This window comes from Pelodiscus sinensis, chromosome 2 (genome assembly GCF_052426305.1).
Source record: "Pelodiscus sinensis isolate ZL-2025 chromosome 2, ASM5242630v1, whole genome shotgun sequence".
Classification (NCBI taxonomy): Eukaryota; Metazoa; Chordata; order Testudines; family Trionychidae; genus Pelodiscus; species Pelodiscus sinensis.
In genome coordinates this window covers 179,606,198-180,738,180 of record NC_143053.1, presented here as the reverse complement: position 1 = coordinate 180,738,180, position 1,131,983 = coordinate 179,606,198, and the positions used below count along the sequence as shown (strand labels likewise).

Sequence of the window (1,131,983 nt, the reverse complement as noted above, 5' to 3'; positions counted from 1 at the left end):
AAAAATGTCCACCACTTTTTTCCGGCTTTTAGAAAAGCCGGAAAAGAGCGTCTACACTGGCCCCGATCCTCCGGAAAAAGCGCCGTTTTCCGGAGGCTCTTATTCCTACTTTGAAGTAGGAGCCCTGCATACTGGGAGCCAGCTTTTAAGGTAGCTCCCCATTAGGGTTGCCAAGGTCCAGTATTGAACCAGACAGTTTGGTATTTTCGCCTCCTGTCCCATAAAAAAAATCAAAAAATACCTGACACCTAAAATGTCCGGTACTTTCTGATTTTTTCCCAGCCAGGAGGCGAAAAATCTCGGGCTGTCCAGCTCAATAAGGAGGCAGCCTGGCAACCATAGTGCTTACCAGGGAGTTGTCTGGCCCAGTGCAGGGAGGCAAGATGGCGGGTGGCTGCTGGTAGCCTGTTAGGGCCAAAAAGCCTTACCACATGTTTCTTAAGAGGGCCATGCTGTTATTTTTATTTTTGCTTAACTGTCAAAGGGGGGTGGTACTTTTTCTGAAACCATCTGGCAACCCTATTCCCCATCATCATGTAGATGTCTACAAGATTAACTGATAAACCTGGCTATCGGTTAATCCTGTGGTCTACACGCATTTCATCTCCCCCCCCCCCACACACACACTCTTGCTGCCTCTATATCAGTGGCTCCTGCGGATCTGCCTTCTCCCACTTACTGCCTGCTATATAGGCAGCGGGGGTGGGTGGGGAACAGACAGGAGTTGGCTTAAAAGTCAGTTCCTCCCAGCACCAGCTCCTCTGTGCTGCCCCCCTCTATGAAACAGCTTCTGTCCATGGCAAGCTTGGGCCCACTGCAGATAGGTTGTTGTGCATTCTATAGAGCAGCCTTACCTAGGCCTACCGTGAACAGAGGCTGCTCCATGGCAGCAACTTCTGTCCACAAGGAGCTCAGCCCCCCCCCCCACCCCCCCCAACAGATTGTGTGACTAAGGTATCATCTCAAAGGCACTTCTCTCACTTAACGAGTAGACCACTACCAAATGTACTGTTGATTTTGGTCAATTTCATGGTCACAGGATTAAAAAAAAACCATAGGCATGGGTGGTCAGTAATTTAGGCAAGGGAAGGCAGAGCCTTCCCAAAATTGCTCACAAGACCAACTGCCTAAGGCTGGGGCTGCCAGCCTGGCTCTCCCCAGCCACCGGGGAGGCATCGGGCCACTGCTTGGTAGCCCGGCTTCCCCTTTCCACTGGGGAGGCATGGGGCTGCAACTCGGCAGCCCAGTTTCCCCCCGGCCGCCAAGGAAAGCTGGGCTGGGGCTGCAGTACGACAGTCACAGCTCTGCACATGGCCCAGAAACCTCGAGTGGAAGGGGACAGAGCTCGGGCTTGTCTTCCCCAGCTGGCCTTTCACCCAACGCCCATAACCATAGGTTTTGTTATTTCAACTATTTAAATCTGAAATTTCAATGTTGTAACTGTGGGGGTCCTGACCCAAAAAGGAATGGGTTTTTGCAAGAGGGTTTTTGTAGTACTGCTAGTACCCTTCTGTGGTGCTGGTACTGGCAGTGGTGCTCAGCAGCTGAAGAATGGTGACTGCTGGCCGGTCACCCAGCTCTGAAGGCCAAGCTGCATGTAGCAGCAGTGCAAATAAGGATGGTATTGCCACCCTTCTGCACTGGTGCTTGTAGAGCTAGATCCTCAGTCAGCAACTCTCTGGCCACCCCACTCTGAAGGAAACAACAGAGAAATAAGGATGGCATGGTATGGTATTACCACCCTTCTACACTTCTGCTGGTGGGGTGCTGCTTTCAAGCTGGGCATCAGGCCAGCAGTCACTGCAATCCATCCACCCAGTTCTGAAGGCAGCACAGAAATAAGGGGGGGATACTGCAACCCCCCTAAAATAAGCTTATGATCCCTGCAACTCCCTTTTGGGTCAGGACCCCCAATTTGAGAAACTTGGTTTCCCCCATGAAATCTGTATAATATAGGGTATAAAAACTCAAAAGATCAGATTTTACAAGGGGAGACTAGCTTTCACAGTTCATGATGAGTTTTTCATCAAAGCATAGGGCTGGAAGACACCTCAGGAGGTCATCGAGTCCAGCCCCAAATTCATGGCAGTGAATTTGGTAGGACCCTTTAATGAGTGTTTTAATATTTTGTTTTTTCCATATAATTCCATGTGTGGCCTTGTGCCTTATTTAATGCATGCCAATCAAATCCTGCTGTAAAGACAGAATTATTAATTGCCTCATGGGCTTTGGTATGATGCTTCGCACTGTATTGAGTGAATCAGGAATATGAATGAATTTATTTTCACAAAATCCATGTATGATTGAGATAGTATAAATATCACCATTTTACAGATGTGAAACTGAAGCTGAGAGAGATTAAAGTGAAAAGTATCTACTAATTTTGCTACTCAATTTAACATACCTAGGATTTGATTTTTTTTTTTTTTTGAGTACATGGTAATATATAGTTAGGGATGTAAGTGACTAGTTGACTATCTGAATAGCAAATGCTTATCAGATAGTCGAGTAGTGACTCAACTAGTCGCTTCCCCCTCCTTGCACCATCTTGGCGGGGGGTGCAGCAGGAAACAGCACAAGTGGGGACTGCTTCAGTCCCCGCTTATGCTAGTTCCCTCTATGGGCTCTTCTGCTTTTGAAATGTACAAGAGTCCTGTGGGGCTCTAGTACATTTCAAAAGCAGTCCCCACTCACCCTGTGCTCTCTGCGGCAGCCCAGAGGCATCAAGCCTGTCTCAGAGGCAGCAAGAGGGGGACAGGAGCCAGTGGAGAGCCATCTTAAAAGCCTGTTTCTCCCAGCACTGTCTCCGGGGTGCTGCCTGCCCCTCACCCCGCTGCCTCTATCAGAGGCAGCAGTGCGGGATAAAGAACACTGCTACGAAGCAGCCTCCGTCTGCAGGGGTCCTAGCGGGGAGCTGGGCCTCCCCACAGACAGGGGCTGTTGCTACCAAGCAACCCCTGTTCAGGGTGGCCAGGCCGGGCCATGGGTAGGGGTTGCTCAGCAGCCACCCCTGTCTGTTGCCAACCCTGTCTGCCATGAACAGGGGCTGGTGTCTGAGTAGTCTGTGTTTGCGGTGGACAGGGCTGGTCGCCGCAGACAGGCTGCTCTGGCACCAGCCCATGTCCGTGGCAGACAGGGCTGTCTTCTGTAAACAGGGGCTGTTAAACTCATTGCAAGCTGGGACCAAGCATTCCCATCTCGCACTGATCACTGTGCCTCTGCATTTTAAATGTAATAAAAGCCCAGCAGCTCTTACTGCATTTATAATGCAGAACCACAGTGCGGTTGGCTCTGGAGCCAGCATGAGCCAGGACTGCTCTGTCCCGGCTCAAGTGGGCTCCTGGAGCTACCCAGGTGCCAGACTGAGGGGGGAGGGGGGGTCACCACTAGGACCCAGAGTGTAGAAAATTGTGTCTGCTGCTGGTGCATGTGTATTTTCTCTGCAGAGGAGTAGAACAGGAAGAGGGCAGAATTGAAACCTTTCAAAGTTTTGGCCCAAGCAAGGCGGCATGGGGGTGTCATTTGAGCTCCCCACTTTGGGTGCCAAAATGTTGTGGGCCAGCCCTGGAGCTACCCTCACTGCAGCTCTGCAGAGCAGCGCTTATCGACTAATCATATAGTCAATACAAATTGTTTAGCCAGATAATAGCATTTTAACATCCTTATATATAGTATTTCATTTGTTCAAAGCATAGCTCTCATCTACTTCAGCTGCAGTTGTGCGAATAAGCGCCAACTCTTTGGGGTGGGAAGAGGCGGGACAGAGGTGGTGGAAGCTTGGGGAAAGGGATGGAGTAGGTTCAGGACCCGGGGGAAATCAGCATCTGTGTTTGAGTGTGTTCGGCACATTTGAAAATCAGACTCCAGTTGAGAATCTTGCATCTAGTACCCAGAAAATAAAAAACTCACAATTAGTGACTACCTGTAAAAAGTGTAAGTGACTTGACTAGCATCATGTCAGAACTGTCTGGCTCAGGCAAGAGTTTTCTTTAGTGCACAACACTAATTCACGCTCAGTAAGTCTGTCCTGCATATCGAATGAGGCCAGGATTCAGTGGGAAAACTGTATGTGATTAGAGCTGCATTGTAATGTATGTGCACAAGAGGTCTGACATTTCTGTCATTTTGGGGACTTGATTTTCTGACTGTAATGTTCTTTTAAGATAGACTTTTTGGCTACGTCTACACTGGCCCCTTTTCCGGAAGGGGCATGTAAATTTCAGCAGTCGTCGTAGGGAAATCCGCGGGGGATTTAAATATCCCCCGCGGCATTTAAATAAAAATGTCCGCCGCTTTTTTCCGGCTTTTAAAAAAGCCGGAAAAGAGCGTCTAGACTGGCCCCGATCCTCCGGAAAAAGTGCCCTTTTCCGGAGGCTCTTATTCTTACTTTGAAGACCTTACTTTGAAGTAAGAATAAGAGCCTCCGGAAAAGGGCACTTTTTCCGGAGGATCAGGGCCAATCTAGACGCTCTTTTCCGGCTTTTTTAAAAGCCGGAAAAAAGCGGCGGACATTTTTATTTAAATGCCGCGGGGGATATTTAAATCCCCCGCGGATTTCCCTACGACGACTCGTGAAATTTACATGCCCCTTCCGGAAAAGGGGCCAGTGTAGATGTAGCCAATATGTGTAATTTCTAAGATTTTAGTAAATCAAATAGAAATAAACATTCCACTGTGTAGCGTCACATTAACATCCTCCTGGTTCATCAGAAAAGTTGGAACCTTTATATCCACCGCAAAGATATCTGCCACTTGAACTAACAGCATAACTGATAGCAAATGATAGTTGGTCATCTTCAATATGAGCCAGCATTAAAAGGGGATGAAACACTTTGCTAGTAGGTTTTAAAATTTGCTGACAGTAGAGGAATACTGAGACATCATACTCTTGGCTTCTATTATAAGCTTTAATGGGGACAGATCCTTCTGCCTGTTCCCTTCAAACTTCATAGCTTTCCCACCCTCGGTTTCCATCCCTGTCTGAGTCCTGTCTCTTTCTTGCCTGTCTGTTCATTGGTGTCTTCTTGTTTACCCCGCCCTAGTTGTCAATCCCCTGATTTCTCATCTCAGTCCTAGTCTTTTTGATCAGTCAGGCAGAGTCTCTTTAGATTACCCACTGAAGTCTTTCTGTCTCCTCCCAGTCTTCCCATCTCCCCTCCCAAGGCTGTGGCGATTGTTGGCTGTGTCTACACTGCAGAGCTTTTCCGGGATAACAGAGGTATCCTGGAAAAGTTATGCTGTGTCCAAGGAACGTGTCTGCTTTTTTGGAATCATTTCCGAAAAAGTGGACACGTTCTTTTGCCATCCCTGTAATCCTCATTGTATGAGGAAGAAGGGATGTTCTGAAAGAGGAGATTTTTCTGAAATTTGGCTCTGTATATACGGGCCAAATTTCAGAAAAGCCTCTTCCGAAAAAAAATGGAAAAAAAAAAACACAAATTGCAGTTTGCTATTTGCCTATCTTTTTTTGACTTTTCTTAGCAGTCTAGACATAGCCCACGAGAGGGACACAAGGACCAATACATTGGCCACGTGACCACCCCTCAACATGATTCCTCCCCGCAACACCCATAGCTTGGGGGAGAGTCCACCCCTTCCCACCCAGGCTCTGCCCCCATTCGACTGCTTCTCCAAAGTCCTCCCCGCTCTCTGTCCTCTCCCTGCCTCTTGCAACCTCTTCTCTGTAACCGACCAACCTTTTCTCCCCTCCCCATACCATTCCCCCTGAGCAATCAGGCATACAGGACTAGTGGCATACTTGGCGCTGGCAGCAGGGGTCAGCCCCTGTCATGTTATTAGATTTAATAGGAAAATGCAGATTATTGTTGCACCCACTATTGTGTGTTTTCCCTAAATTCTGTGCAAAGTGGGCCAAGTGAGGTGTCTAATGAAAGAGTATGCACTGCTGGTTCTATGTATGCTACTCATATACCTGTATGGTTTTTATATGTAAAGTTATGAGTATGAGCTCTGTACTTTTATTTTAAATGTTTTTTGGCTGGGAGATAGCAATAGGTGTCGATTACCTACTGTGAGGGGCGATTATTCAGTGAATGACTATGCTCAATATGATGCTGAATGGACAATGGCTCTCAAGATTGTCAATAAACACCTGAGGAATGCATCTAGGAACCTGCAGACCAGCAGGCACACCATGGATACTTACCTAAAGAGACATGGACAGGTCACTTGATCATGTGATCTGCTCCAGTTTTGGAGGTACCATCTCTCAGGAGAACAATAGATTTCCTTCTGCATGGACTAGATTATAAAAGGATCCTGAGGGTTCCTCCATCTTTGTCTTCAGTCCTACTCTTGACTTCAGAAGCATCCTTGCTATGGACAGAGGGTCGGGATGGATTTGTTGACCCATCCTAACATAGGATGTACTCCAGAGACTTTTAAGCTAGCAGTTTGTTACATCTCTGCTAAGAGCATGCATCAAGAACTTGACAATTGATATATGTAATGTTTTCTTTAACATTCCTATCTCAACCTTTTCTTTCTTTTTATTAATAAACGTTTAGATTTCAGATTCTAGAGGACTGGCACAGCGTGGTCTTTGGGTATGATGTGAGGCAGTGGTCCCCAACCATTTGGAGCTGCCAGGTGCCAGGGGGTGGGTCAGTTTGCCTGCCGGGCGCCAGAGGGCAGGGCCACGCATACACCACATCCCTATGAGCCCCATGCCTGGGGCCAGCAACCCCATGCGCCGCGTGGCCACGGACGGGGCCGCCCATTCGCCGCAAGCCTGGAGCTGGCGCCCCCCCCCATAGTCACACGCCCAGAGCCGACAGCCCCCAGAGCTGCGTGCCCGGGGGCGGGGAGGCCAATTTGCCACGCGCCCAGAGCAGAACCCCCCATAGCCATGCGCCTGGGGGCGGGGTGGCCAATTTGCCACGTGCCTGGGGCTGGCGCTCCCCATGTGCCATGTGCCCGGGGTTGGTGCCGCATATGTGCAGCACGCCTGGGGCCAGCACTACGCATATGCCATGCGCCCGGAGCGGAGCCAGCTCCAAGCACTTGGCAGGCGCACACAAATGCCCCTGCGGGTGCCATGGCACCCACGGGCACCGTGTTGGGGACCACTGATCTGAGGTATATATTGACCTGAGACTATGGCTAGTCCTTAGGGGCTGGAAGAACCTGTTCAGAATTGGTGAGACTAGCTTTCATAACCTCTCACCTGTGTAAGCAGTAGTGCTGGTTGTGGCACAGGTAAAGCTGGAGTGTCTAAAGGGATTTGCTCATGAGGCTTCTTGCTGGCCAGATTGGCAGCTGGAGTGCTGTGTGTAACTCGTTTAGAGCCTTATAGAGAAGGACCCCAGTCTTGGGCTGTAAGTAGCCTTGGTTCTAAGCAATTTGCCCTGATTTGTTCCTCTCCGTGGTGCCACCAAGTATATTACAGCCCCCTCCTCTGCACTCACTCTGCTCCCCCCACTCCCAGCTACATCACTCCTCTTCCTGCAGGGGGCAGTTCCACCCATTCCCCCCAATCCTCCTCCCCAGAGCAAGGTGGCTGAGAGACAGAGGAAGAGAGTGGGCTGGGGTTGGGTCATTTTGCTTCCTCCCACCACTGGTGAGTATGGGGGCAGGCCAGATTCCTGTGCCTCACTAGCTCCCTGAGTCTCCAGAGTGTGGGGTTGGGGGCAGTTGTCCCTAGATGGGACGACTCTGCAGGCTGCTGACCCCTTGATCCTCTCTCCATGCATCACCCCCAGTCCTTCCCACACTCATATTCCCACATTCCCTCTCCCCTTCGTTCTAGTCCCACACTCACTCCAGGCTTCTTTTCCCACTCTACTGCTCTCCCCAGTCCAACTCTTGTTCCCTCTGCATTTCAATCAGGAAGTTTCCTCCTTCTTGTTAGTCTTTAAAGTGCTACATAGTCCTGTATTTTGTTTCCTCCTTCTGTTTGCTTGAATCTCAGCAGAGAATTCATTGTGAACACAGGAGAGACACGCTCCTGCTCTCAATTCCAGTGCCCAGTTCTGGGACTGGCCTGGTCTTCAGCAGCCCAGAGCTGCAATGGCAGGAAAGGTCTCGGTCAGTCCCTTAGCTGGAGCATGCAGAGCGCAGACAGATTTTAGCTGATAAACTCTAGCAAGTATCTATTAAGCACATCTGAATTGTGACTTTCCAAAGGCTTATAATTTGGCCACATTTGGGCGGATTTTTATGGGAACAGCAAAAAAGCACATCCCTGATAAAAATGTTACGTCCTTGTCCTAAAACATGAGAGCTGCTTAAATAACAAGAATTTTTTTAAGATGGGCAAAGCAACATAAATTTATTTAACCTTGTTCTCAAAAACAGTTTAGTTAATTTGGCTGAAATGTTCCAACAAAAACAGCCTGAAGTAGACATCTGGCATGTAAAATTCTGCCCCAAGCAGTTAAAAGTTTGACAAAGTTACAAACAAATGAAAACAAATAATGGAAAAGTGTCCAGCAGCCTTAATAATGAGCAGTGCTACCTCCCCAAACTATAAGGAATGAGTCAATGGAAATGATTATATTTCCATATACACACTGTCATGTTTTATACTAGAGCACTTTGGACACTCGCAAGCCACTTGGCCTAGTTTAAGTGTAAAAATGACTGTGCTGAGCATTTGCAATTCCCATTCAGTACTCATATATATGTGCAATGTGTACATATACACACTTATCTACAGTTTGTGAATATGTAAGATAGGTGCAGAATTCATCTTTCTATGCATAGTTGATGAAAAATGAGAGTGTAACATAGACAAAGTGATGTCCTATTTTATTGGACCAACTTCCCTTGGTAATAAACTTTTGGGCTTACATACATGTTGTTCTTTTTTGCTATTGTTTGTAAATAGCACAGAAAAGCCCCCAATCAGGTCTTGGAGCTACCTTGTGATCTGCATCGAAGATGCAATGCAGGCCCTGTCCCAAACCTTTTGCAGTTCAAACAAACAAAACCGAAGAAGGGGGGGGTGGGTTGTTGTAACATAAGAACCCAGATGTTGGGTGGGAAATGTCAGGTTTATCATGTCTTAGATTATTTTTCTGTATGCACACAGGGAGCATAAATGTAGTGTGCATACATATAGATGGGTGTGCGTCCTACATTAGTGAGAGCTGCACCAGGCCCCGTGCCCGCGTGTGTACGTACAGCAGGTTCTTAGCGGGGGTACACAAACGAAACAGCGCGAGGGCCAAAGCACTGCAGAGTATGTTTTGCCCAGCCTGTGTGGGAGGCCCCGGTCCCGAGGAGGAGATGACGCTGTGCCGAGGAAGTGCAGAGAGAGGGCGTGACGCTTCTCGGTGCTGCTCACTTCCTGGTCTCGCCCCCTCGCAGTAGGAAGAGGGGGCAGCGGCAGCAGCCGCACGGGGAGCCGCGGACGCCTGCTGGAGCAGCAGCCGCCGCAGCCCCGGGGCGTCGCGCGCTCGGCGTCTCTGGCTCGCGAGGCGAATGGAACGTTGTGTTGGGCGACGGAACGTTGACCCGGGTGGCTGCGCGGTTGTGAGCTCGCGCTCGCTGAGCGGGGGCGGGCTGGACCAGCAGCAGCAGCAGCAGCGGGGACCGGCGGTGGCGGCTCCTTATGCGGGTAGGTCGAGTCCCGCGGGAGCCGTGGCTCGAGGGGTTCTCGGTCGCGGGGGAAGGGGGACAGCGGGCGGACCTGCAGCAGCCGCACCTCCTCCGCAGGGAGCTAAGGGCGCAGAGAGGCGGGCGGGCGACAGGCGGGTCAGGAAGCTTGGGGGGGGGGGGGGGTGGCGGGGGGAAGCGGGGTTTGGCTCGGGCATGGGTGAATGAGCGCTGAGCTCCTGCAAGGTGAAGCCGGTGTCCCCGAGGCAGGTGTGGCTCCTGCCCTGCGATGCCTGGCGCGTGCCTGGGGAGATGTTGTGGATCCGTGGTCTCCAGCCAGTTCTGAAGCAGTAGCCACTCTAGTGCTGTAGCAAACTAGCCACTCTCAACCGGCCAAATAGCCGCTAGTGGCTAGCTGATTGGACACCATGGTTGTAGCTGGAAGGGGATAGGGCCTGAAGCAGTGAGTCAGTGCACAGGCTGGTGGGGAGAGAGAAATCAAACAAGGTCTCCCCCAAGTGCTCCATGCACATTGAGGGTCCCTTTCCACTTAGAACGATAGCCTTGGCTTATGTTCAGAGCATATAAAGAACTCCCATTGAGGGCCCAGAATCCATTTCTGCACTCCCAGGGATCCCCAAACAGCTACTGAAGCCCATGTGCATTTGGGGGAGTTGAGGTGTGTTCATACAGTGCAAGATCATGTCATTTACTAGTGCTGTTTCTGCCAAGGGAACATACATTATGCCAAGGGAACATACATTATAAGAATGTTTGGCAGTTGGCCTCTGCACCAGTCTGCACTGTTTAAAAGGTAAATCCCTGCAGCAGCCCTAGATGATGCTTTTCTTAAAACAGTTACAAGCCTATTTTTTTTTAAGTTGCTTTTACTTAGCATCATTTAGGCCTTCAACATCTGTTTGTGTTACTGAACTGCTACTGCTCAAAACACTATATGAACACATTCTAATGAGGTGCCATAAGATTTAAATTCTGCAGCTTCCGTAATTTGACAGCATCTCTGCAATGTAGAACTGAATTAAAATAAAGACGTTTGAATGCTGGCGGGATCTTTAAATGAGTATTTGAACAGTTAAATGTGCGCTCATCTGAAAAGTGCTTTGTATATCAGTTGATATTTAATTAGGGATTATAACAGCATATTATAACAGTTATGACCTTCAGTGTTATGCCAACCTGAAACTCTGAGGCAGTGGCTCTCAACATTTCCAAACTACTGTACCCCTTTCAGGAGTTTGATTTGTCTTGCATTCCTCAAATTTCATCTTATTACATGCTTACAAAATCAGATAAAAACATACAAGTTTTATGGTGCACTGTTACTGAAAAATTGCTTGATTTTTTTCCCATGTTTACAAAATAATTATATAAAACAAAACATTTGGAATACAAATTTTGTACTTACATTTTAGGACCACAGAGCAATATAAACAAGCCATTGTGTGCTATTTTAGTTTGTACTGCCTTCACTACTGCTTTTTATGTAGTGTGTTGTAAAACTAGGCAAATAGCTAAGTTTAGTTGATGTACCCCTTGGAAGACCTTTGGGTATCCCCAGGGTGGGTACGTGTCTTAGGGATGTAAAATCCTTTTTAATTGGTTAACTGGTTGATTAAAGAGAGGGGTGAGCTTTGGCCAGGCTGGAGCACCTCCCCACACACAGAAGGAAGGGATTTGTTCCAGCCCCTACCAGTTAACATTTCAATAAGAAAATAGGTTCTTGAAACAGTTTAAGTGAAAATTATGCTTTTCAGTGTTTAATGAAACTAACAAAAAGTCTTTTTTAAAGCAAGGTAATGTCTATCAGTGTTGAAACTTTTCTGTAAAAGTTAATCTACATTTTTGTTTCTGTCATGCCTTTAAAAGTACATTAAAGATCCAGTCCAACAATCCCTAATGCTGTTTGACTTTAGAATTTACTACCATGAATAGTCCTTATTTCAAAATAAGAAACATTGCATTTTTGACAAAATATTCATTTTATTTTTCCAAATAAATAGAAGCTTTTCAGCATATTAATTCTTACTAGAAATATCTTGCATTGTTTTCATAATATTGTATTTCAGTTCTTAGTTTTATTTAAATGTTGCAGTTATAGATAAATTACATGTACCTATTTAAAATCTTGCTCAATAAGATAACCCCCTCACAAAGACGTTTTCATGATAATATTTGTCTTATGAATCCAACTGTAGGAGAAGGCTTTAAGAAGGCAAATGCTTTTCACCATGCATAATATTGAATTAAATAAATAAAGAATTATTCTGCTTTCTTGGGTAAGAAGTTGTCCATTCTCCCCTTTCCTATGGGCGGTTCTCTTTACTCTGGTAAGTTTGAAATGAAATTGTGACTACTAATCTTAATTGGTTTTTGTAGGAAAGATGCAGGAATTTGTCTTGTGATAACACCCTTGTTCCCTTGGTGGCATTTTTAATTACTAGTTTTTCTTGTCATAGGGCTGGTCTATACTTAAAATATTGCATTGGCGCATCTTGTGTCTCTTAGCACTTAAGAGGCTCCTATTCCAATGGGAGAAAGCTCTCCTGTGAGTATTTTTAATCCATCTCCCCAAGAGACAATAGCTATATGTTGATGGGAGAGAATTCTCCTATTGATGTAGTGCTGTCTACACGGGAGATGAAGGTCATTATAACTATGTGCATATGGGTATGGATTTTTCACACCTGTAAGTTTCATATGACATGCAAAGTACTCCACTTAGGAAGAAACAATCAGTTTTACACATACAGAATGGGAAGTGACTGTCTAGGAAGGAGTACTGCGGAAAGGGATCTTCGGGCCATAATGGACTGCAAGCTAAATATGAGTCAACAGTGTGACACTGTTGCAAAAAAAAAGCAAACATGATTCTGGGATGCATTAACAGGAGTGTTGTGAACAAGACAGAGAAGCTATTCTGCTCTACTCTGTGCTGATTAGGCCTCAATTGGAGTATTGTGTTCACTTCTGGGCACCACATTTCAAGAAAGATGTGGAGAAATTGGAGAGGGTCAAGAGAAGAGCAACAAGAATGATTAAAGGTCTAGAGAACATGAGCTATGAGGGAAGACTGAAAGGTTAGTGCTTGTTTAGTTTAGAAAAGAGAAGACTGAGGGAGGACATGATAGCCATTTTCAGGTATCTAAAAGGGTGTCACAAGGAGGAGGGTGAAAAATTGTTCTCTTTGGCCTCTGATGACAGGACAAAAAGCAATGGGCTTAAACTGCAGCAAGGGAGGTTTAGGTTGGACATTAGGGAAAACTTCTTAACTGTCAGGGTGGTTAAACACTGGAATAAATTGCCTAGGGAGGTTGTGGAATCTCCATCTCTGGAGATATTTAAGAGTAGGTTAGATAGACATCTATCAGGCATGGTCTAGACTAGGGATCTAAAAGACTAGTCGACTATCCGATAAGCAAATACTTATCAGGTAGTCAGTGAACTAGTCAATTTACTCTCCCCGCCCCCTGCTGCCTCTATCTTGAAAGCAACAGTGCTGCACAGCTGAACCCAGGATCAGCTGTGCGGCACTGCACGCGTGGAGCCTGGGGTCAGCTGGGGACTCCCTAGCAATCCTGGGTTCTGCAGAAATGCCGCTCTGGAGCCCGGGAACAGCTGGCGAGTCCCCAGCTGACCCTGGCTCCATGTGGCATTTCAAAGCATCAGTGTAGCATGGAACCCTGGGGTCAGCCAGGAACTCGGAGTTCCCTGCTGACCCCGGGCTCCATGCTGCACTGCCACTTAGAAATGCACAAGAGCCCCCACTGGGGACTCTTGTGCATTTCAAAGCTGGCATCCGCATGCAGCCCGGAGTCAGCGGAACTTCCCGTTGGCCCCAGGGTGCACAGGGAGTTCCACATTTTTCCTTTGAAATGTAGAAGAGCTCCTTTGTTCATTTCAAAGGAGGAATGAGGATATGCTTATCGAATAGTTGAGTAGTCAATAGAAATTCCATCGACTACTTGACTAGTCAATTAACTGCTAGTTAACATCCTTAGTCTAGATGGTGCTTTGCCCTGTCGTGAGGACATGGGACTGGACTCGATGACCTCTTGAGGTCCCTTCCAATTCTAGTATTCTATGATTTGAGGTCTCTTCCAGTTCTATGATTCTATAGGTCAGTAGCGTAGAGCTGGCCTTAGTGTAATTAGAATATTATTACATCTCAGAATACTACTTTCCTGCCCTCAGTTGTGAAAGAAGTATCACATCTTGATTATTCTGTTGAAATGGGCACAATATGAAAATTTTGCTCTTCAAGGTGATCTGTTAAAGTAGTCCAGGTGTGACTAATGATAGCTCATGGATTCTCTTTGTTTTGTGCTCTAGATCAGACTAATCTCAAATTTAAAGATAATTTCAGAGAAGATGAGAAATTAAACTGTCTTGTAATTAGTTGAATGTATTCCAGGGTGCATGAGCTCAGGAAACAGAACATCATTTGCCCTCTCATTGATATTGCAGTGAAGTAAGTTTTATCAGCAACCCCTTATAAATCATCCAGCACATCAGTGTTTCTCAACCAGGTGTATGGGTAATCATGGGGGGGTATAAAGGTCTTCCAGGAAATACTGAACTCATTTGGATAGTGGCTTAGTTTTACAACATACTACATAAAAAGCACCCGCAAAGTCAGTACAGTCTGTAAGAAATTTTAGTCAACGACTTGATTATAAAGGTTGGACCTCCCTGGTCCTTTTCATCATTAGGAGAAAAGATAATTTATCGGATTCGAGGAGTCCTTCTGCCACCAACCCCCAAGCTCATCATCTGCTGCTAGCAGGCTGCCCGATCAGGCAATCCTGCCTCCCCCTCTCCTGCATAAGAACGGCCATACTGGGTCAGACGAAAGGTCCATCTAGCCCAGTATCCTGTCTGCTGACAGTGGCCAATACCAGATGCCCCAGGGGAGGGATCACAACAGGTAATCCTCCTGTGATCCCTCTCCTGTCACCCACCTCCAGAGAAACAGAGGCTAGAGACACCATTCCTACTCATTCTGGCTAATAGCCATTGATGGACCTAACCTCCATGAATCTATCTAGCTCTTTTTTGAACCTGTTAAAGTTCTAACCTTCACCACATTCTCTGGCAAGGAGTTCCATAGATTGACTGTGCACTGAGTGAAGAAAAACTTCCTTTAAATCTGCTGCCTATTGATTTCATTTGGTGACCCCTAGTTCTTTTATTGTGGGAACAAGTAAATAACTTTTCCTTACTCACTTTTTCCACACCAGTCATGATTTTATAGACCTCTATCATATCCCCCCTTAGTCTCCTCTTTTCTAAGCTGAAAAGTCCAAGTCTTTTTAATCTCTCTTCATATGGGACCCGTTCCAAACCCCTAATAATTTTTGTTGCCCTTTTCTGAACCTTTACCAATGCCAATATATCTTTTTTGAGATGAGACTACCACATCTGTACACAGTCTTCAAGATGTGGGTGTACCATGGTTTTATATAGATGCAATAAGATATTTTCTATCTTATTCTCTATTCCTTTTTTAATGACTCCTAACATGCTGTTTGCTTTTTTGACTGCCGCTGCACACTGAGTGGATGTTTTCAGAGAACTATCCACAATGACTCCAAGATCTCTCTTGAGTAATTGTAGCCAAATTAGTCCCCATCATAGTGTATGTATAGTGGGGATTATTTTTTCCAGTGTGCATTACTTTACATTTATCAACATTAAATTTGATTTGCCATTTTGTCACCCAACCTGGCGCAGCTACTGCTGACTCACGGGGCAGCACAGGCTCCAGCTCCTGCCACAGGGCTCCAGTCCTGCTCAGCCAGGAGTGGCTGCAGAGCTGGGGCTCCTATCCTGCACAGCCAGGAGCAGCTATGGGGCTGGAGCCCAGCAGTAGCTCCAGTCCCAGCCCCGCACAGCCAGGGGAAGCTGCAAGGCTCTGACCCTGAACTCCTGGGCTACGTCTACACTGGCCCCTTTTCCGGAAGGGGCATGTAAATTTCACTAGTCGTCGTAGGGAAATGCGCGGGGGATTTAAATATCCCCCGCGGCATTTAAATAAAAATGTCCGCCGCTTTTTTCCGGCTTTTAAAAAAGCCGGAAAAGAGCGTCTAGACTGGCCCCGATCCTCCGGAAAAAGTGCCCTTTTCCGGAGGCTCTTATTCTTACTTTTTTAAAAGCCGGAAAAAAGCGGCGGACATTTTTATTTAAATGCCGCGGGGGATATTTAAATCCCCCGCGCATTTCCCTACGACGACTAGTGAAATTTACATGCCCCTTCCGGAAAAGGGGCCAGTGTAGACGTAGCCCTGGGGGTTAATGTGGGGACTCTGGCTCTTGCTGCTATAGGGCTCTGGCCTCAGCCCTGCGCTTCCACGGGCTGCAAGAGGCTGCTGCAGGACCAGGACTGGAGCCCCATGCTGCTGCCAGCCAGGCTGCAACCCTGATACCCTGCTGGCTGGCCATCCTGCCCTTAGGCTTCTGGGCTTTCTGGTCCAGGAGCATCTGTAGTCCAGGATGTTGCCAGACTAGAGTGTGCTGGATTTTGGAGGTATAACCTGTACTGTTCTATCTACTACAGTAAACTTCCAATAATCCGGCACCTTTAGGACCCAGGGGGTGCCGAATTGTCAAATATGAGGGAGTACCGGAAGGGGGTCTATGAGGAGTTGGGGGGGGGGGGGGGTTGTCGGGGAACTGCGCAGCGTGGGAGAGGGAGAGGGCAGTGCTGCGGGACCAACCTGGCATCACCCCAGCTGCTCTGCCCCCGGCTTCCGCAAGTCAGCCGCTAGTCAGTTTCAGCAGCGGCTGACTTGGAGAAGCTGGGGGCAGAGCAGCTAAGGTGCTGCTGGGTTGGTCCCGTAGTGCCGCCCCTCATCTGAGCGACGCTGCGGGACCAACCTGGGAGCACTCCAGTTGCTCTTCCCCCGGCTTCCCCAAGTCCGCCACTGGTCAGTTTCAGCAGCAGCGGACTTAGGGAAGCTGGAGGCAGAGCAGCTCCAATTGTCCGGCTGGCCGGAGCACTTCCGGGTTCCAGTTGGTGCCGGACTATCACGAGTGCCGGACCACTGGATGCCGGACAATTGGAGTTTTACTGTATACACTGACGTATAAGTAGAAAATATTTATATTCCAATTGATTTATTTTATAATTGTGGATAAAAATAAATAAGAATAAGCAAATTTTCAGTAATAGTGTGCTTTGACGCTTTTGTGTGTTTGTCTAATTTTGTAAGCAAGTAGCTTTTAAGTGAGCTGCAATTTAGGCCTACACAAGAGAAAGATGCAAGAAAGGAGTACAGTGGCCTGGTAAAGTTGAGAATGCTCTTTTTAGGTAACCAGTCAGAATATTTGCTTTCTCAGCTTTTGGGATAGCTGAAGCCTCTATAAAATCTTCCAGATATTGCAGTGTTGAGGAGTAGACTAGAGACACAGGAATTGTGTAAATGCTTCATTCAGATGAATGGAGGAATGTTGAATGGGGGTACTGTGAGGCACTTGTCAGTATTTTCATTTGTGACTTGGAGGAGGAGTATATGTGGAGCATGGTAGTCTTACAGATAGTGCTGAGGGGAAGAGGTCTTCAGAAGTAAGACGCGTAGGCTGAAATCAGTACCGTGAAATTCTGTAAAAGTAAAATAAAGATGTGCCTGCAAAGAAAAGACAATCAAATGTGCAAATATAGAATGAAGAAATAATGGGAAGGTAGCAGTACAATGCCAGAGAGAAGAGGATCAAGTTGTTACAATGGGTGATAAATTGAGAGAGCTAGCAATATGAAGCTTTTGCAAAAAAACCCTGACTGTGATATTCATATTGCTAAGGTGAAATATAACATGCTAAGTAGCTTACTCTGGTGTACTCCATATAGGTTAAACCTCACTTGAAGTTCTGTGTTCATATTTGAGCACTACACTTTTCAGAGTAGGGATGTGAAAGGTTAACTGGGAAGCATCATCCTTAACAGGTGATGCTTATGAGTTCCAGTTGATCAATGAAGCTGGAGGACCTCCCTGCTCGCCTTGAGCAGGGGACTTCTTCAGCATGGCCAGAGCAGCCCCTGTCTGTGGCAGCCTGGGCACATCACAAGCAGAGGCTGCACTATCCCAGCTGCAGTGAGCATGCAAGGACCACTCCAGCCTAGCTGGGCTGTAGTGACCCTCCTACCTGCCCTTTCATTGATTAATCTGTTAAACATCACGTTTAGCCAGTTAACCAATTACATAGGAGTTTACATCCCTAGTTCAGAGGATAGCAACAAATATTAAGCTATACAGATATGTAAAGAAACATTAAACTGAGCACGGGGTCACTTATTCTTGCCAATTAGTCTCAGCAAACAGAACAAGAAATACAGTACCAGGCTTGAAATACAGTAAAGAAATTCTAGTTTAGAGATGCTTTTTAAATAAATTTGGGGATTAATCTGTAAAATTTACCTTACAACTTCAAAGATACTAGGTTTTTCTGTGGCTTTCTAATGGAAAGTAGATTCTCACAGTCCAACTTGATATACTCAAACATGCCCCGTTGCTAGGAAATAATTTTCATAACTGTTTCATTCTTTGAATAGAGATAATGAAATAGTGAGAGGGTATTCCTAAAAACTGTTTAGAGATTTTTTTTTTTAAATGTGCATGATGCATCTATTTTAGATACTTATGACTTCCATTGCTTTATTATGAGTGTCTTTAATATATTTGTCCTCACAAAATCCCTGTGAGGTAAATTTTATTCCCATTTTACAGATGTGGAATTGAGGTCTGAAAACAGTAAGTAACATTTCCAAGGTCACACAGAAAGTTTATGGCAGACTAGGGAACTGAGCCTTGGTTTTCCAAGTCCCTGGTTAGAACCCTAACCAATGTACAGTTTTCTCTCTAAGCCAGTCTTTAAACTTAGTGCCTTTTCTACCCTTAACAGATCTAATCTTAGACAGTATTTGAAATTTTAATTGTAGTTCCATCTTCTTATTTATGATCATCACTAAAAATTTACTACTGTAGTTCTCACTGTAACGTGAACCTTACAGCATTATATTTTCCAAAATGAAGATTGAAAACCCTATTGGTCACATGCAGGCTTTTTCATGATGATTGTACAAAGGTGGAGTGGAGGAATGTTGTTAATTACAATGGTCTGATGTCTGGAACTTGACATAAGTCCTGAGCCAGCAGCCAAACAGCAAAGCTGGTCTAAAAGACAAGTGTTGGACAGGAGAAATATCATCTTATAAAGCTTTATTGTTAGAAGCAGAAAGCATGATGTTCCTGTTCCCTGTTTTGGTCATCAACTCTTTTGTGTTTATATTTTCAAGTATTGTATCTCTGTGCATCAGCTACTCAGTTCTTGAGTAGCTGATGTGGACTTAGAAAGGTCTGAAGAAACAAGAGAATATCTGACTCTAGTTCTGGTGGCAGTTAAAATGTGTTGCATGTCGGGTTTTTTTAAATGTTATTGAATGTTCCAAAACAGCTGTAGATCTGTTCACATACCTAATCAAAAGCCCATCAAGCTTGTAATCTTTTTTTATGTCCAGCCTCCTGCTACCAGATGTGGTTCATCCTGACCCAATATATCCTTACATGAGACAGGTAGCCCAGGATTGACTTCACCTTTCTTTGTTAGATTCTTCCTGAACAAAGCAAGGTGGAGATGCCCTTCACAGATGAAGATTTGGTTAGTATTCTAAACAATGTCAAATACTATACATTGACTTTTTTTCTGTAAAATAACTTCTAGTAGAAGAAATAAATTGATTTTTCCATGAAATAGCTTCTAATGAACGATAAACTCATACAGAAATTATATAGATTTCAAACAAAAACTGTCACCATTTTCCCTGAGATATAGTGCACCACAAACAAATCTTTGTTATTAGTGACAGAAAATATTATATCCTTTATCTGATAAACCATGGGCTTCATTCTCCTTTTACTTACAATGATGTAACTCCATTGAGTGGAGGAGATACATCATTGTAAGTAAAAAGAAAATGAGGCCCATGGTTTGTTAAATATAGGGGAGATGTTTTCTGTCCTTGGTAACAAAAAGATTTGTATATGGCACGTTATTTCTCAGAGAAAATGGTAACAGTTTTTGTTATAAATTCATACAGAAATTATATAGATTTCACTTTCATTAGAAGCTGTTTCTTGAAACATCAATTTATTTCCTTTATTAGAAGCTATTTTACAGAAAAATTCAATGTATGCTATTTGGCATTGTTTAGAGCAGTAACCCCATCCTCATCTGTTAAGGGCATTTCCACCTTGCTTTGTTCAGGAAGAATCTAACAAAGAAAGGTAAAGTCAGCACTGTAAATGAAGGAAGAATCAGGCTCAGTGTGTCTCTAAACAACCATATCTCCTCATTGCCTGTTAGGTACTGTCAGAACTGAGGCTCCAGACCTGATTTTCAGCCTCACAGACGAACCAAGGTTGCCTTTGAAGCTGGCTGATTTCGACCTCCCCCTACTCCTCAGGGAAAAGTTCCCCTCCCTTTACATATTCATATCATTGCTCAACTGTTTTCTTCAGGAATATACAACTCTAGTTAAACCTCCACCCAAAACCAGACGCTTCAAATCAAAGAAATAAAATTGTAGCCTCTGATGTATTGGCCAAAAAGAGTTGGCTTTCATAAAGCTGTTAGCTATCACCCCATATAAATTGCAAAAGTAACCACATAAGCACAGTTTTTTGACCCATGGGTATGACCCAATTATGCTATATTGGCTCCACGAGCTGTAGCTGTAAGAAGAATTATGATGTGACTCAGGATAAAAATTATGGCAGTTTGCAGCACGGTTGTTTGAACTTTTATAGGTACCCTAAGCTAAATTAGTGTTCCTAAACATGGTATAGCATTGCTTTTCTGTCCACTAAATTGTTTTTATACTAGACTTTAAGAAAACCTCCAAAATGTTAACATGCCTCAGGTGCAGCTCCACTAGTGGTAGAAATGATGGAAATGTTAGTGTAATCCAAACAACTTTTCCAATTAGTCATCTGGTCTTTTGAAATATATCTATCTCCAGTCAATAGCATTGTTTCCATGTTGCTGGCACTAGCGAAGCACCTACGGGCTAGACCAAATGTGGCCAATTTGCTAAAAATTCTCAGTGTAAACCAGGACAATGAGTTCTCTTCTTGTTGATCAACTAGATCTCTTCAGTCTTAACAAAAGCAACAAGAAAACCATTGAAGTTTTCCATTTCTTTATAAGTATTCCTGGCAGAATTCATTCAGGCAATTTTGGCACGTGCATCTTAGATAAGGAGGAGGTTTGTGTTGCATAAAACTGGTGAAGCAAGTAAGGATGTGAACATGTAGTCAAGTACATGGTTAACTGAGGAGCCTGGGCTCATAGGTTAACTGTCTCAGTAACACACAGCCTGGAGAGGGCGGGGAAGGGGAGAGGAGAGGAGGTGGGAACCAGTGCGTGTGGAAAGGTAACTTTTAAAAGTGGGCTCCCCATGAGCACTGGCTCCTGCTTTCCCTTGTCCCTCATGTGTAAACATGTATCTGCTGAAAATTACAATGCATACACATTTACATAAATAAATGCAATTTGACATCCCTAGCAGTAAAAGCACCCTTTCACAATTACAAGTACAAATAAACCTTCTTAGCCATTTCTATCACAAAAGATACCTTTATTTGGAAAGATTAATTTGACTTTCACTGGTAAAATTACTGTAGCTCTCAGTTAAAATGGCAAATTCAGATTCCTAAATAGTAATTGTTTCCAGTAGATTTAAAAAGATATATTTTTGCTGAAGCAAAATGCAGGACAATGTAGCACTTTAAAGACTAACAAGATGGTTTATTAGATGATGAGCTTTCGTGGGCCAGACCCACTTCCTCAGATCAAATAGTGGAAGAAAATTGTCACAACCATATATACCAAAGGATACAATTAAAAAAAATGAACACATATGAAAAGGACAAATCATATTTCAGAACAGGAGAGGGATGCGGGGGGGGGGGGGGGGGGGAAGGGAGGAAGGGAAGTGTCTGTGAATTGATGATATTAGAGGTGGGGAGAGTGGGATGTTTGTGAGTTAATGGTATTATAGGTGATAATTGGGGAAGCTATCTTGGTAATGGGTAAGATAGTTCGAGTGTTTGTTCATTCCTTTTTGGAGGGTGTCGAATTTTAACATGAATGACAGTTCAGAGGATTCCCTTTCAAGTGCAGATGTAAAAGGTCTTTGTAGCAGAATGCAGGTGGTTAAGTCATTGAGAGAGTGTCCTTTCTGGTTAAAATGGCAAGAAACTGTTTTTTCTTTGTGATCTTGTCTGATATCTGTTTTGTGGGCATTAATCCTTTGGCGAAGTGTCTGAGATGTTTGTCCAATGTACATAGCAGACGGACTCTTTCGGCACATGATAGCATAGATTATATTTCTGGATGTGCAGGAATATGTGTTCTTGATCTTATAACTCGCTTGGTTAGGTCCAATAATGGTATCAGCAGAATGAATATGTGGACAAAGCTGGCAACGGGGTTTGTTGCAAGGGAAGGTACCAGGGTTGGTATTAGTGTGGTATGTCCTGTGGTGGTTGGTAAGAATCATCTTAAGGTTAGGTGGGTGTCTATAGGAGACTATGGGTCTGTCTCCCAGAACCCCTTTGAGTATGGTATCCTATTCCAGTATAGGCTGTAGTTTATTGATAATGTGTTGGACAGGTTTAAGTTGGGGGTTGTAGGTGATGACAAGTGGTGTTCTATTGTTGGTTTTCTTGGGTCTGTCTTGAAATAGATGGTATCTAGGTATTCGTCTGGCTCTTTCAATTTGCTTTTTTATTTCTCCAGGTGGGTTGTTGAGGTTTATAAATGCTTGGTAGAGATCCTTCTACACGAGAGATCCACTTCCTGGACACCACAGTACAAATCAACAATGGAAAATTAGACACCACTCTCTACAGAAAACCCACCGACTCATACAGTTACCTACATGCTTCCAGCTCCCATCCAGAACACACCCACGTGATCCATCGTCTATAGCCAAGCCCTTCGATACAACCGCATCTGCTCTAATCCCACTGACAGAGACCAGAAGCTTCAGGATCTCTACCAAGCATTTATAAACCTCAACTACCCACCTGGAGAAATAAAAAAGCAAATTGAAAGAGCCAGACGAATACCTAGAAACCATCTACTTCAAGACAGACCCAAGAAAACCAACCTCCTGTTCTGAAATGTGATTTGTCCTTTTCATATGTGTTCATTTTTTAAAATTGTATCCTTTGGTATATATGGTTGTGACTATTTTCTTCCATTTTTGATCTGAGGAAGTGGGTCTGGCCCACGAAAGCTCATCATCTAATAAACCATCTTGTTAGTCTTTAAAGTGCTACATTGTCCTGCATTTTGCTTCAGCTACCCCAGACTAACACGGCTACATTTCTATCATATTTTTGCTCTTTGTGTGAATTTTTGTTAAGACTGTAACTTATTTAAAGCCTGATGCTTTCTGTCTAAAACACCCTTCTTAGCTGCTAAAGATGTGATAATTCATTTAATACCTTTGGGTACTGAAAGTGTCACTTCATCACCATATCTGCTACTTCTTTAAATAGTGTCAGTTAAATTTTTATAGTGTCTATGAAACACACAACTAGTGTGTCTTAAATATTTTAATTAAAAAAACTGAAGTGAAAGGAAATGATACACTTATAACTGAGATCATGTTTATATTTTTAAATATTACATAGATGTGCAAATCTTTCAGGAAGTCAGAGTCTCTGTCTCTGTGAGATACTGTGGGTTATGTTACACAGGAGGGTAGAATAGGGGATCATAAATTCCAAGGCAAGATGAGAACAATATAATTCTCTGATTTCAGAAAACTTATAAGTGAGGAGTGGGCAAAAATTTTTGCCAGTAGACCACTCTATGAATTTTGGTAAGCAGTAAGGGACCGCACATTTCTTATTAACGAAATTACATCACTATCTATTGGAAAAAGATCTCACTATGTTCTTTACGCAACAAAATAATTCAATTTAAATAACAATTAACTGAATACACCATTATCCAAAGACTATCTTAGAAGGCAATGTATATTATAAACCATTTTGTAACATTTGTAATAACACTAATGGTAAACTCTTAGGGTGTGTCTAGACTACCTAGTTTTGTCGACAAAAGTGGACTTTTGTCGACAAAACAATACCAGCGTCTACACTGCCGCGGAGTTCTGTCGACATAACGTCGACAGAACTCCGCGGTTTTGTCGACGCTGGTATACCTCATTTTACGAGGCATAACACTTTCTGTCGACAGAACTCTGTCGACAGAAGGTGTTATTGCCTGTAACACTGCGTCCAGACTATGGAGTTCTGTCAACAAAGCGGCTTGCTTTGTCGACAGAACTCCATGTGTCTGGACGCAAATTGTCGATGGAAGTTTTGTCAACAGTATCTGTCGACAAAACTTCCGTCGACAAAACGCGGTAGTCTAGACGTACCCTTAGTTACATCAGTGGTGGGCAATAATCAACCCACAGACCGGACACAGTTAACCAGGGTTAGGTGCATGGACTGGGACTCCACCTCCTGCAGCTCCCGTTGGTTGAGAATGGTGATCCACAGCCAATGGGAGCCTCAAGTGGCCGTATCTGCGGAGATGCAGGTAAATAAAGCTCCGGCGGCTTGCCAGGGGCTAATCCTGGCAAGCTGCATCTAGCTTATTGCCCATCTGAGTTGCATTCAATTTATACTCATTATTAAAATTAAGTGTAAAAGAAATAATGCAACTTAGCGTGAAGAAGAAAGTCTATAATGGGCATTAATAAGGGGCATGAAGTAAGCCTTAGTAAGGTGTCATTTCTGATGTTGCAATGCAAAGTACTACTGCAAGATGGTCATACATGATTAAAGATCTGTTCTTTGATGTATTGAATTTTATCACAGAAAATGTCTGCTCGAAGATGTAAGTTGATCCAAACAGTACAAGCATCTTTTGGAAATGAGCCTTGATCTTTGGAAAGTTCTGTTAATTGAGAGATGCGTAAAACCGCAGATATGGCATGGATTTGAATTGCTCCATAAGTAAGGCATCACACTGCAAGTCAGTAAGCTCAATTTGGAGTCACTAGGGGTATGTCTACACTACAAAGTTAATTCGAACTAACAGATGTTAGTTTGAATTAACTTTGATAGGCGCTACACAGGCAAACCGCTAGTTCGAACTTAATTCGAACCAGGTAAACCTCATTCTACGAGGACTAACACCTAGTTCGAACTAAGTAGTTCGAATTAAGGGCTGTGTAGCCACTTAATTCGAACTAGTGGGAGGCTAGCCCTCCCCAGCTTTCCCTGGTGGCCAATCTGGGCATCACCAGGGAAACCCCTCTGCCCCCCTCCCGGCCCCGGAGCCCTTAAAGGGGCACGGTCTGGCTACGGTGCCCATGCCAGGTGCAAGCCTGCCAGCACCCAGCCAGCAGACCCTGCACCTGGCACGGCACGAACCAACCACCCGCTGCCACCCAGCCCTCCGCCTCTTCCTGGGGCCAGGCTGGCAGCTCCCGGGAGCCTGCCCAGGTCCGCAAGAGGCGGGCGCCCACCTGGCCTAGTGCGGAGATTGTGGACCTCATCCATGACCTCCGCAGTAGGCACAGGAAAGTGGCCGTCTAGGGCAGGATAGCTGCCAGCCTGGCCACCCAGGAGCAGGTTTGCATGAAAATCAGGGTGGTCCACTGAGACCCCCGACCCTGAGCCATGAGCTTAGAATGGCCGTACTGGGTCAGACCAAAGGTCCATCTAGTCCAGTAGCCTGTCTGCCGACAGCAGCCAACACTAGGGACCCTGGAGGGGATGGACCGAAAACAATGACCAAGCCATTTGTCTCGTGCCATCCATCTCCAGCCTTCCACAAACAGAGGCCAGGGACACCATTTCTACCCCCTGGCTAATACCACTCCATGGACCCAACCTCCATGAATTTATCTAACTTCTTTTTAAACTCTGTTCTAGTTCTAGCCTTCACAGCCTCCTGCAGCAAGGAGTTCCACAGGTTGACTATTTGCTTTGTGAAGAAGAACTGTCTGTTATTAGTTTGAAGCCTGCTACCCATTCATTTCATTTGGTGTCCTCTAGTCCTTCTATTATGGGAACTACTGAAGAACTTTTCTTTATGCACCCTCTCCACACCACTCATGCTTTTATAGACCTCTATCATATCCCCCCTCAGTCTCCTCTTTTCTAAGCTGAAAAGTCCCAGTCTCTTTAGCCTCTCTTCATATGGGACCTGTTCCAAACCCCTGATCATTTTAGTTGCCCTCCCCTCTCCCACCCTCTCTCTTCCCTTCTCCCACCTCCTTTTCCCAGTCTCCCCGAGTTTTGTTCAATAAAGAGAGTTTCTATTTTTGAACACACGGGTCCTTTATTTTTTACATCAGGAAGGGGGCTAGGGAGGGGTAAGTGGAAGGGGATGAGGGAGGAATGGGGTACGAGCCCCCGATGGGGAGGACTGGGGTGGCTCTGTGGGCTCCTCGGGGTGGAAGCTGTCCTGCAGCCCCCCGTTTGACCCCCCTCCCCGGATAACAGTCTGTGGCAAGTGCAGCCGGGCTGATGACCGAGTGCTGTGATGTGCCGAGTGTGAACATTCAGGGCATTCCAAGCCAGGACTGCTTTGCTGTCCCTCATCGAGTTAGACAAGTGAGCGGGGAACCCCTGAGAACTGTCTGTCCGGGGTGGGGGTCGGGTCCCTTTAAGCACAGCTTTCGGCTAGCCTGAGACAGCAGCTCCATGCTCTAAGTCTTAATCTGATGCCCTGCCGGCACTGCTTCTGGCCATCCTTAACCTCGGTTCAGGGTCCACTCAATGAGGACATGCTAGTTCGAATTAGCAAAATGCTAATTCGAACTAGTTTTTAGGTCTAGATGCACTAGTTCGAATTAGCTTAGTTCGAATTAACTAATTCGAATTAAGTTAGTTCGAATTAGTGCTGTAGTGTAGACATACCCTAGGAGTGTTGTGCACTTCATATGTGAAAGGGGAGGAGAGCAAAGCCATGGATTTTAGTGATAGAAAATGACATGAAGTGTCGAAAATTCAACATGCAAATCAAGCAGTCAATTTTGTGTATCTTTCCAGGTTCTTGTTAGATATTGCAATCTATTGCAAAGTGAGGAAGTATGGAAATTGCTTGTTCCCAGTCTAATGGGAGAAAAGGAGCAACTTTATCATGAAAGACTTGACATGGGAATACATGTAATGAGCAAAAAGCCCATTACCTTGCAGTTTTGAATTCAGTTAATTTATGTATTCCGTAATGTCACTGGGAAATGCAAAATCAGAGAACCAATTCACGTTGTTCACTTGAGGGAAATCCACATCTTTTCCTTTCATTTTGAAAAAACAATCAATCTTTGCTCTCTGATCCCACACTCTTTTTCAGAACTTTTCCCAAACTAAGCAGTCTAACACTTGTATGGTACTGAACATCTCTGTGCTCTGACTCTGATTCCTCCGTCAGAGAGACAAATTGCCTGTGATTTAATGCTCTTCCTCTAATAAAATTGGTCATTTTTGCAACTGTATCCATGACATTGCACTTTTCACCAGGAGGCCCTCTGCAAAAGGGTTCTGAAATTAAGCAGTGTAGAAAACTTTTCTGCTCTGGGTTTATTTCTATCGCTTGGCTTTGTTTTCTTTTCAGTGATCCAACATTTTTGCTTTTCAGGTTAAGGCTTCCATCAGTAGTTACACTCACCAGTTTCTTCCACTTCAGTCCCAATTTTGAGATGCTGCCATTTACTTTTTCCAATAGTTGTAATTTTCATTTATTGCATTGATGCCAGTTCTTCTGTGAGCCCAAATTTGTGGTAATGCCTTCAATGAAAAATCAACAACTGGGCTGTGTCTTTGACATCACAACTTTCACTGAGTGCCAGAGCAAAATATGAAAAATTATTGATCTTGTTTTTCAACGTTCTCTGAGATTTCTATGCATCTCACAACAGTTCGCCTTGACAATGAAACGTTTTCAAACTGCATTTTCTTTTCTGTGCACAATATTGCAGGAGAATCAACCAAACTTTCCTGGATAAATTCTCCCTCAGGCTGTGTCTAGATTACAGGGTTTTTTTTAAAAAAAGTGGCCTTTTTTTGAAAAAAGTTCCTCTGCGTCTAGACTGCTGCTGTGTTCTTTCGACAGTAAATCAAAAGAACGTGGCAGTTTTTTCGATCGCGGAAAACCTCATTTTACGAGGAATAATGCCTTTTTTCGAAACTGCTCTTTCAAAAAAAAAGCATTATTGAACGTGAACTGTGCTTTTTCGAAAGAGAGTATCCAGACTGCCAGCATGGTGCAGCACACCATGAACAGATGAAACCATGAACAGTGGAAACATAGGTGGCAAATTTGTTCAGTACAAGCTATATTTTGACACAAATGGCCCTCTTATGGTAATACAAAATCCCATGGCATTTTTATGTGTGGTTAAAGCTGTTAACGTTGGAACATGGTTAGATTTCAGTTTGAATAACAGTTCTATAGAGTAAATTCCTCTCTTGTTTTAGTTGGATATGATCCTCACTTTTTATTTTATTATTATTAGTTGAGTTTATTATGGTAGTGCCTAAAGACCAATGGGATTGAGCCCCATTGTGCTAGGTACTGTACCTCCCTGCCTTGAAGAGCTTACAATCTAAATACACATGATAGGCACCACATGAAGGAAATGGGCATCGACATGAAAACTGAGTGAACAATGTCATGGTAGCTAACATCTTTTTGGGCAATGTTTTACATTGTTGTGGTTGGTTTAGTTAGGAGAGGATAACACAAATGGAAAGGAAAAAGGGGAGAGGGGATAATATCAAAGTGCTGAGAGGAGTCAGAGGGGCTGATGGTGCAGAAACTATGTGAAGGACAGGGATAGAGAGGGCTGAGGCATAGGGTAGAGAAAGTCCAGTCAGAACTATACAAAGCTCTCTGAATGCCCAAACATTTGCTTCTGCTGGAATCTCTGGTTGCTTATTCCCCTGCAGGTTTTCCCTAAGGCCAGAAGTGGAGGGGAGGTACCCTTAGACTGAGGGATGATGGAATCTCAGTTGTGCATCTGAGGGTACGCCGGGGAGGAGTAGCCCTGTCTGGGCCCATTTTACTTCTTTCTCTCCCAGTGATGCAGTCCCTGGTTTGGCTGCTTCTGCAGTTGCTACTGCTGGCTCCCACCTAACTGCTGTGCTGCGTTTTAAATAGTTGTAGCTTTTCCCCCAGCAGTGCCTGCATTGCAGTGGTGGGTTAGGGGACTCCTATGTATAATTTCTAAGTCTTCTGACAAAGTTTAAAAAGCACTTGGTCTCCTTCTGGATAAGAAGTTCTCTATTAGATTATCTCTAAAACATGGTTTGTTTGTTTTTTCTTATTATTGACTTTCTTTTTGGTTTTCAGCTCCTTTTCTGCAGCCTGGAATCTCCTACATGCTTCTCCTACCGTTATGTACAAGAAGTTTTCTGAGTTTCGTTTGTAAAGCAGAAGACTCTCTTTGATTCTTTTCCACATGCAAGTATGGACATTGTAACCTATGATGATTACTCCAATACACCGCTTCAGAGATATTGAGAGGAAACCTGAATACCTCCAGCCAGACAAGTGTGTTCCACCTCCTAGCAATAGTTCCTTGGGAACAATGTGGTTTATTCGAGACGGCTGTGGTATCGCTTGTGCTGTTGTTACCTGGATGCTTGTCTTCTATGCAGACTTTGTAGTCCTTCTTGTTATGTTAGTTCCGTCAAGAGATTATATTTATAGTATGATCAATGGGATATTATTCAACATATTGGCTTTCTTGGCTTTGGCTTCACATTTTCGAGCTATGCTAACAGATCCAGTAAGTATATTTTCATTTTTTTTCTTTCCTGCTAGATGTAGGATAATTTGGGCCAGTGGTGAATAGCAGATTTAAATCATCTGTATATTTTGTGATCAGTAAGGTGGTTGTTGTGGTAAGCTAACTCATCATCCTATTAGATCAGGTTGACACACCAAATGTAAAGCCTGATCTGAAAAGCTCCCTTTAGTGTGAAAAGGAGTAGGAGTGAGAGAGAGAGAGAGAGATTCCTACCCTTTTTTGAAACAGTACTAGATCTCATATTTGTGGCTTGTCATGACCTGACAAGCTGGAAAGCTAGAAAAACTTGTTTCAATTGTCTGTCTCATCTAGTGTCACTGCAGCAGAATGGTGTTGAGAAAAATTACTTAAATTGACTCCTATAGTGGAAAAGTTATGATTCTTTTTTAACACTAATGATTTAGTTGAATTAGATTATACCTACTAGGTTGTTTTAGCATAAATCTCCCTAATAGTATTAGCTCATATTGCCATAGCTTAAAAAATGTACCAGAGTCCTTAAAATGTTAAGCCTTCCACTTAGGAGGTTAGATTTGAAACACAAGATGGGTAGTGCAGTATCTAGGGACTTTACCCTGATCAGAAATACAGTCTTACCCTTCTTTCTCCTTGCATCTCTGAACTGTCAGGAAGGTGATTTTTATCAGAGTGCTATCCCCACGTCTTTGATGGCTCGGTCTTCCATATCTGGCTAATTGATTAAATTTAAAATTCTTAGCCTATCTTCCATCAACTGAAAGAGTAAGTTGTCTCTTCCACCTTTAGAGTCTAGATGCTGCACTTCTTGGGTGAAACCCCTCACCATGAAAACTCTAATGCCTGTATTTATTACTTAGCTTCCATCTTATTTAGGAATAGCAGCAGCAGGGAACTGACCCAGTTTTGGGCAGTTTCACTTCTGCTTTCTGTGAAATTGACTCTTGTTCACTTCATAATGCCATTGCTTGATAAAACTGAGACATAATGGAGGCACTGAAACGTTCTATCATCAGATTCACGGATACAGCATTGCATCTGTTAACATATAGTTCATATTTTGAAGGATTTCTTTTTCATTGTTAATTGTTGGAATTACTGTAGTGACCCAAGGGACCAACAGATTTATGCTAGGCAATGTACAGACATAGGGTAGGAGAGTTCTTGCTACAGTTTCCAGTCTAAAAGTATGTATTTATTTACTTACTTATGGGGCCTTATGAGTTAATGGGTGTTGAGGTTTTTTGTGAATTCTTGGTTTGGGTTTTGTTAAGAGGGGATCAGCTAAACAGAAAGATAATAAAAGGAGGTGATGGGGACAGGATAAGCGCAGTGAGACAGAGGTGGGGAAACTGGTGCGGTGTTTACACAGCATAGAGCCAATCATTACAGGGAAGAGCATGTCCAGTGTCAAAAATGTAGTAGAAAGCATTGTTGCTATAAAAACTCTTCCATTAATTGTTACTTTCCTAATGCAAGGTTTGTTTTAATGTAAGTTCCTGTTTATATCTCTGTCTCCATCCCAGCAGTCATTCATATGGTATGTCTCAGGCTTTTTTAATTAACATTTTTGCAGTGGAATTGTTAATATTAAGAATGGAGATTTTTAATTTCTTGTCTTTTGAATGTTAAGACTCTTGCAGCAACATTAACTCAGCAATATTAAAGATGCATATTTAAGGGGAGACTTCAAAAATTGCACTAGTGAGTGCCAGAACATTAACTAATCTTATATTTTCCCCTTGGGACTTTTTTAAAGTGGTATTTGCATACTTAATATTTCTCTACAAGTTCTCATTTAAAAACCAAGAACAAACGGAAGGACGTTTATGAACACAAGCAAAATATGTTTGCCTGCAACATTTAATGTAGGCAAAAATTTTCAGTTGCATAACTTTTATGGGGACACATGCATTTGTCCAGTTTTCTGTGACACAAGGTCAGATGACTAGTCTGAGTAAACAGATAAGGATTACATCCTGCTTATTATTTATGTACTACAGTACAGCCTTACGATAATGTCCTTTCTGAATCTTTCTCCTGTTCAAATTGTGAAATTCTGTGGTTTGTTAGGGAACCTTGCATCTCTCTTCCTTTCCAAGAGCTTGAATTGGGTCTCTTGATGTTATTGATAAAAGCTGTGGTACAGAAATCTTTGTTTTTATTTCCAGGGTGCTGTGCCTAAAGGTAATGCCACAAAAGAGTTTATTGAGAGTTTACAGCTGAAGCCAGGACAGGTGGTTTATAAGTGTCCAAAATGCTGTAGCATCAAACCAGACAGAGCACATCACTGCAGGTACAGCCACTTACATGTTGTGATTTGATAATGTGACGCTGTGGTTCAGGATTAAAAGAAACCATGCATGTGGTGGACCAGTGTACTGTTGTAGCTGGGATTTCCAGGGGGATTAAAGTATTTAGGCTTCAATGGGAGCCAGGTGGATAATGTGAGTTGGGTATCTTTCTTAATTTTCCACTGAAAATCCCAATGCTCAAGGAAAACCATAAAATGTGGCACATCTCAGAATATTCAGAATTATTCCTTTTGACATTGAGGCTTCCTGATTGTGTGGCGCCTTGCTATTTGCCCTTCGTGTAAAGGAACTGTGTCTGTGTTTGTTTTGCCTGGGGTCAGCTCCTTGACCTACTGGCAATACGAGCACTCCCTTACTCTCTTTACAGGTTAGCAAAAAGGACACTGCAGCCCCATAGTCCTGCACAAATCCCCAGTAGTATCCAGCCCTTGCTTCATTGGACATTTGCAGAATTACCAGGCCTGCTGTTCCCAAAGGAACAGTGCACCATGGCTTACTAATTCACCTTGGAACACAACACTATTTAACTCCCAGCTAAGGTCAGCCTTGTAGGCAGGCCACCTGGGCGACTACCCAGGATGTCTTGATCAGGAGAGCACTGTGAGGCAGTGCAGAGGACCATGCTGCTATCTGGCAGGGGAGCACCACAAACTCGCAGGGGCGATGTGAGGGGTGCCCAGATTTCTCCCTGTTTCCTCCTAGCAGAGACACATGCTGCATGGGTGTGAGCAATGGATGGTGCACAGATATTGCACATCCTCTCTCTCTCAGATTTCCTCTGCACCGTCTGAGAGAGCTGTGAGGAGCAATGCCAGAGCTCTCTGCATCCAAGTCACTTGCCCACCTGGGCTCTGCTGTGAGGTGAGCATCAGGAGCTGCTGCTCTCCTTCCCTCTCCTTACACAGCCTAAGTAAGCTGAACACGCACACGGAGGGTAGGTCCATCAGTGGCTATTAGCCAAGATGGTTATGGATGTAACCTTGTGCTCTTGGGTGTCCTTAAAACTCTGGTGGCTAGAAGTTGGGACTAAAGATGGGATGGGTCACTTGATAAATTGTCCTATTGTGTTAATTTCTTCTGAAGCATCATGCGACAGTCACTGTCAAATGACAGGATACTGGGCTACATGGTCCATTGTTTGAATCAATATGACCATTCTTATGTGTTTTGAATTATAGAACATAATTGTAAGCATATATAGACAAGTCCTCACATGTTTTCTGTACATGTGTCAGTCAGCAATTATGATGACCAGTGTGACACAGGCTTTTGTTATGTTTATCAGAAACACGTGGAATTTTTTTAGGGAAAAAGGCAATATGTTGCATTTATTGAGAATATAAATTAAAAAAACATATGTTTACACATACATACACGTTGTTTTACTAATTAGCGATTTGGATCAACCTAGTGGCTTGTTAGGTTGCACATGAGAGGGTGCGGGTTCCAGGTTTTGTTAATTGTGATGTTGATGTTTTGAGGCTTGCAGGATGAACCTAGAGAACTGTTGTAAAGTTGCTTATGTCTATAGTTTTTATTTGAGTTATGGGTTTTGTTGAGTTGCAATTATATTTATATAAAGGTGTGGGTTCTTTTGGGGGGGACATTTATTTTTTGAGGGAGTTGTCCTATATGAGTTCTAGCTTACTTGTTTTTAAGGATTGGGGGCATTTGTTTTATTTTTAATGTGGTTAATTTATTATTAGAGTGTTTGTGACCTTTTTAGCATGTTCTAAGATTTTTAGGGGTTTTTTGGGCACATTTGACCTAGGGATGCAATAGTGTCATTGATTTAACCAATAAGGAAAAGCTTATAGGTTAATGCAATAGACTACATGCATTCTCTCCCCCACCCCTTTTCAGTACATTTTTTCACAGGCTGACCAGCATCCTGGCTCAGTCCCAGCTTGCACCAGGTCTGGCACCTACCCCTGCTGTGGCTTTCCATGTAAAGTGTACTAGGAGCCAGGTGGACAGGCAGTCTGGCTCAGCTCCGACTTGCGCTGGGTCTGTGAGCTCAGACACATACACCCTCTGGACAGGGGGCTGCTGCCTCTGTGGGGCAACAAGCAGCCAGTCTGCAAGGGGAGCTGATAGAGGCAGCAGCATGAAGTGGCAGGGTGCTCCTTAGGAATGGGGCCAGAGCACACTGGCTCACCCCTGGGGACTACAGAATAGTCGAGTAACCGATAAGAATTCATGAGGTTGATTGACTATTCAATTAACCGATATTTAACATCCCTACTAGAAAGGCTCTCCTCTTCCCTGGACCTCTGGCTATGGGCCCAAGGAAAACTATTTCTTACTCCTCAAACCTCTGCAGAGGGCAAGTGAGGTGAGCGGAACGAGATAGGGAGCAGGGCATGGGCCAGCAGCATTTCATCAATAAGCTCCCATGTGAGTGCTGGAGAGCACAAGGCGGGTAAGAGAAACCTCTTTCATTCCCTACACCCATTCGCACAGCCAGGGAGCACCCGGAGGCATAGCGAGGGAGCAAGTGGTCCTCTTCATTATCCCTTGGATCCATTTATGAGCTAGGGGCATACCACAGTAGGAATGGGTGCCCTTCCCCCAGGCTGCTCCACAAGATCTTGATGATTGAGAACATGACTAGCTGGGAAGTAGATATATGCCACCTAGTCTCTGCAGCACTCATGGGGTGACACTGGGCTGAGAGAAGAGGGAAGGCATCTCCCTCTGGAGGGATGACATGGAGCAGCCAGGGCAGGAGGGGGAGAGACAGTAGCCCACACAGGTGTCCTAAGGAATAGGGGTGGGTGGCAGCAAAGGCCTAGCTATGACATCTCCTGAAAGAACCCTAATGGGGGAAGGGGGGCGGGTGCAGATGAGAGGGACAGCTGGGACTGGAGTGACTTCTAGGTAAGGCAAGGAGTGTGAAGCAGGGAAGTCCCTTCACCCTCAGACTCTTCAAGGTGGCTAGATGGCAGAGACAGGGCCAAAAGGCTATTAGGGATCACTCTGCTTCCTTCCCAGGAGCAGCAACAGAGGAAGCAGTTAGTTGGGTACAGTTGCCTTACACAGGAAGGTGAACAGCAGGAACTCTCATGCACATGACAACCAACGCGTGCGTGCGTGTGTTCCTGCTGTGAGAGACACTCACACACAAAACAACAGGAATTTATTTCCTTTATTTTAAAGGACTCCAATGGGCCTGAGAACATTATACTCTTTAACACCTTCTTAAGCATACAGAGTGGGATATGCAAAGATTTTTCCCTCAAGAAGAGTTAGTTTTCATTTACTTACACTGCAGGCCATAGAGATCACATGTTAGATGCACAATGTCATTCATAACAAAAAAATAAATTTGAAGAGATGTCAGGCAGGATTTACAGTAGCATTAAGTGATCGATGCCATCATGTTGTTTCGTTTGCAATCCCAACAAGTTGCTGAGCCAGTCATTTATTTGCAAGAGCTCAGAAGACAAAAGAGGGTTGTTGATGAAGGTAGTTATAGTGCCCCCAAATCTAAAAAGACAAAAGAGCTCCACAAAGCAGTCTCACCATCACTCCCAGAGTGAAAGTAGCTGCAGTCCTTTCATGCAAGGCCTTTAGAAATACATTTGGGGGCAAGGGAATGAAGCTCAAATTAAGGATGTTAAACTGTGTTGTATCAGTCAATCAAGTAGTTTATGGAATTTTCATTGACTACTCGATTAGTCGATAAGCGGGGAAACTGCAGAGCCACAACAGGGCAAGCTCCCAGCCCCAGGAGCTAACCCCTCTGTGGCTCTGCCTTTTAAATAGAGTAAGAGCCACCCACCTCTTACTGCATTTAAAAGGCAGAGGTGTAGCGTGGGACCCAGACGGGACAGGACAGCTGACTCCCGGCTTGTACCCGATCCCCCGCTGCACCACTGCCTCTCCTGTCCTCCCTCAGAGATGGTACTAGAGAGAACTGACTTTTAAGCTGGCTCTCCCCAGCACCAGCTCCTGCTCCCCCACATGTTGCCTCTGATAGAGGCAGCAAGGGCAGGAGAGAGAAGCGACTAGTTGAGTAGTGACTCGACTACCCCATAAGCCTTGGGCTACAGAACAGGCTCTACTGCTGTGATGTTCTTGCATATGGGAAGAATGTGCATGTGAGCTACCCATAGAATAGTGCATGATGCAGGACATGAAACTAAGGTGCACATAAACTGAAGGAAGAACTATTTGTTTCTATCTTACTCACCACAGGTGGTGTTTGTCTTTATAAGGACAATTTTTAAGCATCTAATTTTATTTCTAAGTTAAGGTGCTCTTTTAAATACCCATGGTTTTTAAACCACAATGTATTTATACTTCTTTCTGCAATATAAAGCTGCTTGTGTTAGTGACAACTATTGAATCTTAGGGCCCAAACTGACCTGCGTAACATTGTCTGCTTGAGAGGGGGAAAAAACCTTAGGTCCCAATTTTGCAAAGCCTGATGGTCCTGTGCCTGCATACTTTGACATCTGAGATCAAGGTCTGAGTTGCTTATTTGCATTTTGGGAATTCTTCTTGCCTTTGGAAATTGCTTCATTCTGGGATCCGTAATAGTTCCCTATTTCAAAATAGGGATGTTAATATTTATTAGTATGTGCTCTCAGGAACAAGTTTGGGATGTTTTCTTTTGGTTGTCAGTGCATTCTTGTAATTAGTTTAAGTTTTTTTTTTTCTTTAATGTCAAAACAGTTTAACTTTTATAAGAAGAAAAATATAGTAAGTAGAGTCCCTGATTTCTCGATTTTTAAACTCTCCTAGGATTATTGTGAAACCACATATTCCTGGATTTCATATTTGGTTTTCATTCATTTTAGCATTAGGGGACTAGCTTTCTTCAGTGCTATATCATATGCTTGTTATGATGTTAGTCGGAAATTTAAAATGTGCAGTGAAGCAGCAGTGAATAGAAAGCTGAGAGACACTAGCGTTACAATGAATTAGTTATCTTTTGATTGTTTTACTGATAAGCACAGGATTCATTTCCAGGACTTTTATTTTTTAGAATTTGTAACTAGAATTTTTACGTGCACTTGAGTATTTATGCCCATTTTTGCTGAGTGCTTTTTTAAATTGTGGTGGTGATGATGTCACAGTGATGAGGTAAATTTAATTCTATGCATAAATGACCCCATTTCCTGGTATTTTTTGAAAATTATTTTGAATTTTTTAAAAATAAAGCGCCTCACTGAATAAATGTAATAAATAATCTGTTGCAAAATAATCTGTTACAAAGGTTATTCAGAGAAGTTGATCCGTTGTTGAATCCTGTGATTGTATTTTTTTTTTTATTCTGTTACACTGAAACTCTCACAGAGCCAGGAGGTCAAACCTAGAATCAATTTCATTTCATTTGCTTAAGTATAATGTTTAGTCTCTGTATATTAAAGGGACCAACAGTCATGTTATATTGTTGTGATTTAACATTTACTTTTTGTACGACTGCAATTTTGGATAATAGAAGGGTTAACAATTTTGAACAGAGGTAGCCAAATTAGCAAATGTATGTGCGTGTGTGTATATATATCCGAATATTCAGGTTCAAATTGTATTTTATGATTCTCTCCTTTATCCTTCCAGGTGCCCAATATTTTCTTTGTACTCTTGCTGTATTTTCCAAAAACCATACACTATCAAAATTGTTGTTCTTTATTTCAGTGTTTGCAAGAGATGTATTAGGAAAATGGATCATCACTGTCCATGGGTTAATAACTGTGTAGGAGAGAATAACCAGAAGTACTTCGTACTGTTTACAGTAAGTTGTTTATTAAGTAAATTTATCTGTCCAACCAGAGATAATGAAATTCCAAATACGACTTGTTAAACAGCTGTGAAGATAGTGTATGGGATTTTTTTTAGTAGAACAAAACTGGGAAATATATTACAAATTAGCAAAAGTAAATAATTAGCAAGCAAGTGTAATAAAAGAACAGGAATAAATAATCAAAAAAGATACTTTGCCACTTATTTTGTCAATTGTGTAATTTTAGTAGTTATGAATTATAACACAGCAGTAAATATATTTCACAAAATACTCCACAGTAATAGCAATGAAATCTCAATCAGCTCTTTGGGGCATGGGCTGTCGTCTTGTTCTATATTCATACAGCACCTTGTGCAGTGGACTTTAGGTCTGTGACTAGGTTCCTAGGAGCTACAGTAATACAAATAATAATAGTATTGTGCCTCACTATAGTACATGCTGTTACCTCTTCACAGCAAGGGTGAAAAGAAACCTTTGTTTTTTGACAAGGATTACAAGGGTTCTATTTGTAAGTAACCAATGTTAGCACTGAAATCAGGCTTCTGATTTTCTGACTGTCCTGTATTTAGAGCAAATATATGAAAGTGCAAACTTAAGTACAGTACCAGATTTTCCATGTAAACAGTGAAATCTGGGCTCCATTGAAGTCAATGACAAAACTCCTTGGATTTCACCCAAAAAAATCATGTAAAGAGAATATTAAGGCTGCACAATAGACTTTTAGCTTGTTCTATTTTTTCAGTAATCTTTTATGACAAATTTATATTATGGTATTAGGAAATAGATGCAAGTCTTCAGTCAGGCTTGAAATAAGAATTGAGAATAAGTGTATGAACATTTTAATTTGCTTTTGATTGCATGGTGTATTGTGATATTGCCGAAAGCAAAGCTACTTAACGTTCTCTTTGAGAAGGCATACCTAGTTTAGTTGGGAAAACTGGAAAATATTTACACCACGCACTTTTCTGCTGGACTAAACTCTCCTCCGTCTCATTAAGCCTTTACTAACTATTTTAAGAAGGAAGAAGGTGGAGATATAAGTGACTCTCTTATTTCAATATCCAGATTGGAATGCTATTCCTAACTGGTTTATCCCAAATGTGGATTTTAGTTTCAGCTAAATTTGAAATGCCTGTTTTTCAAAATGGACCATATTAAGCACGTAATCTGTTTTAGAGGAAAAGATTAAACCAGTTCTTCTATTAATCTTTTTTAAGGGCTTAGAGGGAGGAAGAATGATAACACATAAAGGCTGCGTCTAGATTGGCATGATTTTCCGGAAATGCTTTTAATGGAAAAGTTTTCCGTTAAAAGCATTTTCGGAACAGAGCATCTAGATTGGCACGGACACTTTTCCGCAAAAGCACTTTTTGTGGAAAAGTGTCCGTGCTAATCTGATGCACTTTTCCGCCAAAAAGCCCCGATCGCCATTTTCGCGATCGGGGCTTTTTTGCGGAAAACAAATCTGAGCTGTCTACACTGGCCCTTTTGCGCAGAAGCTTTGCGCAAAAGAGACTTTTGCCTGAATGGGAGCAGCATAGTATTTCTGCAAGAAGCACTGATTTCTTACAGTAGGAAGTCAGTTCTTTTGCAGAAATTCAAGCAGCCAGTGTAGACAGCTGGCAAGTTTTTCCAGAAAAGCGGCTGATTTTCTGGAAAAACTGGCCAGTCTAGACACAGCCAAAAAGTATTAAGAGAAAAATACTTTTCCATTGTCTTTCACTTGCACTTCATTTGGAAGATATTCTGTTCTCACATTTACTGATGTTTGTCTCATTTGGTGCCAGTACAGTGAAAACCTTCCTACATACATATTTGTGTATGTATAAGTGGTGGGAGTAGCAATGCCTATAGTTAACAATTTAACATTTTCCATATCAAGTGTGTGCCTCATGTTGATATGTATTTTTTAAATTTAAGTGAAAATGGGTCAGAATAAGATCGGGGAAAAATACATTTTTCCTATGGTAAAAAATAAAATTAAATCCAAGAAACACAACTTTACAACAGCTACATTGAAAAACTCTAATACACTTCCATGTTTTGGAAGAAGGACTCAAAATTTGAGAGTATTGTCTGGTTTCAAGGGTGTGTCTTTTGGCTCTCCCCCTGAAAATCCACCCAAATTTTGGCCAACTTATGTGCCCCTAAAAATCTCATTTTGCACATTATCAATAGTCTATTTTGTTCATTAGAGACTATACATAATATATGATAGGCAACATGGCTTTGGGGATAGGTAGCTGAACTGGAACTCAGGAAACCTGGATGCTGTTGTCCTGCTGGGTGACCTTGGGCAAATCACTTCATCTTTCTGCCTCAGTTTCTCGGTCTATGAAATATGAATAATGATATTGAACATTTTGGTAAGGGTTTACAATGAAAAATGCTATGTAAAGGTTGTAATTACAAAATTACTGTGGTTGTAATAAAAAAATTGTATCAATGCATATTCATAAGGTAGCCAAATTAAGGTTGGATTAGTTTTGACATTTCCTAATCTTTGAGTGTTGCAGCCTTAGCATTTTCAATGTAGTTTTCTTGGATGTGTGTATAAGCAGCTTTTTACAGTTATGCTTTAAAAATGCTTTAATTACATTGTGTTTCAGATGTATATAGCACTAATTTCCATGCATGCCCTAATCATGGTGGGATTTCATTTCCTGTATTGCTTTGAAGAAGACTGGACAAGTGAGTATTGAGAAAGGATTCCTTTCAAATACTAACTTACTCTGTAGAGAAATCATTGTGATATAGTATAGGGGAAAGACAGCTTTTTGACTGCTAGTTGCCAGAGAATGCTGTTAATGTCATTATCTAATTTTTATTTTTGTGAGCATTCCTGGAGTTTTAAAATTCCATCACTCCTGTTAGGAGTTTTCTGTCCTGAATGGTTAGTTCCTATTTAAAAACACACCATACATAACCTAGAGAACTGATAAAAAGAATGTTAAGATTCCATGTCTGTACATAGAAAAGGTTAATGTTTCCATGGATAATTCCTGTATGTTAAAGTGAGATCATAGAACTGAAAGGAACCTCAAGAGGTCAAGTCCAGTTCCCTGCACCCATTGCAGGACCAGATACCATCTAGACCAGTGTTTCTGAAAGTGTTCCACGGAAATACTTTCGGAAACACTTTGACGGACCACCCCGGATTGTTTATGTACCGGCACCGTGGCTCCCCTTGACTCTCATGTATTGCTTACAACACTCCTGTTAATACATCCCAGAATTATGTTAGCTTTTTTTACAACAGTGTCGCATTATGTTGACTCCTATTTAGCTCGTAGTCCACTATGACCCTTATATCTCTTTCTGCAGTACTCCTTTCTACATGGTCATTTCTCTTTTTGAGACACTTATCAGATGCCTTACTAAAGTCTAGATATACCTTATCTACTGATTCCTCTTTATCCACAAGGTTTGTTATCCTGTCAAAGAAAGCTATCAGGTTGGCTTGACACGATTTGTTCCTGATAAATCTATTCTGATTGTTACTTACCAACTTATTATATAAACATTTGCAAATGGATTCCTTAATTATTTTCTCCAATATTTTTCCTGGTACAGAAGTTAAGCTGACTGGTCTGTAATTCCCTGGGTTCTCTTTATAGATGGACACTGTATTTGCCCTTTTCCAGTCTCCTAGGCATAGCTCATCTTCTGCCTTTGACATTCTGAGTTTGCCCCTACATTGTTATGCTCTTCTTTTGTACTTTTCTGTAGGAATTTGTCCATGTTGCTACATTTTATAGGATTCCCTTTTGATTTCCAGGTCATTAAAATGTTCCTGATAGGCATCTTACTCTATTCTTCCTGTTTTTCCTTTCCATCTGGCTAGCTTGCAGTTGTACCTTTAATAATGTCTCCTTGAGAAACTGCCAGTTCTCCTAAACTTTTTTCCCACCACAGGACCTTACCTACAAACTACTTCTCTAAGTTTGTTAAAATGTGTTTATTTTTTAAGCCCATTCTCCTTATTTTGCTGCTTCCACTCCTTCCTTTCCCTGGAATCATAAAACCTATCATTTCTTCATCACTTTCACACAAATTGGCTTCCATCTTCAGATCTTTTATCAGTTCCTTCCTGTTAGACAGAATCAGTCTAAAAGGTTTGTTTTGTCCCACCCCCGAGTTACTTCCTCCACTTTCTGAAACAAAAAGTTGTTCCCAGTACACTCCAAGAACTTACAGCAAAACATAACATTTCCTATATTACTTTTCCAGCAGGTGTCTAGGTAGTTAAAATGACCCATAACTATAAAGTCTTGTGGTTCTGTTTGTTTGTTCAGGAAATGCCACATCACCCTCATCTTCCTGACTAAAAGTCTATAGTAGACCCTCTCTACTCTGACATCACTCCTACTTTTTTGCTCCTTTTACCTTTACCCAGAGACTTCCTACTTCTCACCTTCTGTGGACCTCAGAACAGGTGTATATCTTCTTGACATATAACACACCACCTCCTTCCTGATTCTCGTGCTGATTCTTCCTGAGCAAGCTATATTCTGGTATACCAGTATTCCAGTCATAAGACTTTCATAACTATCCTTTTAAACCGTGCTTAACCATGCAGGGACATTGCAGTATAGATAGACCTTCTGGGAAAAGGGCGGGTATGAGAACACCAAGAATATGCAACCCTTTTCTGTCTTCAAAAGGCATGAAAGGCACATGCTTTTGCTTTCTGTAATGTACACTTGGTGCTACAGAAGTAATCTTCTCTGGTGTCCACTGTCTCTCAACCATCAACTTGCGGTGCCCCTTCCTAATGGACTTCATCATAGAGAAAATAAGTAAAACCTCTACAGATCGGGTTTGCAAGCTCTAAGGTCCAGTTCAGAGCACTGGAGGGATGCTTATTTGGAAAAGAAAATTGCATGCCATGCATATCACAGTACAAGTTTCTTTCTTTAGTATTTTTAATTGGGGAAAAAAAAATTATGTCAGTAACCCTTCCTTTGGCATCACATACCCTTTTGGTAGGTCTCTGATAGTGGCAGTTATGTGAGTTTCTTATTTTGATAGAATTTTTTTTTTTGAACTCTTGAGAAATTCAGATAATCTGGTATGAGAAATTAGTGGCAGAATTTGCTGATACTAACAAGTATTTGTAGTTACATAATTTTACATGTGAACTTGTCTCTTATTTTTTGAGTATTCATTATTTTGTCATATGTTTTTACAGAATGCAGCTCCTTCTCTCCACCAACTACAGTGATCCTTCTTATCCTCTTGTGTTTTGAAGCTCTCTTGTTTCTCATCTTCACATCTGTAATGTTTGGGACCCAGGTGCACTCCATCTGCACTGATGAAACGGTGAGTGCTCCATGGTCTTGCAATTCCTTGCTCGCAGCTGTAAGATCTGTGAAATAACATGTGGTTCTGCTTCACTGCTCTAGTGTGTGTTGGGTCCTTTGAAGCTGCTATAAAACAAACTAAGCCCGCGCACAGTGGCAGAATTCACTCTAGATGGCTAGCAGAAGTAGTTGGGTAATGTGAGGATGTTGCAACTACAGCAGAAGTGAGTTGATATTTTTATCCTAATGAGGATATGTAACGGGATTACCCAGCAGAGAGTTTCACCCCAGTGGAATGAAGAATCTTGCACAACAGACCCCCTCTGGAGTTTGCTGCTAAGGAGTCATTAAAGATTCCAGTGTATAGTATCTAATGTTACTATTTACAGCTTCAAGGGCTGAAAAGCAAAGATGAGACCATTGAGGTGGAAAATAAACTTTTGTTTTGTACATTTCCAGTTTAAGTTTTCTATAATTTAGTTAATTGGCTGCTCACTGCAGCTGCATAGAAATTCAGCAGCCCTGATGTGCTCCACAGCCACAAAAGCTATCCATTAGGGATGTGAATGGTTAACTGGTGAGTATTACCCTTACCAGGTGATGCTTACCAGTTAACAGTTAACTGGCAGGGGCAGAAGCTGCCCCTACCGCCAACCCCTATTTAACTAATTTTACATCCCTATTATCCATAGTGCTAAAGCAACAATGTGGAGGTTATACAGAGACTTTGAGTCCCTTATTCAACATCATATCCTGCCTCCTCCTTCAAAGGTGAAATCCTGACTTGTCATAGTGACTTTTACTCTTGAGAATGGTATTGCCCTGAGAGTGACTGTTGAAGTCTCCCTTGTCATAGCTTAACATTAGTTCTCACTCTTCCCTGGCTAACCTAATTGGGTAGGTTGAGAGAAGTGACAGCTTTAAAGGGGCCACAGCTGAGTGTATGAGCGCAGGGGGTCCCAAACACTTTTCCCTGGAGGCCTACCTGGGCAACGGTGGTGGGTATTGCCGTTGGTGGGTAATGTGTGTCTGTCACAGAGAGGACTACCAGGATGGGGAGGGGTCCCTTGCTTTAGCAGGGACCAGAGTCAGTCAGCAGGTGAAGGGACCACAACCAGCCCCTGCTGACACCCTCTCCCGAGTGCCCTGCCAGTCACCCACCCAACACCCTGGTGTGCCTCACAGGCACCCCTTTGCCTGGAAATGAGGGAGTGACTTAATGTCAGGCTGAGCCCAGTCATTACCTGATGATCCTGATCACAGCATTGTCCAGGTGGGAATGGTGCAGCACTGTCAAGTCCCAGTCCTGAGGGGGAGGTGAAGGCTTGATTCTCTGGGGACGTGACAGTGACAGAACCATCCAGTCTCGTCCAGCTGCCCTCCTCTCAAAGCTAGTCCTTTCTCTTCACCCTCCACCTGTTGCCTGGTGGCTCTGCTTCACCCTCTGCCACCTGTCTGCAGTACTGGCTCCTCCGGCCTTGAGGAGAGACCATCACCGGTCACCACTTCACCAACATATACCGTTCGGGGAGCAATGTCCTCCTAAACTCTACCCATCGCATACAACCTGGGTCTGTCAATAGTCTGCAGCCCTCAGTTTGGAAATCTCTGTGATAGTGAGCAAGCCTGTGGAAAGTTTAAACAAAGCTAGAATCTGGCACCCCGGACCCTGGGAGAGCAGTCTGCTTCTCTTAGGTCTTTGTTCCCCAGCTAGCTTGTATTTGCACTTTCATCCCACTTACATTCAGGGCAACTTTGTCTCAGTGAAAGTTGCAGATATTTTCTGTTGAGTAGGATCCCAGGAGAGTATATTGCTGAACAACTAAGCTTAAAATGTAATATCAGCTTATAAATTAATGGAAGTGTGTGTGGAAGTCATTACTGAATTTTCAATAAATACCGGCCAAATTTTTCAGACTTCGGTGCCTAAGGATACATGTTTTCATACATGTTGGGTGTCTTTAGAAATAGTCACATGTTTATGTACATATGGCTATAGGCACCTGAATATATAGGTGCTGAGTTTTTAAAGGTCCAGGGGAGGGTATTTATTCTTTTAGAACTTCCTTCTGTGCCACCCATGTTACACATCCTTCTCATTTTGTTAGCATCAAGGCTGTGTCTAGCTGGCATGTGGATTATGATGTTGGGGAACATGTAGAAATTCTATTAAATGTGGCCTTTTTAACTTCTTTTGGCTTGCATCATTTGGGGAGGGGAGCTTGAGCTTTAAGAATTTCCCCTCTTCACCCCCACCTCTCGTGTACCCCACAATGGTAATTGTCCTCTGTTGGAAGAAGGCTAGATCCATTTTTTACTTGCCCCCTGTTATTTCTGGAGATGGCTTCACTAGTGAGCAGTGCAACATGCTTCAATCTTTAGAGCAAGTTCCCCACATGCCTGCTTGCATAGAACTTCCAGGAGTGGGAGTTCAAGACACACACTTGTTCTACAGTGTACTGAGCTGCAGTGCAGGGGATCCATGTGTATAGACAATAGGAAGATGACTGCCAAAAGGCTCTAAGTTAAAGACTGAAATGGTCTGCCAGTTACAGGTGACCAGAATGAAGGAATATCATTCTGTACTGAGAGCAAAACCAAACAATGCATTTGTAGCAGCTAGAGCTGTATGTTTTTAAGACCTAATTTATTTTACAATATTTGCAATCTATCAGGATTATTTAAATGATTACCTAAGGACCATTTCAGCTGATTGCTTGAAAGCCTGTTTTTGCTCTCCCTCTAATCTTTACTAAACCAATATCCATTTTTCTCTCCATTCAGTATACTTATTTCACTCTTTCTTCCTGCTATCTGCCCATGCATGTTTTGGCAGCAGTTTTAATGGCATGTCTGGAGGCACCAGGTATGTTCAGCCATGCTGAACAGAGGATGTTTCCTGAATTTGCATGATGAATCTGGGAGCATTATAGGGATTATCCTTGGGGTTTTTTTGTCTGCAAACTTATAATGGGTTTATATAAAACTTTCCCATATCTATCTTAGGCATATGAAAATGCTTTCAGCCAATAAAAGTACATGTTGTGTTTGTGTTAAAATTGGCACATGGGACTTATTGCAGGGTTTTTTAACGGTTAGAACATATTTTCAGTGTGATCAAAAATGGCAATTTTGTTTTCCAAGGAACATTTCCTATCTTTTATTTATTTTTTTTTAAAGGAAAGGCGCTATAGGTAAATTTGTATTTTCTTACTCCATCCATATGATATGGGGTAATTGTGAAATCCTTTTCCTGAAATCAGAACCACAGCAATTAAGTGCTTGACTGAAAGTGTGATATTTCTGTTTTCAGGGAATAGAACAATTGAAAAAGGAAGAGAGAAGATGGGCTAAAAAAACAAAATGGATGAACATGAAAGCAGTATTTGGCCATCCGTTCTCTATAGCATGGCTTAGCCCATTCGCTACTCCAGACCAAGGAAAGGCAGACCCATACCAGTATGTGGTCTGAAGAATTCTTGAACAGAATTTCCACTAAAATTGAACCACATTTCAGCACTACTGTTATAAAATTTTATATGAATGTTTAAAACAAAACAAACTCTTTTTATGTCTACTAAAGGCTGTCAATTGCAGAGGAAAAAAACCCTGTCTTCTGCAGTTTTAGATAATATTATGTCTCCAGTGGCTGAAAGCGTCGTCTTTTTTTAAAAAAACTTGTTAACTTTACTGGCCTTTGTTTCTATCTGCTTTCTGTATGGCATAACTAATGTGAAAGAGACCCTCTCTCTCTGTTATGCCTGTCTCTGCTGAGTGGATATCATGCTATCTCTAGACTGTGAGGATATCTGTGAATGACACGTAAGTGCCAACGGTGCCATCTTCCAACCTACACAGATCTCTTTGGACCTCCTGATGGTGTGAACATCTCTGGCTGGGCAGTGGGTTGCTTTCATAGAAGAGGACTTTAGCTGGGAAATAGATACTTTGCTTACTGATCATTGAAAGGTGGAGACGAGGGTGTGATGCTGTGAGAGCCAATTAATATTGTGACCACATGCAGTTAAAGTATTTAAAACAAATGTTGCCAACATGATCTTTTTTGTTTTCAGAGGCAAAATTGATTCCATCTTTCTGGCATTATTGTCTGCTCCCTCCCTTGTAAGCAGAAAATGTTGCCCCTCTAGAGAAAATGTTGCAGCTTTGGGTGAAAGACTTTCTTGATTAAATGCCTTACACTTAGAGGAAAAAGGAAAATTCATTAAAAAAAAACTCTTAGGATCATTTAATGTATGTTTGACTTTGATAAATAAGCTGTTGGAGCAATACCTTTTCAACAGTGTTAACATTTAGAACATGACAACTTGCCATGAAAGTTTAGCACTGATGGTTTGTGTGTAGGTCCTTCTGAGCAATTAATTTTCTGTTTTTAGGACTGCCCCTCTTTATAACTTTGTAAATTTTTTCTTATATTTGCGTATTTTCAATTGGAAAGTGTCAGTGTTAAGGAGTATGCATGCCTACTGTCATGATTGTGTGGATAGTAAACAATGAGCCGTAAATGGTTGATGGAGGGACAGAACATTCCATCAAAAGCACATGCAGATAGTACTAAATCCGTATGTGATTGAAATTAATGTTTTTGTATTTGGGCAGAAAATGTATTGTATTCTGAATCATTTTGAAAAGGGGCAGTTAGCATTGTGTTCCTAGGAGCCCTCAATCAATCCTAAACAAAGGAAAAATGAAATAAGCTGTATTCATGGATTCCCGAAGTAATCTTTTCATTTGTTGTTTAAATACTCAATCAAAGCCATGGGGGAGGGAAAGGGATTACAGGGAGGAAAAGGCTAATGGATCTGTCTCACTTTGAAAGTAATGTGAATGCTGCATCTTTTTCAATTCTGTCAATGCTTCCATATGGAAAACAAATGCAATAAAACTTTTCCAAAAACTGTTTCTTCTTTTTTCTTACTCTAAATGTTGCACAATTTGTAATGCCTTTCTAAATTTTTATTGCAGCCAACCTGAGAAAAGCATAAAGATTAAGTAACTTTGGTGCTTATATTTAAGTTTAAGAAATAGTTAATCAGTAATACACTGTTAGCTATTTAACCACTTTTAGGTGGTTAAATAGCTATCATTGACTGCATCCGTTGGGTAAACAGACCCTGTGTTTTTCTCCTCCTTGCTTAGGAATAAATGCAGACTAGAGTGTTCCTAGTATGTACAGTATCTCAATTTGTTGCTATAGGAATGCACACCATGGATTATATGACCTCATTGTATGGTTCAATAAGTGATGGTGGTAGAGAAGAAAGAAACCTTTAGCATGTACACAGTTCTTAAGGGACAATTTCAGGAGCAGAAAGACTTTTTTTGTTTTTCTTTGATTGATCTCTATTTGGAAAGCCTTTCTCAAATGCATGTTTGAAAATCCCAGAATATGTTTACTTCTTTAATTGATGGTACGATAGGTAGTTTAATTAGTGATTAATTAAATAGCAGGTTAAATAATTAATTAAATCAGGGAGTCTGCCTGAGGCCTCCTCCCTCCCCCCATGTCCACAGGCCAGATCTGGTGGCTCTGTGGGCCAAATCCAGCCCACACAGGGCATTTTGCCCAGGCCTGCCATAGGAGAGGCAGCTCAGCATTTGAATGTGTGTGAGGTAGACATACCAAGTTGTTTCAAGGTAAGCTGCTTTTTAAATTCCCAGAAGCAATACATTTTTATCTGCCTTTATTTTTTTAAATTCTCCTGCTTTCTCATGCATTCAAATAGTAAGCAGCACTTCTTGTGGTTTCATTTTAAACTAATTTTAAATGAGTCCTTGTGAACCAATGAATTTGAAATATTACTAACTAAGCTTTGTGTAAGGTGGATTTTTCCCCTTTGTTTTGTATTACCTATTTTCTTTCGAGAGTCTTTTTAAATGCATCTTAGGCACTTTTCCTTCTCAAACCATTCCCTCCCTAGTCCACCTCTTCAAACCTTACTGACAGCAGCATAGGTGACACCATATTAGACCAAAATACAATCCTCCCATGTCCTGTATACATATTAAATGGATGCTGGGCACTTCAGAACAGGAGGCAGCGCTACCCTTTTCCAGTCTGATTAACTGCACTCTAAGGCTACATCTCATTTTTTCAGGCAGAACGGCTCTTGTGCAAGAGGGGGTTTTTACTCAAAAAGGAACTGGGTAGCTGGCTCCTTTTTGCGCAAAAATGCATTTTGCTCTCGTGCAAAAATGGCCCCTGATTAATTATGCAAATGAAGTGTGGCGATATGCTAATCTGCACTTCATTTGCATAGACTTTGCACTAGAGGGATGCAATGTAGACGTAGAAACTCTGAAAAAGGAATTGATACTATGGTGAATCGTGTGTATAGGGGCTCTGCTGTTTGGGAATCAGTTGGAGTGTAGAAAAAAGGCTTTGTTTCCCATTTCTTCCCTTTCTGTTACACACATTTGCACTAGTTCAGGGGTGGAGAACCAAAGGCCCAGGAACTGAATGCGTCCTCTGGCTTTCCTGGATCCAGCCCCGAGGCTCACTGTTTCTACCTCAGCATTGGGGAGTCTGCAGAGGTGCTCCAGCCCTCCCTTCCCCTGCCGCCTCCCCAGTGCAAGGCTGGAGCACACAAAATCTACTAGCTTGGGCCCCCCGAGGCTCTAGCGTGCAAGAGGAATGTGGAGAGTGTCTTTCTGCTGAGGGTCATGCCAGTGAGGTATGTTGGTCCTGACTGATTTTTTCCGTGGGTCAGCAGCCCCTGACTCAAAAAAGGTTCCCCGCCCATGCACTAGTGCTTAGAAATAAACAACGAAAACAGCAGTGAGGCTAGCAGTGGTTTGGTTCTGTCTCTGCAGAGAGCTCCCAGGTTTGTTAGCAAACTTCAAAGAACCTAAACCTGCTTCTGTGCTTTAAGATTAAAAGTGCATCATGCTCACTACCCCAATAGTGCAACACGGGGGGGGGGGCGGGTTCTGAAACAGACTTGTTACTGGCATTGCATTTCAATGTCATTATTGTCTGTCTTCTGTCCTGCTTAATAGAAGTTGAGCACCACACTCACCAAGCAGCAATAATAGTAATGGAGCCTACATTTGCAATGGCTTCCTGTTAGAATGGATAATATGTTGTCGAAGTCGTACATTTCCTTGTCCTTCTGTAAGCCATTTAGGCTATGAGCATTCTCAAAAGTCTTTTTTGAAGTTCTAGCTTATGGACTTGTTTCCACGAATGGAAAACTGCTCTAAATGAACTCTGCAAAAGGTTTCAGTTGAATGCACAGAAATGCATCGTGCTCTTGCTCTCTTGCCTGCTTTTATACCAAATCACTTCTTTGGCACTACAACTGCTGTGGTAAGTTGAGGGTTGATAACACAAAATCAGCAGGCCTGAATAAAGGCCTGTAACACAAAAACAGTAACCTGAAATCTAGTGAGCAAGACTTTGGCTCAGTGAAATGGCAGGCAGGAAAGAGGCTTGACTCTTGGGAAACCCATATTGCATTATTTATCAGCCTGCTACTTGTAAAATGGTGGATACACTGATTATAAAGGCAATGCCTGAGATGAATTTTCAGCCAAATTCTCCTGAAAGAATCTCTGGATAATCAGAGAATCAGTAAAATTCGCTTATCACAATAATGAGAAGTATTCTTAGCCAGACTGTGTTTTTTTTTTATAACACCTTTTTAATTTCAGCAGAGTTCTGAGAAAATATCTTTAATTAAGACTCAGTATCTTCAATTAACAGTGGAGGAAGTTCTTACTCTAGATTTGTGTGTTACAGTAAGCATAGGCTGTCCATGTATGGACCAGAGCCCTGCTGTGCTAGGCACTAAACAAATAACAGAGCGGGGGGGGGGGGGCAAAGAACTCACAATTTAAGGCTATATCTAGACTAGAGCGCTCATAGCCGTACAACTGTACTGTGGCAGCTGTGTTGCTGTAAGGTCTCCTGTGTAGTTGTTCTATGCTGATGGAGGAGTGCTCAAAAAATTAAGACTCTTTTATTGCAATAATTGCATAGAAGTTGTTCCCTGAAGATGGTTTGTGTGCACACCAAACTTGGAAACGGAATCAATTGGTAAAAGTATAAAACAAAGCATTTTGCCCTGATGCAAATGGAGATTGAAACACAATCATTAGTATAGATGTCTGTGCATATGCATCCACCCTCCACTATAGTAATGAGTGCTGCAAAATAATAAACATCTCTCTTTCTTCTACAGGGTATCGAGCGCCTTAAGAATCAGACGCCTACTTGGGAAAAAGTCAGCAGGTGGGAAGGAATGAAACTGGCTTTTGGTGGAAATTTCTCCCTGAGCTGGTTCAATCCTTTTTCAGGCCTGACTTGCAAAAAGGCTCCACCATCTGGGGTGGCCGCAGTTGGTCCACCTGAAATAGTGTGTGAAGAGGCTCTTGAGCAGTTCTTGGAACAAGAGGCTGGTGTTGAAGTGTTAAATGAGTAAGCACAATGTTCTCCAAAATGTTGTCAAGCACCCAGGTTTTATGAGATGTTTGCACCCCAGATTTAGCTTTGAGGGACCATGGTGCAGAAAGCATCTGGACATTCTTGTCCAGAAGTCAAGTGGAGTGCTATAGAGGCAATGCAAATCCCTATTGAATGCCCAACCGACAATGTAACACACAACACTTTTTCCTGCCATTGGAAAGATTTTATTAAGCAAGAGAAACTGCTCAGCTTTGGAAAGTTCCTAAATGTTCAAGGAGTTACTCCTTTTTTGGCTCACCAGGTGCTGACAATGCATGAAGTTCCCAGTTCAGGTGTCAGCTGTCTCAAAGTGCAGAGCAGATGCAACAAATGGGCAAAGTCATCCTGGCGTAATGCCATATATCCCTGAGAGGTAGCTGTGTTAGGCTACGTCTAGACTGCAAGCCTCTTTCGAAAGAGGCTTTTTTGAAAAATACTTTCGAAAAAGCTTCTTTCGAAAAAAAGCATCTAGACTGCAATCTCTTCTTTGGAAAAAGTGAGCTGCTTTTTCTAAAGAGAGAAACCAGGCAGTCTGGATGCTCTCTTTTGAAAAAGCCCTGTTTGCATTCAAGAACGCCTTTTTTCGAAAGAGCACTTTCGAAAAAAGGCGTTCTTCCTCGTGAAATGAGTACCGCCGTCAAAAGAAAAGCCGCGTTCTTTCGATTTAATTTCGAAAGAACGCAGCTGTAGTCTAGACGCAGGTGAAGTTTTTTTGAAAAAAGGCTACTTTTTTTCGAAAAAACCCTGCAGTCTAGACACAGCCTTAGTGTGTAACTTTAAAAACAGGGAGTGGACTACTTGTTATTGATATCCCTGGAATCGCACTGGATAAATTTAGTCCAGTGTAACTCCAGCTACGCAGGGCTATCACTATCGATACGCAAAATATGCAGCTGCATGGGGCAACATTGCCCCAAATATTGTGATGCCCTAGGCAGCTGCATGCTGCGGATGTGGCACCAGCTCTGGAGGCCATCCCTAACTGGCCCCCATGGGTTGTGCCCAACTGCCATTCACCAGCTGTTTCGCTTCTGGTGGTACTGCCGCTTGTCTCCAGGTGACTGAACGGACAGCCCCTGCTCAGTCTCTGACACACAGCTTGTGCCATTCCCTGGCTGGCCCCACACCTCTCACCTTCTCCCCATCAGCCTCCTTGCCCTGCTCTTTGGGTCTGCCCCCCTATCCTGCGACACTGCAGCCTCTCTCCCCCCGCAGAGTGTCCGACCCCCTCACAGCAGTCGCCCTCCTGGGAGGAGGTGACGGGGGTGGTTGCAGGTGCTCAAGCTACATAGGGCACGCTGTAAACTTCAGTATCTTAAATATTCAGCTGTCAATTCTTGGTAGAAGTTGACTATTTCTGTAATACTTTAGGCAGTTATGCATTTGTAGTTAGTAAATGTTTACATGAGAAGACATGCCAGAAAGAAAAAGTTTTATTACCAGGAGTTGGAATGGTTGCACTTCTCATGAGTGGCAAAGTCATAAATGAGTTGTATGAGCCATCCTAAAAAGAGGCCAATAAAATCTTTGATATCAAACTACATTGCCCTACCCCAGGAGTGGGCAATAATTTTTGATGAAGGGGCCACTGCAAGATTTTGGTAAGTGCTCAAGGGCCACATTTTCTATGGAGGGGTTGCAGGATCTGAGACAGAAGTTAGGTGCAGAAGGGAGCTTGGATGAGGAACTGGGGTGCAGGAGAGGGTGTGGGGTCTGGGTGGGAGTTTGGGTAAAGGAAGGGGTTGTGGTGCAGGGTCCAGGAAGGGGTATGGGTGCAGGAGAGGATTCTGGCCTGAGGCAAAGGTGTAGGGGGAGGTGCACGGTGTGGGAGGGAGTTGGGGGTGAGGTGTCAGAGGCAGGCTCTGGCTAATCTAAGCAGCTCCCAACCAGTAGCATTCTCAAGCAAGCTTCCCTGCCTGGCAGCCACACCTGCCTGGCAATTCCGTGTGGCTCTGTGTGGTGGGGGAAGGCTTCATGCACTGCTCCCCGCCCCCAGCAAAATGTCATAGGAGCTTAGAAATTGTGCTGCATTGCCCTCCCTCCCCCCCCCCCCGACAGCAAAATCTCTCAGCTCCCATTGGTCAATTTCTGACCAATAGGAGCTGAGAGATTTTGCTGGCCGGGGGGAGGGGGGGGGGGCGCAGCGCGCAAAGCCTCCCACGATACAGAGAGCCACAAAGAGCAGTTAGCCACTTTGAGTGGCATTGCTCCATGCCATAGGAGTGGGTAGGCTGGATTAAAAGGCTTGGCAGGCTGTATCCAGCCCATGGGCTATATCTTGCCCACCACTGCCCTACACAGGTTGTGTACTGCAAATGAATAGGAATGAAGTTTATTTTACAAATATTTTAGACTTTAAAAAAAAATCTGTCATTTTTTCGTTGTAAAAACAGATACCTTAATTTCCATCAGTCTAATTCTATAGAACCTAGTGGAACTATATTTGGCCCCACCATTGGCCTGCCAGGTGATCTTGGGCAAGATGCGTCCCCTCTCAGTGCCTCAGTTTTTCTCCCTAAAACAGGGATAACGTCCTCTGTGACGTGCATAGAAATTGATGGATGAAAGATATTATTCTGTATTAGGTAGCTGATATCTTTTATTTATTAAAGCGGTACAGATGGAACCTGTGCCAAATAATCTGATTGAAAAATGTTGAGAATTTAGAATAAAACAACCTCACTAGCCTAAGTATGTAATGACTTGACACACAGGAGTCAAGTACTGGTAAGGGACTGTGGGCTTTATTTCTTTGTTGCTGTCATTTGCTGTGGGTGAGGGTCACAATAAATTAATCCCCTATTATCTAATGTGGGTTATCATGTACTGATTCTGGTAGCTGCTACAAGCAGAGTTTGTTGAAAAACAGGACTTTTTGAGCAAATAGTCTCAGAAAAATTGTCCCTCGCCCTTTGTTTTTAAATTGAGAAAATCTGAAACTTTTCTAGCTGCTCTAGTCAACAGGAATTAAGAATCTTGTTTGTTCCTAAATCTACAGCTTAGTTTAAAAGAAAACCGGCTCTTCTATACACTAAACTGCTGTTTTTGTCATCAGATATAAAGAGAATGACTCTTGTGTAAACTGCTCAGGATGCAGTTGCATCTGTTTCAAAGCAAGAGGGAAAATGGGGACATTTAAGACGCTATGTGGGGGAGTTAGTATGAGGGAAAGGGAACATTTAAGGAGGGAAAATAAGGCTGGGCCTTTTAATTCATGTATTCTAATTCTGTCTTGGTGTCTGGCCTTGGATAAGTCATTTAAGCCCTGTGTCTAGATGCAAAAAGGCAACAATGGATTTGAGGACTAATTAATGTTTGCAATGTAAGGCTATGTCTACACTACCAGGTTATTTCAAAATAAGTTATTTTGAAATAAGCTTATTCCTCTTCACAAGCAGGAGTTATTATTCTGAAATAAGTCCATTAATTTAAAATAACAGGCTTGGGAGTATGGATGCTCACCTTATTTAAAAATAAGAGAAGTTATTTCAAAATAACTCCACAGTGTAGATATGCACTTCATTATTCTGAAATGCTTATAGAAGGGCTGATGGTGGTATTCAAATAGGAAATACAGTCTGTTTTGCTTGGGGGAAAATAGGAACAACTGGCACATGCGTGTTACAAATTTTCTGAAATAAAATGATTGCAGGAACTGTAAGGGTACATCTACACTGCACCTATAGGTCGAAATAAGATATGCAATTGAGCTACACAAATTGTGTATCTTATTTCAATCTAATTTTGAAATAACTTATTTTGAAATAAATCGCTATTCCAAAACATCCCTTCACCCTCGTGGAACGTGGGTTACAGGGACGTCAGAACAGTGAGCCTGTTGTTTCGAAATCTATTTCAAAATAATGAGCTGGTTCATCAAAATAATGAGCTGGTTCGAATATCCTGAAATAGTGCCGCAGTCTAGACGTACCCTAAATGATTATTTGTCTAAATGCTTTTTTATAAACGTTCAACTGTTCTGATATTTGAAGTCTGAGTGGGCATTATAAAAATCAGGATTTTGCATGAGATTTCAGCTGCTATTTCTGACTGACCTGAAAATACCAGTGGAATATCCTGGTTATGCTGAAAGTAGCAAAACTCCTATTAACTTCAGTGGAGCTAAGACTTCACAGCACCCTAAACTTAAAATAAGATACATCATTTGCGCTATGCAAATTGCATATCTTATGTCAAATCTATTTAGAAATAGCTTATTTAGAAATTTGGCGCATCTACACAGCACCAAATTTTGAAAAAAACATGCTATTTTGAGACATCTCTGAACCCTCGTGAAATGAGGGTTACCGGATGCTAAAATAGTGTGCCCATTATTTTGAAAAATATTTCAAAATAATGGGCGGCTTCTCTAGACACGGGGTAGCTATTTTGGGATACATCCGGTATCTCAAAAGAGCCATGCAGTGTAGACATACCCCAAGTGAAGGAGCCTTATTTTTTATTGTGTTCTGATGCTGCTGCTTCCTAGACATGAACACAATCACTGCTGCTTTGGGAGGGTGACTGTATTAAGGGATATATTTTCCCCTTTTTTTTAATTGTTCCTGCTCAATATAACTACAAGACTCAAGTATCTTCACTTCCGTTTTCACCTGTCCTCATTATTTGTATGTGGTTGGATCTGCCTGTGGCCTAGCTGACATTCAAAAGCAAATCAAAGAGGAGCACAAAAAGCAAATAACCCAAATGGAAGGTGATGGAAATGTTTCTGTTGAACATTCTCCCGCTGAGATTCTGTTGAAGACAGATAGCTAGTAATAGAAACATCTTCACAGCATCTGTCTCCTACAAGGAATAAAAAAGTCTTGTTTTGCCTCAGCCTATACTTTCATCACTATCTGGCAATCTGAGCTCAATCTATTTTGTTTTTACCACATTGTTGAGATGCACTCAGTTGACCCAAAAAACCACAGGCTCTTTTCAGTGTAACCCCTTTCTTCCTTCCTTCCCCTTCCAATGTGCACTGCTATCCTTTGTCAAGTTGTATCTTAACTTCCTGTCTGATTTTTTCATACCCCGCTGAGCATCTTGACTGCTTTGAGGGTTGTCCCCTTATAATCAACCGATCTGCTTTCCTCAAGAAAGTACTATACCCAGTGGTAAAAATGTTCAGGATCTGTCTCTACAATTGTAAGATCATTGGAGTAGGGATGTTATACTTTTTCTGAAAAGTCCCCTATGGACTATAAATAGTGATTAGCTGAGGGTAATGATCTATTGCACCAGCAATGTGGTTTTAAATTAATGAGTTGTTTAGCTTTCTGGGTACATAACACAGTGAAAAACGTTAGCTCTTTCAGCACAAATGTTTAATATATTATGCATATAAGACAGCTGGGAAATGTATTCCTATATAATCTCTGTGGATCTTCTTAAGCAGCTGTTCTATGCAGTTAAGGAATTTAAAAATGTTCTGTTCTGCTATTTGTAACTCCCATATCGTGCCTTCAATAGATGTTATACTCATTAAAAAACTGATATTTCCATCCCACCTCATCTTTGTGTTTTCAAATATTCTCAGTCATTCTATCTAAGGCTTCCTAGGTAGCCTCCCTGTGTCTGGAGGAGGCATCTCCTGACCTAGGCAATAGTCGGGAATGCAGAAGCAGGAAGCGGTATTTCAACTAGAGCACTATAGTTCACAATATAGTTTGCAAAGTTTTTGTTTGTTTGTTTAGTTTTATTTTCAAAACTGACAGTATTTTCTGGGGAAAATGCTCCATGTCCTTCACTCATTTCTATACACAATTTGGATTCAGTGTATCATTCATTCAAAAGGGCTGCATCCACCTCTCTTTTAGACAAACAGAAATACCAGTCTTGCTCTGAGACTTCTAGGGATACAGGCATGTTCAGGAATTTAAATGTTACCACTTTTGGGGTACAATAACACGCATTAAGCCTTGTTGACGCATGTACATACATCATATGCAAAGAAATTAACAGAAGTATAGTCACCATTTCAACAAACTACTTTTAATTCACCTGGAATACAGGCTCCTGCTATGTCATGGTGGGAACATAGGCAAACCAAGTAGGCCTCCATGCATCCATAATCTCCTGTTATGTGGAGATATGTATGACCTCGCTGAGTTTGCACACTGCATGTTAGGAAAAAACATAGTAGAAGAAGAGGTTGGGGCAGAGAGCAACTTTCACCTGGCTTTGCCCAGGTGCAAAGCCAGGACTCCTCCCACTCCAGAGCTGCAGCACCTGCACCAGGGCCTGCTGGGGAAGGCAGAACTCCAGCCCTGGGTAGTTGGTGGGGAGTGCGCGCTCACTTTTCTCACCCCAGCCCCAAGGCAGGAAGAGGAGTTCTTCGAGTAATTGCTCATGTGCATGTGAATTAGGTGTGCACGCACCCATGCATGGCTTCCGGAGCCTTTTTCCCCAGCGGTATCTGTCGGGCCAGTAGGTAGCCCCCTAGAGTGGCGTCGACATAATGGTGCATAAGTACACCTGCCGGCCCTCCCCTCCCTCAATTCCTTCTTACCTCCCCTGAGGGTAGCCGGAGCGCTTATCTGTTTGTCCATAGGACCCAGTGTAGATACTTAGCATTGTTAATTGTTCCTTTATTGTGTAAATAGTTGTTAGTTAGCTGTTAGGTACTTCTTAGTTGTTAATCCTCTCCCCTCAGGGGGAGGGTGATGCCAGGACCACAGGGGTTTAAACCCTGTGAGTCCTGTTCAAAGTCCATGCCCTGTGAGGACCCCCATGATTCTTGTCTAAAGTGTCTGGGGGAGGGCCACCTCACTGACTCCTGCAAAATCTGTAAGAGTTTTAAGCCAAGGACTAAGAGGGAAAGAGATTCCCATTGAAACTCTTACTTACGGAGTCCGCTCTCCAAGCGGCACCGGAGGGAGCTGTGGCGATGCGGGGTGCACCGGCATCGATGCGCCGCTCGCACCTAGTTGATCTATGGCACCGAAGACGTCCTCGGCACCAATCGCAATCCCTGGTACCGAAGAAGAGAAAGCAGCCGCGGGGCAGATCTCTGGGGAAGCAAGGGCACTGGAGCTGTCACCGCGCCTGCACCCCATAAAACAACTCCCCTCCGGGACGAGACAACTCACCCAAGGCACGGAGGAAGCTTCTCACAAGGAAGGAGCCCAGGACTGGGCGCTCCCATACAAGTGGGAAGGCCATCCACGCCGGAAACCTTCGAGGCAGTTAGAGAGCTTGTAGAACTCACAGCCTTGCCCGGCCCATTTACGCAGGCCCAAGTAACAGCAGCATCAGGGGCCCTGGTGGCACCGGTAGCGGCCGCGACACCGGTGGCCTGGTCAGCACCGGGGGCACCATCAGCGTCAGGCATGTTGCCGGCACTGGGGGTTCAGTTGGTACAGGGTACAGAGATTAACTCGACCCCCTTCTTGACACCACAGGTCCTACCAACACCACAAGCCCCTCCGGCACCGTTGATGGCACTGGTAGCCCTGCGGACACAGGGATCCCTAGCAGCACAGGCTTGGATGGTGCAGGGAGCTGTTGGGACTGGTGCGGCTTTGATGGCATCACAACTTATGGGATTGCCTCAGCAAGCGCACCGGGGAAAGCCCAAATCCATGGAGCAGCACTGGCCTCGGCACACGACACCGTCATCCCCACCCTGGTCGTTGTCAGACTACTATTCAGAATCCAACGCTGAATCGGTCCGATCAGGTGCCTCCTCCCATAGATCGTCATGGTACCGCTACCGCTCCCAGCACCGGGAGTCAGGCCCAGCAGACATGGCTTCCCCAAGTGCAGCCACAGTGGCCTTTCTGGACCCCTTGGGCCTACCATCAGATGTAGGGTTCTGTACCACCCTTGCAAGGCTCAAGCATCCCACGGTCCAGGTGGACCCCATCGGCCGCTCCTATGCCAGGTGCTCCCGTATTGGAGCACTGGGGTAGCCCACAAAGACAACAGTTGCACCCAGAGGCCTCAATTTCCAGGACGAGCCGAGACCTCAACCAGGCACTCAACTGGTGGAGCTGATCACAGATCAGCCAGCCCTGAGAGAATCGTCATTCTCTTCCCCTGATGAGGCCTTAGCAGATCCTGCTCCTCTCATGCCATTGATGGATGCTAGTGCACATCAGGAGCTGCTCCGTCCTCTGGCAGCAAATTGGGAGTGCAGGCTGAGGCGGTGGTAGAGGACACTGACCCCATGATGGACATTCTTTCGGCAGACGCACCGGCAAAGCTGGCACTGCCTCTGAATAAAACAGTAGCTAAAATCACCATCAACTTATGGCAGACTCCAGCATCTATCCCACCAACCCAGAAAGGGATGGAGACACGCTATTTTGTTCCACAGTCCAGGCATGAGCACCTGTACTCGCACCCCACACCAAGCTCCCTGGTAGTGCAGGCGGCAGTCCAAAACGAGAGGCTGGGGCAACCGGGACCTACCCCCAGGAGCAGAGAGTCCAAACGGTTGGACCTAATGGTTAGAAAGGTGTATGGGACAAGAGGCCTGCAATTACGCATTGCTAACCAGCAAGCAATGCTAAGCAGGTATGTGTACAACACCTGGTCGGCAATGGACAAATTTAGGGATTGCTTGCCACAGGATGCTAGACAGGAGTTTGCTGCTCTGGTGGAAGAAGGTCAGACCATCTCCAGAACGGCACTGCAGGCTGCACTCAATACAGTAGATTCAGCAGCCTGTACAATGGCCACAGGATTGGTGATGCACAGGGGTGCCTGGCTGCAGGTCTCTGGTATACCACCAAAGGTACAGAGTACCATTCAGGACTTGCCCTTCAAAGGCAAGGATCTGTTCTCGCAACAGACAGATTAGAGGTTGCCTCGCCTGAAAGATTCAAGGGCCACTCTTAGATCCTTAGGGATACACACACCAGCCACACAAAAGAGGTCATTTAACACAAGATCTTTTGGGAGACCTCCTTACCAGCCCTTTAGACAGGATCAGGCGAGTCACAGACCACGTAACGTGGGAAACAATAACAAGGGTGCTGGAAATGGCAGAAATAAGAGACAAAGACCGTGCTCTGACACGGAAAAAAATGCAGGCCCACCCCCTCCACAACAGCCCAAGTCCTCGTTTTGAGGATGCGCACGAGGGCTTCGTACTAGTCCCAGAACTTGATCCCCCTTTTGGGGACAGGTTATCCCATTTTTACCCTGCATGGGTTACTTTGTCCCTTTCTGCTGTTTGCCTCCTTCCCACCCTCCTTCCCCATCCCTCTTCAGAGACCCCTCTCACAAGCTTCTTTTAATACAAGAGGTGTTTCATTTCTCAACAAAGGAGCAATAGAAGGGGTCCCACAAGAGTTCAGGGACAAAGGGTTCTACTCCCGTTACTTCCTTATCCCCAAGGTGAAGGGAGGCCTCAGACCTATTTTGGATTTGCAGGACCTCAACACCTTTATGAAAAAGATAAAAGTTCAAGATGGTCCCTTATTCCTTCCCCGGAACTGGGGGACTGGTATGCTGCCCTCGATTTAAAGGATGCCTATTTTCACGTTGTGATCAGGCCTGCCCACTGGAGATTCCTCAGGTTCACAAGCACTTTCAGTTTTCAGTCCTCCCTTTTGGGCTATCGACAGCACCCAGGGTATTCATCAAGTGCATGGCAGTGGTGGCCGCCTTCCTCAGGAGGCAAAGAATACAGGTTTTCCCTTATCTAGACAACTAGATCATCAGGGGCTGGTCAAAGGATCAGGTGAGGGAACATATAACCTTTATAAGAACATTATTCAGAGAACTAGGCCTTGTGATAAACGAGGAGAAATCCGTGTTGATTCCTGTTCAATCAATAGAATTTGTGGGTGCTGACAAACTCAGCTACAGGAAGGACCTCTCTACCCAAAGGCAGATTTATGGCCATGGGCAGCATTATAAACGGCCTCAACCTGTCTCCTATCATGACTGCAAGAAACTGCATGAGATTGTTGGGCCATATGGCAGCATGCACATACGTAGTTCACCACGCCAGGATGAGGCTCTGGCCACAGCAGGTTTGGTTAGACCAGTCTTTCAACCAAGCCCGAGGGCCCTGGGACTCCATCCTCACTGTCCCAAGGAATATTATCCAATCCCTGCATCGGTGGATGCAGGAGGATGTGGTGTGCGCGGGACCGAAGGGCCAATGACCGAAGGCCCTTGGTGACCGAAGAGCCGATGGTGAGACTGGTCGCCGATGCCTCGGATACAGGCTGGGGCGCGTACATGGCAGAACATCAAACTCAAGGTATGTGGTCCCCTCCGGAGCGCAAACTCCACATAAACGTCAGGGAGCTGAAGGCTGTCAGCCTAGCGTGCCAGGTGTTTGTGTCCCACCTGACCAACAAGACGGTCTTGGTGTTAACAGACAACACGGCGGCGATGTTTTGTATCAACAAACAGAGTGGGGCTCGTTCCTCTCCCCTCTGTTGAGAAGCCCTACTCCTCTGAGATTTTTGTATACTCCACAGCATTCACCTGAAAGCAGTTTACCTGCTGGGAACCAGGAACGTCCTAGTGGATACCCTCAGCTGCTCCTTTGTGACCCACGAGTGGTCCCTCAAAGGGGAAGTGTTAGGTCTGCCCCACCTCTGGAATATTATTTCTATTTGCCACTCACTTGAACAGGAAATGCCCACTTTACTATTCATTCCTGGGACAGGAGCCGGGATCCAGGGGGGATATCCTGGTAAATGATTGGCCCAGGGGACTCCTCTACGCGTTTCCCCCTTCACAAGGTACGCATCAGGGCGAGATGGCACAAAGCCTCAGTCATGCTGATAGCACCGGATTGGCCCAGGCAATTCTGGTTCCCCATTCTCCTGGACATGCTCCAGGACTGCCCCCTGACCCTGCCACTGAGCCCAGACGTGATTACCCAGGACTGGGGGGGAGGGCCCCCTTTGCCACCCAAACATCCAGTCCCTCCACCTGACCATGTGGTACATCCGTGGTTAACAGCGGCAGAGCACACATGCTCGGACGCAGTAAGGGCAGTCCTGCTAGGGAACAGGAAGCTGGCTACTAGAGCCGCCTACTCGGCTAAATGGAAACGTTTTCCTGAATGGTCCTGGGGAAAAGGGGTGGAGCCCCTTAGAGCTCCTATCCTGATGGTGCTTGACTATCTTTTGCAGTTGCATCAGGGCTTTCCACTTCCTCCCTGAGGGTTCACCTGGCGGCTATAACGGCCTTCCACCCTGGAGAGGGGGGAAGGTCGGTGTTGGCGAATCACATGGTTAAGAGGTTTCTTAAAGGAAAGGACAGGCTATTTCCACACATTCGAGTCCCAGTACCCCAATGGATCCTTAACCTGGTGCTTACTAGCTTCACGTCCCCGCCATCTGAACCATTAGGCACGTGCTCTCAGACATCTCTCTTTCAAAGTGGCTTTTATTGTGGCCATTCCATCAGCAAGAAGGGTTCCGGAACTCAGGGCTCTGAGGATAGACCCCTCATACATGATGTTCTCCACAGACAGGGTAAGGCTGCTCCCTCCCCCGGCCTTCCTCCCTAAGGGGGTGTCTACCTTATGTCGCAGGGTATCTACCTACCGGTATTCTTTCCAAAACCTCATGCATCCCCTAGAGAGCGGGCCCTGCACACACTAGATGCGAAGAGAGCGTTGGCCTTTTACGTTGATAGGACAAGGCCGTTTCGGAGGTCATCTCAACTCTTTGATTCTATAGCAGAGAAAATGAGAGGGCTACCTGTGTCAGCACAGAGATTATCTTCCTGGATTTCCTAGTGCATTAGGGAATTTTATGAGTTGGCAGGAAAGGAGCCGGCCTACATTCCACGAGAGCGCAGGCATCTTCGGCTGCACTCCTCACGCAGGTCCCTATAGTGAACATATGCAGAGCTGCCACGTGGTCATCAGTTCATATACTTGCAGCACACTATGCAGTCACTCAGCAGGCTGGAGGGGATGCGGCTCTGGGAGCTGCAGTATTGCACTCAATCTTATAATAGCAAGTGACAGTCTCCGACTCCACCTCCAGAGGCTTGGCTAGGGAGTCACCTAATTTGAATGCACATGAGCAATCACTCAAAGAAAAAATGGTTACTTACCTGTAACTGTTGTTCTTCGAGATGTGTTGCTCATGTCCATTCAACATCCTCCCCCGCACCTCTCCTTCGTCGGAGTATCCAGCAAGAAGGAACTGAGGGAGAGGAGGGCCAGCAGAAATACGAATGCACCATTATGTCGGCGCCACTCTAGGGGGCTACCTGCTGGCCTGATGGATACCGCTGTGGAAAGAAGGCTCTGGAAGCTGTGCACACGGTGCGCGCACACTTAATTTGAATGGACATGAGCAACACATCTCGAAGAACAACAGTTACAGGTAAGTAACCGTTTTTTCTGCATCCACTGCCGATTATATGGGGGGAGGGGCCTTGCCCCTGCTTGTCTCCTTTTGCACAGGCCCCAGTTTAGAACTGTTTATGAAAAAAATTAGGGCGTTTGCATGGACCTCTCTCTACCCATCTCCCCCCGGCTGGAGAAACTGGGACCTCTTGTTCCTTCCCTTCCCATCTCAGGGGAAGAGAAAACCTACCCTTTCTTCTTGCATCTCTGATTTTCCCCCCTCCCTCCTCCTCCGCCCACCTTCAGACAGGGACACAGGGAGGAGCAGCCCTGGGAAAGCTGTCTTCTATGCCACTGAGGGCAGTGTTCCATCCATATGCAGAATACATTTTGTTATGTGCACCAAGGCATGGGCAGGTGTGTACCACCCATAGAAACACATTCTGCTGGCTGTGGGTGCACTGCTAACCACCTCGACAGCACCCGAATCAGTCCTGGGTGGTTTCTCAAGTGCTCAGCTCAGAGGAAACACTATTGAGGCCCCGGGCCTGGATCCTCCCCATGCTGTGGCTGTTGTGTCCACTTGTCCCGTTTTACCAGTCGCCCCTACTAAAGTTGTCACCTTTTGCATTGGCTGTCAATCCAGTATCTTAATGACTTGCAGTCAATTACCCTTATGAAAAGCACAATTATCATCTTCTCTTCAGTACGGTCCATTCTAGGGATGTAAATGACTAGTGGACTAACCCATAAGCTCCACACAGTACTTGTAAACTGGTGCCCTTATGAGCTTATCGGTTAGTACTATTGACTACTGCAGTTCTGCAATATTAAGGGGCAGGGGAGCCAGTGAGCAAAGACACTGGTCTCTCATTAGTCAGCATAACCTCGACCCCGCCACTCCGCACTGTCAGGGACAGGGGAGCTGGGGCAGGAAGATGCTGGTCTGACTGATAAGAGACCAGAGACTGAGCCAGTGTTTTTCATGCTGGCTCCTGTCCCTTACAATGCAGCAGCAAGGGAGGCTATGCTAGGACCCCGCATGGGTCAGACTGAGCACTGTAACTACTTACCATTATTGAGTACAGTAATTCCTCATTTAACACTATAGATATGTTTCAGAAAATGATTGTGTTAAGTGAAAATGTGTTATGTGGGGTCAATTTTCCCATTGAAAATAATGGAAAAGGTGGGGGTTGCGTTTCAAGCGGTGGTGTCTGTTGGGACCAGGACATAAGGTTGGGGGAGAAAGGGGACTGGGTTTCGGCAGGGAGGAGAGGTATTTGGCTCTGGGGAAGGGAAGGGATGAGGAGGAGAGGGAAGGGGGATTGGGTTGGGAGTATGCCCCTGGGACGGGTCTGCTGGGACCTGCACAGCATCTGGGGAGGAGGAGTCGCTGGGGAATGACACAGCGAGTGGCAAACCCTCCCCCCTTTGCAGGGTGGTGGGGGAAGCCCCGTGCAGCTGCCTGCAACAGGCCAGCTGGGAAAATTGTGTTATTCTGGGGACAGTCACGTAATTCAAAAAATGTTCCCTAAAAAAAAATCGTGCTATGCTGAAAATGTGTTAAGCGGACACCTGTTAAATGAGGAATTACTGTAATCAAGTCAATAAAAAAAAAATCTGTCGGCTACCTGATTAGAAACATAACCAGATTTTAACAGCTCTAGCCCCTTCCCGTTCTGTGATTCTATGATCCGCCCCCTCGGGGATGCAAGGACACATGCATCTTTCAACAGAGTCCTACCCTACCTGACACAAACTGGTTGGCACTGCCAGTATCCCGATCAAAAGCAGGCGCAGGGCACCGCACCGGTACTGCCGGTGGCAAGCCCTGATGATGATTGACCAGGATGCTTATGAAGCTCTCATCAGTCTCGGCCGCAGGGGAGGCTCCTCCTCATGCAGAGACGGGCAGCGCTCCCTGGTGCCCCGAGCTCCCCCCCCCCCCCGCGGGAAGCTCGCAGCCTGGGCTCGCCGGTGCAGCGGCGGGCAGAGCCGTCACGTGAGCGGGGCTCGCCGGAGAGCCGGAAGCGCAGCCGGTCGGGCCGCCACGTGGCTCGGCTGCCGCTGGCCCTGCGCGCCGCGATGCTGGGGGGCTGGGGCGCCGCGCACTCGGCCGCGGCCGGCCTGCTGGGGGCGCTGGCCGCCTGCTCCGCGAAACTGGCTCTGGGCGCCGGTTACCTGCGGGAGGCGTGTGCCGCGGCGCTCGGCGGGGAGGAGGAGGCGGCCGCCGGCCCCTGTGTCTGGGTAAGAGCGGGGCCGGCTGCTCCCTGCGTGGCGGGGCCACTGAGCGCCGCTGCCTCCCCCGTCAGGTGCAGCGCGGGGAGGCGGGGAACCAGCCCCAGTGTGAGCTGGAAGAGCCGCGCTGGCCGTGCCCGAGCCCCCGCTCGGCCCCCCAGCTCCAGTGCGCTCCCGGCTGGCACACGCAGCTACGCCGCGGCCCTGCACAGCCAGCCCCGCAGGCACAGCCGCGCCCTTCCTGCTTCCTTGGGAGAGCTCCGGCCAAGTTCCGATCAGGCAGTGCCCTGCACCGACCACCGGCCTCGGGGTGTGAGCCCAAGAACCTGGCTCAAGCTCTTGGCTGGGCAGCCCTCCCTCTGGGAGTACTTGCACTCCGTAGGGTGGCACCAGCTTTCTCAACACCCGTTCCCTCCCTGGAGGGGTTTTCAGTTCTAAGGGCAGGCCGGGTGTTGGAGGGAGCTGTGAGCCATGCTCGGAGAGAGGAAGGAAGGATCTAGCGGGACCCTTCACGGTGCACCGTGGCCTGTATTGCTGCCCTAGCAGTTCTAGTCCTCCTGCCTTGTGAAAACGAAACTGGCCAGAATTTAAGTGTGAGGCTAGCTCTAGACTACTGGGGAAGGTCGAATTGAGATATGCAACTCCAGCTACCTGGTTACATAGCTGGATTACATGGGCAATTGGTGCAGCTAGGCTCCTAGCCCACCCCTCTGCTGAGGCCCCGGCCCCATGGGAAAAGGGGGGGCAGCCCACTGAGCACACATGCCCCCCCCCCCACCATGGGGAGAGGAAGAAAGGGGAGCTCAGGTGCCCCAGCCTCAGAGCACCAGGGAGGTGAGTGAGCTACTCTAGCTTCCCTGAAGCAGGGCACTGGGGGCAGCAACACTCCACCCCCCAGAACACCTACAGCAGGCATTTTGGGGGGGCAGAGTGTGGGTGGGACCATGCCTGGCAGTTTAGGAAGGCAAACCATGACAAATGTGCTGTTGCATTCCCCACCAAGCTGCATGCTGCAAGACCTGCTGTAAAGTCAAATCAGGGCCCTAATAAGAAAAGCTTTTAGAATTATGCCAGTCTGTGAATTTGCTAGGTGGGCCCATGTCTTTAAGTTTGACCACCTTGTAGCATGTGAATTCAGTTGCCACCTCAGGCTGGCAGTAAGAGTTTGTCTGTCCCAAGAACAAAGGCCGCCTTGTTGGGCTTCGCTATTTAAAACACCCCAGGGTGAGGCAAAGAGCAGTTAATCCCCATGGAGAAGGCAACACCTTCCAGGTGTGTTTGTTCAAAGGCTTATACACTGATATCTATAGAAGCTGTGAAAGCTTGGCCATTATTCTAGTGCATAGAAAAAAAACTTTTTTTTTTTCCTGGCTTTGTGCACTTATGGGGTGTTTGCAGAGCTTTTTTGCCACTTCAGTTTCCTCCCTCACTTCTCCTTATCTTTATCATAACATACAGCAGATTAGGGTATGAAAACACAGGTATATTAGTGGGGGAACTAGGAGGTTTGCAAATAGTAGAAGATTCTTAAACAAAACAAAACTGCAGCCTTTTTCCAACTTGAGGCCGTGCATACAGGCCTGTCCGCTCTGAACCCGTAGCAGGGTCAGACCCAGTGTTCAATTCCTAATTACACCCACACAGGATCATTTTGTCAAGAAACTTGCTAGTGTTGGAAGGAGCTTGAATTCAGCAATAGCCAGATTGCACTTGGATGTTTGCCTTGTGAGGCAGAGCTCTCTCTGCAGCAGGTCTACTCTGCATGAGTGTTTCCAGAAGAACGGCCATTTTTCTGGAAAAACTACACTTACGTTGACACTGATATTATTTTTTCGACAAAGTCAAAAGAATGGAGTTTTTCCAACAACGGTAAACCTCTTTCTACAAGGAAGAAGCCTTTTTCCAAAAAAACGTTTTTGGAAAAAGGTGTCTGTGGACACGGAAGAGAGTGTTTTTTTTGAAAGAAGAGGCCTCCAGGAAAAAACACAGGTGCCCTGGTGGCCACACCATCCACAGTAATCACAACTGAAATGCGAGATAGCATCCGCATTGATTGGAGACTATCTTTTGAAAATCAGATTGCTTTTTCGTTGCACTTTTGCTGTGTGGATGCTCTCTTTTGAAAAAAGTTTTTTTTGGAAGATCTCTTCTGGAAAAGCTTCTTCTGAAAGAAGCCTGCAGTCTAGACATAGCCTGGGTGTGCAGAACCATTTACAATAGACTCTAGTTCTCTCAAATGCCTCTCAGCAGACACATGATTTGCGAAAACTCTAACATCTCCCTGTAAACACTGTGTCAGAAGAACTAGCAGGCGAGTTGTAAGGAGCAGTAGTTCGATCCTGAATTGGTTTCTATCTGATTTTCATATTGGTTGTGTCTACACTGGCGCGATCTCGTGCAAAAGCGGCCGCTCTTGTGCAAAAACTTGGTGCCTGTCTACACTGGCCACGTGTTCTTGCGCAAGTAAACCGATGTTCTAATGTATAAAATCAGGGCTTCGTGTGCCAGAACTCTCCCGCTCAGGAATAAGCCCTCTTGCGCAAGAGCTCTTCCTGAAAAGGCCAGTGTAGACAGGCAACATGAATTTCTTACGCAAGAAAGCCCTATGGTTAAAATGGCCATCGGAGCTTTCTTGCGCAAGAGAGCGTCTTCACTGGCATGGATGATCTTGCGCGAAAGCACATCTCTTGCACAAAAGCACATGCCAGTGTAGATGCTCTCTTCTAGAAGAGTTTTTGCAGAAGAACTCTTTCGCACAAGAGTTTTTGTGTCAGAACGCGCCAGTGTAGATGTAGCCATTGTGTTTTGGACACACTGGATTAAAGTCAGCTTTGCCTTAAACAAGCACAACTCCTGGGTGTGATGCATTCTTTTATGCTGGGACTGAATTTGGCCCATCTTGTGTGGCAGGAAATAAGTGGTTTAGATGTATTGAAGTGTGAATTAGTGGGCTTTCTAGATTGCTTTGTTTTCCTTAGCAGCATAGGACCATTTGTGTATATTTTCCATGCAACTTCCAATTTGTAGTAGCTAGAACAATTTTTACAGTGGGGGTGCTGAGAGCTGTTGAACCAAATTGGAAAGCTGGTATATTATGGAGACCACTTTGTGCCTGAGGGTGTTGCAGTGCTCCCCTAGTTCCAGCAGCTATGATTTGTAGTCTGAGGCAGCCAGAGGGGCTGGGTTTTATTGCAGAACCTCTCAGAGTCATTCTCCACCTGTGATTGTTGCATCAACTTTCCAGTTGCTTCCTTCTACCTCGGTTGTCTTCTGCAATTTAGTGTGTGAGTTTAGTATATTCTTTGATGTATTTGATTCGCTTGAGACACGCAATTATGTGCATCTCCTTTCCCTTTTCTTTTTTAATTAAACAAAAGAGCAGGAAGTTGTTCTAGTGGCCATGAAAAGTCCTGATTGACAGCCACAAAAGTGGCAAGTCCCAGATAAGATAATGCATTTCAAATCATGTTCCAGCAAGGGTGTATCCCTTTCTTAGAGAATTTTCCTCGTTAAGCAGTTTCCAGTTCCCTCCACCCTACCCCAAGATCTAGAGTCTGTCTATGTGATAAAGAACATCTGGCACTTGGATGCAGTTGGAGAGTAGGAGATTTCACTCAGAAATCTAGACCAAAGAAATTGACCCTTTCTTAAGCCCCAAGTCTGCTCAGAAGCACAACATTTCCTACTGAAAAAACAATGAATAGTCTAGCAGCACATTAAAGACTAACAAAAAATGTAGATGGTATCCTGAGCTTTCATGGGCACAAGCCATCAAATGCTTTTGAAGCTAATAGGAGTGGAGGGTGCTCAGTATTTTCTTGGATTGGTAAATGTAGAAATACATGAGTTGAGATTTCACAAGATATGTTTGTAATTCAGGTCCAGGCCATTTCACACTTGGGGCATTTTTTATTTTGCACAAAGTGTTTGCAAAATAGTTGGGAGAGTCAACTGCCAGTGGGGAAAAAAAAATCTGAGTCCCCTCCCACCCTTTTCTTCAGTTACACATGGTGCTCCGAGCAGGATGTGTCAGTCTGGTGTTTGCATGCAATGCTGTCATGTGGACCTTCTTTGCAAAAGCCCTCCACTACTCTTCTTCCTCAGCGACCGCCACACTGACAACAACCGCCTCCAACTTCATCTCTTCGGTGAGTAGAACTGATGTCATGGGTTTGAAGCCCCCACCAGGGTTCGTGTAGCCCAGTACCTTGTTTAACTGTAGCCAGCACCAGACAGGGGTCCAAAGGAAATTATAGGGACTCTGCATTAGGAATATGAGGGATAGTCACATCAATGATCATTTAATCTGACCTCCTGCATGCACAGGCTGTAGCATTTTGCCTAGTTGAGGGAATTATTCTTCCCTATTACATAAGTGGATGCTATCTAGCTCAATGGCTTGTGGTCACTTTAGTGTTTAGCACAGGGGTAGGCAATAATTTTTGAAGTGGCCCCGGGCGGAGCCTAATCCAGAAGGGGCGAGGCCATAATGCTTCTGGGCTTCCCCACCCACAGACCATAATTGGGTCTGGGGTTGGGGGAACCCTTTTGCACCCCCCCTTCCCACTAGGCACCCATGTCCCTGGCAGAGCAGGAAGAGGCTTCACACACTCCCCAGGCCCTGTTTGGCCTGGGGGCGTGGGGAGCACACGAAGCTTCCTCATGCCCTACCCCCGCCCTGTGAGGAGCACACGGCACTTCAAAGTGCACGGGAGCTGTGCGAAGCTTCCCTCACTCTGCTCCCGCCCTGCACAAGCGTATGGCACTTGTGAGGAGCACATGGCACTTCCAGGGTGGAGGGGAGGAGGGAAGAAACTTTTTATGTTCCTCCTGTCCCCAGGCCAATCAGGGCGGGAGGAAACTTTGCATGCTCCCCACCCCCAGGTCCTAATTGGCCTGGGGGTGGGGGAGTGGCAAGGCCTCCATGGGCCCGGTCAACCTGCTTGGCGGGCCGGATCTGGCCTGTGGAGGCCCTTTTGCCCACCCCTGGTTTAGCATAACTTTCTGTTAGTCAGAAACAGACTGGCCTCATCAGTGTGCATGCCTGCAAATGAGGTGTGATGCAATGTCATGGTTTTGCTTTTACTGTGCATCACTCTTTAGCAAGCCCCAAGCCAAAATCATCACTGTATTATACTTGGCCCTGCTTACCTGTAACTCTTCAACTGGCACATTAATCTCCTTTTCCCTGCTTTATATAACTCTTGTCCAGTGTTTAGCACTGTAGGCTTAATTCAAAGGCCACTAAAGTCTTTCCATTGACTTTATTGAACTGCAGTTGAGACCCCTTGTTTCTGGAAAGATATTGTACATAGAAGGTATTCAGAAATTAGAGAGAAGATCAACAAAAAGATCAGGGTCTGCAGCATTGATTTGCAAGGGAGGTTTATAACCGTTCATTTGGCCAAGAGATATTTGAGTGCAGACTGGGAATAAAACAGTCTACTAACATTGTAGTGGCTTAAATACTAAGAGTGAAATTCTGGGTCCACTGAAATCAGTGGGAGTTTTACCAAGGGGAGAGAGAGGAATTTGGGGACTAAGTAAGAGTAATGGGATATAAATAAAGAAAGGGGATATTAAAACCAAATACGAAGACGACATTCCCATACTAATCTGTAGAATAGTGTTTCAGGGTAGTCCCATCACTTGGGACATTTAAGAGCAAGCTTGGAAGAAATTGATTTGTATTAGTAAATAATGGTAAACATCAATTTCGCTACACACGGACAAACCACTGAAGTATATTTCCACCTGTGATCATTTTAATATACAGCTACACAAAGTAAGAAGAAAGCTGCTTGAGAACATACTAGAGTTTGATGTAAGAATATTTATTTTGTATATTTTGACGTGATAATGACAGTTTATGGTTTAATGGTTATATAGCTTTAGCTGTCTGAATCTCAGCACCTACTGCCGTTAAATAATTGTCTGATACCCCATCATTTACCCTACATGTGAATATTTAAATTGATAAATATTGAAAAAAATGCTTAAAAGTCAGCATTGTTGTTATCTGTTATAATTATAAAACCTAAACCAATCAACATCTGCTAAGCCTCTTTTATGCAGGGCTGGACGAAGCCCCTGGGACCAGTCCTGCGTTGGCAGAAAAATTAAATATGTGATCTGTAGGTCTTTTCCAACTTCAACTCAAGCTATTCTCAGAGGCAGCAGATGTTCCTGTTGATGGTGGTTGCTGTAGCTGCTGTAGGCAGGCTTTCTAAGAATCGTGGGTCAGATTATCCAGTGGTGTAATTAGGCCGTTGTACACACCAGTGGAGGCTCTGCCCCAGGTTTGTACTGGAGAAGATTTCTTTGCAGCTCTGCCTTGTGACTGTATTTCTCTTTCTTTCCTTCAGGCGATCCTTGGCAAACTGCTCTTTGGAGAGAGTCGTGCACTCTTGTGGTGGGTAGGGATCAGCCTGGTGCTCTGTGGGCTTCTGCTGATGCACACCGCTTCGCCCGGGTCAGAACAGCAGCAGGCTGAGAAGAAGGACAAATAACCCGAACCCGCTGGGTTAGTTTCTATGCCACAGGCAGGAAACAATCTAGAGAGACAATCAGCCTTCAGGCCTTTCTCATGGAGGTGGGAAAGTATGATGCTCTTGCAGACTTGCTCCCTTGGATGACACTCCAAGTATGTTGCTGTCGTGCTTACAGGGAGATTGGTGCTTTGATTTTTCTTTTTCATGCTGTCCCCTAAAGTGACAGGGCTGACTTCCTGCTCATTACTATGGGCAGAACCAGGCTGGCCAATGGAGCTGGGTCTGAGTTTCTGGGTGTTAGACTCCTTGTTTCCCAGCCATGTGAACTGAGGCCCAATTGAGAGACATCTGCAAGCCCCTTTCACTCCATGGACCCGCAACCAGCAAAGTGATTACAGTGACACCAAACAGCTTCTTCCAAACAGTGTGTTATGTATTCATTCCCCCACAGAACAAAGGCTGCAAATGTGAAAGGGCCGTGTGCAGTTTTCCCTTCACCTAAAGCCCTAATTTTTCCTTGCCAGCTTTCATATGTCTCAGCCAGTGCTATTGTCCCTGTCTACATCTGGAGAAGCTGACTACCCCTGCTGCTATCGCTGTGTGTCTGTGCTCCTCTTGGCCATTGGTCAAGTCTCACTGAGACACCTCAGACAGCCTCTGGCCCTCATGCAACCAGCGTCCTCGTAGGCTCCTTTTGATCCTAGGCTTAGCCTTCAGAAAAGCAATCCATTCTAGCCTGGCTGGAATCTGGCAGGGGTTATTCCCCAATAAACAACACCTTCATTGCTTCTTCAGGACCCTCTTCTATGTTACTGTGTTGTCTTTCCTGCTGGGGTCCTCTAACCAATCCTTTTGCTCTAGCTCCATGGTAAGTGACCCTTCACAAACACGCACAGCTGTGCACCATATTTATAGAAAATAGTATGGCTATTTCCTGGTTGCATTGTCTATTTAGGACCTCAGAGACTCTGTCAACAGGGTTGGATTAATGTGAACCACAGCATTTGTACTGTACGACAAAGTGAAACAACACAGAAACTGTTTCGTTTCGGTATGCTGTGCGGCACTTAGCATGATGTTCTTGGTAAACCCTAAGTGCCACAGCGTTGGCAGGTGGATGTTCAGGAAGTCAGATGGGAACTCTTGTCTCTCCAAGCCAATGGTCTGATTCTTGGAGCAATTCCTGTTTTACATTTCAGCAAGATGACGGTATGGTACTATGTATGATAAAATCATTGGCACGAATTCTGCTTCAGTTTATTCCTACATAAGCTCTTTGACGTGAATAAGGTTGCAGGGATGTATTTGAAAGCAAGATTTGGCTAAGAGTCTGCAGAGATGGAAGAGACCCTCTCCAATGCGTCCGCATCCTTTCTATAGTGTGTGGGGGGGGGAGGGAGCCAGAACAGGACACAGTGTTCTAGATGTGGCCTCACCAGAGCCGAATAGAGGGGAATAATCACTTCTCTGGATCTGCTGGCAATTCTCCTCCTAATGCGCCCCAATATGCTATTAGCCTTCTTGGCTACAAGGGCACACTGATGACTCATATCCAGCTTCTCATCCGCTGTAATCCCCAGGTCCTTTTCTTCAGAACTGCTACTTAGCCATTTGGTCCCCAGCCTGTAACAATGCTTTGGATTCTTCCGTCCCAAGTACAGGACTCTGCACTTGTCCTTGTTGAACCTCATCAGATTTCTTTTGGCCCAATCCTCTAATCTGTCTGGACCCTATCCCTGCCCTCCAGCATATCTACCTCTCCCCCTAGCTTAGTGTCATCTGCGAACTTGCTGAGGGTGCAATCCATCACCTCATCCAGGTCCTTAATAAAGATGTTGAACAGAACCGATCCTTGGGGCACTCTGCTAGAAACCGACTGCCAATCTGACATTGAGCAGTTGATCACTACTCGTTGGGCCCAACAGTCTAGCCAGCTTTCTATCCATCTTACAGTCCATTTCTCCAATCCATATTCCCTTAACTTGCTGGCAAGAATATTGTGGGAGACCGTGTCAAAAGCTTTTCTAAAGTCAAGGTGTATCACATCCACTGACTTTCCCATATCCACAGAGATCGTTACCTCATCACAGAAGTGAATCACATTGGTCAGGCACAACTTGCCCTTCGTGAATCCATGTTGACTATTCCTGATCACTTTCCCCACATCCAAGTGCTTCAAAATGGATTCCTTGAGGATCCCTTCCATGATTTTTCCAGGGACTGAGGTAAGACTGACTGGTCTGTAGTTCCCTGGATCGTCGTCCTTCCCTTTTTTAAAGATGGTCACTACATTTGCCTTTTTCCAGTCATTCGGGATCTCTCCCGATCTCCATGAGTTTTCAAAGATAATGGCCAGCGGCTCCTCAATGACACTTGCCACCTCCCTCTGTACCCTCGGATACATTAAATCCAGACCTATGTTTGTCCCTGCTCTATCTCATAACAGGTCCTGATCTGAATCAGAGGTGTAGGGAGGGTGTTATGTACATGGGGGCAAAGGAAAATATTTGCGCCTGCCACATGGTAGGGCCTTGAACCTGGCGCATGGCTGAGCCCGACTCTGCTCCTTCCTTCGCCTGCCCCACTCCAACCCTTCTCCCAAGCCTCCTTCCTCAGATGACAATGGGAATAGGGAGAGGGGATAAGGTTGCCAGATAGTTTAACAAAAAATACTGAACGACCCCTCCCCCCCCAAAAAAAAGCTGGGAAAAAATCTGTTGAGGGGGGAAAAAAAAGGGGGAGACCAAAGTTGTTAAACAAAAGTTGCACCACTCTCTCCAGTTTGGGGCCACACTAACCCCAATGCACCCACCCCTCCCCCTGAGCCAGGCCCCATATCCCAATGCACTCACTGCTGCCTCAGAGCCAGGCCCCCCTAGAGTCCCCCGCATCTCAGTGCACTCACCCCTGCCTCAGAGCCACACCCCCTGAAGCGTCCCCTACCCTGGCTGGCTTGATTTAATTGGGATTGGTCCTGCCTTGGGCAAGGGACTGGACTTGATGGCCTTCTAAGGTCTCTTCCAGCTCTATGATGCTATACCCCAATGCACTCACCCCTGCCTCAGAGCCAGGCCCTCCTAAAGTCCCTCCATAACCAGTGCACTCACCACTTTCCCCCGCAGAGCCAGGCACTGGAGGAACGGGATGGCTGGGTAAGAAAATCTTACTTTTAAAATGGTTGCTCCTGCTGCCCGGCCCGGCTGCCTCGGCTCACAATGTGTGGAGGGAGGCATCACGTGGCCAGCTCCCGGTGTTCTCAGCTCCCACCCCAGCCCGGCATCCCCCCTAGCGTGATGCCTGGCAAGTGCCCTCTTCTGCCCCCCTTCACTATGACTCTGCTGTGCTCCTCACTCCCCATCCCTCACACCGCCAGACGTGGCAAGGGAAAATTGTCCCCGCCAGGCTTCCGTTCCAGAAAAACAGGAAATATTGGACATTTCAAATGTCCGGTATTTCCTGCTTTTTTTACCGGACGGAGCCCGCAAATACTGGACTGAATACCGGACACCTGGAAACCCTAAGAGTGGAGTGGGCTGAGGCTGGGTCGCTCCATTTCCCCCCACTGCTGGTGAGTGCAGAGGTGGGCCAGACTCCTGCTGCTGGTTCCAGGCCGCTTGCTAATCCCCCAGGCCAGCCTTGGCCCTGCACTTCTGTGTCCCCCTAAAGCACAGGGTCCAGAGCAGTTGCCCCAAACTGTCCTATGGACAGAATGGTTCTGATTACACCTGCCCTTTGGCAGAGTCTCTGAGCCAAAATTCTGCACTCGGTTATACCAGTGTCAATGTACGTAACTCCACAGCTCTCCATCGTTTGGATTCATGCCAGTATTGCTGAGATTAGACTTTGGTCTGATAAGTTTCTGAAAGTTACACTTACACCATTTTTCCCTTCTTACCGGTGTATAAAATAGGCCTGGTTTGTTGTTGTTGTTGTTGTTTTTAATGGGTTTTGAGGTGCGAGTAGTTTTTTCTGTTTTTCACACTGGAAATTTAGGTCTTGTGTAACTCTCTTGAGACTTTCTTGATAACTGCAGTGCTTGCAGGATTCTGACTCAGACCTAGGAAGTAGAAACCCAACTGGCTGAGAAGGGAAATGATTCTTGTTCATTTACACTGGCTAAAAGCTATACAATGGATTAGGTCAAGCCTGTTTAATTCAGACATGTAGGGAATGTGGGAACTGCCAGCTTGGATCAGACCAATGCTAGCTCCAAAGGGCACCAGCACTAGCTGTGTCAGAAGAAATTGCAAGATCTGAGCAGCAAGCAGATGTCAAGGATGAGAAAAGGCTGGTGGGGAAAGTTTTGGCTTTTCTGTATTCAGCGAAGGTTGAAAAAATCTGCCTCAGTAGGGTTGCCAGGTGGCTGGTATTGACCCAGATAGTCCAGTATTTTCGCCTACTGTCTGGTAAAAAAAAATTCAGAAAATACTGGAAACCTAAAATATCTGGTATTTTCTGATTTTTTTTTTTCCCGGCCAAGAGGCGAAAATACTGGACACGTGGCAACCCTATGACACACTTCACAACTGGGCCTAGCCCCCGCCCAGGCCCCCGACACTCCTGCCCCCGGACCCCCTGCTTACCTGGTTCCGCAGGGAAGCTGCGTACTGGCTTGAACAAAACTGCGTACCGTTTTTTTTGGGGGGGGGAGAGGTTTCGGTATTTTTGGTTAAACCATCTGGCAACCCTATGCCTCACCACATTTCTGAGCCATCCAAGACATTCTCCAGCAAGAGCCAAAAAGGCAAGATTTGGCATTACTCATGTTTCTAAGAAATCACAATTGTGGAAAAAGCTTGTTAAAGGCATAACAGGATTTGTTTTCCTTAATCTGCTATATATTTGAGAGAATTCATCTGTCTGAGTGAGCAAGCGAGTCTGTCTGTGAATCTGTGGGCACATCTATGCAGCAACATTATTTCAAAATAACTAGCTCAGAGAGGCATAAAGATCTTGCACAGAAAGGTTTTTTTTGCGCAAAACGGACATGGCCACACTGCTTCTTTTCTGCAAAAACCACTCAGAATAGATTATGCAAATGAAGCATGACAGAATGCTAATTAGCACTTAATTTGCATTACCTCTTTTGGCAAAAACTGGTAGTGTAGACACAGCCATTGTCTGTCTACACAGCAGGCAGTTATTTTGAAATAATGTCGAAATACTGTCAAGCTGGAGGACTTCTCACTCCGACTCCTGGAACCCCCATTGTACGAGGAGTAAGGGAAGTCGGAGGAAGAGGGCTCTATTTCGAAAGAAGTTCTGTGTAGACTCTCTCTATTTCAAAATGAGCTATTTCGAAATAAGCTGCGCAATTGACGTAGCTCAAGTTGTGTAGCTTATTTTGAGTTACACCCTGTTGTGTAGAAGCACTCTGTTTGTTCAAGAACTGCTAAACAGTAAGAGCAAGGAACACCAAATTTGGTATGCAGCTACCTCTTGTCATATCTTAACATAAGGTAAGGGATTGGTTGTGGGGGGAGAGGGGTAGACCCCAGCCTCCCACCATCCCCAGACATCCTTTAGGGAGTTTGGAGGACTGAAGCTCCCCCCACCCTGATTCATATGGAGACATTGCTGACTGTTCTCCTTCATCAGGGAGCAAGGGGAAAGTGCACAGTTTGCTCCATTCCTCAATCCCCTTCCGACTGAGCCTACTGGAACTGCAGCAGCTATGGACAAGTTTTTCTCACCTGACCCCCAAGCTGCTGTAGTGAGAGTGTTACACTGAGGTTTTCAGGGTTGGTAACCCCCAGTTTATTAGTGTCACCCCCCCCTTCATCAATAGAGCTCTACCTGTAACCCCCCTCCCTTAGGTCCGGGGCCCGTCCGTCCCGTCTGGACGGGTAGCCTTCAGCTCCCCCAAAGTCACCCGCTCTTGTCCAGCGAACGTTACCCTTTTGGGCCCCTCCGCCAATCAGAGTCCCTCTTGGTCCAACTGCATACCAGTGTTTCTTTTAGTTCTTCCACAGTTCAGAGTCCCCACTTGCCTTTGACTGTCGGCCTCAGGCCATCAATGGCGGAGTAGGGGGACCTGGGCCCTTCCTCTCCTCTGGGTCCCAGCCCAGGGCCCTAAGGCAGGGTCACAGCTGCTCCCCTGCCTGGTTGATGGGGAGGCCTCCTGAAGCATGCCAAGCCACGGTTCATATGCCACTTCCTACTTTGCGCCCCTGCCTCGGGGCTCCAGCAATTTGCCAGCGGGAACCAGTCTTACCATCTACCCCTCCATCACATGGCTTGGCCTGATATTGGTTCCAGAGTCACTCGCTCCTCTCCTCTCTGTCTGTTCACCTGGAGGGTCACCTTGTCCGGCAGCTCCTCTCCCTGGGCTCCCGTGTTGGCCTCTGCTACCTACGTGGTGTTCCTCGGGTCACGCTCACCCCCTGGATCTTGGCTCAGGCCCTCTGGTGCAGCACGAGCATCACACCAAGGCTCTTCTTCCCTTTCCCAGCATCTGGCGGGTTTTAAATCCCCTGGACAGCAGATACGCCGGGGTTGTGGCGTGACGTCACCAGCGAGCGCCGCGGCACAAGTTTCTAGCACCCACTCCAGGAGCTCTCCGCCCATGCCAGCCACCCTCAAACAGGCGCTGCATCACTTCTGCCCTCTGGGCGGCACTCCCCACAGCACCGGGACAAACCTGGCTGGAGTGCGGGGCGCGAGCGACCCGTCGTAGCGGGGCTCGAGTGCCCCATCACAGAGAGAGCTGGGGCAGTCCTTTCTCCCTGGGCAGTCTGCAGACTGAACCCTCATCCCCAGCCCCACCTCCTGAACAATGATTTAAATGAAGAAAAAACAAAAATTAATTAAGGGCCCCAGCAATGCCCGGGTAAATCATCTAAGCATCATATTGTGTGCAACCTTTAAAGCATTAAGCATTCTTAGACTGCTGTAAGCTGTTGCTTCTTATAAAGAAGTATTGTAGAAGAGGCAGAGGGTTAAAATTAGATATTTGTTTTTACAAAGCCTTAATGCAGGGGTGGGGAACCTCAGACCTGGGGGCTGGATGCAGCCCTCAGCTTGCCTGGATCTGGCCCCTGAGGCTTAGGGCTCCCCTTCCCCCCCAGCATTGGGGAACCCATGCTGGTACCTTAGCTCTCCTGCTGCTCTACCACGGGGCTGGAGCACAGTACATCTACTAGCCTGGGCCCCCCTAGGCTCTGGTGTGTGAGGGGAATGTGGAGAGTGTCTTTCTCCTTCTCAGTCAGGAACTACGTCAATGAGGGTTTGTTTGTTTGTTTTGCTTCTCATCCATATGCAGCCCCCGGACTCCTTTTTCTGTGGGTCAATGGCCCCGGACCCAAAAATGGTTCCTCACTCCTGCCATAATCCTCAGGTTTGCCGAGGCACCTGGCACCAGTGTTCCCTGTTAGCTGTGCACTTGTGAGATTCAAATGTCGCCCAACTAGTCAGAGCACGCACAGCTAGGCTTTGTGTTTCTATTGGTGGTGCACAGTCACACATGCTTCAGTGCACATATAATTATTCTGCACTGGGATGGAAAAAAAATCTGCACGTGGGTGGAAAAGAGGGAACATTGCTTGGCTCTGTGGAATTTACATGGCTGGCTGTCATCTCTGTCTCAGGAAATCTGTGCACCGACAGCTTGTTTATCGAATAAAAGACAGAAAGTTCAGTTTCTGACACATCCAGACAATGCTCTGGATAAGATCCTCAGGCAGTCATCCTGATTTACACCACTTGAGAATTTTAGCCTGATCTCCTTAACTCACAACTAGAACCCTGCAGAGAGAGGAGGAATTACTGTTCACATTACAGTTTACATTAAAATGATCCCTTTGTTTGTCAACTCATTGGCTGGGAGAATTGGAGATCAAAGAGTAGAAGTAAATGGATTAGTAACAAGATGAAAGGAGCTTTAATGTAACAGTTGTTCTTTAACATACGTATTAGTGACTAGGAAAGAGTCGCTTTTTACTCTTTTTCCCAGTCACTAATGCGGAACTGTTTAGGTTACTCAAGGCTAGAAGCAGGACCAAACAAAACTAGACAACTGGGCACTATGCTGAGAAATTACATTCCATGCAAATAAGGAGACACGGAAGAACCAATCAGTATTTCGTCATGGTGATGGGTTCTAAATTAAAGCTGACCACTCTAAAAAGAAGATTTGAGTTTTTATTTGTACAGATCCGAGTATAATGGGGTCCTGGTCCATGATTAGGGCTCTTAGGCATTATGAAAATACAAATAATAGATGATGATGATTGTGGGTAAGTCATCAACACATCTACATAACTTCAGAAGAAACAAACGAAGACTAGGGTTGCCCGATGGTGTAACCAAAAATGCCCCCCCCAAAAAACGGGGGGAAAATTTTGTTGAGGGGGGCGGAAAAGGGGGGGAGACTAAAGTTCTTGAGTTAAAAAAAAAAGACTTCGAGTTATTAAGCAAATAATAACAAAACAGCATTAAAACAGTATAGCCCATTTCAGAGTGCGTGCAGAGTCAGAACAGGGATAGGAATAGCGGAGTGGTTGAGCACTAAGACCCAGGGAAGGCATTGCTTCCCCTTGGTCTTTAGGCTTTTTGCCAGCAGCCATTTTGTTTTCTTGTTCAAGCTAGAATGCAGCTTCCCTGAGGAACCAGGTAAGCAAGGAATGCAAGGAACTGGGGGTGTCGGGAGCCCGGGTGAGGAGAGGTCAGGGGCTGAGCCCAGCTGCCAAGTGTGTCGTAGGGTTGCCAGGTGTCCGGTATTTTTGACTTCTGGCTGGGAAAAAAAACAGAAAATACCGGACATCTTAGGTGTCCAGTATTTTCTAATTTTTTTAACGGACAGGAGGCGAAAATACCGGACTGTCCGGGTGAATACCAGACACCTGGCAACTTTAACCAAGACCTGGTCTGCATTTACAAAGATGGGACTTTTTAAAATAATAGTTATACCAATAAATGCCCCGAGCCACATCTCCTGAGCACTCACCGTCCACACTCCTCCCCCTCCCTCCCTAAGCTTGAATGCTGCAAATCAGCTATTTGCCGTGCTCCAGAAACTCTGGGAAGTTAGGGGAGGAGTTGCTGAGTATGAGGGCCCAGCTTCTCCCTGTGAGTCCTCCTGCTCCGGAGCACCCATGGATGCTGGACCATGGATGCTGCTGGCCGAGGGAAGTCCAGTTTATAGAGGTTCAACCTGTAATAACAGGTCAGGCTTGACTCAGAAGCACTGAAAATATTGTATCATTTAGACCAGGCATCAGAAGTCTTCAGGAATCTGCTGAATTATGAGTTGGTATTGGTATTGATATTGCATTAGTGCACAGAGGCTCCCTCAGGGATCAGTCCTGTCCACATGCATCATAAAAGAGAGATGTCTTGGCCCCAAAGAGCTTATAATTTGAATATACAACAAGGTACGGAAAGTGGAAATGACAAAGAGGAGGAAGACAAGGTCAGCGTGAAACTATCATGACTGGTGGGGTAAGCAGCAGTCACATGGTGCCCACTGTCTAAACACTGTTCTCTTTTTCCATCTATCTATTTTAGAAATGTGAATCTATCTAGGGTTGCCAGGTGTCTGGTTTTGAACCAGACAGTCCAGTATTTGAGCTTTCTGTTCAGGAAACAAATTGAGAAAATATAAATGTCCGGTATTTTCTAAATAAGATGTAATGTAGATTGTGATGTAACGTCAAGTGTGTCTGGTATTTTTGTTGAAACCATCTGGCACCCCTAAATCTATCTGTGTCTGTCTGCCTGTGAGTATGTTTGTTCAAGAACTCCTCCTAAGCAGTAAGAGCTAAGACCATCAAATTTGGTGAGCTGTTTCCTCTTATAACTTAAAGCAAGGTCAGGGGTTGGATAATGGGATGTGCATGCAATGCAATTGTTTCATATCAAACTGAAAGGGAGGGGTGTGGAAGCAAGGACAGTTATACTCCCCTATGACCACAGGGAGGCTGCAATCACAGGAAGAAGAATTACCACAGGGTGGTAGCAAGCACCCCAGAAAAGAGCAGCGGGCAGCACCTGCTATCCTGGCCTGCCCCAGAAGCAGGTACTGGCTGTCATCTCTCCCCCCCCCCCGCCATTGTCTACAGACTGGCCCAGGGAGTCCTGGGCAGCCCCCTCCATTCCTGGTCCAGACCTGGAAGGAAGCTGGTGGCCAGGGTGTGAGGCCCCTGCCCATACTGGGTAGAAGCCAGCAGGTAGGGTGCATGGAGCCCCCTGCCCTGGACCACCCCTGGGGAGAAGCAGGTGGCCAGCCCTGAGCCCCCTCCTCTGAGCTCCCCCTGCTCCCAAACTCTTGCCGTATCTCTTGTATTCCCCACCCACTGCCCCAAACCCTCCACAACCCCCAGCCCTGACTCCTGACCCCCCTCCATCCCTAAGTCTCTGTCCTAACCTCTGCATCCCTGCAGAGTCCCAGCTCCCTGCCAGGTAAGTCTTCTAGTTATAAATCTTGCAAATCTGTGCCACACCTAGATTGCTTTCAAGTAAAAAAAAGAAACTTGCTGAATCTGCCTCTGTACTTTCCATGTTCTGGGATAGTACCCTGTTTTGTAGCTTCTGTGGCTAGTGGCTATATGTTCCTTGATCTAGGATCTAGGCAGGTTGAGTGAATTTTATTTTTTCTTTTTCACTACACTCCTTTGTCACAGAACTTGAGACCCTTGATCACTTTCTACTTGGAGTTCCTGGACCAGATTCTGATCTCAGATACACCAAGGGGACACTGGGTGGATTTTTTCCCTCATTTTCCACATGACTGAAATCGCAGTTTGCTGTACTGCCATTACGTGCAAAAACTAATGCCCTGAGACCCTGAGCCTGCAAAGATGTATGAAAGTGTGTGTGTTTTACATTAATGAATAGTCCAAATTCAATGGCACTATTCGCCTACATAAAATCACATGTGCAAGTGTTTTGCATCAGAGTCGAAGGGCACAAACATGCTATGTAACTTGATGCCATGCCATGGGACTGCCCCCTATTCAGAGTTGCCTGGGCATGCAGATCTGTGCAGAATCAGATCCTTATTTGTTTATAACTGTTAGTTTGAGTTTCACTGCAAGTTGGCAAGGATGCTGTTTTGCTTCAACTTCCCCCCATGTCTTCTTTTCCTGTATACATTTTGCTTAATCCAGCTACCAAAAAACCTTAGGAAACGGGACAGATGTTTATTTTTACTATAGAAAAAAAATGAATGGAGGCTTGAAAAAGGAAATCTACTTTTTAAAACACTAATTTGAAAATGCCTGTTTTCTCATACATGTGCACAAACCTCTAGTCATATGCCGAAGGTGGAGAGGTATTTGGTCAAGTATTTTCCTGGTTCTCCACTGCTATAGTTAATGCACATGAATGAACTATTTTATTCCAAATCAATATTTGGTCTACTTGATTTATTTAATCCTTATCAATGCTTTTTACAGTTGTAAAAACATTGTTTGCTTTGGGTTTTGTCTGTGTTTTGAAAGTAATTGTATGCTGCATATTCTGAGGAGTTTTATAAAATGCAGAAAGACATATATAAATATATCCACAGTGCAATGGTCACCAGCCAGTAGATCTTGGAGCCTCTGACAGGTGATCTTGACTGGTTTGGCCAAGATGCTACCAAGCACAGCACTTCAACTGCCCCTCCCCCCACTGCTGTACAGCTCCTGTCCTTTGCTTTGGAGCTGTCCTCTTCTCCCACCCTGTATTCTATCTCCACATAACGGGGGTGGGGGGCAAAACGGTTTGGGATGGAAGGAGTCTGCTGGCTGCTTTTGGGAGTGGTGCAGGGCCAGGACCAGGGCAGGGGTGAGCCTGCCTTAGCCCCTCTGCACCACCACACAGGAGCCACCTGTAGTAAACAGTGTCCAGTTGGAGGCTACATCCTAAATCCCTGTCCCAGTCATGTATCCCCTCCTGCACCCGAAGTCTCTGCCCTAGCCCGGAGCCTTCCTAGACCCAAACTCCCTTACAGAGCCTTACCCTGAACCTCCTCCTGCACCCCAACTCCTGCCCCAGGCTCAGCTCAGAGCCCTTCTGACACTCCCTTAGCCCTTAGCCCAAGACCAAAGTCTGCACGCCAACTCATTGCCCCTGCCTGATGAAAGGGAGGAAGGATGGGAGTGGGGCGGGTGGGTGGGGGAGGGAGGAAGGAAGAATGGAGCAAGCAGGGGCGGGGCTTTGGAGAAGAGGCATGAAGGAAGTGGGGCAAAGGTATTTGGGTTTGCAGTAGATCCTGGATTGCACTTAAATTCAGAAAGTGATCTCATCCTCTAAAAGGTTGGAGACCACTGCCATCGTGTAATAAATTGAAAATTGTAACATTTTATTTCAAAAAGCTTTATTCTGGTGTAGCAATAGTTGGGCCATAGTTAAGATTGAAGTTTGCTCATATAAGATAAAAAAAGATTTTGCTTGCCATATGCAAATCAGGATAGATTCTGATGGGTTTCTGTCACAGCCCATATTTAAAATCTGCAAGTCAGAGCATTTGCAAGGTAGTTTATATTCATCTGAGGTGTAATATTCATGAGAGCATTTAAGTTTCTTCTTTGCTATTTTATTATGAATTGTGTTATTACAGAAACAGATTCATACTTAAATGGAGAAGAAACAAACCAGAATTTCTAGATCCAGCTCGAATACTATGGCCCAGATCCTAAGGTGATTGTAAATTGGTGTAGCTCCAGCAATGGAGATGCATTGACTTACCACAGCTAAGGATCTGGACCTGCAACAGAATGTCAGTGTATGTGTCTCATTTTATTCCATGAGATACTATTTTAGGCTAGCATTTGATAATGAAAGTGTTTTAAAATAAAGGTGTATTTTACTATCCTATTAGTCCTATCTGTATTTTGCTCACTTTAGTACAACTGTACAAACCATTTGCAGCAAACTGTTGATATTCCAAAAATAGCATATTTACTGGGTACAAATTATCTGTAGATAGAATTTGATTTTTATACACTTGTTCTGTTACTCAGCCATGATTCAGCATACATCTAATTTTAAACATAGGGGTAGGCCCACTGAAGACTATTAGTGCTTAAAGTTAGGTATGGGCTTAAGCTTTTGTTGATTTAAGGTCTCAATGAATGGCTAAGCATATATATCACCCACTCTTTGGTAAATCACAACTTTTTTGCCTTAGTTTCTTTAAATTTGGAGCAAAGTTTGCTTCACAGGGGGTTATGAGGATTAGTTTACATTTTGAAAGTGTTTGAAACATAACAACTGGGTATAAATATAAAAGCTTAAATTCTCAGCAGGGACTGATGATTTTGGTCCGATTTTCAGAAAGCAGTGAATACCCTACTCAAAAAATCAGTCCCCTTGAAGGTGACTCCAATGAAGCACTTTGAAAATGAAGACACCCAAAACAGTCATTTGTGAAAAATGTAGGCCTAACTGTTTATGCAATGAAAGAAAAAAAAATCCTTTTGAGACAGAGACAGAGCCTTTTGTTGTTTTCAAATTATTCATAATACAATGCTAATGATTGTTTTTCTAGCATGTAGTTTTCTAACATGAAATGATTTTTTTGTAGGCCCGTACCCTGAGAGCTTTTCTTCTTATTGTAATCATATTTTACTACTCAGAGGCTAAAACGATGATGAGGTGTGAACTCCCAAATGAAGGAAGTAAGTGCTGCTAATATTGGTTTCTTTGATTTTGTTTTATTCCATCCTTGCATGCAGAAGATTAACATGAATTATAGCTCTGCCCAGGATACAATTTCAAGTTCTTGTGACTTGCTGTGCAGTGATTTAATAGATAGGTATTATAAAGGTCTCAAATACTTGCTCTGTACCATACAGTCAGTCTAATTTATCTAAAGTCAACAAAAGAGACCAGATCAGGTCACGTGCTCTAAATACTTCCAATTCCTCCATGGATAAGAAAGGTCTTAGTTGTTTGTGTATTGATGTGACAACGCCTTACTCGGTGAAAGCAAGAGAAAGGGAGAGGGTAGTTTACCACCTTCTTGTGAGACATAAGGGCATTGGCCACAAATAGGTAACAGCACTATTCTCAAATTTGAAAAACCTAGCACATCCTTGGAAGGAGACAATGTATGGATGACACTTGATAATGCCAGACCTGGGTTTGGGAATTATTTCCCCATAAATATTTCTGACCGAGCTTTAGCAATTTAAATTTACATTTGTATAGTGTCTGGACATCCCTTTTTGGGGGAAGGACCCTAAATCACTACTATATCTCCAGTGGCATTCTGTGGGGCTGCAAAGGATGCTGGAATCCTGACACAAGACCCATCAAAGCCAACAGGTTTTGTCCAATTAGAGATGTTAAATTGCGAATAATTGACTAATCAAATAGTCGATGCATTTTGCATCGACTGTTTGATTAGTCTATAGGGTGTCTCTGCCTTTCAAAGGTGAAAATGCTGCACGGAGCCCAGGATCAGCTGAGGACTCCGCCGCTGACCCTGGGCTCTATGCCGCGCTGCTGCTTTGAAACGCCATGGGGAGCCCAGCATCAGGCTCCATGCAGCGTTTCAAAGCAGCACCACACGGAGCCCGGGTCATTGTGGAGTCCCCAGCTGATCCTGGGCTCCATATGGCGCTGCCACTTTGAAATGCTGTGTGCAGCCTGGGGACACTCCCGCCTCTTCCTTCCGCCCCCTCCCCCCCGCTGCCTCTTTCTGTCAACTATCCGATAAGCATTTGCATATTGGATAGTCAACTAGTCCTTCACATCCCTACCTCTAACGTCCTCCTGTCCTAGTCTCTCTTTGCTGACCTTAGTCCTGGCCAAATTAGACAGGCTATTGACTTCCTTGGGCTTTGGATCAGGTCGTTTTTGCAGCTTGTGGGGTGATTTAATAGGTGTAACTGACAATTAAGAAATGCATCTGGAGATACTTTGAAAATTAGAGACTTTGGCAACTAATGGTTGACTTTCTACTTGCCAAAGGATATTTCTTACCTCAGGCACTTCACCCAGCAACTCTCCACAAGACTCTTTCAAGATGAGATACAACCTATATTAAGAAAAAGTAAGAAAGGGCACAGCATCCATAGACTTCAGTGGTGGCAGGATTTAACCCATGTTCTCTAACAGCACGTGAAGTGAAATCTTAGGGTATGTACGTTACACTGCAATTACATACCCATTAGCCAACTCAGGCACACAGGGTTCAGGCTACAAGGCTGCAAAATTGTTGTGTAGACATGTCGATTTAAAAGGGGGACTGAACTCTCAGGTCCTCCCCCTACACTCAGGTGCCAACTGAAACCCGAATGTTTACACTGCAGTTTTTAGCCCTGCACTCAAAGTCATGTGACCCTCAGGAAGCTGACCTGGGCCAGCCACGGTCATTCTGCAGGTCTTTTATTCCAGTGTAGATGAACCATTAGAGACTGAATATACTGCAAGTGTCCTACTCAGAACACAAGGAGCTTCGGGTTTACAGGCTGCTGAGCATGTAAGGGAGCATTAACCTGAGTCTCTGATTCCAGGAGTCTGAAGTCCAAACTGGTGGAGACTGATTTGGTCTGAAGTTTGGCTGAGCTGCTCAGTAGCATAGGAGGACTTCTGCCAGGTCAGTGCCACTCGTTTTAATGTTAATTAGCACAGTGGTTTTCAAACTACAAGTCACGACCCAGTAGTGGATTGTGGAGTGTCAGGCACTGGGTCTCGTTGCTGCAGAGTGATCAGGTGACCAGTGGGGGTGCAGAGGCAGCTCCCTGCCTGTCCTGGCACCACAGTGTGCACTGCAGAAGTGGCTGGCAACAGGTCCAGCTCTTAGTTGAGGTGGAGAGAGGATTGCACAGGGCTCTGCACACTGCCCCTGCCCTGAGCACTAGCTCTGCACTCCCATTGGCTGGGAACCTGCTGCTGGTTGCTTCTGGGGCACAGCATGGTCTGCAGTGCTAAGAGAGGCAGGAAGCTGCCTTAGCTCCCCCTCTGCACTGCTGACCTGGGGCCACTCAAAATAAGCCCCTTCTGCACCATGCCCAAAGCTGAGCCCCTCAGCCCCACCCTGGAGCCCACACTCTAGTCAAATTAAGTTGTTTCCCAGGCATCAACAATTTTCTTCAACTGGGTCATGAGAAAAGGAGCTTGACAACCACTTAGATTTGCTAGATAGTCAACTGATGGAGTGGTGTGTTTTCCCATTGTAATCAATTTGGTTGTGTTCGGGTCAGAAATCATGTTAATACTCAATGTAGGAACTGGAAAATATGAAATGTGAGCACCAATGTTTGCAATTATTGTGAGAATACAGACAAGAGACAGTGGTTAACCTGATTCAAAAGGAGACAGACACTGTCAGTTTAAAGAACCTTGGCTGGACAAGGGCTTCACTGCCAGAGCTCTGTGAGGTTAAGAGGGAGGGCAGGACTCTGAGTCAGCAGGCTGCATGCCCACCAGGGGTAAACTATAAGACTGGTTCAACCTGTTTCTCCCCACTTTTTCAATGTAGAGCTAAAGAAAGGCTCCATAAGGACTCTCTTTAGTATGTAAATATACTCCAGTGGATGCTGGAATTTCTTGTGGCTGGACTGTGCTTTGGGCCAAGAGCTGAAATCACGAGGCTAATGGGCAAAAGTCTCAGCCCAGAAATGGATGGTAGCAGATGAAGACTGACAGCCGGCAGGGCGGCAGCACGGAAATGCAATGGGTGGCCAGCAGCATGGTAGTGGCACAATAAGCAGCCAGCAGGGCGGTGGCAGAGAGGGGAGACAAGAGCGAGCAGTGAGCAAGTGGATGGTGAGTGACCAGCAAAATGAGTAAGATGCCTCTTTACCCGCCCCCCACTCAGGATGGCAGATGAACTCTGGGTCTGCCCTGACTAAGGGCAGCAACTATGAGTGGGGTGCAGAGAAGGGTTGGGTATGTGAAGGGGACGTTGACATTGGTGGACTTAAACACCTGAGAGTGAAAGGACATTGCCCAACCTACTGGAGTGGGACTTTTACTCATGGTTTTGGTTATGAGCTCTGTTTGTGGGGTTTCCCAAATTGAAGCATTGCCTCCCAGAGACACCCAGGGGTGTTGTGTGAATTTCCCAGGTTACTGGGTTGGGGCTCAAGCCAGTTCTGTGCTGGATGAATGGAGAGGAACCCTTAGTTATTGAACTTGTCCCTGGCTGCTATTGGCTCCACCTGGCAGAAGGATTACAAGTGTACGGCCAGGGATTATGGTGAAATTGCAAAATTAGGAGGCCTCTTTGGAGTATAGATACCAAATTGATCTTTTCAAGCCTTCCACAGTCTGTTGGTATCTAGGGTCCACAGGTAGGCTCAGAAAATAAATGCTTGTTTGAACAGCATATATAAAGCCTAATAGAAACATATCCAGGATGATATGAAAATACTTTCATTGGAAACAGTTTATTCTTACGGGGATAAAGCAGGCTATAACCGAGACACTGCAGCACCCAGTTTTGAGAAAGAGAATGAATTGGTAAAAGCACAGCCGCATGTCCTGTAGTTTTAGGATTCTGGACTGCTGCAATTCTATAGAAACCCAATGGTATAATTTTAGGTGCTCACATTATTATATTTATTGTTTTGTTTGTACTGTTTTTACATTCCATATATTTTATATGATTAGAACGTGACTATAAACTCAAGTGAAATCATAAGAATGGCCATACTGAGTCAGACCAAAGGTCCGTCTAGCCCAGTATCCTGTCTTCTGACAGTGGACAATGCCAGGTGCCCCAGAGGGCGTGAACAGAACAGAGAATCATCAAGTGATCCCTCTCTTGTCATCCATTTCCAGCTTCTGATAAACAGAGGTTAGGGATACCATTGCTACCCATCCCGGCTAATAGCCACCGATGGACCTAACCTCCATTAATGTATCTAACTCTTTTTTGAACCCTGTTAAAATCCTGGTCTTCACAACATCCTCTGGAAAGGAGTCGACCAGCTTATTTTCATTTTCGGGGCTGAGAGACATGCAGAACATCAGCCACGTTGAAACGTAAATTTGACTTTTAACATTTATTTCTACTTCAGCGATGGAAGGGGCCATCCATAACATAGATTGCACCTTAGAGAGTTTGGTTTCAAACCGTTCAGAACAATCTTTTTTGGTTAATCATTTTTGGCTTACTGCTTGAAGAATATCACCAAGCTTCCCCTTCAGGATTATTCCACAAGTGCATTGCAGTGTCGGACATGTCACAGTAGGGATACAAAATCCCAGTTAATCAGTTAACCAGATAAATGTTAAGTTTAACCAGTTAACTGATTAAAATGAGGGGCCACAGCCAGGAGCCACATCAGTTCAGCTGCTTCCAGCCCATGCAGGGCTGCTGGCTCCCAGCCTGTGCAAAGCTGAAAGTGACAGTCCCATGTATGGCTGCAGTTCCCAGCCCATGTGGCCTGGGAGCCAGCAGCTCCACTTGGGGAGCTAATGATGGGTGCAGGCGGGAGGGGAGGGACTGCTCCCCGGATGCTGGTTAACCATTACCTGGAAAACATCACCATGAGGGCAAGGGACTGGATGCAATGACCTCTTGAGGTTCCTTCCAGTTCTAGTGTTGTATGATCACCTGTTACCCGTTAGCATCCCTATGTCACACCTCTGTGTGTTTAACTTGTGGGGGCTGTGAGCATACAAGGATACACTTTCAAACACAGCTGCCATCTTAGATGCACTGGTAAGCAGGTAGTTGTCTGTACAAAGAGTGCACTAATGTCCCAATCCACAACTCAGTGCCTTTCCTGAGGAGCCATGCTGGTGGAGGATGCTAGAGCTAGTGCCACCACCACATCATTCCAACACAATTTCTTACACAGTCAGCTAGTGGGGAGTAAGAGAGAAGGATTTTCCATCCTTTCCCCCATTTTGCCTACTCAGAAGTCCTGCACACTCCTGTGCAGGGCATGGAGCTCACATACAGCAGTGCTGCATGGTGGGCACCCCATGCATGGTAGTCCATAGCCATGCTGATTCTCTCCCCCACCCCCTCAGGGTTCCCTGGCACAGATGAGGGTGCTGTATTTTCCTTCTACTCTTAAAGGTAAATGGCAAAACTCTCATTGACTTCCAGGGCAGCCAGATCTGTCCCCAGCTGCCCCGGTGCAAAATGCTGTTACTTGCAGGGTTAAAGATCTTTGCTTGCCCTTAAAAGCTGCTCTGGAAGTGTGTTACTGTTGGCATGGATCATTTACCCTGGAGTCACCCACATCACTCATTGTCTGTACCTGTGCTGCCCTTGTTGATGAAATAAGCCTGTGGAACTATTATTGTCACTGATTCCAGAGAAGTCACCTGTCAGACCTTTTGTGATTTATATGCTGTTGGAATTTAGGGTTTTTGTGTGTGCAGTGTAAGTTGTAGTCATTCTTTCACATCAACTCCCTCTTTCCAAACACCACCCCTTGGCACTGTACGTGCTGACACTTCAAAGCCAGTTACTAATAAAAAGGGACTGCTTCCTTCTACATGGTCAGAGGATAGTGGCAGAAGTGACGACAGGCTTTGCTGGTACTTCAGCACTCAATACCAGAAAGGATCATGAGTCAGACAGCTGGTGAGTTTTAAAACTTCATAAGCTTTGAGACCAGTGTATGCCCACGAGTGACTTTCTGGCAAGCTCTTGTACCAAGAACCAGATCTGAAACCCACTGATGAAAATACGGCACTTTCCATTGGCTTCCACTCCAAAATGTTATTTGTAACGTGTCTATTTATTGTGTTTGTTGTTGGTACACATGTTCATTACTGTAGGATGGGAGCATGATCTGAAGAAGTGCTGAGACGCATCTGAGCTTGCTCTATATAGATAAATACACTTCATTTCTTTTCCTGATTGAATAGAATGGGAGGTGTCAAGGAATCTTTGCCAGTCTTTCTGGTCTGTGGTTCAGGTTCAGAGCTTTTGGAGTTCCAGCCTTTTTTCTCTTCAGGTTTCTTCTCTTGACAGTCTTTCCATCATATCCCCTCAGTCTTCTGTGCTGTTCTTTCTGTACTCTTCCCCCCAGGCTTTCTTTGCTGGTCATTCTCCCATTCATATTATGTGTCCAGCACCCTCAAATGTGTGCTCTAATGCCTATCCCTGATAGTCCCATGTTCATCTTCCCCCTAATGTCTTCCTTCCTAATGTCTGTTTACTGCTTGCAGCCATCATCCTTCATGTTGTATTTTCTGCTACCCATATCTTCTTTTCTTCCATCCCTGGAGGACCCACTATTTCCAAAACATAGAGCAGGCAAACACCCACAGCGTGCACTTTCAGTTTGTTACTGAATTGCTGGTCCCATAGTACTCCTGCCAATTTTTTCACTGTTGCCCATGCTTAGTGGGTTCTCTTTGGTTCTCCAGATCTCCCTCGAATGGCCCTCGGTGTATTTCTGAAGTACAAACATTCTTTGTTCTGTTTCAGCTTCTCTCCTAAAGCGTCAACTAACAGATAGTGATAAAACATATTGCACACACCTGCATTTTTAACTCTCCCTTTTCTTGTTGATAAGTCCAGTGTGATGATAAATAGCTTATCACTGGCGCCAAACTGTCTACAGTACAGTGGCCCTTTGTGAAATGTGTTTCATGCAACTTGTTATATAGGAAGTTGCCTTCCAAAATATAGAGCCTGAGGTAAATCACCACCTAACGGAGTTCAAGTTGTGCTACAGATTTCTATGCTATGGACGGCTTTTGTGGGAAGTTCTTGGGGACACTTTCATCTCTGCTGCTTTGAGCATGGCTGCAAGAGCATATTTACACACAGGTCCCCCTCGTAGCTGTACATTTTTGCTGTTAAATTAGAGCAAATTTCTACAGTCCAAATTGTAATTTGTCACCAGGTCTAATTCTGAACTAACTCTGAACTAGGGATGTAAAGGGTTAACCTGTTAAGTGGTTACCTGGTTAGCTTCACCCTTACTGGCATCCTTACTGGGGTAAACAGTTAACTGGTGATCCAACTGGACTGGAGCAGCCTCCCACCAGACACTCTGGCCTGGCTGGGCCCACTTCATTTGCAGGTGAGTGGTGCTCCAGCCCGGCTGGACCCACTGCACTGTGCCATGGGTGGGGGGTTGCTTCAGCTTGACTGGGGGGGCCACCATGTAACATTTAACTGGTTAACTTTTTAAATGGGATTTTAGAGCCCTACTGTAAACTGTCCTCCCAAGGGTTTTAAAGGTTCAGTTCCACAACCCAGGAGCTGGACAGTCAGCTAACTGATTAACCAGTTAAGTCACAAGAATATAGATTTAAAGAAAAATGGGGCATTGATATGGTTGATTGCAAAATTCCCCTTGACTTCAGTGGGGTCAGGATTTCACACCTGAGACTGTCATGCTTATCACACTATCTTCAGTTATGCCTGACATAAGCAACCAAACTTTGCCCCGGTACTTATCAATGAATATTTACTGGAAGATTAGAGTGTAAATAAAAGTTAGAGACACTTATATAGAAAGTTACCCAACCTTCACCTTGGCTTGGCTTGTGCTGTCACACCTTTGCAATCAACAGCAAGAAAACAAATGATGTAACCAAGGTATGCCCCAAGGACATTCATTTTAAATGTGCCGGTGTTAGCTTTGTTCTACCCTTGCCAGCCCATGTTGTTGTTGTTTTTCCCCCCTCAGGCAGTACAGTGGATCTGATGTGATACCATAGCCCTGAGCCTCAGCTGCAGCTCAGGGACACTCTTGCTGGAGTACAAAGGTGCTCTTTTGCCACCCTTCCTTATTCCTGGGCACTAGACTGAATTAAGATTACACTGGCAGACAAAAGACCCAGAGAGCTATTGTTAGGAAAGCTGGAGCCAGCTGGGGCACAAGGATGGCTGCTCAAACTCCCAGCACTCACTGCAGAGATGGAGGCAGTGTAGGGGCCACTGTGGGGACAGTGGCTTTTAGGTTGCTTTGCTTTGGTTGTCACAAGCTGCCTAAGTAACTCTCATTTGGGAATCTATGCTCATGAGCACTTGGGGGCCCAGTGTTGTTCAGTACCAGGACAATAACCGTCATGAGGAGATTTTTAAAATGGGGCATTGTTATGGTTGATTGTTTCCCCCAAAATAAACAGGAAAGCTACTAGAGTGAAATCCTACCTCCACTGAAGTCAAAGCAAAATTTCTCCTCACTTCAGTGGGGTCAGGCTTTCACCCCTCAGGTTTAACCACCACCCTCAGACCAGTGTGACAATACATTTAGCTGACTGCCATTACATGGCCCTAACGCTCCCTTTGCTTCTTGGGTGGTCAGAGCATTCCCGGGTGAAATGTTTTTTAGTTGGTCATGAGCATGGCTTCCCAAATGAGATTTACCAACGATAATAGTTTATAAGGACCAGACCTTAAAATGCTAAATCTTAGCAGTCCAAATAAGTCTTCAAAGAGCCACTTGCTGTTGCTATTATTATATGATGAGCGCTGCACAAATGATGCTCTCTGTGCTGTACAAAATACAGATACAGAGCCAACCCTTGCTCTGAGGGAATATACTACCTAATAAAACCCAAGGAGGACAAATCCTCGAAGCTGAGTTGTGCTAGTTAAATGCCAGTACGGATTTTTAATGTTCTGAACAACCCTGGAATTGAGCATTTTCCTCATATATAAACTGACACGATGAGCGTATTCTCCACTGGCAATAAAACCATATTGATAGAACCTGGATGAGATCCCTTCCAAAGAGTTTTTGAAGTCTGTATTAAAGAGCTAATACTGAGGGGTTTATGCCTAAAATGTAGTCAGTGTTTTTTGTTTGTGTATTTCACTGTGGCACTTATTGGAGATTGACAGGAAGAACAAACTTCTGGAGGAGACTCACCACTTAGCTTGATGCTGATATTATTATTTTAACACAGATGCTGATGCTGATTCGTATTGCCATAGCACAGAGAGGGTGCTACTCAAAGAGCAGAGTCCCCTTGTACTAGACATGCCGTGAAAAGCTAATCTGCTCCCCCAGAGAGTTCATGGTCTCGGTTATGAGCTGGCTCAACAGGTGAATGAGATAATTTGATGTAGGGTGAGGGAGTGAACGAGGCATCAATGAAGCATTAGGAACACAGGAATTGTCATAATGCATAAGGCTCAAGATCTATCTAGTCCGTAGGATCTGAGAGTGGCCAATAGCAGATGGTGCAGAGGAAGATATAAGAACCCCACAGCAGACAGGTGTGGAGTAATCTGCTGCTCACACAGGTCTCACAAGGCTCTCTAAGGTTACGTCTACACAGCAGCGTTATATCAGAATAATAACAAAGTGCACGTCTACACAGCAAGCTGTTATTTTGAAATAATGTCGAGCTGTAGGACTTCGTGCTCCGGCTCCTATAACCCTCATTTCACTAGGAGTAAGGCAAGTCAAAGGAAGACTGTTCTTCCTTTGACTTTCTACTGTATAGACAGTGCCAAAAGCTGAATCAAGCTATTGTGACTTCAGCCGTGCAATTGACATAGCTGAAGTTAGGTATCTCAGTTCAACTTTTGCCCTGCAGTGTAGACATGCCCTAATAGCTAGAGGATGGCTAAATCCTGGAAGCATGAAGTTTAATATCCCTTCCAAAGACTATTGTTAGTATTCTGTTGGGCTGTGTCTACACTACAGATTTCTTGCGCAATAACGGCCATTCTTGTGCAAAAACGTACGGAGCGTCTACACTGCACGCGCGTTCTTGCGCAAGTAAATTTACAGTAAAGTCTCGGAACAGAGGGCTTCTTGCGCAAGAGTTATTCCTCTCCCCACGAGGAATATGCCCTTTTGCACAAGAGCTCTTGCACAAGACCTTTTGTGCAAGAACTCTTGCGCAAAACAGTCCTTGCGCAAGACAGTCCTTGCGCAAGAAGCCTGCAGTGTAGACGTAGCTGTGTTGTATAATAAGCCATAATTTCAGCTCAACACCTGCCTAGCTCATGTCAGCTGGTAGCATAGAAGACTAAACTCCAGAGCGGTGAAGGTGGGTTTCCAAACTACGGCAACATCCCCACAAGTGCGAAGGCTGTAATCCAAGCTTCTGTTCATTATGCAGGACACATTGTCTTGAGCTGACTGTGCTCACCCCCTGGAGAAGCAGGGCATGCCTGAGTAGCCCTGGCTAACGGTGGCAATCCCGTTGCTCTGCTCAGTTCTATCTTCAGTTGTCAGAAAAAATTCCAATGAGTCATTTACTGACTTGAGAAGGGGAGGGAGGGAAGCACATTTCACAAACCTAGGAACTGACTATTTTAGAGAGCAATGCAAATAAGCTACTCGGTTCTATGTAGTTTATCTCATATTCCTCACCTCTCTATCTGAGCACCTTAAACAACATAAATTATTAACACCTGTCACTTGTTTGTTTCATCATCCCTGCCCCAGGAGGAGAGGTGTGTGCCAGGGAGTGTTTTTCTGGGAATTTGTTTATTGATATCTATGTGCACACATGTTGCTCTTTGTGCATATTAAGAAATATTCAAAGAAATGTGTCTTGCACTTAGAGTGCAGGGTGATGACATTTGTGATGGTCCTTAGTCCCTAGAGAAGTTCATTCCACAGTCTTGGACCAGCCCTACAGAAACAACAGTTTGTCCCTCACAGACAAACTGGAGTCTCATTAGAGCGTTCCACTGTGCCAGAGGAGCAATAAGCACAAACACCACAATTGTTAGCTAAACTGAACACATCTGGCATCAGACAAGAAGAAGGAGTTACTCACCCTGTGCAGTAACGACGGTTCTTCGAGATCTGTGTCCCTGTAGGTGCTCCACTGTAGAGGCTATGTCTACACTCGCGTCTTCTTGTGCGAGTAATATGGAAATGAGGCTAAGCGTTGAATATCGCCGAGCCTCATTTGCATAACTAATGAGCCGCTATTTTGCGAAAGAGGTTCTTGCGTGAGATGAAGCTGTCTACACTGCCCCTTCTTGCGCAAGAAAAACCCTCTTGCGCAACGCCGTTCTTCTTCTCAAGTAATAGGTGTAGCGGCATTACGCAAGAGGGTTTTTCTTGCGCAAGGGGCAGTGTAGACAGCTCCATCTTGCGCAAGAACCTCTTTCGCAAAATAGCGGCTCATTAGTTATGCAAATGAGGCTCCGTGATAGTCAACGCTTAGCCTCATTTGCATATTACTCGTGCAAGAAGACACGAGTGTAGACATAGCCTAGGTGTTGGACTTGTCCCAGTGCCACGGACAAGCCCAACACCTACAGTGGAGCACCCACAGGGACACTACTCTAAGAAGAATCTAAAGCTATTATGTGTCCAACTACCCATTGCCACAAGGTGTAAACACTTACCCTCACAAATCCAGAAACAAAGAACTCTCCAAGCAGAACTGAAGTGGCAGCTCAAGCTTAATTCATGTGCTAGAGGCCTGCGTGAGGACTTTGGTTCTACTCCTGATGCTGCATGTTTGGCTGTTTCGATGCCAGTTATGTTAGCCAGGTGCAGTTCATTCCTGCGTGGCAGTCCCTTTGCGCTGGCTGCTCTGAGGAATGCCCCTGAGATAAGGGGAGGGGAGGCCCCCTGCCAATGAGGCATAGCATCAGCAGGGCTAGTTCCATGCCTCCTATCGTAGCAGGTTCCCCCTCAGGGCCCAGGGACTTGGGGCTTTCCTGAGGGAATGGAGACCTGGGTGGAGTGTTTCTGTGTTCTGGCAGTTCCCAGCTATATGACCTCTTAGGGCTTTTGGCAGCCTAGGCCCAAGCAGAGCAGCCCTACATTGACACCCATATTGGGTAAGACCAAAGAGGCATAAAGTCTCCTTCGTCTCCCCTTTTGGACCCTGGGCCTAGTGTTGGTTGGGTGCAGAGATTAACTGGACCCTTTGTGTCTATGGCAGCCTGAGGGTAAAGTGGTGAGGTGGGTTCCTGTGTGGCCTGGGGATGACAGGGTTGTGGGTTCAAGTCCTGTGTCCCCCAGGTTGGGTCTGGTCAGGACGGGATGGCCAAAAGCCAGGCCGTGGCATCCAAACTTCAGAAAAATGGAAGGAATTTTAAGCAATCTCATTTATTTGAATTTTGTCCATTTTGTTCAGTTTGGACACTGGCTGATCAGAGACTGTTCTGTTCCACTGTTATTTCTAGTCAGCGTCACCCTCTGGTTCGTCAACCCTTGAATGGTGTTACTGGACTATTTAACACACTGGCAGGGGAGAAGTCGGTGGTGGGGGGAATACTATTTGGGGTCCTAATGTGAGTCAGTGCTAAAACCCTTCCAAGGCTGTTTGTGCTAAATGGGCTTGGGAGCTGAGTCCCACTAAGAAAAGATGTCACGCTTCAGTTGTTTTTATTATTTAACACTGTAAATCATCAAAGCAAATGGAATCTCCCCCCCCTGAGTGTTTTAACCATTTCTTTTTCTCTCTCCCTTCCCCCCCCCCCCCCCCGGCTTACTGTCTCCAGCCAGCAGCCTGAAGACCCTTGGAGTTGATTTACTCCAAAAGCAAAATGCCCCCCTTCACCACACTGAGGAGTATTATGACAATGCCACGCTGATTGTGCGACGAGGGCAGGTGTTTCAGTTAAAGCTGACCTTCGACCGGGGGCTGAAAGACGATGACAAAGTGGTGTTGCAGCTCAGTATTGGTAAGGGCACAACTCTGCAGCTCTCAACAGTACACCTACCAATGCAGGAGTCCCCGTACTGAGGCCAGGCTGACTAGCCCAACCAAACGTGTGTGATATCCTGCCTCAACACTAGCCAATGCTGGATGCTATAAAGGATTGGATGTCCCATAATTCACCTGGCCAATTTTACAATACATCATAATGGTGGAGACTTACTTTCTTCCAGACCTGGGCTGGTAGCTAGATTATAGATCAAAGCACGAGGACACGAAATAGAACCTTGTAGTCTTGACTCCCAGACGCCTGCTCTAACCATTAGACCTTGTCACATCTTATCACATGCTGATTCACTCCTCCTCTGTATTTTTCATTGATCTATTTCCAGGTGAGAAACCAATGGAATCCAATGAGACCCTTGTGTTGATGAATCTGAGGGCTGGACGGGACTCCCGGTGCTGGTGTGCCAACATTTTGAACACCAATGGGAAGGAGGTAGATCCCTGGTACACATAATTCATTTGAGTGGCAAATGGAAGGACCACTTGGTGCTGCAATAGTAGAGTGGATGCTCTGGGCGTGCCCTGGCCTGAGGGCTCTGGGGAAGCAAGGACTACAGCAGCAGGGGGCAAGAGGCTGCCAGCAGGCTGGATTTGGCCCACGGCCCCCTTGCCGAAACCCTTAGGCAGAAAACAGCTCACTCTTTAAAAAGCCAGCTGCTCTCCATTCCAGACGGCTGGGGAGGGAGGAGGGAGATTCTTAAGCTGTTCTTGTCCCCTCCTCCCCCAGCAAAATCACTTAGCTCCCATTGGCCAGTCTCTTAGTTTCCAGCCAATAGGAGCTGAGAACTTTTGCTGGGAGCAGGGGCAGCGTAAGAAGCCTTCTCCCTTCATCCTCGGCTTCTTCCCCTCTCCCTCTCATGCCCAGAGTGGAGCTGCCTGTAGCTGACAGCCTGCCTTAAGTTTCTGCTGGTAAGCACGTCCCATCCAGAGCCTGCTTCTGGCACCCCAGCCCCTCCTTTCCCCAACTCTCTGCCCCCTCCTGCACCCATACTCCCTCCCATATCTGGCACCCCAATCTCCTGCCCCAGATCACAATCCCCTTCTATCCTAGGTCACATCCCAAAATCCTTCATCCCAGTCCCCTTCGCAACTGCCTCCTTCACCCAAACTCCTTCCCAGACCCCATTCTCCCTCCCACACTTCAGTCTCTTACCCCAAGCTCCCTTCTGCACCCAACTTCCATCCCAGACCCTGGAATTCCTCCATTAATATCTTGGAAGAGTGTGACCCTTGACCACTTTCCAACATCTTGGAGTAGCCCCCAGTCGAAAATGATCGCCCACCCCTGGACTACAGTGAGCCTTGGGGGGAGTGAGAAAGTGTCTGTGTCACTCCAGAGAGGCCCCCTCTGAGGCAGATGGATGCAAGAAGGGACAGTGTCAAGCCCATCCCTGTAATAGGGGAAGAAGAGTTAACTGGGACACAGGGGAGAGTATTCAGAGCTCTAAGATGGGCTTCTGCTGCCTGTGTCTAGCTCTATAGGAAAAACACCATCCTGTTTAATTCACCACTCCGTTTCTGATAGCTGCCTCATCCTCGTCCCTTCCATTTCTCCCTGCAGCATGCGCCCCAGGCTTGACTAGATTCACGGCTCTCTGTAAGATCGGAGAGTGTGACTTGTACCACACTCGTTCATATTGAAGAGGGGACAATGTGACGGATAACTGCCTGCCTTGTGCTTTGCTTAGTGCCTGGTAACTGTGACCAGTCCAGCAGATGCAGCTGTTGGAAAATACTTTCTGAGTGTGAAAACTGGGCCTCACGTTTATAACCCTGGAAACAAAGTGGTCTACGTATTGTTCAACCCGTGGTGTGAAGGTAATAGAAGTAACCTCGTGCCATGTGGCGCCAGTGACTGTAATAGGAGATGATGTGTGTGTTCCATATACTTTCCTTCTTTACTCTCAGTTTCTTGCTTCTCTCTTTAAAAAATCAGAGGCCTAATTCTGCAAGCCATGAAACATCAGCCAATAATATTTAACATTCCTGACTGTGGCCTGGCTGGGAATCCCTTACTCCCATTGATGCTCCATTATTCACACTAATGGTCCCATTTAAGCCAATGGCCCTGTTTCTCTGAGTAGCTGCATGTTGATAAAAATGGGTTCACAGTCCAGTTCATTGCAAACAAGTAGGTGTTAAAAATAAAACTGTTTTCTTGGTTATCTTTCCAGGGAAGGAAGAAAGTCCAGGATTTAAATCTGAAGTGCTGTTTAATCACTATTATGGAACCAATGCTATGGCTCCTAAGCTTTGCTAGCTTTCTGTTTCAAGAACAGAAAAGACTTGTTCAACCTTTGAAAAGTTTTCTGCTAAGTGTGTGGAGAATCAAGTAACACATTCTTGCATTTTCTTCAGCTGACACAGTTTTCATGTGTAATGATGCCGAAAGATCAGAATATGTTCTCAGTGACACGGGCTACATCTACGTTGGATCAGAGCAAAATATATTTGGAAGACCTTGGAATTTTGGACAGGTAAAACACTAATAATATGGGCATGATCTCTCTTTCACAACACAAGCAGGTGTATTCCAATTAATGGGATCCTGTTTTTAAGATTACCTCACGTAACTCAGAGGTAATGAGTAGTTTTATTAATTACAATGGAAATTATATGCTCAGGTTTAAACACACACACATTAGTACGTTCCTCCCTGAATCAGGGCCTGAGAATGGAATGTTATAAATTTATTATTAGATCACAAAGTCCAACATGAAGTCTGTGAGAGAGAAAGCCTTCTTGGTAGAGGGGAAGTGTCTGTGGAGCCAACTTCCAGGGGACATCAGACAAAATCCAGAGTCTGACCATTTTTAGGAAATGTCATGAATCCTTATTCTTTGAAAAAGCCTCCCCACTGTATATATGACACACTCTGCACTGACACCCCTTCTACTCAAAACCTCCTACCACACCACAGCCCCTAAGACACAGTTTTAAAAAGAAAATTAATGAAATCTAAAAAATAGAAAGCAAACCCCCTAATCCAAGAAGAGTATTTTAACCTGAAAAGGGAGACATACCAGAGACTCCATGAATTCCACTAGGGACTCTGCTATTGTTGTTGATTTAACATGGTAGGCATTCAGACATTGTCTTAATTGGAGATTACAAACAAACAAAATCAACTAACCAAGCAGCCCCTAAATGATAGACTTGATTTTAATAAGTAGTTGTTGCTAATGTGATAATGATATTCAGAGAGTGGTAAGAAATAAGAGACTGGATTCTCCATACTGTTACATCAGTGTAAGATGGGAGAACTGGGTTCAAATGGTCTAAAAACTTCATCATGTAATTTACACATACAGTGGTTGAGTAGTGACTGAAAGGGCATGAAGAGTGAACTACTCTGTAATTTAGGGCAAAGCAGTGGAGGAAATCTTGTGTATAGTGTAGATAAATAAAGAACTTTGGTCTCTAGTTCACTCAGGGTACGTCTACACTGCATCGCTATTTCAAAATTAGCTATTCCGGAATAGTTATTTTGAAATAGCTTATTTCGAAATAGCGCCTCTACACCGCAGGAAAGCCTCAAAATTAGTCGGAGGCAGGCTTCCCTAATGTAGATGTTCAATCTTGATTTAGAGCCCCAAAGGGGAGGAGTAACTTAGAATGGCCCAGGTAAGGGGCTATTTCAAAACAGCAGCAGTGGAGCGTCTACACATGCCTTATTTCAAAATAGCTATTTCGGAATAGGTGTTATTCCTCGTAGAATGAGGTTTACAGATTTCGGAACAAGCTGTCCGTTATGTCAAAATTATTTCAAAGTAACAGAATGGCTGTGTAGACACTTGCATTGTTATTTCGAAATAACACTACTTATCTCTATATAATGGTGCAGTGTAGACGCACCCCCAGTCTAGTATATTTTTTGATTCAATGTTCACACAAGCAATACATAAACAAAATACAGTAATAGGTATGTCTACACTGCAATAAAAGACTGGCGGGGTAGTGATGGATGGTTTGGGTCAGCTGACTCAGGCTTGAGGGGTTTGGTCTACAAAATTGCAGTGTAGATGTTATAGTTGACATTGGAGCCCAGGATCACAGCCCCCACAAAGGAGAGAGGTCTCAGAGAACTGAAGAAGAGCTCTGTGGATGCATGTCTCTCTCACCTACACACACTGGTCTAACAAAAGATACTACTTCCCCTACCTTATCTCTCTGCAATTAGGTTGCAATAAAGATCTATCCATTGTACCCTTTAGTCACATAAACTTTTGTTACTGATTTGAGTAGTTCCACTGCGACTATTAATGTAACTAAAGACTACACACGTGAATAAGGATTGCTGGATCAGGCCCTGTATATTAATGCATGGAATGTGAGGCTATGTCTACACTATGGGTTTTTTCCAGGATACCCCCAACTCCAGGGAATGTGTCTGCTCTTCCGCTTTTTTTTGTGTGGAAGAGCAGACACGTTCTTTCGGACGCCTTGTCTTCCTCCTTCCATGAGGAAGAAGGGCTCTTCCAAAAGAAGGTTTTTTTTCCAAAATTTGGCCCAGTGTAGATGGGCCAAATTTTGGAAAAGCCTCTTCTGAAAAAACTATTGGAAAAAGGTACGCAAATTGGGCTCCACAATTTGTGTACCTTTTTCTGATAAAGCCCTGTAGCTTAGACATAGACTGACCTATGTCTGCTCCCAAGATGAGGTCCTTCCATTTCTTTTGAGGCTTAAGGCACAGCTGTGTCAGTTATGGGACCCTGTTCTGTAAATAATGGGTGAACTTCAGTCTCCATGGGAGTCAATCCAATACCTTTCATAGAGGTAAATGCATAAATAAAGAAGATTTGGAGGTTGATCTCAGTCATATAGGTTAATTGCTGAGAGATAATAAACTTTTCAATGTCAGCATCAGGCAGTTTGCATTTGGAGCAGCAAGTAAATGGGCCTTTGTTTTTTTCTCTCCAAAACAGTTTGAGGAGGATGTCTTGGACTGCTGTATGTATCTCCTGGAGAAAAGTAAACTCAAGCAAAAAGTTAGAAAAGACCCTGTGATTGTGTCCAGAGCCATGTCTGCTTTAGTGAGTCTGCCTGAGAAGTGCCTTGTCATTGACTCATTTCTTTTTGTTTTACTGCTACAAATCAGTTTGTCTCACTCCCACTGTATGCCCATTACAAGCCTCATTTGAAATGGATTTTGCTTATAACTCACATGGCGCACAGGGGGAAAAGGCAGCTGCAGCACAGCATCTCCACGTTATCTAGCCCAGTAGTGGGCAACCTGCGGCCGGGAGGTCCCATGCAGCCCATTGGAGTTCTGTGTGCAGCACACAAGACCTTTGTTTACTATTACCCATGCACAGAGTTGCCAGATTGTGCTGGTTTCCATCCATGTTGTTTTTTTCGTACCAGTATTACAACAGAGACAGACACATGAAGCCAGGGCATGGAAAGCGAGGGGTGTGCTGATTGCACACAACACTGACGGTGAGAACCGTGGGCTCCCTCTGCATCCAATCAAAGTACTGGTGTGGTTCAGTCAGCACACCCCGCAAATGCTAGGTACGCAAGCGCAGTTAGCAAAACTACCCTGTCCCGGGAGACCATCTTAGGTATGACAGTCTTGCAGCCCACTGAGATGAAGGAAGGCCAGTCATATGACCCACTCACTAGCCAAGGTTGCCCACCATTGATCTAGCCAGTCCTTTCTGCTGTATGCTGCTATTCTGAAGTGGTACTCTCTGCAGCTGAAGAAGGGGGTGGGGCAAGAATCTGGAGAGCAGCTGTCATACCTGGAATGTTCCCCTTTCAGTGTAGTAGGGGTTATGACACAAAATGCAGGCTGAGTTATAGCTCTTCTGAGCAGCCACTTACACCTCCTCTCTGGAAATCTGAGCCTCACAAGAGGAAAATGGGCAGGTGGCTGAGGGAAACCAGCTAATGATAGCAAGACAACCTTGCTAACTGCCATAGCTGCAGAGGATGCCCTGAGGAAGTGCAGGCACAGACAGGATCTCCATCACAGCCTGAGTTCCACTGGGTCTCTTGCCTGACTTCTTCTCTATGTCTTAGGTTAATTCCAATGATGACGCAGGAGTCCTTTTTGGGAACTGGTCAGGATCCTATAGTGGTGGAACTTCCCCCCTGGCCTGGACAGGAAGTGCTCCAATTTTGCAGAAATACTACAAAACAAAAAGATCCATCTGTTTTGGTCAGTGCTGGGTTTTCTCTGGAGTTCTTACTACAGGTAAAACACGGTACAGTCCGTCTTTCCTGATACACTAAACACTGGGGAGATATTCCTCCACACAGCACAATTAGCAGTGGAGAACTTTCCAAAAAGCCTCTCAGTGATGTTTCGTTTGTCTGTATTTCAGTTATGCGCTGCCTGGGGATTCCAGCCAGAAGCGTGACTAACTTCGCCTCAGCTCACGATACTGAGGAAAACCTGAAAGTTGACATATACCTGAATGAAAAAGGCGAAAAACTGGATAAAATGACATCAGATTCTGTTTGGTAATTCTAAAGAATGCTAGATAATTCCTGCAAACCTCAATTTAAATTGTATTTCTAATCACCAGAAGGAGTGACCTTAAAATCTATGAGTCTATGAGTCTATGAGTTTCTTTAGAACATTATTTTAAATGTACAACTGAACAATAAGAGGAAGCTTGAATTTTTTTTAGGCATTTCCCTGTTTGTCTATTCATCTCAGATGCAAATCTATCTGGGTTCTAGCTGGGTTTAGGTTCTAGATGGAACCTTAGCAGCAGAGAGGAATTCCCAAGCAGTTCCATTCTAAGTTCTTGTTTTGACTTGTTCATGTCTTTCTGTCCTATCCGGCTAAAATTAGGCATGCTTGGTCTCTTACTGAAGGTGAATTTTCCTACAAACCATCTAGAAAAATGTTTCACCCATCTTTGTTGGTGAAAAAAATGCCCTTTATATATCTATCTATCTATATATATAGGTTCTAGGGCCCAGTGCTTAACATTTGTCATGGAAATAACTTTTAGGCCAGACAAGTATTTTGAAGTGACCTGATGAAACATGGGGTTGATTCTGCTGCATTATGAGCCTTTGAAAATCATCCTTTGCCTCGCCCGTGTGGAGTAAGGGCCTAATTCAATGCTCATTTAAATCACTGAAAGACTTTCATTGCCTACAATGGATATTGGATCAGGCCATACATTTTTCAAAATAACAAAAAGGGTATTTTTAACAGTAATCCCGTAATGGTCTGAGTAAAGGGGAGGGCTGTTGTGTGTGTGCATCAGAAGCCTAACTGATCTATACTGAAAGAGGCAGGTCGTGTTTAGGAGGCTGGCCTCATTCAGAGTCCAGTCCAAAGCCTCATGAAGTCAATAGCAAGGTTTTCACAATCTGACAGTTAGACAGATGGATGTAAGATTCCTGCAGTAGATTGCACTCTCTTCTCACAATGTAAAGCATGAAAAAATACAGATATTTCCCCCATTCTTTCATAAAGTATAGCTGCTGTAAAAATGAGTGAGTGTACAATACTGAGCCCACATTTTCCTTTGGGGGATCAATACAATCACTTGGTTCTTAGGGTCCAAGAGGCTGAATATGCTTGTTAAATGGCAGGGTGCAAACAGTTGTGCTGTTAACTTTGTAAGCTCCTTGCCTCTAGGAATTTTCACGTGTGGAATGATGTGTGGATGAAAAGGCCAGACTTGCCCCAGGGTTTTGATGGTTGGCAGGCAGTTGATGCCACCCCACAGGAGATAAGTCAAGGTAGGATTCAAAACTAAAGAGACTCTATTGTGATTTTGGGGGGGGGGGGGAGTGGAAGAGGATGTTTTAAAAAGGAGATTATGGCCTTTTCTCAGCAAAGCACTCAAACACCTGCTTGACTTTAAGCACTTGACTTAGTCCGATTTATGTCAAAGCCGAGGCTCAGAGCAATGAAATGAGTTGCCCAAGATCACACAGGGTAGAGTGAGAATAGATGTTAGATCGCCTGGTTCCCAGCCCCTATGAGAGTCCTTTGGCCTCACTGCTCATGTCATGGCTATAGATGAAACAGAATTTCTTGCAAGCAGAAAATCCAATCTTTGACAGCACTAAAAAGTGAAAATATTGTAAGGGGTTGGGAATAAGGAGATATGGGCTCTGTATTCATCTCTACCCTAATTTACAGGGTGACCATGGGCAAATCCTTTTCTCTTGCTGTGCCTCAGTTTCCTCATCCACAGATGGGAGATAAGCGTTACCTGCCTAAAAGTGATGTGATGCTAATCAATCCATGTTAGCAAAGTTTGAGGTCCTCAGATTACAAGCACTACAGAAAGGCAAAGCACTTTCAAAGTCTGTTGATGCACTTTTTTTCAGCCTGTACCTTTTTGGGTCAGTGTCCAACATCTAGTATATAGCGCTAGATCTTAGAGATAAAACAAGTTTCAAAGGGCTGGACTGTGCATTAGCCGCTGTTACTGATACTATTTAATGTGCTGTCCCTTGCCATGTGGAATTTGGGAACAGAGTAGTCAGCAATTGTACAAGTGCAGCAGGAGTTGAAGAACTGAAATAAAGAAGGTAATTACCATTACCAAGTGAAATATACTCAACTCCAGCACATGCAAATAGATACGAAGGGCCTGATCCTGCAGTACCACATGGTGCTGAGCACTGTCGTCACTGGGAGTTGAAGGTGCTCAGCACCTCGCAGGAAGTGCTCAGCTATGATATTCAGTTCGGGAAATCTTTTGCTGCTTTGTAAAACCTGCTTAGAAATTGCATGTCTGCAGCTGGTTACATAGGGGAGAATGGTAGGATTCTTAGCAGCATCAGCTGGGGACTGCAGCCAGGGCTACCAACAGCGGCCATACAAAATCAGAATGGAATTATTTATCAGATTTCTCTACTCCAGAGTAAGGTGGCTAAACAGAGACATCCTCTAACGAAGCCGGAGGGGGGCTGCAGCATGAGGGAGGGAGACAGGAAGTAATGAATTATAGGAAGGTCAAATTGGGACAAAGCCCATAATGAACTAAACTGAAATGGTTTGGGTCTTATGGGGAATTGCTCCCAATGTCTTTCAAAAACAAAGTTCCTTACAAAATCAACAATAATAAAACTCTCACAAGGTGCTTCTCATCAGTAGAGCTCAAGTGCTTTACAATGGCAGTCAGTATAATTATCCCTATTTTATAGAGAGGGAAACCGAGGCACTGTTTGCCCAAGGTCACCGGGCAGAGCTGGGAACAATTCAGGACTCTTGAGTGTCAGTCCAGTATTCTGTCCAGTAGCCCACAGTACAGGGGCCTCTTCTGCACCAAAATCCCTCCTCCACCCCCACTATGCACTGTGAGTGGGCCGACAGGGAGAGAAATCCCACTCCTTAAATTCTGAAACAGCTGGGGGGAAAGGAGACACTCCTTTGAGCATATGGCGGGGAAAGCTTGTGTGGTTAGGGCTTCATAGGCTTTGGGAGGGTATGCATCATCATGGGACAGTTTCAGTTACTAAGCGGTGGGCCACTACTGTGGGAAGTCAGGGCTATGATGTGTATGTGATGACTGAGGGAAATGAGAAAATGAAGCCTCACTTACTTGCTTTTCATATGTACAGTATTAACTTTCAACATGCTCTTTAGGCATTTTCCAGTGCGGCCCTTGTCCGCTAAAAGCCATCAAAAGTGGAGAAGTCTATTTGCTCTATGACTCCAAGTTTTTGTTTGCTGAAGTGAATGCCGACAGAGTTTTCTGGCTGGTGAAGAATCTGAATGGCAAACAGAAACTTGTCAAACTGCGCGAGGAGACCAAGGCCATTGGGAAGAGCCTCAGCACCAAAGCGGTTGGGAAGAACACGAGGGAAGACATTACGGAGCAGTACAAGTTCCCAGAAGGTGACCAATAATTAAAATCTTTCCAGCATCCTGTAGAAGATTAGACTGTTGGCAGTGTGATTTTTCTGCAGACACCAGAGTAGTCATGCTTTCTCAGTGTGGAAATCCGATTGGCTGCTTTAGTAATGCACATTTAAAGTGTACTGCTCAGCAAAATACATTCAGAAAAGGAATCAGGAAAATTGATGTATAAGTACCTTTGGGTCTGCTGTGACATCTGCTGGCTGATTTCTAGTCAGAAGTTGTAGTAAACATGCAAGTAAGAGAAATGGGCCCAACAGATTCAGCAATTGTACTTGATCCAAAATTGCTCCATTTCTTATTTTTTCTATCTACAAATTATATTATATTTCAGGAAGCAGCCTCTCTCCCATTTACCACATAACCACAAACTTGCTAGGTTAAGCAATGTGACTATTAAAACATCTCATTTGAGGATCAGCCAAGTTGGGAAATCAGAGAAACATTGCAGAAAGGCGTTTAAGTTAGATGCTGAATTTGATCCCTCTTCTCACCTGTCTTCTAACATAGGCTTTTTAGATGTTTACTTCTCATCTCTTGCAATCTTAGATGTTTGTGCTAGCTGATTTTTGTAAACAGAAGCCTGGAATATCTGAACTTTCTTCAAGCTCTATTCTGTATATACAAAACTCCATAGGACACTTTTAGTGTAGTTTTTGGCTACATGTAGCCTCATTTGCATAGCTCTGGCACAAGATCGCGCCAGTGTAGACATAGCCGTAGATTGATGTAGATTCAGAGTCATCCTCAAAATGTGTAAATGTGGTGGCCTAAGTTTTCAAAAAAGAGAAATTGTTTTTTAGGTGCCCAATCTGAGGCACTAAATTTCAGGAAGTACTGAGCCTTCTAAAGATCAGAGTCCTTTGAAGTGTCTCAGATTGGCAACCCACAAAATTACTCATCACTGCTGAAAATCTGGTCCAGTATGTCCACTTAAGCCACATCTAAACTACATCCTTTTTTGATAAAGGGATGTAAATTAGATGTATCGAAATTGTAAATGAAGCTGGGATTTGAATTTCTCATGCTTCATTTGCACAATGGCGGCTGTGGCTTTTTTTTCAAAAAGCCACTTTTCGAAAAAAATACAAAAAAACCCGCCACGGTCAAGATGGGGATCTTTCAACAGAAAGATCTTTCAAGATGGGGATCTTTCAACCCTCATATTTTGGGTTACAGGATCTTTTGAAACAGGGCATTTCTGTCAAAAGATCCCCATCTTGACCATGGTGTGTGTGGGTTTCCCCGCCCCCAGAAAAAAAGCCACAGCCCCCGTTGTGCAAATGAAGTGTGGGAAATTCAAATCCCAGCTTCATTTACAATTTTGATACATCTAATTTACATCCCTTTATCGAAAAAGGGATGTAGTTTAGATGTACCCTTACTGTTTAAATCCTATGGCAGAGTAAACTAGTCTACATCTCTCTCAATTTCCCAGTGCTGTGATCTCTCTATTTTAGCAGAAGGAAAACAGTGAAAAGATGGACCAGATTGAGGAAGCTATAATTCACATGATTTATTATGACTTTAGCTTTGCCTTTCTTTTTCCTGGAATACAGGCTCTCCAGAAGAACGGAAAGCTGTGGAAAAGGCTTGCTCCTACCTGAACTCTTCAAATTTATCAGTTTGTGAGAGCACACCTCCTCTACCACCCCTACAAGCTCAGCTCCAACTGGAGGTAGAGGGTGAAAAAGCTTTGTGGCTGGGTAATCCAATTAATCTGAACATCATTGTACGCAACAGTTCTGTTGGTGCATGGACAGTCAATCTCACTGCTTCTTGCCAACTGCAGACCTACACTGGGAAAGTAGAAGCCAATCTTGGATTCATCAAACAGACTGTCCAGACAGAAGGCAAACCTGGTGGGTCCATGAATCTTTCATGTCCTATGTATGTGCCTTTTCTTCTGATACCGCACTGTGTCTTCAAGAGAGCTAACGTAGAAGGACTGTGAATCAATACAGGTATAGGACTGGTGGTCTGAGGATGCTTATGGCATAATAAAGGAGGATTGGTGCAGGGGAGAGTCTGTATAATTATGCATATTTGTATGTAGAAGTGCCTAGGAGCTGCAGTCATGGATCGGGTGCTGTACAAAAACAGAACCAAAAAACCCCGTCCCAATGAGTTCAAAATCTGAAATATTTGCATTTCATTTGATGCCTCTTTGGTTGCCTGTGTGAATAAGTTTGCTGACTTCACTCTGATTCCCAATGGATGAGTGTCAACAGCACAAAACGCAACACACCAATTTTCAGATTTTGGCAGGTAAAGGGGGTTGGACTATTGGTGGTGTGAACATGAGAGGTAGTGAATTTAAACCCATTTGGGTTTGTTTCTAAATTTTTGATGGATTGATTCAGGGTTTCTGCAAATGTATGTGTTATTGGTTGTTAGAATATTTTACACAAACTAATTTCAGATAAGCTGCCACTGAACTGTTTGCTAAAGTAGTTTGCCCTTTGTTATTCATTGTATGTCACTGGGGGTCACATGAGACTGATTCTGATCTTTGACTAGACGACAAACTTTTTAAAACAGGTGAGAAGATGAATGGCTGAAGAATAATTATCAGCAAATGATGCACTTGCAGTAAGAATCTTCAGAGGGTTAGTTATCCTTGCTACAATACATTCAGTTCTGGGGATGGTTACCAGAACATACAGAACTGATGTGACAGGATACTAGCTGTACTACTAGATGGGGATGGAGGTCTGCTACATAAAACAGGGCTTGAAAGATAAGGACAGGAAACTTAAAGATTAGTTGGATGGAGGTATTGTGACTAAACAGAGTTCAGTCTCCTGCAAGGCATTTCTGGGGCCTTTCACAAGCACTAAGGAAGTTTTCCAGAAAATTAGAAATACAATGTAAAGTTAAGAAGAGAGACTTTACATACTCACCATAAATACCTTATGCTCTGTGCCTTTGGTGAACAAGTGGAAATATCCCAAATGTACCTATGCATTTCATATGCCTAAATGCACCTAAGCACTTTATATCCATCCTATCAAACTGCTCCCAAATCAAGGAAGTGCACTACAATTAGTAAGTGCCAAGTGCTGCTGCCAAGAAAGTTCATATGGGACAGAATGTTCCCTTTTCAATCAGATATTGCTCATTTGAACTTTTCTCCCTGAGAGTCTTCATGCCCCAAATTCTTACCCATACAGGCCATATCATTACTGTGCAGAGGCCTGGCAGTGACACCCTTTGGAATTCCATTCCTTAATCCTGACCATAGCTGTCTTAGAGCTTGTTTTTGCTATGTTGGGGATCAATGCACCGACCATTGATTTATCGCGTCTGCTTAGACACAATAAATCAAATCTCCAAGCACTTTCCCGTTGATGCCGGTGCTCCACCAGAATGAGAAGAGTAACTGGCGTTGATGGGAAAACAGCCCTCGCTGCCGTAGTAAGTACATCAGCTTCAGCTAACGTGGAGGTTAGTGTAGACATAATTGCAGCCACACCCTTTTCAGCAAGTTTCAGCCCACTGGCTCTGCAGATAATTCACCTTTTGCTCATATTGGAGACATGTTAAACCAGAAGCAAAACAGTCACCACTTATGGGTCCATAACTAAAACTATACAGCACATCAGATTAACAATTATGTACATCAGAAACACCAAACAATGAGTAGTCCTGTAAAACCTTAGTGACTAACAAATATATTGGATCATCAGCTAAGTTGGAGTGGAAATAACAGAATCCAAGGTGTGTGGGAGTGTATATATAACTGCAAAAGCAGTTACCTGATAATTGTAGGACCAGTGTTAATGAAGCTAATTAAGAGGGCAGGATGTGTCCCATTCATAGCTTTTGACGTGAAAATGTGAATATCAAAAGCAGGGGCAATTGGCTTTGTAGTGCATTAACCGGTTAATAGCTTTATTCAAGTACAGGTTAACAGTGCCAAATTTGTAAATGAATTCCAGTTCAGCAGTCTCTATCTCTCTGTAATTGAGTGGTAAAATTCCTTTGTAGAAAAATGGCTACTTTCAAATCCATGATTGAGTGTCCAGGCAGGTTAAAATGTTCCTCTTCAGCTTTGTGTGTGCTACCATTCCTGGTGTCCACACATTTCCATGAAGATCAGCTGACTTTCTGCTTCAGTCTCTGGTTGTTGTGCACTGAAAATGTTGTATTACTAACATCTTTTTATCTGTTTGTCCAGTTATCCAGCTCCCTCTGAATATAGCAGCTGACTCTTATGTAAAGACTACAACAGCTGTTGAGGATGAACTTCTCATAAAAGTCAATATTATTGCTGAGATTTTGGAAACTAGTGAAAAGCTCACTGATGTGATAACACTAATGTTCCAATATCCTCCTATCAAGGTGGAGGTAAGAAGTTAATGACCGATGAAGCCATGCAGAGATATCCCAGTGATGGGTGTTATAGAAATGCCGATAGCTAGACAGCTAAGTAGATAAGTGTGTTAGAATTGTGACTAGAAAGACAGATTGTCAGTGAGAACTCAACATCAGGATAGTTTCCAAAATAAGGGCAAAGAACCCTGTCTCCAGATACATTTAGGTGCCCCAAATTGCCCCAACTTAACACTGCAGCCAAGATTAAAAAAAGAAAAGAAACGTAGGGGGGGGGGGGGAGAAGATGAAATTAGAAATAATTCACATTCACAGAGGTATGTTTGATGTAGGGACAAGAAATACAAATGCTAATTACAGTCTGATACAATGTCAAGTCATAGAGCTGGGGAATAGTTATCCAAAATAGCTAACTGATGAAGGGTAACATGGTCCCAGAGCCCTAATATTTCATGTGAACTTCATAAAGGAAGGGACTTACCAGAATTTTTATGCTACTCAATTAACTCTTCATGGCAGGAAGCCCAAATCAGGATAGGCTGAATTTCAAGGCCCCAGAACTTAATTAGAAAGTAGTAATGAAAAAAAGAAAAAAAAACCCTGTTGGGATTATATAGGACCACATACATGAGATGGAAATTTGAAATGCAATGCAAACAAACAACGCCCCCTCCAGCACTTCGGTTCTTTAGTTCGTATAAAATATCAAATACAGGCTGAAATCACAGAGGCGTCACCTCAGATACTAGGGATGTGATAGGCTCACTTAGCACAAGACAGGTGAGACCATACCGAGAATACTATAATTATTTCTAGGTAGAGAAGAACCTGGGGTTCAAAATTTGGACCTGGGACTAAAGCCTAGACAAACAGTCCAGCCCCAGCCAGTTTAGACTCTGAGTTCTGATTTGGCCATTGTCAAGGCGGAGAGTAACCAGAAAATTAAAATCTAGCTTCAGGGTATGTCCACAGTTGAAATGCTACATTGGCTCAGCTGAACCACTTCACGACTTCTGTGTAGACTTAACTTAGTCACCTCCCCGAAAGGCAGCAGTCTCTTCCATTGGCCTAGCACTGTCTATACCAGGGGTTAACATACAATAGCAATGTCTCTTAGGTGTATGGATTTTTCACACCCCTGAGAGAGAGAGCTATACTCATTCCTAGTGTAGACCAGACCTACGATTCTGAAGTCTAGGGGTGTTCAAAGTGGGAGGTTTGGTTTGGGCCCATCTCTATCTCTGGGTTCTTGAGTCACAAAAAGATGCTAACAAAATTGAAGAGAATTCAGAGTCCAGATGAGTAGAAATAACTGGAGAGAATGACAATAGAAGACAAATTAAAAGAGCAGAATATTTAATTTGAGTAACAGGTAGGACGGTCATGAGAATCAGCTACCTGAGTTGGAGGAGACTGTGCAGCAATAACAAGGGGGCATGGAATGAAACTGAGCAAATGACATTTTGGGTTGAACATTAAAGACTATGTCCTGTCAATGAAATCTGTTAGATGGTAGACACCCAAGAAAAATGCTGGAAACTACATTGTTTGAGTCATTTCAAACTGAAACATACAAGACCCTGGAGAATATATGTGGGAAAACAACTTTGTCTTGGCAAAGAAATGGACCAGATAACTGAACATTTCTGGTCTTTGTTAACTCTCTGATCTCAGCTGTTTGTCTTTTTTGACTGATGTGATTTTCTCGTGGTCAGTTCTTTTAATGCAATCTGTCACAGACTTCTTCTAGTCTTCTTTTGTTAGTAAGAGGATGCACCAAATCGGTGCCTTTAACCCTTCTTTATTTTGCAGATGCCAGAAACTGCAAAAATTAATGAAGATTTTACATGCTCCTTTCTCTTTAAAAATACCTTGACTGTTCCCTTGGAAAAGTGCAAATTGTATGTAGAAGGACTGGGCATTTTTAAGATGGAAACAATTGATCAAGGGTGAGATTACACTTAACATAATAATGGTACTTTGCATTAGATTAAGGCATAGCTTCTGATGACTTTAGAAGTGGTACACTTTTAAAGCAGCATTTAGGAACATCCAATAATAAGCGCTATTGCTTTTATAAAGTCCATTGGCCACTGCCACATTAGGTGCCTAAACCCCTTTTTGGATCTAGTCCTGAACCACCAATTAGCTCATTGATTCATTCGCCAATAGATTTTTTGTTAGCTGGACTGAGGGGTTAGGCAGCAAGAAATATCAGCTCTATGCAAACTACTAAAGTTATTATTAAATTGCCAAAGAAACTGTTTGAAACCAGTGAATACATACAGCATTGTGTTTGTAACTCTTTTCTTTCCCCCTTTCTCTGTAGGGACATAATGCCTGGTAGGATCACTAAATCCCAAATAATATGTGCGCCAAATAAAACCGGAGAGAAAAAAATTGTAGCCAAACTGACCTCTAACCAAGTCAAGGCCATATCTGTGGAAAAGATGATTACCATTACCGCCTAGGAGAATTACTGAATATCATAACAGGGTGTCAGTCTTACTGGCTGTGTACTGGAGATGGATGTGACTGGCACTTCCTGCCTCCTTGATTAGTGGATTATAGGCTATCACAGAAGAGAGAATCAAACATTAAGATAAGGGAATTTACATGGTTTAAGGGCAGAGTGGCTTTGATTCTTCTTAATGGGGATTTAATAAATATTGTTAAACTCTACTCTCACATGTATTAATTTGTCAGCTTATGATGACTAAGGGCTTGTTTTGAGAAAGTGGAAATTGTTAGACGGAGGCTTGCACTGAAATTAGCTTTTCCTTTGTAACTACCAGAAGTTCTGTGTAATACCACCATTAGCATCTACACACAGTTTTGTCTTTTTAAACTCCTGCACTGGGCAAAGTAAGGGTTAGTCAATTACTGTCATGCCCATTTTGGTGTGCCATGTATGCCCCCAATGTATAGGCTAGATTGTGCTGGCTCATATGTTACCAGATTCGCAATATCATGCATTGCTGTGCTTGCTATATTGTACTCATTGTAGCATCATGCAAGGTTTCTCCTCACATACATGGCTTTGCCTAAAGAAACAACTTAAAACAGGATCCCAAACACAGGTCTTCTGAACAGGCCCTCTTGTTATGTTTAGTAAATTCTTTTTAATCTGCACTTTCTTCTTTCATGACAAAAACCTTGCTACCTTGGGGTGCTGTAACTGTAAATCTGTCCTATTCCTATATGTACCTAGAGTGCTGTAGCCAATGAGTGTTTATAAAAAGATTTGGTTCAAGCATTCTCCCCTGGTATGTGATTAGGCTCTGATTTAAGTTCCAAACTCAGAGTGAGGAAAATCCAGCAGTCTGCCTCTGCAATATTCCTTGCAGGGCTGGAACCTGACACCTGGATTAATTGCACATCTTGTAGAAGGATATGGATGATCATTGTCTATAAAAATGTTTCTGTAAGGGGCTGGTAGAAAAATACCAGTTATTCTTCATGAGGAATTTTTGGGAAAATAAATTTGTTAAAAAGGTCCCATGAACCCGGGGGGGGGGGGGGGGGGGGAATTAATAAAAAATGAAACACTTCCATATCTATTTTTTTCCATTAATAGAGTTGCAAGTGTTGTCAAACACGAATATTTTCAGGGTAAAAGCCACTTTTCATCAAGTACTTTGACAAAAAATTTCAACCAGTTCTGGGTATGTCTACACTACAGCGCTAATTCGAACTAATGCATCCAGACTAAAAAACTAGTTCGAATTAGCGTTTTGCTAATTCGAACTAGCTTGTCCACACAGAGTGGACCCTGAACCGGGGTTAAGGATGGTCGGAAGCAGTGCCGGCAGGGCATTAGATTAGGACTTAAGAGCGTGAAGCTGCTGTCTCAGGCTAGCCGAGGGCTGTGCTTAAAGGGACCCGACCCCCATCGCGGACACACAGTTCTCAGGGTTGCCCTACTTGAAAAGCAGTCCTGGCTTGGATTGCCCAGAGTACCCACACGGGGCACATCACAACACTCGGCCATCAGACCGGCTGCACTTGCCGCAGGCTGCCATCTGGGGAAAGGGGGCAATTGGGGGGCTGCAGGAGAGGTTCCACCCCCAGAAGCCCGCAGAGCCACCCCAGTCCTCCCCATCAGGAGCTCGTACTCCATTCCTCCCTCACCTCCTTCCACTTACCCCTCCTTAGCCCCCCTTCCTGATGTACAAAATAAAGGACAATTGTGTTCAAAAATAGAATCTCTCTTTATTGAACAAAACTGGAGGAGACTGGGAAAAGGAGGTGGGAGAGGGGAAGAGAGAGGCTGGGAGAGGGGAAGGCAACTACAATGATGAGGGGTTTGGAACAGGTCCCATATGAAGAGGGGCTAAAGAGACTGGGACTTTTCAGCTTAGAAAAGAGGAGATGGAGGCGGGGATAGGATAGAGGTTTATAAAAGCATGAGTGGGGTGGAGAGGGTGCATACAGAAAAGTTCTTCATTAGTTCCCATAACAGAAGGACTAGAGGACACCAAAGGAAATGAATGGGTAGCAGGCTTCAAACTAGTAAGAGAAAGTTGTTCTTCACAAAGCAGAGAGTCAACCTGTGGAACTCCTTGCTGCAGGAGGCTGTGAAGGCTAGAACAGAGTTTAAAGAGAAGTGAGATAAAGTGATGGAGGGTGGGTCCATGGAATGGTATTATCCAGGGGGTAGGAGTGGTGTCCCTGCCCAAAGTTTGTGGGAGGCTGGAGAGGGATGGCACGAGACAAATGGCTTGGTCACTGTCTTCGGTCCATCCCCTCCAGGGTCCCTAGGGTTGGCTGCTGTCGGCAGACAAGCTACTGGGCTAGATGGACCTTTGGTCTGACCCAGTACAGCCATTGTAAGCTCAGGGCCGGGGGTCTCAGTGGACCATGTTGATTTTCATGCACACCTGCTCCTGGGTGGCCAGGCTGGCAGCTCTCCTGCCCTAGCTGGCCACTTTCCTGTGCCTAGTGCGGAGGTCGGGGACGAAGTCTATGATGTCCGCACTAGACCAGGCGGGTGCCTGTCTCTTGCGGTCCCGGGCAAGCTCCTGGGAGCCGCCAGCCTGGCCCCGGGAAGAGGGGAAGGGCTGGGGGGCATCAGGTGGGTGGCTTGAGCCATGCCAGGTGCAGGGTCTGCTAGCTGGGTGCTGGCAGGCTTGCACCTGGCATGGGCACCGTAGCCAGCCCGTGCCCCTTTAAGGGGTCTGGGAGGGGGGCAATAGAGTTGCCCTGGTGTTGGCCAGAGTGGCCACCAGGGTAAGCTGGGGAGGGCTAGCCTCCCACTAGTTCAAATTAAGGGGCTACACACCCCTTAATTCAAACTAGTAAGTTCAAACTAGGCTTAGTCCTTGTACAATGAGGTTTACCTAGTTTGAACTAAGCGCTGCGCTAGTTCGAATTAAGTTCAAACTAGCGGAGCGCTAGTGTAGCGCCTATCAAAGTTAATTCGAACTAACGTCTGTTAGTTCAAATTAACTTTGTAGTGTAGACATACCCTCTGTTGCTATACTTGAAGGAAGATGCAGCTGCCATATTATAAAATACAGTTGTAAACTAGTTTAGTATTTAAAAAAATACCCAAAGCCCCACACTCTCTCCCCATTAAATCGAGTTTGTAAACAGGGCTTTAACATGCTTGGTGTTATGGCACAAGCTGGGTGAATCCTGAAACTCTCGTACAGCAGCCAATACCAGTTTGCAGTGCTGAGGTTTGTAGCCTACCTTTGAATGTACTTCCAAAAGAGTTTGCCATTGTGCTTCCATGATTTCCAGTAATCTGATAGAGTGACCAATATGTCAGAGGAAAATTCATCTGAGTTGTATGGTAGCTGAAAAGTAGGTTCTTTTGATCAAACACATGCTTAGAAAAGCTACTGAAAACAATGATGGCTCTGCCATATTCTGTATTGGTGTATACAGTAGAGGAAATGGTATAAACCCAGATTGAAGTATCCTTCTAGAACCCTATTCCATCCCTTCACTAGAACTCAGGTGAAAGGCCTTCCAGTATATTTGAAACATTCTGATAACCTGTGGGGTTCATTAATGTGACAATTTATACACTTTTGTGATTATGTAGGGTGGTTGCAGCTATCCCTCTGAGAGGGAGGCCATGACCCCTCGTTAGATCTCTGGACGGATGCAATTTGGGGATGTTATGCTTAAAAGAAGTACAGGGGATTTTTTTCAGGGGGATAAGGCAACACACTGCATTTAGTGATAAAGTAGCATAGGCATTTATACACACACACCCCTACCCAGCTGTGGAATAGTTACCAGTCCAACCTATTGACCAGATAGGTCAGATGCGAGGGAGGGAGCCAGGTTCTTGTCAGTCTGGACTGATGTTCCTCTTGGTCTTGGTCTTAGCAGGACAGAACCCAAAGAACCATACAAGACACCCTATCTTTTATAGGATTTTCCTTCCATACAAGTCTGCATTTTGCCTTGTCAGGCCTTAATCAGTCATTCAGCATCACAATCAATCTTCCTGACATGCTTATTGGGAAGTTGTTCTCACAGTTATCTGATATCAGTATGCTGACAATCCCTCCTGTGTGTTGTCTTTCCAGCAAAAGTTGATTGGCTCCCTATCAAGGGGTGCTTGCCATTAGCTTCATGATTCGTCAGTCTGCCCTGGTAGTCTGCATCTTCACTGTGCTTTCACTTAGTTTATTATTATTTGGTGCTTCTGAGTCTCCGGCTCCTCCTCTGACCATTTGAGCATGCATTGGCCTTCACACCTCTCTCCTAAAAACATTCTTATTCACACACAAAACACATTTACAGAATTGCAGCATGGAACAAAGAGGTACTTCTAGTCACTTTAACAAAGTTACAAAGTCTTTCAACATTAAACTTTCTATCTACTACAAGGCCTTATCTAACATCACCATGCATTACACTAGTCAATCCCTTCACTTTAACAGAAACAAAAAACAGGACTATGTAGCACTTTAAAGACTAACAAGATGGTTTATTAGGTGATGAGCTTTCTTGGGCCAGACCCACTTCCTCAGATCAAACCTGTTTTTTGTTTCAGCTAGACTAGACTAACACAGCTACATCTCTATTACTATTCACTTTAACATGCTAACATCAGACAGGGCTGGAGCTAAGTTAAGAAAGCTGCCTGGCCTGTCTGCGGCCTATCTCTTGTATTTAAGTTTAATTCAAACCTTTTGCTATAACATACATTTATTACAACTGACCTATTTACAAAATTCCAATTCCAGTGCTACAGGGGAATTAGCAACAGGGCCTCCAGCATTTGGCTGGAGTAGTCAGTCTCAGACCCTCAGGCAGTGCAGAGCACCAAACAGTCAGGAGGCGCTGGCGGAGCAGTGAATTCTATAAGCCCAAGCACTCAGGCAGTAAAGTCAGTCAGACCCCAAGACAGACCATGGCACTCAACACTTGGTGGCTCTGGCTCAGACAGCCTGACAACAAATACAGGCCTCTTGTCCCAGAGTGGAAAGCCTTCCCACCTGACTCCAGCAGGTCCCAGCCCAGGGTCCCCACAGTGAAGGAGTGGTCCACCCCTGGTCAGCAGGGAATCCGGCCACTACACATAGGCCAGCTGTCAGTCAACACCACAGCCAAACTATATTAATCTCCCTTTGGCTACTTCCTACACTCCCATTGAGCCAGGGGGAAAGGGGAGCCTGGGTCCCAGGTTGTGTGTCTCACCAGGGTAAAAAGCTAAAGGCAGCCCTGACAGCTCCTCAGCATCTCTGGCAACTGGCAGCCCCTCTAGGTCTTGGGCACTGTAGCAGTTGATGTTAGAATCAAGGTACAGCAGCAGTTTGGAGATGTCCTTTTCCTCCAGCAGGCCCCTTCTGAGCTGGAGGGCCTGACTTATCTCTCTGCTTCCGGTCCTGCCCTTCTGCTTTCAGCAAGGCAGTCTCATCATCTGTCCCCATGCCCCTCACAAAAGGTTATTTAAAGAAAGGCAGTAATTGCAGTGTCTGGTCTGGACACCTTGTGAGACACTGACCAGAAAGTTCCGTGGGCCCATTTTCTTATTTTCATCAAGTGATTCTAGCATTACTGGTTTTTAAGGCAACATGAATCAATTCTGTAAATCCTTTTGTGCTCTCAGTTGAAATATTTCTTCATGAAGACTTAATTTTCCTGCTTTGCCACTTGTGTGCTTTGACATTTTGTGAGTTTTAAGTAGGTAAACCCAGTCAGCTTTCATATAAAAGAATAGATGCAGAAAGGAACCACATAGCAAAATGCTTCCAGGGGGCTGTGAAATAACAACTGAAGACAGACTCCTCCGTGGTAGGCTATGAGAATAAACCCACTCCAAAATTATGCTTATGTCACTGTGACAGGGAAAGTGCATGACAAGCTAAATACCTTAAAGCCAATCATTTAGCTGCACAACCACCTAGTTGACTATATAAATAAACCCTCTTCAGAAAAATTGGTAGTGATGAGTAGAAGAAACAAGTATTTGCTATTGCCAGGACAGCGGCAGGAAGGGACTTTAGTGAATTTGGATCATAAAAATACCTTCAGTCACACTTTTTTGGCTATTTAGGAGGAAGAGAAATCCTGCTGAATCCACTATTTTGTGTAGATTCCAACTTCCTTCTAGGAATTCCATTATAATATAGGGTCAAAGTACTAGATCCACAGAGAGGAATTAGGTTCAACTTTATAGGCCCTAATATTAGGTGTCCTGCCAGCCCGTGGAATCCTCAATCCTGGTTTAGGCAGCCAGACTCCCTATTCAATGTAGGAGTCATTCACCTGGGAAGAAAGAGTTAATCACTTTGTGCAGTAACTGTGATTCTTTGAGATGTGTCCCCTTGGGTGCTCCACTCTGGGTGCTGGTGCATCCTGGAGCAGTAGAGGTAGCACTTCCTGTTGTTTTTCGTGGCAAAGAGGTCTATGTCTGGTTGGCCCCACTGATAGAATAGTGGAGCGAGAGCATGCCTGTATCTCCCATTCATGCTGATCGTGAAATGTGCAGCTTAGGGCATCTGCTGTGATGTTGAGTACGCCAGGAAGGTAAGAAGCTATTGGGGTGACCTAATATGCCAGGCACCAGTTCCATAATTTGATGGCTTCCGTGCAAAGGGATGGGGACTGTGCACCCCCCTGCCGGTTGATGTAGTACATGCAGGTGGTGGTGTCTGTCATGATGGTAATGGACTTGTGAGCTATGTATGGTTTGAAGTGTTAGCATGCATATCTGACTGCATGTAATTCGAAGAGGTTGAAATGAAAGGTTTGTTCCATGAAGGACCATTTGTCTTGGGCTGTGATGTTCCCTAAATGGGCTCCCCCACCCATAAGTGAGGCGTCTGTCATAATTGTGAGCGTAGGGGGAGGATGCTGGAATGGTACGCCATCTAGCATATTTTGCGGGTTTGTCCACCATTGTAGGGAATTGGGGATGCGTGGTGGAATAGACAGTATTTTGGAGAGTTAGTCCCTGGAAGGCTTGTAGTTTATGGCCAACCATAACTGCAGGTCCTTCATGTGAAGTCTGGCCAACTTGACGACATATGTCGTAGAGGCCATATGTCCAAGGATTTTGAGACATTTGCATACCATCATGGTGGGAGTTGACTGCGCACTCATGATAAGGTCGCAAATGGTGTTGAATCTGTGTTCAAGTAGAGTAGCTTTTGCTGCTACCGTGTCAATAAGGGCCCCTATAAACTCCAATTTTTTAGTTGAAAGTAGCGTAGATTTTGTGTGGTTTATATGAAAGCTCAGGTTGACCAGAAGGTGCATAGTGGTGACATTCATGGCTTTGGTTTCCTGAAGGGATGACTCTTATGAGGCAGTTGTCCAAATATGGGAATATCATGACCCCTTGACGCCGAAGTGAAGCCATTACGACTGCCAGCATTTTGGAAAACATTATGGGGGCTGCTGAGAGGCCTAAGGGGAGCACTCGGTACTGGTAATGTTGGGTGCCCACCATAAACCGTAAAAAAACGTCTGTGAGCAGGATGGACCGTAATATGGAAGTAGGCATTCTGGAGGTCGATAGCCAAAAGCCAGTCCCCTTGATCCAATGTGGGGATGATTGTTGCTAAGGTCAACATTCTGAAACAGTAGTAGGCAATGTACTTGTTGAGTCTCCTCAAATCCAATATGGGTCGCCATCCTCCACTTTTTTTCTGGGTTAGGAAGTAAGTTGAATAGAAGCCTCAACCTTGGAATTCTGGTGGCACTTGTTCTATGGCACCCAGTTGTAAAGGGGCGAAACCACTTGTTGGAGAAGGGTTTAGTGAGATGGGTCCCTGAAGAGGGACGGGGTGGGAGGGTGGGTAGGAGGCAAGGAAGTGAAAGCATAACTGTATTGGATCAGTTCCAGGACCCATTTGTCTGATGTGATTTGGGTCCATTGACAGAAAAAAGGCCGGAGAGGGTGGTTGAATTGAGAAAGACTGGGCACAAGTGGTAGTGGAGTAACTCTTGACATATTTTTCAAATCTGTTTGGTTGCAGGTGGGTGGGTTGCAGAGGAGTGTTGGTGTTGGGATCGGGGTCTGTGACGTTGGGGGTCTTTGCTTTTGACAGAAGTCATATCTGGTCTGTTGTCTGAAGGGCTCCCTGGGCCTCTGGTAAGTCGAATACCTAGTTCTTTTAAAGGAGTGTACATTCCCAGGGTCCTGAGGGTGGTACGGGAGCCCTTCATAGAATGTAACACTTCATCCATCTTGGCTGCAAAGAGGTTGGTTTTGTCGAAGGTTAAGTCTTCAATTTTGCTGCAAGTCTCGGGACTCCTGATGACTGAAGCCGTGAGATCCTTTGGAGTACAATTGCGGATGCTGTAATACGGGCTGCGGTGTCCACTACATCCATTGAGGACTGTAGGGCAGTATGGGAGATGGTGTGACTCTTCTGCATGATATTGAGTAAAGTTGCTCTCGTGTTCTGGAAGATGTTGAGCCAGATCTTGCAATTTAGAGTAGTTGTCATGGTCATAGTCTGCTAGCATTGCCGTATAATTAGCTGCTCTAAGGAGCAAGGTGGCAGAAGAATAGACCTTGCAGCTCAGGATGTTGACTTTTTTGAGGTCTCTGTCCTGTGGAGTGGTCCTGAGATTAGGCTGTCTACCCTTATGCTAAATGTAGTCCACGACCAAAGAGTTTGGAGGGGAATGGGTGAAAAGAAAGTCCATGTCTTTAGGGGTGATAAAATATTTGCGGTCAGGCCTTTTGTTTGTTGGAATAATGGACGCAGGAGTCTGCCAGATATTGTCAGCAGGGTCCATAATAGCCTTGTCCATTGAGAGTGCCATTCTGGAAGTAGTGGGAAGTTGCAGTGTGCATAAAAGTTGATATTGCTTCACTTGTACCTCTTGAAGGTCTCACTCCTGCACCACGGCTACTCGTTTGAAAAGGTCTTGGAATTTTCTTGCGTCGTCGCTGGATGGTGGAGCTTCGGTTATGACTGCCTCATCGGGAGATGATGAGGAATTGTGTAGGGGGGATCTCTTCTCCCCTTCTGAGAGAGAGTCCTGTATTTCGGAGTGAGCTGGAGAATTTGGTTCAGTCACCAAAGTAGCGATAGGAAGGGAGACAGGTGGTGGTCTAGAGGTGGTAGAAGGGGCACGATGGTGGATCTTCTTGGGACGTGGCTTCCATGGCTGCCACTAAGTGGTGTATGGTGGTGGTGGGTAGGCATACTGCTGAGTGTACCATGGTAGTGGAGGAGGAGGGTATGCATATTGTACTGATCCAGGTTGCCAAGAGGGAGGTCTGTGGGCTGGACTGGAGTGTTGGGAAGAAAACCTACTCCTTAATTCCGTGCCCAACTTGCTGGGAGACCGGGAAACATGGATGACCTGCGGGACCACACTGACTGTATGGAAAAGCCCAGTGTAATCAGTGCCGTTGGCGTGTGACTTCTTATTGTGGATCGGTAACGCTCTTGTCCTTCCATCGGTACCGAGCCGTGAGGCTTGGTTGGTGCCAGCAGCACCACCAGTACTGAGCGATCCGGGGGAGGCATGTCGGTGCAGGGGTTTTTTGGCACGGTGCTTCGGTGCCGAGTGGTCCTTATGTTGGTCCACCAGTGCGGCTGGTGTTGTAGGAGTATCCGGTGCCATAGTTGTGGGCAATGCTGAAGGTCTGTTTCAGCTCCAGGTGAGCTCTCTTGAGCAGTGCTGTGCCAGACCTATCCTCAGTGCTGACCCAGTCGGTGCCGAGGGTAGCTAACAGGCTGGGGAAAGGCCCAATTTCTATGCCATGAGGCCAGAGGGGGTAGAGGGATGATGAGCCTTATTCATACCCTTACTTTGGGAGGCCGATTTTGGAGCCGTGAAAGGGTCTTCTTGCAGTGGTCGAAGGGACTTCTCGTAGAGGAATGTCTTCAGTCTATTGTGCGATCACAGCACACTCTTGCCGTGAGTTTCAAGCAGTGGGGACACTTTATGCACTTTGAATGCCCGTCAGAAACGGGCATAGCATCACGGTACATCTCGCACCTCTTAAAGCCTAGAGAACCAGGAAGAGCGGCAAGCCGCAACGAAAACAAATTTTTTTTTTAAACCGTGACTGGGATGGAGAATGGGGTTGAAGAACTTGGATGATGAGGTAACTATAGGGATTAACTGGGTATTTATATAATTATTTTGACAGAAGTCGAAGAGAAAAGAGAGGATCTGTCTATTGCTGAGGATGGTAGAGAAGGAACTAAGGAGCTGTGCTCTGCGTGCACCTAACGGATTCCAACAGCACAAGGGAGTGCTGCAGGGCGTGCGCAGTGCAAACTGCTAGAACAGTTTCCAATCGCTAGTATGAGGATGTACCAGCACCCTGAGTGGAGCACCCACAGGGACCACTCGAAGGAGAATGGGATATTCAAAAGGTAGCACTGAGCAGGGAGCTGCCTCAACTAGCAAATGGGAATTGCCAAGGACATGGGATAGGACTGGCACTGCAAGGTATTTAGGGCCAGATTAAAAATACCTTATATAATGTAGGTGCCTAGTGGAATTCTCAAAGGGTCTAGAGTAGTGGTCCCCAAACTTTTTACCTCTCCCCCCCTTTACTGTCCATGCCCCCCTAGGAGCAGGGCCACGGCCAGGCCAGGACCAAGGGGCCAAGCTGGCAGCTGGGTCTGGCAGTAGAACTGTAGTTGAAGGCCACAGATGGATGAATTTCTGCCACCAGGCACAGAGATGAGAAGCAGAGCTGTGGCTGCAGCAGGGCTACAGTAGAGCTGGTAGCTATGCAGGGCTAGATGATTCTCCCTGCTTCTATGGGGGCTGGCCCCAGCCCCACCATGCTCCTCAAATGTCTTCTGCTTCTCCCCAAGAGGGAATGCACCCAAAAGTCTGGAGACCATAGATCAGGGTGAAATCAAGCTTAGGTTTCTTTGAAAATCCCACTAATATCTTTAAAAGTCTGGGCCTTAGGCATTTATTTCCACTAGAGAATCATAGCCATGAATCCTCTCCCAGAGTTACGTCCCCAAATCAAATCAGTCATTTCTCACAAAAATAAGCACATACAAACACATCATCACGCTAGCCACACTCACCTTATATAAATATTAATTGCATGAGAAAGCAAGAATACAATGGTCAGGGCACTGACCTGGCACATGGGATGGTAAGGTTCACATCCTTGCTCCAACTCAGGCAGAGGTAGAGAGAACTTGGGTTCCCACATTCTGGCAAAGTGTTCTAAGCATTGGGGTATAAAAATGTATTGTGTGAGGTCTGATCCAGTAGACATGCTCTATGGTTGGGCTGTGGCAGTGAGATAGAGGGGTCATGCCTAGTTTATGAAACCTGCTGGGGTTAGGAAAGGGACTGGGGCCTACAAACAACAGGCTCCCATTAAAAATTTAGTCACCATGGGGATTTCAATGGTGGAAAGTTAGGACCTTGGACACCTTCAGGATTGGATGTTTGAGGTTCTCTGCTTTATACTTATGCACCTAAATCCTTTTGTGGATCTATCCCTGCGTGTGCATGAGTTCAAGAGAGCATACTGTATAGGAAAAACAAAACAATTTATATACAAAAATCTTTATTTAAAAAGTTACACAATTCCAGAAGAACCCTTCTACTATATTATGGACACGTCATAGGAAAAAGGTGTACAGATTGTATTACCAGAGCTGCCATACTTGTTTGCTGTTCCCTAACAGTATTACAAATTCTGCAATTGCTCAGACAGGCTTATCAAGCAGGCCTGACCTATCTTTCTTGCTATGAAGTGGGCTGGAACATTATTGCAGAAAAGAAAGCCCTCATTTCCCACAAAGAACAAAAGGAGTAAGAGTTGGGGACATCTCTAACTTCATCTCTGGAAAGAATTTCTTGATTTAGTCTAAATGGGACAAGTGAACTACCTCAGTTTTTTGGAGGCCTAACATTAAAGATTGGATTGTTCTCTTGTCTGCTAGTCTCAAAAAAACGTTGAATAGAAACTAGTCTGGAGTATTGTTATTTCTCATTGAGAATATTAGTATGTGACTTTAAAATATTTAGTTTAAAACTAAACAGAAGAAAAATCAGCCTTTTAGCCTTACTACAGTAAAATCTCACAACTTCATATCCTATAATTCACACAAAAATGGTCTCTTCTCAGCAAATATGTAACAGTGAAGTGCTGTAGCAAGGAATTGCATTAAGACTTCACTGCTTAACATTACAATAATTTACTGACACTATCAAATAGTTAAAATTCAGCTAACACATTTGTCCAATTAATATCGTGATGCATTATCAATACATTGGCATGTTTTTTGGATTAGAATATTCCAGTCATTTGCATCACATTTTCAAGTCTTTAGGGCAATTAATGAGGCTCTACTGCATTCTTACAAGATGTTGCATACCGTTTAAAACTGTTGGCACAGGATGGAATTTGATCAATAATACAGTGCTTAAACAAGTTAACTATTGAGGTTAATCTCAATATGAATGGATTCTTTTTCAGAAGACCCGGTTTCAAACTTATTCAGTGAAAAAAAAAAGTTTGTTTTAAGAGCACTTGAGTTCCAGAAAGATTGGAGCAAGGGAAAGGAAGCAAATATGCCACAAGATTCCAAACATTTGTAGTACTATTTTCAAATCAGTTCATTATTAAATTGACATTCTTGCTTTATTAAAAAGCTTAATAAAAACATATTTTTGAGCAATAAACAAATCTGAATCAGTTCACAGCTTGACAAGCAAATTTTATCATTTCAGTATCAACATTTAGACACACAGAAAGAGGCAGAAGTTGTTTAGATATAAACTGAGTTTGTACTTTTCTGCAAATTGAGGTAACATGAAAATTCAAACAAAATGTGGACCTGAATTAAAGTACAAAAGGAAATAAGAAAGAGAATGTTCCAATGAAAACTAGTCACTTTTCTTACAGAAGCACAAAATTGCAAGGAAAGTCCTGCAGCATCTATAAAATATGAATAAAGCTGTAGAACAACTTCAGTAAGTGAGAAATCTGCTAGATGAGCTCAAGCAGACTGTTCCACTAAAAAGCACCAGCTGGCACATTACACAAACTGAAATAACTAATTATCCTTGAGTATTTGATGAAAGGCTGTAGATAACTGATGGATAAGCTTTACTTTTAGAATGTATTCTCTTTACTTTTTTAAAGTCTATCAACATTTTTACAATGATCAGTTTTGCAATTTTATTTGTTGTAGCTGATCAAGACTGATACGGTTCAGATTTTTTATTCTCTTTCAAATAAGCATTTTCAATGCGCAGTTTTTCCATTTCCTGTAAAGAGAAAGAGAGATAAATATGGTACTCAGAATTAGGAGAAAATCAGTATCAAGAGTTTATGCGTATTCTGATGTAAAAAGAAGTCACCTAAATGCGATTAACATTAATTTTTGCAAGCTATACTACTTGTTTAATGTCTTATAACTGAAGGAATAATTAAGAAAACTAAACAATTCTCACATTGTTGATTAAACTGATTAGCTATGAATCAAACATTGCAGCATGGAATTGCAGAATGCCAGGTGTACATAAATAGAGGGATGAGAATTCTAGTCTCTTGAACAACTGCAGCTTTATGTTCTACCTCAGGTCATTTATTTAATCTGTATTTTTATCTCTAGGACACATACCTCAGTAAGCTTGGCATAATCTTTCTTCAGTTTCACAAGATACTGAATCTTCTGGTTGAGGTTTTTGTGACCTACTAACATTCCATTCTCCATTGCAAGATTCTCTATTTGCTTCCTTAGCAAGTCCATCTCCTGTAATTAAATAAATGAAATACAACCGTATGTCTTTTTTTTGAAGTGTTCATATTTTAAGAAAGCTGTTTTTTTCATAACTCTGAAGGAAAGGTTAGTTGTTCTTTCAAAAGTTTACAACTGGATATGACTTAGTACAGCTTTGAAATTTTATTTTGAAGAAAAATGCTACTTTTTTTAGCAGTTTACATTTAACAAAGTAATGTATTTTATTTGCACCTGTCTGATAGTGTACTTTTGATTCCAAACAAGTTGTGCGGTTGACTGGAGAGTTTGTAACTGAGGTTCTACTATGTTTAAGGTCACAGCTATACTTGCAGGAAGGTCTATGATGTGGCGGTCCATCATCTAGCATTTGATTTAATGGGTCTAGTAAAGACCCGCTAAATCAAATGTTGAGGGTGTTGGTGCCAGTACTCCTCACTGTTGCAAGGAGTAAGGGAAGTTGACAGGAACATTTATCCCATCGACCCCCACTTTAGGAACAGTACTGAAGTTCGGCTTAAGGTACGTGAAACCCAGCTATGTTATTTATGTAGCTGTAATTGCGTGTCTTAAGATGACTCTCCCCCATAGCACAGACCTGGCTTAAGTCTGTTGGAGCACCTCTCATACTTATGGGTCCATCTACCAGCTGATACATGTTACTCACACTCACTGGCTACTCGACTAGATTTCTCAGTTGTCTGAGCCCCTTTTCAGACCACATCTTTGCACAGAGCTCCTCTTGGCATTACACTATGAAATATAGTTGAAATAAAAATAATGTATAAATAAAAAGCTACATTTTGGAAGGCAGTTCTTGATTCCTTGAGGGTTAATTCACAATATTGACTATTTATCATCGTATTGTCTCCCTGTGAATGAGGTTATAGTGGATACAATTAGTTAAGGAAAGTCACGCATTGTTTATAACCTTTTGAAGTTTGTCTCTCTCTTCATAGGTTTCTTCCAGTTTTGATCTCATATCTTCTTTTTCCTGGAATGCTTTTGACTCCAAAGCTCTTGTTCGTTCTATTTCCCTGGTCATTTCAAGACAGGCACTATCTGAACTCTTCAGGGCATTTTTGGTCTCTTCTAATCTGCAGATAGAATACATTTCAAGTTAATCACATTAAATCATTCACATCACTCCTCTAGAGCCTGTCACTTTTTTAAATGAAAAGGTCCTTTTGGTATGTGCTCCCTGGTATCTGCTAATAGATCTATGTACCAGCGTTAAATAGTAAGTGGACTATTTAACACTGGACCATCCAGAAGGGGAGCGGGGCTGGCTGGGGGAGGGGAAAGGGCAGAGGGACTAGCCCGGGGGGTGGGCACCCAGCGGGAAGCAGGGGAAATCAGGGAAAGCAGGGGAAATCGGGAGGAGGAGAACTGGCCGGGAGGAGCAGGGCTGGTTGGGAGGGAGCAGGGCTGGCCTGGGGGGAGGGGGGGAAATCGGCCAGAGGGGAGCGGGACTGACCCAGGCACATGCAGATCGCAGGGCACTGCCTGTCCTGCACGTGGTCCAGGTGAAGCACGATCAACTCCAGCTACGGCTCCACAACATGCATGAACAGCGCTCAGGAGCACAGACAGGGCTTCTCCTTCTCCCCAAGCCATCACTCCTATGTAAGACGCAACCACAAGCTCCCAAGCACCAATCACGCCACTCCTCCCAGCCACTCCCTCTGCCCCCGCCAGGCTTCTGTCGAACACCCAGCCAGAAAACCAGAAAATATCAGACATGGCACACGTCTGGTATTTTCTGAATTTTTTTACTGGACAGAGAGCCCCAAAACTGGACTGTCCAGTTGAATACTAGACACCTGGCAACCCTATTTGTCCGTTATTTTCTTCACTTAAAACAGGGGTAGGCAATAATTTTTGCCTGGGGGCAACTTCAAAAATTTTGGAAGTAGCCCCGGGCCACCCCGGAAGGGGCGGGGCCTAAACAGGGAGGGGTGGGGCTACTCCAACCATGATTGGTCTGTGGGTGGGGGAAACCGCTTTGTCCCCCCTTCCTGCTAGGCATCCATGCCCTGGAAGAGGCTTGGCATGCTCCCCCACTCCTACGCCAACCAGAGCCTGGGGGCAGTGGAGCACGGAAAGCCTCCTCCTGCCCTGTGAGGAGCACATGGGTGGGCTCATCGCAGGGCAAAGGAAGCTTCACCCAGCTCCCTCGCCCGTAAGGGCAGGGGAGCGCGTGAAGCTTCCTACGCTCTCCCCCCGCCCCGCGAGCAGTGCATGGCGCTTCGAAGCGTCACATGCTCCTGGGCAGGGTGGGAGGAGGCTTTGTGCATTCCTCTGCCCCCAGGCCAATTAAGCGCCATGTACTGCTTGCAGGGTGGGCCAGAGCAGAGAAAGCTTCGGGTGTTCCCCCGCGCCCAGGATCTCTCCCACCCCCAAGAACAAGCAGGGCCTCCGTGGGTCGGATCCACCCTCTTGATGGGCCAGATCCAGCCCGCACAGGCCCTTTTGCCCACCACTGATTTAAAAAAATAACAGGTGTGGGGGAAAGGCCTCATGCCTTCTTGGATCTTTATGATGCAATACAGACAATTAGGAGGAGCACTGCCAGCAGATCCAGAGAAGTGATTATTCCCCTTTATTCAGCTCTGGCGAGGCCACATCTAGAATATTGCGTCCAGTTCTGGGCCCCCCCACTATAGAAAGGATGTGGACGTATTGGAGGGGCCAGCAAAGGGCAACCAAAATGATTAGAGCGCATGACCTACGAGGAGAGACTGAGGGATTTGGGTTTGTTTAGTCTGCAGAAGAGTGAGGGGAGATTTGATAGCAGCCTTCAACTTCCTGAAGGGAGGTTCCAAAGAGGACGGAGAAAGGCTGTTCACAATAATGACGGATGGCAGAACAAGGATCAATGGTCTCAAGTTACAGTGGGGGAGGTCTAGGTTGGATATTAGGAAAAACTATTTCACTGGGAGGGTGGTGAAGCACTGGAATGGGTTACCTAGGGAGGTGGTGGAATCTTCATCCCTAGAGGTGTTTAAGTCTCGTCTTGACAAAGCCCTGGCTGGGTTGATTTAGTTGGGATTGGCCCTGCCTTGGGCAGGGGGCTGGACTTGATGACCTCCTGAGGTCTCTTCCAGCTCTATGATTCTAAAGTTTTGTTGGAAAAAGCTGATTCCTCCCTTGCTTTTTACATTAATAATTTGGGTATTTTCTATTCCAGAAAACTCTGACTAGAGCACAAACAAAATATGACACTACAATAAATAAGATGAAAAGCTGAGCATTAGAGAGGAGACAAGACTTTTGTCCGACTGGTTTAAAATACTTCAATTCAGCATTTTTGTTCAGTTAAGGTGCAAGTGCTCAAAATACACACCCCAAGACACCCTCTGACCCAAGAAATCCTCTAGCAAAGCCAGGATTTCCAGATTTGACATTCTCTGTAATGCCAAGGTTTAAAAAAATCAATTATCAACCTCAGACTTTTACATTGTTATATATAACAAAAATCCTCAAACAATTTTAATTTTTTTTTGCCAGTCACATTTAATTCTTTTAGCCCACTGACACTCTTCTTGAATGTAAAAAAGAAAAAGCTGATGATAGCAGGCTGTATGGGACTTTGCTGGAAAAGTGGTACAAATATTGACTTTAATATTTAAACTCTAAAAACAGCACCAAACTACTGTGGTGGTGAGCACATTAGAAAATAAAACCAAGTTAAATAGACAAATTAGAAGTTATTTAATGTTCAACAGCAAATACTGACAAAAATGTGGGGTGAAGCATGGTTTAAAATCAGCTTATTTTGTTTAGAATGTTGCTTCTCTCCCAGCCCCACCATTTCAATTGTGACAACAGAAAAGTCCAGTTTCAAATTCCTGAAATTGTAAATAAATGTTTTACGCCATTTGCAAGATTTTAGATGAACAGCAGGGATTCTACATCGTGTGTGTAGATAGAAGTCTGATGGTAATCAGAATGTTGATGTGAAATCTCATTTGCCATAGAGACTAGGAACAAATGCTATACACATTACTTGAAAGCTTAATTTTCCATCTTTCTAAAGATGTATTCATTTCTAGCACTTAAGATATGAACATTAAATTAAGCAATCCTGTTGGTACCTCACACCAGCAGTGCTACTTTGGCACCTTTCAAAACTCTTGAGAACTTTTCTGTTGTTGTTTGACATCTGCCCAGTTAAAGCAGATTTGAAGAATATTTAGACATACAGGCAGTCCCTGACTTACGCGGATCCGACTTATGTCGGATCCGCACTTACGAATGGGGCTCTCTCGCCCCGGAGCTCGCAGGCAGCGGGACCACCCAGAGCACAGCGGTCCCACCACCTCGACCTCCGGGGGAAGAAAAGCTGCTCCGGGTGCCCCATGTCTGCTGGGAACCATCTCCAGCAGACCAGGGACACCCGAAGCAAAGCTGGGGAGGCGGAGGGGTCCCCGCCTCTGAGGCTTTGCTCTGGCAAAGCCTCAGAGGCGCGGGACTCCGCTGCCGCTGCGGCTTTGCTCCCGGTGTCCCTGGTCTGCTGGAGACGGTCCCCAGCAGACCAGAGGCACCGCGAACAAAGCCGCAGCGGCAGCGGGGTCCCGCGCCTCCCCGGCTTTGCCACAGCAAAGCCTCAGAGGCACAGGACCCCTCCGTCTCCCCGGCTTTGCTCCCAGTGTCCCTGGTATGCTGGGGGGGGGGAGGGGGGGCGCGCAGCTAGTGCGCCCCCCCCTCCCCCCAGCAGACCAGGCTTTTGTTGTGGACCCGGGGTAGAGCAGCTGGGGTGCTGGCAGGTTGGTCCTGCAGGGACATACCTGGCAGCCCAGCTGTTCTGTCCCAGGCTCGAGATTCAGCCGCTGTTGCAACTGATCAGTGGCTGATTCCAGGAAGCTGGGGGCAGAGCAATTCTGCCTCCAGCTTCCTGTAGTCAGCCCCTTGTCAGTTTCAGCAGCAGCAGCTGAATCTGGAGCCAGTTCCGACTTACATACAAATTCAACTTAAGAACAAACCTATAGTCCCTATCTTGTACGTAACCCGGGGACTGCCTGTACTTGAAAACAAATTATTTGAAAAATAATGTTTTATTTGAGGGAACCACCTTGCAATGTTCATAGTCTAACTATTGCAGCCCTGTTATTGCATGAGTACTTGAAGTGACACAGATTATCTAATGATATCAGCACTATTTCAAGACCAATCTTTATCCATTCATTTAATGTCTTGACTACTGTCCACCCAACATGAAGCATATATACGAGTGAGTTTCCAGTAGCAGCCTGTGGCTTTCCCCATATAGCTATGGCACTCAACTAGTAAATTGTTTATTTCTATCATTCAAGTGATAGAAGGGCAAAAGTTAAGTACAACAATAAATTAATAGTGAGAAGTTTTAATTTTAGCATGAGTGTCCCAAATAAGTGATATATATTTTTAAAATGCTTAGGATACAAGTGGCAAACACCTTCTAAAATGTGCAGCTCCATTAAGATCAGTGGGGCTACTCATATGCATTTTATGCTTCTTCATACAACCAGCATTCTTTTCTGAATCAAATTGGCTTTGAGAAGGCCAGAAAAACAGAACAGAAAAATGACAACTCCGGTCATCTGAAGAAGTGGGCTGTGCCCACAAAAGCTCATGATACCTTCCACATGTTTTGTTAGTCTATAAAGTGCTACCAAACCATTTGTTGTTTTTTTTCTGTAACAGACTAACTCGGCTACCCCCTGAAGTTACCACAACAGTTGTTCTTTGAGATGTCAAGTCGGTGTGGATACCACTGTTGTTATGCAAGCGCTCATGGATGTGAGAACAGATTTTTTTGCATAGCTGTGTCCATTGGGTCTATGAGATAACATAAAGGCAAAGTGGCCTTAACCCTCCCTTGTTTCCTTCAGTTTGAAACCTGCAATAGCTGGACCTTGAAAGTGGGAATGGAGGGTGGGTTTTGGGATTCACACGGACTACAACATCCTGAAAAATCCATTACTATAGGGTAAGCAATTGTACTTACTCCTCTCCAAGTATATTTTAGTGTGGATCCCAGTGTAGGTGACTGGCAAGCGGTATCTCTTTCAGGATGTCGAGAATGAGGACTGCCAGCTGCATCAAGATTGGACTACATCTCTTTTCAACAAGACATTGGATTTAGTTGGGTCAATGTAATAACTGAAGGGCATGAGATATGTTAACAGTGTTCAGTTTTTTCTCCGTGAGTGTGGCTTAGGGAAGAATAGATATTGCTCGATTTATTTGAAAAAAAACTCAGATACCATACTGAGATTAACTTTCTAAGAGTTCTCCGAACTCCTTTGTCTTTGATGAATGAGGTTACAGAAGTTCAGCGATAAGCACCTGATGCTCATTCATTCTCCTAGCCACAGTGACGGTCATCAGAAACTATATTTTAATGGATAAATGGTGGGAAAGCTCATCAACTTTAGGAGGCTCAGAGGTTTCATGCTGGGCTGGCTGTTACTGATAAATGTGCCTAAGATCCTTCAGCAATTTCAATACCTTTGATAGGAAAAGATTGAGGGTGACTAAATCAGAAGCAGATACACTGATATTGCTAAAAGATGATCAAATTTAAAGGAGAGTCTGGAATATTTCCAATGCAGTAAATAATCCAGAATTGTATGTACCAAGGCCTGCTTTGACAGTAGGCCATGTTGGGGGTCACATCTAGAAAAACTCTTTACTTGAAGGAGCAAATCCTCCTCGTGGACTGTTTTAAGATAGAATTTCCTGAACATGTGAAGTCACTTCCCAACGTATTCAGCCAATCAGCTGTAGAGTCACCAGTTCTGGATGGAACATTTGTCCCTGGTTTAGTGATAAGAGTAGATGCTCTGGAAGCCTGATTGGAGGCCACACTGACAAACAAGAAGCTCATCTGCCTCCCTTTCTAAAGACCTATGAACATGAGTGTTGCTCAATCACCTTGGAGATTAGTGAGTCTGGAGAGACATACAGTAGCCTTTATTTGGGTGGAGAAGGAAGCTGGAGCATTTCTCAGGCCTGTCCTGCTAGGTTTCCTCATTGTCTCTCCGATTCTGGCAAGGGGGCTCTTGTTATAGTTATGCTGAAGGGGACCATTATCTTCTCCTGAAAATATGTGATGGGCCGCAACTGGTGAGAGAGAAGACTTCATTATGACTAGAAGGGCCACAGTGGTAGATTGTGCATGGCCTATCCTTTGCCAGTGTTAGAGGGGCCCACAGGACTGGGTGTACCTAGCATACACCTTACAGTGTTATAATCTCTCTGGTGGAGTCAGGAAACAAGAGGCCTAGGTGAGGGGGAACTCCTCCTCTTCTGGGAACAATAGCGACATCCAACACAGTTGCAATGAAGATGATGCTGGATGAAAGGTTAGAGCAGATCCCCAAAAGCAGACCTAGTCAGGAATAGATCATCAGCCAGTGCAAGATCAGTGCCTGAAAGGGGCTTGCACTTCCGTATGAGGCAGAAATCTCTCCACTTTCTTCCGCAAAGTCTGAGGCTCTCTTTATGAATGGCTTCAAGAGATGCAGGTTGAGCTTCACATTCCTGGATTTCGATGTGTGGGAAGAGATGCAACAGCAGATGGAACATTTTTTAGGGAGGGAAGCTTTCAGGCATCAAACCACTGCAAAGAGGTCCACCATATTAAATAGATGTGCAACTTTACCCTGATGCACAAGTAGAAATGGATGTGTGTGTGTGTGTGTGTTTTTCCTTTGTTTGTTGGAATCACCAACTAAAAGGAATTTTAAAAGATGAGTATCTTTTTACAGGTATGTTTGGAGCTTAGATACAGGCATCACTGGATTGGACACAGTTGGGATTTTGCCTTGCTGCCACAGGTGAGTAAAGAAATGGAAGGGTTGTTCATGTGACTGTTCTTTATGCCACTGCACGGTACATGAGGACACACAGGCTACGTGCATGGTGCCAACTGATATGCATATGCAAGGTATATGTGCATGATGTGCATACATGCCCTACAGCTGAATCCACGCTGACAGTACTCAAAGAACCTCATGCATATTATTTCAGAGCACTTTATCTACACAGTAGTTTTGTATCAAATGTAGAAACAGTCACTGCCACCTACTGATGAAAAATGCTAAGTATTTTAAAAGGTGAACAGGATTTATTCAGATCTTCAGTGTTGGAAAATGTCTTTTTTAGATATAAGTAAATTATTTGCAGTATTTAAAAGATTGTGTGATCCAGTTTTCAGAACGATAAAAATATTTAACTTACTCTGATCTTATTTTCAGTATTTCTTCCATCGCTTTATTCTGAAAAGGTTCAAAACAGCAAGTGTTACACCGGAAAAATTTAGATGCTATAATACCATTTATAAACAATTATTTAAAAGCAAGCTTCTTAGTCTTTTCTAACACTAAAATAATCCTTTAGTACTACCATGGCTAATGTAATCAACATTCACAGCTCACTTGTAAGAGATACAGGTGTCCTTGTTCTAAATTTTGCATTGATATGAAACAGAATAAAATATGACAAGCAACACTTACAAACAGCAAAACAACTGAACAACAAATAAAATAATACCTTTGTGAGCCTCTCTTCAGCAATTTCTCTTTCTCTCTCTCTCAGTTGCTCAATGTCAGAGTGCTTGTGACCACTGTAGAAGTCCAAGAAAGATGGATTCTCATTCTTATGTGCAAAGGGAACCATTTATAAAACACAAGAGCTGCACCAGAAAAACTAGTAACACGTGTATTGCTGCTTGCTCAGGATCTGATTATCATGTATCAAAATTATATAGCTCTGGAAGCAGTTTAAACTTCTATATACTTATGAGTTTTATTCGCAAACAACAAAAAACACCCTCCCCTGCCCCAAAACCAACCAAACCAAAAAATCTCTCCAAATGAGATTTTTTGCTAAGTGCAGAAAAATCACCATTTTAATTAAATAGTCTCATTTGATAGTTCAACGGAAACATCTAATACAGAGCATAATGATAAGCCTCATAGTTTCAAGTAAACATTTTAGCTGACACAATCTTGATGCTGTGTATAGATTGCGGAAAGCAACTCCCTCCTAAGAGAACTCAATGGTCTTGCTCAGTTAAGAGGAAATGATATTTATTCAGAAAGTTAGAGACTTGGAGTTTAAAGGCAACAACAAAAACACTCAAGAAAAGAAGCTACCAGAAAGCAAAAAATTTATTTCCCTTTTATGGATCATTTTAGTGCAGGCCTGGGCAAAATACAGCCCACCAAGGCACCAGATCCATTCCCCTGAGGCAGCTGGGAGCCTCAGGCAGGCGAGGGAGGGCAGAAGTTTTAGGAGCCGTCCCGCCCCCAGCACATTCCCATTGGCCAGTAACTGGCAGAAACTGGCCAATGAGAGCTGCTTGTTAGAATAACAGGCAGCTAAGAAGAATCAGGACACCTCTCTCTCCTTGGCTCAGTTATCATGAAGCACATGGCCAGGCAAGCAGGCTGGCCGAGAAACATTTTAAGCTCTGCAGGCAGACACGCTAGTTTGACAGCTGACAAAGTAAGTCTCTTGGCCACGGCCTGCTTCTGGCACCCTTGCTTCCCCTCCAACTCTCTGCCCCCCCAACATACCCAAACCCTCTGTCCCCCTCTTGCACTCATACTCCCTCCCAGATCTGGGCACCCCAATCTCCTGCCCCAGATCACAATCCCCTCTTCCTTAGGTCACATCCCAAACCCCTGCACTCCGGTCCCCTGCCCTAAATCACAACTGCCTGCTTCATCCCAACTCCCTCCCAGACTCCAGTCTCCGTCCTGCACTCCAGTCCCTTACTCCAAGCTCCCTCCTGCACCCAACTTCCATTCCAGACCCCGCATCTCCATTAATATCATGGAAGAGTGTGGCTTTCAACCACTTTCAAAAATCTTGGAGTGGCCCCCCATCAAAAATTTTTGCCCACCCCTGTTTTAGTGATTCTCTTTAGAAAAAATATTAACATTTTATTATCAAAATTATTAAAGCTAGGTGAGAAGACACACATATTAGGTATGTTAAAATGGGTTTAAGTAAATGTCTAACTGCAGAAAATTTCAGCGGTTACATGCAGTGGACAGGTGGCTACCTCTTGCCCCCCTGCTCTGCTGCCTCTGATACTGCCGGCTCCCCACACATACCGGGAGCCTGTGGCACGTAACCGATGAGCCCGGGCTCACTGATTAACCACGTACATGTTTATGCTTTCACATCCTAAATACATATACTATTGGCAGAGCTGGTAGCAATGCCTGTTATTCTGACTCCAGAAATTGGAAGATATATACAGGAAAAGAAAGGATTGTCTCAAGAGGAAGTCAAATACTGCCCTGGAAATCTGAATATCATCCCTACCACAGACTCCCTGGATGTTGCTAGTATTACTGACCTCTTATGAAAAGTTTCTCATTACATACTCCTTATTTACTGGATGTGTGATTTGATACCCTGGGATCTGATTTGCAGAAGTGCTGAATGCTCACAGCTGCAACTGAAGTCAATAAAAGCTTAGGTGTGACTGCATTAAGTACTACATGATGCTAAGTACTTTGAAGAAAAAAAAAAATCACATCCAAGTGTCTTATGCTGGATACCCAAAATCAGTTAGCATCTGACCTTTCTCTATCCCTATCTGTAAAATGGGGATAATTTCCTCTTGACACACACACAGGAATGTTGTGAAAATAAATGAATGTTTATGGAATAACCAGATTCAATAGTGATGAACACCCACAGAAAACTCACTCTGCAGATTCAGACAAAATTCATACTTTTTACAATTTAAAACGTAATGCACCAGTTTGAACCTTTTTTTTATCAGTCATCTTTCCATTTTGCATGAAGTATAGAAACAGTTATGTTTCTTACTCTCAGAGAGGTGTGGAATCCTGACTTCATTTAAGTCAATGGCAAGATCCCAATTCTAAGTTAAAGCTGAGCGTATAAATAGGAGTTATTAGTCTGTTTCTTTTATAACTTAGTTGCTGTATTGTAATAATTTGAAATTTCAAGGGTAATACAATTTACTGGCCATTAAAGCATTTTCATAAAAATAGATTTCATTGACTTATCTTAGTTTAAAGAGTTCTGAAACTGTATAGTTTAGTTTACATAATTAAGGGTTAGGACAGCTTTTTACCAGTTCTTCCGTTCTTTCTGATAGTCTTCAAGCTGGCTCTGTAGGTTCCTATTATTCTCTGTTAGCATCTGCATTTCCAGGCGCAGGTTTTCTAGTTCACATAACTGTCCCTAAATCAAGCAAGGAAAACATTATTTGGAGACTAAACCACAATTCTTGTTTTTGTTTCCAAGTGAACATTTCTAGATTATTCTTTATTTTGTGCTTTACTGGAAAGCGTTCAATGAAGACGTAAGAAATTATCTTCCAAGAGCCCGTCATAAGCAAAGTTTTGGGGAGGGGACAAGCATTGCCCCCTCTCTCCAAAAAGCAAGCCTCAGGCAAGCTTAGAATTCCCCCCCCCCCCCACACACACACTTTTCACACAGGTCCATTAGCCTGACTGGAGCTCCTCCCTCCCCAAATTTAGAAGCCAAACGTCTATACCAGGAAAACATGAACTTGCTTTGCAGAAAGCTACTATTGCTGGTATATCATCAACAGAGATTGCAACCAAGTGAAAAAAAGACAGCATTTTGTATCACTCTGCTTTTTTAGAATGCTACCTGTGGAGGAAAAAAGAACAGGCTTCCCGTATGGTAATGCAGAGAACCAAACATCAACCCACTAAGATTATATAAAGTATATAGACTAACTTTAGCTTTAAAAACTACCTTTTCTGTTTACTTCTCATTACCTTTAGTCTTAGGATTTCATCATTTTTCGATGTTCTTTCTTCATTTAATTCAGATACAAGATGCTCCAGAGTAATTGCAGAAGCTCTCCTGTCAGCTATTTCCTGCTCCTGAGTTTCCAGGAATTTTGCCAGGTTTACACCACGGTTAGGGGGAGTTTTTGGACTCTGACAAGTAAAAACAGTCATACCCATAGTTGGTGGGTGTTTTCTTTCTACTAGGGATGTAAAATCCCAGTTGTTTAACTGGTTAGACACTGTGTTTAACCAGTCAACCAATTAAGGGGGGGTGGGCTCCATCCCTGCTGGAGCAGCCCCCCTACCCACCATGGCCAGACTGGAGCAGCCTTCCTGCTGCAGGCAGGGGCTGCTCAAGCCTGCAGTGGGCCATGTGGGGCTGGAGCAGCTTCGTGCCCATGGTGGGTGGGAAGCTGCTCCAGCCCCCACCGGTTAACCTTTCACATACCTACTCTCTATTGTGTAAATATGCATTAAAAGGTTTTGCTTCTAGTGCTGTGTAACTAGGAGACAGGCATCAATAATGCTGTTTACTTTACAAAACAGAAGTAGGATTTTAGACTATACAACTCTTTTCAATCTATTGTTACTATTTCTTTACCTAGTTTGAAGGCATTTTTCCACGTACGCACACTGCTTTGTTTCTTCAGTGAAACAAGCTATAGTATATTATGAAAATGAAATATTATACCTGTGGCAGCATTATTGTAGCAGAGTCCACAAAACAATCTAATTGTTGCATTTTTAGTTCATAGTCATTCTTCCTCTTTTCCAGTTCTTCTGTTTTTTGGTCCAGCTATTATGAAGCCCAATCAATTAAAATTCAGTTGACACTTAATGTTCATAAAATGTTGAAAGAATTAAAGCAAGAACTAGTACTTTGTAAGTATGCAAGTTTGAGATAGATATATATATAGTGAGTATTAAGTATTTTAGACTTTACAATATGGTTTATCATATCAATAGTTCTTCACATTTACATGTGGTCTTGTTCCCTTATTAATCTCCATGCAAACACTAACCTCGCTCTACTTAGGGTGCATAGATGAACACAATGAAAATCCAAGTGTGGTATATATAGTCAAATGTGTCAGTGAAAGGCTGTGACAAGGGATGGCAGCGGGGAAACGCTCTGGTCTGCAACATCCATGGTCTGGCATGATTTTCATTAGCCAGATGTCCACTTTTCATGGGTGTGGCCAAGTTTCCCACGATCCCATAAGGCTGGGTTATATCCACCAGTCCTGGATCCCAGTGTTCTGTGCTGTTATTTAGCGCTAACTTACCCCTAATGTCTTCTAAGGGCCCAGCAAGCAGTGGAAGTGTTGGTAATACTGCTAGACAATATTGACCTCCCATGGTCTAGCACCTAGTAGGTCCCAAGAATGCCTGACTAGAGAGATTCAACCGTTACCTGTATTAGGGGAGTGTGCAGTATATGTACTCTACACCCTGCTGTAAGGAGCATGCAATGTAAATGTGCCCTAAATACAGATAGATATTTGTGCTCCAAAAGATATTAGGGTTATCTTTAAATCTAAATCACCCTTTTACTTAATATCTTGGAATAATGGTGCTATCCACAAATAAACTTCCACATATGAATAGGAGGAAAAAGAAAATCCCATTTTGTACTGCTCAGACCACAGGTTGCTTTGTCTTAATTTTTACTCATGTAAAAATTGCATGATGCAAGTCTCTCTCTCTCAAAACAAAACCAAGAACCCACACACACCACAAAACCAATAGCTGACTCTTTAGGCAGAACTGCCTACATTTTACCTGTTTCTTAAGTTCCTGGATTAAAGCTTCTTTTTTTACTAAGTCTTCTTGTGCACACTGAAGCAACACTGTCTGCTTATTAGAATCCTCTGTTAACTTGCTTAGCTGCTCAGTGGTATAATTCAGGTCTTCATACAGGAGTTCTATCTGTTTTATTTAAATGGACAAAGAAAAGTAGGAACAGTGAAATAGTAATAAAATACCTGCTTTGGAGGAGTAAAGTGGTGCATAATTCCAGTTCCCTCTGACTTGTTTAAATGAAGTCAGAACTGAAGTAAATATTAATCTCTAAACTAATTTTGGCTGTTCTTGATACACAGTATCTGAGCCCCAGAGCAAAATTCTGTAGCAGTTGCCAAAGGTAAATTAGGATATTTTAAAGTTCATTAAAACTTTATGAGTCTACTACAGGCCACCTAGCCAGGTGGAAGAGGTGGATGAGGCCTTTTTTAAACAATTAACAAAACTATCCAAAGCCCAAGATTTGGTGGTGATGGGGGACTTCAACTATCCAGACATATGTTGGGAAACTAACACAGCGAGGCACAGGCTATCCAATAAGTTTCTGGACTGCATTGGAGACAACTTTCTGTTTCAGAAGGTTGAAAAAGCTACCAGAGGAGAAGCTGTTCTGGATTTGGTTTTAACAAATAGGGAGGAACTAGTTGAGAACTTGAAAGTGGAAGACAGTATAGGGGACAGTGATCACGAAATAATAGAGTTCATGATCTTAAGGAAAGGTAGAAGGGAGACCAGCACAATTGAGGTAATGGATTTCAGGAAGGCAGATTTTGATAAGCTCACAGAACTTGTAGGTAAGGTCCTATGGGAAGCAAGACTGAAGGGAAAAACAACTGAGGAGAGTTGGAAGTATTTCAAAGGGACGTTGTTAAGGGCCCAAAAGCAAACAATTCCGCTGTGTAGGAAAGATAGAAAATATGGCAAAAGACCAGCTTGGCTTAACAAGGAGATCTTGCATGATCTCAAAATAAAAAAGGAGTCCTATAAAAAATGGAAACTAGGACAACTAACAAAGGATGAATATAAGCAAGCAACACGGGAATGCAGGGGCAAGATTAGAAAGGCAAAGGCACAAAATGAGATCAAACTAGCTACAGGCATAAAGGGAAACAAGAAGACCTTTTATAAATACATTAAAAGCAAGAGGAAGACCAAGGACAGGGTAGGCCCACTGCTTAGTGAGGAGGGAGAAGCAGTAACAGGAAACTTGGAAATGGCGGAGATGCTCAATGACTTCTTTGTTTCGGTCTTCACCGAGAAGTCTGGAAGAGTGCCTAACGTAGTGAATACAAGCAGAGAGAGGGTAAGTTTAGAAGATAGGATACACAAAGAACAAGTTAAAAATCACTTAGGAAAGTTAGATGTCAGCAAGTCACCAGGTCCTGATGAAATGCATCCCAGGATACTCAAGGAGCTGATAGAGGAAGTATCTGAGCCTTTAGCTATGATCTTTGAAAAATCATGGCAGACAGGGGAGATTCCAGAAGACTGGAAAAGGGCAAATATTGTACCCATCTATAAAAAGGGGAATAAGAACAACCCAGGAAACTACAGACCGGTCAGTTTAACGTCTGTCCCAGGGAAGATAATGGAGCAGGTAATTAAGGAAATCATATGCAAACACTTGGAAGGTAATAAAGTGATAGGGAATAGCCAGCATGGGTTTATGAAGAACAAGTCATGCCAAACTAATCTGATAGCTTTCTTTGATAAGATAACGAGCCTTGTGGATAAGGGAGAAGCGGTGGATGTCATATACCTAGACTTTAGTAAGGCATTTGATACGGTCTCGCATGATATTCTTATTGATAAACTAGGCAAATATAACTTAGATAGGGCCACGATAAGGTGGGTGCATAATTGGCTGGATAACCGTAGTCAGAGAGTTGTTGTTAACGGTTCTAAATCCTGCTGGAAAGGGATAGCAAGTGGAGTTCCTCAAGGGTCTGTTTTGGGACCCGTACTGTTCAATATCTTCATCAATGATGTAGATATTGGGATAGAGAGTACGCTTATTAAGTTTGCAGATGATACCAAACTGGGTGGGGTTGCGACTTCTTTGGAGGATAGGGACATAATTCAAAATGACCTTAGCAAGTTAGAGAAATGGTCAGAGGTAAACAGGATGAGGTTTAATAAACAGAAATGCAAAGTGCTCCACTTAGGAAGGAACAATCAGTTTCATACATACAAGATGGGAAGCGACTGTCTAGGAAGGAGCATGGCGGAAAGGGATCTAGGGGTCATAGTGGACCACAAGTTGAATATGAGTCAACAGTGTGATGCTGTTGCAAAAAAAGCAAATATGATTTTAGGTTGTATCAACAGGTGTGTTGTAAGCAAAACTCGTGAAGTCATTCTGCCGCTCTACTCTGCACTAGTTAAGCCTCAGCTGGAGTACTGTGTCCAGTTCTGGGCGCCACATTTCAAGAAAGATGTGGAGAAATTGGAAAGGGTACAGAGAAGAGCGACAAGAATGATTAAAGGTTTAGAGAACATGACCTATGAACCAGGCTTCATGAACTGGGCTTGTTTAGTTTGGAAAAAAGAAGATTAAGGGGGGACATGATAGCGGTTTTCAAATATCTAAAAGGGTGTCACAAGGAGGAAGGAGAAAATTTGTTCCTCTTGGTTACTGAGGACAGGACAAGGAGTAATGGGCTTAAAGTGCAGCAGGGGAGGTTTAGATTGGACATTAGGAAAAAATTCCTAACTGTCAGGGTGGTCAAATATTGGAATAAATTGCCAAGGGAGGTGGTGGAATCTCCCTCTCTGGAGATATTTAAGAACAAGTTAGATAGACATCTGTCAGGGATGGTGTAGACGGAGCGTGGTCCTGCCTTGAGGGCGGGGGGCTGGACTCGATGACCTCTCGAGGTCCCTTCCAGTCCTATTATTCTATGATTTTATGATTAAAATGTTAATGTTTTCCATTAGTAAGTGGGGCTTCAGAGGTTTGTCTTGCAGTTTTCTTAATTTGGCCATGACTCGTCTATGTGAGACTTACTACAGAAAAATTCTAGGTGGGTGGGCTGCCAGCCTAATGCACAGGAAAGTAGTATGGAATGAGCCCACCCCACATTTGTCCCGCGGACTGGGCATCCTCCCATTCTAGATATAGTGCCTTGGAGTGGTGCTGTAACCCAATGCTCAAATTTAGCCTGGTCACTCCTCTAATGATGCTTATGACCCCTGTGAAGGACATGATACTCCAAGAAGCAACTTGGCTCAGTCAATCTTGGATTTTGTAATTTCCATTCCTACTTATCTGATGAAGTGGGTTTTACCCAAGAAAGCTCATAATCCTATATACTCGTTAGTCTCTATGGGTATGTCTATACTACCCCCCTAGTTCGAACTAGGGGGGGTAATGTAGTCATACGGAGTTGCAAATGAAGCCCGGGATTTGAATTTCCCGGGCTTCATTTGCATAAAGCCGGCCGGCGCCATTTTTAAATGCCGGCTAGGTCGGACCCCATGCCGCACGGCTACATGCGGCACGGACTAGCTAGTTCGGATTAGGCTTCCTATCCGAACTAGCTGTACGCCTCGTGGAATTTAAAAATGGCGCCGGCCGGATTTATGCAAATGAAGGCCGGGAAATTCAAATCCCGGGCTTCATTTGCAACTCCGTATGACTACATTACCCTCCCAGTTAGAACTAGGGGGGTAGTGTAGACATACCCTAAGATACCACAGGACTACTCATTTTTAAAAACAACAAACTAACATGGATACCACGAGACATTTGGGTACACTAAAACAATCAAGTTTTCCAGTTGTAGTTTCATAACCCAAATATTGCATATTTTCAGAATTGTGAGTTCAGTGATTTTTCTTGTTGCCTTAAAACTGTATTATGTACTACTCTACAGATATCCGAATTGGATCCTGATACTGTACCTGGACTGACTACAGTTTAGTAAGCAATATTAGTTCTGGTTTTCACCTCACAAAGACATAGTGTGGAAGCAGGGAAAGGGGATAAGGGTATCTGTGTGCAGCCATCTTAGGTTTGTCAGTAGCAGTGCAAGAGTCAGGCTAAGTCTGTGGCCTGACAGTGAGAACTGTAAGAAGCCTGCCTTTGCCTCTCACTTCCATATGGAGATAAGGATGGAATGCTGACTCCAGTGAGAACCTTGAGATAAGGTAGCATCTGAGAGGAACTAAGAGATAATTGTTAGCCATTGTTGTATGTAATGGGAAAGTATATATACTGCTGCTTTTACTGTTTGTATTCAAAGATCTGCCTAAGGAAAGCCCCCCGTACGGTCACAGCTTCCCTTGCAATTGCTCGAAATAAAAACTGCCTTTAGCTTGTTGCTTATTAAATGCAGAGTGAGGACTTTGTTTTCTTCCACAATAGTAATATAGACACCAAATTCATTAAGGTCTGAAGTAGAGTCTGCAATCTTACTATGTTCCCTAGCATATTGGAGATTTATACACAGCGGAAGGGAGGTTTTTGAGAGGTGAATAGTCTGTTCTGGTAGATGCAAGAATGGTGCTAAGTTGCAGAACAGAGGCACTATGCAGTCTGAAATGGTTATTTTATGAAGACTTAGTCAAACCTGAGGACCTTCTCCTGTTAGCTATAGTACATTGTAGCAAGAGACTGCATAAAGAATATCAAAAACAAACAGTTGAAAGGAAAAAGATGCAGCCTTAATCAGACTATGCATCTAACATTTTACTCCAGCAGGTGGAGCTTTTGGTTAAAGTGATGGGTAAAGGAAAAACTCATCACAAGAGCCCTGGAAAAAAACCCAGCTTGGCTAAACGTAATATTATTTTACTATTCTGAGTCCAATATAATTTAAGGACCCAAAACTACTTCATCTAAACTCGGTTGAATGACTTTTATTAGCTCTAAGAAGAGGTGATTTAGGCCTTTGGTATAGTTTTTTTTAAAGTACCTTATTAAATATTTAAGAAAAATATTGAAACAGTTTAATGGCATTTGCCAGTTCCACTTAAACTCTTGTACCTCCTTTCCAGCCAATGATACTCTGTACTGAAGTGAGGTTAAATTCCATGTAAATACTTTAAGCAAAAAAAACAACAACAAAAAAACCCCACAAACACAACCCACTGGTCTCTAGCAGAAATAATCACAATATGGTACTGATGTTAGCACTCTTACATTAACTTTATCAGCTGTCTGCTTTCTCTCCACTGCTTCTCTCAGCTCCTCAATCTGCCTCTCCTGATCCTCTATGATTGCTTTATTTTCATCTTTTGCAGCCAGGGCAGAATTATACTTCCACTATGAAAACAGCAAAGTTTTAGAATTATGACAATGCTAAATTCTACAAACAAGGGTTTTGCATGAGAACCAAAGTTGAGATTATCAATTCAGTGTTGCATGACTATGTTAAGATCATATCTATTAGTGAGAGTCAAGATGCCTTGTTCCTTTCGTAGTTCTGTTATGTCCTGTAATACCCTGGGTCAGTTCTGCCTACATAGCAAAATTATTTCAGAATAACTATGCGAGTGTCTACACAGCAATTCCGTTATTTCAAAATAATTTAAAAAATAACAGACAGCTTATTCCGACTTCTGTAAACCATGATTCTACGAAGAATACCACCTATTCCAAAATAGCTATTTCGAAATAAGGCATGTGTAGATACTCCAATTCTGCATTTCGAAAGAGCACCTTGCCAGTGCCATTCTACGTTATTCCTCTCTTGGGACTCTAAATTGAGATAGCATGTCTCCATTAGGGAAGCCTGCCTCGGACTAATTATGAGGCTTCTCTGCAGTGTAGACATGATATTTTGAAATAAGCTATTTTTAATAACTATTCCGGAATAGTTTATTCTGAAATAACTGTGCAATGTAGATGCAGCCTTAAAGGCTCTACCTCTAGCACATGTAAAATAGATACGATGCTAACCTACTTCACAAGGGTGCTGAGAATATAAATATATTTGGAAAGTATTTTGAGATCTTCCATGAAAGTTGCAGTGATAGAGAGAACTATTTTTATAGGATATATACATGGCAATGAATGATCGCCCATCGCATCGGATACAATATGCACCCAGAAAAATTACAGTTCATATTCTATAGTCATATGTTCAATTCTGTGCTGGGTCTTTTTGGGTTCATAGTACATGCGAAATACTGCATGTGTTGCTATATCAATTTACAATAAGACAAATTATAAATACTGTAAGACCTGTGTTATAAAAAAAAGGCAAAAGACAAATCTCTCAGTTTCAGTGAAAATGCATAGTTTAGTAAGAGCAAGTATTTATGCACGCAAATGCTATTATAAGAATCTTATTGCATCATGTATGCTTGCAAGACTGGGACTTAGGAGTTCTCACAGAAGTACAGTTTCTATCCTACAAATCAATTCAGTGACTTCAGCTTCATTTACTGATCTTCCAAACCACCAATTTGTCAACAAAATTAAACAAATGTGTTAGCTGATTGAAGCTCACAGTCCCATACAGAGAAATTTCTGCCCATCTACCATGTGAAAAAAGTTCAGTTTCCGAGATTACCTAGAGCAGCAGTTCCCAATCTTTTCCAGATGTGGACCCATTTTGACAATTCAGGAAGACTTGGTCACCCAAGGCAATTCAAAAACGGGGGGGAGGAGGGAGGGCAGAGAGACCTAGGGAGACACTTGGTGACCCTTCTGAAATGTAATGGCGACCCATATTTGGGTCCCGACCCATAGGTTGGAAAACCCTGACTTAGACAAACTGCTTAGAAGAATGACAAGTTTTTTTCAAACTGACCTTATAGCAAATTACACTAAATTACATGATAAAATATCTAATTGGAAGTGTTCAGCCCTGGCATTTCATTCCATTTTTGTGACACCCAACATTGCTCCACATCTTTTCAAAAACAGAACATACATTTATGTCCTCCAGCTCTCTTGAGAGTCTTTCAATGGACTCTGTCTTGAGACTAATAGATGTCCGCAGTTCCTGGATCTGGTTCATCAAATCAGATACAACCTCCTGCAAAAGAAGAAAAATGCTGAACCCCAATTTCATTTGTCACTATTTCAATAATTTCTGCATAGCCCATATTTCACTTTGAACTAAGAAAATATTTTGAATGGTTTTTTAATTACTTTGATTAGAACATGCAGGGACAGTAGAGTTAAAAAGCACCTTTCTTTGCACTAAGATCTTATACAGAAAGTTGAATAGCTTATTTATTATTCCAAGATTAAAAGGAAGAAGACTATTTTGTAGTAAAACTGTTAGTCCCATCAGATCCTTTTCTGGTAGAAGGTTATGGATGTTGCTATAAGAAGCAAGCAAAAACTTAATAAAATGAGTTATCTTCAAGAAACCATTACTGGATTTTGGATTTAGATTGACAATTCCCTCCCACCACAGTTGAGTTTTAGTTTTGATATTAAAACAGAGCAGGTCAGGTACTGATTTATCATCAGTGACAATGAGTTCCCACATAATTTTTAAATTAATCTGATAAACAGTGATAAAAGTTAACCACTAAAGGAGCTTTCAGAAAGTGGCGCAGCTATCTTAAATGAAACGTGCATTAATTGTACTGACTACAGCGAGATTCTTACTATGTCATTCCTTTGGGGTCTATTAGTCAATTCCTCAGCAGATAAGCCTGATTGGAAGCTCCTATTAATCAATTGGTGATCTGTTCATGACCTTGAGTTAGCTGTGCTATCTGCTGGACAAAACAACTCTTTTGTCTTCCCTCTCCAGTTGTCCCCTTATATCTCCATCCTGTTTTCTCTGGCACTGTGCCACCCTTCTTTCCCCAGCTGTCTTGCAGATCCTGTGTCAGATGTAGTGAGAAACTTTTCCCATCTAGTATTGCAATTAGGAAGGGCTTGGCTTTCAGCTCTGCTGTAAGGAAGCTAATTTCTTACAGAACATGTGAACCAACAATAGAAGTAGATACCTTATCAGCAGAGTTAGTCCTCTCCAGAGAAGCAATAACCTCCTCAGCAGTAGCCAGATTCTGTTCTAATTTCTGTAATTTTGCTTCCTGGAAGAAATTTCAATTTTAGTTATGGAAAGAGCCCTTGTTCTATCTTGTGTACATTTAGTATAAACATACCACTAGGAATAACCCAAGAGACATAGATGTATTGCTTAATATGCTGGAGAGGCCAAAAGGTGGTTAAAAAGCTATTGTGATTATTAAGACTTGAAAACACTGAATTTGTTTTACTATTAATCTTCTAATACTTAGTTCATCAATAAAAAGTTCTATTGCCATTAATATACATGACATCCATTGAAATCCAATTTTCAATTGTCAAAATGTGTTTTTTACCTGCTGCTCACATCGTGCCATCATTTCAGAGGACTGTTTTTCCAGCTGTATATTTTCAAGTACTTTCAAAAGTTCCCTAGAATAGAAAGAATATGCTTCTTATAAAGAGACTTAATCAAAACCTAAGGAAAAAAAAGTGGTAGAAATGTAGCCGTGTTAGTCTGGTGCAGCTGAAACAAAAAACAGGACTGTGTAGCACTTTAAAGACTAACAAGATGGTTTAATAGGTGATGAGCTTTTGTGGGCCAGACCCACTTCCTCAGATCAAATAGTGGAAGAAAATTGTCACAATTTTCTTCCACTATTTGATCTGAGGAAGTGGGTCTGGCCCACAAAAGCTCATCACCTATTAAACCATCTTGTTAGTCTTTAAAGTGCTACACAGTCCTGATTTTTAAGAAAAAAAAGACAGCTTCAACAAGAAACAAACTACATAGTTTGGCCCTGGGTCCCATTTAGTTTTAAAGATTCCTTTCTCTACCTCTACTAGCTGATTAATGCTATTCAAAAAGCTAATGGGTCTGCTTGCAGCCATGCACTGCAGCTGGTGTTAGATCTTTCACTTACAAAAGTAGTAGTGCTTTCTTTAGTAGGGCAAAGACACTAATTAAAAATCCATCAAGTAATCATCTCTGTGCTCCCAAGGGATGAAAATCTCTAAGGCTTTTCTGCACAGATGTTTTCAGGTGAACTGAAAGTATTGGTAGCGCATTGATTTTTAATTATTTTCTCTTTTTAGAAAGAGTGCATCCATATTTACTGAACGAACATCTTAAGCATGTTTCACCTTATATCAGGCAATAAATAATGACAATTACAAAATTCATCATTCACAGGGATTTCAGAAGTTTAACAAACTCAACAGTCTTTGGGTCAAATTTATTCCTGGTAAGTTAACTCAGAGGTATTTTCCATAACAATGCATTTAAAAGGCTTGTTTCATTATTTTTGGAAAAATGTATGTCAATAGCAAGAGCTACAAAAAATGAAACTTAGCAATAGGACCATTGACTTCAACTGGAAATCAAAACCACAATAATACTACTCACTTGGAATTATTTTCTTTGTCTTCTTGTAATTGCAGTGTTAGTTTTTCATTACGTCCTTTTTCCATTTCCAAAAGTTCCAAGAGATTCTAAAACACAATATAATTTGTTATAACATTCTGTTTGAAGTATACCAATTAACATATTTTAAACTCTTCTGTTAAGAGGCTTTTGGATATTTGGTATCAACATGTAATAATATAATACAGGTTGAACCTCTGGACTGGCAACCTCAGTACCTGACCAATGCCAAACAAGAGAATTTGCCATACCATGACGACGACGACAATATTGTCTAGCAGCATTACTATCACTTCCACTGCTTATTGGGCTCTTAGAAGACATTTAGTGGTAAACTGGAGTTAAATAACAGCCCAGAACACTGAGCGCCAGGACTGGCGGCTATAAACAAACTTTATAGGACCACAGAAAACATGGCCACACTCGTGATAAGTGAACATCCAGCTAACTAAAATCATGCCATACCACATATGTTGCCAGACCAGAGAAGGCCAGACTAGAGAGGTTCAACCAGTCTTTCAAAAAAGTAATGTAAAACCAAAGGAAGATTAGAAAGGAGGAAGAAAAAAAAATAGAAATCTCAAAATGCTATATAAAGCATACATAAAACAAAAACAAAGGTCTTGAACCCGAATTCTAAAAGGTAAACTCTAGAGCATACTGACAACTCAACTGTTTTCTGATCTATAATTTAGGTGTTTTTTTTGCAGTTAAATAATATAGAATGTTAATTTTAAAAAGGAACATATATTTTCCAGTCTGTCAATTATTTCTTTAAATGCCAAAAGAGAAACCTTGAAATAAGTTTGTGGATCAGGCAGCCAGTATACAATGCAGAAAGGAGGCAAAAGCATTTGCCAAAGCCCTTGCACAAATTTGTTGATGTGCTCTGCAATCACTGAAGTTGGTGTCAAGTTTTCAAGGAAAGCAGCAACTAGATGCCAGGATAGAATTAATAAATCACTATGACAAGAGCATTACTGCCAGCGCATACAAGCATAAACTTTCAGTTATTTCAGAGATGCCACTTTTAGCCAGAATTGAAATCTGAACCCTCCAAGGTATACCTCCCAAAAGTCACCTTAAAAGTAATGCCTAATTTCTTTAGGAATTAGCCTCTCAATCAAACCCCATCAATAGATAATGATTTCTTTGGCAGACAAAAAACTTTAGCATAATGTGACTGGATTTTTTCCCTTAACCAGTGACTCCAAGAGTCAGCTGGAAAATTAAACAAACTTCTAGAAGTAACACCTTCCCAGACAGGACCACTATCAAGATAGTATTATGGCCTAACATTGGTGAAATCGTGTTAATAGATGTTACATAATTTGATTAAGTGAGCAGTGCGATTATACTGTGTAACAGCTTTGTATTTCTTACATGTAACTCAGTTTTCAGTGCTTCACTTTCTCGTTTGCTGTCTTCAAGCTGTTGCTTCAGCTGGTCAGTCTGAAACTTCATTACTTCATGTAAATTGTCATAGTCATCCTGCAGACTTGTTTTTCCCTCAAGAATCTTTTCATGTTCTAGCCTTCATAAAATTTTGTTTTGACATTATTAGAAAACAAGAATTTGTACTGGACAATAAATATCTTAATATTTTTAAAAAAGTTACAGATAATTCAGAGCGTGTTGTCTTGTTTTATAAAAATGGATGCCATGTCAAGACTTACAGGCTTTGGTTGTGTCATCACCCCCACCCCGACAATTCCCAAAATATGAAGTAATACCTTAAATGTTTTAAGGGGTATTGGTGGAGATGGTGGGAGAGAGGCTGTGCTGTTTTGGATATACAGCCACTGCTGCTTTCCTCTAAATTAAATAGCCAAGATTTACACCCTTAAAGATTATAAGTGATACTTTAGTCACCATCAGTCATCATTTGTCTGCTGATGGTAGTGATTAACATCAGGCTGGCCCTGTGTATCCACACATGTTTATTCAGTCACACTCTCTTACTCATGTATAATATGTCTCAAGAGATTTCTGCAAGTTGTATAGCTTATGTTTTCATTTCAACTGTTGTCTTAAGGAATACTAGGGGGTGGTGCTCCCCTACTCACTGTGCTCACCAACCCCTCTCTGGAGGTAGGTAGCCCCAACCCCCCTCCCCTCCCGGACCCCTGAGGCCAGACCAGCCCCGGCTCACCCCCCCCCCCCTCCAGCTGCTGGGGGGGTTTGGATTTTGCTAAGTCTGGCCCAGTGCTCTCCCTCCAGCTGCTGGGTGGCCGGAGGGGGGGAGGGGGGAAAAGGGCCTCTCCTAGTCTTGCAGGCCCAACACTCCCCCCCCTCCCCAGGAAGGGGGGGAGGGCGAAGCCTGGCCATGCCCAGCTCTCCCCCACAGCTGCTAGGGGGTTTGGGCTGAGCAGAGGCCATGTGGCTCCGAGACCCCTCCACTCACCCTCTCAAGGGGGAGGCTGCATGGCTCCTGGTCTGCCTGTCCCACCCGCCTAGCTTCAGGAAGGCCACACAGCTGCCACCCCTAGCACCAAGGCGGCCTGGAGGAGGTGGGGTGGCTGAAGGGGGAGAGGCTGCGGGACACAGAGTGTGTACACGTACACACACACACACACACACACACACGTACGTTACTTAATACTTTAAGTTAAAAGTAAAAAAATTAGAGGGGCTATGCACCTGTTGACAAAGGTTATGAAACAGAATGAATACAGAACCTGTAGATTTATTTTACTAAAGCGTCTCTAGTCAGTCTCTCAATATTTTAAATAAGGGAATCAGTGAAACCATGTAATCAGGCGTGGTTCTCTCCATTATGTTGCTTAAATGTCACACGCTGCATAAGATGTAATCCCAACAGGATGTAAAATGATAATGCAGTCAAGACTTACTGTCAGCTTGCTTAATGGAAAAGGTTTCCCATGCACTGAATTTGTGCTACTTTTGTGCAAATACGCCAGTTTAATATTGCTTAACGTGCTATTGAATGATAAATAAAATCTTACCAGTTTCCTGCTCCTAATAATCCTTAATGTCAATTATAGCCTGTAGCATATACTGATTTTCAGTCTTGAATTTGCAGCCTTTGAACAACTGTATATTAAATGTATGTTTTCATTCTAGGTATATGGATTTTTCAATGCATACAACAATGTGAAGCAGTGACATGGGCAGACTTGAGCGAGGCTTTTAATTTCAGCTTTAAAGAACTGAAAAAAACCCCATGCTTCTTCAGCAAATTGAGTCTACTTAAGGGAGATCAGAACACTTATTGGAAAAAAAAATCACATTTACAGTAGAACCTCAAAGATAATCTCCACAACCAGAGTTATGGACTGGTCAACAGGAACCATGTGAAACCAGAAGAAACCAGACAGCATAAGTGGCCAAACAAAAAAAAAATTAACTACTGTATTATATCAGTATTACATGTAGGCATATTTGGGCTGCCTGCCCCCAATCTCACTTCAGGCAGCCACTTGCATTAAGATGCTGGGCTGCCAAAGCCAAGGCAGCCAGAGCTAGCAGAGCAGAGGGATGCACTGTTTTTACCCCCCACCCCCACCCCAAGAAGGGGAAATGCTGTTCTCACCCCACCGGGAGAACAAGCTTGCAAAATCATGCCAGCTCTGAGTAGGGAGCTCAGCTGCTGCTGAAGCCTGAGCTTGTGTCAGTTACTGAATCTGAAGCCCAAATTGTACTTTGTTTGTAATTCTGAACGTTTCAGATTTACGCACAACCTCTGTTCCTGAGATGTCTAATTCAGAGATTCTACTACAATGAAAAATACGATGGGTACTAATGTTGAAGTTAAGGGGGCTTCACAGTAATCTTGTTTATTTCACCCCCCCCAAATCTAAATATATGGGAAAAAGTTGAGCCTGAGAAAATAGTGTGCCTACATACCAAACAATATGTTGGTTAACTTGAACTCTTCTTTAAAGGAATGATTATTGGAAGTGAAAGTTGCCACATATTAGCATACAATGAAGAATCTGGATACACTCCCATGTGGAAGACTTAGAAACTTCCACTAACAAGAAGCTGACCACATACCTAACATTATCCAGCTGAAGTTGTACATCCATATGTCTCATAGAGAGTTGGCTCATTTCCTTATCTTGTTTCTCTCTGAAGGTGTTATACTCTATTTTTACAGCAGACAACTCCTTGTCTGCAGATTGCAGGACAATGCGTAAATCATGGACTTCACTTTTTAATACTGTCAAAAATATGCAGAAATGAATAAAGTTTTGTTAATATATAAACCTGCTCACCTGCAGAAGCAGTATCAAGGATGTTATTAAACTCTGAAAATTAAATAAAACTTCACACAATTCTCAGTAAAATGGCCATTTTCTCAAAAATCCGCAGGGGAAAATAACTTGAGAAAAAAAAGAAGCAAAGAAAGGTAAATAGAGTACTGATTTGTAGAAAAAGTGTACTCAGAATCAAAAGAGGCTAAGGGAGGAAACATGTAAATGTAACTCAGAATTGTAAACTAAATGCATGTTAATTTTATTGGCAGCATAATCTTGAGGATAGATTTAGAATTTATTTTTAAGTGTTCTCACATTTTATTTATTTTAAAATGTCAGCTTAAGTTAGTTTACATGTTTACTACACTTGAGTCTTAAAAATATTCTGAACCAACCATGTTGAGAAGTTTGGTGTAGTATGGAATGAGAAAAGTACCACTGCCTTGTATAATAGCTATATCAGGAAAACGGAGTACAAACATGACTATATTTCTAGTTGTCTAACCAATATATAAGAACTGGAAATGACAAAAATACATAGATATGCTAGTCGATGCCCTCAGAATATAATGCAGGCATTTTAGCAGACCAACACCAGTAGTAGTTAAGACAAGAAGACTTTTTAAAAAAGTTAACATTATAAGACTGGAAAAAATAAGGAAGATAGGTTAAAAGCTGCTTCTGAATCTGGATTTGTGGCTTGGTAGAATGACTGTACTTTTTCCCTTTATTATTTTTACCTTCTAAACCATTTCATATTCACTTGAATGAATCATCTCCTTAAATGTCTATTATGGGAGATCCTGTGAAATCGAAGAGGTTGGAGATGATGATCTAGTGGCCTTTTCTGTCCTTAAACTCTAGACCAACTATGCAGGCTGATCAAGAATAGACAGGAAAAATTACTCAGGACAGAATTACATGTAACTAATGACCCAACCAAAACAGTTATTCAGCCATGTGTTGCAACAGCTTCCAAGCATGAAACCTCTTAAGAAATTCAAATAGCATTTCTGGGCTACATAGACTTACTATCGGTCTTGCTTTGAGTGTCTTGAAGTTGTACTTTGAGAAATTGTATCTGTCCAAGGAGTTCCTGCTTTTCTTTGTTCCAGTCACTTCTTTCTGAGGAGAAGAGCTTTAAAAGAGAAATAAAATATGAAAATGGAAGAGCAGTAGAGGGGTACTGTATATAAAACAGTTGAAATAATAGAAATATTCTGTGTTGTGTATTTTCTAATTCTGACTATATAAGATGCATTTCTCTGCTGGGAAAGTTATTTTGGATATTTATAATCAAACTAACCACTTTAATCCTGAACATTCAGATACGTTATGGTTGAGAATGGAGCTCAATAAATTGGGAGCTTGAAGTAACTGAGAAACAAATTAACCTAAAAAAGACCAATCAGTCTTGCTTTCAGTACCCTGCATGGGACAATTTAGAACTTATCTGCTCCTTGGCTGAAGTAGTGGAAGGATGAGGGAAGACTAATACTCCTGTCTGTCAATCTGATCTTCCCTTTGCCACACATCTTTACACCACAAAGAGAGCATATTATCTATTTTATGGCATTCCCCTAAAATCTATTCCTTAATTTTACTGTGAGACCACCATCTATAAAAACCTGCCTGTCAACAAAAGTGAATCATATCTTAGTGGGATAATTTTTCACACCTATATTGCATATTTTGTCTCAAATGAACTTTATAAAAATTCTTCCCACACCTTTAATGAGGTTAGGAAGCTACGGGTGCATCTACACTGCAGGGCTTAACTTGAAATAAGCTATGCAAATTGAGCCACGTCAATTGCGTAGCTTATTTTGAAATAATTTATTTTGAAATAGGAAGCGTCTACACAGCACTTCTTTCAAAATAGAGCACTCTTCCTCCGACTTCTCTTATTCCTTGTACAACGAGGGTTACAGGAGTCGGAGTAAGAAGTACTGCAGCTTGACAATATTTTGACACTATTTTTAAATAACTGCCTGTTGTGTAGATGCGGACTAAGTTATTTCGGAATAGCGCTAGTTATTTTGAAATAGTGTTGCAGTGTAGACATATCTTGAGCGAAGTCACTTCGAGTCACAGAGGGGGTGATCTGTGTGGTATGTGTTAAACCATGCAGTGTGCATATACTGCAGAAAATGTTCTACACAACTTTTAGTTTTCATTAGTTAGGCCACGTAGATGCACAAATAGAAAAATAAAGAAAGGGGACCTGTAAACTTTATATTTAGTAATGATACTTTTGTTCATTCACAACTAAAATTAGTGTATTTTTAGCATTGCAAAAGTTTAGGGGAAATATTTTGTGATAAATGATAATTTACTCACATCACGAAATTGGGCAAAAAGCACCAACAGTAGGCATCTTGCCATTTATACCTTTACTCTATGATCAAGCAACTTCAAATATTTCAAAATAAGTTTTATAGAGCACTGATATAGATGTTCTCTAACTGGTCTTTCTGCTCAGTTCTCGTATTACAATTTTAGTAGTTTTGCCTCTTAAAAATCCAATAAACACTTTAAAACTCACTAAAGGGGGCCAGAAAATAGTTAAGAAATGTGATTGGTAATTCACACCACCTGTATAATCTCACAAAAATCTGATTTATGCAGCTGCCTCACCTCCTGCACTTGTGCAGAATGATGCTCCAGTTTATCAATATGCTGCTGAAGTTTTATGTTATTACTTTCTTCCTCATCTAACTTGATCTGAAGAGTGTTCAGTTGTTCCTGTAACATGGCAGATATGCATAATTAAACAGCTTCTTTTCCAGTTGTTTTCATATGGCATATGATCAGTTCTTCTGTGCACAAATAAAAAACCTTGACCATTTTAAGTCTTTATCATTTGAAACAAGGATACAGATGAATACTGGCTTATCAGTACACAGGCATAATCCCTTACTTTCAGTGAATTCCCAGATCTCTGGGAGATCCCTGAAAGTCAAATATAAACATGGGAGCCAGTCTACAAACACACACATTCTCAACTTTTAGTATATGTGTATAACTGTGATGGATCAGCCCTATCCATTTAAACTGCTCTTCAAAATAGACAAAAATGAATTAGAGATTTCTGGGAAGTTCTGAGAGTTCTATGGAATGTTTAAAGAGTAGTCCAGGGAGGAGTTCTGTTGTTATAGATAAGTTTTCCTATTAATGAAAGTTAGAGTCACATTACCAAGATTAGTTCAAATTCTTTGTCGCACTCTATGGCAAAAGTGCCTCATTAGGAAATTTTAAAAAAGGATAAAAACTGAGGTTTCACACACAGCTTTTAGATGGGTTCTCAAAATACTTCAGTTTCTTCTAGCTTTGAACTAAGCCAGCGTTTTGAACGGTGGTGGCATCTCTGCCTGAATCTCCGCATGATTGAACGGTTTGGTTTGAGTAATTAGGTTTAAATGCCTGGGAGTGTGCCATTTCTGCTAACTCAAGTCTTGTCATAAATGCATAAAAGAAAGAAAAAAATGCAGAACAAGTATGAATTAAAATAACCAACTCTTAGTAGAATTTACACTAGAAATGCTAGAGGTGCTTAAGTATAGTATAACATGCTATTAGGCATCACAATTTGCTAAAATATGTATTAAGCATTTACTTTTGTTTCATAAGTGAATTGTTAAAATAAAACCAAAGTTATTTTCAATGAAAACAAATTACATAATAGTAATAGAGATGTAGCCATGTTAGTCTGGTCTTGCTGAAACAAAAAAGACAGGACTATGCAGCACTTTAAAGACTAACAAGATGGTTTATTAGATGATAAGCTTTCATGGGCCAGACCCACTTCCTCAGATCAAATTGTGGAAGAAAATCGGCATGACCATATATACCAAAGGGATACAATAAAAAAAAGTGAAAACATAAAATTGACAAATCAGACTTTAGAAGGAGGGGGAGGGAGAGTTAGTGTCTCTGAGATGATATTAGGGGTGATAATTGGGGAAGCTATCTTCGTAATGGGTAAGATAATTAGCATCTTTGTTAAGGCCCATTTAATGATCATCAAAACATGCTTTTGTAAAAACACAAACAAAAACAATTACATATTCACTTCTCCTCTTATCCTGGAGATTTACCTGCACCATTCTGAGCTCCTCAGCAATGGCCTCATAAGCTTGTTCATTCATCTCTGGAGGAACTGGCTCATTGAAAATATCATCCACCATCTCTCCTGGACTCTGAATGTTTATGGAATCACACACCAAAATTTCAGGGCTTATTCGTGGCACCAGACGAGACCTTAGTTGATAAGCCTTCGTTGGAGTAGTCATGTTCTGTTGCAGAAATTTTGAAGTATGCATTAATTTAAGTATAAAATAGTCACAAGTATAAAATAGTCACAGATCATAGTTAAGGCTAAGATTTTGACACGGGTATTTTTAATAAAAGTCAGGGACAGGTCACGGGTTTAAAAAAAAAAAAAAGAATCACAAAAGCCCTGTGACCTATCCCCGATTTTTATGAAAAATATCAATGACAAACTAAGCCATTGGGCGGCTATGGGGACTGGCTGGGAGCCACCAATGGGGCTTGGAGCTGCAGGGTCCTTCCACCTAAGGTGGGTCAGAGTTTGGAGGGGGAGTGCGGAGACAGCTGCTGCTTCAGGTGGCAGGGGTATCTTACAGATGCCAGTCTCTGCAGGCAGTGGCAGAACCCTGCAGCTCTAGTTGAGTATCAGAAAGTATTTCAGAATAAAAGGTTGAAATGAAGCTATCAGTTAATCACATAGTGAGCTTATATACTAAAAAAACTTCTTAAGCAAAGGATTTCACATTCTGATTTTTACTAAAGAAAGCTTTTGTTTCTTCCAACTCAGATGCAACTATATAGGGCTATATTTACAACTTCTCATTAATAGATTCACATACCATAATAGTTTCTCTGTGCATTTTATTCAGCTGAGAGACTTCAAGACGTTTGTGTGCTTTGGTTGCCTCCAAAATATTTTCAAGATGCTTGTTTGCTTTCTGAAGGGACTGAAGTTCTGATTCCATTTCAAGATGCTTTTTCCTGTTTAGATACAATTTTACCACAAAGGCCAGAAATTAGCATGTACTGACAGTAAATTGCTGAAAACAATTAGATATTTTGATGCTTGGATGAACGTATTTCAGTTTTGAGACTATGCTATTTATAGAATCAGTGGATCCTATTAAGAGTATTAAAAGCTGCTGTGATCACATAATTAATTATATGCACACAAACATAACCTTAAAATGGAAAAATCACTTCATTCTTCAGCAACACCTGAGTTTCAGAGTTTTGTTTTCTCTAAAGAGCAGATCACATCACCCATGCCAAAACTTTAAGCATTAATGTTATCTACAGTTGCATGTGAATCAGAAATTTGAATTGAAGCTTGACAAGATTAATATAAATCTCTAAACAGGCCTGCCAACAGGGACACTGCTATTGTGGCAGTAGCCACACTTTTCAAAATAGAGTACACTTCCTCTGAGTTCCCTTACTCCTCGTACAATGAGAGTTCCAGGAGTTGGAGTAAGAAGTCCTCCAGCTTGACAGTATTTCAACATTATTTCAAAATAACTGCCTGCTGTGTAGATGAGGGCTAAGTTATTTCCAAATAAGGTACTCTGTGGATGTACCTTCAGAATTGCTATGGGAGGTGCACTTGTTGCTTTCTGATTACTTTCAATTATAGCACCTAAGAACTGAAGAATCCATAATCATCGGTCACTTCTGAAAACCTTGGTCATAAAAACAAGTTACAGATACTGAAAAGAAAAATGAGTTGCACGGCAGAGAAATGTGTTAAGACAGTCACAGCAGCAGCATTTCTTTTTATTTAAATGAATGAGACTACAGTATAGAAATTGGGACAATCTTTTTCTGGGAGAGAGGAAAGGGGGCCAATTGAATTAAGTGTGTTACCCAGACAAATTATCAAAATTTCCTTTCTCCAAACTCAGTTAATTTTTTTGCATTGCAGAAAGTTAAAAATAATCTCCATGAAAAAAAAACAATGACAATGAACTCATCCCTCTTTTCAAGTGGACTTCTACAATACAAAACAGGATTTGGGGAAACTGCACATCATAAAGATCTTCTCTGCAGAGGATCCCTTTATCCCAATGTGAAGAACCATTGCAGGGTGTGTCTCCAACTATACAAGACTAACGTGATGTCTACAGACATGCTCAAGGGATTGTGATGATATGAAGGCAATTATATTTTCCTTTCCCCGCCTCACTCTGGCTCCCCCCAGAAGATAAAGTTTACTTGGGCAATATTCTAGGTTTAAGATTTGACCATAACAGGATACAAATACATGTGTATTCTAGCAAGATATATTTTGCAGAAGAATATTAGTTTAAAACATTGCTACATTGTTTCCTCTTACTTGGTTAGCTCTTTAAATTCTTCATATTCTTGTTTTGAACCTGCCAGTTCACTCTGAATATGCAGCAGGCGTGCTTTCAACCTTTCAAAAGACACCAATGAATTGTTTTCTGTTGATGCAGTAGTGGAATACAACTGATGACCTAACAATCAAACAGACACCCTTGAAAATCATCCTGAATAAATAAGAATCGTAAGCTCTATCAACAAAGCAAGAGCAAGTTATTTAACATTCCAGCAACTTAGACTAATTCAAATGTACACTAAAAATAGTCTACATGATCACTGAACACTTTGTAATTTTTATTATTTGTATTATTGTACAATCTAGTCATGAAGCTCAATTCTACTGTTAGATGCTGTGAAAGCAAAGAAGAAAAAGGCAGTTCATGGCCCAAAGAGATTGTAAAAATCTAAACAAACAAAAAATTGATACAGACTAATGGAATGAACAAGAAAACAGACAATATTAGTCAGTATAAAGACAATGATTACAGCATACCAATGGTTTAACATTTTCAATTTTTTGTACAAAGGATGAAGTAGAAAACAAATATATATTAGAGGTTGGCCCTTCCTTGTCTGGCACCCTCAAGACCTGCGCAGTTCTGAACAGGGGAGTTTGCCAAACCAGGGGATGTCAGGCCTGGGGCTTTCCCAGGACTCATCTCTTGCCTGCCAAGCTCTGCCAGCATGCTGCCCCTGGCAGTCCTGGCTCTGAGCCTCCAGCAGCTGGCCCTGCTCCAGCTTCAAGCCCACTGGCCAGGCTTTCTGCCCTCAGGATACTGGCTTTGCAAGATGCCAGACTGGCTCAGCTCTCAGCCCCTGGCAACGTCTGTGGCTGGTGGTCTCTGATCCAGAAACATCTGCAGCCCTACCAGACTATAGATGTTGCTGGATGAGAGTGTCACAGACCAAAAGAGGTTCAAACCCATACAAGCTACTAGGGCTGTAAAAATGCAATTAAAAATTGAATCATGTAAATGTTAAAAATCATAGAGGTTACAGGCTCTGCAGTATAAAACTTATTTAAGCTTCAGTAAAGCCTCCCCAGGAGTGGGGCTGGCAGGGGCTGCTGCTGGCCCTGGTCCCAGAGAGGAGGCTTTGCTGTGCGCTTTGCAGTGTAACCTACAACAGAGCGGAAGGGGGAGGAATGTGGCCAGGCATGCCATGGACAGGGGATGCTCCGATGGCCCCAAAGCAGTCCCCTGCCCAGACCCATAGGCTACGTCTACACTGGCCCCTTTTCCGGAAGGGGCATGTAAATTTCAGCAGTCGTCGTAGGGAAATCCGCGGGGGATTTAAATACCCCCCGCGGCATTTAAATAAAAATGTCCGCCGCTTTTTTCCGGCTTTTAAAAAAGCCGGAAAAGAGCGTCTAGACTGGCCCCGATCCTCCGGAAAAAGTGCCCTTTTCCGGAGGCTCTTATTCTTACTTTGAAGTAAGAATAAGAGCCTCCGGAAAAGGGCACTTTTTCCGGAGGATCGGGGCCAGTCTAGACGCTCTTTTCCGGCTTTTTTAAAAGCCGGAAAAAAGCGGCGGCCATTTTTATTTAAATGCCGCGGGGGATATTTAAATCCCCCGCGGATTTCCCTACGACGACTGCTGAAATTTACATGCCCCTTCCGGAAAAGGGGCCAGTGTAGACGTAGCCATAGTGGTTAACCAGAACTGGTAAGTCTTTTACATCCTTACAAACTACTATACAGTAACATAACATGCAATGAAAATGGGCACTTTCAAAGAATGTTTTAACACTACCATGTGGTAAAATAAAATGATGAAAAGTTAAAAATATAAGTTTTATGAAATTGTTTCACATTCTCAGCTTAAGTTTTTCATTTTAAAAATACTATACTGGGGGGCTGTGCCCGCTGCTTACTATGCTTGCCAACCCTCCTCCCACTGGCCGCTTTTGCAGCCAGAGAGCTATTAATCTTGCACTGAGCCCAGCTGCACTCATCACGGCCCCAAGTCACTCGCACCCTTCTTCACTCATGCCCACCACATTCCTGGACAGATCCTTCTATGTGAACACTCTAAGCCCATCCTGTCCTCTGGTGCCCTTCAATTGCTAACCAGCCCCTCACCGCACTCTTCCCACTTCTGCACTACCTGCCAATAAAATAGTTCATTCATGTGCAGAGTTCGGAGCCTCTCCTGGAAGCTAGCAGAGGACTACGGAGAAGTGACTAAGTGATGTTACATTTAGATTAATCAAATAGTCGATGGGATTTCCATTGACTCTTTGAATGGTCTATAAGGGCGTCTTGCCTTTGAACTATAGTAAAAGTCCTGCCAGGCTCTTGCTACAGTTCAAATGGGGAAGTCCTGCAGGAAGCATGGGGTTTCCTTTTGAAATATACAAGATCCCCCCTGGGATCTTGCACATTTTAAAAGGAAGCAGCAGGGAGCACAGGATGCCGCTGGCCCCACATTCTCTGCAGCACCTGAGCCTTTGAAATGTACAAGGTCCCCACACTGGGACTTTTGTACATTTCAAAAGCAGAAGCCCTGCAGGGACTACACTTTGTGGCACCTGAGCCTTTGAAAGGTACAAGAGCCCCGTTAGGGCTTTTGTACATTTTAAAAGCAGAATCACAGCAGAAATGACGCAAGTGAAGACTGCTTCAGTCCCCGCTCACACCGTTTCCATTGTATCTCTACCTTCCCTGCCCCCAGTGGAGACAGTGATTGGGGGGGAACTGGCTCTTAAGCGGCTCCCCCCAACCCTGGCTCCTGCTCCCGCCACCCCCTTGCTGAACAATTAATTGCATCACTAGTCAACTATCCAATGAGCTTCTGCCTATTGGATAGCTGACTAGTCTCTTACATCCCTAGAAGTGACTTGTCTGGAAAGGCTATGCTCTGAGGGCCTCACGTGTAAATGAAAACCAAATACCATCAGTAAAATGGGGCCCAACTCCCAAGGCATCCCCTTCATTCTGGGTGCTCCTAGGCACTCTGCTTGCTAGCAAGGAGCAGGGGATGGGTTATGTGCGAGTGGCCAGGTAGAGAGAATTCCCTGCTCTCTGCACTCGGTTACTGCCCATCTTTGAAGGACAGCAGCACTCTATGTGCCCTTCCAGCTGGCAAGCCAGCTTCTTCCATAGGACTAAGACATGCTCCGTGCGGAAAGGGTGCAAAGGAGAGACATGGAACCATGGAGGAGCTCCCAGCTTTCCGTGCCCACGTCCTACTGAGAACCAAATTTGGGTCACACAGGAAGAGAACCCAATGGGGTAATCTGGGCCACCCACAGCCCACCCCCCTTCTTCTATCACTAGCCCCACACCTCTGTCCTCCATTTCTACACTCCCATTCCCCTGCCTGCATTCCTACACCCACCATCCTTCCTAACGCCTCCCCACACTGCCCATATTCCCCTCCTTCCATCCCTACCTCCATCTCAATATATAACCATGCTTCCTAACCCCTCCCCCTTCCGGACTGCCTATCCCTACCACCATTTCCTTCCTCCATTCTTACACCCCTGTCGTTCCCTAGCCCCTCCCTTTGGCACCCCCACACTGCCCATCCCCCTGCCTCCATTCCTATATCACCCTCACCCCCACTATCTCCCTTACCGCACTACCCATCCCCCCACATACACCCTATCCCCCTTTCTTCTCTTCTTACACAAACCCTAGCTACTCCCACAAACGGGCAACATAACCAACAAAGAAACAGCTCCAGACCCATATGCAGGAATTTCAGGGGTTTACGCGCTCTTTTTGTAAATGTGGACTGCAATTTTTTTTAAATAAAGGAGATCAAAATAGTCATGAAATAGATGTGCATAAGAGAGGTTAATTTAAAAATATGAGTGGTGACATCAAAGAAAGTTAGTCTGAATTTGTAACTCAAGTAGATCCTGGCCTCTACATGTGAAGGTGAAACTGAGGAGGGATGTTCTGGGTGCTGTGACAACAGGATTTGGGCAGCTGCCTGGAGAGAAAGGGCAGCAAAGGTGGCATTGCTGCGGTGCTGGAAAGCAGAAAAGGGGGATGTCTGTGGGCAGAGGAAAAGGAAAGGAGGTAGAGAAGGAGGCTGGAGGGAGGGGTGCCTTTGGGATGCCAGGTTGAGAAGGGGAGGGATGGAGACTGGCTGAGCACTTGGGAGGATGGAAAGAGGGCCGAGGGGGCCACGCAGTGAAGGGGTCTATGGGTGCCACCATGCAGAGGCAGGCACCCCCTCGCTACTGCACCCCCACTTGGCCGTGATGGCAGTTGCTGTGAATACTGTTGTGCCTTCCCTCTGTGATACCACAGGAGTTGTTGCTAGGCTGGGGGTTCCACTCGGACGACTCAGTGCTGGGCTCAGGATGCAGCCAATTAGGGTACAGCAGAGAATGGGGTGGCAGGTGGCTGGGGATGTGGGGCGCAGAGCAACCCCATGGGTTGGGGGGGCTAAGAGCCCCCACACGGGAGGAGCACGGACTTGCTGCTCCCATCCCTATGCAGCAAGCAAAAGCTTAGCATGCCCCACAGGCAGCCGCCAGAAGAGGACATGGTGCAGTGGTTGCTTCCTCTGAGCAGGGGGCTGCCAGAGCCAGCCCAGCATGCAGCCAGCATCTCCCCCCTTGGCCACCATGCCCCACGCCACTTCCCCGGGGGTCTGCTCCCTCATGGCACCTTAAGGCCCTCTGGCTGCCAGAGAGGCCCTCAATGTCTCTAGGTCCAGCTGCCCCAAAGCCTCTATCTGGGGTCTCCCTGCAAGCAATGGCAGTGGTGCTGCCATAGCCCCATTACCTGCAGCAGGCTGATCTGGAGCGGCACTCAGGCCTTGGATGGAGTCACTCCCTGCCCTGGACACTGTTCAGGGACCAGCAAAGCTACTTGATAACCCAACCTGGGCAGACTCCCTCTCCCAAGGATCCTGCTCGCTCAGATCTGGCTACACAAAAGACTGCAGCTAGAGTTGAGTGGGCAGGACCCTTGGGAGGGGGAAGTCTGCCCAGGTCAGGCTACCACACAGCTTAGCTGATCCCTAAACAGAGTCCAGGGCAGGGAGTCTGTGTGAGGACAAAACCTGTGGATGTAGGGGGACATGATGACATCACTCTGTTATCCCACAGGAACAACATTTTTATATATAGAGAGAGGTGAATTTAATAAAGAAGAATGTTTAACTGTCAAATTCATGATTACCAGAAATACTGCCACCTACGATATTTTAAGTGCTAATGAAAATATGTAGGGTTTTTAAAAAATACACTATAAAATGAGCATTAGCTTATGAAAGGAATATTTCATTGTGCATTTTTACCTCCATGATTTTTCTCTGTGGCTGAAGCATCCAAGAAAGCTTTTTCTAGTTCTGCAATGGTGTGAGCATCAATTTCTTGAGCCCTTTTCACTGACTGTAAGGAACGAAGTCGTTTGTTCTCCTCTCTGAGGCTGTGATTTTCCATGGCATATTTAGCAATTCGTGGGTGTTGTTCCATCTATACACACGTGTGAGATGCGGATACATGAAGTGTTGCAAAAAAGCAAAGTAGATTACAAAAAAGGCCATTTCACAGAGGATTCTGTATACAGGGCCCCCAAGCTGGTCATTTTTCACAAGCATTAAATCACAAGGAAAAGAAAAGGAGGACTGTTCAGATTTCTTAAAGAGACGGCAACTGGTTTTATTATTTCACTGGAATTTATTCCCAAAACATATATACACGAATAAGTAATTATTAGGGCTGTCAATTGACGTGTGTTAACACCTGCGATTAACGCAGTCCAGGATTAACATGTTACATTTTTAATGCATTAATTGCAGGCTTTAATGCTGTGTTGCCCCTTTGAAGTGCCGCTGCAGCGCTTCAAAGAGGCAGCGCAATGCAGAGCCCAGGATCAGCTGAGGACTCCCCAGCTGACTCCGGGCTCCACTGCCCCTTTGAAACACGAAGAGGCGGCATTTCAAAGGAGCAGCCGTCTCACAGCTGAGCCGGGGATCAGCTGTACAGTGGCCACCCTTAGAAATGCCACCTCCGCATGTTTCCAACGGGTAGTGGAGCCTGGGGTCAGCTGGGGAGGGCCTAGCTGATCCCAGGTTTTGTGGAAATGCGGTGCAAAGCCCCAGCTGAGCCCGGGATCCAGGGCTGCCCCTTTTAAATGCACATGGAGGTGGCATTTTAAAGGGGCAGCAGCAGCACAGCATTTCCCCAGCTGCCCCTTTGAAATGCCAGAGGCAGTGTTTTAAAGGGGCAGCCATGGAGCCCGGGGTCACCTGGGAGTCCCCAGCTGATCCTGGGTTCCCCGTGGCAGCAGAACCCAAGGATGGCTGGGCACTCCAAGGCTGATCCTGGGCTCTGTGTTGCGCTGCCCCTTTGACATGCAACCACAATGGTTCAAAGGGGGCAGTGCTGCATGGAGACTGGGATCAGCTGGGGACTCTAGCTAATCCCAGGCTCCATGCAGCGCTGGCCCGTTGAAACGCCCATGGTGGCGTTTCAAAGGGGAGGCGCACGCGATTAATCACGATTAAATTTTTTAATCACTTGTCAGACCTTGTAATGATTAAGGGATTAATTATTCAATTTTTTTTAAACATTCTTGCTATTGCAGGAGGCAATTTTAATCCTGATCATTACATATGAGCTTCCTCCTCTAGAAACATTAGCATCACAATTTAGCTTGGAATATGTAAGCTTGCCTATAAAATTATTCAAATAGCCTATCTTTCTGTTCTATTTTTAAAACAAAGCTGAGCTTCCTAACTGCAGCGATAAGAGCTTTCATTAGCATGAGGAAGCCTAACAGTGATTTAAACCAAACAGCAGTAAGTATAGTCATTTCAGTTTAGAGAACTGGGTAGATTGTGCTCAGAAGTTTACCTTTTGAACTAAAAGCCAACAGCTATCAAGGTCAGATGTATTATCTTTAAATAATAAAGAAGTTTGTTCTGTGTGTGTTGTTCATTAACTTCATGAGATTGTTTAGATATGGACCAATGAGTAAAAATATGTACCTGTTCTCTCAGTGACCGCAATTCCTCCCTCAGTTCATTGATGAGCTCCTCCTGCTCTTTAGGCATTAAACTGCCACAAGCATCTTTGTGTAATCTCTCCAGACGAACTATATGGTCTTCACGGAATTTAACTATCATTTTATTGGACTGAATTAATTTCTCCTTTTTGCCACAAAGATCTTCTAGTTGAGCAACTTTTTCTAACAAAGTCTTAAAACAATAAATGCATTGATTTAGTAGTGGGAAAGGGGGGAAGTGACAGTGGCAATCTCCAAAGAAAAGACATTGAGATATATCTCACAGACAACTTATATGATACTATAAATAATGATCTACCATTGGAGATATTAAAGAGCAGGTTAAATAGACATCTATCAGGGATGATCTAGATGGTGCTTGGTCCTGCTGCGAGGACAGCGGACTGGATTTGATGGCCTCCCAAGGTCCCTTCCAGTTGTAGTATTCTATGATTCTATAACAATATTTTATGCACAAAATAAAAAAATATTTTATTACCCCATTTTTAAGTGAAACTGACCTTGGGTACGTCTACACTACAGCGCTAGTTCGAACTAACTTAGTTCGAATTAGTTAATTCGAACTAAGCTAATTTGAACTAGCAAGTCCACATTGAGTGGACTCTGAACAGGGCTTAAGGATGGCCGGAAGCAGTGCCGGCAGGGCATAAGAGGAGGACTTAGAGCATGGAGCTGCTGTCTCAGGCTAGCCGAGGGCTGCGCTTAAAGGGTCCCGACCCCCACCCCGGACACACAGTTCTAAGGGGTGCCCCGCTTGCAAAGAAGTTCTGGCTTGGAGTGCCCGGAGTACCCACACTGGGCACATCACACCACTCGGCCATCAGCCCGGCTGCACTTGCCGCAGGCTGCCAACTGGGGAGAGGGGGCAATTGGGGGGCTGCAGGAGAGCTTCCACCCCCAGAAGCCCGCAGAGCCAGCCCAGTCTCCCCATCGGGGGCTCGTACCCCATTCCTCCCTCACCTCCTTCCACTTACCCTTCCCTAGCCCCCCTTCTTATTGATGTACAAAATAAAGATAACGTTTCTTCCAACATTGACTCTGTCTTTATTGAACAAAACTGGGGGAGACTGGGAAAAGGAGGTGGGAGAGGGGAAGAGAAAGGCTGGGAGAGGGGAGGGCAACTAACATGATCAGGGGTTGGGAACAGGTCCCAGATGAAGAGAGGCTACAGAGACTGGGACTGTTCAGCTTAGAAAAGAGGAGATGGAGCGGGGACAGAATAGAGGTCTCTAAAAGCAGGGGTTGGGTGGAGAGGGTGCAGTCAGAAAAGTTCTTCCTGAGTTCCCATAAAGAAGGACTAGAGGACACCAAAGGAAAGGAATAGGTAGCAGGCTTCAAACTAGTAAGAGAAAGTTGTTCTTCTTCCCAAAGCAAATAGTTAACCTGTGGAACTCCTTGCTGCAGGAGGCTGTGAAGGCTACAACTAGAACAGAGCTTAAAGGGAAGTGAGATCAAGTCATGGAGGTTGGGTCCATGGAGTAGTCTTAGCCAGGGGGTAGGAGTGGTGTCCCTGCCCAAAGTTTGTGGAAGGCTGGAGAGGGATGGCACGAGACAAATGGCTTGGTCACTGTCTTCGGTCCATCCCCTCCAGGGTTCCTAGGGTTGGCCGCTGTCGGCAGACAGGCTACTGGGCTAGATGGACCTTTAGTCTGACCCAGGACGGCCATTGTAAGCTCAGGGCTCACGGTCGGGGGTCTCAGTGGACCCCCTTGATTTTCATGCACACCTGCTCCTGGGTGGCCAGGCTGGCAGCTCTCCTGCCCTAGACGGCCACTTTCCTGTGCCTAGTGCGGAGATCGTGGACGAGGTCCACGATGTCCGCACTAGCCCAGGCAGGTGCCTGCCTCTTGCGGTCCAGGGCAAGCTCCTGGGAGCCGCCAGCCTGGTCCCGGGAAGAGGGGGTGGGCTGGGGGACATCGGGTGGGTGGCTCTGTGCCGTGCCAGGTGCAGGGTCTGCTGGCTGGGTGCTGGCAGGCTTGCACCTGGCACGGGCACCGTAGCCAGCCCGTGCCCCTTTAAGGGGTCCGGGGCCGGGAAGGGGGCATAGAGTTTCCCTGGTGTTGGCCAGAGTGGCCACCAGGGAAACCTGGGGAGGGCTAGCCTCCCATTAGTTCGAATTAAGGGGCTACACACCCCTTAATTCCAACTAGCTAGTTCAAACTAGGCTTAATCTTCGTAAAATGAGGTTTACCTAGTTTGAACTAAGCGCTCCGCTAGTTCGATTCAAATTCGAACTAGCAGAGCACTAGTGTAGCGCCTATTAAAGTTAGTTCGAACTAACGTCCGTTAGTTCGAACTAACTTTGTAGTGCAGACATACCCCTTGTGATTAAATTTGGATGTTATCTTTAAAATTCACAATTCTATTAGTTTATAATATCTCCTTCCGATAACTACACTTTGCTGTCTTTACAAGCCAAACTTTTTCTTGAATAATGCAGGACAATCTCAAATATAGTGAGCTTCTACAGATTCACTCAACCTTGGCTTTAATAAAAAAAAAAATAAGCAGAACATGCTGCAAAGGTGGCAGTGAGTTCTTACCTTCTTTTCACTTTCAGATTTCTCCAAGAACAGCATTGCCTCAAGAAAGTAGTTCTTGTAATTTCTATTTTCCTCACCTTGTCCAAGAGCAGATTAATAAAAAGTTAAAAAACAATGCACCATATTAAGATGCAATAAATTTCCTTAATGTTTAACAGTGTTTATAATACTTTTTTCCCCGAATATTTTACTGAACACCACAGGTATGGACATATTTACATTATAATTATATACACCCTCTAATTATGCTATTAGAATCTGTCAAATTATGAGATATAAAACTTTACTCACACAACTTTATGTACAAAGTTCCACCAAATGAATAAAGGTGTTTTTAATTTAGTTTAAAAGTGTGTTCAGCTAAGGAAGTATGCAAAATGTTGAATTGACGTTTTTAGCTTATAATATCGAACTGGCATTAATATTACACGAGGTCCATAATAAAGTGGATTATTATAGATATTTATAGAATACCAATCAATATAATACCTAAAATGTAGAATAATCATCGCATTATGATTAGAGCTGAGTCAATAATTGATTTTTCAACTTGTGGGGCAAAATCAAATAATGTGAAAATAATCTGGTTTGACCAATTTTTAAAAACATTTTTCTTTCAAATAAAAAAGCTTCAAAGATTCCCCCCCCCCCAAAATCAGAGTGTTTCAAGTTGGTTCAAAATGAATTTTTCCCCAATTTTGATTAGTTTAAAGTTAAGGCAAAACATTTTGGTCAGTTTGAAATAAAATCTTTTAGTGTTTCTCATTTCATTTTGGCCATTTCATATATTTTCAGTTCATGTGTTTTTTAGTATATTGAACCAATTTTAAATCAAAATGCCATTTCAAACTGAAAACATTTCGAAATCAAAGCTAAAACAAACGATAAAAGAAGTTTTGCCTAACACATAGTACACAGTATGGAAAGAGCAAAATGAAAACAAACGATCATTAAATTAACACAGATTCCTGCAAAATTAAACACATTTGCTATTTACAATTGTGTAAAAAGTATGTTGTATCTAAAATTGTAATCCTTAAGGAATACAAACTGAGCAGTGCCATTTACTCAGAAAGTCAATAATACAACACTTTAAAAGCTCCTTTTTGCTCTAGAATACAGGAGCTTTCTGTTCTTTTGTTTCTCCTACCTGTTGTAATAGAAATATCCTGGGTAAACTGTCCTAAAGTAAGTTGAGCAATCTGCTCTTTCAATTTCTTCACTTCAGCTTGGAGTTGGTTCACATTCCCTTGGGTGTCTTCATTTATCACAGCCTTTTGTAGACATTTTAAAAGAAAATATTAAAAGCAATAAAAAAAACTTAAAGATCATATTTTTAATGTGAAGTAATCTATCCTCAAGGTAACAAGAATCAAACATAGGAAAGCAATAGATAACTGACTATACTGCTATCAATTTTAAAAGAGAATCTTTGGAAAGAGAATAAAGCTCATGAACACTTGAACATTTAGTCCATGGTTTAGTGAATTAAAATATAATCCTGAAAATTTTAGGCTAAACAAAGACTAACAGCATATAACAGACTACATATGTGCAAAATCAGAAGCCAGCCAATATACTTACAGCCTATTCAAGATGCAGAAAGAGCTAAAAAGTTACCTCGCATTTGAACAGGTGGAAGTATGTTTGGATAAAAACAATTATCTTGGTAAAACAAAGTATTACAAAGCTTTAAAACAATCAGAAAACATGTAAAGTTTTGTTTACATTTACTCATTTCAACTAATTGCTACAGACAAAGGAACAAATATCACATGAAAAACAAGGAGAGCAAGTGGTGCATTTCCATTACACACACACACGCCCCGGAGAGACTCAGCTGGCCAGGTTCAGAAGCTGGGATTGGCATCGGGGAGCACGGGCCCAGCAGGGTTCGTGTGGTGGGGAGCACAGCTTAGGCCAGAACTGACGGCAACTATTGCAGTGCCAGTGGCCAGAAGTGCAGTCTTGGCTGGGGCTGGCACTGTGTGGGGGAGGGTGCAGTCCCGGCTGAGGTTGGAGTCAGCAGGGCTGGCACCATGGGCATACAGCCCCAGGAGGGGCTGATGCAGTGGGAGATGCAGCACCAGCCAAGGCTGGCACCGTGATGGGCTAAAGGCAGTGGGGAAGGTGGCAGGGAGTGCAGCCCCAGCCAGGAGCAGAGTCTAGAGCCAGGTACGGAGCCATAACCTTCTCTGGTCCAGCAAAGTCCGAGGCCACATGTACACTCCCGGTTTTGCCAGCAGCGAATATGCAAATGAGGTGCAGATTAGCATACCACCATGCCTCATTTGCATAATGCATGCAAGCCATTTTTGCGCAAAGGGTTTTTGTGGGGAAAAAAAGTAGTGTGGACTTTTTTTTGGTGCAAAAATCCCGTTTTCCGCAAGATCCTTATGCCTCTCCCACAGAGGAGCACTGCTGACTGAATCCAAGCTGAAACACCCCTCCCTCCTTTTGCAGGGACACCAGTAGGGGCTGAACAGAATCCCCTGCACCTTCTTCCCCCACAGGAGCTGCCAACTGGGGTTGGACAGCATGGCCTCAGGTAATCTCTGTCACTGGAGCAGCACTGCCATTTCTGGTGAGCCACCTCCAGATCTCCTTGCCCTTGACCCTCCACATCGCCCCGACCCAAGCAATGCTAGCTAAATCTTCTAATAGAATATAAACTTGCAGAAAAAGTGAAAATTAAATTAAATTTTTCAAGAAAGTCAGTTTGTTATTATAAGCCCAAACAATCAAATTTGATTGTCATTTGAATTAACACAGTAAACAAAAATGTTTCATAAAAGTGAACTGGTTCACATATAATATAAATGACAATTAAAGTCATGATAGGAAAAATATTATTTTTTTACCTTGTTTTTAATTAACTTTGCTCGTTGAGCAAAATTAAGAGTAGACAGAGTTTCACCAAAACATCTAGATCCAGGATGAACATTTGCAATTATGCATGTTTTTGCATTACCTCCAAGAGAATCCTGTTTGAAAAATACGAAAATTGGCTTAAATTACAGGATTGTGATTCGAGCTAGAAGTTAATATTTCTTCCACAAGTTGTCTCGTATGCAATTTTAGACTAGAATAGATTTGCCTGAGAAATCTATTAATTTATGAAGCTTTATTTCAAAACTGATCCTTAAATGAATTTGCAGTTTACCTTTAATAGCCCTTCATACAATGAGAGATAAGAATTCTGAAATCCAATAGCGTGTAGAAATTGATTTTCCAGCAAAGTGAAAACAAGCAGCCCAGTTTTACAGAACTGAGCTCAGTTTCTCTCGTCTCTGTATAAATATATATATATATATATTTTTCCTTTTAAAACTATTAAATGAAAACTGAACATATGTTACCCGTAGCAGAAAAGTGAGTTTGGAGTCCCTGTAGCAAATGTGTCTTTGTTTTCCATTACCCACATCGACAAGTGCTGTGATCACTTGACCTAGGCAGCTTAATGACCGGTTTATGTTACCTGCCTCCTAAAACAAACAGTGAAAGTTAGAAGACAACTGTCCAAATTAGAACAAGGTGGTTTTTTTGTTTTGTTTTTTTTAAAAAAAAAATCTAACTGAGGAGAAAGAGAAAGTAGCCACAGATACATAGCACTAACCTTTAACCTGACTCCTTCAGTATGTGTATCTTTTTGTCTCTCAGAGCCTGCCAAATCCACCAAGTTCAACTGGGAGGATCGGATGTTAACAACCTCACTGTTCTTCTCCATTGATTCTACAGTGATAGTGAAGACTGCGTGCGATCTTGAGGATTCTCTATTCATTGAGGTAGATGCTACACGGCGATTTCTCCAGCCCATAGTTAACACCTTAGCAGCAGGAAGAGATATCAAATAGCACCATTCTAGCATATTTCAGAGTGATCCCAACAGTCCGATACAATGGATGAGACAGAACAAACATTTCATTATGAGACTCTTCAATAAACTATTACACCGCCGAATTTTTGTATCAGACTATCTTAATATAAACATTTAATAGTTAGAAATCCTAAAGAAAAAAAAATCACAATTACTCAAACATTAACTTTGTTTTAGAAATAATTGCATATTCACTTTCCTTTACTTTTGTCAACCCAACTTCATGTTTTATAATTTTAGTTTAAAAATTAGAACTGCTACATTTTGACTACCAACTCATTGATGTGTCTTCCCAAGTATCTCTTTGCTTTATAAGCATGCCCTTTTGCTTTCCAAAGTTCTATTTCCCTTTATGTATTTATACAAATATATTAACACAGTACAGGTTGGAACCTTCAGAACCTAACCCATACCAAATGAGGTAATTTGCTGGATCAGTGGAGGTCCCCTGTCACTGGCCTCCCAGGACACTACCCCTTCCCTCCAGCTCGCTATACTCCGGCCACTTGGCTGGCTTACTGGCCTCTGGGCTCCAGCCCTGCTGCTATAGGACTTGTGCTCTGGCCATCTGGCTGGGACTTGCCAGCTGTTGGTGGCCCCACTGGGGTTCCCCGGTCCCACTGCTCCCTGGCCTTGCTGGGGTTCCCCAGGGACAGAACTCACTGGTCCCAGTGATCGAGTTCTCCACCATTAGACCCCAGACTGGCTCGCACTCTGGTCCAGCAACATCCGTGGTCCAGGATGATCACAAATGTTGTTGGACCAGCGAGTCCCGGATTTAGGAAGTTCAACCTCTACAAGTACAAAGTTTTAAAACCGCAGTCAAGGCATGTGCTTCTCATCATTACAAGAGTAAGGCTTACTCAGCATCTGGATGTACAGTGAGGGAATCTGGAACAAAAATGTAGTAGGACAAAAGCACCTGCTACTATAACTCGGATCCACTGCAAACATCAGCAGAAAACGAACATTGGTGCATTTTATACTCTACAAGCCTTACAACTTTCCTAATCTCTAACATTCACAGAGGTCTGATATGGAACATGCTTTGGAGAAAAGTTAGAATCAACAAAATAGTTCTCTGTTTACAGATGTTCTATTTCTACAAAAAATGTTTCAAAAGATTTTATTTTGGGCACTTTAATTTGTTAGAGCTAATTGTGCAATGCTGCTGATTGATCCTTACATTGCTGTAACAGCATGAAACATACTACCTGATATGCTTCAGCAGCGGATGTTAACACCTGCTCCATTGCACCAACAACAAAGACGCCCTTCTTGATATGCTCCCTGAGAAAGAGTCCAGCTGAAGCAGAATCCAGCAAGTCGAATATCTGTTCATTGTAGATTTCAATAAACGAGCACTTACAGAGAAAACTCTTACCAGTACCAGCCTGTAAAACAAAGAAACTTCCACTAGAAGTATAACTTTTATGAGAGCTGGTCTCTAACAGAGTATGGCAGTGGTTTGTTTCATTTCCTTCAGAAAGGTATAAAGTTATTACTGACGTATATTATACCTTAACACCACTTATGATGCCCAAAAGACTTTACCTAGTAAGACAGCTACTTTCAATGTAGAAATTATAATTTTTCTATTGGCATTTGTATCTATCAACACATAAAGGATACCAAAGTAAATGTAAACTAGCAAAGTAGGTGCAAGACAGACTAACATAGGAAACTTGAGCACTAATCAAAATGTAATTTATTCAGATACTTCATAAGCAAGACATTCCCGTGATCTCAGTAATATAAGTTTTACCTTTTCTTTTTCACGTTCGATTAGAAAAAAGAGATATTCAAAGCTCCGAGGAATAACTCCTCTCAGGTTATGAGTGAAATTATCAGAGTCAGATGGCCCTAAAGAGATTTAATTAAAAACAACATTTAGCTAGTTTAATTAAGAACAGCAGCAATTAGTTGGCACTCATATATACCATTATACTAAACTGAAACTATTCCTATAGCCAGTCACTGACAGCAAAACAAAGAAGGAAGAAAGTATTTCTCAATTGATTTTACTTTGTCAACTTACATCTAAATTAAAATAGTGCCTGTGAATGGCTGAGAGATTTATAGCTCTGCATACTAAAGTCTATTTATTCACAGAATAGGTGCACATACAGATCAAGAAGCAGCAGTGCAAACTTCCTACCAATGTTCTCTGCTTTAACTGTGATCTGAAGGGACCACTTCAAGGAGTGAGTGTAATTCAATTGCCTTGTTCATCAAATTCTTAGCAAGTCACTGAGCTATGCACTGCTTTCAATTTGGTGTTTCTCCCTCTTCAAAAATAAAAAGGGAGAATGAATAACTTGTATTTAAAATGACCAGTGCTATGAAAAGCATAAGAATAAAGGCAAACTCCTTTTATATTCCAAATTGGGAAGGCAGCCTTTTGAAAAAGTGAAGTACCTAGTAGGGACATTAAAAGCGGTTAATCAGTGTTCCCTCTAAGATTTTTCATCCATGAGCAGAGTGAGTTTTGTCTTATTCGCCAAGTTCACATGTGCTTGTTCGGATGTGTGCCACTATGGTACGCACCAGTGGCGCTGCTCCCCAAGAGACTCTCCCAGGTTATGCCCGCCCCCTCACCTTCTGGGGAGATGACGACACCTGCCCCTCTCCCCCCTGTGTGCAGGGCAGGGACTGCCCTAGGCTGCTCTTCATGGGGCTGGCTGAGAGTCCCCACCTTGGGCAGAGGGAAGCTGCTGTCAGCACCCAGGGTTTGCAGGGACTGAGGTGGCGTGGGGTAGTGACATGTGGGGAGGGGGCAGCGGGCTCTGAGGGGGCAAAAGAGAGATGTAGGATGGGAAGAAGAGAGGTGCAGGGGGTCCCAAACCTAGGAGCTGCTGCACCACAGCTGGGCCCCCCCTCTGAGCAGCTGCCATGCAGCCAGCCCAAGGAGCAGTTGGGCAGCCACTTTGTGGCCCTGAACACAGCTCCAGCCCTGAGAAAGGGCTGGAGCTGGCCCTGGCCCTGGCCCCCCATCACACAGCCCCAGGTAGGCCCCTGACCAGCCCCGCCCCGCGCTGTTGGGAGTGGGCTCCGCCCCCCACCATGCTCAGTGCCCCTGGCTCAGAGCAGCTGCCTGCTTCATCACTCACCTTCCCGCAGCAAGGTGAGTGCTGCTGCAAGGCTCTGTAGAAGAAGTGGGCAGATGGAGAATTTTTTGTGCACGGCAGTATAGGCATGTACCTTAGCGGGAACTATAGTTACCATGTAACCATTAAAAAAACGTAGTGGTTACACACTGCAGGCTCTGAAGTATAAAGCTTATACTGCAGAGCCTAGAGCAGGGCTGGCAGCCATTGCACTGGGAGCTGGCTACAGAATTTAAGTATAAGCTTTATACTGCAGAGACTGCAGGGTGGGGCAGCATCTGGCTCCCTGGACTGGGGCAGGGAGCCAGCATGTAACTGTTACAATAACCAATAAGCTCTTGTTTATTGGTTAACTGTTTAAATGGTTACACCAGCAGTTCTCAAGCTATCTGGGCTCCAGAGCCCTTTACATGCGTAAAAATTTATGCGGCGCCCCAGCAGTCCACTGATTGTATGTGTTGTACCTATTGATGTTTCCAGTTTGTCAACCTCGCAGAGCCCCTGGGGCTCCACAGAGCACAGTTTGAGAAACACTGGTTACACTATTACATTGCTAGTGCCTACCAGAATATATTTCCAGAAATTGAGGAGCTGGGAACCAAAAAGAGGAAACTAAAAAGATGTGTTTAGAACTTTATAATACCACTTGACTACAAATATTTTCTCCTTAGAGGGCAAAACCTATCCCCATGCTTTAGCATTGCTGTGAGAAAGACCAAAATCTGCATTAATTGTATAATGTAATCCCAAAAGCAAAAAAGATTAAAAAATTACCTGCAGTTGACTGTAAAACTAGATCACATTTACAGAGTATATCATCTCTCAAAACTAGTATTCAGAAAAAGTCTGACAAATATAAACAAGTCTTTTATATACTTACCCATCATAGTAAAAGTTTTCCCTGAGCCAGTTTGGCCACTAAAGAAAAAAAACCAAAATAAGGAAAGTTTATTTTATCTGTGACATCCATAATTTCCTTGCACCTATCATTCTAACTGGCATTCTGACATGGATAAATCAGCTGAAGATGTAAAAGCACACTTTCAACTTGAAATCTACCGTTGTTGTAAGTAGTGCTGAAGCCCTGTTGTGTAAGCTTAAAGGCTTGTTTATGTCACCAATAGAAGTTGTCTCAGTAAAAGATATTATCTTGAGACCAACACAGCCACAACCACACTGTATATAGATAGGTAGCCTCAAATATGCTAAGTTTGTAATTAAGTACTCTTCAACAAGTAAACTGCAAAAAGTTTCACAATGTCACTCTTTGGAATGTTGTGTCAAGTGAAAAAGCAGCCTCTTTCTTTTTTTTAAATCAATAAACCTTTGAGCATGAAGTGATACCCCTTAAGTCACCTGGAACTCATGAATACAAGTAATTTTTTACAACTCTCATGTTTAATATGAAGTAAACATAAATGGCTTACTATGCAAAGATGGTTCCATTGTAACCATTCATACAAGATTCAACAATGTTTTTGGCTACACTTGAAAACACTGACTCCTGAGGAGAAAAAGGACAAGGAAGCTAGATTAAGATTTCATAAAAAGAAAAGCTGCAAGGTTTTCTTCCATGATATTTTCCACTTTGTAAGTAAATCTATTATAACGTTACATACACAACTGTGTGTGTGTGTATAATTATTTTTACACACACACACAAAAATAGAGGCATTGCCAGGCTAGATGCATCAAATGACCACTTGGCTTTTTTCACAACAAAACAAATGCACCCTTTACTAATTCTGACTGCAAAACAGTTAAGTTAGTGTTATTACGATCCTGAATCAATTGCTCTGTTATGGAATTGTATAAACTGCCTAACTACTATTACCACTATCTATTGCAGTGGTGGGCACCCTGTGAATCAGCTGTTCACCACTGTTCAAGCTCTGGGAGACAGAGAGAGGAGCAGGGACAAACACAAATCAGCAGATTCATGGTTCTCACAAAGTGCTAGGACAGTGGTCTCCAACCTTTTTACACCCAAGATCACTTTTTAAATCTCAGAACAGGCGAAGACCTACCGCCCCGCCCCTTCCTTGAAGCCCCGCCCTCTCTATTCTCCTCCTGTCCATTACTTGCTATCCCCAGTCCTTACTTACACATTCTGATAAAGTTTATTTTTAAATTATGCGATACATACAATTAAAATCAGGTGTTTTTTATTCATGCTATTTAAATCTAAAATGAAGCATTTATAATTATACATTTTGTGGGGACAGAGTTCTGCAGCTAAGGACAGGGGAGAGGGAACAGGGTGCTGGGAGGGCAGAGAACAGGGTTCTACAGCAGGGGACAGAGTGCCAGTGGGGACAGAGTTCGGGGAGTGGGGATGGGAATAGGGACAGAGTTCTGTAGCTGGGGACAGGAGAGTAGGGACAGAGTTCGGGGAGTGGGGACAGGAATGGGGACAGAGTTCTGTGGCTGGGGCCAGGGGAGTGGGGACTGCATTCTGTGGCTGGGGAGTGGGGTGCCAGTGGAGGCGGAGAGTCCCCTGCATCTCCTCCCAGGGAAACCAGCCCATGCCTGCCCCGGGGCCGACCCCACGCGGCGCAGGGAAGCCCCGCACACACGCCTGCCCCAGAGCCAACTACCCCCCCCCCCCGGCGCAAGGAAGCCCGTGCACACCTGCCCAGGGGGCCGACCTCCCCCCCGGTGCAGGGAAGCCCCGCGCGCGCTTGTCCCGGCGCCAACCCCTCCCCCCGCGCAGAGAAACCCTGCGCGCGCACCTGCCCTGGGGCCAACCGCCCCCCCCCCCCACGCAAGGAAGTCCCGCGTGCGACTGCCCAGGGGGCCGACCCCCCCACCCGCGCAGAGAAAACCTCATACGTGCGCGCCTGCCCCGGAACCAACCAGTGCAGGGAAGCCCCGCACCGGGGCCAAGCCCCTCCCCCCACGCCAGGAAACCCCCTGCGTGCCTCCCGCGGGGCTGACTCACTCTTCAAGGTAAATAGTGGGGCTTCTCGGGGGTGAGTGGGAAATGGGGGCAGGGCAGACAGGACGCTTCGCGAGCGACTTGTCGAGGCCTCGCAATCGACCAGTAGCTCGCGATCGACCTGTTGGTGACCACGGTGCTAGGAGGAGGCAGGGAGAGAAGAAAGTGAAGGGCTCTAGTGCCCCACCGCATAAGAGGCATGGGGGCAAGGGCCAGACACGGGATGCACGGCCCACTCACTAATCTTGGGTTGCCCATCGCTGACCTATTATGTGTTATTGTCTTAGGCCTTACAAAAGGTGGCCTTCAGCGATTGTTTATGCAGAATGTTTCTCTAGGAGATTCACATATTATAGGATCACAATGTCCCATCCATCATTAAGCACAACCTCATCAATGTAACTGTATAAATGCAAAGAGCAAGTCTTATGATAACTCTGAAGAGAGAAATTCTTAAAGCAGTGAGAAAAATTAGAAAATTAATTTGCCAAGATAGTGTAAACTCTGTATTAGCAGTCTTATTACTATAAAACTTAGGGAAATTGAAAAAGATATGGTTGCAATAAACTAGACAATTTTTTCATATTTTAGTGAGTTTATCAACTATTTGTAAAGCTATTACCTGGGTTGTGTCCATATTTGCAACATGATCAAAAGTGAAGATCTTGGGTTCAGGCTTTGAATGAAGACGCAGAGTGTTTGATGAAAGAACTGATAAGCACAAGCCTTGATCTCCATCAGCTAATGCAGCTCCCTCTGAAGGGGGGCGTACTCTCACATAGACCTTGATGGCATCACCTTCAGTACTAGTGAAGGAAAATTTTATATACGTAAGGTAGTCTGAAAATAGGTCAGTCAGTTATTTGAGAAAATACATGAAATTAGAGAAGACTGAGTGAGCAAACTCATGCAGAGGTTTACCCTGAAGTTGTACTAAATCTAGATAATCTTAGATTAGAAAGAGACCTATTGCAGGAGACATTATCTCATGCCTATTTAATGAAAGGTTTCCTGCACCTTCCTTTGATGCATTTGGCAGTGGCCACTGTAGGAAACAGGATACTTGGCTATATGGGTCATGAGTCTGATTCAGTCAGGCAATTTCTATGCTTCTAAACTGGTACGTCCTTCAGGGTACATAAGAAATGAGTCCAAATACAGTTTTGAATATGACCATTTCATAAATTAAAAAGGATCCCCTGAAAGCTTTTTTGTACTATAAAATAAAAATATATATTAGGGTGTTAGATTTCTGTTCTTGGGTCAGAAGAGATGACCGCCTCAAACTTGGAAATGAAATTGCTTCACTTCTGAATGCTTTTCTAGAAACTTATTATAAGCTAGCATTGCAGTGTTCGTACTGAACTTGCTTAAAAAAAATAAAATGTGGTTTAAGTAACTGAATTTAGAATTAGGAGGGATAATTTCAGTATCAAATGGTTGGATGAATGGAAACAAACATGTCATATACATGTTAGCCTTTCCTCACCCAGCCCTTTAATGTTAGTACATGAGAAATTAATACAAGAATTAACAAATAGTTTCTTACCTAGATGTATTTGACAGAGGCAGCGTAGCATCACGTGAATTTCCTGTTTTTTAAAAAAAGGAAAAACAAAAACTGTCAAGGAAAACAATTATGGCTATTTATAAAACAATTTATGGCTAAAAATGCCAGTGGTATCAAGGGTGTTAAAATTTGAAAGATAAAATAAGTGTTCAGATGACTTTGAGCACATGCAAAATAGAATTATGCAGAAGATATTAAGCTAACATTTTCCTCTGATGGATATTTGCTTTATTGTTTCTTGCACAGATAATGTAGGCCCTAATGCTGCGGTGCAAACACCTGTGTTTATCTTTATGAATGCAAATAAACCTATTGAGTTCAGAGGGATAGCTCAAATGCATAAAATTAAGCAGATGCATGCTTGCAGGACTGGACCATAGATTTTAGCTGGAATTACAAGATTTTAAATATGTGGAATTTTAAATCTCTCTTTATATATTAAAAAGCTTTTCCTGATGCATGACCAGGGCTCGACAAATTATGGAAAACCCTACTCGCCAGACAAAAAAGGGACTCGCCACCCTCCCCCCCAAAAAAAGTGATTTTTTTAATGGCATAAATTCCTAATAAGAATAAGAACAGTAATTACTAATACGTTCTTAATAAATATCACCTAAGTTATTAATAAATATCTTATAAACTTCTACCTTTTCCCCTCTGCTGCCATGTCTCCTTGCCTTGCTCCATCAGCTCCCCTGGTGCCTGCTGCCCCCCAAGCCCTCACCCTCTTCTGCTGTCCTGACTCCTGCCCTTCTCCCTACCCTCCCTCAGCCTTCCTGAGACCTGCCCCCCTCCGCCCACTCCGATCAAGTGAGCTACCCCTCCTCATCTCCTCTTCTAACACCTCCCTCTACACACCTGCCCTGCCTCTCTTCTCTGGTGCTGGTCCCTCCCCTGCAGGTGTCCGCCCTTCTGCTTTACCCCCAGAAGCTCCTGGCACCCGCACTCTCCTGGTTCCTCCCCCTTCCCTCACTACCCATGCCCCCTTTGCCCTTTTTCCCTGATACCCACCCCCTCAGCACCCTCTGCCCCCATTCTCATGCCCCTGTGCCCTCACACATGCCTTGCTCCATCTCCACCTTCCTCATGCCCACCCCTTCTTTCAAGCCTTCTCCCAGCACCTCCCCCTCCTCCCTCTAGCTCCCAGTGCCCTTACCCTCTCCTCTCCCAGCATCACCCTGTTCCCCCCTCCCACTGACACCTCCCCTCCTGCCCTTTTCTTCATTGTCTGCACTTGGCCCCCTGGGATTTGTCTCTCCTGCACCCTTGTCCCTTGGTGCCTTCCCCTTTCTTCTTCTTCTCCTGACCTCCTCCCCTTCCCTCCCCTCAGCACAAGCCCCTTCCTCATATTTTCCCCTCCTCTCCCGATAGCCCAGCCCTGCCACTTCCCCTCCCCCAGGGCCAAGCAAAACATCCCCCCCCTTTTTTGCTGTCTTTTACACGTTTGCATTTTGCAATGGGTTTTTTTTGTTTGTTTTCATTTTTGTCCCAGAATTTTAGCCTTATAAATAGCAAATAGCATTTTCATTCATTTTTTTCCATAAAGGCAAAGGCACTTTAAGTGAACTCCCCCTTTCAGTTGCTGCTGGGTCACAGCAGCCTTTTCCCCACCCTGTCCAGCCCCTCCCTATGGATAAGCACCCCTCACTCCCAACCCACAGGGGAAACAGGGTGCAGGGACAGCACAGAGCCAGAGGGGCGCAGGGAACAATTGGGGGGGGACAGGACAGGGGTGGCGGGGGGCACAGGAGGCACAGGGACGCAGGGATCGGGAGGAGCAGTGTGCGGGGGAGGCACTGGAATGGGACACGGGGAATGGGAGGGGCAGAGGGATCGGGGTCTAGGGGCAGTGCAGGGAACTGGCAGCAGAGCTGGGGGGGAGCAGGGATCGGGGGGAGCAGAGTGTGGGGTGCAAGGGTGGCATAGAGCCAGAGGGAGAGCAGGGGAACTGGGGTGCAGGGGCAGCGTGGTGAATGGATAGCGGGAGCCAGATGGGATGCGGGGTGGGTGCAACGAGCCAGGAGGTCGGCAGGGTGCGGTCTCTCGCCAGGAAGGGGCTGGGGCGTGGCAGGACTGGAGCCGGTGGGGCACGCCACAGCCAGGAGAACACAGCCAGAGCCGAGCTGGCACGGCCCTTTAAAATGGGCGGGGCCACGTCATGCCAGCGTCCTGGCATCTGCCTCCTCAAGCTGCAGCTGCACGCAGGCAGCCTGGCGCTGAGAAACGCCGCAGTTTCCCCTCCCCAGCAACGCTCTGCTCCTCCGCCGGCTGGCGGATTGGATGGAGCCGTGCCGCTTGTAGTGCAAGGTTCGGTCAGCCCGTTACAATGGCCCACCGGGCCAGTCCGCCCCTGCACTCGCCAGCTGGCAAAATCTACTCGCCGTGGGCGAGCGGGTGAGTGTATTTGTCGAGCCCTGTGCATGACAGAATGATGTCATCAGCATATTTCTGTGAAAGCGGCTAGAGAGAGGGGGATTGTTGAGTGTAGCAAGCAGCAGCGATAGCCCCCTAATATCTTTAAAGCACTATAAGACATTTTACTACATGCAACACTTAGCAATGTGAATTTTCAAGTACAGTGAACCCTCGTTTATCGCGGTAGATAGGTTCCAAACCCGACCGCGATAGCTGAAAATCCGCGAAGTAGGGACACCATATTTACGTATTTATTTAACATGTATATTCAGACTTTTAAAACCCTCCCTTTACGTAGTACTGTTAACAAACCACCCTTTAATGTACAGAACATACGTAATGAAAAAAGTCCGCGAAGTCGTGAATCCGCGATGGTCGAACCGCGAAGTAGCGAGGGCTCACTGTAATGTATTGAAAGCTAAACAGTTGAGATTTATTTTTACTTTAATCTTTAACAAAATACGTAAAACCAACGCTATAAAGTACCCAGTCCTCTCCAGTGTCAACTTTTGATATATTTCTTCAAAATTCCATTTACATGAAGATGTGTTGTTTCCAACAATAGGCAGCTATGGTGATTTAATTATTCAAGAGCAAGTCTAATCTATAATCATATATCTATTGCATAAAATGGCTAGTCAAACACCCTATAATAAATACCACTGCAGGATCCAAGCATGTTATTGACATCACGGTGCAGAGGGGCTAGTCTTCGAAAGAGCATGTTTGATACATTAAAATGCTTCTTCCACTATGAGAAAAATAGTCCCAAATGTGCCAATGCTACAGTATTTCAACTCTGATATGCTTAATTGAAGCAATCTGTAACAAGGTTATTAATTTATAAAGCAGCATTTGCTATTTTCAAACTAATATGCAACATTGCCAAAAAATTACACATTAAACAGCACAAGACAATTAACCAATTTTTTAAAAATTATTGAATGAATAGCATTTCATCACCTACAGACCTAGAGGAGGTACAAAGTCAGTAAGTAATCAATAGCTTAAATTATCTAACTGCTTGCATTTTCCATTTTAAAGGAATGTTAGTAACCTGAATTTCTTATCTGGAGGAAAAAGGGCATCTACAGGTTGAAGCTCTCTGGTCCAGCACTCTCTTGTCTGGCGACATCCATGGCACATAACATCCCCAAGAGCACCAGCTTCACGGAGCTGTTCCCCCCCCCCCACTGCATCTGTATCAAGCAGGATGAGGAGCAGCTTCTGTCTGCGGCCAGCCCAGGATTACCATAAACAGGGCCTGCTGCAGCCCAGCACTGCTGCATTTAATACAGAGGCAGCAGTGTGAAGTGGCAGGGGGCACAGGGCGCACTGCACTGGCTGCCAGATTCACCTGCCCCCAGGGATAATTAAATAATCATATAATTGATAAGATTTAGCACAGTTACATGATTATTAAATTAAATGAAACATCTAACATCCCTAGTCCACACTGAGGTTGAGCTGCACCTTTCCTGAGCCAGATAGTTGTCTAGGATGCATCATAACAAGCATGTTTAGACTTTTGTTCAGCACTAGCCAGAAGCTGGCATCCTGCTTTTTCTCTTCTGTACTCTAGCTGCATGAGCTCTGTGTAAGTGCTGCCAGGTCCCTCTCCGCCCACATCATTACCCCCTGGTCATCCCTTTCCCCGCTATTCGTGGAGCTACTTCCTCATCTTTACAGGACACTGTGTCTCACTCTTCCCCAGGCCGGGTGCGTTAGGTGCACCCCCGACAATCTTCCGCCCTAGGCCCTGTTATTTGTTTTCTTTCTGGCTGGGACATGCTGCCTTTCCGTCTTCTCCCATGACAACTTACTTTACTTAAGAGCCTTTGGTGAGGGGCCTTGTCAAAGACTTTTTGGAAATCTAAGCACACTATGTCCACTGGATCCCCCTCGTCCACGTTTGTTGACTCCCTCAAAGAGCGCTAGATCTGAAAAAGTGGGTTGTGCCCAGGAAAGCTCCCGCTACCCTCTGCACGTTTTGCTCCGCTCCCGCGCTACTCGGCAATGTGTCGTTTTTAAAGTGTTTTCTAGCAGATGAGTAAGGCAAGATTTCCTTTTACACAAACCACCTTCTTCCCCCCGAAGTCCGCCCAGGCAGCCCCCCAGAGCCGCAGCTGCCGTGGACACGGAAAAGACCCCCCCCCTCCCCCCCGCAGCCTGGCCCCGCGGCGCTGCGCACTCAGCCAGGCCGCTCGCCCCGCACCGACGTGGGAAACACCGCGGAGGGGGCACGGGAGGCAGGACACCCGGCCCCGGCGCTAGCTCCGGGCGCTCCTCTCCCTCCCCGCCCCGGGGGATAAAAGCCCGTCCCCGCCAGAGCAGCATCGCAAAGCGGAGCAAAGGCCGCGCGGGCAGCCCCTTGGGATCCTCTCACCTTTGGTGCCAGGAGCCATGGTGCGCGCGCTGCCGCCCCGCTTCTCTGCCCGGCGCGCGCCCCACCCCGCTCCCTTAGCACCGACACAAACCGCGGCTCAAAATGGCGGCCCGTTTGAATTTGGCGCTAAGTGTCGGGAGAGGGCGGGGCCGCCTCCCTCTATGAAGTCATCACCGGGGCGGCCATGAGCGTTGGACGTCCTGACGCGCCTGTCAAACAGCGCCCCCGTCATGTGACCAAGAAAGGGCTCGGGTCGGTTTCTCACTTCCGGCCTGGGCGGAAGTGCGTCGTTCGATCTCGCTGTTGCTGTTGCCGTTGCCTGCTTGTCTCTGTGCGCGGCGGTCGCCATCATGAGTAAAAAGACGCAGGTCTCGTACGTGCGGCCGGCCGAGCCCGCCTTCCTGAGCCGCCTCAAGAGGGAGGTCGGGTATCGGGAGGGGCCCACGGTGGAGACCAAGGTAATGACACGCCCCTGCCCCTCGGGAGCCCGGCCACAGCCCGCCACGCTGCCGAGACCCGGGGATGGGCTCCCTCAAGCAGGTGAGCATGGCCGCTTCCCCCGCCTGCTGCTCCCAGCCCTGACCTCCCTCCCCCGCCTGTGCGGGAGCCTCGCCCTCTTTTCGAACGTCAGTGTCCCGCGTGGACACAAACGGCCCCCACCCACTCCGGGCAGCGGCCCAGGGAGAAGAAGAGTCTCCCCGGCCCGATCTGTGTGCTGCTGTACAACGAGGGCCCGTGGCATTCCACCGAAGGGAGCTCCTCAGGCCTAACGGAAGCCCCGGGGAAGCACCTGAGGTCAAGGCTTATTTCAGAGCCAAGGACTGTTATCGGGGCTCCCGTCTTACATCAACAGCCTGCTGCACTGAGCAGCCGGCTTAAAAACAAGGGAAACTGGAAACCTTCAAGCCCTAAGATTGGGGTCGGCAACCTTTTCAAACCAAAGAGCCAAATTGCATCAAAATATGCAACTTAATATTATTGATAATTGACATGAATCATACAGACTGTATTTAATAGGACTTCTGCTACTGCATCTTTTTTGCACATTTCTTTGACGTTTACATCATAACTTGTCAAATCCAGCTTGTCAAATCATGCACATTCAGGCTGTGTTCTCATAGAATCATAGAGCTGGAAGAGACCTCAGAAGGTCACAAAGTCCAGCCCCCTGGTCTAGGCAGGATCAATCCCAACTAAATCAACCCAGCCAGGGCTTTGTCAAGCTGAGACTTAAACACCTCTAGGGATGGAGACTGCACTACTTTCCTAGGTAACCCATTCCAGTGCTTCACCACCCTCCTAGTGAAATAGTTTTTCCTAATATCCAACCTGGACCTCTCCCATCTCCAATGCGTCCACATCCTTTTTGTAGTGGGGGAGGGGGGGCAGAACTGGAGATGTGGCCTCACCAGAGCGGAATAAAGGGGAATAATGACATCTCTGGATCTGCTGACAATGCTCCTCTTAATGCAACCTAATATGCCATTAGCCTTCTTGGCTACAAGGGCACACTGTTGACTCATATCCAGCTTCTCATCCACTGTAACCCCCAGGTCCTTTTCTGCAGAGCTACTACTTAACTGGTTGGTCCCCAGCTTGTAACAATGCTTGGGATTCTTCCGTCCCAAGTGCAGGACTCTGCACTTGTCCTTGTTGAACCTCATTTGATTTCTTGTGGCCCAATCCTCTAATTTGTCTAAGTCACTCTGGACCCTATCTCTGCCCTCAAGCGTATCTACCTCGCCCCCTAGCTTAGTGTCATCTGCAAACTTGCTAAGGGTGCAATCCATCCCCACATCCAGGTCATTAATAAAGATATTGAACAAAACTGTTCCTAGAACCGAACCTTGGGGCACTCTGCTAGAAACCGACCGCCATTGTGACATCGAGCAATTGATCGCTACCTGCTGGGCCCAGCCTTCTAGCCATCTTTCTGTTCCTCTTACTGTCCATTTATCCAATCCACATTCCCTTAACTTGCTGGCAAGAATATTGTGGGAGACTGTATCAAAAGCCTTGCTAAAGTCAAGGTATATCACATCCACTGACTTTCCCACGTCCACAGAGCCAGTTACCTCATCATAGAAGCTAATCAGATTGGTCAGGCACGACTTTCCCTTTGTGAATCCATGGTGACTATTCCTAATCACTTTCATCTCTTCCTTAAGAATCCCGTTCATGATTTTTCCAGGAACTGAGGTAAGACTGACTGGCCTATAGTTCCCTGGAAACTAAGCATTGAGTACTTCAGCTTTCCCCACATCCTCTGTCACTAGGTTACCTCCTTCATCCAGTAGGGGCCGCACATCCTCTCTGATCACCTTCTTGTTAACATGCCTGTAGAAACCTTTCTTGCTATCCTTCACATCCTTAGCCAGTCGCAGTTCCATTTGCACTTTCGCCTTCCTTATAACCCCCGGCATTCTAGAGCTATACATTAAAACCCCTCCCGGGTCATTTGTCCAAGTTTCCACTTTTTGTAAGCTTTCTTTTTGTGCTTAAGTTCACCAAGGATTTCCTCTGTAAACCAATCCCGTCTCCTACCATGTTTGCCTCTCTTGCTACGCGTTGGGATGGTTTGTTTTTGTGCCTTCTGTAAGGCTTCTTTAAAATACTGCCAGCTGTCCTGGACTCCTTCCCCTTTCATGTTAGCATCCCAGGGGATTCTGCCCATCAGGTCTCTGAGGGAGTCAAAATCTGCTTTTTTGAAGTCTGAGGTGTGTATTTTACTACTCTCTTTTTTTCCTTTGGTCAGGATCCTGAAATCTACCATCTCATGAATACTGTTTCCCAGGTTGTCGCCCACCTCTACTTCCCCTATTAGTTCCTCCCTGTTTGTGAGCAGAAGGTCAAGCTTCGCACGGCCCCATGTCGGATCCTTCAGCACTTGTCAAGAAGTTCTTTCCAACATTCTCCAAAAACTTCCTGGATTGCCTGTGTACTGCCGTATTGGTTTCCCAACAGATGTCAGGGTGATTAAAGTCGCCCATGAGAACCAGGGCCTTTGATCTGGAAGCTTCTCTCAGTTGTCCGAAGAAAGCCTCATCTACCTCATCCGCCAGATTCGGTGGCCTGTAGCAGACACCAACCACAACATCACTGCTGTTGTTTGCTCTTTAAACTTAACCCATAGACTCTCAACAGGTTTTTCTCCCTCTTTATACTGGAGTTCAGAGCAATCATAGTGCTCTCTTACATATAGTGCAACTCCTCCTCCTTTTCTCCCCTGCCTGTTCTTCCTGAACAGTCTATACCCTTCCATGACAGCACTTCAGTCATGCGAGTCATCCCACCAAGTCTCTGTTATCCCAATTAAATCATATGTCCTGGACTGGGCCAGGGTCTTCAGTTCTTCCTGTTTGTTGCCCAGGCTTCTTGCATTAGTGTACAAACACCTCACGTAACCAGTTGATCGCCCTATCTTCTCCATTCGAATCAGGGGTCCTCCTTTCTTGCTCGTTCCTCTCTGCATTTCTTCCCAGTATCCCACTTTTCCACTCCCCTCAGGGTTTTGGTCACCGTCCCCCGACGAACCTAGTTTAAAGCCCTCCTCACTAGGTTTGCAAGCCTGCCTGCGAAGATGCGCCTTCTTCTCTTCGTTAGGTGGATTCCATCTCTTCCTAATAATCCTTGTGCCCAGAACAGAGTCCCATGGTCGAAGAAACCAAAGCCCTCTCTGTGACACCACCTGCGCAACCAAACATTTATGTCCTCAATTCGATGATCACTGCCCAGTCCTTTCCCTTCAACAGGGAGGATGGATGAGAACACCACTTGCGCGCCGAATTCTTGGGTCCTTCTTCCCAGCACTACATAATCCGCAGTAACCCGCTCAAGGTCATTCTTGGCCGTATCGTTAGTTCCCACGTGGAGAAGCAGGAAGGTGTAGCCATCCGAAGGTTTGATCAGTTTGGTAAGCCTCTCAGTCACATCCTGAATGCAAGCTCCTGGTAAGCAGCACGCCTCTCAAGATTCCAGGTCCGGATGGCAGATGGATGGCTCAGTCCCTGTTAGGAGGGAGTCCCCGACAACTACCACCCGTTGTTTTCTTTTGGGGGCGGTGGCCGTGGAACCCCCATCCCCTAGGACTACGCATTCCATGCCTTCCAGTAGATGGTGTTCCCTTCCGGTTTCTTCCTTGTGAGGTCCCTTCCAAAGCATTCAGTACTGCAGACCCTGTGGAGAGAGCCTGAAAGCAATTACTTACCTCTATAGCATTGGGGGATTCCCATGCTGGCCTTTTTCCCCTTCTACAAGTTACATGCTGCCAGTTCTCTTCCTGGTCCTATACTGTCCTCTCTGGCTCTTCCGCCTTCCGTGCTTGAAGGATTAAATGCTACCTACTATCAAGGAAGTCTTCATCCTTTCTGATAGAGCATAGGGTTGACACTTGGGCCTCCAGTCCTCTTCCAAAATGGCGACCAGCTTGCACTTATTGCAGATGAAATCTGTTCTTTCTTCCGGGAGGAAAACCAACATGGCACACTCCGTGCAGGTAACAACAGCAGACCTATCACCATCCATTGCTGCTGTCCTGGACAAGGGATTTAAAAAGAAAGGCAAGAGAACCTCGTGCCCTTCCCAACTCCCTCTCTAAACTCCCTGTTAGCACTCACCTGTTCGCAAGCTCCTTTTGTCAATCTTATGGTGGGGGCTGGGGATATGAAGGTGCAGGAGTTTGGATTGGGATGTATGAGGGTCTAAGGGCACGTTGGTTGGATGTATGATGGGCTCGGCACAGGTTTAGGGTGTGTGGGTGGTGGAGTGTTATGGCAGGGGACAGGATGTGTGGGTGCAGGAGTATGGGTAAGGAGCTCAGGCAGGAGGGTTCAGGGTGGGGGGTGCAGGAGTGTTATGATGTGACAGTCAGATGGGGGTTGAGCCCCAAATAGGGGCTTGTTGACCAGGCTTCATTTTTAAATAAAATATTATGTCCAACACAAAAGGTTTCAACATTGTTTTTATTTATGACAGGGATGGGGAACATTTTTTGGGTTAGGGGCCACTGTCCCACAGAAAAATCACTTGGGGACCACACAAGTGAAAAGCCAAAAAACAGCCCCTCAAGAAACATCCAACCCTCAGGAAAAAAAGCAGTCTCGAAGGGTTTTTTTGCACAAAAAAACTCCTTTTTTGAAATAACCCTATAAACCATTTTTTGAGGAATAAGGGTTCTTCCAAAAAATGGGGAGTTTTGCGTGAAAACCCCTGTCTGGGGGGTTTCCCCCAAAAAAAACCTCTTCCGAAAAAGGGATCGGAAGAAGATATGCAAATTTGTGCTAGATTTGCATATCTTCTTTCGGAAACTGGGGGTAGTTTAGATGTGTCCTCCATGGTGTTAGCTGCTGGATGCAGCACTAAATTAGTCATGGCTTTCCTCCTCCATCCAAGAGGCCATCCGGCTGCCACTTGGGTCCAACAGCCAGGTAGGATTTATGTGGCCTAAATTTCTCCTCCCATACGTTTCTCGGTAGAAATAAATACTTGTTATTTTAAAGTTAATAAATCTCTTTACAAATAGCTGGCTACAGTCAGTGCTGTATTAACCATTGTTCTGCCTCCTTTCAACTGCTGGCCCAAGAACAGCTGAGTAGAGGCAAGAAATGGGCTGGAGGTGGATGTAGTATCTGAACTTACTTTTAACTCCTTTTGTTTCAAGAAGACACTGTTAATTAATTTTGTTGTTTTTAAAAGCATATATATGATTAAAAGCACCCTTCCGTACTGCCATAAAGTTTATACCATAAATTCTCTATTGCTTAAATAAAAAAATGGGGGAGTCTCCTATGTTGCTATCCATTTCAAGGGGAAAAGAATCTAGCCCTTACTGTCTTGTCCAAAAATGATCCTGTTTTTTTCAAAGTAGTACTGTCATCTTTAAAGGTAAACAGTTAATTTAGGTTTTCACTTATATTTAAGAGCTTGATCAGACACTAGCTTGTAAATATCACACTGTGCGCTAGTCAGCAGAGTAAGTATTATTTATCAGTTGTTTTAATTAGAAATCTTAGTCATGTCTGGTTTTTAGGCAGTATACAAACAATAAAATTGCTATTTACAAAGTATCTCTTATATTTGACTCTACTCCAGCTTTGGGGGAAAAATTCAGAACAGTAATAAACAACACACATCATAATGTGATTGTCATTAACACCGGGATTCAAGGATAGTGTCAAGAACTACTTGCACTAATTTTTTGTTGTTGTTGCCTTTGATATATACAATTTCCTGTAACCTTAATAGGCTAACATATTGCAGATCAGAATTTGCCAGCAGAGGGGGCATGTTAACTAAAAAGAGCCGTTTCTGGAGTTTTGCTGTTGGTAATGGCTGACATTACTGATTTTTGGGGGATGGAGAAACTTTGATCAATATTGCTCACTGAAAATATTACTGTTTAGAAAATGGAGAGCATTGCTTTGGAGAGAGGGTAGCAATACTCTCCTTGGCTACGTCTACACTGGCCCCTTTTCCGGAAGGGGCATGTAAATTTCACCAGTCGTCGTAGGGAAATCCGCGGGGGATTTAAATATCCCCCGCGGCATTTAAATAAAAATGTCCGCCGCTTTTTTCCGGCTTTTAAAAAAGCCGGAAAAGAGCGTCTACGCTGGCCCCGATCCTCCGGAAAAAGTGCCCTTTTCCGGAGGGTCTTATTCCTACTTTGAAGTAGGAATAAGACCCTCCAGAAAAGGGCACTTTTTCCGGAGGATCGGGGCCAGCGTAGACGCTCTTTTCCGGCTTTTTTAAAAGCCGGAAAAAAGCGACGGACATTTTTATTTAAATGCCGCGGGGGATATTTAAATCCCCCGCGGATTTCCCTACGACGACTGGTGAAATTTACATGCCCCTTCCGGAAAAGGGGCCAGTGTAGACGAGCCCCATGTCTTTAGGACTTAAGAGGGCATTGCAAATAATGGAAAAGGGGAAAATGTTGCAGATTTTTTTTTTTAATTTGACCTTAACATAAATATTTCTGCGATGCGTTATGTGATTAAAGTGCAGCTGATGTTCTGAGCTTGATGTTATGCTGGTTAGTGTATCTGCTGTCCTCTTGGATGGTTTAGCTGTAACTTCACAGTATTTGGGAAGAGCTTATTGAGAGGGTTGATGCAGTGATCGCCAAGTCTCTCTCCTACCTGACCACAAGAATTGATTTCATATGATGATCAGAGTTGCTTTTATTTCTGACTCATCTAGAGAGAACAGCTCCCAGCTCCTGAGGAAGATGAGAGTGGCAGTGACAAAGATGATGAACAACCACAAGTAGTAGTACTGAAAAAAGGGGATCTGACTCCGGAAGAAGTGATGAAAATTAAGCAGGAGATCAAAAATGAGTCAAAATCAGGTAAGTACTAAGATACGGAGTGAATTTTAGAATAGCCCAAAACAGACAGTAAGCAAATAAAAACAGGCTTGAAGTAGGGATGTAATAGTATAGTCGATTAACTGATAAGCAAAAGCTTATACGTTAATGCTATAAACTACACACATTTCCCCCTGCCCTCAACCCTTGCCAGTAAATTTTTTTAGCAGGCTGGCTGGCAGCTCAGCTCAGTCCTGGCTCGTACTGGGTCCTAGACCTACCCCCGCTGCAGCTCTGCATTTAAAGTGTATTAGGAGCCAGGCGGGCAGGTAGCCGGCTCAGTTCTGGCTCGTGTTGGTTCTGGGAGCTCAGACCCCTCCTCCGCCAGACAGGGGCTGCCCAAGGACTATAGAATAGTCTACTAACTGATAAGAATTTGAGGTTAATCAACTATTCAGTTAACCGATATTTAACATCCCTAGCCTGAAGATGTAAGCTTGATTTTTTTTTTCTACAGTTTCCTGTTATCTTTGATTCACAATTCAAATTCCTCATCTAAATAATTTGTCCGTTAGTTCCCAGGCTAAACTCTGTATTTCACATAGCACTTGCCCATGACCTCCAGAGACCTGATTAGTTACATGATGCTGCCTCTGTGGTTTCCAGATGTAAAAAGGAAGTATAGGCAGTCCCCGGGTTACGTACAAGATAGGGACTGTAGGTTTGTTCTTAAGTTGAATCTGTATGTAAGTCGGAACTGGCGTCCAGATTCAGCCACTGCTGAAACTGACCGCCAGTTCTGACTTACATACAGAATCAACTTAAGAACCCCAGGCGTCCCCAAGTCAGCTGCTGCTGAAACTGATCAGCAGCTGATTCCAGGAAGCCCCGGGCAGAGCAACTCTGCCTGGGGCTTCCTGTAGTCAGCGCTGGTCAGTTTCAGCAGAAGCTGACTTGGGGACGCCTGGGGCAGAGCAGCTGGGGTGCTGCTGGGTTGCTCTAGTAGCGCCGCTCCTGGGTGCTACTGGACCAACCCAGCAGCACCCCATCTGCTCTGCCCCAGGCGTCCTGATTCAGCCGCTGCTGAAACTGACCAGCAGCGGCTGAATCAGGACCTGGGGCAGAGCAGCTGGGGTGCTGCCGGGTTGGTCCAGTAGTGCCCAGAGCGGGCGCTGCAGGACCAATCGGCAGCGCCCCAGCTGCTCTGCCCCAGAGTCCAAAACAAAAGCCTGGTCTGCTGGGGGGAGGGGAGCACACTAGCTGCGCCGCCCCCCCCCCTTCCCCCCCAGCAGACCAGGGACACGGGGAGCAGAGCCGCAGCGGGGTGCCGCGCCTCTGAGGCTTTGCTCTGGCAAAGCCTCAGAGGCGCGGGGAACCGCCGCTGCTGCCGCTTAAGTCTGGGTGCCTCAGAAGCACCCAGAGGCACTGCCGCTTCAGTCTGGGTGCCTCAAAGCCTCAGAAGCGCGGGAACCCGCCCGGTGCCCCTGGTCTGCTGGAGACGGTCTCCAGCAGACCAGGGGCACCGGAGCAGCTTACGAACGGGGCTTTCTCGCCCCGACCTCTGGGGCGAGAGAGCCCCGTTCGTAAGTGCGGATCCGACATAAGTCGGATCCGTGTAAGTCGGGGACTGCCTGTAAGCTAAAAATACCATAGTTTTGTGACAGTCATATTTAATTCTTTTTTTGGCTTAAAAGCTAGTTCCTCCAGCTCCGGGGCAGGGGCACAGCGGTAGCATTCCACCTTTGAAATATACAAGAGTCCCCACAGGGGCTCTCATACATTTCAAAGCGGAAGTGCTGTATGGAGCCCGGGGTCAGTAGGAGACTCCCGCTGCCCCCAGGCTTCATGCAGTGTTTCGATCTTTGTGTATCACAACACAAGGAGGCACTTCCATCTTTGAAATGTAGCAACTGCCAGGCTGGCTCTTGCTACATTTCAAAGCGGAAGCACCCTTATCTGCTAATCTAATAGTCTATGGAAATTCCATCAACTGTTTGATTAGTTCATTGATCCCTAATATTGGTAATAAATGCATAGTCACTGTCAAATATTTGAAATATCTGTTCAACAGACTTAAAATTGAAGGAAGATGTACCAAACAAGCAATTGAATAGATTGGAAGTAAATAAAACAAAAATTCTCCTTTAGTAAAATGCAAGATAGGCAAATTATTTATCAAGATAGAAAAGAGTCACTTTCCCCTCAAAGTGCAGGAAATAATTTTCTTCAGATTGCTTAAGATCATATATTCTATTTAGAACAAACAAAGAGGCAGATTTGAATTTAATAAGAAAATTGTATACAACTTTTTTTTGCATACAACTCAGAGGAGGAATGTAAAAAAATAATTTTACCCTAAATATAATCCTCCAAAGTCCAGACACATCTTAACTCATAGATATACTACAAGATGCTGCAAGTGATGAAATAAGTAAAAATGAAAGTAGGAAGTAAAGGAATCTAGTGACTCAATTGGAAGCAGAGTGGTTGAACATGAGAAATTATTCTGTAATGGCAACAAACATAAGTACAAGACACTGTGTTCTTGCTTAATGCTGCTTTTGATTCTTATCTGTAAAGATGACTAGAAAATTGTATATACCTTTTAAAGAAGCCATTCAGAAACGTAAAGAAAAAAATGACAAGGAGGAGATCTCTCTAATTTATTGAACTTTGTAAAAGTAAAATGAAATTAAGGAATGTAAAGGGTGCAGTTATCTTAGAAGGTTGATTGTATGGGTGTTCAGCATAATATTCAAACATAATCAACCCTGAAAACATTTCTAAAACATACTGCGGGCAGTCAAAAATTTCTTCACAATGATAAGTTGATGATGATGGAACTCTCAAAGGTTGTGGCTCTACTAGTTGAAACTAAAAGATAATATAAAAAGTACTTTGGTCACACACAGCATCCATTTACCCAACAAGGGACTATTTCAGGATTTATTCAGTTTACGAAAGGAGGTGGTTTTGGATACTTTGACAGGTTCAGATTATGATGATGCTGTCTGAGTAGAAACCTCTAACTACTACGAACTGAAACTGCATAAGGAAAAAAAATATTCATAGAAACTAGGAATATTTTTTTTTCTGATTGACGGTTGTGATTTCTCCTCTCACCCATCCAAATGCAAAAATTAAATATTGAGTCCAAAACAGTAAAACTGAAATGTGACCGCTGGAATAAAAATGTGAGCGGTTCTGCCTAGGGATGTCCACGACTAGTCGAGACACTACTCGACTACTCACAGTTAACTGATTATGTGGGATTTTATATCTTTAATCTGAAGCACTTCACTGTGTCTACTCCTGTTTTCTTGCCGAGATAATGTGCTTGACTGATAATGCAGTTACTATCAGTGGGTTCATCGCCTGCCTTTGTCTTGTTGTTTTGTGTTCGAGTGGGAGCAAACACCTTAAGTCTTTACTTCTGTGCTGGGAGATTTCTCCTGTGAAGGGTCACATGAGAGTGTTTCTACTGCTGTATAGATGGCTGTGGTATGATGGTACTGCAGCTCTGTTTGATCCTTTTTTATCTTTATCATGCTAACCTAATGCCCAGTTTCAAGGATTCAAATTTAGGTCTCTTGTTAGCCATTGTCAGGTGCAGCTGGCTAGCTCCAGACTTTGAGGTGTTTTGAATGTTGTTTGCATTTTTTGCCAGTTAGTTTCCATTTTTTAAAAAGGCAAAAAAGGATAATGAAAAGCGTGTTATAGGGAATTTCTTATGTCTAACATTTATTTTGAAGATGTCGACTTCTAAATTGGCGTAGACTGTTCTATTAACATGTATTGATATGAACACGCCAGCTGTATCGCCAGCTACGCGGTTCTGCACATGCGCAGGTTCTGTGCATGCACAGATGGCTCTGCGCCAGCTCTTCCAGGGTGTAATCTTCTCGCCACGGGCGAGTAGACTACACTATTTGTCGAGCCCTGGATATGAAGACTGAATGGGGATGGAGGAAGAAAATACCAGAAATAACCATCCATTTTACCATATCAGGATCAGAACAGAGGCAAGCAGATAGGTCCCAAATAACCTGTGCCCAACAACCAGATATGGATGGAGGCTGATTTACACAAGTGTATTATTGAAATTATTCAAAAGTCCTGAAAATATCCAAATTTAATGTTCTGCCTTCTCATTTAATATGGCCACAGTGATTCTTCATTCCAAAGGTCCCTACCATGGATATCAGATTGGGATGATATTCTGGGATTTTCTAAACTAATTTACATTCCTCCTTGTACAGCTTTGTTCACTAACTGTTTTGACATGACTGTACCTTTTATTTCAAGCTACAGTCCTCCCCGTGATATGCTTTTTTTGAAAGTGATGAACTATACCCTTAAATTAATCTGCTATTTTTTCCAGATTAATGTTGCAGCTTCGCTTAACCTCTTTCTGAGGCAGAGTAAAATTTAGTAATGCTCTTACATTGGGTTTTTGGAAATACAGTCACGGTGAACACTTTAGCTATGATTAACCTTTACATATAATCTTCCATACTGAAATCATTTTATCCATGGAGGACTTGCTAGAGGGTTTTTTTTTTTTAAAGTTGCTATTTATTTACCAATAATCCTTTTGCTTAAATTTTCTATCTTGAAGTGTTCTAAAAAACTACTGTAGAATCAAAGATGATAAACATGGTTTCAGGGAAAAAATAAAATTGCAGAAAATCAAAACTGGTAATTGGTACAAGATACTGTGTGTGTCTGCATTCATTATAATCTGTACAATTTTTTTCTGCTGCTTTTCTAGTACTTCTGGTCTCTAGGATATTCTGATATATGCAGCTGACTAAAACTTATAAGCAAGTGTTATTCATTTGAACTCTTTTAATATTATTCTAGGTTTGTTCAAAGTGCTTGGGGTTAAGGAGGAAAATTCTGCCTGATTTTTGCGGATGCCTCCCTACTTATCAGAAGGAGAGTTCAAGCTGCTGTTTAGCTGGTCTATAGCCTTAGTAAGTGACCTTGACTTTAGCCATTTCTAAAATCTTGTATTAGAAATTAATTTTGACTTTCAAAAATACATCAAAAGTTTTCAATAAATTTGTACTTCATTTAGATTGCCTCATTAAATTAATAAGGCTGATTATGTGAGGAACATCAGGCAAGGATGTAGGCAACTAGTTGACTACCTGATAAATGTATGCTTATGGGGTAATCAAGTAGTGACTCGATTTATTGCTTCTCGGACCCCTCACCCACGCTGCCTCCATTAGAGAGGCAGCAAGGGAGGGAAGCAGGAGCTGGTGCTAGGGGATCTGGCTTAAAAGTTGTGCCGGTCCCGACTGCTGCACCTCTTCCTTTGAAATGTGCATTTTAAAGGGAGAGGTGCAGCGGTCAGGACCTCACATGAGCAGGGACTGCTTTGGTCCTGCCTTGCACAGGTTCCCCACTGCACCTCTGCCTTTGAAATGTACAAGAGCCGCCTGTGGCTCTTGTACATTTCAAAGGCAGAGGTGCAGCGGGATAGTGAGCACCCCCCTTATCGACTAATTGAGTAGTTGATGGAAATTGATTAATTGAAATTTAACATCCCTAACATCAGATATCCTATCGTTTTAAAAAGAGGGGTTTGGTGTATTCCTGTAATAAATGGTTAGTGAGGCAGGTACGGAGAAGGAGGGGGGAAAAGCTGAAGCATAGCTCTGGACCAAGTGTAAGAGATCTGTGATGAGACTAAATTAATCAATTATAAAACATTTGTATCCAAACCCCTAGTGTCATGCAACCACTGAGAAATTAATCAGGCTGGTACACAACCTCTTTTGCCTTTTTTTATTAAAGGGACACTTACAGCTTGAAGTCCAGAAGTGTACTAGACAAAAATGCTGCTTTAAGTTGAAATTCTAACTCAGTTTTTGAATGCAGATTTTAGGGATGTAAAATCCCAATTCATCAGTTAACTGGTTAAACGTTAGGTTAACCCACTAAGTGGGATCCCAGGAAGCCCCTAGCCTGTAGAGCTCCCAGCCCCAGCCCTGTTCAGCACTGGTGCCAGGGCAGACTCCTGGCTCCCAGCCCTGTGCAGGGGCCTGGTGGGGCTGGAGCAGCTCTCCACTCTCAGCAGGCCACAGGCAGGTTACGCATTCATAATGCTAGTGGATTTGGGATAGTGGCAAAAGAAACTATGGCTAAGAGCATACACTACTTTAAGGAGAGCCTGTTAATATAGTTTAGTCCTTGTTTTCAGCACTAATGTCCTACAGTTTTTTGCACTCTGTTTGCTGATCTACTCGCTTTTCTGCGGTCTTCAAGTCTTAGTTCTCATGTTGGCTTTTTTCAGATTTTGGTTTAAGAATTTCCAACATTGAGGTTGATTCGTTAAGTTTTTCACTAACTCCTTCCAGGACTCCATTTCTGGAGGTCTTCAGCATAAATATAAAAAGCAGAAAGACTCAGTCCAGTGTAATCTGAGAGAGAGTTTATTACTCGCTGAAAAAAGGTACTCTTGGCAGCCATTAACATCTCAATGCTTTCCATAAACATTTGATATAGATTTGATTTAGGGTCTCCTTTTCTTGTTCTTGCTCTTTCTTACAGATTCCTTAGGTAAAACCATATTTGTTTCTCCAAGTTCACAGCAGATTTCATCCCACTGCCAGAGGGTCCCTTATCCTGCCTTCCTGATGGAAGCCAGCTACATCTCTAGGGCAACTGGTGTTTCTCACCTGATTTATTCTCTGTTTAATATTACTGACATATTTTAAGTGAGAATTTAGGGCTGCCTGAAGTTGATCTGTTTCCTTTTGCTGGAAGGAGTGTCCTTGAACATCTAATACAAACTTGGTAATATGTTTTCAAGCAGAAATCTAAAATCTATCCAGCTACTTCTGAATACTGAATACTCCATAAACAGTGTTCAGTCTTTGAAAGCCAATGCTAAGGAAATTACTGTTGTGCTGTACTTCCTGATCTTTTGCCCTTTCTCTAGCATGCTCTTCCTTATAAAGGCCTCAGGTTACAAAGACATCTCCCAGTTTTTCCATTTTGCTCACTGGGAAACAAGCTGAAGTGAATTGATTTGTCTCAGGTCACATACCAGGTTAGCAAAAAGAAGAGCTAGTAATAAAACTTGGAACTTCCAACTCCCCGTTCTTCTGTACTAGAATGTTTTCCTTTGCTATATTATTATAGACTTTTCCCCATTGGGAACTAGTCAGACTGAAACTGTCATATGTGGTTAATGCTTACTCCTTGAATGATGGTATTGAGAAGTCAGACGAGGTGGGTTAGGTCATATCTTTCATTGGACCAAATTCTGTTGGTGAGAGGCACAAACTTTCAAGTGAGATACTCTTCAGACATTTAAAAGAAATGTGAATGCGGCTGTCCCTCCACAGTCCTATCCTTATTATGTACATTTACTCCATTCCCTGATGTTCAGTTTGAGTTAGGCTATGTGCTAAAACTGATTTTGTCAACGTTTACACACAACACCCTGAAGAAAAACTAGCAAGGCTTTTTAGTCCCTGTCAAGGCTATTCCCCACTCTGGCACTTGGTCAGTACCTTTCCCCCTAAAGGCATGTGTTAATACTCCCCAAGGTCATGGATTCCTTGGCCATGGATTGGTATCGTAGCCACCACCCAAATGAAAAAACTCCTTTGAGAACCCAGGAAGGTGCACTTGAGAATTCCTTTTTGTAGGGTATGCTCAAGCTTTGTTAACCCTCACTCATCTTGAAAATTATAATTTCTCTTAGTAGTTTGGCTTTGCAATCTTAGGCAGGTGTACACAGAACTTCCTGCCTTGTTGGACACAGGAAACAGATCATAGTCTTAAAGGAGTAGTTTCTTTGTCTTGTTAATAAAAAACACACTTGTTGAACCATTACTTGATTGCTAGAGCATCTAAAAAATGATGCTCCCTGGAATTGCTTCCCTGGAATTCAGTTTGGAAAGTTACAGTATGAAGGGGAAGTTACATGTGCTCAGGATACAGAAGTCAACAAACCCAAAATTAAAAAAAAAAAAAATCTAATCGCATCTGACTATACTGCAGACACATCTGTTTTAAGATTTAGTCCTTCTCTAAGAATAGACACTCCATGCGTAGCTCCCTGACTTAATTCGTGTCCATCCAGCTCTGGTTATACAACAGCAGGAACAGGAAGGCCACTGATTTCAGTTCAAAAGCCAACACTCTGTTTCAGTTGGCTTTCCTGGCCTCCTGTCAACTCACTTCCTGCTTCCTTAACATTCCTGGGGACTCTCTAGGACCCCCTGTCTATGGTTTTAACCATTACAGGCAACACAATTAGGTTTGGTTCCAAGAGTTAACTACGGGGAGAGACTTTAGTTAACTGAATGGCTGGAATGTCCGGAAAAGGATACAGACCTCCTCATTCATCAGTCCCAGACTTGATTTGATTAAACTGTTTATATTGTGATGGACAAATTGTCTTATTAAAAAACAAAAGCTGTCATTCCACAGAAATGCCATAATCACTGTTTTTGTAGGTCTGAGCAAAGCAGATTTTGTGCTGCTCCTTTGGTTTTGCAGCTCCAGTTCACTAGTGAACCTTATTACTGCAGCATATATATTGATGCTGGTATGTATGGAGGTCTTGATCCTATACATTTTGTAATGGGATATAGTCACATGTATAAAGTTAGTCAGGTGTGTCTTTGCAGGATTGAGGCTATAGATATTTTTTGTCATATACAACAAATAGAATATCTTGTTAAACCAAAATAAACTGGTTTTATGTATAATTCAGAATAGGCCTGCTAATAAACATGTTTATATTACACAACTTATTTCATTCACGGTTCTGGAAGGTTTTACTTTAGACCTAATTTTTATTAATGAAAGCCACCATTTTACAGTGTAAAGTATTTTCCAAAACCAAAAAGCTGCTGAGTTGATTTATTTGGTACACAGTATTATGCCCGTACAGGTTGAACCTTTCTAATCCAGCATCCTCGGGATCTGACTGGTACTGAACCAGAGAATTTGCTGCACCATGGGTGGCCAATATTGTTTAGCAGCATTGCCATCACTTCCACTGCTTACTGGGCTCCTAGTCATTTGGGGTAAATTAGAGCTAAATAACAGCAGAGAACACTGAGAGCCAGGGCTTGTGGCTGTAAACAAAATTTATGGGACTGCAGGAAACTTGTTGTATTCATAACTGGACATCCAACTAAATAAAATCATGCTGAACCATGGATGTTGCCGGACCAGAGTGTACTGGACATGGGATGTTCAACCTGTGGTACCTGGTCCAGTAGTCCTTTAAAGGATATTTGTGCTTGGAGAAGATTTGTGAGGTAAAAGGTTTTTTGGGAGGTGGGATAGGTGATCTTTTCTCTATTCATAAATGACTAAAAATGCAGACTTGAGTTCATTTTGCTCTGTGGTTGCATATCTGAGTTTTGGACCCTAAAACTGTTGTTAAACAATGTAAGAGTTGTTACAATCTGAGCATGCACTTTAAACAGCAGCTTGGTTAATTTTAAATAAGATTTCACAGGACTTTCTATAACACTGAAAAGGTACAGTGCACAGAGTACAGTATTAAATATGGATCAATAAATCCATCTTCTCAAACACTATTATGTCATCAGGAAGCTTCTATTGCACCATTTGGTTTTAAAACAAATATTGTACTTAAAAATGTGCACATAGAATAGGGATGTAAAAGAGTAGTTGATTAATCGAGCTGACTAATCACATTTTCTCCACCCCCCCCCCTTTGCTGTGTCTATATTGGGGCAACAGTGGGGGAGAATAGGAGTTCCCCTTCCCCTACCTGCACTGCTGCCTCTATTAGCAGGGGAGGACAGGAGAGGCTGCTCTGGCACAATTCTCTTAACACAGTCTCTTTCATAAATGTCCTTTAGTTTATAAATTGTTCAATTGTAATCCAGTGCAGCATGACACTTTGGTTTTGATTCATAACAGTGGTTTTATGTTTATCAGAATAAGATGGTACATTCATGCAGCAGTTGTTCACCCTTACCTTAGTATTCCCAAAATATTTCTCTCATTTCAAATTCTTATAATCCTTCACACAGGTAGCTGAGCAGAATTCATTAACTTTTATGCATTTTTAGGATGCAGTTTGGTGACCATGTTGATACACAATATGTAGTTGCATAAAATAGGACCATAGAAAGTTGTTTGCAAAACCAACAAGTAATGCCAAGATTTTGGGGTTTTTTAATCTTAAAGTAGCAATTGGACACAGTTTCTGGAAGTATATGCACAACATCTACTCTTTACCATAAAAATATTTCACCATAGGTAGCCCTTCAGAGAGATTGGTGAGACATTGCAGAAGATGTGTTAATTTACCAAGGGTGAAATAAAGGCAGAGAAGTTAAAGGCACATAATCTGTATTTCTGTTTGGAGCTTACATATAGTTTGTAAGAGATTGTTTCTATCTCTGCAGCATGCTCCTTTTTAGAACTCTGGATGAAGACTACACAGTATCTACAGACACTAAAGAAATGAGTCAGACACTGGAAAATGGAATGCTATTTGTGGATTTTTTTTTTTTAAATTTCAGAAGTCTTTTCATGCTGGTTTTAGCTGAGGAAGGGTCAACTTCTGTATGTATGATTATATAAAATAAAATGTTGATGTTGGTGTCTTTGTTATAGATGAAGAACCAGAGCCTGCTGATGGAAAAATTGTGTTCAGGAAGCCAAGTAAGCGTTCATCAGAAGGGAAATTTTCAGGCCTGACTGCAAGTTCAAGTAAGAAGAAAAAGGAATCAAAGAAAATTAAGGAGGATTCAACATCCCCTCCGAATGCAGCTAAACAAATTAAAAATAGCAGTCTTCTCTCATTTGATGATGAAGAAAATGATGATTAGGAGTTGTGCATGTTTGTTTTTGCATAATTTCCATTACAAACATTAGAGCAAATATGAGGTGCCTCTTTTAAGTGGAGACTTAGGGCCTGATTCTCCTTTTACTCTGGTTAATCCACTGATGTCAGAGGAAGACAGTATAACTCTGGTGTGAGGTGAGAGTCAAGCCCTAATTTTTCAGTTCATATGGTTCTGCATGCACAGTATCTTTGGACTGTATTTTTAAAAGAGAACTTAAATGTGTGCGCAAAATAAAATCCATAAAATGGCTGTTTAAGATCCCAGATCATTAGCAAAATACTTGTGTAGATATAAAACTTATGAATATATTTGCAAGCAAAATTAATATTTCTCCCATTTTATTTACTCTTCTCCCCATTTACTTAGAGTTCATAAGTGTGTATTTTTTGTCCTGTTAAAATTGACTTAACTAATAATCAAAATAGTATATATACTTGTGGGCTAAAATCTTTAACTCTTACTCAGATATAACTTGTAAGTCTCCCCCCTCCCCCTACTTCCCCCCAAACATATGGGCTGAATTATTGGGTCTGTGTCTTGTAGTCCTTAGCTGTATGACTCAGCACCTAGTAAAGCCATGAGAATTTTGATTTCTGCCCTTAGTGGATGCAGATGAAGTCTGTAAGCACTCACTTCAGTGGAACTGCTCTGTGAGTAAAGGTTACAGGATTGGATCCTCAGTGATTGCATCAGCTCTTGCACAGCAAAGAAATCTCTGAACTGTGAATTTGGAGATTATGTAAGGAAAGCCATTTAGCCCATTATCATAGCACCTAAAATTGTATGCATAACTGGAGAGAAGTATATGTATTTGTAACTATGTTTCTGTGTATTTGTGGTTATTTGGGATCTCAGACACCTTACTGTAAAATTTCATTTCACTTGTAGCTATATAAAATTGTTTTAGATTGGAAACATTGTAAGCAGGAACTGTTGGGGAACACTGCAGGTTAATACAAGATACAAAATAAATCAGGAAGTTGGGTAGCTGTGACAGTATCAAATTTGTGAACTCTTCTACTGTCACATACAGCTGATGAAAGTGACCATTTAAATGGTTTACACAAAGATTCCAGATAACATTAAGAGCTGATGTGGTTTCCAACAACAACAAAAAAATCCTGTTGATGTAGTGTGTCCTTTGAAACCGTTTGGATGTACCGTAAAATCTCGAGTATAATGTGCACCTACGTATAGTGCGCACCCTGAGTTTATACTCTTAAAATCATGAAAAACCCAAACTCCTAGGTATAATGCGCACCCATTATACAGGAGAATGGGAGGGAAGGAACCGGAAGGAAACCTGCCCCCCATCCAGCTGCCCGTGCACCGAGCTCACGCCTGCGGGGGGGAGGAGGCCCTCCCCCCTCCCAGCTGCCAGTGCACCAAGCTTGGCGCCTGCCGGAGGAGCCTCCCCCATCTAGCTGCCCATGCACCGAGCTCACGCCTGCCGAGGGTGAGTTTAAAACTTTTTAAAAAAATGTCCTATAGATAATGCTCACCCTGTCTTTGATGCTAAAAAAAAGGGAAAAATGTGTGCATTATACTCAAGATTTTACGGTAATTGAAGGTAACCAGGAGCTGATAGTAGACTGCTGCAGAATTATAAGATAACAGGCCAGGGCCCCACTTCCTTGATTGTGACAGAACATGTGGAATGAATGGGAATGTAAAGCTTCATTAAGGAGCTGATCTAAAGTTGCTGTGTGAGACAGCTATTTTTAGTTCATCTTAGTTAATATTGGTATTGCAACATTAAATGTGTGAAAAAATTTATCTTCTGTGCATGTTTTATAAGTGGTCAAAATCTATTTCAGTAGGTTACACAAGATATCTAATCCATCTGACTTGAAGCCGTTAACCCACTAAATCAGTCAGCATGCCCATAATGAAATTTTATGTTGGCGTACAATACCTGCAATGATCCCACGGCTAATGGGGTCTCAAAACAATATTTTCTAACATATGTAATTGAAATGGGAATTTCATTAGTGCATTTATGGATTCGGTTTGAATTTTTCTAAGTTTATTTTCTGTAATAGAACATATATCAAAATAATAGCCGATAGTTGGTAACTTAAGGTGCTGCAACTGGTTAATTATGTGCACAAAACTCATTTGAGTCCAGTTTTTTTGGAAAATGTAATATGATCATGAGAAATTGACTAATCTACAGCATATTGCCCTGAACATTTCAACAAATATTTTCTTGGATTGAAATATACTCTAGCTCAGTGATGTTCAAACTGTCTATTCTGTTGTATCATTTTCTGGGGTCTGACTTGTCTTGTGTATTCCCAAGTTTCACCTCATTTAAAAACCAAATTAAAAAATATAAAAATCACAGTACAGTAGTACTGAAAAATTGTGTACTTTCCCATTTACCATATTATAAAATAAGGTAATTGGAATAAAAATATTGTATTTACACTTCAGTGCATAGAATAAAGTAGTACAAATATTTCATTATCTAAATTAAATTTTAGTTTGTGCTGAATTTCCTAGTGCATTTTATGTAGCCTTTTGTGTATAACCAGGAAGATATTTAAATGAGTTAGTGTATCTCTGGCAGATTTCTGTATACCTTTGGGTATATATATCCCTGGTTAAAAACCACTGCTGTAACTCACTGAAACTTGTTTGGAAGAATGAGTTAATCTCTGAGCACAGCCGTACATACATAAACTTTTCTGGGTCTATTTGTCAGCTTAAAAATACTTTATTTACATCTTTCTTATGCAGCCTGAAAGCTCTGGTTATCAAGTGATAATTGCTTGCCAAGGGATCAGAAGGAATTTGGATTTACTTAAAAATTAAAGGCTATGTCTAGACTGCAAGCCTCTTTCGAAAGAGGCTTTTTCGAAAGTATATTTCCAAAAACCCTCTTTCAAAAAAGAGCGTCTAGACTGCAAGCAGTACTTTCGAAAAAGCAAGCCGCTTTTTTGAAAGAAAGCAGCGAGTGAGTCTGGATGCTCTCTTTCGAAAAAGCCCTGTTGGCATTCAAGAACGCCTTTTTTCGAAAGAGCACTTTTGAAAAAAGGCGTTCTTCCTCGTGAAATGAGGTTTACCGCCGTCGAAAGAAAAGCCTCATTCTTTCGATTTAATTTCGAAAGAACGCGGCTGCAGTCTAGACGCAGGTGAAGTTTTTTCGAAAAAAGGCTACTTTTTTCGAAAAAAAACCCTGAGTCTGGACATAGCCAAAGAGTCCACAAACCTACAGCTGATTCTGCATGTTCAAAATAAGACTGATATGATGTTTGAGCACAGTGAATGAGTATACTTAAATAGAGCTGCTTATTTTGTAGTGGAAGAAATTGTATTTCACCTCCTAGGGCACCTACCAATAACTATATAACTAATTGGATATATTTAATTGGATACTGTGAATGATAAAAAAAAAGTTAGACATGGAAATTCACTACAGTTAATATAAAACAGTGGGAGAATTAATACACACCATCAATTCAACATGGCACTAGTATGGGGAGTGGGACTCAGTTCCTGGTTCTCTCTCTGGCCTGCTTGATGATTTTGTGCAAGTGTGTGATGAGGTCTACTTTCCACACCAGCCCTGAAAAAGATGAATTAGGCCAAGTGGGCCCAATCACCCAATTAAGCTGCAAAGGTGGGAGATTTAGGCTATGCAGTGATTGGCAATGAGGAAGTTTGCAGTCTCTGTCCCTTAGTTAAGGGAGAAGGAAGGAAAGATGGGAGCTCCTGAGAAAAGGAATAGGAATCCATGAAACATTTATGTAGTAGGACTAAGAGACAGGACTTACTAGGAAAAATGATGAAAAAGAAGCAGAGGGAGAAGTAGTCCAAAGAAGAGGCAAAAGGATTAGTGCAATCCCCAGTGCCAGGACAGGCAGGAAGCCTGTCTTAGCACCTTCGCTATGCCACTGACAGGGAGCTGCTAGAGTAAGCCTGTGCCCCAATCCCTTGCCCCATCCATGAGCCCCTCCAAACCCAGAGACGACGACTGCACTCCAAACCTATTCTCAGTCCCACTCCAGAGCCTGCAGCTTTATAGTCAGATATATTTGTTGGGTCACAGGCATCAACAATTTTCTTCAATTGGGTTGTGAGAAAAAGTGTGTGAAAACCACTGCACTATAAGGCCCTGGATTGGAACCCAGAGTTGAGGGTGGGTCTGAGTTCCCATACCCTCTACTGCAGTGTGGCATGGCTGGGGCAGTGAATGGGAAGATGGACAGGGCAGCAGACATAATGACTGCCTGCTGCTACTTGTGCTGAGAGACTGTATGACTGCCTTTGAAGGGGAAATCACAGTGTGACTTGGCGGGAAGCCACCAAGCCAATATACCAGTGGTGTGCAACCTTTTTCCTGGCATGACCCCCGGGAAAATGTTGGTTGAGCAAAAAAACACCCCAAAAATGTGGCCCTTTAAATGCCACTCTGCTCGCCTGCCGCTCCTCCCACCTTCACCAATGCACGCTGAGCCGGGGGAAAAAATGGCAGACAGCCTGGTGCTGTGACTCCCCCGGAAGACAGCCACGACCCCCTTGGGGGTCATGACCCACAGGTTGCACACTACTGCAATATACTGTGACTCCATGTCCCAGGGAAGGGCTAGGTTGGAAAAGAAGAAATGGGTGCTAAACTGGGCAGAGCTAATCACCTGAAAGGGGTGCTATCCAGTAGCCACCAGAGTGCACCATGACAGTGAGTCACTTCATCTTTCTCTTGGGGAATATAGTATCTCTCTCCTTTGTAGAGCGTATTGAGAACTATGGATGAAAAGTGCTATAGAGTAGCTAGGTTTTTATTTATTTGAGGTGTTAGACTCAAGACATGTTGCCTAATATGGACATTTCTTGTTCAGGTTTCACTTTTTGGTGTTGTTTAAATATAGGCTTCAGGAACTTTTCCTGCTTCAAGTAGGACAGTGAAACATAGGTCATTGGTCATGGCGCTATTTCTTGTATGTACTTAAGCAGTTAGTTGGAGTTGCCTAGATTTGAAAGGTAACTTGTATTCCAGTGTGTTTCTCTGTCAGGGTGCGGAACTGGTTCTGCTTTTCTTGAGCAATTCCTAGTAGTTGATTTCAAAGCAGCTCAGGTGCTAGCCTTGAAGAAAGCTGATTGCTCTGTCCCCAGAAGGAATAGCACCTTTGTCTAAAGACATAATAGAAGTAAAACTGAGAATCCTCAGTATGCTGACTGGTCAGCAAATACAAAGACACATGCCAAAGCAAAATAAGAAAATGGTAACTGTGAGGCCATTTCCCAAAAGAGTCAGCTCTTGATTGTATATTTAGGATGGTCTCAAGAAACTAATTTTATCCCCAAATACGACAAAATAAATCAGCAAGCACTTGTAAATGATTTTTACAGGACTAACCAGAAGTCAGAAGAACAAGAATCCTATTCCAATAGTATCTATGTCCTAAACTTAAGGAAATACTTTATGCTGCAAAGTGGTGGAGAGAGTGTGGTTTGAGGGTGCCAGGAGAACCAGGATCCCATATATAACGGTGCTTTAAATATTCTGTCTTAAAAAGTTTAAATAGTTTTGTTTTCACATACAATGCTTTAATACAGGGGTTGTTAGCCGTATTCTTTCTGGATATCCCCCACCACCCATGTTATAAAAGCTCTACAGCCCGCCTATGCCATGTTTTTCTGCTTATAAAGCCAGGGCTGGTGTTAGGAAGTAGCAAACAGTGCACTTGCCCAGGGCTCTGTGCCACAGGGCTCCTTGTGAAGCGCTGTTGCTCAGTCTTCGGTTTCAGCCCCAGATGGCCATGCTCGAGGCCCTGGGCTTCAGCCCTATGCAGTGGGGCTTTGGCTTTCTGGCCTGGGCCCCAGCAAATCTAGTGCCTGCTATGCTTATGTATAATCCTGTTAAGAAGATGCAGATTTATAATGAAGCAGGACTGTCATTGTTTCAGTTGATAGTGAATATGCAAAAGGGAAACAGTGATGCCTCACATTATTACAGGGGAATGATTTTGTTTTCAAGGACACCTGGTATGCTTGAAAGCGGTATGCAGTCTTAGCAGGAATTCTCCTATGAAGCCTGTTTAATAACCTGAATCTTGATCATGCTATCCTGTTCCTCTTTCACCGGCAAGAGCCACACATGCAATGGATCCTCTGGGCACTGATCACACAGAAAAGGTGGAATATCAGATGCCTCTGCAGCACTATGCCATTATCTCCAACCCTATATTGAGGTGATCTTCACTTTTAAGCAGAGATTCCCTATGCTGTAGATTTCCCCCCTTTAGGAGAGCTCCAGCTGCACTGAACAACAGGAGAACCCACTGGAACTAATATAGAGCAGGGTGGGCAATCATTTTTGCAGGAGGGCCCACTTCGCAAATTTTGATCCATGGTTGCAGGTCATCTCCACCCCCCACAACATCTCTGGCAGAGGCAGGAGACTTTGCACATGCCCCTACCCCAGGCCAATCAGGGTCTGAAGGTGGGGAAACACACTAAATCTCTTGCCCCTCACCCTGCCAGGGGCACACAGTGCCTAGTAGGAATTGCCAGCTGTCTTGAACAGCTGGTAGTTCCCTCTGGGTGCTGTGTGCCCCTGGCAGGTGGAGAGAGCCACCAGCTGCTTTGAACAGCAAGTGACTGTGCACTGCCCCACCCCCAGGTCCTACCTTGCCACTCCCCCATCCCCAGGTCAATCAAGACATAAGTCTGCCACATTAAAGATGTAGATGCTTTTCTCAGCATGGGTAACTTCTTGGTGAGGTCTGAGGTCTAAGAGTGTTTTGAAGGGAACAGAATTTTAACACCAGTCACTAGCTATGGCTCTATAATTTATGGTGTCCTGGTTCATCAAAAAGAGGAAGAGGATCATCTATGTCAGGGTGGGCGGTAATTTTTCCAGGCAGGTCACTTCATGAATTTTGGTTCGTGGTTGTGGGCTTGCTCTGTCCCCCCCTGCAAAGGGACGGGACCTCAGGCAGAAGGAAGACTTAGGTCTCAATAGGCCAGGGATGGGGGAATGGCAGGGTGGGCTGCAGGCCAAATCAAATAAATGGCTGGGTGGGCCACATCTGGCCCACGGACCATATTTTGCCCACCCCTGGTATAGAGGAACAGGACTTCTGCTGTTTCAGCCCCGGCAGGGGTCATGCAGAGCCCAGGTGGGGTGCAGTGTAGCAGGTGTGTTCCATGCACTGCCACTCTCTCTCCCCCTGCCTGCAATGAGCCTGACGTGGTGGGGAAGGTCAGTGTTTGTTCACTCCCCTGACCTCTGAGCAGGTAGCGGTTCTCTCTGCTGCGTGGAGGGAGCTGGGGCTCCCCTCCCCCCCTACTGGGGAAGTGGCATGACACTGTCCAGAGGCTGTCCCCTATGCAAGGGGGCATGAACTCAGGTAAACATTCCCCCTAATGTCCAGACCCCCACACTCCAATCCCCTTCATTCGCTTCCCTTCCCCCACCAAGATCCCACACTCCCAACTTGCTCCAACATCCTTCCTCCTGGCCAGACACCCTACCCCCAGCCTGCTTCTGCACCTTGCCTCCCCCCTGACCTCACAACCTCTCCCACTTTCTGCACCCCACTTACCTCCCACATCCTGCACCCTATCCCACACACTGCCAGCCCTGTGCCGCACACTGAACCCCTAATTTGTCCCTACTCCAGAGACTTAAGGGAGTCCATAAAAAGCACTAACTCCAGAACCCCCCAAAAAGTAAATCTGGCTTATGCAAAGCCCTGAAATTCAGTCCCACTGCCCTTCCTTACACCTCATAAGGCTAGACTGCCAGAGGAGTGAGGTGTCTCAGGTGGGGGCCACATCAGTGTGTGGGGGAGTTTGGGGAATTTTTTTGATTCTCACTTGTGTGGTCTTCAGCTGATTTTTCTGTGGGTTACTGGCCCCCCCCAACTCAAAAAAGCTCCCCACCCCTGCCATAAATAAACATTGAAAGCTTGTATGTTGGACATAAAACATTAAATGTATTTAAAAGTGAAGTTTGATAAACTGAGAATGTTAAAATGCTTAATCTGTTCAATAGTTTAAACCATTCTCCCTAGCTACAGCACTAGAAAAATGGTTCAGGCGTAATTATGTAATTAACCGTGAGTTTGTTAGCAATTGGTGGTCCATGGAAAGGTTTACATTAAATCAGGTGGTTCATGGGCCAAAAAGTTTGAGACCCGCTGAAATAGAGGCATCCCCAGCCTGTCCTGCTGAGTTAATGCAATGCAAGTTGGATTAATGCAATTGCAACATAGTTGCATGGGAGGCAGGGGAGGTTCTATGAGGCCCAAACCCATCCCTATTGGTAGAGGACAGTGGGGCAGAGTTCTTAGAGAGGTCCACACAACACCCTTTACTTCCGGTCATGTGTCCATCTTGACTATGGGAGTACTACTTCCAGGGGTTGGACTTCTTGTGGGAGGTGGGCATGGCTAATGGGGGAATCTGATCAGAGGTGTGGCTAATGTGTCCCTAGTTTTGGTTCAGAAAATATGGTCGCCATAGTTGTATACACAGAACAAAAAGATGATTCCGGTCTTAAAGGGCCATGATTTTCAGAAAAGTCCCAGCTCCTGCTATCTGTAACCCCCCCGCCCCCAAACAAAAAAACCCACTACTTTGGGTGAGTTTTCATTAGAGAAAGAGTATGTTCTTAGCTCAAGCTGGCTAACATGGAGGTAAAATCTTAATGAAGACAAGACAATTTGTCGTCTTCATGCAAGCTAACAGGTTGAGATAAAGGCTAATGGAGAAGCCTAGGATTTAACATGACCTGCTAAAAACTATAAACTGCCTCTTCTTCATTAAGATTTTACCAAGATGTTCATTAAGAGCAGGCCCTTTTTCTTCATGAGGACAAGGCCTTGTAAGCTGTAAAAAACAAAACAAAACAAAAAACCATCTAGTCATTTTAAAAAAAATCTTAGCCCAGGGATAGATATAACAATAAGTAATAGATCTGAAGATTTTTTTAAAAAATATGCCAAGGAAGAAGGATGTATGTGGGACAAGCTTTGGCCAGGAACAGTTATGAAACAGGTGTTAGCTACATGATGCAAGTGAAACAGGGATTTACAAAACTTTCTGTATTAATGTAGAATTAGGTCTTGAATAAACAGTTTGTTGTTATAAAAAAGCTTGAATATTTTGATTAAATGAAAATGAGGACATTTCATCATGTGTCCCAAAATAAGTTCTTGGGACAGCAGGACATTTTTTCCAAAACAGGGATAGTCCTGGTAAAGCTAGCAATCTTCAGACTAAATTGAAGGAGAAATAGGAGGGGATGAAACAGTTATTCTGGAAATGTGATTGGCACCCTTAAGATGGAATTGGAGCATGAGAATCTATATTGTTTATTCTAGCCAGTAAAACTGAAGCAAAAATATTGTTTAGTTGTCATTCTTTCCTCTGGCATGTCATCTATATTTAGAGAACAAATTAAACACCGTTCTAATCAGCTCCCCAGTTTTGTAATTCAGGGACTACAAACAATTTATAGAGTACTGAATAGAATTTAAATCAGTTTTGTGTTCGTGATAAATTATTGCAGACAGACTCAATTTGTATGGAAAACCAACAAACTTCAGGCTGTTATAGATTCTAGTGGACAACAATGAGATCAAATATTCAAGGCAGGCATTATCAAAGGCACCTATGGGAGTTAGATGCTCAACTCAGATGGAGCGTTGACAGAAGTTGGGCATCCTACTTCAGACTCCATGAAAATTCCAGCCTTAAGTGGGGTTTTTTTTCTGATGCCAAATGGTTTAAAAATCAGAAAAAAATGACAAATTAAGAGCAACTGGTGACTGCACCCTCTGCTCACAATGCTCACCTACTCCCCTCTCTGGCCACTTTTGCTTCACCGAGAGAGCCTGTTGATGCTGATGTGATGATGCCATTCTGTCACCTGGAAGGAAAATGTTATATAACTAGAGATACTTTAATTGGGTTTTGGTTAGCCTCTACTTTAAAAGATACTAACTTGTAAAGTGACACTTAGGCCCAGAGTATCTTGTCAGATTGGGTGGTTCCTATCAGATTTGCCTCTGCTGTTATGGCCCATTAGTGTGTGTCTTGATCTTTATATCTGTCTGAGGCTGTATTTGTGAGATTTATTCTGCTTCCAGAGCAAAGGATCACTCTTATAATACAATATAGTGATTGAGGCCTTTTAATTTTTAGTGAGGTCACTCACTTCAACATGGTACAGTTCCAAACTAAAAGTCAAATGATTAATATATTATTGTGTATTTTGGATATTAATACTGTATAGAGGTTAATTGATAGGTAGCAGGCGGTCAACGCAGGATCTAGGAAGCAGCTACATCCCACTTCACCCTGTTTTATGAAGTGGCCACCCCTCTGCAGAGCAGAGTGAATATCACCAATGGAGTGACAATATTTTGGAGCCTTTTCATTGTATCAAACCAAAGCCCAAAGACAGTTTATTAACATCTCTAAGCCACAAGCTAATTCAGTTTTTTTCATTGTTCAGGCATGTTTTCGCCAACCAAAATAAATTGTGTCAGATTGCTAACAGCTTGAACTTCATACACAACAACTTACTGGGAATAATTTTATTGAACACACCTACTCTGGCTAGACATTGGGCCAAATTCTCTGTAGCTGTGACTATGTTGGTCTCTGTGAAATTACACTAGCAGAGAAACTGGCCCCTGGTCATTCTAGGATACTGAGCGGACCTAACTAAAATACATTTCCCAAATTCTTCCTGCGCATAGGTAAAACCTGAACCCAAATCTTGGTTGTTCCCAATTCCTGATCAAGGTGACGTGGTTTTTAAAGATCTTACCATTAAATTTTAAAGGCAAAATAAGCTATAACAGTATCTGAAATCTGACTTGAATTGACATCCAAGAAATCCAAAGGCATAAGATTGGCACTCCATCCTTAAATAACCCAATGTTAACCCTAACATTCTATAGGAACTGCAGCATACATTATACAAATTGTAAAACAATCATTGTTCTCAGTGTATTTAAGGGCTCTATAATTAGGTCATGTGTGTCCAGATCCTGGTCTCAGATGCTACACTGGTGAAAATAAAGTACTGAAATTACTCCAGATTTACAGTAGGCCCTAACTGCCTGCTATGTAGACACGGACTAAGTTATTTTGAACTAGGGTCAAAATACTGTCAACCTGGAAGACTTACTCTAACTTCTATAACCCTTGGGCTACGTCTACACTGACATGAATTTCCGAAAATGCTTTTAACGGAAAAGTTTTCCATTAAAAGCATTTTCAGAAAAGCGTTTCTAGATTGGCAGGATGCTTTTCCGCAAAAGCACATTTTTGCAGAAAAGCGTCCGTGCCAATCTAGACGCGGCTTTCCGCAAAAAAGCCCCGATCGCCTTTTTCACGATCGGGGCTTTTTTGAGGAAAACAGTAGTATGCTATCTACACTGGCCCATTTGCGCAAAAGTCTTTCGGAAAAAGACTTTTGCCCGAACGGGAACAGCATAGTTTTTCCAGAAAAGCACAGATGATTTTACATGAGATCGTCAGTGCTTTTCCGGAAATTCAGGCGGCAAGTGTAGACAGTTGGCAAGTTTTTCCGCAAAAGCAGATGATTTTGCGGAAAAAGTTGCCAGTCTAGACACAGCCTTGTTGTACAGGGAATAAGGAAAGTCGGAGGAAGAGTGCTCTATTTCAATATAAGTGCTGTGTAGACACTTTCTATTTCAATTTCAAAATAAGCTGCACAAATTGAGCTAAGCCCCACAGTGTAGATGCACTCCGAATGTATTAACTGTCAATATCTTTGCTTTTCTCTCTTCAAGTCAGATGTAATAAGCATAATTTTCTGGCATTTATCAAATTCTAGTTGATAGTCTAATTTACTAAGCCATCATACTTTTGGCCACATGCTATGCTTCCACTCATTGCAGCCTTTTCCAGTTCAATTTATCATCAGTCCAGTGCTCTGTTTCATTACCCTGTTGTGTGAAATCACTAATATCACATTTTGCGTATTCAATACATTTCCCCCTGTTCCTTCATTTCTATTTCTCCTGCTGTTTCTGTTGCATGTACTTTTATTCCTGTTGGTAACTTTCTTTTTCGTCTCCTTTTTGCATCTCTTCAAGCTGTGCTTATGTTACAAACTGCAGTTCAGCAGTTTAGCGATTGGACTCTGTCCAAATGTTGCCAAATGCCAGATCTTTTAATATCAGGCAGAGCAGCTTGAATTCTCTTCATCATAGTGTAGTAAAAGACATGCTGGGGTGTTTTCAGTGCCAATGCAAATTGGGGGAAAAAAGATAAATAAAAAGGCAGCATGGGGGAAGGAAGCTAAGATACTTGTTTTGGAGCACTTGCCGCTTCCCCCTGATTTTAGGCTTGCTCAGCTCACATAAATCCATGGAGCTACACCATCTTACACAAGCTGAGTATCTAGCAACATGATTTTAGCCACTGGTGGGGCTTCTGTGTTCAGCCTGTTTATGCCGTAACAACCACAGTAATGCCAAACTATAGTGTTCAAAAACCATGATTCAGGCCTCTAAAAGTCAGGAAATCTTAAACTATGAAATTTATATAGTAATTCACTTTGGATTTTAATGTATTTAATTTTGAGATTTTAGGGTTCATGTTTAAGTTTTTGGTCCATAACCCACAGGACTAAAACCTTTTTTATTTTGTAATTACAGTTGTGGTTCCCACCTAGCCATATGGCTCCAGGAGCTGTAAGAAACACACTACATTACAAAAGTTGGCATTGTGTTTTGTTGTCCTGTCACCAAGTTGTCCTGTGAGGACTGGAAGGGAAGTCATTACTTTCTTACAGGTACCATAATGGTCAGCAGACCCTACTGCCATCCTTTCCCTTGTTTTTCCTTGGTTGCCCTTGACTCTTGCACACAGATTGGCCACACTCATTGATGTTCTTGGCTTTTGAACACAGAGGTGTAGCAATGGTGTTCTGCACCCAGGAGCAAAAGCAAAATCTGCTCCCCGCCGCTGCACCTAGTGCATGGCTGGGCCCAACCCTGGGAGGAGGGGGGGAGCTTGTACTGCATCTTCCCCCGCCCCCTCCAGTTTGGGGCCGAGCCACACATGCACTAACCCGCGGACACTAACCTGCTGGTAGAGATGGAGGAGGGTGGGGCTGGGGGCGGAGCAGGCAAGCCGAGGGACGACAGGGGGAGCAGATGGGGACTAAATTTGTGCCCTCCAAGCATGGCGCCTGGAGGCAACTGTCCCTGCCCCCTGCTACTCCCTGTTTGAACATGCCTGCCATAGAGAGACTCCCACTGACTTCAGCAGGTGTTAAAGGCTGCTAGTGTGTGGCCAAGAGCACAGCTTGCTAGGTCTGCTTCACTTGAGTCTTGCAGTAGGTGTAAGTGCTTTTGTAATAAAGTTTCCAGGAGATGAGTGGAGGAGAGTGGAGGACAAATGCAGAGCTGTCCAGATCATCACTACTTCCCCCTGAGATCACATCATCCTCTTTGCAGTGCATTCCTCATACTTAACAGTCTGTGCTTCAATGTACTCAGGGAATGAAATCCATCCCTGTGCAGTGAGCCTGCACAAAGCCCATACACCCGTTAAGTCCCAGCTAAGGCGCATATATAGGTCTTGTTCTGGTCTTCTGCACAGGGATGAATTTCATGCAGGGTGAGCATACGAGTACTTCCTTTTAAAATGCCTTGCATTACTTTCACTCTCTGGGGTGCATTGTGTTGCACATCAGGTGGGATTATTTGGCTACAAAGAGGATCTTAAATTCTTTGATCTTTTGTTACCACTGCCACCAGGAGGAAGGATGGTCTCATTTGGACCCTCTAGGTTCAATTCCTGGTTTGGTAGTAGACTCCCTCTGTGGTGTTGAGCAAGCCCCTTAATGTCTCCTTGTCCCATTTTTGCAGTTCATCTATGTGTTTGTATAGCACCTGTCCCAGAGAAGCCCTGATCTAGGTTAGTGCCTTGTCTTTGGGGATACAAACCATGCACTGATAAGCAAGGGGCTAGGCAGCTGCTCTGGGACCACCCTGCCTTACCTGCAGAGTGTGCATGACTTGGAGGAGGAGCACAAGAGAACAGCCCTGCTCATCAGGGCAGCAGTCAGACTGATGCATAAGGTCACGGAGGAGCATGTCCCTTCCCCTGCCCATGCTGTGGGTGAGTGGGGCAAGGGCCTGGCCAGCCGTTTGCAGGGATAGAGCCTCTGTGGGTCCGGGGGGGGGGGGCGGGGGAAGATAATATGTGAGAGGGGTCCAGCCTACCCCCACTCACCAGCAGCAGGGGTAAGTGGAGCAACGCAGCCTCAGCTCACTCTGCTCTCCCAGTACATTGCTCAGAAAGGGGGTGGGACCGCCTCAGCACTCACCGGTGGGAAGTAGAGCGACACCACTGGGGGAGCAGTCTGAGCTATGGCTGCATCGCTCTGCTTCTTTCAGTGCTCCCAGCGATTGCGGGGGACCGGACCCCTGCTGCCAGTGATAGCCCTAGGCCCGGTTAGCCCCCCGGGGGAAGGTTGGGGGGGGTGGAGGGAGGTTGGAGGAGAGGCAAGGGAGGGGGCGGGGCAGAGGGAGGTTGTCCTAGCTCTTCCCCAGGCTGTGGTGTGGGGGCGGTCATGGGCTGGTGGCCCCTTGTCTCACCCCCGGCCACCACCACTGGAGGTGAACTGATTTACAGCTTGAGCTCCTTTAAATCACCACCGGAGCGCCAGACAGCATGGGCAGGACAACGCTGAAGGGCCAGCTGGGGGACACTAGGCCATAGCCCTACCCCTTCAGGGGGCCCAGAGCCAGCCCCCCACAGCCTTTCCCCAGGACCCAACAATGCTGTCCATAGCCCTCCACTGCACCCTAGATCAGAGCCCAGGGAAAGGGTGGGCCTAGGTTCCCCCACCAACCTATAGGAAGGTTCTGACAACAGACACCAACCCTAGCGGGAAGGAGTCAAGAAGAGAGAAGGCTGTGTGGAGAGAAGGTCAAGACTGAAAGCTCAACCCAGGAGGTGAGGGAGCCCCTTGTCTAACGCAGAAGGCTACCCTGTTGCTTGGCTTTTTTATATATACTCTAAAATGGCAGACAATACATGTGACCTGGCCAGAGGGTTGAGTCACAGTGGTCAGACCACTATAGAAAGAAGAGAGCCTGTCATACCATGCCCAACCTTTGGAAGATACCTGCTGTGAGTGATTCCTTTAGAAGCCTCTGGGCTGGTCTTGCAATACAAATATAAGATTAATAACAGATTTTTTAAAGAACTTGTAATCATTTTAGTCATCGAGCAGCAATTACTGAAACAGTTGCGGTTATTGCTGAGAATTAAGTATATAAATGTTTTGGGACAATTGAATCCTATAAACATTTAATTCCTTTATCAATAATTCTAATAAGTAGGTTTCTGTGTACACTCACTGTCTGTCCTTCTTTCTCCTCCTCCCTATCATATTTATTTCTCTCCTGGACAGCTGTGAATTTATTGGTATACAAATTAATTTTGGTATTGATTGGAATGACTGCTCTGCAGAGGGAAATAGCATTGCTATTCATACCTTCCAAACTAATCAATATAACTATAGCAGAATAAATATTTTTTAACTGAGCAAGCATTCTGTCTAGTTTTATTTCATTTTTCCTAGCACACTTTGGGCCAGAGCCCAATTCCCAGCAGATATACATCTGTATAGCTCTATCACACCAACATACCCCAGATGATGATCTAACCCATCTTAGCTTGTTTGCTTATTAAAATGTAGCTATTAACTATCCCAAGTGTTGGGGGGGGGGGGGACAGGGCTGTCAAGTCCCTAGGGCTCTTGAAAGCACATCCCAATCCTATGCATTCAGTAATTCAGCTCCTGTCCTAAACACATGCCCTCTCAGTGGGGCAGTGCAGCCTGAGTAAGTAACAGCAGGTATAGGCCCCTCAGGTTGGGGATTGAGGAGGGAGAAGGAGGTCCCAGCCTAGGGCCCTGACAGCATTGGTGTGGTCCACCACTAACTTGGCAGGGAACCCTTCCACAACACACCAAGTTCCTCAGCATACAATCTCCCACCCTGGGCTACTTCCTTCCAGTCTCCACTGGACTCTTTCCAAGGTCCTTCTGCCAGGTCCTCAGCAGTATGGCTGCTGTCTCACCGCCTGGTCTCCACATCCAGTCCTACTGGCAGGGTCCCTCAAGGAGCTCTAGCCAGACCTCTTTCCTCCTCAGCAGCCAGCCAGCCCAGACTGAGCAGCTCTCCAGGCCTTTATACCTGGGCAGCAGGCTGAGCATGCCCAGCAGGGCTGTGGGGGTGGGGCTTTTTCAGCCAGGTGAGCCTGGTTAGGCATTGCTTCCCCAGAACAGGACTGGTACACCTCTTCACACCAAGATTAAAGGGTTTTGTTGCAAATCCACCTGTAACACTGTCCCACCCTCCCTCCACCTTATAAGAGAGGTAGTAGAAGCCCTGCGCCACCCCCATCCTAGCTAAATGGCTTTTTGAGAAGTCACCCACAGCAGCAGTGACAACACCACTGAGAAGAAATAAATCACTGTTTGGCGGTGGCTCACACACAATGGTTCTGCTCAGTATTTCCCACCACCAATCTGTGATAACACAGCAGTGGTATAAGTTAAATGTCAGGCACACACTGTTCAGATCATTCGTGGGACTGGATGTAAGCAGCAATGTGTGACTTGTACCAATATGGTACTGAACGCTTGCAAAATAAGTGTCACTAACGCAGTGGGGCCAACAACCACCACAGGCCAGCAGACAAGGTGTGGGTGGGCCTGGCTCTGTGCCCCCAGAAGGGGTGGAGCCTCAGCTGGAAGGGACAAGGCACTAGGCTCTTCCCACAGCCCTCTGAGCAATGCAAAATGGTGGAGTGCAAAACTCCGGGCCTCTGCCGCTGTTACTGCAGTAATAGTGCTGGCCAGGAGTGCCAGGCCGCTTTGAAATGCTGGGCCACCTTCAACACCTTCTCCGTCTTCATTCTCTCTCTTGTTCTAAGTGCCGCTACATGAGACAGTGAACCACACCCAGTAAGTGTGTGAGTTACAAGGGCACCTGTGTGTTTTAAGCAGCACTCTGCTGTGTCTTAGTAGCTCTAGAAGACATTATATGACTTGCTTTGTGACTATTAATGTATCAACTAAAGCACCAGATTGTAGCTGTGTCTTTACTCAAAATCAGTCACGTTTGCCCGAATAAAGAGAGAATTACATTTTAGCCCCAGTTTCTTTGCTACTGCTCCCTTAAAAAGAGAATAATTCCAAAAAGACATTATTTCTCATTAAAATAAATTCTGATTGTTTAAATGTGGCTCCAACTGTCCATGTCTCATCACCAAATACTTTGTTGTTTTCCCTTCACTCCCCACCTTGATTCTGAACGTGTCTTACTCAATATCATAAACCAATGAGCACTGTCAAAGAAGGAGCAAATAGATTTTGTTCATTCTTACTTCCTGACAATAACTTGAAATTGGTGAGTATGCCTCTCAACCAGTTAAGACCCAAATGTGGTATGCAATATGTACCAATGGCCCAAAATGAGGGATGAAAAATGACTGATACAGGACACTTAACAAGGCTGTGGGTTTCCAACCTTAATACAAACCACTCTTTCTGTACTGTAAGACCCTTAGGTCTTTATTTCCAGTGTCAATCATTTTCAACAATCCAAGGGAGGGGACACTATAAAGTGCACTGGGACAAAAGCAGAAGATGCTGCTTGAGATAAGGGGCATTCCGAAAGGTATCATTCAGAGACAAATGGACACCTCTTTACTGATAGCATTGTTAGCAGTCTTGCTTCCTCTCCTCCAGCAGTGAGGCTAAGAAACTGCAGGTGGCAGCAGTGCACCAACCAGGACAGAGCATTCCCGCATCCCAGCTTTTCCATTCTGTGGCAATACGCCACTGCAGAGCTCAAAAAGTTCTCCTCTGCAGCAGGAGAAATCTATCTAGGCTATATTTATTTTTAAATGGATTATATCTGGGTTTCCTTTATTAAAGCTTCTAATATCTGTCATTCAAAGAATATAATCAATCACTCTGGACTATCAGTGCTGCTGGTCTTGGCTTGTATTAAATTTTCCATTGTCTTCCCAGAGAAATACCTTTTTTCTTGCTTGCTTTCTTTTTCTGACCTTTTATCTCAGCAGGGGGTCTAACTAGAAAGACGGCTCTGGAAAGACTGTGTGTTTTTCATTAGGTTTTTCAGCTTACGTGTAGCATGGCACATTTCCTCCCACCCCCATATCTACAGTAACACCTGCTGCTTGGGTTTTGTTTAATTTGAGATGAACGAGAAACAAAGTACTGCAAGAACCAAGATAAACAAATGTCAGCTTTTGGGAGGGTTTTTTTATTAGCATTATTATTTTCTGTTCAGATTCAGCAAAATGGAATTCCTTGTAGCACCGAGGAGGCCTGCTGTGCACTCTTTTGCTATAAGATTGTTCTTAATCACTGACATATGTTATAGCAAGGGACATGCTAGCCAGGGGGTAATAGTACCTACTCCTCTGCTGTAATGAGCCACAGACAAATTTTACAGTAAACTCCAGTTGTGTTCAGTGTTATAGCAATGGATTAGTGAGGAACAGGGATGGTTGGCTACGTCTACACTGGCCCCAAATTCCGGAAAAGGGATGCAAAGCAGGTAAGTCAGCATAGGGAAATCCGCGGGGGATTTAAATATCCCCCGCGGATTTAAATAAACATGTCCGCCGCTTTGCATCCCTTTTCCGGAATTTGGGGCCAGTGTAGACTTAGCCTTAGTGTTTACCTGGTTACACAAGTAACTCAAAAGCCTGGGCTTGTTGGTTAATCTTAGTGGTTACACGTACCCTGTGCCTTGCTGCCTCTGTATCAGAGGCAGCAAGGGGGGAGGGGAAGGGGGAGCTGGTGCCGGTGGGGAGCCAGATTGCATGCTAGCTCCCAAGGAACCAACTGCCTCCCCCACCCCCTGCTGTCTCCCACCAATGCAGCAGCGTGGGGAGGGAGAAGCAGGCAGGAGCTGGTGCTCAGGGGGAGTCTACTTAAAAGCTGGTTCCCCATGAGCACTGGTTCTCACCTGCCCCTTGCATGTAAATGTGTAACCGCTAGAAAATTAAGTGGTTACACATTTACCAAAAAACCCATGTTTGTTAACATCCGTAGTGCGGAGTGGCTGATACAGGCTCATGCACAGCCCTCATCACTGAATAGTCATCAAGGGCAGTATTAGAGCAGCCTACTTCATTCTCACCCCAAGACAAACATCTGATGGTTTCTGAGTTAATTGAGGGATGGTGGTGGTGGTGGTGGTGGTGGGAGGTGGGCATAAGGATAAAAAAAGAAAAGCACAAACAGTGCTCAGCAAGGCAACCTTAAATTACTGTGAAGAGAATGAAGGCTCAGGTGATGGTCAGGACAAAAATGGGTTCCTTTATCAAACCCTGATAAAGGTTACCTCTTGGATCCTAGCCCTGGGCTGGACCACACCAACCCTTACACACATCGTGGAGCATTTACTCATGCTTAGAAATCCCTATTGACTTCACGGACACTATCTGCATAAGTGCTCACAACTGTAATTGCAGCCCTATGTGTTTGCTGCTGCCTAAAACGTCCCATCTCGAAAGTTTAAATCAGTCAAATTCCCTTTAATTGGACTGGTTATAGTGGAGGAATCTGACCTATCAGACATGATTATTTCAGACTTATGTAGCAGCACAGAGGTACATAGCACTTTATTAAGCAAAACAAACCAGAGTTAAATATTTAAACCAACAGATGAAAGGCTTGTTGTAATGTAAACGGGAAATATGACACACATCATAAAGAGCAGCGGAGTTCAAAAAACTTTATTGATATTTGTAAAATTATAGTTACATTTCTAGCCACTAAGGCTACGTCTACACTGCGCTGTTTTGCGCAAGAAATATGCAAATGAGGCAAAGCGTGGAATATCGCCGCACCTCGTTTCTATAATTAATGAATGGCTGCTTTTTGTGCAAGAGGCTTTTGAGCAAAAACCCCCTCTTGTGCAAGAGCCGTTCTTCCTGAAAAAAAGTGGAAGAACGGCTCTTGCGCAAGAGGGGGTTTTAGGTAGTTTGTAGTTTTCCAATGTTTATAGTTTCCATCTTTGTAGTTTTCCAATGTTATGCAGTTAAGCCGGGTTGCACTCAGGGTACGTCTACCGATGGTATCCCGGAAAAACTCTGCCATGTCCAAGGAACATGTTTACTCTTCCCCTATTTTTACAAAAGAGCAAAAACGCTCTTTCAGGGAGCCCTGTATATCTCGTTTTACAAGGGATAAGGGCTCTGCCGAAAGAGGAGGCTTTTCCACCATTGAAGACTTGGGTGTGACACACACACACACACACACACACACACACACACACACTGCCCTGACCATCGGCTGACACCCTGTCTAAACTGGGCCCAGTGACGTAAAAGCCTCTTCTGGAAAAGTGATCAGAGCGCAATTTGCGTAGCTTTTTACGAACCCACCCCCCATAGCCAGGGCTGGCCCAAGCCATTCGTGTGCCCCGGGCCCTGGGAGCACAGCGCCGCTCCTGGGAGTGCGGCCCCATGCGCGGCCCCACCCCCATGGCACTGGCGCATGCGCGGCCCCACCCCTGCCCAGTCTGGCAGCCCCACGCGGCGCCCCCTACAATGGGGCACCCCGGGCGCTAACCCAGGGTATGCCTACACTACAGCACTAATTCGAACTAACTTAATTCGAATTAGTTAATTCGAACTAAGCTAATTCGAATTAGTGCATCTAGACTTAAAAACTAGTTCGAATTAGTGTTTTGCTGATTCGAACTAGCATGTCCACACTGAGTGGACCCTGAACCGAGGTTAAGGCTGGCCGGAAGCAGTGCCGGCAGGGCATCAGGTTAGGACTTAGAGCATGGAGCTGCTGTCTCAGGCTAGCCGAGGGCTGTGCTTAAAGGGACCCGACCTCCACCCCGGACAGACAGTACTCAGGGGTTCCCCGCTTGCAAAGCAGTCCTGGCTTGGAGTGCCCTGAGTGCCCACACTCGGCACATCACAGCACTTGGCCATCAGCCCGGCTGCACTTGCCGCAGGCTGCCATCCGGAGGGGGGGTCAATTGAGGGGCTTCGGGAGAGCTTCCACCGCGAGGAGCCCGCAGAGCCAACCCAGTCCTCCCCATCGGGGGCTCGTACCCCATTCCTCCCTCACCTCCTTCCACTTACCCCTCCCTAGCCCCCCTTCCTGATGTCAAAAATAAAGGACACGTGTTCAAAAATAGAAACTCTCTTTATTTCACAAAACTAGGGGGGGAAATAAAACTGTGGGAAGACGGGGGAGAGGAGGTGGGAAAGGGCAGGAGGGAGTGTGGGAGAGGGGAGGGGGAAAACTGGGAGGAGGGAGCTGGAAGGGGGAGGGAAAGGAAAGGAGGGGGAGGTGGAACCCAGGGATTGAGGTGGGGGTCTTGCCGAGCCAACCGCCTCCCAGCACGGTGAGGGAGGGGGCCTCGGCATCCCCAGGGGGATGGGGTGGAGGGTGCAGAGGTTGAGGTGGGGCGTGTGGACATTGAGGAAGAGGGTGTGGGGGTTGAGGAGGAAGAGGTGGGAGGGGGGGCAGGAGTGGGAGGAGGGCCAGTAGTTGGGGGGCAGCAGGCGCAGGACCAGCACGGGGCACCATGCTCTGCAGCAGGGCCTGCAGGTTTGAGTTCAGCCCTCGGACCTCAGCCAGCTGCTCCTGGCGGAGCTGGAGGTCTGCCCACATCCAGGCCTCCACTGTGCGGTGCAGGGCTCGCAAGGACCCCAGGTGCTGGTCCCAGTACTCCTGCTCCATGGTGGTGTTCCAGAGCAGGCCGCAGGTGCGGGAGCATGTCCCGGGCGGTGTGGTGCGCCCTGCACGAGCAGCTGGTGCAGCTGTAGAGAAAGAAGAGAAGTGGTCAGTTCTCCCTGGGGATGCAGCGGATGATGCCCAGCCCCCTTCCCCCTCCCCCGCGATGTGAGGGCGACCATGCCCTGCATCGTCACAGCCGCTGTGCTTGTACAGAGGCCATGGTCAGGATGTCTGGCTCTCCCCGGGACTGGGAGCTGCCCCAAGACCGCACCCATGTCCCTGTGCTGTGTATAGTGTGGCCGGGGTGGCGGGGGGGAGGGAGATGTCCCCTGCCTCCGTGTAGAGGGGACATGTGAAGGGAAAGCATCCTGCTGGGTCCCGCCCCGGGGTCAGGAGCATGTCAGGTCTCTTCACACATGCATGTGCCTATTGGGCCATGGCCCCTGGGTGTCATGCAGCTGGAGCCACCTGCCCAAAGGTGGCATGGCACGTGCTCACACGTGCACAGGTGTCTGCGTGATCCGTGGAAGGCATGGCCCACGCACGCGGTCTCTGGTCTCCCTCGCGCCTCCCCCCCCCCGAACTACTTAATTCGAACTACTTACCCGGTACGGTCTCCCTGGACGACCCTGCCGACTGTGGTGCTGGAACTGCTTGCGGTGGCCCCTCCGGTGTGCCCAGGTCAGGGCCCTCCGGTCCCGGCTCGCTGTCCCCCAGGCTGGCACAGACCGCTCCACCTCCGAAGAGTCAGTCGAGGGCGGGGAAGTAGGGGCAGGTGGCAGCCCCTGCTGTGGCGCTGCCCCTGGTGGCCCTGGCGTATGCCTGCCGCAGCTGCTTTACTTTCAGGCGCACCTGCTCCTGGGTGCGCCTGTGTCCCTTTCGGGCCATGGCGGCTGCTATGCGCCTGTATACAGCCGCGTTCCTCCTCCTAGTGCGGAGATCATGGATGTTGGGGGCCTGCCCCCAAACCTCAATGAGGTCCATGACCTCTGCACTAGTCCAGGAGGGAGCGCGCTGTCTACAGGCCCTGGATGGCCCCTGGGTGCTGGGGGACTGGGCAGGGGGCGGCTCGCTGGCACTGGCTCCCTGGCTCATCCTGGGGCCACTGGTTCGGGGCACATACTGCTGGCAGGGCTGGCTGTGTCAAGTGCCGTCTGGCCACAGTCTACCCCTTTAAGGGCCCGGGGCTGGGGGAGAGGAGAGGAGTTTTCCTGGTTGTGCCCAGAGTGGCCACCAGGGGAACCTGGGAAGGGCTAGCCTCCCACTAGTTCGAATTAAGGGGCTACACAGCCCTTAATTCGAACTAGTTAATTCGAACTAGGCGTTAGTCCTCGTAGAATGAGGTTTACCTAGTTCGAATTAAGCACTCCGCTAGTTCGAATTAAGTTCGAATTAGTGGATCGCGTGTATAGCGACTATCAAAGTTAATTCGAACTAACGGCCATTAGTTCGAATTAACTTTGTAGTGTAGACATACCCCCGGTCAGCCCATAGCTTGGGCTGGCTCTGCCTATAATGTAGACCTAGCCTGAGTGTCTATGCAGATGCACGAAGGGAGGAAAGGATCCCCTCCCCACATCACATCAGAGCCAGACACAATTGCTGCCCATAGCCTATCAGGAGCACAATGGTGGCTCCTAAGGCTGGATTTTAAATAAAGAAAAACATTGTGAAAAATTGCAATTTCCCTGTCTCCCCCCCCCCCCTTTTTTTTAATTCTCAAAATGTGAAATGGAAAGAAAATGTTAAGATTTCCCAAATTAGTTCTATTGTTATTCGCAAATATGGGAAACAAAACAACAATGCTTTTTTTTTTTTTTGGTTAGACATTTAAATTGCAAAACATTTCAACAATTACTAAGGGTTCGAACCTCCCAAAAACACGGGAAGAAGGAGCAAAGATCATACACAGAGGGAAATTGATGCTGTACCCCTTCTAAGGTAACAGTGGCTGTATTTACCAGGGCCTGCAGGATGCATTGCAGCTACTTGAGGCCGGATGCCCCCTAGAGTTCCCACTGAAGCGTGTTTTGTGAAGGGTTATGCCTTCTTGCCATCAATGAGACCTAAATATACAAAGCATTGCCGAGATGTACACGCCATTGGCACCATCCCCCTACTTTTACCATTGAGTTAGAGGGAGCAGGACTTGGGGCTTATAATTGTTGCCATGCATGGACATCATCCTCTGCTGCGTGCATCAAATGCCTGGTGGCAAGGTGCAGTTGGTTTCTGTGAAGACTGGATTGATGTACTCCAATTCTAGCCCAAAACAGGACAAGAGGAGGGCAGAATGCCTTCACTTTTATTTCCTCCCTACTCACTCGATTGTGCTGCAGCAGTAATGCTACTTCCATGAATGACGGGGTTTGGGGTGCTTATTCAAAAAAAATATTATGGCATTTTTTTTAGTGCAAACAAGAGACAAACAAGTGGCATGACATGACTCTAGCCAACGGGATCAACAGAATTGCCAGCCCCTGGGGCAAAGTGGGGGGGGAGAGGTTGATTTCACACTCCTGGAAGGGGCGGGGCCTCGGGCAGAAGGGATAGGGCTGGGGGTAGCCAGCTGTCAGCGCTGCCTGGAGTGCACCATGCCACGCCCGCCCCAGTCCTCAGAGATTCCCAGAGTGCACCACCTGACACTCCAGCAGTGATTGAAATGGTCCAGGGCTCCAGCTGCCGCCACAGCTGCAGTAGCAGCAGCAGCGGCCAGGAACTCCAGGCCCTTTTGAATTGCTGGGCCCTGGGGCTGTTGACTTCTTTGCCCCCTCCTGTCGGAGGGCCTGACTGTAATAACGCTTTAAGGCTCCAATTCAATCAAGTATTGAAGAATGTGTTTAGGTACTTGCCTGAATTAGGGCCTAAGTCTACTATAGATCATAAAATGTCTTTCTATACAGGGTTTGTACTCAGAAACTTTCTTAGAATGGGGCTTATTAACCTAAATAAAACCAACAGACAGACATGTGTTGACACTTTGGTTCATCAAGCAACTACATAGGCCAAGATTTTTCAACCCAAAAGCTTAAAGTTAGGCATTTAAATTCGTAATTAGGCATCTAAACATCCATGTTTAGTTCCTAAATCTTGTTAGAGGGTAGCTTTTTAACACTATATGTCTTAGGGCAGAGTCCTGTGTTTGTAAATCAGTTAGTATAAGGGGCCTCAGGTCCTCTCAGTTTATAAATATTTAATGCTATTAACAAATAAATATGTAGCCTGATTTTCAGTAGTGCTGAACACCCTTAGCTCTTGTTGACTTCAGGGAGGCTATTTATTAGAGCTATGCATCACGCGAGTAGGAGTCTGATACTTTATTATGGGGTAGAAGTTCCCAAAATAAAGACAAAGTGGGGGAGGTAATATCTTTTATTGTACTAACCTCTGCTAGTGAGAGAGATGAGCTTTTGAGCTAACACAGGGCTCTTCCTCAGGTCTGGAAAAGGAACTCAGTGTCACAGCTAAAAACAATTTTTAGTGGTCAGTAAATTGAAACTTGAGTTTTCTTAAGTATCAGAGGGGTAGCCGTGTTAATCTGAATCTGGATAAACAACGAAAAGTCCTGTGGTACGTTATAGACTAATAGATTTATTGGAGCATAAGCTCCATGGGCAAAGACCCACTTTATCAAATGCATCTGACAAAGTGGGTCTTTGCCCACAAAAGCTTATGCTCCAATAAATCTGTTAGTCTATAAGATGCCACAGGACTCCTTGTCACTTTTGAGTTTTCTTGGTACTTAAAAAAAAAAGGGAGAGAGAGAGAAAGGATAAATTCAGTCACCTGGCAGCAGTCCCTCTCAGACAGTCATGTAAAAAATATTTATAGGATCAGGCCCACCATTAAAACATATGTTTAAATTTCAGGCATGAGCTTCTCCTACCACTTGCATAGGCTTCAGCATTGTATTGCTCAGTCATCACTTGATCCAAGTGTTCCTGTATAGAAAGTTATATTTTGCAAGAGCTAAGAAAAAAATAGCAGTAGGTCACATCTAAGCTTGTGTACAGTTATTGTTGTTTCTATGGCTGCCCCATTTGCCTAGGCACTCCCTGTTTACAAGCCATTTATTTATAAAGGCTTGAGAAACCTAATCCATGAAAGATACTATAAAAATGTAGAATTCGCATCTTGTTTGTTTTAATAGAACTCCATATTTTAGGAAGAATATACCAAAAGCTTTCGGGAAGGATGGCTAGGAGCCAGCATTTCCACAAAACCTCATCCATACCACTTGTCACAATCCAAGTATTCAACAAGGAATTTAAATCAACACCCTTCCCCACTCCATTCTCTTCCTTCCTAGTACAGGTAAGCCTCTGACTATAAATATTTCTATTGGGAAAATATACCCGTGGATTTATAACATCTAAATTGATAGTTTATATGTATTTAATGTAGGTGTCTGTTCAGTTGCTGATTCATGTGCACAAGTTCAATTAGCGTTAATGGGCGTTCTGCATGCTTGTCGACAGTAGAATAGACCCTGTAATAATGTAACATGGAATGTTATATAATTACTACTGTAATTCCATCATGCACACACATCACTTCTACTTTGCCTCACTAAACCCCTTCAACTGCAGCTGCTAACCATTGATTACACTGTATACTACAATGCAGAGGTGACCATAAGCAAAGCATAAACGTTTGTTCTTTGTCTGGGTGCTCATCTACTGAGGATATACAAGTAAATTAGAAACCAGCAGTCAGCAATTTGTAAAGCCAGAAATCTCTTATTTTAGGTGATGAGTCAGAGACAATCACAAAAACTAAACCTCAGCAGAACTGCGTATCATTGCTCCTTTAGCATTTTGTTAGTTTTATTAAAGTCTGATCAAGCAGATTACCAACCCCTTTTGCCTCCTGGTCAAAAGTGACCTGAACCTACATGAAGGGCACTTTTCAAACAAATACTAAAAATAGACCTTCAAAGGGGTAGCTGAGTTAGTCTGTACAGGATAAACTTAAAAAACAACGAATAGTCTGGTAGCACTTTAAAGACTAATAAAACATGTAGATGTCATCATGAGTTTTGTTAGTCTTTAAAGTGTTACCATACTACTAAAAATAGAGACATTAGGAAGATGTGTGTGCACGTGTGTGTATGTCATTGTGCTACACTCCTGTTAGATACAGAAAAAGTTATACCTTGTGCACAATTGTAAATTACTGTAATCTGCAGAAGCTCAGCAGGATGAATCCTTTCTAAATATACAAAAATATGGACTTGGTAAATGTTACCTCAGGATATGATGGAGATAACAAAATTTCTAGCCACCATGAATTACTGCCACTTGGAACAGCTAGTCCTGGAACCACAAGGGGAGACATAATTCTTGATTTAGTCTTAAGTAGAACACAGGTTCTGGTCCAAGAGCCACTCAGTAATAGTGACACAACAGTGACTATAATGTATTTAAATAGCCTTGGATGGGGGATAATATCAAAAACTCCTCCATGGTAACATTTAACTTTGAAAAGGCGAAATACATTAAAATGAAGATGCTTGTTGTTCCTCTCAAGATGTTAAAGTAGGCCAGGGGAGGGCAATAAAAAACGGCAGCCCGTGGGGCTATTTCTTGGTGGGCTTCTGCTGTGTTTACCCGCACCTCCACACGTATCGGAGGACTGCAGCTCTGGTTGGCCGCAGATCCCCATTCACAGACAATGTGAGTGATGGGAAGTATCGTGGACCAAGATGCTGCTTCCCGCTGCTTGCATTGGTCATAAACGGTGATTTGCAGACAACCAGAACTGTGATCCTCCGATACCTGCAGAGATGCAGATAAACATGGAGTAGGGGGCCCGCCAGGGACTAACCCTGCGGACCAGATCCAGCCCTCAGTCCGGAATTTGCCCACCCCGGATGTAGGCTAAAAAGGGAGTCAATTGACTGGATAGGCCACGGAGGGGGCGAAATCAAGAGGCTTAAGTGATCCCCTGACTGAACGAAGGAGATGAAGAGGAACAAGATGGATTTATAAAGGCAGGAAGCTGATAGCAGAGAAGAGGTTGCAGGGAAATACTCTGCAGTTTTTCCCTGGGAGAAGGGAGTTTGAGCTGGCAAACCCAGAGAGCAGTGGAGAGCTACAAACAAGAACAACGCGAAGTCCTGTGGCACCTTATAGACTAACAGATTTATTGGAGCATAAGCTTTCATGAGCAAAGATCCACTTTGTCAGATTCATTTGATGAATTGGATCGTTGCCCATGAAAGCTTATGCTCCAACAAATCTGGTAGTCAAGGTGCCACAGGACTTTGCGTTGTTTATCCAGATTCAGACTAAGCCGGCTACCCCTCTGATACAAAGTAAGAAACGCTCAGGGGAAAACCAGGACTGCATGGGGTAGTATAGATCTTTGGTACTGAAGAGAAGGCCCCTGCATTGGAACCCGGAGTACAGGGTGGGCCCAGCTTCCCCTACAAGACATCAGGGAAGTGGCACAGACTAGGCAGAGGAGAGTGGACTGCTTGGGACAGTTGCCCCAGAAGTCTTTGGTACCCTAGAAGAGGGAAATATGTAAATAACCTGCAGGGTGTGTCATGGGGTGGGTATGTCAAGCTTCCTCTGAGGCAGGGCGTTGAGCCTATCAAGTCCCGCAACACATGATTCACCCTGTGAATGCTACAATCCCTTGTACCCACAGGCCTCACACTGCCTCTTTCTCCCATACGAGAGGCCAGCCTCATGGCCCAAGTCCATGGCCACCCCATCAGCGGGGCAGTAGGGCCCAGTGGCCGAGTTAGTAACAATCCCCTATATGTGGGGCAATAGGGCCCAGCGGCCTGAGTCTATAAGCCCCTGACTCACAGGGCAATCAAAGTCAATAGTCCCAGCGGTAGCGTCCCCTTTGAGTATAAGGAAGGTGGGGGTAGGGAGACCTAGGCCCACCCTCTCCACCTAGTCCCAGCCCAGGGCCCAGTCAGTGATGGGTGCAGCCCACTATCAGCTCAGTGGGGAATCTGCCTGCAACACGCTGAGCTCCCGGGAGCTCCAGCTCTCCACCCTGGGCTGCTTCCTACCTGGTTCACAATTATCTGTGTCTTCCCCACCTGTGTCCTCTTGCCTGAGTGCTTCCCCAGCTGGTCACTGTTGGCTGGTCCTCCGCTGCAACATCTGGCTGCTGTGCCATCTCCTTCCAAGCTCTGGCAGTAGCTCCTGCCTCTACTGTGGGCAGCCCTCAATAAGCTGCACCATTGGCCTTTATACTTGTCCTCCAGTTGGAGCATGCCCAGCAGGGCTGTGGGGGTGGAGCTCTCTCAGACAGGAAAGCCTGGTTAACACTCGCCGGCCCAGTGCGGGGTTGGTACACCCTGTCACAAGGTGCCATTTCAGATTTTGGTGAGGGGGAGGGCTGACCTGTACATGCCATGATAGGGGTAGGGGGAGGGAGAAGAGTGATAGCATGGAAGACAGCTGTTTCAGTAGTGTTACTGAGCATGTTCGGTACAAGCCAAGCAGCAAATGGGGGAGGGAGGAACAGACCTCATCTGCCCTCCATCCCCCACCCCCACATCACCTCTTTCCAGGGGCTCCTAAGGCACTGGACAACTAGGTTTTTTGGGCGGATAACTTAGCAATTAGCTGACAGGAGCACTCTGTCTAATTCTACATAAAGTAAAGAAAATTAAATAGTAAACCCACTCAGCTCTAACACTAACATATTCTGACATCTTGTGGCAAGTCACTTACGGGACACTGGTTAGCCTTAAAAATTTAAAATATATTCTTACGTTGTTAATAAATCTGCAGACAGAGACTATCAGGATTCCTGGGCTCTATCTGAGCTATGGGAGAGAAGTGGGGTCTAGTGGGTTACAGCAGGGTGAGGGACAGATACATTTGGGCTCTATATACTAATATCAGAATGGCCCTACAGGGTCAGACCAATGGTCCTTCTAGCCCAGTATCCTGTCTCCCAACAGTGGCCCATGCTAGGTGCTTCAAAAGGCATGAATAGAAGAGTCAATCATCAAATGATCCATCCCCTGTTACCCATTCTGAGCTTCTAGAAAACAGGCTAGGGGCACCATGCTTGCCAATTCTGGCTAGTAGCCACTGATAGACTTATCCTCCTTCAGCGTATTTTGTTATTTTTGGAACTCTGTAATAGTTTGGGCCTTTCCAACATCTCCTGGCAGAGTTCCACAGGTTCACTGTGAAGAAATAATCTGTTTCGTTTGTTTTAAATCTGCTGCCTATAGATTTCATTGGGTGAGCTTCTTGTGTTATGTTAGTAAAGGAATAAATAACATTTTCTTATTCTACTTTTCCACACCTTTCATGATCATCTAGCCTTCTATCCTCCCAATCTCTAGTCATTTTTTCCAAGCTCAAAAGTCCCAGTTTTATTAATCTCTCCTCATATGAAAGCTGTTCCTTACCCCTAATCTATTGTCCTTTCTGTACCTTTTCCAAATCCAATATATCTTTCTTTAGGTGGGGGTGACCAGATCTGCATACATTATTCAAGGGGTGGGCATACCATGACTTTATATAGAGGCAATATGATATTTTCTGATTTATTATCTATTCCATTCCTAATGATTCCCAATATTCTGCTAGCTTTTTAGACTGCAACTGCACATTGAAGCAAATGTTTTCTATAAACTATCCACAGCGTTTCCAAGCTCTCTTTCTTGAGTGGTAACAGCTATTTTAGACCCCACCCTTTTTTAATGTATACTTGGGATTATATTTTTCCATGTGCATTACTTTGCATTTATCAACACTGAATTCCATCTGCTCTTACTCACACTATCCAAGAAATTAAGAAACCACCTGATAAGTATTTTATACAAGAAACAGAAAACCATCAAGAATGACATTTCTAACTTAGATCGTCTCATCTCAAAACAAACATCCACACCGACTGACACCTTGCAAGACTTTTGTTCCACCAGACAAGAAATCTACTATACACACTTCTATTCCCTACAACAAAGAAAAGACAATAAATTTTCTAACCTGCTCCATACCACTGGCTACAACAGCAACTGCCTCAACCCACCGAATAATATTGTTAACCTCTCCAGCTACAAACTCAATCCAGCAGAAGAGTCTGTCTTGTCCCGGGGTCTCTCTTTCTGCCCCACGTCCCCCACAAACTGGATACAATTTTGTGGTGACCTTGAGGCTTTTTTTCGCCGCCTCCGTCTCCGAGAATATTTCCAAACCACCACTGAACATCAATCTGATCTACCAGATCCCCCCTACCAACACCAAAGGAAAAATAATTCTATATGGACTCCCCCTGACGGTCGGAATTACAATCTGGATTTCTATATACACAGCTTCCGCAACAACGCACAGACTGACATTATTCACAAACGACAACAAGCGACACACAATCTTAGCCGCGCTGAACACCATGCCATCCAGAGTCTCAAAAACAACCTGGACATTGTAATCAAACCAGCTGACAAAGGGGGTGCTGTGGTCATTATGAATAAGGCCGACTATAACCAGGAGGCAACCAGACAACTCTCGAACACCACATTTTACAAACCTCTCCCCTCTGATCCCACCTTGGACTACCAAAAGAAACTACACTGTCTCCTTAAAAGCCTCCCCACAGCTACTCGGGAACAAATCCTCACAGAATCACCTTCTGACCCCCGACCAGGATTGTTCTATCTACTTCCCAAGATCCATAAACCTGGGCACCCCGGACGTCCCATCATCTCTGGTATTGGCACGCTCACTACTGGTCTATCCAGCTATGTAGACACTCTTCTCAAACCCTTCGTAACCAATACCCCCAGCTATCTCCGAGACACTACTGACTTCCTAAGGAAATTACAAAACATCGATAACCTCCCCAATAATACCATCCTTGCCACCATGGATGTAGAAGCTCTATATACCAACATCCCACATGAAGACGGATTACAAGCAATTAGAAACACTATCCCAGAGGACACTACTGCCAACCTGATAGCAGACCTATGTAACTTTGTTCTCACCCACAATTATTTCCGGTTTGAGAACAACTTATACCTCCAGATCAGCGGCACAGCCATGGGTACACGCATGGCCCCACAGTATGCTAACATCTTTATGGCTGACCTAGAACAACGTTTCCTCAACTCCCGTCCCCTTTCACCCCTCCTCTACCTACGGTACATCGATGACATCTTTATGATCTGGACACATGGCCAAGAAACACTGGAGATATTCCACAGAGATTTCAACAACCTACACCCCACCATCAACCTCAGCCTGGACCATTCTACACGAGAGATCCACTTCCTGGACACCACCGTACAAATCAACAATGGAAAATTAGACACCACTCTCTACAGAAAACCCACTGACTCATACAGTTACCTACATGCATCCAGCTCCCATCCAGAACACACCACACGATCCATCGTCTATAGCCAAGCCCTTCGATACAACCGCATCTGCTCTAACCCCACTGACAGAGACCAGAAGCTTCAGGATCTCTACCAAGCATTTATAAATCTCAACTACCCACCCAGAGAAACAAAAAAGCAAATTGAAAGAGCCAGACGAATACCTAGAAACCATCTACTTCAAGACAGACCCAAGAAAACCAACAATAGAACACCACTTGTCATCACCTACAACCCCCAACTTAAACCTGTCCAACACATTATCAAGAAACTACAGCCTATATTGGAACAGGATACCATACTCAAAGAGGCTCTGGGAGACAGACCCATAGTCTCCTATAGACAACCACCTAACCTCAAGATGATTCTTACCAACCACCACAGGACATACCACACTAATACCAACCCTGGTACCTTCCCTTGCAACAAACCCCGTTGCCAGCTTTGTCCACATATTCATTCTGCTGACACCATTATTGGACCTAACCAAGTGAGTTATAAGATCAAGAACACATATTCCTGCGCATCCAGAAATATAATCTACGCTATCATGTGCCGAAAGTGTCCGTCTGCTATGTACATTGGACAAACATCTCAGACACTTCGCCAAAGGATTAATGCCCACAAAACAGATATTAGACAAGATCACAAAGAGAAAACAGTTTCTTGCCACTTTAACCAGAAAGGACACTCTCTAAATGACTTAGCCACCTGCATTCTGCTACAAAGACCTTTTACATCTGCACTTGAAAGGGAATCCTCTGAACTGTCATTCATGTTAAAATTCGACACTTACCACCAGGGACTTAACAAGTCTTTGAACTTTCTCACCCATTATCAAGACAGTTTCCCCAATTATCACCTGTAATACCATTAACTCACAAACATCCCACTCTCCCTACCTTTAATATCAGCAATTCACAGACACTTACCTTCCTTCCTCCCCCTTCCCACCCCCCCGCATCCTCCTTCTGTTCTGCAATGTGATTTGTCCTTTTCATATTTGTTCATTTTTTTAAATTGTATCCTTTGGTATATATGGTTGTGACTACTTTCTTCCACTATTTGATCTGAGGAAGTGGGTCTGGCCCACGAAAGCTCATCATCTAATAAACCATCTTGTTAGTCTTTAAAGTGCTACATTGTCCTGCATTTTGCTTCAACTACCCCAGACTAACACGGCTACATTTCTATCATTATGTTGCCCAGTCACCCAGTTTTGTAAGATCCCTTTGTGACTCTTTGCAATTAGCTTTGGACTCAACTATTTTGAGTAAATTTGTATCATCTGCAGATTTTTCCCACTTACTGTTTTTCCCTTTTTCAAGAACATTTATAAGAAGCTTAACAGCAGGGGTCCAAATGCAGACCCTCGGAGCACACCACTATTTATTCCTATTCTCCCCCCCCCCCCTTTTAAGTGGAGTATCTGGCAATGTTTTCATAATCTAACAATCAATTACTTGAATGACAAGCCTTTTGTTATACAATCATAGAATCATAGAGCTGGAAGAGCCCTCGGGAGGTCATCAAGTCCAGCCCCCTGCCCAAGTAATTCAACCCAGCCAGGGCTTTGTCAAGCCGAGACGTAAAAACCTCTAAGGATGGAGATTCCACCGCCTCCGTAGGTAACCCATTCCAGTGCTTCACCACCCTCCTAGTGAAATAGTTTTTCCTAATATCCAACCAAAACCTCCCCCACTGTATCTTAATCATCCTGCCTCCCTTTTTTTAATAACAAACTCCCTGCCCTAAAGGCAAAGCTGGAAGCAACTCAAACTCCATTGAAGTTAAGAACTACCTCTGGAGATAGGGCATACACTTTAAGTATGAAATCCAGGGGTTCCCACTTTCAGGGGGGCTACTGACTGTTGTTTGATTTTGTTGCCTGGGAGGAAGTACAATAGAATTTATGTGGGTAAGGTTAGCCTATCTGATTAGAAGGTTCTAGGTTTCGTCCTCCTTCCCCAGGTCACAAAAGTTGAGAATTATGTTTGGAGGTGGATCTGGGGGCTCTGTCAGCCGACGCTCAGGGCAGTGAGTCCCTTATGACCGGCTGAAGTTCTTTTAAATTGTGCTTGGTTCTGTTACAGCAACTGAAGGAGTCAGGTTAAAGCTTAAACAGTTACTATTTATTGTTACAGGGTAAACTTAGTTGTTAAATGCTACTACTGTGTTACAGATAACACAGACACTACAAAGGACAGGACAGAAATTACACTAATAAGTCACTTACAGGTACCATGAAACCCTTTTGGTTCTCTGAGCTCTTATTAAATGCATGCAAAATAGACACATAGCAGGTACATATTCTCACCCCTGCGTTCCAGACTTGGTGTGGCCAGCGTCTTTCTCTCAATCCCTTGGGAAGAAGTAGGGCGAGGTTGGGCGTCCCACAGACCTCGGGAGACAATCAATACCTGCCAGCAGGTATAGATGATTGGAGCTCAAATGGGGTGGGCTGCTGAACCTCTTTTATATCCCTTGGGTCATGTAGGCTTCTTCCTGGGCTCAAGTGGCCAATTAGGAAAAATGGCTTTGAATGCCAAGTTTCCCACGAAGGGTGCAAAGCATAATTTACACCTGGGAAAATGCAGACAATGGGCACCTCTGGTATGTGATGGGCGAAGATTCCTCTCCTGGGACAGTGCAGGCGTGTCAATTACTGGTACTAGCCATCAGGGCGACGGGAGGCCCCGGGTCGTCAGCTAGCCCATTTACTGTCTGGTTTCTGTTTATGGTAGAGTCAGGGACAGGCAGCAAACCTGTGTTTCCAGGGCATCAAAGGCTGACTGCCTTTCTCTTGCTCTCTGGTGGGGGGGGGGGGGGAACAAGATGGGGTTTTGTGTCTGGCTACAGGCTCACAAAAGCAGCCACGCTCACAATGAGGATGGTAGCAAATTAAAACAATTTTTATTATGACAGGTATTAAAATGGCAAACAAAACAAAGCATCTAGCACTGGTGACACAGATTGATTCAATCGCCTCTGAGGGTAGCATTAACAAAAAGTTGGCAATATAATTGTACTTATCTAAGTACACAGATAGAGTTACCTAATATAGTATCATACTCACACACCCTTCTACCAGAAGACTGAGCATGAAATGACTAGCCTCCCTCCGCCTGTGGGACTTTGGTGCAAGGTGAAGTATGGAAGATTTGTAAGCAGAGCAGCTTAGAAGCAAAGTAAAATAGAATAAAGTAAAGTAAAGGCTTGAACATGAAAAGAGAAGATACTTAGTTAGGAAGAAGAGAGAGCTTGTACTTGAGCTCTGAGCTTCCTTATTCCCATAGCTTTTCTCAATCTTTTTGCATCATTACCACCCAGCCCCTAAAAATCATAAGCAGATTTCCGCACCCTGAGATTTTGTGGGTACACATACTTGACTGAGTGGTGATATTGGGACATCTTTGGATATGCACGAATAAGATTATCTGATGCCCCCTTGGACTCATTCCTGGACATGGAAAAAAGCAAGAACCTGCGATTAGGTGCAAGAAAGCCTGTTTCCTTACTCAAAAATGTCAGTTTCTGGGTCTTGCAGTTTTGGACCTATTTTAGGTCTCACGAGGCACTGAGTCACATACCATATCTGTGTACTGACCCAACTGAAGATTTTGCTACAAAATCTTTCACAATTTCTGAAGAGATATTAAGGATATTAAGTTTAATTATTAAATATATATCTATTAACCCTTACTTATCACATTATATTACTGCAAAAGCCAACTCATACAGGTAAGTCAAGTTCTGCAGGCCTTACATTACTGACATCACTAAAAATTTAGTAAATGGGATAGGATAGGAAAAGATATAGTTTGGCAAGCTACATGACCCCCCCTTAATCTCCCATATATGTCGTCCTGGCTGGGGGGGGGACAGTTAGGGAGAAGAAACACGCAGAGTTGGAGAGATTGTGAGTGGCCAATGGGCAATGTTCCCACTAAATTTTTTCCACCCATGTGCTGAATAAATTTTGTTAAGTGCACCAAGGCATGTGCAGATGTGTACCACTAATGTAAACATAAGCGGCCAGCTGTTGAAGGCTATGGGCACTCCGCTAATCAGCTGGGTGGCATCTGAATCTCTCCTGGGTGGCTGCCAAAGCGTTCAGCTAAGAGGGAATACTGCCTATGGATGGAGAGACTGCCAGAGGAGGGCATAGCACTTAGAGGCAGCTAACTCCCAGGATGGCCAGGAGGACCAGATGGTGTTCATTCAAGAGTTGCGGAGGAACTCAAATATGAAACTGGAGAGCTACTAACAGTGATAATACATCACAGTCACAAGTATCAGATGGCTTGAATGTAGCTAATGAACACCATTTTTTCTAAGGGTTCCCGGGGAAATTCTGATAATTACAGGCAAGTGAGCCTAATTTCAATGCTGGGCAAGTTGGTAGAAACTATAATGAAGAATGGAATGATCAGACACATAGATAAACACAATTATTCATGAATTGTCAAGATAGATTTTTGTAAAGGGAAAACTTACTTCAGCAATCTATTATAATTCTTTGATGGTGTCAATAAGCAGGTGGATAAGAATAATTCAACTAATATAGCGTACTTAATAAAAGCCAATATAGCATACTTATCTAATACAAAAGTTGTCAAAGAAACTAACAAGGGATAGGAGGGTTGGCCCTCCTATGGATCAGTAACTGGTTAAAAGATAAGAAACAAAATGGCAGGAATTAAATGGTCAGTTATCACAGTCCTCCAAGGATCTATACTGGGGGCTGTGCTGTTTAACATAGTCATTAATAATCTGGGAAAAGGAGTGAACAGTGAGGTGCCAACGTTTGTAGATGATTCCAAATAGTTAACCAAACCTGACCGTGAAGAGGGGAGGATCTCACAAAGTGGTGTGACTTGGCAAGAAAATGGCAGAAGAAATTCAACACTCATTCATGATAAATAATATCCACTAGAAAAAATAATCCCAATTGCACATATGGCTGTTAATGCACAGCAGTGGTCAAAAAGGCAGGTAATATATTAGGCCTATTAGAAAAGGGATAGAAAATCATGCCACTATAGAAATTTATGGTGTGACACACACCTTGAATACTATGCCAAGTTTTGGTTGCCTTATTTCAAAAAAGATATAGTTGAATAGAAAAGGTTCAGAGAAGGGCAACAAAGATGATCAGGAATGTGGAATGCCTTCTATATGAGGAGAGACTAATAATGTTCAGGACAGAAAAGAGACAACCAAGTCTCTAAAATCAGGAGTAATCTGGAAAATGTACATTCAGAAATGTTATTTACCCTTTCCCACACAACAAAAAGTAGGAATCACCCAATAAAATTAATTGGCATCACATTTAGTATAAACAAGAGGAAGTACTTTTTTTCACACAATGCACAATTAACCTGTGAAACTCATTGTCATGGGATGATGTGGAGGGCCAAAATTATAACTGACTAAAAAAACCTCCAAGAAGATGAATTCATGGAGGCTAGGTCCATCAATGACCCTTGGCCAAGATTGTCAGGGATGCAACCCCCTATTTGTGAGGCATCCTAAACCTCTGACTGCCAGAAGCTGGAAAGGGAAGAAGTAAGGGGTGGGGGAGGGGAAATCACCCCAACAGCTTTGTTCTATACGTTCCCCCTGAACCTCTGGCACTGACCACTGTTGGAGAGAGGATACTGGACAAGATGGAACAGTGGTCTCTGCCAGTACGGAAGTTCTTAGGTTCCTCTGCAAAGAACATCTGGTTCATGTTTAATATGGCTGTGATTGGTTTAGTCAGGAGCAAGCCCCCATTAGATTCAACTGATATAAATGGATCCCTTAGACCACCATGTTCCCATTTCAAATTCTTGATAATGTGTGGATACAAACTAATGTTCCATCTATGTGTACTAATCTCCTCTACTAGATGAAGTGCTAGATCTACTTAAGCATGTTTTGTCTATTGTCCTCTAGTGGTGGACAGAGAATAAGCCCAAATATTTTTAAAGAGAATTAACTACAGCATTAGCCTGCATTTTGCGGAAGAATATTGTGCCCCTGTTGATGAATGTGAAGTCCATGTGGCCACGGCAACTTGAAGACTACATTGTCGCAGACTCACAACACATTTTGTGAGTCTCTAGCTTTTAAGCAACATACAGCTGTGCCAACTAAACATCAGCTTTGCTCAAGAGCAGATCACCTTAATGCTGAATGATGACATAACGTCATGAGGCAAGGAATAAAAAAACATTATCTACAAAAACTTAAGAAAATATTGAAAAATAGCCAATTCCCCAAATCTGATGTTTTTATAGCTGTCAGAATTTTGTAGGGAATGTCTTCCAGGTTTGAAATATTGACCAAACACTTGACCAATAACAAAGTCCACAAATCTATTGCAAAAAAAAAATTGTAATAGTTCTGCTTGTGTGGGTCCCATACAAAAAAGTTTTGAAATGCTGAGCTCTCATTCTAGGCTGTATAGTAGCATCTATCTAAGCAACTATTACTAGAACTGTCCTAATGTGAACAAGGAAGTAAACAAACAGATTCATGTTAATTTCAAGCTCCATTAAAAACAACAACAAAAATCAATGTTTGCCAAATGGGAAAAAAAATCAATAGAGAGAGAAATTTTATTTTCAAGCTTTTAAATGAGATATTGAAAACAATAGCGAGTGTAAAAAAATAAAACTATTGGAGAGTTCTTGACAGTGTCCTTTTAAGCTGTACTGCAAATGGGAGCCGGAAAAGGATCAATGACGTTTTGGAGTCTGTAAGAGCAAGCATTAGTATCAATATTGCACTGTCTAGGCACATAAAGATGCACAGAAGTGAAGTGATTTGCCCAAGGTCACAGGCAGAGCCAGGACTGTACTCAGTCTCCTGACTTCAAGGAAAAATTGTTCTCCTTGGCTTCTGATGATAGGACAAGAAGCAATGAGCTTAAACTGTAGCAAGGGAAGTTTAGGTTGGACATTAGGAAAAACTTCCTAACTGTCAGGGTGATTAAACACTGGAATAAATTGCCTAGGGAGGTTGTGGAATCTCCATGTCTGGAGATATTTAAGAGTAGGTTAGATAGACACCTGTCAGGGATGGCCTAGACAGTGCTTGGTCCTGCCGTGAGGGCAGGGGACTGGTCTCTATGACCGCTCAAGGTCTCTTCCAGTTCTAATATTCCATGATTCTATGACTTCCAGTCCAGTACACTGGACCAGAAGCAGTGGATAAGACAAAGCTGATGGTTATAATTATTTGGTGAAATGCACTTTTCAAAGGGATCTTCTGGAGGTTGTGGAATCTCCATCGCTGGAGATATTTAAGAGCAGGTTAGATAAATATCTATCAGGGATGATTTAGATCCATGGTCACCAACCAGTAGATCGCGATCTTCTGGTAGATCTCAGGGGCTCTAAGAGTAGCTCTTGAGCCCTCTCTGAACTGCATGCCTGCGCAGTACATTTACATTAGATTTCCTCATTTGAGGAGCAGCTATTCACCGAGCAACAACACAGGTGAGTAGCTGCAAGGAATGGTGGGAGCTGGGAGGTCGGGAGGGCTGAAACACCCCAGCAAGCTGACTGTGGCTTTCAGCTGAAAGAGGCTGCCCCGCGCTCCAGCTGATCGGCGGCTTCTCCTCTGCGCCTGCCCACGTGGAGCTTGGTGCACCCTGGCTGAGCGCCATGGCCAGCTGGCCGGGCAGCCACTTCTCTTCCCTCCAGCCCTGCTGCCCTGCGCTCAGCCCAGGGAGGCTGCGTCTAACTCCAGCAAGCTTCCCAGGCTGAGCGCAGGATCACAGATGCCCATCTGATGGACTGTATACGACTAGCAATCTTAGACTACAACCCAGACTTCAAGACACTGGCAGATACTGTTCAGTCACAGGTGTCACACTGAGACTTTGTTATTGGAAGAAAAAATATATAATTATCAATACTTGATTTTAGATTTACAAAATAGCAGAGAACAAAATGTATAATTGTAAATGCTTCATTTGACATTTAAATAGCATGAATTAAAAACAGACCATTTATTTCATAACTATAAACATGTGATTTTAATATTATATATTGCACAATTTAAAAATAAACTGTTTAACAGTGTATAAGGGCTGAATATAGCAAGTGATGGACAGGATAATAGAGAGGGCGGGGCTTCAAGGAAGGGGAGGGGCTTCAAGGAAGGGGCGGGGTGGCAGATCTTCACCTGTTCTGAGACTTAAAAAGTGATCTTGGGTGTAAAAAGGTTGGAGACCACTGATTTAGATGGTGTTTAGTCCTGCTGTGAGGGCAGGGGACTGGACTTCACCTTTCGAGGTTCCTTCCAGTTCTAGTATTCTATGATGAATCGGACATCAAAGGAAAAAACAAGACCCCTCCTCTCCAAAAAAGCAAATACTGTACAGCACAGTACTGTGTTAAATATTAACTACCAATAAAAGTGTGGAAGAAAACAAGCCTTCACTCTGCGTTGTGTTTAAGCAACAAGTAGCCAGAGGCAGTTTATTCGAGCAATATTGCAAGAGAAGATATCCATAAGCGGATCTTCAAATACAAAACAATTAAAAGCCAATATATATACCTTTCTATTACATATAACATTAAACAATTACTTCCCTGCCCACTCAGTTCCCATCGGACACTGTCTTATCTCAAGGCTCTCACTGAGGTAAGCATTCCACTCTTATCAAAATATAGGAGAGACAGAGAGGCGAACACAGCGTCTCTTCTGGCTCTAGCGTTAGCAGGAGTCAGAGTGACCCAGACTCTTGCTCTGCTACTGACAGATTTGGAAATGGTCACCCAAATCCCCTTTTCCTTAGTCCTGCTTCCACAAAAGTAAAAACAGCGAGCAGTCCTGTGACACCTAGGAGATTGACAAATGTATTAGGTAATGAGTTTGTGGGTAAAAGTAGACGAAAACTCACGACCTAATAAATTTAGTCTTTAAGGTGCCACAGGCCTGTTTGTTGTTTTTACAGTTACAGACTAACACGGCTATCCCTCTGAGACTTTTTACTAAAAAAAGGACAATTAAAAAAAGAATTGACAAGATAAGGACATTATTTCTGTGCTTGTTTCATTTAAATGAAGATGGTTAAAAGCAGCATTTTTCTTCTTCACCATGAAGTTTCAAAGCTGCATTAAGTCAATGTTCAGTTATAAATTTTTGAAAAAACAACCATCATGTTTTGTTCAGCGTTATGAACCTTTCAGAGATATGAACAACCTCCATTCCTGAGGTGTTTATATCTCTGAGTTTCTGCTGTACATGAGTCCGTTACATCCCAGAAAGAAGTCTGGACTCCTTTCCTTTTAAGAGAGGCTGTGCAGAGGATTTATGGTATCTTAAAACAATGGCAGGAATATTTTCCCACATTATGATTTTGATTGGATGTTTTTGCTTTCAACCGTGTCTTCTTTAAATTGCCATTGTCAATAATTTTTGGAAAATGACAGCTGAGAGAAAGAGAATGAAAGAGAGAGACCCTCCTTTTAAACTCTGCCCCTCAACCAAGTGCAGTCCCAGTAGATAGATATGAGTGCCTGTTTAATACTTTAACTAAGTAGGCCAAAGCAGCAAGCACCCTATGTAAAGGGAAGAGACCTAGAGCTCCTGACAGAATTGTACAAGAACAAGGTAAGATCTATCCAAAGAACTATAGGCAGGTTATTCCATAATAGCTACAATTTTTTACATCTTCCTCAGGAGCAGTTGCTACTGGCCACTGACAGACAAGACCCTAGACTAGATATTGGTTTGACAATTCATGTGCTCTTAATTTGAAAAGAGAGAAGGTAGAAGGTGATGCTAATATACTCGGACCAGGGGGTACATGTGCTCTAAAATAGTAGGTGGCTTGCCTAAATAAAGGATTTGGTCCGTGTCCATGCCTGCACTGGTAGTGCCACACATTTCCTGGCCACCTGCAAAAAAAGACCCAAGAGGAGGAGAACAAGAAGATGAAAGGCAAAAGCTATGGACACAGGTGCTGAGATGGGTCCTAAACTGCCGAGTGTGAGGGCAACTCCACCAGGCCTTCACTAATCAGACCTATCTAGTAAAGAAACAGTGGGGAAAAAGGGAATAAAATAATTAGCTGTACAATGCAGACAAGCAAGGCAAAATCTCAACATGATAACAACTGATTGCAGCCCCTTTAAACACTGTAAACAATTCAGGCAAATGGAAGTAGAATGGAACAACCCTGCAAAGGAAGGACCGATGACATTTCACATATTTGGAAATATGCAGATTTGTTTTGCCAAGGCAGCAGTTGACTTCAGTCCAATCATGTAGGAGATGCTCTGTTAAAAGCAGCATGTGAAACTCTATGCACCCTGCCTCTCTCTCACCTCACTACAGCCATGTTATTTGGCCTGTATTCTAAATGGTGTTTACTTTAAACCTTCTTTGATTCAGTTGCTGCACCTTGGCATCTCACCAACTGGCAAATGTAAGTAGAGAAATGAAGGGAACATAGTTAAGTTGATATCTTAAATGCACACAAATCCCTCATGCTGCGGCAACAACAAAATGAATAACAAATATACTGCATGAAAATCCTCTTAAGTTCCTTTTTTCAATTCCAGCCCTATGTGCAACAGGAAACTGTCTTAAAAATAATCCCCCTAATATTCCAGAACTAACAGCGGTCCTCTGATGCTTCTCTCCATATCTCCAGACAATCACAGCTGCTGCTAGTAAATTCATGGCTGGGAGAGAAGGGGGAGGGAAAGCAGAGGAAAGGAAAAGACACGTAGGTGGTCTAGTCTATACCAGAGCCAAATATTTTCATTGGAGCATTTTTCCATTGAACAACTGGTAATTCTATATACAGTCATTAAAATTTTTTTTTCATATGGTTCTAACAGTATTTGCTGAGAGAGTAAGTCCTCTCAGTGCCGTGAGTTGTGCAACGTAGAAATATCTGATTAATTATAATGTTAATGTACATCGGGAAATGGATGTATTAATAATGAAATTGGTTTGTATTAATATGTGTTTGGTTTTGTTTTTTTCTTTTCTGGGTGTAGAGGAAGAGCTATTCCCAGCTGGCTGATACCGACTGGTAGACTTTGCTTTGGAAAGTAATCTAAGGAGCGTTCTGAATCTGGGTCTACCCTCACGACTTTTGCTGGTATAGCAATGTCAATTAGTGTGTGACTTGTTAGGGCTTGTCTCTACTATGCCAGGGATCAATGCTGCAGAAATCGATCCATTGGCTGTCAATTTATCACGTCTGCTTAGGTGTGATAAATTGATCCCAGAGCGCTTTTCTATCGATGCTGGTACTCTACAAGGATGAGAAGAGTAGCCAGCATTGGTGGAAGAGCAGCTCCTGCCAACCTTACTGCATGCAAGATGCCAGGGTAAGTATGTTGACTTCAGTTATGCAATTTGTGTAGCTGAAATGACATAGATTAGTTTGACAGCAGGGGTTAGCATAGACTGGGCCATAGTGACATTTCTACACTGGCACAAACTCTAATTACATCAGCATAACAATGTATCTGCTGATATCACTTATTTAGGCTTACCTCACCAGCCTAAAAGCTATACCAGCAAAACTTTTCTAATGTAAACTATGCCTTCACTATTCAGCTTGCTATCTTGTGGTTCTTGGTATATGCCATTCCCTCATGCTAGTTAATGGAAAATGCCTTCAGGTTTCTTAGTCAGGATTCCTCTACACAAGCCACACTTTGACAGTATGGTCATAGCAGTCCTAGTGTGGATACGGTAACACTGGCAAAACTGGGTTTTTACCAGTGCAGCTCACCCAAGTGCTCCCCTGAGTGAAACAGGTTATCCTGAAAAAAAATGCAGAAGAACGGCTCTTGCGCAAGAGGGGGGGCGGGTTGCGCAAAAAGGAGCCGTCTACACAGCTCCTTTTTACGCAAAAGCCTCTTGCGCAAAAATGGAGTCTCATTAATTATGCCGATGAGGCACGATGATATTCCACGCTTTGCCTCATTTGCATATTTCTTGTGCCAAATGGGTGCAGTATAGACATAACCCTAGTATAGTAGGTGCTTTCACTGGCATAACTGTGTCTGCTAGTGATCACTCCTCACCACACCCTGACCAACACAACTGTGACAGCACAAGTCAATAGGGCAGCCCTGGCCTCAGACACAGGACTGTTGTTACAGAAGGGTTTCTCTTCACAGTATGTCAGTCCTTAAAAAAATTCAAATATTTTTGGCCCAGCTTGAGAGACCTTCACTTAACTCACTGGCATTTGTTTGTTGTGGTGGAACATGATCCTTTTGAATGCTGCATCCAACCAGGGCCTCGCAGAATCCTATTCATTTTGGTGAAAGCTGAAAGGGGAAAATTGAACCTGGCCCTGGCTGCGCTGGCTCACCTGTCAGAAGGGTTACATGTGCAATGAGTATGGCCTACAGAAGCTGCAAGGTATGCAACCCCTTGAGTGTATTCACAGCTTATACAAAGTTTTTCTCCTGCAACACTGGCTCATCTAGCAGGTTTTTAGCAGGTTTCAGAAGTCATGACAAGAATGTTTGCTTCTTGGATTATCCATCTGTCATGCCATTTCCACAGGAGTCTCACAGTCTGGAAACAACTTTACAGCTTGCAACCCATCTTTCTTTTTCCCCTCTGTTCAAAACAGCTGGCAGTTCCCTCTGTGCGCCGCATGTCCTGGGGTGGGGTGGGGGAGGGGAGCCGGCTAGACACTTCACAAGCTCTCCCACCCCCAGGACCCGATTAGCTTGCGGACGGGAAAGCTCGTGCAAAGTGTCTTGGCCCCCCCCCCCCAGGGATGTGCAGCCCTGAGTAGCACATGAAGGGAACCCATGTGCCTGGGGCTGCTGCAGGAGGGAGCCTGCTTCAGGGACCCTATTGGACTGCTGGTTGGGAGCCACCTAAGGTAAGTGACTCCTGGCCAGAGCCTGCCTCTGGCACCTCAGTCCCTGCCTCTTACACCCCAGCCCCTCCCACTTCTTAACTCCCTGCCCCAGGTCATCACTCCCCTCTGCCCTAGGTCACCACCCAAATCCTCTGCACACCACCCCAGATAACAATTCCCTCCCAGGCCCTGCACCCCCTGCTATATCCCTCCCCCAGGTCAAAATTCACTCCTGCACTCCTACTCCCTCCCAGACCCAGCACCTTAATCCCCTGCCCAAGGTAACAACCTCCCACGTCACCTAAACTCCTTCTCAAACCCCACACCCTCTCCTGCACCCCAGTCCCCTATCCCAAGTTCCCTTCTCCACTCTACCTCCATCCCAAACCCCACATCCCCTTCACAGAGAAGTGCAGTCCTTGACCACTCTCCAAAATCTTGGAGTGACCCCTGATCAAAAATTATTGCCCACCCCTGCTCTAGGAGGAAATATAAAGGAATAGAGCATGCTTCTACCTGCCAGGAGCTAAGTTCTGCCTCTACAGTTTAGGGAGAGAAACACATGGGGCTTTTCCTCTTCTTGCTTACTTCAGTTTTACGTTCCTTTAATTCCATTGACCTCAGTGTGGTAACTCCTAATTCACCATCGTGTAAGTGAAATTAGAATTAGGCCCATTAGCTTCAATGGGGTTATTCTGGATTTACATAAACAGGTTAAAGATCAGGTCCACAACTCCAGCTATGTAAAATACATAGCTGGAGCCGGCTTACTTTAAGCAGAGCTTGGTGCTATCTTCGCAGCTGGAGGCCAATGGGAAGAAAAACTGCCATTAGCTTCCCTTACTCCTCGTGACTGTGAGGAAAACTGGCAGTGACCAGAGCCTCAGTGTTCAATTTAGTGGGTCTTAACTAGACCTGCTAAATCAAATGCCAGAAGCTTGATCTCTGGCCCGGCAAGTGAAGATGTGGCATCAGAGTTTGGTCTTTCACAATTATTTTTAAAGGCTGCTCTGGGCTCCATAAAGTGCTTCTGCCACATACCTCCTTCCCCATGACCTAGACCACTGCCATGTTAATTTTTTTTATTAGGGGCGAAGGAAAATAAACCCACCACCTCTGCTGCTTTGGAAAATGGAAGCAGCTCTCAAGTGAAGCTTTTAAAATTATTATTACTCAGTTATTAATTCATAGTTGAAAGTTGCATGGTCATCATGTCTGAGCCAACATTCAAAGCTTTGACTGCACCAATGTTCAGGGAAGGTTTTGGAGCTATTATTATACTGATTATTACATTTCATAGGTGTATTGGAAACACTTGGCTTGGTGCTATGCCTCAGTGCATGTCCAAAGTGTGTCATTAATCAGCTTGACTGCACAGTCTGTCCTATCCTATTGCTTAATTAACACTCTTTGGTAATTTACTCAATATTAATACCTATTTATATGGAGTTAAAGATTGCACTATTTGGGGATGAGTTATTCAACTGCATCACATGAAGTAAATCAGTAAAATATTACTGGAAATGGAAATGACTCCCTTGATCTTCAAGCCTTTCATAAAGTTACAAAGTAAGGACATTTGAGTGAGGCCCAGAAGCTAAGTCTCTGCTTCCAGCTGGGTGTGGTCGCAGGGATGCTAACTTAATCATCTTTCCTGTGTGCCTTGGTTGCCCTAACAAAGCTATGGCATGCTGGAAGGAGGGTCAGAAACTGAACTGCCTAGCCCTAATCAGTTGACCTGGGGTAGGTTTCTAATATCCCTGTCATACTACAGGTCTCAATGTCCATTAAACTAGAGAGACAAGGTGGGGGAGGTAACATTTTATTGGACCTACTCTTGCTGGTGAGAGATAAGATTTTGAGCCATCCAGAGCTCTTCCTCAGGTCTGAGAAACTTACTCAGAGTATCACAGTTGAAGACAAAATGGAACAGATAGTTGTTGAGCATAAGGGGCCTTTTCACCTGGAAGCTTAAAAGCTTCTGTCTCTCTCACCAACAGAAACTGGTCCAATAAAAGTTATTTCCTCACCTACCTTGTCCCTCTAATATCTTGCCAACATAGCTACAACTGCATTGCAGCTTCTGGCACAGGAGTGCTACGTATCTGAATACATGGAAATAGCTGGATAATTGAAGGTGCCAATAGATGGTGCTCAGTAATAGGGCTGGTCTTATGGGTAGGTGACATGGGTGACTACCCAGAGTGCAGGGTTGGCTCTAGGCACCAGGAAATCAGGCAGGTGCTTGGGGCGGCACTTTGCCAGGGGCGGCATTTCAGGTAAGCAGCTGGCGCCGCCCCCGGCAGCCCCTAGCCCCGCCCTGCCAAATTTAAAGGGCCGGGAAATGCTGTGGCTGCACAGCCAGCTGGCACCAATGTGCGCCCGGAGCCTGCTGGCCGCCCCTGTCTCCTCTCCTGCTCCTCCCTGGTGGTCGCTAAGCAGCCGGCGTCGCCCACAGCAATGCCCAGCCCCGCCCCACTGATTTTAAAGGCTGCGCAGCTAGGGTTACCAGGTAGACCCCCCCCAAAATACCGGACACACTTGATCGTGGGCAGTGGGGAATGGATGGGAGGGGGGCAGGGCTGGCTGGGAGGAAGGGGGGTGGGAGGTGGGGCCAGCGGGGGGACCATGGGCCTGGCCGGGAGGAGGGGGGTCCAGAAGAAGGGGGTGCAGCCACTGGCCGCAGCCGGAGTCTAACAGGCCACGCCCCCAGCAGGCACTCTCTCTAGTTGCTAGTAGAAGCTGGGTGGGGGCAGTGGCTGAGAACCACTCCCCCTGCCCGGCTTCTGCACGCAACCAGAGGCTCCCAGCTGGGAGGTGGGGCTGTGATTGGCGCTGGGAGCCTCTGGTTGTGTGCAGAAACCGGTCGGGTGTGTGTGGCTGGAAGTCCCAGCCACTGCCCCTGCCCTGCTCCACCCACCCCGGCTTTTGCACCTGACCACAGGGCTCCCAGTGCCAATTGCGGCCCGCCTCCCAGTTGCTCCCCCGCTCCCACCAGGCTTCCCTCCAATGCCCAGCCGGAAATTCACAAAACACTGGACATTGCACGTGATCAGTATTTTCTGAATTTTTCTACCGGAGGGCGCAAATACCGGACTGTCCAGTAGAAAACCAGACACCTGGCAAAAGCGCAGCCAGCACTGGCACCATGTGCGCTCGGCCTAGAGCCTGCTGGCCAGCCCTGTCTCCTGAGTCCTGCTCCTCCCCGGTGGCTGCTACCTTCTCCAAGAGCCTCTCCACTAGAAATGGAGGCTCTGCTCTGCCAGACCCGCAGCCTGAACCCAGCCATCAGCCACCCCTCTGCCTACATCATGTGGAAATGTAAACATGTAATAAGAAAAGCAAAAAAAGATTTTGAGGAACAGCTAGCCAAAAACTCAAAAAGAAATAACAAAATGTTTTTTAAGTACATTAGAAGCAGGAAGCCTGCTAAAAAGCCTGTGGGTCCCCTAGATGATCGAGCTATAAAAGGAGCAATCAAGGACGATAAAGCCATTGTGGAGAAACTAAATGATTTCTTTGCTTCAGTCTTCATGGCTGACGACGTTGGGGAGATTCCTGAATCTGCACCATCCTTTGTGGATGGAGCGAAGCAGACAGGGGACTGCAGACAGGGGAGTTGAAGAGGGAGAGCAAAGCGACCCCACCGCCGAAGAGGCTACCCAATTTAAATATCCCCCGCGGCATTTGCATGAACATGGCTGCCGCTTTTTTCCGGCTCGGGGTTTTGCCGGAGAAAAGCGCCAGTCTAGACAGGATCTTGCGGAAAATAAGTAGGAATAAGGGATCTTGAAAGTAGGAATAAGGGGTCTTCCGGAAAAGGGCTTATTTTCCGCAAGATCCCGTCTAGACTGGCGCTTTTCTCTGGCAAAACCCCAAGCCGGAAAAAAGCGGCAGCCATGTTCATGCAAATGCCGTGGGAGATATTTAAATCCCCCATGGAATTTGCAATTCCGAAGTGTCTCATTAGCATCCTTTTTACGGAAAAGGGTGCCAGTGTAGACAGAGCCATGGTGTATACCGAGCCACTTCCTACTACCATGAGACAAAGACCTAGGACAGTGACATATCTCATAAGCTATTGTGTGTGGCTTGTAAAGTAACTCCAAAGCTCAGGCTACTTGTAAAAAAACCCCCTAAGATCTTAGTTTTTTCCTGATTGGTTCAGAGTGCAAATAAATTAAAGATGCTCCCTCTGAGAAAGTGAGTCAAATGGGTAGTTTTGCTGGGGTCTGTAAGCACACAGGGTAGACTCAGCAGCCAGGGAACCAGAAGAAGTGTCATGTGACTGCTACAACCATCTGATTTCCACCAGTTAGGGTACATCTACACTGCACTGTTTTTCTGGAATAACGTCCGTTATTTCGGAAAAACAATACTAGCATCCACATTGCCATTCCGTTATTTTGACAGAAAGGAGAAATAACGGAATTGCTTTTTCCGATGGCGGTAAACCTCTTTCCATGAGGAATAAGTCCTTTTCCAAAAAAGCTTTTTCGGAAGAGGGTGTGCGTAGATGCTCCACTGCTGCTATGTCAAAATAGTTTCTCGCCAGGACCATTCTAAAGTTATTCCTTCCCAGTGCCTCCTGGGACTTTAAGTTGAGATAGCGCATCCACATAAGGGGAGCCTGCCTCAGACAAATTTTGAGGCTTCCCTGTAGTGTGGACGCTCTATTTTGAAATAAGCTTTTCTGGAAGATATCTTCTGGAAAAGCTTATTCCAAAATTAGCTTGCAGCGTAGATGTACCCTCAGAAACGCACCCATTGCCAGAAAATTTTCATAGATAGCCCAATAGTGCAAAAGCTTACGAATGCAACATCAACACCAATATCACTGCTATAAGAAGTATTTGTTTGAGAAAATATCACTAGAAAATTTAGTGTTTTTTAAATTTCACTCTAAGGGGCCCAAATCACAAAGTTTCAGTCTGGATCTAAACTTCCCCAAAGTTTGGGGGTGTTCAGATCAGGGGCTTTGGTCCAGGTTCATCTCTGATATTAACCAGTGGGAAAAGAGACCAGCAAGGAGCAGAAAGAAAAGAAGTGACAGTAAATCATCTAGACACGTTCTGTTTTATTATTAGCTGAGTTTGATATTTCTTTGCTGCCCTTTTCCTAACCCTTCTCTCCTCTACCTCCAGCCTTCATTTCACTGAGATTATTCTGTATGCTTGAACTGTTCCTCTACAAAAGCAAACTACAAAATCTGGAGACATTTGCCCCTGGAAAAGAAATATGCTTTAAGTAATATACAGGAGGAAGAAACCCAGGAGGTGCCGGGGCCAAAAGGTTGTCACAGGAACTTGCAACCAAATAGATCACCTTTAATACAGCTGAAAACTTTAGCTACCCTGCCAGGGCCAACCCTTCTCACCTCTTCAGTGATATTTGAACATTCTAGCAGCTTTGGCATTTCTTTGTTTAGTCACTTCTCTAGCTTCTTTTTTCCCCCACAAAAAATTGGCACACACCCAAAGGTGACACTGCCAATCCCATACTGATCCTTTCTTACATGATAGTTCTTAAAACATTTTACATGCTGTTGGAAGCACCTTTAATGAAACTTCACCTCCTCACACTTTTCAGTCCCCTTCCCCATGACCTCCATTGTTAAACATGCAGACTCATGAAGAAAAACACTAGTGTTGCTAGACACATTCACCTATGTGGTGTAAGCTATAGGAAATATATGTTTGTGGAGGTAAATATAATATACCTTGATACAGCAACATACATACAGGATCAGATTTTCAATATGACCTTTATTGACCCTCTATATCTGTAGGCATAAAATTGCCAGCACAGATAACTAGATGAAGTGTTGTGTCATTAAAACTGCATCTAGTTAGGTCACATAGGCCTGGTCTACACTGAAGGGGAAAGTCAACTTAAGATACGCAACTCCAGCTACGTTAATTATGTAGCTGTAGTTGAAATATCTTAAATTGTATTTTGTCACTATCCACACGGTGGGAAGTTGATGGGAGCACAGGCTCCCATCAACTTTCCTTATTCTTCAAGAGGAGCAGGACTATTGGTGCCGACAGACGCACCCTCTCCGTTGGAATTAGTGGGTTTTCACTAGATCCGCTAATTTGAACCCTGGAAGATTGACTGTGGCAGCGTAAATTTTCTCTATAGTATAGACAAGCCCTTAGGAACTCAAGTCATTTTTTGCAGTTGAGTTAGGGAGTTAGGCTTTTCTGTGAGGGAATGTCCTTGTGTGGACATTCTTCTGCCAGTGGTTTTTTTTTCAAATTTAATTTCAATCCCTTCTAAGTGACCTAAGCTAAACCAGAAAAAGGCCCTCTTCTACATAGTAAGAGTGTCTACATGGGTGGAGGGGATTGTGCCATTATAACTGTAAGTTTAAATTAACACGTTAGTTAATATCAGTACAGGCAGTCCCCGGGTTACGTACAAGATAGGGACTGTAGGTTTGTTCTTAAGTTGAATTTGTATGTAAGTTGGAACTGGTACATATTGTAGGGGAAACTCTAGCCAAACATTTCTCCAGAGCTCAGTTTTATTCTCCCACATCTCACTTCCCTCAGTCCTTTATTCTCAAGCTGAGGTGTCTGCTGAGAAAAGCCGCTCCGCGTCTCCCTGGTCTGCTGGAGGGGGGTGCTAGCTTCGCGTCTCCCTGGTCTGCTGGGGGGAAGCAGCTAGTGTGGGGTTGCCTCACCCCATTTGTAAGTAGGGATCTGATGTAAGTCGGATCCATGTAACCCGGGGACTGCCTGTATAACCTTCCAGTGTAGACAAGTCCATAGCCGACAGAGTGACCATAACTACAGGTGTACAAGGTTAAGGGTGCAAAATGACCACCACAGTTGTTTGCACTTGCAGTTGTTGCACAGTTGTTTGTCTGAATGATTGTATGATATGTGCACACACAGACACCATTTAGAGCACATATGTGCTGGCGATACCAATGTGTTAAATTACAGAAGTGGGGCTAATTGTATTTCTTGTATCATGATCTCACTCACCTGCCCCCAGTTCACTTTAGCCATTTTGGGTGGGATTTCTAATGGGAATTGCACATCTGGCTCTCTAAAGGGCTGTTTCTGCTATGGTTAAACACTCACAGCTGGCCCATGTCAGCTGACTTCAGCTTGCAGGGGCTCTAAAATTGCAGTATAGAGCTTCAGGCTCAGTCTGGAGCCAGGCTCTTGGATGCTCTCCCCTCATAAGATCCCAGAGCTTGAGCTAAGACCCCACAAGTACAGAGGGTCTCAAAGTCCCAATAGTTCTACTGCACTTTACAGCCCACAGCCTGAGCCAGATAACTGGGGGCAGCTGCAGGTGTTTCACTGCAGTGGGAACATACCCTTATGCAGCTTTGGAAACCTCCCTCCCCACCATCCCTGTAATTCTCTGAGCAATATTTTATACTGCAGCCATTTTAACTATCCCACAAAAATATTTTCCCTCACCTATAAATTCACTTCTTCCCCTTAAAAAGTAAGGCACTTGTCTGTTTTGTTGTATAAGCAATAACCAGTCCTCACCCAGTCATAGCCATAAGGTCAAATGTCTCATGAATGATAATTGAGGCTAGAAATGGAGGCTTTAATATCACCAGAAAGCTAGATAACACCCTTTGCCAATGGATACACAAACACATCACAGTCCTCAGGTGGCTTCCAGGCACCTCCTACTGCAACGGCTCTGTAAAGTCTTTCGGGCATTCTTCTACCTCCACTCCTCAGCCTAAAATAACAGATCCTACAACACAAATTGTTAAATAGCCTTTCTGCTGAGCAACAGAATGATGTCATCACGCTCTCGCGGTCTCTGGCCCAAGGCCATCGTGTGTGTGTGTGTGTGTGTGTGTGTGTGTGTGGGCAAGCATAGTGAGCAGCAGACGCAGGCCCCTAGTTTTCATTTACATTTAAAATGGTCCCTTATTTTCCAGTGTGAGAGGGCGTAATCTCCCTGCACTGAGCAGGAGGGGGTTAACTCAGCCCTGAGAGCAGAGGAAGCCACGCCCCCTGTACCTTACTGGGCATGCTCAGGCTAGAGTGCTATAAAAGGAGCTGGCAGTTAGGAGATAATATGCTGAGCTAGCTCCTTGCAAGACCCAGCAACTATCTAAAGGTTGGGATGCTACCACCCAGGCTGGAGACCTGACACCTCTAGAGACTATGCTGGATTTGGGAAATAAAGGGAAGTAGCCGGAGTGGGGTAGCAGAACAGAGACTCACCAGTGGACCGAGACCTGGGGAAGCAGGAAGCAACCGAGGAGCGGCAATGGCTATTGGGTGAGTGAACTGCTGTTGAGACATCAGTGTTTTGTGGTTAGGATCTCCCTGCTGCCTCCGTGGTGAGAGTAAGCCACTAACAGGGCCTTGGGCTGGGGTCCAGTGGAGTGGGAGGGCCTTGACCCCCTGTCTACTTCCCCACAAAGAGACTGTGACTATTGGATCATGTAATGACTATTGAACTACTAGCCAATTAGCAAGTTATAAGATGGGATTTTGAGGTCTCTTCTTCATGTCAGTCTTTTCTCCTAAGCCTCCAGTCTCTCGCTCCGTGTCTCTTTCTCTCTCTCCTCCTCTTCCTACTGCCTCCCCCTCTCTCTGTCAGCTCTCCTCTGCCTTCTGCCTATCTCTCTGTCTCTCTCTTTCTCTTCTCCCTCTTCTGCCTCTCACTCTCTCTCCGCTCTCTTCTGTCTCCGTCGGGGATGCATAGTCGTCCAGGCCCCGCCCCCTGGCCATGTATGTCACCTTCCCATCCCCCTTTGCCTCCCGCCTGTCCTGCTTTTTCAGGGGAGCAAGCAGAGCAAGTGGCCGTTTGGGCAGTGCAGAAGTCAGCCGAGCGCCATGGCAGGAGGCGAAGGGAAATGTGAAGGGGGGTGGGGCGGTGACATACATGGCCAGGCCCTGCTCCCTGGCTGTGTATGTCGCCGCTCCGCCCCCTTCCCCTCCCGCCATGGCGCTCAGCTGACTTCTGCGCCGGGCCGCCGTGGGGGAGCAAGCGGAGCAAGCAGCGCAAGCGGCCGTTCGGGCGCCGCGGTCCCCATGCAGCACAGAAGTGCTGCATGGGGACCGCGGCGCCTGAACAGCCGCTTGCGCTGCTTGCTCCCCCACGGTGGCCTGGTTGAGCGGCGCAGAAGTCAGCTGAGCACCAATGTGGGAGGCGAAGAACGTGACTCAGGCAACAATGCCACCCAGAGGGAACACCTAGCATTTCTGCGTTACAGACTCACAGACACTGGGCTACTATATGTATGATGCTGCCCTGCCAATAGAGGCGAGTTATAGACTGTGGCCATTGGGTCACACACTGACTACTGCACTATGCTGCCCTGTCTATAGGATCCCTACGAGGGGACTAGAAGGAAAGAGCAGACTTCGGGGGGTGGGAATAGAGGCACCGGCTGGGGAGGAAAAAAGGGGGGGGATAAGTGCAGTAGGGGTGAGGTGGACTACCCCGCTCCACCTGGGGACAATATCATCCCCATAGCCATCTGACATCCAGTTATATTCCAGCTGTGCCTAAAAACGAATTTAAAAAATAAATACTAATTTAAACTAGAATAAATATTAATACAGGGAGTCAGCCCAGTTGCAGTGAAATTGCCTGTATACAGCCATTTCAAAAGAAACTGTCAGTGATGGGAAGCTAACACATACGTTTCATTAGTTTGTCTACTGTTGCTTTATATTGGCGTCCTAACTGGTAGCCATCTTAGCAATGAAAAGAACCATAGTCTGCTCCCAAGCAGTGCTCATCACCCAACACCTGTGGGACTCCCAGTCATATCCTATATCTGGAGTGCCCAAGTTGTTAGTTGCAGTTGATTGCAAATGGTCGTCTGGTGGATCATGAAGCAGACTCGCAGCCTGTTTTTCTGGCTACCCAGGAGGTCTGGGGCAGAATCAGCCCCTGTTTGACTGGGTTGTGGCTGTGGCAGCCTGGCCTGAGTCACGGGTGGGGTTGGCGGATGCCCCACTCCTGCCATGGCGGCCCAGCCCTGCCCCTGGCCTTGCTCCTGGATGAGGGGAGGAAATCAGCCCCAGCCTTCCCCTGGCTGGCAGGAGCATGGGGGAGGGAGGCTGGGGCAACTTGGGGGACCATACAGGGGTGTATTTGCACCCTTTGCCTCCCCCTGCATCCAGGCCTGACAGGCTCTTTCTTTACTCACATTTCAAGCTACACACCTTGAACATTGTGCTGTCCTGTCACTATCCCAATAAGCATATTTTTCTCTTGGGGGGGGGGGGGAATGTAACCTTTCTAGTGAGTGCACTTAGTCTAGGTTCATTTGCCAATAGATGGAAGTTTCCTTCATGGGTATGTTAGTCAGAGAATTATTTTCCACTAACACACGTGTGACTCAAATACCCAAAGAACAGAAGAAAAAGATGTTTGCTGAAGATCTCAAAGTCACCCTCTCTGCAATTATAGGTTAAAGATCAACCAGCACATCGCTTAACCTTCCACGGTGTCTTCCAGCACCGACATTGGCGACTGGACTTGACATTCCTGATACATGAAAGGTGACAAGACAAATAGAAAATTAACCTTTTGTGCTTCCTTTATTCATCATATGGATGCCCAAATGGACCCAAGATCAATTCCTCCTTCCTCCCCCTTCACAGGTCTCCTTTCAAACATACTTATTTCAGTATTTCATGAAAAGATGTATCGAAGCGTGAATTTTCAGTGCTGTTTAGATTGCCGGAAACCTATGCTATGCTTTGGAAATAGCAAGGTAACTTGTGCATAATGAATGTTTTGAAATGTAGCTTTGCTTTCCTTGCTCCCTGGAGCCCGGAGAGGAGCTGTAATTCAGTGCTGCACGTGAGCACACACAGTTGATGCTGGGAAGAATGCCTTTTGGGTTAGGTCAGCATTCTTGGGTTATGCCATTAGCGTCTGCTATGGCATAAGTAGCCTGTCTGGATGAAATGCAAGTTTCAGATTCCACGGGACGTACTTGAGCTTGAGATAAAATGGCACAGTTGACGTTTCCTTTCAACACGAGCTGCAGTGCCGGATGACTAAAAGGCAGCCAGCAGGCCCCATGCAGCTCTCAAGCAATTCTGATGTAGTTCAACCCCGTACTCAGTCGAAACTTTCATGTGTAGCCCAGCAAGGCCAAAGTGGGGCAGCCAAATGTGCAACCACCTGGTTCCATTTGCTCCTGTCATCACTCTGAGTCAATGGAAAAAGAGACAGGAGATGAGTATGGGGAAAAGCAGAGCACATTTCCCTAGCAGTGGAGAGGAAAATGACACAAGCAGGCAAGCAAAGGGCCATTGGCTTGAGGCAGTGCAATGTGTCAGCGAGGAGCAGCAACAGCTCTGGGACAGCTGCAGCACAGGAACGCCATCTGACGCTGTGTAGCCTGCTTTTGTTTTCTTCTTGCTGACATCTAATGTCATTAAGGAGACTTATACAAATATCTAGGGGTGGGATTGGGATTTTACAGAAACAATGACATTAACCAAACTGCCATGGCTTTCAATAGGGATGTCAGTGTCTGGAGGGAGAGGGAGGCAGGACTCAGACTGAAAAAGTAACAGTTTCTGGAGCTTGCAAATGAGGTACGTTGACAGGGCATGCTTTACCGTGCTACTATCTGGCACCTGCCTGCATTTTGCTTACTAGCACCCTTGTTACTAGCACAGCTAAAAACCTGAAGGTAGGTGAAAGAGCCTGGTTCTAGGTTTCCCAGTAGACTCCAAGCAGGCTAGCTTTACCCAAGAGCCTCTGAGCAAACCTGAGCCATGTTCTGAGCAAGCCTAGGAAAAAGTTGCAAGAGAACGTGGTCTGAGTTTTGAGCAAAGTTAGCGTACATCTGCACTACAAACGGATGGGGCCAGTGGTTGCAGCATATGCAGATATCCCAAACTAGCTTAGATCTAGCTAGCTCATGGATGCCTAGCAGTGACGGCAGGGCAATATAACCAGTACAAGCATTTCTGGGATCAGAGGTGATGACTTGCAGGGCTAGCTCACACTGAAGCCTAGGCTGCCGTGGCTTCACTACTAATAGTACCTGAACTAGCTAGATTAAAGCTAACCAAGATATGTGTACATGTGCTGCTGTTGTTCCCTTTATTTGCAGTGCAGCTGTATTCTTAGACTAAACCCTAGTCTACACTACACCCGTCCTGTTGATCTAAAACGCAACTGCAGCTACATGAATAGCATAGCTGAAGTCAATGAACTTACTGTGGTGTCTTCCATGCTGTAAGATTGGCGGAGGCTACTCTCCCACAGACTCCGCCTATTTTCTACATCCTGGTGGAGTACTGGAGTCAACAGGAGAATGCTCGGAAGTTGATTTATCCTGTCTAAGCAGACATGATACATTCTCCATGTAGTGGAAGACAAGCACTGAGCTGCAAGTGGACCTGGTTTTTGTGGGCCAGTTTATGCCTTTGGAGGAAAACCATGTGGAACTTGGTGTTTTCACTAGATTCAATGTAAAACCTGGCAAAACTTAGCTATTCAACCATTTCATTGTGGCTTAGGGATTTTGTGTGCTGATGCATATGGAAATTGAGTTTTTACATGTGCAAATAGTCGATCAGATACATTACTGCCAGTTGTGTGGGTGCATACTTGTGTTAAGAGCACAGTCATGTTAGTTTGCATGTGTGCGCCTAACTCTGAAAAATCAAACCAGTAGATAAAACCAAGAAAATAAAGAGATGATATAGTTTCTGCTTAGACTGGCCTCGTAATCAGGTTGAGACAACTTGTGTTCAGTTCCTGAGCATGAGCCCCTGTTTCTAGAGCATTGCAGAGATTAGCCCCTGGGGGAAGGAAGCACCTCCGATTGCTCATGAGTGCCTTTGTGGCTCTTTGTTGTCCAGCCCTCCCTTGTCAGAAGGAAGGTTGCTTGCCATCAGATTGTGAGGCCTTTGAAAAGAGGGATCAAACCAAGACTCTTGTGGCTCCAAGATGGAGTCCTAGGGCACCTTCCCTCCCTAAGGGACTGAAAAAAGGAGCCACACTCTAATCACTAGCAATAAATATTAAGCTTTTAAAAATGACTATTTGACTTCAGCTTTTCCAGCTCCTTAAATCCCTATGGCTGTTCTCCCTTTTGGGCTGGTCTTACATGTTTAAACAAACTTTGACATTAAAATTCAGTTACTTAAAATGCCCGACTTCTAAAACTCAGCCTTACTGAAGGCAGAACACCATTACTTCTGCAGCCGCCAATGCTACCTGATCATTACCGCTGCAGATTGAAGCAAACAGGATGAAGAGAGGCAGGCTAGGAGAGAGGGAGACTCTTGGGGTGGGGAAAACTCTTAGAACTTCACAGAATAGTCAGCTAGTGTGACTGTTTTATTTGCTGTACGGCAGGGATGGGGAACCTTTTTTTGGCTGTTGACCCACTGAAAAATCATTCGGGAGCTGCATGCAAGTTCCCCACCCCTGCTGTATGGCTTAGTGATGTGCTTGGCAAGTTTATAATACAGACTTGACTCAAATACAGACAGATTTGACTCCCACAAAGGTCAGCTCAGCCTGTTTTTCTCTTGTCCAGATTTGATGGGGTATAAAAACCCACACTGTGACCAAATGGGTTAAAGAGCAGTTCTGGGCCCAGGTGGCACCACACCAGTGCATCTGCAGAATCTGCTATAGCTGGAGGAGCTCACATAAACAGACAACTGAGAAAAAGGAGGCAGGTAGGATAGGACAGAGGTTCTCAAACTGAGGGGTGAACCTCTGGGGGGCATGAGAAGAAATAGGATTAAAACTTAATGCATCCATTCAGAGCAGGGTGGTCTGAGTGGGGGCTGCTCACTAATAGAAAGTGCCACCATCTGTGACAGAACAGAAGTAAATGTAGCAATACTGTACCATACTCCTCTTACTTCTCTGCTATCACTGGCATTGGCTCTGCCTTCAGAGCTGGGCAGCAGGCCAGCAGCCACTGCTCTATTTGCCTTCAGAGCAGGGTAGCAGCTTCCACTCTCCTTTCTCCCTTTAGAGAGAGGGCGGGGGAAGTGTAAGCTACCACAGATGCAAAGAAGGGAGGTATGATTAAATGAATCTGAGACCCAATGGGACAGAGGAGAGTTCTGGAATAAGGGCCCATCTGGAGTCCTGATTACAGCAGAGAAATCTTCAAGTAGCAGCTACCCTGGTTCCTAGAGGAGGAATTGACTCAGGGGAGGAAGCTCTGAAGTATTCCTGCATGTTTTATATTCCTGCCTCTTGTAGGGGCTGAAGCCTAGTGAAGAGGGAGGGCCTTGGCTTCTCTAACAAGGCCCCCTGCCCCCCCATGAAGGATGCACAAATCCTTCCCCACTGAAGCTAAGGGAGATAGAGGCACTGTAAGCCCTGAGACGAGGGCACACTGCTCACAGGGGCCTGGACATGCTCTGCAGACTTTCCTTTGAGGGGTAATATTAGATTGCAAGGAGACAAGGTGTTAACAGTCAAAGGTGGCAAATTCAACTGGTGACCTGATCAGAGAGACAAGTTAACCTTCCAACAGGAGACTGCCACTATGCCAGAGCACTCACCAGTCAGGGATGTCAGAGACAGGAGAAATGTGACTCTTGTAACTAACTGCTAGGTGGCACTACCAGTAAGTTCTGCTTGTCACACCAGATAAATTGAAGTATGTGGATCTTCTGGATGAGAAGAACAAACAATCCCACTCCCCCCAAACTAAGCCCAAAACAGGCTTGTCTGTGTGGAAGGGCATTCAAGATCCCATACTCTTTGGAAGAGTAAACTTTTCATGGCTCAAATGCCTTCTTTTCCCTTTGTGTAGCTGAGGCTGCGTCTACACTGCAGGGCTGCATCTAGACTGGCAAGTTTAAAAAAACTTGCCAGCTGTCTACACTGGCTGCTTGAATTTCCGCAAGAACGCTGACAATCTCATGTAAGATTGTCAGTGTTCTTGCGGAAATGCTATGCTGCTCCCATTCGGGCAAAAGCCCTCTTGCGCAAATGCTTTAGCGCAAGAGAGCCAGTGTAGACAACGCGGTATTGTTTTGCTCAAAAAAGCCCCGATCGTGAAAATGGCGATCGGGGCTTTCTTGCACAAAACCGCATCTAGATTGGCATGGTCGCTTTTCTGCAAAAGTACTTTTTGCGGAATAGCATCCGTGCCAATCTAGATGCTCTTTTCCGCAAATGCTTTTAACGGAAAACCTTTTCCGTTAAAAGCATTGGCAGAAAATCATGCCAGTCTAGACGTAGCCCCGGGTGTTTTGCAGAAGAGGAAATGGAGTGCTCATTTGCATATCTTGCATGCTCTCATTTGCATATCTTCCGATTGCAGAAGAGGTTTTTGTGATAAAAAGCCCTGTGTAGATGGGGCCATTTGTCGGAAAAAACCATTTTGTGCAAGAGCCTGTAAACCTCATTTTTTGAGGAAAATGGCTCTTGCGCAATAGGGTTTTTTCTGACAAATGGTCCTGTCTACACAGGGCTTTTTATTGCCGAAACCTCTTCCGCAAAAAGGATTGGAAGATATGCAAATGAGCACTCCATTTGCATTTCCTCTTCTGCAAAACACCTGCTTGAGTGCGGAAAAACTTGCCAGCTGTCTACACTGGCTGCTTGAATTTCCGGAAAAGCACTATCTCATGTAAGATCATCAGTGCTTTTCCGGAAATACTATGCTGCTCCCGTTTGGGAAAGTCTTTTTCCGAAAGACTTTTGCACAAAAGGGCTAGTGTAAACAGCTCAGTAGTGTTTTCTGCAAAAAAGCCCCGATCGTGAAAATGGCGATTGGGGCTTTTTTTGCGGAAAACCGCGTCTAGATTGGCCACGGACGCTTTTCCGCAAAAAGTGCTTTTGCGGAAAAGCATCCTGCCAATCTAGACATGCTTTTCCAAAAATGCTTTTAACTGAACTTTTCTGTTAAAAGCATTTTCGGAAAATCATGCCAGTGTAGACATAGCCAAGTAGTATATCTACCAGCCAGATCTCTAGCTGGTACAAATCAGCATAGCCCTAGTGTCTTCTAAGGAGCTAGGTTGACCTACACTAGCTGAGGATCTGATGCATCATTTATAAAACCATTCAGGAAAAAGCTGGTATATGTATACAATGTTGTTCTTGCAGTTCTAATCTTATGATGACTAGTGTTACTCTGTTATGTTTCATCTGCCAGTGGGCTGTTCATGAGGAGCAGCTGATACTTTTGATAACATGGAATGATGTTAAATCTCTACAGTTTAGCCCAAAGTCAGTTTAATTTTTTTGGCTTGTAAGTGGAGGGAGCCTGCACACGGAGAGACAGTGATAGTGAACCCAGTGCTTGATGCATGCAACAGCAGAGGTAATACAGTTAAGTTACAAGCTAGCCACACTTAATGCTGCTGAACCTGTCATACCCTTTTCTACGCACAGCCAAAACTAACTGCATTTTTTTCCTAGGTTTATTTTTTTCTTTTGCTCATAGAGATTCTAAAATATGAAATTAAGATTTTTTTTTGCAAGTGAGACGACTGTATATTGAATTGCTTTGAATCCCACTGCATAATGGCTTTAGCCCAGACCCACTTCACATTACTATTCAACTAATCTCCCACATTACACCAGATGCTCCTTAGTTCAGAGTTCATTCATGCTTTTCAAACATGCCAGTTTAAGCTGCTTCCTAATAGCCTCAGCTTTTGGGGGGGCAATTATTGCAATTACCAGGTTTAACTAAATCTTGTTTGGATAATGTTTCATTTAATTTTTTCTTACCATTTTTTTTCCCTTTTATTTTGTTCGTTGGTGTGACGTGGAGAGAAATGCTTTGGGCTGTGCTATATTAGGCTGCTTATTCTCTCACATGCCTAAGCTCCTGTATTGTAAATCCTTCTGTAATAAGATATCGAGCTATCTTGCCAAAAAAAGAGACACAATCAGTAGCCGATATTCCTGGGTTTTTTTTGTAGGTGGGCAATTACAGGGCGGCAGGGAATGGGTGGGGGGAGGGGAAGAACTGTATTTCAGAAGTTACAAAATTAACATAGAGGCTGTTTTCTAGCACTGTGCCTAGAGCTGTGGCCCTGTGGTTCAGTATGGTTCCAGGCACCATCCCGGTCAGGCTGGAAAAACCATACTCTCAGGTCAATGTGTGGTGATGATCACTCCCAAGGCTGAGCACTGAGACCATGGTAATTGGCAGATCTCATCGACCTGGTGAAAGAGAATGCTCATCCAAAGCAATTACTGCCTGGAGGGAAAGGGAAAAACCTGGAGGCAGGGAATTAAGCGCTGATCAGCTGGCAGATGCTGCAGGATCAATGACCCTATCATGGCAGGGAAACCAACAGCCCTCGCCTTGCTATCAGCCCGTGTTGTTTTGGGTAAAGGCCAGCAAACCGAGCTGGAGGAAAGAAAAATGGAAAGGGGGAGGCACAGTGAGGCATTATGGCTGTCTTAGTTCATGTGACACCTATAACTGCACACAATGAAAGAACACTCCTGAGCAGAGAGCTGCCTATGGGCAGGATAATCACCAACTTATGTTTATATACCACCTGTCCATCCAGAAGGATCTCAAAGCACTGTACCAAACAATTTGTGCATAGTTAGAGCCCTCTGACATGCAGCCTCTTTGGGGCTGCAGCAGTTAGTGTGGCATCTATTTCACCATCTACACTGCAGCACCACAAAACCATCTGCGACACTTGGAAACACCAAGGAGGTGTCTGAGGGAGGCAAAATGTAATGATCTAAACTGGAATTAAACCAGAGCACCAACATATCTGAGGAGGCTTCATGGCTTGAATTGCATAGCTTCAACCTCCTGAAGAAGGTCTCAGCAACGTTCCACTGTCCTGTCCCCTCCCCAATCAGCCTTATTCCTTCAGTAACCTGCATTCAAATTCTTCTGGAGCAGCAACACCTTGGTGGGCATTATCATGGTTGATCTGCAGTTTGTACTTGTAGCAGCAGTAGGGTGGGGGACAGACAATGTTGGAGTCCTATATATATGAATGCGACCGCTCAGTGCTGGAGTAAGTAACTGGCTTGTTCCTCTTTGTTACCAAGACCAGGGCATTCATTTGAGGAGGTAGACAATGGATATTGCATTGCAAATGCACAAATAGATGAGTCTCCTAGGGGTGCCATGTGTCCGGTATTCACCCGGACAGTCTGGTATTTTTGGCTCCTGTCTGGTTTAAAAAAAAAATGCAGAGAATACTGGACACCTAAAATATCTGGTATTTTCTGAAATTTTCCCTGGCCAAGAAACGAAAATGCCGGGCATCTGGCAACCCTACAAACACTCAGGCTACGTCTACACTGGCATGATTTTCCGAAAATGCTTTTAATGGAAAACTTTTCCATTAAAAGCATTTTCGGAAAAGCACGTCTAGATTGGCAGGATGCTTTTCCACAAAAGCACTTTTTGCGGAAAAGCGTCCGGGGCCAATCTAGACGCAGTTTTCCACAAACAAGCCCCGATCACCATTTTCGCGTTCGGGGCTTTTTTGCGGAAAACAGTACTGTGCTGTGTACACTGGCCCTTTTGCGCAAAAGTCTTTTGGAAAAAGACTTTTGCCCTTTTGCCCGAACGGGAGCAGCATAGTATTTCCCGAAAAGCACTGACGATCTTACATGAGAGCTGCACTAACTCTTAAAGGGGACATGCTGTTATTTTTTTTTTTGGTCTCTCCCCCCCTTTTTTTCCTTCAACACAATTTTTTCCCATTTTTATTTTTGAGGGGGGGTGTTCGGTATTTTTGTTTCAACCATCTGGCAGCCCTACAAGTCAGTGAATTTACCACCTCTGTTTGCAGAGCTTTTATTTAGTAAGGGCCCAGTCCTGCATTCCTCCCATTGTCTTTGCTGAAAGGCTGTGCTACTTGCATCAGGCTTCAGGATCAAGCTATTAGCTGAGCAATTCCTGGGATACTCCTGAGCTCAGCAGCACTTTAGTATAGGATGAATTTTCAGTAGGATGTAGTCATTCTACAGCACATTTCCAAGTACTGTACTACTGCCCAGATCGTGTGATGTCCACTCTCCTCTTAAGAGGTACCTTAGTCCACAAATAGCCCTACTGACTTCAACAGGGACTGCTGGATTACTCCTCTTGGGTAAGGCTACTAGAATGTGCCCCAATTAAAAACTTAGGGGGAGGGGGAATTGAACAAGCTTTAGACCTTCTAGTTCCAGAAGTCACTGCATCAAGGAGAAAGTGCTCTTTGCATAGTAACTGAAAGCACAATTACACAGTGCTACTGTTTTAAATATCTGTAGGCTTTCTTTGAAAACCATATGCTGTTGGTGTCTGTCTCTGCAAACATCATGCTGCAATGTCAGCTCAGCAGCACCCTTCCCTATTAACAACTACCTGCAGCTGGACAAGAACTGCAAATTTGGATCCAGATTCATATTCAGATTTGGAAAAGCCTCAAAGTTCAGAAGGGTTTGAATGTGGGGTTTCAGTCTGGACAAGACAATAGAGAGACCTTGATCGTAAAAAGTTGGGGCCAGTTCCTGGCCCCAGGCTGGCTATATACCAGCTGAAGATCTGGTTTCAGGACCAGATTCTGAGCAATCTGCTGCACCTGCACTGTGCACATTATACCCGCATACGCAGAGGTTTCAGGGATGTTTGAATTAAAGGTTCTGGTGTGGCTCATCCAGCTTTGTTGCAAAACCTACAAGTTGAACCTCTCAGTCTAGACTGTCACTCTCTGGCTTGGCAACATCCAGGCTCCAGCATGATTTTAGTTAGCTGGATGTCCACTTATGGGTGTGGCCAAACTTTCCACGGTCCCATAAGTTTGTTTATAGCCACCAGTCCTGGCTCTGAGGACATTTAGGGGTAAATTAGAGCTAAATAACAGCATAGAACACTAACAGCCCAGTAAGCAGTGGAAGTGTTGTCAATATTGTCTAGCAGCATTACCTTCCTGTGGTCCACCAAATTCTCTGGCTAAGCACCAGTCAGGTCCCAAAGGTGCCAGACTAGAGAGATTCAATCTGTACATCGGAACAGAGGAGCTTTGATAGTATGCTGTAAATTCTGAAACCGCTCAGCTCTAATCACCATTGACAATACTTACATCAATGTCTTCTAGTGCCAATCCGCCATAAAGTCTGGGTCAGCATTTCCATTACAAACATATCTTTTACTGAGTGCTTAATTTGTGTCTGGGCTGAGCTCCAGCATGCCTGGGCTTGGCAGTTCATGGTCTCGGTACTTCTGGGTTCCTGGCCAGCTGCTGCTGCTCTCCAGCTACCCAGATTCAGAGACAGCACCATCAGCAGCGGTGTTGTAGCAGGAAGAGTCACAATACCATGCCACGGCATCCTTACTTCTGTGCTGCCTTCACAGCTCAGTGCCCAGCCCGCAGTCTCTGCTCTCTGGCCTCCCAGCCTGGTACCTCTTTCATTACAACTTAAGTACTGAACTTTCCCCTTCTCTCAACTCAACCATAAACATTCACTCAATGCTCAAGCTCAGTGCTCATACTCTCAAAGGGTTTAAATCTCGGCAATGCAAGGGGGAAATGTACAAAACCGAAGTTTTATCATGCTAGACTTTTTGTGCTTCTGTGTAACTACAGAATGGTTATTACTGTTCAGTTGCTGTACAAGCATTGTTTAAAAATGTTCATTAGCTTTCCATGTGACTGTTCATCTTGACAGCATTCTTACTGCATTTACTTTTTTGCTGTTCTGATCTTCAGGGAAAATTTCTGGGGAATGACTGTTCTTTTGCCTGCAATCAGGAATATGTGCACCCACAGACAGCATGTCTTCACTGTTTGCTCGATTTCATTCCTCATTATAGATATTTATATTGCAGCAGTGCCCAAAGATCTGCTAGCAGTGAACAGATACATGGAAAGACAAGGCCTTGCCCTGAAGAGCTAACAATATAAGAATGAATTATTCTCCTGCTTGGCTGATGGAAACTTTACAATCAGAGAACAAAAACAACTGATCTGAGCAAGCAATTACATACCATGACTGATGACCAATAAATAAGGGAAGAAACAGTTCGCAACCAATTCTGATCAGAGAACTAGTAAAGATCAAAACATGTCTTCTGTGATACACAAACAGACCTCCCCACCACCCCAAAAAACCCAGCCTTACCATTCAACATATAGGGTATGTCTAGGCTACAGGCTTTGTCGACAGAGGCTTTGTCGACAGATTTTGTTGACAGAAGCTTTGTCAACAATGAGTATCTAGACTACATCCAGTTCTGTCGACAAAGCAAGCCGCTTTGTCGACATGAGTGTAGATGCAATAATACCTTCTGTCGACAGAACTCTGTCGACAAAAGGCATTATTCCTCATAGAATGAGGTTTACTGCCGTCAACAAAACTGCCGAGTTCTGTCGACGTTATGTCGACAGAACTTGGCGGTAGTGTAGACACAGGTATAGTTTTGTTGACAAAAGTCCACTTTTGTTGACAAAACGCTGTAGTCTAGACATACCCATGATGTGTCCACTGCAATAAGAGAGGTGGAATATTGCAGCTTGTTCATGCCAAGGACTTTGGGGGTGGTAGGTCATGTGTTTGGAGAGCATTTAGCAGAAGGCTGGGAATGGGGTATAGAGACTTTCCCTTGTAGGTTTGGGTTGGAGTATGCCTCTGTCATTTGGCTGTAAGTTGGAGGACATTCAGGGATGGTTGTGAAATGTATTAATGTTCTCAGACCAGTTCTTAGTATGCAAGTGTCCAGCTCAGATAAGAGCCAAACATTCCAGTCAAAACTAGGCCTCTTTGTTGACAGGCTCTTTGCAGAGACAGGATTTGGTTGAGTTTGGAATATAGACAGTATCTTCTTACAGCTGCCTCCTTGCCCATCTCTCCGACACCTTACAAGTGGCCCTTCCAGAACAGGGGTGAATTACAGAGGTGGAGAAGACACTGTGTGCCGTATTATAATACAAGCTTCTCAGTCTTCGGCTGACAATGCCAAATCAGCAACTTTCATGAAGGATACATTCTTTTAATTCACCCTGAAGCAAACACGCACCTGCTCAAGTACACATCCCCAGCAGCAAACTCTTGATGACTAATATTTCTTTTAAATAAATCCTTTTAATACAACCTAAAGCTAAGCACCTGCTGTAGTACACATCCCCAGCAGCAACTTCTTAATGACTAATATTTCTTAAGGATTTCATTCATGCTTGGAAACAGTGGATGCAGACTGAAGCCATATTTTGCATGAATAGGACCAAGCATAACAGCACCTGCTGCTGCCTCTGCTGCTACTAAAGAGATAGTAACTAATCTCTTTAATGACTAGAGCAGAATTAAGGCTTTGATTTGTCCCACTGCATAAACACAAGTAATTCCCTTCTGCAGGCCAGGATGTAGGGATGCCCTGCCCTGCCTGGAACAAGGGCTGACTTATGTGGGTGGCCAGTCAAAACCCAAAGTGGAAGTGGAGTCATGGGGATGGAGGTGTGGGATCTCCCTGTGTGGAAGTCTGTCTGTGACCTGTATTGCCTTAATTGCTGGCAGTGATCAGTGCACAATAGGACAACAATGGGAGAACCACTTGCTCCCTTAAAGTTACTGTACCAAGAAATATTTCTGTTCTGTTCACTGTGCTATGCCAACAGTGAAGAATGGCATGATGGAGGCAATGACTAGTTTCTCTCAAGTCAAGTCTTATCCATATTGGAATGTGATTGCCTGGACACCTTGGGGAGCATATTGGTGTATGGCTGCATGGCATACAACAGGCATGCTATAGGGAAACCATACAGCGATCAGTACTTCTACTGCCGAGAAGGTCTATTAGCCAAGCTAATACATCGGCTGCTCCAGATTGGTAGTAGAAAGGAGGCCTGTGAATTTGGAATTAGAAATCTACCTCTTCTAGATTATGATGTTTTGTAATAGCATCAGGATCTTGCAAATACATTGCCAGGAACAATGTCTAGCAATGCTAAACTCGCCCAGCCTGCACTCAAAGAAGCCCTTGAATATCGTCAATCTTCATGTATTGAAGTTGAAGGTTCCCTTTGCCAGATTGTCCCAGCAGTGTTTCCTTGAACTCTTAGGGTATGTCTACACAGCAGCGTTATTTTGGAATAACCGACATTATTCTGAAATAACGTAGTTTGCGTCTACACAGCAAGCCTGTCATTTTGAAATAAATTCCAAATAATGGGCTTCTTACTCTGACTTCTGTAAACCTCATTGTATGAGGATTAAGGGAAGTCAGAGGAAGTGTGCTCTATTTCGAAATAAGTGCCCAAATTCAAAATAAGCTATTTTGGCTTAAGCTACAGTTCCGTAGCTTATTTCTAGGTTAGCCCTGCTGTGTAGACATACCCTTAGTCACCAGCATTAAAAAGAGGGTCCATCATGAGAAACCCTTCCATCCTTTCCATTCTTTGTGCTCTTCCCTCTCTGCCTCCCCACAAAGAGGTCTTAAGTATTCCTTGGCACCATAAAAAGAAAGATGTTGAAGGTTCTAGGATGGAAAGGGTTAAACTCAGGCGAACACTAGCTCCAACACAGTTAATCCATATAAAGCTCATGGATTTCTCTGCAGTGATCTTTGTGGTTGTCATTTGCATTTTTTTCCTTTTGTGAACTCTTTTCTTCTTCCCTTTTAGACTCATATGCATGCGGAAATTAGCATATTGTACCGAGAGCAGGAGATGTAAGAAGCCGACCCCCTGCTGTTCAGCGGATTGTGCAATCTGCAGGCGGCATCAATTTTTCAGCAGTCTTCTCATTACAGTCAGGGAACCGCACAGCTCCCGATTCCACGCAATCCCTTGTGGTCCTGCAGACAAGCATATGGGCTGTCAAATAGCTATACCAATACTTTCATAGCATTAATACCCTTGTTTATGCGCCCACCATAATTAAAATCCTGGTGTTAATACAGTCTAAGCTTTGCATTACTAATTATATGTGGTACAGTGGGATAATCGTGTCAGCTTGCTCCAACACTGAGGCGTGACAGCCATGTACTAACCTTACAAGAGGCCCTCTGTAAGGTTAGCCCTCTGGCCTATCCTGCCTTGCAAATGAGGAGAAGAAGGAGCAGTGGAGAAGCTAAGTGTAATAACTTAGAACTAATATTTTTTTTAAAAAAACAACTAAATATTACAGCACAATAAAGATGTCCTCCGGGTGTCAAATTCTGTGGTTGTCATAGTGATGTGTGCCTTATTAAGAGGGTGGTGTTCATTCCTGCAGCTAATCTTATAATGAGGATGGCTCATTAGGGGACTAAGGAGAGTCCCCTCCCTGCCCTCATGCCGCTTTTCCATTTCTTTTAATGGGGCTGAACTTTTGGTGTGATTCCTTCCCCCATCCCACACCAAATCAACTTTTAAAACTATATATGTAGCCAGGGGTGTACTGCCTGAGATAATGGCATTTCCTAGAATGGCCAGAAACAATCTGGGTATTTTCTGACTTTCCTCTTTTTGTACATGGCTGTGACTTCTCTCTAGTGCCACAGCTACTTTCACCTTCCTGGCTATCTGGTCCCTATACTCATTAAAATTGCAGTGTGTGTGTGGGGGGGGGGGGGAGAGTTAATGCGATCAGTTGCTTTGCCTTTATTTCTGCACCTGTTTCTGCTGCGTGACCATTTCCAGCAAATATCCTTGAAAGAGTCAATGGCAGTTTCTTGCATCAGGCACATGGCTTAATGAAACTTCCTTTTCTTATCATTAGCCACTTTGCATTTTTATATAACACTATTAACTAGCCTACTGATTCACTTTTAATTACAATCTGAGACTGGTGCACCCTTGTTATTCTTCCCCTCCTCCCCCATCAATCCAATTATAAGTGTCACACAAGGACTGGTGGCTCACTTTAAAGCTTCATGCCGGTTCCAATATTGGAGCGTCAGATTCTTCACCAGCTCAGTAAAATGACAGAATTACAGTTATATGGGTAAAGGTTTACAGGATCCACTGCTTATGGAACCCCCTCCACCTCCTCGATAGATTTCCTTGGGTCACTTTCCCTTAGCCTCTGCACCCTCTTTGCCCAGACTTCAGCTGCAGATCCATGGAGCCCATCTAGAGCTGCCATTAGCTTTCCAGGATTCTACCTTCAGCACCGTTCTGTCCAGGGTGCTTGCTGCCTTCAGCCTGTGCATAGCAGCCAGGCCACCTCCTTCCTCAAGCTCCAGGGGGCAACTAAATCTGCTCTGCTCTTCAGTTCTTCTTATATGAGCCACCCTGGCCCTGATTTGCTGTTCCTCAGAGCTCCTCTCTAATTGGCTGCCTTCAGCACAACCTCCCGAGGTCTCTTATCTCCTTTATGAGCCAGGGCAGGACAAATGATCCATCACACCCCAATCCAGGAAATCACTTAATTTCCAGGTTAAATCCTGCTGATCTTAATGCAATGTATGGGTGTTTTTTCTGAATGACCTTGAAGCCTGATCCAAAGTTTTTTGAAGTCAGTGGAATGACTACTTCGGTCTTCAGTGTGCTTTGGATCAACTCTAAAACTAAGCCCTTGAATGTTCCCAGTGTGGGTTTACAATGAGGTTGCTTTGCTGCTATGTTCCCCTGTGGCTTCTGGTCTGCAGCTGATGATGGTAATTTGCAGAGCACTGTCAGTAGCATTCCAGAATCCTGGCACTTTGCAAAGGATGTACCAGCATGCCAGGCAACCCAGGAGGTATGTTTTGACCCTCGCCAGCTGCAGTACACAATGCTCAAGGGGATTTCACTGGATCACATGTTCTTGTAAGAGAACACTTCTGCATTCAGACCTCTTTCTGACTTTCCAGTTTGTTAATCTGCACCCACGATAATTTGCCCATGGAAGAGGAAGCTGCTCCCCATTTCTCAGAGGAGAACTAAGGTTAGCTCTACACAGCACCATTAATTTGGAATAACTGATGTTATTCTGAAATAACAAAGAGTATGTCTACACTGCAAGCCATTATTTCAAAATAATGGCGAGCTGGAGGATTTCTTACTCTGACTCCTGTAACCCTCGTTTCACGGGGAGTACGGGAAATCAGAGGATGTGTTTTCTTCCTTTGACTTCCTGCTGTGTAGACAGTGCCAAAAGCCAATTTGAGCTATTTCGACTTAAGCTACATCAACTTGAGCTACGTCAATTGTGTAGCTTAATTTGACTTTTACCCTGCTGTATACCCTAATAGGAAACTGCTCCCTAAGAGGAGACTCTTGTTATTAAGACTTGATTAACTTGAAACAGGGGCCCTGAGGCCTGACTTTTTATTGTGTTATTCCAGTTTCAGACCATTGTAGCACCATGGAAATCACCTAAGGCTATGCTTAACTTGGTGCCTGTGCTTAAATTAAGTTTTGTTGGCTAAGGATGGGTTTTAGCACATGCTTAAAGTTAAGTTTGTACTTAAGTGCTTTGATAATCTGGGCCTTAGAGCTGAAAAAGAAGGGGGATGCTCAAACACAGGAGACCCCCATTCATAAACTAAAGGAGTAGAAATGTTCATGAAAATTCAGTGGTAAATTTAATCCCAGCTGTACTATGTACAGCTGAAGTGTGCAGCAGATGATTCAAAATTTTACTGATATAAAGCAAATGACAAGAATAATAGTTTCAGTTCTTGTGCACAACCCCTCCCCCCAAAAAATCCCCCAAAACACAAACAAAAAAACCCACCAAGCCATGCTCTATTTATATTTGAATCCCCCAAACATCTCTCCTAGAGTAACCTAGGGCAGAAATGGAATACAGAATCTTGTTCAATATCTATGTCAACTTTATTAAATTCTCCCTCCAAGGCTCTAGTGTAATAGAGCAAGCACTTAATGGCCTTCTGCACCAGCAGGTCTTCCCTTGTGGGGACTGAAATAGATTTTCTTCATTTTGACAGGCGAAGATCCTGACCATGGGACCTGACCTGTTGCCCAAGACGTTGAGCAGATACCAACAGCAGAAAGAATATGGGAGGCAACGGGGTCGTTTGCCGGTGAAAATGGCACTATGACCAGGAATATAGGTGTGCTGCAGCCTATAATGAATGAAGGTGAAGAGTTGTTCAGGTATTTTATGGGGACCAAAGGGCCAGATGTGGCTATAAAAGACAAATGTGGCTTCCAATTCATTAGCCAACTGAACTGTTTGTTTATTGCCCACAAAGATAAAATGTGTCCTTTTGTTTTAAACCTAACAGGGAGATGATTAGTGTCAAGGGAAATAAAGGGTAGATTCTCCATCCCTTGAAGACTTCAGACCAAGACCGGATGCCTGTCTGGAATATATATTTTAGTCAAACCCAAATCATTAGGCTCAGTACAGGGATAACTGAAATGTAATGTTGTGACGTGAGTCCAAGAGGAGGTCAGACCAGATGATCTAATGGTCCCTTCTGGTACCATATTATTGCATATAGCCAATGTACATGCAAGTAAAAATACCCCAAATGCCTTCAAATGAAATTCTATGGAAGAACACGGGTAATTTGGGAAAGAGGACTCACTATGGCCTGGTTCAACAAGGCATTTAGGCACATGAATACATGTGAGTGGTACCACTGAGGGTCATAACTTTGCTGGTTTGTGTCCCAGTTTAGCATCACAAAATGTTGATATTCTGTTTTGAGAAACAAACAAAAAATCATCTGTTTCCATGTGATTCTGAAACGGGAAAAATGAGGATTTGGGGCACTTTTAGGCTCTTCTAAGGAGTTGCAGAAGGGCCTGTACATTGAATGCTTTTTAATTTGCTGTGAACAATGGACGCTGCTAGAGAACTTTCCTTCACCCTCTCCTTGGTTCTTGTCACACAAACAGAAAGGAGGCCAGAAGTTCAGAGTGCAGACAATACAATGTTTATTAGGGTTAGTCTCCAGCAAAGATGTGTCTCATAGCTCTGACACAGCAGAGCCCTGTTTCCCAGTGTACTGTCCCCCCATCCCATGAGGAGGCATAATGATAACTGAACTACATGCCCTTAGTCCTGCTCCTTACAAATTATGGTCATGTTCCATTTTGGAGAGTTATAAGTCTGGGGTCTCCATGCCCTTTGCATGGGATACAAAAGGAGTGGGCAAAGAGAGAGGTTGTGCTATGATCAGAGGCTGGCATTCCTTTGGCCTTTTAGGCTGTCTCTACACCACAAGTTTTTGCGGCAGAGAGTATGCTAATAACAGACTCATTAGCATGAGTAGCGATGTCATTAGCATATTTTCTGCCAATGCTTTTTGCGCAAGGGGTTTTTGTGCAAAAAAAGCACGGTAGCTGCTTCCATTTTGCTCAAAAATCGCTTCTTTTTTACGCAAAAAACCCCTTTTGTGCAAGATCCTTGCCTTGCGCAAAAGGTTTTTTTTGCACAAAATAGAAGTGGCCACGGTGCTTCTTTTGCACAAAAACCTTTGCGCAAAAAATATTGGCAGAAAATATGCTAATGATGTCACGACTCATGCTAATGAGTCCGTCATTAGCATACTCTCTGCCACAAAAACTTGTAGTGTAGACAAAGCCTCATGAGTGTTTTATCTCCTCCCTAATCCCCCAAGTAGTTGCTTGGCCTTGCCTTGTTTAGGAGTTTGAATCAATCTTCAAGTCTGCCCCCATATATTACACTCCTACCATGCTCAGTAACACTTCACTGCTTTATCTGTTCCAATTATACTAACAAACCTATCTGGCTTAGGTAAAAGCAATAAGCACTGTGTCTGTCATTGTTTTTTATATAAATCCCTCTTACTATGGACAAACAGGCAAGCAAAACTTAGTACTAGTTCAGGTGAAAATACAGAGCTGGATCCTACACTGGCACTAGCATTCCTAATAAATGCCAAAATAGCAGCCGCGGAGAATAAAGCCTTGTGTTTATACAGCTAATACCTATTTGTAAGCACTGCAAGCTTCGCTTCACTGAGCTTTGATCTTATTCCTGAGGGACATACAAGATGTAAAAGGGAAGTGTAGTAGGGTCACCAGTGTAGCAGGTTAGGATTTACTGTCGTGTCTTGATAGGTCTCCTGCTCTGTCAATGAAGATAACCAGTTAACTGTGTGAGTGTGTGCTCAGTGATATGTGCTGTGTTGACTTGCACAATTAGTCAACACAGTAGACTCTGAGCCAGCCCCCCAAGACCACAAACCACATAAAGACTGAAGGGTCCCAGCCAGGTTTATTGTTAAGTGAAGTACAGTAATGTGCTTTCAACTTATGACCAGTACCAATTACTGTTCAATAACTGAGCCTATTACCAATATGGTTTTTGCACTCTCAGACCTGTTCATGCCAAGTTCTGTGAGCAGGGGCCTGCCTCTTGCTCACAGCTTAGCTTTGCTTTATATTAGCCACGTTTTGTCCATTGTTAGGTAGGCTTCAGGCCTCAAGCCAGGCCTGTGCTACATGGACTATTATTTCAGGTGGCCATCTTACGACAGGATGTTCTTACAAGCCCACATGGTACTTGGCTTCTCTGCTCAGATTTCCAGAAAAGGGTCCAGTAGCACCAATTGCGATGACACTTTGGTCCACACCTCAAGCGCGTTTTTGTGAAAAAAAAATACAATAAGTCGACAGGACAGAGGGCTTTTGCCGGTAGAGTTATTCCTCTCCCCATGATGAATAAGTCCTTTTTGCACGACAGCTCTTGTGCAAAAAGGCATGTGTGGATGCTCCGCAGGGGTTTCTTGCACAAAAAGAGCCTATCAGAAAAAGCACACATGCTGTGATGGTCATCCTGTTAATGGCAATCAGAGCTTTCTTGTGCAAGAGCGTCCATGCAGTGTACTTGGCAGAAGAAGTTTATGTGGAAGATCTCTTCCGCAAAAAGCTTCTTGTGCAAAAACCCTGCAGTGTAGACAAAGCCTTTGTCAGTAGCACCTGGACTGAGTCCACCAAAGTCTTTTATAGGGATTACCAAAGAGTCAACTGGAGGTAAGTATTTTTAGACATCACTAATCTGTGTGAGGCTTGAACTGATGACTTAGAGGGTAAAGACTCCATATATCATTGCTCCTATCAATTGAAAAGTAATATACAAATTATTCTTAGTTTGTTTCCTAAAAATGTCTATTCTAAAAATACTCAACTAAAAGGAGAAAATAAAAGTAAAGGGGTAAAATAAAAGGAAAGCAAACTGCTACATAAAATGTAGAAGAAAGTAATTTTGGGAACACAGCATTTTTTAACATTCTGTTCTATTTACTCTTGAGAAATCCATCATCTAAAACAATCACAAAACCGTTTAAACTGGGACCTAGTATTTTTAGAAACTGATTGCAAGTTCAGGCTCTGGTAACTGCAGAGAAGTACAGATCTGCTGTTTTTAATCATGATAAATAACTTTTCTTTTATCAGATCATCTCTTTTATTGGAAAGAGTTTCACTCTAGGTAGTAATGATCATTTGTGCACTTATCATCCCGTACTTTCCCCAATACAAGTAGTCAGCCATAGGATATAATTTAACAATTTATCAACCACAGGTTCATCTGGCCTTTTCCAGCCAAAAGGGCATTTTATATTATTTAAGAGACTTCACCATACATTGCTGTCAATTTCATATTTTACCAGCCCTGCTCATTAAAATGTGCAGTTCAACACTTCACTTTCTAACCTAGAGATATGCAAGCTGCATTGCACCAGTAGCCCCATGGAATTATCTATTGCTTGCTGCTGATTAAATAATTACCAAAAGGATTCAAACTATTAATACAGTATCAAAGGAAGCAATCATAATTAATTATCAGCTAAATATTTTAATGTGGGCAAGTAATGGTGAAAAGTGTGTTGCATCAGTCCCTTCTCCTATTTTCTTTAGATTAGAAGTTTTTTTGAGCAGTGAGGGGTATTTGTATAGCACCAAGCACAATGGAGCCCTGATACTGACTACTTTGGGCACTCTCTCATTTTAATAACAATAGTTTCATAGAACTTAAAGATGTAGGGTTGTCCTGCTGGGTCACAGGATTCATCTGTCTGCAAGTGCAAGAAGTAGTCCCCCAAAGAATAATATATGAGATGCAGCACTAGCTTGATACTAAACTCATGTATTCCTCTGTAAGATTTTTCTGGATGCATGTTGTTATATGATTAATGTTGTGTACATCTGAACTCCATTCAAGAGGAAATAGCCTTGACTAGTGTCCTAGTGAAAATTAGCATTAATATATGGTCTTTCTCTTGCCTCACAGGAAGCCCATACCACCTAAAATACTGATTGTAGCACAGAGAACCATCTACTTCTCCCAAAGAGAAACTTTCATTGACTTAAGTGGGAGCATTGGGTCAGAGTTAGAAGATACGTGTGGGAAATGAGTTTTCTTCCCTTACACTCTACACCAGTGTTTCTCAACCAGTTGTATGGGTACCCTTGGGGTACTTGAGGAAAAGTCTGGGGAGGTATATCAACACAACTGAAATTTGGAGAAAATGGAATTTTTGTTTTAAGTTTTATAGTGCTTTATTATTTTAATACTTTTTACACCCAAAAATTTCATCACCCTCCTGGCTACGATTAAGTTGTTTAAACAAATGTGTTGCAATAGTAGGGAAAAAAATTGTGTCTGAAAAATGTAGGTATTGGGGGTACTTATAATTTGTGGGTTTTTTTTTTTTTGAAAAAGGCGTACTTTATAAAAAAAAAAGGTGAGAGATACTGCTCTACATTACCTTTCCCCTGCAACATCTTCTTACCACTTTTCCTACTACATAGTAGCAGCTGATGTGGTTACATTCCATCTGCGGCCAGTAAGGTGAACAACCTTCTGAGGTGTAACACAGGGGTGGGGAACCATTTTTGGGTCGAGGGCCACTGGCACACAGAAAAATCAGTTGGGGGCCACATACAAGTGAGGGAACTCTCCCCCCCCCCAAAAAAACCCCTCACTGATGTGGCCTCCAACTGAGAAGGAAAAAGATACTCCCCACATTCTCCTCACACATACCAGAGCCAAGGGAGGCCCAGCCTAGTAGATTTTACATGCTCTAGCCCTGCGGTGGAGCAGCAGGAGGTGGTGTGGGGTGGGGGCTGGAGCACCAGCACTAGCTTCCCATGCTGTGGGGGGCCCTGGGCCTCAAGGGCTGAATCCAGTCAAGCCAGGGGCTGCATCCAGCACCCAGGCATGGGGTTCTCCACCCCTGCTGTAACAGAAGGACTGGGCTGCTACAGAGCATGAAACTATGATCCTTTCCCCACAAGGTTGAGACCATGTCTGATATTCCCAGACCCACTGGCCAAATATGATCTGGAACCCTAGTTTCCCAGCCAATCACAGGGCATCTCTTCCTCTTATTTTTTTTTACAGTTCTTTCAAAATGTTCCCCCAATGGACAACTGAAATAGGAATGAATGTAAGAGACACAGTCAAATCCTTTTAAAAAAAAGTTAAGGGGGTTTTTCTTTCTCGTACTCTTGTTTGCAGTACCCTCTCAGAAGCTTGCAAATTAAGTCTCTGGGGGTGATGTGCTTCTGGCAAGGATGTGCTGCTTCACTGCTTAGAATAACTGGCAAGCTGATGATGTGCACACAGCAGGTTTTTTTGTTTCAGAGAATTTCCCTTCTGGAAGCTAGTGTCAGGTTCCTCCCTTGTGTGTGCAGTAGTGAACCATTGGTGTTCTCTCACCCTGCTTTTTAGGAGCACAAATCCAATGTCTTTATTAAGTCTGTGAAAGAGCAGACTGGACACACGGCTCATTACAACAGTCTAATCCTCACTCCACTAGCCCTCCCTTATCCTACACCTGTGTTAAATGGTCAAATCAGGGCCGACTTATCCATTAGGTACAGTGCCTAGGGCCCACGATACTTTTAGGGGCCCACGAAAAGGTTTTAATTTCTTTTAAAATCGGAAGGAAAAACATGAACTTTTAGGGTGGAAGAAAATGTTTTAATTTTTTTCTCACATCAGGAAAAAAATGAAACTTTTAGGGCCCACGAAAATCTATTAAATTTTGCCTAAAACAGAAAAAAAAAGGTTAAAGTATTTAAAGTTATATCACAAATAATTTTTAATATTGATATTATTATGGTGGGAGGGGCCCACAAAGGCAAAAGTGCCTGGGGCCCATGCAAGTCATAATGCGGCCCTGGGTCAAATCATATTGAATGGTCTCTTGCAACATGTGTTAATTCCTTATCTCATCCACTTTGTGTTTAGCTGTGACATTGAGTCCCTTTCCCAGACCTAAAGAGCTCTGTGTAAGCTCAAAAGCTTCTCTCTCTCTCCAGAGCAGAAGTTGATCCAATAAAAGATGTTACCTCCCCAACTTTTTCTCTAATATTTGTGACCAATATGACAACAGCGGTACTGCAAATACCTATATTGACTGGACATGAGCAACACATCTCAATCCCAGTTCTGGAAACAGGAAATTGTTTTCTAATTTGTTGACAAACTATGAACATTTTTTTGGAACAGAACTAAAGATTTTCCTTTTTTGGATCAGCCAGCAAACTGAAAAACCAATAATTTGCCCAGCAATATTTCTCAGCTCTTTTGAAAATGACTGTTGGCTGTTCTGCAGCCCAATATAGGTAACTAGGGAGAATGGTGTGAATCCAAAAATAATCCTGGGGGAAGTTAGCTAGATATATCCTGTTCATTCTGGGGGGATTGGGTGAAACATAATAGCAGAAATAATGCATGTTGTATTCCAAGCATCCCCAGAAATTCATTCATTAATGAAGTCTGATAAAATTTCAGGACTCTGGGCATTAACATCATTTGTAAGCCATACATGTAGATCTACATAAAGTACATCACTGTGAGTACTGAACTCAAAGTCTGGGATATAAAATTCTAAGGCCTGGTCTACACTACAGTGGAAGGTCAAAGTAAGATATGCAACTACAGCTACGTTAATTACATAGCTGGAGTCGACGTATCTTAAAGCACATTTCTACACTGTCCACACAGCAGGTCTTCCCTTACTCCTCATGAGGAGCAGGACTACTGATGCTGATAGAGGCACTCTCTGAGTTTGATTTAGTGTGTCTTTACTAGGCCCGCTAAATTGAACCCAGAGGTGTAGCGAGGGGGGCAGTTGCCCCCAGGCACCATGCTAGGGGGCGCTGGACTGGGGTGGGTGGGAATGGACCTCACAGCCCCATGCATTTCTGGGAGCTGGTGGGCCATATTCCACCTGTGAATTCAAGCCTCCAAGGCAGGGCCAGGTGGTGGGAGCGGCCACTTCCAAGGTAGGGTTACCTGTCCTGTACCTCCTGTGTCTGGCTCTGCGGGAGAGGTGGGGCATTGGGTTAGAGCGGTGGGCTGGGATACCTGGCTCTGGGGGAGTGGTGGGTGCATTGGGATAAAGCAGGCGGGGGGGAGGGAGGTGCAGGGGGGGTCTAGGTCTGGGGGAGGGGTGGGTGCATTGGGGCTACTTATAATTTTTTTTTAAAGGCTACTTTACAAAAAAGGTTTGAGAAACACTGCTCTAAACCATTCCTTTTGGCCTCCCTGTTTCCTTTCTCCTTTGGTGAGTTGGGCAGGCATGAGTTTCGGTAAAAATATATCAGACATGTGCACACAGTGCCCACTCTACCTCAGCTGGTGCTAGATAATCAGAGCCTCAGTTCTAAAGGAGTTGGCATTACTGAAGTGATCGATTTCCCCCCCCGTCCCCCCATGTTTTGTTGCAGATTTTCCAAAGGAAATGCTGGTGTTTTCTATAGGTCACCCACATCTCCCAGTCATAGCAGAGACTTGGGATTAATGTGGCTTTCCCAACTAAAAGTCTTATACATGCTCGGATGTTGTGATTGTGTACACCTGGCGAGGCAGTCTGCCCAAAGCAAGGCTGGCCTTAAATCTTGATATCTATGGCTTCATTGAATGGCTTGTGTGAAATTTGGAAGAGCAGCTTAGAGAGACCTCTCTCCTTTATTTAAGGATAGAATCTCATGGCAGCCTGAAGGAAAAAGTCCTTGTGGCAGACAGAAAGCCACACTTGCAATGTAACCTCAGCCTTAGGCTACTTATTGCTTCAAGTGCCTTCAAGAAAGTGAAGGTGATTCTCGTATTGTGTGTTAGTTTTATTTAAAAGTTTTTCTGAGTGTTATTTTAACAGGTAAGTTAATCATAACAATGATGTAGTTTATCGCTGTGTGATAGTATGAAAAACAACTAGGTTAACTAGCTTCAGGGGGTAGTAGAGTTAGTTTGTACAAGGATAAACTTAAAAAACAACAAATGGTCTGGTAGCACTTCATAGACTAACAAAACACGTAGATGGTATCATGAGAAGTGGGCTGTGCCCATGACAGCTCATGATACCATCTACATGTTTTGTTAGTTTATAAAGTGCTACCAGACCATTTGTTATTTTTTAAGTTTATAGGTTAACTAGGTAAGTAAATAGGCAGTTAGGAAGCATTACAGATTGCTTAAAATAAATTTGATACACTCAAAATCTTTTTAAATGTAATTAATTAAAGCAACGAGTTACTCGTTTGCTATAACGGTGGTTTTAAATGCTTGATTGAAACAAAGTGATGAAATTCATATTTAGGTTGTATAACATTTATTTTTCTTGTGTTTTCTAAAACTTACATATTTTAAGCATTTGACATTTTTTATGTAAAAGACACGAACCGAATGAAAACAGGATATGAACAGATTAAAGAGAAAAAATTATGTAACAGAATGTAAACCACAAAAACTATAATTTATATTTGTCTGTAGTTAGTAAAATAAGTAATCCATTAAACGATAAATATCCTAAGAGGTGGATTATTTATAAGTCTTAGGCATGTCTGGAAGAAAGTTGAGTGGCACTCAGCACAGGAAAAGACTAGCAGAAGAAAAGGAAGAAGCCAGTAAATCCATTAAATTTTTGGAAGGTTTTTTGAAAAAGGCAAAATGCGATGAGGAGCAACTACAACATTCACCAGCAGATGTTACAGATGTTCACAAGGAACAACTGACCACTGAGAGTGATAATAGGAATGGTGAAAATCAAAACAATTCACAAAAAAGAGTGGAAAGTAATGACAAAGTTAAATTAGAAGAAATGGAATTGTCTGATGTTAAGAATAATGATATTGTTGCTCATAATATAATCCCCATTGTTCTTCAGTTCAATGATGTTGGATATTTGGACTTTGATAATACATCGCATCTCCCTATCATCTCACAAAACCTTCGGACAGAGATGGTTAGATGTGGGTCACAGACATTCCAAAATGAAAAAGGTCCATTTCCTAAAAAGGATGGTCGTTGGATGACACAATGTTGGTTCACACGTTGGCTTGCTAATGGAAAAGGAGATGAGGAGAATTGGAATTGGCTGCTTTATTCACCTGTAAATAAAGCAGCATATTGTTATAGTTGCCTGTTGTTCAGCTCTTCCAGTTCCAATTCCAGATCTTCATTCAAATTGGCAGCTGGGTTTAGCCATTAGAAGAAGATCGATAAAATAAAAACTCATGAAAACAGTCTTAGCCATCACCAATCATTCAGTACATGGAAGGACACAGAGCAAAGGTTGATAAGAGGGTGCATATTAGATGTAACACTTGAAGCGGAACTTCAGTCAACAATTTTACGATGGCAAGAAATCCTGAAGTGAGTACTCAGTTGCATCAAATATCTAGTCACCCAGAATTTGGCATTTCGTGGGCATTAGGAGAACCTTGAAGATGCATGGGATAAAAATGCGGGAAACTTTTTGAACCTGCTTAAATTGCTGGCACAGTATGACCCAATGCTAAACGCACATTTTGAGCATGCTCAAAAGAATCCTGGATCCGTGTCATATTTGTCCCCAGAGATTCAAAATGAATTCATTGGCATTTTAGCATCAACAGTTAGGAATCAGCTGCTCAGTGACATTAGAAGAAATAAATATTATGGCCTTTTGTTTGATTCCACCCCTGATTTAGGGCACAGGGAATAAATGTCACAGGTTGTGAGATATTGATATAAATTACAAGAGAAGGGAGGTTATTTTAAAAGAATCTTTTATACGTTTTATCCAAATTCACCAGAAACATGCAAGTACCATTGCAAAACATAATTTTGGAAAAATTAGAATCAGATGGCATCCCTCTGTAGTTCTGTAGGTCCCAGTGCTACGATAATGTGGCTGTTATGTATGGGCATATATTTGGTGTTCAGCAAAGGATTATTAAAAAGAATCACCAAGCATTAATTGTAAATTGCGATAACCATAGTTTAAATTTGTCAGGGGTGCATACTGTCAGTGAGGAACCAATCGTTATGACATTTTTAAGTATAATTGAGAGCGTGTACCTATTTTTTTTGCAAGATATACCCTTAGATGGGAAGAATTAAAAAAGAATGTTAAAATCACGCTTAAGCGTGAGTCTGAGACATGATGGAGTGGTAGAGCAGAAGCTCTAAAGGTGATTCATGATTGCATTAATGACATAGTAGATCTTCTTGAATGATTATCTGATGATCCAAATGCAACTCAAGAAACTAGAGTTGATGCATTTAATTTGTCACAGAACATTTTGACATTTAACTTCCTGATTCTTCTCCCCTTCTGGCATAATGTACTTACAAGAACTGATTGAGTACAAAAAAAGACTTCAAGATTCAAAAATGAATTTTCATGAAGCTTCTTTGGATCTTCAATCTCTTCAGGTGGAGTTTGCAACAACATGTGATGATTTGTGCCAGGAGTCAATTGAGGAAGCTAAGAACAGATGCGAGATGTGGGGGGGTGGAAATTGAAAGGAGGATCAGATGAAGGTGACAGATGCCAGGAGAACTAGCACAAGACTCTGGCCTCTCAACAGAGAAAGAAATTATACGAATCGTGACCAATTATTCTGTGCTTGACCAATTGCAGCAGGAAATATCTACTAGGTTCACCTGGCTTAAAGAATTGAACTACAAATTTGGATTCTTACTTAATGTTAAGGGACTACTGAAGGATGGGAGCTTGAACAGCCTCTGTCAACATTGTGTGGATCTAGGGACATTTTATGATTCAGATATTGAAGGGATAGACCTATATAATGAAATTAGCTACTGCAAAATGCTCCTTAAAACCCACCAGGAAGCTGCACCTAATACACCATTAGAGCTTCTGACATTCATTGTGACTTATAGTGAAGATGTGTTTCCCAATTTGTGGGTTGCTCTTCAAATACTTCTCACCATCACTGTATCTATTGCTAGCTGTAAACGCTCATTTAGAAAATTAAAGTTGATTCTGTTTTACCTTTGAGCATTGATGGGTCAGAATAGACTAAGCAATCTGGCCTTTCTAAGTGTGGAGCGAGAGAGACCCTTGAAAAAATAGATTTTGATTATATAATTAATCAGTTCGCTGTAGCTACGGCAAGAAAAATTAAACTAACTTAATCTTTACTGTGATCATATACAAGCACCTCCAAACTTTTTAATTTTCATGTCCTGTTGCTTCCGGTGTTGAATATGACTTTTCAGTCGAATGTTTCGTCTGGCTTACTCCAGACATCATCAGGGTAGTTCTACTATGATCTACTAACTGATCCCAGTATCTGTGGATATTAGTAGTGTTTGTTCTTTTTTTAATTACGTTCTTATTGTTTGCTGACTTAGAAATAAGAAACAGATACATAGTAACAAATGATGGGGGGGTGCAAATTTTGCCTTTGCCCCCGGGCGCATAACGCCCTTGCTATGCCTCTGATCAAACCCTGGAAGATTGACTGGGGCACTGTGCATCATCTGCATAGTGAAGACGTGGTCTAATAGTCTTGCAATGGAAGGTAAATGACAGCACCTTTGTATGAGCCACATTTGGTTCTTTAGTCAGTGCCCCAAACTGCTTTTTTCAAGCTACCTGGTTTTACACAATCCTTCCATGTCATAAGCTCTTAGCAATAAACCGTGACTGGAGACTGTTCACTTTCTTTCAGTCCACACATTATTTACTAAGATCACTTGTTACAGACGGAAGACTGTAATTCTCTAGCTCCCAGGTTAACTAAGCACAGCCTGTGATTATCACCACATAACTTAAAAGCTGGACTAAGAGTAATACCAACAGGTAGAACCAAACTTGGAACCTTTGGAACTTAGTGAATGAGGCCACGTCTACACTACAAGGTTTTTGCGCGAATGCCTGGCCCTCGGCTGCCATCCACACCGGGAGGAAGGCCTCCCCCTTCTGTTCCATAATGTTGTGGAGCATGCCACGCGCTGCCACAACTTCAGGAATGTTCTGCTCACCTATCTCGAGACGGGTGAGCAGACACAAAAGCGCGCCTTCAGCCGGCCAAAGGCGCACCCGACCTGTTTGCAGGCCCAGTTCAGGTGGTCATTGAAACTTGCCCAGCTGGGGTCCGTCCGTCCTGTGTAGGGCCGCATCAACCAGGGCATCAGGGGGTAGGCTGCAGCCCCCACAACACAGAGAGGCATGTGGACGTCCCTAACAATAAATTCCCGCTGGGGGAAGAAAGTGCTCACCTCCAACCTGCAAAACAAGCTGGAGTTTCTTAGGATGCGGGCGTCATGTGCCCTTCTGGACCACCCTACATAAATGTCTGTGAAGTGGCCATAGTGGTCCATGAGGGCCTGGAGCATGATGGAGAAGTACCCCTTCTGATTGATAAAATGGGCCACTCAATGTTCCAGGGCATGGATGGGGATGTGGGTCACATCCAGGGCTCCCCCGCAGTTGGGGAACCCCAGGGCAGCAAAGCCAGCCACTGTTGCATCCTCCTTTTGAAGGCGGATGACTCTCTGGAGCAGGATGTCATTGATGGCATGGACAACCTGCAGAAGGGCACACAGAAACACAGGGAACACACCGAATGAGGCAGGGTAAATGCATGATCCCTTGGACGGTGCCCGCCCCCCTCTGATGCCCTCTGTCTCCAAACACACCAGGGCCCCCTTGCCCCACAGACCGCCCCCCCCCATGCCAGTAGGCCTATGTGAGGGAGGGATGGCACAAACCGCTGGTTGTCAGGGCGTCCCCCACTCTTCCCACCCCGCAGCCTGGCAGGGAGTGCAGCACCCCCTCAGGACTTACCTGCATCACGATGGCATGGACGGTGGACCTGCCCACCCTGAACTGGTGTCCCACCAAGCAGCAGCTGTCCGGGGTGGCCAGCTTCCAGAGGGTGATGGCGACCCTCTTGTTGACAGGATGGTGGCCCGCAGTCAGGTAGTACGTCTCTGGAGCATAGGGGCAAGCCAGGCACACAGCTCCAGGAACATCTGCTTTCGCATCTTGAAGTTCCGGAGCCACTGCTGGTCGTCCCATTGCTCCAGGACCAGCCGATCCCACCAGTCAGTACTGGTGTCCAGTCTCCAATATTGCCTCTCCACGGTCAGGTGGGGATGCCCCAGGGACGCCACCGCATCCGTGGAGAGGGAGTCCAGCTTGAGCTCAGTCTCAAGCTCCTGCAGGAGTAGTGCAGCAGCATGGAGCAGCAGCTGCAGGCACTCCAAATTGGCCGTATGGGGCCAGAGCAGGCATAGGGCCACCCCTGGCTCCATGGCACAGCAGTGATGATGCCAAAGGCACAAAAGGCAGTAGGGAAGAAGCTGTAGCGTCCAAAGAGGCTGAGGGCAACTACAACTAGAACTGCTATGGCTGTCAGTCCCTGCAAGAGGTCCTAAAGCATGCAGAAGGAGAGAAACTGCTGTCCAGGGAGATCTCTTTAAGCACGCGTCTCAAAGGAACTCCAGCCCCTGTCCCTGGAAAGTCCTGGTGCCCTTTTGCCCTCTGTGAAGTAGTTCCGGGCTGAAGCTTTTGCGCATGAGCGTCCCGGCAGTGTGGACACGCTCTTGCGCAAAGCGCATGGCTCTTACGATGCGCTGTGACCAGTGTGGATGCTTTCTTGCGCAAGTACTTTGGCGCAATAACTCTTGTGCAAAACAGTCCTTGAGCAAGAAGTGTACAGTGTAGACAGTGTAACCAACAGGTTTTCCCTTATTTCCTTAAAAAGGGCTCTTGTGTGCCTGTTGAAGCCATTATCGCCAGTCACTACCCCCACAGTATCATTGTGAAACTAGTGAGGTATGCTTAGTCTTTTAAATATTTTTCTACATATGTTTTTTATTTCAGTCAAGTGGCCTGGCAAGAGAACAGATTGTCCCTGGACTGTTCACAGAATCCATAGTTCAGCTGCTGTCATTTGCTTGGCTCCCTCCTTCCTCCCACGAAATGATAACCTGTGGGCAAGAAGAACAAAGCGAGTTGGAAGGGCTGAGAGGGTGGAGGTTCTGAAATTGCCATAGGCTGTTGCCTTCACATCCAGAAGGTCTCTTCTCCCATCTCTCAAATTTATTGCGATCATTTGTTATTTTTTGGGACTACAGGCCAACAAAGAGCAAGCTAAGTGTATATGTATATATATATATATATATTTGCACAGAAGAACGAAAGTGGTTTCCAGCACAGGGCAGCAGTGATATCAGAGTATTATTACTGTATTTATATTTACTGTGTATTGGAGGTTAGGGGAGGGGAAAATCAATGCTGCAATCAGCAAGTCCAAAATGATCCATTTCTTCTAACTGCTAACATTTAAAAAGTATAAAGGAGTCAGAATAAATTCAAACTTGAAGGAGTTTGAGAAGATGAAAATAAAATGCTATCTCCGGGATGTGCACACCCATAAAAAAAGCCATAGCTATATGGTTCAGTGAACCTCTCTTCAGTTTATACAACCAATTTCTCAGGGTGAATACTCTGAGCAAGAGCCTGTACAAAGCCCAAGTGTCTCTGTAGTCCTTACCATTTGGCTTAAGTGAAACATCGGTGGTTCATAGGCCTTCTGTTGGCCCTCTGCATGGGTAAATAGGATTTTAAAAAAAATCCTTCCCTAATTTTAAACTAGGGATGTAATAGTGTTGTCAATTAACCAATAAGCAAAAGCTTAGAGGTTAATGCTATAGACTACATGGGCTCGTCTACATTGGCCCCTTTTTCGGAAGGGGCATGCTAATTTTTCAGATCATAATAGGGAAATCCGCGGGGGATTTAAATATCCCCCGCGGCATTTAAATAAAAATGTCTGCCGCTTTTTTCCGGCTTTTAGAAAAGCCGGAAAAGAGCGTCTACACTGGCCCCAATCCGGCCCGATCCTCCGGAAAAAAGCCCTTTTCCGGAGGATCTCTTATTCCTACTTCAAAGTACTTCAAAGTACTTTGTACTTCAAAGTAGGAATAAGAGATCCTCCGGAAAAGGGCTTTTTTTCCAGAGGATCGGGCCGGATCGGGGCCAGTGTAGACGCTCTTTTCCGGCTTTTCTAAAAGCCGGAAAAAAGCGGCGGACATTTTTATTTAAATGCCGCGGGGGATATTTAAATCCCCCGCGGATTTCCCTATTACGATCTGAAAAATTAGCATGCCCCTTCCGGAAAAGGGGCCAATGTAGATGTAGCCCATGTGTTCTCCTCTCTTTTCTCCCCCCCCCCAGTAAATTTTTTAGCCGGCTGGCCAGCTCAGTCTCGACTTGTGCCAGGTCCAGAACCTACCCCCACTGCAGCTCTGCCTTTAAAGTGTATTAGGAGGCAGGCGGGAAGGCATCCCAGGTCAGTTATGGCTCGCACCGGGATCTTGGAGCTCAGACCCTCCCCCCCCCCCCATATCAGAGGCGGCAGCAGCACTGGACCAGCTCCTGACTGGCACACCATGCTGCTGCCTCTGATACTGTAGAATAGTCAAGTAACCGATAAGAATACATGAGGTTAATCAACTATTCAATTAACCAATATTTAACATCTCTAATTTAAACAAGTGGGATTTCCTGTTGATTTAAATGACAGCCGGATAAGGCCTGAATATTATCAGTAAATTGATGCCTCACCAAATGTGCTATCCAGGGCTGCTAATGGGGGTGGGAGGGAAGGGCAGCTTCCCCAGGTCCTTTACATTGCTATCAGAGCTCCAGGTGGTGTGCGCTGGACAACGCTAAAGACCTCCCCCACCTTGCTCAGGGGGCCTGGCAAGTCCTGAATGTACATGGGTAATATGCACATTGCATTGTGCACTCTGTGACCCAAGAGTCCTTCTCTTTGCAAACTTTAAGCATGTGCATTGTGATAAGGTATTTAATAAGCTAACAGAACAGAAATCACAAAATATGGAAAATTAGGTTCTGGAGATGTTCCTGGATGAGGAAATTGATACAAATTAGTCACTAGAACTTTAGCTAGAGACTCCCAAATTGCCACTCAATAGAAACTTTGTAAATAAGCTTAGGGCCTAAAACTAAATGAGTGACATTGCCCTGGCTTCATAGATTCTAAGGTTAGAAGGGACAATTGTGATGATTTAGTCTGACCTCCAGTAGAACAGAGGCCATAACAATTGAACTAACTGCTGTTTGAACTAGAGCAAATCTTCTAGAAAAATATTCAATCTTCATTTAGAAATTGCAATGACAGAGAGACTACTACCACCCTTACTAAAATTATTCGAATGGTTAATTATTCTTGTGGTTAAGAATTTGTACCTTTTTCTAGTCTGCATATGTTTAGCTTCAACTTCCATCCTATGATGGGGTGACTACCCGACACGAGGCTTGAATAGAGAAAAAGGGCCAGTTAATCCTGTGACAGGGTGGACCTGGGGAAGTGGGATATAGAATGGATAGTGTAGCAGAAGGTTGTGTGGGATAGTTATCCAATGGGACTTTGGTACCCCAGAGGGGGAGGACAATAGTGACCTTGCCAGAGGACCAAGCCATGAAGAGGGAATACTCAGAGTCCAAAGGGAGAGGCAACGGGGCAGGTGACTGCAGGAAAGGGCATCAGATCCAGGGTGAGCTAATCCTCAGATGCAACACAAGGAAGTGCCTTAGCTGTCAGTAGCAGAACCTTGTGACACAGTCAATTAGCCTTTGTATATTAGGTACAATCCCTGCCATCAGTTTCTCTGTATAGGAACTTACAGACAGTAATCAAGCTATCCCTTTAGTCAAACTAAAGAGATGTAACTCCTTGAGTCTTTAAATGTAAGGCATATTTTCTAGTCCTCTAATAATTCTCATGGCTCTTCAATGAATCCTCTCCAATTTAGCATTATCTTTCTTTCTATCTATCTGTCTTTCTTTGAATTGTGAACATAAGAGCTAGACACAGTATTCCATTTGCAGTTGCACCAATGCCAAATGTAGAGGCAAAATAGGCCTTTTACTAATACTCGATATTCCTCTGTTCAAGCATCCAAAGATCACATTAGCTCTTTTGGACAGTGTCTCACTAGGAGCTCATGTTCAGCTAGTTCTCTATTATAGCCCATAAGTCCTTTTCAGAGTCACTGCTTCTCGTTCTGCAATTATGGCCTATGTTCTCTCTTCTGACATGTATGACTATATTTGGTCATACCAAAAACACTGCTTGAACCCAGATTACCTACCACATGATCCAAATTGCTCTGCATCACCAACCCATCTTCTTCATTATTAACCATTCTCCCCAATCTTTCTGTCACCTGCAAGTGTTTTCATACAGGTGTATAATTGCATGTGCTCCCTCTGAAAATGTAGCTCTTCAAACCTAATTTTAGCCTCTAGTGAGTGTTTATATTGAATGGGATTTGAAGATTGTCAGTGGTGTCTGTCTGTCGGCCAGCCTGCTATGAAACCACACAGACTACCATGATCCAATGAAGCTGCTGTGCTCTAGTTACAAGAAGGCCCCTCTTTTTCCCTCCACCTTTTGAAGTAAACTAAGACATTGTAATAGGGTGCACTCATCTCTCACGAACAAGGTTCCCTCTAAGCTGTGCGGCAACACAGCCCTGCAGCTGATTAATGAGCCCCACCGAGCTAGAGGCTCAGGGCTTCGCACATGAAGCTGCCTGGCTGGAGAAGGGGTACTTATCCCTCAGCTACAGCAGCAGCTCCCTTCTGAGGACAGAGCTGCTGGTAGGGAGGGAACATGTCCTAATGGAGTCCTGGCAACCAGCTCATGGCTCCTTCTCATTCTCCCCAGCTTCTGACATTACTGCCCTATTCAGGGTTCAGTAACTCTGTCAGCCAGCCACAGTTTTACCACTCTAGCAGGGAAATGAACTCGCTCTAGCCCTGCAGCTCTTTTCATACCAGACTGGTGGTCCCTGATTCACTGTGTTCCACACAGCCACTCTAGGCAGCTTGGAGGACATTCTCTACTGTCCTTTTTTGGAGAGAAGATTGGCAAGGCCACAAAACCTCCAGCAGGCAGCCTCAGAGGATCTGGTTTATCCCCTCACAGCCATCCATTGTCATTTTCAAATTTAAAGTAAATATAATTCATGAAGTCAGAAACAAACCTTCCCTTCCCAATCCCACTCATACTCTTCTTGGATAGCTTCAGTTTCCTTCCCAGCTCTATTCTGCTGAAATCTGGATGTTGAAGACTTATATAGCAGGAAATTCAGCACTCATTTCCTGAACATTTTAAGAACAGTGCCTTGAGGCCAGAGGAGGGGAGATTAATGTCCTCATCATTATCAGTTTTGTGCTTCACTGCAAACCTGTCCACTGCCATGGCTCCAGCAATCACTTGAGGCACAGCAAATATTTCCACATGTCATTTCTGAATAGGTTCACAGCAGATGGCAGCATCTCAAATCTTACTCTCCATCTCTCAACATTACCTGGGAGATTCCCTCGACCCCAAATGTCTGAAGCCTTGGGAAGCCGAGACCAGAGCACAGCGTCAAGTTACAGCAGAACACCAGTACGCTGCCTGAGCGAGGTAAGATCCAAAAGCTCATGTCACTGACATGACACGTGCCAGGGCTGGCAGGGGGCACAGAAAGAGCAGGCAGATGCTTGTAACACCAGCCAACAAGGGGCACTGGGAGTCCAGCCAAATAAATCAAAGGTTCGAGATTAATTGTTGTAAGAATGTCACCTTACCAGCTGAAGCAAAACAAAAACAAACAAACAAAAACCAACCCCCTCCCCACCAAACAAAAAAAAACCCCATAAAAAACAAAAGAATATGCCCAAGGTCAGGCAATTCTCCAGCACAGCCCTTTTTGAAGTCAAACTCTAGCAGTTCAGCAATCTGAAAATCTGAGCCTGTCCCAATAAGGTGTCAAAGCTCATTTTGGCAAGAAATCTCTTTCTTTGCTGCAAGATGGCAGCTACCCAGAGGCAATGGGAACCCATGAAGTAATCTACAGCAATGCAGACTGTTCATTTAAATAAATGCTGTTCCAGTACCATGTGCCTTCCACAAGTATAGACCTGGCATTTTAGTTGCATCTTAGCTTGTGTATTACACAGCACCTTAACATAATGTAAAGGGAAGCAGACTCCATTCCAGGATACACTTGAAAGCTCAGAGTAGCAGGAATATGAGAAGAATGGGATGTTGTGGTTGTGTATTTTTTCCAAAAGGAGCAAATGCTTTTGTTCTAATAATCCTGGAAGTGGCAGGCTATTAATAGAAGCAAGTACAGGCAGTCCCCGGGTTACGTACAAGATAGGGACTGTAGGTTTGTTCTTAAGTTGAATCTGTATGTACGTCGGAACTGGCTCCAGATTCAGCCGCTGCTGAAACTGACCGCCAGCTCTGAATTACATACAGATTCAACTTAAGAACCCCAAGCGTCCCCAAGTCAGCTGCTGCTGAAACTGATCAGCAGCTGATTCCAGGAAGCCCGGGGCAGAGCAGCTCTGCCTCGGGCTTCCTGTAGTCAGCGCTGGTCAGTTTCAGCAGCGGCTGACTTGGGGACGCCTAGGGCAGAGCAGCTGGGGTGCTGCTGGGTTGCTCCAGTAGCTCCGTTCTTCGGCGCTACTGGACCAACCCAGCAGCACCCCAGCTGCTCTGCCCCGGGCGTCCTGATTCAGCCGCTGCTGAAACTGACCAGCAGCGGCTGAATCAGGACGCCTGGGGCAGAGCAGCTGGGGTGCTGCCTGGTTGGTCCAGTAGTGCCCAGAGCGGCGCTGCGGAACCAACCGGCAGCGCCCCAGCTGCTCTGCCCCAGGGTCCACAACAAAAGCCTGGTCTGCTGGGGCGGGGGCACACTAGCTGCGCCCCCCCCCCAGCAGACCAGGGACACGGGGAGCAAAGCCGCAGCGGCAGCGGGGTGCCGCGCCTCTGAGGCTTTGCCAGAGCAAAGCCTCAGAAGCGCGGGACCCCGCCGTGGCTGTGGCTTTGCTCCCGGTGCCCCTGGTCTGCTGGGGACCATCTCCAGCAGACCAGGGGCACTGGGAGCAGCTTTTCTCGCCCCGGAGGTCGAGGTGGCGGGACCACTGCCTGCGAGCTCCGGGGCGAGAAAGCCCCGTTCGTAAGTGCGGATCCGATGTAAGTCGGATCCGTGTAAGTCGGGGACTGCCTGTAACTATAAAAGAGTGCAAATGGGAGGTGAGGCCATATTATATACATTTTTGTATGTTGAGGGACAAATATTTAGCCTGTTTTATACTAAGTCTCCCTTTTCTGAGTGTAGAAGTTTTGTTCTTATACCTGTTTGTGCTTGGAATTATTTGTAGCTGCAGTTAAGATCACTAAGGTATCTTGGGGATTTAATCGCAGGCACAAATAATTGAAGGTGCAAAATTCCATCTAGTGACTTGTTGCTAGTAATTTGTATCACTAGAAGAGAAGTCAGTGGTGAAAAATCTGTACACAGGACTCACAATCAATTTAACAAATATGTCCACAATACAACAACTATTTACCCTAAACGCACACTCACGTGCGCTTTCGCTCGCTTTCTGTCTAAATTCACTCCCTGTTGTTTTTGTTTTTTTTAAGGAAAAGGCAAATACATTTTAATCAGGCTTTTCCCACCTATGAATAATTGGGGGCCTACTGCTCCTCTCACATCAGTTTTACATTGTGGCATAATGGAGGTACACCTGAATTACACCAGTGTGAGGAGAAGACCAGGCTCTTGTTCTTCTTTGTTTTTATCAGTACAAGTGTTTTGTTGATGATATTTATGGCAACCGGCAAGCAATATAATCCCTAAGAAGCTAGTAATGTTGGTATAGATTCTCTTTGAACCAAGTTCCCTTTCTAATGCCAGAGTAGCATAGTGGGACGTTAGTTTGAATGAGAATAAGGACCTCTTGACAATTAAAACATGAAGACAGATTTTTTTTAAGCAGGCTCAGAAAATGAAGCCAATTTAACGGCTCTCCTTAAGGCTAAAAGGAAAGGTTCATGTGACTCTTTGGTGTTTCAATTAAAATGAGTTTTATTTCAAAATGTTTGTTCTTTTGTTGTACTCACATATTGCCAGCTGGGTTTCTTAAGAGTCTGAATAATACATATGCAGCGTCGTACAGTAATTGTTTCCTGTCCTCAAAAATTCACAGATTATTGTTTGTGCAGCTGACAGTGGCTTTAATACAGGGTTGGGCTATAGCTTCAAAAGGAGAGCAGGAGTGCTATACTTGGTATCAGTGTTCCAAAAGCCACACACAAATGAGCAATCTCCATGTATCCAAGCACAAATAAAGATGAATGTTGCCTCCGTGAGGGAGAAATGGTTTTGTCTCAGAAACCCGCCTTTCCTTTGGTCAGATTTAGTTATGCCAGGTCTGGGTCTGCAAATAATAGCAGGAAGAAAAAAACCCTCAAGCCCTTTGCATGAGCCTTGCAGGTTGTAGCCCTCCCTAGTTGTGGGTTGAATGGGTATGTATATACACGATGCTGCATCAGAAAAGGTCTACATCAGCAGAGGGCCTGAGGGGGAGCCAACATCTGAGCTAGTAAAGACTGAGGCATGTCAGAGAAGGTTAGGGAAGGGAAGCATCCTTCTTCACTAATTTAACATGCTCATGTAGGCATCATTGTATCACTAGGGCTACTTAAACCAACAGATGAAGTGAGTGTTGGCAGCTGGAGCTGGGAAGGGAAACAGTGATTTTAAAAGAGAAAATGGAAGAGGAGGAAGGATGAGGGAGGAAAAAACATAATGAAGAAGACTTGGGGTATGTCTACACTGCAGCACTATTTTGAAATAATTAGCGTTATTCTGAAATAAATTAGTCAGCATCTACACAGCAGGCAGTTATTTTGAAAGAATGTCAAAGTACTGTCAAGCTGGAGGACTTCTTACTCTGACTCCTGTAACCCACAGGCTGCGTCTAGATTGGCATGATTTTCCAGAAATGCTTTTAACGGAAAAGTTTTCCGTTAAAAGCATTTTCGGAACAGAGCGTCTAGATTGGCACGGACGTTTTTCCGCAAAAGCACTTTTTGCGGAAAAGCGTCCGTGCTAATCTAGACATGCTTTTCCGCAAAAAAGCCCCGATCGCCATTTTAACGATTGGGGCTTTTTTGCGGAAAACAAATCTGAGCTGTCTACACTGGCCCTTTTGTGCAAAAGCTTTGTGCAAAACGGACTTTTGCCTTTACGGGAGCAGAATAGTATTTCTGCAAGAAGCACTGATTTCTTACAATAGGAAGTCAGTGCTTTTGCGGAAATTCAAGCGGCCAGTGTAGACAGCTGGCAAGTTTTTCCGGAAAAATTGGCCAGTCTAGACACAGCCTCAGTGTATGAGGAGTAAGGGAAATCAGAGGAGGAGTGCTCTATTTCGAAACAAGGGCTGTGTATTCGCTCCCTATTTTGAAATGAGATACACAATTGATGTAGCTCAATTTGCATAGTTTATTTCGAGTTAAGCTGTGCAGTATAGAAGCACCAAGAGAAAAGGAGGCAGAAGACAGAAGAGAGGAGTAGAAAGGAGGACAGAATGGAGGGAATGTGAAAGATAAACCCTGTTTTACATCATACATACATGTAAATACACTTTTAGAATGAATTATCAGTACAGTATATGGATTCGTCTCAGATAGAATGAAGTCCACTTAAATTCTTCATCTAAGAGGAAGCCTATTGAATACCATCTTGCATATCTCCTAAAGCTACAGAAACTCATGTAAATTGTGCTAACATATTGCTAAAAAAACTTTTATAAGTGCCTACATCTGCCCTAATGTCAATAAACATGCGTGTCATATGCAACCTTTGGTCCCTTAAGTGAATCTCTTGTGGAGAAACAGATTTGCCAGTGCCTGTAGGCTATATTTTAAGGCTTTTCCAAGGCTGTTCACTTACAAGAGTTCCACTATGTGCAATAAGTACTTTGCTGTGACATGAACTTGGACACAACACATACATTCACTTAATACATTACTCCCAGGTCATCACTCTTTGTGTCCCACTTTTCCTGTATGGAAAACATTCATATTTGATTACCATTCACTTAAAAATAATACAGTCAGTCAGACAGGATTTCAGTATATCAGGGTGCAGGACAAAGATAGTGTTGTTTCATGTGGAGTGGTAGGTTCTGTGTATGTTGGGGAGGCTTAGGTTTTAATTGTTGTCTATGGGCCTGATTCTCCTCCCATTTACATTGGTAAGACTTAGGCTATAGCAGAGTTAGATTTGTGCTGGTGTAAATGAGAAGAGAATCAGACCCAGTTTGTTCTGAGGGAAGGTGAAACAAATAATGTGAGATTAAATTAGATCCTTCTTCCAAAAGTTGGTATTTTTGTCCCTGAAAATCATTCCCATTATGAGAGGGTCATACTATAAAGTCTTGGTGATACCAAAGTTAGGCATAAAGTTCTCAAACCCTAAAACATATTATGGCCAGATACCTGAATTAAACACTTAACAAGGGATTCCTTTGGGATAGAGAGAGAGAGTAAAGTTGGCATAGGCATTCCTATGTGCGGGAGGAATTTAGGCTATTACTTTTTGAGAACCCAGTTTGGAGGCTTGGCCAAATTCCATGGTTTACTCCTCCACACTTGCAAAAATGCCAAGGTTCTTTAATGATCCCTAGCAATCAGGATGTCTGTTTTACATCTAACCAAAACCACAGCATCTTCGAAGTGCCATGTCCACCTCACCACACTGGAATTGGTTTAATACTGACTTGGAAGGAAGAGTACCATTTACTGAACCATGAATGCTAATTCCTGCTACTTCTACTTGTCTCTTCAATGGGCCCAGTCCCAAACCCCAGATCTGAACACTTATAAAAGACAATATATTACTAGTGTAGAGTCAAAAGGCTCCAGCCAAGACTGTACAGTGTCTAGCACAACAGGGACCCAACCCCTTAGCAAGAGACAGTCCTAGAAAAAAGAGTGTACAGAGATAAGGCCGAGAGAGGAGTAGAAGGAAGTATTTATCTGCACAAAGGGATGAAGTGATTTGCCCCGTCTCACACAGGCAGCTTGTGGCAGAGATCTTCTGAATTTTACGAATGTGCTCAGCATTCATTCTTTATAAAGTACATTGTCTATGAAATTCATTTGGTGGTACTGGCTTGCACGTTTTTCAATGTGCCATTACATGGGCACACCGTTGTAAATCAGTATCGATGAGGCCCTTCGGCTTAAGTGTTGTTTCATGCCCATGGCTGGTATTTTATTTTCAGATTAATTAAATGTCATGTTTGCTTTACTCCTTTAAATGAGACTATGCACAATGTTTGTTTTTTCTGTTCCTTTCTCAGCGCTGCCTGTGCCTTTTTGCTCCTCTTCTCTGCATGCATGTAAAAGGTCAGAAAAACAAATCAATGCTGAAAAGGACCTCCTGCCCCTTTAAATCTAACATGTAGATGGGAGGAAAGGGAAATAATCAATACAATTAAAGGGAATTTAAAATTCACTGAAGAAGGCACGCGGCAGGCAGAGACATGGATCAAACAATTGCAGTTTCTGCACTATACTCATGGATCTACATTCTGTACAGCTTAGGCTCCTTTTCAAGAGCCAAGGATCAGGGCAGGCCTGCTGAAGGACAGGTGATAAAGGAAGCACTTTTGATGGGTTTGTCAGGATGTAATGAAGTAGTCCTGTGATAAGTCAGTAACAGCAGCCTATAAAGCCATACACCTCCTACCATAACAACATCAACTTCATTATCTTTGCAGTGAAGCTATTTATTAACTGGGAGTTGGACTACGATTTACCCACTCACTTGATGCACAGGTGTGTTTGTTTTCTAGATTTGCACCTGTGGTTTAGAAGTCTCTCTTGCCCAGAACGGCTCTTCTGACCCATCTAATCCCATCCTATCAGCAACAGGGGCAGTCACAGGCCAAGTTGCAGCACATGAGGTCAGTAATAAGACACTACCTTTCACAGAGACTGTGGAAATTGTACCCCTGCAAAGCCATTAGCAGAAGCCTTTTAACCAAACACTCACCCAAACACCAAAAATAAATTTGATAATTTAATCTTTTAATTATTTTAGCCCATGAGCATGTAACTCTCCTTGAGTTTACAAATGTTGTATTGGCTAATCTCATTGGTGCCAGAGCCTAAGCGTTGCCATATTTCCCATCCTCGGTTTCTTCTCTTCCTCCAAATTCCTCTACTCTTTATCCATCCTGATCCTCAACTATCTCGAGCTTGACATTGGTGTCAGCTTCCTTCTTTAACAAATTGCTCATTAACAACTCATCATGTACTATTGCAGCTCTCACTATATTTTTAGTGTCTGTCTGTTTGTCTGTGCATCTGTTTGTCCATTTGGTCAAGCACTCCTCCTAAACCATGAGAGCTAGGACTACCAAATTTGGTAGGCTGCTTCCTCGCATCCTAACTTAAACCAAGCTCAGGGATTGGTTGTGCCTGGAAAACGGGAAGTGCTGGGAATGAGACTATTTCCCATAACATGGACAGGGAGGGGCAGAGAGTGGTGTGATGCAAAAGGGAGGGGTTCAGAGAAGAGGAACGTGGTACTGAGAGTGGCTACTGAGGGCAGCTGCAGCATAAAGAGAGTGGCCAGCAGGGATGGGGCTCCACCATCTTGCCTGCCCCCAAACCCAGAGCCTGCCCTCCCCTCAGGAGAGCCTACAGGATGCGGGAAAGGACCCACTGGAGGAGGAGGCCCCTCTCCAGGCAGCCTGCAGGAGATTTAGGGGCCTCTGGAGGCCAAAGGCAACACCCCAGGTCTCACCCCCACTCCAGACAGAACTTCTGAAGGCGAGGGGTAACCCCCAAAGCCTCACCCACCTCCATCCCCCTCATGCTGCAGGGAGCCACTGGAGGGAGGCAGCTAGAGGTGGGGCATCCCCTGGAGCCTGTTCCCACCCCCATGACAGCCTGCAGGTTGCAAAGGGGCCATTAGATGGCCAGCCTGTAAAGCAACACCCCCACCAACAGGTTGTAGGAGAGGATGGCCACTGTCCCAAACAAGGCTCCACTTGGAGCATCTGTAGGCCAGGGTTGGGGGCAGCTGCAGGCCATGGACTGCTCTCTGCCCCCAACAGGCTGCAAGTTATGGGGGGGGGAGGATCTGGAAGCCGGGGCCAGCCGGCAGAGCCCCAACCCCCACCTGACAAGCACACAGACACGAATCCCACCCTGTGCAGGAGGAGATGCCCTCTGGGGACTGCAGTCCCGGCCCCTCGGAAGGAGCTGCTGTCTGGGGAGCACTGCCATGGCCCTCTCAGAGGAGCCGCCACCAGAGCAGAGCCACCTTCGCTGCCACAGATGGCCCTGGTAAGCCCCCCATCTCCTAGCCTCCTGTCCTGAGCCCCCTGCCCTGAGTCCTGCACTTCCTACCTCATTGACTTCTGCTCCCCCCCTCCTTCCCCCTGCCTTGAGCCCTCCCACCTCTCCCAACTCTCTGTTATAAGCCTCTCCTTATCCCCAAACCCTCACTCCAGCCGCCTTTTCCTTCATTTACAAAAAAAAATACAGTCATTGAAATAAAGCAGGTACGTTTTTCATTTATTTAAAAAAATTACTTCAGTTAAAGACCCGAGCTATAACAGGTACATCCGCTAGTTAACCTATATATTTAAGGCTATGTCTACACTGCATGCTTATTTTGAAATAACATATTGTGCGTCTACACAGCAAGCCTGGTATTTCAAAATAATTTCAAAATAACAGGCTTCTTACTCCAACTTCTGTAGCCTTCATTTTACGAAGAGTAAGGGAAGTCAAAGGAAGAGTGTTCATCCTTTGACTTGCTGTTGTGTAGACAGTACCTAATGCTGAATTAAAGTACTTCGACTTTTGCTATGTAATCAATGTAGCTGAAGTTGCGTATCTTAACTTGACTTTAGCCCGCAGTGTAGATGTGCCCTAAGAGACCTATCACCATGCTTTATAAGAGCTGCTTTATATCACCATGCTTTATTCAGAACTTGGTCCCTCTTTGGCATAAAGATTAGCAAATAGACGAATACATAAAAAAAATGAATCATCATTTTAAAACCCAGGAATTAAACAGTGGCCATCCAAACCATGCAGATAGCAAAAATCTCATTTTTATCTACACTGTACTACAGTTTCCAGCTCACAGCTAGCTGTCTGCTGAATTCTGGTCTTCTCTTTATATTCTGGGGATGCAACTACAAAGCACCCTAAACTCGAAATAAGATACGCAATTCATACTATGTAAGTTGCATGTTTTATTTTGATTGAATTTTGAAACAGCATATTTCAAAATTTGGTGTGTCTACACAATACCAAATTTTGAAATAACATGCTATTTCAAGACATCCCTTATCCCTCATGGAACGAGGGCTACATGGATGCCAAAATAGCACACCCGTTATTTCAAAAAATATTTCGAAATAACGGGTGGCTTGTTAAGATGCAGGATAGCTATTTTAGGATACTTTCGGTATCCTAAAATAGCCACGCAGCATAGACATACCCATAATGAATCAACACTAAAGATAAAAACCTCTCCTTAAAACCTATAAATACAGCCAGGTTATAGTTTGTGTGTGTGTGTGTGTGTGTGTGTGTGTGTGGCGGGGGGAGGGGGGGATGTTGTCATATTCCTTCACACAAGATTCAAGACATTAGTTCTTTTGAGCACCACCAAATAACCAGAAAAATGGATGAAGAAGGGGGCAAAATTAACAAATGTAATGCTTTTCCTTACCCAGGGTAGATTTATTATGCCTCTAACATTAGTTTGTTAAAATATTTTAGAAGCATAGAATCATAAGGCTGGAAGATATCACAGGAGGTCATCGAGTCCAGCCCCCTGCCCAAAGCAGGACCAACCCCAACTAAATCATCCCAACCAGGACTTGGTCAAGCCGGGGACTTAAAAACCTCTAGGGATGGAATGTCTACCACCTCCCTAGGTAAAGTAAACCTTTACCATAGGAGTAAAGTTGCTATGCATTCAAAGAGGCTTCTTTTGCAGCAGAGTCGGAGTTTTTAGGCTTCCCTCTGTTCTACTTTGCCAGAGCTGTGGGCTGGAGGTCTGCTCAGCTCTGTCACACCCAATGAGCTACATCCCTGATTTTAATTCCGACAGCAGATGTTGCGGTTGCTTCAGGTGTGATTGGACGGGGCTGGCTGAGCTCAAAATGATCCATTACCACACCGTTTTTCAGTAAAGGGTTTGTACACCCCATCACACCTCTCGATTACATGTGACCAGGTTCTCATTTACTCTAAGATCCCTTGACATTAGCTGTGTAAAAGAGAATCTGGCCTTCTCCGTTTAGTGTGATGGGCAAAATTCTGCTTTCGCTTATAGTGGTATCAATCTGGAATAACTTCAAAGGCTTCAATACAGCTGTTCCAGAATGACATCTGTGTAACCGAGCAGAACTTAACATTTTATATTTTTAAATTAATTTATTTCGTATGCTGCTTAACTGTGTCTTTCTTTGGCTTTCAAAATTTACACCTGATTTTCATGGTCGCTTAAAAACTCCTCTCAGGAAGATAACCGATAAATCGATAATTTGTATTATTAAGGGACTTCTCCTCATACTTATGTTCCCAATCAATACTCCACAGAAAATCACACCAGACAGTGCTTTGCTATCCTAATGTGATGGTCATACTGCAATAAATTGGCCTGGAGTACTTCTGAGATGTAGTTAGTTAACACACCTTGCAATGATGTTTCACACAAAACTCTTATCTGTCATTACAGATATTATAGTTATATTCTGCTTAGTACATAAAGGAATAAAAAGGAGCATACTGTCCAAATAGCCTGGAGCAATAGAAATGGTGTGCACAACATTTTAATAGGCTGGATGTAGTGAGATTGATTCACTACTGAAACACCAGATAATTAAAATGATGACATTACAGGCATTGCATCTAGAATAAATTCTCTCATATAGAGACAAGGCCACTATCTGCTAAGTTAGGTAACAACTCAGATGATCAGCTCACACATTAGCTGTGTATTCCTAACCTTCTGTTTTCAACAGAGGGGGCAATGTAACTATTTCTCTGGCCAGCCCTATACTAGACCTGGGAGCTAAGCTTAAGGTATGCAGCTCCAGCTATGTAGAATACGTAGATGGAGTCAGCTTATCTTAAGCCGATCTTGGTGCTGTCCCCACAGTGGGAGGCTGATGAGGGCAAATGCTTCCATCAGCGTCCCTTATTCCTTACAAAAGCAGGAGTACCAGCCACTGGCAGGGGCATCTTCTAAGTTCTAATTAGCAAGTCTTAATTAAACTTGTTAAATCGAACTCTGGAAGATCGATCACAGCAGTGTCAATCTTCTGCGGAGTGAAAACAAGGCCTGACTGTCCTACCACCAACTCATGCTCAACACAGTGAAAAATGATGTCCTCTTCTTTCATCTTGAGCCATCTTGACTTCAGTGTTATTGAAAATTTGGCTCTGCTCCACATCAGCCTGTTTCTACTCACCTCTTCTCCTCCTTCCCCTCATTTCTAATGTACAGGCTGTTACCCAATCCTCTTGATTTGTCCTTTACAGCATCTCTATACTCTATCCAGGCATCTTCACCCCCACCACAGATTCCTGGAAGAAATCTATCTAACTACTTACTTTGTGCAACTTCCTCACAAAGCTAGAATTACATCAAGATCAAGGTACAGGGAAAGGCTCTGTAAAAGTACACACAAAATTAGATGTGGGCTCAGTCCAGAGAATAGGATTTGGAGCTTTAGAACTTCAAAAAGTTTGGGGCTGCTTGGATTTAGTATTTAGGCATCAGTCCGTCCCAACATAAAATACATTATTTAAAAAATACCACAAAAGCGTGATGTCACTCTCTCTGGATTTTGGTTCAGCAAATTTCGGTATGTCTGCACCAGGTGAAATTGTCAGCTTTTATAATTCTAAAATCCAAACAGAAATGATTAAAAATTATTCCATCTTAATCTCCTTTAACTAATTATTTGTAATTCAAGAGATGAATTAATACAGTAGTTCTGCTTGCAGCTCCTCATTCTGTCCTGTCATGAATAATTAGGTAGAGCTTTACTCTGAAATCCTCCTAGGAAAGGTGGTAGTTTCTAAATGGCAATTTGTAGATGGGACAGTGAAAAAAATTAACAAATGATCCTGAGAAGGTTCTGGGGATCCAATCAGCCATGAGTGTGAATCTTGAGCAGCTTATTACTTGAAATCCCTGAGATGGAAAAGGACATTAGTAAAGGAGATTTTAAAATATGTTAAAAAGAACAGCAGGATAAATGACATTCTTCCACTAAGTATGTTAAAAATGCATTGGGCAATGGGGGGGTTGCAGGGTGGGAGGCAGAGAAGAACCATACATTCTCAGCTATTCTTAAGATCAGACTCCATTCTGACTCTTTCCATACATTAAAACATATTAACTACAGTCCCTTTACTTTTATAGGAGACAGTCGTCACTGAGCCTGGAGCACCTTTGGAGAAACATAGTGAGGGATCCGACCCTCTGTCTTTAAAATATTATTTGTTAGTAGCTCTCTGCACAATGCAGATTCTTAAGAATTCTGCACTAAGTAGAGTAGCAGGATTCTGATCTCAGTCAAACTGGTGCAAATCAACTGACTTTTATAGTTGCATTTCATTTACACCAGTGAATTAATCCCAGAGGCTATATCTACACTGCCATTTTTTTCCGGAAAAAGATACACAAATTGTGAACTGCAATTTGCATACCTTTTTCTGATTGTGTTTTTGGAAAAACCTCCTCTTTCGGAACATCCCTTATTCCTCATAAAATGAGGAATACAGGGATGCTGAAAGAACGCCCCCGCTTTTTCGGAAACTGTTCTGAAAAAGTGGGCACATTCCCTGAACATGGCAGAGTTTTTCCGGGACACCTCTGGTACCCCAGAAAAACTCTGTAGTCTAGACATAGCCAGAGTCTGGCCCCGAATCTTGCATAATAAAGTATTCTCCTAAACCCTACTTTTCACCCACCCAGAACTTGAATGTTGTGCATGTATGCCATATCCATAACTCCTCGCTGCTGTTTGGGGAAAAGAAGTTGAGAAGCTGGAGCATACCAGCAATGATTTTTCAGTACAAGCAGTGAGGGGTAAATTCTTAGCTCTTGCAAGTTGCAATGAAGTTGAATTTGGTCATGGAGCTTTGTGATTCTATTAAATGGTGGTGATTCTGGGAGAGGGAATGTTATGGAGAACAAAGATGGTCCCATCCTCATCCTAGTGTTGGTGTTGCTGAGACTGCACCTGCTGAGATTCAAAAGTTATAGCAAATCTAAAATATAATTTAAACAGACAAGATGTCCTGCTCTTATCTTGACTAGATAGATGAAAAACCATCAAAATGAACATTCTTCCAGGAATACTTCTTTTTGCACCATTAGCAATCCTGGGGAAATGGATATAATTATTTGATAAATACATTGCAAGAATCATATGGAATGGGAAGGAAACAGAGTAAAATCTAAATAGTTCCAGCTCTTGGATATGCTGAGGCTGGTTTTCCTGGAACTCTTGAGTCACAGCATTGCTGCTATCATGCAGTTTTCATCTTACTCACATGGTGCACAGGCCTCTTATCATACATATGTTATTTATGTCTTTGCATAAACACTCACATCATATGTCTCGTGCTACAGATACTAGTTCAACAGAACCAGCATCTGTCTCCATTAGAGTAAAACAATATTAACCTCACAAAAGACCTCATATAATCCTTATGAATCAATCAAAACAGGCTTCTTGTTGAGTTGCAACTCATTGTTTTGTTTGGCTTGTTGCGTTTTATATTGAACTGCCATTCCAATGTGGCTTACTGAAGTTGCTTGGAAACCATCTAGCATCAGCTTACTCATCCAGGACCGCCTCCCCATGTGCAAGCCGAGTGATAAGCCTAACTTTTTTTTGTTCAGTTTTTAAAGAAATGCAATTAAAATGAAACCAAACCAAACCAGTGTATGTGATGTCTGAGAGCTCAACTAAGGGGGAAATAACAAAGCCACTGATGCAGAAAAGTCTGGAATAGATATAGTGTGGGAGTGCGTTGAGGGAGAATAAAAAAGGTAGGCATGCTCAAGATAGGGACGGAATCAGAGAGGCAAATGGAAAGTTCTTTCTCTTGTGTCTTGGCACACATTTCCCCTCCAGATGAAAGAAAGAGCAAATTTTTACTGATGAATATGTGTTCAGTACTGACAGAATATTTGCAATAGCAGAAGACCCAGTGGGTAGATTCACTGCTACACATTAGTTGCTCTGTGCCTTTTTGGGTGACACAAAGCAGCCACAAAACCAATTTGTTTGGTGCCTTTCTGTCCCCACTTTCCCATTTGGAAATGATACTGGTCGTGCTCTCAGCACTATCACTTACCCCAAAACATTTCTCAGTTCCTGAGGCGATGGGGAGAGGCGCCATACCACCTGATTTCGGCAGTAACTGTGGCTGGCTGTTGTTCACCAAGGGAGCAAAGAAGGCAGCCAATCAGAGGGTTTTTTTCCTGGGAAGTCAAAAAATTATGTGAAGATTGGAACTTCTGGAACATTACAAGATGGACTTAAGCAGGGGCTAAAATCGCATTAGTCCAGATACATTTGCAGAAATTGGGAACACTGAAACACATACACACATCTACTGCTGGCCCACGGAAGCAAAGTAAAGCACATCATCTGTAAGCGTCTCCATGATTAAGGCCTTCAGTGGTGAGCTCTGTGAGGCAAGAACTGTGCCTTCTTTAATATGTGTACAGTGCTTAGTGTTGAAGTTCCCCCTTTTCCACTTGGTTCCCCAAGACTTTAGTTAATTCCTGTCTCATCACTTAGGGTTCACTATCTGTCATATATAGCAAAGCTACCTCAAATTGATCACACTCAAGAGCAGAGGGTGGATAGAGGGTGTACCACACATCCAAAGTTACCTAGCAAACCTTTATCTTCATATACATATTTCAGTGAATTTGCTATATATTTCATTACACATTTTTGGACTGGATTGATAACTTTGTAAGAACCAATCCCTCTCCAGCATGCTCTGTTTATGCACTGGCCACACTCAATCTAATCATTACCTCATTTTTACATTCCTGACTTATGCTTATTGTGCTTTTATTTGTAGTAAATGATTCCCTTGGGCTACGTCTAGACTGGCATGATTTTCCACAAATGCTTTTAACGGAAAAGTTTTTCCGTTAAAAGCATTTGTGGAAAAGAGCGTCTAGATTGGCATGGACACTTTTCTGCAAAAGCACTTTTTGCGGAAAAGCGTCCATGCCAATCTAGACGCGGTTTTGCGCAAGAAATCCCCGATCGCCATTTTCGCAATCGGGGCTTTTTTGCGCAAAACAAATCTGAGCTGTCTACACTGGCCCCTTTGTGCAAAAGCATTTGCGCAAAAGGACTTTTGCCCGAACGGGAGCAGCATAGTATTTCCGCAAGAAGCACTGATTTCTTACATGAGATTGTCAGTGTTCTTGTAGAAATTCAAGCGGCCAGTGTAGACAGCTGGCAAGTTTTTCCACAAAAGCAGCTGCTTTTGCGGAAAACTTGCCAGTCTAGACACAGCCTCGGTGTTCTCCCTCTTATCTTGGCTAGATCAGACATTCTGTCTCCTAGCTTACAGACCCATTTACTTAGCACAAATGTTCTGTTTTCAGCCTGCTAATCAATTTACCTTTCTACACCTATCTCCTATGAAATGAGACCTCCCTCATGTTTAATTACTCACATCAGGCCATGCCTATATTCCTACACTTAGTACATTGTAGGTGCTGCCGGAAAGAAATAAATGATGGCTGCTTAGTGACAGACCACTCTCTACCATGGCCTGAGAATGACATTAGTATAGGGCATTCACTATCCAGAGAGGAAGTGGTTGATTCATGCAGTGAGCTCCATTCTTCCATTTCCTTTTGCTGCTGCTACACGGAAACAGTGTTACTGCCTCAGAGGAGGTGCTATACATGAAAGCGATGGGCGGATGCATGATACAGAAGTATGTAAATAAAGATTTAACACACAAATAGGAAAGATGGTCCAGTACTGTGGGTTCTAACAAGGGGCTTAAGAGACTCAAGTCCCTCCTCTGCCCCAGACTCCTGGGGTGTAAAATGGGGATAATAGTGCTTCCTTCTTGCACATTAGTGATTGTGAAGTGCTGAAATGCTGTGGTAAATGGAGTCGCATAGGTAACTTAGAGAGGGATAGAACACAGAAGGGCAAACCCTTTTTAGCTAAAAAAATTTCTTCATGGAAAAGACAAAAAATATTAGAAGCCTTGGATTGTGGTTTTGCTTTGGACTGAAGTTGTACCAAAAGCTGAAGTTGTATGGTGAACATAGCTCATTCTAGATTAGGCAGGGGAGGGGTTAATTCCCAGCAAAGAAAGCGTCTTCCCTTTCTCCCTGGAACATGCTGTGCTTGCTAATTGAGAACAGAGTTTCCAGCTGGGCTCAAGAAAGGTCTGGGAGCAAACTGGTCTTGCCAGAAGGAAGCATTTTGTTTCTTTTCCTGTAGACCGTGGAGTTGAACTAATACCTGGAACTAGAACAGGATCCAGTGTGCTCCGTGAGAGGCAGGAACACTCAATTATCATACTCTCAGTTGAAGCTGCTGTTCTACTTTTGCTCTGTTTCCTTGCTCTCAGGTGCATCAATGTGGTACAGATAACAACTGGGAGTGAAGTTTGAGGCTGGCTGGAGTACATCTGCTTCATTGGGGTCACAAGGGCCAGGTGGTGTCTGTAGTAGAGAGAGACACATCTTTGCCTCAGCCGTGGACAGCCATGTAATCAACAGGTGAAGGAGGAGAACCTTTGGTTTGTGGTGTCTTTTGTTTGGACTCTGGGCAAGCCTCTTCCTTCTTTGAGCTGAGTTGCAAGGCTATGTTAAATTACCCCACAATCAGCTGAGCAGAGTGACTCGTGGGCCAGCAAATGAGAGAAACCAAGCCAGGGGCCTATGTAGGAGGTAAGATGTGGGCAGAACTGAAACTGGGGAGGATAGGAGGGGTGGGTGGAACTGTCTTGTTAAATACTGTGTGAACACCTAGTAAGAGAGAGGTTCCTATGCTAAACAGCATATAAGCAGAAAAGACAATGATTCCCTTTTGATGATCTGTGTGAAAATTAGCAGATAAAATTGCTACTTTTGACCATTATTTGTTCCTTGCTATTAAGGAACAAAGCAGCCCTGGGCCAAGCCCATACAGGCTTGATACAAAGCCAGTTGGCAACACCTGGGGTCTATTACGACTTCATATGACTCTGTTGTTCCTTGAGCCCTCTACTGTGCATAAGGGAGGGATTTGGCCAGTAACAACAGACCAGCCACATCTTTGCCCCCAAAACTTTCTCTGTACTGCTGTGGAAAGAGCTGTTGTTAACCTGGCTTCTCACAGTTGTCCTGTTGCCTTCCTTCCATGCAACAGTCTGCATTATTTATGCTATGTGCCATAAATAGAACTGGGCAAAAAAATTTGGCTAAAGAGTGTGTGTGTGTGTGTGTGTGTGTGTGTGTGTGTGTGTATATATATATATATATATATATATATATATACACACACACACACGTGTGTGTGTGTGTGATTGTGAAAGAAAGAATATATACACACACACACACACACGTGTGTGTGTGTGTGATTGTGAAAGAAAGATGCAGATAGGGTGACATCAAAATATTCTGAAGATTCTAATATTTTTTCCCAAATTGATTCAGGGAGGAAAACTACTAAAAGCCCCCAAAATTCTGAAAAAAAGGCAATGTCTTGTTTTGACATTTTCTAAACAAAATGCTTTGATTTTTGTTGGGGAAGGGGAGGCAGGCAGATGATTGAAACAGCTTTTTTCAAAATTCCCTTTAATTTTATTTTTTTAATAAAAAATGGTCAAATCCAAATTTTCATATCTCAGTGAAACTCTTCATTCATCCTGAAACAGATCTTTTTTCCTTTTTGATTCACCAACCTTTTAAATAATTTTTTGGTTTGATCCCAGAAGACTTTTTTCCCAATTTTTTTTTTTTTTTTGGAATTGCTAGGGAATCAAACAAAAAAATTGTTATTCTCACATGCTCTTTTACTAGGCCATAAGTGCTCTTTAGTGAAGTGCTTCACAGCCCATGGGCTATGCATTCTGTACATATTGTGCCTCACTAACTCTTCAATTCTCATATTAAATTACATCTCTTCTCTCTTGCATTTCTCTTTCTCTGTTACTGGCCTTCTATGAAGGAGTGCTTAAATGTATTTCCCATGCAGTGGTCTTTATATCAATGCTCCCTGGGATTTCCATTATATGTTGTCTGCTGTCATTTATTATTCAACTCGACAGGCCATGTCAAGAGGAGGTTTGCATGAAAGAATGTAAGCTCCCTCCCCCCAGGAAAAAAAAACAACCCTGTATTGTCTATTGGAAAAAAGTGGGCAGAAATGGAGAACTGAGGGTTGGGGTTTTTTACAATTTTGGAGTGTCTGTCTTGGACAGGTAAAGAAGAGCTCTCTTGTTGCGACTGAGCCTTGGAATCGGACTCAGGCAAGGTCAGGGTGGATGCCTGCAGCCCACCAAATACCACCAAAATAGAAGGAACTCCGCCCCCGCCCCCCCAAATAATCCTTTGGGGGTAATAATGAAAAGAATCTGAGCACTGTTCATGAAACTGTCCCAGGCAGTATAGGAAAGTTGCTTACAAAAAGCTTTAAATGGTGCTTCTCTGAGACAGAGGTAGGGAAGAAAGTGAGGAATCCTTTCTTCCCTTGGCATAAGGACTTTTGGCTTTTATAGGGAATAAACCTATTTTTAATTGTGTTAATTTCTAATGCCCTCTGTCTCCTCCCCCACAGGAAGGTGATAGATCCCCTTGGCTTGTGTACTATTCTCTTACTTTCATATTTTGGATAGGCCTTGTCCTTGCTCCAAACCAGGATTCTGATACAGCTACAGCAGAAATGGATTTACACATTACTCAAAGCTTGCTAAGGGCAGGACTGGGGAGCTGCGAGTCTTATGTAAATGTACTGAGTACATCTAAGTGTCAATTTAAAAAGCTTTGACAAACTTGAAGCACTGTGCATACAGGGAAAGTGTCAAAACAGCCAGTGTTTCAGACACAATGAACCTTTATCAGGATAATTCATTTGAGATTTTAAATGCTCGTTCAATACACCAGTATTGTCTGTAGCTATTTTTTGTTCATGGTTAGTGGCTGCCTTTGAATTTTCAGAGGATGTAGCAATTCCTATGCATAATGTACTAGGTTTATATGAGAGAACCTCTACTGGATGCAATATGTCACCGTCTGGGTGTGTTTAGATGATCTGTTCTTAACTACCACATTAGCTCTTCATGTAGCAGTCTGTGGGTCAAGAGTCAAAGACAAGCTCTTCTCCCAATACGATATGCTATGCAATTGGCTTATAGTCACTGCTGCACTGGGATCTGCATTGACAGCTTGCTAGTTGGTGGAATTAGTTTATGACCTGAGAAGTCTAATGTGACACGGAACCATGTGAGGTTATCCTGCTCTCCATGTGCAGTAGCACCAGAGTTCAAAGTCCCTGATGTAAAAGGCTGCTGGCAGGGCATTCTCTATTGAGTCTCCTCAACTCTTGTAATTGACCAACCAAGTGGGATGAGTGAGAGCCCAAGTCTGTTAACTCTCGGACTGCACCGCAAGGCACTTTTCTAGTTTCAATTGGGTTTTTTTAAGGGAGCGGGTTGAAATACAAGGTATGGTTTGTGTAGGGATGTTTCTGTTTTTATTGGGGGAGTGTTTGGAGTTGGAACTGGCAGATTACCTAGTATTTTTTAATCCTTGCTTGTTAAACTGCTTGTAAAAACACCTGAAGCTAATTGGAAAAGGTGAGAAGCTCTCTACTGTACAGTGGTTTGGGTAGAGCTATTTAGATGCTTTGAATAAAATAACTGAATGTTCTATCCTGTCCACTAGGCAGAGGTTAACGTACCATTAGCCCCGGATGTCATGTGATTAGTATGCAGCCTCAGATTAAGTGACTGGGGCCAAGAGCCTGGCACATGACTGTGCTCATTTGCCATGGATTCTAGTGATTATTGGTTTCCGTTGCACTGGGTAAGGTACCTGTCCCAGAGGCAACTCTGAGAAAACTGTTATCCTAAATTCTTGCTGCCTCTTCAAGTATTTAGGACTGCAATTGTAAATAACTCTTACCCAGGAATTGCAGAAGAGGGATTTTTTTTTAGCCCTCTTTTCCTTTGAGATCCCAGAAGGGGACTCCCATATTCTGGGCCTAAGTAAGTACTTGATGATACAGAGGATGCAAAAGAACCTCTTTAATTCTTCGATGCAGTTTGCCTGCTGGTTAATACTATGCAAATCTTAGCAATTGATCCTTAAGTGAGGCTATGGTATTGTAAATTGTATTCTAGTCATATAGTATGTCAAATTCCATTAAGTGTTGTGCTTGTAGTGTACTTGGTATGATGGCAGTTGTGTGGTAGTAATTTGTATACCAAAATGCAACCTCTGATTATGAATTATTTATTTAAAGACCTACTAGTCTCATCACACAAACTGTCAATTAGCAATGCTCTACTATATATTGCCACATCCATCCCTGCCATGCATCTTGGGCCAGGTCTGTACTAAAGGGGAAGGTCAAATCAAGAAACACAACTCCAGCTATGTTAATTACATAGCTGGAGTTGGAGTCGAAGTTCTTTGATTCGAGTTTCCCTGCTGTCTCCCAGCAGGAGGTGATGGGAGCAAATGCTCCCATCAGCTTCCCTTACTCCTTGCAGAAGCAGGAGTATTGGCCACTGATGGGGTGGTCTCCGCATTTGATTTAGCGAGACTTAACTAGACCTGCTAAATTAAACCCAGAAGACTGATTGTGGCAGCATCCATCTTCCGCTGAGTGAAGACATGGGCTAACAGTCTCTCCAGCAGGACTAATCAGAGCCTGTAACAACTTTAACAGCTTGTTCAGGACTGTCAGAGTAGCAAAGAGCAGTGAGACCACAATGCAAGTCTTCAAATTAAAAAGAAATAATTGACGAAATCCTGCTGTCCGTGGGAGTATAACTGCATTTGGTTGTGTGTTCACGTACCTAGCTTACAGATGATGGTGACCTGACTGAAAAATCAATTCTGCAAGACTCACTGTTTTGAATATAATAAACATTCAGAAACTCGCTTTACTAAAAATCTCACTAAATGAGCCCTCCCACTTCGCACTATTTTTTAGCTGCCCCTTCCCATTCCCAGTGGTGTTTGTCAAGGAAAGGCATGTTCTAGCTGCATGGACGACACAGTCTATCAATAAATCCCTAGTTGTTATTCCAGTGGTGAGAGTTGTCGTGGGGATGCTGGAGGAAGAATTATCCCTGACTCCAGTCTTGCCTGCTCTTTAGATGCATTCTCCCTATCTGGCATGTTGGGAGATAGGGGTATAGCTGGGCACATACACATCCTGGAAATTATAATAAATATGCCCATCTGACTTTCATCTTATAGACCCTAAGCCCTTTAGAGCAGCATAGCAGCTGCATCCTTGGAAACTGGACCAAAAGATAAGTGAGTTTTTACTTCTGCTATTTTGGGTCATTACCAGCCCCCTCATTACTGAAGCTAGCTTAGGCAGTAAGATAAAATTCAAGGCATCCAGGCCATATCAAATAGCCAGTCAGATTCTTTGCTGAGGTAGGTTGATGTAAAGCTTTTGAAATCAACAGAGCTGTGTCAGCTGAGAATCTGGCCTAACGCCACTGGGAGCAGAGAAGGAGACTGCACATGTACAATAGTGGCTGAGAGCGCCATGCTGAGTGATGTGTGCACTTAGACAAAATATATTCAAGACTCTCTCTGCAATCTCAGGGCTGCTTTTGTGGCCTATAATGAGATTTTACAATGAGCCTCATCTTTGATGGTATCGAATTAACATCATGACTTGTTCTACATTTTCTGTGTCCAGCAATACCTGTCCTGTCTCACAACCATCCACAGCAAAGAATGATTCCAGCTGTTATAAAGGTTTCAGGCAGATACAAATCAGAAATAATATCTCAAAAGAAGGAAAAAATTTGAGCCCAATTCTGTCCTCTGTTAACCACTTAAATTCCCCCCCAGACTTTAATACATATGAAGGAGCAAATTCTTTCTCCGTTTAGCAATTTGGTCTATATGTTCCTTTCCCTCTTACAGAGTTGTTTGCTTCTTTTCTGTTCTACATTGCTGTATGTATCTGGAATAGAATTAGACATAAAACATGTAAATTTTGCTGCTTTAAAGGCTTGATCCAAAATGTATTGAAGTCAAAGCCTGTTGATTTCAATGGGCTGTGAATTCAATTCTAACAAGACAGCATGATACAAAGTACCTTTTTCCCAGAATCCATCTGGCTGCCTCCCACCGTTCAGAACAGAGGCAGCTACATGGTGGTGGGAGCGCATATTGTGTGCCTTTCCCCTCTGTTCTACATCCCCTCCTGTACACCACAGCATCTATTGCTACAAGGGACTGGTAGCCCCTTGGCCAGTAGGAGCATAGACTCTCTCACCACCTCTGGGCTGCCATTGCTGTGCAGAGGGAATGGAGGGTTTCAAAGGAGGGTAGAGTACAGAGGAGGGCTTCAAGTCTGTGAGGTCTGTGACATCTGCCCTCATTATTCCTGTGTATACCAGCTTACAATGGAAGCTATGGCCATGACCTCAGTGGCTGGACCACTCATCTAGAGAAGACCACGTGATGAAGCAGCTCTAACAGGTTTGGCCGTTTGGGGACTCTGTGGCTCCCTTTCGGTGCAGGCATGAGTAAAAGTAGATCATGTGGCTCTTGAGTTGTCTGCCAGGCCCAAAGGTATAATTGGTCTGTGCTAACCTTTTCGCATCTGAATCTAAACTTTGTGAAAGCTTGCAATTTTAATCACAGCCAGGAACAAGGGGTTACTACTGCTCTTAGAAAGCATTGTTCTTCAGACAGCCACAATTCCCTCCTGTCTCCCCTTTGCTGTGCTTTAAGGGACATGGTGACATGGTACCAGCAGAAGCGATGATGCCCTCATCTGTGCACACACAGACACCATCTCATGTGCTGACTCCAGGACATAGAATGTGAGTGGAGTCTTGGCTTTCTCCCCTCAGGAGGCATGTAATCCAAGTCACAATCTCTCCCCAAGACTACAGTGCTTTGTATAGCTGTGTCCAGATACCCTTGCCACTCTATTTACAGTATCGCTAAACTCTCTTTAAAAAGTAAGCAGAAAACCGTAGACAGAGAACACAGGTGGCAACAGAGCCTAGTAAGAAATGGAATGAATGGGGCAATACTTTTGATTTGACACACGTTGTTTCAGTATCAGAGCAACATTGGGAAAAATATGGAAATAATAATATGAAGAACTTTTCATTCACTAACTGATGAGTGTAATGGTAGTCTTTTGACTTGGCCATATGCTGGGAAAACACTTGGTAGCAAAGACAAAGGTTCACGTTTTCAGCTACTGTAGCGATTTTGAAACGTCAATTCCAGTTTCATGATTTTAATATTGGTAGTAAAAGCCTAGATACCTACTAAGAGCCAAACTCTGCACTTGGTTACATGGCTATAATGCTCTGTAAAAGTGTCAAATTCTGCTCTCAAACTTGCTTACTCTCAGACATGCAATGTGCATCATCCTTTTTTTCACAAGATTAACATCTGTCCCATATGCAGAAACCTGTCAGCGCTTACTAGACCTATAACAATGAGCCACCATAGCATCTGCCATCAGATTCTGGTCCTAAATGTCAGGCTTATATATTGATAGTATGTTTATTTATCCCTAGGATCTATTTCTGTTCTAACAACTACTTTAGGCAAACAATTTCTATTGTGCAGTATTGCAAAGGTCAAGAGTTCTCATTTGAAAATGCCAAGGCTTTATTACATTATGCTTTTTCTCATTTTAAATATTTTCTTAAGTTTTTTTTAAAGGAGCTTGTAGAGCTTTGTGTGTGTGGGTATACACACATGGGCTCAGTTACTCTTTTCTGCAAGCCACGGGGAAGCAAATTACCATGCTGTCTCAGAAGCAGGCCAGGAATGAGATTGTGCTTCAGGCACAACCTCGCTCCTGGTTCTCTCTTGCTGCGGAGGAGGTGAGGAGAACAGTGCCCGAGCCCCATATTTCGTGCATGTCAATTGCCCTGGCAGGATGCCCAGCAAGCCAAGGCACAGCAGACACCCCATTACACCCCTCTACTGAAATCCTACATCACTTTTGTTGAAGGGTATGTTGCTTTCTTCTTACCCTGGGGTCTTAACGTGAACAGATAGCTTGCCTCAGTCAGGGACTATAAGGAGGAACACCATAGTCAGTGGGCCATGCAGAGACTGCCTACATTCTTAGAAGCCCAGCTCCAAAGTGATATTTAAGCTTTTAACTGTCATTGATTTCAATGGAAGTTAGGGATTTAAATACCTTCCTGGATCTAGGCCTGGATGCTTGTAGAGATGCAGGACTCTCTGCCCAAGTTGGGATTTCTCCTCTTCTGTTAGGGAACATATAGTACAGATTGAACCTCTCTCAACTGGGACTAACTGGTCTGGCAACATGACCACTGATATTGCTGGATCAGAGACCCGGTAGAGGGTCAGAGGCAGGAGCCCTGCGGGGAGCCAGGAATGCAACCCAACTGGCTGCAGGGAGGCCAGTGGCTGGGAGCAGTGCTGTGGGAGTCCGGCTGAGCCGGTGGCAGAGCAGCCAGAATGCCAGCAGGCTCCGGCAGGGCAGCTGTCTGCCATGACAGGTCTGGGAACCCCATAGGGCTGGCAGAGTCGGGAACCCGAGTGGCAGAGCAGTGGTCTGCTGCAGAGAGAGGGGGACCAGGAGTCCCAGTGACAGGACTGCAGGCTGGCAGGGCTTGGAGCACTGGTGGTGGAGCAGTGGTTTGCCGTGGTGAAGCTGGGAGCCCCAGCGGCGAAACCATGGGCTGCCCTGGTGGGGCAGTAGGAGTGGTTGCAGGTGGGGAACTGGCTGGGAAGCCAGACCAGACCAGGACCAGAGCTGGCAGGCGGGGTGGGGGGAGAAGGGGGGGGCAGAAATGACCTCCCCTAGTCTGGCAAAATCCCTCCTTCAGGACCGCTCAGGTCCCAAGGGTGCTGGACTAGGGAAGTCCAATCTGTACCACTGAAGAGAGAGGGCCCATGTTCCCTAGAGTTCTGTTACTGACAGCTCACCCATGGAACAGGGATATGGCGGAATAGGCTGGAAGCAACTCAGCAACTAGGGCAGAGTGGTGCACAAGGTTTAATAAAATTCCACTTGTTCAGCTTAACTTTGCTTGGTACTGATCGGTGTTGGCTGATGTTCCCTTGTTTTATGACTTGGCATTAGGATTGTCAATACATTACATAACACTTTTTGAGCAGACAAGGTGGATGAGGTAACATATTTTCTTGAACCAAACTCTGTTGGGGGGAGAGAAGCTTTTGAGCTCTCCAAGGCTCTTTTTACACGAATCCCCAGGCTTTAAGATGTTGAGAAAACAAAATTCAGAAGATGATATTCTTATATCTGCCCTCTACCATCTTCTTCCTACAGTCCATTTGTTATTGTCGTCTGCCTGTATGAACAGATTTCTTTACAAGTCAGTATTGAATATGCAAATTAAAGCTGGATGTTGCTACTTCTCACACTTATTTCAGCACATCTCTTTAAAAATTGATTTGGAAAGCCAAAGAGATATTACTGTAGTGAAAGTGGGGAAGTGTTTCATAGAGAACATGTTGGCAATGCTACTGGATCCCAAGGACATCTCGCTCCTTGCTGAGAGAGTGAAAAAGAGAAAGCGGACTCATAATCTATTTATCTACCTCTTACAATGATCATCACTCTTAATCCTGGTGATCCAGGTTTGCTTATCTGCTTAGCTATCTTCCTAAGAGACGCGTCCTGAATGTAGAAGAGGTGCATCTGGGCATGAAAATGTTCAGGGTAAGAAAATGTCGTCCTAACACCTCCCACCCCTATTACACAGTGTAGCTCACCGATAGCATATGAATAAATTGATTCCTTATCAGACTGTTCAGTCTAAAACTGAACATTTCTTTAACTTGCAATAAAGGCACTTGATTGTTGCCATTTGGATGACTCTTCTCCTCCCCTTTCAAATCTTCCCTCTGTGCCCAGTATCCTCTCCGTTCCAGCCCATGGGCTCCTTTACCTTCTACTGCTTGGACACAGATGCCCAGAAAGTCCAATCTTCCCTTCCTCAGCTACATCAGAACTTTCTTACTGACTGTGCTCTGAGTAGCTTTGGCCTTTCCAAAGGGAAAGATGGGAGAAGTAAGGAGGTTCCGCTGTCTGTTTTTACTTTTAAAAAGAATCTCTGGAATGTTACAATACCACTGTGACCTTTGTGTTAACTAATAGTAGTAAGGGAGAGAAGATGCAGTATATGTTAATGTCCTGTAACTGTACGCTTGCCAGTATAACTCAACAGTAATTATTCTAAATTGTAAAGCAGGGTTACTGCCCTTAAGCCTAGGAGAACCTGGCATTCTGTTCCCGGAACTCAATCTGCCACCATGTTGTTGTAGTAATAATAATAGCAAAATGGATGCGGTTAACATAAGAGTGCCCAGACAGGTTGAACCTCTCTACTCTGGAACTCTCTGATCCGGCATGATTTTAGTGAGCTAGATGTTCACTTATCATCGGTATGGCCAAGTTTCTTGCAGTCCCATAATGTTTGTTTGCAGCCACCAGTCCTGGCTCTTAGTGTTCTGGGCTGTTATTTAGCTCTAATTACCACTAAATGTCTTCTAAGAGCCCAGTAAGCAGTGGAAGTGTTGGTAATGGTAATGCTGCTAGACAATATTGACCTTCTGTGGTCTGGCAAATTCTGTGGTTCGGCTCTGGTCAGATCCTGAAGGTGCCAGACTAGAGAGGTTCAACTTGTACTGGTGAGACCGTGGCCCAGCACAGTATCTTGTGTTCTGATAGTGGCCAGTGCCACCAATACTTCAGAGAGAATGAACAAAGCAATTATTGAGTGAGTTCCTTGTCATCCAGTCCCAGCTCCTGTTAGAAGTTGTGTAAGAACACCCAGAGCATGTGGTTGCACCCCTGACCATCTTGATAGACCACTGATAGACCTGTCCTCCATGAATGTATCTAATTCTTTTTTGAACCCTGTTATGGTTTTGACCTTCACAATATCCCCTGGCAAGCAGTTCCACAGGTGGACTATGTATTGTGAGGAAAAAGTACTTTCTTATGTTTGTTTTAAACCTACTGCCTATTCATAAGCAATCAGTAGCCTTAAATATGTTTGACAAAACATTTGCACAAACAACCATGATTGGGTTTTTTTTAAATGTGAGCCATGAAGGTCAAAATCTCAAAAATGATTTGCTCCAAATAGTTCAACCAGTTCTCTACGTGGCTATATCTTATCATGCACTGATAGAAATGATTCAGTTTGGCAACAAATACAACTGTGCAGCTTATACTTTGTGGTTGTTGGCAGTTGGCAGTGTATTTGGTTACACGAAAATCGGGTGACTATAACAATCTGTTCTGTAGTTGCTAAAATAAACTTGCTTCATCTGTGGATTCACTGGCTGTGAACATTCAGGCAGTCAAGATTATTCACATTATGCTTAAAGAAGTAAATTTTAATCCTGCTCCGTAATTTGTTGTAGAAATGGCACATTTTATATGGGATGGAACAATATATAAATACAAGAGAGAAACACTATTTTACTTTGACAGAACTCTGGAGCAGAGGCTAATAAGCAAGCCGATCAGGGATGTGACTGCATCCTCCATAGTAAGATCATGCATGCACACAACTTTTCTAATGAATGGGTTCAGAGGGAATTAATAATAGGATTCATATCTAGACAGCAAATCTTACAGAAGCCTAATTTTTAAAAAAAAATGGTGCTGGCAGTGGCTAGTTGACCTGGAAGGGCGAGTCTTAAAATGGTCTGTCTAAAATTACAGAATCCCATTTTATCTGCTGCTTCTCCGTTGGCAATCTAAAGCTCCAGGGGGGTCTCTCAAACTTTCTCCTGTTTATAAGATTTATACTACTCCAAATAGGAAACAAATGCTACCATGTGATTTGTGTGACCAACCATAGCTTTGGGTATTGATAAATAGAATCCTAATAACAAAGGGGGAAAGGTTGGATAAAAATCTGTAATTTCAAATAAAATTTAGGAAATTGCCACTTGAGTATGAATAGTCCAGGAGCAGAACTAAAGGCAAACTTGTCCAGTAAAAAGTTCACAAATACCATGCCTCCTGGAGTTCGGCAGAATATAGGGGAAGCAATGGCTCCAGTATCTCCACCAGAAATTTTGCTCAGCCCAAGTTAAGGAATCAATGCATTCCATCAGAGATGTTTGCAAAGAATATTAGGTGTCTGCTGGTGATGTGATTAACCAGCAGACTACAGAGAATGATACGAGAAAGAAAGCTAAAGTGGTTTGGATATGTTGTGTGCATGTCAAAAAACTGTATTCCTAGGCAAGCCATTTACTGGAGAAGGACGACAGATGAAGTATTAAAAATCCACTGAGAGAGAGAATTCTGTCATGGAAACAGACTATCACAGACAGTGCCAGATTAAGACATGAAGTAACTAAACTACAGCTTAGGGACTTGCGTTATGAGGGACTTCTTAAAAGAAGAAAAAAATGGCTCCATTTCAGATTTTATCAAAAGCATTTGATAAATAAAGGGGTCATGGGGAAAAAGAAGATTCTCTCTAAATATAGGCATTTTTATACAAATATACACAATGACTACACAAATACCCTTGCCCTACTGTTACCCATCACTAATTGTTCATTATTGACAGGCAGGAGGTCAGGTCTGAAGGAAACCTCCCCTCCCCCCCAATAATTGCACTTGTAAAATTAGTATTTCTATTAATAAATGTGCTATCAATCTCCAGAGGCAGTGTTTTGTTGGCCAGCTGATGTTCCCTTGTTTTATGATTTGGTGTTAGGAGTGTCAATAAATTATATATGATGTGTTTATACACACATCTCACTGCCAATTAAAATAATGAAAAATGTGAGGTCAGAGATGGCAGTATTGTGATGCAATCCTACCAAGCTCATCCTTGTATGGGACTCATCCTAGAAGAGAAGGCATGTATAGCATCTCCTTTGCTGGTAATAGCCAGAAGGCCGCTATCTTTTGTTTATAGGCTAGCATGCTCAGGCATATAGTGCCGTCACTCTTGTTTTCCTTTGTTTTCTTAGGTGCTAATGTGTTCTTTCTTCTTTTGAACTGTACATAGGTACAATTGTGTATTTTAGCGTGCACATCGCTTTCTGCTTCATGCACTTTCCATGCTTTGCATAATTGAGTTTGCAAGTGATCGTCTCATGGACTTGAGTCAAGTGGATCTTGGGGAGCATAAATTTGTATTTACTTCCCTCTGTCAATGAACCATCACTCTTCTTTTGCCACACAATAAAAATACAATTCATTGTTTTGTAGCGATAATTAAATTGGAATAAACATTTTTGAATGTTTTATTTATAATTTGGATAAACCTCATATTTCTCTAAGCAAGTTAATCAGATTTTTTTCATTCCTTCATATGAAAAGAAGGATAATTTTCCTCCTTCATGATGATAAAAAAATTATATTTCCTCTCTTGTTTTCCTGTGAGAACACAGATGACAGCACTAACTTTCACAGAAGTATCCTGGTAAAATAACAGAGGTATTTGGCATATATATCTTAATACAATATTGTTGTTGTATAGATATATAAATCTCAATATTCATAATATAACAATTTTATTGGGTTTTAATCAATACTTTCTTCTACTAATTTTAGTACCAAGATTTGATAATTCAGCATAGTCATCTGTAAAAAAACAAATTAATTTATTAGAAAAAATACAACCTGCATACAATTTTCTTAGGGTTTGCTTATTACCTGCATGTCATTCATATCAATATAATTAATAGTTGATCTGTAAGCTTGTGGGTTATCTGCCTCCTATATCCTCTGTTGTCTTTTGTACTAGTGCCACCTCATATCCTCTAAGAGTCTCATTGCATATTCAGACAAGGAATATTGGAAGACAGGTGGTTTAGATTATTCTATTTTTATAACTTTGCCTATGTATATATGCAAATATAAAGCTTTTGTGCTTATATATTCAGTGTTCTTTTTGTGAAAACAATACATTCTATTTTTTTATGGTATGGGGCCTCTTATACTTGACATAGTTCAGGGCCTCAGAATGTCATAATCTAGGCCTGATAATGGAGCAAGAAACATGGCATTAAATGGATGGAGATGGAAAGACTGGGTTGCCTCATGTTGCAAGTCAAGGCATGAGAGTCTAGTAGTAGTGGTAGTCACATTAGTTCTATGGAGTACTTGTGCTGAATCTAGTATCTGTGTGAGGGAGCTGAAGTGGGTGGTATGCATAGGCTTCTTGTGTATGACTGACTCTCACTCTGTGTAACTGCCACGGGGTTGGGCACAATCTCTCTACAGCTACAGCTTCATGAAACCACACCAGACACGGCTTTGATTGAAATAAATTCCTTAGCACCTAAAATCATTGCTTGAACAGGTATATGACATCTAACATATACCATAGAAATGTCCATTGAAAGAGCATTAGTTAGGCTACAAAGTTGTGCATGCCACAGTTAGGAAGCACCCGCTTTACAGTTGCCCATGCAGTTTTGATTTTACCTTCTGTACATCCATCTTTGTGTACTGAGTGTGGCAGGGATCCTGTGTGTGGGGGGAGGGAAATATGTGAGCATGTAAGTAAACACCGTACCACAGTGAATATGCAGAATTAAGGTTTCAACATCAGTTGTCAATTTAGCACTTCCTCACTCTGATGTTGCCTTTGCTATCTTAATAGCCTTCTTTCAGTGGAGGGTTTAGTATATATCATCCACGAATCAGAAATGGACTCTGTGCTGAGTCTATGGGTGGTTGCGGAGAAACCTGAACAGGCTGGCCCCCCCCCTCCACACTTCCCAGGCTTACCCAGTGTGTCCATTCCTTCCACGAGTCCTGCACTTTTGATTGTATTTTCAGTTGTTTGCCCTGTTGCTAAAATATCCCTGAGGACTATGAGGGAGAGGGGAGGATGTTTACTTGTTTTTAACACTTTTTGTCAATACCTGAAAGGAATTTATTGGGATGTAGAAAAGGCATTTCTCTAGCCAAGGGGCTTTCCCTTCCTGAATTTCAAAGGCTCTCTGGAGGCAAAGACAGTGTTAGGGCATTTCCAAGTTGCAGGAAGCTTTTATTATGAAAAATTAGATAATCTAAATATAGGGATTGTTTTCAGCTCCTCCTATAATCATTGGCTGTCTCTTATGCTATGCACGTCTGCGTCATAACAACTTTATATTACATGAATCCTTCAATTTAAAGCTGTGTTTTCATGTGCTACAGGCAGAGACTTTTTGCCCCAACTGAATGGTGTTCTCCCCATGTTGATGGCTTATCAGATCCTGAAGTCATATTTGCCATTTACTATACCATAAAAATATCTACTTTGGAGGGTGCTTATTTGTGCAATGTACTTTCTGGTGCGATAAAGAGGCTCAGGGCATGGAATTATTCTTGAGACTCATAAAATTTACTTGGCACCACTGAGCATAAGGGTAGTCATGGAAACATGCTCCTGAAAGCTCTCTCAAGGCCCGATAAGAGCCTCAAGTGCTACTGTTAGTGTCCAGCAGGAAAAAGGTGAATGGAAAAGGTCAGTGCTGATGACAGTGTGTGAAATGCCTTGAGGTGATGGAAGGAGGCATAAAGCAGGTTGGTTGGCAGAGGGAGAAGTCGCTCTGCAGGAGTTAGGGAGACAAACAAGCCTGGCTACTTGAAAGGCAAGTGTACTTGAAACTGAGTCTCTGAACTTAAAATGGAAGGTGGCAAGTGAAGTTCATGAGGAGGACAATGCACTCAGCAGCAGCACGTGGCCACCCCAAAGTGCATTTGCACAGTAGCCAAAACCAGAATTTGGCTCCTTTCATTCTATCAGTTCCTACTTTCTTCTATCTATTGCCCCATGCTGCTCTTTCCTGGTCCTGGTCTGTGTCCCTTTCTCCTTGGCAGGCAGCCATTCAAAAAATTCTGGGAGATATCTTAGCCCGAAGATGTAAACTGCATGTGATTGTGCAGATACAGACTGCTGGTAAGCAGAAACTCCATACCTAGACAGCAAAAGGTCAGAAACATCGAATGAAAAGAGTGACCCAAAAATTGCCAAAATGCATCTCTGGCTACCTAGTCCAGTGTTGTCACATCTCTGACATCAGGTGCCTCAGAAAAAGGCACAAGAAATTGTGGCTAGATGTGAGCTAAGCTATATTCATGGGGAATTTCCTCCTAATAGTTAGAGATTAGCTTAAGCCTTGAAGCATTAGTTTTTGTGTCCTTCTGAAATCTCCTGTATTCACGAACATAACTCTGGCTATTCTTCTTATCTAGACAAATGTTATATCTGCTGACTCTTAGTAAGTTCTTGGCTTCAGTAACATCCTGTGGCAATGAGTTCCATAGCTGGTGCATAAAACATTCCTTTTATTGGTTTTGAATGTGCTGCATTTCAATTTCTTTCACTGTCTTCTAATTCTAATGAGATAAAGTGAATGAGGTAATATCTTTTATTGAACCAATTTCTGATCTTTCATTAGACCAACTCCCTAGTTCTAGTATGGGACAAGGAGAGAGAGAAATTCTTGATCTGTTTTACTGATGCTATTCATTATTTTGAATACTCTTATCTCTCTAAAAGACTAAGTAAACCACATTAATTTCAATCTCTCTCTCTCTATTTGCAAGAGCTTTTCTATGCCCTGACTTGTTCTGGTCACTTATATAAATGTAAAATATCCTTTTTAAGATAGGGCAGTTAGTACTGTGTACAATTTCCAAGATGTGCCTGCATGACTGACATTTTCCATCAGATTCCTTCTACATTTTAGCTCTTTTTTTGCTGCAGATGTTTCATTGAGTTGTCTATGGTGATATCCTGGTCTCTTTCCTGAGCTGACACACCTAACTGGGTTTTACACCGACTGTGGCTAATTCAAAAATTTCCCTTGAATATGTGTTACCTTGAATTTATCAACGATGAATTTAATCTGCTATTGTGTTGCCCAAGCTAGGTCCTTCTGATGAAGTTCCTCACGGTTCTCTCTGGATTTTCACACATATTGTATCACCTGCATAATTTGGCACCTCAGTTTCCTTCTCCAGATTAAGAAATATATTTAAAAATATTTAGATGGGTATTGTTGGGATTATTCTAATAAAATCTCTAAATGGTGCTTTTGTGTGCTACTGTGCTGAAACTATTCCCAGCCCCAACCTCGCTTTCCTCATGGAAAACTATTTTTATAGTTGGTCATATGGGATTTCTCCATCAATGATGATCTGTATTTTTAAATCCTTGGTATGATCCCATCACCGCTGGTCTTCCCCTCCATTTCTCAACAAACAGCTCCCACTTCATACCCTTTGTTTGGAAAATGACCACAACATTAATACTGGAGTAGGTGTTGGAGAAGTGTTTGTAGGCAGCTGGACTTGCTTTCTTCAAGCATGTACTGTTTGTGTGTGAACAGCAGCATTTCACACGGTACTAGTTTTGAAATCAAGGTGCTGATGGCAATGGGGAAGTTTGAGTGATGTGATGAGTTTGTGGCTCGTGAAACACCATGTATTGACACCAAACAGAATGCCAAATAACTTTAATTAGGCTTGATTTGCTATACTAAGCTCTCGGGGAGCTCCAGACACTGTCACTCAGGTTGATCGTTATTCACCACATGGCTTAAATCCACTTTATACACTAGCATCTGTTGATTTGAGCTTTTTTCTTTTTAAGATGAATTGCTAGCCTGTCTTTCTTCCCCTTGGCAGCATGTGTCAGGCATGCGGAATAATTCACCTGGCCCTCAGTGCAGACTAGACCAATACTTATAATCATGAGTCTGCCACTCCAGATTCTTTCCCTCTTATTATGTGCTACATCTACCACAGGGTGTAATACACTTAATGTTATTCAACTAATTGTGTAAGCATTCATTTTTCCTTATACATTTTCCCTCCTGTGGCAGGGTTCCAGAGCCTTGGCTTGAAGCCGGCAGAGAGAACAGGAACAACTGGAATTTTGTTCCCATAAGAACAATTCCTTTCAAGGAATTCTTTATCCAAGTTGACTGACTGGTGGGCACTGTGTTGTGTTTATGAAATGAAGACAACAACTGACATAGCCTTATTAAATGGAATGTAAGCATGCATGCTTGCACATTCAAAAACACACACTGCAGCTAATAATACATCCATTCAGTGATACTGCCTGTAATGAACAGACTAAACAACACTTCGTTTCCTCTTCTGATTATTCCAGAGGAAGGCCTCACTATGCCCTTTCCTAATGTCTGTTGAAGTGAAATTCCATGTTTTAAGTATTCTTATATTCTTTCTATAGTAATCTTTCAAGTATGACTTCCTGTATGCTTTTAGACTATGGGTTTTGTATGAGAACTGTATCTTTATTTTACACACACACACACACACACACACACACACACACACACACACACACACACACACACACACACACACACACACACACACGATGACTTTTATGCACCAGAATACAGTAATAAAGAGAAGAATCAAAATTGTATCCAAACCCTAACCAAGGCTAAAACAAGGCCCAATTCATTACTAGATTGCCATTTTAAATCCAGTTTAGGTGAGCTATTAACAAAGGTTGTCCTATGGCTTCTCAGTGGCTGAGGTAACAAGAGTTGATGCTCTTAAAACAAACCCAGCTGCAGCAATTGGGGAAAGGAATGTGTCCCATTCCTCCACACAGCATTGTATTATCCTAGTGATGTTACCCCTGTCCCAATACAGTCTCAGGGTTCATATAAAGAGTTGGGAGAGTCCAGGAGTAGGAATGTATGTGGTCTGAATCAGTGCCTGCACAGAGGTGGTATTGTTGTCTGTCATCACTAGGTAGTGCATTCTTTGCAGTATCTGAAGAGTGATTAAAAACTGAAAGAGTGCAGAGAAGACTAAACTTCTATCATTCCAGAGGTGAGCTGTTTAGGGCAGGGTTAAAGTAGAATAGCAAAGTGTGCAGAGAAGCTTTCACCATTGCGACTCTTTACGTAGTTCTGCATCAGATCTAAATAGAGGACTTTGCTTTCCAGTTTTGACGCCTGCTAAATCTTAGTGTACTTCACTAGCAGTGCACAGTCACATTATAAAATCAGTGTGCAAAGAGGGTGATGAGCTCTTTGAGATCATTATGCACAGGGCATGATGTAGCAGGAGGGTGATGCTTAGACCTTATCTAACAAAAGAGAAAAATTGAGGGCTTCTGTACACGAGGAAATTGACCAGAAAGAGTGATTGTGCAATAGCTCCCTGTATGGATACTCTTATTTCACAGTAGGAATGCTACACAGCAATGAAGGGCAACCTAGGCTAGTTCATGGGCCACATGAGTAGCCTTCCTTCATCTCAGTGCGCTTCAAGACTGTCATCACTAGAATGGTCTCCCAGGATAGGATAGTTTTGCTAACTGTGCTTGCACATCTAGCATTTGCAGGGTGTGCCACGTGAACTCTAGCAGCACTTCGACTGGAGGCAGAGGGAGCACACGCCTCTCACAATGCTGTGTGCCATCAGCATGTACCTCACTTCCCGTGCCCTTGCTTTAAGTGTGTGTCAGTGTTGTAATACCGGTAGGAAAAAAACTACTCAGTCGAATATCAGCGGAATCTGACTGGCCACCCTGTGCATGGGCTAAAACCTCTCGTGGACTACACATAGAACCCCAATTTGCTGCAAGTGGCCCTCGGGCCTCAATGCCACAGTGGTTCCAGAATAGGTATAGCAAGTTAAATTCACACCCCTCCTTATTCCAGAATAGCTTCCCTGAGTAGACAAGCCCTACTCAAGGACTAGCTCCCTGTTATACTAGTATGTTCCAGTGCTTGCTTATTTCCTCAGTATGTTCTCCTGAGGAGATTAACAAAGACCTAGGACCTGCCTCTTCACCTACCTATAAGCATACTGAGGATGGGGTCACTCAGTGTATGTCTGTGCACCCTTGGCTGGCCCATGCCTGCTGGCTTTGGGCTGGGCTGCGGGGCTGTTCTTTTTGTGTAGACTTCTGGGCTTGAGCTGGACCCCAAGCTTTGGGAACCTTCCACGTTGCAGGGTCCTATAACTTAGACTTCTGAGACCAGGGTGCAGTCCACACAGCAGTGAAACGGCCCTGTGGCCTGAGCCCTGCATGTCCAAGTCAACTGGCACAATCCAGTACGGGATGTCTAATTAGGAAGCCTAATCCGAACTAGCTAGTCCGTGCCACGTGTAGCCGCGCGGCACGGGGTCCGACCTAGCCGGCATTTAAAAATGGCGCTGGCCAGTTTTATGCAAATGAAGCCCGGGAAATTCAAATCCCGGGCTTCATTTGCAACTCTGTATGACTACATTACCCCCCCTAGTTCGAACTAGGGGGGTAGTGTAGACATACCCATAGGCTATGTCTACACTGGCACCTTTTTCCGGAAATGCTTAAAATGGAATACTATTCCATTTTCAGTTTTTCCGGAAAAGGAGCGTCTACATTGGCCCCGGAGTTATCGTCGTAACGAAGCGCTTTTCCAGAAAAGCGCGTCTAGATTTGCGGCGCGCTTTTCCAGAAAAGCAGAAGCCTGGAGCCATTTTGAAGAGGGCAAAGGCCACCAGATCTTTCCGGGGGCAGGGCCAGAGCGCCGTTCAGACACGTGGTTAAAGGGGTCTTGCCGGGCAGCCGTTGGTCTCCTGCTCCTGTGCCTTGGGGCCTCTGTCAGGGACTGACACCCTTCGTAGGGTCTGTGGTTGCCCTCTGACTTTTGGGGACACCACCCTTTGGCCCCCAACTGCTTTTGCCTGCGTTTTTTTTTTCTGCCCTGCTCTGTCTGCTATGGAGCCGTGGGTGCCCATGTGCCTGGTCGGGCCCCTGTTGGGGCAGCACAGGTGGCTGCGGCTCCTGCTGCAGGCCGGTGCCATGCTGTTCATGGACCAGGAGGCAGAGATCGCCTTGGACTCCCTCACTAGTGAGGCCCTGGCAACCGTGTGGCATCAGCACCCAACCGTAGACCGGCCCGTCTGGAGTCTGGAGAGCAGCACCGACTGGTGGGACCGTGTGGTCCTCGGACGATGGGACGACCACCAGTGGATCCGGAATTTCCGAATGAGAAAGCGGATCTTCCTGCAGCTGTGCACCTGGCTCACCCCCGCGCTGCAGAGAGCCACCACCCGGCTGCGGGCACCCATCCCCGTGAAGAAGAGGGTCGCCATCGCGCTCTGGAAGCTGGCCACACCAGACAGCTACCGCTCGGTGGCCCAGCAGTTTGGGGTGGGAAGATCAACCGTCGGAGTGATTGTCGTGGAGGTAAGTCCCAGGGGGAGTGAGATGGGGGGAGGGTGCTGCACTCCAGGCCCAGGGACAGCCAAGACTCCCGGCTGGGTCGCCCAGGTGTTTGGGCCGCCCCTCCCTTGCACAGGCCCGGTGGGGGGGGAGGGGCATGTGGCAAGGGGGGCCCTGGTGTGTGTGTGTGTGTGTGTGTGTGTGTGAGGACAGAGGGAATCAAGGGGGGGGGCCCAAGGAAGCACACACTCACCCCTGCCATATGTGATGTGTTCCCTTGTGTTTCTCTGCACCCTTCTGCAGGTCGTCCATGCCATAAACGACGTCCTGCTCCTGCGAATCATCCGCCTGCGCGATGTGGATGATACCATGGCTGGCTTCGCTGCCCTCGGGTTCCCCAACTACGGGGGAGCCCTGGACGCCACCCACATCCCCATCCGGACCCCGGAGCATCGAGCGGCCCATTTCATGAACCAAAAGGGGTACTGCTCCATCGTTCTGCAGGCCCTCGTGGACCACCGGGGCCGCTTCCTGGACATTTACGGGGACGGGTCCGGCCGGGCACACGACGCCCGCATCCTCTGGAACTCTGGACTGTATCGCAGGTTGGAGGCGGGCACCTACTTTCCATGGCAGGACTTGACTGTCGGGGATGTGCCTATGCCCATCTGTGTCGTCGGGGATGCGGCCTACCCCCTGATGCCCTGGCTAATGCGGCCCTACACGGGGCAGCCGGGCCAGAACCGGGCCCAGTTCAACGACTGCCTCAACCGGGCCCGAAACCCAGTGGAGCTGGCCTTTGGACGTTTAAAGGTCCGCTTCCGTTGCTTGCTCAGCCGTCTCGAGATGGGTGAGCAGAATGCAACGGAGATCCTGGCCGCGTGCTGCGTGCTCCACAACATTGTGGAGCGCAGTGGGGAGGCCTTCCTCCCTGCATGGATGGCAGCCGAGGCACAGACCTTGGAACAGCCCGACACAGCTGCCGTCCGCCAGGCGCGCCAGGATGCGGTGCGCATCAGAGAGGCCCTGGTGGACATGTTTGCCCAAGCCCCGTAGTAGGGTCGCCTGGGTCTCCCCAGACTACTCCCGCCCGTCCCCTACCCTTTCCCACCTCCTCCCCTTAACTCCCCCCCAATTGTAAAGCGTCGGGTCAAAGCATGTCGGCCGTCATCGAGTCTGTTCGTCGGGTGCGTCGGGCTTAGTTAGGGTTTTTCTTTTTAGCTTAGGCTAGGGTTTAGGCCACCATCGCCTGTCCCAAAGAACAGCCACGAGGATGCGGGGTTCGTGCGGAAGGCTGAAGTCAGCGTACCTGATTCCAGTCATCTTCCGTCGAGGGATCTCCTGGCTGTTCCTCTCCTGAGGCCCAGAAGGACCAAAGGATTGAGGTGGCCAGCAACACTACCCAATCGTCCTCCCTGCGCCTAGACTATGTTTAATTATCTGTAGTGTGCATCTTGTAACCATTCTTGCTAGTTTGTTATCTATGTAAATATAGTTTGTGGTTTACATGTTACTGAAAAGTGTCAGCATTTATTTCTGCACCACAAACCACTGACCACTTACGAAGGGCCCCCCCAGTGATAGAGTACAGATTTCGTTCTCCACAGTTTGCCACCATGTTAAATTTAAGTGGCTACTTGGCATCTCACATCATTTCGTACACTACCTAGAGTTACACAATACCCAACACAGCAAAATAGAGAACTGTTTATTTACAAGGGGGGGGAGACCTTCAACTGGGACAGGAAAGGGGGGGCAGTTACTGGGATGGGCGGTCCCTGAGAGCGCTCCTCCGGGGGCCAGCCTGCCCACGCTGGGCAGACCACGTCGGGGCAGGCTGCACGCGGAGGTGGCCAGGAGCAGGGGCAGGGGCAGGGGCTGGGATAGGAGGAGGGGCAGGAACAGGGGCAGGAGCTGGGATGGGAGGGGGCATGAGCTGTGCTACGGGAGGGATGGCGGGGGCCTGGGCTCCGCCCATGCCATAGTGAATCGCATGCACAATATGTGCCGTTAGCGTGTCCATTGTGGTGCGCATCCCTGGGCATTTGTCCAGGAAGGCAGCCCTGCCGTCCTGCCGCCACTGCAGGTCCCCCTGCACCCGCTCCGCGATGGAGGCCTGGATTGCCTCCACGGCATTGACATGCCGGCGAAGCAGCTGGTCCCTGTGCCGGAGCCTGTGCCTCTGGGGTTGGCCCGCTGGGGGTGCTGCTGCTGCCGCAGTGGAGGGTCTGGTGCTGGGTCCCGCTGCAGGGAAGAGAAGAAAGGATGGGTCAGTCAGGCAGGCCGTCCACTGTCCCCACACCGCATGCCCTCCACCCCTGAGCCCAGGTGACCCCACAGTTGTGTGGCTTGGGCCCACTCGGTTCCCCTCCTGCCCCCATGTTGTATGTTTGCAAGGAGGACCACCCCTGGAGTAGGGTCCCCCCTCCAGTACTATAAGCACCGGTCTGTATCCTGGCCCCGTGGAGGGCGGGAGGGTGCTTGTGCTGCGTTCACTTGTGGAACTCCCTGCCGGTGGAGACTGTGAAAAGCTTTGGGGTAATCACTGGTGTTAGACAGGGAGCGAGATGCATCCCCACGCAGTGCCTGGGAGCACATCTGGCAGAGGCTCTCAGATCCCCTCGCGTGGGATATCTCCTGGACGGAACCAGAAGAGTGACTGGGTGGAGGGATGTTCCATCCTTGCAGCAACACTCAGGGGCCCTTCCTCCTCCCACTATCCCTCCCGCAAGCCCGGTAGCCCAGGGACATGTGTGGCCACAGTGGGGACTTCCCTCGGGGAGGCAGCCAAGGCACCGGGAGCAGGCGAGGGTTAGGGTTAGGGTTAGGGTCCACAGTCACAGGACCGTGACGCTGTGGTGTACCCAATAGCAGCTGGCTGTGCCTCACACCAGGCATGGGACAGTGTGCCGTTCTCCGTGCTGCACCCTTGGCGGAGCTGCGGGCTCTGGGCTGAGTCCCTGGGGCCCTGGCCGGTTCCAGCCGGCATCCACCCTTCCCCCTGGTCCCGCCGAATGTGTGTGAGCAGCACGGTCCCAGGCGTGCCCTGCAGCTGCCTGCCGCGGCCACGTGCCACTCGGTCACCAGGCTGCACGTGGTTGCACGTGCTGCTTGCTGCCTCATGCTACACAGCGTGCAGCTCACGTGGCCTGAGTGACATGCTCTCCCCCTCCTCCCTCCGGACACGAGTCCCCCCCCGCCCTCCGCCCCCCACCTGTTGGGAGTGCAAACTGCACAAACACACCAGTGGGTTCCTCCCCGGCGTCGGCCTCGGAGGAGCTGCTGGAGGGGGCCTGCTGGCCGGTGGCAACGCTGGCCTCCTCACCGCCAGACGCGCTGGCGCTGTCTTCTCCCTCCCCTGGCTCGGTGGGACGGTTGATGGGGGGGCGCTGGCAGGTGTCCACAGGGACAGCTGAGGCTTCCGGGGCTGGCTGGCCCAGAAAAGCATGGAGCCGGTCGTAATAGGGGCAGGCATCGGGTCCTGCCCCCCTTCCGTCGGTGGCCCGCACATACCCCAGCTGCAGCTCTTTTATTTTGGACCGCACCTGCTCGCAGTTGCGGCCGGGGTGTCCCTGCTGCGCCAGGTTCTGCGCCAACTGCGTGTACAAGTCTGCATTGCGGCGGCGGGACTGCAGGTCATGGAGACCCTCCTCCTCCTGCCAGAGGTCCAGGAGGGTCTCCAGCTCCCTGGGGGTCCAGGATGGAGCCCGGCATTTCCGGCCCCTGGGGGCTTCCTCCCCTGCGGGTGCAGGTGGCTCACCACCCGGAGCTGCCATGCTGGGCTCAGAGGTGGCTCTTGGGCAGCACAGCGCCACGTGGCAGAGCTCAAGCTGCACGCTCTCCGGCAGGCTCCTGCCACAGGCGCCCAGCAGCCTCCGAGCTCTGTAGGAGCTCGGGTTACCAGGAAGTCCAGGCTCCTAAGCGGCGTCCAAAGCGCTTTTTTCTGTGTCTTCTGCTTTTCCGGAAAAGCTGTTTACACTGGCCCTTTTCTGGAAAAGCTTTTCCGGAATAAGGACTTATGCCCAAGCGGGAACAGCATAGGGTTTCCGGAATAGCAGCTGATTTTGTACAGTACAGCGTCATTGCTTTTCCGGAAATTCAAGGGGCCAGTGTAGACAGCTCGCAGCTTATTCCGGAAAAGCGGCTGATTTTCCGGAATAAGTGGCCCAGTGTAGACACAGCCATAGTGTGTAGGGTACAGAGTCTGGGTTCTGGGATGCAAGTTGGGCCTCTCAGAATGGAAACTTAGGATTTAACCATGTGTCATAGTTTTGGGAAACGGATATTATTGTGGTGTTTGTTAACTTAAATTGTAACTTGACTTTATTGTATGATTGCATTATCTTTTCTGTACTGTTCTGCATTTAGGAAGGAACAAGTAACTGGGAAACTGATCCAACTTGAGTTACCTTCACAACTCACTTTGATGATGGAGTTGCTCCCCAAAATGCTTGCTTATAACTGTGCACCTAAAAAGTCTTCTGTATTTACATAGTACTTGAAATAGGTAAATACACAGGCATAATTTTAGCCACAGATTGAAAACTATTCTTTACCAACCTTCAACCCTACCCTCCCTTTCCCCAAAAACTGTAGGGCAAAATTCTCCTTTCAGATACAAACAGCTCTCCGCTTGGCACAGCATGAATCTTAATTCTGATATTCTGCTCCAACTACAAGGGAAGAATTATGATTAGTGTCATTGGGAGCTGAATATCAAAATCAAGAGCCATCATGTTGGTCTGCAAGAAGAAATCTGCCTTAAAATCTCTGTTAACATAGAATCATAGAATCATAGGACTGGAAGGGACCTCGAGAGGTCATCGAGTCTAGCCCCCTGCCCTCAAGGCAGGACCAAGCTCTGTCTACACCATCCCTGACAGATGTCTATCTAACCTGTTCTTAAATATCTCCAGAGAGGGAGATTCCACCACCTCCCTTGGCAATTTATTCCAATATTTGACCACCCTGACAGTTAGGAATTTTTTCCTAATGTCCAATCTAAACCTCCCTTGCTGCACTTTAAGCCCATTACTCCTTGTCCTGTCCTCAGAAACCAAGAGGAACAAATTTTCTCCTTCCTCCTTGTGACACCCTTTTAGATATTTGAAAACCGCTATCATGTCCCCCCTTAATCTTCTTTTTTCCAAACTAAACAAGCACAGTTCATGAAGCCTGGCTTCATAGGTCATGTTCTCTAAACCTTTAATCATTCTTGTCGCTCTTCTCTGTACCCTTTCCAATTTCTCCACATCTTTCTTGAAATGTGGTGACCAGAACTGGACACAGTACTCCAGCTGAGGCCTAACTAGTGCAGAGTAGAGCAGTAGAATGACTTCACGAGTTTTGCTTACAACACACCTGTTGATACAACCTAGAATCATATTTGCTTTTTTTGCAGCAGCATCACACTGTTGACTCATATTCAACTTGTGGTCCACTATGACCCCTAGATCATGTATTTCTGGGAGTTGGTCTGGAGCAAATAAGAGTGCAAATATGATTTACATTCATTGCTTGGGTTGAGTTTTGAGGATAGAAATAGCCACGGCCTCCAGCAGGGAGTCAGTCTGAAACAAACCTCCCAGCCCTTATGACAGCCTTATGAGATGTTCTGCAGTGCAGCTTTGGGCACTTTCAAATAAGATCAGGCTTCAGGTTCCTTCAATGTCACCATTTCTTGTTCCATTAATGGTGACTCATTTCATGGAATCTATGGGTCTAATGTTATTCATGTACCAAACTATGGTGGGAGTTTATTTCTTCTGGCCTAATGGGGCCTCATGAAGTGATCTGACTTAACGCATAGTGAACAGTGGAATTCTAAAACCTGTTTGCAAAAATAAATAAGGTCACTTTCAGAGACCAAAGGGTGTACAATCAGGACCTCTGAAATCAGATGTCCTTCCTTGCACATCAGCTGGTTTGTTTGAGAACCATGAGTAAAACACACAACTAAGCACAAAGATGGACAGACTCCTCTTTAGCAGCATAGGGACTGTAATAGCGATGAATAACTGAGGCAGTTCATCAGGGTGAAGCTGAATATTCTAGAAGGGTTATGGCAACCAGACACATTTCCAGTGGAAAAAAGTTGAGGGGGAGGGGGAAAAGCCTTTTAATGTTAATCTACTGATTCAGCCCAAGTTTGGTATTTACAGTCTTATTCCATGACAGAATCCATTATTGCAGGCTTATTGATCAAAGTGCGTATTTCTTGAAAGCAAAGGAAAAAAGAAACTGATTATCTCCATTTCAGCACTTTATCTTCACAAAAGATAATGGGCTGAATTCATCCCTGGTGTGTCTCCTTTGACTTCAATGGGCTTATATCTGAAATGAGTTTCACCCAGTAGGTCCTGTCCATTTGCAGTATATCATATATAATGGTAAGTACACTAAATTAGGGCCATGAAAGTCCTTGCATCCAAATTAATCAAGTTAGTATTGCCTGGCTTTACTAGCTAACATTTTACTATTGGCTCAGTTCTAATACCAGGGAAGTCAAAACTTTTGTTGACTTCAGTGGGATTTTGGTTGGAACCCAATTCTACATTTGCTTTGTGGGGGGGGGGGGGGGGGGGGGGGAAGGGGGTTTGTTTTTTTGTTGTTTTTATTGGAAAGTCATTGATGGGTTGTGATGCATTTTCTCCTTTGTCAGTATTTCTCATCAAGATTCCAGTAGCGAGCAATCTGTTTGCTACATTACTCTCATTACCAATGAGAGGAAGAAATCCTTTAAATTGCTATCCAGATGCACAGTGACTTAATTTATAATACACCTACTGTGTTTATTTAAAAAAAAAGTTATCTATGTGGTAACTAGAGAGAGTTATATTCAGTTATTGATTAAGTACGCTGAGTTGGTTCAGAAGTAATTTTCAGGCACTATGGTTTCCTTCAATAATCATGTAATACACAGTGTAATGCTATATTACTGGCAGAACTATGTCAATTCTTCTCTAGCACAGATTAGTTAGGTAAAAAAATCACCCCAGAAAAGGTTCCCCTAGCAATGTAAACTTAGATGCTTTGCATGTTTATTCTTAAAATAGTGCTGTAAATATTAAATATACAGGGTGACCATATTTCCTTACACGGAATACAGGGCAATAGGTAAAATGACTTGTATTCATGAGAGTTCAACGCCAATCAATCTGGACTAAGCAGGACAAACTTTCAAATTAACATTAAGTTGACTGAGCCCCTGTTAGAAAGAAATCCTTCACCGCTGGAGTCTTTATTTATCTTTAAGGTTTCAGGGTTCACACAGGGAGGGTGACACACAAACACTTTCACACAGAGGGGGTGGCTAACTGACCCTCTCTCTCCTCCTTGTCCAGCAGTCTCCATTCTTCATGCCAGGGTTGGCCGTGGGACGGACCTGTCTCCTTTGGGACATGGTGCCATGTCTTCCTGAAGCAGCATGTAGGGTCAACAGCCCTCTCCCCTGCTGCTTCCATCCACAGAAGGAGAGGAAGGGATGACCTGGGACATGTCTTTGCAGAGTTCATCTTTTCCCCCCAGTTCCTCTCCCTTGGCTGGCAGCAGCTGGTACTTCTCTGCCCGCACAGCACTGAAGGGTAGCTGACACCCCTAGGCTGCTGCTGTCCACCGACATAATCCAGCCACTTCCTGGCCCCCAGCTATAGCACGGGCAGGAATAGGGTTGCCAAGTGTCCGGTATTGACCTAGACAGTCTGGTATTTTCACCTCCTGTCCGGTAAAAGAAATTCAGAAAATACCAGACACCTAAAATGTCTGGAATTTTCTGGGTTTTTTTCCCCTGCTAGGAGGTGAAAATACCAGACACCTGGCAACCCTACAACTCACTCAGGAACCGGCCCCAGCCCCTGGCTCCCCAGCTCCTCTCCCCCCCGCCCTCCGCCGGATCCCCTGCTTACCTGATTCCTCAGGGAAGCTACCTTCTGGTTCGACCAAGAAAACAAGATGGCTACTGGCAAAAAGCCTAAAGACCTGAGCAAGGGGACCCTGGGTCTTAGTGCTCCACCTCTCCTCGTCCTAACCCTGTTCTGACTCTGCACACACTTAAAAGGGCCATGCTGTTTTAATGCTGTTTTATTGTATTTATTTATTTTCTTAACTCTTGGGGTCCTTTTTTTTCCCCTCAACAACTTTGGTCTCCCCCCCCCTTTTTTTTCCCCCTCAACAGAATTTTTTCCCCGGTGTTTTTTTTTTGGGGGGGGGGGGGTGTTTGGTATTTTTGGTTAAACCATCTGGCAACCCTAGGCAGGAAGGAGTTAAGCCAGGGAACCTAAGTGCAGGGGCTTCAGGGAAGGGCCAGAGAGGTGGCTCAGCAGGGGAGAGTTCCTAGGTACAGAGCAGCACTGCCCCCTCTGTGGGAAGGACCTAGAGTGTTGGCGGGAAGGGGGAAATGGGTGCTAAGCTGCTGCCTGGAGGGCTGCTGTGCAGCCTTCAAGGTCAGGGCACAAACAGGCTGGAAATCACTTTTCCACTCCTAAGCTTAGTTGGCAGCAGAAAGGCTTCCCCATGCCAGTGCTGTGTGGGGCTTTGGTACATGCAGGACTCAGCACAGTGGGCCAAAGGACCTTGGGCTTTCCTGGGGCACCAGCCTAGTCAAAGGCAGTGGGGGGCAGAAGGAGCCTGTCTACCAAGCTGTGGGTGAGCTGAGTGCTTTGGCCAGGGGCTGGTTCAGCTCACAGTGCTGGGAGCGGGACGCACCCCAGTGGGGTCGGGGAGAATATGGAGGAGCAACGGAACTGGAGTGAAGAGGCACAGCAAGGAGAGGACAACAAGAGGGGGGGCACTTTAAGGGCCAGTGAGTGGGTAGCAGAGACAACCCATAACCAGCTGGCATCTGACTGTGCTCACTAGCCACTGCAGCAAGCAGCCAGTGCCTGCTAAAAATGTGAGTGGGTGGCAGGGCTCTGCTGGCTGAGAGCCAGCATGCAGCAATGGCTATGCTAATGGACCAGCCGGGGAGCAGCTGGCCCCGCATGTTGTAGCTTTGCCCTGCTACCCACTTTGCATATCTACACCCATCGTTGGCCCCTCCGCACCTCTCCACACACTGTTGGTGGCCAGGTTGCTGCCAAGCAGGGATCTGGCCAACAGCAGGATCCATCACTACTGATGGGAGGAAAAGACAAAATATAGGACAACTTGCCCATTTATAAGAAAACGTTGAGACACGTGCAGGAGGGTTTAAATACAGGACTGTTCCTATGGGCGGTGGGTGAAGCTGCTGCTTGGGGAGGCAAGCTCCCAGCCTTTGGCCCGGCCCATACTCCACTCCTGCTCTGCCCAGGTCCGGTCTCCCTCTTCTCTCTGTTCACCCATTCCAGCCAAATGCCTGGACCCAAATTTACCAAATGACATTTGGAAAAAAAACCCCACAACTTTTTCTTAAAATATTTTTCTAAAGAAAATGGAGCATGTTTTCCACTGCATTTTGGAGTGTGAAGACTGGACATGCAGAAGGTACCTAATTAAAAGCACTACATTTGGGAATAAAAAAGTCAGTCCATTTTTAATATATACTCTGACTTTTGATACAGATTTATTTACAAAAATGTGTAGTAAGAGCAAGTCAGTTGTCCTGATGAATACATTAAATATTGTGGAATACATGATGCAGCCCTTCTCTGATTTACATTTTCTTCATCGTTATTTCTAAGATGATTTGGTATTTTAAATATACTTTTAAACCTTCATAAAGCAATAATTCCAGACTACTACATATTTAAACTCACTGAAACAAAGGCATTATTTTAAAGTAATCAGTCACAGGAGTTTCGTGTGTTCATAACAAAGTTCATTGCTTTTAGAAAAAGGGAACACTAATTTTATTTTGAGTGACTTCCATAACAAAACATGTTCATGAAATTTCACTCTATGTTTATTAAAATATGTTTATTAAAAGTGTTGGGCATATCAAAGGATTTTCAATCTTAGTAAGATACTGATTTTGGTGGAGGAGTCTCTTAAAACTAATTCATTAAATAGTCAAAAGTAAAAGGGAAACTCATTTGTCCCGCTATCTAGAAGAAAAGGAATGTTGTCCCTTTAAGGCTCTCTTCAGTAGTTGATGGTATCATGAGCTTTTGTAGGCACCACCCACTTCTTGAGGAAGTGGGTGGTGCCCACGAAAGCTCATAGAATACTAGGAATGGAAGGGCCCTCAAGAGGTCATTGAGTCCAGTCCCCTGCCCTCATGGCAGGACCAAATACTATCTAGAAACCATCCCCGTTAGACATTTATCTAACCTACTCTAAAATATTTCCAGAGATGGAGATTTCACAACTTCCCTGGGCAATTTATTCCAGTGTTTAACTACCCTGACAGTTAGGAACTTTTTCCTAATGTCCAACCTAAACCTCCCTTGCTGCAGTTTAAGCCCATTGCTTCTTGCTCTATCCTCAGAGGCCAGGAAGAACAATTTTTCTCCCTCCTCCCTGTGACACCCTTTTAGATACCATGATACCATCTGCATATTTGTTAGTCTTTAAAGTGCTGCTAGACCAGTGGTCTCCAACCTTTTAAAGTATGAGATCTCTTTGAATTTAAGTACAATGCAGGATCTACCTCAAACCCAAATACCTTTGCCCCACCTCCTTTATGACCCTTCTCGCTCCATCCTTCCTCCCTCCCCATCCTTCCTCCCTTTCATCAGGAAGGGGCAGAGGGTTGGGGTGCAGGCTTTGGTCTTGGGCTAAGGGATTTGTAGTGTCAGAAGGGATCTGAGCTGAGCCTGGGGCAGGAGTTGAGGTTTCTAAGGGAGTTTGGTTTCTAAGGATTAAGGGTTTCTAAGGGAGTTTGGGTCTAGGGGTGCTTGGAGCTAGGGCAGGGGCTTGGAGGTAAGAGGGGGTACATGACTGGGACGAGGATTCAGAATGCAGGCTCCAGCTGGACACTGCTTACCACAGGTGGCTCCTGGGTGGTGGTGCAGGGGGGCTAAGGCAGGCTCACCCTGCCCTGGCCCTGTACCACTTTCAAAAGCAGCCAGCAAACTCCCTCCATGCCAAGCCCTGTTGTGCCCCCTCCCCGCCCCCCCAGATCCCATTCTGTGGAGATAGAATACAGGGTGGGAGAGGGGAACAGCTCCAAGGCAAAGAGCAGGAGTTGTGCAGCAGTGGGGAGAGGGGCAGCTGAAGCGCTGCACTTGGTAGCCTCTTGGCCAAACCAGTCAGGATCACCTGTCAGATGCTCCATGATCTACCAGTAGATCCCAATATACTGGTTGGTGACCACTGTGCTAGACTATTTGTTGTTTTTTAAGTTTTTCCTGTTAGAGTCACATGGCTACCCTTCTGAAGCTTTTCAACAGTGGGGTGAAAGGAGAGTAGGGATGGCTAGAAAGGACAGGAAGACTTTGAACGCCAGTTTTTGTACCACTAATTAAAATTAAAATATTTATTTTAGACAAGATTGGTCTTTTGAGGAATTTATTTAAAAAACTATGTCTGAAGATCCAAGCATTTAAGGCTAAAGCTGAATACTCAGATTGTGAATCTAAATATCTGTGTGTGGATTTTTTTACAGATGCGATTTTATAATCTTCAGCCGCAAACTAATAAAATATTTAAAGCAAATTTTAAACTAAGGTCTCTGTAGGCCTTGCACTACTGTTTTTGTCAGTAAATTCAGGGTTGGCACATGCCTGTTAAATGGCTTCATTACCGTTAATGGCTCTTTCACAGGTTCAATGTTCTGCTAATAGGTTGACAAGCTGGAAGGCTTTTCACTTTTAAGTTTACAGATCCATTTTCCAGGAAAAGTCACCAGTCTGCAAGCTGTAACAGGCTGCTGTGGGTTGTCAGAATAGGGATAGGAAGAGCGGAGAGGTTGAGCACAAAGATACAGGGGAAGCCTCATATACTCACAGCCCATGGTTGTCCCTTTAAAAGGTGATGTTTGGTCACCCTAAATATACATGGAATACATGGGCTGTTCAAAGTGGCTATCTTCCAGTTCCTGTAGCCTGATGTTTTTCACTTCTTCCACATTTTGCAATTGTAATCACAGACTCTTCCCCACTTCATGAATATAATCATTGGTCTCGAATTCCTCTTATGTATGCGCTTACTTGGATGAGAGACACTGAAAATGCCACATAGTTCCAGCGTTGGGGGGAGAGGTGTGTTGTTTTTATTTTGTTTTGTTTTGTGGGCACCAGACAAAAAATGACAGAAGAGCATAGGGAGAAAAAGTGTATTGGGGGGGAAGTTTACAGATATCTGTCTAGGAAGCATTTCTCCATTCCATGAAGCCTCTTTGTGCAACTCTGGGACAGAAATAGGTGGGAATACCCCTGTGTAATGAGGCACTAAACAAGACCTGAGCAGGAGGTAAGTGGTGCATATAAGCCTTGTATGGATCCTCTGCATGAGAGCGAACTTCATCACAGACCTATACTCTTCTATCAACACCCACCTAACCTCAGGAAGATTCTTACTAACAACCAAAGGGCATACTACATTAAAACTAACCCTGGAACTTTCCCTTGCAATAAACCCAGTTGGCAACTTTGTCCACATATTTACGCCGGAGCTAACCATGTCAGTTATACGATTTAGGGCTCATATTCCAGTATGTCCAGCAATGTGATATATGCCATCATGTGCCAGCAATGTCCCTCTGCGATGTATATTGAACAAACTGCTCAGACACTTCACCAAAGAATTAATGCCCACAAATCAGACATCTGACATCTCTACACAGAAAAACCTGTTAGTTAACATTTTAGTCTAACTGGCCATTCCCTTAAAGATCTGAAAACATGCATTTTTCTTCAAAGAGACTTTAACACCAGATTACAAAGGGAGACTTCAGAACTTGTATTTGTTTTATTTCAACAAGTTGTGAATGGGCCTTAATAAAGATGCTAATTACCTTACACATTACAAAGACAGCCTTCCCACCTTTCAATATTCGTAGTAACTCCAGATTAGCCACTTATTGACTTACCCAGTTGGCAACTGTTACCCAGTTGGAAGCTGTTTCCTCCTTCCTTGTCTCTTCCTTGCTCCTCGCCCCACCTTCTGATCTGGTAGCTGATTTGTTCCTTTATAATCTATTTTCTTTCTTCCTTGTATTCCTTTGTTATATGTGGTCATGCCAATTCACTTTCAGAATATGATCTGAAGAAATGGGTCTGCCCCACGAACGCTCATCACCTAATAAACTATCTTGTTAGTCTTTAAAGTTCTACATAATTATTTTTCCTTTTGTTTTACCAATATCAGACTAACACGGCTACCTCTCTCTTACAAATACCTACTGGGAGCCCATGTGGGCAAGATGGCTCACCAGACTATCTTGGTAAATGCTGATGAATATAGCTGTTGTTTACAAGTCAGGGACCTTCGAACCCATTTGCAAACAGAAAGGGGCTGAATTAACAATGACTATTTCACTGAATGGTTCAACCAGTCCTACTAGTAAAGGCAGACTTGGGAATAGCTGTACAGGTAGAAGAAACAAAGGGAACTGGGGGGCTCCTAAGGCCTCAGAGGGCACCCATCCCAGGCAGAAAGGAAATGGTGCAAATTCTATGAACATGGATACGCAAAATGTACCTGAGGATGCAGTAGCTCAAAGGCACAGCATTGCTATTTGAAGGTAAAATGGCCCTCCCTCAGTTGAAGACCCATCTGAAATGTGTCTCTTCCGTCACACCAAAGGAAGGCTTCAACAGCCAGAGCCCTGTGCTGTGTGGGGTAGGGGATGCAGACATAATGCTTCCAAATCTGCTCACCTGCAACTCATCTTATACTTCTGTGTAGGGTTGCAGGATACTTTCGGAAAAAATCCAGACCATGTCAGGGGAAAAAAATTGGTTGAGCAAAAAAGAAAGAAAAAAACAACAACGGGGGACTAAACTGGTCGAGCAAACAAAAGAAAAGGGGGTCCCTGCACCTTTAAATTCCCCCACCCCTACCCCCGCCAGACACAGCAGGGGGAAAATGTCCCCACCCCTTACATCCAAGAAAAACAAAATATTTTCAGGGTTTTTTTTTTTTTACTGAACAGAAGACACAATTACCGGACTGTCCGGGCGAAAACTGGACACCTGCCAACCCTACTTTTGTGGGAAGGTACAATTTACATTTCCCCTCCTATCCATTTCTAGAACAACTTTCCTTCCTGAGACCCAGATCTAGCACTAAGAATCACATTGGCACAACAGCACGGAGCCACACTGACACCCTGTTAGGCTTCCCCTAGGAGCAGCGATCCACTCACTCAGAATTGGCTGACATTTTTAATAGAATGCTTGCAGGGGTGGGGAGGCAGGACCACAGCCACATTTCCACTCCCTCTAGTATCCTCCAAATCCCAGCTTGAGATCATTTTGACAGGCAAACAGCTGATTGCACAGTTCAGGAAGGCTGCTAATAAATTGGAGATGGCTCACAGAAGAGCCACAAGAATGATGAAAGGATTAGAAAACATGCCTCATAGTGACAGATTTGAAGAGCACAATTTGTTTAGCTTAACAAAGAGAAGGTTTAAGGGGCAACTTGATCACAGTCTGTTAGTACCTACAACTATTATAATGGGCTTTTCAGTCTAAGGCTGTGTCCAGACTCAGGGTTTTTCGGGAAAAGTAGCCTTTTTCCGAAAAAACTTCACCTGCGTCTAGACTGCAGCCGCGTTCTTTCGAAATTAAATCGAAAGAACGCGGCTTTTCTTTCGACGGCGGTAAACCTCATTTCACGAGGAAGAACGCCTTCTTTCGAAAGTGCTTCTTTCGAAAGAAGGCGTTCTTGAATGTAAATAGGGCTTCTTCGAAAGAGAGCATCCAGACTCACTGGGTGCTTTCTTTCGAAAAAGCGGCTTGCTCTTTCGAAAGTTCCGCGTGCAGTCTAGACGCTCTCTTTCGAAAGAGGCTTTCGAAAGTATCTTTCGAAAGAGGCTTACAGTCTAGACATAGCCTAACAGAGGAAGGCTTAACATGATCCAATGTCTGGAAATTAAACTTACACAAATTCAGGCTGATAATAAGGTGTAAATTTTTAATGGTGCGTGTTATTAATCATTGGAACAATATACCAAGGCTTGTGGTGGATTCTTTTTTTTTTTTCTTGACAATTTTAAAAACAAAATTGGATGGTTTTTCTCTTAAATATCTGTGCTGGGAACTATTGAGGGAAAGGTCTGTGGCCTGAACTAGACATGAGGACAGACTAAATGATCACAAGGGTCCCTTCTCACCATGGAATATAGGATACTATATTAGGTTATTGGGGGAAGCAGTAAGTGAGGCTAGTGGCTGGGAAGAATGACTAATGCTGGTGGTGTATTCCTCAAAACAAGTATGATCAGGCGGGATAAGAGTTTGGCCAGGGGCTTCTATTCATCCTGCTGGCTGGCAGCTGGAGACCAGCAATCGAGAAAATAGGTGCTGCTGAGACAGAGCCTGGTCTCCCCAGCAGCAGTTGGATGAATTCTGTTGCCTCTGCATTGGGCTGGTGGGATACCCAATACTTCCAATCTTCCCTGCACTCTGAAGATATGTCTACACTAGCCCCCTAGTTCGAACTAGGGAGGTTACTGTAGGCATTCGAACTTGCAAATGAAGCCCAGGATTTAAATATCCCGGGCTTCATTTGCATGTTCCCGGGCGGGCGCCATTTTTAAATCCCCTTAGTTCGAACTGACTGCCCACGGCTACATACGGCAGTCAGAAGTTAATCCGAACTAAGTCCTTAGTTCGGATTAACTGTTACTCCTCCTGCAATGAGGTGTAACAGTTAATCTGAACTAAGGACTTAGTTTGGATTAACTTCTGACTGCCGTATGTAGCCGTGGGCAGTCAGTTCGAACTAAGGGGATTTAAAAATGGCGTCCGCCCGGGAACATGCAAATGAAGCCCGGGATATTTAAATCCTGGGCTTCATTTGCAAGTTCGAATGCCTACATTAGCCACCCTAGTTCGAACTAGGGGGCTAGTGTTGACATACCCTGAAATCCTCTGTAAGCCTCTTGACTATAAACCTGAATGGGCTGGAGTCTCTTTATAGCAGTGTAAAAGTGATGCTTGCCCACTGACTTCAGCAGAGCTTCTTTCAATTCTCTGCAGCATGAGGGGAGACAGCTCAGGTTCTATGGAGCATCTGGGCCAATTTTCTTTGGGTGTAACACCATTGAAATGAATAGAATGATATTTCTCTAAATGGGAGCCATTCACTGGGGGGCAGGCAGCATGGTTTTGCCCAAATATCTGTGCCTAAAACACATAGAACCATGGCCTGACTTTCAGAAGTGTTGGAGCCTACAAATCCCACTGACTTTAAAGGGGACTAGAAGCGCTCAGCTTGGAAAATTGGGCCTACAGTATACAAGAGAATGTCTGTCTCTGGAAATGAACTCTTGGGTATGTCTACACTACCAGGTTATTTTGAAATAAGTTATTTTGAAGAAATAACTCCGCAAATAACTATTTCAAAATAAGTTTGTTCCTCTTCACAAGCAGAAGTTGTTATTTCGAAATAAGAAGCCCATTATTTCAAAATAACAGGCTTGGTAGTATGGATGCTCGCCTTATTTCAAAATAACTCCCCAGTGTAGACGTGCCCTGAGGCTATGTCTACACAGCAGCATTATTTCAGAATAACTGACATTATTCCAAAATAACATAGTCCGCGTCTACACACAAGCAGTTATTTCGACATAATGTTGAAATATTGTTGAGTTGAAGGACTACTTACTCCAACTCCTATAACCCTCATTGTACAAGGAGTAAGGGAAGTCAGAGGAAAAGTGCTGTATTTTGAAATAAGTAGACATTCCTAAATTTGAAATAAGCTATTTCGACTCAAGCTACGCAAGTAGAGTAGCTCAAGTTGCGTAGCTTATTTGGAATTTAGCCCTCCTGTACAGATATTCCCCAACTTACAAACAAGTTATGTTCCAAACACTTGGTCGTAACTCGATCTGTTCGTAAGTCGGACTCCATTCATTTAAATTTGACTGCGCTGTTCGTAAGCATGGATCGCGCGTTCGTAACTTGGGGACCAGCTATAATGCACTTAATGGGAGGTTGGTCATAAGTATGAACTGTCGTAAGTCGATGTGTTCGTAACTTGGGGGCCACCTGTATAGACATACTCCTGGAGACTTCAGGAGCAAAGGGCAGTTGAGCTACTGAAAACTGTGGGGAAGTGGTTTGCTACATGGAAATACAACTGCACCTTGTACTGTCGACATAAACATTGCAAAGAAAAGAGAGGAAGGATTGCTGGTTTTTTTTAATTTCACATTTCTTTCTGCCCTTCCAGCAACCCTTCCTCTCTTTTCTTTGCAATGTTTATGTCGACAGTACAAGGCGCAGTTGTATTTCCATGTAGCAAACCACTTCCCCACAGTTTTCAGTAGCTGAACTGCCCTTTGCATAGCTTCAGCAGCTCTGAGGCCTCTCTTTGACAGAGAAGTGTTTGTCTCAGAAGCGTGTTAAACTTGGCAGGTACCTTATATCTAATTCCAATTTAAACTACCACCTTTCAAAAGGAACAAGTCTGGAATATATAGCAGCAGCTGGGAGAAAACCAGCTCACCCCACTATAAAACCCAACCCACTGTTACAATGGACTGTTATTCTTCTACCTCCAGAAATACCCACGTGGTGTCCATAACCTTATGGATATTGATTGGGCAGTAGACTGTTTTTAAAGCTTGAAAGGAGTGTTATACACTGCTTGATTGCAGTGGGTGTGAATCAGTTAATGTAGGCTAAGGCAGACATAAATATAACCCTTGGAGGAAAAAAACGAGCCCCTCTCAAACAACCATCAGTTGTACATGCGGATTTACATAAAGTCTGCTGTGCTCTTTCATGGCCTGATTGATTCCTGTGGGTTCATAACTTCCCATTAAGTTCAACAAAGTCAATATTGATGAGTACATTTCTTTGGTGTCTGCTGGTTCTCTCTCCTCCCTCCTTCCCCCCCCCCCCCCCCAATTTTCCCCTTTGGCAAAGCGAAAGCTGATCTCAGATGAAAAGAGGGTTAACAAAGGCTCTCTGTAGGCTGTAACTGGGTTTGTGCAGCTGGGGTGTTGGCAAGTCTCCTGTGGCTGGCTGGTGGAAAGAAGACGACATGGGACCCGGTCAAGATATTGAGAGGAAAAGAAACCTTTCTGTGCAGAGGTGATTCTGTGGTATGATCAGAGCTCTCTGTACAGCTGTCAAGTCAATAGTTTGTATGGTTCGTGAGAGAGAACGTGTGTCTGGAGTGTGTCTGAGTGTAGGCGGTAGCGGTAGTGTTCGGCAGCACACCGAACTGTGTGCTTGCTATGGAATGCATTTGTTTTGCTATCTGATTCCTCCATGTAATTAACGTTAGCATGAATAATACAGGGCTTCTGGTGCTGCTGCAGGAGGGAAGGTCACCCTGGAGCTGAATTGTTCAGAGGCATGTCTCATGGGCATGCCGGGTTCTTGAGGTCACTTTCAGCCTTCTGCTCACCCAGTGAATCAATAGGCTGCGTGGTGATTTCCTCAGTGGTATTGGCTGCTGTGTGCCTGATTTGCAGGAGACATTTCGAACCTGAACAGTCAGTGCTGGGGGGAGGGAAATGACTGACTTGAGATTGGGCAGATGCAATGAGTGAAGTGCTTGTATGAGTGCTGCTAAATCTTGGTTTTCCTGGTCCCCTATTAGAGAATCGTTGCTCTGTTCTGTCTCCTAGAAGACTCCTTTTCCAGACTGGTGCAGCAGTGTGCACCTTACTGAGGCATGCTGGGGAGAGTGATTGCTTGTTTAAAGGTGGGTTTCTCTGGTATTTTCAGCCAACTAACACTGGTTTCACCTTTCACCCTGAAGGCTCTCAAAGCACTTTATACAATATTTCCTAGTTATTCAAATCGGGCATGCTGGATCAGGGAGCTGTGCTTCTCAAATGTTGTGTGGGCCAGAGAAATGATTCCCACTTTGAGCTGAGATTCCTGCACTGGTTTTTTTTTTTTTTTTTTTTTTTGCTTTTGCTTCCTATTCTTGGGTCTAGACTAGAGGCAAGTCAAGAGACACAAGATTAACCAGACTTCCACAGTCCAAAGTCCTGTCTTTCACACCCACTGTTCTGAAGTCTAAGGATAAAATCCAAGATTATATACAGCAGAAAATTAATTTTAAAGGCTTGTTTGCCCAATAAACCTGTTTTAAAAGGAGAGCCGGGGAAAACTATCTGGCTTCCAAATAGTTAACTGAGTTGTACTGCTGCTATATCAATCTCTGACTCGGGCAGCCTTCCTCCCTGCTTCCTGCAGGCTGGACTGGGAGCAGCAAACAGGGAAAGCAAATGATTGTATGCTCTGTCGTGGCTGAAATAACACTGTACTTTGCTGGGTTGTCTGGTTTTGGTGGTTGTCTTGGGTGGCCCCTGCCTTCCCTTTGCTTCCCTAAAAAACAAATCTGCCACTAAAGGCAAAACTTCAGTGGGTCTCTCCCTTCTTCCCCCCTAGAACAGAGGTTCTCAATCAGGGACCATGATGACTTTTTGGATGGTTCCATGATTATTGTAGAAAGGGCGAGGGGGAAAGAGGAGAGTGCCAGGTCATAGCATCACTCAGTCAGGTTTGGTCTGGTCGCCTCTCTGTCATGAGGTGTGTGTGGGAGGGGACAGTCAGGCCAAACTGGAATCGCAGTGAGGGTCAGCAGAACGGCTTACTGAGCGAGTTGTATCTTGTTGAGACTCTTGCTGCTTTGACGTTGTTAAACCATGAGGCTCTCAACAAATTGTTCTTCCCATGTATAGGGCAGCTGGCTTTCTAAACGAGCCTGTAAGTCAAAACAAGACTTGAGCTTTCGGAGGAACAAAAGCTTGAGCTTTCAGAGTCCTGTCATGGGTGCCTGTGCCTCACATGGACTGTCACACATCTGGCTCAGCTGCAGTTCTGCCTGCTGCCACCAGAGGCTGAGGTGGACCCTCACTTCCACTAGCCAGACTGCTTGTCTGGCTTGCTCTCCCTGCTGGATCCTGGCAGGAGAAGAGCAACAGGCATCGGTCTGGTTGGGACGATGAAAGAGCTCCACGCTGCCGCTGCTTCCTCAGCCAGGTTTCAGACTCCCTAGTTACTAGTGAAACCCTAGCCAGACCTCTAGTTCCCCTGACTCATCTCTTTTGTCTGACTCCAGCCATCAGTACTCTGGCAGTCATACACTGACCCTCTAGACACCTGAGCACACTAGCTTGAGCACAGCCAGAGCTCTCCCAGCACTTTCACTCTACCTACCCAGCACCTTCAGACACTTACCTTCTGTCTACCCCAGCTGCCAGGTTTTGTTCCATTCCATGTCCTGTCCCCATGGGGGAAGAGCATATGACCATAGGCTGAAGTTTATGGTTATTTACAAATATGAGAAATTAGCAATGTCCCAGGACCCATGCAGAACTCAGTAGCTGTGTGTCACAGAATCAAATACAGAAGAATTAGTCATGGACAGCTTGTTCAGAATGGCACTGGGGATTACCCAAGATCATTAAGTCATCTCCAGAGTTGTCTACATAGGGAGGAGTCTCCCATCTACCATTATGGGATGTCTTTGGGAGGTTCATGGGATGTCTTTGGGAGGTTCATCGTTGTTGTGGTGAGGGAAGTTGAGTGAACGATTTCCTTTTTTCACACTCATCACAATTCTGGAAGTTTCCAGTTTCCTGCTCACCAACCACTGGTCTCTTTTTGAAATTCCTCCCTTAAATCCTTCATGATACCTTCCTATGTTGGTCTCCTTGTCATTCGGTTTCCTCACAGCAGCATGGTTTGTATTAGACTATAGGCTCTTTAGGCTAAGAGCTGCTTTATTTTGTGTGTATGGGGGAGGAGGTTTTTATGATGATATTTGATGGCTAGGTTGTGTCCTAAACAAAGTCAGGCATGGGAGGGGCGTGGAGGCCAGCACAGAAGGCATCATCTCTATTTGAGTTCTGGCTGACCAAGAGCATTGCTCCTGGGGGCTTCTAGGTGACACACCTGCTACACCAGGCTTGAAGAGAGCTCAGCATGGTACTCCTCTCCACCCAACCTGTGTCCCTCTCCAGCGCAGAGTAAGTACTGTTCTTGTCCAATCCTCAGCTGGTCTCTGGACAGAACAGAAAATATATTTTCTAAGCATATCCTAATAGCCCCCTTAGAGTTACCAGAGGGTGAGGAAGGACTTTTGCATCCTTTGCAGATCCTTTGACTGGACTGAGTGGTCCTACATGCTTAATAGTTTTTCCAGAAGTCTACCAGCCTTGTTAAAGGATTCTCATTTCTCCAATTTCCTCCTGAAAACTGTTCCAGTCCTGGCATTTCTACCCAAACTGCTGAGCTAAACAGAAAACAGTTGAGAGAAGGCAGGTTTTCTAACATTAGAGACATAATATTCCAGTTAGTACCCATGCTGTGGGCAGTGTTTTCTAAAACACTTGTCTCCAGGCAGTCTAGCCTCAAATTTAAGTTTTCCAGTTAAATAATAATAATAATAAAAGCTGAGTTTTGGCACTGGCAGACTGCCAAGATCTGAGTATGTTAAGCGACTGCAAGTTTTAGAGCAAGACAGAAACTGTAATGCAGCAATAAACAAAATGTTTCAACAAATGGCAGTGGTTTACGGACGTTTCAGATGGTGGTAATGTTCACTTTCACTTAAGTTTCCCTTCTATTCCTTTACTCCCCACTTTATGTTTAAATCTTGCCCACATTTTTCCCATTCTCCTCTTGCCTGTTTTCCACTCATGAGATGTATTTTCATCCCTGTTTTGAACCCAGTATTCCATCTCAGCTTCTACCATGTCCGTGCTCCTTCGTTTGTTGGTCTAAACACAAAAGTTGTATTGGTATAGTTACGTTAGTCAGGAATATAGAAAAACCACAACCAAGACTGTTATAGCTATGCTGATGGAAACTCCCAATGTAGCTGCAGCTATACTGACAGAAGAATGCTTCTGTCAACTATTGCTAACAACAGGAAAAACTCCTTTTACACGTAATGTAGTCATAGCCTTTGTTTGTCTAATGACAATGCCCCGTTTTCCTTTAAGACCTTGTTCTGCATGTGTCCACGCTTACGCTCACTGAGATAAGTCCTTCATAACAGCGATGCAATAACACCACCTCTCCAAGCACTGTTGAGCCATGATTGATGTACTGAGGTAAACTCAGTGCAAGTGTAGGTTCTGCATTCCCTATATCCCACAATGCCCAGCACTGATCACTCTAGTCGCAGTTGGGTACTCCACTGCCCAAGGGTCATGTAGACTGGAAACTACCCTGCTCCCTAAAGACTCACTAATTTCTGTTGTGCCTTTTTCCTGATAGTTCAGCCTGCAAAGTACCCCTGGCAGCACTCCATTACTATGTGCAAATGCCCTCAGACCACAATAGCCACATGTGCTTCGGCTCACAGTAGCCAGGAGATATTGACTCTTCTGGGCCTGTGGGGAGAAGAGACTAAGCAGGCACAGCTAAGGACCATCGATTAAAAATGTGGATGTTTGTGAACATACTGCATGCGGGATGCAGAAGAAGGGGTATGACAGGGACCAGCGACAACCCAGTGTGAAAGCAAAGACACTGTAGCTGGCATATCAGTAGGTTAGACAGCAGTGTTCCCTGTCAGCTGTGTGCTTGTGCAGCCACTTGAGAGACAGAAATGCCACCCAACTGATTAGCTAAGTGCCTAATTGTGTTTCTATTGGTGGTGCACATCCATACATGTCTTAGTGCACAAAACAATTTATTTCACACATGGATGGAAAAAAGATTAAAAGGAACATTGCTAGGGAGTCCAACAGTCAATCTAGTGCTGAGTCGCAGACCTGCCACTTCATATGTAATATTAGGCAAAGACTCCATTACAACCCTGCATCTCTACCCCTACTGGTCAACCCCAGGAGACATTAAGGGCACCCACAACTTCATATCCACTGACCTGTGAGAACCCTAGTAGCTCAATATGTAGTTAAAATGGACATGAATGTTCTGTCCACTTGTTAAGTTTTATTCTGTTAATTTATTAAGTTGTCAATGTATTTGCTTTTAAATTGCACAGATTCTTCTTGCTCTGGTTTTGTTACTCAATACAATTCTGTTCTTTGGCTAATAATGCATCTTTTTCAGTTCACAATGTATGCTGCAGCGTGTGTAATGATAGTGAAAACACTACTTGTGATTTTACACTGTAGCACAATTCATGGGATCAATATAATCACAAATGTACAGCAAGCTTTATGAAATTAATAGGTGCATTGACAGTGTTGTATTCATAAATGTACACCAAACACCACAATTCTTAACAGGTGCCAAAACTGCAGGGCCAAGTGGAGCACAGTAAATACCTAAGGGTATGTCTACACTACAAAGTTAGTTCGAACTAACGGACGTTAGTGCGAACTAACTTTCATAGGCGCTACACTAGCGCTCCGTTAGTTCGAATTTAAATCGAACTAACGGAGCGCTTAGTTCGAACTAGGTAAACCTCATTGCACGAGGATTAAGCCTAGTTCGAACTTACTAGTTCGAATTAAGGGGTGTGTAGTCCCTTAATTCGAACTAGTGGGAGGCTAGCCCTCCCCAGCTTTCCCTGGTGGCCACTCTGGCCAACACCAGGGAAACTCTACTGCCCCCCTCCCGGCCCCGGAGCCCTTAAAGGGGCACAGGCTGGCTACGGGGTTTGTGCCAGTTGCAAGGCTGCCAGCACCCGTGCCAGCACACCCAGCAGCTGACACCCCATGAGCCAGCCACCCGATGCCCCCCACCCCTCCCCCTCTTCCCGGGACCAGCCTGGCGGCTCCCAGGGCCCTGCCTGGGGCCACAAGAGGCAGGGGCCCGCGTGGTCTAGTGCGGAGATCGTGGACCTCATCCAGGTTTGGGGAGAAGCCTCCAATGTCCACGATCTCTGCACTAGCCACAGGAACGCGGCAGTGTACGGCCGCATGGCAGCCAGCCTGGCCGCCAGGGGCCACCAGCGCAGCCGGGAGCAGGTGCGCTGTAAAATTAAAGACTTGCGGCAGTCCTACTCCCGGGCCTGCCTGCCAGGGGCCGACCCGAAGGTGTGCCCCCACTTCCAGGCTTTGGACCGCATCCTGGGGGCTCATGCCGTCCCTGCTCCCTGGGAGGTGATAGACCCCAGGGCAGAGGGACCGCTCCCAGACACCGAGGAGGAGAAGGAGGAGGAGGAGGAGGAGGGCTCTGAGAGCCAGGAGCCTGCCGGCAGCCTGCCCAGGACCCAGGACCCCCGAGGCACCCCACAGAGCCGCTCGCCTGTGTCGTCCGAGGCCGGGGAGGCGTCCACATGTGAGTACCATCATGCTCCCCTTATGTGTACGGGGGGCTGGGGCGAGAGGGAGCCCAGGGACCGTGCGCCTGGGCCTTGCCCACCACGGAGCAGCAGCTGGGGATCCTGCAGGGGCCCTGGCCTTGCAGAGGGGGGCTGGGTTTCACACACCTGGGCCCCTGGGGTAATTGACCGCTGTTCTTGTTTCACCACAGCCGCAGCACCTGGGACTGCAGGGCGCACCACCCCGCCTGCAGCAGCCGCCCGCGCCCGGGCCAGCAGGAGAGCCAGGAACCAGGAGGAGTACCAGCGGCACCTCCGGTTCCTGGAGCACCAGCTCCGATCCAGGACCACTGGGTCCAGGAGGACCTGAGGCTGCACCAGAGGAGCTTGGAGGCACTGGAGGAGCAGGGCCGTGCCCTGCGAGGCCACCTCCAGAGCCTGCTCGACCGCTTCCCAATTCCTCCTGCTCCGGCTCCTGCTCCTGCTCCCCCTGCTCCTGCTCCTCCTGCTCCCCCTGCTCTTGCTCCTGCTCCTCCTGCTCCCCCTGCTCTTGCTCCTGCTTCCTCCACACCCCCTGTCCCTCCTGCCCCACCCTCCAGAACCATTCCCCACCGACGCCCCCGGACCCGCAGTGTTGCGAGATGGGAGAGGCAGCCGGACCCCCACCCCTGAGCTTTCCTTTCCCTTCCTCCCTTCCCTCCCCTTCCAGCTCCCTCATCCCAGGTTTCCCCCTCCCCTGTCCCACCCTCCTTCCTCCCTCCCCCCACCCCAGTTATGTTAAATAAAAAGACATTTTTGTTTGAAAAACAGGTGCCTTTATTTGACAGTAGGTAGGGAGGGGAAAGGAGAAGGGGGGTAGGGTGGAAGAAGGCCCTAGTGGGGCATGCAAGGGATGGGTCAGTCCTCCTCCTCCACCAGGAAGCTCTCCTGCAGGGCTTCCCGGATCCGGACGGCCCCCCGCTGGGCTTCCCGGACGGCGGCGGTGCGGGGCTGACCGTAGTGGCCAGCCATGCGGTCAGCCTCAGCCATCCAGGCTGGCAGGAAAGCCTCCCCCTTTCTCTCACATAAATTGTGGAGCACACAACATGCTGCCACCACGGGAGGGATGTTGTGCTCGGCCAGGTCCAGACGGGTGAGGAGGCATCGAAAGCGGGCTTTCAGTCACCCGAAGGCCCCCTCCACCACGATGCGGGCCCTGGTCAGCCTGACATTGAAGGCCTGGCGGGAGGGATTGAGGTGCCCCGTGTAGGGCTTCATCAGCCATGGCTGCAGTGGGTAGGCGGCATCCCCCACCAGGCACACGGGCATGTCCACGTCCCCGGCCCTGATGTGGCGGTCGGGGAAGAAGGTCCCGTCCTGCAGCCGCTGGCACACAGAGGAGTTGCGGTACACCCTGGCGTCATGTGCCGTGCCGGACCAGCCCACATTAATGTCCGTGAACTGTCCCCGGTGGTCACACACGGCCTGCAGGAGGATGGAGAAGTACCCCTTGCGGTTCACGTAATGGGACGCCTGTTGTTCCGGGGCATGGATGGGGATGTGCGTCCCGTCGATGGCCCCCCCGCAGTTGGGGAAGCTGAGGGCGCCGAATCCCCGGATGACGGCGTCCGGGTCGGCGAGGTGGACCACCCTGCAGAGCAGCACCTGGTTGATGGCATTGACCACCTGCGGAGAGACACAGCAAAGCGCCAATCAGTGGGGCGCCCGGGTGCCTGGGAGCATTCATGCCCTGGCAGTGCCCCGCGCCCCACTCCCCGAAGCAACCCCCCTGGCGGCGTGTAGTACAGCCGGGAGAGACCGACCCCTCCGGTGCGGGGCGCTTTCGCCTCCTCCCGCCCCCCCCTTTGTCCCTGGGGCGGCCCATCCCCTCCTTGCAGCCCCCCTCCCCCTCCGGCGCAGTGGCCGACGAGTGCCATACCTCCATGAGCACCACTCCGACGGTGGATCTCCCCACGCCGAACTGGTTCCCGATGGATCGGTAGCTGTCCGGCGTGGAGAGCTTCCAGAGGGCGATGGCCACCCGCTTCTGGAGGGGGATGGCGGACCTCATGCGAGTGTCCCTTCTGTGCAGAGCAGGGGCGAGCCACTTGCAGAGCTCCAGGAAGGTGTCCCTCCTCATCCTGAAGTTCTGGGTCCACTGTTGGTCTTCCCAGCGCTCCAGGATGATGCGGTCCCACCAGTCGCTGCTGGTGTCCAGACGCCAGATGCGGCGGGGCACGCCGGTGCCGGGGCGCTGCCGCGGCTCCTCCATGGCCGCCAGGGCGGCCAGGTGGAGAGGCAGGGGGCTGACGTGCACCAGGAGGTGCCAGGCAGCCTCGAGCCATTGCTGGCAGGCTTGCAGCAGCAAGTCCAGAAAGTGCACCAGAAGGTGCAGGGCGAGCTCTGGCTCCATGTTGCCACCTGCGGCGGCCCTGAAGGGAAGCACTGACACAGACGGGTACAGAGACCAACACTTTGCTGTCCCTCGGCGAGGTTGGCAAGCAAGCAGGAAAAGCTGAGAACTGGCACGAGCCTCAGATAGCCTCAGACAGCAGCCACACAACACAACTACTGACCTGATGCCCTGCTGGAACCGGTTTCAGCTGCCCTTAAATGCGCCCCTGCGTCCAATCAGTGTGGACGCGCTAGTTCGAATTAGCAAAACGCTAATTCGAACTAGTTTTTAGTTCTAGATGCGCTAGTTCGAATTAGCTTAGTTTGAATTAACTAATTCGAACTAAGTTAGTTCGAATTAGCGTTGTAGTGTAGACATACCCTAACTGTGGCTCACTACTTAAAGTGCTCTTCCAAAGTCTCATAACTCTGGGTTGAGGTCTTCCAACAGCCCTTGTGTCTGACTGTTCAAACTCAGCAAATAGCTGTTCCATTTCTGTGGCTGCTCCTTCTTTTCACTGATATTGTACAGGATACAACAAGCATATATATATCTTTCTGGGATTTGGGGTTTTTTCCACTGAGATCCAATCTTGCTAATACACAACACCAGCATCCCTTTAGTCTTCCAAAATCCACTGTCATACTGCACTGCTGAGCTGGTGGTGGACTCTTTCCTTGGTGCTATCAGGTGGGCTAGTGTACAGCTTCTGAAGCTGGGGAGTGAGAAATTGGGTTTCCCTGGCTCACCACTGATATTTCAGCATCATCATGGTAATCTGCCAGTAGGGCAGGAAATTCCCTGCTTGTAGCTTACTGAACAGTCCTATGATTTTAGAAAATAAGACTGATGCCCCTTCCCTGACTATGCAACACTGATGTTGCTGAAGCAGTCCCCGTAAGCCACCAATGCTTGCATAAAGATAGAAAAGTAGCCCTTTCTGTTGATGTGTTCAGTAGCAAGGCAAGTGGGGCCGAAACAGGGATGTGCATGCTGTGTATTGAGTTCTAGAACCTCCCTGCTGCAGATCCGGGCATTATGTCCTGCACATTTCCAAGAATCTTAGTCATGTGAAGCAGGTGAAAATTGGCCCTGTACACTTGCATGAGAATGGGTCCCACAGTGAATTTTCCAGCTCCAGAATGCTTTCTCAGTGACTGGTTGCAATTGGGCATTGCAAATTTTCACAGTGCGATCACCACACTTCTCCACTGTCAGTGCAGCTGTGTCCTTCTAGGGGCCCTACACTGGAAGGCTAGAGAAAGTTTGCCCCACAGATCCAGGAATGTGACTTTGTGCATCCAAAAGTTCTGCAGCCACTGCTCATCATCCCAGACCTGCAGTATGATCCCAGCAGCCAGTGCTTGTTTCTTGGGGACAAAATCACAATGCCACTATCTGCAGCTGCTCCAAGAATACTACCACCAACCTTGAGTTGGTGCTTGTTATGTCCCACCACCATCTGCCCTCCAGGAAATCATCCTGTTCCCTTCTGATTCTGTTCTTCATGCAGCTCTACAAATATAGTAGGGTTGTGAGTCCTAATCTTGCCACATTCATGACAATCATGCAGAGCTCCATGCTTCTGTCAGAGATGGTGGACAGTGAGGCAGACTGCATGAAGCTGTTGGATTTTTTAAAAAGGTGTGACAACTATGGGATGCAAATAAGACATTATGGTCTGGAAACAGTTGCATGTTGGGAAATTGACCCTTGCTCCTCAACTTCACAAAAGACAGTGCGCTATATGGTAAAAGGTTGCACACGGGTCTATGTACACATGGTGCAACGCACAGTGCATTGACATAAGCATTACTGACACACACAGTACAAGGGACAGACTAACTGCAGCAGATTAATGGGTATGTAACTTGTCAGTAAAAATACCTACTATAAATATGCCCTTAATTTCCAGGATGTGTCTGTGCCCCCTTTTTTTTTGGTCTCTGCCTTTCTTCCGGTGTCTGTTAGTTTTCCCTTTCTCTCCCCTCTCTGTTATATCATCACCCTATCCCAGCAAATCAAAAATGCCATGTTATGGTGCTGCTACTGCACTGAAAGGACGGTAAAGTTGAAGATTGTCTTTCCACAGCAATGTCACAACAGTGGTAACAATTGCTAAGTGCATCGTTCAGAGTTCAAGTCCTTCCATATCCAATGCTGTCATTGGATCTTGCTTGCCAGGGTGTGGTATCAAAAGGAAGCTTATTTAGCAGCAGAATGTGTACTGGGTACTGAGTCTATAGGAGTAAAGAGTCTCTTATTAAGTTCCCTTTTATTCTGGCAGTGGTGAGGTGATGCAGCAGACTGGAAGTTCTGTGGCGGGTTTTGTTTTAAATGTTTAGAATGGAAATTGCTTGACTCAAACAGGCACATGAATATTATAGTCGGTATGGCAGTCCCGCTCTTATTTTGACATTAATGTATTTTTATTTGCTGTGTTCTCCCTCCTCCTTTCAATTCTTTGATGCTACGGATTTTGTATCCGCAAAGGAAAGGAGTGGGGGAGCTTGTGGTTTTGGTAGCTGAGTAGAACAATTTGGGACTTTTCCTACTGCAGAACCAGTGGAGGCTGGTGGAGATTGCATAACTGGAAATTAGCTGGAGGTTTCTGCTAAAGTCATCAGCAGTGAAATCGTTAATAACATTGCTATTTAAATTATCATTTTTTTCAAGTTTCAGAAGTAACTCCATGGGCATTTAAAAATAATTCTCTTTATCTGCCTTCTGGGTTTTGTGCTCTGAGGGTTCAACTTTTCAAACTTTTCTCTGAAAGTGAGGGCTAGACTTTTAAAAAAAATAAAAGGTAAGATTTGCCCCTAGACGGATGAGTCTAATGAACTGGGGCTTTGTTTCAGGCTATTTGCATACTCAGGAAGACAGATCTGTACAAGTTTAACTTTAAATGAAAATAGTGTTTCCAAACTATGAAGCACAGTAATTTTTTTAAAGTCTCTATTTTGGAGTACAGTTACGCAGCAGAAGCTGGATTCCACAGCAAGTTCCTCCACAGCCACAGAATATGCAGGGCTCTGCCTATTATCAGTGAATCTTTCCGATCTATATTTCTGCTTCTGTATAGTTAATGTGCCCTATTGTGCTGCACTCTATGAAATCAGAGGCACCAGTGCAAATGACCAAGAAGCTGTGTGTATCCTGTTCTCTCACCCCAGCAGACAAAGGCTTTTTCCCGCTTGAAAAAAGATATATTAGTCTTAGCCATTATTACATAGCCAAGCTTATCAACACACTACTTGTTGAAAAAGGTTTTCTCCGAAATGTTTTAAAAAATGGAGAGATTGCACATCCACATAATAGATTTAAATATAACTCAGTGTTACATGATAGAATCTACTTAATTGGAGCACCCACATAGGCCTTTACAATTAAAGAGGAAGCCTTTACAAACAGAAGAGGGAAAGAGACTAAATATAAAATAAAATGCTGTACAGGCAGTCCCCGAGTTACGCGGATCCGACTTAATCCGCAGTTACGAATGGGGCCATTCCTCTCCCTGGTCTCCAGCAGACCAGGGAGAGGAAGCAAAGCGGCGGAACACGTGGGCAGCGGACAGGGCTGTCCGCTGCCCACGCGCTCCGAGGTTTGGCTCTGCTTTGCCCCCCCCCTCCGTCCCCCTGGTCTGCAGACCAGGGGGACAGGGGAGCAAAGCAGAGCAAAGCCACGGAGCCCGAGGGCAGCAGGACAGCCACGGCGCATCTGGGCTGTCCCGCTGCCCCCGTGCTCCATGGCTTTGCTCCGGACACCTGTGGTACAGCAGCTGGGGCGCTGCCAGTTGGTCCCGTAGCGCCGCTCTGGGCGCTACTGGACCAACCGGGCAGCACCCCAGCTGTTCTGCCCCAGGCGTCCTGATTCAGCCACTGCTGGTCAGATTCAGCAGCGGCTGAATCAGGACGCCTGGGGCAGAGCAGCTTGGGTGCTGCTGGGTTGGTCCAGTAGCGCCGAGGAGCGGCGGCGCTACTGGACCAACCCAGCAGCACCCCAGCTGCTCTGCCCCAGGTGTCCCCAAGTCAGCCGCTGCTGAAACTGACCAGTGGCTGACTACAGGAAGCCCCTGCCCCGGGCTTCCTGGAATCAGCCGCTGATCAGTTTCAGCAGCAGCTGACTTGGGGATGCCTGGGGTTCTTAAGTTGGATCTGTATGTAAGTCAGAACTGGCGTCCAGATTCAGCCACTGTTGAAACTGATCAGTTTCAGCAGCGGCTGAATCTGGATGCCAGTTCCGACTTACATACAGATTCAACTTAAGAACAAACCTACAGTCCCTATCTTGTACGTAACCCGGGGACTGCCTGTACTGTGTAAAAACATGGCACAAGACTACACAGTATATTAATTACATTTCATCTTTATGCTTTGCTCTTCTTTGACCTCAAACAAGTCATTTCACCTCTCCATACCTCTGTTTCCCCTCCTACTCTTTGTACAGTAGGGCCCTGGTTTTGATGGGCACCTCTAAGTGCTATTGTAATGCTCCTAAAGGTGCTACACATGTCACCCTCACCCCATGTGCACAATCATACCATGGACTGTGATCTCTGTTGCTATTGTTGCCATCTTAGGGGTTCAGTAGACTCAATGCCACAAGGAAGAATGTCTGGACCCACATAATTGTGGATCCATTGGCCCTGCCCCTTTTAAAACTCTGCATTCTAAAGCTAGGGAGTCCTATGGGGCTGACTATGTAAGGGGAGGTAGACTCCTATGCAAAGTCTCTAAATCCTGCCCCTCTTCTGCAGCAGAACTTCAGTGATGCCACCAAGTCTGACTCCTCCATGACCCACGAGACAAAGCAAGATTTGGCTCTTAATGTTCATTTGGAAACTTCCGTACTAAAAGCCCAGAGTTCAGGATTTCATATCTAGTTAAACAGCACTTCATCACTGTGCAATGGTTAAAATACACCCTTGCTACATGAAATGTGAATGCTATCACAGTGTAGACATCATCAGGCTAGAGAGAGAACATCCTGTAACCACTTGTTGCAATTGCTGATGAGAGTATTTAGCTTTATATATTATGCAGACGAGTCAATTTGTTGTAATTCTTTCACAACATCAAGCTTCAGGTCTGCACAATGGATATCTGGTTCTGCCCCCTGTGTTACAATTCTCCCTCTTCTCCTTCACCCATGTATTCTGGGGTGGATCTTCCAAAAGGGACAACTTTTTGGAATATAGAATTTCAGACAAGGCGATAGTAAAGTTGGGTAGAGTTTTCATTTAGGTCAAAGGCTTTATTTAAGTTCTCCGTGGCACCCATGAATGAGATGGAAAACCAAGGCCTTGAACTCTTTTAGGGTATGTCTACACTACCCTCCTAATTCGAACTAGGAGGGTAATGTAGGCATACCGCACTTGCAAATGAAGCCCAGGATTTGAATTTCCCGGGCTTCATTTGCATGAAGCCGGCCGGCGCCATTTTTAAATGCCGGCCGTTCGAACCCCGTGCCTCGTGGCTACACGCGGCACAGAGTAGCTAGTTCGGATTAGGCTTCCTAATCCGAACTAGCTGTACTCCTCATTCCACGAGGAGTACAGCTAGTTCGGATTAGGAAGCCTAATCCGAACTAGCTACTCCGTGCTGCGTGTAGCCGTGCGGCACAGGGTTCGAATTGCCGGCATTTAAAAATGGCGCCGGCTGGCTTCATGCAAATGAAGCCCAGGAAATTCAAATCCTGGGCTTCATTTGCAAGTGCGGTATGCTTACATTACCCTTCTAGTTCAAATTAGGAGGGTAGTGTAGACATACCCCCAGGCATTAAAGACCCAATATCAACTGGAATAAGGGAAGGGGTGTTACTCTTTGTATTCTGGAGAAATTCCAGTCATGCATTTACATTTACAATTGCTCTTTTTTATGGGGGTGGGGGGAAGGAAGGGAGGAGAAAGGAACAGAGTTACTGGGTATTTTTTGTTTTGTTGAGCAGCAGGGCTAGCTTGTTTCACTAACTGAGCAGTCAGACTGCCCGAGCCTTACGATGAGAATAAAGAGATGCAAGACATCTAGCCAAACTGATGTGGAATTGTGCACTCTGTTTGAAACCAATATGGCTGGGAAATTGCTCCCTTTTAAGTTGGACCTTGAATACATTTCAGTTTCATGGTGCTGTTACCATGGCTGTTACAATTCATCATCACGAAGTGGCAGTTTTCATTATCCGGGGTCTAGAAACTGGCCTGACTTCCTGCCTCCACCATCCCTATCTCTGTTTTAGATGCATGGTGTTTAAAGCCCCTCTGCCGTGCTGAGGTGTGCAGAGTAAGCCAATTAAACTGAAGGAAGATGCATTTAGTCTGTATCAAAACAGCTATATCACCTTCAACTGGAAGTAACATCCCTCCATTATCACACACACACACACAAAAGCATTCCTACTGCAACACCTGTCCCTGTTGCCCTAGCAACAGCTGCAGACATAATTACAAGCTGAATGAGTGAGAGATTCACAAGCCGTTGGAGTACTTTTCATAGACCTTGCGGATCTCATCAGACCAGTGTGCAGGACTGGGTATGATCAAAGGACAGTAGTGAGTCATCTGAAGCCCAGTGAATGATCATTAGTTGGAATGGGGGAGAGAGATAATCAGACCAGCTTGGCTGTTCTTGCTGCTGTTATGCTGGGAGGTCTAGTGGAGGGATATTGCCATTGAACGTTGTGCTTGTTTGGAGTGACTCATTGGGTATGCATCACAAAACTACTCATTTTCTTTGGGGTGGGGAGTCAAAAGCCAGGTGTGCTGTGTCCACACAACTATAAGCCACAGTGAGTCAGAATCACTCAGGTGAACATACCCTACAGTCTCAGTTTCACAAAGAGTGGGCCTGCAGCTGGACTGAGATCAGCACTGCTGCTGCCACTAATAATGCTACAGACCCCTTATTTGACCCACCTCAAAAACTGCCAGGGAAGTGGGTTCTGGCCCTGGGAGGGCAGCAGTTAAAGTCAGAAAAATAAAAACTTAACATGAGGGCTGTTCAAAATCTATGTTCTCCTCTGAATCTAGCAGCTGAATTAGGTTCATATCTTGTATATACTAGTGATGGCTGTGCCTTGCAAATGCTTCTTTGACTGACTCCAATCTTAGATGTACAAAACTCAATTGGAAATCTCAAGAGAACAGGTTTTCTTGTTCAGTTTCTGGCAATTTTACATCCAGATGGACCAGGAATTTGAAGCGTAGGTTCAGTCAAACATAAAAGGGACAAAATAGTTGCTATGGTTTTTTAAAAGTGTTTTTTAAGCAAGTTAATTTCAAATTATAGGAGATGTTTCAAGCTGGTTATTATTTTACCCAGCTTGAAACTCTGTGTTTTTTAACTCTGATTAAACAAATTCACATCAGATTTGCCCTTGAAAGCTTTGGGGTGAGAAATATTTGGTGGAGAAGCACTCAATTCAGTAAACGCATTGGTATTTTTAAAGTTAGAATTTGATTTCCATGCTCGGAGAATGTTCTTTTATTTTAACCCTGCATCGGAGAGTAATTACGGAGATAATGGGCCAGATTCTTCTGCTGAGTTCAGTGGGGTTGATGTCAGTGGGTTTGATCCATAACTTACACTCAATTATGGATCTGGCCTAGGAGTTGTAGATCTTGTGAAGGAGTGTCTGCTTATGTATTTTAAAGCAGTAGTATGACATCTTATTATATGAGCACATGCTGCACTTTTAATCTTCAAAGCAATGTAGTAAATTAAGGCCCAGATTGTCTCTTCTTTTGATTGATGAGAAAGGAGCAAGGAGCCCCCCCATAGCAGTGTACCTTACATTCAAAGGAATGCATTTACTGTTCCTTGTAGGATCCTAGGGCAGTGATGGGCAGCCTACGCTTAAGAGTGGGCTGTACAATGGCTTTTCTTCATCCCACTGGGTTGCAAGATTGCAAGATTGTCATAATCAAGGTGATCTCCTGGGATAGGGTAGTTTTGCAAACTGTGTTTGCATGCCTAGAATTTGCGGGGTGCGCTGAGTGAACTATACAGAACTTTGGTTCGATGCAGAGGTAGCATACAGCTCTCACAGTCAGTGTTGTATGCAATCAGCATGCATCTCACCTCACATGCCCTTGCTTTACGTGCATGTCATTTTAGCAATACCACTAGGGAAAAAAATGAAGTCAATGGAAATCCGCAGAATCTGGCAGCCCTGGGCATGAGAAAAGGGAAGCAAAATGTTTCAGGGGCCACACAGAGAACCCTGATGGCATGTGGCTTCTGGGCTGCAGGTTGCCCTCCAGAAGCTCAAACCACCTCAAAAGGGCAGAGCTAGAATCATAGCTCTGGTGCGCACGTGTGTGTGTGTGTATGTGTGTGTGTGTGTGTAACTCCCTTGAAGTCCAAGGGAGTTGTGGATACACAGCACCTATTGGTATCAAACCCTAAGTACAGTAGACTTCCGATAATGGTGCTGGATTATCACATATGCTGGACTATCAGGAGCTACTATGAGCTGGTTTTATATATATATATATATATATATATATATATATATATATTATATACTGTATATAAAGTGTTCTTAACCCTTTTTATTGTACATACTGTATACAGTATACTGTAATGTTTTAGTTTTTTTAAGCCTTTTTTACCCTTTTTGCTCAGTTCAGCTGCTGCCGCTGATACCTTGTGACTCATTTTTTGTCGAAGCTCACTCACTAGGCTCTTGCCATTTTGATGCCGGATTATCAGGAGTGCCAGACTATTGGATGCCGGCCTATTGGAGTTTTACTGTAACTGGCCTGAGGTGACAGCAAGCAGAACCAAAGTTAGAACAGGGGAGCTCTCAAGTTGCACCCTTGTTTTTTTCCAATCCAGAATATGTCAGAATATGGAAAATGCAATAGCTGAAGATAATGGGAAACACCAACTATAATCAGATCTATGAGCTAAAGTAAGCACAATGCCCATTAACAGCATCTTGCGAAATAGAACTAAGCTTTAAAGAGCAGTAAATATGACACATTCATTCCTCTCCTGCACATACAGACAGACAAAAGACAACTTAGTGCTGCAAACCCTCACTTTTAGTCTTTTATTTTGCTTGAATTAAATATGAAAAAAAGCCACAGATCTAGGAAAAGATCATGGTGTCCACCCATAAAATGTTATTCCAAAGACAGGTTTTATATATAATAGGCAGAGGCAGCGAGATCCTTCCCTACCCATCAGTCACATAAAACCTGTCCTGCATCCTTCCTGGCTTGGAGGTTGAAGAAAGGGACTGCATCTTAGAGCCAGGCTTATATCCACAGTGTTTCGGAGGGGAAAGAGGCGACCTGATTGCCGTCCGTTGAGCCTGATTGTATGTGGCACTTTATGATGGGAACAGATTGCCATTTGTCTCAAGGCCCTCATGATTTTAGTCAAATCCTATTTTTAAAGTAGGCTGTGACACCTGGTTCTAACTGAATTAACATACATGGGGAAATATAATCTTTTTGGCAGAAAGGAGATTCCCCAGCTTAGAAAAGTGGGCTGCACTCACAGCGCTTTAGTTAAAATTTACCAAATGCACATGCTGTGCCTGAAAAAGCAGGAAATAGCAGAATGTTCAGTGGGGCTGGGAGTAGAGTTGCTACTGTGTCATATCAGCCTTTTGTTGCTCTCATCTACTATTGGTTGAAAGTGTACACCCCTTCTGGGGAAGGGACAGTGTCTCATGCTGTGTGTAGTGCCTAGCACAATGGGGCCCTGGTTTTGGTTGCAGCGTCTAGGCATTTCTGCAATTTTTGAAGGGTTCATCTCCTGAATAGTCATGTCTTGTTTTCCTCATAAAGAATAAAATGTGTCCTTTCAGTCCACGGGACAGAGGGGCTTTTTTATGTGAAGTAAAACCACAAAGGAAGGACCAGCAAAAATGGTCTGATCTTCCTGTTGGTACAGACCAGGGTTTCTTAACCAGGAATGTGTGAGAGGGTTGTGCAGGGCTGGCTAGGCCTGGTTACCTGCTCTAGGCATTGCATAGGGTTTGCAGCACCAACAGCCCTTCCAGCTGACAACAGGGGAGAGACCAGCCCAAATTTGAATGTGTGTCTTTATGACATAAAAAACACCACTCACAAATTTGGGACCAGAACTCTAGCTGAGGTAAATAGAGCTACACCGACTTTCCCCAAATGAGTTTTGGCCCATCCTCTTCGTTTAAGCTAGCAGCAGGGAATCATGAGTATTGGATATTAATACTATAGGAGTGAAATGTTTTCCCCATTGAAGTAAAAAGGAGTTCTGCTAGTGACTTCCACGGGGATAGGATTTCACCTGATAGAACATATTCAAAAGGCAAAGATTATGACAAATACATGAAACATAAAACCTCTCCTGGCTTTAAGATTGTTGTTGGAATTATTATTATTATTAATTATAATTAATAACGGACTGACTGGAACTGGGGCTTTGTCATCAAGGGTGCCATTTTGGGAGAGTCAGGGGGCTACAGTCATATGTACAGGGATGCTGTTTGTTCTTCTTCCCCTCATGATCAGGGAACAAGGGGGAAATCACACAGTTTGTATCACTTACTCCTCTGCCCCTTCTCCTCCCCAACCGGAAGTGAGAGGAATGTATGCACGCTATGAACTTTCCCTTCACTCCCTGATCATGAGGGGAAGAGGAAGAAGAACAAACAGTGTCCTGGTACTCACGACTGTACCCTCCTGCTCTGATGAAATGGCGCTTTTGCTTGTTGTGATAGTTGCTGTAAGAGATTACTGCTGCCTCTTTAGATTGCATTCTCCTCAGTGACAAGGCAGCCAAACAGTTGGAGGGGAAAGAAGGGCACAGAGAGATGAGATGAGATGATTTGCCCATGATCACATAGTGGCTTAATGGTCAAATCTGGAATAGAACCCAATTCTACTGGGTCCCAATCCGGTGCCCTACTCATTGAACAGAATGTCTCTCTTGGCATGCCGGGAGTATGCAGAGAATCCACCATTACATGATTTCTCCCCTCTTCTCCTCTCTGTGCTTCCTTCCCTCCACAGACAAGAAATGTTCCCACTGTGGAATGCCTTCACCCTGACCTTTTCCATGACCTGGACTCCTCTAGTTCTCTTGGAGTTTCTCAGTGCTCAACATAGTTACTCATGGTGGGTGCTGTGGGGAAGGATTTGTCTCCATATTATGAATATAATGTAAAATGGAAGAAAATGTAAAAATGATTTCAGATAAATTTTAAAAATGAGGGCTTTTTTCACTTCTCTTTTTTTCTTTAAATGTACATTTCAAAATGTGTTTCTGTGATAAAATGACAGGTAATGCATTGCTCAGCTACAATTGGGATTCAAGTTCCCTGACTATTAGAGGTGCCTTTGGAAGAATTACACGGTAACAGATTTTCACGTAGTTACTTTTTCTTCTTTTAGTTCAATGTTTATTTATCAAATCAAGAGATAGATTTAGGTCAAATTCCTAGGTCAAATTCGCCCTTTTACTTGTGAACAACAGAAAATAAAATTTGGGATAAAGAAGAGGACAAAATTTGGATCTGAATCTTCTGACTTGAACCATCTCTAATTCAAATGGAAATAGAAATGGATAATCAATAAAAAATAATAAAACAGGGTAATTTAATACATAAAGATTCCCATTATACTTAGTTTATTTAATCCTAATTTAAATAATAAACGTATAAAGTTCTGATAACAGAAATAATATAATCTTTAAACCTTTTAGCTTATCTATAGAATATTATATAATTCTTTTGAAGCTTGAGACTTGTTTGTGGATTTCCAGTGTCTGAGCACAGATGTTTTAGCTACTACACAAAATCTCACCAGGCTCTCCCTACTGTATCAGAATTTTTGAGACACTCACTGAGATTTTGGTACATCCATTTTGAAGATTCAGGGGTCTCCTTCTTAAAACCACATTTACTTTCCTGGCAATCTCTTTCTAGAGCCTTTCAGTTTGGGGGATGATGGCATAAGTTTGCTGGAATTCCAGGAATAGAAAAGGATATGCCTAGTTCATCAAGTAACTTATCCCTGTATTTGCTTTTCTGTTCAGGTGTCTAGTATCTCTTCAGAATTGAGATGACCACAAAATAGTCTCTCCACATTTTATATCAGGAATTCCTTCTTCAATAGCAAACGTATCAATGTCTGATAACAGTTGGTGGTGGTGAAAACCGCTACTTTATATGAGGCAAACCTGTTATCAGCAATGGTATTAGATGCTGTCAGAAACAGGATATTAGGAAGATGGGCCCTGGGACTAGGTGTGTTTATGACATGTGTTGCAATTCCTGTGTTGCTAATTGTTACAGATGGGAACTGGCAGAAATTGCCGTAATGAAATATAGAATATAAAATGAAGTTGAATTGGTGCACAGTGCCCCACATGATAAATTAAAATTAGATATAAAACTGTCTTTGGTTTGACGCTCCTTGCCAGGCACTGACAATTTCCTTCTCTGTGGAAAGGCTAGAGCCCTTCAATGTTATGAGTATTATTACAGCCAGGCTATTCATGATGGATGTGTATGTGCAGTAAACTGTGTCATGTGTACAGTAGATGGCCCTAGAGTGACTATAGCACTAGAATTCAATAGAGAGCCTCTAATGTTTCATAAACAGTGAGAGCATAACTTGAGTGGTTTATAAGCGATCTCAAAGCCCCCTAACTGATTTTGGTCATGTATTCACTCCAGTGCAACATGTTCAGTAGCTATTTTTGCTCATTTGCAAAGTAACGCTCTCCCACCAGCATTTACTTTTTAACTTCCCCCTGGAATGTCATCCATCAGAGGGTAATATTGTCACTGCACATTATGACAGAATTCTGGGAAACAGCAGCTGACCACTGGCTCACCAATTAGATCATGCCTGAATAATCCTGAAGGACTAAGCACAACTTAAGTGAAAGATTGGGGTGGAAAACCCCGAAAGGAGAACTCTGAAAGGCTAATTAGTCCATTAATTCAGAAAGTAGAAAAGGCACAAGAAGGAAGTGTTTGGGAGCGAGGGTCTGGAAGTCAGAAGAGATCTCTCAGGTAAGGATGCCGTTTTGGCAGGGCAGGGGGCTACAGCATGTGTACTGGGACACTGTTTGCTCTTCTTCCCCTTTCCATCACTGTCAGGGAGCAAGGGGAATGTACACAGCTTGCATCGCTTACTCCTCTGCTTCTTCTCTTCCACCCCCAGACAGGAGTTAGAGAAGGTAAGCTGTATATTTCCCCCTCACTCCCTGATAGTGAGGGGAAGAGGTAAAAGAGCAAACAGCATCCCGGTACACACAGCTGCAGCCCTCCTCCCGCCCTCCTGAAATGGTGTCCGTGCCCCAGGTGGAAGATACTTTCTGGCTTCCCCCATCCTTGTATCAGCTAAGGAGAGCATGCTTGCAAATATAGAGCTGCAGAAATTTGTAAAGGTGGGGTTGGGGAAGCACTACAAAAAATTGTACAAGCTGTTTGAAAAGATGAAGTTTTCCAAGTAATTTATATCTTAAAGAGACAGGATGAAGATGCTGTCCTGTTGCACTCATATGAAACATGAGAAGGAGTAATAATATCACTAATTGTGTACTGTTTGTGCATCAAGAGCACTTATTTAACACGTTCCATGCAAAAATCTCAAAGCCTTGTGTGAATATGATGCAATTTATCCTCCACCTCCGAGGCAGGTAGTATTACTATTATGGACACCTAGTTCAATTTTACAAATTGTAACATAATTTTAGAAACATCAATGCATAACAACACCTGTTATGGGCCTCTCGCTACAATTATATTGCAGGCCTGGATTAATATAAGCAGTGAGGATCATGATTGCATGCTGGATGTGACAAGGCCATTTATGGATTTCAATCCTTTTTTTGACCCCAGTTCACACACATTTTTCCACCCTTCATGCCAGGACCACTAGAGGTGCCCAGGAATACAGTGTGGGTAAACAAAACAGTTCTTGTGGGAAATATAACAGTGCTGCTTTTAAATAGCCTTCCAATTAGGGAAAGGCCCTACCTATATTTACTCAAGAGACAACCAGCCATTAAGGTATATGTGGCACCAATTATAACAACAATAAGTACAGGTAATTATAACACCAGTTGAATGAATGAATGAATGAATGAATGAATGAATGAATATGCCGATATCTTGTTGGTATTTTTAGTAAATGTGGCATACTGTTTTGTCCCCTGAAAAAAGGTTCGGTGTACTTTTTAGAAGCATAACATACCTAATATAACTGAGAAACAGAGTGGTTGAGGCAAATCCTCCCAGCTGATTTCAGTGGGAGCAGAATTATTCTCAGTTACTTGCTTGTACACTGATATTTGTAAAAAAGATCACAGGTCCTTTGTGTCAGCCTGCTGCCTAAATTGGTAAATCTTCTTCCTCTCTGTTAGGTGAGATCTTACCTACACTACTATGTGGCTTTTGAGTGAAGGTTCGTGTGTGTATGTGAATGTCTATGAAGAAAATTATGCTTTTATTTTCTGGGACATTATAAATTGGTAATTTTGCAATATATTGAAACAGAATGAGAGAGAACTGCTATTTCTTCCTAAGTAATCGATACATTCATTTTTTAGCTACTGCTGTTTCAGACATTGACAGTCAAGCTGTTGTTTAGGTTTCCTGGGTAGATTTTATTTTTAGCTGAGAATGGCACTTTTCCCACTGGAAGCTCTCCCTGCCTTCCATCATGCAATAAAGGCTATTTGCTGGCATGGTGCTTTCCACCTTTACTGCCATTTTTCCTCAACTGACTTTTTAGCTTACAAAAATCTACTGTCTTATTAAATTATCACGTTGCCTGTGGTAGGAAAGAAAACGACCTGGTGTATCTTGCTTTGTAGTATCCTGGAATGCACCTCCTATTGTTGCACTAAGAGGTGCCCTATTGTGGTTCTGCGGTAGTGCACTGTGCACAGCTGCTAGCTGCTGTCAATCAGGGCTGGAGATCTGCGTGGGTACTCTAGATAGTTACTTCTCACATTTAGTGAACAAATCCTGGTTGGCATTTGAGCACTAAGAGAAGACCGAGTGGTTACCAGCACTGAGCACAACACGCACTTATTGCAGGCATTCAAAGATGCCTTTGAAATGGTTGCCGGAGACGTAGGTTTCTTCACATCCACAAAATAACTCGTATGTTTTACTGATCATCTCTCTAAGTTTTTGAGAATGGTGCTTCATCAGAGATAGATTTAGGGCAGGGCTACTCAACTTTGGAAGCTCTGGGGGCCACAATATCACTCATTGCACGTGCCAACAGCCATAACTTTAGTGTCGTTGCATGTACAGGCAAAAATAAATATGCAAATAGCTTCTTTCACATTGATGGGTATGAGTACAAAGATTAAGGCAGGACCACGCAACATGCAGGCCCCATTTAAGTCAGTTCTGCTGATATTAATAAAATGCAATATTTACCTGATTTCCACCCATATGACAGCACTTTTAATGACCAATCACGGTCCAGGAATTAACTACTAAAATGCATAGCAACAGAAGATCACTATATTGACTCGCCATTATGGAGCATGTTCCCAGTGGAGGCCATGTTCAAAGGATCTCACCCAAACTGCACAATGGGCCACAAAAAAACAAGCCGCGGGCTGCATGCGGCCCACAGGTCATGTGTTGAGTAGCCCTGATTTAGGGCATGTCTATGTTGCCCCACCTATGGAGGTGTGAATAGAGATGTGTACTAAAATGCTGCACAGCAACACCCCCATGTGGATGTTGCAGGTGCAAACGGAAAGGTCCCTACTTGGTGCTAATGTATGTCCTAAAGAATTAGGATCCTGTAAGTTGCTCCACTTGGGAAGGAACAATCAGTTTCACACATATAGAATGGGAAGTAACAGTCTGGGAAGGAGTACGGCAGAAAGGTATCTAGGGGTTATAGTGGACCACAAGTTAAATATGAGTCAGTAGTGTGATGGTGTTGCAAAGAAAGCAAACATGATTCTGGGATGTATTAACAGGGAAGGCTGAAGAAATTGGGTTTGTTTAGTTTAGAAAAGAGAAGATTGAAGGCGGACATGATAACAGTTTTCAGGTATCTAAAAGGGTGTCATAAGAAGGAGGGAGAAAACTTGTTCATCTTGGCCTCTGAGGATAGAACAAGAAGCAATGGGCTTAAACTGCAGCAAGGGAGGTTTAGGTTGGACATTAGGAAAAAGTTCCTAACTGTCAGGGTGGTCAAACACTGGAATAAATTGCCCAGGGAGGTTGTGGAATCCCCATCTCTGGAGATATTTAAGAGTAGGTTAGATAAATGTCTATCAGGGATGGTCTAGACAGTATTTGGTCCTGCCATGAGGGCAGGGGACTGGACTCGATGACCTCTCGAGGTCCCTTCCAGTCATAGTACTGTATGTAAGTTTGTACCTGTCCACACAGGGCAGCTGTAGAACAGTACTTGGTTGTGAACTGCTATTAGCAGCCCCATTAAATTGACCAGAGCAAGTGTGAAAAATCAGGACGGGGTGGGCAGAATTAGGCACCTATATAAGAAAAAGCTTTTAAAATTGGGACATCTGATCATCCTAACTCCCATAGTCTGAACCTCAGGGCAATGCAGTTATGCCCTTTGATGCATGCACCTGACTTTAGATCTGGCCCTGACAAAACAAAGGGTAAAATCCTGCTTCCATTGAAGTCAATGGCAAAACTCCTATTGATTACAATGGGGCCAACATCAGAACTCGGAAAATATCTGATTTTTTGATTCATTGGCAATTCCAAAAAAAAAAAAACCCCAATGAACCAACCCCCCAAAACCAAAACAAACAACCCCTAAAAACAATTTTGTGTGGATCCAACCAAAGCCAAATTTTCTTGGAGTTTTTGGCTAATCAAAAAAGTTGGAAAAATTTCACTTTGGGTCAAATGAAGCATTTTGTTTTGTTTCTGGGCATTTTTAAAAATAAAAGCAAAGGAATTGCAGGGCTGGAGAGTGGTGATAGGGATTCATTCCCCTTTATAACCTTTATCTCAATGGTGAGAGTACTCAGCTGGATGTAGAAGATCCACATTCAAATTCCTGCTCTGGAGTAATGGATTTCCAAAGAAATTTCACTCAACTCCAGCCAGGATTTCCCCTAGGACTCCAACTGATTAAGCCCATCGCACATAAATACTCTGTGGGAGTGGAAGAATAATGCCATCCTCAGGCACTGACTTCTGTGTTTCAGTATCTGATTTGGGACCACATCTTTGCTCCTGCATGGTTAGTGCTATGTTCTTTGCTGTTCCATGGCTGCAGAGGTTGCCACAGGCTTCACCTTTTGTCCTTGAACTGCAACTCAGAATATAAACTTTTATTTCAGAATAAATTTCCACCAGTACGATTATGAAAATAAAATGAAAAATATGAGCCAACTCTAAACCAATGCAGCAATGTCCAATTCTTCAGACAGCCTGAAGCATAGCTGTGAGAGATGGATGAACTGCCTTCATTGCTCTCTGTAGGTTTTCTCAGAAAGTTGAGGATGACAGTTGAAATGTCAATACTGGTAATTATTTAACTGGACAGCAAATATGGAGAACTGGGTTTTTAAAATGCTGTATAGTTGTGGCCAAGATAGGACTCATGTCCAGTGGTGCTCCTTAGTCCCATTACAGTGTGCACATACGAGGTAAGTTTGGAGAATATCCCTTCTTAAAGTTTGTTTGTTTAATTATAAAATAAACACTCATCAGCCTGACCTTCCTCCTGAGCTTGGCTATTCCTCCAAAGGACTCCTCTTCCATGCACCCTAGTTTCCTGTGCAGATCTCAACCCTTTTGTGTTCCTGAGCTGGAGCAAGGACACTACCTTATCTTGCTGCTAGGATGAGTCAGTAGAATGGCTCTGCATCTCCAAGTTGGGGATTTAGTATCTGACGTGGAGAGTGTCCAAAGCGTGGAGATTTGACTATTGTGCCGGTCTACTCAACTTTGGAAGCCCCGGGGACCACAATGATACTCACAGCACATGCTGAGGGCTGCAACTTAAGTGTGGTTGTATATACATGCAAATAGCTTCTTTTACTCTGATGGGCATGAATATGAAGATTAAGACAAGACTACACAACACACAGGCCCCATTTAAGTCAGATCTGCTGATATTAATAAAATGCAATATTTACCCAATTTCCACCCATATCACAGCACTTTAATGAGCAATGACAGTTCAGGAATTTAACTACTAAAATGCATAGCAACAGAAGACCATTATATTGACTCACTGTTGTGGAGCATGTTCCCAATGGAGGCCATGTTCAAAGAATCCCACCCGCGGGCCGTGTGTTGAGCCCTGCATAAACCCAAAGCGCACTGTGGGCTGCAAACAAATGGGCTACGGGTTGCATGCAGCCCTCGGGCCGCATGTTGAGTAGCCCTGCTCTAGTGTATATATACTACAAATGTTATTGATGGACATCAAAGCATTCAACCAGAGCATTAGATTCAGTGACTTCCCAATGTCAGTGAATTCCACGAGCCATGAAAAACTATTTTCTAGTTCACAGTGTACCTGCTATTCACTTCATGGCTCTACTAGTGCTATGTCTTGTGTCGCTTATACTCCCACAGTCCTTATTAACAACTTCTGAACCGTTTATGCGTGCTTGGTACTTTTGTTCAGACCCACGCTAATTAGCAGGCTCAGGGGCAGCACAGATATTCAGTCTGAGGCTGTTCGTGTACTGCTCAAGTGGGAAAAATATTCCTGCCATACATCATCCTCCCCAAAATGAAAAGATTAAATGATATTAATTAATTTAACTGCACAACCCATTAGAAGTAAATGCATTCTCTTAGAGCTCCTTGATTGAGAGTAAATGCCTCATTAATACTGGATATATCAACCTGGGAGCCTTAGCAAAGTCAGATAGACTAATGACTGGCATTTCAATGAGCCCAGCAGACCCACATAAGGATGCCTTCTCCAGTTCAGCAATATGGATTCAGATACAGATGTTTCTCTTAGAACAGCATCTGTAGAGGTTTTGAATGCCTGGGCCTCCGCTCTTCAGAAAGATGCTGGCAGAATTCCCCAGGTTGCTATCGTTGTTGGCCATGGAGAGCAACAACAATGGGGTTGAGCATGAACCAGGCCCCTGACCATCAGAGGCCACCCCCTGCATCAGAACATTCTAGTCTGTTTCCTTCTTTGCTGTGGTTGCTCCCGAAGGAGGCAGTACCTCTTCCTTCTCCAGCCTGCCTAGTTTCCAGCAATATCTTCTAGGTCCCCTATAATAATGTCCTGTGCCTACCCTTTCAGCCTTGGTACCAGTGATTCTACTTTTTTAAATCTTTGGCCTTGGATGCGGGAGCACATTTCTGTGGTGCTTTGGCAGTGCTTACACTGTAAAATGATGGATCGCTCCCCATTGAACAGTCTCAGTTGTCCTCATGTTCTAGCTCCCCTACTCTGTCCTGCTTATTGTTACTGCCCTAAGGCCAGCACTCCCATTACATCACCCTCCTTGCTTATTGGTGAGTTGTCTGTAAAGGAGTGATGTATATTAATCTTCTCAGACTGGCTTCTATGTTCTACTCTCACAGGTGTGTCTCCTGGTCCTTCTGGCCTCCAGGGAATGATTCATTCATAACTCATTTGGCCAAACCTCCTCCCCTGTTTGTAGAATCCAGATGTCAATAGAGGAGGAGAACACAAACATATTGCCATTGGACTAGTGGACATGTGAGCTGGCTACCATAGCCCCTCACCTCAAGTACCACCCTTGCCAAATCACACAGACTAGCTGGTGAATATTATCCAGATTCATCCCCATATTTCTCAGTCAGGACATCTGACCCTTCCTTAAAAGTGTGAGGATATATTTGGGGCAGATCTCCTCCTGGGGCCTAGCCAGGACCCAGTGTTACTACATACTCTGCAGCTTCTGTGACCAAGGCAACACAGAAGATGAGACCCCTCTTGGTGAATCCATGGAGGGAGAGGCTTATCTCAAATTCTGTATCATAAAATGTCATGGGGACATTTAGCTCTCTATCAGTAGTAGGTGGGATGGTCATGCAGATAGAACCAAGGGATATCTAGATCTGAATCAGACATAGCACTAATCTCTGCTTCTCTGGATGAAAAATGTACACAACTTGAAGTCCTCATTGGGAACATTACAAAGGATGGAAATGTAGGATGTGTCTACACTCGGTGCCTCCATTCTCAATCAGGAAGAAAAAGCGTGCTTAGTTCATGAGTATACCTCCAGGAAATCTGGCTGCAAGAGTTGCCAAATTGTCTCATAAATAATCACCCTGTCATGGAATTTAGAATCATAGAACTAGAAGGAACTTCAAGAGGCCATCAAGACCAGTCCTTGGCACTCATGGCAGACCAAGCATCATCTAGACCATCCCTGACAAGTGTTTGTCTAACCTGCTCTTAAAAATCTCCAATGATGGAGATCCTACAACCTTCCTAAGTAATTTATTCTATTGCTTAGTCACTCTGACAGGAAGGGGTTTCTTTTTTTTCCCTAATGTACAACCTATCCCTCCCTTGCTGCAGTGTAAGTCTATTGCTTCTTGTCCTATCATCAGAGGCCAAGGAGAATAATTTTTCTCCCTCCTCCTTGTAACAACCTTTTGGGTACTTAAAAACTATTATCATGTCCCTTCTCAGTCTTCTCTTTTTTCCAAACTAAACAAACCCAGTTCTTTCAGTCTTCCCTCATTGGTCATGTTTTCTAGACCTTTAATCATTTTTGTTGCTCCATTCTGGAGCTTCTCCAGTTTGTCCACATCTTTCCTGAAATGTGGGGCCCAGAAATGGACATAGAACTCCATTGAGGTTTGATCAGCACAAAGTAGAGCGGAAAATTACTTCTTGCGGCTTGCTTACAACACCCCTGTTACAGGAGCTATTTTTAGCTGTGAGCAGCAATGTCCACCAAAGGATTCTTGCAGGGGTATGTATGTACCATTCGTTGAGAAGGGTGGTGACCCCTATGAGCTTTAGAGGTGTCTATTTTTCTCCTTGGGGCAGGCTAAATATTGTGTAACTAACTCTCCGCCTTGGCATTTAGGAAGTCTTCCAGGAAACGAGAAGCCGCAGAATGGCTAAGCCAGCGGGTGTCCCCAGTGTGTGAAAGGTCTCAGAGGCGAGCATGCCTAGAGCAGGTAATGCTGTAAGGGAATGAGAGGACTTGGTTCTTGTTTGGCACTGTCTCACGGCACCTTCTGTGCTCATCACATATGTACTTGCTGGCCAGGCTGGATTAACCTATTGCTGGGCCTTGACAAATGTATACCTCCTGCGCCCCTATGCTAGCCTTTTAAATGGGATGCATTTCTATTGACTCTTCTGGCCAATACAGCTGCATTAGTGATCTATTAACTCAAGCACATCCAGTTTTCACCACACACACATTTTGATTAATTACTCTTTCCTATACGCAGGGCTTTTTTTGTGGCGGTATTGCCTGGTACGCAGTTCCAGCACCTCCAGACGCAGTACCAGCACCTCCAGTCAGATCTCAACAACTTTTCCCCTGGAGTACTGGCACTGTTTTTATTTTATTTTATTAACAAAAAAAAGCACTGCCTATATATGGGTCAATCAGTGACCAGGTCCTGCTGTATGGGCCCTGTTTTATTAACCTCTGCAGGGCTCCCTGCACCTCTCTTCCAGCCAGCTCCCTTCTGTGGCACTCACCACCGCTCCCTCCCCTTATTTGTAGCAGGTCTTCAGGCTGTGATTGAGAGAGTGTGAGGGCAAAACAGAGGTGACTGGGCCGCTGGTCTCAAGGGGGATCATTGGGCAGAAGCCCAGCAGTAAGGAGGGAGCAGTGCTGGAAGCCCTACTGCTCGCTCAGGTTTGGCTCCGCTCTTCTCCACGATGACCCAGATCACATCTGAGTAGCACTGCAGTCCTATGCACCAGTTCTCAGCGCCACTCACTCCCTCGTGACAGGGGATGCTGGGCTAAATTTGCGTGGCAGTATGATCTGGCACGTGGGATCACTGTGCCACACAGGTGGGGACCCCATATATTTGGGCCCTAGATATGTGCCTAGTCTGCCTGTGTTAATCTGCCCCTGCTTGACAGCCTGTGAAGTGAGCCTGTCCCCCATCTGACCTGTGTGTTAGTGAAGTCAGAGCAGGTCCTCTTGGGCTCATTGACCTGTTAAGCAGTGGTCTCCAACCTTTTTACACCCAAGATCACTTTTTAAGTCTCAGTACAGGTGAAGATCTACCGCCCCGCCCCTTTCTTGAAGCCCCGCCTCCTCATTGAAGCCCCGCCCTCTCTATTTCCCTGTCCATCACTTGCTATCCCCAGCCCTTATACACTCTGTGAAACAGTTTATTTTTAAATTATGCAATATATAAAATTAAAATCACATGTTTATAGTTATGAAATAAATGGTCTGTTTTTAATTCTTGCTATTTAAATGTCAAATGAAGCATTTACAATTATACATTTTGTTCTCTGCTATTTTGTAAATCTAAAATCAAGTATTGATAATTATATATTTTTTCTTCCAATAACAAAGTCTCAGTGTGACACCTGTGACTGAACAGTATCTGCCAGTGTCTTGAAGTCTGGGTTGTAGTCTGAGATTCTTAGTCGTATACAGTCCATCAGATGGGCATCTGTGATCCTGCGCTCAGCCTGGGAAGTTTGCTCCAGCACAGCTGGAGCTAGACACAGCCTCCCTGGGCTGAGCGCAGGACAGCCAGGTTGGAGGGAAGAGAAGTGGCTGCCCGGCCAGCTGGCCATGGCACTCAGCCAAGGTGCACCAAGCTCCACGTGGGCAGGCGCAGAGGAGAAGCTGCCAATCAGCTGGAGCGCGGGGCAGCCGCTTTCAGCTGAAAGCCACAGTCAGCTTGCTGGGGTGTTTCAGCCCTCCCGACCTCCCAGCTCCCACCATTCCTCACAGCTACTCACCTGTGTTGTTGCTCGATGAGTAGCTGCTCCTCAGATGAGGAAATCTAATGTAAATGTACTGCACAGGCACGCAGTTCAGAGAGGGCTCAAGAGCTACTCTTAGAGCCCCTGAGATCTACCGGTAGATCACGATCTACTGGTTGGTGACCACAGTGTTAAAGAGAGCCTCCTCGGTCTATGAGTTGTGCGAAGTTGCTGCTGCCATCACAGCCACCCCTTCTCCTTCACTCGCGTCAGAATATACTGTCCCTTGTCTCTCCCTGCTCTCCTGTTCTAACCCCAAAGCCTCACCAACTACCTCCTCTTTCTCTGTTTATCAGTCAGCGTGGGCTTGTCTTCATTAACGAGGTGCATCTATGCAGCAGCAGCAGCGATGTAGTGCATCTGGCGGAGACATGTATCAATGGGAGAGCATTCACCTATTGAAGTAATTACTCCACCTCAGTATGAGGCGGAAGTATCTGCTTCTGACATAGCCCGGTGTAGACAGTGCTTTAGGTTGATATAATTTACATTGCTCTGGGGGAGGGGAGGGGTTCACACCAAGCCCTGTGTGTATCTGTGTCTCTTAATCTTAGAGAGACAAGGTGGGGGAGGTAATATCTTTTCTCAAACCAACTTCTATGGTTGAGAGAAACACCCCATACTTTTCTGTGACTAAGAGCACATGTTCAGGAGAAGGGCAAAGAGGATAAGTGGCAGTGCAGTTAATTTAATATAAATTAGCCGTAGGATTCCCAAGCGTGCAGAGCACATAGCAACCAGTGACTATCTGGCACCTGTGTAGTTTAATCTGACTGGATTTCAAATTGACAGCATTCTGGGGAGTAGTTTCTGTAGCACCCAATTGGTAGGGCTTTTCCGCAGGCGGGCCGAGAATCCTCTCCCTCGTCTATGCAGATGATCAGTCTCACTTTCTCAGATGCATTCACGTTAATTCTTGGGCACATCTCCCTGAGCACTGTCAATACATTCCATACACTTCAGCTTTTATATAAAACTCTCACAATAATGCCTCTAATAAGGAATCATTATTCACTGCAAGTTGACTCTCCCTATATGAATATGTACAAGTAACATTTCTTCCTTGAATCTGATACCCCTAATATGGATAAATTACTACTGCACATAATGTAGAAGTCGTGTAACATATCCCCTTGTTCAACAAACAGTTGTTTTCTGCAATGTGTAGGTACTATGCTAATCAGAATTCCATTCTGAGAGATCTTATAGCTAGGCATTATTAATAGGTACTTAAAACGATCAGAAACATAGCTACTCATTCATCCCCAGACATTTCACAGTAGTGATGGAAAACAGTATAAAAAAGAATGCTTAGAAGACCAGAAGTCATGTGTAAGTTTCCATTCATGTATGAAACACAGCATGCTCTTTTATCCTGCAGAGAGGAAGATAGTTAGGAGTGATTTCTGAGTTTATTTTTTAAACTTCCGAGTTGGTGGTGGTGAATGAGAGCACAAGACTTTGGCCTGAGATCCATACAAATGTACTACACTTTATCACAGCCCCTTTTCTCTATGGAATAGGGTGCTGTTCATCAGCTCTACGTTCTATAGACTGTCAGAAAATTATATGACTGGATGTCCAACAACTAGAGCACAGTCTGACTTATCCTTAGTCTGACTGTGTAGTGGTCTTGATCTCTCTTGGCTGCCAGATTAATAAATGCTGCTTGCTATATATAAAATGCTAAGCCTGAGAAAGTAAAAGCATTATTTTAATGTATTACTGTATATAACCCATGTTTGTTTTTAATTCAACTACAGTATGACTGGGAAGATGGTTATATAAGTAGTGGTGCTTCAAATGTTCATAACAATAAATGAAAGCATGCCAAGAAATCCAGAAGGTTGTTTTGTGGGTTCATTTTGGATTACAGAAATAATTAGGGTATCGATTAATTAGGGTATTGATTAATTGCAACTAACTCACATGATTAACTAAAATATTAATTGCAATTAATTGTACTTTTAATCACACTATTAAGCAATAGAATACCAATTAAAATGTATTAAATGTTTTGGAGGTTTTCAAATATATTGATTTCAATTACAACACAGAATAAAAAAGTGTATAAAGTTCACTTTATATTATTCTTTTTTATTACAAATATTCTCACTGTAGAAATGACAAACAAAAGAAGTAGTATTTTTCAATCACCTCATACAAGCACTTCAGGGAAATTTCTTTATCATGAATGTGTTACTTATCAATATAGATTTTTTTTGTTACATAACTACACTCGAAAACAAAGCAATGTATAACTTTAGCACCTATAAGTCAACTCAGTTCTACTTCTTTTTCAGCCAATCACTAGGAGAAATAAGTTTGTTTATATTTATGGGAGAGAATGCTCCTCACTTCTCACTTTCAGGTGACATTGTAAATAAGAACAGTCATTTGCATGGTACATTTGTAGCTGGCATTGCAAGGTATGTATGTGTCAGATATGCTAAACATTCATATGCCTCTTCATGCTTTGGCCACCATTCCAGAGGACTTGCTTCCATGATGATGCTGCTCAAAAAATTAAAGTATTCATTTTTTAAGGATTGAACACTTTGGGGAAAAATTGTATGTTTCCTGCTGTTATACTCATATTTTGCCATATATTTTGTGTTAGAGCAGTTTCAGATGATGACCCAGTACATGTTAATTTTAAGAATGCTTTCAGTGCAGATTTGACAAAATACAAAGAAGGTGCCAGTGTGGTATTTCTAAAAATAGCGACAGCATGCTACCCATGGTTTAAGAATCTGAAGTGCCTTCAAAAATCTGAGGGAAATGAAGTGTAGAGCATACTTCCAGAAGTCCTAAAAGAACAACACTTTGATGCAGAAATTATAGAACGAGAATCACCAGAAAAGAAAAGTAACCTTTTAGTGGTGGCATCTGACTCAGATGATGAAAATGAATATGCATCTGTCCACACTGCTTTGGATTGTTATCTAGCAGAACCCGTCATCAGCATGGACGCATGTCCTCTGGAATGATGGTTGAAGCTTAAAGGGACATATGAATCTTTAGCACATCTGGCACGTAAATATCGTGCAATGCCAGCTATGACAGTGCAATATAAATGTCTGTTCTCACTTTCAGATGAGATTGTAAAAAAGAAGCAAGCAGCATTATTTCCTGCAAATGTAAACAAACTTGTTTGTCTGAATATTTGGCTGCACAAGAAGTAGGACTGAGCGGACTTTAGATCCTAGAAAGTTTACATTGTTTTGTTTTTGTACATAATTCTACATTTGTAAATTCAACTTCCATGATAAAGAGATTGCATCACAGCACTTTTAGTCACTTATAGTCTTTTGGTTTTTTTACAATGCAAGTATTTGTAACAAAAAAATAAAGTGTGAGCATTGTACATTTAGTATTCTGACTGGTAATTGAAATCAAAATTTTGAAAATGTAGAAAACATCCAAAATAGTTAAATAAATGATTTTTTATTATTGTTTAACAGCACAATTAATTTTTAAAATCACTTGGCAGTCCTAGAAATAATCTATAAAATTATTCATGGGCTTTTTTGTATTGGTCACCACTGTAGTATCTAATCCTTCCAAATATAAATGTTGTTTGCTCCAGAACAGCCCAGTGAGGTAAGAAGGTATTGTTATGCCCATTTTATAGATGACAACTGAGGACCAGAGAGACTAAGAGCCAGACTTCCAATGGTGTTTAGAGGTCAAAAGTTACAAATCAGCTTCTCATGAGATTTTTCAAAAGCATTTGATTCCAATTTCTTTCAGAGCAGTCAGCAGCAGAGGTGAGAATTTAACCCAACTCGGAGTTCCACCCCAGTGTCTTCACTACATGAAGATCTTTAGCCAGTGCCTCAGTCACAACCATTTAGAATGACTCTGCTCAGGAGTAACTTATTGTTTTGTCTAGGATCCAGGCCCTATTTGCAGCTGCTGTATAGGTTTGCTATGCAGCTTTGTCCTATCTGAAACCAAACTGAAATTCTGGCATGCAAAGGCACATAGATGGAAAGAAAAGCACATCTTTATCCAGATCCCTGGAAATGCAGCTGAATTTCACACATTTCTAAGTCGGGCAAGTACATGAGATACTGAGTGAAGAGCCATGCCTCTGACCGCACTGGGTAGTTCTGCATTTCACCCTTACTGCCCCTTTGCAACTGAGTTAATGTTACAAAATTGGGACCTACTGATAAACTTTGATTCAGAACTTCCAGTATCTGTAATACAAATGAAAAACCTCAGGTTAGGATGGGACAGATGGATTCCGGACTAAAATGAGAGATGGTTGAGAAGCCAGCTTGTCCTCTTCTGTTCAGAAAGTCCACAGACAGGATGAGGATGTTGTAGGTGTGACTCCAGGGCACACCTGGGGGAAGCTGAGCAACTGGCAAGTAAAGGGCAAGTGTCTTTAGTTAATCCCAAAGCATAAGGGAATGTTTACACCACAGATGCTACAGCATCACATCTGTAGCTATTCTGCTGTCACACCACACTGCAGAGGCTTATTACAATGATAGAAGTGATTTTTCTGTGAATATAGCTAATCCACTTCTTTGAGCAGCAGTATATATGTCAATGGAAGAATTTGTCTATTGATCTAGATGCATAAACACTGGAGGTAAAATTGGCTTAACTAGGGGACTTAGAAATATGAATTTTTGCTACTTCTGAACAACAGAGCTAAGTCAATCTAAATGTTAAGTGTAGACCGATACTGAGAGACAAATTAAACTACCTAAGCCCTCATCCAGAGTATGCTGATGTACTTGGACTTCAAAGAGCTTTGGATTGGGTCCCTAATGAATAGCCCAAGGAAATTTGGTTTTGGTTACTGCTTTTTTTTTTTTTTTCTTCTTGCTGGAAGGGCTGAAGACTTTCTGCTAATCTCTAGATCACAGTTTCCATGTCTGACACTGTGCGTGTGAACAGCAGTGAGTGACTTGTGTGAGGTTTATCAGTCCTCCTCACACTTACAAACTGCAGCCCCGCCAGCACTGCACAGACTGGAAAGCCCTAAAGCTCCCTTTCCGCCCCGCCCCCGGTGATTCAGATCAACAGGCAGCCCTGTTATTCCTGAGCTTGGTAACATTTCCTGCAGGCAGCTACTCTGGGAATATTAAGTCTGAATGTTTTTTAATTCAAAGGGCCAGGAGAGACGGAGAACAAGTGAATAAACCAAGAAACTCGACAACGCTAACATTTTGTAACACTTCTTTAAACTCAGGGGGAGCTTTTGATACCACATATGAACAAAGGCTTTTATCATGTCGGCTACTTCGATGTTAAGCTGAAAGTGTTTCCATTGTACTAGCATCCAGTTTCAGGAAAACTGGCTTATATTAGAGAGCTAGTTAAAAATATTTTTGAGGCTCATCATTTTTCGACATCTCCCATCCAACAGCACTGGCCTTCCTATGAAGTACTGTACACAGACACATCCATTGCAACTGCCACTTCTGATCTCAGCCTACCCTAACAGATACACCCAGAGCACTCGTGCTGATGCAAGACATATTAGTAGAGAGGCTGCAGTGACAGCTCGCAGTCACGGGGATGACTCATCTGCGGAAGGTGAGCTGGATTTGGGCCCCAGTGAGCAAGGTGTTTTCTTTCATTATGAAGTCCCAAGGAGTTGAGTTCTTATATAAAGTAACATGATTCAGCAGCAACAGTATAAAACACTACAGTTTACAGTCATGATGCTGCCGTGGTTTAAGCCATTGCAATTGACTGGCAGTCCAGTGCTTCCAGCCATTCAGTTTTCAGTGAAAATTCCTACCCCTACAATTTTGAACATGATTGCGTCATGCGCTGGATTGTGGTTGGTCTGCTCCAACAACAGTAGATGGGAGGGGAATTGGTTTATTTTTTCTCAAAAATTAACTAGTTTGCTCTTTTGGCTCACCTTCTATCCAAAGATCTCCAAGTACTTTACAAATTTGAGCCAGATAAGCCAGAGGTGACTAGTTCACGGTGTGGGACTTCTGCCAGAGACACCTGGTGCTTGCTGCAAGTGTGGGGAGTAATTTAAAGACTCCCACTCCCAACAGTCATGTCACTCAAGGAACAGCCCTTCTCTAGCTCCTCGCTAGCCAACTTCAGCAGTTGCTGTGCAGGAAGGGGGCCCTGCGACACCATGTGTCTGAGTGGGTCCAGCAAACCTTAGCAAATATCCTGACGCAGGGCATGTAACCCCATGTGCCCCCCGTGTGTCGTCTCTTGCTTTTGTCCAACAGGGAGGGCGTCTCCAAGCTTTGGTCCCACAGGACATGTCTGCTGGGGCTCAGGACTTCAGTAGGAGAAGGGCTGAAGCCCCAAGGCGAGACAGGCACATTCAACCCCAAAACTCTCCCCAGGGCTGTAGTCCCAAACCCTAGCAGGTACATCCTCGCTTTTGAACTTCTTAGGATTGTCATGTGGTGAAAGTTAGTTGTAAGTGTTAATTAATTTCCAAATTGTTTGAAGGCAACATCTTAAAATTAGAAGGTCTGGCTTCTCATTAGAATGATTCATTTATCTTAGGGTACGTCTACACTACAGCGCTAATTCGAACTAACTTAGTTCGAATTAGTTAATTCGAACTAAGCTAATTCGAACTAACGCGTCTAGAACTAAAAACTAGTTCGATTTAGCGTTTTGCTAATTCGAACTAGCATGTCCACATTAAGTGGACCCTGAACCGGGCTTAAGGATGGCCGGAAGCAGTGCCGGCAGGGCATCAGAGGAGGACTTAGAGCGTGGAGCTGCTGTCTCAGGCTAGCCCAGGGCTGTGCTTAAAGGGTCCCGACCCCCACCCCGGACAGACAGTTCTCAGGGGTGCCCTGCTTGCAAACCAGTCCTGGCTTGGAGTGCCCGGAGTGCCCACACTGAGCACATCACAGCACTCGGCCATCAGACCGGCTGCACTTGCCGCAGGCTGCCATCTGGGGAGAGGGGACAATTGGGGGACTGCAGGAGAGCTTCCACCCCCAGAAGCCCGCAGAGCCAGCCCAGTCCTCCCCATCGGGGGCTCGTACCCCATTCCTCCCTCACCTCCTTCCACTTACCCCTCCCTAGCCCCTTTTCTTGATGTACAAAATAAAGGACAATTGTGTTCAAAAATGGAATCTGTCTTTATTGAACAAAACTGGGGGAGACTGGGAAAAGGAGGTGGGAGAGGGGAAGAGAGAGGGTGGGAGAGGGGAGGGCAACTACAATGATCAGGGGTTGGGAACAGGTCCCATATGAAGAGAGGCTAAAGAGACTGGGACTTTTCAGCTTAGAAAAGAGGAGACGGCGGGGGGACAGGATAGAGGTCTCTAAAAGCAGGAGTTGGGTGGAGAGGGTGCATACAGAAAATTTCTTCATTAGTTCCCATAAAGAAGGACTAGAGGACACCAAAGGAAAGGAATGGGTAGCAGGCTTCAAACTAGTAAGAGAAAGTTGTTCTTCACAAAGCAAAGAGTCAACCTGTGGAACTCCTTGCTGCAGGAGGCTGTGAAGGCTAGAACTAGAACAGAGTTTAAAGGGACGTGAGATCAAGTCATGGAGGTTGGGTCCATGGAGTGGTATTATCCAGGGGGTAGGAGTGGTGTCCCTGCCCAAGGTTTGTGGAAGGCTGGAGAGGGATGGCACGAGACAAATGGCTTGGTCACTGTCTCCGGTCCATCCCCTCCAGGGTCCCTAGAGTTGGCCACTGTCGGCAGACAGGCTACTGGGCTAGATGGACCTTTGGTCTGACCCAGGACGGCCATTGTAAGCTCAGGGCTCAGGGTCGGGGGTCTCAGTGGACCCCCTTGATTTTCATGCACACTTGCTCCTGGGTGGCCAGGCTGGCAGCTCTCCTGTCCTAGATGGCCACTTTCCTGTGCCTAGTGCGGAGATCGTGGACGAGGTCCACGATGTCTGCTCTAGACCAGGTGGGTGCCCACCTCTTGCGGTCCCGGGCAAGCTCCTGGGAGCTGCCAGCCTGGTCCTGGGAAGAGGCGGAGGGCTGGGGGGCATCGGGTGGCTGGCTCGAGCCGTGCCAGGTGCAGGGTCTGCTGGCTGGGTGCTGGCAGGCTTGCACCTGGCACGGGCACCGTAGCCAGCCCGTGCCCCTTTAAGGGGTCCGGGGCCAGGAGGGGGGCAGATGAGTTTCCCTGGTGTTGGCCAGAGTGGCCACCAGGGAAACCTGGGGAGGGCTAGCCTCCCACTAGTTCGAATTAAGGGGCTACACGCCCCTTAATTTGAACTAGCTAGTTCGAACTAGGCTTAATCCTCGTAAAATGAGGTTTTCCTAGTTCGAACTAAGCGCTCCGCTAGTTCGAATTAAGTTCGAACTAGCGGAGCGCTAGTGTAGCACCTATGAAAGTTAGTTCGAACTAACTTTGTAGTGTAGACATACCCTTAGTGTTTTCCTCCCAAGATTTCCCTACTTCTAACATATATGGTCCTCAGAGCTACAGTGCTCACAAGGCAACACCATTTAATTTCAATAGAGCAGGTTATAAAGTTAAACTAATAAAAACCTCTTGATTGCTTGTAAAGCTAGGAATGATTTAATTAAAGTTGTTTACTAAAATTAATTGCTACACCAAAGCAGAAGGAAGATCCCAGTGACAAGTTTAAATACTGTTCTTTTCTTCTGCCACTTGCTGAATGCCCCTTGATCTCTCGTGTTGTAGAGTGACAAATGGACCCGAAGAGATTCAGATGGTAACATTCTTGTAAAGGCTCTAAAGTTTGGATGTGGATCATATAAAACTTATCCATGTCTCTGGAGCCTCAGTATATTATGGCAATGGGGAGGGAATCAATAGCCCTGAAAGATATTTGACATTAAGAACTCATGTACAGGAGACGGTAAACTAAACTGAAATCTGGGCTCTTTTTTGTCTGTATTTTAACAGATGGGTGAATACTGGCTGTTTAAACCTCTCTTGGGAAGAAAAAATAGTTCTGGGGTTACAGCATATGAGTGGAAATCAGGAGATGTGGGTTTTATTCCCAGCTTTATCACAGAACCTCTGTGACCTTGGGAAAGTCACTTAATCTCTCCTGTGCCTACTTCTCTATCTATAAAATAGAGTAATCTCTGCCTACCTCACAAGGGTATTGTGAGGGTTCATTCAATTAGCCTTTATAAAAGTCTTAGATCCTTCTATGGAAGAATCTACAGCAGTGCACAATGTGTTAATCACTGTGCTGATTACTTTGGGGGCAGTCACAAAGGTTTTCAAGTGAAGGGTTGGGTGAACTGGTTTGCATCAACTTAATCTATTTTTTGAGGGTTGTAAAAGTTCTGATAACCACAGAATATTTCTTTAAAAATCCATTCCCTTCCAACTAGTCCTTTGCACTGATTTTAGCAACTTGTTCACGGCAACAGAGGAACACAGTCTGGGTTGATTGGAATGAGCAGCTTCCAAGCTGCCTAGAGCTGAAGCAAACAGATGAATTCTGTTTGCATGCATGTGAATCTAGTGAACAGAGGGGCTTTTATGGGTAGGTCCACTGAAGTTCAGGAATCCCCAATAAGTAGCTCAATAAGAGGCTAGTAGTGAGGGGGCTATGGAGTCAGGGCTGGCACTGAGGGCTAATACAGGCAGTCCCCGAGTTACACGGATCCGACTTATGTCGGATTCGCAGTTACGAACAGGGCTTTTCTCGCCCCGGAGGACGGGAGCAGTGGGATGCCCAGATGCGCCGCGGTCCTGCTGCCCACGTCCTCCGGGGCGATAAAAGCTGCTCCGTGTCTCCCTGGTCTGCTGGGGGGAAGTCCCCCGAGCAGCCCAGGGAGACGGGGAGCAAAGCCGCCAAGGACGCCGGCAGCGGGACAGCCGCGATGCATCTGGGCTGTCCCGCTGCCCACATGCTCCACGGCTTTGCTCCGCGTCTCCCTGGTCTGCTGGGGAGAGCTCCCCCCAGCAGACCAGGGAGACGGGGAGCAAAGCTGCGGAGGACCCGGTCGGCGGGACCGTGGCGCGTCTCGGTCCCGCTGCCCGCGTCTCCCTGGTCTGCTGGCCCCTCCCCCAGCAGACCAGGCTTTTCTCCGGACGCCTGTGGTAGAGCAGCTGGTGCGCTGCCGGTTGGTCCCGCAGCGCCGCTCTGGGCGCTACTGGACCAACCCGGCAGCACCCCAGCTGCTCTGCCCCAGGCGTCCCCAAGTCAGCTGCTGCTGAAACTGACCAGCGGCTGACTACAGGAAGCCCGAGGCAGAGTTGTTCTGCCCCGGTCTTCCTGGAATCAGCCGCTGATCAGTTTCAGCAGCTGCTGACTTGGGGACACCTGGGGTTCTTAAGTTGAATCTGTATGTAAGTCGGAACTGGCGTCCAGATTCAGCCTGTTGAAACTGACCAGCGGCTGATTCCAGGAAGCCCGGGGCAGAGCAACTCTGCCTCGGGCTTCCTGTAGTCAGCCGCTGGTCAGTTTCAGCAGCGGCTGAATCTGGATGCCAGTTCCGACTTACATACAGATTCAACTTAAGAACAAACCTACAGTCCCTATCTCATACATAACCCGGTGACTGCCTGTATTGGGGACTTGGGGCCTGAAGGGTTGGGTACAGTGGGGCTCTGGAAACAGGAGGCTGTAACTGGGGGGGTCTGGTGTTGGGGGGCTCTAAGGGAGAGGGAGATTGACACTGAGGTGTTGGGATGGGGAATGGGACTGGGGGGCTCTGTACCATATCAGCTGACTACTCAGAATATTGTCCCTATTTGACCCTACAGTGGAATAATCATGCAGTGATGTCACATCCCTCCCATGCCAATAAGAATATAAAGTCATGCACATGCAATGGTGATTTCAATGCAGAATCAAACCAAAAGAAAAGTTATGCTGCAAGAGGGAACAAACTCCTCTACAGTTCATCCACCTGAACATTCTCAGCTGAGACGTGACAGTCAAGTAAACTCAATTCTTGCCTCTCTTCTCCTCTTTCCCCCAGTGATAGCCCTACGACACTTCCCTCTCTACTTTGGAGGCCAAAACATGTCTGCTTCATCTCTAGTCCTCAAGCCAAAGCACCAGAACAGGCTTTCTCTCCAAACAGGCAGAGAACCTCATGCTTTTATCCCATCTTGTTGCTCCCCTGGTATATCACTCTACCAACTCAGTGCTGGGTCTTTTTCTGCTTCAAAGACTCCGAAATGGGTGGGGTGGGGTGACATATATCACAGTCACAGGTCCCTGAGATGGGAGAGTTCTGTCATAGGAGAAGCAAATATGACTCATGCAGTTTCTTCTCTTAACTCCCTAGTGTAGACCAGGGCTATGTTGAAATAACCCCCTTTATTTTGAAATAACAAGTGGGACATCTACACTACCAAGCACATTATTTTGAAATAACGGGCTAGTTATTTAGAAATCTGTACTCTTGCTTTCCTCGGGATATTGAACCTGGCTGCTGTTGGCTTCCCCTGCAGAAGGATTATACCTGCATCTGCAAGACACAGACCACACCCCTGAGTTATTATTTTGCCTTCCAATTCACATGAACAAAATAAATATTCATTCACTCATGTCTCCAATGTATGGGCTTCATGTGGTGGGTTTTTTCCTGGTGGATTGGTTTTCTGTCCTCGCATGCCTGACTGCATGCCTATAAGAATATAATATTAATATAATTGTTTCAAATGAATCCCTTGGGAAGAGATGTTAGAGGACATTGTAGTAGAATATAGTACCTGAAACTGCACATCAAGGCTGAATGAACATAACAACAAGCTGTTCAGCAGACTGTGGTTTGAAAGCAACATGAAAACAAAATCTGAGTTGGGGTTACTATTCTGTTTTTCTACAGATCACAATTTCCTTGTCATGTTTTGCCACTTTCTGTTTTTGTGTGCGGTTACCACGATGTTGCACATTACAAAACAAAATTGCAAAGGAAACTTTTTTTTTCAGATCAAAAGCTTTAGTGTGAACCATTGGTTCCAGCAGAGATCTGATTTACATTCTAGGATCTGTACTCTGTTCATTTAATTAAATCTAAGCCAAGAAAAGAAAAGATCTTCTGCCCACCCTTTCCTATAAATGCTTGTCTCTGGGAGAGCTTTGGCCACAGTTGTTTTTTCAGGCATATAGTGTGAGAGATTATTCTGTCAATTATCCCTTTGTAAAGCATGTAAGAAAATACATATTTACTCTGTGCTAGTGGGTTAGTACAGTTAGCGAGGGAAAATTAGCTATTCTGTCATACTGGGGCAGAATTATTTACTGCACCGATATAGCATCGGATCCAGCAGTGTTATAGCAAATGTGCTTCTCCACTGAGGGAATTTTGTTTCTTTCCTCAAAAAGCTAATTGCACAACAATGTTTGATGGTTAGCTTTACTGGGTCTGTCAGTTTATTCAGAAAGGGAATAAGGGAATTTGTGTGCAGCCATCTTGGTCTTGTTAACAAGAGAGCAAGAGTCAGGCTAAGTCTGTGGCCTGACAACGCGAGATCTGTGATTAGACACTGCTTTTGCCTCTCGCTTCCAAAGGGCTGTTTTGATTTATCAGCCTGTGTAGCCTCATGAAGAATCAAAATTCACCCTCTCCCCTGCATCCAGATAGATAGGCTACAGTACTGGGTCTTGAAATCCTCTGTTACAATGTATATGGAATTCAGAGAAACCCAGTGGGCAGCACAGCTGCGAGGACACAGCTTTGGGGAGTCTCTCAACTAGCCCTCTCTCAATAGTTCCCACTGTATGTTTTCACCTTTATGTCAATGCTATAGGCCACGTAGTGTGGTTTTAGCCGTGTCGGTCCCAGAATATTAGAGAAACAAGGTCGGGGAGGTAATATCTTTGACTGGACTAACGTTTGTTGGTGAGAGAGACAAGCTTTTGAACTACACAGACCTGGTGAAGAGCTCCGTATGGCTCTTGGTTTGCTCCAAACCCAGAAACATAAAGAGTGGCTTATCCAAAGCCCTCTGAAATCAATTGGGAGGCTTTCCAGTGAGTCTAGTTAGGCTTTGAGTCAGGCCCATATAGAAATGAAGAAAGTTCCACCGCCAATTCTCCATCTCAGAAGGTTTGTTGAGATAGCTGCTATGTCTATAATCACTTCTCAGGCATTTATCTTAGGAGCACACATACATTAGACTTTTGCAACAAAAATGGTAAGGGGTGACCAAATATGGGGGGGTTGCATTTTTTTTTCTAGTCTGGAACAAAAAGATTATAAGCAAAGTAAGGGACATTTGTGTTTTTCATGGAGATGGGTGCAGGGATCAGGTTAAAACAGCTCATTTGTAGGACCCCAGAGTATAAATAGCTCAACAGAAGTCACATAACAGGACTGTTTTCTTCTACCTTTCTCACACCTGCTGCACATTTCATACTAGATACTATGAAAGATGACTAAACTGATGTATCAATCTCTCTCTTTCTCTTGCAGCAAGACTATCTTGGGAAGCAAGTTTCAGGCTAGCTCCAAGAACAATAGCTGCTTGTAAGGCATCCAGTGAAGTCAGAACAGCTTAAGGCTGTGAGTAATATAATCACTTTTTGTGCTTGCATAGCGTTTCATTTACAAAATGATCTGAGTGTCAGACAGTCAGTAACAAGATTTTTTTTCAAATGTCTTTAGCAGAATTTTATTCCAAATACTTGCTTTTGCCATTATGCCCATTGTCTTGTGATTGCAAATAAACAACAAAGAATGCATTTGATGGTTCAGTTTCTTCTCCTATTTATGCCATTGTAAATCTGAAGAAATTCCATTGATTGTAGTGGAATTCACTAAACAAAAAATTTTAAGGTGGCTAAACTCTTTCTCCAGCTACATGAATCAAACTAAAGCAGATCATCAAAAAATAAGAAAACATAGATCAAAACCTAAAGATCAATGAAAAATAAAACATAAGCCATTGTTTGATTTTTGTTCCTTAGAACATCTTAGAATGACTCCACTAAAATCATGGAATTTCTCCAGATTTACAATGGCATAAATGGAAACTCATAGATATACATTTTAGTGGAGTTCCATCTATTCCATTGTTCCATCTTCTATAGATATATATTGTTGTACTAGGAATTTAGCGGCATATCTGGTTTTTGTTATTTTGCAAGGAAAGATGTTTAAAGGAACATCAACTCAAAAATGGTACTCTTCCTGAAAAGTTTGTACTAGCTGCTGTTACGAATAACATCTGAGACATCCAACACTAAATCAGGTTTAAGAAAAAACATAATTTTTCTTGGTTCCTTCAGTTGTTTACTTTGTGTACTTGGCAGCACTGTCAGTCCTTTTCCCCTTGTCTATTTGTGTAGATTTATCACAGGTGACAGCATATTTAAAAAGAAATCACACACATTCAGATAGGAGTGGGCTATACCAGCCCACATAGAATACATAGAATTACTTTTAATTATTTTTCAATTGAGTAGATTTCAAGATGATGGAGTGTCTTTTAAACAAGAACTTTGATAATAACAAACTAGAATACACTTATAGAAACAAGGAAAATAATGTATGGACAGATTCTAGTGGCTCTGTTATGAATGCTACAGACTGAAAATGGCAGCATTGGGTTAGACTTGTGGGAACAGAAAAAGTATGGTAAGTCTGAGGAGATGTATAAGCAAGCAATAGAATTCAGGCACAATTTAAATTGGCACCAAAATGTCATACTGTGACTCACCAGTATATAGGACTTTGAATTGCAATGTGCTGTTGCAATGGCATAATGGCAGTGTATATCACAGTGATATCAATGCAATCCAAATGTGAGGCTGTCTGCCAACGGCAAGCTTGAATTATCTGGTATCTGCAAATAAAAACATGTACCACATGCTTTAAAATGTCATAGTCCTAAGGAATGTTTGCTGCTGAGCAGCAGACTGCAAATCTGTAAGTATAAAATTTAAGATTGCTCTGTTGCAAATTTATTTAAAAAGAATTAGGTTACAAAATGGGCTAAATAAAGAATCATAGTGAAACATACGGGACCTTATTCTCATTTACATTAAACTCCCAATTTTAAAGGCACCTTAATGTAAATGAAAATCAGGCCAAGATATTAAAAATGCATTTTGTTACCTTTACAGATGTGACAGTATGTTCATGTGTCATGACTGCAGAGTTCCTAGCCAGGACTAAGAAATGAAAATGTTTTGCCATTCCTCATTCATGTTAAGATGATATCCCTAATATACTCTGTTACTCTTGACAGGGGGTACAAAAGCACAATGAATGCTACATAAATAAGGTTATTCTGTGTTGCTTGTGCTTATCTTACATACTGTATATTGCTTTTTGCTAGAAACTAGTGCTTTTGTTTTTATTAAAGCTTTGGTATTGACAAACTGTAATGTAGTAAATTACACTTATTGGAGAGTGTTTTCAACATTCATCTGGACAAGAATTACTTATCATCCAGATCACATTAAATTGTTTTGGGGGTGGGATGGAATTACACTGTATTTTTCTGAGTTACTGCTGTTTGTCTGTCTATAACATAGCTCACTGCAGTGTTGTCAATTCCCTGAGTGGTAGCCACCTTCAGTCAGTCAGGAGTTTGCCGGCAGGAAAATAGCAGGTTTGATTGCAGGGTCAGGTGACTACAGTGAGGTCATGTAAATCAGCAGTCTGAGATATGGTTTTGATTTTCCCCTCCCTCATGCCTGCTCACTAATGGTTTTAATTGTAGCCGTCGACAGCAACCACAGATTCCACGGTATGTCTAAATGTATGCACTTGGCAAGTTTGCCACCGACCAGCTTCTGTAACGCTTCAGTAAAGATGTACATGGATACTATGTTCTACACGGCTTACTACTTTCACATTTAAATACACAGTGTGGTGCCAGCCCACTGACAGTTGATTACTTGTTTGTGAAATGTGCCTTTATGGTTTTGTTATGATGCAGTGGCTATCTAAGCCACGTTGAATGGGCTTGTTTCAATAAACAAGTACTTCACCGTTCTTTATGCTTCCTTAGAGCCACACAGGTTGGCAGGCCCGGCCAAAGAGTTTGCAGGGCCCAAAGTGGCATGTTGTTGTTGGCTGCACTTCGTGGTCAGGAGGCTTCCAGCCAGGGCAGCAAGGGAGCAGCTGGGCGTGTGGGCTCGGGGCCCAAGGCAACTGCCTTGCTCACCTTGCCCTAAGGCCGGACTTGCAGGTTGGACATTATTACACCATTCGTTGCACTTTATAACATCTTGGACCAGCTTTTCAAGGGTCCTTGCTACCCACAGCCCAGCCACACCCTTCCCCCCTCCCGAACTGTGCCCTCCTCAGCTTTTCTGCCAGTTCCCTACACTGCCCTCAGTGAAATTCCTCTTCCCACTTATGCCACCACTTTCTGAGCTGCTAACCACTTTTTTGGTATTTCATGCTAACTGTACAGATGCACCATGAGTTCTGCATGTAGCCCATAGAATGGACTCACCACCATCATGGCTGCCCTTTCTGTGTGTGTGTGTGTGTGTGTGTGTGTGTGTGTGTGTATGTGTGTGTGTGCACGCGCGCGCACATGTACAAGGACAGGGAAAGGGTTCTCTCTAGCCTCCCCTCCCCTCCTGCACACCCAGGGTGGAGTAGTTGGGATCTAGTCCCAAGTCTTTCATGACAAATTCAAATTAATGCTTTTACACCACCAGTACTTTTAATACCCCTCCCTCCCATTAAAACACCATTGGGTTCCTATATTCTTGTTTCTGTTTCCAGCCACCAATGTGACACGGGTGTTGCAGCTGGTGATGTGTGGGGGATATGATGTGATTGGTAACACTGACATCACACATTGTTCTTAAATAAGTGCTTGAAGAGTGACTCGTGCTTCCTAAGCTTGAAATACCAACTTCATTTTGTGAGGAGCTGGAGCTCTCTTTTTTTTCTTCATACACTTTTCAAGTACATTAGCAGTAAGCAGAAGTGAAGGTAAGGGGGTGTGCCCTGTGTGTAGCTCTGGCAAAGGCTGAGGGAGTTGTGGCAAAAGACAGCAGTGGGGATATTTAAAGTATCATCAGGGACCTATTTATAGAGCTGGCAAGGACTAGTTAAAGAGGGGGGAGATATTTAAAGAGATATTTAAAGAGGGGGCTGTTTAAAGAGCTGTTAATTTGCTATTTAAAGAGCAATTAAGGAGCTGTTTACAGGGAGTCTCACAGTTTTCCTGCAGAATTGCCCCCAAGTAATAGCCCATAGCTCTCTTGTGGGTATGTATGGTTCCCTGGCCCCAGCCCAGCTATTCCCCCCCCTCCCCCCGTGGTTTTCCCTCCAGGGGATGCCAGATCAAGGGAGAATATGAGACTGACAAAGTGGACCTGATCCTACTTTTCCCCTGTCTAGTCTCCAGGTTTCTCTTCCTCCTCCTCTGCCCACAACTGTTCTCCCTCCCCTTATCACTCAACCCCATTTATTCCCCTTCCCTCACTGCAGCCCCAGTCCCTCCCCACATATTCTTCTGCTCCCTAACTTCCTCTCCCCTCCTCTCCCAGGAAATGTTTTCATGTGTTGCTACCGGGCGCATGGGTGAGCCCCACCTGGGGCTCACAGGCCCATGCCCCACTCTCCTTTCTGAGCCCTTCAACCCCATGTTGTGTGCTCCCCATCACCCCCCTGCCCCGAGTCCAGCAGGGTTGGTCCACTCCTAAAGTAGTCTCTCTTTGCCGCGGCGTCGGCAGATTGGTGAGGTGAGGTAGGGGGGCTCGGGCCTGCCCTCACTCTGAGCCCCGACCCAGGGCCCTAAAGACTGGGACCGGCGCCCCAGCCTGGTGGGTGGGGGGAAAGCTCCGCCCCGAAACACACCAACCCCCCAGGATCAATACCCTGCCCTGGGTCGCTTCCTTCCTCCCCTGCCAAGTCGCCGTGGCCAACTTGTCCAGTGGTTCCCTTCGGGACGGCTCGTGCTGCCTCCGTGAGGCTCTCCGTTGGTTGTCTCCCTCCGTCTCCTCCACTCGCCTCTGCTCTGAGGTTCATGCCTCTGGGTCCGTCAGCCTCCTGGGCTCACTGCCCCTCGGCTCCTCCTCTCCTTGATTCTGGTGGAGCTGCTCCTCTTAAGCGTCCCACCGCCGCTACATCTCGTGCGCCGGGGGGGGGGGGGGGCTACTTCCACCCCTCCTGATTCCTTTCCACCCGGGCCTCTCCGCCCAGTCCGCGTCGGGTCGGAGCCACCCTGGATCTGCGAATGCACCGCCTCTGGCCACGTCGGTTCGCCAGCCCCGTGACGACTCTGCTCTCACCAGGGCCGTGGGCACCCGGGGGCTCCCTGACCGTTTGCTCCCCCGGCCCCTCCTCTGCCTGCGGCGGAGCACGCCGCGCAGGGCTGGAGCTGGCGCGGGGCTGCTGCTTTTCCCCAACACGTCGGGGATGGCGCCGTGATCGTGCGGGGCGTGGCAGCCGCCCCGTCACAGTGTCATTTCTTTTAAAAATTGTTTTAGGGCTTTCTGAATATTCTGCTATACTCAGATCACATTTCCACAAAATAGCAGAGGCGGACAGTAAGAACATGCCTTTTTATTTCTGTTTTCTGTTCACAGTAGGGCTTGAATTCACAATGCCTGGTTGATGATCAAGTTGAATAGACACAACATTACCATTGTGAGCCACATATCTGTGATCTGTGGGTTGAGAACCACTTTCCCAGAGCCACATACTTGCTATGAGTAAACCTGGCTTTCAGCCCTTTGTGGCTCTTTCTCTGCACATGCTCTCTGTAAACCTAACCCCAACCCTTTACTTATATATATTTTGCATTCACAATATTTTACATCACAAATCCTCTTCAGGTTTCAGCTTTTACTTCTTGTCAGGTGGAATAGGTCCACTTGCAGTCTGACGTGATATAATGAGGAGTCACATTAGTTTGAACCAAGGGCTTTGGTTTGAACTAATGCGTCCCAGCGCTTACTTTCACTTTCGAAACAGCTGTTGAGCAGAGTAACGCGCCAGCAAGATCATGCTATTTAAATCCCCTCTTCATTAGCAATTTCTGTCGCCTACATTTGCATCCCTAGTTCGAACTAGGGAGCAAGTGTAGACCTACCCATAGACAGTAAAGGTGGATCCTCTTGCTGGAGCAAAGCAGTTATATATTCAGTCATCCTTATTGGATTAGTCTGTCACGTCAGGGGCAAAATTAGAAAGTAATTTAAAAAAAAAAGCCTCCTGAGACTATACACACTCCTACCAAGGGGGGGTAGGCTGCGATAGGACAGTGCCAGTAAGAAATTTAAGTTACTTTCACTCCTGGCAGTAAGATGATAATCACAGGCCTACACATTCTAGTGTGATGTGACCCTAAAGCTGGTTTATCTGGCCATGGGAAGTTCCCCCCAGAGCAGGGACATCTTCTGAAAGCATAGAGCTGATATTTCCCCACCACTGCTATTGCTCTATAGGTGTTGTGGCCAGGAATCAATATACACTGCTAAACCCCACTTGTTGTGTCATCTGCAACTGGTGTAACTGCAGGCTTCTCTGCATACAGTCAGTCCAGGATGAGGGAACCATACTCTTCAGCCATTGCCTGGGTGAGTCTGTATTCCCACCACAAAGGGTTCCATATGTTCCTTGACCAGCATGTGCTCACCTGGCCATGACTTTGTGAAAAGCCTGCAGTCCTGCAATTCAGAAATCAAGATGGAGTTTGACTGGAGGCGCAGTGTTGCAGATGGAGAACGGGGCCTCTTTTCCCCAAAGGTCACAAATATTACCATTCTTGCCACAGGTGTTAGCTTTGAAGTAAGGTATATATATTCCAGGGTCCTGGCTCATACTGCATCTCATTACCTAATGTAGCTCTTTATCTATTTGATTATATATACATCAGCTAAAGAAAATATAGTGCTCATGGCAGGAACACCAGCCAAAAGTGACTTTTTATAACTAATCTAGGGGATACTTAGGAATCCATCTTGAAGGTACATATTTGACCTCCCTCAGAAAACATGTTACTGAAAGAAGATTGCCCACGTTTAATCAAATAAGATGTTATATCAGCCTTGTTTTCTTTTTCTCACATGTTGCCATTTTAGAAGCTAATCTCCCTCTTAGAGAAGCCATGCCAAGGCCGTGCTATGCTAAAGTTACTCCATGGGAGATTTTTTAAAATGGTAGCATAAATTGGTCTCTCCCACCATCTCACTCCTCAAGATATTGGTCACCTCAGCATGTTGTCTTAGGGAGAGAGAATACATATTTCAATTCCTAGGTCATGGCATCTTTTTTGGTGGTAGGATATTCACTGCTACACTAATCAGTTGGCAATTTGCTTGCATCTAAAATATGATCCGAATCATCCTGAATACTGAGGACATTTTTTCAATTGCCGGGGAAGGAAATGCTAATTCGTGTGTTGATATTTTAGCCAGTCAAAAACTGGATTCACTTGATATAGCAACAGGCTTCTGTGGAGACTCTCTGGTTCCATTTCCATTGGCAGCTGCATAGTACTAGTATTTCACATCTGATCACTTCCATTGGAAACATTTGATCCCAGAATTGAAGTAATAGATTCCACTGGATGCAAATAAGAACATAAGAACGGCCGTACTGGGTCAGACCAAAGGTCCATCTAGCCCAGTATCCTGTCTACCGAAAGTGGCCAGCACCAGGTGCTCCAGAGAGGATGGACCGAAGACAATGATCAAGCGATTTGTCTCCTGCCATCCCTCTCCAGCCTCTGACAGACAGAGGCCAAGGACACCATTTTATCCCCTGGCTAATAGCCTTTTATGGACCTAACCTCCATGAAATTATCTAGCTTCTCTTTAAACTCTATTATATAGTCCTAGCCTTCACAGCCTCCTCTGGCAAGGAGTTCCACAGGTTGACTACATGCTGTGTGAAGAAGAACTTTCTTTTATTCGTTTTAAACCTGCTCCCCATTAATTTCATTTGGTGTCCTCTAGTTCTTCTATTTAGGGAACTAATAAATAACTTTTCTTTATCGGCCCTCTCCACACCACTCATGATTTTATATACCTCTATCATATCCCCCCTCAGTCTCCTCTTTTCTAAACTGAAAAGTCCCAGTCACTTTAACCTCTCCTTATATGGGACCCATTCCAAACCCCTAATCATTTTAGTTGCCCTTTTCTGAACCCTTTCCAAGGCCAAAATATCTTTTTTGAGGTGAGGAGACCACATCTGTACACAGTATTCAAGATGTGGGCGTACCATAGTTTTATACAAGGGCAATAAGATATTCTGGGTCTCATTTTCTATCCCTTTCCTAATAATTCCTAGCATTCTATTTGCCTTTTTGACCGCCGCTGCAAACTGTGTGGAAGTTTTCAGAGAACTGTCCACAATAACTCCAAGATCTTTCCTGATTTGTCGTAGCCAAATTAGCCCCCATCATACTGTACGTATAGTTGGGGTTATTTTTCCCGATGTGCATTACTTTACACTTATACACATTAAATTTCATTTGCCATTTTGTTGCCCAATCACTCAGTTTGGTGAGATCTTCTTGGAGTCCCTCACAGTCTGCTTCTGTCTTGACTATCCTAAACAGTTTGGTATCATCTGCAAACTTTACTACCTCAGGGTATGTCTACACTACAAAGTAAGTTCGAACTAACAGACGTTAGTTCGAACTAACTTTAATAGGTGCTACACTAGCGCTCCGCTAGTTCGAATTTGAATCGAACTAGCGGAGCGCTTAGTTCGAACTAGGTAAACCTCATTTTACGAGGACTAACGCCTAGTTCGAACTAGCTAGTTCGAACTAAGGGCTGTGTAGCCCTTTAGTTCGAACTAGTGGGAGGCTAGCCCTCCCCAGGTTTCCCTGGTGGCCACTCTGGCCAACACCAGGGAAACTCTATGCCCCCCTCCCAGCCCCGGACCCCTTAAAGGGGCACGGGCTGGCTACGGTGCCCGTGCCAGGTGCAAGCCTGCCAGCACCCAGCTAGCAGACCCGGCACCTGGCACGGCACAGAGCCACCCACCCGATGCCCCCCAGCCCACCCCCTCTTGCCGGGACCAGGCTGGCGGCTCCCGGGAGCTTGCCCTGGACCGCAAGAGGCGGGCACCTTCCTGGGCTAGTGCGGACATCGTGGACCTCGTCCACGATCTCCGCACTAGGCACAGGAAAGTGGCCGTCTAGGGCAGGAGAGCTGCCAGCCTGGCCACCCAGGACCAGGTGTGCATGAAAATCAAGGGGGTCCACTGAGACCCCCGACCCTGAGCCCTGAGCTTACAATGGCCGTACTGGGTCAGACCAAAGGTCCATCTAGCCCAGTAGCCTGTCTGCCGACAGCGGCCAACCCTAGGGACCCTGGAGGGGATGGACCGAAGACAATGACCAAGCCATTTGTCTCGTGCCATCCCTCTCCAGCCTTCCACAAACCTTGGGCAGGGACACCACTCCTACCCTCTGGCTAATAGGACTCCATGGACCCAACCTCCATGACTTGATCTCACTTCCCTTTAAACTCTGTTCTAGTTGTAGCCTTCACAGCCTCCTGCAGCAAGGAGTTCCACAGGTTAACTATTTGCTTTGGCAAGAAGAACAACTTTCTCTTACTAGTTTCAAGCCTGCTACCCATTCCTTTCCTTTGGTGTCCTCTAGTCCTTCTTTATGGGAACTCAGGAAGAACTTTTATGAATGCACCCTCTCCACCCAACCCCTGCTTTTAGAGACCTCTATCCTGTCCCCCCTCCGTCTCCTCTTTTCTAAGCTGAACAGTCCCAGTCTCTGTAGCCTTTCTTCATCTGGGACCTGTTCCCAACCCCTGATCATGTTAGTTGCCCTCCCCTCTCCCAGCCTTTCTCTTCCCCTCTCCCACCTCCTTTTCCCAGTCTCCCCCAGTTTTTTTCAATAAAGACAGAGTCAATGTTGGAAGAAACGTTATCTTTATTTTGTACATCAATAAGAAGGGGGGCTAGGGAAGGGTAAGTGGAAGGAGGTGAGGGAGGAATGGGGTACGAGCCCCCGATGGGGAGGACTGGGCTGGCTCTGCGGGCTTCTGGGGGTGGAAGCTCTCCTGCAGCCCCCCAATTACTCCCTCTCCCCAGATGGCAGCCTGCGGCAAGTGCAGCCGGGCTGATGGCCGAGTGGTGTGATGTGCCCAGTGTGGGCACTCAGGGCACTCCAAGCCAGAACTTCTTTGCAAGCGGGGCACCCCTTAGAACTGTGTGTCCGGGGTGGGGGTCGGGACCCTTTAAGCGCAGCCCTCGGCTAGCCTGAGACAGCATCTCCATGCTCTAAGTCCTCCTTTTATGCCCTGCCGGCACTGCTTCCGGCCATCCTTAAGCCCTGTTCAGAGTCCACTCAATGTGGACTTGCTAGTTCGAACTAGCAAAACGCTAGTTCGAACTAGTTTTTAGTTCTAGATGCATTAGTTCGAACTAGCTTAGTTCGAATTAACTAATTCGAACTAAGTTAGTTCGAACTAGCGCTGTAGTGTAGACATACCCTCACTGCTTACCCCTTTCTCCAGATCATTTATGAATACGTTGAAAAGGATTGGTCCCAGGACTGACCCTTGAGGGACACCACTAGTTACCCCTCTCCAATCTGAAAATTTACCATTTATTCCTACCCTTTGTTTCCTGTCTTTTAACCAGTTCTCAATCCAAGAAAGGACCTTCCCTCTTATCCCATGGCCATGTAATTTACACAAGAGCCTTTGGTGAGGGACCTTGTCAAAGGCTTTCTGAAAATCCAAGTATACTATATCTACTGGATCCCCCTTGTCCGCATGTTTGTTAACCCCTTCAAAGAACTCTAACAGATTAGTAAGACAGGATTTCCCTTTACAGAAACCATGTTGACTTTTGTCCAACCATGTTGACTTTTAATCTATTAGTTTCTTGGACATGGCTGCCCCTCGTTCTGTTCTGCAGTAGGGAAACACAAGCCTTGCGGTTACTTAACAATAGCCATCTTGTCCGAAAATACTGTGTGAATGAAGAGGTCACATGAGCAAGTATTTAGAGCAGAAGACTGAAAGAGACTAGCTTCTTTAATGCTAATAAAGTCAGAATTCACTGTGAGGCCTCCAGCAAGTCATTTGACAGCCTTGTGCCATAATCAGATTAGATGCAAGATTGGAGAAAAAACAATGATGTGCCACAGCTGACCTTCCCAGGGTAAAAAATTAAAATTAATTAATTAATTGTATGTTCCTGATACTGCAGTCTGAGGGAAAGATACCTTTTATTGAACACAGTAAGGGATTCAAAAGCTGTGTTTGCCATTTCAATAAAAATCATTTCCTTAAAAGACAATTCTCACAACTGTCCCAGGATATTAGAGAGATGAGGTGGGGGAGGTAATGTCTTTAATAGAACAAAATTCTGTGTGGCTCGAAAGCATGTCTCTCTCCCCAACAGAAGTTGGTCCTATAAAAGATAGCGCTCACCAAAACACTCAAACGCTTTGGCTCTTGCAGACAGGCTCACAGACAGAAGGCTCTGAAAATAGGATTGCCACCATGTTCTGTCCATTCTTTCTAAATGAAACATTTTGAGACCCATGACTTATTGGGCAATTTCTCATTCATTTGTTTTTCGTAATGCATTTGCTAATTATTGATGATAGTTGGATTTACATGAAGATATGCTCTGCTCCTGATTCAGTTTCTTGTGTTGAACCTGCATGAGAAGTCACCCTCAAGTTGCTGCTGAGCTGTGTTAGGCTAGGTCTATACTAGGGGAAAATGTCAAATTAAACTACGCAACTCCAGCTATGTGAGTAGCATAGCTGGAGTTGACACACCTTAGTTCAAATTTCCGCCATGTTCTTGCTGAGGGAGGTCAGTGGGAGAAACTCTCCCGTCGACTAGCCTTATGTTTTTTGAGCTGGTTGAGTACAGGAGTCGACAAGAATGTGATCTGTAGTTGATTTAGCAAGTCTTTACAAGACCCACTAAATCAACCCCTGGGGCATCAATCCCGATAAATGGAAGTGCATTGAGATGGCAACAATCTTCCCTTTCAGACCAAACCCAGACAGTTTGATAAGCAGCTGCACTTCAACCACCTGAGCTCTCAATGGATGGAGTCCCACAGAGCTCTGTCCTTTTATTCTTTTTAGTCAGCATTCATTTAAAATGACTAGGACAGAATGTGAGATGCCATGGTCTCAAGTGCTACTAGTACACAGATAATGCACTGCTGTACATTTCCTTCTTATCAAGTGCAGAAATAACCACCTCCCAGCCATACCAGTGTCTGTGTGAAAGCAGAATATGTGTGAAGAACAGCTAGCTGAATCCCAAGAGTAAAAAAGTGATGCCAATGAGAAAAGTTATCATCGCTGGCTGCTGAGGAGTCAAATCATGGACCATCAGTAGGGCACACAATTTTGGTGTCTCTCTGAACTCTTTGCTAACCATACCGGACAAAATAGCAACAGCCACCAGAAATGTTATCCACTTGCACCTGGACAGGAAACTGCACCTGGTTTCAATAGACATGGTGTGAGCTGCACTTTCACAACTGACTTGACTATTGGAATGCCCTGCCTTGGGGAGTGAAATATGAAAGCCATGGCGGGAAACACCATCTGGTCCAGAATGCCACTAAACAACAATTATAGGCAAAAGCTCTGGACCATTAGGATACTACTGAGTACCACCTCTCTCTACCGCAGTGGTTCCCAAAACTGTGGCCTCTGGACCATGAGTGTCCTCAGAGCCTTTGCTATTTGTCCACCAAGAGCTAGCTGGTCATGCATTGTTGGGTCTCCTCATGTTAAAAAGTTCAAGAATCCCTGGTTTTTACTGGATGAAATCATCAAACCTTCTCAAGTGTTTCAGCTTCTGTTGTGCTCTAGCAACTAGCCCACAAAGGATAAAAGATTGAAAACGAGCCGAATTAAAGGAGATTGTCCTTTGCCACACAAAGTAGTTGTATTTTTGGAGCAGAAGCGCTCTTTCTCCATTGATGATCAGGAAATCCATGGGGCCACTGAATAATTAAAATGGGCAAAAGTAATGACATTTGCAGATCACCTTTCAGAAGATTTCCATAAATTTACTTCAGTGAATCAGAGCTTATTTCCAGTATTTGTTTTGTAAGCAATCAATACTCACCACCGAGGCATATGGGATGCTACAAATTATATAAATCCACTCACACTGCTGCTGCCAACACAACTTCCTTATTATTGTTGTGTGCAAACTGAGTTTGCAAATCCTTCCTCTAATCATTGAATCCTCTGTCCAATATTGTTATAGGCAAGAAAATAAGAGATCCACAAACAGGTCAAGGAAAATCCTCTTATACAAGTACTGAGCGCACTGCTATTTCCTTCCCTCCTCTCTGACGTGTACTTAAGAAAATGCCTCATCAGATAAAACTGGAAAAGGTCAGAGTGTTTGTTAGTATTTTACTGGGAGCATAAGCAGCTCTACTTGCTAGAGTGCCAGAGAGACTGATCAGTGATCTGCTCATAGGACCTGGAGCAATAAATTCCTGAGGCTAATCCCAGCACTGAGCATTACTCCTTCTTTGACCTTGGGCAAATTGCTTGACCTTTCTGCTTTTTCCCCCAATTGTGAAATGGGAAGATCACTGCCCTGCATGGGGGCTGTAGAGTTAATTATTCAATGTTTATGATTAGGAGTGTCCTTTTATTGTGGGCAACAGGTGGACCTGCTTGCTGCTTAGAAAGTCAGGCTGCATACCAAGTCACTGGTTGTGTGTTTATCTATGTCGAATGCAGCTGACCTCTGGTGGAGAAACCCCAGACAACAGCCTTCATTTAATCTCAATTGCAGGCCACACAACATGTTAGGGACAAGAAGTAGAATCTGTCCCTCTGCTGAAGTTTTGATAAAACTGAAGTACAGGAGACGACTGACCTAAGAGAATAAACCAAAGACACACCTGCCTTACAGGAGCAACTGTTTTTATCCTGAAAGGCTCCTTTTAATTGCTGTTCCCACAGCAATCTTGGGCTCAGTTCCATAAACATTAAGCATGTAGGCTGGAGCAGCAGACATAAACATTCCAGCAGAGTTATTAAATCTGCTCCTGCTCCCTCAAGAGCTGAACTGTCATTTGGACAATGTTCCCTTGCAAGGGATCAAAAGGGAACGAGAACTCTCCTTACGTCTCTGAGCATCTACCCAGTAAAAAAAACTCAGCAACAGGGAACAGGCTTGCTGGGGAGAGAGGTGGGCAAGCAGGGCAGTTGTCAGCGGCCAGGAGCCCGGGTCTCCTTTCAGTCGCCACCAGAACTGCATGCTCAAGGTGGCTCTGAGGGCTGGGGGAGGGAGGGATGCTGCACTGGGGGCAATGCAGAGGGCTGGCTACCCCTGCCCCACCCTTTCTCCTGAGGCTCCGCCCCTTCCGAGAGCTCCGAGCCAGCCCCCCCACCTTGCCTAGGGGCCCGTGGAGGCTGTCAGCATCCCTGGCAGGGAGTCTTAGAGCCCAGGTCAACTGACTTAGGCTCATGGAACTTGTGCAGTGAGGGTAAAAAATAGCAGTGTACAGAGCCATCCCTATGGGGGTGCAGGGTGCAGGCCCTGCGGCAACCCCTCCATTGCAGGTCCCACCCCTTTCCCAAGCTTCACCTCTGCTCTGCCCCCAGCAGCCATTCCCCTCTGCTCCATCCACACTGCACCCCTTGGCAGAAGTCCCTTCCCCGCCACCCATCTCCCAATCACGAGACTGGGACTGGAGCCTGGTCTCTCCACTTGCCGCTGCCACACTGAAGCAGAACACAGCAGTCTGGGGGATGGGTGGCAAAGTGAAACAGGTGCTGCTGGGTCGCTCCAGCTCCGGTTGCCAGGGTGAGTGTGGAGGGCCCAATTCCTGCTGCTGCTCCATGGGGGCTGGGGTGGAAGTTCCAGACCATCCTATGGACGGGACAGTTCTGGCAGTGTAGATGTTTGGGTTCTGGCTGAAGTCCCAGCCCCAAGGCCTGGTCCCCTCCAGGTTTTAGACCCTGGGTTCGAGCCAGAGCCAGAACATCGACTTTGCTATTTTTAGCTCCACAGGGTGAACTCTATGAGCCTAAATCAGTTGACCCAGGCTCTGAGGCTTGCTGCTCTAAGTCAGTTTTTGCTGTGTAGATGTATCACTAGGCTACCTGGACCTTAGGTACTTAGTGCGCACTCACTCCCCACCTAGACCAGGCAGGTAGGAGGTGCAGTGACTGTCCGGAACCTTTGCTCCACCTGTCCTGTGATCAATCCAGCTGAGCCAGTTCTGTGGGAAATTTATCATCTGTTTTACTGCTCCCCTCCAGCAGGAAGAAGCAGCAGAAATACATCACAGAAGGGTGTTTCTGAGGCAGTTTACATGTGGCTTCTTGCTCAGGATTGTGCTCAAAGTCAACATTTAGCTCACTATCAAAATGTTGTGGTGTAGAATCAGGCCCCTAGCAATTGTTGTACTTTTAAAATAAAAGGCCTATGTATACTCTGGCTGTTCCATTTGTCTCTTCACTTATGCACCAATGTTTCTACCTGGGCCATTAATTATGCTTTAATATTCTACATGCTATCTCCTGTGTCATAATACATTAAATGTGAAAAAAAATCAATGGCAAAAGGATTCAAATGGCCTTGGAGCCTCTGTTAGGAGCTCAGCTTCCTGGGGCCTGAATTCCTCCAAGCACGTAAGCAGCTGCTTAAAGCATGTGTTTGCTTGAGTTAATATCGCATGAAGGGCAAATCTCTATAAACAGTTAGAAGCCTGAACCTCCAAATACTTATTATGGTGAGTACCCCTATCTTGGGGTCTTGACCCCAATGGGAATGCTCAGGCCTGGTGAAAGAGTTTGCAGGTTCCAAGGTGGCACGCTGTAGTTGGCTATGCCACATGGCCAGGTGGCTCCCAACCAGGGTAGCAAGCAAGCAGTTGGTTGGGTGGGCGCTGGGCAGTGTGAGGCCCTAAAGCGCAGGGCCCAAGGCAACCACCTTGCTCACCTTGCTCTAAAGCCAGGCCTAGGAATGCTTGCCCAAGCATGGGGATGCAACATGACTTCATCAGTTGAACCTCAGCTTCAGAGATGGGCTTCATTTAATAGAAACATTTTTCAAACTTGGGTGCCTATACTTCGGATTTAGAAACCAAACAGCGGGAGCCCAGATCTGAAAATATTAAGCCCCAGTCACTGAGTGGAATCAGAGCCATTCTTAGGCATATAGAGCATACATGGCCGCATAGGGCACCTGAAAATTTGGGACACCACTGACACCCAGGGACAGGGGTGGGGAACCTTTGGCCTGAAGATTGGATCTGGCCCCTTGCTTAATTTTATCCAGCCCATTGCAAAACTCCATGCTGTAGGCCAGAAATCCTGAGCATTGGTTCCCCCCTACTGGGCCGGAGATGTGATTGCTGGCTCCTGGCAATCAGGGAAGCTCTGTGCACTGCATGCCCATGGGAACTGTGGGGGCAGCATCTGCAGGCGAAGGGTGTGTTCAGAGCCACCTGCCCCCTCCTGGGGCCAGAGGGAATGCTGGCAGCTTCTAGGAATGGCACAAGGCAAGGGTAGGCAGGAGGCCCGCTGCACCACCAAACAGGAGCTGCAGGTCCTCAGCACTCCTTGGAAGTGCTCAGTATCTCACAGGATCAAACCCTTGTGTTACAGAAATCATCTCTTGGGACATTTTTTGGCATTTCTTTCTCTGGCCCAGGCCAAAACTTGCAAGGAAAAGAATGTGAAACTGAAGGAAAGAGCAAAAATGTGAGTTCTGTGTTGACTCTCCAAAGGGTTCAGCCTGGGTTTTGGGAGACAGCTCAGCTTAGTTCTTATCTTATTCCAAGTGGGATTGTCCACTGTTAAAGCTAGCATGAATTTAATGCACCAACCAGTGTGATGCAAAGTGGCCTGAAGATATATTATCAACTGTGACTCCATATTGAGTAGCACACTGAAAAGCAGAAATACAGTATAAAGCAGCAAGTGGGCCTTACAGATCCCTACATTGCTGTGGTTCACATATGCCTATTACAGTGTTCTGGCAGGAATTTCTAAAACTTCTGCAAGGATGAAAAATAGCAAAAGGCAGACAGGGCTTGCACAGCATCTGCTGGTCTTGCTGCAGCCCAAATTAAAGCTGCATCACTGCTCACTAGACATGAATTAAGAAGTGTTTCCTATACTGGATAGCAAATGACTACTTTGCTACCAAGCTTTGCAGAACTCAGGATGCATTTTGCATCCCTAAATTGTGCTGTTCCAAAGAGCTGGATGTCAGACTGCTTATAGCAAGATCGAGCTAACAGAAGCTGGAACAAGGAGGCAGATGCTGGAACATGTAAGTCAGAAAAACATCTACAGTTTGGCCCTCCTTGGTCTGGCACCCTTGGGACCTGACTGGTCCTGGAAGAGGGATTTTCCAAGATCACAGAAGGTCATTTCTGGACCCTCTGTTACCAGCTCCTCAGCCATTGTCTCACTGCCAGCCTCCCAGCCAACTTCCCCCTGCTGCCAGCCTCTCCGTGCGCAGGGCTCTCAGTCCCACCATGGCAGCTCTGTCGCTGGCATGCACAACCCCACTGCTGGACTCCTAGCCCCACTGGGTGGCCCCCCCCCTTCTGAGGTCCAGCTGCTCTGATGGATGACAGCCCCACTTGGGCTTCAGCTTAGCAGGGCTTCTCTGCTACATCCCAGCCTCACGGGGCAGGTCCACTGGGTGACAGCGGGGCTGCCAGCCAACAGCCCACCTTCCGGGTTTCTGGCCCTGCCACCAGGCAACACCGTGGTCAGGCTCCTGGCTCCATGGGGCAGCCGCGCCACCTGCCAGTCCTGCCAGGCAGCTGAGCCGTTTGGCAGTAGTGAGGCTGCCGGGCTCCTGGTTGTGCTGCTGGATGGCCCTGCTGCCTCCCAGTCTCACCATGCAGTTTTGCTGCTGGGTTCCAGCCCCGCTGCCTCCTGGCTCCCACCCCCTGCAATGTCAGAACCTAGGCAGCAGCCCTACTGCTGGGCTCTCAGTTTTGCCACCACAGGGCAACTCTGCTACTGGGCTCTAGCCCCGCTGTAGAGCTCCCAGTCACAAGCCCTCAACTGGGACTCTCTGGTCCTGGGACATCCATGGTCCTGCCGCATCAGGGATGGTGCAGGACCAGAGAATCATAGTTAAGAGAGGTTCAACCTGCAGAGCAGTATGCTTATAACTGCGCAAAGATAGGCAGCGTGCATCATTTGGAAAAAAGACCAAGAGTTTGTTTTCTTCAGATTTTGGGACTTATATCTCAGGTTTCAGAAGAAAATGAGATCTTAGACTGGTGAATTCTTATTAGGGATGCAAAATCCCATTTAATATTTAACCAGTGGCTGGAGGGGGGGGGGGAGGGGCTGCTCCAGCCCCCTCCAGTTAACTGTAAGCGGTAAGTATCACACATAAGTGTGATGCTTACCAGTTAACCATTCACATCCCTAATTTATATATCATCGAAGATCTCTCAATACATGACATGCTAGATATTACCCCTTTGCAAATGCACCGCAGGCTTCTCTATTCTGATGCGACCTAGAGAACACTTGTTTTAAAGCTCCAGAGGGGTCGCTGAGTTAGTCTGTAACAGGAAAAACTTAAGAAGCAACTGGACTATTTGTTGTTTTTTAAGTGTATCATTTGTTTTGAAATTCTTCTTAAGATTTTGCTGAGTATTCAGCAGCTCTTCTCTGCCGTCTTATCCTTCTCTACAACCACATTGCAAAGGGCAGCTGATCTGATGATTCCCTGGGATCTGCCATGCCCTGGAAACTCAGCCCAAGACAAAAGAGTATTCTCAGCCTGTAGTTAATCAGGTGGGGTCAGGATTTACTGCAAGGTGTCCTAATAAGTCTCTGGCTTCATTGATGATGGTAACCAGAAGGCAAGTCTATAGGAGACAATCCAGGCAAATCTTTAAAATATGAATAAATACGAATGTTCAAAACTTAATTTCTATTCGGATTCCTGACCAAACCCCAATTGACTTCAATAGAAGTAAAATTGAATCCCAAAATAAGAGTGGACCTCAATCATTAACCAGACTTGAACCAAAATTGAACCAAAAATGTTATGTATCAAAACCGTTTAATTAACTTTTTTCCCTAGTTACTTTTCCATGTTTACTTGTCAGGCTTTGTATTTTTCATCCAAGACTGGATACAGAATTGCCACAGTACTGTACAAAGAGAGAGGGTCTTCTCCTAAGATTTCTAATCTGAGCAGAAGTAGGAGGTACTGGAAATTTTGCAAGAAACCTTGCTCTTGAAAGTTTTTCCAGCCCAGTTTTGCAGACTCAAGGCATTTAGAGCGCTCAAATGGAATCTGGATAACTATCCACATTTTTGGGTTTGCCCATCACTAAAAATAACCCAGACTGGAGGGTGCTGAGTTGAATCAAGTCTACAAACGTTTTGAGGTTCACCCATCCCTGGCTGACATGGCAATTATAATCTGGCAGGGAATGCCATCTGGATTCTAAATTGTTTAGTTATTTTAAATCAACTTCTCAGCTTGCCAAGGCCCTAGTGCAGGACAAAGGAGAGCTGTGTTTCAGCCTAAATAGAAGTTCCAGTTCCTGATCAAGCATTTTCTATGTAAAGAATATAACATTACATTTATGTAGGGAAACTTACATGTAGCTAAGCAACAGTTAAGAGGTTCAATCACTGCCATAGAGTCAAATTTTTAAAAAGTCCTCACCAAACCCAGCCATAATTTTTAGTTACCTTCCACTCAGGTCCACTCCTTATCCCCCAGCCCCAAGAAACATGTCAGACTTCCCAAGTGCTGTGCAGGAAGCTGTTAACAATTAGGGATACAATTATACTGTAAAAGCATGGTTGAAAATGTCCCTTTAACATGCTTCATCAGAGTCAGTGCCACATGGTATAACATGCCTCTGCTATTTATACAATGTCATGAGGATACATTATGCTTTATACAATACATGGGGCCCAATCCAAAGTTGATGGAAGTCAACATGACTTGGAGTCGGGCCCAAAGAGAGGTCCTTGTCCCAAGGAGTTTACAATATACATAGTACAATTACAGTATATATAATTAACTACAAGAGTGATGGCTGTCAGAGTTGTAATGATCAGCAATGCTAGGCGAGGCAAAACATTAATGTACAGGGAGATCTGAATATGCTAAAGAGAGAGGTGCAGTGCAAAAGAAGTGGGAGGTTATTAGAAAAATAGGGGGAAACAAGAAAAAATACAGACTAGAGAATAGAAGATGGGGACAGAGAGAACACTGAATGGAGAAAATGTAGCAGAGTGTAATATTATGAGGGTGTGTTGTATTTATTGTGTGATGCAGCACAGTGAATAAATAGTGGCTGAAAATTAAATACAGCTCACCTGTTGTTAAGCAGGTGGAAGAGGAGATTCACAGACAGAGGAGGGATGTCTGCAAATCTCTTACTATTTTTGTCCTGCACCTGCATGAGACAGTGATGGATTATCTACATTTAATAGGAATTTATGACCCATCCCGTTATATTTAAAGGACTTAATGGCGCATTTAATAACCAAACATTCTTCCTGATTAGTGCTCATTTAATCCCCTGAGAAAAATGCTCCTCCTGACTCAGATATAAAAATCAAATGCCCTTGTTCCCCTGTGTGTAATGGTGGAGCACACCGCAACAGTACTAGTCTCAGAGGTGCCTGTGAAATGAATTCTGCCTGGGAATCTGCATGCTGCACAGTTGATGTCTTACGCTGTGTCTTGGTTTTGTACAAATATTCCAAAATTTGACCCTTTAAAGTCATGCTCATTCATCCTTATTAGGGGATGATTTTTCTTTAAAAGTCTTTGGAGTACTAATAGAGCATGCAGAAATGGAAGCTGTCTTGGTAATCTAAGGCACCTCGTTGGAGACTCATGGTGATACATTATGCACAACAAGAACCTTTATTGCAGGTACAATGATTAGACTATGTCATTGGTTGCTGCATGTCACATAGGTAGGAAGCGAATTGATGCAGTATCAATACATCTAGAAGAGGAGTTAGTGACTATAGCAGAGGGTCTGTTTGAAGTTTATTATCTATTCTTGTTCTGTATTGCTTGCATCTCCAGTAACTGGTGAAATAGACAGAGATTGAAGAGTGAATTTATTTATTAAGATGTTTTGAAACTATATAATTTGCTTTGAAAGTTTAACACAAAACTCTAATGAACTATAACCAGTTACTGTGTTTCTGACTCTTCTTTGAAAAGCAAAATTACAGTATAAATCTATTGTCATGACAAACCTAATGAGGATGAAACACACAGTAAAGAGTTGTGTTCTTATTGCAGTCTCAGGGAGGAAACTTTATCATCTTTAAGATGCTGTTCTCTTTGGATGCTGCTAGAGTGTTAATGGGCCTGGTTCTGTGATTAGTTATTTTGGGTAGTCATTAATATCCTTGTTTCTCTCTCCTACTCTTAAAACCTCAGATCTCAGCAATCACTTAAAAAAGGGTTTGAGGGGGTATCTTAGTCACCTTATCCCACTGCAATCCTTAATTTATGAGTAAACATGAAGTGACTGCAGCTGCATCAAAATCTATATAATGCATCCTTTTAAATTTACTGTTGTAGTAGCTTTGAGGGCAGAATTTGCATCCGGAAGTAACAAGCTGATGAATGGTGATGGTTTCTTCTCGGTTTAGTCCATGAAAACCATCCCAACATAATCACCACTATAATGACAGATGCAAACAAATTGTTGCTACTGAACTGCCATATGCTCTCCTATAGTATACATTAGTGTGACTTAGGAGACAGGCAAAGCTTCCAGAGTTTTCTACAGATTATCTGGTCAAGGGTTTGGGGTAGCTCTGCTGCGTCTCAAAGAAAGCCAAGAGTTAGAAGTCTGGGGAATCTGTGGAGGGCAGAACCATCCTCATGGAAACCCTTTGCCTACATGCTGGCTTTTGGGCATGCTTTCTCCCTTCTGGGTCCCCCAACTTCTATCTGGACTCTGGTCCCTCAAAAGGGAGGAGTCTGTAGCTGTACATACTAACACTGATGGGGTAAGCCTTAACTTACTGCTCTTCTGCTGGGTTCATGGGAGGAGGTGTGTGTGGGGGGGAGGGGCATTATCTTCTCCCCACATGCATGCCCCAGGCTCACCTTTAGGTTGTCCAAACCTGTTTCTGGGGGATGGGGGAGAGAGGCTTGCTATTGTTACAATTGGGCTGAGATTCATTGGCTCTACATAACCTCCACTCACACAATACCGTGTACAATATAGACTATGGTCAGCATGCTAACTAAATTGTGGGTGAACTAACTAACTAATTTAGTGCTAAATAAAGTGCTAACTAATTTCTGGTCACTTTCTCAGTGTGTTGCACGGGCAATTTGTTGCAGCACCCTTTTGCTGATATAACACCCTCAAACAGTCTAGGTAGAAGATATATGGTAGCCAAGATTCAGTAGGTATCTGATAGTGTAGTTAACAACACAACCATTTTTGTCTGGTTTGATAGGCACCTCCATGTTCTGAGATGTTTTTATCTTTGCAAGATTAGCTTTGAACATAAGAACGGCCATATTGGGTCAGACCAAAGGTCCATCCAGCCCAGTGTCCTATCTCCCAACAGTGACCAATGCCAGATGCCCCAGAGAGAAGGAACACAACAGGTAATCATTACATGATCCCTCTCCTGTCATCCATTTCCAGCCCCTAACAAACCAGAGCTAGGGACACCATTACTGACACTAAAACTCCATTTACCTGCAGATGGTTTGAATCATTGATCAGCTTCATTTGAATCTGTCCAACCACCATTGCATTCCTTTTGGTTTTATCCTCCATAAGAGTCACAAAACATTTGATAACTTTGCTTCTTCCTCGTAAGGGTTGTTAATGTATTGTCTACCCTAGCAAATTATAATGCAGTAAATCAGTTCCCAGAGCTGTAACTCCTGAGGTGTCCACACTGGCAAGGCACGTTAGTGTGCACTAACTCCACAGCTGTTGCGTGCTAGGGCCAGGTGTGTACTAGACCCGGTAACTCAGCATAAGGTATGCAACTCCAGCTATGTAGAATACGTAGCTGGTGTTGGCTTACCTTAGGTTGAGTTTGGTGGTGTTCCCAGTGTCTTCCTTTACTCCTGGCAAGTGCAGGAGTACTGGACCACAGTGACGGACACTCCATGAGTTTGATTTAGTGAGTCTTAAGTAGACTCACTAAATCGAACTCCGGAAGATCAATCATGGCAGCGTTGAAGATGTAGCCTAGGTAAATCACCTCAGTGAGAGGCATTGAGCTTGCTGCACTCTAGATACAGCACTGGAGTGCCAGTGTGAATGCTCTGTTGTTCTATAGCACTGTGACTGGCCTCCAGTATCTGTCCCACAAACTTTTTGCCTCCTTGGTCATAAGTTTGAAATCTACTGCCCTATCCTCAGGTGACCAGTCCTCAGATCCACCCTTTATGTTCCTTGGGAATTTTTAAAGTCTTTTTCCTGTTTTCTCGGCAATACATGAAGCGCTCTCAGAGCATCTCTCTGGGTGACCATGCCTGCTTCATGCACCAGGAGTTCCTCTATTTGGAGCCATGCCAAGGTGCTGGACCTCATTAGCATTTGGGGGAGAGGAATCTGTCCAGTCCCAGCTGCTTGACTGCTATAGGAATTATTATACCTACAGGAAGATATCAAGATGCATGACCAAAAAAGGGCCATGACCGGGATGCACTGCAGTGCAAGGTCAAATTAAAGAAGCTGCATGCTTATTACAAGGCGACATGCCTACCACAGCTCCCACTCTGGTGCTGTGCATATGACCTGCTGGCTCTACGAAGAGCTGGGTGACATATTTGAGTGTGACCCCCACCTCCACTCCAACGATCACCATAGATACTTTGGGGCATCAGGGATCAATCCAAAGTGGAACAAGCTAGAAGGAGGAAATTGTGGAGCAGGGTGTTGATGTGGAGGGGGACCCAGTGCCAGAAGACGATTTGGCATCCATAGATGCATGCAGTCAGGATCTATTTTCTACCTGGAGGAGGCGAGCCAGTGGCAGCCCTCAGAGGTTGGGGAAGTATAAGCAGAAGAGGATGCCCCTGGTAAGTGGCTTTGATTTCTGGAAGTGCCGAAGTAAGTTGTTGGGAGCATGAGGGTTGCAGAAAGCAGGCTTGGGTCTGGGTGGTGCTACTACTGACCCAAGGCTAGTCAGATGCAGAACAGATTGTTGATGGACTCTCACTTCACGGTAATCGGCCTCACAGATCTAGTTGAATGTGTCATGCAGATACTGGGCAATCCACCTCCACAAGTTCCTTGGCAAGGTTGCTTTGTTCCCTGCCCCATTAAGGGTAAGATTCCCATGCCACTGTGGCATAAGGGGGCAGGGTCTTTGCCACACACAGGCAAAGCTGTGTAAGGGCCGGAATGGAAGCCACAGTCTTGCAGAAGACCCTCCCTTGCTTCCCTGCTTACTCTCAGCAGCAAGATCTCTTCCAGGAGGAACACAGCCTGTGGAAGATGTGTGGACATTACTGATCATAGGGCCTCTCTGCAATGTTAGCTCTTCCCAATTCACACATGCCAAGACAACAGTAAGGCCATGCAACAATTAATCCCCTGTCCCAGTGGTTAACTCACCATTTTGAGAGTCAGGCATTCACCCTGAGACACCCATGTTCCCTCTAAAATGCTACATTTTGACTTCACAGATTTAATCTTGGGACCAAAGCCTTCTTTGCTGTCACCGGCTAAACAGCAGTGGAGCGCCAGGAAGCAGCCCCAGAAAAGTAAAGAAGGCCTGTTGCATGAGGTTATGCTGCAGGCCACTGCTGAAAAGAAAGAACTGGAGGAGTGGAGGAACAATGAGAAGAGGGAATGGGAGGACAATGCTGAACGCTGGAACAAAGCCACGGAAAGGCTCTTAAACATTACAGAGCGCCAAGCTGACGCGCTCCAGGCGCTGCTAACACTGCAGAAGGAGCAGCTCCATGGCTGCCTCCCGCTCCCTGCAGCTGCGGTCCCCAAACTGTTTTCCATGCATCCCCTGTCACCAACAATATATTTTATCCACCATCCTGTCCCCAGTCAGTACCTGCTGCATTCCACACCTGTGCCTTCACCGTCCAGCCCTGCAAACCCTCATAGGTGCCCGATGCACTCCACCTCCATGTGCAGTTCAGCCCTGCTAAACTACAGCACTCACTGCACAGCACATCAGGGATTGGGGCAGCACAATCCCTGGACATAACACAACTCTGCAAATGGGTCAGGGCCTCAACACCTGCCTTCTCCCCTTTCTTTCTCACAAAGTGCAGATGTGTCGTGCTGTGTGTGTGTGTCCTACGTTTGTTGTTTTTAATAAATGAAATTCTTGGGTTTAAAAGCAATCTGTATTCCATTACGTGACAGCAAGCAGGCATAGCCCAGCAAAGCAACAGGCACTTTTCTAGTCAGTGCATCATATGGACCAATCACAGTCCCCCACTAGCATGGTGCCCATTGCACCCCCGTGCCTGGCAACAAATATTACTGCTTTGCAGCATCAAATTTCTGCCTCAAGGCTTCCCTGACCTTTGTGGCTCCACGCTGGGCCCCTCCAACAGCCCTGATCTCAGATTGCTCAAACTCAGCCTCGAGGTGGTCCAGTCCTGCATAAAGCTTTCAGCTTTCCCTTCACAAATATTATGAAGCATGCAGCTATAGGCATAGGAATTTTGTCATCGGCCAGGTCCAGCTTTCCATGCAGATATTGCCAGCTTTCAAATAGCCAAAGGCACACTCCACAGTCATTCTCCACCAGCTCAGCCTGTTAAGACACTCCCTGCTGCTGTCAAGGTTCCCCATGTGTGATTCCTTGAGCCACGGAATCAGGGCCGGTCCTAACCAATTGGCAGCCCCGGGCCAAGCAAAACAAACAAACAAACCGGGAAAAATTTGTCAAGAAAGGTCAGGACAAAATGCAGTCATGGCTCGCCCTCTTCCCCCCCGTGGTTAAGACCGGCTCTCTGTTGGTGACCCCTTCAAAATGGCAGCCCTGGGCGCCTGCCCAGCTCACCCGCCCTTAAGACCAGCTCTGCACAGCATTAAGAGGTAGGCAAGGTCTTGCAGGATCACAGTGGGCATTTCGACTTCCCCTTCAGTGACCTTCTGGCCCAGAAAGAAAGTCTCTGCATGCAGCTTCCTGACTAGACCAGTGTTCTGAAAGATGCGTGAGTCCTGCACCTTTCTAGCCCAGCCTGTGTTAATGTCTGTGAAACACCCACGGTGATCTGCAAATAGCTGCAGAACCATGGAGAAATACCCTTCCCAATTAATGAACTCAATGGCTAGGTGGTCTGGTGCCCAAAGCAGAATGTAGGTGCCATCTATTGCCCCTCTGCAGTTAGGGAAGCCCCTAGGCGAAGCCATCCACAATTTCACGCATGTTGCCCAAAGTCTGGGTCTTTCAGAGCAGGGCATGATTGATAGCCCTGCACACTTCCATGAACATGAGTCCAACGGTCGACTTTCCCACTCCGAACTGTTAGGTGGCCAATTGGTAGCTGTCTGGAGTAGCTAACGTCCATAGTGCAATCACCATAGGCTTTTCCACTGCCAGGGCAGCTCTCATTCTTGTGTCCTTGTGCCACAGGGTGAAGGCAAGCTCAGCACATAGCTCCATGAAGATAGCTTTCCTCATCTGAAAGTTCTGCAGCCACTGTTCCTCATCCCAGGCCTGCATGACTCTGTGATCCCACCTCCCAGTGCTTGTTTCTTGAGCCCAAAAGCAGCATTCCACTGTGGTCAGCACCTCCGCGAATGCCACAAGACATCTTGTGTCATAGCTGCCATTCATGGCAAGCTGAGAGTCTGACTCCTCAGCATCACTTTGCAGCTTAAGGAATAAATCTCTGCAAGTGAGATCTATCGGCATTTTCTTCAACAACTGGGGATCCATTCCAGCAGACCAAGCAGGCAGAGTGCACAGCACAAAAACTATTGACAGACGATGCCAAATATGGATGAAAGCCCCGTGGTCGCTGGTATGCAAAGTGATGCACCAAAGGGCGTTGAGACAGGACCACAATCCAGCAGCCTTCCCACAAGCCTCAGTGGTGGAAGAGGTGTTCGGTGAGACAGCTGCCCAATGTGCAACTCTCCGAAAGCTGCTAGAAGTGTGGTCATGCTATAGTGCTGGCAGCTGGCAGTGTGGACATGCAACAACTTTTCCGCTGCTGTGCTCTGGGAGCAGTATTGTATTTGCCAGTGCCTTACATTTACCAGTGTGGACAAAACCTAAGAGCCTTTGAGGTTTCTTCTTCTTCTGAAAATCAACTAGTATTGAATAAAAAAAACCCAAAGTAATGCAACTTTGTCTTTAAGGATCCAAGGCTTTGACTACACACTTAAAAGTTTAAAGCACAGCTGCAGCAGTGCTTAAAACTGAAAGTGTGGCCACAGCACAAGCTCTGGGAGAGAGATCTCCCAACGCTCTATGTAGACCGCCTCCATGAGGGGAGTAGCTAACTTGCTGCACTCCTGGGGGTTGTTTTTTCATGTCTGGACCAGGAAGTTACAGTGCTGTAAAGTGCCAGTGTGTAGACTTAGCCTAGTTTAGCTGAGCAAAGAGCTCCGTTTTCTCTTTTTCAATTAGATCTTTCTGTTAAACCTGCACTTGAATTTCAATACCTTGTTATTTTGCCTTGATTTACTTTTACGTTTATACCACTATCTTCATTTCTAAAGCGTATTCTTTACAGAATACAATAAAACATTATGTAGCTCAGGGGTCCCTACAACAACTGATACAATCTGTCATTTATGAAGGCTGTGTGTATACTCTGCTGCTCTAAAGTCCAATAAATAAAAAGCTAGATATTCACCACAGCCGAATCTGTGGCTTTATATAGCAATACCCATTCACATAACCATCCCTGTATAGTGTGTGACAGCTCAAAGCACTCTCAAATTCATTCCTATTGTATTTGAAATATCCATCTGAAAAGGGTTTCTGTATTTTTCTATGGTGTATTTCACCTTGAGATGTGTCTGGCAGTTTTAACTCTGAATGCAGAGAGAGGTTTCACTATTTCTATTCCTGTGGTTCTTAAATACATTATTCATTTTGAATGACTTATTTGGAATTTTGTCCACGTTGTTTAAATTAAAAGCCATCGTGGATCAGTCTTTCTGTCCATTTATTATGGCATCTTTCAGGGACACAAGTGTGGGGGGAGGAGAGGGGAAAATCATGTCTGTTATAACAGTGACAAAAATATTATAGAACTATTTGATCTCTGGTTTTACATACAAACCATTGGTATGACTGAGTTACCGTAAGGGCAGATTTTTACATTCTGTCTATGATAGCCAGAGGAAGGGTGCATTGGTTTCTGTCTCCTTAATTGTGGGCTGGGACTGAGGAACCTGGAGTAAGTTGGCAGCACAAGGAAGGAGAGGTTCTCTTTCAGATCATGACCTCCTGTCTAGTGTCACTCCACACCTCAGGCAGTGATCTTGTTACAGCTCATAAGCCAGGTCAGCCCAAGTGCTTGAAAGAGAAACTTCAAAGAAAATATGCAAGTGCTGCAGAATGTGGGCCTGAATAGATGACATTATTTCCTCAGAGTCAGTCTAAGGAAATGCCCCAGCATCGTGTAGAAGTGGCCCCTGTGCATCTCTCCCCTTATGTATTTGTACTGTGCTCAGCATTGTAGTGGCTGCTAGAGGCACCATCTTTCTGATGAGTCATTAAACCAGTGTTTCCCAATTTTATTTGGCCATGGAACCCTTTTTGGCTTCAAAGAATTTCAAAGAACCCTTAGGTTCCGAGCAAAAAAACAAAAAACAAAAAACACCCCGCTGTGATTTGTCAAACAAAAAAAAAGTCACAATTTGCGGAAGAAAAAAAACCAAAACAAAACAAAAAGCTGCAATTTGTCGAGCCAAAAAAAAAAAAAAAAAAAAGCCCTGCTCCGATTAGTCTCTGCCTTTTTAAGAGGGGGTGGGAGAGTGCCAGGTTATCGCGGAACCCTTACTTTTGTTTCATGGAACCCCGGGGTTCCACAGAATACCAATTGAGAAACACTGCATTAAACCAAGCCACTAACCACCTGTGGTCATTAACACTTGTCATTGTGCAGACAAGTCAGCTCCAGGGTCCTGCCCCTGACATTTCAAACTGGGAAGTTATCTCTCACTTCCCATCCTTTAAAAACAGCCCCTGGGCAGCGTTGCTCTCATGTTCCATCACAAAATAGTCAGCATTTCAGTAGAGAGCAGACAAAACATATTATTCAGTACAAACTCCCACTATGACAAAAGAACATTCAACATGTAGGGTTGCCAGGTGTCTGGTTTTGAACTGGACAATCCGGTTTTTGAGCTTTCTGTCTGGGAAACAAATCGAGAAAATATCAGACATATAAATGTCCAGTATTTTCTAATTAAGCATGTTTTATTATTATCGTGAGTATCAGTACGTAGTTGCATACTGCCTGGCTGATAGAGGCGCTCACGATCTGGGGGTGGGGTGGGTGGGCTGGGCAGGATGGAATCCCCGGGCCAGACTAATCTGTGTGCCCCACCGGGACCGTGAGCGGGATGAGCAGCACCCCAGGATCTGTGTGCACCTGGCCAGCCCTGCTTCCTGCTCTGCCTCCCCCCCACCCCGGTCAGCCCTACTCCCCCCAGCACTCTCCCAGCCAGCCCCACTGCCCCCGACCTCCTCCTGGCCAGCCCTGCTCCCTGCTGGCTAGTTCCCCACCACCCAGATCTCCACCAGCCAGCCCCGCTCCCTCCGAATCCCTCCTGGCCAGCCCTGCTCCCAGTGACTGGTTCCCCTGATCTCCCCCGCCACCCCTGCTCCCCCTGACCTCCTCCTGGCCAGCCCTGCTCCCCACCAGCCGGTTCCCCCCGATCTCCCCCACCAGCCCCGCTTCCCCCATGGCCAGTTCCCCACCCCCCATCTGAGATCAAGTGTGTCCGGTATTTTTGTCAAAATCATCTGGCAACCCTATCAACATACCAAGCAAAGCACTCAAAAGATAGGAAATGGCGACCCAAAGGTTCCCCACATGCTCTTAACTCCACTGTTGTCTTTAGTAGCACAGTCACAAACTACCTAATTTCCCCACTGGACCCCAGCCTCACTGAGTGCTCGGATTGAAGGGCACATAGTCAGGCAATTCTCCCATAATTTTTATTCAATGAGCAAAGGGTTTGCCTCATGCAGTATATGTTGGCCATGCTCTCTATGGAGAGCCCAGATGTGGCACCCATGTGAAAATTCAGAAGGATTCCAATTATTTCAATGGATTGACTCCATATTTCCAGCACAGGAACCACAAATTAAATGAGCCCAGTTAAAGCAGAAATCTGCAGGGTCCATCTCTTACACTGTGCACCATCCTGCCTGTGCAAAGGATGAGGTTGGGTTCTGCAGAGACAAACACATGTAATGACATGTTGTCAGGAAGCTGACAGCTTCCATGGGCCCTGGGCAAGATGTATGTGGGACTGGCTCTGCATCCTGAAAGGGCTGGGGCTTTAGGCAGAGGGGGCGGGGCAGAGGACAGGCAGCTCTCAGTTCTGCACAGACTGGCCCTGCCTCCCCTCAAAGCCTCATGGAGCATGCGGAGCGATGCTCCAGTGCTCCTGCGGCAGTTTAAACGGCCCAGGGTTCTGGCCTCTGCCACAGTGGCAGCCAGGAGCCCTGGGCCTCTTTGAATCGCTGTGTCCTCGGAAAACTATCCCCTTTGCCTCTCCCCATCAGTGGGCCTGTATGCTGTATAGAATGTGTAAGTATAAAGGGGCAGACACTTTCTAACGTTTGCATGCCCCACTTTGCTTCCTTATCATTCTTTGGCTCTAGCGTTTGGATTGAGTTAGTCCAGAGAGAAGAGAAATTCTGCAGCGTGGATCTATTTGCTAGACAGTTCTCAAATGTTCTGCCTTGCATAAAGGCACATTCCATGAGGTACATGGCTTCATGCTTTTACACCGAACGAGGGAAAGCAAGGGTCCTGCTGAATTTTTGTTTCTTTCATCTGGGGAGGCAAGGACCATTTGGACCCAAAATACATAATCTATATTTGATTTAAGGCGTGTCATTTTATTAAGGTGACAACAAAGTGAAACCTTGAAAAGGCCCTGGTAGACAAAAGTATCAATATAGTAATGAAAAAAAAAATCACAAAAAAGTGCTCAAGAGCTAAAAAACCAAAACCGAAAAACAACCCCCCCTCTCCCATTGTATTCATTTATATAAGGTAGTGAGAAAAATACTGGGTGGCTACTCTGCTATTTATTCTAAGCACTAAACCTAGTCATATTACTAGAGTGGCTTGTTTTGCCTTTTAATGCTATGTTTCATGCTGCAAACTGCTTTCCCTATTGGCTTACTTCTAACTTTTCTAAGGTGGAACAAGTCTCTCAACACCGCTTGCCAACTCTTAGCTGCAAAATTAACATGCACAGGCACAAAATCCCCTGGACAAAGTAGTCCAGGCTAGCAAACTAAGCACATTTAAAGGTTTCCTTTTGGTCTCTCTGCTGACTAAAAAGAAGCCCTGTAGATGACAGCAGCCTATCCATGCTGCTCCTTTGCATCAGAGCTCTGTTTATTTTTGTACTGTCTTGTTAGATGTGTGTGTGTGTGTGTGTGTGTGTGTGTGTGTGTGCGCACGTGCACACACATGCATTTGGAGAGGAAGGTGATGCGTTGAATTTAAATACATTTTAGATGTCCTCTCTTGTCAGAATGCAGTGTCACCCTCTCATTATGAACTCTGTTCAGCATACTTGGAGTGTCATTTTATTTTCTCATAGAAAAATGCATGTCTGTGCCTTTGAAAAGTTTTTCTTGGTGGTGGTGATGGCTTTTTTACGAATGTAATAACATACCTCCATTTGTCAGATGTATTCCCACAACTGTAGCATAGATAAGGATGTAGATTTTATGAATTTATATTTAAATCCTTTAACTTGTCAAAAATGTTTCAGAAATCATGAACAACTAAATCCTGCAAGAATCCATTATGAAAACACCCTTGACAAAAGAAATGGGCATTTGATCTTTTAAATACTATTTGCCTCCAATCCATGCATTCCTGATTGCTTGTAAAACATCATGCACATCAGTGGTATTGCATCAATAAATAGTAACTTGCTAAAATAAAATTCCCTTTATCTCCCCTTCAGTTTGAATGTGTCTCTGTGTGGTTTTTCACCTGCTGGCCTTAAGCTGCTCAGTAAGATCAGTCCAAAGATGACAATGGATGTTTATGCCAATTGTAATGATGAGGGGAAGATGGAATGCAGTGTATATTAGGAACTTTAATGAAGCTGATTCTTATATACACTTTTATACTATCAATGTGGCATACAGAGAAATTAGCGTATGTGAGAATCACACCCAATAAAGCAAATAAGTTATAATGTAAGGCGGTATAACTCCAGTGGAGTTAGAATGGGCATAAATCTCCATTATGGCCTTTGCATTGCCTTTGCTATATAATGCTGTTGGGTGAAAATGCACCCAGAGAAACACTGGAGCATAACAGTCAGACATCACTTACTGTGCCAGGGTCTTTACAAACCCTTAGTAAATCCAGTGCTCTATGCAATATACCACCTTATCTCTCCTACCGGGAACTTTTACTGTAGTCATTTTTGTAGGGAATGCCATTGTGTTGGTGTTTTACAGGAAGTATGAATGCCAGGCAGACAGACAAATTGCAACATAAATCACATTCATTATTATTCCTTTTGTCAAAGATTAAAAAATATATATATATTCTTGCAAGCTTTGATTTGCTAGTATTTTCTGAAGCATCTATGAGGAGTTAAAGCTTTAAAAAATAAATGCAGAAATTCAACCTTGAGCTGTGCCTGCTTACATCAGAACTGAATTAGACTCTAGTTTAAGGCTAAATTAGAAGACAGACAGAACATGCTGGCTTTGGTTGGGAAGTTTGTGAAATATAATCCGGCAAAGGGCTCACGTTGGCACTGTCAGCCATAATAGGTGATGATTATTTGCATGTTAGACAGGAAATACTGGGGATGGCATGCTCGCTTCGAACCAGGATGTGATGTCAGCCTACTGTTTTATGCAGCACTATAGTCCAGTGAACAGTGCACTGGTCGGGGAGTTCATGGAACCTGCTTTATGTTCCTGTTTCTGCCATGTGGCCTGTTTGTATGAGTTTGGGTGGGTTATTTAATTTCTCTGTAGTTCACTTCTCCCTTCTGTAAAAACGGGATGTTATTTTATCTAATCTAATCGAATCTAATCTATACTCTTAGTAATGAGCATCTTAGAATCTTTAATATGTTTGTCCTCACAACACCCCTGTGAGGTAGTGCAGTGCTGTTTTAATCATTTTACACAAAAAAACTGAAGCAGAGAGAGGCAAAGAGATTTGCCCAAGGTCAGACTGAAAGCCAGTAGTTGAGCAGACAATTGACCCTAAGTCTCCTAAGATCTAGGTGGAAGCTACCTGACGCCTGGATCAGTTCTTTGTAGAGCTTTGAAGCCTGCAGATGAAGAGCTACTCAAGCATTAAGAAATACTAATCCTGGCTTTTCCTTGTTTTGTCCTGCGCGTAGTCAAGGAACCTAATCCTGTATTTTTTACTGAGCACTTCATAGAATATCATGTCCAATCCCTGATTTCTATATTCCGGCGTGTAGCAGTAAGACTGCCCCATTTTTTATTAAAGTAAATATCAAGTTTTGGGAAAGAAGAGAGGCAAGTAAATTGAAGAGTCAGTGCCTGAACTGGAATTTGATAACACTGATGCAATATGATTGCAATAAAGAAACCCTTGAAAAGTATCACAGAGTCCAGCCACTTTACATTGGACAAAACAGTGTTGATTAAGCTTCAAACAACTGAAACAACATTCTCTTTCATATGCAGACACACACAGAGAGAAAAAGAATAGCAGAGTAAAGGTTTAAGGATGGGCAGCTATTTTGTAGGCGGGGGGGGGGGGAGGCTGTGCCTCTCCAAACAGCCCACCATGGCCCCGCCTCCAGGCTAGGGTGCCTCCCACAGGGACAAAGGACTGCTGATACTGGGACAACTGCCTGCCCAGTGCTCCGGAGATAGCCCGAGCTCTGGGGTTGTGGGTGTGCTGCCCAGGGGCTGCAGGAGCTGAAGCTATGATGCACTACTGGGGCCTCATTCCCCTGACCCTGGCTGTCCAACACTGGTACTCGGGGCCACAGTGAGGGTGCTTTCAGCTCCTGTAGGGGAGCGAGAGTAGAAATGGAGGGAGAGAGGGGGGCAGAAGGTGAGGGACATGGGAGTAGCCTTCTGACCTGGACACCCATGGATTTGACACTGTCTAGACTAGTTTGTACCTAAACTCTATGTGGGGATTCAGGAAGAAGGAAGTAGTGATAGGCCCTTTTCATGCACAAAGGTGAGGCTCAGTGGCCGACTCTGAACATAGGCATGTGAAGACTGCTCCCATCTAATCCCATGGGGGAATACAGAGCCCCAAAGGTGGAGAAGAGAAAAGGACCTTGGTGTGTTTACAGGTACAAGTTACCACTTTAAATTCCAAGGGTTTTACTTCTTGCAGGCTAGAGGGTTCTGAACGGAGGGGGAGGGAGTAACAATCTGGCTCTGTCAGTCTACAGACAGATAACTCAATGTGAGAGATGGTGAATTTTGTCTCCCTGATACAGGGAACAGCCTTCTTTGTCTTTCCCTGGTTAGTGCAGTATCGTTTTGGACTCTTAAGAAATAAAGACATGTCAGGGTGCAATCTTCCAGAGAGAGGAATTGATGTTTGTAATCTCACTTCTCTGTGTGTGTGCAGTGAACATCACAAAGACCAATATAGTGGAAGGAGTAAGTTGCAGGCCCTGAATGGGTGAGCCACTCCAGTGTGAGGGAAACTTGGAGAAAAACTCTCCCTGACCCTTGGGCAATGTAGTGATGCTCCACCCCACCACTAGGCTGGCCCTAAATGGCACAATTGAGATTTTATTCTGTAGGACAGTGGTTCTCAAACTTTTTTTTCTCATGATCCGCTTGAAGAAAACTGTTGATGTGCATGACCCAACATAATTTAACTAGAGTGTGGGCTCCGGGGTGCAGCTAAGGATGAGAGCTTTGGTGTGGAGGAGGGGGCTCCAGCTTTCAGAGTGTCAGGGCTGGGACAGGCAGGGCTTACCTCGAGCAGCTCCCAATCAGTGATGCATTGGGTTACTAAGGCAGGTTTTCTGCCTCTTCTGGTACCACAGACCATGGTGTGCCCCCAAAGCAGCCAGCAGCAGGTTCCCAACCAATGGGTGTGCAGTTAGTGCTCAGAGCAGCGGCAATGCAGCTCCACCTAGGAGCTGGGCCTGTTGTCGGCCACTTCTGGGGTGTAGCACAATCTGTGGTGCCAGGACAGGTCGATAGCCTGCCTTAGCACTCCCTCTGATCACCTGATTACCCAGCAGCAATGAGACCCAGTACCTGACATTCCACAACCCAGTACTGGGTCGCAACCCGTAGTTTGAAAACGCTGCTGTAGGACCTTTCAGAGCAGTCAAATCTGAATCCTGTAGAGTGCCAAACGTAGCATCAGAACATCAATAAGGAAACACTACGATAATTAATGGGATATGAAATCATGAGTGGTGACATGAAGAAAGAAAACCTATCTTGTCTTCTCCCACAGCCATATTTTAGAGCCATTCATGGATTTTACATTCAGATGTGCACTTTTGCCTTAAATTCTCTTTGACTTTATTCACAGTAGGATACTCGCTGAGGCTGACCATCATCTAGCATTTCCACCTCTTGGTGAGCCTTAAACAGAGCTTTTCATGTTCAAAGAGGAGGGGAGGTTCAGAGGCTGTCTCGTCATATTGAGGTGCAATCTTCTGATCTTCATATTCCTCAGTTCTTATAAGAGAACCCAAACTATTTGCTGTTTTAAAAGTCTATTTAATTTTCACTCCCTCTTCTTCTCTCCCATTGCTAAACTGTCATGGCATGTCACTGAAAGGGTGCGTGCCATGTGAGGAGAAAGTAAGAAAATGTGAGACAGTACCTTATAGCTATCAAAAGTAAGTGCATGTTGGGGTCCTGGGGAGGAAAATACATCCTAGAAATTAGGATGAGAGGAACTCCAGCTCTTTGGGGTTGTGCTGGATGCAACTGATTAGTGTTTGTAAAACACTGAAGATGAAAAGTGTTTAATTATTTTCATTGAGTTATTTAGAGTTTCACTAGCCACCTTAAAATACTGTCCACTTCTCTCTGAATAGTGAGCTAAGAGTTTCCCTTCAAGAATTCAACGTGAATTTCACAGAGGTGATGGCTAAGCTGCTTTAAGGTAATATAGAAACACATCTCTGGCAATACATCGTGGTGTTTGTCATAACTCTAGGCTTCAGCTTTAGTGCAGAATCAATACACAGTAGTTCTGTGTATTATGGTTGGGGGTTTCAAGGGCACTTGGAGAGAGTTAAGTGTCCAACTCCCACTGAATTTCAACTCCTTTGAAAACCCCAGGTCTATCAATCTTTTTTTAAGTTGTCCCTGAAAAAGAAAACAACTTTAGGGTAGGTCAGTATGTTGTACCAAATAAAAGCAAGCAGGATCTTTTGAGGGGGATAAGGCAAAAAGCCACATTTATTGTAAAGATAATAAAAAAATAAAGAAAAGATAGAAGCAAACAACATTGTTTAACTACTTATTCCTATCACTACTTAACCCTTATACACTTGTGTGTATATATATATATATAACCATTCATTCATACATCCATTCATTCAAGTTCTGTGTATAGTTACCAGCCTGGAAGTTGCTTGTGACAGACTACTGGCCAGGTACTCTGTACACAAGTGATGGTAGTGGGGAGCGAAGTCCTGATCAGATGCGCATCTGAAGCTCCTGGTGGGCTGGCAGCAGAACCTTGGACTCTGATTCCATAGTTTTTTAGTCCAGTTCTTATAGGAATTTTTTCCTATGCCAGTTTATGGAAATTGCTGCATCATGCTGATGTTTCCAGGGTGGCTGCCAGGTGCTCGTCAGTGATCTCACTGGGTGGACCTCCAGTACTTGGTTTTCTCCACTTGACACCTTTTGGTTGCACTGGCACCTGACGCCTTCTTCAGCCCTTTGTTGCTGTATTCTCAGGCTGGCACCTCTTAGAGCCATTCATTCATCATCCAAGCACTCTCTCATACATTCATACAGTATTTTGTATAATAATAAAAGTTGTAGTTACAGAAAGTTTCTGGGTGGTATTGCTTAAAACAGGGGTCTCCAAACTTTTCAGCCCGAGGGCCGCATTAACTATCAAACAGCAGTTCGGGGGCCGACTACACACTTGAGGTCCAAATAAACAATCAAAACATGGATGTTGTTTTTAATTATTTATTTAATATTATTTTATTCAGTTATTATTTAATAACACATTGATACACTACACATGAACACCTGTATTAGTGTGAATGGTGAAATTGTTTCCTGGATGCCAAAATAGCAGACATTTCTGGCTTTAGATTTGTTGTCCCTAACATCAACAGTGACCTGAGATTATCATCGGACAAGTTTGTTCTCAAATTGTTCTTCACGTATTTCATTCTTGAAAATGTTTGTTCACACAGGTATGTTGTTCCAAAGATTGAAAGGTACCTTGATGCAAAAGTTTTGACATTAGGAAAGTCTTCCTTGGGCAAAATCTGGTAAAAACCCACCAGTCCTATTTTGAACTTGTCCCTAAGGAGGTCATTTGCTTGCAACTCAATGACTTCCAGCTGCAGTTCATCTGGGCAACTGGCCACATCTGCTTCAAATGGGTTTTGAAACAATCTCACTTCTTCTCCGTAATTTTTTTTCCGTAGACATAAAGGTCTCCACGGGCCGGATGAGAGGGCCTCGCAGGCCGCATCCGGCCCGTGGGCCGTAGTTTGGAGACCCCTGGCTTAAAACATTCTCTGAGTGCTGAATAAAGTTAACAATGCCCTTAGTCAATTACAGGGCTTGGCTCCCATAGCAGAGTTAGTGGCTTGACAATGCATTGTTACAATGTATCTCTGCAATGTTAATTTCAAGCAGCCCCTTGCACAAGCTTGAGCATGCCCTGGAGCACAGGGGGGGGGAGGGGGGGCTGTTTCTGGTTACATAGGATTATATTCTTAACAGTTCTAAGTTACATGACCTAATACATTATATTCTAAAGGGGCAATAATAATAATAAATCTAAACATTTAACAATCTTAACAAATAATAATAATAAGAAGAATTAATAATAAATCTAAATACTTTAAGTTGTGGGGAACAAATTATGGGGAGTCACTTCCATTTGGACAAGCTTGAGCATGCCCTGGAGCACGGGGGGGGGGGGGGCTGTTTCTGGTTAGGGGGAATCACATTTTTAATACATTAATATGTTATCCCTACAAGTACTTTATTTTTTAGTCATGTGTTAACATGCTAAATAATATATGTTATCAGACATAACGTTATGTTCCCATGTAAACTGGACACAAAGATTTGTTGTTGACTTTACAATCAAGTTAGTTAACATATTAAGACATGATTAAAAAATCAAATATAGACATACCTCAATACAAAGTCTGAGAGAAGTGACTAGTTAAATACTAACAACTATGGTTGGAAAGGAAAAGTCTAGTTGAAAATATAGGACTAAATTCTGCAGGCCAGATCATCAGATAGCACAAGTCAACGTAGCTCCATTGATTCCAAGCCATGCTTTGAAATTGTCCTATACTGTTCTTTTAAATTAAGTAGATAAAAGATCCATTACCACATCTTTCCTCCTGTCTCTGTAAGTGAGATGTTTTGTGTCATCAAGTCTTAAAATACCATTCCTTCAGGGACATTTAATCCTCAATGATTTTCTCATTAGAAAATATGAGTCTGCTCATAAAAACCAGAGTGTCCCTGTTAACTAAAAAGAGAGAACCTGGGAGATTTATGGACCAGACAAATGGGTTGAAATTTTGATTAAGAGTAGAAAGTTGGCTATAGAATTACAACTTCCATTTCTCCACTTCTTAGTGGTATACAGTTCTTCAGTTTCCATTAGGGCTCTCAATTGACCTGCATTAACGCCTGCAATTAACGCAGGACAGGATTAATGTGTTAATTTTTTTAACACATTAATCACAGGCATTAATGCTATGCTGCCCCTTTGAAGTGCCGCTCTGGTGCTTCAAAGGGCAGCGCAAGCAGAGCCAGGGATCAGCTGGAGTGCCCAGCGTTGCAAAGCCCCTTTGAAGCGCCACTCTGGTGCTTCAAAGGGGCTTTGTAACAGTAGAGCTGGGGATCAGCTGGAGATCCACTGCGGGGACTCCAGCTGATCCTAGACTCCATGCAGCACTGCCCTGTTGAAATGCTGTCGCAGCGTTTCAAAGGGGAGATGCACACGATTAATCGTGTGATTAATCACGATTACATTTTTTAATCTCTTGACAGCCCTAATTTCCATAGATATTTTTTGTAATTTTGTAAGTAGAATCTAATTAAAGACATAATATAAGCTAAGTCTGAAAGCAGTAAGTTATGGGTGAGTTATGTCAAATAAAATAAAATTTGACTCAAGCCTTTGCCCCAACCCAAAACAAAGCTGAACTGGTTTTCAGTCTCTTTGCTGCTTCTTTTCCTCTCATTTTGTTGCCTCTACACTTTCTGACATAGAGGAAGACAGGTGTACCAAAACAATGAGAATCTCTAGCTGCTTTACTCTTCTGGTCAGAATCAGAAGCAGGGCTGGATTACCCAATAGGCAGACTAAGCACGTGCTTAGGGCACCAAAAAAAAAGATATTTTATGGTATAGTATTTTTTTTATTTTGAATTACATATGGGGGGGGCACCATAATCTTTTCAGTGCTTAGGGCCTCTAAAGGTCTTACTCCAGCCCTGATCAGAAGGTATAGGAAATCTCAAAAGACAGCTTGTCCTCACAAGATTTGCACATAGTTTCCAGATTAAACAAAGTTGGTCAAGTAATTAAAATTTTGGAACCCAGTCTTTTGAAATTTTCATATCATTACAGCCATAAGCAGAGTCATTTTAGGGCACTATTTTGCATCAATATTTTGTGCCAATATTGTCTGATTTTGGGGCAGAAACATTGGTAAGTTAAATCTTTTTTAATTCTTGATGTGTGTTTAGATGCCAGATTACATTTGCAAGGGATCTCCAGATCTGATTCTAGTTTGTCTGTAGAAAATGCCTAATCAGGGGCGGCCCGTGGCTATAGGTGGACTCGGCCGGCGCCTAGGGTGCCGCCGCCCAGGGCGCCTGATGATGATGTCATGGGGGTGCCCAGGGCGCCCGATGATGACGTCAGTCTGCAGGCAGGGCTGCCGATTGTGCGCGCCACCTGGGGCGCCAGCTGCTGCAGCCAGCCTCGGGCTGCTCTTGTGCCTAATCTATGTGTTGTTTGCTTCAAATACCACATTATGTATATCTAGCCCTTATCCAAACTGCATAATATGTTTACATTGCATGGCTATTTTGAAATAAGCTATTCCAGAATAATTATTCCAAAATAGCTTATTTCAAAATAGCACGTCTGCACTGCAGGGAAACCTCAAAATTAGTCCGAGGCAGGCTTCCCTAATGTAGACGTGCTACCTTGATTTAGAGCCCCAGGGAACACTGGAGAGGAATAACTTAGAATGACCCTGGTATGGGGCTATTTCGAAATAGCAGCAGTGGAGCATCTACACATGGCTTATTTCAAAATAGTTGTTTCAGAATAGGCATTATTCCTCATAGAATGAAGTTTACAGATTTCGGAATAAACCGTCCATTATTTTGAAATAACGGAATGGCTGTGTAGACGCTCACATTGTTATTTCACAATAACACTAGTTATCTTGAAATAATGGTGCATTGTAGATGCACCCAAGGTGTGCAAAATACTACGAAGAGTTTATTTAGAGGAACATAACCCCTTTTCATGGGGAGACTTCTTCAGCCAGTGCAAAATTTACATCAGAATGAAAGGTTAGAGTAATATCTTCTGCATCACTAAGCCCTGTGCAGAGGTTGTGTAGAACTTAGCTGCTGCAATGAGCTAGGGCTGGGATTGTCCTCTCTCCTCAGAGCAGCCTACATACTGAACTCCTCATTCCCAGCCCCACCCCAGAACAATGACTTAAATGAAGAAGAGCAAAGCTTATTTGAGTTAAGGGCCCAACCAACACCAGGTAAATCTTCTAGTAGAAGTATAAAAATGATGCTGCTGTTTTTGAGAATTTCCCTATTGTACAATGGGATCCTTAAATTAAGTTCAAATATATTAATATTGATTAAAAATAAATACATTTTCTATAGCTTTATCTGCATCTAAGAAAGTGCACTTGATCTTCCATTTTCAAAAAGGACACAGTAATGCCCTAGAAAATTGCAGCCTTGAACTCCATCAAACCACAGGCACAGATTGTATATTATTAGATATAATTTTGGAAATCTGTCTGGAATACACCATAGAACAGGAATAAAAGAAAAACTGTAAGGACATTTGGTCAGTGTGTCCCCAGACACAGCCCTGCGGATATGGTATTCTTAAAATAAAGCTTTCATTTCACAGTGCATCAGTGGGAAAATTAACAAGCTAACCTTGTGCTGTTCCATAATTCATTTTCTTTGTTTTAGATACTGAGCTGAGCTGGTAACTTAAATTGGGAGGATAGATTTTAAATACAGAGCTGAATCATGGCTAGCTTTCCCCCCACATCGCTCGATTGGCAAGTGTCTCCAGAAGTATTTTTAGTAGCATTAGCACTGACGTGAGAGGCAGCCTCTATTTATTTCAGGCTGTAGCTTTAAAATATATGTATTATTTTTAAATGGATGCTGCCAAGTACTTTTAGAATGGTTTTGGATACATTGTGGCAGGCTCACTCACGCTAGTATCACAAACATCACCTATTTGCTACCACAAAGGATAGTTATTTGAGCAAGCACAGGCAGCATTTCCCTCATTAGCCTTCCTCATTGTTGCTTCTGAGGTGATGGAAGGCCAAGGCTGGGCTGCTATTAGCTTTGACTGGTGAAATTCTCCTCTGTGAAGAGAGCCAGTGCAACAGCCTTGTTTAACATAAGCCTCAGCTATCAAAATACAATGCGCCTACTATCACAATGATGCATTACTTTTAGTTACTGGACTTTGTATCTGAACCATGAGGTTATATTTTTTCAAGTCATGTATCGCTGAAACAAAAGTCACTTCAGTGTATTATACCAATGAGCATCAAGTCAAGAGTGTTAGCATTGTGTTCAAATGCCCTGGAACTCCAGAAGCAGTGGGGGAGAGGAAAATGTGGGTGGGGGGAAGGGAGAGAGAGTTTACCACTAGCTTTTGTCATCACAAAAACTCTCCCAGTGTTAAATCTGGCAGAGGGATAATTTCTGGAACTGGCTCAACCAACAATGAAGCCAACGCCTTGACAGAAAAGGGACTTAGGTCTCATGCCAGTGCTCTGTGCTCTGTCACTTCAAATGCTGGACAAAAAGCAAAGCCCGAGTTTGGATGCATTAATGGAAGTTATGTGCTTCCTGATACCGTACCAGCAAGCTCTAACACTACTTCTAACACTGATCTAGCTCCAAAAAGAATATTTGTCTGCAGAGAACAATAGAGCTTGCGTCACCAGCTGCTAGAAAAAAGTTTGCCTGAAAAAAGCAACTTGCTTACCTATTTGGAAGAATTTGCCTGATCTGCCAGAAAGAATTTCTGTTAATTCTAGGGGGAAAAGATCATGCTTTATGCCTGCTAAAAAGAAGTCTGCAAAGAGCTTACCTGCCTTCAGTGTGATTAATCTCCAGAAGCTTCATGACCTATTACATTAATAACATGCACAGCACCCACAAAACTGTTGATTTTTTTAAAAAAGTTCCATTGTTTCAGTCTATGTAATAGAAACAATTGCTGAGTTTGGAAAAGGGGACAGTGGATCTGTCATGTCATGAGTGATTGGGCAAAGCTGGAACCTCAAATTCAAACCTCTTGTTGCAGGTGAGGGAATTAATTGATTTTGTAGGCCTTGAGCAAAGTGTTGCCAGAAGCAACAAGGACCAGGTTCAAATTAATAAAAAACATCATTCTTGAGCCCTGACTCAGAAAAAACCTGAGATACCTGGGAACCTGGCAGAGGCGGCACTTGTGCCATGGCCACAATTTTAATTTAAAACATTGCCGTGGCTCCGCTTTAAAGTGTTACGTGTAGACAAAGCTGCAGTTCACCTGTCCACAGTGGCTATGTCTATGCTACAGAATTTTTTCGGAAAAACAGCCGTTTTTCTGAAAAAAACTTGATTTACGTCCACACTGCAATTGCGTTCTTTCAAAAGTAAATCGAAAGAACAGAGGGGTTATTCTGACAACAGAACAGTAATCCTCTTTCTATGAGGAAGAAGCCTTTTCCGAAAGAGCTCTTTCAGAAAAAGACGTGTGTGGACAGGGAGGAGGGTTTTTTTCGAAAGAAGAGGCTTCCAGGAAATAACACAGGTGCCCTTGTGGCCACTCTATCCAAAGTAATCACAACTCTATAGTTCCTGTCTCCTGGCCCCTCTTAAAGCTGCAGGCACCCTGGACAAGCCTTGTGGCAGGAAGCCGGCCTTGGAGCAGCACCCTAACTGTGTGGCTCTCCCTGCCACAGGCCTGCTCAACAATGGCGCAGCCACAAGCCCCCTGACACCTCCTGGCCCTCACAGGGAGCACGAGCAGGGCTCCCAGTGCCCACCAAGGGGTAGCAAGAGGCGGGCACCCTCCTGGTCTGGAGTGGAGAGCCTGTCCCTCCTCGATCTATGGGGTGACATGGAGACACTGCAGGATCTCCGCTCCAAGTGCTGCAATGCGGACACTTATGGCTGAATGTCTGAGTCCCTGGTGGAGCATGGACACCCACCGTGGATCTTGGAACAGGCCCAGAGTAAGGTCAAAGAGCTCCGATACATGCTCATGCTCCGAGGCAGAACCCCACACCTGCCCCTACTATGCAGAGCTCCACCAAATCCTGGAGGGATGGGGAAGCTGTTTCCCAATCCGCCATGGGGGACTCCGTGCTTGACATGTCCATCATCACCTGGTTAGAGGTCATGGCAGCGAAGGAGGAGGATGAGGGACAGCAGCAGGAGGAGGAGACGGCCACCGTTACGCTCTGCTTGGAGCCGGCTGCCGTGAGCCAGGACATCTCGCAGGCATTGTCTGATGCTGAGGAAGGATCTTCAGGTGAGTGCTCTCAGTTTGTCACACACACAGAGTGGGGGAAGCGGGACCCTGGGGAAAGGGCTTGGGAGGTTGAGTGGAGGTAGGGGGAAAGCTCCGTCCCGGAAGGATTTGTGCTGTCTAGCCCTCACACAGCCCTGCTGCTGGGGCAGGTGGCCTCATAGGGGGTGGCTCCTGGAGTGCTTGAGGGGAGGAAGAGATGGAAAGGGGGCAGGCACCTCCCAAGGGCTCAGGCACCCCCCTCTCTCATTTTCTGGTTTGTGTGTTTGTTTGTCTCCTGCAGATGGTGAGGGCCATCAATTCCATCCTTCTGCAGAGGGTCATCTGCCTGGGACACCTGGACCCCATCATGGCTGGATTTGCTGCCCTAGGGTTCCCAAACTGTGGTGGAGTGATTGATTGCACACCTGAACATTGAGCGGCCCAGTATATCAACCGCAAAGGCTACTTCTCAATGGTGCTGCAGGCCCTGGTCAACCACCGTAGACAGTTCACGGACATTTTTGTCAGGTGGTCAGGCAGGACACACGATGCCCGCATTTTTCAGAACTCCAACCTCTATGGGAAGCTTGACAGCTGAGGAGAATGTTCCTTCAACACATCACGTCTCCCCTTTGCCTTCCCCTGCACTGCATTAGAAAGACATGGTGGGTGAGGTAATATGTCTTGTTGGACCAACTGCACGTTGTTGGTGAGACAGACACGCTTTCAAACTACACAGAGCTCTTCCTCAGGCCTGGCAAAGGTCCTCAGAGCAACACTGCTAAATACAAGATTGAACGGATAGCTTAACATAAATGGTTAGCACATATTCTAAGGCTTTCTCAACTTTTTTGGTACAAGGGATAGTCTTCCTTCTCTTATTCTCTCTGTTTAGTCCCACTAAATTGTGTCAGATACTAGCACAGTCCCTCACCTCGTCATTGAGAAACATTGTTCTTAGGGACCATTCCAGGTGAAGTGGCCCAGTGACACCCCTGCAGTCATAGGACAAAAAGCGGCAACCAGTGGGTTACAGATTATTTAACAAGGCATAAATCCAGACCATGATTTTTAGTGTCTAACAAAGTTATGCATTTAAGCTTCCTACTGCCCAGTCACAGTTTGGCGTCTGTTTGGCAGCCCAGGAATGGAAACAAATTGGTCTGTTTCCAGCCCTATATTAAGTGCTACCTGGTCTGGTGCTGAGGTTCTACCACAGTGATGGGGAACCAAGGCTAGTGAGTGGGCCTCAAGAGTGGCCCTTCTTCATCTCAGAGGGCCACCAGATTGAAATCAGGCAGGTTCATTCCCCATGACCCCAGGAATAAGATTAATAACACTGTACTTGATTCTCCTTCTTTATCATGCCTCTTCAACACAAACTGATCCATTATTAGGGGCAAATTAAATGGTTCTATGAACATAAAGAAGCGGAGGGAGTGCATGGACTCTCACAATGTTGTATGCAATCAGCATGCACCTCACGCATGACCTTGCATAAATGTGTGTTGCTTCTCTTTTTGCTGGTGGCTGTTCAGCCCTCCTCTCTGGCCTCCAACCCTTCCTTCAAGCTCCCACCCAGCCTCTTCCCTGCCTTATCCTCTGAGTACACCCTATCCTTCCCAGCTTTTGGGGCACCATGAATTGGCCCATCCCCACTCCTCCCAGAGCTTGGACACTGGGAGTCAGCTGAGGAGGAGTTGGTAAATACAGGACCTCCTGCGCATGAGAAGTGGAGGGGGCTGGGGGGGAAGGGATATGTGTGGGCTGCATGTAGAACCCTGCTGTGCCACATGCGGCTCATGTAGCCCACAAGCTGTAGGTTGCCCACCACTGCTTTACCAACTACCCCAGCACTAGCAATTTCAGTTGTATTGGTGCTGGGTTGGGGAGCCCTCAGATAAGTTCAGTCAGCTCTGGTGCTGCCTTTTGTAGATTCAGTAAAGAGCTATCCCTTGCTGCAAAGCCACCTTTGCTTCCCGTCTGACTGCAAAATCATCTCTTCCTCATATCACTGCAAACTATTCCCGGTAAGGGAATTCAATGACATATTAAACCCTTTAGCAGAGTCTTTGACACAAGTAAGAACCATTTTCTCTTCCTTCTCCTATTCTCTCTGTTTAGTCCCACTCCTCCAGCAGTTCTGAGTTCTTGTACAGTTTGGTTGACTCTCCAAGGTGTCGTGTGGAGGAATTCAGGGGGAAAAGTTTATGCACGAAAAACTTGGTATACATACTTTTCCCCCATTCACCAATATATAGGGACAGAGAGCTCCTTCCCTTCTGGAGTGCCTGTCTGCTTTTGACCCTGTTTACTAAGAGATGAAGTAGCGAGCTCTTTCTAGCATTTAGTCACAACATTCGGACTTAGATCTGTACCTAAAGCCTACATTCCTGTCTCCAGACTAAAAACTGGCCCATCCTGTAAGATGCCTGCAGCTGTCTCTAGACTACACCTCTCTGTCGACTGAGAGATATAGATTAGGCACGTCGAAATTGCTAATGAAGCAGGGATTTAAATATCCTGTGCTTCATTAGCATAAACATGGGCACCGCTTTTTTTCTAAACGGAGCTTTTTTGAGAAAAAACCCCCCGGCAGTCTAGACATGGCTCTGTTGAAAAATAAACCCTTTTTCAACAGATCCTGTAAACCTCATTTTTTACAGCATGCCTGTTATTTGGAATTATCTTGCAAAATACAGGCAGTCCCCGGGTTACGTACAAGATAGGGACTATAGGTTTGTTCTTAAGTTGAATCTGTATGTAAGTCGGAACTGGCGTCCAGATTCAGCCGCTGCTGAAACTGATCAGTTTCAACAGCGGCTGAATCTGGACGCCAGTTCTGACTTACATACAGATTCAACTTAAGAACCCCAGGCATCCCCAAGTCAGCTGCTGCTGAAACTGATCAGCGGCTGATTCCAGGAAGCCCGGGGCAGGGGCTTCCTGTAGTCAGCCACTGGTCAGTTTCAGCAGCGGCTGACTTGGGGATGCCTGGGGCAGAGCAGCTGGGGTGCTGCTGGGTTGGTCCAGTAGCGCCGCCGCTCCTCGGCGCTACTGGACCAACCCAGCAGCACCCAAGCTGCTCTGTCCCAGGCGTCCTGATTCAGCCGCTGCTGAAACTGACCAGCAGTGGCTGAATCAGGACACCTGGGGCAGAGCAGCTGGGGTGCTGCCGGGTTGATCCAGTAGCGCCCAGAGCGGCGCTACGGGACCAACCTGCAGCGCCCCAGCTGCTGTACCACAGGCGTCCGGAGCAAAGGGGCGGAGCACGGGGGCAGCGGAACAGCCCAGACGCGCCTGGGCTGTCCGCTGCCCGCGTGCTCCGCGGCTTTGCTCGGCTTTGCTCCCCGTACCCCTGGTCTGCAGACCAGGGGGACAGGGAGCAAAGCGGCGGAGCATGTGGGTAGCAGACAGCCCAGACGCATCTGGGCTGTCTGCTGCCCGCGTGCTCCGCCGCTTTGCTTCCTCTCCCTGGTCTGCTGGAAACCAGGGAGACGGGCCCCGTTCGTAACTGCAGATCCGACATAAGTCGGATCCGTGTAACTCAGGGACTGCCTGTAATGGGCACACTATTCCAACGTCTCTGTAAACCTCATTCCTCATTTCAGAACAGCAGTTTATTTTGAAATTTGTCATTGTGTAGGCAGAGCCAAATTAGGAAATAAGCTGTTTTGAAATACACTCAAAATAAGCTATGCAATTTGCGTAGCTCAAATTGTGTAGCTTATTTTGAGCTAAGGGTGCAATGTAGATACACCCTCACTGCAAGACTAATTGCTTCTCTCACACATACATGCACACTGGGAGTGGAAAGGGGAAGTTCAAAAATCAAAAGAGAGAAAAAATATCTGAATCTTTTTAAAATCTCATGATTTTTGGGGCCAAAATCTCATGATTTTTAGGGTCCGAGTTATGATTTTTGATTTCTTGAGGCTGGCTATACTGAATGTGTAATTTTTTATGAGCCTCCATTATGTAGGCAGTATTGAGTGAGGAAGGCACCTTGAGTCAAGCTATTTGTCACAGGGACTGTGTCTTCTGTGTGTGTGTGTGTGTGTGTGTGTGTGTGAGAGAGAGAGAGAGAGAGAGAGAGAGAGAGAGGCTAGCACTTGCTATCAGAATACAAATAACAAGAGAGATAACCGTATACTGTAGCATGGATTTTTCTGTTTGTATTAGGTTGGGTCCTGACTACTGACTTTGGGAATAGGGAGCCTGACCCATGAGGTGTTGTCTGCCCTTGATCCTATTGACTTCAGTGTGCATTTCAGGCATTCCACATGCTAGAAGACTCAGCTCTATGGGAGCACCTATCCAGGAATATCTGTGGTGAAATGTTCTAACAGGGTTCTTCAAGGCAAGTGGAGAAACATAGGGACTGCCACGAGGCTAAGATCAATAGTGTATTGTAGTCCTGTGCCCAATCTCTGACAGCATGCAATAACAGATGCTTCAGAGGAAGCTGCAACCTCCCCACAATTAATTATACAATAGTCTGACCATAGTGGACGTTTCTTTTTAGCCCAAGGCTGTCGATGATTGGGTTATGTCCTCAAGCAAGAGAGCCAATAGCCTTCATAAATGTTTTATATCCTAGCTGATGCAACTGTGGATATTTTAAATATTTGTATAAACACCTAATCCTTTTTGAATCCTACTAAGCTATTCAGTTCTTGTGAGAATGAGTTCCAAAGGTTAATGACATGTCTAGTGAAAAAGAGTGCTAGATAGTCCAGTCCAATAAATCCACTTAGTGCCACAATCACAGCCAGGAATTAACCCCAGTATATACTTGGGTCCATTTTAAATGAATTGTTTTTAAATTTCACAGGGTATTCCTTTTCTTGAATTACTTAAAAGGGTAAACTGGAGCAGCCAACCTGCCATCTCTGTAGCATTCATTGTTTTATTACCAGGCTCATGTCAGGTGGTGATTTATCTAAATAATAATAAAAGACCCAATAAAGTTTATAAAAACTCCTCACAACATTCCTAGGACCAAGGGCTTTCTTTCTGGAATGTAAGCAAGATGTACTCCTGCAATGAGGAGTAACGGTAGTTCGAATTAAGAGTGTTAATTCAAACTACCTAGCCCGTGTCTCGTGTAGCCACGGGCAGGTAGTTCGAGCCACCAGGCATTTAAAAATGGCGGCGCCTGGGATATTTAAATCCCGGGCTTCATTTTCAAGTTCGAATGACTACATTAGCCACCCTAGTTCGAAGTAGGGTGGCTAGTGTAGCCATACCCTTAGCATCCTTGTATGAATTAGATTTGGCCCCATAGACTTGTGCACATCCAGCTTTTCCAAATAGTCCTTACCCTATTCTTTCACTACTGAGGGTTGCTCATCTCCTTCCCATACTCTGTTGCCCAGGGCAGCAATCTGAGAGCTGACCTTGTATGTGATGACCGAGACAAAAAAAGCATTCGTAATTCAGCTTTTTCCACATCGTCTATCACTAGATTGCCTTCCCCACCCTTTCCCTGACCTTCCTGTTGCTAACATACCGTTAGAAACCCTTGTTGTTAAGTCTTCATATCCCTTGCTAGTTGCAGCTCCAATTGCACTTTAGCCTTCCTGATTACACCCTTGCATGCTCGAGCAATGTGTTTCTGTTCCTCCCTAGTTATCTGTCTAAGTTTCCATTTCTTGTAAGCTTCCTTTTTGTGTTTAAGCTCACTAAAGATTTCTCTGTGAAGCCAAGCTGGTTGCCTGCCATATTTGCTATTCTTTCTGCTAATTGGGATGGTTTGTTCCTGCATCTTCAATAAGGTTTCTTTAAAATTCAGCCAGCTCTCCTGGACTTCTTTTCCCCTCATATTAGCCTCCCAGAGGATCCAGCCCATCAGTTCCCTGAGGAAGTCAAAGTCTGCTTTTCTGATGTCCAAGGGTCTGTTTTCTGCTACTCTCCTTTCCTCCTTTTGTCAGGATCCTGAACTCAACCATCTCATTGGTTGCTGCTGCCCAGTTTGCCACCTATTTCTACTTCCCCTACCAATTCTTCCCTGTTTGTGAGCAGCGGGTCAAGAGGATCATGGCCTGTAGTTCCTTGATTCCTTCAGCACTAGCACCAGGAAGTTGTCCTCAACACTTTCCAAAAACTTCCTGGATTGTATGTGCACTGCTGTATTGCTGTCTTAGCTGATGTCAGGGTGATAGAAGTCTCCCATGAGAACCAAGGCCTGCGATCTGAAAACTTCTTTTAATTGTTCAAAAAAAGCCTCGTCTACCTGAACCTCCTGGTCTGGTGATCCATAGCAGACACCCACCAGATTATCACTCTTTTTGCTCTCGCTTCTAATCTTACCCCAAAGACTCTCATCAGGGCTTTCTCCAGTTTTATTCTGGAGCTCTGCTCAGTCATACTGCTCTCTTACATACAGTGCAACTCCTTCACCTTTTCTTCCCTCCACCTCCCTGCTGTCCTTCCTGTTTATCCATGGAGTGCTTCTGTCATGTGACGTACCCCATTAAGCCTCTGTTATTCCAATCACACCATAGTTCCTTTCTGTGCCAGGACTTCCAATTCCTCCTGTTTGTTCCCCAGGCTTCTTGCATTCGTATGCAGGCACCTAAGGTAACTAGCTGATTTCCCTCCTTTCTCAGTATGAATAAGGAGACCTCCCCATTGCACCTTCCTCTCAGTATCTAACTTCCCCACTTACCCCAGGGTTCAGGTCACCATCCTCCAGAGAATCTAGTTTAAAGCCCTCTTCATTAGGTTAGCAAGCCTGCCTGCAAAGATACTGTTTCCTCTCTGCGTTAGATGGATCCCATCTCTTTCTAGCAATCCTCGTTCCTGGAACAACATCCCATTGTTGAAGAATCCAAAGCCATCTCTCCAAACACGCATTCTGGATGAGAATGCAGATGGATGCTGTTCCAGCACCACTACAGACAGAACTGCCTTAAAATGAAAGCTCACAAGCAGGATGAGATATGGTATAAGCAATGTTGTAGCCACTAAAGGTAAGAACATTATCTTAATAGGATTTAAAAAAAAACACAAGAAAATGTATAACTGTTTAGTTAGATGCCTGGAAATTCTAGCCTTACTCAAAATGAGAACAGTTCAGACAACAGGATACTAAAGCGTAGTCAGAATCAGAAATGTGACTGTAAAATATAGCTTATTTCCTTTTGAGTGGGAATTTAGCCCTATGACTCCTGTTGAAATTAATCGGAGCTGTATGGCTAAATGCCCTAGAGCTTTGAAAAAATTGACTATTATCTTCAATGAGAGAATGAATCTTCCTGAGACAGTGGGCTTAATATTTCTTCCCTGTTCCCATTTATATATTTGTAATTGTTTTTTGAGAGCATCTCAGGTCCCCAAAGTGATCAGGGCCACTGTGCTTGGCACCATTCAATTTTATAACAAAAAGACCATTCCTGCCCCCTGAATAATGACTTTTCATGACAAAAAATTAGCTGTCGCTTATGTTCACATTGCAAGTGAGTAAAATATGTTCTCTTCTTCCCATCCCCAAAATTATCAGCTGAATTGTGATGGCAGAACCTTTGGAACTGTTGATGACATATGTGGGGCAAAGAATGCCACTTGGTTTGTCACTCCCAGGCCAAGCTTTAAACCTGTAAAATAAACTTACATGAATCGAGAGAACTGAGAGAACATCAATATGGAACCTCAAACTAACATTTTTTCAGTCACTTTTCTGTCAGCAACTATCACATTTTAAAATACCATAAATGCTTTACCCACAGTAATTACTAATAGGTTTGATTCTCACTATGCTTAATATGGTTTCACACAAGAGCAGGACCTCTGATTTTAACGGGATTATACCTGCTTTTCATTAGAGTAGAGGAGACCCAGGACCACTGTATATAAAGCAGTAAAAAACAAACAAACGTACTTTGATATCTCCAATTTGTTTATTGAAATCTTACCAACAGACTGGGGGTTGTGTAGGCAGATACTCCCTACTGTTTTCTGATGTGAGCTCATCCTGGTTGACCCCTGTCACAGAAATGGGCCACCTAGGAAAGCTCTCGTGTGTAATTCAGGAGGTGCTTTGTACTATCTCACCAACTATTGGTTTGTGCTGTATATCCTACTTTTGGGAAAGATTAATGAGAAGGTTGTGAAGTAACTTTGCTGTTTACCAGAGTCCACAGAGTTTCTTGGCCTCATTCAGTTTGTTTTCAGGACTTGGTATGAGAGAGAAGCTCCACTGGTTGCATAGATCAATGATCTATTTAATCTAGTTATGCTGTGCCTATCAGTGTAGTGTCTAATCCCCACTGTCTCTTCAATTACATGCCTTGGAGGGTTTCTGCAGACAGTGCACTGATGAAGAGTGAATGTCAATGGATCAATGAACAGTTTCTTCCCGGTATGACAGGGACTGCTGTTCTACTCCATTCACATTCATTTACTTTTTAGTGCATTATCTGCAGTAAGAAACTAGGCGTCACAGAGGACCATAGCCTGATATCACTACAGACTCTTATTTAGTTGCTGTTATCAAACCTGGACATAGAAGGTTGAAATTCTGGAAATTTGTGAACAAGTATTTTAGGGTTTTTTTCTGCCAGTGTAAATAGGGACGGACACAAGTTAAAATGTATTTTCCCTTTGCTAGTTCTCTTAGGAGTTGGAAAAAAAATCTAAACAACACTCCGGATCTTCAGGACACAAAAGTGTTAATACTCAAAAGTTCTAAGTTCATCAATAACAAGCAGGGAAGCACATAGAAGCTCACAGAACCTGGGTTTGGGAGGGGAATACAGGATGATAAAGGATCTCCGTCATTGGCTGTATCCTGTTTATAGTCAAAGTGATAGAAAACAATAAGCACATCTTGACACTGAAATAGCTCCATGGTTTTTGTTTGAAGTGTCCTGCTTCAGACAATAAAGGCTTCACTCACTAGCTCAACATGGGTCTAGTTCTACTCTCATTTATTTAGATGCAGCCTCCATTCAACCTGTATCAGCAGCGCCAAAGGGCTATATACTGACAGCCATCTTTGGCTGTGCTTTCAGTTACCTTTAGCTGATTTTCTCCAACTCCTCCTTTTCCTCCAAGTCTTATTCTACCTCATGCTTTTAATTTCCTTATTTATCCTGGTTTACATCTTCTGAAAGTCAGGAAGCAGAGACTCGCTCTTAATGGCTTTCATTTTGCTGTATGTCAGTACCATTTGGGGGAGAAGGGATAATAACCAGTCTTGTTCATGTCCTTTCCTTTCCGACTTTATGCATCTGGCTGGCTTTCTGAAGGCGAAAAAGACCTTTCACCAAAAGAAGTGCCAATATCTTATGTTATAGTGAAGAGGTCCCCAACCTTTTAAACCACAAGATCACTTTTTCAGTTTAAGTGCAATGTGAGATCTACCTCAAACCCAAATACCCTTGCCCTGCTTCCTTCCTGCTCCTTCTTTGAGGCCCTGCCCCTCCTCCACACCTTCTCTGAGGCCTCCCCCTGCTCACTCCATCCGTCTTCCTCCCCTGTGTTCACTCACTTGCACCAGGCTGTGGTAGGGAGTTAGGGTGCAGGCTCTGGTTTTGGGCCAAGGAGTTTGGAGTGTGGGAGGGGCTCTGGGCTTAGCCAAGGGTGGGAGATTGGGGTTCAGGAGGGGTTTCAGGGTGTAAACTCTGGGAAGGAGTTTGGATGCAGGGGGATTCACATCTGGGGCAGGAGGTTGGGTGCAGGAGGAGGTTCAGGGCTGGGACAGAGGTTCAGAAAGCAGGCTCTGGCTGGGCACAGTTTAACTGATATGGATTCTGGGCGGTGGAGCAGTGGAGTTAAGACAGGCTTACTCCTGCCCTGGCCCTGCACCACTCCTGAAAGTAGCTGGCATGTACAGCAATAGCTCCCTAGCGCCATGTGCTGCCCCTCATCTACAGGCACTGAGCCTACAGCCTCCACTGGCCATGGTTCCCCATTATTGATCAATGGGAGCTGCAGCAGTTGTGTCTGCAGGCAAGGACAGCGTGTGGGGACCGCCGTTCTGCCTTTCTCAGAGGCTGCAGGGACATGCCAGCCACTGCTAGAAGCAGCAATTACCACAGGGATAATTACTCCAGCCACGACAGGTTAGGCATTTTAGAACTCACTACTCAAAGAATTAAATTTAAGTGTGAGAGAGAAATGAAAATTATGAAATGCACAGACCAATCAAAACCCCAAAATAACCCACTTTGCAAGCAATGCAAACATACCCCCATGTATGCGTTGGGTTGGGAGATGAGAGTGAAGGACAATGTGCGTTTGTGAGAATGACAGACACACACAGTGTGTGAGAGTGACAGATTTGCATTGCCAAGCTCCTGCCATCCCCTTCTCTGTGTGGAGATAGGGTACAGAAGTGGGGGGAGGAGGGACACCCTGACATCAGCGTCCCCTCTTATCCCTCCCACACCCTGCACATCAAGCAGGAGCAGCATGACGGTGGGTGGAGGGGCAACTGAAGTGCCAGTGCTGCCTAGCTTCCTGGCCAAACCAGCCTGGCTCACCTATCAGAGACTCCAAAATCTACCAGTAGATCCCAATCTACTGGTTGGTGACCATTGTTATAGTAGAGCCACCTCTGCTATTAACCCTCTTCATTACGTGCTGGGCCCTGGGAGGTGCTGAGCACCTTGCTCCCTCTGAAACCAATAGAGGAACAGTGGATTGGGTTAGATCTTCTGTATAGGATGCCACTGTAGTCAAGAGGAAGACTCTGACCTTTCTCAGGCGGCTGTGTTTCACTGCTGTAACACTATTGAGACTGTCACTACAGGAGAGGGAAATCACAATGGAGAGGAAGTAGCAATCAGTGCCTTGGCTGAAAATCAGAGGGGGTTAAAGTAAAGCAATAAACTCAGAGTCAACACCTCTGAAAGGGCCACAGGGGAATTAAACAACACAGCAGCCAGTCAGTTCTCAGTTTTTTAATATAGATGCTGTCTGTGTTAATAGCACTGGGCAGAACAGAACAAAGAGACTAAGCTGTGGCACCCTACAATAACATTTAACACTCATAGCACCTGGCATGTAAAGAATTTACATCTGTGGTCCCGATGCTGCAAGGCAAAGTGCATTTGAAGAAGCATCGAGGGCACTGGACCCCTTTCAAGAGGCACTCCTCTGCTGCAGGATTGGGCCCAGAAGACGCACTGAAATTTGAGCAGTGTTTCACAGGACAGCTTGAAATATCAAGATGGGTATCTGGGATGGTCACGTGGTTTTGGTCTACTTTCCTGGTTGGTTAATGCCTACCATGTGTAGCCAGAGGGGCCAGCTGGCCTATTCATCTGAAAGAACATTCTGTACGTAGGGAACTGCTATCTGAAGACCCTGTGTTTTGTTTGTGATGCTTAGTTGATCATGCTGGATGACATTTCCCATTTTATATTTCACCTGTAGTTGTGGGTGCTCAGAACCTTTGAAAATTCAAATTCAGCACACAGAAATTAAAGAGGCACAGATCAGAGGCCACATGAAAACGTTTTTCCCTAAAAGCCAGTTTTGCAAAATGATTTAGGAGTCTAAAGCGAAGATAGGAGCTTAGTGCAATTTTCAAAAGTGCCTACACAGGTTAGGTGCCTTACTCTTATAGTTAGTATGATTCTGCATCTCCTGCAGTGTCAGCTGTAATGTATCTAGGTATGTACCTGTATAATGTATTATTCACTTTTCTGTGTACTGGATCTTTAACCAAGCCACACTGATCTGATCTTGTCCGTTCTTGGAAATAAGAAGGATTGAACCTTGTTATATTTGGAATGGAAACCACTTGAGAATCCAGCTCTTACAAGGGTTTAGACCAAGGGAGAGGAACCTCAGGCTTGGGGGCTGGATGTGGCCCCCAGCACACCTAGATCCAATCGCTGAAGCTCAAGGCCCCTCCCATCATTGGGGAGCCTGTGCTGGTGCTCCAGCCCCCCCACTGCCCCACTGTGGAGCTGGAGCACACAAAATCTATTAGGTTGGGCCCCCGTACGCTCTGGTGTGCGAGGGGAATGTGGGCAGTGTCTTTCTTCTTCTTAGTCAGGAGCCATGTCAGTGGAGGATTTTTTTGTTTTTGTTTTGTGCTTCTCACTTGTGTGCGGCTCCTGACTGATTTTTTTTGTGTCAGCAGCCCCCAACCCAAAAAAAGGTTCCCCGCCCCTGATTTAGACCCTGAGATACCAGCGTGCATGCTGGAATAAATGAGAATGAGAGAAGTATTCCTGCCTGTTGCATGGGCTACTGCCATTTTATGTGTCAGCTCAGATGCAGAATGTTATAAAGAAAACACAGTGACTCAATCATGGAAACGTTGTCATTGTTCTTTCTTTGTTGTTTCCTTTAATCAGAAATAAAAGTCACCTAGATTGGAAAGTAAATATTTTGTTAATGGTTTATGGTAAATCATAACACCCCCGCTCACAGCTACAGGTCTCTTCACTGTAGGATCTACAGTCAAATAGAAAGTCACCTTGATGCCAATAGTTGTCCTTGTTTTAAGCGACAATGCATACATCACATTGCTGTTCCTTATCTGCCAGTGGAACCTGCTTAAACAGATACCACTATGGAATGAGCTAGAACAATATTATCATGATAAAGTCAGGATAGCACACATCCATCAATGGAAGAATTAATAATGTCAGAAAGGAGACTCAGATATCAAATGGTGAAATGCAAGTTTTTACATTAATCCAGAATTGTACACTGGAAAATCTAAATATACACAAAGCAAATACTTGGAGTCTATTTTCTGTTAGTTCCATGTCCAAAGCTCCCATTGATAATAACATTTTGCACTGTCATAACATCATTTCCAGGGTCCATACTGGGACCAATCCTATTCAACCTATTTATAAATGATCTGGAGGAATGATACTGAATTGTTCAAGATAGTGAAGACCGAAACAGATTGTGAAGAGCTTCAGAAAGCTCTCTCAGAACTAAGTGTTTGGGCAACAAAATGGCAAATTAATTTTAATGTTGACTAAGGGGCTGCTCCCCCTGCTTGCTTCACTCGCCTACCCTCCTTTCTGGGGGTAGGCAGCCCCGGTTATCCCCCAAGCCGCCAGAGAGGGCCAGGCTGATCTGCCCCAGCTTTCTCCCCCCAGCTGCCATCCCCCCTGAGGACAGGTCAGCCCTGGCTCTCCCCCAGCTCCCGGCCACCAGGGGTTGGGCCAGGCTAAGGCTGCAGCTGGGCCGTCTCTCCCTCTGGACACTGGGGGGTTGGGTCGGGACAAGGCTCTTTCCTCCCACACACCACTAGGGAGAGTCAGAGGCCACTCTAGCCCCCGCTCTTCCCCCTTCCCCTGGCCCCGAGAGCGCCCCGCCTCTTGCCCCCACCCTTTTCCCCTCCCCGGGCCTGGCTCTTTCTCCCCCAGCCACTGAGGAGAGGTGCCAGTGCGAGGCCGCAGCTGGCCCGGCTCTCTCCCTCTGGCCACTGGGAGATTGGGTTGGGTCAAGTCTCTTCCCTCCCTTTCCCCACTTCCAGGGAGGGTCCGAGGCCACCCTGGCCCACAGTCTTTCTCCCTGCCCCGAAGCCACCCTGGCTCTCCCCCCGCCCTCCTCCATCCCTTTCCCTGTCCTTGGTTCTTTCATCATCGGGAAGGGGGGAGGGGCAAGGCCGCAGCTGGATCACCTCTCTCTTTCCTCAGTTGCCAGGGGGTTTGGCCAAGGCCATGGCTGGCCTAGCTCTCTTCCTGTCTGCTGGGAGAGGTTAGACAGAGACTCTTCCCCACCCCCCACAGCCAGGGAGGGTCAAAGGCCGCCCAGGCCCCTGCTCTTTGTCCCTGTCCCCGACTCCAAGGCTGCCCTGGCTCTTGCCCCACTCTGCCCCTTTCTCCCAGCCCCTTCCTGGCCACCAGTGAGTGGGAGCCAGAGTAAGGTCACGCCCAGCTCTTCCCCCAGCCACGAGGGGCAGGGGCTATTCTGAAGCCCCTCCAGGCCCCGTGCTCTCCCTCGGCCACCGGGAGGAGGGAGGCCTTGGTACGGCAGTCGAGCACTGGGGTAATGGGAGGGGGGAGCGAAAGAGGGAGAAGTTAGGTGGGACACAGAGTGACATGATGATATCACTGTCATCCTGCAGGAAAAGGTGTTTTTTTTAATATTATAGAGAGATAAATGTAAGTAATGAACATTGGAAAAAATAATCCCAACTATACATACAAAATGATGGGGACTAATTTAGCAATAACCACTCAAAATAAAGATCTTGGCATCACTGTAGATAGTTCTCTAAAAACATCGACTCAATGTGCAGCAGTAGTCAAAAAAGCAAACAGAATGTTAGGAATCATTAAAAATTGGATAGAGAATAAGACAGAGAATATTTTATTGCCTCTATATAAATCTATGGTATGCCCACAACTTGAATACTGCGTACAGATGTGGTTGCCTCATCTAAAAAAAGATATATTGGCATTGGAAACAGTTCAGAGAAGGGCAACAAAATGATTAGTGGTTTGGAATGGGTCCTATATGAAGAGAGATTAAAAAGACTGGGACTTTTTAAAGAGGAGACTTAGAAAAGAGGAGACCAAGGGAGGGTAAGATAGAGGGCTCTAAAATTATGATTAGTATGGAAAAAGTTAACAAGGAAAAGTTATTTATTTGTTCCCTTAACATAAGTACTATGGTCACCAAATGTAATTAATAGGTAGCAGGTTTATAACAAAAGGGAATATTTCTTCAGGCAGTGCATAGTCAACCTGTGGAATTCTTGCCAGAGCATGATGTGAAGACCAGGACTTTAACAGGGTTCAAAAAAAAGAAATAGATAAATTCATGGAGGTTAGGTCCACCAGTGGCTATTAGCCAGTATGGGTAGGAATGGTGTCCGTAGCCTCTGGTTTGTCTGAGGCTGGAAATGGGTGACAGGAGAGGGATCACTTGATGATTCCCTGTTCTGTTCACTCCCTCTGGTGCATCTGGCATTGGGTCAGAAGTCAAGATACTGGGCTAGGTGGACCTGTGGTCTGACCCAGTATGGCCGTTTTTATCTTTCGTCCCCAAATTCTTCACATAATATATACAGTAGCAAATGTAGCCACCTCTTTGCTTCATAAACCTGTAGGGCAGTGGTCCCCAACCTTTCGGGGGCTGCCGGGCGCCTGGGGGCGGAGCTGCTCACACGCTGGGCATCCGGGAGCGGGGTCGCTAATGCGCTGCACTCCTGGGGTTGGGGCCACGCATGTGCTGCACGCCTGGATTAGGGGCTTCCCATGCGCCATGGCTCGGGGCCGGCACTGCGCATGTGCCATGTGCCCGTGGGCGGAGCCGGTCCAGATCATTCCGCGGGCACACATAAATGCCCGGGTGGGCGCCATGGCATTATAGGACGCCAGGGAAACACATAACTGAACATTCAGTAATGGATTTGAAAGTAGCCATGCTTCTAAAAAGAATTTTAAAAAACTGGTTACAAAGAGAGATAGCAAAACTAGAATTCATTTATAAATTCAACACTATCAACTTAGGACTGAATAAGGAACTCAAATGGTTAACACATTCCAAAAGGCAATTTCCCCTCTCTGAATATTTACATCTCTACACCAAATGCTGTGAATGACCCACTTCCACTTGACTAGCCTCATTATCACAAGCAAGTTCCTCCTTATATACACCCCTCCTTCTGTAACTTCCACTCCACTTCATCTGATGAAGTAGGTTTTACCCACGAAAGCATATGCCCTAATAAGTCGAGGGTGCCACCCTCATTGTTTTTGCAGATACAGACTAACATGGCTGCGCCTCTGAGACTTAGCATGGACAAGGACATTGAGGCAGAGAACCTCTACTCTTACCAACCATGCAATGTAGAACTTCTAATATCTATATTAAAGAGATAGACTTTTCATTTTTAATGTCTCACACTCTCAAAAAAAGAGACATGCCCAGAAGCATGAAGTATATGATAATTCAGTTTATCGGCCCCTAAGGATAAGAGAGCTTACTAACGCTGGGAGGATTTGAACCTTGTGATTCCATGGAGTCTAGATATTGCAAACCTGACACATAGGGATATTCATCCCTGTGGCAGTTATAAACAAGCCCTCATAGAAACTAATGTGTTGGCCAGATCCTCAGGTGGTTTAAATTAGCTTTGATCCAAAGTCAGTGGAGCTATACCACCTGAAAATCTGGTCCCCATATATCTAGATCTGCTAAACCACAGGTTTACATACGTAAGCTTCCGTATTCATAATCCTTCACATTTACTCTAAAGGTTTGTAGATGCAACTATATGGATTTTATAGCAATTTTACAGTTCATAGCCCACTTTAGTCTGTGGTGTAAGGCTGAAAGCCAAGCAGCTAACCACCCAAGAAGAAGAATATCCCCTAGAAATTCATTGCCTGCGTATAATCTTATTGAGATTCAAATTATGAAATGTAAATAAAAATTAAAAAAGCAACTTGTGCACTTAGGACATTATTGACCTGGAATGGCATAACTGGTAGCCTGTGCTATCTCTTAACACCACTTCTTATTGCTTAATTCAGACTGCACTATATTCCTTGTTCCTGTAGCTACTAAAACACCTGAAATTAGATCATCTATGTAAACATGCAGATAAAATCTGGAGTTTTATTCTGAGCTACATATTATTTATTATTATTCACTGTTCAACCTCACACTTTGCCAGAATGTCAAATGCATCTCAGCTTAAACATCTGAAAAACAGGAAATAAAGAGTTAAGGTAAAACAAATCTAAATCTCTGAAAACAAATCACATCTTTAAGTGATAAAAATCAATATTGCTCTGTGGACCAAAATAGAGCTATGCTAATTTGCACTCCTGGGCTACGTCTACACTGGCCCCTTCTCCGGAAGAGGCATGCTAATTTCTAACTTTGGAATAGGGAAATCCGCGGGGGATTTAAATATCCCCTGCGGGATTTAAATAAACATGGCCGCTGCTCAATAAGAGATCCTCTGGAAAAGGGCTTTATTCCGGAGGATCGCGCCAGTCTGGACGCTCTTTTCCGGCTTTTCCCCAAGCCGGAAAAAAAGCGGCGGCCATGTTTATTTAAATCCCACGGGGGATATTTAAATATCCCCCACGGATTTCCCTATTCCAAAGTTAGAAATTAGCATGCCTCTTCCGGAGAAGGGGCCAGTGTAGACGTAGACCTGGAGAATCTGGCTCACTATGGTTAGGTCATATGTATATTCAAAAAATAAAAATAAAGCATCTAAACAAAACAGTCTCTGAGTGCCTGAAAACATTAAATCAGATGAACTCTAACTTGTGTAAGATCAGATCAATCCCAGTGTGAATTAGATTAAAAAACTAAAGAGGTTGTGGGTTCAAATAAATGTTACCAGGAGTAAAAACAAACCAACAATTCTCCCTTCCCCCGAGAGATCCATGTAAATAGCTTCAAGAGAAAATGATACAATACCTATGCTGAAATGCAGCCTTGGAAATATTTATGAGTTGTCAATACTGCTCTTAAAAATGCAAGTCACCAAAAATTCAGTCAAGCATCGTAATTCACTCTGAAGTAAACAAAGAGGGAACAAAACTGATTAAATCTGGACAGCCCCTCTGCAGACACAATCACATATTGTTTAGCACTGCTGACAGCATGAGAAAAATAATATGATCATCTATTGCCCAAGTGTTAAAACATGCGTATTCATCCATATCGTGCAATGAGGTCCTCACAGGCCAATTCCTTCAATAAGACTTCATGTGGAAGTTTGGGTCCACTCTCAAGTAGCTTATCATGGTATGGGGGCACACAGATTATGCAGTGGTAGGCTACTGGCACTCACCTAAAGTTATATTATGAGCAAGGCTACAATTTTATCATAGATATTTTTAGTAAAAGTCAGGGACACAGCATAGGCAATAAACAGTGTGCAATGCTGTTATTCCTGAAAATAATCAGCATAGTGGCATTGTGCAAGAGGGTTTTTCTTGTACAAGAAGGGGCAGTGTAGACAGCTCCTTCTGGCGCAAGAGCCTCTTCCGCAAAAATGGCAGCTCATTAGATATGCAAATGAGGCTCTGTGATATTACACACTTAGCCTCATTTGCATATCTCTGGCATAAGATCGCACCAGTGTAGATATAGCCCTGGTGTAGGTTAGTTCCCTTGTGAATTGGGTTTGGAATCACTTCTGTGAAAGCAAACCAGAGTTTGGGACGGAAAGTAAGGGGCAAGGCTCAGGCACACTGCTGTGGTGATTATCCTACTGGGGCCTGAGGAGGTACAAATGGCTAATTAATCCTGTGACTGGCTGCACCTGGAGGTGAGTTGGTGCTGATAAGGCCTAAGGGCTGATGAAGCCCAGCTGAAGTGAGGAGCCGTGCTAGGTATAAAGAGAGGAAGCGGTGAGTGAGCAAAGGATAGAGGGATGAGTTTTGTAGTTATTACCAAGAGAGGAGGGATGTTAATGAGGGAGAAGGATAAACTCCATGAGCCTACCTGAAAATACAATGAGGGCAAAGTAACTGCAGGGAGCAGAGGAGACAGTGGTGGTAACCTGGGGGAGGACTAGAAGATAGAGACAGGAAGGTAAAGAGCCCAGGAAACACAAAGTGAGATATTGGATGAACTCTGGTTGCTGGGAAATAAGGTCCCTGAGCTGGATCTTGAAATAGTGGGTGAGGTTTCTTTCCCTTACCAGACAGTGGGATGCTGCAGTCTGGGCAGTAGAGCTGAAGACTGCCTGGGACAATTAGTCCTAAGAGATTGTGATACCCTGGAGGAGAAAAGCTAGAATAGTCTTGTGAAAGGGCCAAGCCACAAAGAGGAAGCAACTGAGTCTAGACAGACTGCGGTGAGCAACTGGAGGAGGGGCCATCACTCTGGTTAAGAGCTAATCCCTACCCCAGATGCAGGCACAAGGTAGTACCAGAGCAGCTGAGTGGTAAATCCAGTGACCACTGCATTCTGGCTCATCCTGAGTGCACAAGGAATGTGGATGCATGTCTTCCAGGGGAAAATGCACACGTTCTTTGTTCATCACATCTCTTGAAACCAACAGCCAATAGGCCATCTCCTAGTTACTATTTCACAGGCATGCTAACTGGAATGCATTTTATTGGCAAAGACCACTGGCTCTGACTGTGCTATCATTTTGCTCCTATAAAATTTCAGAGAGAAGGAGATAAACAGACCTTCTCCTTTGCCAGGGCTAGAATAGTGTCTTCTTCTCTGTTGCTTTCCTAAGGCCAACTGAAAACTTATCTCCACAAACAAAAGGTGCCTATGATACTTCCACACACAGTTTGATCTATGCATTGTATCTAATTCTGATGGTCAAAGGTTAAAGAAAATTCCCTTTTCCAGATTCTCTGATTCTAGAGTATCTACTGCAATATTTTAAGCAGTGTGTACTATGCTAGTAGAGTATTTGCTGGAGTATAATTTTATTTCAATGTATTTTTTTTTAAATCTTCATTTCAAAGTAATCTCAAGGCCCTAGTGAAATGAAATTAACTCATTTGCATCCAATGGGCAGTTGAAAGCCTATAGTATGTGTAATAAATTATTAGTCTCAGAGCAGCTTCAAGAAAATAGAGCCCTCATCACAAACATACTTGCAGTTGGTGCTAATTGGCACATGCCTGATCATGGGAAACAGTAGCACATTCATGTGTGGTAGATATTATCTTGGCATATAAATAATGAACATCTCTAAAAACACTCCCAGATGCTGGAGTCCAGATTCATTCTGGCATGTGAACAACTTGTTCAGAGGAAAAATACAGTAGCTAGAGATCTGATTAGTTTTGCAAAGTTTTCTTCTGTTCATGAGAAGTATCAGTAAAAGAGAGGAATAAATAAACTTCTTGGCTAGTGTCAACCACAGTGTGGAGGGAGAGGGGGAGGCGAGGAGAGAGAGAGAGTGTGTTAAAATCTATGATATTCCAGTGATATTTGGTTCTTTTATATAATAGAGGTCCTTTTACTATTGCCAAATCTCCAGTTTACAATTAGGTTTTCAGTCTGTGTTGGAATCTACAGTCTTTCCTGAGAAAAATGAACTATTTGATCTCTTACAATGACAACTTATTTTGTCAGATAAGATAAAAAAGAACAATTAACAAGTGCCTACTGTGAAACATTTCTCATGAGAAACTGCTTCTGTAGATAGCCCTGCAATTAAAATTGTTTAACCCTGATAGTTAATGTTTGAACTCTTAACACGAAAAGTAAATAAACAGACAAAATACAAAGCTATGGAGACCTTTCCTAGCCTTTTAGCAATTAGAGTTGTTTGCCCATAAGGCACTTTTAAATCCATTTACACAGTTTGGTCTTGTCTGTGCTCTTTAATCTTGGCTAAAAATGTTTTTTTTAAAGACAGTTAAAGCAAAATATTTTATAATGTTTGCTTTAGCAGCATATTAAGAATAGATTTATTAGGTCTCTTGCAACATTTTGGGATCAAATTTTGCCTCTTTTACTTATATGAATTGTCTCGGTACAGCGAATGGAACTCCCTGTGGTCTTATCCAACAACTCTTAGTAATGAAAATATGCCTTACTCTGGATAGTAAGCCAGTTGAAATCACTGAGTCTTCAGTAAAAATTACTAATGTGGTTAAGGGCTACTTTTTGTTAGAGTAAGGGTTGCAAAATCAAGTCCAGTAGCTTCAGGGGGAAGAGGGTGGGGCCAATGGAACTGCTTTTGTGGGCAAACATTCCCCTCTCCCCAGTCATTGACTGCTGCTGTTGAATGATCCATGAACCTTAACCCTTATGTAACTAGCAAAATAATTTTTAACCAAGTCTTTCACCTGAAATTGTATTGAAAATGTTATCAGCTCAAATCCACTCCAAGATGCTAGTGACTAAATATATTTATCATCTGACAGGTTTACAGAGCCATAAAGTATAAGGTCTCAGAATAGTTCCTTGTGCATATATTCCACATCACAGACCTCACCATAGCATTTGCTGTTTACCAAACAGTGCCTACTTACTAGGTGTGACTGCAGAGGCAAGCATAAATACAATGCTAATATAATAATACCTAGCTCTCCTGTTGTGCTTTCCATCCATTAATTTCAAAGCTCTTTACAAAGGAGTTTAGTATCATTATCCAAATTTTACAGATGGGGAAACTGAGGCACAGAGATGCAGTGACTTGCCCAAGGCCTTCCAGCAGTCCTGTGGGAGAATTTGGAATAGAGCCTGGGATTCCTGAGAGTCCGGTGCTCTATTTACTGCAGTTTGGGATTAAAGGTCTTTTTATTGCCCTTCATTGCGGAGCTGCATCACATTCTTTAGATTAGTTAGCCATAGAGATATAGATCTGATGTGGCCCGTAGGCTAGGTATTATTAAAAACTAATATGGCCTTCCTGCAAACCAAGACGTTACTGCGTAATCATTTGTGTTCTGTTAGAGAATATTGAAATGGTGGCATGTTTACCATCTTTCATTCGGGGGAAATTAAAAGTGAGTTGTCAGTTTTTCTTCCTGAAGTGAGTGGCACTGGTGTCCAAGTGCCAATTGGCCTTTTTGGGGGCAATAAGAGATCATGTGTTGATGAAGGTGTGGAAATGGAATGCAACACACTGCAAAGTGTGTAATGAATTTTAGTATGTTTAGTTTAATGATTTTCTTTCAATAAAAATTTATTTTTATTTTGTTAAGGCTGCTGTCAAGGAGGAAATAAAGTCTGTAGGATACCTGGAAGAAATGCATTGTAAGGAGGCATTTACATTTTGGTATGAATCATAGTTCAGTATTTAACTTGCTGTTCATCAATAAATTCTATATTTAGTTTGTAAACTCTTTGATACGGAGAATCTTTTTTGACATATGTTCAATGCCTAATATAATGGGGGGCCAGGTCCCTGACTGGGAATTCTAGGGGCTACCACAATACAAATAAAAATTAATGATCCACAATGCTTCAATTTAGGAGAATCCTGGTGAGCATGCACTTTTTCTCCCCCCTCCCCCCAGAAGTCTGAAAGGGCCCATGCTGAAACTGCTTGCAACATCCCATTCTTACAAGCCGGGTATAAGGAATAAAGCTCAGCTACGTACTTCAGCACAGAGTTACAATACGAACAGGATTGTCATCAGTGTCCCATGTAAGCTGTGCACTTCTGCAGCTGCTAAGGAGCAATTCAAATGCCTTCCAGCTTATTAGCAGAGCACCCACAGCTAGGTTTTGTTTCTACTGGTGATGTACATTCACAGATGCCTTGGTGAACATTAAAAAAATATTCCACACATGGATGGGGAAAAATCCACATATGGATGGAAAAGATTAGAGGGAACATTAGTTATCATAGGGGTTTTTGTAACTCTTTACTACTAGGGAAATGTTTGTGTGTCTCTGTATAGTTACAGACATACTTGCTGACTGTTATTTTGAAAGAACTTACCAAAAAAACTCAAAACTGGCATGAGTATGTAGTGTTATTTTGACAAATAAAATTTGCAGAAATTTGGAGAAATTTAAAAAATGGTGTGAGGAATTTTTAGGTGCAGAATTCCACTAGGAGTAAGAATGGTGGACACTTCTAAGGTCCATGTAGCCCATGAAAGACTGTAAGAGTTGCTTCATATTTCACTTTACATTTTGTATGGGTATGTCATGCAAGACAGTCTAATCATGTATATTAGGGATGAGAAATGAATGACTCTGATTCCAGTAAGTGGATTTTATCATTTTCAATGTAATTGCAAGCTGCAGTCTAGAAGTCGGTTCCACCTCCCTTCATTTTGTGGTAGAGTTTAGAGTGGTTAAACCTAAAGTGATGATAACATGCATAAATACATATTGTGGTGAACAGAGACCTAGCATTTTGTGCCAAAATTAATTCATCATTTCTTCTTGTAAAGTATCTAAGTGTTTTTTTTTAATTACACTAATGTTTTTGCCTTTGGTGACTTTGACTTCCAGGTCATTTCACACTTCAATTACAGCTTGTGTAATAAAGTGCTTCTTGACACTGTCCTGGATTTCTTTTTGCTTTATTCCCATTTATGCTTATCTATGATTAAATGAAAAGAATAACTTAGGGAGAAGTTAGCTACTGGGATTGCTATATACTTGAGTTAATATCCTTTTAAGACGGTCAGTCTCTCCTTCATCCTCATTCCTCCAGTTCTCATAAGTTTCATGTCTTAGTTTTTTAATTAACCTTTTGAATTCTTCTCTGAATCTTCTGAGTGCTACAATAACTGCCCTGGAGCCTAGTGATCAGAAATTAGTAAGAGGAACATATTTCAGGCTGCTGTGTATATACTGTTACCAGTATTTCTTTCACATAAAATAACTACCAGACACTAGCCCCAATTCTGAGATGCATCAGAGCTGCGTGTTACCAGTGGCTAACTGCACACTTACTAGTTAACTAAATAGCTATCACAGAGTTAGAACAGGGTCATGTGACTAACTAGAACACCAGACCTGGTACAGTATGTGGACACTGAACTGCCTTGCAAGCAACCCCTCACCTCCATTTCCCATCATGAATCTTCAATAAACTAAGAGGCTACGTCTACACTGGCCCCTTTTCCGGAAGGGGCATGTAAATTTCACTAGTTGCCGTAGGGAAATCCGCGGGGGATTTAAATATCCCCCGCGGCATTTAAATAAAAATTCCTTTGAAGTAGGAATAAGAGCCTCTGGAAAAGGGCACTTTTTCCAGAGGATCGGGGCCAGTCTAGACGCTCTTTTCCGGCTTTTTTAAAAGCCGGAAAAAAGCGGCGGACATTTTTATTTAAATGCCGCGGGGGATATTTAAATCCCCCGCGGATTTCCCTACGACGACTAGTGAAATTTACATGCCCCTTCCGGAAAAGGGGCCAGTGTAGACGTAGCCAGAGACTTTTACAAACCCAATAACCTCAGATCTCCTTAGGGTCTGGGTTATTAACTTAAAGATCAAAATGAAACAAAAATCCTCCCATGAGCTTTCCACAGCCCAACTCACCTGGTGTCTCAGGGGTTCCCTGCTTTGGCAATTTACTGCTAGTCCTTCCTTGATGAGCCATCTTCCCTGGTCTCAAGTATACGGCTAGACTGCAATAAAATACCAGCTAGCCCATATCAGCTGACTCAGGCTGTGGGGCTATAAAATTGTTGTGTAGACATCCAGGCTCAGTCTGAAGCCTGAGCTGTGGGACTCTTCTCCTCCTGCACCCCACAACTAAATGAAATAAAGTTTCATAGGAAACTCAGCAAGTGAAGCCCCAAGAATTTTTCTTGCCCCCAGTCCCTTTCCTTGGGTTCTCCATGAGGTGGGACAATCCAGCCTGAACAAGAACTTTAGAGTTTGGCCCATTGTTATTGGCAATCATGTAAGCCCCACATTATTATTACTTTTATTTTGCACTAATACTAAAGCCTTTCAGCCCACTGTACAAGCTGTCATGTGTAATTGGCTTACAGGCAACCATGACGTATCACACGGCTTTGTAGCAAGGGAAATAGCAGCATTCCTACACTCACGGAGCAAGGCATAGTGTTCCCAGAAGGTCGAATGAAGCCACACTGTCCTTTCTGCGTTTTTTTCTGCTGACCTGTGAATTTGTTCCCATCCTGGTTAATCCTCAAGTCTCAGTCTAATGGATATCTGCACCATCTGGCCGTTCCTCCATTGTGCTTTGGCTGCTTTGCACTGCACCATAAACTCAGTTTAATTTTACATAAAATAAAGTGTACTGCTGATTTGTATGGCCATGGTGCCATAGACTAGCCAAAGTGTATCAAGGATATCAGACCCATGACTTTGTAAGAAGTGCTTTCAATTTTAATCTCCATTGACTCTTATTATTATTTGTTTGTTTTGTGGTAGTGTCTGGGAGCCCCAGCCATGGATTAAGACCCCATTGTACTAGGTGCCGTACAAACAAAGAACAAAAGATGGTCCCTGTCCAGAACAGTTAAGTATAAAACGATACAGCTGATGGATGGAACAGACTGACAGGAAAGCACAAGGGAACAATGAGACTGCCCTGGCCAGCATAACAAATGGGGCCTCAGCACATGATTTGTAACTGGCCATCATCTTGAGATAATCAAAATCACTAGTCCCCTTTGAAACGAGAGGGGAAGGGATTTGTATATATAACATATGAAAAAAACCAATATTTTAAAAGAGTGTTACTTAGAGGGCAAAGTCAAGTACCTGAAATGCCTTAAGGATTTATCATACAACCTTAATTCAGCCCCTTTGTGTATATACATTATGAATCTATCCTTAATTACATGGATCATTTAGCACATGGGATGAATGGCATGTGTCAGCCATGTCCCTACCCTGCTCCCACTTCCTCCTCTTTGGCCTGATCCCACAGGCTGACCATGTCTCAGAATCACAAGTTAGAAAAATCTTTGCAGTGTGTCCACACTGCACCCTAATCTCAAAATAAGCCACACAATTTGATCAACACAAATGGCTTAGCTTATTTCGAGCTAATTTCAAAATAGCTTATTTCAAAATTTGGTGCTGTGCAGACAGTGCCAAATTTCAAAATAGAATGCTATTCCAAAATATCCCTTAGTCCTCATGGAACGAGGTTTACAGGGACGTCGGAATAGCATACCCGTTATATTGCGAAATAACGGGCTTGCTCAAAAGATATGGAATATCTATTTTGGAATACTTCCAGTATCTCAAAATAACTCCTCAGTGTAGATGTATCCACGGTCATAGGGGTTCTTCCCCTTTCTGGAGGCTCCTGATAGTCTCCCTGTTCAAAGTTGTGAGGCTAAAATTTTGTCTCTTATCTCTCTTTCTTGCTCCTATGCCAGTGCCTATAGGAACTGCTTCCTAAAATGGCAGGAGGATTTGAAGTATCCCTACTGCTGCTTCTGAGTGGGCAGATAAGAAATCTTTACCAAAGAGCTCTGGTCTGTGCTTTGGAAATTATTTGTGCTTGGGTACTATACATGTTCAACAATACAACTACTTCCAAAAATTAAAGGAGAAGATAAGAACTTCTGCTTTCGTTTAGAAAGAAAATTGAGTTTCTAGAGACTATACGATTGCAGAGAAAAGCTTGTAAATGTGACTTGTAAAAGCCCAAGCTCCAGGAGGCAAATTATTGTTCCTCTTTAAAATGAGGTTAAAAAAAAGAAATCTCATGACTTTAGGAGCCTGATGCATGACTTCTGAACCCTTGGGGTTGGCAACACTGTTAACTCTGACCATTTAGGGCAAGTATGTGTCTGGCTGCTGCAGGAGAAGAGAAACAGCATCCCTCCTTCATCCCATCTGCCTCAAGCAGAAAGGGTGTGCAGTTGTAGTCCCAATACTTCTTGAGCACAGGAACTGCTCTTTCCTTGTGCCCCAGGAAACCACATTGCCATAGGGAATAAAGAGGCAGTTCCAGCATATATCTAACATATAAGTTTGTGAGAGAGCTAAATAATGTTTGAAGTGCTACTGTATACACTATCAGCACAATGTATTATGGCACAAATTTCTGGCAAAGGCAGTAAAAGAACCTGGGCTACCTAACTCCTAGCCTATGCTCAGTACCCACACACATGTGCCCACCCTATCCAAGAGCTTTTAGTGATAACTTACACTTTGCACTAGATTAATGGCTCTGATCCAGTCTTTGGACAGCAAAATTCCCAGTGTTAAAATTACTCAAAGAATATGAGTGCAGGAGCTTGAGGGAGTGCCACGAATGTGAATGTAGCCACATGATACCTGTTCATGATGATACACGTTACAGAGCTTGAACTTTGTGCATCATGCAATTTCCATTTTCACTGGAGGCGATTCCTGTATAAGTGAGAGAATTCATGGTCCTCCAGTAGTAATTTCAGCAGTGTGTGTGTGTGTGTGTCTGTAGAGACAGTATCAGTGCACTGGACCGAGGCTCAGGAGACCTGGATTCTGCTCCCAGCTGGTGGGAGACCTGGAGCAAGTCACATCCAGCCCAGTGCCTCAGTTTCACTATCTACAAAATGGAGATGATGACACTGACCTTCTTTGCGAAGTGCTTTGAGAGCTACTGATGAAAAGTGCTGTATGAGAGTTAGGTTCTTTTTTTCTTAAGGGATCAGTGAAGGATGCATGTATTTGAAGCTAAGAATTCATTAGCATATAAGTCAGAGGGATACAGTCTAGAATAACAGCCATGAATGATAATGCATTAGAACAGCTGCTTTATGATACAGGATGGTTTATGTACTGTAATGTTGAATACTGTAATTAAAGCTAATGTGCTACTAGAAAGTCAGATTACCCTTCATGACTGGACAGGCCAAGGTGACCCAGGGATGTTGCTTCAATTAGAACAGAATTAAGAACCAAAGTGTGGTCGTACTGAGTCAGACCAATGGTCCATGTAGCCCAGAATCCTGTCTTCTGATGTGTGGTCAGTGCCAGATGCTTCAAAGGAAATGAACAGAACAAGTCAATTTATGAAAAGATCCATCCCTTGTCATCCAGTCCCAGCATCTGGCAGTCAGAGGCTTAGGGACAACCAGAGTATTGGGTGATATCCCTACCCATCTTGGCTAATAGCCACTGATGGACTGAATCTCCATGGATTTATCTAATTCTACTTTGAACCTAGCTTTGACCTTCACAGCATCCCTGGGCAATGAGTTCTACATACTAACTGTGTGTTGTGTAAAGTAATTCCTTCTGTTTGCATTAAACCTGCTACCTGATAATTTCATTAGATGACCCACAGTTTGTTTGTTATAGGAAAGGGTAAATAATGCTTCCTTGTTCACTTTCTCTATAACAGTTATGAATTTATAGACCTGTAACTTAATCTCCCCCCTTAGTTATCACTTTTCCAAGCTGAATGTTCCCAGTCTTTTTAATCTCTCCTCCTATAGAAGCTGTTCCATACCTTTTGTTATTTTTGCTGCCCTTCTCTGTACCTTTTCCATTTTAACACTTTTTTTTTGAGATTGGGCAGACAATCAGAACTGTAGGCAACTGTTTTATGATTGTGTTACAATATTACAGGTTGGACCTCCCTGGTCCAGCACCCTAGGGACCTGACTGGTCCCAGATGATGGATTTTGCTAGATCAGATGGATTTCTGGCCCCCCTCCAATAGCCCCATCCAGGCCTGGCCCCACCACCAGCCTCCCCCTCTTGCTGGTCCCTGCCGCACCCTTATTCCTGCTGCTGCGCCAGGCAGTCCTAGTACTGCACTTGAGGCTCCCACTGCCCTGCTGGACTTCAGGGCTCCATCTGTGGTTCAGCCTGACCAGAGAGTCCCAGTTAAGAGAGTTTCAGCCTGTATAATGGTTGCAACAAAATCTTGTACTTTCAGCAGCTCTGTGTTTCTTCTGTAATTCACATGCCTTTAATTCTACATTGCCAGTTTCAGAAGCAAATGCAGCAACATTTCTGTGGGTAAAGCATGCTTTTCATCTTTTCCTTTGCAGATCTATGAAGCAAGAGTTGCTGAACTAGCTGTGTCTTTGCATGGCCCAATCTTTGTTTTTATTGGCATGATAGTATTGCAGACTTTAGAAACTAGAAAGAGCAGATCAAGTGTTTTAATTTCTGTAATGTAAGTTGTCAGGGTTGTTCCTCACTCTGGCACGAGTGCAGAAAGTAAGGGCCTGCAAGAGAGCTTCGAAACCTTGCCTCTACAGGCACTGGTTACAAAAAACTTCCCCACAGAATCATAATAATATACAGATTTTGGGGAATCGCTGCCACCATCAAGTGCTTTTTTATCCCTAAAACACAAGGGTGAACACTTGAAATCACTCCCAGGGATACCCCAAGCTCTTTTGCTTCAAAAGAGCTTGAAAAAAGAAAAGAGAAAAACAAGCAGCAGTCTCTGGTAGCTGACCCCTCAGTCAGAGGCATGCAGATACACACAGACAGATCTTCTGAGACAAGAATCAAATCATCACCTTAAAAAAGTGATTGATTATTGCAAAACAAAAGCTGAACTTGATAAAGCATACTTGGTTGCTAGATGTTACAGAGCAACTAAAGAAAACAAATTAAAACACAGAGAAAAGTCTCTGGGCGCAATGTGAAGTAGTAAATGTGGAGACGGGGCATAGATTCACACAGAAGTTCAAGCCAAACTACAAGATAAAGAAAAAAATTCCCTGAACGCGACTGGATTCACTTCCCCCTCCCACACACACCTTTTTACTTCCTTCCAATCTCCTCTTTGTTCAGTCCACTCCCATACTCTGAATTCCTTGGAGACATGGTAGTCCTGCCTGGGTTTAAATCATTTTGTGTCTCCCAACTCCTGGTTTTTCTCTCCCACATAATGAAAACAGGCAAGGAATCTATATCCAATTCAAATTTTGACCCTCTATCGCGATTGGTTCTCCCGGCCCCCTGGCCAACACCTTTGCTAGCTACATGACTTTAACTCTTTAGTCACTGGGTGCTGGTCCGGACTCCTCCAGTCCATTACTTAAGTATTAAATATTTATGCACAGAAATAGATTATGGGTGAGATCGCGGTGGCCCGTCCATATAGGTGAACTAGGCGGTTGCCTAGGGCGCCAAGTTAAATGGGGTGCCAAATGGTGATGCAATATCATTGAGGGGTTTGGAGGTGGGGGTGCTGATGGCATGGTTTGCCTAGGCGCCAGTTGCTGACAGCTAGTCTAGGGCCACCACTGGGTGAGATTAGATGTCTTGGCCGTACCCAAATGAGTAACCACAGATCTGGAGTGTTCATTTAACCCCAGGAATATCCTTGCTCAGTGTAGAAGAGCTGCAGGGGTGGCTGTGAACAAAAGCAGTGCACTGGATTGGTAAATCACAGGGCACTCTAGCCTCCAACAACAGGACCAGAGTGAGAGGCAAGTCACCACTCTAGCAGGGGAGGTACTCTGCATTTGTTTGGAGCCCTGTGTACCAGAAGGCCTCTCACCACAGGGATTATACATGTTACACAGAAATCATGGAAGAGTGCAATAACAACAACTTACTAAGATCTTAAAATTCAACTGTATAATATGCTGCTTGTTCCTTGGATGCTACTTGCACCATGCTTCAGCTACTTCTTTGGGCAGCTTGACTAGCCTGCTTCGCAGTCACCTTGGGTATTCTCTGAAAGTATTCAGAAAGCTCCTTGTTTAAAATCCCAGCTACAAAACACTGTCTTATGTGCGCTTCCTTACTGACACTGAAGTTGCAAGGACCTACATATGCAACCATAGCAAGTGATTTTACAAGCTTTGGGTGGTCATTTTGAGGTATCTTAAAGGATCCTCCTAATTTTCAGAAAACGCCAAACATCTATCCATTGAAAACCAGGGCCCTCAAAAGGTGTCTTTGGCATCCAAAAATCACTGGCATTTAACAAAGTTTAGGTCATAGTACTCTTTTTTCCCCTCTAGACGTCCTTATCAAGGCTTCAGTGTTTTCTCCAGGCCTCTGCACACTTTTTGGTAAAGCCCATTGATGTGTTACATTGCAGTTTAGAATAAAACTCTCAACAAATGTTTTAGGAATGTTGTTGTTACCTGGGGAACTGAGGTAAGCAATTATTGTGGGAGCTAAAGCTAATGGCAATGACTAAGCCCACGGCCTAAAGCCGGGTGTCCCCCTCCCAGAAGCCAGATTCGGCCTGGTGTTACGTATCTGATCACCGTTGGATTGGGTAACCACAAATCAGGCTAGACCAATGTTTAGGGCCAAACCATATATTTTGAACAGTAGAACATACACCAACAACAACAGTGTAAACCCACCCTATCCCAGAAGAAAAGAAGATAGATAAGCCCCGGATACAACAAAGGGGAATATACTTTACAAATCAGAGGCAGATGGCGATTGATGCCTGCGACCTTCTACCCTGTGGCTAGTGTAAAGCCTTAGGGGAGGACAGCAGGGAGTCCCTCGCTGACAGGGAAAGGTAGTCCTGTTGAACAGCCCTCCTGCAGGTGGATCTCTGCCTCCAGTGAGTCGGGTAGATTCCCTCTGGGATCGGCGCTTGGTAGCCCTTCGGCTTCCAGTCCAATCCAGCGGGCAAGGATGATGGTAACTGAGTTCAAGTCCATGTGGCAGAAGCCAATAATCCTTGAGTGGGGCGTTCCCACACTCGCGAGGCTCTCTCTCCCACACTCGAACAAATCCTTATACCAGAACCCACAAACTAAAATGGATCACCACGGGAGACGAACAGACACTGACAGGACTTGGGACAGCAGACAGTGACTGACAGGCTACAATACAGACGGACAATGGCGAACCCGAACCCTTCTTTGGTCAGGGCTTATAAGCCCTTCAAGGCGGGAAAAGGGTGGTAAGGGTGGTGTGCAGCAAATGGTGCCGTGTGCAGCACTCCAGTAGGGAGGGGTGCACAGTTTCTGAGCGGTGTGCAGCTCATTTTAGTGCCTAGTGCACAGTTTTGGGCTGAGTGCACACAATAGTGTGGGGTGCACCGAGCAGGTGACTGTGTGCACTTAGGTTTTGGCGGGAAAAGGGTAACACAGGGAGAGGAAGGGAAACAAGATGGAATCTAAAGAGGCTCCATTTTGAACACCATAGCTTTAAATGACTTTTCCCTGGCAACATTGTCATAGATATTCTTATCTCCTTCGGCAAAGGCAAATGATTCATAAACCTTTTCAGCCTCACTCCCCATTGCCTAAATTAACAAGCTGACCGGTACTTCACTGCTCTGTGATAAGCTTCACTGCGGTTCAAAATCAGGAGAAGCATTCCTTCCGTGTAGGTATTATCAAATTGCAAGGCTGGTGGAGCATTAAATTTGGGCAATTTCTTTTCCTCTCATTGATGCTGGCTCAACAAAAGTGAGTTACTGGCACATTTTCACTTGAGAGTAAAGAATCATAGAAAAAGCTACTTTCTGCTCACATCGGCAGCAGCATTACCAACTCTCCTGATTTGACCATGAGCCTGGAAAGATTTGAGTTGAGTTTTGACTTCTTCAAAAGCCTGGGATGATCTCACATTCCAGTATTCATAACCCGTAAATTTTTCCTAATTCAAAATGTAAATGCAAAATGCATCTCCTTCCACTTTCAATGGGGCTGAAGTATGGTAGCCAGGCATCTGGTTTAAACCCATTAAAATTTGGGGCTAAGAGAGACTCTCTACCTGGCCCTGTGTGGTTCCTACAAGTGGCTGGCATTTCTTTCCCACTCCTAGGTGAAGAGGTGGCCAGGGCGTGCTGCCCTCACCCCAGAACTCCCTCCGCAGCTGACATTGGCTGGACACTGCAGCTAATGGGAGCTGCAGGGTCAATGTCTGCGGACATGGACAGTATGCACTGTGCAGTGCTGCCTGGCTGTACATGCCAGCTGCTTCTGTGAACAGCATAAAGTGAGGGCAGGCAGATAGTCTGCGTTAGCCCCACTGTATTGCTGACCTGGTCTGAGTCAACCAGCCAGAGCCTGCAACCCAAACTCCCTGTCCCTGGTTGGAATCACCTCCCACACCCTAACTCCCTCCCAGACCTTGCACCCATATATACATCTCAACCCCCTGTTCCAGGTAAAAATCCCCTCCCACACCCAAACTCCATTCTGGAGCCCATCCCACATTCCACACTCCAAAACCCTAAGCCCCAGCTTGCCCCACCCCCACACACACACCATACCCCTCATCTGCATCCCCACTCAAGACCCCTTGTCCCCATTTGTACAGGAATTTAGGGTGCTCAATGCCTTTTTGGAGATGTGGAGGGAGGAGAGGAGGGAAAATGTGAAGGATAAGGTTTTGTAAAGGGAATGAGTCAGTCATGGGAATTAAGACCAGAAGAGACCAGCATATCATCCAGTCTAACATCCTGTATGTGAGAAGCCACTGACATGAATCAAATCCCACACCAAACCCAGCAACCAGAATTGGACCAAAATATTTCAGCCTGCAAGATATTCAACCATTGTGTGCTATGAGTGGGTAGAAGGGGTGGAGAAGAGAAGAGACTAAGATGTAACGATGGCTGAGGCTTCTGCAATGGCAGGTCAATGGTTAGGTAGGATAAGCCCAGATGATGCAAGCAAGTGACCCCATATCCCATGCTACAGAGAAAGGTGAAAAAATCCAGGAGGAAATTCCTTCCCAACTCCAAACATAGCAATCAGACCCTGAGCATGTGAGCAAGACATACCAGCCGAGCACCTCAGAGAGTGAATTCTTAGTATCCTCTCAGACCACGAAACCACCTTATCCAGTGACTCATCTCCATCCATGGCCACTTCTGACACTGCAAGGGAAGGAGATAAAATGCCACAAAATAAAAATATGAGGGGGAAAACATACCTCTTCCCATAGGGACAGGTAACAGATAAGGAGCAGGGGTAGAGTCTGTATAGGAACATGGAGTGGGAATGTGAATTGAAAGAAGATTGAATGTGCTAGGGAGGAAGATGAGATGGGGAAGGAAACAGGATAGTGACAAGTGAGGGGAATGGCAAGGGATAAAATGGCAACTCCTCCACTCCAAAGGTTAGGAAAAGTCAAAGGCGTCTTCCCCACTGGATGCTCAGAAGGATTCCAAATTTTTGCATAGGTGTTTTAACTGAAAATGTTGACCCTGAAATACTTATGTACTCTTTGGGGGCAGAAAGTCCGCTCCTAATGGCTCAAGAAAAACAGCAGATAACTAAAAACACCCCTCCCCCCCAATACATTATTTTTAAAATTCTCTGATCAAGATAATCTCACTATTCTGGCAACCAAATTGATAATTTTTTAATGGCTGGTGTTAGCAGAACCTTTATTGAACAAGGGACTTAAATCTGACAGAGAGCATTAGCTCTAAAGCTTCTCTCTCTCTCTCTCTCTCTCTCTCTCTCTCTCTGTGTATGGTGTGTGTGTGTGTGTGCGCGCGCTAGAGCTTTTGCCAAGAATCTTTCCCAGTTCCTCTGATCTCTCTTCACGTTTTTATAAGAAAAAAAAAAACCACCTCTCACATGGGGGTAACCTGTACATGTGCTAGGACAGGAGGGGTAAAATGAACAACCGGTGCTGCCCGGGCAGGACTCATGGAATTCTGCAGCCTAGAATCACTGTCACAAGAGCTATGTGTATGGAATCCTCCTGGAATTCAATGGGAATTCTAAATGCAGCGCACATGAGAGATTGGGCCTGTTAAGAGGGTCCATGATGACAAAGGCTTTCCTATTAGACTGCTGCCATGATCCAGTTTGGTGTCCAAATAGGAGCAGCGGGAGAGGCAGGAGCATGCATCTACAGCAGCCTGGGGGTTAAGTTCAACCTGATGAAGAGAGCATTCAAAGCTTATCTCCACTGTCGCTCACAGCACCATCTGGCACAGATGCACATGTGGGAGATTAAACATGTAAAAGATGGCAACAACAGCAAGAAGCATTTCCATAATAGTACTTTTTTTTTTTGAAGGGAAATACGTTGACCATCTAATTTGGATTCATAAAGAAAACCTATTAATCTGAGGCTTCAAAGAGCTGTCTCGGAACTTTTAATCAGGAGTTGCATTTTACTGTGGAAAGGAGTGGAGGGGGTTGAACAAAACAAAAACAAAACAACAACTGTCTATTTGAAAGCAGTCTGGGTGAGGGAACCCAGCAGGGAGCCTCTTCTCACCCACCTGGAGAAGAGGCTCCCTGAATGCTTGTTTTCATTAGTATGGGCCTCTCCAGCTCTTCAAAACCCTTTCCACTGGTTGCCAAGGCAACCCAGAGCCATATTGCAGCACATGGGTGTTGCACATCAACTGGCGTATTGAACTTTACTGAAATAAATAAGCAAATACACATGAAAAATAGCCATAAGCCAAAACAAGAGCATTGTCTTTATATTATGGACATCTAAAACTTGTGGGACTTTCAGATACTCGGCTACATTTATCTGTTGAGTGATGGCTGATCAAAAAAAGGACAGGACACGTACATCAAGAAACATCTCTTTTGTTTCGAATGGGGCTTCTTTTTTGTGTAAGGCTAACAGGATTTGGCTTGTAATGTACAAACCCATGAAGATATTGGACCAGATTTCCACACAACATTCAGCACGTACAATTGGGACTAGATTTTCAAAGAGGCCCAGATCCCAGTTTGGCACCAAAGAAGGTGGTCACGTTTTCAAGTCCTTGGCCATAGGCGTTGCAATAGGAGCAGTTGGTGCAGAGTACTTTGGAAAATGTGGCCCATGTTGTAGCTGCTGCACAGTTGAAAATCAGTTTTTAGAATCTAATTTTGCAGTTGCTACTCACATGAGTCAGATTTACCCACGTGATTAGCCCCATTGTAAGGACTACTCATATGAGTAAGCATCATACAGGACTTCGTTCTCTGGTTTCACAAGGCAATGCTTACCTGTTTAGCTAAAACTACCTCATGGAGAAGAGGATTTGTGATGTAGTTTCACAGATTATTGTCAGCACTATTGTATAGACTGGCGACAAAGTATGAGAGAGGATTGCCTTGATTGTTGCTTGAATAAGGTCAACAATGAGGAATAATAACCTCTTTAGATTTGCAGAGCACAGCCAAAGAAATGATGTGCATCCCCAGGAATTTTTGTTGCACATCCAGCTGGACATGGCTGTCAAAGAGTTTTCATTTAGATTCAGGAAGGGAGGTGTTGGCTGCAGTAGTTGGCAGGGGAAGAAGGAAGGGAGTGAGTCTCAAAATATACAGTCACTGCAACAAATATCTAGTTCTCTTCTTCATGTATCCTGTTAGCATTTGTGCGAAAGCATACTAGCATCTCAGCAGAAAGCAGCAGGCTATGTGTACTGGGGACAGCTGGCATGAGTGTCCGCTTTTCCCCCTCTGCCTCATGCATACAAAGAGAAGGGATGAAATCCTGGCTCTGTGCTAGAAATAGTGAACAACAATACTACACCCCAGAGCTCTGTGATGGGGTGTTTATCCCACACCTGGCCTGAGGTAAAGAGGGCCAATTAACCCTGTGTCAGGTTGCCAGATGTCCAGTTTTCAACAGAACATCTGGTCAAAAAGGGACCCTCCCAAACTCTCCTCATCCTGGTGAAAATGAGCAAGTGAATGAGGATGGGGGAGCATGAGTGACAGAGGGAGGGGAGATGGAGTGAGTTGCATAAGGCCTCAGAAAAGGGGTGAGGCAAGAGTGTTTGGTTTTTTTGGGCCAGAAAGCTGGCAACTTACTTCCCCTACTCAGCAGCAGATACAGAGCAGGGCAAGCAGGGCGGCTGCCCCGGCTCCTGTGCCGAACCAGCGGTGGCACAAGTGGCCATTTGGGCCCTGTGCTCCCCATGTAGCACAAGGGTGCAGTACGGGGCGCAAACGGCCACTTGCGCTGCTTGCTCCCGTGTTGTGGCCCAGCTGAGAGACACAGAACTCAACCAAGTGCCATGGCAGGAGGCAAAGGGCGTGACAGAGGCTCCAGGTCCCAACCTCTGGCCGTGTATGTCATCGCCCCACCCCCCTTCACCTCCCGCCGTGGTGGTCGACTGAGTTCTGCGCCGCTCAGCTGGAATTCCGCGTAGGAGCAAGCGGCACAAACGGCCATTTGGGCTCTGCAAGTGAGAGGCAGGAGGTGGAGGAGAAGAGAAAGAGAGAGTGAGAGGCAGGAAGGGGAGAAGAGAAAGAGAGATGGAGAGAGAGGCAGGAGGAGGAGGAAAGCTGAGAGACACACACACACATACAGACCCGGAGGAGACACCTGAAAACCCCGTCTTATGACGGGCTATTGGCTAGTTTTTTTTAATAATGAACATTTAATATTGATATGTGAAATATGTGTAATGAAGTAATGTGAATACGCAATGGGCGACAGATTGAAACTGATTTGCGCACGTGCTGCTACCTGTCGGTTCTGGCCATGGCGCATGCGCCATGTCACTCACTCCGTTTTTTACAGATAAATAACAATTTTATGTGTAAATTCACTGACAAACCCAAATTATAAAATGACTAGCAGAGCGAGAGACGCAGGTAGAAAATATTTGTTGGGAAGCCAGAAATTAAAGAAAAAAGAAAACCTGAAGAATGTAATCTCAGTCTAAAAGGTACTATGGAAAAATTGAAATTAATAAAGAATTACTTAAGATCTACTATGAGCCAGGAGCGTTTTGTAGGTCTTTCGATTATATCGATTGAGAACAACCTGTGTAAAGAAATGGAGTTTAATGACATAATTGAAGAATGTGCTGCCAAAAGAGCTAGACAGCTATAATAGACATAAATACAAATGAAAATTTTTAATTATTAATGCAGAATTTTGTTTAAGAATGACTTACAATATAATTAAAATAAAAATTATCCAACTAAATTAAGTTTCTATCAAATTTACCCAATTCACATTTAATATGAAAATAGCCTTCAATTTGCACATTTGACGCTTTTTTCTATTTTTTCTCCAAAGGGGGCCTGCGAAATTGTGCTGCCCTGAGCCCCGCAAAACTCTCATCTTCCCCTGCCCCTACTAGTTCCTCCCTGTTTGTGAGCAGCAGGTGAAGCTGTGCATGGCCCCTGGTCGGTTCCTTCTGCACTTGTACCAAGAAGTTATCCCCAACATTCTCCAAAAACTTCCTCGTTTGTCTGTGTACTGTTGTATTGGTCTCCCAACAGATGTCAGGGTGATTAAAGTCCCCCATGAGAACCAGGACCTGTGATCCAGAAGCTTCTCTCAGTTGTCTGAAGAAAGCCTCATCTACCTCATCCACCTGATCCGGTGGTCTATAGCAGACACCAATCACAACATCACCCCTGTTGCTTCCACCTCTAAACTTAACCCATAGACTCAACAGGCTTTTCTCCCTCTATATACTGGAGCTCCAAGCAATCATACTGCTCTTACATACCATGCAACTCCTCTTCCTTTTCTCCCCCACCTGTTCTTCCTGAACAGTTTATACCCTTCCATGACAGTGCTCCAGTCGTGCAAGTCATCCCACCAAGTCTCCGTTATTCCAATTAAATCGTAGTTCTTTGACTGGGCCAGGGCTTCTAATTCTTCCTGTTTATTTCTCAGGCTTATTGCATTTTTATACAAACACCTTAGATAACCAGTTGATTGCCTTACCTTCTCCATTCGAATCAGGGGTCCTCCTTTGTTGCTCATTCCTTCTTCTGCTTCTTCCTGGTATTCGACTTCTCCACTTACCTCAGGGTTTTAGTCACTGTCCCCCAACGACCTAGTTTATAGCCCTCCTCACTAGGTTTGCAAGCCTGCTCGTGAAGATGCTCTTTCTTCTCTTGGTTAGGTGGATCCCATTTCTTCCTAACAATCATTGCGCCCGGAATAGAGTCCCATGGTGAAAGAAACCAAAGCCCTCTCTCCGACACCACCTGCACAACCAAGCATTTATTTCCCCAATTTGACGATTCCTACCTGGACCTTTTCCTTCAACAGGGAGGATGAACGAGAACACCACTTGCACTTCAAATTCCTTGATTCTTCTTCCCAGCGCTACATAATCAGCAGTGATCCACTCAATGTCATTCTTGGCTGTATCGTTAGTTCCTACATGGAGAAACAGGAAGGAGTAGCGATCCAAAGGTTTGATCAGTTTTGGAAGACTCAGTCACATCCTGAATTTGAGCTCCTGGTTAAGCAGCAGACTTCTTGAGATTCCAGGTCTGGATGGCAGATGGATCACTCGGTCCCTGTTAGGAGGGAGTCCCCGACCACTACCACCCATTGTCTTCTTTGGCGGAGGGTGGTCGTGGAACCCCCATCCCTAGGACTATGCATCCCATGCCTTCCGGTAGATGGTGTCCCATTCTGATTTCTTCCCTGAGAGAGCCCTGCCAAAACATTCTCCACCGCAGTGCCTGTGGAGAGAGCCTGAAAGTGGTTACTTACCTCTACAGGAATGGGGGATACCTGAATTGGCCTCCTTCTTCTAGAGGTTACATGCTGCCGGTTCTCTTCCTTGTCCTGTAATGCCCTGACTGGCTCTTCAGCCTCCTGTGCCTGCAGGATTAAATGCTGCCTTCTATCAAGGAAGTCTTCATCCTCTCTGATGGAACGTAGGGTTGATACTTGGGCCTCAAGTCCTCTAATTTTTTCTTCCAAGATGGTGACCAGCTTGCACTTACTGCAGATGAAATCCCTTCTATCTTCCCGAAAGAAGAAAAACATGGCGCATGCTGTGCAGGTAACAGCAGCAGATCTATCACTAGCCATACCTGGCTTCCTATTGAGAGATTCCTCAGATGTTTTTAAATGCCTCCCTGAAGGGCAGAAGAGAAAAAAAATTCAAGGAAAAGAGCACCAAGCACTATGGGGCTCCCCCAGGGTGAATTCCCAGGCAAACTTCCCTGTTGGCTGCTGCCCTGTTTGTTGCTCTCTCTGTTTTTTCTGGCTGCCTTTTTGTAAGGCTGAGGCTAAGCCCAGCTCAAAGCCTTGCATCTGATGCAATCAACCCCTGACGGCCCACCTGAGCTCAGGAAGTTTTGATTACAGTTTAGTTCAGGGGTGGCCAACCCATTTAACAAAGAGAGCGAAAACAGTGGTGGAAAAAATGTGAAGAGCTGCACCAGAACTGTTAAGCAAAAAAAAGAAAAAGAAAGCCCCCCCAGAACTGGCAATATCAGGCTCCCATTGACAGCCGCCATCTTGGGCGCCATTTTGAATCGCCGACCCAGTGAGCACAGGGGAGCTGGGAGTCAGGGGGAAGCCAGGGGTTGGGGGGGGGGCATTGTGGGGGCACAGGAGCGGCTTTGTGAGCCACACTTTTGGGAGGGAAGAGCCGCATGCAGCTCGAGAGCGGGGGGTTGGCCACGGCTGGTTTATTGTAGAGGTTTTAAAGAATGGCGAGTGTACTTCGCCCCCTTCCCACTCCCTCTCGAAACTCCCTGTTTGCAGCCCCTGTTCGCAAAGCTCCTTGGTCACTGACTCACTGCTTTATCTCAGAAACTAGATAAGAGGAAACTTTTATAAATCTATTTACCAGCCCTATTAATCAGGACAAATACAATAATGTAAGCTGTATATGCATTTTGCCATCTGTCACCGGCTATACCAAAATGTAGTCTAAGCAATTATGATTATTTCTGATATTCTAACAGCCACTGTTTAATAACATAGCAGTAAAAACTTTTCTGATCATCAGGGCCGGCACTAGGTTTTTTACCGTCCCAAGCAAAACATTTTTTGCCCCTCCTCCCTCTTTTTTTGTTGGCAGCGATCTGGACCCGGAGCAGGGGCAGCTCTGGCTGCGGCTTAGGCCCCCTGGTGCGGAGGGAGGGGGCGTTCTGCTCGGCACCCTTGGCCCGGGCCACAGGATCTGGCCTGGCACAGCCCAGCATGGGGATAAGCTCGGCATGAGACCAGGACTGGCCCTGAATGACCCAGAGTGCCAGGCTGGGACCCAGATGCCTGGGTTCTGTCCGCGGCCCTGCCGCCGGCTGGCCTGGGACAAGTTGCTTCCCTGGTGCCTCAGTTTCCCCTTCAGTAGCCGGGAAGATGCTGCTGCCCTGCGTGGCCAAGCCCAATGACCGGGTGAGGAGGGGCGGAGGGGCTGGGAGTCCCTGGCCACCACCTCTGTATGGATGCCCGTGCACAACGATCCCCCCATAGGAACCTGCACCCCTCCCCCTCTTATTCCCCCCAAAGGGCCCCGCCGAGTCTGTGACATGTGCTGGCCAGCCAATCAGTGCGCTCAGCGGGGCACACGCAGGTCCAGGACCCGCAAAAGAGACACACAAGTATGGCCAGAATGCCACCCCTGGAAATGTGCCCCCGCAAGCACGTGCTTGCTTTGCTGGTGCCTCGAGCCAGCCCTGCTGATCAACTTTCTGGATGAGTCTGTTGCATGCTGTAGATTTCCCTTCTCCCCATTTTCCTCTAATGTTAAATGTGATTTTTATCCTCAAAGGAGTGATTATCTCAGCGCAAACCTGGTAAGGTTAAACACTATCTATAAAAAACATTCCACTGTGTGCCATGAAATGAATTGCATAATATATCAGTCATCTACCTGGCTTTTGAAAAAGTTCAAAATTGTTTTTGTTCACTCTGGATGAGTATTTTATATTTGACTTCCCTTTCATGAAGGTAAAAATGACCTTGGTTATTAGACAGTGAAGAGATATTGAACTGGTTAGAATCAACATGGTTCCGTGTCATTTAGCCTCCACTAAAATTGCAAGGAGTGAAAATAGAGATTGAATTTATTTTACTATATATTGCCTCATTTGAACTTTAAGGCATTAGCCACTAAGGAAAACCCTTCCCTGTCTCCCTTCCCCATTGTAATCTGTTATAGATGGCATGTTAAGGAAATTGCCTTGACTTTATTGATTCTAAGCTATGAGGTACAACATAACAGACAATGTAGTAAACTGGGGGAATTTATGCTGCACTACATTTCAAGCAATGTAGCACTTTGACACGGCAGTTATATTTCTGTGAAGGGAGATACGACTTTTTAAAATTACAAATTAGGTTTTCTTTTCAAGGCATCAGGCCATCTTCCTTTTGTGACACCATTTTAAAAAGTTATCCGATCTATCTGAGCATTTTACAGAAGAAGGGAAAGCAGCCCTTTGCTATACTAAAGGGCCCACAGGCCAAAGCTAGTTGCTATATTAAGTCAAGTCACCGTATTTCTTGTTAGCTCCTTCCCAGACATGCCTCCCTTTTCAAAAAATAAATAAATAAACCTATGAAATGGACAGTACGTGATCCTGCATGCTGCTCTATTATGACTGCTTAACAACTCATCAGTTTGACCTACAACATCTTCCGGCTAAATGAACTGATATTAAAGTGAGCACATAGATGTAAAGTGGATGAATTGCTTCTTTTACTCTTATGTTAAACTGGAATCTAATAAATTCTAGGCTGACTCCTCAGCTGGCATATATTGGCATAGCTCTATTGAAGTCATTGCAGTTGCACCAACTTGCGCGGGCTGAGCATCCGTCCTGCTGAATGCAAAAATCTATATTAACACTCACTTCATAGGTGATAATTGCCACATAATTACTAACAGTCAAAGCAGTAACTTCACTGTGGGTCTTTAAACCATGTGCATCAGGCCTAGGAGTTAGGGCTTTTTGAAAAAATTCTGTAAAATCAGTTTCTGATGGAAAATTAGGTTTTTGGTTAAACTTTTTTTATTTTAAAGTATCTGCCTTCCATGGAAAACTTTACCTTTTTAGTGAAAAATCTAATGGCCTGCCCCCAGAATTTTAGAGAGGGTCCTGCTATACATTTCCCTCTTTTTCTGTTTTCAGATATTTATCACTGATCAGCAAGGGAACGTGTTCTGATTTACATTGGTCCTGATCCACATATCCATCATTTGCATGGATCAGGACTGATGTGAATTGGAACATGGTCCCTTATTTTACAGTATTGTACTTTCATCCGCTGGCCATCAGGGCCGGATTAAGGGGTGGGCGAGCTGGACAGCTGCCCGGGGCACCAACCAATGTGGGGCGCCTGATGGCAGTTGTAAGGGGCACTGTGCGCCCAGCTCTCACAGCGCTGCCCCCCCCCCCATCCCCGCAGTGCCGGCCAACAGCACCCTTCTCCCCCCAGCTGTGGGGCCCTGCACAGCCAGGCACGGCCCACCCCGGGCTGCACGCCAGCAGCGATGGCTGGGCTGGGCAGCGCATGCGCCATGCGCCCCGGGGCGAGCCTATACACCCTAGGGGGGGTGGGCCTGTGCCCCGGGGCAGGCCCACACATGCGCCGTGCGCCCAGGGATGGCGCCGCATGCCCAGGGTGCCAAAATGGCTCAGGCTGGCCCTGCTGGCCATGTTTAAGGCTTATTACCTCTGCGGGATATTATTCATGCTGATTAAGGAGATGGAAGGTGAAGGAAAGCCCAATGTAAAAGGGGTTTTGGAAGTCCTACAACATCTTGAACAGTGTGGAAATCACTGATGCACCATGGGAAGAGGTCACTTCACAATGGATGAACAGCATTTGACACCATGCATGGCCAGATGCTCTCCACAGCTTCATGGGATTTGATGTTGCTCCTGCTCTTGAGCAAGAAATTGTCAAGTTGGTGAAGGACATCTGTTTTGAGGAGGTGGATGATGATGTACAGAAGTTGTTGAAGTCTCACACTGAGCAACTGACAAATGAGGAACTGATTGAGCTGGACTAGCTACGGATATTGAAAGAAAGCAAGGATAATGATGACAATGACATAGAACAGGAAGCTAGGAGTTTGACAACAAAGAATCTTTCCCATTTCTTTGGATTGCTGGATGAGATTGCATACAGAGCAATGATCCTTTTCATGAACAATCTGCCAAAGTTTCCAGGGTTTTCAATGATGCAGTGGCTTACTACAGGGAGATCTATCAATCCAAGTTTCATGCAGAAGAGCAGACATCAATAAAGTCCCTTTTTTAAGATTTCTGCAACCAGAAAGCTGACCATGAAAAAGTCAGCTCAAGAAAACCCACCTGCAACCCCTATCTATGTTGAGTGTAATTGACACTTTTTTATATTGTGTTGCTGTATTGAAATTACTATATTAAATGTTAATTTGTTTGAACAGTGTTAGTGGGATTCTACACTATTTTATTCAATGTGTATTAGCCTGTCATTGTAAAAAGGTACATTGCTTAGGCAAAAAGAGCATTGTCACTAGCAAGTGTGATGAAGTTGTAAATGCATCCACTCACCCCCCATTCTGTATTACTTACAGGGAAAACTTCCCCATATGCATCATTTCAGTATCTGTTGCCCTTTTCAACAACGTAATCCCATTGTATACAAGGGAACCCCCTATGTTCAGAAATACTGCTGAAGTGCTTCACGGGAGTTAACTTGCTTTATAACTCCATTTTCCTGTATGAGCTGGGCTCACCTCCAAACTTCTTCTCCTATGATGTAACCTCTTTCTGCACCCAAAGGGAGAATGGTTGCAGCATAGGTGATAGAGTCCTACCCAGGACCCTGACTAAAGAGGAGAATGGAAATATGAAATGCCCAAATTACAACTCCCATAAAGCATTTTGGAATTAAAATATTTTCATGTTTTGCTGAAATCTATATTTTGGTTTTTCCACCAAAAATTGAGTGCTTTAGAAATTTGACAAATGTTTCATATCTGACACTTTCTGTGGAAAATAACTCCATTTTCCAGCCAGCTCTGCTCTTCATATTTAAGTCATGCTTTGTAGTTTCTTAGTGCTATAGGTCCTAGAGGCCTAACTACATGAAAATATCAGTTTCTGTTTAAAACAGAAAAAGCAAGTTTCTAGCCTCTAAGGCTACGTCTACATTGGCCCCTATTACGGAATAGGCATGCAAATGTAGCACTTTGGAAGAGGCAAATCCGCGGGGGATTTAAATATGCCCCGCGGCATTTGCATTTTCATGGCCGCCGCTTTTTTCCGGCTTGGAGATAAGCCGGAGAAAAGCGTCCAGACTGGCGCGATCCTCCGGAATAAAGCCCTATTCCGGAGGATCTCTTATTCCTACTTACAAGTAGGAATAAGAGATCATCTGGAATAGGGCTTTATTCCGGAGGATTGCTCCAGTTTGGATGCTTTTCTCCGGCTTATCTCCAAGCCGGAAAAAAGCGGCAGCCATGAAAATGCAAATGCCGCAGGGGATATTTAAATCCCCCGCGGATTTGCCTCTTCCAAAGTGCTACATTTGCATGCCTATTCCGTAATAGGCGGCCAGTGTAGACACAGCCTAAGAGTCTGGAGGAAACACAAACTTGATTCTGGTTTTTGCACATTTAGGGTTCATTTTTTTAAAAAAAATCCTCCTAGCTGTATCCAGTTTAATGATTTTTTTTTTGGAGCCTGAATTAGTTTTAACAGTTGAAGCTGGTAATACTATGTTTAAACATTCGAAATAGAGCTTAATTAGGCCATATGTGTTGCATTAGCTTTCTATACAAGGATGAATTTCACCCTTTAAGCAGAGGGAAGGATTCCTGTAAAATGAAGGAACTGCAGTGCACAAAGTCAATCAGGACTTTCATACCACTTCACTGCAAGCAGAGTTTCAGTTCCCTATTAAGTGAAATCCCACCCCATATACAGCAGATTCAAGCACCAGAGAGCTTAACAGTTTGATGAATTTCATCATGCTTGACTGATGCAGCCAGAGAAACAGGCAGCTGTAACTTGCTCCGACCATGACACATCTCTGCTCCCCACATGCAGGTGAAAGTGGACGCAACAGAGAACCTGAGCCATAATCCTTGATGCTAATATTTCAGATGTTATAACCTCACCTGATATATATCGGGAAGTGAATTTATTCCCTGAGTGGATTTCAGTGAGGTGGATTGGAATTCAGTTGGGTATACTTCTTTTATCTCTGCAAAATAAATGTAATGACATAAATTCTACCAAGGGGCTAATATGAAGGTATCTTATTCATCAATTAATTACAAGACTTGCAAGAGCATGGTCTGGCTAATCTATGGTCCGGGCCAAACTCTGAGATGACATTGTAGCACAACTTCTTAGCCTCATTCCCCTCCCTTGTACTTTGGACTAAGCAGGCCTCCAGGCTCCATAGCCAGCCACAGTGTCCCCATTAGTCACAGGGCCAATTTAGCTACTTAGCTACCATCTCTTCCAGTGACCCTTTCCCTTTCTAACCAGCTACTCCTGAGCTGCCAAAAGACAGACCTCAAGCTACTCTTACCTATTCCGGGCAATCAATCTAATGCACAGTTGGCCTGGGGTTTACTGTCTGTGAAGATGTTTTAAGGTCACCTTTATATACCATCTGAATTGCATAATGTGCTATTTAGTCATGGAGGTGGGTCAAGGCCCCGGAGCCTTTTTCTGGTGTGTTGGCTTCAATAACAAAATACAAGTGTGGGCACAGAGGCTCTAATTTCAGGATATGTCTACACTACCCAGCTTTTAGCTACATGGCGGTCTCGACACGTCCGTGTCACTACAAGTCAGGCAGCGTAAACACTGTGAGCACTTTTGCTGATAAACTTCCTCCCAGTACAAGCAACATTTGCTTTGTCAGCAGGAGAGCAATCCTGTCGATAAAGCACTAAATCTTTTGTCATTTGTGGGGAGAAGGGGAAGGTTGAAGCCCCTGTGAATGAACAAGCTTTGGCGCTCAATGTAGACAGTGTAGACAAAGCCTTACTCTCTTCTCCTTGAAGTGCCCCAGTTTCTAAGTCTTCTCCCTGCTATCTAGCTGAAATACTCCATAAAGCTCCCGTTAGGTTAATTATGAGGTTCAGAACCCTGGTATTTTTCACAAGCCCTCTGCCAAATAAGGCAGGAAAATGCTATTTCAGTTTTACCAGTTGGGAAACTGAAGCACGTATTTGGGGAGCAACATGACGTATTATCTAGACTGTAAGAAGGATATACAGACTAGAATAGTGAAAGCAAGAGTGAGTTTGAAGGCAATGGCTAAGATCTGGAAAAGTAAAGCCATTAGCTTAGCTTTGTTCCTAAGTGTCTTGAAAACGTGTGTATTTAACAGCATGTTGTATGGATGTGAGACATGGGTGATAACAAAAGATGCAAAGAGAAGGATATCGGTGTTTGAGAGGAGTTGTTATAGAAAGATCCTGAGAATAGGATGGATGCAAAAGGTCACCAACAAGGAATTATATAGGAAGATACAGCCGACAGAGAACCTACTGCAGAAGGTTATACAGCCGAAGTTACAGCTATTCAGTCGTATCTGCAGCATGAACAACGAGCAAAAGGTTAAGACCCTGGTATTCGGCATAATGGATGGTCCAAATAGGAGAGGCAGACTCCACAGAGAATGGGTAGATGATATAGTAGATTGGTGCGGAGCTAGTCTACAGAAACTAAACCACTCCACATTGGACAGGGAAAGATGGAAGGAAATAGTGAGGGAGGCATCGGACACCAACAGGTGTTGAGCCCATGGTTGTTGATGATGACAATGAAACTGAAGCACAGAGATACAGTGCAATGCGCAAAGTCACACACACTCTATAGCAGAACAGGGACCAAAACAAAATCTCCAAAGTCTCCTTCCACAGCCTTAATCACAAAGCCATCTTTCTGCCCATTCTTAAACTGTCCCTCTGAGGGTAAGATGATCACTAGTTTCATACAGCCTCGCTCCTCTGAAATCCCTGTACTGAGGGCAGACCCATGTCAACCCTTTATTTAGGGGCAGGCTAATTCTGTCCCTACACCAGCTGGGTTTACCCACTCCATCACCTCACAATTAAAGTAACCCTGGGAGGAAGCAGTACTTCAAAACCTTCTTCAAAATAACAAAAAGCTAAACTTAGAGATACATTGATTAGGCTTTAGGGTTGTTCTTTCCATCCTTCAGTCACCTCTTGATCCTGATTATGCCATATGTGATCACATGCTATTCTGAGACCTCTAGAATATCTCTGCTCATCTGAGGAAGTGGGTTTTGCCCACGAAAGCTCATGATACTATATTTACATGTTATAAGTCTCTAAGGTGCCACAGGACTACTCATTGTTTTTAAGGTTATAGACTAACATGGATATCCCTCTGAGACTTCTGCACAACAGACTGAGCTGAAATTGAAGTGCAACATGGGTAGCTTTGAATTTCTTTGCTTTTGTTAATTTCACATGTAAATTGTAACATTACTTAAGACTTATTCTTTGCTTTAAAATGAGGGCGGTGAACCTTTTTTGAGTCGGGGGCCGTGCACATGTGCCGGGGGACAGGGAAAGCTAGTAGATTTTGTGTGCTCCAGCCCCGCAGAAGGACAGAAGGGGGGCTGGAGCACCTGCACGGGCTCCCCAATGCTCCCTGAGCCTCAGGGGCTGGATCAAGGCAAACCAGGGGTTGCAGCCAGCTCCTGGGCCTTAGGTTTCCCACCCCTACTTTAAGAAAATTAAGAAATGACATTACAGCTAAAGTTCTCCCATCCTTGATTCCCTCCCCTAATCCCCAAAATTGGGATGACTTTGAAAAATCAGGCCTGCTGTGGACTGTGATGTTAGTTCAGCATTAGATCTTATTAATTTTAGATATAATCCAGTACAAATCCTCTTAGCAATAGTGGCACTATAAGGGGTGCTATTGCCCTGAGCTTAAAACAATTTTTTAGCTTTTTTTCTCCCCTTCGTGCACCAGTTCCAATTAGGCCAAGGGAACCTTGTGAACACACAGAAATTCTATTCAGGGTGAAGCCCAATCCTGACAACGTGCTCTCATTCCCACAGAGAAGCTGGGAGAATATCCGACTTGCCCTGATTCTGCTTTGTCAGGTCTCACTAGAGAGCAGGTTATTCTTAAAGTCTAGTACAGCCCTCCTAAGGCTATTGTCACTGTGCCTGACGCCCCTTTATTTCGGCCGTGTGTCCTGGTTTTGCTTCACCCCATTTTAAATAACATTCTAGTTTCAGAAAGCTTGAGAGGGAGAACAGTCAAATAGCAACATATTTGAAAACGTGTCTAATACCCCACGTTGGGAGGAATTTGTGAAAAGCAGGTGATAGGTGCTTCTGTTTAGAGCCTGTGCTGGAGGCTTGTACTTGTGGAGTAGTGAATTTCTGCTGGTTTGAGTAGGCAGCCCCATGAATGTGTTACTGAAGGACAGGCCCTTCAGCTTCGACCTGCTGTAGCTGGGACTTATCTACTGCAGCAAGGTATGGGCAGGAATTATGGTCATGGGTGGTGGTTTCTGCCCTACATCCTGTGAGTTTGTGGGCCCATGTGTGTCCCAGGTGTTCTTCTGTACTTAGGAGTGGGCCATTCCACAGCTGTCACATGCCTTTCACTGCACCTCTACTCCAAGCATTTCACCCTTCATTAGCTCATCTAAAAAAACAAACCCTTTATTCCACCCACAGACTACCTAGATTGCAACACTGGAGACCAGTCTGACCTATCTGACTAAAGCTTGTGGAACAGTCCTGCATAATATGACCCCCTTCCTACTGGCCCTCAGTGCAGGTACATATTGGAAATCCGGTTACAGCAGGAGAGGCCAGAGCATGCTGTTCTCCACCTATTGTGTGATGCCAGCTGCTCTCTTGGAAAGTGCATCGACTCGGGTGTAATTTAGACCCACATGTGATGGTTTTGATCACAGAGATCCCCTTGAGACTGTCATTTGAAGCACTGAAAATACCACAGAGCCCACGTGGGAGCCCCACCACCCTGTCCAGGTGGGCCAGAAATTTGAATCTCCCCCCAGCACAGAGTTGGGGTCATAGCCCATAGCAGAGCAGACACTAAGATCCATTCAGCACTGAGGCGGCTCAGTCAAAAGAACTTGACGCAGTACCACTATTCACAGCCCCAGTGGGAATAGAACCCTGATAATTCCGTGGTACTCAACATAAAGTTTAACAGAGTGAGCTCATACACTGTTTTCCCCCTATATCAATAAAGAAATAGGCACCGCTGTTATCCCTTTCCCAGTAACAATTATTACACTAGAGTTATTAATAAACAAAAGTGATTTTACTAAGTATAAAAAATAGGATTTAAGTGATTTCAAGTAATAGCAGACAGATCAAAATAATCTTCAGGGGGGTAGCCAAGTTAATCTGTATCAGGAAAAACTTAAAAAACAACAAATAGTCTAGTAGCACCTTAGATCAAAATAAGTTACCAAGCAAAATAAAGCTAAGACTATACACGAAGAGAAATTGTTACAACTCATAATTTCTCACATGAGTTTTTATTTCAGATAAAGTCCTTCTCAGGCCAGAGATGTCTCTTCTGACCTGGGTCCAGCAGTTCTTCTCCACCCCTATAATTACAGTCTTTTTGTTTCTAAGTTTTTCTCTCTGGGTATGTCTATACTACAGCGCTAATTCGAACTAACTTAGTTAGTTAGAATGGCTGGAGGCTGCCTGGTTTCACCTGGTGCACGTCAGCCCCCTGCCTCTCCGCCTGGCCACCCTGGGGGCCATGGAGCAGCTGCGGCGGTGCCTGGGCGCCGGCGTGCCCTGCCGCACCTGGCATCTGGACACCAGCAGCGACTGGTGGGACCGCATCGTCCTGGAGCGCTGGGGAGACCAACAGTGGACCCAGAACTTCAGGATGAGGAGGGACACCTTCCTGGAGCTCTGCGAGTGGCTCGCTCCTGCTCTGCGCAGAAGGGACACTCGCATGAGGCCCGCCATCCCCCTCCAGAAGCGTGTGTCCATCGCCCTCTGGAAGCTCTCCACGCCGGACAGCTACCGATCCGTCGGGAACCAGTTCGGCATGGGGAGATCCACCATCGGAGCGGTGCTCATGCAGGTACGGCACTCGCCAGCCACTGGGCGGGAGGCGAGGGGGGCTGCAAGGAGGGGATGGGCCGCCCCAGGGAAAACGAGGGGTCGGGGGTGGAGGAGGCAAAAGTGCCCTGCACCGGAGGGGCTGGTCTCTCCCGGCCATACTACACGCTGCCCGGGGGGGGTTGCTCCCGGGAGAGGGGCGTAGGGCACTGCCAGGGCACGAGCACTCCCAGCCACCCGGGCGCCCCACTGATTCGTGCTTTGCTGTGTCTCTCCGCAGGTGGTCAAGGCCATCAACCGGGTGCTGCTCTGCAGGGTGGTCCGCCTCGCCGACCCAGACGCCGTCACCCGGGGGTTCGGCGCCCTCGGCTTCCCCAACTATGGGGGGGCCATTGATGGGATGCACATCCCCATTCGTGCCCTGGAACACCAGGCCTCCCAGTACGTGAACCGCAAGGTGTACTTCTCCGTCCTCCTTCAGGGTGTGTGTGACCACCGGGGACAGTTCACGGACATTAATGTGGGCTGGTCCGGCAAGGCACACGATGCCAGGGTGTACCGGAACTCCTCCGTGTGCCAGAGGCTGCACGCCGGGACCTTCTTCCCCGACCGCCACATCAGGGTCGGGGACGTGGACATGCCCGTGTGCCTGGTGGGGGATGCGGCCTACCCCCTACAGCCCTGGCTCATGAAGCCCTACACGGGGCACCTCAACCCCTCCCACCAGGCCTTCAATGCGAGGCTGACCAGGGCTCGCATCGTGATAGAGGGGGCCTTCGGGCGACTGAAAGCCCAATTTAGGTGCTTCCTCACCCGCCTCGACCTCTCCGAGCACAACATCCCTCCCGTGGTGGCAGCATGTTGTGTGCTGCACAATTTGTGCAAGATGAAGGGGGAGGCTTTCCTGCCAGCTTGGATGGCTGAGGCTGACCACATGGCTGGCCAGTACACTCCGCCCCGCACCGCCGCTATCCGGGAAGCCCAGCGGGGGGCCATCCGGATCCAGGAAGCCCTGCGGGAGAGCTTCCAGTTGGAGGAGGAGGACTGAACTGTCCCTGCATGCCCCACTGGGGCCTTCTTCCACCCTCCCCGCCTTTCCCTCCCTAACCTCCCTTCCTAATGTCAAATAAAGACACCTGTTTTGGCAAAAAAAACCCTCTCTTTATTTTACATAACTGGGGTGGGGGGAGGGATGAGTGAGGGTAGGAGAGGGGAGGGGAAAACTTGGGAGGAGGGAGCTGGAAGGGGGTGGAAGGGGAGGAAGGAAAGGGAAAGGTCAGGCTTGGGGGTCCCGCTGGCTCTCCCGTCTCGCAACACTGCGGGTGCGGGTACCTCGGAGAGGAGCCGGTGTGGAGGGTGGGGCAGGAGGGACGGGGGTGCGGAGGAAGCGGGAGAGGGAGCAGGGGCAGTAGAGGGAGCAGGGGCAGCAGGGGTGGGAGGAGGAGCGAGAGCTGCGGCAGCCGCAGGAGTTGGAGCAGGAGGAGGCAGGAACTAGTCCACCAGGGTCTGGAGGTGGCCTCTGAGGGCACGGCCCTGCTCCTCCAGTGCATCCACACTCCGCTGGTGCAGCCGAAGGTAGTCCTGGACCCAGTGCTCCTGGTTGCGGAGCAGCTGCTCCATGAACCGGAGGTGCCGCCGCTGGTAGTCCTCCTGTTTTCTGGCACGCCGGCTGGCCTGGGCGTGGGTGGCTGTTGCAGGCGGGGTGGTGCACCCTGCAGTCCCAGGTGCTGCGGCTGTGGTGAAACAAGAGCAGCGGTCAGTTCTCCCTGGGGACAAGGTGGGTGAAACCCAGCCCCCCTCTGCATGACACCCAGCTGCTGCTCCATGGTGGGCAAGGCCCAGGCACACGGTCCCTGGGCACCCTCTCTCCCCCACCCCTCCGTACACATAAGGGGAGCATGATGGTACTCACAGGTGGAGGCCTCCCCGGCCTCGGACGACACAGGAGTTGTGGTCTGTGGGGGTTCCTCGGGGGTCCTGGGTCCTGGGCAAGCTCCTGGCAGGCTCCTGGCTTGTGGGGTCCTCCGGCTCCTCCTCCTCGGTGTCCAGGACGGGTCCCTCTGCCCCGGGGTCGATGACCACCCGGGGGGCATGGACGGCGTGAGCTCCCAGGATGTGGTCCAGGGCGTGAAAGTGGGGGCAGGCCTCCTGGTCGGCCCCTGGCAGGCAGGACTGCCGCAGGTCCTTTATTTTGCAGCAGACCTGCTCCCGGGTCCTCTGGTGGCCTCTGGCGGCCAGGCTGTCAGCCATGCGGCCGTAGACAGCCGCGTTCCTGTGGCTAGTGCGGAGATCGTGGACATTGGAGGCTTCCCCCGAAACCTCGATGAGGTCCACGATCTCCGCACTAGACCAAGCGGGCTCCCGCCTCTTGCAGCCCCGGGTAGGCTCCTGGGAGCCGCCAGGCTCGTCCCGGGAAGAGGGGGAGGGCTGGGTGGCATCGGGTGGCTGGCTCATCTTGTGGCAGGTGCAGGGTCTGCTGGCTGGGTGCTGGCAGCCTTGCAACTGGCACAAACTGTGTAGCCAGCCCGTGGCCCTTTAAGGGCTCCGGGGCCGGGAGGGGGGCAGACAAGTTTCCCTGGTGTTGTCCAGAGTGGCCACCAGGGCAAGCTGGGAAGGGTTAGCCTCCCACTAGTTCGAATTAAGTGGCTACACAGCCCTTAATTCGAACTAGGCGTTAGTCCTCGTAGAATGAGGTTTACCTAGTTCGAATTAAGTTCGAAGTAACGGAGCGCTAGTGTAGCGCCTATCAAAGTTAATTCGAACTAACGTCTGTTAGTTCGAATTAACTTTGTAGTGTAGACATACCCTCAGGGTGGGGAGGCCGTCTGTAAAGCCAGCTGAAGACAATCATTGTTTATTTCTCTTGTTTTATATACAGTTTCCCTAGGATGGGAAGCCTTTGTCCAATTCCCCACAGCCCTGTGGAAAAGTACAAAATTCAAGGTAGATTATTATAGCACCAGGTGTCCTAGTCACATGTCCTTGTAGGACCAAGGATAGTCCAGGCTTACAGGAAAAGCAAGACTATTCACAGATCATTGTGCCAAATACTGGGCCATTACATTGCATAAGTACTACTAATGGCCCTCACTTAGCACGTCTAGATTAGTAAACTGTGCATTCTTCATCTTTCTAATTTCAAATACAGGAATGATACATGCACACAAATAGAATATACTCATTCAGTAGTTTATAACATTTTAAAAAGATATGTTGCATGAAATATTTTGCATAAAGCGTATACGAGTTATGTCCTAGTCATACTCACATTCTTAGGCATATTTCCATAAAGAATATGGGGTGTGACATCACACCATGCACAGGACATAGCTGTGCAGGAAGCTGAAACCCTCTGTCAGAGTCAGAACTAGAACTGCAAAAGCGACAAAGTCACTTTGCTTTCCCCTGCTGGTCTGCAGTGCATTCAGCCCAGAGTCAGACCTCAGCACTCTATAAATGTAACCCTACATTCGTTCTATCTAGCAGGGACTGGGAGTGAGATAGGGACAGAATATAGGCTGCTGAAAATGGAGTTCAGTTTCATAAACCACAACAGACATTTCAGTCATCCTCTTTTCAGCTTACAACTACACTCTGCATTAAAATGGTGAGTATGGACAAATAAGATAAAAAAAGGCCTAGCTTTGCCTCACCTATTCAGAGATTCTACACATGCTAGAAGGTACATGGAGTATACCATGAACTCCAAGGACTTCAGTGGGAGACAAGGGTGATCAGCACTGTTTAGGAAGTGCTCTATTCCTTGTAAGTTCTAGGCCTTAGTGAGGAGAAATCCTAATATTAATATATAATATTAAAATATATGGAGATATAACATCTCATAGAATTAGAAGGGGCCTTGAGAGGTCATCGAGTCCAGTCCCCCGCCCTCGCAGCAGGACCAAGTACCATCCTCAGAGGCATGACCACAATTCTGTTTACTCTAGTAATAAGCAAATAAATGCTTTATTGTATAGAGTCTTTAACAATTCTGAATGGGGGAAATTCAGGATGGCTGCCATAATCATGCTGTGATTTTTAGCCTTCCATCTTGTCTGCTCAGGTTAGCTGAAAGAGTGTCAGTGAAATTATGCTGTTTTATTTTTCACATGTCCCTCAGCATTGCCTTCACCCTACTTTGTGCCATTCTCCCTTTCTCCTCTCCACATACACACATCCATGGGTGAGAGGAAATTTTGCTCGGAACATGATCTCTCCCTCCTACCAGCAGGATCTCAGTCATGTCTGCAGCCTTCGTCTCCTCTCTGAGGTGAGACAAAAGCCAACCCTCGAAATTACATTGAAAAAAAAAAAACCTGTCACTTGCATAAAAACTGCAGCTAGCCTCTGTGGGGATAGTAAAACATTCTGATAAATGAAAAGTAAACTACCCCTCTCATGGACACTGTCGTACGTATTCAAATGAATTTGAAAGAAACAAATGTGCTTACACTTTTGCAAATGAGAGACCTCTGCCTCTAAAATTATTTCCATTTTCAAGGTCAGGAAGCAAAGAGTCAGTCCACGTTCCTTTGAGACAGCATCCAATCAGTGGAAGCTGTTCCCTGGTTAGACGGCAGTTATCTGCATAGTCCTCCTTTGCTATTTGATGTGCCACTGGCTTCTTGTCACTTGACTGAGATATTTTCATCATTCTGTAGCTGACACCTTTAACATTCCATTTCGCCAGACACAGATATTCCCCTGTCTCACAGCAGCAAGTGGCTGAAAAGCGTCTAAATGAGCTCCAGTCTCTGTTTTTCATTTTTTTTGTTTCACTGGTATGTCTTAAGGCCCCCCTGAGCATTCTACCTGCCAAATAAATACATAATACTCATGGCAGGAAGATTAGACTCCCAATGAGCTATGCCCTTCATATTCACTGTGGACCAAGCTTGAAGTCTTGACTCAAGCAAACACCCAGTGAATGTGGGTGTTTTCCTGAATAAGGACTGAGTTTTTGTGGGGTTTCTTTGTGTTGTTTGTTTAAAAGTGGGGTAAGGCCTCCAAATCTGGCCCTGTCTATCAAAAAGGGAAGAGAAGTGAGTATTGCTAATATCTTACCAATTCCAAAGGGATTCCATGCTATTTCTTCCTTTGGGAACAGTCTAGTGGCCTCTGTACTTCCTCCCCTGGTCCTGGATGCAACTACATCAGACAAAGTGGGAGACAGAGTAAACAAAGCTTCATATGTTACCTCTCTGTACATAGCTGCCAGTATCCTTCATTCCTCTGTAAAATGGTATAATTCTGGAGAAGGTATAGAACAGATCCTCTGTGTGGCATGTTCCCTCCTACTGGGAAACCCTTGATCACTAAATGGTGGCTGAAGTGGGTATATTCTGGGTGCCCCCACTGGAGTGGTTACAGAACACAGGTGTATGCAGGTACCAAAGGCACCATGACCATACTGACAGTGTTGCAAGAGAAGGCTTTCCTAACACCACAGAACCTCTGCAGCTGGGCCCAGAGTTTCCAAGGCCTCACAGGCCATTAGCTTTCTCTCACCCTGTTGTGTGTATGCCCCACTTACCCTATCTTCCAGGGTGCAGAAATGCGGTCCAACAGCTCCTGGCTTCTTTCGGTACAAGAAGAGCTGATAGAAGTAGTTGTTACAAGAGACAGGAAGGACTCTGCTGGCCCATTGGATTTATAAAATGCAGGTCTTGTCTAGAGTCATTCCCAACTGACTTCATATCCCATTGCTGGGAAACTCCTCTCCCACTTGGACTATACTCTGAACACTGGTTTTCACCATTATGCTCAGCTTGAAAAATGCAAATACAGGCAGTCCCCGACTTACGCGGATCCGACTTATGTCGGATCCGCACTTATGAACGGGGCTTTTCTCGCCCCAGAGCTCACGGGCGGCGGGTCGCCACACGTTTCCTCCAGGGCGAGAAAAGCTTCTCCCGGTCTCCCTGGTCTGCTGGGGGGGGTCCAGCAAAGCCACTGGACCCCCCCCCCAGCAGACCAGGGATACCCGAGCAAAGCCGCCCAGGCGGCGGGAGTCCCGCTGCCTGGGCGGCTTTGCTCGTTTGCCCCGCTGCCTGGGCGGCTTTGCTCTGGGCAAACGAGCAAAGCCGCCCAGGTGGCGGCTTTGCTCTGGTGTCCCTGGTCTGCTGGGGGGGTTCCCCCAGCAGACCAGGGGGACAGGAGCAAAGCCTTGGAGCATGCCCGCAGCGGGACAGCCCGGGCGCGCTTGGGCTGTCCCGCTGCGGGCGTGCTCCACAGCTTTGCTCCTGTCCCCCTGGTCTGCTGGGGGGGGGGGTGTGTGTGTGCAGCTAGTGCCCCCCCCCAGCAGACCAGGCTTTTCTTGCCTACCCCTGGGGTAGAGCAGCTGGGGGCTGCCGGGTTGGTTCCGCAGCGCCGCTCCGGACCAACCCGGCAGCACCCCAGCTGCTCTGCCCCAGGCGTCCTGATTCAGCCGCTGCTGGGGAACCACCCCAGCAGACCAGGGACACCAGAGCAAAGCCACCGCCTGGTGGTCCAGTAGCGCCGAGGAGCCGCGCTACTGGAGCAACCCAGCAGCACCCCAGCTGCTCTGCCCCAGGCGTCCCCAATTCAGCCGCTGCTGAAACTGACCAGCGGCTGACTACAGGAAGCCCGAGGCAGAGTTGCTCTGCCCCAGGCTTCCTGGAATCAGCCGCTGATCAGTTTCAGCAGCAGCTGACTTGGGGACGCCTGGGTTTCTTAAGTTGAATCTGTATGTAAGTCAGAACTGGCATCCAGATTCAGCCGCTGTTGAAACTGATCAGTTTCAGCAGCGGCTGACGCCAGTTCCGACTTACATACAGATTCAACTTAAGAACAAACCTACAGTCCCTATCTTGTACGTAACCCGGGGACTGCCTGTAGTGATCTGAATTTTTTTCTTTGGGTCTAGCCAGTTCCCCTCACAAATTTAACACACAACCATGATATTTGGATTGACAGCACTGTAGCAGGAGAAAGCTTACCAGCTCCCTCTCCCCATTTTTGCTATGCTTGGTAAGTGCCTGTCTAATACAGTACTCTTTTAGTCTCAGAGGAGTAGCCTTGTTAGTCTGTATCTGCAAAAATAGCATGGAATCTCATGACATCTTAGGGTGCGTGTATACAGCACCCTTATCTCAAAATAGCTTGTTTAGAAATTTGGTGCTGTCTACCCACCGCCAAATTTCGAAATAAACAGCTATTCCGACAAGTCCCTTAATGCTCGTGCAATGAGGTTTACAGGGACATTGGAATAGCGAGCCCATTATATTTCGATAAAATGGGCTTGTTCTTAAGACGCAGAATAGCTATTTTGGGATATCCTGAAATAGCTCCGCAGTGTAGACGTAGCCTATTAGAGACTAACAGTTAATCTGTTAGTCTCTAAAATGACACGAGACTTGTCATTGTTTTACAGTGTTCTTTTAGTTAAATATCTAAACGTTTTACTTACAATGACAGTGTTTCTTAAAGATATTTAACCTGCAGTGAGGTTCCTATCCCACTAGACAACTGAGTGGCTTAGAGCATTGGTCCCTTACCTGGAAGGTAACTTTTTCAACTGAAAGGTAATGGAGCTATGTCAGTTTGCACCAACTAAGGATATGGCCCATAATCTGGAAGGCAGTTAGCCCTTTCCTGCAGACTGGTTGCATCATGGTTAAAATTCTGGCATAGCCAGACTATATATATATATAGACTATAATTAGGGTCCTGTCCACACTACAAATGTTCAGCATTTTGTAAGAAGATTCTCTGGTCGAATTTCATAAGTGTGGAGATAGCAAATGATGGCTCTGGCCCTATAGGCTATGGGGAATTTGTCCCTCAGCTTGGCTTGCCTCCCCAGACTTCTGATTGGCCTATATGTCTCCCACTTTGCTCCTCTGACTTTGCAGTATAATCATATGTAATGTTCTGTAGGTGGACACAACTCTGTCCCATCAGAATTCGTCTAAAATTCTCACCTTATTATTTAGCTAGATTTTAAATAAATGTGATGGGTAATACCAAATATGCCAACACCACAAATTGCTCCTATCAAAGGAATCGTTCCTCTCTTTTTTTTAAAAAAAATTGATACTTTTCATATCAGATGACAACTATGCTCTCTCTCTCTCTCTCTCTCTCTCTCTCTCTCTCACTCACTCACACACACACACACACACACACACACACACACACACACACACACACACAGAGTTATCCTAGCCTCCCACCTCCAGCTCTGCAGCTGGGGAGGGGGTAAGGTTTTGGGGCAAAGGGCTACTTACTCAGGCTGAAGGCAGGTAGGATGATGGCGCACTAGCCCTGCTGGCTATTCTTGGTGGTTCAGCTGCCTCCAATGGTCTCTCTGCAGTATAGCTCTCCCCTTCAGCTCTCTACCCCCGGTAGCCACTCTCTATATTGCGTCCCTGCAAACAGCAGCCCCTCCCTTTCCATGTTATGGAAAATAGTCCCATTTCCAACACTTCCCATTTTCTTGGCACAACCAAGTCCTGACCTTGGTTTAAGTTAGGATAAGAGAAAGCTGCTTACCAAATTTGATAGCCCTAGCTCTTACCCTTCAGGAGGTGTTTCTGAACAAATGGATTCGCAGAAAGACATATAGACAGATGGACTCATGGACTCACAAATCTCTAAAATATATAGAGAAATAATGGAAAAGTGAAAGGGTAGGAGGGAATTGCTGATGGTTTATCAGAAACAGAAGAAGATTGAAAAATCAAAGCTAAGGATTTTTTTTTATAAAATGTTTTATCTGGGTGACCTATATCTCAAGAATCAATTATAAAGTTTTCCTTTGAGTGGCTGGGATTCAGATGGCTTTAAAAAAATAAGAAAACACACATATCCAATGTTTTTCTTCTAGTCAGTTAAATTTGTTCTATTATCAAGAAAAAGTGATCTCTGTGTGTATTTATGTGTGTGTATCTGCAGCTTATACATTATAATAAGGTGGCATACCCACATAGCTTGTTGTTAATGTGTAAATATCCCTGGCTCACCTGAATTAAAGCTACAGGACAGTTAATGAAAGGAGAAAATAATTAACATCTTTAAAGGGCCAATTTATAACACTAAGCATTCATGAATCAAGACATGTCAGGACCTGAAAGTGTGGATCTAGAGTTTACAATGGCTTAGCATTTATCTATTGTAGCTTTTTAAACTACATACAACATTTTGAAGTACTAAAAGGATGCATTGGGAGGGAGGAGGTACACATTAAGCCCTGATCTATACTAGGGAGTTATTTGGAAATAACTCCCTGTATTTCAAAATAAGAAGAAGAGCAACCATACTACCAAGGCTGTTATTTCGAAATAGCGGATTGGTTATTTTGAACTATGTAATCCTGCTTTACTTGGGGAATAATTTTATTTTGAAATATTTTTAAATAAATCCCAAAATAACTAAGTTATTTTGAAATAATTTCCTAGTATAGACATGCCTTTAGATACTAGTTTGAGGGAATACTGATAGTTACACATTATGATTCTGAATATCATGGGCAGATCCCTGTGTGTGCGTGTCAAGCCCCATGTGTTTTCAGCAGTTCTTTGCATGAGAAAGAAGTTCCATTTGTGCAGAACCAAGACCTAACTTCTGGGCTTCATTCTGAACGAATAGTTTGCCGAGAGAGAAGCAAAAGTACACATCTGCTGTTTTTTCCTTTAAAGCAGGGAGCTAACATAGTCTAAGGAGACACAGTCTGAGATCAGTTATCTCTTCCCCTGTACTTGGCAATGTTAAAATGCATAATTGCATCAGGTTTTGTTGGGACGGCTACCCTGTGCCATTTTTCCCCATATTGTCACTTCACCAGTACAACTAGACCAGCTCTAATTCTGAGTTAGAATAACAAATGTTTTAACAGTAAACCAAAACTAAGCATGTGAACATGTTCTATAAATAAAAGCTTCTGTTTTATCTTTCTATGATTTGGAAGAAGTTCTGTCAGTCAGGATTCTTGAGAATTTGGAAAAACAGTTGGTACTTGTGAAAATGCTCAAAAATTCCCTGAATGTTACATGAATTTTTGCATCAAGGACTAACTATCTAAGAATTCCTTCTCAGTTCACAGTCAATAGATTTCAAGAACAGAAGGGGCAATTGTGGTAGAACATCCCCACAATAATTCCTAGACCATATCTTTAGAAAAATATCCAATCTTGATGTTTCAATCACTGAATTTTAAAATCTTGCTAACTGTCCCAGAAAACCTCATTTCCTGTGTGAATTTATCTAGCTTCAGCTTCTAGCCATTGCATTGGTATACATAGTTTTGCTAAATTAAAGAGCCCATTATTAAATGTTGTTCCCTGTATAGGTACTTATACACTGTAACCAAGTCATCATTTTGTGTCACTGCACCCCCCAGATTTTTAAAGGAAATGTGTTTTTGAATATGAATATGCATAACTCAAATATGCTTGATGCAAATTGGGACTAGATCCTACCATTCAAGGGCCTGTAATTCCCTGAATGTGTATATTCTGTTTGTGTGCACGTATCATTCTTCTATGTGAAGTTAGAAATACAAAGCGTAAACCTGTTTATTAATCTAGGTCTTTTAGTGAAAGCCGTTAATGGTATTCGATGAGCTTAAAGGCCTGGTGATCAAGGCAATGATCTGTGAATAGTCTTATTTTTCCTGTAAACTTGGATTATGATTATGTAACCACCACCAGGTGGATTTGAACCTGGGACCTCAGTATAGGAGCCTCTACCCTCTGAGCTAAAAGCCACCTGCCTCTCAGCCTGTGCTGTAGAGATCTCTTGATCTTAGCTGTTGCTGTGGTCTAAGTGACACTTACATAGCTCAGTAACTACAGTAGGTGTGTGGGTTACAATTAGTCCTACAGAGTCAGGTGACCATGCCACCTGTTGCCGGAATCCATCTTGAATTATGTATTTTTCCACATGTGTTGAGGAAATGAAACAAAAACTTCCCATCATGGGGAAATTCTGTTTAAGGAATGAGAAGCAAACAATGAGGCTACGTCTACACTGGCGCGTTCTCACGCAAAAACTCTTTTGCGGAAGAGTTCTTGTGCAAAAACTCTTCCAGAAGAGAGTGTCTACATTGGCATGTGCTTTTGCACAAGAGATGTGCTTTTGCACAAGAGCATCCTTTCCAGTGTAGCTGCTCTCTTGAGCAAGAAAGCTCTGATGGCCATTTTAACCATAGGGCTTTCTTGCGCAAGATATTCATGTTACCTGTCTACACTGGCCTCTTGCGCAAGAACAGTTGCTCAAAAGGGCTTATTCCTGAGCAGGAGCATCAGAGTTCTTGTACAAGAAGCCCTGATTTCATACATTAGAACGTCAGTGTACTTGCACAAGAACTCGTGGCCAGTGTAGGCAGGCAACAAGTTTTTGCGCAAGAGCAGCCGCTTTAGCGCAAGATCATGCCAATGTAGACGTAGCCTGAGGGTCTTCATCTAGCTTCACATACTGCTTCCCACCCTGAGAGGACACAAGAAAAGACCTGAGAACAAAAGAACTCTAACAATGGGGGAGAAGCTGCTAGACCCAGATCAGGAAAAAGATTACCTCTGGCCTGAGAAGAACTTTATCTGAAATAAACATTAGGGTAAGAAATTGTGATTTGTAACAATTTCTCTTAGTGTATTAGGCTCAGTTGACATATTTTGTTTTACTTTAGTGGAGTAACTTGTTTTGTTCTGTCTCTCATCACTTGCAATCACTTAAATCCTACTTTTCATGCTTAATAACATCACTTTTCTTATTAAACAAACAAAATTAATTAACTAATTAATTAAAATAATTGTTACGGGGGGAGGGGGGAATAGCTTTCCATATATCTCTTTCATTGATAAAAGGAGTGAACTTTATGTTCTGAGCCGGCTCTGTGTAAAGCTTTTATGGAGTAAGATGGATTTATTTGGAGTTTTGGTCCCAGTGGGACTGTGCACCTGAGTGCTATCAAGTTCCTGTAACTGAGCCCTCCCACAGCTGAGCTGTTTTCAGTGTCAGTGTTACTCTGCTTGGGAGCTCATACCCCAACTCAGTGCTAGGGGAGACCAAAGCCCAGGAGGACAGGGTAATGTACGGCACCCCAGAGGGCAGGTAGGTGGGCTTAGTGCAGTGGTCCCCAACACGGTGCCCACGGGCCCCATGGCGCCCGCCAGGGCATTTATGTGCGCCCGCCTAGCGCTGCCCCACTCGCACTGCTGCCGCGCCGCTTGTTGTTGTTGATTTCAGCCCCTCCCCCCATCTATCCCCTTCCCTCCGGCCTCTTATCTAATCAGCGCCAGGAGAGCTCGGGAGACCTTCCGCCTGCTCCACGAGGAGCTTGGACCCTGGCGCAGGCAGCGCCCCACCCAGCGCTCTGCCTCGCTCCTGCTCCCAGGTGTTTGCCCGGGGCTGCCTGCCAGCTGCACTACCACGCCAGCCCCTCCGCACTTCCGCAGCACCCCTGGGAGCTGCTGGCCGCAGAATCCCTTGCAGCGGCTGCAGGCGAGCCCTGGCCTGGTGGCTCCTCTCTCTCCTCTTGCAGGGGAGGGACGCCTGTGGCGCCCTGCTTCACATCGGGGAAAGGTGTGTACAGCTGCAGAGAAAGGGAAGTAGGGGGACCCATGACACTTTCACCCCTCCCCCAGAGTGCTCCGACATTTCCACGCGTGCTGTGGGGAGGGGACACAAGGATTTGGTGGGGAGAGGGAAAGGAGATGGAATTCGGTCAGTGGGGGGAGGTGGGAGAGGGGAGAAAACTGGGTCTGGTCGGGATCGGGTTTGGCTGGGAGGGAAGAGGGTACAGGGTGGATCAGGTGGGGGAGACTAGAGAGGTGGACTGGGTCCAGTCACTGAAGGGTCGGGTTTGCCTGGGAGGGGAGAGAAGGTGGAAATTGGGTTCCGTGAGTGCATGGGAGGGGAGTTGGGATGTGTGTGGACAGGGATGTGTATGGAGGGGAGACAGGACGTAGGCTGGGTTTGGCCGGAGAGTGTGGTGGGAGTCAAAGAGAAAGGGGCGCTTTCCTCCTCAGTGCCTGTCCTGGGGGGGCAGCCAAAAAAATGTTTTGCTTGGGGCAGCAAAACACCTACAGCCGGCTCTGGCCCCACCCCCCGAGTGCACGGCCTATGCGCAGCCCCTCCCCCGGGTGGCCCCACCCCCAGGCGGCCCAGACCCCGCCTCCGGGTGGCCCAGCAGCCCCGCGCGGTGCCCACCACCCGCAAAGGTTGGGGACCACTGGCTTAGTGGGTAATCAGTCCATCTGGTGACCATCTCAAGGGGATTTCTGTGACCCAACTCTTCACACCTTTAACCTCCTTGATCAAATTAAATCAATAAACTCAAAGAGTTGAATCTCTAAGGTATATTTCTAATTCTTTAACCTTTCTTGTGGCTGAATCCTCTCCAGTTTATCAGCATAATTCTTGAAGTGTGGACACCAGAACTAGAGACAGTATTCCAACAGCAGATAATTTCTCTAATCCTACTCAAAATGCCCATTTATTGTCTAAAGATTGCATTAGCCCTTTTCATCACAGCCTCACACAGGGAGCTCATTCTCAGGTGATTATCCACCAAAATCCCTCAAATATTAATCAATCAGTTTCCTATTCTAGAATGCCCCTTCATGTAAGTATGGTTGACATTATGTTCCTAGATATTTACACTTAGCCATATTAAAACTCATATTGTTTGCTTGTGTATAGCTTACCAGGCAATCCAAATCACTCGGTACCTGTGACCTATATTCTTCATTATTTACTACTTCCCAAATTTTTAAACTTTGCAAACTTTATCAATGATTTTCTATTTTATTCGAAATCGTTTATAAAAATGCTAAACAGCCCTAGGTCAAAGAACTCATCTTTGGAGGATCCCAGTGGGAATGCACCCATTTGATGATTGCCCATGTACAATTACATTTTTTAGACCAATCAGTTGTATAATATATGCCATGCTCATTTTATATCTTTCTATCTTTTACATTAAAATGTCTTACAGAATTCTTAAGTATGCTTCATCGACATGTTTGCCATTATCCACCAAACTTGTAATCTCATTTTTAAAATTATCAGTTTGACAGGATCTTTTTTCCAGAAACCTGTTTTAATTATATTACCTGCCTCTACTATTTTATTAATAGGGTAAGCCACTAAATTATCTTGCACGGGATCAATGTCATAATGAGAAGTCTAGATTAACTAGGTCATTCCATGCACCCTTTTAAATGTTGACACAATATTTGATCTCTCCCAGTTCTCTGAAACTTCTCTGGTGTTCCAAGAGATATCCAAAATCAACATTCATGGCCCAGTGAGCTCCTCAACCAGTTCTGTTAAAAATCTTGGATGGAAGTTATTTGGACTTACCTTATTTTAAAAGTACTGACTTGAGCAGCTGCTCTTTCCATTTCTCTAGTGTCTCAGGAGAATGTTAAAGTGTTAGCATATGACATGACTAATCTGTTTTCCCCAAATATTGAACAAATACTTATTGAACACATCTGCCTTTTCTGCATTATTATTGATTATTCTACTATTTCCATGTAGTAATAGGCTGGTTCTATTCTTAGGATTAATTTTATTCCTAATACAACTTTTTCAAAGAATTATGTTTATTGTCTTTAACTCTACTGGCCACACATTTCTCCTTATGTCCTTTTGCTTCTCTTATATTTTTCACGCCCTTTAGTTCTTTGATTAATTTTTTTTCTCAACATCTCCATTTTGTCCTGAATGCTCATATTATCCCTCTTTTTACCCTTCCCTTTTGAATTATAGCTACAACAATACACATACACACAAATTATCAAGAGGATTTATAGGAAAATCAAGAATATTTATACTTGATTTGTCCCAAAGTCACATTAGCCTGAAGTAAATGCTTTTTACATGTTCCACCACTTAGTGTGGTTCTGAATTTGATTAGAATTTAGGACCTATCCAAAGGGACACCATTTGCTTTCACTTTCAAGGTGCTCTCAGAATGGCATTCATATTTATCTGTGGACTGTAAATTTGGTCTACAAATTTGCCCTTCTCTGCAATGTGGCTTGGGGCTGATAAACACAATCAAGCTTATACTCAGCATATAGGGTTTATCATGATGTGCACCGTATATTGTACCCCTTCCACAAGGTCATCAAGCAAATTAGGGTTTATGACAGCATTGCCAAGGTTGTCAGATACATGTATGTGTTCACACAAAGTTTACTCAGGTTTGTGGTGTGTCAGCAGATTCATTTATTTTCTCTGCTCTTTAACAACATGACTCTCTTCCATGTCTCCCGCAACATCCACTGGGTTCTGCAAGCCTCAACTCCCCAAACTGGAAGACAGCATGTGACAGTGAACAATAATGATGATGGATGCAAGCAATAGAAAATAATTCAACTCATTCTCCCAGAGACGTAGGGATTCTGCAATGCAAATAGCCATTTAAGAAAATAATCTTTCTATTGCTAAAGAAAGTAGGCATGACTTGCAGTACATATTAGGGATGTTATCTATCGGTTATTTTACGAGTCAAGTAGTTGATGGAATTTCCATCGACTAGTCGATAGGCACTTCCACATTCCTCCTTTGCTGCTGGGGCTCTTGTACATTTCAAAGGAGGAATGCAGAACTCCACATGCAGCCCAGGGCCAGTGGGAAATCCTGCTGACTCCAGGCTGCACAAGGGCGTGCCAGCTTTGAAGTGTACAAGAGTCCGCAGGAGGAGCTCTTCTGCATTTCAAAGAGGAAGCACCCTCATGGAGCCTGGGGTCAGCAGGGGACTCCACAGCTGACAGCAGATTCTGTGCGGTCAGTGCAGTTAGTCCTGATTTCTACTGGTATAACTGAGAGAGGAACTGAAACCTATAACTGCATTTTACAGCCAAATCGTCCTCTCAGGCACATCTATATTTAACTTCCATTGACAGTATGTAGTGAGGATTCTTAAAGTGGAAAGCTTTGAAAAGTGGTATTGATTTATTTCCCTCCTGTTGTTTATAAAGTATATTAAATTCTGGTCCTCTTAAACAGCCTTTTGAGGTACAAAAATAGCAGCCATGCTCAAACTCATTCCAGTGGGGGAAAAAAATCCTAGTCAGGCGGGGTAGAATATTGTGAAATTCTGTATATATAAGTGTCTTGCAGAAAAACACGTCTTTGCCATCGCTGGTCAGTTTGGAAGTGTCTGCTGAGGGGTGGTATTAAAATTGCAAGTGATGTGGAAAAAGTGAGCAAGGACATGTTAAAAAGTCCGAGGGGTAGCCATGTTAGCCTGTACCTTTAAAAACAATGAGTAGTACTGTGGCACACTCAGGGTGTCCCTAAACCCTGATTGCTAGAAATGGGACTAAATGAATCACTGGATAATTGCCTTGTTCTGTTCATTCCCTTGGAAGCATCTGGCACCAGTCACTGTCAGAAGACAGGATACTGAGCTAGATGGACCATTGATCTAACCTAGTATGGCCGTTCTTATGAGTCATCACAGTTTGGATGACAGTTTAAATACTAAACCCGGCTAATAGTACAAAAATGGGTTTCCATATATTCACTCACATCTTTAACTTATTTTGAAAGTCTGTCAATTTCCCACTGACACTTTAGTGTATGAGTTTTCTGGTGGAAATGTTGGTAGAAGTGATATTAATCACATTGGAAAGTCTATGGACACTTAATTCAAAACCAGACATCCACAGTTGTACCCTAACTATAAGAACTAGTCATCAAATCAGGAAGCTGAAACATATACCACTTGCATTTTGATTTTTCACTACTTGCCAATGAAGAGGTACAGAGAAGAATTCTTAATGAAATTCAACCAATTATTTTCCAATATTGTGAAATTCTTCCCAGCACAAGTGTTATGCACTTTCAGTCCAATTTATATCATATTCTGAGGACTTACATGGGACTGACAGGGGTGCATGAGTGTCCACTGGCCTTCTGTACATAGGTGGATTTCACCCATAAATACATTTTCAAAAGTGGCAGCTGCTCATCAGTAATTAACAAACATAAGGAGGCAAAATTCATTTAATAAATTATTTGGCATGGATTATACACCAAATTCCCATAAATATCCTTTCTGAAATATCCATTACTTTTCAAATGACGATAATGGAATTACTACATGCAGAGATTAAACCCTCCTGATTGTATATTCCTGTTTGCAGAACACAGACCAGATCCAAACACTTGTGACTGTGATAACTTTATTATTGAATGAGACTACAGGCAGTCCCCGACTTACGTGGATCCGACTTATGTCGGATCCCTAGATACGAACGGGGTGAGGCAACTCCCGCACATGCGCAGCAGCATTCCCGGGGCTCGCTCACCTGGGTCCTAGGATCCTCCTTCTCCTCGGGCCGGCTCCGACTGGGGTCCCGCAGAGCTGCCGGGCAGAGGAAAAGTGCCTCCCCACGCCTGCTGCCCCCCCCCCCCCCCCCCCCCCCCCCCCCCCCCGCGGCCTCGCCGCCTGCACGCCCTCCCCCACCCCCCTGCCAGCAACAGGCTGCCCCCTCCCCTTAGCAACAGGCTGCCGAACAGCAGACAAAAGCAGCCTCTCCGCCCCTCCTCCCCCTATACATGCTGGGCTCCCTGGGCAAACAAAGACTCCACCAAAACAAACAAAGTGCTGGCCTCATTGTGTTAGCAAAAAAAGGACCCTCCTCCTAGAACCCTGGGTGGTGTGTGGAAATAAAGCTATTAGCTCAAAGCATGGTGCAGAGCTGTTTGGTATTTGATGAGTTACTCCTTTAGTCCTGAGTTTGTCACAGGGACAGAAATAGATGTGAAATCTTCTGAACAGGGGAACAGACAGCAAAACAAACATTAGAGGGGAGTTAACCTTTCCCTATGCTATCCAAAACTAAAAAAAATGTTTGGCTAGAGTTTCCCCTACAATATGTACCAGTTCCAACTTACATACAAATTCAACTTAAGAACAAACCTACAGTCCCTATCTTGTACGTAACCCGGGGACTGCCTGTACTCATGTGAGAAAAGTGGGTGTTTACAGCAACAAGTCCCATATTTGCAAAATATTACATTTTTTTGTTTTTCTTCTCCTACTGAACTTAAATTGTAATATGAATCAGTTGTATTGGAGTCATACTGTGTATGTTTATTTACACTCATGAATCTACAACTTAGTACAGCAAGCCAGCAAACAAAGCAAACTGGAAAAGTACATTTCTTAAGCAATAAGACACTCTAGCATTGGTTTTCTGCACAATTACTGCACGTCCCAAGCACTATGGTAAGGCAAAGTCAAAGGCTGGGAGACTCAGCCATTTGATAAATGCTTTCAATATCCACTTTATTGCTACTGTGAAATCAAAATTGAGGGGTGAAGAAGAAATAATACCTGCGCATTATTAGTAATTATTACTGTCTACTTTACATGGCTCTATCATCGTCCTTTTATGGATCTCAACGAGCTTTACAAACCTGATTTACACCACCTTTAGTCCTAAGATTCTCTTGAGTTAAGGGCCCACTGAAGTAAATAGATTATCTTTTAATGAAATCTATGACTTCTATACATAGTAACTACATTTGACAGAGGGAAAAACTAAAGCACCAAAAGGTCTCTTCTTGCCCAAGATCACACAAAATAACTAGCAGGTCTGGGAAACTTCTTGATTTCCAGGCCTGTGCTTGAATCTATGTATATCATTTTCTCTCTCCAAGTATGTAGCCTAGGAAAATGTGATATTTAAAAACACTCTAATATACATGCTGACCTGCTTCTTTGACTCCACAACCAACACCTCTATACAAGTGTTAACCTGTGCATACTAGGGTTTAAAAGTTTATTAGTTAAAATAATTAACACATTTTTAAATATAACCTCTTTTCCTATATTAGACATGCTTTCTTGCTAAATTGGTTACTAACTGCGGACACTATAAGCATCTAGAGTTCTTCCCACCTAGTTTTAAAACTCCTTTCAAATTAAAAATGTGTTAGATATAAAACACTATAAAATGACTGTAGAGATTTTGCTCATTTAAAAAAAAAGACAATGGAAAATTTCTGCTTAACTAGATAGAGTACTAGATGATTATTTATGTCCAATAACAAAAGGCCTAAAAATCTGTTTTTTTACTTTAACTGTACCTTTAGTGCAATTCGCACACTATGAAATATTAACATGCATAACACAAAGAGTTTCCTGCAAAAAGTTAACATCCCATTTCTCAGACATCACATACTTTTCCTCTCTACATAAGTAGCATATCTCCAAAATGGGCAGTTATGCAATGCACGCACCACTTTCCCTATGATTACACTATACAGGTCGTTCTCGCTATAAGTTCAAGATACATTCCAAAAAACTTGGACATATAGCAAAACAGCTTAGAGTGGGGAATTTTTTCCCACATCTGACTTCCGTTTGCTCAGATTGGGAGGGTTTTTTGCACAACTTAACAGCAAGGAATCAGAGGACTTATAGCAGGCATGTCCAAAGTCCGGCCCGCGGGCCAATTGCGGCCCGTGTTCCGGTTTAATACGGCCCCACAGGTAATTTGGCAATATCTATCTTTTATGGCCCCCAACGAATCCATATGTATTGAGATGAATACATTGTAAAATCTCAGTTAATGTCAGTTGGTCTAAATCAGTTATAAATATATTTGGACACAACATGTATACTTGGTGTTATGTTCCTGTTCATATTTTTTGAACTTAAAAGTTGACAGACAACCTTTATTACCAATAATATGTAATGTACTTTACAATGTTCCTGACATAACTATCAGCTTCCTGGATTTTTTTTTCATCTGGCCTTCAGATATGAAAGGCAGAGTGATTTAACACCTGTTTAGATTTGTCATCCATGTGACGAAATGAAAAGTATGCTGTTTGCAATAAACTTTGCATAAAATAGTTAATTTGCATTCAATTTTAATGGTTCAAAGAATGTCAGGCAAAATGGTCGGCCCTCACGCTTGTTCACTTCATCAAATCTGGCCCTCTTTGAAAAAAGTTTGGACACCCCTGACTTATAGGAACTGATGCATTATAAGAGTCAATGACTTCAGTGTGGAACGGATGTATACTGGGACGACTTATAGCAGGATCGCCCTGTAATACAAAACCTAAACTGACTTCCTATTTCTTCATGGGGAAAATAACACTGCATACAGCTGACCACATGGATGTTTACCACACATGGTTGATATTGCTGAGGATTATTAAACTGCAATAATTAAATGTGTATTTTAATAATTTTTCCCACTTGCCAGTGACCAAAATATCTTCATATAGACCCTTCAGCAGAACTTTCCATTTTTCTTCTCTTTTTTTAAAAAAAAAAAAAAAGCAATGTATTGTTCTGCAGGCAGTTCCCGATAAGCTAAATCAGTAAGCAGACTTTCATGTGTTGCTAGTAGAGTAGGCAATGAATTGCCGTTAACTTAAGTAATTAATGCAAAACAAATTAACTATATTTTAAAATTGTAGCAATTTATCACAGTTTTAATTGCACTGTTAAACTATAATAGAATACCAATTTAAATTGGTATTCTAGACATTTATGGGTGGCTTTCTACGTTTGCAATATTGATTTCAATTACAACACAATACAAAGTGGTCACTTTATTTTTATTACAAATATTTGCACCATAAAAGAAACAAAATAAATTATATTTTTTAAGTCACCTAACACAAGTACTGTGATGCAGTTTTTTTATTGTGAAAGTGCAACTTACAAATGTAGAACTATTTATTTACATATCTACACTAAAAAATAAGATAATGTAAAACTTTACTGCCTACAATCAATCCACTCAGTCCTATTTCTTTTTCAGCCAATTGACAAGACAAACAATTGTTTACATGTAGAGGAGATAATGCCTCCCACTTCTTATTTACAGTTTCCTGAAAGTGAAAATAGATATTTGCATAGTACTGTTGGAAATACCTTGCAGGGATGGCTACATGCCAGATGCTAAACATTTGTATGCCCTTTATACTTTTACTTCCATTACAGAAGACATGTTTCCATGATGAATTTAAATTGGTATTCTTATTGTTTAACAGTGCAATTAAAATAGAGATTAAGTGTGAATATTTTTAATCATGTGATTAATTGTGATAATTTCTTAATTGTTTGACTGCCCTGTTTGCTAGTACTTGTAGTATATTGTGTTAATGAAATAAACCCAGGAGTTCAAACAAGAGTGTGCATGTAATTATGAAGGACTGTTTAAAACCCACCCTTTTCAGTCAAAGGCTGCCTTATTTTGGGATATTTGAGCACAAGTCCATTAAGATGCCTGTCCTCATGTGTCATGTTAAGTGACAGTGGTGTCCCACTACAACTGCATATTTGAAAAGTGTTTGTTTCTTGCTCCTCTGACACAGCCAATATATTGTCCAACCTTGGGACCTGTTCTACAGTCCACTGAGCACAATGGGCTGTAGGTTAGGTCCATGAAGAGCTAAGCTCAGAATTGAGCCTGAAATGAGAGAGGCCAGACTTTTTTTCTACTTCTGTCACTTTAAAAAGGAGCGTGATGGCAAATCCCACAGAAATAAGATGGAATAATTTTAGGCAGGTATTCTAAAAGGCAAAATATTAGTTTTCCAGTGATTAGTTTTAGTGACTTATTGTAGCAACAGAACAATACTTGGTCTCTGGGTGGGAGAGAAATCGGGATAGTCTTCAACACATTCTTTGAGATGTGCAAGTCAGAGATAACTAAGAACACTGTTGTGCCTTTTAGGTGATCCAGTCATAGGCTGCTGATCCTAGCAGTGTTTTATGTCCTTGGTGAGCATTTCCATGTTTAAAAGTCTCAGGGGGTAGTCGTGTTAGTCTGTAACTAAAAAAAACTTAAAAAACAACAATGGTCCTGTAGCACCTTAGAGACTAACAAAAGTATATAAATAGGCATTGACTCTTAATAACTCCCAAGAATTTACTGCTTAGCTCAGGCATGTCCAAAGTCCGGCCCGGGGGCCAATTGCGGCCCGCGTTCCAGTTTAATACGGCCCCACAGGTAATTTGGCAATATCTATCTTTTATGGCCCCCAACGAATCCATATGTATTGAGATGAATACATTGTAAAATCTCAGTTAATGTCAGTTGGTCTAAATCAGTTATAAATATATTTGGACACAACATGTATACTTGGTGTTATGTTCCTGTTCATATTTTTTGAACTTAAAAGTTGACAGACAACTGTCAACCAATAATATGTAATGTACTTTACAATGTTCCTGACATATATTTCAGCTTCCTGGATTTTTTTTCATCTGGCCTTCAGATATGAAAGGCAGAGTGATTTAACACCTGTTTAGGTTTGTCATCCATGTGACGAAATGAAAAGTATGCCGTTTGCAATAAACTTTGCATAAAATAGTTAATTTGCATTTAATTTTAATGGTTCAAAGAATGTCAGTTAAAATGGTCGGCCCTCACGCATGTTCACTTCATCAAATCTGGCCCTCTTTGAAAAAAGTTTGGGCACCCCTGCCTTAGCTGGAACTACTGTGTTGCCTTCCTGCTTGTCTCTCTCCCCCCGCCCACCACCATCACCACACACATGCTTTGGCTTTACACTAATATATGTGTAACCCTTCTGCTGGTAGCAGTCAGCAGCCAGAAGGGCCGAGTTTAATATCTAGGGGGCTCTTTCAGCAGTGTAACCAAACTGGCTTGAGCCCCCACCCAGTAAACTGGGAAAATTCCAACCTACCTGTTGGGCACCTTTAGAGGCAATTTTTCTCCTATCACGAGCACTAAGTCTGTGCTGGAAACAGTTTGTTTAACAGTAATCTAGCATCAACCTACTACAGGTACACACATAAACAAAGAAAACCCATAAGCAAGACACCATCCCCAGAGTCCACAGAGCAGAGTCTTTTGCTTAAAGATCTTTAGTCCAACCCCAACTCATATAATGTGCTTTCCCCCCACTTCGAACATTCCACTCATGGGTCTGTCCAGTCAGTGCAGACCCAGAGTGCATAGGTACTTCATCATGACATCTTGTTGTGCATGTGGCAATGCCACCTACTTATTGTTCCCGCTGGCCACTTGCTGGCTGCTCCCACTGGCTGCTATTCCCACTGGCCACCCCGCCAGCCACCTGTTGCTTCTCTCTCCAGCCATTGCTGCAGCTCCCACCAACCCCCTCTCCCACCAGCCACTGTTCCTGCCGGCCACTGTCCTTGTGATTGAGTTGGCTCTGGGCCAAATCTAGTGATTTCAGTTTCTCGGTGATTTTAGCTCTTAGCCCAAAGCATAGTCCAGCCAAAAGATTCCAGTATCCACTAGAATAAAATTTTAAAATAATAGAGACTCTGTGAGGAGTTTTAATTTTAGTTGTGTCATTAGAAGTGGGGGAGAGAAACAGGTTGAACCAGTATTACAGCTCACTACTGGAGGGCATGCAGCCTGCTGGTTCAGAGCTCTGTCCTTCCCCCCCAGTTGACTTCACGGAGTTTGTAAGAGGAAGCCTTGTCCATGCAAGATTCTTTATCCTGACAGTTTCTCTCCTTTGAACTGTCTGACTTTTCTGCATTCCCAATATCTGCAAGAATTTGTGGTCATATCTTATGATTCCTGCATTTAGGGTTAACACAGTTTGTGACCCCACAACAGCCAACTTGGTTACAATGGGCAAAACATCATTCTAACAATTGAATATCTAGCAGGCCTAAGCAAACTGAGTGACCTGTATTTACATAAACACACCCAAGATGTCTTTCCCATTACTCCTGGCTGTAATGGAAGTACTGATTCCATGCTTACATATGCATATGGTAAACATTTCAGTAATCCACAGCAGTCATACAGCTAACAATCCCAGTAAGTAGGGAACCTATCCTAAGTCATAACAGACAAATGAACATGGAGCTTATCTGTCAAAGTCCCACTTTCAAAAATGCTTATGCCACTTAGATGTCCTACTGAACATCAAAGCCCAAACAGTCTTATACCTCTCTCATTCCTTGTAGCTTTGGTCCTTCTCCTCCTCTTCCATCTGCCACATCAGTCTGGAGTCCTCTTTCTCCTACCACAGGCTCAGTCTTTAGTCCATCTTTTCTGTTGCAGCCTCAGTTTTAGAGCTCCTTTTCCAACACATCCTTGGCGTCATCCTTTTTCTGCAACTCCTTCCCTTCCAAAGAGACTTCCTGCTTCTGAGAGTCATTCTCTCCTTTTCCTAGATTGTCTGAAGTCCTGTCTCCCTCCTCACCACTCACTGCATCTTAAGAATAATCTTTTTCTTTATATCAGTTTCTATCACTTAGAGCATGTTAGGCCTTCTGCGTTCCTTCTATTGACCTCTGAATGCACCTTTGAGAAGGTCCATTCATGTGGTACACAGAATAAGGAAGATCTCAGTGTGCCCAGGGTTTTAATTATGGCTGAAGAGCTTGGTACAGAATGAAAGAGTAAAAATGATGGCTTCAAAATGCAGGAATATTGCCAGTTTGGAGTTGAGGAAGTTGTTTGGTACTGGTCTTAATTGCTGACAAAACACTATGCCCATAGCCCTCCATTCTGAAAAGATTTTAAAGTTAGATAGACCGTTCCTGCTTTTAGCACCTGAGAACAAAGAAGAAAAGTTGAAACCCACAACTTTGGGCTAACACAACTCTTTTGTTTAACTACCTTAATGTAGGCTGGGCTGGGGAGGAGAAGACGGTTCAGTGACTGGCAAGGGAACTGAAGATCCCCCTAATGGAAGACATAGCACCAAACATGGTCCCACAGACTGCTTTAGAGTTTCCTTTTGTTGTGGTCACATGAACTCAGCAGCCTAGCTCCCCAGCTGCTATAAAACAGCACAGCACTTGGGCTTCAATGGATCAATAACCATTTGCATCAGCTGACCATCTAGCCATGCATTTTTAAATAGGTGATCTTGGCTGTAACCTGGGAGTTAGGGTTAGTGTTCTGTTAATATCTCTTAACAGAAAATCGAGGAAAAGGCACTTTACCTTGGTGACCAGGTTACAGGGCAGAGAAGCAGCTGGCTGAGTGTGTTACCTCTCTGGCATCAGGCGACCAGGGAGAAATCATAGCCAACCTAAACCTTGATCTGCAGCACTAAGTATTTATTCTGGGTTATTACCCTACTTAGATATATTCTGGCTAGCATGTTGGTTTTACCTGCACAGTGCAATCACCTTGGCTTTTTGGTTAGCCTTAAATATTTGTTTATAAAAATGTTCTCCATCAAACTGGCATTTGGTAGCTGTTTTGGTGGTAACCATACTGGGTAAAAAACCTATCAGAGAGAGGTATAATTCTGCTTTGAGGCTTGGCCTACACTAAAAATAAGTTGACCCAACTGTGTGTGGTGGGGGGTGGTGAAAAATCCACACCCTTGAGGGTACATTTACACAGCAGCGTTATTTCAGGATAACTGACATTATTTCGAAATAACAAAGTTGCGTGTCTACACAGCAAGCCATTATTTTGAAATAATGTCAAGCTGGAGGACTTCTTACTCCAAATCCTGTAATCCTCATTTCATGAGGAGTAAGGGAAGTTGAAGGAGGAGTGTTCTTCCTTCGACTTCCTGCTGTGTAGACAGCTCCAAAAGCCAAATTAAGCTATTTCAATTTCAGCTACGCAATTGACATAGCTGAAGTTATGTATCTTAATTTGACTTTTGCCCTCCACTGTAGATGTGCCCTGAGCAATGTAGTTAAGCCAAGTACAGACAGCATGAGGTCAGTGGAAGCATTCTTTCATCAACCTAGCTATTGCCTCTGCACTCTAGAGCAGTGGTGCTCAACCTTTTTTAATTCACAACCCCCAGGTCTGGGAATTTTGGTAGAGAAAAAAAAACAGGAAAATTTTGGTTGAGCAAAAAAAAGGCACTGGGAACATTTTGTTGTGACCCCTTTAATTTAAACTGCAGGGCCACTCCCCTCACCACTGTCGGGCGCCGAGCCAGGAAAACAAAATGGCAGCCAGCCCAGTGCTCTGACCCCCCCCCCCAGGAAGACAGCCACGACCCCCAACCCATAGGTTGCTCACTACTGCTCTAGAGATCTGGGAGGTGAATAATCTATGCTGATGGCAGAACTCCCTTTTCCCTCTTTCAAGTGTAGATACTGTCTCAGATGTTAATAGTAAGGATAGCAGCTGGAAATTAAGTTCATAGAGGAAGATGGGACTAACGGGCAGCCACAGAGGTTGGAGTCACTGGGCATGGGATTAAGTTGTGGGAGGTAGGTAAATATATTTCAGACTAGAAACAGAAACCTTTAAGGAGTTCCCTGCTCACTCACTAGTTCTGGCTACCTCTAGGAACAGAGCAATTTCCATCCCCAATTATCTGCCCCTGTAATCACCATAATGGAATTGCATAGTAGTGTCAGATCAAGTACTTCGGTTTAATCTGCCCTCTGTTTTGCTGTGCATGCTTAATCAGCAAATTTAGACAACAAAACGAAACACCGAGCTGTACCTTGTGCAGAGGGCACCTTGTGTTCTGTCAGCTTGACTGTATTCCTGTCACGCTGCTCTGCCTTGGCCTCCTGCTCCTCGTTTTGCTCCTCCAACAATGTATTTCCTCCTGGCTACCGCTCACATGCGCACACACAACTTACTCAGTGGTCAGTTCACAATGATGGAGTCCATTCCTCAAAGAAACCCCTGATTTAGCTGTTCTCTAATGCCTACTTGTTATCATAGCAATATTGCTCCGTTTTAATTTACCTTATCTCTGCACTGTTTAGTGTCTCGCTCGATGCCCAGTTCAGTGAGCCCCCAACAACACCTCAAAGGTAATCCCAAGAATATGCGTGTACTAGTAAGCTTTCCTGGGATTGACTCATTGCGCCATATTGCTCTTTGGGGCTTCTGTCAGGCTTTTAGTTCCGTCATTATCTTTGCTGCAGCAGGCACTGTTACTAGGTCTAGACGATGCTGAAGTTTCGAAAGAGGATATGCAAACTCCATGGGAATTTGCATATCTTCTTCTGATCTCACTTTCGAATGCAGAACTTTCAAAAGTGAAAGTAGTCAGGACGCGGTTTTTTTGGCATCCACCCCCCTTTTTCGAAAAGCTGCGTAAACCTCATTTTTTGAGGAAAAGTGGCTTTTCGAAAAAGGGGAGGGTTGCCAAAAAACCCACGTCCCGACTACTTTCACTTTCAAAAGCTCTGCTTTCAAAAGTGAGATAGGAAGAAGATATGCACATTCCCATGGAATTTGCATATCTGCTTTTGAAACTTTAGTGTAGTGTAGTGTAGTGTAGTGTAGTGTAGTGTAGTGTAGTGTAGTCTAGACAAGCCCTTAGAAGAAAAGTATGGTGCCAATCCATCACAGACGTTCGACCACCTCAGACATGTAAGATGACTCTTTCACAGGTCTGGCCTTACCATGAGGCAAACTGAGGTGGCTGCCTGAGGTGCCAGAGTGTGTGGGGGAGGGACACCACTAGGACCCAGAGTGTAGAAAATGTTGTCTGCTGCTGATGCATATGTATTCTCTCTGCTCTAGATGCACAGAAATGGTGGAGTGCTGTGCTGGAGGAAGGAGGGCACAAGAGACATAACCAGGCAGGCAGAAGAAAAGGGAGTGTGGGGGCGTCATTTGAGCTCCCCGCCTCAGGTGCCAAAATGTTGTGGAGTAATGTCCCAGCACTTTCATGCAAAAATATGGGCCTGATCCTGCAGGTTTGACTCACAGGAATACTCCTTGCTCACTTGAGAGAGAGTATTGACTTCAATGTGACTATTTGCACAAATAACTACTTGCTTTGGCAGGAGTTTAATAAGTCTGGTCCTGGAGTGAGGCCCAGCTTTTCAAGCATGACTACTGACCTTGGGCTCCTCAATTTGTGGATCTCTAAAGCTGGCCAATCAGAAATGAAGTCACCCACTTTTGCAAAATCTGGCCTAAGTGACTTGCTCAAAGTCATGTAATGAGTCAATGGCAGAACTAAATTTAAACTAGCTGTTTGAGCACCTAATCCATTACTTAATCCACTGGCCCATATTGTCTTCCCTACACATCAATGCATTTTAACACCCTTTTTTAGGTTATTCATAAAATATTAATGGGCTATCCCAGAAATGTCTCCTCTGCATTACTGTTACTGCAAATGAGGAAAATGTTTGTTCTCAATCCGCACTTCGGAAAGAAAATGTTTTATCTAGCCCCTGACATTAATTTCTGAGCTCAAAAACAGGAAGAAAAATATAAACAACATGCAGCCTTACAAAAGAAAATTTGTTAACTGCTATTCTTAAATGCACCTACACAGTCTATGCACAAAAGTACCGGAGCCAATGATTCCTGAAATTCACATAATGCCAGGCCATGTATTTCAGACTTAAGATTCATGAAAAATTGATGACAACTATGCTACTGCTAGCAGTACAGTAACTTGTCTGCCCCCCTCCCGGCCCTGGAGCCCTTAAAGGGCCACAGGCTGGCTACACAGTTTGTGCCAGTTGCAAGGCTGCCAGCACCCAGCCAGCAGACCCTGCACCTGCCACAAGATGAGCCAGCCACCCGATGCCACTCGCAGAGCTCCAGGAAGGTGTCCCTCCTCATCCTGAAGTTCTGGGTCCACTGTTGGTCTCCCCAGCGCTCCAGGATGATGCGGTCCCACCAGTCGCTGCTGGTGTCTAGACGCCAGATGCAGCGGGGCACGCCGGCGCCCAGGTGCCGCTGCAACTGCGCCATGGCCCCCAGGGTGCCCAGGTGGAGAGGCAGGGGGCTAATGTGCACCAGGTGGAACCAGGCAGCCTCCAGCCATTGCTGGCAGGCTTGCAGCAGCAAGTCCATAAACTGCACCAGAAAGTGCAGGGCTAGCTCTGGCTCCATGTTGCCACCTGCGGCGGCGGCCCCGAAGGGAAGCACCGACACAGACGGGAGCAGAGAAAAACGCTTTGCTGTCCCTCGGCGAGGTAGGCAAGCAAGCGGAAAAGCTGAGAACCGGCTGTCCAGGGGGTTCCTTTAAGCACGAGCCTCAGATAACCTCAGACAGCAGCCACACAAAGCAACTACTGACCTGATGCCCTACCAGAACCGGTTTTAGCCGCCCTTAAATGCTCCCCTGCGTCCAATCAGTGTGGACGCGCTAGTTCGAATTAGCAAAATGCTAATTCGAACTAGTTTTTAGTTCTAGATGCGCTAGTTCGAATTAGCGCTGTAGTGTAGACATACCCTGAGTCAGACTAATGGAGATATCTGGCTATTTTAAGATTTCCCTGAGTTGTCACTGAACTGAGGAAGAACAAAGCTGCCACTGGCACCTTGAGGAAGCATTGGGCTCCCCAACAGCCATGTCATACTCCATGTGACAAGCAGGCTGCATATGTTGTGACTTCAGACCTCATATGGGAAAGAGACCTAGACCACCACAAGCTCTGAGATTGGCGTGGGCAGGATGGTTCCTGCTTATGGACATAAGGCAGTGGTCATCAACCAGTAGATCGTGAACTACCAGTAGATCTTGAAGCCTCTGACAGGTGCTCCTGACTGGTTTGGCTAGGAGGCTATCAAGCCAGCCCTGGCACTTGAGCTACCACTCCCTGCACTGCCATATTGGTCCTGCTCAGAAGCTTCCAGGGGCATCTCTGAGGCTCCTGCTTGTTGTGCCGGGAGGGGGGGATACAGAGGCAGGGGGCATGGATGTCTATCCCCCATCTTCACAGAATGAGAAGGACCAGGCCTCCACAAAGAGATGGAGTAGGGGTATTTGGGTTTGTGGTAGATCCTGGACTGACTTAAATTAAAAGAGTGATCTTGTGCTTAAAAAGGTTGAAGACCACTGACATAAGGCATCCTCTGAACATGGAGCCCAGCTACAGTGAACTCCATGCCATTTCCTGAGCCTGGCACATTGTAAATCTATAAAATAGGCATTTTAACAGTGCCCCTCAAAGCTCTTTACAAGCATTAAGTAGAGAGCCTCACATGCCCTGTGTCACTATTACTGCATGCACCATGTTACTGATGGGAGAAGGAGAGGGGAAGGAAGAGTCACAGAGAGTTACCCAGGGTCACACAGTGACTCAGTCAGGAAGAGCGCCTAAGGCTTTAGTTAGGATGATAGCTTGTTAACCAAGGGAATACGGGGAGCAGAATGACTGAAAGGTTCTTATCACCTAATTTGAAAAGGGAAAACTAAGGATGCAGTTCACCAGATGCTAGCAAGCAGCAGGCTTGAAGCGTGCAGGGAGACGTGCGTGGAAAGGAAAGTGAGTGGGCAAAGGCTTATCAGTAGTTTTCAGCTGTCATTCATGGTCCTCCTCTTTCAGTGGGAATCAATATCTCCAGCTGCCTTCCCACAGGAGCTTTGCAATGGCCCCACTTCTGTATCCATTCCCAGACATTATTATCAGTGTGTTACTTGGTACATGCTATGGGAAGTGACTAGGTAAGAGTTCTGAGCAGGTTTTACTTGACATTTGGGAGCTTCAAAGGGCCACATAGAATTGCAGCACCATGCCCCTCTCTCACTCTGTAGGCAGTGCTCTCCCACTGAGTACAGCATGCCCACGGGGGACCTAATCCTCAGACTGGGATGAGCTGTGCTCAGTGCAGGACCTGGGAGAGCAGGATCAGTTGGCTGCATACCCCTGTGTGCTCCCCCAAAGCCCAGGACTACTAAGTACATAAATTAGAGCAGTGCCAAGGCTGCTGTAACTTACACTGGCTGGTAACAGCCACTAGAAAACATTACACTAACTAGAGATCACCAGAAAAGAATTTTGCTTCCCCCACACCCAAGCATGTTCCCCCTACACCAGGAAGCATAGAAAGGAGCCCAATATGTGGTTAGGGCAGCCTTATCTCCCCGTTGTGTCTCAGGATATTTCTATACAGCGAAGTTATTTTGGAATAGCAACAGCTATTCCAAAATAACTTCGCTAGCATCTACGCAGCCAAACCGCTATTTTGAAATAATTTTGAAATAGCGCAGGGCTTATTTCAAGTTCTGTAAACCTCATTCTATGAGGAATAGCGCCTATTCCAAAATAGCTATTTCAGAATAGGTGCTGTGTAGATAGGGAATAGGGGCTAAATAAATGGCAAAAATAAATTGAAATAGGGGCCTCCGGCCCTGGCCACACACAGGAAAACTCTATCTCCCCGCCCCTACCCCCTCCGAGCCCTTAAAGCTGCAGACTCTGCAGGCAGGGTTTGTGGCTCACAGCAGGCCTGACAGCCCTGAGCTACCCTGCAGCTGCCGCTGATTCCATTTCGGTCCAAGATGAGCAAGCCAGACAGTAGCCCCCCTCCTTTACCTTAGGGAAGCTCATTCCCTCATTCCACCCACCTCCTGGGAAACTAGCCCGAGAATGCCATACCTGCATGAGCAGGGCTCCGCCAGTCGATCTCCCCACGCCGAGCTGGTTCCCCAGGGATTGGTAGCTGGCCAGCATGGAGAGTTTCCAGAGGGTGATGGCCACACACTTCTGGAAGGGAATGGCAGGCCTCATGTGCATATCCCATCGCCTCAGGGCAGGGGCGAGCCACTCACACAGCTCAAGGAAGGTGCCCTTCTTCATTCAAAAGTTCTGGAGCCATTGTTGGTCTCCCCAGTACTCCAGAACAATGTGGTCCCATCAGTCTGCACTGGTGTCCAGTCGCTGGATGCAGTGGGGCACGGCAGACAGACCACGGCTGGCAATATGCAGGTCCTGTAGCCGCTCCCCCACATACCTGAGGAGGGACTCCAAGAAGCCCTGGGGGTTGGGTTCCTGAAGAGTCTGGAGACAACCTGCAGAAAGTTCTGCATGACTTGCAGCAAAAGCCCCAAGACCTGCATATGGAGCTCCTGCTCCATACTGGAGAATGCTGTGGTGCCCTGAGTAAGGGCAACCAGAGCAAGAAGAGAAAATGCTTTGGTGTTCCTCAGAGGTAGGCAAGCAAGCAGGGAAACCTGAGAAACGGCTGTTCAAGGGGGTCCCTTTGAGCACAAGCCTCAGATAGCCTCAGGCAGCAACTACACGAGGTAACTATTGACCTGATGCCCTGCCTGAACTGGTTCTGGGTGGCCTTATATGTGATTCAGTGTCCTATCAGTGTGGACGTGCTATTTTGAAATTGCTAAGCGCTATTTCAAAATACATTTTGCCTGTAGACATGCTATTTTGGAATAAGCTATTCCAGAATATCACTTCTGGAATAGCTTATTCTGAAATAACGCTGCTGTGTAGGCATAGCCTATGTCTACACTTGCAGCTTCTTCCGGAAGAACAGCAGTTCTTCCACAAAAACTTGCTGGCTGTCTACGCTACATGAGCGTTCTTCCAGAAGTAAATTTACACTATAGCGTTGTAGAACAGGGCTTCTTCCAGAAGAGTTATTCCTCTTCTCACAAGGAATAAGCCCTCTTGTGCAAGAGCTCTTCCAGAAGTGGCCAGTATAGACAGGCAACATGAAATTGTTGCTCAAGAAGCCCCTATGGTTAAAATGGTCATCAGAGCTTTCTTGCGGAAGAGAGTGTCTACACTGGCATGGATGCTCTTGCACAAGCACATCTCTTGTGCAAAAGCACATGCCAGTGTAGACGCACTCTTGTGGAAGAGTTTTTGCACAAGAACTCTTCCGCAAAAGAGTTTTTGTGCAAGAAGCTGCCAGTGTAAATGTAGCCTCAGAGACAGGCAAAAGGGAAGTAGCCCTACATTTCTTAATTCTTCAAAATTTACTCTCTTAAAATGTTACCCATGTCGTGCTGTGCTCTGTGAACCCATTGCTTTCTATATGGCTATCGAGTGAGCCCCGCTTCATTATGTTACTCTCCTCAGTCAGTTCTCTGTTGTGTTCTTCATTTTTCACTAATGGCACTAGTGAGAGAACAGAGGATAGTTAAGGAAGCCAGAGCACAGGCCCGTTAGGCAAGCACCAGGACAGGGTTTGGAGGGTTTTTATATAATTATAGATAACCCTTTATCTGGATTTAAGTGCTGCCTAGGCATGTGAAATGCCTATTACAGCCAATGGGAGTTTATGCCTGGGATCAGACTACTATGTGTGGCCTTGAGGACATGAGGAAGACTCACTAACTTTACCTTCTACTATTCATACAAATAAGGAGCCTCTTGTTTAGTCTCAATCATAAACCAGCATCATACAGTGCATCCCCAGGGGCCACAATTATTTCCAGAAGCAGAAATTTGAATGACCCAGATAATTAGTTCAGTGTAGCTGGTCCAAAACGTATTTACATAAAAGCCTGTGTTACTTCGGGGGCCAAGGGAACCTTCTGCTACCCCAAGCAAATGACCCAGTTAGTTTTGTGCAATGAGTCTGAGGAGGCTGGAAGTGAGCAGCAACAACACCACTGTGCCAGGGCCTTTCTTTCTTGTCATTTTCCAAATGCAAACTCTTCATGATGGGCTGTGTCATTCATCCATGGAGCCTTTATTCCCATATTGCCCCAGCTCTGTGGACACAACAGCCCGTCTATAAAGAAATGTGGTCAGGGGACAACGAGACAGGACTACTCTGAGACTGGCCTTGATGTGTTTCCAGCAAACCAACTGACCCATGGCTTGTGAGGGGGTGACACTTTCTGAGACACAAGAGACCCCCCCCCATCTGCGAAGGCAGATCCACAGCATCTTCTCCTTTGCTTGACCTTCCCCTCCCACCCCACTCACCCATCAGCTTGGCCTGGTGGTTAGACTGAGACTCAGCTAATGGGAGCTAAGGGAGCCCTGCGCCTTCACAAGCATCAGAGAGCCTGTCTCTGCTTGCAGCAGGAGAGAGATTCCTGTGCATCATCCTGCTACTGTTACTTTACACCCAGGCCTGGTCCCCACCTGGTCTCACTGTTGCAGTCACAAAGGGGACGGAGAAGACGTTCATACAACTCCATCCTGACACATGGACTACCTAGCTATGCCTTTGTTCCCTTTGTTATACACCCTTCAAGCACAGCCAGGAGGAGTGTGGCGTAGAAGCTGCTGCAGCTACTGTACACTTCCAGAGATGGGGAAAATTTCCCCTCCGCTGGATGTAGGAAACAGCAAAGTCTTACTGCTCCTATTGACTTGTGCAAGGAGGAAGCCTGGTTCTTGCCGTGTTTTCTTGAGGGCTTTAGGTTTTATCATGCAATTTCAATGTACTTTGAGAGTACAATCTCAGGGTATGTCTACACTACCCTCCTATTTCGAAATAGGAGGGTAATGTAGGCATACCTCAATTGCAAATGAAGCCCGGGATTTGAATTTCCCTGGCTTCATTTGCATAAGCGGGGCGCTGCCATTTTTAAATCCCAGCAGGTTCGAACCCCGTGCCGCGCGGCTACACACGGCACGAACTAGGTAGTTCGGACTAGGCTTCCTAGTTCGAACTACCATTACTCCTCATTCCACGAGGAGTAACAGTAGTTCGAACTAGGAAGCCTAGTCCGAACTACCTAGTTTGTGCCGCGTGTAGTCGCGCGGCATGGGGTTCGAACCAGCCGGGATTTAAAAATGGCGGCGCCCAGCTTATGCAAATGAAGCCCGGGAAATTCAAATCCCAGGCTTCATTTTCAAGTGCGGTATGCCTACATTACCCCGCTAGTTCGAACTAGCAGGGTAGTGTAGACATACCCTCAGTACTTTGAGAGCTCAGACAGGTGTTCAAGGGCAACAGTTTGCTACATAAGGAATCTGCTGCGTCATATGCATTACAAATACAATCCAGTGCTGCCACTCCCTCCTGTGTAAATATTGGTCATTTTCTTCTCATAAATTACTCACAAAGCAAGTGGAAAAGAAAGAAAATCTATGGAACAAAACAGCATTGAAAGGATGTTGTATATTCTAGAGACAACAAAGGCTTACTTAACAAGACTGTGTCCTTGAAATGTTGTCATATGAACAAACAGTATCAGTAAATTGTCCTTTATCTCACCTGCACCCCATTATTGCTTGCTATTAAATGTGCTATGAACAGCATTTTTTACCTAACAGTGGAGATGATAAAAGATGCCTCCCAAAGGGTCCTCCATTCTGCTAGAGGACAGATTGAAGTTTCAGAGAACATCCACAGGAATCTTTCTGACACAAGCTACGTAGGAGGTGGTATGAACCGACACACTTTCCAGTTGTCCTAGGAAGCACAGCTGATTCTAGGTAGCCAATGGAGGGAGAACTCTGGACAGCCTATTGCTCTGCGATTTGACCTCCACGTGTTGGTCGGCCACATAGCAATGGCAAAAATAATTTAAGTTGAAAGGACAGTTTTGTTATATTTTACTGAACGTCTGAAATTAAGTATCAAAGTGCTTCCAGTTTCTTAGTAGCATAATCACAACAGCTACCAGCCATGTCAGCAACACCATCTGCTCCTAGGGTTGCCAGGTGTCTGGTTTTGAACCAGACAGTCTGGTATTTGAGCTTTCTGTCCGGGAAACAAATTGAGAAAATACCGGACATATAATAGTCTGGTATTTTCTAATTAGGTAAGTTTTACTATTAGGAGTATGAGTACCTAGTTGCGAAATGCCTAGCTGGTAGACACACTCACACTGAATGAGTGTGTCTACCAGCCAGGCAGAACGCAATTACGTGAGGGGGCGGGAGAGAATCCTTGGGGCCGGACTCGCTTGTGCTTTGCCAGGACAGTACGTGGGATGGGCAGCACCCTGCGATCTGCGTGCGCCCGGGTCAGTCCCTTACCTCGCTGGCTGATTCTGTCTCTCTCTCTCTTTCTCTCTCTCCCTGCCCATTTTCTCGCCCCCCCCCCCCCATCCTCCCACGACCTCCTCCCAGCCAGCCCTGCTTCCCACCGGTCAGTTCCCTCCCCCCATCCGATCTCCCCTGGCCAGCCCCACTGCCCCCGACCAGCCCTGCTTCCTGCCAGCCAGTTCTCACCCACCTTCCAGATCTCTCCTGGCCAGCCCCACTGCCCCAAACAGCCCCGCCCCGGCCAGACCTGCTTCCCGCCAGCTGGTTTCTGCCGGCCAGCCTCGCTCCTCTCCTGTCTGGTCTCTTCTCTCCTCTCCCCTCCTCTCTTCCTCCTTGCCCCCCCTCCCAGCATCTGAGATCAAGTGTGTGCAGTATTTTTTTTAAAGCCACCTGGTAACCCTACTTCCTGGAGGTAGAGCAGGACTGAGGAAGGAAGGCAGGGCTGGGGAAGCTCTGACCAAGCAAGCTCCCAGGCTGCAGGGGCTGAGAGGGGCAGCCATGCTAGACACGGGCAGCAGGTCCACACCCCTTTGCCAGGGATGAGTGGCCATTGCAGACAGCAGTTTGCCCCTGTGGCAGGGGCTAGATGAAGACTGGCAGTGGGTCACTGAGGCAAGGTGGGTACAGGGGAACTGAGTGTTCCCTGGGTGTAGAACTGGGGGCCCCTGAGGAGGGGAGGACCCTGCACAGTGAAGTAAACAACTCCCCCCCCCCCCAGAAGGGGTCATAAAGAGACAGGAGTGGGCCCTGCCAGATGGCAGTGTCCTGAAGAGACGCTGTAGTCAACGAGAAACAGGGGGAGACACCAGCTAGAGAGAGGCGTCCAGCGGGCCAAACAAGCTAATTCCCAGGAGTGCCAGCTGAAGGCGCTATGTTGGTGAGTCTGCCCCCGATAGTCAGGAAGAATGTTCCCTGTGGACAGGTTGTTCCATAGTTGTCCACTGCAGCATTTGTTGCACCTTCCTCTGCAGCAACTGGGGCTGGCCACTGCCTTAGACAGGAGAATGGATAGTTGGACCCGGTCGCTATTCCAATGTTCTTAAATTAGGCACCTAAATCCACATGAAGGCACCTGATTTGCAGAAGTACAGAGCACTCAGAGCTTGCAAGGAACCAGGGTTTTTCACAACTATTAAAGTGACCTAACTTGTTCAAGCAGAACTCCTGTCAGTGCCATGAAACATCTGCGCTCGTACATCAGAGACTAGCCCAGTGAGAGCTCCAAACTGAAGCCAGGGGTGCATGAACAATTTGTATAGTGGGAGTGCTAAGAGCCACTGAACAAAACTGAACCCCTGTATGAGTAGGGTTGCCAGATGGTTGAAACAAAAATACTGAACAGTCGCACACCCTCCCCTCCTAAAAAAATACACCGGGAAAAAATTCTGTTGAAAAAAAAAGGGGGGGGGGGGGGGAGACCAAAGTTATTGACCAAAAAAAAGGACTCCAAGATTTATTAAAAAAATAAAATAAAATAAAACAGCATTAACAGTGAGTGAGTGCAGGGATAGGAATAGGGGAGAGGTTGAGCACTAAGACCCAGGGGAGTCATTGCTTCCCCTTGGTCTTTTGCCGGCAGCCACTTTGTGCCAGCAGCCTTGTGGAACCAGGTAAGCATGGGGTCGGGAGGCTGGGGGTGTTGGGGGAATGGGGGGGGGGGGCGGGCGCTGAGTGTTTGTAGGGTTGCCAGGTGCCCGGCATTTTCGCCTCCTGGCCAGGGAAAAAAATCAGAAAATACAGGACATCTTAGGTGTCCGGTATTTTCTGAATTTTTTTACTGAACAGGAGGCAAAAATACCGGACTGTCTGGGTGAATACTGGACACCTGGCAACCATATGTATGAGCTGGCAACCACTTCCAGCCAGGGGATGCTACAGAAGTCCTGCCATTTCCTTGCCTCTGTGACCATGTCCCTCCAGCTCTGTGTGCCTCTGTTCTGTACCTAGAAACAGAGACAATTTGGTGTCATTTATTGTCCCCATTTTACAATTGGGGCCTGCCTACATTACAGGATGGTGGTGCATGTAAGCTGCTGACTCCCATATATTTTTTCAGAGTGTCTGGATAATACGGCTCGCATGCATGGGTTCTGCACTTAGCCTGCATGTAACAGAGGGCTGGATGGTCTTTTCCTCTGGACTGTAGAGTTCTGAAGAGGCCCTCAACACAGTGACCTGGAAGCCCCTATGAAATCCCTGCTGGTAACGTGTGGGGGGACCAAATACAAGCGGAGAGGTCAATAAAAGCTGAGAGCAGTAACAGAACGATCTGAGTGTGGCATAGGGAGCAGCCTCTGGGATTTACTGTCCAACCAGCTGGGTCCCCAGACTCAACTGTCATTAAGTGGGATGATCCAGGGAAAAAAATTCAAGCAACCAAAGAAGCTGACCAGGGTCAGGACACCAGCCCAGCAGGGGAGGAGTGGTTGAGGCAGTGACATCACAAAGGGCTGTTGCAGGGCCTCAGCTTATTGGGGGAAAGTGGTGTTTTGGTGGTGACCTCACAGAGAGACGCTGACAACAGCCAGGCAGGATGGAGGCACAAGGCCAGGGCAACCTCAGAGAGTCCTGTGGCTTTGCAGCAGCAAGGATCCTTCTCAAGGTCTCCCCCTGAGGACGGATAGAATTAGGATCATGCACGTAAGCATGGCGAGGAACCTCATCGGAGTCTTCTCCTTCCCTAGTACTGACTCTGTGTAACCTCTTCAGAAGGTAAGAGTCTCAGGCTATGTCTAGACTACGGGGTTTTTCCGGGATACCTCCAAGGAACGCGTCTGCTCTTCTGACATTTTTGGCGGCAGAGCAGATGCGCTCTTTCAGAAGCCCTGTCTTCCTTGAGCCATGAGGAAGAAGGGCTCTTCCGAAAGAGGAGGTTTTTCTGAAATTTGGCCCAGTGTAGACAGGCCAGATTTTGGAAAAGCCTCTTCCAACAAAACGATTGGAAAAAAGTACGCAAATTGCCTCAGAGAGGTTTGGAGCCTGTTCTGTCTGATTCACCTATAATAGCTGAATTCCTGCATCTCCCTCACACACACCCAGCAACCAGCCCTAACTCCTGCAGCTCATGCATGCTCCCACAGCCTCCTGCCCTCACCCATGTGCACACACACACCCAACCTCCTGGCATTCACCCCCTCCACATACAGCCTCTACCTTGTCCTCACATACACCTCCAGCCATCCTGCTCTTCACCCACACACCCCCAGGCCTCCTGCCCTCCCTGACTCATCTTGCAGCTCATCCACACACTATCTGCCAGCTGCCCTGAGTACCATATACCCGCACAGACTCTCTCTCCAATGGGAATGAAACTGCATTAAGAACGAAAATCAGAGTTATTACTTTAATTATAAATATTTTATATTTGCAGTATTTTACATTACAAATCCTCTTCAGGTTTCAGTTTTTCTTCTCAGGTGGAATAAATTCACTTCTGCTCTGATGTGATGTCTGGGGCTCACTCAGAGACAGTCAAGGTGGAGCCTCTGAAGTAAAGCAGTTTTATATTCAGTGTATAACAGATTGGGACAACTTCCTCCATCCTTATTAGATTAGTCTGTCATGTCAAGTGCACAATCTACAGTAGAAAGTAATTGAAAAGAAATGCCTCCTAGGAATATATAAGCCCCCACCCCCACAAGGGAGGTGGGTTGAGATAGGAGAGTATCTGTAAGAAATTTAAGTTACTTTTCACCCCTGGCTATGGCTTATTCCAGCTTCCTCCAAATGAAACGAACTCTGTCAGCAAAAGCACAGTATTGCTTGTATAACTGCAGCTGTACTCAGGGCTTTTGACAGCACCCTTCAATTGGTCAGAAATCCCAGCTCATCACACCCTGACAGATTTATGCTGACAAAAATTGTCAGGGTAAATCTGATCACAGTAATCTCTGCTCCCTCCTGTTTGTGAGATGTTCAAGTTAAATAGATGGTAGCAATAAACTAGAGTTTTTTTCTCACAGTAACTCCTCAGTCTTTACTTCCTTTGGCCCTGTGAAGTGATAGTGTTTCTCCAGCAGCCAGTGGTCATAAAACACAGTGTGGAACTCACTGGATTATATTGGTCAGTGATGTGTTTTGCAGTCCTCCTTGTGCTTGAAGCTGTCCTTTGAATTCAGTTTCTTGACTGCCTCACCTATGAAAGTAGGAGAAAATAAGTTCTGAATTATCAGTTTCTCTGTCCCTCGCCAGATGAAAACTGACTGATGTAGATGTAGAGTGCTTGGCAAGTCAGAATATTACTAAAGAAATATTCTGCTAAATATTTCCAAGAAAAACATGGCAGAATCATTGTTCTGTCACCATGTTACTAATGCCTGCCGCAGCAGAGAAGGAAAATGAAACATGACACTGCAGTGAATCTGCGTTTGAACAGGACTATCTTCATCTGTATTGTATCACTGCTCCTTATTATCAGTGTCCCCATGGTGATCAGAGTTACATATCTCATTCTGTTAGAGCTAATAACCTGGAGGCGTGGTGTGAGGGAGAGGGAAACACATTTTCAGGTAAGACTTATTAGCAAAAGTTATTTCAGCCAAAAAAATGGAAATTGCCATTTGTGTCAAGAGCTCGACGACTATTTCATAACATTCAGCATTCATTCTGATTTAACTACATTGAAGACAGTGTCAAGAAGTGTGAACTTTCTATGAACTTCTGGAGTTTTCCCACTGTTTTGCTAGATTTAGAAGCACTAGAGAGAAGTTGGGGGATATGAATAGTAGCTGAAAAGATATTCACAATCAAATCAGCTTGATCTGAATACCTGTTCCATTTGTTTAAGTTTTCTATAGAAAAATGAATCAATAGAGCTGGATTCTTATTTATGCAAAAGGCATTTTATACTGTACTGGCATTATAAAGGGGCTTTAAAGTAGAAGCAAATTTCCTTTCTAGCCACTTTACATTACCAAAAGAACAATGTAATGTGGCTTTGATTGAGGCGAACAATGATTTAAATATTAGCATGACATATACTTTGGAAATCAACTCAGACAGAAGGCTTGATTCTCTATTGTCTGTAGCTTGTGTAGTCATTTACAACAGGGCAAAATGAGTTCAAAATGCTACTGAATCAGAATGTAGCATATCACCCTCTTTTTGTTCTGGGAAAATAATTGCCCAAAATGCAAGGTAAAGCTGGGAAAATTTATGAGACTATAACCGGGTCCTATGGGGACTTTACCCCAAAACCCCCTCCCTGGCTTCTGACAACCTGCTAGCCGCTCCCATGGGCCAAGCCCGTAGGCTCTTCAGGGCCTACACCTCTGGTTCCAGGCTGGTCTCTTCCGGATCGGGTCTCCGCTCCAGCTTCCAGTCCCCGGTGAAGGGCTCCACCCCGGTCCCCGGTCTGGGCCGCTGGGGCTACTCCCGGTCCGTGGTCTAGATGGACCTCTCGCCTTCGCTCTCCCAGGTTTGTCACTCCGGTGTCAGTCTGTGGGGGGTTTGAGAGCAACACCAGCCCCTGCTCTCCTCTTCCCTCCTTCCTTCCCCTCCTCCCTCCTCTTATCCATCCTTCTCGGTGTGTCCCTGCCCGGCGTCCATGCCAACCCAGTCTCCCTGGGTCCCATTGACCGCCAGTTCATGGCCAGGGGCTCCTGTGCCTGCGCTGACTTGCCGCGGCCTCCCTCCTGCTCGGGCGCCGCTCCTGCCTCCACGCCACAGCCCGCCGGCCCCGGGCTGTCTCACGTGTGGGTTTTAAATCCCCCACTACACGCCACTCCCGACTCCACGCTGCAGCCTGCTGACTCCAGGCTGCTGCGAGTGCAGGGGTTGGATCCTCTGTCAAACAGACCAAAACTTTTTTTGGCAAAAATACAGATTCAATGACACCAGCACATTTTGTGAATTACACTAGGTTTCACAGTTTGTTTCCATCAATAAACATGCTGAAAAAAGTAAAAAGCAACATCTTGATTTTTTATTCCAACTTTTTTTGTTTTGAAATGTCTTTTAGCTTTATTTTTTAAATTAAAAGTACAGTAGAATACTCAGAATCCATATGAGATGAAGATTATACAAATTAAATCTTTTTTTTTCAACTTTTCAAAACTGGAAATAACTAAGATTTTGTCATGGTTATTTTTAGTAAAAGTCACAGGGTGGGGGTAATAAATAACATTTCATGGAAGCTTGTGACCTGTCTTTTATGAAAGAGGTTTTACTATGACTTTTACTAAAAATAATGGTGCGTGTGTATGTTGTGGCTTTTTTTCATTGTGTGGCATGGCACAGGCAGGGTGACTAAGGGGGAGGTTTCAGATGTCATAGTGGGAGTTGTGACAGGCAGAGGGAGATATGGCAGTGGGATCAGGACGGGCCAGCTGAGAGGAATGAGGTTTAGACAGTTATAGGCTATTCCTCATTCCAGTCCTGCTCTCAGCCTCAGTGACTCCGGGAATCTTAACAACTGGCTATCCTGTCTGACAGTGCTGTTGCTGAATGCCAGGTTGCTATCCCACAAAACAGCAATCATCCAGGATTTAATCCTGGATGAAGGGGCTGACCTAGCCTGTATCACTGAGACCTGGCTGGGAATGGAAGGAGGGGTTGACTTCTCCCTGTTACGCCTGACTTGTTCTCAGTCCAACACCAGCCTCAGCTTGCCAGGCAGGGAGGGGGATTTGGCGATTGTCTATCAGGATACCATCTCATTAGCCAGGACCCCGGTCCAACAAAGTAGTAGATTTGAGTGTTTGCACCTGGTGTTGGGTGGCCGGGATAGGTTGGGTGTTCCGTTGGTGTACTGCCCACCTCACTGCCTGGCAGACGCTCTACTCAAGCTAGCCAAGGTGGTCTTGGATGTGGCATTGAGGACCCCAAGGCTTTTGGTCTTTGGGGACTTCAATGTTCACGCCAAGACTGTCCTGTCTTGTTCGGCTTGAGACATCATAGCCACCATGATGACCTTAGGACTATCCCAAGATATAACTGCCCCCACGTATGTGGCAGGTCATACACTTGATCTGGTCTTTTGGACTAAGGCTGATAGAGATCTCAGGATAAGGGATGTAATTACACTCCCTTTGTCACAGACCAATCGCTATCTGGTCAAGTTTAGACTATTTGCTGACCTTCCACTCCGCAGAGGCGGGTGACCAACTGATCCGGTCTTGGAGGCTGATGGGTGCAGAGGGTTTCCTGAAGTCCCTGAGGGATTGTTTGGCCATTATAGCTAGTGATCCTGTTTATGCCCTGGTCAATATATGGAACATTTAGGTCACCCTGCTGGTTGACATGATTACTCCTAAGTCCCCTTCTTGGGCTAGTTGAGCCAAGTTTGCCTCCCTGATTTTCTGGAGAGTTGCAGGAGGAGAAACAGGCTGTGCAACGGCTAAAGCACTGTTGGAGGAGAACTTGAGCCGAGTTGGATTGTTTGTTAGAGTCAAATTATGAGCCTATTCTGTGGTGGTGCTGACGGCGAAGAAAAAATACTTCTCTGCCTGCATCACATCTGCTCAGTGCCGTCCAGAGGAATTGTTTTGAGTGGTGTGGAGCCTCTGACAGCCTGGCCTTCATGATGGAAGCCTAATCCGAACTATCTAGTCCGTGCCGCGTGTAGCCGCGCGGCACGGGGTTCGCACTAGCTGGCTTTTAAAAATGGCGGCGCCGGCTTTATGCTAATGAAGCCCGGGAAATTCAAATCCCGGGCTTCATTAGCAAGTTCGGTATGCATACATTACCCCCCTAGTTAGAACTAGGGGGGTAGTGTAGACATACCCTGTGTTTCCTTATAACATAGAGTGAAACAGTGCTCTTCTGTTCTACCAAGCAGGGGCTGTACAATGCCCTAACTAACTCTATATCTCTTTTCCCACATCCTGGTGGAGCTACTTTGAGGGCAGGAGACTGATCTAAGTTACACAACTTTAGCTATTAACTGCTGTGTCTTCACTCCGGTGTGTTGACAGGAGATACTCTCCTGTTAACTCCCCTTGTGCTTCTCGGCCCTTTGGAATATTAGAGTCAATGGGAAAGCGATTGGTGATTGGTTTATCATATTGATATTATACTAACCTGTGAATATGTCACTCAGAGATGTAAAAAAATCCACCTCCCTGAGCAACATAGCTATTTTGACCTACCTCTCCACCCTCATATATGCAGCCCTGTCTATGGGGGAGCTTCTCCGACCAGCACAGCTACCACCTCTCAGAGATGTGGATTTACTATGCTGACAGGAGAAATAATCCTGTTGGTGCAGCAGTGTGTTCACTAAAGTGTAGGTGAAAACAAGTCCTCAGACTAGCAAGTGGAAGAAGGGACTGGGAAAAGTTTCAAATGTAGTATTTTTGAAAGTTTTAGTTTTAAAATTAAAATACCCAAGTGTGAGTTGACAAAGTTTTAATGTTTCATCATTCAAATGTTGTGTGGAAAGTCACAACATGTTAACTGTGGAGACCCTGCTGTGAATCCATAATGCAGAAACTCTAAAGCTATGTCTACCCTACCACGTATGCCAATATAACTTGGGCCCTACCAAATCCATGGTCCATTTTGATTCATTTCATGACCAAAGGGTTTAAAAATTGGTCAGATTCATGTTTTTAGATGTTTACATCTGAAATTTCATGGTACTGTCATTGTGGCGGTCCCAACCCAAAAGGTACCCAGAGGTGGACCTGCTCGCCTTCTCCCCTCCCCACCCTGCAGCCCTGACAGCAGAAGGGGTGGGGGCAAAGCTGGAAGGGAAGAGGCGGAGCCTCTCTTCTTCCAGCCACGCTGTCTGGGACGCTGCCTGAAAGAGCCTGGCATTCTCCCAGGCAGCTGCTGTGCTGTATCAAGTAGCATCCAGGAGTGGCTCTCAGGCCTGAGTGCCAGGAGGAGCAGCTGAACATACTGGGGGAAGCAGGTGCAGTGGGCGGACAGAGCTTCCCCAGGTAATATGGCTTTGGAGGGGGCAGGGAAAGCGCAGGGGCCTTGGCCTGGGGGCAGGATAGAGAAAAGTCATGTTAAGGGGTCACATGACCCCCATGTAGCTGGTATTCCCCTTTGTGTCCCATCCACGAGTGACCCCTCCAACACTTCCCAGCCTGGTTGAGACTCGCAACTAGGTCTTCTGGCTGGGGAGCTTCCAGAAGCATGGGGAAATAAACATTTCACGGGGAAGGGCTTATTTCACAGTATATAATATATTTTTTATGGTCCAAGAAATCTGAAAGTTCCTAAATATAATTTATATTGCTCAGGTATCTAAATGAGCCACCACTGTGAACAAAATAAATTGCACTGATCTAAATCACAGAGAGCGTCTCCTGCCAACATAACTACTACTGCTCATTGGGGTTGATTGATTAAGTCAACAGGAGTGCTCTGTCCCATTGGTGTAGGCCATGTCTTCACTCCGGAAAGATCGATGCTGCCATGATCGATATTCCAGAGTTCGATTTAGCATGTCTAGTTAAAACCTGCTAAATCAAACTCAGAGGGTGTCCCCCCATTGGCAGCTGGTACTCCTGTTCCTGCGAAGAGTAAGAGAAGCTGATGGGAGCATTTGCTCCTGTTGGCCTCCTGCTGTGGGGACAGCAGAGAAACTCGAATCAATGTATATCAACTCCAGCTATGTAATTAACGTAGCTAAAGTTGCATATCTTGATTCAACCTTCCCCTTAGTGTAGACCTGGCCTTAGAGTGGCTATATCCAAGAACTTACAGCAGCATAGCTGCATTCTTCACTATGAGCTCTCTAGTCACTGTAGCCATAGCCTAAGTCAAGGCTAGGTGGCAAGAGTAAGCTATGACAAGGTAATAGGATGCAAAGGAGGAGGTTAAGGAGACAGAGGGTCAGATTCTCAGCTGGTCTAAATCAGTGTAGCACTGCTGACTTAAAGGATCTGGATCAAAGTTTGAACATATGCAGGGCACCTTTTGTCTGAAAGCCACTTGTGGCAGCAGGCAGGTAAAATACCCTGTTCATTTAGATTAGTCCTGTAGGGTTTGGCCGTACGGCAAGATCTTTCTGGAAGTAAATTAAATAGAACTCAATGCACAGCAAATCAATACTGAGATTGCTATAGAATAAATATGACATGGGCAACAAGTGTTTTGGATGTGAAATCTATTCCCATGTATGCAATAAATCTTGGAGCCAAATTGGTGCCCATAAATTTGCTGTTGTGCTTGCTCTAAACCTTCCCCTCCCCACTTACTAGATAACTCCTCAGATAGACCTTTTGTAAGATCTGAGAGGCTGACAGAAAATAGAACTGCCAAACCCTATGAAACTCCCACTAGAGATTTGGAGGAAGATGAATGGTACTTAAGCAATACAAAGACCGTGAAATCAAACCATTAAAAAACAATCTCTGAGCCACTCAACTTCTCTCACCTTTCTACAATGATAAAGGGGAAAAAAAGGGGCATTGAATATTTCCTTTTATCCTCCTCAGGCTGATATGTTGAACTTCTTAAAATTTTATTATGTGCAAAAAGGAGTTGCTAATGTTTTGGGAATACTTCTCTCCTCCTTCCCCAATCCTCACTCCTATTATATTAGTGCTGATGGTGAGAGTTGGACTTGAAGGAGCTGGAGTTAACAAAGTAACAGAGGCTTCTCTCAGCAGGACACAGATGAACGGAGAAGCAGACAATGAATAGCACCCTTCCACTTGTCTAATTTTTAGTAGCACTCTGCTCAGCTCCTGTCACTCAGTCTTCTATGCTGATATCTCATGAAAAGCAGCAATCATAATGTTTTCCTGAGGAAACATTTTGAAGTGAGGTTGCTACAGTTCTAACAACCATCAGAACAGCCAAGGAAAACACACCTCTAGTATATTATTAGTTCGTGTGCTGTTTTTAATGCTAGTAATTATGTAATTTCTAGAAGATACCCTTGGCATAATGAGGTTGGTAATGTTGACAAAACATGCTTTAAATTAGCACATGCCAAAATAAGAGAGATTTTCTGTTTGCTTTCTATAACACTGGGTCTAGGGCTCTTAATGTATATCTCAGATCATTTAAAAATACATGGTGACTAGATGAAGTCACTAGACGACTTCAAAACACCGTAAGAGTGGCCTGCAAAAGGAAAAATAAATTAAACACTACCCTTTTTGGTTCCTGTGTGATGTACAAAGACCTGTTTGGGGGACAATTTTTTTACATGAGAAATTCATGACCTATCTATTCTGTTTTTCCTGGAAGACTCGATAGATGACATAGCAGGATTATTTCCTCAGACTCACTGCAATGAGATATGATTAATTCAGATAGGGAGCGATTTTTATTCCTAATGGAAAAAAAACATCAGGTTTTGTTTGGTTTTGTAAACAACTATTACATTCAAATACCTAACCCATCTGAGGGCATGTTTACATAGCAGGGCTAAAGTCAAATTAAGCTATGTAACTTTAGCTATGTCAATTGCATAGTTTGTCGAAATCTCTTAATTCAGCTTTTGGTGCTGTCTACACAGCAGGAAGTTGAAGGAAGAACACTCTTCCTGCGACTTCCCTTACTCCTCGTGAAATGAGGGTTACCATGTGCTGGGGTAAGAAATCCTCCAGCTCAACATGATTTTGGAATAAAGGTTTGTAGTGTAGATGTTTTGTTATTTCGTAATGACTTCAGTTATTCCAAAATAGTGCAGCTGCGTAGACGTACCCTGAGAGAAAAGATATCTTTGTTAAAGATTTAATGCCCCTTTACAGCTAACAAAGGACAACTCACAGAACACTTCTTTGAGACCTCCAGTGGATTCTCCACCAGAAAAGATGACAAGAATTGACATTCCTGTTCTTTCTAAGGTAATACCCAAACAGAAAAAAACCAACCCAAGTCTTCTTTATACATACATAAAGCAGGAAAAAAAAGTCTCAGAGGGGTAGCCTTGTTAGTCTGTAACTTTAAAAACAATTTTAAAAAAAGATAATGAGTAGTCCTGTAGCACTTTAGAGACTAACAAAAACATATGTATAGTATGAGATTTCATGGGCAAAACTTCTTCTTCAGATGAGCTGGAGTCTCCAGCTTCCAGCTTATCTAAAGAAGTGGGTTTTGCCCACAAAAGCTCATAATACTATATATATATATATATATATATTTTGTTAGTCTCTAAGGGTATGTCTACACAGCAAAGTTATTTCGAAATTACTATCATAGCATCTACACAGCCATTCCATTATTTGGAAATTAAATCAAAATAGTGGGCTTATTTTGAAATTGATAAACCTCATTCCACAAGCAATAATGCCAATTTTGAAATTGCTATTTCGAAATAAGTGCTGTGTAGACACTTATTTTGAAACGGGGGGCCTTCAGCCTTCCCAGGGTGCCCTGGTGGCCACTCTGGCCTCAACCAAGAACACTTCTCTTCCTCCCCAGAGCCCTTAAAGGGGTAGACTTTGGCCACAGTTCCTGTGCCAGCTCCAAGCCTGCCAGCCCAGAGCCAGCAGTCACTGCCCCTGACCCAGTGGCCCAAAAACATGAGCCAGCAAGCCACTGGCAGCCAGCCCTCCACTGCTCCCCCGGAGCAGTCAGCCAGCTCCCAGGAGCCTGCCAGGGCCCAGAGAAGGTGGGCGCCTTCCTGGTCCAGGGTGGAGACCATGGACCTTATTTAGGTTTGGGGGGGATGCCACCAACGTCCATGATCTCCACACTAGATGGAGGAACACGTCTATGGCAGAATAGCTGCCAGCCTGGCAACCAAAGGCCACATGCGAACCCAGGAGCAGGTTCGCATGAAAATCAAGTTGGTCCGGTGAGACACCCAATCCTGAGCCCTGAGCTTCCCTTCCCCCTTCTTCCTCTTGCTTCCCCCTTTCAGCTCCCTCCTCCCAGGTCTTCTCCTCCCCTCTCCCACCCTCTCTTCTCCCCTCTCCTGCCTCCTTTCTCCAGTCTCACCAGAGTTTCATTCCCCCCACCCCAGTTTTGTTAAATAAAGAGAGCTTGTGTTCATGAAAATACATGTATTTTATTTGACATCAGGAAGGGGGATTGGGGGGAGGGTGGGTAAGTGGAAGGATGTGAGGGAGGAATGAGGCACAAGCCCTCAGTGGGGCAGCCCAGGGAGGCTCTTGGTGCTTCTCAGGTTGGAAGCTCTCCTGCAGGGCCTCCTGGATACTGACAGTCTCCCGATGGACCTCCCGGATGGCAGCCTGCAGAAAGTGCAGCCAGGCTCACAGCAACGTATCTAAGAGAAGCACCAGAGTGCCCAGGGGCAGCTCTGGCTCCATGTTGCAGAGTGCTGTAGTGTCCCAAATGAGGGCAACCAGAGCATGCAGAGACAAAATGCTTTACTGTCCCCCATCGAGGTAGGCAAGCAAGCAGGAAAACCTGAGAACTGACTGTCCGGGAGGTGGGTGGGGAGGGTCCCTTTAAGCACAGGCCTCAGATAGCCTCAGGCAGCAGCCACACAAAGTAACTCCTGACCTGATGCCCTGCCAGACCTGGTTCCGGCCAGCCTTAAATACGATTCAGCGTCCACTTAGTGTGGATGTGCTATTTCAAAATAGTAAAAAGCTATTTCGAAATGTATTTTGTGTGTAGACACATTATTTTGAAATAAGCTATTTTGAAATAACTATGTCAAAATTAGATATTTCGAAATAACGCTATAGTGTAGACATACCCTAAGGAGCCACAGGACTACTCCTCAGAAGAAAATAAAATAAAATTGTGATGCACAGAAACCATTTCCCTTTCTTTCAGGCCTTTTTTTGAAAGCTAACAGTTTCCCACCTTTTCAAGCAGCTGCATTTTGTTTACCACATTAAGGGCCCAGTTCTGAAAGCTTCAGAGCACCCTCAAATTCTGTTGATGGAGTGTCAACACACTGCGCAATTGTTACTTGTAACCGTGGTTGTACCTAGCACCCACCAAGGTTTATTTTGTTGTACTAGCTTTCCGCCCTACACTGGGACTATTCTAAACCCTTGCCTTGTAATGCAGAGAAGTGATGGAATACCCAGGGCATAGCAGAGAGGCTCGCCATTATAGTAAAATCACCAGATACAAAAGCAGGTGAAATTACCAGACACAAAAGTATGATAGTGGCTGAAAACTTCTGTCTTATGAAATGAAATGTGCAGCTGCGCATAAGGGACTTTACCACAATACTTAAGAGTATTTTCATATTGGCTTGTTTAAACTATTCCTTTTTCCAATTTAAGTTTGAGGGCTGTCCAGTTTATCTATTCCTCAGCAGCTTTTGGATGCTTTCTGAAGCTCTGCTAGCACTCATAAATTTCACAGAAGGCCCTTTAAACATATGTGGGGAGAAAGATCAGGGTTCAGCAGAGTTCTTGCTGCTTTTATGCTGAGTACAACAGGAGCAGCAGCAGTTGGGGGAACCTGTGGTTTCAACAACACACTTGGTTTCCCCTCCCCCTCACCTCTTCCAGCGGATATTAAAGAGACATCCAAAGCAAATAGAACATATGGGAAATGGCCAGTAAATCCAAAACAAAGGATGATTGCTTTTATCAGCTGTTTCCTGTTGTCAAAATAACTTATTGCCTTTAAAAAAAGTGAAGTGCTGTGCCCAATGAAGACTGGCTGATTATTTAACATTTGAAATACAACTGAGGTTTTTTTCTGCATTGTCTTTTAAAATAATGCAATCTGAGGGGTTGGGTTTTCTTGTTTTATGTATTTATTTATTGCTTTGAATCCCTCCACACACACCTTTCATTTCCATTCTCCTCCAGTCCTGGCCAAAAGAGGAGATTAGGCAATATATGTGTGTGTGTGAGTGTATATGTGTGTGCATGGGTGTGTGTGTGTGCACATGCACACACATCTACATACATAAGACCACAACCACAGAGCAGGCAGATGAAGCAGGATCTCTTCTCAGTGGCTGCAAAGGGAGCAAAGACTGCAACGGAGGAGAAATACCCAGTTGTCTCGGACTTCTGTCTCTTCTGCCAAGTTGTTTGTGGCTCCTGACGCACAACGGCTCCCCCACATTCAACTATTCATGACCAGGCTTCTCTCACAGGCTTCCTAAAAGTACTGTGGTGATGGATAAATGGTGACAGGGACAGGTGAAGTGATCACCGGAGTCCTTGGTCACACACCCACACTCAGATGGTGACTCCAAGATGGTTTTCATGTGCCACTAGACTCAGTGGCAGCCTGTCAATACAGGCAACCTAGGCAGTCACCTCATGTGCCAAGATAAACGGCCATTGAGGGCTTTGGAGGTGGGGGTGCTGATCACACGCCAATCACGTATTTCGCCTAGGGCACCAGTTGCCGGCAGCTCATCTAGGGCCGCTCCTGCCTAGACTGAGATGAGGGGCACTTATGGCACCCGTGGTCATGACTGAGCAGATCTCTTTAGGAACTCCCTGCTCACACTTTACAGGGATGGGGATATAAAGATGCCTCCAAAGTATAGGCTATCCCACAACACTTGACTGGATAACTGCATCCAAAGGGATCACTCTGAATGCAGTAAAAAAAAAAAAAAGTTTCTTGTAACTTAAAATGTCCACATCCTACTAGATGACTCAAAGAGTGAAAGACCCAAGCTCAGAACAGCAGTTGTTGCCCAAGAGTTCTTGAGATACAACATCAACACTGCTGCTCTCATTGAGACAAGACATGCTGAAGGCCACTTGAGGGAAAAGGGCGGTGGTTACATTTTCTTTTGGAAATGGAAACTAACAAACGACAGGTGAATACAGGGTGTTGGCTTTGTGATCAAGAACTTTCTAGCCAACTTCCTGACCTAGCTTCCTATCAGTGATGGCCCTCTGCATCCAATTGGTCAATAAGTCATTTGCTACCATTACCAGTGCATACGCACCAATACTTGATGCTGATGAAGAACAGAAAGACTCCTTCTATGCTGACCTTGATAAAATTCTGTCATTTATTCCAAAACCAGATAAGATGGTCCTCTTAAGAGACTTTAACCCAAGATTTTTGCCTGAGATTCTAAGGTATGGAGTAGCACCTTGGAGAAGGAAGACCAAGTCTAATGGCATCCTTCTACTTAGCAAATATGCAGAGCATGACCTTGTGACTAGCAATACAATCTTCAGACAATGCATCAAGTACAAAACAACTTGGCAACACCCCTGTTCAAAACGATGGCACCTTTTAGCCTATGTCGCTGTAAGAAAACAGGATCGAAGAGATGTGCAAATCACACATACAGGAGTGGCCCGAGGCCGGCTGCAGCAGCTGGCACCCTAGGCAGGGCAGTGCAATCGGTGCCCCTGCCTGCACGGCCGTCAATGGCCATGACGTCATCATCGGGCGCCCAGGCCAGCAGCGCCCTAGGCAGCTGCCTAGCTCGCCTAGGCTCACTGGCCACCCTACACACATATCATGAGAGGAGCTGACAGTTGCTGGACTGGCCACCACCTAGTGAGATACGTCATGTCTATCAGGATTGCACCAAACATAGAAAGCAAACCAAATCATACAGATAGCAATACAACATCCAAAGCCTTCAATCCTCCATGCACTAAGAGAACTTCCAAACACTCATCAATGAAAAAATTGACAGTGTTCCTTCTAAGCTGCAGGGCAGCACAGCTTCACAGGTGATTAATCAGCCCCACCCAGTCAGTCAGCTCCCTGCTGATTGGACGGGGCTGATTAATCACCTGTGAAGCTGTGCTGCCTGGCAGCTTAGAGGGAACACTACTGGGAAGCCCTAAAACAGACTACCCATAAGACTTGAGGGGAATCCATCAGGACTGCTGATTGCTGCCATCACAACTGGTTTGATGAAAACAACATTAAGATTACAGTCCTTTAGGACCAGAAGAGAACAACTTTCTGCAACTGGCAAAACTAACCACTATCCAGTCAGGAGCAAAGCTCTTTCCTTCATCTCAAAGTTGAAGTTCAAAGGAGGATCCGAGAAATTAAAAACAGATGGTGGGAGGACAAAGCAAAATAAATCCAAACATTCACTGACAGATATGATATGTGGAGCTTTTTTATAAGACAAAGATCCTGTACAGAACAGGCTCGTGTGGTCTCACACCTCTGAGATCTGAAGATGGTAGTGCCCTTCTTAAAGATAATGAATCCATCAAAGAGTGCTGGAAGGAACACTACCCAAAGCTTTGGAATTGAGAAAAGACTATGATTGATGACACCATCAATTCCATCCCTGAGGAGGTCTGCCAAAAATGAAGTCAATAAAGCACCAGGCCCTGATGGCATATCAACTAAAGTACTAAAAGTGTGTGTGTTGGGGGGGAGGGGAACATTAACAAGCTTTATTTACTATTCCTCAAAATCAGTGTACTGAAGAAATCTGGGCTGATTTGCGTAATGCTGAATGTCATCACCATTGTCAAAAAGGGAGGCCGGGCCACCTGCAGCAACTATCAAGGCATTGACCTCGTCTCCATTGCTGGCAAGAACCTTTCTAGAATCTTACTGAACCACCTGCTTCCTTTTGCAGAGGAAGCAATTCCAGAGTCCCAGTGCAGCATCAAACCATCGCAAGGCACTACTAAGATGATTTTTGCAGCCAAACAGATCTGGGAAAAGTGTCCAGAACAATACCAGATACTCTATATGGCCTTTATCGATCTGACCAAAGCCTTTGACTCTGTCAACCATGATGCTCTGTAGAAAATCATGTCAAAGTCTGGCTGCCCAAGCAAATTTATCGCCATTGTAAGACTGCTCCATGACCAAGACAACTGCCTCCATTCTGTGCAGTGGCTCTACCTCTGAGCCCTCCGTCATCCAAATAGGGGTAAAACAAGGCTGTGTACTGGCACCTGCCCTTTTATCCATTTTCTTAACAACTATGAAAATATTAATCCAAGGCCATTGGTCTCAGGGCATTGGCATCCAATATTGGACCAACAGCAATCTCTTCAACCTTTTTTGTCTCTGTACCAGAACTAAAGTAATATCACCAACAATAACCCAACTCCATTGTGCGGATGATTGTGCTGTAGTTGCACACGCAAGCAGCTCCTTATTGCTTCGCTGAAGCTAACAAAAACCTAGGGCTAACTCTGAATATCAGAAAAACACAAGTTCTCCCCCAGCCAGCTCCTAGTCACTCATCAGACCCAGCAAGTAAGATCTACATTGACAGAGAAGAACTGGATAATATAGAATATTTTGCCTATCTTGGCAGACATCTCGCACAGAGAGCAGACACAGATGTCGAGAATCAGCACAGAATCCGCTGCACCAGCCTTGTGTTTGGCAGGCTTTCTTGCTGGGTGTTCAACAATCACAACATGAAAAACACACACTACACTTTTAGTTTATAAAACAGTGATGACCTCAATTATCCTCTACAGCTGTAAGACCTGGGTAACCTATAGAGAACACTTGAAAAACCTGGAACATTAGGGCTGTGTCTACATTGGCAAGATTTTGCGCAAAAGCATCTGCTTTTGTGCAAAATCTTGCCACCTGTCTACACTGGCCACGAGTATTTGCGCAAGAACACTGATGTTCTAATGTATGAAATCAGTGCTTCTTGCACAAATAGCCTGATGCTCCCGCTCAGGGATAAGCCCTCTTGTGCAAGTATTCTTGCGCAAGAGGCCAGTGTAGACAGGCAACGTTAATTTCTTGCGCAAGAAAGCGTCTACACTGGCATGGATGCTTTTGCACAAAAGCACATGCCAGTGTAGATGCTCTGTTGCGCAAATACTTTTAACGGAAAAACTTTTCCGTTAAAAGTATTTGCGCAAAATCATGCCAGTGTAAACGCAGCCTAGCAGCATCTTTCTTCAGAAGATCCTCTGCATAAAGTGGGAGAATTGTTGCATTTCCTCAAACCAATCCACATCTTTGGTGTTGAGGCCCGGACTATCCAGTGCCAGCTGAGGAGGAGCAGCTATTGTGTGCACATGCCAGATATACACTCACCAAAACAACTGTAACTCACCAAAGAAGAAAGAAAACAGGGAGACCAGAACAAACATTTTAAAGATGCCCTCAAGATAAAAATCCAGGGATGTGTCATTGACACCGCACACTGGGAGATAGTGGCCCAGGACAAGGATAACTGGCAAAGAATTGTCAGCTAGGGAACATCCGTTTTTGATAAGAATCTCCTTGCCCTGATCACAGAAAAACACCATAAAAGACAGCCAATTGTCACACAGCAATCATGGCCTGCCCTGGCTTCTAACGTCACCTGCAACATCTGCCAATGAGTCCATGACTCAAAGATTGAACTCCCTGGGCATCAAAGAACCCATACAATTAAATGCCTATGAAAAAAGATCATCCTGAACTTCAAGGGATACAGACATTTATGGAAGGGGCCGCAAGAAGTTGAATTTAATCTTGTTGATTTCAGACAAATTTTCCAGTTTGTCACAGTTGCTTTGAATTATAATCCTGTTCTCCAAAGTGCTTGCGACCCCTCCCAGCTTGGTGTCTGCAGATTTTGCAAGCATAGTCTCCAGTCCACTGCAACATCACAGAATCATAGAAATGCAGGGCTGGAAGGAATCACATGAGGTCACCTAGTATAGCCCCCTGCACTGAGAGAAGACTAAGTATAGACCATCCCTGACAGATGTTTGTCTAAGCTGTTCTTAAAAGTCTCCAATGATGGGAATTCTACAATCTCCCTTTCAAAAAAAGGATATATCTAGAGTCCATTCTTTTAGGCCTTGAAACTAATTATATAGCAGTGGCTGCTTGTTCTTGGCAGTGAAGTCCTACACTGAAACATCGTATTTATAGCTTTGCAACTTTTTTTAAAGATGTGGGCCAAGCAAGATATTGAATCGGCTGGAGCTTTGTGGTCTTACCCTGGGACCTTTTCAATTAAAAGAGAGTACAGAGGAATATCCTGTTCTTATGCATGGCTGGTTCTAAGACAAGAGCATTACCACTACATAGAAGAAATATAACCAGGGGCTAAGCACACAAGGAAGGAAAAAGCTTTCAGGAATATAAACAGGAACTCAAATACCTCTTCCCTCCCAAGCCAGATACTGTTGTTACAGAGGCAACGCTATTCTCTCTCAAACTGTGAGGTTAGTTTGTGCTTTGAAACAATTACTATCATCCACATGAAGCAATTTATTTCCCAAATAATACTGTATAGCGATAGAGATTGAAAATCCATGTCTTTGAGGGACAGAGTAAATGTCTACAAATAAAATATCTGTCCACCACCCTTCAAAGATGTGCATATTATTCATTTTCACAGACTGGAGTATGTTGTTATTTTTTAAAATGTCTTTTGCAATACTACTGGGTGTAAAATTTGGGAGAGTTTTTGCAGCAGGACTAGATTCAGTTCTTACATATCAGTAAGTTGTATCACCTACAACAAAAGATTTGACTGACTGAGTGTATAGATTAGGGGAGCTATCCACCCAAGGAATAGGTCTAAATTAGTTCATTTTGAGAAATCCACAGGTCCTGCTAATTACGTTTATCCTTGTACAGTCATAACATTCTTAACAAAGGAACAAAAATTTCAATACACTCAGGAATAATATGCACAAGTGATAAAACAACCAAAATAAGAAGTACACCCCTTGTGTGCACGCTTCTTACTTCTGGCTGGTGAGGGGAGGAGCAGAGAAATAATTCATTAAATCTGTGTAGTTTCCCTTCGCTCCCTGATAGTCAAGGGGAATGGGATGAAAAGCAAGCCACGTTCCAGTATGCATGGCTGCTGCCCCCCCCCCCCCACACACACACACACCTGGCCTCCTGAAGTGGTGCCCTTGAGTCGCCAAAATTCAGTTCTTCTTTTGCTCTATGTGGCTGTTATTGGGTTGTCAGCATTCTAACTGCACAAAACTGAGCACCTTTGCCCCACCCCTGAGACCCTGCCTGCCCCACCCCTTCTGAGGCCCCATCCCCACACACTCCACCCCCTCCCTTTCCTCACCCTCTCTCACTTTCCTTGGGCTGGGGCAGAGGGCTGGGTGCAGGAAACGGTGAGGGCTCCAATTGGGGATGAGGGGTTGGATTGAAGGAGGGGGCTCTAGGTTGGAGAAGAGAGATGGTGTGTGTGAGGGAGTGCAGGGTATGGGCTCCAGCCAGGCTTCAGGTGGCTCCTGGAAGTAGCTGTTGCATAAAAAGCATCCACCTGAGCTATTACTTGATTTTAAACATGCATTTTCGGGAAATACACTGAACTGTAAGGTCCTGCCAACACATGATTTAGAGTCTGACAAAAACCTCCCACTGACTGCATTGCTGGGGGGTGGGGAGAAGGGCAATTGTCTTCTAAGTCACTTCATTGCTGATGGTTTGTCTGCATTGCCTTTTAAACTCTGCAACTCATTGTAAATCTTTGTTAAACCTTGCAACTTTGTAACTCTCAGCAACTTTGCTTTATAAATTCAGAAACTTACTGTAAGCTGCAACTTTGTAATCTTTGTAACTCTCAGCCACTTTGCTTGTAACTTGCTCTAAACTGCATTCTTCTCCCCTGAGTGAATGAAGAGAGAGAGAGAGGTGTGTGTGCGTGCGTGCGTGTATGCGTGTGCGTGTGCGTGTGTGTGTGTGTGTGAGAGAAGCTGCAAGGCTGGGCATATGGTGATGAGTCACGAGGTTTCTGCTCTGCTGGACCAAGGGAAGTCTGGGCATGCTCTCTGGTGACAATGATGGATGAGTCACAGGAGCTATGCAGAAACAATAAAATGAGAGCGCACATGGCAGACGGCTCTCCCCGCCTCCCCCCCGCTCCTTTCTGAGAAGCTCCTCTTTCTACAGCCAAGTTTCTTTCCTGACCAGCTCCCCAGCCATGATGAGTAGACAGACTCTCCAGAATCTACATGCCTTGGCTCCTTCTGCAACTCATATGCCTGTGTAAGTGTGTGAGTGTCTGAGGGCAGGAATGAGTGTGAATGAGCAAATGAATGAAGGTGTGCGTGTGCTTGTTTGTTTGTGTGGGAGAAAGATGGTTGGTTCCCTCTTTAGTTTAAACCTTTGGTGGCAGCTCTATCTTCTTTAGTTTATCAATAAATCCATGCTAGTCTAACCTTAGGTGGTCTCCAGTGAGGATTTTTTGGGGGTAACAGTAGCCATCATGTCCACTTCTGAGGCAGAGGAGTATGGGGGCTCATTGCACTGCCCCTGAAGTTCTCTTTGGCTGTGGTTCTTGGCCAGAGGGAGCTGCAGGGGCAATGCATAGAGCCTCCCTGTCTTCTCCTTTGTCTAGAGGCCAGAGAGATATGATGCTGCTTCCGGGAGCCAGGCAGAATCAGGGCAAGTAGTGAACCTGTCTTAGCTCTGCTGCATCCATCCCTTTTCTATTGGGCATTCCAGTCAAAAACTGGATTCCAGGCAACCCTAGGGTGATGCATTTTGGAATGGCAAGTGCTACATTTCATGGCCTTTAACTCAAATTAAAACAAGGTGCTTTTAAAAATGTTTCTTCTAACAGATTAAGCTGGAAAAGGAGAGGAAGAGGCAGAACATGGGGCACAATGCAGTCTTTTATTTTCAGCTTTGATGGTGCAGGTGATATTTGCTGTAGGACTTGACCCTTTTCCATAGTGACATTTTTAGTGTTCATGTTGGAAACTGCCTTTTCAGTCTTCTAGAGCATCACTTCCCATGACATATATCTGGAGAATGTTGAAACCGCAGGGAAATAATTATAAGCAGCCCCTGCAAGTCAGATTTTATTCCTAAGAACACATGGGGAAAACCAGAGAACTTTGAACCATGCGGTTACGGCTGAGGACATAGACAACCCTTTATCAAGCTTGCATAAACACCACAATCAGACAGATGTATGTAGTGCAACAAAAGTTAAATACATAGAGTTGTTCTAATCTGCTATCTCAGGCTATGTCTACACAACAGGGCTGCGTCTAGACTGGCAAGATGTTGTGCAAAAGCAACTGCTTTTGCGTAAAATCTTGCCGCCTGTCTAGACTGGCCACAAGTATTTGCGCAAGAACACTGACTTTGTACTGTACAAAATCAGTGGTTCTTGCGCAAATACTCCGACGCTCCCGTTCAGGGATAAGCCCTCTTGCACAAGTATTTTTGCGCAAGAGGGCCAGTGTAGACAGCTAAGTTAATTTCTTGCGCAAGAATGCCCGATGGCTAAAATGGCCATCGGCGCTTTCTTGCGCAAGAGAGCGTCTACACTGGCACAGATGCTTTTGCGCAAAAGCAAATCTTTTGTGCAAAGGCACATACATCCCAGTATAGACGCTCTCTTGCACAAATACTTTTAACAGAAAAACTTGTCCATTAAAAGTATTTGCGCAAAATCATGCCAGTCTAGACGCAGCCCAGAGGTTTTTTTGGAAAAAACAGCCATTTTTCCTGAAAAAACTCACATCTACAATACAATTGCATTCTTTTGGGAAAAAATCGAAACAACAGAGGGGTTTTTTAACATCGGTAAATCTCTTTCTATGAGGAAGAAGCCTTTTCCCAAAAGAGCTCTTTCGGAAAAAGGCATATGTGGACGGGGAAGAGGGAATTCTTTCGAAAGAAGAGGAAAGAAGAAAAAGCACAGGTGCCCTGGTGGCCACTCCATCCATTATAATCACATTCTGTGTGGACACTATCTTTCGAAAAAGCAGATCGCTTTTTCGATGCACTTTGGCAGTATGAACACTCTCTTTCAGAAGACATTTTTTCAGAAGATCTCTTCTGGAAGATTCTTCCAAAAGAAGCCTGTAGTCTAGACATAGCCTCAGTGATGGTATTGAAACTGGAACAACTTTCCTCTAATAATAAGACTGATTCTCTTTTCTTCTTACTTACTATCAGTGTGGGATGGGAATGAAGTACAGCAAAGGCCTCTTTATGCCATTTTTGCACTCCTGTATTACAGTATTAGCCTGAACTTCTGTATGAAGTTAGAGCAGCTTTACTGCAACAGCCTCCTGGGGTCAGCCTTCCCAAGTCAAGAACAGCCAGAGCACGGCATGCTACATATAGTCACATCCCCTCTCTCCAATGTCCCCACAGTGTTCTGACTATCTGGGGGTATGTCTACACTACAAAGTTAATTCAAACTAACAGACGTTAGTTCGAATTAACTTTGATAGGTGCTACGCATACAAACCGCTAGTTCGAACTTAATTCGAACTAGCAGAGCGCTTAATTCGAACTAGGTAAACCTCATTCTATGAGGACTAACGCCTAGGTCGAATTAGCTATTTCGAATTATGGGCTGTGTAGCTACTTAATTCGAACCTGTGGGAGGCTAACCCTTCCCAGCTTGCCCTGGTGGCCACTCTGGCCAATACCAGGGAAACTTGTCTGCCCCCCTTCCGGCCCCGGAGCCCTTAAAGGGGCACGGGCTGGCTACACACTTTGTGCCAGTTGCAAGCCTGCCAGCACCCAGCTAGCAGACCCTGCACCTGGCACGCCATGAGCCAGCCACCCGATGCCACCCAGCCCTCCACCTCTCCTGGGACCAGGCTGGCGGCTCCCGGGAGCCTGCCCGGGGCCGCAAGAGGTAGGCGCCTGCCTGGTCTAGTGCTGACATCGTGGACCTCATCCACGACCTCTGCACTAGACACAGGAAAGTGGCCGTCTAGGACAGGATAGCTGCCAGCCTGGCCACCCAGCAGCAGGTTTGCATGAAAATCAAGGTGGTCCAGTGAGACCCCCGACCCTGAGCCCTGAGTCAGAACAAAGGTCCATCTAGCCCAGTAGCCCAGTAGCCTGTCTACCGACAGCGGCCAACGCTAGATACCCTGGAGGGGATGGACCAAAGACAATGACCAAGCCATTTGTCTCGTACCATCCATCTCCAGCCTTCCACAAACAGAGGCCAGGGACACCATTTCTACCCCCTGGCTAATACCACTCCATGGACCAAACCTTCATGAATTTATCTAACTTCTCTTTAAATTCTTTTATAGTTCTAGCCTTCACAGCCTCCTGCAGGAAGGAGTTCCACAGGTTGACTATTTGCTTTGTGAAGAACAACTTTCTGTTATTAGTCTGAAGCCTGCTACCCATTCCTTTCCTTTGGTATCCTCTAGTCCTTCTATTATGGGAACTACTGAAGAACTTTTCTTTATGCACCCTCTCCACACCACTCATGCTTTTATAGACCTCTATCATATCCCCCCTGAGTCTCCTCTTTTCTAAGCTGAAAAGTCCCAGTCTCTTTAGCCTCTCTTCATATGGGACCTGTTCCAAACCTCTGATCATTTTAGTTGCCCTCCCCTCTCCCACCCTCTCTCTTCCCCTCTCCCATCTCCTTTTCCCAGTCTCCCCGAGTTCTGTTCAATAAAGAGAGTTTCTGTTTTTGAACCCACGTGTCCTTTATTTTGTACATCAGGAAGGGGGGCTAGGGAGGGGTAAGTGGAAGGAGGTGAGGGAGGAATGGGGTACGAGCCCCTGATGGGGAGGACTGGGCTGGCTCTGCGGGCTCCTCTGGGTGGAAGTTCTCCTGAAGTCCCCCTATTGACTCCCCCCGCCCCCCGGATGGCAGCCTGCAGCAAGTGCAGCTAGGCTGATGGCCGAGTGCTGTGATGTGCCGAGTGTGGGCACTCAGGGCACTCCAAGCCAGGACTGTTTTGCAAGCGGGGAACCCCTGAGAACTGTCTGTCCGGGGTGGGGGTCGGGTCCCTTTAAGCGCAGCCCTCGGCTAGCCTGAGACAGCAGCTCCACGCTCTAAGTCCTAATCTGCTGCCCTGCTGGCACTGCTTCCAGCCATCCTTAACCTCGGTTCAGGGTCCACTCAGTGTGGACATGCTAGTTCGAATTAGCAAAACGCTAATTCGAACTAGTGTTTAAGTCTGGATGCGCTAATTCGAATTAGCTTAGTTCAAATTAACTAATTCGAACTAAGTTCGTTCGAATTAGCGCTGTAGTGTAGACATACCCTGGGTCACTGGAACACGGCGTGGGGGTGTTTAAATCTATTCTACTTGCTTTGCCTTATCTGGAATCAGGAGCCAAGATCATGTTGGTCACACTTCAGGTACACGTTTCCAGCAGAGCCCAGACTCTCTCAGGCTGAGAGCTGCATCAGTGCAGTGTAGCTCCTCTGGACCTGCTCTTGAAGAACACTTGTATGTTTCAGATATTACAGAACACAGCAACGAGGCTGCTTGAGGGCTTTTGCCTCACTTTCACATTTCATCATCTGCACTGGCTTCCTGTTATTCACAGAGTGGCCTTCAAGGTTTCATTGTTAGTGCGAGTAAAGCTGTGAATAATACATGATCAGTTTACCCAAGAGGTGCTTACTCTGCCTCTGTCTCCCATTGCTGCTACTGTGACCAGCAGGGTTAGAGCTATTGGCACTTTCGTGTACTGATGAGCAAACCTTCTGGAGGCTGTGGCTTTTGCAAGCATCTCAAAATACATTTAAGATTCACAAGTCTCATCAGTGTTCACAAACCATTTCCCCTGTAATGTAAAACCTTGTTTTTATTAAGGGTGAGTACATCCTTGTTTTTTGAACCCTGTTAAATCCAGAATTAGATTTGGGTTATGGGATTCTGCCCCCTGCCCCCCAGAATAACTTACCACAGCAAACACTATAGAGATGGCATTACAAATCTGCATTAACATTTTTTGCTACCCCCTCCACTGCAATTGACTTGTGTGGATTGGGGAGATGTAGCACAGTCCTCCTATGTGACCTCTGGAAAGTTACTTGTGTCTTTGGTCCTCTTACAGATTATACTTCAGATTATACCTTCAGGAGGGTTTATTAATTCATATCTGTAAAACACTTTGGCTCAGATTGTGTAATCTTTGGATCTGTTTCATGGCAGCCTGAGTTATTCCATTCATAGTAGCCACACCTACATTTTATTTCCCTAGTTTATTGATACGAAAGTAATCTGAGATTGTATCAAATGCTTTACTAAAGTCTTGGTATACCATGTCTATTGCTTCTCCCTTATCCACAAGATTTGTTATCCTATCAAAGAAAGCTACCAGGTTGGTTTGACATGATTTCTTCTTGACAAATCCATGCTGTTACTTTTCACCGTATTGTAATAGTCAGAAGCCACTGTTGTGGTGTCTAGACAGGTCACCTGCTCTGTCAGTGGTGATAACCATTTGGCTGCATGCATGTGTGCTCCTCCTGTATATTGTGTTGATTTTGCACAAGTAGTCAACACAGCAGACTCTGAGAGCACAAAATCAGATAAGGATTGAAGTTGCCCGGCCAGGTTTATTGTTAAGCGAAGTACAGTAACAGTTGTCAATAGACTTTACCGAACCACTACACACATGTATCACCTGACATTGAACCAGCCCACTCAGTGGGAGTTCTCACTGCCCTCTAGGCCAGACAAAGACAGCCCCTCTAAGACACAACTTTATATACAGGTACAAACAAGTTACACATCACTCCTGACATGTCAGGCTGCCACCCCCTGACATTACATAGGTACCACCCATCACCCTGACCTGGTGGTTCCATTAGAACATCTCTATCCATCATGCTGCCATTTTTAGACCCTTTCCTGAACTTGGGTCAGGAGTGTGGGTATCCAGTTCCTCTTTAATGAGGTGTTATTACCATCCTTCTGGAATGTGCTTTCAACTTATGAGCAGCATCAATTACTGTTTTACAGCTGATACCTAGTACTAATTGCAGTTTTACATCTGTGCCTATTACCGATTAGAGTTTTACGCTATCAGCCCTGTTCGTGCCAAGTTCTTATTCACAGCTTGGCTTTGCTTTAGATTAGCAGTCTTGACCATTGTTGGCTAGGCCTCAGGCCTTACACCAGTCCTGTGCTACATGAGCTTGTTTCGGGCCCATTTTACTACACTTATCGTCCAGTTGTTTGCAAATGGATTTGTTAATTATTTGCTATGGGATGAAGACACACATTTTCAGAAAGCTAAAGCCACCAACCTATAAGGTACCAGGATTTTAGTTTTCCCAGGTGTGGGTCCATGCATGCAAGCACAAAAGGAAAGCCCTAGTTTTAGTTGAACACATCTTTCTATGGAAATAGAGGGATCTTATTACACTATTCCCTTTCAATTAGCAGTTCTAGCATTTGGACACTATCCATTGTGGGACCTTTACAGAGAACTGTCTCTCCCAGACCAGACGAGCAAGGACATCCTTTTGCATTCAGGTGCAGACTATGAAAAGTAGAGTGACTGATGTTCTTGCTTTGGTTGACAGAACTTTACCTTAGCAGTTACTGTGCTGAAAAGTGAAGCAATGTCTACAACATCTCCCTGACAAGGAAAATGCAGCTAGCTTTGTAAGAAATGCTTAATCTCTGATTTTGTCTGGGCATGTTCAGTTAATTTGTGTCTGAACTGCTATGGCAATAATAGCTTTGTAATTACATCAGTAGAATAGATGGTCTTTGAGTGTAGGAGCATGGGCAACAACTGTATTTAATGAGAAAAAGCAATGCTATTGATTTATACAAAAGATTAAGTACTATGGCATAGTGGAATGAGAAATTTGGATTTAAAGAGGAGAAATATCACATTGTCTTCTACTTTTAGGCACCTTTGTGGAAACATTCTCTGCCAATGATAGGCCATCTGAGTACTCTGAATTATACAGGGAGCTCCAACAGACTACAGTTTGGCTACAAGTGGAAAAGCTTACGTGTGATTAATCAAGGCAGGTTAGAAAACTTAGGTGCCTCTTCCATATGGTCCTTTATTCTTATGCAATGATTTTCCCTCCCAAAATATGGAGGATCAGTGAGTTCCATATATGTATAGCATCTTTATGGAAATTATAATTGTTAGCTATGCTATTTGCATAATCTAAATGAAATATGCTTTATTTCATGGAGTACCAGGCCTGTCAAAAGCACCCTACTTCAGATAGAACATCTCATTATCTTTGTTATGTGACAGAGTTAGTTTTGCACACACAAAAAAAGTTCAATGACATGAAAAACAAGAGCCTTTGAATTACATGTACAGGAGCAGATTTAATTTACTCTAGAAAGAATCAGGTGAAGGAAGCTCTGTTCTGCTAGGCCTCTTCCCTTCCATCTTGCTCTGGCCCCACCCCCAGAGCATCTCCAGACATTTCCTCTCTCCAGGGGTGCTGGAACAATTTGTATAATGGAGATGCCAAGAGCCATTGAACCAAAATGTAAGCCCTGCATACAGTGGAAATCGCCCCCCTCCCTAGTTCCAACACCCATGCCTCCCCCCGCCTCTCCCCTCCCCCCCCCCCGCTGGTGGTAGGGACCTGAATGGCACAGGAGGTAGCAAAGTCACTGTCACCTTCTTTATGCCAGCAGAGGGTTCCTCTGCACACAGGACTACTCCACTGACTGTCTCAGACTGTTTATGTAGCATAAGGTGAAGAGTCTGGTCTCATAACTTTAAATTGTGTCTAATGTTCCCTACGCTTCTCGGGAGGGGGAGGGAGCCTCAGGGGTGGCCCGAGGCGGGCTGCCAGCAGCTAGCGCTCCAGGCAGAACGCGCGATCGGTGCCCCCGCCTGCACGGCCCGCAATGGCGTGACATCATCATTGGGTGCCCCGTTGAAGGTGGTGCCGAGTTGGCCTATATGCACAGGCTGCACCTGGGTGAAGGAGACACATGCAAAGTTACAGGAAGATCAGTTTCTTGGGCATAGGTTAGGTGGGTTTTGTGTGGTGAGCAGAAGGGCTAACAGACATGCTGGGCCCCTGGGCAAGGTGTGGGGCCTGGCTCCATGCTCCTGGAAGGAGTAGGGCCTTAGGTGGAAGGGACAGGACTTGATCTCTCAGCCCTCAATGCTGCCCAGTGCGTGCCGCAACCCACCCCCAGCCAGTTCTCAGAGCTGCCTGGGGAGCGCTGCACAGGGCTCTGGCAGCGATTTAAAATGCCCAAGACCAGAGCGTTGAAGTCTTTTGAATTGCTTTGCCTGCCCTCCCCGCTCTGGCAGGCCTGATGGTGAGCTGGCTCTCAACTACAGTGTGGGAGCTTTAAAATATTTACACCCATTTTACTTATGGGCAAATTGAGGCACAGAAAGGTTAAAATGCATTCAAGGACACTTTGTGACCAGGTAGGAGAGCTATGCATAAAATCCAGGGAGGACGAACAGACTGTCTTTGCATCTAGCCACTAGGCCACATTCTATAAATGCTGGTTCAATGACCTCAGTCAGCTTTACCTCATGTTCATTCAGCTGCTCCCCCTTTGTTGTTTATTTGCAGAGTTCCTGGAAACTCTCTCTGGTCGTGATTTGCCCCTTAATTTTGTTTTTTAGCTATCCATGTCTCTTTCAGATCTGCCGCAGACCAGTTATGGTTCACCGCAGAGTTTGTTTTGTTGGCAATGCTTTGCCACATTTTCTGGCTTTTTTGTTTGTTTGTTTCAACAAGTGTTTCTCATCTGCCATCTCCAGTGAAGAGTCTGTTGCTTTTGGAGTCAGCAAACACATCGCCCACAGATTTTTAAGTATAACAGGTGACATTTCACTTACCATTTCACATTAACTTCTCCAGATCATACCCATCACTTCTCACTGGTATTATTCTGCTTTTTTTCTCCCCTCTGATTGCTCCTGTTCACTGAGGTTAGGCCATCCATTCAGAGAACAGAAATCATACCAAATAACCAGTCACACAAAATGAACCCTCATTTCTCAATCATCAGACATTTAACCGAGTACATGTGCACATCTCGTGAAAGCCTACAGTCCCAAATCCTTTCATGAAAATGGCTCATTTAACTACTGCAAATGAACAAATCCCGAGGAAACCCGGGCTGGGTTTATAGATCATTTGCAAAGAGAATAAAATTGTTCACAGTGAAGAGCTCAACTTCTGCAAGTCCAGCCCAAACTTTAAGAACATAAGAACACAGCCATACTGGGTCAGAGCAAAGGTCCGTCTAGCCCAGTATCCTGTCTTCTGAGAGTAGCCAATGCCTGGTGTTTCAGAGGGAATGAACAGAGCAGGCAGTCATTGAATGTGTTCTATCCCAGCATCTGACAAATAGACGCCAGATCATGTGGTTGCATCCCTGCCCATGCTGGTCAATAGCCATTGATAGAGCCATACAACATGAACTTATCTAGTTCTTCTTTGAACTCTGTTATCGTTTTGGCCTTTAGAACATCCCCTGGCAAGAAGTTCCAGAGGTTGACTGTGCATTGTGTGAAGAAATACTTTCTTTTTGTTTGTTTTAAACCTACTACTTATTAATTTTATTGGGTGACTCCTAGTTCTTGTGTTATGTGAAAGGGTAAATAACATTTCCTTGATCATTGTCTACACACTTGTCATGATTTTCCAGACCTCTATCATATCCCCCCATAGTTGTCTTTTTTGGAGTAGACTTTCAGAGCAGTTTCAGAAACAGCAGCTGATCCTGTAGCGAGCCTCAAAACTGTAAGTAAGACTCTATATACCCTACACTAAGCCCTGCAACCTTCCTCAGCAAAGTTCACTAATTTCTGCAGCATGCTTAGTGCACCAAACAACATTCTGTTGCTGATACAGGTGAATTGAAAAAATGAGTGTTTAAGTCAAATATGAAAATATTTCCCAGAAATATGAAAGTGATTAATGCAATCAATATGCTTTTGCAAGCTGGGTTAACAGAGCCTAGATATTTTAGAGGACTTCTCTTCAGCAACAAATGGTCTGGTAGCACTTTGTAGACTAAGAAAACATGTAGATGGTAGCGTGAGCTTTCATGGGCACAGCCCACTTCTTCAGATGACCAGTCTACCATCTACATGTTTTCTTAGTCTATAAAGTGCTACCAGACCATTTGTTGTTTTTTAAGTTTATCCTGTACAGACTAACTCGGCTACCCCCTGAAGCGTCTCTTCAGCAGTCCTTGCCAACAGTCTTCTATCCAAATGCTCACTACAATACCCATGAGCAATGGCTGAGCACTGTAACTGGATGTTTTCTGTTAAAATGATTGTAGACATGTGACAGGACTGGGCAGCACACCCCAGTGTGGCTGGGTATGGCCTAATAGGCTCTCCTCATCTGGTGCCCCTCACAAACAGCCCTATCTTCTTGTGACAGAGCTCTCTGGCCTGCTCACTTTAGCATCTAATTTCTTCCAGGTATCAAGGCCCCACACAACGCTGATATCAACATGACGTCTTCCACCCACACCAGGCTCCTCTGCAGTCCCATATTACTCTGAGTAGGAGGTTCTCTAGCTTTCTTTAGCATCCCCCAACGTGTACAGAAAATCTAGCAACAGCAACCTTCATTCAGCTTAGCTTGAGCTTTTCATCCTACCCATTCTCTCTAGCTCCCAACTCCTGAAAAACAACCCCCAGGATTATACCCCTGAGGTTTCCCCTTTTCCAGGGCAGGTTCCTCCTGATAACTTTCCACATTTCTCCATCCACCTGACTCCTAGGAAGCCCTTCTCAAGAGGAAGAACTCCCAGCCTCCTCTCTTTAGGTCCCCCCTCTTTCTGAGGGAGCGCTCGCTCTCGTTGTAAGCCTGCCTGTCACGTTCCCAGCTGTGTCCAATAACTGCAATGAAGCCACCCAGTCAGGGTCAGCTGAGGGATAGTTGCTGCATCACAAGCAAAGCTGTGACCAACTTCCCTTAAAGGCTCACCTATCCTGTGACATAATCAACATTGAAATAGGTAACTGGTGACATTTAGATCACCATCACTAGGGTCCAGATTTAACAGAACCAGTTCACAGTTCTCTTGTGGCTATAGTGTGAGGTTGTTAGACTCATGAAAACAACACTGCATTGGTTTATGCTCCATTCACATTTGAAAGTTATCTTCACAGCTTAGAGAATCACAGACTCAGACAGGGGCTCTCCCTTGAGACTAAGAGTATTAGGAACCCAACTTTAACTTAAAAAAAAGTAGGGATTAACTTAAAAAAAAAACCCTGAAACTTTAGATTCTAGAGCACAATTTGGTGGCAAGTGTTGGATCTGTTGGCAAATTCTATGGCTGAAGAATAGAGAATATGAGTTCCTGACTAGGCTTGGCTTAAACAATCTGGGGGAATTATCCAAACACGTACAACCCATGTAAGGGCAAAACCCAGGAGGCAGTAATACTGAAGGAGCTAGAGCACAGCACATTAGACATGCACTTGTAAAGTGATATGCTCAATTCCTGCTCTAATTTATAGCTAGGGACAGGTCCTACATGAAGGGAGGAGATCTGGAAGAAGGCAGAACTGAATTCTACACTGGTTTTGCACTCCCCTCCCAACCTGAACTATGTGTATTTCACCTGCACCAAGACATTAGAGATGGACAAAACCTCTCCTTCCCCCCACCAATATAGGATAGTGTTGTGTGACTTATGTTGGTTGCTACTGGCTCAAAGTGACTAAAACTGCCCCACTGGGGACTGGTAAGCAAAGAAAAGTGCTGAGACCTCTCTCTTCCTTAGATAATGGCCTGCTCCCTACCCAGAAGGAACAGGGTGCACAGGATCCTCTATGACAGCTCTACACTTCTTGAGCTGAAAAGGGAGATCTTCATAAAGCTGGCTATGCTGACTGTCTGGCCAGAATCTGCTTGCATTACAGCACAAAATGGCTGCACTTCTACAGGGCAGGATTGGGCCTTTTGTTTCTGTGTCACCAGAGCAGCATCTGAGATTCCTGTGCTGAATGGGAAATGTGCCATGCTGTATAGTCAGCACCATGAGGCAAAACTTAGAAAGAGTCCTAATTTTTTAAAGCAAAACTTGTGAGACTGAATACGTGTCTTTTTTTAGAAAAGGTTATTATGACTGTAAATCAGCCTCAGACCAATTTTAAAACATTGTAAGTGAGCCTTAAATCTTGCTGTCTGAGGTATTGCACTTTATTCAGGCCATTATTATGGGAGATTCCGAGTTCTCTACTTAATGATTGTTTGCAGAATTGCCACGTCAGGCCCTGCCTTTATTTTTTATAACCAAGTGCCATGAAACCACAGTCTACATAAACCAAATATCTTGTCAAATGTACAGGTTAAATAGAAAAAAAACAACAAATGGTCTAGTAGCACTTTATAGACTAACGAAACATGTAGATGGTATCATGAGCTTTTGTGGACACAGCTCAAAGTGGACTGTGCCCATGAAAGCTCATCATACAATCTACATGTTGCATTAGTCTATAAAGTTCTACCAGACCATTTGTTGTTTTTTTCTGTGACAGACTAACTCGGCTACCCCCTGAAGCAGATTAAATAGAGATTGCTTAAAATAGGTAAGCCCTGGAAAGCATCAATTCTAAAGCTCAATCAGTTGCGTCATTTTTCTGCAGAGAAAAATAAGCCCCTAACCTATCTTTATAACTGAAGCAGAAACACTGTATTTCTATACTTGTAGACTTTCTTTTTAAGTCTGTATTAGGAATGCATGCTATGCCCTGAGTTGGGAAGTGGGAGTCAGTAAGAGACTGGCAGTACCTAAACTGTAAGAGGGGGGTGACAAGTTCCTAGCAATTTTAAAGATTAACACTGAATATTCTTTTGGCGTTTAACTTCAGAATGCTTCATGTTACCAAGCAGAAACAGAACAGCCCCCTCCCTCGTCCCTTATTCTTAACTGCTCTATTCTACACATTCAGAAGCCAAGGATGTCAAATGTGAACTCCTTGAGGGCTGAAATGGCTTTATATAAACTAACAGAGAGGGTGAGCTTATAATATATGAAGACAAAACCTGCTCAGCTGAAAGCATGAACGGACTATAGGGGATTTTAAAACCAAATTTAAAAGCAGCTTATATGAGAAAAAAACGCCATATATCCCAAAACGGTGGGCCAATAAAAAGCCCACCATTAGGATAAAGGATAAAAGCTAGACTCTTAAAAGTAGTATTGTTGAAGATATACATTTGAAATTGAGCTGGCTGACTGATGAGTTACTGAATAGTGTGGACTACAGGGCCAAATTTGAGAGTTGCTGGTTGCTCAGCACCTTTGAAAATCTGGTCTTGAGGGTTAAATTCATCCCTGGTGCAACTTCATTGAGTTACATGAGGGCTGAATGTGTCCCTAAACTTGATTGTCTGAATCCTGAGAGACTCCAGTTTTACACTGATGTAAATGAGGTGAGACTCCTCTCCCCATGCCCACATGCAGCACTGCATGCCACACGCTAGCCTGCCTACGTTTGTGGTCCTGGAAAAGAGAAATCAAACTCAAATGGCTTCAAACACCAGTCCAACATGTAATGTAGAGTGACCAGTACATTTCAGGAATACACATTACAAGGGTGTAATTGTAACAGGGACACAGAGCCAAGTCAGACCACAAAGAGAAGCTGTTTCCTTCAAATGCTGCAGTTACAGAGTATTGGTGGATGGGTGTGGTCCAGCAGCAGCAGGAATACAGTACATGTGCAGTTTCCTCCCTTATGCTTCCTTTCTTTCTCTTTGCTCCCCTGAGGTGAAAATCCCATAATCTACAGTAACAATTTGCTGAAACAAAATGTCAGAGGTAACATTCCCCTCGTGTTGCAAGCAAACAAGAGTGTACTAATACCACCCTCTCGCCATAAAACAAAAAGAGAAAATCACAACCACAGTCTAAGTATCAGAGGGGTAGCCGTGTTAGTCTGAATCTGCAAGAACAATGAGAAGTCCTGTGACACCTTATAGATTATCCGATATATGGGAGCATAAGCTTTCGTGGGCAAAGACATGCATCTGACGAAGTGGGTCTTTGCCCATGAAAGCTTATCAACCATAGCATACTGTTCCTTTGAGGAAAAAATATTGATGGACTGTTTGGCTGCTGGTGTGAACTGACATAGTTCTGTCGACTGTAGTGGAATGCTGCTGATTTGCACCATTTTTGTAGAAGGAGACAGACACATACACAGACACCTGTCTAGGAAAGCATTTCCAGGCCCTGAAAAGAATGCCAGGTTTGCTTTGCAAGGGTCACAGTGATGACTCTCAGAAAGGGTCAGATTCTCCACTGAGCTGAGAATCACTTTCTGATTCTCAGGCTGATTTTGCCTCCACTAGCAGCCACAAGGCTGCTCTTAAAAACTGTCATCTAGCCATAAACTCCAAGGGATGGATGGGTATTGCTGGAGCAGAATGCACGCGCTCCCCGAGCTGCCTCCTTGCCCCTCAAAGCAGAGCCTCAGTGCTTAGTTCTGACACACAGACCCGGGGGCTGAAAGTGATGGCAGCTTTAGAGAAGCTTTGTGGTAGTTCTGGATCCCCACATGTCTGAGCAATTATTTTTAGCCTGGAAGTTGAGGCCAGTTTCCATTTCCTGTGCACCCCTGGACTGGCACAAAGTGTAGGAAGAGAATCTGGACCAAACTTACTTGGCTTCCTTCATCCAAAGGTTTAAACCTTCTCTATGTCAGAGGTTTTCATCCGTTTTCTTTCTGAGCCCTGCCCCCCTACCGCTGGACAACGTGGAGAAGGGTGTGAGGGAGAACATGTCCCCACTCCATGGGTAGGAAGAGCAAGGGGCCAGCAGCTGGTGGGGCCAGAGCCTCTGAGTAGCCAGGGACTAACGGGCCTGCCACCAGTAGCAGGGGTCGGGGACCCCAGCATTCACAGCGGCAGGGGGAAAGCCATATCGATTGGGGAGGGGCAGGATCACCCCTGCACTCATCGGCGGGAAGTGCTGCAGCATGGCTGGGAGCCAAGGAGCAGTGAGCTAGGTCTGTGTTGCTCCACTTGGCTCCACCTCCACTGATGAGTGTGGGGGGACCTGATCCTTGATGTTGGTGCCAGCCCCCCAGTTCCCCAGCCCACATCATTTTGGGGAGGGGGAAGAGGTGTGGTGGGGCAGGAATAGGGGAAGGGAAGGGGCAGGGCCTGGAGCAGAGGGGGCATTGTCCTAGCCCTCCCCTAGGCTAGAGGTGGCATGGGAAGGAGTTGTGTGTGGGTGGGGGAGGGGTTATGCCTCCTGTGTCCCTCAGCAGTTGCCCATGCCACTCATTCCCCCCCCCCCATGCTATAACAACTCCATGGCCCACCTGTATCATCACAATAACTTGTTTTCTGCATATAAAAGCCAGGGCCAGTGTTAGGGGGTAGCAAGCAGGGCAGTTGTCTGAGGCCACAGGGGCCCCTGTGAAACTACATTGCTCAGGCTTTGGCTTGAGCCAGAGTGGCGAGGCTCAGGGTGTCAGCTCCATGTGGTGGGGCTTTGGTTTTCTACCTGGGCCCCAGCAAGTCTAATCCTGGCCCTGCTTTGTGGCCCCCGAAACCTGCTTCCACCCTGGTTGGGAGCCACAGCTCATCAGTTGAAATCAAATCACATTTTTAAACTAATTGATGGAAATCCCTGAATGGACACCACTTTCAACGTAAGCCTGGGTTGTATCAATTTAGTTTAAATTAGGGTTACCATATTTGAACTTTCAAAAAAAAAAAAGGACACTCCTGAGAACGAGTATCTACCCACTCACATTGCATTAGCACAGTGTACCGTGAGTGGGTAGATACTGATACAGATTCATTCCCCCTCAGGAGTGTCCTCTTTTATGAAAGTTGAAATATGGTAACCCTAATTTAAATTGGTATGGAATCGATTTAAACACAATTGATAAAAGCCAGAATTGAATCAGTTTAAAAGTGTCCACTCAGGGATTTGCACGGACTATTCAAAAATCCATTAAAAAAACACCTGGACAAATGCCTTAGTTTGTTTCCTTTCCTAAAGCCTGAATTGTCTCATATCCATGTAGTATGTCCATATAGGGTCTAGTACAGGTTGCCCTTAGGCACAGGGTAGAGCAGGGATGGGTAAAAGGGCCTCTGCAGGCCAGATATGGCCCACCAAGCGGGTTGATCCGGCCCACGGAGGCCCTGCTGCTCCCCTGCCCCCAGGCCAACTGGGGAGCGGGGGGGAAGCGCACAAAGTTTCCTCTGCCCTACCAGGAGTGCATGGTGCTTAAAAGTGCTGCGTGCTCCTGGCAGGTTGGGAGGAGACTTTGCGTGCTCCCCCGCCCCCAAACCCTGATTGGCCTGGGGGCAGAAGAGGAAGTGTGTGAAGTCACATGGGGGAACCTCTCGGGAGAGGCAAAGACTTCACGTGTTCCCCCACTCCCAGACCAATCATGGTCTGCGGGTGGGGAAGCTGGGAAGTACCCTGGCTCTGACCCTTCTGCTTCAGGCCCCACCCCTTCTGGTGCTGCCCAGGGACACTTCAAACATTTTTTAAGTGGTCTCCAGAAAAAAATTATTGCCCACCTCTGGGGTAGAGCAATGTTCAAGCTTTGCACTTCATTAAGCCCACTTCGGTTCCAGGCACTATTCAAGAGAAAAGTTTGTTATGGTCCTCATGCATCCCCAGGAGTGATCAACCCCAAGAAGGCAGATGAATGGGAGGAAGAGGTGTGTGCCAAGTTCTGCTGTGTAAAATATACACATTTGTTGAAAACAAAAAGCATCAAAGCACAGGAGGCCAGATTGTCACTTCCATTGGTCTGACAACCGTGTAAGACCATTTACTGCAATGGAGTTACTTCTGATTTCCATCACAGACAGTGACATCAGAATTAGGCCCATTGTGTATAAAACAGGACTACCTCTTCTTAATTTGTAATTTGTGGGCTTGATTCTCCTCCTCACTTACAATTTTCAGATATAGCCCTGTTAATCTGTTTCAGCAAAAACAACAAGGAGTCCAGTGGCACCTTAAAGACTAACAATTTTATGATGGCATAAACTTTCATGAGGTGCAACTCACTTCATCAGATGAATGAAGTGAAAGAAAAAGAAACAGATAGTAAGAATACAGAAATGGGAGTGTTATGTCAGAGCTAATTCAATCAGGGTGGAGGTGGCAAATATCCAATGAAATTAGCAGGCATCAGGTTGTATAAAATCTAGCTGATACAAGTGTCAGGTACACACAATATATTTGTTCCTGGGTGAGTAACAGATTTATTTAGACACAAGAGTGTTCAGACAAGTATCTGTCCACTTATCACAAGGGATGGTGATGTGAGAAACACATGTCCGGGGTTTTCCTGGACATGATCTTCTTTTTTACCTCCAGGCTCCATCCAGACAGATATTTGAAAAACGGAAAACTTCCCAGAGAATCTACAACCATGTCCATGGAAGCTGTGGGAAAGGGTCTGCCAAGAACTACTGGCCATGTTGGATCTTGGGGTTATAGAGGAATCCCCTAGTGCAGCATTTCTCACACTCGGGGTACCACCCCAAAAGGGAGTGGCATGGTGAGTGCAGGACAGTAGCTTGTAGAGTTACCCTACATTTGGGTTTTCCAGGCCATGACCTCTTCTTTAGTCCTCTGATCTCTGTCCAGGCGGACTTTGGAAATATGAAAAAATGTCCATGCTTTCTCCTTGCCTTCAGAGCAAGGGAGGCTGGAGTGGCAGCTGCTGTCAACCGCCCACCCTGGCCAGCATTGCCACTGCCAGCCGCAACTCAGAAGGAAGGGTGGCAACACAGTAACTTGCTATGCTTCCTTCTGTGCTGCTACTGGTGGCACTGACTTCAATGCCGGGTGCCTTCTCTCTCTTGGAAGGCAGAGATGCCATCAGCAGTGACACAAAAGGACGGGTGGCAATATTGTGCTTCCCCACCCTACTTTCTGTGGTGCTGCTGGCAGCAGTGCTGCCATTTGAGCTGAGCACCTCACCTGAGTCCCTAGCTCTGTGGCCACCTAGCTCAGAAAGCAGCCCCACCACTGGCAGCAACGTAGAAAGAAAGGGGGTAATAACATATTATGCACCCTTCCTTCCGCGCTGCTGCTTGTGGCAGTGCTGCCATCCGAGCTGGGCACCATGCCAGAGGTCATGGCTCTGCAGCTCACAAGGCAGCCCAACCGCTAGCCGCAGCACAGAAGGAAAGGTGGCAATACCACACCATACCCTGCTTCCTTCTGCACTGCTGGTGGTGGAGACATTGACTTCTGAGCTGGGTACCACTCTAGCTGCTCAGCATGGAAGGCAGTGCTGCCCCCAGCAGTGGCACAGAAGGAAAGTGGCGGTAGCAGACTCTAATACCCTTCCTTCTGTGCTGCTGGTGGTGGCAGGCTGATACTGCCCAGCTTAGAAGTTAGGTACTGCTAGCAGCGGCACAGATGGCAGGGTGGCAGTACCGTACCCTGTCTCTTTCCTTTTGTGCTGCTAATGGCAGTGGGGTTGTCATGCAGGCTGGGTGTCTGATCAGTTGCTGTCCTCCCTCAATATTCCCCCTTAGAAGGCAGTGCTGCCACCAGCCACGGCCCAGAAGGAAGGGAGGCAATATCACACCGTGCCACCCTTCCTTCTCCACTCCTGCTGGCGATGGTGCTGTCTTTCCAGTTGTCCAGAAAGGCAGAATTACCACTAGCAGTGGCACAGAAGGAAGGGTGGCAATACCATACCATGCTGCCCTTCTTTCTGCACTGCTGTTGCCAGCAGCATTGACTTCTGAGCTGGGTGTCCTGCCAGTAGCCACCTCTCTCTGGCCCCTCAGCATGGAGAGCAGTGCTGTGGCCAGCAGTGGCGCAGAAGGAAGTGTAGCGGGAACAGACCATGTTACCCCTTCTTCTAAGCTGCTGCTGGCAGGGAGAGGAGGAGGGTCTGTAGTCTTAAGCAAAAGCTTGCTCTGCTTTCAAGCTTGGGGCAGCTACTGGTGGCAAATCTCTCCTGCAGCCAGGACTCCTGTGGCAACTTCTTCAGCATCTCCTCAGGTCAGTCTCTTGTTATCTGCTGTCTCTCCCCTTTTGGAGCTGCCTGGCTCTGGGAGGTGGTGCACCAGTGTGAAGGTGCGAAGGTGCACTCCATGGCCAAATGCGGGGAGGATGTGGCTCCGGCTCGCTCAGCTCCTTTTGGCTGTCAGCCCACTCCTCATGCCCAGGAATCTGGAAATTCACTCTGTTCTTAGGCCTGTCGGGGGTTTGGTCTGGTGGCCTCTTCACCCTTTTAGAGGGGTTGTCCCTGGATGGCCCTCTAGCAGTCTGCTGACTGGAGTTTCTTTCTGGTGCCTGCTCAGTCCTCTTTAGCCGCCCTGCCAGTCTGCTTCCCAGCCCTTTGATCATCCCAGCTGCTATTAGCCTGCCAATCAGCAGTGGCTGGCAGTGCCTGGATTAACCCTTTGGTTTCTGAGCTAGCGTGCGGGAACATACATCCCATGACAAGCTGCCTTTGAAACTCCTCTTCCAGCAGGGGCAGGTTCTGCAAGGGATGGTGGGCAATGTCCTCTCTAATCTATTCTATCCATATGCAGAGTTTTTAAATCCATGTGTGGAATAACTTTTATGTGCATGGAGGCATGTGTGACTGTGCACCACCAGGAGAAACAAAACCTCGGTGTAGGTGCACTGCTAATGAGCTGGGCAGCAATGGAATCTCTCCTGAGTGACCCCACAAGTGCACAGCTTACAGGAAACACCTTGGCCCCACAGCAACCTTGGCCCCACAGAATAGCAGGTGTACCCACAGAGAGTGGGGAGGAAGGTTGACCCCAAACTGAGGTGGGGAGGAAAGGAGAGAGACAGATTCATCCTCCAGCTGGGGCCAACCTCAGAGGATTTGGTGAGTTTTAACAGGGCTCCCATTACCCATTGGGGGTCAGTCTCAGATGGGAGGTAGATCATTTTTTCAGGGGTCCTATTGCCTGGGTTCTGTCAGTGTCACCTTTATATCGGGCCCTATTTCCCAGCTGGGTTTCCTTACCTCTGGTGTAGCAGCAGTTTGTAGAGCCGGCACATCCTTTCCGTTGCCAGCTGGGTCACTGATGAACAGTCACAGCAAAGTCACTAAGGGTATGTCTACACTACCCTCCTAGTTCGAACTAGGGGGGTAATGTAGACATACCGCACTTTGATTTGAATTTCCCGGGCTTCATTTGCATAAGCGGGGAGCCGCCATTTTTAAAACCCCGCTGGTTCGAACCCCGTGCCGCGCGGCTACACGGGGCTCGAACTAGGTAGTTCGGACTAGGCTTCCTATTCCGAACTACCGGTACACCTCATTCCATGCTGCACGGGGTTCGAACTGCCGGCATTTAAAAATGGTGCCGGCCGGCTTCATGCAAATGAAGCCCGGGAAATTCAAATCCCGGGCTTCATTTGCAAGTGCGGTATGCCTACATTACCCCGCTAGTTCGAACTAGCGGGGTAGTGTAGACATACCCTAATTTCCCTAAGCACAACTGCGCTGAGATCTAATGGAAGGGAAGGAGAGGGGGCTCCGTCAGCATTCCAGTCTCCCTTGGACAAGGAGTCTTTCTTCCTCAAGGGGTCCTGAAGCAAAGGGATGTGGGTAGGGCCTTGTATGACGACTTGCACCCCTAGCTGCTCCAGGAGGACAAGAAGGGACCCAGGGCCAGGCAAAAATCTGGCTGAAACAAGGGTTGGAACATGGCCCCTTAAATGCCCAGGATCTCCACTGAACCAGGAGAAGATGAGCTTGATTCAAGTCTCTCTCATTCACTGTTCTGACTTTGCTGTCATAGGGGAACATTCCCAACCCACAGCTCTTGCAGCTGCAGGTCCTACAGCCTGTCTGAGCCAGCCTGCCTATGCCTGACTTCAGGAAGCCAGGGTTAGAGGTCACATGTCAAATTCATGGAGGGAGATAGTGAATGAGAACAGGGCTCTTAAGCTCCTAATGGCTTTGGCTCTCCCATGAGCCTGAGGCAGAAATCGACACGCTGAAGGGGGAAGGAGGAAGGCCACGGTCAATAGACTGGTGTATATGCTGTGCAAATGAGTCCACCTCCAGGACTGAAACATGGTGTTCAAGAAGGAATATCTGATTCCTGGATCTCACCGGGGGTTGGATGCAGGAGGGGTGGAAAGTCTGAGGCTGTTGTTATCAAAGCCTGCCAGGGATGAATTGAAGTTCCATCTCCTTCTCCTGTCCATGAAGGAAAAAGGGCCCAACATAGCACTGCCCTGACTAAGAACAACCCACTGAGGTGGCAGGCTTGGGGGGCAGACTGTAAAATGAATTTAGAATCATAGAATACTAGGACTGGAAGGGACCTCGAGAGGTCATCGAGTCCAGTCCCCTGCCCTCATGGCAGGACCCAGTACTGTCTAGACCATCCCTGATAGACATTTATTTAACCTACTCTTAAATATCTCCAGAGATGGAGATTCCACAACCTCCTTGAGCAATTTATTCCAGTGTTAAACTACCCTGACAGTTAGGAACTTTTTCCTAATGTCCAACCTAAACCTCCCTTGCTGCAGTTTAAGCCCATTGCTTCTTGTTCTAGCCTCAGAGGCCAAGATGAACAAGTTTTCTCCCTCCTCCCTATGACACCCTTTTAGATACCTGAAAACTGCTATCATGTCCCCCCTCAATCTTCTCTTTTCTAAACTAAGCAAACCCAATCCTTTCAGCCTTCCTTCATAGGTCAAGTTCTCTAGACTTTTAATCATTCTTGTTGCTTTTCTCTGGACCCTCTCCAATTTCTCCACATCTTTCTTGAAATGCAATGCCCAGAACTGAACACAATACTCCATTTGAGGCCTAACCAGCGCAGAGTAGAGCGGAAGAATGACTTCTCGTGTCTTGCTCACAACACACCTGTTAATGCATCCCAGAATCATGTTTGCTTTTTTTGCAACAGCATCACACTGCTGACTCATATTCAGCTTGTGGTCCACTATAACCCCTAGATCCCTTTCTGCCATACTCCTTCCTAGACAGTCGCTTCCCATTCTGTATGTGTGAAACTGATTGTTCCTTTCTAAGTGGAGCACTTTGCATTTGTCTTTATTAAACTTCATCCTGTTTACCTCAGACCATTTCTCCAATTTGTCCAGATCATTTTGAATTATAACCCTATCCTCCAGAGCAGTTGCAACCCCTCCCAGCTTGGTATCATCTGCAAACTTAATAATTGTACTTTCTATGCCAATATCTAAATCGTTAATGAAGATATTGAACAGAGCCGGTCCCAAAACAGACCCCTGCGGAACCCCACTTGTTATACCTTTCCAGTAGGATTGTGAACTATTAATAACTACTGAGTATGGTTATCCAGCCAGTTATGCACCCACCTTATAGTAGCCCCATCTAAGTTGTATTTGACTAGTTTATTGATAAGAATATCATGCGAGACCGTATCAATCGCCTTACTAAAGTCTAGGTATACCACATCCACCGCTTCTTCCTTATCCACAAGACTCGTTATCCTATTAAAGAAAGCTATCAGATTGGTTTGACATGATTTGTTCTTTACAAATCCATTCTGGCTGTTCCCTATCACCTTGCCACCTTCCAAGTGTTTACAGATGATTTCCTTAATTACTTGTTCCATTATCTTCCCTGGCACAGAAGTTAAACTAACTGGTCTGTAGTTTCCTGGGTTGTTCTTGTTTCCCTCTTTATAGATAGGCACTATATTTGCCCTTTTCCAGTCTTCTGTAATTTCTCCTGTCTCCCATGATTTTCCAAAGATGATACTTAGAGGCTCAGATACCTCCTCTATCAGCTCCTTGAGTATTCTAGGATGCATTTCATCAGGCCCTGGTGACTTGCAGGCATCTAACTTTTCTAGGTTATTTTTAACTTGTTCTTTTTTATTTTATCTTCTAAACCTACCCCCTTCCCACTAGCACTCACTATGTTAAGCATTCCTTCAGGCGTCTTGGTGAAGACTGAAACAAAGAAGTCATTAGCATCTCTGCCAGTCTCTCCTTTCCAGTTGTTCCCAGCACAAAGTTAAAACTGCCCCCTACCCCTCCTGATCATGCTCACTTCCAAGATGTATGAGAGCCTGCCAACAGGTTCCCCAGCAAGGCAGGCCTGAGGTCAGACAAGCCCTTGTGCAGAGCCTGCAAAGGAAGGGGCAGCCATGGGTCACAGATGGGAAATTGGGAAAGCTTCTCCTCCCTGTCACTAACCCCCTGCTCAGCCAATCAGCATTGAGACTCTGAGAAGTGGGAGGCCAAGAGATCTCACCAGACATCTCAAAGGATGGCCCAGGTCACCACCAGAGAGGATCAGTCTCAGAGCAATTCCAGCCCCACCTGTTTGGGATGGCCTCTCACAAAGCCATGGGGGGGGGGGGGGTCATGGAGTTTGCCCCCACCTTGTACCTCTCCTGCCTGGCTGATGTCAGGGCCTCTCTATGAGGTCACCATCTCCCCACCACTGTTCCCCAATAGGCTGAGGTCCTGCAATAGGCCTTTGTGATGTCACTGCTGCATCCACCTCCTCCCCTGCAAAGGTAGTGTCCTGCCCCCAGCCAGTCCCTTGGGACACATTGACTTATAAGAATACAGTGCTCTTGAACACATATGTAAAGGAGTAACCAGTTAAAAAGAGCTAGAGTGACTTCCCCCACCTGCAGGATCCTGGTTAACAGGTTAAATGTAATGTTTAACTGGTTAACTGATTAAACGGGCTTTTACATCCCTACTTTAGAATGGGCTGCAGACCAACAATTGTTCAGAGTCATCCTTCAGCAAGTACTTAAGAACTGGCACATTAGAGAGAATCGAGAACTGCACAGAGACTATAACTGGAGAGAAGCAGCTCAATCCACCTGTACACGATTACTTGAGACTTATTTGTTTAGTCTTAAAAGAGAACACAAAACGCAAGTGTTCCCTTTCAATGGCCACCTGTTAAGCCAATCAGCATCGAGACTCCGAGAGGTGGGAGGCAGAGGGGTCTCAGCAGAAATTCCAAGGGATGGCCTAGATCACCACTGGAGGGGATCAGTCTCAGGGCAATCCCAGTCCCATCTCTTTGTGATGGCCACCCACTGTGAGACCTACCACCCATCCCCCCCCCCCCCACACATACACCCCTACCTTCTTGGCAGAGGGAGGAAAAAAAGGATTATGGAGGAAAGAAGGACGAGAAGAAGAGAGGGAAGGAGGAAAAGGGAAGCCAAAAAGGACAAACCCCAAGGCTACATCTACACTGGCCCCTTTTCCGAAAGGGGCATGCTAATTTTAAACTTCAGAATAGGGAAATCCGCGGGGGATTTAAATATCCCCCGCGGGATTTAAATAAAGATGTCCGCCGCTTTTTTTCTGGCTTGTAGATAAGCCGGAAAAGAGCGTCTAGACTGGCCCGATCCTCCGGAATAAAGCCCTATTCCAGAGGATCTCTTATTCCTACTTCAAACGCGGATCTTATTCCTACTAGACGCGGATCTTGCGGAAAATAAAGCATTTTCCGAAAGATCCCTTATCCCTCTCTGAAATAACGGATAAGGGATCTTTTGGAAAAGGCTTTATTTTCCGCAAGATCCGCGTCTAGACTGGCGCTTTTTTCCGGCAAAGCTCTGTGCTGAAAAAAAGTGGCAGCCATTTTTATGCTAATGAAGCGGGGGAGATTTAAATCCCTGCTTCATTAGCAATTGTGATACGTCTAATTTACATCCCTTTTATGAAAAAGGGATGTAGTCTAGACGTAGCCACGGTGTATCTCTTATCACCCCGTCCCCAGGAGGTGAGATACTCTCATACTTCCACAGTGAGTCATGCCTGGCCTCTCCCCACTCATGCAGAGAGAGCTGTGGAGGTTGGGGAGGGAGGGAATGAGGTACACACACACACACACACACACACACACACACACACACACACACACACACACAATACAGCAATGTCTGTAACAGTACTCCCATTATGTCACACTCTTACCTTCTAAAGAAGTTACATAGAATTGGTATTAGGGAAGGAGAAAAATCCGATGAGGTTTCTCCTCATGCTCACATACATTGATCCCAATTCTTTATCAGTCCTCAGGGAGAGACCTTGAGAAGGATCCTTGCTGCTGCAAAGCCACGGGAGTCTCTGAGGTTGCCCTGGCCTTGTGCCTCTGTCCTGCCTGGCTGTTGTCAGTGTCTCTCTGTGAGGTCACCACCGACACACCACTTTCCCCCAATAGCCTGAGGTCCTGCAATAGCCCTTTGTGATATCACTGCCACACCCACCGCTCCCCTGGTGTCCTGACCCTGATCAGCCTTTTTGATGCTTGAATTGTTTTGACACTTATTGACAGCTGAGTCTGAGGACCAAGTTGGCTGGACAGTAAATCCCAGAGACTGCTCCCTAGACCTAGACTGCACTGAGTTTGTCATTAATTAGTAGATGCTTAGGGTGGAGAGGACCATGAGAGCATCAATCTGACCCGTGCACATCTCAGCCCTCCTGTCTATAATAGTAGCTAAGTTTTGATCCCAGTGCACACCAGAAAGGCATCTAGTCTTCACTTGAAGACATGAAAAAAAATGAAGAATCCATCACTTACTTTGGTAGTTTGTGCCAATGGTGAATCACCCTCTTAGTGAAACATTTATGCCTTATTTCTAATGTGAATTTGTCTGGTTTCACTTTCCAGCAACTGTGTCTTTTTCTGTGCCATTAACCCACCTTTTATTACCTGACATGTTCTCTCCAGGAAGTCACATAGACACTTCAGTAGTGTTACCTCTCAGCTTTCCTTTGTAGAAATTAGACACTTCAAACTTAAGAGTTCACAAGAAGGTGTTTTTCTTCAACCCTCAAAACATTTGGCTATTTGCTGCCCTATCTCCAATTTTTCAACATCGTTTTAAATGGCTTCAAAATTGGCCTAAAATTGGCTTCAGTATCCAATCTCAGTTTCATGCATGCTGTGTCACCTTCCTGCCCTGCTCACTCCTCTGCTCACATGTCTAATGATGGTTTTAGCCATATTCACCACAGCATCACCCTGGGAGCCCTTGTTGAGCGGATTGTTCAGCTTTACCCCTAAATCCTATTCCGAGTCACTGCTTGCCTGGATACAGTTCCCCAGTCTTGGAGTGTGGCCTGTGTGCTTTAGGGCTAGGGTGGGATCTTGCATTTGGCTTTAAGAAACCTGTTTTGTCTGCATGGGTCCAGCTTGCCAAAGGATCCAGATCACACTAGGGCACCACCCTGGCTTGAGCCTAATTTACCTCTCTGCTCATATTATGTCCCCCACATGTTACCAGCAGGGATTTCATATGAGCTTCCAGGTCACTGTGTTGAGGGCCTCTTCAGAGCTCTCTACAGTCCAATGGGAAAAGACCATCTAGTCCTCTGTTACATGCAGGCTAAGTGCAGAACCCACGCATGCGAGCTGTGTTGTCCAGACACTATGAAAAATACTTGGGAGTCAGCAGCTTACATGCACCACCATCCTGTAATGTAGGCAGGCCCCAACTGTAAAATGGGGACAATAAATGACACCAATATGTCTTTGTTTCTAGGTACAGAACAGAGGCACACAGAGCTGGAGGGACTTGCTCATTGTCACAAAGGCAGGGAAATGGCAGGTCTTCTGTAGCATCCTCTGGCTGGAAGTGGTTGCCAGCTCATACAGGGGTTACAGTTTTGTTCAGTGGCTCTCAGCCTATACAAATTGTCCCCGCACTCCTGGCTCCTGGTAAGTTGGGTGGTTCAGGTTGAAGCTCTCACTGGGCTATTCTCTGACGTATGAGCGCAGATGTTTCATGGCGCTGACGGTAATTCTGCTTGAGCAAGTTAGGTCACTTTAATAGTTGTGAAAAACCCCTAGTTCCTTGCAAACTCTGTACTTCTTCAAATCAGGTGCCTTCATGTGGATTTAGGTATCTAATTTAAGAACATTGGAATTGTGAGCCTGGATCAGAACCGGGTCCAGCTAGCCATTCTCCTGTCTATGGCAGTGGCCAGTGCCAGCTGCTGCAGAGAAAGGTGCAACAAATGCTGCAGTGGACAACTATGGAATAACCTGTCCACAGGGAACAGTCTTCCTGACCTATAAGTCAGAGGTTAGATTATGCCCTGAAGCCTGAGGGTTCCCTCCCCTTCCAAACTTCTGGTTGATCTTTTAATCCCAGATCTCAAAGGCTATAGGGTGCCTGTCACGTATCCATCCTCCACTTTTCATCTTCCCATTAAATAAGGCAAATAGGATTTTTTTTACTGACAAACCATATGGCAGGAATTTTCTCAAATCTGCTCTTTCTAGTTATTTTAATGGCATTGTGTGTGCAGCTAGAATTGTAACCAGTTAATAAAAACCATGTAAATCATTATAGCACGGACGTTTTAATCAGATACAAATAATCAAGCAAGAGGCAACTTCAGAGTGTGGTGGGGAAGAGAATTTTTGCCACTGTTAGACGATCGGGGTCTTAGATGTCCATTACATTCCCAGCCCCTGTCTAAGCTAGCCTGAGATAGCTCTGCCTATGGCAGGAGCAGATGGTGCTACTGACATGGCTGGTAGCTGGCTTGGGATTATTCTACTATCGCTCATGGACCATCATCGTGAGGCAAGAGTTGGATGGTTGCAGAAAAAAGGCTACAGAGCCACAGTGGAAGGTATGAAGGTGGAAGGGGGGAATTTTGACCCAGCCTTTGCTTTGCAGCCACTATTTTCCAGTGCAATTAAAACCACTTGGAGGTATAATTACATTAATTGCATCTCAAAATAATCTATAACACAGTTAAAATGTAAAATGTGGAATTCTAAAGTTGGGTGCTTTACTGCTTTTAAAATTTTAAGAAAAAGAGTCCAACACTTGCTAAAGGTGTAACCCACACACCTGGTAGACATGGATCACTGTCCCATGAAGTGGCATTTAGATCACTTACAGCAAGAGTTAAGAACAAGGGAGCTTTACAGCCTAAACTGGGAGCCAGCTGGCTTTATACCTCAAGCTGTAAAGGCTCCTACACCAAAGTCTCAAGTTCAAGTCTGTCTGGTGGCAGTTGCAAAGGAATAAGAAATGGAAGTATAGTGAAGTGCCTTAAAAGAAAAGGAGTGTCCTAATTTGCAGTAATACCTGCTTTTGGGGGGGAAGGCAGGAATTGGCTTTTTCCTAACAACAAGTTGTGGGAGTTCCTGACATTTTTGAGATTTCATGTTGCCATTCAGGCTTCTGCCCAGCACCGGCAATTGTCGGGGATGGTAAAAGATTGGAACAACTTTCTTTGTCTTTTGTGATAGTTGTTGTGGGGGTTAGAGGTGGGAAAAAACATTACATGTTTCAGACATTATGGAGGGTGACAATTTTAAGGAGAGCAACATTTTTCGTAGCAAATTTCCTGCTATATGAGATGAAGTCCTTTGCAATTAAATAACTGGGTAAGTTGCTCAAGTGCTTATTTTCAGCTCGTTGTGATTATGCTACCAAGAAACTGGAAGCATTTTGATACTTCATTTTGGATGCTCAGTAAAAAATAACAAAACCTCCCCTTCAACTTTCTTGTTTCCATTGCTATGTGGCTGACCAACCCATAGTGGTCAAAACTCAGTAGTATAAGCTGTCCAGAGTTCCCCCTCCATTAGCTACCTAGAATCAGCTGTGTTTCCTAGAACATAACTGAGGCTAGGACACCTGGAAAATGTGTCAGTTCATCCCTCTCCTAGGTAGCTTGTGTCAGAAGGATTCCTATGGATGTTGTCTGGAACGTCGATCAGTCCTTCTCTAGAAGAATGGAGGACCCTTTGGGAGGGCATCTTTTTATCAACTGTGCAGTTAAATAAGTGCTATTCATAGCACATTTCATTATAAGCAATAATGGGGTGCAGCTGAGATATAGGACAATCTACTGTTATTGTTTGTTCAATTCACAACATTTCAAGGACACAGTCTTGTTAAGTAAGCCTTTGTTGTCTCTAGAATACACAACATCCTTGCAATACTGTTTCGTTCCATAGATTTTCTTTCTTATCCAGTTTCTTTAGAAGAGGCTTTGTGAGTAATTTATGAGAAGAAAATGACCAATGTTTACATTGCAGGGAGTGGCAGCACTGGATGGTATTTATAATGCATGTGATCCAGCAGATTTCTTATGAAGCAAACTTTTGCCCTAGAACACCTGTCTGATTTAGTAATGACAGGGGCTACGGTTCTCAACATGCTAATTGAGTGACTGCCACTGAAACTGATGACAAAAACTTAAAGCACCCAAGAAAACACAGCAAGAGTCAGGCTTCCTCTTTGCACAAGCCAACAGGGGCAGTAAGACATTGCTGCTTCCTACATCCAGCAGAGGGGAAATTTTCCCCACCTCTGGATGTGTAGAGTAGCTGAAGCAGCTTCTATGCCACACTCCTCCTGGCTGTGATTGAAGGGTGTGTAACCAAGGGAACAAAGGCATAGCTAGGTAGTCCATGTGTCAGGAAGGAGTTATACGAACTTCCTCTCCATCTCCTTTGTGACTGCTACAGTGAGACCAGGTGGGAACCACGCCTGGGTGTAAAGTAACAGTAGCAGGATGATGCACAGGAATCTCTCTCCTGCTGCAAGCAGAGACAGGCCCTCTGATGCTTGTGAAGGCACAGGGCTCCCTCAGCTCCCATTAACTGGTGCGGTGAGAACTCCCACCTGAGTCTCAGTGTAACCACCAGGCCAAGCTGATGGCTGAGTGGTGTCGGAGGGGAAGGTCAAGCAAAGGAGAAGATGCTGTGGTTCTGCCTCCTCAGATGGGGGTGGGGGAGCTCTGTGTCTCAGAAAGTGTCACCCCCTCACAAGCCATGGGTCAGTTGGTTTGCTGGAAACACACCAAGGCCAGTCTCAGAGTAGTCCTGTCTCGTTGTCCCCTGACCACATTTCCTTATAGACGGGCTGCTGTGTCCATAGAGCTGGGGCAATATGGGACTAAAGGCTCCATGGATGCATGACACAGCCCATCATGAAGAGTTTGCATTTGGAAAATGACGAGAAAGAAAGGCCCTGGCACAGTGGTGTTGTTGCTGCTCACTTCCAGCCTCCTCAGACTCATTGCACAAAACTAACTGGGTCATTTGCTTGGGGTAGCAGAAGGTTCCCTTGGCCCCCGAAGTAACACAGGCTTTTATGTAAATACGTTTTGGACCAGCTACACTGAACTAATTATCTGGGTCATTCGAATTTCTGCTTCTGGAAATAATTGTGGCCCCTGGGGATGCACTGTATGATGCTGGTTTATGATTGAGACTAAAGAAGAGGTTCCTTATTTGTATGAATAGTAGAAAGCAAAGTTAGCGAGTCTTCCTAATAGTCTGATCCCAGGCAAGAAAACTCCCATTGGCTGAAATAGGCATTTCACATGCCTAGGCAGCACTTATATCCAGATAAAGGGTTATCTATAATTATATTAAAAAATGCTCCAAATCCTGTCCTGGTGCTTGCCTAATGGGCCTGTGCTCTGGCTTCCTTAACTATCCTCTTATCTCTCACTAGTGCCATTAGTGAAAAATGAGGAACACAACAGAGAATTGACTGAGGAGAGTAACATAAAGAAGCAGGGATCACTCGATAGCCATACAGAAAGCAATGGGTTCACAGAGGAGAGCACGACATGAATAACAGATTTTAAGAGAGTAAATTCTGAAGAATTAAGAAATTTAGGGCTGCTTCCCCTTTGCCCATCTCAGAGACAACGGAGAGATAAGGCTGCCCTAGCCACATACTGGGCTGCTTTCTATGTTTCCTGGTGTAAGAGTATTTTCGGGATATGCTTGGGTGTGGGGGAAGCAAAATTCTTCTCTAGTGATGCCTAGTTGGTGTAATATTTTCTAGTGGCTGTTACCAGCCAGCGTAAGTTACAGCAGCCTTGGCACTGCTCTAATTTATGCTACTTAGTAGTCCTGGGCTTTGGGGGAGCACACAGGGGTATGCAGCCAACTGATCCTGCACTCCCAGGTCCTGCACTGAAGCACAGCTCATCCCAGTCTGAGGATTAGGTCCCCCGTGGGCATGCTGTACTCAGTAGGAGAGCACTGCCTACAGAGTGAGAGGGGGGCATGGTGCTGCAATTCTATGTGGCCCTTTGAAGCTCCCAAATGTCAAGTAAAACCTGCTCAGAACTCTAGTCACATCCAATAGCATGTACCAAGTAACACACTGATAATAATGTCTGGGAACGGATACAGAAGTGGGGCCATTGCAAAGCTCCTGTGGGAAGGCAGCTGGAGATATTGATTCCCACTGAAAGAGGAGGACCATGAATGACAGCTGAAAACTACTGATAAGCCTTTGCCCACTCACTTTCCTTTCCACGCACGTCTCCCTGCACGCTTCAAGCCTGCTGCTTGCTAGCATCTGGTGAACTGCATCCTTAGTTTTCCCTTTTCAAATTAGGTGATAAGAACCTCCCAGTGATTCTCCTCCCCGTATTCCCTTGGTTAACAAGCTATCACCCTAACTAAAGCCTTAGGCGCTCTTCCTGACTGAGTCACTGTGGGTATGTCTACACTACAGCGCTAATTCGAACTAACTTAGTTTGAATTAGTTAATTCGAACTAAGCTAATTCGAACTAGCGCATCTAGAACTAAAAACTAGTTTGAATTAGCGTTTTGCTAATTTGAACTAGCGCGTCCACACTGATTGGACGCTGGGGCGCATTTAAGGGCGGCTGAAACCGGTTCTGGCAGGGCATCAGGTCAGTAGTTGCTTTGTGTGGCTGCTGTCTGAGGCTTTCTGAGGCTCATGCTTAAAGGGACCCCTCTGGACAGCCGGTTCTCAGCTTTTCCGCTTGCTTATTCATAAGTCATACAGTTGGACCTCCTGGACTCGCTACAGGGCCTGAATGAGTCCTGAAGAAGGGGATTTGCCAGACTAGGGAGGTCCCCTGCCCCTGGCCCCCCAGCCCACTGCTGGCTAAGCATCCAATCCCAGCTGGTCACCATTCCATCGGACCTGGCCAGGCAGCCTGCCACTGGCCCCAGCTCGCCTGCCTGCCAGGATGTTGCATGGCCCTGGCCCAAGCTTCCCTGCCAGGTTGCTGCACAGCCCCAGCCACAGCTCCGCTGCCAGACTGCTGTCAGCCCCGCCAGGCATAGCTCCCAGCTGACAGCCCTTCTGCTACCTGACTCCCGGCCATTGGAGCTCTCTGGTGCAGGAGCATCTATGGCCCCAGACCACAGAGCAGGGCTGGACAAGAGGCTGTCAGGGGGCCAGATCTGGCCCACCTAGCACTTTCATCTTTGCCCTCAACAGCTCCCAGCCCTACCCCCTAACACATTGCTTGAGAGCCACTGAGAAAGCATGAGCCCTTTCAACTCCTGCTATATAAAGCTGCCCGGAAGGCACAAGTTCTTTAAATTGCTGCTAAGTAAAGGGCTCGCAGCTCCTGAAGCCGGAGCGGGGATCCATTTAAATAGCAGCAATTGAAAGTGCTTCTAGCCCTCAGCCACCCTGTTGCTTTCCTGCCCCCAGGGCAATTGAGACGTGGGGACAGGGGAACACTCAAAGTCTCCTCCCCCGACCAGAGGCACTAAGCACCAGAGGGAAATGCCAGCTGTTCAAAACAGCTGGTGACTCTCTCTAGGAGCTGTGAGCCCCTGGCAGGGCGAGGGCAGGGGTGACTTAAGATTTCATGTGCTCCCCCAGCCCCAGACCAATCAGGGTCTGTGGGCGGTGAAGTCTCTTGGCTCCGCCCCTTCTGGCTGAGGCCCCGCCCCTTCCAGGGTGGCCCATGACCACTTCAGAAATTCCCAAAGTGGCCCTCTTTCAAAAATTATTGCCCATCCCTGCCACAGACGTCACCAGACCAGAGAGTCCCAGTTTAAGGCAGTGCACTCTCTACCCTTTACCAGCTAGGGTTACCAGGTGTCCAGTTTTGAACTGGACAGGCCAGTATTTGAGCTTTCTATTCGGGAAACAAACTGAGAAAATATAAATGTCCGGAGTTTTCTAAATAAGATGTCATGTAGATTGTGATGTAATGTCAAGTGTGTCCGGTATTTTTGTTGAAACCATCTGGCAACCCTAGTACCAGCACAAAGGTTCTTGCACAAGTATAATGTCCGATAAATACCTTTGCAGGACACATCTACATTAGTGATTGCACCAATTTAGCTTTACTTGTTCCAAACCAATGGAGTTCATGTGGAGCAAAACTGTAACAGTCTCTAACACAGCTTTTTGGTAGAACCACATCTAATGAAGAAAGGAGAACATGTGCTGCAGTTCTTAGAGCTAAATCTTCCCCTCTGAGCTGCACTACGGTTTCCTCCCTTTTCAGTTCAGATTCTGTTTGTGTTCCAGATGCATAATGCCTGCCTAACTGAGGCTACCTGCATGGAAGGGGTACAAGATGTACAACAGAGGAGATACACAGAGCAAACAGGAGAGGAGAATTTTCCCTTAAATGCTGAATCCTCATGGCATGTTGACTCCATTGCTCTGCTTCTTCCTATTCTTCTATAACAGTCACTCTGGACAATTTCTGCATTGGAATAGATCCCACGATTATTGTACTGCTAGCAGTAGCACAGTCATCATCAATTTTTCATAAATCTTACCAGCAAAAGTTCAGTTTTGTCAAGTATAAGCTGCATCTGCACTAGGAGTGGTTTGCCAATACAGTACCAGTATGGCATTAGAACATCTCTACGCTGGGCTGGAGATGTAATTTCCCATTTGGTTAGACATACCTAACCTAGCTCAGGCTGAAACTGTATGCTAAAGTAGGGTAGCCACTGCAGCATGAGTGGTGGAATGGGCTAAAGTTTCAGCTGTCATTTTAGCCAGGGTGGACAACCCATACAGGTTCAGCTACACAGCTAATTTTAGTGCTATTGCTTGATCGGAGTTAGTGCTGGTATGTCCATCTAAGCTACAAATTATACCTTAATTTTTAGTCCCACACTGGGAAAAGCACTCCTAATGTAGACCTACCCTTTGTCAAGTCCCTTTCAGTTAGCTCCAAATCTAGTTCCATGCTGCACTGAGCGTTTTGGGGGGGGGGGGGGGGGGAAATATATATTTATATATTCCTAATATAAAACTGAAAAGGCTTAAGAAAAACCACAACAGTCTCTCTGGCTTGTGTTGCATCATGTTAAAAAAAAAGCGGGGGCACAAGGTCATTTGTTTTTCTTTTGCAGGTCATCTTCAATACACTGGTAAATGATAGGACCCAGATTGGAATGCTCTGTCTCGATTTGAGCAAGCAGACAGCTAGCTTATGCTTGCAGTTGAGGGCAGCACCTCTGTTTTACAGGACAGGACAGCTGCAACTTCTACTTTTATACAAAATAGTTTCATCCGTCCACCTCCCGAAAAACTGAAAATGTAGCCCTCAGTTAGACAAATTGTAGGAAGTGGAGATTTGCCCATAGTAGATAGTACTGTCATTAAAGATAGGAGAGGACTGAAGAACTCAGCCTATCCTGGGGGGAAGGGAAGGAAGTACAGTTTGGATGCTAAGCACAATATACATATTTTAAATTGCAGCCCTGGATCACCACACAGTATGAAGGAAATGTGAGTGCTGAGGGACAGACTGTTGTAGACTTCCCCAATATATCATAATTATGGAATCCCCAGTTCTAAACATTGGGAGTGAAATCCTGGCTCCAATGAAGTCAATGACAAAATTCCCACTGATTTTAGAGGACCCAGGATTTGACCCCTAGAGTATATGTTGGTCTAATATGAAAATGAACAATTATTCAATAGATGTCATAATTTCTCATATCTGTCATGATGGTTGGGCAGTCCTACATGTGAATCCCAAATGAGTCCCATAGGTGGCTGCAGTTTTACATATGTCAAGATACTGGTTCACAAGCTCTTACAGAGCTTTCATATATATATAGCCTAGTAGGCACATCTGTGCTTAATTATGCTGTGTATATTCCTTTGTTCCTCCAGAGGTTTCAAAGATGCTACTGATATCACAAGATCTGGAGACAATACTTGCACAAGAAAATGAGACTGGAACTCTGGCAGTCAACCCAAAATTCTGGTTGTGCGTCTCAAGGATTTATGTGAAAATTATCTTTCCTTTGGTTTCCTGAGGAATTACACCTTTCTGGGTTTGGGGCCTGATCCTGTAGCTATTTCCACATGTGAAACTACCATTGGGTGTTCCACATAGGCAGTAACTGCAGTAATATGGCCTTGTAAATTTGAGTTTTAGGCATATGAAACCGTCAAAGCCCAATTTCTCTAATAAAACTCTCTAACAAAGCCACTGACAGACCCTTGGTTTTGTATCAAAACAAAGTAAAACTAAGATTTTCATAGTTCTTTGGTGCAAATTGGCCGAGGTTCACGTAAATGCTCCTTTCCATAAGCTTAGTTTCAGTTTGTAATAAAACACAAAGCCAGGTGAGAGTTCTGTGTAGCTTCATTGTGAATACTTCCCACAGCTCTGTCAGCAATTCAGAGATGTGCACAAAGGCCAATTTAAAACTCAGGGAAAAATCCACTGAATGCAATGGAGATATACTGGGCAGAAGAAGTACCAGAACAATTTGTATAGTGAGGGTGCTGAGAACCAGATTGTAAACCCAGAATATGATAGAAACCACTTCAAGCCAAAGGGTGCGGCAACTAGTTCCAGCACCTATCATTCGCCAGGGCTGAATTAGTCCTAGAACATGTGGAGCTCATTGTCAAAAAAATTCAGATGTGGGTACCTAATGTTAAGTGCCTATTAATGTTCACACACTGAAACGGGTGATCCGCTTTTCAGAGGTAATGAGTACAACTTGTCAGGAACTTTTTGTCTAAATATTTTTTCATTAGAAAATGTCAATTCTCCAAAACTAAAACTTTTCATTAAAACGTTCTGGTATTGACAAAGCCTTTGTTTGGAAGGTTTCTCAGCTGCAGCATGGAATTTCTGGTCAAACCCAGCAAGGTAGAGAGATGTCATGACCTCTTCCAGACTATGTTTACACTATACTGTTCTTCCAGAAAAAGCTACGCAAATTGCGAACCACAAATTGTGTAGTTTTTTCCACTTCTTTTTTCAGAAGAGGCTTTTCCAACATTTGGCCCGACTACACTGGGCCAAATGTCAGAAAAGACCCTTTTTCGGAACATCCCTTCTTCCTTGTAAAACGAGGTTTATGGAGATGCCGAAAAAGTACATCTGCTCTTCCGAAAAAAAATTGGAAGAACAGACGCATTTCCTGGATGCAGCAGAGTTTTTCTGGGATACCTCTGGTGTCCCAGAAAAACTCTGTCATGTAGACATAGCCCCAGGGTATCCAATAGCATGATGCTTTGGGCACTGACTTGGAAAGTAGGAGACCAAGCTTCAGGCAGAGTGGGGACTTGAACCAGGACTCCACTTACGTGTCCTAAATACCAGGCTATTGGCTTTTCTGGAGGTGGGTCTCGGGGGTTTTTAGTGAAAAATTTCAATAGGTCCTTGTTTTGTTCTGCATTGGAAAAGAACCAGATGTGAAAAACTCAACATTTTTCATGAAACTGAATTTTCCTGTCAGTCTTCATACTGAGCACCCCCCTTTTTTTTGTTCTTGGAGTCACCATGTTCAGCAAGTGGTTGAGAGAAGCTTGGCACATTTTATCATGTTATCCAACATTGACTTTGTTTTGTTTGTTTGTTTGTTTGTTAAGGGAAGGCTTCTCTTAAGAATAACATACTGTTGAGGAACAGTCAAAATGGAAGACCTACTATGGACTTCTGAGTGTCCCCATTTGGAGATGCACAAGCATTTTGTTGATTGGAATTTCTTTGACCTTTGATTTACAACACAGGCAGAACAAATAGTTGTTTAGGATGGCAGAATATTAGGGGTACTCAAGTGTTTAGACCTGCTTGTGTGGCTGCTGTTGGTAGAACCAGATTCTTACCAGTTCAGTTAACACAGAAAAATTGCTAGCACCTACTAGCTTCTCTCTCTTTCTCTCATTTACTTTAGTAGAAATTATGGAAAGTCATTTGAATTATCAAGCAAGCCACCATGAGAGTGCAGATAAAATAGCATGGTCTCTTTCCCATCTTTGGAAGAAACTGACTTACTTTGGCCTATCCTTAGTTTGACTTTTAGATACAGGCCCAGGACAAAAGCTTGCATCCAAACACTCCAGAATTTTGGGGCAATTCAGCTCCATTTGTGGCTAGCACCTCTGTAGATGAACCACACGAAAACCTATATCTGAATACCCTCAAATATTGGAGAAAGATACAAACTTTGTAGTTGAGGACTGTAACTAGTAGGGTTGCCAGGTGTCCAATATTGAATTGAACCAGACAGTCTGATATTTTTGTGTCCTGTCTGGTAAAAAAAATCCAGAGAATACCAGACACCTAAAATGTCTGGTATTTTCTGATTATTTTCCCAGACAGGAGATGAAAATCCTGGGTGCTTACCGGGTTTTTCAGGGGAGCTGTTCGGCCCAGCGCAGGGAGGCAAGATGGCAGACGGCTGCTGGCAGCATGTTAGGGCCAAAAAGCCTCAAAAGCATTTCTTAAAGGGGGCCCGCTGTTTTTTTTTTTTTTTTTTTTTCCCTTCTAACAACGCTCGGGGTCTTTTTTCGGTATTTTTTCAGAAACCATCTAGCAACTCTAGTAACTATATGTTACATAGGCACTGGTTTTGCTACATTAATTAATTGTATCCTTTATCCAGTAACTGAGGCTTTTCTGTCTGAAGTGATATTGTCACAGATGTTGTTCGTGGCACTAAGGGTTACTGTGGTATTATTCATGTTGCTATTGCTGTAGTGGCACCAGCAGAGAGATGATTCAGAGCAGTGGGTTGATTCAGCATACATCAGTGTTATTCATAAAGAATGTCCACAGACCCAGGTGCACTGCTTGCCCAGATTTATTGTTGACAAAGAACAGTATTAGTGCCAGGTAAGAACTATAGTACGTTAACACTGTAGCCGCAACAAGGTACCAGTTTAATCAACACTCCGGGATGATATCCAGTAGATTAGTACTAAGTGCCTCTCCTCTGACTTCTCCATTTATACAGTGATACAAGCAAGTTACATATTATGTTTCATATGCTTTTTGTTATTATCCTGTACCTTGTACCTGCTAGTTCAAACAAAACCTCCCTGTTCATCCTGTCATTTCCTACTTATCTTTATGAGGGGGTCAGCGTGTTCTTATCCCATCTCTTAGGAATGTGTTTATATATTTACTTTACAGATCTGTATGGTCTTGTACCATCCTCTCAGGTCAGGAATTGTGCTTGCTTGGTCAGTTGATATCCAGTGTGTTATTATTCTGCCAAGACTAATTCTGTTTCCTACTCTTAGCTGTGCCTAGGCCTATAACAGAAATTATTTCCTAAGTATATATCCTCAAGTGCTCCTAGAACATCATTGGGATTGCTAACAGTCATATCTGCAAAATTATTCATTTCTTTCATATACTACAAAAGGACAAAAACAGTCTATGAAAATGTCACCCACCATACTGTGTGAATAAAACTAGTGCTGTTTGATATTGGCTGGTGATTCCAAATGTCCTGCATTTGTGCGTACATCATTGTCGATCCCTGCCTTTAACACTGCATTTTTACATCAAAAGCTATGTATGGGACTCTTCCAGCCCACTTAACTAGCCTCATTAGCACTGATCCTACAATTGACAGGTACCTTTTTTTCTGCATTATAAAGAACTTGGTTTCTGTTATTTCTACTCCAACTCATCATCTGATGAAGTGGGTTTTGCCCACAAAAGCTCATGATACTATATATATTTTTATTTTTGTTAGTCTCTAAGGGTACATTTACATTGCACAACTATTTGCAGGATACTGGATGTATTTTTCAAAATAACAGGTACACTATTCTGGCATCCCGGGTAACCTTCATTCCACGAAAGTTAAGGGATGTCTCATAATAGGATGTTATTTCAAAATTTGGCACTATGTAGATGCACCGAATTTCAAAATAAGCTATTTTAAAATAGATTTGAAATAAGGTACACAATTTGTGTAGCACAAATTGCGTATCTTATTTCGAGTTTAGGGTGCTGTGTAGAAAAACATCTAAGGTGCCATAAAACAACAAATGGTCTGATAGCAAACTGTACATCCAGTAATTTGATCTATGCCATCAAATGCCAGCAGTGCCCCACTGCTATATATATATTGGACAAACTGGACAGTTTCTGCGGGAAAGAATCAATGGACACAAATCGGATCTACGTAAAGGGAATATACAGAAGCCTGTTGGTGAGCATTTCAGCTTGCCTAACCACAGTCTGACAGACCTGCAAGTAGCTGTCTTGTCACAAGCCAGCTCTACAAGCCAAATACACAGAGAAGCCCTGGAATCCCAGTTCATCCACAAATTCAATTCACATGCTAATGAACTCAATCATGATATGGCTGGGGGGGACTCTACCTACTTAATAACTACTGAAGGTGCTAACAGGTCCCTGAGTGGTATTCTTCCTGTTTTAGGAATCTATCTATTGACTTTGATTTTTATCTGCTTAGGTTTAAGTCCCCATTCTCCATATACTTAATGATTCTCTGTCTTCCACCCTCCTCTCTTTATTTCTCTCCCCCCTCCCTTTCCCCTCTCCTATTTACTTCGTGTTTTCATATCCCCAATCATAACTCCAGTCATCTGAAGAAGTAGGCTGTGCCCACAAAAGCTCATGATACCATGTACATGTTTCATTAATCTATAAATTGCTATCAGACCATTTGTTGGGTTTTTTTTTGTAACAGACTAACTCGGCTACCTCCTGAAGCTCCTAAGATGCCACAGGACTACTCATTGTTTTTATTGTCTATCCCTGTTCAGCAGAGCATTTAAGAACTCCCTTTAATGTCAATAAAACTGAAACAAATGCCCAGCCATAAATTAGATGCCTTTAAGTGCTCTGCAGAATCAAGGCCTGCATGTGGATGCCCAGGTGCTCATGTAAATGAATAAATACTTTTAAATGTTTGATTTTACCACACATTTTCTGGCATTTCAAAACTAAAGATGGAAATGTGATTATTGAATTTTTACAGCTCTATATTTTGGTTTTAGTCAGAGCAAGGAAGAATACCTAGTTTTGTGGATGTTTTCAAACAACAGCTTTCCCCTCTTGGACAAAAAAACATTTTCTGTTCTGTGGCACTATTGTCCCCTTCTTCGCAAAGAAACAGTAGGGCACTTTAATAATTGAGAAACTAACCAGTCAGGGAAAGCTACAAAATTAAGTTGTCTGGTAAATTAAAATTAAAACATCAGCTGATCCCAAAATACATTGCCAGCTTAGATTAACTGATTAATTGAGCTTCACAACACCCCAGTGAGTTAGGCAACATTATGACCATTTTACAAATGGGTAAAAGCTGAAGAATAAAGAGTTTAAAAGACTTTTGCTCAGTGAGTTGCTTGACACTAGAGAACCCAGGCACTGGCCCTACAAAGAACTCCATGCAGGTGGACTCTATAGTCCAGCTGTGGCCAACCAGTGGCTCGTGAGCCACATGCAGCTCTTCCCCCCCCCCCAAAAGTGCAGCTCGCAAAGCCGCTCCTGCTTCCCTTCTAAACGGCCCCCACCCCATCCCCGGCTGCTCCCCATCCCCCAGCTCCCTTGTGCTCCCTGGGTCGGCAACTCAAAATGGCGCCCAAGATGGCGGCTGTCGATGGGAGTCTGATATGGCCAAAAAGCCTAAGCTTGCTTGCTCCTTAAAGGGGCAGCTCTCCCTCCCCCTTTTTTTTTTTTTTTTTTTGCTTGACAATTCTGGTGTGGCTCTTCGCATTTTTTCCACTGTTTCTGCTCTCTTTGTTAAATGGGTTGATCCATCCAAAATCTTTGGGCTCTGCATATATAGAGCTCCATGCAGGGTCAAGGCCTCGGTCCCCTGAACTCACTGTGAGACATAATGTCTCGTGGTTTACTGATGTCAAATATGTCCACTGGCCTCTCCTTCACACCCTGCATACTTCATAGTGAACTGACCATAAATTCAGTTGCCTCAATACATGTACAGTACAAAATATTCCTTTCATTATCAGAGCTTAAATGATATAAATAATTGTTCCTCATGCTCCTCCCCTCCAGTCTCCTTTGGTTGTTTGAAGTGCAACCTATGTATTTGGGCATAAAGGAAAGTATAACAAAGAGTTCTAATCTCTCCTCCCAGTGCATATATGGTAATACTCCAGTAAACAATAATGGGTATTACAAATATAGATTGACGAAAAAACACAATACATCACCAAGTGCTAGTTACAAGACAGGTATGAAAATAAATCCCCATGCTTTTTAATACAACAAAATATCTATTAGGAGTAAGTCCATAGATTTAAGGCACTTTACATCCAGCCAATGCAACTCAGCAGAGAATGGGGTTGACGTCAATCAATACACAAGAGTTAGTTTCATTATCACCAAAACTGTACAACACTAATAATGAGATTACTGGAATTCCAAGCCACTATCTTGCTTTTCAATAGGAGTTTTGACATTAACTGCAGTGAGTACAAGAGCAGGTTCTGTAATGTACAGTAATAGTCCAAAATGAAATCTGCTGCAATGTATTGGGGGCATTCCTGTAAAATTCCATGGTCCTTTTTAATAAAGAATTATGAAGTTAGGGCAAGAAGTGACATTTGGATTCTGAAATATTTCTCCATTTCCCTAACCCAGGTTCAGATTTGGGCTGGGGATTTTCGTAGGCACCTATTGTAATAGTTCTCAGGGCACCCAGGACCTTAAGTCACCTTGCAACCCCCTGCCTTTAGCAGGAGAGAGTCTTTTTTGTGGTTTGGGCACCAGTATTTCCTCTAAGCTGCGTGGCAGCACAGCTTCACAGGTGATTAATCAGCCCTACCCAGTCAGGAGCTCGGGGCTCCGAAAATGGAGCTCACTGATTGGGTGGGGCTGATTTATCACCTGTGAAGCTGTGCTGCTTAGAGGGAACACTGGTGGGCACTACTAGCCTTCCAACCAATCAGGCATTCTCATCTAGGATCTGTCTTCCCTAACTTCGCCTTGCAAGTTACAAGTTGCTGCACCCCAATTCCTGAGTCCCTGTGAAGAGCTCCTATGTGATATATAGCCCCTGACGCTGGGGGTACACAGAAATCCCAGATCCTCTGCACTCTTTATTAACAGGATTCCCATGAAGATGTGTGTTATATATCTCCTGCCATATGAGCTAATTAAATCAGGAATTAATTTTGGGAGGAGAAGGATAAGAGGTTATTCTCTGAAATGGCTTTTCAACAATATTTTAGGATTCTTTTCCCAGAATTCTTGGAAATTGGAAGTTAAATATATACAAGGGAAAAAAAACCTTTGAGGAAACTGAAAACACATTTAAATTACATTTTCACCACAGACTAAAATTTGCAACTCAAACCTCCCTCTGTAAGCCCTGGTCTGTATTTGGGACACTTGTAAAAAAATTTTCCCTTTGTTGGGAGCTCTAGTTTAGATTACTTCTTGAGGCTGTTTTCAGAACTGTGTCTTCTGAGGTTATGTGTACACTAAGCAAGGAGTTTGAAGCCCCAGCTCATGTACATATACTCGATCTAGTTCTCACCTCACTAGCTTGGGTATTAATAGTAGCGTAGCTGTAGCAGCATGGGTAGTACAGACATTGGCTGCTGGTTAGGGTCTCAGGGCTGGAACCATGTGTAGTGAGAGGGCCTGAGATCTCCAGCCAATCACTGGATAAGGTGGAATGAAGCCTGTGAGAAGGGGATAAGACTAACTGAAAAGGGGGGAAAGGGTCTGAGGACCATGGGACTCAGAGTTGGGGCTGCAAACCTGATTCAAGGTCTTAGATTTTGGACTTCTTGTTACCCTGGAAAGAGCAGATCTACATAATGACCTGGTCAGAGGGCCAAGTTGTGAGAAGTGGTGGACCACTGGAGGACCAGCGTGGCCATCAGTGGGGCGGGCAGCCTTTGGGGGGGAGAGCAGTTATGGGTGGTCCACTAGTGAGTCCTCACTTCACACATCCACTATTAGTTTAGTTTGAGTTTGGCACTTGAAACTGATGAAGATTTGAGTTGGGAATCCGTATTTCTTCTATAGCCATTCCCCTGTCACTAATATTAAGTACAATAGAATCTATGTAATTCAAATTAATTATTGTGAGATCCTCTGCAGATTATCAAATTTTGTGAATGAGCAAATCAGTTGATAATAATGACACAAAAATTGGACTTTGGTCATTTATTTTCATAGGTGTAGTCTAGCTGAAATTATTACACTTCATAGTACGCTAGTAAGTGTTATGTGGCATGTATGTTCTTGTAAAATTCGGATTTATTTTAACTGTTATGTCTGAATGACAATACAAATACAGCCATCAAAACAAAAATGTCAACCTATAAATAGTTACTGATAACTGATTCCATCATTGATCATTCAAAGGTCCCCCATTGTCCTATAGGTTTCAATGCTATAATCTAATTTTTCTTTTTGACTGTTGTTGGTACTGTTGCACCCATAATGTGCTAGGTGCTCTCCATGCATATAGGAAGGTAGACAATGTAAACTCATTTCTTATTTTGGTTGCAATCTGAGACCTTGTAACACTAGTGGATTTGGGGATTTCCATCAGCATGTAAAAATTATGTATAGATCTTCTTCATGCATATTATTGAACAAGATCAGGGGAAAAAAGCAATTAAAACATATGAGAGCATTCAATCTAAACCTCTGGATTAATTCCAAGTAGGAGACACTGTGACGCCAGCTAATATACCTTCTTATATGGAATTAATGAATTTTATATTCTTCCAGTATCTTGTTACTTCCAAGCACAGTGGACTAAACTCTGTTCTGTTAAAGTTGGGCAACCTTGCACACCTCTCTAGAGCAGCACAGGTGTAAATGACTGCAGAATTAACCTGTGTACAACAGAGCTCTGATTTTTCTATAGTTCATCTCTAACAAACAACATCCATAAGCTTCAGGGGGTAGTCAAGTTAGTCTGTACAGGATAAACTTAAAAGACAACAAATAGACTGGTAGCACTTTAAAGACTAACAAAACATAGATGGTATTATAAGTTTTTGTGGGCACAGCCCACTTTTAAAAAACATCCATGTTAACATGTGTTTGTTTAAGTCACAAAGGAATGGGGCCAGATTGACTGCACTTATAAGCAGGTGCTATTCACTTGGGGTATGTCTACACTACCCTCCTAATTCGAACTAGGAGGGTAATGTAGGCATACCGCACTTGCAAATGAAGCCCGGGATTTGAATTTCCCGGGCTTCATTTGCATGAAGCCGGCCGGCGCCATTTTTAAATGCCGGCAGTTCGAACCCCGTGCCGCGCGGCTACACGCGGCACGGAGTAGCTAGTTCGGATTAGGCTTCCTAATCTGAACTAGCTGTACTCCTCGTGGAATGAGGAGTACAGCTAGTTCAGATTAGGAAGCTGTACTCCTCGTGGAGTGAGGAGTACAGCTAGTTCAGATTAGGAAGCCTAATCCGAACTAGCTACTCCGTGCCGCGTGTAGCCGCGCGGCCCGGGGTTCGAACTGCCGGCATTTAAAAATGGCGCCGGCCGGCTTCATGCAAATGAAGCCCGGGAAATTCAAATCCCGGGCTTCATTTGCAAGTGCGGTATGCCTACATTACCCTCCTAGTTCGAATTAGGAGGGTAGTGTAGACATACCCTTGTTCACTGAAGATGCATCATCTTACACTAGTGGTAAATGTAGCCTGTAAAGTTTAAAACATAGGTCATGGAACATATATAAGTGTGTCATCATACAGTAATTGTATTTACTAAAGCGTGTTTCCATTCTTATAGCTATGCACAAATAGGACTTCCTTAGTTCTTTTGCTATAAAATTATTTCTCTTGCACATTCTAATAATTCATAGAAAAGCCATCTAATCCGACTTCCTGCAAAAAGCTAAGCGACAAAACCTCCCCAAAATAATCTATAGAGTATATACACATTTCTTGGTATTTTATGACTACAGATATTTATAAACGTTTGTCATGGATCTCTTTCTGGATATTTGAACAGAAGGTTTTCAGTGGTAGACAGCCAATTTCTAACATGTAAATATCAGTGAACATATTTGACCTGAAATAACATTGCATTTCAAGCTGTTGAAACTAAAGGACTTTAATATAATTTCTAATATAAAGTTAATATTTTAGGAATAAAGTCGCCTTTTCTTTCTGTTTGTAGAAGAAGAATGGGATTTGAACTGGGAAATCTTTGTAACCATCAATTTCTTCTTCCACCTCACAAAGCAAAGAAAATAAATTCCATAATTTATGATCCCCATTTACAAAATTCTGCTTAGTAACTGATGTTATGATGTGGCCTGTGGGAAGAAAATAACAAAAAAGACTCAACTTGAAGAAATTCAAATGAGCACATTCATGGAAAATAATCCAGAACACAGTTATTCAATCACAGGAAGAAATGGGAAATGTAATGCTAAAAGAAGCCTCAGGGTGATAGGAGAGAGAAAATTAAACATTGGTGAGCAAAAAAGGCTAGGAATTTTTGGTCTACATATTCAGGGACAGTGAATATTGGAAAGAGTACAAAATAGCTCTCTGCAGATTTGGTGTGACCACACTTCTAATATTGAGTTCACTTCTGGGCATCTCATTACCATCTGAAAAAGGGAGTTCAGTGAAGACCAAAAAATGTCTAAGAGGCTTGGATGGATCAACTTATAAAGAAAGATTAACCAGTTAAGCACTGGATTGTGAAATGGTTACTCATATTGAGTCGAACTTTGTCACAGGTAGTCTCATTTACTTCAGTGGGAATACATGTGGAGTAAGGTTACTGTGAATAAATGTGTTTTACAATCTGGCCCAAAATATGTATAGCTGAGGTAAGCAACTAATTTGGGGAGACCCAATAACCATCTCTCTATATTAGAAGTGTTATTAACACCATGTGGGTATAGTTAGCAATGGGATAACATTTTAAAAAACAAATTTTTAAAAGAAAATGCAAAGCTCACTGACAGAACCATTAGCCTGAGGATTGATCTCACAAGACAAGAAGGGAATACTCATGAATTAGTGGATTTTAGATTACACTGATCAAAAATCTTTAGGGAACAATGCTGCATTGGCAGGGAAATGGACTAGATGAGGTCTTTCTCTGACTTTGAAACTTTAATGAGACATAGCAGGTTAGAAGGAAGCCTGGTAATAAATATGCTCCAGTATCTCATGCATTATTTGGCCAAAGCTCACATCATATAGTATACTTCAGGGTCTCATAATGACTCCAACATTAAATCTATTACAGTCCCACCTCTGCATAGCAGGACTACTGAAACATTTCACAGTATTAACAAGAATTCAATCAAAATCATTCTAAACCACAACCTTTTACAGTAGTTTTGACACCATACTCCTGACTCTTCTGTTAAGCCTTTTCCATATAAACGGTAGGCATGGCAACAATTTTTCTTAGTCAAATGTAATGTCCTAGAGACAGTTGTTTGGACATATAGTTAGTAAGGTACCCCTCCCAAGTTTTTAAGCATTTCCTATGGAAACAGACCTCTCAGGGTAGGGCTGTAGTGTTATAATCTGAAATCCATCCAAGGGTCACCCCTTAAAAAAAACACTGATCAAGATTTAATAATGGTCCATCACAGAAGTGGTATAATTTACCAGGTGTAAGTGAGAACAGGAAAGGAGGGCGTTAAACCATGATAAAAGGTTATTGCATGTTAGCCAAGATAATACAAATAGTTATAAAAAAAAATCAATGCAACAGGGATTTTATTTAAACTAGAACAATTGGAACTGGAGTCTATCTACCTATAACAACATTACATAGATTAAGAATATATAATAATAATAAGAAGAAGAAGAAGAATTAATAATAAATGTTTCAAATATATAATTTACTATTAAAGATGTTTAATTAAATATAAAACATCTAAATAAAAAAATATGTCTATCTCTGTATGCTCAGGCTATTATCTTATGGGATTGTGATTATTATTTTTTTCAGAGGGGTAGCCAAGTTAGTTTGTAACAGAAAAAATGTAAAAGACAATGAATAGTCTAGTAGCACCTTAAAGACTAACAAAACATGAGTCGTTCTCCAGTCATCTGAAGAAGTGGGTTATGCCCATGAAAGCTCATGTTACCCTCTACATGTTTTGTTCGTCTTTAAGGTGCTACCAGACTATTCTTTTTTTTTTTTTTTTTTTTAGTTTAAGGTTCTCCTTTCCCTAAATGCCTCAGGGTATGTCTACACTGCCACCCTAGTTCGAACTAGGGTGGCTAATATAGGCATTCGAAGTTGCAAATGAATCCCGGGATTTAAATATCCTGGGCTTCATTTGCATCTTGCCGGGCGCCGCCATTTTTATATCCCCCTTAGTGCGGACTCTGTGCCCGCGGCTACACGTGGCATGGAGTAGGTAGTTCGAATTAGGCTCTCTAATTCGAACTACCAGTACACCTCATTCCACGAGGAGTAATGGTAGTTCGAATTAGAGAGCCTAATTCGAACTACCTACTCCGTGCCACGTGTAGCCACAGGCACGGTGTCCGCACTAAGGGGGATTTAAAAATGGCAGCACCCAGCAAGATGCAAATGAAGCCCAGGATATTTAAATCCCGGGATTCATTTGCAACTTCGAATGCCTACATTAGCCACCATAGTTCGAACTAGAGTGGCAGTGTAGACATACCCTCACTGGCTACTGTCTGATGTCCAGGGCAGTCTTTGAGCCTGAAGCAAGTCTCATGTTGATTAAATCAACTCCAGTGATGCTTGCTTGCCGAGGGTGCACATTTGACTAGATCGACTGGAATTGAAATACCTTAGAAACAATGAGTAGTCCTGTGGCAGCTTAGGGTAAGCCTACACAGTTGCGCATAGCTTGAAATAAGCTACGCAATTTGAGCTATGCAAATTGCGTAGCTTATTTCAAGATAGCCTATTTCAAAATTTGGCTCTCTCTACACAGTGCCAAATTTTGAAATAGATCAGTATTCTGGCATCTGTCGCGAGAATCACAGGTCCGATAATGAATACCCAAGGGGGGAAGGACAGAGCCAGGTAGACAGTTTTATCAAATAAAAAATATTTATTTATGACAGAGGTGAATTTATAGTATTTATTCTAAGATTTTTAATAGACCGTGTTAATAATGAATTTACAGTTTTTATTATATTTATTCTATGGCTTCTAGTAAAACGTGTCAGAGATATAGGGATGGGAATGGCAAGGGGAATAGTCTCTAATCTTAAAATATCCAGCTACAGTAATTAAATAACAGTGATAACTACAAACTCTTATGTACTACCCAAAAACAACTACAACACTAAGCTTATACAACAGGAAAAAATCAAATCATACATTACATACCAACTTACACAGCACACGGAACATTTCACAGATATCGGTTCAGTTGCGAAGGCCTTGGTTACGCCCGAGAGTCGGGGGAGGTGGCTGGTCGGTTGATCAGGCCGGCAGCGCTTTGAAGTATACGAGAAGGCACACGCACGGTGGTACGTGTGTTGCGAAGACCTCCTAGAGCAAACTGTGCCATGGGTATTTATCCCCAAATCCGCACATCGCTTTCCCGCGCTTGCATATTACCATATATGGCCCAATGGTCACCAAGTGGGGGGTCTGTGTCCCAGGGGTTGGGCCGAAACTGTGCAGGTTTCATGCGACCAGGTAAGCCCCGCAGTTCTCACACCAAGGTGATGGGTGGGAGAGTCTGAGGCTATTTTCCCCTTTTCACACCTTTCCTTTTTCTAAAGGCAATGGTATGCAGAAAGGGTGTGGCCGGTTTCTCTCAAGGAGTACTGCAGAACAAGAGCAGCCTGGCCAAACTTTTTTACTGGGGGGGGGGGGGGGGGGGCAGTTTCTTTTCTCTTACAGCATCTTCTTTATTCCCCATGCAACAAAGTTTACAGAAAGCCGGAATAAGATGCCTGTTATTTTGAATCTATTTCAAAATAACAGGTGTGCTGTTAAGACGCGCACAGTGCTATATTGGGATAACAGATGCTATCTCGAAATAGCACCACTGTATAGACGTACCCTTAGAGATTCTTAAAATATGTATATATAGTATCATGAGCTTTTCTGGGCAAAACCCACTTCTTATTCTGTTCAAGCTCTCTGGGACAACTGAAATCAATAATAAGATATGACAAGCATCAATGCTCAGGAATAAGTCATAGACTGACTTGCTGAGCCAGCCTTAACATACAGGGATCCTCTTCTGTATATCTGACCCTACTCAATGTTAGTCTCTCCATTTACTCTTGGTTCCCCTCTGTCTTTCTGGCTGCCCTCTTTCTTTCTCTCAGTTTACTCACACATGGAGCTGTTCTGTCCATAGGACCAATCACGGCAGCTGCCCCAGGCCCTGTGCTTTTGGGAGCTCTGTGCTTTTGGGGCCCCCATGGTGGCCTCTCCAACCATCCTATGGGACCTGTCAACAGCAGCTGGGGTCACTTTCCCCACTCACCATACAGGCATCAGGAGCCAATGTGGCCTGGAAGTCTGTTCTGTCCCACCCCACCGCTGTCTCCCAGCCACTGCACTCAGCTTCTCCATGGTGATGGAGGAGCAAGACACAGTGGGCTGGGAGGGCAGAGCTGTGGGGCAGAGAAGGCTACCAGGCTGCTCCAGCTTCTGCCATCCATGTGGTAAGTGGTGGGGGAGTGAACCCTGCTGCTGCTGTGCCAGGCCCCTGTTATCCCCAGGCTGCGATGCTCAGGGGAGGGGATAAAGGGTGTGACGGGGGCAGGGAAAGGAGTAGCATGGGGGTAGGGAAGGATAGAGGCCTGTGGGGGAGGGGGGGTTGCTCCAGGCCATGGGGCTCATTGGGACAGCGCTGCTCACAGACTTTGTGTTTCTTTCGGGTTATATCTCTATTGCAATTAAAACCCCACAGCTAGCCCATGCAGGGCTCAGGCTAAGGGATTGTTAACTGTGGTGTAAATGTTCGGGTTTGGGCTGTAGCCTGGGCTTCACCCCAAACCCAAATGTCTGACTAGAAGGGATAATTGGAAGATTGTGCTTCATCCTATTGGAGTCAGAGCTAGTCATCATGATCCATGCTTTTGTGATCTTCAGTCCTGATTATCTTATTTCATTATTCCTAACAATAAAGTTGCCTCCCTGAAAACACTCAGATGGGTACAGAATGCAGCTGCATGCTTGTTAGCAACACAGGTCACCAAAAACACATCACCCCAGTGCTTCCAGTCAAATTCCAGGTCTTGATCTTGATATTCCTTCCACTTTCTTCTATCTTGTAGTTGTAGAGACAGAGAAAAGCTTTGATTCCATAGAAGCTAGTAAAAAGCTTCTCTTTTAAAATGGAATCATTGCAGTACATTGTTTTTGTATGGTCCTTTCTTACTGGTGTACATGTCATTTTCCTGTATATTCACAGAGCCATTCAAAAAGATACACTGCCTGATTGGTGTCAAGTTCTTCTCCCACCACCTTTCATTTTTATATTAAAAAAGTAGCTGCACAAGCAGGTCTGAATGAAAGCTGTAGATCCCAGCTGCCCATACACTGGAAAAGTTGGTATCAGAACTCTATGGGTCAGACCCATCTGAAAGGAGTAAGAAATCTAAGTCAAAGGTATTTTAAAGGAAATATATGGGTGTTTAAGTAGCCCATCGCCACAGATTCTAGTCAGGGGGTGCAATGAGGCTCCGATTTTTCACTAGTCCTTCTTACCCATGTCTCTTACCGTTTCTCACTCAGTACCCCTTCTCTCTCTTTCTCCTCCACTTCCATTAGAAATTATTATTTGTAAAGCTCCCACAATGCGAAAGTTGCTTTGAAGACAGTCATGAGGGAAATGTCCCTGCCCTGCACAACTTAAAACTGAAATGTCTCACTTATTCCTATTATTGTTCACTTTTCTGTCATTCTCTCCATCTCCCACTCCCTGCCACCACCTCAGATATGCTGCATTGGCAGTAGATGCATTACTTAATACTAGAACAGAAAGATAGGCGAAGCATAGGGGAAAGAGCAATGAGAAGGAGAAAAGTAAATCATCCTTCAAAAAATGTTCTATGGCAGGCTCTAGCATCCATGGTGACTGCCACAGCTTTAGAACTGTGTAGAGCCAAGAATAGAAAGGATCAAATTGAGTTTAATACAGTCTCTTTTAGGTTTCATAAATACTGTACAAAGCATTAGTCAGTTACAGGCTATTCATTCCATGACTGTGTAGTATTCATTAGAACCAATTATACAGAAATGTTGTTCAGGTTACTAGAATTATCCTTTAAAATGGCAGTTTTCCCATGGAGTTCCATGGGCATTGGATCAGTCTCTCAGACTCCACAAGGATCTTTAACTTCCATCTGGACTGAGACCAGAATTAGGCTGAATGGATCTTAGTTTACATCTCATTTAAAGTATGTGCTTTGGCATTAGTTCATCCTGTGACAAACATTAGGTTGTCATTTTAACTAGTAATGTTCTGAATGTATATATTTCACTAAGCAATGGAGCGCTAGCATTTTTGACCTTTTAAAGTGACATAAAATATGTACCAGCTTTGCTATTTTAGAATGCAACAAAGGCAGCCAGTTCTACAAATCTGAGAGCGCCAGTTTCAAATGGTTTGCAGTATGTATTTATTGCCACTATATATACACATGTGGACGCATACATATGAATAGTCTCTCTCACATCCATCATCGTATTTAAAAGCCAAAAACTAGTCATAAACATTGCAGAATTGAATGAAATGGGAAAGAAATATAATGTGCCTATGGAAATCATTCAATTTCTATGTCTAAGACCTTCCTGAATATAAATAAACAATACTTTCATCCATAGATTTCAAAGCTCTTTACAAAAATGGATAAGAATCATTCTCTCCATTTTACAGTTGGAAAAACAAAGAGCAGACAGTTCAAGTGATCTGCCTAAGGTCACAAGGAGTAAATGAACACAAGCATTTTTCTCCCAAGTCTGCCTGTGTTTTTGAGAGAGCCTAGAAGAAGATGGCAATCAGCAACTTTTTCATCTGAAACTTTTCAGTGTATTGCTAGCCTCAGGCATTCAAAAATTACCAGTCAGGCTTCAATCAATCATGAGATTAGCTTGAAGTTTATTAGATTTTTTTTCAAATATTGGTTGAACCTTTCTTGTCTGACACCCTAGGGTCCTGACCAGTGCCTAACCAATGAATTTGCTGAACCATGGGAGGTCAATATTGTCTAGCAGTATTACCAACACTTTCACTGCTTACTGGGTTCTTAGAAGACATTTAGAGGTAAATTAGAGCTAAATAACAGCCCAGAACACTGAGCACCAGGACTGATGACTGTAAACAAACTTTATGGGGCCATAGGAAACTTGACCACATCCATGATAGGAGACATCTGGCTAACTAAAATCATGCTGGATTATGGATGTTGACAGACCAGAGTGTGCCAGACTAGAGAGGTTCAACTTATAATAAATTTTGGTTGTTTTTCTTTGTCTTCTGGTACCTGAGAATGTAGAGTACATTAAGGCCGTGTTTTTCAGCTTTTCTTTGCAACCATACAGGCAAGAAACATAGTTCATTTTTTAAAATGAACGCTAAAGGTCACAATTTCATGACATGGAACATTAAGAAAAACATCTAATCTTGCAAGACTCCCTAGAAAAATCACCAGAGCAGACAACTCTGTGCTAAGAACACAGTAATATCAGGCACATGATTAATATTTTTGTGGAGAATATTGATTTCTTTGCCTATGGAAAATAGACTTTATATTCAGCACCAGCAGCTCCCAATGGCTTCAATTGGATTGATTCAGTGTCTCCAAAATGTTCAGTGCCTCCAAAAACTAGTCCATTTGGGACTTGTCCAAGACCACCCAACTTAGCGGCAGAGCTGAAACTATATCTTCGGTGTGTTGGCTCCTCATGTGTTACTTGAACCACTAGATGCATGCAATGTAATATGGATATTAAATATACATGGCTCAATCCGGCTTTCTGTGTGAATGAAGGGACTATTCTCCCCTTAATACATGCCAGTTCCTTCTGTTGTTAATAATGCTGCAGGAAAGTATGGTCAGTAACGGGAGAACATACCTAAGGCTGTGATCTTGCACACAGGACCTCTGACAAAAAAAAAAAAAAAAAAAAAAAAAAAAAAAAAGGCCCCTCTTACATGCCTCCCACTACAGGATATGTTCCATAAACCTATATAGAATAATTCATACAAACCCATAGTAATTTTCTTTATAGAAAATTCCCATGCCCATGAGTCTCATTCATCATACAATTTCATTCACTGTTTCTTGTAATTCCAATCCACTTAAAACAGTATTTTAAATGTATCTAATACTCTGTACTTTTACTTTAGGGAATCAATAGATGGCTTCACAATAAAGCTTGAAAGAAAGGATGCAATATTTTAGAAGTGTAATTAAACTAAAGATTTTTTTAAAGTAAGACTTTTAAAAAATGTATCCACATTAGACAATAGCTAGAGTCATTTTTAAGAGAGCTATTTTCCTTTTAAGTCAAAGTCACTGCCCTTTTCAATTTCTCTTGTTGTTTTACCACTTATTATGTTGAAACATTGTGAAAGGTCTGTCTTCTATTTAAAAGTCAGATTCCATTATCTGGGCAGGAGTTTGAAAAGGTCAGTATTAAATAAAAACAAAAGCTAAAATAACCCCAACAACCCAAACACTCAACCCTAACTAATCCATGTGATATTGAAGGTTTAATTATATTTTAAGAAAATGTGCTGACTACAACATATGGCACACTACTGATAAAGTAATATTACTTATAATAAATTACATTGCAGTAGAACCTAACTCATATGCACTAATCATAGAGAACCCATTTAAATTAATGGTGAGTCTGGCTGGAATTGGCATTAAATGAATAAACACAAAGGAAACTAGGATTGTACATAATGAAATGTACACTGTGCCTTTTACTTTTGATAATTATATCATTCAGTTTTACTTCTATAAAAATACTTAATGTCAGTAAATATTTGGTAAAAAGAAGAAAGTTTTAGTAATAGAGGAACTCACTCTGGCAATGCCTCGAGAGGTCTATAAAGTCTGTATATTGGAGGGTGCTGATTAGTAAGGTTTGCTGTGAAACATATAAGATATTTCAGTTGTTTCATAAAGCCATAACTTCTTTTCCAACAGATAAACATTAACATAGATATGAGACAATACGCCTGCAGGGGGAAAACAAATAGACATTTGAGAACATAAAATACAATCATACATTTTATCTAGTTTTGACAAGGTGGGAAGACGTTCGAGCCAAGGAAATTGCATGTTGTACCAATATATGTGCGTTCTAAAAGGCATATGTGTGTTGGAGCTAGATGGGTAGATTTTGGTTTTGACTGAATTTGGTTTTTAAGGGAAAACATGTGTGTGCCCTGCAGAAGAATATGTTGGTGTGACATTAAAAAAAAAAGTAATCAGGGAACCTAGTTCTTGTTTTCAGCTAACATGACAGCAGAGTCTGGAATAAATTGCTCAGATTTCTCCATGCTACAGCCTCTGGAAGTGTTGCAAAAGCTTTTCCAAGTCTAGAGATTTAATGCTATGGGAATAATAATTTGCCTTTCTAGAATGTCCTTCCACCGGCTTACCTCATGGCATGGTGTAAATATTAACCCCCCTCTGTTATTACTTATATTATATTGTAAACTAGGGAACTGAAGGGAAGAGCAGTGAAGTGGTTTGCTTCACATAGAGTATGTCTACACAGCAAACACACACACTAAAAACAGTGGCAACAAGTCTCTAAGCCAGAGTCAACTGATTCCAGCTCGCAGAGTTTGTGCTATGGGGCTAGGAATAGCCATGTAGATGTTTGAGTTTAGACTGGAGTCCAGGCTCTGAAACCCAGCAATCATAGAATGGGAGTGGGTGTTCCAACCTGTGCTCCATCCCTACTCTGAACGCCTATACTTCTAGTTTTAGCTCTACAGCATGAGCCTGTGTCAGTGGACTATGGTTCTAGGACTCGCTGTTATGGGGCTGAGTTTCTTTTTGGTGTGTAGATTAGCCTAGTGAATCAGTGGCAGAGCCAGGAGCAGCAGCCAAAACTCCTGGGTCTCTGTTCTCTGCTTTAACCCACAAAATCTTAGTTAACAGCCTCCTCTGCAAAATGCAGGACAATGTAGCACTTTAAAGACTAACAAGATGGTTTATTAGATGATGAGCTTTCGTGGGCCAGACCCACTCCCTCAGATCAAATAGGGGAAGAAAATAGTCACAACCATATATACCAAAGGATACAATTAAAAAAAATGAACACATATGAAAAGGACAAATCACATTTCAGAACAGAAGGGGGATGCAGGGGCAGGGGGGAAGGAAGGTAAGTGTCTGTGAGTTAATGATATTAGAGGTGTGGAAAGGTAAATGTCTGTGAGCTAATGGAACCTGTCCAACACATTATCAATAAACTACAGCCTATACTGGAACAGGATACCATACTCCAAGAGGCTCTGGGAGACAGACCCATAGTCTCCTATAGACAACCACCTAACCTCAAGATGATTCTTACCAACAACCACAGGATATACCACACTAATACCAACCCTGGTACCTTCCCTTGCAACAAATCCTGTTGCCAGCTTTGTCCACATATTCATTCTGCTGATACCATTATTGGACCTAACCAAGTGAGTTATAAGATCAAGAACACATATTCCTGCGCATCCAGAAATATAATTTATGCTATCATGTGCCGAAAGTGTCCGTCTGCTATGTACATTGGACAAACGTCTCAGACACTTCGCCAAAGGATTAATGCCCACAAAACAGATATCAGACAGGATAACAAAGAAAAAACAATTTCTTGCCATTTCAACCAGAAAGGACACTGTCTCAACGACTTAACTACCTGCATTCCGCTACAAAGACCTTTTACATCTGCACTTGAAAGGGAATCCTCTGAACAAAGATCCCAACTACTTTACCCATTACAAAGATAGCTTCCCCAATTATCACCTCTAATACCATTAGCTCACAGACACTTACCTTCTTCCCTCCCCCCCCCCCCCCGCCCCTGCATCCCCCTTCTGTTCTGAAATGTGGTTTGTCCTTTTCATATGTGTTCATTTTTTTTAATTGTATCCTTTGGTATATATGGTTGTGACTATTTTCTTCCCCTATTTGATCTGAGGGAGTGGGTCTGGCCCACGAAAGCTCATCATCTAATAAACCATCTTGTTAGTCTTTAAAGTACTACATAGTCCTGCATTTTGTTTCAGCTACACCAGACTAACACGGCTACATTTCTATTACTAGCCTCCTCTGCCTAACTCTAACTCATGACCTAGCTTAACTTCAGAGGAGCTTATGATCCAATCTATGTCATGTCTCATTCTCCTATGTGAAGAAATATGTCACTGCATCATAATTTCATTAAAACTATGTTTGCTGGGATAGTCTTGTGAGACATCACAAAACGAAGGATGACAAATCTCACCTCTTGTAGAGAAAAATGCAAAACTCTTATGTTTCACTGTGCTTTTGCAATGAGTGAAACAATAACATCCCACGTGTAGAAGAGAGAGAGGAAAAGAAACATAAAATATAGGATACTTTTGGAAACTTTCTCTGACTTACAAGGCATTCAGGGTATGTCTACACTACCACCCTAGCTCAAACTACCTAGTCCGAACTACCTACTAGGCTTCCTAGTCCGAACTACCTAGTCCGTGCCGCGTGTAGCCGCGTGGCACGGAGTCCGCACTAGCGGACATTTAAAAATGGCGGCGCCCGGCTTTATGCAAATGAAGCCCGGGAAATTCAAATCCCGGGCTTCATTTGCAACTCCGGTTGCCTACATTACCACCCTAGTTCGAACTAGGGTGGTAGTGTAGACATACCCGTACAGTATAAGGCCAGGCCTATACTAGACCTAGAAGGCTGGATTAAGGTACACAATTGCAGCTACATAAATATTGTAGTTGGAGTCAACGTAACTTAAGCCAGGCTTGGCGCTGTCTCTACATTGGAAGGTCAGTGGAAGAAACGGTTCCATTGACTTTCCTTACTCCTCACAAATCAAGGAGTACCAGCACCAACTGGGGGGGGGGGGGGGAGCACCCTTAGCACACAATTTAGTGAATCCTTACTAGACCCACTAAATCAAAAGCCAGAAGATAGATCTTCAGTTCTGTAAGGAGACATGGCTTAAGTGTTAAACAAAAGACAACAGACACTTGTAATGCTGTGGATCAGGAAGTACAAGGAAACAGTAAAATTTATGTTGCAGCTTTAGACAAGCAATGAAATGCAGTTTCATGAATTTGTTTTAGTCAAGGACACTGTCCTGTCTTCTCCTCCTTCAAACCCTTCATCCAGACTCATTTCTGCTGTGATGCCTAAATGATAAATCAGCCAGTTAATAAAGGCCAGGTAACGTGTCAGACAAGGATTGCTGACAGAGGCAGGGCTTCTGAGTTTAGATTGTAGATAGCATTTAGATAGGGGTTCTGAGTTTAGATTTTAATTAATTAGATACTAATAAAAAAACCTTGATTAAAAAAGAAAAGAAAAGAAGCTGGTAATTATCCAATAAATACTGCAACCATTACTCGTATTTAAGGCCTTGTGTGCAGGTAACAAAGGTATGATTTCTAAAGTGCAGTGTTGCAAATGAATTGGTGCGTGTAGATCCTGCTGGTGTGCACTAAAGGTTCCCTAGTGAACATTAATGTGGTGCTGTTAGAAACAGTACAATTTGAACCTCTCTAGTCCAGAACCATCGGAACCAGATCAGTGCCAAACCAGAGAATTTGCTGGGCCATGGGAAGTAAATAATGTCTAGCAGCATTAGCAACACTTTCACTGGGCCCTTAGAAGACAGTTAGGGGTAAATTAGAGCTAAATAACAGCACGGAACACTGGGAGCCGGAACTGGGGGCTGTAAACAAACCTTTCAGGATCATGGGAAACTTGGCCACACCCATGATGAGTGGACATCCGGCTGGAGCAGCCCCTGACTGCAGCGAGGGAGAGGGAGAGCATGGGGGAAGGCATTACAGCCCAATGGTGGTGGTGGGGGTCCTCCCGGGTCGCTCCCTTCTCCCGCTTACACTCTTTTAATCAGTTAATTGGTTAAACAACATGTTTAACTGGATAACCAATTAAACGGGATTTTACATCTCTAGTATATAATACTGTCATGAGTAATGTATGTAATAAACATTCACATTATGATAGACACAAAGAGAAAGTCTCCAAATCCTCTGATTTTGGACATACACATAAAACTCAAAAATTACTAAAAACAAAAACCAGTCCTGAAACATGAAATAAACCCTGACTACCAGAAACCCAAGATATAGAAAAATGGTAAAGTTTGGAAAAATTGTAAGCAACTGAAAATAGGATCTTATAAATGGGAAGAGTCAGCAATCTTAACAATATATGGTGCTACCCACCCTGCCTGTAATTATTGTATTCCACTTGTCATCTTAGATTATAAACTCTTCTGGACAGGGATAGTGCTTTTGCATGTGTCTGTACACTGCCTAGAAAAATGGGTCCCTCAATATTAATTGATGTCTCTGGGAGCTGTTGCAATATAAATATGAATAACAAAAATAATAGCAATAATAAAACAGGTGAATTAGCCCTGCCTACATTTAGTGCTACTGCTGCTATAACTTACGCATTACAGTGTGGAGCATTCTTAAAAGAATGAAGAGGTATAGGAATAATGTATTGAAATGAATACCTTTACTCTACATCACATAGTGCCCATTAGAAGACTTTTATGATTACATTACTAAGTGCTTTGTCTTCAAACAGAGACTTCTCTGGCTTTTCCACCCATAAGCAGAAAAAATACTCACCATACTCATTATCAGTCTCTTGGCTATGGCTTTCTCTCTGATGTACAGCTGCTTTACTTTGGATCTTAGCTCCAATAAAATCTATTATTGTAATCTTTCTATAACAATGTCCTGTAATCTCGAACTAGCTGATACTTTGGATAGTGTTTTATTAATGGGCTGAGGCGGATCGGTAGCTAAAAATCTGGTAGAGTAGCCTGAATTATTTGTTTTGTGTATATGTTGAGTTTAGCCCCTTTTTGATTAGAGAATAATTTTCTAGTAGCTTAATGAATAATTTTCATTCTATGTGGGTTTTTTTGTGAACTGTTTGCTTTGTCTAGTTAGTGAGTGATCACGTGGTATTGATTCTGCTTTCTGAACATTTTTTAAGCAGCTGAATAATGAGTAAGAAAGAACAACAAAAAATAAATTTATGGTACAATCTACAAAATGAATGAAGTTATCGAGTAAAAATATGGATAGGTTTGGGTCTTACAATCATTGTCTGAACACACAAGAGTTGTCCAACACTTGCAATGGTATGAGTCCACAGATCATTGCAAACCTGGTTCAGCACTTATTTTCAAGTAAATACTCAAGAATCGTTTTGTAGAACCATTTGACCAGTTATACAGAGCTCTCAAATGATCAGGCAGCAAGAGGCAAAATGAGTAAAGTACAGATTGATGGGGAGAGGGGCAGGAAAAATACTAGCCATTGTGTAGGTAATACATATTTGTGTAAAAGCTTTAAGGGACAGTTTTGATATTTTAGGTACGTACAGGATCAGATACACATTTCAGATACCATGTGAACGTAAATAGTTGAGGTGAGACAACATTGGAGTGCATCTATATTTGTAATATAAGTGTTATAATAGAATCATAAGGTTAGAACTTAGGGAACCACATGGGTTATCTTGTCTAGCCCCTTGCCAAGATGCAGGATTTAGCTCTCAGGGGCTATGTCCACCCAGCAGCATTATTCTGAAATAACAAAGAGCGTGTCTACACTGCAAGCTATTATTTCAAAATAATGGGAGTTGGAGGACTTCTTATTCTGAATCCTGTAACCCTCATTTACAAGGAGTAAGAGAAGTCAGAGGAAGAGCGTTCTTCCTTCAACTTCCTGCTGTGTAGACATTGTCAAAAGCCGAAATAAGCTATTTCAACTTAAGCTACGCAATTGACGTAGCTCAAGTTGCGTAACTTAATTTGACTTTAGCCCTGCTGTGTAGACTACCCAGGGAGACTTGTAACATGAATATAGCTCTGAACGTTTGTTAATTAAATAGGTTTGAAAGCAAAGAAGACTCCCAGATGCTATTACCAGTATCACACAGGAATGTTTAGTTGCTCTTTACCGACAAATGCGATCTGTTAATAAGTTACAATGGAGAGGCATGTGCCATCCATCTCTAGTACTACAGGGTCATCAAGGGGAACCCCTCCAACAACAGTGATCTGCAGAGTGGATGGAGGGGGAATGATGTGACCACTGACAACTTGCTTTCCCTCCCACCCTACCTCTGTAGGGGCAGGATGTTATGGAAAGAGGAGCTGCTTGCAACTGGGAAAAGGATTGAGTTTCTGTCTTCTGAGATCTTCAAAGGAGAGTCTTTCTAAGATTAGGATTTTTCCCTATTTGCACTGAGAATCCCTGACCCCTGCCAGGCTCCTACTTAGCTCCCTCTTCTTTCTGTAGCATGAGCTCAGTCAAATTTGATGCCCCTCATACCTTATGCCATATCAAACTTAAAATTGGAAGGCCTCACTGCACAATTTATGCAGCAGACCTGTACTAAATTCTGCACCATTATGCAGCAATATTAATTGATAACAAAACCCATTTGGTAAGCTGTGTGACTCCTAAATCGGAACTGGGGGTAGTGCACAGGGACTGAGCAGTGGCAAAATCAGGGAGTGATTAAGGAAGTAGCTTGCACAGGTTGAAATCCTCTAGTTTGGCACCCTGTGGTCTGGCAATGTCCATGGTCCAGCATGATTTTAGTTAGCCAAATGTCCACTCATCATGGGAGTGGCCAAGTTTCCTGCGGTTCCGTAAAATTTATTTACAGCCACCAGTCCTAACTCTGAAAGTTCTGAGCTGTTATTTAGCTCTAATTTACCCCTAAGTGTCTTCTAAGAATCCAGTAAGCAGTGGAATGCTGCTAGACAATGTTGACCTCCCATGGGCTGGCAAATTCTCTGGTTTGGCACGGGTGAAGTCCCGAGGATGCTTGACTAGAAAGGTTTCACCTGTAGAAGGAAATGGCTGCTATTCAGGGTGTCTAAGTACTGTCTCCTGAGAAGCAGCCTTTTCCTGAAATAGCGTTTTGCTATTTCGAAATAGCGTGTCCACATTGAGTGGACCATGAACCGAAGTTAAGCCTGGCTGGAACCAGTGCCAGCAGGGCATCAGGTTAGGAGTTAGTGGTATGGGGCTGCTGCCTGAGGCTAACTGAGCTCCGTGCTTAAAGGGCTCCTACCTCCACCCCAGACAGACAGTTCTCAGGGTTCCCCACTTGCTTGTCTACCTCGATGAGAGACAGCAAAGCAGTCCTATCTTGGAGTGCCCGCACTCGGGACACCACAGCACTTGGCCACATGGAGCCAGAACTGCCCCTGAGCATGCCGGTGCACTTGCTGCAGATCAGCCCGGCTGCACTTGCTGCAGATTGCCATCCGTGTTCATCGGGGGGCTGTCAGGATCCAGGAGGCCCTGCGGGAGAGCATCCACTCCGAGGAGCCCTCAGAGCCACCCCGGTCCTTCCCACCGGGGGCCTGTGCCCCATTCCTCCCTCATGTCCTTCCACTTACCCCTTCCTAGCCCCCCTTCCTGATGTCAGACAAAAACCACATCTGTTCAAAAATAGAAACTGGGTTTATTGAACAAAACTGGGGGAGAGGAAATGAACCTCTGGGGAGACTGGGAAAAAGAGGTGGGAGAGGGAAAGAGAGAGGGTGGGAGAGGGGAGGAGGAAACCTGGGAGGAGGGAGCTGGAAGGGGGAAGCAAGGGGAAGAAGAGGGAGGGGAAGCTCAGGGCCCAGGGTTTGGGGTCTCACCAGACCAACTTGATTTTCATGCAAACCTGCTCCTGGGTTCACATGTGGCCTTTGGTGGCCAGGCTGGCAGCTATCTTGCCATAGACAGCTGCATTCCTCCGTCTAGTGCGGAGATCATGGACATTGGGGGCATCCCTCCCAAACCTGAATAAGGTCCATGATCTCCACCCTGGACCAGGAAGGTGTCTGCCTTCTCCAGCCCATCAGGCTCCTGGAAGCTGGCAGACTGCTCCTGGGGTGCGGTGGAGGGCTGGCTGCCAGTGGCTTGCTGGCTCATGTTTTGGGGTCACTGGGTCAGGGGCCCCAGTGGCCACTGCTGGCTCTGGGCTGGCAGGCTTGGAGCTGGCAAGGGCACTGTGGCCAGAGTCTACCCCTTTAATGGCTCCAGGGCTGGGGGAGAGGAGAGTAAGTTTTCCTGGCTGTGCCCAGAGAGGCCACCAGTGCTCCCTGGGAAGGGCTGGAGGCCTCCTATTTCGAATTAAGTGTCTACACAGCACTTAATTCAAAATAGCTATTTCGAATTTGGCATTATTCCTCATAGAATGAGGTTTACCAAATTTGAATTAAGCGCTCCACTATTACAAATTAATTCGAAGTCACGGCTGTGCTTTCGAATTAACTTTGCAGTTTAGACATACCCACAGTGCTTCTGGAGATAGGTGATGTGAGGCACAGAGAGGCTGACAGAGTCACACGGTGAATTAGCAAAAAAGGTGAGAGTAGCGCTTGGAAATCTTGAATCGAAGCCCCAAGCTCAAACCACCAGATTCAGCTTTGTTGGTGACAGAGATTTTTAGCCATTACCAGTGGTCAAAGTATCCTCTGCTTGATTCATGTGTGCAGGGTCCTTCCTACCCACATCCTCCCCTTCTGTAGGCAAAAGGGGACCATTCTCTTTTGCGACAGTGTCCCACATCTCAGAACCTCTGAGAATCTCTCAGCACAGTCTGTATTGAAGAAGAGGGATATAAATGGATAGGCCAAAGAGGGTGGGCATGGGTGCTTACTGCAGGCCTGCACAACATATGGCCCGTGGGCCACATGCGGCCTGCAGGGGCTCACTGTGCGGCCCGTGACAACTACGGGCGATGCAGCCCCATCCGATCCACCGGCCGGGCAGAGGAGCGGAGCGCCACTGGGGAGGAGGAAGTGCAGCGATTCTGTTTACCTTAGCTCTGGTGCGAGGAGGCAGGGCGCAAGCCAGAGTGCAGGACGCCGGCAGACGTCAGGATGCTGGCGTGACGTGGTGTCGTGATGTCATGGCTGGCGACCCCCTGGATTCAAACAGGCTCCAGCAGCCCCGCAAACTGGAAGGCAGAAGCCAGGTAGGGGATGGGAAGGGGCTTGTGCTGAGGGAAGGAGGGCAGGTCAGGAGAAAGGGGAAGACTCGAAGGGGCAGGGTTCAGGAGAGATCAATGCCAGGGGGCCAAATGGAGACAATGAGCAAAAGGGCAGGAGGGGAGGTGTCAGTGGGAGGGGGACAGGGTGATGCTGGGAGAGGAGAGGGTAAGGGCATTGGGAGCCGTATGTTGTGCAGGCCTGATTTAATGGAAAAATTCTTAATAAAGTATCACCCCCTCAAAACCTACCCTTGCAGCCTGCAGCTGTTTTCTTTGGAGTAATATGGCCCTCGCCGCTTTCTGAGTTGTGCAGGCCTGGCTTACTGTCACTCCTGGAGTCCCATATTTACCTGGAAAAGTGAATTTACAGGGCTGCTGTGGTCATGTGGGTGTATCTCTTGGCATGGATCTGTAGAACCAGGCTCCCCACGGAGTTGGGGGAATGAAGACTACATTGTTAATTTTGGTTGGATATATTCAGGGAAGTTTCATCACATGGCTAAATCTTTCATTCCTGGTGATTCCAAGACAAACCTGGAGCACTAGCAACACTGAAGACTCGAGGTGAGAACCAGCGTGGAGACTTTTTTTTTAGAAACAAACAAAAACAAACAAAAAATGCTACTGCAAACCCCATAAAAATTAGCGGGGAACTCAAGGGAAGATGTACCATATGAAAGTGCTTTTAACTTATTTGTTAATATTGACTAGATTTCCACTTGACAGTGCCCCGTAAGAGTGCAAGCACAGAAATGTATTCTGGTTAGGTGGGATTTACATAAATTGCAATGGACGAAATTCAAATAAAGGCTTTTTATTCCTGCAGAGGACAGGTTCCATAGACCTTGATGCAGCAAAGCACTCACATATGTGCTTGACTGTGAATATGTGAACAGTCCCATTGATTTCCCTCATTTCCTAGAGGAAGACTTACTGTAGCTTGTGCTCAGGAACTCACAGGACTGGGCTCTTGGTCAATAGTCATAATAAAACTGAATCTTCGGTCACTGTAGCCCATAAAAGACAGACTTGTTACATATCAACTTTATAACCATGGGTAGCCACATCTGTGGAGGTGGATATCTGCGGCTCATTTTTGCGGATGAGTATACACATTTTGTACATCAAACCCTGCAAACTTTATACATGCGGGTAGCAGATGCAGATGTCTGCAAATCATTTTTGCAGATGCAGTTGTGGATACCAATTTTGTATCCACGCACGTGGTACTTAGTGAGACTTTCCAAAAGTAACTCCTTTCAATGGGAGTTACACAGCTAGGCCCTTTTGAAAATCCCAGCCAGAACTTGACTGCCTTCTTGGATACCTAAATACCTTTTAAAAGCTGTCCTTTACACACCCTCAGTTCCCTATTTGTAAATTTGGGACAATAATAATACTGCCAAGGATATTGTGGTGACAATTTACACATTTGAGGTGCTCAGATACAATGGGAATGGGGGGAGGGGGAATAGCTAAGTACTTCAGACAGAAAACAAAGTTACAATTTGTTGACAAGTTAATTATTTCTACTCTAGAATAATGATAGTATAGAAATTCCTATTCTTGAATAACATAGTTATACTTTATTCCTTCAGTCATATTGTACTGTCAGGCTGTGTCCAGACTCAGGGGTTTTTTCGAAAAAAGTAGCCTTTTTTCGAAAAAACTTCACCTGCGTCTAGACTGCAGCCGCGTTCTTTCGAAATTAAATCGAAAGAACGCGGCTTTTCTTTTGACGGTGGTAAACCTAATTCCACGAGGAAGAACGCCTTCTTTTGAAAGTGCTCTTTCGAAAGAAGGCGTTCTTGAAAGCAAACAGGCTTTTTAGAAAGAGAGCATCCAGACTCACTGGGTGCTTTCTTTCGAAAAAGCGGCTTGCTTTTTCAAAATTCCGCGTGCAGTCTAGACGCTCTCTTTCAAAAGAGGCTCTTTCAAAAGTATCTTTCGAAAGAGCCTCTTTCGAAAGAGGCTTGCAGTCTAGACATAGCCTCAGTATTTAATCAGCAGTCCTATTGAAATCAACTCAAAGCCAAACATGGCCCCGAATTTGGAACAAGACTATATCACTCCATCGTATTTTTCTAAGAGATTGACTCTTAACTAGGATTCCAAGTCAGACAGGGTTTTTGGTGGTACTCCAAAGATCAGGCCCACCAATGGAGGAAGGAAGGTGGGGGCAGGTTGGAATGTGAACGTGTAGTCAGTTAATCCTTACTGGATGATGCTTACAGGGTAATGGTTAACTGGTTCCCAGAGAGCAGCTCCCTGACCAATGGGCCCCTGTGCAAGGTCACCAGCCAGGAGGAGATCTGCAGGCTGGGGACTGCACGAGCCTGGTTGGAGCAGTCCCCCTCCCAGAATCCCACTTAGTCAGTTAACCAGTTAAATGTTAGATTAAACATTAAAATGAGGAGTAACATTAGTTCGGACTAAGGGCTTTACTTCCTGGTTCAAATCAGCTGTGATTCGAACTAGCGCGCCGGCGAGATCATGTTAATGAAGCACGGGATATTTAAATCCCAGCTTCATTAACTACTTCGGTCATCTCCATTTGCACCCGTAGTCCGAACTAGGGATGCAGTGTAGACATACCCTAACTGATTAATTGGGATATCGGGATTTTACATCCCTAGTGGAAGACAAAGGGGGCAGTTGTTCCTGGCCCATTAAATGCTGGGCAGTGCTCTCTGGGTAGTTCTGAGGCCTGCCTGGAGTGGGGACATGCTCTGGGCTTGCTGCCGCCAGCCTCACCCCATCCACCCAAAGCCCAGCCCCCCTGCCAAGCATGAAGCCTAACACTGTCCATGTTATATATAATACCAGCTTTATGTAGGAGAAGAAAAAATGTGTCCAATAGAAATATACATTTTGAGAAAAGGCCTTTTTGATTTTTGTTGTATGGAGCTACATATGCGAAGTAATGGTACATTTTAATAAACTGGATAATTCTTTTTTGGGGATGGAACATTATGATAAATTGTTATGGACATTACTGGAATCCATAAAATATAGGGATTTATCTTGTAGTTATTACCCTGGCAAAATAAATATTGACAACAAGAGAAGCTTGGCATCTGTAAGGATGTAAGAATCAGGCTCTTAAAGTAGATGAGAAGAACAGAAGAACTAAAATAGACTCTGATACCAAAGCTTTCATATTCACCAAGAAAATGTCACTGGTGGAGTATATAGATCTTTGATTAACTGATAGTTGTAGGTAGTTCTCATTTAGGTCTGGGACATTCTAGGTATACAAAGTCTAGTTTAGGGCCTATTTATGTGACCCATCCTCTTGTTCACCTGAGTAATCCAAATTACTTTTGTAGGACTACTCATGTCCGTAAGCATTGACTAGTGTGAGTAAGGACACCTCATCAGACCTTTTAAGTATATTTTTTTAATGGCTCAAAAATGTGCAGCCAGAGCACAGTGCAAGTAGTGTTTCAGCATCAAGTTTCCCTGCAGGTGCTCACTGGTAAGTTAAACAAAAATACAGATGAAATCTATGCAGTCTTCAGGAAATTAATTTTATAGTTCCCTGTTAAGATACACATATTATTACTTTATTTAGATTACAGAATAACATTTTTTAAGATTACTCAACGAACCAGCAGTATTTTAAAATACACAATATATCATTCTTAGCCTTAATTACATATTCAAAAGCATGCAGGGTGCATCATGGTAATGAAGACAGAAAACTATTTTCCATTAATAGAATGTTAATGAAGAAAAATCAGAACAATTTAGTTCTAAACTTCAACCTTAGTTAAGCTTGTTCACAAGATTTAAGGCAATCATATCTGTATGTTCTTTTTACATGCACAAAGTTAGTCTTCACACTGTAGCGCAAGAATGAAAATGGATAGTTGTATCTGGGCGGTTTAGCTTCACTCAGCTTCCTGTCCTTGTACCCTTCCGGAGCTGCAGTGTGTTACTTGGCATATTTCTTAAAGGTAAACTAGTAACTGGCTCCCATTAACACTGTTTATCAGAGAGGAGAGTAAAATTCTTCATCTAATTCACTGCAGATTCCATAAGATGAACTGCAAATACAATTGCTTTTCTCTGCTATAAAGCAAATGGAAAATATACAAATTTGCATCAGTTACTATTGAGATGTTTACAACCTACACCTTCCCAATTATACATATGCAATACCTCAGTATGTCTTTACCCACAAAGCACTGGAATACAGGTTAGAGATGATTGGTGTAATTTAATATATAGGCATACATTACATCTTCAAGCCTAGACATATCACAGGAGCGTCTTTAAATATATATAAATTTCTATTAGGGTTTTTTAATTGCCTGTTCCACTCTTCTCTACCGATGGCTCAAACGTGCAGGAGGGAGGATGGTCTTTGACAACAGACACACAAGATATTTATAACAACAAGATATTTTCGCTCTGCATTTTGTTTTAGCATGTGGAGAGAATAGTAATTGTACTCAGACTTGAAATGGCGTGGGTTACGCAGTTCAGAGCACAAGCACCTGCAGCAAATTAATTTGTTGTAGCACATTAATTATCTCATAGCTTCTATTTAGGCTGCAGCTGTTGCTATTATGTTAATATTTTTATAACCACTACACACAACAGGTTACGGTACTATTAGAAAATTCTTGGGGTAGGGTGGGGGGGTGTATTTTTTTGAGCAAAATGGGGAACAAAATTAAACACGCAAGCATTCATCAGGCATTTAGCATTCTATTTATTAACTGATTTGAAAGAGAATGGGTAACTGAAATTAGAAAAGAATAACAATAGACAAAGATGGCGCGTGCAGAATTTGTGAAAGCAAAAAAGAAGAAGAGGGAGGGAAAAAAAGAGAGAAAGAAACACCGAACACCGCAGTGCTGGGTGGTGAGAATTCGGATGGGGGTGGGGAAAATGCTGCAGTTTTCATGAAATAATAAGGTGGAAAAAAAGGCATACAAAGAGTAGGTTTTTCATTGTCTGTAAAATATAAACACAGATGAATTCTGTCTTTGGTTTGTTCATGCTTTTCACTCTGCACAGCAGGGATGTTCTTAAGAAGTTGCCCTCTGCGAAATTTCACTAAATGGAAACCGTGGACCCTGCATGATGTGATTATAATCACACCAGCCATTCTTTTTACATAATTTTTTGTTTAAAATCCAGTAATGCTTCTTGTTTTTAAAATCTATATCTATATTTATATGTGTATCTAAAACTGTGCTGTTTTACGTCTCGACAGCAAAGTGCGAACTGAAGGTATAACTGGCTCTATCCCATCTACAAGTCTCAATGGCTCAAAAACAATATGAAAATTTTTAGCTGACAAGAACATGTCTGCTGCCTGCAGTCACTGCAATAGCTCACCATGTTGCCTACTAACCAAAAGATCAAAAATTATCGATTTCATGGCGCTGCGTGCTTAGGATAGGAAAGCTACTTTAAAATTTGCATTATTTAAGAAATGAATTGAGAGAAAAGACTCATGTTTTAAAACACTTTAGAATGTAAAAACGGGTTTATGTTTTAATCTTATCAATGATTTACTATAATTCTATTATTTTTGGCAGCTGGGGTCTGGAAATGATTTTTTTCCGATGAATTTAGGATTTTGCCGCAGTATACATCTGCAGTCCCAGAATCCTCTGGTAAGATAATCCCTCTTGCGATGGGGAAACGCCTTTAACCTTTTCGTGAATGAAAAATCTGCAACCATTTTGAAATAAAAAGAAGGAAAGAATGATCATTTCTAAGAGCTGGAATGATATTTACTCTGCATTGAAAGAACACTGAAAGGAAAACATACTGTAAGCGCTTCGTGTCATTTCAGTATCTAGCTATTGTCTCCATTACTCATATTCTTTCAATGATGACCGTAAATACTTCTAGAGCATGGTGATGATAACCATATTCCATACTGCAAAAAATTCAGAACCAAGAACTAAGATATATATTGTTTCTTTTGTATAATTACAAGCCTGCCATGAATTACTACAACTACGCTGCATACCCAAATGAAAGTTTTCAGAGCAACTCCCATTGAATTTGCCCAGTGGAATCTTTCTTACTTGCTTGTGTGAGAGTAGCCAACTTTCTAGATTGACAAGAGGTATTTACAACTACTTAGCCTTTGCAGCTGGAAAGAAATCAAAAGATTAATTGAGCTATAAGATGTACTGCAAAACTGAACAGCTAGTCCAAAAATAGCCTATTTGTAGGTCTGTTAAATGCAACTCTTATCTGGATGTCTAATATTTTCAGATTACATATTAATTAGGAAAGGTCACTCTAAATAGGAAAATCTGTCCTAATCACAAAAAACAGGCCTGAAATGGAACATTTTTTAAAAAACACCAATTCAGTGTTTAGTGTTTTTGGTTCAGATCACATATAGCATTCGTCTTTCTACAGTACTGACATTTAAAGGGTTACCCAGATGAAAAATAAATGGCTTCTTGTGGATGGAGCTGTGTGGGAGAGAGGAGGTAGGTAGTGCACCTTTGCGTCTATTGTTTTAGTTTGCGCTAGTTTTTCTGCAAGGCTGGCTGAACACAGCAATCACTCACACATTCCTTTAAACTAGGAAGGCCAGGTACATAGTCAGTAAGTCAGACATACATATATATATATATATATATATGTGTGTGTGTGTGTATATATATATATATATATATATATATATTTTAAATGAAAACTTATATTCAGTATCCCATAGATCCTGACAAAATTAAAAAAGAGAACAGAATTGTGGATTTCTGTTGGCCTTGATCATTATTATCAATGATTAATATTATAAAAGCAAAGTAATTTGTTTATTAATTTGGTTAGTAGTTAAGATGTATGTATTTGGTAATGGCAAAGCTTCCATTTTTGTTTGTTCAGTTTTACTGTATCTACTGCTTAATATGCCAATAATCAGGTATTGTGATGAGTTAATGTCTCTGCTGCTAAATCAGTAAAAGACTTTTTCAGTTTCTAAAACATATCTGAAAAATAAAGTTAAATTGCTGCTGGCTTTCACACAAATTAAGGTGGATAACAGAGATGATGCATGTCTCAAGAAGAAAAAACAAAAATGAAATAATAGGCTTTTTGATTAAACAAACTGTGTTGGTCACTAATGATTATTTGTGGTCACTAATAACAATTTCTAATATTTGGAACAACACTTACAGAATGTTCTATTTTATGTAATTTCAATTAGCTGACCAGCTGTTTTGACATACATTTTCAATTAATTTATTAATGTTTTACTGTCTGTCTTCATTTCAAGAAGATGGTGTACAACCAAGATATGTGCAACATTTTGTATCTCATTATTTTATGAGAAAAGCAAACCTGATCAATATCTGAAACTTGGCTAATTCTTTCTTTTTTAAGTATCTGCTAACAGATAGCACTTTGCTTCACTACATCAAAGTTTCTGACTTGTATTAATAAAATATATTTCCCAACTATGCAATAAGCATTACATTACTTAATTATGTCTCAGGTAGAATATTTGAACACTACAAGCATTTTTCTGCCATACCACATGTTTCATCAAAAGTGCAAAACTGTTTTTATACACTGCACATTTAATTTCAATGGAAGAATTTTGTTAAATGGCCAACATGCAGGATTGTGGTGTTGCTAAATTGTTATTTTTTTAGTTTAGCATTTTAACAATATTATAACTTAGTCTGTAATCTGTACAAAAAATGTGCATGGTTAGAAATCAATTACTTTTTAACATGGGAAATCAAAGATTTGGGCCCTATTACTTAAATATATCTTTAATTGTTCATTCTGCTTTGAGTACATATAAATACCATTGCAACTTTTCCTTTACTATGTGTTTTAAGACATAGCTATATTCCAATTGCCTTAGCAAGAAAGGTGACCAACGAAATTTACCTTTATCCGTTTTTTTTTCTGTTTGAGCTGCTCCCTACTGTGATGCGGAGTTAAAAGTTGACGCTGCAAAAACAATGTCAAGGATGTTAAAAAAGGCTAAAAAAGACATTTAAATCATTATCTTTTTAAAATTTAACCAAGAAGTTCTCTTTTGCAGCAAACATGTCTCACTGCAGAAATACACAATGGTCTTGCCAGAAGGCTGTTTGACTTTTTTTTAAAGAAGTCTCCAGTATAGATAACTAACAAACACTTACCAAAAATAAATCTATTAAAATACTAATCAGGTCTTTAAAAAAAAACCTATATATATAATATGAAAGCTTGGGGATTGAGGAGAGAATAAGTAGAGTGATTGTATATTCTCCATTGTTTATTGTGAATTAATTAACTGAAGCCCTGAATTCTAATAGCCAAGACAAAATGTTTCCCTTTTTCATACTGTACCATATTACATTGTATTTTAGAAACATCTGTAATAAAACAAAGTGCTATTACAAGTTAAAGTAAATTGCAATTATAAGACTTACATATAGCTATTAAAGCAATGGCTCTTCTCAGCTATCTCCACCAAACAGAAAGTATCTGGTAAATAGTCAAACTGCTCATTGACTAAATACTGTAAACCAAACCAAATCAAAATGTTAATTGACTACTGCCTAGATACAAAAGTAACTTAGCAACTCTGCAATAAATCTAGTACAGATTAAATGACTAAAAATATACAATCTTATAACTCCTCTTAAACTCACTATAAAGCAACACAATCTGCTGAAGGCATTCTGAGATTCATAATTTAAAACCTCCTTTAAAAGAGGTTCATTCCAGTGGTCCTCATGTCAAAAAGAAGAGCAGTCCACAGTCCTGAGGCCAGAAGCAAACAGACTACTCTTCCTGAAAAAAACCAGACTCCAGCATTCCCTGTCCCCTCAGACCTCAGGGGGTGGGATAGCACACAAAGAGAGTCTGAAAGGTATCTGGGACCATGCAATGTATCAAGGGCATTTAACTGATTCTACTGTTGTTATCAAGGACCCAAAAGAATTGCTTATGGTGAATTTGGCAATAACAATACTTTCCACTGCAGAGATTCTCAGGTGAAAGATACTAACAGTCAGAAATATTATCCCCATTTTACAGAGGGTGAAGTTAAGACATATATGATTCATTTTCCCAAGGTCATGCAGCAAAGTAACTGGGGAGACAAGGAGTTTCACAAAGAATCAAGCTCTTTTGCGGCTAGTATCCAACCTAATTCCCCAAAACCATACTGCCTTGGAAAGCTGTCATAATGCAGAATGAAAAATCCTGATGCAAACTGAATGCCACTAACAGGGCATTTGTGCTAACCTTTGTGCTTAAAACAGAAATATTTTAATGAACAATAGAGATTTCCTCCTGCTGGATGTTGGCCAGATACTGAGTCTCAAACCTTCCGAGAAGAATGTTTTATTTCGCCTGGTTCTTTTATTTGTTTCTTCTGAGATTATTGGGGGATTCTTTCAGTCAGGCATGCAGTGCAACAGTCAGGAGGTATATTTAGCAGCCATATATTAGCTAATGTAAGGACCCCCAGTACTTTCTTGGAGTTAGAGGCATAACGCCCCCTAACTACACATTATGCCTACGGCACATACAGGCTAGGACTTGGGTTTTGGAGCTGGGACAGCTTGTGGGAGAATGGCCCCTCACAGGGCAATGACTGCGAGAAGCAGTCTGAAGATTGCTACATGCCCTAAAATGGGGGGGGGGGTTGAGACCGTTAAAGAGCAATACCTTGAAAGCCCATTGTAACAGTGACATAAGTCTCCCCCAGTTGAGAAAGCCTCTAATGTTGTCCCACCCCGGCTCTGCTCTGCCGGTGCCCCGCTTTACCTGCGTGCGAGGAGTGGGCTGAACAGGGGGAGGGAAGAAGAGGCCGCCTCGCTTCCCCACGTGGCCTCCTGGCACCCAAGAGCCGCTCGCCATTCCAGCCCCGAACCCCACCCCTTGGGATGGCTGAGGCGGAGCCTGGGAGGCTGCGGTGGGACCTAAGGTAAACACGGGGCCGAGCGGACCCAGTGACAACGCGCCCTTAATGACCTGGGCGCCTTGGCACAGGCAACGCGAGAGCGAGCAGCGGGCGAACCACTTTCGGTCCTATGTAGAAGACTTTAAAGTTTAAAGCATCTTCCTTTCCCACGCCAGGCAACAGGCAACACGGCAAACAAAGTCCAAATGTAGGCGGTTGTTTTGTTTGCCTGAAATATACTTTACCGGTGCAAAATCGCGCGTGCAAAGAGACTGCATAATAAGTCTAGCCAGTGCAACATCAAATGCCAGTTTAAAACATCCCGCTAGTGCAAGATTAAGCATACAAAGAAAGAGCCGCTGTGTGTGTATATATATATTTTTTCCTCTGAAGAGCAGATACACGATCAGATAGGAGCAAAAAGAGCTTATGTGAATTACATCCAGTGCAGATACAAAAAAGAGGCACTATAAAAGATATGTGGCTAGTGCAATATGATATACGAAGAAAACGCATATAAAAACTCAACAAAAACACCACTCTGCGTACGTTAAAAAACCTTATTTTGCTACTGCAAAATCATGCATTAAAAAAATGCCGTGGTTTTGTTCTAGCTGTGTGGGTTTTTTTTTTAGAATACACTCTTCATTTGTATCCATGCTCATGCGCTAAATTGTGTCTCTTATTATAGTTTAACTATCTACTTGATATATTGAACATATTTTGCTAGTGAAAAAGTCTGTAAAAGAGTTTGCAATAGGCATGCAGAGGCTGAAGTGGATGTGCAAGATCGTGCATGCAGTGGGAAAGCATGTGTAATTCATACTATTTTCCTGTTTTTAAAACTCCTCCAGAAGGCGAAAAAGTCGAGTTTCTCCCATAAAGCCATTGCATAACTAGATACTTTCTTTGGCAACAGCTTCCTGACAAATATTTATAAAGGAATTGCAGAACGCGTTTCCGCCTACGTGAATGAGTCTCAGTCATAACCACCTTCCCCAGACTCACCGCCACTTTTTTTTTTTTCAAGGAGTGGCGGAAAGCAGGGCACCGTGTGCCTCCAGCCGGGCACAGTGTGAGCGGGACGGGGAGGGGCCGTCGTTGTTGTGTTTTGCAAGCCGCTTTCGGAAACGATCATTTTTTGTTCCCTGTCGCAAATCAGAAAGTTTAATCAGCGGTGCGGGAAACGCAAAGGCGCAGAGGGCTTGTTATTAGCTCTGCGCCCCGCAGCAAGCCTTGGGGGAAACTCGACGCCACTTTCGATAGCTTAGGGGAGTGTAAAAATCCCTCAGCCCGGTCCGTAACTCCTAATTCGTTGGGGGGGGAGGGGTTGAGGGGAACCAGCAGCTGATCCCTTGCCAAGTGGTTACTGCCCCTTTAAGAACAACACGCTGGTGCTGTTCCCCCAGCAGCAACTTCTCTCCCAGGCAGGAAGGAACCAGCCTCGTCCCAACCTCCCGAAGAAGGTGTCTCCGCCGCCCCTCCCCATCCTGGCCTCATCACACCTCCCTCTCGGCTGGATCACTGCTCCCATCCTGCCTTGTTCTCCACAGCGCCCCCGCTCCCGCCTGTGTTCCCAGACTCCCCACCCCCTCCCCCTTGTGCAACTCCGCCCGCCTCCCCCCAGCGCCCTCCGCAGGGGCGAGCTACCTTCGGCGGGTGGCGCACAGCTGCCCTTTGTCTCCCTCCGCCCAGGGAGCCGGGCACTATTTCTCCTCCCCCTGCCCGGGCGCTTGGGTGCCTGTGGAATGCTGCGCGCCGAGCCCGGCAGCGGCGGCAGGATACAGCCTCGCCTCGCGCGCCCTATAAGAACCTCCTTGCGAGCGACGCCATTTTAAGCCTCTCGCTTGGTTCGGCGGCAGCGGCAGGGGAGTGTCCGGCGGCGACCGACCGGAGGCGGCGGCGGCGGCGGCGGCTGCGGCCGGAGACCAGGGCTGCGGGACCTTGCGCTCTTGCCTCCCGGCGGTGTCAGTGGCGCTTTCTGCTCATTTCCCGCTTCCCTCCCTTAGCCCGGCGGGGGAGCCGGGCGTGCGGGAGCCTCGCTCCGGGCTGTGCGGGGGTGGGAGGCTGGGGGGGGGGGGGTTGCCCGGGCGGGAGGCCCGCGCTGGGCCTGGCCGGAGCGTGGGGGGGGGGTCACTCGGACACGGGGCACTGGCTCGGGGCGGTCCGGACACTTGAGTGGCCGGGGCGGCAGCTGAGGCGCCTCGCGGGAGGCTGCCGGACCGCTGGCCGGGGTGGCGGGAGGCGCGTTGTTTGCAGCCGGGCGCTGGGGTGGGAGGCCGGTCCCGGGGGCTCCGCGCTCTGTGGCGGGCGTTCCGGCGCGGCTCCGGGAGCGGGCGGCTGTGGGGGAGGGAAGCGGGTTCGGGTTTGTTTGGACGGTGTAATTCTAACGAACGTGCTGCTGGACTGCGGCCGCTGTTATCTGTTGCGCTCTGGGCTTTTGTCTCCGCTGCGTGTTGTGCTTGCGGGAGAGGCGCCTGGTGGTGTCCCTGCCGCTGTGGGGTGTTTTGAGTAGTGGCTGCTGCGGAGCGGGGTGTAGCCCGAGCGAGTTTAAAACAACCCAACTAGCTGGAGTCTCTCTAAAGAAAGAGCGAGGTGTCTTGAGGCTTTCCTACCGGGGGAGGGGGACTTGCTGGCTTTGGATTAGGCCATTTCCGAATATGCAGCGTGTTGTGGGAGAGAGCTGATCCTTCTGAGGGGAGGCGACCAGACTTGCACTCTTCTTCTCTCCTCTCTCCCCCCCCCCCCCCCCCGGCTTATGTAAAACTTAAAAATAAAAGTTCAGGCATCTTTTACGTTCATAGTTTCGGGCTTTTTGCCCAAACTGAAGTCTTAACGATTTATTAAAAACACTGGCCATTCTTGGGACAGCGATGCCTTAAAACAAATCAGAAATCTTAATTTTGTTTCTTGGCTCTTTCCTTAAAAGAAACTTGATACACTAAAAAAAACCACTGGTAGTGTCTCTACTCTTTTTTTTTTTTTTTTAAGTGAAAAGGTGGCTTTCCGTACGATTTTTGGAGGAAAAGCCCTTTATGCAATGCTAACTGCGTAGGGAGATTTTTTTGGGGGGGGGATAGCAACACTGAATCAGTTGTAAACGCTGGCTGTATTTTCTTGATCTCTTCTGTGTGGGTCGTCTCTTGTTCCCGTGCTTCCTATCTTCCAGACATCTGTGGTCCTCCCCTCCCCCAAGTATGCAAGTGGTGACTGGAAAGAGGCTGGGCTGGTATGCTGAGGTCGGTGGAAGGAAGTCAAGGAGGGGTTTCAGTAAAATGGGGACTCTGAGAGTATAGTAGGCTCAGATTAGAAACTGTCCCGAATGAACAGGACCGCTTCCTCTGATCTTAAAGTTGCTTGTATTCTGTATTAGGATTTATCTCCTTTGGGCTGGCATGTGAAGTCCTATTTGGCCAAGTTACTCACCTTAGATTCTGTTAGTTAACTAGTAATGTGTTGAATGCCTACAAATTTAACACACTTGTCTTAGGCAGTTAAAATCTTTATCTAAAGACACTAGTCTGTGGATCCCATTGGCATCAATGGCAGATGCTGGATGCTTGGCGCTGTTGAAAAATAAAATTTTAGATACCCAAATCAGCTTTAAGAGCTGAACACCCTGAAATTTCACCATTCTATAAATTGCATTAATATACTGTTAAATGTATACTTTGATTTGAGGAGCCTAGTGTTTGACTGCCATTTTTTAATACAAACAGTCTTCAAAAATGTAGAACTGAAGAGACTTGTAGGCTGGCTATAGAGGTTGCTCTGACACAACAGTTAATGTTAATTTACTGCACAACTTGTGCTTCATGACTTCAGTAGAATCTACATCTTGTAGCCAACTCAGAGTGGCTTCAACTATTTCCTATTGCCTCAAGTGTCCTAAGCTTTTTGACTTGAGCTATTTCTACTTTTAAGGCATGTAAGCAAGATTTTTGTTTTTTTTTTTTTTTTTTTTTTGGAAGTGTCTCTTTACAGAACTCAAGACTTTCATCTGGTTATGCGGTTCTAATTCAGGGTTTAAAAAATAGGGTTGTGTAACTGTGGCTGGGTAGCTAGCATTTGTCACTTTGGTGTGTTAGTTGCTGTCATTTGTAAGGTAACTTAGTTTTACAAATTAAGTGCCTGCTGCCCTGGGCTAGAGCAGGTTTATCAAGGAAAACTGTCATCATAAAGAGTGGGTGAGGCAAAGTCCTCCTTTTAAACTTGTGAGATTTTCTTGATATGCTGATCTGACTGGATACTGTCATCCACTTCTTAGAATAGTGTTAACTGAATAGATCAGATCTTATAAATGTGCCACATTGAAGAATAGCAGTATTACAGTAATTCACAGCTTTATAAAAACCTGCAAAGTATTTCCAGTGCCTGCTACACATTCTACTTCTCCCTCTTCCCCTTCATTATATCAACTTCCATGTGGGAGAGGTTCAAAACCAGTTGACCTGCTTTCTTGAGTGATTCATGCAGTGTTAACTTTCTCTTCAGTTTTCTTTTGTCTCTGGAGATACACTGGCTATAAAATTAATGCACTCAAAAAGGGAACAGTGGTTAAACAGCCATTGTAACAAATAGTGCTGTTAATCTGATTTAGAAGTGGATAGGAATAGCATTCAAATGATAAAAGGGAATTTTGAAATCTGTAGTTATTATAGTAAATATTTTGTGTATTTCTCATTGGCTTAGCAATAGTACTTGTTTCCCCTGAAGTGACCAAAAATCTGACTCTCCCTCAGGGAGATGTGCAAATGCTACATACAGATGACTAAGTTAAATGAAAGAGGTTGATCAGACTCTGAATATTGTCAAACTTTGCTAATATCCACTTTGCCGCCTTCTGATTTTTGTCAAGGAGTTGAAATACATTTTATGAGTGCCTGTATTTCCAAATTATTCCGTTCATGGAATAAGACTGACAGGTTTGCTAGTCCAGCCACTGGTCTTACAAATTCTCAGCTTTCTGATGTGTCCTTTGTATCTAAATTTAACAACTCAATTTCTTATATTTTAAGCTGTGGAAACTAATGGGGAAACATTAAATACATAAGTAGTGTATTCAGTTCTGTCTTAGTGCAAAGATTTGTGAGAATCTAACACCTGGTTGAATCAGGTAAATACACTTCTGCATAAGCAAAGTCTAGCAGCAGAACTTTGATGCAGGGTATTACAGTGTTGAGGCTGCTTTACAAATGGGCACATGGGTATAGAGTTCTACTTTGTTCTCTCAACACATCTTCATAAAATGTAAAGTTCTGTGTAAAAGCTTTGAAGAGAACATTAACTAATTAAGGCACAGCTCTTGGCATGGATGTTTGGGGTCCTTTCTTAGGTCTAGACTGTCTTCAATGTGGTTTTTGTATATGGTACTACTCAAATTGCTGCCATATCACACTTTTAAATTGATTCCAACTTTAAGGGATTATAGCTCATTACAGTATGAAACCACAGTAAACAACTTTGAGATCAATTATATGTAATTTTAATAAATTTTGGATTTTCTGGAAGGCGAGCATAAACAAAGGCTGAACAATATTGTGGAAATGGGTAACAACTACTTTAGCATAAGCCATTCCTAAGAGTAGCTGGAACTGTGAATGTGTTATGATGGGGACCTTGCTGACTGTCAAGACACAATTTTTGCTTCCTTGCTTTATTTGCCAAAGGTAGATTAAAAAAAAAATCTGGAAGACCCCTTCAAGTCCTGTAATACTGATTTTGCTTGAATGGTGCATAACAAGTACTATTTTATATTGTACAGGTTGAACCTCTCTAGTCCAGAGTTGTCTGGCTCAAACATCTATCATCTGGAACAATTTTTAGTTAACTGGATGTCCGCTTTTTATGGGTGTGGCCATATTTCCCATGGTCCCATAAAGTTTGTTTACAGCCACCCAGTCCTAGTTCCTCAGTATTCTATGCTGTTTAGCTCAAATTTTACCCCTAAATCTTTTAAGAGCCCAGTAAGCTGTGGAAATGTTGGTCATGTCACTAAACAATATTTACTTCCCATGGTCTGGAAAATTCTGTGGTTCAGATTCCATCAGGTCCCGAGGGTGTCGGACTAGAGAGGTTCGAGATGTATAGGAATAGTCAGTCTAACTGAGCATGTTTTGTTAACTTTTAAAGAAACACAGAACTATGATTGTTTTCAGACTTGTTTTGAAGTACAACACTAATATAAAAGGACCTGTAGAATCTTTTGGGTCCTCTGCTTGTAAGTTACTTCATGCTAATTAGAGAGCTTTATGCACAATTGAAGAGGCGGAAGAGATGCATCTTTAACAGACGCAACCATGCTGTGCCAGTCTCAACTTTGTGGGACAAATATTGCCCTTTTTTGGCAATAAATGGACTCACAGATTGATGGAAGGTATTCTACTTTTAAGCTATAGTGATCTTCAGAGGGCCTGCTTTGCTGTGTATGACTTTCTAAATCTTCATAGTACAATAGTCCAGCTTTATAAAATGTAGTTGATTAATGTTGTAAGATTTCAATGTGGCTTTAAAATGGTGTCTTGTGTGTAGGAGAAGCTGTTTTCGTAAACCATATTTGTACATTCATACTGTTGCTGTAGCTTGCTAAGATTAGATAACAAAAGCATATGAACAAATTGGAATTGCATTCATTGCAAAATCTGACTTTACAGTGCTTTGCTGGAATGACTGCAAATAACTGGGTTTAAGGCCACGTTGTGGACACAGCATCAGAATTTTTTTGGCCTATGGATTAGGGATGCAAGTGTCTAGTCAACAATGCGATAAGCAAAAGCTTGTTGGATAATAAACTAGTCCCTCAACTACTCACTTCCCCCCCACATTGCTGGCCCTTATCAAGAAGGACTCTGGGTGTAGCCCATGGCAGGAGATTGGGGTCCAGGATGGGGTTCAGGGTGCAAGCTATAGGAAGGAGTTTGGGTACAGGGAACCCATGTCTGGAGCAGGAGGCTGGATGCAGAAGGTTCTGGACTGGGACAGGGATTCAGGATGCATGCTGTGACTGGGCATTATTTAACTGAGACTGCTTAACTGGTAGGGCAGTAGGGTTAAGGCAGGCTTTCTCCTGCGCTGGCCTGAAACACTCCTGAAAGTAGCTGGCATGTACAGCAATGGTTCCATATTGCCAGGTGCTGCCCCTCATCTACAAGCCCTGCCTGAGCCCACGGCTTCTACTGGCCATGGTTCCCTGTTGTTGAACAATGGGAATTGCAGGAGTGGTGTTTGCAGGCATGGCTAGCATATGGAGAACCCCTGTTCCGCCTTTCTCGGACATGTCAGTCACTTCTCCGGAGCAGCAAATACCATAGAGATAATTACTGTAGCCACGACATTCGGCATTTTAGAACTCAGTAATTACATTCAAATTTAATTTTTTAAGAGAAATGAACTATGAAGTGCACAGACGAGTCAAAAACCAAAATTACCCACTTTGCAAGCAGTGAAAGAAGTAATAGCACCTCCCCCACATACGTATGTGTTTGGATGAGAGTGAAAGACCGTGTCTGAGAATGACAGACACATACAGTATGTGAGTGATAGATTTTTTTTTCATTGCCAAGCTCCCTCCACCCTTTCTCTCTGTATGGAGATAGGGTACAGGGTGAGAGGGGAGGGACACTCTGACACCAGCACCCCCTGCTCAGCGAGCAGAAGGCTCCCGGGGAGCAGCTCCAAGGCAGAGGGCAAGAGCAGCATGACAGTGGGTGGTGGGGCAACTCAAGTGACAATGCTTCCTAGCCCAACCAGTCAGGATCACCTATCAGAGGCTTCAAGATCTACTAGTGGATCCTGATCTACTGGCTGGTGACATAATCAATAGTGATGCTATAGTTCAGAGTCTTTCTCTTGCAAACCTTTAGATTAGGTTTTCTTAAGAATATATCAAATTCAGTGTGAGTCTAGAACGATCTGCAAGAGTAAATAACTGGATATTGCTGGGAGACTGCTACTCATAGTACAAATGACTTACATAAACATTAAGTCTGTGCTCTTACCCTATGTATTGAACAGCTCAGCAGTTCTCAAACTCTTTGGGCTCTGGAGCCCTTTATATGTAAACTTATGCGGAGCCCCAGCAGTCCACTGATTGTATGTGTTGTACCTATTGATGTTTTCAGTTTGTCAATCTCGCAGAGCCCCTGGAGATGTCTCGCAGAGCCCTGAGGCTCCGCAGAGCACAGTTTGAGAAACACCAGACTAGCTTACGCCAAGTTAGTTTTTTGTAGCTGCCTCAATACTTCGTAGTCTAGCATCCAAGTCTGAAGCTGTGATAGGCAGTGGGAAGGGATCAGAATTTTTATGTATTGACTGGCTTAATGGCTTCAAGTAATTTGGATCAAATGTCCATATGATGCATTACAAGGACATTAAACTGAAAGTGCTTTTCCAGTACAAAGAAATACTATAAAATGGTCATGTGGTGACAGTACCGCTTCATCTATCCCTGATATACAACGGTGTCCATCTCCAGTAGGTTAACAGATGGTGTAGAGCAGGCCTGCACAATATACTGCCTGCAGGCCGCATGCGGCCCGCAGGGGCTCACTGTGCGGCCCGTGCTGACTACTGGTAGCGCGGCTCCATCTGATCAGCCGGGCGGAGGAGCAAAGTGCTGCTGGGGAGGGGGAAGTGTGGCGATTCTCACTGCCAGGCTGCCTGTATGCAGCTTCGGTGCGAGGAGGCAGGGTGCAAGACAGAGGACAGGATGCCAGCTGATGCCAGGACGCTGGCATGACGTGGCATTGTGATGTCAGTCAGTGATTGCTGGATTTAAAAAGGCTCCGGCAGCCTCGCAAATTGGAAGGGAGAAGCCGGGGAAGGGGCTTGTGTTGAGGGGAGCAGGTCAGGAGAAAAGGGAAGGCACCAAGTGGCAAGGTGCAGGAGAGACCAGTTTTTGCTCGACACAAATTTTTAGTCCGTGTGTTCAGTATTTTTTGGGAGAGCATTCCTACTTGTGGCCCACAGCTGTCTTCTTTGGAGTAATATGGCCCTTGCCACTTTCTGAGTTGTGCAGGCTTGGTGTAGAGGAAGACTGGGCTTACTACCTGAAACTTTGCAATCAATACAACACTGTTCAGTTACTTTTAAAATCAGTAACCTAGCTTCATGTATTGCAGCACAGTAGACTCAATGTTGGGGCTTTCAAGTTGGTCCCAGGATTTTAAAGGTTTCTTTAAGGAGCTCTAAGTTCAAAAGCTTGTCTCCATTAGAAGCTGCTCAATGGAAGAGATTACCTTACCCATCTTGCATCACTAGTTGACTTCGTCACTTCAAATGTCTAACTCCCATTTAAAAAAAAAAAATAGTTAAATTCTTTGGCTAAATGCACTAGGCTTAAATAAGGACATTTCAGACAAATGTGGTGGGAGGGAGGTACAGGTGATGTTATAACACTTTCCTGAGCTTGGAAAAATGCCTCCTCAATAGCCTGTTACTTATGTAAGTAGGCTGGACAACAGTCTAAATCATCCGTGTGTAAAAATCTGTGGATCCTACCATGTTTCCTTGACTTATACAACAACGTAGGCAGGGGATAAAACATCTGAAGGCATGCAAGGGTCAGTGAAGTTCAAATTTTTTTCCTTGTGATTGGCTCTTACATACTGAATTAACATTCGGTTAGTACCAAATATGAATCAAATTAAGTTTTCTTACAAAAGATTTCATTTAGTCACATTATCATATTGACTACAGTGAAGGAGTTCAAACCTTTAAATAATTATCCTTAGGTAGCAGATAACTTGAGAATATCGATTAGTATTCTGAAAGCTTAATGCATTGCAGTTGGAGTTGAATAAATACATACTTTCTGAAATTGGATGGTGTTAAAACCATCAGATGAAGACTCATACTATTGCATCTTTAGTTACAATGAACTAAACTGTAAATGTCACTATTATTTCGGTATTGGCTTTCAAAACTGCTGTAATCAAGGTTCTGATTAGTGTGCTAGAATAGGAATGTAACTTGTATGTACAGTCATCATGTGGTGTACTTCCCATCACCAGTCTTGAGAGAGCACCACAAACCATAATGTACCTGCCATTATTTCCTCTATTTGAGTTTTGGTAATTGTTATCCTATTTCCAAGTATGCATCTTCCAAATCTTAATGTCAACTAATCTCCACTAGTATTACTCCTATTAGAGCCTGGGAGTTTCTCAAACACTTCGTTTTGTTTTTAATTGTTGCTCTGCAAAAGGAGAGTCTGTCACTAATAGCAATTAGTTTCAATAGTTTAAAAGCTCAACCCTGAAATTCCTTGCTAGAGAACAAAATACTTAACTATTTTAATTCAGAGTTTTTACTTTTTTTTTTTTTTTCCCCCCCACTTTTAAATGCTTGCTCAACTGAGTTGTGAGCTTTGCCATTTCAGTGAAGGGATTGCCTCTATCTTCCTAACACAATTCATGGAAGTGTATTTAGGCAGTCTGTACTGATGAGATGGCAAATAATTCACAATTTGACTTGGTTCCTTCTTGGATGAAATGACTAAGTATTTTGTGTGATTCAGCCATTTGGCAAGAATACTGTTTTCCTTGCCTGTAAATCTTGATTCATTATGGCTCCCTGTTAACTCTCATCTTTGTATGTACTAGGGAAATCTACAGGTATTATAGCTGTTCTAGCATGGGGTTGACCAATAGCAGGAGTAGGGAGAACCTGTGGCTCACCTTGATCTGGCTCAAGGCTTAATCAATCTCTCTCTCTCTCTCTCTCTCTCTCTCTTCCTCCCCCCCCCCCCCCGTAGCAACATGAGCTGGTGCGCTAGCTGCACAGGGGGCACTGTTGCTGCAGTGCCAGCTCCCCACTATGTGTGTGGGGAGGGGAGGAGACGACAGTGGGGAGAGCAAGCTTCCTGGGCCTGATCCAATTTTCAGGCTTTGCCTGGCAGGGGGAGGAAGGGGCTCTGCATGCTGCAGAGAAGTGCTCCCTGTAGGCACTAGGGATGTGAAGGACTAGGCAGCTATCTGATAAGCAAATGCTTATTGGATAGTCGACAGACTAGTTGACTAGTCGCATCCCTCTGCTTGTGCTACCTCTGTCAGAGGCAGCAAGGGTGGGGGGAGAAGAGCAGGGGGTACTTCAAAGTGGCAGCACTGCTTGGAGCCCAGGGTCTGGTCCTAGGCTTCATGTGGTGCTGCCATTTTGAAACACTGTGTGGAGGCCAGGGTCAATGGGGGAGTCCCCAGCTGACCCTGGGCTCCACATGGCACTTTCACCTTTGAAGTGTCAACAGCCCTAGGGCTGTTGATTCACTTCAAAGGCAGAGGCTCCCTATTGACTAATCAATGCAAAATGCATCAACTATTGATTAGTTAAGTAGTCAATATTTAATATTCTTAGTAGGCACCCCTCCTCATTGCTCCTATTGGCCAGTAATTGGGCTTCACTGTAGTGTGCACAGCTGTGTGGTGTGCCCCTATCCCAGGAGCTGTGCCTGTTTAGTCTTTTGTCTAAGGAATTACTTGGCCAGCTGTTATAGGAGATGTGTTCTAGGAATTATTTCCATAACATGGAGTTAATTTACATACTATCATGCAGTCTTGCCTGCCTGTCATACGGGGGTCATCCATTGGCGGCATTGCTGCTAAATCAAGAACCAGTGTTTCCTGAAAGCCCTTTACTTTGGGACAGCATCTATCAGTGATAAGTCCTGGGACTTAGTATTCTGCATTAAAGAAACTAGCTCCTTCCTCAAGCAATAATGGATAATATCTTACTTTTTTCTTATGCTGGAGAAATGTATTAACTCAAATGTCTGAGCATGGTATTTTATTTTCAGTTGGGGTTCATGCTTGGGTCCTGTAAAGAAGGTAATACACATCTACAGAACTCAAAATCAAACAGCAGCAAGGTGTTCCCTTGTAAATAGAGAGCATGGGAGTTGCAAAACCAATTTCTACTTTGTTTAATCTTTCTTTCAAAAAAGTGGTCCCTTTATAATTGCAGAAAAGGCATTCTAAATAGAGCTGCTTGTTTTGGTGCCTTGAGCTTGCAGGCAGCACCAGCTCTACTCTCTCTTGCTAGTTGCTGGTAGCAGCAGCAGGAAACCAGATCAGTTTTACTTCAGCTTCTCAATTTCCTACAAGACAATTGGGTCCTTGATGAAAGGGTCCAAAAATTAGCTGTAGACTTCTCGTCCTCTCTCCTTTAAAAATCTTCAAAATGGGAAGCTCTGAATATGGAGAAGAAACTAAGCACTCCATAAATGGAGATGGGAACATCTTATCCAGAGAGCAATGAAAAATGGAATGCTGAGTAGGGTCCAGTGACTGCTTTCTGATAGCATTTGATCTCAGCAGTCAGAAAATAGATTAACTAGGAATGTCAGTGATGTATGATAATTCAGTGTACTGCATTTTGTGTGCTTGATTTATGCAAGGGGAATAAAGCCTTGGTAGCTCTAACAGTAAGTGGGCTTAGTTGTGCTAATTCAAGTAAGGTTTTTCCCTAAATAAAACTTGACTCTGGCAAACAGTGTGTACAAACTGCTCTTGTCTGATGGGTATTGAGCTACATCTTATCTAGAAAGAACTGAAGTTGGGACTAGTATCAAACTGTCAACCCTTATACTTCAAAATTTGGAAGACTTTTTTTTTTTTAAATACAAGGCTGTGCAAGTATCCTGTACTGCAGCTGAGAGTGAGCCTTGAAGCAGGAGTAGACAGTCTTGCACGCGTGCATGCAAGCTCAGCTCAGGCTAAAGTAGTAGCATGTAGGTTGCTCAGACCCAGGAGATTGTTGGGTGTGATTGAGAGCCCAAGCTGCAGTGTCCACATCTTTAGCACACCAGCTGGAGATGAGCAAGCAAGAGTAGTGTCTGCTCAGAGAAGCTTGCTCCCAACTGCAATGTGGACATTCCTATTCATGCCACTAGATTCTTTTAAATGAACACTGAAACTTTACCAGCTTTGGCTTCACTGGAAGCTGCACTTCATCATGTGCTTTGACCAAGAAATAGGGTTGTCTTTATTAAAGACCATATCTCTGCTCCTGAGGAGCAAGACTGGCCTCCTTAATGTTCATGATGCAAGATTAATAAAACTACTTCCATTAGAGATCTTGACATACTTGATATTTCTCATGTAAAACTCCATGATTGTCTTGACTTCACAAGTAAAAAGGGGAAACTTCTTTAAAACACTCAAGTCCTATGTCCAAGAAGCATGTCACTTTTTAAAAAAAAAAAAGCTCACCAAAGGAGGAAACCATTAAGATGTGTCCCTTCCCTATCTTGAATTAAAGCAGTAGTCTCCAACTTTAAGCACAACATTGCATTTTGAATAGAAGTGCAATTCAATGTAATTTCAAACACATATTTGTTTCATGCTCTAGCCCCTCCCTCTCCCACTTGTGAGGCTCCATTTCCCTATCCTCACTCACTTGCACCAGGTTGGGATGTAGGAGGGAGTTCAGGGTACAGGTGTTGGAGAATTTGGGTTCAGGAAGAACTCAAGGCTGGGGCAAGTGCTCAGGAAAAATGCACCCGCCGACAACCTGGGCTGGCCCTGGCATGCGGTGCAATAGAGGCACTGGCCCCAGACGCGCGACACGCCACCGGCACCTGGTGCGCGGCGTTCGGGCGGCCCCAGCCCTGGGGCACATGCAGGCATGCTACTCGGGCGGTGGGGCCGGGCCCACAGCACAAGGAGCTCGGGCGGCCCTGGCCGTGGGGCACATGCCGCTGCCGGGTGCAAGGGCATCCCTGCCCCAGCATGCCCCAGGACGCACGACCCTGCCCCCAGCGTGTGAGTGGCCCCGTGCCCGGGAGGCTCTAAAGGTTGGGGACCACTGCTCTAGCTGGACCCTACTTTACCTTAAGCAGTGACAGTGGCACTAATGCATTCTCATTCCCAACCTGGGACTGCACCATTCCCAAAAGCAGCAGACCTGTCCCGCAGCAGCTCCAGAAGGAGGAGGCACAGAGGGCTGGTGACTCCATGCACTGCACCACACCTGTCAATTAACTAATTGGGTCCCTGTTCCTGGCCAGTGGGAGCTGCAGGCAAAGGCAGCATAGGGAGACCACAGGGACATGCCAGCTGCTTCCTGGAGCAATGCAGGGCTGGGCTAGAGGAAGTCCCACTGTGCTACTGAACTGTTAACCTCTGTAGTGTAGACATAGCCTTTTCTGGGATATCAGAGGTATCCTGGGAGAAACTGCCGCATTCAGGGAAGAAGTCTGCTGTTCCGAAACTTTTTCAGAAGAGCAGATGTGCTTTTTCAGGATCCCTGTAAACCTCGTTTTACGAGGAAGAAGGGATGTTCCGAAAAAGGGTTTATTTTTTTTCCTGACATTTGACCCAGTATAGATGGGCCGAATGTTGGAAAAGCCTCTTGTGGAAAAAGCTTAGCAAAGTGCGGTTTGCAATTTGGCTGCAGGAGACTCAGCCCAATTCAAGGAGAGACTGGCCAATATTCCACATTTAGATGGGGAGTGGGGGCAAATTAGAATTTTATGTGCACCATGAGAAAACAAAACTAGCTATATATTTTAAAAATCACCATAGGGATAATTGTCACAACAGGTTAGGCATTTTAGAACTCTCTACTCCAAGAATTGAATTTAAATGGAATACAATGCAGGCAGTCAAAACCCTAAAATATTGTGACAATTAGGAACATCACAACTATGTGGGTCGGGAGGAGAGTGTGAAAGATGGTGTTTGTGTGAGTAAGACACACACAGGGTGTGTCCGATTCACATTGCCCCTTTAAGCATGCTGAGCATGTTTAGATATAGGGGGCAGTTGCCAGCAAGATCCCTCCATCCTAAGCCCTGTCACATCCACCCTCTGGAGATTGGGTATGGGTGGGATAAGAGGGGGCACCCTGACATCAGTGCCCCTCATCTCTGCCTTCCCCACTCTTCACAGCAAGCAGGAGGTGGGGGGGGGGGGGATGTCTCCAAGGCAGAGGGCAGGAGGGAGGGGCAGCTGAAGTGCTGGCACTTGATAGCCTCCTGGCCAACAGTCTGGATCACCAGTCAGGCTCCAAGCTAAACCAGTAGATCCCAAACTACTTGTTGGTGACCACTGACCAAGTCTTGAGATATCAAGAAAATTGTCATTAGATTTTTATTTTTGGAATACTGTTAGTGGAAAAAATTGGAAGATAGTTTCAGAGTCTGCAATTAAAAGGGCAGGGGAACTGAGTAGGTAGTAAGGGTTTTCTATCTTCTGACCAAAAAAGAGCATGGGGGGAGGGATGTTAAACTAGTATAATCATCAGACTAGCTCTCTATTTGTAAGTTTGAGGCTAGGTAGGCCTCAAATTACTGAAACTGATTTTTTTTGGGAAGCTTAAAAATGTCTTTACATATTACATAGTATTAAGGACAGGTATAGAAGTACACCAAAACCTTATCTATGTAAGCAATTGCGGTGGTGTAAACAGATGTTGCATAAAAGCAGATGAGCTTTGAGCTTTCAGGGTGTGGTACATCCTAGAAAGCCCTCTAGTGTGAGAACTGGCCTTTCCTTGCTCAGACTGAAATATTAATCAGGGAAAGTAATGAAATTGAAGTCTGACACTAACCTAATGTTAATCTCAAACTTTGATTCAAAGGCTTTTTGGAAAAATGGTTATCCCCTGCTAGAATGTCTGTGGTATACAACTGACAGAAGTCAAGTACAGAACATTACACTTGGAAAAACTAATACTTCTGATTATTCATCACTTGGAATCAATGGCTGCTTTTGTGGAAAAACTTGCCAGCTGTCTACACTGGCCGCTTGAATTTGCGCAAGAACACTGACGATCTAATGTAAGATTGTCAGTGTTCTTGCGGAAATGCTATGCTGCTTCCATTCAGGGAAAAAGCCCTCTTGCGCAAATGCTTTTGCACAAGAGGGCCAGTGTAGACAGCTAAAAACTGTTTTGTGCAAAAAAGCCCCGATGGCGAAAATGGCGATTGGGGCTTTCTTGCGCAAAACCGCGTCTAGATTGGCACGGACGCTTTTCCACAAAAAGTGCTTTTGCGCAAAAGCGTCCGTGCCAATCTAGACGCTCTTTTCCACAAATACTTTTAACTGAAAAACTTTTCTGTTAAAAGCATTTGCGGAAAATCATGCCAGTCTAGACGTAGCCAATAAGATTATTGGGAATTTATGAAAGAGCTTGCCTGTATATTAGTGTTAAATTTTAGCATGACGTTTCTTAGCTGTTGGTAGGAAATGTCTCGTTTATATGGGGTGCTAAAACTTTCTACTCTGCCTCTTTAGGAGGGGGCAGGGGAGTGCTGCGTTCTCATGGAACCCCAAGGTTCTACGGAGCAGCAATTGGCAAACACTGGTCTAGATAACTCACTCTGCCTTGAGTTCAAGGGACTGGACTAGATGATGTCTCAAGGACCCTTTCAGTACTATAATTCTTGGTCAGTTTACTCTAAATGAAGTAATCTTCAGTGTCTTATTAAAAAAAAAAAAATCTAGGCCTTTGTCCATTTTAAGTTACTGAGGGGTTAGTATTACATTCAGCATTGCATGTGTAAGTGATTTGGGAGCTTAACTCTCTTCATAAGGAATTTATGCTCTTAAACCAGTTGACACTGGTAGTGCTGAGTGTATCACTGCCTAAATATTTAGAAATCTGGGTTAAACTGCCGGGGCATCCTTTTTGACAAAAGGGTTATAGTACAAAAAGGACTTCAACATTGCTGGCTTTGTATCTAGAATTTTGATGTGCAAAATTTTGTTCAGTCAGCTTTCACTAATCAACACTTTTCTGCTTTTAGTTCAGTTGCTTTTTTTACAGTAGTATCCCAGGTGAAACAAACGAGTCGTCTTTGTGCTAGACATTAAACTGCCACAGAGCTTTTCATCTAAATAGACAAGACAAAGAGTAGGGGAAAAGTCAATCATGACTGTTTAAATGAAATATTATCATTGTGTCTATGCATTTCAGTGGTAAAGGTCAATTCTTCCTGATTCTGGAAGATAGGCTTCTAATTCAAAACTTGCTCATTGGTGGCATGCTATTGTTTGGAGACAAACTTTTAAGGCCTTATATACACTTAAAAAAAAGCTTCTGTAATTAATTCATGGTACTAATTTGGTCACTTAATAAGCACTGTTCATGCAGCAGTGTCCTAACAGCACAATGTGGTAAAATCAAGGGGATGCTACCTCCCCATTACAGTACTATAGCGATAACTCAGCTGAGCTGTACCCTTAAGAGGCCTCTTCTCCTACCATGCTGCTTAGTGTTTGTAGGTTTTCATTCTGGAAAAACATGGATGAGAGCATTTCAGTGTTTTTGCAGGGAAAAGTGCATGGCAGCCATTACTGAAGCAATACATGAGATGGTGAAATCTGTGATGTCTTCTCACTTTGAATTAAGGATTCTATTTGTGCAAGTGAGGGAGGCAAGCTGGACAGGATTATTTGGGTAGCCTATATTGTAAGCACTGTGTTTCTAGGATATGTTCAGCCCTTCATGCTAACTGCTGTAGCTAGGTGTTACCAGCAATGAATCCTGACCATTAACAGAAATGGAAGAGCAGAGGAGTCTTAGTGCTGCTTAACCTGTTGATGCCTCTAACATTAATTTAAACAAATGAAGGGCTGGACAGTTATAGCTTGAGTAGGTTATCTGATCTTTCCAGAAGAAACTCCATCCTGTACTAATTTCAAGTATATGATAAACTAGATTAATAGGTAAAGGAATATCTACAGGTAGGACCTTCCTGGTCTGGCACCCTTGGGACCTGAGTGCTTCTGAATCAGAGTTTACCACACCAGGGGAGGTGAACGCTCACTTCCTTGCTGTCAGCTCTGCTCCCCCACCAACCCTGCTGCCCCCATCCTGAGTAGGGCTGTACTCCCATCTGGGCATGGGGCTGTGCTCTCTAACCTGCTTTGTTCACTGGGCTGGGGCTGCGCTCCAGGTCGCTGACCCCTCTGCCTGCAGCCTCAGAGGAGCTGCACTCCCTTCCACCAGTTGTAGCCTGGGCTCTGCTCTCTCTCAAGCCAGCCTGCTGCCACTGGGGCTGTGCTCCCCGCTGTCAGCTCTATTCCCTGAACCTGGCCAGCTGGGGCTCTCTGATCCAGCAATATTCATAGTCCGTCTTGCCTGACCACGGATGTTGCTGAATCAGAGTGTCCTGGATTTTAGGGGTTTAACCCGTGTCCTGGTAAAAAGATATTTTAGGAGGAAGAAGTTGGGACAGATCTGCAACAAAGTAAGTTTAAAAATCCGGGTAGAATACCTTGTTCCTGGCACATCCAGAAGACTAGTCTAACTGACTTTTTATAACCCCAGTTAAAAGTAACTGTGTAATGTCTGAAAAGTGTAATGGTTACGTGTCCTGTGGGCTATGCAGTATAAAGTTTTAACAAGCTTTATACTGCAGCGCCTGCCATGAAGCACCTCACAGGAGTGGAGCAAGCAGGGCCAGCAGGGGTTGCTCCCATGGAGGAGGCTTTGTCCTGGGGAGCCAGCATGTAACCTGGGCTGAGCCCATGTGTATAGGGGTTTCTCCCACCAGCCAGCTGGAGCAACCCCTGCCTATGTGGAGAGCTGCCCACTGCCTAGAGTGGGAGGGAGCTGTTCCAGACCCTACAGTTAATCAGAACTGGTAAGCGTTATCAATTTAGGGTGATGTTTATTGGTTAGCCGGTTAACCTTTCACTTCCCTAGTCGTAACTACAGCATATGAGACCTAGTTACATCTTAGAAGGCATTAACAAAATACATATTAATATACTAGTATATCTAATTGTACTATACATAGATGTAGGTTCAATATAAAATTCTAGTGTGCTTAGGCATGCATGCTACTTGAAGCCACCTGCCTTGCTTTTGCTTTCCTGAATTTTTCTCAATTGCTTAGTTAACTGAAATTGTAGCGACTCATTGCTTGGTAATAAAAGACTTTGTGGGTAATAAGTTTGCCAGATGCATCAGTAAAACAGGCCCAAACGTGCAGAAGGTTCTGAATAAAGTGTCTGCCAGCAGTTTTCAAATCTTGAACATCTTTCTTGATAGTTTACTAATAGATGGTTTTAATGTGGACTTCTGATCTATGATTAAAATATTTTGTTAGGGTTGTCAATTTTCCAGTTGCACTTACTTTACCATCTAGCTTCTTATATTTCTGTAACTTCACTAAACTTGATTAGATTGAAAATGAGACTCTTGCTGGGCTCGTCATTCGAGCTTAACTTGTATTTTAGTTTCTATTCTTGTCTTTTGGAAATGACAGTCTGAACACATACCAAAATGCCATGCAACATCAGAACAGTGGATTTCCTGTAACATAGAAGCTTAACTTTGACTGGAGTCAGGCAGAGGCTGTGAAGCTGCTTTTTTTGGGTGGGTGGGGGGATGGGGAAGCAGGGTGGGAGCTCTTTTGCATGCACTTGAGGGGAACATCAGCTTTATTCATTCTTTCTAAAAATACTAGAGAAAGAGTTAAACTTTCCTGGACTAAAATACTGCCTTCCCACCAAATGCAAAACAGATTTCATGTGTAGTTATTAATCAGAGGAAAGCAACATGTATGATTTAATACTCATGTTGGTATCTCCAATTGCATAAATAGACCTACCATGGTGCTTAGCAGAAATGAATCATTTAAAGCTGAATGCTTGCAAGAGTGTGTATATATGGTTAAATACTAAACATGGTCAACTTGCATCAAGGTTAATTAGGGTGGAATTCCGGTGGCGAATGGAGTTTCGATTAATTCTGGAGTAGTGAAAAATACCATTTATGATTCCTGTGAATTGTATTACTGCTTTCAAAAGTTGATGCTATGTTCAGTGTAATTCATTTCTTGGTTACCACCTACTTCTTAGGGAAGGAGAGGATAATTTTTAAAAACTAATCTGCGTGGGTTTTTTTCCCACTACAGAAGGCAGTCATAAGACAGTCATAAAGTAAGGTGCTTGAAGCACTAACATGGAGCAGTAGCAAATATATCTTTTGTCAAGTTTATATAGTGTGAAAGGTCTGTTTTTAGCCAAAACTGATGGTAGTAGGTTTTCAACTTTTTTTTTTCAACTGCATTTACGGTGAATAGGTCTGGCTGTGCTTTAACCTTCTGCTGTTAGTGATGCAAATTGAAGAATAAAAGGATCCCTCTAATACTGTGATAGAAATGTAGCCGTGTTAGTCCTGTTTTTTGTTTCTAATACTGTAGTATGCAGTGCAGCCCATCTGGGTTGTGTGGCCCACGAGATGCTGCCCATGTGGAAGGTTGCCAGATTCTGATAGTTACCTTCCATGTGGTGTTTTTTCTACTGGCATTTCTAAAGTGAAATGCACATGAAATGAGGGATGCTGCTTGTACACAACATTGACTGACTCTGAGAGCTCGCCACTCTCTCTGCACCCCATCCAAGAATTGACTTAGTTTAGTCAGTACACTCCATAAATTCTAGGTACATAAAATCATGTTGCTAACTGCATTTATCTCGAGATACTCGCTTGGTTAGGTCATGTTTGCTTGAGGAGAGAAAGGGCCAATCATGTGGCCCACTCACTAACTTAGGTTGCTTATCAAGGAGAAATAGCAGCCCTCTCTTGTGGGTAAAGCTACTAACAATTCTTCTTCAGTTTTCCACATGAATACACTGGGGTGGGGAAAATAATTCAGTGATTGACAGCCAAAAGATTAGTTTGACTATATTTCAAGAATAAGATGGTTGCCTGTCAAATGGGGAAGCTACTGTAACTTTAAGGAATGGGGATTATGGAATGGCAGGAGCAGATTTTAGGCAAATGCCAAACTCAACTAGTGAGGTCTTTTGACTGCATTTTCAGTCCATATTCTTAAAAGGCATTAGGCCTACATTGGTTTGTTAGAATTGTGGGGTCTAGATAAAAATTGTCTTGACTGACTTCAGAAATTAGAATTTATACATTTTCACTAATTCTTTAGCATTTAATTTTCATACAAGTTTGTTCTAGTTGACTATTATCAAGCTCGTCTTCACAGCAGACCACATTGAGGCAGGGCATAGGCAGTCTGGAGCAGATTAAATCATAAGTCTGTGTTAGTCTGCTTATACCACTGGAGTAACTTAGGTTAAATGATCAGTTGAGGAAGCATCTGGGTGGTCGGGGTGGTTCTCTCAACCCCTGGAAAGATGATGGATGGCCAGTGGGCCATTATTAGCCTTGTGTAATGATGGCTTTATAGTACATTTGGCAAATGCATAAAGCTACAGTGAGTTAACTCTCACCTAGTGGTTCTAGGATCAGAGCTGGAAAGGGTTCAAAGTACTACTCTCTCTTCTCCTCACGTGCCCCAGCTACATGGTGATAGCGAGGTTCTATTTTATAGCTGAGGAATAGAGAAATGGAAAAAAATGGTTCCAATATTCTCCATGCATTTCCTCTTGGCTTTTTAAGAAAATAAATGTTCTGAGATTATATCCAGGTTTTTGCTGGCAGGCCTCAGATAAGAGTGATTGCTAATTTGTAACTAGGTGCATTGTGTACAGACTTGATGCATCTCCTAACCTGTAGACTGAGATACAGTACTAACATCCTAGGCTGATCTCAGCTTTTAACTATTGTCTCTTAATAGTAACTAACCAAATCTAGCAAGTTTATAATTTTTTTTTTGTTTTTGCTTTCCTGGTTAAGGCCTCTGAGGGTCTGCAGACTACAGTTCTGGGAGCTCAGCAAGGAACATGGCAACCCAAGGTATATCTAACATATCACTCAGACTGAACTTTGCATGGCTTTGACAAATATTAGGGTAGCTAACTGTTTAGCCCTCTCTTCCCATGTAATTGTTCTTTTCCGCTTCTAAATATTCCATGCTTGGAAAATTCTTTTTAGGAAGAGCATAAACCTGTAAATATATGCTTAATTCTCATAAGACTGACAAATGAATCCTTTATATCCTGGATGCATTGGCAAGAGTTCTGCTGCACAGTTCTATTAGGGTTGCCTATCTCTGCTTTAATGTTCTGCCTAAGTCTCCAGTTAATAACTGGCATAAAGTTAAAACCTTATTGTCTCAGCTCTTTCCAAATTAAATGCAAATGTTACAATCTATGATGCATCTTTTTAGGACTAAAACTTGCCTAATAAACAAGTGGTCTACATATTCAACACTCTTTTACAGCTGACTTGATGGAACTGGATATGGCAATGGAGCCAGATAGAAAAGCAGCAGTCAGCCACTGGCAGCAACAATCCTATCTTGACTCTGGTATCCACTCTGGTGCCACAACAACTGCACCCTCTCTGAGTGGCAAGGGGAACCCTGAAGAGGAAGATGTTGACACTACTCAAGTTTTGTATGAGTGGGAGCAGGGGTTTTCTCAGTCCTTCACCCAGGAACAAGTAGCTGGTAAGGAAAATCTCCATTCTAATCTGTTGGCTTGTTTAAATGACTTGGAAACACTCATCTAGTAAAGTTGGGATTGCTTAAATTTATATACCACATTGAGTAATTGGTATTTATTGTCTTAATTAGCACAAAGTTTAGGCGGTCTGTCCCAAGGAAAGACTAAGCAGTCAGATTTTATCTGTTTCAGACATTGATGGACAATATGCAATGACTAGAGCTCAGAGAGTTCGTGCAGCTATGTTCCCTGAAACACTGGATGAAGGCATGCAGATCCCTTCCACGCAGTTCGATGCTGCTCATCCAACTAATGTGCAGCGCCTGGCTGAGCCATCCCAAATGTTAAAGCATGCTGTTGTTAACTTGATAAATTATCAAGATGATGCAGAACTTGCAACTCGTGCCATCCCAGAACTGACCAAATTGTTGAATGATGAGGACCAGGTATGCATATTCCTTTGTTCAATGTAGCCGATTTGTAGCATGTCCTTAAAATGTCTAGCTTAAAACTTAAAGCTTGCTTCGTACTCATAGGTGGTGGTGAATAAGGCTGCAGTTATGGTTCATCAGTTGTCCAAAAAGGAAGCCTCCCGCCATGCTATCATGCGCTCTCCTCAAATGGTCTCAGCTATTGTGCGTACCATGCAAAATACAAATGATGTGGAAACAGCCCGTTGCACTGCAGGTACACTACACAACCTCTCACATCACCGTGAAGGATTGTTGGCCATCTTCAAATCAGGAGGCATTCCTGCGTTAGTTAAAATGCTTGGGTATGTATATTATAATTGTGACATATACACTCTACCTGTATTTAATACTGGTATCTGCTTAATTCTTGTCTTTTTTTTTTTTTAAGTTCCCCAGTGGATTCAGTGCTGTTTTATGCTATAACTACTCTTCACAACCTCCTTTTGCATCAAGAAGGTGCCAAAATGGCTGTCCGTCTAGCTGGTGGGCTGCAGAAAATGGTTGCATTGCTCAACAAGACAAATGTTAAATTCTTGGCCATCACAACAGATTGCCTTCAGATTTTAGCTTATGGCAATCAAGAAAGCAAGGTAAATTAATGCATCTGTATTTTCATGAGCCCATTCAGGCTCTGGGCTGTCAAACTAGTGTCATTTTGTAGGATACTTATTAATATCCTTCTCCTGTGTCCTGTAAGATCAACCACATCCAGAAGTGAGAAGATTGCTTTAGTAAGGGTGCCGAATATTGTCACCTAAATTGTAAGAGAGAGTCATTTGAGGCCATTATAGCTATCACTGTCTCAAATCCATCCACATTATTACTCATGCATGTGGAAACTGAATGACAATGGAAAGAAGGCATCTCATAACATTCAGCTGAAGCTCTAAATAAAATTTCCTTTGCAGTTGATTATTCTGGCCAGTGGTGGACCCCAGGCTCTAGTAAACATAATGAGGACCTACACATATGAGAAACTACTGTGGACCACAAGTAGAGTGCTGAAGGTGCTCTCAGTGTGCTCTAGTAACAAACCTGCTATTGTTGAAGCTGGTGAGTGTCAAGCTATAACATGCTAATACCAATATACCTACCACATGCAGCTGCTAGAGTACGATACATGTCACCCCACAAAGATATGAGTTGATGCTATGGAAAGATTTACACAAACTGTAAATGCCTTGGAAATCGGTAGCTTAGACTATAGAAGTGGCTCTTGTCAGAGCCACCCAACATAGTATTAATACCTAATAAAACACTGCATAGCTTTGATTTCCCACAGTTGCAAGAAAAATGTCACTTGATTAATGAGCAGTCCTGTAGCATGTTAAGAGTTCATTTGTCTGCCAAAGTGGCTGAAGACTCACGATTGAATGTATGGAAACTTATGGCAAACTTTTCACCATTGCAGTAGGAGTCTTGTCTACTAGATGTTATGACAGTGAAGGTAGAAAGGATCTTGCAAAGTACAGAGTGGCTTCCATTACCTCAAATTAAATTGAGATGGAGAGCACCTCCAACTTCATTAAGGAGCTTAGCTCTTTTGCAAGATCAGGGTCTACATTAACTACTGCCTCTGTCAGACTGTAAGCTTAACACTGAAGCATTAACTTGCATCTTGTTCTAGGTGGGATGCAGGCTTTGGGACTCCACCTTACAGATCCAAGCCAGCGTCTTGTTCAGAATTGTCTTTGGACTCTCAGAAATCTTTCAGATGCTGCAACTAAGCAGGTAAGTGGTTCTGCTAGGAATCAGGAACACAAGCATAATGCTAACTTAGTTTACACTAACACCAAAACTACTTCACCTCTCTACAGGAAGGCATGGAAGGTCTTCTAGGAACCCTTGTTCAGCTTTTAGGATCAGATGATATCAATGTTGTAACCTGTGCAGCTGGCATTCTTTCTAACCTTACCTGCAACAACTATAAGAACAAGATGATGGTGTGCCAAGTTGGTGGTATTGAGGCTCTTGTACGCACTGTTCTTCGGGCTGGTGACAGGGAAGATATCACAGAACCTGCTATCTGTGCACTTCGTCATCTCACTAGCAGACATCAGGAAGCTGAGATGGCACAAAATGCAGTACGTCTTCACTATGGACTTCCAGTGGTGGTTAAACTCTTACACCCACCATCTCACTGGCCCCTGATCAAGGTAAATATTGTACAAATTTAAGATGGCACTTGTTGCCTCTGTGGTAACCTGTTCGAAGTGAACAGTATATTAGCAAAATGTGGTGTATTTGACGCTTGAGTTTTGAGATTGCTTTGAATATTGTCTTCTGATTAAACTACTAGAGAACTTTTAGCTAATACATGTCTAGGATGGGTGGGAACTTTAAACAGCTCTTGCAGGGACTTATTTGCTACAACATCAGGATTAAGATTAAAGTAAATTATATTTCTCATCCCAATTACAGGCGACTGTTGGTCTGATCCGCAATCTTGCTCTCTGTCCAGCTAATCATGCCCCCTTGCGTGAACAAGGTGCAATTCCAAGACTAGTTCAGTTGCTTGTTAGAGCACATCAGGATACTCAGCGTCGTACATCTATGGGTGGAACACAACAGCAGTTTGTGGTATGTGGTCAAGAGGTAGTGGAGAAACAAGACACTGTTGTGGGCTATTTCCCTCCCATAAGTCAAGGCATGCTGCTTAAATGTCTAAGCCTAACACAAAATGATATTTTCTATAACTTTTAAAACCACTTGCTGCGAATGTTAGGATTAATTCGTTGTGGCTCTGTCTACACTGGCCACTTATTCCGGAAAATCAGCCGCTTTTCCGGAATAACTTGCCAACTGTCTACACTGGCCCCTTGAATTTCCGGAAAAGCACTGACAATCTACTATAAGAAATCAGCCGCTTTTCTGGAAATACTATACTGCTCCCGTTCGGGCAAAAGTCCTTTTTCTGGAAAACTGTTCCGGAAAAGGGCCAGTGTAGACAGCACAGTAGTGTTTTCCGCAAAAAAGCCCCGATCGCGAAAATGACGATCAGGGCTTTTTTGCAGAAAAGCGCGTCTACATTGGCACGGACGCTTTTCCGGAAAAGCATCCTGCCAATGTAGACGCGCTTTTTCCGGAAATACTTATAACGGAAAACTGTTCCGTTTTAAGCATTTCTGGAAAAGGGTGCCAGTGTAGACGTAGCCTGTTAGTCTAGAACAAGTACCTTATTACTTGCAGTCCAACTAGCTTTTTGGACAAATCTCGATAAGTGTCATGTACACACTCATGCTCCCGTCCAGACATGGTCTCTCGTAAAGTTGAAGTTTTCATCAATATTGGGAATCTGGGAGTGCAAGTTCATTCATTTATTGAGCAAGAGATCCTTAGTGTAAGGGAATTAGGTATGGGTGGGCAAAGTACATCCCACCAAACATTTGGATCTAGCCCACCATGACCCCTAATACCCTGCAACTCAGCAGGGCACTCAGGCAGGCTGTCTGTCTGCGATGGTCCCACACACCAGTCAATGCGGCCAACTGCTGGGGCCAGCATGTCTGCATGCATGCCTCTTGCAGGGAGTAGCCGGGCACTGGATCCCCCATGCTGCTCCAAACTGTCCTCACAGCTGCATTGGCTGGAACCTGGCCAGTGGGAGCAGTGATGCAGAGCCTGCATCTGGCACCCCCTCCATTAAGATAGTAATTTTTGTAGGGAGCCCCACTCTAAGAATTTGGTAGATGGTCACAGGCTACATTTTTCTACTGTCAACCTCTATTGGTTGTGCCCACGAAAGCTCATGATATTATATAATTTTTTTTTGGGGGGGGGGGGGGGGTTAGTCTTCATGGAGCTACAGGACCATTTGTAGGTTTGTAACAAAAAAAAAAAAAAGACTAATATGGCTACCCCTCGGAGGCTGTCCACCCCTGGTATTAGGAGTACACATTTGCACCTGTTTCTTAATTGGAAGAGTAGAGATTCCTTGCCAAGAAACCAGGGGTAGTGACACCATCTACTATTCAACAGTCTTATCTTACCAGAACTATGGACAAAAAACCATGCACTACAGAGTGAATCTGAAACTTTGAATAACTCAGTGACAGGTGTTTGAACTTCAATGCACATTAAACTTGTCTAGTGGTCAATCTTCAAGTTTACAGAGGCCTCTCCTTTCCCCCCTGCCCTATATCACTCTCTCCAAGGTGGGTGAATTAGTGCATAAGTTCAGTAGTCTGGTAAGGTCACACAAGTGAGCTTCTTGTGACCACAGATTGCATTTAGTGCACAGGTTAACATTCAAAGTGGGGGAGGAGCGAACGAGTTATTGTAGCACCTGCCAGTGCAACAAACTAAACTAAGAGCACACTCAAAGTCCACTGAGGTCCAGATGTCCCTCTTCCTACAATAACTCTACAACAAATTCAGTAAACAGCTTAAAAACCTTCTACTTAAAAGTACATTACAGTGCCTTTGTATGGTTTCCCTGTACAGGAGGGTGTGCGTATGGAAGAGATAGTTGAAGGCTGTACTGGAGCACTTCATATCCTTGCACGAGATGTTCACAATCGAATTGTAATTAGAGGTCTAAATACCATTCCACTATTTGTGCAGGTAAGTGATCTCTTCTGAAATGCATGACAAACACTCAAATGTAGTCAGTGAAGACTGTCCGAGGACATGAATTCTTAATGTTAAATCTGGTCCATCAGTTCAGCATTACACTGAGTGAGCACAAATTAGTTGCATTTGTGACTAGAGAAATGATCCCATCACTCCTGGCTGTAACCTGAGCCAGATTACATCCTGAGGTCTCCTGTTACAGTGGCTGTGTTGTTCTGTTCCCTGGTTCACCACCTTGAAGTGACCTTTGGCCCTAGAACTTGTCCCCTCTAGCAGTCTGCTAAAGCCAGCTTACGCCTCTACTTGTCAGACTTACCCTTAAGTGTGTTATCAAGTCAGCTACTTACTGCTGGGGAAAAGAGGGTGGCTCACCAAATTGGTCATGAGTCCCTTTTATTTTATGGCACCAACTAGTTGTTGGTATTAGTCTTTAGTTCTGTAGGTGTCATCAAAATAGCATGATTGTTAAAGCCCAAACACTTACGTTGACATTTGTATGATTTATAGTTGCTATATTCTCCTATTGAGAATATCCAGAGAGTAGCTGCAGGAGTACTCTGTGAACTGGCTCAAGATAAGGAGGCAGCTGAAGCCATTGAAGCTGAGGGAGCAACTGCTCCTCTAACAGAATTGCTTCACTCTAGGAATGAAGGTGTTGGTAAGTGAAGAAAAACAAAGTTTAGTTATTGAAATGACAAGGGCTCAGCTAAAGTCTTTTGCTTCTTTTCAATAGCAACATATGCAGCTGCAGTGTTGTTCAGAATGTCTGAGGACAAACCACAAGATTATAAGAAAAGGCTTTCAGTTGAGTTGACAAGCTCTCTATTCAGGACTGAACCAATGGCTTGGAATGAGGTGAGTCTTCTTCCCCTCCCCCACTCCTATAAACTTAGGGGTGGGGAACCTACAACTTGGTGGTGGGATCCAGCCCCTGAGGCTTGGGACTTCCCCTCCCCCATTGGAGAGTCAGTGCTGGTGCTCTAGCCCTGCATCTCCCTTCTCCTGCGGGCCTCCCCCCCCCCCCCCCCCGTGCAATATAGTGCACAATAATCTGAAGTAATCTTTACTGCTCAAGGACAAGAGAGTATGAGTGGGCCTGAAAAAGCTCTGAAGGTTTTCTAGGTGGGATAGCCTAAAAGATGACTGGGGCTGGGAGAGGAGGGGGAGGACATCTTTCCTCATCCTGAGTCCCTGTTGGACTTAATAGCCCCTGTGTGGCCATGTAGCTTAGGGGGAATATAGGCAGAAGATTGGGGTACAGAAGTATGAGGGTTCTGGCTGGTAATGGGGGAGGGAGGTTCTCAGGACTGGGATAGATGTTCATGTTATTAGGAACTGAGGGCTCTCTGCAGGAGTGGGGCCAAATTGAAGGATTTGAGGTGAAGGAGGGTGTGCTCCAAGGCTACTGCAGAGACGATCCCCACCCCTCCAGCACTTCACTGCAGAACCTGAGCTAGGCCAAAAGATAGGCACCGGACTTGGCAGGTTCCAGCTGTAGCGGGGGAGGGGGTCTAGGAACAGTTTGGGGTCGAGGGGTGGGGTAGCCCTCCACCTAACAAGTTCCTGCCTTGGGTAGGTTCCTTGAGAACCTGTGCAATGCCGAGTAGGCTGTTGTGCAACCCTATGACCACATAGCTTACAAGGAACTTGGGTCTGGACTTTCACTTTGCTGTGTTGCTGACGGTTGTGGATTTTCCATTCCCAAGCACTGTGTTTATGCCAACCTATGGAGGCATTCTTCTGTTGACCGAGCCACTGTTGCTCAGGGAGATTGTGTAGCAACTCTATGGCAGAATCTTTGTGGCTGTAGTGTGCATCTATGCTGCAGGGAATGCTGTGGCATTCTAACTCAGTAGTATTAACAAGCCCTTAATGGCACTCTAAAAGCTCAAATTATAAACTTTTTCTAGTTCCTGAGCAAAGCTTTGTTCATCACAAATACTACACCAAAGTGTTGGAGAGTAAGGATGTTAAATTGCGGTTATCTAGCTGATGTGTTCTCAATACAATTTGTATAGACTATGATTAGTTGATAAGGACTGCTCTGCAGAGCTGCAGCAGGGGTAGCTCTAGGAGCTGCCCAAACTAGGACTGAGCAGTGTTGGCTCTGAGAACCACCCATGCTATGTCTTTGCATTTTAAATATAGTAAGAGCCACTGGGTCCCAGCTCACGCTGAGTCCAGCAGCCCTTGCGTGTGGCTAACCCAGGTCACTGCGAATAGAAGCTGCTTGGTGGCGGCAGCAGCAGCCCCTGTCCACAGAGAGGCCCAGCTTCCTGCTGGGACCTTCGCATACAAGGGCTGCTGCTGGAGCAGCCTCTGCCCACGGTGAGCCTTGGCCTGCTGCAGGCAGAGACTGCTTCACAGCAGCTTCCCTATCTCACTGCTGCCTCAGATGGAGGCGGTGGGGATGGGGGAGCAGGCAGCACTGCAGAGTTGGTGGGGGAGGGGGGAGACTGGCTTTTAAGCTGGCTCCCCCTAGCTCCTGTTCCCTCCTTGCTGCCTCTGAGAGGCAACAAAGGCGGGGGGGGGGGTAAGGAGGTGAGAGGTTGGAGGTTAATACTCCAGTCAACTACCTGATGACAGTCCACTGTAAGATGGATCTCCAATAGGGATGTTAAGTTTGTAAAACTTCAGGAAACCTAAGTATTGAGGTTGAAAGAACTACTTGCGTGCAGTACAGTACAACTGACCCAAATAAAGCCTGTTTATTTCAACTTTTTCTTTTTTATTCTCCCTCCTTTCTTACTATTTTGCCCACTCTCCACCTTCATTAGACTGCAGATCTTGGACTTGATATTGGTGCCCAGGGAGAGCCTCTTGGATACCGTCCAGATGGTATGTCTGCATTTGTCACTTCTTAGAAAACTTAAGCCCAGTTAAATCAGTGCCTTTTAAAGGAGAACTGCAAGTAATACAGAAGATGCCAGTTGAGAAAAGCAAATTACTTCAATACAGCAAATTGGCAGTCAGATGGGAAACTGCCTTCTTCAGTAGCAAGTAATAACTAGCTTGGCAACATCCAGGTCCCAGAGCTGGATTACCTCTTAACAGAAAATTGATGGTCCTTGTCCTGGGAAGTCTGCATGAGCAGCTTCTCTCTATGAAAAATAACACTGGGTATTTGTAAACTTCCCAGTTTTTATTCAAAATATGAATTAAACTGCAGTTTTCCTTTTAAAACAAAGCTAGGTGGTGATAGTCTCTACAGATTTGTAGGACACTGTCTGTTTCTAAGGATGGTAAGCTGTTTTGACTAGCAATGTAAGAAGCAAATCTGCAGTTAGCAGGCTTGTTCTCTTGCAATATTGGTGTGTTGGGTTTCAGTACTGTGTATGCAGACTAATGGCTTGGCTGGAATTTGCTTATGCTTTTGACTGCAGTATGCTTTGTCTGCTGAGTCACACTGAAAGGCTGTTATTCAGAGGGATAGTTATTAAGACCAGGTAATAAATTGTGCGTTCAGCTTGGCTGAGCTAGAAGCAACTAGATGGCTACAACTATCTTTGCTCACGCTGATATTTGCGGCTTTTGATGCATCTAACATCTGTTAACATTCTGCCTTTTTCCCCCCCCTCTGCCACCCTTAACTCTTAGATCCTAGCTACCGTTCTTTCCACTCTGGCGGATATGGTCAGGATGCCTTGGGTATGGACCCTATGATGGAGCATGAAATGGGTGGCCACCACCCTGGTGCTGACTACCCAGTTGATGGGCTGCCAGATCTGGGACATGCCCAGGATCTTATGGATGGGCTGCCTCCAGGTGACAGTAATCAGTTGGCCTGGTTCGATACTGACCTGTAAATCATCCTTTAGGTAAGAAGTTCAAACTCAAAACTTGAATAAAACAACCTACCTTCTGAACTGAGGACTTGGTTGGCAGGGAGGGAATGGCTTAAATGGGTCCACCTCTATCAAAATACTGAACTTTTTTAGTATCTTGAAGCTCATACTCGAACTGACTCCTGCTGTGAAGTGTGGAAGTGATTAACTTCAGTGTCTTGTGCTCCAGCTTTATGCAATCTTAACATGTGGGCAAATAACTACAGCACTGACAGTTCTTTGTTTTTCTTCCTACACAGCTGTATCGTCTGAATGAACTTGCATTGTGATTGGCCTGTAGAGTTGCTGAGAGGGCTCGAGGGGTGGGCTAGTATCTCAGAAAGTGCCTGACACACTAACCAAGCTGAGTTTCCTATGGGAACAATTGAAGTAAACTTTTTGTTCTGGTCCTTTTTGGTCGAGGAGTAATAATACAAATGGATTTTGGGAGTGACTCAGAAACGAAGAATGCACAAGAAAGAATCACAAGATGGAATTTATCAAACCTTAGCCTTGCTTGTTAAAATTTTTTTTTTTTTTTTAAATCTCTGTAATGGTACTGACCTTGCTTGCTTTGAAAGTAGACTTTTTTTCTTTTTGCTGTAACTGTTAGGGGTTTTTTTTTAAGTCTATTGTAGTGTTAAGTTATAGTGAATATGCTACAGCAGTTTCTAACTTTTAAGGATCCAGTAATGGTGTAGAACACTAATTCATAATCACTAATTGTATTCTGAATAAAGTGTAACATTGTGTAGCCTTTTTGTATAAAAATAGAGAAATAGAAATGGTCCAATTAGTTTCCTTTTTAATATGCTTAAAATAAGCAGGTGGATCTATTTCATGTTTTTGATCAAAAACTTTATCTGGGATGTGTCTGGGTAGGGGCCAGTAAGAACTGTTTGTTTATTTGGAACCTTGTATTGGACAGTTTACCAGTTGCCTTTTATCCCAAAGTTATTGTAGCCTGCTGTGATACAGATGCTTCATGAGCAAAAGCAGTTATAAAAATGGTTAAGAATTAAAGTAAACTTTTAATTCACCAAGCTGTGTCAGAGTCTTTGAAATGGGAAAAAAACTAACTTCATGCAGCAATTTTTAGTAGTTGCACAGTAGTGGCAGCATGGCACAACCAAGCAGGACTGAACTACAGGGAAAAATAAAACCAATCTGCTGCTGATCAAATCACTGAGAGACTTTTGGCAGAATTAGTGTGAGTAAGTAAAATATTTACAGTACTCCCCTGAGAGTTAACTTGCCACTGCAGAATTAAATCTTGCTACTTTGTTTATGTTATAACACCAGTTCAGTCCTGAAACAAGTGTCAAATCATTTCTGGCTTTAAGGGGTTCCCCTCACCCCCCAAACCTCTGCCAGTTAAGGACCAGCCTCCACAACCATTTGGGCTATGACTAAATGGTGGCTTTTGCCTCTTGTGCACTGTTATCTGAGAGTAGATACATAGCCTACCCCAAGAAGCAAGTAGTCTCTGCTATGGACACTTCTAATAGTGTAGTAGGAATAAACTGATTCTTCAAATGCTCTCTCTGTGGGTGCTCTACTCCAGGTAAAGAGTGGTTTTTAAAAAAAAAAAAAAAGTAAAAATATTCTGTCTTTGTCTGAAAGTGAGGTAAGAGTTAAAATACTTATTTTTTGAAATCTTTTCATAGATGGCTCACTGTGCTTTGCCTTCTACAGTATGTCCTTTGCTATTGTAATTCTGACAGAGGCACCACTCCCTTCTACAGTATAAATTTAAAGAGCACACATGAGCCCCACCCTACTGTCTGTAAGTATGTACCTGTTGCATTTTCCCTTCCTCTGTGTGGAGTCAGCACATGCGGTTGATGCTAAATTCCCCTGCCTCCACCGCACTTTTTCTCAGCTTGAGCCAGATGGGTCAATTCTTACTCTAGCATCTGTATTCACAAACCCATTTGAGTCAATCTCTTACTGTTCACTAAGGCTGTGCATCCTCTCCTGCAAGTTAAGTCTAAACTGCTGAATGCGCTACTTTGTTTTAATTAAAAGAGCTTAAGCAAGCTTGCCATGGGTACGGCTAGCTGCCTTTGATTGTATGGGTATATAGTTAATTACTAACCGCTGTGTTTCCAGCTAGCGCACATCTTTCTTAGAGCCAAAATACCAACTAGTAAATGTGTAAAACTGAGCCAAAACCTCCAGTAGCCAACTGACAAGAGGAAGGGATAGCATAGCAGTCCTGGTGGTTAGGGACAAGTATGAACTATGGTGTTGACTATCATACCGTCTAACCTTTATCCCTCCATCTGCTGAATAAATTTTGTGCATAGAGGCATGTGACTGTACCGTCAATAGAAACACAAAATTTAGCTGTGAGTCTGTTTATCAGCTGTGCAGAATTTGAATTTCTTGTGAGCAGCCACACAAGTGCTTAGCTTACAGGGAATGTTGACACAGATAGCTAGCAGAGAAGGGAAACTGCATGGTTTCAAGCCAAGTGATAGGAAGACTTTTACTTTCTCAAGCTTACATGACTTTAGTCTCACTGAACACTTTTCAGGGTAACTCACCCTGTGCCTTATAGGGGCTGATGTTTGTGATTGATTTTCTGTGAGAGAATCTAGCTCTTAACACAAGCTGTAAAAGCATGTCTTTGACACTAGATTAAAACATTACAGTTTATTGAAGCACATTACCTGCTGCGGGAGATCAAGGATATGTTTCAATGTCAGTTTCTCTGAATTCCCAGATACCTGTAGCTCCCTTGAAGGTGGTAGGCTACAGATGTATTTTGGGAAGGGGGGCAACTAACAAGCTACATTTAAGGTTGCATCAGGATGTATTCTAAACCCATGGAAACAAGGGATTAGACTTCTACATTCCTTTCCATCTTGTCTACAAAACAGTTGCTAATGTGGGAGGCACGTGTACCAGCTCCCATGTGCATTTAAAAAACACTCAACCCAACAGTAGCTTTATTTATTTTTTTTATGAAGCAGTTATAGAAGATTGACACACAGGGCATGCACTGACTGAGTTTGTCCTCAGAGTCTACTGTTTAATGCAAAAACCTTGACCCAGTTGGGGCCTACCTGTTGCTTCTCATTTATTTGTATGGGGATGATGGCCACAGAATTACAGGCAAACATATTCACAATAACAGTAGCAGCAATTTGAATCTTCAATCCAGTTGGGGCACCTAGTACAGGCTTCAGCAGTAAACCCAACCAGTGTGAAATGAGAAAAGCCATGCCTTTATACCACAGCTTGTGGTTATGGCCTTGACACTATCCTTGAGCCTGCAGAAGTAGCAAACTTAAGCCCAATGCACATTAGTGTAAGGTCTAATTAGATGGATTGAAAATTAACTTTTGCTATGATCTTTTAATAACTATAATAAATAGGATAGGTTTTAAAAAATGAAGTGACAACACAAGGGAAATCCACATAAATGCAGACACATGCTACAGGTTGAACTTCTCTAAATGAGGACTCTGGCAAGGGAGGTAGGGGCAGGTGGCAGGACCAGGGGGCAGAAATGACTGGCAAAATCCATCATCTGGGACTAGTCAGGTCCAACCTATAATAGGTACCAACTAGTCAGGATTTTCAAATGTTAGGTATTTACCAATGTGCATGCCCTTGCAGGGTGACTTTTATGACAGCATGTAATTTGCATTAGAGCCTGCACAGATGAAAAATGTGTATCCCTAGCTGCAGCCATAGTCACAAAAAGTGATCCACAGAAGCAGAGATGTATGGATATAAGCAGATATCCACAAATTTGTAGGTCTAGAAAAATGTGTATCTGCAAAAATAAGCCACAGATGTGGATTTGCAGGGCTCTATGTATGAATTGAGAACACAAGACCTAAACTACATGTTCACTAGTTTATGGATGGAAGGCTACCTTTAAGTCATGGAGAGTGGCTGATTTTGAGCAGGGGTAGTGAAGCACTTGGAATGGCATTCTCCTTTAACAGATCAATGAAGCACTATGGTTAATGATTCATTCAGCAGTCACTGTGTACCTTTGAAGACAGACTTCTAGTCACTTAAATCAGAACAAATCTAAAAACAAATTCAGTGACTTAAAATGCAGTAGTGTTAACTGTTACTGCCATTGTAAACATTGTTAAAAATAAGCATAAACTTTGTGGAAGAACTTCCAAACAAATCTGCTAGAGGTAGCTTGGTCATCTGTTTGATTTTACTATACTTAAGTATGTTCCAGATTGTGTTTTAAGAAAATTGCCACAGTCTGACTTACTTATGTTTAGGGCAACTGTTAATCATTGAAATATACACGTATGAAGTCATTTATTTTAATTAGACGACTTTATTTGGCTTTGCAAAATGCTTTCAAATACATGAGTAGGTGCCAGAAGATTTGGGTTCTATTCCTGGCTTCATCTCAAACTTTGAGACATTTAGAAATCACTCATTCCCTGTTCTCATTTTCCATCTGTAAATGAGGACGATACCAACTCCCTGCAGATTGAGTCATTTAACATTTGCAAAGCACTTCAGAAATCTTTACATGTGCAAAAGAATTCTAGAGTTTGTTATAGGTGATGTTGCGCATGAGGCTGCTCAGCTAAGCCATTCTCTTGCTGATCAAAAGTTTTGAAGCTACATCACAATTCAGATGGAGTTCTTTAAAACATAGCTGTAAAAACTGTCATCTCCCCCCTCCCCATATATTGTGCTAATTTATGCAAAATGATAAAGGACAAATGCTTGTTCTTTTGAAACATTTTCCCCACTTTTTCCATATTCTTAAATACATAAGAAAGTGAATATACACACAATAGTTTTAATTATCAAATTAGGACTACAACATTAATTCATAAATATCCAAAACAAGACTGAGGAATTCACCAATGCAAGTGTTTTATACTTTCAGCCAGGAGTGTGGAGAGATGATTGCTCTGGTAGCCTTGATCTTTTAGTGTCCCACTGTTCTAAGAATTTCAAAAGCCAAAGTAGTAACAGCAATATCGGCATGGGAGCTGAGGAGGGAAAAAAAAAAAAGTAATCTTGCACAGTAAAGCCCCTCATCTAAATTCTGTAGTTGTCCTACACAAGACTTTCCCCTGTGCTAGAAAGTGACTGACAACGGAATGCACTTTAGATAATTCTTACATAAACCAATCTTCTGTTATATAGTAGCTGAATACTATGAAAATTTCAGCATGCAGCAAGTCATGTATCGGCATGATCCCTTGAGTTCATATTTACAGAACTGCTTGCCTAGTGACAAGCTAGGTCTCACTCTGAAAATGAGAAGACGTAATTACTACATTTCTTCAATAGTTTGGTGGGAAACTGCCTCAAATCTTTGTTTTCCTGTAGGGTAGAGTCTGTCATAGATACTTCAGCAGATGTTTATTTTTTTTAAGCTACCAGGAAAGGCAGAATTTCTCTAATTGCACTTTCTACACCAGTGTTTCCCTATTTTATTTGGCCACAGAACCCTTTTAAACTCGAAAGAATTTTGCAGAACCTCAGTCTAGTATATGGAGCTGAAAAAGTACACCACAAATAAGGAACAATAATAATAAACAAGGTCATGAGATCAATATTTAGTTTAATTGCACATATTTAAAAACAAATTACATATTTTTAAAATCATAAAATATTATTGTAATGGAATTTTCTCACAGAACCCTTATTTTCACTCCACAGAACACCATTTGGGAAACACTGTTCTACACCACCACTGGGCAGTGATCGAGCTGATAGGGTCGATTTATCGAGTCTAATGTAGACTTGATAAACTGATCGCTCTTGCATCAGATCCAGTACTCCATTGGAATGAGACATGCAAGGGGAAATGAACAGGAGAGTGTTTCCCATCAAAACTGTCAATTTCAGTGACATTCTTCGCATAACTGGAATTGCATAACTTAGTTCAGTCTTTCCCTGGCATGTAGAACAGCCGCCAGTTCACTGCCTCAGTGAGTGCGGGTGGTTTGCTACCTTTCATATCTGCTAACAGTCAGCCACCCTGTGATGAGGTGTTCACACACAAAGCACTGCTGATCTTGAGAAACAATGACTGACAATGGGCTACTTTGACCTTTAGTTTTTCCTGCCCTATAAAAGTCTGTTATTAGTTCCTTAGTCATTCAATTGCTGCATGTCAAAAGCTGAAACCAAGAACATGTATTTAATCACACTGCTGGAGTTGGTGTTTCTGACTGAGCAGCAGTATAAACTAGAAGCTTTACTACTTAAATATCTTTTTAAAATTATTTCATTCTCTGACTTGAAAAAGTGAATAGCCAAAGAGAACAAATCTTGAAGTGTGAAATGAACAAACAAAACTAATTTTGTGTGGGCCTACCTGGTCTGTGTCCTGACTGACTAAGGATGTAGCAGTGAAAGGGATTGGCAAAACTGCTGTAGGAGTTTTCTATGAGGCAGCAGGACAATACGTAAGCACGCTTTGCTCTCTATTTAAACATGACATTCATGTTATCCTACTGGGGCCTCATTTCCTCCACTATAGTAGGAGATTTTGTAAAGGGCTACAACTTATCTGTATAAAATTGCAAGGTAATTCTACATTTTGTGCATACATATAGCAGAGAGGTCTGGCAGCTAAATTTAGGCAACTTAGAAAAAAGGTGCAAGACCAGGACCTTAGCAGTAGCTTTCCCTGAAATGCTTCAAATCTGATGCACAGCCCAGTTGGGCAGAAGGAGATTGGAGCTGAAGTCTAGGTTATTGGGCACTGGCAAACATTAGGGTTGCCAGGTGTCCGGTATTTGCGGCTTCTGTCCGGTAAAAACTCCCAGAAAATACTTGGACGGAAGGCTGCTTGGGCCATTCTTCCCCTGCTGCATCTGGGCAGGGGAGTGTGGGTATTTAAAGGGGCAGTGACTTTTTTGTGTGTGGTGTTTTTTGGGGGTTTTTTGCTCAAGTTTGGTTCCCCTGGGTTTCCCCCCCCAACCATGTTCAATATTTTTTGTGAAACTATCTGGCAATCCTAGCATACATTTTGGGGAAAAGGGAAAACTATACAGAAGATTGCAGAAATTTCTACACTCAAAAGCACCTTCTTTGAAGGGATTTAGAGGCCTCATATTCTCAGGCCTTTCCTGTTGCTCCACCACAGTTGTAGCCGCTTAGAATCTAGGGATATAAAATCCCATTTAAAAAGTTAACCGGTTAAAAGTTAAATTTAACCAGTTAACCAGGATCCTGCAGGAGGGAGGGCCTGGCTGGACAGGAGCACCCCCTATTCTAGCCAAAACTGGCCCACGATGCCATGGGATGCTCCGGCCAGGCTAGGCCCATCATGCCACAGGCTGGGGGGCTGCGCCAGCCTGGCCATATAGCTGTTAATTGCTTACCCAGTAAGGATGATGCTTACTGGATAACTGCTTAACCAGTTAACCCTTTACATCCCTTAGAGCATTAGCCTCCAGGTGTCCCAGAGAAGCAGATTCCACAGAGAATGGGTGAACAGGGAGGGGACTTTACTTCCACGAACTCCCTTTGACATGTTGTGGCTGCTGAAGTGCTAGACCACGGGGCAGCTGAGGAACTGTTCCACATTTACTGTGCCAGTTTCACTATCCTTGGGATCGGTTGGCTGGATAGGAGCTTCTATAATTCTTAGGATTTGGTCTGGTGGGCTCCTTGCTGGAACAAGGAGCACTGAGGATAGCCCCAAATAAACAGTTGTGCCTGATTTCTTCTATAGTTTTAAACTGTAAACAATTAGAGGAAGTCAAGACAGATTAGAAAGAGTTAAAAGAAAAATTCAGTAGTGAATTATTATTCCTTAGTTAACTAACTAAAGAATAATGTTGCTATGAAGATGGAAAAGGAATTCTAAATACTTGCCACTGTCTCTTTAGCTAGTGGTGCTAGTGTCTCTTAGGGGGAGGTAATATTTCACTCTGGTAATGTAGTTGATAATAGGAAATACAGCTCAGCAGTTAAATAAATACATTAGGGTGGCAGCAGGTTTTTGAAAAGTTGATTTATGGTACATTTTGTCTCCTTCACACCACTTCTATCCCACAATTTGTTCACAAATGCCTCCATCACTGTACTAGTGGTTGTTACACTTCCCTAAACATCTTCCTCATTCCAAAAAAATAATACAACTTATGCTATACTAGAGATGAGATGCCAAATTTCATAACTCCATGCCTGAAAAGAGCCTACTACATTGGCTCATCTAAAGCTTGCATTTATGTGCATAAAGGACACCACAAAGATTCCCAAAAGCACTGCAAAAAGTCATCTACAAACTTTACATGGGAACTATTCCACACAGCCGGGAAATGTGGCTTAAAAGCTCACAGTAACAATGCACAACATTTTAAGGAGAAGAGAACAAGTATGTGTCAATTTGAGAATGCAAGGGGAAATCAATAGGTAGAATGTCATAACCTGAGTTAGCATTTGACCAACCCACTGGGACTAACACCTCTATCCTTACAAAGAATGCCAAGGTACTTTTCAGAAGTGGTCAGACTCTTAGTTTTAAGCCTTAGGTGAAAGACATCCAGCATTCTTAGAAGAATGCTTCTTGTCCGCCTCAGCACTGGAAAGCATTTTGCTTTTCCTGGCACCATTACTTTGAGACAGGGCACAAAGCCATGTTGTGCTGCCAGCACACTGTGCAGGGGAACAATAAACCAGTATCTGGTTATGAAGAAGTGAACTATTAACAATAAAAAAAAAAAGATTGTATGACATAGCTCTGGCCTAGCTACATCTGGGATCAAAGTACACCGCAACAGCAGCAACAACAAAAAGAAATCAAGAAAGCTTTGAATAGAAAGAATTTAAGACAGACGTGTATGGGAGGGAAGGGGTGGTAACAGGAGAAGCTTGTAGTGCACATGAGGCAATTACAAGAGTACACCATAGCAGACAAAAGAGGAGGGGAGTGCTCTTAGCCCTGGAAATTCCTGAAAGCCTGAGGGAACTCACCTGGCAGTTTGGGCCAAGCTCTCTAGAATGTGGATAAGACTGTCACCATCATTCTTCAGGCTTTCTGAGTGCTTCTTGTTTGAAGTTATCTGGAATGAAAAGAAAGAAGAGTTATCAAAGGCTTAGTGAAAATTTCTTCTTTGTCTCTTTTTGAGGTTGGGGGGTGGGATGGAAGACAGGAGCAAGTTATAGCAAATTGTTACCATTTTAAACGGAGTGTGTCATTATAGAGATGGAGATCTAACAAAAGTAAACCCCTTTCATGAACGAGACTGGATTTTTAGCTGCAAAATGTGAAAACAGCCTTAAACAAGACTCATGTTTATTCTGTATTCCAGCATTTGTGCACATTCACAGATCACAGCCCACTAACCCTGAGTAACTGGTTTTCATTTTTTACTATCAATGCAACTAAGCGCATAACTATTTATTTTGAACTTCAGGGAAAATTTCAGGACAAAACCATTTTTTCCACACTTGAAGGGGAAAACAAACAGTCTTGTATCGGCCACCATCAAGTTACTTATCTGGATTATAAAATGTCAGATTTGGTAAGAGTGTACAGAGGAGGCTGGTTTAAAATAACTGCTTTGTGGGAATTGCTCATACAAGTTTTCCTTCTTGATATAACCATTACCCTTATCAGATATAAGAAACACTAAATTGTACACGGGAACACAATTACCTTACTGTCTATACAACATAAAAATGAATGGCAAATTCTGCACGCCTTTCTATGGTGGATTAATGCCAGCCACAGCTAACCTTGTAACTTTTTTATGTGCTGTACCTGTTTTATCACAGTGATCTATAATGACCAGTTTACTGTTCCCCCGACTTAAGAACTGTAACTACTGATGTGCCAGGAAGCTGCAAGTGGCTTCACTTTTCCCGATCAGTTAAACATGTTGATGGGAAAGTCGAAGAGTGACATGAAACGGAACCACATGCTTTGTTTGCATGGGGGACACTGAATACCTGACAAATTGCTCAAAAAGCACCATTGGTAAATCCCACACAAATCCCAGAAAATTACTAAAATCTGGGTGTGGGTAGGAAAAAGAAGGAGAGTAAGAACCAGAATGAATGGAGATCATTTACTGTTGGCTAGCTGAATAATTTAACAGTTCAAGAGTTACTGCTTGAAATCATAATTTTGAATACTAAAATTTGGAAGGGAGCTGTAACTATGTAACATTGGCCCTATGTAACACTGATCAGACATAGGCCCATATGCATTCACATTTTTTTTTTAATAAAATTAGAGGAGCTGGATTTTTGTTGCCACCATGCTAGAAGCTCTGCCAACAGGTATCCTACTACACCAGTGGTTAATTGACAAGTAGTCAATGGAATTTCCATCAACTACTCACCTAGTCGATAGGCACTTCTGCATTCCTCTTTTGAAAGAGCCACTGGGGCTCTTGTACATTCCAAAGGAGGAATGTGGAACTCTGCATGCAGCCCGGGGCCAGTGGAAAATCCCGCTGACTCCGGGCTGCAGGCAGTGTGCCTGCTTTGAAATATACAAGAGTCCCCAGTTGGGACTCTTGGGCATTTCAAAGCCATGGAGCCTGGGGTCAGCATGGGACTCAGAGTCCTCCCAGGCTTCATGCTGTGCTGCATGCCTCGGGGAGCCTGGGGTCAGCTGGGAAGTGCACAGCTGACCCCGGGCCCCATGGCAGCTGCCCCTTTGGAATGCCACCTTGGGGTTTCAAAGCAGCAGTGCTGCACAGCTGTGTGGCACTGCCACTTTGACGTACCCCCTTCTCCCCCTCCCCCCTTTGCTGCCTCTATCTGATAGAGGCAGCAAAGGGGGGGGGGAGGAGAATCGACTAGTTGAATGACTCTCCGATAAGCATTTGCTTTAACATCCCTAATTTTTACTTAGTAAAAAGAACAGGGCCCTCTCTGCATTAGCAAAAATCTTCCCTACTAGTTGGGCACAACAGTAAATTCATTACCTATGTACAAATCCATGTTCAGATATTCATGCAAGCATAAGTCCTTCACCCTTTCTATTTTGAGGTCTATATTAGAACATAGAGCAGCCCTGGCCACCACAAACAGAGGCTGATCCGGCAGCAGCCCCTGTTGATTATGGCGGACAGGGGCGTCTGCCGTAATCAGGGGCTTCTGAACTCAGCATGAGCTGGGACCAAGCAGTCTCGGCTTGTGAGGATGCTGCGCCTTTGCATTTTAAATGTAGTAAAAGCCCAGGGGTTCTTCTTATATTTAAAATACAGAGCTGCAGTGCAGTGGCTCCTGAAACTATCCCCGCTGCTGCTCTGCATAGCGCAAATTGTATTGACTATACGATTAACTTGGTAACTGCAATTTAACATCGCTAGACCCACCTTGGTCTTTTTTTCTTGAGACTAAACATGTCCAGCTTTTTAATACCTTTCTTCATATTTTATTAATTTTGTTTCTCTCCTCTGGACTCTCTCCAATTTGTCTATAGAACACATAGAACTGGACACAGTACTCTAGCTAAGTCCTTACCAGTGCCAAGTAGAGCAGGACAATCACCTCACGTCTCTTACATATGATGTTCCAATTAATAATACATCCCAGAACATGGGTATTTTTGCTACTGCATCACACTGTTAGTTCATACTTAATCTGTGATCTACTGTCTAGCCTATTATTCCCCATTGTGTAGATGTGCATTTGATTTTTTCTCCTTAAGTGTAGTACTTTGCAGTCTTCTTTACTGAATTTCAGTTGTTGATTTTAGACCAATTCTACAATTTGTCAATGTCATTTTGAATGTTAATCCTGTCTTGCAAAGTGCTTGTAATCCCTCTTAAATTGGTGTACGCAGCAAATTTTATAACATCACTCTCCACTCCAGTCTCCAAGTCCTTAATGAGAATGTTGAATAGTATCAGCTCCAGTACACACTTCTACATGATCCCACTAGATATGTCCCCTTCACTTTGAGAGTAAACCAGATAATCATTCTTTGGGCATGATCTTTAAACCAGTTATGCACCAACCTTATACTAATTTCATCCAGACAAGGTTTCTCTAGTTTGCTTATAAGTATGTCATGTGGGATTGTGTCAAAATTCTTACTAAAATCAAGACCTACTGCCTCTATAGCTTTCCACATCTACTAAGCCAGTAACTATCAAAGAAAGAAATTAGGCTGGTTTGACATGATTTGATCTTCACAAATCCATGTTGGGTGTTACTTATTACCCTGTTTTCCTTTAGGTTTTTACAAACCGTTCAATACTTGGAAAAATACTGGAATAAATTATTAAAGTTCAGCTCACTGGTCTAGAATTCCCCCAGTCCTCCTTGTTTCTCTTTTTAAAGATCATTACTACCTTTGTCCTTCTCCAGTCCTCTGGGATCTCACCCATCAGCTCCACGAATTCTCAAAGATAATCACTATTGGTTCTGAGACTGGTTCAACTAGTTCCCTAAGTACCATAGAGTGAATTTCATTAGGCTCTGCTGTTTTAAATACATCCAGTTTCTTTAATCTGTTTTCTCCTCTTCCAGCTCGTTTTCCTTCTGTCTTGTTAGTCTTAATCATATAAAGCAAATGGTCACAATTAACCTTTTTAGTGAACTGTTAGCTTTGTAGCTTCCTATATACATTTCACATCAAGGCCAACCAAAAACAAACAAATTTACGAGACATTTTCAGAGGCTTCACAAATATATGACCAATTTTTGTGAAGCAGTACCCGAGCGTACAGATTTGCCCATGCGAATAGGGTTTCTATGTCTAAACTTGATCATTGGCACACCAAATACTGCGCTTCACCCTTCATTGGGGAATTCATCCATGCCACACAGCTAGCTTGGGAGAGGATCAATATTGTAACAACAAAGAAGCTGCAGATCATGTGTGAGGTGAATTGGCTAAGCTGTGTGGTTTAGCTTGGATAGCACTTGCCTATATTATGCCTATATTTTTGCCAGAACTATCTTGCTTATGACAACAAACAATGCAATCTGTTTTCACCAAAGTGGTGTGGATTTCTTTTAAGTTAAACTGCTTGGTAAAGCTTGTTGTTCCATGAGTTGCTAGAGTGTAGCTGAGACATATTAGATCCCTCCTAATGTAGAGGCTATGAAGAAAAAACTTGATAGAGCTCAGGATACATTCTTTATCTATAGAACCAGGACACCACCAATTTTCAATATGCTGTACTCTTATTGAAAAGTTGATGTATAATCATTTGTCTGTGTGGTTTTCAGATGACAATTTTACAATGTATAATAAGATTACAAACATTTTTTCACGTTTTATTCTTTCTGCTACCATAAATCTCCATGTGACTCAACCTGTTTGCTATTTTAAGGATTTCATTATATTCCTAACATACAGTTTGAAGGAGGTCTTTAAATAATGGTGATTTGTTGTGGTGTGTTATAAGATATTGTTCAATAACATGCCATCATTCTTTTAATTAAAAATGTAATTAAATCTGTTTGGTTGTACATTCATTGCAATTTAATACAAATTTCACAATGACTTTTATTTATGAAGCTAATAACCTCACAGCACTCTTTCACTGTTCAATTCTATTAAGCAAAGATGAGTCAAAGAACATAATTGATATGTAAATATCATTATTTCTGAAAATACAAAATAGCTGTTCAGGTAACGCAGTGATGCTAAAGACAAGTACATTTTGCATGCAGGATATATATGAAATACAAAAATGACTGCACTTTATTTCAGTGCTAATGAGCTGAGTGGAGCTGGAGTTCTGATTTAACTCACTTTGATTTTCTTCCAGTTAATTCGCAGAACAAGACAATTGCAAAAACTGGGCATAGTTTTACACTATCTGGAAAGATAAAGAACCTTTTCTCTTAGTAACATCTGTGGCTTCATGACACTGAACTGTTTTCTTCAATTTGTCACAACTTGGGACTTTTAATTTTCGAGTCACTTCAGAATCAATTAACCTATGGAGGAATTTCTCTCTGACTCTTTTAAAGGGGATGGCGTTCTCCTGCCATATTTAGGTTTAAAGTGAGTTTCAAGCTTGCTGTCTGTGCTGGAAAACTATATATCGACTTTTTGTTTTAAATCAAAGCAAGCAAGACCCCAGAAACACAGATGCACCTTCAAATTATCTTCACAAGTATGAATACTATGCATGCAAATAATTGCAAATAATTTAGGTGTCTAAGTATTCATTTTTGTTACCAGATGACTCATTTTCAAAAGCTATTACAGTAATTGCATAGAGATATATTAATGTCCCATTGCACATGTACCTTGGATTTCTCCTCTTCCAGTTTGGCCCTTTACGTGAATCCCTAACGGTATGTTATCTTACTTTTTCTTTTGAGTCTGATATAACTATGGGTACATTTTCAATGTGTGTGTCCTATATAACTACAGGCTACCCAGCTCACGCTTATCTCATGAAAACGATGTATGAGTCAGTCCTGCATCTTCTCATAAGCACTACATTCATTAAACAAAGCACATCACCCAGTTTTCCATTCACAATTCATATGGAACAGGGTCAGAACCACTTTGCTTTTCAGTCTTACAATCCAGAACCACTTATGAGACACAACATAAAGAGGAGTATCTTTAAGATACCACATACATTCACAGAAAATGGAAACTGATTATAGTCACTTGATCTTGGCCATGTTTTTATATACATATAATACTCTTTCTTCAGGCCTGTACAGTTGGTTTTATGATGCTGAGAAACCTTAGGTGTGCATGATATGTATTACAGTATTCCCTAAAAGACCCATACAGAATGGGTGCTAAGCACTGTACAAACACACAGATCATGCCCCAAACACACAGCAATCTTATCTCCCTGATGAATCTATGGGTTGCTTGAAATCAGCACAACCAGTTCTGCCTTTACATCCTGTTCCCTGCTAAGGAAGAGGTTGTCAGTGGCATGGCCACTGCTCTCCTTTAACCCCTTGGAGGCTGTTACTGCAGGCCAAATTTACAGCAGTCTTTGTGGCTTCATGAGCTACTTGTGTCAGGGCCATTCTTGGCCCTTGGTAGCTCCAGGAATTGGGGACAGCAAGGATGAAGTATAATATTTGCAAACACATCTTATGCTATTTCATTTATTGGAAGATATTTTTATTTGCATTTTCTCCTTCCAAGAGACAGAGAGAGCTGCATATACTATGATCATTTTCACCAAAGTCTTAAAAAAATCAGCAGAATCTGTTTATTATTCAGAACATGAACGAGGCACATCCTTACAGTTATAATTTTAAAATGATGGTACAGCGGTCAACAGCCTATAGAGATCAGCACAGGGACACACACAGACACATTCAATTACTATTTAAAGAAAAAAAATCTTCACATAACATAAAATTGTACAAACAATGTACCAGCTGCATGTTCTGTTTGAAATACTACTCATAGGGATAGCCCATCTTTGTCTTTACCCCAGATGATAAAGGAGAGCTAATTTGGAACCCGAGAAAAATATTTCTGATCCACCCCTGCATCATTGTGCCTTTCCTTATTACTTCCCTGTTAATTTTTGGATGGGGAGAGAGCTATAATGTAAGAGTGATGAGAGCAAAGCAAGCTGAGCAGGTTTAGTTTGTGTTACTAATTGCCAGCTTCTATGGACAGGCCCAGGCAATGCTGATGAAGCATAAAAACAAGACATGAAAATTATTAAAGCATGCGTGTTCCAGGTGTTCTTTGGCACACATTATTATAGACATGTACTCCATCTACACACATCAGACTTTGTGGCTTTCAGAGCCTGTAAATACTTGTACCAAAAAAAAAAAAAAAAAAAAGGAGAAAAAAGCTGATAGTAACAATAAACACACATCTGACTGCTTAGCTTTAAGAGCTCAAACAGGTGTTTTGCTCTTTACGGGTGCAATCTTGGCCAATATTCCATCCTGCCTATCGTGCATCCTTTTCATTTGCGTGTGCTTTTGCATGTGTACAGATGTCTTGATTATAAGTTTAAGGCAATTTCCAGTGATAACTTGTGAGTATAGCAACTCCCCAACATTTTGCAAGTCAGATTACTTAGGGACTGCTGGGGTGAGTGAAACTGGGGTGCTGGACTACACCTGTCACTGCTACTTGATCTTCGATCTTTCTTTGCACCCTCCAATTTGAATGTATCTCCTCTTCTTCAATATGCATAAAACATGCAAAGGCTAATCTTATGGTTATTGCAAAGTTGACCTAACGTGTAACCGGTTAATTGATTAAGCAGGATCCAGAAGGGGGACTGCTCCAGCCCAGCTGGAACAGCCCCCAGTCCTCTGACTCCCAGCCCCGAGCTGGGCTGGGGCTGCTGGCAGCTTCTGGCTCCCAGCTCTCACTGGAGCAGCCCCTGCCTTCTGGGCACCTGGCTGCAGAGGCTGCTCCAGATGCCAGCGTAGTCCCTGCCTGTAGGGTGCTTGGGCCCACCACAGACAGATGTTGCTCCAGATGCTGGAGCAGCCCTTGCCAGCAGAGCACCCAGGACCACGCTGTAGACGGGCTGCTCGGGACAAGAGCAGCTCCTATCTTTGACAGGTCTCCTGCAGAGCTGGAGCAGCCCACTGCCTGCAACAGATGGGGAGCTGCTCCAGTCCCCACCAGTTACCTTTTCACCTCCCTAGTTATTACTGACTGTCTAGAGGGGCGTGCGGGAAATTTCCATTCAGTAGGGCAGAGTTCCACAGGATATAAATAAATGTGTAATATCAGATTAAAAAGTAAACAGTTGCCGCCCTATCATTGTGTGATCTCATCTATAAACAGATGTTGGCTATCATCTCTGTCCTGATGACTTACAGATCCACCTCTCCACTTCAGACCTATCTCCTTCTGTCTAACCAGAGATCCCAGTCTGCCTTTCTAATGTGCTCTCATGGATGTTCAGATGTCAGTTTAAGCTCAACATGGCCAAAATACTGCTTTGAATCTTCCTCCAGAAGCCCTCCTCACATGATCTTTGCACAGTCACTGTGGACACCACTACCATTATCCCTATCACTGAAACCCATAACCTGGGTGTTATCTTCAGGTAGGCTGTGTCTAAATGTTATACTTTTCCCTGCATAGTAGCTCTGAGATCTGGCCTTTCTCCTCCACCCACACAGCTACATTTCTCATTGTGTTGTCTCTTGGTTTCTATGCCTATACCCTCTCTGTCCTTGACAAATCTCATCTGCCTCACTTATCTCCATTCAAAATGTTGCTGCGAAGATCATTCCCCTGGCTCACAGATTTGATCCCATCACCTTGAGTCCCTCCATTCATACCACCTTCTCCGCTCATTCATACACAAAATTCTCATCTTCATTGTAAGCCCCTTCACAGCCTATCCCTGCTCTGTCTACTGTCTTTGCTAGGATACTGATGTTGACTCCTGTATCTATTCAATCTTAAGATCCCGTTTGTTATATTTTCATACAGGACTGTTATGTGTTCTCCCATGCTGCCCCTTACATTGCAGAGGAGTTTCTTGTACACATCTGCAAAGCCACCTCATTGCCCTCCTTTAAATTGCTCCTTAAAAATCTCCTCTGATGTGATGTCTACAGAAAACCTGGACCTTGGTTATGTAGCTCATGTGCTATGACCATGGCTAATTACACTGTCATATGCTCCCTTGTGCATCCTCTGACTATATGTTATAACTTCCTGCTCGCTTGTATATGTTATAACTTCCTGCTTGCTTCCTGCTCGCTTGTTATAACTTCCTGGGGGCTGGGGCAATCTTGTGTGTTATATAGCACCTGGTACAATGGAGCCCTACTCCTCGACTTGGTACTACCTCAATATAAAGAAATACATAAAATAAACAACAGTGATAACCATTACCATACAGCTACGACAAGTATCTCCTGTTCTCATTGTAGGGAAAGACAATGCCAACTGCACATTCCGTTGAGTGCTAATTGTTGGAAAATGCTGGGTGTTTAATAGTGATCTACTGTACTGCAGGAGTATTCAAGTAAGGGAGCAATTAAAAACGCTATGCTGGAGTATCTGAGGAGAACAGTATCCATGAGGACATTCTTGACCTACACAACAGACCCAGGCTAATTTCCAAAACTTAAGATCAGTCACCGTTTGTCAAGGAATCTAATACTTCTTCAGCTTGGCATCTTTCTCTCTCTCATTCTGAAAAGCTGATTTGGCACTCATGAAATGAGGGACTGACAGCACTGGTTTCAGCAGGGCAGAGTGTGACCAGACACAGTGCACGCTCCCCTGACCAGATCTGCCAGTGCATTTCAAGCCTGACCTAAATCCTTAGCAGAAAGCTAAACTGGCTGAGAAAGCATGGCAGTTCTGTGATATTATTAACATTCACTAGGGAGGAAGATTAATGAGAAAACTCACTTTCACACAAGTCCTAACCTAGATTTGAACCCAGAGCTAAAAGCTTATACATTAACTTGACTTGAGTTTTAGGTTTATCATCTAAAGAGGAGTAGGAAGATGAGGAGGCATGTTGAGAACTAAAGATTATTAGGAAATATATATCTATAGATAGATAGATGGATAGATAGATGGGGATAAAAATAAAAAGTGTGATAAAATCGGTTAGGCATTGATTTTGGGACTAAATAGTAACAGCATTATACACTCCTTTCTCAGTAGGATCTTATATATACATTCCCTAGTTTCCAAGGGATCATATAACTTTTTCATTAGGTTTTTCATTAAATACCAAATATAGAGCCCTTCAAAGAGTCTAACAAAAGGATAAAACTTAGGTCTAATATTATCTTAAAAATGTGATTAGATTTGTGCTCTGTCTCAAGAAAACTGCAACTAAATATTAGGAATGTAAAAAGTTAACTGGTTACTGGATAAACATTAGCCTTACTGGTATGCTTACACCCAGTCACCGGTTAATTGGAGGGCTGGGCAGGCAGAGCAGCTCCCCACCCACTACAGCCCCGCTGGCAGGACTCTGGGTGGCTGGAGCAGTCTCCCACAGCACGGCAGGACCCCAGGTGACCGGGGCAGTCCCTTGCCTGTGGCATGGCACAACCTCAGATGGCTAGAGCAGTCCCCTGGCTGTGATACAGTGGGACCCTGGGCACTGAAGGAGCCCTCCCACTCACAGAAGGCCAGACTAGAGGAGCCGCCCGCCTGCAGTGAGCTGGCTGGACCTCATCTACAGGACCTCAGCTGCACAGTTAGCTGGTTAAACAATTAGAATTATATTGGTTTAATTGGTTAACTTTTTTTAATTATTATTTACATCCTTACTAAATATGTAGGTGATTGAGGAGAGATAGCAGCCACTAAAACACCAATTTCTGAGGAAAACTATGTTTTATGTAATGGTCCCATTTCCATAAAATTGTGAAAACTGTCACAAAAACAAATGGAGTCTTAAAAATGTCTCTTGTTTATCGTCATGTATTTATTTTTTATTCTTTGCCAGCTAGACAAACAGGTAATCATTTGGTCTTCTTGACTGACCTTTGAGAGGACTATTTTGGCTAATTTACTTTTTTTTTTTTTTTTTAAACAGGCCAAGTTGTATTTAGATACTTTACAGCAGCTAGTAAATCATGCACGTGTAATTACAGAGAAGTGGTCAAAAGGAAGTAATGGTGATGGGCACAACAAATAACATAGTGAGGCAATCTCAGCAGCATCGCTCCATGTAAAATTACAGTGCAGTGAAACACCAAATGAATATGGCAGTCCTTTTGTTCTCACAGCACCACTGAATGAAGGCAAGAAGTGCTCCACGACAAAAACAATTGTGATTGATGCAGGGGTTTGTACTGGGTTGAAATTATGACTAAAACATAAACAAGATATCAGGTTTCAGAATCAGACAGTTTCACTGTACAACCCGAAGTGAAGCATTCAGCAAAAAAAAGAGACAAACCGTATTTCTCATTGCTGATAACATCAGTTTTGCTTTGTGGGGCAGCTCTCGTATTTACTCACCACACCAGGCTCCCATTATTCAAATGCCAGAGCCATGCCAATTCCTAAGGGCTTCTGCAAAATGAATGCACTCCAAACAAGTGGGCAAGGAATGGCAACTTCTGTTGGAACATAAGACTGAAGTATTCCAACTACTGAAATAAAGACTGTTCTTTGTTTCCTTGTTACTCTTTGAAAATAGCATAAAGTCTCCTCCATTTGATTCTTTCTTAGTGTCATAAATTAATGATAGCCTTTATGCATTAACTGAACCCTTTTAATGTCAATACACCTTGGTAAACAAACAAACAAACAAACAAACGATGGAAAGCAGCAACCCAGTTATACACAGAAATAGATATAGTGTCACAGATCTAGCGCTCATGGAAAAACCTAGAAACACTGTCCTGTCAGAATACTTGATATAATATATTCAGCAGCACTAGCAGGGCAACAGGCCAGATTGCAGCCATGTTGCTCCACAGCTACCAGAGAGATCATTAAGCTTCATATTGACTGTGTTCTCCCACATCACTATCATCCATAATCTCAGTACATTCCACAAATCGTTCTTCCTAACATATTTTGTGAATAGAGGTATGAAAAAAATGAGTTCTCCTGACATCTTTCCTTTACCAAGTGTTGCCAACTCTGACAAACTATTCCAGGAGGATTTCTCGCTCCCCCTATGACTTAATGCCATTTTCTTAAAATAGCAGATGAAAATCTCCAGGATTGCTTTCAATAGTCACTGGGAAATCAATGCCAGTTCTGAGAGACTCCAGGCCAATTCTGGAGGTTTGGCAACCGTACCTCTACCTAAGGTCACTGTGGCATTTTCTTTTTTATCAGTGGTGTGGTTGGATGCCACATGGTCCACCTCATATATGAATGCTGCTGTGTTAGTAACATTAAGCAAATATTGATTTTATGGTTCCATTAGCTATTCCTTCCCTCCCAAAAAAGCATGCACATGCGCGCGCACACACACACACACACACCCCTGATTTTATCACAGTTCCAATCGGAGATTGTCAAGAACAGATTTGCAAGGGGCTTTTATATGCCTTCATCAATTAGCTGAGCCCTAGCTCCAGGCAGTTTTCAGAGGCAGGGACCCCTACAGCTGTCCCCAATGCAATGCTATTTTATTGCTCTTTATAATCATTTGGCAAGGTGTGAGTAAATGTAAACACTGCAGAGTTTCTTTGTTGCAACAAAAAGACTCAAATACAAGTAAAATGATTTACAATAATTACTTGTAACGGCAAGAAACAACTTAAATCACCTTTTCCTCTTCATACAGGCAGCAACAAGTGAAATGCAATCATCTTCGTTCTATCTTGTCACGACCTGCCACGTTTAATGTGCACAAGAGGTGCTTATTGTCCTGGGTACAAAGAAAGGTCAAGCCCCTCAACCTGGCAGTCCTTTATCAACCAGAAGAAAAAAAGATAAAAGGATGACAAGTCCAAAGTGATACTAACCAGGGACAAGAAAGGCAACGTATTGTGTACAATTAATAAAATACATCTTTCAAGAGTGAAGCCTTGCTTTGTATAAACAGAAAGCCAAGTACCAGCTATTTCATATAGGCAGCATAGACATATCTCACTAGAGGTCTGAAACATTTTTGTCAGCTGGCACTAGGGAAAATGGGATCTTCATAACTAGTGAGGCCAGGAAAGACAAATCCATCAAATGCCACTGCCTTATCAACCTCCCAATTGCATGCAGTGTTTGACTCTCTACTATCCTAGGACTGACATGGATACAACAAAGTGGACGAGGTGTATTCCTTATTGGACCAACTATTGTTGCTGAGAGAAACGAGCTTTCAAGTTTACACAGAGCTCTTCTTTAGGTCTGGGAAACAGGCTAAATTTACATTATAGACCTATACTGGTAGGCTGTGTCTAAACTGGGCCACTTATTCTGGAAAAGCAGACGCTTTTCCGGAATAAGCTGCGAGCTGTCTATACTGGCCGCTTGCTTTTCCGGAAAAGCAATGATGATCTAATGTAAAATCATCATTGTTTTTCCGGAAAAACTATGCTGCTCCCGTTCAGGCAAATGTCCTTTTCCGGAAAAACTGTTCCAGAAAAGGGCCAGTGTAGACAGTACAGTAGTCTTTTCCGCAAAAAAGCCCCGATCGCGAAAATGATGATTGGGGCTTTTTTGCGGAAAAGCGCGTCTACATTGGCACGGTCGCTTTTCCAGAAAAGCATCCTGCCAATGTAGACGCGCTTTTCCGGAAATACTTATAACGGAAAAACTGTTCCGTTTTAAGCATTTCCGGAAAAGGGTGCCAGTGTAGACGTAGCCATATAGGTTGGAATTTCCTGGTCTGGCACTTTGGGACCTGACCGGTTCTGAACTAGGGAATATGCTGGATCTGGGGAGGCCCCCTGCCACTATCCCCATAGCCCACCGACCCTCCCTGCTGCCAGCTCTGCTTTCAGCCTTGCCAGGGCCCCAGCTGGGTGGCCAGCCCCAACCATCCTACTGGCAGCCCTGGCTGGGGCTGCTGCAGGCTCCTGACCCTGTTGCTGCTGCTACTGCAGGCTCCTGGCCCTGGAGGTGGCTTCCAGATTGCCTGCCCCCCCCCCCCCCCCACTGCCACTGGGCTTCCAGCCCCGGGAGGGGGATCTCTGGTCCAGGGATATCTAAGGTTCTGCTGGACCATGGACGTTGCCAGACCTGAGAGTCCTGATTTAGGGAGGGACAACCTGTATAACTATATTGCTCAGGGATGTGAAAAACCTGTGTCCGAGTGACGTAGTTATACAGGCAGTCCCCGGGTTACGTACAAGATAGGGATGATGGGTTTGTTCTTAAGTTGAATTTGTATGTAAGTCGGAACTGGCTCCAGATTCAGCTGCTGCCACTGAAACTGACCAGGGGCTGACTACAGGAAGCCGGAGGCAGAGTTGCTCGGGTGTCCCTGATCTCCTGGGGGAGTCCAGCGGCTTTGCTGGACCCCCCCAGCAGACCAGGGGGACAGGAGCAAGGCCGCCCAGGCGGCGGGGGTCCCGCTGCCTGGGCAGCTTTGCTCCCGGGCAAACGAGCAAAGCCGCCCAGGCGGCGGCTTTGCTCGGGTGTCCCTGGTCTGCTGGGGGGGGTCCAGCGGTTTTGCTGGACCCCCCCCCCCAGCAGACCAGGGAGACCGGGAGAAGCTTTTCTCGCCCCGGAGGACACGGGTGGTGACCCGCTGTCTGTGAGCTCCGGGGCGAGAAAAGCCCCGTTCGTAAGTGCGGATCCGACATAAGTCGGATCCGCGTAAGTCAGGGACTGCCTGTACTGACCTAACTCCCCTCTGTGCAAACAGCACTTTGCCAATGGGAGATCCCCTGTTGATATAGCTACTGCCTCTTGTGGAGCTGAATTTATGAAGTAGTGTTTTTGCAAAAGTGCTAGGGCAGTGCAAAATTATGAATTAAAGCTCTCAGGCTTGTCTTTTGAAACTGCTGTATAGGTTTTCTTTGAGGATGAAGAGCAATAGGTCAGATAAAGAGTGACCACTATGTGAGTTAACTTATGAGCCTGTGGAGCTTGTTTAGACACTCAAAATCATGGACTGAATAGAGATACTGGATTTATGGTTTATTACCACAACCTACAGCCAACTATTATCCTGCCTCACAGTTTCTCTCCATTACCTTTTCTACTTCTGACTGGAGGAGTGTTAATGGGCCATTTCTCCTCAAGTGCTCTCTTGAAATGTGTGTTAATTACTTACGCTAATCAATCTGCTTCTCTTTGTATTTAGCTGTGATGCTCTGAAAATTTCCCAGACAGGAAGATCTCTGAGTAAGGCTTTTAAGTTTAAAGGGCTTCCCCAGTAGTGTGGTCCTGGTACTAGCATGGGGCTAGAGCTCTCCCAGTGCTATAGATAAACCACCTCCACAAGAGGCTAAGTGTAAACAGCTCTGTAACCTGCTGCGCCCCGGGGAGAGGGTGTGTGTTTTTTCACACCCCTGAGTGAGAAAGTTATAGCCCAGTAAAGTAGCAGTGTAGTCAAGCCTTGAGCTTGAAAGCTTGTCTCTGTAACTAAAGGGGGTTCACTAATCTAGCTAACTAAAGAACTGAAACTTTACTATAAATAACTAGAAGTATGTACAAGTAGAGAGAGAGAGAGAGAGAAAGAAAAAGCCCATCAAGAGGAGTACTTACAGGAAATTGCAAGGATGAGCTGACGTTCCAGCGGCCATCATGGGCAGTAAGAAGGAACTGAGTGGGAGGCAGGAGCCTTTATATGGGCATCATGAGCACACTTTAGTGTGCACTGGAGCCAGCTTGACAGATGCCACTGAGGTAAAAATGTTCAGCATTTGGGCAAGCACACATCTGCGATGGAATGGATATTAGCAAGCACTCAAAGAAGAATTTTTCTTATTTGAGTATATGTGGACTTTTTTGTTTTTATTTTCTGGATGAATTTAATTTTTATAAAAATGTGGGACTGATAATACTGAATTAGGACACTCATAACATATAAACGCTGTGGCAAGCTTCACCCACACAGATCTGGCAAGTGTACCTTACTCATAATGCGCAACTCTACCATTAATAAAGTCTTGGCTTCAAATGAACAGAGATGGACAATTATGCTGAGCTATGCACAGAGACTATGATGACACCAAAAGCACTGCTTAAGTTTGTTGCAACTTAAGTTGTTAATGAGGCATTTTTTCCCTTCAATTTGTGAGGGAAAAATTATAATTATAACATAAGGAATATCCCATACAAATATGTATGGATACTGATTAAACCAGTTATAATATATAAAATAGTTTTTAAAAAAACAGCTTCAGAATAAATTGTTCTCAGACATTTTTACTGAGGTGCATCTAATTATAGCATTATTTTGCATTTGTTATTGCACAACTATTGTGAACAGGGTGTTCCTATAAAATGGCAGATTAGTCACTCAGCCCGATTGTGTAAATGATTTAAAATACTAACATGGTTATGAAAATGATACCAAAGGGACAATTGGATGTAAATAGTCTTTCATCCTCTACTGTTAGGAAACACTTAAATTGTACTCATTGATAGAAATGGGATAAACATTACTGGTCTCCAAATGAGTATTGGGAGGTCTGCCAGAAGATCCTGCATTTTGGTCCTATAACTATGATGACCATTTTTGTAACTTTGCAAAGCCACTGTGTCATGATATAACATCAAGCCAAGATTGCTGACTGAATGTAATATCACTACTGTGTCAGCAAAGGCTGGAAAAAAAATGAGGAGATGAAATCCTTGCAACAAGATCCAAGACGGTTGATCCATTGTTATTAAGGTGCACTTTATGGCAAACAGAGCAGTTAGAGATGACTTGTAAATGCCCAGGTCAGTTGATATGGAGAAGAGAAAATGGAGATGCCCAATCCGTAAAGGAAAATAGTCAGGCAATCAGCATTCACACTTTTCAAATGAATACTAGTAGAGTCTCATGTCTTTGTTGTCTGATACCTAATTAGCAATTTAAAAGAGTTTTGTGATTTTACCAAGTCTGTGATCCTTCTCCGTGGAGCTAAAGTACCTGGAAGTAGCTTTATGACAGGTTAAAAATAATTGTGTACATGAAAGAATAGTTTTATAGCACTATTTAAAGTGTTCAAATCAATCAAATTTGGCACTGAGTTTCATTTTTTAACACATTAATCTTATTTTACATACTATTTGGATTATTTCTGGCATACCATTAGACATGCAAAAACAAAATCTAAGATGACTAGATCTGATTTAAAAAGAATACCTGTATGATCAAAGTCTCTAGCTCACCTGCTTTTCCTGACGAGCTAACTAGTAGGAAAAGTCTTATCATTTAAGAGACGTAATTAAAACCAATTTCTTTAAAAAATGTGAAGAAAAACTGAGTTTAGGCTCCTAAAACAGCACCCAGGGGAACTGGGTGGATCAAGGGATTAATAATGAGATATTGAGCCTTTCATTTCTAAATTGCTGATTCCAAGTCAATATGATAGTGATCTGAAATGCCACCATCTGATGGCTGTTTGATGTCCTACATATGAAATTAGGTAAGGTCTCATTCCAGGTCTTGTCAACATGTGTAGACAGCACAAAAACACAAACAAAATGGGTAGTCTTAGAAGACTTAGAAGTCTTGATAGATAGTCTTAGAAGAGAGGCCAAGGAATGAACAGAGATGAAACCTAAATTAAAGTATCACCAGTAAAGATAGTCTTTTAAGTCAAGTTTTTTGGCACACTGGGGGTGTGTCTACACTAGGAATGTAATAGTGTAGTCGATTAACTGCAGGAGGAAGTGGCTAGGTTGAGGAGCACCTGCATCCATGAGAAATTCCTGGACCGCGTTCATGAGGAGACAGCTGAGGTAGCTGTCCCGGTACACAGGACTGTGGACACACCGCTCGTTGAGGAGGAGACGGCTCAGGGTGGACAGTGGCAGCTGGTTACTTCTGGCAGCAGGCACTGCTCCATCCCTGCTCTGAACCCTCCTGCCATGGTACTAGGAAACCGTTATGCTCTTCTTTATACAGGAGATCGGCAATCACCCCCTACACCGGAGGAGGAGAAGCCCCATGCCCCCAAGGCTGGGAGGTCTGCTGCCACCACTGCAAATAGGAAACGTAGGGTAGGGGTGGTCGGAGACTCTCTTCTGAGGGGGAAGGAGGCTCCCATCTGTCGCCCTGACATTTCATCTCAGAAGGTATGCTGTCTGCCGGGGGCCAGTATCCGAGATGTTACTTAGGCATGTCGAGGATTATCCGGCCCTCTGACTACTACCCCATGCTACTCATCCATGTGGGCACAAATAATACTGCGAGGTGTGACACTGAGAAGATCAAGAGTGACTACAGGGTTCTGGGAGTATGGGTGAAGGAGTTTGGAGCGCAGGTGATATTCTCTTCGATCATTCCTGTCGCAGGTAGAGGCCCGGGCAGAGACAGGTGCATCTTGGAGGTGAATGCCTGGCTGCAAGGTTGGTGTTGCCAGGAGGGCTTTGGCTTCCTCGACCATGGGGTGCTATTCCAGGAAGGACTGCTAAGCAGGGATGGCATCCACCTTTCGAGAAGGGGGAAGACCCTATTTGGACACAGAATGGCTAACCTAGTGAGGAGGGCTTTAAACTAGGTTCAACAGGGACAGGTGAGCAAAGCCCACAGGTAAGTGGAGAACATGGAGACCTGGGAGATGGGTTGGAAATGGGAGGGAGTGTGGGCTACAATGACACAGAGAAAGGAGGGTTGGTATAGAAGGGTACAGCTTGCTCAGGAAGGATAAACAGGGAAAAAAGGGAGGAGGTGTTGCCTTATACGTTAAAAATGAACACACTTGGAGTGAGGTGGAGGCGGGCATAGGAGACGGAAATGTTGAGTCTCTGGGTTAGGCTAAAAGGGATTAAAAACAAAGGTGATGTCATGCTAGGAGTCTACTATTGGCCACCTACCCAGGTGGAAGAAGTGGATGAGGCTTTTTTTAAACAACTAACAAAATCATCCAAAGCCCAAGATTTGGTGGTGATGGGGGACTTCAACTATCCAGATATATGTTGGGAAAATAACACTGCGGGGCACAGACTATCCAATAAGTTCTTGGACTGCATTGGAGACAACTTTTTATTTCAGAAGGTTGAAAAAGCTACCAGGGAGAAAGCTGTTCTAGATTTGATCCTAACAAATAGGGAGGAACTAATTGAGAATTTGAAAGTGGAAGGCAGCTTGGGTGAAAGTGATCATGAAATCAGAGTTCACAATTCTAAGGAAGGGTAGAAGGGAGAACAGCAAAATAGAGACAATGGATTTTGGGAAGGCGGATTTTGGTAAGCTCAGAGAGCTGATAGGTAAGTTCCCATGGGAATCAAGACTGAGAGGAAAAACAACTGAGGAGAGTTGGCAGTTTTTCAAAGGGACATTGTTAAGGGCCCAAAAGCAAGCTATTCCGATGTGTTAGAAAGATAGAAAATATGGCAAAAGACCGTCTTGGCTTAACCACGAGATCTTGAATGATCTAAAAATAAAAAAGGAGTCATACAAAATGGAAAGTAGGACAAATTACAAAGGATGAATATAGGCAAACAGCACAGGAATGCAGAGGCAAGATTAGAAAGGCAAAGGCACAGAATGAGCTCAAACTAGCTACTGGAATAAAGGAAAACAAGAAGACTTTTTATAAATACATTAGAAGCAAGAGGAAGACAAAGGAGAGGGTAGGCCCACCGGTCAGTGAAGAGGGAGAGAAAGTAACAGGAAACTTGGAAATGAAAGAGATGCTCAATGACTTCTTTGTTTCGGTCTTTACTGAGAAGTCTGTAGGAATGCCTAACATAGTGAATGCTAGTGGGAAGGGGGTAATTTGAGAAGGTAAAATAAAAAAAGAACAAGTTAAAAATCACCTAGAAAAGTTAGATGCCTGCAAGTCACCAGGGCCTGATGAAATTCATCCTAGAATACTCAAGGAGCTGATAGAGGAGGTATCTGAACCTCTAGCTATCATCTTTGGAAAATCATGGGAGACAGGAGAGATTCCAGAGGACTGGAAAAGGGTAAATATAGTGCCCATCTATAAAAAGGGAAATAAGAAAAACTGAGGAAACTACAGACCAGTTAGTTTAACTTCTGTGCCAAGGAAGATAATGGAGCAAGTAATTAAGGAAATCATCTGTAAACACTTGGGAAGTGGCAAGGTGATAGGGAACAGCCAGCATGGATTTGTAAAGAAGAAATCATGTCAAATCAATCTGATAGCTTTCTTTAATAGGATAACGAGTCTTGTGGATAAGGGAGAAGTGGTGGATGTGGTATACCTAGACTTTAGTAAGGCGTTTGATACGGTCTCGCATGATATTCTCATCAATAAACTAGGGAAATACAACTTAGATGAGGCTACTATAAGGTGGGTGCATAACTGGCTGGATAACTGTACTCAGAGAGTAGTTATTAATGATTCACAATCCTGCTGGAAAGGCATAACAAGTGGGGCTCCGCAGGGGTCTGTTTTGGGACCGGCTCTGTTCAATATCTTCATCAACGATTTATTAAGTTTGCAGATGATACCAAGCTGGGAGGGATTGTGACTAATCTGGAGGATAGGGTTATAATTCAAAATGACCTGGACAAATTGGAGAAATGGTCTGAGATAAATAGGATGAAGTTTAATAAAGACAAATGCAAAGTGCTCCACTTAGGAAGGAACAATCAGTTTCACACATACAGAATGGGAAGCGATGGTCTGGGAAGGAGTACGGCAGAAAGGGATCTAGGGGTTATAATGGACCACAAGCTGAATATGAGTCAGCAGTGTGATGCTGTTGCAAAGAAAGCAAACATGATTCTGGGATGCATTAACAGGTGTTGTGAGCAAGATACGAGAAGCCATTTTTCCGCTCTACTCTGCGCTGGTTAGGCCTCAATTGGAGTATTGTGTCCAGTTCTGGGCATCGCATTTCAAGAAAGATGTGGAAAAATTGGAGAGGGTCCAGAGAAGAGCAACGAGAATGATTAAAGGTCTAGAGAACATGACCTATGAGGGAAGGCTGAAGGAATTAGGTTTGTTTAGTTTAGAAAAGAGAAGACTGAGGGAGGAACATGATAGCAGTTTTCAGGTATCTAAAAGGGTGTCACAAGGAGGAGGGAGAAAACTTGTTCATCTTGGCCTCTGAGGCTAGAACAAGAAGCAATGGGCTTAAACTGTGGCAAGGGAGGTTTAGGTTGGACATTAGGAAAAAGTTCCTAACTGCCAGGGTGGTCAAACATTGGAATTAATTGCCCAGGGAGGTTGTGGAATCCCCATCTCTGGAGATATTTAAGAGTAGGTTAGATAAATGTCAATCAGGGATGGTCTAGACAGTATTTGGTCCTGCCATGAAGGCAGGGGATTGGACTCTATGACCTCTCGAGGTCCCTTCCAGGCCTAGTATTCTATGATTCTATAAGCAAAAGCTTATAGGTTAATGCTATAAACTACACACATTTCCCTCCCTCCCCCTAGCCAGCAGCCTGACACAGTGTTGGCTCATGCCAGATCCGGGACCTACTCCTGCTGTGACTCTGCATTTAAAGTGTATTAAGAGCTGGCAGGCAGGCAGCACTGCTCAGTTCTGGCTCATGGCGGGTCCAGGAGCACAGACCTGTCCCTAGACAGGGGCTGCTGCCACCCTGCACTGTTGTCTCTTTATCAGAGGCAGCAGCACAGAGCAATGGGCAGCCAGTCCACGAGGGGAGCTGGTTTTTTAAACTGGCTCCCCTTGCCGACCAGCTCCCGCCTGCCACCCTGCACTGCTGCCTCTGATACAGAGGCAGCAACGTGGAGTGGCAGGGTGCTCCTTGGGAGTGGGGCTAGAGCGCAGTGGCTGCTGGGCCTGCCCCCGATGACTATAGACTAGTTGACTAACTGATAAGAACAATTCATGAGGTTATTTGACTATTCAATTAACTGATATTTAACATCCCTAAGTCTACACTGCACCTGTAGCTCAAAATAAGCTACACAATTTGAGCTACTTAAATTGTGTAGCTTATTTTGAGCGCATTTCAAAATAGTGTATTTTGAAATTTGGCGCTGTCTACACAACACCAAATTTTGAAATAGAGTGCTGTTCCGAAGTGTCCCTTAATCATCCTTGTGGAACAAAGTTTAAAGGGACATCAAAATAGCAAGTCCGTTATTTCAAAAGCTATTTTGAAATAACAGGCTTGTTTAAAAGATGCGGAATAGCTATTTCAGGGTACTGGACGTATCCTGAAATAGAGCTACAATATAGACATTCCCCTAGAACATCAAGGAGAACCTTGCACCACCATTACTCTGTTATATCTATTCTAACTAACCCATTCCAAGAAAGGGTTTCAGTCCTAAGGTTGCTAAGCCAGCTTCTTTCACCAGAACTAAATGGGGGAGGGGAGGGAGAGAGAAGATTTAGGAAGAAAAAAATTACTTTCCAAGTTCCTGACAACAGATATTGGACCATAATTTCTTCTATACTTATACTAATGGCAGGGGGAAAGGCTAATAAATGACTAAACTTTCTATTTCATTCTGCATTTTTGTAGGGATACTGTTGTCACACTTTATGACCCTCAGAACTTGAAACTCTTCTTTAGTCGAGCTAGATACATGATTTACAACTAATTATTTATTCAGTGAATTTATCTCATTGTTCCATTATATGTGAATACATACTTTTTATTTATAAATTATCGCTATTCACAGCGGCGGATATAGGGCAGGGTGAGTGGGGCGCCTGCCCCGGGCCTCGCGCCGAGCCGCCGCACGGGGCCCAAATGGCCGCTTGTGCTGCTTGCTCCTGCGTGGCGGCCCGGCTGAGCAGCGCAGAACTCAGCAGAGCGCTACGGCAGGAGGCAAAGGCCGTGACAGAGGCTCCAGGTCCCGCCCTCTGGCTGTGTACGTCACTGCCCCGCTCCCCTTCGCCTCCTGCCATGGCACTTGGCTGAGTTCTGTGCCGCTCAGCCAGGCTGCCGCATGGGAGCAAGCAGCGCAAGCGGCCGTTTGGGTTCTGTGAGTGAGAGGCAGGAGCGGGAGGACTAAGGAGACGAGAAAGAGAGAGTGAGGCAGGAGGGGGAGGAGAAGAGAAAGAGAGTGAGAGGCAGGACGGAGAGGAGAAGAGAAAGAGAGAGTGAGGCAGAAGGGGAAGGAGACTTAAATTCAAATGAAAATTTTTAATTATTAATGCAGAATTTTGTTTAAGAATGACTTACAATATAATTAAAATAAAAATTATCCAACTAAAGTTTCTATCAAATTTACCCAATTCACATTTAATATGAAAATATCCTTCAATTTGCGCATTTGACGCCTTTTTTCTATTTTTTTTTTCAAAGGGGGGCACCGCGAAATTGTGCTGCCCTGGGCCCTGCAAAACTCTCATCCACCCCGACTATTCATCATTGTTCAACAAATGCTTTGTACAAGCACATTTTAGACAAAGTTTGTGATTTTCTATGTAGCCTGACCACCTAAGCAACACTAAGCAATATGGTAACTGTTCTCTGACAGGATGACTTAAAAAGCAAGTTGATGTCATAAAACTGGCACTGAAAGAATGTTAATAAAGTCACTAGTGTGATACCTTTTCATTACAAGTGGGAAATTTTTATTCTCTCATCCTACAATAGGGGTACGTCTAAACTACATGGCTCCGTCGACGGAGCCATGTAGATTTGTTTGTTTGGCAAAGTCAAATGAAGCCGCGATTTAAATGATTTAAATTTACATGGCTGCCACGCTGAGCTGACAAACAGCTGATCAGCTGTTTGTCCGCTCAGCGCGCTAGTCTGGACGCTCCCCTGCCGACATCAAAGCCCTTTGTCGGCAGCCCTGGTAAACCTCATCCCACGAGGAATAACGGGGCTGCCGACAAAGGACTTTGATGTGGGCAGGGGAGCGTCCAGACTAGCGCGCTGAGCGGACAAACAGCTGATCAGCTGTTTGTCAGCTCAGCGCGGCAGCCATGTAAATTTAAATGAAGCTGCGATCATTTAAATCGCGGCTTCATTTGACTTTGCCTATGTGTCTAATCTACATGCCTCTGACGACAGAGGCATGTAGTATAGACACAGCCTAGAGGTTGGATGAGATATACTATTTCTGTGTCTAACTTTTGTGAGTAGTAAGGAATGATTGCCTTACTTATGCTGTTTTTTCTCTTCATAAATTGATGAAGAACATCTGTTTCCGAGGACTGTCTATTGCTATCAAGAAAGATGGAAATCTCATACAATGGTTATGATATTCCTGAAAAAGTATATACATTAGATTACAATCTAAATAACGGCAGAGTTAAACAATGTATTTCCAGCTTGCTAGAACTGCTGCTATGGACTTTTCTATGCAGTTTTTTCCAAGGCTAACAAGAGAGCCTGACAGCATTCTGAGATCCTCTGATAAAATGCACAGACACAAACTTTCTTTGTGCGGTAGTATTCCCATAACCACATAATGCAGGGTTTCTTGTACCTTCCATTGAAGCACTTATTGCTGGATGGGGGGGGGGGCACAGACTTGCCAGGCCTCCGAGCAACGTGGGGGTGATCCTGGCTCCACACTCCCAGAAGGGGCAGGGTCTCAGGCAAAGGGGCTGGGCTGGGGTTGGTCAGCTGCCAGCACTGCCCAGAGCATGCTGTGCTGCAGTCGCTCCTGCCAGGCAGCCCTGAGAGCCATTTGACACTTTGGCAGCAATCTAAAGAATCTGGGGCTCCAGCCATCACCACTCCTATAGTAGTGGCAGCGGTGGCCGGGAACCCTGGGCCCTATTGAATTGCTGGACCTTGGGGCAACTGCCCCATTCTCTCCTACTCTCCATCCCCATCACCGAACTTGGTGTTGGACACTGTTGGTGAGAGAACACTGGACTAAATGAACAACTGGTCTGATCTAGTCTGTAAATTCCTAATTTCTTAGTGCTTCTGAGTATTTTGAGAAAATCTGGATGTTAACATTTGAGCTATATACCATAGATCTCTGAATAACCATGAACAATACTGCAGGCTTTCCAAGATCAGAAGGGACAAAATATGAAGTAGATTATGGAGGTACTCATAATTTGCTTAGGGACTGCACATATATATAACAAGACAAGGTGTCTACCCTAAATAGTATACAATCAGGGATTGTATCTTCTTACAGGTAGGTATAGCTCCTAGTACACAAATAAATAATTACCACTATACTGATGAATGCCTTCTGGGCTATGCCCTTCCTGGCCTTCGAAAATACTTTTAAAACAAACCCCAGATCTCATGCATGTTCCCTGGCAGACATTTTTCATGATGGATTATGGAGAGGGGAAACAATGTTCTAAAAATAACCAATTCTAAGGTTAGAAAACTATTCCATTTGAGGTGGGATTGTAGCCTCATTAGCCCACTATCTATGCACTTACTTCTCCCCAAGTTTTTTCCAAAGAATGTATCACATATATTTAGCCATTCTGTACTGTACTTAATGAAGATCTTTCCCCAGAAATAACGGTGCCAGTGCAATTGAACACTTTCCCATCTATCCACAGATTCTACATGTAACATCTAACTACTACGCCCTTTTCAACCATTTCTGCTATGAAGTAATGACTCATTATGTATCTCTTCTAGCTTCTCTCTCACTATATAACTATGGATATGACTTTCTTACACAAGGGACAATTGCTCCAAACAATTATTTTTCCACCTTATTTCTCATCTACTGTAGGACATCTTATAATACCTACTGGTATTACCTCCCTGATGATCCCTATTTTTAATTCCACTCTTTTGGCACAAGGTGTGCTTGTCTCTGCCACTTATGGCATCTGCATTCAACAGTCCAGTAATCCATGAATTTTCCTCCCTCAAGATAACTTCCAGAATAGTGGAGTGTGGGATAACTAAGTAAAAGACCACAGCCTGCAGCTCTGAATAGTTATGACAGCCAACCATGTGGTACTGGGTTTGGGAAGAGCTGAAGGTGAGAATTTAAGGTCAGCTGGGTGGAATGGTATGAACCCTCATAATAAACCTACAGTGTTCTTTCAGAAAAGAAGGGATCTACCATAAAAATATGAAAGTCTTTCAGAGAATTATCTATCTATCCATAGTGCAGCTACTATATACATGCACATAACACAACATCTGTTTGGATTTAAATTCTGAGAACACACTTGTAACATTTTGGTTCTTGCCTAATAAAAGTACATTAGGAAATACTTTGAGAGTAGTAAGATGATAATCTGACATGCGTGTGAACTGTGGGAATTAATTTAAAAGACATTCAGAACTGGGAGGGCCAACTCTTTCAATCTTTTAATGAACTGTAAAAGCTTCTAATACAGATATTAAATAAACAATATCTTTCATTGACAACACTATGTTTGGACTTCACAAATCAGAATAGGAAGGGTTGGACATTCATGCAGACACAGATAAAACAACTACAATATCACAGTATTTTTGTGGTCAGCAGGAATCCCAGCATTAGAATAAAAAGACAAAGGACAAACATAAGACGACTAAAATGAGATCTGATTAGCAAAAGTTGTAATATTTCTAAAAAATTAACTAAAATGCTCATGAGAACAGTAAACTTGCTCTGTTAGAGGCTGGGTACATTGGTATAATTAAAAGCCATTGATAATGTAATGCAGGTGAAAGAGTTGAAATACCATACCATTGTAATTAGCTGTTAAGTACATTTTTCATGGACTGAAGTCAATGGCATTTACATCTGTACATGTTAGCAAATTGACCAGATTTTTAAACTAAAATTTGGGTTACCTTTCTATTTTATCATAGATGGAAATGAAAAAAGCAAGGTTTTACACCTACGTAAATTTTGGAAGGTAAGGGAGTGCGCATAAGCTCACCAAGATGATCATTGAGGAGACTATGGAAAATGTCAAAGGAGTAGTTAGGTTATGGGGTTCCAGAAGATGAGAGATGCGCAGTGCAGTGACTGCAAATGGATTCTGATGACTAAGAACATGGTGGAATCTGACAACTATGGGAGTCCAGGGGGATTGGAACTGTCACAGGAATTTTAGCAGTCAGGTATGATGGGGTAATTTTTCTAGCATTGACAGATTAACAGGGTTATATCCAGAAGGGCTTGTCTCACAGGAAGGAAGATTTTGAAACTGAAGAGGCAGTCTGATTACAGGGACTTGCAATAGGAGATGTGAATTTTGCAGTTGAGAGATGAGATTGTGCATTAACTGTCCCTACTCTCCCTCCATACTTTAAAGAAACACAGAACTCTATTGTCTACATGGGCTTAGGGGTGTTTCTTACATAATTGTGTGCCTATTTGTTCACACCAAATCATAATATTAATATAGTGGCTTGGGTTTACACATACTCTAATAGGGTATGTCTACACTACCCCCCTAGTTCGAACTAGGGGGGGTAATGTAGTCATACGGAATTGCAAATGAAGCCCGGGATTTGAATTTCCCGGGCTTCATTTGCATAAAGCCGTCCGGAGCCATTTTTAAATGCCGGCTAGGTCGGACCCTGTGCCGCATGTAGCCACGCGGCACGGGGTCCGACCTAGCCGGAATTTAAAAATGGCGCCGGACAGCTTTATGCAAATGAAGCCCGGGGAAATTCAAATCCCGGGCTTCATTTGCAATTCCGTATGACTACATTACCCCCCCCTAGTTCGAACTAGGGGGGTAGTGTAGACATACCCATACAGGTTGAACCTCTCTAGTCTGGCACTCTCTGGTCCAGCAACATCTGTGATACAGCATGATTTTAGTTAGCTGAATGTGTGGCTGCTATCACAGGTGTGGCTGTTTCTCACGGTCCCATAAAGTTGGTTTACAGACACCAATCCTGGCTCTCAAGTGTTCTGTGCTGCTATTTAGCTCTAATTTACTCCTAAATGTCTTCTAAATGCCCAGTAAGCAGTGGAAGTGTCAGTAATGCTGCCAGATAATTTTGACCTCCTATGGTGTGGCAAATTCTATGTTTGGGCACCGGTCAGGTTCCATGGGTGCCGGATTAGAGAGATTCAATTTGTACTTTTACGCTCGACACTATACAAGATATAAGCAAAATCAGTCCCTCTCTTAACCAAGTTGTAAAGTAGAAAGAAAAGAAAGTGTTCTCTGCAAATTCTTATACTGATGTCCAGCCCGATAATATCTACTAATACCTGTGTGGAAATGCTGGGTGAAAGGGGCAATTACCTAGAAAGGAGTTATGTATTAGGGGCTAATTCCTTCCCCCCAAAGTCTGGAGATCAGATGGGCTTCACAGAAGGACCTGAAGGTCAACAAAGTCACACTGGTAAACTAACATGGGAAATAATTCCCATACTTGAGGAGACCTCACTGAAAATGCTTTGCCCCCTGTCCCTGTATATTTAACAGAGAAAACAGTTAGTTTGAGCCCCTCAGGTAATATCTATGTTGAAGTAAGACAAAGAGAAAAGGCAATCTTTGAGGTAGCTAAGGCCCAATCCATTTGAGGCTTCACAGAAAAAAACAGCACCTTGAGTTACACGAAAAATGATTTGGACATCAATACATCACATGGCACACGTGTAAATATACCCCCTGCATGAAACACCACTTAGCAGGACTTAGGTGCAGACCCATGTAGAACATGTCATAGCATTTTAATCTGAATGTGACAAAAGCACGGCCCTCTATCCTAAGAAATTCCTCTGAAAAAGATTGCCCATTTCTTGTCAAGTATAAAAAGAATAAAGAGATTTGCTATTTGGATATCCAGAAGCACTGAATATTCACCAAAACTCTCAAGTTGCAAATACCGGTTAAAAAAATAAACAAACAAATGCTTCTCCAGTCAAAGGAACGGATATCAACTCCCCCATTTTTTTCAGTTGTGTTTCCCAGTTTATCAGCATTACCTCAGTCTTGTATGGATTTATCCTGCAGCCACTCACCATTCTGAGCTCTGAATCTTAACTAGACATGAACTAACTTGATCATCTGTATCATTCAGCTCTGATCAAGCAGAGATGTAGTGCAGAGTACTGTCAGAATTACTGGAAATATTGGATCCAATAATGCCATCACTATCTCCTCTAACAGCTTCATAGACATGTTAAATAGGAGTGATAAAACAGAATCCTGCAGCACCCCACACTGAGAGAATCCTTAGAACAGTTACCTTTTGGATCCTATTACTTACTATCTCAAAGTAATTTTAACAAATGTGTATGGTGATTACAAATTGTTTCAGTGTTTTAAGTTTAATTGCATCAGATTTAGTTATTTTAAAGGCTGTTATTAAAAATCAAACCCTGTATGGATTTGCTTTAACAAAAAATGTAGATCTCTTGAGCAGAGGAAATCAATGAAAAAATCCTTTTTTAGGTTGCATCTGTTAATAATTAGCACACACAGGAGAGCTGAGTAAGCTGAGCAATGGAGAGAGTCAAAGATTTATACCATTACTGTTCAAGAGGAAGTGCGGTCTATCCATGTCTGCCATTTTTTTCTCTGTCTTGTAAACTAACTGAACCGTATGAAGCAATTTTCCTTAGACGTATCATTTGTTCACCTAAACATGATACCAATTTTACTATGGCATACAGTATATGTCAGGATAAATGACAGAGGAAATGCAATTCTTAAGAAGATAATTTAATCAAACATTTTGGTAGATATTTTGATTTAATCTTAAAGCACAATTCCACCTACATGTTGGAGTTCTGCAACATGCAAAAATAAAATTCCAATTACTGAAGGTTGCAATTGTAAGATTTATTTTCTGGTTCTAAAACTGAGAATGTAAATGCCAGGTAGTCTTCTTTTACATCTATTTGCAGTAATCTTACTGTGATTGGTGGAACTGAGATAAAAGATCCTTCTCCCAAGGGATGCACAGTTCTTGTCACTTTACTATAATAGGTCATTTTTAATACTACTGTCACAGTGTTTAGGGTGAATTATTTATGAATTCAATGGAAGTTCTCTTTCTCTCTCCCCTTGAGGGTCTCTAACTAGGGAGGGAGAGGTCACAGAATGGCATATAAAAAATGTAGCACTTCCTTTAGTAGCGTTATTTAGTAAGACTTCTAAGAAACCAAGAGAGCCCTCTACGAGATAGAATTTTCTGGAATAACCAGTTAAGGGAATATTTTCGATAACATCATATTAACAATGAAAGCATAGTTGACAGAGCCCACGCAATTCACACACAGTTGAAACTGCATGACTAAATTCCCAGCATATTTGTGACCCAAGAACCTCTTAATGCCATTTGGCAAAGGGGCACGGATGAGGCAAACAGAGGTTACAGGTTTCTTGTGAGTTTGGCATGTACACCAAAGAGCGTCAAGTGAGGTCTCTAATGAAAGCTTATGTCCTAACTGATCTTCATAATCATTGAGAGATTCATGCATGGCTAATATTTAAGAAGTTGTATATTTATACTGAAAAGACGTTTTCAAAGTCTGTCATCAATCAAAGAGGAAAACAGATTTTCTTCCAGACAGGAGGTAAGATATCTCTCTCAGTCAAAATACAAATTAAGCATTGTAAGCCAATACAGTAGAAGTCCCAGTTACATACAGAGTCAATAGGAAAGGGGAACACTGGAAAAACAAGCCATGGAGTTCATCATGGCAGAGCGCAAACACAATAAACTTTGGAAGGTATATGTAAGGAAGAAAGGAAGACAAACTTTTATTCTTTATCTAAGAAATGATTAGGCAGAACAATTCTATTCTTGAAGAATGGAAGGGCAGGGGGAAGAGATTGGTTCTCAATTACAGTTGGTTGAAGATGCTGCAAAGCACATTTGGGATGAGATAAACATATTTAGGGTATGTCTACACTACAGTGCTAATTCAAAATAACTTAGTTCGAATTAGTTAATTCGAACTAAGCTAATTCGAACTAACGCATCCAGACTAAAAAACTAGTTCGAATTAGCATTTTGCTAATTTGAACTAGCATGTCCACACAGAGTGGACCCTGAACCAGGGTTAAGGATGGCCGGAAGCAGTGCCGGCAGGGCATCAGATGAGGACTTAGAGTGTGGAGCTGCTGTCTCAGGCTAGCCGAGGGCTATGCTTAAAGGGACCCGAGCCCCACCCCGGACAGACAGTTCTCAGGGGTGCCCCACTTGCTAAGCAGTCCTGGCTTGGATTGCCCGGAGTACCCACACTGGGCACATCACAGCACTCGGCCATCAGACCGGCTGCACTTGCCGCAGGCTGCCATCTGGGGAGAGGGGGCAATTGGGGGGCTGCAGGAGAGGTTCCACCCCCAGAAGACCGCAGAGCCAGCCCAGTCCTCCCCATCGGGGGCTCATACCCCATTCCTCCCTCAGGGTATGTCTACACTACCCTCCTACTTCGAACTAGGAGGGTAATGTAGGCATACCGCACTTGCAAATGAAACCCGGGATTTGAATTTCCCGGGCTTCATTTGCATAAGCGGGGAGCCGCCATTTTTAAAACCCCGCTGGTTCGAACCCGTGCAGCGCGGCTACACGGGGTTCGAACCAGCGGGGTTTTAAAAATGGCGGCTCCCCGCTTATGCAAATGAAGCCTGGGAAATTCAAATCCCGGGCTTCATTTGCAAGTGCGGTATGCCTACATTACCCCGCTAGTTCGAACTAGCGGGGTAGTGTAGACATACCCTCACCTCCTTCCACTTACCCCACCTTAGCCCCCCTTCCTGATGTACAAAATAAAGGACAATTGTGTTCAAAAATAGAATCTCTCTTTATTGAACAAAACTGGAGGATACTGGGAAAAGGAGGTGGGAGAGGGGAAGAGAGAGGGTGGGAGAGGGGAGGGCAACTACAATGATGAGGGGTTTGGAACAGGTCCCATATGAAGAGAGGTTAAAGAGACTGGGACTTTTCAGCTTAGAAAAGATGAGATGGAGGGGGGATATTATAGACCTCTATCAAAGCATGAGTGGGGTGGAGAGGGTGCATACAGAAAAGTTCTTCATTAGTTCCCATAATAGAAGGACTAGAGCACACCAAAGGAAAGGAATGGGTAGCAGGCTTCAAATGAATAACAGAAAGTTCTTCTTCACAAAGCAAATAGTCAACCTGTGGAACTCCTTGCTGCAGGAGGCTGTGAAGGCTACAACTAGAACAGAGTTTAATGAGAAGTGAGATCAAGTCATGGAGGTTCGGGGGTCTCACTGGACCACCTTGATTTTCATGCAAACCTGCTCCCGGGTGGCCAGGCTGGCAGCTCTCCTGCCCTAGACGGCCGCTTTTCTGTGCCTAGTGCGGAGTTCGTGGACGAGGTCCGCGATGTCTGCACTGGACCAGGCGGGTGCCCGCCTCTTGCGGTCCTGGGCAAGCTCCCGGGAGCCGCCAGCCTGGTCCCGGGAAGAGGGGGAGGGCTGGGGGGCATCGGGTGGCTGGCTCGAGCCGTGCCAGGTGCAGGGTCTGCTGGCTGGGTGCTGGCAGGCTTGCACCTGGCACGGGCACCGTAGCCAGCCCGTGCCCCTTTAAGGGCTCCGGGGCCGGGAGGGGGGCAATAGAGTTTCCCTGGTGTTGGCCAGAGTGGCCACCAGGGAAAGCTGGGGAGGGCTAGCCTCCCACTTGTTCGAATTAAGGGGCTACACTTACTAGTTCGAACTAGGCTTAGTCCTCGTGCAATGAGGTTTACCTAGTTCGAACTAAGCGCTCCGCTAGTTCAAATTAAGTTCGAACTAGCGGAGCGCTAGTGTAGCGCCTATCAAAGTTAATTCGAACTAACGTCCGTTAGTTCGAATTAACTTTGTAGTGTAGACATACCCTTAGATAGAATGGTAGCCTGTTAAGATTAGTCTCTGAGAATCATGTTATTATTTTGTTTTATATATAACCCCTTTGTTTTCTTTACCCTCATTTACTATCTCTTCAATCTTGGTCCTTAATAAACCTATGATTGCTTTAGTATTCTATAAGGACCCAATTCTGAGTTGTACCATTCAATCTGGCATGTATACTGTTCCTGTGGGGACACCAGATTTGATATTACTGTAAGAGTTCAGTGGATATGGGCCTGAATACTAGAAAATGCTTCACAGAGGTCTGGACACTACAGTGCACCCATTATTAACCCGCAAGGCAAAGAAAGGGGTGGCATAGCCCAGAGGAGACGGTTTGGATGGCTAATAGGCTGGTAGTATCATAGAGCTGAGAGCCAGTTAAGCACAAGCAAATCTTCCTCTTGCTGGACGCAGCGGGGAACAAAGTGACTAACTCCAAGAACTGTTGTAGTATTTACACTCATTTTGCTAACTAGCAAAGGCTCACACACCTAGCACTGATAAACCAAATTCTGAGAGATTCACAAGCAAGAAAGTTGGGAATATACAAAGAAGTTACTATTTGTTTTTCTCTGTTTACTTATTTCGGGTAAGTGAATTAGAACAAATGTAAGATGACTGAAAAAAGCAAACACCCTTCTGGGATTTGTTAACAGGAGTACTGTAAACAAGACATGAGAAGTAATTATTCTGCTCTACTCCACACTGAGTAGGTCCCAACTGAAACAGTACAGCCAGTTCTGGGTCCCATATTTCAGGAAAGATGTGGACAAACTAGAGAGAGTCCAGAGAAGAGCAACACAAATGATTTAAAGTCTAGAAAATATAGTGTATGAGGGAAGACTGAAAAAACTGGGTTTGATTACTCTAGAGAAGATTGAGAGAGATCATGATAACGGTTTTCAAGTATGCAAAAGATGTTTACAAAGAGGAGGGAGAAAAATGATTCTCCTTAACCTCTGATGATAGGGTATAAAGCAATGGGCTTCAATTGCAGTTTGGGTATTTTGGCTGGACATCAGGAAAAATTTACGGTCAAGGTGGTTAAGCACTAGAATAAACTGCCTGGGCAAATTGTGGAATCTCCATCACTGGAGATTTTTAAGAGCAGGTTAGCCAAAATCTGTCAGTGATGTTCTAGTTAATACTTACTCCTGTCTTGAGGGGAAGGGAACGGGCTAGATGATCTGTCAAGGTCCCTTCCAATCCTATGATCTGTTGACAGTATAGGATTAATAAAGTAGCAGAAAAAGCAGGTGGGTAAAAGGAAGACTTACTATCCATGGAACCCCAAGAATCATCATCATAGTGCATTACTGATGCATTATTGATGCTCAGTGAAAGCTGGGCAGCTAATTCACATCACATAACATATAGTCATATTATGTATTTATATCAAAGTAATGAGCAAAGATCCCACTCAGGATCAAGGCCTCATTTTGTTAGGGGCTGTACAAGCACAGAGGAACACCTAGTTCCTGCTCCAAGAGTTTGCAGTCTAATTTAATATAAAATATAACAAAAATCTAATCCAAAGCCCTTTGAAGCATCTATCAGAATACCTGGGTGCCTCCACCCAAGAAACCAAAGAACACAGACAGCTTGTCCCTTGGGAAAATATTTAAGACACACTCTCACACAGAGGAGTGTTGGTTAGAGCAGACACATAATAGCTATCACAATGGCCAAAATAATAAAACTGTAACCAGAACTTTATCGGGGGAACATAAGGGACAATGGCAAAGGGATCAGAATAACAAAAGATAAAAAACAACAATGCATATATGTTTCCCCTACCTCTCAAATACATAATCAATACAAACAACTCTGTGCTACATTGCAATACGTGCCCAGGCAAATAGTGAGTTTAGGTTGAGGTCTGGTCTACACTAGAATATTAGGCCAGTTTAATTACATTGGTTGGGGTGTGAAAAATCCACATACCTGAGTGGCCTTACAGCACTAGGTTGATGAAAAAATTATTCCATCAATCTATCGCCTCTTGGGGCGAGATAGACCTACACACTAACAGGTAGTGTCAATCTGTAGCATTTAAGTGTGCAGAAGTCCCTAGTCTTTGATGAGTAATACAGTATATAAATCAGTGGCTATCTTAACAAAAAGTAGCAAAAGCCAGAGTGTTCTTCTAAAGAACATCCTTGAGGCTCTCTGGTCTAGATTCAGCCTGACCATGATTCTTCTCATGTTCTTGGGTTTCTGGCCTCTTTTGAGATGACTCCGTTCAATATCCCAGGAATCCCCAAGGGACTCAAAGTCTTCTCATGGAATATGACAATTATCTGCCTGCTATATTCCAAACACGGCCAAACCCAGAAGAAAACCCCCCAAATCCTTTGTCTTTGATTTCTGGTTTATGACTGGTTTTGGTAATATTGCTATCCAGTTCTATATCAAACCTGGATATACACAACTTGGGAGATGGAGCCCTGAACCTTTACTGCCATTGCTAGTGCACTATGCAGTGGGGAAATGCACATATTGCTGCTCATGCTATTTGTGGGTTGGGGATACACAGACCTTCATTGCTATAAAGGTTAAGATAACTTTTTCAAACATTAAACAAACATCAAGAATACAAATGAATAAACAAAAAATCCTGGCATAGCATCATTAAAGATGCTAATATTGTGGTATTATGGAGTAGGGATGTAAATGACTAGCTGACTAGTTGCTTTCCCCCACTTGCTGCCTCTATCAAAGAGAGGCAGTGGGGGGAAGGGGGAGTGATGAGGGGAAGGGGGAAACTTCTCCATGGGGAGAAGGGCAAGGGTGCAGTGAGGAACTGGCGGAGCTTCCGCCTTTGAAATGTAGCAAGAGCAGGCCTCTTGCTACATTTCAAAAGCAGAAGCACTGTGGGGAGCCTGGGGCAAGCTGGGGACTGAAACAGTCCCCCACTGGCACCGTGCTCCCTGCTTTTGAAATATACAAGAGCCCCGTGAGGGCTCTTGTACATTTCAAAAGCAAAGTGCCGCTGGAAACACAGGGCCAGTAGGAGACTGAGTCACCTGCTGGCCTCATGCTCCTCCTGGCACTTCTGCCTTTGAAACATATCAAGAGCCAGCAGGGCTCTTGCTATATTTCAAAAGTGAAGGCGCTCTTATCGACTAATTGAATAGTTGATGCAAATTACATCGACTATTCAATTAGTTGATTAATCTAAATTTAACATCCTTATTATGGAGCGGTGTTAGTCTCCTGAGAGTTAAAGGTGAGGCGAGTCTTCCATTACAAGACTCAATGAAACATGTACTGAATTCAACAGGAGACTGCCATTCACTTTCATGGGCGTGGGATCAGGCCCATACACCAGATATAAGTCACCTTACTCCTTAAAATATATACTCCTTAATTTTAAGTATGAAATGTCATGTTTGAACTTCTGTCAAAGTAGAATTTTCTAGGCTATTTGAAGTGAATCAGACAGGGCATTTCAGACACATTAATTCAGAAAATGGTATGTTCTCCCATTGTGAACCTTTTTCCAATATTTCATGAGGTAGTTAGGATTTTAAATCCTGTTCACAGATCAGCTCTAGCATTACACCATCTTGCACTAAAATATATTAATGCAAAATAAAGCCTTTAAAATGAAATTTCATTTAAAATGAATTTAAAATTAAATAATGATCTTGCTGTCTGGGTAAGGCGCTGAAAAAAATTTCTTCAAAAATCAAGCTGCCCTGAGTTACTTCTTTCTTCAGTTTTGGGGGTTGTAATCATGGGGAAGAGAAGTCTTCCATTTCACTGGGAGGATACAAAACGCTTACCTGTATTTTGCTTCAAGGCGGGAAGTGGAGAAGAAATAAACCAAGTATCTTTCCAAGTTGTCTCCACTCCCACCAGGAAACATGTTGGGGACAGGGCAGGAGGTGGAGGAATTAAACTAAGTAGCTTTGAGCAGTTGCTGTCTCCCATAGCTGGGCAGAAGCAAAAGCAAAAGCAACAGGTTCAGCACAAGTGTCTCCAAGCAGTCATTGCTATTTCTTCTCTCTCCATCTGACAAGTGTAAACAGCGGATCCAGCACAAATGGCTTACACCAGCTGTTGTGATGCGGAAGCAGGGGGTCCAACTCAAGCACAATAGTGGGTTCTTCACAAAATGCTTCTGGCATCTGTTGTCTTCCTTACCCTCACCCCTAATTGACAAGTAAGTATGGGGTGTTAAATTAAGAGGCTCTGCTGACATGCAGGAAGTGCGAGATTAAGAAGTAAAGCAGATTGGGAGATTCCAAAAGTCAAATATCTGCTTTTTGTCAGTGATTTGTGTAGGGAAAAGGAAGGGAAGAAAGGGGAAGCTTTAAATATAATATAGTTCTGGTCAATTCTTAGAGAAATTTGCTTGGTCCCAGGTTCTTGGAATGTTCGTCTTTAATACTGTTATATTTTAATTTCCTTTTAAAAGTTTTCCCCTCAAATATTTCATAAATGCAGTAACATAACAAAATGTGCATTCATCAGCCAATATACAAATACCCTGGGTGTGTTATTGGCCCTCAGTAGTATTGCAGCCATTGCACACTAAGTCTATAGCTACACTATAGCCTCTTGTGCAAAAACATATGCAAATGAGGCAAAGTGCAAAATACTGTCGTGCCTCATTCGCATAATTAATTAGGCTCTGTTTTTGTGCAAGAGGCTTTTGTGGAAGAACCATTCTTCCACATTTTTTTTATTTGGGCATAAGCTTTCATGGGCAAAAACCCACTTTGTCAAATGCACTAGAGTGGAAATTACAGGCATAAATACACTAGCACATGAAAAAAAAAGGGAGTTACCTTATCAGGTGGTGGACCAAAGTGTATTAATGATATACCTTGGTACCTTGCTAAGCTGGAGACCATAGCTATGTTCTACCAAATGCTTAGGTGTGTTCTATATTACAAAGTATAAAATTAAATTAGGAAATCCTGTTGGCAAATAACTGTGGTGATAGCCTGGGAAAAAACCTGGTACTGAGACTATTTCTTTTTATTGATCTACATCAACACCCTCACAAGCAAAAGCTGTTGATATGCCAGAACACAGCATTTTTCTGATGTTGAATATTTTTAAATATTACAGACATCAATTAAAGCTGTGCAAACATCTTTTATATTTAATATTTTGGGTAAAATCCTAGTTGCACTGAAAGAAATAGGAGTTTTGTCATTGACCTAAATGGAAGGACTCTAGGCCCGGCCAAATAGTGTGCGGGGGGCCCAAGGCACGGTGGCTGGGCTGGTTGGGTGGGGCCAGGAGTAGGACAGTGCGGTGCCCTGAGTGGGCGGCCAGGTGGGTGAGGCTAGGAGCTGGGCAGCACGGAGCCCTGAGCGGGTGGCGCTGGGAGCTGGGCAGCAGGGGGCCCTGAGTAGGTGGCCTGGGCCCTGAATGTGCAGAGCCTAAGGCAACCACCTTGCTCGCCTTGCCCAAGGGCAGAGCCTGGAGGACTCCACTCTTTATCTTGGTCCTCATGGCCTGGGCTGATAGGTTTTTCCTTTACCTTCTTGCTTCTTTGCTTCTCCTCTCCCACTGCAGTCTTGCTAAGGAGGAGGACTGATACTTCACAAAGAAGAAAATCTCTAGGTCTAAGAAAGAAAGTTGGTGGAGGCAATGGGAGCGGGCAGGAAAAAGTAGGAGAACAGGATCAAGAACAGAAAAGTCTTAAACATCTACTGAATGGGGTAAAGAAAAAGAGGGGAGGAAGGGAGCCAGGCAGAAGACAGATCAGAATGAGGGGGTCAGAAAAGGAGTTTAAGGCTACATCTACACTGCATGCCTATTTCGAAATAAGCTATTCCAGAATAGTTATTCCAAAATAGTTTATTTCGAAATAGCACGTTTACACTGAAGGGAAGCCTCAAAACTAGTTTGAGGCAGACTTCCCTAATGTAGATGTGTTATCTCAATTTAGAGCTCCAGGAGGCACTGGGGAGGAGCAATTTCAAAATAGCAGCAGCAGAGCATCCACACGGCAGCTATTTTGAAATAGCTATTTCAGAAGACGCGTTATTCCTTGTGGAATGATGTTTACAGAAGTTGGAATAAGCTGCCCATTATTTTGATATTATTTCTAAATAACGGAATTGCTGTGTAGATACTCACATTATTATTTCGGAAGGACGGTGCAGTGTAGACACATCCTAAGAAGATTACATTAGGGAAGCCCAAAGAATGGGTTCTAGAACTAGCTCTGCTACTGATCAGCTATGTCATACTGTGCAAAGTAGTTGGCTTGCCGGTGCCTCTGCTTTTTTCAATAATTTAAAAAGCAACTGGTGTCATCTTTAATTTGTAACTATTACAGCACTCAAACAGCATTAGCATTAGCCATTAACCATTAACAACAGCAAAATGATTTAGGAATTCATCACAGCAATACAGGGTCTCTATAATCATAATAAGACACTTACTGGTTGTGTCACAGGAAAACATGCCCCACTTCTCAGGCTATGTCTACACTATAATGAACTATTGGAAAAAGATACGCAATTTGTGTACCTTTTTCTGATCGTTTTTTTGAGAGAGGCTTTTCCAAAATTTGGCCCATCTACACTTGGCCAAATTTCAGAAAAGCCTTCTCTTTTGGAAGAGCCCTTCTTCCTCGTGCAAAAAAAAAAAAAAAGCGGAACAGCAGATGTGTTCCTTGGACGCGGTGGGAGGTATCCCGGAAAAGCCCTGTTGAGTAGACAGCCTCAAACGGTTATGACTGTGGCCTTTAGCATTGTGCCTCAAAATGCATCAGAGGAAGAGCAATATCCCATCATGACGCACACTTCAATATAGTTTCTTGACATGGGATCTCATATGTCACTGTGGCAAACCCATAACAGGAAGAGAATCTTTGCAGTATACAGGCTTCCCCCAACTTGCAACATGATTGGCTCTGTGTCGTAAGCCATCGTAAATGCGGGGCAGAGGACGTAAGTTGGGGGATTTTGGCCCCTTCTGCACTTACGGAAAAGGTTGTAAGTGTGCGGGGTCATAAATCAGGCCATTATAGAGCGGGGGCCTTTTGTATTTAACATCTTATTTTAAACAGGGAAACATAAAATCTGATCCTAAAATCTGACAGTTGCTGACTTGATACTAGATTTTCAGTGTTAGTTGCTCTATCTGTATCTACCCTTTTACACGGAGCATCTCTCAAGTCCACTGTCCTCTGGAGTAGTTTGAAGATCCATGGCCAATTTCCAAAATGATACAAATCAGTATTGCTCAATGTCTATAATAATCCTATATCCAATCACACTAACTAAGGATCTGATCCCTAGTATTTTAATACTACGTTTTCCTCACTGCCCTATTTTTAATGTCTTAAACATTTCCATGGGCATTAATTGAGCTCTCCCTCAGTTCGTGATTTTTTTCTTTCATGCTGAAAAAGCTTGCTCACTAGGAGAGTTTTTCCCCAGCTCCCACAGCTCCATTAGCTACCCTACAGGCTCATTTGAAAGAAGAGGAGAGGTGTTAATTAGGACAGTAATGGCCACAGAAACATCTTTTCTCATTTCAAGTAAAAATCAGAGACTGCTGGAAATTCAGCATTCATTTCAAAAGCACTAGCCTGCATAAAAAATTCAACAAACAAAATGCTTTTCCGCTGCACATCATTCCTTCAGTGTGAATGTTGCGAGGTATGTTGCTTACCTCGCAACAGCTGCAATCTACTTAGTTTATCTATCTCACCTTTGGTTTGGAACCATTTTGGTTTTGAACATCTTTTCTTTACCTTCTTTGAGTAGTAGGACTGGACATTTGTCCCATTTAAAAATAATTAGTCAACTAACTTATCAAACATTGGTCAAGTTCTCAAAATTGGTCAATTTTTTAAAACCACTTATTAGAACAGTTACAAAAGAAACAGAAAGAGTAAGACTTTATGGTCTCCAATAGGTTTAGCCTTAGCTATTTATGCCTAATTACAAAAAAAACAAACAAACCCAAGTTACTTAGCTGAGTTACTTAAACTAAGAAAAAATGCAAAGCACAATGAAATGAAATTCTAAACATGAAATAATTATTACCTTTTTAGCAAAATTAGATTAGCATTTAAATGTGAGTGCTATTCAAGACTGAATAGTCACAAAAGAAAAATGAAATTAAAAAGAAATAAAACAAATATATGGAATCTGTAAAAAATATCATTTTACAATGTATTTATGCCAGTTTATAGAGAGTCTAAAACCAAGTATTAACGCTGGAAAATGGATTTCAAATTATTATGCAAACCACATATTTTCTATGCAAATTCAGGCACTGAACTTCTATAATCTGAATTTTAAAACATAATTTGATATCTTGATTGTAAATGATTCCCCCCTTTCCTGAATGTCACATTAAATTGCAGCGTACATATTCAGGGAGTGTGGGTGGAAAGGACTGGCATGGGGGAGGAACACATTCTTTTGAAAGAGGAAAGGTTTTTAAAAGGACATTTTAAGAAAAAGTACCTAGCACTTTCATTAAAAAATGGACCTCAACATTGTTTGTAAACATGTCAGCACTGAAACGAAGTAGTGCTACTTGTTAGGGTTGGGCAGTAAGAACATTTGATTCAACTTGTGTGGGTTACATACCAGTTAATTTGGTCTCCCAGGCCTTGGCCTACTTCTCATCATTCTTTTCCTTCCAAGACAGTGCTATTGTGATCATAGGAAATATCACAATGCCTTACAACTCAGTACGGACAACTTTTCAAATCAGACTGAACACAGCTTTACAGCTAATTTCCTACATGGATTTCATTATTAACTGAAGTGCAATTTAGATCTACTGATTGAAATGCTTGGCTTCTGTAATTCCCATTTCACTTCATCAACCAGATTAGCACAACATCTGCTGAAAGCCCTTCATATTTAAAACAATTTTCTGCATCTACAATTTATTTTCAGTCTATGTAGCCAAGATACTGAATAATCAGAGTTAGCAGGAAAGTTGGAATTCACTCCTAGATAGAACAGGTTCTACTGAAACCATATTTAATACGTATAATGATTTCCTCCCTTGACTATTAATAAGTGACTATAAAATATCATAGATGAAAGATGAAACTGCTGCCTTTTTTGGGCTCAGTGAGGAAAGATGCTGAGCAACTTCAACTCCCATTGTATTCAACAGAATTGGAAGGTGTTAAACACCTGGCAATTTTGGACACAACAGGACAGGTTACTTAGCTGGTACAAACAGCTAGGGTTGCCAGGTGTCCGTTATTCACCCAGACAGTCTGATATTTTCGGCTCCTGTCCGGTAAAAAAATTCAGAGAATACCGGACACCTGAGATGTCCGGCATTTTCTAATTTTTTCCCCAGCCAGGAGGCGAAAATGCTGGGCACCTGGCAACCCTACAAACACTCAGCGACCGGCCTCCCCGCCCCCCCGAGCCCTCTCCCTGGCCCCCAACACACCCAGCCCCCCGACCCCAGCCCCCATGCTTACCTGGTTCCCCAAGGCTGCCGGCACAAAATGGCTACCGGTCAAAAGACCTAGGGGAAGCAATGCTTTCCCCTGGGTCTTACCGCTCAACCATTCCTCTGTTCCTATCCCTGAACTAACTCTTAAAGGGGACATGCTGTTTTAATGTTGTTTTGTTTTATTTATTTATTTTGGCTTAATAAGTCCTTGGAGACTTTTTTTTTTTTTACTCAACCACTTTGGTCTCCCTCCTCTTCCCCCCCCCCCCCTTCAACGGAATTTTTTCCTGTTTTTTTTGGGGGGGGGGGGGGAAGGGTCGATATTTTTGTTTCAACCATCTGGAAACCCTACCAACAGCTGAAGTCAATGGTGGTATGCCAATTTACACCAGCTGAGAATTTGGCTCCATGGTGGTCACTAATGAAGCAAAGGCATAAGGGACAAAATATTTTATATTGTTCATTTTTATACTGTGCAAACTGGTTTTGGTGGTCAATTGGTGGTAAAAAGGCATGAAAGATCTAATGTAGCTATTTCTGAAAAAGTGCTAATGATTTTTCTGATATTTGTACAAGAACCCACAATGCAAAATAGTCTCTCTCTTTGCTTTTAACTCATCACATAAGAATGAAGAAAACTCATCAAAATATGCATTCAGAATAGTTAAACTAGATGAGGGGTTCTCAAGCTTCACTGCACTATGACCCCCTACTGACAACGAAAATTACTACATAACCCCAGGAATGCGGCCTGAAATCTAAGCCTGCCTGAGCCCCACTGCCCTATGTGGAGGAGAGAAAGCCTGAGCTCCACCACTCTAGGTGGCAGGGGAACCCGAACCTGAAGCCCAGTGGCTTCAGCTCCAACTAGGGATCTTGTAACATGAGTCCAGGCCAACTTTGGTCTTGGGTGCTAGGGCTCAAGCTTAAGCCCCAAGCCCCAGCAAGTCTAAGCCAGTCTTGACGATCCCATTAAAATAGAGCTGCAACCCACAATTTGAGAACAGGTGAACTAAGCTACTGCATTACTGTACCCCATACCTTTTGAATTCTTCAGCATTCCCAGATCAACCCCGAGACCTACAAGCATCTTCTTCTGTGCAATAGCTTTATGTCCTTCCAAAAGCAGATGTTAAAGTGGTGCAAACAAAGAATAGCATAACACAGTTTGGAGGGATGAGTTAAGGTGTGTAAACCTATTCAGGTATATTGCTAACATATTCATTATTAAAAAATTAAGCCCACTATATTTTTGAATGATGTAAGTATTTTGCCTCAATGGCCATTTATAATTTACAATTTAAAGGAAATGTAAACAGCCTTGTTTCCTTCTATGCATTCTCTCTCCCTTCTTTTCCCTATTTTAAATTGAGAACAAACATTTTTGACTGATATCATATATAGTAATTAGAATTCTATAAACTTAAAAAAAACCCCGCTCCTTCCTATGTGCCCCTTCCTTATTTTAATATACGCATTCATGCGTTTTTTTTCTATGAAAAGGTAATAATTTCCACTTCAGAATCATAGAATCATACTATACTATAACTGGAAGGGACCTCAAGAGATCATAAAGTCCAGTCTTCTGCCCTCATGGCAGGACCAAACACCATCTACCATGAGACAATCCATCATCCATGACAGATATCTATCCAACCTGCTCTTAAATATCTCCAATGACGGAGATTCCACAACCTCACGAGGCAATTTATTCCAGTGTTTAACCACCCTGACAATTAGGGAAAACTTCCTAATTGTCAGGGGGGTTAATGTCCAACCTAAACCTCCCTTGCTGCAGATTAAGCCCATTGCTCCTATCATCAGAGGCCAAGGAAAACATTTTTCTCCCTCTTCCCCGTAACACCTTTTTAGATACTTGGAAACTGCTATCATGTCCCCTTTCAGTCTTCTCTTTTTTAAACTAAAGAAGCTCAATTCTTTCCGTCTTCCTTTATAGCTCATGTTTTCTACCTATACCTTTAATCATTTTTGTTGCTCTTCTTTGGACCCTCTCCAATTTCTCCACATCTTTCTTGAAATGTAGTGCCCAGAACTGGACACAATACTCCAACTGAGGCCTAATCAGCACAGAGTACAGCAGAAGAATGACTTCTTGTGTCTTGCTCACAACACTCCTGTTAATGCATCCCAGAATCATGTTTGACTTTTTTGTAACAGCATCACACAGTTGACTCATATTTAGCTTGTGGTCAACTATCATCCCTAGATCCCTTTCTGCTGTACACCTTCCTAGACAGTCACTTTCCATTTTGTATGTGTGAAACTGATTATTCCTTCCTAAGTGGAGTACTTTGCATTTGTCCTTATTAAACTTCATCCTATTTACCTCAGACCATTTCTCTAGTTTGTCCAGATCATTTTGAATTATGACCCCATCCTTCAAAGCACTTGCAACCCCTCCCAGCTTGGTATCATGTGCAAACTTAATAAGCGTACTCTCTATGCCAATATCTAAATCATTGATGAAGATATTGAACAGAACCGGTTCCAAAACAGACCCCTGAGGAACCCCGCTTGTTATGCCCTTCCAGCAGGATTGTGAACCATTAATAACTACTCTCTGAGAACAATTAGCCAGCCAGTTATGCACCCACCTTATAGTTGCCCCACTGAAGTTGTATTTGCCTAGTTTATTGATTAGAAGATTATGCAAGACCCTATCAAATGCCTTACTAAAGTCTAGGTGCACCACATCCACTGCTTCTCCCTTATCCACAAGATTTGTTATCTTATCAAAGAAAGCTATCAGAATGGTTTGACATGATTTGTTCTTTACATATCCATGCTGACTGTAACCTATCACCTTATTCTCTTCCACATTTGCAGACTAATTCCTTATTTACTTGCTCCATTATCTTTCCTAGAACAGAAGTTAAACTGACTGGTCTATAGTTTTCTGGGTTGTTCTTATTTCCCTTTTTGAAGATGGGCACTATATTTCTCTTTTCCAGTCTTCTGGAATCTCCCCTGACATCCATGACCTTTCAAAGATGATAGCCAAAGGCTCAGACACCTTTTCTATCAGCTCGAGTATTCTAGGATGCATTTCATCAGATCCGGATGACTTGAAGACATCTAACTTTTCTAAGTAATTTTTAACTTGTTCTTTTTTTATTTTAACTTCTAAACCTATCCCATTTCCACTAGCATTCACTATGTTAGGGATCCTGTCACCATCAAACTTCTTGGTGAAAACCGAAAAAAAGAAGTCATTTAGCACCTCTGCTATTTCTAAGTTTCCTGTTATTGTTTCTCCCTCTTTACTGAGCAATGGGCCTACCCTGTCCGTGGCCTTCCTCTTGCTTCTAATATATTTGTAGAATGTCTTCTTGTTACTCTTTATGGGTATGTCTACACTACCCCGCTAGTTCGAACTAGCGGGGGTAATGTAGTCATCCGCACTTGCAAATGAAGCCCGGGATTTGAATTTCCCGGGCTTCATTTGCATGAAGCCGGCGCCATTTTTAAATGCCGGCTAGTTCGGACTCCGTGCCGCGCGGCTACACGCGGCACGGACTAGCTAGTTCGGATTAGGCTTCTAATCCGAACTAGCTGTATGCCTCATGGAACGAGGTGTACAGCTAGTTTGGATTAGGAAGCCTAATCCGAACTAGCTAGTCCATGCCGCGTGTAGCCGCGCGGCACGGAGTCCGAATTAGCCGGCATTTAAAAATGGCACCGGACGGCTTCATGCAAATGAAGCCCGGGAAATTCAAATCCCGGGCTTCATTTGCAAGTGCGGATGACTACATTACCCCCGCTAGTTCGAACTAGCGGGGTAGTGTAGACATACTCTATGTCTCTAGCTTGACTGAGCTCATTTTGTGCCTTTGCCTTTCTAATCTTAGTCCTGCATACTTGTGTTATTTTGCTTATATTTCATGCTTTGTAATTTGGCCCGCTTGTCAGACAACAGGACTAGGAATCAAAATGGGAAATTTAACTCCTCATACTATCATTGGTCATCTTAGGGAAATTGATAGTCCTATTTGTGCCTCAGGTTCCCGTCCATTACAGACCACGTTGTCTCAGATTTTAAAGGTATTTAGGCACTGCAACAATAAGCAGAGCAGCACCTTAAAATCTGAGCCTTTGCAACTGTAGGATGAAAGTATTATTATTGTTAATATTATTTAGTATTGGAACAGACTAGTTACCTGTTTCTCAATTTTTCACAATACTACAATTAAAGGGATATCCATTTGAAAAAGAACTCTTCTTTCTAAAAACTTATGACCAACTATTATGTCACTACTACAATTATTAAAATTGAAAGAGGATAGTAAAAACAAAAATTCTTTTCAGTTGACTTACTTTGCATCTCTCACAAAACTTAGCCTATAGTCAGTTGTACTGTTCCTCTGTACAGTCATACAGTTATCCCTCTATGTTTATGTGGATTTTTCACAAAGCAATAGGGAAGAATAAAATGCCAAAAACGAATCAGGAAAATAACTGTAAAGCCATAACAGCTGGTAGAGATCTCAGGGTACAATAGTAGACAGTACTTTAAATTTTCATTTAAATTTTTTTTCTAGGATGCAAGATGATGGCGTGTCTTGTGAGAAAAATCAGATATCGCTAGAGCAAATCAGATACAACTAGAAATGCAGTTCAGCTGAGGTCAGTGGTACAAAATTGCAAAGGCATACAGTATCACAGGTCCCCTTCATCTCCACGGTATGTTATTTGTGTATCTGATGATTAATTTGGCCTTATGTCTGTACTGAAAGACACATTGACAAACAGATAATTCTGCTCCCTATGTTCCTGCAGATATATTGCCACCACTTTTCCTAGGTCCTTGGGTGAGTATGAGGTTGGAAAATAATGTGTTTTCCTGACAGAGTACTTTTGACCAAAGACTTCCCGAATTGATGCTTTACTACCATTTTCTTCAGAGTAATTAGAATGTATCCTCTTTTCTAATAACAAAAACTGAATTGTGTTCAGCCTGGCAGAAAGATGTCTCAACAATCCAAAAGGAATTTTATTAGATAAAGATCCATTCTGCAGCTGACTGAAAGAAGCCCAGCAACTTGATTAGCCAACTCTAATGAAGAAGCAGATGTAACTTGATCTCGCCCTAAGCAAACCGTGTAATTTGTAACTTTATGGTCTGACAATAGCCTCTTCAACTCTTCTATGAGCTATGAGGTTAACTTAGTCAATGTTTGTACTGCATTTCAAATATTTAAAGGGCTATAATAAATGCAAACTATTTATATATTTAACGCAAGGAGAAAGCAGCTAACATATCACCAAAGGGTAATAGCAGCTGACTGGATAATACTACCCACAATCTGGAATAGGTAAGCAGGTGGGTTTTTGATCAAACTATTGCCTCTGCAGAAGAAGAACATTTTACAGAGCTGCTGGTTGCTTGCTAATGGAATAAATGATACTCTAAGGTCAGAAACACACTGACCTCATTAATAATAGACTACTTCAAGAAGGCAGAGTTGTTTAATGCCTATTTTGCTTCAGTCTTCAATAAAAAGGTAAACTGTGACCAGACATTTACCACAATTAATATTAACAAGGAAGAAGAAATAGAAGCCAAAACAGGGAAGAATAGATAAATTATATTTAGATAAGTTAGATGTATTCAAGTCAGCAGCACTTGGTGAAATTCACCTAATGAACTATTTAAAACAATCTCAAAATCATTAATGATTGTCTTTGAGAACTCCTGGAGGACTGTGAAGTCCCAGAGGTCTGGGGAAGGCAAACATAGTACCTATCTTAAAAAGGTAGGAAAAGAGGACCCTGTGAATTATAGATCAGTCAGCCTAATTTCAGTACCAGAAAAGATTCTGATCAATTTAAGCAATCAGTTTGTAAGAACCTAGATGATAATTGTGTGAAAATAATAGCCAACATGCATTTGTTAAGAACAAATCATTCCAGATTAACCTAATTTCCTTCTTTGAGAGGATTACTGGCCAACTGTATGGTATAAATGTGCTATATCTTGATTTTAATAAGACTTTTGTAACAGTCGCATATGGCATTCTCATAATCAAAGTAGGGAATATGGTCTAAATGAAATTACTATGAAGTGGTCTGAAAGATTATACTCAAAGAATGGTTATCAGTAGTTTGCTGTCAAACTGGAAGGAAGGCATATCCAGTAGAGTCCCACAGGAGTCTGTCCTGGACCTAACACTATTCAATATTTTCATTAATGTCCTTGAAAATAGAATGGAGAGTAGGCTTATGAAATTTGCAGAAGATGACACCGAGCTAGGAGGCATTTTGCAGGATAGTATTAGAATTCAGATGACCTTAATATTAGAGAAGTGGTCTGAAATTAACAAGAAGAAATTCAACAGAGACAAATGCAAAGAATTACACTTAGGAAGAAAGAAATAAAATGCACAGATACAAAATGGGGAATAATCAGCTAGGCAGTAATGTTGCTGAAAAGGATCTGGAAGCTAGCGATAATCACAGACTGAATGAGAGTCAACACTGTGAGGCAGTTGCAAAGAAGGCTAATATTCTGGGGTGTAATAACAGGAATGTTGTATGTAAGACACAAGAGGTAATTGTTTCACTATACTCTGGTGAGGCCTCCACTGTGGTCCTGTGTCCAGTTCTGAGTGCCACACTCCAGAAGAGGCATGTGCGCAAGAGAGTAACAAAAATGATAGAAGATATAGAAAATGTGACCTATAAGAAAAGTTTACAAAGATGGACATTTATTCTTGAGAAAATAAGCCTGAGGGGGGCACATAACAGCAGTCTTTAAGTATGCCAAGGCTGTTATAAAGAGGATGGTTATCAATTATTCTCCATATTCAGTGAAAGTAGGACAAAAAGTAATGGGCACAATCTGCAGCAAGGGCAATTTAGGTTAGATATTAGGAAAAACTAAGTATAAGGACTGTTAAGCACTGGAACAAGCTTCCAATAAGTGTTTGGAATGCCTGTCACTGAAGGCTCTTACGAACTGGTTAGACAGACATATGTCAGGAATGGTCTAGTTAGCTGGCCCCATCTCTGCTTCACAGGAAGGATTAGATGACTTCTTGAGGTCCCTTCCAGCCTTACATTTCTATGAGCCTATAATCAGTTATAGTAATATCAAACAATACACTATCCTTTTTTTAGGAAAGGAATTTGCTATTTAAAAATAGAGGTTTGTGCTAGAAGAAGCAAAACTAAAGCAAGTTAATATAGAAGCTAGGAAAGCCCAGTACAATAACAACTACTACAAGTAAAATACTAAAGTATGTTTTCTCCACTATAATGAGCACACTAACTATAATAGCACAAGAAAAAATGGTTACTTATTTGTACTGTAACTCTTGTCCTTGGATATGTGGTTGTAGACATGTATTCTACTCAGATGCATATGTATTCAGGGCACTAAAGCCAGAGAACTTGGCCTAGTAGTAGTAGTATCTTTAGGGGTGGCACTTGTGCTCTCAGCCCTTCTCATGACTACACAAAGATAGAATTTCCCTTACTTCCTTTGCATTAAATGCCAACTGCTAAGATTCTGATGGAAAGGAGACCAAGTGTGATCATGAAATATGTCTGCACCCACATCTCAAAAAACAAGTGACAGTAAAACAGGTAATAGGTTTTAATTCTTTGAGTGGCTGCAGATGTGTATTCCTCTTAGGTGACACACAAACTATACTTGTCAGAGGTGAGCTCATAGTCTATTTAAATAATGACTACAGAAATCTTCTCCCAAAGTTTTCATCTGACCTGGATGCCATGGCAACAGCATAAGGCTTGATAAATGTGTTCAAAGAACCATCTAGAGAATGTCCAAAACTGATACACTCTTAAGAAATTCCAGTCAATTCATTTGGGTCCTTGTTGAATGAGCCTGCATAGTTCGAAGAGATGTGGCCTGAGCTTCTCTGTAAATTGTATTAATGGAGGAGATTATCTACTTGCAATTTGACTGTGCCGATTCTGGCTATCCCTTCATCCTATCTACAAAAGAAGCAAAAAGATGAGATGATCAAAAAGACTTACTTCTTTCCATACTGAAGTCCAAACACCCTCTCACATGTAAGGTTTGAAACCACTGAATTAATCAGAATGTGGCCTGGGTATATATTATGGTTGAGATGAAACTGACATGACATTTGATAAAAAACTCCAAGATGGTCTCAAGTATACTTTATCCTTGAAGAACTGTGTGCATGGAGGCCCCGCTATACTAGCCTGCATTTCACTAGTTCTTTATGCAGAAGTTATTGCACCAACAAAGGCAGTCTTCTGGGAAAGGGAGGACAAAGAGGGACAATGCTAATGACTCAGAAGACCCAGGAGGTAGTCAACACAGTATTAAGAATCCACAATAGAATCTGTTCTTTCATTAATGGGAACAGGCAGAGAATACCCTTCAGAAATCTGCCTAACTCAGGATTTGAGAAAACAAACAGAAGGAAGGAAAGCTGAGATTGCTTCCATGTGAATCCTTGATGAGCTAAGAGCTGCTCTGGAGACTTCAAATGTAGCAAGTAGTCTAAAATGTTAGCTGCCCTGAGTTACAGTCTCTTTGACATTGCCCAAGTCAGAAAACACTTCTATTTGACCAAATAAGTGAACCTAGTTTTCTTGCTATGTATCAACCATGCTCAGAGCTGTAAACTGCTCAGCGCCAATTATAATGTTGAGTCAGTAGGTTGGGCAACGGATGAAAAGATGCAGGAGGTTGCACAGACAGATTGAGGAGACGAGAACAAGCACTGGGACTCTAGGGCAAGCCAGTGCAATGAGAATCAGCTTGGCCTGGTCTAGCTTTAACTTGAGGATCACCTGAGATATGAGGGGAATAAGTGGGAACATTGCTGTCCATAAATGTCTCTTACCTAGTGGAGTTTAAACTACTAAGGACTCTAATATACCTGAAGCAATATCAGAATTTTATAGCCAAGATGGTTACAGAGAGTAAGGTGGCTAGCTCCCATGGAATTTCAATGAGCTCTGGATGCCTAATTCCTTTAGGTTTATATGAAAATCCCAGCCTGTCATTTTATAATTGGATATATCATGTCTGTGTGTCTAGCTCAGGGTTGGGGAACCTGTTTTGGGTCAGGGGCCACTGACCCATTGAAAAAATTAGTCAAAGGCCACACACAAGTGAGAAGTGGAAAAAATATCTTCACTGTGGCCCCCAATTGAGAAGGAGAAAGATGCTCCCCACATTCCTTTTGTACACCAGAACCTGCAGAGCCCAGCCCAGTAGATTTTGTGCACTCCCACTCCCAGGAGGAAGCGGGGAGCTGGGGCAGCAGCATGGGCTCCTCAATGCTGGAGGGGCGGCCCTGAGCCTTCTGAGGGCCAGAGCCAGACAAGCTAAGGGCCTGAAGTTTCCCACCCCGATCTAGCTATTATTTCAGTGCAAACAGAAGGATACAGCAATAGAATCCTCCAAAGGACTCTGCTAGCTAACATTAGATTTAGTTGCACTTGCTTAGTGGGTATTCTATTTGTTTATTCTTTTCTCTCCCTTCATCCAGACCATAATTGTCCTTTGATCCTATGACTAAACTGGCATGAGTTCGTGTTCTAACTGGAAATGTACGATTTTTACTTCATTAAAATTATTTGAAGTATGATTGACCTTTCAAAACTCAGTTTTCAAATACAGAGAACAGAAAAATGGAGATGTCCTTTTTTTCTTTGGAGATTCATTTGGGTGTAAGATTATCATGAAATATTACACATATTTTTAAAAACAATAAGCAGACAAAAATAAACAGTGACAAGCTACTGACAATCCCACACAGAAGTCTCTGTCTACATATTTAACTCAATGGAGTGAAGAATAGAGGTGGAATACTCAGTTGCTATAAGAAGGTCACTGACACTATGAATAAAGTATTATGGTTCTAAAAGATTATCTAACTCTTTAAATACTTCCAATAACTACAGAACTCATAGCAATAAGACACCATGATATTTCTTTCAATAAGATACTCCTACATAAATGACATAGCTAATAATAACAAAGAGAAGCCTCTTGTATCTATCAAATCTGTACAATATTTGAAGGAGAGGCAAAGAAACAGGGTCTGATAAAGGTGGCAATGGATGGCGAGTCACTGTATATCTCTCTCTTCCTACTTAGCCTATAGGAGAAATATCCTGATTAGTTTATATCATGCATGTATGAAAAACCTTTTTGGAGAAATCTAAATCAAAGAATTTTGCATTTGGATCCTGATTCAGAAATCCACCTCTACTCAGGAAAGAACTTTCAAGGACATGTTTGACTCCAGATCGATGGCTTCACAGTAACCAGAGGACCTTCCTGCAGCTCCCCTTGGCTGCAATCAGCGAACTGGAGCCAAAGGGAGCCACAAGGCTCCGTGGCCCTGGAGCTGGTAAGTAAACACACCGGAATGGCCTGTTAGAAAGTTTCTCCAAGTGGTTTCACAGACTGCTTTGAGAAACACTGCTATAGAGTGTTAAAAGCTAACCAAAAATATATAGATAGTATCATGAGCTTTCGTGGGCAAAACCCACTTCTTCAGATGAGATGATCTCAAGTCTTGAGTCTCAAGATCATCTTATATGAGGAAGTGAGTTTTGCCTATGAAAACTCATGATACCCTCTCTCTATATATTTGTTAGTCTTTAAGGGTACGTCTACACAGCAAAGTTAATTAGAAATAACAGCCGTTATTTTGAATTAACTTTAATAGCGTCTATACATACAAACCTCTATTTTGAAATTTATTCGAAATAGCGGAGCCCTTATTTCGAATTTGGTAAGCCTCATTCTACGAGAAGTAATGCCAAATTCGAAATAGCTATTAAGTAGACACTTAATTCGAAATAGGGGGCCTTCAGCCCTTCCCAGGGAGCCCTGGTGGCCGCTCTGGGCACAACCAGGAAAACTTACTCTCCTCTCCCCCAGCCCCGGAGCCATTAAAGGGGTAGACTCTGGCCACAGTGCCTGTGCCAGCTCCAAGCCTGCCAGCTCGGAGCCAGCAGTGGCCACCGGGGCCCCTGACCCAGTGGCCCCAAAACATGAGCCAGCAAGCCACTGGCAGCAACCCACCAACGCTCCCCAGGAGCAGTCTGCCAGCTCCCAGGAGCCTGACAGGGGCCAGAGAAGGCGGGTGCCTTCCTGGTCCAGGGTGGAGATCATGGACCATATTCAGGTTTGGAGGGAATGTCCCCAAAGTCCATGCTCTCCGCACTAGATGGAGGAATGTGGCCGTCTATGGTAGGATAGCTGCCAGCCTGGCCACCAAAGGCCACATGCGAACCCAGGAGCAGGTTTGCATGAAAATCGAGTTGGACCGGCAAGACTTCCAACCCTGAGCTTCTCCTCCCTCTTCTTCACTTTGCTTCCCCCTTCCAGCTCCCTCCTCCCAGGTTTCCCCCTTCCCCCTCCCACCCTCTCTCTTCCCCTCTCCCACCTCCTTTTCCCAGTCTCCCCAGTGGTTCATCCCCCCCCAGTTTTGTTCAATAAACCCAGTTTCTATTTTTGAACATACGTGTCTTTTATTTGACATCAGGAATGGGGGCTAAGGAGGGGTAAGTGGAAGGGCTTGAGGGAGGAATGGGGCACAAGCCCCCGGTGGGGAGGACCGGGGAGGCTCTGAGAGCTCCTTGGGGTGGATGCTCTCCCTCAGGACCTCCTGGATACTGACAGCCTCCCGATGGACCCTCCCGGATGGCAGCCTACAGCAAGTGCAGCCGGGCTGATGGCAATGACCCCACGAGACGCACCAGTGTGCCCAGGGGCAGCTCTGGCTCCATGTAGCCGAGTGCTGTGGTGTCCCGAATGCGGGCACTCAGGGCACTCCAAGACAGGACTGCTACGCTGTCCCTCATTGAGGTAGACAAGCAAACGGAGAACCCTGAGAACTGTCTGTCTGGGGTCGGGGTAGGGTCCCTTTAAGCACGGAGCTCAGTTAGCCTCAGGTAGCAGTCCCACACACTAAGTCCTAACCTGATGCCCTACCGGCACTGGTTCTGGTCAGCCTTAACTTCAGTTCAGGGTCCACTCAGTGTGGACACACTATTTTGAAATAGCAAAACACTATTTCGAAATAATTTTTGTGTGTAGATGCATTAATTTGAATTAGCTTAATTCTAATTAACTATTTCGAATTAAGTTAATTCAAGATAGCGCTGTGGTGTAGACATACCCTAAGGTGACACAGGACTATTTGTTGTTTTTAAAGTTAAAGATTAACCCAGCTACTCCTCTGAGACTAGAGTGTTAAAGTATCACTTACTCACAAAAATGGTAGGAAAAAAGATCAATGTGCAAATTTGAATAGAAATAGGATTGAGAAAATTGCATAATGGAATACTGAAATGTTGAATGTTGCATGACTCATTTGGTTCCATGAAACATTGCAAACCCTTCCCAAAATAGCCTGTGCCAGCTGATGGCAAGATGCTACCCACAGTACACTGCACTCTGCATGGATGCAAGCACTGTTAGTGAAGGTGTGCACTACTGATCTATGGAGCAAGTGAGGACACAATAGCAATTTAATTACTGCTGTGGCTGTATGCTGACAATTTAAGGTTGACTTAATTTGTAGTCTAGACTTGCCTTAAGTGTTAGCTTTTAGATCTATTTAGTTCTATCATGAAGATAAACTTACTGCAAGGTGTACATAAATCAGTCTGGATGATATGAACAACTTTCTACTGCAAAGATTGGGATAGGGGGATGGACAGGAATATCAATACTTCTTCAATGTAATCTGAGAGGCAAATCTAGATATTTTACAAATATTTTATTGATACATATTTTCCTTTGTGCATTTTGTAATCAAACTGATTTGGATGTCACTAATAATAAAGATGTTGCTACTGTTATTATAGTTAAGTCAAATAAAAGCAGGTGAGCAGCTTTGGCCTAATAAAGAGTCAGCTGAACAAAGAAAACTGCTGACAAGCTGTAGTCTTCTTTTAATTTGAATTCTCATGCATTCACATCACATTCTAATTGTGCACAACAATACATAAGCCTCTGTCACTAGTAGCTTCTCTTAAAACAGATTAATGCTAATCATCATTCTATTTTCAACCACATACCTTTAGTGAAAAGATTAATGACAGGAAAATAAAATGAAAATAAGCGTTGCAAGCCATGTGAGTGGCAGAAAAGCTTATTATTTTCCTTCTTTAATTTTACTAGTTTTATGTGAAAGATGTTATCAGTCCCCTACAAAACACTTTAAAAATTCTAACAGTTTCATTAATGTGTACATTTCATAAGAATATGTTTCCTTTTTCCAGAGTTCTTTTCAGGGTTGTTATATAAGTGGGACTGAAATGTAAAATGAGTCGATATTGGTCACTGTCCCTCAGTCTGAAAGTTAGCCTGACTGACTCCTGGAAATACACAGATATTTACTGTGAGATTTTTTTTCCCCCTTTCTGATCAACGGCTAATATTGAGAAAAGCTTATTTCTCCTGAAATTATTCCTAGTGGTGAGTCAAAGTGACTAGCTCTGGTATATGATAAGGTGCTAGACCTAAAAGAGAGAGTGGATTAAGGAAGACGACCTTGAGACATTAAAATGTCAGGTCCTCATGTACAAACTCTTTCTTTTCATGTTCTACTCTCTCACATCAGATTATTCGTCTTACTATTATTTCTACTGCAATGGTGCCCTTACACTTTACTAAGGATCCGGGCCCACTGTGTTAAGGACTATACTAACAGAAGGTTAGAGACAGTCCATGCCCCCAGAATCTTAAGGTAGTACAGCTGCTCCAAATCCCTTGGACTCTTTTCCTCTCATAAAAGATAGGCTCTTCTTTCCTTTACACCTTTCAGCCATACAGTTTCCGGCCCTCTCCATTTCTTACTAACTGCTTCCTGATCTCCCTACTCTATAATTTCCAGCCTTTACCACCTTGCCATAAACTTAGGCTCCCCACTTTTCACAGTGATTACATTTGGATTCTACTTTCTTATTCAAATGCATCTAAGAGTTTTTACTAATTTTAAACTTCTTTCAATGTTCTAAAATGAACACTAGGCAGAAGTTAATTAAAACAACTTTTTTATAATTGACCTTTTGTTGCCATTATTTCCAGTGGAGATGGACAAACTTGTTTTGTCTAATTTCAAAGCCAGTAGAACCTTTTGGGTCAATATCACTGGGTTCGCATTCCATTTAAAAAAAATGGTGGAAAAAGAAATGGAGTGAGGCAGAAAGAAAAACTAATGAAAAGGGAGGCTGAATATAAAATCAAATATGAAATACCCACTTGTGCCAGCCTAGCTTTTTGGAGGGACTTGGGGCGTCTTTGTAACTTAACTTAAGAGCACAGTCATAACTTTTTTTTAAAAGAACCAAACTCTTAAATTACAGGGGGTGGGAAGGCGGGAAATTGTGCACTTGGATAAGTTTTGAAAATCCAAAACATTACAGGCAGTCCCCAGGTTACGTACAAGATAGGGACTGTAGGTTTGTTGTTAAGTTGAATCTGTATGTAAGTCGGAACTGGCGTCCAGATTCAGCCGCTGCTGAAACTGACCAGCGGCTGACTAAAGGAAGCCTGAGGCAGAATTGCTCTGCCCCGGGCTTCATGGAATCAGCCGCTGATCAGTTTCAACAGCGGCTGAATCTGGATGCCAGTTCCGACTTACATACAGATTCAACTTAAGAACCCAAGACGTCCCCAAGTCAGCTGCTGCTGAAACTGATCAGTGGCTGATTCCAGGAAGCCCGGGGCAGAGCAACTCTGCCTCGGGCTTCCTGTAGTCAGCCGCTGGTCAGTTTCAGCAGCGGCTGACTTGGGGACGCCTGGGGCAGAGCAGCTGGGGTGCTGCTGGGTTGCTCCAGTAGCGCCGCTCCTCGGCTGAAACTGCTGAAACTGACCAGCAGCAGCTGAATCAGGACACCTGGGGCAGAGCAGCTGGGGTGCTGCCGGGTTGGTCCAGTAGCGCCCAGAGTGGCGCTCCGGGACCTACCGGCAGCGCCCCAGCTGCTCTACCACAGGCGTCCCGAGAAAAGCCTGGTCTACTGGGGGGGGGGGCGCACTAGCTGCACCCCACCCCTCAGCAGACCAGGGAGACACGGGCAGCGGGACCGAGATGCGCTGCGGCCCCCCCGCCTGGGTCCTCCACGGCTTTGCTCCGCGTTTCCCTGGTCTCCTGGGGGGCCCCCCCCAGCAGACCAGGGAGACGCGGAGCAGCTTTCCTCGCTCCGGAGGACGCGGGCGGCGGGACCGCGGCGCGTCTGGGCAGTCATGCCGCCCGCGTCCTCCAGGGCGAGAAAAGCCCCGTTCGTAAGTGCGGATCCGACATAAGTCGGATCCATGTAACCCGGGGACTGCCTGTATTTGAGAAATTTGCAAAACCTCCAATCTCCAGTTGCTTCACCCATTGTTGTTTTTCAACCTCAAGTAATAGAAATATATAATTTTTTGCCCAGGATTTTCAGAAGTGACTAGTGCTTTTGGGTGCTGAACAGGAGACACTATAAAAAGGCTTGATTTTCAGGGGGTTTTCTAAAATTTTGGCTCCTATGAGGTTTCTCAGAATGGACACCCAAAATAGAATACCCAAAACCACTAGTCCCTTAAAAAAATTAGCCATTATGGATATGAAAATGCTAAAAACAGGATAGCTGTAAAAGGCTCAACTTATATTTAATGACATAATTATAATTGATTACAAAAACATATATAACCCTACATGCATGGACACATACAAGCACATATTATACAAATTTAATTATATACTCTTAAGATTGCAATTATGCAAAATTAAAGGATCAAACTTGGGAGAACGAGAAGAGGATCCCGTTGAAACTTGCAATGGTCAAAATTCAACACAAGAGAAGATACTTTAATATTCAAGATATGGCAACTTTAAGTTCCAACAGCAATTTCCACAAAACTTAGTTTCATTTTAAAAATTCATTAAAAATATTGAAGTATAGGAAAAATTAGTAGCAGCTGGGCAGGAATTGAGAGGAGAATGAGAAAGGTGGATGGCAGAGGAAGAATTATAAAACAAAAGACACGAGATGGGAAGGGAGGAAAAGAGAAAAAACCTAGCAAACAGCACCAGCAAGGACATGATGTACACTAGGAGATATAAAAATAATTAATTATTAAATAACATAACCCCATGAAATGTAAAGGAAAACCACACACACCTTTGCCCTCAAAATTCCATCTTCTGATTACATAAATAAAGTACACAACCATCTCTCTATGATGTTACCAAAATCTCTCAATGAAATTACAGGCCTTACATACGGATTTCAGAGTATGCTATTCCTCAAATATTTCAGTGATGGTCATAATTGGTTTTTAAGAAATTGTTTTCTCCCAGAAGTAAAAAGAATTATTATTATACCAGCAGTGTTAACACCACCCATAGTTTATTGATAATTGTGACATAGACTACGTCTGGTTGGACAGCATGCGGTTATGGTCTATGGAAATAAATGTTGCATGCCATTTATGAATATATACTCATTCATACTGCAAGTACATAAATGTTATCATTTAAGGGTTTACAGTGATAAATGATTATCTATTTCCATGGAAAATGAATAGCATTTTTGTCTATAAAGAAATGATATAAAATTTACTTTTCCTCAAAGCATATATATGCATGCTTTGAGGAAAAATAAATTCTTTGCTACTCTATTTATTTTTGCTCATATGATTTTCATATACATATTTTAATGTGCTGTTTCAATTGCTGACCAACATGCATATTTGACCCATATCAAAATAAATAACCCAGAGTATGTCTATACTACCACCCTAGTTCAAACTAGGGTGGTAATGTAGTCAACCGGAGTTGCAAATGAAGCCCGGGATTTGAATTTCCCGGGCTTCATTTGCATGTTCCGGGCGCTGCCATTTTTAAATGTCCGCTAGTTCGGACTCCGTGCCCCGCGGCTACATGCGGCACGAACTAGGTAGTTCGGACTAGGCTTCCTATTCCGAACTACCGTTACTCCTCATTCCACGAGGAGTAATGGTAGTTCGGACTAGGAAGCCTAGTCCGAACTACCTAATTCATGCCGCGTGTAGCCGCGGGGCACGGAGTCAGAACTAGCGGACATTTAAAAATGGCGGCGCCCAGCAACATGCAAATGAAGCCCGGGAAATTCAAATCCCAGGCTTCATTTGCAACTCCAGTTGATTACATTACCACCCTAGTTCGAACTAGGGTGGTAGTGTAGACATACCCCCAGAGATTACAGCTAAGCTGTGGTGGCTCTTAGACAAAACCTTATAGTAACCCACCTTTACTGCTCCTTAACTGTGTAGGTTCTCATTCATTAAAATTATTTTTTAAACCAACCGTCTGTCTCTGCTCTGACTGACATACTGACATCACTGGTTGGTATCCTCCACAAACTCTTGCTGTTATAGCTTTGGAGCCCCCTACTGGGAATATACACTACACTTTGGAGCACTGGAAAAGGTAACTTATACTGATCCTTCATTGGAAGCAATATCTTGTTAAACAAACACCCATGAATGACGCATTAAATTTACATGAAGAGAATTGTATTTTACTTTGATTTTATTTCCTCATTTTTTTCTGAATGGGACAATACACAATTGCAGCTCACAAATCTTGCTGCTGTATTTGTACTCTTGTTTAGCCTGATGTATCCCGCCTCTATCATGCATATTCTGTACCATATACACTTGGCAAGTTCATTCATAAAAGGACAAAAAAGCTTGAAAAACAACGAATAGTCTAGCAGCACCTTAAAGATATACAGAACATGTATCTAGAATCATGAGCTTTCGTGGTTACAACCCACTTTCTTCAGATGAATGGATTCCAGATCCAAAAATAAATAGGGCAGGCATGTCCAAAGTCCGGCCCGCGGGCCAATTGTGGCCCGTGTTCCGGTTTAATACGGCCCCCCAGGTAATTTGGCAATATCTATCTTTTATGGCCCCCAACGAATCCATATGTATTGAGATGAATACATTGTAAAATCTCAGTTAGTCAGTTGGTCTAAATCAGTTATAAATATATTTGACACAACATGTATACTTGGTGTTATGTTCCTGTTCATATTTTTTTAACTTAAAAGTTGACAGACAACCTTTATTACCAATAATATGTAATGTACTTTACAATGTTCCTGACATATATTTCAGCTTCCTGGATTTTTTTCTTCATCTGGCCTTCTGATATGAAAGGCAGAGTGATTTAACACCTGTTTAGATTTGTCATCCATGTGACGAAATGAAAAGTATGCCGTTGGCAATAAACTTTGCATAAAATAGTTAATTTGCATTTAATTTTAATGGTTCAAAGAATGTCAGGCAAAATGGTCGGCCCTCACGCATGTTCACTTCATCAAATCTGGCCCTCTTTGAAAAAAGTTTGGGCACCCCTGAAATAGGGGATGGGGGAGAGGGGAAGGAAGAGGAAAAAATAGAGTGTTCAAGTTACAAGAAGCTGATAGGGGAGGTGCAAATTGTTCTTAAGTACCCATTGTTTAGTTGGTTAAGTCATTAGGATACGGAAGGTAGTGTGCTAGCCAGGTACTGTCTTTATTCATACCTTTTTGATTGCTCTCAAACATGTAAATGAAGCTAAGTTCCAATCCTTCCCTGTGTAGTTGGCTTGTGGAATTGGCCTGAAATAACATGGTGACTTTGAGATCCATTAATGAGTGCCTGGATAGGTTAAAGTGTTCTCCTATAGGTTTTTGTGTATTGCCTTTTTGGATACCTGATTAGCGTTCATTAATTCTTTCCCATAAAGACTGTCTAGTTTGGCCAATATGCCTGTTTCTGTAACTGGTGTTCTTTGACTTAGTTTGGAGCAGAAACCGGGACACACTGTATTCAACCTGCTTGTGAACAGATCCACCTGGGGAGTGCCCCACTCTCTTCCTGGAGAGTCCACTCATGATGAGAAGAGCAGTCTCTGCTCAATCTGTCATTGGTAGCATTCCTGACTCCTGAAAGGTGATGCCCCCCACAAACAGATGTGGTGAACGCAGAAGTCCTAGAGACAGACCACTTCTTGGCAAAATGCTATGGAGTGAATCCCTCTCTGCTTGTTGATGTAAAACCGTGGTCACCAACCCGTTGATCACGATTGACTGGTTGAGCGGGAGGGCCCGACCAGTTGATCGTGAGGCATTCGGGGCCCTCCTTTTTCCCCCCACCCCCAAGAAGCCCCACTGCCTACTTCCAGCGACAATGGAGGCAGTGCCGGCTTCCTGCAGGCTGGACGGAAGTCCTGCAGCTGCACACCACTTCCGGGTTCAGGCGGAGAGAGCACGGGCGGCAGAGTGGGGGACGAGGCCCGCCCTCCGCCATGGGCGCAGGCAGATGATGTCACCCAGGACGTCATTCGGGGGAGGCAGGAAGGCGGAGTCGGGGACGCCGGGAGAGGAGGAGCCCCGGACGCCATAGTGGGAGATTTAAAAGGAGGTAGGGAAGCCTGTGAGCGGGGAGAGACGGCGACAGGGGGGAAAAGAAGCTGGACTCCCAAAGCGGGCTGCAGAAGGACCCGAGAGAGGGGACGACAGTGATGAGCCTCAACCCGGTCTCTGCGGATCAGACCTAAGCACAGGACTGGGGAAGAAGTGGCCCAGGGCAGGGTCGTGGACCCCGTGAATGGGGGAGTTTAGGGGCTGAAGCCCCCTCCACTGAGCAGGGACTGAGGTCTCTCCCTTAGGGCCCTGGGCCGGGGTTCGGAGAGAGGGAGGGCCCGGACCCCCTTCCCTGGTACCAGGGATGCGATCTCTGTGCCGTGTGGGTATGTGACCACATGGTGTAACCCACCTAACGTATGAATAAAACAAACGGTGAAACCTCAACTGCGGGCAGCGGCTTAGAAAGGTACTTAGTAAATGGGAGGGGAGTGGGGAAGACTTGAACCCCACGGAGAGAACTTCTAACAGGGCCACATTAGTGAGGTTTGGGGAGTTTTGGAGGAGGGTGTTTCTTGGGGTTTTTTTTGCATCTCACCTGTGTGGCCGTGACGGGGGTGTATCAACCCCGCACTGGGAAGGCTGAGCCTAATCAGGTCCACCTGGCCAAAAAGGCCCTTCCCGTATGACACTACTACGCATGCTCAGACTGCAGCCCAGGTATAAAGGCCTGGAAGGAGGCTCAGTCTGGGCTGACTGCCAGGGAAGAAGGTCCTCCGTGGGGAGCTACGGACCAGCATCAGCAAGCCGATCAGAGGGCAGACGGCAGCAACCCGAGCGCCCCTGCAGCCTATGAAGGAAGGGGGAAGTGCCTCCAGGGAAGGCGTGGACCCGGTGAGCTCATGGGATGCTATCTCACAGGATCCGGTAGGAAGTGGTCTAGGGTGGGGACAGGAGCTGCCTCTCCCACCCTGGGGACCTCGGCACGTTTTGGACGGATTCCCCATCGAGGGAGTGGTGAGTCTGCCTACTAATCACAGGGCCCTGGGCTGGGACCTGGTGGAGTAGGGTAGGCCCAAGTCCCCCTTCCAGGGGCGGGGGTAGCCCCGTCCCATGACTTGCCGCCACCAGCCGGCAGGCCCTGCCTTAAAGGGCCAGCTATTGACTTGTGTTATGGATTTTGGCCAGTGGGCTGGCACCCTGCCTGAAAGAGCCAGCAAGCCTTTCTGAGTGACCACTTCGGGTTGAGCTGCCCATCAGGCCCTGGTGTTGGGAGCAGGCCTCCGCTGGGAGCAGAGGGCACGAGGCTGGCCATAGACCCGGGAGAGGGGAAAGAGAACCTGCCCCGGGATAGACCCCAACTGACTTTTCTGTGAGTCAGTGACCCTTGACTCAAAACAGGTTCCCCGCCCCTCTCATAAATAAAGACAATGTTGAAACTTTGTGTTTGACATAGTATTTTATTTAAAAATTAAGCCTGGCCAATAAACCCCCAATTGGGGCCAAACCCCCATCTGGCTGCAGAAAAACAACACTCCTGTACCACCCCAACCCCAAATCTGAGCTTATCATACACTGGAGCCACCTGTCCTGAGCCTCTCACATCCCCAAACTCCTGCACCCCCACATCCTCAGTCTTTTGCCACACCACTCCTGCACTATCCACACATCACAAATCTGTGTCCTGAGCCCATCATACTCCCTGCCCTGAGCCCCTCACATACCCCAAACCAAAATCCTATACCCTCACATCCACAAGCCTGTGGCTTGCTCAGTACCCCAACCCTTCACCTGACCCCAACACTCCTCAGGCTGGAGCTTTCTCCCCAAGCTGGCATCCCCTTCTTCACCTCCTCCTACATCTAAATTCTCTCTCTGAGCTTGCACCTCTCACCCCTTCCCACACACAAATCCCTCATTCCCACCCCAGAGCCTGCACCTCCTTTCTCAACCCAGTGAAGCCACGGCTAGACTGCAGGAATTTTTTCTGGCATACCAGAGATATCCAAGAAAAAACTCTTCTGCATCCAGGGACTTGATTGTTCTTCTGCTTTTTTTAGTGGAAGAGCAAACGTGCTCTTTCGGCAACCCCTGTATTCCCCATTCCATGAGGAATAAGGAGGCTTCTGAAAGAGGAGGATTTTTCTGACATTTGGCCCAGTCTAGACAGGCCAAATGTTGGAAAAACCTCTTCCTGCAGAGGAATTAAAAAAAAAAAAGCGGCAGTGTAGCTATACCCTGAGAATGTATAAGGGCCAGGGATAGCAAGTGATGGAGAGGAGGAGAACAGAGAGGGCGGGGCTTCAAGAAAGGGGTGGAGTCTTGGGGGAAGGGTGGGGTAGATCTTGGCTTGTTCTGACACTTAAAAAGTGATCTTGAGCGTAAATAGGTTGGAGACCACTGATGTAAAACATCGTGGCCATGTTGTCCATGAGGACTTTGGACCGCTCTGCTTGACAGGTCAGGGAGGAAGACCTCGTATGCCCTCTATACCACTTCGAGCTCCTTGACATTTATATGAAGAGCCATCTCATTCTGAGACCACACTCCCTGACTTCTCAGGGTGCTGAGGCACGTCTCAGCCCTGATCCATGGCATTGGACACCAGCCTGATTGAATGCAGTGCCATCCAAAATGGCACTGAAACTCCTGTCATGACGTTTTCTTGAATAGAACACCACATAAGGGAGTTGAGAACCTCTGCTGGGATGGCGGCTATTCAAACCGGGGATTTCTGGTGGGTGAGTAGACTGATGCCAGCCACTGCTGCAGAGGTCACATCCTGAGTTTATTAAGAAGATTCTGGCGGTGGTCAGCGGAGTGGTGGAGACCTCCGTGATGAGACTTACCAATGCCAGGAACTTTTCTAACAGCAGTGATGCCCTGGCTGAGGCTGACTCCAGCACTATGCCATTGAATTTGATCCTCTGTAGCAGTACTAACTTAGACTTCTTGTTTATTAGGAGGCTTAGATATTCTCATGTGCATAGCAGGAGACTGATGTCCCTGTGGACCTTCGATTCTGAGCTGCCCTTGAGGAGCCAGTTGTCCAGATATGGATAAGTCTGAACCTCAAGTAAGCCACTACCACTGATGTGCATTTTGTAAAAACCCTTGTGGCTGCAGCCAGACAAAGGGTAGGACTGTGAACTGGTAATGATTTGCATTGACTGTAAACTGAAGGAAGCGTCTGTGTCCCTCAAAGATTATAACCTGGAAACAAGCATCCTTGAGATCGAAGGCAGCATACCAATTCTCTGTATCCAGAGTGGGAACGATAGAAGCCAGGGGGACTATGAGTCACTGGCATTTCATCAGGTAGCAATTCAGTTCTTGCAGGTTCAGAATGAGCTGAAGGTCACCCTTGGCTTTTGGAATTAGAAAGTAATGGGAGTAAAATCCCCTGCTTCTGTAGTGGGGCAAACTTCCTCCACCATGCCCGTCCAAAGCCAAGTACCATGCCCATCCCCTTACCTCCTGCATGAGCAACTTCTTAGGAAAAGGATCCCTGAAAAGGGATGGGAAAAAGGATGAAGTGGGGGGAGTAGAGGAGAGCTGGAAGTTATAGCTATGCTGCACTGTACTGAAGAACCAACAGTCTGTTGTAATGGAGTGCTAGGCTAAGAGAAAAGGGAGGAGGTGGTTGGAAAACAGAACGGGAGGATCTGGTTATTCAAGGAGTATGTCACCCTGGATTCACCCTTGGAATGAACATTTGCTGGTAGTCTTGGAGCAGCTAATGGCTGATCGTGATGGAGGCTGTGACTGCCTACTCAGCCTCCACTAATAAAGCCTGGGCTTTCACTGGATCCTGCCATGAGTAGGATCCTCTAGATTGAGAAGGCTGGGGCTTAAACGTCTTTCTTTTAGGCCCTGGTATGTACAAGCCCAAAGTTTTGGTTCAGAAGTCTTTCAGCCCATGCAATTTACTTTTTGTGTGCTTCACAAATGGGACAGAAATCGTGGATGAATTGCTGCATCTCACTGGACAGGCCCTGACAGAAGCAACCTCACCATTCAGCGTATGGATATAGCAGATGCCATGGCGTGTGCTGCAGTCTGCTGTATCAGATGCCACTTGAAGCATGACCTTTGTTGCCAATGTCCCTTAATCAGTGAGAGCTCAGAACTCCTTCCTGTTAGCTTTCAGTGGGGATGCATTGAATTTTGACATCGCCTGCCACATGTTTAAATCATAGAGGTCAATCAGGCCTGATGATTTGCCATGCAGAGTTGGTAGCTGGAGGAAGAATAAAGCTTGCGATCAAACAGTCTTTGTGGCTGGCTGGTCCTACCCCTCATGGTGGTAGACCACCTCCAGCACCAGAGAGTTATGGACTGAGTAAGTGTGTAAGTACTCATGCCCCTTGGTGGGAACAAAGTTGTGACATTCCACCATGGGGAGTGATGTGGACTGGTATGCTGCACCTTGGATGATGCCTTATCAGGCACGCAATCTCTCCCATCCACTTGGACTTGTCCAGGAGTTTGTCCTTGCCTATCTTCTTAGGCCTTCTGGCTGGGACCAGAGATGAAGAATGGTGACATCTAGTTGACAGCACTGGGGAGCACTCTGCACCAAGATATTGGCACTCAGTTCCAAATCTGAGTGCTGGCCTTGTGGGGCAGAGGCAGACTCCACAAGTAGAGTCTTCAGGCAGATAACTCTGTCTTTTTTTTTTTTGTCTGGGGTTGGAAAGATAAGCAAATCCAGAACTTCTCACTATAGTGAGACTCTCCTAAGCACAATAAGCATGTGGGTCTTCACGTGGGTCTCTGATTGGCATAGGCCTCCAGCAAGTAACATGAACCTTAAAGCCAGGGGACCAGGGCATGCCTTTTCCTGAGGTTATGTACCTAAAAGGACTACAGGCAGTCTCCGGGTTACGTACAAGATAGGGACGATAGGTTTGTTCTTAAGTTGAATTTGTATGTAAGTCGGAACTGGCTCCAGATTCAGCTGCTGCTGAAACTGATCAGCAGCTGACTACAGGAAGCCCTAGGCAGAGTTGCTCTGCCCCCGGCTTCCTGGAATCAGCCGCTGATCAGTTTCAACAGCGGCTGAATCTGGACTCCTGGGACAGAACAGCTGGGGCACTGCCAGATAGGTCCAGCTGCTCTACCCCAGCTGCTCTACCCCAGGCATCCCGCAACAAAAGCCTGGTCTGCTGGGGGGGGGGGGACAAAGCTGCACATGGGTCCCCCCCCAGCACACCAGGGAGACCCGAGCAAAGCCGCACAGGCGGCGCGACCCCGCTGCCCGTGCGGCTTTGCTCCTTTGCCCCGGAGCAAAGCCGCACAGGCAGCGGGGTCCCCCGCCTCTGCGGCTTTGCTCCTGTCTCCCTGCTGTGCTGGGGGGAAGTCCCCCCCAGCACACCAGGGAGACCCGAGCAATTATAAATGTAAGTATAAACCAAAAAGGGTATGCGTTATATTCCAAAATGCTGCTATATCATATTAACCCCACTGCGGATCAAATTCTGACCTCATGTGCTGGTTTAAATACAATTTATTTCTGTCTAGTTCAGTGAACTTACTCTAGATTTACCCCTGAATAAGTGAGCTCAACATTTGATCCACAGTGTGCAATGCTGTACAGCAGTTTGGAGTAGAACTAGATTTATACCAGTTTAACTAAGAATGCTTCTTTGAGTGCTTACTCATGTCCATTCAACTTAGCTGGGTGCTTGCCACATGCACCAGTGCTGGAAGATTTTCCTTCAGTTATATCTGTAGGAGAACAGCTCCTGCACCCACTGGGGTATGCACAGCTGGGAGACAGGAGAAAAGCCACAGAGGCGGGGGACCCCGCCGCCTGTGCGGCTTTGCTCCGGGGCAAAGCAGCAAAGCCGCACGGGTAGCGGGGTTCTGCCACCTGTGCGGCTTTGCTCGGGTCTCCCTGCTGTGCTGGGGAATCCCCCCCAGCACACCAGGGAGACCCGGAGCAGTTTTTCTCGCCTTGGAGGACGCGGTGGCGGGACTGCTGCGCTCTGGGCAGTCCCGCCGCCCGCAAGTTCCGGGGCGATAAAAGCCCCGTTCCTAAGTGCGGATCCGACATAAGTCGGATCCGCGTAAGTCGGGGACTGCCTGTAATTATCCTATTCACTATTGACAAAAACCCAGGAAGAGTAAAATATTTGCAAGTGCAAATGAATGATTAACAGTAAGGGAGTGACAACAAAGGCTGTAGCAAATAGTTCCAAGCATCTTCACTGGCAGCAGGAAGGAACTGAAGCAGTGCTCAATATAGAACAGCACGTGTGAGCCACCCCAGTGGGTGCTGGAGCTGTTCTCCTACAGATATAACTGAAGGAAAATCTTCCAGCACTGGTGCATGTGGCAAGCACCCAGCTAAGTTGAATGGACATGAGTAAGCACTCAAAGAAGCATTCTTAGTTAAACTGGTATAAATCTAGTTCTACTCCAAACTGCTGTACAGCATTGCACACTGTGGATCAAACGTTGAGCTCACTTATTCTGGGGTAAATCTAGAGTAAGTTCACTGAACTAGACAGAAATAAATTGTATTTACACCAGCACATGAGGTCAGAATTTGATCCGCAGTGTGGTTAATATGATATAGCAGCATTTTGAAATATAACACATACCCTTTTTGGTTTATACTTACATTTATAATTGCCAAGGCAGAGCTAAAAAATCCTGGTACTGTTGAAACATATCTTAAATAATTTTAGATACAGGTAAACAATTTTGTTGCTGCATATTTGAGAAACTCTATTATACCTGATTGTTTAGTATACCACACATGGAAGAGATAGGGTGAAAGGTTAGGCAGTTAGCTCCGTAAGACAAGAGTTGTATGCCAAATTCATTGCTCTGAAAACATATCCTGAAATGTCTAAAAAAGCAAACTGTATAATCAGAACACCATTAGTATACAAATTATGAAATATGTGTATGGTGCATCATGTGAACTAATCAACTAGACATTAGATCCAAGAGAAAGCATCTGTTGTGTGAAATTTAGAACAGTAATTTGCAGCCCATAGAAGACTGCACCACCACATAAATGACATTTGTTATAAATTTATAATGATGTTCACGTAAAACACTACATTTTAATTGTTTAAAGAAACAATATCACTGGGCACTTCTATAAATGTTTAACTAGCATAGTCTTTATAATTCAAAATGCATAGGTTTCATCCCTGAAGACGCTGGACAGAAATAATGAATTTAAAAAAATGTCAATTACCATAGAAGTCTATTGAAAGCACGATCTTAATGCACATAAATGCTATTTTGAAACATAACTTATTTTCCAGAATACTAAGATGAATAAAGGACTCATTTGAGTTTGTGCACCACCATATTCTGAATGCACCGGCACATGTATAAATGCCAGGCACTGGTGTATCAAAATGGATCCCTTTCATGTAAAACTCCAGGAGCATGCACTTTATGCTGATGAATAATTATGGGATCAAGAATTTTTAAGGATCAGATGCATGGGGCATCCAAGAAAAATAAACACTCAAAAAGTTCTTTTTCTTCATCCTACAAAGTGTGCATGAAAATTCAAATTGTTCAATCTGCCTATTTTTACCTTGTTTCTAGCGCTACACTTTTTCTTCCCCATATTCATCACACTACACCAACTCTTCCAAATACTTTCTCAGTTACAACACTTCTCTCTCCTGTGCCTGGCACCTCTCCCAAACACATACCCACCCTCCACAACGGGGAACAAGGAAGAAAATATCTGGAAACTGGCCTCTCTTTAAACACAGACTTTTAGCTTATAGGATAAAGGTGACCTCTTCTGCAAGACTGTTCAGAATAGGAAACTTTCATGTATAATTTGCTGGAAAGGAGGTGTGTATATCTATGACAAGAATACCAGACAAAACAGCATACTCTGTTTTCTATAAAAGCAGCACTTGATATTTTATCAAGCTAAAATAAATTAGTCAGCAGACTGGTCATTGTGGTGAAATGTTTGGGTCAAGTAAAACAGAAAATGCAGATTAAAATTACCATGAAGGTTCCAAGAATAAACACAGTTTTGGCAAAGCAGGCTCTCAAGACCAAGCGTTGGAAACCTGGAAAATCTTACTTGTGCCAAACCCATCCGAATGTAAGGAATCCTGAAAATGTGAAATCAACCAAACTATCTGATTTAGTGATGCACAAAACTCCACCTCAACTATGGCTAAAGAGAATATCTTACATGACCATGGTTATGTGATTTTATACAAGTTATGTAATATTTAATGTTTTTCACAAAACCTCTGCTCCTACACCAGGAAATTACCTGAAAATCTTTGCTTTCATTCAAAAGAATAAGTAAGTTTTTATCTCTCACAGTTGCAAGAGACAAACTTGAAAATGTGACCCAAATGTAACTTAATAGCTCAAAAATCAGAGAGCAAAGAAAAAGATTTTGTGATTTCTGATAGCTGGGGTTGGCAATACTGCACATGGAGATGTGAATGATCATATGACTGACAGCCAGTATTGCCAACTCCAACCATTCAGAAATCATGAGACTAACTTAAAAATACATAATATTACTGCATACCTGGCAAAACGAATTAGTTTTTCTGTAGTCAAGGGAAAAGGCCCAACAAGATGCATAACAATAGAAAGAGGATTCTGATAGCTTCCTAGAAAAAAGAGATGTTAAAATGGCTGAAAATGTTTTTGATATTTCAAGATCTGAATAAGCCCACAAAAAGAGAGAGAATGGAGCTGTTTGTAATTAATCAGGCTTTTGTAAGAGAAGAAACACATGCAGCATTCCTGTATCGAGAGAGACTGCAAATCAGGCAAACTGGAAAGATTTCTGAGATCAGACACAACTTCTAGACGGTATCATAACTAACAAGGTAGGAAAAGATAAGAATTCTAAGGACTGTACTATTTACAGAGACTCGTGTTTGGGTATTTATTCTATTTAATTCCACGAGATAGAAAGATAAGTATTGTAAAAATAACCAGTGTTAGAATGCAACACTGGAGTGTTAAAATGAGGTATTTATGCTAGAAACTTCCAACCAGCAGAAAAGAACATAATGCTTCTAAGTGTGTCCACTTTTCCTCTGCATGGAATAGGCCAATAGCAGTCTTAGTTTAATTTCTTTGTTTACATATTTTATAGATGAATTTACAAACAACAAACCGCACACAAGCTTACCTCACCAAAAACAGTGGACAAATTTTATGTTCTTTGACAGACATGATATTTTAGATTTTTTTTTTTAGACTAAGTGGGTAATATCTGATGGCTGTATAATATTCAGGACTACATAACTGAAGAGAAAAGTAATAATATATGGAAAGGTAATCATATATACAACATCACCTGTTGTATTAAAAAATTGAATAAAAAATATCAAAATGTGAATGCCGAATCGCATTTAAGGCCGGCTGGAACCAAATCCGGCAGGGCATCAGGTCAGGAGTTACTTTGTGTGGCTACTGCCTGAGGCTGAGGATATGGACAGCTGGTTCTCAGGTTTCCCTGCTTGCTTGTCTACCTCGATGAGGGACAGCAAAACATTTTGTCTCTGCATGCTCTGGTTGCCCTCACTCAAGACACCACAGCACTCTGCAACATGGAGCCTGGGCACTCTGGTGCTTCTTGTGGACGTGTGGCTATGAGCTTGGCTGCACTTTCTGCAGGCTGCCATCCGGGAGGTCCATCTGGGAGGCTGTCAGTATACAGGAGGCCCTGTGGGAGGGCTTCCACCCTGAGGAGCACTAAGAGCCTCCCTGGTCTGCCCCACTGGGGGCTTGTGCCTCATTCCTCCCTCACATCCTTCCACTAACCCCTCCTTAGCCCCCCTTCCTGATGTCAAATAAAATACATGTATTTTCATGAACACAAACTCTCTTTATTTAACAAAACTGCGGGGGAGGGGAGGAAACTCTGGTGAGACTGGGGAAAGGAGGCAGGAGAGGGGAGAAGAGAGGGTGGGAGAGAGAAGGGGAAACCTGGGAGGAGGCAGCTGGAAGGAGGAAGCAAGGGGAAGAAGGGGGAGGGGAAACTCAGGGCTGGGGGTCTCGCCGGACCAACTTGATTTTTATGCGAACCTACTCCTGGGTTTGCATGTGGCCTTTGCTGGTCAGGCTGGCAGCTATCCTGCCATAGACAGCTGTGTTCCTTCATCTTGTGCAGAGATCATGGACATTGGTGGCATCCCCCCCAAACCTGAATAAGGTCCATGATCTCCACCCTGGACCAGGAAGGCACCCACCTTCTCCGGGCCCTGGCAGGCTGTGTCTGGGGAGCGTTGGTGGGTTGGCTGCCAGTGGCTTGCTGGCTCATGTTTTGGGGCCACTGATTTGGGGCAGTGACTGCTGGCTCTGGGCTGGCAGACTTGGAGTTGGCATAGGCACTGTGGCCAGAGTCAACCCCTTTAAGGGCTCCAGGGATGGAGGGAGGGAGAAGAGTGTTCTTGGTTGAGGCTGGAGTGGTCACCAGGGCACCGTGGGAAGTCTGGAGACCCCATATTTCGAAATAAGTGTCTACACAGCATTTATTTCAAAATAGCTATTTCAAATTTGGCGTTATTCCTCGTGGAATGAGGTTTACCAAATTTGAAATAAGTGCTCCGCTATTTCAAATTAATTTCGAAATAGCGGTTTGAATGTGTAGACGCTAGTATAGTTATTTCGAAATAACTTTGCTGTGTAGACATACCCATAGAGAGTGACATAGGATTTTGAGTGACAGTTAGAACCACCAGTTCACAATCCGAGACTGTGAATACCACATGATACAGTATTTTAGAAAAGTAATTTCAGAAAAGCTGTGTTACACTTAGACCTGAGTGAATAATTTAAACAAAAATAATTAATCTTTGAAGCATTTTGTCTCCCTTGTAGAATTCTGAGAACAGTTTGGGATTTTTAAAATTAATTTATTATAATAAATTATTCATTTTTTGTCTATTTTGTTTATCTGCTCTGTTATTTAGTACTGTTTGTTGCATAGTTGTGAGTGGTCAAAAAATCACATTTTATTTGTTCCTTGATTGAATGGGCTTTTATGGGTGCTGCTGATATTCCTTATAGAGATAAACTTTCCAATATTTGATTAAAGGAGATTAAAATTTGCTTTCCATGAGAATTTGTGCTAGTAGAACAGATATGTTCATGTAAACTGAAAGCGGAAGGGTCATAAATACAGCAGAAGTGAATTTGTTTAAACATTTAAATATTGTAGTTTTCACTCAGTTCTTGGCACACTGCACATCAGAACAATGTATAGGGGCTGCAGTACAATAGACAATTGGGCTATATGGATATGTGGAAGTACGCATTCTTGAATGAAGGGTGGTGTACCAATCTCCCGGATCTGGAGAAAGGATAATAGAGTTCAGGAAGGCCACACGGAACGTCAATTTTTTTTCATAATCTGTGGAGGCCTTGCAGGTTTAGAACAGATCTGAGAGCCCTTTGGCTTTTGGGGAGTAGGAAATAGGAGTAAAATCCTTTGCCCTTTAGCTTCTGAGGAGCCTCCTCCACTGCCCCAGCAGCAAGAAGCATTTACACTTCCTGCGCAAGGAGATGATCATGAGAAGGGTCGCTGACGAGGGATGGGGAAGGGAGAGAAGAAGCAGAACTGGAAAGAATATCCCACTTCTACCAGGCGAAGAATCCAACAGTCCAATTCTATTCGGGACCAAGCACAGTAGAGTGGAACAGACAAATCAATAAACTAGGGGTGAGGATCCAATTCAGTGGCTGGTACCTCATCTTTGGGCGTACCTTCAAAAGGCTTGCTTAGAGGCGCACTTGGGCCTGGTTAAATGAGGGCCTTGTTGGTTTGTGCCTGCCATTCCTAGCACCCTTCCTAGGAATGTCCTGTTTAGGGCAAGGCTGGTAAGGGTTCTGTGAGAGCTGCAATTTGAAGTATTTTTGCTGAGTGGCCATGGTATGTACACCCACCAACTTCAATGTAGCCAATATGTTTAAAACTATGCAGCCTGGAGTCAGTTTGTTCCACAGATAGGCCCACCCTATCAAATGGCAAAGCCTGAAAGGTCTGTTGCACCTTGGGTGGCAGCCCTGAGGCCTGGAGCCATGAGCTAGTCCTCATGGTGATGACAGAGGACAAGGTACATGCCACCAAGTTTGCATTGTCCAGTGAGGCCTGTAGCAAGGTCCAGGCACTGTCCTGCCCTCTTCCACAACAGCTCCAAATGGTTCCCTGGATTCTGTTGGTATTTGCTCCCTAAATTTCAGCATGAAATTCCAGGTGCTGAATCTGACCTGCTTAGGACTGCCTGCTGGTTGGCAATTCTGAGTTGCAAATCCCCAGCTGAATAGACTATGTGCTCAGAAAAGTCCAGCTGCTTGGAATCCTTCAATCTGGGAGTAGGACTCTGCTGCTCCTGCCTCTCCCATTCAGTTACTGCAGGCACCTTCAATGAGAAGGCCTAGGGGTGGGTATAGAAGTATTCATACCATTCAGAAGTGGGGAGGACACTGAGGATAACAGGGGAGGTACTAGGTCATGGCAATCATGGCCACCCGGATCTCTTGTTCTGCCTCCAGTTCTGGATTCATTACCCCCTGTGTATGCTGCAGTGGTGGGGTATGGTTCAGGAGGAGGTAAGGTAGTCAGTATCACCCTGTCAATCCTAGGGTGGGACAACTGGCTGAAGTTATCAGCACTCATGGCTTGGACACCACCAATTGTGGGATGTCTAAGGAGTTCAGAATGACCAGTGTGCTGGCCCTTGCACCAGCATGGGTCGAGGCCCTACTCCCACATCCGGCCATCTGTGGCCTGACCTATGCCAGCTTTGTTGGGAGTTTCTGGACTCTACCTCTGAGTCCAAAGATGAAGATGGGGACTGCAAATTCCAAGCGGGTGCTGAGTGGAGCTGGGCTGGAGGATGGTGCTACAAGGATGGGGTGCCGTGGAGTAGACTAGCATTGAAACATTGAGCAGTGCCATGATGAGCTGTGCCAGGCTTGGGACTTCCACCATGTTGGGGAGCAGTGCTGGGATGGGGAACAGCCCTGTGACTCAGAGTGGAGTCTTCTTGCTAGTGACAGACTGGCTGAGGTATGAGAGCTGCCTCCATAAGAACCTGTTTTAAATTAAAGTCATGCTCATTTTTAGTTCTGAGGTGAAACTCCCTGCAAATCTTGCAGTCAGTCAGATGCACCACCTCCAGACACTTCTGGGGGGACACCCCTTGACATGGGCTTGTGGCAAGAACTGCAGGGTTTGAATCCTTGGGATCGAGGCATGCCCCAACAGGAAGCAGGAAAGCTGGAATGGGGGACAAAAATCCTCACTCCTACACTTTAAGTAACCAAGTAACTACAGACTAAAGCTATTAAAACTACTAACTCCTAAATCTCACTATGGAGGAATGAGAGGAACACTTGCAAAAACAAGCCACCACAGTTCCAAAAACCATCATGGGCAGTAAGGAGGACTGAGAAGGTCAGTAGGGTCATATATTGAGTGCCATGGAGGCACCACTCCAAGGGGCTCAACAGCCAACACCTAACAGGAATCAATATGAGCAAGTACTTTATAGAAAAACACTTTTATTCTCTGCTGAATTTGCCTAATGCATTGCCTCTTGAGTGGAGAAAAAGGATTGCATGTTTAAAATAGTATTACTTGTAAGAATTAGTTAGGAATATTTCTGCTTTTTAAAATAAAAATATGATGCCTGCTTTTTAAAATATCTCCTTAAAATGTATACCAAACACAACACATTCAGCATTCAGGAAACAAAACCTAAACTTACTTTGTAGACTACATTAAAACCCAGCAGTGAAATGGAAAAACAATCTTTTACCACCCAAACACTCATGGAGTACAACCTTTAGAAAGTGATTATTTCCATTACATTTTCATCAAGGACTGGCAGAAGAGCAGTATATCTTGTAGTTACAGAGCTTGGTAATGTAATGGCTTAAGGTTGCTAAGCAACATTGCACTGTTAAAGGCTTCTATGTCTGTGATTTCTAGAGACTCTCTCAAATTTCATTAAAAACTGTCCATAACTATTACACAAAAGGTCTGCACAGAGTTTTTAAACAGGCTGAGCTTCTTGACACAATGGTGAAAAGATTAAAAAAAAAAAAGTGGCATTAATACTTGTATTGTATTTGATATAAAATATTTCAGGTAAAAAATCTTGTGTCTAATATGCAAACAAATCTTACCATGGACTAGCTTTTCATTGTTGATATAAAATTGTTTTATCATACTGAAAAAATAACTTATTAGAGACTGCTGTCAAAAAATAAAGACATTCCGTATGACTGACAATAAGGACATGACAATGCAGGATGAAAATTGTTTCCTTGGTATCAGAAACATATACATTCCCCATTTTAAGGATAGCATAGCAATAACAGGTTGATTTTGGTTAAAGAAAGAACAATTATAATGTCAGCAATTTTTACCTAATGTATACAACTTAATGTGATGAACTTTCTACCCAATGCAATGGGAAAAAAGGGCCATCACTGTAATTTAGTTTACAAATTTTAAAGGTCAATGCAAAGAAAAAAATATCCCGAAGAATAATTCCTTCCCTCTAGTAAGTGAGGTTCTTTTAGAGTGATGTATCAACAGAGTATCAACAGGTGTGTTGTAAGCAAAACTCGTGAAGTCATTCTGCCGCTCTACTCTGCACTAGTTAGGCCTCAGCTGGAGTACTGTGTCCAGTTCTGGGCGCCACATTTCAAGAAAGATGTGGAGAAATTGGAAAGGGTACAGAGAAGAGCGACAAGAATGATTAAAGGTCTAGAGAACATGACCTATGAAGCCAGGCTTCATGAACTGGGCTTGTTTAGTTTGGAAAAAAGAAGATTAAGGGGGGACATGATAGCGGTTTTCAAATATCTAAAAGGGTGTCACAAGGAGGAAGGAGAAAATTTGTTCCTCTTGGTTTCTGAGGACAGGACAAGGAGTAATGGGCTTAAAGTGCAGCAGGGGAGGTTTAGATTGGACATTAGGAAAAAATTCCTAACTGTCAGGGTGGTCAAATATTGGAATAAATTGCCAAGGGAGGTGGTGGAATCTCCCTCTCTGGAGATATTTAAGAACAGGTTAGATAGACATCTGTCAGGGATGGTGTAGCTGGAGCTTGGTCCTGTCTTGAGGGCGGGGGGCTGGACTCGATGACCTCTTGAGGTCCCTTCCAGTCCTATGATTCTGTGATGCCAGTGCATAATCATACTAATGGGATATGCAAACAGATCCATTACGTTCTACAAAACATGAAGAAAAGCAGTGCCTACTGGGAATTGCACTAGCACCTTCTTGTGGCTCTGAATATTTAGAACTTAGGTTACAAAATTAGCACCATCTAAGAATCAGAGGAACTATTGTAACTAATTGTTTCTTCGTTTGGGTGCCACCCGCATTATAAATGTAACCCTTCTGCCAGGACAAGTTACTTGCAGCAAGGGCTGGGTTCAATGTCTAGGGGTCTCCTCCCAACAACATAATACAATGCCGGCTCAAGCCCCTACCCAGTGACCTGGGAAATCTTACACACACCCCTGGGTGCCTCAAAGAGGCAATTCTTCCCCTCTCGCAATCACAGAGCCTAGGTATAGCAGCAAATCTTTAATAACACAGGGTAACTGACATCAGCATTGAAGTGGGAAAACACCACAACTCAGATTCATAAACCAGACATGAGAAAAGACCCACCCCCCAGCCACAAATCACCCAAGGTCCTCAAAAGTCCAACACTCCAAAAGTCTCTGCCCCGGGTCAGTGCCGCCCCAGGATTAAAAAGTTCACCTGGCAGGGTTTTACCATCCCAACCTGGGTGCAATGGAGGGGGCAGGGGTTGATACGCTTTACGCGGTCCACCGGCAGCTCTGCCTCTCCGTAGGTTTCTGCTGCCGCCATTGATGCAAATCACTCCGCCACCTTCACCTGCTGTCCTGTGAGCCACTCCAGCTGTTCCACAGAGCAGTGTCTACTCCTCCAGCCCGCCTCAGTCCACGCTCCCCGGCCACCAGCTGGTAGGTCCCGCAGCTGCTCCACCGGCCACCCGTCGGTCATCCCCGCCAGCTGCTCGCCTGCATCCACCAGTTGCCCCTACAAACTGCTCTGCTAGTAGCTCAGCAACAGTGATTTCAGCTCACAGTAGATTTCAGCTCTTCAGCAGTATGGCACCAGGCTCACCTCAGTACACAGTGACTTCAGCAAGTTCAGCTCACAGTAGAAGAACCTTAGTGCAAGTGCACCATTGGCCCACAGTGAAGTCAGCAAGAGAGGAGGAGGTGCAATTACTGTGTTTTGGGCCCTTAGACTGGGCCCACCCCCACACCACAAGGTACAAAGACCTGTCCCTAGCCTTTCTGTCTGACTGGGTTTGGAACCCATGCCCCTTGTCTAGTGAGTGCTACTTAGTTTATGGCAAAACAATTCCACTATTTGATTCACATAATCAGGGTAACAACACTTTATCCCCCCTGCCTCAACAACAGAGAAACTTGAGATCCCACAGTAGCCAAAGTGACCATTTGGCTACTGAGAGCACATACTAGGCAGGGTGGGTGTGCCTATGCAAATGAATCAGCCCCTGCAGTCTTTTTGCATCACTTGCCACAGTTAAACCCCAGATGTCAGGGTAGGGCTTATCCTGACCCTGACTTGCCACAGTTCACCAACAGATTTCAGGGTAGAGCTTATCCTGACCCTGCTTACATCAATCTTGTGGGAGTGTAGTGACAAATTTAATTCTCACTAAAGCAGAATGAGAAATTCAACTTATGGATTGCAGAACTGACTTCATAAAGCAAACAGTTTGATTTAGATGGTTTCTGGTACAAAAACTACCTTTTTGGTGTTTGTGCACATAGCAGCTAGCACAGTGAGGACTGATCAGGGCTGATAGGAACTACTACAATAATAATAAAAGATAAATGCCAAGTCAAAAGAACTTTGGTGCTGAGTAAAATATATGTACAGATCTACAGGTAGCAGCCGTGCACATTTCTATGCAGATGATATGCAAAAGCATGCCACTGATGCTATTTTAGCCCTAGCAAAGTAAGCCCTTAAATCCTCAGGGTGTCACCCTGACTAAAATTAACAGCTCCCTATAAGCCTAACCTGAATAAAGATACTTCAGCACGGATCCCCAAAAGTTACCATAAATCTAGGTGGATTTCTAAATGTCCTACACAAATAAGAGCCTGAAGCACCTTTTGTCATCTATGGTATGGAATTATCTACTTTCTGGAGGGTGAGAAAGAGGTGCTGGAAGGAACACCGCAAGGAGATGAAAGTTCTTATTTTGGTGGAATTCACACACCACTTTTGGCATGAATTTAGGATTGAGATATAGAACAAATGTCTGCGGAGTACAGGGAAGAGAGGATCAGCTATTACAACCTGTAGTTTATTCATTCTTCTCACTAAAGTTTATTTTTTGTTGACAAGCAGAATAAAGAGCATTCTCCCCCTATGTTAAAAAGTACAAACATTACCTCTCACACCACCAAGATGAGATGTTACATTGCCAAATGTTCTCTAACCACTGCTACAGTTTTAAGTCATTCCACCATCAAGGAATTCTGTGACGGTGGAATAACTTAAAACTGTAGCACTAGCCACTGGAAGATGGTAAATTGAGATAGTAGAGAGGTGCACCCTGACTAAAGATAAGTAAAGGCCAAGAAATTCGGAATAAAACAAAGAGTCCAAAATAAAAATTATTTGCCCTCATAGTGAAAACCTTTTATATTTCTGGGTGAGATATTTCAATCTAGATAATTTCCTGCATTACAGCAAGATACAGGTTGCACCTCTGCAAACTGGCATTCTCTGGTCAAGCAACATCCATGGTCCTGCTAGACCATTGGTGCTCCTGGATCACAGAGCCCAGGAGCCTAATGGCTGGAGTGCCAGCTGGGACCAGAGGCCAATGGTAGCCCCTAACAATGCAGGCTGGTGCTGGAGCCCTGTGGCAGCCTGGCTGGTGCCAGAGCTGGAAGCTGCTGGGCAAGCAGCCTGGCTGAATGAGTGGGAGGAGGGGGCGGAGGCAGGGTGCCTGCTGGGGCAGTAGCAAGCCAGCAGCAGGAAGGGGTTTAGGAGCTGGTAGCAGGGGACTTTCCCTGCTCTGGCATATTCAGTTAGGTCCCAAAGGTGCCAGACCAGGGAGGTCCAACCTATATTCTGTACTTTTCCAGAGCAGGCTAAATCAAAAGATTATCAGCATCATGTAAAGTAGCAAGGTGAAATTATTTTGGAACTAGTATGCAGAACAAGGCCTCTTTCTCAAGTCAGAAAGTTCTGATGGGACTGCCAGATTATACAAAGGCTCTTAAGAAAGATCCTAGAGATCCAAATGCCAATATTACTTATCCCAAGATGAAGCAACCGGAATGACAGTAATGTAAACAGCATTAGTGCAAAAGCAAACTGCATTTCCTTGTGGCAGGTCAACATTGCTTATTCAGGTTCTGCCCATTCCTGCTTTGGAAACACCAATAAATCATCTCAGCATAAGGCTGGCCAGCCTGGGGGTCAAAAGACTAAAAATATAAATAGTTTTAAAATATTGAGCGGAGTACGTTTTTCTGTTTTTCATTCCTAATAGTTTCTATTTACATTACAATAAAGTCACAAATGCAGGACTCCTAAAGATTATGAACATTCTCTCAGATTCAACTACTATTTTTCATCTCTTCATGTATTTTTGGGGGAAAAAACAACTAAATTCAGATAGCAGAAGTTCAGTCCAGAAACTTAATAGACAAGGGCAGTCCTAAAAAGGAAAATATTTATATATCACAGACCCATCACTATTCAAAACTCTTGTAAATGGTATTAAAATATCTCCCCTAAAAATCCCAACTCTGTCCACAGTGTGTATTGAAGAAAAAAATGTCATGAGTTCATATTATTAAAGTCCCACAAGTAAGTCTCTCCCTCAAACAATGGCCACCTAGAATCAAAACTTCTGAATCAAAACTTCTAAAATTATAGTATATGGACTACTGATGGGGTGCATGGAGCACTTGATGGCAAACTAGCTAATCAAATTATTAGCTTTTTTTTCTCATTTCCAGTAGACACACTATATTAAAAAAAAGCCATTACAGGAATATATTCGTATTTCTTTACTATTCCTTGCCTGTGTTAGCAGCAATGATGGATGCCACAAAGATATTGTGCTAACACAGATGTAAAAGTGGTGCTGGTGGTGCAAGCAATTTTGCATGGGATAGGAAGCTGGTGCACATAATCTACTAATATTTTGACCAACTATGAAAACATCTAAGAAACCCTTCTCTAAGCTATGAAACTGACATAAATAATTAAAAGTGGGCTGAATTAACCTTAAATAGATTTAATATTTTTTCAGTGTTTGGTGATTACTATAATTTTGACATAATCTCTTGTGAACAGGAATTTTTAAGGTTCATGGAAATAATAGAAGATTTACTATATTGTCAGTCACATTACTTATAAAATCTGCTTTCACTGCTTCAAGAGGAAATCCTAAAATCTCACTAAAATAATTACATAATTGTTTGTTATAGTAAGTAGCAAGTACAGCAGATGGAAAGGTAATTATCCAAGACTAGCAGTGGGTCCAGCCAAAGCGTCTTTCCAAGAGACTTCAAGATGACAAGTATGGTGGGACTTACAAGAAAGTTACAGATCATGTAATTTGCCAGGCGTATCATTACTCTACTTCTGAGAAATAATACTGCCATCTGTATTAAGGAAGCACAAGAGGAATTGAAGTCACTACATGTCAGTAACTTTTCATTAATTGAGCTGAAGTGCTTGTGTAATTTCTGTTTACCGATAATCTATATTATAACCATTCCACCAGGAGTAGCCTCTGCCACTTGATGAGAATGTTCAATAGTCTGTATACACGTTTATGTCAAGTACAAAACAGAATTATCGATATCTGACATGAAATCAAGCACTAAGTTTCTGAATGGTATTTTTATTACAAGTTTACTGGTTTTGGATGGAATTCAACATCCTTTTCTATTATAGTTCTTAAAGTTAATGTACTAAATGTCTAATAAACAACTAAAGCTTTCTGTTAAAATAAACAAATGGTTAATTGACGGAAAAATCGTCTTTTTATAGAGGTTCTAACTGTAGAAAATAAAACAGGCATTGATCCAGGGGCTGACATTTTCTTCCAAAGAAATTAAAATGGATTTTTTAAAAACAGGAATGCTAATATTATAGGATTTTTGCTTCTTTAGAAATTGTTTATATTCTTTATAAAGATACATTTTTATTAAAAGAGAAAAATGGCTCTCAAAATGTGTTTATCCAGGGTAGAGTAGAGCAAGAAGTTATATCTGTGTGACTCACCAATCTTTTGATGATTCTCAATAAAAGCTTCTGCTGTTTCAGATCCTTCTTGGACTTCAATACTTCAGCAAAACTATCCATGTTTTCTGGAGACATACTGTCCACATTGTCCCCTCCATACAGTTGAACCAACAATGACAAGCACTGTGATGCAGTTTCATATATTTCAGTGTCATCACTAGGAAGCTAAAATAAACAAACACACACAAGTTTCACAAAATTCTGTATCATTGGGAGCTGGGAAGAGTACTACATTTTATGTTCTAGTAGGAAGCAACATTTTCTATTAATCTTAATTGAAATCACATTATTAAAGATCAGTAAACTTTTTAAGTGATTGAAAGACAATTAAAATGCAGCTTTTCTTGATCAGCAGTGTGTGTCTGCAGTGTCCCTGTAGTAATTCTTCAGACATCCACCAGCAAACAAAGCAGTCTTTCATTATATTCACACAGCTGTTTTCATAAAACTACATTAAAATGGAAGATATATGCATTAATATTCCAAAGACATATGACACTGTATGACACCTATCAGTGTATAGCTTCCTGTGAGAGGATCTCTCAGGTTATTCTTTAGCTTTTTAGTTTTATTACCTGAATTTACTTTCCTCTTGTTAAAAGTCTCATATAGTTGATATTTAATAACTTATTCCTTGTCTCGCTTATATATGCATCTGACAATGTAAGTGACAAATTAATGTTTTATACAACAAGGCAAACAGTAAAAGAAATTACATTTTATAGTTATATGCCAAATTCTGAATTCAGTTGACTTCATTGACAGTTTTGATCAACTTAATTTTTCTTTTACTGGAAAAACAGCATTTTAGTTACATGAAAAAGATATTAAACATTAAGAATCTATACTATTTTAAAAGCACCTCTTAATAGAACATATTATATCACATTATATCAGACTAAGGGTATGTCTACACTACAAAGTTAATTCGAAATAACAGCAGTTACTTCAAATTAACTTTAATAGCGTCTACACAGGCAAACCACTATTTCAAAATAAATTTGAAATAGTGGAGCCCTTATTTCGAATTTGGTAAGCCTCATTCTATAAGGAGTAACACCAAATTCGAAATAGCTATTTTGAATTAAGTGCTGTGTAGACACTTAATTTGAAATAGGGGGCCTTCAGCCCGTCTCAGGGAGCCCTGGTGGCCGCTCTGGGCACAACCAGGAAAACTTACTCTCCTCTCCCCCAGCCCTGAGCCATTAAAGGGGTAGACCCTGGCCACAGTGCTTGTGCCAGCTTCAAGCCTGCCAGCCCAGAGCCAGCAGTGGCCACTGGGGCCCCTGACCCAGATCCCCCAAAACATGAGCCAGCAAGCCACTGGCAGCCAGCCCTCCACCACTCCCCAGGAGCAGTCCACCAGCTCCCAGGAGCCTGACAGGGGCTGGAGAAGGGCACTTTCCTGGTCCAGGGTGGAGATCATGGACCTTATTCAGGTTTGGGGGGGATGTCCCCAACATCCATACTCTCCGCACTAGACGGAGGAATGAGGCCATCTATGGCAGGATAGCTGCCAGCCTGGCCACCAAAGGCACCATAGACATATCTAGCAGAATTTTCATTTTGTTTTTTCAGTCTTCCAGAGGTTTATGTTTTTGGCCTCTTTCATCAACAAAAGTCTGTCTCATAGAGGGTATTAACTCACCCACTTTGTCCCTCTGCTTATAAAAAGTACACATTAAAGTAGCTGAAGTTATAAGAATGAAACCCCTCCCCTCAAAACGATTTCCTATTCTGGGGTGAAATCTGTAAATAAAACAACTCCTTGTTACAATCTTGGTGCACATTGTGTGTCAAGTTTCAGTTTATTTAATTTTTATGGTCATGCTATAATCTCCTGAAACCAAATCCAAATTGTATTTAGTTCTGTCTGGCACAGACATTACTAGTTCCATGTAGTTTTAGACCAGGTTAAAATTAAACAGGAAGCTTTTTGTTATTATGGCCTTATATTTTGGTAATAAGTGCAAAGTGTATCTTCATTTTGAGCCCAGTTACAAATGCTCATGAATTACAAAGCACTGCAAGAAATATGTGAGATCATTTGAGCTGAAGTGGCACTTTTCACACGGAGGGAGTTGTTAGGGCATCTAATTTTAGAGCTACTATGAAACTGTCTGGAATATCCTGAGGGGAACTACTTCAGCACTTTAATGAGGTTATACACAAAGAAAGTTTATTATGATAAGAGATAGATGTTCATTAGATCAGTAATATGATTACAGAACATGGTGAACAAGATGGGCCATTGGGAGCTATAGGCAAGATGATTTTGCAAACATTAAACAAAATATAAAAGCAAAACCTCATTATTATACTTATTAATAAAGATTCACACTGTTAAATATGGTTTTTTTTGAAAAAAAAGGAAACTACATTTGGCTTTGAAAGCAAATTATAGACTTTCAAGCCAAGAAAAAACACATTTTAGGAAGGACTCTTCTTAGCTCACATTAATATAGGCTAATTGTCAAGAAATCAAAGGCACCATTCTGAAATTCTTTACTTACAATAACATATTATTTCCCCGGTGGTTTCTTTATGTAATTCTACCAAGGACAACTGCTCTATATTCAGCCTGGTGGACTTCAAAGTGGGTGTGTACTGACACAGGTGTTTGTACAAATTAATCAAAAAGTTGTACAATTTCAAGGAAGATCATGGTAATTCCTTTTCCTATTGCTGTATATTATACAGAGAAGAAATCTTTATGTCCAGCCATAAATAGCTAACATCTACTAATATGTAGTATCTGAGAACTGTCTATAGTCATAAGAAATGGGTGGGAGTCTATATATGTTACTATTCTTTCTACTGACATTTTGACGCCTCAAAAGCAACTGCTTTCCTGTGTTTTGAAACGGAAGCCACAGCATAATCTTGGAAAATTAGTAATACAGGCAGTCCCCGGGTTACGTACAAGATAGGGACTGTAGGTTTGTTCTTAAGTTGAATCTGTATGTAAGTCGGAACTGGTGTCCAGATTCAGCGGCTGCTGAAACTGACCAGCGGCTGACTACAGGAAGCCCGAGGCAGAGTTGCTCTGCCCCGGTCTTCCGGGAATGAGCCTCTGATCAGTTTCAACAGGCTGAATCTGGACACCAGTTCCGACTTACAGATTCAACTTAAGAACCCCAGGCGTCCCCAAGTCAGCCGCTGCTGAAACTGACCAGCAGCGGCTGAATCAGGACGCCTGGGGCAGAGCAGCTGGGGTGCTGCTGGGTTGGTCCAGTAGCGCCCAGAGCAGCGCTGCAGGACCAAGCCGGCAGCGCCCCAGCTGCTCTACCACAGGCGTCCAGAGAGAAAAGCCTGGACTGCTGGGGGGGGGGGGGGGGAGGGGCGTACTAGCTGCGCTCTCCCCCCCCCCCCCAGCAGACCAGAGAGACGCGGGCGGGGGACCGAGACACACCGCAGTCCTGCTGCCCGGGTCCACCGCGGCTTTGCTCCGCGTCTCCCTGGTCTGCTGGAGACCAGCAGACCAGGGAGACGGGGAGCAAAGCCTCTGAGGACGCTGGCAGCGGGACAGCCGCGGTGCGTCTGGGCTGTCCGCTGCCCGCGTGCTCCCCGGCTTTGCTCACCGTCTCCCTGGTCTGGGGAGGCGGGGAGCAAAGCCGCGGAGCACGCGGGCAGCGGACAGCCCAGACGCGCCGCGGCTGTCCCGCAGCCGGCATCCTCAGAGGCTTTGCTTCCTGTCTCCAGCAGACCAGGGAGACGGGCAGCAAACCCCGTTCGTAACTGTGGATCCGACATAAGTCGGATCCGCATAACTCGGGGACTGCCTGTATTGCCAGTTGTCTATGGTATCAAAACCCTGAAGAAGCCTTTCCAACAAGATTATCCCTTACTAATTTGATATGCAGTAAGAGGGACAGAAAGATAATCAAGCATCGGTGCAGTGATACATACAGGCTACGTCTTGACTGGCATGGTTTTCCGCAGATGCTTTTAATGGAAAAGTTTTTCCGTTAAAAGCATTTGCGGAAAAGCACGTCTAGATTGGCATGGACACTTTTCCGCAAAAGCACTTTTTGCGGAAAAGCGTCCGGGCCAATCTAGACGCGGTTTTGCGCAAGAAAGCCCCGATCGCCATTTTCGCCATCGGGGCTTTTTTGCGCAAAACAGTTTTTAGCTGTCTACACTGGCCCTCTTGCGCAAAAACATTTCCAGAAAAGGACTTTTGCCCAAATAGGAAAGTCAAAGCATTTGCGCAAGAAGCACTGATTTCGGACAGTAGAACGTCAGTGCTTTTGCTAAATGTTCAATCTATTTTGCTTTCATCGATCAATTAAAGACAAATACTGATCATGGGGTTAAATAATGAATTATCTATATTTATACTGTTTATGCATGATGAATTTTGTAATTCTCTTTGCTTCCATGTTCTTAAGAACTTAGCAGTTTAATTTTCATGCAGTCCAGGTCCCCTTATATACCCCTTATTTCAAAATAACAAGTGGACGTCCACACTTCCAAACCCGTTATTTCAAAACAACAGGCTGGTTATTTTGAAATAACAACTCTTGCTTTCCACAAGGAATAATGCTTATTTTGAAATAGCATAAGCGTGGACACTCAGCTGCTGTTATATCAAAATAATTGGCCTCCGGAGGCCTCTCTCAGCTGCACTTGTGGCCGCTCTGGCCACACCTGGCATCTCCAATGCTCCCCTTCTCCTGTGGAGCTTTTAAAGCAGCAGGCAGAAAGGAAAGGGCTTGTGGCACAAGGAGAGCTTTGCCAGCACCGTGCCACACAGCACCCATTACAGGACCCATGAGTGACCTCTGCGCTTCCTCTTTGCACCCCATAGCTGCCAGCACTCCTGCAGTACCTTCAGATGCCCCTGGCCCGGGAAGAAAAGGGGCATCAGCCCAGACTGGTGCGGAGATCCTGGACCTCATCGAGGTCTGTGGGGAGGAGACCAACCTCCACGATCTCTGCACCAGCAGAAGGAATGTGGATGTCTATGACAGTACAGTCACCAGCCTGGCCAAGAAAGGACATATGAGGACCCTTGACCAGGTCTGCATGAAAATAAAAGAGTTCCTGCAGACCTGCATCAAGGCCCGGGAGGTAAGTGAATGCTCTGGTGTGGCACCTCACACCTGCCACTACTATGATCAGCCAGATGCCATCATGGGAGGGGGGGGCCAGTCATCTTCTCCCTTTCCCCCATTGTCGCAGAATCTTGCCAGGACACACCTGGCATCTGCCTCACAAGAGTGGGGTTGTGGAGGATGAGGAGGAGAAGCAGGCCATCCAGGACACCATGTCCACCAATCAGGTGCTGCTCCTCACACTGGAGCCAATCCCCACCTCAGAATGTCTCTGAGGCCTTGGACAATCTCGGCGAAAGCACTCCAGGCGAGTTCCATAACTTTTCTAATATACATGTGGGAACAGGTGATAAGCTGATCACTCCTTGCTCGGCTTGGGGGTCACACAATACCCTGTGCACATGGGTGCACACGGACCACCAGTCTGAAGCACTCAGTTCCATGATGCTCTCACACAGAAACCCCTTGCTTCTTCTCACAAGGTTCCTGGAGAGGCCTGCCTTATTCTGGACTCTGTGGTGAGACACCTTCCCACGACAAGTTACCACTAAGGAGGCTGGGGTTGTGGAACCACACAGCAGTGCCGCATATAGCACAAGGTCATGCCCTCACTGAGGCAGCATCCACTCCCAATCAAGCGCAGTGATGCAGAGTCCTATCCCTTGCATGGGCACCTGCTGGGGGGACGAAGAGGGGACTGGACTAGCACTCCCTCTGGCAAGCAGACTCTGCCGTTTACACACACCTCCCCCAACACTCCCCTCCGCCCCCCGCGGGCATGGATAGAAGTTCTCTCTGCAGAATGCCACCAGTGCCAGACCTGGCACATGCAGGTCACAGAAGGAAGCCGAGCCACCCCATCCTTCCCCTTCACCCTGCAGGCTCCTGCCTGGCCAGCACCTTCCCATGCCTGTTTGTCCCCAGGCCGTGGGTGTAGTGATGCTCCCCTAGGATGTCTGTGCCCGTGCAGGGAAGTGCCCACTGTCTAGGCAACAGATAGCATTGCTTGAAACACATCGCCATTGTCTGAACCAAGATCTTTGGTTTCAGCACAGAGATTAAGGCTAGGATTCCTATGCACTATCTGCTGGGATGACTGTCTTTATAACTTTTCTTCACAGCTGGGCCAGCTGCGAGTGTGCCATGTCTACCATTTCTTCTAGCAGATCCCACGGAGTTGGGACAGATGGTGTGGGAAGTGAACTGGGGAGGACCTGATGCAGGACCAGATGGCTTGCCTGCAGTCCCTCATCCAGGAGTTTGATGAGAAGTACCGGGAGTAGGCTGCTGACTGGGAGGTGTGCCAGACTGATCAGGAGCAGCAGAAGCCATGTGGGACCAGTTGGTGTGCCAGCACAAGGCCATGTACTCCTCTATAATCTCTGTGATGGAGCACATGGCTGCATACACGGTGTAGGCCACCAGCTACCTCCCCGTCCTGCCCCCACAACTCTTCACCCCACCCCGCCTCCAAGGGGCCACCGGGGCAGCAGAACATGTGGAGATGGGACCTCTGAGCAGTCGACGCCTCTTGAGCTACCCAAGGAAGGCGCCAGTACCAGCCCCAACCCTGAGACCCCACATTCCAGATTCTTTCCCCAGTCCTTCCCTTGTTGTATATCCCCCAAATAAACAAACAGAGTTGTTGTTTTTTAAAAAAGCTTTTTTATTTGCTCTGGAGGGTAGGGAGGAAGGGAGGGGAGAGGGGAAGAAAGGGGTGGAGGAGGAAAGACACACAGGGGCAATGGAAGGGCACTGGAGGGGCATCTTGTGGAGAGGCTCAGGGGAGAGTCTCACAGATGGCCTTGACTAACAAAATCTCCCTCAAGACCGCCTGGATGAGCAAAGCCCCCTGATGGGCTCTCCTGATGGCACTGGTATCTGGCAGCTCGCAACACCTGGCCAGCCAATCAGTCTCTGCTCCCCTATCCTGGCAGAAAAGTCTCACCCTTGTTCTCACATAGGTTGCAGAGCACACAACATGCCATCACCACGTAGGGGATCTTGCACTCACTGATGTCCAAGTGAGTGAGGAGATTCCTGAACCTCCCCTTTAGGTGGCCAAAGGCACACTCCACTACTAAATGGCATCCGCTGAGCCTGGAATTGAAGTTCTTTTTGCTGGGGACCAGGCTGCACATGCAGGGCTTCCTGAGCCAGGGGAAGAAGGGGTTAGCTGTATTGTCCAGGATGTACAAGGGCATGTCCACATCCCTGACCCTGATGCTATGGTTGGGGGAAAAAGTGCTGGCGTGCATCTTCTGGAACAGGCTTGAGTTTCAGAACATGTGGGCATCGTGTGCCTTCTCTGACCAGCTGACGTTCATGTCCATGAAGCATCCCTTGTAGTCCACCAGGGCCTGTGGCACCATTGAGAAGTAGTGATTATGTAGTTCAAGGCATGGTGGTTGGAGGCTAGGATGGGGATGTGAGTGTCATCTATGCCCCTCCCGCCCCCGCTATTGGAGAAGCTCATGGTGGCAAAGACATCCACGATGGAGTTGATGTTGCCCAGTGATGACCCTCTGCACCAAGATATTGTTGATGGCCGTGACTACCTGCGGGAGCACAGCCCCAACTATGGATTTCCCCACACAGAAGTGGTTCCCTATGGAGCAGTAGCTGTCTGATGGTGATGTGCTTCAGCATGGGGATGGCAGGTTGTAGTCGGGTGTCCTCTCACCTGAGGGCAGGGGAGAGCCACTCACACAGCTCAAGGAAGGTAGCAGTCTGCAGGTGGAAGTTCTGGAGCCACTGCTGCAGGATGATGTGGTCCCACCAGTTGAAACTGCTCTCCCTCCGCCAGAAGCAGCGTTTCACGGTTTGCAAGGGATTGAATATCATTTGCTGCAGCAGGAGCACCATGGCCTGGGTGAATGGGTCCTCTGATTTGGGCTGGTTGTCATGGTGCTAAAGCAGCACATGGGTAGTTTGGATGAACTGCACCACGAGGCACAGCACGAGCCCCACGAGCCTGGCACTGCCGCCGCGCTGTGCCGACAATCAGCTGATCCAGCACAGCGCAGCTGTCTAGATGTGATATGAGGCATACCGGAGTGGTCGACAAAGGCTTCCCTTGTCGACTGCGCCGCGTCTAGACTGTTGCGCTATGCCGATCAGCTGACTGTCGGCACAGCGCGGCAGCCATTTTTATTTTAATGAAGTGGGGATTATTTAAATCCCCACTTCATTGACTATGTTGAGTAAACTACTTTATATGGCTCCGTCGACGGAGCCATGTAGTCTAGACGTACCCGAAGTGTCTGCCCTCCCGGTGCCCTCCCCAGAGTGTTTCTGAGGGCTATAAATCAAATGCAGGCTCCAAAGAGTATGGACATCTTATTTCAAAATAATTCTGAGGTATTTCAATGCTGCCTTGTAGTCTGGACGTGTTATTTTGAAATTAATTCGGGAGTTATTATTTTGAAATAAGATATTTGAAATAATTTCCATGTGTAGACATGCTCAGGTGTCTTATATTTGCTTCAGTGTGTCCTAAATGATGGACTAAACCACAATTACCAAAGGGAAACATTGTTTCAGTTTTTGACATTTTCAAATTTAACTCATATTGATTTGAGAGAGATTGTTAAGTGAGCTAAGTATGTAAGTACTTGACTGAAAAAATTAGTGGTATGGCAGATAGAATATTCTGCTTGAAGAATTTAAATATCAGTGAGGAATTGTTCGAGATGGCTCAAGAAGTTGTACGTATTGTGGGTTTAACAGGATGAAAATACATAAGAGGATGCCAGGCCCTGCAGGTCTGTGGGGTTTCTGGGAATCATCACACTCCAATCCTCTAGCTGGCAGCTCAGATACAGCAAGTGGAACCAAGGTCCATGATGTCCAACTCAGTCATAAATCCCGCCTCTCTGTTCTGCTTGGGTGAGCTCTGAGGCTCCTGATATGGCCAAAGCCCCAATTTAAGCCAGAAGAAGAAACAGGAAGTTGTCTATACAGCTGGGCTTCACTCTGCCACTGATTGCAGGTCTGGCATTCACCTATTCCTGCCTCCTGATCCTGACTTGACTTGATTCTTGGTAATTGACTCTTGATTTCTGCCCTTAGTTTGTCCCTCATTCTACCGGAAGGGATAGGTAAATGGGAATAAGTCAGTCGCTATGTACCCAAGAGGTTTTTCAATGTTTACCCATTTTCCACATAAAAAAATAATACCTGTACATGTAACATTTGGTAGTTAGATTGTTTAGTAATTACAAATATGATTAACTTTTTATACTTTTTTTCATGATTGCCCTGACTTGTGGCAATTAGGTCAAATTGAGAGGGATTCTAAGATGCATCTTCCACTGCAGTCAAATGCTTTTAACCTCTGAAGCTCTGACACTTTGTTACCATGACTTCCTTCATGACTTTCCCTAAAATATGACAAATCTACAGCTATGATTCACAGCATTATTATTTCGTCTAATGTTGTATATAAGCAAAGGTTCGCATTCAATCATATATTACAGTAAACTTCTGATAATCCAGCACCTTTAGGACCCAGGGGGTGCCGAATTATCAGATATGCCAGACTATCGGAAGGGGGGGCTATGAAGGGTCTAGGGTGGTGTGGGGGGATGTCACCCCAGACCCCTCATAGCCCCCCCTTCCAAAAGTCCGGCTCTGCCCCAGGCGCCCCTATTCAGCCACTGCTGGTCAGTTTCAGCAGCAGCTGAATCGGGACGCCTGGGGCAGAGCAGCTGGGGTGCTGCCGGGTTGGTCCGGTAGCGCCATCCCTTGGCACTGTGAGATCAACCTGGCAGCACCTCAGTTGCTCTTGGGGATGCCTGGGGCAGAGCAGCTGGGGTGCTGCCGGGTTGGTCCCACAACGTCAAGGGGCGGCGCTACCGGACCAACCACCCCAGCTGCTCTGCCCCAGGTGTCCCCAAGTCAGCCGCTGGTCAGCTTCAGCAGCGGCTGAATCGGCAACCACTGGGGTGCTGCTGGGTTGGTCCCGCAGCACCGAGGGGCAGCGCTACGGGACCTACCAGCAGCACTCCAGCTGCTCTGCCCCCGGCTTCCCTGATTCAGCCGCTGGTCAGTTTCAGCAGCGGCTGAATCGGGGAAGCCGGGGGCAGAGCAGCTCCAATGGTCCGGCTGCCCGGAGCACTTCCGGGTTCCTGATGGCACTGGACCATCAGATGCCGGACCAATGGAGTTTTACTGTACTTAACTATCAAGTAAATAAAGCTTCAGAGGGGTAACCAAGTTAGTCTGTAACAGGAAAAACTTAAGCAAGAAATAGTCTGGTAGCACTTTAAAGACTAACAAATGATACCATCGACATGCTTTGTTAGTCTTTAAAGTGCTACCAGACTATCTGTTTAAGTTTTATCTAGTAAATGTTATCCACAGAGGCGGAAACTATTTAAAAAAACCCACCCTGTAGAATTAAGAACCAATTCAGGCCTTGGGCTATATCCAAAGCCACATACTTTGGAATCACTATTTGTCTCCTAGCCGGGGTAGGGGCTGGGGGGCTGGGAGCAGAGGATTATAGGGAATTGGAGCCATGGGGAACTCACAATGGCTCCTGGCTGCTGTGGTGAGTTCCTCCTGGCTCCCGCCCCCTATGGTGAATTTGAGAGCCCTTTGGAGCTCATCATGTGAAACTGGAAGCCACAGTTCCCAGTATTTGTGAATTTCCTTATTAGTGGTGGATGCAGGAACACATCTACCACGAATGGTGAGGGTTCCTGCACTTAAATAAACATGGCTACAATTCTTGGTTCATGAACCAGTGGAGTTCACAGTCTACATCCTCCAACCTCCAGTTAAATGATACAGTTTATAATATCACTTGTACCCTCTGATCTCCTCCTCAGATTGCCTTATGAGGATTAATCATTATCCCTAGAATAAATATTCTCCATGGGTGACAGTGGGCTCACTCTTTGGCTGACAAGATTATGTGTTAAATGCTGCTTTGACAGAGATAATGTAAATTCGCATTGGCACAAATATTGCTTTGGGACACTTTTGACCTCAATCATTTAATTTTATAACAAAGAGCTCAATATAGATACCTTCACTAATAGGCAACTTATGCAAAGTACAATCGAAAATAAAAAAAGTGAGAATTTACATAAACCAGTGCTATAACACATTTATGTTAAAAATTTGCACCTCTTACACAGGATACAAGGAAAGATTTATCACTTTTAAAAAATCTTTGTCAAGAATCAAAAACAAAAGAACACATAACCATTAGTGGTCATGCTTCTTGATTTATATATTTAAAACAGGAAACCCCAAGCAACATGGGAAACCATCTTCAAAACATCGGAATATTCAGAATAGTGGAACAAAGTAAAACACAGCTGTAATTGTGGCTGCTCTGATGAGAAGTGGAGGCAGCTGGTAACAAAATCAGTACATGCTAACTATAGGCAGTCCCCGGGTTACGTACAAGATAGGGACTGTAGGTTTGTTCTTAAGTTGAATTTGTATGTAAGTCGGAACCGGTACATATTGTAGGGGAAAGTTTAGCCAAACATTTCTCCAGAGCTCAGTTTTATTCTCCCACACCTCACTTCCCTCAGTCCTTTATTCTCAAGCTGAGGTGTCTGCTGAGAAAAGCCGCTCTGCGTCTCCCTGGTCTGCTGGGGCGGGGGGAACGCTAGCTTCGCGTCTCCTTGGTCTGCTGGGGGGAAGCAGCTAGTGCGGGGTTGCCTCACCCCGTTTGTAAGTAGGGATCCGATGTAAGTCGGATCCATGTAACCCGGGGACTGCCTGTACATATCTCATTCTACTCTTTAACAGAAAGCTATAATAAACTTCCACGTGGTATAGCCTGAGTAAAGCTTGGTTATTATTTTTCTATACTTTAGAGAGCTAATGAAATTTAAGTGTAAAGTTCAAAGAAAGTAAGCATTTACCTATCTCCAGTTTTGCTTAAAAGGAGATTGTGAATCTGTTCAGGTTTCAAAACATACCATATACTGTACATAGATTTTTAAATTGTTTAACAAAATAGAAGGTTTGGAATATTATGTAATCCAATCTTGAACTCAATCTGCTTTTTGTTGTGAAGGCTTCAGTGGGAATTTCAAAAGGCTTTTATCCATTGCTGGTACAGGTAACTCTAATGCAGGTAATGTCTACAGACAAGCCTAGTATAGAAAATTAGAGAGAAAGCATCATACTTCCTCAGAATAGAAAATGAAATCAAAAGGTCATTATTCATGTCTGGGTACACAGAGATTTTATTGAGTTGAGACTGGGACCTTTTACCTAAATTCTCTCTTACAAATTTTAGTGGTTCAAACACCAAGTAGAAATCAGATTTGAAAAACAGAAAAAGGAGAAAGGACGGGATCAGATACTTCACTGGAAATCTAAGGTGTGACATTTAGGGAGGGATGCTAACAATGGAAATAATCCCTACTAGCTTTTCCTCCAATAATGCCCTGTGAGCACTATGGAGAGCAGACAGACCCAATGAAGTGCTAGCAGAGAGAACATTATTTATCCTGTGCTGAAGAAATTGTAATCCCTAGAACAGGTCTAGGATAAGAGCGGTCTAGGATAAGATTGCATAAAGCAGAAACTCTCTTCAGCTCCCCTCCTGCTGTGCTGCAATTTTTGTCACAGAATCTAATCCAAACCTCTTGCTTCTGATTGGTTCCTTGCAGCCTGAATGACACTAGAAGAGAGGAACTATACACCTGCATATGTGGAGGTTAAAGCCCAAATCTTGAGAGTCGCTGATTTCAGGGTGATGTTGATGCCACAATGGCAGTGGCAATGCCTCATAAAAGCAATTTCAATATACATGTTACTTTATATACCATTCCATATTTCTGTAACATGGCACATGATATGTTACCCTTCATGAACTGCTCTAAGGCATTACTTGGCATGGATTCCATGGATTGCAAGTAATATAACTTTATCATGCCCAACTGGCATTTCCAGCTGCAAAGAAGTAGGGCAGAACCAGTTCCTCTCTCTGCTCGGACAGTCTATCATCATGTCTTGGTTCAGGGGCAGGAGTACTAACAAGGTACACTGCTAATACAGGTTACGTACAAGATAGGGACTGTAGGTTTGTTCTTAAGTTGAATTTGTATGTAAGTTGGAACTGGCGTCCAGATTCAGCCACTGTTGAAACTGACCAGCAGCTGACTACAGGAAGCCCGAGGCAGAGCTGCTCTGCCCCGGGCTTCCTGAAATCAGCCGCTGATCAGTTTCAACAGCGGCTGAATCTGGACGCCTGGGACAGAGCAGCTGGGGCGCTGCTGGGGTGCACCTCGGCGCTGCAGGGACCAACCTGGCAGCACCCCAGCTGCTCTACCCCAGGCGTTCCCAAGTCAGCTGACCAGCCGCCCTCCCCCCCCCAGCAGACCAGGCTTTTCTCGCCACGAAGGACGCGGGTGGTAGGACCGCTGAGACACGCTGCGGTCCCGCCACCCAGGTCCTCCGCGGCTTTGCTCCGCATCTCCCTGGTCTGCTGGGGTAGCCCAGCAGACCAGGGAGACGCGGAGCAGCTTTTCTCGCCACAGAGGATGCGGGAGGCAGGACCGCCCGCGTCCTCCGCAGCGAGAAAAGCCTGGTCTCCTGTGGGAGGGACGCACTAGCTGCGCCCTCCCCCCCCCAGCAGACTAGGGAGACACGGAGCAGCTTTTCTCGCCGTGGAGGACGCGGGTGGCGGGACCGCGGTGTGTCTGGGCGGTCCCGCCGCCCCCGTCCTCTGGGGCAAGAAAAGCCCCGTTCGTATGTAGGGATCTGACATAAGTCGGATCAACGTAACTCGAGGACTGCCTGTACAATCATACCATGTGTACCGCCTAAGAAAACATGAATAAAAATATCAATGTAATGCTTTAAGTAAAAATAAATTCAAGGAAAATAGTTTCATTGTCACCTGACTTATGAATCAGAAGGTGGATGGTAATAAGTGCTCATATTTCAAAATGCTCCACAGTAATAAGGTATCATGAGACAGTTTCTTTGAATTTAGGATCTTGCAATTCAAAATCCCCTGAAAAACTTGTATGAATTCTAAAAAACAAGGTGCAGCCAAAACCTTGCATTTCGCTACCAGAGTACAGGAGTAATTTCAACTTTAGTAACATTCAAAGAGACTTACAAACAAGCAATTTCTTACCAGCTGAATAAGCAGGCTAATTAGGTCTGTCAGGGGTTTATTGATAAGCAGAAGGTCTTCAGCAGCCTGGGTGTCCCCTCCTGTGCCAGATTTCTGTGCCTTAATGAGACAAGAAAAAATAAAAAGGCACCTTGGTGAGTGCTCAGCTTTGAGAAACAAGTAAGTTCCATTAGGTGGTACAAATTTGAATGGAAGTTCGAAGGAGGTGTTCTTATATTCCCTTTCCTAGTTAAGTATTCTGGGATCCCAATGAGAAGTTATAGTCTGATTGTGTCTGTAACAATAAACACAAAGCAAAAAGGACTCATGCTGTCACATCCACTCTAAACTGGTTTAATATGATGACTTATGTGACATTTCTTCTGCAAAATACGTACCTTTTGTGTGTGTGTGTGTGTGTGTGTGTGTGTGTGTGTGTGTGTGTGTGTGTGTGTGTGTGAGAATTCATAATAAAGGATGGCTATCTACAGTCTTTGGTTTTTGTATATACTCTCTCTCCACAAATATCTTCTTTATCTTTACTATATATTTTAGAAATATGTTCTGTGTCCATTTGTTCAAGAATTCCTCCTGAATGGTAAGAGTTTAGGACCACCAAATTTGATATGTAGCTTCCGCTTATCATAACTTAAAGCAAAGTCAGGGTTTGGTTGTGCCAGGACAATACACAGAAGAAACACTATACATTTTACATATTTCCCTTCTCTCCCACCTAGCTCTGGTCATTTACATGAGAAAAGGGTTTTGCTCTGAGTTACTTGAAATCCCCGTTTTGAACGACAAAGGGTACAATCAAAAGAGTTTCCACAGGAATTAGCTGGCAATATTTGTAATGTGCTTTGAGATCTTTGGATGCCATTACAGAAATGCAAAGTATTATAAGTTTTATCACATGCACAAGATTATAGTAACATAACTTTGTGTTGAGTTTCTATCAGAAGATTTTGATTATCTTTCTGCCACATATTTCAAAAGCTAAGTTCACAGGATATGCCTGGTTGATATTATCACTGATTATGTAAATTTGCATGAACAAAAAAGTGGATTTTTAACTATCATTTCATACCCATGAAATTCTTTTAAATTCAGCTGAACTTTTTTAGTTGTATGAAACCATGTGTGCATACAGTCTGCTTTCTTTTGGATTTCCCCCTCTCCTTCTCAGTACAGTAAGATTTTGTGCCCTCCTCAAGATTACAAAAAAAAAAATGTATCATAGTCAAGACAGGCAAACAAGGCCTGCCAATGCAATTAGTCTAGATACAAAAGTCATTGTTTGTCAACTAACTGAAAGCACTAATCAGATCATCTTATTACCAGGAAATCATAGGACTAGCTCAGGTTGGATATAAAGAGACAAGCACAAAATGCAATCCCTTTGACTAATACCCTTTTAAAATTTCATTTGGGAAGTCTTCTAGATGGAGCAGACAGATCTCCGACACAGCACTTTTACGTTTGCATTTAATCACAGCAAAAAAGTATTTGGGTTGCGGGAGGAAGGAAAAACTTTTTTTAGTGCACCTACACAAGCAGAGACATTCTGTGATCAGCCACCCATTTCAAATATGAGTAACCATTTGTAAAGTCCACATAACAACACCTCAGTAGTGAATCACCAATGAGTTACATGACTTTATTTGTATTTTTTTAATATCCAAAATACACAAGGGGAAATGTTTTTGAAGTTTCACTGAGAAAATGTCAAATTAGACTATTTATAAAGTGCACCAAAGGAAAAAAAATCAACAAGGATGTGTTGTTAGTATTAGGGATGAGAATGGTTAACTGGTAGCACCACCCTTACCAGGTGATACTTACTGGTTACAGTTAACTGACAAGGGGAGGGGCTGCTCTAGCCCAGCAGGGACCACCATTGGTTGGGTCACTCCAGCCTAGCCTGAGAAGCTCTTGCCTGTGGTGGGGCAGGTCACTCCATTGGTTGGGTCACTCCAGCCCGGCCACCTGCCCCTGCTTAAGTGGTTAACTGGTTAACTGATTAAACAGAACTTTATATCCCTAGTTAGCATATTGCATGGCACTGACTTCAGCTAGCTAATGATAAATGAAGGAATACATTTATTAAGAAGTTAGCTTACAATACATACAAGAACTTGCTCTAAAAATTCATTAAAGTGAATGTAGGTCTTCCCATTGACTTCAGTTGGCATTAGAGGCATTCAGAGATTTAATACTCGTGGTTCAGAATTACTAATGTACACATTGGGATCTGATCACATGGGAAACAGTTTGGCAAACAAAGATGTAACTAAAAAATGGGAACAAAAATCTACTTATAAAGGAAAACATGCAGGTTTCAGAAGTTTTCTGTCAAATGAAAATAGGTGTCTTTTGACATTTCTTGCCTGTAGAATCCTAATCAGGGTCAAATCAGCAGCTTTATGGAATCAGTTTAATGTTTTAAAAACCCTTCTTTTGAGCTAGAGTATTGTATTTGAGAGGCTGATAGCACAAACTTGGATGTGTGTCTTGCAGCACAAAATCAGAAAGGTCTATAATAAATAATGGTTGATGTACATTTCAAAAGAGAAATACATTTTAGGTGTGGAATAGTTCCAAGATGTGCTCTTGAAACTTTAAAAATGTACAGAATTATACAACGTACTTCAAATTATGCTGAACTGCTGAATAAACAACTAGCTTATTAAAAAGCTTGCAGTTCCAACCTACTATTATTCATCATAGGATCAACACTATGTCCTTATTACATGTTCTGTATCATGGGAGAAAAATGCTTTGTTTTCATACAGCGCCTACTACAATCACAACTGTTTCTTTAGTAATACAAAGGAGTAAAATATAACCAAAAAAGGACCCAGACGTATCCAACAGAAAACCCTAGTTTCTCGTCCACATACCCAATCTGTTCTAATTTTATTGGAGACAAGGTGGGCAAACTAATATCATTTATTGGACCAAATTTCTGTTTCACCATCATAGCTATTGAGATATCTGATGCACTGGATGACACACAGACTTTGAAAGTTATGGGGTAGGGGGTACAAATTATTGTAGCAGTGGAGATAAGTCTGCAGGTTTTGCATCTGCAGTTTTGACAGACTCCACTGACAGTTTAGCATGGGTCCAACACATGCCTATCATGTGTGAACCTCATCCAGTGCATCACATGTTCCAACAACTATGTGGGTGAAACTAGACAATGACTATGCTTTCAAAAGAACTCAGAAAGAAAAATTATGAGATAAACCTGCCCCCCATCTTTTACTGAACATTTTTATAAAATTTATCACTCTATATCTGACCTTTGAGTCCTCATCCTCAAAGAAAACCTGAACATTGCCTTCAAAAGATGAACCTGAGAAATACATTTCATAACTATGCAGTACCCTAAAAACTACAAACTTAATAGAGACACTGGTTTATTGTAAGGATGTTAAATATTGACTAATTGACTAATCGAATAGTCGATTCATTTTGCATCAACTATTTGATTAGTCAATAGGGTGAAAGTGCCACATGGAGCCCGGGATCAACTGTCGCTTTGAAGTACCTTCTTCTCTTCCCTCCCTTGCTGCTTCTTTCTGATAGAGGCAGCAAGTTGGGGGGAGGGGGAAGAGAGGGAGGAAGTGACTAGTTGACTAGCATGTTGATTATCTGATAAGCATATATAAATTATTCTAGATCGCTAACTGCAAAGCTGATTGTGAAGAATAATAAATGAATCTCACTAAAATAGATGAGTGGGTAACACCACAACCAGTGAAACTGAGTGTTGATAAATGCAAAGTAATGCACACTAGAAAACATAATCCCAACTATATAAAATGAGGTCTAAATTTGATGTTACCATGCAGAAAAGGGATTCATGGTGGATAGTTCTTTGAAAATGTGTAGCAGAGATTAAGAAAGCTAAAAACATTAGGAACTATCAGAAAATAAATAGATTATAAAATGGAAGACATCATAATGCCATTATATAAATACATGGTATGCCCACACCATGAATATGGCATGCTGTTCTGGTTGCCCCCTTTCAACTTAGAAAAGAGACAATTGAAGGGAAATATTAGGTCTATAAAATCATGAATTGTATGGAGAAAATGAATGGTGACGTGTTATTTATCTCATCACAAAACAAAAGAATGAGGAGTGTCCCAATGGAAGGAACAAATTGCAGGTTTAAAATGAACAAAAGTAAGTACTTCTTCACACAATGCAGTCAATCTGTGGAATAATTGTCAGGGGTTATTGTGAAGACCAAAAATATAAGTGGTTTTGTAAAAGAGAATTAGATAAATTCATGAAAGATAGCTCCAACAATAGCTATCTGTCAAATAGTCAGGGTTTCAACCTTATGATCTAAGTGTCCCTAAACCTCCAACTGCCAGAAGCTGGAACTGGATGACAGAAAGTGGATGACTGCAAATTAGTCTTTTCTGTTCATTCCCTGTGAAGAATCTGGCACTGGCCACTGTTAGAGACAAGGTACTGGGCTAGATGGACCACTGATCTGACCCAGTATAGCCATTCTTAACATGTAACACACTCTGCTGCCTACTAATCCTCCTTTGACCTATGATTGGAGAGATGTTAACTGCCCATTTTAAGTGGTCTCTTAGAAATGAGTTCTTGTGCTTAACAATTTGTCCATCTTGTATTTCAGTTTGAACACACTAGTTTTCTTCTCTCTACTTGAAGAAGAAATCTATGAAGTTTGAAAGCGTATTCCTTCCACCAGCAGAAGTTAGTCCAATAAAAGAGATTAACTCACCCACCTTGTAACTCTTGTATCCTAAAACCAAAATGGATACAAAAACATGGCAAACCAATTTTACTGATTTTTTAATGGGGAATTCAGTACTGGGGAGAACAGGGATAAGGCTAAAAATAATTTACACTGGTGACTACTCTAGCAGAAAATAGATTCCCTACCTGTAAAGTCAGACGGATGATATTCACTGTGTATATTAGCATGCAATGCAAAATGTCAAGCAAGGACAGCAATAATCCATTAGCTGTCTTGATAGTGCTTTTATCATCCACTTCTAAGTACACAGCTGCAGTTTCTATTAAAAGATTACAGATGTGATGAACCAGTCCTAAACAGATAGAAAAACAAAATAAATAAGACATGGTATCAGAAAAGAACATCAATTTGGAATTTAGCTGTATATAAGCAATAATGCCTCATCAGAAAGTAAGAATTTCATATACTGAATATTCATCAAATGCTTGGCTTTTCTCCCTCCACTTTTATAATTAACGTTTTAAAATAAAAGATTTTCATGGAGCTCTGTCCGTGTAGAGCAGCTTGCAAGACTGGGGCTTAAGCTGGTATAATCAACTGTTATATATTCTTTGAGAGTTCTCTAGTACCCATTGAATAAACAATAACTAGTTACTTTAAATCAATGCATAACATGCTGGAAAATACAGCCTATGGACAAGTAATGTTTGCAGATTCCTTCCTAGTGGTCAACAGAATTAAGTGACTTGCCTAAGATCAGACAATGAATTACTATCAGAGTTGAGAATGGAACCGGAAGTCCCTGGTGAACTCCTAATCCTATTTCCTCCTCACAATGTCGTGATTTGTAAAACAGAATAATACCAGGCTTAATGTAAAATATATTTGATATAACACTGAACTTTTATAATGGAGAGAAACACTGAAAATTAATTTGGAAAACTATTAATATTTGTTTGACTAACACTAGTAAGACTCTCCCTGAAAATGCCTTTTTTGCTTTGACATTTTCTTTCTGCTCCTTTGTAATTTAATGTTGCTGGTCAAAATACCACTTCTTCTGGCTGCATAAACCACAAATCAATGCATGTGTTAGGAGAAACTTACACACATACTAATCAATGTAAAATAAACAAAATCAATTCAGAAAGCTAGCCACCTTCAAATAAAAAGTGACTAAGTTAATTATCTATTAACTTTCCAATTAATTTCCTTTAAATTAAAGTTTCATAAAGAAAGATATTCTATTCCTCACCAATGAACACAATTATGTTTAACAATATTGTAGGATCATCTTGAAGGTGGTAATGGAATTTCATCCAGATTGAGACTTGCTACTGCTGCTGTAAATTAGTATGGCGATACTGTACTGTTGGAGGTGCAACTCTTCATACGAGGTGCTAATCTGAGGTCTTTCTTCCAATTTTCTGGTGGCTGTCCAGGAATCAGTTAAACATTTTATGGCATTACCAAAAGAGAATAGGGGACAATCTCGGTGTCCTCTCTTAATAGAATATTTGTTAGTATTTCCTCTCTCAAGAGAAGTTTATATGCTCATGTTGGCTTTGAGAGCCATTGTTGAAAACATAAAAGCTATTGTATTTGGTCACTTCACTGAACAGAGAGGAGTCCATGACAGAAAGGATATTTTTGGCTGATCAGTAAACCAACTTTAATTCAAATAAAGAAAAAAACGGAATTAATAATGTAATATAATCATTTTGGGTATTTTAATAAATGGAGAGAGAAAGATGAAAACAGAATTATAGTAAAATTTTAAAACGGGCCACATCACTCCTTCTCTGTTAAGATTTTGTATACTTTTGAAATATTTTTGTGAAGATGCACAAAAAGTTCATGTAGGCCTTTTTACCATATCAATGACACACACGCCATTGACATAAAAGCCCAAATAAAAATGCTGCTCTTATTCTTAAACACACAATATAATTAACTAACCAATCAATTTCTGATACATACTGACTGCAAAAACCTGCAACAATAAATTAATAACAGTAAAAACAAACACAAGCCCTACACCAGAGTTTATCCCTAAACATTAAAAAATGCCTGGGATTCCACAGAGTCCACTAAGGCCTTTGCTATTGCTACATAAAAAATACTCAGATACTATGATGTTGCACTGCAGTATGAGATGGACCAATGGATAGAAACAAAGAATAAGAGCAGCACTTAACCCAGAACTTAGGGAGTTAGCCTAGGATTTAGGAGACCTTGATTTAATTCTGTGCTTTAAAGACCTTTGACAATCTGGTTCTTACTCTCTGCCCCCCAATTCCCTATTAATACCTAGAAAGGGTGATGTGATGACAAATACATTAAAACAGGGGTCGGAAAACTTTTTGGTCTGAGGGCCTCATCTGGTAGGGAAATTGTAGGGAGGGCTGAATAGAGAAGGCTGAGGGAAAAGGTGTCTTCCCAAACAGCCAGGTATGCCCCTTCCAAAATCCCTACACCCTATTCAATTCACCCTCCCCCCCCACCGCCCGCTCCTCACCCCTAACTGCTCCTCCCAGAACTCCCACTCATTATTCAACTGCCCACTCACCGACCATCTCCTCCAATATAATCCCTCATGCTCCCCATTTTCTGACAACTCCCTGGAGGTCTCCACTCCCTATCCAATCTCTTCTGCTCCCTGCCTCCTGAGTGTGCTGTCTGGAGCACTGGGGCTGGCTGACTATCTTATTACAAAGCAATTTCAAAAACCAGCTGAAAAGAGAAGGTGCAGAATTCACCTTCATCTGCAAATCTGATGCCTTTAATCAAGGTCCCAACAAAGACCTTACTTGGATGGAAGCTACATTCAATGCTCTAATAACATTACAAGTTAAGTATCGGGCATTTACAGCCCACTCTATTAGCCTCATTTAGCACTGACACTCTAATTGACAATTTTCCCCCTTCTCTTTCCCTCCCCATCCTCTCTTTTTCTGCTATTTATTTGCAACTCTGGACCCCTTGTTCCATTCATCTGAAGAAGTGGGTTGTGCCCACAAAACCTCATGATACCCTCTACATTTTTGTTAGTCTCTTAGGGTATGTCTACACGGCACACTTATTTCAAAATAAGCTATTTCAGAAGAAATACTCCAAAATAGCTTATTTAAAAATAGCACATCTACACTACAGCAAAGCCTCAAAATTAGCCCAAGGCAGACATCCCGAATATGTATGTGCTACTTTGATTTAGAGCCCCAGGAGGCACTGGGGAGTAATTACTTTGAATGGCCTTGGGGAGGAGCTATTTCAAAATAGTAGTAGTGGAGCATCCACACTACTGCTAATCCAAAATAGCTATTTCAGAATAGGTGTTATTCCTCGTGGAATGAGGTTTACAGATTTCAAAAGAAGCCATCCGATATTTTGAAATTATTTAAAAATAACAGAATTGCTGTTTGGACGCTCACATTGTTATTTTGAAATAATGGCCATTATTCTGAAATAACATTGCTGTGTAGACGCTAAGGCGCTGCAGGACCATTCATTGTTCTTCCAAGTTTTTTCACAGAGTATCTGTGAGAATGGGAAAAGAAGAGAGTTCTGTTTCCACATTACTAAAGCGTCAGAAGAGAACTGATGTAAATTTTGGCTGTAGCTTCTTAAATAAGCTGATGCCAAATGAGTGAATTTGCAAAGCAGAGTGACTTTTCATTCTATCAAAGAACATTCAATAGTCATTCTGTGTCTGGACCTTGGTGTATGTGTATAATGGGGAGTGAGCAACTGAATCTTCCCTTGGTGCTGTCGAGATAGCAAGTGTTTGTTTTCACGAGCAGGGATGCAAGGGCTAAGATGGGTCCTTCAGAAGAACAACTGACATTTCTACATTTCCAGTAATAATATGCTGGTTGGGGAAGAATGTCCCTTGCTTGCAGCTTTCTGAAAAGTCTTCTGTTCTTAAATATGTGAGTGTCCTTTCCCAGCCAGCCCACCTTGCTGTCAGTGAAGCGACTAAAGGGTCTATTAGTGCAGGGTTCTCAAACTGGAGGTCATGACTCTTCACAGGGTCACAAAATAGTTACATGGATATTGTGAGCCATCCATTCTATAGGGCTGTGGCAGCATATGCACTCCCTGTCATCGGTGTGACCTTATTCCAGGGTGCGGACACTGACTCCTTGGCCATCTCTACAATCTGTGAATCTTCCATTGTCTCTCGGTAACCCTGAGTCCATAAGTGGCCCCGCGAGCACGGCAGTGAGGTCCAACGGCCAGAGTCCATACACACCCTCTTGGTTCAAGGCAGTGTGGTCTCCTAGCCAGCATCAGTAAATAGCCCTCAGTTCAGGGCAGGGTGGCCTACTAGCCAAAGTCAATGAGGTTGGGGCTAACGCTCTGGAACTCCGTGGGGGTTGCGTTGTGGCTGTCTCCCGGGTCTCCGGTTCCCACAGTTGGGGTTTCTGGTTGCAGCGGCTCAGAAGCTCTAGCTGGAGGCCCTTCTCCTTTACTGGCCCGCCCAGACTGAGCTGTTTGCTTCCTTTTATACTGCCCCAGCATTTGGACCATGCCTAGTCTGGGTGAAGGGGCGGAACTTCCTCCACCCATAGGGTCTTAGCCCCACCTGCTTCATGCAGAGTATGCTCTCCCTGTCACAAGGGCAGACAGTCTTAAGGTTCCATTAAATTGCCCCACCCATATTTATAAGTTAGAGGGGTCATATCCAGAGTCTTACTGTGAGAAAGGGTAACCAGGAGTCCGGTGGCACCATAAAGACTAACAGCTCAGGAACCCAATGGTTACAAATTCATCCACAGTTACCCGCACATTACTGAAAGCCACATTCCTTTGTAGCGTAAGATGTTTAATGACCTTACACAGTAGGATGGCAACAACTCCCAATGTGGATTTTCCAACTCCAAACAAACTCCCCACTGACTGAAAGCAATCTGGCATAGTATAAAGCTTGATTCTGATGTCTTTGTGTTGAAGATCTGGGGTGACCTCAGCACACAAAACCAGGAATGTATCCTTTTGCATCCAAGAATTCTGCAGCTATGGCTCATCATCTGAAACCTGCATTACTATGCAATCCTACCCATAAATGTGAGTTTCTTAGGTCTAGAAATGGCAATCCACTGTGTTGAGCTGCTCCACAAATGCCATCAAGAACCTGGATTTATTTTTATTTTTTTGCTGGGTGCGTTAGCAGCCAGCTATTGTATTTGAACATCTTCACACCTTCCTTGTTGCACTCTAGGTTGTAGAATCATAGAATCCTAGAACTGGAAGGGACCGTGAGGGGTCACTGAGTCCAGTCCTCTGCCTTCACGGTTGGACCAAGCACTGTCTAGATCATCCTTAACAGATGTCTATTGTTAAATATCTTCAGTGATGGATATTCCACAACCCCACTAGGCAATTTATTCCAGTGTTTAAGCACCCTGATGGTTAGCAAGTTTTTCTTTTAGATACTTCAAAACTGATATCATGACACTCTCAGTGTTTTCTTTTCTAACTTAAACAAGCCCAATTATTTCAGTCTTCCCTTATAGCTCATGTTTTCTAGACCCTTAATCATTTTTCTTGCTCTTCTCTGAACCTTCTCCAATTTCTCCACATCTTTCTTGAAATGCGGTGACCAGAACTGGACACAACACTCCAAATGAGGCCTAATCAGTGCCGAGTAGAGCGGAAGAATGACTTCTCGTGACTTGTTCACAATACTCCTGTTAATGCATCCCAGAATCATGTTTGCTTTTTTTGCAACAGTGTCTCACTGTTGACTCATGTTTAACTTGTGGTCCACTACGACCCCTAAATCTCTTTCAGCAGGACTCCTTCCTAGACAGTCTCTTTCCATTTTGTATGTGTGAAACGGATTGTTCCTTCTTAAGTGGAGTACTTTGCATTTTCCTTATTAAACTTTATTATGTTTACCTCAGACCATTTCTCTAGGTCCAGATCATTTTGAGTTTTGACCTTATCCTCCAAAGTACTTGCAACTCTTCCCAGCCTGCTAACATCTGCAAACTTAATAATTGTACTCTCTATGCCATCATCTAAATCACTGATGAATATATTGAACAGAACCTAGTAGTATTAGTAGTAGTACTACTATTATACTACTACTACAGAGTAGTAGTAATTCTACTACTACTACTACTACTTGTTTGGACACAGACTGGCTAACCTTGTGAGGAGGGCTTTAAACTAGGTTCGACGGGGGCAGGTGAGCAAAGCCCACAGGTAAGTGCTGCATGTGCGGGACTGGGAGATGGGTTGGAAATGGGGGGGACTACGGCCTATAATGGCAAGGAGAAAGGAGGGTCAGGGCACAACAGGGAAGCAAGATCAAATCAGTATCTTAGATGCCTATATACAAATGCAAGAAGTATGGGTAATAAGCAGGAAGAACTGGAATTGCTAACCAATAAATACAACTATGATATCATTGGTATTACAGAAACCTGGTGGGATGGGTCGCATGATTGGAATGTTGGTATGGAAGGGTACGGCTTGCTCAGGAAGGACAGACAGGGAAAAAAGGGAGGAGGGGTTGCCTTGTATATTAAAAATGTACACACTTGGACTGAAGTGGAGATGAACGTAGGAGATAGCCGTGTAGAGAGTCTCTGGGTTAAGCTAAAAGGAGTAAAAAACGAGGGTGATATCATGCTAGGAGTCTACTACAGGCCACCTAGCCAGGTGGAAGAGGTGGATGAGGCTTTTTTTAAACAATTAACAAAACTATGCAAAGCCCAAGATTTGGTGGTGATGGGGGACTTCAACTATCCAGACATATGTTGGGAAACTAACACAGCGAGGCACAGGCTATCCAATAAGTTTCTGGACTGCATTGGAGACAACTTTCTGTTTCAGAAGGTTGAAAAAGCTACCAGAGGAGAAGCTGTTCTGGATTTGGTTTTAACAAATAGGGAGGAACTAGTTGAGAACTTGAAAGTGGAAGACAGTATAGGGGACAGTGATCACGAAATAATAGAGTTCATGATCTTAAGGAAAGGTAGAAGGGAGACCAGCACAATTGAGGTAATGGATTTCAGGAAGGCAGATTTTGATAAGCTCAGAGAACTTGTAGGTAAGGTCCCATGGGAAGCAAGACTGAAGGGAAAAACAACTGAGGAGAGTTGGAAGTATTTCAAAGGGACGTTGTTAAGGGCCCAAAAGCAAACAATTCCGCTGTGTAGGAAAGATAGAAAATATGGCAAAAGACCAGCTTGGCTTAACAAGGAGATCTTGCATGATCTCAAAATAAAAAAGGAGTCATATAAAAAATGGAAACTAGAACAAATAACAAAGGATGAATATAGGCAAGCAACACGGGAATGCAGGGGCAAGATTAGAAAGGCACAAAATGAGATCAAACTAGCTACAGGCATAAAGGGAAACAAGACGACCTTTTATAAATACATTAAAAGCAAGAGGAAGACCAAGGACAGGGTAGGCACACTGCTTAGTGAGGAGGGAGAAGCAGTAACAGGAAACTTGGAAATGGCGGAGATGCTCAATGACTTCTTTGTTTCGGTCTTCACCGAGAAGTCTGGAGGTGTGCCTAACGTAGTGAATACAAGCAGAGAGAGGGTAAGTTTAGAAGATAGGATACACAAAGAACAAGTTAAAAATCACTTAGGAAAGTTAGATGTCAGCAAGTCACCAGGTCCTGATGAAATGCATCCCAGGATACTCAAGGAGCTGATAGAGGAAGTATCTGAGCCTTTAGCTATGATCTTTGAAAAATCATGGCAGACAGGGGAGATTCCAGAAGACTGGAAAAGGGCAAATATTGTGCCCATCAATAAAAAGGGGAATAAGAACAACCCAGGAAACTACAGACCGGTCAGTTTAACGTCTGTCCCAGGGAAGATAATGGAGCAGGTAATTAAGGAAATCATATGCAAACACTTGGAAGGTAATAAAGTGATAGGGAATAGCCAGCATGGGTTTATGAAGAACAAGTCATGCCAAACTAATCTGATAGCTTTCTTTGATAAGATAACGAGCCTTGTGGATAAGGGAGAAGCGGTGGATGTCATATACCTAGACTTTAGTAAGGCATTTGATACGGTCTCGCATGATATTCTTATTGATAAACTAGGCAAATATAACTTAGATAGGGCCACGATAAGGTGGGTGTATAATTGGCTGGATAACCGTAGTCAGAGAGTTGTTGTTAACGGTTTTAAATCCTGCTGGAAAGGGATAGCAAGTGGAGTTCCTCAAGGGTCTGTTTTTGGGACCCGTACTGTTCAATATCTTCATCAATGATGTAGATATTGGGATAGAGAGTACGCTTATTAAGTTTGCAGATGATACCAAGCTGGGTGGGGTTGCGACTTCTTTGGAGGATAGGGACATAATTCAAAATGACCTTAGCAAGTTAGAGAAATGGTCAGAGGTAAACAGGATGAGGTTTAATAAAGAGAAATGCAAAGTGCTCCACTTAGGAAGGAACAATCAGTTCCATACATACAAGATGGGAAGCGACTGTCTAGGAAGGAGCATGGCGGAAAGGGATCTAGGGGTCATAGTGGACCACAAGTTGAATATGAGTCAACAGTGTGATGCTGTTGCAAAAAAAGCAAATATGATTTTAGGTTGTATCAACAGGTGTGTTGTAAGCAAAACTCGTGAAGTCATTCTGCCGCTCTACTCTGCACTAGTTAGGCCTCAGCTGGAGTACTGTGTCCAGTTCTGGGTGCCACATTTCAAGAAAGATGTGGAGAAATTGGAAAGGGTACAGAGAAGAGCGACAAGAATGATTAAAGGTTTAGAGAACATGACCTATGAAGCCAGGCTTCATGAACTGGGCTTGTTTAGTTTGGAAAAAAGAAGATTAAGGGGGGACATGATAGCGGTTTTCAAATATCTAAAAGGGTGTCACAAGGAGGAAGGAGAAAATTTGTTCCTCTTGGTTTCTGAGGACAGGACAAGGAGTAATGGGCTTAAAGTGCAGCAGGGGAGGTTTAGATTGGACATTAGGAAAAAATTCCTAACTGTCAGGGTGGTCAAATATTGGAATAAATTGCCAAGGGAGGTGGTGGAATCTCCCTCTCTGGAGATATTTAAGAACAGGTTAGATAGACATCTGTCAGGGATGGTGTAGACGGAGCTTGGTCCTGCCTTGAGGGCGGGGGGCTGGACTCGATGACCTCTCGAGGTCCCTTCCAGTCCTATGATTCTATGATTCTACTAATGTAGTAGTACTAGCTCAAATTCTGTAAATACAGGAGACTTGTGCATTCTGTATTAGCAATGGTCACAAAGAGGGCATGGACCAGCATTCACATCCATTTCTTGTCAGCCTGGGAAGCTAGTGTTCCAACCAGTGTAAGAAATTTGGTGAAAAATTCTGGTCAAGTGTCACCTCAAGCACATTGCTCATGAACTAAGAAGAATGCTCATGAGAAGTGCATTGAAGTGTGCAGGGTCCATATTTCTCCTAAAGCTATGGCAGAGACCAAAAAATGGCACATGACTGTGGAAGTTTTAAAAACTGTCATGAAAATTATGGGATGGAGAAAATGGTATGGTTGGAATTTGGCCCTTAGATCCTAGAAACCATAGGGTGAATCACTGGTATCTCAAAAAGCATTGCAAAAATGTTCCACACGGTGCTGAGCTAGACACGAGCATAGGACACTCTACGATGCCTATTTGTAGTGAGTATGCACAGTGAAAATGAAAACATCCAAGTGTGTATTTGCATCAACTAAACTTTGTAGCATAGACATGCTTTATTCACAGGATGTGAGACTGCAAGATATAGGATGGAATGAAAAGGTCAAAAGTTACTGTCTATGGCAAAACACTCTTTGCTACACATGTTTTAAACATAACTGTAAAGAGCCACTGAAAAATACATTTGGATAACGTAATGTATTTAAGTCAGGAAATAGACCAATGTTGCTCATTTTATTATGAGTTTGCAATATTTAGTGTTTTTTCTTAAACCCTCAGTTTCTGGAGTCCTGCGGTCACAGGAGATTCTCAGCTTTCTATTTTTAAAAAAAGTTTCTAGTCCTTATTATTGTAAAGCAAAGCTTGAAAACATGGCCAACCACAGCAAGCTCAAAATGCTGAAGCCAAATAATGAACTCGTATATGTATCCATATAATTGTTTTTAAGCCTCTGTCTCATGACTTTGAAAGGCCATGGTTGGCAATACATGGACTATGAATATAATTATCAGGAAAATATTGCACATACCAAAACACATTTAGAGCTTATTTTATAAACCATCATTTTAAAAATAAATCTTTTCCCAAGTTTAATTATAACATTAATTATTAATGTTATAATTATAATATTATAGTCTATGTATTACCAACTATATACAATGGACAATTAAACCAACAAGTAAGTAAAAATAAAACTTATGGGGATCCTGACACTTCTGCATTTGAAAACAATCCCTTTAACCCACAACAGGGTTCCTCCCCGTCTTCTCTTCCTTCCTGGCTTCCCTGAGATAATTAAATACAAATTTATACTTTAAAATATTGTTAAGGGTTGGGATTGTTAAGGCGCACATTCCACTGTGTCTTTTTTAATATTTTTATACACTGCTTGCATTGTGGATTTGGTATCAGGCTAAACTTTGAATTTCCTGTTTTTTTATCTGCTTAAACAAGACTCTCAGCATTATTTCAGTCTAATCTTGAGCATTTAATTTCCTTCTTTTTAAAAAAAGCTTTGTTTCTGCTAGTCTGAATACTTCATGCAAAAATGATACTGTGCACAGGTATATTCAGATGATGTCACCACTATCCACCAAAAAGAAAAACAGTCATAATTGCATCCCTACACAATACAAAAAATGTGGTTTCTCTGTGCCTTTTCACCAGACTAAATTATAGCAAACCTAAGAAAACTATCCAATAAAAGTTGGTCCCTATCAAAGCAAGGTCTGCACACTTTAATGTAGGGAGATATCCAAGAACATCCTGTTTCTGCCTGTCTGTAACCACTAAACCTACTGACCACATCAAGCTGAATGAGTCACTCTTATTTCTTGATGGTTTATGCATAATCTCTAAGGGCATGTCTACACAGGAAGGTAAAAGTTGAATTAAGCTGCACAATTTGAGCTACATCCATTGTGTAGCTTAAGCTAAAATAGCTTAATCTGGTTTTTGGCTTCCTACATAGCAGGAAGTTGAAGGAAAAACACTCTTCCTTTGACTTTCCTGTAACCGTCATTTTATGAGGAGTAAGGGGTCAGAGTAAGACATTCTCCAGCTCGCCATTATTTCAAAACAATAGCTTGCATTGTAGACATGTTCTTTGTTATTTCGGAATAACAACAGTTATCCTGAAATAATACTGCTGTGTAGACACAGCCTACGTGACCGCCTTAAATGTTAGTGCTGAGACAGTCTCTTTCAAATGCAGATATAGTATGGGCAGTCAAGACATAATAAACAGCAGCAGCGCTTCAGTGAGAGCATTAAGACGGAATGAATAAGAATCAACAAAATAAAAAAAACCTCAATTATATAATTTTGGAACAGTGCTGAGCACTGGACAAAAATCAGTCACAAACTATGATTTCATTTAAAGATAAGGACTACAAACCAGAAATACAAGCCAATATGAAAAATGTTCCATTACAATTAGAGTTTAAAAATACACTGAGGATTTTAAAGGAATTTTGATTAGGTCCCAAAGTGGTTTAAAAAAGATTATTTAAAATATAACACTTTATAAAACACAATATAGCAGTATTTCTTTCAAACTACACAGAAACCCATGACCACATTATATTAAAAATCTCTGCATAGAAATTATCAGTGGTCTGTATAAATGGCTTTGCTTTTCCTGTAAGCCCAAACAATTGTGGATTCTACAAAATGATGCTGGAACCTATTTTGGATCTTGTACTTTTCCACTCAAGGTGAGAAAAGTTTGAACTCAACACAAAGAATTCCTGACTTGGGCAAAGGGGATATAAAGGTGGGAAACCAAACAATAGAGCAGGGGTGGGGAACATTTTTTGGGTTGGAGCCACTGACCCACAGAAAAAAAATCAGTCAGGGGCCACACACAACAGAGAAGCAACAGAACAAAACAAATTCCTCAATGAGGTAGCCTCCAACTGTGAAAGACATTCTCCATATTCCTGTCACACACCATAGCCTTTGGGGGCTCAGACTAGTAGATTTTGAGTGCTCAAGCCATGTAGGGGAGAGTGGGGGGGCTGTAGCACCAGCGCAGGCTCAGCAATGCTGGGGGAGAGCTCCAAGCTGCCAGGACCGGATCCAGGCAAGCTGGGGACCATATTCAGCTCCCCGACCTTAGATTCCCCACCCCTGCAATAGAGGAAGTTACCGTATTTTCCGGCGTATAGGGCGACTGGGTATATAAGACGACCCCCTATCTTTTTAATTAAAAGATAGGGTTTCATCTTATACCCCAGCGCCCCTCCGCCTCCTTTGCTCCCGGTGTCCCTGGTCTGCTGGAGATGGTCCCCAGCAGACCAGAGGCACCGGGAGCAAAGCCGCCAGGAGCACCTGGGCTGGCCCCCCCCCCCCCCGCCGGAGCCCCTCCGCGGCTTTGAAAGCCTCGGGGGAAGCCGGCGGGGGGGGGGGGGCATCCCAGGCGCGCATGGGCTGCCCCCCCGCCGGAGCCCCTCCGCGGCTTTGAAAGCCTGGGGGAAGCCGGCGGCGGGGCATCCCAGGCGCGCCTGGGCTGCCCCCCCCGCCGGAGCCCCTCCGCGGCTTTGAAAGCCTTGGGGGAAGCCGGCGGGGGGGCAGCCCAGGCGCGCCTGGGATGCCCCGCCGCCGGCTTCCCCCGAGGCTTTCAAAGCCGCGGAGGGGCTCCGGCGGGGGGGGGGCAGCCCAGGCGCGCCTGGGATGCCCCGCCGCCGGCTTCCCCCGAGGCTTTCAAAGCCGCGGAGGGGCTCCGGCGGGGGGGCAGCCCAGGCGCACCTGGGATGCCCCGCCGCCGGCTTCCCCCGAGGCTTTCAAAGCCGCGGAGGGGCTCCGGTGGCAGGGCATCCGGCGTACAAGACGACCCCCGATTTTTGGGGGATGTTTTTTAACATCAGAGGTCGTCTTGTACGCCGGAATATACGGTACCAAACTCCAAGTAAGTAATTTCAAAATAAGCCCCCCAAGGTCTAATTTATAAGCAGAGCATCTATACTACTAACCCCATTATTATGAAATAATGGACCACGGAATTTGAAACCTGTACTCTCGCTTTTCAACAAAAGTAATGCTAATTCCAAAACAATTATTTCAAAATAATGGTATTATGTACGCTCCAGTACTGGTGTTTCAAAATAATGACTCCACAAAATAATTCAAACAAATTACTCCCCAGTGCTTCCTGGGGCTCTAAGTTTGAGGTAGCACATCCACATTAAAAGAGCCTGCCTCAGACTAATTTTGAGGCTTCCCCATATTTGAACATGCTATGTTAAATCGAGAGTCACTAAGTCAAATTTAGTAACTTTGAAATAATTTCTAGTGTAGACATGGCCCAAGAGACTCCCACTTACCACCGAAGAAGCCTGCTGGAAACATCTAAAACTGAACAGGGGAAAGGATCAGGCCTGAGTTAGGACGTTGCTTCGCTTGTGGAAAAGATTATTAGAATTATTGTTAGGATAAGAATTTGCATGTAATTAGTTTTAGTGTATTAGGCTTGTCATGTTTTGTTTATTTTGACATAATGCACTTTGATCTGTCTGTTTTCACTTAATTCCTACTTTTTAAACCTAATAAAACACTTTTGTTTGCTATCAAGCCCAGTGTAAATAACTATTACCTGGGGAAGCAACCATTGTGTCTCTCTCTCTCAGACAGAGAATATCTTATGACCTTTCTCTGTGTAAAACTTTTATATAGAGTAGGATGGATTTATTTGAAGTTTTGGTTGTGTTCTTGGATGCTGTTAAGGCCCTAAAGCTGAGCCCAGCCAGAGCTGAGCTGCTTCAGAGTCTATATGCTCTGCTGTAGGACTGTTATCCCAACTCTGTGCAGGACAGGGTGGTAAGGCACCCCAGATGACAGGTATGCAGGCTCAGTGGCATGATCAGAACACTGGTCGACAGCCCCAAGGAGACCCCTGTGGTTAAACCCATCAAATACATACATTAGACACACATATATTTTAATAAGGACATTTTATATATTTAAATGTCTTAGGAAAATAAAACACACAAAATTTTACTAAAATAATATGTAAAATAAAGCTCGTACCTAAAGCATTCCCTGACACTTTGTATGATTCATACGATTTAGTTCAAAATCAGACAGTTTCCATAAAAGGGAGTGGATGAGTTTAGAGAATAAAATTCTAAAAGAAGAATATTTTAGTCACATGAAGAATCATTTAAAAGACATGTTTTTATACCTAATTTTTAAAAATGCTTATTGTGAAGACTTTCCATAAAATTTGGTAACTATGTAAAATTGATAAATTAAATGCTCCATTCATCTATGATATTTCGGAAGGAGCCTAAATATTTGCATTCAGAAAGTGTATACACCACATTTCTGATCAACAATCAGGAGAAACATCTTTCTTCTATAATGCATTTCAATAGTTTATTTAAAAGTAGAGTGGTCAGTGAATCAAAAGCCTAAATCCAAGCTGTCCTGAAATTTGGGAAATACTGGATCCAGGATCTGATCTCTATAGGTTGGACACATATCTAGTTTAGAGTTAAAGTGGAGTGAACTGTGGGAGATGGTTCCAGGGAGAACAGCTGTAAACTGTGGATTAAACAAGCCTTAGCTGGCATTGACTCAGACCCCACTAGGGTGTGTGTGGGTATGCATAGTGACATAATGTTTCAAGGTTTCTCTCTTAAAATTCAGCATTTCTAGTTTAAAGAGCTCAGCAGAACCTCATTAATTCGTTCATTGCAGATTGCTTACTCTGCTAATTTGCAGAGTTCAGCAAGCAAGCACACAATTAAAAAATAAAATAGAATGGATCATAAAATGTACTTTGTTCATTTATGTTTAACAAGCAAAGCTGGGTTTTAATTATTACGATAATACTTCACAGTACACTAATAAATGTACTGGCATATTTAGTAAAAGTAATAAAATCTTAGTAATACCAGAACACAGTGCAACTCTCTCCTATTAAATCTTTGCAGAAAAATGAGATAAGAATGCTGAATTTTGTGTGTGAGAGAATTATCAACATACAGATTAGCAAAATTAGAATTAAGATGGAAACTGTTCTAATTATAATTCCAATTTCATTATCTGATATAGAGGGATAGGAATTTTGGGTGCTTCGTTTTCCATCACCATTTTAAAGAGTAAGATTTTTTACTTATATAGGATAGCCATTCTACTCCTGCCAAAAAGTGACTTCTACAATGGATCGAATGCTCAACTTCTACTGCTTTATGAATGTGGACTATGATGATCATCCCTGACAAAAGCGACGAGGAGTCCTGTGGCACCTTATAGACTAACTGAAGTGTAGGAGCATAAGCTTTCGTGGGCAAAGACCCACTTCGTCAGATGCATGTAGTGGAAATTTCCAGAGGCAGGTATAAATATGCAGGCCAGGATCAGGCTGGAGATGATGAGGTGGATCCAATCAAGGAGGATGAGGCCCACTTCTAGCAGCTGATCAGGAGGTGTGAATTCCAAGAGAGCAGAAGCTGCTTTTGTAGTTACTGAGCCATTCACAGTCTTTGTTTAATCCAGAGTTGATTGTGTCAAACTTAAAGATGAACTGTAGCTCAGCAGTTTCTCTTTGAAGTCTGGTCCTGAAGTTTTTTTGCTGCAGGATGGCTACTTTTAGATCTGCAATTGTGTGTCCAGGAAGATTGAAGTGTTCCCCTACAGGTTTTTGTATGTTGCCATTCCTAATATCAGATTTGTGTCCATTGATTCTTTTACGTAGGGACTGTCCAGTCTGGCCGATGTATATAGCAGTGGGGCATTGTTGACACATGATGGCATATATTACGTTGGTAGATGTGCAGGAGAATGTACCAGTGACAGTATGGCTGATCTGGTTAGGTCCTGTGATGGTGTTGCTGGTGTATATATGTGGGCAGAGTTGGCACCGAGGTTTGTTGCAAGGATTGGTTCCTGAGTTCGAGTTATTATGGTGCGGTGTGTAGTTGCTGGTGAGAATATACTTCAGGTTGGCGGGTTGTCTGTGGGCAAGGACCGGCCTACCTCCCAAGGCCTGTGAAAGCGAGGGATCATTGTCTGGGATGGGTTGTAGATCACTAATGATGAGTTGGAGAGGTTTTAGCTGGGGACTGTAGGTGATGGCCAGTGGTGTTCTGTTGGTTTCTTTCTTGGGCTTGTCCCGTAGCAGGAGGCTTCTGGGTACACGTCTGGCTCTGTCGATCTGTCTCCTCACTTCCTCGTGTGGGTATCGCAGTTTACAGAATGCTTGTTGAAGATCTTGTAGGTGTAGGTCTCTGTCTGAGGGGTTGGAGCATATGCGGTTGTACCTCAGTGCTAGGCTGTAAACAATGGATCGTGTGGTGTGTCCGGGATGGAAACTGGAGGCATGCAGGTAAGTATAGCAGTCGGTAGGTTTTCGGTATAGGGTGGTATTGATATGACACACAATTGCAGATCTAAAAGTAGCCATCCTGCAGCAAAAAAACTTCAGGACCAGACTTCAAAGAGAAACTGCTGAGCTACAGTTCATCTTTAAGTTTGACACAATCAACTCTGGATTAAACAAAGACTGTGAATGGCTCGCTAACTACAAAAGCAGCTTCTGCTCTCTTGGAATTCACACCTCCAGATCAGCTGCTAGAAGTGGGCCTCATCCTCCTTGATTGGATCCACCTCATCATCTCCAGCCTGATCCTGGCCTGCATATTTATACCTGCCTCTGGAAATTTCCACTACATGCATCTGACGAAGTGGGTCTTTGCCCATGAAAGCTTATGCTCCTATACTTCAGTTAGTCTATAAGGTGCCACAGGACTCCTCGTCGCTTTTGCAGATTCAAACTAACACGGCTACCCCTCTGATCCCTGACAAATCTCTTCAAAAGATACAAACAATCTTTTTGTCTTTGGTACAGAAATTAATCTAGTAAACTGTGCAATTACAGTCATAGAATCATAGAAATGCAGAGTTGGAAGGGGTCTCAAGAAGCCATCAAGTCTAGCCCTTTCGTGCCATGGCAGCATCCAGTAAACCTAGAGCAGGGCTACTCAACTTTGGAAGCTATGGGGGGAGGGAGGAGGCACAATGATACTCACAGCACATACTGAAGACCACAGCTTAAGCGTGGTTGCATATACATGCAAATATATATGCAAATAGCTTCTTTCACACTGACGGGCATGATTACAAAAGTGAAGGCAAGACTACACAACACACAGGCCCCATTTAAGTCAGTTCTGCTGATATTAATAAAACACAATATTTACCCGATTTCCATATGACAGCACTTTTAATGAGCAATGATAGTCCAGGAATTTAACTACTAAAATACATATCAACAGAAGACCATTATATTGATTACTTTTTTGTTTTGGTTCCCACTCATGGGCCACTTGTTGAGCCCCATGTAAGCCCAAACTGCACTGTGGGCTGCAAACAAGCTGTGGGCCCGCAGATTGAGTAGCCCTGGTCTAGACCATTCCAGACATGTATTGCTCTAATCTGTTGTTAAAATCTTCCAATGATGGGGATTTGAAAGGTTCCCTGACAACAGGGGTGGGAAACCTTTTCTGGGTTGGGGGCCACTGACCCACAGACAAATCAGTTGGGGGCTGCACACAAGTCAGAAGCAAGGAAAAAACAAAAAACAAACACTCACTGATTGAGAAGGAGAAACATTCCCCAAATTCCCCTCACACACCAGAGTTTAGGAGGCAGCCACGCCAATAGATTGTGTGTGCTCCAGTCCTGTGGTGGAAATGGCAGGAAGCGGGGGAGCTGGAGTGCCAGCACAGGCTCCCCAATGCTGGGAGGAACCCTGAGCTCTTGGGGCTGGATCCACACAAGCCAGGGACTGCATCTGGATCCCAAGCCTGAGGTTCCTCACCCCTGCCTTAGAAGCTAATTCCAGAGCTTAACTACATTTATAGTTGCAGAGTTGCCCTGGAATCTAACCTTAATCTCTCTTGCTGTAGACTAAAATGATTACTTCTTATCCTACACTCAGCAGACATGGGCAACAATTAATCACTATCCTTGTTATAGGAGCTCTTAATATATTTGAAGACTGTTATCAATTCCCCCCTCAATCATCTTTTCCAAGACAAAACATGTCTAGTTTTGTTAACCTTTACTCATAGGTCAGATTTTCTAAACCACTTATGATTTTTGTTACTCTCATCTGGACTCTCTTCAGTTTGTTCACATCTTTCTTCAAGTGTGGCAGAATTGGATACAGTGCTCCAGCAGAGACATCAGTGCTGAGTAGAGCAGGACAATTACCTGTGTTCAATATGACACTCTTGTTAATGAACTGCAGAATTACATTCACCTTGTTTGCAGCTGCATCACATTGTTAGGCTCATATTCAATTTGTGATCTATAAGAATGGCCATACTAGTTCATACAAAGCTCTATCTAGCCCAAAAATGGCCAATGAACATTTACAGCTTCTGGCAAAGAGAGGCTAGAGCTGTGGTCACCAACTGGTTGCTCGCGAGCTACTGGTCGATCTCGAGGCCTCGACCAGTCGCTCGTGAGGTGTCCTGTCAGCCCCGCCCCCATTTCCCTCCCACCCCCCAGAAGCCCCACTACTTACCTTGAGAGAAGACAGAGGTAGTGTCAGCTTCCGGCACGCAGGGGTTTGGCCCCGGGGCTTCCCGGCGCGGGGAGGGGGTTGGCGCCAGGACAAGCGCCCGCGAGGCTTCCCTGCGCGGGTCGGCCCCCTGGGCAGGCGCGCGTAAGGCTTTCCTGCGCGGGGGGATTGACCCCAGGGCAGACGCGCAACGCACGCGGGGCTTCCCTGAGTGGAGGGGGGAATTGACCCCGGGGCAGGCGCTCGCGCGCGCGGGGCTTTCCTGCACGGGGGGGTTGGCCCCGGGGCAGGTGAGTGTGCAGGGCTTCTCTGGGGGGGTGTCGGCCCCGGGGCAGGCATGCACTGGTTTCTGGGGAGGGGGGAATGCTGGGAGGAGAGAGATGCAGGGGACTCTCTGCCTCCACTGGCATCCCACTCCCCTGTCCTCAACTACAGAATGCTGTCCCCACTCCCCGCAATCTGTCCCCAGCTACAGAACTGTCCCCACTCCCGTCCCCAACTACAGAATGCTGTCCCCATTTCTGTCCCCACTCCCCGAACTCTGTCCCCAACTACAGAATGCTGTCCCCATTGGCGTCCCCACTCCTATCTCCACTCCCCGAACTCTGTCCCCACTGGCTCTCTGTCCCCTGCTGCAGAATCCTGTCCTCTGCCCTCCCATCACCCTGTTCCCTCTCCCCTGCCCCCGGCCACAGTACTCTGTCCTCACAAAATGTATAATTATAAATGCTTCATTTTAGATTTAAATAGCATGAATAAAAACCAGACCATTTATTTCATAACTATAAACACGTGATTTTAATTGTATGTATCGCATAATTTAAAAATAAACTGTTTATCAGAGTGTGTAAGTAAGGGCTGGGGATAGCAAGTGATGGACAGGAGGAGAATAGAGAAGGTGGGGCTTCAAGGAAGGGGCGGGGCTTCAAGGAAGGGGCGGGGCTTCAAGGAAGGGGCGGGGCTTCAAGGAAGGGGCGGGGCAGTAGATCTTTGCCTGTTCTGAGATTTAAAAAGTGATCTTGGGTGTAAAAAGGTTGGAGACCACTGGGCTAGAGACATCATCCCTGCCCATGCTGGCTAATAGGCATTGATGGACCTAACCTTACTAACATTAAGATATATCACATCCTATCCAGCAAGCCAGTAAAACTATCAAAAAAGGAAATTAGATTGGTTTGGCATGATTGTGTTCTTGATAATAGTCAATAACCTAGAAATGTATCGTTTTCTTATGCTCTAATAATAATTATTGCTTAATGATTTGTTACACTATTATTCCAGGTATTGAAGTAACACTGAATAGTCTATAAATGCTTGAGTCCTTTTTATTGCCCTTTTATATGATATGATTTAAAAGTTTATTTTTCACAAAAATGTATTTATTTGAAGTACAACTGTGTGCCTGCATGCACATTCTTCTTTAAAAATTTTTTTGAAAAAGGTTTGAGCTATAATGTTTCAGTCTAGATCTAAATACCCCAAAGTGTACAGTATTGAACAATGGAGTGTAAATAACCTATAGTTGGTGTGGTGTTGGGTGTAGTGACAAAAATGGGTCACTGACAGAGTGACTTTCTTTACAGTATGTTTCCTTGTCTTCATTATATTTTACATTATTATTATAAATGTGAGTATTAGAAAGCAAAGTTATTCACCTTGGGTGCACTAACTCTCATTCTTTGAGATGTGTGTCCCCGTGGGTGCTCCACTACAGGTGCTGAGCTTGCCCCGGTGCTGCAGAACAGAGATTTTTGCCGTAGCAGTATTCAGCTGGACCGCACATGCGCAGAGGCATCTCATGACATTCGCGCTCCTTTGTGTGGTCTGGCTCCCGCCAGTTCCTCGAAGCTGCCTCAGAATCTGGAAGACACAGGGAAAAGAAAGACTCCAAAGCGGAGAGAAGGGCGGGTAGTGGAGCACCCACAGGGACACACATCTCAAAGAATGACAGTTACTGCACCAAAGTGAGTAACTTCGCTTTCTTCTTCGAGTGATGTCCCCATGGGTGCTCCACTGTAGGTGACTAAGCAGCAATACTCCGATGTAGCAGGAAGATGGGACTCGGAGTCCCAATTTGTCCACTGATGAGAGCATTGGTGATGCTACTGAGGTATCTGAGAGCCATCTCTGCTGTATTGCGTAATGTTTTACAAACGAGCCATGCGATGACCATGTGGCTGCTCTACAAATGTCTTTAAAGGAAACACTCTTGAGAAAGGCTGTTGACGCCACCATCGCTCTCATGGGCTGTGTCCAGACTCAGGGTTTTTTTCGAAAAAAGTAGCCTTTTTTCGAAAAAACCTCACCTGCGTCTAGACTGCAGCCGCGTTCTTTCGAAATTAAATCGAAAGAACGCGGCTTTTCTTTCGATGGCGGTAAACCTCAATTTACGAGGAAGAACGCCTTCTTTCGAAAGTTCCTCTTTCGAAAGAAGGCGTTCTTGAATGTAAATAGGGCTTCTTCGAAAGACAGCATCCAGACTCACTGGATGCTTTCTTTCGAAAAAGCAAGCCGCTTTTTCGAAAGTTCAACGTGCAGTCTAGACGCTCTCTTTCGAAAGAGGCTTGCAGTCTAGACATAGCCATGGTGTGTGCCTTAGGTTGCGTTGGAAGAGGTACACATCTGGTAGCGTAACACTCTGTTATACAAGCGATTATAATTTTTGAGATGCACTGAGACGATATTGGCTGTCCTTTCGAATGCTCGGCTAGGGAAACAATGAATCGGTCTGATTTTCTGAAGGGTCTCATGCATTCTGTATAAAACGCAGGAGCTCTACGGACATAGAGCATGTGGAGAGATGCTTCACACAATGAAGAGTGAGGTTTTGGATAGAAGGATGGGAGGATAATTGGTTCGTTGACCTGAAAGGTCGAATAGACTTTGGGGATGAATGCTGGGTGAAACCTTAAAACTACTCCATTTGTTTTGAAAATGGTATATGGTAGTACGGCCATGAGCGCCAATAACTCGCCGACCCTTCATGCTGATGTAATGGCAAGGAGGAAAACCACCTTCATAGTAAATATCTTTAGCGGTTCAGTAGCCAACGGTTTGAATGGTGGTGTGGTTAGAGCCTCAAGTAATATATCTAGGTTCCATGCTGGAGGAACGGGTTTGCGAGGGGGGCTTAAATTCATAAGGCCCTTCATGAATCTCTTGGTAATTGGATGGGTGCATAGGGAGGTGCCTTCAATAGGTTGTCTGAAAGCGGAATCGCCATGAGGGGCACTCAGAGAAGCTAAAGTTAACCCCGTGTGTTTTAGGTACAGCAAGTAGTTGAGGATCACGTGAAGTGGAACTGAATGAGGGAGGAGCTGCTGTGTGGAACACCATGAGACGAACCTGCGCCATTTTGAAAAGTAAATGGCTCTGTTCGTTTGTCTTCTACTGTGGATTAGTATCTCTCTGACTTGTGTATTCGGAAGGACTGAGCCAACCAGATGCCATGCAGTGAGCTGCAAGGTGTGTATCTGGGGATGTTGCAGTGACCCTTGGTTCTGAGTGAGAAGGTTCAGGAGGGCTGGAAATGGGTAAGGTCTGCATGGTGACATGTGTCTAAGGAAGGGGAACCAGTGTTGATGCGCCCATGCTGGTGCTATTAGTATGACTGAGGCACTGTCCGTTTTGACTTTTTGCAGTACTTTGGGAATAAGAACTGTGGGTGGAAAGGCATACAGGAGAGGCTCGTTCCAATCGAGGAGAAACACGTCGCCCAGAGAGCTGGGACCGAGTCCGGCCCTGGAGCAGTATTTTCGGCATTTCCTGTGGCAAAAAGATCTATGAGGGGAGTGCCCCAACGTCAGAAGAGAAGGTGGAGGACTCTGTCATGAAGCTCCCATTAGTGATCTGGCACGAAGTGCCTGCTCAGAAAATCTGCCGCAATGTTCGTGACGCCAGGTAAGTAGGATGCCACAGGTGTGATACCATGTTGAACGCATCAGTTTCAAAGACAGATTGCCTCCGCGTATAGGGAGTGGGAACGGGCTCCACCTTGGCAGCTGATATAATACATTGCTGTGACATTTTCTGAGATAATTTTTACCATGGTATTGCCAATGTGACTGTGGAAATACCTGCAGGAGTTGAAGACTGCCCAGAGTTCCAAAAGATTTATGTGAAGCCGTGTCTTGCCAGGTGACCATCAGCCCTGAGTGGATATGGTACCCATTTGTGCTCTCCACCAAAGAAGGGAGGCGTCAGTGGTGATATGACGAGAGGGTTGCTGCTGGTGAACGGGCATGCCGTGGAGAAGATTTATGCGGGCCATCCACCAATTGAGGGACTATAGGACAGATTGTGCGGGACGTCACTGATCTATACACGTCATGCTTTGTGTGGTTGTATACCAACGCTAGCCAGTATTGTAGGCTGCGAAAGTGTAGTCTGGCATGGCAAACCACATACATTGTGGCAGCCATGTGGCCCATGAGCTTCAAACAAGTGATTATCTGGACAGTAGGACTGCCTCGAACAAGTTCTATCAAATTCTGAATAGACTGAAACCTCTAGAGGGGTAAGTATGCTCTTGCAGTGACTGCAACTAGCCGGGCACTGATGAATTCCAGCTCCTGAGTCGGATGAAAAATGGACTTTGGTTCGTTGATTAGTAGTCCGAGGGTATGGAAGGTTTTTGTGGTAGTGTGGATCATGTCCAGAACTTCAGTGAATGACTGACTTCAATAAGTAGTCGTCGAGGTACGGGAATATAATCACTCCTTCTCGATGAAGGTGTGTTGTGATTACCACCAGGATTTTTTAGAATATCCTGGGGGCAGTGGAGAGGCCAAAGGGTAAGACCTTGTATTGGAAGTGGTCCATGCCAATTGTGAACCATAGGAAACTCCTGTGTGCTGGATGGATTGTGACATGAAAATACGTGTCCCGGAGGTTGAGGGCAGCACACTAGTCGTCGCAATCCAATGCAGGTATTATAGAGGCAAGGGTCACCATTTTGAATCATTGCTTTTGAAGAAACTTGTTTAATTTCCGGAGGTCCAATATCGGTCGCCACCCGCCCGACTTCTTTTGAGTGAGAAAATAATGGTAGTAAAAAGCCCCTCCCTTTGAACTCGTGTGGAACTCTTTCCACTGCACCTATGAAGAGTAGATGGTCAACTTCAGTGCATAGCAAGTCCTCTTGAGATGGGTCCCTGAAGAGGGACTGGGTGGGGAGAGAGTGGTAGGGGGTGTGGCGAGGAAGGTTATGGAATAACCCGACTGAACTATTTCCAACACCCACTTGTCTGTAGTGATGGAGGCCCATTGGTGGTAAAAGGACCTCAGATGGTGGGGTGGAACAAGTGAGTGCGATGACCTTTGCCAATGTGGGAGACTGCGTACCCTCGACCGAGGAGTCAAACCTGCTGCTTGTTCAGTGGGGTCTGCATACGGTTCCCCTGGTTTCAATGCCACTGAGGTCTTTGACACATAATTGTTGATCAAGGGCACACTGTTGATGCTACCACTGTTGCCTAATGAACGAATAATCTTAGCATCGTTGGTAAGGGGGGTAAGGACGTCTTCTGTATGGCGGGGTATACATCCCCAATGGTCGGAGGGTCATGCTTGAATCTTTTGAAGAATGTAATACGCTGTCTGTATTTTCAGCAAATAGCTTGTTTCTGTCCTCTACCTTATTTTGTAGGTCCTTGGGTCCTTGGGCACTCCTGCCGATTGAAGGTATGAGGCTTGCCTCATGACTACTGCCGTAGCCGTCGACCAGGCTTCTGTATCCACCACGTCCATTGCTGGTGCGCTGTTCTCGCTGAAGTGTAACCCTCCTGCATGACTGCTTTTAGTATGGGCCTTTCTAACTCTGGTAGGCAGGGCCAGCTCTACGGAGCACAGGGCCCGATTCTGGGGGCAGGGCAGCACATGCCCTGTGCGCCCCAGGCAGCACGGCGCATGCACAATGCACCCAGGGGCCCACGCATGCGCAGTGCCCCGGGAGTACAAAGAGTTGGGCTGGGGATGGGTGAAGAGGAACTCCATCCCCTTAAGTGGCACAAAGTACTTCTTGTCAGTTTTCTTGCTGATAGGTGGTACTGAGGCTGGAGTTTGCCAGATTTCTTCGGCGACCTCACATATAGCCTCATCCAGGGATATGGCTATTTTGGACCTATGTTGGGGCTGGAGATTCTTGAGGAGACGATGTTGTTTCTCCTCTATTTCATCCTGCTGTATCTCCTGGCTTACTGCTACCCTCTTAAAGAGCCCTTGAAATTGCCTGAGGTGGTCAAGCGGTGAGATGTCTCCAGAAATGACGGCCTCATCCGGAGAAGAAGAGTGATCAGTGGGAGATATTTCTGGTGCATGCTCCTCCATAACAGAAAGTTGTGTCTCGTCCGGTTCCGATGGTTGGGGATGTGGCGATGCAGGTTGCCCCGGTGGAGTGAGAGGGGCTGGAATTGGAGAATGTCTAGATGATGTGCAGTCACAGTAGGATCTTCCATGAGACTGGGGTCTATACAGGCAGTCCCCGGGTTACGTACAAGATAGGGATTGTAGGTTTGTTCTTAAGTTGAATTTGTACGTAAGTCGGAACTGGTACATATTGTACCCGAGGTGTCCCCGATTCAGCCGCTGCTGAAACTGACCATCGGCTGACTACAGGAAGCCCGAGGCAGAGCTGCTTTGCCCCGGGCTTCCTGGAATCAGCCGCTGATCCGTTTCAGCAGCGGCTGACTTGGGGACACCTGGGGTAGAGCAGCTGGGGTGCTGCAAAGTTGGTCCTGTCCCAGGCGTCCAGATTCAGCTGCTTTTGAAACTGACCAGCAGCAGCTGAATCGGACACGCCTGGAGCAGAGCAGCTGGAGTGCTGCTGGGTTGGTCTGGTAGCGCCGACCCTTGGCGCGACGGGACCAACCCGGCAGCACCCCAGCTGCTCTTGGGGACGCCTGAGACAGAGCAGCTGGGGCGCTGCCGGGTAGGTCCCCGCAGAGCCGCACCTCGGCGCTGCGGGGACCAACCCGGCAGCACCCCAGCTGCTCTACCTCAGGCGTCCCCAAGTCAGCCGCTGCTGAAACTGATCAGCGGCTGATTCCAGGAAGCCCGGGACAGAGCAGCTCTGCCTCGGGCTTCCTGTAGTCAGCCGCTGGTCAGTTTCAGCAGCGGCTGACTTGGGGACGCCTGGGGCAGAGCAGCTGGGGTGCTGCTGGGTTGGTCCTGTAGCACCGCACCTCGGCGCTGTGGGACCAACCTGGCAACCCCCCAGCAGCTCTACCGCAGGCATCGGCGAAAAAAGCCTGGTCTGCTGGGGGTGGGGGGGCACACTAGCTGCGCCCCCCCCCCCCCCCCCAGCAGACCAGGGAGACACGGAGCGGCTTTTCTCGCCGCGGAGGAGGCGGGCGGCGGGACCGCAGCGCGTCTCGGCGGTCCCGCCGCCCGCATCCTCCGCGGCGAGAAAAGCTGCTCCGCATCTCCCTGGTCTGCTGGGAGGGAAGCACTCCCTGCGCCGCCGGAGGCGGCGACAGTGGGGGAGGCACCCCGCACTAGCTGTGCCCCCTCCCCCACGTTCGTAACTAGGGGTCTGACTTAAGTCAGATTGACGTAACCCGGGGTCTGCCTGTAGTGGTTTGAATGTCTGTGAGATGAGTAACGACAATAGTGATCATTGTGGTAGTAGAGTCTATCAAGCGGTGACCGCCTGTCCGAGCAAGTGTATTGAGTATGCTCCCAATGCCTTGTCAGCGGTGAGTGTGGAGAACGGGAACTGATATATGAGACTCTAGAGGATGCTGGAGACACGGAGAAGTGGCGGTGCTGGTAATATCCATGGGTATGTCTAAACTACATGGCTCCGTCGACGGAGCCATGTAGATTTGTTTGTTTGGCAAAGTCAAATAAAGCCGCGATTTAAATGATCGCGGCTTCATTTACATTTACATGGCTGCCGCGCTGAGCCGACAAACAGCTGATCAGGGGACGCTCCCCTGCCAACATCAAAGCCCTTTGTCGGCAGCCATGAGGAATAACGGGGCTGCCAACAAAGGGCTTTGATGTCAGCAGGGGAGCGTCCAGACTAGCGCGCTGAGTGGACAAACAGCTGATCAGCTGTTTGTTGGCTCAGCACGGCAGCCATGTAAATTTAAATGAAGCCGCGATCATGTAAATTTAAATGAAGCCCTAGGTCCCTTTGTGATACTAAGAATGGAGAGGGAAGCCTCTGGCATGGGGAGTAAAGCGACCTGCACCAGCCCGCACTGAGAGCCTGTGGGGACAATGGTGCCAGTGGAGAAGGCAACGGTGCTGGTGAGAAAACCGGTGATTGAGAGTCAGAAGGACTTTGGTGATGAGGTGAACTTGGCGCAGAGTCCTTTGCCTTGGTGCCGCCCGTGCATGGAGCTGGTGCTGTTGGCACCAGTAGGGTGGAGCTCGGTGCTGAGGGGCGTGCCACAACGCAAGTCGGCGCCACCGGTACCGATGATAATCGCGGCACAGACAAATCCTTTGGTGCCAGAGGCTTGTAGACCATCAGTGCCGAGGTAGACCTCAATTCCGTTGTCGCTGCTGTACCCACTGGACTTTTGTTTTAGATGTCGCGGGAGTCTTTGAATGCCGTGTGGCAGTGCCTGAGCTACCCGGCTTGTTCCGAGTACTCAGTCTACTTTGTGACATAGTGGGTAGAGACCTGGTTGGTAACGCACTGGGTCTTTTGGGTGGAACAGTCATAGGGGATGAGGTCCTATGCTTCGGTGGCTGGTCTGAGAAGACCGAGCGCTCCAATCCTGCCAGTTGAAGAGCTTTGTCAAAAAGAATCATCCGGAGCCTCACCTCTGTCCCGTCATGCCCTTGCAGTCAACTTAGTACAATGTGGGCATTTCTGCGGGACATGAGTGACAACTCTAGCTCCCAGTCTAGAGCCTGGTTCTCAGTGCTGGAGTCTTATCCAGATCACCAATGGGATCCTTGTTGGCAGACACAGAAAAGCACAAACCTCTAAGTAAAGACTCCTAAGAAAGGCTTGACTAACCAATACTATAGGATACTGATTTGCACTGTTACTACATATGTAGATACATTTTTGTTGACTGTCAATCTTGCCAGGTTTGCTAAAATTAAATAAAACAATACAATTTCATTAAAAAAATAATAAACCAATTAAAATAATATTGTGATGGAAAATGAATCCCCATATTCACACCCCACACACTATAGTACAAAGATTATTACATTACATGTCTTGTGAGTTTTCAAATACCTCACTGATCAATAATGCTAAAATGCAGTAGCAACATCATTTATTAAGGTATGAACAAATTCTGAAATTATGATTGAAGTGTGTTTCCTAGATAAATCTGAGGAGGGGCTAAGACAGTTTCTTAAAGACAAATGGTAAGCCGATGTCCCAGCCTAATGTTAGGAAAATTGATGGGCCATCACCAAGACTATGTTTTAGTCACAGGTACTTTTAATAATAGTCATGGACAGGTAATGGGCCTGTGATCTGCACCCAGCTTTTACTATATACCACGGACTACATTTTGGGTGTACTGGGGGACTGCATGGCATGGGACCCCTCTGGTTTTGAGGCACAAGGGGGGGGGGGAGTGGCCTGAGTCTCCAATGTTGGTAAGAGGTTTGAGGGGTCGGAGCATGGCAGCCAGAGACTGTCAGTGTTGCTAAGGTGTGTGGGGGTGCAAAGACAGCCCCAGCTGTGCCTGGTGTAGCTGGACCAGGGGCTCATTGGCTGCTGCAGAAGTCATAGAGGTTCTAGAAAGTCATGGAACACATGACTTCCATCACCTGTGACAGATTCATAGCCTTACCCAACCTCCATCAAGTGGCAATTCTTTGGTAAGAGATCTGTTTCTTAATAAAGAAACAACATGAGGTGGTCTTCCACCAAACCTTTTGCCTCTTGGGCTTTGTGTATCCTAGCACTTTTGAGGAGTACGGGATCTTTCAAAAAAGGCTTTTCTTTTCAAAAGAACCATGTCTAGACCGTGGTTTCACTTTCAAAATAGTGTTTTTCGAAAAAACGCCATGATGCGATTATGCAAATGAAGCACAGGAAATTCAAATCCTGGCTTCATTTGCAATTTTTATGTGCTTAATTTATATCCCTCTTTTGAAAAGGGATGTTGTTTAGATGTACCCTGTCTGTAACTTTAAAAACTTTAAAAAAAATGACAATGAGTAGTCCTGTAGCTCCTTAGAGACTAACAAAAATATACGTATAGTATCATGAGCTTTTGTGGGCAAAACCAATTTCTTCAGATATCATTCACTGCACTCACAAAGATAAAAGCAGCAGCTTTCGAATGTGGGAGGAGTCCTGACCTGAAAGTTTGGTAAATGATGCTGTTGAAAGCATGTGGTGAAAAAACTTTGTTTTGAATCTAATATAATTTATTAAGTTAGATATTAGGAAGCATTTTTACCTGTATTTTCTTGTAACCATTTCTGACTTTTATGCTTCTTTACTTGTACTCATTTAAAATCTCTCTCTGTGTATTTCATGAACTTGTAATACTGTTTTATCTAATCTTTTGGGTTAAGTTAAATTGTCTGGGTAACTCCAGCTGGTGTACATTATTCCCTTAAAGGAATAACAGACTTTATTGTTTTGGATTGTTTAGAAGAGGTGTAGACATATATTACTTGGGAAAATCCAGGATTGCATGTGCTGCAGTATAACCAAGACAGGTGAGAACTAAAGAGTAACCCAAGTGTGGCTGATGGGCTGCAGTTACACACAGATAATGAGCAGGTGTTTTGCATGCTGACAGACTATTTGTGAATAGATGGGGGAGGGAGGAGCTAATTCAGCAAGGTATTATAAGGCACCCAGGCTTGCAGCACAGGGGTTATATAGCCCTTCACTGGTCTGGATAATACGTGGTATGTCACAAATACCATCTTCCCAAAGCCTAGAAATTTCAATTTCCAAAAAGGAAGATTGAATTTTTTTACATTTAAGTTTATTGTCAGGATTCACTATTATCATTAATAACATCCAGTAGCCTTTTTAGTAGTTTTTCAGTTGTAATTTTTGGAAACAGGTGTATTTCAGAAATATTCCACATTTTTCCATATTTAAGAAAGATCTCCAAAAGATAGTTATCTAAAGATCTCCTATATGCAAAACTTAGGTCTTTGGTGTTTTCCACAAACTCCTCAATTATCTATTTCTGTTCTAAAGGCAGCAGTTACAAATGTTCCAGTAAACAGTTTGATGGTCATAGACACCTATATTCTAAGTAATATTTATGTGCTGCTGGTGCTGAGATGTGCAATATATTTCACAAAATACTATATTTGTATTTAGATACTGACAGACATTAATCTTAAACCCTGTGATAACTGTCCAACATAATAAAATTATGGAACAACATTCCTACAATTTTTATAAGCTAGAAATCAGATACAATTACAAGATTTTCAAATAAAATAGTGGCTTTTATCTACAGAAGAAAGTATTTTAGTGGATTTCCTATAACAATTGAACCTTTGGGAAGAACCCTTCCTTAAAATCATCTCTATAACTTGATTAAGGTTTTATGCAGTGCTGGTTTGCTTGGGCAGATTTGTGTCTGATAAAGGAAGATTTAGTGATGGTTATCCCAAAAATTCCCACTGGAGACCACCCAGTTACACTAGTATGGATTTATTGATTGAGAAATTAACACTCCACTATATAAACAGAAACAGAAACTAAACTAAAGAGGATAGAGTTGCCACTAAAGGTTTAAACTAAAGGGGAATCATCTCTCTCTCTCTCTCTCTCCCTCTCTCTCTCTCTCTCTCTCTCTCACACACAGAGGCATGGGCATGTAGATTCTGGAGGGTCTGTCTGCTCATCATGGCTGGGGAGCTGGTCAGGAAACAACTGGCTGCAGAAAGAGGAACTTTTCAGAAAGAGGGCTACTGCCATGTGCTCTCTCCTTTTATTGCCTTTGTACAACCCCTGTGACTCATCCACATTCATCACCAGAGAGCATGCCCAGATTTCCCTTGATCCAGCAGAGCAGCAGTCTCCTTAATTGGTCTGATGACTCATCATCAGGCTCCACCTGCTCAGCCTTGCAGTTTCTAATCCCAAACACACAATAGTCTCCACTCACACACACACATTCATATCTCAGGGGAGAATGCAGTTTAGAGCAAATTACAAGCAAAGTGGCGGAGACTTACAAAGATTACAAATACCAGAGGGGTTGCCCTGTTAATCTGAATCTGCATAAGCAACAAGAAGTCCTGTGGCACCTTATAGACTAACAGACTTATTGGAGCATATGCTCCAATAAGTCTGTTAGTCTATAAGGTGCCACAGGACTTCTCAAAGATTACTAAATTGCAAGGCTCAACAACCACCAATCTTACAGTAATTTCTCACTGTATAAAGCAAAGTTGCTGAGAGTTACAAAGCTTCAAGGTTTTATAAAGATTACAGAGTTGCAGAGTTTAAAAGGCAATGCAGCTGAAAATTTCAAAGCTTCAGAGAATCATTTACAAATCATCAGTAATGAAGTGACTTAGAAGATAATTGCCCCCCTCCCCACAGCAATGCAGTCAGCAGGAAGTTTTTGTCAGTCTTCAAGTCATGTGTTGGCAGGACCTTCCAGTTTACTGTATTTCCAGAAAATCCATGTGTAAAATCAAGTAATAGCTCAGGAAGAGGCTTTTATGCACCAGTAACCAGTATTTTGCACATTATTATACTACTAGGGGGCCAAATCCCATGCTCTCTATGCTTGCAAACTCCCCTCTATTTGTCCACAAAATTCTGTTGCATATCAGTAAAACTTTTTCATATATATAGAGAGAGATAAAAGTAGATGTTAATGGAAAACAAAGGCTGGATGGAGTTGTCAAATTAATGGCAAAAATAAGACAAAAATTATTCATTAGCAGACACAAATATGCTCATTTGTCAGATTATAAAATCCTTGGTGTCAACAAGATTTTCAGATATTTTTTATTTAATGCTCAGAAACATCAAGTCCTCAACAATTACCATGTGATTTAAACAGAGGAAGTTGCATCCTGGGATTAATTTAGCATTAGAATTCTTTTAGGGAAATAGGTTTTTTAATAACAGACTTTCTGTCGCATAAGGTTAAACCTTGATTATCTGTTTAAAAAATCCACACATGCCTCTGCATTGGCATCAACCTCCCTTTCTACCAAAATCCTTGAGAGTCTATATTCAAACTTTGAAAGCTGCCTTTTGGCCAAAACTTGAAAAATCCAGATACGAACAGTTTCAGAATTGGGATGCACTATTCAACTTTATGTCACAAACTGTTAGCATTCAAGAGCTTTTACACAAATTTAGCAGCACTATTTGCTTCAGCTTAGCCATCAAGAGTCTCTGGACAGAGTGATAAAGACCAATTAACCTTGGCTTCAGAGAACTCTCTAAAGCATTTAAACACTTCAAAATTACAGAAATAAATATAGTTGATTAATGTTCCCATAATTTTATACTTAGTAAAAGATAAGTACATGAACTTCATACATATTCCTATTGAAAAGTCACCCTCTCTAAGGCCACGTCTACACAGCAGGGCTACTGCCAAAATGGGCTATGCAACTTGAGCTATGTCAATTGTGTAGCTTAAGTCAAAATGGCTTATTTCGGCTTTTGGCGTGGTCTACACAACAAGAAGTTGAAAGAAGAACACTCTTCCTTCGAGTTCCCTTACTCCTCATGAAATTAGGGTTACAGGAGTCAGAGTAAGAAGTCCTCCAGCTCAACATTATTTTGACATTATGTCAAAATAACTGCTTGTAGTGTAGACATGGACTATGTTATTTTGGAATAAAGTCAGTTATTCCAAAATAACACTGGTGTGTAGGCGTACTCTAAGAGACATTAAATATGTATTCCTACTCCTCTTGGTCCATGCACATATCTATGTCAGAATCATGAACTCTGGGGTTTGAATACTCTAATTTTAAAACTATAGATTTTAAGAATTGTTGCAGCCGCTAGACCATTTGGCAACAGACACAATATCAGGTAAATGGAATCTGGCATTGGGCTAAATTGAATTTGAGACAAAAGACAGTTTGCTGGAATATTGATCATTATTAATTAATAAAAATTAATATGAAAATGATGGTTAATGACTAGAAACTGGAGTCTTTTGAGATGAGTCTCTGAATATTTTTACTTGCTTGATCAAAGCACCTACACTGTATGCCATCAGAATCTTTGAGGACTAATGTCCACTGGGACCACTTACCCTTCCTGGCATGATTACAAACTGGAGAGTGGTCTCAAGCACCCTTTAGTTCCTCTAATCATCAAAGGTGAGGAAGTCTAGACAGCACACTGAATCTTCAATGTTTCTGTCCATCCACTTTTCTGCTCTGTGGGGAACTCCCTTTGTTTGCAGCCAGTCAGCCTCTCTCAAGAAAAAGAAGAACATGGAAATAATCTTCTCTCACAATGGCATGAGGACTACCTTATACCTTTTGTGTGCGAGTGAAGGGAAGCTCTCCAAGTCCTCAGAATTCTGTCTGACAGGCTGGCACTTAAACTTCATCCAGGGAGAAATTTGCTTACACATAAAAGTACAGTTTTTTTAAAATTTAAAGATATTTATATACAAGATGATCCATGACTGGCTGAGGCACACAACAGATTTGTTTTCTAAGACAATGAGACTACAACAGACTAGTCAACACAACCACAAATACCAATCAGGTTTATGGATTCAGCATCCATCATATATAAGATTACGGGACCAAATTCTTTGGCCTGAATCCATGGAAAATTCCTGTATGGTATGCCCCCTTCTGGGAATTCCCTTTTGAATGCAAAGCAGACACAGAACCTGCATAACTTTTTTTACAGGTCCTTTCCTCTACAGCTGCTGGTATAGTCCTCCAATAAAATCTGTGAAGGGCCATGTTATGGTGTAGCTTCTAGTAAAGGGGAAGTTACTCATGTTGTGCAGTAATGATGGTTCTTCGAGATGTGTGTTTCCAGGGGTGCTCCAGTGTAGGTGTTGGGTCATCTTGACACTGCAGATTGTAGTCTTCCATAGCAGTAGCCAATTAGTCTGCGCTTGCGCAGCAGGCACCTCATGCCATTTGCACTTTGCACTTCGTGTGTGTGGCCCGACCCACCTCAGTTCCTCATGTACGTCAGAGTATCTCGAAAGAGAGGAAACAAACTCCAAAGAAGAGGGAAGAAGGGTGACTAGTGGAACACCCATGGGGAGAGCCATCTCGAAGAACCATCGTTACTGCACAAGGTGAGCAACTTTTTTTTTTTTTCCAAGTAATGTCCGTGTGGATACAGCAACTGAAGTAAAAGGTAGGTGGGCTTCAGAGTCACCATTTATTATTGGTACAGAGCACCACAGTGGCTACTGAGGCATCAGTGGACAGACACGGGAGAATAGTGTAATGCTTCATAAAGAATGGGTGTGAAGACCATGTAGCAGCCTGAGAAATGTCCTGAAGGGAAATACCCCAGAGGAAGGCTGTGGATGTTGACATCACTGTAGTGGAGTGAGCTCTTGATGGAACAGGGAGTGTTTTGTTCCTCAGAGAATAGCAGTGGGTGATACAGGAGACAATGAATTTGGAGATACGCTGTGATTAAATTGATTTTCCCTTGGAGTGCTCAGCAACCAAGACGAAGAGATGTTGTGATGCACAAAAGACCCTAGTTCTGTCTATGTAGAAGGAAAGAGCCCTGCGAACATCCAGGGTGTGCAGGACTGTGTTTTGGTGGAATGAATGCAGTTTAGGGTAAAAGGTAGAGAGGACAACGGGTTCATTAATATGGAACTCAGAGCACACCTTTGGTAGAAAGGAAGGTTGAGATCGTAGAATGACACTGTTCTTAGTGAAGACAGTATGTGGTGGAATCGCTATAAGGGCCGCAAGTTCACTCACCCTGTACGCAGATGTGATTGCAAGCAGGAACACAACCTTCATGGTCACCAGAGGTAGAGGACAGGTTGCCGATGGCTCAAATGGGGGCTGAGTGAGGTGTGTCCAGAACCATCTCTAGATTATACATTGGATGTGGCAGTCTGCAGGGTGGGTTGAGATTGTGAAGGCCTTTGAGCAACTTTCTAATAGTGGGTGCAGAGTCTTGGGTTGGGGATGTAGGAGGACGCTTCTATTTTGGGACAGTAGATTGTGCCGAGATGGAAAGGGATGGAGGTTGGGGGGGACGAAGAGACATCCAATAGAGATAAAGGAACCACATCTGTCTGGATCAGGAGGAGGCTATCAGGATGACTCATGCCCTGTCTTTCCTGATTATGTCGAGGACCCTTGGGATGAGGGGAATCAGTGGAAAGCATAATGTAGCGGGGCATTCCAGGCTATTAGGAATGCATCCCCTAGTGATCTGCACCTCAAGCCTGCTCTGGAGCAATATTGAGTACATTTGGTGTTGTCCTGAGAGGCGAACAGATCTAAATGGGGAAAACTGCATCAGCAGAAGATGATTTGGAGCACTTGGTGATAGATCTCCCATTCATGGTCTATGGCTAAGTGTCTGGTCAAAGTGTCTGCCACTGTATTATTGATCCCAGGCAGATACGAGGCAGTTAGGGTCACGTTGTTGCAGATGCATCAATTCCATAGATGAATAGCTCCATGCACAGAGAGCAGGAGCAGGCCTCGCATTGCTGATTGATGTAGAACATTGTCGTTATGTTTTTGGCGAGTATTCTCATCGTGTGGTTGTGGATATATGCATGGAAGTGTCTGCAAGCATTGCTCACAGCTTGCAGTTCCAAAATGTTGATATGGAGAGATGCTTTGTGGTCAGACTATCAACCCTGGAAGGAAGCCATTGGTTGTGAATTGGTTGTTCACAATGGAAGGGGATCCCTGCTAGGAGATTGTTGGGATTGGTCCACCATCTGCGGGAAGCAACCACAGTGGACGGGGGAGAGGGAAATGAGCTTGTGAATGTGATGTTTGGAAGGGATGTACACCGATGACAGACAATGTTGAAGGCATCGAAGGTAGTAGATAAGCGTGTTAAATGACACAAGTTGTCATGGCTATGTGGCCCATCATTTGCAAACAGGTGAGTGCCAGTACAGTCGGACTCATCGAAACAACCTCAACAAGATCCTGTATCATCTGAAATCTTTGCGTGGGCAAGTAGGCACAGACAGTGATGTAATCTAGCCGGGCACCTATAAAGTCCAGAATCTGCATCAGCTGGAATGTGTTTTTTTAACTTGTTGATAATGTGTCTCAGTGACTCCAAGAGATTTCTGGCAATGTCTATTATATTGTATGTTTCTGCACGGGACGGTCTCTTTATCAGGCAATTACTGAGATAAAGGAATATCATAATGCTCTGTCAACATAAATATGCCACAACGACTGCCAGTGTCTTTGAAAATGCCTGGGGGGGGGGGGAGTGGGGAGAGGTGGCAGATGAAAGGCTGAAGGGCAAAACTCAATATTGGAAATGTTCCGAGGCTATCATGAAATTAAGAAATCATCTGTGGGATGGGTGAATGGTCATATGAAAATAGGCAACTTGCAGGTCAAGGGCTGCAAACCAATGTCCCTCTTCTAGGCTGGAATTACAGATACTAGAGTAACCATTTTGAACCACTGCTTGCTTAAGTATTTGTCAAGCGTGCAAAGGTCTAGGATGTGTCTCCAACCTCCCTTTCTTTTTTCCATGAAAAAGTAATTGGAATAGAAGCCTTTGCCCCTGAATTGATCGGGCATGCCCTCAGGGCTTCTATGGTGAGGAGACAGTTAACTTCTTGCCTTAGGAGTTCCTGTGGAGAGAGGGAGGGATTGGGGAAGTTAAAAGAAGAGAAATAAAGGGGATGGTATAGAATTTTGAGGACCCAACGATCTGTGGTAAGTGGTGGTAAAATATGCAAGCATGCTTGTGAAGTGGATGCAAAAGGGAGATGTCAGGCAGACCCTTGACCAACGTCTCAAAATCGCTGCTCGTTGGAGTGTTGAGTAGAGTGGTTATTTTGTGGTGCTGGAGTGTTGCTGATGAACACATATTCCTGTCAAGTATGTCCATGCACTTATTATCTTGTCCTGCACTGTATTCTTGTACTGTGGCAGTTTTGATCAATGAGGTGCTTCATTGACTACCAGGGAATTAGACTGAGGGTGCAAAAATAGAAGTCTTTGCCCTTGGCAGGAACAAAATATTTCTTATCCCCTCTCTTGTTGGTGGGAGGGGCAGAAGCTGGAGTATGCCATATCGTATCAACTGCTTCCATGATTGACTCACTGACAGGTAATGTGATCTTAGCAGAGTATAGGGTGCAGATTCTTCAGGAGGTGATGTTGTTCCTCCTGAACCTCTGTAAATTTAACCTCTTGGCTGGTGGCTACCCTTTTGGATAGTTCCTAGCATTGTTTTAAATTGTCAGCTGGTAAAGTATCTCCTGGAATGACTGCCTTGTCCAGGGAGGAAGAAGACTGGTCTGTACAAGATGTATCTGGATGCTGAGGTTCATCCTTGTCTGTTATTTGGCCCTCCTTGGTCTCAGGCTGCTCGGTGTATAGATGGCTGTGGACATGTGATGTGGGAGTGTCTCTTAGCTGGTGAAGATGAGACAGTGGATCTATGTCTGGATGATGAGTAATGGTACCAAGGTGACCAATGCCCCGAATAAGGTGGTGGTTGGTAGTGCCATTGTGCCATCCATGGAGGAGGAGGAACATAAGTCAACCTGTGTTTGTAACGGCCAGAGTAAGATCTGGAGAGGAGTGCTGGGATGAGAAGACACTCCTACGAGCGTCATCAAATCCACTCCAAACTAAGAGTACTGGTGATCTGGGAGACCGAACTGAGCCCTATGAGGAAGGAGGCGATGGAAAGATTTGTCTGGCAGCGGTACCATGAGATGATATGGTCTCCAGTACCTGAGTGTGAGGAGAAGCATGCCACTGATGTCTCACTACAGAAAGGATGCAGATGTACTGGAGAAAGTCCAGTGGAGGGCAACCAAAATGATTAGGGGGCCGGAGCACTTGACTTACGAGGAGAGGCTGAGGGATTTGGGCTTTTTTAGTCTACAGAAGAGAAGAATGGGGGGGGGGGAGGCTTGATCGCAGCCTTCAACTACCTGAAGGGGGGAGGGCTCCAGAGAGAATGGAGAGAGGCTATTCTTAGTAGTGAAAGATGACAGAACAAGGTACAATGTTCTCAAGTTGCAGTGGGCAAGATCTAGGTTGGATATTAGGAAAAACTATTTTACTAGGAGGGTGGTGAAGCACTGGAATGGGTTACCTAGGTAGGTGGTGGAATCTCCATCCCTAGAGGTTTTTAAGTCCTGACTTGACAAAGCACTGTCTGGGATGGTTTAGTTGGGGTTGGTTCTGCTGAGGGTTAGATTTGATGACCTCCTGATGATTCTATGATTCATTCTTAAATCAAATTAAGAATGTTTACATAAGGTTTAAAAGAGTTTTACAAAATCAGTTTAAAAGTTGATCTAAGTTAAACTAGTACAACTTCTGGGTGTAGCAGATAAGGTTTTAGACTATAATACATTTACTCAGAAAAGGATTGCAAGATTTTATATATATACACACACACACACACACTTAGCATTGCATGGCAATTTCTCACTGTACCCAATGTAGAGATTGCATCCCAAAATGGTCAACTGATTTAAATGCAGTTAGAGTATAACAATGGCAGACAGAATAAAGAAGTAAAGATTAGAAATACCATGTGTGTTTTTACTTGAAACTGAAAGAGTGTACGCAAGATGGACAGCTACAGAAAGGCTATTCTAGAAGGCAGGAGCATCAAAGGAGAAGGCGTTTACCATTAAAATGATATTTTGTACTTCTGTATAATCCAAACGTGCTTTACAAACTTTACCAAATTCAACTTCTCAACATTCCTGTGAGTAGGCAAATATTAACCCCCTTTCACAAGTAGAAAAAATAGATCACTGGAGAGGCAAGTGGGGAGTAGAACGCAGATTCCCTGATTCTTTGTCCTGAGACGTTCCTTTGCGTAATGGAGGGCAGAAAGTCACCCAGGAAGCAGATGCTAAGTGAGCCGTCAGAGTACTGGATGGAGGCAAGGTGACTTTTCAAGCATTTTAAACAGTTCCAGGAGTAAATAAAAATGTTTCTAAGTGTGTTGGTGTCATCAGCTGTTGCAGGGAAAGCACAGATATCTAATTTGGATCTAGATTGCTAAATGTAAGATGAGTTACTTTTCCATTTTCATCTTAAAATATAGCAATTTTAAGATATGGTACACATATTCTGTTGTGATATCATGTCCTTTCTATTTTAGGAAAGGAGAAATTTATTTTAAAATGTAGATTTCCCCAGGCTTCTTAAATTGCAAATTAATTTACGTAGGAAGCACATTTGTTTAATCTAGGTTTTCTGCAAATATCTTAGAAGGAAAAAGATCTTGCCTGGAAGCCATGGGCAACCACTGAAAAATGTAACAAAAACCTCCAAATAAAATAAATTCCTACAAATGGATACACAGGTCATCTGTCCACTGCACTGAACTTGTCTCTCCAGCAGCAGCAGTTGATCTCTGTGATTGACAGATTGTTCTACTTTCAGTGGAATCAATTAAATTCTTCTTTCAGCAGAAGAGGAATATTGGCTCAATGGCAGAATAATGACTCATATCACTTAATTCTTACTGTGTATAGCATTTTACATCTTCAAAGCTCTGTGCAAACTTGAAATTGTCAGTGACATATTGATTAGACTGAGGCTATCCTTCAGCTAGAAATCAAAATAAATGCTGGCTGCGAGATAATACACAGAATACAAGGTGATAACTGATGAGAGCCGTGTTTTGAATTTTACTCACTACAAGCATCCACCAGTTTACAAGTTATATCTCACAAGTTACACAGCAACACCATTGTCATTAGATCTTAATTTATCCTCTCTACTGGCAAAGAGTTTGTGTCACTAATGGAAAATTGTATTTAATATAATGTCTACACTTTCATTAAAAAGAAAAACATTCTTTAATCTGGTTGTTTCTCCCCCTCCCACACACACCAAAAACCCCCCCAAAAAACAACATAGCCACTTATTTGCCCCTCGCATTATCTGTTTGAAATTAAGCTACCAGACTGCTAGGAGTTAAATCTAAGGAGACTCTTAAGAGAAAAAACAATAGAAAACAAAACAATGGCAAAAGACAAAATACCTTAGGTAAAGGGCTCTAAAGGAGTTAAGATAACAATGGCTGGGCCAGAAATTGGGAAATAGCTACATATATGGCTCCATAGATTCACAGATTCTAAGGCCAGAAGGGACCACTGTGATCATCTAATCTGCCTTCTTTATAGCAGAAGTCATAGAAACAATTTCTGGAGCAGAACTTTTAGAAAAAAATATCCAAAATTGTTTTTAAAATGGCCAGTGATGGAGAATCCATTATGACCCTTGATAAATTGGTTCAATGAATACTTGCTCTCACTGTTAGGCTGACAGCATATGATCAAAGGGGATCATAAACCTCACAGACGACACCTAAACTGAGTGAGACACAAAGGAACTTCCATTATTAAGGAGGCTTACTCTCCAAACCCAGATATGGGAATAAATTGGACCTACCTGAGCTATGGATAGACACCAAGCTATCCTATGGCACCTTAGAGACTAACAAACATTGTATCATGAGCTTTTGTGGTTAAAACCAACATATTACAGTTGAGAAAGGAAATGCATCTAAGACCTTTTGTTTTGTCAAATAATTTTTCTATATACTGTATTCCTTTGGCAAGTAAATGATTATTTGGTTTGAAGACACTGCTTCTGAGTAACTTTAATGAGCCTCTATCATAGCTCCCTGGAGTAAATTACAGTGCCTAACCAGTCAAACCCGTCAGACTCACATGGTTGATAAGCAAAAGGATGAAACCCAGAGATCCAATGTAAGAGTGGTTAGATTTTGGGGTTCCACCTAGCAAGAGGTGCAGAACGTTAGGCTTGTTACCTTATAGGTAAACTCAAGAGGGACAAGAAGGGGTCGAAAGTACAGTTCTCACCCTGTAATCATTGCACACAGTCTTTTTTTGAAGAAACAACACATGAGCAAATGCAGATGGCAGAACCTAGTTGCACACATAGGCAACAAATGCATTCATACAATCTAAAGGATAAACAGAGCAAAACTTTTAAAAAGTGACTTCCATTTGAATGAATCTCATGCCTCCTGGAGTAGATAGCACTTCCTATAGTTACCATCAGGCAGCCAACCAACTTAGCTAGACCATGAGCAAGTTGAAGGGGGAGGTGTTCTAGGCCCCCAGAAGGGGCAAGGCTGGGGCATAGCCTCTTCCAGCCAGGGCCTTCAGCTGGGGCTCCAGACGCTGCTGACCTTACTATAAAGAACTAGATGCTGTTCAAGATCTCTTTTGTTTGATACAAGACTTCTTGAGTATATTCCATCTCACAGATGTGCTTTTCAAACTGAAAGATTGCAATCTGTGATCAAACCTCCTTATTTGACAGTTTCAAGGGGCCCTCTTACTCTTGCATCCTGAACTTTACATCACCATAGCAAGGATTTTGATACATCACTTAGAATAATCATTTTTCTCTCCATTTATTAGCTGTAAAATCAATTTTGGGCCTAGCTGAAATTGCTTTCTCATATAAACTCTTGTCCATGGGAATACAAATGCACATGATATTATTGCCTTCAGGAGCTCATTTACTTCAGGTTAAACTAACTGTGAAAAAAGTCTCAGAGGGGTAACTGTGTTAGTCTGTAACTTTAAAAACAATGAGGAGTCCTGTGGCACGTTAGAGACTAACACACACACACACATATATATATATATATATAGTATCATGAGCTTGTGAAAAAGAGGTGAATTTGCTTCATTAAAGAAAAAAAGGATTACCACACTACTAGCAGGGACGTATAACAAGTGTTGTCCCCTGCCTAAGAATCCTAGAGACAACTCCTTGTCTCTTTCGCCTGCCCTTCACAGTCCCAGACATATTGCATATAAACTAAGTAACAGATGCTCAGGTGCTACTATAGTGATGAGCATGGTAAAATTATTCAGACAGGATGACTGAGGTTTTTTATTGATTCCTTTATAGAGAGTGTCTAATATGAATGTGGTTGCTTAAGCCAGAGAACAAATATGTTACTGTTACATTTTGGACAAAGTTTTCTTAAATCTTTCTGAAAGGAAATTATGATAATCAAGTCTCTTGATCATGACGGTTTGTGTTTACTGTTCAGAACTGGTTAAGGACTAAATAACAATACGGTCCGAATAACTAAATCAATTTTAAAGCATGTTCAACATGATCAAAATGACCCCAAGATTCTTAACCTGATCTGTTATCTTTGAATTAATCGCCTCAATACATGGGGAGAAAGGAAAAAGAGCCTCCTCATAACAATGGTCTCTAGCGAGCAGCAGGACTTTCATTTTTTTCCTATAATGAAAGTGATACACACAACTCATACAAGTGAGTGAGTATACGTTCACCTACACTAGGGATGAACAAAAGGCTTAGAAAAAGTTAAAAAAAAAAAAAAAGATTGAATCCTGGCTCTTGTTTCTACCCAAGCTGAGCTTCAACCTCTTAAACGTGTTTTGGTTCAGATAGTGTACTAAATATGTATTAAGTTAGGACTTCAAAGGGTTTCCATCCCCACTCAAATTCAGCAATCTTCTCCCTACTCTAGATGAAAGCACTGCACCTCCCTCAAAAAAGAATTAGACACTATTCCTTTCTTGTGTTGTCAACACATCTGTTCTCTTCTTTTCTCTAGATCAGGATGAGCAATAAGCCAGACGTGGTTCACCAGGGTTAGTTCCTGGCATGCCACCGGCACTTTGTTTACTTGTGCCTCCACAGATACGGCTGCTTAGATCTTCCATTGGCAGCCGTTCACTGTTCCCAGCCAATGGGAGCTCTGGGAAGTGATGTCCCAGTCTGCACAGCTTCCCAAAGATCCCAATGGCTGGGATCGGTGATCCACAGTAAGTGGCCATACCTGTGGAGGGGCAGGTAAATAAAGTGCAGGGGGACCACCAGGGGATAAGCGCGGTGAACCACATCCAGCACATGGGCCAGTTATTGCCCATCACTTCTCTATCTTCTCAGCTATTCCAACAACCTACTATTGTTTCCTGTCTCAAGTCTTTGCACAATCCAATGCCACCGTTTCTGATACAGTCTCAGCACTGAGCTATCACAAATACTTTACAGTGATTCACTGTAAGTGGAAGCACAACAGAGATGGGATAACAGGGCAAAGGAAGACAGAATAGGTTAGAGAGCCAGCTCTCTCATAAAGAAGGGCCAGTGTCCAGTCTACAGAAATGGGGAAGACAGGCAGGACGATTAAGAGAATTTTGGAAACTGAACCTGGAGTACAAATATAGTGGAAGAAGGGTAGAAAAACGCCCTCCAAAGGTTTGGATACATTATAAGACCAAGGGCTTATCTGTATCTCAGAACCTTTTGCAGTTTGCCTATAACTAAATTATAGATCTATAAATGTAAAAGACTGACACATGACCTTTTTATTAAAAAATGTTAATGCTGGATTATTGCTGCCAGGGGAGTCACTTTTTCAGTGCACAAGATTTAGCAGACTTTAATAATACAACATGCATAAAGACATTTGAAATCTAATTAATCTCTTGACATTTGACTAAAAGTCAAAGCAGTGGACCACAAGATGAATGGGATACTTCACCTGTGAAGGTTGATTATCATCGTTCTTTCATGAGGTGCAAATGAGTTATTAAGATCCTTCTATAAAGTTTTATTGTAGTCCTTTCCCTTTTTTAATAACTGTTCACACCTTGAGTTCTTATTATGTTTTCTTAATATAGTGTTGGATGTAATAATTGCTGCAAGCTGTCGTTGTGTGTTTTCCCTTTATACTTCCAGTTTTACAGAAACTACTCCAGCTCTCATTTGCCATAAAGAGCTGTTAAGGTTTATTTTAAAGCTGATAGTGTCATTCTAGGTGGTAATAGCCTGGAACTTCATTTCCGTTTTAGTTCCTGAATTTCAATACACTTGGCAAGTCCAAATACAGCAAGATAAATTTTGGCACACTTTCCACCAAGGGCTTAGAGATGACGCTTACTGGTTATGGTTAACTGGTTGGGGCTGGAGCAGCTCCCCCACCTACTGTGGACTGGGGCTGCTCCCGTTGTCCACTTCCCCTTTAATCAGTTAACTGGTTAAGCACAACATTTAACTAGTTAACCAATTAAATGGGATTGTACATAACTACTAAGGTTATCAATTTCAGTTTATGCATGCGATTAACATAAAACAAATTAACTAGACTAAAAACAAGAGTCACTATTAATCACCGTTTTAATCATACTATGAAATAATACTATACCAATTTAAATGTACTGTAAATATTTTGGATTTTTTTCTACATTTTTAAACATATTGGTTTTAATTACAACACAGAATACAAAGTATACAGTGGTAACATTATATTGTTATATGAGAATGCAAATATTTGCACAGTAAAAATAAAAACAAAAGAAATAGTGCTTTTCAATTCACCTCACACAAGTACAACTCAGCCAATCACTAACACAAAAAAGTTCGTAAGTGGGGATGGTCGTAAGTGGAGGTGGTCGTAACTCGGGGAGTGGCTGTATTTATGGAAGATAATGCTGCCTAATTCTTATTTACAATGTCACCTGAAGGCGAGAACACGTGTTTACATGCCATTGTTGTGGCCAGCAGATATGCTAAACATTTGTATTCCTCTTCATGTTTCAGTTTACAGGCACTACACTTATACTTTTTTTTGTTTTTAGTTCAGTTATGTTCAAAACTATTCTACATTTGTAAATTACACTTTCATGCAATTCACCTCAGACTATTTCTTTTAACTTTTTACAGTGCAAAAATGTTTAATAAAAATAATATAAAGGGAAAACTATTCACTTTGTATTCTGTGCTGTAAATGAAATCAATATATTTGAAAATATAGAAAACCCATTAATTGTGACTATTTTTTGACTCTTGCAATTCAGTGTAATTGATGGACCTAATTCCACCATATAGTGGAAACTGTGAGGGGTAAATCTAGCTTCTGTCCTGGTCCCTAGGAAATGCAGTAACCTCAGTGAGACCCCATGAGCTCCCTCCAAATGGTTGCACTACCTGATTTGGCAGGGGAAACAGCGGTCTGCTACTTGAACCTTACAGGAGCAGCAGCATCTGCTCCTTATGTACCATGCCTGCACTAGTGCTTTACCCTGCTCTCATTTCCATTTTCTGATTCAGCCTGCTTCCAATGCTTGTTCCACACCCTGCTCATCCCTTGCTCCAAACACCAGCTCCAGCCCTCCTGCTTCATTTTGGTTTCTGACTCCTAGTTCTGAGTCTTGGCTACATCCCTGACTAACACTCCAGATTACCTCTTCAAATTAGAGTTGGATTTCTGACTCTGGTTATGACCTTTGACTTGACTCTTTTATCCTGACTCCGGCTTTACACTTGGAATGGTCCCTGACTCCTTAGGCTTAGAACTATGCTTACCATTTCCCGAGCTACTACCACAAGCACAAAACAAGATTCTGCCCCATCCACTAGGTAGGCCACCCATGCCTGGGTAGTTTACAATAAACACTTTCTTACATAATATTAAAACTCTCCTCATATTCCCAATATTGTTGACTTCAGCAGAGGAGTCAGCATTTGGCAGAAAAATCTGAAAATTTTGATAAATTGTTAATGGAGTATTGGCCTGCCAAAGAAGTTAAAGATAGAGTAAACAAATGAATAGTTTCAGACATATCCAAAATTGGACTGCAAACCCCCTACCAGCAATGTTCCCTCTAATTCTTTTCCATCTATGTGCAAAATAAATTTTGTTATGTGTATCAATGCATGTGAAGATGTGCACCACCAAAGAAACACATGCTGCTGGCTGTTGGAGCTCTGTTAATCAGCTGGGCAGCATTTGAATCTCTCCTGTGTATACACATACACATACACCACCACTACACCACCAAAAACTGTCGTTTTCCAGCCCATTAGGCTACTCTGTAATCATCTGATTTGTTCATCTTTGAGAAGTAAAGCTACAGAATTAAGCCCTACAAACACATTTTTGCCTCTAGTAAAATATGTCTAATTTCTTTCTATAAAAGACAAGGCTGATATGACAATAAAGTATCTCCTTGTCTTTGAGCGTGTCTCAAAAGACAAAAGTTAAGTTCTACATTGAGCAGAAATGCTGCTACAATAGGATAATTAAATATTCCTGACAACCTCTAATTTGTGTAAAATACTATGTAAATAAATGAGAAGGGAAACAAAGGTGCTAGAAATAATAAACTGAGGATGAAATACAGGCAGTCCCCGAGTTACGCGGATCCGACTTACGACTGCAGACCAGGGAGACGCTGAACAAAGCCGCGCAGGACCCGGGGCCGGACCCCCGGCGCCTCTAGCTGATCTGGAAGCGCCGTGGGTCCGGCCCCGGGTCCTCCGCCGCTTTGTTCAGCGTCTCCCTGGTCTGCAGTCGTAAGTCGGATCCGCGTAACTCGGGGACTGCCTGTATTTCATCCTCTTTCGAAAGAAGGCGTTCTTCAATGTAAATAGGGCTTCCTCGAAAGAGAGCATCCAGACTCGCTGGGTGCTCTCTTTCGAAAAAGCGGATTGCTCTTTCGAAAGATCTGCCTGCAGTCTAGACGCGATCTTTCGAAAGAGGCTCTTTCGAAAGATGCTTTCGAAAGAGCCTCTTTCGCAAGAAGCCTGCAGTCTAGACATAGCCTTACTGTAGGTAAAGAAGTTCTTTATTTCACCTTCAGTTTATTACTGAAACTGAAATTATAACCAATATATAGCATTCAAGCAGCCTTCAGAGTACATTTACCGTGCTCTACGTCTGCATTTACCACAGTTTTTGCTAATATTTAGAATAGAACATAATGGTGATAATTTTGTGGTGCATATTATCAAATGCTGACAACTGTAAAACACTGTCAGAGAAGAAAGTTACTAATTTTATCTGAGATGGCATTTTCACAAGATACTGATTTCAAGATCTGATCACCAAGAGTTAAAGTTAATGATCAGACATGAAGAATCATTATACATTATTACCCTTTTTGAAAATTAAGAATATTTGCCTTCTCAACTTCCTTTTTTACCTTGACATTTTTGCACCATGTTCTGCTTTGAGAGTTGCACATACTTTGGCAGAGAGTACACTTGTAAACTAAAGTTTTAAAAGACGAACACCTGATTATTTGGTACACTGAAAGAAAGAATCCTGTGAGACCTCCAACAGTACCAGTCTTTTAAAAGAGACTTAAACATTACCAAAAAACTGTTGGTTATTTGAGACTTGATTATATTTTTCACAGGAGACTTCAGTAATTCTGCTAATAACAGTGTTCTCACTGAATTCCTGTGTGGGTCATGTCAAGGAGCTTACTATTAAGCAGAACTCTCCATTAATACTAAAGGGAAGTACATTTATAAATTGATGACATGGGCCATTCCAAAATTCTCCTCGCAGATCCAGTTATGTATGTTATCCTCTCTTTCACGTAAACATTACAGAGGAGCTATAGTTCAGAGGTGAAAACAGTTACTTCATGGTAGCGTCATAAAGGGTTTTGGAAGCAGCTAACATATAAGGAATTATAATTCTTATCAATATGAAACTACAAAAATAGTCATGAAGCAATACCCATCATGCAAGATTGATTAAGGAAGGGGAAAAATAATGCGTGGACTATAACCCACTCTATAATCTCCATAATCTAGTACAATTTTTCTGGGGAGGAAAAAGAGTTATTTCTAAAGATTAAAAAGTACAAAAGTAATGGGATTGACTAGGATCTAGGACTGATATGCCTTAAAAAATATTGGTTTCCTGGCAGTTGAAGAGAGAGAATCATATTCAGAATAGGAAGCAGGTTTTAGTTGCTAGTGTTTGAACTATTAAAACTTATTTATAAGAATAAGGAATATTAGGAATAATTTAAAAAGGGATAGAGAATAAGTAAGAGTGTATCTTATTGCCTCTGTATAAAACCATGATATGCCCACATCTTGAATACTGTGTACAGATGCGGTCGCCTCATCTCAGAAAAGATATATAGGCATTGAAAAAGGTTCAGAAAAGGGCAACAAAAATGATTAGGGGTTTGGAACTGATCCCATATGAAGAGAGATTAAAAAGACTTGGACCTTTTCAGTTTAGAAAAGAGGAGACTAAGGGGATATGATAGAGGTCTATGAAATCATGATTGGTGTGGAAAGAATGAATAAGGAAAAGTTATTGACTTATTCCCACAATATAAGAATGAGGGGTCACCAAATGAAATCAATAGGTAGCAGGTTTAAAACAAACAAAAGGAAGTTTTTCTTCACTCAGCACATAGTCAACCTCTGGAACTCCTTGCCAGAGGATGTGGTGAAGGCTAGGACTTTAACAGGGTTCAAAAAAGAGCTAGACAGATTCATGGAGGTTAGGTCCGTCAATGGCTATTAGCCAGGATGGGTAGGAATGGTGTCTCTAGCCTCTGTTTCTCTGGAAATGGATGACAGGAGAGGGATTACATGAGGATTACCTGTTGTGTTCCCTTTCTCTGGGGCATCTTCTATTGGCCATTGTCAGCAGACAGGACATAGGTAGATGGACCTTTGGTCTGACCCAGAATGGCCGTTCTTATGTTTTAAAAAAAACAAATTCAATAACTTCCTGTGAGATATTATCTGAATGTAAGATAAATGAAGCAAAACAAAGGTATCTTTGGGGTATAATTAAGTATATGTTCATGAGTGATCCCATATGAATTTATCATAAAAAGGAGCATCAGCAGCATAACTTTTCAGGACTGACCTAATAATCCGAGTCTCACATAATGTTCAGTGTGTATACGGAATTTTCCATTTTCAAAGCACTTTAACTACATTAGCTTTTTAATTCTTACTCAGCTGTGGGGAAGCAGGAGAAAAGGCAGTTACCTGTTCTTTAACAGGTGTTTTTCGAGATATGTGACTCATATCCATTCAAAATAGGTGTGTGTGCCCGCTACATGCACCAGTGCTGGGAGTTTTTTTTATCCTAAGCTATGCCTGTACGCTCTGGGATCTCCAGCACTGCCTATCATGGCGCATGTAAGCCAGGCTATATAGGACACTCCCTGGCCCCTTCCTCCTTAGTTCCTTCTTACCGCCAGTGACTGTGCTTGGAACAGCATGCTCCAAACTTAGCTGTAGCTAGCATTCCCTATTGCCTTGCAAATAATTCTATCATCAGTTTAAGTACCTGTAAATAGTTGAACTCTTGATTCTCTTAGAGACTTTGCATGGTGGGGACGGGGCATGCCCTCTCCTCTGGCTTCAAAGCCTGTGCTCTGTGTCACAGGCCTATGCTAGTCAATGATTCATATGCTGACTGCCTTCGCTTCCTGGGGGAAGGGCATATCTTGGACAAGCGTAGGATTTGCAGGTCCTTCCATTCCAGAACCGTTAAAGAAAGGAGCACTTGACTCGGGGTGCTTCTAATGGAGTCCATTCTTCTTTTGCAAGACCAAAGGTTGTACTTGGCATTGAGCTTTGGTGCACACACCTATGTTGAATGGACATGAGGATGCACTCGAAGAAGAAAGTTAATTTACATGTAGTGCTCTATCCCACTACTACTGTCCCATGGACCAAAATATTTCAAGATCTTAGAGCTCCACTTGTCTTGTGCTAGAAAGCTGAAACCTAGGGATAAGAATCCTCTAGGGTAGGATTTTTAAAGAACTACAGAAGGCCCTATTTTACAGATGGGAAATTGAGAGAGATTTTCCCAAAGTCACAGACAGAATATTACTTCCCAGACCACTAGACCATATGTATAAAAGTGATAAAAATCAGGCACTTGAGTTTATACAATTGTGGGGTAACCAAGTCCTCTGTTTTGCATTAGGATTGTTTTCTTCCCACCTTCATGTGGACAGAAGAACTTTCAGATACATCATTACCAGATCAATACTTCTGTAATTATCTTTACAGATTTGGGTCTCAGAAGTTCTGAACTGTAGGATTAGGCCTTCAATCAATAACACAGTGGCTACGGTTTAGGTATATAGTACATTGACAACTAGCCAGTTCCTGAAGGGCTGGAGGTGTTATCTTGGAGAAATGGTTTCAGGCTTCTGCTGTGAAGTGCATCCAGATCAGGGTACTGAAATGTAATAAACCTGAACTAGTGTAATATCCAATTCCTACTGAGACTCTCCCTTCTCCAAGCCTGTTCAATCCATGTCACATCTGCTTTCAATAACATTTCTAGTACAATTCCTCAAGCCATGAACTACTCTGAGTGACGAGACACATGAAGTATGATAGAGGTGAGAAAGAACTAACATATTCCCAAGTAACGTGAAAAGTAAATGAGAGCGGGTCCTAGCAGACTACACAGAGGAGACAAGATATTTGCTGAGGTGTCCTAATGCAATTTAAAATTTATGATTGTATTTTTGAAAGACAAAGTATTTCAGAGAACTACAAAGTGCATACGACTAATCAAAAACAAAACAAAAAACAAACACTAAACAGCTCCATATAGGACAGGTTTTCTGATCTGCACATACCCATTTGGATGATTTTTACTTAAGTGGGTGGAAACCAACAATGTTTATCAAGAAATTAGAGTGCCTTTTAGAGCCATCACAGTCTAACAAGGAAATACATATGTTGTGGGGTTTATATAAAAATATTTCATAGGTTGCTGTTGTGATCTATAATTTATATGAATCCATAATTTAGGTTGTAATAAAATCATAGAGCTGGAAGAGTCCTCAGGAAATCATCAAGTCCATCTCCCTGCCCAAAGCAGGACCAATCCCAACTAAATCAATCTAGCCAGGACTTTGTCAAGACAAGACTTAAAAGCCTTGAGGGATGGAGATTCCACCACCTCCCTAGGTAACCCATTTCTCCCTCCTAGTGAAATAGTTTTTCCTGATATCCAACTTAGATCTCCCCCACTGTAACTTGAGACCATTGCTCCTTGTTCTGCCATCAGTCACTACTGGGAACAGCCTCTCTCCATCCTCTTTGGAACCTCCCTTCAGGAAGTTGAAACATATAAGTTACTATCAAATCCCCCCTCACTCTTCTCTTCTACAGACTAAACAAACCTAAATCCCTCAGCCTCTCTTTATAGGCCATGTGCTTCAGCCCTCTAATAATTTCGGTCGCCCTCCTCTGGACCATCTCCAAGGCATCCACCATCCTTCCTGAAACTGGGGGCCCAGAACTGGACACAATACTCCATACGTGGCCTCACCAGAGCCGAATAAAGGGGAATAATCAGTTCTCTAGATCTGCTGGCAATGCTCCTCCTAACGCAACCTAATATGCCATTAGCTTTCTTGGCTACAAGGGCACGCTGTTGACTCATATCCAGCTTCTCATCCACTGTAATCTCCAGGTCCTTTTCTGCTGAATTGCTACTTAGCCATTCAGTCCCCAGCCTGTAACAATGCTTGGGATTCTTCTATCCCAAGTGCAGGATTCTACACTTGTCCTTGTTGAACCTCATCAGATCTCTTTTGGCCCAATCCTCTAATCTGTCTAGGTCACTCTGGACTCTCTCCCTGCCCTCAAGCATATCTACCTCTCCCATTAGCTTAGTGTCATCTGCAAACTTGCTGAGGGTGCAATCCATCCCCTCATCCAGGTCCTTAATAAAGATGTAGAACAAAACTAGTCCAAGAACTGATCTTTGGGTCACGCCGCTAGAAACCAAACACCAACCTGACATCAAGCCATTAATCACTACCCATTGGGTCCGACAGTCTAGCCAGCTTTCTATCCATCCTATAGTCCATTTATCCAATCTATACTTCCTTAACTTGCTGGCAAGAATATTATGGGAGACCATATCAAAAGCTTTGCTAAAGACAAGATATATCACATCCACTGACTCTCCTTTATCCACAGAGCCAGTTACTTCATTATAAAAGCCATACTGTTACTACAAAAAAATTGTATTAAAATTATGGAAAAATCAATCCATATGTTCCAGCAAAACGACAGCTTTAAAGTGTTAATGAAATTATTTTTAAAAATAAAACAGAAGGGCTTTCTCTGTATTATGAGCAATCTGTTTACATGAAATATTTTAATTAAGTATAAATACCATTCGCACCAGCATTTAAATATTGTATTAATTTCTAACTTTTCAAGACCAGAATGGGCCATTTTGATATTGTCTGAACAATACAGGCCATAGGACCTCACTCAGTAATTTCAGTGTCTAGCCTGTAAACACATAACCTTTGTTTGAAGTTATATGTCATTATTTATTATTCTTTTTTTATTATTTATATTATTTATACAGCATAACTGGAGGTTTATACAACACAGAAAAAACCTTGCTCCAAAGAGTTTACAGTCAATGGGTCTGGACTTGATGACCTCCTGAGGTCTCTTTCAACTCTAGGATTCTATGAAATTCACAGAATTATGGTAGCAGAAATGACAATTAGTGTTTCCTTAATCACAAAACCAAGTATACTGTTGTTAAATAAGTATTCTGTGCTAGCGAAATGCTGTTACAAATTTCTAGATGCACTTTCAAACAAATATATTCTTATTTAAACACCAAAAATTTCTCACTCCATTTTGTATAGTGAAGCCAAATTCTCCATTCAATACATATTATTACTGAAGTAATGATTTTCATATTTAGGACCAGTCAAGTTGATGAGGCTCCTCATGGGTGTATCAGAAAACCCAGACAGATCACAATGCATGACTGATGCATTTAAACAGTAAAGAAAGAAATTTACAGCTATAGACTGACTGACGCTTTCACAGGTGTGAATAGGAAGGTAGGGAGAATACAAAGCCCCTCCCTTCTTCCTGGATTCTCGTGCAAGGGCCAATTACAATAAAAATCCATGTACTCTGGGCTCTGTACCACCATTCTACAAAGCTGTGCCTTAAAGGTATAATTTAGTTTTCACTTAGTCACTCCTTCAGGAACCGCCAACTTTAATATGGCTATGTAACTATAAACTACAGTACACAATTAAGTACGCTGAGTAGAAAAGCTCATGTTACTATACATGCAGGGGAAAATATTTGCAGTGAGGAGATGCAAAATATAAGAAACACATACCTTGTTCATAAAGTAAAGTCATGTTCATATTTTTCTGAGTCACAAGATTATTCAATAATGCAATTACACTCTGCATGGTATTACCCAGCATACTGTCCTGGTGCTCCTGTAATGCAAAATGTAACGGGAAATATTCAATTCCTTTAAAATTCAATTTAACAATTACAACACAGGGACCATTACAGTACATGGCCTCTTATAAAGGTTGCTTGAAAGGCTATTACCTGCACTAAAACCTCAGATCCGAACTTCATTTGTGACCTTTTATCATAAATGAGTTGAACAAAAACAATGGTTAACCCTGAACTTTTAGGACATTAGGATCTGGATTAGAACTTTACCAACCTCTAATCACCACATGTGCAGAACTGATTTATAGTTTCAATTTATTATCTATCACTTTCTTACTATTCTCATTCTATTTAGCTTTAGTTAGAAGTGCCACAGAAAACCACGAGATCCTTTTGTTATTTAGTGAGTAAATACACCAAGGCAAGAATTTTTATAAATGTAATATGAAGGTTAATAGATAATACATGAAGATACTGTATTTACACATCTAGTTTCAAGATTCTCAATGAGGCTCATTGTTGACAGATTGCTTCAGTGAAGTCACAGAAATAATCTGACTCTATATTGCTAAATTCAACGTGTTCTTGATCAAAAGAAAATTATTTTCTCTCCACTGTCCTTAAAACATGTGGTAATTGCTATCTAAAAGATGTGAAAAACTGTGGTGTGATCAGCAATAATTAGCTTGATAACTAGGAAGTTGGTACAGGAATATTATGAGTTTGTGACATGGACTGTCTCAAATCTGCACCAAATTTAAATATAATGAAAACGTTTTAAATCTTAGTTGGGATGTTCAAGAAACAATAGGCTGAATGTGTGCTCAAGTAAGTTTTATTCCTGAAACTGTGGCTACATGCTTTATTTCTACTGGAAATGGATTATGTGTGGTCTGTTTTTGCTTGCTTCCTGTCTGACATTAGGACTTGGACAAAAGTAAATTAGCTGAATCTGTATTTGTACAAATCTGAAAATGACAATGGGTTAGAGGTAGGGGAATGACTTTAAGAGTATGGTGAAGATGACTTCGGTTCCCCTTAAATACAAGGTTTAATCATGCAATTTGCAACTTGATGCTCTAAGGCAGTGGTCTCCAAACTTTTTACATCCAAGATCACTTTTTAAATGACAGAACAAGCCAAGATCTACCGCCCCATCCTTCCCCTAAGACTCTACCCCTTCCTTGAAGTCCTGCCTCACCCCGCCCTCTCTATTCTTTTTCTCTCCATCACTTGCTATCCCCAACCCTTATACTGCTGCTTTTTTCCCAATTCTTCTGTAGGAAGAGGTTTTTCCAATATTTGGCCTGTCTAGACTGGACCAAATGTCAGAAAAACCCTTCTTTTGGAAGCCCCCTTATTCCGCGTAGAAAGAGGAAAACAGGCATTACCGAAAGAGCATGTTTGCTCTTCCACTAAAAAAAGCGGAAGAACAAATGTGTCCCTGGATGTGGAAGAGTTTTTCTGGGATATCTCTGGAATCCTGAAAAACTCCCGCAGTCTAGCTGTACCCTCGCTGAGTTGAGACAGGATGTGTAGGCTCTGGGGTGGGAATGAGGGATTTGGTTGTGGGAAGGGGTGAGAGGTGCAAACTCTGGGAGGAAATCTGGATGCAGGAAGAGGTGGAGAAGGGAATGCTGGCTCAGGGAGCGGGCTCCAGGCTGGGCAGTGTGGGGTCAGATGGAGGGTTGGGGTACTAAGCAAGCCATAGGCTTGTGCATGTGAGGGTGCAGGAATTTGGGTTGGGGTATGTGAGGGGCTCAGGGCAGGAGGTTCCAGTGTATGATAGGCTCAGATCTAGGATATGGGGAAAAGAAGGAGTGTTATGATGCTGTGGCCAGATGGGGGCTTGGCCCCAATTGGGTTTTTTTTGGCCAGGCTTCATTTTTAAATAAAATACTATGTCAAACACAAAAAGTTTCTACATGGTCTTTATTTATGAGAAGGGTAGGGGAACCTGTTTTGAGTAAGGGGTCACTGACTCTCAGAAAAGTCAGTTGGGGCCACACCAGTGAGATGCAAAAAAATAACTCCTCCAAACCCCCCCAAGTCTCACTAATGTGGCCCCAACTGTGCTGGTGGGATCAGGGGACATGGTACTGGGGAAGGGTGCTAGTCGGTGCTGGGACAGGTGACAGGGTGCCAGTGAGGGCAGGGTTCTATGGCTGGGGACAGGGGAGGTCAGGGTTCTGCAGCAGGGAAAAGGGTGCCAGTGGAGACAGGGTTCTGCAGCAGGGGACAGGGGGCCAGTGGGGACAGCGTCCCCTGTGTCCGCCTCCTCCCAGGACTCCACCACCCCGCAGAGGAGGGAAGCCCTGTTGCACACTTTCTGTGGGGCTGGCGCGTACCTCCTACGGAGCACCCCTGTGGAGGAAGGAAGCCCCGTCGCTCGCCTCCTCTGGGGCCGGTGTGAGCCTCCCATGGATCAGGGAAGCCCCCGCGCATGCCCCCTCCGGGGCCAACTCCCCCCTCCCACAGAGAAGGGAAGTCCCAGTGCATGCCTCTGGGGACTCCCCCGGTAAGCTCCTGGCACGCCACAGACCTGGGGCAAGGAAGCAGCCAGAGCATTCCCATAGCCCCCAGAAGTGATGTACAGCTCAGGACTTCTGTCCAGCAGGAAGCCACTACTACCTCCATTGTCGCTGGAGGTAGGTAGCAGGGCTTCTTGGGGGTAGGAGGAAATGGGGGGCCCAGAATGCCTTGCGATCGACTGGTCGAGGCCTTGTGATCGACCAGTTGATCACGATCGACGGGTTGGTGACCACGGCTCTAAGGCCAGTCTTCCTCTGGAATCCCAGCTAGTTCTGAGGGCCAAGAACAATTTAATCTCATGTACCTCTCTCTGAATAGACATATGTGAACTTCTCTCTCAGGTCTTCTGTTCATCATCACAATATGGTGATATGTCCTACTTTGGACATATTCTTGATGACCATTCAGATATTACATATGGTGCAGAATGCAACTGCTTTACTGTAAGCTTAGAACTTCTGGGTGCAATTCAAAATATTGTCCCTTATCTATAAAGCCATTAATGGCTTGGGTCCCGACTATCAGAGACCACCTCTCTTTCCACATATTACCATTACACATTTAAGATAAGGTGGGGCATTTGAGGGCCTAGATGTAAATATTAGGAAATTAAAGGGGGGTGGAGTATCTGGACTCAAACTGACTTTACTCAAGGGTCTCCTGAATTTTAGGATACAAAGCAAAAACTATTATATAGGCCAATGTATTTAAATGCAATGTTGGAAAGTATAAATCTAATCTAAAAAAATAAAGTAACTAAAGAGAAAAGTGATGTCATACTGAAAAGCAATTTTATTGAAAAGCAATTTTAATATATATTCTTGGGGCACTTGAAATTTTCAGATAAGCATTACTAATACATCAGCAAGATACATGTTCATCTCATACCTTGTCACTGTTTAGTTTATTAGGATATTTTAAAGTATGCTTGGAGCACAATTAATACCCAACAAGATGAATATGTACTTTATTCACAACAAAATTAACTAATGATATATTCTGTAAAAAAGTTCCTAAGAAAAACAAAAATGCAAACTAGTAAAAAGACCACTGTTTATAACACAAATGACCCACACTGTGTCAAGTACTTTCTGTGGAAGTATAATACATTTGTCACTGTGAGACCAAAGCATCATATATTTGATGTAAATAGTTTGCAATCAAATTCACCTTTTAAAATAGGAAGTTGTAATATAGAACTTGGTAGATGTGCAGCATTCCAATCTTTTGCATGCACAAGGTTAGTAGCATTTAAATTAAGGCATATTTCTTTTAGTGGAAATTAATCTACTATATTATACAAGTCTCTAATGAAAGACTGTTGCACAGAGGGCTTTGCTTCCATTAAATCAGTATCAAACAAAGTAATCATACTACAGTGTACACAATTCTAGATTTCAGCATCTAATTCTACGATCTAAGTGAGAAAAAGGCTCTCAAATAAAATATTACTCTAGGTGTCCGGCTTAGAGCAAAACAGTGTATTCAGCTAGATTAATTACGTTTTAATATACATTTATAAAATGAATTATGGTTAAGTCTCATGAAGCCACAGGTATGCCTTACCTAAACTCAGGGTGACACTGATGACCATTACATTAGATTTTTAAGGTTTATGTAGAAAATATTTAACTTCTACATAATCCATCAATGAGCAAAGCTGATCTAATTTGTGTGCATGACACCACAGACTGTGGACTTTTAATGAACAGTGCACTTGACAGCTTTAATAAAACATAGCATTTGCCAACAGAGATAATTAGAACTGAAGCAGCAAAATTGTAGTGTTTGGCAACACAGATGAAACAACTTCATTAAAATGTACAGCTTCGGCAAATGAAAGGCAGGAAAGCACTGGACCCTGAAGAATCAGCCTTCTCAAAACTAATTGCTTCAGTGCTTAAACAGGACAGCTATGAAATACCAAGGGCATAACAAGGAAATACTAGTTTAAAAAATGGCTTTTCAAAGTGCACTGCACTGTATTTAGGCCATTACACATTTTATTCTATTCTGAATGGTTGCGTATGTGTTAATGAAAGAAATCACTCACGCTGTTTTAAAACCAGTTAGGTAAGTACAGTACATTTCTGATAATCTGACACCTTTGGGACCTAGGTGGTGCCGGATTATTGGATATGCTAGAATTCCAGGAGGTACTATAAGGGGGCATACTCCCAACACAACCCCCCTTCCCCCCACCTTATGCTTAGGTCCCGGAGCTGCTGGTACAGCCGTGCATCTCCCTCCGGGCGCTGGGGCACGTGCACTGAGCGGCTGGCTTTTCAACGAGCTGGCCAGGATGCCATGTGCAACCCAATCCCCCTCCCCTCCCTTTCCCTTCCCCAGAGCCAAACACATCCCCTCCCTGCTGTCACCCAATCCCACTTCTCCCCCAAACTTATGTCCGGGTCTCAGAGCAGCTGCCTATGCTCAGTGGCCAGCTGCTAGCACATGCAGGCTGGATGCTGTGTGCACTGGGGACCGTGAGCGGAATGGTGCGGGTCACAGTGGCCTGGCCATGAGAGCGGCTGACCTGAGCAGTTCCGGGTTCCAGTTGATGCCGGACTATTAGGAGTGCCGGACAACTGGATGCCAGACTAATTGAGTTGTACTGTACATTTAAATCAGTTACCTGTGAGTTTCAGCAAAGATGCTATTGTATACATCAATAATAACTTTTTTATTTTTAGTGCATCAGAATTTAAAACAACACACCAAGACTTCAGCAATGTTTGATAACACTGAAACCAGACTTGCAATTGCGATAAAAATTAACTCTCTAGAGACAGCATATAAAATGTACATGACACCCTAAGCAATCATTAGATTGACAGTCTGGACAATAAAATCGCTTTAAGAGTTAACTTTAGAGATATGCTGTAATTAAATCAAAGGATACCATGACATTTCACACAGTAATTCTATTCCACTCAATGAAATTACAGAGGTTAAATGGCAATTATTTTAGGGGCTTTTTTTCTCAAGCCTGTACATGACCAATGAACGCACGTTAGTTAGTTAATACGAAATCACAAGATGTTTTGTTATTTCTTAGAATAAATCAATTGATACATAATTATTATAAAAATGAAATATAGCTAAACTATACTTCCGACAAGTCTGTATTTTTTGTTTGTTGTCAAAAACTCTTGAAAAAGGTGCAGGTTTATATTTTACTGGTCATAGTTTATTCTCTCTGTGAATGTCAATAAGAAAAATGAAACCTCTACATACAGTTTCTATGGAAGAATAAAACTGTGATAGCATTAGTAAACAGTCTATAAGGGACTTTTTCACAAACATATGTGCCATTCTTCAACCATAAAAGTCAGCTAAATGAGAAGCAAGTCAATTCTGCCTAGTTACCCACTTGACTAATCAGGCTTTTAAAGTTTTGCTACTTTTCATCAACACGACTAGTTCACACAAAACTGAACACTGGTAAACATGAATCATAGAATCATAGAAGACTAAGACTGTAAGGGACCTCGAGAGGTCATCGAATCCAGTCCCCTGCCCTCCTGGCAGGACCAAATACTGTCTAGACCATCCCTGAAAGACATTTATCTAACCTACTCTTAAATATCTCCAGAGATGGAGAATCAACAACCTTCCTGGGCAATTTATTCCAGTGTTTGACTACCCTGACAGTTAGGACCTTTTTCCTAATGTCCAGACTAAACCTCTCTTGCTGCAGTTTAAGCCCATTGCTTCTTGTTCTATCCCCAGAGGCCAAGATGAACGAGTTTTCTCCCTCCTCCTTATGACACCCTTTTAGATATCTGAAAACTGCTATCATGTCCCCCCTCAATCTTCTCTTTTCTAAACTAAACAAACCTAATTCCTTCAGCCTCCCCTCATAGGTCATGTTCTCTAGACCTTTAATCATTCTCGTTGCTCTTCTCTGAACCCTCTCCAATTTCTCCACATCTTTCTTGAAATACGATGCCCAGAACTGAACACAATACAGGCAGTCCCTGGGTTACATGGATCCGACTTACATCGGATCCCTACTTACAAACGGGGTGAGGCAACCCCGCACTAGCTGCTTCCCCCCAGCAGACCAGGGAGACGCGAAGCTAGCGCCTCTCCCCCCCCCCCCCCAGCAGACCAGGGAAACGCGGAGCGGCTTTTCTCAGCAGACACCTCAGCTTGAGAATAAAGGACTGAGGGAAGTGTGGTGTGGGAGAATAAAATTGAGCTCTGGAGAAATGTTTGGCTAGAATTTCCCCTACAATATGTACCAGTTCCGACTTACATACAAATTCAACTTAAGAACAAACCTACAGTCCCTATCTTGTATGTAACCCGGGGACTGCCTGTACGCCAATTGAGGCCTAACTAGCGCAGAGTAGAGCGGAAGAATGACTTCTCGTGTCTTGCTCACAACACACCTGTTAATGCATCCCAGAATCATGTTTGCTTTGCAACGGCATCACACTGCTGACTCATATTCAGCTTGTGGTCCACTATAACCCCTAGATCCCTTTCTGCTGTACTCCTTCCCAGACAGTTGCTTCCCATTCTGTATGTATGAAACTGATTGTTCCTTCCTAAGTGGAGCACTTTGCATTTCTCTTTATTAAACTTCATCCTATTTACCTCAGATAATTTCTCCAATTTGTCCAGGCCATTCTGAATTATGACCCTATCTTATAGATTAGTTGCAACCTCTCCCAGCTTGGTATCATCTGCAAACTTAATAAGCGTACTTTCTATACCAATATCTAAATCGTTGATGAAGATATTGAAGAGAGCCAGTCCCAAAACAGACCCCTGCGGAACCGCACTTGTTATGCCTTTCCAGCAGGATTGTGAACCATTAATAACTACTCTCTGAGTACGGTTATCCAGCCAGTTATGCACCCACCTTATAGTAGCCTCATCTAAGTTGTATTTCCCTAGTTTATTGAGAAGAATATCATGCGAGACCGTATCAAACGCCTTACTAAAGTCTAGGTATATCACAGCCACCACTTCTCCCTCATCCACAAGACTCGTTATCCTATCAAAGAAAGCTATCAGATTGGTTTGACATGATTTGTTCTTTACAAATCCATGCTGGCATTTCCCTGTCACCTTGCTACTTTCCAAGTGTTTACAAATGATTTCCTTAATTACTTGCTCCATTATCTTCCCTGGCACAGAAGTTAAACTAACTGGTCTGTAGTTTCCTGGGTTTTTCTTATTTCACTTTTTATAGATGGGCACTATATTTGCCCTTTTCCAGTCCTCTGGAATCTCTCCTGTCTCCCATGATTTTCCAAAGATGATAGCTAGAGGCTCAGATATCTCCTCTACCAGCTCCTTGAGTATTCTAGGATGAATTTCATCAGGCCCTGGTGACTTGCAGGCATCTAACTTTTCTAAGTAATTTCTAACTTGTTCTTTTTTTTTATTTTATCTTCTCAAATTACCCCCTTCCCACTAGCATTCACTATGTTAGGCATTCCTACAGACTTCTCGGTAAAGACCGAAACAAAGAAGTCATTGAACATCTCTTCCATTTCCAACTTTCCTGTTACTGTTTCTCCCTCCTCACTGACCAGTGGGCCTACCCTCTCCTTGGTCTTCCGCTTGCTTCTAATGTATGTATAAAAAGTCTTCTTGTTTCCCTTTATTCCGGTAGCTAGTTTGAGCTCATTCTGTGCCTTTGCCTTTCTAATCTTGCCCCTGCATTCCTGTGCTGTTTGCCTATATTCATCCTTTGTAATTTGTCCTACTTTCCATTTTTTATATGACTCCTTTTTTATTTTTAGATCATGCAGGATCTCGTGGTTAAGCCAAGGAGGTCTTTTGCCATATTTTCTATCTTTCTAACACATCGGAATAGCTTCCTTTGGGCCCTTAACAATGTCCCTTTGAAAAACTACCAACTCTCCTCAGTTGTTTTTCCCCCTCAGTCTCAATTCCCATGGGCCCTTACCTATCAGCTCTCTGAGCTTACCAAAATCCACCTTCCTGGAATCCATTGTCTCTATTTTGCTGTTCTCTCTTCTACCCTTCCTTAGAATTGTGAATTCTATGATTTCATGATCACTGTCACCCAACCTGCCTTCCACTTTCAAATTCTCAACTAGTTCCTCCCTATTTGTTAGGATCAAATCTAGAACAGCTTCTCCCCTGGTAGCTTTTTCAACCTTCTGAAATAAAAAGTTGTCTCCAATGCAGTCCAAGAACTTATTGGATAGTCTGTGCCCCGCTGTGTTATTTTCCCAACATATAGCTGGATAGTTGAAGTCCCCCATCACCACCAAATCTTGGCCTTTGAATGATTTTGTTAGTTGTTTAAAAAAAGCCTCATCCATCTCTTCCACCTGGGTAGGTGGCCTGTAGTAGACTCCTAGCATGACATCACCTAGGATAACATTAATTTAATAATTTAATTAATTAATCTATAACATTAATTTAATGTTATCTGTAAATGATCTAAATTAAAATAAAGATTATGTTTTAACAACCTTATATCATCTCCAGAGAAAAAACACACCACAAATGACTTGCCTTCCAAAACTATTTTTGTTGATATATACAGGCAGTCCCCAGATTACATACAAGATAGGGACTGTAGGTTTGTTCTTAAGTTGAATTTGTATGTAAGTCGGAACTGGTACATATTTTGGGGGGGGGACTGGGAGCTGGAGTTAAGTGGAAAAGACCCTGATTCTCATACAACTTCCTTATTCTAAGAAAAACACATACTGTTTTGATATGAAGGTTTTTTTGGTTGATATTTTAATTAAAAATTGATCATAACTTTCAGTGTTTCATGCTATATCCAAATCTTCCTTTTGGGGTACCTGAAAGATCCCAGTTATTCATTTAATAGTCAGAATCTTTGTTTTTTATAACTAAAAAAAGTTTATTCAATGCATATTACTGTTCCAAATAGAATTTGCTACAGATGGTTCAGTGAAATGGGTATTAAGTGTAATCAATAGTCATTGGAGAGCACAGTGAAATATTGATACAATCAAAGCTGTTGTTGTATTCTGCTGAGCAGAAAATGGAAATCCCTTCCTGTGAAGTGTATGTGTGAATCTATCCACAGGATTAATTTTAAAGAAAAATTCTGTGTTGGGAACAGGAGTTTAGCCACAGGTGGCTCCTCATTGTCCATTCACCCACTTTGCAACCAGACCCATACCCTCAGGGCTTACCCTGCTCCACTCCAGCCAGTGTGTGGGGTTGGGGCTTATTCCCTCTTCCCTTCTGTCCTGCTCCTCCCCATTCTTGCCCACCCACACCACTGGGTAATTTTTCAGCTTCACCTCTGCCAGGCTGGAAGGGACTTGTTAATTTCACGTGACGCTAACAAGATACTTGCAGCTCTAGTGCTGAAGAGGGAAAGAGCTGTTGCTCCTAAGGTGGGGACTTTAACACAATGGGTCTCACTGCCTGCTGTGCCTGCTGCTCCTGCTGTTCCCTAGGAAATTAATTTTTCCACTCTGGAGTGCCCCCTTTTGGCTGGTGTCTTGTTCCCCCCAGCAGACCCGCATCCTCCGCGGTGAGAAAAGCCGCTCCGCATCTCCCTGGTCTGCTGAGGGGAAGCGCCCCCCGCACCGCCAGAGGCAGCAACAGTGGGGGAGGCACCCCACACTAGCTGCGCCGCCCCCCCCCCCCCCCAGTTTGTAACTAGGGATCCGACGTAAGTCGAATTGATGTAACCTGGGGACTGCCTGTACTAAATATCTCTACAGGGCACTATCCTCTGATCTCACTGAGGAGTGCCAAAAGAAACTACACCAACTACTCAAGAAACTACCCAAAGTAGGACGAGAACAAATTCCCCCAGACACATGCTAGAGCCCAGACCAGGAGTATTCTATTTGCTACCTAAGATCCATAAATCTGGAAATCCTGGAAAGCCCATCATCTCAGGCATTGGCACAGATGGGCTGTCTGGCTATAATAACTTCCTCTTCAGGCCCTATGCTACCAATGCTCTCAGCTAACTTTGAGACCCTACTGAATCACTGAGAAAACTATAATCCATTGGCAATCTTCCCAAAAACACACTCTAGCCACTATGGGTGTAGAAACTCTACATGAATGTCCCACACAAAGAATCAGGAAACGTATATCCAACTGGCACAACTGGTTACTGAACTTTGTGCTGCACAGCTCCATAGTACGCCAAGATTTTTATGGCTGACTTAGAACAATGCTTCCTCGGCTCCTGTCCCACAGTGGCCCTCCTCTGTTTGCACTACATTGATGACATCTTCAGCATCTGGACTCATGGGAATGTGTCCCTTGAAGAATTCCACCAGGGTTTCAACATTTCTACACCACCATCCATGCCCATCTAGACCAGTCCACACAGAAAATCCATTTCATGGATACTACAGCACAAATAAGTGATGGTCACATAAATATACTGGAAACTAACTGATCACTACACTTACGTACACACCTCTAGCTTTAATCTAGAGCACATCAAATGATCCATTATCTACAGCCAAGCCCTTAGATACTATCACATTTTCTCCAATCCCTCAGATAGAGGCAAACACTTACAGCAGGGGTGGCCAACCTGTTACAGATAAAGGGGTAAAATAATGGTGGATACAGCGCAAAGAGCCAAGGGAAAGATGTTGTTGAGCAAAACAAAAAAAAGCTGCCCCTTTACCAGCCACATGTTACCTAAGCAAGCTCCATCAGATGGAAAGTTGTTGAGAAAAAAAAAACCTGCCCCTTTAAGAGCTGCATGTGCGGGAGCTGCAATATTTCCTTTGAAGACCTGAATGTGGCTCACGAGCCGCGGGTTGGCCATTCCTGACCTATTGGATCTCTATCAAGCCTTCTTAATACTACAATACCCACCTGGAGAAGTGAAGAAACAGATTGATAAAGCCAGGCAGTTACCCAAAAGTCACTTACTACAGGACAGACCCAACAAAGAAAGCAACAGAACACCACTAGCCATTACCCAGAGCCCCCCAGTTAAAACCTCTCTAACACATCATCAAAGAGTTACAACCTCAGATGATGATCCCTCACTCTCAGAGCTTGGGAGGCAGGCTTATCCTTGTTTATGGACAGTTCCTCAACTGGAGCTAAATACCACCAACTCCACAACAGAAATACTAATCCAGAAACCTGTCCCTGCAACAAATCCCATTGTCAACTCTGTCCATACAATTACCCTAGTGACACTATCACATCAGCCATACCATCAAAGGCTCATTCACATGCATATCTACTAATGTAATTTATACCACCATGTGACAATAATGCCCCTCTGCCACGTATATCAGACGAACTGTCCCTATGAAAAAAATAAAAAAATAATTTTAAAAAAAGGACACAACTCAGACATTAAGAATGGAAACATCCAAAAACCAGCAGCGGAGCACTTTAAAATATCTAAACACACAGTTTCTGACTTGCAAGTTGCCATTCTTGCAGGGGAGGAGGACGACTTCAGAAACAAACTGCAATGAGAAACTGCTGAGCTGCAATTCATATGCAAATGTAACACCCTGAAACAAGGTTTAGTCACATAGAGTGGTTCTCACATGACAATAGGTAATTTCCTATTCAGATACTCTCACCTTCTTATCACTGTAGGAGATGAGCCACATTCACTCTGATTTAATTAGCAAGGATGTCGCAGTCCCATCTCTATTGCTTACTTTTCTGCATTCTTATCTTTTTTCTTCAGCATCTGAGGAAGTGTCAGGGTTTATCCCCACTCTGGCACTCTGAGTGCAGAAGGTGGGGGCCTGCAAAGACCTTAAATACCTTAGCCTCTAGGCTCTGCTTACCAAAAAACCCACCCAGAGTCACAGATAAATTGGCTCTGAGAAATAAACAAAACAGCTGCCACCACCAAGTGAAACAAATCACTTTCTTCTTGAACCCAGGAAGATAGCACTTGGGCTTCCTTCCCCAACGGTACCCCAAGCTCCTCTGCCACAAGAGAGCTTGAAAAAACAAAGAGAACAAACAAGCTGCAGTCTCTGGTAGCTGACCACTCAGTCTAGACAGGCAGACATGCACACACAGACCCCTGTTCCTTTCCAGGACACAAAAATCAAATAATTGCCTTAAAAGGTGATTTTTATTAACAAAATAAAAGATATACTTGATAAAGCATACTTGATTGCTAGGTGTTACAGAGCAACAAAGTAAAACAAATTAAAACACAGAGAAACTCTCTGGGAACAACTCTTAGATAGCAAATGGGGGAAAGGAGGCATAGATTCACACAGAGCAGTTCAAACCAAACCAAACCAAACCAAACCACAACAATAAAAAAAAATACCCTGATCATGACAAGATACACTTTTTCCCTTTATTTACTCACTATCCTTCCTAGTTCAGTCCACTTCCATGTCCTGAATCCCTTAGGGTATGTCTACACTACAGCAAGTAGTTAATTTGAAATAAGTTATTTTGAAATAATGTGTCTACACACAAAATGGATTTCAAAATAGCGTTTTGCTATTTTGAAATAGCGTGTCCACACCGAGTAGACGCTGAATCGTATTTAAGGCCGGCCGGAACCAGGTCCGGCAAGGCATCAGGTCAAGAGTTACTTTGTGTGGTAGCTGCCTGAGACTATTTGAAGCCTGTGCTTAAAGGGATCCCCCCTTGACAGCCAGTTCTCAGCTTTCCCTGCTTGCTTGCCTACCTCGATAAGGGATAGCAAAGCATTTTGTCTCTGCGTGCTCTGGTTGCCTTCACTCGGGACAGCACAGCACTCTGCAACATGGAGCCAGAGCTGCCCCTGGGCACTCTGGTGCTTTTCGTGGATGTGTTGCTGTGAGCCTGGCTGCACTTTATACAGGCTGCCATCCAGGAGGTCCATCGGGGGGCTGTCAGTATCTAGGAGGCCCTGAGAGAGAGCTTCCACCCTGAGGAGCACTAAAAGCCTACCTGGTCTGCCCTACTGGGGGCTTATGCCTCACTCCTCCCTCACATCCTTCCACTTACCCCTCCCTAACCCCCCTTTCTGATGTCAAATAAAATACATGTATTTTCATGAACACAAACTCTCCTTATTTAACAAAACTGGGGTGAGGGGAATGAAACTCTGATGAGACTGGGGAAAGGAGGCAGGAGAGGGGAGAAGAGAGGGCGGGAGGAGGAAACTTGGGAGGAGGGAGCTGGAAGGGGGAAGCAAGGGGAAGAAGGGGGAGGGGAAGCTCAGGGCTGGGGTTCTCACCGGACCAACTTGATTTTCATGCGAACCTGCTCCTAGGTTTGCATGTGGCCTTTGGTGGCCAGGCTGGCAGCTATCCTGCCATACACGGCCGCATTCTTCCATCTAGTGCAGAGATCATGGACGCTGGGGGCATCCCCACCAAACCTGAATAAGGTCCATGATCTCCGCCCTGGACCTGAAAGGTGTCCGCCTTCTCCAGGCTCTGGCAGGCTCCTGGGAGCTGGCAGACTGCTCCTGGGGAGCAGTGTAGGGCTGGCTGCCAGTGGCTTGCTGGCTCATGTTTTGGGGCCACTGGGTTAGAGGCAGTGACTGCTGGCTCTGGGCTGGCAGGCTTAGAGCTGGCACAGGCACTGTGGCCAGACTCAACCTCTTTAAGGGCTCTGGGGAGGGAGGAGGAAGAGGAGTGCTCTTGGTTGAGGCTGGAGTGGCCACCAGAGCATCCTGGGAAGGCTGGAGGCCCCCTATTTTGATATGTGTATATACACAGCACTTATTTTGAAATAGCTATTTCGAATTTGGCATTATTCCTCGTGGAATGAGGTTTACCAAATTCGAAATAAGCATTCTGCTATTTCGAATTAATTTCAAAATAGCGGTTTGGCTGCGTAGACACCAGTAAAGTTATTTCGAAATAACGGCTGTTATTTCGAAATAACTTTGCTGTGTAGACATACCCTTGGAGACATGGTAGTCCTGCCTGGGTTTAAATCATTTTGCATCTCTCAACTCCTGGCTTAAATTCCCCACACAAAGAAAGCAGGCAAGGTATCTTATACAATTCAGATTTCAGCACTGTATCTCATTGGTTCTTCTGGCTCCCTGCCAACTCCCTTGCTAACTACCTGAATTTAACCCCTTAGTTAGTGGGTGCTGGCTACCACTCCTTCTATCCATCACAGGAAGTGAGCTGTGTCTCATGAAAGCTTATATCGTAATACCCTAATAAATTGGTAATCTTTAATGTGCCACCAACCTGCTTGTTTTTTTGTTTTTTGCTGAAACAGACTAACATGACTACCTCTGGTGAAACCTGTTTCTCAGATGTATCACAATGGTGGCATATGTATATGGAGAAGAAGAAAGGTCACATGCCTTTCACTAAAATTCTTATTGGGGACTTATGAGTATGTAAGCTTTAGATATCAAAGGAAAATAGTAACTCAGAGTGACTGTTTGGAGGTGAAAAAGGAAGGAAGGAAGGAAGGAAAAATGTGTGTGAAAAATGTACATTAATTTCTGTTGCACTCTCTCAAACCTGCTGAGGAACAAACCCGGACAAAGGGTGCGCTGCAGCAGCATTGCTTTAGGAGTTGTTTATTGGCACAAATTCTTAAGAGTAAAGTGATACTCACACACATACATCACATCCAGGCTGGCAGTATGGAGGCAGGCTTCAAGTGCAGTGTAGATTACTTTTGATTTTGCTTATGGATGGCATGCTGGCCAGGTGTCAGTTTCCTGGAGACTCGACCATGATATTCCTTGGGAGATCCCTTCGGCTCTGCTGGAGACTTTACGTCCTCTGGGCTAGTCCCAGGTTTCTGCTGTGATGTTACATCCTGTCCAAAAGGGGAGGGAGATTCTGGCCGCTTCTCAGTTAATATATCTGCTTACAGAGTCTTTGTCTGCATTAAAAGGTCACGGATCCTAAACTGCCTTTTTGGTTGGGTATTTCTTATTCATACCTCGCACACATTCCACAGGTTACATACATAATCATAAGCAATATGGTTTCTAAGCAAAATTGGGCCTCGTAGCCTTGCATACAAGAAATTGCACTGTACTACAGATAACATGCCAAAGGCATAATAAAAACCTTAACAAATTATAACTAAGAAAGCTACGGTCAGGGAAGAAGGGAAAAGCAGAGGAGTATATCTGGTCAGCTAAACACCAGTGAAGAGAAGGGGGGGGGGGGCTCGTGTCCAACTGGTTGCAATTTCAAGCACCTACCAATAGACAAGGCACTGAAAGCCTCAGTTGTTGCTCTCCTAACCCACTGTAGCAAGTGGTACAGAAAATTACAACAAATATTTAATCATGTTATAATTTATTTTATCTTTTTTTCAGTGGGGAAGTTTATTTCATCCATCAATACATAGGTATCTCCTCAGCTCAAGTCTTAAACAAATTATACACGTTTTAAACATAGCTCTGATAAACTCTCCTTTTTCATTTCTGGGAATCAATTATGTTGTCCCCTTTATTCCCATCCCCCCGTTCCACAGTTTGTTGGCTATAGCTGTAGACTTACCTTCTATGTCAATAAGGGTATGTCTACACTACCACCCTAGTTCGAACTAGGGTGGTTAATGTAGTCATTCGAAGTTGCAAATGAAGCCCGGGATTTAAATATCCCGGGCTTCATTTGCAGCTTGCCGGGCGCCGCCATTTTTAAATCCCCATTAGAGCGGACTCCGTGCCCGCAGCTACACGCGGCATGGAGTAGGTAGTTCGAATTAGGCTAATTCAAACTACCGTTACTCCTCATGGAGTTTCAGAATTAGAAAGCCTAATTCGAAATTACCTACTTCGTGCCGCGTGTAGTCGCGGGCACGGAGTCCGCACTAACGGGGATTTAAAATTGGTGGCGCCCGGCAAGATGCAAATGAAGCCCGGGATATTTAAATCCCGGGCTTCATTTGCAACTTCGAATGACTATATTAACCACCCTAGTTCGAAGTAGGGTGGTAGTGTAGACATACCCTAAGAGACTTGTAATGAGCGAGAGGAAAAGTTACTTATAGACAAGGGCTCTTTCAGAGTGTTACTTCTGCATGTTTACATTTGTGCAAAGCAATCCCAGGAAAGATTAGTTTTGCAATCTACAAAACCAGTTGCTATTGGGATTATATAAGTGCTCCATTGAAGCACCAAATATTTAGATTTGAAGCTATAAATGGGCCATGTGATTCCATTCTTCACATTTCATTCTGTAAAGAAGAGTCCTATGGAAGTGGGGATAGCAGGCAGGTTTCATGAACACCCAGGCAATATACCTCCAAGAATCACAATTACTACAGTAACCATTCTTCCTTCTTTGTAGTGGCAGCTGCATATTCTAGCTGCTGGGAGTCTAATAAGCAGTACTACCTCAGGGAGATAGGTGTAGGTGTTATAATTAATTCAAATCACAGAATTACCCTACCAAAGTAAGCATCAGTTCTAGATGTTATATCAAGAGAGTAGAACTGAGTATGTTCAGAACTGCAGAAGTCTAAGGAGGAAACATTCTGGAAGCATACTAGCAATGCTGCCTTTTGCCTAGTAGAGTTGATATCCTGAGCTACTAACACCCGATTTAATATATCAATTTATACAGCATAATCTATTTAGACTAATGCTGTGTGAAAATGGCTTCTCCTTCAGTCTTCTTATTTATGTTAGTCCTACCCAAATAAAAACTCAAAGCCCTACTGATATCTAGGTTATGGAGTCTAGTTTCCACTAGATGAGAGTGAAGTTTGTGGCAAGATTATCAGGAGAACAGCAGTTTTATTGAGTTGGAATTCAGACATCACTTCTCATATTTCTTTGGGGGTGAGGATCCGGATCAATTTTGTTCCTATGCACTTTGGTGGAAGATCGGCTACTATACCCATTGGCTCACTCTTTTGGTGTCTGTAACTGTGAGGCAACTCAGCAGCAAATTTCCAAGACTCAGCATTATCTTTTTTCTCTGAGAACTCTGGCACTGAACATTTGTTAGAATCATAGAATAATAGGACTGGAAGGGACCTCAAGAGGTCATCGAGTCCAGACCCCGCCCTCAAGGCAGGACCAAGCTCCACCTACACCATCCCTGACAGATGTCTATCTAACCTGTTCTTAAATATCTCCAGAGAGGGAGATTCCACCACCTCCCTTGGCAATTTATTCCAATATTTGACTAAATACATTTGGTCATTGGTACATTTTCTCCCCCGAAGGGCTACAGCGCAGCCAAAAGCTGCATCAGCGTGTCTTCAAAAGATCCTGTTTGAGTTTGAGGAGCTACCACGAAAAAGGACCCTATTCAGATAGCATATGTTATGGCACTAATTTAATCAGCATCAAGAAAGCCCCTGATATCAAGGAAGCACTCATACCAGTTTGCTATAGAGCAACAAAGCTCAAAGGAAATAACTAGTACCAGCACACAGGTAGATGCTGTTTAGTACCAAGTTTCCTATATGCCTGAGGAATCCCTGGCATCAATGAAAGACCTGCACTGAGATTATTTTGGAGCTGAAATCAGCCTTGAGACCAATGACATTCAGTATCAGAAATTTCACTTATCAGACTGATACTTTCTGTGCAGAAGCAAAGCTGGTTCTTAAAAAAATATTTAGGCATTACAGCTAAGGATTAAGGATTATGTATTATGTCTAGCAACTGACATCTTTAGTTCCAGGGTGTCCCTGATATGCTTGACTTGAAACCAAGGATGGCCTCTTTGCTGCCCTCCATGAATTTACGTGTTATTCATGTATCCACATTCACAATATCCTCCTGGCAATGAATCCCACTGGTTCTTTTATGAACAGTAAATTAATATGGCTGGTCAAAAGGTCTGAAACCTAATTTTTGGCTCTGTATCAGCTTTGCATGCTGTGACACAGGAGAGCTAAAATGACTTCCTTATGACTTCCATCAGTTTTGTCAGTCAAGAAGAAGTGTGATATGGGGGAAACAAGATTTGCAAAGAATATGGATAAAGGCAGCGGAGCTGGGAAGAAGGGCAAAGGGACAAAGCAGGAAGAGGACAGCAAGAGAGGGAGCACATAAAGGGCTGATGAGTGAGCAACAGAGGTGACACATAATCGGCCACCGTCTGACACCTGCCTGTGCATGCTAGACTCCACAGTTCAGAGTGCTCAGCCAGTATTGGCCGTAAATGGGGTGGAGACAAGGCCCTTCTGACTGAGAGCTGGCACAATGAAGGCTGCACTGGTTGATCAGTAGGAGGAGCAGCCAGCCACATGTGCTATGTCTTCCCCCCACCATGAGCCTTGCATATCCATGTCTATCCTCAGTCACTGGACCCCCCCCACTCACCGCTGGTGAGCAGGCAGCTGATGAGCAGGAGTCTAGGCAGTAGTCAGATACTTGCCATTACAAATAGAGTGTGGCTAGAAAACATGGGATAAATTGTCCATCTTTTAGAATAAGTCAGGACACCTGCAGGAGACCTTAAATATGGGACTGTCCCTTTAAAAATTGTTTCACCTCTCACTGGGGCTTGGGAATCAGGAAGTAATGAGAGTAGAATTCCTTTCCCCAGGTAAGTGCCCAAACTATTGGGCTACAGTGTTACTCATTCTCCCTCCTCTCTCTGGTCCAATATTCATTTGTAAAGGATTTCTTTTTTTAAGTAGAAAAGCTTCATCATGAGAAATCTGAGAGACCCACCCCAGATTACCCCTAGTTTGTGGTTCGAGCACTCATCTGGAATGTGGAGCCCTGGGTTAAAGTCCATGCTCCAAATCAGGCAAACAAAAAACTAGAAAACATCCAACCTGCCTGTCCTACTCATGAAACTATGGGTTATAATAGAAAGGGAGCATCTCTCTCTGATTTCTTGACAGAAAGGTTTGATTGGGAATCATGAGCAGTGTCAAGGCTATTCCCCACTCTGGCACGACAAATGCAGAAGTGGGGGCCCACAAGAGCACTCAAAAACCTTGCCTCTACAGGTTCTAGTACAAAAACTCCCCCCCCCCCAAAAATCCTAATACCCAGATTTTGAGGAATCGGCTGCCACCATACAAGTAATTCCAAGAAAACCAGGGAAGAGATCACTTGGGAAATCTCCCTAAGATAAAACTCTCTCCTTGCCCCAACCTCCATTTTACTTGCAGTTGGGAAAAACAGGTGGAATTCACAAACAATGGACTCTGCACTGAGTCCTGAGGACACAACAATTAACCAATCCCGGGTAATTAGAAAAGAAAAACAATCCTTAATTATCAAAACAGAACTACAGTTACAAGCATAGTAAAGTGGCTAGATGGAAAGAGCCACCAATTGATAGATACTCAAGGAAACTCCCAGGCTAAAACTTAGTTACAAAGAAAAAAAACCAACAATTAACAGCCCAGACATTATTTCCAAATCCCCAAACAAGGAAAACAACAAATCCTGATGGACTATCTAAACTTTTCCCTACTTACACATTTTAAGAAGTCTGTTCTTGGAGAGAGAAGTGTCTCCCATCTCCCTCAGTCTTGGAAGAAAACTGCTCTGCCTCTCAGACAAAGAACAGAGAGATAAACCTCTCTCTCCCCATTTGAAATTCCTACCTGCATTGTTATTGGTTGACCACCCGATACCTGGCTAGGTATGAGACACATTAGTTAACCCCATAGTCACCAGGTGCTGGTTAGCACTCCTGATTATGACAAGCAGAAACAGGCACTCCTCTCTGGCCTGTCACTCAGTGGAAACTATACATCTAAGCAGTTTTGTGGAGCTGAGTCCTTTTCTTTACATTTTCCTCCAGAATACTTCAGGCAGCTCTCCATGCAGCAGGCTGTCTTCTGAGAACCCCTCTCTTAGGGCTCATCTTCACTCCGCAGATGATCACCGCTGCCATGATCAGGCTTCCAGAGTTCAATGTAATGAGTCTAGATAAGACGTGCTAAATTGAACTCATATGGCACTCCCTCTGGCATCCGATATTCCTGTTTTTGCCCAGAGTAAGGGAAACCAATGGGATCATTTGCTCCCATCGGCTTCCCACTGTGGGGACGTTGCCAAGCTCGGCTTAAGATGAGCTGACTTCAGCTATTCTGCGTAGTTGCAGTTGTGTACCTTAAGATGAGCTGCCGGGTCTAGTGTAGACCTGGCTTTAGGTGCCTAATTCCACAAGGGACTGTCTAGCCATCTAATAAAGAGCAGTGAATTCCACTGGGCAGCAGGGCACCTTTAGGGGCTGCAGTGCCCAAGTCTCCATTATGAACCTAGCTCCAGAAGCCTCCAGGAATGGGGAACTAACTAATTCAGATGATTATGTGTTTTGTAATTTCAATGTGTGCAAAACACTCCTACAAACCATACACCCTGTGCCAATCAGCTTAAAATACAATTATTTTGCTGCTAATGTCCTTCTAGCAAATTAATTTTATCACTTGAATTTCCCTTTCCTCCCTGCTATTTATTCATGCAGCAAAAACCATCATTTTCTGTTACCTGGTATCAAGGCACCCGCCTCAAGGCAGGAAGTGAGTCAGAGCCAACAATACTCCTCAGTAAATTGGCTGAAATGCTAAAGAGTAATACAGTCAGCATTATTTTGTCCCTTGAGACAGGGTGCATCTTTTTCATGTTCCCATCCTGAGATTGGAAAGACAAGACAATCTGCTCTGAGCAAATGGTATTCATGCTACTGGGCCAGTAAAAACAAGGCAAGAAAATGATAAACTAATTTTCATTAGCACCGTACATCAATAAAATTATACTTAGTAAAAACGATGTGCTTGTTCAAAATATACATAACTAGATCTAGTCTGCACAATGATTGTGCTGAGGAATTTGTGTGTGGCTACTAATGTTTGTTTTGAGATTTAATTTCATTCTATTAAGAATTAAGTGTGTGCAGATGCTGAAGGAATGTTATAAGGTTTATTCATGTTTTCAGGATTTTTCTAAAAGCAGGGCCAGATTAAAGCAAACCATTGCCCCCTCATGGCCCCTCTTTTCCTTGATGCTGCAGCACAGTTAAATGAATTGGGCAGGTCATCCCATCACAGTTATGACTTTAAGCTATTGGGGAGGTGGAGGGCAACACTGTGGGGGCAGAGGAAAATAAGGGAAATTGAATGTGTCATTAAAACAGTTAAATATGGGACTCAAACGCTAACAGATCTTACTTATAACCACATGTTTATTGCATGCTATTACTACAACAAAGAATTATGGTTCTTGGGGTGCCTTAACTGTGCATGGTAATACTTTAAACAAGTTTTAATTTCTTTTAAGTTTACCTTTGACTCTGAAGTGCCTGAACTAATAAATGCTTGGTTTGGGGATAATTACAACATCTCTAATGCCTTTTCCTCTAAGTTACTGATATGTAGTCTCACCCTTAATTCCATTTTAGCTCAGTTATTGTTTGAGAATATTATGTATACCCCACCCACTCCTTATCACTCTTTACCACTTATTCAGAAAAGTGAGTACATATTTCTACTTCTTGCCTCATGATCTGTAAATCCTATTTTAGCCTGAGAACTGGGGGTGGATTAAAGCTGTACTCCAATGAAATGAAGAGCCATCAACAATGATGTGGGGATGAAGGCTCAGTATTTGGAAATGAACCAAGATCAGAATTCATGGTAAGCCAACTCAAGAGGGGCTGGAATAAAACTTTGGATCCAAATTTTCCTGTACTAGCATATTGGCCAAACTGGACAGTTTCTATATCAAAGGAGTAATAGACACAAATCAGATATTCGAAAAAGGTAACACACAGAAACCTGTTGAGGAACACTAACTTAATGAATCTCAAAGTTTCCGTATTATTACAAGCCAAATCAAAAGCCAGCTTGAAAGGGGAGCTGCAGAACTTAATTTCATTTACAAATTTGATACCTACAATAGAGGTTTAAACAAAGTCCTTAACTGGATTAGCTGCTATGTTCCACACCCTAATGACACAAAGAGCCAAACACCAGGTACTTAAGAGTACTTAGAACCCATTCTATCAGCTTCACTTAGCATGGACACTCTAATTGACTATTCTTTTCCCATTTTTTCTCCTTTCCTTTCCTCCCCATCCCCTCTCTTTCCCTGTTATTTATTTGGAACCTGGACCCCTTAAACTCCATTCATCTGAAGAAGTGGGTTGTGTCTACGAAAGCTCATGACACTCATCTACATTTTTTGTTAGTCTCTGAGGTGCTGCAGGACTTTTCATTGTTAACTTTTTTCAATTACAGACGGACATGGCTACTCTTCTGAAACTTTTAAAAATAATAAAACACATCTAGCTGTGAGACTACAAACAGTGAACTCTAAAGTTAAGGTTGATAATTCTTCTCAGCATAAGTTTTTCTGGGATGGTGTCACAGCTTCTATGATCCACACAAGTTTGTTTTATGTTTTTCCGTCTTGGCATAATTGAGGAAAGAACATATGTAATTGTTTTTGTTGGTCTGAGTAACAAGCAACATTTTCCCTTTAATAGTGAGGCTCAAATTTAGAAGGCAGTATTTCAAGTAAATAATACAACAGAATACCTAAACAGTGGCAGAGGAATTTTTATGTTCCAAAACAAAGACACAGAATTATTCACAGAAGTGATGTCTTCCAACCTCTGGAATTTGTTCATATTTTAAGATAACTGTTTCCTCAGTTGGAAGTATTTTGAAGTAAAGCTAGATCAGGGGTGGGCAATAAGCAGCCCGTGGACCGGACAACGTTAGCTAGAATTAGCCCGACTGGTGGCCGCCAGACATTTTATTTACCTGCATATCTGCAGGCACAGCTGATTGCAGCTCCTGTTGATCCCGGTTGATCTGGTCTTTTCTAGAGCTGCGGGAAGCACCGCAGGCCAGAATATTGCTTTCTGTGGCTCCCACTGGCTGGGAATGGTGAACCACAGCCAACAGGGGCTGTGAACAGCTGTGCCTGTGGACATGCAGGTAAATAAAGCATCTGGTAGCTCTCCAGGGACTAGCCCTGGTAAACCATGTCCAATCTTCAGGCTGCTTATTGCCCACCCGTAAGTTAGACTATGCAATAGCATCTGAAGAGGGAACAAGTTAGATAGAACAAGTCAGGAGAAGAGAGAGAGAAAAAAGCTTATCCCAGAGTGGAGAGGCAAAATAAGAAAGTAATCCTTTTTGCTATGGCAAAGATTCTGTAGAATCTTCTAAATTACATCTATTTTTCCTATCAATTTGAAGGAGCAGTCAGTTCCAACTAAAAGCATTATAAGGTCACAATCATTCTTCGCAGCTGCAGCAGCTCTCTAGTCACTGAGAAGCTGCAATTAAACAGCAGTAATAGATTTTTAAGACTCTAATTCTGTCCCTTTGTTATCCCCCAGGCACTCATGCAGAATGCAGACACCATTGCTCCCAAGCCAGGGAACCCAGTCATGCTACACAACCCAAACTGGTCACAGTCAAATAAGCAGCGGCATGGCCAGGGCCTCCCTCCCAGCTGTGGGCCTGCTAGTATCAGCAGGTGATCAGGGAAGTCATTATTACACTTTTTGCAACAGTTTTAAGGAGCCTATATAGAAAGGGATCCCCAATGCATGCTGAAGCATTCTTTGTGTATGTGTCTTGCATTGGCAGAATGGCACCTCTTATTGGTTGCGACCAGCTCTGGACCCCAGTTCCTATACTTAAATGAGGAACAAAGGCACAAGTTGGCCTTTAAAAATAGACTTTAACTCAGAATTGTGAAAATCAAAGAAAATAACATATATTCTGCTTTTTGTAAATATCTGCAAAGGCATATCAGTTAACCTGCGTGAAAAGAAAGTATGCTCATGACAGTTACGTGATCTCACCCATAATTTATTCTACTTTTATAGTAGATGCATAGGAGGATCAAAGGCAAAATCAAGAATGACTTCATCAGCAAAACAGAAAGCTTTTCTAAACAAGTTCCACTTCACTTTCAAAGACAGAGCAAGTTCTCCTGTGCTTCTTATTATGGATGATGTGTTCATAATTCTTTATAAGATAATTACCAAATGATTTACTATACAGTTACTTTTAGGGTCATCTGTAAAATTTTGGTGCTACTTTTATGTCTATGTATGCATTTTGGAGACTAATTTTAGGCACCCAAATTTGATTTTTTTCTGTTTTATTTATAAGTTATAAAGATCAATACCATAAAATAGTGTATGATTTCTTACAATTATTAGTTAAGTTAGCTCTTCATATCTACTGTCAAGTGATTTGGCTAATGTGAGAGTAGGAAAACCTAAGTTACTCTTGAGGGAATTCTGTGCCAATGTTTTTTTTAATGGCAAAATTCTGCATATTTTGTTAAGCAATAAATATGGAGGCTCTAGAATGACAGTGAGGAGTACAGACCACTTGCTTCACAGAGCTGGGAGGTCACCCTGAAGCTCCTACCTCAGGATATAGACTCGATGATGAGACTACACTCGATCCTGACACACATGCCCAACTATAGAGGGACTTTGTGTGCGCGCGCGTGTGTGTGTGTGGAAATCTAGGTTTGGTGTAAGAAGGTTTGGTGTGTGGGGGTTTCTAGGGGTAATGGGGATTTGGATGCACAGGGACTCATTGGGGAGTTCTGGGAGCAGGGGCAATAGGATTCTGCAGGAGGGACCAGATGAAGATATCTGGGCTTCAGCAGCAGTATCCAGGTGTGAGTGGATGGGACTCAGCATAGGAGTGTGGGATTTGGTGGGCTGGGATCTGGGTGCATCTGGTTAGGTTTTAATGGGTTGTGTGGCTCATCAGGGTGGTCTAGGTGCAACAGTGGTGATGCTTGTCAGGGTTGGGGTTCAAATACAGGGTGCTTAGAGCAAGGGAGTGAAACTTGGTGTATGGGGTTTGAGCATGGAGGATTCCAGATGCATGCAAGATAGATGGACAGGGAAATAGCTCCCTCTACAGAAACCCCTTCCTCTGCAGCTGATGGTAGGAAAACTGCTCTGGGCATGCGAAACAACATGCCTGAACTGCTCGGGATGCACATGCAGCTTCTCTTGTGGCTTACCTTTGCTTGTCTATCAAAAGTCATTTTTTTGTTGGGAAGCAAAGAAACGGGGGGAGGGGAGGGAAGGGGCACGAATTCAAAGGCCCAGAATTCCCCCAAGAGAGTTACTAAGTATAAAGCCTGCAATCCCAAGAGTGTATATTTTTTCATAGAATCATAGAACTGGAAGGGATCTCGAGAGGTCATCAAGTCTAGTACCCTGCCCTCACAGCAGGACCCAGTACCATCTAGACCATCCCTGATAGACGTCTATCTAACCTGCTCTTAAATATCTCCAGAGATGGAGATTCACAACCTCCCTAGGCAATTTATTCCAGTGTTTAACCACCCTGACTGTTAGGAAGCTTTTCCTAATGTCCAATCTAAATCTCCCTTGCTGCAGTTTAAGCCCATTGCTTCTTGTCCTATCCTCAGAGGCCAAGGAGAACAATTTGTCTCCCTCCTCCATGTGACACCCTTTTAGATACCTGAAAACCTCTATTATGTCCCCTCTCAGTCTTCGCCTTTCCGAACTAAACAAGCCCAATTCTTTCAGTCTTCCTTCATAGGTCATGCTCTCTAGACCTTTTATCATTCTTGTTGCTCTTCTCTAGACCTTCTCTAATTTCTCCACATCTTTCTTGAAATGTGGTGCCCAGAACTGGATACAATACTCCAATTGAGGCCTGATCAGCTCAGAGTAGAGCAGAAGAATGACTTCTCGTGTCTTGCTCACAAGACTCCTGTTAATGCATCCCAGAATCATGTTTGCTTTTTTTTTTGCAACAGAGTCACACTGTTGACTCATATTTAGCTTGTGGCCCACTATGACACCTAAATCCCTTTTGCAGTGCTCCTTCCTAGACAAGTTGCCTCCCATGCTGTATGTGTGAAACAGATTGTTTCTTCTTAAGTGGAGTACTTTGCATTTGTTCTTCTTAAATTTCATCCTATTTATCTATTAAATTTTGCATTTAATAGCATTTATAAGCTTGTTTCTGGAGTGAACAGATGCCCCTAACAGGTTACATGATAGGTTAGATATCTACTTTTTTAAAAAGTGCCTTGAACATAAATGGCATAGTTCATATTAAAATGTATAAATGTCTATCTTTTCTTGTTAAGATTCTGATCACCCAAGTACACAAAATACAAGTAAAATGACCTGTCGAGTAATACTTATAAAATAATGACTTGAAATTCTATGGTATTATTAGTGTACCTTGAAGGGCTTACTATTGAACAACATGTGGAGTGCAAGCTTAACTTAAGTTTTCTGAAACTTACCTATTGAGAATCATTTGGTTTTTTTGTATTGATGGACTGCAGTCTAGGTCATTAAATTACTTATTATTCTTACTGAGTATTATCAGTTTGCTTGATGCTGTCCTATCCACCTCAGCAACTTCCCTATCCCTAGACATGAGAAGTAATTCTTCTATTATATATAACTGATTAGGGCTCAAATGGAATACTGTGTCCAGTTCTGGGCACTGCATTTCAGGGAAGATGTGGAGAAATTGGAGAGGCTCCAGAGAAGTCACAAAAATGATGAAAGGTCTAGAAAACATGACTTATGAGCAAAGACTGAAAGAACTGGGTTTGTTTATTTTGGAAAAAGAGAAGACAGAGGGGACATGATAGCTGAATGGGATTGCATGTCTCCAGCAATGCGTTGCCTGACAGCTGCAGGGAAGGCGCCAGCCCTTTAAATAGAAACAGTTAAAAGGGTTCGCAGCTCCCAGCACCTCTAGTGTGTTGCTAGGGAGCCAGAGACGTGAGCCCTTTCAACTGCTTCTATTCCTGGGTGTGATGCAGGTGCAAGCCCTTTAAACAGAAGCAATAGAAAAGAGCTCACAGCTCTGCCCCACTGGCTCGTTGCCTGGGAGCTGCCTGGAGGTACAAACCCTTTCAACTGCTTCTATTCAAAGGGCTTGTGCCTGCCAGGCAGCTACCAGATAACAGGTTAGCAGTGGGGGCCAGGAGCTATAAGCCCTATTATATGAAATCTAAGCCTCCACCCCAGACAACTGTTAGAAGGCTAGACCCTGGCACCCTCCCTTCTGGTCTAGATCCCTTCCATTGGCCAGAAGTCGAGGGTAGGGACCCCAGGCCAAGCAAAGCTCCCAGTAGGGGAGCTCTCCACCCTGCCCCTTCCACCTGAAGCCCTGTCCCTTCTGGGTTGGTCCGCAGCCACTTCTGAAATTTGTGAAGTGGTTCCCCTTCAAAAAATATTACCCACCTCTGATTATTTAGATGGTGCTTGGTTCTGCCATGAGTGCAGGGGACTGGATTTGACCTCCAGTTTTAGAATAATAAAATACTATCTCCCTCAATAACGACACCAAAAGCATTGTGACTCATGGCACTTGACACTGATTGGAAGATAGCATAAGGAGTACACAGTGGCTTAGAGAAATTCCTGGGTCTGATGTCTATACAATAGCATTCCAAAAGATGGCCTGTGAGCTTTCTACAAACAACCAGTAATTCACAGTTCATCCTAATTATTGAGAGAGATATGTACAGAGGATATTGATAGAGTTATGTAATTGTACTAAAGACTAGGCTTTTAATATATGTAAGGAAGTTAACATTTTTCTGTACAGGCAGGAGGAAGGCAACTCTTACCTCCCTCTGGCTGATCATTGTATATGGTGTATCTTACAATGTAAGTCTACTAGTGTACACAGTTAGTTAGCTCCTCAAAATTACAAAGTCAATAAGAGATGACAAAATATACAAGAAGGAACACATAGCAGGAAAGTGTCCTCTTTATGAGTAAGATCATATACAGAGAGAAACCCAGTATCCATCATCTCAGGGACAAACTGCTACCAGGCTTGTGTTATGAATGGAGGGTCACAGCTGGCGAGGCAGTTAATTACTGGGAGAAAGACTTTGCATGAGCTAACCTTTGTGGGACAAAAGAATGTCTTGATAGTTAAGGGTAGGCTCTCATATGCATATTATGATTTTGCTTTAGATGTAATCGTTTGTTCCCAATACTTTTACAAACTTGCTATTTCTTAAGAACATCAGAAAAACTATACTGCATCATCCTGTCTTCCAACAGTGGCCAATGCCAAAACATTTGGAGGGGAATGAATAGAACAAGCAATCATCAAGCAATTCATCTTCTGTCATTCAACCCCAGCTTCTGGTAATCAGAGGTTAGGAACATCCAGAACCTGAAATTGTATCCCTGACCATTTTAACTAAGAGCCATTGAATCCGCTATTGTCCAGGAATTTATCTAATTCTTTCTTTAACACAGTTTTGGACTTCACAACATTCCCTGGCAATGTAATTCACAGGTTGACTACATGTTGAGTGAAGAAATACTTCCACTGTTTGTTTTAAATCTGCTGACTAGTAAGTTCATTATGTGACTGCTGGATCTTGTGTTATGAGAAGGTGTAAATTACACTTCCTTTGTCACATTCTCCACGCCATTCATGATTTTATAGACCTGTATCATATCCCCTTCTTAGTCATGTTTTTTCCCAAGGTAAGTCCACCCAGTCTTTTTAATCTCACATGGAAGCTGTACCATAACCTTAATTTTGATGCCTTTCTTTGTACCTTTTCCAGTGCTAATATATCATTTATAAGATGTGGTGACCAAAACCACACATAGTATTCAAGGTGTGGGGGTAACATGAATTTGTGGCATGAATATTGAATCTCTATTGTTTGCTTAATAAACATAAACTTGGATTTCTCTATAAATGTATCAAAGTGCTGCGTGTTAAAAACGGCAGTAGGCTGCTGTGAAAGGAGTCTGGGCATTCAGGATAGATGCTTTTGGGTTACAGAGGAACAGTGGGGCTAGTGGTGGCTGACAAGGGACGCTTGTGTTCGCCACAGCTGGTGCAGTCAAGGAGTTGATCCCTGGCAGGTACAAAGATTTCTTTATGCTAAGGGCAGGTGATTAAGAGTGCCTCCTTGGGTATTCTTGGGAAGCATCACAAGCATGTCCATATCTCTGCTCCAATACATGTAAAAGCCAGGGATGATCAAGTGTCAATTTTTTTTTCAAAATGCTATGCCTTTCAATCTTTGATAGAGATATACTGGTGGCTGAATAGGTTAAAGATAAAAACAGAACTCTCACATGATGAGAGGTAGCTATGAGGAGGATATTTAGCCTGGAAAGAAAGACAGATATTGTGTGCACAATTAAAAAGTGCATTCAATTTTAGAGGCATTATGTGTTCAAGCGGTATTGCACATTGTCAATTTAAGGAGAAAAAAAAATCAATGGAATTGTAATACCTCTGTAACCAGAATGAACTTTAACGTGCTCTTTGTGTAAGTGTCCTTCACTAGTGAATTTAAGATTATGAAGACTAGTTAATAATTTCCTATATTTTTTACATTGTACTAAGAAGATGGGGCCAATCAGGGAAATTCCTGGACTAATTACAAATGTAAAATAAATAAATAGAAACAATTTTCATTCATTGAAGTCATGAGTTTAATTCACTATCACAGGCGTTCATAGGCCAAATTTTCTGATGACTTAACTTCCTGCTGCTTAAGTGAAAGTCAACTTCTACTGTTTGGAGCTTCTCCTGTGAGAATTCTACCTGTTTAGATGGATTCTTTAACTGATATAAAGCTTAGCAAGAGATGCATCAGTCAGGAAGGATAGTGCCTATCAGTGATGGGAAGGGGACATATCAGAGTGAGGATCCACTACAGGTTGAACCTCTCTAGTTCAGCACACTTGGGACCTGACCAAGAGAATTTGCTGAACCATGGGAGATCCGTATTGTCTGGCAGCATTACTAACACTTTCACTGCTCACTGAGCTCTTCGGAGACATTTAGGCATAAATTAGAGATAAACAACAGCACAGAGCATTGAGAATCAGAAGTGGTGGCTGTAAACAAACTTGATGGGACTGCAGGAAACTTGACCACACCCATGGTAAGTGGATATCTGGCTAACTAAAATCATGCTGGACTAGAGAAGTTCAACTTTTACATCTAAATATCTGATGGTGGAAGATCTTCCACCAGCACCATAAGTTAAAGTTGTCCTCCTACAGCTTTAACTTACACCAAAGTTGAGCAACTGAGTGTCAAGGAGCCATACCAGGATCTTCTCTGTGCTTGAGTTCTGTTTAGATGCAATGGAGAACTGAGTGCCTTATACCCTGGATAGTTCTGTTTCTTAAAGTGATCCAAGATAGAGGCAATAATATATAATCAAAGCATATACGTATGAAAGAAAGAGTCTAGGAAGGAATTTTCTCCCATATACAGAATCACACACTTGAGCAGCTGCATGTTTGGGGGGTACAGGAGATATGACTTTTTCTAAAAAATTAAGTATTGGATAGGACTAGAGGAAATGTATGAAAGAATGTACCTATTGTTTTAACTGATATAAGGATATATATTCATAGGCTGTTTAACATATCAGCCTTTCTTGACTACAGTGAAGGGGAATATCTAAGACTATCTTAATTTTTAAATATTAACAGTGAGTTACACTAAGACAATTATTGAAGAGGTTAATCTTATCGGAATTCTGCTCCACTTCATACCATGGAATCTATTTTCCTTGAATAGTTGTTCCTACTTAGGACATTTACAATACATTTGAGAAGGAGTGAAAGATATATAGAAAGAGGAAAATATCTGAAATATAGCTGAGAAACTGGTAGCTGGAGTTTAAAATGGGACAATATAGTATATTAACTGCTTTTATTTCTTAATGGAATATGCACATTTCCATACGCTTTGTGCAAAAGTGGCTTGGTGTCAAAGAGCCTAAATGAGGTCTGAGAAAGGATAATGTACCTTTAATGATTCAAATAGCAACTAAATTAAGTCTAATCATGTTCCATTAAGCATACTCTAGCTCCCATTTTTACTAAATTATTTTATTACAATTTTCCTACTGTCTACTGAAATAGCCTTTTACAGCAATTTAGTTCCCTACCATAAACAAGTCTCATTTTTCACAATGAAGTCCCTTGAGATTAGTTGGAAGAGATAGATCATCTAAATTTTGCCATTCCTGCAGCCACAAAGATTCACAGAGATGACTATTTTATTTTCCTATTTTCAGCTGAAATTATTAAGACATAATTTAGGATCTTATTCATGAGTACTGGACCGTCTGTTATGTAGATGCCATTCAGCCAATAAGCATCATCCATCCCAATTTTAATAAGGGCAGCAGGTATAATTTCCCTTCAGTCTCTGGAGAGTTCTTCACTAAATAGACTTCACAAAATATATCTCCATTTTTTAATAGAATCTTATTCAGATATTCAATATTTTATCAGATTCCATTCTTATTGATTGAAAGTGCTAGTCTGTTTGCTTTCTTTCCTGCAGTGCCATCCAGATGTGAGTCCTAAAGAGAGCTACATGCATTGAATTTAAAATGCCTTCTAAGAACTTGTCACAGGGCATGCAAATGTGGAACCTTATATAATAAAGTAATGGACTCTTTACAGAATAACCCTCAATAGTTCTGTTTTGCCCTGCATGTAGAAAATAATCTGGTTCCATTCCCAATCTCACATGTTAAGTATGTGTTAAGAAATTTTAAAAAACACTTTATACAAAATATTTGCCTGCAGAATGAACTAAACTATACTGTGAAGAGTGTGAGTAGGCTATGATTCAAACTTAGTAAACACAAGTTGGTGTGTATTGCTTATCACAACTTGTTAGTAAGAAATTTTAAACATGCTAAATATGAAAAGGAATGAAAATATGCTTTAGGGCAAAATTCTGCTACTCTTCCCCAAAGTAGTAAAGGACTACTTGCATAGTAAGGCAATAAAAATGAAGAAGGCAGAATCTGACCCTAGTGCAATGGAAAAAATAGCTTACAAGAAGAAATGAAGAGAAAAAAAAATGCAGTCTCCCTATTTTCTAGTGAAATTTCATTTGAGATGGCACCATTGCTCATAGCAGGAAGCATAAGGTTTAACATATAAATTAGCAAGATTAGAAATATATATGGTTACATTTAATCATTTTTCCTATACAGGCAGTCTCCGAGTTACGCGGATCCGACTTATGTCGGATCCGCAGTTACGAACGGGGCCCATCTCCCTGGTCTCCAGCAGACCAGGGAGAGGAAGCAAAGCGGCGGAGCACGCGGGCAACGGACAGCCCAGACGCGTCTGGGCTGCCCGCGTGCTCCTTGGCTTTGCTCTGCTTTGCTCCCCGTCCCCCTGGTCTGCAGACCAGGGGGATGGGGAGCAAAGCAGAGCAAAGCCGCAGAACACGCGGGCAGCGGACAGCCCAGACGCGTCTGGGCTGCCCGCGTGTTCCGCGGCTTTGCTCCCCGTCCTCCTGGTCTGCAGACCAGGGAGATGGGGAGCAAAGCCACGGAGCCCGAGGGCAGCAGGACAGCCACGGCGCGTCTGGGCTGTCCCACTACCCCCGTACTCCGCGGCTTTGCTCCGGACGCCTGTGGTACAGCAGCTGGGGCGCTGCCGGTTGGTCCCATAGTGCCGCTCTGGGCACTACTGGACCAACCTGGCAGCACCCCAGCTGCTCTGCCCCAGGCGTCCTGATTCAGCCACTGGACCAACCTGGCAGCGGTTGAATCAGGACGCCTGGGGCAGAGCAGCTTGGGTGCTGCTGGGTTGGTCCAGTAGCGCTGAGGAGCGGCGGCGCTACTGGACCAACCCAGCAGCACCCCAGCTGCTCTGCCCCAGGCGTCCCCAAGTCAGCCGCTGTTGAAACTGACCAGTGGCTGACTACAGGAAGCGCCTGTCCCGGGTTTCCTGGAATCAGCCACTGATCAGTTTCAGCAGCAGCTGACTTGGGGATGCCTGGGGTTCTTAAGTTGAATCTGTATGTAAGTCAGAACTGGCGTCCAGATTCAGCCGCTGTTGAAACTGATCAGTTTCAGCAGCGGCTGAATCTGGACGCCAGTTCCGACTTACATACAGATTCAACTTAAGAACAAACCTACAGTCCCTATATCTTGTACGTAACCCGGGGACTCCCTGTACCTAATTTTAGTTACTTTTGGCCTTTTTATCATACTATTTCTAGAAGATGTCTAATTATAATAAAAGCCTTTAAAATACATACAAACAAGATGCATTTAGAAATTAAATATACCACTGTGTCTGTCCTGCTCTAATGTTAGTAAAAATAACAAGACAAAGTAGACACATTAAGTTTAATTAACATTCTGTTGCATGGAGTATTAATGTATATCAGATGTATCATGCACAACAGAACCTGAAAATGTCAACCAGGTTTCTAGATCTATAACACAGCCAATTAGAAATCAATTTAGTTATACAAATTTACTATTCTTTTACAAGAATTATTGTGGAACACATAAAAGTCTATTGTCTGTGTCATCAGAATGTAACAGGTCAATAAATGTACAATAACTGTCGGACTTCTACAACTTTTATCTAGATGAAATGATTAAAATTATCTTAATCATTTAACAAAATAGCCATGTCACTGTACAATTCTGATTACTGGATCAATGACTCCAGCTTTGAAAAATAAACAGCTTCACCGTCACATTTATTTTCTGTAAACATTTTTGGCTTTACCTTGACATTTATGTTGCAACAAAAAACTTGTGACATATTGCAATTAGGATTGTCAATCAAAATTAACTCAACACAATTAACTCAAAAAAATTCATTGTGATTAATTTTTTTAATCACACTGTTAATGGAATAACTATTGAAATGTATTGAATATTTCTGGATGTTTTGCTACATTTTTCAATATTGATTTCCATTATAATACAAAATACAAAGTGTACAGTACTCGCTTCATATTTATCAAATATATGCACTATGAAAATTATACATAGTATTTTTTAAACTCATCTCAGACAGGTACTGTAGTAGAATCTCTTTTTCAAGAAAGTACAAATATAGATTTTTTTTGTTGCATAAAAACAATTCATGAAAAGAAAAACCATGTAAAATTTTAAAGCCTACAAATTCACCATGTCCTACTTGTTCAGCCAATCGCTAAAATAAACAAGTTTGTTTACAATGATGGGAGATACTATTGTCTTCTTATTTACAAAGCCCACCAGGGCAACACATGGGTGGGCACAAGGGGACCACATGTTCCCCCGTCCCCAAATGTTGTGGACAAGACGGAATGGCCAGTGGCTGGTGGCAGGAGTAGTGGGGAGGGCCTGTAGCCTGCAGGAGGGTCTGTCCCTCCCCCATAGTTACCAGTAGCAGCAGGGGAAACAAACCAATGGAGGTGGTCCCCTTAATTTGCTCTCCTGGCCTCACCACTCTGGGAGATGGACTGCCCCACACTCTCTGGTAGAAGTGGAGTGACTCAATGGCTGGGGGTGCAAAGCAGCTGTGAGTAACTTACTCCGCTCACCCTGCCACTACCTGTGAATGCAGTGGATCCCTGGTGCTGGCTCTGCTAGTCTCCTGGGCCATCTCGGTTGAGGGAAAGAGGTGGGGCATAGCAGGGGCAGGGAAAGTGGAGAGTAAGGATGTAGCAGGGCATAAGCAAGGGTAGGGGTGGAGCAGAGGTACCACCCTGACTGGAGGGCGTTGTCCCAGCCCTTTCCTGGGCTGGGAGTGTCAGATGACTGGGGGCTGTCTGGATTCCCCCCTAACCAGTGACCTCCGATGTTACCTGAAAGCAAGAACAGGCATTCGTATGTTACTTCTGTAGCTGACATTGCAAGGTATTTATTGTTAGATATGCTAAACATTTGTATGCCCCTTCATGCTTTGGCCACTGTGCCAGAGGACATGTTTTCATGCTGCTGATGCTTGTTTAAAAATAATGCATTAATTACATTTGTTAGTGAACTCCTCAGGGAGAACTGTGTGTCTCCTTTTCTGTTCTACCTGCTTTCTGCCATATAGTTAATGTTATAACAGTCTCAGATGATAAACCAACACATTAGTTTTAAGAACACTTCTGCTGCAGATTTGACAAAAACACAAAGAAGGTCTCAATATGAGATTTCTAAAAATAGCTAGAGCACTCACAACCCACGATTTAGGAATCTGATGTGCCTTCCAAAATCTGAGAGGGATGAGGTATAGAGCATACTAACAAAAGTCGTAAAAGAACAACACTCTGATACCGAAACTACAGAACCTGAACCACCAAAAAAGAATATCAACCTTCTGCTGATGGCATCTGACTCAATTGATGAAAATAAACATGTTAGTCACACTGCTTTGGATCATTATCAAACAGAACCCATCATCAAAAAATGTGGAAATGGCAGATGTGCTTAGAGTCTTCTTTGTTTCAGTTTTCACTAGGAAGATTGGTAGCAACTGGACACCTAACCTTGTGAATGCCAGTGAAAATGGCATAGGTTCAGAGGTTAAAATAGGGAAAGAAAAAGTTAAAAATTACTTAGACAAGTTGGAGGTCTTGGAGTCACCAGGACCTGATGAAATTTATCATAGAGTACTCCAAGAGCTGACTAAGGAGATACCTAAGGCATTAAGAAATTATCTTTGAAAAATCACAGGAGAGATTTCAGAAGATTGGAAAAGAGCAAATATAGTGCCGATCTGTAAAAAGGAAAATAAGGCCAACTCTGGAAATTACAGACCAGTCAACTTAGTTCCTCTACTTTTTATATATTTTTTTTATAATGGAGATTGCCTATCTCCTAGAACTGGAAGGGACCTTGAAAGGTCATTGAGTCTAGTCCCCTGCCTTCACAGCAGGACCAAGTACTATTCCTGATGAATTTTTGCACCAAATCCCTAAATGGCCTCCACAAGGACTGAACTCACAACCCTGGGTTTAGCAGGCCAATGCTCAAACCACTGAGCTATCCCTCCCCCCTAAACATACCAGAAAACATAATGGAGTAAATAATTAAGGAATCCATTTGCAAACATCTAGCATCAATTTATAAAGAAGAAATTGTGTCAAGATTACCTAATAGCTTTCTTTGACAGAGTAACATGCCATGTAGATAGGGGAAGCCGTAGATGTTGTATATTTAGATGTTAGAAAAGCTTTTGATATGATCTTATATCACTTTCTCATTAACAAATTAGGCAAATATAACTTGGATGGAGCTAATATAAGGTGGTTTGATAACAGTTCCAAGAAAGTAATAATCAATCAATGGTTCATAGTCATGATGGAAGGGCATAACAAGTGGGGTTCCTGAGGATTCAGTTCTGGATCTGGTCCTGTTATAAATAATACAGATAAAGGCAGAGAGTGTGTTTATAAAGTTTGTGGATGATACCAAGCTGGGAGGAGTTGCAAGTGCATTATATTTCAAAATTATCTGGATAAACTGGAGAAATGGTCTGAAATAAATAGGATGAAATTCAATATGGACAAATGCAAAGTACTCCAGTTAGGAAGAAACAATCAGTTGCACAAATACAAATTTGGAAATAACTGCCTAAGGAGCAATAACGTGGAAAGCAATCTAAGGGTCATAGTGGGCTACAAGCTAAATATGAGTCAACAATGCCACACTGCTGCAAAACAACTAAATAAATAAGGCAGGCAAGCAAGCAAGCAAACAAACATCATTATAGGATATAACATCAGAGTATTTAAGCAAGAAATGGGAACTAATTCTTCCAATCCCCTCTATACTAATTAGGATTCAATTTCAGGAAAGATGTGGAGAAATTGGAGAAAGAAAAAAAAGAGAAAAAAAGATTGAAGGTCTAGGAAACATGATCTATGAGGGAAAATTGAAAGAACTGAGTTTGTTTAGTCTGGAAAATTGAAGACTCGGAGGGGCTATGGTAACAGCTTTCAAGTACCTAAAAGGTTGTTACAAAAAGGAGGGAGAAAAATTATTTTCCTTAACCTCTTGTGACAGGACAAGAAGCAATGAGCTTCAATTGCAGCAAGGGAGGTTTAGGTTGGACGTTAAGAAAAACTTCCTAACTATTAGGGTGGTCAAGCACTGGAATAAATGACGTATACAGGCTGTGGAATCACCATCATTGGAAATTTTTAACAGCAGGTTAGACAGATATTTTCAGGGATGGCTCTAGAGGGTGATTTGTCCTGACATGAATGCAAAGGATTGGACTTGAAGAATCTTGAGGTTCCTTCAAGTTCTATGATTCTATGATCAACATGGAAGCATGTCCTCTGGAATGGTGGTTGACACACGAAGAGACATGAATCTTTAGTGCACCTGGCAAGTAGATATCTTACAACTAGGGATTTCAGATGATTTAACCAAAAACACCGAATACCCCCCGCCCCAAAAAAAACACTGGGGAAAAAATTCTGTTGAGGAAAAAAAAGGGGGAAGCCCCCCTAAAAAAAGGACCCCAAGAGTTAAGCAAAATAAATAAATAAATAAATAAACAAACAAACTGGCATGGACCCTTTAAGAAATGCTTTTGAGGCTTTTTGTCCCTAACAGGCTGCCGGTGGCCATCCACCACCTTGTCTTCCTGCTTTGGGCCAGACAGCTCTCCTGCGGAAGCAGGTAAGCACTCGGGATTTTCACCTCCTGGACAGGATAAAAAAAATAAAAATAAAAAAATACCGGACATTTTAGGATTTTTTTTTTTACCGGACAGGAGGCGAAAATACTGGACTGTCCAGGTCAATACTGGACACCTGGCAACCCTACTTGCAACACCAGCTACAACAGTGCCAGGTGAATGCCTGTTATCAGTTTCAGCTGAAATTGTAAATAAGAAGCAGGCAACATTGTCATTATTTGCTGAATAAGAAGTAGGCCTCAGTGGAGTTGTAGGCTGTAAAGTTTACATTGTTTCATTTCTGAATGCAGTCGTTTTTGTACATAATTCTAGATTTCTAGCTCATGATAGAGATTGCACTACAGTACTTGTATGAGGTGAACTAAAAAAATACTTTTTTGGTTTTTACAGTGCAAATATTTGTTATAAAAATATAAAGCGAGCATTGAACACTTTGTATTCTGTGTTGTAATCTGCACTGGAAGATCTGTAATACAATGATAAATCTGCATCCAGTAAAGAGTAATTATGGCTGAACTGGACGAGGCACATATTCTGATTCCAGAAGTAAATTCTCAAAAAATAACAGGTTAGGTGCATGCCAAATTCCTACCTCCCCTCAATCTACAAATGTTTATATATCAATGCAATACACTGGACAATTGCTTAATTAGAATGCCTGCAACTGAAAAAGGATCTTAACCTAATAGTAAGCCTTGTGGGAAAGTGCTGAGAATCCTGATGAGTCATGTACAATCCAAAGCCCACCCCCACAGTCACAGAGTGATCTGCCCATGCAGCAAGGAACAGGCCCCCACAAAGAAGCCTGGGAGGAAAAAAGAGCCATGTTGGATGTCCCTACCCAACCTAACTCCCGAACACTCACCCTTGCACCCTTCCCCCACCCCTAGCCCACATACCCATGGCCCTGCCCTGAGTCCTGCACATCCGCTCCACACACTTCCAGACCACCACCCCCACACACCATTGCCCTGAAGGACTAGGGCAATGCTGGTTCAGTAAGCTAGTCTACTATATATTTGAGATTGTCTGTGAATGTGTCTGTCTGTTCAAGAACTCCTCCTAAATGGTAAGAGCTAGGATGACCAAATTTAGTATGCCGTTTCCTTTTATCCTAACTTAAAGCAAAGTCAGGATTTGGTTGTGCCAGGGAAATAGGATGTGCCTGGAATGGGGTTGCTTCTCATAAAATGGAAAAGGAGGGCTCTGCTATGTAATGATCACATGGGGGCAGCAGGGGATATGAGATGAAAAGCAGGGACTGTTATGCTGTATAATGACCATGGGGGAGAGCAAGGGGCCAGAGACAGTGGTCTGCTGCACTCCTCACTCTGGCTGGGTAGTACAGGGGGCATATGAACCTGGACCTGCCCCATCTGGACATTCCCCCTTTCTCCTGCTGTATGTGCAACAGCTGCAGTGGCCATGGAAAGGCCCCAAACTGCTGTGGTGATAGAGGGCTGGGGTTGTTCTCTCTCCCCAGGGCAGCCTGCATCCTGAACTCCTCATTCACGACCCAACCCCAGATCAATAATTTAAATGAAGAAAAACAAAAATTGAGCTAAGAACCCAAGCAAGGCCAGGTAAATCTAGCATGATATCAAAACCACCAAAAAAAAAAAAAAACCAATTAAAAACATACTTAAGATACTTTAAATTATCAATAAAAGACATTGCAGCCTAAAATAGCAAATATTTACAAAGGGATTCACCAATTTTACACATATACCCTGCAAGTATAAACTCTGCCTACACTCTATCTTGGGCTATATCTAGACTGCAAGCCTCTTTCGAAAGAGCCTCTTTCGAAAGAGAGCGTCTAGACTGCACGCGGAACTTTCGAAAGAGCAAGCCGCTTTTTCGAAAGAAAGCACCCAGTGAGTCTGGATGCTCTCTTTTGAAGAAGCCCTATTTACATTCAAGAACACCTTCTTTCGAAAGAAGCACTTTCGAAAGAAGGCGTTCTTCCTCGTGAAATGAGGTTTACCGCTGTCGAAAGAAAAGCCGCGTTCTTTCGATTTAATTTCGAAAGAACGCAGCTGCAGTCTAGACGCAGGTGAAGTTTTTTCGGAAAAAGGCTACTTTTCCCGAAAAAACCCCTGAGTCTGGACACAGCCTTGGACTTAGATGAAATACAATAGTCATATGGATGTTGACAGGAAGCAAAATAGAAGCTTCAGCTTGGCTGGAAATCACTTTCAGTCAATAAAAAGAAAAAAGCCTCTCTTTCAATGGACAGAAAAATGATAAATGGACAAAAGACCTAAAGAGATGGGTGTGCAAAGCCCAAGAGTTAATAAGTAATATATTTGAAAGGACAATTTGTCAGGATAACAAATGTTTTATTTTTACAAGTAAACCTAAAACAAACTATACCATAAAGTGGTAAACATAGTGACTGTTCACTCGTGACTAGCACAGAAACCTTATCAAAATAAGAACAAAAGAGCACTGTTCTTGTATTGCTTAATTTTCATGAAGGAAAGTAAAATGAATTATAATCTGAGAGATCAAAGGCATATGCATAGTTTTCAATAGCACTGAGATGAGATTGGCAATAAAATCAGAAAATTGGCTTTTGTGTCAGCAGTAATCAGTCACTATTTCTGCAAAACATGTACCTATGCACCTGGCTGCTTATTCATGATCTCATCCATCTGTAGGTTATTGCTTGCTTTAAAGTCAAATAAACATTTTAAAAACTCATGTATTGTTTATAATATCTACTCTTCTTGAGGCAAGGTCTGAAAAAGCCCACAGGCAGTATGTAATACAAGAAATATTGTTAATAAATAAAGAAGCATTTGTTAAAGCCCTCAGTAGCTCTTTATTTCTATAAAGAAAATTAGCCATCTAGTGTAATTATGATACAACCACAATGTAAGTCCTTCGTGATGGAAAACAATTTGTTCAGGCTGTAAATAACGGCTACACAGGAAAAGTATAAAATCTATGACAAACATAGTGGAATAAAGTCTACCCTCATAAATGTTTGTATAGGGTGCCATTTGATATCAAGTGAAACTACTTAATCTTTGGGGGGAGGGAAAAGATTGTCATATAACATGAAAAACAGTCTTAGTCATAATAATATTACTTTGTTATCAATCTATGTATATTTTAATCTTATGATTGCTAAAAATCAATGGTTCAATGGATATTAATTTAATTTTCAGGATTATATTAGTGGAAAGATAGAAAAGAATGGAAATTATTAAACAGCATACTTAGCATGAGAAGTAGTTGTTGCATGCCTCTCAGAGGAGTGAAAGGCAGAACAACACTTCCATCTGAGGTCTTTGGTACACACCTCCCAAATACTGCATGTGTCGAGGGGCAATCCCTCCTTGACTGTCCCAAAGTCGGTGTCACTACTCCCTCTCCTGAGGCAAAGGTGGTTTAGGGGCCTAGTCCATGAGTAAGTCCCTTTTATCGGGGTAAATACGGCTGTACAGCCTAGTCCATTTAGAAATCCCCTCTATTCAGGTAGGTACGGCCCAACAGCCTTGTCCACAGATAGGTCCCTTCTTTCATGGTAAATATGGCCTAGCAGCCTAGTCCACAGGTAAGCCTCCCCAAACTGCTAGGGAGTTGGCCTGTTGTGGGGTGGGGAGGTATGAGATCTGGGCCCTCCTGCTCGACCAGGTCCCAGCCCAGGGTCCCTCAGGCTGTTGGTTGTGGTGGGTTCTACTGCCTGCTCAGTGGGGATGCCTGCTGAAACATGCTGAGCTCCCAAAGGACAATCCTCCACCCTGGGATACTTCCTACCATCTTCGGGGTGCTGCTTTGCTCTCACTGTGTCGCTTGGCAGGTTGGGCCCTCATGGACAGCCTCCCAGGTCATGGCTGTTGCTGAGGCTGTGGAAGCTGTTACTGAAGCTGTGGCTGCTGCAGTTGCTGCTGAAGCTGCTCTGGAACTAGGGTCGGAGCTCCTTCCCCTCTGGTGGTCAGCCCCAACTGAGTGGCTTCCAGGGCTTTTATACCCTGTCTCCCCTCTGAGCATGCCCAGCAGGGCTGTGGGAGTGGGGCTTTTTAGCCAGCTGGTCCAGGGCAATTCCCTGCAACTTAGTGCGGGGTAGATAAACCCAGTCACAGTGTGCCATTTATTCATCTCATACTGCTCTTTTTTTGGAAATTAAGTTTTCTTGACCACAGTAAACATGACCTCATGGAGAATCCAGCATAGCAGTTACAATAACCTTTAGGGCCAAATCTTTCTTTCATTGAAGTTAGAAATGAAACTCCCACAATGATCATGACCTTTGCTGATATTTTTGGTTATATTTCTAAGATGATATGAAATGTTTTTCCATGACACATTACTGATAAGACGTCAGAAGAAATGACCTCATGGTGTTCTGCCATAGATCACAACTGGGCTAGAATTTTGACCCCCTCATCTTTTTAGCATGGAGTGCTTCAGTTTCTGCCATCCAGAGTTGGGTAGATAATTGTCATCATTTCATGAAATCAAATTCTGTGTTTGAAAGTAAATGCTTAGAACACTGTGAAAAACAAGTTTGACTCTTGACTCAATGATAGGATCAATTATTCATTCAACACTGCTCAGGTTTTTCAGATATGCCAATATATAAACATCTCTTCAAGAGTCTTTCACAGAGTAATGTAATCTATGTTAATTAAAATATTTTAAAAAAATCAAGGTATATTTTCCCATTTTTTCCATATTTGCCAGACCCTCTACTTTACAAACATATGAATAAAGTTAATTCCTATTTCTTTGTCTTGTACACTTTGTAATAGGGATGTGAATGGGTAATTGGTTACCCGATAAGCAGCCTTGCAGGTGGCTCAAGGCGGGCAGAAGCAGCAGAAGCAGGGTGTTCCTCACCTTTGAAAAATCACCCAAACCATCTTTTGATGGAATGACCATCTGTGATGAGATGAGACGTTTCTGCTGAGGCAATCTGCAAATACATCCCTGCTCCCCAGGAAATGTGTGGCCACGAGATGAATGGCATGTTGCACACACATCCAGAGAACTTCCTGGTAAAGGACTGCTGACCAGGATCTGCACTGCTTGTTGATATACAACATTGCAGTATTGTTGTCTGTCAGGACTTATACTACCTTAACCTTCAAGTGGGACCAGAAAGCCTGGCAGGCCAAACTAATCACTCTTAACTCTTCGACATTAATGAGAGAGTGATTGCCTTGACACCAGAGGCTTTGCTCATTGAGCTCATCCAACTGGGCTCCTCAGCCCAAGTCCAAAACATTGGAAACTGGGGTCAGCAATGGGGCTATGACACTAACCCTCCAACACAGATTTGGGGTCCAAACACCATTCCTATGACAATCAGATGTACTCTGGCTATCAGTCTAGATCATGCCTGTTGGGGACATAGACCAACATCAGCTATGTTTGCAGCGGCTGAAGATGCAGCCAGGCATGATGGACCAGGTAAATACAACTTGCCAGATAGCCTAACAACTTCAAGCAGGTCAAGCTGGTGGTGAGCAAGTGGCTCCTACAATAGAAAATCAAGTTCAATATAGCTTGGAAACAGACCTCTATAAGGCAGGCTCTGTATTATGTGGAGTCTAGAGCCAACTGTATGAACTCTATCCATAGCACTGGTGTGAAGGCTGATTGGTCTTTGTTTACTAATAGGCCCACTTTGTGACAAGGAGAAAATAACATAAGATTCGTCTGCACTTGATCCTACAATTTGATGAGCCAATCATCAAGATAAGGGTAGATCGACATACCAGGTAAGGGACTACTGAGTTAATACCCGTGTTAATACCCGTGGGGCTGATGAGAGTGAAAGTGAAAAGGCAGTGCAGTGAAACAGAGAAACTGTCTGTGTCCTTGGAAGATGGAAATATAAAAATAAGTGCCATTCAAGTCAAAAATAGCATTGCAGTCTCTTGAATCCAGGGAGGGAATTTTTGGGGCCAGGAAGACAATGCGGAACTTGAGCTTTTTTGAGATATTTACTGAGTCACCGCAGGTCCAGAATAAATGTTAGGCCCCCTTTTGTTTTCATAATTTGGGTACATCTAGACTGTGGCACTATTTTGGGATACCAGTGCAGTGTAGATGCACCCTTAAAATAGAGGGAGTAGAAAATTTCCTGAGGGATCTCCACCATTGCTCCACACTGCAGAATGCCATCAACTTCCTGAACAATGAGTCACTTGTGAGAAGAGTACCTGAAGAGGGTTGCGGAAGGAGGTGTGGTGGTGTGTCTGTGACCAAGAATTGTAGAGTTTAACTCACAGATGCAATTTCTAGCACCCATTAGTCCCAGGTGAGGTATGATCAGGCTGATGAGTAGAGATGAAGAAAATTGAGAAAAGAATAAAGCAGATGTGGGGAGTTGACTGAGGGGTGGGGTTTCTCTTGAGAGTACCTTAAAAATGAGTGCTTCTGCCCCTGGGATGTTTTGCTGGGCTGGGATGTGCAAGTGAGCAAGAGGAGGAAGAATAGTAATTACTAAAACTCATATCCTTAATCCTTTTCTTTGCAGACTCATGTCAAGGTTGCCAAGGCTCCTGCAGCATGTGTAGTTGGAAAGGCTTCCTCACCTACTGAGGTGCTTGCAGATCCAGAAATTAGAGGGTGGCCTGAGTGTCCTTTACCTTATGCAGCCTCACATCTCTTTGCTCTGCAAAGAGTCCAACCCCATCAAATTGGATGTCTTGTATCGAACATGGTACCTCCTGGGACAGGCCCACGTCTGAAGCAAGCTGTAGTATCCTCCCAAAGGGCTAGTGAATGCTGCCACTCACCAGAGCCAGGGCAGAACTCTTCATCATCACACTCTAGATCTCAGCTTCGCCCCAAGTCACTGATCCACTGCTTCAGTTCACCATCATCAGGCTCTCAGCCTCTGCCCTCTCAATCGGTTTTGCCCAGAGACCCACAACAGTCACCATATGTCTAGCACTAGCCATCTTTCCACCAATTGTTTCCATGATGTAGGTTGCCCACAGTGTTCCCTCTAAGCTGCATGGCAGCACAACTTCACAGATGATTAATTAGCCATCGAAGCTTTCTTGCACAAGAGAGCATCTACACTGGCACGACTGCTCTTGCACAAAAGCACATCTCTTGCGCAAAGGCACATGCCAGTGTAGATGCTCTCTTGCGCAAATACTAACGCAAGATCTCCTGCGTTAAAGAGTATTTGCGCAAGATCATGCCAATGTAGACTGAGCCAATCAGTATTCAAAGATAGCTTTAATAATTTGGATATCAAGTATCTGACAAATTTTAAAGTACATCAACTAATTTTGAGATACTCTTAGTACATGCTAAGAATAGTATGAAAAATAATTTTAGATACATTAGCACAAAATTAGACTGCCCAGTTTAGACATGCTACAGTTGCCTGTATTAGATGATACTTGTAAATGACAATTTGGCCAGTTAACATTTTCAGTCTCATTACAAAGACATTTTCATTACAAGAACATTAATAAAGTTCAAGCACACCACCAATCATTTATGTGATCACTGAGTTTTAAATTATAGAACTGTATAAAAACTGTTTTACAGCACAAGCTGACCTCTGTGAGACTAGCAGTGTTAAAACTAATACTCAGGTTTCTAATAGGTAACTATATAATTGACTGGCTGACTTTAAAAAGAAAATAACTGTGAACTTCTAATTACCAGCATCATTAATTTTACTATTAAAATTTATCTGCAGAAAAATACAAATTCTACAGCTTTTATAGGATTTTTTTATATGCAACGGATTGCATTCACATAACTTTAGAGGATGGCCACATAACACATTTATGACCTGTGGAGTTTTTATTAAAGGTCTTTTATTCTGATTGATTTTTTCTGCTCCAATGGATGTAATAGAACTACTCAAGAAAGGATGGTGGACTAGAAAACATACGATGACTTTATTCCTAGTCAACTTAGCAAAATGTTGGCACTAGTTTTATTATGGAAACACAAATACACAAATTTTCAATATGGAGATAAAACATATTTCCAGTAACATTAGTTAAGCCTTCTAACAGTATTCTGCTAATGTGTGTACAAAAACATACTTTATTCAAAAGCTTCAGAGGGGTAGCCAAGTTAGTCTGTAACAGGAAAAACTTAAAAAACAACAAATAGTCTGGTAGCGCCTTAAAGACTAACAAAACATGTAGATGGTATCATGAACTTTTGTGGGCACAACCCACGAACTGGGAACTGAGCTGTGCCCACGAAATCTCATGATACTTTATTCAGTAATATACTGATACTGAATTTCAGATAGGAGGACACATTCATTAGTTTCATACGGTGTAAAGATAATATAATAGGGGCATGGAAACAAAGGTGAAAGTAAGCTAGTACACCAGTAAGAGAGTGGCCAGCAGGGGACGGGGCTCTGGCTGCTGCTGGCCAATGTATATGGGTAAGGTTCTCTTGCTGGGCATGAGTGGTCCACCCCTCCATTTCCTTTCTGCCCTCCTGTCATGACCATGAGGGTTAGCCAGCAGCCTAGCAACTAAGGGGTTAACTATGTCCCTTATCTAGCCAGGTATCTGCTCAACCAATAGATATGCAGATAGGGATTTCAAACTGAGACAAAGGAATGTTTCCATCCCTTGTCCCTGAACAGTTTCTCTCCAGCTACTGAGGGGGACAGACAAATGTCTTGCTCCAAGAAAAGACTCTTCATTATCTATAAGTAGGGTAAAGTTTAGATAAATCCATTGGGTTTTATTGTTTTATAGTTTGGGAATGGGAATCTGATGTCTATGCATTTAAAAATGGATTTTTCTCTCCTTTGTAATTAAGTTCTCTCCTTTGTAACGAAGTTTCTCTCCTTTGGCCCATGGTGGAACTCCCCATGAGTATATTAATTGGTGACTTTTCCATCTAGTCATTATGCTTGTAACAGGAATATTGTGGTGATAACAAAATTCTCTCTCTTTTCTTTTTATTAACCAGGTATTGGTTAATTTTTGTCCCCTGGTTTTACTTTAGGGGCTGAGATTTCCCAAGTGGTCTCTCCCTGGTTTCCTTATCATTACTTTGGGTGGTGGCAGTGGATTTTTATCCCCAAAATCTAGGCTTTTAAGATTTTTGGGGGGGATGTTTTATACCAAAGCCTGGAAAGATAAGGTTTTGGGGTACTGTCACGGGCCCCCACTTCTGTATTTATCATGCCAGAGTGGGGATTAGGCCTTGACACCTCCCTGTCCACGGAACTTCCATTCCCTTTGGCCCCTAGTCTCAGTGCAGATGGCTGGATATAGAAGGGTGAAGCCCCAGTACTGATGGGCCTGAGCCAGCACCCACGGCCGCTGGGCAGCATGGCCTCAAGGATCCAAACCTGGAGATCTAATAACCAGGCAGCATGATCCCAGCCGACCTGGGGATCCGGCAGCTGGGCAGTGCAGTGGCCACATTCCCAGCCCTGAGCTACCCCTTCACCCACAGCCCTGATGCCTCAAGTTATACCAAATTACATACTCATTAACAGGGCTCGCCAAACTGTGGTGAGCCCCACTCGACAGCCATGCTGTCCGGCGATCTGCGCATGTGCAGATCATTCTGCGCATGCGCAGATCGCCTGAACCCGGCTCTTCCGGGTTGTAATCTACTCGCCACGGCCGAGTACATTACATAGTTTGTCGAGCCCTGTTCATTAACTTATACCACCATTTACATCTTTATTGACATTTTAAAACTTGCCATTCACATACATTTATGCATTTACAGTTCAAGGATTATTTTTAAACCAAACCATTATTGCAGTTTTCCACATGTTTTATTAATGGAACAAAATCATATATTTTTCAGGGTATACTACAGGTTGAACCCCAGAAATCCAGGATTCTCTGGTCTGGCATAAAGACGTTGATTAACAAGTATTTACTAGTCGAGTAGTAGATGGAATTTCCATTGATGGAATTTCCTGCTGGGGCTCTTACACATTTCAAAAGAGGAATGAGGTAACCTGCGTGCAGCCCAGGGCCAGCAGGAAGTCCCGCTGACTCCTGGCTCCATGTGGGTGCTTCTGCTTTGAAATGTACAAGAGTCCCCAGCAGGGGCTCTTGTGCATTTCAAAGCGGAAGCACCCTCATGGAGCCTGGGGTCAGGGAGGGACTCAGAGTCCCCTGCTGACCCCAGGCTAAATGCTCTACTGCCACTTTGAAATGCCACACAGAGCCTAGGCTCTGCTGGGGACTCCTCAGCTGACCCCAGGCTCCATGCAGCATCCCCAGAACCCAGGATTAGGTGGGGAATCCCCAGCTGATCCCGGGCTCCACACACTTTGAAATGCCACGCTGGACTCCGGGTTCTGCAGAAATTCCGCAGGGAGCCTGGGGTCAGCTAGGGAATCCCCAGCTGACCCCAGGCTCCATGTGGCACTGCTGCTTTGAAATGCTGTGGCGGCACTTCAAAGGGGCAGCACCGCATGGAGCCCAGGGTCAGCTGTGCGGTACTGCCCCTTTGAAATGCTGCCACGGTGTTTCAAAGCGGCAGCACCACACAGAGTGTGGGGATGGGCTCCATGCAGTGCTGCCACTTTAAAGTACCCTCTCCTCCTCTGATGCCTCTGATGGGGCAGGAGAGGGGGGGATTAACTAGTCGACTCAACTATGCGATAAGCATTTGCTTATTGAATAGTCGACTAGCTGACTAGTCCTTAACATCCTTAGTCTGGCAACATCCGTGGTCCAGCAGGGCCATGGATGTTGCTGGATCAGAGAGCTCCGGCACCCAGGAGTGCAAACTTCATCCCTGGGAAGCCCCAGCTGGGTGGGGAAGAAGCGAGGCCACACAGCCAGAGAGCTCTGTTCCTGGGGAGCCCCGGACAGGGGGGCAGCAGTGGGACAGGCAAGTCCCATCTCCAGCAGGGATCCACAGTCAGGCAGAGGAGAAAGGAGCTGTGAATGTTGGGGAGCTCCATCCCTGGGGAGCTCCAGCAGGTCAGAGCCCAAGTCCAAGCCCTGCAGGCTGGAACCCAGTGGCAGAAGGACTGGAGCGGAGCTAACTACAGGGAGGGGGAGCGTCCTGGAAGGCTAATGGCAGGAGACCTCCCCATATACGGCAAATTCCTTTATTCAGGACGGGTCAAGTCCCAAGAGTGCTGGACAAAGGAGGTCCAACCTGTAGTATCAAAATTATCAACATAATTCTGTGTACACAATTTTTTCCTGTTATACAACAAAATTTCTTTTATAACATTTTTCTTCTAAAAACATTTTGGGGAGACTTTAACACTCATAAAAGACACTGGATTAGAAGCTCTGGAAACTGTAGTCATCATCTAACTTCTTATGATATAGCAATAGCAGGGGCAGCTGCTGTGAAAGTTTCTCTCCAAAACAGCCTAATGAATGTTCCTCAGCATTCTAACTTTGAAAAGTAATGGTTGCTTCCTGTAACTGTGGTTCTTCAAACAGTGTTGAGGATGTGTATTCCTCTTAGATGTGTGTGATTCCACTTAACTGGAGCAGGAAAATTTTGACTAAGTATCCAGAAGAGATAGCAGTCATGCCTTGTGCTCATAGCTCTCCAACCTTGACAATATAATACAGTGTCTCCTCAACCTCCTTAGTCTTTTCTCACTGAATGCCCAGAGATTAGACTCCAATGCAGAGGGGATAGAGGATGAGTGGTGGAATGTGTCCAAACTGACATCACTGAGGAATGATATTGACATAGGTTGAGCTCTCCTAGAATGAGCTTGCATTTACCGAGATGTAGTGAAAGCTATTTTATATGTAATCTTAATACAGGAAGTTTAGAGATCATCTGTGAAGAGACTGCTATGATCTGCACAGACACAAATGGATAAGGCGAAGCATGACATTGTTCAGTCCAGATAGAAAACTAACATCTAACATATGTAGACATTGCTTCTCCAGAGATGAATGTAAATTAGGAAAGAATCTAGTTTAATAAAAAAACAGAAACAGTTCCAGGCAAAATTTTTGGGTGTGGCTATAAAGTCACTTTCCTGATGGGAGAATTGTGTGTAATGAGACTCTGCCACCAGAGCCTCCAATTCACATACTCTCCTTGCTGTTATTAAAATCAGGAATGAAGGTTTATGATGAAAGTGGAAAGGGAAGAGATACCTACCAGGGACTCGAACAGAGATCTCATTAAAGTTGCCAGGACCACATTAAGATCCCACAGAGGAACTGGCTATTGGACCACTCATGATCAATATTCCCTCTAATCTTTTCCATCCATTTGTAGAATAAGTTTTTTATGTGTACTGAGGCACGTGCCAATGTGTATCATAAATAGAAACAAAAAACCTAAGAGTGGGTTCTCTGCTAATCAGCTGGGTGGCATTTGAATCTCTCCTGAGTGAACACACTAGCACACAGCTTACAGGGAACTCTGCTAGTGCTTCAAAAACAAACAACAAAAAAATTCTGTAGATGGCCACATTGATTCAGGGTACTGGGCAACTTACTGGCTCTTGGAGCAGTGCTCTCCTCAATGGGGAACTGTCACCATGAGTGCCTCTTGTCAGAGCAATTTGGAGTGTGCTCCCCTTTTCCTGTTCACCTAATATGTCACATTGATATTGTCCATATGTATGAAAAATACTGAGACTATTCAGGAAGGTGTGGCTATTCAGGAAGCTCCAGTTTGCTGATCTGCACTGAGACCTCCCATGCTATCCATAGATGCGTTTCCCAACCCATCATTAAGTTTAATCAAAACCCAATAATCAACAGCAGCCTTAAGTAAATATATCCATTCTATAAACTCAAGTTCAATCTAATAGCATGGTGCCTGAGTTCTTTTCAGCCATCAAAACTTTAGGTATAAAATATATGGCGATTGCATTGCTCAGAGGATTGACTGGTAATGGAAGTTTACACTGGCTAAACCTCCAGTAAAAATCTAGCCCAGGTTAGTAGAGACTGAAAGTTTCAGCATGACACCTGCTTAGCCTGTGTGAAAGGAATTGGTAGTCTCAGTCCCATTTGAGTGGACCTATGCTTATGACAACACAAATATGCCCATAGGTATTGTCAAATTAGTGCAAATGGTCATCTTTGATGGCAGTTTCAGCAAAGAGGCCAAGAACTGAGTGAACATGCATAATTAATTATGCTTACTGCCATTAAAGCTGTGCTCTACTGTTCTTTCTTTGCTTTCTGCACCCACATGGTGAAGGTAAAGAAAGGAGAGGTTCCAACCATGAAGAAGTTGTCATCCTGGTAGACCATACAAGTGTGCTCTGGCAAGGGCTGCATCAAAGCATTCCTGCCCCAAAATTAGTGGGAAGACAGGTTCATGCTGGCCCCCCACTGATCCTCTGGATGCTGATTAGACAATATGTATCAAGGCCATAGAAGAGACAGCTGGCTAGAGAAGGGGCATCACATCAGCACTTCAGGCATGGGGAAGACTAGTGCCACAATCCAGGCACATTTTCCCTGCCATCTTACTATGGGAATAAGCCATTTCTACATACCAGAAAAGTCCATGTCCTGCTGGATAGACATAGAGAAGGAGTGGAAAGTTTAAAGGAAGCTATAATGCACACTCTGTAAAACAAAGGTGCAGATTCTGACTCTGCGGACATTTATTGATTTAGGAAAAAGTCAACACATGAGGAAAAAAGGTTGTATGCTGAAAGCTGGGATAGTTGCTGAGGGTCCAATCAAGCTCTCTCTCCAACTCTGTTCTACACATCAAAGTTAATTTTCTTAGAATAAAATGGTTTCGGCTTGGAATGAGGAAACTAGGGTTCTATTTCCAGTTGTCTCACTGGCTCTCCATGTCACATTGTCACATTACACAAGTCAGTTAACAACTCAAGATGTCCATCTACCCATCTGTAACAAGGGTAAAATAATATCTGCCTTTCAGGAGTATGATGAAACCTAATGTGCTCATACAGAGTTTTGAGATCTACAGATGAAGGGCAATATGTAAATTATTATTTTGTTCTTATCTGTCACCAAACTGATCAGAATCAGTTATCCTTTTCCACTAAGTCTGGACAAGTTTTCCACTAAGTCTGGCCGATAAGTTATCCTTTTCCACTTAAATCCTTTTCCACTAAGTCTGGCCAATTTGCATATATACACATGAACACAAACAATGTGTCTTAGCATCTTTCTTTCTCTTCCATAGATGACAGGTAATTTTCTAAGGTCAGCTAGGGAGAGCTGCTTTTTACAAGCATTCAGTTCTTCCTTTCACGTAAAATAGAGATCATAGAGAACAATAGCTACCATAAACTGCTCTATCTGTCTGTCCTCCCAGACAGATAAAGACAAAGCTTACTACAATTGCACTTGTCTCAAAATCTTCCCTAGTTGTCTTGATTAGGTAGGTGCTCCACTTTAAAGAAGTCCAAGAAATTTCTATATCTGGTCCACTACAAGGGGAGAAGAAGAAGAAGAAGAAGTTACTCACCTTGTGCAGTAACAATGGTTCTTTGAGATGCGTGTCCCGTGGGTGCTCCACTGTAGGTGTCAGGCTTGTCCTGGCGCCACAGATCGGAGATCTTTTTTAGCTGTAGTCCGCCGGACTGCGCATGCACGATGTGCGTCTTGTGCCATTCGCACAGTTTCTGAGTGCGCAGTCCGGCTCCCGCCAGTTCCTCCTAATCCTCTAGGGTCTGAAAGACATAATAAACAAGGTACTCCAAAGAGGTGAGAAGGGCGGGTCATGGAGCACTCACGGGATACGCATGTCGAAGAACCATCGTTACTGCACAAGATGAGTAACTACTACTACTTCGAGCAGTGTCCCATGGGTGCTCCACTGTAGGTGAATTCATAGCAGTAGCCTAATTAAAGGAGGCGGGATTCAGAGCTATCACCTTTCTGCCATTCAGAGAATGGCAGAGGCCACTGCTGCGTCATTCATCTGAATGTTAGAGATAGCATAATGTTTAGCAAAAGTAAGGCTGGAAGACCAAGTGGCTGCACGACAAATGTCTCGTAGGGGAACTCCCTTGAGAAAGGTGGATGACGTTGCCATCGCTCTTCTTGTGTGCTCTCAAGGAATGTGGGAGTGGCTTGCCCTGTAGTGAATAGCACTGCGTGATATAAGAGACAATCAGCTTAGATATACGCTGAGCGGACAAGGAGTTTCCTTTGAAGTGGTCTGCAGTGGATACAAGGAGAGTCTGAGATTTCCAAAAACTCCATGTCTTATCGATGTAGAATGCCAACATCCAGTGGACATCCAACATGTGGAGTCACATCTGTTGAGACAAGGAATGTGGTAGAATGTGGGAAGGACTATGGGTTCATTTATATGGAACTCCAAATTGACCTTTGGTATAAAGGATGGTAGAAGCCGAAGTATTATTGTGTGAGGGGTGAATATGGTATAGGGTGGTGTTGCAGAGAGGGCAGATGATTTGCTTACCCTTTGAGCTGAGGTTATTGCCAACAGAAAAACCACCTTTAGGTTTAAAGTATTTAAGTCACAAGTTGCTAAAGGCTCAAAAGGAGGTCGCATTAATGCATCCAAGACTAGCTCTAGACTCCAAGGGTCTATAGGTTGTTTTCTAGATTTTCTAGAGCCTTCATGAACCTTTTTGTCATAGAGTGGGAAAATACTAAGTAGCCGTCAATAAGAGTTTTGAAGGCCGTGATTGCCGCAATGTGAACCTTAAGAAAGGAGCATGCCAGTCTGGAGTGTTTGAGTTCTAGGAGATGGTCTAGAATGCGGTGAATAGGGACCGAGAGGGGGTCCAATTGAGCCGAGGAACACCATGAACAAACCGTCGCCATTTATGCAGGTAAGTATTGCATGTACTAAATCTCCTACTGTGTAGTAGGATGTGTTTGACCGATTGGGAACAACTTATTTCCATCCCAGACAGGTAAATATCGGGACCCTTGGGATGGTGGAAAGAACCTGTATGAGGTGTTGAATGGTTTGAAATCTGTTAGCTGGTAGGTATGTGCATGTCGTGTTGGAGTCGAGGCATGTGCCTATGAACTCTATGGATTGGAGAAGTTGCAAGGAGGACTGAGGATATTGATTAATAAACCAAGAGCCTCAAATACAGATTTCGTTGTGCTGGTAGCACAAAGCACTTCGGCGAAAGATGGTGCTCTGATCAGGCAGTCGTCGAGGTATGGAAATATCATGACTCCCACACGTCGGAAATATGCTGTCACTACCGCCAGTGTTTTTGAGAAAACCCTAAGGGCTGATGATAGGCCAAATGGTAGGACTTTGTACTGAAAATGCTCTGAGCCGATTCGAAAATGGAGGAAGCGTCAGAGCCAGATGAATGGTCAAGTGAAAGTATGCGTCCTGCAAGTCGAGGGAAGTGAACCAATCTCTGCTCTGCAATGCTGGAATAATAGTCACCAGTGTGACCATTTTGAAATGCTGTTTGCGAAGGCACCAATTTAGGTGTCGACAGTCTAGGGTTGGCCTCCAACCTCCTGTTTTTTTCTGAGCCAAGAAATAACGGGAGTAAACACCTTTGCCCTTGAACTTGTCTGGTACCTTTAGATAGATAGATAGACGAGTTATCTCTTATTTGAGAAGAGACTCGTGAAATGGGTCCCTGAAGAGGATGGAGAGGAAGGGTGGGAGGAGGAAGTGAGAGAAAGGGGATAGCATATCCTTAATAGATCAACTGAAACACCCATCAGTTGGTGGTAATCTGGGCCCATTGCTGGTGGAATGGTCTTAGGCGATGGTGAAAAAGTGCTTCTACAGAACGATGGTGGTTGATGAACGGGATGGTTTGTAGTCCCTCGACTGAGGCATCAAACGTGCTGTCTGGCAGTTTGTTGATTAGACATTCTAATTTGTGGTCATCTCTTTTACTATCTCTGTCTAGTGCGTTGATGTTCTTGTTGCCTGTATTGAGGGGTGCCTGCGAAAATGGTCTTTGTCTCTGATATGGTGTGTCACGTTTTCTTCGATATGGTGGTGTGTACATTCCGAGAGTTTGAAGTGTGGTCCTGAAATCCTTGCTGGAATGGAGTACTTGGTTGGTCTTTTCTGTGAAAAGACTCTGCCTGTCAAAGGGGAGGTCTTCAGCCTTTGACAGCAGATGATACCAAACTGGGTGGGGTTGCAACTTCTTTGGAGGATAGGGACATAATTCAAAATGACCTTAGCAAGTTAGAGAAATGGTCAGAGGTAAACAGGATGAGGTTTAATAAAGAGAAATGCAAAGTGCTCCACTTAGGAAGGAACAATCAGTTCCATACATACAAGATGGGAAGCGACTGTCTAGGAAGGAGCATGGCGGAAAGGGATCTAGGGGTCATAGTGGACCACAAGTTGAATGAGAGTCAACAGTGTGATGCTGTTGCAAAAAAAGCAAATATGATTCTAGGTTGTAGCAACAGGTGTGTTGTAAGCAAAACTCGTGAAGTCATTCTGCCGCTCTACTCTGCACTAGTTAGGCCTCAGCTGGAGTACTGTGTCCAGTTCTGGGCGCCACATTTCAAGAAAGATGTGGAGAAATTGGAAAGGGTACAGAGAAGAGCGACAAGAATGATTAAAAGTTTAGAGAACATGACCTATGAAGCCAGGCTTCATGAACTGGGCTTGTTTAGTTTGGAAAAAAGAAGATTAAGGGGGAACATGATAGCGGTTTTCAAATATCTAAAAGGGTGTCACAAGGAGGAAGGAGAAAATTTGTTCCTCTTGGTTTGAGGACAGGACAAGGAGTAATGGGCTTAAAGTGCAGCAAGGGAGGTTTAGATTGGACGTTAGGAAAAAATTCCTAACTGTCAGGGTGGTCAAATATTGGAATAAATTGCCAAGGGAGGTGGTGGAATCTCCCTCTCTGGAGATATTTAAGAACAGGTTAGATAGACATCTGTCAGGGATGGTGTAGACGGAGCTTGGTCCTGCCTTGAGGCCGGGTGGCTGGACTCGATGACCTCTTGAGGTCCCTTCCAGTCCTATTATTCTATGATTCTATGAGATCTTTCGGTACTGCAGCTTGCTGTAGCCATGACGTTCCGCTCATAACCACTGATGTGGCGGTGGTTCGTGCTACAGTATCCACAGTGTCGAGGGCTATGTGTAATGATGTTCGAGATGTCGTGTACCCCTCCTGCACTACTGCTTTAAGCACCCCGCGCTTATTGTCCAGCTGATGTTCCAACAGTAGGACCAATTTCGAATAGTTGTCGAAATTGTGATTGGCCAAGAGCATGGTGTAGTTGGCCATTCTTAAGGTCAGTGTAGCAGATGAGTAGACCTTGCATCCAAAGAGATCCAGGTATTTCTGTCTTTGTCCGTGTTGACCATCCACAACCAAGAGTTTGGTTGAGAGTGCGTGAAAAGGAACTCCATGCCTTTTGCAAGAACAAAATACTTTCTGTCCGCTTACTTTCGGGGGGGTCGAGGCTGGTGTCTGCCATATATTGTCCGCTATTTCTAAGATGGCCTCATCAAGATGGAGGGCAACCTTTGATCTTTGGGAAGGCTGCAAGTTTCTCAAGAAGCGGTGCTGCTTTTGCTGGACCTTGGATAGTTGCACCTGCTGGTTATCGGCAACTCTCTTGAACAGCTCCTGAAACTGATGGACATAGTCAGCAGGAGACACATCCCCAGGAGAGACGGCATCGTCAGGCAAGGAGGATGAGGATGACGGGGGATTGTCCCTGTGGCTCCTCATGTTCAGACAGTTGGCCCTCTTCATGTTCCATTTGTTGCTGTGTGGGAAGGGCAATTCCCGTTGGAGTGGATGGTCTTGTTCCCGACTGAGCTGGGGAGCGTGCCCTGTTTCCTGAGGTGCAACGTTGGTGAGAGGAAGGCGATCTGGTAGTATTGCAATGTGAAGAAAACGAGCAAGGTCTGTAGTAATAATCGTGGTACCTGTCTCTATCGTAACAATACAGACGGCGTGGAGAGGATCTGGGAGAGTACCTGCTCCTGTGAAAATCATGGCACCTGTAGTATGTAGAGATCATCGGGGATCTAGGTGACTGTGATCTGTCTCTGGAATGTGTTAAGACAGAGGCAAAACTCGGTGCCAACGGTAATGAGGTGAAGCATACAATGGTATGTGGTAGCCCCTGCTTGCGGTGTCATGTCTAGCCGAGTGATCAGACAGATAGGAGCATACTGGAGATGGAGAGGGTGGTTCTGGAGAGAATGCAATATGCTCCGGGCTAGGTGAAGGCTTTGGTAATTTGCACAACTTATGGGACGCTATTGCCGATGCCGGTGGTTGCTCAGGTGAAGATACTGGCGTTGATATTGGTGTTAATGGTGGCTGCTTGGATGCGTGTGAGACATCCTTTGGCACTGAGCGGTGCCACATTGCTGGATGAGGTGCCGGTGCCGGCACTTGTTTGCACCCTGGCGACAGCTCTCTGTCTCGTGCCGAATGCACTGCCGGTACCGTAGTGACCGGTGCCGTGGAACGTGCCATCAGTGTTGGCGTTGAGGGAGACTGCCTCGGTGCTGCCCGCCATAGGTGCTGATACCGGTGCCGATGCAGGAGCTGGTGTTGGATGGCTGTGGTAATGGTATTTGGTTCCTGTTCCTTGGACAATGTTGGATTCAGTGCCGAGGTGCTTCATCCATATTTATGTCTGTCAGGCCGGCGAGTAACTGCCGAGCCTGGTTTGTCCCCTGAGCTAACTCGAGATGGGGGCAATGAACGTGAGGGAGAAGGCCTCCTCCTCGCATGTGTGTCCTTTGGCGTGATTCCGGCCGATACAGAAGGTTGGAAGGGATCCATATCTCATCTCCCTGTCTCTTCTCACTCGCGCAGTCAGTTTAAAACAGTTGGACATTTTTGTGGTATGTGTCCCTCACCCGGGCACCTGATGCATAGCAAATGGCCGTCTGAGGCTGGCATGGGCTCACAGCATAAACTGCACTTTTTGAAACCGGGGGAGCCAGGTATGGCTCGACCAGGAAGTCCTCTGCTCTCACTGAGGTGGAGAGTCAAGGAGGGGACAAATATTACTATCTTCTTTTCTTTTTTTCTTTTTTTAATGAGAGTAACTCTGAATGGTAAACTGACTACAACTAAACAACTATTAACTATAAAAACTAACTACTAAAGAGTTTGTTCTCTCAGTCCCTGACAGGAATCAGGGAGAGAGCATTCACTCCGTCCGCAGCTGAGGATGGCCACGAGGAACTGGCGGGAGCTGGACCGCACACTCAGAAACGGCGTGAAAGGCACGAGATGCGCTTGGAGTATGTGAAGTCCGGTGGACTACGGCTGAAAAGATCTCTGATCTGCGGCACTGGGATAAGCCCGACACCTACAGTGGAGCATCCATGGGACACTGCTCGAAGAATTGCCACATATGGGCGTGACCCAAGAAAATCTTAATACCAACTAGCAGGAGGTGCAAATGGATTACAAGTATCTGTTGGGTCTGGCACATAAATTCTACTTCACCAAAGAATGCTATGTGAACTCTCAAAGAATGCTGTGTGTCACATTGGTCATCAATATTATTATGAAAACACTGAAAAAGAGAGAGAATATGTTTTAAAAGTCAGTATCAAGGTACTGATCACTAGCAAAGAGGACAGGGCAGAAGAGAGAGAATACTATCTGGTGTAATCACCAAAGTTTTACACCACTATATTTGGGAGGCTAAGATGACACCTTGGCAACTTGAACTGGAGATGTAAAAGGATAGTGATTTTGCTTTGTGAAAATGGGGCCTCAACCAGATCTGTGTGAAAATGCTTAGGAAGCATCTTATGATTGTTTTATATTAACTGTTTGCTTCAATAACCTGGACAACCAATCATCTCTAGCATTGGCATGCTTACTACTGGATTATCTGGCTATATCAACTCCTTCCTCAGACCCTGGGCTACCAGCACTCTTATCTACCTCCACGAAATCACTGACTTCCTGAGGAAACTTCACCACATCAGTAATCTACCTGAAAATACCATCCTGGCCACTATGGACATAGAAGTCCTTTGCACCAACATTCCACATGAAGACGGATTACAGGCCATCAAGAACACCATCTCCGATAACAGCACTGCACACCTGATTACAGAGCTCTGTGACTTTGTCCTCACCCACAACTACTTCCAATTCAGAGACAATTTGCACCTCCAAGTCAGTGGCACAGCCATGGTCACCTGCATGGCATCACAATGCGCCAACATCTTTATGGCTGACCTTGAACAACATTTCCTCAGCTCTTGCCCCTTAGCACCCTTACTTTACTTATGCTACATTGATGACATCTTCATCATATCGACCAATGAAAAAGAGACCCTTGAAGAATTTCACAAGGATTTCAACAACTGCCACCTCATCTGTCAAACAGGTTGACAGAGCCAAAAAAGTACCCAGACATGAACTACTTCAAGACAGACCCAAAAGAGAAAATAACAGAATTCCATTTGTTATTACCTACAGTCCACAACTCAAACCCCTCCAAAACATTATACACAATCTGCAACATATCTTGGAAAATGATCCTTCTCTCAGAGGCCTTGGGGGGAAAAGCCTATTCTTTCTTACAGACAACCCCCCAACCTGAAACAAATTATTTCCGGTAACCATGCTACACAACCGCATCATAAGCATCCAGGATCCCAGCCCTGCAATCAGCCGTGATGCCAACTCTGTCCACATATCTATACAAGCGAATTCATTATTAGAGCCAACAACATAAGCTACCAAATCAGAGGCTCATTTAACTGCACATCCAGTAATTTGATCTATTCCATCAAATGCCCCATTGCTATATATATATTGGACAAACTGGACAGTCCCTATGGGAAAGAATCAATGGACACAAATTAGATATCCATGAAGGGAACATACAGAAACCTGTTGGGGAACACTTCAATCTACCTGGTCACATTTCAAAAGATCTCCAAGTGGTTGTCTTGTTACAGACCAATTCTACAAGCCAAATACACAGAGAAGGATTGGAATTACAATTCATCCACAAATTTAATTCTCACACTTATGGCCTCAATCGAGATAATGGATGGCTGGGATATTATCAACCAAACAAACAATGAAGGTGCCAACAGCTCTTTACCTGTGTAGATTCTTGTGTTAGTACTCTTCCTCTCTAATTGCTATCCTATGATCCTTATCTGCTTCTTTTAACTATCCAATTTTTAAGTGCTTATAGATTACCAGTTTTGCCTGTTTGGTTTTCCTTTTGATGTTTACATACCCTCTGCTTCTTGTTTCCCACTCCCTTCCATTTTTTTCCTTTACCCCTCTCCCATCTCCCCTAATTATTTTGGGTCCGAACATCCTAAACTCAAAACTCCGGTCATCTGAAGAAGTGGGCTGTGCCCACAAAAGCTCATGATATTATCTACATGATTTGTTAGTCTATAAAGTGCTACCAGACTATTGGTTGTTTTTTAAATTTACCATATTAAAATAATATGTCAGACTTATGTATATTAATGGTGAAAATAATAAGTGCTGTGATGTTAAGCAAAGTGATTGTCCTTAGAAGATGGCATCTCCTGTTCCTTTGGGAACAGCAGTTCTGGTAATTCTGTGTTTAGGGACAAGGGGATGGACACTGCAGGCAATAGAATGTAGGGGGTTAGCTTGCACATATCACACCTGTACAGAAAGCCCTGTGGAGATCTGGAAGACAGTGTTTATACTGCGAGAACCTATTGGTTTCAGGGAGCTGATCTATAGCAGGCACAGACAAGACTGCTTCACACTAATGGCAGGTAGTAGCAAGGTGCCTCACAGCTGAGGGTATTCTTGGGGAACATCATAACTGTAACACAGGAAATGCAAACCTCTCTTAGGAAAATACTGCATGCTGATAGAGGAATTTTTCCCTCTAAAACTGATTCATTCCCACACCCAAGCAGTATAGGATACCCATGACATTTTTATGGACCAAACGTCAGACAATTTTCAGCTAGTTAAGGTTCTCTTTATTCTCTAGAAGCTATTTTGAGATCACATCAGATCAAACTGTGAAATGAAAACAAAATTACTGACTCCAATTTCTCCCATTTTTACACAATGTACCTCAGATAACACAGGTTACTTTTTCAGATAAAGGTCATTATCTTCTGAAACAAAAAAATCATTAAGTCTTTTCTCCTAAATCTGAGACAGATTCCTGTAATTAACTCTACTGAGATTGTAGCTATGGATCTTTTATACACAGTATGTACTTCTAAAAATTCATTTGCTGAGAATCAGCAAAAAGCCAGAGTTTTAAGGGATGAACTTCAAGAGTTAGTCTGTTGTGTGCTTTCCTACAAAACTTACAAATTTTACTGTGCCTTTCTTCAGTTACTATTTATAAATAGGACTTAAACGAGATCAAAATTATTCATTTGTCCAATGTACATTGTATTATCATTGTTTTTATTGTTAATATTAGCCACAAGAATTGCTTCTCAAAGATTTGTATATTCATGAATGTAGATAAAATGTCACGACCAAAATATTATGGATGCTGCTGAAAAAATATATCTGCAATGAACAGTTCATTTAATAAAAAGGAGTTTATCTGGGTTATTCAGTAGTAAAGTGATTTATAATAATGGGCTGTGAAATAAATCACTGCAATGAAAGAAAGATGATGAAAATACTTAAACCTAAGCAGGGAAAATCAAAACTGGTTCAGAACCATACCATTTAGTAAGGAAAACTAAATTTAAAGGAAGTTACAATACAAAAGTATGCAATGTGCTTCCCTTCCATAAATCACAAATTTTGTATTCATCAATGGCACAATGACAAAATGTGTAACTTCTCTAGTATGAATTTGTGAATAAACACAAGTAAAAGGGAATGAGAAAGAACTGGAAATGATCTATGATACCAATATTTTAATAAGCAGCTCCAAAATCTCCCTCTTTAGCCTGTGAAGAACCTTACATTTATGACTGCCCTTTGTGTAGATGCAGGGAGAAAAGGAAAATGTGGAGTGTGCCTATGCCTTCTTGGGAAAGGTTTTCAAACTACCTATCATTTGTACAATCAGAGCCATTTTAAAAGGCTAACCATTTGTTCTTTAGGAGCATTATTACATGTCTTATCTGGCTGAGATGTTTTATTAGTTTTGAAAAGGTGACTGAATTGTAATAGAAGTAAGGAAAACATTGCAATGTTCCCAATGGAGATGTTTGAAGTGGTGTTGCATCGAGCCACAGTAACTGCATCAGCAAAGCTCATGACAATTAAGTGAAAAATACCAGTCTAAGTAGATAACCTTCTGAGCAAAGAAATAACAAGTTAAATTATTCCATTATTGGGATAGTGGCCACTGTTGAACACACACTATTGGACTTGCCTGACCACTCCTGTGATCTGGCCAGCAGTCACACTTCTTGTGTTCCTTTTAGCCCTTGTGTAGTTTCCAACTGCAACACTAAACGAGCTACAGCAGATACATTCTCACTTATATACAATTTCAGACAACAGAAAGATGGACTTGTGAACAATTTCTGCAATATATAATACATAAATATATTTATATTAAATGTACAAGTCTTTTCACCTCTTTTTATTTTGTACTCATATTTTATATTAATTGTGTTTGATTTGCTACATATAACTTCTTGCAGTACTTCAAGCGGCAATGCAATATGTAGCTGTAAGTGCATATTGGCAGACTGGTTTAAAAATATTCTTTCAGTTCTCCAGTAACATGAACTATCTACCTGAGTTTTCTGAACTTTTGTACCAGCAGAACTATATTTAGGGGATGGAAATTAATTTTCCCACCTTAGACTGTGACTATCCACAATATTCACCTTAACTTTTAGTATCCTTGCCTCCCAAAAGGAGAGGGGGATCTAAAGCAAGTATCAGGAGTTTGCATAGCATTATCAGTATAATAAGCAGAGTGAAGGCAGTTTTCTTTAAACCTATACAACAAAACAAACTGATGCTTCTAGTAAAAATGGAAGCTATTTCTTTTGTGATAGATCACAAGTATGTGGTACAGTATTCATTAAAACTCAAAGGCGATTAATAAGATCTGATGAAGGGATTTCCTTTGGCTTATGAAAGGAAATCTTTGCTATGGTAAACAGCTGGTGAGATTCCACATATATATCTGCTTGTTAGGTATATGCTAGAACATTCTATGGTGATAGAAATCATGATGGTGAACAACCTGATGAGACTCATACAATTCATATAAATGAAGACATATCACTATAAGAGAAAAAAATATGAACAGAATTTTTAATCAGGCCATTTAATACTATGCTAAAATTGCTTAAAAGCTGTTTAAAATTAAATGTAAAATAAAATGTGTTCTTACCAAAATAACTTGGAAAAGTGTTGGAACAAGTTTACTTTCTTCAACAAGGCTGTAAAAAAAATTGTTATTTTTTTAATGATCTGTTATTTAACACAATGAACATACACAGGAAGGAGTGCTGCACAAGTCTTTAATATTAAAATCTGTGACCTAGAACTTTATTCTTTGACTAACTTTTCATATAATGAATTTCACTCCAGCTCTTAAATAGAAACAGCAATGTAATTCTTCAGTGGAAATTACTCTTTGGCCTGGCCTTACTGATGTGAGGCAAATGAGTGGAACTGGAAGAAAATTAATACAGTATTTTTAAAAGGGCAAAAATTAATTAAAATTCAAAAACACACTATCAAACAAGCAATGTAAATGGTGAAATAATGTGAATTAATAGAGCACAAAGCATACAGTGAAATTATAAGTATGCTGTGTGGTAATTTTGCATCTATGCCCAATTAACTATCTTCTCTATTTTAAAATAATAACGTTCAATGTATCTGCAGCATTTTTTTAAAGTGTTGGGAACGGCTCAAACAGAATATTCTAAATATTTTCTCCATAATAATCAGACACAGATCATATATCATAGGGTAATATTTGCAAAAAACAGCAACAACAATTTAGATTTATACAACATTTTTCATCAGGCTATTGCAACATTTTTTACATGTATTAATAAATTAATATCTACAACACCTTCACAACCCCTTGTTAAATAATCATGGATTAAATTTGTCTCCTTTTATATTAACTCCCATTGATTTGATTGGGAAGCATAACCAGCCCCTTGTTTCCAAACAGCTGAAATCTGACTTGCTTTAAGTATTCTACTCTGTTTAATAATTTAATCTTATTTTTTTAAGATTTAATACAAAAATCCAACTGTTAAAAACACAAAGAATGCAAACACTAAAAAGTTCAAAAATGCCAGAACTTGCTTTTCCCAACTTAATTTGGTACCCTGGTGTCTCTCCATTATGTGAGCAAGCAGTTAAAGACTACATGGTATTCTTTTTACCCCATATGTCTCCTATGTCTTTCAATGCACAAGATAGACAGTGCTCACTGGTTGGATTGCTAATCACTATTTCATTTTATCCTCATCACTCAGTACTGAAGGGTATGCATGTGTTCATTTTAAACAAAATGTGGTTTGGAAAGTAGGTATGCATAAAGAAGCATGCTGTGGCTCACCACCCTAGCAACAGCCTAGAAAAGGCCAAGGGGAGGGGGGTGAACTCAACATGTGGAGTGGAGAAGTACAAGCATGTGACAAACAAAGCCATATATGGAAAGGTTGAATCTGATTGGTTTAGAAGTTTGTGTTATGTAACCTGTAACCATGTGCTATAAAACAGCAAGGGGAGGGGCTCTTTGCTCGAGGGGCTCTGGCTGATTTTAGTACCAGGGGGCTCTCTCTTTGTGCACATTGAATAAAGTATTGAATTGTATTGAATTGAATTGAATTGAATTGAATTGAATTGAATTGAATTGAAGACCCTTGATTCTGCCCAGCACCTGACTTTCTGGGAACCACAAAATCCCAACAGTACGCTGCACTATGGCTTAGTCACCACACCATCCAAACCATGGCACTGAATAACAAATTATTAATTTTCCCAGGGGCTTTCACATGGTGCTTTCATCATTTATGATTGTGAAGCATTAAGATACAATAACTACCTTCCCAACCTTCCTTTGAGATTAGGTGGCATTGTTATCCCCATTGTACAAATGAGAAGCTGAAATATTGAGAGCTCAAGGCCAAAATTGTTTAAGTGTCTACTAATTTTGGTTCCACAATTGGAGATGCCTAGAATCTACTCTTTCAGAGTATTCCACCAACCTAAGCCCTTCAAATGAGTACTTATATCTCACCAACCTGCCCTTTTGTTTCTATCACCCTGCTCCCACACAGTTTGACCCTGTTTACTTCTGACCCTGTCCCTTTCAACAGCTACCCATCCCCAAACTGCTGTGTCCAGCTCCATACCCTTACATTTCAGGGAGGTTGCCTCTTCCTTCTATTCTATGCTGTCTGGATGTTATCAATTAATACCAACAATTAACAAAGAAACAATTTATTTAAAAGAATAACCCATTCTATTTTGTGTGAGGCAACCCCCAAATCAGGATTTGAACAAAAACATGTTACAATGTGCTCTGTTGGAAATATGGGGAAACATTTGCTAACTAGGAAAGATGAATAACAGTAAAGAAAAAAAATCATTGTAATATCTCCAGGGAATACTACAATAAAGTAGAACAACTGCTTTTTATGGGGCTGTTTAGTACAAAATGATTGTGTTATTTAAAAAAATAAATATACGAAGAGAACATATTGTTTATGAATGGTGCTAGACTGATAATGTTAGCAAAAGCATACCTGTGTTTATTCACAACCTTGTGTGGAGGGAGGTGTAAGAGGGCCATTCATTCTCTGTAAGACAGGCATGTCAAACTCGAAGCCTACTGAGGGCCACACAAACAGAAACTGATAGCTTTCAGGGCCACCAATGTACATTTATTGGAAAGTTGTAATTATGTATTATTATAGATTATGTTTTAGCTATATTGTATAATATTTTTTCAGGTCTTGTTTGAATATAATACAATAATTTGATGGGTAAAATTGTTATTTGCTCATATATAATAATCTTCATAATTTTTAATTATAAAGTTAAGGTACTTTTTAATTATTTTAATATGATACATGACTTGTTTTGTTGAAATAAAAACAAGTATAGACCAAAACAATAAGGGAGAGACTCATATTTCAGAATAATTGCTTCAGCCTGACAAACATTAGCCTTTGAATTTTCTTTAAAGAAACACAGTGTAAACCAGGTACATGCTGATTCTTTTTTTTGCCCTGGAATTTAAATATTGTATCTTTGTTGGTCGCCTTATTCTGGCGAAAAGCTGTTAGGAATTCAACAGACCCCACAAACTCATTTCATATTGGTGATTTAACTGTCATGTCAAGATGGATTTCAGCTGGTGATTGACAACTGCAAGACTCCTGATATCAAGCTTGTGAGCCATCCAAAACCTGAACATCCATTTTATCAATTATATTTTCTCTTTGAAGTATAAAACACACATAAAGAGTAAAAATAGATTTAACATTTTCCCTACCCTTATAAGTCTCATTTTTTGAAGAGTAACATTAGTTCAAACCAAGGGCTTTGGTTCAAACTAACACGTCCTGGCACACACTTCCTGATTCAAAACAGCTGGCATTCAGAATAATGCACCATCGAGATCATGCTAATGAAGCACGGGATATTTAAATCCCCGCTTCACTGACTATTTCGAATGCCTACATTTGCATCCCTAGTTCTAGGGTGCAAGTATAGACATACCCTAGGTCAGTGGTCTCCAACCTTTTTAAGCATGAGATCACTTTTTGAATTTAAGTGCAATCCAGGATCTACCTCAAGCCCAAACACCCTTGCTCCACCTCCTTCCTGCCCCTTCCCTGAGGCCCCGCCCTGCTCACTCCATCCTCCCTCCCTCATCCTCACTCACTTTTATCAGGCTGGAGGCAGGAGTTTTGGGTGCAGGAGAGGTTCAGGACTGGGGCCAGGGTTTGGAATGCAGGCTCGAGCTAGGCACCGCTTACCACAGGTGGCTTCTGGTGGTTGTGGTGCAGGGAGCTAAGGCAGGCTCACCCCTTCTCCTCTTCCTCTTCTTCCCATGCCCTGCATAGCCAGCAGGAGGCTCCCACGGGTGGGGAGCAACTCCAAGGCAGAGGGCAGAAGCTGCACAGAAGTGCTTTAGGGGGCAGATGAAGTGCCTGCACTTGACAGCCTTCTAGCCAAACCTCTCAGGATCACCCATCAAAGGCTCCAAGATCTACCAGTAGATCTGATCTACTGGTTGGTGACCACTGCCTTAGGTGAATTAAATAATAGATTTTTTGCCTATAATAAATTATCTCCCAAGGGTTCAGTTTCATACCTGAACTTCTGAACATTTCATAATACTGCTATGTAGGGAAGCTAAATTCTGGTTAATAAGCAATTTGTTATACAATAATATGCTGCTAGCTAATTTTCATATTCAATAAAAATATCGGAAGACAACTTTACTGTGAAGGACAGGGAATAAACGGGAGCATACTTTTCAAGTGAATAGACACATTTGTGTTCAGAAAAAATGAGTATTAATGAGAGGTGAGGCAAATATGGGCTTAAAGTGCAGCAGGGGAGGTTTAGATTGGACATTAGGAAAAAATTCCTAACTGTCAGGGTGGTCAAATATTGGAATAAATTGCCAAGGGAGGTGGTGGAATCTCCCTCTCTGGAGATATTTAAGAACAGGTTAGATAGACATCTGTCAGGGATGGTGTAGATGGAGCTTGGGCGGGGGCGGGGGGCTGGACTCGATGACCTCTCGAGGTCCCTTCCAGTCCTATTATTCTATGATTCTATGAAATATGTTGAAAATCTAAGTTCTCATTCACTCCATGTAATGTTTGTTATTTCCTACCCCTTCGCCATCACCTAAAACTTAGTATTGATTATTTTTCTTCCTATCTTTTAAATGCACATTAAGAGTTTTAGAATTTGCAGAGCTGACAAGTTTATAGAAATAGATGGTGCACACCTGCTAATCAACTGAAAACAAATGGGATACAATTGTTGTGGTAGCTGCACACATAGATGAAAACAATACATGTGCACAGATACTCAGATGTAATCAATTTCCCTTCCACATAAAGATATGTAAAACATATTTACAAACAATACAACATGTTCTATATAAAACAGTGTAAAAGAGGAATACACAGTAATAAAAAGGTATATGATTATTTCAGTTAAAGAAAAAAATTCAGTTTGGGGCAAATTCTGGTACCTGTGAAATTAATGGCAAGACCTGCAGATCCTTTACACAGATTACAGCAACAGGAAGGTTATCTGATCCAGCTTCCAATGGCAACAAGAGGTTGTTATAGCAGCTGGACATCACCAGGTGATAGGAGAAGCTGATGTGGCTGACACTTGGGGGTCCCCCTGACAGTGGATCATGGGGCAGTGGGAGCATCACAGCTTGTTGCCTCTTGACACCAGTCCCAGGGTGGCTAGAGCAGTGTCAAGCCTACTGGGACCTCTTCTCCCCTCCTCGGTGGCAGTCAGAGCAGAAGTGGGCACCGCTCGCCCCCAGCTGATGTTGTGGGCTCCCTAGGTTTCCCTCCCTGCTGGTATAATTGGCCTCTCGGGCTCTTCTCACTCTACTCCCAAAAATTCCATCAGGGATATTTATGATGTAAGTCATGGACAGGTCAGGGGTCCTGATTTTTTTGTTTTTTGTTTAATATCAATCCATGATTTTTACTAAAAATGCCCACAATTAAATTGTCATCTTAATTATAAAGCACGCTCTGTGGCCATGGAATTCAAAGAATCCTAATTATTACAAAGCTCCATAAATTACCTATACATTCTGCTCATTATTTTATGACAAAGCAGAGCTAAGATAAAAGTGATCATTCTTAGATTATAAGATTATCTGCAAACGTTTAAAATGCAAGTGTGGAAAAGCTGCCGGCTTTAAAAAAAACCCTCTGCATTCAAGACTAAATGCATGAAGTCAAGTCATATATTACCACATATCTGTGAAAAAATTAAAATTGGCCCCATGGGAATTTTGGGTATATATGCAGTGGGGTGAGACAGATGTTACTGTGTTTGGCGGTGCTAGCTACAATTTAGAGAGAATTCTGAGTTTTATCCAAGGGCGCGTCTAGATTGTTTTTCTTTCGAAAGAAGATATGCAAATTCAGTGGTAATTTGCATATCTTCTTCCAATCGCTTTTCGAAAGAGTATTTTTCGAAAAAGCAAGCAGTTTAGACGCGGTTCTTTTGAAAAAACCCTTTTTCGAAAAAACCTGTAAACCTCAATTTTTCAGGAAGAAGGTTCTTTCATAAAAATTTTTTTTTTTAAAGAATTGCATCTAAACTAAAGTTTTTTCAAAAAAGTGATCAGAAGAACATATGCAAATTAGCACCAAATTTACATATCTTATTTCAAAAGAAAAACGTAGTCTAGGTATATCCCAAGAAAAGTCTTGATATCTGAAGAGAAATAAATTGATTTTGAATTAATCTGTTGAACTCACTTTATAAATGGCTGTATCTTGAAATACGTTATCAAAGGAAGAAACACACAAATACTTTATTATATTAATCAATCATGCATATTGCACATTGTTTGGAAAAATATACTGAATGTTCATATATTTAGCATTATCTTTTATTTGCATATATAAATGACACTGTGCACAATATTTTATCTAGGCCATATTTAAATAACCAGTTGGGACTCAGAACATGTAATTGATAGTGTGATGTTATAAAGGCATGCAGTCATCCATCCCGATATTCATAAATACTTATCACTAACAGGATGAGCTGAGACTTGTACTTGGATATAAAACTATGGGCAGAAGGATTTATTTTTTAGACATTATGACCAAAAAGAAACCTATGGTGTGGGAACTGAACACAAGGCAAATCCTTATTGCTCATATATTTCACTGGACCTGAGACCCAAACCCAGTAAAGTTAAATTCAAAGTGTGTAGGGTCTGTTTTCTGTCTCTTCCCAATGAGAGGTGAGGTTGCTCCATGCTACTCTGAGGGCAAATTGACTCCATAACCCACTGAGCAACCCCTAGCCCCTCTTCCTTTTCTTCAGTTCCCTCTTCCTCAGGATCCTTGCCTCACTTAGCTACTTCTTCCATACTCATTTCTCTCTCTATCAGGGCACAGCCCTCTGCCCTTATCTCTCCCTTCCCTATGTTCTCCCCACCAGTACTGGTGACCCTGTGCTTCCCCCTTTCATCCTGGTGACCCCTTCCTTGCCTGCCCTACCTCAGAAGCCCTGAAAACAGACACCACAGCAGCTGTAGTCCTCCAAAAGCTTTGCTTGCTGTGTATGTGCTCTAAGCATGGGGCCAGGCACTTGCTACCCAACTGAGATGGCTGTTCTGGGTAGCAGAACATTACCATTGGTTAAAAGGATGGTCACTGCATATTATAATTATGGCTGATTGGTGGGGGGCAGATGGGCATAAACAGGTGGATGAGCTAGTGCAGAATGGGAAAATGGCCACAAGTAAGAGCTTTGACTGAGGTTAGGGCATATTACTATCCCATCCCTATCCCACTCACTGGCAGATGTGTCCTGCACACTGGATCCCTCATTTTTGGCCCCACCTCAGAGTGTAGAAGGGCCCACAAATTCCACTAACCCTGTTAATTTTGCCTGAACCTCAGTCCTACCTACCCTCCCTCACATGGGGCTGGAGTGCCAGGGGAATGAGGTGTCTCAGTTGGGGCCACATCAGTGAGGCTTCAGGTTTTTTGGAGGGTTTTTTTTTTTGGGGGGGGGGTTTGCATCTTACTTGTGTGGTCCCCGACTGATTTTTCTATGGGTCAGTGACTTCTGGCCCAAAACATGTTCCCCACTTCTCTCATAAATAAAGACAATGCTGAAATATTGCGTGCTTGACACAATATTATATTTAAAAATGAAGCCTGGCCAACAAGCCCCTAATTGGGGCCAAGCCCCCATCTGGCCACAGCATCTTAACACTCCTGCACTCTCCCTAGACCCCAACCCTGAGCCTATCATATATCAGAACCCCCCTGTCCTGAGCCTCTCACATCCCCTAACTCCTTCACCCCCACATTCCCAGTCTTCTGCCACAACACTCCTGCACCATCCACACACTGCTAATCTGTGTCCTGAACCCATCATATTCTCAACCTCCCAGCCCTGAGCCCTTTATACACCCCAAACCAAACTCCTGCACCCCACATCCACAAGCTTGTGGCTTGCTCAGCACCCTAACCTTTACCCTGACCCCAACTCTCTCCAGCCTGGAGCCCCCTCCCTAAGCCAGCATCCCCTTCTCCACTTCCTCCTGCACCCAAATTCCCTCCCAGAGCTTGCACCTCCTGTCTCAATCCAGTGAGAGTGAGTAAGGGCTGGGGACAGCAAATGATGCAGAGGAGGGGAACAGAGAGGGTGGGGCCTCAAAGAAAGGGTGGGGTCTTGGGGAAGGGATGGGGTAGATTTTTAAATGCTCTGACATTTAAAAAATGATCTTGGGTGTAAAAAGGTTGGAGACTATTGGTCTAAATGCTAGAATTCTAAACAATCAATATTAAAAATACTAAAGAGTAATAGTAAGAAGCCAAAATAATGGCATCAAGAGCTCTTTAATGACCAGAAAAACAAAAAGGAATCCTACAAAAAGTAAAAAGATGGACACATTGCTAAGAAAAAGCACAAGCATGAAGGGAAAAGTTCAGAAAGTCCAAGGCACTAAATGAGTTATACCTAGCAAGGGACATAACAGGCAATAAGAAGGGGTTCTAATAAATGCATTAGGAGCAAGAGATACGCAAAGGAAAATTTAGGTCCACAAAGGAAAACTAACAACATACAAAATCAAAAGGGCTGTGATGTTGAATGCCTATTTTGCTTCATTCTTCATTAAGTACGTTAGGTGTGACAAGATGTTTAACACAATTAAAACAGACATTGAGGAGGAAAGAACAGAAGGCAAAATAGGAAAAGACCAGGCTAAAGAATACCTAGATAATTTAAAGGTATTCAAGTTGACAGCACCTGATAAAATTCAACCTAAAGTAGTTAAGGAACTAGATGAACCAATCCACAGAACTGTTAGCTATTACTGCCAAGATGGGTGAGGTCCCAGGCAACTGGAAACAGGTAAACATAGTACTGCCCTCACAAAAGGAAACAAAGAGGACCCAGAGAATTATATTCCACTTGACCTAATTTTGATATATGGAAAGATATTGGAATAAATTATTAATCAATATTTAAGTATCTACAGATAAGTAATAGTCAACATGAATTTATAAAAAATATCACGCCACACCACAATTTAACTTCCTTTTTTTACAAGGTTACTGGCCTAGTGGTTGAGGGCGGGGAATAGGGAAGCGGTAAATATGTTGCATTTTGCTTTTAGTAAAGCGTCTGGACACAATCCCAAAAGACATTCTGCTATGCAGACTAAATAAATTTAGCCTACATTAAATTACCAGTAGCTGGTTACACAATTGATGGACAAACCAAACCCAAAGAGTAGTTATCAAAATGGGAGGGGATATCTAATAGTGTCCTGTTGGGGGTCTGGCTGAGGTCCAGTACTACCAATATTTTAAATTAGTGAATTGGATAATGGAGTTGAGAGTTTGATTATAAAATTTGCAGTTGACATCACATCATCAACAACTTTAAGGTGCCATGGGAATCCTCATGTTTTTGCAGATACAAACTGACACAGTTACCCCCCAGACTTTTCATCACATCTTCAATTAGCCAAAACAATATCACCAGCCGGGAGGTCCCCAGTATGGAGGAATCTGAGACACTTCAGTCGGAACCCAATAGGGGTCATTATGTTTAAACAGGGACATATACTTAATAGCCAGCATTATATTCAATTCAAAATGACCCTGACAAAATTAGAGAATCAAAGACAAATAAAATGCATTACTACATAATGGAGAATAACTGGCTAGACAGTACGGCTGAAAAGGATCTGGGAATTATAATTAATCACAAATTGAATCTGAGTCAATAATATGATACAGTTGCAAAAAAAACAAACAAAAAACAAACAAAAAAAACCACCAGACAAATATTCTGAGGTGTACTGATAGGAGTATTGTATATAAGAGACACATGAGGAAATCTATTTGACACTGGTGAGGCCTCAGCTAGAGTATTGTGTCCAGTTTTGTGTGTCACACTTTAGGAAAGATGTGGACAAATTGGAAAGCCCGGATGAGAGCTACAAAAATGATAAAAGGATTAGAAAACCTATGAGGAAAGGTTAAAAAAACTGGGCATATATCTTCTTGAAAGAAAACCAGGGAGGGAAAAGGCTGATAATATTCAAATACGTTAAGTGCTGTTGTAAAGAGAATAGTGATCAATTGTTCTCCATGTCCACTGAAGGCAGGCCAATGAAAATGGACTTAATCTGTAGCAAGGGATATTCAGATAGGAAAAACTTTCTGAATATACATATTAGTTAACTTCTGGAATGGATTACCAAGAAAGGCTGTGAATCCCTGTCACTGAAGGTTTTAAAGAACAGATTAGATAAACACTTGTCAGGGGTATTTGAGATTTACTTGGCACTGCCTCAGCTTGAGGGGAGGATTTAGGTCACTTCATGAGGTCTTCTGCAGCCCTATATTTCTATGATTTTAAGTTCACGTTCAACCATTACCTTGCTTAGCAATAGAGGCATATTTTCTGGGGAAAAAATGGAATTTGGAAAACCAAAACCCAGTAATTTTATTATGTGGTTTCAATCCACATTCCATTTCATTCCATTGGCACACTTCCCCAGACTTGAGAGGACATACTGTTTATATCAAGGCCCAGGGGAGGGGTAGATCACAATAAAATGGCACATAAGATGATAACGCATTGCTATGGTAAAGTCTGAAAGATCGTTACTACCATGACATAAATTCAAAGAAGATACTGAAGCAGATACATGAAGAAAAAAATATCTTCAGTTAGGCAAAATCTATTTGCTAGATTGAAATTTCCAAGCATGGAAGAATCAGTGATACTCCAATTGTAACCAATTGTAGGAATCACTAGGAGTATGTCTACACTGGAAAGTTTTGGCAACAAAAGAAACAAGGACATATACTTAGTATCCAGCATTATATTCAAATATTCCTGCAGAAAAGCTGAACTTGTCTACCACAAAGCAGAAAGGAGAACTATGAGGGTCAGCTATGGATTATTCCATCCTTAGTATTGTACTTCTAGTTATGCAAGCAAATAAATATTAAAAGAGAGTAAAACCCAATCCCAGATATCAAAATTGAAATGACTTCTATTTATTTCTATTATTTCCCTTCTTTGGTCTTCTGCATATTATAAGGTGATCTATCAAACTATCTTGCTGACATCACTGGTAAAGTAGTTAGTTACAGAGATGGGTGCTACAGACACCCTAAAATAGACACAAAATACCGTTAATCAATTATATAGGAGATAAAGGCTGCTAATCTGGAGAGAAGTCCCCATTCCCCTCCTAACTTTTGAAGGATATTAGAGGAGCCAGCTGTTTTGTTTCAGAATACTGCTTGTCTCCTAAACAAAGTTCACCAAGTATTTCTACCTCAAGAAAGTTACACAGATGCAGACATAGGTGCTGACTCAATGGATATTCTGGAACTGGAGCACCTATGGGGAAAAACTGATGGGTTCTGAACACCCACCAGCATTCCCCCATTAGCTTCTCTCATACTCCAGTGCCTTCTGCCCACCAGGGGGTTAGGTATTGGTGGAGTGTGGCAGGGGTAGGGCCCTTGGCAAAACACCCCTTACACTTTTGAAACTCGGTGCCTAGGGATGCATTATTCTTCACTTCACTTCAGTTTCTGTAATTCATAGTAGAGGTTCCTCTGTTTTAGTGATAAAGCAATTCAAGTGTATTCTATTTATAAAACACGTAATAACACATGAAAATACATGCATATAACTTTAAAAACACAGTATTTGTTCAAAACAAGATAAAATTCAAGACCAACCAGCCTATTTAATTCATTGAGAGAAAAGAGTCTCAGAAAGGTTTGCTCTGCCCCATAGGTCAACTAACTAGGGTTGTTTTGCATTAGTGGGCAGGTTAATTACAGTCATGAGCCTGTAACAAACATGCTCTGATATTGGAACAGAGAAGTTTCAGGCTCGGCAATAAGTGTTACTGGAATTGCTTAGTTAGTTCCTGCTCTATAACCTTTTGCAAAATTTGAAGATTCAAGCTAAGAAGTCTATCTGTTGGAATCATTCAGCAGCTTAGTGCTAAAGAAACAATATTTATGATTATGCACAATGAATTCCAAGTACAGGCAGTCCCCGGGTTACGTACAAGATAGGGACTGTAGGTTTGTTCTTAAGTTGAATCTGTATGTAAGTCGGAACTGGCATCCAGATTCAGCCGCTGAATCTGGTCACCAGTTCTGACTTACATACAGATTCAACTTAAGAACCCCAGGCGTCCCCAAGTCAGCTGCTGCTGAAACTGATCAGCAGCTGATTCCAGGAAGCCCGGGGCAGAGCAACTCTGCTTCGGGCTTCCTGTAGTCAGCCGCTGGTCAGTTTCAGCAGCGGTTAACTTGGGGATGCCTGGGGCAGAGCAGCTCGGGTGCTGCTGGGTTGGTCCAGTAGCGCGGCCACTCCTCGGCACTACTGGACCAACCCAGCAGCACCCCAGCTGCTCTGCCCCAGACGTCCTGATTCAGCCACTGCTGAAACTGATCAGCAGCGGCTGAATCAGGACTCCTGGGACAGAGTAGCTGGGGTGCTGCCGGGTTGGTCCAGTAGCGCCAAGGAGCGGTGCTGCGGGACCAACCGGCAGCGCCCCACCTGCTCTACCACAGGCCCCGGGCTTTGCTCCACATCTCCCTGGTCTGCTGGGGGGGGCACTAGCTGCGTCCCCCCCAGCAGACCAGGGAGACGCGGAGCAAAGCGGCGCAGGACCCGGGGCCGGACCCGCGGCGCTTCCAGATCAGCTGGAAGCGGCCGCGGGTCCGGCCCGGGTCCTGCGCCGCTTTGCTCAGCGTCTCCCTGGTCTGCTGGCTCCCGCAGCAGACCAGGGAGACGAGGAGCAGCTTTTCTCGCCCCGGAGGAGGCGGGCAGCGGGACCAGGCATCCCGCCGCTCCAGTCCTCCAGGGCGAGAAAATCCCCGTTCGTAACTGCGGATCCGACTTAAGTCGGATCCGCGTAACTCGGGGACTGCCTGTAGTTTTTTTCCCACAATCTCACCATAAGAAAATGACTTGAAGCCCACTTTTCTTTCTGCCACAGCTCTGGTTGACTAATGATTAACATCATCCTCAACTAACGACTCTGGGGAAAAAAAAAACACCCCGAAAACACAAGAATAAAATTTGATTGCAAAGACAATTTTGATGACGATCTCATTGGCCACAATTTGAAACAAGAGTTGGTAATAAAAAACAACAAACAGATGTAACAGACTTTGAGCATTAGCCTCTGGTCCATTAGAGCACCTTTTCACTGGCCCACTAACTAATCCCTCTGTTGATTTTTGGACGATTTAAGCCATTATATAGAATTTTATGTCCTACTACTCCCTGCTTCTGAAAGAAGGGTACATGATTGGACTATACCATCCATGCACCTTGACAATTCCAGGTTGCTACAGTGATTACAGGCAGTCCCCGACTTACGCGGATCCGACTTATGTCGGATCTGCACTTATGAACGGGGCTTTCTCGCCCCGGAGCTCGCGGGTGGCGGGACCGCCCAGAGCGCAATGGTCCCACCACCGCGTCCTCCGGGGCGAGAAAAGCTGCTCCGGGTCTCCCTGGTGTGCTGGGGGGCTTTGCTCCGGGGCAAAGGAGCAAAGCCGCACGGGCAGCGGGGTCCCGCCGCCTGTGCGGCTTTGCTCGGGTCTCCCTGCTGTGCTGGGGGGGGACTCCCCCAGCACAGCAGGGAGACAGGAGCAAAGCCGCACAGGCGGCGGGACCTCTGCGCCTCCGCGGCTTTGCTCGGGTCTCCCTGGTCTGCTGGGGGGGGGGAAGAACAGCTAGTTCGCCCCCTCTCCCCCCCAGCAGACCTGGCTTTTGTTGTGGGACGCCTGGGGTAGAGCAGCTGGGGTGCTGCCGGGTTGGTCCTGCGGGGACCTACCCGGCAGCGCCCCAGCTGTTCTGTCCCAGGAGTCCAGATTCAGCCACTGTTGAAACTGATCAGCGGCTGATTCCAGGAAGCCGGGGGCAGAGCAACTCTGCCTAGGGCTTCCTGTAGTCAGCCGCTGATCAGTTTCAGCAGCGGCTGAATCTGGAGCCAGTTCCGACTTACATACAAATTCAACTTAAGAACAAACCTATAGTCCCTATCTTGTACGTAACCTGGGGACTGCCTGTATTGGAAGCCAGTGGAGTCCCAAGTAAATGAGAATAGCCCTCAGCTACTCTAATGGGCTTTGCTGGATCTTGCCTAATGAAGAGTAGCCACAGGATTTGAAAGTTGCAAAACTGACTTGAGGCCTCATTTGTACATAATCCAAGAGCTGCTCCAAGTTGCAGCAGATGATCTTGCCTTTTATTTTCCTCAGGAAAAAAAAAATTCATGAAGGTACTCCCCAGAACTGTGACTAATATAAAGATAGAAATAAATCCTTTAACTCTTCAGGGGAAGAACTGTGAACAGATTAATGTGTTTTGGGGCCCCGGTTATTTTAGAACTAATTGCTCATGTGTAGTTTTTCCAAATCTCCCACTCTTTAAATTTCTCAGCAATTCCATTTAACCTGCTTGTGGTTTCCCTCAATTAACAAAGAACTGAATTTGGGTGTTCAAGCAGCCAGGAAATGCATCTTCTTATGCTGGATATTGAAGATTTCCACCACTTTCTCTCTACTTCCTTATATCTCTACCATACAACTTAAAAGGTTTACACTTTTGGGGTGGGAATATTGGAAGGGTGAGAGTGAAGAGAGAATGTGGAAGATTTGTATGAGGTAAGGGCCATATCATAATGCTTTCTAAGAACTACAAAAGTCTGGTGTGGTTGAACTACTGGAGGAGTTATTCTACAAAATAGCTTTGAAATGCTGATAGTAATTTTTTGCCATCTTTCATTACATGATGAACTATGAAGAAAAGAGGATTACAGGAAAATAGGTTATTCTTAAATTGGGCACATGAGGTTGTGGGAGATTCAAGAGTTAAAAATTAAATTGTCATACTTGAGATATTTTTGTTTATAATACTGTTTTATTATATTCCCTCTCAAGTTTTGTTTACTATATAACAGTCAATGGCTTAAATACTTACTACAACTATCTACCTACCTGTAGGAACAAATAAACAAGTACTTTTAAAAAAGTAAAATAATAAGCAGATTTGTACTGATCTACTGATATCAGATACTGAATTGCTAAGTTTCCTGTAAGCATATGCTGAAATGAAAGAGGCTTATTTTGAGTCTCCAAATAAACTCAAAATTTCTCTTTATTCATATTTTATTAGAAGGGTCACTGCAAAAAGCAGTCATTGTGCCAAGGAATTCAGAGTTCTTACTCTCATTTCTGATCAGTTTTTTTTAATTGTACAGCATGTCAGGAAACTATTAGTTTGCCTTTTAACAGTTCTGAACCACAAATGCAGATTTATAAAGTAACAAGTCTAGACTAGGAAAAGCTTGGCAACCCCACAAATCCAAAATAACTTCTATTTTAACCTCTATTTTTATTTGTTTTTAAAAAATGCTCACTTTACATAATTCAGATCTTTGTGATTTAATTAGAAAGATAGTAGGGTGGGTTTTTGTTGTTGTTGTTTTTTTTTAATAAATATTCCTCTCCATGCTGGAATCAAAGTATATCCTCATGGTACCCCTTCATTCTCCATTTCAATTTCTCATAATTTCCTGTCACTTTACTTTCTTTAATATTACCAAAATGTTTACTATTCCATATAAATATTTTAACAGTAATGAATAAAATTAAAAAACCAAGCAATGTTACTTCTCCTGAAAAAAAACAAAACAAAATTAGTCACATAGCATCTGCCCCTAACATCTCATATCCATGAGAATGGAGTAGTTGCTCAACATTAATTATGCAGAACAAGAGGAAAACACAAAAGTAAGTAAAATCTAAGTGAGAAAAGAAATACCCTTGTCACAGCTACTACATGCCACAGACTGTGTTCTGCATGTACTACATAGCAACATAAAACCTCTTTCTTAGTGGAATTATATTGGGTTCCTGTTTCTTTGAGTACTAAATATAAGATTCTCTCATTTTTAAACACAAATTACAAGTACTTTAGCTTCTCACTAGAAAGTTGGATTTTTTTTTTTTTTTTTTTTTTTTTTTTTTTTGCATTTAAAACTTTTGGGTATTTTCTCTTAGGAGCATAATCTTCTGGAATTTTTCCAGAAAGACTGTTATAAATTCCATTGCAAAATATAGTTGTGACTGAAATGTCTGTTTTTATTTTTGCCAAGGGTCAACTGAACTTTTGCCCTAGACAGAAATCTAAGCTTGGCTTTGACCAAAAGGAATTTTTAAAATAAAACTTCTCTCTGGCCCCTCTTCACAACTGGTTCCTGTCTTTCTTGATTCTCTTATATTAGTTTCTTAACTCCCTAGCATAAAATCTCACCCCACTGATTTCAACAGCATCACAAGTTCATCCAGGATGAGCTTCTCTATGCTGTTTCCAGTGTTGTAGAGATGCATGTTTAGAATGGCTGAAAACTCAACACACAGTATTTATGAAAATTAGGAATTGTAATGCACTGCACTATACCTTTTCAGGTTGACTAATGACAGGAAGAGTGCTCAGAAATACACAGCTACACATCTCAATATTTTGAGGATTTTTACCAATGCGTGTTGAGATCAAGTTAAATAGTTATTTTCTTCTAGCCTATTCCTATAAAACCTGACCATTAGGAAATAACAGGTTCTGCTTGATTCTATGCTGCAGGATACAAAAGAATTATAATCTTGCCAGGTGCATTCTACCATTAATTCCAGTTTGTTCAGTGGCGTATTTTTATATGGACACATTGATCACTCAGAGGCTTTTCTGTTCAACTCAGTGTGAAACCATCCATCACTAAAGGCTCAAATCAGAAAACAAAATATGCTGGCTCCCGCAGTATGGAAACCCACATGAAGTCAAGGAAGTTATGACTGGCAAACCTGATGGGCTACAGATGCCAGCTACAGTTTGTTATATGCTGTGAATTTTACAGACTTCCCTTTTTGGTATCTGTAGTAATAAAGCTATCAACTTCAGAGACTTGCTGTGATCTTTGCCAAGAATAATAACTGCTCATGTGCTCCAAAGCAAAAGCACCTAGAACTTTGTGGAAAATCTTAATAGGAACTCATACTAAAAGGGTTAAGAAAAAATGCAAATATTCATTAAAAGAAATGTGTTCCTGGAATGTCTATATAAATCACAGTATTAATTTATAAAACTCTTGACATCAAAGGAAATAAAACAGTGCTGTTTAATTATGGTCAAGTGGTTAGATTAATTTTTGTTAAACCTCACTTTCATATCTCAAATTTCAAAAATTACACTGAATTGAAACACTTTTCATTTCAATCACTTCATCTTACTTCAAAAACTTAAAAAAAAATATTAGGCTCCATAAAATTCTTCAATTTAAGTATAGAAAATAAAGTTCACTAGTTATCACAAATGGAACAGATGAAAGAGTCTGAGAAAATTTAGCCCCCTTAAGGATTCTAAAACATTTACTATATAGCTTTTTGTTGTCAAGGACAACATTACTTTTTTGCTGTTTTTGCCAGGATGTGACGGTATATTTTGGCAATGTATGCATCTGTAGCTAATGGCACATTTTCAACTAAATTAAAATAGCAGCTGTTCAAAGATCAATAACAACTTAATATTTATTTTATTAGAAAAAAAGGTTATGACTATTTAAGATTTGTATCCAAATGGAAATCAAAACTATAAAAAAAATATTTGTATCTAGTGTTTCTCAGGTTCACAAGGCTTTTCAGAGAATTACAATAAAATGTTAATCTGTCTCATACATTTTTGTTTAATTTACATGCAACATTTTAGTGAAGTTGAATGTAAATTCACTATAAGACAATGTTCATTTTCAGGTTGTACATTAACAGAAACATTGATTGTTTTCCAAATTTATAAAATTACCTAGGATAAAATTTTCATGTGAACACATTCAAGACATATATAATTGTGCCCCTAAAATGTCACTACATGAGAATTAAGGATGTGTTAATATTTCCACTACGTGTGTAATTATTTTCAGAAGCCTTTTTTATAAATGGACTATTTGAAACTTTACACTTGCAGTTTGGAAGCCTGAAACTTGGACAAATGTTTACAGTCCACATTTGATGCAATTGCCTTAAAGTCTGAAATGATCAAAATCAGTTAAATAATTTTGTTTAGTATAGAGAAGCAAAGTCACAGGCAGCTTTTAAAAACTTCAGCCACATAACTAAAAAACATATTACTATCTCTTGCAACTCTTACTTGTTCTGGATGCCCTTATATAGATAATCCTATTCCTAGAACTATCTGAGCATGTAAAGATGGCAGGATTAAGCTCTCTAATAATATAATTAAAATGAAATGTTGTGGGAAATCAGTCTTTAGGGTGAAATTAATTCTTTTATTCTTATCCATAAGAGATGAAAGAGCACTGCAGTGCCCAAGCAAGCTGCCATGCTGCCACTGACCATGAAATAGATCCAAGGTAGCAAATAGACCACCTTCAGCTACCAACTTCCCACATGCTTAAAATTAGTACAGGTCAACTTCTCTAGGCCAGCACCCTTGTAACCTGACCAGTACACCAAACCAGAAAATCTGCTGAACAATGGAAGGTCAATATAGTCTAGCAGCATTACCAACACTTCCACTGCTTACTCGGCTCTTAGAAGACATTTAGGGTTAAATTAGAACTAAATAACGGAGTCTATATCAAACCCACAGCTTTCACTGAATGGAAGCAAACCAAGAATAAACACAGAGGAAGCAACTAGGGTATAGAGAGCAGCTGACTTACAAAGAAAAACTTAGAAGTTTGGGAGTCAAGGACCATGTGGAATTAATAAATTCCACTGGGTCCCTGCTGCCTGCCTTTATCTGATTCTGCATGCTATGTGATTCTTCCAACACATCTGGTATTCGGCAGAAGTTAGGAACTCTTCCTGCCCCCTTGCTCACAATGTATGGCAAGCATTTAAAAAAATGTATAACTTTAGGAAATTCCCAGACAAAATACATCATTAAGATGGAGAGAAGGGGGAAATACACATCTGTAACTTAAGGATAGAAAGAAAGAATGTGGTAGCTATCAAAAAACAACAATTACAAACATAAAATTCAGAGGTGACTGTGCATTTTTACTTTTTAGATCTCATCTCTAGTGGCATGCACACTCACCTCTGAAGGACAGGAAGGCCACTGAAGAAGTAGTAAGACAATATTGCTTAGGCATCCAGGCAATTTTAATTCTGCACTATAATGATGTCCTTTCCCCCCTTTTTTGTTTTTACTTTTTCATAAGTACATTGTAAGATACTTTCTATCTCGGGGTGGGGAACCAAAGGTCTGGGGGCTGGACCCCAGCTTGGCTGAATCTGACCCTGAGGTTCAGGGCTCTCCCCCTGTGTTGGGGAACCCACACTGGTAAGGGGTTAGTTTTTTTGTGTTTGTTTCTCACTTCTATGCAGCCTATGGCTGATTTTTCTGTAGATCAGTGGCTCCCAACCCAAAAAAGGTTCACCACTCCTGTTCTATGTAAACAAAATGTGAAGGTCCTTAAGACATCTGCAGCCCACAGATATAGATATCTTAAGTTTTGAAAAGCCACCATACTACTACTGGCCTCAGCAAGGCAGTTAAGCACACAAGCAGCCTCACTGAAATCAGTGGGATTACTCACATGCTTGAAAATTAGATTTATGAGTAATTACTTTGCTGAACTGGGACATAACTGGAATCATACCAACTTATGGTCATTTTTTTCTACAAAATGTATAAGACCGAGATCTATACTTGTACACATCTAAGATTTCCATATTTTGAAATGTTTAGATCCAAGTTTATCTTTAATTCTGAAATTTATAGGCTTGTAATGGAGGGTTTTTTTTTTATAACTACATGATTTTAAAATTACTAATGTATATACTGTCAGCCTGAACTCCAGCTTCACATGCATTTTGTGTGTGAGAACACATGATAAAATGTGTAGTTATATTGTGTACTCTTATTGATGACACAAAACGCCTAATGTCTTGAACCAAGTGAGACATTCATAACCAAAGACCATTCAACATAAGTTTCCCTCAACAAGAAAAAACTGCAATTGGATTAAAATTGCTCAGTGCAACTCCAAATATATTGTAATAGTCAGCATATTTGTATTATCTACAAAATATGCAAAAAGTGGTATCTAAGCAGCTCAACAAAACTAATTCATCATCTCTGGGTTACCTTGATATCTGACTAAAAATTCCAGTGGACTAGTGAAATAATTATGGATAGCAGCTCAGGGAGAGAATTGATTAAAAATCACAAATAGACATTGTCTAACTATATCATGCCAATAAATGTGTCTTTCATATTCAGTTTAATTCATAGCCAGAGAAACCAAGAAGTACCTAATTATATTGCACTTGTACTGCACAGACTTCAGACACTTAAATCAGATTTCAGTCTGCTGTGCAACCATTTGTTCCCAATGTGAGTTCAGGAGTTCAATTTCTTCAACAATTTCTTACCCAAATACTCTTTCAAAATTAATTAATAAAAACCCTAACCAAATGCATTATTTTCAATTGTGCAGAGATGAATTTAATTAGTTCAAGTTTGCTTTTCTTTAGCATCAATTTCTGATTTTAGTTTAACTAATTATCAATCTCAAAATGGCATAAAGTAAACTCTGCTAATTAACATGGTTAAGGATTTTAACCTACCATAAAACTTACAAAATTGTGAACAAAGTAACATAGGGGGGAAAAAAACAATTTTGTGAAAGACTCTAATGCTCTTAAGGGCTTAACAGCATTGGTTGAAGCAGGCATGGAGTTGGTAGGTAATAATCAAACTTGCAACCAAAGCTTTTCCTGGTAATATCTGTGGTACTCTGTCTTGAGAAAAGAATGATGCAGCTTGGCACAGTTGTCAAACTGTGGTAGTTTTATGATGTGAAAAAAATGAGGATTTAGATGACACCACCTGACATATTTGCATCTGTACCCTACGTAACATCAAACCTGGGTGTTCAAGGATAAAAGGTTTACTGTGAAATCCAGGATGGCCCTCAAATCCTCTCAGCTTTCTAGATTACTTATTTTATTTTACTACTTCATTGCTGAAAAACTTAAACAATGAAACAAGACCTTAAAAAAAGATTTTTGTTTCTAGGAATGTTTATATGTTCAAATTTCTAAGCAGTAAATGTGCTCATTAAAAACATTTGTAACAGTGCTCACAGCTTTCATCATTGGAAGAACAGGAGGCTTATTACATGGGAGCCATAGTTCTGCCACATTTTTAAAGTGGTATTACAATAATTATCCTACATACTAACTTGAAGATTAGATGGAATGCAATATGTTCCATAACAACAGATTGTTACAACTATTCTATTGGTGCAGTGAGAGGAGGGATTTTAGGATATTTTCCCTTAACATTTAAAATATTTGGGTTCTCCCCCCCAAAAAATGCATAATGTATTTTACCAATATTTCATTGTACCTCTCTAAGTCAATACATGAAACATCCAATCATGTTTGAATGTCTGTACATTTTATGTAAAGCAAATTATTTATAATATACTAAGCTAACATGGAATCAGGGAGTCAGTAGAATAATTTTACCCTGAAGCTATGCAGTGATCAAAAAAGAATATGAATCCAAGATTTTTTTTTTTTTAATGTTGAGCCTTAAGGCTTTTTAACTTGTAGAACTACAGTGTGAGGAAAAAGTGGTGAAGTAGTTCATTTAAATTGATCATAGTTTACTTAGCTCTGATCTCACAATCCTAATGCAGAGTTAAAATCAGAGGAATAGGGTAAGAAAGAGGTATTCAAGAACAGTAAAGTAGAGATTAGGTGATTTACCTCTGCAACCATGAGCAACCATTCCCTATGAAACCATGAGCTGTTTGTAGGAAAATAACAAACCCGGGGACAGCGGTGCCGAAGAGGTGTGGCTCTGCACCGGGGATCGGTACCGGCTCCGGCTTTGGGACGGTACCGAGCAGTGTGGTCTCGGTGGTAAAGGCGTCGTTATTGGAGAAGATGTGGGTGCCAACGTGCATCCCGGCACTGAAGTGCTAGGAGGTGGATTATCGGTACAGGACTTTTTCGGTGCCGAGCCCGGTGCCATTTGGTGTTGCTTCGGTGCCGAGCGCTCTCTAGATGGCGCCGTCGGTGCCGAGGACGGCTTAGGTGCCGTAGCGGTCAGTGCCGAGGATATAGTTGGAGCCGGAGAGAGTCCAGTTTTTGACCCCGCAGAAGAAGAGTGGGTAGGGGGTTGGTCTTTTTCCATACCCTTAGTCGGCTGAGGCAGTCTAGGGAAGGAAGGCAAGTCCTCTGAGGAGGGATGGAGCGACTTCTCATATAGGAGAGTCGTCAGTCTATTGGCTCTGTCGTGGCGTGCCCTCGCTGTCAATTTAGAGCAATGCAGGCACTTTTGTGTCTGGTGTGCCTCCCCAAGACACTTAATACAGGTGGAATGTCCATCGGACGCCGGCATGGCATCCCGACATGTCTCGCAATGTTTGAAGCCCGGCGAGCCGGGCATGAAGGGTTGAGGAACAAGTGGCAAGCCTCAACGAGAGAAATTTTTTTTTTTTAAAGAACTAGTGGGGCGGGAGGGGGGTTCGAAAACTTGGTTGATGAGGTAACTAGGGGGTAAAATGAAGAATTTAACTGTTTTCTTCCCACAGAAATAGGGCAAAGAGAGGGCTCCATCTGCTGCCGAGGACGGTAGAGAAGGAACTGAGGAGCTGCGCGCGCAGGGGCCCCTTCAGTCCCAACGACACTAGAGGGCGCTACGGCGCCTGCGCGCTGTGGGAGAAACAGCTAGAAAAAGTCCCTGGTCGCCGGCGCAAGGACGCACCAGCACCCAGAGTGGAGCACCCACGGGGACCACTCGAAGGAGAATGCTACTTTCTATTAAGTATTAAACCAATAACATAAAAAGATGCTCAGCAGTGTAAATAACAGAAAAAACCCACAAGAATCCTTTCTCTGATATCAGCATTGAATTCCAAATAAAAAATATGAATAGTTAATAAAGATATACTGTAACACCTAGACAACCACTAGCCACCATCCAGCAATGTCAGGATCAAAAAAAATAACATTACCCAACTTTAAACAGATTACTAAGATGTGTTAGCATCCAATAGTTTACCTTTCAAAAACAGTTAGATACACACACTTTTTCAAATGAAAAGAGCTTATGATGGTGAGCTACAACAGTGCTCTGATAACCAAAGCCTGAGCTACAGTGATATTTTATGAATTGTAATAAATAATTAGAAGCTCAATGAATATATTTCAATATAAAATGGTACTATATATTCAAAATAAATATAATCCTGTAGTGGTAGAAATAGGATTTATACAATAAAATTGCAGTTAAGTACTGTATTTCCAGTATTCAAACCGTTCAAAATCTCAAGGCACTCAAGCAATTTTCTATTGCTAAATTTTAATCTATTTAGGGTGTAGCAACAATACTCGTGGTAGGACTGAAAAGGATAATAAGAAGGTATAAAAGGGAGTGTTTTAATCTAAGCTGTTAAAGAAATATTATTAGGAAAACAAATTGTTTTTTGCCCCTATTGCTCATTTCAATCAATGAAAGAAAGGAAGAGTGCAACTTAAGAAACCACTCCCTACATATAATTGCTTCAGAAACCATCCAACAGATTCTCACTTCAGTTTTATACTACAGGTTGGACCTTCCTGGTCCAGCGCCTTTGGGACCTGACCAGTTCCAAAGGAGGGAGTTTGCCAGACCAGGGGAGGTTGTCCCCTTTGCCAGGCTCCACTGTCCCTGGGATACCAGGCTCCCAGTTCCTCAGCCTGTCCTGGGGCTACTGGGTCTCCTCTGCCTCAAGGCTGCTAGACCCCACAGCCCCAGGACCACTGGAGCTCAGCTGCTCCGGGATGCTGGGGCTCTGCTGCTGTGCACCACCAGGGCTCTAAGCTGCCGGGGCTCCTCGCCACCAGGACTCTGCTGCCCTGAAGTTGCTGGGGCTCCGCTGCCTCAGAGTCACTGGGGCTTTGCTGATCGTGAGCTGCCAGAGCTCCATAGCCAGCCCCAGGGCCACCAGCACTCCACAGCCCCTAGACTTCTCCAGGACGCCAGGACTCTGCTGCCCAGAACCGGGGCTCTCTGGTCCAACTACATCCATGGTCCTGCCAGACCACGGACGTTACTGAACCAGAAAGTCCCCGACCAAAGAGGTTCAACCTGTACTAACTCCACTGAGGTCAGTGCAGCTATTAACAACTTAGTGCAAGTAAGTGTAGAACCTATGCTTGTCTTTACTACTCAGTAGATCAACGCTGCAGTGATCGATCCACCAACAAACAATTTGTTCTGCCTGGGTAGAGTGCTTTCCCATCCACACCGGTACTTCACCAGAATAAGAAGAGTAGATAGAGGCCACAGGAGAGCAGCCCCTGCTGACCTTACCACATAGAAGGAACTGCAATAAGTCGACTTCAGCTATAGTATTCATTTAGCTGAAGTTGTATAATTTAGATTGATGGAGGGACAGAGTGTAGACTAGTTCATTCTATAACAAGCCTAAACCCAGAGCCATTACTGATATAGGACACGTGTGCAACAACTGTTTACAAACACCAGTGTATATTTTCTAAAATTAATCTCTCCAGTGAGAGCAGACTTATAAACAGCATTTGACTATTTCATATCAATTGTTCCATCTCTGTGTCAATCTTCAAAAACTGAAGAAAAGGAGGCATGTAAAGACTACATCAATTTTAGTTCTCTGTAGTGGAATTTTCTGCCACAGAGACACCCTATTACCAAAAAACAAAACAAAACACCAAAAGTACTCTAAAAGTCCAATAATTTTGATACAGAGTCAGCAGCACGGGGCAGCAACAGCCCCTGTCCATGAGAAGTTTGAGCTCCCCCTGGACAGAGGCTGCTCCGCATCCCATGGAGAAGCCTCTGTCTGCAGGGAGCTCGGATCTCCCATAGACAGGGACTGCTGCTGCAGAGCAGCCTCTGTCGGCGGCAAGCCTGGGCCTGCTGTGGACAGATGCTGCTCCATGGCAGCCTCCCCTTCTCCTCACTCTCTGCACTGCTGCCTAGTGTGTGTGCAGGAGAGATTGCAAAAGACTTGAAAAGGACAAATATAGTGCCCATCTATATAAAGGGAAATAAAAACAACCCAGGAAACTAGAGAACAGTCAGTTTAACTTCTGTACCAGGAAAGATAATGGAGCAAGTAATTAAGGAATTCATCTGCAAACATCTGGAAGATAATAAGGTGATAGGTAACAGCCAGCATGGATTTGTTAAGAACAGATCAAGTCAAACCAATCTGATAACTTTCTTTGATAGGATAACAAGTCTTGTGGATAAGGGAGAAGTGGTGGATGTGGTATACCCAGATTTTAGTAAAGCATTTGAAACGGTCTCGCATGATCTTCTTATCAATAAACTAGGGAAATACAACCTAGATGGGGATACAATAAGGTGGCTACATAACTGAATGGACAACTGTTCTCAGAGAGTAGTTATTAACGGCTCACAACCATGCAGGAAGAGCATAAAAAGTGGGGTTCCGCAGGGGTCTGTTTTGGGGCCAGTTCTGTTCAATATCTTCATCAATGATTTAGATATTGGCATAGAGAGTACGCTTATTAAGTTTGCAGATGATACCAGCTGGGAGGGGTTGTAAGTGCTTTGGAGGATAGGGTCATAATTCAAAATGACCTGGACAAACTAGAGAAATGGTCTGAGGTAAATAGGATGAAGTTTAATAAGGACACATGCAAAGTGCTTCACTTAGGAAGGAACGAACTGCTTCACACATACAGAATGGGAAGTAATTGTCTAGGAAGGAGTATTGCAGAAAGGAATCTAGGGGTCATAGTGGACCACAAGCTAAATATGAGTCAGTGTGACACTTTTACAAAAAAAGCAAACATGATTCTGGGATGCATTAACAAGAGTGTTGTGAGCAAGACACAAGAAGTCATTCTTTCGCTCCACTCTGCACTGATTAGGCCTCATTTGGAGTATTGTGTCCAGCTGGCACCACATTTCAAGAAAGATGTGGAAAAATTGGAGGAGTTCCAGAGAAGAGCAACAAAAATAATTAAAGGCCTAGAAAGCATGTCCTGTGAGGGAAGACTGAAAGAAATGAGCTTGTTTAGTCTAGAAAAGAACAGACAGAGGGGACATGATAGCAGTTTCCAAGTATCTAAAAGGCTGTTACAAGGAGGAGGGAGAAAAATTGTTCTCCTCAGCCTCTGATGATAGGACAAGAAGCAATGGGCTTAACCTGCAGCAAGGGAGGCTTAGGTTGGACATTAGGAAAGACTTCCTAAATCTCAGGGTTGTTAAACACTGGAATAAATTGCCTAGGGAGATTGTGGAATCTCCATCACTGAAGATATTTAAGAGCAGTTTGGATAGACATCTATCAGAGATGACCTAGATAGATGGTGCTTGGTCCTGCCATGAGGGCAGGGGACTGGACTAAATGATCTCTCAAGGTTCCTTCCAATTCTAATATTCTATGATTCTATCCCTAAAGAAAACCAGCAGTTTAAAAAGTGGTAATTTGCCTTTCACGGATGAAAGATAATATCTTAGAGCATATAGAATAGCAGAAAAGATTCATGAAAGAAATAATCATCACAAAATGATATTTTCAAACAACTAAAGAGTTGGGAATCAAACAACACATCGATATTTTAAAACTTCAGTGCTTAAATTAGATATCTAAATTCATAACAGTCTGATTTTTCAGAAGCACTGAACACCCAAGGCTTCACACAAATTTTAAGGGAGCTATGAATATTCAGAACTTATGAAATTAGGCTACTTGTCAACTGTCTAAATATGGATTAATTTAAGCATCCAAGATTGTTTTGATCAGAACTTTGCATCATGGGACTTTGTCCTGCTGCTTGGAAGAAAAGGGGTCGTTGTCTATAGAAGACTCCCTCTGCAAATGATGACAGAGGGGATGGAAGGAGAAAGTTTATCTGGATGGAAAAGGGAGGAACAGGAAGTAGCTGGACCATGTGTGTGTTAGTGTGCATGCAGGTGAATGCATGTGTCTGTCTATGGGGATCCTGATCTTTCAGGTGACCAGAAGGTGGGTAGAGAAGCTTTCTCTTACGAATCGGGCTAGCAAGACTGATTTAGTCACAGCTTGATGGTATATTATGTTAACTGTAAGCAATTTGGTTTTAAAAGGTTCAGAAACATACATCAGAGGGGTAGCCGTGTTAGTGTGAATCTGCAAAAGCGACGAGGAGTCCTGTGGCACCTTATAGACTAACTGAAGTGCCATACAGAAACATACAGAAACCCTATTTGTTACAGTCATTACATTATTGGTAGAATTCACAAGACAATGATCAGAAATGAAGAATGAAATGAAATGCTCACTTTTCAGCAGCTAGTGAGGGAAAAGAAATTTCATAGAATCATAGAACTGGAAGAGACCTCAGAAGGTCATCAAGTCCAGCCCCCTGCTCTAGGCAGGACCAATTCCAAATAAATCAACCCGGCCAGGACTTTGTCAAGCCGAGACTTAAACACCTCTAGGGATGGAGACTCCACTACTTCCCTAGGTAACCCATTCCAGTGCTTCACCACCCTCCTAGTGAAACAGTTTTTCCTAATATCCAACCTGGACCTCTCCCACCACAACTTGAGACCATTGGTCCTTGTTCTACCATCTGTCACTACTGAGAACAGCCTCTCTCCATCCTCTTTGGAACCTCTCTTCAGGAAGTTGAAGGCTGCTATCAAATCCCCCCTCACTCTTCGCTTCTGCAGACTAAACAGACCCAAGTCCCTGAGCCTTTCCTCATAAGTCATATGCTCCAGCCCCCTAATCATTTTGGTTGCCCTCCGCTGGACCCTCTCCAATGTGTCTACATCCTTTTTGTAGTGGGGGGCCCAGAACTGGACACAATACTCCAGATGTGGCCTTACCAAAGCCGAATAAAGGGGAATAATGACATCTCTGGATCTGCTGGCAATGCTCCTCTTAATGCAACCTAATATGCCATTAGCCTTCTTGACTACAAGGGCACACTGTTGACTCATATCCAGCTTCTCATCCACTGTAACCCCCAGGTCCTTTTCTGCAGAACTACTACTTAACCGGTTGGTTCCCAGCTTTTAACTATGCTTGGGATTCTTCCGTCCCAAGTGCAGGACTCTATACTTGTCCTTGTTGAACCTCATCAGATTTCTTGTGGCTCAATCCTCCAATTTGTCTAAGTCATTCTGGACCTTATCTCTGCCCTTAAACGGAGATTTCAGAATTATTAGCCTATGTAATATGATTGCGCCATATGTAATATTTTACACAGAGTAAGATAAATTTATGTATTTGTACAGTACATTCAGGAACTGTTTTTTTAATTTCCATTTATATTTAACTGTGCTAAAAGATAATTAATATAATCCAGCACATATAAAACTGTAATACAGCAGACTTCAGATCAAAAACTATTCCTTACAAACCTTCTACCTGTAGCAAATACACTAAGTATGAGAAAAGTATTTTCAGTGACCAGATCTGTGTTTCTACACAATCTCATCAGTATGAATTGCACTTACATCTATATAATTCATAATTTCTAACAGAATAGCGAATAAAGATGAAATGAGAAAAATTCTAATTAGAAAGAAAATGTAATTGTGTTACCTAGTAAGAGCAGGGCTATGTTCAGTCAGAGCTACCAACAGTTTCAGGGCATATACTGGTACTGGGTCAGGTGCCATTAGTATATGCTCATATCTGCAATGAAAAAGAAAAAGTATAGTGAAAAGCCAGTAATATTCTATACAAAGCAGCTGATAGATTATATGAACTTGGCAACTCTGCAACACAGCCAGAAAGTGCCAAGGGAACGATAGAATTGGCAGGCTCCTGAACTAATGAAGTCAGGGACTAAAGGGCAAATCAGAATGAAGGCCTGGTATGGAGATAGTAGGTGCTGGTGCTTCCGTCCTTAGCACCAGATTCAATGGATGCCCCATAGCTAAACCTGGAGTCAATAGAATGAGCTCTTGCTGATCTCAGAGCAGGAGAAGGGACGGGTTGAATAGACTTGCTTCATCCCATCTACAGGAAGGAGTATGATACCGATCAGCATTCCTCTCGGAAGGTGATGAAAAGTTTCGTTTGACCATGGCATGGCCCCCTTTAGTCTTATGGGATCTGTTTCTCACCACATTGAAGGAGGGAAAATGGCTTCTCTTCCTCATGGGAAAACAACAGGGTGCCAATGTGGAGAAGTATTACTTGCTGGTTACACAAATGAACATCAATCAGACAAGGGCCTTAGTGGTGAAGCAGACCTCAGGGCCTGCTTAAGGAAGTGCTGCTTCAGCTCTAAGACTCTCACCACTGGAGTTTTCTTGATGTTTTCTACAGATGAGACACTACAAGTACCCTACGTGGAGATCACAACTGGTGATAACCCATCCCCACAATGGACAGTGCTTGAACCCTGATTAGGGTAGCCAGATATCTGTCTTTTTTTTTAACCAGAATGTCCACATAAAAAGGGACCCTGGGAGCTCCAATCGGCACTGCTGATGGCCTATTAAAAGTCCATTTACTGGCAGGGGACAAGAAAGGGGTCTGCAGCAAAACTCTCTCTAGAATTCAGGGGTGGTGCAAGCCCTAGAAGGCAGTGGGATCCAAGCAGAGGGGCTGGGAAAGGCAGTTGGCTGGAGACAGCAGGGTTAAGCCCAGGCAGCAGCCATCATGGTGGCCAGGGACTCTCTGTAGAATAGGCTGTGTGGCCTTTAAAAAATGCTTTCATCCTCCTCCCTGCCAAGCCTGCTACTCCCCGGCTCATGGGATCAGAAAAAGGAGATGGCTCAGCCAACGCCAGGGGGAAGGCGCAGGGGGAGGAAAAGGCAGGACAACTGCTGCCACCTGCCCCATAGCCTGCTCCCCAGGGACTGCTGCACTAGGTTTGTCTCATGACCATGTGACCAACAGGTAAGTGGCTGCGAGCTTGTCAGTCTCCTCCCAGGGATGAATGGGCTGCAAAGAAGCATAGGGCTACACTTGGGCTGCTCTCCCTAGGAACAGATCACAGCAGAGTTGGTGGCAGCTGGCTGTGGAGGTCCCAGCCAGTGGCCAGGCTGGGGGAGTTGAAGGAGAGAAGCTGGGGGTCATTGCAAATAAAGGGGGTAGAGGGCAAGGATAAGGAAGGGGCCTGCAGCAGTGCTCTCGTTGGAACTACTGTGATTTGGGCTCCACTGGGGAGCAGTAGAACAGGGCAGCAATGAGATGTGTGGGGTATCACTTGTGGGGAATTCTCTCCCTCTCTTCCCTCCATTCTAAAGAAAAGGAAAACATTTGTCCTCAATACACTAGCCAAGACATGTCTTCAGGGTTCATGGCAGACAAAGCTGTTTTTGAGGCCTGAGAAATGCTAGGGCAGTGCTGGTGTGGCTGTTATTTAAGGGGCTACCTGGAGCCTTCACCCCAAATCCCCTCCTATGCCCCAACCTCCTACCCCAGCCTGGAATCTCCTCCTGCACTCCAAACCTTTCATCCCTACTCTAAAGCCTGCACCCCCATTCAGGTGAAAATGAGTGAGAAAAGAGAAGAAAGCGAGCGAGGGCAGGGCCTCAGAGAAGGGACATGACCTCGGGGCAGTAGGCAGGGCAAGGGTATTTGGTTTTCTGCCATTAGAAAGTTGGCAGAGAACTACTCAAACTCACACTGAACTAAACCTAAATTGCCACAAGAAAAATTTCTCAGACAACTCAGACTGAAAATGTGACGTGAGCACACCTCACTGAGCTCTGACTCTAGCTGCAGGAGGTAAGAAAGCAGTGAGGGAGATTGGGGTAGCGCTGCCCTTACATAAGGGGTGGAGAACCTTTTTTGGATCCGGAGCCACAGATCCACAGAAAAATCAGTTGGGTGCCACCACCCACAAGTAAGAAGCAATCCTCTTTCCCCACCCCACCCCCCAAAAAAACCCTCACTGATTTGGCTCCCCAAGAGAAAGGGAGAAAAACGACACTTGCTTCTCTCTTGCAACTTGGGGTGCCAGAGTTCCCTAGCATGCTGAGACTCAGGGCTTTCCCACAGGGCAGGATTAACTTTTCTGGGGGCCTAGAGCTAGAATATTTTTGTTGGGACACCATAGGCTCTGAGGTGGGCCAAAAATGAGAGGGTTCAGTGCATGGCAAGGCAGCCTGGAGACGGGGATTTGGGTTCCGGGCAAGAAGTATGGTGCAGGAGGAGGTTGAGGTACAGGATCTGGATGAGAGGAAAGGTGCAAGAGAGGACCGGGAATTGGGGTGTTTATCTGGTGCAGCTCCCAGTGGAACACAGGTAGTTCTGCACTGCTTTTCACTTGCAGGCACTTCCCATGCCGCTCCCAGTGGCTGTGATTACTGGCCAATGGGAGCGATGGGGGGGGTAGAGCCTGGCCTTGTTTCCCCAGCAGAAGATCGAGAGAACGACAGCACATAGAGCCACTAACTCTCCCTCCCAGGTAGAGTCAGCCACATAGGCGCTTTAGTGCCATCTCCCCACTACTCTCCCCACAGTAGGAAGCCAGCACTCATGCTGCAGCCATGTGGGGGGTACTCAGGCTCAGAGACTCGCTGTGGGACTGGAAAACCAGCTTGCCCTGTTGCAGGTGGCAGAGAAGCCTGAAGCCTCATGGGCCAAGTCAAGCCAGGATCCAGATCCTGCAAGAGAAAGGCTAAGGCAGCAGGATGGATACCCCTGGGCAAAGATCTTCGGCTTTAGTGCGCTGGATGCATGCATGCTTACATAAAATAAATAGCTGCACCTACTCAAAGAAAAGCTGTTCTTAACTCATTAGCTAGGAAAAGATAGATTTGAGGGAAATTTTTGTCTTGTTCTAAGAGCTATAGGGAGTATCACTGAGATGCAATCTTAGGCTATGAATACACTGGAGGGTTATTGCGCAAGTATGGCAGTTTTTGCGCAAGAATCCGCAGAGCGTCTACACTGCCCGCCCACTCTCGTGCAAGGAAATGTACAATAAGGCGTGATAAGAGACGGCTCCCTAAACAAGAGCTACTCTCTTTTTTAACAGGTGTAAGCCCTCTTGCGCAGGAGCTCTTGTGCAGGCGGGCAGTGTGGACCCTCAGCAGGGATTTCTTGCGCAAAAAAGTCCTATGGCTTAAAAGGCCATCAGCGCTTTCTTGCGCAAGAAAGCATCCACACGGCCATGGGCACTCTTGTGCAAAAGCACAGCTCACACATGGCAGTGTGGACGTTTTCTTGCGCAAGACTTCTTGCACAAGAACCCTTGCGCAAGATGTTCTTGTGCAAGAACCCGCCCGTGTAGACATAGCCTTAGTGTCCCACAGATGTTCTGTTTGTGTCACTGACACTCTATTCTCTGGAACCCCCATATTCACAATTGCCAAATGATTATGGTCAGTTTTGTACAAAGTATGTATTGTGAGGTATCATTTAAGTTTTAATTTGCTGAACATTAATAGCCTGTTGGATTCTGTGTAATGTCATTTTATGCGAAGTTATGAAGTACTGCTATCTAGGTTAATGAAATATGTTGTGAGGATGAGGCAACTATCACTGACCAGACATGCATTGATGGCTCTTCAAGAACACTCTGTTATCCCAGAGACTCCTCAGTGACATCATGTATGCAATGAGGGCTGCCTAATCCCCACTTCACAGCAAATATCTCTCTAGTTTCTAGAAGCAAGTATGAGAGAGGGACAATGACATCGCTTGGCCTTTCTCCTCCCAGATCTCAACACTTGGAAGATTTTCTGGAAAACAAAGACTTTGGACTGGGGAGATTAGCGCTAGGCTGAAAGGGAATACGGCCTTGGTGTTAAGGATTATGAGCTGTCTGCAACATTCATTAGGGTGAGAAAAGCTGTTTGATTCAAATCTTGCTTAATTTGTTAAAGTTAGACTTTAGACTGTCCATTTATTTTTATTTCTTGTGTAACCAATTTTGCTCTGAATGCCTGCTAATTATATCACTTAAAATCTTTGTGCAGCTAATAAATCTGTTTTATATGTTACCTAAAACAGTGTGGATTTGGCTGACATGCTTAGAGAATCTCAGTGCAGGTTAACCAGGGAGGATGCACATTCATTGCCTTTTTTCAGAGTGGAGAACTAATTAACCAAGTTGTACTATCCCAGGGAGTCTTGAGCAGTGTAAGATGACACATTTCTGGGGTGCAAGGCTGGGGGGACTGGCTAGTATCTTTGTTATGATTCATAAATGAACTCAGATAGCATTCCTGCAATTTAGCTGGGTGTGGGTTCCACATACTGATGGCTGAGTGGTCACAGTGCCAGAAGGGGTTTACTGTTTGTCACCGGCATCGCACTATGTGAAACAGTTCAGTCTGGAGAGTTTCGGGGGCACAGCAGTCCCACATTCCAAGTTGTACCTCAGGGATCCCATCATAAGTAATAAATGGATTTGACGGGCAAACATCTGGCAGAAATATCTGACACACCAGTTTATCATTATTTATTACTATTTTAGTTTTACTGTTTAAATCAAAAGGTACTTTTAAAATAAATATACAGTCAAAATGGATTGGGCATCAAATGATTCCCCTTTAAGCAGCAGTACTGTACTTACTGAGGCAGCAATGAATCTCTAATGAGACACAGAAGCTTGTTGTTTGAGTCAAGGCTCTCCTCTTTCTCTTCAGCCATGACCTCGTGGCTCACAAGCAGTGATGTGGTTTCTGAAAGCAACCGCAAGCTGAAGATTCTCCATTCCACTTGAAAATAAATGTGCCAAGAATGTGACCACACTGAAGTCTAATTAAAACAAAATGTGGAATTCATGGACATTTTAGTTGATGTGGCCATATACTTACCATTCTGGCTATGGACCAAAGAAACTAACGGTGGAAGGATATAGTCCACAGCCTAAAACAGAGCATTAAAGAAATATGGTTTAGATCATTCAGAAAGAAAAAAAAATAGAACTCATATAATTATGTTTATTCTACTATTAGAGTCTTTGATCAAAGGGATGAGCAATCCTAGAAATTCATCCATAATCACACTTATTAGACCACCAAGAGAACTTTGCTCTAGTAAATCACTATAAAGTCATAGAGGACAATATCTGTATATGAAAAACAGTATAATCAATGTTGGACAGTTTACTGATAATTCTTTTTGTTTAAAAAGCAGAATCTGATGCTTATATTAGATATTAAAGAAGCTAAAATAGAATTATCAATTGTATTAATCCCCATGCTCCAGATAATAAACTAATTATCTGATGGGGTTAGGAAAGAATTTCTTCCGATGATATTTGAAGTACACTGTGGCAGTTTCATACCCTGCACACTGAAACATTTATCACCATCAATTTCAGAGATACTTCAAATAGATTAACCATTGGTTCTTTCCAATACAGTAATACATAGGTTCCCATTAAGATTCAGTTTTAGAGGCTGAACTCATGAATTTTGATAAAGAATATATTCCAATAAAATGTTTCCATATTCCCTAGAGTCACTGAGCAATGTTCCAATCTGATGTATCCAGTTATCTATTTAGTGGGATGACAACTTATTTTCATACCCAGTTTTAAGTAAATTCAGCTTTTAAAAAGCAAATATATATAGGGAATGGATAATGCAACAGGAGCAGAGACAAAACAATCAGAAGCAATACAAAACAATAAACTGATTTTGAGCATCCAGGGCAGGTTACAGATACTAAAACTGAGAAATTAATGTTACTACTTAATCATTTCAGTAAACTACACAAATTAAATAATGAAGAACTTTCAAAATAACACCATCACAAAAATATAGTGAAAACAAATGATTTCACCATACCACCATAAAACAGGCTTCTCAATTGCTTTGAACAGAATGCAAGATATGATGCTATAAAATATTTGTGGTCAGTTTCTTAGTGTAAATCAGTTTACTTTCACTGAAGTCAACTTATACCAGATGAGGATCTTGCTCCATATTATTTATGTTTATTTGAATGTTATATAGCACATTACAATGGTTAACAATTCTTTGGAGAATAATCATTTAATTTTTAAGTATTTATTAAAATTTAATAATTGTGATAGACCCAGACCAATTGATTACCAAAGTCTGAAAGAAGGTAAAGCAAAATACAGGACTATGTAGTCCTGTATTTTGCTTCAGCTACACCAGACTAACACGGCTACATTTCTATTACTATTCTGAAATAAGGTAGATTTCCTGACCCCTGGGTGAACAGTTTTCTGTTCCCTGAGGGAACGTCTACACTGCAGGGCTTAACTCAAAATAAGCTACACATATTGAGCTACATCAATTGCATATCTTATTTTGAAATAGCTTATTTTGAAATTGGGAGCATCTATAGAGCATTTATTCGAAATAGAGCGTCCGTGCCAATCTTGACGCGGTTTTGTGCAAGAAAGCCCCGATCACCATTTTTGCCATCGGGGCTTTTTTGCACAAAACAGTTTTTAGCTGTCTACACTGGCCCTCTTGCGCAAAAGCATTTGCGCAAGAGGGCTTTTGCCCGAACAGGAGCAGCATAGCATTTCTGCAAGAACACTGACAATCTTACATTAGATTGTCAGTGTTCTTGTGGAAATTCAAGCGGCCAGTGTAGACAGCTGGCAAGTTTTTCCAGAAAAGCGGCTGATTTTCCGGAAAAACTTGCCAGTCTAGATGCAGCCTGAGGGTTACAGGAGTCGGAGTAAGAAGTCCTCCAGCTTGACAATATTTTGACAATATTTCAAAATAACTGCCTGCTCTGTAGATGCAGACTAAGTTATTTTGGAATAGTGCTAGTTATTTTGAAATAGTGTTGCAGCGTAGATGTACCCTGAGTGACCACGGCAGGGGCTGCTAAATGACAATTAAGCCAGGCAGGCACCAGGAGCCAATGAAAAACATGTTTGAAGCAAGTGAGAGAGACAGGCTAATCAAGCACCTGCAGCCCACTAAGGACCTGCTGGGGCTGGCTTAAAAGGCTTTCCTTCAGAGGGCTAGGGGAGTGCAATGTGGAGGAGCAGGAAGGACTTGTTCAGGTACCAGGAAGGAGGTACTGGAGGGAGTTGGTTTGGGAAGTGGTTCCAGGGAAAGGTGCAGCTCTGGTGGTGGAGGAATTACTGCCTGCTGATGATGCTGGGTTCCTGGGCTAGAACCTGGAGCAGAGAGGGGGCCCAGGTACCTCCCAACACTCCCTACATCACTACAGAGGCCATCCCTGAAGCAGGAGTTTGGCACTATAGAGGAGTTCATCCCAAACCATCTAGGAAAGGGCAAGAGGCTAGGTGGAGGGCCACACAGCCTCTGAGGCAAACACTTTCTACCTAGAAATGCAGAACCCCCAAGGCAAGGCCAGAGCCTTGGTACATAATGCATAAGGTGCATTGTTCAATACTTTGTTATTAAATATTTCATAGCCTTTACAATCCATTCAATATATGTAATAAAATGACTTTGCACTCCAATAGCGCCTTTAAGTGGATGACTTTAAATTACTTTACAAATGCTAATTAGGCAAATCTCACAACAAATCTGGGAGACGGGTAAGACTGTATGGGGATCACTTCTTTCACTACTTAGCACAACTGCTTCTGGAGTGAAATAAGGCAATAGTTTTAATAGGCAGCAGTTTAGGCAATTCAGATCACCATGTTCAATTGAAACTGCAGTGGAATTTACCAATGCCTGGTCTATGCTGGAAGTTTAGGTTGAACTTAGCTGCATTAGGGCAATTTTCTAAACAATGAGTCCAGACTAGCAAACCCATTCCATCAACTGTAAGGGCTGTTAACACTTATTTATGTACTCCTGCTTTCACAGGGAACAACCTCTACATTTGATTTTGCATGGTCGACTTTGCAGTGGTGCAGATTCAGTGCAGTGAAAGTTGACATTTTTGGCCTACAGGAGATGTCCCACAGTGCTCCGCAATGACTGCTCTGGCCATGACATTCAACTCCACTGCTCTCAAGGTGAACAGGAAAATCTTGGGAAAATCTGAATTTCATTTCTTGTGTGGCCAGCATGCTGAGCAGACCTCAGAGTAGGCAGTACATCTGAGAAGGACATCTGACCATGTTCAAGTTCCATGATTTCTCATGGTCACAGATGAGCATCAGTATGGAGCACGAAGTAGACCCTGAACATGATTGCTGTGCGGGGAGAGGAATCTGTTCTTGTAGAACTATAAACCAGCAAAAAACCCACAGATGTTTATGCCAAGGTTACAAAGGACGTGATGGAGAAAAACTATGCCAGGGACACCCAGCAGTGCTGAATTAAAATAAAGGAGTTGAGGCAGCTGTCCCAAAAGTTGAAGAAGGCAAATAGATGGTCTGGAGTACTGCAGCAAACGTGCCACTTTTACGAGCAGCTGCATATGATCCTTGGGAGGGGGAATCTGACCAGCTTCCCTAAGCCAGTCCTTCTCACAAAGTTTCTGGGCCTGCCTTATTCTGTTCTCCATGATAGGATACCTTCCCATGCCAAGCCATCAGTAAGTGGTCTGGCATCATTGCATCATAAACCATTGCAGCATGAGGTCCAGGTTTCTGGGCACATCCAGTTAGTATCTGCTCCCTATTATTCTGTGTGATTTGGAAAAGACCAATACCTTTCATGGCAACCTAAATGAAGCAGGGAAAGCTATTAGCTGATGTGTCTGCAGTAAGCTACCATTTGCTCACCCCCACACCTTGAACTCCACTCTGCCACCACACCCAGACCCCCTCCATCCTACCCGCTCCTGCAGGAAGGAAGAGTTGCACTCTTGGCAAATGGGGAGGGCTGAACACACAAGCACTGTATGAGCTCCTGCCCTGAAGTCACGCCCAAACACCCTACCCTTCTCCTTCACAGGCTCGTGGCCTCACATGTTCCTTACTATGCTTGCCACCAAAACAACTCTAGCTTCTCCTCTAAGAACTCTGAGGTATAATGACTGCAGAGTGGCTGCTTAAAAGCATAACTATGGCCTTATACATAACGCATCCTTATTGTCCCCAATTGTCTTTGTCTAAACCTAATCAGGTTAGGTTTTACACTCTACAATGTATTCCTGTAAAGTCTCTCCTTTACTTTTCATTACAGTAGGAAAAAAGCACTCAGTCTCCTGCATACTTCCTAGCCCCGCAAGCTGTCCACATGGCACAAATCCAAAGGTGAAAATGGACTAGGGAAGAGATGTCCAATGAGAAAATGCAATCTGCCAACTTGGACAGAGAGCACATGAGTGAGTGGAGATGTGTGCAAAGCATAAGGAGAAAAGTGTGTGCAAAGAATGGGAAGACAAGCACCAGGAGAGAGTGTAGTCATCCATGGGAGCTGTAATGGACTGCATGGCAGCTTTCTAGGACACCTATCTGAACAGGTATCCCCTCCAAGCCCTGCAAACCATTTTCACCTCATCAAGTTCCATAGGCTGCTTGTCCTAGGAGCCCTAGAATGTGTGGGGGGAGAAGTCAAGGGCAGCCTCACACTCAACCCCAGGGATGCATCACAAAGCAAAAGCCTGTCCTCACAGTTGTGATCACTCCACCCTCCCAAAGCTCCCATGCTGGACTCCTTTTCTGTCCCTGCTGTGTTCCCTAAATAAAAATGCATGATTTATTAACAGTAGTCTCTTTATTGCTTGTATTATGGGAAGGGCTAGGGTTTACAGGAAAGTACACTGAATACAGGAGCACCTCATTGAGAGCAACATGCATGACTCTCAAAACTGGCCATTCATAAAACTGTCTTTCAAAGCCTCCCTGATTTGCACTGTCCCTCACCATGCTCTTCTTATTGGCTTCATGTCTGGCTGCTCAAAATCCCTGGTTAGGTGCCATGCCTCAGCAGTCCACCCAGACATATACATTTCTCCCTTACGGTCACAAATATTTTGGAGCACACAGCAGGCTGCCACCACAACAGGAATGTTTCATTCATGGGGGTCTACTCTAGTTAGTAGACTGTGGAACCTTCCCTTTAAGTACCTAAAAGCACATTCTATTACTATTCTGCACCTGCTCAGTCTGTAGGTGAGCTCCTTCTTGCTGCGGTTCAGGCTGCCCACGAGCCATGGGAGGAAGGGGTAGGCTCGGTCGTAAGGATAACTATTGCCATTTCAACAACTCCAAGGTAATTTTCTGATTAGGAAAAAGGTTCCAGGATGCTAAAGAGGCAGGAGTATCTAAAGATGTGCATGTCACGCATCTTTCCCAATCATCCCACACTGAAGTTGGTGAAATGGCCCTTGTGATCCACCAGTACCTGAAGCATCATCAAGAAGTACCCCTTGCAGTTTATGTACTCCTTTGCAAGGTGGCTGGATGCCAAAGTGGGGCTGTGCATTCCATCTATCACTCCACCACAGTTAGGGAACCCCAGCATGGTGAAGCCTTCCGTGTTTCCCAGAGTCACCACCCTCTGTAGCAGAACAGACTGGATTGCTTTGGCTACGTGGATCACAACAGTCCCCAACCTACATATGCTCTGGACATACTCCAGCATTAGGGGCACCAAGGTTAGCATCATCATCATAATAGTTTGATGATCAATGGGGTTATGCTGCTATGACGTCTGCGCAGCTAACAAATATGAGAAAAAAGGGCATGAAAACACATTTTGCTGTTGATTTAAGCAAGGGGGTGGGGAGGGAGGAAACTAGTGCATTATGGGCCAGTGATGACATATGTCCAGAAACACACAACTCGGAAAGCAAAGGGGCACAGTTCCTTTAATATAGTTTTGTGTATATATTACAGGAGTAAGAGTTTTGAAGATGCCTTTTGAAATAGTTGAAGTCATTAGACAGTACACTGGAATGTCTGAAGAAAAAAATAGTAGAATTACATCTAACTGAAATCCTTACTGAAATCACACAGTATATTAAAATGATCTTATGTGTGAAATTTAGCAGAGTGATACATTTTCTATTTTTAGCAAGTGGTGAGAGAAATACATGAGTGAGATTGTGGTTTCCTTCTTTAAACAGATGTTATGTGAAAATCATTCTACCGTGGAATAATTCTGTGTGTGTATTTGTATGTATGCGTGCGGATTAATTTATTATTTTTCTTCTTTCTGGCTTTACCACATAGATCACTTGGATGACTACAGTATTTCCTTCATGGTCCACACTTAACAGCAGATTTCTCTCTCTTGGGGATTAAAATAAAGAAATCCCTTTGGGCCTTGATTCTTATTTATATTAAGGTCATTGTATTGCTAACAATACAGAGCAATCAACAGGACTGTCTCTCAGTCGATTGCAAGTACCCTAAAACAATGAGTCTCAGACGGGTAGCCATGTTAATTTGTAACTTTAAAGATAACAAGCAGTCCTATGGCAGCTTAGAGACTAAAAAATGTATTAGGTCAAAGGCAGGGAAATTGCCTTTGTAGTGCATTAACCAGTTAAGATTTTAATTAAGCCTAACTTGATATTACTGAACTTGTAAACGAACTCCAGTTCAGTTGTCTCCCTCTGTAATCGGGTGACAAAATTATTTTGTAGAAGGATGGCTACTTTTAAATCCATTGAATGTCCAGAGAGGTTAAAATATTCCCCTTATAGGTTTGTGTGTGTGATACCATTCCTGATGTCTGATATGTGTCCATTTATCCTTTGGCACAGGGACTGCCTCATTTGGCCAATATACATGGAAGAGGGGCATTCCCTGCCTTTGATATTTGTATTTCCACATCAAATGCTATGAATGAGACACATCCAGTCTGACAATTAGCTTCATCAACACTGGTCCTACTAGAGACAAGTAACTTCTTATGCTGTTACATGTACCCTAGATTCTATAATTTCCACTCCCACTCATCTGATGAAGTGGGTTTTACTCACAAAAAAACATTATTAGTGTTTTAAGACCTATTAAGTGTTTTAGTCTCTTAGGTGCCACAGGACTGCTCATTGTTTCCTAGGACAATGAGTTAGCTCAGTGGTTCTCAAACTTTTATACTGGTGACTCCTTTTACACAGTAATCACATGAGTACAATCATCCTAGTAAATTAAAAACACACTTGATTAATTCCAAGTAGTTCCCCATCTCTTCTGACCCTAATACATGATCATTCATGTTTAGAATATCTTCAATTAATAACTTGAATTTGATAATATTGTACAACCACCATATCCACAGCAACAGAACATGGTGCTTGAAAATCAACCTGCTATTGCCTGCGAGTCCAAAGCAACATCATTATTTTTAAACTTTATTAACCTTTTTAAAAATGAAGATAAACACCATGTTTTAATTTGCTATTTGGAACAAAATTTCAGGTGTTGCTGCTGTATAGTAAATGTTATGCACTACCCAGGAAGGCTTCAGCGCTTTTTTTTTTTTCTTTCACAATGCAGTGACCTGATGCCCTGCTGGAACCTGTTTCAGCTGGCCTTAAATGTGATTCAGCATCCAATCAGTCTGGACGCGCTATTTCAAAATAAAAAAAATGCTATTTCGAAATGCATTTTGTGTGTAGACGCGTTATTTCAAAATATCTTATTTTGAATTAACTATTTCAAAATAAGATATTTTGAAATAACGCTGTAATGTAGATGTACACTCAATATTTTTTAATTCCAGTCAGCTGAAAACACACCCAGATCTCAAAGGGGAACTGGAGAACTGAGATATAGGCCACCTGTTCATATCTAGTCCAGTTTGTTAGTGACCAAACGCTATTATAATTTGATAGCTGTTGCATTTGGTGATTGCTGTCCAATTTTCAGTAAACAATTGTCCATATATCAACACCCTAATCAGCACCAATTCATACTTTTGATAACCATCTCACTAGAAAGAACAAGGATTGACTATGCTTGGAAGCTGAAATGCCCTTTTACACTTACAGCTCAAACTTGTCAGGTCACAGTTAAGGCATACTAGAAGTTAAAGAACAGAAATTTCCAGTGATACTCAATCCTATGCTTGCTCTTCAGTCTTTAGAACAGTTAATTCAGTACTTTTTCTGACAATACTTAGTTTAACTCATGGACCTAATAACTACTGAATATTTGAAACACTCCATTTATTAGTGGTAATTCAGTCAATATGTATGCAATTGTTTGATATACTGCCAAGACTTACTGTTGAGTGGTAGAGTGTCAACAAGGCTGGATGCTGTGTTATCACTTCAAATGTTGATAAAGTGGTCTTAATCAGTTCTTCTGATGCAGCTTGACCTGTTCGTAAAAGAATTATCTTTCTTTATAACATGTAACAGTAAGAACCAAAGGTTCTTGAACTATGGGTGTTGCCCCATCACATGGCTTGAAAAGGTTTCCATCATATACAGGGTTTACAATTTGGCTCAATAGCTCTGAGCACCCACACTACACAATTTTTTCTAGCATCCCTATTAAGAAATAAATTCATATAAAGATAGAGAAATGGCATAAAGAAGCTTACCTATCGCTCCAGCTAAGTTAGTTTCTCCTGAATCTATTGATTTGATAAAATTCTGTAGAAAAAAATTACAAATATACATTCAAAATGAGTTTAGAAACAAAAAGTAACAAATGTTTTTATACACACACACACACACACACACACACACCCCCACACACCTCTCACAGCATCCCCATCAAAACTATGCTATCCTCAACTATAATATTTTCTTATATGAAAGATCGAATGCATTTGTATTCTATTTTTTGTGACATTTCAGTTTTATAAAGGAGCTTCACACTCAAAAGTACAGTACAATGAGGCCTCATTAATTTGACTAATGTCAAGAATTATAAAGTTTCTAGATAAATAGGAACCAATTAAATAATACACTTTATTAGTAATATATCCTGCATTTTCTAAAAAGAGATTGAATTTTCTTGAATAGTACTGTGTTAAAATAACTCATGAAAAAGACCAAAGAGCCTCTGGAAAATGTAATTTTCTGTAATTTGTGCCATCTTTTGATCTCCACACACAGTACATATTGTACAGATACGATTACATGCAGGAGAGTACAGAGAGGAAGGCATACTTATAACCTAAATAAATCATCATCACTGAGGAACAGTGAGAATAAAATATTAATGATTTTTGGGTAAGTAAATATGACACTATTATTCCCACTGTTCTTGGGCTATTAAATTCATTACCTTTTTTCTGATTTCACTTTTATGCATAGATATGTATTTCATAGGGGATGCAAAGGACATTCTACTGATACTTACTGCCACAGAAGGAATAATTCTCAGTAGAATTTAATACCCTATTACTTATATTTATCAAGTCTATAGTTTTATTGCACAGAGAAGGTACTGCTTTGGCATCTTTCTGACCTTCAAGTTATACAGTTCTTTTCTATAAAATATTAAGATAAAGACTATAAAATAATTTTCATAGAACTAACAGTTTATGACCTGTGAATGTAAAATGATACACTGTGTTACTATAACATTGTCAGAAGTGCATCCAAAATATATTACCTTTTCCCTAACACCCAAGAAACTCATACAAGAGTTTTTTTTAGCCACAACAGCATTATTGTATCTTTGTTTTAAAATTATTATAGCAGATCATAGAAAGGTTTGCTTACCTTACAGAAACAATGGTCCCTCAAGATGCTATCTAAGTGGACCCCACTGTAGGTGGACATGAGCCTCATACTCGAGATTAAAAATAAAAAAAGAAGTGTCCATCGGCTTCATCAGATGGAGTGACAGTCTCAATGGTTTACTTCTCTTACTGTACAGAGTCCTGGATACATCTAGTACCTACATTTTTTTTCTCTCAATGCCAAATGAAGTTTTAGGCAGAGGAATTGCAAGTTGATAGATGGCTTAGAATTTCATATGAAGTACACGTTGAAGATGAACTTCAGGTGAGGACTGAGCACCACCTTATTTGTATGAAAAGTCATTTGGGGAGGTTCAGCTATAAATACTTACAGTTCCCTCACACTTCTGGTTAGAGTGATAGAAACTAGTAAGTCTCAGACGAGCAGCCATGTTAGTCTGTAACTTTTAAAAAAAATGTAGTCCTGTATCACCTTAGAAACTATATTTTTGTTAGTCTCTAGGTTATAAAGGACTAGTTTTTTTTGTTTTTGTTTTTATTAAGAAACTAGGAAGTTCATCTTCCCAGTGAGATGAGGTAAAGAGCATTCTGAAAGAGGTTCAAAGGGCGATATCTCGAGTCTAAGTAGTACAAAATTAAAAACCCAGGCAATAATTGATTTTCTAACTAGAAGGCATGCAGTAGCCCTTTGGATAATTTCAGTAGCATAGAGAGTGAAAAGATTAGGGCAAGGCAGAAAACGACCTTGTCATTCTAAAAGAATATTTGAGATTTCAATTTTTTTGCCATCATAAACCACCCAAAAATGTTTACAGGCAGTCCCCGGGTTATGTACAAGATAGGGACTGTAGGTTTGTTCTTAAGTTGAATTTGTATGTAAGTCAGAACTGGTACATATTGTAGGGGAAACTCTAGCCAAACATTTCTCCAGAGCTCAGTTTTATTCTCCCACACCTCACTTCCCTCAGTCCTTTATTCTCAAGCTGAGGTGTCTGCTGAGAAAAGCCGCTCCGCGTCTCCCTGGTCTGCTGGGGGGAGGGGGAGGCCACGCTAGCTTCGCGTCTCCCTGGTCTGCTGGGGGGAAGCAGCTAGTGCGGGGTTGCCTCACCCCGTTTGTAAGTAGGGATCCAATGTAAGTCGGATCCATGTAACCCGGGGACTGCCTGTATTTGGACCAATCAAGCTTGTTCATTTCAATTTCAACCAAGCCTGGGCAACAAGCCCCCATTTGGGGCCAAGCCCCCATCTGGCCACAAACAGAATAACCTTATCTTGTGATGGAAGGCCACAAGATAGTGAGAAAGTGCACATTTACGGAGCTTAGAGATCATCCTAACCTTTTTGGTTCTAGGAGGAAATGCATATAGGCTACTATGAAGTATCGAATGGTTTATTACAAAGGTGTCTACTGCTAAGTATCTCAGTAGCTGGAGACAGATTCTAGCCCATGTCTGAGGGCTGATACAGACTGCTGAGATTAAATTGACCAATGCTGAAACTGTTAGAGGGGAGGAATTCAATAGCATTGAGGTTGGCATCTATGAACTTCAGAAGTTGTACTGCAGGTAATGTGGACTTTTGGATCTTTAATTGAAGTCCCAGACAGAGAAATAGGTTCATGTATTTTTTTGTGACCATCAAACCCTTGTTGAATTGAACATGCAATTGTCTAATCATGGGAAGATAAAGAATTCCTCATTTGCTAAGATGTGCTGCTACCACACAAAGGATTTTTGAGAACACTCTAGCCACAGATGATAGACTGAATGGGAGCACCTTATACTAAAAGCAATCCTAACCCAAAATAAATCAGAGAAACTGTCTGTGGGATAGCTGGATCTCAATATGAAAGTAAGTAAGCTACAGGCTGAAAACAAAACTATTTCTTTTGGTCCCAAGATGGAATTATTGCTGTAAGAATTACCATTTTGAACCCTCACAATTCTGTTGAGTGATCTTAGATCTAGAATAGGTCTCCATCTGCTGTTCTTTTTCTATACCAAAATGTACTCAGAGTAGAATTCTGCTCTCTCTTTTGTGTGGGAATGGGTTCTATAGTATACAGGTTCAAGAGTGAATCAGTTTTTGGTCATAGAAGAATCCCTGAAAAGGGAAGGGAAGGGAAGGGAAGAAGGTAAAATGGATAGAATAGTCTGTAGAAATTATTTCCAACACCCACTTGATCCTCACATGGAAGGACTCCCCACTGAAGGCTGGACTTTCTTTGAAAAGCTGGATAGCTGAAGCCAAGAAGCCCTCTTGTGACCACCGCAATGGAGAAAGTATGAGCAGAAGTGGAGAGAGAGGCATGCAGAGATGTCCTTGCAAAGAGCTGGCCATTGGTAATGATCACATGAAATTTCTCTCTCTGATATATTGGAGGATGGTCAATAAAGGCATTCTTATAGGTGGGTGATGTTGTTGTTGGGGTATGCCATATTTTCACTGGGTTCAACAAAGCCTTGCTTATGGCTAACATAATGTGGAGAGACAAGAAGGCATGCAGAAAGACAAGTAGCTAACATTGTGACTCCTCAACCTGTTCTAGCAGAATCTGTAAGGAATCCACTAGCCTTTTGATAAAGATTTGAAATTGTGTGCCAAAGTTGATGGAGGAAGCATAACAGCTTTATCAGCAGATGATCAAGGGATATTGGTCACAGTTGTAACCTTGTCTAATCTTGTTGCTTGTTCCTCAAATGTCTCCTTTTGTGGATAAAGAGGTCTAGAGAGAGTACCTGGAGGTGACTGCCTTCATTTATCTTGGTGAGAAACATTAAAGGCTTTAAAAAATTGCTGCCGATAAGCCGCCCACATTCCCAGTAAGATCACATACTTATTTGTTGTACACAATCTGATTAAGTCATACCACAACATTCTTATCAACCATGTTCAAGGTTCAAAGACCTTCAGGAAGTTGAGTTACTTTTCTTTCCTCAACAATGTGTGTGATGGCTTGTGGCTGCCCACACTGACATGGCAGACTCTCTCTAAAATGCCACTGAAATTCTGCTAAAGCACAAATTTTCATATTCATTACAAAACCAGCTGAAGAGGCTCCATTGCCTTCATAGTAAATCAAACCCAGGTTGATGTTAAGTAAGGTTTGAGACAAGATAATTATTTGTCACTTTCTCTGCAGACCATGAAGCTTGCCACATGTCCTCTATTATAAATCCCTTACTTGGCAAACTTATCCACAATGAGCACCAGGAGGGCAGACCACTATGCAATAGATTAAAAAAGCCTTTAATTAATGGTAAAGGAGACATATCACACAATTTCATCACGAGCCTTGCTATGTTTTCCTATCTAAAAACACAGGGTGGAGGAATAGTGCACAGAATGAGTCACCACGGTAAAGGAATAGATTTAATTGTGCCTGAAATAATATGCATGGTGGAATTAAGTTGAATGTTGACCATTCTTGTGTGAGGTGTGGGAACCCATACTGGAGTGCAGTTCTCCACATTTGATAAACAGTGCCAAGGCTCAAGTCAGTTACATAGTCTCAAGGCTCAAGTAGGTTTATACTCTCCAACTCCTCCTAGCCACTTTTCCAAGAATGTTGTTGCATATTTTGACCATAGTTGTTGTTTTTGCAAGATGGTCACATGTGAGAGTTCTAGTAAACGTGATGCCTTCACAGACCAAATGTGAACCATACTTCATTTGCAAACATTGAGAACTATATTCAGCTCTCTGCCCACTTATGCATGATCTAAGTGGAAGACACTGAACACACTTGGTATCAGATGCCATCAACAACTATAATTGGCCACAGCCACCATACATACATTCAAAACAATCAAGTATGTCAAAGGAGTTGACTGGATGTCAAAATAAATGCCATCTGCATAAACAAACTTGAGAGATATGGTATATAGTAGGTCATTTGCATATAAGTTGAATAATATCAGAGCTGAAAGCTGTTCTTCTGGTGCCTCTAAACACATGTTCTTGTACTGCCGCTGATATGATACAGGCCACTAATATGATACAGAAGATCTTGGTGTGGGAACCCAAAAGTATCCATACCATCCAAGTGAGCTATATGTCTCAAGACAGTAGCTGATTCTGTAGAAGCGGAAAGCTCCCTGATAGTGGAAGGGAGAGTATTAGACAGAAATGTGAGAAAATTATGAGAACTCATCATCATCATAGTCCTCTTCTTCATCATTTGGCAGAGGTGGAATAGTTATGGGAGACACAGTTGGTACTGTGCTTCTGTCCAGGAAGTAAGAGGTGGTCAGTACCAGGAATGTGTTCAGGTCAAGCAGGAAAGACTCTGGCATTTCTGAAACCAACAAGACTCTGATTTCATGAGAGGTTTCATGAGGAAGTATTTTGCCAAACATAAGCACATTTTCCATGTATCATCACCAACTTCTCAACTAACAGACATTTAAGAACAAATTTTGGGCAAAGAATACCTTCACCAATCACTACGGAAGTGGTATTTATGACCAACTAGAACCATCATCAATTCACCATAAAGTTAAAATATTAACTTGAAAAAATCAGTTTGGGCTAAAAAAGTATTTGATAAAATCTTTCGTCCTTCTCATCAACTTGTCTTTGAGGATGTAACTATGAAGTAGAATCAAGGAATTGAGAGTGCCTAGCTTGAGGACTGCATCTATATGGCATTTGAGATTATATGAATGATAGCAGGGAACATAAGGATCACCATATTGGGTCCATCTAGCCCAATATCCTGTCTTCCAACAGTGGCCAATACCAGGGCTATGTCTAGACTGCAAGCCTCTTTCGAAAGAGGCTCTTTCGAAAGATACTTTCGAAAGAGCCTCTTTCGAAAGAGCGTCTAGACTGCACGCGGAAATTTCGAAAAAGCGGCTTGCTTTTTCGAAAGAAAGCATCCAGTGAGTCTGGATGCTCTCTTTCGAAGAAGCCCTATTTACATTCAAGAACACCTTCTTTCGACAGAGGAACTTTTGAAAGAAGGCGTTCTTCCTCGTAAATTGAGGTTTACCGCCATCGAAAGAAAAGCCGCGTTCTTTCGATTTAATTTCGAAAGAACGCGGCTGCAGTCTAGACGCAGGTGAGGTTTTTTCGAAAAAAGGCTACTTTTTTCGAAAAAACCCCTGAGTCTGGACACAGCCCAGGTGTCCCAGAGACAATGAACAGAACAGGTAATCATCGAGTGATCCATCCTGTTACCAATTCCCAGACTCTGGTAAACAGGAGATACAAATAATTCTGAATTTAAGATTTCATAGACAATTGAAGGTGAACTGATATTTCAAAAAAATGGCTTTAACTATAACAAAATATACTTTAAGTTTACATATTAATAAATTCCAGTTAGTTTAATTATTTGGGATCCAGAACCATTATTTTCCACTTTATAGCTCAGAGATTTATTTATTGATCAAAAACAGAGCCTTTCAAGTCTAGGTTGCTGGTTCAAATCAAGCCCAGTTAGCATCTGTAAATTGTTCTCTGTCAGGAAATTGGTGACTAAGCGAAATAATTCCTGATGGGAAAATATTGGTTCTTTTCCAAAGACAACAAATGGGGATTTCACAACTACAACTAACACTAACTGGCCTATTTATTAGCTTTATTAAGGAAGCCAAAGAGCTTGGAAGATGAACTAAAATTGATCTCTCTAGTATACACTTGCAGCAGATAGGCATGACAGTCTGAGGAAGTTTAAGCTTCATAAGCAGTGTCTGATATATGGATAAAAGAGAGGACTTTGATCTCCACAAAGGTCAATCCAGCACCTTTCATAAAAATTAAATTCACGTACAAAAATGTAAGAGAAAAAATCTTTTGGAGTTCCACTTTTAAAACATGAACAATTTTTCTTAATTTTAATCAGCATTCAAAAAACAATCTTTATGAAAACTATCTTTTAAATTACTAATGGATGCAACTACATCAGACTCTGCTGAACAGGAAAAATAGAAACTATAATTGAACTTATCTGCAGTGAGAGTTTTTGCATCTACTGTGTGAATAAATCACTAATTTAAGCACTCTGTTAAAAATGTGTCCTTCAAAATATTTTGTTTGATCATGAATCGTAACTTTTAAAATACATTTCCCATTTGACAATGGATATTACTTTCATTCTAGAAACTAACAGTACAATACAGAAGTACTACTTCATTTTAACTACAGTGCTCTGTGTCATTTTTGAAATCCAGTACAGTTTTTATTGTTAATGTCAAAGCTAGAGAGCAGATGCTGAACAAGACAAATGTCTTTGCTCTCTAGTTTATGCTGCACAGCATTTCATCAACTAAATATAGTGTAAATGTACTGGCAAGGAGAAAAAGATAACAATTCATGTGGGTTATATTCTTAAACTAGAAAAAGAATGTGTCTTACTAAATGTAAGACAGAACTGAAATATGGTATTATAGTTTATCTTTCATAGCACTTAGGAAATTATGCATTTATCAGAAATTATGCAGTATGCAGAACAGTTATATTATATGAAACTTCTGAATTAACTTATTTATTATTTGAATGACCTTTGTGACATTTGATCTTAAGACACTAATTGCTGTTTACATGGAGAAAGCAGCTGTTAGGCTTTTCTCTTAAGGAAATATACTTTGGAAGACAATATATTTTCTGCTAAAAGGTCAAATTTGATATAGTCAAAATAAAGAAAAGTTACATCAGGAAGACAAACCCACTTTTGTTTTAACTAACTTATATATTGTATAAGATTACCAGGAGTATACACATTTTTTATATACAAAACATTAGTACAACTGAAATTGTTACTTACAAGCAAAGTTCCATAGTTAAAAAGAAACTGCTCTGTCACAATCTGGGGTCGGAATACCTATTTGAGTAGAATTTTGGAAAAAGCAATTAAAAGCAGGTAAAGTGGAACATTTTGGTTTTATCATTAAAACTATCGAAACATCACAAACAGAGCTCAAGTCTTAAATCTGTCATATAGTTGGAAACTAAAAATGTTAAATATCGATTAATTTACTAGTCGAGTAGTTGATGGAATTTCCATCGAGTAGTCGATAGGCACTTCCGCATTCTGTCGCACGGAGCTCAGGATAAGCTGGCAGTAATCAGCTGGGGACTCCCCAGCTAATTCCGGGTTCCATGGAAATGCTGCACGGAGTCCGGGGTCAGGTCAAGGCTGCCCAGCTGACCCGGGGCTCCACGCGGTGCTGCTGCTTTGAAACACTGTGGCGCAGCATTTCAAAGGGGCAGCACCGCACAGCTGATCCCGGGCTCTGCAGTATTGCTCCTTTGAAAGGCCACCTCATCGTTTCAAAGGGGCAACGGAGCCTAAAGTCAGCCCATGCAGCGCTGCTGCTTTGAAATGCTGTGGTGGCGTTTCAAAGGGGCAGCGCTACATGGAGCACGGGATCACCTCTGCGGCACTGTCCCTTTGAAACACCGCCATGGCATTTCAAATCGACATCACCGCACGGAGCCCATATCCAGGTTCTATGTGATGCTGCTGCTTTAAAGTACCCTCTCCCCTCCCACTCTTTGCTGCCTCTATCTGATAGAGACAGTGGGAAGGGTGGGAGGGAAAAGCAACTAACCGACTCGACTATCCGATAAGCATTTGCTTATCGGATAGTCAACTAGTCCTTAACATCCTTATTGGAAACCCTGCTGACTTCATGTAAAGAAGAAATAATTTATCCTACTCCAATTACAACCAATAAAGTGCATTTAAGGAGCATAAAACGGCTTATATTCTTTGTTTTCTAATTAAAAATAAATATTCACCTGGGACGTCACAAGATGAAGAACAACAGGCATCATGGGAAGCCACATCTTCAGCTGTTTGGCCTGAATTGTTGATGGATGTTTACGTCCAGAGACACTAGCAAGGGCATTAAGAATGTCACCTGTAACACACAGCAAATGTATACATCTCAGACTACCTCGACATAACTAGTTTAACAAAATAAAGGCACTGTTAACATTTTTTCCACACATAGTCTGTTTGAAGTTTCTCAGGCTTAACTTGAAGAAAAACTATTTCTGATTCTTCTTACAAGCTGAACTATTTATTCTCTTTGTTCCTACAAAGTGCTCAGCACTTTATACTCAGTCCAGAAAAATTAAACATGTGCTTAATTTTAGGCACATATAAAAGTCTTAGAGGGGTAGCTGTGTTAGTCTGTAACTTTAAAAAACCTGATCCTGTAGCATCATAGGCTGTGTCTACACTACATCCCTCTTTCGAAAGAAGGATGTAAATGAAGCACTTCGAAAGTGCAAATAAAGCAGGGATTTAAAAATCCTGTGCTTCATTTGCATAATTGCATCCCAGCAGTCTTTCGAAAAAGGGTATTTCGAAAGTGAAACTGCAGTGTAGATGCAGTTGTTTAAAAAAAAAAAAACCCAGCAACCCCTTTTTTGAAAGATCCCCTAATCCTGAAAAAATGAGTAGTATGGGATCTTTCCAAAAAGTTTTTTTTTTTTTGAAAGAACCGCTTCTAGACTGCCGTTTCACTTTTGAAATACCCTTTTTTGAAAGACCGCTGGGACATGATTATGCAAATGAAGCATGGGATATTTAAATCCCTGCTTCATTTGCGCTTTTCAAAGTGCTTCATTGACATCTTTTTTTCTTTTCTTGACTATTTTTCTAGAAAGAAAGAAAGAAAGAAAGAAAGAAAGAAAGAAAGAAAGAAAGAAAGAAAGAAAGAAAGAAAGAAAGAAAGAAAGAAAGAAAGAAAGAAAGAAAGAAAGAAAGAAAGAAAGAAAGAAAGAAAGAAAGAAAGAAAGAAAGAAAGAAAGAAAGAAAGAAAGAAAGCTTTCATGGGCACAACCCACTTCCTCCATTCATCTGAAGAAGTGGATTGTGTCCACAAAAGCTCCCGACACTCTCTAGATATTTGTTAATCTATAAAGTGCTACAGAACCACCCAAGTTTTTTAAAGTTTTTTTTTAGCATGTGAGCCCTCTGATTTCAATTGATTGCTTTCAAAACACTCAAATATTTGCCAGTAAGTTGCTTAGATTCATGTAGATTTGCAAACCAAAGACACACATTTCTTCTCTATATAGTAATTGAGAATGCGAGACAAGGGTCTTATCTGTTATCCTAGCTGAAAATGTTAACCAGTTATTGTAAAAAGTACTAACCCTTAGCTTCACAGTCTTCCACTAGTGAAATAAATTAATTTCTTCTTCATACCAAATGGGTGAAAGTGACTAGCAACAGAATGAAGCTGATTACTATATTACTCCTGTTTTATGCCAGTACAATTCCACTGACTTTGTTGGAATTATTTTTGTATTATACAGGAGTATTACGATAACATGTACACTATTTTTCAAGACAAGCAGCTGTCACTCAAATGTCTGTAATCACACTAGCTCTGAACTGTACACTCCTTTAAAACCAGGGATATTCCTGGTCCTCTAGAAACATTTGTAAATCAAGTCTCCATCCCCCTCTGACTTGCAAGTAATCAAATGCATATCAGAATGAACCTCAGGAAGCTTGTGTAGTTACAGAAGTGTGCTTAGCAGTTTCCGTAAGATATTAGAAAAGAGTGTTCCAGGCCTTCATTTTAGATCAGGCATCCCAAACTTTTTGCTTGCAAAAAAGTTAGCATGATTTTCTGCCAGCTCAGGCAGAGAGCATACCTGTTGATAAAACTGCTGCCTACAGACAAAGAATCTTCTGGATTCTAGTCTCTCTCCTGAATATTTGCACATATGGATAGCGCATATGACAAAATGAAATATGCAAAGCCACCTATACACAGCCAACATGTCCAGAACTGCTCCACAAATGCCATGCCTCCACATGAGTCCTTCACATAACAGGGCCTCATACATACCATATGTACAAAGGCACAATGTGTAGAGGCCACCATTTTGCAGGTCAGAATATCAGCCTCATGGTCTGGAAAACATTTGGGGAAGATGGCATTATCTTATATGAATCCAGACTGTTGGACCCACAACCCTGCCTGCTGATGGCACAACTGTTATGGAGGTTGTAACCCACAATTTGGGAACCACCGATTTACATTACAAAGGTTTTAGAAACTGAAATCTTATATTAACTCTAATAATGTGCAAGATACGGAGTGTTATTTCATATAGTTTAAACGCATATGCACATTAAAATTATTTTTGTAGACTGACACTTAAAAGGCCTGAACTCTTGAAATACAGTAAAATAATTCCTAGCTCCAATGAACGGAATGGCAAAATTACCAATGACTTCAGTGAGGCCAGCATTTCACTCAGAATTTCTGGATAATAAATTTAACATTTTCAAGGAGCATATAATTGTTTGGAATGTATATTCTGAGAAGACAAGTAGATTTAAGAGTGACAAAGTATCCAAAGCAACAGGGATTCTTGTGACAGATAGGTAAAAAAGAAAGAGTTAAAGCATGAGCTAATGTGGGAGCACAGCTGAGTTATGATGAAAACATCTAACCTACAGCTAATCTAGAGAGAAGGATTAAAACTTTGATCATAAAGGGAAGATTGTGGTATAAGAAACAAGAAGTGTGTAAGAACCAGCAAATTCTACTCTGATTGATCTTGTGTTATATGAACTATTGTCTCAGGCAAACAAGAGGCCTTTTGTTTATGCATAAAAATGGAATTGATGGTCAGGGGAAAGTCTCTGCTTATAGGCAAAAAACAAAAAAACACACCACACTCACTAAAGCACTAAAAATATTAATTTAAAAGCCAAATTCTGTCCTTGAATGTGCATATCATTCATGTTTCCAAGTCTTTAATAGAGGCACTGAAAAATGAAAACCCAGATTTTGTCACCCTCATATCCAGTTTCATAGATTTTAAGGTCAGAAGGGGGAATACAAACTCAGCATACCTATCTTTCTTTAGGAGGGCCAGTAAGTGGCTGCCAGTTTATAGCATCTCTAGGCTGGGACCAAGAGTAGTAGGTGGGCCTCAGTCCATTCCCCCTACTCCTCCCACCATACACACCTTCTTGCTCCTATTTGCCATTGAGGAGAGTTGCCTAAATCCAGACTGTTAATTGCTCCTGAAGCAAGGGGCTAGATTAGACAGCAGTTGGCCACTCAGGCAAATGGTGGGACTGAGGAGTGCCAGGCCCCTGGAAATGGGGTGACAGCAGTCTGAAGCCCAGTTGGAGAGCTGTGTCCCAAAGCAGAAACCATGGTCCGGGAGCAACGTACATTCAGATGGTGGAGAAAGCAGAAGTGATGACAGGAAATCACCACTAAAGTGAACCACACTAGTGACTGTAATTCCCAGAACAATCCGAAGAAGGTGCTGTTGTGGTGATTCACACCCCATTACACATTAATTATCTGAGTAGTATCAGTGGTTTGTTCCTCAAATACTCTCACTGACTTTAATACTTAGCGTATGCAATGGAGGCAGTATCTAGCCTTAATTAAAAAGAAGAGACATGCAAACAATTGTATTCCAGTTTCAATATACTGTTCATAAAAGTGAATATTTCTCAAAATTTCTCCAGCTATTTGAGCCTCAATAAAGAGCCCTGCTCATAAAGCCCTAGTTGTGGTGAAAAAGAGATTCTGAATCTACATGCATCTGACGAAGTGGGTCTTTGCCCACGAAAGCTTATGCTCCAACACGTCGGTTAGTCTATAAAGTGCCACAGGACTCCTCGCCGCTGAATCTACTTTCTTGTTCTTCTGGCTTTCCATACTTTACAGTATGTACAGTGGACATCCTGTTGCCAAATTTTGCATTAAAGAAAATAAATAGCTCATTATTTCAGTATGACCTTATGTTTATTATATAGGAAATACCTAAAATGTTACAAAATACAGAACTTATTAAGTTAAAGGCAAATGACAATTTTTTAAGGCTGATTACTGTATTACTGATTTAATCTTATTTGAAATCAATTTCTATTTTTTCAATCTATTTGGTTTATAGTTACATCTGCTGGAAGAGATGGAAGTTAAAATAAAAATATATATATAACCCAACAAAAATCAATTTCCAAATCAGAAATCTAACTACTTTTAATTAAATTCACTTTCCAAGGTGTCTATCTTCAGATACTTTTCATATGAGGGAATAACTTTTCTCCCTTGCTCAGAACATTCTTTTATTATCCCAAACAGGTAATGAGAAAATACTCTCATAAAACTAGAGGCATCAAATTAATCTTAATAAAAAACAACACACAAAACCCCCTTCCTTCACTCAAAAACAATACAACTCTTCTCAACATTATCTGAAGAAGGAAAACAAAGAGGAGAACTTACATTTGATGTACAAATTGTCCAAAACATGCCATTAAAATTGTACATCAATAGAAAAGGCAGAGAATTACATGTAAAAGACAGCAATACTTTTTGTTTTGTTATTATTTGCATTACAATAATACCCAGAGACCTCAGCTGTGTTAGGTATGTACAGGCAGCCCCCGGGTTACATGGATCCGACTTACATCGGATCCCTACTTACAAACGGGGTGAGGCAACCCCGCACTAGCTGCTTCCCACCAACAGACCAGGGAGACGCGAAGCTAGCGCCACCCCCAGCAGACCAGGGAGATGTGGAGCGGCTTTTCTCAGCAGACACCTCAGCTTGAGAATAAAGGACTGAGGGAAGTGAGGTGTGGGAAAATAAAACTGAGCTCTGGAGAAATGTTTGGCCAATGTTTCCCCTACAATATGTACCAGTTCCGACTTACATACAAATTCAACTTAAGAACATACCTACAGTCCCTATCTTGTACGTAACCCGGGGACTGCCTGTATACTCTTTGAGAGAGAAAAAGACTCTCAGCATATACAGTTTAAGGCTGCAATCCTGCAATTGACCATACTTGGGTATCTGATAAGTTAGTTAGGAAAACAACGAACAGATATAGCTTGCAGGAGAAACAAAATATTACATGGTCTTTGTAAATAAGCTTTAAAAATAGATAGGTGACTTTTTAGCCTATCACACTTTGCAAGTGCTACCCTTTCTCTTCCGTTACTAAAGCCAATAATTAACTATGAGAAATAAATTGTCATTTCTTGCACTATGTAGCTGATGAGTTGTATTACTCTCCTCTGCCTGCGGACTTACAGGGGCTTTGTCCTTTACCCCACCTTCAGATCCATGTATTTGGGAGATCGTGCCTGCTAACTGAACTTTAACTGCCATCTTTACTCTGATGACTCACAGATTGACTACTCTAATCCTAGAATATATTTTCTCCATCCAATCCCATATTCTATCACTTTGTGAAGTCACCTCTTCATGGAAGTCTAGCCTTCAAACTTGTACTTAACATTTTTCCTCATTAACATATTCCACTACCCAAATTCTCTGTCAGGCTTGATAACGCCACCATACTCAGTCCTGTAATGTGGGGATTATTTTTGACTCCTCTCTTGCCTTTCACAATTTTGCCTCTTTGACCTTCAAGATTTGTCTTAAGTTCAATGTTTGTTTGTTTTTGTTTAAAAAAGCCAAAACTCACGCAGCCCCTCATCACATTTTATCTAGATTTATATATATTTATTTGCTCTGGGCTCCCTAATACTCACATCTTCCTGTTCAGCCCACTTCAATCCCTGAACTGGCTGCATCACCATGTCAAATTCAAATTTCTTGTTCTCACCTGCAAGTCCCTTCCCAAGTCTCTGCTCATCTTCATTTCTGCTCTTCTCTTATTACATTGCTCCCCTTATGCTGCCTTGTCTAATTCTCACAAAATCCTACCTCAGTATTTCCTCCCAAACTGTATGCTGTGTCTAGAACTATGCCCCTGAGGGCTTTGGCTGTTTGAAAAGAAAAGCCATTAGCATTTTAGCCTTCAAAATTCCCCTCAAGATCTGTAAACATAGTATAAAATTAATAGCAGCTTCAGGAGAAAATTGGGGTAGTTGGCACTTCATATATAAAATACGTTAGAAGAACTTTAAGAGAGCATTCAAAGGTTAGGAAACACCAGAATTAAGACTGTCTGTACAACCTTAATTCAACTCTTTTGTGCATTATGTTATTGTCTAATTATATGATCACCTTTTTTCCCCCCAGAGGACCTGCCTCATTCAGTGCAGAGGATGGAAACGTTCTTGGGATGAGGTATGTGTGGTGAAGTTTCTCTCTGTAGGATCATCATTTGTGCTAAAAATGTGATTATGCATTTAAAGTCTGTGCCATTATGCATATATGCAAATAGTTAAAATTATATTGCACAGGCAACCTTTATTCTGGCATTTTCTAAATTTACTTGACTTTGCAACTTCAACAACGTTCTTTTACAGAAGTTTTTTCTAATTTCCTAAATTATTTTAAAAAGAAATTGAAAAACAATTATTATAGGTTGCACCTCCAAAAACTAGCACTCTCTGGTGCAGGACCATGGATGCTCCTGGAACAGAGAGCCTGGGAGCCTAATGGCAGAAAGTCCAGGGGCAGCAGGGTCGGCAGCTCAACCGAGGCCAGCGCCCTCAGCAGTCCGCATCCAGAGCCCCCAGGAGACTCTTGAAGCAGTGTGGGGCAGGGTCGGAGCCCCGTGGTAGCTCACAACAGCGCAAGACTCAGGCCCGAGTCCCAGGCAGTCAGCAGCAGCGAAGACCAGGACCGGAGCCTGTGACCGCCCGGGAGTCAGCTGGCAGTGCTGATTGGGACTCCAGCTTGGTAGCTCATGGTAGGGGCCTCCCCTGTTCTAGCAAATTCTCTCATTCCGGACAGATCAGGTCCCAAGGGTGCCAGACCAGAGAGGTCCAACCGGTATTATGTGACATTAACTGACACCTACATGGGTCAGGATTGGTAATTTAAGATTCACAGACACAGACCTCTGTCACTTGAGCTAAAAGAATAACAGAGCAGTAGTAGGCAGCTATCTTCTCTGTGGATTGATGCAAGGGAATGAGACACTTTGGCAGTTGTTTCACAGATATTTGATGACAGCAAAGGAATGGTGAGACTCAGGAATCTAGGATTCCATTCAAGGTTCTAGAGGAACAAGTTTCTCCCCCCCACTTGGCTCCCTGACTCTTCCCTGTCCCATACCTTCTGATTCCAAGTTTCTGGCTCTTCTATCAGTTTCCATCTAGTCTTCATCTGATGTCAGTGTTCCTTGCCCCAGTCAAATATCTCCCACTCAACACTCTTGCCCTCATTAGCTCCCAGTCCATCTCTCTGCCATTTTCTTTCTTTCCTAACCCCCAGTAGTCCTAATTTCACCATACTCCTTGGCCCAATCCCTGGTCCATATGTTGTGCCCCCAGTATTCAAAACAGACAGCATCCTCCTCCACAATAACTGGGTGCCAGCAGAGGGATCACTGAGAACACAGGAAAGACAGACTCTCTACTCTCATTTCTAGGGCCAGCCCCAATTGCTTTACAGGGAAAGCCCTGCTTCACCTCTGTAGTCCTGGCTTGGAGTATGCACAGTTGCTCTATGGCGATGGTGCACACACAGGTTGGTCAGCATGAGGACTTGAGAGAGGTTCAAGCATGCTCAGTGAGGTTGAACCATTTAGCAAATACCTGCTACAATCAAAAAAGTCTCTACGAAGGATATGTGAACTACAGTTCTCCAACAGTTTAGAATTTGGCCACATTTGAGTGGATTTTCATGGGGCTAGCACAAAACCCATCCTGACATTGAGGCCACTCCCGTGGCAAATCTGAAGTCTCTGCTCCAAGCATAGGGACATTAGAACTCCTTAAGAAGTGTAAAAATGTAACATGGGAAAAACAATTATTTTCCAAATCCTTGTTAGAGACAGCTGAACTGTATTGGCTGAAATGTTCTAGAAAAATTTATCCTGAAGCAGAAATCTAGTATGTAAAATTTCACTCTTAAAATTTTAAAATTAAGCAACTGAAAACAGGGTTTTACAATGAACAGCATCAGGAACACTTAATAGGTAGTGCTATCTGTCCTACCTATCACCATAGACATACATGTTCCTACATAAATGTATACATTTACACATATGTTTTTATAATAGATACAATTCCACCATTCGTCTTCCATGTTGTGCAAGTCACTTTCACTGTTATATTGTAAGATCTTTGGGGTAGGGAATATGTCTTTAAAAACATTTATATAACACTTGGTATAATGGTGCCTCAGTCCAGATTGGGATCCTTGTGTGCTACCATGATTCAAATATTAAATAAAAAAACATTTGTCAAGGTTCAAATGCAAAGGAAGATATGATAACAATAATTAATATTCAATTGTTATAAACAGGAAATGAGGAAATACCATCTTTCCACTTACTACTGACTGTACTTTTTAAAGAGATTATTAAAATGTTCTGGAAGGTAGTGAGGAAAGTAGTAAGAAAAAAAAATTCTGTGCCAGCCAACTCAATTTACCTAGAATTCCTGGCAGCTCCTGCACAATGTGATAGATGAGAAGGTCCAAGCATTTTGACAGGTATTCATTGCTGCTTTGCTGTTCTTTTCCTGCTGTAGTCTTTCTGCTGTCTCTTTCGATGTACATCACCAGTCTACATATAAGCAAGTGCAAAGATTACCTCGTGAAAAAAAAAACACCCAGATACTGTATCTAAAAATGCCATTGAGGCAAGCATTTCCAGGGGCACAGTTACAAGTACGATGACATTTATGTGTTGTTTCAGCAACTTGTTGAAAATATTAGATTTTTGTCTTTAAAACAAAGTTAGTTTAAAAAGAAAAACAACAACTAATTCTTCTATGAGGAACTGCAGATGAACCAAATACAATTAGCCAAAGTAAATTTGATATAAGCAAGTGCAACTCAATTAATGTACATGGATATATAGCACATAGATGAGGAGTGAATTGGCCATTAAAAACAGAATACGAGACTAATTTCAGACAGTTTACTTTTATTTATACCATCAAAAATTGGTTAGGCAAGGCAGAAAATTTTCCATTTATATTGAAATTTCCAAATGAAAGCAGTGGAGAGGGTACCACCGGAGTTTGAGAACAAAGGGTTCAACTATAACTACTTTTTAATCCCCAAAGTAAAAAGGGGGCTTATGGCCTATATTGGATTTGTGGGGCCTCAACAAATATCTGGTCTGACTCAAGTTCCGCATGGTCTTCCTAGACACTATCATTCCCTACCCGCATCCAGGGGACTTGTATGCCACCCTTTACATCAAGAATGCAGTCTTTCATATCGCGATCTTTGAGGATCACAAGCATTTCCTGAGATTTGTGGTTGGAAGGATGGAGGCCACCTCCAAGGCCATGCCGCAGGAACAGATGCTCGCTGATGCCCAAGATGAGGAGTAGGAATGTCAGCTCTTCCCGGTGCTGGGACTCTAGTACTCACAGACCTTGAAGACCGGGGATGTCCAGAGTGTGTGCAGCAGCTGTGACGGCCCAAAGAACCACTCGAGTCCAGAGAGTGGTGACAGAGAGAAGCTCCACAGCGCTGGGACAGGGACTGGGAGAAGCAGGACACACCTTTGCATCTGGAAAGGCTTAGCGCTGGTGAGTATCTATGGCATGGTGAATGATGCTGATGTCATGAAGAGGGGTCCTGACCACGGCGTGGTGAGTAGAGAGAGTCACTATTTCCTCTGCGCCTCTGGTACCAGGGGGCAGTGCCTGCATAGGTCTGCGCACTGACTCCAGTGATGCGGAAGATTGCACGTCGTGTCCCAGTATCTCATGTGCAGACCTATGGGGACTTCAGAACACTCCCCTCTCAAACACAGGAGGACAGTGCAATCAGACCTTGCCAAGAGATTGGGGCCAAATGGTGGTTTACAGCTGTGCTGGGACCCCATCGGTGTCAAGGGCAGTACCAGCATGGTACTTATGTCCTGCGTGGCAAGGAAGGCCTCAAGCGTGGAGGGTAGACAGACCTCCAAACACTGATGAGGGTGATCTTGATGCCAAGATCAGGGCCATTTGGGGCTTTTCCAGCTTGTCTGCTGGCTAGTCACCTTTCTTTCCCTTATCTTCACAAGGAGACTTGCCCCTGCCCAGCTTCCTAGGTCTAGCTGGGGCCATGGGCGACAATCAGCACTGTGCCATTTGTGCACTGTGCACCGAGGCACTGGCTGAGTCCTACCATTGATCTTGTGGGGCCAGCATGGACTCCATTAAGAGTGCTTTACGAAGGATGCTGCACTCTAACAGTTCTGGGACAGAAGGACTTGCAAATGTGACACTAGTTCAAGATATGTCCTTCCCCCAAGCAACGTAGGCAGTCAGCATGTGGATCACTGACTGGCATGGGTCTATGAGATGCTGTGCAGTCTTTGAAGCCAGGGTAGTAGGGCATGCCCATTTCCCCAGGCAGAATCTCTTCCAGGGGCGGACTGGCAATCAAAATAGGCCTGGGAAATGGGTTGAGAACGGCCCGCTTTCTCGCATCAAATAATTTTTTAAAAATTTACTCTTCCATGCTAAGTCATTCATAATTGAGTTGTTCTGATTGAGAAGTGGTTTCCAAAAATATGTCTGTTAATTTCTGACATTTTTTCACTTCGGCTTGTAAGATCGCCTGTTTTTTTCTTTTTTAACTTCTCCCAAACACCTTGCACTTTTCTTTTTGACATATTTTAAATTATTTTTCTTGTACTTATCTTATATACTGCTATAATTCTTCTTGTAAATAACACCAGGTCGACAGGAACGGCGGTGATGTTTGCAGTGGCTGCAAAGGACATCGACAGACCCACAACCGGAACCAGAACAATGTACAAGCACCAATTGTTATTGCCAACAACAACCGTGTACAGTGACATCACACATTGCGCCACACTGCAAGACTCGCAGAATGTACTGACAGCAACAACTATAATACGCATGCACCTCACGCTTACTCACCCAACCACTATTTTTCAAGTTAAATAAGTATGTCAGAAAGGCCCAGTGATGGTTCACTATTTTGTACTGTCTGACAGCAATTTCTCTTAGGCCTGACATACTCACTACACCTAATACTCCATTGCAAGGGTTCCCAACCGGAGGTACGTGTACCCCCAGGGGGTATGAGAAGCTTGTCAAGGGGGTACGGGGAATATTTGGTAAATAACTAGATTATCCTAATGAAATACAGGCAGTCCCCGACTTACGCGGATCCGACTTATGTCGGATCCGCACTTATGAACGGGGCTCTCTCGCCCCGGAGGTCGGGGCGAGAAAGCCCCGTTCGTAAGCTGCTCCGGTGCCCCTGGTCTGCTGGAGACCATCTCCAGCAGACCAGGGGCACCGGGCGGGTTCCCGCGCTTCTGAGGCTTTGCCTGAGCAAAGCCTCAGAGGCGCGGGGAACCGCCGCTGCTGCGGCTTCAGTCCGGGAGCCTGTGGTCTGCTGGGGACCGTCCCCAGCAGACCACAGGCACCCAGACTGAAGCCGCAGCCGCGGCGGGGTCCCTCGCCTCTGAGGCTTTGCCAGAGCAAAGCCTCAGAGGCGCGGCATCCCGCTGCGGCTCTGCTCCCCGTGTCCCTGGTCTGCGGGGGGGGGGGGGGCGCAGCTAGTGTGCTCCCTCCCCCCCCCCCCAGCAGACCAGGCTTTTGTTTTGGACTCTGGGGCAGAGCAGCTGGGGCGCTGCCGATTGGTCCTGCAGCGCCCGCTCTGGGCACTACTGGACCAACCCGGCAGCACCCCAGCTGCTCTGCCCCAGGTCCTGATTCAGCCGCTGCTGGTCAGTTTCAGCAGCGGCTGAATCAGGACGCCTGGGGCAGAGCAGATGGGGTGCTGCTGGGTTGCTCCAGTAGCACCGAGGAGCGGTGCTACTGGAGCAACCCAGCAGCACCCCAGCTGCTCTGCCCCAGGCGTCCCCAAGTCAGCTTCTGCTGAAACTGACCAGCGCTGACTACAGGAAGCCCCAGGCAGAGTTGCTCTGCCCCAGGCTTCCTGGAATCAGCTGCTGATCAGTTTCAGCAGCAGCTGACTTGGGGACGCCTGGGGTTCTTAAGTTGATTCTGTAAGTAAGTCAGAACTGGCGGTCAGTTTCAGCAGTGTCTGAATCTGGACGCCAGTTCCGACTTACATACAGATTCAACTCAGGAACAAACCTACAGTCCCTATCTTGTACGTAACCCAGGGACTGCCTGTATTCCAAAAGTAGTAGTGTTAGTGAAAAAAGTTGTGGATTCTAGAGTCTAGAATTAATTTCCTTTCATACTGAATAGGGGGTACAGGAAGGTTTACTAAAAGCCAAGGAGGTACGAGGACCGAAAAAGGTGGGGACCCCTGCTCTATTGTCATAATCTGTATCTAAAAGGTATTATATATAATTTAAAAACTGGTGACACACTGGTGATTAATACTCCTGTGAAATGTATATATTCATATTGTACAAGGAATTATGAATATTCACTGATATTATGCTTTTAAGTCTGTGACCACACTAAGGGAGAAAGAGATTTTCTTCCAGACAGGAGGGAAGGCAGCTATTTAGTAAATTAAGCTAAAGTTGTGACCAAAGTCACTTGTAAATGTGCTTTTTCATTAAGGCAAACAAAGCCATAAGGAGAGCATGTGAAGAAAGATGACCACTTAATCTCATTGGGGGATGGAGAATGTACTCCCAAGAAATCCTCGTGCTTCCTGAAGAAAGGTCAATGAATTTTGGGAAGATAGAGAGAAAAAGGAAAAGATGTTTTGGTATCCTTCATCAGGAGAGAGAGAATAACTGAGCACTTTGAGGGATCTTGGCCAAAAAATATGGTCAGCAATGCTGGAAGAGACTGGATTATAAACATTTCTTTGAAGAAGAGAATCAAGACTTAGTCTTAGAATCACATTTTCACTGAGTTTGCTTGTAATTCTTTCTATTTTTAGTCCTTCTACTTAGTATCACTTAAACCTGTCTTTTAGTTAAATAAACTTATTTTACTTTTACTATAAACCAAGTGACTGCATTCATTAAAATAGTGTTTGCTAATCCCAGTGAAGGGGGTAAACTGCTGAATACTCCTCTATAAGGGAGCACTGAATTTAACTTTTGTTATGTGTTCAGTAAGCTCTACAGGTCACGTGATTTAGGGGAAATTTGGGAGTGTATGAGTGTTGGGGTCACCCTGACAGGAGTAACCAAGGTTGGTGGAAGCCAGAGTGAGGTTATTGTACTTTGAGCATGTTGCTGGTGTCTGAGCTCTGAAGGAAGGCTGCACAGTACAGAGTGCTCAGGGCTATAGGGCAGACAGTGACAATCCCTTACTGGTCAGGGTTGGACCTAAAGTGGCACAGTAGTTCAGAAATCAAAATGTATCCTTGTCTAAAGATGCTGAAAATCACTGGATTTAAACTTCTTCTTCTGCAATCATGTGGTACATTAGGGACAAGTCCTGCAAACCTTTATTTAGGCAGGCAAACAGTCCCATTATAAAATAAGATTATTCACTGAAATTATTAACTGGAATGAGAACTATTCACCTGGTGAAGAGTTTGTAGTATCAGGCTCCTAAGCAATGACAAGATTGGATATTTTGAAATACCATAAAAACCTTTATTTTATAGTGATTTACATGGAAAGTGGGGAAGGGGGGGAATAAATGATACATTCAATAACCCTTTACTTGTTCTTTCCACAGCAGCTACATGCAGCAGATCCAGCTACACTTGCCAAAGAATACCAGGACATATTCTAGCTATTTTCCTTGGACTCTCAGTAAGATTTATTCAATTTCAGTCAATTTTGATTACATTTAACACATTAACTATTCAAAAGCCCATCTCATCATTCAACTCCAACTTTTATTAAAACGGTACATATTATACTGTATATTAGACAGTTTCAATTGTCTTGAATAATTAAAACAAAATAATCTATTCAAATTATTTAGATAAGTTCTCTCTCCAAAAGAATATGTTTAACCAAATATTAAGTTTAAAGAAAAATATGGCATTTTGGTTTCTCATGTCATGTTTTATTCAGTTTGAATATACGTTTAGAATTGTCTACACATTACCTAAACAAGCTGTTGAGTGAAGTCTAGCATGAAATGTTTGATGCTTATTTATTTACGAAGGAATTTATTTACGATGACCTCTCGAGGTCCCTTCCAGTCCTATTATTCTATGATTCTATGATTCTATGAATTAGCTCTTGCAAAATCCAATATAAAGAGAGTTTGGGAAGCATCAGATATATGTTTTTACTCATTCTGGGGAAAGTACAAATACATAGAAAGCTCCTGAGTATGGCCATCTCTCTCTCTCTCTCTCTCTCTCTCTCTCTTTCTCTCCACATGCAATGCCTTCCTGTTTTCAAAGTTATGTTCTTCTTTTCCACAAAGAAGCCAAAGGTGGACTATTCATTCTAAAAAGGATCACCATTGTTTCCTTACATTATTTGATAGCATTGATTAACTTACCGAAGTCCTACCAAATCCACATAACTACATGGTAGTTCCCAGACAATGGGAGCTCTAATGCTAGTGCTCAGAGTGGTGTCTGTGTGAGGGGACAGCACATGACTGTTCCAGGCTATCCCTCCACTTAATAGTCGGAAGGACATGTCGGCCCTTTCTGAGAGCAATAGAGAGCTGACCACAGAGCCTTCCCGCCTTGCTGCGGTCAACTGCATTTTTAGCGAAGCTGACTGGAGCCAAAATAAACAAAACAAAACAAAACCCCAAGAACAAACACCTGGATGCCCAGAAACCCTACCACAGAATTATTTACCAAAGCCTGATTTGTTTGTATGGCAATTCTGGGCCTATAAAAGTATCATACTTATTGCATGCATAACAAAACATATGTCTCAAATGCACTCAAAGGGACACAAAGTGAATAAAGGACGGCCAATATTAATAAAACAGATATGGTATTAACAGTTAGGATTAATCAAGCATTCTCTGAAAGTTGAGCATGCAAATCAATTTAACTTCCTAGCCACAGCTATGTTATGTCATGCTCCATCACTCCAACGTATAGCACCCTAAGGGTTATACAGAAAACAATCTATGTTTTTAACCATTTTTACACCACCACAAACCATATGATTATTCTGAACACATTTTCTATGTATAAAAAGGAAGATCAGTGATATAATTCTGGCTCAGTTGTAATTATTTCCTAGGTTTAATGTAATAATGAATTGTGTTTTGTGCATTCAAGGTACAAAACAATTAATAAAATAAGTATTTTTCTTGAGCACTGGTTCAGCTTCCCAAAGAAACTATCATTTCTGAAGATCAAAACTGTACAGTTTGGGGAGCAACTACATTATTAATAGTGGGCAAGATTTTCAAAATTGGGTACCAAGAGATAGGTTCCTCGTCCAGATAGAGACATATCATACATAAATGGTCTGATTTAAAAAATATTTTTTTTTAGCATTCATCCGTTTTCACTGAATGTTTCAAACAAACAAAATCTCTGTCCTTTTTTCGGCAATCTCAGAAAAGATTCCATATGTTACCAAAATTCCAACTTTATATTTTCTTGTGTGTTGTATTCTCATTCCTTACACAACGAGGAAACATTTATATTAGAAAAATATATTACTATATATTTATTATATATGTTTATAGTAACAATTGTTTTTCTTAAACATCTCCTGTATTTTTCATTGCAACAAATGTGTTGCATTATGTCCAGTATAGAGATAAAACTTTCCCAAAGTATGGCTAACTGAAGTCAATCAGCTAACTATTTGTCTGAAGACCATTTTGGTGAATCATACAGTGAAACCAATGTAAGTATAAATCTGTATTTAAAATGATTATATTTTGGCAATAATTTGGGAGAAGGGAGACCAGAGAACATAGGAGAAAAAATCATTAACCAAACAAAGCACCCCATATAGCAGCAATACGTACTTAAACCTAAGTAGCAGCAAACTCTACATTATATGCTAACAGACAATAACTGTGCTCAAGTAATTCAAACATTAAAATCACTCCCACAGCAAGAATCATTATATAAAGACTAGCCAATTAGCCCGTCATAAGACGGGATTTTCAGGTCTCTCCTCCACGTCGGTCTTCTCTCCTGAGCCTCCAGTCTCTTGCTCTGTTTCTCTCTCTCTCTCTTTTCTCTCCTCCTTCTACTGCCTCCCACCCTCTCTCTCTCAGCTCTCCTCTGCCTCCTGCCTCTCTTTCCATCTCTCTCTTTCTCTTCTCCTCCCCCTCCCCACCTCTCACTCAGGGGACCGTGGAGCCCAAACGACCTGAGGAAGGGCTGCTTTTCCAGAAAATCTTTCAAGCAGTAGACAAAGCTGGCAGGTGAATGATGTTATAAGGGAACAATGCTATCAGAGCATATGATCGTTTAACATTTTGCAATGTAACAACAAAACAACATTAACCAAGGCAATGTTAAGTCTACAAAACAGATTGTTTCACCCTGAGCTCACTGTGAGAATAACCATATAAATGTAATGATGAATATAAAATTCCAAATTTCAGGTTACTCTACTATTATATCATTTTGCCTTCCTAGAAATAAATCACACTAGAAAATATGACTACAAGCACAGGTGCTGACTCGTATTTTTCCTGGTGTATGCTCCATCTGACCTCTACGCCAAAGTCCTGCCCCTACTTCATCCTATCTACTGAGGCCCCACCCTCACTCCACCATTTCCTGCCTCTATCCTCAAGGCTCCCCACCCATTCTCCACTCTCTGCCTCCTCTATCCATTCAGTGCTTCCTGCCTGCTTAACAGCTGATCAGCGACCAGTCCCAGAGCCAGTGTGGCTGGTGGGTGCTGAGTACCCCTTATTTTTTTCAGTAGTTGCTTGAGCCACAGAACACCCATGGAGTCAATATCTATGAAAACAGGAAAAACATTTTAGTGGACTCAAATGAAGTTAAGGTAAATAATCTGATAGACATTCACTAGAACAAAGAACACTCCTTGTAAAATATAGAGCATGTAAAAACAAACAGACATGACAGCTTAGTATATTATCCAGTAAGGAAGCTAGATATTGTATTCTGATAATTTAATAGGAATTTCAGTTATAGGAATCTACTTAAGTTCTAGGTTAATGTGCAAGTCCAGTCAAAACTTTATCTCTTGTGCTGCAGTGGGAGATTTCTGATACGGTGCAGCTGACATATGATCACAGAAAGGGGAAAAAAAAAGAATGAAAATTAGTCTATAAATCCCCTGTTGGTACAGCAAATGAAATAAGCTCTCAACTTCTGAACATATCTCATAGCAGAAAAGTATGAGGTTTTTATGAATTTGATAGAGTTTCAAAAATTACTTATTATTCAGCTACATAAAGAGATTTTATATAAAATATGAGGAAGAAATATTATGTTTAATACTTTTTGTAACCAGATAAGAATAATACAAAATAAAAGGAGTTAAGATGAAACTACAGACAGTCTTAAAAATGAAGTACATGAATGGCAATCTTAAGCACTGAAAACCTGCCCACATCCTGCTGACACAACTTAGGCAGTACAGAAATAATTTGGTGGCAAGCAGCACAGTCTGCAGGGATGGATAAAGTGGCATAGTGAAGATGAAACTAAATCAGAGCAGAAAGTAGATTTCATTAGTTAAGAGTGGGATTTTCAAATACGTGTAAGATTTCTGCAACCAGCTCCCATCATGCTCAATGAGAGATGGTGCATAATTGCAGTATGTATACGTCTCTGAATATGCTAATCTCATTTCTTGGTAATAATCTTTATATAGTAATCACAGATCTACCCAATGCAGTAAATGGCAACTTACTGTGACCTAATTGGAGTTCTCTGACCTAGCACATTGTCTATACTGCTATTAAAGAGGGTCTGCAATGACTCCAAGACCTTGTCTCACTCTTTTGTAGGACATGCTTTGTAATACTCACTGAGGGCCCTCCAGACAATTAGGAGTTCCACTGACAGGTTCTCTCAGAGTTATTTCCATTTCCCTAGGTAAAAATCTCAAGCATGGGTATTGTAAAGGAGGGGTAAATGTGTATATTTTCCTAACTATTTCAGGACCAGAGAAACAGCTCTCCCCTCCCCCCCCCATCAAGGAAATATACATTTGCACCAGATTTTATTCAAATTACATACACAAGTAGAGCATTTAAATTGTGATTTGTACAAATTATTTCTGATATCATTCTTGTATCTATAACTATTAGGAGTCAAATGTTCATTTCAGCTGGGTGAAATACACTCTTATATACATGGGCAGAACAAAGCCTATGAACCATTTAATAGTGGTTACATCCTCAACAATCAAGCTTAAGTGGGAATTAGAGTGTGTTGGCCTTCCCAGATACTGCCCCAAGGGCCTGGAATGCAGTGCTGTCCTGTTTCAAGAATCATCCAATAGGCTTGACCTCAAAGAAGAGGGCTTTCACTGATTAATTCTCATCCCTACAACAGGGTCTTGGGTGGGCTAGTACGGCTAGATGGCTCTATGATGACAGAAAATGATGGACCTAGAATAATTTCATTGGAATTTTGAAAAGTTCAAGGACAAATGCAGTCAGTTTGTGCAATAATCTTTGCTGACAAATGCACACAGGTTTTGTTTGGTTTATTGATATGCTGACTGTTTGGGATCTGAACAGTGAAAAGACTGAAGGCAGGTAGCAGAGAAAACATTAAGGACTTTCCCATTTTTTCCACTATTAACCGGAAGGACAGTTTGACTTGAGACATAACCCTGTTATGAAATTTAAACATTTGAGACCAACTGGCTAAAAATAATAGAAGCCTGCATCTATTGTCACTGATCCCTGTCATTCACAAGTGGTGCATAGTGCTGCACATTGCACACTGCGCTGCACATTGCACACTGAGCACAAGGGAATTTTGTTCCTAATATTCAGTTTCTTTTCTTAATAACATCTCCACTGCTTTCATTTTCAGCTAATATACTGTATGGCAGTGGTCCCGAACCTTTTGGGGCTGCCAGGTGCCTAGGGGTGGGGCCACGTATGAGCCGGGAACCCAGGGTGCAAGAATGGCTCAGGCCGGCCCTGGTCACTTGGCAGGTGCATATAAATGCCCCAGCGGGCGCCATGGCCCCCGCGGGCACCACGCTGGGGACCACTGCTGTATGGTCTCTGATACAATACACTAAGTTCACCAACACTGAGCAACTATAAACAATTTGCACCTATCAGCAATTTTTAACAATTTACCATTATTACTCAGGCAAAAGATTTTTCAATAGGAAAATTCAATATTTGTACATTATACTGCAATATGCTGCAATTCCACCCATCATACTTACATATGAAATATTTAAACAAGGATCATAATGTGATTTTCCCTATTTAATTTGGTAATAAGTTATGAATAAATAATATAGCAATTAAATTTGCACTTATGACATGATTCTAAAATAACCCTGTTATTCAAAGAAGAATATAAAGCATGAATTGACTTAGGTTCTGTTTAACTGAAGAATGATTTTAATCTAAACTTTGTCTACCAAAACAACTCAAAAGTTTAGCTATTGTAATGAAAATTAGTTGGAATGACAGGAGAGGTCCTGGAAGACTTGAGAGGGGTTAATGCAGTACACATCTTTAAAAGGAGGGGAGGGGGAAGGAGGACCCAGGGAATTATAGATCAGTCAGTCTGACTTGATACCTGGGACACTACTTGGAAATATATAAATCATTTAATTTACAAATACTTTGAGGATGAAGGAATAATCACTAGCAGCCACCATATATTTCCTAAGTACAAATCATACCAAACCCACTTGATTTCCTTCTTTTACTGGGTAACTGCTTGTGGCAATATAAGGAATGCCATTGAGATAATTTATATATATATATAATCTCAATGGCATTCCCTATATTAACATCATTAATGTTAATCTTACAGTATTAACTTGGCTGTAAAAAAATCCTTAATCTGTAAAATAATGACTGACTATGAAGTGATGTTTTCATCAACTGAAAAACAAAGTGTTGACCAACCAGTGAGAAAATGTATGCACATCCAGAAAATACTGGTAAAAAACTTGTAAAATACTTCCAAAATATCATATAGAATAGGTATTTGCTCCAGATTTTAACAATGTATTAAAATACAAAAGAACTACATAAATGATTATAATCTCTATTGGTCAAGGCAATGTCTAAATCTCAGATATATAAGAAGCTATTTTTAATTTGTTTTGCTTCACAACCATGTGTCCTTAAGCTAAATAAGAATCTGAAATTAATTTTAGTCCTGAACTTGAAAGATTTACACACATGCTAACTACATGCATTATAAGTATACCCATTTAAACCAATGAGTTAATGCATGAAATATAAAATTAAGCACAAGTATAAATCTGGAGGATGGGAACTTTTTTTTTTAAAGATCTGGAAATAATGTAGCTTCAGAAATTTAATTGTCCCTCTGTTTGGAGCTAAATTTAGAAATATAGTCAGGGTATGTGGATAAAGTATTTTGTCAGATTCAGAAAACAATTTAAGTACCACCATTTTAAAAAGTGCTATCCTGTATTGCTTGTCACATAATTTATAGGATATACTTAAGATAAAAACTTCAGTTGATCACTGCATCACAAAGAGATGCTTAATCAAAACAATACTACAATCTAATCACCGGGCCAGGGGCTTATATTGGAACATGGCTTATCTGCTTGAAAAAACTTTCAAGAATTAGAGAAGAACCGTGGTTTACATTAAGACATAGATAAGATATATTTGATTATAACATCTATTCAATTGCCTAGTGACCAACAAGTCATAACCAACTCACCCATACTTTCCAATTTGCTGTTACAATATTGTCTATCCCAAACCACATGAAGGTGGTCACTGTTGGTCTACCAGAGCTATTCCTCTGTTGAAGTACCAAAAATATATGTAAAGGCAATATACTGTTTCATGGATAGTTATCAACAGAGTAGACAAAAAGGTCATACATATATGGTATATGAAGTTTAAAGAATGGCCATTGACCTCCATGCTTCCAAAAGCAAGTCAATGAAAAAGAAAAAAAAAGTGGGCTGCTGATGCTTCAATTCTAGTCTTAAATAATTAGAAGCTCCCAGAAGTATCTTGCATCACAAATCTAGAGCTATTGCAATCTGTGAGAGAAACCAATTTCTAGAGCCATGGACTCTTCAACATGTGTCTTTCCACATGTCTTTCCTAAACAGTCAGATAGCAAGAGTAAATAGGGTCATACCACAGTGATGAGGCTGTAATCTCCAGGCCAGACAAAGACAGTTTACCTAGCAATTCAGTGGCAGCAATTGAACTAACACAACCTAGAGATTACCATTCCGGGAAACAAATGGAAGAATACTTTCTCTGTGGAACAAAAAATAGGACTATGTAGCACTATAAAGACTAACAAGATGGTTTATTTAAATGGTTAAATAAACCATCTTGTTAGTCTTTATAGTGCTACATAGTCCTGTTTTTTTGTTTCAGCTACACCAGACTAACACGGCTACATTTCTATCACTTTTCTCCGTGGAGTGAGCAATCACAACTCCTATAAATTCTTCACAATATTCCCTCCCCTCTACCCAACACCAACAACCCTCTTTTTCTGGAGGAACAGGACCCTGTGTCAGCAAAGGAATGGAAAAGCAAAAAGAACGAAGAATCGAGGTTAACTGAGAAAGACAGAGCTAAGCACTGTTAGCTTACTAATGAAACTGAAAATGAAGACGTTTCATGATCTCTACCAGAAGCATTGCATACATGCTGAAGACTGCAAATAAATAGAACATGTGCAACGTCTCCTCATTTTCTTAGTTGGATGCCGACATGACCAAAGAGTGGACTACAACATTTTTTGGGGGGAAAACACATTTTAGGACTACGCCACCTGCCTGAGTTTAACCAACATTTTCACAAAATGATCTGAAACTTGTATTTAAGTAAACTAATGGTTTGAAGATAACTTGGGAAGAACTTACAGCATATTATAGTAGACTTTAAGAACAGAGAGCTGATCTGAAGACACTGAGTCCTTATTTCTTTTGACTTAAGTCATATTTGAAGTACCCTCATCTGGAGTTAAACAAAGAGCAAGTAAAAAAAAAAGCCATACATCACATAACGGCAAAGGAAAAGAAATAGGAAATAATAGCTTCAGGGGAAAAAGGTCACTGTGGAAAAAAAGTATGAACTAAACACAAATTTATATATCAAATTCTAACACCACTGTTAGAATATCCTGCTATCATCCATTTTAAAATCACCAGCAGTAAAAATGTTCTAAGGCTAATAGTACTATATCAATAGGGGTGTGTCTACACAGCACAGTTATTTCAAAATAACAATGCTAGTATCAACTCAGCAATTCTGTTATTTTGAAATAAATTCAAAATAATGAGCAACTTATTCAGATTTCTGTAAACCCCTGTTATGCTTATAAGAAGTACACGGCATCTTTTTCAGGGGGGGAGAAGGCAACATGCCACATTTATTGACAATACAGTGAAGTCCAGATTATCCGTCACTCGGTAATCCAACACTCCACTTTATCCGACCCTGTAGCTCCCGGGGACTTTGTACCCAGGAGCTGCAGGGTCAGACGAGCCGGGACAACAGCCCCACTCACTGCCCCTTGCTCTGTAGGAGCAGCTGATGCCGATCCTGACAGCACCGCTTCTGCTCCGGCAGAAGCGGCATCAGCTGCTCCAAGAGAGCAACAGGGCAGCGAGCAGGGCCATTCTCCCGCCCCGTGCCGTGGAGCTGTTGATGCTGCTCCTGCCGCTGGCGCTTCGTCCCCGGCAAGAGCGGCATCAGCTGCCCCGTTGCTCTCTTGGAGCAGCTGATGCCGCTCTACAGTTGAGTCCTTATCATCCAACATATTCAGTAATCCGACCACCTGTCGGTCCCATTTAGGTTGGATAATTGGGACTCTACTGTATAACAAAGTAGCATATGTATTTACATACACACACACCCAACTACCCCACCCCACCCCCCGCTGATGGAATAGTTACCAGTCTGTTGCTCGGCCCAACCTATTGGCCAGATAGGTCAGGTGTGAAATAGGAGCTGGGTTCATATCAGTCCCGACTGATGCCCCTCCTTGTCTTGATCTTAGCAGGACAGAACCCAAAGAACCATACAAGACCCCTCATCTTTTATAGGATTTTCCTTCCATGCAAGTCTATGCATTTTGCCTTGTCAGGCCTTAATCAGTCATTTAGCATCACAATCCATCTTTCTACGACATGCTTATTGGGAAGAAGTTGTTCTCACAGTCTTCTGATGTCAGTATGCTGACGACCCCTTAGGGGTGTTGTCTTTCCAGCAAAAGTTGCGATTGGTTCCCTATCAAGGGGTGCTTGCCTCTAGCTTCAGGGTTCGTCAGTCTGCCCCAGTAGTCTGCGTCTTCTGAGTTCTTTCACTTAGTTGATACTTATTTGGTGCTTCTGAGTCTTCAACCCCTCCTCTGACCATTTGAGCATGCAGTGGCCTTCACACTTATCACTCCTAAAACATTCTCTCATTCACACAAACAATACATTTACAGAATTGCAGCATGGAACAAAGGGGCACGTCCAAGTCACTTTAACAAAGTTACAAAATCTTTCAACATTAAACTTCTTTCTGTCTACTATAAGGCCTTACTATCACTAACATCACTATGTATTACAATATTCCTTCCTTTCACTTTAACATGCTAACATCAAACAGAACTGGAGCTAAGATAACAAAGTTGCCTGGCCCTCTGTGAGGCCTACATCTTGTATTTAAGTTTAATCCAAACTTTTGCTATAACATACATTTATTATAACTGACTTATTAGTTACAAAATTCCATTCCAGTGCTTCACCTCATTCTATAAGGAATAACGCCTATTCTGAAAGAGCTATTTCAAAATAATGGCAGTGTGGATGCTGCACTGCTGCTATTTCAAAATAGCTCCTCACCAGGGCCATTCTAAGTAACTAGCCAATTAGACCATTATAAGATGGGATTTTCAGGTCTTCTCTCCTGAGCTCTCTTGCTCCATCTCTTTCTCTCTCTCTCCCCCTATTGCCTCCCCCTACCCTCAGCTCTTCTCCGCCTCCTGCCTCTCTCTCTGTCTCTTTCTTTCTCTTCTCCCACTCCTGCCTCTCACTCTCCCTTTCTCTTCTCCTCCTGCCTCTCTATCCCCTCCGTCTCTCCCTGCCCCCCTTTCCCTTCCCTTTCCCTCCCTCCATGGCACTCGGCTGAGTGCTGCCTGCTCATCTGGGCTGCCACGAGGGAGGGGGGCGGGGCGTTAACGTACACGGGAGCAGCACAGCGTGCAGAGGGAAGGGGGGCGGGGCACTGACATACGCAAGCAGGGGGCGTGGCCGCGTACGTCACTGCCCCCCCTTCCCCTCCCGCCATGGCGCTGAGTGCTGCGCCCCTTAGCTGGGCCCCAGCGGGGGAGCAAGTTGCGGTAAGTGGCCACTTGCCACCGCTTGCTCCCACTCTGGGGCCCAGCTGAGCGGCGCAGAGCACCACGATGGAAGGGGAAGGGGGGGAGGGTGCTGACATACACGGCCAGCGGGCATGGCCATGTACGTCAGCATTATAGACTCACAGACACTGGGCTACTAGATATAGGATTATCCTCCAGTGCTTCCTGGGGTTTTAAATTGAGGTAGCACATGCACATTAGGGGAGACTTCCTGGTACTAATTTTGAGGTTTCCCTGTAGTGTAGAGGTGCTATTTTGAAATTAGATATTTTGGAATATATCTCCCGGAATAGTTTATTTTGAAAGAGTGCAGTCTAGATGTACCCTAGCTGATTACAATTCAACTAAAATGCTTTAAAAGAGTACTATAAATCATGTGACAGACATCTGTCACAAGATTATATTAGTATGTCAAAGCAATCTCTGTACAGTGTACTTTAGTGCCATAATGATGGAATAGGTTTACTCTAATCACTGACAAAAAATTAGTTCTCTTGTACAACAGATCTTTGAAAGACTTATAAAATTAGCTAACATACATGAAATAGCAATCATGTTACAATGGAAATGTCTTTGTATTTAAATACATAAATATGGTGCTTCTCAAATGTACTAGTGATAACAGCTCTGGTGAATAAAGACCTTTAATTGTTTAATAGTGATAGAAATGTAGCTGTGTTAGTCTGGTGTAGCTGAAACAAAAAACAGGACTATGTAGCACTTTAAAGACTAACAAGATGGTTTATTAGGTGATGAGCTTTCGTGGGTCAGACCCACTTCCTCAGATCAAATAGTGGAAGAAAATTGTCACAACCATATATACCAAAGGATACAATTAGAAAAATGAACACATATGAAAAGGACAAATCAAATTTCAGAACAGAAGGGAGATGGGCGGAGGGGAGAAAGGTAAACGTCTGTGAGCTAATGATATTAGAGGTGATAATTGGGGAAGCTATCTTTGTAATGGGTAAGATAATTGATGTCTTTGTTTAAGCTTAGGATTCTCTTTCAAGTGTAGTCTGAAAAGGTCTTTGAAGCAGGATGCAGGTAATCAAGTCGTTGAGACAATATCCTTTCTGGATGAAATGGCAAGAAACTGTTTTTTCTTTGTGATTTTGTCTAATATCTGTTTTGTGGGCATTGATTCTTTGGCAAAGTGTCTCAGACGTTTGTCCAATGTACATAGCAGACGGACACTTTCGGCACATGATAGCATAAATCATATTTCTGGATGCGCAGGAATATGTGTTCTTGATCTTATAACTCACTTGGTTAGGTCCAATAATGGTATCAGCAGAGTGAATATGTGGACAAAGCTGGCAACGGGGTTTGTTGCAAGGGAAGGTACCAGGGTTGGCATTAGTGTGGTATGTCCTGTGGTTGTTGGTAAGAATCATCTTGAGGTTAGGTGGTTGTCTGTAGGAGACTATGAGTCTGTCTCCCAGAGACTCTTGGAATTTCGTATCCTGTTCAAGTATAGGCTGTAGTTTATTGATAATGTGTTGGACAGGTTTAAGTTGGGGGCTGTAGAACAAGTGGTGTTCTATTGTTGGTTTACTTGGGTCTGTCTTGAAGTAGATGGTTTCTAGGTATTCGTCTGGCTCTTTCAATTTGCTTTTTTATTTCTCCGGGTGCGTAGTTGAGGTTTATAAATGCTTGGTAGAGATCCTGAAGTTTCTGGTCTCTGTCAGTGGGATTAAAGCAGATGCGGTTGTATCGAAGGGCTTGGCTATAGATGATGGATCGTATGGTGTGTTCTGGATGGGAGCTGGAGGCATGTAGGTAACTGTATTAGTCAGTGGGTTTTCTGTAGAGAGTGGTGTCTAATTTTCCATTGCTGATTTGTACTGTGGTGTCCAGAAAATGGATCTCTCAAGTAGAATGGTCCAGGCTGAGATTGATGGTGGGGTGTAGGTTGTTAAAATCTCTGTGGAATGTCTCCAGTGTTTCTTGGCCATGCATCCAGATCATAAAGATGTCATCGATGTAGCGTAAGTAGAGAAGGGGTAAAAGGGGACGGGAGTTGAGGAAACGTTGTTCTAAGTCAGCCATAAGTGTACTGTGGGACCATGCACGTGCCCATGGCTGTGCCGCTGATCTGGAGGTATAAGTTGTTCTAAAACTGGAAATAATTGTGTGTAAGAACAAAGTTACATAGGTCTGCTGTCAGACTGGCAGTGGTGTCCTCTGGGAAAGTGTTTCTAATTGCTTGTAATCCGTCTTCATGTGGGATGTTGGTATATAGAGCTTCTACGTCCATGGTGGCAAGGATGGTGTTATTGGGTTTATCTTTAATTGTTTAAGAGATTTTCATAACATGAGTAGCAACACACAGCTCTTAGTTAAAATGGCTCTGCACTACTCTGGCAAGACAATTTGTAAGCAGGGGCACTGGAGCAAATTTTTACAGTGGGAGTTAAGTCTCTTTGTAAGAGGTTCTATTGCAAAACTTGTGTCTAGTTACCACAATTGTCCAGCTATTCAGTTTCTACCTGTGTAATTAATTTTGAAATACTCATTTAGAAATGAACCTCTTAATGGAATCTTTTTAATGTACTGCATATACTTTGAACAAGCTATTTTAAAGATCTTGCAAGTCTGTTAATTAACTCATCAAAAACTGCAATGATATTAGACTTGATAACTTGGTTACAATGAAAATCCTCTCTAAAAAGACTGAGAAAAATGTATGCATCACTGCCTAAGGGTTGTTGCTATTCTGACTGTTGCATCACCCGGTCTCAATTAATTCATGCTGAACTTTTTGCTTCCATCGTCTTATCATCAGATTTTATAATCTGAATATAATGTGCTATATGCATTTCTTGTCTCTATGTATTTTATCTTTACTAAAATGTTAAGACACATTTTTTGCAACTTATACTAGACTTGCTATAAATTTCACAAAATGACATGATCTTTAAAAATGCCTGAAATACTCAAATTATTATTTTTAAATGGCCAAATAATTTCTTGCAACTGTACTTCAAATCATTCTGAAATAGCTGCATAGTTCAGCCAGAAATCTAGGAGGTACTTAAATAACTAGAAAATGCTGATGAATACACATTGATACACATCAAAGAATACTCATTATCCATGCTGGGTCAACTAAAATGTGTCCAGGGTACAGAAGATTACAAAAGTAACTGGCTCCCCACATAATGGCCCATTTCTCCTCTCTCATCCCACAGTAACTATTTCACAATGTGAGCACCAGAGAAATGCTTAGCTTCAATCAACCATTGTGTCAAAGGATAAATTGTTCTCTAAAAAGCTACCTCTATGCTTAAAGAAAACATAATATGTGAAGAAAAACAGTTTGCCAGTTCAACAAAGTCTTTACTACTATTATAAGACATAGCTGTTGTTAATCCTGATGGTATATGGTATGTATTGGCCCGTTATCTATTTTGTTTTGAGTACCCTGAAAATAACATTAGAATAGAACAAAGATTCACAATATATGTAACTTGTCCCATCACTTTCTCACAAAAGTGACTCATTTGAAAGTATTATCAATGAAAACCTGAAACATAACTTAATCTGGTGACAAACATTACCAAAGTTTTTCCTCTTTTAATATGCTAATAATTATTTATAAATAAATAGTACCCAACAACAAGACTTTTGTTGTAAAATACTCTAACTACACAACACAATCGCATGTACACTAACAAGCATACAATTAGCATTAAGTCATTAAAAAAAACAGTCTTGAAGGGATTAATGAGCGATAGTAAAAATGAACGGAGCTGGGGAAGATATCTCCTACCAGCCCCAACCCTGCCTTTTTCTCTCTCCATAATGCCGTGGAAGACAGTCCCATGCAATCAGTTACTTGATGGGTTTTATACCACATTATGCTTTACTTCACATGTACAATGGAAAGTGGCATATGACCCTCTGTCTTCAGATTCTTGTGACTATCTGGGGTAAAAATACATCCCAGACTAGATTTTGCAATTTTTCCCATTATCCCCTAGAAAATGAGTTTAGCGGTCCAGATTTTAATAGAGTCTGAAGGCATATAGAAAGAAGAGTATAGTCCAAAAATGGAGATATTTCCAATAGCAGAAGAGGTACACAGAATTTCAAGTTACTGCATTCCTGTTAAAAGCCAAATGATTTTCAAGGAGAAGATCACTGTAGCAGATAGAAGAAACCAAAATTCACTCTGCTTTGGATTGATCAGCTTTGAATTTGTACAGCTTTGAATGACAGGCTATCATAGCTCTCACTGTAAAATAATTGGTGAAATTGATAAAATCAACAAGGAAGTGTCGGAAGAAATATCTCTTTACAATTCTTTTCGACAGTGGTCTGTTGGAATACTCCATACACACAGAGAAGGCTATTTTGTGCCTACTATTTATTCAACAGGGTGTTGAGTTACAGCAGCCTCAGATTTTCTGCTGAGGTTTCTCCAACAGCAATAGCTATTATAGCTAAAAGCTTTCAGATTATGCTTAACGACAACAAAAGACAGAGTGCAAGGAACATTTTGCCATGTTCAGTCCCATTAGTCCCATCCCAGAGGCCAGCAACAACTGGAGTTAATGTTCCACTCTACTTTTTGTTGAGACTGTTCATGGCTAATCCCAGCAATTATCCCAAAAGGACAAGAAACAATGGAAAGACCCTCCTTACCAACCATGAAACTTTTAGTTATTACTAACTATTTTGGGGTGACCAAATGCAATCTGGTTCTTCATTATAGAAGTTACTACTATTTTGGAGGGACTCTTGTAATATCAATTTTATCTTTTACAAAAAAATCAGTTGATCTCAAAACAATGATTCAAACTAATACTACAGTATTTACTGACAGAGTTTACCAAAAAAACATGATACATGTCTAATTATATTCTCCATTATCCCCTTACCTTGCTTGGCAACAGAGCAGTAACATCTCTCTGTTATTAATTAAAATCTGTAACAGGACCAAAAAGGCTTTTGCTCGAATGGAAGTTGATGGACTTTCAAATAAACGGATAATTGTAGTCACAAAATCCTGGGTGGGAATAAAAACAAACACACAATACTGTTTCTTGAAAAACAAAGAGGATAAATAACATTGTCCATTAGCATATACACCCTTTAAATCATTCTGGCACAAAAGCTATCCAAATTATGTTTAGATTCAATGTTAGTTAAATCCTTTTCATAGCATTTGATTTACAGTCCAAAATCCCACATGATGTTGTTGAATAAAGAAGTTTCATCCTATACAGGTAGACAGACTGAGAGCTGGTATGCCCAGCTTTCCAAGGGCCAAGGTTAACAGACATTTTCTACTGTTAAAAGCTAAAGAATACCACTAAAGAATCCCCCCCCCCAAAAAAAAACCCTAAATCCCTGAAACAACTGCTCATGAAGCTCCCTAATGCTACTCAGGACCAAATTTGCACTAACAACCCCCCCCCCCCCCATCCCCGACCAGGAGTTTTCTATCTGCTACCCAAGATACACAAACCTGGAAATCCCAGATGACCCATCATCTCAAACATTGGCACACTTACAAGAGGATTATTTGGCTATATTGACTTTCTCCTCAGACCCTACACTACCAGCACTCCTATATGTTTGTGACACTGCCAACTTCCTGAGGAAACGACAAAACATCAGTAATCTTCCTGAAAATACCATTCTGGCCACCAGGGACATAGAAGACCTTTACACCAACATTCCACATGAAGATAGATTACAGGCCATCAGGAGCACTATCCCCAATGACAGCACTGCACACCTGATTACAGAGCTCTGCGACTTTGTCCTCACCCACAACTAATTCTAATTCGAAGACAAATTGTATCTTCAAGTCAGCGGCACAGCCATGGGCACCCGCATTGCACCAAAATGCACCAACATCTTTATGGTTGACCTTGAACAATGTTTCCTCAGCTCTCACCCCTAACACCTCTACTTTAGTTACACTACATTGATGACATCTTCATCATATGGACCCACAGGAAAGAGACCCTTGAAAAGTTTCACAGGGATTTCATCAACTTCCACACCACCATCAATCTCAGCCTGGATCAGTCCACTTGAGAGATCCACTTCCTTGACGCTACAGTACAATTAAATGATGGACAAGTTTCTACCACCCTATACTGGAAACCTACCAACTGCTACACTTACCTTCATCCCTCTAGCTTCTATCCCAGACACATATCTCAATCTATTGTATACAGCCAAGCCCTAAGATACAACCTGATCTGCTCCAATCCCACAGACAGAGACAAACAACTACAGGATCTATATAGAGCATTCTTAAAACTGAAATACCCACCCGAAGAAGTGAAAAAACAGTACCCAGACATGAACTACTTTCAAGGTAGGCCCAAAAGAGAAAACAAAAGAATTGCACTTGTCATCACCTAGGCTGTGTCTAGACTACATGCCTCTGTCGGCAGAGGCATGTAGATTAGACAGATCAGCAAAGGCAAATGAAGCCGGGATTTAAATGATCGCGGCTTCATTTACATTTACATGGCTGCCGCGCTGAGCCTACAAACAGCTAATCAGCTGTTTGTCGGCTCGCGCGCTAGTCTGGACGTTCCCCCTGTCGACATCAAAGCCCTTTGTCGGCAGCCCCGTTATTCCTCGTGGAATGAGGTTTACCGGGGCTGCCGACAAAGGGCTTTGATGTCGACAGGGGGAACGTCCAGACTAGCGCGAGAGCCGACAAACAGCTGATTAGCTGTTTGTCGGCTCAGGGCAGCAGCCATGTAAATGTAAATGAAGCCGCGATCATTTAAATCGCGGCTTCATTTGCCTTTGCTGAACAAACAAATCTACATGCCTCTGCCGACAGAGGCATGTAGTTTACACGTACCCCTATAGTCTACAACTTAAACCCCTCCAATGCATTATCAACAATCTACAAGCTATCCTGGAAAATGACCCCTTACTTTCAGAGCCTTGGGGGAAAGGCCAATTCTTGCCTTCAGACAACCCCCTAACCTCAAACAAATTTTTTCGGTAACCACTCAACACACCTCCATCATAATCATCCAGGAACCCAACCCTGCAATCATGACTGGTGCCAACTCTGCCAATGCATCTACACTAGCAATTTTATCACTGGACCCAACCACATCAGCTACCAAATCATAGGCTCATTTAACTGCACATTCACTAATGTGATCTGTGCCATCAAATGCCAACAATGCTCCACTGCCATGTATATTGGCCAAACCAGACAGTCGCTACAGGAAAGAATTAATTGACACAATCAGATATCCAAAAAGGCAATACACAAAAAAACCTGTTGGAGAACACTTTAATTTGCCTGGACACTCATTAATGGATCTCCAAGTCACCATATTGCTTCAAGCCAATTCCATAAGCCAAATACACAGGGAAGGATTGGAACTTAACAAGTTTAATTCTTATGCAAATGGTATGGACAGGGACATCTGCTGGCTCGTACGCTACATACCACATCCTGTGACTTAACGAACCAACCAAACAATGGAGGTGCTAATTGTTCTTATCAGCCTCTTGTAACTATTTGACCCATCTAGTCTCTCTCTCTCTCTCTCTCTCTCTCTTTTTCTTTCCCTCTCCTTTCCCCCCCTCTCCTCTTAATACTCCAGTCATCTGAAGAAGTGGGTTGCGCCCACAAAAGCTCATGATACCATCTACATGTTTTGTAAGCCTTTAAGATGCTACTAGTCTATTTATTGTTTTTTAAGTTTTTCGTATTTTCTAATGTGTTGGACCCAAAATGAGATATACCAGGTTATTTAAAAACACCACAGAAGCCAACCAAAAACAAAAAACACCCCAAAACAAAGAATATTTTAAACACTAAAGTTCTTTTAAAAGAAAAGTTATAATTTTAAAAATTGCAAAAAAAATATTTGCCTTTCCTCCTAAATACTACTAACTGTAGTAAATTACATTAGGGATGTTGGTTAATTGCAGTTAAATCATGCAAGTAATTCTAAAAAATTAATCATGATTAATCATGCTGTTAAATAATGGAATACCAACTGAAGTTGAAGAAGGGATAGCTCAGTGGTTTGAGCATTGGCCTGCTTAAACCCAGGGTTCGGAGTTCAATCCTTGAGGGGGCCATTTAGGGATTTGGGGCAAAATCTGACAGCGATGGTACTTGGTCCTGCCATGAGGGCAAGGGACTGGACTCAATGAACTCTCAAGGTCCCTTCCAGATCTATGATATATCTCCATATATCATAAATATTTGTGGCCGATTTTCTGTAGTTTCAATATTCATTTCTCACTTTACACTATATTATTATTTTATTTCAAATATATGTAAAGTGATACAAATTGTATTTTTCAATTCACTTCCTACAAGTACTTCAGTGCAATTTCTGTTGTGAAAGACATGTTTGTGATTTTTTTTTTGTTACATAACTACACTCAAAACTAAATGTAAAACTTTAGTGCTAACAAGGGTACTCAGTCCTTGTTTCTGGACAAACAAGTTTGTTAACATAAAGGGGAAGATACTGTTGCCTGCTTATTTACAGTTTCATCAGAAAGTAAGAACAGGCATTCCCCTGACACTTTTGTAGCTGGTGCTATAAGGTCTTTACTGCCAGATATACTGATCATTCATATGCCTCTTCATGCTTCAGTCACCATTCCTGAAGATATGCTTCCATGCTGCTGATGTTCATTAAAAAAAATGCATTCATTAAAGTTCTGACTGAACTCCTTAGGTGAGTACTCTGTCTCCTGCTCTGTTTTACTCTCATTCTGCCATTTATTTCATGTTATAGCAGTCTATGATGATGACCCAACACATGTTGGTTTTATGAATGCTTTCACAGATTTGACAAAATGCAAATGATTATGTAGTGTTATTTTGACAAATAAAATATGCAAAATTTTGAAGATTTTTAAAATATTGTTTGCAGAATATTTAAGAGCAGAATCCCTCCAAGAGTAAAAGGCAGCCTCTATAAATCTTCAATAATTTAAAAACTCAAGGCTGTAGAGCTTCTGACAGTTACATTCTTCCTTCCCAGTCTACAGAGAACAGTGCCATACAATATTTTTGAGCCAATCTTTATAGAAAATGCCAATGATTTATTAACTGATAGTGCCAGATCTAAAGCTCTCTCTCTCAATTTTTAATCAGCAGATTTGGAACTAAAATTGTGGGACGCTTATGAGGTAGAAGCTGAGTGGATACAGCCTCATAAATGAGAAACCTTCAAATAACATCAACTTTTGCCTCTGGTCAAGGACAGAGCATGTCACAGACATTTAGCTGCAAACAAGGTGTCTGCAGACAATTTTGTTTTCAGGTTTTCAGGTAGATCTAATGACCCAAACTACATCAATACTAGTTGATGACAATATCATTCTTAAAAGTGAAATAAAACTACTAAATATAATCTAAGAAACTAAACCCTTGGAACCACTGTGGCAGATGTTACTAATTATACTTGGACACAAAGGTTGGAGATAAATCAATGATTGACACCCCATCAGAGCTGTTGAAACACAGTCAATTAAGGTACCATTTGGTTATTGTCTGTGTAAAAGAACAGAGAACACAATGAGAAAAAACAAGGAATCCTAGATGCACAAACTGGTGTTACTTATTCTATATTTTTCTATATTATTCTATATTTTTTCTGCTACAATTCTATAATTTATCTTATACAGTGCTTCACAACCATGCACAACATATTTACTATTTTAAATGGTTCAATGGTGAGTAAAGCATAAATCACAGTTCCTTCAGAAGGTATTTGCATAGGAATTTTCATAAAGATTTTTTTTTCAAATATGTAGCTTATGGACTAAGATGATATGTCTTCTTTATATGGACAGTCAAGGATGACATGCCTGAAATTAAGTGTACCTTTAAAAATATTCTATCTTTTAAAAAACTATATTTTTGTTTCTTTTTAAAATAAAGGAATCAAATTAAGAAAACATTAATATCTATGTTAAATGACCCTTTGGCCACAAATACTGTATACTTCATCAGTAAAGTAAAGTATTTAAAAACACCTGTGTTGTCTCAGATGTATACACTGGGGCGTGGAGGGGAACCCTGCACCATGGAGTCAAAGTCCAGGTCAACTGGTTCAAAATCGCATTAAGAGGCTAAAATTAGTACTGTATATGTTCCCTCTTGGACTCGTACCCCCACTTCCCACATCAGGTTTTAGAGCCCGAGCTCAAACCTGGAGGGTAAGGGTCTTCAGTAGGGATGTTAGATATAGGGTAACTGAATAGTTGTGTAACCATACAAAATATTATCAGTTACACAACTATTCAACAGTCCCCAAGGGCAGGGTTAGCAGACAGTGTGCTCCTGGCTCCTGCTTCCCTCCCACTTGCTCCCTCTGATACAGAGGCAGCCACAGGGTGGTGGGATGTGAGTATTCAACAAGATTAATCGATAAGTGTAGGCTCATCAGTTAATCATATAGTTGACTACTTGTTTACATCTCTAATCTTGAGTATGACCATTTAAAAGATTTTGAAATAACCACACTACCCTAGGCACAACACAACTGCACTGTCTCTCCCTTCCCTCCAACGAGTAACTGTTTTCCAACAGCTATAAATGTATCCATTAGGGATAATTTGGTATCCAGATCCCAGACCTCTCTGTATCTAGCAACTGATATCTCACCACTGAAGTGGTAGTGGATGAGCAGGAGGTCTGTCTGTCCTAAGACAGGCATCAACTCAGCGGCACAAGAGGATGAGCCCTGACAGGCTACAATGGCATTTCATATGTGTAATGAGGGGTGACAAGTTGTTGGCCAGATAGTGTCAGTGTTGCTACACTTACATATGAGGTCTAAACAGAGGAAACATTGCTCTCAAACTTCAGTGATGACAGGTCTCTGCTCAACATAGTTGGAAAGATATGTCTCAGAGATGGTGATGAGGAATAAACCTCTTTCATAGACAGAACTATCTGTTAGGGTGATATAGCTCAGTGCAGAATATGGCCCTGAAATTATATTATTCATATCAGCACTGACATTGCTGGGGATATTTCCATTACAGGTAGAGCTACTGCAGCTCACTGGGCTTCTCTCTGGTCAAGTTTAGAGCTATATATACCTTGACCAGTTTGTATCCCAACATTCTCCTGTGTCCCCCCCAATCTCCTTCCCTAGTACTTGCGGCAGGTTCTTTCAGCACACCCTGCTTTAACTTCTGAGTCGTCAGCATAAACATCACGGCTGTTGATGGCTTTGTTATCAAGATCTCTACCAGTGCAGATACTGACATGATGCCAGTAAGAGAGTCAGTCTATGGTTTTGCAGAAATACCTGCCTGTTGGATGGAGCACTAGAAGATACAGTCTTAACCACTAAATAGGTCTTGGAACTCAGCTCTTCTGGATGTGATGACATTCTCATAGATTACTCTCCCCTCCCTTGATTTGTGGATTCTTACAGCAAAGGAAAGACAAACCAAACACCTGGGACTCTATGAAGCAGAACAAGCATCTGCTGTACCAGTATTCCAACAGATTTAGCTCATTGCAAGACAGAAACCTTGAAGCTTTCAAGTTTTGAGCCACTCCAGGACTCTGTACGGGAATGTCTGCAAGCAGCTTTCAGTTAAACAACAGACAAGGCTAGTAAAAATAGTGTGTGTGTGTGTGTGTGTGTGTGTGTGTGTATATATATATATATATATATATATATATAGAGAGAGAGAGAGAGAGAGAGAGAGAGAGAGAGAGAGAGAGAGAGAGAGAGAGAGAGAGAGAGAGAGAGAGAGAGAGAGAGAGAGAGAGAGAGAGATAGTTCTAAAAAAGTTCTGAGGGTTTGGAGAAGTTTAAGAAATCTAACTAAAGCTAAATCCTAGTGGGTCAGATATCTGCTAAGCTCCATCTCTGCCATGGATGATAAAAAGGAACTGATGGAGGTTTGCAACCACCTACTCTTTCTGACTTCATATGGGAACATACAGCACAGAGGCATATTTTAAGAAAAAAGAAGTAGCTTTGAAAAGGGAACAGCTTCAGGGTGTTGGGAAAGATGACTAGGAGCCAAGGGTCAAGGAGAGTATTAAAAAAAAAATCACATGAAACAAAATTAAAAGTCTCAAACAATTTTTGATACACAGATGCAGTATTAATTTACAATATTTTCTACAAAAGAACCATGAAAACCTACATTTGTATTTTTTTTTTTACTGATATGGAAATATTTGTTGACTAGAAGTAAAGGTGAAATCTTTTTGTTGTATACCATGAAGAATGATTGTGTGATCAAAATAAATAGCTTTTAATCACATTCTAGAAGTTAAATTGCAGACATTTATCAGAACCAGTGACACTGTTAAAAAATGGCCTTAAATTAATAAAATGATTATTTCAGCAAGACATTTTCCTTACAATTTAAATTGGCCTAAGGTCCTAAAAGGATAGCATAATCCAAGTACAATTTTAGCTTCAATCACTACATATTCTCTCTTTTAAATATCTAATGGTACTATGTCAAAGTAGCTGTCATCATGCATTTCTCATTGTTTTTTCCTTAGGGCCATTATCAGTTGATGGCCACACTAGAGCCTTCTGAATTTACTGAATTTTAGCTGAAGCAGCAACTCAAATACAAATCAGTCTCACCTCTTAAGACTTGCAAAAAAAAAATCCTGTCAAATTCTGTATCTCATTATTTTACATTTTGTTTTGTTTTAATTATATACTCCATTGTATGGAAAGCAGGTAGTAATTTTCTTTAAGTATATAATCCCAAAAGACACTAGTCTGTCTACTCCAGTGGTTTTTTCTATTAAAGCTAATGACCAAAAATACAGACAATGGAGAGTGTGACTGCTACAGATCCGAAGACATGTAGAAAGTTATCACTGATAAAGCAAGCAACAAGTACCACCATATTTTAGCAAAAGGAGACCTGAATTCCTCAGCTTACAAAATGGTGACTGATCAACCAAATGTAGACTGTGAACTCCTCAAAAAAGATGCATGTCCTGAGTCTACATACAAATGTTATAACAACAACAAATTGATAAAAATGGAAAGCAGTCATTATCTAAAAATCTATACAGAAGGAATGGGAAACTCCAGACATACTTAAAAGAGCACACAAGCAGATGCTTTGTAAAGTGAAGAAAAACAAGGAAATACTTGTACAGCTCTCTTAAGCAGACGCAGACGTTCCAGCTATGATAAGTGTAAGTCACCCTACCAACAGAATGGGATTTGTTCCCTAAAGACCAAATAGGGATGAAAGATTCCATTATGGAAATCTTTGTCCAATTTAAAGCTTTAGCTTTGTCCAGGCCCTTTAACTTATCTCTTTTTTTTAATTTAAGTTGGTAGCTCAACTGTGTTTGGGGATACAGTTTCAACAAAAGATCATATAAAAATAAAAATGCAAAATAAAAATACACAAGCATTGCAATATTTACAATTATCTTAGGATACATAGTTACAAACAATAATTATTTCAAAGTGTAAAATGAACACTTGCAAGGACCAGCAGAGAATTTGTTGCCACCACACCCTTCCTCCCCCACAACTCATCTCTACTTCCCATGTTCCACATTGCACAACTGGTTAACCACTACATGTGGAAGGCATGTCATATTTCTCTGAAGCATCAGATATTACACTGAGAGAACTTCAAATTTGATTGAACAGTAAACTGCTCCAGTACAAAAATCTCATTTTTCTATGTCAATTTTTTTAAACTTTTTGGGTAATATAGCAATGCGTTTCAATAACTTGAGCTGCTGTTGACCTCCACTACAAAACAAGGTGAATATTATGGAAGAACAAAACAAAAGGTTGATAAAAGGTCATATGACCTACAATATTTGAAGGATCAGGAAAAGATTTTAGTACACAGAAATGGCATGGGCAAAGCAGAAGCACAAAATCAAGAATAACACTATAATGTTTAAATCAAACCTTTTCTTGAATCAGTCTCTGAAGATGAACTCCACATGACAACATAGAAGCAAACATAGTCAGCATGTACTGTTGAACTTTGCATATTCCAGTTGCCAATGAGTTTACAACAGCCATTAACCCGACCTTTTCAATAACACTCTGAAAAGCACTGGGTGAGTGACGAGTAATTCTGCATAAAGCCTATACAAATAGGAAAAAATTCCCATTAAGTAAAACTATTCTTTTAATAATAATTAGTGCAATAAAAAAATATCAACGAACAGCAACAGCTTTTCCCATTATTCCTAGGAACACACAAATGTAACGAATGTATATGGTTTAAGTAAATTTGAAAGAATAATTTTAAAACAATCATTTTGTTATTGTAAATGTTATTCCTTGTAAACCAAATAGGACAAAACCCACTATAATACAATATCATAATAGTTTATTGGAACTTGGATGTCTGCATTAGCTAAATTAATTTTGCTTGACCCATCCACACAACAATGAATATCCTGATTTAACTATATAGATTAACAAGAAATGTCTTTATTTTAATTAGAAGTATTGTTTTTGTTGTTTAATTAAGAGGAAAAAACTAAACCTCAAGTATATGATAAGCAATTAAGCCTAAAAAGGAACAGGAAAAACAACTCCCATTTTCTAGTGAAAGTTTTCACAGAGAATTTAAAACTAATATTTATAAATAAATCTCACAAAATTCATGAACCTTGCTTGACATTTTAATATCACTTCTAACTTTTTTCACTATTGAAATAATACACACGAGAAAGAAGAGGAGTAATGTTCTTATTTTCAATCTGCACAGGTCAAATAAGTTGTTATATAGATAACTGACCAATCAGAAATTGACAATAAAAGGAAATACCCTAACTTATTTGTATAAAGTGATGACAATGAAAATAATTGCAAAAGACTACAGGAATTAATTAGTTTTGCATTACCCAATTGTATGGCACAGATAATACAGAGGTGGTTTTCAACCTTTTTTCATTTACAGACCACTCAAATATTCTGAATGAAGGTGTAGATTCCTTTAGAAATTTTAGACATAGTCTGAAGTCTCCCAGAGGTCTGTGGACAACCAGTTGAAAACCAATGTTTTATGGTAATGAGAATCATTACCAGGGGTTCATATAGTAAAAGTAACAAAAACCTTGATCTATATTTGAAACAAAATAAAGATTTTTTTTTTTTAAATCTGAAGGTAAAAAATTAATGTACATTTTGAATTGAAGAAAGAAATCTCCAGGGATCATGCCATAATCAGAATATTCAAATTCAGATTTTTCTCCATAGTGTATTTAATGCAGTTTAACACAACTGGTTAGCATAGCTAACTCTTGAAGGCATGGAAGAACAAAATATAACTTTCTATATAAAATCCCTCTCGATATGTCTACACTACAGCATTATTTCGAAATATCTTATTTCAAAATAGTTATTTCGAAATAACGTGTCTACACGCAAAATTCACTTCGAAATAGAGTTTTGCTATTTCGAAATAGCACGCCCACACTGATTGGACGCTGAATCGCATTTAAGGCCGGCCGTCTAGACTACAAAAGAGGCTTGTAGTCTAGACGTACCCTGAGATACTGGAGCATAAATACAAATGTATACTGTTTAACACTAAATAATCTTTGATGTGCATTTTAAAACCTGATGTTCTATTTAAACCAAAATGGGTTATTTAACAGTAGAACTAAATGGACATTTTATTGACCCTGTTCAAGTATGCAGCGTTCACCCTTTCTCGTTCTTTCCAGACCAATGCAGCCTTACTAATTCCTGCTCTTTTCATTCATTTTTCAAAGCCATCTCTCTCTTAAAACAAATTGTTCAGAGTCCATCATTCAGGAAAAAAATATCAAACCAAATAAGATGATTCAATGGAGCTTTGCCAAGTGTTGATCCCCATTTAAGTGGTTTAAGCTGTATGTAACTGGCTCTTCTTAGCATAGAAAAGACAAAACGCTCACTCTCTTAATATTTTGAATACTTCATCAACGTTTTGTATCAAATGAGGACATAACCATTCCACTTATTTTGAAAAAAAATGCTTTTTTTAAATGCTGCACTTGTCAGAATGAGTTTATACAATTCTTTTTCCTTTCCATACATGTCCCCTTTGGGACATCCAGGGCTTCAAACACTGCTGATCTTGCCTAACATCTATGCCTACGAGTGTTCCTCAGGACTCATGCCTCCAGTGCCTAGGTGAACCTCATCAGGCAGAGAAATGCAAGATCTGCAAGACCTTTAAAACCATACACCCAAAACCAGCAGGACTTCCTCCTGAAGCAACTCTTTATGGAATCCATTCTTCGGACTCATATCTCCATACGTATTGCACCCCTTCCACTTTGGTAAGGGTGCAGAAGAAAAACATGTCTGCCTCAGCACTTTCTGAAGGCCTCCACATCTCAGCACCAGACACATTCCCTGGTACAGTCTTCCTTAGTCACACACACACACACACACACACACACACACACACACACACACACACACACACACACACACACACACACACCATCCATACCATCAACACCAGACAGACCTAATGGGCTTAAGCCCCAGGGCACAGAGGTGCTGTACTCGTCTCAGGTTCCAAGCTCTATCTTCCTAGAATCCCCAAGAATGGAAGCAGTGGTGGGCAGCACATCTTCTATGTTGGACATGCCTCAGGCCACTTAGGACCACACTGAAGTGATTCAGTCCCCTGCCAGAGATGGGCTGCTCCCTGTTCATCAACCATCCTGCCAGGAAAAGTTGGCCATGCTGGGTCCATCTGCTCTGGTTCCAGCATCTCTCTGCTGGTCTGACTCACAGCTAGTCCTCTTGGAGCTGTTACCACTCGGGAGAATTTGTGGAGAGCAGATACTGGTCCAGCTTGGAGTTATCAGAGAAATCCACCCATCTTCAGTGCTCTTCGCACCTCACAACACTGCAGACCGCAGCACCGTTTGAGATCTGGCTAAATATAAGCATCGGTGACATACCCAGAGCCCTCGCTCCCCATGACATCACCCTTCTTCGCACTGCTCTTCAGAGCACGAAGCTGTGTCTCAGCACTGCTCTGTGGAGAACCACTTAGGCACCGATCCTCACCTCAGTGTTCTTAGCATAGGTACCAATCCCAGCACCATTCACCCTCCAGACAACATTCTCATAGACATTCACTGGCCCTGCACTAATTAACGGCCTTATATTCTCTTGGGCAGCAGGCAGCAGCAAGATGAGTGGCCACTCGGCACCTTACAGACGATGGGCGCTAGCACTCAGAGTTCCTTCTCTCCAAACTGGCTCGGAACTGCCCTGGCCCTCCCGTTTCAGGTCTCCATCAGCCTTGTGGGAAGCACTGGTGGCTTCTGGTTGGTCAACCTATGATTCTAGGTTGTATCAACAGGTGTGTTGTAAGCAAAACTCGTGAAGTCATTCTGCCGCTCTACTCTGCACTAGTTAGGCCTCAGCTGGAGTACTGTGTCCAGTTCTGGGCGCCACATTTCAAGAAAGATGTGGAGAAATTGGAAAGGGTACAGAGAAGAGCGACAAGAATGATTAAAGGTCTAGAGAACATGACCTATGAAGCCAGGCTTCATGAACTGGGCTTGTTTAGTTTGGAAAAAAGAAGATTAAGGGGGGACATGATAGCGGTTTTCAAATATCTAAAAGGGTGTCACAAGGAGGAAGGCGAAAATTTGTTCCTCTTGGTTTCTGAGGACAGGACAAGGAGTAATGGGCTTAAAGTGCAGCAGGGGAGGTTTAGATTGGACATTAGGAAAAAATTCCTAACTGTCAGGGTGGTCAAATATTGGAATAAATTGCCAAGGGAGGTGGTGGAATCTCCCTCTCTGGAGATATTTAAGAACAGGTTAGATAGACATCTGTCAGGGATGGTGTAGACGGAGCTTGATCCTGCCTTGAGGGCGGGGGGCTGGACTCGATGACCTCTCGAGGTCCCTTCCAGTCCTATTATTCTATGATTCTAATGCTAGCAGGCCCTCACCTGCCTAGGGAGTTGGAGCCTCCCAATGGATGCCATAGTGGCAGTTTTGGATGCTGTGGGTACTCCACCAAGCCCAGGACACATTACCAACTGGACCTTCCCAGGCCCTTCCAAGTCTTGAGCCCTGGAGGCTACAGTCAGTCATCCTCTGCCGCAGGATGTGGGACCACCCACCTCACTGCTGCCCAAGAGAATACTCTGGCTGTGGCCCTACCACAGTCTGAGGGCACTCAGGATCCACGTTCCTTAATGGCTGTTTCCTTATCCTCCCCAGGTGAAGTGGTGGCAAGCACATCCATGACGGGCCTTCTTCCAATGGACTACAGGGCACCTCAGGACCTTCTTTGCAGGAGGGAGAGAGATGTCTACCCAAGACAGATGACAGCTGAGGGACCAGGAGCCTAGAATGGATGCCCTTGCTGAACCATGGAGAAAGAATACAGGTGCAGTTGTCCTTAATTATAAATACAGGTTGAACATCTCTGGTCCAGCATAATTTTAGTTAGCCCGATTTCCACTTTTCATGGGTGTGGCCAAGTTTCCAGCAATTCTAGAAAGTTTGTTTACAGCTACCTGTTCTGACTCTCACTGTTTTGTACTGTGATCTAGCTCTGATTTACCCCAAAATGTCTTCTAAGAGCCCAGTAAGCAATGGAAGTGTTAGTAAGGCTGATAGACAATATTGACCTCTCATGGTTCGGCAAATTCTCTGGTTCAATACCGGGCAGGATCTAAGGGTGCTGGACTAGAGAGGTTCAAACTGTACTAATTTAGGAACTTCCTGTGCAACTCACTCTACAAATGCAACAGAAAAGTTCTACCATCACCTCAAGCCTACTCCATTACAGTTGAGGTTAATAATCCTTTGCTCTTTGATTTTAGAGGTGCTAAAAACAAGCTATTTAGCAGCCAACTGAAAACTTCCATCTGTAAGAAAATTAAGGTTTGTTGCCCTTGCAGCAAAGACATTTCAATATACATCTAGAATGTTCTCAAAACCTTTCAAATTATCAATACTAGAAAATGTTGATGATCTGAAAGGAAGCTCCTTACCGAAATAGCTGTTATCCTTAGAGAATCTACAGTGGAATGTGTGAAAAGGTACCATAACAGTGGCCCAATTTCTCCTGTAATAAATCCCTGTGCATGAAAAGAATCGGTTGTGCAAACATTTTCAACAATCTTCACTGCCATATGATTCACAACATGTTCTTCCTAGAAGGGGAAAAAAAAAGATGTTTTATGATAATGACCATTGTATTTCTGACTTTGCCTGTTATTTAGATGGTTCAGAAAAGTAAACAGGAAATAATGAACACTGCTTCTTAAACTTGTTACACAGATGTCAAGAAAAATATGGAAAATTCTTAGGGAAGAAATCATTTCACATGAAAATTCAACTACCTTAAACAGTTAAGTTTATGCCCAACCCCACTAATCCTATTGTCTTGTACTGTAAATAAATCCAAGGTGATAAAAAAATAGGAATATTTAAAACTCAATCTTTCGTTGCCAAGTGATCAGTCTGAATCCAGCATAGGTCAGTAACAAATGAAAGTTGCTACTACAACAAGGAGTCCTGTGGCACTTTAAAGACTGGCAAATTTCTCTGCATATTAGGTTTGATGGGCTGGAGTCCATTTTGGCAGATGCATGAAATGAAAACTTCAGTTTGGCAGAAACATACAAAGATGAAGTGTTATATTAGTATGCAGAGGATCAGTGCTATTGAGGCCAATTCAATCAGGATTGAATAGTTGATGAGAAAGTGAGAATGCAAAAAGAAGAAAAATTACTTTTTGTAATGAGCTAGCCACTCTCAGTCCCTATTCAGACCTAGTCTGATAGTGTCAAGTTTGCATATGAATTACAGCTAGCAGTTTCACACTGCAGTCTATTTTGAAGTGTTTTTGCTCAAATATTCCTTTGAAGTAGGAATAAGATCCTCTGGAAAAGGGCGCTTTTTCCGGAGGATCGGGGCCAGTGTAGACGCTCTTTTCCGGCTTTTCTAAAAGCCAGAAAAAAGCGGCGGACATTTTTATTTAAATGCCGCAGGGGATATTTAAATCCCCCGCGGATTTCCCTATTATGACTCGTGAAATTAACATGCCCCTTCCGGAAAAGGGGCCAATGTAGACAAGCCCCTACTGTAAGAGTGCCAAAGTTTATGGATCTTGGACAGCAGACAGAATATCCCTGGTCTCGTGTGTGTCTGTGGGTGGTGAGAGGGGCAACAGCCCATTCATAATCTGACCTATGATAACTACTGTACCTCCTTTGTCAGCCTCTTTTATTATCATGTTACAGTTGCTACTGGTTCATGAGCATTCAGCAATCAACTATAGATGAACAGGCGTTCTATCATAAAATTTACCAATAAGAATGCCAGTGCCAATTATTATGGTGATGCTAACAAAAAGGATTAATGACTTGATGGGCATGGAAATTCAATTATTCTTAACGCTAGAAGTGCTTCCACAATGTCAGGGTTCAGGTATATTGGTGATGCAGTTCATGCAGTTTGCATTGCCATTAACCCCAATCCATTTTTTCTATGGATATATACAGGACACTTTCCAGGGCTTCAATCCACCATCTTTAGTAATTACAAGTTTATTTAAGAATTTATATTAAATTAAAAAATTACTTACTACTCAATAAATTCAAGTAAAGCATGTGCCATAGATCTCATTCTTGGCAGGGAGAATGGCTATTAAACATTTACTGGAATATGGAAAAATCTATACTGCAAGTACCGCATACATATATGTCATATTATAGCAGTCATGAGAAATCAGTACTACACTATAGTTAACTAAGATTTCGTTTCCATTCCACCACGGTTGTTTTAGTGTTTCTTTCAGCTGCTTTATAACTTTCTCAAATTTCTCCACTGCCAATTTTAATCTCTTCCAAAAGATTAATCTTTGGCAAATTTTAGTGAAATTAGTTCAGCCATTTGAGTTATGACAGTGACATTTTTCATGTGTTCTTAATTTCTGCACCTATATAACTATGAATGTCGGAATCTAGAAATTTCAAATTTAGCTTCCTTTAAAGTTTTTCACTGACAAAAGAAAAAGAGTTATATATATTGTTTTAATCTATTTTACTCTTAATCTGACAAGTATGTTCAGCAATCAGTTTACCAAGAGCCCCCATGAGCTATCCATCACCAAAACAGATACCATACAATGCATATTTTCTTTCACAACTGCTAAATGACTACTACACCTATGTCCCCTTTTTGATTTCACTGAGTCAGGTTGATTATGTGAAGAAATAAGTTAAATAGGATTGGTTTCAGGACAGATCCTTGGGCCACCCCACTAGTTACCTCTCTCCACTCTGAAATCTTTCTGAAAACTTACCATTTATTCCTACCCTTTGTTTCCTGTCTTTTAATCAGTTATCAATCCTTGAAAGGACCTTTCCTCTTAGCCCATGACTAGTTTTTGTGTCACGAGTATATTCTGGTTCCTTATTTACTTTCCTTGACAAGAGTCAGTATTTTATAGACTTATATCATATCCCTCCTTAGTCATCTGCTTTCAAAGCTGAAAAGTCTTGGCCTTATTAATCTCTCCTCATTCCATTTCATACCTCTAATAATTCTGTTGCCATTTTCAGAATCCTTTCCGCTTCCCATGTATCTTTTTTGAGATGGGGCAGCCACATCTTCACACACTAGTCAAGATGTGGGCGTACTACAGATCTCTAGAGAAACAATGAGATATTTTCTGTCTTATCTATTCCTTTATAATGATTCCCAAAATTCTGTTCACGTTTTTGCCTGCCACGCCATACTGAATGGATGTTTTACCAGAAATATCTACAATGACCAAGTTCTCTTTCTTGTCTGGTAACAGCTAAGTTAGACCCCATCATTTTATATGTAGGGGTAGGGATTATGTTTTCTAATATGCATTATTTTGCATTTATCCATGTTGAATTTCATGTGCCATTTTGTTGCCTAGTCACCCAGTTTTGTGAGATCCCTTTGTAGCTTTTCTCAGTCTGCTTTGGACTAAACTATTTTGAGTAGTTTTCTATCTGCAAGTTTATCCCTTTTCCATATCATTATTGAATAAGTTGAATAGGACTGGTCTGCATGCAGAGCCCTGGGGACACCACTATTTCTCTCTCTTTCTCTCCATACTGAAAATGGAGCATTTAGTCTTACTCTTTAGTTTCCTATCCTTTAACCAACACTGATTCATGAGAGGATCTTCTGCTTAAGAGCCTTTTGTGAGGGACCTCATCAAAGGAAAGTACATTATATCTGCTAGGCCCCACACTTTCCACAAGCCTGTTGACCCATTCAAAGAATTTCAGTAGATTGGTAAGGCATATTTCCCTTTACGAGCCATGCTGACTTTTTCCAAATAATTTATGTTCATGTATGTGTCTGACAAATTTGTTTCAATCAGTTTACCCAGCACAGAATTCAGGTTTATTGGCCTGTTATTACTGGGATCACATCTAGAGCCCCCTTTAAATATTGGCTTTACATTAGCTATCCTCCAGTCACTTGGTACAGAAGCAGATTAAAACGATAGCTCACAAACTACAGTCAGCAGTTCTGCAATTTCACATTTGAATTCCTTCAGAATTCTCTGGTGAATACCATCTGATCCTGGTGACTTATTACTGTTCAGTTCATCAATTTTTCCAAAATCTCCTCTAATGACATCTCAATTTGGGACAGTCCCTCAGATTTCTCACCTAAAAAGAATAGCTCAGGTTTGGGAATTTCCCTCCTCCTCATCATCATGAAGACTGATTCAAAGATTTTATTTAGTTTCTCTGCAATGTCCTTGTGTGCTCCGTTTGCATCTTGATTGTCCATTGCCCCCACCAGTTCTTTAGCAGGCCTCCTGTTTCTGATGTACAATAAAACTCCAATTGTCCGGCATCCAGTGGTCCGGCACTCCTGATAGTCCAGCACCAACTGGAACCTGGAAGTGCTCCGGCCAGCCGGACAATTGGAGCTGCTCCACACCGCTTCCCCAAGTCTACTGCTGCCACGGCTGAAACTGACCAATGGCGGACATGGAAAAGAGGCGCGGAGCAGAGCAGCTGGGGTGCTGCTAGGTTAGTCCCGCAGCGCCACCCCTCACTCCCTTGCTCGGCGCTGGGTAGCACCCCAGCTGCTCTGCTCGCGCCACTGCTGAAAATGACGAGCGGTGGACTTGGGGAAGCGGCGGGAAGAGCAGCTGGGGTGCTGCCAGGTTGGTCCCACAGTGTTGCACAGGTGAGGGCCGGCACTGCGGGACCAACCTGGCAGCACCCCGGCTGCTCTGCCCCGCCACTTCCCTAAGTCACCACTGCCGCTTGCAGCCCCAGCTTGCAGCCCAGCCCCGCTTGCAGCCTGTCGCCGGTGGCTGCGCAGGGCTTCCCCCACCTCCCTGTAAAACGGCGGAGGGTTCGCCCCACGCCACTTCCCCCTGACTCCCCCAACCCCTCACAGCACCCCTTGCTGAGAACCTCCTGATACTACGGCATTTCCGATAATCCAGCACCCCTTGGGTCCCAAAGGTGCCAGATTATGGGAAGTTTACTGTATGTAAAAGTTTGTCATTACTTTGAGTTTTTAGCTAGCTGTTCAAATTGTTTTTGGACTTCTAATAATATGTTTACATTCCATTTGCCAGAGTTTATGCTCCTTTCTATTGAACTTACTAGGATTTAACTTCCATGTTTAAACAATCATCAGAGGGGTAGCCGTGTTAGTCTGAATCTGCAAAAGCGTCGAGGAGTCCTGTGGCACCTTACAGACTAACTGAAGTGTAGGAGCATAAGAGCATGCAGACATGCATCTGACGAAGTGGGTCTTTGCCCACGAAAGCTTATGCTCCTACACTTCAGTTAGTCTATAAGGTGCCACAGGACTCCTCGACGCTTATGTTTAAACAATGCCTTTTTTGCTACTCACTGCTTCTTTTACTTAGCTGTTTAGCCACAGAGGCACTTTTTTAGTTCTCTTGTCTGTGTTTGTTTGTAATTGGGGATATACATTTAAATGGAGCCTCTATTATGGTCTTTAAAAAGTTGGCAAGCAGCTTGTAGGTTTTCACTTTGGGGATTGTACCTTTTAATTTGTGTTTTACTAACTTCATTTTTTGTGTAGTCCCCCTTTCTACAATTAAATGCTACCGTGATGCTCCACTGTGGTGCTTTCCCACCACAGAGATGTGAAATTTAGTTTTATTATGGTCACTATTACCAAGCAGTTCAGCTATATTCACCTCTTAAATCAGATCCTGAGCTCCATTTAGGACTAAATCAAGAATTGTCTGTCCTCCTCTGATTTCTAGGACTAGATGCCTTAGGAAGCAGGCATTTACGGTGTCAAGAAAATTTCTCTACATCTCCTCCTGAAGTGACATATATCCAGTCATTTTGAGGATAGTTGAAATCCTCCATTATTACTGAGTTGTTTATTTTTATAGCCTCTTTAATCTCCCTGAGCATTTCGGTCACTATACCATCCTGGTCAGGTGGTCGGTAATACGTCCCTATTGCTGTATTCTTACTAGAGCATGGAATTACTATCCATAGAGATTCTATGATAAAGTTTGGTTCATTTAAGATTTTTTTCTTCATTTGATTCTGTGCTTTCTTTCACAGCTGCCCCACCACCACAATCTGTTCTGTCCTTCCAATATATTTTGTACTCTGGTAGTATTGTGTCTCATTGATTATCCTTATTCCACCAAGTTTCTGGGATGCATTTTATAATCAATGTCCTTATTTAATAGGAGGCATTTCATTTGCCCATCATATTATTTAGACTTCTAGCATTTGTATACAAGCACTTGAAAAACTTGGCACTTTTCACCCCTCAGCCGTTGCATGATGTAATTGAATGAGACTATTATTTGACTGTTTAATTAGATTCTACCTGTATTTTATCATCTTTCACTTTCTTCTCCTTACTAGGAAACAGAGAAGCTCCATTAATAGATGCTCCCTTACAGGAGATGTCTATCCCAAATACGCACTCCTCCACACCTGTTGGCTTTCTCCCAGCCCTTATATTAAAAACTAGTATATTTTTAAGTGCCAGCAATCTAGGGATGTTAGATAGCATGTAATTCAATAGTCATGCAACCACATCAAATTTTAGCAGTTACACAATTATTCAATAGTTCCCAGAGGCAGACACTCCCAGTCCCCACTCCTTGGGACCCTGCTGACACCCTGTGCTGCTGTCTCTCTATTAGAGGCAGCAGCGTGGGGTGGCAGCAGCCCTTCTCTGCAGGGGGTCCAAGATCCCCGCAGACAGAGGCTGCTCCACGGCAGCAGCCCCTGTGCATGAGGGGAGCAGGGCCCGGCCCACTGTGGACAGAGGCTCCTTCATGACAGTCTCTCTTGCCCAACCCCATGCTGCTGCCTCTGATAGAGGCAGCAGTGTGTGTGTGGGAAAAGCAGCAGCGCAGAACCAGTGCTGGGGGGAGCCAGCCTGCCCCAGCTCCTGCCTGCCTCCTCCCCCTACTTCCTCTGTAGGAGGCAGCAAGATGGGGAAAGGCAGGTCTGCAGAGCCAGCTCCCTGCACATATTGTCTGCTGCCTGTCCCCCTCACCCGCTGCGCTTCTGCTTCTCTATCAAAAGCAGAAGCACAGGGGTGAAGTGATAGGCAGATGAGGTGCTCATAGGGAGCCATGGGCTCCCGCTCCCCCACCTTTGCTGCCTTTCTGATACAGAGGCAGCATGGGGGGCTGCATGTAGCCAACAAGATTAACTGATAAGTCCAGCCTTAGTGGTTAATCATGAAGTCATCTAGGTGTTGATATCCCTACAGCAATCTGGTTCCCTCTTCACTTAGGTGAAGCCCATCCTTCCTACATAGGTTCCCCATTTCCCTAAATGGTGTCAAGTATCAGAGGGGTAGCCATGTTAGTCTGGATCTGCAAAAGCAATAAGGAGTTCTGTAGCACCTTATAGACTAACAGATGTATTGGAGCATAAGCTTTTGTGGGAAAAGACCCACTTCGTCAGATGCATGTAGTTGAAATTTCCAGAGGCAGGTATAAATATGCAGGCAAGAATCAGGCTAGAATTTGACACCATCAGCTCAGGATTAAACAAAGACTCTGAATGGCTAGCCAATTACAAAAGCAGTTTCTCCTCTCTTGGTGTTCACACCTCCAGATCAGCTGCTAGAAATGGGCTTCATCCTCCCTGATTGAATTTACTTCGTTATCTCTAGCCTGATTCTTGACTGCATATTTATACCCGCCTCTGGAAATTTCCACTACATGCATCTGACAACATGGGTCTGCCCACGAAAGCTTATGTTCCAATACATCTGTTAGTCTATAAGGTGCTACAGGATTCCTTGTCGCATTTCCCTAAAGTTTCCCCAGCTCCTAATAAATCTAAATCCCCTCCTTCCTACACCTTCTCATCCATGCATTGAGACTTGGCAATTCTGCCTGTCTATCTGGTCCTGCACATGGAACCGGAAGCATTTCATAGAATGCTATTATGAAGGTTCTGGACTTGAATCTTTTAACTGTCAACCTAAATTTGCCCTATAGGACCTCTCTTCTATGTTTCCTTATGTAGTTTATTTACATGTCTTGAGAGATCCGCAACTTCTGCACCAGGCAGGCAAGTCACCATATTGTTCTCCGAATCATTACAAACCCAGCCATCTGTTTTAATGATTGAGTCTCCCATAACTATTACCTGTGTCTTCTGAATAACAGAGGTTCTTTCCCCCCCCCCCCCCCAAGGTATCCTCAGTGCAAGAGGATACTATGACAATCTATTAAGAGAGTCTCAGCTATGGGATTGCTTCCCTATACTCCAGTTGGATGTTCTCCTCCCCTGAGACTTCTACCCTTCTCAACAACAGAGATGATGTCCAAGTGGTAGTGGGACTGGGACCATTCTATTATGTTTTGGAAAGTCGCCTCTATGTACCTTTCGGTTTCTCTCACCATCTCCACACTCTTATGGAAAGGCTGCACACAATTTGAGGGCCAAGAGCTCCTTGCACCAAATGTGCCACCTTTCTTTAAAGCAAGTAAATATACATGCTGCATTGGGTGCTATCAACTGGATGACTCCCACTGTGTTGTTGGACCTCTGCCTGCATTCTTTTTTTACTCTTGCAGCTTGTTTCATTGTTGATGTTTTGTTGTTAATCAGGGGATGCTTTGGCTTTAAGTCTAAAGACTGTTAAGTGTATCTAGCCCTCTCACATTCTCTCCAAACTTCCTCAGAAAAAACTCCCCTATTAGCTGCTAATGTTCACTAGTTCTTCTGATTGCTACACAAGTCTATCTTCTTCAGTCACCATAGAGTACAGTAAAACTCCAGTTGTCCGGCATCCAGTAGTCCGGCACTCCTGCTAGTCCAGCACCACGTGGAACCCGGAAGTGCTCCAGGCAGCCAGACAATTGGAGCTGCTCTGCCCCGGGCTTCCCCGAGTCAGCCGTTGGTCAGTTTCAGCAGCGGCTGACTTGGGGATGCCCAGGGCAGAGCAGCTGGGGTGCTGCCGGGTTGGTCCCACAGGGCCACCACCTCCATCCCCCCCACCCCAGACCCCTCATAGCCCCCCCTCCCAATAGTCCGGCATATCTGATAATCTGACACCCCCTGGGTCCTAATGGTGCCGGATTATCAGAAGTTTACTGTATTTGCCTTTGAGTCTAGGTGCTCCTCAAACAATATCTTGTCCATCTCTCTTCCCCTTTCTTGAAATTTTCATTCTGCAGGTCATAAATCAACCACTAATTGTTTAGGATTAATAAAGAAAAGTTCTCCACTGGTCAGGTTATTCCAGAATTATCCTTCCTTGGACCTTGAAAATGTGGTACTGACAACTAAGAGACAAGACAGTCAACTAGGTGAACCGCTGCTCTGATCTACTGTAGCAATCCCTAAATTCCTGGGCCTCATTGCTTCCTATTCCATCCCCTTTGTGAATCCTATTAGCATTAGGCTCCATGTTATTTTAAGTTAAATAAAATAAAAATAATCCATGCACGTTGTCCATGCAAATGGCTGTTCTCTCATCTACTTCTAAATTATTAGGAAAATTAGTATGTCAGAATAATGCTAATCAATGAAGGTATATTTTCCTGCAACAATCTATGTTCTGGATAACGCCTATCGACGCTAAAGGAAGATATATTTGAATACTGACTGCATAATCAGATGAAATATTTTATAAACAGATAATTTACCGAACAGAAATTGAAGAATGAACATGTGATATTTTTTCCCTCTTTGTCCATTACATTTTCCTTCCTGCTCCAACTGAATAAACAAAGTCTTTCAGCACTGGCTCATGTAACTGATTAATTAGTTGAGTTAATTTAAATACAAATAAGGGGGACAATAGATGTATTCCAGAGATTTAGTTTGCTAAGTCTACACTCAGTTTGTTTTCTTCCACTATTTGATCTGAGGAAGTGGGTCTGGCCCACAAAAGCTCACCATCTTGTTAAGTCTAGAAAGTGCTACATAGTCCTGTATTTTGTTTCAATACTTCATAATGGCATTACTTAGTTGCTATTATTCTCTACTTTGTCCTACCATCTTCTTCGCTTTGGATTTCTGACATTTATCTCCACAATCATACCTACTACCTACTGTGAGCAACAGTAATGAAACTTCTCGTTCCATTAAAAATATCTTCCTATCTCCTCACTTCACTGATAATCATTTAATTTTTAAACATGTGAGACAAATTCATATAGGAATTACAGCATAATTCTTAGAGGACACTTTCTTTGTAAGTGTCTAATTTCTCACTACAGTATAAACTTCAGTTCTATTCAAACAAGTACAATTTACTCATGGGCCCTGATTCTCATCTCATATAGTTTTACACTGATATAAAACAACTGATCCTATGGATTTATTTCTGATTTACACTAACTGAAAGGAGAATTAGTTTCCAGTCATACCAAAAAGTTGTCAGTGTACCAAATAGACAACCATTTAAAAACTCATATCTAAGTGCACTTTTATATAAATTAAGCTTCTTCACATTTCTTAAATATTTTTGCTTGCAAATGTGTTCTCTTTTTCTTTGAAGTTGAGTTTAAATGATTTTTCTGAACTCCATAAGTGAAAAAACATGCGCATTTACAATAGGCACTGTTACATAGTCAAAAGATTAACAGTAGTATTAATTCTCTTACATGCCAAAGATTGTTAGGCACACAAACTGCAGATCCTGTGTTGCATGAAATAAGCAACCGATTTAGTAAATGCATTATAATACATAAATAAGTCATAACCAAAGCATTATGCAGCAGACAATAGTTATTATCAATGCTAACAAATCTTCAGCAATATCCAGATGCACTTTTAGCTATCTTTAGCAAAATTTTGTCACTCAAAGTGCACTTTATGTTGTATTTTTCAGCCCATGTTGATATGAATCAGGCCCAATGCCAGATAACCACAGACATTCTAGAATCTTGGCTGGAAAAGTGTCATGTATTGTCATAGTGCTCTATAAACTCAATGAGGCTGTCAGATTAATTCAATTTGCTGCCACATGAGGTTGGCTCCCATAGACCCTCTGGGACCTGTTCTCAAACACTGTATAAGCAACAAGCCTTGTAGCATGTTCTGCTTAATTAACTCTTGGGAAAGGAAGCTGGAGCTAAACTATTATTTGACATCAACTGAAGGATTCATCTTATAATGTTATCAGGACATCAGCTATATTACTTGAAAGAAATGGATCCTGAACATATGATGAAAGAGTTTTTGTACCCCAGTTAACCTGCCAGCAATGTGAACCATAAATAGCATTAATATAGCAATATAGCAATGTTTTTAAAAGCTATACACAATCTCTTTTTTTCCTCAGATTCCAAGTAATTTTACAAAAGAGCACTAAAAGATATAGGGCTTGGCTTTTTAAAGGCACTAAGCACTTCTGGTTCTATTGACTTCAATTACAGGGTGCTAAACGCCTTTGAAAAATCAAACCCACATAAATGCGAAAGCAAGTTCCAATAAGGGGATTGTATGTGTGAAGAAAAAGATAAGCTTTCCTTACATTTTCTTTTCATTCAATATTTAAAAGTATCAAGAAGTCAATATTTAAATTTGGGCAAATAACTTATTTTACTCTATACTGTTAGTTAATTTGGTTCTGGAAGAGCCAAAAGCATATTAGATGCTTTCCTAAACACTGAGAAAAAACACAATCTAAAAGCAATGTACTTTTTATTCTTCAGTTTTGGATAATATATTTTAAATGATATACACACATGCACAGTGAAATTATACATCTTATATTTTTCTAAGCATTTTAGAAGTATACATCTGTCTGTCCATCTGTGAATCTGTTTGTTCAAGAAGTTATTCAGCTTGTCCAGTAATGATGATTCTTTGATGTGTGTGTGTGTTCCGGTAGGTGCTCCACTCAAGTATCAATGAGTCTGTGTGTCAGTGAGTGGAGATTTTTAGCCTAACAGTGCTTTCCTGAACTGCACACACACACATAATAGCTGTCTCGCACGGTCTTTGCATTGTCAGTGGTGGTAAGGTGATCAGTGCCTGTTTGAACACCGGGAACTGACTGAGCTAGATGGTGGTGAGTGCTGGGAAGAGAAACTGCTCTCATGTCCTATGCTGGGTCCAGTGCCCATGGAAGATAGAGTAGGGGAGAACGAAATCTTCTCAGAGGAACACCAATATGGGCTAGATTCCTTGAGTCTCAGAGAATGTGGAGGTTTCTTATCTGTTGGCACCAGTGAAAAAGGCATCAATGGTTGCGATGTTCAGTGCTGGGGTTTTGTTGTTCCGTGCAGTCTCAGCTTTGGCACTTGCAGTGCTGGAGAATGCTTCAGTGCGGATACATGCCAGGACTCCGAACGCTGTGGTGGTGCCACTGTGTCTATCAGCATTGGTGTGGGCAGCATGTCTACCTTTATCAGTGCCAGTATTGTCGCTGTGGGGGCAGTGCCCTTTCTCTTAGGTTCCTACTAGCAGCCTTTCACCGGGGCCATTTTCTGTTTTCGCACTGTGCCAGAGGTAAACAGCACCGGAGAGCATACAACATGAACTGTTGACACCGCAGCCGGTAAGGAGACTTATGAGGGGACTTATTAGACTCTAATTTGGGCGATGAATTGGCCCTTTTCCTCCGAGTTATATGTTCTGAAGGAACAGTTGTCTTTGCTTCTGGAAGAGAGGTCTGTCTCAGCAAATTTTTAAGCCTTTACTCCCAGTCCCTGACCCTGGCGGTCATACTCTGGCAGTGTGCGCATTTTCTGTGTCACATGGCCTTCACCTCAGCACTTTCTACATGAGGCATGCCCATCTGAAGTGGGCATTGAATCTCTACAGCCACATTTTTTAAACCCAGGAGAACCTGGCATGCTGATAAACTAGCATGAAGAACTTAGAGAAAAAACTGGGGAGAAACTTTATATATATATATATATATATATATATATATATATATATATATATATATATATACACACACACACACACACACATATGCATATATATATATATATAAAGAAAAAGGGAACAAGAACAAGCCAAAGACAAAAAACACTAAAATCCATGAACAAACTAATTTTTATCTTTTTCCAGTGGAGAGCACTGCTCAAAACTCCATCTTCTGCCAAGGACCGTAGAAAAGGAATAGCGTTTTGTTATTTTGAAATAGCACGTCCACACTGAGTGGACGCTGAATCGTATTTAAGGCTGTCCAGAACCAGGTCTGGCAGGCCATCAGGTCAAGAGTTACTTCGTGTGGCTGCTGCCTGAGGCCTATGCTTAAAGGGACCCCCCCGGACAGCCAGTTCTCAGCTTTCCCTGCTTGCTTGCCTACCTCGATGAGGGACAGCAAAGCATTTTGTCTCTGCATGCTCTGGTTGCCCTCACTCGGGACAGCACAGCACTCTGCAACATGGAGCCAGAGCTGCCCCTGGGCACTCTGGTGCTTCTCATGGACACATTGCTGCGAGTCTGGCTGCACTTTCCGCAGGCTGACTTCCAGGAGGTCCATTGGGGGACTGTCAGTATCCAGGAGGCTCCACGGGAGAGCTTCCACCCTGAGGAGCACTAAAAGCCTCCCTGGTCTGCTCCACTGGGGGGCCTGTTCCTCATTCCTCTCTCGCGTCCTTCCACTTACCCCTCTCTAACCCCCCTTCCTGATATCAAATAAAATACATGTATTTTCATGAACACAAACTCTCTTTAACAAAATTGGAGTGGGGAAATGAAACTCTGGTGAGACTGGGGAAAGGAGGCGGGAGAGGAGAGAAGAGAATCTGGGAGAGGGGAGGGGGAAACCTGGGAGGAGGAAGCTGGAAGGGGGAAGCAAGGGAAAGAAGGGGGAGCGGAAGCTCAGGGTTGGGAGTCTCGCCGGACCAACTTGATTTTCATGCAAACCTGCTCTTGGGTTTGCATGCGGCCTTTGGTGGCCAGGCTGGCAGCTATCCTGCCACAGACAGCCACATTCCTCCGTCTAGTGTGGAGATCATGGACGTTGGGGGCATCCTCACCAAACCTGAATAAAGACCATGATCTTCACCCTGGACTAGGAAGGCGCCTGCCTTCTCCGGGCCATGGCAGGCTCCTGGGAGCTGGCAGACTGCTCCTGGGGAGCGGTGAAAGGCTGGCTGGCAGTGGTTTGCGGGCTCATGTTTTGGGGCCACTGGGCCAGGGGCAGTGACTGCTGGCTCTGGGCTGGCAGGCTTGGAGTTGGCAAAGGCATTGTGGCCAGAGTCAAATCCTTTAAGGGCTCCAGGGAAGGGGGAGAGAGAGGAGTATTCTTGGTTGAGGTTGGAGTGGCCACCAGGGAACCCTGGGAAGGCTGAAGGCCCCCTATTTCGATATAAGTGTCTACACAGCACTTATTTCAAAATAGCTATTTCAATTTTGGCATTGTTCCTCAAGGAATGAGGTTTACCAAATTCGAAATAAGCGCCCCGCTATTAATTTCAATTAATTTCAAAACAGCGGTTTGGCTGTGTAGATGCTAGTAAAGTTATTTTGAAATAACTTTCCTATGTAGACATACCCAAACAGAGGCTAGGGACACCATTCCTACCCATCGTGGCTAATAGCCATTGATGGACCTAATTTCTATTATCTTATCTAGCTCTTTTTTGAACCCTGTTAAAGTTTTAGTCTATACCACATTCTCTGGCAAGGAGTTCCACAGGTTGACTGTCCGTGAAGAAAAACTTCCTTTTGTTTGTTTTAAACCTGCTGTCTATTAATCTCATTTAGGCTATGTCTAGACTGCAGGCTTCTTTCGAAAGAGAAATCCGCTTTTTCGAAAGAGAGCACCCAGCGAGTCTGGATGCTCTCTTTCGAAGATGGCCTCTTTACATTGAAGAACGCCTTCAAAAGAGGAACTTTCGAAAGAAGGCGTTCTTCCTCGTAAATTGAGGTTTACCGCCATCGAAAGAAAAGCCGCGTTCTTTCGAAATAATTTCGAAAGAACGCGGCTTGAGTCTGGATGCAGGGGAAGTTTTTTCGGGAAAAGGCTACTTTTCCCAAAAAAAACCCTGAGTCTGGACACGGCCTTAGTGACCCCTACTTCTTATATTATGGGAACAAGTAAACAATTTTTCCTTATTCACTTTTTCCACACCAGTTATGGTTTTATAGACCTCTATCATATCCCCTCCCCCACCGCAGTCTCCTCTTTTCTAAGTCTTTTTAATCTCTCTTCATATGGAACCCGTTCCAAACCCCTAATCATTTCTGTTGCTCTTTTCTGAACCTTTTCTAATGTCAACATATCTTTTTTTGAGATGAGGCGACCACATCTGTATGCAGTATTCAAGATGTGGGCATACCATGGTTTTATATAGAGGCAATAAGATATTCTCTGTCTTATTCTCTCATCACTTTTTTAAATGATTCCTAACATTGTTTGCTTTTTTGACTGCTGCTGCACGTTGAGTGGATGTTTTCAGATAACTATCCACAATGACTCCAAGATCTCTCTCTTGAGTAGTTGTAGCTATATTAGTCCCCATCATATTGTATGTATAGTTGGGATTATTTTTTCCAATGTGCATTACTTTACATTTACCCACATTAAATTTTATTTGCCATTTTGTTGCTCAGTCACTTAGGCTACGTCTAGACTGCAAGGCTCTTTCTAAAAAGAGCATCTAGACTACAACCAGTACTTTCAAAAAAGCAAGGCGCTCTTTCGAAAGAGAGCACCCAGGCAGTCTGCATGCTTTCTTTCAAAAAAGCACAGTTTGCATTACATAGCGCCTTTTTTCGAAAGAGCACTTTCAAAAAAAGGCATTATTCCTCCTAAAACGAGGTTTACTGCGGTCGAAAAACCTCCACGTTCTTTCGATTTACTTTTGAAAGAATGTGGCAGCAGTTTAGATGCAGGGGAAGTTTTCTCGAAAAAAGGCCACTTTTTTTTAAAAAAGCCTGCAGTCTAGACACACCCTCAGTTTGCTGAGATCTTTTTGAAGTTCTTCACAGTCTACTTTGGTCTTATCCAGGGCTATTGAACTATGGAAGACCTGGGGGCCACAATGATACAGCACAGGCCGCAACTGAAGTGTGGTTGCATATACATGCAAATAGCTTCTTTCACACTGACAGGCATAAATACAAAGCACTTCCCATAATGCCCCAGCACTTCTGGCACCTCCTCCCTGGGGGCTAGAAATGCTAACACCCTGTACCCGTCTGTTCCAGCCAGCCCATCTGCTTATGTCTTTCAATGCTCTCTCCACAATGCTGTTGTGGAGCGTGTTCTCAGTGGAAGCTATGTTCAAAGGATCCCCCTCCGGGCCACGTGTTGAGCCCCGCATAATCCCAACCCACCCCGAGGGCAGCAAACAAATGGGGCTGCAGGCCGCATGCAGCCCCTGGGTCACGTGTTGAGTATCCCTGGTCTTAACTATCTTGAGCAGTGTAGTATCATCTGCAAATTTTGCCACATCACTGTTTAACGCTTTCTCTAGATCATTTATAAATAAGTTGAATAGAACTGGTCTCAGGACAGACCCTTGGGGACCCCCACTTGTTACCTCTCTCCACTCTGAAAACTTACCATTTATTCCTACCATTTGTTGCCTGTCTTTTAACCAGATATCAATCCATTAAGGGGCCTTCCCTGTTATCCCATGATAACTTCCTTTATTTAAATGCCTTTGGTGAGGAACCTTGCCAAGGCTTTCTGGAAATCTAAATATACTATATCCACTGGATCCCCCTTGTCCACATGTATGCTGACCCCCTCAAAGAGCTCTAGTAGATTAGTAAGGCATGATTTCCCTTTACAGAATCCATGTTGAACATAATTTGGTTGGGGAAAAGTCATCTATGTTTCTGACCGTTTTATTTTTTACTATAGTTTCAAATAATTTGCTCAGTACTGATGTTAGACTTATCGGTCCATGATGCCAAGATCACCTCTAGAGCACTTTTTAAATATTGGCCTCATGTTAGCTATCTTCCAGTAATTGGGTACAAAAGCTAATTTACAGGATAGGTTACAAACCAGAGTTAATAGTTCCGCAATTTTACATTTGAGTTCTTTCAGAACTCTTGGGTGAATGCCATCTGGTCCCGGTGACTAGTTACTGTTAAGTTTATCAATTTGTTCCAAAACCTCTTCTAATGACACCTCAATCTGGGACAATTCCTCAGATTTCTCACCTAAAACAAAATGGCTCAGGTTTGGGAATCTCCCCAACATCCTCACCCATGAAGTCCAAAGTAAAGAATACATTTAGCTTCTCTGCAATGACTATCATTTTTGAGTACTCCTTTAGCATTTCCATCATACAAGGGCCTCAGTGGTTGTTTAGCAGGCTTCCTGCTTCTGGTGAACTTTAACATTTTGCTATTACTTTGAGTTTTTGGCTAGCTGCTCTTGAAACTCCTTTTTGGATTTTATGTTTTTACACTTAATTTGACAGTTTAGGCTCCTTTCTAATATCCTCACTAGGATTTGACTTCTACTTTTTAAAAGATGTCTTTTTAAAAATCATAAAATCTTCGAATACTAATCAAGTGTCATTACAGAAACAGATTGGAAACTGATTCAGGCAATGAGAACTTACTCCTGCATTTCTAATCAGTTGCCAGATTATCTTCAATTTAAACAAAAAGAGAAAAGATAGAAAATTAGAAGAAGTACACAGAAAAGAAACTTTTGTCCTTGAGCATTCAGGACTACATAAATCAAATCTTCATTTGGCTGTTAACTGTAATTAGAAATTCTTCACTGAAAAATAATCTTACAACGCAGAGAATAATTTATTTTTTTAAAAAACTTTTATCTTCAGAAAAAAACACCAAGAATTTTCCTGTACATTGGGAAACTGACAACTAAAAAAGTAGTAAGGAGTACAAAAAACATAATTGCATCTGTCCCCTTTGACCAATATGCTAGGTTCTTCAGAAGTCCAAAGATAAGAATCATAATGGTATTCTAGTTTACCTTTTCTTTTCCCCTCGCACTTTATTTTAATAAAAAAGGCCTTGCTCAGGTAATGAGCTTTAATTTTAAGTCCACTGAGCTTAGCATGGAACAGGACTGCACTGCAACAAGAGGTCTGTTTCATGCTGTCAAAATAACACTACATAATCATGCCAGTTTCAATTATTTTAATAATTTTTTTCAAAATACCCATTAGCAACTAAGGCCGTAACGGTACAGGCATACAAAAATTCTCCTCAAGAATAAAGAATTAAAGAAACCCTATGACAATCAAGTTCCTATTGCTCTGCCACAGTCTACCACCCCAGTGCCCAGCTGTGCCCATCCCCCAGTCCAGACACCTGCCCTGCCTCTCTTGCCAGAGCCCAGGGATCCTGAGGGAGAAACCTGATTATTTTGGTCTCAGGTTTATGCAGAGTTTCCTGCATGCAAACCTCTCTTTCCCTCAGGGCATTTTGGGACCTTCAAGCTACCATAAATCCTCTAGCTCCATGTCCCACCCCCACCCGCTCTCCCCACAGCACTATATTCTATGTGTAGGCTAGGCTTTGCTGTGTCCAATAGCCCCTAGTGGTGGTTAGCAGCACCATAGCCCATTTCTGTAAGGGAAAGAAAATTCTGTGTGCACAATGTTAATTTCTACAAAATTCTGCATTATGGAGTGGCACAGAATTCCCCTGGGGTAAATGTTCCTTTCAATGCCTCTGTTTTGTTTCTATGCCATGGATATCCAGAGATAGCAAGAAGTCTCCGTTTGCCAAACTGACATTTACAAGGGTTATAACAACCATGTCTTGGAATGACATCTTATTATGTATCTTTTATTGGCTGGAAAGAGTCCAGAAACAAATCAGATATGTGCTCTTGGTTACTTAATTTGGAAATTTTCTATGCCGCTTGAGATTTCTTCTGTTAAGTATAATCTGTAAGCAATAAAGATCTAAAAAGAAGTGTTTAATTTTGCCTTTTTCCCCAGTAAAGAATTTTTTTGGCTTCTAGCTTTGCCCCGGGCAATTGGCCTTAAATAAACATAAACGACAGCTTTATATGTGGCCATGTTCAATTATTTTTCATTTTGAGTGGGGAATCTAGAATGTGGTTGTTTTCTATCCTTTTTTAACAAAGTTTTCACAACAGGAATTAAGTACAAGACCTTTTTTGCTATGTATTATTTGTATCTTAAGTTCACTACTTTCAGGCTCCAACACACACTGATGGCCGGGCAAGATGATGGAGTGTTTAGAGCTTTGTATATCAATTTTTTCCATCAGACTGGCAGAAAATAAGATCTGTGTGTATATATACACTCCTCAAAAGAAATCCGTAACAAATAAATTACACATTTACATCACAGTCATTCTTTATTTACTATCTTATAATTGAAATCAACTAACAATGCATAAATATTGAGTATACAGATTTTTGCAATCAACTACTACTGTGTAGTTCATGGTCATATCATGACTATTTAAATTCAGGAACAATACTTCATTGACAATGTACTGCAGTGCTTTAGGCTACAATTCTCTCACAATGCCTGAAGGGTTATTACAGTGGAGAAATTCAACTGAGGACAATAAAAAATCCTTACCCCTTCCCGAAGGCACCTCATTAGCACATTGTAAGCAGCTAAAGGAACAACCCAGCATTCTCTGGGGTGCGCCTGTTTTTCTTCCTGCAATGAAGTAGAAGGATCAGCAGTGAAGCTAACAGCAAAAATTATATTAACCCTTTAATTCTAAAATATTCATAACATCTCAGCTATGAAAAATACATCAAATAGATTTTTAAAAGATGAATATTATATGTATGTCAACTGAATAAATCTAGAAAAATTCTGGAACAACATTTGAATTTGACATTTTGGATTTTCTGGCAAAAAAGTTTTTTTTATTATATTGTTGAACCACGATCTAACATTCCTATTAGTATTCATCGTACAATTTTTATTTGTCGTTGGCTTAATGCAATTTAAATTACAACCAGGACTACAATCTCAGCAACTGTTTTGATTAATTTGTTAATTATTTCTAAAATATCAAAAATTAAAAAAAGTAAGTTATTGTATTTAAACTTCTCAGAAGGGTAGCCGTGTTAGTAACTTAAAAAACAAGTAGTCCTGTGGCACCTTAGAGTCTAACAAATCTAAAATTAAGTTTGATTACTTTTTCAATTTGCTTTTGAAAAGTTGTCAGCCGATGGTCAGGGCAGAGAGAGACAGAGACAGAGTGTGTGTGTGTGTGTGTGTGTTACACCCGAGTCTTCAGCTGCTGGGACACAAGGTCCTGTCGCAGAGGGCAGCCTAGGGAGGCTGACGGGCACCCCGAGGAGTTTAATGTCTGTGTCTTTAACCGCTAGGATCGGAATCCCTTCGCAGCGGGAAGTCAACAGGCCGACAGACGCCCCAGAGTTTATAGGAAGAGCTTATTACATCTCAGATTTTGACTGCTAAGATACAGGATCCCTTCGCAGCAAGCAGCCTAGGGAAGGCTGAGAGATGCCCCTACGGATCTGTCCTCTGGAAGCGACATGATCCAAATGCCCCAGCTCTTCCTATATCTGTCCCTTATGACCAGCTGAAGTTCTTTTAAATTGTGCTTGGTTCTGTTAAAGCAACTGAAGGAGTCAGGTTAAAACTTAAACAGTTACAGGTTTATTAAAGAAGCTTATAAATCATATGGTTATAATGGCTATTGCTCTATTTTTTAAACTGCTAGCAAATACAGATTTTAAATGGTTACACAGGAAAAAGGAAGATAGAAAATAATGGTACCAAGTGACAGCTTAATCTTTAAAGAGCTCTATTTTATGCATGCACTAAAACAAAAGGACACATACGGGTACAATTTTTACCCCCTTCTGCGTCGCTCGACCCCAGTGTGTCAGGCCAGGATCGGTCCCTCAATTCCTCGGAAAGATGAAATACAAGGTGGGCGTCCCCGTGGACCTCGGGAGGCAATTCACTTAACCCGACCAGCAGGAAAAGGTTGGACTGGCACTCAAAGTGAGTATGCTGCTGGACCCATCTTTATACCCCTGGGGTCACGTATTTCTCTTTATCGGTGATGCCAAATGGTGCTGGTCCATCTTTGTGATGCCAGTTCTTACAAGGGAGTTGTGAACTTAATGTACACTTGTAAGAGAGATAACTAAATTGGGAGCACTGGGCATTCTTTTCTCAGTGGGAGATTCCTCTCCCAGGGATGACTGTGTGTGATCGTATCAATGTAGGTGCCAGCCAGGGCAGTTCTCACAGCCTCGAGGTCAGCTTATTGCCTTGATTGTTCTTTCTCATATCTATGTTTTCAGCTTACTCAGGGTCAGATGAGCCAGCATATCCAAGCCTTGTGTCGAGACTTCAAAGACTATGCTGATTTTATTGATCCTTCTCTGCCCTGTATGCAGGCACCTCAGAGGGGCAAACAAGATGGAAGTCACAGAGGGGTGGCCTGTCTGGCTACAAAAGTATGCAAAAGTTACAAGTGTAACTTATCCAAAAGCCACTATGAAGCACTTGGGAATCTACTATTTATCTAGAGAGAAATATCAATATTCCAGAATCCTTACATATCTCTTCTATTATTATAGTGTTTAGAATAAGACTATACCAAGAATATTATGCCACCATTAGTGGTAAATGGACTGCTGCTCTCTTAAAAAAGTAGCATAAAATTGTCAGGTAAACAGAAGGTCATTTGGACTTTCTGAACATCTAAGACTGAACAGGGGGAAGGATCAGGTGAAACTAGGAGGCTGCTTATCTTGAGAAAGAAATGTTTAGAACTGTTTAAGTAAGAAATTGCATATTAAGTAACATCAATTTAAGTAAGTAATCTTATTGGATTAGAACTAGCTATATGTTCTTGTTCCTTTAAATTTAGTAATTTACTTTGATCTGACTGTTTTCACTGGCAACCACTTCAATTCTGTTTTTTATACTTAAAACAATTTTGTTTACTATCAAACCCAATATAAAGAAAGAGTTATTCACCTTGTGCAGTATCGGAGGTTCTTTGAGATGTGTCCCCATGGGTGCTCTACTCTTGGCGCTGGTGCATCCTCGCGCCAGCAACCGGAGACTTTTCTAGCAGTTTCCACCATGCCGCGCATGCGCTGCAGCACCCCCTTGTGTTGTTGGAATCTGTTAGGCAGCAGGCAGACAGGCAAGCGCACGCAGCACAACATAGCTCCTCCATTCCTTCTCTACCCATTAGAGCATAAGGCTCCAAAGCAGGGGAAAGAGGGAGGGTGGTGGAGCAACCATAGGGTCACATCTTGAAGAACCACCATTACTGCACAAGGTGAACAACTCTCTTCTCCTTCGAGTGGTCCCCGTGGGTGCTCCACTCTGGGTGACTACAGAGCAATTGTGAGCTCATGGAGGTGGGTTTGTAGCCATGTGGTAGTCACTGTAGATAGTACTGTGTATCCCACCACCATGAAAAATGCAATCAAAGAGGAGAGAGCGTAACGTTGAGTGAATGTGTGGTCAGATGACCAGGAGGCGTCATTGCAGATATCTTGGAGAGGAACATTGCTAATGAAGGCAGTTGTGGAAGACATCACTCTAGAGGAATGAGCTATGATGGTTTCAGGTAAGGCTTTGTCATATAATGTATAACAACATGTTCGAATACAGAAGGTAATCCATTTCGAAAACCTCTGAGATGAAACTGCTTGTCCTTTGGATCATTCAGTGTAGGACAAAAACAACCTAGGGGAGACTCGCCAGGGTCTGGTTCGGTCCACATAAATTGCCAGTGCTCTACAGATGTCGAAAGTGTGCCATGCGACTTGAACTGGATCAGCATGCGGCGTAGGAAAAAAGGAAGGCAAGTGTATGGGTTCGTTGACGTGGAAGGGACTTTGTGGAGGAACTTCGGGTGAGGTCGGAGTATCACTCTGTCCTTCGTGAACACCGTGTATAGGGGTTCAGCCATTAAGGCGGTGAGTTCTCTCACCCTCCTACTGGAGGTTATCGCGACCAGGAAGGACATCTTCATGGAAAAATGAGACCAAGAGCAGGTGGCTAGAGACTCAAACAGTGGCTTTGTCAGGCTTTTTAGAACATGGCTCAGATCCCAGACAGGGACCGGAGGGTGGACAGGTGGGAAAATGTTTTGCAGACCCTTAAAGAACAGTTTTGTTATCAGATTAGCAAGGATGGAAACCCAATCTGTGGGATGATGAAAAGCTGCTATGGTAGCAGCATGGACCTTGATGGTGCTAAGAGCGAGGACTGAGTGTTTCGGGGATAATAAGTAGTCCAAAAAAGTAGGGAGGGGGGTGGAACCAGATGTGTTATGTGCGAACAATTAAACCAGTGAGAAAATCTATTTAATTAATATAGGTATGTTCTCCTGGTGGACTGTCTTCTACTGTTGATCAGTATCTTTCTCACCAGCTCTGAACAGGTATTTTTGGCATCCTGGAGCCATAAAGGAGCCAGGCATGGAGATGAAGTTTGTGGAGTTCTGGATGGAGAGTCCTCTTGTAATTCTGTGACAGGAGGTCGTGATGGAGTGGGAAAGGATACGGGTCCATCATCGCCATCTTGTGAAGGTAAGGATACTACTTCTGTCTGGGCGATGCTGGTGCCACTTACATGAACCGAGCTTGATCTGTCCTGATCTTGTTGAGGACTTTATGTAGGAGGGGAAAGGGAGGGAAGGTGTAGAGGAGAGGAGCGTCCCACCTGATGGAAAAGGTGTCTCTGAGGGAGTGTTTCCCTAAGGCTGCTCTGGAGCAGTAGAGGTGACACTTCTTCTTGTTTTTTGTGGCAAAGAGGTCTATGTCTGGTTGGCCCCACTGATAGATTAGTGGAGCGAGAGCGTGTCTGTCTATCTCCCATTCATGCTGATAGTGGAATGTGTGGCTTAGGGCATCCGCTGTGATGCTGAGTACCCCAGGAAGGTAAGAAGCTATTGGGGTGACCTGATGTGCCAAGCACCAGTTCCATAATTTAGTGGCTTCCATGCAAAGGGATGGAGACGGCGCACCCTCCTTCCGGTTGATGTAGTATATGCAGGTGGTGTTGTCTGTCATGATGGTAATGGACTTGTGAGCTATGTACGGTTCGAAGTGTTGGCGTGCATATCTGACTGCTCGTAGTTCAAGGAGGTTGATATGAAAAGTTTGTTCCATGAAGGACCATTTCCCTTGGGCTGTAGTGTTACCCTAAATGGGCTCCCCAACCCATAAGTGAGGCATCTGTTATAATTGTGAGGTTGGGGGGAGGACACTGAAATGGTACACCATCTAGCATGTTTTGAGGAATTGTCCACCAATGAAGGGAATTGAGGATGCGTGGTGGAATAGACACTATTTTGGAGAGTTGGTCCCTGGAAGGCTTGTAGGTTGTGGCCAACCATGACTGCAGGCCCCTCATGTGGAGTCTAGCCAACTTGACGACATATGTTGTAGAGGCCATATGTCTAAGGATTTTGAGGTGTTCACGTACCGTCATGGTGGAAACTGATTGCGCACTCATGATAAGGTTGCGAATGGTGTTGGATTCAACCCAAACACAGATTCGTGTCAATGAGGGCCCCTATAAACTCCAATTTTGGGGTTGGAAGTAGCATAGATTTTGTGTGGTTTATATGGAAGCCCAGGTTGACCAGAAGGTGCATAGTGGTATTTGTCATGGCTTTGGTTTCCTGCAGGGACGACCCTTTTATGAGGCAGACATCCAAATATGGGAATATCATGACCCCTTCACGCCAAAGTGAGGCCATTATGACTGCCAGAGTTTTGGAAAAGACCCTGGGGGAAGTTGAAAGGCCAAAGGGGAGCACTCGGTACCGGTAATGTTGGGTGCCCACCGTAAACCGTAAAGAACGTCTGTGAGCAGGATGGACCGTGATGTGCAAGTAGGCATCCTGGAGGTCAAGAGCTGAAAGCCAGTCCCCTTGATCCAATGCGGGGATGATTGTTGCTAAAGTCACCAGTTTGAAGCGGTCATAGGCAATGTACTTGTTGAGTCTCCTCAAATCCAATATGGGTCGCCATCCTCCAATTTTTTTCTGGGTTAGGAAGTAAGTTGAATAGAAGCCTCAACCTTGGAATTCTGGTGACGCTTGTTCTATGGCACCCAATTGTAGAAGGTGCGAAACCTCTTGTTGGAGAAGGGTTTCGTGAGATGGGTCCCTAAAGAGGGACGGGGTAGGAGGGTGGGTAGGAGGCAAGGAAGTGAAAGGGATGGCATAACCGTATTGGATCAGTTCCAGGACCCATTTGTCTGATGTGATTTGGATCCATCAATGGAAAAAGGCCCGGAGAGGGTGGTTGAATTGAGTAAGACTGGGCGCAAGTGGTGGTGGAGTGGCTTTCTGGCTCTTGACATATTTTTCAAATCTGTTGTTTGGCTGCAGGCGGACAGGTTGCGGAGGAGTGTTTTTTGGGTTGGCCTTGGGGTCTACGACATTGGGTCTTTGTTTCTGACGGGAGTCATATCTGGTCTGTTGTCTGAAGGGCTCTCTGGGCCTCTGGTAAGTCGAGTATCTCGTTATTTTAAAGGAGGAAGTGTACATTCCCAGGGTCCTGAGGGTGGTATGGGAGTCCTTCATAGAATGTAACACTTCGTCCATCTTGGCTTCAAAGAGGTTGGTCTTGTCAAAGGGTAAGTCTTCGACTTTCTGCTGTAAGTCTCTCGGGACTCCTAATGCCTGAAGCCACAAGATCCTTCATAGTACAATTGTGGATGCTATAATACAGGCCACGGTGTCTGGTACGTCCATTGCGGACTGCAGGGCAGTATGGGAGATGGTGTGAACCTCCTGCATGATATTAAGTAAAGTTGATCTCTTGTGTTCTGGAAGGTGTTGAACCAGATCTTGCAGTCTGGAGTAGTTGGCATGGTCATAGTCCGCTAGCGTCACCGTATAATTCGCTGCTTTAAGGAGCAAGGTGGCAGAAGAGTAGACCTTGCGGCCCATGATGTCGACTTTTTTGTAGTCTCTGCCCTGTGGAGTGGTCCTGAGGTTAGGCTGTCTTCTCTTATGTCGAACTGAGTCCACGACTAATAAGTTTGGAGAGGGATGGGTGAAAAGCAAGTCCATGTCTTTAGGGGCGATAAAGTATTTGTGGTCAGCCCTTTTATTTGTCGGGGTAATGGATGCAGGAGTTTGCCAGATGTTATCCGCAGGGTCCATAATAGCCTCGTCCATGGGGAGTGCTATTCTGGAAGTAGTGGGAAGTTATAGTGTGCATAAGAGTCGATATTGCTTTACTTGTACCTCTTGAAGGTCTCACTCCTGTGCCAAGGCTACTCTCTCTTCAAAAGGTCTTGGCATTTTCTTGTGTTGTCGCTGGAGGTTCGGCTGTGACTGCCTCATCGGGAGATGATGAGGAATTGTGTAAGGGGGAATCTATCCTCCCCTTCTGAGAGAGAGAGTCCTGTATTTCAAAGTGACCTGGAGAATTTGGCTCAGTCAAATAATGAAAGGAGGCGAGGCCGGTGGTAATCTAGAGATGGTACAAGGGGCACGATGGTGGCTCTTCTTGGGACGTGGCTCCCATGGCTGCCACTGGAGGTGTATGGTGGTGGTGGGTAGGCATACCATAGTGCATACCATGGTGGTAGAGGAGGAAGGTATGCATATTGTACTGAACTAGGTTGCCAAAAGGGAGGTCTGTGGGCCGGACTGGAGTGTTGGGAAGAAAACCTACTCCTTGATTCCATGCCCACCTCGCTGGGAGACCGAGAAACATTACATAACCTGCGGGACCGCAGCAACTATACGAAGAACCCAGTGAAATTGGTGCCATTGGCGTGTGACTTTGCACTGGGGATCAGTAACGCTCTCGTCCTTTCATCGGTGCTCAGGTGTGTGGCTTAGTTGGTGCTGGAGATGGCACCAGGTGCCAAGGGATCCGGCGGAGGCATGTCGGTGCGGAGCTTTTCGGCACGGATACCGGTGCCGTTTTGGTATGGTGCTTTGGTGCCGAGCAGTCCTTATGTTGGCCCGCCGGTGCGGCTGGTGCCGTAGGTGTATCTGGTGCCATAGTCGTGGGTGGTGCCGATGGTCTCTGTTTCAGCTCCAAGTGGGCTCTCTTGTGAGGTGCCGACGTCTTGGACAGTGACGTACCTGACATGCCAGGCCTATCCTCAGTGCTGACCCACGCAGCAGTCAGTGCCGAGAGTAGCGAACAGGCTGGGGAAAGGCCCGATTTCTATGCCACGAGGCCAGAGTGGGTAGAGGAACAAGGCTTATCCATACCCTTACTCTGGGAGGCCGGTTTTGGAGCCACGGCAGAGTCCTCTGAGGATGGTCGAAGGGACTTCTCGTAGAGGAGTGTCTTCAGCCTATTAGTGCGACCACGGTGCGCTCTTCCCGTGAGTTTAGAACAGTGGGGCCACTTGTGTGTCTGATGTGACTCCCTCAGACACTTTATACACTTGGAGTGCCCATCAGAAACGGGCATAGCATCACAGCATGTCTTGCACCTCTTAAAGCCGGGAGAACCAGGCACAAGGCACCAGGGAAAAGTGGCAAGCTACAACAAAACCCCTTTTTCCCCAAAACTTTTGACTGGGGTAGAGAATGGGGTTGAAAGAACTTGGATGATGAGGTACCTGTAGGGATTAACTGGGTATTTATCTATTATTTTTCACAGATGTCGAAGAGAAAAGAAAGGCTTTGTCTGCTACCGAGGATGGTAGAAGGAACCGAGGAGCCGCACCACGTGCACACCTAACGAATTCCAATGACACAAGGGGGTGTTGCAGCACGTGTGCGGTGCAATGGAAACTGCTAGAAAAGTCTCTGGTTGCTGGCACAAGGACCCACCAGCACCCAGAGTGGAGCACCCCCGGGGACCACTCGAAGGAGAATTATTGTTGCCTGGCAGGGAGCAACCACTGGCATCTCTCTTTTTCATTGATAAAAGAGGGCTGACATGACTTCATGAGCTTTTTCTGTGCAAAACTTTTAGATAGGGTAAGATTGATTTGTTTGAGGTTTTGGTCCCAATTGGGAATTGTTTTTCTGAATGCTGAGCCCTCTCAGAACTGAACTGGTTCAGTGTCTAAGCTGCTCTGCAGGGGGAACAGTAATCCTCCACTCGGGCCCTGGCTGGCGGGAGACCAGAGGTTCTGACCCAGCAGGACAAGATGGCGGGGAGCAGAAGAGAGCATGAACGCAGGTATCCGTGGCATGATCAGCACACTAAGGGACAACTCTAAGGGGCCTTCTGTGATTTAAACCCATCACATTACTGTCAAAAGTAAATAGGGGATTAAATGCTCAGAATAACTCTACATGTTTCAGAAATATTGCAAAACATGAGCAGGTATAAAAAAACTGGCATGCTAGATTTAACCTACAGCTTACTTTCCCCCATCCACAGCAAAACTGAATAGGGAAAAATAATCACTAGCCATATAATACAGCCCAATCAAGTTTAAGAAGAGGATGGTTTGTAATTCCATAGGAGGAATAAGGGCTTCTTTACATGGTGCCAAAGAACAACAGTTCAGAAAGATATGTGCTCTAATGCATTGTACTCCATGCAAATTCCACTCATGCTGTCAGAAGTATCTAGTTCACATTAATGTAGTCCTATACAACATCAGTTAACATGCATGTGGTTTGAGAAGGATAAAATGTGAATACTTGTGTGCGTACCAACTGTAACCAGAGTTCCCAATGTTCATACCCACTTTAAATCCTCATTCTGATCTTGTGCCCTTAGGAAATTAATATAGTAATATTCAAAACTTTAGATGATGCAGTTAATGCATATGCCTCAAGGAACACAAAGTATAATGCACAATATCTTTTAAAATCCCTTTAATCTGAAATTATCAATATTTCTAAAGAATAAAAACAGAATTTTGAATCATAAAAAGAAAAAACAGCATGTGGGTCTTTAGAAAAATGCCATCTTCTGCTATTACTGTTAATAACATCTCTTTCTACACACGTTAGTATTGTTTAGACAACGCTACATCAGGTAATGACTGGTGCAGAATATTGTGCCTTTTGTTTCTAGTCCAATCGTCCAAGTAAAGCTTGTCTCCATAATCATCAGAATGTACCATTTGACATTATTTGGTCTCAGTCAAATTCTGAGCTGAGAGCTGTTCACATAAAAAGACACTGTTACAATCAGAACCTATATTGAGAGTCTCAGCAGAGAGGGCAAGATAAAACCTTCCCATTCAAACAGAGATGGCTTCCTTCCTGATAAGTTTTGAAAAACTCTGCTGCGGCAGTAAGGGTAAAATGTTACATTGCTATCTGCACTATGCTGCACCCTAGCTATGCATTGAGCTAGAGGACAATAATATACTTAATTTTGTACTTCTTGATTTTTTCACAATAAAAATCTCAGTTATGTACTCATTTGCTGTTTAACATATGGATGCAGGGTAACACTGATCATGTACATCACCACTGGGAAGCAAGCAAGGGAATGTTGCATCATTTAACTGGTGAATGAGTGTCCAGTTTCACTCACATTCAAACAGAAAGGCCCATCTGTCTTACAGCGTTCTTCATGCAAACAGAAAGAATCATGATAGAAATTTAGCCGTGTTAGTCTGGTGTAGCTGAAACAAAATACAGGACCATGTAGCACTTTAAAGACTAACAAGATGGTTTATTAGATGATGAGCTTTCGTGCGCCAGACCCACTTCCTCAGATCAAAATAGTGGAAGAAAATATAGTCACAACCATATAAATCTGTCCAACACATTATCAATAAACTACAACCTATACTGGAACAGGATACTAAACTCCAAGAGGCTCTAGCAAACAGACCCATAGTCTCCTATAGACAACCACCTAACCTCAAGATGATTCTTACCAACAACCACAAGACATACCACACTAATACCAACCCTGGTACCTTCCCTTGCAACAAACCCCGTTGCCAGCTTTGTCCGCATATTCACTCTGCTGATACCATTATTGGACCTAACCAAGTGAGTTATAAGATCAAGAACACATATTCCTGCGCATCCAGAAATATAATTTATGCTATCATGTGCCGAAAGTGTCCGTGTGGGGGTTTCAGGGTGCGATCACCCCCTCTTGGCCCCAGAGGGGGGGTCAGCGAACCCTCGTGTCCCCCTTTTTTGTGTCTATTCGACCTCGGAGCCCCCAACGGGGAACCCCCGGTAACGGGTGCGATCACCCCCTCCCAGGAGGAAGGGGGGGTCAGCGAACCCGACGACAGTCACCCGCCCAAGCGGGGTGGGGCAGCCGGCTCCTGGTCCAGCGTTTCCCCTTGCGGGGTCGTGACTCACTACAGCTCTCTGTTCAAGCCGCGGGGAGTGGGATACTCCCTTCGGGGAGGGAGGGGGACCCGGTCCCGCCCTCTCTCCGGGTCCCAGCCCGGGGCCCTAGGCGCCGGGGCTTGCTAACGCCCCGACGCGGTGGACGAGGGAGCTAATCCCTCCGAAACTCGTCCACCCACGGTCGCCAAAAGCGCCCTGCCCCGGGCTCCTTCCTCCCCCCGGGCGGCGCCCGCCAATCGGGCCCGCCGCATTCACACCTACCCTGGTTCGGGGTCTCGTGGTGTCTCGCTTCCCGACGTAGCCTCGGGGGATCGCTCTGGGGCGCCGTTCCGTTTCCGTGCGTCCCGCTCCTGTTGTGCGCGACGCGGTGGGGTACGCCCCCCGTCTGCCGACGGGCTGAGGGACCGCCAGGGGCAGTGGCTGTCCCGAAGTCCCCGGGCCCAGCGCCGGGCTGGCAGCCGCGGGGTATGCCGCCCGGGATCCGTTCTGTCTCTGGCTCGGCTCCTGTGCTCCTGCCAGGAGCCTGCCTCCTTCTCCGCCGGCGGCCAGCCCTTTTGAGCTGGCCCGCCGTACTCGCCGCTCCCGGGGACTCCACCCCTTCTGGGCACGCCGCCGTGCAGCGTCCTGCCGCCCAGCTGATCCGCCCCCCCCAGCCCCCACCATCCGGGGACACGGGGAAGGAGCCGGCACGGCGCAGCCGGCGCAGGCGCGGGGGGAGTTCCCCCGCCCGCCCCCGCCGCCCGCGCGAGCTGGGGAAACGCCGGAGAACCGGTTCCCCGGCGGCAATCTCCTGGGGACCGGGGTTCTGGTCGCCCCGCCCCGCCCCCCGACCAGTGACAGGCTGTCACAGTCCGTCTGCTTTGTACATTGGACAAACGTCTCAGACACTTTGCCAAAGGATCAATGCCCACAAAACAGATATTAGACAGGATCACAAAGAAAAAACAGTTTCTTGCCATTTCAACCAGAAAGGACACTGTCTCAACGACTTAATTACCTGCATCCTGCTTCAGAAGCCTTTTAAACCTGCACTTGAAAGGGAATCCTCTGAACTGTCATTCATGCTAAAATTCGACACTCTACGCGTGGGTCTCAACAAAGACCCCAGTTATCTTACCCATTACAAAGATAGCTTCCCCAGTTATCACCTCTAATACCATTAGCTCACAGACATTTACCTTCCCCTCCTCCCCCGCATTCCCCTTCTGTTCTGAAATTTGATTTGTCCTTTTCATATGTGTTCTTTTTTTTTTTTTTAATTGTATCCTTTGGTATATATGGTTGTGACTATTTTCTTCCACTATTTGATCTGAGGAAGTGGGTCTGGCCCACGAAAGCTCATCATCTAATAAACCATTTTGTTAGTCTTTCTGTATTTTGTTTCAGAAAGAATCATGTAAGAATAGAATTATAAGTATGGAGGGAAATCAGTGATTGTGGAAGGAAGCTTTTAATAGATGGAAAACACAGACTGATTTTGTTTTAAGTAAAACCCATCCACTGCTTTGACAACGTAGAGGTAACTTTTAAAGAGCTATTTTCTATTGTGAATACAGCACTGGTGGTGCAATAAAAGCAAGACAGTTTCATGAGACTAGAGAAACTCCCACTGTTCCATGAAAACATTTCAAATCCTGCTGCCATCACTCTATAATCCCTCCTTTCAGGGGTTGGGGGGTTAATACCACCACATGAATCAGAAACATTAAATGCTTCATTTTAGTTTGAAAATTGCCTCTTTAAGCAAGCACAAATGTTTAGAAATAACAGAGAATATTTAGAAGCATCAACAGGGATAACAGAAAAAAATTACAATGAAAAAAATCTATAAAAGATTTAATGAAGATGTTAAAACTTCATGAATCTCCAGGCCAGATCATAGAAGTAGAGAGAATATAAAATGGCAACAAAATAATCCCCTAGCCTCTTTAAAAGTTGCACTTTAAAAGTTTATTTCAAACAAGAGCTTCAGGCATTTCCTTCTCTTAATGGCAGTAGCTAATATAATAGAGAGAGAGAGTTAGAACAAACATGTGAGCACACTGTAAGCCTTTACAAGACTTGCAAATCCCCTGTAATTTTAATGTCAGTACTTGAACATATTAAACATTAATAAGGTATGCACTTGATGTACAAATAAAATGTGGCTAAAAATACTCACACAGTATGTATACCTTGTAGTAAGACGAGGGTCTGAAACATAAGCCCATGTATTACAGGCTGGGTAGGAGGCCAGAGGCCTAGACAGCAATGATCAAGACTTTGCTAATATAAAATAAAGTTAAGCTATGAGCAAGAGGCAGGCCCTGCTCATAGAAACTGGAAGAAGAGGGCTGATATTACAGAAACACTCATACCTAAGAGGAACTAGGTACAGGATGAAAGCACATTTCAGGGAGGTCGTAACAGAACACCTTGTTAACATCTTGGTACCAACACCCTTCCCTCCCCTCCACACGCCACACACAAACAACAAACATATCAAGCCAGGTTCAAGACTGGGTCTAAATTAACAGCATAATGGATAGTAATGGAATGCCACCCTGCCCCCCACCCCCGTGAGGTAAGATGTGGTAACAAGCTAATGGAGGGTGATAACTTGATATGTCAGGAGTGATGTGGAACTTGTTTGTACCTGTGTATAAAAGTGCACCCGAAAGAGTGACCATCAGCTGACTGTGGAGGGACACTAGAATCCAGAGCATTTAGTTGGGTGTTAGTCCATTGTCACGACACACATGTATAGTGATGCAGTGGCAAGTCTGTTCTCTTACAACTATTATTGTACCTCACTTGGCAAATCAACCTACTCGGGTGCTTTCCATTCTTATCTGATTTATGGTCTCTGAGGGTTCTCTCTGAGTCTATTGTGTTGACTAATTGTGCATGGTTAACACATTAGACAGGGGAGCAATGCATGCAGCCGAAAGCTTATCATCACTGATAGAGTAGAAGACTGGTCAGGAACCCACAGGGATGACCCTGCCTGGCTGACAACATATCGGTGAAAACGATTTGACACATTAAGATGATAAACTTACCTGACTGGCTATAAGGTAAAGCACCTCACCAAGGGCGGGTAAAAGACATTGTTTCAATTTGCTGTTCCTGAAGTTTTCCCTGATCAGTTCAGTTAGGAGCATGATAGCCTAAAATATAAAATGGGATAGGCGTTAAGTGGCAACCTTGTCTGAGACAAAACTTACACTGAAAACCAGTTGAGATGTGCCTGAGAGCTGAGATCCAATTCTAATTCTGTAGTCCTCACTCAGCCAGAACTCCCATGCACAATTAGGTTGTTATGGAAGAACAGTAAGAAATTTTTAAGCTACAGTTTGAAACAATTGAAAAGTATTGCCTATACTACAGACAATAGTGACCCCTAAGGTAAACTGGTTCCGAAAATTTACTCCATGCTCTGTACCTAAGACGCTGTGTTATTTTTACATACTTTGTATAAGCGTTAAGTATGATTTAACAGATACCATGATATGTTAACACTTGAAAATATCAGCTTTTTTAGGACTACTCTAAAAATCTATGATTACAGAATATATTACTCTTTTTAGAAGATCAATGAAATGTTACCAATTACAAATCTTGATATACACAGGCAGGGAAAAAATTAAGTATTTCATATAAATAATAGAGCTTCTTATTGCATGATTACCTCCCCGGTATTTTAAAATGTGCAATAAATAAGTACAAGATTCCACAGCAATTTGAAAATAAGACTATCAAAACAACTGCATTATCACCACCAGTGGCATGATAAATACAAAGCACTATTTCACTCATATATGAAAATATGTTTTGTTGTCAGTCTAAGGAGAAAAGTTCTTATGTTTACTTTATGCCTTTTGCTAGGGATAGTCACCTGTTTCCCTAACTGGTGTTCTTTGAGACGTGTTGATCATGTCCATTCATCATAGGTGTATGTGCTCACAACGTGCTCCGGTGCTGGAAGATTTTCCCTTAGTATATACCATGCTATCTAGGGCACTTCCGGCACCTCCCTCCTCAGTTCCTTCTTGCCGGACAACTCTGACAGCAGGGAATGAGGGCAGAAAGTTGAATTGACATGAGCAACACATGTCAAAGAACACCAGTTATAGAAACAGGAAATTGTCTTTACCCCTTCATATGACTGCAAGCAGTGTGTACAGAGGTGGGAGGAGTTCACTAGCATGCTGACTGCAACTAAGTTATTCTGAAGGCCACATCCTCTCAGGCTTGCTGCAGCAGGGCACAGCGTATGACAAAGGTGTACACCAAAGGCCACATTTCAGCCTTACAAACATTCAGGACAGTAACATTGGTCTGACGAGCAGGAGTAGCTGAGCAGGATAGCATATCTGAATGCTGGAGGTTATCTAATTAGAGATCTGTTGGGGCGATTTGTGGAGCAGCTTTGTTTTGACAATGTAGAATACAAGGGCCCTGAGACTATCCAGGGCATGCTGTCACCTCTCCTTGGTGGTCACATGAGGTTTCGGGGAGAAGACCAGGAGGAAAGGGTGCAAGCGGTGAAAGAAGGTCACAGGAGAAGGATTTAGCAGTCTGAGAGGTACTTCATTCTTGATTATATACTCAAAAGGGGTGCTTGGAGGAGCCAGGTTGCATATAAAAGTGTGTCTTGGACTCTCTTCCTAAACCCTTTATACTTGCTCTTCCCCAAGTCTTAGTGAGGTTGGGAAAGCCAAGCCAATGGGGTCTGAGGCCTACATTTCTTACACGTCAGCCCTGGGATGTACAAGCCAAGGTGATGAGGGAGTCCTTCAGCCCATGAAACTTAGCGTCCATCAGCTACACAAACAGGGCTGCCCCATCGAAGGGGAAATCCTACAGAGATTGCTGCACCTCTAGCGAGAGGGCAGAGAGAAGCAGCCTCCGCATGGATATGGCAGAAGTCATGGAATGACCTGCTGCATCTACTACATCTGAGGAAGCTTGGAGTGCTACTCAAGCAGCCACTGCTTCCCTCTTCTGCCAACGCCTGAAATTCTTTCTTCAAGTTTTCTGAAAGAGAAGAGACTAACTTGGTAATAGCCTGCCACATGTTTATCATATAGTGGGCTATGAGAGCCTGGTCATTTGCCACTCGGTGCAGTATGCTGGAGAATGAATAAAGCCTTGTTCAGAATAAGTAAAGCCTCTTTGAGTCTTTATTTTCCTGAGGTTGCCCTGGGCCTTTCCTGGTGGTAGACTGCCTGCACCAGCAGGGATTTGGGGGCTGGGTGAGAGTAGAGGTACTCATGCCCCTTAACTGGAATGATGTTTTTGCACTCTGTTCTTTTAGATATTGGGGGAACAGAGCAGGGCATTTGCCAGAAGGCCATAGCAATCTTGGCCATCCCATCATGGAGAGATAAGGCCACCCTGGCTGGAGCTGTTTCTCCAAACACCCTGAAGCGGGTATCCTCAGTCTCCTCGAGTTCTTCTGCCTGGAAGTTCAAGTTAGTAGTTACCCTCTTAAAGAAATCCTGCTGGGCCTGAGCATCACCCAGTGATACCTCCAGTGGGGGCCCCCATGATGGCCTCATTTGGCAAGGAGGAGAAGGCCTGCACCAGGGGAACCTCCTTGGGACCAGAGGAGGATGAAGTCTGCATCTCCACCATCTGCTCCACCTGCAGGATGAGAGCCTTTGAAGCCTCAGTGCCAGAAGGCATTTAGCATAGGCTGAGGTGGCTGATGGTGCCATTGACATAACTACTATTGAACGCAGAACTTGGGATGGCATAGGAAACTTCCACGGGTCCAACAGCACTTGAGCCATGGAAAATAGTGGTCCCAAGCACACCATCCATTCTAGAGGAAACACAGCTCAAGAGGTCTGTGCCACAGGCTGTGGGTTGTGCAGCTCTCACCATGAAGAGGTGAGGCTTTGATGTTCCACTGGAGAGACAATGGCACCTCTGCAGAAATCAGGGTGGTACCATAGCCAGCTTTCTCTTATGATGTGGTCCTACAGCTACACAACTCGCAGCACCACCACCATGGACAGTAGGTCCTGGGCTGCCTGCAAGGACTCCAGTATCCAGAGTTATTCTACACTGCTCCGCAAGCGTGCTGGGGAAATGAGGAGGGAATCCATGCTCCAACAGGGCCTGAGGTGTCTGCAGGACAACCTCACGAGAGTCCACTGGAGTTGTAGTTCTGGGCCTGCCTCAGGGACTTGCCTTTGCCTTACTTAGGCTTGTGTGGAGCAGCATTTGGGCAGTACACACCAAAGCACTGGTACTCAGTGCCAAATCTGAACACTGATGCACTGGAGCTAAGGTGGGTTCTATTAGGAGAGTCTTAAAATGAGCAAGGCTTGAAGGACTGGAAATGTGGCACTTTTCACTCTATGAGCCTTTGCTAAGCACCACAGTCACAGTGAGGATCACTCATTTGCATAGGCCAATTACAACTGTGACACGACTTTGAGCCTGGGCAAGAGGGCATGCCCCAATACAAATCTAAGTCCCTTCGGGACCTACACTAACTACTTAGAAGAATCAACTGACTAACAATAGAAACTATTTACAGGGAAAACAAAGTTTAACCAGGGAAGTGCACAACAGCTAACGCTAAGACAAGCAGGTTCCAAGTCATGTCATTGGTGGCAAGAAGGAACTGAGGGTAGATGGGACCAGAGGCACCCTATACAGAACAGCATATTCATGCTACTCCAGGGGCACCTGAACCAGATCCCCTATAGGCACTGCTACGGGAAAATCTTCCAGCACCGATGCATGTGGAGAGCACACACACCTACGTTGACTGGACATGAGCAATCACTCGAAGAACAGGTTGCACACTATTCTTGTAAAATGTTTTTATTTATTTAAAATAAAAGATTGTATCTCCTGAGACAAGCTGTTCCACAATTAATTGCAAAGTGTTGACTACTTGGTTTTCATTACCTGATGGAAAAGTAAACATCTATCCAATGAAGACAGTCCATATCTGATCAAATCAAAACTAAACTAATAATGTACTGGAAATATTCTTTTCATTGTTTGTTTCTCGTCTAATTATATACTTCTATATAGGTGAAGAATACCCTAACCCATTGGAGTTTCTTCTTTACTGCTTGCATGTTAAACTTGTGGCAGAGTAGAATCACCCTGGAACTGAGAGAGCAGATACATTTCTTAACTGGTAAGTGTCTGTGAATTGATGATATTAGAGGTAGGGAGAGTGGGATGTTTGTGAGTTAATGGTATTAGAGGTGATAATTGGGGAAACTATCTTGGTAATGGGTGAGATAGTTCAAGTGTTTGTTGAGTCCTTTTTGGAAAGTGTCGAATTTTAAAATGAATGACAGTTCAGAGGATTCCCTTTCAAGTGCAGATGTAAAAGGTCTTTGTAGCAGAATGCAGGTGGTTAAGCCATTGAGAGAGTGTCCTTTCTGGTTAAAATGGCAAGAAACTGTTTTTTCTTTGTGATCTTGTCTGATATCTGTTTTGTGGGCATTAATCCTTTGGCGAAGTGTCTGAGACGTTTGTCCAATGTACATAGCAGACGGACACTTTCGGCACGATAGCATAGATTATATTTCTGGATGCGCAGGAATATGTGTTCTTGATCTTACAACTCACTTGGTTAGGTCCAATAATGGTATCAGCAGATTGAATATGTGGACAAAGCTGGTAACGGGGTTTGTTGCAAGGGAAGGTACCAGGGTTGGTATTAGTGTGGTATGTCCTGTGGTGGTTGGTAAGAATCATCTTGAGGTTAGGTGGTTGTCTATAGGAGACTATGGGTCTGTCTCCCAGAGCCTCTTTAAGTATGGTATCCTGTTCCAGTATAGGCTGTAGTTTATTGATAATGTGTTGGACAGGTTTAAGTTGGGGGTTGTAGGTGATGACAAGTGGTGTTCTATTGTTGGTTTTCTTGGGTCTGTCTTGAAGTAGATGGTTTCTAGGTATTCGTCTGGCTCTTTCAATTTGCTTTTTTATTTCTCTGGGTGGGTAGTTGAAGTTTATAAATGCTTGGCAGAGATCCTGAAGCTTCTGGTCTCTGTCAGTTGGATTAGAGCAGATGCGGTTGTATCGAAGGGCTTGGCTATAGACGATGGATCGTGTGGTGTGTTCTGGATGGGAGCTGGAAGCATGTAGGTAACTGTATGAGTCAGTGGGTTTTCTGTAGAGAGTGGTGTCTAATTTTCCATTGTTGATTTGTACTGTGGTGTCCAGGAAGTGGATCTCTCGTGTAGAATGGTCCAGGCTGAGGTTGATGGTGGGGTGTAGGTTGTTGAAATCTCTGTGGAATATCTCCAGTGTTTCTTGGCCATGCGTCCAGATCATAAAGATGTCATCGATGTACCGTAGGTAGAGGAGGGGTGAAAGGGGACGGGAGTTGAGGAAACGTTGTTCTAGGTCAGCCATAAAGATGTTAGCATACTGTGGGGCCATGCGTGTACCCATGGCTGTGCCGCTGATCTGGAAGTATAAGTTGTTCTCAAACTGGAAATAATTGTGGGTGAGAACAAAGTTACATAGGTCTGCTATCAGGTTGGCAGTAGTGTCCTCTGGGATAGTGTTTCTAATTGCTTGTAATCCGTCTTCATGTGGGATGTTGGTATATAGAGCTTCTACATCCATGGTGGCAAGGATGGTATTATTGGGGAGGTTATCGATGTTTTGTACTTTCCTTAGGAAGTCAGTAGTGTCTCGGAGACAGCAAACACTTGAACTATCTCACCCATTACCAAGATAGTTTCCCCAATTATCACCTCTAATACCATTAACTCACAAACATCCCACTCTCCCTACCTCTAATATCATCAATTCACAGACACTTACCTTCCTTCCTCCCCCCCCCCCCCCGCATCCCCCTCCTGTTCTGCAATGTGATTTGTCCTTTTCATATTTGTTCATTTTTTTTAATTGTATCCTTTGGTATATATGGTTGTGACTACTTTCTTCCACTATTTGATCTGAGGAAGTGGGTCTGGCCCACGAAAGCTCATCACCTAATAAACCATCTTGTTAGTCTTTAAAGTGCTACATTGTCCTGCATTTTGCTTTAGATCAAAACAAGTGTCTTATTTTCTTTGAAAGCCTCCAATTACTTTAAAAAAAAAATCAATCATCAAAAATTCTCATTCTTTGAAACAAATTTCATTAATATTGCAAGATTTTTACTCAGAATTTCAGAGTATCACTACAATGGATCTCTCAAATTCTAGCTCAAAGCTTTATACTTCTCCTATAAATCACTTCAGATTAAATGGGAAACATTATCCTCTAAAAATTTTGGTAAACTATAATACAATGGTTTGGAATGATCCTAGACAAAGTTCTTATTTTTCTGGATTTGTTAATTTTATTATAAAGGTTTACAAAACATTTATCACAAGCTGATAACTCGCTAACCAATTTTATGCATGTAACAAATACTCTTGTCTGTTAGGTTTCTTGCTTCTAATCCTTCAAATTCATGTTTTTGTGGTCATAACCTCTTAGCATGCAGAAGCAAGGTGCCAGACCATCTCATTTGCACTTCCTTCTGGGTAGCACTATTGTCCTTTAGCTTAGGTTTTAAGCAACAAAAATGGATTTTAAAGTTTCTAACATACAACAGAAAAAATGAGATAAAAACACTAGTTTTGGTTCAGTGGTTTTGAATTTAATAATGACTATCTAATATTGTCATCTTCATTAGATGTGTTCTATGTGGGATAAGTAGACAGAGTCTGAGTAAAAATAGGTTCCTATTACATACTGTTATCCATCCCACTTCCTTCAAGCTGTGTGTCACACTCATGTGTTGTACTTTCCTTAAAATTAAATTATTAGTCTTTCATAACAGGGACAGTATTATTCTATGTATGTATACAGTATCTAACACAAAGAGGCCCATATCCTGATTGTGGTTTTTAAACCACTAATATTAACCCAAACACACACACACACACACCCCTCATCTAAAGATACTAAGGAAAGAACAGTATTAGACAGCATTAAAAAAATCACTACTTAATCATTGACACAGATTTCCTAATGTAAGTGTAGGGGGAAAATCTGGTCTCTGAAATACTACTAGTGGAATATGTTTTAAAATTCTGACTTTTAAAATACTGAACACTTCATAACTTGTCCCTATGATGTCCCTCCCTTTGCTGAACACACTCTGAAGGAACCAAGTTCTCTGTAGCCATAAACATACACAACTAAAAATGATGTGGCCCATTGTGTCAGTGGAATATCTTGATTCCTCTCCAAATCCATGGAGAGGCCCTTCTCAGATCATCTGTAACTGGAACTATGGGAGAAATATCCGACAAAGCCTAGGAATCAGGAAACCTGCTCTAGAAATGTGTTCTGACAAAAAAAAAATGGGTCCCAACTAATCTCATCCTTCTCCCACAAACACAAATATTACTTTTATTGTGGTCAGGAAGAATAGGATAGAATTAAAGTGTAAATTAAGTCTGCATTAGGACTAAATATTAAGGACAGAAACTTTGGTCCACAGACTTTTTACTCTAGGTTAAAGAGCAATAAGATAAGCAAGTGTACTCATTTTATTACTTGGAAAAAACTAACAAAGTTCATTTATATTAATCATCAACATTATGTCATTTCTTCTCACTTGGGCTATTGTTTTTCTTTCTGCCAAACTATATTTTCCCTTTTGAGCAATTACGAATGAATAATAAGTCCCACAGTATCTTGAAAAGGCATTTTAAATGCAACACATCAATTTGGTATTTTATACTAGCTAACAAGTTGGATGGGCATTTTAGATGTAGTTACAATAAAAAAGGTAATATATATAATTTAATATCTGGATAGACCATCATTAGCTATGCCTATGACAAAATAATATGTGGATTCAATGTCATTCCTTGAAAATTTTCACCCATTTCTGGCATCTAGAAGTTTCTCTGCAGTTCAGAAGCCAATATTCTAGTTTACATAAGAACGGCCACACTGGGTCAGACCAAAGGTCAATCTAGCCCAGTATCCTGTCTACCAACAGTGGCCAGCACCAGGTGCCTCAAAGAGGGTGGACCGAAGACAATGATCAAGCGATTTGTCTCCTGCCATCTCTCTCCAGCCTCTGACAAACAGAGGCCAAGGACACTATTTTATCCCCTGGCTAATAGCCTTTTATGGACCTAACCTCCATGAAATTACCTATCTTCTCTTTAAACTCTATTATAGTCCTAGCCTCCTCTGGCAAGGAGTTCCACAGGTTGACTACACGCTATGTGAAGAAGAACTTTCTTTTATTAGTTCTAAACCTGCTACCCATTAATTTCATTTGGTGTCCTCTAGTTCTTCTATTTAGGGAACTAATAAATAACTTTTCTTTATCGGCCCTCTCCACACCACTCATGATTTTATATACCTCTATCACATCCCCCCTCAGTCTCCTCTTTTCTAAACTGAAAAGTCCCAGTTCGGAAGCCAATATTCTAGTTTCTCACAAACAAGAGCGGTTTTATACCTCATGAAGTAGGTGGCAGAGATTTACAGCATTAATCCATTGGTATGAGGTGTCGGTACCTATTAATAGGAATTAAGACACATTTGCAATGCTGCAGCCTCTTACAGAAATAAAGCTGCCTATGCCTCCAGCATAATAGAAATTGCTGAAAAGCTCATGTCTTGTAAGTAGACACACATCATGTTATATGTGCTGGTAATAATAAAAACAGCTTCACTTTCCTTTGAACAGAGTACTCTCCCTTGGCTGCAGAAGTAGGTTATACATAGTATTAGCACTAAACAGAAAAATAACTGTCCCTGTAATTCTATTTATAACTTTTTTTAAAGTAAAAATGAAAAAAGGCATATATCTGATTGTTACAAAGAAAGAAAATCATGTTCCTTAGAATATCCTAAAATACCAATTTGCATAAGTGGGAATTTGCCTAAGTGGGGAAAGGTGTTGCTGCTATCATTGATTTAACATTATTAAGATGTGAAAATATCTTCACAAAAATACAGCAAGTTCATTAGACTTCTGTGTGACTTGTGTATCTGGATGACACCATTGTATCCTTTAAAATTATTTCAACACAAATTATCTGTCTGAAAACTCATGAAGCCAATACCAAATGCACTAAAATCAACTTAAGTCTTGCTATTGACTTAAATGACCTTTGGGTGTCACTAGCCTTGATTCTTTTACTTAAAAATACTAACGCCATCCTAGCAGAAACAGTGCTAAATGGTTTAGTTCAGCATTTCTCAAAATGGGCTCCAAGAGGTTTACGGGACCTGCAGATGAACTCCTCACCCCTCCTCTCCATCCCATACCTCCTGGGGCTCATGGTCAAGGCAGACTTAACTTCCATGGTTCCACATAGCTCCCAGAAGCAGCTCCCAGGTCCTCGTGGCCCCTAGGCCAAGGGGCAGCCAGAGAAGCACTGCGCACTATTCCTGCCCAAGTGCTGGCTCTGCAACTCTCATTGGCAAGGAACCATGACCAATGGGAGCTGCAGAGGCAAAGCCAGCAAATTAAGCACTGCCAGAGCCCCGAACTCCCTGCTCCAGCATGGTGAAAGTGAGAAAGGTCAGGGACAGCAAGCAATGGAGGCTGGAAAGATGGCATGAGCAGGACTTCAGACAAAAGATGGGGCAAAGGGTCCCCCCCCCCCAAAAAAAAAAAGATAGGTGTCTTCGGGTAGCTAAGTTTTAGAACTGCTGGCTCAACTGATCAGTCACACACTACATATAATAAAAACCAATTACTAAGCAGTAAGAAGTCTGAAGAAACCACAGGCTGAAATATGCTTACACGAACTGCTAGGAATTACAGCAATACAAATTAATAATAAATAATAAATTGAGTATTGTGGACTACAGGATTGTTTTGATCACAATTCACAGAAAAAAGACCAATATTTGTCATGTATTTTGTCAGTAACATAGTTAGACCAGCTCTACTACATAAACTAGTATCTGAAGCAATTCACATTAAAAGAAAGGAGAACAATTTTTTTTAAAAGTCTACTCAACTTTACATACAATTGCTCATCCCATCACAAAGGTTGCTCAAAATTCCCCTCCTTGAAAAGAAGAGGTCTTCAGGTGAAATATTCTTGAAAAGGGAATAAAGACACAGAAGGGAGAAGTTGCAGGAGGCTTGAAAGGAGATCCCCTATCTGTAACTGCCATTCTTCAAAATGTGATGCATGTGTGTACTCTACTTAGTGTGTGTGCACCCAGCATACTAAAGCCAGAGAGCTGTGTTACCAGCATCAAGAGGGGGTAGTGCTTACACCTTGTGACCCTAGTCCCTCCCCTGGCAGCACCCTGACCTAAGTTCCCATTAAACTGTAAGCCCCACACAGGGGCCTGGGGCTGTAGTGGGAAGAGAAGCCTCTCCCCAAGCTCTGAAGCTGCTGCAGATGGCAAGGTGGATGTCCTTCCCCTCCAGTCCCAGCACCGCATTGTCACAGGCAGGGAAGAAAGGCCCCATCTCACTGTCCCCAGCACAGAGCTGCTCTAAGCTGCTGCAGGAAGTAGGGAAGAAGCCAGCACAGCAGGTCCAGCTCCTAGGCAGGAAGGAGGGGGTAGCACCATGGGGCTCCATGTACTGCCTTTTCCTTGCACATGTATTTCTTTATGTGCACCAATATAAAGGTTATGTGCTACACATCACCTCCACATCATGCACACCCAAAAATTCATTCTGCTCAGAGGTGGAAAAAATTAGAGGCAACACTGACCCAGACTCCTTTAGTTCCTTCACAGAGAACATCAGAAGTACAAATTCTGATGCAGAAGGGACAGAAGATGGCTATACATAAGCATTGCATCTTGAAGAACATCAATTACAGGTAGGGAACCATGTTTTCTTCTTCGTGTAGATGCTGTTGTGTATTCTACTTAAGTGACTCACAAGCAGTACTCACAGGAGATCCTTAAAAGCAGGACTGATAAACTTTGTATTTGATCAGGATGAAGCAATAATGGCATAGTGGTTTGTAAAAGTAGTCACAACTGGCAAATGTCCCATATAAGAATGTAGCTTAGAAATGCTGCTGTCACATGGGGTCTCGTGCACTTAGCTCACACTCTCTGAGGCAGCATAGCCTGAGCTACTTCGTATAGAGATATAGGAAATTATTCACCAGGAGATCATATGCAAAGAGACCTGTTTAACCCTCAGTCTGCATATGACACAAATAAAAAAAAAGCAGAATGGTTTGGTTCTATCCAGATGAAAAGCTAAACATTATGTGCCTGACATCTAACATGTGACCACTTTGCTCTTCTAGGATTGAATGTGGCTTAGCGAAGAATGCTAGTAAATTATAGCTGCAACTCACCCACTCTTCTTGCATATGTTATTGCCACAAGGAAGCCAGTTTTTTGGCATAGAAGGAAGAAGAGTTGCCAAAAGCTCAAAGGGAGGTCCTACAAGAGAGATGCTAATGCACTATTATAGTCCCAGAAAAGAAATTACTCTTTAAATGGCAGTGGAGACAAGGGACTCCTTTCAAGAATGTCACTGCTATGGACTTTGAAAACCAATTTTCCCTGGATGGAGAGATGAAATGCCAAGATCACCACCAGATGGTTACCAACAAAGTAAGTGCAAGACCAGAAAACTGAAGGTGTAACAAGTACTCCAAGATGTCCTGGATAAATACTAGTTTTGGCTGAGCTCCCTGGGTTAGCAACAATATTGAGAATTATTTCAATACTGCTGAATAGGCTGCTTTGGTGGACAGCTTCCAAACAAAATTTTCCAGACCATCTCCAAACATAATTCCTCTTCCTCTTCTAATTATATAGCTTCCTGTTCTGACCACAAGCCTTGAACTTTCACCAATCCCAAACTGGTCTGTAACATATTAAGGAGGCATCCGTGACTAAAGTCCTGCTCTGTGGGGACTAAGTGAAACAAATACCCTGACATGTTTTCCTGAATTGTTTACTACTTTAAGAAGTACAGGATTAGCAGAAGTTGGACCAGACTGGTCTAGTTCATCATACCCTGAACAAAGACCAAGTTCAGCCATTTTTGGGGAATACACAGGAACAGCCTGGTGCACTAGACTAGCTGTATGCTTGCAACCACAGGGCCTAGGAGTCTCAGGTATTTTCAAATGTGGCTGAGGCTTATGTCTGCAGCATCAGGCATAGATGGCAAACTGGCTGTAATCATTCAGTCAGTACAAACTCTCTTGAAGTCAGAGTCTAGCAATGCCCCAATGAACTCATCTTTTCCAACTAGAACCAATAATGACTTCCTGCTGTTTAGTATGAGACTTGAACGATTGAACAGGGATAATATGAAGTGAACATGATAGCGGACTTCCTCTCCTGACTTGCCCATCAATAACCAATGATCCAGATACAGGAAAGTATGAATTCCACTCTGGGGTACAGCATTACCACTATCATGCACTTGGTAAAAATCTCAGAAAGAAAAAGACAGGTCAAAAGGCAGAATGGTGTACTGGCAATACTGGCTAACCACAATAAACCCAAGGAACCTCCTGGGACTCCCAGTGCTTGCTATGTGAAGAAAAGCATTCTGAAGATCCAGGGCACCAAACCAGTTGTTGTGATTTAAGGTGGAGAGGACAGTTCCTAGTGTGACCATATAAAGTCTCACATATCTTATGTATTTGTTAAGGGTCCCACAAAAGAACTGACTCTGAGGGTACGTCTAGACTGGCGACCAGAGGCATGTAGATTAGGCTACCAGGCATAGGAAAATGAAGCGGTGATTTAAATAATCGCCGCTTCATTTAAATTTACATGGCTGCCGCGCTGAGCTGACAAACAGCTGATCTGCTGTTTGTTGGCTCAGCGCGGTAGTCTGGACACGCGGGTGTCGACATCAAAGGCATTTGTCGACCACCCACGTATGCCTCATCCCAGGAGGCATACGTGGGTGGTCGAAAAATGCCTTTGATGTCGACACCCGCGCGTCCAGACTACCGCGCTGAGCCGACAAATAGCAGATCAGCTGATTGTCAGCTCAGCGCGGCAGCCATGTAAATTTAAATGAAGCGGCGATTATTTAAATCACCGCTTCATTTTCCTATGCCTGATAGCCTAATCTACATGCTTCTGGCAACATAGGCATGTAGTCTAGACGTACCCTAAATGGAGGCTGTGGAGGAAATATAAGGAGGAGAACCCCTGTCCCACACCCTGCTTGAAGAGCAGTGCCTCATGAAAGGGTTTCTGAAGGAAGATGTGATGGGAAGGAGAGAAACTGTATGGCATAACCCCATCTGTTGGTGCTTAGTACTGTCCAAACTTTGCAAATGCAAGGCAGTTTGTCCCCAAACAGAGGGGAGAGAGAAGGAGTGGTCACCACTAGATTGCTGTCCAGAACAAGAGTCAAAATAGGTATTTGCTGGATGCCAGGGAGGAGATGCTTATCCTCAGGAGCCGTATTAGGTTGAATCTATATTGTGGTCAATATCTTTTCATACAATGGCCACAAATGTCTCAAAAGGGGGAAAATGTTATTCCTTTCCCAAATCTTGCTGAAATTAAAAGTCTGAAAGCACAGCTTCCTCAATAAGAGGGGGAAATATAGGACTAGCACTAGCACTTTCTGCATTTTTTGTACTTTTCTCCCTTCAATTTTTTTATTCTATTTCAACTATTTAGTCCACATAGTAGATGCTACTGCTCTGCTATGACCTGAGTGGTTTTTTGCTGCCATCTGGAGGGGAAAAAAGGATGTCAGACTCTGCAATTAGGTGTTGGGTTCTGCCTCTCACCAAAAGTGGGGAAATTCTCCTGGGGCAGGGCCCACATGACACACTGGGTCTAGAGGCTCCCTTTGGTTGGGACTAGCCAAAGGCTTGGCCCCAGCACTGCAGCACTCCGTGTAGAGGAGTGACGACTCGGCGGCGATGGAGAGGGTGCCAGAGAAAAAGTCAGGGATGGAGAAATAGAATTGCACCAGTTACCTGACTTGTTCACAGCTTTCCTTGATGCAGGTGTGGTGCCACTCCTTGGAATCAAGCCTGTTTCCAGCCTTTCTGGAGCCACGGGTGCCGATGTGCGTGACTACACCATGATCGGCACCAAAGTGCACGGCATCATTGTCAATGCTGAAGGCGTTGGTGCCGGCAGTGGCGAGGGCGATGATGGTGCTGATAGTCGCGGTGCCGTAATATTGTCGACTTGGGCTACCGACGCCACTGATGGACTCGGTGCCGGCGTGTTTGTGGTTTGTTTTTAAGTATGAAAGAACTGAAGAACTGTAAACATATTAAAACTAACCGTAACTATTTCTTAACTAACTATTAACAGGAAAAATCTGACCAGATGAGAAGGACAGAGCTCTGCCTGTGCCAGAGGACGGTTGAGAGGAACTGGCAGGAGCCAGACTGTGTGCGACGATCAAAGGGCGTGAATGGCGCGGTCCAGCTGACTACAGCTACTGAAAATCTCCAACGTGCAGTGCCAGGATGAGCCCGACACCTACAGTGGAGCACCGACAGGGGCCACTCGAAGACGACCACCAGTTTTGGAATCATGGCCCACCAGTTGACACAGTGTAAGAGTATTGCTCTATACACCATCTCTGGGAATGAACGAAGCGAGTAATAGAACAGTGAGAATAGAACAGCAACCCCTTTGGTGAACTGAGAACTGGCAGCTAAGGACAAAAGTATGGGAGGTCACATGAAATTGGCCTCATAGGAGGAGGATGGGAATTTAAACCAGATGGCAAAATTTAAACATGTATGGTTCTTTAAGAGATTCTGAGAAGCCATGGGGAAAGTAGATGTAAAAGAAATTGCCTTGCTTCATATTGCCACCACTGAGATTAGCAGGAGCTGCTCAAGCTGAATCACTCTACTATGGTAGAGAGGGAGCTGTACACTCTGTGAAGGGTCCAAGATATTGGAAATACTCTCTTCATTTGGCTCTGAAATATTCTCCACTTAGTAAATCTGAGGGTCTGCTGCAAAAGCTATTTATCTGGTAGGGCTTAAGGGGAAAAGTGGAGAGTATTTTCCTAACTGCAATGGTGCAATAGAAAGAAGCTTTTTTGCTGCTTTTATTTACTATCTGTCTGAGTTCATTTGTTAGTGTTTATGGTTGTTTAATGCTGCTGGTTGGCTGAGCTTGTTATTTACACATGAGTTTTTAATGCTGCAGGATAGTCATTATATTGTGAGAATAATTGTCTTGGGTCTAGAATTTTCTGCATGAGCTTTTATTTAGCTCTTTTGTTCTTTGTATTTGCGATTGTTTTAAACCTAACAAAAGAAATCAAATTGTTAGCATGTATTCAGTTTAAGTTGTTTTGTTTTTTTAACAAAAGTCTATCAGTTTCAAGAAAACTTCTGAAGTAGTCTCAATGTGGATTAACATAAAAACACAAATTATTGTAGGTACAAGTTATTCTATGCATACATCCCCATGGAACAAAAATAGATACTTAATTCATTATTCAAAGATGTAGATGGAGCAAACTAAAACCTGTTCCACAAAAGTCCTGATACCACAGTTAGAATACTAGTCACACTGCAGCACAGTATCCAGGTAATAATGATGACAGATCTATAGTTGACTTCATGTAGCTTTTAAATGGACTTCATAAGGGTCAGCTGAATGGAAGAGGCTTACAGTCTCTGATATTTGGACTCAAAGGTGAATTGAACTGCCCCCAAATCAACACAACCACCATTCTTCATTCTCACTGTCCCTTATACATGTAATCCTCTATAAAAGCCAATTCATGATGCCACGCTCTCCTCTGAAATAATCTATCCTGTGACATCTATGTGAAAGTGGCCAGCTGACAATGGATAGATTGAGAGGCTAAAGGGTTACAAAGTTAATATAAATAATGTACGTAACCGGCTTGTATCCCCTTTCCCTACTAGCTGTAAGTCATCTGAATTAGGGGAAAAATTTAATGCAATTGACCTAACAAAAAATATGCACATTACCACTATCATCCTTCATCCTACCTTTTTTTTAAAAAAAAATAATAATAATAATTATATGTTTGGAGCAGTGATTGTCTCTTACTATGTACAGGTTGGACTGGAACCCTCGGGACTTGATTGGTCCCAAATGAGGGGATTTGCCAGCCCAGGGAAAGTCCCTTTCCTTGTGGCCATGCTGCCACCAGTCTAGGGCTACACCTGCCCCCGCTGCTGCCCAGCCCCCTGGAGCTCTTCCCAGACCTACTGCTTCTGGAGCCGGAGCGACACAGCCGGGGCAGAGCTCTGCAGCCGCCCGGCTCCACAACCAGGGCAGAGCTTCGCAGCCGCCTGACTCTGTGGCTGGGGCCAGAGCTCCCTGGCTGCTGCTGGGACTGGAGTTCCCCAGCTGCTGAAGCCAGAATGCGGACAAAGCTCTGCAGCTGGGGATGAGGCCAGAGCTCCCTGGCTGCCACTGGGGTTGGAACTCCTTGCCTGGGTCTGGCAGCCCATGGCCACAGCCAGGCTAGAGCTCCCCACCATGCTATGTATCCTCTCACACCCACCCACCCACAAAATGCACTCCCAACTGAGTTGCTAGTGCCCCTTATGGTGTTCCTGCACTGCAACAAGACCTCCCTCTTCCTGGACTCTGTGGTCCAGGAACATCCGTGGCCAATGCCAGACCACAGATGTTGCTGGACCAGGGAGTCCTGGTTAAGGGAGATGCAACCTGTATTTGCAGAATGCCTAATATAACTAGGCCGCAAACAAAGATGAAACTCTGTGTATTATCACAATACAAACAAATAACTAATAGGAACTAATAGGTGACATCTCCATATTCTGGAATCTATTTTCCAGAATATGGAGCTGCCATTAAACACTGATCAGAGTTATATTCAGGAATGTAAAACTCCCTTGGGTTTCTATACAAGTTTCACATTTGTAAAAACTACTGTAGCTGGCCATAAAAATGCAAATCACAATAAAGAATGGGAAACACTCCCCTTTAAATGTAAAAGCCTAACTTGCTACAAAGTAATGTTATTCAAAGAGCACATTACACTTCTACAGCTTTATTTAAAATGTAGATGTTGACAATATAACAATCAGAAGTTTATTTTGTACTAAAACTAGGCTTGTTTGAATTGGGTTTAAAAGGATACAGAATTATTTTAGTGTGTCACTGCAGTAATTTGTGTTCTTAAACAATGTATTTTGATGGGGTGGACTAGGCCCCACTGCCCCCTAGAGGAGGCTAGCAGCCTTGCCACACTCAATCCCAGCAGGAGGAGTGGAGAAGAGGTCCTCCAGACATTATAGAATGGCTGTCTCTGCAGCAGCCAATCAGGACCCAGCAGAGAGGTATAAAAGAAGCTGCAGGGCTGAGCTTGGTAGTTCCCTTCAGGAGCTCATCCCAGCCAGGTCTATACCCTGACTGGGAGATCAGTACTATGGCTAGCTCCCAGTGGGTATGTCTACACTACCACCCTAGTTCGAACTAGAGTGGTTCATGTAGTCAATCGAAGTTGCAAATGAAGCCCGGGATTTAAATATCCCGGGCTTCATTTGCATCTTGCCAGGCGCCGCCATTTTTAAATCCCCGGTAGTTCGGACTCCGTGCCCACACCTACACGAGGCACAGAGTAGGTAGTTAGAATTAGCCTAATTCGAACTACCTACTCCGTGCCCGCGCCTACACACGGCACGGAGTCCGAACTACCGGGGATTTAAAAATGGCAGCGCCCGGCAAGATGCAAATGAAGCCCGGGATATTTAAATCCCGGGCTTCATTTGCAACTTCGATTGACTACATTAACCACCCTAGTTCGAACTAGGGTGGTAGTGTAGACATACTCACTGGGAGCTGAGCCTAGGTCTGGGTAAGACCCAGACCAAAGGCCAAAGGCCAGCCACAAGCAGAGACTTACTATCACCGCAGACAGGGCTAGTCAGGCCCTATTTCCGGGACTTTGAGGGTGACTGGACAACCAGGCAAAGACTCTGCACAGTGTCATTTGGCCACAGCGGGTGGACCCATTACACACATCTACTCTTTAGTTTTATTAAGAGGTCATCAGCTTGATGTGATACACCCAGCATTATATATGATGCATTTTAATGATGCATAAGAAGATAAAGCTACTCGGTATTTAATAGCTGAAGATACTTTAAACCAGAGACTAATGATCTTAATAGAATTTGATTTTGTACGAGGTACCTAATTATGTTTCTATACATATGATAACTGACAAGAAAATTTAAGTTATTTATTTACAGAAAATGAAAATGTACTGTAGTCATTTAAAGAGACATCTACTAACTCAAACACATACACGCACACAAATCTTTCTGCCAACTTTCTCCAAATGGCCCTACAACCTCACTATTTGCAGCAATTACTAAAATTAAATTTGTAAATGTATATGTAGAATTACTCATGTCACGCCTCTAAATCCACGTACAGAGATGGATTTCATACGAGTAGCTGTATTTTCCCGACATGTGAAAGACACACAATTAAAGACAATCCCTGGCCCTAATGAAATTCATGACAAAACTATGTAGGGATAACATATTAATGTATTGAAAATGATTCCTCCAAATGGAAGTGACTCCCCATAATTTGTTCCCCACAACTTAAAGTGTTTAGATTTATTATTAATTCTTATTCTTATTATTTGTTAAGATTGTTAAATGTTTAGATTTATTATTATTGCCCCTTTAGAATATAATGTATTAGGTCATGTAACTTAGAACTGTTAAGAATATAATCCTATGTAGCCAGAAACAGCCCCCCCCTCCCCCGTGCCCCAGGACATGCTCAAGCTTGTGCAAGGGGCTGCTTGAAATTGACATTGCAGAGATACATTGTAACAATGCATTGTCAAGCCACTAACTCTGCTATGGGAGCCAAGCCCTGTAATTGACTAAGGGCATTGTTATATAATTGACTCGTGTTCTCTTTAAAACATTGTAACTTTACTCAGCACTCAGAGAATGTTTTAAGCAATACCACCCAGAAACTTTTGTAACTACAACTTTTATTATTATACAAAATACTGTATGAATGTATGAGAGAGTGCTTGGACGATGAATGAATGGTTCTGAGAGGTGCCAGCCTGAGAATACAGCAACAAAGGGCTGAAGAAGGCGTCAGGTGCCAGTGCAACCAAAAGGTGTCAAGTGGAGACAACCAAGTACTGGAGGTCCACCCGATGAGATCACTGACGAGCATCTGGCAGCCACCCTGGAGACATCAGCATGATGCAGCAATTTCCATAGACTGGCATAGGAAGAAATTCCTATAAGAACTGGACTAAAAAACTATGGAATCAGAGTCCAAGGTTCTGCTACCAGCCTACCAGGAGCTTCAGATGCGCATCTGATCAGGACTTTGCTCCCCACTACCATCACTTGTGTACAGAGTACCTGGCCAGTATTCTGTCACAAGCAACTTCCAGGCTGGTAACTTGAATGAATGGATGTAATGAATGGTTATATATATATATATAAGTGTATAAGCGTTAAGTAGTGTTAGGAATAAGTATTTAAACAACGTTGTTTGCTTCTATCTTTTCTTTATTTTTTTATTATTATCTTTACAATAAATGTGGCTTTTTGCCTTATCCCCCTCATAAGATCCTGCTTGCTTTTATTTGGTAAAACAACTATAGAATTAGAGCCAGGATTTCACCCATGATGTTCAGTAGTCCTGAAGTAACAAAATGCAAGAGATGCTTTTATGTCGGGGAGCAGTTCTGATTAGTTGCATTTGGTATATCTTCCAATTATGACTTCTATTTTCAAGGTTTTTCAAACATTTTTCCTCTAACAAATTAATATGAAGGTTTCAAAGGGACTTCAAAAATCACCTTCTGCTTTAAATAGAAACCTTACAATTTCTGCACTAAAAATAGCATCGCGAAGATTGGCAGCGATATGAGCTAGTTAGAATCAACAAAAAATCTATGATTACAGAAAAATATAGGCTAAGAATTGTTCTACAAGGCATCAGGTAAGACATCAAATACATTTTTGTCATTAAAAGCAATTAGTCAGGATCTTTTTTAAAGTGTTCTTGATGTGAGGTGCTATTTCCATGCATAAGCAATTCAAATACTTCGATTTTTCATCTGAATAGCACTTTATCATCACTTATTTAAGAAGAGAAGGTAACATTCTTTTATTTCTCTAACTCACACAATGTTTTAATCCTACATTTCCTGTACAAACACTGACACACAACAGAAAAAAACAAGTATATCATATTAAAAGTAAATGTAAACGTGCCTAGCAATGTGCCAGATATTTTTTGTAAAAAAAGTTTAGGATTAGAGGCTGGAGCATGCCAAGAAGCAGGCAACAGTGATACAGTTTGGTCCTCGCTGGTCTGGCATCCACAGGACCTGACTGGTCCTAAACGAGGGGATTTGCCAGACCACGGAAGGTCCCTCCCCTCATGGCCCATGCTACCACTGGGCTAGGGCTCCAACAACCCGCGCTGCTCCCCAGCCTGCTAAGGCTCTCTAGATGCTGATGACCCTGTTGCTGCCAGGGCCGGAGATCAGCAGCCAGAGCATAGCTCAGTAGCTGCTTGGCTCTGCAGCCAGGGCCAGAGCTCCACGGCTGGAGCAGGAGCTTCCTGGTTGCCACTGGAGCCGGGGCCAGTGCTTCGCAGCTGAGGTCGGGGCCAGAGCTCCCTGACTGCCACTGGGGTCGGAGCTCCCTGGCTGCAGCAGGAGCTCCATGGCTGCAGCTGGGCTGGAGCCTTCCAGTTGCCGGAGCCTGGGAGGTCCACCAGGGCCACAACTCCCTGCTATGCTGGGTGACCACCCATTCCCCACGACACTGGGCTCCCAGCTGAGTCTCTGGTGTCCCGTACAGTGCTCCTGCCTCCCCCCCAGACTTCCGTTCCTGGGCTCTATGGTCCAGGAACATCCTTGGTCTGTGCCAGACCACGGATATTGCCGGACCAGGGAGTCCTGGTTAAGGGAAGTACAACCTACAATGTATTAGATTTTATTTTGATTACATTTTTATCCCAAGAAATTAAAATAGGTAACTAATCAAAGGGAACTGGCAGGAAGTATGAGTTCATATAATAAAGTATTAACAAAACAAGCAAATCCTCAGAACAAAACTTAAAGAACATAGGAATGGTCATACTGAATCGGACTTGTGATCTGTCTAACCCACTTCTTACATCTCTGAGAATAGCCATTATTGAGTGCTTCAGAGAAGGGTTCAAGAAACTCTACAATAGCCAAATGTGGGATAATCAGCTCTCCTATAAAGGTCCCCTCCTAATCTTCAGTAGTTTGAGATTGGCTTAACATCTGAAATACGAGGTTTCATAACCCTTCAGAAATGCTTTGTTAGCATTAACTACTATAATGCTGGATCAGTGACACACAGAATGAGGTTTGCGAGTCACAAGTGGTTTTTTAATGTGTGTCTTTGCAACACATGATATTAAAACACTGTGATTTAATTATTAACCAATATAGATTATTAGCCACATGGATGCTTTTACTATGTCATTAAACAACTTTACTCGAAAAAATAGTATTTGGTCAGTCATTTTACTGTAAGAATAATTACACACACACACACACACACACACACACACACAAAATTGTCCTGTCACACTGTTTAAATATGAATATGTAGTTCTATAGTAAATTAAACAATGAATTCATACTACTGTGGCTCTTTTGGGTAATACTGATCACATATTTGGCTCCTGAATCACTGATGTTTAAGTATCACTGCTCTGGACAGACCTGTCAGGGCCTGTGCTTTTGGAGGGATGATGGGGACCTGGCACAACGGCAGCAGAGGTAGCCTCCCTGACTCCTCACTCACCAGGCAGGCAGCAGGAGCCTAAGCAGTCCGGCAGCCTACTCCAGGCCGTCAGGCCACCCTCTTCAGACCCACTGCATGTGGCTTATCAGCAGTCAAAAGCAGAGCACCCTGTCCCACAGTGCTCTGGTTTCTGCCACCCACAGAGAAGAGGGGCACAGCAGGCCAGGAAGACAGCACAGCACAGTGAAAAAAGCTGCCAGGCCGCTCCAGCTCCTGCCACCCAGACCCCTGTAATTCCTCAAGCCGCATTGCTCAGAAGAGGGGATAAGAGAGCAGAGCAGGTGGAGGGGAGGAGCCTGCAGCAGGAGGAGAGGGGGAGTTTGCCCTGGGCCCTGTGCCTGGGGCACTGAGGAGGGTGGCCCTTGTACTGTACGTGTTAGTTATCCAGATAAATCCCAAACCCTCCTTGAATTTTGTTTAATTTCTGGCTTCAGTGACATGATGTAGCAGTGAGTTTCACAGTATAATTTCTCACTGGATCAATAATATGCCTTTTTTAATTTCACTGAATGTTCCCTTGTTTTTTAGTTATAAAAGACAGGAAAAACATAAGTTCCAATTTGTCCCATAGCCCAGAAAGCTGCCACCTGCCCCAGCACCCTGCCCCAGTCTCCTGCTTCAGCACCCTGCCACCTGCCCCCACCAGCACAGTTGGGGCCACATTAGTGAGGCTTGGGGGGTTTTGGAGGAATTATCTTTTTGCATCTCACTTGTGTCGCCCCAACTGACTTTTCTGTGGGTCAGTGAACCCCGACTCAAAACAGGTTCCCCGCCCTCTCATAAATAAAGAACGCTGAAACATTGTGTGTTTGACATAATATTTTATTTAAAAATGAAGCCTAGCCAATTGGGGCCAAGCCCCCCTCTGGCCGAAGCATCATAACACTCTTGCACCCACCCCAGACTCCAAACCTAAGCCTTTCATACACTGGAACCCCGTCCTGAGCCTCTCACATCCTCAAACTCCTGCACCTCCACATACCCAGTCTTCTGCCACAACACTCCTGCACCATCCACACACTGCAAATCTGTATCCTGAGCCCATCATACTCCCAGTCTCCCTGCCCTGAGCCCCTCATGCACTCCAGCCCAAACTCCTGCACCCTCACAGCCACAAGCCTGCAGTTTGCTCAGCACCCCAACCCTCCCTGACCCCAAAACTCTCCAGCCTGGAGCCCCCTTCCTGAGCCAGCATCCTCTTCTCTACTTTCTCCTGCACCCAAATTCCCTCCCAGAGCTTGCACCTCTTACCCCTTCCCAGTGCATTTTTTGTGATTGTATGCCCTGGGACGGTGTATTGGCACCTATTTTCCCCCAGTATGTTATGCGATTCTTTGTACTCTATCCCCCGCTATTTTGGCTCTTCGTCTCTAATGGGTTAGCCACCCCTGCACTAAATCATCATGCTCATAAAAAGATACCAGCTTATTTGGAACTATTGTAAGGGACCATATCCAACATCACCAGCCATGCTATTTTAATGGGGAAGATGTACCCTTTCTGCCAATTAATAGAAATACAATGAAAGTCATGTGCTCCCTAGCAATAGTTTTAAGTGAGTAAGGGTATGTCTACACAAGCTCATTAATTCGAGCTCGGTAGGCAAATGAGGAGACTGGAGTTGCAAATGAAGCCCGGGATTTAAATATCCCGAGCTTAATGTGCATGTTCCCGTCCGGTCGTCATTTTGAAATTTCACTAGCCCAAACTCACTACCTACCTAGCTCGAATTAATGAGCTTGTGTAAACATACCCTAAGTGCTGCTTTTATAAAAGCGAATGCAACTTTGATCATGCATTTCATCTAAAAAAATTATAAAAATGTACCTAATGCTCCATTCAGTAACATAAGTTACTGAGCATAGTAGCTACATAATTTTCAAGGTCTCCACAGTACTTTTTAGGTTCTAACCTAGAACTTTTTAGAGCCCCATTTGTTTGGGCTGACAACAATAAGTGCAGAAACAAGAGCATACAGACTTCCAATTTACAGGCAGTCCCAGGGTTACGTACAAGATAGGGACTGTAGGTTTGTTCTTAAGTTGAATCTGTATGTAAGTCGGAACTGGCGTCCAGATTCAGCCGCTGCTGAAACTGACCGCCAGTTCTGACTTACATACAGATTCAACTTAAGAACCCCAAGTCAGCTGCTGCTGAAACTGATCAGCCGCTGATTCCAGGAAGCCCGGGGCAGAGCAACTGTGCCTTGGGCTTCCTGTAGTCAGCGCTGGTCAGTTTCAGCAATGGCTGACTTGGGGACGCCTGGGGCAGAGCAGCTGGGGTGCTGCTGGGTTGCTCCAGTAGCGCCGCTCCTCGGCGCTACTGGACCAACCCAGAAGCACCCCAGCTGCTCTGCCCCAGGCGTCCTGATTCAGCCGCTGCTGAAACTGACCAGCAGCGGCTGAATCAGGACGCCTGGGGCAGAGCAGCTGGGGTGCTGCCGGGTTGGTCCAGTAGTGCCCAGAGCGGCGCTGCGGGACCAACCGGCAGCGCCCCAGCTGCTCTGCCCCAGGGTCCACAACAAAAGCCTGGTCTGCTGGGGGGGGGGGGCACACTAGCTGCGCCCCCCCCCCCCAGCAGACCAGGGACATGGGGAGCAAAACCGCAGCGGCGGGGTGCCTCGCCTCTGAGGCTTTGCTCTGGCACGGGACCCGCCGCTGCAGCTTTGCTCCCGGTGCCCCTGGTCTGCTGGGGACCGTCTCCAGCAGATCAGGGGCACCGGGAGCAAAGCCGCGGCAGCGGCGGGTTCCCCCACTTCTGAGGGTTTGCTCTGGCAAAGCCTCAGAAGCGCGGGAACCCGCCGCTGCCGCGGCTTTGCTCACGGTGCCCCTGGTCTGCTGGGGACCGTCTCCAGCAGACCAGGGGCACCGCGAGCAAACCCGCCAGGACTGCGGCTTTGCTCGCGGTGCCCCTGGTCTGCTGGAGACGGTCCCCAGCAGACCAGGGGCACCGGGAGCAGCTTTTCTCGCCCCGGAGGCCGAGGTGGCTGACCGCTGCCTGCGAGCTCTGGGGCGAGAAAGCCCCGTTCGTAAGTGCGGATCTGACGTAAGTCGGATCCACGTAAGTTGGGGACTGCCTGTATTTACTTCTCGGAAAGACTTTTTCTAGACCAATCCATGAGTCACTATTAGAGACAAATCATTCTAGCTAAGAGAATTTTGTTTTTTTGGTTGATTTGACTGCCAGCCATTTTTCCGAGGCCAGTTAATAAGGAAACTGAAGTATGGAGCTGAATTGCAGAAACTCATTTTACAATTAGGAAATTCATTTTTCTGCGACACTTGCTTAGTAAAGTGAAATCACCTCTATTAGTACAAACTCCGATGGCAACAAAAATATTAAGCAGCTATTCTGATTGTGCTGGGAAAATAGCCACTTTCGTTTCCAGATTTGAAAATAACCATTCTTCAAAGGATTACATTTTTACATATGTATACACACATGCTTTAACATTCATATTGCAGTTACACCTAAATATCTTCCACCTGACCATGAACTCACTATACTAGGCACTGTATTAATAACAATAAAGTATAACCCCTGTACCAAAGAGCTGACAATCTAAGACAAGACACAACAAGGACACAAATACCTAGGGGTAGAAGATACTAACAAAAATAAAAAGTTCTGCACAGAGTTGCCATGTGCCTCATGCTTAGCCAACCAGTAATCATAATCACAACTTGTCGTCTCCCTAGCCATTGTTAGATGGCAGTTTTCTGTATGTATCATAGAAGAAATAAGTTTTGAAGCAAGACTTGAAGGAAGATAATGTGGTGGCTTTTTCCCCCCCTCTACACATAAGGGGTTGCATGGGAGAAAGCATCAAGCTGTCCATGAGAAAAGTAGACAAGTACACAGTTAAGCGGGAGGAAGACTAGCTGATGAAGCAATCTGAAATCTGGGGAAAGAAGTTTGTATTTGATACAGAAAAGGTGCAGCTAATGGAGGGACTTAAAATATGGGTAATATAGTCAGGGCCATAAACACAAAAGATGGTCTTACCAACAGCATTTTAAGTAGACCGAGGTGAGAGGCTATAAACAATGAGTCCAGACAGGAATCTATTACAGTAAATTGAAGTTTGAGTTTTTTTCAACCCATAAAGATGCAATTGCCCATTCAGAATAAGAGTTAACAAAAAGAGGAGAGAGTTTTCCCCTTCTTTCAGATAAGGTTACAATACTGCTCTATCATTCCATTTTACTATGATAACATGAAACTATGTTGTTCTGTCCTCCTCCCGAAAGAGACAGAAGACCTACTTCTCTCCCTCTCATTGCTTCTGGGAGAAAAGTCCATTGGCTGAATAAGCAAAAAAGATACTGCAAAAGAAGATACTGGATATTAGGAAAAACTATTTCACTAGGAGGGTGGTGAAGCACTGGAATGGGTTACCTAGGGAAGTAGTGGAGTCTCCATCCCTAGAGGTGTTTAAGTCTTGGCTTGACAAAACCCTGGCCGGGTTGATTTAGTTGGAATTGGTCCTGCCTAGAGCAGGGGGCTGGACTTGATGACCTTCTGAGGTCTCTTCCAGTTCTATGATTCTATGCAAATAACCTGCAATGTGGAGAAGAAATCCATGGATTTAAGACACCCCAATTCTCTACAGGACTTGAATCTGCAGGTAAGAATATGCAAATTGCTTTATTGCAGCTGCAGCCTCTAGATATTTAAGAGCTAGTTTAAAACTGACACGCACAAGGAAAACTTCAATTAGAAAAATCTGGAAAGATAACTAAAGAAAAAATTACACAGAGGAAAGGATGCCTTGGATTCACAAAAGGCCTCTGTAGGAGAAGACCAATTAACAAGGAGACAAAATTAAAAGCTGCTTACCACTTATTGCAACCTTACAAGTATGAAAAAATGCAAATAGAAAAAAAAAGAGTCTGCATTGTCAATCTACTCAATTTCTGAAATGCATTTGAAATGAAAATAAACAAATCAATTTACTCACTTTGTTCTAATCAATAAAGTGAGCTAAAAGTAACTGGGAAAAGTGCAGTGATTTCCATGAAAAACATCCATTTGTTCTGTATACAAATATTTGATAGCACTAAAATATTAGCATATATCAACACACTAGAGACATAAGTGCAACATGCAGTTGCATAGTAAAACTCTGCCTAGTCTCTTTCTATTTAAGACTTAAATAGAATGAGAGGCTATTTTTTCTTGTATTTCTTTTGTGTTTGAGTGACCTCTGGTGGATGTTTGTACAATAAAAACAAACTGTTCTTTGCAGGTCACCTTGAATATTGATCTTTGCAAACTTTTATCAAAATGGTACTGAACTCCTTAAACAAGAAGCAGGACTTTCTGCATATAGCAACTTATCTCACATGGTAGAAGGGATGGATTTTCTATTCTTTCAGTGCATGCATGAATGTAACATTTGGAAAATGTGCCAGACTAACCTGCAGACTCAAGTCCTTTCACTGAAGAAGTACACATATACAGAGCGTTGCACAGATACAAAATTTGTATCCACATCTGTATCTGCAAAAAAAAAAAAAAGCTGCCGATATCCACACACACACATTCAGAGATGTGGTTACTCTCTGATATTAAGTGGATATTTGCAAATTTGCAGGATACTAAGTACAAAATTCATATCCACATCTTCATCCATATAAGCAAAAATAAGCTGCAGATACCTGCATCCACACGTAGGTGTGGATCACTGCAGATATGAAGTGAATATCCAGATTTACAGGGCTCTAACAAATACGTATGTATAGAGTACGTAAAGATTAACAGTATTATTCCATCCAGGGTCATCAACCTTTTCCTGAAGAGACTGTTTTTAAGGGGAGAGCGATAGATTAAGTGTCTATGCTTATCCAAGGTTTGATCCTACTCCTATTCAAGCCACACCCAAAACCCCTTGTTGACTTTAAGCACAGGTATTCAAGCCCCAAGTGCCTGTCCTCTTAACTAAGACTGTCAATACGAATACTAAACCACCACCAGTGTTAGATTTTGCATTGTGGATACTCATTCAATGGGAAGTAGACTGAAATCAGTCACTAGACATTAAGACTACATCAAAGACTGCAGGCTACTTTTGGAAGAAGCTTTTATGGAAGAGATATTCTGAAAAAACATCTTCCGAAAGAGAAGACAGGACTATGAAGCACTTTAAAGACTAACAAGATGGTTTATTAGGTGATGAGCTTTCGTGGGCCAGACCCACTTCCTCAGATCAAGTTGTGAAAGAAAATTGGCATGACCATATATACCAAAGGGATACAATAAAAAAAAGTGAACACATAAAAAGAACAAATCAAATTTCAGAACAGAGGGGGGATGAGGGGCGGAGGTTAATGTCTGTGAGCTAATGATATTAGAGGTGATAACTGGAGAAACTATCTTTGTAATGGGTAAGATAATTAGCATCTTTGTTGAGGCCCACTTGTAAAGTGTCAAATTTAAGCATGAATGACAGTTCAGAGGTTTCTCTTTAAAGTCTTGTGTTAAAATGTCTTAGAAGCAGGATGCAGGTGGTCAAGTTGTTGAGACAATGTCCTTTCTGGTTGAAATGGCGAGAAACTTTTTTCATTGTGAAACTGTGATATCTGTTTTGTGTGCATTGATTCTTTGGCAAAGTATCGGAGACGTTTGTCCAATGTACATAGCAGACAGACACTGTCAGCACATGATGGCATAAATTATATTTCTGGATGAGCAGGAATGTGTGTTCTTGATCTTATAACTGAATTTGTCAGGCCCTGCTGCTGGGGGGGGGTTGCCTCATAGGGGTGGCTCCAGGGGGGTTTTTTGGGGAGAAGGGAGGAGAAGGGGCGGGCACCTCCCAAGGCACTCCTTCTCTCATTCTCTGTTTTGTGTGTTTGTTTCCTTCTGCAGGTGGTGAGGGCCATCAACTCCATCCTGCTGTACAGGGTCATCCGCCTGGGAGATTTGGACCCAACTGTCACAGGATTTGCCATTCTGGGGTTCCCCAACTGTGGTGGAGCCATAGGTGGGACCCACATCCTGACCCATGCACCTGAACATCAAGCGGCCCAGTACATCAACCACAAGGGCTACTTCTCAGTGGTGCTGCAGACCCTCGTTGACCACCATGGACAGTTTACAGACATTTTTATCGGGTAATCGGGCAGAGAATACGATTCCCGCATCTTCCATAATTCCAGATTCTATGGCAAGCTGGAAGTGGGCACGTTATTCCCCTGCCGTGACTCTGCAGCTGGGGATGTGCAGATGTCACTGTGCATTGTGAGGGACATGGCCTACCCCCGATGCCGTGGGTGATGAAACCCTATACCGGTCATCTGGACCCCAGCAGGGACCAGTTTAACTCCCACCTCAGCCAAGCGAGGATGCAGGTGGATTGCACCTTCAGCTGCCTCAAGGCATGGTTCAGGTGCCTCCTGACCTGCCTCAACATGGGGGAGCACAACATCCCCAAGGTCATCTCAGCATGTTGTGTCCTCCACAACACTGTGGAGAGGAAGGGGGAGGCATTCCTCCCAGGATGGGGGAGCAGAGTCCGGCTGCGAGCTACCTTTTGAGCAGCTCCGGTCAGCTGCCATCTGCCAGGCCCATCAGGCCAGGGTGCACGTCAGGGAGGCCCTGAGGGAGAGGTTCTCTCAAGGACCCCAGTAACTGTTTCAGGGCCTCCCCAATAGGGGCCTCTGGCTCGCTCCAATATCCTTTTCCCACCACAACCCCTCCCCTCTGCCTCTTCCCTGACCTCAGAATAAAGATACCTGTTTGGATTTGAACAGAATGAACTTTCTGTTTGTCTTTCATTAAAAAAGCTGGGGAGGGGCAGGAGGGCTCATAACCTGGAGGGGGGCTCAGGGCTGGGAGTGGCGTGGCGGACAACTGGATGTCCCACTTCAGGTACACGGACCTCGTCCAATTTAGGTAGGTGGGCAGGAAGGGGGGGTCAGGGATGGCAGGGGGACAGGGAGAGAGGGCATGGGCATTGCTTGGGGAGGGAGCAGAGACATTGCTTGGGGGGCAGAGAGGGGAAATGGGCATATCAGGTTGGGCAGGGGGGTTGCAGGTAAGAGCAGCAACAGCAGCCGGGTGTGCCATCATTTCCCACATGATGGCATACATGTTATTACCCTGCCGCACGAGCTGGCCCCGCCTGCAGGTTCACCTTTCTGTGACCTCCCTGACTTTCTGTGCCACGGTTGCTGCATGTGGCACAGGATGCTCACATGCTGCCTAATCAGCTCCCCCTGGACCATGGAGCACTTTCGGGTTCCCCGGGTCTGACGGCTGGCTCTAGTGGCATGGCTTGCTCACCCCCTCAGTACCGGCTGGAGAGAATGAAAAGGGGGAGAGGCGGTCAGTCATCCATGCACTCCCTGTCCCTGAGGCCATGCCCTCCTCGGTGAGCAGCAACCAACAGTCCTCAGGCCAGAGGACGGTGGGTGTCCCGGGAGCAAGGCCATGTGCGGCCCGCACAGCAGGCCTTGCCTCACAGGGACCCCGAGGTGCCCAGGGAACCATGCTGGCTGCTGTCCCCCACTCATGGGCATGCAAGCGAAATAAGTGTCCAGCCACAGTGGGATCCCATGGGCAGCAGAATAGCCAGGAGCAGCCTGGATTCCCTGGGGCCCGCACACACACCTATACCTAGCAGCTCTGTCTGCGGGAGCGGATATGCCTCGCACATGCAGGCATGCCCATGTGCTGTGTGTGGCACTCTTTGGTGTGCCTGGGATTGTCCCTGCGCCCTTGTGGCTAGCCTGCTTCTAGCCATGGCAGATGCTGGGAGGGTGTTCTTCCCCCCTCCCGGGCCAGACATGTGTGTGGCCTCTCCCAAGCCTGGGTGCAAGAGCCTACATGGGATCAGGGGCTGCCTGCTTAGTCAGTGTGGTGCACAATAAATGCTGCACGTGGTTCCATATGCATGGACTGCAGCACAATGTCCAGCCCGAACGACACTCACACCCTTCCCCCTCTGAGCCCGCCTTCTCCGCCCTGTGCGTGTGACGAACTGAAGAGCACTCCCCTGAAGAACCCTCCCCAGCATCAGATGATGCCTGGGACACATCCTGGCTCACGGCAACCGGCTCCAGGGACAGCATCACTGTGGCCATGTTGTCCTCCTCCTTGACCTCCAGCTAGGTGACCACAGGCATCTCCAGCCCAGAGTCTACCACAAGAGGTGGAGAAATGGCTTCCTCACGCCCCAGGATCTGGTGGAGTTCCTGGTAATAGGGGCAGGTGTGGGGTCCTGCCCTGGAGCGTGAACTGCACTCTCTGGTCCTCACATATACCTGGCGGAGCTCCTTCACTTTACTCTGGATCTGTTCTAAGATCCGGGTAGGTGTCCTCACTCCACCAGGGACTTTGCCATCCGGCCATAAATCTCTGCATTGTAACCTCTAGAGCAGAGATCCCGTAGCATCTCCTCCTCGCCCCACAGTTCGAGGAGGGACATGATCTCTGCTCCAGACCACGAGGGTGCCTGCTGCTTGGTAACCCTCGGTGGATTCTGGGAGCCCTGGTGCTGCTCCCTGTGAGGGCCAGAAGAGTCTCAGAGGCTTGTGGCTATGCCACATGTGAGCAGGTCTGTGGCACGGAGAGCCATATCATCAGGATGCTGCTCCAGAGCCGGCTTCCTGCCTGCCACAAGGCTTGTCCAGGGTGCCTGCAGCTTTAAGAGGGGCCAGGAGACAGGAATTATAGAGTTATGATTACTTTGGACGGAATAGCCACTAGGGCACCTGTGTTATTTCCTAGAGGCCTCCTCTTTTGAAAGAGAACCCTCTTCCCCATGCACACATGCTTTTTTCCAAAAGAGCTCTTTCAGAAAAGGCATTCTTCCTCATAAAGAGAGGTTTACCACTGTTGGAAAAACCCCTCTGATCTTTTGATTTTTTTTTTTTTTCGAAAGAATGTGATTTCAGTGTGGACATAGCTGAAGTTTTTCATAAAAACGGCCGTTGTTCCGAAAAAACTGCAGTGTAGACATACCCTAGGTTTCAGTTAGCTCTCCCAAGTTTTTGTGTGCAACCCAGCATGCAACTTGCTGTGTCAAGGCAGTTATCTCTGAGTTCCAACTGGACAATTGGCTGACTCATAAGGGAACAAGTATGGGGCATTACTTTGAATACAATTCAGAGTGTGGTTCTGAAAAGTAATTCTCAATATCTCAGGGACATAGAATTATAAACAGACATCTCAAAACTATGCCAGCATGAGTTTGTGATTACATCTCAACCACAGAGCCCCCCTGGGATGTGCAGAAAGCTCACCTGATACCAGTTCAATAGCTAACCAATGTCACTTTTAAGAAAATAAACCTACATTTCCCAGTATTAAAACATATTTTTAAAGTGACTGGTATTTATGTTCTTTGAAGTCAGGCTGTCTAGCTTTGACACGGCTTTGATGACTCCACAGGCAATGCACTAGAAACCATTTAGAGATCAGAAGGTATAAAGATTGACAGCTTCCCCCAACTCTTCCTCAACTGAGTTGAAAAGTCAACCAGTCCTTCATACAGTTTGCAATTACCTGATTTTCAAATGTATATTTTACAGACTACTTTGAAAATATCAAAATATTTGCATTAGATTCCACACACGGGTCAGTCTTCTTTCAGAGTATGTTTAAAAGTATTTTTCATCTTTAATAATCTATGGGTGATTGAAAATAAGATTTGTATTCGGAAAAGTCTAATTTACAATAATTATCATTAGCACAAGAGTACATCTTTTGATCAATGTTATACATATTACTAGGGATGAAAGCTCACTTAGACACTAATATTTCCAGCTAGTCTTCCAGAAGTACTAAAAATAATCTGATTCAGTTACCAGATGGCTTTGGAAATGATAATGACAATAGTTCTTTAGTTTGAATCTGCTCCATGCCCACTTAGACATTTAATTAATAGGATGCATTGTATGACCGTTTTCACATTTGAGGAAAAATAAAGCAGAATTTCATAAAAACAGCAAATGCCTGACTTTGCAAATAGAAATAGAAATATTTTGAATGTCTGGCAACTTAAACAATCAAAAGGAAAGTTACCTCAATAACAGGTACATTTTCTTTAAGTTCCGTTGTATGCAATGCCAGTAAGGCAATCACTCTGGCTACTTTGGCACGTCTGTAAATTAGACATATTTGTTAGCTTCATGAAAAAAATAAAGAGTTAAAGAAGAAAAAAAGATCAAAGAAGTTTAAGATCCTATTTATTTATAACGGTACATTGTACACAGATTGCCAACTGCCTGCAGTTTTGTAGCACAATTTTATATTAGCAAAACTCTTTAAAACATCACTTTATTTCAGTAGCTCAGATGATTATGATCAGTGTTTGCTGCAAGCTGAGTGCTTGAGCAGCCACTCAGGTGAGATACAAATGCTGCCTAGCTCATTAGCAGAGCACCCCCAGGCAGTCAACTGTCAGCATGTGTTTCTACTGGTGGTGCATATTTGCACATGCCTTGGTGCACATAAGAAAATGTATTCTTCACATGGATAGAAAAAAAAAAATAGAGGGAACATTGATTATGAATCGATCATGAATTATGAATGAACTGTGCAAAATGTCTTCATCCTTTCCTTTGTATGTTAGTAAATGTTAAATCTAAATTATTCATTAATCATACTCACTGCCATCACTCATTTAAAAATACAGAAAAACCATATCATTTATGCCAAATATAGAAAAACCATGATAAGGCATTTTAAACCTTTGACTCTACTTTTCAAAATGTATTCCTCTGCTAGAAATATAGCGTATGGAAGAAAATTAACTTTAGATGATTTTTTTGTTGTTGCTTATTTTTAAAATAAAAAAGTTTTAACCCTATTAATTAAATTAAGCTTTCTATAAAATAACCAGCAGAGGGCATTATTCTATTGTAATAACGACAGAATTGCTTCAAAAAAGTCTGTCATTTACGGAGACTGTATTTAGTTTTGTTAAGGAAATTTTCTATATACTACAAACGACATTATAGAATTTTTAGATGGAATTTCAGATCCTTTATTTATTTCTACTCGGTTTGCATATTATTGTCGTGAGACTTATTAAGGAACATTAAACTTAATTTCAACAGTGCATCCAATTCGTAAATGAAATTAGGAAAGATGTTTAATTATTCTTCCTGCGTCTAAATAGTATGAATTAATTCTAATAAAGCAACTCTTAGAATACATTAATATATTTTTTATTTTTATTTTTAATATATATATATATATATATATATATATATATATATAATGAATTAAATGCAAGTTATAGTTAGCTAAAATGTAATGCATGTTATTAAATTTGACATATTGAAGAAATTCAACTCACTACACATTCCATTATATTATCTAATGTCTTTGGTCATTCCTCTTGAAAGATAAACCATAGCATAACCGACTGGGCATAAACTAATGCTTAAAGTGTGCCCTGTAAAATATTCAGCAACAAAAGCTTTTGAACCAATTCATTTTCAATAGGTTGTTTGTTACTTACATATCCCAATTCGGCGCTGACCGCAACTGTTGTATTAACAATGGGAACTAGAAGAAAGAGGAGACAAATACATATTTTTATATCTCACCAATTCTCTATTTATGTATGAAAAAAATAATCTTATGAAAATACATATTTCAGTTTTTAAATGTCTATTTTATACTCCGACTACAAAGGACTTCAGATGCTTGTTCAAAACCCATTAATTCAAAAGATGTACTGACAAGCTAGGAAAAAAAATTCAAATTTTGTGTTTCTGTCATTTATTAAAGAAAAAAAAAAAGACATATTTTGAAGCTTTTTTTTAAAAAAACAAACAAACAAACAAAGAATTTACCAGATAAAAATAAATGTATAATAGAAAAACTGTGACCTGCCAACACACACAAAGGTAAACAGACTAGTGATAAAAATTTAAAATGGCTATTCATCTGAACTAAACACACCAACCAACCTGCCTACAAATTCTCTGTTACTCTGCAATACAATTGTTTTGGCTAATATGAAATCTAGTATCAAATGAGGATTCAATAGACCATCTGGCAGGACTTGTTTCCCTCACAGAGACTCTATGATCTAAAAGGTCTCTATTTCCAACTATTATAATCTTATTTTGTCTAATGCATATGTGAGGAAAACTAAAGAAAATATAAACTGAAGAAAAAAAAGAGTCTCAATATTCAAAAACTGCAAAACTTACTTTTAGATAGGCCGTTTGTTATACTGTTATAATTCTGAGAGTGTGTAGAACACTTCCATAGTTAAACTACAAATGGAAGCATAAGTTTTTGCTATTACTTACATACACAAGACTGAAAATTCATTAATCCACCACTCAGAAACCACATACCATCGGTTACCTTAAAGTTATTTGTGTTTTAGAAAACATTTTTATCATCTATAAAGGTATGGTCAAGGAGGAATGTGCAACAATTTCATATGCACATGTTTTTCCAAAAGCAATTTTCTGCATTAATGCTGTTATAAGTAATAATTTGTACATCAGAGGATTGTAGGATGCAATTAATACTAGAAACACTTAAATTAATTTAATGAACTTCTGTTAATTATAAGAAAGTTTCATTTAGACTCTAGAAGACTGACAATACCTTATATCTTTCCAAGAAACTCATCTCCACATTTCATTGCTTTGTTCTTAATTGGCTGTACTATATTAGGGTAAGCAACTACTCAAGTTGTCAAGTACTCTATCAGCCTCTGTATCAGAGGCAGCAAGAGGGGGTGGAAAGCAAGAGCCAGTGCTATGGGGAATCAGCTTAAAAGCCAGTTCCTCCCAGCTCTGTCTCCACAGTGCATCGGGGGGGTGGGGGAGTAAGGGAGGCAGAGCTGCACTGTTCCTAGAGCTGGCATGAGCCAGGACTACACAGTCTCGGCTCGCACCAGCTACAGAAGCTACCCCCACTATGGCTCTGCAGAGTCTCCCCTTATTGATTAATCATGTAGTCAATACAAATTGTATCGGCCACATGATTAGCCAATTACCCGCTCCTTAATACCCTTATATTGTATGTGTCTTTCTTAAAATAGAAGTAAAGGATACCGCTGCTAAAGCCTTTTCCTGCAATGTCTGGTATGCATACCATGTTGATGCTCTGGGAACTTTACTACTTACCAGCTGTGAGCTGATTAACCTGGTTGCTACTTCCTTGTGGCCAGCCACAGTGCACAGATAGCACAGCAAATTCAATTTAGCTCGTGTTGCCCCTGTGTTCTTCTCAACAGAGTCAATCAATGAGCACACTTGTTGCAAAAAGTCATTCCAGTCAATATCTTTCAGAGATGATAGTTTCTCAGCTGTATACAAAAAATGTAAGCAGCTCTTAAAAGATGACAATTCATAATCTTTCATTTTACTTTTTTATACTAAAATATAGTTATGTTAACTTTGAAACCAAACACAACTTCAATTTTTACAGCAATAGCAAGATACAGAATGTAATTATTTTATTAGAATACAATTAAAAGAATTATAAAAAGACCAAGTGAAAAAAGGGGGTACAATACATTCCAACAGATAGCAGTAAGTATACAAAACTATTTTCAAAGAGCAAAATCCACTAGGTTCTTATTCACAGTTTTGATCTGGCCCTTGCTTAGGTAAACCCACACTGTGTTCCCATGGATTAAAGCAAGTGATATTGTCCTCATTCATTTTTAATCAGATGTCAATCAAAGGGAGTTCTTCAGAGAAAAGATTAATAAAAAATGAAACAAAAGCCTGATGCATTTGCTGACAATCAACAACTTATCAGAAAGCGTGTATGTAGGTATGCATCTGCTTAATAGGGATCTAAAATCCAATTTGATTGGTTAAGGTTTGATAAGGTTTAAAATGGGGGCAAGGACTTGGACTTGGGCCAAGACAGGAAGGAACTGCCACAGCCCAGCCCAGCCCAGCCCAGCCCAAGGTGATTCCAGGTGTGTCTCAGACAGGGGCTGCTCCAGTCATCCACAGAAGTTCCTGTCTTGCGGTGGGCCTACACAACCTTCAGGCAGGGATTGCTCTAGTGACCGGAGTAGCCCATGCCTGTGAGGGGCCCAATCCCATCGCAAACAAAGGCTGCTCAATCCCATCAGGAGCAGTCCCTGCCTGCCAGGCACTCAGGCCGACCACTGACAGGGACTACTCCAGAAAAGTGGAGCAGCTTCTGTCCACGGCAGCTCTTCCCCCCCCCCGGCCATCCACACACCCCGCTGGACTGGAGCAGCCCTCTGCCCACAGTAAGTGGGGAACTATTCCTGTCCATAAAAATCCACCTAAATTTGGCCAAATTACAAAAATTTTAAAAAAATGCTCACATGCTCAGTAGAGACTCCTTCAATTTTAGCAACTAAAAATCTCCAAAGATTCCAACCCCAGTGAGCATGCTCTATCCTCAGTTTCTATTGCTCACCAGAATGCACATTCATTATCCTTGAAAACCAACTGAATATTTGCCAATCCAATGCTACATGGATGAAGTTGGACATTCCCTGTAACTGATACTCTGGGGTAGGGAGGGGACAAGCATGGAGTGTCTCTCTCCTATCCTCTTAGTGAACACTTCTGCTGGTATCTTGGCAGCATGGAGGAGGAAAAACTGTCTAATCTGAGTAAGGACAAGAGCTACACTAAAGATGGGGGAAGGATAGAGTGAGACAAGTCTAATAATACTAGAACTGGAGAGTGTGGAAAGAAACCGTTACTGGCAGCTGCAGGGGAATAGGCTGGGACTAATTCATCGAAGCATCAGCCTGAGACAAGGGAATAGGGAGGAGTGAAGCCTCATGTCAGTTGAGCAAGGAGACTGATGTGAGCAGGATTTCATGCACTCCAGCTGTCTTCTGGAAAATGTTGGAACTTTGATCAGTACAATTGAACTAGGGATGTAAGTGACTAGTCGACTATCCGATAAGCAAAAACAAGAGGCAGCTAGTGGGAGGGGGAGTAGGAGCCGGTGCTGGGAGGGAGCCAGCTGAAAAGCCAGTTCCCCCTGCCCCCAGCACCATTTCTGGGGGAGCAGCAGGGGGAAGGAGGTAGTGGGGACCAAGCACGATCAGGGAATCAGCCTATTCCTGGCTCTCGCCCCGTCCCAGACGCTGCACCTCTGCTTTTTAAGGTATATAAATTTAAAAAGCAGAGGTGCAGCATCTGGGACTGTGCGTGAGCCGGGAATCAGATAATTCAAAAAGTTAAAGCACAGTGGGGGGGGGGGGGGGGGACCCAGCGCAAGCCGGGAATCAGTTATTCCACCTCACACCAAGTCTCCTCTGCTGTGCTTCAGTCTTTTAAATGTATTAAGAGCCTGCCGGCTCTTAATACATTTAAAAGGCAGAGCTGCAGCGGGGTCAGCTCCTGCTCCGCTGCTGCTCCCCCACTTATCAACTAAGCAACTAGTCGATGGAAAAATCCATTGACTAGTCGATTAGTTGATTAAACTAAATTCAACATCCCTAAATTGAACACACTGACTCCCAAACTCTGATAAAGTGCAGTCAAGATTTTCAAAAGGACATGCTTCAAGGTCTTTATGGAGCCCCTGATTTAATCTAAGCAGCTCCAAATACAGAAAGTTATTCTACTGATGAAAAGCATATTGTATTCTTTTATTCCTAAAGATTATAAACAAACAAACATTTCAGAAGCAACTGAAGTTTGCATACTTTAGTGTAATAATTGGATCTGTATGGGGAGCTTTTGGGGGCGAAGAATTGCTATTTTCTAAATGGGGCCTAAAATCTCATTGTAGGCTGTGCTTTGCAATTTATGAATAATACATTTTTACTGAAATCAGCATAAATATAATAGAAAGCTATTTCACAATTTATTTAAAAAATTAGCATTGTATAAAACAAATTACAAAATAAAACAATTAACAATTCTTCCTTACATATGTATATGATATTCATTATCGTCTAGGAGACATATGAATTTGAATCAACAGGAAACTATGACTTTTCAGATGAAAATTTATGGCGAAAATGAAAACATTCTATAAAACTTATGTGCTATCATGGAGAGCACTTAAACATTTTACCAACTTCAGACTGTACCTGAATGTGCTGGCATATGTAGCATTTTTAAATCAAATCTAATTGGTGCTTGTTTCATTATCTGGAAAAAAAATGAAAAAAACAGTGGTTTGACTCGACCATTTTAGATTTTTTGAAGCATTTGTGAATATCTTTTAAGTAAATAAATGTATATATAGACAGACAAAGGGTATGTCTACACTACAGCGTTATTTTGAAATATCTTATTTCATTTCAATTTCAAAATAACGCATATACACACAAAATGCATTTCAAAATAGCGCGTCCACACTGAGTGGATGCTGAATCGCATTTAAGGCTGGCTAGAACCGGTTATGGTAGAGCATCAGGTCCGGAGTTAGCCTCGGGCAGCAACCACACAAAGTACCTGAGGCCTGTGCTTGAAAGGACTCCGCCAGACAGCCAGTTCTCAGGTTTCCCTGCTTGCTTGCCTACCTCGATGAGGGACAGCAAAGCATTTTGTCTCTGCGTGCTCTGATTGCCCTCACTCGGGACACCATACCACTCTGCAACATGGAGCCAGAGCTGCCCCTGGACACTCTGGTGCTTCTCATGGACACATTGCTGTGAGCCTGGCTGCACTTTCTGCAGGCTGCCATCCAGGAGGTCCACTGGGGGACTGTCAGTATCCAGGAGGCCCTGCAGGAGAGCTTCCACCCTGAGGAGCACTAAAAGCCTCCCTGGTCTGCCCCAGTTGGGGCTTGTGCCTCATTCCTCCCTCACGTCCTTCCACTTACCCCTCTCTAACCCCCGTTCCTGATGTCAAATAAAATACATGTATTTTCATGAACACAAACTCTCTTTAACAACAAAACTGGGGGGGGGGGGAAATGAAACTCTGGTGAGACTGGGGAAAGGAGGCAGGAGAGGGGAGTAGAGAGGGTGGGAGAGGGGAGGGGGAAACCTGGGAGGAGGGAGCTAGAAGGGGGAAGCAAGAGGAAGAAGGGAGAGGGGAAGATCAGGGCTGGGAGGTTGCCAGACCAACTTGATTTTCATGCAAACCTGCTCCTGGGTTTGCATGTGGCCTTTGGTGGCCAGGCTGGCAGCTATCCTGCCATAGACGGCCACATTCCTCCGTCTAGTGCGGAGATCATGGATGCTGGAGGCATCCCCCCGAAACCTGAATAAGGTCCATGATCTCCACCCTAGAGCAGGAAGACGCCCGACTTCTCCAGGCCCTGGCAGGCTGCTGGGAGCTGGCAGACTGCTCCTGGGGAACAGTGGAGGGCTGGTTGCCAGTGGCTTGCTGGCTCATGTTTTAGGGCCTCTCCGTCAGGGGCAGTTACGGCTGGTTCTAGACTGGCTGGTTTGGAGCTGGCACAGGCACTGTGGCCAGAGTCAACCCCTTTAAGGGCTCCAGGGATGGGGGAGGGAGAGGAGTGTTCTTGGTTGAGGCTGGAGTGGCCAGCAGGGTACCCTGGGAAGGCTGGAAGCCCGCTATTTCGATATAAGTATCTACACAGCAGTTATTTCGAAATAGCTATTTTGAAATTGATGCTATTCCTCGGGAATGAGGTTTACCAAATTTGAAATAAGCCCTCCGCTATTTCGATTTAATTTCAAAATAGCAGTTTGGCTGTGTAGACGCTAGTAAAGTTATTTCAAAATAACAGCTGTTATTTCAAAATAAGTTTGCTGTGTAGAGATACCCAAAGATATATTTGACACATGCACATGATACAAGCCACTCTTATCACGATAGATGAAGTTTCAATGACCCACTGGCCTCAAACCTGGGTCCACTAGGTTCATAGGAGCATTATGCTCCACAGCCGTTATGTGAGACCCTTGTAGCCCAGGCACAATGTGAAGCACCATTTCTGAAGTCCAAGTGAACAAGTAACTGGTCACTGGCTCTGCTTAAGTCAGCAGCAGAATCAGGAAGCTGTCCAAACAACTGAGCTCTACACCCTCTAGACTTAATGTCTTGCATTTCATGCCTCCTGCTTAGCCTCCTGGCTTTGTGAAACAGCTTAACTGCTGACATCTGACTTACAATTCCTGATCTCCAGTTCATCTCTCGGGTATCCTGACAGAGCCTGACTGTTTTCTAATTTGTGGTTCTGATCTCCAGTGTCTCTCCTGTTTCTGATCTCCCAGTATCCCAACTCAACTGACTGTTGACGCCTGCCTCTGGCTTCAACAAGGTCTGGCAGCACACAACTCTGCCACAACAGCTTGTTTAGATCACTATAACCTTGTCGGACTTAGTCCAGTGCAGAGGATAAATCCAGCAGTACAAGTACAGGACCAGGAGTTTCTATGAGGGCCAAGATGCTAAACCAATGACACTTACAAAAAGTGCAGCAGTACTAAGAACATAAGAATGGCCGTACTGGGTCAGAACAAAGGTCCATCTAGCCCAGTAGCCTGTCTGCCAACAGTGGCCAACACCAGGTGCCTCAAAGAGGGTGGACCGAAGACAATGATCAAGCGATTTGTCTCCTGCCATCCTTCTCCAGCCTCTGACAAACAGGGGCCAAGGACACCATTTCTATTCCCTGGCTAATAGCCTTTTATGGTCCTAACCTCCATGAAATTATCTAGCTTCTCTTTAAACTCTGTTATAGTTCAAGCCTTCACAGCCTCCTCTGGCAAGGAGTTCCACAGGTTAACTACGCGCTGAATGAAGAAGAACTTTCACTTATTAGTTTTAAACCTGCTACCCATTAACTTCCTTTGGTGTCCTCTAGTTCTTCGATTATGGGAACTAATGAATACCTTCTCTTTATTCACCCTCTCCACACCACTCATGATTTTATAGACCTCTTATCATATCCCCCCTCAGTCTCCTCTTTTCTAAACTGAAAAGTCCCAGTCGCTTTAACCTCTCCTCATATGGGACCCGTTCCAAACCCCTAATCATTTTAGTTGCCCTTTTCTGAACCCTTTCCAAGGCCAAAATATATTTTTTGAGGTGAGGAGACCACATCTGTACACAGTATTCAAGATGTGGGCGTACCATAGTTTTATACAGGGGCAGTAAGATATTCTGGGTCTTATTTTCTATCCCTTTCCTAATAATTCCTAGCATCCTATTTGCCTTTTTGACCGCCGCTACACTCTGTGTGGAAGTTTTCTGAGAACTGTCCACGATAACTCCAAGATCTTTCCTGATTTGTCGTAGCCAAATTAGCCCCCATCATACCATATGTATAGTTGGGGTTATTTTTCCCGATGTGCATTACTTTACACTTATCCACATTAAATTTCATTTGCCATTTTGTTGCCCAATCACTCAGTTTGGTGAGATCTTCTTGGAGTCCCTCACAGTCTGCTTCTGTCTTGACTACCTTAAACAGTTTAGTATCATCCGCAAACTTTACCACCTTGCTGCTTACTCCTTTCTCCAGATCAGTTATGAGTAAATTGAAAAGGATTGGTCCCAGGACTGACCCTTGAGGGACACCACTAGTTACCCCTCTCCATTATGAAACTTTACCATTTATCCCTACCCTTTGTTTCCAGTCTTTTAACCGGTTCTCAATCCATGAAAGGACCTTCCCTCTTATCGCATGATAACAGTTTAAGTGACAACTGCCTCAAGTACAAAATATTTCTGTCCAACCACCTGCAATTTATTTACAGGTTGAACCTCCTAAATCTGGGACACTCTGGTCCAGCAACATCCGCGTTCCCAGCACCCAGGAGCGTGAGCCAGTTGAGAGTCCAGCGGCAGGGAGCCCCACCATTGGGACCAGTGAGCCCTGTCCCAAGTAAGCTCCAGTCAGGTGGGGCAGCAGCATCCCCGAGGAGCCCCAGCAAGGCATGGCAGCAGCAGAACAGGGGTGCAGAGACCTATCCTGGGGTGGCTGGAGTGAGGCAGCCACGGAGCCCCATCCTTGGGAAGCCCTGGTGGGGCATAGCCACAGCAGGGCTGTGGCAGGTGGGCAGGAGCTAAGCTCAAGCTCTGTAGCAGTGGGGCTGGAGTGGAGCCAGCCAGAGGGAGGGGCAGTGTCCTGGTAGGATGGGTGGCAGGGGATTGTCCCTGAGCCAGCAAATTCATTTAGGACGGACCAGGTCCTGAGAGTGCCGGACCAGGGAAGTCCAATCTGTAATAAAGTTTTTAAAATACTTTAATTTTTGCGCATGGAACCCCATCCCACCATTCAACACAAGAGGCAGTCTCTACTCAAGACTTTCCATATTAGGAGTTTCCAGATCAGGATTAAGGTGGCATAGCAGGGAATTGTGACAACATTTGTCCTATGTTGCCTGTAATTTTAAATCATGTCTACACTCTACCAGTTCTTCTGCACCATGAAAACATCCTGCAGCAGAAGTCTGTGTGAAAGTCTAAATCTTAGTGTAAATGCATTAGTATCTGGAGAGAAAGCAGCTAAATCTACCAACTTTCATTTAGAAGCATATGTAAAATACCTATCAAGACTGTGTGTTACAGGAGTTTAGTAGGTGAATGTGAGATATGAAAAGGTAGATCTCCAAGGGCACTGAATGCAACATTTAGTACCCTACACTAGTGCCAGAAACTCTTTCAAATTAATAGTTAATCCCAGAATAAATCAATTCTCCATACTGACAGTATAATAGGGGACATATACACAACCGCAGAAAGCTTGTCAGGGGGGTTAGCAAACGACTGGGAGGAGCTGCTTACAATGAAACAATGAAGGAAAGGAGAAGAGGGGTCACCCTCTTTAAAGATATATCTGTGCATTCATTAGGCGATCACAGCACATTTTTAATACATTATTTAGTATTTTACTTTGCTGCACCTTTGGATTGTCAATAATAGGGGTTACAAAGAGATCAGACTCTGTGTAGATGAGCTCTTTCATCTTGGATTCCATGTCTTGCAGGCTTGAGTGTAGACTTTTGCCCTAGAGCAAAAACGGAATACGGTAGTTTGTTTAGTAATAAAGAAAAATGTTTCATTCAGAAAATGTTTTTTTCTATAATATTTATTTTAACCATTACCAAACTACATTGTATAGATAGCACAAATACTCTATGTTTGTATTTACCATTATTTGCTTTATAGCACTGAATAGATTCCCTAAAATCAGGTCCAAAAGACACTATACAAATATATAGTAAGAGAAAGATGCTGATCCAATAGAAACAGACAAGCCAGGCAAAATGATGAAAAATGAAGAGAAAGTGACTTGCCCAAGTTTTAAATGACTTTCCAGAATAAGGGCCTTATATCCATTATCCTAACCCCCATTACTCAGTTACTGCTGCACATTCTATAACCATATATATTTAAAAGAAAAAATCCTACCAATTTACAGACACACTTTTCCTTCTTTTTCTTGTCTCTCAGATGGAATAGAATTTTACATGCCAACTAACAAGTCTTCCCCATGCGTTAAGGATTTGGCTTATGAATATCAATATACACAACTTGAAGATGCTTTGGACAAAAATACCTCATGAACCTATCAATTTTAATGTTACTATCAGCAGCAGGAGATAAGGGGAGGAAGAAAAGAAATGCGTCAGTCTTGACCCTGTCATAGCCTGGGGCTGCTCCTGCCCTGGCTGCAGGTAGGTTACCTGGTTGCCTTGTAAGCAGGCTGATAAAGAAGAAGTTACTCACCCTGTGAAGTAACGATTGTTCTTCGAGATGTGCCCCGTGGGTGCTCCACTCCAGGTGTCGGGTCCCGTCCCGGCGCCGCGAATCGGAGAGCTATCAGAGCCGTGGTCTGCCGGACCGCGCATGCGTGGCTGCCCGAGACGGCGTTCGCGCCTTTGATGTGTTGTGAGCGGTCCGGCTTGCTCAATTCCTCTCAGCCGCTCCCTGAAACGAGAAAATGAAAAATACCGGAGCGGGGAGGAAGGGCGGGTCGTGGAGCACCCACGGGGCACATCTCGAAGAACAATCATTACTTCACAGGGTGAGTAACTTCTTCTTTGAGTGGCCCCGTGGGTGCTCCACTCCAGGTGACTTCGGAGCAGTACTCGAACACTTGAGCGCTCCGGGATTAAGGTTTATGGCCATGCGAAAGTACTGCCGTAGCCACAGAGGAATCGGCAGCAAATTGGTTTACTACAGCGTAATGCCTCAAAGGTAGAATGAGATGACCATGTTGCTGCTCGACAAATGTCTTGGAAAGGAACACCTCTAAGAAAAGCTGTAGTCATGGCTACTGCTCTCGTAGAATGGGCCTTAGGAGCACCCGCAAGAGGTTTGTTATGTATGGAGTAGCAGGTTGTAATACACGACACTATTAACCTCGCAATCCGTTGGGAAGTGATGGGTTGTCCCTTGGTTCGATACGCTAACGACACTATTAGACGGTCCGATTTCCTAAAGTGTCGCGTTCTTTCGATATAAAAGGCTAATGCCCTCCTCACATCGAGCGTGTGCAACAGTGCATCTTCCCTTGAAGTATGAGGCTTGGGATAGAAACAAGGGAGAACAACTAGCTCGTTGATGTGAAAATCCGAACAAATTTTTGGAACAAAAGCTGGATGAGATCTCAACGTTACCGACTCTTTAGTAAATACCGTGTAAGGCGGTGATGACATGAATGCCACTATTTCACTCACTCTGCGAGCTGATGTAATGGCAAGCAGAAAAAGCAACTTAGTGGTTAGAAGTTGCAACGATATCGTAGCCAAGGGTTCAAAGGGGGGGGCGTGTCAAGGAATCCAGAACAAAGTCTAAATTCCAGGAAGGTGGTGGTGGTCGCCGTGGTGGGTTGAGATTTCTAAGTCCTTTTAGGAACCTCCTTGTGATGGGATGAGCAAATACAGAAAACCCATCCTGACCTTGATGAAAAGCACTAATTGCTGCTAGATGCACTCACAGCGAGGCTATTGCAAGGCCCGTGTCGTGGAGGTGTAAAATGTAATCAAGTATCTGGGATATTCCTGCGACGTAAGCATCCCTACCATCACTGCTACACCACGTTTCAAATCTGGCCCACTTGGCGAGGTAGGTCTTTCGAGTGGAGTCTTTTCTGCTGTGTACTAATACTTGCTTGACTCTCTGCCAACATGAGCGTTCGACTGGATTGAACCAGCGAGCATCCACGCCATGAGGTGTAATGTTTCGGGTTTCGGATGGGAAAGGGAGCCGTTGTCCTGAGTCAAGAGATCCGGAAGCAGAGGAAGGGTATACGGTGATCTGATGGAGATCTGGTGGAGTACTGAATACCAAGGCTGCCGTGGCCACGCTGGGGCTATGAGAATTACTCGAGCCCTTTCTACAGTGATCTTTTCCAGGATCCTGGGAACTAGGGCGATCGGGGGAAAGGCGTATAGCAGTGACGTTCCCCAATTGTAGAGAAAAGCGTCTCCCAAGGAGCGATGTCCGATCCCTGCCCTGGAGCAATAATAGGGGCACTTGGCATTGGCAGCAGTAGCGAACAGATCTATTGAGGGAAACCCCCATTGGGCGAAAATACCGTGTAGAATGTCCGCGCGAAGTTCCCACTCGTGGTCATGGGGAAACAGCCTGCTGAGTGAGTCCGCAATAGTATTCTGGACACCCGGCAAATAGGAGGCTGTCAGGATGGTATTGATGCGGGTACACCAGTTCCACAAGTGCATCGCTTCTATACAGAGAGATCGGGGTCGAGCCCCTCCCTGTCTGTTTACATAATACATGGTGGCAATATTGTCCGTAAGGATTCTGACAGTCGTGTTCCTTATATGGGACTGAAAATGCTGACATGCATGACGTATTGCTCGTAACTCGAGAATGTTGATATGTAAGAGCATCTCCTGCGGAGACCAGCGACCTTGAACCGTCATGTCGTCCATGTGCGCTCCCCAGCCAGTAAGGGACACATCTGTTGTTATTTGCTTCGACGGTTGTGGACGGTGAAAAGGAATGCCTGCCATAACATTGGTCAGCTTGGTCCACCACTGTAGGGATTGTTGTACATGTGATGGTATCGCCACCACCTTGTGAATGCTGTCCTTCATCGGAGTGTATACTGTACTCAGCCAGTGTTGAAGGCAACGAAAATGTAACCTTGCGTTTTGAACAATAGTTGTTGAGGCGGCCATGTGTCCCAGTAGTTGTAACGGTACTCTGACGGGGATCGTTGGAGCATATGTCAGCGTGTGAACAAGATCTTGAATGGCGGCAAAACGTTCGGCAGGTAAATAAGCGCGCGCTGTTCTCGAATCGAGCCTCGCCCCTATGAAGACTAGATCTTGTGTAGGTTCTGGCGAGGATTTCTGCATGTTTATGAGTAGACCCAGAGAGTGAAAAACCTGAGAGGCTGTTGTCACCATGTGTTTGGCCTCTGAATATGTTTGACCTCTTAGGAGGCAATCGTCCAACTATGGGAAAATTGTCACTCCCAGCCTGCGCAAGTGGGCAGCCACTACCGCTAAAGTTTTGGTGAAAACTCTGGGTGCACATGCCAAGCCGAAGGGTAGTACTTTGTACTGGAAATGTTCTTGACTTAGCTGGAAGCGGAGAAAACGCCTGTGTGCCACATGGATCGCTATGTGGAAGTAGGCGTCTTGCAGGACGAGGACTGCAAACCAGTCTCCCTTGTTCAACGACGGAATGATGGCATTTAGGGTCACCATCTTGAAGCGATGTTTCCTGAGGTAGCGGTTTAACTTGCGTAGGTCCAAAATGGGTCTCCACCCTCCTGTCTTCTTTGGGGTAAGGAAGTACCGGGAATAAAAACCTTTTCCCCGGAACTGACTTGGTACCCTCTCTATAGCACCGATATTCAGTAGGCGCTGAACTTCCTGTTTCAGCAAATTTTCGTGAGAGGGGTCCCTGAAAAGGGACGGGGTAGGAGGAGTGGTGGGGGGAATGGATAGAAAGGGGATGGAGAGACCAAGTTGTACCACCTCCAGAACCCACTTGTCCGTGGTGATACTGGACCAGTGAAGGAGGTACTGTTTTAATCGATGGTGAAACATGTGTAAAGAGTCCTGTGGTACGTTGAACGTGGGGGTCGTGCTTGCGTCCTCGACGGGAAAGTCAAATTTGCTGCTTAGGTGCAGGTTGATTGGATGAACGGTTCGTTTGAGATCTTTTACGTTGAGGACGCTGCCGGAAGCGCTGATTGTTTTGGGGACGTGATTGATTCTTATTGAATGCATAATCGTACCTCCATTGGTAAGGATAGTAACGTTTACGTTTATAGGGAGGTGTGTACATTCCCAAGGTACGTAAAGTGGTACGGGAGTCTTTGCCAGAATGAAGAACTTCGTCGGTGTTACTAGCGAAAAGTTTCTGTTTATCAAAGGGTAGATCTTCTACTTTATTCTGAAGCTCCCGTGGAGTTCCGGCAGATGATAACCAGGAAGACCGCCTCATTGCGACCCCCGTAGCTGTGGCCCGTGCAGCTGTGTCGGCCACATCCATGGCCATCTGCAAAGTAGTATTACAGGCTATATATCCTTCTTGGACTATGGCTTTCAGTAAGGGTTTCTTGGCATCAGGTAGATATTGTAGTAGCTCTGTAAGCTTTGAGTAGTTATCAAAATTGTGGTTAGAAAGGTGGGCTGTATAATTTGCGATTCGTAACAATAACGTAGCTGAAGAGTAAACCTTTCTTCCAAACACATCCAATTTTTTATTATCCTTGTCTTGGAATGTATTCTTATGTTGAGGAGCCTTAGCCCTCCGCTGTACCGCATCAACTACAAGAGAGTTGGGTTGAGGGTGGTTGAAAAGGAAATCCAGTCCTTTAGCAGGTACGAAATACTTTCTATCAACCCTCTTACTAGTTGGGGCAGCCGATGTAGGGGTTTGCCATATTTCGTCTGCCACTTCCATGATGGCCTCATCGATAGGGAGGGCGATTCTTGCCCGTTGTTGCTGTCGCAAATTCTTTAAGAGACGATGTTTCTTCATGGGAACGTCTGTTAACTGTATTTCCTGTGTGTTTGCAACCCTTTTGAATAGGTCCTGGAAGTGCTTCAGGTCATCCAAGGGAGAGGCATCATCTGGAATCATTGTTTCATCCGGTGACGACGAGGGACAGTCAGTTGGAGAAATGTGTGGCCGAGGATCTTCTGTCTCGGACAGTTGGCCCTCTTCTGGTTCTGAGTGATCCTGATGGATGGTTAAGTTTTCTGATGGGGGTGATGAAAACAATCTTTGTGGACGCTCTGGTAAGTGCTGCGCACTGGGTGATAGACAGGTACGTGAAGAACTCCTATAAGATAGGGTAGCGTGACCAGGGTGGGGGCGATCATATTCAGCCCTATGGTAGCGACCATAGTAATGGTCAGAACGTGCTGGTGAGGAGTATCTGGAGGATCCTGAACTGCGGATGTAGTAGATCCGTCGTGGCGACCGCCTAGGTGATCTATGCCTTGATGAACCCCTTGGGGAGCGAGAACGTGATGGGGGGCATCTTGTTTCTATACAGACCGTGTCCCCATAGGAAGGTCCTCTAAGCACTTGATAAGATGGAGAAAGACTATAGTCCCGGTGCCTTCGGTACCTGGGTGGAGAAGGAGACGGTACTGGAGAGAAGGTAGGCGATGGGGAAAGCGCCCTGTAAGTTTCTTTCTCTGCGGCTTTGCAAGGCAGTGAAGCCTTGTCAATTTCTTCTGCTGGTGGAGAGCTCGGTGCTGCACGCGGCTGTAATGCCTCTATCGCCACATGGGGGCAGCGTTGACTGTGCCGACGAAGAGCCCGGTGCCAGCAAATCAGCCCACGGTGCCGCCTGAGAGACTTGGCGGCTCGGCACCGAGGGGTTTAAAATCTCCGCCGCCGGCGCCGCTTGGGCGGCAGTTGGCGGTGCCGGCTTTTGCGCTCCTGCCGATGCTGGCTTCTGCACGGTTTTTGGAGCCGGTGCCGGTCTCGTCTGTCCAGGAGCCCGTTTCTGCCCTGGGACTGCTGACCCAGATGCCTCGTCAGGGCATCTCATTTTAGTGGTGTCTGGCAACGATTGAGCTGGGGACACTTTAGTCTTTTTTGTAACGGCTGTCCCGGGAGACGTTGCCCGCCGTTTCTGGGCTGCTATGCCAGAGGCAGGTACGCATCGGACTCCAGCGCCTTGCCATAAAGAATAAGTTTGAGGCGCAAGTCTCGGTCCTTACGAGCCCTCGCCGTTAACTTGCTACAGTGAGTGCACTTCTGGGGGACATGCATCTCACCCAGGCACCTCACACAAGAATCATGACTGTCCGATATCGGCATAGGGTCCCGGCAGACGGAGCATCTTTTAAAACCAGGGGATCCCGGCATAGTGAATTAAGGAGGAGGGAGAAATTGAGTACTCTCCGCCACTTGTCCCCTCAACTGGCTGTGAGATCCAGTCCGTTTCTCCTCTTCTTTTTTTTTTTTTTTTTTTTTAAACTAAAAACCAACAAGAACTAATTAACTAATCAGGCTCTGAACTATTTACAAATGTGAAGGCTTCTTTGAAAAAGCTGTTGCGAAGTGAAACTGACAAGTAGGAGCTCTCGTCCGCGACCGAGGGCGGCTGAGAGGAACTGAGCAAGCCGGACCGCGCACAACACATCAAAGGCGCGAACGCTGCCTCGGGCAGCCACGCATGCGTGGTCCGGCGGACCACGGCTCTGATAGCTCTTTGATTTGCGGCACCGGGACGGGACCCGACACCTGGAGTGGAGCACCCATGGGGCCACTCGAAGAAGAACTGCCTGTTTCTGGATAACAGGCTAACGTCTTACATCTCTAAATGAAAGTATAATGTGCCATCTTCGAAATTTTACATATTATATAAAAAAAACTTTAAAAAAATAACGAATAGTCTTGCAACACCTTAGAGATTAACAAAAAATGTAGATGGTATCGTGCTTCCATGGGCAAAACCCACTTTTTCAGATGAATGGCGTATAGGGGTCCAAGTTCCAAATTAATAACAAAGGGAAGGGATGGGAAGGAGAGGAGAAAAAAAATTGGAAAAATAGTCAATTAGCGTTTCCATGCTAAATGAAACTGATAAAGAGGCTTCTAAGTACTCTTAAGTACCTGGTGTTTGGCCTTTTATGTCATCAGAATGTGGAATGTAGCAGGTAATCCAGTTAAGGTTTTTGTTTAAACCTCTATTGTAGGTATCAAACTTGTAAATGAAATTAAGCTCTGCAGCTTCCCTTTCAAGCTGGTTTTTAAAATTGGCTTGCAATAATACGGTGACTGTGAGATCCATTAATAAGTGTCTGGGCAAGTTAAAATGTTCCCCAACAGGTTTCTCTGTGTTATCTTTTTATATATCTGATTTGTGTCCATTAATCCTCTCCGGTAGAGACTGTCCAGTTTGACCAATATACATCAAGAACCAGTAATGCCCCTCTGCAAGACTATTCGGCGGGTTTTAAAGTTTTTTCAGTTACAGTCTAACGTGACTACCCCTCCAAAATACCAAATATATATCAATAATAGATACAGAAGTGTCATCTTTAGCCAATATCAGCAATGCATAACTAAATGAAATGTTAGTATCCTGAAACCGAAAAAGTTGTGTGCAATACTCTAAAGATAAAGTTTTATAGTCTGGTGCAACTGAACTTAGTAACCATAGTAGATACATTGGTTTTCTTTACACTGAACATGTGTATACCATCTTTCTATAACTCAGAACTGGATACATTTCATTTCTTCAGAGCTGTACCTTAGAAGTCAGATTGTTCTTGAAATATCTACTGTTGGTTTTCATACATGCAGGGGGTTTTTAGGTAATGTATCAATTCTAACAATGCCGTTTGTTTATGTTACCATTTCGATATGTTGTTTCAATGTTAGAATTTTTCTTATCTTTGCACTCCTGGTAATACTGTTTGTGAAATTGCATCCCTGTATTTTGATGGAAATATGTTTTTGCATATGAACAGGCATAATTAAAAAATGCTTTATTCAAATTACAGCATGTAACCTATCATCAGAAAGCTATGTGTGTGCAGGTATCACTTATTAGAATTATGGAGTATAAACCCATTTATATATCTAGATGTGCTAGTGAAGGTCATTAGCACGATCAAGGAAATTAATGACCCAGGATTCAAGGCAATGATCTATGAACAGTCTTTGTTTTTCTTGTATGCCTGGACTATGGTTGGTCCTACAGAGTCATGTGGCCAGTCACCTGATGCTGAAACCCATTCTGAATATGGTATTTTTCCATGGGAGCGTGAAAGGGTTGAAGCTGAACAAAGGATTCCCGCCTTGGACAAAAACTATTTATAGGCAGGAAACCAGACAATAGAGGGTTGACAGTTAGGAGACACCAAAATACCTGCTGCTTACCACCAAGCTGACTGTTGGAAACATATGAAACTTAACAGAGGGAAGGATAGAGCCCACTAACCAGGCATTTGCCAATCCTGGAATATACCATCAATTTCTCAATTAACTGAGTTAGTCAACAGAACCTCAGTGTAAAATTTGATTTAAAATATTTCATTATCATGTTGCTGAAGATTATAAAAATCACATCTCTAAAAAAATCATCATTCCCCAGCCTGGGCTATCATTGGGCATAGGGGCCCAAGTTTAATAGTACTGCAGAGGGACCCATAAAGCCTAAGGACAACCCTAGAGGAAAGGAATGCTATTGGCCTTCTAACATAAACCAGGCTGCAATCTTAACTATAGAAATACTATCATCTCATCATAATAGTCTTCTTCTCACCTTTGTCAAGCATAAAGTTCTATGCTCTGAATTCTGAGTTAAGGCAGAAGTCGCACTAGTCATTTCTACTGCAGTGCTAGTCCTCGGAGTGGGACGAGAGCTGAAAGATACACGAAAATAAAGACAGTACTGATTAGCTTTCATAGATTATAAAACATATTCTGGATTACAAAATCTGCACATAATTCCCATTTATGTAGGGAAAGTGTAGGGCTGACAGGCATAATACATGTTTCATCAACCCAATGTATACATCTGGTTTATAAATCTCTCACAATAGTATGTTGGATGGGTTTTTTCTTCCATGAGTCCTCTACATCAAAGGATGTAGTCAGATTAAAATCCCATCTTCTAAATGTATGAGTCACTAAACAATATTTTAAGAGAATTAACTTGCTAGACTGCAGTGCACTTGATACCATTCTTACTGCTGGCTCTTTGGAGCTGTGATAAAAACACAATCACTACCAAATTAATTGGTGGTGGGTTATCCAAGCTAGATGTTTGGATATTTACCCCAGTGTGATTCTTGCTTTGGATAATTCTGCTAGAATAGTGAATACTGAGGGATAGCTGTTTCTAAGCAAGCAAGTTTCTGCTTCATGGACATAAACTAAACCTCCTATATAAAAAAAAAAAAAAAAAAAAAAAAAAAAAAGAATCTTTCCTGCCTTCTAGCAAACAAACACACCCACATACCCTTACCAACTAAATTCATTTCAGGGTTGTTGTTTTTTAAAATGGCTCCTATGGCACATTGCACGATTACCACACATCCCAACGGAGTACCCGTGCAATACAAATGACAAGGCTTTGCAGGTACCATTTGTAGGCATGGCTGAAGTTACATGCTTTAAACACCCCAAATCCCAATCTATTAGAAAACAATTAAAAATTGCTTAAATGGTAAAGAGCATGGTGCATATATAAAAACAAGAAAAGATCTGAAGTTGCAAACAACAGATAAAACTACTTATTTTCTAATCCTGTTTAGCTACACAGCCCAAAGACTGCAAGATATTGCCATGAAAAATAAAATGAAGCAATATTTAAATTGGTGGCCATGTTATCTCTTCAAGGTTTCTTTATACTAACTATCTAGACACAATTTTGCATGTAGAATCATGTGGCTATTTGCTTGCATACAAATACCGCATTCCAGCCTGCATTCTTTTAATTGAAAATAATACATCTAAGAAGATACAGCAGACATTTTTTTCTTTTGTAGTGTATATTTTGTAATGTATTCTTTCATGTCATACCTGAGAAGAAATATGGACTCATTTGATTCACCAGTAGGTGCACTTTTAGGCTGCAACTCAGATGGATTTTCTGTTAAAAACAAAAAACAAAACATGGAATTCATATCATTTTAGGGGATAAGAGGAAAAAAATTATGTAATAGGTATACTGCTAGGATTACAAGGCTGATCACATTTAAAGAAGACTGTCAGCTGAAATGAGGAAATATTAGCAATACATAATCTTACCTACATAATCTTACCTAGTTTGAAAGATCTATTGAGTTGCTTATTATCTGCTCTTGATGATGGCATGTCATCTGAATGTTTATGGATATCCAATGGATCCTTAATATCTCTAGATACCAGTATCTTTGTGTTTTCACTGCTGTTTAAATTAGAGATGCTAGTTAAGATAATAACTTAAAACACTTCAAAAATCAATACTTCGTTGTTTTTATGTATATACTAGTTTTGTCAACAGGGGACATGTTTCAAGAGACAAGATTCAAGAGCCCACAGGATAAATCAGTGCTACAAAAGCACTGTAACAACATAAAATGAAAAGCTTTTTCATAAATTAAAAATACAAATAACAACCAGGAAACAGTTTTCATACGTTAAAAAGGGTAATTTGTCTACTTATAATTACTAGATTAGAAGACTTACCTGGTATTGCCCAGGTCCTTAAGGGCAGAGGGCTGGCTTCGGGGAGGGGGAAGGGAGGGAGAAGAAAGGGACTCAGGGCAGGGGGCTGAGGACATGAGGAGGTGTGAAAGTGGTGGTGGGGATTAGAAGGGGCTAAGGGTGGAGGGGCTCCATCTGGCATAACTTCTCTTTCCCCAGGCCTTCCAGCTGGCAGAGGCCTTCTCTCCCTGCCCTACAGCAGCGAAGGGCCTCGGGGGAGGAAGGGTTGGGACGGGGGGCTACTTACCTGGTCTGGTGTCAGACAATTTGATGAGCCCCAGCCGGCCACTCTCTTGATGGTATGGCTACCCACAATGATCACTCTGAAGTATTGCTGTCCTCTGCACTAGCTGCTCCTAGTGGTCACTGCGCAGTATCATGTCCATCCAAAGAGCCCCATCCCTTTCCATGTTGCAGAAAAAAGTCCCATTCCAAGGACTTCCCATTTTTCTGGCACAGCCAAACCATGGCCTTCTTTTAAGTTAGTATAGGAGGAAGCTGTATACCAAATTTGGCAATCCTAGCTCTTACTGTTTAGGAAGAGTTCTTGAACAGACTCATGGATAGACGGATAGATACACATTTCTAAAATAGATAAAATGTTATTGTCACTAAACTTACTGTACCTTGAGCTTGTGTCCCGGCTGTTTGTGGAATCATCATGTCTGCTGAAAGCATCTTTCCAGAATGGATGTTGTAACAGGCCTGTCCAGTTTAATCTTTTTGATACAACAAAATAAAGAGACTGAAACAACACTACAATATAGTGTCATTATCCCCATATTGACTGGGTACGTGTCAACTCAGGAAGAGATGCAGAAATAAAATTTCTCAATGGCTTAAATGACTGCTTCTTGGAGCAGCTGGTACAGGAACCCACAAGGGGAGAGGCAATTCTCGATTTAGTCCTGAGTGGAGCACAGGATCAGGTCTAGGAGGTAATTATTACAGGACCGCTTGGGAATAGTGACCATAATATAACAACATTTAACATTCCTGTGGTGGGAAGAACACCTCAGCAGTCCAGCACTCTGGCATTTAATTTCAAAAAGGGGAATTACACAAAAATTAGGAGGTTAGTTAAACAGAAATTAAAAGGCACAGTGACGAGAGCCAAATCTCTGCAAGCTGCATGGAAACTTTTTAAAGACACCATAATAGAGGCTCAACTTAAATGTATACCCCAAATTAAAAACATAGTAAGAGACCTAAAAAAAGAGTCACCATGGCTTAACCACCATGTAAAAGCAGTAGTGAGGGACAAAAAGGCATCTTTCAAGAAATGGAAGTCCAATCCCAGTGAGATAAATAGAAAGGAACATAAACACTGTCAAATTAAGTGTAAAACTGTAATAAGCAAAAAAAGATTGAGGAACAGCTAGCCAAAAACTCAAAAAACAATAGCAAAATGTTTAAGTACATTAGAAGCAGGAAGCCTGCTAAAAAAACCAGTGGGTCCCCTAGACAATCGAGATACAAAAGGAGCAATCAAGGATGATAAAGCCATTGCGGAGAAGCTAAATGATTTCTTTGCATCAGTCTTCACGGCTGAGGATGTTAGGGAGATTCCCAAACCTGCACCATCCTTTGTGAGAGATGAATCTGAGGACTGTCCTAGATTGAAGTATCATTAGAGGTGGTTTTGGAACAAATAGAAAAACTTAACGTTAACAAATCACCAGAACCGGATGGCATTCACCCAAGGGTTCTAAAGGAACTCAAATGGGAAATTGCAGAACTGTTAACTGTGGTTTATAAGCTATTTTTTAAATCGGCTTCCATATCTACTGACTGGAAGATCGCTAACATGACACCAATATTTAAAAAGGGATCTAGAGGTGATCCTAGCCATTACAGACAGGTAAGTCTAACTTCAGTACCAGGCAAATTAGTCGAAACAATAGCTAAGAACAAAATGGTTAGGCTCATAAACGAACAAAATTTATTGGGCAAAAGTCAACATGGTTTATGTAAACGGAAATCATGTCTTACTAATCTATTAGAGTTCTTTGAGGGGGTTAACGAACATGCAGACAAAGGGGATCCAGTAGATATAGTATATTTAGATTTTCAGAAAGCTTTTGACAAGGTCCCTCGCCAAAGGCTCTTCTGTAAATTACATTGTCATGGGATACGAGGGAAGGCCCTTTCATGGATTAAGAACCAGTTAAAAGACCGGAAACAAAGGATAGGAATAAATGGTAAATTTTCAGAATGGAGAGGGGTAACTAGTGGTATCCCCCAAGGGTCAGTCCTAGGACCAATCCTATTCAACTTATTCATAAATGATCTAGAGAAAGGAGCAAGCAGTGAGGTAGTAAAGTTTGTGGATGGTACTAAACTGTTCAAGATAGTCAAGACAGAAGCAGACTGTGAGGGACTCCAAAAAGATCTCACAAAACTAAGTGATTGGGCAACAAAATGGCAAATGAAGTTTAATGTGGATAAGTGTAAAGTAATGCACGTTGGAAAAAATACAGTATGATGGGGGCTAATTTGGCTACGACAAATCAGGAAAGAGATCTTGGCATTATGGATCGTTCTCTGAAAATGTCCACATAGTGTGCTGTGGCGATCAAAAAGGCAAATAGAATGTTAGGAATTATTAAGAAAGTGATAGAAAATAAGACAGAATATCTTACTGCCCCTGTATAAAACTGTGGTACGCCCACATCTTGAGTACTGTGTACAGATGTGGTCTCCTCACCTCAAAAAAGATACTTTGGCCTTGGAAAGGGTTCGGAAAAGGGCAACTAAAATGATTAGGGGTTTGGAACAGGTCCCATATGAAGAGAGACTAAAGCGACTGGGACTTTTCAGTTTGGAAAAGAAGAGACTGAGGGGGGACATGATATAGGTATATAAAATCATGAGTGGTGTGGAGAGGGTGAATAAAGAGAAGTTATTCCTTAGTTCCCATAATATAAGGACTAGAGGACACCAAATGAAATTAATGGGTAGCAGTTTTAAAACTGCTAAGTGAAAGTTCTTCTTCATGCAGTGTGTAGTCAACCTGTGGAACTCCTTGCCAGAGGAGGCTGTGAAGGCTAGAACTATAACAGAGCTTAAGGAGAAGCTAGATAAATTCATGGAGGTTAGGTCCATAAAAGACTATTAGCCAGGGAGTAGGAATGGTGTCCCTGGCCTCTGTTTGTCAAGAGGTTGGAAATGGATGGCATGAGACAAATTGTTTGATCATTGTCTTCAGTCCACCCCCTCCGGGGCACCTGGTGCTGGCCACTGTTGGCAGACAGGCTACTGGGCTAGATGGTCTGACCCTGTACGGCCATTCTTATGTTCTTATGTCATGATTTAATATTCTATGAATTTCTTGGTGAACACCAAACCACACAGCATGTAAATATGTAATCACATCATTTGTAAGTCACAAACCCAGGAATATAGATATTTTAACTCCTCTCCTCTCTCACATTACAAACAAGGCTGTCCTGACTTTAAATAGTATATAATTCTAAAATTGCCATCAGTACCATTATCCTTGTGTCTATTTGTCTAGTACTGAGTATCAGAGTAATTTAAACAAAGACCTGGCACAAATCTTTGTAGGAAAACCATATTAACTAACTGCAACAAATTCAGAACAGATAGTTACATCTTTTTGCAGATGTAATTTGCAACGTCAAGATTTCAGTATTGTAACAGTCATCGCTTTTCAGAAAAAAAAGAAAACATATCATGTGATTAATTGCCATGGATAAGACTGCTTTACCTCTTTTCAGGATCTTTTTGCAGCAAACCATCTAGCAAACTAAGGAAGTTTGAAGAAGGCTTGGGAAGAGTAGAACCTGTAAATAGAAGTACTTCAAATAATATTGGTAACACAAATAATTTAGCCTAAAACTAGAATCATAATATGAATAATAGAAATGTAGAGTTCATATATAGTTCCTGTTCCTACTGTTAGTTACTACAGACAATGGGACACATAGGGGTACAAAGGTCTGTCTACTTGTATATGATTATACAACCAGAACCTAAGCTTTCAGTAACTAAGTAGCAGTCATTTTAAAAGTGTCTAAAATTAAATTTTCACATTGGAACAGTTCTCATACAGTGTAAAAAAACCCCTGTGCAGTAAATGTAATTTTTCAGCACGTGTCCCACATGGTACTCCACCCTAAGTGTGCTTGTGGCCCTTATGCCTTTAACTGGAAATATCTCATGACAATGCCATTTAAGCGCACACATCCATGCCAGTCAGCCTCATGTCATTGATATATACCATGGTGCAAGCAAACTGTCTTCAGTTCATTCTCTACAGAGAGGCCCTATACCAAAGAACTCCAAAGGAGAGTGGAAGAACAAGAAATGGAGCCTCCTTAGAGATGATATCTCAAAGAACTAGTTACTGCACATGGTGAGAAACCATTTTTTTTCCAGAGTAGTGTCCCTGTGAATTGTCCATTCTAGGTGGTTCCAAACTAGTTCCCTTTTAAGGAGGAGGGAGCTTTGGAGTTAGGTCCAGTACAAAAGAAAGCACAGCTGAGTCAAACAGTATCAGAAGCAGTCATGTGTTATTGCACAGTGTTCAGCAAATATATGTATAGAAGCCCAAATAACAGTAACTCATATATTACAATAATGGGTACCTTATTGAGAAAAGCCATATTTGTAGAAACACATCTCATATAGTGAGTTCGTATGTCCAAAGGTGTCTGAATATTAGTAGATACATAGCAAGAATTAATGTAGTCAAACACCCACTTGGAAAGTCTTTGATTAGAGAATACATACCCTTTGCTCTATCTGTGACAGACCTGCAAATAGTTTCTCTTTCTGAACTGTTTAGAGTTCTACACTGACAGAAGGCCATGTCCAAGGTCCCTGCTAAGTTGTGTGGCTCTGCAGCTGCCTAATAAGCCCCGTGACAGGGGTTCAGGCTGCTGTGCACAGAGCTGTGGTGGATTGAGGAGCGGCACCTCTTCCCCATCCTCAGCAGCTCCCTGCTGGGGCCGGAGGAGTGGGCTGGTACATAGGGAACAGAAGGAGAGAGGAAGTGGGTGAGTAGGCGTCAGTAAGGAGCGGAGAAGAAGGGAGTTTGTAGCATCTCATTTATCACCTGGGCTGCAGTAGCAGTAGCTAGGAGATAAGAGTATTCTCTGATCATAGCAACGTCATTGCAGTGTGTTTACTATCTTGGGTTGTTTAAAGGATGATAAAGTACATGTACTCCAAGAGCACTGTTAATTTTCTGTTTTTATCTGATTTTATATTAAACATCTTAAACATTGTGCCTAGTCAATTAGCCCTCATTTTTCATATTTTTGCTTCCTGCATACCTATCAACTACTTAAAATATATATTTATATCTAGAGTTTTTGTTGTTACTGGTGATGCACATCCACACAACTTTGGTATTGGTGTTCAACCCGCACAAAGATGGAAAATATTAGCGGGACATTGACCAGGACTCCCCTAACATCAGGTGTACATCAGGGGTATGCTGCAAAAATGCCTTTTGTTCATCTACGTGAGGTTAAGAGTAGAGATGCAAAAGTTTAACCATGTAAATGGTTAACCAATAAGCCTGGGCTTATAAGATAACGTTCACAGTTACACAAAGGCTCCCGCCGCTTTCTTCTGGGGAGCTGGCTACCACTCTGTGCTCCTGCCTCTAGTACAGAGGAAGCAGCATGGGGTGGCAGCCAGCTCCTGGGGAGCAAGGCTGCAAGCAGGAGCTGGTGCAAATGGGCAGCCATCTTAAACGTCAGCTCCTGGGGAGTGGCCTGCTGCCCAGCACTGCAACCTCTGATATAGAGGGAGTGGGATGAGGCAGCAGGCAGGAGCCAGCATGCACGAGAAGCTGGCTTAAACACAAGCTTCCAGCTTGCACTCTCCCTGGGAGCCAACTACAGCCCCGCATGTAAATGCTGACTATTTCATTGGTTACACAGGTTGCTCCATTACACACATTTTAACATCCCTAGTTAAGAGGTGGAAGACAGGCAGATGAATGGGTTGATTAATATGAAACTCAGAGGAGACTGTTATCCACAGAGTACCACAAACATTTATAATTGCCCAACATCTGAGATGGTTTCAGATTATCAGCAACCAGGGTCCTCCTTTGGTCCATTTGCGGTAAAGTTAGGTGTCAGCTCAACAAAAAGCAAGCTTCCTCAGACTAGTCAAAAGCATACTCTCTAAACTCTATAGATTTTCTGTGGACAAAAGCACAATAATTCATAATAGCCTCTAATAGGCTATTCCCTGGTATCTGCTAGTAACAACTGATTATTCTCCGTATCCGCGAAGCTGATTCAGGAAAAGAAAGACACAAACAAATTTAACACAGACAACCACAAATTAAGGTCAGTTTTCCACATTCCCTCAAATCCCCATGAATATGTCCTTTTCATTTTATCTATCCCAGTCATCTGCAAACTGCAGTTTTACTGTTTTCTCCTGACTCTATCATGTCCTCGATCCTAGTGGTGGGGAGGGAAGTTCAGTGCACAAGATGGCTCCAGATTATATCAAAACCAGTTAATTAGCTAAAAAGTTGGGGTGCTGTCACAACATTACCTTGCCCATAAAAAAATACTGTAAAAGGAGGATGAAGTTGAAGCTGTACCCATTCACATCTTGATCCCAGAGGAAAGACACTCAGAACTGGAGTGGCCTGCTCTACTGTCAATGTATACCCCGAGTAGCCCAAGGACCTTTGAATCCCAGAGATACCAAACCCTGGGGAGACAATAAGTAGCCCAAAAAGAGCTGACCATTGGTCAGCTACAGGGCTGATCGTGACTCAGTAAGAGTGTTGCAGCTGAATCCTCATCAACCCAGTGGCAGATCACTCTGCAACCATTAAGTCCCAGGCTGGAATGCAATATCAAGTACAGGAGACAGTCCATTTCTTCACAAAGCCCGCTGTCATGAGAGGAATACCTGAAGAGGAATTGGAAAGGGCATTGGTGAAAGAATATTGGAGTAGATGGCTCACCCTAGGGAGATGATCTCCAAAATCCACTTGTCTGTGGAGAAAGACACTGAAGCCTGCCTGAAGGAGTAGAGGGAAGGGAAGAAGGCAGTTAAACCATCTTCATCCTTACCAGCTGCACCAATTTATCAGGCCCTCAATGAGTCCATTAAAACTGCTGCTTGGAGCTGTTAGGGTACAAGGTCAAAGGCTGAAAGGAGGAGGGTTTCCTCCTCTGCAATTTGTCTCTCTTCTAATGTGGCTCATTTGACCTCTAGAAGGCTGGTAATTGCACAGGATGGGATCTCTGAGACATCTTAGCCTTGCTAAACCTTCTCTTATAGGAATATATAAGTATCCCAAGAGAATGCAAAGTAGTCTTGGAGTTCTTATCATGAAGGGGTGTGCAATAATTTTAGATGGGAGGCCACTTCAGAAATTTAAGAGGCTCTGGACCACCCTGGAAGGAACAGGGCCTCAGGCAAAAGAGGTGGGGCTAGGACAAAAGACTAAACTGTATACAATTATTTTAATTAACCATGTTTTTTAAATTTAATTAAGAATAAATTCAAACACACACTAAATGAATCCAAAGTCCAAAATATGATCTTCTTGCATTTTAAAGGACCCCATTAAGGGTAAGGCTTACCAGTTAACCAATTTAATATTCGCATCCCTACTACCTACATACAGACATACGCTATGTTATTTAAACTACTAGTCATTTGCACCGTTTCAGCCCCTTTTACCTTGAAGCCATGCTGCTCACACATATCAAATGTCTTTGAGAACAAGTCCTTAACAAGATTTAGAACTTTTACTAAGCTTTTTGCATCAAAGAAAAAAAATTCTGATTCATTTTCTTTAACTTGACAAAGAACAGCTGCTTTGTCTTGCTTTAAGAACTCAATGTAATCAAATGTAATTTGACTCAATTTAAAGACAGACACACTTGTTTTCACGCCAAAAAGCATTATCAGAAATTTTAACCAAAAAGGTAATTTTTATTAAATTATAGCCATCTGAAAATAGAGGCTTATAAAAAAGCACCTACTCAACTAACATGATATCATTGCAGCATGATTCTATAAACAGGCCTGGGCAAAAGACAGCCTGCCAAGCCCTCGGAGGCAGCGAGGAGCCCCAGGCAAGGTTCCCCTGCTTGCCCTGCGCACAGGACAGAAATGCAGCTGCAGAGCTCCATTTCTGTTTTAAAACTGTAGGGGAGCGGGGAAGTTTTAGAAGCCGCCTTGCCCCCAACACATTCCCATTGGCTAGTTTCTGGCAGAAACCAGCCAATGCGAGCTGCTTATTAGAATAACAGCCAGCTACAAAGAATCATGCCCTCTCTCCTGGGCGCAGCTATTCATGAAGCACATGGCCAGGCAGGCTGGCTGGGAAACATTTCAAACTCTGCAGGAAGGAAGGCTAGTTTGGCAATTGGCAAGTAAGTTTCTTGACCACAGCCTGCTTCTAGCACCCCTGCTCTTTCCTGCCCCAACTCTGCCCCACCACTGAACATATCCAAACACTCTGTCCTCTTCTTACACCCATACCTCCTCCCACATCTGGCACCCCAATCTCCTGCCCCAGATCACAATCCCCTCCTATCCTAGGTCACATCCCAAACCCCTGTACTCCAGTCCCCTGTCCTAGGTCACAACTGCCTGCTTCATCTCAACTCCCTCCCAGACTCCAGTCTCCCTCCTGCACCCCAGTCCCTTACCCCACGCTCTCTTCTGCGCCCAACCTCCATCCCAGACCCTGCATCTCCTTTAATATCATGGAAGAGTACAGCCCAACTACTTTCCAAAATCTTGGAGTGCCCCCCCCCATCAAAAATTGCCTACCCCTGTTCTATTGAGTCAAGTTAATTAAGTAATGGCTTAAGAATAAAACCTATTTCCAGCTAGAAAACTGTTAATATTAACTTTATTTGACTTATGCATTTGCCCTAGGAGCAGTAATACAGAGGAACATAACAGTAAGCTTCCAAAAGGATAACAGTTCTAATAATCAGTTAGAGAGATAGCAGAATTAAGACATTTTTGAAACACATTGAATTCAAAAAGAAAATGCACTTCAGCAATTAAAAATTTAAAGCAGAATATTCTTTGCAAATCAAAATATTAGATAACATAAAAAACAAAACTGACTGCTACATTATAAACATTACTCTTGTTTGACTCATTTAGTAATAAGAAAATATTACCTTTAGGTTTAGGTGGCAAAGGATTTTCATATAAAATCTGTTCAATTAATTCCGAAAAGCTTTCTGAGAAGAATGGAGGTTTTCCTATAAACATAAATAGATTGATAGAATTACGTGAAACTTGGTTCAACTGCAAAATAATTGTTACTTGCTTCTCGAATGAGAATTTAGTATCAAACTGAACTAAAATTTAACAAATTCACATAAATTTACATAGAAACACCTTGGGTAGTGAGAGTCAGTGAGCAATGAGGCCTACAGAACAAACCACTAGTGGCAGGACAGCCACTAAGAATCACCCTTCATGACTTGTGTCCCAAAGCAGGTCTCCATAGTATCCCCAAATGGCAGCAGAGTAGATAAAGACAACAGCAAGAACCACATCTATATTAATGCAACAGGCCAACATATTGGCCGCGTCTAGACCGGCAAGTTGTTCCGCAAAAGCAGCTGCTTTTGCGGAAAAACTTGCCAGCTGTCTACACTGGCAGCTTGAATTTCCGCAAGAACACGGACGATCTCATGTAAGATTGCCAGTGTTCTTGCAGAAATACTATGCTGCTCCCGTTCGGTCAAAAGCCCTCTTGTGCAAATGCTTTTGTGCATGAGGGCCACTGTAGACAACGTGGTATTGTTTTGCGCAGAAAAGCCCCGATCGCGAAAATGGCGATTGGGGCTTTCTTGTGCAAAACCGCGTCTAGATTGGCACAGACGCTTTTCCACAAAAAGTGCTTTTGCGGAAAAGCGTCCGTGCCAATCTAGACGCTCTTTTCCACAAATGCTTTTAACCGAAAACTTTTCCGTTAAAAGCATTTGCGGAAAATCATGCCAGTGTAGATGTAGCCATTGTGTAGATGAATACAGCAAGACTGCACTACAATCTGCACCCTGGTCTGAAGGAGATTTCACCTTCCTAGATGCTCCCTTCCCTCCCCTCTTTCCTAAGCCCAACTAGTGCAATTTTAAGTACAGGCAGTCCCCGACTTACGTGGATCCGACTTACGTCGGATCCCTAGATACGAACGGGGTGAGGCAACTCCCGCACATGCGCAGCAGCATTCCCGGGGCTCGCTCACCTGGGTCCTAGGATCCTCCTCCTCCTCGGGCCGGCTCCGACTGGGGTCCCGCAGAGCTGCCGGGCAGAGGAAAAGTGCCTCCCCACGCCCGCTGCCCCCCCTCACCCCCCTGCCAGCAACAGGCTGCCCCCTCCCCTGAGCAACAGGCTGCCGAACAGCAGACAAAAGCAGCCTCTCTGCCCCTCCTCCCCCTATACATGCTGGGCTCCCTGGGCAAACAAAGACTCCACCAAAACAAACAAAGTGCTGGCCTCATTGTGTTAGCAAAAAAAGGACCCTCCTCCTAGAACCCTGGGTGGTGTGTGGAAATAAAGCTATTAGCTCAAAGCATGGTGCAGAGCTGTTTGGTATTTGATGAGTTACTCCTTTAGTCCTGAGTTTGTCACAGGGACAGAAATAGATGTGAAATCTTCTGAACAGGGGAACAGACAGCAAAACAAACATTAGAGGGGAGTTAACCTTTCCCTATGCTATCCAAAACTAAAAAAAATGTTTGGCTAGAGTTTCCCCTACAATATGTACCAGTTCCGACTTACATACAAATTCAACTTAAGAACAAACCTACAGTCCCTATCTTGTACGTAACCCGGGGACTGCCTGTATCTAAATTCATGCTTTTGGCAAATTATTGTAATACTTAAGAGAATAAAATCCTTGGATGGGAGCTCAAACCATCAATATACAATTTTGAGCACAAGAAGCAGTTAAAATAATATATTATAATTATACTATAACTCAGATCTCAGCTGATTTTATAAGGATCCGAAATAACTGGAAGTCTTTATAGTCTACCAAAAAACTTATTTTTCCAAATTATCACAAATATCAAATAGATAGAAATACAACCTGAAAATATTTCATAAAGCAAACAGCCCAACGCCCACAAATCACTAGCTTTGGAGAAGTCAGCTCCCTTTATTGCTTCTGGAGCGGTGTATACAGGATATCCTATAAAATAAAACACATATAATGCACCTTGACTATTTAGTCAGCATTTATACAATTCAGAATTTAAAAAAATGCCACTGTCAATCCTCCCACCTCATCTCTGTGGTGTATGTATTAGCATAATTTAAAGATGGGGAAACTGAGGTACAGCATTTAAATGACTCACTCCATGACACAGAGCCTGTTAATATCAGTTTTGGAATAGAAACTCAGGAATTTTAATTATAGCCCTGTGATCACGCCTTACCTCTCATTAGACCCAACTATACTCACTTCACCTGGATATACCTTTTCAGTCAGATTATGGAAGCTATTTTGATTATAGTTCTCTCACTTCCACTGTATACAATGTGAGAAAAACACTGCTGTTTTGTGCTGTAATTTTCTAATGTACTGAACAGCACTGTAGACAAACAATATTTTGACACTTTTTAAATAACCTGACAGTTTACAAGGATGTAACTGATGAGCAAAAAGACAGGTTCATAGAACTATATGAGGAATAAAAAGAGTAACTGCAATTACATTAGTTTGGTTGAAAAATAATAAAAAGATTTGAACTGTCATACTACAAGGCTTTTGCCAGGTTATTATTTGTATATATATTTATTTGTATTTATTTTATATATTTGTATTACAGCATGGTGGACAGAAGACTAAGACAAACCAGGATCATGCTGTGCTGGGTGCAGCACAAAACACAACACACACAAAAAATACCTAATAAGTAAGAGCTTACAATATAAGACAAGAGACAACAGATGGATGCATACAGACTGATGGTGAAGTATAAGGAAATAGTGAAACCTATTGGTCAACATGATAGATAATATTCTCAACAAACCAGCAACTTAACCAACTTTTGTAAGAGAGGCAAGATACATGAAGTAAAATCTTTTAATGGACCATCTTCTGCGGTGAGTAGAACTCTTGAGCCGACACGGAGCCATTCTTCAGTTCTGGGATCTCAGCCAGAGAGATTTGAAGAGGATGTCACATTCCAGGGTGAAATTCAGACCACTGAGGAGTTATGTCACTACCCACCCTGCCTGGACCACTCACAAATAGCCTACAAATAAGCTGGTTATACCCTGCATGACTGTGTATAGCTACACCCCTGATCTATCAACAGTGGCCCCAGCAGCCTGTCAACACCACTCCAGCTTCCTGAAGCCTTGGTTACTACCTTGGTTACTACCTGCCCAATGACCCACACACATGCAGTCCCAAATTTTCCCCAAAAATCTGTTTTGTACTGTTCAGCCTTCTAGGCAGTTCAAATAGAAAAGGTCCATTGTGCTTTTAAGAGGTCAAAATTCAATAGTTTGCTACTTTAAATGGAGTTATCAAGCAGTTCAATTTAAACAGAACACAGGATTAGTTTATATTTTAAAATGTAAAAAGTTTAAGAATGAAGAAATAAATTTTAAGTGAGTAAGTATAAGGTATTAAAGTCAGAAATGGTTACAGCAGAAATTTAAAAATGTGGAGTTTTTTTTTGTTTTTTTACTAGCTAAAACTTAATAAAACTGGTTCAAAGTAAAATCCTTACCACAGGTTCCTAGCAACACTGCTGACCAAATGCTCAGGTCAGAAACTCACCCAAAGTCAAAGGGCTGTTTCCTCTTTACTTCTTAGGAGAAAAGGAGAGGGAAAGAGAAAGTGCATGCAATAAAGAGAGACTGGCAAAGATTCCTTGGGGGTGTTTATGTCCCTCACTTTTATAGTCCAATTAACCTTGGAAGTGGATTCTTCTGAGGATTAGCCCTCTAGACGCAGATCTGTTGGCGGGGGAAGGCATAAGGGATTGGTCGGCAAAGGCTTCCCCCGCCAACAGATCTGTGTCTAGACTGCCACGCTGTGCGGATCAGCTGATTGTTGGCACAGCGTGGCGGCCATGTTTATTTTAACAAAGCGGGGATTATTTAAATCCCCGCTTCATTGACTATGCCAGGTAAACTAGTTTACCTGGCTCCGTTGACGGAGCCATGTAGTCTAGACATACCCCCTAAAACCCACAATCTGCTGAGGTTGAACAACACAGGAAGTTCCATCTCATGTGATCTGACTGTCAATGGTCAGAGTGCTTTGCGATTAGCTCCTTGACTCTATACAAGACATTGGGACGTGCCACGTATTATGTAGGCAACCATGAGGCTCCCTAACTAGCTGCCATTACTGCCCTATTTCTCTGTTTCTGAACTTCTGATATTGACCTGGGGATCTGATCTTGATATGGATTCTGACTCTTGATTGGCCTCAGGAAGTCCCAACACAACCTGGGTACCCAATACTGACCCTCAATTTGACTCCTTGCTCTGAACCTTGGGTTAATTCTGAATTCACCCTCAGCTTGACTCTTGAGCCTGATAATGGTTTTGAGCCCTAGCTTTAGTTCCAAGATCCCAAGCTTCCGCCAGCAGTCCTGCCTACCTTTGCCAAGGATCCTGATAGTTTGACTTGTTTGAATGGACAGCAGAGATTGTTTCATACAGATGTTACACAGTAAGAATCAGCAAGATATAGACATACCCTGAATATAAGGACCTAGAGAAAGGTCCAAGTCGAAGCTGATGCCCAGATTGGGAGATGGAGTCATGGGCAGATTGGTGGTCCTATCCACAATGACCGAGAAAAGGAAGCAAAGGAGGATGAATTGGGGGAAAATATTACTCTATTTAGCCATGATGCACTTGAACTAATGGCTAGACATCCATGAGAAGATGTCAGAGATACAGGCCACGCTTTTAGTTTAGATAGATGGAGACAAGAACAAAAACAAGAGGCCGATCTGAGAGTCCTCAGCATGGATATTGGTAACAATGTGGCTACGTCTACACTGGCCCCTTCTTCGGAAGGGGCATGCCAATTTTGAAAGTGGGAATAGGGAAATCCGCGGGGGATTTAAATATCCCCCACGCGATTTAAATAAACATGGCCGCCGCTTTTTTTCCCGGCTTTGGGAAAAGCCGGAAAAAAGCGTCTAGACTGGCCCGATCCTCCGGAATAAAGCCCTATTCCGGAGGATCTCTTATTCCTACTCTGAAGTAGGAATAAGAGATCCTCCGGAATAGGGCTTTATTCCGGAGGATCGGGCCAGTCTAGACGCTTTTTTCCGGCTTTTCCCAAAGCCGGGAAAAAAGCGGCGGCCATGTTTATTTAAATCCCACGGGGGATATTTAAATATCCCCCGCGGATTTCCCTATTCCCACTTTCAAAATTAGCATGCCCCTTCCGAAGAAGGGGCCAGTGTAGACGTAGGCTGTATGTTTACCAGAGATCAAGTCTAGAGGGAGAAGAGGAAAGGGACAAGGCATGAGCCATAAGGAGCCTGAATAGAAAACAGGTATGGGAAGAAGGCTAATCCCCTAAAAGTAGGGATGTTAAATATTGATTAACTGACTAGTCGAATAATATCATGAATTCTTATCTGTTAGTCGACTATTCTATAGTCCCTGGAGGCAGGGCCAGCAACCAGTGTACTTGGGCCCCACTTTGGAGGAGCCCCCTGCAACTCTGTATCAGTGGCAGAACCATGGGGTGCCAGGCGGCAGCTGGTATGTGAAGGGAGCCCCTCTCATGGACTGGTTGCCTGTTGCCCTGTGCTGCTGCTTCTGATAAAAAGGCAACAGCATGGGGCAGCAGCAACCCCTGTCTGGGAGGAGGGCGTGTCTGAGCTCCTGGACCCAGTGCAAGCTGGAACTGAGCCAGGCTGCCTGCCCCTCTGCCTCCTAATACACTTTAAATGCAGAGCCGTAGCAGTCTGTTGCAAGCCAGGACTGACTTGCTGGTAGGGGAGGGAAGGGAAATGCATGTAGCATTAACCTATAAGCTTTACTTATCTGTTAATTGGTTAATCAACTACACTATTACATCCCTACTCTGAAGTAGTATTGAGCGAGGCTGAGTGAGAACCAGAAGAGAAGTGTCATGGAAGCCAAGGGACGTCAACATTTCAAAAAGAGAGCATGGGTGATGGAGTCAAAGATAGCTGACAGGTCAATGAGGGTAGAGTACTGATTCTGAGCTTCAGCTAAGAAGAGGTCACTGGAGACTTTGGCAAGAACAGTTTCAGTGGATTGTAAGGAATAGAAGGGCCTAGCATGGAACTGAAGCAGAGGACTTCCAAACAGCATGCTCAATGAGCTAAGAAAAGGGGAAAAGGAGAAAGGACAGCAGAGTCAAAGATGGTTTTTTATTTTAAGATTGGAAAGACTACAACAAGGTTGTATTGTGAAGGGGAAATTTAGAGTCGGGAGAGAGTGATGAAGGAGGTAAGAGTGAGAAGAAGGCAGACCAGAAGACGGGATAGGGTCGCTGGGCCAAGAGGAGAGGTTAGAGAACAGACAAGAACCTCCTGAATCTGTAACAAGGAAGAAGGAGAGAGTTGCGGTAGGGATTGCAGAAGAAAAAGGTCATGGTGTATTTTGTCATTTTTCTTTTATAAAAAGTCAGCAAGAGCCTGTGGAAGGAGAGAAGTGAAGGCAGGAGGAGGGAATAATTATGTATAGGACATCCAATATCAGATGCTTCAAAGGAAGGGGGGAAAATCTCAAAGGCGAACCACCATAATGACTATTATATAGACAATATTCATTAAGCTGACCATCATCCACAACTAGCTTTAAATAACTATTTAAAAGCTCTGTGTATTCAAAAAGGGTTTCCTGTAGCTTTCACAGACTGTACAAGGAAAGAGTAAGGAGGAGAATGAAATGACTTTTCTGTTAGAACTATTTTTTTCTTAATACTATTCATGTTTTGTAAGATACACAGCAACCCCTTTTGAGTAAAAGCCACAGAGCTGAAGATTCACAAATGTTTACCATGATTTAAAACAGAGGACTATTTTATGAAATTTAGTTAGAGAAATCCAGGAATGAAGATATATATGCCATGCAACTGAAGCAAGATAAAACCCAACCAACAGAAAAAAATAATGTAGAATTATTCATAGTATTGTTCATATGGTTTCTGTTCCCATACCCTTGCACAGGCAAAACTACTGTTGAAGCCAATAAATAGGATATTGGTTACAAACGTAAGCCAAGTTCCATGTATTTTTATTTACTTGATAAATACTGGCAATAACAAAATATACAAATCCGATTATAAGCCAAATGGTTTATCAGAATAATCTTCTTTATTTTCCTACAATCCCCTTTTCTTTAAGTGGCTGGAGTGCTACTAAAATACTAAAGCAGACAAAGTCAGAGGTAAAGCTGACTTGTACATACTTTTGTGTTTGTCAGAGAATGACTGTAGTGCTACTGAGCCGCATTTTTGATCAATACATACTACGCATACTTTTTATAATACTCCTGAATACAAATCATAAATAAATAATATTTCATATCCAAAAGGTAACTTGTAGATACAACATATTTGTCTGCCAATTACCCTCAACCTAGGAAGAATAAAAACAAAAGTTTATTATCCATCTGTCTTATACCTTAGTTAATAAGGGTGGCAACAGAGGTCCTTATACAATTACACCAAGTCAACAAAACTGTCATCCTCCTTTCAAGGGAGCATATTAGTTTCTTTTATCCTTAGGTTTTGGTTTGTAAGCCAAGTAAGATGTAAATCATACATACAGATCACACTCACTCTGATAAAGATATATCACAGAGGTTGTTGGGTTCATGTTTCTTCCTGAATAAAATAGGTTCATTATCATTCTTATTGCTTGCAATATGGATTTCCATTAAGAAAGTTTTGTTTCTTGCTTGTGTAAGTTTTGCTCTTATTGTTAATAGGTCACTTGTTCCTGGTAAGCATAGTGCTTCTGACACAACATCATTTCGGAGAGAAAGATTTCCGAAATAGTCCAAGCCCAGCATATATAGAATTTTTAATATTAAGTACAGAACTTTGAATTCATTTTCATACTTGTTGGCATCTGAATATCTGGCCGCCTAATGCATTTGTAGTATGAGCCAGCATTCTTGAATGAAAAGGCTGTTTTATTTTGGAACAGAAACTTTTCTTAATGACCAGAGTTCATTCCTAAGTACAAGGCACTGCGATAGAGAAGCATATTTGTTAAAAAAAAATAATAATAATAACGTGAATCACAGTAGCCAGGTTTGCATCCAGAGGGAGAATGGAAAGTTTCCTGGCCAGCAACAGAAGGAAAAATATACTTCAAACCACTGATAATAAATGGTTATCCAATACAGTAGTAGCATATAGTCCATACTGCAGGCGATTCCCAATAACTTTATATGCTGAACAAAAAGCTGATGACATATAACCCTACCATATTCCATGGAAGAAAACTATCCAAAATTAACTTTCAGGCTCTCTGAAATGCAAACGTAGTACACATACTTTAAATTAATTCTATCTCCTATGATGCCATTAATCATAGGTGTTGCTACTGTATTTTAAAAGTTGCTGGCAGAGAATACTCGACACCTACTTCTCAACACAATTTAAAATCAAAACATTTCATTAGGCCTCATTGGGTTTAGGTACTTTGATTGGATAAAACATATACTGTATGGTATACCTCTGAGTTGACTTTGCAGGTTTCTTCGTGAAGTGCTTTCACTGCCATCTCCTCCTCCTTCCTCTGATCCAATTAAAGCAAAAAATTCTTCCAAATTTTCACCTTCTGCTTTAGCCAGGCAAAAATTATTAAACTTCAGTGTGCCAGGACCTTCCAGAAGTATCTACAGAGGTAAACATAAATGGGAACACAAGGTGATTTATTTTAAATCTGAGGACTGTTTCAAGAAGTTGAATTTTCCAATCCAACCAATTTTAGAGTGCAATTTTGATCAGGTCTCATAACATTAAAAAAATATTTATATGGCCTTCAACACAGTAATAGCTGAATGCCTCCCACAAGTGGGGCGCGGGGCGGGGGGGGGGGAAGACAATGACCTTCCCCCCCCCTTTGCCATCAAAAGGTGACTTTTTTGTTTTAAACAAATATCAACAGAGGGGTTTTTTTTCCTTGTTTTAAATGAGGCTGTGATGATGATGATCTTGTGACACAGAGACACTATCACATCAACCAGGACCAATGCTATGGAAGACTCTAACAGCCACTTTGAACTAGACTGTGCATTCAAAGGGCTAATAACCACCTAAATTACTCTGCAACAAAGATTAATCTACCTTAATAGTAAATTAGTAGCTTTAAAGGAAATACAGTCCACTTATGTCTCCGCATCCTGCCATCAGATACACAAATGCGCCACACTGTATTTCTTAAAAGTCAGCTACTGAGTTGGCACATGCATCACAGTAGCTGATTTTAGGGATGTTAAAATGCATGTATTTGTGTAAACCTGTAACTGTTGAATTTTTTAGTGGTTACATACTTACTCACATGGAGGCAAATGGGAGATGGTTGCACAGAACTGGCTTTTAAGCCAGCTCCCCACAAGCACCCACTCCAGTTCTCCCCTCTGCTGCCTCTGTATCAGAGGCAGCAGCATGGGGGGCATGTGGCTCTGTGGGAGCCAGTGCTCGTGGGGAGACAGCTTTGAAGCCCGCTTCCTGCAAGTACCAACTCCCACCTGCCCACACCACTCCCCACACTGCTGTCTCAGCAGTACGGGGAGCAGCAGGCAGCTTCACAGGAGATGGCACATGCAGGGAGCCAGCAGTGTGGGACATGAGGGACAGGTGGGAGCCTGTGCTCACGCTTGTCCACCTGCCTCCCCACTGCTGCCTCTGACACAAAGCCAGTGGCCGTGAGCAAGCGGGAGACAGCTCTGCAAGTGTATTGGCTCTAACCAGCCCTCCCAACCCCACTGCGTCTGATACAGAGGCAGTGCAGGGGGGGTGGGGGGAGGGAGAACTGCATGTAACTGAGAGGGTTAACAGATGAGGCCAGGCTAATTAGTTAACTATGTACTCGGGTACACATTAACATCCCTAGTTGATTTTACAAGAAACTAGGCAATGTAGACAATGTGACCACACAGTAATGAGTCCAGTCAAGAACAGAGTCAACACACTAAGCAAAAAACAAATATGTTTATTGTGCCCATACTCTGATTGACTATGTACAGTTTAGGAAAAACATTTTCATTTTACTAGACTAAATAAAAAACTAGGCAAGAATGTGCAATTCTGTTTTAGGAAACAAACAATTATAGTAAATTTCTCATTCATTTATGCAACATTTGGTAACAACTTCCCATAGAGTTCTCAAAGCAGTTTTCTTCTCCAGTTGCTATTTACATGATAATTAAACGTCCATGGAAAGCCCAGGCCCTCTGCAGACAGGGGCTGCTCTGGTGGAGCCATGCTGGAGCAATCCTCACTTGGATCCTATTTAACCTAACATTTAAACACCAGAATTCCACATCCCTAATTTAGACTAAGTAATTGTTTTTAGTATTGACTTAAGTTTTAAAATATTTTGTGCTATGATTACAAAGAAAGTAAGTAGTATGTGACTTCTTAATACAGCTGAGGTATTGCAGAATTAATCACAGCCGGAAGAACAAAATGACTCCTAAAGGAATAATGAAAATTCTTTAACAACTCATCTTTTTATGCTGCTGCATGGAAGAGGATACCATACTCTCAAACCCCCATCCCAAGCTGCATGGAATCAGAATGGTATAGCAAAGGTAGAAAAACTAATTACACTTAGATATTCAGGGCACAGATTTGTCTCTTACTATGCTCATGCACAAAACTCATCACCTGGCCTCCAACCTTAAGTAGGGCCTATGAATATTAGTATAATACAGGTTGAACATTTCTAGTCCAGCACTCTCTGGTCCAACAATATCCATGGCCCAGCATGATTTTAGTTAGCTAGATGTCCACTTAGGTGTGTGGCCAAGCTTCCTGCAGTCCTATAAAGTTTGTTTACAGCCACCAGTCCTAGCTCTCAGCATTCTGTGCTGTTATTCAGCTCTAATTTACCCCTAAAAGTGTTCAAAGAGTACAGTAAGGAGTGGAAGTGTCAGTAATGTTCCTAGACAATATTGACCTCCTATGGTTCACCAAATTCTCTGGTTCAGCAATGGTCAGGTCCCAAAGGTGCCAGACTAGAGAGGCTGAACCTGTACAAATAATAATTTCTGAAATTTGAATGAGTATCTTATGTCATAGATTTCATAACATCATAACAAATGCTACTCATTACCTTTCCAGGTGTGAGTTCACAGAAGATAATTCCAAGGTCATGAATGTGATGTAATCCAGTCACCAAATCAATACCAAATTCTCTCACCACATCTTCAGGTAAATGTTCATCTTGCGCAATAACCATTTCTAGTGAACCACCTGAAATTTATTCACACAGAATCACTTATGACAGTTGTGTATCCAGAAAAAGCCAGACCAATAGCCTATTATAATATTACATAGCCTCCTCAGCACTAAATGACTACCTCAGCCAGTTGTTTTTGACCTCTGGAAAAACTGAGGCATGGAAATATCACTCTCATATACTCACTCTATATCAACTAGATCCAGACATAGAAACATGGAAAACATTTGAAAATAAGACTCAAGTCATATAAATTTGTCCATATGGATCGCTAAAATCTATAACAAGAGTTCATCATTAACATGAGTATTGACTACCTCTCTCAAAGAGTTCCTATTTTATGAAGGAGGCAGACAATAGAAATGTGAATAAATTCATCAAAGAATAGATTACATATTTCAGTACTCAAATAAAATTCAAACCCCATATACCATTGTTCAGATTCATCTTTACAGCATGATTTATATCAGATATTTCACCTTTATGCAATAATCTTCAATTTACATAAAAATGACAGAGCAAACTAATCAACTTATAATTTTCATGAACAAATGCATTTGTTTAATTATGCAACACCACAAAATTATAATTATGGTAATGGCCACAAAAGGAAGCTAACATTGTAATTTAAAAAAAAAAAAATCAGGATAATGTCACAAGAAAGCTCTTCTTCTGAAAATAAGAGGGTCTTTAACTATTTCATATTCAACCTATGGCCACATTTTATTATTAATTCTTTATTGATATAAAAATTCTGTTCTATAAATCTCCTTTAATACTTCACAAGTACAATTCCTGTGAATGCCTCCAAAGGATACACTAGCTTTATATATAATTTTAATGTAACTTTCTAAAGAACAATTACCTTCAAAACATTTTAAAATCAATACATGAAAAAAGTTACTAACTCCAATGTGTTTTTTCAAGATGTGATGCAGACATGTAGTCAATTTAAGCATGCACACATCTAAATGGAATACAAATCTGTATCTATAATCAGTGGTTCCCCAACACGGTGCCCATGGGGGATGCAGCGTTTGGGTGGCCCTGACCCCGGGTTTACGGCACAGGGGCGGCGCAGGCCCCAGGTGCGCAGCACACAGGTGGTGGCGGCCCCGACCCCGGGCGTACGATGCATGGACTGTTCTGGCCCCAGCGCACGGTGTATGGGCAGCCCCACCCCTGGGCACGCTGCACAGGAGCGGCGCCGGCCCCGGGAGTGCAGCGCATTGGTGGCCCAGCTCCCGGGTGCCCGGTGCGTGAGTAGCTCCACCCCTAGGCACCCGGCAGCCCCAAAAGGCTGGGGACCACTGATCTATATGAAGAAAAATTAATGTTAATGCATCTACACCATTGGAACATCTCTTGTGGTATGGTGCCAGAAGAATGAGGCTTAATACCTGAGCACTTTCTTGAAGTGCCAATGTACTGTGGTCTATATGCAGAGAAAGGAGATCTCTTGTAACGAATTTGAAAATACATCAAAGAAATGAAACAAGTGGGTTGAGTAATAAATATTCTGTTCTTTTACCTCCCCCACTCCACAATTCCACTCCACTCTCTCCACAAGTGAATGTTAATACCATGAAAGAAGTTGGATTACAAGCACTGAAAATGAAATAATCTATCCACAGAATATATGCAATACAGATAACAATAGTGCAACTCTCCCACATTTCCCTTACCAGTAGGTACCAGCCCTAACCAGAAAATAAGACACTACTTAACATCAGAGGGTAGTTTACCTATTTTAGGAGATCAGCAACAAAGGTGTTGATTAGCATTACATGCAACAGCGGTCAATAGGATTACATCATTTGTGTGAGATTTGCAGAATTATTGCAAATCAAGTGCATTGCAATAGACAAATTTTGCTGGTTTTATTACACTATTTATGATTTTGAATACGGGTTCTTTTGAAAAAAAGGGTCCGTCCCCCCCGAAAGAACCCCATCTAGACTGCAGGTTCTTTTTCAAAAAACCCTTTTTCGAAAAAGCGCTCACGCGATTATGCAAATGAAGCACAAGATTTTCAAATCTGTGCTTCATTTGAATTTTCGATCTGCTTCATTCGCATTCCTCTTTCGAGAGAGGAATGCAGTCTAGACAAGCCCAAGGAGTGTCTGGGCTCTCTTCCCAGGAAGCCTAAGAGTTCAGCCAGTAGCTGGGGAGGACTGTTTACCCAGCTCAGGCTGACCAGGGTGCACTTACCCAATGTCCTAGCCGAGGGACAGAAGCCCAAATCCAATGAGGACAGGGCCTGTGCTGCAGTACCTAAACTACCTATGAGACTGTCAACTTTGCAGGGGTCTGGGGCCCAGGAGTGGGACTGACCTCTCCACAGACATTGAATTCCCATTCATTACGTAAGATAGCATCTCTTACCCGTGCATAATTCCACTACAAGCCAAAGATGATTGCTTGTTTCATACCATTCATGAAATGTTACTATATTCTTGTGTCTAATTTCATGGGTAAGTCGAACCTATAACAAAATATTAATATATTTTATTTGGAGAGCAGCATTCATACATTAGAGATTGAGGGAGGGGAATGCAATACAAAGTAATTCTAGATTTTTCTCCCTTTCGTGTTAGCTTTCAAATGCCACCAAATATTTAAGAAGTCACATTCCCATTCAAATAAGAGTGAAAAATGTAGACGAAAGCTGCCTTATAAATATAAATAAGTCATATAAATTAGAGCTTCAAACCTATTTATAATTTTTTGGTAAAGAAACACTATCAAACATTTACAAACCAAAATTAATTTACATGAAATATATGTACTACCCAAACACCTTATTTTTTGCAAACAAAAAAAGATTATTTGCCAAAAGTTACAGGGTACTTGTATTTTCCCAAATAATAGTACAATAAAGTAAAACTAGTCACTACATTTATGACAGCTCTTATGATCAGCACAAAGTTAACTCCTATGAGCAAATGTGTTCACATCTGCAATAATAAAGGACTGAAATAAAGGAAAGAGATTTAGAAGGAATCCATGACTTCATACCTACAAAGAAAACTCATTTAAGGTAAGGGAATTTGGAATCTAAGAACTTAAAACATCTATAAGACACACACACACAAGGTAGGTGAGATAATATTTTTTATTGGACCAACTTGTTGGAGGAATGTATAATCTTTCAAGCTCTGCAGACCTGAAGAAGAGCTTTAACCAGAAAGCTTGCATCTTTCACCAACAAACTTTGATCCAATAATGGATATTATCTCATCTGCTTTGTCTCTCTCACATCCTGGGATCAACAACGTTATAGTTATTTGCATTGTTGTTGTAAAGTGTGAAAAAAAAACTTTATGGAAAGTAATACAGACTAAAAGTAAATGTTCCGGTAGCACAAATATGTTTTCTTACAAAAAATTGTCCTACATTATTCTTACCCAGTTGGTTATCTCAGCTCTTTTGCATTTATCAGTGCAAAGAATGGCAACAAAATTAATGGTGCCTTTTCTTCTTCCTTTATAAACAATTGTCTTGCTTCCTCTTCCAATCTCTTCATATAGAATAAAGTTCTCCATGTTTAAGAAGCTTTAGATCCAGCAAATTAAGAAATAGGTTGTTTTCATCACTAACAAACAACACCTTAAAAAAAAGTAATACATATTTATGTTTAAGAAATTCAAAATAATTACTTTTAGTTCTTAAGATACAGCATTCAATACAAGAAGATGCCATTCATATGATTAGCAATTATGACTGACCATAGTTTAGACTTTGTTGTGAGAGTTCTTGTTGATAATCAACATTTTAGACAAACGCTAAAAAAAAAGTCACAGTATTAAACTCCAAACTGCAAATTCTAAACAAAATAATCTCCACATGGGTGTCAGTCACAATGAAACCTCACTGTCTAAGTACTCCATAACATTACCAGCAGTAGTTTTGGTACTGCTACAGGTTCATCCACTCTGGCACTAGTCCTAATGGATACAACGGACCCCAGCAGCTTCCAGTGGTTTTTGCCTTATCTGTTAAAGCTGCTAACAACCATTTCTTGAAATTCCCTCGTGTACACAAGGATAATGGGAAATTATTTGCTAACTGCGCTGTTTTGTGTGTGGAGAACCAAGGCAATTCCACATGCACTAAATTCTAATTTTCCAATCAATTGTATCATTTTCTCATTTAAAACCTAGATCATACAGAATTGTCACTTCCAAATAAATATTTATGATTTATTATTAATCCTCAATGTAGCAATCGTCAAGAACAAGATTTAAAAAATACAGCAATACTATTGGTGAGAAGTTCCTAGCCCAGATAACTCTTAAAGCCTTTGTACAGTATTGGGCCAGCTAAAAATCTTCAACAGCATCTACAGGAAAAAAAGGGGAAAATCAGAATTCTTGCCTGTGAAATCAGTAATAGAGGTTTTAGTTCTGATGAATACATTTCTGATGAATAGATATATCTTCTAGCTAATCTGAATCCAGAGAGTAGCAATAGCTGCATTTCAGCCCCTAACACAGATGGGGGGGGGCATGGTCAGGGCCAGAAATTCCTGCTTCAATAGTGCCAATTCTGGGGCACAAGCATCATCCTTGAAACAAGGGGTCATATCAAGCAGCTAAACAAGCTATCCATACAGAATGAAAGGAATGTCTCACCAATGGCATTGGAGGATTTATGGTATGCTTTCAGCTGGGCATCAAAATTATCTGTGTTAAAGCAGCAAAGAAAACAGGGAGGAAAAAAAACCAAAGAAACAAAACCATAACAGATCTGACTGGAAGGTAGGATTAGGAAACTAGGCTACTTAATGTGGTGAGCTTGCCCCGAGAACGACTGAATTCACAGTTCTCCTGACTCTGCTCCTATGAGGAGCTTCACTGGCAAGAGCGAAAAAGCACTATGAATGGTAAGCCCGAAGGGCAGAATTTATACATGCAAGAGCAACACATGTAGGTTAGACGAGATCTGGCTGACAGCCTACTATGCCACATTTAGAGTAAATAGTCTTTACCAGCTAAAATCTCAAAGGGGTAACATAGGAGTCCTGTGACACATTAGGCTCGAAATCTGTTAGCGGTCTAATTTTTCCTAATGATCCCATGGAATCTCGCTCTTGGATCTCAGGTCACCAGCATGAGGCTGGGGAAACTCCCTTAGCTGGTAAGACAACAAGGAGTCCTGTGGCACCTTAAAGACGAACAGATTTTTATATTAGAGCCTGAGGTGCCACAGGACTCCTTGCTGTCTTACCAGTTCAGGGAGTTTCCCCAGCCTCATGCTGGGGACCTGAGATCCAGAAGCGAGATTCCACAGGGATCGTTAAAACCAAAACACTATTTCAAAGAAGTCTACAGTCCATGTAACTAACCACCAAGCTGTTCCCATTTCTCATCTCCCCACCCTCATTTGCTTGGATGTGGCATCCCCAGGTCCCTCGTTAGCGCGTGCGCATTGCAAGCCTTTGGTGACGGGCTAATCAGCAAGGACCCCAACACCCCCTCCCCTGCGGGGCCTTCGGGTGCCAACATTATGACGTCGGCATTCAAACGCAACCGCCCGTCAGTTCCAAGTGGGGTTTGTTGTCCGAGGAGGCGGACGTTGCTCGACGCCCACAGCAGAGATGAGGGAGGCGTCCCCGAATCAGACCGGCCCCTGTTCCCTCCAGCGGCGCCCCCCACCCGCTCTCTGCAAACGGGAACCCGAACCGCCACCGGGCTCTGGCGCGAGTGGGACAGCACGTGCAAGGTGCGGGGTTACCTGGCGCCGGAGGGGGCGGGCAGATAACAAGATGCAGCTGCGCTGCCGCCATCAACCGAAATCCTGCAGCCCCGCCCCCAATGGCCGCTCCATTGCGAATGGCGGGGGGAGCCGGCCCGGGGGAGCGGGCAAGGGACTCCGGAAAGACGCGCGCTGCCCCCCAGGAGATGCAGCGCGGCCAGGCCCGGCCTAGAGGAAAGGACGAGTCCTGCCGTGGGAGACCCCGAGCCGCTCGCGGAGGACCCGGCACCCCCTCGAATGAAGTGGTTTGCGCCAACCCCAGCCCCGTATCTAAGATACAAGTCGGACGCCGGAAATGGAAAAGAGCAGCGATTGGTCACGCGCACGGGTACGTATAAGGAGGCGGAGCTGCCAGACGCGCTTGCTTGTCGGTAAGATCCCGGATGTGGCGTTGGATAACGGTCTTTCTAGCTCTACGTTCCCTTGAGCGCTCCTTGGTGATCTTCGTCTCATTCCGCCGCGCCCGTTAGGGGCGCCCGGCGGCTCGTATGCTGGGCCCGGCGCTAGCATCCCCTGCCTCAGACTGGCAACCCTGCCTGTAGTGGGAACCGTGGAGCGGTAACCCCGGGACCTTGTTCCAACAGCAGCTCTACTCGTGCCTCAGGGCGGGACAGAGCCAAACTGGGAGCCCGGGGAAGCTGGAGAGAGAGAAAAGAGCGTTTGGGCTTCTGGTCTCTTTGGCCTGACCCTGGGGCTTGTCTTCATTGGCCCGTTGTAGCTCATGTGACTGGACCCCCAAAGCGCCCTAAGACAAGTTGTGCTTGTGGTAGTCAAAATCTCGTTAGTAGAAATGAGTTTGTAGGTCCTGAGCGTGACCCCGCTATGACACTAAACCTGCCCATGCCCTATTGACCCTCTTTCTGTAAAGTGGATCATCGTAATCCGCTCTTTCCTGGGATTGTTGAAAGGTCTTAACGTGGGTAAAATGCTTTGAGAGCTTTCAATGTGAAGCACTGTGAAACTCATATTAGTGTTCAAAATAGGTGTTCTTGTTTTTTTTTTTTGTTTTTTTTTAATTCTGTGTAGTATAATTCTCTCTTTTTTTCCTCCCTCCTCCCCCCCATATTGGCAGGACTGCCTAACACTTTACAATTTACTATTTTCATAGCTTTGTCAGTTTCACGTTTCTGTCTCCTTCATGTTCAGTTTTCTGGGAAAGTTTGGTTCACAAGATATCAGCCATTTTTTTTTCAGGTCAATAAGAAGTAGGAAGTTTTAGCTTTGTAACGAAATACTTTTTAACCGTTTCAGGCTTCAAGGGCTTTGAGTAGAGCCTTGAAATTTGTCAGGAAGAGACCGCTGACAACAGAAGATTTTTGTTGTTCCCAAGAAAATCTTTTTAAGATCTGGCCCAGTTATAAGCAAAACATTGTTTATATGTGCAGAGTAAAACATTAAATGCTTGCTCACATTTTTGAACATTGATCTTCCTGTTCTCTTGCACAGCACTTGCTCCCAACTAGAGATGTTAACTGTCTTTTATTTGTGAAAATGTGTAACCTCTGGAAATTCTAACAGTTACTTGTTTACATGTGGGGGGGCAGGTAGGAGCCAGTGCTCAGGGGGGAGCTGGCTTTTAAGTCAGCTCTCTGTGACCACTGGCTACAGCCTGCCCTCCCCCCCCCCCCAATAAAAAGGCAGCAGTGCAGGGGTGTGTGTGTGGTGGGGGGAGGAGTCAGGTGGCTCTGCAGGAGCTGATAGGTACAGGGTGCCAGCTTGAAAGCCAATTCCAGCTCCCACCTATCGCCCTCACCCCCCCATGCTGCTGCCTCTATGGGAGACAGAGGGGCTGTGTCTACATTGGCATCCCTTTCCGGAAAAGGGATGCTGAGACACTTCAGAATTGCAAATCCGCGGGGGATTTAAATATCCCCCGCGGCATTTGCATTTACATGGCTGTCGCTTTTTTCCGGCTCGGGGTTTTTGCCGGAGAAAAGCGCCAGTGTAGACGCGATTCTCCGGAAAACAAGCCCTTTTCCGGAAGATCCCTTATTCCTACTTTCAAGGAATAAGGGATCTAATGGAAAAGGGCTTATTTTCCGGAGAATCGCGTCTACACTGGCGCTTTTCTCCAGCAAAAACTCCGAGCCGGAAAAAAGCGGCAGCCGTGTAAATGCAAATGCCGCGGGGGATATTTAAATCCCCTGCGGATTTGCAATTCCGAAGTGTCTCATTAGCATCCCTTTTCCGGAAAGGGATGCCAATGTAGACACAGCCAGGGTGTCAGGTGGCTCCACAGAGGTAACAGCGTGGCTATGTCTACACTGGCAGGTTATTGCTCCAGTACGGCTGTGCTTGTGCAAGAATCCGCAGAGCATCTACACTGCCCACCTGCTCTTGCGCAAATAAATTTACAGTACGGTGTTGGAAGAGAGGGCTTCTTACACAAAAGCTACACTCTTTTCGAACAGGTGTAAGCCTTCTTGTGCAGGAGCTCTTGCGCAATAAGGCAATGTGGATGTGCGGCAGGGATTTCTTGCGCAAGAAAGCTCTATGGCTAAAATGGCCATCAGAGCTTTCTTGCGCAAGAGAGCATCCATGCTGCCATGGATGCTCGTGCACAAAAGCACATGGCTGCGTGGATGTGTTCTTGTGCAAGAGTTCTTGCGCAAGAACCCACCAGTGTAGACATAGCTCAAGTGTGCCTACATGCATCTGATGAAGTGGGTCTTTGCCCACGAAAGCTTATGCTCCTACACTTCAGTTAGTCTATAAGGTGCCACAGGACTCCTCGTCGCTTTTGCAGATTCAGACTAACACGGCTATCCCTCTGATAGCTTGTATGGAGTCACCTTCCATTCTCCCCTGACTCCTACAGAGGCAGCAGTGCAGGGAGCAGGCAAGAGCCTCTGCCTCAGCCTCCACATGCTGCTGCTTCAGTGGAAGGCAGTGTGGAGGGAGGGCAGGCAGCTCTGTGGTAGCTGGCTCCCCTTGCATGCCAGCTCTCACCTGAGGCAGCAAGAGGGGGGGGTTGCATGTAGTTGATATGATTAACAGATAAGCCCAGGCTTATCAGTTAATTGTGTAATCAGCTATACACTAACATCCCTACTCCCAATCTTTATAGAAAAACTGTATTCTACTCTAATAAGTTACAGCTCTAAAGCTAAACATAAATGCAATAAACTTCACTTGTCTTCTTTCTTTCACATAAATGAGAATTTAACTGACAGGCATATGTAAAATGAATAAATAAGTAGATGTCAGCTAGTTTCTTAAACTCATCACAGGAAAAGAGGGCCATAGAGAGGGATTAATCTAGATTTATAATTTGTTGCCTCTTTAATTCCTAGGTCTGTTATAAATAGTGGTTATAATGTAAAAGAGGAAGCAGTGGTTAAATTATGGGACTAAATTTTGTTCCTGGTTTTGACAGTTACTATATGACATTAGAAAAGTAACTTACCTCTCTCTGCCTCCGTTTCCCTAGCTGTAAAGGACAAAAACTAAATCCAAATAATGCTTTTTCTTATGATTCTCTCAGAGTGTCCTGTTATACGTGTGTTAGATAAAAAGTTTAGGACAAGGATTATCTTTATTTTTGTGTATGGGACAGTGCCAAATCCAAATGTTATCAGCACTTAATAAATAATTACAAAATGGGGAAAACAATATCTATGTTATATAAAGTTCTGTGAACCTTAATTAACAAATGTAAAGATTTTGAGAGCCTCACATGGAAGCTACTAAAGCAGTACAAAGTACTGTAAAGCAAAACAAAACAAATGGAAAGTTTGTTTTTATGTCATGTTTAGTTAAAGTAAATATTTTTAAACAGAGATCTTTAATTACAAGAATACATCCACAGTTAGAAAGGAAATCCTATCAAACAAGCCAGAGATTTAGAGTCTTGCAAAACAAATGTCTTCAATATGAATAAATACAGTTAGAGGTCTTGACTTGTACCATTATTCCCAAGTGCTTTTAAGATAAGAGGTTATGAATTTCTTTGCTGATGCAAACTTCATCACAGACCTCAATGCCTTTGCTATTTCCTGGCTGGGCTAGTGCACTTTGCTTTAGACTGGACTTTCTATAAACACCTCTTAGCAGCTTCATCTACTGCAGAAAGCAGTGGCCTTCCTGCTTAGTGGATTGAGCTGACAAAAACACATTACAGATGCAGGATTTTTCTGGACCAGGAGAGGTCATATCTGGCCACCTGCTACACCCCCCTCTCCACCATGTTCTGGACCGGATGCTCATCTCCCAGCAGGCTCTGCCTTGCCTTCCCTCCCCTGCCATTGGCTCCCCCACTGCCCTGCCAGTCGTCCCCCTCTTTCCCTCCTACTCCTTCCCTGCTATGCTAGGCAGCCCAGCTACTAGCACCCTGGGCTCCTAATCCATTGCCATGTGCCTACTGCTGTACACCTGGCAACCCAGCTGTGATGCAATGGGCAGCCTGGCTGTAGGGAGCCCAGCCACCAGCCCTTTCCTGTCCTAGAACTTCTGTGGTCCTGCCGGACTGCAGATGTTGCTGGACTATAGACTGTCGGTTTACAGAAGTTCAACCTGTGCTCTTGTACTCTATGTGCTGCTTTGGTTTCCCATCTGCTTCTGAGTTCAATTAATCTACAGAGTTCTGTATGATTGGAGATGTGACTAGGAAGCAAGTGTGTATATATAACCGTGACAGTTGGGATCAGCTGAGGCACTTCTCATAGGCTCAAGGCCAGGAGGCAGAGGAGTCTCAGTAGAGACTTGTTCCCTCCTGCGGTCTATCAAAACTTGACTTTGCTAGATTTTAGACTCTAGAGAATGATTTAAGGTTAATCTTTCTGACACATTTTTGGCTGACCAATGAACTGAATTTTCTTTCTTGACACTTTTTGTGTATATTCATGTTGATCCTATATATCATGGGCTCTCAACTTTCTTCACCTGGGTTTTTATTATCGTTCCATTTTCACAGTTATTTCAGTCAAGTACTTTGGAATCATGGCATGAACCGCGGACTGGTTTTCAGAGGAGAGCATGTGGGATGTAGTCTGCTAAGGAGTCCTTGTGCTACATGGTGGAGTGGTTACAGGTGGATTCTGCAGAGGCAGGTGATAGGTGCTGTCTAGAAAGAGAGCGCTACTAAGAACTGTGAAAGCAGGAAAGTGATAGAAATGTAGCCGTGTTAGTCTGGTGTAGCTGAAACAAAATACAGGACTATGTAGCACTCTAAAGACTAACAGGATGGTTTATTAGATGATGAGCTTTCGTGGGCCAGACCCACTTGGGCTGTGTCCAGACTCAAGGGTTTTTTCGAAAAAAGTAGCCTTTTTTCAAAAAAACTTCACCTGCGTCTAGACTACAGCCGCGTTCTTTCGAAATTAAATCGAAAGAACGCGGCTTTTTTTTCGGTGGCGGAAAACCTCATTTCATGAGGAAGAACGCCTTTTTTCGAAAGTGCTCTTTCGAAAAAAGGCGTTCTTGAATGCAAACAGGGCTTTTTCGAAAGAGAGCATCCAGACTGCCTGGGTGCTTTCTTTCGAAAAAGCGGCTTGCTTTTTCAAAAGTACTGCTTGCAGTCTAGATGCTCTTTTTCGAAAGATGCTTTTTCAAAAGTATCTTTCGAAAAAGCCTCTTTTGAAAGAGGCTTGCAGTCTAGACGTAGCCTTGGTGTATGAGTGCTTCTTTCTGTCACTACTTCACTTGCATTGTGCTCTGCTCCTATGTTCAGTGAACATAAATGAGAGAGAGTTAAGACAAAACCTGAAAGTTACACTATCTCTTCCATCTCATGTACTGTCCTCTGTCATCAAGTACATCCTGAAAACAGAGTTCTCTATGTTCCTAGACATGTTATAATGATGCCAGTTGTGAAGCTATAAATCATATCTATAACATGCTTTTTTGCCACATGTATGCAATATTAAACAAGAATACCAAGTTCATAACCTCTTACATAATTAACATTTTGTTACACTCTCTTGATATCTCATCATCTATATAATTTAACAACTTTTTTATTTTTGACAAACTTAATTTGCTTTGGAACTAAAGTATTTCCTCTGGGTTTAGGAGGGCTGTATCTCTAGGCCTTAGCATTCTACAAAGTCTTATGGCTGCCTAGCTGTGGGGTGATGCTATAGCAAATGAAAGGGTTTTTTATTTTTTTTATTTTTTGTGATTGCAGGAAACTACTTCTTGTTTGTATCTTCAGATGGTGCTGTGTTTTGTGAGACGGTTCTGATACACCTTTTGGTCACTTATTGGCCTATATTCCTTCCATGTTGTGCGGAGTGTCAGTGGAGTGTATATTTCATCAACTTCCAAGTCCATATTTAAGTTGTCTTCATGGTGGGTGAATATATTAGTGGTTTAAATGAAAAATCGTTGCACTTAGAGAAACAGAACCATCAGAATCTTTTTGAGGGGATAAGGCAATATGCCACATTTTTTGTGAATAGAGAATTCATTTTCTCTCCCAGCTACTAAAATTATCTGCCACACAGACACACACTCAAACACAGTTTTATGGATTTGATATGACTACCAACCTCAGCTGTTCATGCTAGTGCACTGCCCAGGTGGGCTAGATATGAGGAAGAAGCTGGGTCATGTTGGTGCATAGCATTTCTCCTGGAGGATGATTGTAGAACTGAAAGATCCAATCCTATACTTTGATCTCATCTTTTTGTATGTTTAGTCCATAGTTTCTCTCCTGTTCTGGGAGAACTTTAGCTTGTTATGGGCTTTGGCCTTTGCTTATCTTTCTTCCCTTTTTTCTGTTACTCCTTCCTCCTCTGACAATTATAGAAATGCTGGGGCTATTGACCTCAAGGCATGGGCACTTTTTGACATTACACATTGTACCAGGGTGCTATTAAGACCTTTATGGGTGAGTTTTTCCATTAAAGGATGTCTAGCCATATATTTTCTTTGTAGTTTGCAATGATTTTTAATAGACACGTATCAATTTTAACTGCCAATTTGGTTTAGCCATTGGATTGGCTGTGGGATGGTGGTGATCTGATATAACTGAGTACAAATTCTCAGGTACATTTAATAAACTCACAGTAACTGAGGTCAAGTGTCGGAAGCTGCACATTTTGGAATACCATATTTATTGAAATGCTTTATGGTAGTGTCCAGTATTTCATTTGGTTTCCAGAAGCTGGAATAGTAGCCAGGTATTTCAGGTGGTTTCTGGTGAAAAGATCCATTCTTCGTCGAGTAGTGTCCCCGAGGGTGCTCCACTCGAGGTGCTGGGTCCGTCCCGGCGCCGCAAAACGGAGAAACTTCCACAGCAGTAGCCCTGCCGGCCCGCGCATGCGCTCCTGTTGCCTCACGCCGTTACAGCTGAGCATGGGCCAGCTTGTCAGTTTCCTTCAACCGTCCGCGGCCGCAGACGGACCTAGGATGTGCTCCCTCTCCGGCCTGAGGAGAAAAGGGAATTTCATTTAGAAATTTGTTCCACTTGGCAGTTTATAGTTAGGATAGTTCTTAGTAGTTTTTACTTAGTTAGTTAATTAGTCTCAAGTTCCTTGTTTCCGTCCTAGTTTATTTTTTTGCAGTAGCCTTTCAAAAAAAACAAACAAAAAAACAGAAAAAGAGAGAGAAAAGGAAAGAATAGACAAAATGCCTGGTTTCAAGAAATGTTCCCAGTGCCAGGAGGCCATGCCGGACTCAGATGGGCATTCGCGCTGCATTAAATGCCTAGGGGACGGGCACATTCCTATGAAGTGCCCCCACTGTATGAAACTGACAGCCCGCTCTCGGCGCGATAGGGAAATGAGGCTGAGGGTGATTTTATTCAACAAAGCCCTCCAGTCTGATGCGACCACATCTACTCCCACTACCTCGGGAGTTCACTTGTCCCGTTCACCTCAGAAGGACCTCAGCAATGCCAAGCCACAGCCCAGGACCGTACGGGACAGACCAGGTACCTCTGGCTCTTTGCCGAGGCACCCGACAGAGAAGCCAGGCAAGAGCCGCAGTGCCTCAGCTCCGACTTTGGTCGGATCAAAAGGCCCGATGCGGGCTCCCTGTAAGGGACCGCGGGCAGACTCGGCACCGACAAAGGCTCCAACGGTCGGGCCACAAACAGCAATGGCGGCTCCGGCACCGGCTGATACTGCGCATGCACAGTCAACGACAATTCCGCCGGCACCCGTGCCCACGGAGCCAGTTGATGAGACCTTGCTCCCTGCGGTGCCGCAAGCAACAGCACCGACTCAGGCACCGCAGGCGCCCAGCAGCACCGTGCAGCACTCTGCACCGCAGCCTCCTCCGGCATCGGCACAGCTGTTAACTCCCGCGGCACCGCTGATTCAACCCCAGGGCAGCCATGCGACCGGGACTACACCACTTCAGACGGCACCGTCTTCTCCCGCAGATTGTTCGATGCTGAATGAGGTGCCCTTCAAGTCAAGACGCGTGCGGACCCCTTCACTCACGCCTGAAAGGGCACGGTTCTCTCCGGGACCATGGTCCCCAGCTTCAATCTGCTCTGGGAATCATCGTGCTTCTCGTTATAGCTCCACTAGAGATCGATATCATAGATCGCCACAGCGATCACCATCGTACCATCACTATCGCTACCACGACCAGCGACACTACTCCTATTATTCTCGTTCACCATCTCGTTTTTCTGACAGATCTATATCACCGAGGTCTTCGAGACATTCGAGATATTCACGTCGATGCGAGGAGTCTAGAGCCTACACTCCTAGACGATCCCTGACTCACAGTCGGAGATGTGACCGTCATTATGATGACCCTCGGTGTTCTCATAACACGCGATATCCACGATCACGATCTCCGCAAACCACACACCCAGCGTCTCCACCTCGTGCGCCTTCGCCGGCGATTCCATCAGTGCCTGTGGAAGGCACGATGCCAGTTCCTAGTCAGGACATGTATGAAAACAACTACACTCCAAATAGGGAACCACAGACCCCTGACTCTCCGGCCAACCAGTCATCTCCGGACGATGCTGTCTTTCCTGGTGAACAACCCCCCCACGGAAGATCACAAACAGTTCCAGGAGCTCTTTGCCAGAGTGGCACAATCTCAGGGTATCCAGATTACGGACGTACAGCAAAAGCAACATCCCTTGCTGAAGAACTTGCAGTCCTCACAAAAATCAAAGCTGGCTCTACCCTTCGATGAGGCTATCTTGGAAATGGCAAATGATATATGGCAGACCCCCGCCACTTCTTTACCGACTAACAAGAGAGCGGACAAGAAATACTTTATAAATCAAAAAGGGATGGACTTTTTGTTTACCCATCCCCAGCCAAATTCCCTGGTTATGGATGCCGCCCAGCAAAGATCAAAGACGTCCCAAAATAAAAATAAGGCAAGTGATAAAGAGGCTAAACGCCTGGACATTTTGGGTAGAAAGGTGTATTCTCTGCCACTTCAGTTCTCCGGATGTGCAATTACGCCGCCCCACTTGCCAATCACGACTTCGATAACTACTCTAAGTTAGTCCCTCTTCTAGAGCACCTACCAGACTCAAAACGCCAGATCTTGAGGGCAGTAATACAAGAGGGCTACAACAGCCAGAACAGCGCTTCAGATCGCCCTAGACACGGCTGATGCAGCAGCTAGAGCCACGGCAACTGCGGTAGTTATGCGTCGCGGGTCGTGGCTGCACCAAGCAGCTGCCCCGAGGGAGTTAATAAGCAAAGTGGAAGACTTACCTTTCGATCGTCAGTCTCTCTTCACCCAGTCCACTGATCAGGTGTTCCACTCGGGCAAGGACTCCCGTACAATTCTTAGAACGCTTGGCATGTACACGCCTCCGTATAAACGTAAGAGATATACGCCCTACAACAAACAGAGATCCTTCTCGTACGCAACATTCCGTCCCAAGTCATATGAACAACAGAGACCAAGACAACGCCAGCAAAAGCGAAGACAGCAACCTGGCAAGACTTCCGGTCAACAGCAGGGCCGGCAACAGGTTTGATGGGTCAGTCGAGGGACTGCGTGCAACTCCTTTGTCGGGAGCGTCACACAATCAGGTAGCCTTATTCCATCATCGGCTGAGGCCTTATCAACATCGCTGGTCTCTGATCTCCACCGATCGATGGGTCAACGACATAGTTGTTTCAGGATATGCCATCCCTTTCAACTCCATTCCCCCCTACTTCCCACCCTCCCCGTCCCTTTTCAGGGACCCCTCTCACGAGTCTCTGCTACAGCAAGAGGTGTCCCGACTACTTACTATAGAAGCCATGGAGAGGGTACCCATTCAATTTCGGGGGAGAGGTTTCTATTCCACGTACTTCCTCACCCAGAAGAAGTCAGGGGGTTGGAGGCCTATCCTGGACCTGCGTCGACTCAACCGCTACCTGAGAAAACAAAAATTCAAAATGGTCACTTTAGCTTCTATCATCCCGGCTCTCCACAAAGGGGATTGGTTTGCGTCCCTCGACTTACAGGACGCCTATTTCCACATAACCATTCACCCGGCCCACAGGCGATTCCTTCGTTTCGTAGTGGGCGCGGAACACTACCAATACCGAGTGTTACCCTTCGGTCTGTCAGCAGCACCACAGGTGTTTTCCAATACTCTGGCAGTGGTAGCTGCCTACCTCCGACACCTCAATATCGCAATTTTCCCGTATCTCGACGATTGCCTATTAAAGGCCCCGACTCGCGAGGAGGCTACGTGGGCAGTGACCACCACCACAGCTGTATTCGAGGCTCTGGGCCTCATAATCAATGTCGGCAAATCGTCCTTGGTACCAAGTCAAGCCTTGGAGTTTATCGGCGCGTGACTCGATGCACTGAGTGCGAGAGTATACTTGCCTGCAACAAGATTCCAGATGATTCGGGACTTGGTACGTGCGGTCTCAATTGCTCCCAGATCCAGCATACTGACTTACCTGAAACTGCTCGGACATATGGCTGCCACCACGTATGTGGTGGCACATGCGAGACTTCACCTACGCAGTCTCCAGCATTGGCTGTTCAAAGTCTACACACCGGGGGTACACGCTGTGAGCAAGACCGTGTCCATTCCCAGACAGGTCAGGACTTCACTAATATGGTGGGACAACCCGCAAAATTTGTTATCAGGGGTCCCTTTCCACGCACAAAGACCCACAGTGCAGATCACAATAGATGCTTCTCTGATCGGTTGGGGCGCACATCTGCAGCAACATCGAGTTCAGGGACTCTGGTCGGCACAGGAGTCGCTCCTATACATAAATCTCCTCGAGCTCCAAGCTGTATCCAATGCATGCAGGCACTTCCTTCAGAGGATCCGAGGTCATGCAGTCCACATCCTCACCGACAATATATGCACGGTGTACTATATCAACAGACAAGGCGGGGCCCGTTCACGATCCCTGTGCGCGGAGGCGATACGACTGTGGAACTGGGCGATCCACCACAATATAACCCTTACCGCATCGTACCTCCCAGGCAAAGACAATACCATCGCCGATGCCCTGAGCAGACACTTCCTTCCTCAGCACGAGTGGGAGTTACACAACGAGGTGGCCCACGGTCTCTTCCGTCTCTGGGGGTTCCCGAGTATAGACCTCTTTGCCACTCATCACAACAAGAAGTGTCATCATTACTGCTCACGGGCAGGTACCGGCAAGAATTCCCTGGGGGACGCTCTTCTGCTCAATTGGGGATCTCACCAACTCCTCTATGCGTTTCCGCCTCTTCCTCTCATTCCAAGGGCACTGGAGAAGATAGCGACAGAGGGTGCAACAGTGATTTTCATAGCACCCTTTTGGCCTCGGCAGACTTGGCTGACACAATTGTCCAGAATGTCGGTCGCTCAGCCACAACGACTTCCACTGATGCCCAACTTACTGTCTCAGCAGCACGGGTCGATGCTACATCCGAGCATCGATCGCATGCATCTTACGGCATGGCTCCTAACTGGTTTCAGCCACCGGAAATGACTTGCTCTCAGCAAGTGAAACATGTGCTTATGAATAGCAGACGCCATAGCACTCGCAAGGCCTACACCTACAAATGGCACCGGTTCCAAGCGTGGTGTCTGGAAAGGGACTTTGACCCTCTTTCTTTACCGGTGCAGCATACTTTGGACTACATCTTCCATCTGAAGACGGAGGGCTTAGCAAATGCTTCGTTGAAAGTGCACTTGGCAGCAATCTCGGCCTTCCGCCCACACATCGATGGACATTCGCTATTTGCTCACCCGTTAGTTAAGAGGTTCCTAAAGGGACTTGATAACCTATATCCGGCCTTCACAACCCCTCCGGAACCGTGGGACTTATCTTTGGTCCTGGACGCATTAACTCGTCCCCCCTTTGAACCATTAGTAACTTGCAACGTGCGCATGCTCACAATGAAAGTGTCATTCCTTCTGGCAATCACGTCAGCACGTCGGGTTAGTGAGTTGGCAGCCCTTTCAGCCGATCCACCATACACTTTATTTTCTGAGCAAGGGGTTCTGCTTCGCGTTCACCCTCCCTTCCTTCCGAAGATAAATTCTCCCTTCCATGTAAACGAGCCCATAATTCTGCCAACATTCTATCCGAAACCTCATTCCTCGCCAGAAGACTCACGTCTACATACCCTCGATGTTAGACGAGCACTGGCCTTCTACCTGCATAGAACACGCTCCTTCAGAAAGTCTCGGCACCTTTTTATAGCTACGGCGGAGCGCTCCAAAGGTCGACAGCTCTCCGCACAACGTATTTCCAATCTGATCACCTCCTGTATCTCGCGTTGTTATGCCCTATGACATAAACCCTTACCAGGACGACCTCGCGCTCATTCCACCAGAGGCATGGCCGCATCTACTGCGTACCTTAGAGGGGTACCATTACAGGACATATGCCGTGCAGCAACCTGGTCATCCTCGCTCACCTTTGCCAAGCACTATGCTCTTGCGAACATATTGAGGAATGATTCAACGGTGGCGCAAGCAGTCTTGGCCACAGCACAGAGACCATAAGTCCGAAACACGCCGATAATGCTTGACCACTGCTCTGTACTCACCTCGAGTGGAGCACCCTCGGGGACACTACTCGACGAAGAAGAGAGAGTTACTCACCCTGTGCAGTAACGTCTGTTCTTCGAGATGTGTGTCCCCGTGGGTGCTCCACGAGCCACCCTCCTCCCTGCTTCGGAGCTTCTGTTTATCTCTTTCAGATACTTCCGGTTGGGAGAAAACTGACGAGCCGGCCCGCGCTCAGCTGTAACGGCGCGAGGCAACAGGAGCGCATGCGCGGGCCGGCAGGGCTACTGCTGTGGAAGTTTCTCCGTTTTGCGGCGCCGGGACGGACCCAGCACCTCGAGTGGAGCACCCACGGGGACACACATCTCGAAGAACAGACGTTATCTGCACAGGGTGAGTAACTCTCTCTTCTCACTTTGCTCTAAAAATCTGTTGGGAATGCTACTACAGCATTCCCCCCTCCCTCCCACAAGGATGTAATAGTATAGTCAATTAACCAATACAGCAAAAGCTTATTGATTAATGCTATAGACTACACACATTCCCCCTCCCCCCAGTAAAATTTTTAGCAGGCTGGCCAGCGGCCTGGCTCAGTCCCTGCTTGTGCCGTGTCTGGGACCTACCCCTGCTGTGGCTGCAGCTCTGCATTTAAAGTGTACAGGGCGTCCCTGCTATACATCCAAGATACATTCAAAAGAATGTTGACATAAAGCAAAAAGACGTAAAATGGGAGGGGTTTTTTCCCACAGCTGACTTCCATTTGCACAAATTGGGGTGGGTTTTTTTTGTTTGTTTTGTGTGTGTGTGAGCGACAGAAGAGCAGGGAATGGGAGAACTTAAAATGGAACAGTTCCCACAAGCGTCAACAATGCTAGTGCAGAACCAATGTATACTGGGGTGATTTATAGTGAGGACACCGTTTTAGGAGCTGGGCCAGAAGGCAACCTGGGTTAGTCCTGTTTTGCACTGGGTCCAGGACCTAATCTTATTGCGCCTCTGCATTTAAAGTGTATTAGGAGCCAGGTAGGCAGACAACCTGGCACAATTGCAGCTCATGCTGGATTTGGGAGCTCAGACTAGGGATGTTAAATATTGGTGAATTGAATAGTCGATTACCTCATATTCTTATTTGTTAATCGACTATTCTGTAGTCTCTGGGCAGCCGCTTGTAGCCAGACACGAACCCCATCTTCGTTTCCGCCCCCCCCCCAGAGAGCAAGAGAAAGGCCTTTGATGCCCTGGGAACGCAGGTGTGCTGCCTGTCCCTGACTCTACCATAAACAGAAACCAGACAGTAAATGGGCTAGCTGACGACCCAGGGCCTCCCGCCATCCGGATGGCTAGTACCAGTAATTGACATGCCTGCATTGTCCCAGGAGAGGAATCTTCGCCCATCACATACCAGAGGTGCCCATTGTCTGCATTTTCCCAGGTGTAAGTTATGCTTTGCACCCTGCGTGGGAAACTTGGCATTCAAAGCCATTTTTCCTAATTGGCCACTTGAGACCAGGAAGAAGCCTACGTGACCCAAGGGGTATAAAGAGGGGTATAGTAGCCCACCCCATTTGAGCTCCAATCATCTATACCTGCTGGCAGGTATTGATTGTCTCCCGAGGTCTGTGGGACGCCCAACCTCGCCCTACTTCTTCCCGAGGGATTGAGAGAAAGATGCTGGCCATGCCAAATCTGGAACGCAGGGGTGAGAATGATACCTGCTAGGTGTCTATTTTGCATGCATTTAATAAGAGCTCAGAGAACCAAAAGGGTTTCATGGTACCTGTAAGTGACTTATTAGTGTAATTTCTGTCCTGTCCTTTGTAGTGACTGTGTTATCTGTAACACAGTAGTAGCATTTAACAACTAAGTTTACCCTGTAACAATAAAATAGTAACTGTTTAAGCTTTAACCTGACTCCTTCAGTTGCTGTAACAGAACCAAGCACAATTTAAAAGAACTTCATCCGGTCATAAGGGACTCACTGTCCTGACGGTCGGCTGACACCGCTGTCTGGGGGAAAGGGGTCTGAACTCCCAGACCCAGCATGAGTCAGAACTAACCTGGTCTGCCAGACCCACCTGGCTCCTAATACACTTTAAATGCAGAACTGCAGCAAGGGTATGTCCAGGACCCAGTGCAAGCCAGGACTGAGGTAGGCTGCTGGCCAGCCTGCTAAAAAATGTACTGGCAAAAGGGTGGAGGGGAAATGCATGTAGTCTATAGCATTAACCTATAAGATTTTGCTTATTGGTTAATTGACTGTACTATTACATCCCTTGCTCAGACCTCCTACCCCGGACAGGGGCTCTGTATCATAGACAGCAGTGCGGAGCAACAGGCAGCTGGTCCGCAAGCGGAGCTGGTTTTTAAACTAGCACCCCTCACAGACCAGCTCCTACTTGGAATCCCATGCTGCTGCCTCTGATACTGAGGCAGCAGCACAGAGTGACAGGGGCCTCCTCGGGAGTGGGGCCAGAGTGTACTGGTTGCCGCCCCGCCCCCTGGGACTATAGTTGAGTAACCAGTAAGAAAATTCATGAGGTTAATCAACTATTCAGTTAACAGATATTTGATATCCCCACACACACGCACTATGCATCAGGTCTGGGATATCCTTGGTCAGATTTGACAAGAATATGGTGTCTCTGGCTTTCAGACTTCTGTTCGTGAGTTCCTGTTTTCTATGATATGGAATTATGAGACTGTAGTAGATCCTAGGGATGTGAAGGGTTAACTAATTAACCAATTACCCAGTAAGCATTTACCTTACCAGCATGCTTACCGGGACAATTGGTTAACTGCTGCCTGGTCGCAGCAGCCTCCAGCGTTGTGATGTTGTGTGAAAGCAATGCCCGCCTACAGTATGATGCAGCGGGCTCAGTCTGGCTTGGCCAGAGCAGCTCACAGCACAGTGGGCCCACCTGGGCTGGAGCAGCCTCTCCCCCACTCGCAGCATGCCGGTTAACCAGTTTAACATATGATTTAACTGGTTGATGTTTTAAATGGGATTTTACATCCCCAGTATATATGACTTTTTAGTGGTTTGAAAATGATTATGGAGCACTTCCAAGTTTTTACATGGGTCTTCCAGCTCTAGTGTTGACATATCCAAATGCATGTATCAGCTTTTTCCTATTTCAGTTAATAGTGTGGATCATCTTTTTTTTCCCTTGTATCCAGCTCCATTGCAATTTTACAGTTTTCCCATTGTGATCTGCAGTTGCTGAGCAGATCCCCATTCATGTTCATCTGCTTAGGGGCAAGGAGTCTGGTATGCCACTATGATTACTGAAGTCTTTTTGTTTGTTTTTGCTGGTTGGTATGTGTGTTGTATTATGCTTCAATATTCTTAGTTTCAGATTTCACATACCTGCAGAAGCCAACTCATTTCTGATCTATTCAGTGTTCAAGCACAAAAGGAATGGGAGAGAAGAAAGTGTAACATTCAGGCCTATTTCCTTCACCCACATTGTTCTCTATCAAGCACTTCTTAAAAGTAGAACTCTCTATGTTCCAGTTTTCTAGACATTGCCTTATACGTAAACATATTATCACACTATTGTGCCCTCTTTGGGAAGCTATATCAACATTTAGGGAAGTAGTATTTAAACAGAGTAGGAAGGCATGTGCACTGCAGGAGCCATGGTATCAAGGCAAACTGTTTATAAACACTTTTGAAGGGGCAGGTCTCTGGAGTAGGGTTTAGTACATGAAGGAGGAATGGGGAGGAGGGGCAGGAAAGCAAGGCCAGGAACAAACTGCTAGTACTGGGGGAAAGGAGAAAGCAGAGTTTCTCCTTCCCTCTTCTGTGTAACCTTGTTTTTACACTAGATAAGACTGGATATTATTAGCTGGGGCTTAAGGAATATAGATATCTGTTTAGGGGGTAAGTAGGGGAACAAAATATAGAAGGAAGTATGGTAAAAAGAGCAAGGTGAAGATAGTGTGAGGTACGGAGGAAAGGACTGGGAAGTCTATTGAAGGGCAGGCACAGACAGTAGAGTAATAACAGGAAGTCATTTTTAGCTTTAAATATCTAATCGTCTTAATTGAGTTACCAGAATGAGAGTGACTATGCAACTGCAGTGATATAATGGTAAGTATGGAGGGGAACATGTTTATACAGTGAAAGCTTTGTTATCCAGCACTCGAGGGGAATGTGGAGTTGCAGGTTAAGTGAATGTGCCAAATAACAATGCTTACTGTTCTCTCCTGTCCCCCTCCATCCCGTCCCTGCAGATCCAGCTTCAGAAAGCTTGAGGCAGACTGAAGGGGAAGGAAGCACCTGCTGATGATGTCAGCTGGCATTGCCAGCTGTCAGAAGTCCTACAACATCCAGTTTGGACAGGTGAGAGTCAGGTGTGCACACCTGAAGATGCAGCAGTACTTTGGCTGGGGTAAATGCCAGTTAAAGTTTTCCAGTTAACGGAGTGGCAGTTAACAAAGGTTTCACTGTACCTGTATTACACCTCTAAAATGCCCACTGTGAAATAGAGGTTTCCAGAAGACTAAGCAGAATTAGATTGACATGACTGTTCATTAACAGTCACTTTCCCCCAACAAACCTGACTCCTGAGTACTTACAAGGTTAGGGCATTTATCTTGTCATGAGTAGAAGATGCAAAGGAAGGGAAGTATGAGTTTTGATTCTTCTGAATTGCTGGCAATAGTTGCTTGAATTAATATAGTTACAGTAGTAATATATAATAGTAACAATAATAATATAAAATATACGTAATCATTCTTGAGTAATTAACCTAAGATTACATTTTATAGAGATATTATGTAAATAACCCTGCCAAGTACCTCGTTTGTTTTTGCTTAGGGCTTGTAGTCACCCATGGGACTATTCAGTGCCTAAAGTTAATCATACATGTGAGTCTATGCAGGATTGGATAGATAAGTTTCAGTGCTGCAGGCTGATTGTTGCAAATTGGATGGAGCCTTGCACTTAAATGGGGTCCCCATTCAGGCAAATTCAGGGGTTCACCAGCATAAATTGGTTTGCCAGACTGGGAGTTTGGATTGTACTGTATTAGGGGACCAAATGTGCCATGTAGCTCTTACTTAGGTCATGCTAATACACCGTTAAAATGTAGCACCCTCAGTTTCTTTCTGCTGGAAAGACCCTGTCAGGTTTAGAAGAGTTTCATGAGTATTTAACATAACGTTATTAACATTGAAAGAAATTGAAACAGATCGTTACTTTTAATTATGGATAAATGTGCCTTTTCTGAGCCAGGGACATTCAACATAACTATTGTTTAGCGCTGGATTCATGGTCACTCCCAGGATTTTACAAAGGGACGCAGCCAAGGACCCCAATGCTCCAGTCGCAGTAGTTATTTTTTTAAAAACTCACTTCCCACCAGAATGTGGCGTTAGGCCCGTGCCTTGGTAGGGGGCCTCTGTCTGCCCAGCGCTTTGCCCTTGGAGTCTCTTTGACAGAAGTTAGGAGCGGAACTCGCGCCGACCGTGCCCCAGCCCCAGAACCTGAAGGTCACTGACTTTGGCGGACAAGCGCGCCGGTGTTTTGGAGGCAGTTGCCTAGCTACTCCCCGAGCACAGGCCCGCCCCCACCAGCCGCCGGCAGCAGGGCCTGTGGGAGATGAGGTAATGGGTGGGGGAAGAGAGGAGCAACTGAGGAACAATCTCAGGGCCCGGCGGTGGCGGCGGCGGCGAGCGCTCTGGTGAGAGAAGTAGCCTGCGCCCCCCCGTGCCGGTGGCTGCTGATGCGTCAGCTCCCGAGGGTGTGGAGACAGGAGCCGCTCAACGCATCCGGGCCCGTTTGTTTTGGGATTCCGGGCCCAAAACGCTGCAAGCCCCGGGCGGGGTGAGGATCCCATTGCACAGTCGCAGCCCGGCCTGGCGGGGAGGTCAGCGGGTGCACGCCCGCTCAGCACACGGCGCGGCCGGGCGAGGGCGTGCCAGCGGCCCGGGATCGCGCCGAGGACTGTGCCAGCAGTAGCGGCCCTAGGCGGCTTCTTCCACGTGCACTGCCGGCCGGCTGCCTGCATGCTGCCTTGCGCGGGTTATCGCGGGCAGGGAGGTGCTTGCGGTCTCCCTGCTCCAGCGTCCTCCTGCCCTAATCGGTGTGCAGCCTGAAAACGGGAGGCGGCTGAAGCACCGTCACCCAGGGGAAGCCGAGCCGCCCTTCTCCCCCAGCTCCGCCGCCCATGGGCTGCTGCGTGCAGCGCACGGCGGAGACTCCACGGACACAAGCGAGAGCGCAGCACCAGGGAAACCCCGGCAGCTCCCTCAGCCGCGGCGTATGCGATCTGGTGAGTGCCAGTGGCAGTCATTCATTGCCTGTGTGATGGGGGAGGGGACAAAGGGGGGGTGTACCCCCTCCCGCGTTGGGTGCACTCCGTGGAGTTTCCTAGCCGGTTTCGCGCTAGTTGGGTGTCATGTTTCGTTTGCCCTTCACTTCGTTCCCTGGCGACTTGCCAGAGGCGCGAGCCCACACATGGCTCCAGGGGCTCCTGGCCTCTCGCTGCCGGAGCTCAGGTGAAGAGACGCGGCAAGGGGGACTGCGACCGGGGCCTGCCTGGCTGTGCCGACGTTCTTCTCCGCGCCTTCGGAAGCGGCAAAGGGGCCTTCTGCATCCGTTCGCGCCCAGTAGGGTGTCGCTGAGCAAGCTCCAGGCTCCTTTCCTTGAACCGCTACACGAAACCGTATGACACTGGGCCGACCTTGAAAGAGCCGTGGTTTGAAAGAGATAGGCCAGGCTCTTGTTTTCAGTGCCCTCCCCTCCCCAGGAAAAACATAGTTGAATTCTATACTGCTTACTTAACCCGATACACTAGAATTGCTTGCAAAATTGGGCCTTGTGAATTATTTACAAGGGGGAGGCTGATGCTGCTTCTATATTGGTCAGTAAAGAGGATCTGTGTTTGTGCAAATAGAATTGATAAAGCTTTTAAATATTCCTATAAAATCTTTCATTTTTAGGCTGGTGTAATGATCATGCAGTCTTGTACAGTGTTCCAAAGTGCCTCTCTTTAAAATATTAATGTTTCCTTTTAATTATAAAATTATGGACTTGATGTTTTATCAAAGTCAAATATGACTTGTTTGCTTTAATTTCTACACAAAATATTTGCAGATTATTTTTTAAGTTCAGTCTAGTCAAGTTTATTTTTTGTGGGGTGGATAGAAAAATGTCTAGAAGAAACTGGTGCATGTGTTTGAAGAGTAGAAACCTTCCCTTGTGCCTTCCTCACCTTTCACACATGTTCACAAGTAGGTGGAATTTAATAAAGGCTATCATGTGGAACTTGGAGTTTCCTTTAGAATCTGTAACCTTACTTCAGCCTACCACTCTACTCTGGTTAAAATATGGCTATAAAATGTAGTATTGCAATACTGTCAGAAAACAACAAGGAAATATGTTTATAACCAGCTTCACAGTTCATAACCATGTTTTACAACTATGCTTTAAAATACATTTATTTTTGTAATCTACTTTAAGTCTCTAGCCCTGTCTGTGATGGAGACAGAACCATATTGGGTAGAATTGCATTTCAATATGGTTGTTGCTAGTAGTGTTCTTGAACAGATTTCCCCTTGATGAGGGATATTTTCCACAACTGCTTGGGTACCATGTCGGCCAAACCATATATTCCCCAGCTACTTGGTAACATGGTTCTAATAAAAGATCTCAAACCAGTACTGTCCCTGTTCACATGTATCTCGTGATAGCAATAAATGTTTTAGACATGGTTCTCCTTTGCTCTCAGTGGATCTGTGTTTGCTAGGGAAACAGATGTATTCATAGCTTGGAGTGAAATACTAGGGAACATAAAGCAGATAGCAGGTTGAATTAAAGCTTTCGCTTTCCCAGGTGTAAGTAAGAGCTAGCTTTCCACAGAAGTTTATTCTTTGTTTCTGAAGTTCTAGTCCTAGTAGTTGCATGGATATCTTTAACAATAGCCTTAGTTGCACTGCAAATTGCAATCATGGAAACTGTAGTGAATCAAGATTGAAACCACATGACAATAATTTAGGAAACCTTATTTGGCATTCTGTTCCATAGTGGTTTATCAACTATATTTGCATATCCACATATGTAAACAGATGCATTATTGTCATGTTTGACATGATTTTCAGATATGCTGATTTGATTACTACTATGTCTGTTGAAATCTGTAGACATTGCAAATTCTTAGTATCTTTGAAAATCAAATCAGCTTAATTTGGATCCATATGTATTGAAGTACAGTAATAGCAACAAGTGATGAATGAGTTTCTTGTGCACCTGAATAGGATATTAACCTTGCCCCTAAGTATCAATTAGTAACCCTCCATGTTTGTGGAAATGCAGACAGGAATTGACAAAAAGGAATTTGAACTTTCTGTCAGCACAAAAGTGTAATTGCTCTTTGGTAAGTGAGCAAAATCGGATTAAGAAACCTGGTCTAATCAGTTTATTACTGCTGCCATTCTTCGTTCCCATCCTAACTCAACCTCTGTTCCTTCTGCTGCTGCTTCCTAATTCTTAACTTTTCATTTCTGTCTTAATTGATTTTTCACTCATATATAAGACCTTTCCTAGCTTTCTACATCCCTGGATCTGGCTTCCTTTTGAGTCCTGATACATTGTGACCATCCCCCTCCCATTTTGTCTGTGGGATAGAACAAGATTTGAACAAAACCCTTAATGTAGGATTAAATAATAAATGCATTTAAAAAAAACTCTGCACCTGACCTATACTAGCATTTTCACCGGAAGAATGTTGCATCCATGTTGAACCAATTGTGGGAAAGTGCTGAAACTTCCCATTGTGGATTGCATGGCAGAGAACAGACCAGATTTTCAAACTAACTCAGCTACCATTTAAGCACTTCAATTAAATGGACAGAATGCTTTTGAAAAGCTAGCCCTAAGTGCAGCTTACCAATGGAATGGGTAAATCGATACCTTTGTGGCAAGAAAGGTAAGAAGACTTAAAAACAAAACTTCTGTCTTGGTTTTAACAGGCATTGTTATAGAGCCAGGGAGGCTTGAGAGGCAGTAGGGGGGGGGGATATTGTTTTTTAATTATTAAATTCACACTTATGTGTACCGATAGACTTTCTACATTAGCACTTTTCAGGAAATTACTCACTGGTGGATGTGCTAATATATAGGACCCAGGCATTTTTTTTGCCACTGTCATCTGTATCTCCACATTGTTTTTTTTTTTTTCTATCCAAGGTGGAAGTTCAGTGGTAGGAGATATGTGTCTATATTTAACTAATATATTTTTATACGTCTTTCTGTGAGGGCTTTTAATTAAATTTCAGAAATTGACATTTTGCTAATGAAAGTATGAAAAATCCATTTTTGGAATTGCAAATAGTTTTTCAATATGTTGGCTGTTTCATTTTCCATAAATTGGTGCTTCCTTTGATATTAGTCTGAGAACCTAAAAATATGGAGTCAAATTCTCCACAGATATAACTAAGGTGACTTCTAGTACTACTGTTTTACCTGATTCATGGGAATTCCTTATCCGTGTAGGAAGGAATAATTCTACTTCCATGGTTTCTTGTATGAAACTAAAAGTACTATTATGTTTTTAACATGTTGCCCACAGTAGATTTGTTAGTATACACTTGTACACAATTCAAAAAGATTGGAACCCAGTGCATTTTGGAAAGCATATTTCTGTTTTCTCGGTAGAATGTATACCAGTGGTCACCAACCAGTAGATCGGGATCTCCTGGTAGATCTTGGAGCCTTTGACAGGTGATCTTAACTGGTGTGGTCAAGAGGCTATCAGGCGCAGGCACTTCAGCTGCCCCTTCCCCCACTGCTGTGCATCCCCTGCCTTTTGCTTTGGAGCTGCCCCTCCCTGGGTGCCTCTTGGTTGCGGTGCAGAGCAAGGAAAGGAGAGGAGGGGGTGCTGATGTCAGGATGCTCCCTTTCACCCTGTATTCTGTCTTCACAGAACGGGGTGGGGGGGGGGGCGCACAACAGAGCTTGGGATGGAGGGAGTTTGCTGGCTGCTTTGGAGAGTGGTGCAGGGCCAGGGCATGGGTAAGCCTGCCGTAGCCCCACTGCACCACCAACCAGGAGCCACCTGAGGTAAGCAGTGTCCTGCTGGAGCCAGCTCCAATCCCCTCCCACAGTCATGAACTCCCTCCTGCACCCTAAACCCCTGTCCTAGTCCTGGGCCCTCTGGACCCAAACTCCCTTACAGAGCCAGTACCCTGAGCCCCCTCCTGCACACGAACTCCTGCCCCAGGCTCAGCTCAGAGCCCCTCACACTCCAGATTCCCAAGACCAGAGCCTGTGCCCAAACCCTCTGCCTGGTGAAAGGAAAGGAGGATGGGGGGCGGGCGGGGAGGGAGGGAGGATGGAGTGAGCAGGGGCGGGGTCTCGGAGAAGGGGCACAAAGGAGGCGGGGCAAGGGTATTTGGGTTTGAGGTAGATCCTGGATTGCACTTAAATTAAAAAAGTGATCTTGTGCTGAAAAAGGTTGGAGACCACTGATGTATACCTATACCACAAATATCTAGGTAAAAAAAGAATGAATTCACTTAGGGTACATCTACACTGCACGGGTATTTCAGGATACCACTAATATCCTAACATTGCTACCCCGCGTCTGCAGAAGCTGCCCATTATTTCAAAATATTTTTCGAAATAATGGGTGCACTATTTTGCCATACCAGCAAACCTTGTTGCAAGAGGGTTAAGGGATGGCTCAAAATAGGGCAAAGTTCAAAATAAGCTATTTCGAAATAAATTCCAGATAAGATATACACAATTTTCATAGCACAAATTGTGTCTGATTTCGAGTTTAGAGTGCTGTGTAAATGTATTCTTATACCCACCATATGTGTTGGTAATGCCTCCCAGTGAAATAGAGAACACCACAGATGCTGTAGTAGATGGTGTGCTGCTTGTATGCTGCCCATTGATATTGAAAGGCATAGATTCCATTAGAAACAGCAGACTAAATAGGATTTCACAGAGATCAGAAAAATATAACAAATGAGAGAATGAAATACCACATCCATGAAAATGTTTAGTTACTGGAAGGTATCTCATTTGAAAGCAGTGCTCACGCATAATATATTAACCTTCTCAATAGTGGAAATCTAAGATTGTTGTGTAACCTAAAATAATAATGCCTTGAAGTTACAATTGTGGGCCCCAATCCTGCAATTGAATCCTTTTTAGTAGACCCTTTACTTAACTGGAGATGTGTTGTCATGTATGTCCATCTGCACAGATCCAATTGCAAGCCCAGGGCTGTAAAGCAAAATTCAATCCTAAGACTGAACCTCCTGTTAATTAATACTTTTAAAAATATTATTGAGAATGTAATGCCATAGCTGATTTGCTTAGTACTTATCTTGATATAGAGTTCTTCAGGCAAGGTAATACAGGCAGTCCCTGGGTTACGTACAAGATAGGGACTGTAGGTTTGTTCTTAAGTTGAATTTGTATGTAAGTCGGAACTGGTACATATTGTAGGGGAAACTCTAGCCAAACATTTCTCCAGAGCTCAGTTTTATTCTCCCACACCTCACTTCCCTCAGTCCTTTATTCTCAAGCTGAGGTGTCTGCTGAGAAAAGCCGCTCCGCGTCTCCCTGGTCTGCTGGGGGGGGGGCGCTAGCTTCGCGTCTCCCTGGTCTGCTGGGGGGAAGCAGCTAGTGCGGGGTTGCCTCACCCCGTTTGTAAGTAGGGATCTGATGTAAGTCGGATCCATGTAACCCGGGGACTGCCTGTAGTTGCATTACTGTTGAAAAATCCTGATCGCTTTGTCTTCTTTCTGGTGCTACAGGAAGGAACATAATTTAAGGTGTAGCTAGACTCTTGGTCCTTTAAGAATGTAGAGTGTGTATACAGGCAGTCCCCGACTTACGCGGATCCGACTTACGTCGGATCTGCACTTAGGAACGGGGCTTTCTCGCCCCGGAGGTCGGGGCGAGAAAGCCCGTTCGTAAGCTGCTCCGGTGCCCCTGGTCTGCTGGAGACCGTCTCCAGCAGACCAGGGGCACCGGGCGGGTTCCCGCGCTTCTGAGGCTTTGCCAGAGCAAAGCCTCAGAGGCGCGGGGAACCGCCGCTGCTGCCGCTTCAGTCTGGGTGCCTGTGGTCTGCTGGACCGTCCCCTTGAGCTCCTTGACTGAAGTGGACCTCTGGAGTGGTTTTGATCTCTTATTTGTTAATCAATATTATTAGACCCTATTGATTACAGTGCAAAAAAATAACATCATATAGAGTTTGTCTCCACTGCAACACTATTTAGAAATAACTAGCGCTGTTCCAAAATAACTTAGTCCATGTCTATTACAGCAGGCAGTTATTGCAAAATAGTGTCAAAATACTGTCAAGTTGGAGGAACTCTTACTCGCACTCCTGTAACCCTCATTGTACAAGGAGTAAGGGAAGTTGGAGGAAGAGTGCTCTATTTTGAAATAAGTGCTGTGTAGACATTCCCTATTTTGAAATAAGATATTTTGAAATAATCTACGCAATTAACATAGCTCAGTTTGTGTAGCTTATTTCGCGTTAAGCCTTGCAGTGTAGACACACCCATTGCAAGTCTGCTTATGTCTCTCTAGTTAAGAGGCTTATTGATAGCACAAAAAGATTAGCTGAGAGATAATTCTTAGATTCAATTATGTTGACAGATTGTCTCAGTTTAAATAGACTGGTAACTACAGTGGAGATGATGTCTTTGTCTTGACTTACCAACCTTCTTAGTCTTGAAGCTGCATAGCATTTTGAGATGTTGCAAACCTCAAAATTAATTATATGGGTCTTGCAGTACTATCACAAGAGAACATGAACATTTCTTTCTAATAGACAAAATACACAGGAAACCTGAAACTTCCATTTTCTTTTAGAAAGCTCTTCATTTACAGTCATGCTAAGGAAGATGCAGGAAAAGTTATTAGGATTCTGTCCCTTTAGATTAAGCTTCATTGTAACTCTAAACAAGCTGCTTGCTGGTAGATGTGAGTACAATGTAAAATTTGTTGACATTTACCAATCTGTAGTTTGATTACATCTAGTTCTTTGATGCTGACATAATATTTTTGATCCCTAATGTATGTGCATGTGAAAAATAAACTGAAGAGTCAATGAAATTTAAAAATTGTGTGTATACTGTATATGTTTCTTTTCATGGTAAAGAATGAGAATATTTTTCAAAAGAACTAATGTGAAATATTTAACTTCAACTAAATTTTATCTCAATTTGCTGTTTGAAGTACATATCCCTGGTGAGTGCCTGCACTTATACTAGGAGTATATTTGTCCCCCTTTCACAAATAACATATAATGAATAGTATTTCATAAATATTTGATTGTGTAAATAATGGACACCACTTGGGAACAGTATGGGAATGACATCAAGTTCATTAGGCCAAATACTTTTTAGCTTTTAAAAAAAAATAGTGTGTATACATTTTTTTAACTCACTTTTCTGTTTTCAGCAAACTTACAGGAAAGTTTATATTAAAGACCCACAAACGTATTTTTGTTTTTTTAATTCTGCTGACTCTCTAGCAGCATTTAAAATAAACACTATTTTTGGTTTTTTGGTTTTTAAGGCTAGCCAGGACCATTAGACCATCTAGTATAACTGTCAAAACTTCTACCAGTTTATGCTTACATGTCCAAATTTGAAAGTGGATTCCTCTGTGTGTGTGTGTGTGTGTGTGTGTGTGTGTAATAAGACATAAATACATCATATTAAGACTATTATTCTAAGATCTAGAGAAGGTGTGCATTTAAACTGCCAGGCTCATTTATGAAGTTGTTCTTCATGTTTCCTTTGAAGACAAGGATTAAGAGGTCAGATATGCAGTGATTGTTTTGTGAAAAGTGTTCTTCCAGGGCTGATGGGGTGATTTTCTCTTTTATCAATTTTTGTGAGAGATCATTTGACAGTGCAGTTATTGTCTGGTCTCACCCACAGAGTTGCTATGGCATTTAGTGCCCTGCATGAGACACACCATGTGTTGTGATAGGCATGTATAGGACCTATGGATCCTGAAACCTGTGTTGTGGGTGGTATTGAGCAGGGATCTTCTACATGTTTTTCAAGATGCACAAGTAAGGGGACCCTGGTAGACCTGTCATATCTGGCTGTGGCACGCTTACTGGAGGAATATCAGGACTCAGAAACAAAGGGCCACTTTCTGCAGAATACAATTGACTTTTTTCAGAAACTCTGCAAAATTAACAGCATGCTAATCTTTGAATTGAACTAGCTGAATAAACTGAAGGGAAGATCATTTTCTATCTGCATCTGCAGAAGACACTACTTCTGTGAAAAGCTGGCTTAACAAACTGTTTCCAGGCGTATTCGCCAATAACCTCCATTTGTTCAGTAGTTTGACTTTCTTTAAAATTTTGGCAGTAGATATTTACTGCTTGATATATATATTTTGTATTTTAATTTTAAAATGGTTATAATATTATTGTTAATTCAGGTGTTAACATAAGTTGTGATGTTTTCAAATGTAATTCTAAATAGAAATGAGTTGGGAAATTTGGACACTGCTTTGACTCATATCATCCAGCAGCATAGAGTAGTACTGCTTACCTCTTATCTTTAGGAGCATTACAAAGAAATCTCTCTATTTGCCCAGCAAAAAAGCATAAATAAAATTGTTTTGATGTTAGCTGGTTTATGAAGAGAGCTTAGTAATAAAAATGACACAAGAATGAAGCAGAAAAATGAGTAAAAGGAAATGGGAGGGGTGGAGTAAAATCAGGAAGATGAGCAACTAGTAGATTTCTAACAGGATTTACTGGCATTCTTATTAAAGATAATCTCATTTTAACTCCTATAATTTGTCTTTGATAAGGAGAAGATATGCAAGCAGATCAGTGGCAAAAAGTTATTTATCATGATTTAACAAGCCCCGGTCAAAGATCTGCCGTAATAGGCTGTCAGCCGACGGTCAGGGCAGTGTGTGTGTGTGTGTGTGTGTGTGTGTGTGTGTGTGTGTGTGTGTGTGTGTGTGTGTGTGTGTGCGCGCGCGCGCGCGCTATACACCCGAGACTTTAACTGCTGAGACCGGGGTCCCTTGCAGCGGGCAACCTGGAAGAGGTTGACGAGTGCCCCAATTCTGCCAACCAATGGTCAGGGCAGTGAGTGGTGTGTGTGTATACTATACACTCGAGACTTTAACTGCTGAGACCGGGGTCCCTTGCAGCGGGCAACCTGAATGTGAGAATATGAATAATTGCACAATATTAAATTCACCTAAGTGAATTTGCAGCTCCAGGTTGCGAGCCTCTGTTCCCATGCACCTTCTATCTCCTGTCTCATGTCCCTGCATTCCTACTCCCATTCACCTCACTCCACAATCTGTCTGACCCTCCCACTAGCACTTCTGAATACCAGTCTGTGTGATCCCAGCAGCCCCATAGAATATCCTCCCATATTCCATGACCTGGCCGCATGTGCAGGGCACTAAGAGAGGCTACCCTTTCCTGGCACCACTGTGGCCTCTGCTGGGCAAAAGACATAACTGGAACACATTTCTGGCAGAATGCATTTTCGGACGGAAGGGGCATGTTGCATAAACCATGAATTCTGTATGTACACAGTGGTGCAGAATTTCCCTAGGAATTCCAGTCTTTTACTTGTTGTTTTTCCAGGAACTGGAAAATTAAGAGTTCTAATAGGATATCCACTTGATATTAGGGCATATATTCCCTATTATATCTTCTTATGGTCAGAAAATGTACATTTCAGAATAAAAGGGGTGAGGCGAGTTCGTGAAAGTCCATCAGTAGAATGTCTTGGGGTTTTGGGGGTGTTTTTTTTTCTTTCAACCCCAAAGGTGTGTTGAGCTTTTGGATGTCAGAAACAATAGAGGGCTCCATCCACCAAATGAATAAGATTTCTTTAAATAAGAAAACACTTAGCACTCAGGTGGCCCAAAGATCAGAAACTTCATAGCTGATTTGTATTCTTATTCCTTAGGAATCTAGCATCCTGAGAAGTCATTCAGAATTGCTTGTGCTTTAAAAACAAATCCAATTATTTTTACTAAAGTATGTGTGAAAGAAGCCAAGCGAATTATAAAAGAAAATTGCTCCATCCAGTTGGAATACTCTTTATTTTTAGGGACGTTTTAGCTTATTTTTAATGTCACTTTTGCACATTTGATGTCAGTCCAAAGATTACAGTTTTGACTACAGCCAGTCCCTGAGTTACGAACTAACTGACTTACGACTGTTTGTATTTACTACCAACCTCCTATACAGCCGGAACCTGAGTTACGAATGAAATCCTCACTTACGAACTGCGCAGCCATACGTAAGTGAATGTAATCCGACTTATTGTCAGTTGATGGTCAGGGCAGTGTGTGCGTGTGTGTTACACCCAAGTCTTCAACTGCTGAGACGCAATGTCTTGTCGCACTGGGCAGCCTAGGAGGCTGGAGGGCGCCCCGAAAAAGAGTTTAATGTCTGTGACTTTACTGTTGCAGAGGGCAGCCAACAGGCTCTCAGACGCCCCGAGTTTATAGGAAGAGCTTATTACACCTCAGATTTTAGCTGCTAGGATACAGGATCCCTTCACAGCGGGCAGTCTGGGAAAGACTGAGATGCGCCCCAATGGATCTGTCACCTGGGAGTGACACAATCCAAAAACGCCCAAGCTCTTCCTATACCTGTCCCTTTGACCGGCTGAAGTTCTTTTGTTTGTGTTCAGTTCGGGTACAGCAGCACGGGTTCAAGACAGAAGCTTGACACGCAGTGGCTTATTTATAGGAGAAAGAAAGAGAAAATAAAAGAAACTTGGTTCAATATATATATATTTATAAGTGAATGAGGGCACCCACTTATTTCCAAAGTTTATAGCTAAATCACCTTACCAAAGGCAGTTTACAATAGAAATGAAGCAGTTTGACTTAAACTATAATAAAGTAACTAAACTTATAACAGAGTGATAATTAAAGTGTACACATAAAGAAACACATTGCAGGTACAATTCTCACCCCTGCATTCCAGACTTGGCGTGGCCAGCATCTTTCTCTCAATCCCTCGGGAAGAAGTAGGGTGAAATTGGGCGTCCCACGGACCTCGGGAGACAATCAGTACCTGCCAGCAGGTGTAGGTGATTGGAGCTCAAATGGGGTGGGCTACTAAACCCCTCTTTATACCCCTTGGGTCACGTAGGCTTCTTTCTGGTCTCAAGTGGCCAATTAGGAAAAATGGCTTTGAATGCCAAGTTTCCCACGAAGGGTGCAAAGCATAATTCACACCTGGGAAAATGCAGACAATGGGCACCTCTGGTATGTGATGGGCGAAGATTCCTCTCCTGAGACAGTGCAGGCATGTCAATTACTGATACTAGCCATCAGGGCGACGGGAGGCCTCCCAGTCGTCAGCTAGCCCATTTACTGTCTGGTTTCTGTTTATGGTAGAGTCAGGGACAGGCAGCACACCTGCGTTCCCAGGGCATCAAAGGCTGACTGCCTTTCTCTTGCTCTCTGGGGGGCGGGGGGAACAAGATGGGGTTCATGTCTGGCTACACTTATGAACAGATCGACTTATGACCTAATGTTCGGTACATAATTTATTTGTAAGTCGGGAACCGACTGTATTCTGCATTAAAACAGAAAATCAAGGGCATATACATAGCTTAATATCTTGATTGTGGGAACCGAATGAGGCGAGAATTCTGCTTAGCATCTATTTATTATAATTTTATGTTGATAGGAGTAGGAAAGTTAATATGTAATTACTTTGTGCTGTCCATGTAATGCACACACAATTGGTGCATCACTACACAATACGATTATTGTAGCTGAGGAAATCTTGTGGCATACTTTTATCAGAGTAGTATGTTTGACATACAAGGAAGTTGTTTAAGGTTCCCATGCAGAGTGTGTGTATGTGTGCGTACGCCCACCACAGGTATATTTGGTATGGTTGGGGGGTGTCATGGGGCGACTTCTGCCCCCTCCCGTGGGCAGGGATATGATCCTGAGTCCCTATGTCAAGTCTTGTTCACGCAGAGCCCACTGACCCACAGTCATAAACAAAGTCACTGGCTGGCCCTTTAAGGCAGGTGTTGAGCCAGCGGGTTACGGATATGGTGGGGCCGCACCCTTGGTAATCCCACCGAAATGCACCGAGGTTCCCTGGGTGGGAGAGGCTGCTCCTGCCCCTACCCTGGGCCACTTCCTACCTGGTCCAACAGGGTCTCTTTCTATGTACTTGCAGGGTCCTCTGCATTCACAAGGGAGACTTCTCCTCTGTGGGCCACCCCAGCGACATCCCAACTGGCCCTGGTGTTACCCCAGAGTCTCAGTAACAAGTAGAATCTTTTGAATTAATTTAGAATTTAGGATAAGGATCTGATTGAAGATGTTAAGTGCTCTGGTTAGTAGAAGGTAGATCCCCTGACACCGTATCTGTCACTGGTGATTTTTCCCTCACAAGAAAACTCAGTCTAGATTAAAGTTAAACAACATGTATTGTAGAAATTTAGGATGACACTTGCATGAAACAAATCCAAAACAACAACCAACAATCCCAACGTCTGCCCCAAAAATGGAAGAGAAAAAAGATAGAAAAATTCCCAGTACACATAAGGGTAGGTATATGTTACAAAATTCACGCTGATGGTAAAAAACGGTGCTTGCAACCTCAACGCTTAGGCTGCGGTTAGTCCTTGAGGAGGAACAGCAAGTGTTCTCTTGCTGGTTGGCTTGACCCCAGGCATTTGCCACAGAAACCAAAGCATCATGATGATGGTAAATGGTGGTACAGGTTACAGTCCTTACTGGATCTTCTCCACAGCGGAGTAATCCTGGTTGGAAGTGACATGCTGAGGTGACTGGTGCAGAGAGACATCTCTGGATCCTGACCCTTTGGCACAGGTGATGGACGATGCACAAGTCCCAAGGCCTGGCAGGCGCTGTCCTCACAGATCACCGAGAAAAGGCGCACGCCCTCTCACAGGGTGTGGCACTTTTATCTTCTTTGGTGGGAAACTGGCACGTGTGTCGGGTGCAAAGATTGAATGTCGTGGGCACAGTTCTAGCATGCTATGTGCAATTTTAGTAACAAGTGCAAACATATAAGGCAGGAAAAGTCCAAAGTTCAATTGTCCACAAACTCCATTTTGTTTTCCCGTCACGGATGACAATCGCCATTTTAAATGTGCACCTTACCTAAATTTTGTACACAGCAATTGCACTATGAACATTATGAATAGATCAACATTATAACATTAGAGTCGCTCTAACACTGATACCTCTACTGGCTTCTCCTGGGGTCGCTGGTGGATGCTCGTCAGGAACTCCCTTCCTAGGTCCTTCCCCTCTGGCTGCCAGCCCAGACTGAGCGTCTTCCCAGGCTTTTATAGCTGAGCTGCAGCCTGGGAATGCTCGGTAGGGCTGTGAGGGCAGTGCCTCTGCAGCCAGGTATCCTTGGCTGAGACCTGCGAGTTCAGTGCGGGACTGCTTCACCCTGTCACAGGCTGGGAGAGGAGGGAAGGAAGATCAAGATCCTTTCCTAGAGAGCTTATATCCTAAAACACACAGGCTATGTCTATACTGCGCCTGTTTGGCGCAAGAAATATGCAAATGAGGTGAAGCATAGACTATCACCACTGCTCATTTGCATAATTAACGAGGCTCTGGTTTTGCACAAGAGCCGTTCTTCTACATTTTTTTCAGGAAGAATGGCTCTTGCCCAAGATGGGTTTTTTGGGCAAAAACAGAGCCTCGTTAATCATGCAAATGAGCAGTGGTGATATTCCACGCTTTGCCTCATTTGCATATTACTTGCACCAAATGGGTGAAGTATAGACATAGCCACACACTGTTACACATTACTGTTTTTTTTTTTTTTTTTTAATTATTTGATGCCTTTTCTCTCCCTTCATAATTCTTCACCCATCCTTATGGGGGGGTTGTTTCACTTGTGGGAAATAAAATCAAGGCATTGCCGCCAATTAGGAGATTAGTGTCACACACTGGTGCTTTATAAAGATTGATAGATTTGGCTATGCTAGAATCTGGAGTGCTCTACTCTTTATTAAATAACTGGAAATGGTTATGCTGCCAACATGAGCCTGTCTTTCATTCTGCACCAATAACTGAAAAGTTGAGCAAGAGGTGCTGTCTTCTCCTTTTTTGATAGGAATCAGTTTGGTGTAATGCTTCTTCTCCACATATATAGGTACTGAAATTTGAACTAATGTTAATCAGGTGCTAAAAGTTTCCTTAAAACGATCAAACTTTGTTTGAATAGGAGTGAGTAGAAGGAGAGAATGAGATCCTATTGTAATTGAAATCTGACTAGCCCCCACCCTCCACCAGACATTACTTCTTTGTTCCCACTTTCAATAAGTCTGTAATACTGTTTCCCATAGCAACACCCAATGGTAGTGGGAAGGCTAGAATGTCTCTGTGAAGCTTCTCGACAACAAAGATCTATTAATCCCTGGTGCTGATTCAGTACTGGATGCTGTAAAATAATACAGATTCCCTTATTGGGTCCCCTAGTGTCTCCCCCACCAATAAAGAAACATCTATTTAAATACTAGCTACCATAGCACATTTTAAAGCAGACTGTTCCGTGCTAAAGGCTTTGGCTTTGGTTCAAGGTAACTAGCTGGGCAAGAATGGAAGTCAGACTATAAATTAAAGTCACATTCAAATGTGGTTAGGAGGGTAAAATATCTACCTCTCAAATTACTAGATGTATCAGGACTGCTTTTATTTGTTTTTGTTAAATGAAGTTGACTCCTATGTTGCACTGTTTTGTTTTTTGTTTTTGTATATTCATTTTTTGTGCTGATTCTCCTAAAAATTGCAAATGAATCTGAGAATGAATGAATGTGCCCAACTACTGAATGTTTCCTAACTCCTCCTCTTCAGGGTGAGAATCAGTAGAGTTGGATCACATGATTCCGTGGTGAGATCATTAGACAGGGGACACCAGCTGCTCTATTATTAGGGGTTTTAAAGTCTGCAACAGATGTTCTTAGGCTCTCTTCCAGTCTGTTTTACATCCCACATATGGTATAATAGAGTACATGGAAAAAAAGAGACATCTGACAAATGGTTCTTCTACTCAATAAACAGACATTTTTCCCATGCAGTTAAAAATATTCCTTAGATATTACCCTGCATGTATCCAATCTAATTTGAAATATTCAAAGTAATAGTGTATAAGGATGAAAGTGATATGAAAACAGCAGGGGTTTTTTTTTTTAAATCAAATTGATTTAAATTACTAAACAGGAAGATTTTATTTGAATCATAATTTTCTACATAAACATGCATTCTTGTTGATTATCATAACCTTAATACATATTTTTCACAGCTCAGAGATAAGATATAGGTTTCATTTTTACACACTATACATTTTTAAACCATGATTTATTTTGAAAACTTTTCAGATGAGTTTTACAGCTATATCAGGAAATGAATGATTCCTAATTATTTACTGAAGGTAATTGAAGCAAATATTTATGAAGTCATCGGGAGGTGAACTATCACCAATTCAGCAGCTTCAGAGGGCTAGCTGAGTTAGTCTGTAACTGGAAGAAGTGGAAGAAGAACACGAAAGCTCACGATACCTCATATGTTGTTAGTCTTTTAAAGGGGTTGTTAGACTATTAGTTGTGTGTTAAGTTTTTCCAATTCAACAAGTTAATCGTTAATACTTGGAGGGCTTTCTTCCTAATGTGTATTAGGAGAAGAACATCACCAGATAGACTTTTAAGCTGAAGGATTTAACCATAACATAAACGGATTATTTGATGGTTATCATTTAAATGATTAAACAGTTAGACTCTTGGATCCCTAGTCTGGATTATACTTGGGGATGTTAAGTAGCAATTAATTTCCTAGTCGAGTAGTCAATGGAATTTCGAGTAGTCAATGGAATTTTCATCGACTACTCGCCTAGTCGATAAGCACTTCCACAGTCCGACTTTGAAATGTACAAGAGCCCCAGTAGGGGCTCTTGTGCACTTCAAAGTTGGAATGCCACGTGGAGCCCAGGGCCAGCAGGAAGTCCTGCTGACTCAGGGTTTCTCATGGGTGCTTCCACTTTGAAATACACAAGAGCCCCAACAGAGACTCCTGTGCATTTCAAAGCGGAAGTGCCCACATAGAGCCTGGGGTGAGCAGGGGACTCAGTCTCGCGCTGGCCCCAAGCTTCATGTTGCGCTTCCTCTTTGAAATGCACAAAAGCCCCTGTTGGGGACTCCTGTATATTTCAAAGCTGGCATGCCACATGGAGCCCGGAGTCATAGAGCCAGAAAGGGGGGGGAGGGAAGAGGAGAGCAACTAGTCCTTTACATCCCTAAATTGTACCCTGGAGTGTGGTGCTAAATAAACAACAAGAGAAAAGAGGAGGGTACATAACATGTGTGATGAGCAGTACAAGGTTGCAATGTAAAGATTAAGGTTAATACAGTTTGAATCTCTCTGGTACAGCACCCTTGGAACCTCACTGATCCCAGACCAGGGAATTTGCTGGACCAGGAAAGATCAGTGCGCCAGGGCCTCCACTTTTCCTCCTAGCCACCTCGCTGCCTACTGAGACTCTTGCTGTCACCTGGAGCTCTGTCACCAGGGGATCTCCTCAGCAGCCCCACTGCTGCCCAGAGCTCTGTGCTCCACCTTGAGACCCTGCTGCTGCCAGGGGCTCTCCCCTGAAGCCATGCTGCTCCCCGGGATCTTGTGCTCCATCTGGTTGCTTTGCAGCCACCCAGCGCTCCACTCTCTCAGCCACCTAGTCTGGCAATGCTCCTGGTCCCAGTGGGTCACCCTGATGATGCCAGGCCAGGGGTATTGCCGGACTAGGGAAGTCCGGATTATCAAGTTTCAACCTGTAAACAAGCATCAGTTCTGTTTGCAAAGATAATACTGTGAGGTTTTGTGTTACTCCGTGGTTTCTTTTGTTCTGTAGGAGTAAGAAAAGAGCATGCTTGTCAAATTGCATTTTAATTAGTCTGGCACAGATACTGAAGTAAAAATATCTGTTCATATAGTTCAGAAAGATACAGAACACTACTCTCTGCACTTTTTTAAGCTCTGATATGCCCTGTGCTGTACAAAGACAAGCGAAGGCATGATCTCTGTTTCAGAAAGCTCAAAATCCGAATAGACAAAAAAAGAAACACGCAATACATTGGGGAGCCCCAGAGGATGTTGCTAATTTTATAAAGTTAAATATTTGAGTAACATCCACTTATATTTCCTGTTTTTTTGAAGTTAGCCTTATGAGCATGTCATTACTAATCAGGGCTATGGTGAACTTTCATAGTCTTCATCTTTCCTTCCTGTTCAGAAAATGTCTTCATGATTGTTAAAATAGCTTATGCATTTAACATACCTGCTTCTGATGCATTATAATCAAGCATTAAAACATGGGGAGTAGTAAGAGACCTTTTCCTTTTGTATATGATAACTTCAGTTTCAAAGTTAGGAAGTTGAAGAAGGGATATGTTAGAACCGGCAACTGTCCCAATAGTGTGTTTGATATGGTTAATCTCATGAGAGAGCATACCACTAATATATTGTAGAGGCATGATCAACAACTGAACACTTATCAGATTTCCTATGCATAGTTTGCAGAGGAAATTATTGTATAGTTCACTCTATATGCCTTTTTTTTTCCTGTATGTAACGGTTAGTCTTTTGAGATTTCAGTAATGTGCTTTCCATACGTGCCTTTGATACAACTATACTCCATATGGTGACTAGTATGAAATTAATTGTTGCCTACTATGCCATAATAAGGATATGTTTTCCTGTCCTCTCACACACAATTCTAGCTTGAGTTTTTGTTGCTTTAAACCTGGGCTAAATGACTCATGGCCAGTAGGCAGGGTGAAGCTGCTTTATTCATGCTGGCTTTCTGGCTATCTTGTAGTGAGGATGCAGGCTAAACCACTTACGTGTTGATAGTTCTCTGGTTCCTCCATATTTCCCCATGTGCCTAGAAGGAGAAGTTCTTCTTTTACAGTTTGCTGGGAAAGAATCATAATGTGGCTCAGCTTAATACAGTGCTAAGAACCATGAGTATAGACCCTGTAATTAGAGTGGCATTCTTGTGTGGTCATTCCCACCTTAGCTAGGTTAAATTGTTGTAGGCTCACAGCTGGGTTAACCCTAAATGCTATCTAAATACAAGTGAGGGAATGCATGATAGGTCTATTCCACAGAACCTAAGAAATGAATAATGCCTATTTCCTAACTCAGATTAGAATGCAGGATCAGAATTTTCAGAGGGTTAGCGGAGTTAGTCTGTAACTGGAAAAACTTAAAAAACAGTGAATAGTCTAGCAGCACCTTAAAGACTAACAAAATGTGAGGATGGTATCATGAGCTTTCGTGGGTACAACCCACTTCTTCAGATGCATTGTTTATTAAGTTTTTCTAGAATGCAGGAGACACAGATATTTGAAGAGGATTAGTCATTGAAAATTGGGTTAAGCTTGTCTGCTGAGCTAGGACTCTTTCTGAAGATAATTCAGTTGGGAAAACTGAAAAAAAAATCATGCTTTGGGTGAGCTCTAAAGACTTTAACCTGGACTTTGAGGGTTTTGAACAAATACACTGATTAGCATTTTGCGCTACCAGTTAAGAGATTCCTACCCAAGTGAGAGAAGAGCAAACGGTGCCAGCAAAACATTCTTTCTCCTATGGGTGGGAGAAGACTGGACTCAGAGTGCTTGCAGCATCACACATAACGCGTCTTTGAGATCAATGGCAATCATTGTTTGAATAAAACCCAGTATTATATCCGCTTAAAATCTAAAATACTTTCTGACTGAAAAAAAATGACCGGATAAAATGATTAGTTTTTATACTAAGCGTTATTGAGAGTCCTGCACTTAAAAAGAATTAACTCTTTTTTGAGTGTTGAAATTTTACCTAGCCACCCACATGTTCTATGTATGTATAATGAGGCTGGTGAGGGGAAAGGAGGGAAAACCTGTCTTATGATTCTACCCGTGCTTTTAAAAATACATAATTTTGTAATGAGATACAATAATGTGGTGGTTTCACAATTAATCAGTATAAGCTTTACATTTAACTTGTAAAGCTCTGCATGTTCCTGGTGATGTCATCAGTCATCCTGATTCATAGAAAAGTAAGCTGTCAAACACTGCTATATAAGAGTTTTTCCTACCAGATCATTTTAGCCACGAGTTTGTCGGGCTTTGCATTTATGAACATGTAACCACATGAGACGCACAAAAGCATTTATACACACATGCATGTGAAGGGTGCGTGGATTGATATGACAGCTAGAAAAGGGAATTTTGATATAGAAACACCTATACTATACATTCTATAAATAAAGGGATAAGTTTACTACTTTTTGCTGTACTGAGATTCAAACAAGAACTTCGCGGCCCACCTCTTCCATGCGTGCGTTGCAACAAATAGTAAATATTTTAGGGAAAGGAGTCACAAAGTAAAGTTGAAGAACAAAATAAGAGATTATATTTTTTTCCTCTGGAATTTGCTTGTTGCTTTAAAAAAAATCAATAATCAAATTGGTGCATGCTGCTGTTTTAAATAAGTTTATTCTTAAATTGGCCAGGTTTGGGTTTTTAGCTTCACAGTATTCCTTGATTTACAACCATTGAGCATGCTTTACACCAAACTATTAAACTTAAAAATTACTCTTTTTTTCCCCCTCCCCTTGTATCAGAGGGGTAGCTGTGTTAGTCTGTAACATAGCCAGTATATTCAGTTTATTACTATTACGACAGCAAGTTTCATATTTGTTTCACTTGTTGCCCAGTCCCTGAGTAGAGCAAATAAACAGGCTACATGAAGCAACAGCTTTTCTGGCTCTCTATAATGGTACAGTCATAATCGTTGATTCCTGATTTAGTAAGTACAGTAACTGCATTCACAGCTAACAAGATGCCACTCATTACGCAGCAGTAGGCTCTAACTGTCCTATTCTTTTCTAATTATGATCTGATTCATAATTATAATGCTTCCATGTCTGAGTGCAACATTGTGGTGACATTGGAGAAATAAGCTTTTCTGTTGGTATGCATGTGCATATATAATTGCTGGAGTATAAATAACACATTATAACTTGTCTCATTGATGATAGGGCTACTTTCTTTGGATGCTAGCTAGTTCTGTTTTTCCAAGTTCACGGCACGCAAAAGATTTAGATTTGTAATTTGTAAAAATCTCTGTATCTACATGATACGTGATTCAATGTTTAATTAGTCTTTAGCATGTACATAAAAATGAATAAGTATTTGGCACCAAATTCTACTCCTTTATTCTTTATGTAAATCTGGAGTAACTCTATTACTTTAAGTTGAGTTACTCTATATTTTCAGTGGTGTAATTGAGAAAAGAATCTGGCCCTTGGTCAACTTGCTTAAACGTTTTAATAAACTCAGTATTATGACTTGTGAAAGAAAAATAGAAGTGGTCGATGTAATGGGCCAGGTTGGTAGAAATGGGCTTAACTAAGTGGTATACACCCAAAATGCATATAGGAATATATTGCAAATGCTTCTCCAACCATGCTAAAAACATTGATTTTTAGCATGCTGAAATGTCTGTCCAGTTAAATGTTCCCTTAAGTATTCTGTACCCAAAAGCTCATGTACCTCAACCTTCATATAATCTTTTATCAAAGCTTGTTACCAGTGCTAAATATCTATTTTTTTCTTTTAATCTTGACTCAATTACTGAAGGTTTTTAAACATATATATTTGCTGTACAGAGGCACTATCTATGTTAACCATTTTTTAAACAGTCTGTACTATGGGTAGATCTGCTAAGCAACATCCTGACACTGTTCTCCATGCTTTTAAGTCAGGCTTGGGCAAAATACGGCCTGCGGGCCAGATGTGGCCCACCAAGCCACTGGATCCAGCCCACAGATGCAGCAGGGAGCCGCCGACAGGCTCCCTGCTTGCCTCACCCCACCCACATGCTGCTCAAAAAAGCAGCTGCCGACCCGTTTTTCTTTCAAAATGTGATCCTGGAAGGGATGGTGGGAAAAGGCTTCAGGCGCTGCCCACTCCCCTAGCACAATCCCATTGGCTGGTTCCTAGCCAGAAACTAGCCAATGGGAGCTGTCTGTTTGAATAACAGGCAGCCATAAAGCACCATGACGCTCTCCTCCTTCTCCCGCCTTCTGGACCATAGTTATTCTCGCTCGCTCACACGCAGCCTATGTGGGGACAGGCTGTCTGTCTGACAGAAGTGCTGGGCTGCTGGCCGGGAGTCTCCCAGGTAAGTCTCCTGGCCAGAGCTTGCCTCTGGCACTTCAGCCCCTCCCTTTCCCAACCCTGGGCCCCCCACTTTTGCCTCCCTACTCCACATGCCCAAATCCTCTGCCCCACTCCTGCACCCATATCCCCTTCCAGATCCAGCCCCCATCCCCCTGTCCCATATCACAATCCCCTCATTCCCTAGGTCACAACCCAAACCCCTGTACTCCCTCCTATACTCCAATCCCCTGCCCTAGGTCACAGACCTCTCCTGCTCTAGGTCACATCTCAAACCCCTGCACCGTGGTCCAGTGCCCCAGGTTACACCCGCCTCCTTTACCCAAACTCCCTCCCAGACCCCACACTCCCTCCTGTACCCCAGTCATTTACCCCAAGCTCCATTCTGCACCCAACCTCCATCCCAGCTCCCCGCACTTCCTCCATTAACATGGAAGAGTGTGCCCCTTGACCACTTTCCAAATTCTTGGAGTGGCACCCCCCCATCAAAAATTATTGCCCACCCCTGCTCGAAGTGCATCAGTGATGACAGTGTCTTTCATGATGGTTCAGTTAGCAGCCTGGATTCAATCTGATTCCAGAAAAGCCTTGCAGATGCTTTCCAGGACCTGCTTGCCATATGGATAGCAGGGCTGTGTGTCACCAACTGCAGCTGCTGCTACTATAAGCAGTCTGTGCCTTAATCTGTCATTAGCTCAACCATTAGCTCCCTAGCTGAGAAGTCTCTGTAGGCCTCTAGCTGTGGAGCATATTAGTCATCATCCAAAGCCTCTGTTTTGTAACAAATAGTTCTTTAAATCCTTTCCCTAGGAACAATTTCTCCTGAAAGATTTTATGTAGGAATTATTGACCAGGCTTCCATGAATTATAAAGTGTTACCATAAAATTATCTTCTATAATTTCAAATACCTACTTTAAGCATGCTAATAGCAAGTGTGATGGTTTAAATGAGTGTTGTTCTAAATGTTAACATCTCATGTAGTTAGCAGATACAGGATATTCTTCAGGGCTTTGGCTAAGAGAAGGAAACCCTTCTTCCCTCCTCAAAATGTCAAGAAACAACTAGCAAACACAACTACAGGTTGAAACTCTCTTAACTGGAATTCTCTGTTCCAGCACTATCCATGGTCTGGCATGAATGTTGCTGGGCCAGAGAATCCTGGTGGAATGGCAAAGATCTCTGCAGGGCCAGCAAGACAGTGGGTTGCCTGCAGTGAGCCCACTGTCAGCTGGTGGCTGCAGGTCTGCCCAGCAGGGTTGGGAGACATGCATGTGGCTTTCCAGTGGGGCTGTAGCTCGGCAGGATCCAGATCACCAGTATGGTGCACGCAGCTGCCTGGTAGAACCCCGGAGCCCCAGCGTGGCATGCGCAGCTGTCTGGGAGGACACGGATTCCCAATGTGGCACATGCATCTGCCCCAGTGGGACCTGGAGCCAGGGCAGTGATGGCTGCCCAGCAGGGCCAGCAGGAGGTGAGGAGGCCAGTGGACCAGGTGGGGTTTGGGAGCCGGCAGCAGGGGGGTCCAGAAATGATCTCCCCAGTCCAATAAAATCAGGTCCCGAGGGTCCTGGATCAGGGAGATACAACCTGTATTGAAGATTTAGCCGGGCCTTAGGTGTTCCCATGGCCTGTGTAAGTTCCCTCCATGAACAGCTAGTGGATACATGTCAGTATGGGTTCACCTGGCTTGGTCCTTCCTCCATTACAAGTGGAACCTGCCTAGACCAGTTTCGAATGGGAGAATTTTTCTGGACCATGGGAGGTCACTATTGTCTAGAAGTGTTACCAACACTTCCACTGCTTACTGTGCTGTTAGAGGACATTTAGGGGCAAGTTAGAGCTAAATAACAGCACAGAACGCAAAGCCAGGACTGGTAGCTGTAAAAAACTTTATGGGACTGCAGGAAACTTGGCCCCACACATGAAAAGTAGACATCCAGCTAACTAAAATCATTGTGGATGATGGACGTTTCGGGACTAGAGACAATCAACCTGTACTAACCCACCTCCTCATTACATGCTATAGGGTGGGTGCCCCTTCCCCTAGACCAAGCATGTCAAACTCGAAGCCTATTGAGGGCTGCACAAATGAAAACTGATAGCTTTCAGGGCCACCTAGGGTTTCCAGATGGTTTGTTGAGAGGGTGGAGGAGGGGGAACATTTTAGGTGCCAGGCAGAAGGCACCAATACTGGACACCTGGCAACCCTAGGGCCACCAAAGAAAATATATTTCGTCAGATGGACGTAGTTATTTATTATTATCAATTATGTGTTAGGTATATTTTATAATTATTTGCTCATATTAAATAATTTTTAAACTACTGCAGGCAGTCCCCGGGTTACGTACGAGATAGGGACCGTAGGTTTGTTCTTAAGTTGAATTTGTATGTAAGTTGGAACTGGCATCCGGATTCAGCCGCTGTTGAAACTGACCAGCAGCGGCTGAATCCGATACGCCTGGGGCAGAGCAGCTGGAGTGCTGTTGGATTGGTCTGGTAGCACCAACCCTTGGCGCGGCGGGACCAACCTGGCAGCACCCCAGCTGCTCTACCCCAGGTGTCCCCAAGTCAGCCGCTGCTGAAATTAATCAGCAGCTGATTCCAGGAAGCCTGGGGCAGAGCAGCTCTGCCTCGGGCTTCCTGTAGTCAGCCGCTGGTCAGTTTCAGCAGCGGCTGACTTGGGGATGCCTGGGGCAGAGCAGCTGGGGTGCTGCTGGGTTGGTCCAGTAGCACCACACCTCGGTGCTGTGGGACCAACCCGGCAGCCCCCCAGCAGCTCTACCCCAGACATCGGCGAGAAAAGCCTGGTCTGCTGGGGGGGGGGGGGGACACAGTAGGTGCACCCCACCCCACCCTCCCAGCAGACCAGGGGGACGCGGAGCGGCTTTTCTCGCCGCGGAGGACGCAGGCGGCAGGACTGCGGCGCGTCTCGGCAGTCCCACCGCCCGCATCCTCTGTGGTGAGAAAAGCCGCTCCGAGTCTCCCTGGTCTGCTGGGAGGAGGCACCCCGCACTAGCTGTGCCGCCCCCCCTCCTGTTCGTATTTAGGGGTCCAACTTAAGTCGGACTGACGTAAACCGGGGACTGCCTGTAATACATAATTTTTAATTTAAATATAAATTTAAGGTACTTTTAAATTTTGTATATGATATATAAGTTGTTTCGTAGAAATAAAACCAAGTATAGACCACGGTTAATCAAATAGAACAGGCTTCTGTGAAAATTTCAGATACTTTGTAAGTCTGAGATTTTGCATAAAGATATAATTATTCATACAATTGCAAAAAATTGACATTTATTGATATAAAATTAATATACATTTTGTGATTTTTGTTTGGGAATAAATGCATAAAAAACAAAATATTAACAAAATAACCCCTTCCTCTCCCCCAGAGCCAGGCACTCCCATACCCCTGTTCTAACCCAATTCCCCTCCACTCCCCCAGAGCCAGGCCTCCCAACCTAATGCTTCCCCCCCACCCCGAGTCAGGCACTCCCAGCCTCCCAACCTAATGCCTCCCTACTCCCCCAGAGCAAGGCACTCCCAGCCCCCACCAATCTAATGCCTCTCCCCTGCCCCAGAGCCAGGGTCTCCCAGACCCCCCCATCCCTCCCCCGACGCTAATACCTGGGTTCCAGAGTCGACGTTGCCGCCTGAGGCGCTGGGGCAGCGTGAGCACAGCAGCCAGCCATGCCCAGTGCAGAGCGCCCAGGTGGCCATGAGCACGTGCACAGAGCATCCCGGCCAGCCGTGAGCAGTTGCTACAGTGCAGAGTGTCCCAGCTGACTGTGAGCAGGCACTCAGCCACGTGTGCCAAGCGGCCAGTGGGCTGCAATTCATTCTTTTATTAAAGTGTTCTGGCGGGCCGCAAAAAAATTTCAGTCAGGCCACATGTGGCCCTCCAAACGCCAGTTTGACATGCCTTGCCGTAGACCATGCTACTTGGCATGCAGGTGGCACGCCTTGTTTTCCTTTTGACCCCATGGACTCCTTGTCTAAATTATGCAGATGGGGAAGTGCTTTTTCCTTTCTGGCTGGAACCATTTGTCAACATATAAGAGAAAGCAAGATGTTCCTGATCTGACTGTGGAAAAAATATTTTTAATAGTTTAAGTGTTAAAAATGGTTGAAAATGTTTCATTAACATTTTATAAAGCATTACCCTGCTTTTCAAACATCTGATCCTGCAAGGTTTGTTTCTGAAGTCCTCAGATGCTTTTGGTATATGTAGAATATATATTTTAAAAGCTGAGAATTTATTTACTGTCTGAACAAATTAACAGTGTATTTTAACCTTATAAATACAGACTAAGTGGTATGTATTTGTATATGTAGTACATATTCTTTCTTATCTTGTGAACTTTGTTTTTCAGGTCTCTCAAATTATAGTTTGTCTTGCCCACATAATGTGTGTTGAGGGAAAAGATATGTAGAACACATTTGTGTGGGGGTGGAAAAAACTGGGTAGGGGATGCTCTTTATTAGAAGAAAATTCTTGCGGTTTGCTTTGTTAAAGCTTCTTGACACATCACTAAATTTTTTTCCAGCTTAGAGCCTTAAAAACTACCCTATTTAATGATAGTAGCTATAAAGGGCAAGCTTTTGTTACCCTGCACTAGAGACACAATAGCACGCATTAAGCAGTGACAATCTGATTTTCTTTCTCCGTGCTCCCCTTTGGATTATTAATGAAGACTGATTTTTCTCAACTCTAGCCAATAGTGAAGGTATCTTCAGACAGTTGAATGAAGGTGAAAATGTAGGACTGGATAAGTTCAGCTAAAAAGAAATCATGCAGTGAATATTTGTTTTAGTGGTGTGAAAGAGTAGTCAATTAGTTGACAAACTGATAAGCCTAGGCTTACCAGGTAGCCGAGTCAACTACATGCATTTTCCCCCTTCCCCACCACTTACTGCCTCTATTTCAGAGGCAGTGAGGACAGGGAACAGGAGCTGGTACTGGGGGGAGCCGGCTTAAAAGTTGGTTCCTCCCAGCACCATCTCTGTGCAGCCACCTGCCCCTGACCCATGCAGCTGCCTCTCTATCAGAGGTGACAGTGCAGGGTGGGGGCAGAGGAGGCTGTTCTGGCAGCAGCCTCAGTCCACAAAGGGTCCCAGCTCCTTGATGGCCCCCCTCCCCCGTGGATAGGGGCTGCTGGACCCAGCATGAGCTGGGACTGAGCAAACCCATTTCAGTCCTGGCTCATGCTGGATCCAGGAGCTACCCCTGCTGCGGCTCTGCAGTTTAAATGTAGTAGGAGCCAGGCTGCCTGAGCACCTGACTCTTAGTACATTTAAACTGCAGAGCTCCAGTAGGGGTATCGCCTTCCCTTATCGACTAATCATGTAGTCGATACAAATTGTATTGACTACATGATTTTCCAATTATCTGCCTTTTATCATACTTAATTTGTTTTAATGAAAATGTTGCTCATAGCCTCACTTGTTATAAAACAAAATATCAGATCCTGAAATCAGTGTTAATTTTATTTGTGTCTTGGGTGTTTTTGCCAGCTTTCAAGACAGAGAAAGATATTGTCTCTGCCTTGAGCATAAACTAGATGGATGATACAAATCAAGGTTCTGTTTAAAGCATGTGTTTAATATTAAAAGTAACCGCAGTTTCACTGATATAATTGTTTATGGAAATGCTGAGGCGTTAGTAAGCAACTAAAAAAGCCCTTAAGGGTTAAGTTAGTGGTCTAAGGATTAGATTCGGAATACCTAGACTCTCTCAAACAATGTCTAAATGCCATGATTGAATCCTCCTTATTCCTGTTCTAAGTTTGCGAAGTATATAAGTTGTTCTCTGTGCAGTTATGGGTGTGCTCTGAGACATGATCTCAAAAACTGAAGTCTCGTTTTTTTGTTCTGTGTATATAGGAAAGATCCAATGGCATATTTTGCAAAATGTAGGGCTATCCCTATTCCAGATGTTCTTGTCTATAATTTCCCATTCTTCTTTTCATCGAGTTATCACTTGGCTGCCCTCCATGACTGGAGCTGCGTGCATTTCAATGGGGAAGTAATCCCTGCATGTACTGCACGTAGGTTGTGTGAAATGAATTTTGGGATTTAGAAGGATGAAAGGCACTCTGTTAATGTAAATATAGTGTCCAAGGGCAGGATAGTGATCATGTAATCTTACTAAAAACTGCTCTGCTATCTGAGTGCTTTTACTACAAAATTTTTTAAAAAGCTTGTCGGATCAAAAGTGGGATGTTCTAATGATACTGCCTCATTCCTGCTTAAAAAGTGTGTGTGTGTGTGTGTGTGTGTGTGTCATTGAAAATTAACCGTAAGCTACTGCTAACAATATAAGGTACACTTGTGTGACGGCGCGTTGGGGGTCCCCCGTCTCCTGCACCCCGAAATGGCACAAACAGACTGCACCAGCCAGTGGAATTGAGGGTGGTTTATTGCTCCTCCAGTATACAGCACAGCACAGATGTAGTCTGGTCACAGAGCTGGGCTAGGATGCCTCAGGCCCCCCTTGAGTTGGGGGGGAGACTGGGCCCCTAAACTCCAGCTCCTCTCCCTAGGCTGTCTCCTCCATGCTCACAGACAGCCAGCAACCAGCTCACCCTCTTCCAGCCCTGCCCCCCAGCCAGGGCAGCATTCCACCTTCCTTTGTTCCTCTCCATGGGGGGTGTCTGGCCACTGGTTCAACAAGTTTGGCATTACCTCTGCCTAGTGAGGTTTTCCCTGCTGGGTCTTGCTCCAGACAGCAGGGGTCACCACAGCCCAGCAAGTACCCCCACTACGTCACAACTTGTCAAATACGATGTGCATGTCAGTGACTAATCAGCCACAGTAGTAAATCCTTATGTCATCCTCAAAGTGTCAGTGTCATGTAAAGCATAACATGGGATGAACATGCTAAAACCAGAACAGTGTCATGTAGAACAGTCCTCTCTGCACGTTCTTAGCAAGACTTTCTTGGGAGACTGAGGTGGTTATGTGTCTGATAGAAAGAGGCAGGTTTTTTTTTCTTGAAGATGCTAATTTTAAAATCCACACCAGTTTGAAGTGCCTCATTTATCAGAAATATTGACATTAACACCACAGTGGAGAGAGAGAAACCACAAATCCTAGAATATGGTGTAAACAATTTAGGTATATATCCACTATTAAAAGAACCCACTGACAAAAGGTATTCTTTGTACTCTTCAGTTCTGCACAGAATTTTTTTCCCCTCTCTGAAACATCACCATTTAGAAGTCAATTTTTATTTCACATCTTGATTGGTTTTAGTACTATTTTGCATATAGCTGTAAATACAAGTTCTGCTTCATTGCATACATGTGTATGCTTGAAGGTTTGTCTGTAATTTCTTTTTCAATTACTAAAGTAAGTAATTTTGCATTTTTAATATGGATTTACCAATAATAATAATAATCCCACTGAGTTAGCAAAAAATCAGCTTATGCCACTTACTCAAACTCCAAAGTTATCTGGTGTCTAGTAAGTGTAAGTGGATAGTGGTTTAAACCATAGATGGGTAACCTTTTTTGGACCAGGGGCTGTTGACCCACAAAAAATCAGTCAGGGGCCACACACAAGTGAAAAGAAAAAAAAACTGACTGAGAAGGACAGTCCCCACATTCCCCTTGCACACTAGAG

The 1,131,983-nt window shown here is 43.7% G+C and overlaps 7 protein-coding genes, 2 long non-coding RNA genes and 1 pseudogene across 20 annotated transcripts; 7 read left to right on the top strand and 3 right to left on the bottom strand.

The window, feature by feature from the left end:
- The first annotated feature begins 9,233 nt into the window (after positions 1-9,233).
- ZDHHC3 (zDHHC palmitoyltransferase 3) lies at positions 9,234-56,741 on the top strand. 2 transcript variants are annotated; one of them, XM_075921868.2, is made up of 7 exons: positions 9,234-9,580; positions 28,960-29,398; positions 31,567-31,691; positions 37,357-37,453; positions 40,072-40,153; positions 42,654-42,784; positions 50,967-56,741. In XM_075921868.2, the coding sequence occupies exons 2-7, from the start codon at positions 29,093-29,095 to the stop codon at positions 51,204-51,206; spliced, it is 981 nt and encodes a 326-aa protein (XP_075777983.2). In that variant the 5' UTR covers positions 9,234-9,580; positions 28,960-29,092; the 3' UTR covers positions 51,207-56,741. The 2 variants fall into 2 exon arrangements, with proteins under 2 accessions (XP_075777983.2, XP_075777984.1); XM_075921869.2 differs by lacking the exon at positions 50,967-56,741 and adding an exon at positions 46,079-50,600 and having other exon boundaries at positions 9,249-9,580.
- An 8,593-nt stretch (positions 56,742-65,334) lies between these two features.
- Positions 65,335-73,486, top strand: TMEM42 (transmembrane protein 42). The gene is made up of 3 exons (XM_075921867.2): positions 65,335-65,759; positions 69,752-69,898; positions 72,116-73,486. The coding sequence occupies exons 1-3, from the start codon at positions 65,412-65,414 to the stop codon at positions 72,257-72,259; spliced, it is 639 nt and encodes a 212-aa protein (XP_075777982.2). The 5' UTR covers positions 65,335-65,411; the 3' UTR covers positions 72,260-73,486.
- Positions 73,487-86,939: 13,453 nt separating this feature from the next.
- On the top strand, positions 86,940-116,448 carry TGM4 (transglutaminase 4). Of its 2 annotated transcripts, none has more exons than XM_075921866.2 (14): positions 86,940-87,767; positions 98,529-98,711; positions 99,079-99,185; positions 100,441-100,570; positions 101,111-101,229; positions 103,678-103,785; positions 104,777-104,951; positions 105,082-105,220; positions 106,359-106,462; positions 108,324-108,575; positions 110,156-110,458; positions 112,777-112,946; positions 114,744-114,880; positions 115,261-116,448. In XM_075921866.2, exons 3-14 carry the CDS (start codon positions 99,090-99,092, stop codon positions 115,400-115,402), a joined length of 1,875 nt encoding a protein of 624 aa, XP_075777981.2. In that variant the 5' UTR covers positions 86,940-87,767; positions 98,529-98,711; positions 99,079-99,089; the 3' UTR covers positions 115,403-116,448. The 2 variants fall into 2 exon arrangements, with proteins under 2 accessions (XP_075777981.2, XP_006116476.3); XM_006116414.5 differs by lacking the exon at positions 86,940-87,767 and adding an exon at positions 91,168-91,718.
- Positions 116,449-126,898: 10,450 nt separating this feature from the next.
- Positions 126,899-188,766, bottom strand: KIF15 (kinesin family member 15). 2 transcript variants are annotated; one of them, XM_075921863.2, is made up of 35 exons: positions 188,500-188,766; positions 183,678-183,720; positions 182,751-182,934; positions 180,618-180,694; positions 180,071-180,108; positions 177,849-177,946; positions 177,298-177,477; positions 175,823-176,032; positions 175,566-175,691; positions 175,068-175,190; positions 173,357-173,480; positions 172,207-172,283; positions 169,626-169,835; positions 167,931-168,108; positions 162,663-162,804; positions 161,170-161,311; positions 160,378-160,575; positions 158,918-159,025; positions 157,313-157,418; positions 156,078-156,243; positions 153,444-153,594; positions 152,043-152,128; positions 150,994-151,069; positions 150,616-150,702; positions 149,580-149,684; positions 147,842-147,964; positions 142,678-142,824; positions 141,587-141,691; positions 140,881-141,045; positions 140,205-140,314; positions 137,636-137,708; positions 137,324-137,361; positions 130,029-130,194; positions 128,981-129,112; positions 126,899-128,624 (listed from the first exon to the last, which is right to left on the bottom strand). In XM_075921863.2, exons 1-35 carry the CDS (start codon positions 188,516-188,518, stop codon positions 128,553-128,555), a joined length of 4,185 nt encoding a protein of 1,394 aa, XP_075777978.2. In that variant the 5' UTR covers positions 188,519-188,766; the 3' UTR covers positions 126,899-128,552. The 2 variants fall into 2 exon arrangements, with proteins under 2 accessions (XP_075777978.2, XP_075777979.2); XM_075921864.2 differs by lacking the exon at positions 141,587-141,691.
- KIAA1143 (KIAA1143 ortholog) lies at positions 188,766-209,008 on the top strand. Of its 2 annotated transcripts, none has more exons than XM_006116412.5 (3): positions 188,766-188,957; positions 195,697-195,844; positions 206,432-209,008. In XM_006116412.5, exons 1-3 carry the CDS (start codon positions 188,850-188,852, stop codon positions 206,644-206,646), a joined length of 471 nt encoding a protein of 156 aa, XP_006116474.2. In that variant the 5' UTR covers positions 188,766-188,849; the 3' UTR covers positions 206,647-209,008. The 2 variants fall into 2 exon arrangements, with proteins under 2 accessions (XP_006116474.2, XP_006116475.2); XM_006116413.5 differs by having other exon boundaries at positions 188,901-189,039.
- A 142,977-nt stretch (positions 209,009-351,985) lies between these two features.
- On the top strand, positions 351,986-465,799 carry LOC106731514 (uncharacterized). Its single transcript, XR_001367794.4, has 3 exons — positions 351,986-352,123; positions 396,846-396,935; positions 465,209-465,799. It is a non-coding gene; the product is annotated as an uncharacterized LOC106731514 (long non-coding RNA).
- LOC149525403 (uncharacterized) lies at positions 402,975-421,524 on the top strand (annotated as a pseudogene).
- Positions 465,800-614,136: 148,337 nt separating the features above from the next.
- Positions 614,137-622,272, bottom strand: LOC102447363 (uncharacterized). Of its 4 annotated transcripts, none has more exons than XR_012901905.2 (5): positions 622,135-622,265; positions 620,250-621,632; positions 619,004-619,092; positions 618,474-618,536; positions 614,137-614,666 (listed from the first exon to the last, which is right to left on the bottom strand). It is a non-coding gene; the product is annotated as an uncharacterized LOC102447363 (long non-coding RNA). The 4 variants fall into 4 exon arrangements; XR_012901904.2 differs by having other exon boundaries at positions 620,349-621,632; XR_016348935.1 differs by lacking the exon at positions 620,250-621,632 and having other exon boundaries at positions 614,137-616,283; positions 622,135-622,272.
- A 146-nt stretch (positions 622,273-622,418) lies between these two features.
- Positions 622,419-652,188, top strand: CTNNB1 (catenin beta 1). The gene is given in 16 exon segments (NM_001286932.1): positions 622,419-622,451; positions 642,085-642,144; positions 642,572-642,799; positions 642,987-643,240; positions 643,331-643,569; positions 643,656-643,857; positions 644,176-644,320; positions 644,895-644,998; positions 645,085-645,423; positions 645,689-645,847; positions 647,711-647,830; positions 648,347-648,497; positions 648,573-648,694; positions 650,617-650,677; positions 651,437-651,657; positions 651,924-652,188. Coding segments are annotated over 14 exon segments (2,346 nt in total). The 5' UTR covers positions 622,419-622,451; positions 642,085-642,131; the 3' UTR covers positions 651,646-651,657; positions 651,924-652,188.
- A 4,256-nt stretch (positions 652,189-656,444) lies between these two features.
- Positions 656,445-1,084,521, bottom strand: ULK4 (unc-51 like kinase 4). 5 transcript variants are annotated; one of them, XM_006131810.5, is made up of 37 exons: positions 1,084,237-1,084,521; positions 1,081,908-1,082,109; positions 1,080,886-1,080,985; positions 1,078,375-1,078,514; positions 1,075,768-1,075,930; positions 1,069,152-1,069,253; positions 1,067,230-1,067,313; positions 1,061,805-1,061,880; positions 1,058,701-1,058,793; positions 1,057,651-1,057,775; positions 1,057,409-1,057,478; positions 1,056,147-1,056,246; positions 1,047,330-1,047,434; positions 1,042,594-1,042,654; positions 1,039,673-1,039,854; positions 1,038,040-1,038,086; positions 1,036,596-1,036,674; positions 1,003,872-1,003,979; positions 990,177-990,260; positions 971,209-971,370; positions 966,138-966,320; positions 957,118-957,245; positions 936,292-936,425; positions 927,731-927,852; positions 926,754-926,810; positions 918,872-918,923; positions 918,551-918,645; positions 910,322-910,373; positions 910,078-910,222; positions 905,139-905,231; positions 876,615-876,663; positions 813,519-813,624; positions 760,935-761,101; positions 756,021-756,119; positions 741,825-742,010; positions 660,601-660,689; positions 656,445-656,654 (listed from the first exon to the last, which is right to left on the bottom strand). In XM_006131810.5, the coding sequence occupies exons 2-37, from the start codon at positions 1,082,043-1,082,045 to the stop codon at positions 656,591-656,593; spliced, it is 3,840 nt and encodes a 1,279-aa protein (XP_006131872.3). In that variant the 5' UTR covers positions 1,082,046-1,082,109; positions 1,084,237-1,084,521; the 3' UTR covers positions 656,445-656,590. The 5 variants fall into 5 exon arrangements, 4 of the variants coding, with proteins under 4 accessions (XP_006131872.3, XP_025044811.3, XP_089632707.1 ...); XM_025189026.3 differs by lacking the exons at positions 656,445-656,654; positions 660,601-660,689 and adding an exon at positions 736,665-741,199 and having other exon boundaries at positions 910,078-910,186; XM_089776581.1 differs by lacking the exons at positions 656,445-656,654; positions 660,601-660,689 and adding an exon at positions 736,666-741,199.
- Between the last annotated feature and the right edge of the window lie 47,462 nt (positions 1,084,522-1,131,983).

What these genes read in the sequence shown, in the direction of transcription:
- ZDHHC3 (XM_075921868.2), top strand. Translation starts at nt 29,093, where the DNA reads ATGATGATTACTCCAATACACCGCTTCAGAGATATTGAGAGGAAACCT. An exon ending in GAGCTATGCTAACAGATCCA is followed by an intron (nt 29,399 to 31,566) that starts GTAAGTATATTT and finishes TTTTATTTCCAG; the next exon opens with GGTGCTGTGCCTAAAGGTAA. An exon ending in CCATCTGCACTGATGAAACG is followed by an intron (nt 42,785 to 50,966) that starts GTGAGTGCTCCA and finishes TTTCTTCTACAG; the next exon opens with GGTATCGAGCGCCTTAAGAA.
- ULK4 (XM_089776581.1), bottom strand. Translation starts at nt 1,082,045, where the DNA reads ATGGAGAACTTTATTCTATATGAAGAGATTGGAAGAGGAAGCAAGACA. An exon ending in TGACACTCTACCACTCAACA is followed by an intron (nt 910,374 to 918,550) that starts GTAAGTCTTGGC and finishes GCTCTGTTTTAG; the next exon opens with GCTGTGGACTATATCCTTCC. An exon ending in TTTGGTCCATAGCCAGAATG is followed by an intron (nt 910,223 to 910,321) that starts GTAAGTATATGG and finishes TTTATTTTCAAG; the next exon opens with TGGAATGGAGAATCTTCAGC.
- TGM4 (XM_006116414.5), top strand. An exon ending in CCAGAGCCATGTCTGCTTTA is followed by an intron (nt 103,786 to 104,776) that starts GTGAGTCTGCCT and finishes TCTATGTCTTAG; the next exon opens with GTTAATTCCAATGATGACGC. An exon ending in ATGACATCAGATTCTGTTTG is followed by an intron (nt 105,221 to 106,358) that starts GTAATTCTAAAG and finishes CCTTGCCTCTAG; the next exon opens with GAATTTTCACGTGTGGAATG.
- KIAA1143 (XM_006116412.5), top strand. Translation starts at nt 188,850, where the DNA reads ATGAGTAAAAAGACGCAGGTCTCGTACGTGCGGCCGGCCGAGCCCGCC. An exon ending in GGCCCACGGTGGAGACCAAG is followed by an intron (nt 188,958 to 195,696) that starts GTAATGACACGC and finishes TGACTCATCTAG; the next exon opens with AGAGAACAGCTCCCAGCTCC. An exon ending in CAAAAATGAGTCAAAATCAG is followed by an intron (nt 195,845 to 206,431) that starts GTAAGTACTAAG and finishes TCTTTGTTATAG; the next exon opens with ATGAAGAACCAGAGCCTGCT.
- TMEM42 (XM_075921867.2), top strand. Translation starts at nt 65,412, where the DNA reads ATGCAGAGACGGGCAGCGCTCCCTGGTGCCCCGAGCTCCCCCCCCCCC. An exon ending in CCGCCGGCCCCTGTGTCTGG is followed by an intron (nt 65,760 to 69,751) that starts GTAAGAGCGGGG and finishes CCTTTTCTTCAG; the next exon opens with TTACACATGGTGCTCCGAGC. An exon ending in CCTCCAACTTCATCTCTTCG is followed by an intron (nt 69,899 to 72,115) that starts GTGAGTAGAACT and finishes TCTTTCCTTCAG; the next exon opens with GCGATCCTTGGCAAACTGCT.
- KIF15 (XM_075921863.2), bottom strand. An exon ending in CTGAAGGAGTCAGGTTAAAG is followed by an intron (nt 175,692 to 175,822) that starts GTTAGTGCTATG and finishes TGTTTGTTTTAG; the next exon opens with GAGGCAGGTAACATAAACCG. An exon ending in AACTCACTTTTCTGCTACGG is followed by an intron (nt 175,191 to 175,565) that starts GTAACATATGTT and finishes TTTTTCAAACAG; the next exon opens with GATTCTCTTGGAGGTAATGC.